The sequence below is a fragment of the Bacillus rossius genome (assembly GCF_032445375.1).
Source record: "Bacillus rossius redtenbacheri isolate Brsri chromosome 4 unlocalized genomic scaffold, Brsri_v3 Brsri_v3_scf4_2, whole genome shotgun sequence".
In the NCBI taxonomy this organism is placed as follows: Eukaryota; Metazoa; Arthropoda; class Insecta; order Phasmatodea; family Bacillidae; genus Bacillus; species Bacillus rossius.
Genome location: NW_026962011.1, coordinates 5,065,622 through 6,098,901, shown reverse-complemented (window position 1 = coordinate 6,098,901; position 1,033,280 = coordinate 5,065,622). Strand labels below are relative to the sequence as shown.

The following is a 1,033,280-nucleotide window of genomic DNA, read 5'->3' as shown; positions in this document are numbered from 1 at the left end:
AATTACTATAAACATTTTAATGTAAGTTACTTATTTTTGTGTCCAATAACACATTTAAAGTCTTATTATTAATAAGTATGAGACAAAAATAGTAGGTGTATTTGGTTCATATGGGGACAGGGGAGGGGGGAGGGGGATTCGGGGATTCGAGGCGACCATCTTGGATGACGTCACTTCCAGCGGCCATATTGAATGACGTCACTTCCGGCGGCCATCTTGGATTACTTCACTTCCGGCGGCGGCCATCTTAGATTGCGTCACTTCCGGCGGCCATCTTAGATTGCGTCCCTTCCTGCGACCATCTTGGATTACGTCACTTCCGGCGACCATCTTGGATTACATCAAGTCCGGTGGCCATTTTGTTTTCTACAACATTCCTCTATTTTGAGTTTCGTCCGCCATCTTGAAAATCTTTATTTATTATCCGATTTTAATGAAAACAAATTTAAATTTTAAAAAATTAAATAATCAAAATTTTAAAATAAAATTAAAAAAATATTATTTAATAAAATTGTAATTAAAAACCTATGTATCGAACACCCCACTCCTCTAAATTACAAGTACATCATCTAGCACCCCCACCCCTCTGTTACAATGGCATCGTCATCGAACACCCCACTCATTCATGTTACAATTTTTCGTTACATCCACCATCTTGGAAAATCATAATTATTAACTTAGAAAATCAGGGGAAAAATTATATACCATCGTTGTCTGCTGGAGGGACCATCTTATTTAGTGGAGACTGCCATCTTGATTTCATCTGATGGATGTCGTCATCGGCTGTAGGTTTATAAAGTATGTTAGTGTATGTAAGGTCGAGTTACAATTCTCTACCAACATTGTTATGAACCTTATAGACCAAAATCCACAGAATCCAAAAAATCCACAAAATCCACAGTCATTTTGTTGTTGTAACCGACAGTTTTTTCTTAAAGTCTTATCACTTATAGGTTTTAACTAAAATATATGTTATCAATACTATCGTTGTGGATGTGTTAGTTAAAGTAATGATAATTTAAAAAAACATTTATTACTCCATCTTAGCTGGCCAAAAAATTTTCAGAGTCCTAACTCACAAGTAATAATCTCTTCTCATGTTTGCGTACACGTGTTTTAAAGCTGCATGGAAGCAGATATTTTTAATGTCTGCGTTCAATTTCACTTTTATAAACAAGTTCATGTTTGCGTACATGTGTTTAAAAGCTGCATGGAAGCAGATATTTTTAATGTCTGCGTTCAATTTCACTTTTATAAACAAGTTCATGTTTGCGTACTCGTGTTTTAAAGCTGCACGGAAGCAGATATTTGTAATGTCTGCGTTCAATTTCACTTTTATAAACAAGTTCATGTTTGCGTACTCGTGTTTTAAAAGCTGCATGGAAGCAGATATTTTAATGTTTGTGTATAATTACATTTCACCATTCTGTAAGACATTTATAAGTATCAGTACCTCGTGGGATATAGGTTCTATATTAAAAATAATAAACAATATGTAGGTAAAATTGTATTTATTAAATTAAGAACATATTTTACACAACAAAAATGGAGCAAAAACAAAAACTACACATAAAAAAACTGAAACTTTACAACAAAAATGGAAACTATAAATCAAAAACATAAACTGTACAGCAAAAACAGAAAAACTATACAACAAATGGAAACAACTACCAAACTGCCAAACTATTTAAATCAAAAACTATTTACAGAAAAAAAATTATTCGCCGCCTCCAACATATCCGTGGGGTACTGTGTGGATACCATCTTCGCAGATCAGCCGTTTGTCGTCCTCCCACGTTATGGCCAGCTTATTGCTGTACTCAGTATAGAGTATGTGCTGATGGGAGCGAATTGCTCTAACGCCTGCCCTCATTGTGCGGTGGTCTTGCAGGGCTTCCAGGTAGTCATCGAATGTTATGTGGTTTTTGACCACACATCGCTGGATGCCCTTGACCTTTTTCTCGCTCTTACCACCACACCTGTAGGCGTAGAGTTTGGCCCGTAGGCTTACAAACTCCTCCATCACTTCTCCCCCACATTCATCTTTGAATTTACCGACAACTTTCTTGTTGATGGGGGAGAAGCATGGGTGGTCGGAAGGGTAGCAGCTGGTGTCGAATTTAGCCATCAGTGTAGGGTCGGCTTTGAGGTCTGAGTAAAAGTCTGTTGTCTGGATCTCATACACAAAACTGTCTGTATCCATATACATCAGGTGAATATTGTCATGGTAACGGGGTTTCATGGTATTGTAGTGGAAGTCGTACATGAGAGTCTTTGAAAGATCTAGTACGGCCAGTCCGGCATAGATCGGCTTGTCGAAAATGATGGTCTCGTGATTAAGGTGGACTAGAGACAAATTCGGTTCGTACATTGTACGGTCCTTGAAGGACGGACGACACACCAACTTCTTGAACCTCTTCTCAGAGCACACCAACTCCATTTTGAGCCTCCGCCTTTTATTTTCCATCAGTTTACCAAATGTCGAGTTCACAGCGAGCTTAAAGAACTCCTTCTCGAACTCGTTGGCTGCTGCTTTCCGCTTGTTGGTATTCAGCCGAATATAGGGCTCCAACCATGCCGACTGCTCAAACTGCAGGACTCGATGTATCTTAGTCACTCTCAGCCCATGAGATACCGCTTGCTGGAGGTTTTTGTAGTGGACAATGTAGTGCTCTTTATTTTCAAGTGTTGTCATCAACTTTGATTGATTTGAGCCGGGCGGACACTGATTTATGGGGAGAAATGGCAGGTCTTTATGACTTTCATGGAGCTCGGGAGGGTACTCCACATCACACTCAATAATGTAGCCTGTAGGAGAATCATCTGGGACAGACACGACATCAATTGATGTGTCTGCCCATTGGAAATGCCGAATTGGAAGCGGCAGAGACATCGCCCACCCGTACAAATTATTTGCATCAATGTACTCCAGGAATGTGGATGGCTTGGATGCATCATATGTCTCAGGTATGTAGGAGTTATTGGCTACGCAATGACGTTTAATGCTTTGCGCTACTCCCCCCCTAATACCAGCCTCCACAAACATGTACATATCATAATCGGTAAGAAGCTCTAGCTGTACGCCTGTGGTTCGAAGCATCGCATCGAAAGCGAACCCTGGACAAGAAACATAGTGAGACGGATCTAGGCTGTATGTCTCCAAACATATGGAACGGAAATTCTCGAATACATCCGCCAAAATCAGGACATCTGTCTTTAGATACAAGTCAGCGTACTCCCCCAAAGTAGCACACTGAAACTTGTCCCAGACTTTCACTGCATGAGCGTACTCCATCTCTGAAATCATGGAATCAGTCAGACTATTGTAGAAATCATCGATGGATGGAAGACGAGTATCATCTAGTCGAGCAAAAGAATCCACAAAATCATACGGGAAGACACCCTTGCGGGTAACCAACTCCAACTCATCAGGCGCGAAAAACTCAGTAGTACTTATAAACTTGTCTGCAGGCAAGAACTCAGCGAGCGAAGCAAGACCCCGACTCATAAAACGGAACGTATCGACAAACTGAATGCTGAACTTATCATGTAACTTCTTGGAAAAAGTTATCAGCTTCTCCTCTGAATTCGGAATGATGAAGATGTCTTTACTATCATACCCCAACTTCCTGATAATGAAGTTCTGATCGTATGCCAGGTTGTGGAAGAACACAATCAACTTTTTCGGTCTGCGCCTGAGAAGGTTGCAGTCATTACATGCAGGCCCAATAAATTCGCCGGTGAAGTGATTGTGGTCTCGAACTTTCTTTACAGTTCCTCCGAACTTTCCTCCACAGTAGCAACAACACCTTGCTTGCAGAAAAGCAGTGTTTTGTGCATGTGTGAGCGGAGTCATAGGAACAGACGTATAAAATATTTTCTGTACGTCATGTCCAATCTCCACAATGCGGGATATGAACATATCCTCTGCGTCACAACCGCGATACAATTCAGGCTCTGATGGAAGTGCTGAAGTGAGGTGTGCAGGAATGATGGTATTATCAGCTTTCACGTAAATACAGTAGCTGTATGCTTTATGCTTTTGGTACTGCAGCGTGTATGACTCATCAGTATTCGGGTGACATGTATGGATTTTCTCTAGAATAGCTTCAAAGTCGCAATATACCACGATGGGCATCTTATCACTGTGATGGAAGTTTTTGAACTTCAGAACAGGTGGCTGGCCGTTTTGATCGGGCGATGGCATCTCCATCCTAACAGCAGCATGCTGTTTGCAGAGCTCACGGTGTTTTTCCAAACACTGAAGACCAGTGAGCCCGCTAACCCTACCCCGATCATCGTAATGCTTGAAGCATCTTTTACAAACATGAATAGCATCATGATGTGTAGTGATTTGGGACCGAACCAGAGCAGAAAAATTAGTGATGTAGGTGAAATGGGATGAATCGTCATTGACCAAGAGCAGAAGATCGAAATGATGTTCTTTTTCTTCAGGAGCGACTCGTGCAGGAACAACATTCAGATTCTCGTCGATACTGTAGATGTTGATGGAGACTCCGGGGTTCTGTTTTTCAAACAGTGGTATTTGCTTGATTGGAGTAGGGAAGTCAGTGTTGTTGAAGTTGAACTTCCCCTCCAAGTCATGGTAGCGCTGGTTGACACGTTCAGGATGCTCACCTTCCACGTACTTCACAAGAATCGACCACTTAAAGCACATGTGGTCTTCGAGGTTTTGCGGATTTATCACTGCGTATTTGTCTTTGATGGAAGTAGGTAATTCGATGTAGGAGCTGGCACGGAGTGGATCGAGCTTGTTGATTCTCAACTGTAGTCGCTTAACGGCCGACAAAGTCCATCCGGACCCCTTACCCATGTAGTCTTCCTCCTCCTTGCAGATCTTAGAGATGGACTCGGTAACTGCCTCCTCCACCTCATGAACTGCGTAGAGGGGGACATTCATGGTTTTGAAGGCCCTCTTGTCTTCACAGGCATCTACGGGTTTTTTGTAGGCGCACTCGAGCACGATATTGAATTTGAGAGGTCCGTTCTCTTCAATCTCCTCCACAAGTTGGTTGATTATTTTGTTCTTGATGGAGTCCAGGTACGTACAAATATCCTTGGCAGAACTTGACGTATTTTCTGCCACGTACGTCTTCAAGTTACCCTTGAAACCCACTTCGGCGGTGATGAAGCCGTGGGTATTGGCCAAACCAGTCCCGGTCACCACCTTTGTTCGGCTGGTCGAAGGCTTGGGCGTAACTGCAGGCTTAACTGCTACCATCCTCTGCTTCTTTGTTGGAGGCGGAGCAGGCCCCTTGCATACCTTGATGTGGGCTTTTAACTTATCAGCCCTGGCGAACTCCTTAGCACAGTTGTCGCAGGTATGTGATATGCGGTTTGGGTTAAGACCGCAAGCCGACTTCTCATGGCGTCTTGCAAAATCAGCACGGGCGAAGGCCTTGTAGCAGAAGCTACACCGCATGCCTGATGTCGTAGCGACAGCTCCAGCACATGATGCAAGGTGCTGCTGCATCTTATCGCTGCGTGCGACCATCTTTCCACATAGGTGGCACTGTTGGTGGTCACGATGCTGGTTCTCAGCACACTGACGCTCGTGCCGGTAGCGGTTGTGGCCTGCCGTGAATGTAGCAGAGCAGAAACGGCATTTCTGAACGGTAGACGCCATCATCACGACACTCGGTAGACTGGTCTCAACGTACGGAACACACAACAGTAGCTCGACGCACGGAGAACTATAACAAAAGAATTAAGAATACAATGTAGCTAGATGTTAACACGAAAAAGTTGCAAACATAACCTCAAAACTCTATCCCTCAAGCTTATTAACCTAAACTGATAGCAATGTAACTAAATAAAAAAGTTACAAATATAACCTTAAAGCTCTAGCACTCAAGCTTACTAACCTAAACTACTAGTAATGTTACTAAATAAAAAAAGTTGCAAACATAACCTCAAAGCTATTCCTTCATGTACAATCCTAAAAATGGTAGAATATTTAAAGTACCTACTCATAAAAGTTAAAGCTGAAAAAGTATTCAATGTTAACTCAAAATGATTGATTACATAACCTCAAAACTACACTAATGCACAACTCAAAAATGCTAGAATATTTAAAGTACTGTTAAAAGTTTAAGCTAAACAATTCCTGGTTACCCATACATAAGTGTACAGAGAAAAAACTAGCTATCAGATAACCTACGAAAAAGCTGAGAAACATAAAAATATTAACGAAACATGTAGCATACCTCAGAAAACGATGAAGTGGAGCTGCAGAAGATGATGTATCGGTGGCGGTAGGAATCGTGGTAGCAGCGAAACTCACACACGAACTAGCTCACTCAAACTCCAAGAACACAATGAAGCTCCGACAGTTAATCCTGGCCTTTTATAGCCTCGGACCTGCCTGTTCTTGGAAAAACATTAGGAACAGAGTATTTCTGTTGTATCCGCCAATAGGAATGTAGTACATGGAAGTACCATTGTCTTCGGAAAAACCCAGCATGACTCATGTGCATGTCGTAGCAGGTCTGTGAGTGGTGGTGGTAGAAATGTAACCTGACAGCCAAACATGGGAAACCACACTCGGGTAAAACTACGAATGACCTAGGTGATTAGAGATTAGGGCGCGAGGCACTGCCTGCATCGTGACTCATCACTCAGGAATGTCATCTCACAGTGTCCAGGGGACCCAAACAATAGACTTGACCGTGCATGTCACAACTGGTACATTAGTCCGCGACTTTGTGGCGCCATGAGGCGCTCATGAATGTCTGAGCCTGCCACCAACTGCTCGTCAAAGTGTCATCACGAAGCACTCGAGCTGCAGTCATGACGCGCATGCTACAACAGGCCCGTTAGTCACCGACTTCGTGGCGCCAATCTGACACTCGGGTAGACAGGTAGCTAAATGGTAATACTAGTAATGCAAGGAAATAAAAAAAAATCGGGTATGTTTAATACATTTATTAAAAGTAAGAACACATTACAAAACTAAAACATTAACAATTTATTCCACATTTATTATGACCAACATTCGTTTATAAATTTTTAGCATTTCATTGCGAACAATCAGTTGAACATCCACAGAATGACACATTTTGCTGATGTTCCAGGAACAAACCCTTTTCACAAACATTTAAGGAGACTTACCTTAAGCTTTCTTTTCATTGGTCAAATAAAACATCTCCCTCTCTTCCCCTTTTACAATGATGCTGCTTCACCATTACGCTAAAATTCTGTAAGACCAAAAAAAAATATACTTCCCTTAAACCTTACGGTAGAAATTTCATCCTAGGATGCTGTTACTGCATCTAGAAATTAAAAATTATATTATCTCATACAGGTTTTATTTACATGTTAGGCTTAACCATCCTACCACACACACACACACACACATGCGTGCGCATGCGTGCACTGAGATGAAATACATACTTGCCCAAATAATGTACTTTTATTTACAAAGGCAACATATTAAAACACATAATATTTAAATTTTGTGTAGATTGGATGGTACCAGAAACCATACTACAAAACGAGCGGACAACACTTGATTCTTTACTATGATTGGGCTGACGGATTGCCTCTGGAATGCCCTTGTTACCTTCAACGACTCAGAATTAATACTTTTATCCATCAAAAAACAGCAACAGTTTAACTAAGCAAACATACACCCCACACACTCTTTGCTTAAGCAACATGAGAGTTCTGGCACAATTCGGCTTGTGAACTCTTTGCTTAAGCAACATGAGAGTTCTAGCAGGATTTAAATTGAACTTTTTTAAAAAAATTGATAATCTATGAGTTTTTAATCTTCTCCCTGATAGTTTTCTCTGAGTGCTCCTATTTTTTCACATGAAATTTCGATAGATTTCTACGTGTGCTTCAACATTACTGTGTTATAATATTGTTGGTTTTTTTTTATGTGCTTCTGCTTTTTTTACCTGACGAGAATTTGATGATTTTCTCCGTGCACTTCAGCCTTTTTCATGTCAAGACTTTATTGGTATTCTACATGTACTGATGGTTATTCTTGACAATATTTTGGTGATTTTCTCCGCATGCTGCATGTTATTACTGACACATGGTTTTTTTTTATTGTTTGTGTGCTGTTGGTTATTATTGGCGAGAATTTCGTTTGTTTTTTTAGTGTGCTCCTGGTTATTCATGATAAAACAATCAATCTGTGCATTTTTTTTTAAAAAAGATAAGCAAATGTACTCAGAGATTCGTTTAATTTGTGAATTCATGTTAGCAAATAAACTTTAATCAGACGGATATTATACCACCAAATGTTATTACTTACTTGATTACTATACATCCAAATATATGAGAAACTTCAACTTTCAAGATGGTTTCCCCCCCTCCCCTTGAGTTACAGCGAAGCCCCTCTTTTTTCGATTGTGAGTGAGAATTCCACATCCCACAAAGAAACTGTTTTGCATTTTTTACATTACAACTAATAATGAATGATACAATATATTTTTTCCTGATGTACAAGAGAGTTTAAAATTGATAAATAGTGATTTAAGCAAATGTTTGTGTTCTCTCATTTATTAAATTGAGAAAAATATGTAATCGAAGGAATGTTAAGTATTTTGTTTGTAAATGAATTTTAGTCGACTTTTTTTGTTAATATATTTACTTTATCTCTCCCTAGATCATCTAAGCTTGTCAATGTGATATTAGTACAGCTTCATCGCTGGAAATGAAATATATACTATTTTATGTGTACAATCTTTTCTCTCTGTCAAGGAGGCGGCACGAGTCTAAGAACGAAGTGTGTGTCTTTTTTGTTTCTCTTCATGTGATGTATTACTTTGTTCCATAATGAAGGAATGAATGATCCTTTCTTTCTAAATCTAGCATTCTGTGATAGCATTCGCAGAATTGTGACTGAAAGGGCTGTCAATTGTGTGGTGATTTTCGTGAAATATGCAGTGTTTTATATTATTCAATTATTTTGAAATGCATTATTTTAATGTGTTTCACCGTACTATGTTTACTGTTTCAGGAGGTCTACCTAGTCAGAGGTGAATCTGCATTAGTGAAGCGAGATAATTGCAATGCTTGCTAACGCTTCTAGTGCAGATTCGTCTCTAAGCGCAGGGGCTTGGACTGGCGTGCAGTCATCTCGTATTGCATATGTTAGGTGTGGGATTTGTGTGGTATCCAGACATCAGACCTATGGTTTGGGGAAAATGAAGATAATTGCGTAATAAAATCTTCTCGCATGCAAGGACTTGCACATGATATTTCATCTCTAAAATTAACTTTGAATTTTTTTTAATATTTAGCTCCTTTTCATAAACAGATGTAGGTCTTGAGTGGTTTTCAAAATATCGTACTTACTTCTGAAGCCATGCAGGGTGTATGTATGTATGTATGTATGTATGTATGTATGTGTGTGTAAATAAGCAAGTGTCTGTATTTCATGTGCAATTTTTTCATAAACAAATTAGCATCTTTAGTAGTTATTTTAATCAATATTTCTAACCTGAAGCTTCGCGCTTCGTATGTGCGGTCTCCTACCATGTAAATAATGCCTTGTGTAATAACAATTTTTTGAGGGGTGTGGGGTGTATGTTTGCTTAGTTAAACTGTTGCTGTTTTTTGATGGATAAAAGTATTAATTCTGAGTCGTTGAAGGTAACAAGGGCATTCCAGAGGCAATCCGTCAGCCCAATCATAGTAAAGAATCAAGTGTTGTCCGCTCGTTTTGTAGTATGGTTTCTGGTACCATCCAATCTACATAAAATTTAAATATTATGTGTTTTAATATGTTTCCTTTGTAAATAAAAGTACATTATTTGGGCAAGTATGTATTTCATCTCAGTGCACGCATGCGCACGCATGTGTGTGTGTGTGTGTGTGGTAGGATGGTTAAGCCTAACATGTAAATAAAACCTGTATGAGATAATATAATTTTTAATTTCTAGATGCAGTAACAGCATCCTAGGATGAAATTTCTACCGTAAGGTTTAAGGGAAGTATATTTTTTTTTGGTCTTACAGAATTTTAGCGTAATGGTGAAGCAGCATCATTGTAAAAGGGGAAGAGAGGGAGATGTTTTATTTGACCAATGAAAAGAAAGCTTAAGGTAAGTCTCCTTAAATGTTTGTGAAAAGGGTTTGTTCCTGGAACATCAGCAAAATGTGTCATTCTGTGGATGTTCAACTGATTGTTCGCAATGAAATGCTAAAAATTTATAAACGAATGTTGGTCATAATAAATGTGGAATAAATTGTTAATGTTTTAGTTTTGTAATGTGTTCTTACTTTTAATAAATGTATTAAACATACCCGATTTTTTTATTTATTTCCTTGCATTACTAGTATTACCATTTAGCTACCTGTCTACCCGAGTGTCAGATTGGCGCCACGAAGTCGGTGACTAACGGGCCTGTTGTAGCATGCGCGTCATGACTGCAGCTCGAGTGCTTCGTGATGACACTTTGACGAGCAGTTGGTGGCAGGCTCAGACATTCATGAGCGCCTCATGGCGCCACAAAGTCGCGGACTAATGTACCAGTTGTGACATGCACGGTCAAGTCTATTGTTTGGGTCCCCTGGACACTGTGAGATGACATTCCTGAGTGATGAGTCACGATGCAGGCAGTGCCTCGCGCCCTAATCTCTAATCACCTAGGTCATTCGTAGTTTTACCCGAGTGTGGTTTCCCATGTTTGGCTGTCAGGTTACATTTCTACCACCACCACTCACAGACCTGCTACGACATGCACATGAGTCATGCTGGGTTTTTCCGAAGACAATGGTACTTCCATGTACTACATTCCTATTGGCGGATACAACAGAAATACTCTGTTCCTAATGTTTTTCCAAGAACAGGCAGGTCCGAGGCTATAAAAGGCCAGGATTAACTGTCGGAGCTTCATTGTGTTCTTGGAGTTTGAGTGAGCTAGTTCGTGTGTGAGTTTCGCTGCTACCACGATTCCTACCGCCACCGATACATCATCTTCTGCAGCTCCACTTCATCGTTTTCTGAGGTATGCTACATGTTTCGTTAATATTTTTATGTTTCTCAGCTTTTTCGTAGGTTATCTGATAGCTAGTTTTTTCTCTGTACACTTATGTATGGGTAACCAGGAATTGTTTAGCTTAAACTTTTAACAGTACTTTAAATATTCTAGCATTTTTGAGTTGTGCATTAGTGTAGTTTTGAGGTTATGTAATCAATCATTTTGAGTTAACATTGAATACTTTTTCAGCTTTAACTTTTATGAGTAGGTACTTTAAATATTCTACCATTTTTAGGATTGTACATGAAGGAATAGCTTTGAGGTTATGTTTGCAACTTTTTTTATTTAGTAACATTACTAGTAGTTTAGGTTAGTAAGCTTGAGTGCTAGAGCTTTAAGGTTATGTTTGTAACTTTTTTATTTAGTTACATTGCTATCAGTTTAGGTTAATAAGCTTGAGGGATAGAGTTTTGAGGTTATGTTTGCAACTTTTTCGTGTTAACATCTAGCTACATTGTATTCTTAATTCTTTTGTTATAGTTCTCCGTGCGTCGAGCTACTGTTGTGTGTTCCGTACGTTGAGACCAGTCTACCGAGTGTCGTGATGATGGCGTCTACCGTTCAGAAATGCCGTTTCTGCTCTGCTACATTCACGGCAGGCCACAACCGCTACCGGCACGAGCGTCAGTGTGCTGAGAACCAGCATCGTGACCACCAACAGTGCCACCTATGTGGAAAGATGGTCGCACGCAGCGATAAGATGCAGCAGCACCTTGCATCATGTGCTGGAGCTGTCGCTACGACATCAGGCATGCGGTGTAGCTTCTGCTACAAGGCCTTCGCCCGTGCTGATTTTGCAAGACGCCATGAGAAGTCGGCTTGCGGTCTTAACCCAAACCGCATATCACATACCTGCGACAACTGTGCTAAGGAGTTCGCCAGGGCTGATAAGTTAAAAGCCCACATCAAGGTATGCAAGGGGCCTGCTCCGCCTCCAACAAAGAAGCAGAGGATGGTAGCAGTTAAGCCTGCAGTTACGCCCAAGCCTTCGACCAGCCGAACAAAGGTGGTGACCGGGACTGGTTTGGCCAATACCCACGGCTTCATCACCGCCGAAGTGGGTTTCAAGGGTAACTTGAAGACGTACGTGGCAGAAAATACGTCAAGTTCTGCCAAGGATATTTGTACGTACCTGGACTCCATCAAGAACAAAATAATCAACCAACTTGTGGAGGAGATTGAAGAGAACGGACCTCTCAAATTCAATATCGTGCTCGAGTGCGCCTACAAAAAACCCGTAGATGCCTGTGAAGACAAGAGGGCCTTCAAAACCATGAATGTCCCCCTCTACGCAGTTCATGAGGTGGAGGAGGCAGTTACCGAGTCCATCTCTAAGATCTGCAAGGAGGAGGAAGACTACATGGGTAAGGGGTCCGGATGGACTTTGTCGGCCGTTAAGCGACTACAGTTGAGAATCAACAAGCTCGATCCACTCCGTGCCAGCTCCTACATCGAATTACCTACTTCCATCAAAGACAAATACGCAGTGATAAATCCGCAAAACCTCGAAGACCACATGTGCTTTAAGTGGTCGATTCTTGTGAAGTACGTGGAAGGTGAGCATCCTGAACGTGTCAACCAGCGCTACCATGACTTGGAGGGGAAGTTCAACTTCAACAACACTGACTTCCCTACTCCAATCAAGCAAATACCACTGTTTGAAAAACAGAACCCCGGAGTCTCCATCAACATCTACAGTATCGACGAGAATCTGAATGTTGTTCCTGCACGAGTCGCTCCTGAAGAAAAAGAACATCATTTCGATCTTCTGCTCTTGGTCAATGACGATTCATCCCATTTCACCTACATCACTAATTTTTCTGCTCTGGTTCGGTCCCAAATCACTACACATCATGATGCTATTCATGTTTGTAAAAGATGCTTCAAGCATTACGATGATCGGGGTAGGGTTAGCGGGCTCACTGGTCTTCAGTGTTTGGAAAAACACCGTGAGCTCTGCAAACAGCATGCTGCTGTTAGGATGGAGATGCCATCGCCCGATCAAAACGGCCAGCCACCTGTTCTGAAGTTCAAAAACTTCCATCACAGTGATAAGATGCCCATCGTGGTATATTGCGACTTTGAAGCTATTCTAGAGAAAATCCATACATGTCACCCGAATACTGATGAGTCATACACGCTGCAGTACCAAAAGCATAAAGCATACAGCTACTGTATTTACGTGAAAGCTGATAATACCATCATTCCTGCACACCTCACTTCAGCACTTCCATCAGAGCCTGAATTGTATCGCGGTTGTGACGCAGAGGATATGTTCATATCCCGCATTGTGGAGATTGGACATGACGTACAGAAAATATTTTATACGTCTGTTCCTATGACTCCGCTCACACATGCACAAAACACTGCTTTTCTGCAAGCAAGGTGTTGTTGCTACTGTGGAGGAAAGTTCGGAGGAACTGTAAAGAAAGTTCGAGACCACAATCACTTCACCGGCGAATTTATTGGGCCTGCATGTAATGACTGCAACCTTCTCAGGCGCAGACCGAAAAAGTTGATTGTGTTCTTCCACAACCTGGCATACGATCAGAACTTCATTATCAGGAAGTTGGGGTATGATAGTAAAGACATCTTCATCATTCCGAATTCAGAGGAGAAGCTGATAACTTTTTCCAAGAAGTTACATGATAAGTTCAGCATTCAGTTTGTCGATACGTTCCGTTTTATGAGTCGGGGTCTTGCTTCGCTCGCTGAGTTCTTGCCTGCAGACAAGTTTATAAGTACTACTGAGTTTTTCGCGCCTGATGAGTTGGAGTTGGTTACCCGCAAGGGTGTCTTCCCGTATGATTTTGTGGATTCTTTTGCTCGACTAGATGATACTCGTCTTCCATCCATCGATGATTTCTACAATAGTCTGACTGATTCCATGATTTCAGAGATGGAGTACGCTCATGCAGTGAAAGTCTGGGACAAGTTTCAGTGTGCTACTTTGGGGGAGTACGCTGACTTGTATCTAAAGACAGATGTCCTGATTTTGGCGGATGTATTCGAGAATTTCCGTTCCATATGTTTGGAGACATACAGCCTAGATCCGTCTCACTATGTTTCTTGTCCAGGGTTCGCTTTCGATGCGATGCTTCGAACCACAGGCGTACAGCTAGAGCTTCTTACCGATTATGATATGTACATGTTTGTGGAGGCTGGTATTAGGGGGGGAGTAGCGCAAAGCATTAAACGTCATTGCGTAGCCAATAACTCCTACATACCTGAGACATATGATGCATCCAAGCCATCCACATTCCTGGAGTACATTGATGCAAATAATTTGTACGGGTGGGCGATGTCTCTGCCGCTTCCAATTCGGCATTTCCAATGGGCAGACACATCAATTGATGTCGTGTCTGTCCCAGATGATTCTCCTACAGGCTACATTATTGAGTGTGATGTGGAGTACCCTCCCGAGCTCCATGAAAGTCATAAAGACCTGCCATTTCTCCCCATAAATCAGTGTCCGCCCGGCTCAAATCAATCAAAGTTGATGACAACACTTGAAAATAAAGAGCACTACATTGTCCACTACAAAAACCTCCAGCAAGCGGTATCTCATGGGCTGAGAGTGACTAAGATACATCGAGTCCTGCAGTTTGAGCAGTCGGCATGGTTGGAGCCCTATATTCGGCTGAATACCAACAAGCGGAAAGCAGCAGCCAACGAGTTCGAGAAGGAGTTCTTTAAGCTCGCTGTGAACTCGACATTTGGTAAACTGATGGAAAATAAAAGGCGGAGGCTCAAAATGGAGTTGGTGTGCTCTGAGAAGAGGTTCAAGAAGTTGGTGTGTCGTCCGTCCTTCAAGGACCGTACAATGTACGAACCGAATTTGTCTCTAGTCCACCTTAATCACGAGACCATCATTTTCGACAAGCCGATCTATGCCGGACTGGCCGTACTAGATCTTTCAAAGACTCTCATGTACGACTTCCACTACAATACCATGAAACCCCGTTACCATGACAATATTCACCTGATGTATATGGATACAGACAGTTTTGTGTATGAGATCCAGACAACAGACTTTTACTCAGACCTCAAAGCCGACCCTACACTGATGGCTAAATTCGACACCAGCTGCTACCCTTCCGACCACCCATGCTTCTCCCCCATCAACAAGAAAGTTGTCGGTAAATTCAAAGATGAATGTGGGGGAGAAGTGATGGAGGAGTTTGTAAGCCTACGGGCCAAACTCTACGCCTACAGGTGTGGTGGTAAGAGCGAGAAAAAGGTCAAGGGCATCCAGCGATGTGTGGTCAAAAACCACATAACATTCGATGACTACCTGGAAGCCCTGCAAGACCACCGCACAATGAGGGCAGGCGTTAGAGCAATTCGCTCCCATCAGCACATACTCTATACTGAGTACAGCAATAAGCTGGCCATAACGTGGGAGGACGACAAACGGCTGATCTGCGAAGATGGTATCCACACAGTACCCCACGGATATGTTGGAGGCGGCGAATAATTTTTTTTCTGTAAATAGTTTTTGATTTAAATAGTTTGGCAGTTTGGTAGTTGTTTCCATTTGTTGTATAGTTTTTCTGTTTTTGCTGTACAGTTTATGTTTTTGATTTATAGTTTCCATTTTTGTTGTAAAGTTTCAGTTTTTTTATGTGTAGTTTTTGTTTTTGCTCCATTTTTGTTGTGTAAAATATGTTCTTAATTTAATAAATACAATTTTACCTACATATTGTTTATTATTTTTAATATAGAACCTATATCCCACGAGGTACTGATACTTATAAATGTCTTACAGAATGGTGAAATGTAATTATACACAAACATTAAAATATCTGCTTCCATGCAGCTTTTAAAACACGAGTACGCAAACATGAACTTGTTTATAAAAGTGAAATTGAACGCAGACATTACAAATATCTGCTTCCGTGCAGCTTTAAAACACGAGTACGCAAACATGAACTTGTTTATAAAAGTGAAATTGAACGCAGACATTAAAAATATCTGCTTCCATGCAGCTTTTAAACACATGTACGCAAACATGAACTTGTTTATAAAAGTGAAATTGAACGCAGACATTAAAAATATCTGCTTCCATGCAGCTTTAAAACACGTGTACGCAAACATGAGAAGAGATTATTACTTGTGAGTTAGGACTCTGAAAATTTTTTGGCCAGCTAAGATGGAGTAATAAATGTTTTTTTAAATTATCATTACTTTAACTAACACATCCAAAACGATAGTATTGATAACATATATTTTAGTTAAAACCTATAAGTGATAAGACTTTAAGAAAAAACTGTCGGTTACAACAACAAAATGACTGTGGATTTTGTGGATTTTTTGGATTCTGTGGATTTTGGTCTATAAGGTTCATAACAATGTTGGTAGAGAATTGTAACTCGACCTTACATACACTAACATACTTTATAAACCTACAGCCGATGACGACATCCATCAGATGAAATCAAGATGGCAGTCTCCACTAAATAAGATGGTCCCTCCAGCAGACAACGATGGTATATAATTTTTCCCCTGATTTTCTAAGTTAATAATTATGATTTTCCAAGATGGTGGATGTAACGAAAAATTGTAACATGAATGAGTGGGGTGTTCGATGACGATGCCATTGTAACAGAGGGGTGGGGGTGCTAGATGATGTACTTGTAATTTAGAGGAGTGGGGTGTTCGATACGTAGGTTTTTAATTACAATTTTATTAAATAATATTTTTTTAATTTTATTTTAAAATTTTGATTATTTAATTTTTTAAAATTTAAATTTGTTTTCATTAAAATCGGATAATAAATAAAGATTTTCAAGATGGCGGACGAAACTCAAAATAGAGGAATGTTGTAGAAAACAAAATGGCCACCGGACTTGATGTAATCCAAGATGGTCGCCGGAAGTGACGTAATCCAAGATGGTCGCAGGAAGGGACGCAATCTAAGATGGCCGCCGGAAGTGACGCAATCTAAGATGGCCGCCGCCGGAAGTGAAGTAATCCAAGATGGCCGCCGGAAGTGACGTCATCCAAGATGGCCGCTGGAAGTGACGTCATCCAAGATGGTCGCCTCGAATCCCCGAATCCCCCTCCCCCCTCCCCTGTCCCCATATGAACCAAATACACCTACTAAAAATATTCCATCTCTTGTGATCGATTATATATCTTAAGTTAATGATATAAATTGTACTCCTGCATTGCTTGTTGTGAAATACCATTGTGGGCTATTGTATTACGATATACGTAGGATAACAGCAATGCAAGGTATCATTGCAAAGCTAAGACAAGCGTAATTTTAATAGGTTTTACTAGAGTTGACCATGTATGTAATATTTTAGTTAAATTCTCTATCGATAGTCATGCCGTATATGCTCATTCTCTTATTACTCCATGTTGAAGTTGCCGAGAACCGATTATTTTCTACTTTCATTGACTGTTTGGCACCGCACAGCTGCTGCAATCTGTGTTTTCGGCAAAAGTAATTTTATTTGGTTTCCGTTACCTACAATTTTTCTTATGTCGTTTTGGTTACATTTTCATTCGTCGCATCACTTCGACTTACCCTACCACTTTAAAGAAGTTTAATAAAATTAACAGTGTTTGCATTAACTGTCACTTCTTTTGTTACTCTTCTGTCACTAGAGTAATTTTAAGAAGCAAGTTACCAGACTGTAGGTCAATGAAACATTCTGCCAGCTCGTGTGACGCAACAAAACCCAACCTGGGTATAATTTCCTTGGTTTTATTAGAAGGTTCTCGGTCTTCGTGACCATTGGTCCCAGCAAGTATATAAGGTCGCCAAGTGGACAACCAGACACTCAGTTCATCGGGAGTCACTAGGACACGCTCATCAAAGATCGACGGTGCCAGAAGTCAGCCAGGACCAGCCCGATGCACAATGTCATACATTTTTACATTTTGGTAAAATTTAATACAACACACTTCATATTTCCAGGCTTATTTTTGCCTCTTCCATTTTTACAGATTTTATTGTCAATGTTCTTTCTGTTTAAACCACCTGAAGTATATTACATGAAGTTACTTTTTATTATAATTTAGGTCAATTTTGAAGGGAAAACTAGTTTTAGAAACGCTTTTTGAGAAGTTATTGAATGTTTAAATGGGAAGAATTACGTTAAAATTATATTTGAAAAGGACAAAAATAAATTACACACATTGGTAACTATTACATTGTGTTTTACTGGTTCACATTTTCACATATGGCACTGTTATCATGTTTTAACGGAATCGTTTGCAGTGGTCTATTGGTTGTGCGGGTGTTTTAGTATACTATGGAGGGTGAAAGGGTCGTACACTCAGTCATACCATTCATTTAATATGCACAATCTGAAACAATCATCATTCGTTAAAATTTCTTTCAAGCTCACGTTGATCATCCCAGAGATTGGGAAATATACAAATTGAGCATAATGTCCTATTCTTGGAGAGGGAGGGGGGTGAAGTAAAAAGGGAAGGTGTTTTCGTACCATTATGGTGGCCGTTTGTTAACAAATGTATCATCTCAACCAGTGTTGGAGGTTAAATTGGAGAAAAATGTCAACTCATATAAAATTTGTATTATGAATTTTTTGTTTAAGACTTTATATATATATATATATAAACATATTAACAAGTAATATTTTGGCCTAATTTTCTTCCGAAAAGCTTAACTGCAGGCTACAACAGCTGATACAAATATAAACAAACTTCTGCTTATTGGTATGTGAAAATCAGAAGGAAAAATAAAAAATGCTCCATCTGAATCCTTTCCTAATCTCTGGTTTACCTCCGTGAAATGATTTTAAAATTCCCACCATTCCGCAGTGCAGAATATTAAATTTCAAGCGGGGATCAGCTTAGCTCAGTGAAGTTTCCACGACGTGACTTCGCCGTGCGAGCCGGAGGGAAAGCAATTTTCGCGCTGGTCCGGCGCGCGCGCGGCCCGCCCCTAGCGGCGCCGGGCTGAATCACGACCAGCAAACTGAAACACGGATGTATTTAATTACTCCGTGCAGCGAGCCACGGAACCGCAGGCCGCGACCCGCGCGTGCGGCTGCAAGTGCAGAATGTTTTTAATCCCGGAATCCCCTTCATTCGCCCAACGAGCCATTTGGAAAAAAAAAAAAAAAGTTCCAGAGAACCAAAAAAAAATTGAAAGTTTATTGGCAGCAGTTAAAAAATAAAAATAAAAAATAAAACGAGCACAGTTTTTGGTATTCATGCCCTATAAAGCTAGCTCTCCATCCACGCTGTTAACGAACGCCTGTGTAAAAGTTAATACTAAAAAATATAATTTTTTTGAAGCCTTTCATGAGTGTCGAAAATCCCGAACTTTCAAACATGTCGCGATATTGGTGTATGTAAAGTTACTCCGCTTTTAAAAGCAAGTACAGGTTTATATATCCATTTTAATACGCGAATCTGTTAAATAACGCTGCCAAGTCAATTTTTTAGAAAAAAAATCATGAATACTTTTATTACGTTTATTGACGTCCCTATTTCATACTGGTGGGTGGAAATTAAGCTAAACTAAAACTAACCTTACATCCACTACCCGCTCAGTGGCATAGGCTTACCTCAAAACTTCTCACATCAAAGTTGGTAGGCGCCCAACCTGTAGTGAAGTTTCACACGTCTTTGTTTGAAAATTTTCACGCGCTAGGGAATTTCAAAGACTTGAGTTGGTTGCAGTTTACGTGAAAACTGTCGTATAGGTGAAATATTAAATATTTCCTACATGCCGACAAGATTTTTTTGAGGTGTAGTATGACCTGTTTATACAGCTGCAAATTTTTTTGTGAATTAATTTTCATATGGTTATCTAGATTGAAATTATTTTTTTCCATAAATTTCTTAAAAAAAAAAAAAAAAAAATTGAAGTCTTAATGGAAGTAAAAACTGTAATTTTATAGTTTTGTTCAGTGTACATATGTTTATTGCAAATCTTATTTGTTCAAAGGCAAAATTGGTTCTTTCGCCTATCATACTACGCAAAGTGTCATTAGCAGCCCCTGTGGAGATGACTGTTATTATTTATGCAAGTTACCTATCCATTTATGTTTGATTGCAAATTAATTTTTGCTATGCATTACCGTAAAATATTAGGCACAACAGTTTTTACAACAGAGTCGAACAAAAAAACAAATAACTCTATATTTAATCTCACAATTTTAATTGAGAATGTCAATCAGAATTATCATAAAATCACACAAACCAATCAGTATCAGGGTCCTTCTCTTGTGATGGCTATAGTTGTAGTAATATGCTAATATTAGAGCACTTGTACTAATACCATAGAAATATCTCAGTTTAGTTGTTGACGAGTAATTTAAATTTAGATAATATTTTACTCTCTTATAAAACTATGGAGTGAGTCACAAAAATCAGCAAATGACACAACTAAATTTGAAAATGTAACATTTTATAAACAAAATACCATAAAGCTGGCATAAGAAATTGTAGGATAAATGTATGGTATATTCATAGATTAATAAATAGATAATTAATACCAAGTTTCATATCAACAATTCTCTTTCATATGAATTAAAACTTTAAAAAAGACAGAGATATTAATTTCATGTTTTCATTGGAAGCCTGGTAATTACACATGAATCAGGAAACATATAATTAGAAGATAAATTGTACCAGTAAGACTATAAAAGTAATGCAAAGGCGTTTGAGTGGAAATTGATCTGATCGCACAAGTGTCGGAAACCATGAAGCTGAACAGTGGATGGCAAGTGTTCAGCAGCAGTGCCGCAGAACACTCGTCACACGCCCGTACATGGTGCCCTTCACGAGTCCGCAGGGCGTGACCTCCCACGAAGGCTCTGTGTGGCCTAACCAACCAGGATGGACCGCGGTGTTACACCACAGTTTGACTGTGCCGAGGCCCTGACAGTCACTCCAACTATTCGCCTCGTCATGTGCCGGCCTGAGAAACCCCACCCAGACAGTACCTGGTCTGGTTTGAGTGCGATACCACAACCCTTGCACCTCATCTAAATCGCGTTCGGAGGGTATCGCATCCTTCAGAGCCTACCCCAGGATACGGGGTTACACATGGAATGTTATTCGGAATGTAACCGGCTTATTTCCTTAATTATTTATTTTTTAATTATGTTTTTTAAATGGCGATTGCAGTGATCGGCAAAGAGCCTGGTCTGTGTACGACGCAGTGGCCAACCGCAGCACCAAAAGGACTGGTGGCGGTACGTGCAGGCGGCCCAGCAAGGAAAGATGACATTAATGCCGGATGCTGAGATCGGAAGCAGGCTGTCACCCCGTAGTCCACTGAGCACGAGAAAAAGGTTATGAAAACGGGAGTGTCTGGCGAACAAAGTTTGAGAGCCACTTAAACTGAAAGAAAAAAAAACTTCCGAATAAGAAGGTCGGGGAAGACGGAAAGTTCAATTTGTCTGGAATGTCAGAAAGATTTATGGACATCTCCAGGGGGTGGAGCGATGGAGGGGAAGAAGTAGCAATATGTGGTGGAGGCATTGAGGGGGAGAAAGGAGGGGGCGTGTTTTTAGAGCGGAAACGAACATATGTCTCGGCTGTTTTTGTTCTGGTCACGGCTCCATCGTTCCACAGGGTGCAGTTTATTTAATGTTTCAGAACGGGGGCGAGTGTGGTTCGCGGTTCCGGGTCGATGCTGGCTGTTTGAATAAAATATGAACGGTAAAATGTCGAAACTGTTCGGGAAGATTCCGTTTGTGGCCCGTTTAAAATTTAAAACGCTCAAGGAACGAAGTTAGTTTGTATGCGGAATATATTTACGGTCACGACTGGTACTTGAAAAGTACACGATTCTTTTCCTTGCAAAGATAAACATTTATACTGAAAGACTTCATCGTTTTTAAACTATAATATTTTAAATAGCTTACACCCACACTGCTACTCTTTCTAAAATAGAGACACAATAATGTTTTGTATATATGAATACGTGGATGAAATTGTAAGGGTTTTCTAAATCAAATTCATTTTTACTGAGTAATCTTCACATTTTAATTTGTCTCCAAAGATACTCTGAAAGTAATTTATTTTTTAAGTAAGAATTTTTTAAAAATATATTTCATAGTTTTACAAATTATCTAGCTGTGGTATACACAGTGATCTAAAATAAGTAAAACAAAGCTCAAACTTACACACATCTTTGTGAAAAACGTCAAATATAGTAGAAATAAGATGTAAAATGAAGACACGAAATGATAATAGATGACTTATCCCCCATCATTTAAATGCGATAGTAAATAGTCCATTATACTAAATGCATGCAAACAAAAATTTTTTTTACTTGGTTTATGAAGTCTAACAACACTTTATTTTAATTTATGTAAAATCGTTAATTGGTCTTATTTACTCACTAGTTATTTGAATTAAGTTTGATGGTGTAATGTGGAAATGTGAGCATAAGAAAACATCTCAATAATTCACAAGAATTGAAATGATCATGTACCCGACACCAATGCCATTCGGTCCCAACAGTATTATAAAAACCTGATGGGCATTAAATCACTATTCTCATTACAATGTTTTGTTATGAAATCGAAATTCAACGCTTAAAAGACAGACACGACAACTAATAAACTTTAGATTAGAAATTGTATTTTTTAGTTCCATATAGTTGTAGCCTACGCCACGTCAAATTGAAGGGATTATACTAGTGAGCTTGGTGTGTCTAAAGCAGAAATTTCAAATAGAAGAGCTTAAGGTTAGGTAGCCCGCCTAGACATGGGCGTATCTGTGTTAGTGAGGTAGAATTATGGAGCTTCTGGCGCGGTGTGGCCTCTAAGCGCAAGGCTGTGAACGTCTGTACACAAGCGTTTCTTAATAAGTCAGTTGTATTACGTCTTGTTGGTTTTCCACGCTTATCTGAAACAAGAAAATTGTAAAGAGTTGAAAATTGATTATTTTATACACATTTAGAATAAAGTACTCTTTGCACACTGCGCCTCGTAGCAGAATATTTGATTGCTGTTGTACGTAAGATGGATGGGCAGAAATAATTTCCCTAAACAGATGCTTTTTACGAAATTATTTTTGTTGCAGATAATTTTCTGCAACTAGGCCCTCAGTTCAACATAACTGTTTTAAAGCTCGAAGTTTCTCCGCCTTTTCCTTAGTAGTGTGTGAAGTCGTTAACTGTCGTGGCTTAAAGGCAAGACAATGTACCTGCAAGTCCACAGTAAATTGCGGAGCTGCTGTCTCGGAAAATTGTGATGCCCCGGATAAATTTTTTAATAAACCAACACGCACAAAAAAATTATTTTCTGGGAAACTCAATTACCCGCTACGCGATTTAATTTTACTTTCGAGGAAACCACAAGCTGGCGAAGAGTTTTAATAAAGCCTTACCGCCGGATATGGAATCCAGGGAAGCTACGAGATTATTTTAATGTAGGTAACTCTGTTTATAGGTTTTATTCGACACTCAGCAGCATCTAAATTAATGTTCATGAAAAATTAATAGCTTTATTTATATATACATATAACTACCTCCATATATACAGATAACTGAAGTACCATCTCCGCAGAGAAGCAATGCGAAACGAATATTTTTAATTTTATGTTAGTAAAAAAAAAAGAATGTATAACACTACGAAAAGTAAAGTTCCCCTTTAAAAAAAGACATATTAAGTGATAAACTTTTGCTAAATATACGTCGTTAATATTACAACAAATATTTTAAAACACAGATTATTTAAAAATGTAAAAAAAAGTATTTAAGTAAAGGTACTTAATATTTATGCAACATTCGTTCCCAAATAGTTTTTAAAACGCTTTTTGTGCTACTCTAATTTTAGTTTAGATTATTAGATATTAATACTGGCTGCAAAGTTTTCAGAATATTGCTTTTGAATGTATGTACGAATTATTATTTATATAATTTAAAATTACAGTTTAAGTTTAGTCACTAATTTTACTGATCTCTCGTTTAAGAGTCCGTTTGCACTACAATTTAGTTATCTTTTACTTTATTTTACTAACTTTTTATTTCAGTATTCTACTGAGCTTAGTGGATTTTTTTATTATGATGTATACCTATCAAAGGTATGGTAAATCCAGTGTCTACTCACCTGCAAATTAAACAAAAGTAGTGTGCAGTACCACGTCCAAGATTTAAAAAAGGTAAACGTATTTCACACACTGCAAATATGGGTAAGAGAGTTTGAAACCGAGGTCAGAAAACTTTGAAATAACTATGATATTTAGTGCAATTTCTATGGGAGATTTATTACATAAGCATTGCACATTACTTTTTATAGCTAAAATTCGCATCAGATGTAATCTACATGTCTGCTATGTGCAAATGTCAGATAAATATTCATGCAAAAAATTTGCCTTACTTATTGCGACTAGGCCACTGACTAGAAGATTGTTTGCTGTGTTTTCACAGTTGGGTAATGCATACAATTTGGTTTTACTTTCGCCAGAAAAACGTAGAAATAGCAAATAATTATTTATAACATGAAGGATTAAGCCAAGCCTTAACAGCTTGGAGCAAAACCAGCATATTCGTTAAACAACGACAACACCTCATAACATTTTAAATAATTATAAATACCTGCACTGATAAGCTCTTAGCTTTAAACGCATGTTTTTTGTCTTTGTTTTTGAGGAAAGCACAAGTCTGTTTTGAACAGTTGTTGGTCACCCTGGAAAATGGCTGCAACTAGGAACGTTTAAACTTCAGGCGCGCCAACATTCTCACGGACGTGGTTCCAATCCAGACATCAAGAATATATCTGAGCTTGAAAAAAAAAATGTGTTCTCATGTTATAAATACACTTATAATACCATGGACACGAAATTAAACGTATAATTATTAAAAATATTGCCAAGCATGATAAATATACGCAAATTGCGTTTTCAATTAAATTTCTAGATGCGGTTCACACGTAGTTTCCACAACCGCCACTTGAATTCGCTGTTGGAACAGTAATGTCAACTGTAGAATAATTATTATATTTGCAGACCGAAAAGTTAAACTATATAAGTTAATGCCTCCGATAAAAGCATAAAAAAAAACCTTGAGAAAATACTAAAACTCGGTTTATGAACAATTGTCGACAAGGAATTAAAATACTGCCAGTGTTGTTAAGATTCATTAAATGGCAAATACTACAAAGTTTCCCTTTGGCTTTGTGAACTTTGGCATCCGCCAGAGATGGCAGCGCCGTGGTTACACATTTCTGTTTCATCCACGAAATTTCTCCCACCAGATGCCGCATGCCGAGAGCTAGAATTGCTAAACTTAAAAAAAAAAGAATCGTCACAAACTCCCACGTCACCCATTAATGCATGAATATCACGTGGAACGTCATTAAAAGTGGTTCTGGACTGCCGGGAGGGCCGTCTAATCGCGCTGCTGTCCCGCTCCGAGGCAATCAAGCCCGCATCCACCGCCACACAATGGCGGCTTCACAGCCACACGATATACCTCCTCCCTCCACCGCCGGAAGAGCACGGCGGATGTGGCGTGGCGAGCCTCGTCCTGAAGCGAGTCCATTACGTCGGCATCATCATCATCATCATCCCGTGCTCGCCACGCGCTGCGACCTGGTGTTTGGTTGGCTTTCCTCGCCGTCATCCGCTTGTTTTCGGCCGGCTTTTATTTTATTTTGTCCCCCCCCCCCCCCCACTTTTACTTTCCCCTCCCTCCCGCGCGGGCTCTCGCACTCAGCGCGCGGACCGTGAAATGGGCCTGGACGCGGCGGGCCCGAGGGGACTCTGGCTCATGGCACGGCGTGGGCTGCAGCGGGGGAGGGGGGAAAAAGTTCTATAATAGGTCTGCGGCAGAGACGGAGAAAGATTCAGGGAAGAACCGGTGACGTCACAGCTGCCTGAATACTTGTTACCGGCGGTCCCTCGCGCCTTCCCGTCCACTCCGTGGACTCTCCGTCACACACCGTGGTTAGCGCGCTTCCATTGAAGGGTAGGGGGGCAGAACAAAGTTTGACAGTAGACTTCCTACCCCCACCATCCACCACGCGCAACACGGCCGTGGAGTCTGTTACATCATCCCTGAAGAAATAACTTAGCAAATCTTCACGTCGTTACGAACTTGGTGGGGAATTCCTACCCGCTTTGTTTGCGGCGTAACTGCAAGGCGAAATCGGTTACCAGTCGTAGGTAGAAATAGAAAATTATTGTTAATGGGAAATGCCGTAAATACAATTTAAAAAACTGCTTTCTTTAAAAACTAAAAAAGAAGATAGAAACAAGTATAACCCCAGGACAATATGTTCGTAAGGTTCATTTCCTGTTACTTAATGGAAGTTGAAAACAGGCGTAATGTGCATGTGCTGCAAGTTGCGTATCACCAGGCGACCACTGCTACAACCAGGGTTGGCAGCCATGTAACCGACCCGCGGGTTTTGTGTTGGGTTTTTCAATATTAATATAAGAACAAACTCAATTAAAAATTAAAATGTTTTATTACAATTTAACATAAATAACACATAAAAAGGACGTTACGTAACGTACACACATTACAGATGCACACAGGCTGTTTTCAACTTATTAAAACTTAATCTTAAAAAATCCATGTATGTAATTCTTACTAATACTATAAATGCGAAAGTGTGTTTATTAGTTTGTTGGTTTGTCCTTTCACGCAGTAACGGAGCAACGGATCGACATGATTTTTGGAATAGAGAAAGTTTATGAGCCAGAGGTTGACAGGGGCTACTTTTTATCCCGGAAAAAACGCAGGGTTGTGAGATAGATCTGGAGCGTAATTCTATAATAATATAATAAATCTCTTGCGTGAGTTCGCCTGCAAACAAGAGAATTCGGGGAACTTACAAAGCAGTCCGGTAATGCAGATTGCCGATACCTAGCTCTGTCAGGAGTAAGCGTTGTACCGTCTTTTAAAAGAATTAATTTTTTAATCTTAAATATAAAAATGAATGTGTGTTCGTCTTATTTTGTTCTTTTTCTGTGCGTTCGCGCATAGTTCATCCGATTGATTTAAAACTTTCCATACTTGACCTTCGAAACACGAGGAAGGTCGCTGGCGAGATGAGAATTAATATATATATATATATATATATATATTCCTTTTTTTCACCCCATAAAAACTATTCTTTTTTGTACATTTTGATGAAACTTGGCACATTGTTTTCAACTAAGGGGGAAATTACTGTATTCAAATAATTTATAAAAAATGGGAATATCGAATAATCACCCCCATCACACTTGACGACACTTTTCTGCAGAAATTTGGTTCTTCTAGATAAAAAAATTTTAACACACAACACTAAAAATTTAGGAACATGCTTTTTTGTCACTGCTTACTTGAGATTTTGGATTTACTACTTTATCTAATTTCAAAATAGACGCTTCTTCTTCCTGTCCACATGAGGTTACAGAAAGTATCCCGTTAGACTTTCTCATCACTTAAAACACGACATTGGTATTTATTTACGAAATTTTGCACACTTGGAGTTAAGATTAAGTTTAAAAAATTTCTCCCATCCCCATGACTAAATGCGATATTGTAAAACCACCCCTATTTCCCTTTATATCCCTAAAGCAGTATTACGGTACTTCTTGATTAATTGTGCAAACTCGACGTTCAAGTTAAGAGAAAATTAACTTTATGAATTTTATTAAAATAACCCCTCTTCAAATTATCTATATGATATTTAAAAAAAACCACCACCGTCTACCTTTTCCACCTCTTAAAGTATAGTAGTGGTACAACTTGATAACATCATGCATACTTGACGTTCTAAAGAGTTGCACAATTACTGTCTAGATCTGTATTCCATAAAAAAGTTTATTGAATACATATTTCTAAAAACTACCCCATCCCCTTTCCCGCCCCTTTAAGGAGAGTTTTTCACTCTTTATGAATTTTTTCACACGATGTTAAAAATTAAAATAAAATTACTATTAAATCAACCCTTTCTCCCTGGCTTCATGAAGTTTAGAAATAACTACCCTCATTCCACTTTACTAAAACTTAAAGCTAATTGTTGGCTCTCCTTGGTGAAATTTTTAACAGTTCACGTACAAAAATGAGGAATTTACGTCAAAATTCAATTTAAGAAAAATAAGTTCACTGAAAGCATGAGATTACGAATAACCACCTCCATTCCCCTTTCTTACCCCTTAAAGCAGTATTTTGGCTTTCCTAGACGAAATTTTGCACACTTGACGTTAAAAATGAGAACACTAACTACAATTTACGTCTAATTTAACAAAAAAATCAATCGAATACATACATGAGATTTGAAACACTACTTCCTCCTGCTCCACCCACTCCCTTGCACGTCGCCCTTTTATACCCCTCAATTCAGAATTTGGTCAACTCATGATGAAATTTGCACACTTAACGCTCAATTAACCCTAAGAGTGTACGCAACCAAACAAATATTTTAGATCGTCTTAATTTTAAGAGATTTGTTTTTGAAAAAAAAAATAATTTTCGGAAAACCCGTGGAATGTAGACATTTCAAAGAAAAAAAATGGGTTCGTGTACTTATGTACGCGCGTGAGAAATTATACTTCTTTGGCATCATTATAAAATAGTTTTTAATTGCATGCAAATAATTAATTACAATAAAATAATAAAAGGGCTGGAAAAAGATAGTCAACACAGTCAATAAAAATCAGTTTAAATTTGAAAAATTAAATAAATAGAATTTAAGTTTATTCATTTTTTAAATATTTATTATTTTCTTAATTTAATATTCACTTTTCATTTTTATCAAAACGTTTTCATTAAATTTGTTCATTTATTTTATAAATATTTAATAATTTATTCAATTTAATAATAAATACTAATAATTAATATTTAAATTTGATGTTCGATTTTAATTTTTATCACAAATTTTTATAAAATGTTTTATTAAATTTATTTATTTTTATTTTGTAAACAATAAATAACTAATAATAAATATTTAACATTAATAATTTAATAACATTTAGTATTAATTATATTAAATAAAAATATTTTCATTTAAATCAATAAATAATACATACGGATAGTTAACCTCAATTATATTGGAGCACTTGAAAAAGTATATAAGCACATTTTTTTTACTAATATTTACGAATAGTAAATAATATTAATCAAAACATTCAATTTAAATCACTACTGAATATAATTTATTAGCACATATTTGCACTTGTATGGAACTAAAACACGTGTTGTGAATGTAGAAACTAGAAACATGTGGATAAATATTATAAATATGAAAACAGTGATCAGAGTCGAAGAGCGTGCCAACATGCCCGACTAATAGAGGTTCTATTTCTATTTTGTTGGTAGCTTTTTTTCGAGACTTAATGAGCGGTTTAGCGGGCAGCTTCAACCTGTTAATTTTGTGTTAGTGATGCGCGCGCATCTTAAAATTTCACTCTCATCATTTTTTCATAACGCGCCTAAAGAAGTATAACTTCAATAACTTCAAAAAAAGTAAACAAAAAATACCTACCGTCGAGTTTTGAACCACGGCCCTTCAGCATGTTCACCGCGCAGTATAATCAATGCTCTGACAGAAGGTTACGAGAAAAATGTGTATTATATTTGATGTAATACCAAAATTATGTGTTTTTTTTTTTTAAACCTTGGAATTTACTCTTTACTATGAATATTTACGTTTGCCACAATAAATTCAATGGTAATTTCACTATCATAAAGTTTCATTTGGCACACAAATACGTTTCGTATGTCCCCTAATGTGGGTTTATGTTCATACACGTGGGTCCGCCATCTTCCTGTGAAAATATCGTTACATGGTGCGCGCGCATATTAAAATTTCACTCTCATAATTTTAAAATTTCACTCTCATAAATTTTTAATAACGCGCCTAAAGAAGTGTAACTTCAAAAACTCAAGAAATGCTAAACCGCCCGAGCTTTATTGAAACAGCATGAAAAAAAAAACACACTTGGTTTGGGTTTTTTTTGCCAACTGGTTACAAACGCAGTCTCATGTCGCCTGGCGGTCGAACGAGAGAACTGCATTTCGTCACTTGAAAACGTAACACATCCCGTTTGAAAGGGAACCACACATAACTTAGAAAGTCACAACTTAGAACTGTCATAACTTAGAAAACTTGGAAAAATCCACGTAACTTAGAAACACACAACTTAGAAAGATCATAACTTAGAAACACACAACTTAGAAACACGCAACGCAGAACCACACAACTTATAAACGTAACAACGTAGAAAGTCATAACTTAGAAACACACAACTTAGAACTGTCATAACTTAGAAACACGTAACTTAGAAACACGCAATGCAGAACCACACTATTTAGAAACGTCATAACGTAGAAAGTCATAACTTAGAACTATCGCAACTTAGAAACACACAACTTAGAACTGTCATAACTTAGAAACACGTAACTTAGAAACACGCAACGCAGAACCACACAACTTAGAAACGTCATAACGTAGAAAGTCACAACTTAGAACTGTCATAACTTAGAAAATTCTAAGTTACGTGTTTCTAAGTTGTGTGTTTCTAAGTTATGACAGCACCCCAGTTTGAAATATGGCAGCTCTTCTCACCCACGAGAGCGAACTCCAGATCACTCTGGTGCCAAACAGCGCTCATAAATGTTGAGTTATGCCGGGAATCGAACCTGCAACACTCGTCACGTAAGCGTGACTCATTAGCGAACACGTTTACTGAGGGACAATACATATTTTAAAAAGATCACGGTGAGCAGCGTTACTTACAAATGTATTTAAAATCGTGTGCGAAATGTTAGAAACCTAATCTTATATATTATTCTAGCCTGTTTTCTGTCGTCCGCGAGATCTTCCTTATTCCTTTATCAAATTTCCATCACTTACCCCTCATTTGAAAGCTTATCGTGCCGGCTAATGACAAAAAATAGACCTATGGTCTAAAAATGTACCGCTTCTCTTAATTTGAGTTTTAAAGTCATCTAAGAAGAGGATTTTTAATGGATGTGTCGATTTTTCGATAGATATCGAATCGGTGTCGATAAATATCGAATCAGATATCCACTTGAAACATCAGCATTTACATGCTTATTTTTCAAATTGCACTTCCGTCATAATTAACAAAACTTATGATAAAGAAATCTTACAGGATCCTTCAACTTAACCAAAATATTCCACCAAAAAACCACTTAACCAAAACTTCTGGCACGTCAGACTTTTCTTATAAGTAAGTTCTTTTGAAATTACTGTTGATATTTTGTATCACAAACATAACCTACAAACATTCTTCTTCAAAATGTAATTTCTCCCAAATTTTTAAAGAATGGAATGCAACACAAAACGATATGGTGCGCACTGCGGGATTCCGCACGGGTCGACTAGTAACTTAGTATTCTACTGCCTTAAATTTCAGTGCTTAGTACGTCCATCCTTAATAATCACTTTGTAAAGACATAAAACATATTTTCCTTCCCCGCAGTTGTAGTGAACGTTGTAAAGTCAATGGAGGTTATAAATCATAGAGTGGGTGTCTAATACATATGGTGTATCAGGGGGTGGCCACATCTGCATGATTACCAGGTGAAGCCATTTTTAATTATCTCATAGCATGCGCCTTGTTTGATAGACGCCCACAACTCTGGCTGAAGTGTAGTGTTTGCGTTGTTGAAACAGCTTTAAATGATATTAATTTATGGAAGTGACTTTTTTCCAACGAAAGAGATTCTCATTTCTACACACTGGCCAGCATCATACATGGTCAAGCATCATTTCCACAATGCTTTGGGCTACAAACCGAAGTGTCTTTCGTTTTGGCCGCTTGGTTTTCTTGAGGTGCCTATATCATGCAGTGCCCGCCTAATGCTAATTTTTGTTTTGTTATTGTTAGTCTTGTCAATTGGTACTAGGTCTGTCTTTAATATGTCTGGTTGTGTGTTGTGCCTAACTTTAAAAGTGTGCAACTATTGGTTTGCATGTTTCATATAAAAAAAACAATACCCTACTGTAAGTGTGCTACAACGCAAACATGCCGTAGAGCGTCCCAGTCTTGAGTCCCCAATCCTTCTCCGTCATCATGATCGTTGCATTTTTCGTTACCCTCCGGACATTGACACTTTGGCAGTTTGGTTTACGCTCTGACGACTTCATCACCTCTCACCCCACCACCGTCCCGTACAGGAGTTTTCGCTTCGGAGAAGGCGGCTCGATCGGAACCGCATTCGATCCACGGCCTAATGCCACGCGAACGTGAATTTTTCAGGAGTTGTCGCGCCTGCCGAGACCGCGCGCGTGTTTGTCCTCTCCCCTCCCCTACCAAACCTCACACCGCTCCGGCGCGAATATTGCGTCCGTGTGCGAGCTGAATATTTGTTATCTCTCTTCATTTCCTCGCTTCCTCCATCCTCTACCTCCTCCGCCCAGGGGAGACACGGCGGGGACTCGCGTCCCGAAGGCGGGTTCATGACTCCTGCCCCGTCCTTCCTCCCTCCCGGAAACTACGCGCAACGTAATTTCCAATCCCGCAAACTCCTTTTCTATACTGCTACCTGCTTACGCACACAAGCCAACATGCATGCGTGTGCTGTGTTTCCCCCCAACCCCTTCTCTCTTCTGGTAGCCGGGAAAAGGTCGCCGAGAAGGAGGGTTGGGGGGATATAAAAAGTTATTCGAGCTCAGACTTCATGGAAAATGTACGCAAAAATACCAATTTCCCCTCTCTCCCTCCGCCGCGGGTTCCTTCGGCTCGACTGCCGAGGGCTCGCGCACACTCCCCCCTCCTCCCCCCCCACCGACAGGTGGAAATCGAGTGCTCCGTATCGACGCCGCGTGTTTCCTCGACGGGGAAACCGCTCTCTCGGTATTTACTCAAGAAATTGTGTTATTTCCCGGCGTGTGCGCGCCCTGCGAGGGTATCGGTGCACTGAGGGTTAGGTAGGAAGGACGAGGATTGAAATATATACATATGTGTGTGTGTGTGTTCATCCGTGCATATGCGTACGAATCTGCCTCGCGACACCGGCGTGGGCTGATCCGATCCGTACTCTTTCCAACGATGTCACGTACGATCGCAGATTTTTGATGCGTAAAACATCCCACCTCTCGGTACACGGCATTCGGTGGAAGGAAATTTCGGGAATGGAAACGAAAGTCGAATGAACGGAAGTTGTTAACCGCGGGGAACGGAAGTTGTTAACCACGGTGCCGAATTGGTCAAGATGGCGCGTCCCACGTGTAGCAACGTAAAAACGCGTGTGGTCACTTTCGTAAACATTAGCGGACACAACTAAAACGTACTGGTGGGCCAAATTAAAATTTTATGATAGTGAAACTGCCATTAAATATATAGGCCTATATATATTTGCTAAACTAAAATAGTCATAGTAAAAAGTAATTGCAAGTTTTAAAATACCTAAGAAAACTGGCATTACGATGTTGATAATACATTTTATTCTTGTCAAATTTTAATGGGCTCAGTAGCAGTAACGCTAGAGCGCGCGCTTGTATAGTTCAAGTGCAAATTTTGGCGTGGTTTAAACCTTGTCACTAGAAATATTTCTTGGTAAAATTATGATATAATATAATGTAATAATAATGTTGAATCAGCTCAAAAAATCATGTTTGTTTGTAGAAAAAATTTATAGACTGATTTCAGTCGTTTGGACAAAAACAAATACCCAAACAAACACTTAGATTTTAATATGTGTTTTGAAATGTTTCAGAATAAAAATTCTAGTAATGCCAGAATAATATTTTAGTCATGTCATAGGAGTATAAATTATAATGTGTGTGGCAACTTTAAAGTATTAACTGTTTAGTGAATTTTAAGAACATGGACAGCATTTTAGCAAAATTCCTTGTCGAAAATCAGCTCCAAAGCCGGGGCTTAGGATATTTTCAAACCTTTTACTCTTTTATCGGAGCAGTTCCTGATAGTTTAAATTTTTGGTAGGTTCGTGCTGTTGTCTGCGCGTGATGGTGGCAAGCAACGTTTAAGTTTCAGGCAGCGAATTCTAGCGGCGGGAGCAGAAGTACGCGTGTGATTAGTGCCAGAAATTTTGGTACCTGAATAGGGAATGTTTTATTTATTGGTATATATTATCATGCTCGGTATTATTTTTAAGGATTATATGTTGCATTTTTTTCCAAGTTTCGTATTGTAAGTTTATTTTCAACATGAGAACACACGAGTTTACACTTTACCAATGCTAGATGTACTAAAAGACTCGGTTATAACTTTTTTACAGTACATAATATCTGAAATAATGTAATTCTCTCTTGAAGAAATTTCTTCTGCCGTTTTTACTCCCTAGCTGCCAAGGTTACATCGTGGGTATCTGCCTTCCGGATATTGTTAACTGCAACGTCAAGTTTAAGTTTTTTCCTTCTATTCAATCAATACATTAGTTATTTATGTTTGTGCTATAAATGGCACTACACCTAAACATGATATTTGTACAATTTTATTAATCCCACGAAATTAGTAGAAACTGTTTGTGTTGCCAATATTATTATATCTAAAATAATAACTAATAATTTTTAAATGTATACAGTAACTCACATTGCCTGACAGCCTTATTAATGATAACAATACTTCCTGTACTCCGGAAGTTATTTATTTATCGATTAATGTTTGAAGGATGCAGTGGGTTGCTCTGGTTTTTCATTTCTGTATCTACGTTGATTGCATTAGGTTTAGTTATCTTACTGCTTATAAATTGATTATTCAGTGCAAAATACAATCCCAGACGTATGTTATAACAATTTGAAACATAAATACTTTTGATAGTTACATAATTAATATAATATGTTCCACAAAAACTTCATGGGCGTAGCTTTCGAGACAGCACGGAGAAATAATAACATTATATGCATCGACTGTAAGGGGCTGAAGTATTTATTTTCCCTACCTTCCATAAATGCATTAAATATCATAAACAAACAAATTTCATCTTTTTGGACTTAATGGAAACCGACAACAATAAAAATCTGCACTACATATTTTATTTCCAGCATAAATATTTAAAATAAACTTTTAAAAATGCGATTGTGTATATATAAGGTAACTCAGCACTATGAAGGGGAGGGGGTTGGAGGTAAGGGATCACAAGGTATGACATACAACAAAAGAAACTGACTTTTATGGAGGCCTTCCCCCGAAAGATAAAGAAAATTAACTCTTTCAAACAAAGTTTTAAGCCTACCTGGAATTTAAATTTTGATTATGGTTTTGCTAATTTATCTTAAGAACTGTTGATATTATTTCCTGATAAATATTCTTCTGGCCAGTTCTATGAATTCTTACGATCGAATTCCTGTGGAATCGTGTAATTATACGTAACATTATACTATTAGAATGTTTTACTAGTACAGTAATTGGTAAAGTTTTACTTTTAACAGATCTACCTATCATTTAATGAGATCTTATCAAGGATAATAAACATATGCTATTACATACTGGAGTAATGAACGTTTATGCATAAACTAATTTGCATAACAACAATGGTTTAATTTTTGGGTTTTAATAATAAGTACATTACTTTATTTCTGTGAGAAAATTAAAAATTATAATGAAAACAAACATAATGAAATAATTTTTTATTAAAGTTAATACTCTTGAGGTTTTAAATAGTTTTTAAGCTTATAAGGCCAAAAAAACTAATTTGGCGTGAAATTGCTAAAATCCAGATTGTTTGTGACGTTGGCGGAACAAAAGATATTTTTATAAGGAATGTTTTCTCCAGAAGTTAAGTAGTTGAATAATTATTACCACGCATTACCACAAAGAGCAACATTGGTTCTCTCTGGAAAGGGAGGTGGCCTGAATAAAAGCAGAATTATGCATTATGAGTGGAAATACTGTCTATTAAGAGTAAGAAGCTTTCGAAGGTAAGAGCATTATGAGCACACCAGTAGCTTTTGTTTCATTTTTAATTGCCTGCTCTTTCACCTTCCCTGGAAACATTTCAAGTGCCTCAAGTGGCTGTTGACAGCTAAACCCCTCGAAGCGCATTCACTGTGACAAAAAAAAAAAAAAGTAATCGAAGAGGAGAAAATTTTTTTCTGGGCGATGTGAAATTCATTCTCGAATGAAAGGATTTACTTTTTTTACTGAATACTAACACTGTGCAGAAGAATTATTCAGTTATTACACTTACAGGTTTCTTGTTATTAACAAAAAAATCCACGAATCAAGCATATTACTTATCGCGACGTTTTAAAAAGATTTTTTTAAAAGAACATATGACCATAAGTTATGTTTAGTGATTCCAAAAATTAAATATTGAGGTAATTTGTCTTAGAAGATTTAAAATTTGTCTTGAGAGCTTCATTGTCTCTCAAACCCTGAGGAATCATTAGAAATTTAATTGCACGCCAGGAAATATCTGCTCCCGAACGCAAGCATCGGTTTAGTATCTTGTTTTTACCGCCGATACGTTTTGCACATATATGTGATTCTTATACACGAATGTCAAATGATTATGGTTAAGATTCCTGATAAAGTTTAAATGTAGTGCTTTACGTCACATGTGGTTATCGATTCGGTGCTCATATATTTGAGTCATGCACGGGGTGCGGTTCGAAACAATGACCATTTGCACCAGACGTGTCAACAATTACAACCAATGAGGATCCTACAAGATTTCTTCTAATGAAATTTAAATGGGAAGCTTACACGCCCGAATACATGCCTTTGTGTAACGATGAGATTTTATTTTAAGTTGAAGAAACGCTTTTGTGAAATACTTGACATAAAGGTATCACGTGACGTAACAAAGGTGCCTGAGCCATTAAAAACGAGAAAAATATGGATTTGAAAATTGCAGCACAATTATGTTTGTTACGTAACTTGGTACCTGATACAGGTCTGATTTTAAGGTAATTGTCATTATTGATTCAAGTAGTTTGCAAACCAGCAGGGACTCTTACATGGTGCTCGCGTTATTGCACAGGTAGGGGCAAATTCTGGTGGGGGAGGGGGCAACACAGTCCAACTAATAAAAAAACTATATATGGAAGCGGAATTCGGGGACTTGCTTTCCTAAAATATAGAGCAATATTGAAAACACACTGCTCATAAAATTCGTGTCTTGGAATGTCAAATATAGAATATGCATTTTGATGATACGAACCTGATAAATGTAATCAAAAATTATTAACCTAATAAAATTAAAAGTTGGAAATATAAATTCATTATTCTTGAAACAATTCACAGCAAAAAGAATGCAATACATGTGGTATTACAAGATATTGGAAAAATAAATTGAGTGTAGTGTTAACTTGTTCACCAAAAGAATTGGCTATCTGCCTGTATTGCTTCAAAACGGACTAAATAAAAATATAAATTATGGGTAACCTGGAAATATCACAACATTGAATATCTTATATATAAAATTCTCGTGTCACAGTTTTCGTTGCCATACTCCTCCGAAACGGCTTGACCGATTTTGATGAAATTTTTTGTGCTTATCCGGTATCTATGAGAATCGGCCAACATCTATTTTTCATCCCCCTAAATGTTAGGGGTAGTCCACCCCTAATTTTTTTTTTAATTTCCAGTTTTTGGTAGGAAATCACCATGGCAACGGCTGTTGCTTTGTTGATGCTTCATTCGTCTCTATGGCAACGGCTATTTCATTGTTAGTGCAGTCCTCATCACCGTTGAAATTTTGCAAGTACTTTAAATATCAAAAATTGCCCTTTTTTCCAATTATATATATTTTATAGACTTGAAACTTCACAGTAATGTTCCTTATGTTACGCAGGATGACATTTTCTGAAAATTAGATCCAATGGGTGGTTAAAACCAGGCAACAGTGGGTACATTGTCTGCATAAGAACAGTATTTTGCATTTTTCATGCCTTCTGCGTCTCCATGGCAACGGGCATCGCGCGGCAGTGGCGTACCCACAACGAGGGGCATGTATAATGAGCGGCGCAAGAGTGATCTGCCTGTAGACTGCCGTAGCGAAGTACGGGTACATCAGTTTTATGTTGCGTGCACGAGTCGGGAAACCATCGGTACATTATACAGCATTGTAATAAAATTGCACTGAATTTTTTTTATTTACCATTACTGTAAATGGGAGATGTGGCTTAATTTTTTTCCATTAGTATAGCCGTGCGAAGCCGGGTCGGGCAGCTAGTATGTGTTATATGCTCGGAGACCTCCTTCGTTCCCAATAAAACTAAATAAAATATCTATCCCATGATATGTGGCTGTAATACGCCTGTAAAACTTATGGAAATGGTTTGAGCCTATTTTTAACCTAAACATCTCAATTTAAAACAATAAACACTGCATCTTAGGTATTATTTTAATTTTTTGATATAAAAAAGGATTATTGTATGAAACACAAGTTCGAAGTCTTCCGATAGATCCCACCACAGTCTGCGTCCTGCAGTACAGTAGGCAGAATTAGATTACACACAGGTTACCGCGACAACCAGAATTTTTTTCGGATCTGATTCAAAGCAAACTTGCACGAAATTAATATAAATGGTTCTGAAAACATTTATTAAGGATTTTATTTTGGAATTTATCCAAAATTTGATGCTGAAATAGCGAGATCTGAACGAAAATGTACTTTAAGCGCCTCTATATATACTGTTACGAGGATACTAGCGACGAGGCCGGCCAGACAGCCGACGCGCCAGCCTGCGGGAGGTGCTAAATGCAGGTAGCGCCCGCCGTATCCCACCGGCACGTCAATCCAATTAGCGTGGCGTCTGTCTTTACCTCCCCCGAAGTTTCCGCACGTTTCCAGACCCTCTTTTGCGTGAAGCGGCGTACATGGGACGCCATTGTTCTCGAAGCTTCGATTGTTAAGTCGGGGATTCTAAAGACGCGTCACTTCCGAGAGGCTACGAAACCTTTCCAGAGCGGTGCTGAGAGGTATACAAACGGCGAGGCCTGTCTGCGAGACAGTGGCGAGCGATAGCGGACGACAAGCGAAAGCTCCGTGTACGAATATTAGTGCATCGGAGATCGAAGCATCCCAAAAGAAAATCATTTCGATGTTCCACGAACGAGGATTCTTCAGAAGTGTAACAGACGATGTGTGGACGTTAGGCTACTTCAAGAATGGTTCGTTACGACACAAAGAAAATGCACTTTAATATTAATCACTGCAAAGCTAAAAAATGTTGCTAAATGATTTTTTGTTTGAAATACATGTGTATTAATAGTACAAGAAAGCTTACATTGTCATTAAAATTAGTTCAATAACATATATACATTAATTATTGAAGCAAATTATTATTGCTATCAAGTATTGTACAGAAAAGGAACTTTTGAGGTTAAATAAAACACAACAAATATGATTTTTAAAATAAATAATTTGTATCTGTAATATTTTTGGTGATTTGATGTTACCAGTAATTTTAGCATTAACGTTGTCAATATTTTCATTTGCTATAGTGAAATGTTTATTATTTTGCGAGAAAACAGAAAAAAAAAACTTTTTTATGTCATGTTTCAGTGTGAAGTGTAGATAATGGTGGGTATAATTCTTTTAGAAATAATAACTGAGACGAATTAAAAAAATTTAATTGATTCGAAGCCGTGACTAGTTGAAATGTATTTCCCACAGAACCGTGTTTTTTTTATGCACCACCCCCTGCTTCGCTAGAGAAGTTTCAGTTCTAAAGAATCAATACATTTTCTAACTCGTTGAAACAAACGTATACAAACATTAGTTTCATTATCGTAAGATTATTACGCCTCCTAACCAACTGCCAAAACTACCCATAAAGGGCAGTTTGGTTAATTATTGTTTCAATAATTTTGTGATTTTTCGTATATTAGCTTGACATTTATGACATAATAAATATTAATTATTTATAAACTATTTTAACAATTCAATAAATGTTTGTTTAAAGATTTTAAGGATTTAAATGTTATTTTTATATTTCAAACATAGCATGAACTAACTGACAGTGTGTTATCATGTGATATACATTTTAAAATTAACCATTTATATGTAGTCTATGTTTTAATACATTTTAGGTTTAAGATATGATCCATTATACCAAAAAAACTTCATTTAACTTCACAGAACATGCAAACTTCATTTAATGAATTTTGGTGCAACAGTTTTTTTTATATAAATCAATGTTGGGTTAAAACTGGAAAGAACCTGGTTACAAATTATTATTAATTCTAGGAGTAAAATATTAATTACTTTTTAAGGTTTGTAATACAATTAAATGAGCACATATAGTACTGATAAAACAATTTAAAAAAAAAAGTTATATTATGAAATAAACTGAAATAAATAACAAAGAAACACAAAAATACAGAAGCTAAACCATTTAGAAAACTACCATCTTAACACAAGTAACTCTGTCGTACAATTGTTTTACAATGGCAAACGTCGTATGCACCAGGGAATGAGACAGCTTGTTTTCATCATTGTTTTACTGGATAAAATAAAAACATATGTACTGAAGAGACGTGGGAAACTAAAATATTTGGTAGGTACCTCCGCATATAAAAGCGATATCTGCTGCAGCAATGCGGTATTTCTATTTATAAATTTTAATAATATCAACTGTAATAGTTGATCAATGTCACAATTAAAGAGTAACTCAAACAGTTTTAGATGAGTGCATGCGTGAGTATTCCTTTGTTGTTTTCTCGCTTGCAGCGCCACCTAAGCAAAATGGTAACTCCTGAGCATAAAGCGTTTTGTGTTTTGCAATTTTCTGAGAGTTAAAATGTAATCAGTTCAACGTGCGTTTCGTTTAAAGTTTAATTGTGATCCCCCACGTGGCAAAAACATCCGCTGATGGTATAGGCAATTCAAAACCACCAGATGTGTGGAAAAGCATGGGACGATAAAAAGTGTCTGTACAGGATGCTGACCGTGTCAGCGCATCTTACCTTCTTGGTCCTAAGAAATCTGTTCGGAAAGCAAATCTTGGTTAGTTGCCAAAGACGACCATGTGGAAGGTTTCAAGAACACATGCGTCCATACCAGAATTGAATATATAAAAATATTTTTTCAATGATATCAGTTACAGTTGCTACATGCTTTAAAGTCAACTGACTATGGTGTACGCTGTAACTTTGCACGTCAAGTGTTTGAGCGGGAAGATGACTTTCTTAATCGAGTGGTGTTCAGCGATGAGGTAAAATACCCATAGTTTTCGTATCTGGGGATGTGTACCGTATAACTAAAGGTGAATATATTAAACATTTTTAAGAAAAAAAAAACCAGGTTGGTTTACTTTCTATTTGATGTATGATTTGTTTTGAATAGTCTAAGTTAAACTGTTATACCATTGAAACTGGGACATCCTTTCATAGACACGCAATACAAGGTCTGGGAATCTAGATTGTAAGACTTCGTGGCCTGTGTCACCAAATACATTTTGACTTCTGGGTTGAGGCCAAGTTTTGGGGGAATAATGATGTGGTCGACGTTTCAGCACGCTTTGTTGCAGTCTTCTTTAAGGGCTATTAACAAGTGTTTAATCGCATTTTATGACGAGTGCAACAAGGCTTTAACCCAAAACCAAAGAATTACTTACTGTCTGGGTGGTTGCTAGCCGAAACCTCGGTTGGTTCTAGTTGTATTAAATTTTTATAAGCCCTGCCGAATATCTAATTTAAACTCATATTGTATCCTTCTACCGCGTGCGAAAACCAACACTGGCGAGGGACAAAATGAATCATGACTTAACTGTAATTTTTTTTGTAAGTGAACAGAAATACCGATGTGAAACTACATATATTTGTAAATTTGAACACTAAATTAAAATAACTGTATCACTACAAAATAGTGCAAGTAGTAATACTGGTTTCTAACTCTTTGTATTGCCCCAGTACCGCCAATAGTTAAAGTTTTCTATAAACCATTTCCTGAATAGTTAATCAGTATTAACTGCGCACAGTAATAAGCATAATGAAACGAAAGTCCCATTGTTGAATAATCGATTATCTTTTCCTTGGTTTAGTAAAATTATTGTTGTATGACACAGCAATTAAAATATAAGATTAAGCGTCAATTTTATTAAGAAATACTAAGCATTATCTCGAAAAACGTATTTCATATATGCAAAAATAACCATAGAAATGTGTAGTACTAAGTTACAAAATCTTTCTTGTAGTATAACGAACTATTTCTCGGCAAATAGTTTCCAAAGGAAATCTTTTGTGAAAGTACAGATATTTTTTTATGTTGGCGACCTAGACTTGAAACTGAGAAAATATCGCGAGCATAGAAAATAATACGTGACCATTACTCGCGGACGCTTGTACAATATCTGGCACCATATCGCCTGACGATAGCGTTATTGTAGTCCGAGAATGTCGCATCTCCAGTAACCGGAGCCATTTCGCGCGCGCCGACGACTCCGCTTGAATTATGTATACGAAGGGCACTCGGTGACTCGCGAGGCTACGTTCATGAAGATAGCTTCATAAATCTGTGACTCGGAAGTGAAGAACACCATGTTCATTTTTTTTTGTGAAATATAGTTGGCCATGTCAATTATGTGCATTTTTTTTTGCTATACGTATTGGTATGAAGCACTTATACCATTATGTCCGAACTTTGAACCTGATTAACATAGATGATAGATTGTTTCAGCTATGATGTTATGATTTTGGCAAATAATATTCGGAATTCCTATAGCTTAGTAAATAAAACTAATTTAAGAAACAACCACAGATTCATGATACACCAGATAAACTTACTGAGTATTAAGGAATTAATTTGTGTTTGTGTTTACAGGATTAGCTATTAAAGTCTGAATGTTTATTCTGGCACTTGTCTATTTAACTATTATATATACCATGGTGCTGTGAGATTGGTTGTTTATATTAGGTTACCAACATTAAAAACATTTTGGATCGTTTGTTGGCTTAGGAAAATTAAAATATATTGTACATATGCTGTACACATTCATTGTACTTAAATATTAACCAAGTTGACTAAAAAAAAATTGCTGCAATTTTATATGTGAAAAGTTTGATTACACAGTCATTTTTTTTTAAATATTTGTACAGCCATAGGCAGCACAACTGACAACCATTATGTGAAACATATATCAATCATCAATCTAATTAAAGCACAATAGTTAAATATCATGGCGAGAGCACAGAACAGGGGCATGTTACAGACCATACATCTTCTGCCAAATCCAAAAATGGCTGCAAGCAGACGGACCTGGCATCACGTTCGTGACGTCATGTCAACTCCTCCCCTTTCCCTCCCTGACAAATGCCTATATCTCTATTCCCCCAAAACATTATTTTTAAATTGAAAACACCGAACATTAACTTGAAAATATTCAATTTTGTCCAGTAAAGAAGTTTAAGAATAATGTGTTAAAGTTTCATAAAGCAACTCCACTACTAGCGAAGAAACCTGATAGTAAACAAAGTTGAAACAAATACTTTCTCTTCTGAAATGATAATTTTGTGAAATGTCCCATACCTCCGGGCCACAGAAATATATAATTCTAAACCACATCGGGAATTTGTTTTAAGTAGAACACATATTCCGGTGTATATTAAATCATTTCTTTACACTGTATGGTATTATTTTGTACGTATTTTCAGAGTCACATTTCCAAGCTGTTGGGTTCTCGGTGACAATGATCGTTAACACGACTCGCTCCGTGACTGCCGTGGGCTCGATTCCAACTGCCCGACATGATTCTAACTTACGAGCGGTTAGTAAGCTACCAAGTGGTTAGCGGACCTCAGTCTACGTGCATAACCGTGTGACGTCAAATTTCATCAAATCAAATTAAAAATATGTAAATGGAGTCCACGCGCGACAAACGTGAAACTTCTTGCTTATTATATTATCAGGTACAGGGAACATAATACTCTTAAGCCGAAGTCAAAGATCAAAAAACCTATATATGCAAGTATGCGAGCGCTAAATAATGCTATTGCGCTTGAATGCGAGTGTGAAAGTATGCGAATGTGCAAGTATGCTGATGCGCAAGTATGTAAGCATGCAAGTGTAGTGTGCAAGCGCACAAGTATGCAAGTGTGCAATTATGCAAGTATGCTGGTGTGAAATAATGCAGTAGCAAGTGTGCAAAAATCAAGTGTGTGAGTATGCAAGTGTGCATGTATGCAAGTATGCGAGTGTGCAAGTATATTAGTGTGCAAGTATGCAAATATGCATGATTACAAGTGTACAAGCGTGCAAGTATACGAGTATGCAAGTGTGAAAATGTGAAAGTGTGTAAGCATGCAAGTGTGCAAGTATGCTGCGTCATTTCTGCCTCTCCCCTGCCGTCTCCTCCTCTCCCGGTTCCCCCACCACGTACCTAACTATTCCCTTCATGCGATCGGAATTGTCGTAACGCTCGAAAATTGTAGCCCTCCTCAGTGAAGAATTTTCACTTCAAAAATTCAAAACTGTACATTGTTATGAGCAGTGTGTAAGAAAGGCGAAGTGAAATATTCTTCATATAGCCACGAGGCAGGACCGCGGAACAAGCCTCTGGCCCTAGAAGTCAGCGCAGCACATTCCCCGGGGGATTAGCGGCCTGGCCTGACCTTCCGTACGACCACGTGTTAGAGCGAGAGACCAATAGCAGCGTTTGATATTCAAACAAATTCATAACTACCTTAGTAGGCATTCAAATGAATTTTGTTCAAAACTAATCAACTGAGTTAAAAAAATTCTCAATATTTTCGGTACATGGAATATGAGAAAATGTTTAATCAATCTTTTTTTTTTTAATTTCGGAGAATATGTAGGATGTTATGTACATTAAGTTATTAAAACGTTCCAGAATTTCATAGGATTTTCCAGAACATTTCCAGGAAAAATAGGTTCTTCGAACTCTGCAGAAAAAGATTTTTTTTTTTTGCCTGCAGTAATCATCGACCGAGCGAAGCGAAGCCTTCCAAACAAGACCGTTTGGCGTATGTATGTATGTACGTGACGTGGTCCGACGATAACTGTTGAACCGTTGATTGGATTTTCATGAAATTTGGCAGGTAGCTAGGTATTAACAATATAATATTCAAGTTCGTGTTTGAGCAAAACGTTACAAGGGTTTTAGATATGTTTAATAAATGTATGCGCAACTTTCAAAATCAAACGCATTACTTTCGTTTCCGGCTTGGAATCCAAAGAGAATAAATAGTGTCCATAGATGTAATGATACTGCATTCTTCAAAATGAACTAAAGAAAATAACCAACTAGCTAGAAAGTCACTAAAACTGAACATCACGAGGTCTCAGTTCGGGGCGAACTACATTAGTTTTTAATGTATTGAAGTGGAACAAAAAAAATATATTTTTGGGTGTTATTGTCTTTGACACATAGAAAGTGTTTTCGCAGTTGTTTACACGTAAATGTACAAATTTACAAACATCTGTAGATTTTTCCATGGATGTTTCTCTTCTATTTTTTAAAAATATTTTTACAGTGTGGAGACTCTCCCTGGCTTCGCGCGGGGGGCGTGGCTTTCTCGGCAGACAAGAAGAAGCCTCGGTGTTATCTTTCCCTGATGGCCCTGGGACCGTAACTCAACTCACAGCGAGCCCTTTCTCCCCCTCCCCGTTCTGATGCCTTTTCCGCTTCACACGGCCCTGCGTCTCTCCCGCTCTCCTTTGTCGTCTCCTCTCGGGCCGGCGTCTTGTTGCTCTCCTTCCGCGCCATCCACCCCCCCCCCCCCCCTGGGGAGGCGACCCGAATAAAACGTCTCGAAATAATGAGAAATGATATTACTTCTAGTTATGTTGCTGTGTTGCGGGTGCATAAAAGCCCACCACCCCTTTCCTCCACCCTCCCGCTAAAAACTTCCACAGGGAGATTCGTGTTCGCGGCAGAAGCATTACGACGTAAACCTTTTTCTTCCCTTTTGGCTCCCCTGTCGAGTCGGGGCCAAGCAAACGCGAAGAAGAAAATGTACCCGTTCGAGGAGAACGTCGTGAACGAAACTGGAAAGTCGATGCAAATTCGATAAACGTAAATAGTTTATGTTTGTGAAAGTTCAGCTGGGAATATATTTTAAAATGCAAAAGGTTATTTCAGTTTCTGAATAAACGAGAACAGAAGTGCTAATTTGATAAACGCAAAAATAAAATATGGAAAATTCCTGCACAAAAATAATAAAAAAGTTAAAGGTCTCTTAGGTGTAAACCCATTAGTAAGAAATTTATATGAAACACTAAAACAACGATACGTTCAATATTTTAGTTTGCGTCCTTACTCTTACACACTATTAGTTTAGTAACTATAGTTATTGTATGAATCTAGCCCACCTCCGTGGCACAGTTGTTAGAAGAGCCAAGGTTTGAGCAACAGATGTCATAACTTGGTGTTGCTTAATTTAATATCTTAAAATACGGTGATATTTTTTCTACTCACAGTTGCATACTATGTGTGTGTTCACTCAGAGAGCCAAGTGAGAATAAAATTGCTGGAATTACAGCGCTAAATTAAACCGTATTTAGCCGTGCACAAGTACTAGCAGCTTGCGATTTTAAGCTAAGCTGAACTATATATTTTTTCTTCCAAGGCCAGTGTTATGAAATGGTCCACTAAACGAAAAAAAAAAAATTAGAATGTAAATTAGTGTTGCTCTTCTGCTATTCACAAACAAATTCTTCAGCGAAATTTCCCAGGACCAGAAAACAAAGAGAGGTGGAAGGAAAATACAATTTAATCTTCAAAATTTTGTTACAGTGCAAAAAAAAGATCCGAAACTGGAGTGTTTTTAGTTACAAACAAATTCTTGCAAGCTATAAAAAAAGTGTGTTGTAAATCTATTACTAGGGCCATATATTTTTCGCGAAAATATTTCCAGACCATTTGAGTGTTAAAACTTTGTAGCATTGTCTGTGTTTCGTGGTTGGCAGGGTTTCTTTCAGGCACGTGTCCACTGTCAGAGCACCAATCATAGCCATCCAGCGTGGGAACAAACGCGTCCTGAATGGCCCGGCCAGCCCTGGCATTAACTTATTGCAGTCCAATGAGCGATCAGAATTTTTTTCCGCGAAAACTTCATGCCCTATACTCGTTACGTTTAAAATTTTACCAGGGAAGCCATAAAAAGGTTGTTGATGACAGCATCTGAACTGACGGCAAGTGAACATCAATACTAAAGACTCAACATACGGGAACTATCGTTAGTTGACTGCAACTTAAGGCAGAACCCATCTCGATTAGTTTTGAAAAGAAGAGTCCCAAAAGTTAAAAAAAAATATTCTGTTGATTTGCTATACAAAGGCGTTATATTAAAATTTATATTTAGATACCTGCGATAGTGAAGACCGGGAAAAATTAGCGAACTCATTTCGTAATATGCTAATATTGAAATAAATATACCTTTGTGCTGCCTTTCCTATTGATTCACTGTAAATCTGGATGACTGTGAGCCAATTAGAAACCCTCGATCAAAGAAGTATCTAATCACAAGTTACCCAGTTGAAACGGCTCACAAGTCAGCGACTAATGAACATGAGATGTTTGCCAAGATAGTGGAGTCTATCATGGAGGTCATTGGCTTCGCGTTATTATTTCTAGACATGCAAGAATGACTATCAATATACTCTTTAGATACATTTTCATTGGGTCATTTGTAGGTATACTCTCACACGCCCAGAAGAACAAGCAAGCAAGAAAATTCAAAAATTCATATTATCCGATCATAAACAATTCTTATAGAACAGTAAATAAAGCAATAACCAATTAATAAAGTAAGTTGAATAGTTTGCTTATAAGTTTGTGCCATACAGCCAAATAACATAAAATAAAGCGAAATTCATACATGTATCTGTATATGTTTGTATGACTATACATAACAGTAAAAATATGCCATAAAACATTTAATTTTTTTTGGAAACTTTTAAAACTTAGTAACTGTACACGTTTTTACACAATAGTAATAGCTAAAGACTTGCAAATTTTTTTTTCTGGTACCAGGATGAACTCGACATATGTACACAAATAAGTCGGTGTCTAGGTTTTACATTGGATGCTGCCACATCTTACCATCCGGCCAGATAGCATGCGATTGGGTCATTTCAATATTGTAATGGTTTCTTGCTATTTTAAGTTTTTACAAACTACTTATGGATAGACACCGGAACAATTAGTGGTTATAATTACCTCTAGGGTAGACTAAACAATCCCCTATTCATTCGGGCGAATACAACCTGCTCATTGGTTACTTACTTGGGTACTTGAGATTCGATTCTTCTTCTTTGACTGAATGTTTTTCATTGGCTTAGGGCCATTAGGATGAACTGTGAGCCAATCACAGAAGCAAATGTAAAGATACGTGAGTGTGGATTATAGCACAAAGCCAAAAGAATTCGCGAATTTTTTGGTCTCTACTTATGGAACAATTTTAAAGTGTAAAATGATATGTATGCATTGCCGCCTCTTTACAAATAATGGGAGTTTTGTAGGTGGCTACTTTCAGCTTCGTGCAGGTATTTTTCGCGAATAAATATGACCCTCCATTAGATTGAAAAAAAAAGTATGCAATCGCTAAGCGAATGTTTCTTTGTAATTGGCAAGGTCAGCCAGGATGTGCTGGCTTCCGCACGTGTGCTGACAATAGACATGCAAATTAATGAAACTCAACCAATCGCGAGACACAGACGATGCAAAGGTGTTTTAACACACAGCTGGTCTCGAAATATATTTTCGCGAAAAATACATGTCCCTTCTTACAGCCAAGGACAGGAAAGATTCGCGGGTTCAGTGACATTCAGGACAGACTACACGATCTTCTGCACACTCGGGCAAACGTCATCTGTTCATTGGTCCCTGACTTGTGAGCCGTCTCTACTCAGTAGCTTGTGATTCGAGACTTCTTTGATCGAGGGTCTCTAATTCGACCAGAGTCATCCAGATTAACAGTGAACCAATGGTGGTAGTAGCAGCACAAAGGTACACTTATTTGAATTTCAGCACATCACGAAAAGAATCCGCGTATTTTTACTGTCCCTACTTATATCACGTGTCTGCTAATTTACCACTGGTTCGCACCCAAGGTATCCCGTTACACCTTAAACTTGCGTCCGAAGGACCAGGCCACGCAGGTCCTCTGTTAGTTATTAGCTCTCCGGGTAAAGCCCAATTATCCGGGCGGGCCCGTGGAAGCCATAGTGCGAGAGCTGGATGAAAAGGGGGTGAAAACAGGAGGGGGGGGGGGGAGAGAGGTCATTTGGAGCCCTAATTACGACGGCGCGGTCGTTTCGGGGCTCTCCCGGATAGTCCGTAATTTAGAACGTGTTGATTGCGGGATCCCTTCTCCGTCGGCAGTTCGCGTCCAAGATTTACGAGCGGTTACTCGCGCGACGCCGCAAATATTTCATTACCTCGGTGACTTCTGTCCCGCGTCCGCGCTAGAGGGGGGGGGGGGAAATAAGGCGGTGGGGGGAGGAGGGGCAGGAAGAACCATGTTTGTCGACTGTCAACGTCCGTCCTAGCGCTTGGACGTCAAAGGGGAGGAGCTATTCCCTGATTGGCACGACAGCAAAGGTGAGGGCATGTCTTATTTGCACTGGCTCATCATCGGTGCGCGCGAACGGGCAAAGCACTCAGACCGACCAGGTCTCCAGCACCGAGTGACAGGGGCAGGTCGGGATCCCCAGGGAGACGGACCTGCGATGGTTGGCCACCGTGTTCCCCGGTGCGGATGTGATGGAACCACACACCGCCCGATTCCTCAGTCCGGGAAGGAGGTTGTCCACAAGCGAAATATCCCCCACTTGACTGTGAATAGAAACTGTGGCTCGCCAGCCGGAGTCTCTAGCCGCTGGGCCAACAGGTACACTCTTAAAACAATTTCGGTTATGTTCCTAAATGTACAATTTAAGTGATAAATATATGCATACAGCGAGGCGGTGACGGACGAAAGAGTGATGGACGAATGAATGTCGGGAGGAGGCGATTCCGGCCTTAGATTTGCTGTGACACTGGGGAACAGTGCGTACTGGCCTCAAGTTGTACTTAAATTTAAAATAACCGTTTAATTATCACTTCCAATGCAATAGTCTTTCATTAATTTTGTAAGAAATTTGTTACGAATCTTTTATTTTTAATTAATGGTTTAATTAGGTTTTTGTAAACTTTTAATTTTAAGTTACATTATTTTAGTTTTTAGTTGGCATACTAAAATGAGCTTGTGTTTGATAATATTTAAAATTTATATTTTTTAGCTAGTGAGAAATTTTAGTAAACATAAATTTTAATTTATCTGCCTCGTAAAATTTAAGCAGGGAAGGATACTTTTATTCAGGGTTAATTTCATATTTACGAAAGGGAGGTTTGATGCAGTGCCGCGGGACGCGAGGTTGGTGCGGAAGTGACGTCAGGAGTATTCAGCTGTTCGTGTGGAGCGAAGGCATCGTTGCAGGAGGGGAGGGGGTGAGTCTAGTCGGGAGAGCGGACGGGCGTGGAAGTGACAAAAATGCGGGTGTGAAGAGTTTCGGGGCCACAAGTGTGTTCCGTGACACGATGCGGGCCGCTCTTTTGTGTGCAAGACGGCACGCGAAATGGTGTGTGTGTGTTTAAGGCGCCCGCCTCGTCAGAGGTGTATCTGAGTTAGTGAGGCGCGATAATAAGCGCGACGCTCGCTGGTGCTTTTAGCGCGTTATAGCCTCTAAGCGCAAAACTCTGAACTGGCACGTAGTCTTCTCATCGTCACATGATAACTGTGAAATTTGAGCGGTGACCATAACATTTTATAGCGGAAAAATGAAGATAAAGGTGTAATGCAAGTCCCTTAAGTGCTTTTAATAATCTGTACTGGTTGCTTTACGCCTAAAAATTACTCTGAAAACATGAGTTTTAGCCATTTTAACTCTTCTAAAAATACGGTTTATAAACTTAATCCGAAATCAAAAGTACTTTTTGGCTCTAGGTGAACTCTTAAATGCTTTTCGTAAACAGTCCCCACTCGGATATTTTGAGTAGTTTTGAAATCGCGTTGTTTTTCCTGAAGCTCTGCGCACCGTATGTGTGCCCGGGTAGGCGGAGAACTTAAGGCGGCATGCAGTTTGAACATCGGCAACGTGTCACCTGGTCGCATTAGCTCCTGCAGAATAATTTGGACACCTACCATGTGTTTTATCGTATTTTTGATGTCTTTCGCCGCGTCCGAAATAACCCTTTCATCAAGTGATGTACTTTAGCCTTCTTACGTCTTGATTAACTTATCTTGTGGCCGTTACATGATTGCGGTAAATGTAATTGGTCAATAATAAATTATGCAAACGAACATTTCTCAAAACATTCGTAAATGATCTGCGTAAGCCCTCCAAAATAAAGTGAACGAATAATATTTGATAAATCATTTTACGTATGTGTCATCGGACATTTGTTTTACCGGGAGAAGAGAGAACGTTCTAGAACTTGGAATGTATGCCCTGAACTACATTAAAAAAAAATTGTATCGTGTATTTTACGTAGCATTTCTTTTAGCGACAAGTCCAAATTATTATTTTTGTATTTAGCTTTTAAAAATATTTTCGTATTATTTTTAGTATAATTTTAAAGAGTCATTGTGTTTTATGTTGTAACAGTTTTTAGAGTATTTATATAGGTATATGAATCTGCGTAATTCTGGTTTTCTACTAATAATAAGGTATTTAAAATTGAGTCTCAGAAACGATTTACGCGTACGTGTTCTGTTCCGGTTTCTAAACTGGGACCGTGTGACCAGTGGGGGATCCAGGATTTTGGTTTGGGAGGGGCTTGACCCAGCTGAGGCTAGGCTTTATCAAGGAAAACACTAAAACAATAGTGAACCCAGATGCTTTTGGGGGGGGCTTGAGCCCCTTAGCCCCCCTCTGGATCCGCTACTGCGTGTGACAGAAAGGAAGAGCCTCGGTACAATCGTCCTCGGACGCTGCTGCTCATTGTTCGGTGGTGAAAATGCCGTATCGTTGCTCGGGCGAGCCAGCTCGTCACGAGTAGGACATTTTTATTTCTTCTCTCCCTTCCTGCCTCTCTGCGAGGCGCCATTTGGACGGCGCCTTGCGCCCTTTGTCCCGCCGCCGGAGTCATTGTGAGCTATCCGTCACGTGATACGGCTCCTGCTGGAAGCGCAGGACTTTTGGGAGGGGGGAGGCATCGCAGTCGCCACGTGTCGCGAGAAGGCGGGTGGTGGCAACTGAACTAGCCCCGATGTGTACCTAAGCAGTGTTTCAAATCAACACAAAATATAGTGCTACCACAGCTAGCTGGCTAGTTCTTCTGTAAATTCATAGAGTGCGCTAATACTTATAATTAAATAATTAAAATATTTAGGACGGAATTAAATGTATGAAATAAATAACTAGAACTGGTATTAATTGTTATTTAATATTTTTGTTTGTTAAATGTGTTTTTTTACGGTAACTATCCCTTCTTTAATTACTGAAGAAAATGAAATTGGCTGGTATAAATAGTCCATAATGTAAAAAATAGTAACACTTTAGCGTCAGAAATTGTAGCGAGCGTCCAGGCAATTAACAATTCTTGAGGCGTTTATTATTATTATCATCATCAATACTCTAATATACGAAACTGATAGTCCTAATATTATAAACGCGAAAGTTTGTAAGTATGGATGGATGGATGTTTGTTACTCTTTCACGTAAAAACTACTGAATAGATTTGAATGAAATTTGACCTACAGCTAGCTTATAACCTGGATTAACACATAGACCCCATATTAATATAAAATTCCATCCCTAAGGGAGTGAAAAAGTGATAATTTCATTTTATAACAGAAAAAATCAGAAGTCTTAGACATAAAAATAGTGAGTGAGTGTCATTTCTCTATGTCTGACACACGATCATACACATAGTAAAGTCTGTCAAATTAATATTTTGGTGAGACCAGTCCGCTTAGTGGAGCTTGCAGCGGCTAGCAAAATAAAGGCGCTAATAACAGTTTTGGCCTTAACTTCGTCAATAGATAGAGTTGCCTTGAATTTTAAACGCACCATCGTTTGATGCGTTTGTCATGTCTTTAATTTTCGTTTATTGGTGCCATATGCGTTCCTATACCATTCATCCGATTACGATGAAATATTGGTGTTTTGTTATGGGCATGCCCATGAAGGTTACTGAGACGGTATAACTATTTTTCAATAGTTGGAGCACGAATCGTGTCAAAAAATGTGTTTATTTCATTTTATATAGCGGCACTTCGTCTGTTTTTGTTGTATAAGTGCGCACGCATGACGCAAATGATTTAAATATAAAAGAGAGACAGAGATAGAGTGATATATATATATATATATATATAATATATATAGAGACGGAGAGATAAGTTGAGATAGAGCGAGGTATAGAGAATGAAATGGGTTAGATAAAGAGATATACTACCTATAGATGTATAGAGCTATATAGAGATTTATATATAGAAGATATAGAGATAGTGGGAAGTATATATGTGGATATTAATAGAAAAATAGAGATAGAGAGATACATACATGTATATAGATGTAGATAGAGATAAATATATATAGAGAGATGGATAGATGATTTGTATATGTGGAACTACTTCAAACATATTACAAAACAAAACTGAATGAGGCATTGCAATGCATGCCGAGCATTAGCTAGATAATGGAATCTTTTCAATATTAGTAATCTCTAATTTTTCAGCTTTTTTCTATATTGCTTTATAAAGTCTGAATTACATACAGACCAGGTAAATAACTATAAACTGGCAGAACAACGTCTGTCGGGATCTGAAAGTGATATAAATTAATTTTCACACTTGACATTCAAATTAAGTAGACAATTACTAACTACACCCTGTGTTGAGCACGGGCAACGCCGGGTATTGCAGCTAGTTACCTATATCTAGTGCCTCTGTTCGAGCTTTAAAAAAAGGTTGACATTCTATTATTTCAATACATTCTATCGTTACGTACTTTCGATCATGTTATTTCATTTATAGAATAACAGATAACAGCGTTGTCGGTGATTGTATGCAGGTACAGAAAAATAACGTTGAGTTTCCAGTCCATCAGATGTGCGGTCGGTCGTTGATCAGAAGTCGGACTAGGCGCGGCGTATCTGATACTTGTTATACAGAACAGTAGGATGAAAACTAAACACTCACAGATAGAGAATGGACCATATTGCGGTTTAAATGACCTTCATGGTACACTATGCAGTGCTCTGCATACTCGGGCAAATAACGCCAATTATTTTATTTTTGTAGCTGACTTATGAGCAGGCTCATAATCGGTTTTCTGTGATTGGATTTTTCTTTGGTTGAGGATTTCTCATTGGAACAGAGCCTCGCAGATAAATTGTGAGCCAATAGCGAAAGCAGCCCAAAGGTATGTGTATTTTTTGTACCTATTTGAATTGTAGCCTATCGCAAAATAAATCCGCGAATTTCGGTGGTACTTATAGCATGATTAAACTACACGATTGGGGGGGGGGGTTGTTTTATTAATTTAGAAACACAATATAGAATTAGCAAGGGTAAGTTAGCCCTTTCTAATTTAGACATTCTAGTATTTTATAGTTCTATACTATGTGGTTCTAGCCTTGATAGTTCTAAGTTAAGTATTTCTAACTGGTGATAGCTTTGTATTTCTAAGATCTGGCCGTTTGAATTAATGTTTTTATAAGTTATGATAGCTGAAGTGATTTTTTGCTAAGTTATGGCAATTAAAATATATTTGGTCCAGCGTAGTGTGTTTCTAAATTATGTTAGTTCTAAGTTGTGTGTTTTTAAGTTTTGTCGTCCTACATGACGTCAGATATATGTTTTATGTATTTTTTGAAATCTTAAGGTATTACTGTGTTAAGTTGTGAATTTCCAAGTTACAAGAAATTTCGTTGCACGACTTGTGAACTAGTTTCAATGGCTATGTTTATGTAGCCACATTCTAAATAATTTATTTGGTTGAGAATAAAGTGCTTGACAGGTTGTACGGGGATCTATTGTTTTACAGCTCAAATCGATTGCAATATTTTTCGATATTTTTCAATGTTTAGTAGAATTTTTTAAACTGTTTGTTTAAAGATGTCATATATCACACATTATTCTGTATTGTCATTCACTATTACAAACAAAGCAGTTTTTATTTTTTATTTACCTGTTGATTTTTCTACTGCTGCATCACTAGCGTTCAGCCGTCTTTAGCTATGGTTTGGGGACGTTAAATCAGCAAATTTCAAGCAAGCGTAGGTGATATATTTAGTTTGAATGAATAATATTCCTGATCGAAACAAGTTCTGGTTACGTGTAGCCAGTTGCTGGATTAAAAATAATGCGTATTGATAAATTAAAAACGTATAATTGTGTCCTTGTTCCGAGTAGGTACTTAATATACACACATTTTTCATGACGTAAAAGCAGTACTTGTTTGAAGAAGCGGTCACATTTTCGGTGAACGAGCTAGCTTATGAATCACTTTAGAAGCCCACAACTGCACAAGAAGGAGTAGCCGAAAATATCGCGTATCGTTCAGTTGAATATCAATACTCATGACGGAAATATCCTTAAGTAGGAGGAACGTAAGGGGAATCAGATGTTTGTAAAAAATATCCAATAAAGTTTTTTTTTGTCTATATTCCACTGACTGAGATCAGATTTACGAAACTGTGTTCTGGAAAGTATCCTGCTCCCTTATTTTTGTCAGCAGTTGCTCCCAAAGGCTTGGGAGAAAAATTTACATAAAAATTAATTTTTTTCGCTTACACTTGTTACATTTGTGATCATATTTTGCAAAAGCTTTTTAAGCAAAAGACTAATTTGTAATATTTTAATTGAATTTGCATTATATGTTACGTTACTAAGTAAGAAAAATTTTAAACACTTCGAAAATTCTATCACTAAAATCAAGTAATATTTTTTTGTGAAGTTTCGTCATGCAGTAGCTGGTAGATTAATTTTTAACCTGCAAAATTTCAATCCTGTTATACATCTAGATCTTCCATTAGGTATGTCCACAAAATTTTGAAAATAAGAATTTGACTACTACATCACGAAACATCTTTGTACTTAATTAAAAAAAAAACCTTCACCTTGTTTTTTTCAAGTTAAAATATATTTTACGTAAATATCATATCACGAGTTGAAATATATATGCATATAGCTAGTTCAGTACATGGTTCAAAATTCAGATACGCTAGAATAAACCACTGAACTAACAAAGTTGATGGGGGAGCAAAGGAGTAAAAAAACTTATAATGAAAGTCTGACGCAGTTGACGTATCCGCAGCTACAAGGCCTCGTCACCACCAATTAATCGGTGTCGCCATAGAAGCGCAATTGGAACAAAAATGGCGACGAATAGAAATGCAGCCACACCACTCTTTTCCTGATCATTACATTTTCCATTACGCTCTAAGCATTACATTTTTGAAGTTATATATATATATATATATATATATATATGTACGTTGAAGGTAACGTTTTGGTAAGCAACCGAAATGCAATGAAATTTGCGCACGTCGCACAACAGAAATGTAAAAGTTTGGAAGTGCAGTGCGCACGCGCGTTTCTGCTGCAGCCACGAGCCGAAGTCGTCAAGATGGCGGACCCGCGCATGGCAGCATGCACCCGTGCACTTTGTGTTAGTGAATCTATCCCGGAATACACGTTGCAAACTTAAAAAGTCATAACAAGACATAATCCCAACTTGGAAATATGTTTTATTAACCCAGAAAATTGTTTTGGAACAAAGATGGCTTCAAAATATGTTTAATATTTTGTCGGTTCTTCGTTTTTTTTATAACATTAGGAACGCGGCGATATCTTGTGAATATTTTGTTTTCGAACTAGAAGCTGCATTCCAAAAGAAACATTAAAACAAAAACAAACAAAATAAGTACACGCACAATTTTTTTTTTTTTTTACCATTGCGCTACGCTCTGATGGCACAACTGCCTCGACTTATCGTAACGTCTGAAAAAAGAAGTTCCACTTCAAGGGGAAATAAAAAAAAAGCGTTTGTTGTGTTTGCTTTGCGGGTTATGTACAGTGGCGTAATGCGACGCGTTACGTGCGTTGAGCTGGCGGGCGCCTCGCTGTCTGCCTCTGACAGCCTCTCCGAGGGCTCTGCCCAGCCGGCGGCTGCTCTGACAGCTCCTTACTCCCCCTCCCCCCCCCCCTCTACTCTCGCGAGGTGGCATATATCCCCCCCGCTTGGCGTCTCTGGAGCTGGCGAGACTCGACCACGGGCGCTCTTCGGGGTGGCAGCTGCGCGAGACAGGACGTGTATTAGCAACGCCTGTTTCTGCGCTCGCTCTTCCTTTCGCTTGCGGTTTATTTTAAAATATATGCGAACTGATGTCTTCCGCTGTACTCGCGCACTGGTTTTTTTTTGCTCATAAATTATTTTATTCTTTACTCTTGAAAAAAAAACTATATTATGATTTAATGAACTCTTTTAAATATATAATTCCAGATTTAGACCTGAGAAATAGCGGCTTCAACATATCACCATTTATGTGTCTACTTACTCCGAACATGAAAGATATAATTCATTATTTAGAGATTCAACCCCTTCCCCCAAATTTTCTTCGCTAATAACAACAATATAGAAGATGTAGGCGAGAGCCGATAGCCAGCCGATTTTCTTCACATAGCTTTATCATAAAACATTTCTAAATAACACGTAATTTAACACCACCACCAATAGAACATTTATATTTTGATGCGTTTAGGCTATGCTACTCATATTTTATAATATCACTCCCTGCTGCTCCGGCAGCGTATTATAATGGCGTGTGTGTGTGTTTGTGTGGAAACTACGTGTAAATCACGTCCAGAAATGTAGTTAAAAATACAATTTACGTGTATCTATCATTCTCGGCATTATTTAAAAGAACTCTTCATTTAATTTCATGGTTAAATGTTACACATTACTAGCGAGAACTAAAAGACTCACTCACATTTTTTAGTTCTTAATTACTTCCGCTATTTTTAAACAATGTACTCTAATATTACAAAGAAAGAGTAGAGCAATTTTCTTTACATGAAGTAGACTCGAGAACTAATGAAATGATTTCAAAAAATCATTCACTGTTTAAAGCTACATTTTTTTTCAGGTGGACATAGTTTACGTTTTAGTAAGATAAATTGTGATCCCGAAAGATTTAGAAATATTTTTAACTAAAACAGGAAAAAAAACTTATTAACCTTTTTCATGGCTTACCTTTCAGTAATCTTACTATAATGCAAAAGTTTTCATTACCAAATGATTATTACTGAATCACGTATTTATTAATGAAAAGAGTTCGATAAATTTTGGAAGACAGGCAGTCTAGGCCTATATAGTTGATTAAATGTAGGTTTAAAGATAAATCGTGTAGATAACAATATGGTGTAGCAAACTGTTGTCATTTCAAGCAGTTGGTCTGAGCTGCATGTATGCAAGGCCATCGAGATAAACCAAGGGCCTGGAGACAAAAAAAAATATGTTGGCCCCCTTCCTAACCATCTAATGCACAGATTTTCAAATCCTACAGTTAAAATAAAAATCTGAAGACTCTAAACACTACTGTTGCCATAACTTTAAACTTGAAATGCGCGTATCACATTACTTGTAAGCATTCCTGTGAATTGTATTAACGAAAAGACTTGTAATTTTCAACCCACCACGGTAAAAACAAGCATTAAAATAAAGATCTGGAAACTCGAACGGGGTCCCTCCTGGTGCAGGGCCGCGGGGATTTGCCCCTCTTGATCGGGCCTCTCGACGGCTCTGAACAGGCCGGCCGAGTCTAGCCTGAAGTGGGCTCCACGCACTCGGCAGAGGAGACACCAGCGGGGGACCAGCGGCGCGGAACTGCGCGGGCGCATGCGCGGATTGGGGGAGGGGGTGCGCGAGAGATCGACCCCTCGCCCCCGGCGAGGCAGGGCAGTGTCGCGCGGTCACGCGGCGGCGGCGGTTCGCGCATCTCGACGGACGGCAGCGACGGTTGCACTGGGCGACAAGCACCGGACAGCTGCACCAAACGTCACAGGCAAGGCTGCTGGGGAAAGAGGCGTCGTGCCGAGATGATTTTAGGGATTGCAAAAATTCGCGGGTTCAATGACCTCCAGGGCAGACTCCGCGATCTTCTGCATACTTTGATCGAGGGACTCTAATTGGACCAGAGTCATACAGATTAACACTAAACCGATAGCAGTAGCAGCACAAAGGTATAATTATTTGAATTTTTATCATATTACAAAATGAATCCGCGAATTTCAGCGGTCTCTAGCTATCATGTTTTACAAACAAACTATACTAGAGACCTGCAAATTCCGCGTGTTGTTTTTTCGGGTGCCAGGTTACAATCCACAAATACATCCGTAGTCAAAAGGGGTGTTTATTTTTTTTTTTGAGAAAATATTTCGGGACTATCTATGTGTTAAGATGTTAAAGCATGGTCTGTGTTTCGTGGTTGGTTGCATTCTCCTTAGGTATGCATGTCTGCTTTCAGCACACGAATAACAATTTTTGTGCGGAAGCAAACACGTTCTGATTGGCCTTGTCATATGTGGCAATGCCTTTACTTGCAGATATCCACCAATTACAACGAGTAAACTGTTCCCGCGGTCATACCTTATTGTAGTCCAACGAGTGCGCAGATTGGTTCGCGAAAAATGCATGTCTCTAATAATCAAGGAAATCGCAGGTGTCCTTTGGCTGTTGCACATTTCGGTTTCTCTCCTTGCTCATGATTCGGTAATATGATTTGTTAGATATTTGTCATCGTTCTCTAATCCTACAAGAAGTATCAAATAAACTTTACTCCAGTGATGAGAGTCATTCACAGGGGCGCATATTTTTCGTGAAAAACTAAAAATTCTGATCGCTCATTAGACTGCAATAAAGTAAGTCTGCGCTGGCGATTGTTCCCTTTGTAATCGGCGGTCGTCTGCAAGTGATGCCGAGATGCCCTATTTGACCGGGCCATCCAGGACGCGTTTGCTGCCTCACTGGATGACTATGCTTGGTGTGCTGACAGTAGACTTGCAGGAAAAAAAGACCAACCACACAGACAATGCAACAATGAATTAACACGAATATTTTCACGAAAAATTCATGGCTCGAGTCATTCATAGGGACTGCAGAATAATTTTCATACCTTGAGCAAAACTCGCCTGTTCATTTGCTGCTGACTTGTGAAAACTCTCAACTGGACAACTTATAATTCGATACTTCTTTGATCGAGAGTCTATAATTTTTTTTTAGATTCATCCAGTTCGAACCGATTGCAGAAGCAGCAAAATGGTATAATCATTTGAATTTTTAGCATATTACGAAATTAATGCACGAAGTTTTCCGGGCTCTAGTATTTCAGTCTAGATTATGGCCAAAATAAAATCAATAATAACACGGATTTTGCTGGTCTCTGTGGCTGCGGTGTTGTTTCCCGCCTTCCATCGGCAGCGAGATGAAGACCTGACGCCGGGGGGAGGACATTGTTGGAGCTGTCCTGTGTCTGTGCGCAGTGTGGTCGGCGAGAGGCAGAGGGAGGCATGGCGGCCCCGGGACGCCGCAGGTAGTCGGCTGAAGGCGATGGCGCCGCTGTGGCTGTGGCTGTGGCTGTGGCCGTGCTGGGGGCTGGCCCTGGCCCGCCAGCAGCCCGTCTTCCACAACCAGTTCGCGGTGCTGGTGCCGGCGGGGGCGCGCAGCGCGGACCTCATCGCGCGCCGCCACGGCTTCGACAACCTCGGCCAGGTATGCCAACTTTCAAACAGTCACTTGGCCACGCTCCTTAAACATTTTCGCCTTAAACTAACCGACACCACTAGTTGCAGATGCATCCACGCAGTGGCGACCCATGGCACACACTTTCGCGGGGATGAAACTATTTTGAGAAGGGCCATATCGGGTGGCTTGTGGGGTAGGGAATAGCCCACAGGAACAAAAAAAAAAAAAATAATTCGAGGGACCTTCCCTCGTGAAACTTGACAAAATTAAAATTTTCAAGAAAACCTGTAACGACAATTTTAACTAATATTTTGCATATTTATTTTAGATTTCGGTGAAGTCGCTTTTTAAACGGTTTACATATCACTTTAACTTTTGGTGGTGCTGGGACAACACAAAGCACAAATACCCGGGTAAGAATCCGAACCCAGTATTACTGCGCACACTATTTCATAGTGATACAGTTGTTTTCATGTAAATGTTTAAAATGTATGAATATCTGTAAATTTGCATAAATATTTGTGTTCCATTTATCAGTTGTAATCTCCTCATCGGAACGACGATTCGAATCACGGCTATTCCAGTTAGAAGGTCTCGCGAGTCGGCGGGAAATTAACAGGCGATGGTAAAGGACTGTATGGTTGGGAATCCTAAGGGGTCAATGAACATGTGGATTTTTTTTACCAGTTCCTACGCATCTGTAGTTTCAAGTAAGCGGCCCATAGAGAGAGCTTGCGTGGTTGGTTAGACAATGGAATCGCATTCTCGAAGTCATTCCAGGGATATACTAGGATGGTTCTTCACCGCAGCCCGTGGCACTGTCCTGAATTTCATTGTTCAGTGTTACCGTCTCCAAATACCTCGCTGTCGATAATGTTAAGCGGTGTTAAGGAGTGAGGAGGGGTGATGAAGGAGGAGAGAAGGGGTTAAAAATAAATATGTCTTTCCCCAAACCACGTGATTCCCGCCAACGTCTCACTGCGAAGTATCTGTACCTGACAACAAAGTAATTCCGTAGCGGCCACAAAGCGGTTTATTTGGGGCTATGAAATATAAGTGGTTTCTGAAAAAGCGTGTTTGTGGACACCACGAAGTATCTGGCGGAGCGAATACTTACAAAATAGTCTGTGTTGCCTACTGAACTGCTAGTTTTTTAGTAGACTGAGTTGTCCAAAGGGTAACTAACCAGGAGGACGCATGTTAAAAAGGCTGTAAGGCTAGCAGCAACATAATGTACTCCAAATTGATATATTACTGAAAGGTATAGACAGTTCTATACATTATTGATTTGATTAATCTTAAAAAAATATTTTTTTTTCTACGTTTGTTAACTATTGTGTTTTATTTTTCATTTTGATTATAACTTAGATTGATGTCACACACCATCCTTTTGAATCGGGTGACAGTTACTACATCAATTGTTCACATAATAAATTTCAATAAATTTACTGATTTCATTCTTGACAGACCTGAATTGTGCGCTATAAAAAAAATCGTCGAAATAATATTCAGCAAAACAACACCGAGGAAGTTTTAGCCGCAGTGCCACAAACGCACATTGTAAACACATATTGTATATTGATAGGTCTCATTAAGTATTCATACAACCTGATCAATAGTGAGAAAAAGCTTATTGTGTCCCTTGGTGGATATGAATTCAAAGCACTTTAATCAAACGTGTTCCGATCTAATAACGTGCCTGTTAAGGCCAACATTGAAACAGGAAATGCAGTTCCATGTCCCAAAGCGTCAGCTACACTGGGTGGGTTTGGCAGTTTCTCTTCGGGAAAGGTCACATGGTAGGCAGCTGTGTTGCCTCAGCAAGGTTATGGAAAAAATTTGCTGATTCAGTGACCTCTAGGATAGACTCCCCGATCTTCTGCATACCTGGGCAAAACGTCACCTGTTCATTGGCTTCTGACTTCTGAGGCGTCTCAACTTCTTTGATCGAGGGTCTCTAATTGCCCCAGATTCATACAGATTAACTGTGAATCAATAGCAGAAGCAGCACAAGGTATAATTAATTGATGATTACACACGGTTGATAAAGATTGCATAGTCGCTCAATGGAGATATCACAAAAAACTATTTTTTTTGTGTTCTCGAAACACCTTGATTTTGAACGGCTTTTGCGTTATTTATATATTTAAATTCAAGTGAAACATTTTATTTACTGCGAGTGAACCACTTTACATCATTAAACTGAGTGCATTTATTAACAGCCAATATACCTGCAAACGAACAGCTACTAGCCCTTATGAGTTTAATGAAAGAGTTTATTTTGTGTTCGTGGCAACTTAAAATTGCTTGAGTGGAATTTGCACACACCTCAGAGTAAGAATACACCTATTTATGAAGCGTTTAAGTTCATAACAATTTGAAGGGACCTAAAGGATCATCTGTCTTCTATGTCAGTCACAGGCTAGACAGCAAACCCATGTGCAATTAAAATAATATTTTTCTTAAGTTTTTGGTTACGTGATAAACTATCAAAGAATAAGCTTAAATTACGCTTAAAAATAATAACAGACCAAACGAATAACATATACAGGGTAGATCTGAATTTCACCGATAAAATTTGGCTGCAGGTTCATCACAAAAAAAAAAAGAATTTGTATAACGACTTGTGGTATAAAGTGCTTCAAGAAGCTGTTGCTGTACACCTTTGAGGATATTGCTCAACAACTGGCTTATTGCAAATAATAGAGAAAGTACACATTTAAAAATTACAGTAAATTTACAGACTTTACTACAAAGAATTTATCTAAAATGAACTAAGTGTTATTTATAATTTCATGTCAATGAATCTTCGTTGAAACTGCGCTGTATTATGACTTTCCCATTGCATATTTCGTTCTAAACAAAGGTAAACACACGAGTGGGCAAAAGAAGAATGTTCTTACTGTAGACTTAACCAGTTTTTAAATGTTTTGCTAAGACACCATTCATATTCTTTTGGATTAGTGTTCAATATAGGTGAACTCAGTGTCCGTAAATGTACGAAGATGTCTGGATAATATCTAACCAGCTTTCTTCGTAAATTGACGGTATAAATTTTAAACAATGAATTAAAGTTGAAACACTAAGCGTCAGGATAATGTTTAAATGAACGAAATTCTACAACAGATCAAAACTTATCGCTGTTGTAAAATAATAGTATTGAAATAATTGGCGGAAAGTACACGTAAAGAATGTAGAGAAATATATTTTAAACTAATTTTTTTTTCGTGTTGAACCTGGAAGCTGAAATTTGTCCTTGAATTGCGTCCTTTTATTCACGAAATATTAGGATATTAAAATATTTTCAAGGAAAAAAATGCAAAATTTAAGTACGTAACACGTAAAAAAATTATTTTCTGCAAACAAAAAGTTTTCCAATGTTGTAAAGTACCTGATGCTTTCGTGAGCTGACCTGGACGGTCACTCACGCTCAGACAAAAAGAGATGGACAAGTCGAGAATTCTCGCAAGTGCGGCAATTGTGCGAGGGGCCAAGTTTAGGTAAGTGCCCCGCCGATGGCGGAGTTAAACTTCTCCATCTCGCCAAGTTTCTTTAAAGACGTAATTAACTCTTCCAATTAGCGCCCCATTAAGTAATTCCGGCTGGCAAACTAATTTATCATGGGCGGCGTCGGAGGTCCCTTGGAGCCGACATCTCAAGACAAGTTGAAGTGGAGTTAACTTTCAATTTGATTCTAATCTCTGCATGCCGCTTGAGAGATGTCGAAAACTTTACAGCGGTGAATTTACGTAATGGGCCATGCCTGTCGGTCCTTTTTCCTGCCCGGTAACAGTTTTTAAACCTCGACAGGTCTCTGACGCATTAAGTGACTGGGATAAACCTCTGCGTATTCAAATTTCAAATACGTAATTTAATACTTCACCCTTTCAATAATTATTTATCAGATCCTGATATAAAATTGTTGGTCTTTGTTTTATAACTTAACGATATTTTTGGACTTTTTGGATATTACAAAATTGTTAAAATATAATTGGACGGTCTCCGGGTAACAGGTAACAAGTCAAGAATTAACTTTTTGCAGGAGAAACAAAAAACTGTTAGATAAAAATTGAATTTAAATACCTAAATTTTTCTTGCATTATTCTTTTATTTACCAACATATTTACCAACATAGTTGCCAATGATTAAAAATGCATTACATATTCTAAGTATACTGTCTTAAGAGTTTATTGCTGGAATAAACTAAAAATCACCAAAATGTGACTTGTTACCTTTTACCCGGAATATAAAAAAATTATAGAACTACAGTTCATGAACATAGTCATTAAGGTTAATTTCCACTAGAATGTAAACTATGACCCAAACATTATAATTTTTTTATAAACTCCATTTATCATTAAAATAAAAATTTTCTGCTACATTGGACAAATATACCGAAAGGGTTAAGCTATACGCTGTTGCTTGCTTAGAACTAAAGAAAATATTATATCAGTAAAACGATCTGCAGCAATATTGTGATTTATTAGTGTTCAATATACCTAATGTAAATACTATGAGTAAATTGCGGTAAATCATGTTCCAAACACTTTAAACAGTGAAACACAAAACTGAAAATTTTTCGTCCCATAAAACAAAATGTTATAGCAGAACTAAACTATGAATGAATATTTCGTCAGATTAAATAATTACTTTACTTTTCCAGCAATTATACACCTGTTATGGCTGACTTTACTAGACGTCAAGTCCTAGACGTAAATATGCAAGACATATCACCCTGAAATAATGATTTAGTTTTTTATGTTGTGACCAAAAACATAAAATTCATTAATTATAATTTTGCCGTGTGGAAACTACATATAAAAAAACCAACGTGATACAAAAGTTCAAAGTGGCACTGCCAGTAATCTAACACAAGCTATGCAAAACACACACAAAAAAAAAACTCGCGTTTCATACATATTTCAGAAGAGTACAGGGGTCTGCATCTGACTGGTTATTAGCCTTTGTAGCAGTAAAATGATAGGATCATTCCACGACTCCCCCCGCGCGAGGAATGTCACTGGCGGCGACGCCAGAATGAGCAATGAGCGGTCGTACAGCTGAATTGGCATTTGATCCTCCCGTCGATACGCGCGCTATCTCCGCGCATCAATCACGGCCGCGCGCGCGTGCCGGGGCGTCGCGCCCGCGCACTTACGCCCCGCGGGTGTGAACCGTTATCGCACCGCACATTTGCTTCGCCGATGCCGGAGCTACGCGGGAGAAGCGTGCAATTCATCAGCGGTGAATTAAAGCTCTGGTAATTCGTCACGTAAGGAGAGAGGGCAAGCTCATGTGGATGTAAAATTACGCACGAAAAAAAAAAAATCTTACTTATTACTGTCATTCGTATAACATGTTAGACCTTCATAAAACTAATGCCATTATCTGTCCAAAGGCCATTTATCGTCTGTTCTCGTAATTATATTCTCCGTTTGAAAACATCAGATAACCGCCTATTTCCACAAACTTACGACACGAAAACCTGGGATATATAGGACGTTGCATGCGTACCAGAAACACAATGTCAAATCCTTAATCAGACAAATAATATTAATGATCGAAAGAACTGCAAATAATTAAAAAATAAAACACTAACAAATAATGTTACATTAATAAGTGGCAAACCTTTTTAAAGTCTTTACTCAGTAATATTTTATTGGTGAATACTTTAATCTTAAGAATGGTTCGTATTAGTTTCGACCAGGAGGAAAAAAAATTGAATTAGCAAGATGTAGTGAGGTTAACGTACAAATTTAAATGTTATTTATACTATTTAAAAAGACTATATTACCAGCTACGCCTTTGTTCTGCGGACTTAGTGATTAACGGTTTGAAAAAAAAAATTGGTTGTCTGTAAAGTCGGTTTACGGACGATAGTTTAACGTGACAACGTCATAACAAAACATTGATGAAATGACTGCATACTTTTATGAATAAAATTGAATCATTTTTATTTTAATAATAAAAGAATAAATACTTGAAATTATACTAGTAATCGGATTTTTAAAATGCAAGAATAATTAACCTTTATTGCCGAAATTGTTGTTGTAATAAGCAATGAAAACCACACTAACTTTTAACTTCAATTTATAAACAGTTGACGAAACAGTTCACGTGCAGATGACTTGTAATTAATTTTAAAACCTGGCGTTTAGCTATAAAGTTTAAATATAATTATGAACAAGTTTTCATATAAATAAACTTTAATCAAATATCTATAAACAATTATATGAATCACCATAATTTTTTAGTCAATTGTAACGTAACCTATTATTACTGCATACGCCGACAGCGTAACGGAACACAGCGTAACCGAACAATGAGCGTAACGGGACACAGCGTAACGGAACAATGTGCGTAACGGGACACTTTTTCGTGCGTGCAGCCGGCGTTCATCGATTTATTAGACGTTGTCACGTCAAAAACAAATCCTAAACAAACTCGGATCTGAGGCGAGAATCCAACCAGTTACTTCAAAACCAGAACTGAGGCTGGCATGGTAATTTTAAACATCCCGTTTATTACATCATTCCTGAAAATCACTTAACTGGCCCACTTATCTGTAATCATTATTATTTTCCTTAGTAACGAAACAAGGAAGCGCCAAGGTCGACACCGACAAGCGCATCAAATGCTCCGTCATCTCTGAGAGCAGGCAGTATCTACTTTCCTCAAGTTGCGTGTACCTACGAAGTAACTAAGCGGTGACCTTATGGCTTCATCCATGGAAAGTGAGTGACTAAGTTCAATACTCGTGGTTTCGGTGGTTCTGCGGACCGACAGGTTGTCCATAAAAGAATGTCCCAGTTTCAAATGTATATTATAATATTTTTAATGAGACTATTTACAGCAAATCATCCCTCAAATTGAAGGTTAACTTACCTAGTTTTACTTACTAATGTTCAATATGTGCACCTTTATTTATACGACACACATTCAACCTAAAGTTTAATTCTTCACACACTTTGGTTAACACGTCTGGAGTAATGGAAACAGCGGTTTCTTCAATTCTGTTTCTCAACTCTGGCAAATCATTAAGCAGCGGCAGAACGAAGTAACAATCTTTTATAAAGCCCCAAAGGAAAATAAATCGCATGGCGTTATGTCAGGTGAACGAGGAAGCCAGCGAAGAAGAGCTCTCTGTCTTATCGATCATTACGACCGATCCAGCGGTCCGGGACTTCGACGATCAACCACTCTCGTACAAAGAGATTCCCATAAGTGGGGCGCCATCCTGGTGCCAAATAAAATTTACAGGTTTAACCTCTACTAAAGGCCATTTTGCGTAGGTGTCGCTGCAAGCGAGAAAACAACAAAGTAGCTCTCGCGCATGCGTTGATCTAAAACTGTGTGAGTTACTCTTTCATTGCGACCTTGAACAAAAACTCTACAATGCTTACAGTTGATTCTATTAAAATTTATAACTGGGACATTCTTTTATGGACATAATTTACTATAAGGGTTTTTTAAGATACAACAGTGTGGAAACAACCATTTTGTCTAGTACTTATACGCTGAAAATATACGTACAAATATTTACAATATGCTAAAAGTCTTGAAATAATCACTCCCTCATAGTTTGAAGATTTTTTCTTTCGAAAACGGATCTCATATACGTTGAGAAGTTTCCAGTAAAAAAAGTGTTTTTGAAACAAGTTGAGGGGCAATTAAGGGCCCTGTCTACCTGGGCTTCAGAAGAAACATCGCTAATTTAAAACTATTCAAGATATCCCTGTGGTGTCAGTTTACCAAAAGCTTTTAAGAATACGCTTCGGGCGGTTGGGTAGTTCAGTTTCCGCATTTCGTTTTTAAACTGTATTTTAAGGAGAGTGAAAATGACCAAAACGCGTGTTTTCAGAGTTATTTTTAGACACTCAATGCCCGGTTAAAATTCTTCAAAGCGTTAATAGGCCTTGCATTATTCCTTTATCTTCATTTCTCCGCTATATAATGTTATTGTTACAGCTCAATTTTCATTGTTTGTCCTGTGCACGACGAGAAGACTGCGCGCCAGTTCAGAGCCTCGCGCTTAGAGGCGATACCGCGCTCGAGGCACCAGCGAGCCGTCGCACCTATCATCGAACCTCAATAAAACCAACACACGGCTATCTACCGTCGACGGAGAGAGAGGCAGTGCAGTTTACACGCTGCAAGGCGAGCCTACCTTCTGGAATGTTCCCCGGGATGACGTAATCTCCACGCGTTCTCTTCGGCAGGGCAACACCGACGCTCAGTTCACAAAAAACACGGAGTCTCAGACACTGTTCGACCGGTTCGCTAGGGTCCGCAGCGCTCAACACTACCCTTTGGCCTCCTCTGAAAACTATTGTATACAGTAACGCAGAATAAACAATGTTTGAATATACTTTAATGAGCAATTACATCTCATTGTATACTACGGCCACGGTTTACTTTATCCTTATGTATTTTAACACTATAACGAAAGGTTAACATCGATAGTAAGGTTTAGTATTACAGAATATAAACCCAGTAATGAGCGTTTCATGAATTTTCATTACAACCTAGACTAAAGACATTTTATATGTTTATGCGATACTCTAACACAGACTTTTATTATTTTAAGAACAATGCTTCTCTGGTCTCAAGTTCGTACCGAGTAATGTTCTGTGTGATACACTTTATCGCTATTAATGCAATAAAATTCGATATTAGGCCTATTGTGAGTTGCTGAACTTCATTGAACTTTTTACTATTTTACCAAACATTGAAAAATTTATCAAACTCAACAGTTATTTTACACTTAATAGTTTCCGCTTCATTTTTTGCATACTCAATTTGCAATGTCATTATTAAAATCCATTTATATATGGTTATTAATTTACCATATTTATAATTGTTTCCTTGGCTTATTTCTTTAACGCTATTTATAAACACATTTCTTTCTTAAACAAAGGTGAATAAAAATCGAAGTTTGAAGCTAAGATTTTTTCATGCTACAACTAGGTTTATTAAAATCATTCTCCTTAAATAATCACTTGAAAAAATGATTTTTATGGGCCGAAACTTGCCAAGACATTGCTAAGAATAACGATTAACACCTGTCTGAAAAAAAATACGAATTTAATATTCGACATTCAATCTTCAGTGACTGGATTAGCGAGAATCTCTTCTCTCTTTGTGTCGAAAATGTTGATGATTGACAAACTCGCTGGTGGTTGGGGGAACACACATCAAATTTCTAACTACCTTGGTAGGTTTTGCTTGTTGAAATTTGTGAAGTACCAGAGTGCTGCGGGTGTCTTTGTCAGGCCCATCAGGTAGTTGCTTCGTTGCCTCTGTGCAAACCAAACTGTCGCGCATTCTTTTCATCAGTGACATTGTTGGACATTCTGCGGAATATTTTTACGACTTTATAATAAAGTTCATAGCTTGGTTTGAGCTCTTTTGAAAAGTAATATTTTTTTACGAGAACATGTTTACTTAAAGTTGAGGGCAAAATGACTATGTAACATTGCACCGTAAACAACTAAATTGAAAATAATTAAATATACGAAAATTGTGTCTTCAAATATATTTTTGGACGCGATTCAAACATAGTTTCCGCACCAGCCGCTAGAATTAGCTGATGGAGAAGCTATACGTCGATTATTGAATCATTCGATTTGCATAGCGAAAGGTTAAAACATATAATGAAACGGCTTTTTTGCATAACGTTTCATTCTCCTTATCCATACTGAACGAAATTGTTAAAAATGCAATTTTTCCCGCTAACTGTGCAAAAACTACGATATATAAGTAATTATTTTATTTTTGTTTTGTGAAAGTTCGGCCACTCAAAAATTCGGCAGGTCTCACCGCGTGGAACGTGAATGTAAAACAGTGGCACGAAACGGGACGTACGCCCTTGACCCGTCGACTTCGGAAGTTCGGCGACCCAGCGGCCCCGAGACGGCGCCGAAGAGAGCCGTGTTCGCGACCCGTGTCCGAGCGCCGTGCATATTTTGACGCTCGTCGTCATTCACCGTGAGATTAATCGCAGCTGCGCGGGAACAGCGGAATGTCGGCGCGGGTGTAGCGAACCCCTCGCATCGCCGTCGCGCTCTTCCCCCCCCCCCCCCCCCCCTCCCGGGCGAGTGTCGGCGGAACGCGCGGCGCGCCTGATCGCCCGGGCGCCGCAATAAACGGAGAATTCACGGCATCTGGGTCGGTGCTGGGGACGTCGTCGCTGCGAACACAAACCTCCCTGCCATCGCGCGGCGCGGGCAAGGTTCCGACTGGGGGGTCCGCCGTGACGTCACCTGGACCTGCGTCGGACCAAGCGCTGGCGAGGGCCGGGCGCTGCTTGCTGTCGAGTCGCATCCGGCCGCGTTCAATCAATATCAACCAGAAGTTAGGTATTATTATTGTAGCTTCGCCTGGAATACTAAAACCAGGATAATCACTCGAAAATGACAGTCCCAGCCGACGTGCCAAATACCTCTACACACATGTTTTTCACTGTGCCTCATTAACAGGGCTGTAGTAAATAACTACAACATTTCTAGATGTAAACAAAGTTCAACTGAAAACTGTGGGAAAATGTTACTCTTAAATAAACAAGATCGTGAATTTTTTTTATAAATTAATTTCTCTAGTTTTAAATCGATTTTCACCAAATATTACATTCCTGGGCTCTGTTTTCCAGTGTGTTGTACTGATTATCCCATCAAGGCTGAACGGATTTTCCGTGACATATCGTCCACTGGTTGAAATTACCATAATCGTTTAAGACTATGTATGGCCACACCTGATGACTTCAGTTTACGTGTAACATTGTTTAACAATGCACGAACGAGTGAGTGGTCTATCGAGTTGAGCCGGAGTGACAATAGCCCGTGACCTGCAGCCAATCATATGGCCAAAAAATTGACACCCTTCTGTCCGTTTAAAGTTTGGTAACTTCATACTTTTGACGGACGGATGAAATTATAACCTCAAAATGACTGCAAGGGTTTCGCGGCTCAGGTTTTTATTACATTAGAAGTGTTTGAAGTTAGCTTAATTCTTTAGATGCTTACATTATCATTTTTTAAACGATTTTTAACCACATTTTAAAAGTTGTCTTTTGAAACAAAAACAGTGCGATTCACAGAAGTGTAAAAAATTAAAAATTATAACTCTGAAATTTTTAAAATAATTACCAGACTGAAAAAATATTGAGTTCAATGAGTTATTAGTGCATAGCTTACGTGATTGTCATAGTAATCTTAAAGTACATGAGAAATGTTCTCCAAAATTTTTTTTTCAGAGCAGAAAATAATAAGAGATAAAGATCGCACGCTATCGCGGCCATTGTCTGGAGTTACTTGGCTTCTGGTTTGTTACCGCGTCGAAGACGAAAATATCACCGACGTTTCGGTCGACGTTGCAGTCGCACATCATGAGGAAGCGGTTAACTGCGGCTACAACCCAGCAGCTCCGAGCAAACTGACTGTTGTAAATCACTCGCCAGCTGACGGACGCGAGGTGCTATCGTAATTTCCGGTCTTAACATTGCGGCGCTAGGGGAAAGCAGACAGCCGTGCGAATTGGTCACCGGACTATTCAATCGACTCTCCAGTATAACAGCCGTGGACCGAGGTGGCGCAGACGCAGTGCACTGGATTCGCATTCCAGAGGTCCCGGGTTCAAACCCCGGTCCGGCTATCATGGTTAATGCTCTCAATTGCTCACCGTAGATTACTCTTGGCATAAACTGCACAGATATAATATTTTCTGTACTGTGACAAAAGATTCGTTTTGAGACCAGTAGTCAATAAATATTCTGTAATACTACAATAAAGATATTGTAACTTTGTACAACACATGGCTATGGTCATTTTTGCAAACATGAAATTCGTTTTTTTTTCCGAGATGATACAGACTATTTCTTTCGAAAATTGGCAAATAATTTTATATTTTGATGAATGTGTGATTCAAACAATATTTTTTTTAAACCAATAAAAAATAAAGTTTTTCTGACGAAACCAAATTTGTTGGGTCAACCAAATAATTCCTACGACGTACAACAAATATTTGTTCGAATCAAACGGTATGTAATAATTTGGCCGTGAACAAAGAAATCTTTTGTTGGGGCAAAACAAAAGCTTTCAGTTTCAGCGTGACGGCAGTGGGCCTACCTGAAGCTCAACTCCTGGCTAAGTGCTTTCATTACGCGATATCTCCTGAAGGAGACTGGTGGAGATGATCGCCGTCAGCAGGAGCGACTTCGTTAGCGACAAGCCTCTCCAAGCTTGAGTCGTCAAGTTTCAAAAGCTACGACGTAAAACTTCCGAGTTCATTAATGCCATGTTTTGTTTTTCTCTCTCCCCTCCCCCCCCCCCCCACCCATCCACCGGCGAGCAGCGAAGGCAGAACTGACGCCAGACGTGACGAATTTCTGATAAGAAACACCGCCAAAGTTTTAATAACTGTTTGGAAACAATTTGGTGAAGGTGTCCATCGTTAAGAGATGTAGCAATCCTCAAGACGCGGCCTCAAAGCGTCTTCTTGGCGATTTCATGATTCGTTATAATTTTTACCCAGAGTTACTTACGATAATCTAAAAAAAATCTGTATTTTTTTTGAAAACTACTCTCCAAAAATAAACTTGTAGTGTTATAAGTAATATATTGTAACTTTGTACAACACATGAACATGGTTATTTTTGCATATGTGAAAACGCTTTTAGAGGCAATACTTAGTATTTCTTACGAAAATTGGCGTATAATTTTATATTTTAGTTTATGTTACCTTCAAGAATAATTTTTTTTAAAATGGAAATGATAATCGAATATTTAATCATTTGAGTTAATTTTGTTTTATTATACGTATTAATTTGCCCGGGTAATACTGTAAAGCTATTCAGGGAACTGTTTACAAATAACTTTAACTATTGGAGGTAATGGACCACACAAAGCATAAATGCCGGGCTGGGAATCCGAACCCAGTATTCTTGGGACTCTTTTTTGTAGTGATACAGTTGTTTTTATGTAAATGTACTAATTTACAAATATCTGTAATTTTACACGAATTTCTCTGTTACATTTACAAAAATCTATACTAATATTATAAAGCTGAAGAGATTGTTTGTTTGTTTGTTTGTTTGAACGCGCTAATCTCAGGAACCACTGGTCCGATTTGAAAAATTCTTTCAGTGTTGGATAGTACATTTATCGAGGAAGGCTATAGGCTACATTATATTATCAATAACATTAGAGATCCTTACTAAAAGTCCAATTTAGAATAAAATGCGTTGGAGGGGGTTAGATACAACATGCAGTACACATACGAAGTGTGTGTTGACAATGTCGCAGGCGCATAGAAGTTTATTTCCTATTGCCTATTAACATTGTTGCCACGCACTAAATGCCTTATCATTCTTAATTTTCCCATACAAGTAAAAAACACCCGTGTGATATTAACAACGAAGCAATCAGTACCCTCATAAGAGTTTAATTAGTATTTAAATACTTTTTATCACTTTAAATTGCAAACCTAAACTATTGTTTTTTTTCCTCTCTCTGTGTTTAATTTGTCTTTTTATTGCCCTTTTTTTCAAGTATATATATTTTACAGACTTGAAACTTCACAGTAATGTTCCTTATGTTACGCATGATGACATTTTCCGAAAATTAGATCCCATGGGTGGTTAAAACCAGGCAACAGTGGATACTTTGTCTGCATGAGAACAGGATTTTGCATTGTTTATGCCTTCTGCGTCTCCATGGCAACGGGCGTCGCGCGGCAGTGGCGTACCCACAAGGAGGGGCATGTATAATGAGCGGCGCAAGAGTGATCTGCCTATAGACTGCCGTAGCGAAGTACTGGTACATCAGTTGTACGTTGCGTGCACGAGTCGGGAAACCATCGGTGCTATTCATTTTCTCTCCGGTACATTATACAGCATTGTAATAAATTTTCACTGAATTTTTTTAATTTACCATTACCGTAAATGGGCGATGTGGCTTAATTTTTTTCCATTAGTATAGCCGTGCGAAGCCGGATCGGGCAGCTAGTAATTCATAAAGTACGCGTTATCTGTGGGCTGTAAAATATCACGAGTAGTATATAATAGTATGTCCGGAAAAAGGCTTCAGGCTGTGGAGCCGAGAGCCGGCTCCGCCATCTTGGATTTGTGACGTCACGACGGCAAAAAATCCTCAAAATTCCTCAAAAATGACTCAAAATGACTCAAAATTTCCCGTTTTAAGAAAAAAGTTCCCGTTTTCGAGGGAAAAATTCCCGTTTCGAGGGAAAATTTCCCGATTTAGTCCTTAAAAATCCCAACGGCTAGAAATGTCCTGATAGAGGCTTAAGCATCCTTAACTCAAGCCTCAGTTAAGCCTCTATCAGGATATGACCTTGACCTTTGACCTTGACCCCGACGGCCATCTTGGATCCACCATCTTGCATGACGTCATTTCGTTTTCTCGAACATTCCGGCATTGTGTTATCGGCCATTTTGAATTATGATGTCACCGTTGCAATTTCCGTTACGGCCGCCATCTTTAAATTTATTATCCGATTTTAATGAAAAAAATTTTAAAATTATAAAAAAATCAAATAAAATTTTTTTTAATAACATATTTAAAAAACAAACATTTACAACACGGAGCTCGGAGTCCTCGGTTCGAACCCGACGAGTGCAAAAAAAAATAAAAATGGCGACCGATCCTTCCCTCGTGGTGGGTGCTGGCAGACTGACTCCCGCCACTTTTTATCATCATCTAGTATGACGTCATGGCCGCCATCTTGTCTTCGATGCTGGAAGCCATCATCATTGTATCGTCGGCTAGAGTGCGCCAATGACATGTTAGTTAAATTCGTATCCGCTAGAGTGCATTAATCATTTATTACTGTGACACCCGCCATCTTGTCATTTGGCCGCCATCTTGAAAATCCGTAATTATTTAGCTAGAAATTCGGGAAAAGTTCCAAAATTCATTAAATAAATCACTCATTAATTTACATATTAATTCGATCGATTCCCGTCCTCGGTTCGATACCCGATCGATGCAATAATGTTTTATCTTATTTAAAAAATAATAATTTCAATATACCATGTTCAACATTCGTAAAGAGTCTCTAAATCCTCTACGACCACCATCCTATCAGACATCAAGACCACCATATTGGAAATGTGTAATTTTAATGCTAGAGATCCGGGAAAATGTTCAGAAATCATTAAATAAATTTCCGATCAATATACTGATTAATTAGATCGACTAATGTCCTTGGTACGATCTAGGATGATGCAAAAAAATTAAATATTACATCAATTTAACATAATAGTAACAGGTTCGAGGAATTAAACACCGCAAGTTCTTTTACAAACATAATATTTATTACATAAATTCTATTCTACTACAGGATCACTTACGAAAGCCAGCAATCTTATAATCATTTAGTTCCACAGCGGTGTGAAATGACTAATTCTTAGCTCCAATCGGTTTATACTAGACAGAGTCCAGCCAGAACCTTTACAAACATAGTCCACCTCTTCTTGACAGAGTTTCTGGATACCTTTTTTAACAGTTTGCTTCACATCGTTAGAACTGTAAATTACTACAGCCGATGTCTTGAATGCACACTTCTCCACTTTGTCATCGAACGGATATGGCTTTCCATATATACAGTCCAAAAACAAGTTATATTTCAAAGGTCCGTTTGTTGCTACATCATCAGTAAGCTGATTGATTATCTTCTGTCTGATATCGTCAAGAAAATTACAAATGTCCTTCGACTCACCGAACGTATTTAGATAATAGTAGTCTTTCAACGTTCCACGAAATGCAGACTGCGCCAAGTAGAAGCCATTATCGTTCACTTGTAATGCTCCGAACACAGTCTTAGGTTTAGTTCCATGTAGAGACGTCATAACAATCGGTTGCCGGGCATCTGTTTTTTTGGTTGTACGCTTTCGTGTCTCCAATCTAAAGCGAGGAGTCTAAATGTCGGCAGGTAGTTCAGCAGTAGGAGCACAGACTCCACCTTTACATTTTTTCGCATGATGTCGCAAACTGTCAATTCGAGTAAACCATTTAAGGCACTCATCACATCGAAACTTCATGCGAGAAGGATTCTTCGTGCATTTGCTCCGCTCATGTCTTCATGCATCATGGGAAAATGCGAACGACGTATCACAGTAGCTGCAAGGATGCCGTGGTGATGAAGACGATCCTTTCATACCCGATCCAGATACAGGCGTTGCAACAGTAGTACCATTTCCAGGCATTCTCTTATGCACATCGATGCATCGTTGTTGCGCCGAAACCTTTACTTTCTGCCGCACAGCAGGACCTTTGCATGCCTTCATGTGCGTTTTCATATCATCTTTTCTGGCAAACTGCTTATGACATTTCTCACAAACAAACATTTTACGATATAGGTTCTTGGTACATTCGCTCCTCTCGTGCCGCCGAGCATTGCTGTTGTTTGAGAAAATCTTGTCGCAGTAACAGCACCGATGTTCGCTAGTTGTCAAATCAGCATCCATTGAAGGCTCCATCGAGGTCGTATCGTCGATCGTCGTGGTTTCCTGCACATCCAGCTCAGTAGTCGTTAAGCTATCTTCTGCTGGTGGTATCACATCTGTTGAAATCTCCTCCAATGTTGACGTCGTCGTCGTTGCCAACGGGATCTGCTCCACCATTGTCGTCGCTGACGTCAAGGTTCCCGTAGACGATGGTACAACGTCCATCGAGTTCGGCGTTAAAGTCGGTAAAGATGCCATCGAGTTCTCAAGAACAGGTAATTACGCGACTTATGCACCAGATGAAATAATCTAGGTGATCCTTACACCGTCGACGACAGTAACAAACTGAGCGACCTGCTGTCTAGGACTCGCTTATATACATGCACCGGATGGAATAATACGCAAGTCAAATCAAGAACAATTTACTATAATACTAGAGTCAAAACAACATTAAAAATAGAAGGACCATCAACGAAAAGGCAGCACATTTGGAAGCACCGACAACGAAAAGGCAGCACATTTGGAAGCACCGACAACGAAAAGGCAGCACATTTGGAAGCACCGACAACGAAAAGGCAGCACATTTGGAAGCACCGACAACGAAAAGGCAGCACACGTTGGAAGCACCGACAACGAAAAGGCAGCACATTTGGAAGCACCGACAACGTAAAGGCAGCACAATTGGAAGCACCGACAACGTAAAGGCAGCACATTTGGAAGCACCGACTACGAAAAGGCAGCACATTTGGAAGCACCGTCATCGAAAAGGCAGCACATTTGGAAGCACCGACAACGTAAAGGCAGCACTTTTGGAAGCACCGACAACGTAAAGGCAGCACATTTGGAAGCACCGACAACGAAAAGGCAGCACATTTGGAAGCACCGACAACGAAAAGGCAGCACATTTGGAAGCACCGACAACGAAAAGACAGCACATTTGGAAGCACCGACAACGAAATGGCAGCACATTTGGAAGCACCGACAACGAAAAGGCAGCACATTTGGAAGCACCGACAACGAAAAGGCAGCACATTTGGAAGCACCGACTACGAAAAGGCAGCACATTTGGAAGCACTGACTACGAAAAGGCAGCACATTTGGAAGCACCGACAACGAAAAGGCAGCACATTTGGAAGGACCGACAACGAAAAGGCAGCACATTCGGAAGCACCGCCAACGAAAGGGCAGCACATTTTGGATGCATCATCGAATAAGGAAGCACATTTGGAAGCTCCATCAACTAAAAAAGGCAAAAAGGAAGCACAAGTTACGATATCTAAGTCTTAGTAAGAAATCATAATACAAGAAATAAAAACATTACATTCTTATAATTTAAATTATTTATTTTATTGCTTTACATTATACAAATGCAAGTAAAACAAGTCAATATTGTATGTAGCCAGCATTCCTCAGTTCCTTGAGTATGAAGGATATTTCTTTGATGCACGAATAGTTTCCTGCTCAAAGCGAACCATGTAGAAGTGTTAGCCGGTCAACCAATATGTTTGGATCTTTCCATGATGTGTAATCATTCTCTTCTACCACCATCTTCCTTGCACCTTTATAATAAATATTATGATCTGTGGTGTCTTCCGTTTTACCACCAACCTCAGGGTAACTTTCATGTTTGAGACGGTGATCATCACAAGCTTGATCAGATTTATTTAATATATCACATCGTTTCCATCGTTTCGGTCTCAGGACACCGCCACATTCTTCGATCTTGGCAGCTTTAAGTGCTTCATCATAGTCTATGTCTTTGTCAACAGCCTCAGACTCACTGTAACAATCACCATAGAAAGAATCGTCTTCACCCAATTTACCGTAATAATTCGATGTTGATGATGTTGAAGTGTCTTCATCGTCTTCATGCTTCCTTTTTAGGAGTCCATCATTTTTACAAAGTAGGAAAGATCTACTTGAATTCGGCTGGAATATATTCTCACTTTTCACGTTAAGGATTCTTCCATTGTCTTTATTCTTTCGTAAATCATCAACCTTCTTCAATTTAAGTTCTTTGTCGAGATCGGAAGAGCCAAGAAAATTATTGTCGTAATGCAGATCACTCTTCCTTAGGCTATTAGATTCATCGTTGTCCTCTAGCTTGTACGCAGGCTTGGCGCTACAAGTTCTGCCATGTCTTTTTAGGCTCTCTCTCCGCGTAAACGACTTGCTACATCGAACACAACTTATCATATTGCGCAGTGGATTTTTAACACAGTCATTCTTCTCGTGTTGTCTTTTATTCTTTCTCAAGATAAACTCTTTACTGCAAAACTTACACCTGTGTTCTTTCGATACAGCGTCAGATCCCAAATCGGAATTCATATTAGTTACTGAGACTAATGCCAGATATCAATTGAGTGTTTTAAATTAGATTCAATACTTAAATAGAAATTTTTTCATATTTCATCAGCGAGAATTAATATATCTCATGCAAAAGTACTTTATGCATGTAGTTCTGCTTTTCAACAACAGATGTCGCCACATGTTGCTTGCAGGTAAATAATATTTAGTTATTTTATGCGGGATGCGGGATGCTCACTAACGATCGCAAAAGAAGGATGGCTTCGTTAGACTCCAAGGAAAAGGAAGTTCGTCTTGCATGTTGGTGCTCCACAGATGTCTCATGACGTAATATTAATTTGACTGAGTAATGATATTTGTTAATTCCACCTGATAAAAATATTGCAAGTTTTGATTTAGTAGCAGAAATTATCGAATTAAATGTAACTCCAAATAAAATGTCATGTCTCATTAGAACAAAAAAAATCCATGCAGAGAGCGTTTTCTCAGAATAGTCAGAAACACTTGAAGAAACCACAGGAATGATTGCAAGAACACGGGAAAAACCATCATAATATTGTCAAGAATAATCAGAAGCACACTGAGAAAACCACTATAATATTAACAATAATCGGAAGCACACGGAGAAAACCATTATAATATTGACCAGATTAATCGGAAGCACACAGAAAAAACCACCACATGTTTTCTTTGATATCAAAAATTACAAGAAAAAATATTTAAAAAAAAAAAAAATTAATAAAAAATAAAAAAATAAAAAAATGCATAAACAGTTTCTGGCTTGTACAAGAACTCTATCTTTGCTCAACAATGATAAGCTTACAAGCTAGCAGAAACTGTTTATGCATTTTTTTATTTTTTTAATTTTTTATAATTTTATTTTTATTTTTAAATATTTTTTCTTGTAATTTTATGATATCAAAGAAAACATGTGGTGGTTTTCTCTGTGTGCTTCCGATTAATCTGGTCAATATTATGATGGTTTTCTCCGTGTGCTTCCGATTATTGTTAATATTATAGTGGTTTTCTCAGTGTGCTTCTGATTATTCTTGACAATATTATGATGGTTTTTCCCGTGTTCTTGCAATCATTCCTGTGGTTTCTTCAAGTGTTTCTGACTATTCTGAGAAAACGCTCTCTGCATGGATTTTTTTTGTTCTAATGAGACATGACATTTTATTTGGAGTTACATTTAATTCGATAATTTCTGCTACTAAATCAAAACTTGCAATATTTTTATCAGGTGGAATTAACAAATATCATTACTCAGTCAAATTAATATTACGTCATGAGACATCTGTGGAGCACCAACATGCAAGACGAACTTCCTTTTCCTTGGAGTCTAACGAAGCCATCCTTCTTTTGCGATCGTTAGTGAGCATCCCGCATCCCGCATAAAATAACTAAATATTATTTACCTGCAAGCAACATGTGGCGACATCTGTTGTTGAAAAGCAGAACTACATGCATAAAGTACTTTTGCATGAGATATATTAATTCTCGCTGATGAAATATGAAAAAATTTCTATTTAAGTATTGAATCTAATTTAAAACACTCAATTGGTATCTGGCATTAGTCTCAGTAACTAATATGAATTCCGATTTGGGATCTGACGCTGTATCGAAAGAACACAGGTGTAAGTTTTGCAGTAAAGAGTTTAGTTTGAGAAAGAATAAAAGACAACACGAGAAGAATGACTGTGTTAAAAATCCACTGCGCAATATGATAAGTTGTGTTCGATGTAGCAAGTCGTTTACGCGGAGAGAGAGCCTAAAAAGACATGGCAGAACTTGTAGCGCCAAGCCTGCGTACAAGCTAGAGGACAACGATGAATCTAATAGCCTAAGGAAGAGTGATCTGCATTACGACAATAATTTTCTTGGCTATTCCGATCTCGACAAAGAACTTAAATTGAATTTGGTTGATGATTTACGGAAGAATAAAGACAATGGAAGAATCCTTAACGTGAAAAGTGAGAATATAATCCAGCCGAATTCAAGTAGATCTTTCCTACTTTGTAAAAATGATGGACTCCTAAAAAGGAAGCATGAAGACGATGAAGACACTTCAACATCATCAACATCGAATTATTACGGTAAATTGGGTGAAGACGATTCCTTCTATGGTGATTGTTACAGTGACTCTGAGGCTGTTGACAAAGACATAGACTATAATGAAGCACCTAAAGCTGCCAAGATCGAAGAATGTGGCGGTGTCCTGAGACCGGAACGATGGAAACGATGTGATATATTAAATAAATCTGATCAAGCTTGTGATGATCACCGTCTCAAACATGAAAGTTACCCTGAGGTTGGTGGTAAAACGGAAGACACCAGAGATCATAATATTTATTATAAAGGTGCAAGGAAGATGGTGGTAGAAGAGAATGATTACACATCATGGAAAGATCCAAACATATTGGTTGACCGGCTAAGACTTCTACATGGTTCGCTTTGAGCAGGAAACTATTCGTGCATCAAAGAAATATCCTTCATACTCAAGGAACTGAGGAATGCTGGCTACATACAATATTGACTTGTTTTACTTGCATTTGTATAATGTAAAGCAATAAAATAAATAATTTAAATTATAAGAATGTAATGTTTTTATTTCTTGTATTATGATTTCTTACTAAGACTTAGATATCGTAACTTGTGCTTCCTTTTTGCCTTTTTTAGTTGATGGAGCTTCCAAATGTGCTTCCTTATTCGATGATGCATCCAAAATGTGCTGCCCTTTCGTTGGCGGTGCTTCCGAATGTGCTGCCTTTTCGTTGTCGGTGCTTCCAAATGTGCTGCCTTTTCGTTGTCGGTGCTTCCAAATGTGCTGCCTTTTCGTAGTCAGTGCTTCCAAATGTGCTGCCTTTTCGTAGTCGGTGCTTCCAAATGTGCTGCCTTTTCGTTGTCGGTGCTTCCAAATGTGCTGCCTTTTCGTTGTCGGTGCTTCCAAATGTGCTGCCATTTCGTTGTCGGTGCTTCCAAATGTGCTGTCTTTTCGTTGTCGGTGCTTCCAAATGTGCTGCCTTTTCATTGTCGGTGCTTCCAAATGTGCTGCCTTTTCGTTGTCGGTGCTTCCAAATGTGCTGCCTTTACGTTGTCGGTGCTTCCAAAAGTGCTGCCTTTACGTTGTCGGTGCTTCCAAATGTGCTGCCTTTTCGATGACGGTGCTTCCAAATGTGCTGCCTTTTCGTAGTCGGTGCTTCCAAATGTGCTGCCTTTACGTTGTCGGTTCTTCCAATTGTGCTGCCTTTACGTTGTCGGTGCTTCCAAATGTGCTGCCTTTTCGTTGTCGGTGCTTCCAAATGTGCTGCCTTTTCGTTGTCGGTGCTTCCAAATGTGCTGCCTTTTCGTTGTCGGTGCTTCCAAATGTGCTGCCTTTTCGTTGTCGGTGCTTCCAAATGTGCTGCCTTTTCGTTGATGGTCCTTCTATTTTTAATGTTGTTTTGACTCTAGTATTATAGTAAATTGTTCTTGATTTGACTTGCGTATTATTCCATCCGGTGCATGTATATAAGCGAGTCCTAGACAGCAGGTCGCTCAGTTTGTTACTGTCGTCGACGGTGTAAGGATCACCTAGATTATTTCATCTGGTGCATAAGTCGCGTAATTACCTGTTCTTGAGAACTCGATGGCATCTTTACCGACTTTAACGCCGAACTCGATGGACGTTGTACCATCGTCTACGGGAACCTTGACGTCAGCGACGACAATGGTGGAGCAGATCCCGTTGGCAACGACGACGACGTCAACATTGGAGGAGATTTCAACAGATGTGATACCACCAGCAGAAGATAGCTTAACGACTACTGAGCTGGATGTGCAGGAAACCACGACGATCGACGATACGACCTCGATGGAGCCTTCAATGGATGCTGATTTGACAACTAGCGAACATCGGTGCTGTTACTGCGACAAGATTTTCTCAAACAACAGCAATGCTCGGCGGCACGAGAGGAGCGAATGTACCAAGAACCTATATCGTAAAATGTTTGTTTGTGAGAAATGTCATAAGCAGTTTGCCAGAAAAGATAATATGAAAACGCACATGAAGGCATGCAAAGGTCCTGCTGTGCGGCAGAAAGTAAAGGTTTCGGCGCAACAACGATGCATCGATGTGCATAAGAGAATGCCTGGAAATGGTACTACTGTTGCAACGCCTGTATCTGGATCGGGTATGAAAGGATCGTCTTCATCACCACGGCATCCTTGCAGCTACTGTGATACGTCGTTCGCATTTTCCCATGATGCATGAAGACATGAGCGGAGCAAATGCACGAAGAATCCTTCTCGCATGAAGTTTCGATGTGATGAGTGCCTTAAATGGTTTACTCGAATTGACAGTTTGCGACATCATGCGAAAAAATGTAAAGGTGGAGTCTGTGCTCCTACTGCTGAACTACCTGCCGACATTTAGACTCCTCGCTTTAGATTGGAGACACGAAAGCGTACAACCAAAAAAACAGATGCCCGGCAACCGATTGTTATGACGTCTGCACATGGAACTAAACCTAAGACTGTGTTCGGAGCATTACAAGTGAACGATAATGGCTTCTACTTGGCGCAGTCTGCATTTCGTGAAACGTTGAAAGACTACTATTATCTAAATACGTTCGGTGAGTCGAAGGACATTTGTAATTTTCTTGACGATATCAGACAGAAGATAATCAATCAGCTTACTGATGATGTAGCAACAAACGGACCTTTGAAATATAACTTGTGGTTGGACTGTATATATGGAAAGCCATATCCGTTCGATGACAAAGTGGAGAAGTGTGCATTCAAGACATCGGCTGTAGTAATTTACAGTTCTAACGATGTGAAGCAAACTGTTAAAAACGGTATCCAGAAACTCTGTCAAGAAGAGGTGGACTATGTTTGTAAAGGTTCTGGCTGGACTCTGTCTAGTATAAACCGATTGGAGCTAAGAATTAGTCATTTCACATCGCTGTGGAACTAAATGATTATAAGATTGCTGGCTTTCGTAAGTGATCCTGTTGTAGAATAGAATTTATGTAATAAATATTATGTTTGTAAAAGAACTTGCGGTGTTTAATTCCTCGAACCTGTTACTATTATGTTAAATTGATGTAATATTTAATTTTTTTGCATCATCATAGATCGTACCAAGGACATTAGTTGATCTAATTAATCAGTATATTGATCGGAAATTTATTTAATGATTTCTGAACTTTTTCCCGGATCTCTAGCATTAAAATTACACATTTCCAATATGGTGGTCTTGATGTCTGATAGGATGGTGGTCGTAGAGGATTTAGAGACTCTTTACGAATGTTGAACATGGTATATTGAAATTATTATTTTTTAAATAAGATTAAACATTATTGCATCGATCGGGTATCGAACCGAGGACGGGAATCGATCGAATCAATATGTAAATTAATGAGTGATTTATTTAATGAATTTTGGAACTTTTCCCGAATTTCTAGCTAAATAATTACGGATTTTCAAGATGGCGGCCAAATGACAAGATGGCGGGTGTCACAGTAATAAATGATTAATGCACTCTAGCGGATACGAATTAAACTAACATGTCATTGGCGCACTCTAGCCGACGATACAATGATGATGGCTTCCAGCATCGAAGACAAGATGGCGGCCATGACGTCATACTAGATGATGATAAAAAGTGGCGGGAGTCAGTCTGCCAGCACCCACCACGAGGGAAGGATCGGTCGCCATTTTTATTTTTTTTGCACTCGTCGGGTTCGAACCGAGGACTCCGAGCTCCGTGTTGTAAATGTTTGTTTTTTAAATATGTTATTAAAAAAAATTTTATTTGATTTTTTTATAATTTTAAAACTTTTTTCATTAAAATCGGATAATAAATTTAAAGATGGCGGCCGTAACGGAAATTGCATCGGTGACGTCATAATTCAAAATGGCCGATAACACAATGCCGGAATGTTCGAGAAAACGAAATGACGTCATCCAAGATGGTGGATCCAAGATGGCCGTCGGGGTCAAGGTCAAAGGTCAAGGTCACATCCTGATAGAGGCTTAACTGAGGCTTGAGTTAAGGATGCTTAAGCCTCTATCAGGACATTTCTAGCCGTTGGGATTTTTAAGGACTAAATCGGGAAATTTTCCCTCGAAACGGGAATTTTTCCCTCGAAAACGGGAATTTTTTTCTTAAAACGGGAAATTTTGAGTCATTTTGAGTCATTTTTGAGGAATTTTGAGGATTTTTTGCCGTCGTGACGTCACAAATCCAAGATGGCGGAGCCGGCTCTCGGCTCCACAGCCTGAAGCCTGTTTCCGGACATACTATTTTATACTACTATCACGCTCGAGAATTCGAGCGTGATTTTTCACACCTGTAACGAGATTGTGTTGCTGCAACCAAAATTTTTGTTCGAAATGATTATTTTCAGTAAATTTATGATTATCATTGTCATTAAAGTAGTGAATAAAAATATTAATGATTAATTTTGCAACTACTTCTATAAATGTTTGTGTTTATATTAAATTCATGGCTACTACAATAATGTTATCAAGTTCTTATATATATTAAAGAAACATTTAACTACCTATTATGATATCTTTTTAACATCTTAGTTTCCATATCAGATTAATTTAAATAGAAAAATAAATTTTTTTGAATATTATTTTCTTGCACAATTTCACTGCTAAAGAAGCTTTGGCCAGAAATAAAATGATAATGAAAAGTAGGGATGGGGCAGTCAAATCCTCATAAAAAATTCAATCCTTTTTATTTGAAGGATAAGATATTTGAGTAAAACGATTGGAAGAAAAATATTAAAGGAAATCACAGTAGATTAAAGAAATTCAACACTCTTAAGACTCGAGGTTTACTAGGTCGATCTTTTTTCTTCATACCTATCCTGTAACCATTCCCAAGGTAATGTACTTTTAACAATTAATTATATAAATATAATTACAATGTGTATTTATTTTGGATACTTAGTTTGTGAAACATCCATTTAAAGGGTAAAACGTTTCAACTCCATAGTAAATATTTTGTAAATTTGTTTTATATTAATTCATGTTTGACGCTTGAGACCTAGATTCGGGTTCGAGGGGTGTGTTCGAGGTACTCTCTGGAATTAGAATTTGGGATTCGGGGTCGAGAGAATTGGGATTGGGCCTATTACAAAATTTAAAAAATATAGGGCAGCGCAAATGCAATAAATTTTGTTTGCCCGTATTACTCGGATGCGCAGCGCAAATTCAGCTACTCTTATTCAATGGCCAAACGACGCCGAGTTTGAAGTCCCACAGTCCAGGCGAAGAGCACGCACCTTCGGTAGCAGTCCAAGATAAAAGGGGGGGGGGGGGGGGGGGGTAGCAAGGTGCCGCGCCCAGATGAATAAAAAAAAGAGCAGGTTGGATAAAGAAGTGGTTAAAATAGATTTAACCGGAATAAAAAATGCTTTTAGTTTGTAAGGTGGGAAAAGGGTAAAAGAAGGAGGGGTGGGGGGAAGTGAGATGCCTCGTTCCGCATTCAGAGCGCGCCGGGACGCCCCGTAACTCATCCCAGGTGCGGCGTCGTCGTCGCTAGAGGCGGGGGTTGGAACAGAATATTCTCGGCGTTATTACGATCATCGTCACTCCGCCGCGCGCGTCACGGCCGCGATCCGCGACAGTGCGAGGTTTTGAGAGAACGGTCCTTTGATTGCTTGAGGGGAAGGGGGGACAAACAAAGGTGTGTGGCTGTGAGGCCTGAGTTGGTGTTGTTGGAGGGGGAAGGAGGGGGCAGGTTCCAGAGCCCGGGGCCTAATTGCAAAGTGGCGGAAAACAAGAGCTTTGTTTTAATTTTCTGCTCCCTCTCCTTCTTCACCGCTCTCTCGCGCCTTTCCAAGACAAAGTGTGTTTACATTCCCTCCCCCCCTGGACCCGCACACCGCGAGGCGGCTGGCGGGGTGAGACGGGTCGGGAAGAAGAAGATGAAGGTGGGGAAGGCTGGATGCTGATGAGATCTAGCGCATGCGCACGCATTAATGCCGGGGCATTATGCTCTCTCGAAAGTCCGACCCCCCTCCCCCTGCCAACCTTCCTTAACCCATCCTGAATCAGTAATGACGCTGCTCGTCGATTATGCGGCTTAGCTCGCCGTCGAGTGCCGGCTCCGTGCTAGACGTTTCAGCTCCCGGGCTGCAACTTTGAGACCGCCTCCACCGCCCCGACATCACTGGACCACTAACTAATTTACTGCATAAATGGCGCAGTGCCTTTAACTAAATAATCAAACGGAAGCTTTAAACACTTTGCATCTGCTTCCGTAAAAAATTATTCACACATGATACTACAGAACATTCGAGGACTAGGGTTGTTGCTAAGACATCTGTAGTCGCGTGAGTGAAGTAATCCGTTATGTTCTCCCTGTCGTTACAGACTGTAAACTGCTAGTAACTGTCAGATTTTAAACTCGTTTTGAAGCTTGGGAAGATATGATCTATAACTGGGCATGCCAAAACCATTTATATTAAAAGTTATTCTATTAAAAATTTAAAATATCCTAAGCTGGCGGGGATAATTTCATTTGATTGTGTTAAAAAGGAATCTAGTGGTTAAGGGCTGCGAGCTGGACTGAAGAATTATTAATAACATAAAGCTTAAAGTAACTCACTACATTATCAGGTAAATTTTAGTTTAAAGGAATAGGAATGTAAAATTTTGCAGGAGAAATCATAACCAGTGTAATGGACAAAGATCAAACCCGTTACCTCCTCAACACTATTCTGTCTTATAATAAAAGAAAAAGCACGGAAAAGCAAACACAGTCGCCTGTGCGAGTGGGATTTACCGTTTATTTTTGCGTAAATAAAAATTATGTTCCGCCATTACACCATTTACACTCAACAGCGATTAACTTTAGTTGGTTGGTGCTTTTACTAGGACCTTTTCAAATTATTAGATGAATTATTTTATAGTAAAAATATAACTTAATTCATTCATTTGGAAAAATTTTGACGCAATGAATAATGGAAATGTGAAAGAAAATTCATCTTATAGGTTCACAAGCCTACTTAGAAATTTACTTTTGCTTACAAGTGTTAAAAACACTTTAAAATTATTAAGTTTTTCTATGAGTTGTTAATTTCAATATTGTCAGTGTAAAACTGCAAAAGACTGTTAAATCTTTTGCTGGGGATCTTTAAGTTTCACAAGGATATGAGGAATGAACAGAAACAAGGTGTGATTCCGTCTGAATATAATTACTTCATATTTATTAAAGGAAACTTATAACAGATATTAAAAGGTATTAACATACAATTTCAATTACATAATTAAAGAGCTCTCAGATATATTAAGAAAAAAAATTGGGCCGGCCCTAAATTAGATTATAAAAGGTTTCATTAAAATACATAAACCAATAAAAAAAATACAAATATGTTCTAACTATCCCAGTTTATATTCTTAAAGTCCAAAACAGATGTTTATGCGATTAATTTCTTCGAACGTCGTAATTTAAAGAAGGTTCAAAAAAAAAAATATTTATAAATACTGTAGCACCGGAGGTCGGTGCTTCGCTTCCCGGAGATCAGTAGTCAACATGGTGCCAGGGCGCCTGTTTGTTGAAGAGGAAGATCGTGAAAATGCCAATTCGGCGTCCGGCTCTTGGACCCTGTCTGTGAACAGTCCGAATCAAACATGATCAGAACCAGTACACAGACAGTTAGCAAACTGGGCAGAAAATGCCCGCAAAAGATAAGGGGAGGTTGGGGAATACAGCTGATAACTCACCAGACAGGGAAGTTTTCTTCTAGTTTCTGAAGCGTCGCCAGTCTGGATCTGGAGCTCGCGAAAACGCGGGAGGCTCGAACGTTTCCATTATTTCAAAAAATATATGTATTTAAAATAAATAACTATTATGCTGAGTACTGTACAGATGGACTACTTAAAGAAATTTACAGGGATAGCATCCCTTGTCTAATCGACTACATCGTCGGTTGCGGCCGGATGGAAGTATAGTAGTGCGTATCGTCGATCAGGCGATAATCACACACAGTCCGTCTGGAATCGCGAAACAAAGTGTCCGCGGAGGAGCCGCGTCTCGTAATTAAAAGGTAATGCTCAAACAAAAGTTGGTGGGGGAGACTAGGGCATCCGGACCGAAAGGTTCCAAAGTTCTCCGAGTGGGAATCACAAAAAACTCTGACTTCGATATCTCGAAGTTGGTGGCACTGGCCGATTTTAGCGCTACCTGTTGAGTGGTGTCTGAAATAAAAAAGAATCGACTCGCCCAAGATGTCTGCTATAGCCTGGGGCTAATGGCGCAGTCGGTCTTGCTCTCTGGTGACTTACAGGGGAAGGTAGCTGGGAGGTTAGCAAAGTCGCCACCAGATGTCGCGGGCGTCATCTCCACGAGCTGGCGACAAGAGAAGAAGTTACTATGTCCGCCGCTAGATGTCGTGTGTGGTCCATCTTTGCACATATTTTTTCTATGGCAAATCGTCCTTGAAGTCGGCCGCTGCCTGCCGGGTTCACATCAGGGCAATGATCCTGGGTTAAATCCTGAGAATCAAGGTGGGTGGGGGGTTGGACAAAAAACGCAACTAGGCTGGGAACGAGCATCCTAACGTGACTTTCGAGGAGTGAACCTAAGATGTATGCGTGACGGTAATAGCTGTGGTAAGCTCATCTGTGAGAAGTGGTAACAACTCGTCCAGAGCTGTTGTGTGCAGTTTCGGTCATGCAGGGAAATAATGTTACAGGCCCCGGACGTGACTGTAAGCGGGAGAAATGTCAAACGGGCTGCCAACGACGTCTTAGACTTGCAAAATATCAGATTGGTCCCTGAGAAAAGGTGCCAAAGTCTACTGGCACAAAGTTTAACTACGTAGAGTACACCAGCCTAGCAAAGTGTAAATCACCCAATTGTAACCAAATTATATAAAAAATAAAAATTCCAAAAAAAAATTTAAAATTATAATAACAATAAAAAACGTGCCGAAATACATAATTTCCGACACAATAATATATATAAAAATGAATTTGTGTGTGTTAATATTCTATACGCTCATGCATCGTTCATCCGATTGAGTTGAAACTTTGCACATTTGACCTTCAAAACAAGGGGATGGTCAATGCCTAGGTGAGATTTCGATAAAACAAAATCTTAAAGAATAATTTAATTATTCTTAGTGAAATCGCGCCTTTCCATCGCCGTAGTACAGACTAACCATGAAAGAATATACATGTACATTTACGTTAAATGTAGTTAGTTCACTCGGCACGAGACAGCGTGTGCGTTGCATGTAATCGGCGAGATATCGATATAGATATTGGGACTATGCGAGCGCACTCTATACAGTAGTCAACTTAACCAAATATGAATGCGCTGCAGATAAAGATGTGGCCAACACCCCTTATACCGGGGTAGTCGCACACGTCCGCATCCCCACGCCAGTCCCACGTACGCGTCACCACTGACATACTGATAATGAGAGTGTAAAGAAATTAAACTTAACAGACGCGCATCGACTGGTCTAACATTTAGCAAGTGCGCAAAAAAATATATTAGCATACTAAATTTACCGACAGTCTTGGAAACTCTATCATGATAGGTATAATAATGAATTATCAAACCAAAGATGCTCAAACTTAAATCCAGTAAAAAGGCAAAGGGACTTAAAAGGTAAATTCTAGGTATCATTTAAATTGGTATAATTACGTTCACAGTGTAACAACATTGGTTTACAGACCCTCTTGAAGTATAATTAATTCTAATCCAAAGTCCCAAAAAAGTCTATTACGGAAGAGGGGGGGGGGGAGGAGAACCGAAATTATGACGTTCTTTAGTCTATATAATCCAACCACTAAATCCCGTCGCCGCACACTGTTTTCAATACACATCTTCTGTAAATCGTACCAGCCGGGAAAATAAAGTACTAAAATCCAGTTCTCCCACTTACTTGGTACTGAAGCATACCTCTGAAGCCGGTGACTCCCGGGGTCGGGCGTAAACCTCACTCACTATTTGCGCTTCTAGCAGCGCAATGCTTCTGTGGCCCGTGCACTAGCCACACACCATCGCGCGCTCGTGTACCACCACGTTTTTCGCTTCGCCAAACGTGCCATGGCATTACCGTCATATTGCCGTTAATTCTTGCTCACGTAATGTAACACAACTTGCCCATGGCTGGGACGCGATTCCTACATTCACGAGCCGTTCCGCGGCCGGCGGTCAAAAACACACTCCTCCCAAAACAGCTGGCAGCCGCCTCCCACTCGTCACGTCAGCTGACGTCACCCCCCTCCTCTGCTACCACCCCTCACTCCGCTAGATCGTTCTCGTTTCTTCTCGTACGTCCCACTACAGTGTAAGAGTACTTAACGTACAATAAACCAAGTATGCTATTAAAAAGTTACAATAAATAAATATTAAAATACACCATTAAATAATATAAGGACATAAATAGTGTTATTAAAAATTAACTCATCTTATAATAAACTTTACGCAAAATAAAAATAATAATAATATCCAAGACGACTGAGGCCGCCACAAGTGGCCTCAAAGACTAAAAGATTTATAACGTCTTTGAAAGAAACTTTACATATCACCAACTTCGTATTTCTGTTAATTAAATTAGTAACCTGTAATATCCTAACAAACAATGGTTTTCCACTTTAAAATACATCGTTTTATATGGGAAAAGAAGTTTATGGGCAACATCTTAAAGTGGAACAATAAATAAAAATAAAATAACGTATATCTTATTATTGGCGGAATGAAACCTTTGACCATATTGGGCGGGAAATCGTTGTAATAGTAATTACCTGACTGTATAGGTGATGTTCTAATAAAACCAATCCGTAAAACAAGATTTATTTATCATTGATAAAATTTCATCATTGCCTTGATAACTCATCGTTCATCCGATCTTTATGAAATTTTGCACGTTCGACCTTTGGAACCATGGTATGGTTGACTGATCTGAAGTACCTGATATAGTGGCTGTATAAAGTCTAATATGCTATAAATGTTCTTAATAGCTTAAAAATAACTTGCTTGGAAGCATCTAAATATGCCATCATGTAGTGAATATTGCTAAAGAAACATAATACCAACACATCTGCAAATAATAAGGGTTAAATTTCAATATAACCAAACATTGTTTTGCTATGCAGAAGCAAAAAAGGGGGTTAGAGGTAGTTCTCATTTAGACTTCAAGTATTAAAATGACAACGATTGTATACACCAACTCCATTACTTCTTACCTCCATGTTCAGGTGAGATTTCGATAACACCAAACCTTAAGGCAAAAATTAAGATGGCGCGTGAGTAGTATCGGAAAATTACCAGTAAGGACTTTATGCCAGTTCCTCTTTTATATGGTCCGAATAATAACGGTGGCATGCGAGATAGATATAGAGAAATCGAGAGAATTAAAGAGAGGCAGAGAGTGATGGAGTGGGATAGAGATAGAGAGAGTGATAGAGAAATCCAGATTTATAGATAGAGATATATAGTTATATAGAGAGGCATAGAGCTATATAAATAGAGGATATATATAAAGAGATAAAAATAAAAGGTTAGATACATAAATAATTTTTTAGCTATATTTATATAGAGATAGACAGATATATCTATACTAATATTATAAAGCTGAAGAGTTTGTTTGTTTGTTTGTTTGTTTGAACGCGCTAATCTCAGGACCACTGGTCCGATTTGAAAAATTCTTTCAGTGTTGGATAGTACATTTATCGAGGAAGGCTATAGGCTACATTATATTATCAATAACATTAGGGATCCTTACTAAAAGTCCAATTTAGAATCAAATGCGTTGGAGGGGGTTAGATACAACATGCAGTACACATACGAAGTGTGTGTTGACAATGCCGCAGGCGCTAGAAGTTTATTTCCTATTGCCTATTAACATTGTTGCCACGCACTAAATGCCTTATCATTCTTAATTTTCCCATACAAGTAAAAAACACCCGTGTGATATTAACAACGAAGCAATCAGTACCCTCATAAGAGTTCAATTAGTATTTAAATAATTTTTATCACTTTAAATCGCAAACCTTAACTACTGTTTTTTTTCTCTCTCTCTATGTTTAATTTGTTTTTTATTGCCCTTTTTTTCAAGTATATATATTTTACAGACTTGAAACTTCACAGTAATGTTCCTTATGTTACGCATGATGACATTTTCCGAAAATTAGATCCCATAGGTGGTTAAAACCAGGCAACAGTGGGTACTTTGTCTGCATGTGAACAGGATTTTGCATTGTCCATGCCTTCTGCGTCTCCATGCCAACGGGCATCGCGCGGCAGTGGTGTACCCACAAGGAGGGGCATGTATAATGAGCGGCGCAAGAGTGATCTGCCTGTAGACTGCCGTAGCGAAGTACGGGTACATCAGTTGTACGTTGCGTGCACGAGTCGGGAAACCATCGGTGCTATTCATTTTCTCTCCGGTACATTATACAGCATTGTAATAAATTTTCACTGAATTTTTTTTATTTTCCATTACTGTAAATGGGCGATGTGGCTTAATTTTTCTCCATTAGTATAGCCGTGTGAAGCCGGGTCGGGCATCTATTAGAGATATATGAAGATACATATAGAGATATATAGATGTATAGATAAAGAGCTTGAGAGATATGGAGTAATATGGAGAGATAAATATAAAGAGGTAACGAGATATTAAAGATATATAGAGTTACAGAGAAATAAAGAGATAGATAGAGATGCTTTGTATGTGTGTACAAACTTAAAAAAAAAATACAAGGAGGAATTGCAACGAATGCCGGGCATAGCTAAGTAAGAAAATAAATTTTGATTTTACGTACTATGCTTTAATTTTATATTCTTGAGTAAATAATAGTTTGAAAGCATTTCAGAAAGCTCAGTATTCATTTAATTATCATTAAACGTATTCACATTTCGTCAGCGGAGGAAGTTGCTGCAAATAGGTGGACGTATTTGAAGGCCGGCAAAAAAAAATTGGAAACGACTTGGTTTTGGGAAATGGCAAAGGGAAGATATCCAGTGAAAGCTAAAGGGGTTGATACTGACGCAAATGGACAGGTCATCTTAGAATATGATGTGTGTAGCTATTTCACGCTGATCTCAGGTAACAGTAAAAGAGAAGAGGAAAAAAAACATTTTATGAAATATGAAAGAGCGAGAATAGTCCCATGTAGTTTACTTTCAAAATGACGCAGGAATAAATATAAATTCAATGTCACCCAGTTTGGAAACAGCGGTGTGAAGGAGAAGCTATTTGATTTTATTCGCCAGTCGGTTCCGCCGTAAATGGAAACTTCATCCCCGGCGGTCTCGTCGCGAGTTCTCGCGCGATAAGCCCCCATCTTGGGGAGCGCGCGAGGGGAAAACAGTTATTTCCAATGCCGGTCCCGCGCGGATATGGCCTGCCACTGATGCCGAGCAGCGAGGGCCTGTCATTCGTTGAAGCAGCCTTAAGGGGCCCTCGTCAGGGGTGTATGTGTGTTAGTGAGGCGGGATGATAAGCGCGACGCTCGCTGGTATTTCCAGCGCGGTATAGCCTCTAAGCGCAAAGCTCTGAACTGACGCACAGTCTTCTCTTCGTCACAGGATAACTGTGAAATTTGACTGGTGACCGTAACATTATATGGCCTATAAATGAAGATAAAAGTTTAATGCAAGTCCATTAAGTGCTTTCAAGAATCTTTACTGGTTGTTTTACGCCTAAAAATTACTCTGAAAACATCCGTTTTAGCCATTTTAACTCTTCTAAAAATACAGTTTAAAAACTTAATCCGAAATTAAAAGTACTTCTGGCACTTAGCGAACTCTTAAATGCTATTCATAAAGAGACCCCACCCCGATATCTTGAGTAGTTTTCAAATCGCGCTGTTTTTCCCGAAGCTCTGCACACCGTATGTGTGCCCGGGTAGGCGGAGCCCTTAACCAGAGGATCATTCTATTCAAGGCTGCTTTTAAGGAGAAACTAACCGAGAAGGGTAGAGACCGGGAAAAAATTCGCGGATTCATCTCGCGATAAGCTGAAGTTCAAATAATTATACGTTCGTTCTGCTACTACCATTGTTTCACTGTTAATCTGGATGACTCTGGTCCAATTACAGACCCTCGATCAAAGAAGTATCGAACCACAAGTTACCCAGTTGAGACGCCTCACAAGTCAGCGACCAGTGAACATGTGATGTTTGCCCGAGTGTGCAGAAGATCGTGGAGTCTATCCTGGAGGTCTTTGAGTCCGCGAATTTCGGTTAGAGTTGTCTCTTGCCTGCGTTTCGGGTATCCTATCTCTAGGGGAGATATATTTTTACTATACTTTCGCTATGGTTATTTTTGCGTGTGTGAAATACGTTTTCTTTTTAAAAAAATATTGATTATATATACCTAGTTGCGCTTACGAAAATAGTTAAATATGATTGATTTTTAATACAATCATTATTGTTTTAAACCATGGGAAAGATAATCGAATACTCAACACCTGGCCTTTTTTTTATAATGCACAGTTAATACTGGAAAGCTTTTCAGGGAACTGTTTACAAATAAATTTATGTAATGAAGGAACTGGGGCAGAAAAAAAAAAGCACAAATACCCGTGCAAGAATCCGGATGCAATTTTTTGTAGTGATACTGTGAAATGTAAAAATTTACAAATATTAGAATTTTTCATGATAATTTTAGTTCCATTCACAAAAAAATCCTACAGTGAAGGACGCGTGAGAAATAGATAACAATGATGATAGATGATGCGAATATTTCGGCCAGGACTCGAGTTAGGATACCCACGGCCATACGCATGGGCGGACCAGGCGAGTTGATTCTGCGATGTTTTGCCATTGCCTTACCTCGCCCAGTTCTAACCTAGGAAGAGATCTTATTCACCAGGCTCAACCCGGCGAAGGAAAAACTCTTGATTTTGGTTACCAGCCAAATTTATTTACCACTGGGCCAACGAGTCAGCTGCGTGGAAAAACAGGCATAACTTCGTTTTACACCGTGCACAAACAGCCGTTTACTGGCGGAAGTTCGTAGAGAGTGAGAAGATGACTTATTGGTCGTTAGGTAGGCCCTGCCTGCCTGTCGACGGAGCAAAACAACTGTTTCATCGTAAGAAGCCTGCTGTGTGCGTTTCTGCTGGCATCACGCTTGCGCGATGGATGCGACACGAATGACGCGATGCGACAGCAAAATATCGCGTGATTATTATCATGTGGATTTTACTCCAGCGACAAACAAAAACTATATATAATGCATGTTTCTGACCATTATACACCACAGTTACGACAGCCATGAGTGTTTACTTGCCTTATTAATAGACTTATATGGGGAAAAAAATGGTTTACTGCAAATTTGAAGTCCGTGCAGGAAAATCACTGAGATTTGAAATATATTTTGTCGCGCTGACGTCATCAGCGTGTCAAACGTAATTGACTGCAAAATTGTTTGTTTTTCGTCGCATTCACCGCGTTGCTACCGTCACGATATTTTTTTTTATATCATGCGCTTTTGCGTTCGGTGCGTCATCCAGACCTGTCTGCCATTTCTCAGTAATTTGGTTCTCGTTCACTCCTCGTCCATTTGATTACGTTTGAAGTTGTTTTGCAATGATTTTTTTTGCATTATTCGGAATTTAACGTTTATTTGCATATTAATATTTTGTAAAAACCCACTTACCTTTTTTAAGGCTTTTAAAATATTAACAATTTTTTCGTCTTAGTTTTCTCCGGCGGACAAATTATCCGTAATGTTATGTCTCCATACTATCTGACTTCTTAAATATTTTGACGAATAAGTTAACAGATAATTTTTAATATAGAATGACAAAATACGATTGATTAAATGGAACCCTCAATTGAGTTTTTCGTGGCTGGCTGAACATTACACTAGTACATTCAGTGCGATTATTTTGGTAAGATTTTTGAACTTTTTATACTGCTGGCGTTCTTAGCCATAAAGGGTTATTTCATTGTCATGCCATAATTTTTCACCAGGACGTCTACTGATGTTACACTATGCCAGCACATTGAGACTTTGAAAAGTCACCGTATGTAGACGTCCCCTGTTTTAAATCACCTTCCCGCAGCTGCTAGACGCTGCACGGAGTATGATGTATGTGTGTTCATGTTTCATCGGTGGCATAAAGTTCTTTTGCCTGAAAACAAAATCGACACTCGATGAATGCTTTTATAACTGCCGGTGGCCAATTGGCCATGTCACTCGCCCCCCATCGTGGCGATACAGGCTCATTTCAAAATCCGGACGTTTCCTTCGGCCGGTGGTCTTTCTCGGTATTCTCCCGTTTGCCTTCACAAAATCATTTAATTAAAAGCTTCACTATCAGCTCGTCATTGACCTCATCGGTGTGACGTGTGGACAACGTTCAAGACGGTGCTCCATAGGCGACGGACTGCGAGAGCAGGATGGCAGAAAGTCTCTACTCAACGGGCGGCTGAACTGGATCTCATACGAGGGCTGTTTTTTTTCTTCAAATTCCGAAGGGCTATAAAAAAAATTCACATAACTTAAAAACATTACCACCAAAATTTCAGCTGGGTCTTACTTATTTTTTATACACAATCTCCCAAACTTTCGAGGCATTTGTCATATGTTAACACAAGCTTCTCGATGACTTCTGGGAATAAGTAAGCCTCCTGTGAATAGAGATACAGGACCAGCGCCTAAACTTCTCTTTCGCTTACGACGACACTGTGAGGCGGATGTAATAATCAAGCGGCGCATTCTGCCGCACCATTCACATCTCGTGTGATAAGTCTTGACGTGGGAGCCAGTGCGCCGCGTAATTAGTCCATCCGCCTCACAGTGGCGTTGTGAGGGAGAGGGAGGTCCAGGCGCTGGCCCTGTATCTATATTCACTAGCGGCTAACTTATTAGAAGAAGGCACGAGAAGCTTGTGTTACGATAAGACAAATGCCTGATCGTTTTGGCGTTCATGCAGAAAAATAAGTAAGACCCAGCTGAACTTTTGGTGGCAAAATTTTTATGTTATGTAAATATGTTTTTTTATATCCCATCGGAAATTGAAAAAAAAACAGTCCTTGTATATATTCTTGCAATTCCTGCCGGGTGTCTCTGGGTTTTTTGAGGAGTTTCATAGATGTGATAGGTTCGGATAGGCGCCTAAAGCGCTCACTGCAGGGGCTTGCCAGTGGGTTACTGTCGGTTGCTGAATGGGTTAAGGGGGTTGCAGTGGTGTCGATGCTGAACCGCGTTGAATTGGCGTGTCCACTTCCCTCGCCGTATGGGGCCACGTCAAATCAGCCCTACCCTTCCGTCTGTACATGCTGGTCCCGAGAGGGATAACATAGGCATGTAATAAACCTTGAAAATATAGTGGTAACATTGCCATTCCTGCCGTAACATATAAAACTAAAATATATACGCAAATTTTATTCTTTGACTCATCGCTAGAGACCTGGAAAAATTTCGCGGGTTCAAAGACACGTGATTTGCCGAATCTTAATTGGCAGCTGTCCTTGAGAGAAGACATTTCAGTCTCGAATGACCGTCCTGTATCTTTTGGTTTTCTTGTTGGTTTATACTGTCTCGGGACGTGTCAAAACAACTGTGGACGAAATTGAAGACCGCGTAAAAAGAATCACACGGTACAAATGTTCTGAGTTCAACTTGTCGTTGAATAAAACTACGAAATTTCCTGATCTCTCTCTACTCATCCTGTATATCTAGTGGCACGCATAACTCGCGAAAAGGTTCCGGGACTAGCTAAAAGTCAACACACTCAGGTACATACATGCTGATTTGTTACAAAAAAAACCCGCAGAAATTCATTGTGGAAGCAATGGCTCGGCCAAACAAGGAAACGACTTCCTTGCCAGACGGCCGCCAGTCACAAGGAAGAAACCGCTGGTGCCGATAGACCTTGTTTTCTCCTGCAGCTACTCGAACAGAATTGCCAAGGGAGATAGGGTGGGTTTTTATCTTGCGAAAAAACTTAAACATTTTTGTGTACATGACGCTTTTATTGGTTATAAAATAACACACGAGAAACATGCAAACTTGATATTTATACGTCGCCGTTTACTTCAATAGCTGAAGTCGGTTAACAGCAAATGGCTGACGGTGTCTGTGAACACAAATTACACTCTTTTAGTTTCATGCAACGAGTACCAACACAGAACGAATAATAACCCTGACAGATACGTTTAGAGATTATGATAGCAATGGGAACAAACAATGTAACTTTTGTATTAAAAATATTCTTTGAATTATTTTACTGATACTTCCAAAAACTATGTTGCAAAATTAGACTTATAACTTTACGCAAAATTACAAGAACTTTATCTTACACACAATTCAGAATATATTATTGACTTAGACTTACACTATTAACCTACGCCGCGAGTTTGGGTCCGCCCTCTATTTATATAAAAACATTTAAAACAGACCCCTAGTGGCGTTTTCGCCTTCACTCTATTGAGGTGCGGCCAACTCGTAGTCTTTATTCCTAGTTCCGGTTTTCCGGCGTCTCAGTCCGGTCTCTATTAGTTAACTACTCTATGTACAAAGTCAATTCCGGGTAAGTTCACCAACGCTACCTATAAACCCTCGTCGCCGTATGCGGACGACGTAGATGTCGACCTCCACTCTCGTTGCGCCGACTCGCTCCTTCGCCACTCGCTGAGCGAGTGTCCCTAATCACAAGTCTACTCCCCTCACTATTTACCTTCATGGGGTATTCGCCCACCCCTGAGGACGTCAAATTCGATTTGCAGCTTTCCTCAAAATTACTCGCCGAGCGAGTTCCTACTCGCTCCTGGCGAGTATTGGGGGCGAGTTTTTTTGTCGTGGCGTCTGAGGTTAAGTCCGTTTCTTCGTGGTTTGTCGTCTGCGGCTAAGTCCCGATCCAGAATGAAAAAGTTAAAGTTCCACTTACGGCATTGTTGGAATTCGGCTAAGTCCCACCTCGGCTTCGGACAGAGGTGATAGACTGCGGAGGTGACGGCGCGGCCGCCGCAGGCAGAGTCCGGTTGGGACCTCTGGATGCAGAGTGACTGTCTCTCGTGGCGGAGCAGCGATCCCTTCTGCCCCGGGTGCGGATTTTTCTAAGTCGGCAGCGTCGTGGTGCAGCGAAGTTGCGGACGTCGTGGGCGATGGCGGCAGCGAGACGATTTGTAGTCTTCTTCGGAGCGATGGTGTAAGCCGAAGCCTCTGGCTAGTAGCCAGGCACCTTCTGCTTGCTGCTTGCTAACAAACCCGTATTTATACCCGGCGAGCCCCGAGTGACATCATCAAGAGCCTATCAGCGCAACCCCGAAGTGACATCATCAAGAGCCAATCAGCACAGACCCGAAGTGACATCATCTAGGGCCAATCGGCGCTCACTGCGTTGTTGCTAAGGGCTCGGACGCCTGTGAGCCTCGGGTCGCCTCTGCCTGTGAATCCCGTGTTTCCTGGAGTCTAGGAGTTATGTAACCTCTTAGACTCCCGTGTATTGCTGTTGTCCTGTCTTTTAGGGAATTCTCGTTAGGTAGGTATGTCCTACCATAACAACCTTGTTGCAGCCTTATGGGCTTTCAGAATTTTCCGCGAAAAATGCCTGCCTCTATGTACATCCTTCAGGAGGGAGAGGCGATGTTCCTGGTCAATAATTTCCCCGCAAGGGATACTGGGTAAAGGAAACGAGCGCTTGGAGCCGTCAACGATATTCCAGGGTGTCATAAACACGAGATAAGCGGGAGCGGTGGGTTAAAGGGGGTAAAAAGGGAGGGGATGGAAATAAAACGCAGGCAAGGGACAACTCCAACCGAAACTAACCCCCAATATTCCCATCGCCATCAAAACCAACCGCAGATCCTTCCTCGGCTACAAAACTCTCACCCGACCTCTTCTCTCTCATGACGTCGCAGAACCAGAATCGCATACCCCATCCGTCGGCTCTGACCCAGCCGGGATTTCAGCTCCACCGGAAATGTTAACAGATTTCCATATGTGTACGATGTATGTCGTCATCAAAATAGAGTGGCTGAGAAAAAAAACCAGGTAAGAGACATTTATGTAAAAATTTAGAAAAGCACAATTTTCCAAAGTATGGTACGTAAACTGAGGGCAAGAATCAGGCAAGTACTACAATGAGCATGTGGCACTATCTATGCAGGATTCACTTAACCTACTTGCAGAGTGACAGTGCGCAATGCAAGACTTCAAAAGTCCTATACTCGAAATGACTATTCTGTCACTTAACTGGTTTTTGTTCTCAGCCCCTCAATACATACTTAGAGGAATGCTTTTTCGCGCTTAAAAAATAAAACTTGGAATAATATTATATATTTAGAAACCTATCTACAGTTGAAATGCGTGGCATTTTTAAATGCCACAAATGAGAAAACAACGACCCCAAAAATTCCAAACGGTTGTTGCACGTCATTAGCTAATCTACAAGGCTCGTTATAAGCCTTCAATTACTTTGATTTTGCCAACGTAAACGCAAGACACTGATTAATCACCATCTTAAGAAGAGCATGCACAACATCAATTAAAGAACAATAAATGCAGTAAAGTGATGTCAGTAATTTACGTATAATGTTATCTTTTCAAATAATTCACAATGCATACGTTTTGACAAGGCCATAAAAATATCACATATTTAGTAACGATTTATTGAATTAAAATAATTCCAAGCCAAAAATAAGGTATAATCTTTTCTGAGAATAAACCATTTATGCTTTAAAAATAGGTTTATAGAAGTTTGCATAACAGCTCGAAAGTGCATTCAGCCAAGTTGTAAATTTCATTAAGGTTGCAGTTAGCGGACATCATCGTAGGTTAAAAACTTAGATGTATGAAGTTGTGTGGAGGCTGTTACACAGGTTGGCTTTCACGGAGGAAAGACGCGCCTTCTGGGTACGTAATGGCGAGCTGGGAGTAAGTACATGTGCGCTTAGTTGGAGGGTTTATCGCTGCCGGCCGCACATCTGCGAACGCAGCGTGCGAGTTCGCAACGTGAAGGCAGCAGCACACGCACACTGCATTCGGAGCATTTGGAATTTCTGAAAGGGTGCCCCATTCTTAAGGAGTGGAAAATTTCGCGGAATCATTGACCTCCAGGATAGACTCCACGATCTTCTGCACAATCGGACCAACGTCACCTTTTCATTGGCCGCTGAATTGTGAGGCGTGTCAACTGGGTAACTTGTGATTCGATACTTCTTTGGTTGAGGTCTCTTGTCGGCCCTGAGTCATCCAGATTAACAGTGAACCAATATCATAAGTAGTAAAAAGGTAAAATTATTTGAATTTTAGCTTATCACTAAATTAATCCGCGAAATTTACCGGTCCCTACCCATCCTATGTGTCGTTTCAATCATCTGCATCGCACTGATCGTACATATTTAATGCCCTACCACCGATTCCCATCGGCACTGCACTGTTGAAAATTAAAGTAAATGTGCGGACTTCGTACTGGTTTTGCCTGTCATTCGATACTTCTTTAGCTGAGGGTTTCGGGTTTTCGACCCAAAGTCGTCCAGGTGATACAGATAAATGGCGAGCCAATAGCTAAAGCAGCCTAGTGGTAGATGTATTTTAATTTCAGCCAATGGCGAAATGAATCCGCGTATTGTTCCGGTCTCTAGAAGTAACCAGCGCAGTTCTGGTAAGGAATAAAAAAGCATGCAGATTGTTACGAAGAGTGGGATGTGTAATCACAATAACCAGTTCCCCCCGCGAGATTTTTTTATTTGTTCATGCGGCGAATGATTGGTGATTAAATTGAAAGCGTTTTCACGCCGTTGGCCGCGGTACTATTAAATGTATTTCTTGCGCGACTCAAGTACTTCAGCAGGCTATGCAGAGTATTTGACGTTCCCATTATTCTGTTCTTGTTAGCACAGTTGGCATAAAAATGTTTCCAGTGTCTTTTATGTGTGCTCTTATTAATTTCCAAACAGCGTGCCGAATGAGTAATTGTACCTAAAAAAAATGTTCTGGAATTACGTATTTATTTTAAAACCACGCAATGAAGGTTTATTTATTTATTTATTTTTACTGAAAATGCGTAATGTCAAGTATATGCTGAAGCTATTAAAATAAAGAGAATTCTAGTGTTACGTAAAAAAAAATACATACTGGTAAAAATCGTTCATTTCAGCCTTTCAGATCAAACAATACTTTTAAAGAAACAAAACTAAATAATTTTTAAATTACCATAATTTTCAAATATATTCCAAAAACAATTGACAGTGGATCTCATTTCACCTGAACGTGTTTTGGAAAACTTGGTGACGTTCAAGCAGTCTTTGTTTCAAAGCAGATCGCAAGTTTTCGTGGCCATTTTCTGTCGAGCAGCTTTACCTGGGTGGTATTTGCCGACGTTTCGGTCAGCATTGCAGTAGGCATCTTCAGGGTTGTTTTTTGTCTACGCCGTCCGGCGCAAAGGACAGTTTGTTCAGGAATGTCGTTTTCATGATTCTAGGGCCCCTCTGATTGCGAAAGTACGCTGTGACTGGAAATTCCTAGTTCGAACTCTGATATAAAGGCGAGACGATGTTTGTAAAAAAAAAAGTAACGGGTGAGTAACGTCCCGACCATTAGCCACACCAGATAGACTCCTGATGAATGGACGGCAGAAAACCCTCTTCGGAAATCACGGGGCGGAAGGATTTTTGGCAAAGGGCGGACAAACCTCGGGCGTGGTTCCGGTTGGGGGGGGGGGGGGGTGTAGGTGGAGGGTTGGACTTCTTTCACGGCCCCCACGCATAAAGGAAGATTTAAAGGGGGGTATCCATTGCAGTGCTGTAACTGTCCGCGGTATTAATATGCAGAAGCGTGACCCCTTGTGGGGGAGGGGAGGCGAGGAGTGAAAGGACACGCCAGTCGAGTGTCCTGCTCCGGAAGAGACCGCAGCGGTGGAATATGTAGCCAGGGGGGGGGGGTGAATAAGGGGGGGGGGGGGAGTCGGGGGTTCCCTACGTGGTTTACGCCCGCCCGAGATAAATCTCCTCGCGTGACCGCACAGGCTCCTTGGAAGGGGAGAAGGGTTGAAGGGGGGGAGGAGGGTGTGGTATATCCTCTGCTGCCCGGGGGAGGGGGAGGAGTGGGGAGGCGGCAGCGCCGAGGCACTTTGAATGAGATTCCGACGCCAGTGCGTGGCCCCCTCGAGGGACGGGCTCCTGATGGGATGCTGGGCGCGGTTAAGGATTTGGGGCCAAGCGATCGTCCTCCCCCATCCTCCTTTCAGTCCATCGAGTGGACGTGCTATTTGATCTCAGGCACGATCTCTTATGCCTTTTAACCAGCCTCGCCTCCCCTACACAGAAAAAAACCTAACTATCCCCGGTACTTTCATGTTGAAAATACACTTATAATAGGTACAAAACGTGGCCCCGAAAGTTATCGAAGAATTCTTTTGAATAATGCCGAGCGTGTTAAATATACGTAAATTGGGTTTCCAGCTACATTTGAGGACGCGAATTACACGTACATACTTCCAGCACCCGCCGCTAGAATTCTCTGCCGGAGCAGCTACGTCAGCTGTCGAATGATTTGATTAGATTTTAAACTGTCTAATGAAACGGCTCCGATAAAAGCGATAAAAGTCTTGAAAAAATAATAAACTCCGGATTTAAACAAGATTTTCGACAAGGATTTTATTAAAATACTGCCCATATTGTTAAAATTCATAAAATATAAATATTTAAACGTTGCTCTTTGTCTTTGTGAACTTTGGTACGCACCATTTGTTATGGATGACAGCGCCGTTGCGTTGTTACACATTTCCGTCGCATTACTTCGGTAGCACTCGCGATATTACTCTCACCAAATTCCTTATTCCGAGAATTAAGATGTTGCACATCAGAAATTGTGAAGTTAGGATTTTTTTTTTGAAACACGTTACCAAATAATGTTTCTGTAAAATCACAAGAAAATTCAGGAAATTCAACATACGAGGGATATCCTTAAAGTAAGAACCGTTTGATCATTAAAAAAATGATCTCGTGAGAAAACGTTTTTATTAACAGTTTAAGTTTACTACGTATCAACTACACATTTCCACATAGTCGCCATTCAGTTCCAAGCACTTTCCGTAACGCTGCACCAGTTTCTTTAACCCCTCTGCATAGAATTTCGCCGCCTGGTAATTCGTGACCCACGTTTCATTAAATTATCCAACATGACGCCTTTTTCGTTTCGAAAAACGGTAGCCATTATTTTTTCGACTCTCGTGCGGATATCGCTAAACGTTTTCCGGATATATTTACTATACTTAGGCTACATGCCTTGCGTATTCGAAGTCCACGATGCCTATGGCCAAGGCGTCCGTTCCATTCCCAGGCGAAAAAATTCTGAGACTAGCTGAAATTTAAAACAATGTAGTGTCGTCTGTGTTTCGAGATTTGGTGAGTTTCTTTCTGGTGCATGCCGATTGTTACAACACCAATCACAGTAATTCAGTACGGAAGCAAACGCGTCCTGAGTGGCTCGTTCAAATAAGGCGACGACTTCTCTCGCAGACGGCCACCAGTCAAGGAAGAAACTGCTGGTGTTGCAGTCTTATGGACGTTGAATTTTTTTTTGCGAAAAATGCCTGCCCTTATTCATAAATAAGGCCCAGAAAAATTCGCGGAATCAATGACCTCCTGGAGAGACTCCACGATCTTCTGCATACTTGGGAAAACGTCACCTGTTCATTGACGGCTGACTTGTGAGGCGTCTCAAGTAATTCGATTATTCTTTTACCGAGAATCTCTAACTGCCACCTTATCACATAAAATAAACCAATGGAAAAACAAACGTTGGTACAGCAAACATGAGGTTTTTGCATTAAAGCCTGACGACAATTGAATTCGCGAAATTTTCGGGTCTCTAACCATTTCGGAAGCGGCAGCCATTGTCGTCGTAAATCAAGGAGAGCAGAACCAAAAGCCACCTCCGGCATCGAATAGAATGCAGTACTGTTTCTTTTTTATTTATTTCAAATGCGGGTATGCTTTATGAGCTCAAAATCAGTTGGAGGAAGGGAGAAAGGTTGAGATATTTCCGAGTTATTTCCAGAGCACTGCCCGCTAGTCCATGTTGCCGGCGGGCAACGAAGTATGTATTACGGGAGACATGATGAAAATATCAATTTCCCCGGACGAATGAAATATTATCTGGCCTTCAAATACTACTGCAAGTAAAGAAGGAAGCAGAAACAGTAACGGTCATGTAAGTGGCTATAAAATTCTTTGGATTTTCGAATAACTTCTTGGGAAGTAATATTCATGTTAAAATTTTTTTTTGTTTGAATCAAGTACTACTACTCTTTGCAAAACAACACAAAATGTAATTTTATTCCTTATTGACATTGTAAGTGAAATATTTACTTTTAAACTAAGAAAGATTTTTCTTAAATTACTTTTTTTTTGTGTTATAGAAAATAGTTTTAACATTTATCGTAAACATTTTGCACTTTAAACACATGGAATGCAAAAGAAATAACGCTGGACACTTTTTATATGAAAAAATTTCTCATAGATTATGATTACGTGTAAATGCTTTCAGAAAAACTGCACCCAAACACGAGCATTAAAGACTACTGAAGCATCACCCTGACTATACAGTAACTTCTAGCAAACATTGAGCCAACCTGATGAAACAGTGGCATAAAAAGAGATGCCTTAACATCCTTCAAATAATATTTTTTACTACATATATTAACGCATTATAATTGTTCTGCAATGAAGATTATTTATTATATTTTTGTGTTTTGCAGATGTGACAAAGCACCGAACTTACAACCAAGTGTACCCAGGCTCAGAACCAAGTCCATTTATACAGATTTTCAGTTTTTACAAGTTTTCTCAAAAACACTCCAAGAAAATGTTGTATATTTGTTTACAGCAAGCAATTGTCAACACATTTATAAATATTCCTGAACGATAATGACCACGTGATATAAATAAAAAAAATAATAAAACACTAAATTTTGTGACCGCTCCACCTTGTATAATGCAAATAAATGTTACATTATTCATAATTAAAAATAACATATTTTTATTTATATTTTTGAAGTAAAATAATGTGTTATACAACCTGAGTGAAATATTGCATTTTTAAGCAAAAACAAACAGCCTGAAATCTATGCGAACATAAAATCCACAAGTTTTATTTTCCAGCTCTTAAAAAAAGACTTGATTCTTGGAGCGAAAGTATGTCAAACAATAATAAAATAATCTGTTTTTTATGACGAAAACAGTTTGCTTATTATTGGTTTGATTCAGATTTTATTTCATAAGAAAAATTTCAATAATTTCAAAATGTTTTAATTTCTACTCATTGTACTATTTTTTTATATACGGGGTAATATAAGTAGCATTGCCAATTTTTACCTTAAAAAAATCTCAAATTTAAATTTATGGTTAGTTCAATATGAATGAGTTTCGACACATGACAAATAATTTTCGTGTATATTTGTGAGTTTAAGTGTAATTAAGTACTTAGTTAGGTGTCAGGTAAGTGTGATTTAGTGTATCATTTATGGGTGCACTTTTTGACATTCTCATGCAAATGTTTATGGTTTTGATTTGCACTTTGGTACAAATTGAGCAACAGTGAATTTTTAAAAGTTTGTGGAAGTTTTTAAATAAATATGTTTCTCAAAATTGAAAAATATATTAGCTCTTCACTGTTCTTCACTCCTTCGTATCGTCCATTGGAAAACCAGTGAATTGCTTATTTACAGATTTTCTTTCTGATGTAAACCTGTGAAGAATAACAAAATATTTTTTAATGTTATTAAGAAATGGGTTATTCTTAGGGGCATGTATTTTTCGCGAAAAGTTTTCTAGACTAGCTGAGAGTTAAAACAATTTAGCATCGTCTGTGCTTCGTGAATGGTGGAATTTCTCTCAGACACATTTCTACTGTCAGCACACTAATCACAGCCAGCCTGTACGGAAGCAAATAAGACAACGGTTTCTCTTGCAAATGGCCGCCAATTATAATGAAGAAATTTATGGCGCAGGCATATGATATTTCAGTATAATGATCGATCATAATTATTTCGTGAAAAATGCCTGCCCCTTATTATTTGAGAAGAGGCTGAATTGTATATTATCATAACTTTCAACTGGGTTTTCAAATTGTACCATTGGTAGTTTATATCCGCTTTGGAGGACAATAGACAAGCAACTACATTACAAAAATTAAAATTATTCAATCATATGCAATTTGGGTGGAAGCCAATATGTTACAGCAGCCAATAAACAATAGACACTGGCTTATTTGTACTTGTGTGGAGTTCATTAAGGTACCAGAAGATATTTTCGAGGTCTTTAATAACAAAGCTTTTCGTACCAACAGTCCGGAACCGTATTTTCTGGCTCTATGCCGTTGTTAAGGTAACGTATTTTTTGTCGTACTATATGTAAGTCTACTGAACGGGGGAAAACAGTTTTCAATCCTCAGTAAAATTCCGAGATGACACTAGAGTTTTTGTCCCTGTGCCGAAAATCACTAGATTAAGAGTCATTTAGCTGAAAGGCACTAACCGAAAGGCACTAGACAAAAAGTCGTTCAGCCGAAAAGCTCTAGACCGAACAGGCACTAGACCAAAAGTCGTCGTTTCTCCGAAATGGATGATATCGTCGTTGACCATGGGTCGGCATAGTGCTTGCTGACATTTCCCTAATTTGCACGGACTTTGTGTGGATTATTATTGTAATCATACGTTATTATTTGAGAATAATTGATAACATTTCAGATAATACGTAATACATTTACAAAAAATGCTTCTTTTTCTAGCATTACTACTACATTAATACCCATAGGTATTTAAAGTGAATGTAATGCTACTAATTTTATTTTAATTATCTAATACGACTATTTTCGTTAAAATTTCTTTAATACGAAATATATGTTATTTTATTTGCAACAATATTTATATTTCAGACTATTTTGTTTTGTAACAGCTTTTAAATACCGGTATGTGTTTCAGTCAATACTAAATATTAATAGAGACGAGGCAGAGAGACCTCAAGAGCGGTATCTCGGAGACAACCGCATCAGCCTTTTGCTTGTCATACGATACAATCGACTGTAGTTTACTCAGATCGTTTCAGCCCACCAATAGAAATGCACCTAGCATTTACTCTACACTGCTGCCGCCTGTTGCCGCAGATTGAAAACACATGAATTTCATTTCACGCAAGCGAAGTTTTTTGGTGCAACGTTTATAAGAGTGATCTAAGGATTAATAATTAATAATGAATAAATAATAAATACATAAATAATAATTAATAGGTTAATATCATTGGATCTTAGATCGAAGAGCATAATGAAGCAACTGGCAGTTAGCTAACAATATATATAAGCACTTTTCATTGACAAACTTGCTAAAAAAATTTTCCTGGACAGTTTCTGATTTACAAAAAAAATTCTGTACTTTAACCAAAGATTCGTAGTTGCCGAGAAATAATTTGTAATAATTACTACTATTACTACTATTACTACTATTACTACTATTTGTAATAATTACTATTGTAAATATGTACACTTCATGACTATGTTTAATTTTGCATTATGAAAACAGTTATTCGAGATACTAATGAGTATTTGTTACGGAAATTGGAACACAATTTTATATTTTAATTGATGTTTGATTCAAGCATAATGTTTTTTTTAAACAATGTAAAAGATAATCGAGTTGTTAATAATTTGACTTCTTTTGTTTTATTACGCTTATTAATGTGCGCATTTAATGCAGAAAAGCTATTCAGGAAACGGTTTACAAGTAAGCCTATTGGAGGTACTGGGACAACACAAAGCATAAATGCCCGGGTAAGAATACGAACGCAATGTAGTGAGTTTTTTCCATGTTAATGTACAAATGTACAAATATCTGTAATTTTAAATATATATGTTTTTACATTTACAAGAAATAACTGTAATGTAATAATATATCTTTGAAAACGACTCTTTTCTTCGAAAATTTCTTTGGTTGACCAGCTGTAGTCAGAATTATACTTTTTTTCTCAACTTTAGTGTAGTTCCTATCTGTAAGTTATAAAGGAGTGTAAAAATTATAAAAAAAGTATTTGCCTCAAAGTTATGTAACTTGCCCCTCGAGTTCGTACGCTCGCACTCCAGGGAAGCTTGGAACGCAGGCACGCGAAATCTTAAAATCTCCAAATTTTACTGTTCAGCAAACTTTAAGTAAACAGAATGAGAAAAGGATTTCGTGTTTGCAGTGGAACTCCAGGGGACGTGGGGAAGGGGGGAGGGGTGTACCCAACTCCAGCTATGACAGCCGCCAAGTTTCGTTCTCGGGGGAGGCAAATGGAGGGAAATGGCTGTGGGGGAAGAGGGTAGAAAAAGGGGGGAAGGGTGTAGCAGGGGCCGGCTAGAGAAGGTGCGGGAGGCTCTTAAATCCCAACCCCACCCAAGTCCAAGGCAGGAGTTTCCAGAACACGGAACTCGGACTGAAGTGGCGAATAGTTCAGTCGGCATGAAGACTTGGATGAGGGTGGTGGTGGTGTGTGGGGGGAGGAGGGGGTGGTGTTACGGTGCTGAGGGCGCAGCGCCGGGTGGGTTTACGGAAAGCGGGACAGGGGAAGGCATGACGTGACCGTGGTTTGAGGTACAGAACGAGTGTTAGGTGAGGGGCGAGGGGACACAAGCTGTTTATTCCCACAGGCAAGGCGGGTCACTCGCAGGGCGTGCTGTGCTGACCATGCTCGCCGGCTAGGGAATCACACTTCGAACCCAAAAGCAACCGCTAGACGACCATGACACTAGGAACACGAGGACACTAGGTATCATTACCTAATAATAAACCCCCTCCCTCCCAAACCACAACTACATTTACAACATACAAAAGATTCCTTTGGAAACCAGCTGCCCAGAAATGGTTTACAATTATTACTACAAAAGAAATGTAAATTTGTGCAACGTATGGATATCGTTGTTTTTGCAGATAATAATTATACTTAATGTTTCTAATGAAAATTGCGCCATTTGTTACATTTTAATTGATTTTTCATTCAAGAATAACTATTTTCCTAATGGAAAAAAATATCGAATAGTCAATAAATTTACTTTATTTTGTTGTATCATGCTTATTATGTGCGCAGTTAATACTAGAAAGCTATTCAGGGAACGGTTTACAAATAAATTTAACTTTTGAAGGTACTGGATCAACACAAAGCATAAATTCCCGGGTAAGAATGTGAACTCAGCATTACTGGGATCATGATTTTGTAGTGATAGAGTTGTTTTCATGTAAATTATTTTCAAATATTTGTTATTTTACATGAATATTTATATCTACCACTTACAAAAAACATTACAGTGTAGTGTGTTTACACGATAAAAAATTGTTTTGATGAGTTGTTTGAATAGAGACACCAGTTGACTTCCAGCCTCACCAGCAAGCGATGTACTGTCCTCACCTTCTGTCCTCTATCTCTTTTTAAAGAGGTGCTCCCTTCACTTGAGCTCCACGTCTCGTTCTCGGTCTCTCAAGAGTTCTCACGACCTCCGATCTCTTCACCCCTCACTTTCTACACTGCTTCTCTATTCTCCTCTTATATCCACGTCACCCACGCACCTCCACCTCCAGCGACACTGAATAAGACCTTTTGTGCCCAACTCCCTAGGTTCTCTCTCAAGTCAGGTCAATCTATCCTTGGGGGATTTTGGTTTTAAAAAGCAACAAGCTTATGTTATCTGTTCTTTGTAAGGGTCCATACTATTTGACCATAAGTTACTTTTTTGTGGTTTTTTATTAGAAATATTTTCTGTGGTTTTACTCTCCCGGATCCTCAAATGGGCCGTAGTCGTAAATACCAAAATATCTCAGTAAACAGAAAGATAAAAATGGTGCTAACGCTAAATTCAAAACTTTAGATCGAAAGAAAACAGTGCAAACACAGTCAATACAGTATATTAAAAAATTTCAAAATTTTTCATAACCAAAAAATATATAAGTATGAAAAAAATTGGGTTGGTTGTAAAATTATTAAAATCACATAAATATCTCCAGAGTAACCAATTTTTAGAACAATTTTTTTTTTTTAAATCTGATTTTAACTTATTCAACCCAACTTTTATACAATTTTAAAATCAAAATTCAATGAACTATATTTAGTTTTGAGATTTCGTTACTATGTGATTTTATTAACTTAACAGCCACTTGTTTTATATTTGATTATTTGTTGTTTCAATCCCTTATTTTATGAAGATTTGTTTTTGCAACTTTTTTAAACTATACTCTCTAATGGTTATTTCTCCACAATGATAATAGTAGTATATAATAGTATTTCCTGAAACAGGGTTCAGGGTGTGGTGCCGGTGCCGGTGTCCGCCATATTGGATTGTGACGTCACGGCGGCCATCTTGGATGGTTGTGACCTTGACCTTTGACCTTGACCTTGAATTTGATCCTCAAAAATCGCCAAAATCCGCCAAAATTGGGCAAAATTTGCCCAAAATTCCTCAAAAATCGCCAAAATTTCCATTTCTGTGGAAAAAAGTTCCGCCGAAAAATCTCAAAAAATTCCACAAATTAAAAATTTCTCATTTCAAGGGAAAAATTTCCCGTTTCGAGGGAAAAATTCCCGTTTTTAGTCCTTAAAAATCCCAGCGGCTGAAAATTCCTAAAACTGGCTTAAGCATCCTTAACTCAAGCCTCAGTTAAGCCATTTCTAGGAATAAGGATACCATGACCGCCATCTTGGATTATGTCGTCACCGTTGCAATTTTCGTTACGGTCGCCATCTTTAACTTTTTTATTATCCGATTTTAATAAAAAAAAATTAAAATTTATTAAAAAAATTCAAATAATAAAAATTTAATAAAAATATTTAAAAAGCATACTTTTTCGACACGGAGCTCGGAGTCCTCGGTTCGAACCCGACGAATGCAAAAAAATAAAAATGACGACCGATCCTTCCCTCGTGGTGGGTGCTGGCAGACTGACTCCCACCACTTTTTATCATCATCTAGTATGACGTCATGGCCGCCATCTTGTCTTCGATGCTGGAAGCCATCATCATTGTATCGTCGGCTAGAGTGCGCCGATGACATGTTAGTTTAATAGGTATCCGCTAGAGTGCAGTAATAATTTATTACTGTGACACCCGCCATCTTGTCATTTGGCCGCCATCTTGAAAATCCGTAATTATTTAGCTAGAAATTCGGGAAAAGTTCCAAAATTCATTAAATAAATCACTCATTAATTTACATATTGATTCGATCGATTCCCGTCCTCGGTTCGATACCCGATCGTTGCAATAATGTTTAATCTTATGTAAAAAAAAAATTTCAATAAACCATGTTCAACATTCGTAAAGAGACTCTAAATCCTCTACGACCACCATCCTATCAGACATCAAGACCACCATATTGGAAATGTGTAATTTTAATGCTAGAGATCCGGGAAATAGTTCAGAAATCATTAAATAAATTTGTAATCCATATAATGATTGATTGGATCGACTAAGGTCCTTGGTTCGATCCCTGGCCGATACAAAACAACTATAATTTAAAAAATACTAAAAAAGTGTTAGGTTTGAGAAAATAAAAACACCACAAGTTCGTTTAAAAAAATTTATTACATAAATTCAATACACTACTACAAGTACAAAAAAATACACAGACAAATTACTAAAGTTTTGTGGATTTCTCGATTCAAACAGTCTTCTTATTGTATGGACTAAGTCCTTTACATGACTTGAAATGTCTATTCAGTCTATCAGGTCGACATATTGGTACACCACAATTTTCACACAAAGACGAATTATCGACTTCATTAAAAGGACAGTGATATATTTCATGTTGTTTTGCACTTCGAATAGTTGCTAATGTTTTGTTACAAAATATACAGCTTGATTCTGATGAATGTACACCTAGTCTATTACAATTCCTGAGGTGTCGTTTTAATCTTCCATAGTGTATAAACTTGCTTAAACACCTGTTGCACTGATATTTAATGCGTTCAGAGTTACCACTACAATTGTGTATTACATAATCACGTAATTTCAAGTTTTTGATCTTCTCGCAGTACGTGCAGTCGGGTGATGGAACACCGTTGGATGCTCCTTCCTTCATCAATGCCACTGGAACTGTTGACAACCATTGTAACACTTCTGACATGTTAACTTCTGAAGCCGTTGAGGTCTGCTCTGCGGAAGATGTTGCACGCGTCGAAATCTCCTGCTTTGCTGAGAGAGCAGGTGTAGCTGTAGACGTCGATGTCATCGTGCTCTGCACTGATGATGGTAGACCTTCGATCCAGGTTGGTGTTGATACTGGTAATGATGCCATCGAGTTCTCAAGAATAGCTAGATACTGGTCTATTAATCAAGTCTAACTATCCGATCCGTTCATCACCGCAGTCAGAGACAGACTGAAGTACATATCACCTGGGGTCTCACTTATATAGTCTCATTTGCTTGTTCAACACATGAGTCAAAACAATAACCATGTTCATTATACTTCTCGAAGCATTTTTTATAATGTAGATGTAAGCTATCAAGACGTGAAATTAGTTTATTACATTGTATACACTGAAATTGTATCCGTTTCAGTATATTATTCGGACAACTGCTTCTTTCATGTCTGCGCGCATTTGAAGTTCTAGTAAATGATGCACCACAATATTTGCATTGATGCGCTGTACGCTCTTCATTAATTAAAGTCTGGAATGCAGATGGTGAAACTTCAGCTGATGGTGGAACAGCACGTATCGTTGTCTCCTCTACAGTCGGTATCGGGATCTTCACAGCTGTCGTCACCTCAGCCATTGAGCCCTCCGCTGCCATGGTCTCCTCTGCTAATGGTATCGGGATCTCCGTCTCCATCATCGTTGCTGCCATCGAGGTCCCCGCTGCTGTCGGTAAACATTCTATTCCGGTCGACATAACTAAATCTCACGAAACTTAATGGAGAGAGCACGTCCGTACAGCACCGCGGCCAGAGGTGAACTGCGGGTCCAGTCGTCCGAACCTCGCTTATATACCCGTGGTCTACTGGTATACTACATGAGTCAAAATAATGTCTGTATTTAAAAATTTTTTATTAGGTACCTAAAATTTGTAGAAATAAAAAACACACGAGTTCAAGTTTTACACATTTATTTATAAAACATACACAAATACACATTAGGTTAAGGAATCAAGCATTTTCACAAGCAAAGTCTTTAATGCCGCACGAACTGACTCGTCGACTCCGGTTCCAACTGGTTCGCAGGCCACGGGATCAGGAACACAGGTTTCCAGCTGGTCATCTTCTGCGATGTCGACAACTCCGACAAGACATGGTCGATGACGTCTGTGACCACGTCTACACCTGGGCTTTGGCTCAGTGCTAGTTGGGACAGATTCACTGCCTGAACTGCGACGACGAGACGCACACCGTTTGGACGTCTGCGTAGAAGCATCACAGGCCGCAACAGTTTGCAACACGTCCATGTTTGGTGTTGCACGTGCAGACGAGGCGACTACCTCAGCGATGCTGGCAGGAAGGATTGTGTGTGGTCTCATGTGATAGACGGCACAGTTTCCAGGTTCGCAACAATCTACCAGCTGCTGGGTCGGTTCGTAGGACACAGGAAAGTGCGCAAACCGCCAATGCTGAGCGCCTCCATCACAGGTTTCTGTATATGTACGTAGATACCCGGAATCCCAGTAGCTGTACTCGACACTGCTGAAGCTAGGTCTTGCGCTCACGTACACGTTAGCAGGATGAAACGTAAACATCTTCTTGCAGGTCGAACGACAACTGAAGGCACGTACGTAGGTGCACCATTTATATATGCAGGCTCCTACTAACACTGTGTGTGCCATTTCTGCATTAACTGCGAGTTTGTACAGGCACAGACACGTTCAAACTTGTCACGTAGCTGCACGGCGTATATTGCACTAAGCTTGCGCAGGGAAGGACAACCGTTGTCGGTCTGTATATCCACAATTTCAGCTGCTCCGACGTCACACAGTTCTCGTAGCCATTTTTCTGTTCAGGTCCGGCGACGTAGATTATTTCGTTTTGCAGTAGTAAATCTTCAATAGTGTTTTTCACTTGGTGGTACGGAATTTTTCCTTCGTCCCACTCTAGTCCATGATAATATTTACATAGCCATTCATTCGACCGTTTACTTTTTTCGTCTAGTAGTTTCCACGGATACGGAGGTCGGAAAGTGCGTGTTCGAGTCCGGCCGTCGTGAGTGACGTCAATTTCCTTGAGCACGAATCCGTTTTGGCTCTGGAAACCTTGCAGGTTGCAGTACATCTTGTCGCTAGCAATGCTCGGTCGTAACTAAATTATCATAGAAAACGAAACGGTATTTATGTCAGAATTTTCACAAGTTTGTCTCGACAATTGTACGATGCAAGCCGATCGTGAAGTATCAGACAAAAAGCATAGGTGTTTGGCGGAATATTTCCGCTAGTCGTTATCTCGATCCTACAGTCGATGATGTTTGAATTTAAACGATCATCCTGTTTGGAAACGTCAAACACCATTAACGGTCTTGTTCTTGAAACTGTCGGGACTCAGTATCGGTGACTGTATCCGACCGTAGTAAGCTTGCTGAAACTTGGCATACATTTGATATGCTAGAAGAAATCTTCCACTTTCAAAATCCATGTTCATGTCAACGTACGGATAACTTTCGCTGTTTAAAAATATTTTTACATTACGTATTTGACAGTTATCGAATACGGAGCGACTTACTCCTGCATTAAGCTGTCTTCCGGTCTGAAGTCCGACGATGATGTATCTTGGTTTTTCCGTAGCGAAGCTGGACTTTACTATCCAATTGATACGCTGACTATGAGGCAAGCCAGGATAAGTTTCCAGGCTCCAGGATCGGAATGGCACATCGAAGTTCTTGCCATTTTCTATGTTCTTCAACATCTTGACTCGCTCAACGGTGCTCACTTGGATGTGGGGCAGCATCCACTCGATAGACTGAAGTGTTAGCGAAACATCTTGAGGGTTTTCAGCAGCAGCGACAATTGCATTAATGTGCGTGTTGGCTAGAAGCAGTACGAGCTCTTGTTTCGAATTAATTATTATATGCTTGTAGTCCTCAGCGAATCCGAGAAGCATGGACAGAGGAACACAAACTTCGAACTTCCCTTCGGCATAAACCGGAAGCTTATATTCATCCTCGAGAGCCCAACCGACCATCTTTGCAGCAGACAGTTCATTTGGCGTGAGCGAAAGGTAATTTTTCATAGCAGATGTTATGCCTACATCTCTCGTCTGGTCTACCTCGACGCCATTGAGTACATATGTAATGCGCTCAATTAGGTGAATAATACCATTGCAGGATATTGATGTCGTTGTCGGGTGCGTACCATCCGCTTTTGTAAGCGTGCCTCTTATACGTAGAAATGACTGCGAAGGTAAAGTACAAATATCTTGGTGCTGTACAGCAATGCGTACTTCCGATGGTAGTGCGTACGGTCCGAGCAGGAAAGGCTGGTACTCGTGCAATTCCATTTTCGTAATGCTGTCATCAAAAATGGCCGGATCTTCCACGTTGAGGATTTCGTCTTCCATATTTATTCGGCACTTGTCCAATACTGAGAAGATACTTTATGTTGTCAGGTGTTAATGCACCGATGTCTGGTAGAGAACTGTTCTTATTCACGACAATACGATTTCTTTTATAACTGTTCGGTGTTACGAACTTTATGCCCATCGCTTCAAGTGCAGACGTAATGTAATTTCTTCGTCTTGAAAATTCACCAATCGTCCTCGCTGGTAAACGATTCTGACGACGACTTCGTGTGCGCACTTCACGACGACTGGAACGTAAATGATACTTTGCGGTACTTCTACCAGTTTATATCCTGGCGGGACCATCGGCGAAAACTCGTGCAGCATGTTGCTTAGTCTTCCGTTGAGATACGTTCCACTTGCCAAATTACAGTTCATTTTTATGACATTCACAGGCCAAATGTTTACTGCGCGCGTAGATTCATACGTTCTTCCCGTATCATAAACCTTTGATTCGAATCCGAGCATCGTACCTATGGTACCAGGTTTCGTAAAGTCGACATTTTCACTGCATGTTAGAATGCTTTTTTGAGTGTTTGGATTTCCACGCAGTTGAAAGTCTACATCCTGTGGTAACATATCCCTGATGTAATTTGCAATGTCATCAATTCATCAATTTCGTAAGAGCCAACAGGTAACCGTATTTCATGAGTGGTCCCATCGCTTTTCAGGAAGCAGATCTTGCAGTTTTCCTCGTCGATGTTCGGTATGGCATTATACGTTTGAAAATCTACGAGCCCGATACACCATTCTCCGTCTAAATCCAGAGGCGGGAAATGAACCGCCCGCAGCTCAGATGCGTGACCTGTCAAGGTAAGTGTTATCGACATGACTAATAAATTATCGTCACTGCACGACCTTTAAGTAGCAATTTTTATTGGTCAGCTAATTTTTGTTTGTTAAAAAGCGAAGACACAAGTGTCCGCAGTTTGTTTGATTAGGCTTCTGTTCCGTTTCGTAATTGTAAAACAACGTAGTGGTCCGGCCCAGGTACAACCTAAGTTCTGGCGGAGGCCGTAAATTTCCAAAACTATCGTAGTACTCGGCCATTTTTCCAGTCTTTACATAGGCCACCCAGTGCGTGCCGCGACTCGCCGACGTGTCTAAATTAATGATGGCACGTTCGTGCGTTTTTGGCTTGCTGGGCAAAGTGTCTCGCATAAACACGCCACGGAAGTTTGGTATTTTAAGTTTGCGTGCGTACTTAATTAAATCTATATTGGTGAGCGGTCGTTTCGGTAGGGAACTTAGGATTTTCTCTTTACTCGTTTCTTTTTCATGCCTCGGCCTGATTTGTGCGGCCGTAAGTACAGTCCTGCGCCGTTTTTTTTACCGATGGCAATGGCTTCCATGCTGGCATTATGTCGCTGTGCTTCTTTTAACTGCTTGCGTTCATTCTTCGAAGTGTTGACTGCCCGCACTATACCGCTCGTTGCACCGATGAGGCCGCCGAGAACACCCAATGCAGGCAAAAGAAAAGGAAGAAATCCTCCTATAATCTTCTTGTCGAGAGTCTGTAATTTTTGCTTGGCTTTTTGCACGCCTGCACCAGTCTTGCGTTTGGTCTTGCGCGAGTTAGTCTTTGACTTGATGGAGCCGGCTCGACGAGCGCCCAGTCCTAATTTCGTCTTTGCCTTCATGATTTTAGATACGCCCCACGCTGCGATTTTCTCTTCCAAGTCCCGCGTTCGACGATTTGCTTATATCTTCGGCTTCCTGTGCCAATATCTCGTCGGCCCGGTGTCTAGATTCCAGATCCTTGCTTAATGAATATGCGATATCGTGCTGCTTGCACTGTTCGTCCAGAGAATTAATGCCCACGTCACCGCGAGCTAACCTTTTCGCTAGTTTAGTCCCGGGGCCACAAAATCTGTAGCCGGGAATGTGTAGCTCGAATGGCAGATTGTTTATCAGCGAGTTCACGAGTCCCGCGCCGATGTGTTTTTTGTTCTTACCTCTTCGAGCCATTACATGCAACTGACCTAAAATCAATAAATACGCTTCTTTTATACAATTACTTTAGTACAATGCAGGTAGTCAAGCAAGACGTGTGTTTGCCCGTGCGCATTACGCAAGACGATGTATTTAGTGCGCGTGAATCACGACATGGCTTACTGTTGCCTTCTGCTGTACGATGCATAATGGCGGGTCCGTCAAACTGTGGCAAGACGTGTGTTTTACTGAGTTTACTGGAGGAGCCAAATGGTCTTCGGTTCGAGAACGTCTACTTGTATTCCAAGTCGTTGCAACAGCCAAAGTACCGGCGCCTAGCTACTGTTCTACGCTCGGTGGATGGTCTGGAGTATTTTCCGTTTAGCGATAATACCGATGTTGTACCCCCAAGCGAAGCAAAAGCCAATTCCGTGTTTGTTTTCGACGATGTAATGTGAGAGAAACAAGGCATAATACAAGAGTACTTTTCCATGGGCAGACACGCCAAGGTAGACTGCGTATACCTGTGTCAGACGTACAGTCGTATTCCAAAACATCTCCTACGAGACAACGCAAATGTCATAGTTTTGTTTCGCATGGACGAACTTAATTTACGCCACGCTTATGATGATCACGTAAACACCGACATGACATTCCAGGAATTCAAAGACATGTGCTCCTTGTGTTGGAAAGAAGAACACGGATTCCTAGTCATCGTAAAGGACTGGCCTCTATATAAGGGCAGGTACAGACGAGGTTTTGATCAGTTTATCGCCAAACATGAGTCATAGCATTTCGAAATTCGGCCGTAGCAGTCGAGACTTAGGTACTGCTCTCAAGTCTCATTACGACGTTATCCGCAAATACATTTCGCTACTGGCTCAAAAAGTAGACGGGGTGAAAAAGGAATTTCTTGAGTACCTCGTAGCCATAGACCAGCGCGTGGAAGCTTCGGATTCTCGCATTCGCGACATGATCGAAGTATCGAATGCACAAAGACGTGACGATCTGAGGACTTTTCAAAGTAGTCTGAAAGCATCACTATCTCAATCGTCAACAAATTCAGATTTGGCCAAACACAAGAAAGAAGTTTCTGCGAACGAATAAAAAAGTATATAAGGAGGTCTTGCAATAAGTTTTCAGCCAGTACAATGTCGGACCTGGCCAGTGACCTTCATCGAGCTATACAGTCTGTTCGCGAAAAATATTTACTTGCTAGACGAACCAGACTTGCACGTGAGATGGAAAATGAGGAGATATTTAAACCAATCACTAGTCGCCTCGACGAACTTAAAAACAAGGAAGAACCAGCCTTCATTGTGAAGACAGAAGTTGAAGATGAAATGCCGACTGTAAAGAAGAGAAAGTATGAACCAGATCGAGAAGAAGAGGACTTAACAAGTACAGAGTCCATGCACAAGAAAAAAATACCGAAAAAGGGACACCAAGTTAATGCAATGGTCCGACCATACCTGACATCGTTTACGAGCCGGAATAATGACACGACCTACGGAGTGTACAGAAAACATAATAAGTGGTTCCTCGGTGCTAAAGAAATAGACTTTCTACCAGGAAACATCGTGCGCGTAGCAGAGTTCAAAACGCGCGGGACTCCGGGTCTGTACGAATTGCTGTTTCGCAGGGAACCTAAAGGATATTCTCACAACGACTTACAAGAGTACAAAAAACTGCTAGAGCTAACCAATGCACATTTTCGCGATAACGATCCAGATAGTGGTGTATATAAAGATGTAGATCATGAAAAAATGGACATTCTCGCTAATCTCTTCAGTGAACTAACAATACACGGAGAAGGTTTATAAAGGCTAGAAAGTGGTCAGACATTTGACTATGTATATTGGGACGACCCTAATGAATTAGTTGATCGCCTTAGAATTCTACATGCTTCGCTTAGTGTAGGAAACTATTCGCACATCAACGAAATAGTCTCCATACTTGAAGAACTGAAGGAAGCCGGCTACATACAATGAGTCGAACCGGAATCGCTCGCGAACTTCATGCTCCTGCTAGACGAAAATACCTTCGTCGCAAAGTCATAGTTCGTGGAATTGATGATTTATTCCAGGCGGACCTTGTTGAGATGATACCGTATTCCCGATTGAATAAAGGTTTCAAGTACATGTTGACAGTCATCGATGTTTATAGCAAGTTCGCTTGGGCTAGACCTGTAAAATCAAAGACTGCAACTGACGTAACCAAGGCCATGAACAATATTTTGCGTGATGGACGTGTACCGTCGCACCTGCAAACGGACCTCGGGAAAGAATTCTACAATGCAACCTTCAAGGCTTTGATGAAGAAGTATGGCATCAAACACTACTCTACATTTAGTAACGTCAAGGCCTCCGTTATCGAAAGGTTTAACAGAACTTTGCGTTCCAAGATGTGGCGACAGTTCACGGCTAACGGAAATTACAAGTGGCTTGACATCTAGTCGAAACTAATAAGCGAGTATAATTCCACGGTGCATTCTACCACGAAAATGAAGCCAAAGGACGTAACGGACAATCGCCTGCTTCAAACAGTGTTTTCCAACACGAAGAAGAAAGATCCACGAAAGCGTAAAGCTAACGTCAGTGACATTGTGCGAATCTCCAAGCAGAAAGGTATCTTCGAGAAAGGTTTCACTGCAAACTGGAGTCCCGAACTTTTCCGTGTGACACATGTTCGTGAATCAGAGCCTAGGACCTACTACCTCGAAGATTTGGACCACAAACCTATCCATGGAGGCTTCTATGCCGAAGAGATTCAGCCTACGTTGTATCCCGATACGTACTTGGTGGAGAAGATTATAAAACGAAGAAATGGACGGTCCTACGTCAAGTGGTGGGGCTTTCCACCTCGCTTTAATTCGTGGGTGGCAGATGCAGATGTCGAGAAATCCACAAAACTTTAGTAATTTGTCTGTGTATTTTTTTGTACTTGTAGTAGTGTATTGAATTTATGTAATAAATTTTTTTTAAAAGAACTTGTGGTGTTTTTATTTTCTCAAACCTAACACTTTTTTAGTATTTTTTAAATTAAAGTTGTTTTGTATCGGCCAGGGATCGAACCAAGGACCTTAGTCGATCCAATCAATCATTATATGGATTACAAATTTATTTAATGATTTCTGAACTATTTCCCGGATCTCTAGCATTAAAATTACACATTTCCAATATGGTGGTCTTGATGTCTGATAGGATGGTGGTCGTAGAGGATTTAGAGTCTCTTTACGAATGTTGAACATGGTTTATTTAAATTTTTTTTTTACATAAGATTAAACATTATTGAAACGATCGGGTATCGAACCGAGGACGGGAATCGATCGAATCAATATGTAAATTAATGAGTGATTTATTTAATGAATTTTGGAACTTTTCCCGAATTTCTAGCTAAATAATTACGGATTTTCAAGATGGCGGCCAAATGACAAGATGGCGGGTGTCACAGTAATAAATTATTACTGCACTCTAGCGGATACCTATTAAACTAACATGTCATCGGCGCACTCTAGCCGACGATACAATGATGATGGCTTCCAGCATCGAAGATAAGATGGCGGCCATGACGTCATACTAGATGATGATAAAAAGTGGTGGGAGTCAATCTGCCAGCACCCACCACGAGGGAAGGATCGGTCGTCATTTTTATTTTTTTGCATTCGTCGGGTTCGAACCGAGGACTCCGAGCTCCGTGTCGAAAAAGTATGCTTTTTAAATATTTTTATTAAATTTTTATTATTTGAATTTTTTTAATAAATTTTAATTTTTTTTATTAAAATCGGATAATAAAAAAGTTAAAGATGGCGACCGTAACGAAAATTGCAACGGTGACGACATAATCCAAGATGGCGGTCATGGTATCCTTATTCCTAGAAATGGCTTAACTGAGGCTTGAGTTAAGGATGCTTAAGCCAGTTTTAGGAATTTTCAGCCGCTGGGATTTTTAAGGACTAAAAACGGGAATTTTTCCCTCGAAACGGGAAATTTTCCCTCGAAATGAGAAATTTTTAATTTGTGGAATTTTTTGAGATTTTTTGGCGGAACTTTTTTCCACAGAAATGGAAATTTTGGCGATTTTTGAGGAATTTTGGGCAAATTTTGCCCAATTTTGGCGGATTTTGGCGATTTTTGAGGATCAAATTCAAGGTCAAGGTCAAAGGTCAAGGTCACAACCATCCAAGATGGCCGCCGTGACGTCACAATCCAATATGGCGGACACCGGCACCGGCACCACACCCTGAACCCTGTTTCAGGAAATACTATTATATACTACTGATAATTTTTTTTCGACAAAACCAACCCTATTTAATCCTGTAAAGTCATTTATGTTCTATTATTATTTATATAATCTCGTAATTCAATACCGATGATACCTTTTCTATCCTCTTAAATCTTTTACCTGGAATTATTCAGTAGCTATCCATTTTTTACGCAAGCAAAATTTTCAAAACATTTTCCGCAGCGTTCTTGCCGAGTAAAAAAAAAAAAAAAAAAACTTCACAGCCGCACCTTGTTCGTTGGACTCAGCCATTTTTTCGTTACCCGAGTGCACTAGACACACACAGAACTGCTAGAGAAACCACACTGGTCGTCTTCGGGTGTCGTCATTCGGCAGACTGACTCAGGAGAGGCCCTACTACGGCGCCTTCCTAGCGGCCACAAATGGCGCTACAAGTACACGATGCGCAATATTGTGTTTCAGCTTTTTTTTGGGTTCCCTCTTTTATTTGAATTTATTTACCTATTTGATATATTTCGTGCGCTTTAAGGTAATCATTAAATTTACTTTCTTTATAAAGGATGCAGGACAGAACACAGTTTTACCTATTTTTCCTGGTTGTCCTATGAATTGCTCCCGCGACCTTTGATCGTATCAGAACCAGAGGCATATAATAATTTGATTTTTTGGAAACAGATTTCCTGTTTAAATAATCATTCTTGTGGTTTGGCCTCAAGGGAGGTTACATGAGCAAAGATTTAGCTGAACGGAAATACAAGTTGATCAAGTCAACTACTAACGGCTGAAATAGTTTTTTTTAAAGGTATGAAGTAATAATTTGGAGCTAGCTAGTAGGTCTTTTATATTTGAAACGAGGGACGCCGAAATTTTACTGATGCCAGTTTTCGAACATCATATTTTAGTGTCACCTTATTCAACTTTTATATTCATATCTAAATAAGTTTTGCGTCAAGTGTTTGACATATTGTGAATTCACGCGTACATCAACTGTTTAGTTTTAAATTTTGCTGCAGTTTACGGACTTGAGACGGTGTTTTTACTACGCATGGTTTTTTTCTTCTGGTTTAATTTAAATTAAATAAATAGTGGCCAGGACTAATAACATAACGGCATGGCACATTTTTCTTTAATGATAATCACTCTGCTAGGTGTCACTGGCGAGAAGGACTTTACGTCGGAGACGTCTGGATGTTTGAAGAAACGCCATGACGTGTTTAATTTAAATTGTTTCGATCAACATCCATATATCATTATTTTCTTAGTAGCACTGTCATAGAAAAAGTACTCCAAACTGTTTTACCTGCTTATTTAAGTGCACTGGTATTTAAGTAATAGTAACTGCTGTTATAGAAGAACAATTAGCAAATGTTCTTTATATGATTCATGCAATGGGGAATTTTTATTTAATGCAGTTTTTGTTTGGAAATACGCCATTTTATTTATTTCTTGAAGATGGGAATTTTTCAACGACTTCAGTACAAAACTGCAATGGCGTATGTAAAAAAAAACCGCATTAAATCAATCCTAAACTGGTTTACAAAAAAGAAAATAATTTCACCAGTTCGCAAGCATGCGTATTATTACACTACATATTTGACCTAGCGGGTAAAAAAAAATTCTACGTGTTTGTCAGTGGCTGGAGCTCGTGAAACGAACCCAGGTCCATAAGTTGGCTGTCGTCAGGCGAGGGACAGCCAGCGTCGTGAGCGGTGACCAGGGTTTATTACTTCACTCGCCCGGTGATATTTCACCCGTCACGCAGCGGGTGACGGCGCGAGCAAAACACGCCCTGCTTAATGCGAGCCCTGACAGTGTTCCAGCGAGCTGTGGACTTGTCCATGTGTGTGTTGGGAGGGGTTGCTTTGGAAGGGACGATTCTTTTCGACGGCGGGTCGCACCCGCCGAAACGGGCCCGGATGTTTTCGGATCGGGCCAGTTAATTATCGTCACGCGACTCATTCATTTTTTTAAATTCTTCCCCCGAGGAATTTCTAATTCTCACCTGCCATTCACTTACGACGACAACTTCCCTCGAATTTCATTAAAAGCGCGTCCTTGGATGGGGGTTACTTTCAGCTGGTTGTTTTATGGTCTCTCCCGAAACCCCTCCGTCGAACAATGCCCGATCCGTAGGCATTGCGAGGAAAATTAATTTTGACGTGTAACCTTTGTTTTTGGTCCTCGGCGGCTTTTTTTTATTTTTGAGCCTCTTTCATTAACGGAAAAAGATAAATGCATAAAAAAAATATTTGATGTTCTTCAATGGTAATTGAAATGGCCTGTTTTAGAAAAGAAACTACATGATTAGAATTAATATTAGTGTCATATAAAAATAAAATATACAACATTTAATTGTTTTTGTAAATGTAACTGAAATATTAACGTAACATTACATTTACATGAAAACAACTGTATCACCACAAAAAAAATGTTTTAGTTATACCTACTGGTTTCGTATTCTTGCACGGGAATTTATGCTTTGTACTGTCACAGTACCTACGTTATTTATGTTTGTGTATAAAACGTTTCGCACATTAATTAACATAATAAAAGTAAATAAAGTAAAAAAATGGTTGAATATTCGATTATTTTTTCCACGGTTTAGTAAAATCATTCTTATGTAATACATACATACCAATTTAAAATTATACCCCAATTTCCGTGAGCGCGACAAGAAATTGTTTCTAAAGAAGTATTTTATACACGCAGATATTACCATAGCAATGTGTTGTACAAATGTACAATATGTTTCTTGTAGTATTACAAACTATTTCTTGACAACTGGTTTCCAAAGGAATCTCTTTTGTGAAAAGACGCATAATTTCTGTTCAGCATAGGTAATTGAGAAGCTTAATATCAAAAAATAGTAAATAAAAAATACGTGGGTATTTTATGATTGATTTAAAATATAATTGGTTGAGACTGAAATAAACTCTTTTAGTATTTTTCAAGTTTTAGCTAGTTACTTATTCCTATTCCTGGAAATCGTTCCCATCAGCACAACATATCTAGAATGGTTTTTGCATCGTTATTGAACAGAAAATACTGAAATTATATGAAAAAATGTATTATTTTCTACTTTATTTTATAATCTCTTTTTTAAAATCAATATTTGAGTAGTCAAACGTCTCAAAAATATATATGAAAACTAAAATATTATTATATCATAGTAAAATATTTTATCAAACTGAGTGAATACAAACAACAGTCTTGGTAATTGACAAACATTTTTTAATAGCATAAACAGTTTCCCGGAATTTTATTTAATACGTAATTTCCAGTAACGTGCTCTAAAGAAAGATAATGCCTCAGACTAGAAGCTTTATATCACCATATTTAAAATAAATAAATACGATTTTTTATAATTCTATGTATAAATTACAAAGTTTAAGGATTTTTTAGTTAAATAAATAAAATCTTCACTTAAAACAGTTGTGCACGAATCCCGGAAGAGTCTAAATGAGCCAATCACATAAATTTGAACACAACATGTCTCTGCCATATCCACACTAAGAGTTATTTCTAGGGTAGCATGCACCGTTGCACACCTACTAGTAGAAGTGCGATCACAATACGTGATTATTTTTTAGATAAAGATGACACATTATACGAGTATCACCTATATATAATTAATATTATTTTCAAAACTAACATTTTGCGTGCACTTTTGCTGATTCATACTTGCCAATACTGTTTTCCGATCTAAAGTTATTTCAAAATTGACGTCTGGCTGGAAGTGATAGGTACATAGGAATGTAAACAGATTTAAAAATTGCGATCAAAAAATAATTCAATGAATACCCAGGAAACTATGTAAATTAAAGTAAAATAGGACAAATAAAATGTAAACAAAATGAGTTTTTTCATCAATTAATTTAAATCACCAAAAAACCAAAACATAACATACGACGATAAAACTCCATAACGTAATAACAAAGTTAAGATCTAAGAATCAAATGTGCTAGCAGTTACCTATATATTATAATATATACAAAACACAATACAAGATTGTTCTTTGATTTTTAGCCTATGCGGCGCTTAAATAGCTCTTCGTCGTGTTTTACTGTGTTTTTATTATCTTGAGGTATCCTTATTTTTTTTTTTACTTTTAGTTGTCATAGAATATCACGTCCTTAAAACATTTAGAGTTGATTAAATTTCGTGTCTTTGGCAAAAAAGAATAAAACATATCTGTAATTTTGTAATGTGGACGCAAACAGAGATCACAATTGTAGCGCCCGGCTGACACAAGAATGTTAAAAGAGAGAAGGTCGTGTGGGGGAGGGTAGACAGACAAAAACCACAACATCAACGTCATTTCATGGCATCCAAGCACAAATTGTGGATGCACGAGTTGTAAAAGGGAGGGGGGAGGGGGGATGAGACGCGATGACTTGGCTGCGCGCCTACCCCTGTTACGTTTACGACACTAGCGCCCACCGCGGTGATTGATGGCGCTGGCAGAGGCGAGGCGAGGCGGGAAAATTAGTGCGCCTCTCGCCCCTTCCCCCCCCCCTTCTTCGCGTAAACATTGGTGCGATGTTTCCCTTCAGCTACGAAATAAAAAAAAATATATATATATACATATATAGCAAACGCCTCCCAGCGTTATCAGAGATTGCGCGTCCCTGGCGAATAAGTAAACGCGCTGATATCTGTTGATCGAGGTTAATGTCCTCGGAGGAGCGGTCCGCGGGAGGGAGAAGCGGTCTGTGGGTCGTGATACTCCCCCCCCCCCCCCCGGCGAACCAGCCCGAACATCGAGACGAGCAAGGTCCTTCACCGTGTCGGACTTGTTTGCGTCTCGCTGTCCCCGGGAGGCCTCGCGGGCCACGCTCGTAGCCGACCAGCGGCGCAGAGAGCTCCTGTTGCGGGAACATCGCGGTGTTTCTGTGTCTGAAACACTGCGTGGAATACACGGTGCAGCACAGAGGAGGGGCTTACGAGACTGCACGCTGTAATGTTCCTTTGTAAATTGGACAGAAGTATTCCTTTGAAATTACATATTATTTGTGAATTTGTACATTTACATGAAAACAGCTGTATCACTGCAAAATAAGTGTTCGCAGTACCTCTAAGAGTTAAATTTATTTGTAATCCTTTCTCTGAATAGCTTTTCAGTATTAACTGCACTAATTAATTAGCATATTAAAACAAAATTAAGTAAAATTGTTAAATATTTATTTACCTTTTCCATGGTCTAAAAAAATAATACTTCAATCAAACATCAAATAAAACATTAAATCATAGGACAATTTTCGTAAGAAACACGCAGTATTATCTTGAAAAATGTTTTTCATATTTTAAAAATAACCATATTCATATTTTTACGAAGTTACAATATATTTCTCGTAGTATTACAAAATTTCTTCGCAAATGGTTTCAAAAGGATTTTTTTTTTGCAAAATTAAAGAATTTTTTTTTTTGCGTACAGTGTAACCAGCTATGGTGTATATAAAAAAAACACTTAATATTAATCTTATCATTCGCAAGAAACTTTAAAAAAACGCGCAGCAAATCTGTTGATGTTTGCGGCTGTAACGCGAGTGTTGCGGTGATGTTTCCGCCTCTCGGGTCGTCGATCCGGCCGTTCGCTAATGCGCCGTATGACCCCGTGGGCTCACCAGCAGTATCCGCTGCGCGAATCCTTCCGCAGGTTGGGACTGCAGCGGCTCTTTGACAAGGTTCCCCCCGTCACGCCCGGACTCGTTTCGATACACTCCTCTTTTGTTTGTGGCAAACCATCGGGTATTTAATCCGATTGCAGAGCATGACACGTGAGGAACAACTCAATCTGCACCTCGCCATCGAAGCGCTTCATCCGAACAGCTTGCCGAACGTAATTCGTGAATGCATTTTTTTTTATTGTCAACCATATGCTGAGTTAAGACGGTTTACCAGATAATTCTACGAGCTTTGAGTACATGTTTTGTTGCTAATATTTAAATTTAATTTCTATAAAACATTTACTGGTCTCATTAACACTATGAAATATTGCAAAATGCTTTAACAGAGGGTCACCAAACAGTGCAACCTGTCAATTAATTAATTTATAATTTTTATTTGTAATATTTTGAATAAATGTGTTTCCGATGTTAGATTAATGTTCTGCATAGCCGGGTGCTACAATTGTGTTCTTCTCTGTTCGCGTCCACATTACAAAATTACAGATATGTTTTATCCTTTTTGACGAGGACACGAAATTCAATCAACTCTAATGTTTTAAGGACGTGATATTCTATGACAAAATAATAGCAGATGTTCTCAGTTTCCATACCCAGTTGGGTCGTGGACTTTTGACTAATGGTAAGTCCCCTCATGGCTTTGAACACCAGGTGCTGTGTTTTTCTTTCACCACAATGCTTCTGAAGTAACGGCGAACTCCTATATTTATTGAGCTGACTTAATGTAAGCTTGCATAATAGCAGATATGTTGCCACCAACAACCAGGCGAGGTTGTTCGGTGAAACACTGGTCTCGCATGTGGTTTTTCCATGGTTTCTCTTAATAATTCCAAGTAAATTCCATGGTGTTTTTTTTGCAACATGCCACGGTCGTTAACTATAGACAGGAAATATCATGGATTAGTTCAGTGATATCCTAAATTTAAATAATAATTGTACCTTTGTGCTGCTTCTGCTATTGGTTCCCTGTTAATCTGGATGACTCTGGTCCACTTAGAGACCCTCGATATAAAACGTAACGAATAGCCAGTTACCCAGTTGAGACGACTCACAAGTCAGCAGCCAGTGAACACGTGACGTTTGTACGAGTATGTAGTAGATCGCGGAGTCTATCGTGGAGGTCAATGAATCCGCGAATTTTTTTTTTCAGTACGTATCGACGACTTTTCAAGTTTTTTTTGTTGGCATTCCGTCAGTGATACATCTCTGCCATGCTGTCGACTATACGTAAAGCAAAATAAAATAATAACAAGAAGGTATTGCCACAAGTAAATTTGTGCAAAATCTTTTAATCACTTCGCATCATTAAATCTCGTTTCTCCTTTCCTTTGAGAAATTTTTACCGTACCGAAGTCTTTTCAAGCACCAAGTTTGCAAGTTGAAGCAAAAGTTTGTGGGTTCGAATTACAGTTAAATTATGGGTACATGTGACGTTTTAAATTGATTTTTTTTTTTCAATATCCCTTTACTCTCTCCCCCCGATTAGCCTGCTGGCATAAAAGTGGAGAGCTAATAAAACCAGTAAAATAAGAAACATTCAACATACAGATAGCATGAATTAAAAAATGGCATTACCATAGTATTTTTAAGTTATCATTTATGTTCGTGCCTATTATCCCAGAATGATAGCACTGATTGAGTTGGTACATCGCTTACAAACGGCCATACAAAAATGAATCCGGGAGACCAGAAAATACGATGAATACGTTTGGCGTCAGGCTAACATTCGGACCCTTATGTTTGCTCTACTGATTGTTTTTCCAGTGACCGATTTATTTGTGAGAATGTTTTTTTTTTTTGAAAATCAGCACTACCTGATTCGCTTACCTCTCTCCTAGCTGGGCATCGTTGGCTCTCGATCGTGTAGGGCCGTATTTGAATAACTGCTGCCCAATCATGAACACAGTGCAAGAGTACAAGGATTTGCATTCCAGCTTGCGACCAAATGGAGCTGTTAAATTTATGTACCCCTTAGGGCTGTGAAAATTCGCAGATGCCATGACCTCCAGGATAGACTTCACGAACTTCTGCATACTTGGGCATTCTTCACCCGTTCATTGGCTGCTGAATTGTGAGGAGTCTCAACTGAATAAGTTGTTATTCGATATTCTTTGAACGAGGGTCTTTAATTTTCCCAGAGTCGCCAAGATTAACAATGAACCAATAGAAGAAGCAGCACAAAGCGTAATTATTTGAATTTTAGGGCATTAAGAAATGCATCCGCGAAAATTTCCCGGTCTCTTGCCTATTATTTTGTCAATCAATGTGAAGCGTGGCTATGCAATCCACCGCGCACTGCGACCATGGTGGGCTGCATAAGCGTCAAGGCGCGAGCAGCAGAGCGAACATACGCCAGCGCAATTCATCGCCGTGTGCTGTCAGTGACGTCACTGTGCCCTGGTATCCAGAGCAACCGGGAATCTGCATGCTCGCTCGCTCGTGTTTGCCAGCGCTGCCAACTTCACGCAAACACTCACGCAGCACACACGAGCGCTACTGTGACGGCCTTGTGTGCGCATTGTTTCTGTATTCCAGCCGGTCTGCGAGTGCTTGTCATGTCTGCGACAACATGTAGACCTGTTGTGTTGGTATGTTGCCTTTGTGATCAGCATACTCTCCTAGTAAATATTTTTTTACTAAATAGCAAAGTAATGATTAGTGTGAATTATGTGATTATAAAATTGCTTGCCCACGCAATTATTCTCACCGTTAAAAGTCTACACTACCAAAGGAACATAATTGACTTATTGGAAACCGGCTAATTATATTTTGTAGTAACTTATTGTTTGCTATAGTATAAATGCTATACTTAGTATGACGTAACACTTAATAATTCTCACACAAATGCTTAGTTACTTTAGCGAATATAAATACATTTAAATACAGCAGACATGTTTGCTTTGGAAATAAGAAAATTAAAATTTCATCAACAGTTGCAAATGTTTTTTTTTAAGAACGTACCGATCGGTTTTATACGATTGACTCTTTTTTTCATGTGTAAATATCTTAGCTCTCGGTAAATGGCGTGTAGTAAGAGTAATTTTGTGAATGGGACCCAAGTCTATTGGAACGGAAATGTGACCCTAAACACGGCGCTGCCATCTGTAAAATTCTCAGAAATCTCGAAAAGATGGCGGACCCGCGTGATGAATCCGTATATATTGCTTTCGTCATGTCAGAATTTACACCACGCATAAATACTTAAAAAACTTTAAAAAAATCCTTTAATACTTTATGTTTTAATTTATAATCATAGAAACAACAATGACAACTTAAAAAATACACATTAAAATTTCGACAATCCTTAGTTAAAATTAGAAATTTAGAGATATTGCAGCGTTCTTCATAATGAGGAGACATAAGGCATTGTTAGCCTACATATATTCGACGGCATGTTTAATAACATAATCTCGAGATAAAAATATTACTGTTAAATCTTAATTATTTAATCAGCTTAATAAGGTTAAGGTATGCTGGTCTGTACTTACATACTGATTTCTGTCGTTTGCGAAATAACAAATATACATTCTTATACTTAAAGTTATAAAATGTGTTTTAAAATGTTTTGTGTTAATTTTGTTTTAATGTATCCATTGGATTACACTAAATAGCTTGGGAAATATTTAAAATTTAGGACAACTTTCATAATGTTGAACAGAAACAACAAATTGTTAAATATCTTTGACGCCATGTTTGTTCCTAAAAAAAATTTTCCTGGCTAATAAACTAAAGATATTTTTTTAAGTTGCAGTCATATATTGTTATGACTATATTTAAGTTTATAAAATATATTACAGGATATGTTTCACTACCATAAAGTTTACTTTGGCACACCAATACGCTTAGTACATCCCACAATGTTCTTGAAACATGCACGGGTGGATGTTGCTACACGTGCGTCCACAATCTTGACGACTTCGGTTCGAGGCTATAGCAGTTTCTGCGTGCATGCACATTGGACTTTAAACCTGTCAAATTTCAGTTGTGTATTGCGCGCTTCTTTAATTGCATTTCTAGTATACTAAAATTTCACCCTCAACGAGTCTACAGATGTATAACCTAATAAAACGCAGGCAATTATAATCCATGTCTGGGGGGGGGGTTGGGTGGAGTAATGACATGTTAGGCGTTGAGGGATTTAAATTCGGTACTCCTTTTGTTCGGCTAGCCCTTAGAAATCAATAGTGCCATCTTGTTAAACAGAGTTATAGTAAGGTTTTAAAAAGGAATTCTTTTTAGTTTTTTTTTACATAAAATGTATACTTCCTTATATTTATCACACTAGGCATTAATTTAAAGAATCATACGTTATGTTTTGTGTCAAACTTTTTTTTAAGTTTATTTGCAACATGAGAACACATGAATTTGCTCGTTCCCGAGGTTAGTTTATTACACATCACTGGCGAGTACCGAAATGACTAGCTCACATATTTTTTTTCATGTATATTGTTTAGGAAAAAAAAAATATTGCAGCTGTTTAACCAATGAAACTCTTGTTCGAGCGTTGTAGGTAATATGGATAATTTATTTTAATTTAGGTTTGTGCATGAAACTGGACCATTGCCACAGTGACGCCGCGCCTCGCGAAAGGCGAACGCGCTGATTGGTGCAGCCCGGAATGGCGGAAGGAGACATTCCTCTTCCTTTGTAACGGGTCGCCGGTGCTGGTAATCCTACGCCCTCGCCGAATACACGACCGCTCGCTCGCGAGGCGGCGGGCGGCCACTTGCCCGGAGCTAACGACGGGGCCGGCGTCATATTGCCTCTCGCTTTGTCCTGCCTCGCGTTAAAGGTAACAGTAAGCCTCTCTCCCTTTGACAGACTCCCGCAGCCCCTCCGAACTCCACCCCCGGCGCACCCCTCCGAAGGACCGGAGCCGTCGTAATGATCCTCTAGGGGGCCGCGTGACTCGGCGGCTGTCTGCAAAGACGCGAGGTCGCCCGAGACCGCGCAACACGACGCCATGCACAAGGTGAACTGGCCCGCGCAAACTCCTGCAAGCAAACAATCCACCGATAATTACGGGGGGAAAAAATGTTTGCTGTTTAATTCCGTGACATTCTCGAAATTTATACGTAATTACCCCTCTGTGCTGCTTCTGCTGTTGGTTACCGGGTAATCTGGTTGAGTCCGGTACGAGTAGAGACCCTCGATTAAAGAAGAATCGATTCACGAGTTACTCGTTTGAGACACCTCACAGGTCATCGGGCAATTCAGAAAAAAGTGACGTTTGACAAAGTATGCAGAAGTCACCGAATTCGCGAATTTTTCCAGCCCCTGACTAGAAGCCAAATGGAAAACACCCAAAACTCACATTACCGAACCATGTCCCAAACAGGGGAGAAATTGAAGTGTGGTGGCAGTACAATGAATAACTGATATAAACTTGATAATGCACACTTTTGTGCATTACAACCTGGCGCCGAAGATTAACGCGAAACTCGCAGGTACCTTGCAGATGGTCCAACCAGTGGATTTGGAAGGACGCCCGAGACTCACAACTGTCCGTTCCGAGGCCCGAATAGTTCCGAAGTTCACCGCTCTCTCGACCCAACTTCGGCAGCGCCCATTGTAATATTTACACTCTTGGAAAATATGTCGAGGTCTTCCTTCACATAGACTCAGTGGCGGAGAATCTAGAGAATTGTCAGCCTACGCTAAAAAAACTTTAAGATAGTTAGGACGGTTGGTTATGTTAGCTACAATAAAATACTATAAAAAAGGCAATAGGTTAGTTTAGTTGGTTTAATTTTGAAAATGTAATTCCTAACGAACCATCAAAACTGTTTTATAGAATTTTAAGTGTATATTAAAAAAAGTACTTAACCAATCAAAACTGTTCTGTCTCCCTATATTACAAATTTGTAATATGTAGGACACCTAACATAACCACTCGTTAAATGGTAAACTTCTGGAAAAATACTTATGTTCTAAAAAGCTGCTTTCTTTCAGAATTAACAATGTTTTAACAATCAACACAAAACTTCTAAGCTAATACAGCGCATATTCTATAAATGGGATATGAAATACATATCCTCGACTTGTTGATTTTAGGTAAACAGGTACAGAGAAAAACCCGAGGAGATAAAAATGTGAGCGAGTCTTTCAGTAGTACTCGCCAGATGTGTGTATCATCTAGCCTCGGTAACGAGCAAATTTATTTTTTTCTAATGTTGAAAATACCCTTATAATACGAAACTCGGCCACGAAATTTGACATAGAATTCTTTAAAATAATGCCGAGCGTGGTAAATAAACGAAAATTGTGTTTTTACCTAGGCCTACATATCTTGACGCGAATCACGCGTAATTTTAGCGCCCACCGCTAGATATTGCTGCCAGATTAGCTACGTCAACTAACGAATCATTCCATTTGAAAAGCGAAATTTTAAACTATGTAATGAAACGGCTCCGATAAAAGAAAAAAAATACGTGTAAAAAAATATTAAACCCCGGCTTTGGACCAGATTTTCCACATGGTTTTATACTGAAAAAATGCTAATTTTCTTAAAATGTCTTAAACCACTAATACAATAAAATTTACCTTTGTTTTTGGTTAACGCCAGCCGTCACAGAGGGCAGTTACTAAAGTTACACATTTCCGTTCCTTGAGTTCCGTCACATTCACGAAATTACTCCTACCAAATGCCGCATAACGAGAGCTAAAATGTTACACATGCAAAAGCCGAACCTGGACGAACACGGCCTCGGAATGGACGGCTGTAAATCTTAGGATTCCCAGAATTTATCCGATCATGCATAAGGCAGTTCAGTAACGCATACAGAATTTTTTTAGGGGGGGGGGAGATATCCAAAATAAATACAAAAATAACATTAGAACATGTATATTAAAAAAATCTTACCTTACTATAGAATCTAACACACTGATATATGACCAACAGTAGTACCCGTAAACGACGTTGCCCTCATAAGTAACAATTTGTCTTCACTCATGTTTTAAAAAAAAAATTGGTTGCCTGTAAAGTCGGTTTACGGACGATAGTTTAACATGACGTCATAACAAAACATTGATGAAATGATTGCATACTTTATGAATAAAATTTAATAATTATTATTTTAATAATAAAAGAATAAATTCTTGAAATTATACTAGTAACGAGATTTTTAAAATGCAAGAATAACTAACCTTTATTGCCGAAATTGTTGTTGTTATAAGCAATGAAAACCCCATTAACTTTTCACTTCACTTTATAAACAAGCGTTGTCACGTCAAAAATTATAACACAAAGGAGGGTGCGGGTGCATACTTCGTCTTATCATCCCTCCCTGCGTTGGCCACTCAGGTCCTTCTTGCGCGCGGAGAATCAACGAACGAGCAAGCCTGCATCGAAGGATCCACCACATCGTTTCTCTCCTGGACGATTTTTCATTTTGTTACCTGTCAATTATTTTGACAGTCCGTGGGATGTAATGGAAAAGGGCAACCAAGGAGCTTACATGTTACACGATATATAGGACGTGTGTGGCAAGAATGTAGCCAAGTCCGCCGACGACGAACTACACGATTTCTTTTAGTTTGCGTATTAATTCACTGAAAATGAAGACTCGTGTAAACTTATGGCTCGCTTGCAGAAAAAATTCCAGGCATTCAAGAATTAAACAGACCACACAAAAAAAAATTCTGTACTTATACAAAAGATTCATTTGGAAACCAGTTGCCAAGAAATATTTGTAATAATACAAAAATCATATTGTAACTTTATACAACACTTTTCTATGGTTATTTTTACATTTATTAAATATGTTTATCAAGATAATACTATTTCTTATGAAAATTGGCCCATAATTCTATATATTGTTTATGTTTCATTCAAGCATAATGTTTTTAAACAACGGACACGATAATTGAAAATTCAAAATTTTGTTTTCTTTTATTATGCTTATTAATATTTTATTAATACTGGAAAACTATTCAGAGAAAGGTTTACAAATAACTTTAATTATTGGATGTACTGTGACAACATAAACTTAAATGCCCGGGGCAAGAATCCGAAATAAGTATTAGCCTACTGCAAAAACTATTGTGTAGTGATACAGCTGTATTCACGGAAATGTATAAATTTACAAATATCTGTAATAATACATGATTATTTCTGTTCCATTTACAAAAAATAATTACAGAGTACGTTAAATGTATGTGGGCTTCAATACAGCAAAATTTCATTCCAAAGTACATAAAATATATCGTTCGGACATGCATTATGGCAGTTTCACGACTTCGAAAATCTTATCAAGAAGTTTAAAGAAGATAATTTTAATTTTTATATCAAATCGCGGATAGGAACGCACGCATATACGTGGTTTTCGAAGAGCCCGCTAGGCACGTTAGTCATCCTAGAGATTGCAAAACACAGCTACGAGACCCTTTGCTGTGCAACAAGGCATCTCGGGACCAATCATGTGCTATTTACACAGTTGGCTGTCACACACACACACACACACACACACACGCACGCACACGTGACCACAGTAAGGAGGTACTTGAAGCACGACGGCACTCAAGAGAGCAGTTTGGCAACACCGCTCGCGCAACGAGGTTCATTTCTAGTTAAGCCCTACGTACACTGTGAATCCTAGCTACATCAGTGACGAGGAGTAGTCGACCTCCCCTTGTAAGTTCGACTGTGTACAGTCTGTAACCTCGCGAATGGTTAACGTAGAAATAAAAACCTTACGCCGCAACCTCATCAAGGCTAGAGTTTCCTCCGCGACCGGAAAAGTAGCATTAGCCAATGGTGCTTTTTTTTCTCTCTTTCTTTTTTTTTAAGGTGGAGAGATAGAAGGTGAGTGACGCCATCTTGGATTCCACAATTTCTTCGAACATATTATTTTAGCATTTATTTTCCGAAACACTCTTCGTCAAGGCAGACAGAACACATGAATAGATTTGTTTGACACTTAAAAATGTATGTCTATTGTTGTTAGCTTTACAATCTTATCATTCTTGGAAACGTATTGAATTATAAAAACCCAAATGAGTTCACAGAGAAAAAAATATTTGTTACAGCTAATCGTTTTACTCGTATTTAGGCGTTTAATTAAACTACGTATACCTTATGCCTTAACCAGGTGAAATGCTCATAAGAAAGCTATAATAAATAATTAATTACTGTGACTGAAAAACTTTAAGAGGCTATACCAACCCTTTAACTCTTTGAGGACGAAGAATTAACATTTTGTTTTGATTTTGGTATAATAGTTTTTGCAGCATGAAATTGACGTTTATAAAAAGTTTCTATAATTATGTACTTATTTTTTCAATTTTTAAGATATATTATTTAATATGGTTACTTGGTGAAACCACTGGTAGGAGGAGGTGAAACAGCTAAATTAATTAAATTTATTTAAATCTATAGGTATAGAGTATTCATGAGTATTCATTATATATGTTATTTTCACCTTCTCTTACTAATTATGACTTAATCTGCACTGGAATAACCTAACCTAATAGCAATTATTCGTATTTTACTTAATATGACTTCTCTAAAGAAAAAAGGGGGGAATGGGTTTTATGCGCGTTAGAAGTTATTCTGACTTGGCCTAATATGAACCTAATTTTAATTTGCATGCAAATAATCAATAAAAATAATAAAAGGCCTTGAGGGATTTTATAAATACGGTTGGAAAAATATGAATTCATTCAAATTATTATTTTTTAAATAAATACTAAGTACTCAATATAAATATAAACACGTGCATAAAATTATTTATTTAATTAAGTAAAATATCCCAGAATATGTTTTGTTAATATGATTGAAAATCAATAAATATTTAGAATGTTTATTTTAATTTGTCAATTTGAATTATATATAAAATAATTATGTAAATTTATAAATGTACTTATATAAGTACATTTGAAAAAGATTATGAACACTATTTATTTCACTAATATTGATAATAAATAATATTTTCAAATTATGTGGACCTATATTCAAGATAAAAAAATTATATGATTAAATAATATGTTTTTATTTATATTTAGTTTTTTTCATTATGTCACTTTTGATTGCATGGTGCGCTCGTAACGTAAAAATCAAATCTGATAATTCTGTCATGACGCTCCTAAACATGTATAACTTTAAAATCAATATTAACAGATGAAAGCAATAAACAAAATGAAAGCTAATAAGTGATAACTTTGCATACATGAGCAGCATGAAAAGCAAGAGTTGAAAACATGACCCAAATTCGTTCTGCCCATTGCAGGCATACATGTACGTGACGAAGAACACCACGCATCGGACAGGGGTCCGGTGTTCCGGGGGACGATTGCCTGCTGGTGTGGCGGTGGGGGGCTGGGAGGGGCGCGTCTGTAATCAGCGCAGGCGAAGCAGAAGTGAGATAAAGCGCCACTCCCCCACTCCCCCGGTTAGTGACGCTGCCGTCCTATTTCCCCCTCCCCTTCCCTTCTTCACCCCAACGCCTCGAAGGATCGTAAACTCGCTCGGACGCGACCCGCGGTCTCCAAGCCCGCCTGCCTTGCGCCTATCTCCTTGTCGTTTAGCACGCGCATGCGCGGAGCATTGCCCGACTCGTGGACGTTATCGATGTGGAGCACCTTATCTCCCGGGTGTACGGCATTTGGCATGAGTCATTTCGTGAATGGGACGTAAGTCGCATGGAACGGAAAAATCTAAACTACTACGCTGCCACCTGCGACGGATGGAGCGAACCAAAGTTCACAAATCCAAAGGGAAACTTTACAGCCTAGTTTTAACTGTTTGATGGATTACAACAAGGTGGGCAGTATTTTAATAATATTCCTCGTCGAAAATCAGGTCCGAACCCGGGGTTTAGTACTTTTTTAAGGTTTTATTTTATCTTTTATCGGAGCCGCTTCATTTTATATTTGAAAATTTCGGTCTGCAATTGGAATGATTCGATTGTCGACGTAGCAGCTATAGCAGCGAATTATAGCGGCGGGTGCGGAAACTACATGTGATTCACGTCTAGAAATGTAGTCGAAAACACAATTTGCGTATATTTATCAACTCGGTAATTATTTTAAAGAATTTTACGTTAAATTTTGTGTTCGAGTTTCGTATTATAAGTGTGTTTGCAACACGAGAACACATGAATTTGCTCGTTACCGAGGTTAGATGTTACACATCTCTGGCGAGTACTGAAAGTCTCGCTCACAGGTTTATTTTGTGAATTAATTAAAAAAATAAAAGTTATCAGAATGAATATTTATTGCATAGTTAGGTGTCAAATGTTATTTCTTTAACATTTCCGGTGGTCCATCTAATGTGAGGCCACCAGTTCACTCAGTCGTGATGACGTCAGTAGCGCAGGCGGACATACACTGGGAGTCACTGGTAAGGCATAAGGGGGGTTGGGGGTCGTAACTGCCGGAACGGTCACAAGCACGTGGAAGTAAATGAAGCTTACAAAATGTAAATAATAAAGTAGCGGCAGGCATTTATCGCTAAACAAAATTATCTGAACGCCAATTAGACCGGCACCAGCGGTTTCTCCCGTGTGATTGGCGGCCGTGACCTAGCTCTCATTACGCGTTTGCTTCCGCACTGAACAACTGTGATTGGTGTTGTAACACTCGACATGCACCTGAAAGAAACTCACCCAATCACGAAACACAGACGATGCTACAGTGTTTTAACTTTCAGCTAGTCTCAGAATCTTTGCGCGAAATATGCATGCCCCTAATAATACGTAATATAATGGTTGGCTTATTGGTGATAAAACGAAATCACCATTGAAAAAAAAATTATAATAAAAATGTCGTCAGGTCTTTAGGCTGGTAACTCAAATATCCCGTGTTAAAATCTGGGCTGGTACGGATATATATACCTAAATATATATTTTTTTTTTTTCACTCGTCGAAAATATCTTTTCTTGGTTTACATTCATACTGCACTGTAGTATTTTTTGTAAATGTAACATGCAAAATTACAAATATTTGTAAATTGAATGCATTTACATGACAACTGTAGTATTTATAATTTGTGTTGTTGCAGTACCTCCAATAGTTTAAGGATTATTTGTAAACTGTTCCCTGAATAGCTTTTCAGTATTAACTGCGCACATTAGTAAGCATTAAAAAACAAAATAAAGTCCATTATTGAATATTTAATAATTTTTATGATTCTTTAAAAAAATGCTTGAATGAATTATCAATTAAAATACAAAATTATGCGCCAATTTTTGTAATAATACTTAGTTTCATCTCGAAAAACGTATTTCAGGTAAGCAAAAATAACCTCAGCCATGTATCGTTCAAAGTTACAATATCTCTCTTGTAGTATTACAAACTATTTCTTGGCAACTGATTTCCAAAGATTTTTTTAGTAAAAGTACAGAAATTTGTTTTCTGTGTGCTGAAAACAAACAAGAGCCATCGTGAAAATCATGTTGCTAAGTACACCCCGGTCACGACTTTGCCATCTATTTAACGTGGGTCTGTCAACCAACAATCACCGCCACAAAGCATAATTATCTGGGTAAACGAAAATTAACGTTTTAGGTTAACATTTAACTACTTCATGAAATTGTTATTTTTTATAAAAGACCAATTTATTTTCATATTGAGTTGTTCAATTTCTCTAAATTTTTTATGTGTTTTCACATTATTATAAAGACACGTAAATTTATAATGGGTGAAAAATAATTGGCACGAGGTCACCAGGGGCATAAATTTTTAACTGCGAAAGTTTTAACTTTGTTGTGAAGTTTGGGTAGAAGGCTGCAAGAATATTAAAGAAGAATGTAACTTTGGCAGCTAATTAGGCAAAGGAAAGGGAATCTTTAAAATCTTGGCGCAAAATTTCTTTTTCCGTAGCTTATATATAATTGGCCGATAGGCGCCCGACATATTTAAGGCTGTATTCACATTAAAAAAAGTAAATATTACAGTACGTTGTCTGCTCACAATTTGACCACCATGCATTCAAAGCTAGTTTTTCACAACAACACACAGATTAGTAATGGGCATGGAAGAGAAGTTGTGCGCACATAAGGGAAATTAATATAATTTATTTCTTCTTCAGAGCCATGGCACAACATCCAATGAGAGCAGAGGAGAATGCCAATTTGGCGGGAGTATGGAACTGTCTTATATTTATTTATTATATGGATTATGATGTTCTGACATGATTTATCATCATAATTATTTTGAAAAGTGGCTCGTAATAAATATATAAATAAATTCTTAAAAATGTTTTATTTAATTCCTTAAACGTTGTTAACTATAATTCCTCCTAACCCCATCATAACGTTATAACATTTATGTGTTGAAAAATAGATTTAACAAGCTGCTGGTTAGCTGTCATGGGAAAATCACAAATAAAATATTTATTTACTAATGCTACCACAATAGATAATATCATTGGCTAAAATAAAACACATATTTCAATTGTTTCAATTGTGAAACGATTTTTGCACAGGTCGTGTGCATGGTCTGCTATGCACTCACTTAAGTGTTTTTTTTTAAATTGCGTAGTCAGCCTAAGGCTTAGACCCACTCGCCATATTGGTTATTTCATTTTATTTTCAGTACAATTAAGAGGGGTTTTTTCCCTCTGTAAATTTATCTCTTGCATTTTAAATTTAATTTAAAGATATTCTCAACAGATATTTACTGAATAATAGCGGTTTTCATAATTAAGGTAACTCGTGTAAAATCTTTCACGTGTAGTGCACATCTGGCGAGGGAGTTGGGGATCCGACCACGGACGCAAGACAGCCATCGAAGTGAGGACAAGGGAAGAGAGAGACCAAGCCTCGGGGGTCGTCCGGCGGCGCACTTCTCGGGGTCGCCTCACGCCCGGGTCCTCCCCCCCCCCCTCCCTCGGGCTCGCTCGGCCCTTGAGGGACCCGTCGTTCATTATTCATGACGCGAGTGGCCGAGGGGCTGTTTGCAGTAACAACGCCCCCGTGGCAGCGGGTATTAATTAAAAGGAATTATCTCGCTGCCGTCGGCCGTAGCTCCTTCCTGCGGCTCTCGGGGACGGGTCGAAGGCGGGGCTGCCCCCTTCCCGGAGAGACAGAGAGAGAGAGAGAGAGAGAGAGAGAACTGAGAAAGGTGAAAGTGAAAGAATAGAGAGAAACGAGAGCGAGGAAAAATATAGCACGAGAAAGATAGGGAAAAAAAGATATAGCACAAATATGGGATAAAACAGAAAGATGAAGAGAACAAGAGAAAGAGAGATAATTATAGTGGGGAAAGAGAGAGACAAAGAGGACAGAGAAAGACGTGACGATTTGCATACGGCGCTCGGAAGGAGGGGCGCCACAGCGAGGTCAGCCAGCTCTCCGCCAGGGGCGCTGGCGTCTGTGCGCCGTCCAAGGGGAGGTTGAGCCTCCCCCCCCTAAGTCGGAGGAACAACATTTACAAACAGCTGCCCGGCCGCGGCTGAGCTGCACTGGCTCCCCCCCCCCCTTTTCCCTGCTGGCACGACACGGGTTCGCGCCCCGCTGGGTTACTTCCGAAAGCCGTTAATCTCTGGTCCAGCCTTCCCGCGGCCAGAGATCAGGAAAGGTTAAAGATGGACGTCGGACCATTACAGACGACGAAGGGTGGTTAGATGAAGACGGAAAAATTACTAAGTTAATGGGTTGGGGGATGTGCCCCTAGCAACCCCATCCGCTCATTGTAACGTCCACCAGGTTTCCCACTTGTGGAAAAATGTCTTAGGTTTGACCGCGCCAGGAATCGAACCATTATCTTTTTTTTTTTTTTGGAAGCGAATGATCTGAACATTTGGCCATTGTGCCCCGTTTGTGCGAAAGAAGCCTGAGTTTTATGAAGATAAGCTAAGATTTATTTTTCACCGTCACTACCTGCTATTATTTAGCTTACCATTACAAATAACCGATCGTGATTTACGCCTTTCGTAGTTTGATTGAAACATAGTATGTCGCCACGTTCATGAATTTCCACCGAAACATACAAGTGCAACCATAATAATTGGCACGTGAATATCACTGCTCCCCTTCCAAACCCTTCCCTGTTACATTCTGTGGCTTCACTTACCCTCACCCAGAGAACACCTGAATTAAATTGTACCCCGCAAACCTACCTACGCGAAATCGAATCATGATTTAATTTTTGCGCAACATTTTAGCGAATGAAATTTCGCGATGTATCAGATATCTGTTGGTGATTGTTCCACGACAGCTCACCAGTAAACTTTGAACACATTTATTTTTCATTATATAAATTAATTATTTGTTATGATAGATTATGCAAAATTGTTAGTGAATAATCTTGACCTTTAATAATGTTTTATTATTTTTTTATTTACTTTGATTTATATTTCTTTTTTCAGATAACTACCAAGATTTTTTCTAAAGCACAAATTACCTCATTAATGTAATAGCTCCACAGTTACTTACCAATATGATTCATTAATGTAAACTATTCCAATAACTTACCTCCCACCAAAATGCCACCCTACTCTTCGCTCATTGTCTGTTGCGCCAAATGTCCGTAACATAAATAAAATGCATTCATTTATCCCCCACGCGCACAACCTATTTCCCATGCACATCAACCTACTAAGCATGGTTTTGAAATAGTTTGTTATATCTCCTGGCAGTTATTTCTTGTGCACATTACCTGTGAACACAGCCTTATGCTCCAGGCTCATGCCTCCCACTTTTATGTTCTAGCCCTGAGCTGCGCAGTTACCGAGTTGGGTAGCAGTCAGTAGACCGAAAATCATTTTACCTGAACTCAGGAGAAACGACTGTTGGTAAAATTACTTTCGGTCAAATGCCTTTAAAGTTAAATAAAATAAAATCAATATGATTTTCGGTAAAGTACCAATCGGTCAAGTGCCTGTTGCCAAAATAAAACATTTTTCGTGAAAGATGCACATTCAGGTTTTGGTTAAAATTTCCGTCAAAATGAATGTCGGTCAAACGACTGTCAGTCAAATGAATGTTCAGATAAAATACTCAAAAGTCTGTCAGTAAAATGAATTATCAGTTGAAAGACTCAAACGATTGTCAGTCAAATTATTTTTCAGTAAAATGGCTGTGGCGAAATAATTGTTAGTCTACTGCCTGTCAGTCAAACAATTATCTGTCATACTGTCGCGGCTCCGCCTAGATGGCGTTTGTCCTGTGACAGGGCTACACAACTCGCCATACAAATGACAGCTCTAGTACGGTCTAGAATAACTGAACTCTTTGCAAACAATTACTTATCACTACTTCTGTCCACAACTGCACAACATTTCACTTAAATAAAGCCTGACTTATGGCTACTTTACCTTATAAAGTATTCTAACGAGAAGTCACATGTTATAAAGTCTTACCCACTAAAATTAAATATTTGTCAAGGATATCAAATTGCTGAACTTAGTTTGATTGAATTTTGATCTGTTTTGATATCACAACAATACATAATTGCGTTTTTCATTATGTCATGCACTCCAATTATTTTGTACTTATAATCAACTTTATACATTTTCGAAGGGAATATAATTTTAATGAGAATTTCATTGAAAACATTTGATTGTTTAGAAGTTGCAATATTTAATCAATTTAATGGAAAATTAATTTAGCTACTGAGTTTTTTTTCACATATTGTTCTTACTGTTAACTAATGAACATTATAAACATGTTAATTTTATTAATACTAGGTTTATATATATAACTAGTTTTATTTAAGTGTTAATATATATATATATAATTTTTTAATCCATTCCGACAGTGCAGTTTAATGTTTATTTTGCCGAAAACATTTAAGCTCATTAAAAATTAACATGAAAGTACATAAATTTCTCGACCAAATACCAGTTGTTTCAATTGAGTATATAATAGTCTCATTTCCCCATTAACAATTTCATTTTTAATAATTGCTATATAGCCCACTGTTAGCGTGTGTATCTCCTAATAAGAAAACTAGCGAGAACAATTGGACGTGAAAAAAATTTCATTTCTTAGAGGATACAGGAGAAATGTGTTGTTTTCTGTAGTGCCAAAACAGCTTCGGATTATTTATAAAATTCTACACGTTTATTCAACAATGACAAAAATTATTTGGTCAATTAATTGACGTAAGACTGCAAAATTATATGTTATTTTTTTGGTTACAAATGCCATCAATGGAATTTTTGGCATTCTAAATAAAATACGTCACTGAGACACTTTAAGATAAGTGAAATATTTACAGGATAATTTGGTTATAATTTAAAACGAGCAGGAAATTTGACTTCCGAATTTCAACAAAATTGTTACGTACTAGGCACTTTTGTTCTATCTTGTGTTTGAAAAACATGTTAGTAAAAATATTCTGATTTTTATAAGCAAACATTGTGAATACCTTAAGTTCCTGCAAATCAGGGAAGCATATTAAGGTTGTTTTTTAAAACTGATTTATTAAAATCAGAAGATATCATTAGTTTATTGCAGTGGCTAAATCCCAATTGTGCCATTAATGGTCCAGTACCACGCGTTAAGCACAGATTTATAGAGGAAACCCACTGATTTCGCAGTCAGCAAGAAACCACCTGCAGAATTTACAGGCACAACCTCTCACAGTTTCGTAGCACCGGTTGAGATTCAGAGTGCGTCGGTGTGTTTTGATTAACACGAATGCCTTGAGATTTGGAGTGCGTCGGTGTGTTTCGATTAACACGAATGCCTTGACTGTGACCAACTCGCAGCTTCTCGTAGCGGAGGTCGGCTCCGTCTATGTGGAGTCTCGAGTTGGTCTGTTGTTGCGTGCGTTGCAGCACTCGTCTTCTGTTTGTCGGTCGGCTGAACGCCACTGCGCGCGGCAGTAAAAGTTTGATGATCGCTTCCCCGAGAGATAGTTCCGAGAGGGAACAAGGGCGTTCCCCAAATTGCTTCTGTGGCGCGAGTGCAGGTCAGGGATAATAAAGTTATGCAAACATTCCGGCCCTCATATCGAGCCGCTTCGGCGATATGCGAAACGTATTTATTTGACTTTCGATTCGGAAGATGACTCTCGCGGGCTTATTACCCGCTCGAATATCGGTATACTGTTGCCAAAATCCACTTTTCTCAGTTTACGGCGAGATACTCTGCACTACAAGCCAAGAGATGAATTTCGCACCCTCGAGGGAATTTCAGAAATATCCCATGGACTTCGAGAAAGAAAACGAAAATTTCTATTACAAAATAATTTTAGGTTCAAACGGGTCCCGTACGCTTTCAAAATGAAATTATTGTTTTTTTAAAAAAACAATTTGGATGTTGGAAGTCCAAGTAATCAATTTAGAGCCCCTAGACTTGAAGAACCCACAAAAATAAGGATATACAAATTTATTTGTCTTTGGCTACATTGCTACTGTCGTTTGCACGTATTTTCTTGGTATAATTTAATACATAGTTTAAATAACTCACTGAAAGCTTTACTTTTATTTCCAATAACAGAGGTTTAAAAAAGTTCCGTAGCCATTTTTATTCAAGTTACGCATAATGAATACGTACAAGAGAAATTCATATAAACTGTAAATATATATATTTTTAAATTTACTGGTTATTTAAATATAGAAAATATACATTCGTAGCCACTTTTTTTTTACATTTTCGGTTGATTAAGCAAATTTTATTTCAGTGATTTTCAGGCACGCATGTGCAAACAGAGGCCATCAGGTGAGAATACATACCGGACAATGAAATTCAACCGTTACACAATACGGCCAGGGTTTTTTGTTCCAACGTGCTCTCGTAGACCTCCGGAACACAAGGGGTCGGGCTAGATGCTGGTTCTGATTTACACAGCAGTTAAGTTCCCGTCGCTTTTTGTGCTGGCGAGTGCAGGAACAGGCGTCGTATGCGGGCCTGCGGGCTGTATGTTTTCAGCCTGGCTGATAGCCCACCGCACTGATGCCAAGATTGTAATTACTAAGTTTATCAGATGTTCTCATCTGCAGTCAAGTTCACTGTTATTCTAATATTTGTTATAAAGTATTTTGATCGAGCTGACTAGAAATATTTTGATTGATTTTTGAGCATTTTGATTTTTCTGCTCCAAAATAATTGTGGTTTAATGAATAACAAAAGGTCACTATTTTTTTAACTTGATATTACAAATATTTTAACGGGTGCCTTTAAGAGTATTATGCTGATTGTATATAGTATTTTAAAATGGGTTGAACGTACGAGTATTTGCCAACCATTCGGCGAAAAACCACAAAAAAATATCAAATTATTCATATTATTAGTTTAAATTATATATAAAATTGCATGGTATTTTCATAATTCTTGAACATCTATATAAAATGAAAAAACTTATACTCAAAAAACGTAGTCTTAAAAAAAGCCAGATAGGTATAGGGCCTAGACACACATTTTTTATAACACATTGGCAAATTTTTCTAAACGTTCAACAAAGATCGAGCTCATACATGAAGTAATTATAATATAAATTATATTAAGAACTTATTTCCATTTAATTTAAATTTATCAAAATGTTTATATGACAAGTCTCTTTAAAACCGGATTAAGAGTTGTCTGTCATTTCAACTAGAAAGAGTTAATGGATATAGAAAAAAACACCTATGCATAAAGTATAGTTAATAAAAGCCATTAGCATTGAGAAAATGGATATGTACAGGAAATAAGTGATAATATATGTGTGGTGGAATTGGCTACATATAATTTTACTTTTTTTTTTGGATATAGGAAACACATACCCTGTTAAGCAGCTGACTATCCAATTAGAAATATAAAAGAAAATAATTAACAGAAATTGTTTTTATGAATTAAAGCGTTGCGGGGAAAATGCATATATGTGTCAATAAACAAGTTTATGGAATAATGAAAAAAAAATCAAACAATGTTTTTGATTTTAGGGGCAGTGCTATCGCTACAGGTGTTTTGCTGTACTGAGATATTGCATAATTAGTTACGTTTTAAATTTGGTCGCCAGGAATCTGAACATTATATTTGCTGTTCGCAAAATGCAAGGTATAATAAGTTACAAAATTATTTGTTAAAAAAAAGAAAAAAATTCACTGTAACTTTTTATATTCATTTTTGTTAAGTTTTTTTAATCTCGTTACAGCTCAAACCACAATTAAAGTTTATTAATTGTAGTCTTCTTTTGCGTAGCATGAATCTTTTTTTGCGCGATAATCTTTCCTTAGAAAAATAATATTTTTAAATTCTAAAGAAACTGCTTTAGGTGCATCTCAAGATATTATAACAAAATGTTATAAGATATGCGTTTTTAAAAAGAGCGAAGCATCACTGGTAACAACTTTGGCCGGTGAAACTGTATGAGTTTAGCATATTTAATTCATTTTTATAACCGGTGAAAATATTTAAACTTATCAAAATATATCCTAGAAAATCTAACTGTCATTCATTTGCATTTACAACCTTTTAACTAGAAATCATTCATAGGTTGTAATTCATGACATAATCTACGATCGAGACTATCCTTTTGAAATATTGTTAAGGAAATTAATTCTGTTTAGCTTTTGATTATCAAATGAAGTCTATCAAAAAATAATAAACTCAATATAAAAAAATATCTCTGGCCCTAAAAGGCAACATCATTTTCAACTAAGAGCATTTTCATAAATTCTGCCTAGGAAATGAAGAATAAACGGCAAAAACCTTTTGAGAGAAATATAACTTCTCCACATCTGATACAGCTAGGAAAAAAATAAAATAAAACACTCACAAGCCAAGAATTTTAATGAATTGAAATAGTAAAGTTGTATAAATCTTCGTTCTCATATTTCTCCCGCAGCAAAACCTTCCGCAGACAAAATTGCAAAAATTTGCTGCTCCTCAGATCCCTTATTTTTAGCGCGTGCCCTCCATTAATCACGGAGCCCCTCCCCCACCCCCTCCCCAGCAGACACCGGACTGTTGCCACGACTGGCGCGTGTAAATGTTTACTTCGAGGAGAAAGAGACGAGAGAATACGCTTCTGAAACATAATAACGTTTTTTTTTTGGGGGGGGGGGGGGGGGGGAATTCCGGTCGCTTTTGCTGGTGAACTGCGAACCGGAGTGTTAGGGAAGAAAACCACAAAGGAAGCTCGACAATATCAACACGAGTCCCTATACACGCACTTGAAGACGGAATTTCAATAGTCCGTTGCCTCCGTCCGTCATCCGTCCGTCCATCCGTCACTTTTTAGTCCGTCAACGCCACGCATCCAGCCGAGCAAATTTACATCTTGACTTCGTCCGTCCGTCAGAATATCTTCCAAAATAAGTGCTGCCAACAATCCATGTTTATTACTCTCGGAGACTTAGATAGACGTTGTTAGCTACTTATGTTGTTTTTATGTACGTATCGTATTATCATTTCCTCGAAAAAAATTTCAGATTCGTGCTTTAATTGTTTTGACATGAGTTTTAAGAACTGTAATTATGTGTAACGAAACATCTGAACGACCTATACAAACAGAACAGGCCTGTATTCTGGTAACAATTGACTGCCACAGCCAAAACCATGGATGTAATCCATCCGTCCGTCCGTCAAAAGTCAAGAGGTTGCTAGGAGTTTGACGGACGGATTGAATTCTTTGGACCATCTGATTGGCTACAGGTCACGTGACCGATGAACGGATGACGGGCGGGCGGAGGCGACGGACTGCCTTTATTTGAAGGAACACGCACGGTTTAAAGAGCCTGACAGAACCTCGGTTGAATGGGAATCCCCCAACCTGATTGTCTCAAACACATTTACTCCCTTTCAGAACTCGCATCGTAACCACGCGTAGGTACTTTAGATAGTATTAAGCATGTGTCACTCTGTGGTGTTGAAAAGGAACGGTTGCCAGTTTCTGCTGGGTGATTTCTTCTAGATTGGTGATGAGTAGTTGTCTGCCCTGGGGCCACATCCGGCCCCTGGGCGTGGTTTCGTGCGGTCCGCCCTTAGAATGTCCAAACAAACAACTCTAATTAGCTATAAACTGCCCCATATCAGCCGTCTTTTTTGCATACATGTAAATTAAAGTGAATATAGTTCATTAGCCTCGGTATTCTCACAGAATAACTCAAACATATTATTTATATTTATGTAATTTTTTTACACAAAAAGTAATTATTTTATATTTTTAAATTTCCTTTTTCGTAAATATTTTGTTCCTACATCCCATGCTACATATTAAAATTTTTTGTAACTGTACATAAAACTCGATATTAATTAAGTTGGGGGCTGTCCCTCGGATTATTTTCAACGAAATTATATCTAGCCCTCGAAATGAGTGAAGTTGGCCATCATTGTTCTACATATATACTATTGTACAGTCTTGAGAGACCTGCATGAGCACTCAAGGAAAATAAATAGAAAGAACATACAGCCAATAAACGCTGCGAAAGCTTTGTCTCAGCAGCAGAAGTGCATGGTGCGATAGCAGCCTCAGACATAACAAGAGGTCCATGGAGCCTTCATTGACTGAGCTACGTCAGCAACACCGTCTAGGAGGTGGGTTCCAGATTTAATAAACAAAAGAATGGTCTTTAAATTTCGTAGACATCGAGGTCACTGAAAACGATGAAAGGGGGTGAAAAAAATTTCTGTACTTTTACCAAAGATTCATTTGGAAACCAGTTGCCAACAAATAGTATATAATACTACAAGAACGATATTGTAACTTTATAGAACACATGGCTATGGTTATTTTTTCATGTATGAAATACGCTTTACGAGAAAATACTGAGTATTTATTACGAAAATTGGACGCATAATATTATATTTCAATCGATATTTCATTCAAGCATAATTTTTTAAACCACGGAAAAGACAATCGAATATTCAACAATAAGATTTTATTTTGTTGTTTCTTGTTTATTATGTGCGCAGTACAATAATTGTGTAGAGTTATTCAGGGAACGTAATAAAAATTACTTTTAACTATTGGAGGTACTGGGACAACACGCAGGATAAATGCCCGGGTAATAATCCGAAACGAGTATTATTGCGAACACTATTCTGTAGTGATGCAGTTGGTTTCAATTTTAATGTACAAAAAATGTACACATATCTGTTATTTTTTACATGAATATTTCTGTTCCATTTACAAAAAAAAAAATTACTGTGTAGCATTAACAGTGCTTATGGGCAGGAGAAAACAACAGCACTACGATGAAACCCAACATTTCACTGCAACGTACGCCACGTTGAGAAAAACGCGGATCATAACTCACCAGTTATCGGAACCGGATCGCTTTCTTGAGAAGGAAAGGGTCCTACCTCTCACACGGTGGTCATAGACGGGTACATACAGATGTTTTCTCGTTATTGATTCCTGCCTCTGTAGTCACTTGCGCTGTAATTGAGTCAACAATCTGTACCAGCGCTATTTCTTTGTGAAATATGTATAAAATGTGGACAGAGACATCACTGGAGATATATCTTACCCACATCCCTTACTTCCCTTGAGATCCTAAAAATAGCTATAAAAATCTTTCACACCCACCAACAAAAGGAAAGAATTTGAAAGCAACACTTAGCAAAGTGGTTCTATTACCCACTCCCCTCTCAAAAATGGAATGCGTATGCTCTTAAATGAGGAGCTGGCAAGCTAAGATTATTTTATTCGTTCAACTAAGCTGTTAAATATCTTTAAATGAAACATATTGGGCCGCCAATTAGCATTTTGTGGCACAATTTTGAATTTTAATTTTGAACCATAAATTTAACCAGTAATTTTACAGCTAAACAGCTACAACTTAAACGTTTTCCTCTCTCTGTACACTCCCATTTAATCTTTGTGTAGGCCAGTCTCCCCAATCCATTCCCAGCACTAGATCTGATTTTGCCGAGTCTTTGCGAGTCAGCCTGTGTATCATTTTATCCCCGCTTGGATGCACGCCCGTCGCCTGTCATTCTCCTCCGAGCCGTGATCAAGATGGCTTATCCCTGCATTTTCCCAGGGGGCCTGTTTTTCTCGGAGCTCTCCTGAGGCAAGCATCTAGAGGCACACTCGCGAGTCGTTTTACCCAACGTATCGGCCCATCTCTGGCCCCGTTGAGCTTAATTTTCCACCGTCGTGCAGTTTAAACCTCCCCCCCCCTTCTCCATCCTTTCCAGGGAACCCTGCCCAGTGCACTGACCGGCCACTAATCCCGGCCGAAGCCATCGGTCTTCGAAAGTACCGCCTCTGCTCTCTCGTGACGGATTCGCGAGTTATTTCCCCTGGGTGTTTGAATGCCCGCTAAACGCCTGCCCCCTGGCACCTCACGCCACAAGCAGTGCCCCGTAATTCGTTTCCAAGCCACCAGAGCGCTGCACTAGTCTCCTCCATATGCTCCATGCTTTCAAAGTCGCCTCGTGCGAGAGATGCACTAGTCGATTTCTTCTTGGTTCGGCCACTCCTCAGTAGGTCGCGCTGCGATCGGCCACAAACATCAACATCGAGATATCCAAGTCAGTATTTCTCGAACACCCCCTCGGAAATCTTCGGAACCTTTCGGTCCGGAAGCCGAAGTCCCCCCTTTCTTTCGAAAGAAAGCGCCTTTTTAATTAATAGTCGCTGACGCCCCGCAGGAACTCCACGCCGTTCTAGCAGACTGACCACCTCGGATCATCGGCCAGCAAACAGCAAGACTTCATTCGGTCGTCGTACGAAAATGTAGTTGGCTATTCACGGGATGTTGTCCCTAATCTCTATCTTAAACAGTATTTAGTCAGTCTATGTGCCTAGTAGAAATTTGTTATACTTTGCTAAATTTCTAATTATCTTAATTTATGGAAACGTCCGGGGCAACCGCGCGTGTTCGGCGCTTGTCTTCGCATCGCATCCTGGCGGTCTACCTTCCGGAGCGCTAGGAGCCACTCCCTGTTTGGTGAGTTTTTTGGCAAGCTTTTATCCCCCGACCATCGCCGTTTTTTTGGTGGCCAGTTTTGCCAACTTACTGACTGTCCGTGAACTTGTTTTGGCCATGTTGGATGCGGGCTTGTTCACAGGCAGGGTTCAAGAGCCTGGAGCGGGTATGACCACCGCATCCTCGCTCCCTTCCTCGGGGACTCAGGATGGCTAAGGCGCCCTGGTAACATGTAACACGTCACCTTCGGCCAGCTAACTTCAAATCTCCATACTTCCAAATTCTCAGTGGTGTCTACAGCATGACAATTAGATTACTGCGTTGAAGAGACTAGAACATCCGAAACTATTACTTACGGGACTTTAATAACTCTAAGCACTAAAAAGTTAAAACTCTAGGAATATTTATTTTAATCTTTTATTGTTTCTGATTCTAACTATGCCAAAGGAAACCTAATAGTAATTTTCTAATTAGGGCCGGCCCATACTTTAAATGTTATAGTTTCAATATATTTGCCAATCCTTATAGCAAATGTTATAATTTTAAGATATTTGGCAAAGCATATATATAAGTTAAGTTAGTTTTAAACCTGTTGGCTGAGATAATGTTTTGTTGGTTTATGTTAAATTAATTAAAAGTAAAAGAAATATAGAGGCACAGATATTTAGACGAAATCGCATTTTTTTTGCATTTGAAACTAAAAGATCCACCAGTCTCCAAAATTTATTTTAAGGGGACATTTATGTTGCACCAGTGAAGAAGAGAGTGTGTGACAGTATTTGAATTTTTCAATTATTCATTTTATTTAACTTCTACAGAACACATTCTGAAATAATGACAGCAAAATAATTTTTAATTTATTCAATATTGTGTACGTCTAGACATAAGTTTTAGCTTGCTGTATAATGATGCAACATTAATTAAAATTAACGAATCAACATTTACGCCCTCGGGCATTTTTAAACCTTGAAAAACGATTTACCACAGTTTTCATTTAAATGCTAATTTTTTTTTCAAACTTATGTTGTTTGCTTGGAATATTTTTCATGCAGTAACTAATCCTGCTTTGTTTTTTATAGAATAATAACATGACAGGTAAAAATACATATTCTATATTTTAGTGAAAAGTATTTTTTATTCTTACGGTGTTTTGAGATTGTTTTAATCACTAAAATTCTCTTAACATTTTCTTTCACCTACCCTCCTCTCGCTAAGTGATGGAGATCGTTTAGAAATCTACCCGTGAAACTGTTGAAGTTTCTTACACTAAATTTCACATTAAACATTTTTTATTACCATAAAATTTGTTTTGATGAACAATGTAAAAATAATATAAAATGAAACGACTAGTTTTTAGTTTAAATTAAAATCTCTACACATTTAATTTTTTTTTTACCAAAGTTTAAAGTCTGAAATGCTGATATTTCTTCATTTGGCACAAGCCTTACTCGCCCATTCAAGTCGGAGAGACGTGTGTGCGTGAACTTGGTAATTAATTACCAGCGTGAGCAAACAGCCAGCTCCGAACCGCCGAGTTTTGTGCTCACTGGGCGCTGCTCGACCACATGTGACTTAATGTAATTTGCACACGCCCAGGCCTCAGAAACGCAAATACAAGTTAATTGAAATCCCGGCGCCCGTATACGATATTTTGCAGGCTAATTACTTCGTCCGCTATTTGCTCTCGGGCGCCGACCCGTTCTAACGGTTAGTTTCGTGCCTGAGGTTTTCCCCGGGCGTCGATCAAGGGTCCGACCAGCACGAACCGGCCTGGAGGCTCGTGGAGACACGCTCCGCCGATACACGCACCGCTCGTCAACTGGCCGAGCGTGTTCCGCTACGCTCCGTGAGACCTACGTTGCAAATCAGTCACGTGCAAGGGCAAGCAACCGCTTGGTAGTTAACGTGTGTGTGTTGAGAAAACTATTGGGATCATAAACATGAATACATTCTTTCATTGATAAAATGAATTAATTTTTACTACATCACTCTCTTGCTCAAGATTTAAAGTTTTGGTTGATTAGTTTTGTATTTTTTTTAAATTAAAAATGTATCGTTTTTATTTTATATTATTTTTTTTTGCTATCCGTGTTACATTTTCCATATTATGGGGGTTACAGAATTTTTTCTGTTTTATTTTTCAAAAAATCTTTCCCCATTTCTACCCCTGTGGTTGAAGTGATTTTTGAAAAATTGCAACAGCTTTCGTGTAAACAAAATTTTGATATATATATATATATATATATATATATATATATACACACACACTTTTGAGTTCACGATGGTTTTAGGATCGACTGACAATGAAACGAAAAACTATATAAAATGTTTCCGCCAGCCGCACTATTGTAACGTCTGCAATATGTAGTATTTATTTGAAATCTACCTAAAATACTTACTTTTACTGGGAACGTTACATTTAATAAATTTGATTTTTTAACACACTCTCAACTATATTTTAAAAAAAGTACCACCAAAATTGTGCACTACTTCGTACTTAGATAGTTAAATTACATTGCTAAACACTTATTCGTTTCATACCACCAAGCGATACACACGTAGAATATAGTTAGGTGCCAATGTGAATACCGTACGAAATAGGTGTTCATTACCAAAGTTATATATCGTCACAAGAATCTCTACCGGGAGTTTCAATGCTTAGCCATTGTTCTGAAAACACGAGTCAAGCGTTTAAGCAATTTTTAATCTTCTAAAACTACAGTTTATAAACTAAATCCGGAAACAGAATTAGATGTACTCATCCGTTCCACTGGCATAACGAGATGGAAAGGCGGGAAGGTCAAGATGGCATGATTCCCCCCCCCTCCCCCGGGGGACAACCCCGAATACTATTCAGATTTTCTTCTAATTCCTTATCATAGAGTTTTATTTGACTGCAGTGCTATAGAAAATAGGAATTTTTTATTTTGAACCACAAATGAAATGCACGAGATATCCCAATTCTAGATGTACCTACTAAAAATTGTACTTAGGAAAATTTGATTCGGCCACCCTCCCCTGGCCACAAATGTTCTGTATCCGCCCTCGATTACGTTCTCAGGGCATTCTCAAAACGCTTTCAGTAAACAGTCACCGCTGCGACATCTGGAGAAGTTTTTGGATCGCGCGTGTTTTTCTTTCCTCCCCCCCTCCTTCCCAAGAAGCTCAGCATACGAGGGGAAGGGAGGGGCAGAGAGGTCGCTCACGCAGCGAGAGATCCACGTGTCTCGCGCGCGACCTGAATCATTCAGGGCCAGTAGTCCCACCCTCCCCCCCTCTACACCGAACACACGCACAATCGCAAGTCACGCCCCCCGCGCAGGGCTCCCAGCCACCCCGCGCCATTGTTCTTCAGCGGCACACTCGCACGTGCGCGCTTTGTCCCGCTGCGGCACAAAGAGCGCCTGCTTCCGGATGGAAGTCGGCGGAGGAATTGTTTATTAAAACCCCAACATTTCTGTCTCTCTTTTGCCTCGTGTCCATTTCACTTCTTGTTTGCGCTTCGTTGAGACGGCGTGTTGTTGGCTAATTTTACCAAAAAATTTCAAATGAGAGGAAACCGAAAGTTGTGTGTGCTATGAAAATTACAATTCAAACAAAAAAATTTCAATCCCTTGAAATTTTATTTCAATGACAAATAAAACCATTACGGTGCTATTAAAGCGTAATTATTTTTATTTTATTTTATTATAACTGTGATATGTTTTATAAAATTTTATTCTAAATTTTATTTTAAAGTAATTATTTTGTCCGTTCATTAACACATATTAAAAAAAGTAAGCCTTAATAACATCTTGCCTTACTCTAAAGAGTAATCCATACTTTAAAAATATATATTCTTCCACAGACACTCTTTAGTTTTTTATCTAGTTAAAAAATACGAGAATTTATTAGCAAAGATGCAAATCTATATATATATATATATACATATACATATAACATATTCTCATTTTTACTTTCAAGAAGCACTCTAGTAGAAATTCAAATTCCGTCTTCTTTATTTTTATATTTCTGGGCGTGAAATTTACCATAATTCAAAGGAATAATTGTATTAGCAATTATTAAATACCGGTTAACATATTTCATTTTTTTATTTAGAAGAGCAAAAACAGCATTTCCATGGTTGAATCTGCAATATATTATTGTAACTAATCACGAAAAGGTTATTTCATTAACTTTCACGTAAGAGCTGTATTTATAGACTTATAACACCATTTATTATAAAGTCTAAATTCCAAATTGTTTGAACTGCTCCAAACCAGTTAAATTTTACTGACGTATTCGGAAACATCCCCTCTTGAATCAGTGGATTCGTTAATTCTGTTTCAGTGACTAAAATTACTGATTCATCAGTTTTTTTCTCTAATCTCCCACCTCCAAAAACTATCTAATTTTTTGTACAAATTCACTCCGCAGTTTGTTACAAACTTTTTTAAAAATATAAATATGTTCAACTTTTTGGATGTTAGTTAACGTTTTTGTGTTTTACTCCCAGAAGGAAGAAACGAAGAGGGGGTCACACATGCATTTATATAGGCTACAGGTAGTTGCATGCCCAACAATTATTTTGATACCACGCCTCTTAGCCATTTCCACTCTTATAAAATTACATTTTCAACACGAAAAAAACGGAAACAGAACCACACATCCGCCATTGGCTTTCCTAAATGAAACACCACTCGCATATCTTGAGCAGTTTTCAATTCACGTGTTTTTTTTTATTACACCGCGGGTGTGCGCGGGGAAGGCGGAGCCCTTGAAACGTCGTCCGAAGGAATTCTTTGCGAGAAATTTAATAAACAGTGTCAAAAAAGAACTGAATACTGAGTTCTCGGTTCTAACTGCTACAAGTATAATTCGAGACAGCGACCAGCCTGCCGCTGAATCGTCGACGGGCGGGCGAACGCCTCGTTTTCGGAACCAGCTCCCTCCGCCGCTTGCGGTCTTCGCCCTCGCTACAACTTTGCAATCTAAACTTCTCTGGTTCCCGCCCGAGCGAAAACGAAAGCACTTTCCCTTATTTCGTATGTATATATATATATATATATATATATATATATATATTCTCCTCCCCCCCCGGTTCATTCCTGTTCCGTTCGCGTCCCGATCTTGCTCCTTGATGAGGGGGGGGGGGGGGGGCTGGGGCGACGGCGTTGGAGCCGCCAGCCCGCGCGACTAGATCCAACCCTACCCTCCTTCCCCCCCCCCCTTCTGGTCAAGAATGCGTCGAGGTCAACGGCCGGGAAGACTTGACGCGTCGCTACGGACAAGATTCTGTGGTTTCATCATCTCTTTTTTTTTTCAGGTGAAATTTCGGTTTTTTAAAACATGAGATTTCGGTGGAGTTGCTTGGCTTCCGGGTTGCAGTAGGTATATATATACCTAACTGCTCCCTGATGATGGTAACTGCTCCCTGATGATGGTAACTGCTCCCTGATGATGGTAACTGCTCCCTGATGATGGTAACTGCTCCCTGATGATGGCAACTGCTCCCTGATGATGGTAACTGCTCCCTGATGATGGTAACTGCTCCCTGATGATGGCGACTGCAACGTCGACCGGAACGTGATCTTCGTCTCCGACGCGGCTACAACCTATAAAAAAAAACATTTTTCATACTTAAGATATTTTAATTGTTTGAATTTTTTTATGTCTTACATTAAAGAGTACTGAGGGGACCTGAGAACAAAATTATTTCAATTGTTAACACAATAATATTTGTAGAGTAAAGACCTATACTGACAAAAAATAATTGTGAAAATATCTATCAAGTTTATTCTTTAAAAGTAACACAATTTTTAAAAAAAATTTGAAATGGGACCAAGGTGGTTGGATTGTCCGATCAGGCTTCTGCCACCAAGCCGCAAGTGGGGAAACTGTAATGGGTGTTTCCCTGAACCAGCGAGTTTTCTCGGGGTATTGCCGTTCCACCCCGAAAATGCATTCATTCGATGGTGCGCTCGGTGTTATCTGTCCCCGGTGCGACGCGCGTGCATTCAGCGAGGGAAGGTGGGCCACAATCAGACGCCTTCAAGGGTTTTTTTCTTAGTTTCTTAGAAAGAATAAAAGCACGAGAGTGTTTATTTAATCTTAGAAAAAAGGTTTGAACATACGATTAGCATAGATTCGCCATTGCAGTTCTGAACTGTTTGTCATGCGACAAATTCATAACAATACGATGATGACGGGAACAGATGCCAGTTCCCTTAACATCGCAACTATTTTGTCATGGGAAATCTGCTGAGTTCATCCAAGTTGTCGTTATTGTGTTATCCGTAATATCTGTGTATCATCTTGTGTTCGTATATTTGCTGGGTTGTCCAGGTTTGGTTGTCTGTCTGCATTTACTGCTATTGTTGAAACTACCTCGACTTTGTTAGCTCTCTGTGTTCGTCTGTGCTGTTTTTTTTATTTTGCATTAATAAATTCTATCCACGGAATTCTTGTGCTGTCTGATATTTAAGTTTGAATGTTTTCGTCTGTACTTTCGTCGTTGTGTTGGCCATAATACCTGTTTAGGTTCATCGTTGGTTTTATCTGTTTGACATCAGCTGGTTCATTCTTTTTTTCTGTGGGTGTGTGATTTAATTGTTTTTTTTTTTTTTTGGATTATGTATTTTCCCATGAAAAACATTGCAAAACTGCAATGTCGAATGTCCAAGAAATTGTATTAAATCAAAATTCCTCATTGCATGGATCATTTAAAGAACGTATTATATGGGACTGTTGTGGCTTTCATCTTGAACCTACTGATTCCCGTTTCGATCTCGTACCTTGGCGTTGATCTTTAATCTCCAGCATGCGAGCCCAAAATAAACTTACACACCCGGTATAGCACCAAATTGCAAAAAAAAAAAAATCGTTCTTTAACTTTATTTCCCGACTGTGTTAAGCCTTCTCACGCAAGACAACGTAAAAAAAAAGTTTTTTTTTAAAGTAAGTTGAGTCATCGAGGTATTTAGGTAATCAGATTTGTTAGTTTTTATGTTCCAAAAAAATGTTCCGGTGTGTCGTAAATCTGAGCGAACACGTTATTATTTCCTTCTTTAGAATCTTATGGAATTTTTTCTCCCAGCAGCCAGTATGAAGTAAAGTTTATTTATTTTAATTTTATTTTAAAGTAAGTTGTGAGCTCGCCTTTTGATCGCAGCGTGTTGGGGCAGCCAGTCCCTTGGTGCAAGGCTGCGGCATTAACCACACCTGCCGGTAATGGGAAGTTCCTATGCGGGATTACCGGAGCCTTCGGGCGTTGGAGGTGTTTTGAAAATGCTGTATTTCAGTCTTAAGGAAAAATCCCCAGTGCGATTATATATATATTTTTCATAACGAATCAGTAACACCGGGAAAAATATGTTATCATATGTTTGGTTTTATAACTATTCAGTTGTTATTTTATTCATTACTAGCTAATAACCCTCGGCTTTGATAGCGTAGTTTCAGGGTGTTTCATACATGTTACTATTGTAAGAAAAGTAAGTGATACATTACAAACATATTTTCTAAAGAAATAAACACAATCAATTTGCAGTTTTATAAAAGAATACATGCATAACCAAACAAAATAAGAATGATATTTCATAAAGTGATTATGCGTGAGTCATTTTAATTTTTAGTATAGGTTAAGTCAATTGGTGTAGCCTAATTTAAAAGAAGTGAAACACGTGCCTATTTGACGTTAATTAGAATTTAGCAACATTTACAATATATATATTTTTTTAATTTTGTTATAGCTATACTAAAAATAATTAAATAATTTCACCTTACTACAGATACATAGTTTATTTTTAAAATTTTGAAACAATCATATTTTTATTTTAAATGTTGAGTTCAGGTATAAGATTTCTTATGAAACGAATGAGTTGATTCTTAGTTATGCTTAGAATAACTTAAGAAAAATTCCAAAATGTTTAAGCTGTCTTTAATTTTCCCATAGGGATGCGTATGTGCAGATTGAAAACTACAGATTTATAGCAATATCTGTTAACCAAATAAAACCAAACACATCCCGTATTTTTATCGCATATGTGAAATCTAAAAATGTTATACTGAAATTAAATTTATTTGGTCAATACTGATTTAGAGTGTAATATATTTTTATATTTATAAATAATATTCAACCCCTGTTACAACTTAAGAGGTAATATTTCGAAAAGCGTTAAATAAGAGAAGGTAGATTAACGTATGTTTATTTATCATTGCCAATATATTAAATTAGGTTTGTTTGGATGAGAATGTATTATTTTTAATGTAAACCATATTTGCAATCTTTAACCTTTTTAGAAGTATAATTCCAGCATGTATTAAGAAGGAGTTGGAAAATATTGCATGTTTGTAACTAACACCGCATAACTTATATTCCGCTTGATAAGCTTCCAAAATATGATTTTTATAGTAAAGCAAAATCGACCACCTTATCATCACTTTTGCGGTCGAATATAGAAATATGGCAATTGTAAAAACACAGGAATCATATAAAAACTAAGGAATCATATAATTAGAGTATTCTTGCTCAGTTTTTAACTCCAGCTAATTTTTCTTTTCAAATTGATTTAATACCATTAAAACTATCTTACCCCCGTTTCACTGCCTTTGAAGTCGAATTTCGAAAAATGGCGAAAGCACCCTAAGTAACTTATTATTTAAGTTAACCATGCTCAGTTTCTTACATCCAGCTTTATTTTCTACGGAGATCATATTTTTTAAATGATTAAACTACATTTACCCCTATTTACACCCCCTTAAAGGTAAAATTCCGGATAATTGACAAAAACATTTCTTTTCTTAATATGCTTTCTGTTCGTTCTTTGTTTCTTTTTCTTACATCTAGTAGATTCTGAAGTATTAATTTTTGTCTTAAAATTGCACTTACCCCTTTTACATCCCTGGAATATTTTAAATATAAATCTTTTACTATTTTTAATACCATTACCTAATAATTTACGTGGTACTTTATTGGTTTGGGAGATTTTTTTTAATAAATTAAATCCTACCCTCTTTTGACCTTTTAAAGGGACGAATTTCGATAAAAGAATAAATACAATAATTTTGACTATTCTACATGGAAGTTGTTTTTTCCATAATTTCTTACCTTTATAATATAATTGTAAGTGTTCACATTTCTTTTTAAAAAAATTTATTATCACTATAGAATCCCGCAAAATGGTAAAATTTTGACTGTAAGATTTGTATGTTTATTATTGGAATCCAATATGTTTATTTATTTTTGATAAGATTCAGAGACATATTAAATTACCTTATAGCCACATTGACCCCCTTTTCACTCTTTAAAGCTTGTTTTTCGCAAAATGGTTAAACTGTGGTTGTTCGTTTTTGTATGCTCATTATTGGTGCCTAATATATTATTTTGTGTTTCATTAGATATGGAGATATAATTATTTATCTTAAAACCATATTTCCCCCTTTTCACCCCTTAGGGGTTCAATTTTGCAAAATGGTAAAATTTTTGGTTGGTAGTTTTTGTATTTTATATTTAAGCTAAAAAAATTTCTTTGTGCTTGATAAGTTTCGGAAAATGTAATTAATTATACTAAAAACATACTTACCCCTTAGGGATAGAAATATGTAATTATAGCCTGAAGTAGCTTGGCTTCTGGGTTGTAGCCGCGTCCAAAGTGAATATATCACTGACGTTTCGGTCGACATTCCAGTCGCCATCATCAGGGTAGAGTTAACAACTAATGATGGCGACTGCAATTTCGACCGAAATGTCGGTGATATATTCACCTTGTACGCGAATACAACCCACAAGTCAAGCTACTTCAGACAATGGCCGCGAAAGCCTGCGATCTTGATATATAGCCTCGTTTTTAAGTAAGCGAAATACCTTACTAATAAAAAAATGTTCATCAAAATCCGTTTAGTAGTGTTCGATTGAAGCTAAAACAAACATAGATACAAACAAAAATACAAACAGATGCTTAGACAAAAATCTTAAAAACAATATTTTTGAGTTCTAGATAATCTAAACAGCTATCTCATAATTATATAAGAATGTACAGACTTTTTACTTCCAACATTTTTGTTACTAGTACCTATAGATGATCATCATACTTATTATTGTATCCCCTTGATTCAGTTTAGTTGTTTTTATTTCTTCTGGACATGTTACACTAGTGTCCCTAATATAAAAATGATAATTGCTTATAAACTAGGAACGGGACTCGTTTCTCCGCACATACACTCGTTACGCACGCTAATGCTAATGTTACTGCTCCCGCGAGCAGAGTTAGGAGTTCAGTTCGTGGTAATTACGCTCTTCAGCCAACCCGAGTGTTCGTATGCAAATCTTTGACCCGCCTTAAGAGAATAAAAGCGCTGCGCGCGTCCCGCATTAAATGCAGAATAATCGTTTGATTTATGGGTCGCGTTAAGACGAGGAGCATACAAAATGTGCTTAACCCGGGTAAGCTGCAAGAGCTCTACAGTTTAGGGCGTGACGTAAGTTATAATCATACGCAGAGAGGACAAGGGACTCCACTTTTTTTTTTTTACTAAAGTAGAAGTCAGTTTCTTGAAGAATTATTGTGGAATTATTGCTTTACCTCTGAACTGTATTGGAGGGGCTTACTTAATTACAACGCAACAAACAACTTATAAAGCGCAGGATAACTTTTCTGTCATTTCAGTTATATTTATTTTTAACTGACTGAAAACAAAATAAAAATTGCAGTTTTCTGACTTTTGCAGCAATATTTGTACATTTGGAAGGTTTTCATGGACTAGTGTTACTAAAGTTTTTACGGAAATAAACACAACTTTTAAACTATTACTACTTTAATTTCACGCAATTCTCAGCGAGTATAACATATGCAAATGATATGGCTAGCATTTCATAAAAACAATTCAATAAATTAAGGTAAATAACACAAGGCAGTGAACTGATATATATGATTGTACATAAAATTGTGATAGTATTTAGCTTAACGCATTTTATTTTGTTAAACGCCTATTTATTTTTATTTTTACTTTCCTGACAAACATTTTCAGCTCAGCCGTATTTAACAGCCGGCACCATATATAAATTCACGTTACAAAACACATACCTAATTTGTTTTCCAGAAATGTTTTGCGGCGAGAAGAACTTTTTCCCCCCTTTCAAATTTGATCCTGATGAGTTTTAACTTCAGAATGATTGCTCCAGAAGTTTTTTTTCAACTCTGCTTTAGTAGTTAAAAATGGGCGGGACACGTACTCTTGAAGGAAAGTAAACTAAGTTTCCTGCAGGGGGAATAAAATACGGGATTATTTCACCACCATTGCGTAATTTAACTCCCATCAAAGTTCCAGGATGATCCCTTCTTTTAGCACTACTCGCGAATGGGTTGGAATGGGAGCGAAGAAGGAAGAGGAGAGAATGGCGCTCGGGAGAGCAGGACAGGGCAAGGAATGGAAGAAGAAAGAAAGAGAGTCAGAAGCGAATCCTGGGCCGTGGAATACGGGAGAGGAGCGTGTGTTGCGAACGGGCGAGGATATCTATCGACGTGTGTGACACGCGAAGAGCGCCCGCGATGGACAGCTGACAAGCTATTCTCGAACAAACAGACAGACAAATATTCAATAATACAGAAGTTCAATAAAAAGAAAATAATTCAATTATAAACTATTTTAGTTCAAATTATTTTTAACTCAGTAATAAAAAATTATCAATTTTTAATACCATATTTATATGGATTAACTGCGTAATGTTTGCTGAAAAAAGGATAAATTTTTGCAATAATATATATGATGTCTGGCTAGTTGATAATTTTTCATCACCAACGGGCCAATCATCTACTTGTTGTTGTCATTTTCACGAACCTTTCTGATAATTGATTGTCTCTAACATAGGTGAGGAAGGAGGAATTGAGACGATACATGTGCACTCTCATGAGTTAGACTGGACTCGAACCCAGAGCCCCTCACTTCGAAAGCCAAAAGTGCGCCCAACTTCTCTACGGAGATCGTCTAGGACTGTTAGTATTTGGAAATATAAATTAAATCTCAACAGCTAAATCTTCCCGCACCACGAGTGACAGTACTTTTTTTTTCCTCTCTCGTTTCCGACACTTCGCGCCTTTCGATTCGAGAGACTTCGTTTTTCGAAGCGAGTGACTGCGTGTTTCGAAGCGAGTGACTTCGTTTTTCGAAGCGAGTGACTGCGTGTTTCGAAGCGAGTGACTTCGTGTTTCGAAGCGAGTGACTGCGTGTTTCGAAGCGAGTGACTGCGTGTTTCGAAGCGAGGGTGCTCACCCCGACGCCGAGGCCGCTGAATTTGTTCAACCGCCGCGAATCAATTGGTTGGAAAATCCCGCGATGATTGAGTGGACGCCTCTGTCTTGTGACACGAAATCCGATGTGTTTCCGCAGCGATTGAACAGGTAGTTGCCAGGAAAAACAACGTGGCTGAATTCCACCCTAAACCTTCATTCGTTACGTTCATATTTGAATACTGCTGAGTTCTAGCCAGTGCTTGCCAATGCACTTCAGAATATAGGTTTAAATATTACGTCGTTTGTGTGGACAAGAAAAATGCAGTCAAAATCAGATAATGAAGATTCTGAAACACAACAAAATGATAAAATTAACTTTCTGGTTAAACGGGTTGAGTGACTACCTGGATTTGAATTGCTAACTTTTTAAACTTTCAATATTTCTGTAACATGATTTATGTTCCCCATTTTATTTAATCATGCTTACTAAAAAAAATTATTTTGTTCGCCTAGAAGCCGTCCAATCGAGTGCAGGTTCCACTTACGGTGAACTTGTTAAAAATAGAGTCCAAACATTCCTTTTGAAAGTTCTTTAAAACTTAACTTACTAACATCGCTAACTTTACCATTAAAATAAATCACTAAAAATATTACAATTTAATAAATAATAAAATATAAAAAACATAAATTATCTAAAAAAAATAATTTAAAAGGAAAAATATTACATTCCAATAAAGCCAGAGAACTGGCCACAACGGCGGCAGTTGCGGCAGTTGATGGTCTGCCATCCTGAAGAAATCAACGAAAAGGTGAGCTCTACATATGCGTGAAATCTGGGCAACAGATCAGCAACGCATAGGACATCAAAATCCGTTACCTAAACATAAGGGACTGGCAGTGTACTGTCGTGCAATAGGAATACGGTTGGGGTACAGGTGTAGCATATTCAACACCTAAACCCCCCCCCCCCTTAAATTACCGGCCTTAGACTTGCTATCTTCTGGCGGCTAAATACAGAAAGTAACATCTTTAGTTTCGTGTTCAGTGTCTGGTGAACAATTAAGAGAGCCAACCCAGGTGGTAGTGCTTTTCCAGTAATTTCAAAGCCACGTCTTTTAAAAGTCGAAAATGTCTATTTGAGAATTGCTGTTAAAATAAGTAAGTGTAACAAAGATAATCGAACCAGTATTTCTATGCACCAGTATTTCTATGCAGATAAAGGAAACGAAGTACAGTAGGGGTCACACAGTGCACACTAAGATATAGTAAAATATAGTAAGATATAATAAAATATTATAATGGACCAAAATGAGGGGTTAAAACGATTTAAACTCTTCTCTTTTGGTGTTTAATGTTTTGTGATAGAAGTTGTTTACATCTACCTGCTGGAGAAAAAACCGGAAACTTTAGATAAGTGAAGCTTAAACGTTATCATCAATCAGTCGACACGCTCAATAAAAGCTACGTAGAAATAATGACATTCGTTTCAACCCAACATCAAAAAAGCTAGAAAATGACCAATTTATGAAGTACGTTTGAATCATAAAATTTTTCTTTGAAAAACTAAATGTAATGTTGGGTCGAAAAAAGTGTTGAAATAGTTTGTTTACTTGTCAAGCATTTTAATACATAAATAAGGTTTCTGATGTGTAAATAGAACTGAAAGCATTGACTTTTTTTTCAAGGAAACTCTTGAATATAATATTTTATAAGTTTAACTTTAGTTTAACTTTAGTTACCTTCAACCCTATAAGAAAATTAATTCAAGCGACAACAAATTTCAAAAATTTCGACGGATTGCAAGGTAATCGAGTAAATATCTCGTTCATACTTTTAAGTGTTCAAATATTTAAATGGTTTTTCGTCTTTGTGGTGTAAAAAATGTCGCAAGTCTACTCTGAGATGTCCTGTTTCCCTTCTGTTGCCCTAGTTGACAGAGGGAATAATACTCGTCCGCTGAGGGCATTTTAATGGCGCGGAAGGTGTCAGGCCTCGTTGCGACTCCAACAGACATTCCGAGGTCGTTCTTTCTCTCTTCCTCACGAGTGTGTCTGCAGAAGTCGCCTTCCACTTCCCTCGTCCTCATTTTCCGCAGGCACGCTGCGCGACGACGACGTTCAATTGTTCGCGCGGCTCCTGTCCGATCCTGGAGTTATATTGCCCCCCTCTACCCCTTCGCACCCTTGCTCATTGGAGTTAGCTACAGCTACGTCGGGTGAGGCAAATTACGTGCGAGATCCCCTCCACGGTTCCCCCCCCCCCCCCCCCAACCACGCAACACGCGGGCCCACGGATTACAACGCGCCTAGAACGAGCCCCTTGTGGCAAGACGCAAGGGAAGTTTGACGGGGCGAAGCGAGAAGCTGCCACTTTGGATTAACTTCATTAAATAACATTCCCCTACCCTTATTTTTTTAAACGGAATAGTCAATTAAATTTCCTTCAATACTTTCCTACCAAAAAAAAATAGTTTCAACTGAGCCTATAATGAAATAATTAAAATATCACTCATAATATTTTGAAATATTACATTCGTATGACATTCATATATTTATTATTTGCTAGAACACATAACACATAATTTTTTTAAATTAGTACTCGTGTTTTATTTTTAAGTATGCAAGAGTATTTTGTGTATCAGAGGTTGACACGAGAGAGCTTTCTGCGCGTTTATCTCCAACGAATTTCTTGTTTAAAATACAGTGCATCGTGCAAGCATTGCGTAGAATATTCACTCTGAATTCAGATGCATGGTGCATATTATTTAATAATTTATCCTTTTTAATTTTTTATTACTTTTATTTCATAAAGATACGTTACATTTTTTGTAGCTTATTGTTCAAAAATTTTAGTCGAACAATCATACTAATTGTTAATTCGGAGGTTTAATAAAATTTAAAATATATAAAAATTACTTTTTTAATCAACGAATTTGGTAAGAATATATAATGACTGTCATTTTTTTTATTTTGTGTGGGCGAAACCCACCCCTTTTTTAAATGTTTTTTGTTAGAAAATTGATAGTTGTTAAATTACTATTCCACGTTTATTATGAATTAAAGTACTATTAATTACATACATTTAGTGCCAATAATATAATAAATGTACCTAGTTTTTTTGACATCCTAGAATGAGTAATGTAGTAACCTTGCTTGAATAACTTATTCACTTATTAGAATTCAGGTATTGTACCGAAACTTAAATATTAAGTTTATGCACTGTATTATTTTTTCACTCACTCTCACTGTTGATTATGTTTTGCCGCATATTAATTTTTTTGGTAGATTTGTAACGAATTGTAACGAATATTGTACTGGACATAAATAGCTAATGATAATTTTTAATTGAAAATAATCTAGCGTTAATAGTATGGGTATTAAAGATGTGTAAATAATAATTTTTGGACGAATAATCGTAATTTTTATATAAATAAACGTAAGTCAATGTCCTAATGCAAATAATTTTTAATGCAAATTACGGTCCGCAATTTCTATTGTTACTTTTAAAGTTAACTGTGAACAGGTTTTTTTTCTCTTGGCGTTGAACATGGCGAAAGAAAGCTATTTGCTGTTTGGGAATGAATTTCAGTTTTTGCCCATTATTTTTGACAGCGAGTTGTCGGAAAGTTGTAAAATTATGCAAATTGGAACAACTTTTTGCAAATCGTTTGTCATCTCGTCTCGTTAGGTAAATTTTGCGAGGCATACTCATAAAAAAAAAGCCAGCTGTACTGGCACTTTAACGAAGCCGATTCCACACGCTTTGTTTTCCAGCGAATGCAACCAAGTGCTCGAATTTAAACTGTACTCTGCATTTAAAAAAAAATCTGAGGTCAAATTTTGTAAATATAGGTGTAATAAAAAGAATAATACGTAAAATACATGCAAGTAATTAATAAACAGTTTTTTTTTAATTTTGTTGTTTATACATTTAAATAGATAATTATTTACTTTCAAAGAACATGAAGTCACTAAAAGATATCATAAAGTTAATTTTGCACACCAACATGCTTGGTACATCCCCTGATGATCAAAAAAGTGACTATATACAAGTTAATGGCTCCAGACGCGGGTACACCATCTGGAAAAAATTAACGAAAAAATTAGCTCTGCGTATGTGCAGATCTCCAAATTTCCTTTCAAATATATTAAGTTTAAATCTGAAACATTCGATTTTATTAATATATTTTTGGCGTAATTAAACCTGATTTCAGAGGTTTATAAATATGTTATGTTCTTCTATTTTAATTCGGAGTTTAAGTATAATTTTAGAAGTTTTAGAAAGTGTTCTCTCGACTAGGAACTAAAATATAAGAAATTAATTAAATTTGGTATATTTTTCCAAGGTTCTGTACATAACTCTAAAACTCTGCTGTTTTCCCTATTGTGTCCGTCCGTTTGTCACAGGCTTGCAGCTCGAAGTTTGTTAGTACAGAATTTGACATTTTAACATATTATATGATGCTTTGACCCAAAACTAAAAATTTTGTTTACATTTTCGCAGAAATCTTTAAAGAGAAACTGTAGAACTGTGTAAAGCAGGGCTATACATTAAATTTATTGCATAAACTTGGATTATAACGTTTGAGTATATCACTTAATTAGCAAATGACTTTTATTTTATTAATGTTTTATTAGATGCAATTAAAGCATTTTTTTAAATAGATATAATTGTAAGAAGTCAATAGTTAGAAGTATGGAAATCATGTCTAGTTAATTTCATGCATTTCTTGAACAAAATAATTCTACGTAAAATATTTTGAAAAAAGGTTCACGTTCTGTACTATCTCTTCGAGTTAATGTGTCATTAGTTTTGTAGTTGCTGCAGTGAACGTTTAAACCTTTTACACTTGACATCTGAACGTTCTAAAAAATCAAACAAAATAATTATGGATACGTACATAGTTAGCTAGACTGGTGCTCCATAAATCTACCAGTTTAAACCCAAGTGCTGGTACATGTAATGTAGATGACGTAGTTTTTTTATATGGAGCAATGACAAATAGAAGCTTTAAGCCTTTCTAAAACACCTGAACAGCATTCATCAAAATAAATAATTCACCATGGAGATGTTAGATGTAACACTGCCAACCCAAACAAACAGGTATCTACATGCGTGTTCACACCACCCACCATATCAGAAGGTAACAGTTATTTCTACTCTGGTCAAGAGGACTACAGCTATTTGAAAAGAAAACAACCTTGGGGAAGTGATGAAACAACTTACAACTGAACTTCAAGGAATTGGTTATTTAAAAACCGAACTACGAAAAGTCATAAAGGAAACCCCAAGAACAAGAGAACATCGAACGTCTTCTTAGTGAAGCCCTGAATCCCTACTTTAAAGGGATCTTGGACTAAGAAACTAGCATACTCAGGAAGCGCGACAAATATAGAATTTCATTCCCATGAACAATAATAAGAGAACCCTGACGTTAATAAAAGACAACACTCCAGCGGAATATCTGACGTGATATTTCAGAAATCCATTTTCACGTGGCAAAGTGCACATAGGATAAACTGGCAGACGAATCCTCACCAGGATTAGAGATAATACTATCAGTCACAGCAGAACACAAATATAAACCAACCACAGCATTTAATTTTACCTTTTAAACACCACAGTCAACATCCCCAATACCATACACAACACATACCAAAAGCAATATAAATATTAAAATACACATCAAACATAAAAAAGGATGGATTGCTACTGTTTGAGCAGAATATCCAGAAACTTTCAAAACCCAACCATGCATTCAGAAAAAGACATAAAAGCCTCTGAATAGCCAAATAGCCCAGCCAAAACAGAAGAGAAAATGACACTAATTGGCCAGCAGCTCTAACCAATAAATTACAGACGCCCATATCTGATTGGCCAAACCACCCAGCCAATCAGATGAAAAGAAGATTCTGAAAGGCTCACAGCTGCGCCCAATCAGAAACCACCTCTCTGGCGAACGTAATTAAATGCAAGAGAACTGCCAAGAATCTCCGTATGATACTGAACCTGATGATAGCGACTGCAATATCGACCGAAATGTTTGCGAACTCTTCATTTTTGACGCGGCTGAAACACATAAGCAAACAAACCGCATGAAAATTATTAGTTTAAAATATACTTGCCTAACTTTACGTCTGCAGAGTGTACTATCGAACTACATTAAACATAGATTCTGAATTTAGCGCTGTTATTATAATTATCCTATAGTACTTAAAATAACTGGTAGATAGATATATGTTGTATAGGAATGGGGTTACCAAAATTGGCTCTTCTCTGATTGGCGGTGTTCAGGAAGCTATTACTACAAAGCTGTTAATTTTACTGACCAAATATTAAAATCGAGAAACTCCCCCGTTAAATCAATCCCTTACCCCACGGAGTACTACACATTTCGCTGTATGTTTCACATCGTATCTGTGGGACTTCAAAGTAAACTCAGCGCTGGTGCGGTTCGCTTAGGTATACCTTCAAGTGCGCTGCTTCAGATTAACCCGGAACGTAAACCACGAAGTTTACCTCTGAGGCCCATGCCTGATGTTCGGAAAGAAGCCCTGCCTATCTTTCATGCCCTCTAGTGTTAATATATTAAATGTTGTTTATTTGGGGCGTATATAAAATTTTTGGTTGCGTATACACAGGACGATGGCAGTAACTGCTCAGCTTAAAAAAGAATTATTTATACAATTAAAAGGTAATAATAATTTCAATAATTAAATCCGAAACTCTTAAAAAATATCTGTTTGCGTACCATACTGAGAATAAAACAAATTTGATTTAAAATAAATTTTTGTGACCAACTCATAACCGAAATTATTTAACAATTTTAAAAAGAAACGTTTTAAAGTCACAATTAACCAAAATCTAATCCCGCAAAAATTTTCCTGCAACTTACACGAAAAATAAACATAGTTGATAGTTTCAAAATAAATAAAAAGAAGAATAAACATTATTACACTAAATAATTTAATTAATTCGACAATCACATTCATACCTGCCCTCATTTAGTTCTAAGCAAACATCTTATATTTACCTACACCCTGTTGCAATATTATTTTCATTATTTCGAGACATATATTTATTTGTCACACTGTCTCTGCGTGCACTTTATGTGCGCGCACTGTAGAAAGGTAGTCTATAGTGGAAACGATGTGAAGAAGGCATTGGAGTGATGTATAGGAATCATTAAAACATATATAAGTTTGTAAAGTGAGAATTTTTAACAAATCACGATACTTTCTCGAAGTAAACTGTGTAAATTAATTTTATCGGCAAGTAAGGGTAATAAAAGATTTGCATGTAAGAGAAAAATGTAACACTCTCTAATAGTTCTTTTTTGAAGGTAATTTGTTAAGAAAAAATCACATTATTTAAAATACTTATAGTCTAAATATGTGGTTCATAGGTATTTTTTTTACTTTTTTGTTAATAGAAGGAATATATGCTGTCTAAATTTCTTATGGGTTGTAACCCATTAAATTTTCTATGTAATACGAGTGAGAACGTGGTTTCCTAAAGTGGATTTTCCTCAGTCCTTACTTGTCCACAAAAAGCATTACGTCAGTCCTGAAATGTTTTAAGACCTTGAAACAGAACAGTTGTACCTAGTTAGTTCTAAAACATTCACACTTAAAAAAAATATAAATACAATTTAAAGATTTATCATAAATCGTTTGATTCTTAACAAGCCAAAAAAAATATTTTTTTTGTACAGCCGCATACTTTACATAATTACATTATCTGAATATTTAGTCGTAGATATATTGTGTAAATTGTGAGATATTTTTTAAAGTTAATAAGGTTATAAAAAATATTTTGCAACGCTATTTTCTTAAGAAGGGTGGCTAGGAAACATTGTTTTGTGATTATTTACTAATTAGGTTTTGGCACACTATTTTTAGAATAAATGTTTGGCGTAAAAACAAAAATTGACTATTTGCATAAAATCTGTAATGACAAGAGATAAATCACTCTATTAGATGCTTTAAATTCAAAATTGTAATTATTCTGCTGTAATGCAACTTAAAAAAATATATAAAATTTCAGAGAAAAAGGGCAGCGCTGTTTGTAAGGCTTGGAGAAAATACACAAAGTTGCTTAGTTAATTTGCATTTTTATATGAAACGTAGCCGCAAATTTCTAGAGAGATGTGTGTGTGTGTGTGTGTAGGACGTTAATCAATACCAATATTCCCAGTTTTATCTCACAAAGCAAGCCTATTTGTAATTATAATTGGCGTAGTGTTGTATTGAAAATGAGTGGAGGAGGCTAATTGACATTGCTTACTCATGGATGATCCAGAATTTATTTCGGACTGTTGATTAAAACAACGTGGCAGTAAATACGCAATCAACTGGGAGTTTAGTTAGCATAAAATAAAGTTCGTCTTTACAAAGGTCATGTATTAGCTTATAGCCTGGAAAACAAGACTAAAACTTTTTAGGGTTAACTGCAATACTAATAGCTAATTCAAGAAATAGTTAAAATTTCTTCCAGAAAAAATTATTTTATTTTACATAGCATTTAAAAATTCTCAAATTTGTGAAGATTTTGGCAGCCAAGTAACATAAAATGAGTTTTTGTAATATTTATGTAAACCATATCATGAAGTAGTCAGTAGCACTGCAGTTAAAACTAAAATTTTTAAATTCTGTAATACATTAAATTCTCCAAATTTGTACGTCTCAAAAAAGTTTAAAACATGTAACTTTGGCGGCTAATTATGCAAAAAGTATGCGATGTATGTGTTTTTCATTTCGTAAAAGTAACACAATTTAAAACCTCTACACGTTAATCTGTGATTACTTTAAATATATGATCATGAACTGAAATGGAAGGCGGACCCTTAAAAAATTCGTATTTAGTTGATGGGTTTTCCCCACTAAAGTACAGTAATTTTAGCAAAGAAAAAACTCAAATAGTTTTAGGCCTGTATGTGTCTCCGTGTAGGTTTCTGAAGGCTTATCGGAGCTATACCGTCTGCTCGAGTTTTATTGTGTTTTAGGATTCAGGGTGATTTCATTGTTAAACCTCGAGATGTTAATGTGGGTTCTGGCAGCGGCTCGGATTGAGGCCGTCCGTCTCAGTATAAAAATACAAGCCCTGCATGAGTTGGTGTGGGAGGGAAGCGATTATGTAGCATTAAATTAATTTATGCAGTACACAAACATGAATTAACTCTTTACGTTCCAAAAAGAAAAGAGCCTAAAATCCGCAACAGCTGGCTGGCGTTTGCGGGGGAGTTTGTCCAAATAACTTTAAGCCTTCGATCAATTTACAGCTGAAACTGGATTCAGTTGCGCAAGCAGAGATTGAAAGCACTGAAACAATGGGCGACCGGTGGCTAATGGTGTTTTGCGGTCAAATCCTGCCCGCTCCTGGCCGCGTCCAGCCAGAACCTCGCCCACGACGACCAGGCGTGCAACCCGAGTGACAGCCGCGCAATGCGTGTTGCAAACATCACGGGGGCGTCTACCCTCTCTTCCCAACGCACATCTGCCTTTAGCGCTGTCCTTGTCTCTTTGCGCGCTGTTGCCAGGTGTACGCCATAGAGCGCAAACATTTATAAACACAACTTTGTAATGAAAAGTTTTTTTTCAAAATCTATCTGAAACATTGTATTTGTAAAGGAAAATAAGGAATGATAATTTTTGAAATAAATGTTTCTGTTCTTTTTCATCAAGATCATCATCCGATTAGCTATATTATTATTATTATTTTTTGTTTATAAGGAGACGTAATTGAAAATCACAATTTTTGTTTAAACTGTATAAACATTTTTATATAATTTAATAACAAAATGTTTGTGACTTTTGAGTATTGTACATTATTGTATGGAATGCTTTGTTATTAATAGTAACTGACCGCTACAAATAGTTTCTCCTGTGAAGTAATAATTAATGTTCGTAATTTAATAATTTTTTATGTTATAATACCTATGATTCTGTTAAAAGGTACTATTTTCTAATCTTAAAAATTAAAATTTTTTATATATTAAGGATGCTCCGAAATATCAGCAGTGTTACCCATTCTCTCTGAGACGAGCCTTCAGATGATTCACTTTTAAGTTGTTTCATTTCGATCTTAATGTCACAATTTCTTCATTTTCAGTGTATATTAAATGGGTCAGACCTTAGTTTTATCTATCCAGATAAAGAAATCTATATTATTGACTAAAAATTAAAATAATTATATTTATGTGACTATTTTTTATTTGGTTTATATATTTATATTTAGTAGGAGTTACCGCAGGTAGAGTAATATCTCTCATATAAGCAAACGGTTATGTGTGTTATATCAACTGTGAAATGTAGTGTATTAGAGAAAATTACGTTTAATAACAGTAAAATAATAATGATGAGCCAAAACTCAGTTTTATCTAATCTGAATCTCGACTTCGGATCCCAAAGAGTACATCGAATATAAACCTCGACCAAGATATAAAAAATGTTAACTATGGTGTTGGAACATCAACCTTTTAAATGTTTTTAATTTCTTCAAAAACTAATTTTCCTGAATCAATGCATATTGTAATTTTATTTATATAATTGCATGCTATAATGCAATATCTTAGGGAATAGTATAGACTTGAAGAAAAACGTTGGTCAGTGTTGGTTTTGTCATTTTATTATTTCCTCTAATGTTTTTTTTTAAATCTTTTCCCTCAAATATCGAATACTTCAAATTCAAAAGAAACTGATGGCATTTGAGGATTTGGTTGGCCCATCCCTACTTAAAATTTAATCATTTAAAAAAAAAAAAAAATGTGCTGTGATCACGAGGCCACGGAACAAGGAGAAAAAAAAACTACCAGTTGCCCTTTTCTTACTTTCTCTTGGTGTCTCGTGGGACGCGAGGCAGCGCGTGCTATCTCCGAGGCCGGCTCAGGCGCGCGGCGGATCGCTGGAATTGGACGACGGTCGCCCCCTCCCCCCCCCCCCCCCCCGGGGGACCCTGAAGAGTCCTGTGCGCGGGGCTGCGTCCCCTGTGGCGCGAGGGCCGGACGTAGCGAAATCACGAGTCTCTCTCTCTCTCTCTCTCTCTCTCTCTCCCTCTCTCTCAGTCTGACGAGCACGCGCTAACACCCCCCTCTCCACAACAGAGTCCCAACACCGGTGTTAGTGACAGGGGCCGACTCCGCCCAATCAGCGGGTCCTAATGAGCCGGTCCATTGTTGGTTCATAATCCCCCCCCCCCCTCTCTCTCTCTCTCACTCTCTAGAACCAACACCCATGCTCCCTTGTTGACCCTCCCCCAGATATTCCCCCCCCCCCCTCCCACGATGTTCATCCCCTATTCAGCGCGGGCCTAAATGCGCAGCTCCACCGTTGCGGCCTGGGCGCGTATTTCATCCCTTAACGGGTGCCGGGGCTTTTTGGATTTCTTGCCGCCACGACCCGGCGTGTTATCGTCGCTCGCGGCGTTGCCGATCGCCGAGTCGCGTCACGCCTGCGCGTTCCGTTTCCCGCTCGGAACACGGGTTCGTGATGCGCCCGGGTGATGGCTGCTTCCCCGGAACACGGGTAGCGTGACGTAATAATCAAGTATTTACTGTAAAAAAACATTATGTGTTTTTTTTAATATTACAACTCTTGTTTTTATTGCTGGTACTAAAATATTACATGATCAATGATGTCCTCATACATATTGGTTATCCCGCTACAGCTACGATTGACTATTGAATTTTAAAACTTCAAATAATTTGCTCAAAATTAAAAGATATTTTTTTTATTTTATTTTGGAATAGTCTTTTTCCGGTGTTTCAATTTTGTAAACCATGGTGGTTCTTGTATTTAGTTTACCCTCTGAATATATTATGAAATAAATAAAAAATGTAAAATAACTTCCAGAATTGTGTGAATTGTAGGTAATAATCTACCAGTGCGCGAATCGAAATCATGTTTCCTTTGTTTATTTTCAAAAATATTTCACTGTTTTACATCGTAAGTTATTTTTTATTAATTTGTTGCAAGTTTCGCAAAAAACGTGAAAATATAAATAACTGCATTTTAGAATATCTCTATATAAATAACGCAAATGCGAAAAAAAGTAACGCAAGCATTGCCCAAAACTTCAAATTCTGCGTCTCGTCTTGCTTTTTCGCCTTTTTTTTTTTAAAGTGAACTAAACCGAAAACTTTGGAAGATGCGGACGTTATGAGTAAAGTAGGCAAATGTATTTTTTATTGCATACATAACCTTTTCATTTGTTAAACTATCGCGCAGTGAAAGTAAAAAACCACTTTTAAACCACACTATCGAGAATGCACATTTTTTTACAATAAACATTAAATATCAAAAGAAGCCAGAGAGAAAAATTTTGTTTCTACAGTTTTAGAATTTCAACTTTTATGTTTGGTACAACTTGCAGGTTTGCTGTCATAACTTAGAAACAAATAAATTAGAAACACACATGATAGAATTTTATAAGTTATGCCTGTTCTAATTTGTGTTTTTCTAAGTTGCGACGTTTCTAAGTTTTGTGTGTTTCGGCGTTGCGTGTTTTTAAGTTACGTTTTTTTAAAGTTATTGCAGTTCTAAGTGGTGTGTTTCTCAGTTGCGTGTTTCTAAGTTATGCGGTTCGTCGTTTTGTGTTTATAAGTTATGATGGTTAAGTTGTGTGTTTCTAAGTTACGAGTTTTCTAAGTTGCGTGTTTCTAAGTTGTGATCGTTCTAACTTATGATAGTTCTAAATTATGTGGATTTTTGTTGTTGTTGAGAATTCTGAGTCATGTGCTGACTCCACAACTGACTAACTTAATAAACGACCGTGGTTTCCCTGTGCTAGTTACTTGGGCTCATGGAGTTTCTCGTGCAGTTCGTGTACCCGGCCCAGGGCTGCGCAGTGTGAAAGAGGCCAGCGGCTGCAGAATGAACGCCAGACCCGGGGCGTCTCAGCAGGGGTCGGGCCGAGCTGTAAACGCCGGCGCCTGCGCTAATGCCGCGCGCATAGTTTGTTAATTAAAGCCGAGCATGCACCGGCCCCCGCGACCCTCTTAATGAGAACGCGACAGTACGGGCCGGAGTGCTGTCAATGATCGTAATTTCCCACGACACTTATTTCCACTGATGAATATTTTGCCAACGTGAGCAGTAGGCTGTAAAAAAATTTTTTTTTTGTTGATGGAACACAAATATTCACGGAAAATTACAGATGTTTGTACATTTGTAAATTTACACGAAAAAAACTGTAACAGTACAAAAATAGTGTTTTCAGTAATACTGGTTTCGGATTATTACCCGGAAATTTATGCTTTGTTGTTGTCCCAGTGCCTCTGATATTCGAAATATTTATTTTTAAACCGTTCCCTGAATAGCGTTCCAGTATTAACTGCGCATATTAATGAGCATAATAAAACAAACAAAAAATCAGTCAAATGATATAATATCCGATTATATTTACATGGTTAAAAAAATTAAGCTTGAACGAAACGTCAATATAAATATAAAATTATGCGCCTATTTTTTGTAAAAAATACTCTGTATTATCTCAAAAAAACGTATTTCATTTATGAAAAATTAACCATAGCCAAGTGTTGTACAAAGTTACAATATATTTCTTGTAGTATTACAAAATAGTATTTGGCAATTGGTTTTCGAAGGAATCTTTTGTAAAAGTATAGAATCTTTTTATGTTTAGCTAACACGAAGGTTACAATAATTATCGTTATATACTTTAACAGCGATCTCATTCGACCATAGGTTACCACACGCCTCGCAATAGACTAAACAAATATCATCCGATCACTTGCGATAACCTACAACCTGGGAGGTGGAATATAGCAGCAGCCAATGGACAACAGATAGCAACGTATTTTTGGGTACAAGTGTCGGAGTGCTCCCTCATGCCAGTAAACAACACGAATTTCGCAATTTTTTATCACAACTCTTCAAAAGCAACGAAGTCAAATTATTGTGTTTCCAAGATATTAAAAAAATACTTTTTGATTTTCACTGGCAGTTATTTCGTGTCTAAGATGACATACATTATTGTGAATTTTTTTCTGACAGGAGATGGAAATGTTACTGAGTACTTAATAAGAAACTTATTTGATCATGCACATTAGAGAGAGAAAAAATAACTATAACGTCGTACGTGTAATTAACAATTTTATAATTTTTTTTAAAGGTCTTGATACATATGAAATAAAATGTGTATAATTATTAAGTAGTTAAAATTTTAATTTATTAATTTTAAATTATTTAAAAAAAATTGAAAAATAAAAATACGAGACGTGTTGATAGTAATGTGTACATTAAATTTGTTTCAAGAGAATCCTTGGTAAAATTTAAACATGTAAAGAGGTGATTAAAAAATTAATTTAACATCGTTATTTAATTTTTTTACAACTTAAATAAAATACTCTTTTTTAACTTTTAATAACTCGTACTTCCATTTGATTTAATAAATTTTCTCCTTTGTACTTTATTTCATCGCTTCTGACGCCACTTTGAAACGTACATTTTTCATGAACTAATTTATTTCCCTTCTGCTGCAGACCTGCAGATGAATCCTCTTTGGATAATTTTTCACATCCATCCAAAGGCAAAGATGGAAGAAATAATTTATGTACATAAATTCATTAAATTACTTGCATGCAAAAAACTGTTATAAAAGATGTAAAAGTATACGTAGAAGTGACGACTATATAGTGAAATTAAATGATAAATATTTATTTTAAAATTCAATTAATCATGCAGAAGTTATTATCGTTCCATAGATATAAATAACTATTTTTAGGCACATACATGTTTATTGTTAAGTTAATATCATAATTTTTTTTTTTACTTTTATTGAAAAACTAAAAAATTTTTTATAATTTCTATAGCCAACAAATAACTGTAGTGATATGCGCTGCATATATATATATATATATATATATAATTGAAAGGTTATTTATTTATGACTATGTATTATTAAATTGGATGACGTGTTGTAATGTTAATGATCTTTTATTTTAAATTTTCAAACTTTTTTTTTTTGTAATCAGGCAGTACCAGGCGCGTAATCGTAAGTAAGTATGATTGTACGATGGAGTCCTGTTGCCTTCCATGGAATAATGGTCTACACCTATAGTATAGTCATAATATGTCAAAAAATGGCTGTAGAAGGAAATAATTTTTGGAAAGCTAATTTTTGGTAGAAAATTTTCTGTAGGGTCTCCTTTATTTTTGGAAGAAAATCACCTGAAGTCCGCAATGGGGAACATGCCGCCATCTTGGAAAAACGGCGGACAAAATATGTTTTTCTTATTTAACTCGTAAACCGTTGCTTTTACAAGAAATTTATTAAAAAAGTAAAAGAAAGATAATTAAAGTTTACATAAAATTGTTTCTATTCAATTTTTCTCTATCTTTTACAGTTGAAAAGTTATGGTGAGTTTTCTATGAGTAATGTCATTGAAAACCTTACCTGTCTCATGGTATTTACTCAATCAGCAGTTTGATTTGCTTCCTCCTTTTGGAAACTCCCTTATGTGTTATAGGTTTTAATGTCTACTGTTAAACGTACGTTTATATGCTGTTCAGTGCATGTTCTGTCACCTTCATGCTGCTGGCCATGTTCACTATGCGAAATCTGCGCATGTGTACCTCCAAACCATGCTTAAAATTGAATCTGTTCTTCCCTCACACGAATTCGAAAGATTCGTGAAGCTAGGGTATTTTACAATTCGAAGATCGGACAAATTTTGGTCTGGTGTTTGGTCTGACCTCACTATAGAACAGGTGCTTATGAAAAGAATTGAGACAGCAGGAGCCCTTACACATGGACGTGGGTTGACAGAAATTGTTCTTGCCCGATGGATTAATGCTATGCCAGGAACACTTAAAGCAAGTGAAGCAATGGAGACATTCGCTAGTGTTTCATACATGTAATCTGAGCAACATACAGACTTGTCAAGATCATGCAAGATTCGTGAAAAAGTTGATGCAAATAAACTTACTGATTGGTTGAGACTTCACTCTCCATTCGATCAAATAGACGACGCCTTGTGTCATTAGCTTCAGGGGTAATTGCAGATAACAGGGTGAATTGCGATAATTTCAAAGAAATAGGCGAAGCTGCAATAAAGAAAGTTGTGGGTAAAAACTTTCAAAGTGTCTCTCAAACGCAAAGAACAAGTATTCACTTTTGCAAACATGGGAAAAAATGTGCTGTTCGCAGGAGAACCTGTTGAAGTAAATCCAAATCAACTATTTCACAGGATTGCATGTGTTGTAAAAACCGAACAAGAATTGAAAGAATGTTTGCGCTACGAACTGGCACCTCTCCCACAAGCATTATTTGACAATATTACTCTCCGAAAGGGCACTAAGTCAGAAATGAAACTTGTTATTGAAGAGATGTGTAGTAGCAGCTGTGCATTACCAGAAAATCCCATATTAGTTCTTGATGGTGGTGACCTTCTTCACAGAGTTCCTTGGCCACAACCTTCAACTTATGGTGAAATATGTGAAGTGTACTTGAGTTATGTAAGGAGGACTTATGGCCAAAATGCAGTAGTTGTGTTTGATGGATATCAATCAAGTACTAAGGATGTAGCACATTTAAGACGTGCTTCTGATAAATCAAGCAGAAACTTCGCTGTCAATACCTCTACGAAATCAATTGTTGCCAAGCATAAATTATTGCCCAACACAGAAAATAAAATAAGTTTTGTTAAAGAGCTTGCTAGCCACCTACGCCAAGCAAATTATGCAGTATTCCATGCTCCTGCAGATGCGGATACACTCATAGTTGGTACAGCCTTGGAGGAAGCAAGGAAAGGTCGTAACTCAGTTGTGGTAGGGGAAGACTCGGACCTATTTGTATTTATTGCAGGCTTGGCTCGTACTGTAATACCCCAAGTGTCTTAAAGAATAATTAAATAATAAGGTTAAAAGATTTGGAAGCTTTGATTACTGGGGCCCTCTATTAATAACTATAAAAGTCAACAACAGAGGCGACACTAGGAGTAAACAAAGAAAATTTAGGGACTCCCTACAAATACTTGGGAGTAAAAGGATCGTTATTATATATTAAATAAATAAAAACAACTGTTATGTCTATAGACTTCCTTATTTTATTAATCATTGTTCTTTCTATTTTATAGATTAAATTTTCCTTAGTAAAGTCTGTTTTTCATTGATAAGTGATCTTATTTAAATCCCTCACAATACACTGACTATATTATATATATTTTTTGAACTTATGGATTATCGGGCCGGCCCTGAATGTTTAACAAAAATAACAATACTTAAAAACATGAATGAAATCAACATTGGTAACTTTAAAGGGTGTACATATAGTCCTTCCAAAACATAATATAAATTTCTTCTCCTCGAACTGCTTTTTACTGTCCGCTGTCTTAACTGGGTTACACTATTTCTGAGTTCGTGAATAAAAAGATAGAATTATGCAGGTATCACCCGGGGCTGTAGGTAGACGGTGATCGAGGTAGTAGGCCTAATGATGTTGGATTCTGCGCAGGAACCGACTCCAGAGGTTCTGGCAGAGGATTTTGGTTGCCCCAAACTTGGAACCCTGTCTGAAACAGATGTCCAAATTCCAAATAATTAGACCTGTTTCCAGACAGTATACTGAAATGGCGCAAAAGGCCAATAGAGGGAAATTAAAAGGGGGGGGGAATGACGTCAAGACTTACCAAAACAGGGTGTTGGTCCTGGCGCTCAGGAGAGGGAGTCTCGTCTCCGAAGACTCGAACCACGTTTCGCGGTAGCCACGGAAGTCATCATGATTAATTAGAAAATAATTTATTTAAAAATACTAAGTTTCTCTACTTTCAACTAAACTACTGACTGGTTAATAATTTTAGCTAGGGACTCCATCCCTCTAGTCTGAGAAGACTACAAAATATACGATGTCGATGATTCGCCGAAGATCGCAGATACAAACGGTACCAGTCAGTCAGGAGGCGCGCACCGAAGTAAGTTCAGAGCGGGATATCACCAGAATATCATAAGCGCGGGGTCTCTAGAGAATGGGAGGGGGGTTAGGCTCTGAGCCGAAAATTACCGAGTCCACCCGAAAGTGTCCAGCATAAAAAAAATTAGATCTTACTGGAGTGACTGCGCGACTGAGGCGCTATCTTTGGGTGGCGAGAAGAAGTACTAATAAATCGACTAGTGACCGACGAGAGTGTCAAGCTAGGGGGTAATGGAGTAACCAGTGGTGCCACCTAGCGGCCTGAGACATAAGGAGGGGAGAGCGGTCGTCGTTACCTCCGCGCGAGCGCTGGTGTCGGCGCTGCTGACGCCCACAAGTGGCTTTAGTGACCACAGCCGTTACTAGATGTCGTTAAGGTGCAGAATCGTAACTGCGGCTGTCAAGCCTGAGATGGCCTTGACTTCGGTTAACGTACCCGAGCGGTCGTCGCTCCTAGCCACTTCTGAGAAGAAAGGGTGGGTGAGCAGGCGGGGGATGGCTTCAAAAAACGCATGGTCTGTGGGACACAAGGCCCACGGGATCCTCCTGTCGTGTCTTGCTGCTAGTGAACCTTATCCCGATTCGTGACAGAGTTAGCAGGGCTCAGCACTGCTTCACAAGCTGCTCTTAGGCAAAAGTAGTCACGCGAAGAAATAAAGTTACCGGCCCCGACGTGCCTGGAGGCGGGAGAAATATTAGCCAGAATGCTAGCCTAGCATGAGGCTGGGAAAGAAAATCAGCTCGCCTCTGAGAACAGAGGCTGAGGGCCTGGCCGTAAAGAAAATAAGATGAGAGAAAAAAAAATATTTCCAAAAAAATTTAAGATTACAAAATTTTTAAATAAAACGTGCCTAAATCCCTAATACACGGCACAGTACAAACGAGGAGGTGGATATACTAACTCCGAGCAGTTCTAATACACAGAAGAAAATTTATAGCAGCTTAAGATGCAAGAAGGATTGGGAAACATGATAGAACACATTATGTTTATACATGCTATGATGGGCTGTGATACAACATCCAGACCATACAAAAAGGGACATAGAAATGGTTTTAGTAAGCTTAAAGATAACGTTCAACTACAATCTGTTGTGAGAAAATTCAATGATACCGCAGCATCACCAGATGAAAAAGCAGCTGCAGGTGAGGCATTCTTCATTAAGCTATATGGTGGTAAAATTGAGGATGGTCTAGATACGACTAGATACAAAAATTACATGCAATGTGTCGGTAAAAAGCCTCTCAACTATGTACTAGATCTAGCATCCCTCCCACCAACTTCTGCAGCAGCTCGGCAGCATAATCTACGAGTCTACCATCAAGTCTAGGCATGGCGCAGTAATTATCTCCCAGAAGTTGACTGGGGATGGAAGATAAAACATGGAACATTTAAACCAATTCCTACAACTCTTCCTCCAGCACCAGACTATTTGCTCCATCTTGTGCGCTGCAATTGCAAATCGGGCTGTGAAAGAAATTGTGATTGCAGGAAAAGTGGTCTTCAGTGTTCTACAATGTGTGGTGTGTGTGCTGGTGAGACTTGCAGTAACAGATAGCAAATTGTGGACGATGACCTTGATGCACTTGGATGTGTTGATGAAGATGACTCTCATGATGAACTGGATAATAGTGATACACAAAATGAAAACTGTTCAAACATTAAGAAACTTACAAACCCAAAGCGAAGACGCCTTGCTCAGTAACTGGTGTCCGAATAGAACTATTGTGACTGAATAGTGCACCGATAAACTTTATGTTCGCATTAAGACTGTGTTAATTCTGTATTTATAATATAATACTAACATTCCAAACTATTAACATATGTAAGCATGCAGAAAATAACATGGTGGGTAAACACTTAAATATTTGCCCAGTATTGGTTTACGTATGGCTAACTGCATAGGATTCGTCCAGGTATGTGATAACTTTTAAAATGTTGAAATTGACTTAATCTTCTTATAAAGATTATTGAAAATTGGTTTGCCCCTTTATTTGTGAATTATCCTATTGAGTTAAAAAGTTAACAATATGTTATTTCAGGCCATTGTCTATCTGCTGACAAAACTTCACATATATCAGTCGTACTGTTTAGGCGCGATTAAGGATGAACCTACTAAATGCAGACTTTCGCACTTACTCATTAGCTTAAATTGACCATAACATTTCAACTGTAAAAGATAGAGAAAAATTGATAAAAAATTTAATTATCTTTCTTTTACTTCTCTAGTATTTGTCTTGTAAAAGCAACGGTTTACGAGATAAATACGAAAAACCTATTTTATCCATAATTTTTCCAAGATGGCGGCATGTTCCCCATTGCGGATTTCAGGTGAATTTCCTTCCAAAGATAAAGGTGAACATACAGGATCTTTTCCAGCAAAAATTAGCTTTCCAAAAATTACTTCCCTCTAACCACACATTATGACTATACTACTATTCCTGTATCCAAGAAGGAAACATGACTAATATACTTATCCAGATGGGTTATCTATCCCGGTACCTATGGTTTACCAGTCAGCAGCTCTAACATATTCAAATATAATGAATATTTGGTGTGTCACTAATTTCCGTCGCCGACGGGTAAGCCACCCGTCTTTAAAGTCATTTCATTGACATTCCCTTGTTTTTATTGTGACAGTTTTCAACCGGAAATCAATTGTACCCAAAGCTTAACCGAGACTCGAACGCAGAACCTTTCGCTTTGAAAGCCGGCGGGCATCCCATTGCTTTGCGGATGTCGGCTAAATAATTCATTTACGGAATAAATCTAAGATATTTTATGGCATTTATTTGTAAGACACAATGTTTACAACATTTATAGTTGTTGTTGGTTAATATATACGTAAGTTATTAAATTTTATGAATCATAATCATAAAGAATAAATTTAAATCGAAATTCGAAAGTAAATAGTAGAGAGATAACATAGATGATAACATAGATAGCAAAACTGAAATAACGAATTTGAAATGTAATGACTATTGAAGAAAAATTAATTTAAAATAATATGAAAACAAAACCAAAGCACCTAGTATACTCAAGTAAGATTTGTTTATAAGGTATATATATAGGGTTTCAAAGACCTCTAGACTCCACGATCTTCTGCATACACGAGCAAAAGTCATATGTTCATTGGCTGCTGACTTGTGAAGCGTCTCAACTGGGTAACTTGTGATTCGATACTTCTTTGATTGAGGGTCTTTAATTGGACCAGAGTCATCCAGAGTAATTGTGAACCAATAGCAGAAGCAACATAAAGGTATAATTATTTGGAATTTAACATCTCTGTCTATGACTTACGATTTTTCTTTTTACCCACGGCGATCGGTTGAACGGTTTAGAAGTTAACATACAAAAAGTAATTGTGTGTCATTTGTCATATGTCCACCATACTGTCATATAGCACTGTAGACGAGTCTCGTGAAATAGCCACGTATGGAAAAACGCCACCAAACATTATAGTTCCAAAATATGTCTATAACTGCGGAGGTTTATTTTTAACGTTGAAGTTAGCTGAAGATCCCAAGCCATGCTAAGGCGACTTATATCGGTCTCAGTCGGGCTTGTAAATGAAGCAATGCGGATTGTCAAGAAATTTAAGTTGCATGCTCTTCAAGAGAACAAATAGAAGAAGGCAAATCACCTGGATGTGTATTTATAAAATTTGAAGGTGATACGATTGGAAGCAGAATTTAAGATGAAGATGGCTTGGCTGCAATAACTCCCGTTGTTGCAACATTTCAGGTGACTAAAGGATACGAAGACGTCGAGCGCCGAGTGTTTGTTACCTTTGATTCTAAGCTGGGCAGTCACGGTGCACACGTTACAGGACTAAAGGCCGGGTGTATGTAGCTCTCAGTCTTGTTAAAACCTTGGCAGGAATGATTTAGAATCAAATAAATTATTGAGTAGGTCACACAACGAAATATCATTGTCAGAAATGATACAATTGCGATGTTTAACTTCGTCCAGTAATTTACATGATATACTAAAAAATTATCGTTTTTAATTATAATACATATTAATAAATTTATAATTCATACCCAGTAAATCAATTCACCGTTTTTATGCTTTTATTATTTCGCTAAAGAGAACCTATGTGTTTCTGCTTAGTTCTATAGCAAGGCACCTTTAGTATTGACATAATATCCATAATAACTCAATTAACACATTCATGCTGTTTGTCGTTAACCTTTGTAGTCCATGTCTATGTCCAGTCCAGCACATCCTTGACCATAGTTGGGTACCTACCTTGGTTTCGGATTGTTATAACCCTAACATCTAAATCACTATAAATTTCATATTTGATTTTGAGGAGTTCCCTTGTGTATCTTCGAAGTACAAGGTCCAGTACCAATGAATTTAAATTGGGACCGTCTTGGAGCTAGGGTAATTCGAGGAGAGACGCCGCACATTTTGAAAATAATCTGTAAAAAATTTATTATTCGATAAAAAATTGACATACACAATGTTACATACACTAAATTTTGTCCTTTATCAGAAAAAAAATACATATACTTACAAGAATAACAATATATCTCAAAACAAGTAAATAATTTCTAGGTCTTGTTTTTCCCCTGAAAAAAGTTACCTACAGGAGAGATGCCGCATTAATGAGGATAGATGCCGCACTTTATCTTTTTTTGTTAAGAGTTAAGTTTCCTATTTTCTTCTCTTCCACATTGATTACACAATGTGCCGTACAAAGTACATGTTTAATGAAGACACTATGCACACATGCTGCACTGAATCCAGTCCACCTTGGAAGTAGTTTTGTGGTAGATCTCCCAACATTCACAACAAATATTGTCAGTGTCAATACTTGTTTGAGTCATAGAACCACTTAGATTTTTCTTGTACTGATCTTTACGCGATGTTTTCTTCATCTTCACTTCTTTAGAAAAAAAACCATAGGTTGGGTCATTACGGGTGATTTTGGTATTAGTTTCTTTTTATCTTTCAATCTTTCTGAATTCTCTCTTGTGGTAAAAATATGTGCACTTTGCTTAAATCTTCGTTTCTGATGAGGCGGTAGTTTTGGGAGTGAGCTTATATCATGGAGATACTTTGTTTGAGTTTATTTAGATGTGGATAGTGTAGGATCTGTTTTAATCTGGCTTGTACTCTGGAATGAGATTTCAATTGGAACTTTAGAGGACTGTGGAGACTGAAGAGCACTTTTTGGAATATTAGGAACATTAGTAGGGCTATGTCCATCAAATACTTCAACATTTTCAGGAGCAGCATGATTACATCCCGTTTTTACAGAAGCCAAAGATGCATCAGAAATTAAATAAAAATGGTCAGGAATAGCATCCGGATATAAAGGTAAGATTCCAGTCGCCTCAAATCCTAAAAAAGCGGTACCGACAGAGGCAACATTTCCCCATGCATTACCAATGAGTTGTCCTGCTTGATATCTGGTTATATTCCGGCTTGGGTGTTGTCGCATCCACATGCTAGCCTCTTTGTTGTAGCTTCCCTTCAGAGGCCCAAAAAACGAGTGATCCAGTGATTGGAGTGCTTGAGTTGCATGGCTGGGCAAACAAACTGTATGCACATCAACCTTTTCAGCAATTTCCAAAAATATAGGGCATTTGCATGACAAAGCATGTCCATTAAGAATGAGCAGTGTTTTTCCTGTTCGTTTTCTTGGTACAAACTGGTCCACAAACCAACGAAGAAATAATTCAGCACTTATGTAGGAGGATTTCGGACTCATGAGCACATCTGAATCAGCAGGTAGTCCATCACAGAATGCCTGTTTTTTGTTTACACCTTTCATTATAAGGACAGGAGGTAAGTATCTTCCTTCTGCATTAAAACATCCTATTAAAGTGATGTTTTCTCCTCTTTATTTAGGTGTCAATGTTTGGACATTTCTAGAACTTTTTCTTGCTAACACTTTCCCTCGTTTATTAATTAAAGGAAATCCCGATTCATCAGCATTAACTATGTAACCTGGTTTGTCCATCAGGTTATATAGTCTTCTAACACTGACTGTAGTATTCTGAAGAAAAAAAATGCCTGTCTCTTCACGATTCATCCCTACACCTCTAGAAATAGAAAGACCTTCCGCTTGCCTTATCGTTAGTTCCGGATTTCTCTTGCGAAAGAAGTTTAGCCAAGCATAACCTGCCATTTCATCTTCCTTAGAAAATTTATGTTCAATGTTAAATTTTTCAGCGAACTTGTAAGCTAAAACACGGACTGTTTGTCTGTCAGGAGCAAATCCATTAGACAGATTTTAGATATGACGAACAAGTCTTTTCTCATTTTCTGTACCTATTATACATCCTGGTCAGAAGTAAAAATTTAATTTGGTATAATGAAATTTATATAATGTTTTTTGGAAATAAAAATCCAAATAATTATAATAATTGCAAATAAATTAAAGTTCGGCAAATATATGTGTAAAACACATTGAATAAAGTATTTGAAGCTATTCGTAAGTAAATAAGCCTAAAAAATATATATTTTTTCCACTGCAGCATCTCTCCTTTATTTTTGCGCGGCATCTTTACTGATGTTGAAGGAGAGATGCCGCACTTACGGACTACAGTAAGGAAACGGTTCTTTTACAATGTTTGTACGTCAAAAGATTCACAACACAACACAGAAGTAAACAAAACCATATTAACCAATAAACCTATGAAATAAAAAAGTAACTAGGCTTTATACGTACCTTCATTAAAATATTTAAAACTCCTTGCTTTGCGTAAAAAATTGGCTACCACAAGCGATACGAAGCAGCTGTCCGGAAGTACTAACATGGCGTCGCTTCGTGGATACAAAACGCATATTATGCTCGACCGGTGCTGCGATATGTGTTGCAGTGTAGAAACTATCACGGGTGCGGCATCTTACCTGCCGCGGCATCTCTCCTCGAATTACCCTATATTAAAACTAAAGCAAATGATTATAATCATTAAAATCTGTTCATAAACAAATTAATTATGCCCGAACACACACACATATATACATACACACATACACACACCTATACACATACACACACACCTATATACACATACACACACACTCACACATATATCCTTACTTAATATTATAAATGCGAAAGTAACTCTGTCTGTCTGTCTGTCTGTTTGTTACCTTTTCCCGGCTGAACGGCTGAACGTATCGTAATGAAATTTGGCAAGGAGATAGATTATATCCTGGGGATGGACATAGGCTATCTTTTGTCTAAAAAAATAAATTTTAAACGGGTTTAAAATAATATATCTCAATTTTATGTAATGTGTGTCATAGATATACAAACTGTTAGTGTAATTCCTCTATGTCTGCCGAGAAATATCTTTCAAGCCATTACGTTACGTTTTGCTATTGTAAGGAACTAAGTAGAGAGTAAGAAAAAAAAGATTTTTCAGTTTGTAGTGTCGCCATATTTGTTTCAATTTTCAATACCGTTATTGTATATTACAATTTAAATTGCAGAAAAAAAGTCATGTTTCATAGACACATAAATAGTGAGTGTGTGTCATTTCTCTATGTTCACGAGGTCTCGCCGCGTCAATTTTCTCCTTGGGGCGAACCCGTCCGCTTAATTAAATAAACAGCTTTTATCGTTGAATGATTTTATGATTTATTTCATGAAAATCTGCTCTCATAAAAAAGTAAGTTTTATAGACATACAATAGGTATTCAATAACTTTTCTGAAAGAAATGTATGCCACATCATGAAGTAAATGAACATTACCTTTAAACATAAAAAGTTTCACTTCTCTAATACACTTAATTCTCAGTTTTAGTACGTCACAAATTCATTAAAAATGACTCTTTAACAGCTAATCCCGCAAAAATTATGCAATGAATATTTAGTGAAAGCTAAGCCACTCAAAATGTCTACAAGTCATAGAGTGTACACCTTTAATGTCCCTGCCTACATGGGTAAGCATACGGTGTGCAAAGCTTCATAAAAAACCACGCAATTTGAAAACTGCTAAAAATATACAAGATCAATCAATGAATCGTTACAAATTTATTTCCTTTATTTTTTTAGTTTGATTTGATACAATATGATTTCACTAAAAATCAATTTCTACCCCTTCCTATTTTCATTTCCACATTACGAAGTTTCACTTCTTTTGCGCGGAGGGACTCCACGCAATATTTTTGCATGCTATTAAAAACTATTTTTTAATGATGCCAAAGAAGTATAACTTCTCATGCGCGTACCTAAGTACACGCACCCATTTTTTTATTTAATTTCTTCTATATATATTTTTTCTCCCTACCTAATGCACTCATAATTCTTTTAAATTTCACGTGTATGTTTTCAATGTCATTCGAGTTGTACAATTTTTTTTTGTCAAATTGGTCATTATTTATACTTTGTTTCATTTTGGAAACATACGTATTTTAGGTATTATGACAAATAAAAAAATTAGTTTCACTGATATTCTTAGGTTTTTATTGTGTGGATAGTTTCAAGTTTAATATTATGTAGGTACACAAATTCTTAAACTTATAAATTTCTTCGAAATTTATTCATAGGTTGGTAGGGCCTACTAATATTTTCTATTTGTCAATATTGTTAATTTTTTTTACAGTACCTACTTATTTGCAAGGAGTTTGGTTTAGTGTTTATAATTTATCTGCTGAGCGTCAAGAGTCTTAGGGCTGCTGAGACCGAAGACCAGAAATATTTATCAATTATGTAGTATATTGTTGAAAAATTAGAATTTTACTATTTCAGGAAAGTTGATTTTTTTTATTAATTAGAATAGTTACGTGTAATTTCCATCTTCCTTTATTTCATATTAAACATTATGTTTGGTTGAGTGTGAGATAATTTATTTATGAATGTTTTAATTTCATTTAATTTCTTATATATATATATATATATATATATATATATATATATATATTCTTACCTACCTACTTCTATAAAATTTCAGGTGGATGTTAACATTGCCATTCCAGTTGTAAAAATTTTTTTGTCAAATTAGTTGTTATTTATACTTTTTGTTTAATTTTGGACTTTTTTTTTTACTTAATTCAAAGATTTGTGGTGTGTACAGGGAGTGATATCTCTATTAATTTTTATACTCCTTTGGATAAGCGGAATATTGCCACCACAGTTTTACATATAAACAAATCTTACAAATGTTTTAAACATTATGACAAATAAAAAATAGTTTCACAAACATCCTTAGTTTTTTTTTTTGGTTTGTATAGTTTGAAGTTAAATATTACGTATGTACGTAAATTCTTAAACATAGAGTTATTTATTAATTTATTTAGATAATTATTCATAGGTAGGTAATAAGCTTTCTATTTGTCAATATTGTTATTATGGTAGATATGAGTACAGTAAATGCCTACATTCTTATATTCCTTTATATCTCTTTCGATTTGGAGTGTTTCCGAGCCATTCGGGGTCCTCAACATCACCCCCCCCCCCCAGATGGTAAAAGCCCCAAAATTTCGAAAGTTTAAAAAATTTGAAAAATCTATCTCTTTTGATTTTTAACGTTTTCGAGCCATTCAGGGTCCTCGAACCCGCCCCCCTCTGGGAAAAATGCCCCAAAATTTTGACAATTTCAGGAATTTCAAATATCTATTCTTTCTAGATGGAGTGTTCCAAAACATTCGAGGTCCTGAACATCCACTTTTCGCAAAAGTGAAAGCCCCAAAATTTCGAAATATAAGAATATATATAATTGGATTTTGGCATGTATGTCGTCGATAAACTCTTACACCGTTTGACCGATCGCCATGAAAGTTGGCACATCGAAGTGTTTTTATCATGAAGAAGGTTTTTATGCTAACCATTTTTTTTGTAACTCGCCGCTAGATGGCGCCGTAGAGCATCAACTTCTAAACCTTTCAACCGATCGCCATGGGTAAACAGAAAACCATAGGTCACAGATACACAAACAGTAATTATGTGTCATTTATTAATGTCCACCACACTGGACATATCGCTATCCATTTTGCTGTAACTCGCGGACAATATATCACCCGGTGTTCAGCCCGGGCAAAGCCGGGTACTGCAGCTAGTAAATATATATATATATATATATATATATATATATATATATATATATATATATCCTTACTAATATTATAAATGCGAAAGTAACTCTGTCTGTCTGTCTGTTTGTTACCTTTTCCCGGCTGAACGGCTGAACGGATCGTAATGAAATTTGGCAATGAGATAGATTACATCCTGGGGATGGACATAGGCTATCTTTTGTCTACAAAAATAAATTTTAAACGGGTTTAAAATAATATATCTCAATTTTATGTAATGTGTGTCATAGATATACAAACTGTTAGTGTAATTCCTCTATGTCTGCCGAGAAATATCTTTCAAGCCATTACGTTACGTTTTGCTATTGTAAGGAACTAAGTAGAGAGTAAGAAAAAAAAGATTTTTCAGTTTGTAGTGTCGCCATATTTGTTTCAATTTTCAATACCGTTATTGTATATTACAATTTAAATTGCAGAAAAAAAGTCATGTTTCATAGACACATAAATAGTGAGTGTGTGTCATTTCTCTATGTTCACGAGGTCTCGCCGCGTCAATTTTCTCCTTGGGGCGAACCCGTCCGCTTAATTAAATAAACAGCTTTTATCGTTGAATGATTTTATGATTTATTTCATGAAAATCTGCTCTCATAAAAAAGTAAGTTTTATAGACATACAATAGGTATTCAATAACTTTTCTGAAAGAAATGTATGCCACATCATGAAGTAAATGAACATTACCTTTAAACATAAAAAGTTTCACTTCTCTAATACACTTAATTCTCAGTTTTAGTACGTCACAAATTCATTAAAAATGACTCTTTAACAGCTAATCCCGCAAAAATTATGCAATGAATATTTAGTGAAAGCTAAGCCACTCAAAATGTCTACAAGTCATAGAGTGTACACCTTTAATGTCCCTGCCTACATGGGTAAGCATACGGTGTGCAAAGCTTCATAAAAAACCACGCAATTTGAAAACTGCTAAAAATATACAAGATCAATCAATGAATCGTTACAAATTTATTTCCTTTATTTTTTTAGTTTGATTTGATACAATATGATTTCACTAAAAATCAATTTCTACCCCTTCCTATTTTCATTTCCACATTACGAAGTTTCACTTCTTTTGCGCGGAGGGACTCCACGCAATATTTTTGCATGCTATTAAAAACTATTTTTTAATGATGCCAAAGAAGTATAACTTCTCATGCGCGTACCTAAGTACACGCACCCATTTTTTTATTTAATTTCTTCTATATATATTTTTTCTCCCTACCTAATGCACTCATAATTCTTTTAAATTTCACGTGTATGATTTCAATGTCATTCGAGTTGTACAATTTTTTTTTGTCAAATTGGTCATTATTTATACTTTGTTTCATTTTGGAAACATACGTATTTTAGGTATTATGACAAATAAAAAAATTAGTTTCACTGATATTCTTAGGTTTTTATTGTGTGGATAGTTTCAAGTTTAATATTATGTAGGTACACAAATTCTTAAACTTATAAATTTCTTCGAAATTTATTCATAGGTTGGTAGGGCCTACTAATATTTTCTATTTGTCAATATTGTTAATTTTTTTTACAGTACCTACTTATTTGCAAGGAGTTTGGTTTAGTGTTTATAATTTATCTGCTGAGCGTCAAGAGTCTTAGGGCTGCTGAGACCGAAGACCAGAAATATTTATCAATTATGTAGTATATTGTTGAAAAATTAGAATTTTACTATTTCAGGAAAGTTGATTTTTTTTATTAATTAGAATAGTTACGTGTAATTTCCATCTTCCTTTATTTCATATTAAACATTATGTTTGGTTGAGTGTGAGATAATTTATTTATGAATGTTTTAATTTCATTTAATTTCTTATATATATATATATATATATATTCTTACCTACCTACTTCTATTAAATTTCAGGTGGATGTTAACATTGCCATTCCAGTTGTAAAAATTTTTTTGTCAAATTAGTTGTTATTTATACTTTTTGTTTAATTTTGGACTTTTTTTTTTACTTAATTCAAAGATTTGTGGTGTGTACAGGGAGTGATATCTCTATTAATTTTTATACTCCTTTGGATAAGCGGAATATTGCCACCACAGTTTTACATATAAACAAATCTTACAAATGTTTTAAACATTATGACAAATAAAAAATAGTTTCACAAACATCCTTAGTTTTTTTTTTTGGTTTGTATAGTTTGAAGTTAAATATTACGTATGTACGTAAATTCTTAAACATAGAGTTATTTATTAATTTATTTAGATAATTATTCATAGGTAGGTAATAAGCTTTCTATTTGTCAATATTGTTATTATGGTAGATAGGAGTACAGTAAATGCCTACATTCTTATATTCCTTTATATCTCTTTCGATTTGGAGTGTTTCCGAGCCATTCGGGGTCCTCAACATCACCCCCCCCCCCCCCCCAGATGGTAAAAGCCCCAAAATTTCGAAAGTTTAAAAAATTTGAAAAATCTATCTCTTTTGATTTTTAACGTTTTCGAGCCATTCAGGGTCCTCGAACCCGCCCCCCTCTGGGAAAAATGCCCCAAAATTTTGACAATTTCAGGAATTTCAAATATCTATTCTTTCTAGATGGAGTGTTCCAAAACATTCGAGGTCCTGAACATCCACTTTTCGCAAAAGTGAAAGCCCCAAAATTTCGAAATATAAGAATATATATAATTGGATTTTGGCATGTATGTCGTCGATAAACTCTTACACCGTTTGACCGATCGCCATGAAAGTTGGCACATCGAAGTGTTTTTATCATGAAGAAGGTTTTTATGCTAACCATTTTTTTTGTAACTCGCCGCTAGATGGCGCCGTAGAGCATCAACTTCTAAACCTTTCAACCGATCGCCATGGGTAAACAGAAAACCATAGGTCACAGATACACAAACAGTAATTATGTGTCATTTATTAATGTCCACCACACTGGACATATCGCTATCCATTTTGCTGTAACTCGCGGACAATATATCACCCGGTGTTCAGCCCGGGCAAAGCCGGGTACTGCAGCTAGTAAATATATATATATATATATATATATATATATATATATATATATATCCTTACTAATATTATAAATGCGAAAGTAACTCTGTCTGTCTGTCTGTTTGTTACCTTTTCCCGGCTGAACGGCTGAACGGATCGTAATGAAATTTGGCAATGAGATAGATTACATCCTGGGGATGGACATAGGCTATCTTTTGTCTACAAAAATAAATTTTAAACGGGTTTAAAATAATATATCTCAATTTTATGTAATGTGTGTCATAGATATACAAACTGTTAGTGTCATTCCTCTATGTCTGCCGAGCAATAGCTTTCAAGCCATTACGTTACGTTTTGCTATTGTAAGGAACTAAGTAGAGAGTAAGAAAAAAATAAAGATCTTGACAGTTTGTAGTGTCGCCATATTTGTTTCAATTTTCAATACCGTTTTTGTATATTACAATTTAAATTGCAGAAAAAAATCATGTTTCATAGACACATAAATAGTGAGTGTGTGTCATTTCTCTATGGCCACGAGGTCTCGCCGCGTCAATTTTCTCCTTGGGGCGAACCCGTCCGCTTTATTAAACAAACAGCTTTTATCGTTGAATGATTTGATGATATATTTCGTGAAAATCTGCTCTCATAAAAAAGGTAGTTTTATAGACATTCAATAGGTGTGTCTCTCTCTCTCTGAAGATCAATCAATGAATCGTTTCAAATTTATTTCCTTTATTTTTTTAGTTTGATTTGATACAATATGATTTCACTAAAAATCAATTTCTACCCCTTCCTATTTTCATTTCCACATTACGAAGTTTCACTTCTTCCGCGCGGAGAGACTCCACCCAATATTTTTGCATGCAATTAAAAACTATTTTTTAATGATGCCAAAGAAATATAACTTCTCATGCGCGTAACTAAGAACACGCATCCATCTTTTTAATTTAATTTCTTCTATATATATTTTTTCTCCCTACCTAGGGCACTCATAATTCTTTTAAATTTCACGTGTATGTTTTCAATGTCATTTGAGTTGTACAATTTTTTTTGTCAAATTGGTTATTATTTATACTTTGTTTCATTATGGAAACATACGTATTTTAAGTATTATGACAAATAAAAAAGATTAGTTTCACTAACATTCTTAGGTTTTATTGTGTGGATAGTTTCATGTTAAATATTATGTAGGTACATAAATTCTTAAACTTATAAATTTCTTCGAAATGTATTCATAGGTTGGTAGGGCCTACTAATATTTTCTATTTGTCAATATTGTTATTTTTTTTTTACAGTACCTACTTATTTACAAGGAGTTTGGTTTATAATTTATCTGCTGAGCGTCAAGAGTCTTAGGGCTGCTGAGACCGAAGACCAGAAATATTTATCAATTATGTAATATATTGTTGAAAATTTTGAATTTTACTATTTCAGGAAAGTTGATTTTTTTTATTAATTAGAGTATTTACGTGTAGTTGCCATCTTCCTTTATTTCATATTAAACATTTTGTTTGGTTGAGTGTGAGATAAATTTATTTATGTATTTTTTAATTTAATTGAATTTCTTATATATATATTCTTACCTTCCTACTTCTATTACATTTCAAGTGGAAGTTAACATTGTCATTCCAGTTGTATAAATTTTTTTGTCAAATTAGTTGTTTTTTATCATTTTTGTTTCCTTTTAGGGACTATGTTTTTTTTTTTTTACTTAATTCAAAGATTTGTGGTGTGTACAGGGAGTGGTATCTCTATTAATTTCTATACTCCTTTGGATAAGCGGAATATTGCCACCACAGTTTTACATATAAACAAATCCTACAAATGTTTTAAACATTATGACAAATAAAAAATAGTTTCACAATCATCCTTAGTTTTTTTGTGTGTGTATAGTTCGAAGTTTAATATTATGTATGTACGTAAATTCTTAACCATACAGTTATTTATTAATTTATTTAGATAATTATTCATAGGTAGGTAATAAGCTTTCTATTTGTCAATATTGTTATTATGGTAGATAGGAGTACAGTAAATGCCTACATTCTTATATTACTTTATATCTCTTTCGATTTGTGGAGTGTTTCCGAGCCATTCGGGGTCCTCAACAGCACCCCCCCCCCCCCCCCCCCCCCCCCAAGTGGTTAAAGTCCCAAAATGTTGAAAGTTTAAAAATTTTAAAAATCTTTCTCTTTCGATTTTAAGGAATTTCAAATATCTATTCTTTCGATATGGATTGTTCCAAACCATTCGAGGTCCTGAACATCCACTTTCCGCAAAAGTGAAAGCCCCAAAATTTCGAAATATAAGAATATATATAATTGTATGTTGGCATGTATGACGTCGATGAACTCTTACACCGTTTGATCGACCGCCATGAAAGTTGGCACATCGAAGTGTTTTTTTTATCATTGAGAAGGTTTTTATGGTATCCATTTTTTTTGTAACTCGCCGCTAGATGGCGCTGTAGCGCATCAACTTCTAAACCTTTCAACCGATCGCCATGGGTAAACAGAAAACCATAGGTCACATATACACAAACAAGTATTATGTGTCATTTCTTAATGTCTACCACACTGGACATATCGCTATCCATTTTGCTGTAACTCGCGGACAATATCTATATCACCCGGTGTTCAGCCCGGGCAAAGCCGGGTACTGCAGCTAGTATATATATACAGACGAGTTGAGAAACTACTTTTTTTTTTTGAAGTCGGTTACAAACGCAAATCAGAACTTTGTGCTCTGTTTTAACGCTAAGTATGCGTAAGGGATTTCAAAACCATTAGGCTTTTCCTCTCCAAGAAAATAAATAAATCCAGCATTTTCGTTTTCTTTGCCGTGGATAGCAACAGGCTTTCACAAACACCTCCTTACCGCGTGTCGCTATCCATTCATCGTTGTAATGCGTAGGAACATGGAAACTTTACCCTTTTCTTTTTAAGCCTCGTGCTTCCCAAGTTTTTTTTTTTATAAATAAATCCTTACACAACCGATTTAATATTAATTCAAATCAGTAGTGATTTTGTCCACGGGAACCCTTACAACGTAGCTTATTCCATTATCAGTGGCTGTTTGTTAACATTCTTCGACCCGCGGTAGACAGTGGTGCCTCAACCGGCCGTTGCTCGAACTGCTTGGCTCCGCCCCCTATCGAGTCGTTCCGTTTAGTCGCGTCGCTCGCGGATGCGAAGACGCTGCCCGCGACCCGTCGAGTGACATCACGCGGGGAGGAGGGGGGGGGGGGGACCTCTGCTGCCGCCCGTCGCCCCAGTGGCAAGGGCTCCCGGCTGGGTCGACCGCGGGTCCTCCTTGGCCCAGGACAGGGAAGGTGCTCGTTCTCTCTCTCTCCTGCGCACAGCGGCACGCCGCAGACATCCCCGACACCTGCTCTGAGAGGCGGTGACGTCAATCAGTTGTCCTCCTCAAACCCTCCACGGGGACACCTACATAAGCTGCAGCCCAAGATTAAAGATTTTAACGACGAACCAAGAAAGGTCTAAGTGATAATTCTCAAGTTCGAAACTAAAAACTTATAAGGAAACATCGATTGCTCAGTGCGCGGAAATTTCACGTCCAGATCTTTTTTGATTTCAAAGTTGTTAGTGGTCTCGTGAGCATCCAAGTGAAACTGAACTGCCCGCAATTCAAGGCAGCGTTGTTTGTATAAATCACAATGACAAATGTATAGGCAAACATTCGAATTGTGGAGTCTCGAAATTAGGAGGGGAAAAAAATATTTGAATGTTTTTATTTTTCCATGATAGCTCAACTTTCGACATGTCAATTTGCCATCGTATTATTACAGTGAATTATTCTTTTCGAAGAGAGAAACCCATAATTTTACTAAGTAAAATAACTGTGCACATAAGGGTATGTAATTTTTTTTTGTAAATATATTGTGTCTCAGTGATATATTTATGGTGTGTTGCACTAGCGCACACGTCCGTCAGTAGCAGTTTCTTATAATGGCATTTTCAGGGAGTGGCGGTTCATCGACGAAACTCAACCGTATACTTCTAAGGATGTGTAGAGTAGTTGTGCAGAGTCTTTGTTCAGACGTGGAAAAAAATTCCCCTCCGTTGTTTCAGATCGGCCAGCTTCCAGGGTACTTCTTGTTCGAGCACCGACATGTCCATAAGAGGTCGCTGTCGCCGAGTCAACTACACATCGACAAACTGTCCTCAGAACCGGGGGTGAGTGCCTTTCAGCGCCCCGCTCCTTGCTGAACACGCTTCAAGGAACCTACTGCACGACACAAACACGTAAACGTTTTAATCAAGACAAAATTAATTCTCTGTGTGTGCACTGTAGCAACACTTACCTCCAGCATGCTCTTCGGTTGCTGCTTCTTTGTGTGCTGGATGAGAGATAAACTATTTCGTGTTTGCTTGGTATTCATGCAGCTAGAGAAAGAAAATGTTTTATTGATTTGTTCTGAATGATGAGTTTCCGAGACTGGTTCTCTAAGGAAAGGAAACAAAAGAGTCACTAAAATAATTTTTTTTAAATGTAAATTATTTTTTTTTGTGAATTTTTGAGATTTATTGGTGAAAAAAAATTGAACTAATACATAGATTTTATGGATTCGTTAAGTCTAAATATATTTTATAATGGTGATTGCCAAAATGTAAGTTTGTCATTGAAGAAATTACCGCGAATTCTAGAACAAAGTTGACATCACGCGCTGAATTAAACTTGTGGAAAAAAATAATGGGCTAATTTAATGATTTACTGGATGTCATTTTCCAGCAACTTAACTTTTCCTTTTTGCCTAATGTGGCAAAATAACCTTCCAGCAATGGTAGATTCTACTTGCATAGTTCATGATTCGAACTTTGGCAGACTGCGAGCTTAGGTTAAGATTCTCCTTTTAGTCAAACTGCTTAAAAGCGAGCAATAGTTAGTACAATAAAAATATATTTAAAAAAAATAAAAAACGCTGTTATAGTTTTTGAAATAAAAAAGTATAAAAATAGATAAATTTAAGTAATTTGTTCAACAGCGATAGAATGAATTACAAGTCTGTATAACCTAATTTTAACAAATAAATTAATCAATAATGAGGTCCTCAAATGGGTGGGAAATAGTCCAAATCAAAAGAGAATCGATTATTAAAATTTTTGAAATTTTATGGCATTGGCCGCCCCCTCTCCCAGAGTGGTAAATTTTCCACATGCCCCGGCCTCGTGGATACACAAAAAGCGTGGTTATTGCCCATAGCTCTAATGTAGTGGTTTTTGGCCCCTATGACCCCACTCCGCTCCCTCTTCCGGCCATAGTCATGAAATTATTTTACTGTCATCCGGTTTACATATACTTGCAAAGTTTAAAATCGATAAGAAGATTAGAAGTAGTTTAACATAACTTCCAAGATTTTATTACATAGTTACAAGTGATGCTAAAAAAATCGTGTTACTATAAAAAATATGATCTACTCCTATATTTAACTAAGATTTTACTCATAGTTATCCTTTAATCTTTTCCTGAAATGAATATTTTCAGAGTGTGGGCTGCTAAGGGTTGCTTTCGCGGTACTTTATCATACGTCTGACCAATCGTCTCGATTCCCATCGACTCTGGGACACTACGTGGGCATTTTCCTCGGCAAATGTGCTACGTCTCACCTTCAGCGTATCATATGAACTTAAAGAAATGTGTTCAAAATATACATCGCAAATCTGAAAACAGGTATAATTATGTCTAACTTGTAAGTCAGTAATTACTGACTTACAAGTTAGACATAATTATACCTAAAATCGTGTAAAAATTAAGTCAAAAACACGCTATAGCTATTTTTATTTAAATTTTAGTATATTCTAGTTCAACACTGGAAACCATTTTTTAAACATATTAAATAGAGAAACTTGTGATTAATTTTTGTACATTGAAACCTTATTTGCAATCTTCTTTAAATTCTCAAGTTTGTTGTGATTATGTTTATAGTAGCCAAACATGATCCAGAGTTCGTAGATTTTTTTCATTTTTGTACGTATGAAGTTTTGTGGTAAACTGAAAGTTATGAAACTATTTAAGATTAGCGTAATTGTTTTTGGTAACTGTATAATTATTTACTTCTAATTTTGATAAATTACACGTACCAATTTAATTGTAATTTTTACTAATTATCAACGTTGATAATATATGGACTAATGTATGGATAATATATGGAATAATTTTCATTCTAAAAATTCTACCTTAAGTTTTAAAGACTATAAAGTAATACTACTTTGAACATTGGATATCATTTATCCTCCACAAAGGCGTAAAGTCAGCTTTATTTAAAAAGTTTTATAGTAGATATCTGTTGATTGGCGTACATCAAAAAAGATATCTTCAGTGATAAAACTACCCCAGTTGATACATAAGAATAACTGTATGAAATTCTCAATCTTATTTCATAGAATATTTTTTTAACATTAACAAAGCTATGCCAGGAAACGAAATGAATTCAGGAAAACAATAATTTCTATCTTTGAAATTTAGAGAACTTCAGATAATGTTACTGGCATGGTTAAAGATAAATACATAATTGTAGTTAAGCCAAATACGATTTAAATTGCATCTATTCTTTACTAATTTTTCGAAAATAATTTACGGATTGATATATAATTAGTTAAATATACATAGTTAGTTAATATTTAAAATTTAAACGCGTGATAAATAATTATTGAGTAATAAACTTTATTATTCATTAAATTGTGACAGTTATTTTTATTGGCATTAATCATGTAAATAATATCGAATACACAATACACATTAAATATCGCATACAAAAAACAAAACTAGTCCGTCTAATAATATTTTTAAACTAACTGAAAACGACTTTATCCTTAAAATGTATTTTTAAAAGGATAAAACTTATGTTAGTGTATTCAGTAATAGATTATAGAGCTGGAAGATTGGCAGATAGTATCTTTAACAGTATATGTGGACTTTTTGTCGAAACTCGCTCGTTTGAAGGGGGAAGAAAAAGCATTTTCCTTAAACGGAACGAGGAAAACAGTTGCTGTCTAATATTATTTAAATCCCTGCATGGTGCCTGATACTTATTTCTTCGAGCTAGATGAATCTACTTAAGAGCTCAACTGCTGTATTTTGGTTTTATGCAGCAGAACTCGGCTACTTTCTGTGTTGAGATGATTAGAATAATTTGTTTCAATAAGTTGTATACAATTTGTTGAGATGGTTTCCATAAGTGAATGTGTATTCCGATTGTATAAGGACAGAGCGAAAAAATAAATCGACTATTATATCTTTGCAATATTCAAACAAATGAAAATATGTATATAGAAATTCATAAGTATTCTATGTAAAGAAAACCGAAAATATATTTAAATATTTAAATCTTAATTATTTTTATATGAATTTTTATACAGAAATTTTACTTTCTTTTGCGACAGAAGTTTTAGATATTTTAAAACTTAATGAAATTTAATACATTTTAAAGAGGTTGAGTTCTTATTACGGTTTAGAATATTAATGATTTTTTTCAATATAGTATATGTTTATGGATGATTAGTAGTAACACTTTAAATATTAAATATTTCTCAGATTGTTACGTTTTGGTAAGATTTCCTTTTTTTTATGTCTAAAAGAAAGATTTTTTTTTTTTTCTGAAGAGGAATGTCGCGCAATGGTAAGACTCTGAACCAGCATTAGGGAGGATTCTGGTTTGAACCTTAGTCAACCCAAATATGGGTTTAGTTTCTCACGGCCAGCCGAGAACCTTCCGGACCAAGGCAGGGGAGGTTTCTTTCGATGGAACACGGCCGGTTCCTTCTCAAGTTTCTCCTGTTTGTGTTGTATTGAGTTTCCGCTTCTAATGATCTCGCGTAGGACGCTAATTTGAGCTCAAGTTTTTTTTTCTGTTTTGTTTAAGGAACGTCTTAAAATTGTGCTAATAGTTAGTATAGACTTTGCACATAAAATTAAAAATATTTGTTAGCAATTAAAATTTCCGCATTCACAACTTAAAACACAAACGTTATAAAAATTTGTTTGGAAATTCGTTTTGATTGCAGAATTTATCAGAATATTAACCTTATCTGTTCAATCGCTATTAAATTGGTTTTTACAAGTCGTAGGCATAATTCCTTTTGCCTTAATTTTTCATATTGTTTGATTTCCTTTCAATTTCAATCATTGTAAACAGCTAATACGCTTAATATGTATGCGAAATTTAAAAACTTAGTATTGATGTTCCATAAAACGGACAATATACCGGAGTTATTTATTAATTTGTAGTAATGGTTTATATATTTATAACCAGTCGAGTCCACCATAGTCAAATTCAAAAATGTTTCTTTGAAAAAAATATTTTTTAATTTAATATATTAGAATGCCTTAACAATTTTAACTCTGCAGTGTGTGGCATAATTATTTTTTTAAATTCTGATTTTAAAATTGCTTGTGACATTTGTGAAAATCTTATAAATAGAAAATGCAGTAAAGGATTTCCAAGTGACATATTTCTACGTTACAAATACATCTAAAAACATATATATATATCTTTATATATATATATTTATTGTGTGCGTGTGTATGTCACTGAACTCCTCCTAGACGGCTGGACCGATTTTGATGAAATTTTTTGTGTGAGTTCACGGGGATTCGAGGATGGTTTAGATTCACAATTGGATATTTTATCTCGATTCTGAGTTAAGAAAAAAATAAAAAATGTAATGTGTGTCATAGATATACAAACTGTTAGTGTCATTCCTCTATGTCTGCCGAGCAATAGCTTTCAAGCCATTACGTTACGTTTTGATATTGTAAGGAACTAAGTAGAGAGTAAGAAAATAAATAATAGTTTAAAAAACTAAAAAAACACGCTTTATATAGAAAACCAAACTAAAAAATAGAAAATAAATTTTAATAAATTTGAATTCAGAATACTGTAATTTTTTTATAAATATAAATTAATAATAATGTAAATAAGAAAATAATGTATTTAATTAAAAAAAAGCGTGGGGTGCATGGTGCCAATATTATAAATATTTTATTAACAGATATGGGTAGAAGGATTATCATTTCGATAATATCTTAAAAAGCACCCCACGCTTTTTTTTAATTAAATACATTATTTTCTTATTTACATTATTATTAATTTATATTTATAAAAAAAATACACTATTCTTAATTCAAATTTATTAAAATTTATTTTCTATTTTTTAGTTTGGTTTTCTATATAAAGCGTGTTTTTTTAGTTTTTTGAACAATTATTTATTTTCTACTTTTTAGTTTGGTTTATTTATAAAAGTGTTTTTTTTTTCCTCAATTTGTTCCAGGTAAAAATCCTTAAATTGTAAGTTTTGCTCTCTATCCAAATTTGTTTTTTGATATATCATCTGTCAAACTTATCCATATTTTCCGTGTTTGATGTCTTTTATTTAATGATTTACTGACCTTGTCATAGTTTGGAGTATTTGTAACTGCTTGGTGTAGATTTGCAGGTTGGTGTTCGAGTGGAATTTCAAAAATCTGCTTATCAGGTGTAGCTACTGAGGTTATGGATATGGTGTTTTTACAAATATAGATAATATTCTCTTCAAGAAAGTATATTGTTCACAATAATCATAACCCACTCTCACTGTTCATTTAATTAAATGTCACAATATTTAGTAGGCTTTGTTTATATGGCGCCAAAGACAAACTGAAAGAAAAGAGTTCACACATGAGCGAAATGGTTTTCTTTTTATTTTTATTTGTATCGTTTTACCAATAAATTGACACAAATATTATTTTGCAAATAGATTAATAGAATTATCTTATCAAATTAGTGTATTGTCATCGGTCCTCGATAAATCTACAAAGTTTGAATGAAATCTGGCCGTTTAAAGTGGGTCAAAATCGCACCTAAAGGAGTCGGTTACAGACGGACAGACAAACAAACATACAGGTGAAGCTAATATAAAGCGTGTAAAAAAAGCTTCTGACAGTTTGTAGTGTCGCCATATTTGTTTAAATTTTCAATACCGTTTTTGTATATTACAATTTATTTGCAGAAAAAAATCATGTTTCATATACACATAAATAGTGAGTGTGTCATTTCTCTATGTCCACGAGGTCTCACCGCGTTATTTTCTCCTTGGGGCGAACCCGTCCGCTTAATTAAATAAACAGGTTTTATCGTTGAATGATTTCATGATATATTTCGTGAAAATCTGCCCTCATAAAAAAGTTAGTTTTATAGACATTGAATAGGTGTCCTCTCTCTCTCTCTCTCTCTCTCTCTCTCTCTCTCTCTCTGAAGATCGATCTATGAATCGTTACAAATTTATTTCCTTTATTTTTTTAGTTTGATTTGATACAATATGATTTCACTAAAAATCAATTTCTACCCCTTCTTATTTTCATTTCCACATTACGAAGTTTCACTTCTTCCACGCGGAGGGACTCCACGCAATATTTTTGCATGCAATTAAAAACTTTTTTTTAATGATGCCAAAGTATAACTTCACATGCGCGTACCTAAGTACACGCACCCATTTTTTAAATTTAATTTCTTCTATATAAATTTTTGCTCCCTACCTAGGGCACTCATAATTTTTTTAAATTTCACGTGTATGTTTTCAATGTCATTCGAGTTGTACAATTTTTTTTTGTCATATTGGTCATTATTTATAATTTGTTTCATTTTGGAAACATACGTATTTTAGGTATTATGACAAATAAAAAAATTAGTTTCACTAACATTCTTAGGTTTTTATTGTGTGGATAGTTTCAAGTTTAATATTATGTAGGTACATAAATTCTTAAACTTATAAATTGCTTCGAAATTTATTCATAGGTAGGTAGGGCCTACTAATATTTTCTATTTGTCAATATTGTTATTTTTTTTACATTACCCACTTATTTGCAAGGAGTTTTGTTTAGTGTTTATAATTTATCTGCTGAGCGTCAAGAGTCTTAGGGCTGCTGAGACCGAAGACCAGAAATATTTTTCAATTATGTAATATATTATTGAAAAATTTGAAAATAACTATTTCAGGAAAGTTGATTTTTTTATTAATTAGAATAGTTACGTGTAATTTCCATCTTCCTTTATTTCATATTAAACATTATGTTTGGTTGAGTGTGAGATAATTTTATTTATGTATGTTTTAATTTCTTTTAATTTCTTATATATATATTCTTACCTACCTACTTCTATTAAATTTCAGGCGAATGTTAACATTTTCATTCCAGTTGTATAATTTTTTTTGTCAAATTAGTTGTTATTTATACTTTTTGTTTCATTTTGGACTATGTTTTTTACACTTAATTCAAAGATTTGTGGTGTGTACAGGGAGTGATGTCTATATTAATTTCTATACTCCTTTGGATAAGCGGAATATTGCCACCACAGTTTTACATATAAAGAAATCCTACAAATGTTTTAAACATTATGACAAATAAATATAGTTTCACAAACATCCTTAGTTTTTTTTTTGGTGTGTATAGTTTGAAGTTTAATATTATGTATGTACGTAAATTCTTAAACATAGAGTTATTTATTAATTTATTTAGATAATTATTCATAGGTAGGTAATAAGCTTTCTATTTGTCAATATTGTTATTATGGTAGATAGGAGTACAGTAAATGCCTACATTCTTATATTCCTTTATATCTCTTTCGATTTGGAGTGTTTCCGAGCCATTCGGGGTCCTCAACGTCAACCCTCCCCCCCCCCAGATGGTAAAAGCCCCAAAATTTCGAAAGTTTAAAACATTTTAAAAATCTTTCTCTTTCGATTTTAAGTGTTTTCGAGCCATTCAGGGTCCTCGAACCCCCCGCCCCCCTCTGGGAACAAAGCCCCAAAATTTCGACAATTTCAGGAATTTCAAATATTTATTCTTTCGAGATGGAGTGTTCCAAACCATTCGAGGTCCTGAACATCCTCTTTCCGCAAAAGTGAAAGCCCCAAAATTTCGAAATATAAGAATATATATAAATTGGATGTTGGCATGTATGTCGTCGATAAACTCTTACACCGTTTGACCGATCGCCATGAAAGTTGGCACATCGAAGTGTTTTTATCATGAAGAAGGTTTTTATGCTAACCATTTTTTTTGTAACTCGTCGCTAGATGGCGCTGTAGAGCATCAACTTCTAAACCTTTCAACCGATCGCCATGGGTAAACAGAAAACCATAGGTCACAGATACACAAACAGTAATTATGTGTCATTTATTAATGTCCACCACACTGGACATTTCGCTATCCATTTTGCTGTAACTCGCGGACAATATATCACCCGGTGTTCAGCCCGGGCAAAGCCGGGTACTGCAGCTAGTATATATATATATATATATATATATATATATATATATATATATATATATATATGTATGTATGTATATATACATACGTATATATACGTATGAAGAAATCATAAATTACAGCGCACGCAAGTGCCTTATCCGATATTCGAATTCAAGTTACCTGGCGACCTGAACGTGACTTAGTGATGCCGACGGCGGAGAGAGAGAGAGAGAGAGAGAGAGATAGAAGAAAAAATTTTTCATCAGGGGTGCCTTCAATGGCGAAGCTGTTCATTTGCGCGGGTAACTCGTGCTACAAAGCTGCGAGATGTGCAGTTTAATGGCGCCGTTAGGGGGCGCGCGGCGGCAGTTGCTGCGGTAATAGCAACTTCGTGACGCTGTTTATCTTGGAACATTACCCCCCCTCTCCCACCGTCACACCCCCCCCCCCCCCCGCTCCCTAAAACACGTCCTCTCTCGCCGTAACAAAGGAAAACAGCGGTGGCTTCGCCTCTCGACGCTACGTCGCGAGCGAACAAAGTGCATGGAAATAGCGCCAGGAACTACTTTATTTTTAGTTCATTTTAGTGACTCCCTTCACCATTAACCTTGAACATGAGGTACCTACTTCTGTAGGAGGTACCATTGCAAACAGCTTATTTTCACATTACTAATTAATTGTAAATGATCATTTATGGATTTGCCATAGCCGTAAAGTGAAATTTCTTTTATAATTTTAGATTTTCACTTGATTCATTTATTTTACATACATCTGAACTGAGTAGAGATATTATATTTATAAAGTCAAACTGTTTGTATAATGATTTTTTTACTAATGCGTTAAAAACTGCAGTAATTTCAGCAAAAATGTTTTCGAATTGTTAACTTGTTTCTCTATTTAATGTTGCTTTAAATTGATTCATTGAGGGTATTTTTAAACCTTTCGGTAAAATTTATATTTATATTTTATAGTAATTAACCATATTGTGTTTAGTAATTTTATTTCTAAATAATACCGTTTAGGTGTACAATTAATTTACGTTTGTCAAAAAGAAATCAATTTCTTGTCTGTTCAAATAAAATGAAAGATTTTGAGGAAAGAGGGCGTAAATATTGTAATAATACAAAATTGTGGACCATTCCTGAAAACGTAGTCTCATTGAACGTGCAATCACTATACTAAACGTTTCCCACCACGTCGAGCCGACTTCCAGTAGTGTCACGTAACTCTCGCGATTTTGTGTGGAAAAAAAAAAGTGGCGGAATTTTGCCTGAGACCTCTACGTTTTCAGCTCTTCCCTACTCTCACATGAGAGAAAATTTCATTGTTATGCATATTCATCTTATATTCATTACCTATAGTTATACCTACAGCGGTGACGGCAACATGTTTTTCATCCCATGCTTAGTTGACTAAACTTGGATTGAAAAAGTTTCGTAGCCTTGCTTGAAAAGAAATGCCTTCAGTATCCCTCCGCAAGATTGCACGCATCCGTCAACCACAAGAAAATGTCCAAACTTTCATGACCATATAAATTATATTTTGCATCAAATATTATTTTAACGATTATAGACTAAAGGAACACATTTTAGGGGCAAATTATTTTTTAACGTTGTGCGTTATTTTTAAAGAAGTTGAATTGTGGAGCTACTTACCTTGCTCAGTTGTCAACTTGACAGGGTGCAAATACGATTAAATTTTATTTTTGTTATATGACGTTACGTTTAATATTTAGTTTCAAAAGTGTTTAGTTAAGCATAAATAGTCGGTATGTAAATTTTTTATAATCCAAAAGCCTTTTGATCACTATTTTCATTTGCGTGCCCTTGATAAAGCTGTTTTTTTTAATTGCCTACTAGCTATTATTATGTATACAGGTTTTTATTTCATTTCATTGTTTTGCCACAATATTTTTTGTCACCAGAGTATTTGTTTTATTGTTCTTTTAACATAAATATCTGTAAATACCTTGGAAGTATATAGTATTTGTGCAAGTTAATTGTTAGGTGAACAGAAGTTAATTGGCGTGATTTTACTTGAACACGGGCCGTATTCTCCTCGATCCCCCCTCCCCCCGGTTGTATGTTGGGTTTCGTCCATTTCTCAGGATTCCTCAAGGAAAATATCGCTTGTCTCTTGTTGTATCCTAATAACTTGCTACTTTACTACCCCCTTTTAACTTTTAAGGGCCGGTTTTATGACCTTAGGTTAAACCTAGGGCTACAATTTAACTTCTATATAGCTCTTATTTTGGTTTTACGACCCTCGGTAGTAGTTAGATATAGTTCCTCCGGGGACAGAGGCTGGAGGCAAAGGATTCAGGATTCATGACCTTTGACCCCTGACGTCAATTCCGGACGCCATCTTTGATTACGTCACTTCCGGTTGCCATCTTGGATGACATCATTTCCGGACGCCATCTTTGATTACGTCACTTCCGGTCGCCATCTTGGATTACATCATTGCCGGCCGCCATCTTGGATTACGTCATTTCCGGTCGCCATAATTGATTATGTCATTTCCGGCCGCCATAATTTATTACGTCACTTCCGGCCGCCATCTTGGATTGCATCATTTCCGAACATAATTTTTTGTCTAGAATGTTCTGCCATCCTAGAACGTTCTATTACGTCACTACCAATGAGGCTTCGGATTTAGGATTTTACCATTATGCAATCACCATCTTGGATGACCCAGCCGCCATCTTGGATTACGTCATTTCCAAGAATTTCCGCCATCTTGGATTACGTAATTTTACGACCATAATTTTTCTAGAATGATCTGCCATCCTAGAACTTTCTATTACGTCACTACCAATGAGGCCTCGGATTTAGGATTTTAGCCATTTTGTATTCTAGAACATGCCCGCCATTTTTAATTCTAGAACTTTCTACCATTACATCACAACTAATGAGGATTCAGTCACCATCTCTAATATTTTTTTATGCTACTGGCAGCCATCTTGAAATATACCTTTATTACTTATTTTTTTATATGTAATTTAATGCACTATATACAAGCATTTATATTAGTTTCCTTCTAGTGTTGTTGAACATATTGTTCTATGTTATACTTATGTATACCTTAATAACAAACTTTAAAATGTTTTAGTGATAACCACTAGACCATCCTTTTAGTTTTTTTTTACTACCATGCTACTTATATTTTTTATTTATATATATTGGTACCAAGGAACTAAAACTACGAAATAACGTACACCATTTTTTGAACAATCACCATATTTATTAATATATATGTACAAAATTATTTTCGAATCGTATTCTTTTCACAACGAATCACATCTTGGATATCTTCCACTTCTTCCCGAAGCCTCCTGAGTTCGTGCAGAACAGCAGTTATGTCCATGTTCCACGCATCTTGCATGGCTATTATTTCCGCAGCAACTTCTTCCCGAAAGGCGCGCACCTCTTCAATGACATTTTGAAGAGACGGTCCCTCATCGACGGCAGCGCCCTCCTCCTCATCTGTTGGTTCTTCCCGCATGTCAGGCGAATCGAGCGTGTACTCGCTCCAGGACACCAGCGAAAGTTCCTGGAACTAAAAATCTTGCACTTTTGTTCTAGGTAGGCGCCGTCCTCTGCATTTTCACGGGCTTGGAACCGTCAACGCATATTTAGACTTATGACCATAGAGCGATGTCGTAAATTTAAATATGCGCAGGCTGCATTACAACGCCGAAAATTAAAACTTCCCAAATTAGAAAACAACAACAAAATATACATGTCAGAACACAATGCGCAGACACTATATTCTCACACATATATGAACAAAATTAAGCAACAAAAAAAAAGACGACAGCAAAGAGAGAAAGAAGAAGATAGAAGAGAAAGATAGAAGAGAAAGATAGAAGAGAAAGATAGAAGAGAAAGAAAAGAGAGTATGTCCAATACTGCCTACAGTGGTTACAGTTATGTTGTATCTGCAACTACATTGCCTATACATATTCCGGTCAGAATAAGTAATGGTTCCTCCCAAAAGCCCGAGAGGCCCATTAAATATCCTGCGCGAAACAAATATAAGTAATATAGTTTTTTTCACTCGGTGTTCGTTTCATTATCATTTGCCAGTGCATTCATTACCAGAGTCATCATCATATTCATTGCCAGAGTCAACATCATATTCATTGCCAGAGTCATCATCATATTCATTGCCAGAGTCATCATCATATTCATTGCCATCATCCATTGTATCCATGCGGGAGCGTGTGTATACCATCATCCATGATCTTCCTTTTATCGTCCATCCAGGAAAGTGCCAGTTTGTTTGTTGTTTCAGTATACACTTCATGGTGATGCGATGTTATATTATTCACATGCACTCTCATTATCTTCTGTTTCATTAGAACTTCCTTGTAATCATTAAATGTTATTGTATTTACAACGACGCATTTCTGGACTCCCTTTGCCCTCTTAGTCTCTTTTCGTGCAGACTTGTAGGAATACATTTTTGCTCTTAGCCCAACGAACTCAGTCATTACATTGCCCCCACACTCATCTTTAAATTTCCCCACCACCTTTTTGTTAGTGATGGAGTAGCATGGATGAGTATGGGGGTACGCACTTGTATCGAATTCAGCCATTAATTCAGGGTCTGAGACCAGGTCCGTGTAGAAGTCGGCTGTCTTTATCTCGTAGATGAAAGAGTCTGTATCCATGTATGCCAACTCAATATTATCTTTGTATCTTGTCTTCATTATATCGTAATGGAATCTATACATCAAGCACTTTGACAAGTCGAGTACAGCAAATCCTGCATATATGGGTTTGTTGAATAGTATTTTTTCCTTTTCTAGCTTCACCAGAGATAAATTTTCAGTGTATACAGTTCTGTCCTTGAATACAGGCTTTGTTACCAGTCTCTTAAGCCGTCTTTCCTTACACACCAGCTCCATGTTCTGTCTTTTTCTCATATTCTCCATAAGTTTACCGAATGTGGCATTATTCATCAATTTGTAGAAATCTTTTTCGAAATCGTTGGTCGAGGCTGTTCTCTTCTCAGTGTTCATATCAATATAAGGTTTTAACCAGGCTTCTTGCTTGAACCGAAGCACACGATGAACATTGGTCACTTTGAGTCCATGTTGAATAGCTTGCTTCAGATTTCTGTAATGTATAATATAATTCTTCTTGTCTTCCAAAGTCGTCATCAGTTTCGGTTGTCTGGAGCCAGGAGCACACTCATTTATTGGTAAAAATGGCAAGTCTTTGTGGGCATCGTGAAGTTCTGTAGGATATTCAATATCACACTCTAGGATGTAGCCAGTGGAATCTTGATCGGGTACAGCCATGATGTCGATATCTGTGTCAGACCACTCGAAGTCAAGTAGGGGCAGAGGTTGCGACATTGCCCATCCATATAGATTATTGGCATCCACATACTCCAAATATGTCTACGGCTGGCTTTCATCATAATTTTCTCGTATGTACTTATTATTCGCCTTGCAGTGGCGCTTTATACATTGGGCTACTCCTCCCCTTATGCCTGCCTCAAGAAACATGTATGTATCATAGTCTATGATCAATTCAAGTTCAACATTGGTTTTCTTCAGCATTGCATCGAAAGAAAACCCTGGAGCACTCACATAGTGGACACAATACAACCCATACGTATACAAGCAGAGTCTTCTGAAATTCTCAAAGATGTCGGACAGAAGGAGTACATCGGTCTTCAAATAAATATCGCTGTACTCCCCCAACGATGTGCAGTTGAATTTCTGCCATACAGCTTGCGCATGCTCATAATCTTCTTGGGTGATATCAGAGTTTGTCAGCCTGTTGTGGAAAGAATCTACTGAAGGTAACTGAGGCTCGTCAAGTTTTTGAAGATGTGTGATATAATCGTAGGGAAAAATACCTTTTCTGGTAACCAGCTCTAGTTGTTCAGAAGAGAAATATTTAGAAGTGTTGTGGAATTCAGAAGCAGGAAGGTTTTCGGCTAGAGAAGCAAGGCTAGCAGACATGAATCTGAAAGTATCTATGAACTGTATAGAAAATCTGTCATCGAGTTTTTTGGAGAAGGTGATTAGTTTTTCTTCACTGTGAGGAATAATGAAGATGTCTTTGTCATCATAACCCAAGTTCTTAACAATGAAATGCTCATCGTAACCAAGATTGTGGAAAAGGACTGGAAGTTTCTTCGGACGACGACGAAGTTTGTTGCATTCATTGCACGAAGGCCCTAGGTATTTCCCAGTGAAGTGGCAGTGGTCGTGAACTTTAATATTGCATTTGGTGAAGGTAGAGGAGCAGTAGCAACAGACATCTGCAAGTTCAAAACTAAGCATTTCCAGCGGTGTAAGCGGTTGCATTGGTTCAGTGATGGAATAAATATCCTTGACTTGCTCTCCAATATCAATAATGTCCTCCATGAACTTTTCACCAGCATCCTCTCCTCTGTACAGAATTGGCTTTGATGGAAGACTCGATGTTTTACAAGTAGGAATCACTGCATTGTCTACTTGCACATACAAGCAATAGCTGTAGGCCTCATGTTTCTGGTACCTGGAAGTATAAGACTTGTCTGGATTTGGCTGACATGATTGAACAGGTTTTAACATTGCCTCAAAATCAGCATATACCACAATAGGCATTTTGTCTGCATGATGGTAGTTTTTGAATTTAAGAACTGGAGGCTTGCCATCACTTCCTGCCTGAGGCATTTCAACTCTCACAGGTGCATACTCATTGCAGAACTTTTTATGTTCTTCTAAACACTGCTGCCCTGTGAGCCCAGACACTCGAAACTGGTCATCGTAATGCTGGAAACACCGCTTGCAAATATGTAGATTGTGATGATGCGCAGTCACCTGTGGTCTCACCAGTCTTGAAAAATTCTTGATATATGCATAATGTGCATTATCTTCTTCGGATATATACAAGAGATCAAAGTGCTGACTCTTCTCTTCTTTTGCTACACGTAGCGGTGTGATTTTTGTGTCCTCATTGAGTCCATACACATTGACTGTCACTTCAGGATTGTTTCTCTCGAATATGTTTATTTGGCGAAGAGGCATGGGGAATTTAAGACCACTAAAATTAAATTTGTTTTCCAAGTCTTTATATCTCTGGTTCACACGTTCTGGATGCTCCCCTTCGACGAATCTAGCCAGCATAGCCCACTTGAAGCATTGTTGATCTTCATTCTTTGAATTGATGATGGCTTCCCTAGCCTTGATGGAAGCCGGTAAGTCGATGTAGCTGGAAGCACGGAGTGGATCTAGCTTATTGATCCTTAGCTGCAGACGATGTACAGCAATGAGGGTCCAGCCACTTCCTTTGCCCTGGTACTCTTCTTCTTCCTGGCATATCTTCTCTATGCTGGCTGTGACTGCTTCTTCGATGCCATCGGTTGTGTAGAGCGGGATGTTCTTAGTCTTGAATGACCGCGGGTCTTCTTGGTCTTCATGAGGCTCAGGCTTTCCATGAAGACAATCCAACCATAAATTGAACTTTACGGCTCCATTTTCTTCTATTTCTTGTTTGAGCTGACCAATTATGTTTGCTTTCATGTCTTCCAGATAAGTACATATATCTCTGCCACATTCGGATGTATTTTCAGCTACCAGGGTCTTCAAGTTGCCTCGAAATGCAGTCTCGGCCTCCACAAACCCAAACTGGGAGGCTACTCCTGCTCCTGCTATTATCTTTGGTCGAGATGTTTTGGGTTGAGGAGCAGTCGATGGTCCAGGCTGGGGCGAAGCTTCTCGTCTTCTCTTGGCCGGTGTTGAGCCATTACACTTGGTAGCATGTCTGGCTAGGTTGTCTGGTCTGGTGAAGTCTTTCTCGCACTTGTCACACTTTAGAAGCTGGCGATCTGGATTGAAATTGCACGCCTTCTCGTGTCTTCGTGCATCTCCAATGTGAGAAAATAGTTTTTTGCAGTACTTGCAGCTTAGGCTCGCTGCGTTGCAAATTTCACCAATACATGATCTCAGATGTTTAGCCATATTGTCTTTGCGAGTGATGGCTACCCCACACTTCTCACAAATTTGTTGGTCGTCTCTGTGTGGGTTGTGGGGGCACTGGCGCTCATGGCGTAATCCATTGGAACGAGTAGCGAACACCTTATTACAGAATCCACACTGTAACCCTTGAGGAAGCATTAGACTTACCCCAGAAGAAGAAGAAGCAGAAGAAGCAGCAACTCCGGATGTCTTGCTGTCCATGATGATGATGTCGATGATGTTGATGATGCAGGACGTCTCAACTGGAATCTCCCAACGGAACGCGCGGTGGCAGCTCGACGTTGAAAGAGACGAGGAGGAAACCTTAGAGATGACGCTGATGAAGTAGTAACGATGAAAAGCACTCGAATTCACTGGGAACACTAATCCACAAGCTCTCGAAGTCGATGGGCAGAAGCGCACGAGCAGCGAAGAACTTGTAGTCAGGTCGGCAGATGAACAGCGAATGAACTGGGTTGGCCTTGCTTGCCTGCTTTTATAGTCCCAGCAGCAGCAGTGGTTGACTCACTAATCCATATATGGGCATACAGGAAATCCAAGCATCTGATTGGCCGAGATAATTTCGGAGGGAGCCTGAGCAAAGGTCACGAGGTAGTCAGGGCTGGATGCCTTATCTGTTTACCAAGAATCCCTCTGACACAATAGGCGCCAGCATGTCGCATCGATGATGACTCATAGGGCTGACTGACTTGTGTACTGGGGAAAATTCCAATATGCCCTGATAAAGACTAGTTGCAACAAACAAGTTAAGAGTGACTCATGATTGCTTCCAGATACTACAGGGCGCCAGCATGTCGCATCGATGATGACTCATAGGGCTGACTGACTTGTGTACTGGGGAAAAACCCAGTAGGTGCTGATAAAGACTAGTTGCAACAAACAACTTAAGAGTGACTCGTGATTGCTTCCAGATACTACAGGGCGCCAGCATGTCGCATCGATGATGACTCATAGGGCTGACTGACTTGTGTACTGGGGAAAATTCCAATATGCCCTGATAAAGACTAGTTGCAACAAACAACTTAAGAGTGACTCATGATTGCTGGGAATTATTTATCATTGCTTCTAGATACTACAGGGCGCCAGCATGTCGCATCGATGATGACTGGTCGCAACAAGCTTCTATGACTCATAGGACTGGCTGTACTGGAGGGAAAAAAGCCCAGCATGATAGACGCCAGCATGTCGCGTTTCTAAAGACCAGTTGCAACAGGCCACCCACGTATACTTGTTCTAGCTACAAAAAATATTTTTTTTTTCCCAGTGTTTAACAGACTTTTAAACAGATTCATGTTACTGTATTTTCATATACCTTAATTACTTTGATATCAATGTATTTATACCATTATTGATTTTTACTCGGATTTAAAGTCATTTATATAAGTATTCTACATTGAATTATTTTAAGTAGAAAATAAAAATATTTTAATATCCTGAATAATTATATTTTTTTAAATTATAGGAAAAGTAGTTATTGCACAACAGGTATTAAATGAAACAAATCAGTTCGTAATATTTGTATTTTATTCTTTTTTTAATAGCATATACACATTCGATTACATTTACAAAGAATTCAGCATGTCTGTAAGAACTTTCTTTAGTACATTTTTGACACACAAAGTAATTATTTCAGAGTCTATATTCAAAGGAATACTCTCCTTGGTAACATCATTTACTGGAGTTAGTTGAAAACACATTTGAGCACAATCGTCTGAAATGTCCGGCATCGAAGGCAGTACTCTAAAGTCCTCATCTTCAGTCTTGCGTTTAGATGAGCTGGAATCCGGAATGCTGGTGGAAGCAAAAAGCGATGTAAAATCTTGATTTTTTTGCTGGTTGATGGAGCAGTCTGGTGCATGCAAACTCGGCTTGTCATTTCGTTTTGCATGTGCTATTACTTCTTCGGGCAGGCAAGGCAGCTTGGTTTCTTCTCTCATGTAGTGAACATAACACTGCCCATACGTCGAACAGTCTATCATTTCCTGGCAGCGTTCGAAAGATGTAGGCTCATGTACATAGAGCGAATGGTAATTTCCATCACATTCTTCCGTGTATGTACGTAATCTTCCTCCATTCCAGTAGCTGTACGTGACTCTGCTCAGGCCAGGCTTTGCCGAAATGTAGAGGTTGGACGGATGAAACGTAGCCATCGTCTTCTGTCTTCTTTGGCAGCTCGCAGCCGAATGATGGAGTGAAGGTCCGGTTGTTTCTTATATATGCGCGACCACATTTATTTACTTAATACTTTCTGCAAGTAGTAGCAGGATCCGTCGAATAAAGTCACAAAGTGCCTGCATGCACTTACATCTGCTTCGGCATATTACTTCACCCTCAATCGTTGCACTGTCGGTGCTGTCGGTGCTGCTGCTGCTGCTGCTGCTGCTGCTGCTGCTGCTGGATTCCATTTTGCATGGTATGCTTCTATGTTGGTGGTAGTACTTAGAATAAAACTCGCATGCATGCATGAGGTAAATTTATATACTTATTTGCATGTCCAAAATATTAGCAGGAGTAAACTTTGCATCCTGTGTTAATGTATTTCTATACACGGAGCACAAATAGTCAACACAAGGCGTGTTCAATGGTGCGATACTACCACTTCTACAATGCTGCTTGCCATTGCTTGTTTCTTGGAATTCTGGATCACCTACTCCTGCTGCTGCTTGCATCTTCAAGTCTTCAAGTTTCCATTGCATGTGCGTATCTGGTCGGCAGAGATTTATAATGCAATTTTCATCTTCACAGACGAATTTCGTCAGCAGTTTAACTGTTTCGTACGGTGCAAATAAGTTCCAGCAGAGACGAAAATGAATGCCGTCGCGACACATTTCAAAATATGTTGTGGTGAGAATGTCTTCTTCTTCATCTTTAAAACTAAATGTATATTTCACACAATGCAGACTGAAGCATACCCAATCGTAATTACTTGCACCAAATTCAAACAATGTGCGCGGAGCAGATGCTTCTTTCCTTGGGTCTGGGCGCAGATGTAACATCTCTTCTTCTTCAGGAGAGTCGTCTTCATCCTCCGATGTTTGAAACAGTCTTGAAGAGTGCTCTTCGATCATGCCTGGTTGAAACATGGCTGAAGACTGATGCGGGCTTCTCATCGGTGTTATAGCTGCCAAGACGATGATGGAGACGATAGGAACACAGCACACGTCATTGGCGAACACATGGTTGACCAAGTTGTTTTACCATGATTTAACAGCGTGGTGTGCTTGTACCCATCACAATATTCTATCCATCGCAGATCGCTCCTGCAGGATGGCCGACACAGCTTGTAGGATATCGTGCTGAATTCGTGTACTTCGTAAATTGTTTCTTGCTCAGCTTGCACGATGAGATCCTCAGTAGTAGTCGGAAGCTGGCTGTCCGGTCTCAGTAAGAAGACAGAGCAGGTTCTGAAATCGCAGGGTACTGGTTCGACACTTAAAAAATCTTCATAATTAGTGCTGATCCAGTGCTCTAGACCATCGCAGTTTTCCACCATTTCCGGCATCCCAGGTGGCTTGAAGTGCACTCTGAGATATCCAACGGTGACATCCCCATAAAACTTGCCGACATCTTCAGGCTTGAACACGGAGCACATTTTAAAACAACCTTCCTCGACGAAAGCCAGTCTGCAACTGAGACTTATATTTGACATGCTCCTCGTGTTATCGGTAAAATCCTGTTTCAACTTGTCCGCATGACGTCATTCAGATGATGACTCATCCAGTGCCCACATTCGCAACAACAATGCGTTTCGGCGGGGACAAGCCCAATCCTGCTCGCATGCATTGCAACTATGGCTTAGCTTGCTTTTGTACATGATATTTAATTTTTTCAAAGACGGGCACTCGTACTCTGTTTGCAAGTCGCATGTTATAACATTATCTTTACAATAAATGCTCAACCAACGTTTCTGTTCTGGTCCGGCTACGAAGACGACCCTATCAATTTCGTGTTTAACTCTTTCCTCAATAAAGCTATAAATATTTTCGTACTCCATTTCTCCATCTTGCCATGTTAGGCCGTGGTAGTGATTAGTTAGGTATCTGTTTGTAGATTGGTTTTTGCAGTCGAGGAGATGCCAGGGGAATGGCGGTAAGAATTGACGAGATATAGTGTTTCCGTCGACATATGCTATGCATATTTCCTTGATGATAAATCCTACTTGCGACATGAACCCCTGGATATTAACGAACATGTTGGCAGCCACCACTATACTGAACTCTTTTTCTGCATTTACACCAGTATTTTAACTACTTTGTCCCGGACATTATATGTAGCCAGTCTATCGTGTATAATAAGAGCATATGCTTGAGTGTTTGCGGGCATGTTTTCTGCAGCTGTAATCTCGATTTTACAGTCAATAACTCCAGTATTAATACGGTCGTCCTGTCTACTCACGTCAAATACAAAGAGAGGAGCAATATTTTTTAATTCACTGGGACCTAATATCGGGGATGGTAATTGACCATAATACGATTGTTGATATTGTGCATACATCTGGTATGCGAGCAAATATCTTCCATTTTCAAAGTCTGCATTCATATCCAGATAAGGGTAACTTTCAGAGTTTAACAAAACTTTAATATTTTTTATCTTGGCATGATTAAATGTAGAGCGGTCTGCTCTTATATCATTTTGTTTGTTTGTTTGAAATGCTACTATAATGTAGCGCGGCTTTTCTGCAGCAAAACTAGATTTTACATTCCAGTTTATGTTTTGAGACTGGGTAAGGTTAGGGTACGTTTCCAAACTCCAAGAACGAAAAGCAAAATCGATATTTGTACCTTTCTCAACAAATTTCAAAAGCCTGATGCGTTCTGCTGTATTCACTTGAACGTGAGGAAGAAGCCACTCGATAGTGTGTATGGATAAAGTTACATTTTCCGGTTGGTTGCTTATATCCAGGATTGCATTTGCCTGGGTGTTGGCTAAAAGTATCACCAACTCCTGCTTAGCATTAATTATGATGTGCTTATAATCTTCTGCATACCCGAGCACCATTGCAAGAGGAATGCAAATTTCAAATCTTCCGCCTGCATATAACGACAACTTGTAATATGGTTCTATTCCCCATCCAGCCATTTTAGCCGCGGGTAGTTGATTATGGGTTAGTGACAAGTAATTTTTTAAAGTGCAAGTAATTCCCACATCTCGCGTTTGGTCGAGCTCGATACCATTTAATTCGTAAGATATTTTACTGATCATGTGAAGAATACCATTACGTACTATCTTGGTAGTTGTAGGAATATCACCGTCATCTTTTAAAAGTGTGCCTCTAAATTGCAAAAAAGAGTTGCAAGGTACTGTATATATATCTTGGTTTTGTACAGCAATTCGTATTTCCGACGAAAGAGGATATGGTCCCAAAAGATAAGGTAAGTACGAGTGAATTTCGGTCTTTGTAATAATATCTTCGTAACTAACAGCATCTTCCACGTTCAGGATTTCCGTATCCATTCCTAATCACTTTATACCCGAGTTGTTTCAAAAAACGAATGTTAGCACGTGTTAACACTCTCGAGGTTTGTGTTATACTGACTGTAGGTTTGGTAGTGTGAGTTAATTTATAGTTTTTTCGTATAAACTTAAAACCCATCTCTCTTCAAGTGTAAGCGCAATGTGATTTCTTCCTCTCTAAAATTTATCAACTTATCGTCCTGGTCGACTATGCGAACGACAATTTCGTGTACGCTCTTTCCGATGACCGGTGAGTAAATGAGTGTTTTAGGCACTTCTACAACTTTGAACCCGGGAGGGACCAGCACGCTAAACTCGTGTAGTGTATGGTTTGGTCTACCATTAAGATATGATCCGCTGACCAAATTGCAGTTTACTCTTATAACATTTACAGGAAGAATATTAATCGGTAATGTTGATACATGTAATTGGTCTCCTTCGTAAATTTTATTTTGAAACCCTAGCATTGCTGCTAGAGTATCGGGCATGCTGAAATCGACATTAGTGCTACACATCATCTCGCTTTTCAGAGTGTTTGGGTTACCACGAAGATAAAACTCTACATCATCTTCTTGCAATGCTCGCTTAATGTATGCTGCGATATCCTCGATCTCGTATGATCCCGTGGGTACAGATATTACTTTCAAAACATCATTTTTCATATATCGTATTTTACAGTTCGCGCTATCGACATTCGGGACGGAGAAATATGTTTGAAAATCGACTAATGCGATACTCCATGTACCTTCCAAATTCAGAGCCGGAAAATAAGTAGATCGGAGCTCCGAGGTTTTACCCGACAGGATAAGAGTTATAGACATGACTGATTTGTTTTTCCTGTATGAAAGCTCTTTTATAAGAAAAAAAATTTTAATAGGAAAAAAAAAGTATTTTTTTTTTTGTTAGTTAAACTTTGTTAGCTAAGAAGCGGAGGCACAAGTGGCCGCAATTCCACTGATTAGGTAACTGCTCTGCTTCATAATTATATTTTAATGTAGTGTCGCGAAGATACTTGCGTAATTCCATAGGTGGCCTAAGATTCCCGAAACTGTCATAGTATTCTGCCGCATTACCGACCTTTCGGTATGCTACCCATGTGTTCCGCGCCCGTGCTTACCATCCAAATTTACGATTGCGCACTCCCTCAACTTGGGTTTGTGTGGTAGTTCATCACGCATGTATACGTTGCGGAAAAAAGGTATTTTTAATTTTCGTGCAAACATGTTCAAGTCAGCTAGTGTTAGCGGTCTGTTTGGTAGAGATTTTAGGATTTCCTCTTTTTTCTTTTCTTCCTTCGACCTCCACCCACCGGATATGGTCTTAGGTATAGTCCTTTCCCGTTTTTTGCACCCATTGCAATAGCTTCCATGGTCTTGTTATGTCGTAATGCCTCTGCTAGTTGTTTGTTTTGATTCTTTGATGAGTTGACTGCACGTACAATACCACTTGTGGCCCCAATAAGCCCGCCGAGTGCACCGAGAGCAGGAAGAACTAGTGGGAGAAAACCTCCTACCTTCTTTCGTTTCTGTGACAATTTTTTTTTTCTTACACTGCTTCTTACACTTCTTTTTCTTGTTGAATTTTATACCCATTCCACGCTTAACTTTAGTCTTCATTATCTTAGAAACTCCCCAAGCAGCTACCTTTTCGCCAAATTTAGTATCTGGTGATTTCAAAATTTTCCTAGCTTTTTCAGCTAAGATGTTGTCTGCACGATGCCTGTCTTCCAAGTTATTACTGCTGGCATATGCTGTATCGTGTTCTCTGCACGCTCTGTCCAAAGTATTTATACCTTTGTCGCCTCGTGCCAAACGTTTAGCTAGTTTGGTGCCTGGTCCACAAAACTGATATCCCGGAATATGATGTTCGAATGGTAATTTGTTTATAAGTGTATTTACGAGTCCACGACCTGATTTGGTCTTTACCCTACGAGGCATAATGACAGACTGGTCTAGAATAACTACAAGTATCAACAATATATATGTTGGTGGTTTCAACATTATTGTTACGAAAACAAAATTCTAAATTTACATCTGGTTTATATAATGCAGTTTGTTTTAGTTGCGTTTTGGATGTCGAAGAGTGAACATCTTAGCTTGCTGGATGTCATGGTTCACACAGAGATCAAATGTGAAATCTGTCAAACGACATTTACCCGCAGTGACAACTTAAAACGTCATACACAACAATGTAAGCTTAAAGCCCCTCCTCCTCCTCCTCCTCCTCCTCCTCCTCCTCCTCCTCCTCCTCCTCCTCCTCCTCCTCCTCCTCATACATTATATCTGAAATGTAATGATACAACTGATATTCCTAACACTGCACATGGTTTACATGTAGTTCAGCAAGATGTAAAATTACCGGTGCGAATTAACATTGAGGATGAAACACTAGCACGCATGTCGCGCCATGGTTGTTTGCTTCCATCGACTGTACGTTGCATTATTGCTGGGCCTTCCAACTGCGGGAAAACATGTGTGTTACTGAGTTTATTGGAGGATCCCAATGGACTTAGGTTTGAAAACGTGTACCTGTATTCAAAGTCACTAATGCAACCAAAATATCAACGCCTAGCGCAAGTGCTGCGGGCCGTAGAAGGACTAAGATATTTTCCATATAGCGATAATGAAGAAGTTGTGCCGCCTGAAAATGCATTGCCTAATTCTGTGTTTGTGTTCGATGATGTAGCATGTGAAAAGCAGCAATGTATCCAATATTACTTTAGTATGGGAAGGCATGTTAACGTAGACTGTTTTTACCTGTGTCAAACATACTCGCGCATTCCAAAACAGCTGATTCGCGATAATGCAAACATGATTGTGTTATTCAAAATGGATGATATGAATCTTCGTCATGTCTATTCCGATCATGTTAATACTGACATAACATTTGAAAAATTTAAAGATGTATGTTCCTTGAGCTGGAGTATCGATCATGGTTTTATGGTCATAGTCAAGGATTTCCCCCTACTTAATGGACGGTACCGTCGAGGATTTGATCAGTTCATAATAATACATCAGTGAGAAATGAGCTTTATCATATCGAAATTTGGACATAATGGTCTAAAACGCAGGGCAGAGACTTGTCTCATGCCTACGGATGATGGTCACTGCAGCGCTGATGGGAAACGTATTAGAAATGTAGGCAGACCCAAACATGAAGAGGATGTAGTTAACAAGGCCTATGTTGATTCAGAGATATCAGCATTATTAGCATTGAATAATAGCACAAAGGAGAATATTATTACATCTTTAAGCAATGAAATCGATGCAATTCCCCCCAAAACCATTGCCTTATTAGATGACATACTTAAAATTATAGAAGATGAGCTACTTAATAAATTTAACAGTAAATTATCGGATATTTATGGTAATATTAACGAAAGATTGGAAAAAGTACAGGGACAGATAGTACATCGCTTAGTGAAACTCGAAAATACTGTGAAAAATTACATCAGCGTGTCTTCTGCTGATGATCTTGTCTTGCTGGAGGATGGGAACAAGGTACCTCATCATGGAAAGAATATATAAACGGTTTCCATTTTGTTTTTGCATTCAGTATAATGGCTGAAGCTGTAAGTGACTTACATCGTGTCATTCAGAGTGTGCGTGCAAAATATATGTTGGCTAAGCGTGCACGATTGGAGCGTGATATGGTTAATGAAGAAGCTTTTAAACCAATTATTTCTCGACTAGAAAATTTAAAACCGGTGGTGGTGCCCATAGAAGTAAAGGAGGAGCCTGCTGATGAATTTCCGAAACGGAAAAAGCAATTGTTTAAACCTAGTGGCGAGGATGATATTCCTCTGTCTGAATTAAAACCTAAGAAGGCTAGGGCTAACACTCGGAGCTCGGCTGTTCGTGGCTATTTGTCTTCTTATTCGTCTCAGAATCAAGATACGACATACGGCGTACAGAAAAGAAATAAAAAATGGTTTTTGGGAAAAAAGGAAATTGTTTTCCTCCCTAATGACGTAGTACAGGTCGGTAGCGAAGTAATACATGCAGCTCCTGGTCTATATGAGCTGCTTTTCAAGATGGAGCCGGGCACATATTCTAGGGAAGCACTAAAGCAGTATAAGCGTTTACTAAAAATCACGAGTGCGCATTTGAGGAATAACAACTCATCGAGTAATGCATATAAGGATGAGCACCATGCTAAATTCGATATCATTTCGCATTTGTTTCCGAATGTAGGAGGTGGTAGTCAATTTGGTAAAGGACTACCGAATAAAATCGAAAATGGTCGACGCGTAGATTATGTTTATTGGGACGATGTGAATGAACTTGTTGACAGACTGCGTTTGCTAGTTGCCTCTCAAAGAGCGGGAAATAATTCGCACGCAAATGAAATAAGTTCTATACTCGAAGAACTGAGGGAGGCAGGCTACATACAATGAGTCGCTCGGATATAGCTGCTGAATTGCACAAACCTGCTAGGCGATACTATCCAAGACGCAAAGTAACTCTTTTTGGTTTACGCGATTTATTCCAAGCAGATCTCGTCGAAATGATTCCGTATTCGCGTGAAAATAAAGGGTACAAGTACATGTTGACCGTAATAGATTGTTTTAGCAAGTATGCTTGGGCAGTGCCGGTAAAAACGAAGAATGCTGCCGATGTTACAAAAGCCATGGGCATCGTTTTGCAAGATGGAGGACCGCCTAAAAACCTGCAAACCGACTTGGGTAAAGAATTCTACAACTCTTCCTTCAGTGCACTCATGAAGAAACATAAAATTAACCATTACTCGACTCACAGCAACCTCAAAGCTAGCATAATTGAGCGTTTTAATCGAACTTTAAAAGGACTTATGTGGCGCGAATTTTCGTCTCATGGAAATTATAAATGGGTAGGAATATTGCCTGGACTTATAAATACTTATAATAATACGCAGCATCGTACTACAAAATCGAGACCTGTTGATGTCAAGGATAATTCATTACTTCAGACCATATTCAAAAATGCTAAAGTGTTGGATACTCGTAAAGTAAAAGCAGGAGTAGGATCCTATGTCAGAATATCCAAGCAGAAAGGCATATTTGTTAAGGGCTACACTCCTAATTGGAGCACGGAAATCTACAAAGTTATAAATATTCGTCATTATAAACCGAGAATGTACTACCTGGAAGAAATGAAAGGAAATCCTATTCGGGGTGGATTTTATGCCGAAGAAATTCAACCTACAAAGTTTCCGCATACATATTTGGTGGAAAAAGTTTTGAGACGTAAAGGAAATAAGGTTCTAGTACGTTGGCTTGGTTTTGACAAAAGCCACGACTAATGGATACCGATGTCTGACATTACAGACAAGTAGTAACTGCTGGTCTTGACTTGCTTGTATTATCGCTAGACTTGTTTACTTCTGATGAGCGACATTATCTTCCCACTATAAATAGAGGCATGCGATCCCGGACTAACTTCATTTTGACCATAGACGTCAACATGGATACATTGAGCAGCAGTGCCGAGTCGTTACTGAATGCTGTATTTGATGCAGTCATCGAAGTGGAAACATCGTCAATGGTTGATCGGCAACCATCGCAAATAGATTCAACGTTGGAAGAGGACCAACGTTCGATATCACCCGCTGCATCTTATGCCTGTATAAGTCGATGGTCCGACGAAGAACTTTCGCCGGTGCTCTGGAGCGAGTACACGCTCGATTCGCCTGACATGCGGGAGGAACCAACAGATGAGGAGGAGGGCGCTGTCGTCGATGAGGGACCGTCTCTTCAAAATGTCATTGAAGAGGTGCGCGCCTTTCGGGAAGAAGTTGCTGCGGAAATAATAGCCATGCAAGATGCGTGGAACATGGACATAACTGCTGTTCTGCACGAACTCAGGAGGCTTCGGGAATAAGTGGAAGATATCCAAGATGTGATTCGTTGTGAAAAGAATACGATTCGAAAATAATTTTGTACATATATATATTAATAAATAAGGTGATTGTTCAAAAAATGGTGTACGTTATTTCGTAGTTTTAGTTCCTTGGTACCAATATATATAAATAAAAAATATAAGTAGCATGGTAGTAAAAAAAAAACTAAAAGGATGGTCTAGTGGTTATCACTAAAATATTTTAAAGTTTGTTATTAAGGTATACATAAGTATTACATTGAACAATATGTTCAACAACACTAGAAGGAAACTAATATAAATGCTTGTATATAGTGCATTAAATTACATATAAAAAAATAAGTAATAAAAGTATATTTCAAGATGGCTGCCAGTAGCATAAAAAAATATTAGAGATGGTGACTGAATCCTCATTAGTTGTGATGTAATGGTAGAAAGTTCTAGAATACAAAATGGCTAAAATCCTAAATCCGAGGCCTCATTGGTAGTGACGTAATAGAAAGTTCTAGGATGGCAGAACATTCTAGAAAAATTATGGTCGTAAAATTACGTAATCCAAGATGGCGGAAATTCTTGGAAATGACGTAATCCAAGATGGCGGCCGGGTCATCCAAGATGGTGATTTCATAATGGTAAAATCCTAAATCCGAAGCCTCATTGGTAGTGACGTAATAGAACGTTCTAGGATGGCAGAACATTCTAGACAAAAAATTATGTTCGGAAATGATGCAATCCAAGATGGCGGCCGGAAGTGACGTAATAAATTATGGCGGCCGGAAATGACATAATCAATTATGGCGACCGGAAATGACGTAATCCAAGATGGCGGCCGGCAATGGTGTAATCCAAGATGGCGACCGGAAGTGACGTATTCAAAGATGGCGTCCGGAAATGATGTCATCCAAGATGGCGACCGGAAGTGACGTAATCAAAGATGGCGTCCGGAATTGACGTCAGGGGTCAAAGGTCATGAATCCTGAATCCTTTGCCTCCAGCCTCTGTCCCCGGAGGAACTATATCTAACTACTCTCGGTAAACCTGACTCTGACATATTCTTCCAGTTAAAGTTAACCATGGATGAACTGAGAGCTAGCTACTTAACCTGAGGTTAACAAGCACCAGAAAAGAAAATGGCCAGATATCAGGCGATGTTTTGTAGACAGTGATAGTGAGGATGACTATTTGGGAATTTCCAACGGAGTTAAATGCAGGTTTCGATGAACTATGTTAGTACTCCACACAAAATTATTCTTTCAAATCATTGAAATTTGGTTATAAATTACATGATGTGATAATGTAAGTTTGCCTATCGCTCAGTCGAAAATTATATTTGCCTTTAATTAATCCCTAGGATATGTATATATGTATATATAATGACTTAAAACACGTGATAATTTAATGCATATGAGAATTGCAAAACAAGTTTCATCCCAATCACAAAAAATCGTGTGTTCGTGAGAAATAGCTTGTAATTAACTACCAGAACATTAAGTTAGAGTAAATATACACATTTTCTCTATCCGGGATTTTAAGTTAAAACGACACCAGAAATCTGTCAATTTCACCCGACTGCAATTAAATTAGATAATAAAGGATATCCTTTTCCCCCTACTTTTCTTACAAACCTATACTATATTTCTTTCATTAAAGTTGTGGATGATGACATTGAAATGAAAACTTAGTCCAGTGAAATGAAAATCGCCATGTAGTTCCACGAGGCAGGGTCTACATGGATTATTAAATAAACAATATGACAGAAAAAAAAGTAGCTCTGTAACATAGATATTTTTCTCTACCTAATTTTTGTATGTTGAGATTTATTTCCGCTTGCTTTGTCTTAAATTAACCTATTATAATCTAACAGAAATCAAGCTTTGAAATACAAGAATATAATTAAAAAAATAAAACTGACTATGTTATTCAGAATGCAAAGAAATTTAGATGTCAAAGTAATTATTTTGTTTCATTTTAAGTAATTCTGTTGCCAGATAAAGTTTAAAACATATTTCTTGCAGCCGCAATAATTACGATTTACAATTTTCATAATCACGCAAAAATCAATATTTACCTAAACAGCTGTATGTCACACTACAGGAGAGAGATGTCTTGCAACACTTGAAAATTATGTAATCAAATTGTAGTTTATTTTATTACCAACGCATCCAATATTACACCACATGCATCGTCAAGTCCCAGCTAGCCAACCTCTTGCTAATACGATCGTAAAACACCATTAGTTTTTCAACAGGAGGTTAGCTTTCCTGTCAGTTGGCTATCCTTCAGATTTACCGAGAGGTCGTAAAACCGGCCCTAAAAGAACTGTTTACCTCTTGACAAAAATTAAATAAAAATAAAAATAAACCCTGTATTTTGTTTTCGAAAAACAAATTCTCAATAAATATACGGAAACGTGCAGCATTTGAATTACTGCTGGGTGGTTTCTGCACAAATATTTGCAAGAATTTTTAATATTTAATTTAGTACCTAAACCATATGTGATTTTACAATGTTGTAATCTCAAAGAGGGACTAAAATTAACAAAATAAATTAATATTTAAAATTTTTATTGAGTAATTGAACGCTTAAGTTTAACACATTGTCAAGTTGTTATTTTTTTTAATAACAATAAAAAATGTTATTAGCATTTCCGCAACATAAATACGTATTTCTACTATTTTTAATCTATTTTATTTACTCAGAGATTATTCAAAATTTAACGTTTTATATTATTTTTATTTAATTATTTTTGAAAATATAATAGGATTTTATAACCTACCTGATTGCTTGTAATTTTTTTTAGACATATGCATTAACTATTTTATGTTCTACTCAATGACCCAGAGATATAGTCTGCTGATGCAACACTATACTTGATCCCTTTTGAAAAATTTCCATAATCATGTCTATCTATAACGTGTGGGTAAAACAAACACATGTGGGCAAAACGAACATGCACAGCATTTACAAAAATTACACTGTTTAAATTTTTTTTGCAATGTTTAAAGAGTATTCATGTCCAACTACGTGCAACCAAAACAAATTTTGTTTTCATGTTGAAAGATAACCTAATTTCATTCCAAAAACAAAATTATGGTTTTCTTTTCCCCCCTTAGCTGCCATACAATTTATTTATCTCTCTCTATCACTCCTAGTAATTTTGTTTTCAGCCAACAGAAAAAAGCTCTGAAAGCAGCAGTGTGTAAATATTTACGGCGTTGGTTAAGCTAAATATGGAACAATTGAAAATAATTTCCAATAGTTATACACGATAAATAATGTTATTCTTACTATACCTTGATGTGTGTATGTTTTAAATTCACTAATATAGTAAATATACCTGCCTGATCTCTGAAGTGCTGTGGACTAAGTCTCCAGCATACCTAAGGAAAATCTTTGGTCTAAATAGATGGCAGTGTCAATCAGTTTATAGGTCACTCCCGAAATGCCACCAATTATAAAGAGATAAATATATGTAAAAAAAAATTTTTGCGGGGAGTCCACGTGTGACAGAAGTGAAACTTATGACTCATTATATTGTTAGGAATAGAAAACAAAATTCTCTTTGGCTGAGGTCATGGTCAAAAACTTATTTACGAGTATGTGAGCGCTAAATTAATGCTATAATGCAAGTATGCGAGTGTGCAAGTATGTATGTGCAAATATACTGCAGCATTTATACCTCTCCCCTTCCATCTCCTCTTACAGTTCCCTACCACGTACCTAACTATTCCCCTCCTCTCCCGGTACCCTACCACGTACCCAACGAGCATTACTTCTACGGAAAGAGTGGTAACTTCCATGTTAAATGCGTGTCACAATAAGCAGACTGCTATGGAGCGACCGCAGCGATACCATGTGTGTCGTGGCAAAACCTGAACTAACGAGCGTGCGGCGCATGCTCATTAGGAGCCCTTTTTTTTAGCTGCAACGTGCTTGTTTTTCCCGCCATACAGAAAATTAACGATTTGTTTGTAAACAAAGATGCAGAGAAGCAATAAATTATTCACAAAGGATGTTACTTTATATTATTTTCTAAACTAAATTGGTCAATTACTTTGATATTGCCTTATAAAACACTTGTAATTAATTTTCTCGGCAAATAACTATGTACTAAATCTAAACAGGCGTAACTCGGACCTATTGCATCTCTGCATGTTTATTTCTAAAAGTTACACTCGTTAAATACTTAACCTTCTTTAAGCTTTCAATTGCAAAGAAAGGCTAATATTCTTGTTAAGGAGCCTGATATTATCTGGTTTGTACCATATGAAACCCCGACATCTGTCATGTTAACCATAATAAATATATTGCCAGAATGGAATCACTTTCGTGAGCATTTTGTTTGGTTTAAGTTACCATGCGCATGTATAAAACGTACCTATATTTTAAAAACATACAGGCCTCTAACCCAGGTGTGAATACATTTAATTACACTTTTAACACATAGGTCAGGAATGTTCTGTTATGAAATGAATCTAGTTATCATGTTCGTTACTAAAGTTTTTTTCTCCTGTAGGCCTGACTAAATCCTACTTTGTTACCATTAAAACCAATTTTACCACAACTGGGTTTACAGTTTCAACCCCCCCCCCCCTTCAGTGGTTTTATACACAGTTAAACATTTATAACATATTACCTCAAAATGCTGAATTACATGGTACACAAATAGGCCAAAATTGCATTTTGTAATAGATTCTCACGTATAGAATGGGCCTTAAATGTTGGCCAGCGCATACAGCTGGCTTCGCAAGGAGGTGGGAGGTAGAGTTTCACCACAAACTATGTGGCGTTCCTACAGACCATGACATCAAAGGGAATGAAAGAACTCTGTGTCCCTACCTCCCACCATCCCCCCTTCAAAACATCGTAAATACTTGCGTTCGAGTTTTCCACGCGTAAACATTCTTTTTTCTGGAGTCAGCGTGTCGATTCTTTTGCAACACACTATAGAATGGGCCTTAAATGTTGGCCAGCGCATACAGCTGGCTTCGCAAGGAGGTGGGAGGTAGAGTTTCACCACAAACTATGTGGCGTTCCTACAGACCATGACATCTTTCTGCACACTGCAAGCCCGACCAAACCCCTGCTTGGCAGGTCCTCACAAGGCAGCAGTAGCTAGGTAGGTAAACTATCTTTCAGGCGGAGAAGCAGTGTAGCCATACAGACTATACATTAACATATTGAGAAGCGAGAACATGTTTATACTTTACAAACTACTCAGTGAAATTGCGCTGTTGCATTGCATTACCAGTCGCCACTTCTCAGAATATTTTTTTTGCAGAATAAGAAGCATGTTGAAGGTTGGGATATAATGAAGGCTAACAGTGACCCATAATCAACACTGTTAATATTTGTTGAACTATTCAGGTTTTTAATCAGAATATAGAAAACTAAAGCAGAATAATTAAATATCGCAGTTTTTGCCTAAGTCATGAGCATACATTTATCCAGACAGATCAATAATGCTGTGTACTCTGTTTTGCAAAAATCTGGCTTCTGGGAGCCCTAGTAGATCAAGCTGTCAAAACAACTGTCCAAAAGTTGGCAAAAACAGTTAACCATGATCACTCATGTTTGATATGAAACCTATTTCAATGAATGAATTAATGTATGTCTTATTTATGTGCCATACTTTCTGAAAAAAGGAAAGGGGAAATTGAATTTGCTGTAAATAAAAAATGTACCTTCAGACATGTTATACCAATATATTTAAATTTCATTCAAGATGACAAATTAAAAGGTTCACTGTTCACAAGACACAAAACCTAAACCCATGTTTACTGGTGCCAATAAAATTTGCAAATATAGTTGTCTTGTTTTCCTATATTTACAAAATTAATGTTAAAATTATATTTCAACAATCAAAAACAACACTGTTCCAACAAATTCATGCTGTATAATAGTGTAAATATGTACCAAGGTAATTTTTCCAGTTGTTAGGGTTTCACCCACTCACTTTTGTGGTGCTGTAGTGCCATAACTGTCACAGGGTATACTGAAAGCTCCAAAGTCAGGGTATGACCTACTTGGGCCAGATTATTTTCAAATGCAGAATATATATTTAATGCAAAGGTAACCTGAATAGGCTATTTATATGTATTACTAGTTTACCTGAGTCAAACAACATAATTCACTCTACTAATTAGTTTATTACATCCGCCAGATCATTTCAAAGTACAATTTTTTACAAATATATTCGACAAGTGATTTTTATACATTAAATATCATGATGAGCAAAAAATCAACCAATATATGAAGAAATGTTTACACTCTTCAGCGGCGAGAAGAAGAAAAGTTTTTATATTATTTATTTATTTTTTAAAATGTCTAAGTCGACTACAAAAATATACAATTATATTGTACATGTAGTATAGGACTCGTCAAGAATATTAAACATTATGAATACACATTTAAGTACAATCATATACACATAAATGTAAATAATAGTAAAAAAACAAATAATGAACATTATATAATAATAATAATAATAATACATTTTTAGCATAGTTTTGCTTCCATAATATCATTAATAGAATAAAAACTTAATTCCAACAGCAAATCTTTCAGTTTTTTTTAATACACAAAATTTGGTTTTCTGATTTAAAATGTGGTGGAAGTTTATTATAAAAACATATAGCAGAGTATCTCGGACTATTTGCAAAACATTTTGTACGATGTTGTCATATATGAAAATTATTTTTTGTTCTAGTCGATTAATTATGTAAATTGAAATTCTGCAGTTCATTCAATTGTGAATGAGCAAATATAAGTAATTCATAAATGTATAACGATGGTAATGTTAAGACACCTCAGCTTTTGAAAAGTTGTCTGCATGAGGTACGATAATTTACATGCATTATTATACGTACAAATATTTTCTGTATTTGAAAAATTTTAGATGAGTCCGTGGAATTACCCCAAAATATTATTCCATATCGTAAGTGAGGTTCAACATAAAAGCAAATGATTTTTAAAGTATTTAGATTAGTCCGTTTTGAAAATGTTCTCATAGCAAATAATATTGAGCTCATTTTTTTTTTTTAGTTAAATGAACAATATGAGATTTCCAATTAAGGTTATTCTCAATATATTTACCTAGTATTTTGGTTGAATTTGATTGAGATTTATTATCACCATTAATCGATACAGTTGGGTCTTGCAAATTGTATAAGTTATTAAGTTTAAAATGCAGCCACGTTGTTTTTGTGTTAGTAAGAATTAATTCATTAGTCTTAAACCAATCTATGATGTCCCTAGTTAAAATTTTAATATTTGCAATTAACTTAAAGGGTTATCTCCATGTATGGAAATATTAGTGTCGTCAGCATATAATACAATTTTCCCACTCTTAACATTTTTAGGCAAATCGTTAACGTATATAAGAAAAAGCAAAGGTCCTAGTACAGAACCCTGAGGAACACCAACAGATATGTTTTGCCTATCTGAATGAACATTATATTTTATGTTGGTTAAGGGATCTATATGTTGTACTACGACTACTTGTGAACGCTGAGACAAGTAAGATGTTAACCAATTAAGCACTGTATCTCTTACACCATATGTGCTTTTCTTTTTAATTAATATTTTATGGTTAACACTATCAAAAGCCTTACTTAGTGTAATACCCCAAGTGTCTTAAATAATAATTAAATAATAAGGTTAAAAGATTTGGAAGCTTTGATTACTGGGGCCCTCAATTAATAACTATAAAAGTCAACAACAGAGGCGACACTAGGAGTAAACAAAGAAAATTTAGGGACTCTACAAATACTTGGGAGTAAAAGGATCGTTATTATATATTAAATAAATAAAAACAACTGTTACGTCTATAGACTTCCTTATTTTATTAATCATTGTTCTTTCTTTTTTATAGATTAAATTTTCCTTAGTAAAGTCTGTTTTTCATTGATAAGTGATCTTATTTAAATCCCTCACAATACACTGACTATATTATATATATTTTTTGAACTTATGGATTATCGGGCCGGCCCTGAATGTTTAACAAAAATAACAATACTTAAAAACATGAATAAAATCAACATTGATAACTTTAAAGGGTGTACATATAGTCCTTCCAAAACATAATATAAATTTCTTCTCCTCGAACTGCTTTTTACTGTCCGCTGTCTTAACTGGGTTACACTATTTCTGAGTTCGTGAATAAAAAGATAGAATTATGCGGGTATCACCCGGGGCTGTAGGTAGACGGTGATCGAGGTAGTAGGCCTAATGATGTTGGATTCTGCGCAGGAACCGACTCCAGAGGTTCTGGCAGAGGATTTTGGTTGCCCCAAACTTGGAACCCTGTCTGAAACAGATGTCCAAATTCCAAAGAATTAGACCTGTTTCCAGACAGTATACTTAAATGGCGCAAAAGGCCAATAGAGGGAAATTAAAAGGGGGGGGGGGATGACGTCAAGACTTACCAAAACAGGGTGTTGGTCCTGGCGCTCAGGATAGGGCGTCTTGTCTCCGCAAACTCGAACCACGATACGCGGTAGCCACGGAAGTCATCACGAATAATGAGAAAATAATTTATATAAAAATACTAAGTTTCTCTACTTTCAAATAAACTACTGACTGGTTAATAATTTTAGCTAGGGACTCCATCCCTCAAGTCTGAGAAGACTACATAATATACGATGTCGATGATTCGCCGAAGATCGCAGATACAAACGGTACCAGTCAGTCAGGAGGCGCGCACCGAAGTAAGATCAGAGCGGGATATCACCAGAATATCATAAGCGCGGGGTCTCTAGAGAATGGGAAGGGGGGGTAGGCTCTGAACCGAAAATTACCGAGTCCACCCGAAGGTGTCCGGCATAAAAATATTAGATCTTACTGGAGTGACTGCGCGACTGAGGCGCTATCTTTTCGTGGCGAGAAGAAGTACTAATAAATCGACTAGTGACCGACGAGTGTGTCAAGCTAGGGGGTAATGGAGTAACCAGTGGTGCCACCTAGCGGCCTGAGACATAAGGAGGGGAAAGGTTGTCGTTACCTCCGCGCGAGCGCGGTAGTGTCGGCGCTGCCGACGCCTCACAAGTGGCATTAGTTACCACAGCCGTCGCTAGGTGTCGCTAAAGTCCAGAATCGTAACTGCGGCTGTCAAGCCTGAGATGGCCTTGACTTCGGTTAACGTACCCGTGCGGTCGTCGCTCCTAGCCACACTTCTGAGAAGAAAGTGGTGGGTGAGCAGGAGGAGAAGGATGGCTTCAAAAAATGCATGGTCTGTGGGACACAAGGCCCACGGGATCCTCCTGTCGTGTCTTGCTGCTAGTGAACCTTATACCGATTCGTGACAGAGTTAGCAGGGCTCAGCACTGCTTCACAAGCTGCTGTAGGCAAAAGTAGACCCGCGAAGAAATAAAGTTACCGGCCCCGACGTGCCTGGAGGCGGGAGAAATATTAGCCAGAATGCTAGCCTAGCATGAGGCTGGGAAAGAGAATCAGCTCGCCTCTGAGAACAGAGGCTGAGGGCCTGGCCGTAAAGAAAAATAAGATGAGAGAAAAAGAAAAGAAAAAAAAATATATTTTCAAAAATATTTAAGATTACAAAATTTTAAATAAAACGTGCCTAAATATGAATGCAGACTTTGAAAATGGAAGATATTTGCTCGCATACCAGATGTATGCACAATATCAACAATCGTATTATGGTCAATTACCATCCCCGATATTAGGTCCCAGTGAATTAAAAAATATTGCTCCTCTCTTTGTATTTGACGTGAGTAGACAGGACGACCGTATTAATACTGGAGTTATTGACTGTAAAATCGAGATTACAGCTGCAGAAAACATGCCCGCAAACACTCAAGCATATGCTCTTATTATACACGATAGACTGGCTACATATAATGTCCGGGACAAAGTAGTTAAAATACTGGTGTAAATGCAGAAAAAGAGTTCAGTATAGTGGTGGCTGCCAACATGTTCGTTAATATCCAGGGGTTCATGTCGCAAGTAGGATTTATCATCAAGGAAATATGCATAGCATATGTCGACGGAAACACTATATCTCGTCAATTCTTACCGCCATTCCCCTGGCATCTCCTCGACTGCAAAAACCAATCTACAAACAGATACCTAACTAATCACTACCACGGCCTAACATGGCAAGATGGAGAAATGGAGTACGAAAATATTTATAGCTTTATTGAGGAAAGAGTTAAACACGAAATTGATAGGGTCGTCTTCGTAGCCGGACCAGAACAGAAACGTTGGTTGAGCATTTATTGTAAAGATAATGTTATAATATGCGACTTGCAAACAGAGTACGAGTGCCCGTCTTTGAAAAAATTAAATATCATGTACAAAAGCAAGCTAAGCCATAGTTGCAATGCATGCGAGCAGGATTGGGCTTGTCCCCGCCGAAACGCATTGTTGTTGCGAATGTGGGCACTGGATGAGTCATCATCTGAATGACGTCATGCGGACAAGTTGAAACAGGATTTTACCGATAACACGAGGAGCATGTCAAATATAAGTCTCAGTTGCAGACTGGCTTTCGTCGAGGAAGGTTGTTTTAAAATGTGCTCCGTGTTCAAGCCTGAAGATGTCGGCAAGTTTTATGGGGATGTCACCGTTGGATATCTCAGAGTGCACTTCAAGCCACCTGGGATGCCGGAAATGGTGGAAAACTGCGATGGTCTAGAGCACTGGATCAGCATTAATTATGAAGATTTTTTAAGTGTCGAACCAGTACCCTGCGATTTCAGAACCTGCTCTGTCTTCTTTCTGAGACCGGACAGCCAGCTTCCGGCTACTACTGAGGATCTCATCGTGCAAGCTGAGCAAGAAACAATTTACGAAGTACACGAATTCAGCACGATATCCTACAAGCTGTGTCGGCCATCCTGCAGGAGCGATCTGCGATGGATAGAATATTGTGATGGGTACAAGCACACCACGCTGTTAAATCATGGTAAAACAACTTGGTCAACCATGTGTTCGCCAATGACGTGTGCTGTGTTCCTATCGTCTCCATCATCGTCTTGGCAGCTATAACACCGATGAGAAGCCCGCATCAGTCTTCAGCCATGTTTCAACCAGGCATGATCGAAGAGCACTCTTCAAGACTGTTTCAAACATCGGAGGATGAAGACGACTCTCCTGAAGAAGAAGAGATGTTACATCTGCGCCCAGACCCAAGGAAAGAAGCATCTGCTCCGCGCACATTGTTTGAATTTGGTGCAAGTAATTACGATTGGGTATGCTTCAGTCTGCATTGTGTGAAATATACATTTAGTTTTAAAGATGAAGAAGAAGACATTCTCACCACAACATATTTTGAAATATGTTGAAATCCCTAATACACGGCACATCCTCCCCCGCGTTAATGCGGAGCTTAGGGGAAAGCAAAAACAAAAACCAAAAACTTCAGTAGGACGAGTTACCAGGTTCGCCTGTATCCTACTACTTACATGCTAACACACAAAAAAAAATATCAAACACTCTTATGAACTAATGTGCACATTCTTAATGACTAACATGATTAAATTCATTAACTTAATTAAAATTATTAACTTAAGTGGCCACTTAAACTAACACCTTATATTAAGTTTTCTTACAAACTAGTACCATGGATTTTTATTGTTACTTAATGTTACTACCTAGGTTTTGTATTCTTCAGTTAAACTCCTTATTGAGTCTTAAATATACATATACATGTGGCATGCCAAGGCTTAGAGAAAGTAATCGCTCCTAATTTAAATTCGGATGCGCTTTCTTAAGGTGGGAGATGTGCGCTCGTGTCACATACTCTCCGGAACTGGGGTCGGCTAGACTCACAGTCACTGGGGTTAGAAATCGTTGGATCTGTAATGGTCCAGTCCAGCGATACGATAACTTGGCCGATCGCTTATCGATGGCCTTACTCTGCGGGTGTGCTTTGCACATTACCGTGTCACCTACCCTGTAGGGGTTAGGGGAGCGGTACTTATTGTACCTTCTCTGATTTGTTTGGTGAGCCAAATTTAAATTCCTACGCGCCTTTCTCCAAATCTCCGTGATGTCCTTGGGATCATATGGCAGTAGGTCTTCGAGAGACCAAAGATTGGAAAGGGGTGTGTTTGGCTTATAAGTAAACATAATCTCAAATGGGGTGGATTTGTGTCCTTCATGTCGGGCATAATTAAATGCCATCTGTAACCACACCAAATTACTGTCCCATTTTTCCTGCGCATTCGCGTGGAACGCTATGAGCGCCGAACGAAGATTTCTATTAAATCTCTTCGCGTGCGAGGGTTTAGGGTAGTATGGCGATGTTGTCACATGCTGTATACCATGCGAGAAACACATGTTCTTGAAAGTTCTGGATGTAAACTGTGTTCCGTTGTCGGATACAATTATGTTCGGTAATCCTGAAGTTTTAAAAATATGATTTTGTAATGCACGCACAGTGGTGTCAGCTGTAGCCTTACGGAGTGGAATAAGCCAAACAAATTTCGAAAAGGCATCTATGCCCACAAGAAGCATAGAGTGTCCGGATTTGGATCGAGGAAATGGCCCTACAAAATCAATAAAAAGTTTTTGCATAGGTCTTTCGGCTACTTCTGAGGCAAGAAAACCGTACTGTGTATTTTGTGCAGGTTTACTTAGTGCACATAGCTTACATAACTTTACTCGCTGTGTAATGTCCCGGTGCATTCCTTCCCAAATAAAATGGCGTCGGATACCTTGAATGGTTTTATAAATACCTAAATGGGCACCGAGAGGTGAACTATGGTAATATGTGAAAATCATATCACGCAGATTTTGTGGAAGAACAATTTTAAAGTGCCTTGACTGTTGTGTACGTTTTTGTAGGAGACCTTTAGCTAACTTATAAAATTTCGGAGCTGTACCCGCTTTAACTTGTTCAATTATTTTTGCCAAATTTGGGTCGGCTTGTTGATGTGTTTGTATGTCCTGAAAAGCTAAGGGGAAATCGGTTAGGAGTGCCTGACACGAAATCTGAGGTTCCTCCTGAGATATTGTTTCGGAGGGGTTCTCGAACATTCGAGAAAGTGTGTCAGCCACAATGTTTTGAGTAACGCGAATATGTTGAATATTAAATTTGAGAGAAGAAATTTTAGTGATCCACCTTCCAAGTTTTCCTAATTGTTTAGGGTGAGCTAACAGCCAAGCGAGTGCCTGATTATCAGTTTCCAATAGAAATTCCCTATGTTCCAGAAACTGTCGGAATTTATCAATACCAAAAACTACTGCTAAACATTCCAATTCATACACTGAAGATGCTTTCCTTTCCTGAAAAGTTAATGTACGTGAGGCAAAGGCAATGGGTTGCCTGGCACCATCTATTTCCTGAGACAATACCGCCCCTATAGCAACACTTGAGGCGTCTGTTTGTAAAATAAAGGGTTTACTAAAATCTGCCATGCGCAGAACAGGTGGATTCGCTATAGCTTCTTTCAAGAAATTAAATGCCTTGTCTTGTTCAGGACCCCAAATATATTGTGTATTTTTCTTACGTAATGCATTCAAAGGTGCCGCATGCTCGGCGAAATTTGGTATGTATTTGGCATAAAAATTAGCCATTCCAATAAAACGAGCTATGCCCTTTGTGTCTTTAGGTGGTTTGAATTCCCTGATCGCCTGTGTTCGTTCTGGATCAATTGTAACACCTTTGTGTGATACCAAATGTCCAAGAAAAGATATTTCGGAAGCAGCAAATTTTACCTTTTTTGTATTTATAGTGAGGCCTGCCTTGCGCAGTCTTTCAAGGACAAGAGTCAGATGCTGGATGTGTTCCTCAAAACTTTCTGAATAAATTACAAGATCATCTAAATAATTGTAAACAAATTTAAATTTAAAATCTCCTACTACTTGTTCAAGAAGTCGTGTGAGTACTTGAGCCCCTGTGGCCAAGCCGAAAGGTACCACATTATACTGGTAAAGATTCCAAGGTACGCAAAATGCGGTAATAGGTTTCGAGTCTTGCGTGAGTGGGATCTGATGGTACGCCGAATTGAGATCGAACACACTGAAATACCTGGCCTTACTAAACCAATGAAAGGCCGAGTTCAAATCTGGGAGGGGTGTTTGCGGTATTTTCATCTGTTTGTTCAGTTTTCGATAATCAGTGACGAAACGTTGTTCCGTGCCCTTGGGCACTAGAAATGCAGGTGAACTGAAAGGAGAATTAGAAGGTTCTATTACCTTATTATCTAACATTTTCTGTACGTGTTTTCTCATAATTTCCATTTTAGGACCTAAAAGTTGATAAGGGTGACTTTTGACTGGCATGGTATCAGTCAATTCAATTTGATATTCAATTAGGTTAGTTCGACCTAATTTCTTAGTTAGCACATCTGAAAATTCATTACACAAATCTCGAATAGCAACTTGTTTACTGGGCTCGAGATGATCCAGGGACAAAGAATTTTTCTCGTCAGTGTTGGTAGAAACATTAGTAATTTGTCCTGACCTTTTATTTTCAGGTTCCACGAATGATATGACAAAATTTTTATTAAATTTAAATACAAAACTTCCTGCTTGTAGATCAATTAAAATACCTGTTTTAGCGATGAAGTCGGAGCCTAGAATAAGCTGCGTGGCTAAGTTTTCTGCCACAAGAAAAGGGAAATTCCAAGTGAATAATTCTATCCTGATTTTCACTATAGCCACTTTGGATATACTAATTGGTTCGTCCGCTGCAGTAAAACAGCGCACATCCGTGACTTCTGTTTTCAGAACCTGCTTGTTCTTCTGTAATTCCCTAAACAAATCACCTGAAATAAAACTACGAGTAGCTCCTGTATTTATCAGACCAATAATTTGATTTTTGCCAAACATTGCTTTAGTGTATGGTAATACAGTTCGGACGTGACCGAAAATGTTGTGACACTTACGTTTTCCTTTGTTAGTCAGGCTAACACATGTTTTGCAAATTCTTGTGAATTTCTCAGAATTTTCTTTATCATTAATTTGCTGTGTTATAATATTCTGTTTGTGTTTTCTGTCTTTTTCTGTGTATTTCTTTCGTTTATTTTTCTTGTGTTTTTGTTTTCCTGTGTTATGCCTTTTTTGATTTTTGTTTTGTTTTTGTGATTCGTTAGTATGCACATTATGCACTAAAAAATTCCTCTCGGATGAAGTTTTAGGTGGACCAGGTAGAAATTTGCCTGGCCACCGCCTTACGCGTTTTTTGCCTTGTTGAAATTTGGTTTGAAATTTTTGTGGTTACATTGCTTAATGTAATGTCCTGTTTGCTTGCAATAATTACAGAAAGGTGTTTGTTGTTGTATGTTCTTGTTTGAACTATACTTATTATTTCTGTAGTAGTTTGTTTTCTGTTGTGGGTGGCTATTCTGTTGTTTCGTGTATGGAAAACTATTTGCAGTTTCTGCCTGAGAATCATGCTTATCCACGGACTTCGCTGACCTGTTTCTCTGAGTGTCTGCATATTCGTAACTCATGGCCTGTATACAGAGTTGATCTAGTTCTACAAAACTCCGTGGCCTAGCCTGGAAAACAGCGAGTGAGCGCTCTGCCTGATTTAGTCCGTCTACTATGCAACTAACAATTTCGCTCTCTGATACGCCCAATCTCAGAAACGCCGCGGCTTCTCTGATTGATGCTACATAGTGCGGCAATGCTTCATTACTTCGCTGTAGCCTGTTGTACCATTCCAAACGGTAATTTGTCAAAAGTCTGGCAGGTATAAAAAAATTCAAAATTTCTTCGTGGTATTTGTCAAAAGAGTAACTATTTTCTATTGCTTGACTCGTTCTTTCACTCAGTGGTGGTTGGGTGTAAGGAAAAACTATCTCCAACAACTGTTTGTCAGGAATGCCCCCTTTCTGTCTGATTTTAAGTAAGTGCCTTATGAATTCGATTAATTTATCTGGGTCAAGACCACTTGTTTCTGGAAAACCAACAAGTAATCTCTCGACTGGATGGGCAATTTTCCCATAACAGCTATACTCAGCCGCCCTTGGCGTAACTGGTAATGTTGTTTCTGGTTGATTCTGCGTTGATGGCGGAGGTGGGGATGAAGGATGTGCAATTTGCGCGGTGGGGATGATAGGGATTGGAGTTCCTTGCCCAGATGTCAATAAAGAATGAAACTGGGAATATGGATTAAAATATGGCTGGTTTGTGGCGAATGGGAAAAACAAATTTTGTTGTGTTAAAGGATGTGGATTTGCAGGCAAGTTACCGGAAAATGTGACACTGGTGATGGGAGCTGTAGAAGCATGTATGCCTGAGGGAATTTGAATGGTGGCTGCTGGGATGGGAGGGGTTGAAACCGTGATGAGTGATTGAGATGTTGATGTTGATGAAATGGGCGGAACCTGCCTTGTTTGACACAAAGATACTTGTGTGTCGGGTTGCCTTATTTCCTGAGGAAATTCCGGATTTTCACTCTCTACATTTCCTAGTGTTTCCATTCCTAGGTTTTCTGCCTGGGCATTGTTGGCCCGGAGGTCCTGTTGAGTTTCTAATTGGGCTGCCCTAGCTTTCAATTTAATTTGGAAGGCGTTTGTTTGTTGCAGACAACGATTTAGCTCTGTTCGATAAACACCATTGAGCACATCTGCGGAAAGTACCACAAGATTTTCCAGTCGTCTGGTGACATGCTCTAATCGCATAATGTGTCGCTTTACATTGGGCAAATTCTCTTCCACATCTGAATAACTTACAAAAGCAGCTATGTCGTAAAATTTGGAGCAAGCTATGTTGAATTCCTCGAGTATTCTAAATTTAGATTATGTACTGAGGTAGGTAACTTATCACGTACTGCGGCTCGAAGCCTCTTTCGCAGCTCTTGCGCATTTCCAGTAGTTGGTAAATTACGCAACTGCAACTCGTAACTTAATTCATCTACTAGTAATAGCTCCGGAGTAATCATCCTGTCCGGATTGATAGTATTACACAAAACAAAACACTACCCTCTTAAAATTATCTCTTACTTTAAACTTATAAATACACTTAAATAAAGCTTATGATTAAAACAATTGCTTTATTGCGTGGGAAGTATGTGCCTTCATAATTTATTATTATTACTACGCGCGTCGGGAAATGAACAGTGTACTCGGGTGTAACAAGCTGTCAGGTTAGCTTGCACAACACGATACCTACAATGAACGTCACGTCAGCCGGCAGGAATGACCTTGGCGCGTAGCACCTTTAACAAGAGGAGTGTGGGGGGGAGGAGTAACTTGTCCAGCGGACACATCTCTGTTGATAAGCCACGCGCGCGGGCTGAGTCGCGTGGGTGGGCAGCCAGCTGCCTCTCGGCTCGCGCTCAAATGTAAACACAGAGACCGACGTGGAACAAAACTTATGATAATTTTAAAATTCAAGGGTCAATTTAGCTACTACGTGTATCAGCGGACAGTTCACAAATTACTTACTACAAAAAGATTCAAAGTAACAAAAAAATATAAAAAAAAATTTTTTTATTCAATTTTTTTTTTAAATTTTAATTTTAGGTATGACCTTTCAACTTAGGTATGCCTATAGACGTAACCACGCTCTGCTACCATTTTGTAATACCCCAAGTGTCTTAAAGAATAATTAAATAATAAGTTTAAAAGATTTGGAAGCTTTGATTACTGGGGCCCTCAATTAATAACTATAAAAGTCAACAACAGAGGCGACACTAGGAGTAAACAAAGAAAATTTAGGGACTCCCTACAAATACTTGGGAGTAGAAGGATCGTTATTATATATTAAATAAATAAAAACAACTGTTACGTCTATAGACTTCCTTATTTTATTAATCATTGTTCTTTCTTTTTTATAGATTAAATTTTCCTTAGTAAAGTCTGTTTTTCATTGATAAGTGATCTTATTTAAATCCCTCACAATACACTGACTATATTATATATATTTTTTGAACTTATGGATTATCGGGCCGGCCCTGAATGTTTAACAAAAATAACAATACTTAAAAACATGAATGAAATCAACATTGGTAACTTTAAAGGGTGTACATATAGTCCTTCCAAAACATAATATAAATTTCTTCTCCTCGAACTGCTTTTTACTGTCCGCTGTCTTAACTGGGTTACACTATTTCTGAGTTCGTGAATAAAAAGATAGAATTATGCGGGTATCACCCGGGGCTGTAGGTAGACGGTGATCGAGGTAGTAGGCCTAATGATGTTGGATTCTGCGCAGGAACCGACTCCAGAGGTTCTGGCAGAGGATTTTGGTTGCCCCAAACTTGGAACCCTGTCTGAAACAGATGTCCAAATTCCAAAGAATTAGACCTGTTTCCAGACAGTATACTTAAATGGCGCAAAAGGCCAATAGAGGGAAATTAAAAGGGGGGGGGATGACGTCAAGACTTACCAAAACAGGGTGTTTGTCCTGGCGCTCAGGATAGGGCGTCTCGTCTCCGCAAACTCGAACCACGATTCGCGGTAGCTACGGAAGTCATCACGAATAATGAGAAAATAATTTATATAAAAATACTAAGTTTCTCTACTTTCAAATAAACTACTGACTGGTTAATAATTTTAGCTAGGGACTCCATCCCTCTAGTCTGAGAAGACTACATAATATACGATGTCGATGATTCGCCGAAGATCGCAGATACAAACGGTACCAGTCAGTCAGGAGGCGCGCACCGAAGTAAGTTCAGAGCGGGATATCACCAGAATATCATAAGCGCGGGGTCTCTAGAGAATGGGAAGGGGGGGGGTAGGCTCTGAACCGAAAATTACCGAGTCCACCCGAAGGTGTCCGGCATAAAAATATTAGATCTTACTGGAGTGACTGCGCGACTGAGGCGCTATCTTTTCGTGGCGAGAAGAAGTACTAATAAATCGACTAGTGACCGACGAGTGTGTCAAGCTAGGGGGTAATGGAGTAACCAGTGGTGCCACCTAGCGGCCTGAGACATAAGGAGGGGAAAGGTTGTCGTTACCTCCGCGCGAGCGCGGTAGTGTCGGCGCTGCCGACGCCTCACAAGTGGCATTAGTTACCACAGCCGTCGCTAGGTGTCGCTAAAGTCCAGAATCGTAACTGCGGCTGTCAAGCCTGAGATGGCCTTGACTTCGGTTAACGTACCCGTGCGGTCGTCGCTCCTAGCCACACTTCTGAGAAGAAAGTAGTGGGTGAGCAGGAGGAGGAGGATGGCTTCAAAAAATGCATGGTCTGTGGGACACAAGGCCCACGGGATCCTCCTGTCGTGTCTTGCTGCTAGTGAACCTTATACCGATTCGTGACAGAGTTAGCAGGGCTCAGCACTGCTTCACAAGCTGCTGTAGGCAAAAGTAGACCCGCGAAGAAATAAAGTTACCGGCCCCGACGTGCCTGGAGGCGGGAGAAATATTAGCCAGAATGCTAGCCTAGCATGAGGCTGGGAAAGAGAATCAGCTCGCCTCTGAGAACAGAGGCTGAGGGCCTGACCGTAAAGAAAAATAAGATGAGAGAAAAAGAAAAGAAAAAAAAATATATGTTCAAAAATATTTAAGATTACAAAATTTTAAATAAAACATGCCTAAATCCCTAATACATGGCACATTAGGTCACAAAATAGCCCAACAGGATGATTCCTTCTGTGTAGGTCCATAGTTATATTGCTGATAAATTCATAAAGTGCAGTTATTGACGATTTACAACACCTGAATCCATGTTGACTGTCCACTAAAATTTTATTTTTCTCAAAAAATTACATTAATCTATTAAACATTAACAATTCTAATATTTTTTAGAATGAGGACAGAAGAGATATTGGCCTATAATTCTGACAGGCATCACTAGGACCTTTTTTTAGGCAAGGGAATAACTTTTGAACACTTCCATAAGGTAGGAAAATAACCTTGCATAAAAGATTCATTATAAAGATATAACAATGGGTCAACTATATAATCAATACAAGTCTTTAATAATAAAATCAGGTACAGCATCTAAACCTGATGAACGTTTACCTTTTGATTTATGAACTACTGGCAATAACTCCATTTTAGTTACAGGAAATATGAAAATAGAAGACGATGTAAAGGTTGTGCCAGAAATGGAGGCTGTATTGTACACATTATTATTAATAATCTGATGAACACGGAGTTGGTTATGCAATATTTTATAAAAGTATTCACTAAACTCATTAGAAAAAATCTTTGCTCTTCTGGTTTTGAACGACAGCATCTTACTGCACATTTTCGCTCATAGGCATATCGTCCAGACATTTTTATCTTTTCACGTTTTCTTGCTAACCAAATATTTAAAATGATTTCTAATTTACCATTTGCAAGTTGTTTACCACTAAACACAACATGGTGCCAGCAAGTCAACCCTTGCGAGTCAAATAAATATCCTACTTATTTTAGCGGAGTATTTACAAAGCAAATTATTTTTATTATAATACTGAATAATTTTAAAAATTGATGTAGGGACTTCGTTACAAGTACAAGTAGCTATGCTATACTTGTTGAAGTCTTTAGTGTGATTGTGTGATATTGCTTTTAGCGCGGTCACCTGTATCATGGCGAATGACGAACTAACAAAAAAAAGGGTCCATCATAAAAAAAAAGCCTGTGCAACAATTTCCTATTCCAGTTTCCTCCCCATGCACGTACCTAACTATCCCCCTCCTCTCCCGGTTCCCCCACCACGTTCATAACTATTTTCCTTCTCTCCCGGTTACCCCACTACGTGCCTAACTATTCCCCTCCTCTCCCGGTTCCCTACCACGTACCTAACAATTACCCTCCTCTCCCGGTTCCCCCACTACGTACCTAACTATTCCCCTCCTCTCCCGGTTCCCCCACTACGTTCCTAACTATTTCCCTTCTCTCCCGGTTACCCCACTACGTACCTAACTATTCCCCTCCTCTCCCGGTTCCCTACCACGCAACTAACTATTCCCCTCCTCTCCCGGTTCCCTACCACGTATCTAACTATTCCCCTCCTCTCCTGGTTCCCCCACTACGTTCCTAACTATTCCCCTTCTCTCCAGGTTCCCCCACTACGTTCCTAACTATTTCCCTTCTCCCCCGGTTACCCCACTACGTACCTAACTATTCCCCTTCTCTCCCGGTTCCCTACCACGTACCTAACTATTCCCCTCCTCTCCTGGTTCCCCCACTACGTTCCTAACTATTCCCCTTCTCTCCAGGTTCCCCCACTACGTTCCTAACTATTCCCCTTCTCTCCAAGTTACCCCACTACGTGCCTAACTATTCTCCTCCTCTCCCGGTTCCCGCACCACGTACCTAACTATTTCCTTCATGCGATCTGATTTTTCGTAACGCTGGAATATTTAGCCCCCTCAGCAAAAAAAGTTTCACTTAAAAAACCCCACGCACCTAAAAGTTACGCAATCTCTAGTATTAGTAGTTAGTCACTTTGCGTGAAAAGGGTTTTTAATTTTTTTATTTTGATGTTTCACGTGACTTTTACGTACAAGTGTTAAGTAACATTTAATGTTATTGTTTTGAGCGTGAATTATTTTGTCTAAAGATTTACATGAACTGTTTTTTTTTTTTGCCACGTTTGAGTTTGTTTTCGCAGGCGAAGGCTCCCCCTTTGTGCGCCCGAACATTGGGCAGAGACTGCCCGTTTCTGGGCAGCGGCCGCGACAGGACTCCCCGTGGAAAAAAAAAAAAAATCTTTCTGGGTCACCACAATAAAAATAACTCTCTTCACGCGCGCTCTTTTAAAAGGGGCACTTCGCCACGCGTGCTGGCGGGGACTTTATAGGTGCCACCCTCATTAGATATATTTCACACCGGACCCGAGGCAGGCTTCAGCGTCGAGGACAAAGCTAATGGCCTCGCCTGCTCTCATTCGTCAGCGTTTGTCCACCACACCTTCCTCTCCCGCCCTTTTCCCACGTCCTATTTCCATAGACATTTTATACCCATTAAATCCTCTTTGAAAAAAAAAATGTCATGGAAATGATGTATTCTATCGTATTCGCGCGTCATACGGTGCTTAAACAAAAACAAATGAGCAAACTTGACCCTCTCCCCCTCCCCTGCCAAACCCGCCACACTATTTTTTTTTTTGTATTCCATTCACGGGGAAAGTGTTGCTGGCACAGGTAAAGTTCCCGTGGGCTGATAAACAAAGGTTGTTCTGATAAAGGGAACACCCTGTTCATAATGGGGAATTACGGAATTATGTTTCCATTATTCCACCATAGAAAAATAAAGGAGACATTACATTTCTTTCCAGTTAACTAGAGAAATTAAGAGAAAAGTAAAATTTTTTCACCCTTATTCATGAAATGATTTATGCAAAGAATTTTTTTTTGCGTCATGGTTTCAGCACCTTTAAAAGATAAGTTTTATAATATTACGAAAAGTCATCTAGTATTTTCATGTGATTAATGTTTATTTTATTTTTATAACAAAACTAGGGAAATCTCTTTAAAATGGTTTCATTTTATGCGACGGAAGTTAACAAGGACAATGCCTGGACATAATTTGGAAATTAAGTTGGTAGAGCTTTATTTAAAAAATATATTGTAACCACACGTGCATTTCAATTTCGTAGAGCAAAAATAAAATAACAAATTCATTCGTTATGTTCCATTTAGTGGGGTTCAAACAACGATATTCGCATGCCTAGGTAGCAAAAAATATTTTCTGTGTGGTTTTAAAAAAAAAATTATTTTTAACTATAGCAACACATAATTTGTGAACATTTCTTTATTTATAAATACAATTCTGTTATGAACTAAAATTCATTGACGCAAAGAAAGTGACAACATTAATATTCAGTTATACTCTTCAGTCAAGGTCCCTTAAAAATGAGAAAATCTTACAGAAGACAGACCTTAATACTAAAATAATTTGTACTGTATGTAGCCTGTGGAGGCAAGCATGTTTCGGTGGTGTAGGCACTTACTTTGTATAGCTGACGATAAAGTAAAATTGGCTTCGTTTCCCAGAATAACTAAATGGATGTTAAACTTGCGTTGTCTGAGATTGAATTTTGGGCTTAAAGGTTCGTAATTTTGCAACCAAGGTTAAATTATCTACACACTTAAGAAGTTATTATGGTTTTATTTCTAAACTCTTCCTTACTAAATAATGTTCAGCCGTGTACTTTAATTATTGGAATAGGTTTCAATTTTTAAGAGCGTAATTTTGGTTGAACAATTAAGTGCTTTACTCATTTCACAAAACTATTAAAATATAACATTATTTTGTGATTATTTGTATGTTATTTTTTCCATTGGAAAATATAATTTTTAATATTTTCATGAAAATACGCTATTGCTGGTTTACCCTATTTGTCACAGAACAACCTCAACTGTCTCTCCATTGTCACTCAGACTGTGTTCGTCTGCGCTGTACTTATTTTTTTTACTTAATTCCTTCCACGCTATTATTAGTGCTGTCTAGGTGATTGAGTAACATGAGTCCCAAAGGGTAACGGAAGTGAATAAATAACGGAGTTAACGTAGGCTATATGTAAAGAATATTGCTGAATGACGCGAGGTTGAAGGAAAAAGGTTTTGATTGGAAACATTTACAGACGATTACAGATGGAAGAAAGAGCGCTTGATTTCGTGTATTTTTCAATACCTTCGTTAACGTTCACCTATTTTCGCATATCTTTGAATACTTTTTTCATGGATTTTGCATACTTTCACAACTCTAAACTCTCAACTCTGAGGTTGAATCGGGTGTTAGTAATAGAATTGTGACAATTTGTATACATATTTAAAATAGGGTCATGTATCATATTTTAGCTATCATAAACTTTTTTTTCATTAGATTCCATTGAAGACATTGGACAGACTGTGACAAGTAAAGGTATGATTTCAACGCATGATTACGCGTGGTTTTAAATATTATAATAGGCCTACCCTAAAAATTTCCTATCCCTTTTATCTCTGAAGTTTCACTTATAAGCCTCTGGCTGCCACGCACTCATGGAGATAAGAAGTAATAATATATATACACATACATACACACACATACATACACAGACACCTCTGAGACATAAAACACTACGTCCTCTCTTGGGCAAAATGCACTTTTTGTTTTAAATTTGACCAATGTTTGACGTTCTTTCTATTTTGACTACAACACTAATATATACGATATGATCAAGGCGGGGGATATCATTAACATGGCAGAGATTGTACACACCAACTCCCTTACTTATTACCTCGATGGTATAAACTTTTACGTACGAAAGTAAAATAATCATGATTCCTTAAGGTAGGTACTATACGTAGTGTGGGCACCTGACTTATAGGCAATGGACGGGAAATTAAGAGTTATTTCATAAAGAGAGCGCTGCTGTTCGGGCGACGGAGCTTGAATGCTGAGCAGGGAGCGCAGTAAGGGGAGGGGTGTATGCTCGGTGTACTGGCGGTGGCTGAGGGGGGGGCCGGTGGTTGAGACACGAGGGCGGATGGAGGAAGGGAGGGGTGCAAGATTTAGGGGTGTCGGCCACGCGCGCTCGGCGGGATAGAACGGAGCCGAGATGGAAGGTCGCGATTCATCGGATTACGGCCAGGCCTTCTCGGGGCATCTCGGCCTCCTCTCCGCGGGATTTCGGCAGATATCCGCGGTGATGAAGAGGACTTAGGGGAGTGGAAGTGAGAGAGGGGAGGATATTAGTAATGGAGCCTGAAGACCTCCCCCTGGCGGGCCGGCGAGGGCAGGAGGGTTGGCAAGAGGGTTGCTATTCGGGAGGTGCCTCCCCGGCCGCCGCTCTGCGACGGGGCTTACGAGGATTGTTCCCCGCTCTCGCAGCCGGAGACAGGGACCCGGCGGGGAGCGGGGAACAGGCGTCTTCGGCGAGGGAGGGGAGGGAGGAGTGCCAGAAACAAGCACCACGTATACACCTTGGTGCAGGTTTTGGTCAACGATTTCCAAATGCAACATATTTTTTTAATACAGATATTTTTGTTACCAATCACTAAAATTATCAACAAACTTTGCGTAAATTAATAATACATCACAATTTAAAACCATACAGTAACGAACGTAATAAAGGATAAATTCATGAAAAAATATGCTCCATCTATGTGAAGGCATTATGATAGTTTTTATAGTGCAATTTGACTGTAACAACACCTGGAAACTACAAAATTTGCCAAAACTTTTGTTGGCGTAACTATTTTAATACAAGAATAATCATTTTTTTTTTAAAAATCCCCTCCCAAAAAAAAAAAATCTTGTACACGCCGCTGCCATTTAACATATAACCGTCATATAATGTGTGGTTTGCCCTTCCCCAGGCACAAACCAAACAACTTCCGCAACTCGTGGCAGAGCAAAAGGAAGAAAAAAATGCAAGTCCAAAAACGAAATGCCGTTAAAGACACGCGCGATCCAAAAATCCTCTCTCCGCACAGCGATCGTAGGCAAACTTACGAGATTACTAAAATAAATAGCAGAATTAAACACCATAAAAATAATTATGAACAGTGTAGGAGCATCGAGTGAAAGAACCATAAATTTACTAGGTACCATTTAATATGGCAGATAAGGCCAGAAAGAAATAAGAATACAAAATATACAAACTCTATAAGGATATATAAGAATTATTAAAAATACAATTAACGCTATACACATAGAATGAGTACAATTGCTACAATCCAAGTTTCAACAATAAAATCTACCTCTGAGCTCCGATATATATTTATTTATTTATTTATGCTCAAAAAATTGTATTACTAAAGCATACAAAAATATATAATAAAAATTATAAAGGCCTATAAAATTTTTACAGATACATCCTTAATTTAAACGCTCAGGCGTAAATTACCATTATTTAAATACTTTCTGTCCAAAGTTCTAGAGAGCGAGTGTGTAATAAAAATCACAAGTTCAGCGCGAGGTTCGTGCACGACTAAAGGAAAATTTTTTTCACAGAGCCTTAAACAGTTTGCAAGTACGACGTGTTTTCATAAGGGACGAGCTCAACAATTCACTATACCGTCACAAAGTTTTGATAACCCAATTATAATTTAACTTCAAGGCCGGTCAGGTAGAAAGTTGTTGCAGGCGCAAACGAGGATTATACCACGCCGACGTTTTCAGCAGACTATAAAGTATAAAACCACCAGGTATTGCGCCAAAAACAACCTTGGGTTACTCGAGGCAAACTTCACAACCATGCCTCACAGTCGACCACAGCCACTTTAACAAGGGGCAATTTTTTTTTTCTTTTTGGCGTACCGTTGACGACGTTAACGATGGCGGCGGTTCCATTTACCATGCCACCCTCCATGGTGAACGTGATGTTGGATTTTTCGAAGCACATGCACTTCCACCGACATAAACTCCGATGGGCTTTTTCACTGCCCCACACCTCCGCACGTAACGTTCGACCGTCCGGCTGTACGACTGCGCGCCAACTCTTGTAGCGCTCACTTCACATAAGCCCGTTCGTGGCGCGCGCGATCGCTCCGCGACCCCGACTGCTACTCACTCACTCTTGCTTCACTTTTACTCGACGTCACGCAACGCCGTAGTTCCGACGCGCTCTCTCTAATGTTCTCGCAATTTCTCGCACCTTCCTGATAGATTAATACTGACTAGAATCTTAAATAAAATTAATAATTACTAAGAAGGTTTAAAATATTTATGTAAATAAAATATACAAATATCTTAAATATAAAACTATTTAAATATCTCGATGGATGGATAATGTTTAATAATAAATAAGTGTTCAACATTCATTGCCAACTTAGCGTCTATCCAAAAAAATTTCCGGGCCAGTACACCAGGGTGTAGCGGACATGCTTCAATAACTCGCATATATGTAACAACCTAATAAATTTCTGTCGGTCGGTATGGGTTTTCAAATATCAACTAAACAAAATTTAATGTTCACAGGTACTGCTAAGGAAAACTAAGTTTTATAATAGATAACTTATATTAGTATGCTTTAAACAATTTTATAAAAAAAAATTAATATTTTTCTGCTATCCGCAGAGGAATGAGAGGGCCAGTAATAACAGCAACACCAGAGGCCGTCCTCTGTCCACAAACATAGTGATGTTACCTCTAGATCGACAAGAGGCAAAGAGGTGTTGCTGCCATACATCTTTTATTGATGAAATAAAAGATCAAAATACGAATTAAAGTATTTGAGGGAATGACAATACACCCTTAAATAATAAAACAAAATAATTTAATTCTGGCTCGTCTCAGGACAACTGCTCAAGGAAGCAGTCCCGGGCGATCCCGGGGCTATCGTCACAGCCATCGAAGACCTGAGGCAGACAAGGCCGGGAACACCTGGCGACGGGATGTCGCCCACGACCTCCAGTGTTGACATTCATTAAAGCTGGTTTTTTGATATGCTGAGAATTATATTTAAATTTATTTTGGAGTTCTGGGCCGTGGCACGAGCCTATAGTTTGGTAAAGCTAAAGGAGGAGGGTGGGTAGTTTTTGAGGTCTCGGCCGTGGCACGTGGTAAAGTTAAAGGAGAAGGGTGGGCAGTTTTTGAGGTCTCGGCCGTGGCACGTGGTAAAGTTAAAGGAGAAGGGTGGGTGGGTGTTGAGGTCTCGGCCGTGGCACGTGGTAAAGTTAAAGGAGAAGTGTGGGTGGGTGTTGAGGTCTCGGCCGTGGCACGTGGTAAAGCTAAAGGAGAAGGGCGGGTGGGTGTTGAGGTCTCGACCGTGGCACGTGGTAAAGCTAAAGGAGAAGGGCGGGTGGGTGTTGAGGTCTCGACCGTGGTACGTGGTAAAGTTAAAGGAGAAGGGCGGGTGGGTGTTGAGGTCTCGACCGTGGCACGTGGTAAAGCTAAAGGAGAAGGGCGGGTGGGTGTTGAGGTCTCGACCGTGGCACGTGGTAAAGTTAAAGGAGAAGGGTGGGTGGGTGTTGAGGTCTCGGCCGTGGCACGTGGTAAAGCTAAAGGAGAAGGGCGGGTGGGTGTTGAGGTCTCGACCGTGGCACGTGGTAAAGTTAAAGGAGAAGGGCGGGTGGGTCTTGAGGTCTCGGCCGTGGCACGTGGTAAAGCTAAAGGAGAAGGGCGGGTGGGTGTTGAGGTCTCGGCCGTGGCACGTGGTAAAGCTAAAGGAGAAGGGCGGGTGGGTGTTGAGGTCTCGACCGTGGCACGTGGTAAAGTTAAAGGAGAAGGGCGGGTGGGTCTTGAGGTCTCGGCCGTGGCACGTGGTAAAGCTAAAGGAGAAGGGCGGGTGGGTGTTGAGGTCTCGACCGTGGCACGTGGTAAAGCTAAAGGAGAAGGGCGGGTGGGTCTTGAGGTCTCGGCCGTGGCACGTGGTAAAGCTAAAGGAGAAGGGCGGGTGGGTGTTGAGGTCTCGACCGTGGCACGTGGTAAAGCTAAAGGAGAAGGGCGGGTGGGTCTTGAGGTCTCGGCCGTGGCACGTGGTAAAGCTAAAGGAGAAGGGCGGGTGGGTCTTGAGGTCTCGGCCGTGGCACGTGGTAAAGCTAAAGGAGAAGGGCGGGTGGGTGTTGAGGTCTCGGCCGTGGCACGTGGTAAAGCTAAAGGAGAAGGGCGGGTGGGTCTTGAGGTCTCGGCCGTGGCACGTGGTAAAGCTAAAGGAGAAGGGCGGGTGGGTGTTGAGGTCTCGACCGTGGCACGTGGTAAAGTTAAAGGAGAAGGGCGGGTGGGTCTTGAGGTCTCGGCCGTGGCACGTGGTAAAGCTAAAGGAGAAGGGCGGGTGGGTCTTGAGGTCTCGGCCGTGGCACGTGGTAAAGCTAAAGGAGAAGGGCGGGTGGGTCTTGAGGTCTCGGCCGTGGCACGTGGTAAAGCTAAAGGAGAAGGGCGGGTGGGTGTTGAGGTCTCGACCGTGGCACGTGGTAAAGCTAAAGGAGAAGGGCGGGTGGGTCTTGAGGTCTCGGCCGTGGCACGTGGTAAAGCTAAAGGAGAAGGGCGGGTGGGTGTTGAGGTCTCGACCGTGGCACGTGGTAAAGCTAAAGGAGAAGGGCGGGTGGGTCTTGAGGTCTCGGCCGTGGCACGTGGTAAAGCTAAAGGAGAAGGGCGGGTGGGTCTTGAGGTCTCGGCCGTGGCACGTGGTAAAGCTAAAGGAGAAGGGCGGGTGGGTGTTGAGGTCTCGGCCGTGGCACGTGGTAAAGCTAAAGGAGAAGGGCGGGTGGGTCTTGAGGTCTCGGCCGTGGCACGTGGTAAAGCTAAAGGAGAAGGGCGGGTGGGTGTTGAGGTCTCGACCGTGGCACGTGGTAAAGTTAAAGGAGAAGGGCGGGTGGGTCTTGAGGTCTCGGCCGTGGCACGTGGTAAAGCTAAAGGAGAAGGGCGGGTGGGTCTTGAGGTCTCGGCCGTGGCACGTCGTAAAGCTAAAGGAGAAGGGCGGGTGGGTCTTGAGGTCTCGGCCGTGGCACGTGGTAAAGCTAAAGGAGAAGGGCGGGTGGGTCTTGAGGTCTCGGCCGTGGCACGTGGTAAAGCTAAAGGAGAAGGGCGGGTGGGTGTTGAGGTCTCGACCGTGGCACGTGGTAAAGCTAAAGGAGAAGGGCGGGTGGGTCTTGAGGTCTCGGCCGTGGCACGTGGTAAAGCTAAAGGAGAAGGGCGGGTGGGTCTTGAGGTCTCGGCCGTGGCACGTGGTAAAGCTAAAGGAGAAGGGCGGGTGGGTGTTGAGGTCTCGGCCGTGGCACGTGGTAAAGCTAAAGGAGAAGGGCGGGTGGGTCTTGAGGTCTCGGCCGTGGCACGTGGTAAAGCTAAAGGAGAAGGGCGGGTGGGTGTTGAGGTCTCGACCGTGGCACGTGGTAAAGCTAAAGGAGAAGGGCGGGTGGGTGTTGAGGTCTCGACCGTGGCACGTGGTAAAGTTAAAGGAGAAGGGCGGGTGGGTGTTGAGGTCTCGACCGTGGCACGTGGTAAAGCTAAAGGAGAAGGGCGGGTGGGTGTTGAGGTCTCGACCGTGGCACGTGGTAAAGTTAAAGGAGAAGGGTGGGTGGGTGTTGAGGTCTCGGCCGTGGCACGTGGTAAAGCTAAAGGAGAAGGGCGGGTGGGTGTTGAGGTCTCGACCGTGGCACGTGGTAAAGTTAAAGGAGAAGGGCGGGTGGGTCTTGAGGTCTCGGCCGTGGCACGTGGTAAAGCTAAAGGAGAAGGGCGGGTGGGTGTTGAGGTCTCGACCGTGGCACGTGGTAAAGCTAAAGGAGAAGGGCGGGTGGGTCTTGAGGTCTCGGCCGTGGCACGTGGTAAAGCTAAAGGAGAAGGGCGGGTGGGTCTTGAGGTCTCGGCCGTGGCACGTGGTAAAGCTAAAGGAGAAGGGCGGGTGGGTGTTGAGGTCTCGACCGTGGCACGTGGTAAAGCTAAAGGAGAAGGGCGGGTGGGTCTTGAGGTCTCGGCCGTGGCACGTGGTAAAGCTAAAGGAGAAGGGCGGGTGGGTCTTGAGGTCTCGGCCGTGGCACGTGGTAAAGCTAAAGGAGAAGGGCGGGTGGGTGTTGAGGTCTCGGCCGTGGCACGTGGTAAAGCTAAAGGAGAAGGGCGGGTGGGTGTTGAGGTCTCGACCGTGGCACGTGGTAAAGTTAAAGGAGAAGGGCGGGTGGGTCTTGAGGTCTCGGCCGTGGCACGTGGTAAAGCTAAAGGAGAAGGGCGGGTGGGTGTTGAGGTCTCGGCCGTGGCACGTGGTAAAGCTAAAGGAGAAGGGCGGGTGGGTGTTGAGGTCTCGGCCGTGGCACGTGGTAAAGCTAAAGGAGAAGGGCGGGTGGGTCTTGAGGTCTCGGCCGTGGCACGTGGTAAAGCTAAAGGAGAAGGGCGGGTGGGTGTTTAGGTCTCGGCCGTGGCACGTGGTAAAGCTAAAGGAGAAGGGCGGGTGGGTGTTGAGGTCTCGACCGTGGCACGTGGTAAAGTTAAAGGAGAAGGGCGGGTGGGTCTTGAGGTCTCGGCCGTGGCACGTGGTAAAGCTAAAGGAGAAGGGCGGGTGGGTGTTGAGGTCTCGGCCGTGGCACGTGGTAAAGCTAAAGGAGAAGGGCGGGTGGGTGTTGAGGTCTCGACCGTGGCACGTGGTAAAGTTAAAGGAGAAGGGCGGGTGGGTGTTGAGGTCTCGACCGTGGCACGTGGTAAAGCTAAAGGAGAAGGGCGGGTGGGTGTTGAGGTCTCGACCGTGGCACGTGGTAAAGTTAAAGGAGAAGGGTGGGTGGGTGTTGAGGTCTCGGCCGTGGCACGTGGTAAAGCTAAAGGAGAAGGGCGGGTGGGTGTTGAGGTCTCGACCGTGGCACGTGGTAAAGTTAAAGGAGAAGGGCGGGTGGGTCTTGAGGTCTCGGCCGTGGCACGTGGTAAAGCTAAAGGAGAAGGGCGGGTGGGTGTTGAGGTCTCGACCGTGGCACGTGGTAAAGCTAAAGGAGAAGGGCGGGTGGGTCTTGAGGTCTCGGCCGTGGCACGTGGTAAAGCTAAAGGAGAAGGGCGGGTGGGTCTTGAGGTCTCGGCCGTGGCACGTGGTAAAGCTAAAGGAGAAGGGCGGGTGGGTGTTGAGGTCTCGACCGTGGCACGTGGTAAAGCTAAAGGAGAAGGGCGGGTGGGTCTTGAGGTCTCGGCCGTGGCACGTGGTAAAGCTAAAGGAGAAGGGCGGGTGGGTTCTTGAGGTCTCGGCCGTGGCACGTGGTAAAGCTAAAGGAGAAGGGCGGGTGGGTGTTGAGGTCTCGGCCGTGGCACGTGGTAAAGCTAAAGGAGAAGGGCGGGTGGGTGTTGAGGTCTCGACCGTGGCACGTGGTAAAGTTAAAGGAGAAGGGCGGGTGGGTCTTGAGGTCTCGGCCGTGGCACGTGGTAAAGCTAAAGGAGAAGGGCGGGTGGGTGTTGAGGTCTCGGCCGTGGCACGTGGTAAAGCTAAAGGAGAAGGGCGGGTGGGTGTTGAGGTCTCGGCCGTGGCACGTGGTAAAGCTAAAGGAGAAGGGCGGGTGGGTCTTGAGGTCTCGGCCGTGGCACGTGGTAAAGCTAAAGGAGAAGGGCGGGTGGGTGTTTAGGTCTCGGCCGTGGCACGTGGTAAAGCTAAAGGAGAAGGGCGGGTGGGTGTTGAGGTCTCGACCGTGGCACGTGGTAAAGTTAAAGGAGAAGGGCGGGTGGGTCTTGAGGTCTCGGCCGTGGCACGTGGTAAAGCTAAAGGAGAAGGGCGGGTGGGTGTTGAGGTCTCGGCCGTGGCACGTGGTAAAGCTAAAGGAGAAGGGCGGGTGGGTGTTGAGGTCTCGACCGTGGCACGTGGTAAAGTTAAAGGAGAAGGGCGGGTGGGTCTTGAGGTCTCGGCCGTGGCACGTGGTAAAGCTAAAGGAGAAGGGCGGGTGGGTCTTGAGGTCTCGGCCGTGGCACGTGGTAAAGCTAAAGGAGAAGGGCGGGTGGGTCTTGAGGTCTCGGCCGTGGCACGTGGTAAAGCTAAAGGAGAAGGGCGGGTGGGTCTTGAGGTCTCGGCCGTGGCACGTGGTAAAGCTAAAGGAGAAGGGCGGGTGGGTCTTGAGGTCTCGGCCGTGGCACGTGGTAAAGCTAAAGGAGAAGGGCGGGTGGGTGTTGAGGTCTCGACCGTGGCACGTGGTAAAGCTAAAGGAGAAGGGCGGGTGGGTCTTGAGGTCTCGGCCGTGGCACGTGGTAAAGCTAAAGGAGAAGGGCGGGTGGGTCTTGAGGTCTCGGCCGTGGCACGTGGTAAAGCTAAAGGAGAAGGGCGGGTGGGTCTTGAGGTCTCGGCCGTGGCACGTGGTAAAGCTAAAGGAGAAGGGCGGGTGGGTCTTGAGGTCTCGGCCGTGGCACGTGGTAAAGTTAAAGGAGAAGGGCGGGTGGGTCTTGAGGTCTCGGCCGTGGCACGTGGTAAAGCTAAAGGAGAAGGGCGGGTGGGTGTTGAGGTCTCGACCGTGGCACGTGGTAAAGCTAAAGGAGAAGGGCGGGTGGGTCTTGAGGTCTCGGCCGTGGCACGTGGTAAAGCTAAAGGAGAAGGGCGGGTGGGTCTTGAGGTCTCGGCCGTGGCACGTGGTAAAGCTAAAGGAGAAGGGCGGGTGGGTCTTGAGGTCTCGGCCGTGGCACGTGGTAAAGCTAAAGGAGAAGGGCGGGTGGGTGTTGAGGTCTCGACCGTGGCACGTGGTAAAGCTAAAGGAGAAGTGTGGGTGGGTGTTGAGGTCTCGGCCGTGGCACGTGGTAAAGCTAAAGGAGAAGGGCGGGTGGGTGTTGAGGTCTCGACCGTGGCACGTGGTAAAGCTAAAGGAGAAGGGCGGGTGGGTCTTGAGGTCTCGGCCGTGGCACGTGGTAAAGCTAAAGGAGAAGGGCGGGTGGGTCTTGAGGTCTCGACCGTGGCACGTGGTAAAGCTAAAGGAGAAGGGCGGGTGGGTCTTGAGGTCTCGGCCGTGGCACGTGGTAAAGCTAAAGGAGAAGGGCGGGTGGGTGTTGAGGTCTCGGCCGTGGCACGTGGTAAAGCTAAAGGAGAAGGGTGGGTGGGTGTTGAGGTCTCGGCCGTGGCACGTGGTAAAGCTAAAGGAGAAGGGTGGGTGGGTGTTGAGGTCTCGGCCGTGGCACGAGCCTATAGTTTGGTAAAGCTAAAGGAAGAGGTTGGGTGTGTGATTTTTAAAAAAATTACTTTGTATTGATTTGAAGTTAAAAATTTTTGCGCGAGTATAATTTTTTTTTATGTTTTAAGATTTTTTTATTTTGCCTCTGTTGATCTTAAGTTATCTGTACAGGGAGGTAGCTGCGCAGTGTGCAGATTTTTAGTTAGTTTTTAGATAACCGTTGGAAATTACAACAATTGTATAGAATTTTTAACGAAAAAATTTTACTCAAATAAACGAAGATATATTCGTGATATCAAACAATGGAATTTTCGTAGAAACTACGTCGTATTTCGACTTCAGAGCTGTATGTTTCGTTATAAACAAAGATAAACGCACACATTGACGACATAAAGAGTATTCTTGCTGTAGACTTAGCCAGTTTTTTTATATTTTTAAAAATAATATACCAAGAATATTCTTTAGTATTCATGTTGAAAGTAAGTGGTAATTGGTAACCAGAGTTCTTCGCTTATAGGCTCCTTCCTTCCCCGCTCCCCGCCCGCGCGAGACGGCGTGGGAGCCTCTTGCGGGCGTCGCGCCCCGAGGTCGCGCCGGCGCAGAGCACCGGGCGAGCTGCTGACCGCCAGTCCCGGGGTCCAGTTCCTCCCGTCTGCCGCGGTCGAGCGCCTGGCCCCAGTTGCACGTCTGTCGTCCATCTGCCGAGATACTGCTCTCCTCCCGCTGCCAGTCACCAGAACAAAACAAAAATGTTCTTCTTTATTGAGTTCAAACAGGCTTTGTGTGGCAACAACACACAGTTACAACTATATAACTTCCCATTTTGTACAATTTATTTTACATACGCCATTGGCGTTTGGCACTGTTTGTCATGGGGGGAAAAATTCATAAATGTAAAATGAAAATGAAAACATAAACCCACAGAAAACAAGCCTAAATCAGCCTGAAATCAAACGGATCAACCCAACTATGAACCTAAACAGGTATTATGGACTACACAATGACGACAGTACGGACGAACACATCCCAACTTACAAAATATCAGCCAGCAAAAGAATTCCGTGGAAGGAATTTGACCACCATAAAAAATAATAACAGCACACACCAACACAGTGGGTTAACTACGACGAGACAGTTAAAAACAAACAGTAAATGCGGACAGACAAAAAAACTTGTACAACGCAGAAAATATACTAACACAACGATGATAAACAGATATTAAGGACAACACAACGACGTACACAGTAGGTTTTCTATGACGGAACAGTTGCGTCGTTTCCAGAACTGGCATCGGTTCCCGTCATCAGGCACAAACAGACTGATCATTTGAAGAACTAATTTCAAAATTTTCTTTCATTTAGCAAAGAAATACAACTGATAATAACCAAGATTATTTCACTATGGGATTTCATCCATCTCTGCTATAAAAATATCCAATAGTTACTTTACGTGTAAAGCTAAAACTGGTGATGAATGAAACTAGCTAAAATTTTGGTTGAAAACGCAAAACAAATGTGTGCAGTTAATTTATTTATAAGTTTCTGTAATTTTAATTTGACAGTATTAATAACTATTGGTGAAATCTGAGTGAAATATTCATAATTTAGTGTGGGTTTTTCTTTGTTGCAAGATAATTATTTTTGGTGATTTTATAGAGTTCATTCTAATAAAGTAAAATGAAATTCTAAAAAACTGTATTTTTTGAGTTTCCTTTACTATATTTAATGATACTCTAAATCGGCATTGACATATTTCAATTAGTTAACCGGTAGTTTGCCATTTTAAAAGTATGTTGGATTACGTTAGTTTAGTTATTTTCAAAATACTGCAAAATCATTTGAAATGTTGGTTGTGTTGGTTAGCTACACCGTGTGAATGCCCGGCTGCATTAGGTAATTTTTTTTAAACACTGTAAAATGTCATGAACTATTGGTTATATTATGTTAGCTGCATTAAAAATAATGTAAATTGGTGTAAATAGTTGCTTAGTTTAACGACATTTAAAACCCTTAAAGAAGTTTTTCAGAACAAGAAGTACTGAAAAAAAAAAATTTCGTAATTTTTTTTTTTATTGGAGCACCTATTCTAGGAAATTACCATTATTTTAAATAAAAATTATAACAAGCTGCAGTTAGAGCAGTATAAAGTACGTTGGCTAAGTTCATGGAAGCGGGGTGGCAGATTTTGAATTAAAACTGCAGAAAAAAGTCAGAATGTTTGAAAACTTAAAAATGTTTAATTTCATTAGCTATGTGAAATGATTTTTACATGAAAAAAGTTATTTATATATATTTTTTTGCATCGCAAGGGTTACATATTATTAATTTCCTAACCTCGATTTTTGAAAGTACATAGTGGTACATACTGGCTTTTTCGGAAGAAGGTGAACTAACCAACGAAATACATTTTTTAGTATATACAATTACCACTTTTTAATTTTCCGGGATACGTTTTTTGTTTTTGTTTTTACATATAGTTTTTTTACATATAAACGATTTAATTACGTATGTTCTCAGCGACGAGTGGCACTAGTCACGGTCGTGGCAAACAACAATTACTTAGCTGGAGTCACTGCCGCAAATGTATAACTTTATTTTAGCCAAACTTGTGTTAAAAATTTATTTAAAAAAGCACGCAACTCTATATTTAAAAAACTGCACAAACTTAAATGCTCTCGTACCTTCTGTCCAATTGAAACCTAGCTCAGATGGAGACACAGAAAACCACTGATACAAAAACTTATTTTTATTAAAATGAGGCAATCAAACTAATTATAAATATCAAATTTTCCTTAGAATTTACCTTAATGGAAAACAAGCTGCCATAAACTTTAACTTTTATTGATAACAACCATTCGAACCAAATTTACGTACATTTTCCTACACCTTTCATACATAGTACAATAACTCCAGAGGGACTAACAAATTGTTAGACAGAGATAGATATTCAGGATGTTGCTGAATTAATGAAAAAGTTTGGTTTCAAAACAAAAACAAATTGATCCAACCAGAAAGGATTTTAGATTAAAATTTAAAGAATTGTATTTACGCGCTGTAACGATTTCCTTTAGTCAATACTCGCTGCTCACTGAGGTGAATCCGGACTGGAAATCCATTGAGTTAAAACCCGGATTATTCACAAGTTGGAAGATAAATAAACTTTCCCGTAACGGGTGGTTTTTCCGTTAAGGGATTTCGACGCTGCTCCGGATCATAATTTCCTCTCTTATCCTTCTCTTGTGACCTCTATGTCAGTGAGATGTTGAACAGTGCTAAATAAGACTACGGTGTTTAACGACCTAGGCTGAATAATTTCTTTGAATAATCAAACTATTCTGTCTAAAATAGTTATAAATACTTTTATTTTATTTCAATGGCCTATGTTACACTTTTGTTACCCAAGGGGGAGGGGAGAGAGATAGGGAAGTAGGTATATCTTTCCCCACAATCTTAAATCCTTTGAAATCTTAATAAAATCTATTATTCCCATCAACGGAAGGAAAGTCTTTGAATGCAAACAGCAGGCAAAGAGGGCCAATTTCCTGCCCCCCCTACCCCCTCGACATATGAAATGTTACGTTCGCTCTCAGCCCTATATACTATATAAAAAAAATTTTCAAGAGTGTTTTTCTCATTCCTAAGTTTACGGTAAAAATAACCTTTCTGTAATTTTTTTTTGTACTAATGCGAACCTTCATAATGTTTAAAACATATTTCAGACACGAAAGTTTGACTTACTGAATAGGTGTAATTATCTCGCAAACATTCTTTTTTCCTTTTTTTTTACTGGGCTTTTAACGCCGGGAGTCAGTTGGGCGAAGGAATTACAAGCTTATTTTAAACCATTCTCTACGATTAAAAACGTCTCAACGTCGATCCCTTATTCTGGATTGGAATCCAAGCCCGTTTGTGTCGAGGTTCGCGCCTCTGCCAGCTGCAGCAGGAGTTGGGCGTGCGTCACTCAGGGAGTGTTCTGAATCATTGTGCTGCTAGGTTTCAAGAGAAACTAACTTACTTACTTACTTTCTTACTTGGCTAGCAACCATTATGTTTGCATGGATTCACATCTGTAAAACTCCTCGTTTGGAATAGCTACATCGGAAACATAATATTCACAAACTACAGTCAAAGAACTTTAATCCTGTATTCCGGCGCCAATCGATCCGCTCGCGTTCAGATGTTTTTTTTTTCTGAAGGATACCGACTGTTGATTTTGGTCACCACTTCGCATTCCCGGGTAGCCGGCGATATTAGATCAACTTGAGTTTGTCGTTAATGTCTATGTACCTTCAGTACAGAGTTTGCTGTTTCCTAGCGGGTTATATTTCACATTTGGTTCTCCCGTTAAAACCATAGTCCGGTATGGCCGGGGTCACGATCGTGCCATATTAAAGAGCTTTTTTCTGTGTTCTATAACGTCCTGCCCCGAAAAAAAAAAATCGTTTGCATCGCAGTATCGGTAGACCTTAAAAAAAACCTGGTCTTGAAGACAGGTTGCAACTTTGTAAAAGACCCATTCACACGGTGACCAGCAGAAAGTCTGCGAAGGGTCGCAGTTAGGTAAAAAAAAAATAATAAAAAGTATTCCCAGGACCCCTTCGACAATAACGAGAGCGAACTGACTATGAAATGGTTTTTCACCCCTATTTGTTGAGAAAGGGGTGGGAAGGAGGAATTTCAAAACCCGCTTCTCCCATCCACCCCTGCTTCGACAAAAACCCGCCACGCACAGCCGCGGGCTGGCTGAGGCCCGTTATCGCGCGTCAGGCAGCTGCTATTATTTAACTTTCCCTGACGCATTACTTGTCAGCGGCAGTTCTCTCCCCACCCCTTGGCAACCGTTCCCCGTCGCGACCACGCCACATCAACCCCCCACCCCGGGAACGTCACCTGTCGCCATAAATACACCAGCCAAGTTTTGCTCGCTGAACTCTGCCGCCACCGCGCACGCCTCGGTTTGCCTCTGTCGCGCACACTTCTTTTCCTGTGCCGGCGGAACTCAACCGACGAAAACATTTCCATTCCGATACCAGTGAAGCTAAAGTCCCTCCACACTCGAACAGTTCAGCTGCCAGTTCCGACCGCTTAGCCCGAACTGACAGTTGGGCTCTGAATTGAAAAGCCTTCCCCCCACACACGATCAGTCTTTTTTGGTTGCTGTTGTTGGATGTATCGTTTCATCGCAGCATATGGAAAAGACTTTGGATTCTGTAGGCGTAGTTGTACTTTTTGTAAGAAAAAAAAGGAAAAAATAGCGAAGCCACCAAAGAGTATAACAAAGATGTCTGCCACGACACTCAGCTTATGGACTGACGAGACGCTGTTCCACACATGACAGTTAAGACTCAGGGCTCTCGAGCCCACAGTCCAAGTTGATGGAAAGCCATCAGTTTTGACTGATCAGTCCACCGTCCTTGCTCATACACGGCATTCCCGACTGACAAGTTCAAACTACCAGGACTGATCGTCTGTGGGGGCCTTAACAACAACTCTTAGAATTGGGTGCTACAGCATCATATAAGAATTATTTATTGCAATTGTATATATATATATGCATAATATACGAGGGAGTCTAAAAAGGGAGAATGCTATTTATTTAAATAACATTAGATGTAAGTAGATGTAAAAATAATTTTAAGAATTTCAGTCAGAATTAATTTAACGTGTTGTTTAGATTTTTACTTCTGCAGAATTATTACCATCTATTACACGAACGTAAACTCAGAATTTAACGTTCCCCCAGTAGAGCAAAAACCAGCTTCAATAAATTAAATCAGTACCGACTGGATCTTAAGTTTCCTCGTTCTATACAGAGCGTTTTCTAGAGGAAAGTTTAACCACCTTAAACACATCGACTGAAATTTAAAAAAAAACTCAACACTAATTTAAAAAGAATGAGCATCCATTACAAGAATACGAAACTCTAAAATCAATCTTAAAAAATTGAACGTTTTGAAAAATTACAGTTAAACTTCAGAATTATTTATAGTTCCACTTACGCAATGCCTTACTTACAGACATTTAAAAGTACTCAAAGGCAATAAAATCGAGAGGGCTCCACTATAACTTTATCCTAGCCACAAAGAAGCGTTACTTGAAGTTATCTTAAACCTCATTTGTGATCGCTTATTAGGTACGTCTGTTCAGTACTCGCGGTTTTCATGAAGACGGAGAACGTGCTCCCTTGCCATGACTTTCACACTTAAACTCGAGTCTATACTGCCGTCACGTGCAGCACGGCGACCCCCAACTGACCGACACGTCACCTCCGAGGGGGCCACCTCCTCCCCCCCCCCCCTAAGGTGGGCACTGCTAGCTGAGTTGGTCCCATTTCACCAGCGGCACATGCGCTACGCTGTAATTTTTTTTTTTGTTTCGGTAACTGATATCTGGTCCCGTTCTCAGACGCAAACATTTTGTCTTGTCTTGAATCATTAAATGCATTGTTTTCCATAATTTTTTAAACATATTTTAAATAACCTTTTTTACGTAAGTGTTCACGAAAATATTATTATAAGACAAGTGATTGAAGACATCCTCTTTGTGCAAACTTCAGCAGCTATAAAATAATTAGAAGAGTGGTGTTTTTGCACAAAATTTGATCAATCCATGTATAGAAATAGATTAGTCTACTCAGTTATTTCTCGATATTCTGACATTTCTGCATATTGACTTCTCAGATTGTGCAAAATAATATACTGTTTTAAAGCTTAGTGTTTTACGTATACTTCTCCCATTCTCCCTCCCGACCCGAAATTCGTTTGAAATTAAAGATTTTACGATATTTTAAAAAATCCTTTAAACATTGCCACGAAAATGTTACTTATGTGGAACCGAAGCGAATATTAAAAAAAATATATAACTGCACAAGTAGAAAGTGGTAGGTATGCTAATCAAGCGATTTTATACCTATGCATGAAAAATCGCTGTTCTCGTAAGTTTTCTATTAACTAATACAGCTAAAGAATTTAGGCAAAGACGCATGGAGAAATAAGCTTTCAGATGATAACTTTATTTCTTTTAAAAACCACTTATTTGTGTCTAAAGTGACTTGCGAGTTCATTGTTAAAAATTTTAAAAGTAAGTGAAACATTTTTTATGAACCGTTGCGCAATTTTAATTTCCCTTAAAGCTTTATCGGTAAGAAAGTTGAGAGAGTTAGTTATTAATCCGAAAGTTTTCTCACACTGAAGGAAAGAAATTTTCGCGCAGTTCAACTTTTGTTGGTGTTTACGTGATAGTAATGTGGGAAGAACTTGATCACGAAATATTGTGTACGTAATCGCGTGTGTGATATGGAACCATCTAATAGGTATTCATGTTTGTTTTTACGATTACAGCGATAACTCACTAAATTCCAGTAAACGAGCGGTTTTCGTTTTTATTGTGCACGAAAATGGATCTCTTTCTTTTATCTGCGTATCTCTCGCTCTCTCTATTTGTCTCTTTCTCTCTCCGCTATAAATATTTTCAATTAAGTTATTTAAGTTTATTTAACTAATGGCTAATATTATCATTATTTATGAATAAAAGAAAAATCTTAACGCATAGTTATAAATATTTGGCCTAGTAATTTAAATTAAGGTCAGAACTGATATTAGTTTACAAGTAAACAGGATAAAAATTACGTGTGACTTAAATTGATGATGATAAACGAACAGATTTTGATCTAAAAAAAAATCACGATTGCTTCATTATTTATAGGCATGTCATTGCACGATGGTGTAAAAATACATTTAAAGATTGTAACCAAGTCAAAAAATATTTGCTTTTTGGAGTAAGTGATTGACAATAATTCCACTACACTGCAGAAATTGTCACTTTATAACTATCTATAACAATCTATATAACGATCAAATATTTTTACGAGGTGTATGATGCTAGTATCCATGAGACTTAAAAGTATTTTAAGAACTACCGTGGAGTAAATTTCACTTCGGGAACAAAGTATATGTTGAAGTTTGATATGACTTGTGTGGTTGTGTTGTCTATGGAAGTAGTATTGACATAATTATTCTTTAATTGAAGTAAAGTTACGACAATGGTGGTTGACTAAAATATGTGTGTAATCAAATTTAATGTATTAGTAAATTTGAATAAGAATTACTTAACTCTGTGCCTCATTCTATTAAATTATGGTCCCAGGATACCCATAAAGAAAAATAGAAATTGTGAGTTATAACATGACAAGCCAGTGAAAGGAATTTAAAAAAAAACTTTGAATCAAGAAAATGGCGACCTATGTGAACTCCGGAACAACTTGTATAAAACTTTTTGATGGCACAGGATATAATCACTGGGAATTTAGAGTACGATTACATTTGGAAGCATTGGAAGATAAAAAGGTAGGTGTAAGTAATGAAATATTCAATGAAATAGACACAAAGGCGAGGGACATTATTGCTATGTGTGTGAATGATAATGTGTTGTCTATAATTCAAGACAAACATACAGCAAAGGAAATGTGGCAAGCTTTAAAGGAAACATATGTAAAAGATGGAATTTCTGCTCGTGTAGAATTGAAACGTCAGTTGGGAAATATGAAGTTTACTAAAGGGTCACTCAGTGAATTCCTGGAACAGTTTGACAGGAAAGTTCAAGAATTGAAAAATGCAGGCTCTGTATTGCAAGACGATGAAATAATTTCTCAACTTTTAGTTGCTATGCCAGAAACATTTCAGTCAGTAACAACTTCAATTGATGTGGTGTTTTCACAAAACCCATCAAGTGTAACTGTACAATTTGTCAAAAATAAACTCATACAGGAAGAAAATAGACAGTTGAGGAATTTTGACAGAAGTAATTGTTATAGTCAAAATTTATCTTTTATAGTTCAAGTAGAGGTAATGTAAATTTCAAAAGACAACAAAAATTCACCAGGAATTACAGAAGTAATGTATCACAACAAAGCTTGACTGAAAAAGATTTCTTTCCTTTTAAGTGCCATTTTTGCAATCAGAAAGGTCATAAAAAAGTTGATTGTCCTAATTTACAAAGAAAACATTGTAATACTGCAGAACAACAGGATGATTTATCTTTTGTGTGTGAAGTGCAAAGAAGTATAAACACAGTTAATTCTAATTCAGCTTTTGTAACCTCTCAAAAACAAAAGATTATGTTTATTGTTGACTCTGGAGCATCAACACATCTTTGTAATTCAGATGTGGGCTGTTATTTATCAGAATGTGAAGATATTGATATTCAAGTTAAATTTGCCAAACATGGACAGAGTATTGCTGCAAAGAAGAAGGGAAATTTGTACGCACTAACTCAAAATAATAACACGGTGAATATTGAAGGTATATTGATATGTAAAGACCTTGATTACAATTTGCTGTCAGTCAGTCTAGCTATCCGTAGTCGGAGGCTTGAGGCTCTCTTCACAGGACCTCCAGGTGGTCTGCTGCTACACTGGAACTCTGGATGCTGTAATGCTGTAATTAGCGAACTACAGAGGTGCTGAGGTCGCCGGGTATCAGCTGAAGACTCGACATCCCTCTCGTCCTGGAAAGTATGGTCTAATTCTGGATTGGTCTCACCAATCTTCTTGGTCGAATCTCAGCTGGCGCTGCCCTCAGATGTCTGGAACCACTACGAGACGAAAACGGGACCGACGTGGCGAGTTGGCACTCGAAGTCGCCGATACTCCCTATCTAGGATTTATTTAATCCAGATACAATTCTCTCAACTCGTAGAGAGGAGAATGCTAAGCAGGACACGATCGCGGATGACGCGAAATCTTCTATTTCTCGGGCGGCAACCAAGGCTTTGGTTCGCCCCAGCCCGAGAAACGTCTTCTTTCCGCAAGATGGCGATGGCGTCTCCCTTCTTCTTCCTAATATCTATTTACTCGCCGTCCCTAGCAACCAAGGAGCTATCGATATCAGTAAACAGAATAAGCTGCATAGTGAAATAAAAACGTGGATGTTGGAGTGTAAAAGAATCGAACTAAGACCAAATGAATAAAGTTTCCAAGGAATAATTCTTAGAAGACCCTGAAGTTGAAAGTGTGTCGTCTATGGTAATAAGATGTGTCATATTTGTTATGCCTTGGTTGTCCTCTTTACAATCAAAACAATTAAATACATAATATTCCCTCATGGAATATACAAGTAATATTACAATCATAATAAAAATAATAATATATAACTGTAAACAGTGGTACTGGTTACAGAGCCGCTTCAATGTTTGTTGTGATATTTTCTTCCAGAAAAATCAAAATAAACTTTCTAAATATACCTTGAGTTAACATGACTATGTTTTTCTTGAATAACAATTCATAAATTTCTCACTTCTGTTCGTTTAAAGTCTATCAGAGTCTGTGTGAGATAAGTTTCATGACGTTACATTCAGCATATCATAAAAGTAATAATTATTAACATAATATTCAAGATAATAAAATTAAACATATCCCTTGTTTTAGACTACTAGGTAACATGTTGTTATCTTTTCAATCAACATCAATTAATTATTTAAAACAAATCAAATTCTCAAATTATATATACACAATATCACATGTCATCAGTATCTAGTCCTGAATAAAGTGACTTAGGGTTTTTGTTTTCCTTTGTAGATAAAGATTAATAAAATAATAGAATAAACATGTACAATAGACACAAGTACGTAGAAATGTTATTGACAAATTCGTAGATCGTTGATAAAATATCTGACAGTGTTTTCAGTTCAGATAATGCACGAAGTTATGAATCACAAATAAAACATTACGTAGTTATCACGTATACACACTCGTGTTCTTGAACACTTTCTCGTTGTCGACGAAAATGCACTCGCTCGTGTTCACTTTCTTTAGTTTGTCTGACAAAAGTATTTTAAATAAATGGTTGTTCTCTGCTTAGGCAAAATTGTTTATAATAGTATTGAACTGTCTTTATTACAAGCTCAATACTAATGGTTGAGTGTAATGATTCTCAAAATTAGCTCATAAGGCAAACTTTTTCTTTGGTAATAAGCATGTGCCAAATGACAAATTCAATTAAATGAAATCTCATCAGATTCATATATTTATAACAAGAGTAATGAAATACTATCTCTTTGTTTAGCTTAGCGTGTATGGTAGGAACAATTCCTAAATAGAAAATAATATGAATGTCGAAGCTAGGAGAAATGAAACGAAGTAGTGTATGTGTCAGTGCAATAGTGACAGAACGGTGTTCAGATATGTAAGTAAGTTGAAGGAAGAACGGTAACGTGAACTATATCTCAAAAGAATCTCAGGTATTAATAATAGTGTATGTGACAGTGACGTGTTTCGCCTGACTAACAGCTGGCTCTTCTCTCTTAGATGACGCCTCTCGACGAACGCTACTGGATCTTAACGAGTTATCTTCATGATCTTCAAATCTTCCATGACGTAGACATACAGTAGATATCAAATTCTTCAATAATTTCAATAATTAAATAATTATGTGGCATGGCTCAAATCTTACGCACTGGCTAATAGAAATTCACACCACCTATAGGTGTGACAAACATCGACGACGAAAATCGCATATCCGCGACAAATGTCCGCACTGGCCTACATGCTCAGTGGACAAAAACAAATCGTCGATAAGTGCTCTACGCACAGAAATGTCCTCACTGGTACTCCGACACAGTGGACACTAAATTAGCCTCAAGCATGCGTGCTTGTTTTAGCGATGCAACATATTGTTCCCTTACTGTTGGGATAAACATTAATTAAAGCCAAACAATAAATCTACTTCACGCCGAATGTCACTGATGACTTGACCAAACATCATCTCTTAAATATACGTTATAGATCAGCGTATCTAAGCCTTAGGTTGCTTATAAAGCCTTAGCTGTGTTAGATTAAATCTTCCGATGACCTTGTCACTGTCAGTTTCCTTGAGAGTGTAACAGTTCTCATTTATTCGTTCACAAACTTGAAATGGTCCTTCGTATAATAAAAACAACTTCTTCGTCACCTGTTTCCACATGTCACTAACAGGATTAGTTTGTTTAAGCACTAGGTCTCCTATATTTAACTTCGTTATTCGTTTCGGCTTCTGTAGCTTACTTCAACGTTCTGCAGCTAGATGTAGACGAGCTGTAACAAATTTCTCTATTTGTTCCCTCATATCTTCGCTTATCGTTTCCGGTTCTTTCGTGTTCTTATCGTGGTCGGGTAATATGGTAATCGGTAACGCCTCTGATCGTTCCGCAGTAATAATTTCATGGGGTGTTAATCCTGTCGAACTGTGTACTGTATGATTAAGGATGCATTCTACCAACGGTATATAATCTCGCCAACTTAGTTGTGCATTGTGACAATACGCCCTAAGCATATTTCCTAGATTCCTCATCTGCCGCTCTACAGGATTACTTTGAGAATGACGGACAGAAGAAGTAGTAGGGATCACACCTAAACTTTGCATACCTTGCTGCCACTTAGCGCTGGTGAATTGCGTTCCACGGTCTGACAAAACGCACTCTACTTTTCCTATTTGCGAAATGAATGATTTCATCTTCCTCAACACGGTCTCAGCGTTTGCATGCTTAATAGCAAAAAGCTTAGTATATTTGGAAAATATATCCATGATTACTACAACGTATTTTACGCCTGCCTTGGATGTGGGTAGGGGTCCATACAGATCAATAGAGACTAGCTGTAGCGGCTTTTCAGGTAAAATTGGCTGAAATGTCCCTTCCATACTTTCGTTAGAGTGTTTGGATTTCTGACATAGGTCACACGTAGACACTATTTTTAATATACACTTCGGCATATTATTCCAGTAAACTTGTCTTCGTAGCATTTCGTATAGCTTAGGAGAACCAATGTGACCTACCAATTCGTGTATTTCTCGAACTATAGTGTTTTGCATGCTAGCTGGTATCACTGGTTTCCAATACTTTTCCACTGGTGTTTTAGGTGCGTTATTCCTAAAGAGAATTCCTTCCTCTGATATACTATACAATAGATGTATCTTGTGAGTTTGTGGTAATTCCAATAATTTAGTTTTGACAGATTGGCAAAACTCGTCCGTTTCTTGCGCTCCCTTAATATTGTGAAATATATCCTGTAACTTAGGATTTTCCTCTATGGCTTGTGTGATTAATTTCGCTACCAGGTACTCCTTACTATTTCTGTTTTGAATTGACGACTCGCCTAACATGTCCGGAGCTCGGCTCAAATAGTCAGCTGCTATATTGTCTTGACCTTTCACGTGGTGTATTTCAATGTCGTACTCCTGGATCAGTAAGCACCAGCGCGTTAATCTGCTACCGAATGTCTTGCCAGTTTTTAGACACGTCAGTGCCTGATGATCTGTCATTAATTTTATTTTCTCGCCAAGGAGTAAATCTCTAAACTTCTGCAAAGACCAGACGATTGCCAACGCTTCTCGCTCGGTTACTGTATAATTTCTTTCCGCTGCGTTCATAGTACGACTCGCCATAGCAACTGTTTTCTCTATGCCCAATTCATCATATTGCGCTAGTTTCACGCCCAATGCATACGCTGATGCGTCAGTGTACAAAATAAACGTTTGTCCTTGGATTGGATGGTGAATTACATGTTCGTTCAAAAATATAGCTTTTAACGATTCAAACGCTTGCTGTTCAATTTCAGTCCAGTTCCATTCTTTACTTTTCTTAAGTAATGCAAAAAGTGGTAATGCGATCTTAGCAACTTGATCAGAATAATTTCTGTAGAAACCTATCACTCCGATAAAAGCTCTGAGCTGCTTTACATTCCTCGGTGTAGGAAAATTCACGATAGCATTTAGCTTATCAGGTGCAGTTCTAATACCTGTAGGTGTGAGAATGTGACCTAAGAAAGGTACCTCTTCCCTGCAAAATAGCGATTTCTTTAACTTGATTGTCATTCCTGCGGCTCTCAGTTTCGATATTACCATGTTTAGATGTTGCATGTGTTCTTCAAACGTACTGGAAGTTATCAATATGTCGTCCACGTATGCGCGTGCAAAACTCTTGCATTCCGGACCCAATGTCGCATCTAAACAACGAGTGAACTCCGCCACCGCATTGCAAAGTCCGAATGGCATGACTTTGAACACGTATTGGTGATTTCTGAAAAGAAATGCGGTGTACTGCTGTGACTCTCGTTTGAGCGGAATCTGCCAATAGCCTGCAGATAAATCAAGAGTAGTTAAGTACTTGACTCCCTGGTATAATCTCAGTATATCGCTCGTGTTGTGCGGACTTTCACGATCTCTTACCGTTATTTTGTTTATTTCTCGTGCGTCCAAACATAGCCTTACACTACCATCCTTCTTTCTTACGCAGACCATCGGATTAGCGAATGGACTAGCTTCTCTGTGAACTACTTTCCAGTCTAACATTAAATTTAAATATTCTTCGGCTTCCCGAAAATACTTCGCAGGTATCGGATACGATTTCTTGTGGAACGGTTCTCCTGCTTTCACAACTATTTTAGCTTCATACAAGTTGTTCCGACCTGGTTTATCTGAAAATACAATTTTATGGTTTTCCAATAAATTATACAACTCCTGCTTCTGATTATTCTCGATCGTCTTTACCTCTAAAACGGCTTGCAACAAATCTTCGGATGTGGCCATTAAAGATTTTCCTTCACTTACATTAGATATCTGGTGTAGCCTTATCTCTTGCTGTAGCAATCCGACTAATTTATCAGATACCTGCCATTTTGTTGTAGTGTTTGGTACTGTGCTGTCAGTAGTAGTTACTAACCATCCTCCAAAGTCTAGTATAATGCCGTACTTTGTTAAGAAGTCTGTTCCTAGAATGACTGGTTTAGCTAGACCTCTAACAATCAATGGGTTAGCTGTTTTAGTGTGTCCCAATACTTCTATAGTAATCATTGCCTGTCGATTCACTACTGGGCTTGCTCTAGATGTGACTCCTAATATCTTGAGACTTGAAATGGGTAATATAGGTAATTTAAAATCTGTATCTTCAATTGCAGATACTAAACTTTCGCTAATGCAACTTATCTCAGCACCACTATCCAATAACACAGGTGTGAGTAATCCGCAAACAAATAAATTTAATTCCGGACAAAATGCTTCTGGAATTTTCGTAACAATGTCATCTTCGTTTGACAAGAAATCTCTCTCATTTTCATGCATTACTATTGTACACATACTCTTACTGTCTTGGACTAGGATTAACCCCTTATTACTATTCACGATCGGTGCTCGGGGCGTACCATCATGACCTCTTCTAGTTTAACTTTCTATTTTCCTGGCTATTACCGGCACTAAACGTCACGGTACTGGACGTAGACTTAGCCAGTATCGGTTCTATGCCTTGTGGATTTGCATAGTAGGTGATAGGGTTGACGGGTTCTTGTCTCGAAAAATACCCTGCGTACTGTGATGAAGATGAAGGTTGATTCTGGAATGTATTCTGTGAAAATTGAATAGCTTCATTACCGGCGGCTTCACTTCTCAGTTGGTTAACCGATAACTTGCTAGGGGAGTTTGGTTTGTGTGGCTGTCGGTTCCGCGGACTACCGGATGACTTCGCCTGTCCTCGATTTTCGTAATAATGTTTCGAGTTGTCGTAGTTTTTACTCGAATATTTGGGCGAATGTCTGTCGTCCTTATAGCGCGGCGACCTGGGTGGCCGTCTCGGTGAGGTAGGCGGGGTTCTAGATTGTTCGCCCCTGCCCTCTCGCCTAGGCGTTGAATCATAAATAATTCCTCCGCGTCTGTATTCTCCGCGTTCCTCGCTGTTACGCCACGAGCGGTTGTGTTTTGAGCGTTCAAACTCGCGTGACTTCGAACCTCTATGGTAAACATCGTTGTTGTCACGGCCTGAATACCAAGTGTTTCGTCTATGGGCCGGCTTATTCTTGCCCCAAATTAGACTGTTCACGTGCGGCTGTTTACGTTGGTTATTGTCCGGGTAATTTTCATTACGCCGCTGATTCCAAGGCTGATACAACGGTGGTTGTCTGTTTACCGGTGATTTTTCAGATTCCTCTCGCTGGCTATTTCTATTCTGACGGTCGAGCCTGTCATATGCGAGTAGCTGTTCCCGGAAATCTGCTACCCCGTCAAAGCTTCTACCTGTCAGATGTAATTGGTAGCGCATCGGAAGTTGGCCTAGAATCATTGCCACGAATTCATCGTCGCTCATGACGTCTAGATAGCGGGTACGCTCGAACATGTCGCTTAAATGAGCCTCGAGTGTTTTGTTTTTCTTAGGATCATACTTTTCTCCGTGTAACTGAGCGCGTAAATTCCCCTGAATTTTTAAGCTCCAGTGTTGTTGTAGGAAAGCTGCTTTAAACTGTCCAAATGATGATATGGAAGTTTGGTGAACTTCCCACCAATAATATGCGGTACTTTTCAAGCAGTTGTTCAAACATCGCAATTTTTCTGTGTCCGAAAGATTGAATCTCTCCGCGTATTCTTCAAATAATTTTATAAATTTACGTGGATTTTCCGTGGATTTTGAGGAAAATACAGGCATTTCCTCTGACCAATGCCTAGCAGGGTGGTTTAAGGCTGCTGTATCCACTAATATTACTTGTTGTCCGGTTGTAGTGTTGGTAGTCACGTCTTGTGAACGGTAAGTAGGCGTAGCCTGGTGTGACGACGCGGACGGGTCTCGCTGCGCTGACGTCACGTTTCCGCTGCAGACGCGCTTTTAGTGTCAACGTTTATCGGTGTATGCGCTGCCGCTCCAGACAATGATAAATGCTGCACGCAGTTCTCGAGCTGGATCAATTTTCTGTTCACGTTTTGAATGTCGTCTGCACTACTCGCTTCATGTCGTTGTAGCGCGGTATTTACGTTCGCGAATTGTGTTTCGCTAAGCTGAACGTAATGGTTGAACTGTTCCTCTGCAGCACGTTTTGCGACCTCTATGCACGTAGTTTCCGTGTTGATTACATGTTGTTGTAACTCGGTTACTTGCGCATCAATTTCCTCAAATCTGTTCATTACCGTTTCGCGAATGTTATGAACTTCCTCCTGCGTGTCGCGAATTTGTGTCGCTAGTTGTCTGGTTACGTCACCAATCTTAGCTTCTACTTTGTCTATCAATTCAGAGTGTTGTCGCGCTAGCTCTTCAGACAAATTTTTAGACTGTTCCGCCGCTTCGGACCTCTGTCTAGCCATCTCGTCAGATAGTGTTTTTGCCTGTTCCGCCGCTTCGGACCTCTGTCTAGCCATCTCGTCAGATAATGTTTTTGCCTGTTCCGCCGCTTCGGACCTCTGTCTAGCCATCTCGTCAGATAGTGTTTTTGCCTGTTCCGCCGCTTCGGACCTCTGTCTAGCCATCTCGTCAGATAGTGTTTTTGCCTGTTCCGCCGCTTCGGACCTCTGTCTAGCCATCTCGTCAGATAATGTTTTTGCCTGTTCCGCCGCTTCGGACCTCTGTCTAGCCATCTCGTCAGATAATGTTTTTGCCTGTTCCGCCGCTTCGGACCTCTGTCTAGCCATCTCGTCAGATAGTGTTTTTGCCTGTTCCGCCGCTTCGGACCTCTGTCTAGCCATCTCGTCAGATAGTGTTTTTGCCTGTTCCGCCGCTTCGGACCTCTGTCTAGCCATCTCGTCAGATAATGTTTTTGCCTGTTCCGCCGCTTCGGACCTCTGTCTAGCCATCTCGTCAGATAATGTTTTTGCCTGTTCCGCCGCTTCGGACCTCTGTCTAGCCATCTCGTCAGATAATGTTTTTGCCTGTTCCGCCGCTTCGGACCTCTGTCTAGCCATCTCGTCAGATAGTGTTTTTGCCTGTTCCGCCGCTTCGGACCTCTGTCTAGCCATCTCGTCAGATAGTGTTTTTGCCTGTTCCGCCGCTTCGGACCTCTGTCTAGCCATCTCGTCAGATAATGTTTTTGCCTGTTCCGCCACTTCGGACCTCTGTCTAGCCATCTCGTCAGATAATGTTTTTGCCTGTTCCGCCGCTTCGGACCTCTGCCTAACCATCTCGTCCGATAATGTTTTTGCCTGTTCCGCCGCTTCGGACCTCTGCTTAGCCATTTCGTTAGTTAGTCTTTTCGACTGTAACCTGTTTTGTTCTGTTACTTCTACACGCTGGGATTCTAACGCAGTATTAATTTGTGTAGTAACCACATTTAATGCTCGCATTAAATCCTCCATGGAAATATTATTCGTGTTTTCTTTAGCTGCCTGCACAACTGGTGCGGAAGCGTTACTTTCCTCTATGCGCGCGGGTTCGGGAGCAAAGCAAATTTCTTGACCTGCCTCAACGCTTAGTGTGGGTGTGTCCTCTTTGTTTTCGCTTTCAACACAACCTAGCATTTCCTTCTGGCCCTCGACTGACGTTTCCTCCTTGTCGGAGCTGGTCTTTTTGTGCCTCAGGAAATACATACCTTCGTCGGCCATCTTGTTGTGGTTCCGACGTACTAGTATGCTAAGCTACAGCAAACTACACAATTTCACTTTGGTAGACGGTCCAGTGAGCGTAGACCCTCGTCGATGCCCCTAAGTTGGCTCGCCACTGAAAGTAGAATCTTTGTGCCCAACTGTAAATAATTATTGTTGCGCTGCTACTCCTAGCTTGTGGTAGCCACTGTAATAAACCTCCTTGCTATTGTATTGATGTGTTCTCATTGGGTTCTTGGCGCCTACCATCGTTGCAGTAAATACCAGGACCGCTACTGCTGGAGGTTCTGCCCAGACTGATAGTCCAGCTAGCACGTCACTGCCCTGGGTTACTGTATGGAGAGTAATTATAAAAAAAAGTAAATTTAGTGATGTTACGTGAATAGTGGAAATTTGCATATAAATGAAATAATAATAATTGAAAAACATATGATTTTAATGGTTCTTAAATATTGGTGTGAAGTTACGTTTAAAATGAGATTAATTGAGAAACAACCAAGGTGTCAAATCTAGGTGTCGGAAATTAGACGCAAATGACGTCACTAGAACAATCGAATATACTGCCGGGTCTAGCTATCCGTTGTCGGAGGCTTGAGGCTCTCTTCACAGGACCTCCAGGTGGTCTGCTGCTACACTGGAACTCTGGATGCTGTAATGCTGTAATTAGCGAACTACAGAGGTGCTGAGGTCGCCGGGTATCAGCTGAAGACTCGACATCCCTCTCGTCCTGGAAAGTATGGTCTAATTCTGGATTGGTCTCACCAATCTTCTTGGTCGAATCTCAGCTGGCGCTGCCCTCAGATGTCTGGAACCACTACGAGACGAAAACGGGACCGACGTGGCGAGTTGGCACTCGAAGTCGCCGATACTCCCTATCTAGGATTTATTTAATCCAGATACAATTCTCTCAACTCGTAGAGAGGAGAATGCTAAGCAGGACACGATCGCGGATGACGCGAAATCTTCTATTTCTCGGGCGGCAACCAAGGCTTTGGTTCGCCCCAGCCCGAGAAACGTCTTCTTTCCGCAAGATGGCGATGGCGTCTCCCTTCTTCTTCCTAATATCTATTTACTCGCCGTCCCTAGCAACCAAGGAGCTATCGATATCAGCAAACAGAATAAGCTGCATAGTGAAATAAAAACGTGGATGTTGGAGTGTAAAAGAATCGAACTAAGACCAAATGAATAAAGTTTCCAAGGAATAATTCTTAGAAGACCCTGAAGTTGAAAGTGTGTCGTCTATGGTAATAAGATGTGTCATATTTGTTATGCCTTGGTTGTCCTCTTTACAATCAAAACAATTAAATACATAATATTCCCTCATGGAATATACAAGTAATATTACAATCATAATAAAAATAATAATATATAACTGTAAACAGTTTGACAGGAAAGTTCAAGAATTGAAAAATGCAGGCTCTGTATTGCAAGACGATGAAATAATTTCTCAACTTTTAGTTGCTATGCCAGAAACATTTCAGTCAGTAACAACTTCAATTGATGTGGTGTTTTCACAAAACCCATCAAGTGTAACTGTACAATTTGTCAAAAATAAACTCATACAGGAAGAAAATAGACAGTTGAGGAATTTTGACAGAAGTAATTGTTATAGTCAAAATTTATCTTTTATAGTTCAAGTAGAGGTAATGTAAATTTCAAAAGACAACAAAAATTCACCAGGAATTACAGAAGTAATGTATCACAACAAAGCTTGACTGAAAAAGATTTCTTTCCTTTTAAGTGCCATTTTTGCAATCAGAAAGGTCATAAAAAAGTTGATTGTCCTAATTTACAAAGAAAACATTGTAATACTGCAGAACAACAGGATGATTTATCTTTTGTGTGTGAAGTGCAAAGAAGTATAAACACAGTTAATTCTAATTCAGCTTTTGTAACCTCTGAAAAACAAAAGATTATGTTTATTGTTGACTCTGGAGCATCAACACATCTTTGTAATTCAGATGTGGGCTGTTAGTTATCAGAATGTGAAGATATTGATATTCAAGTTAAATTTGCCAAACATGGACAGAGTATTGCTGCAAAGAAGAAGGGAAATTTGTACGCACTAACTCAAAATAATAACACGGTGAATATTGAAGGTATATTGATATGTAAAGACCTTGATTACAATTTGCTGTCAGTTAGTAAAATTGAACTTAAGGGATATAAAGTCGTCTTTGAAGAAGGAAGAGTGTCAATTCGTAACAAGTTGAATAAGATATTATTGGAAGGAAACAAACAAGGATCATTGTATATTATTGAGCTTTATGTTAGGAATGTTAGTGTGAATATAATTGAGAAGTCAATTGACAGTGATTTGTTGCATCGTCGAATGGGACATTCATCAGTGTATCAGCCTAAAAAGGTATGTGAAATATGTTTGAATGGAAAACAATCCCAAAATAAATGCATACATTTACCACAGGAGCGGAAACCTAACAGAATTTTGGAAGTTATAAGTTCCAATGTTTTAGGGCCACTGAATCCAACAACGTACGATGGCTATCGATATTACGTAAGTTTTACTGATCATTACTCTCATTTCACTTATGTATATTTGCTAAAGAATAAATATGAAGTGATTGACAAGTTCAAAGAATATGAGGCAGTAGTAAGCAATAAATTTGATTGTAAGATATCACGTCTAAGGGTTTACCAAGGTGGCGAATATTCATCTAAAGAGTTTCAAGCATTTTGCAGAACTAAAGGTATTCAGATAGAATATAATGTTGCCAGAACACCATTTCAGAATGGAGTTAGTGAACGTTTGAACCGAACTATTATGAATATGGCAAGGTGTTTGTTGATGGAATCTGGATTAGAGAAAAATATGTGGGGTGAGGCTGTATATTGCTCTATATACACAATTAATCGTTTACCAACATCAACACTCACAGGTAATAAAGTGCCAGCTGAAATATGGTTTGGTCACGAATTCAATACTGATAAAATGAGAGTGTTTGGTTGCATAGCACATACTTTGATTCCGAAAGAAGACAGAAGTAGTAAATTAGAGTCAAGAAGTAAAAAGCTGATAATGATAGGGTACACTCCAAATGGTTATCGATTGTGGGACCCGAATTCCAGAAAAGTGGTAACAGCAAGAAGTGTCGTATTTGATGAAACCCCAAGAATTACTTTTAATGAACAAGATGCCAAAGATCCAAAGTCCGAAGAAGATATAAATGAGGATAAAGCTGAAGTAAAAAGCAATGATCAAGATGAGAATGATGAAACACCTGAAAAACCTGAAGGTGAGAACACACTGAGAAGAAGCTCAAGAAAGACTAAACCTCCATTTTACTTAAATGATTTTGATACAGATTTTATGGTTGCTTTATCATGTGGCAGTGTGCCAAGTGAAGTTCCACGAAACTATGATGAAGCTGTACGTGATCCTGACTGGAAGAAAGCTATTGATGATGAATTGCAAATGTTAAAGAAGAATATGACGTGGGAGATTATTCCTCACCCAGATGACGATACTACAGTGATTGACTCCAGGTGGATCTTCACAACAAAAGAAGTCGGTGGTATAACAGTGAAGAAGGCTAGACTTGTAGCACGAGGTTTCATGCAGAAAGATTTACAGGACGAGGAGCTCTACACACCTGTTGCTCGCATGGTGACTCTTCGAGTAATGTTAGCCTTGGTTGTTGAGGAGGATGCTCACGTTAAGCAGCTATATGTTAAGTCTGCTTTCCTTTATGGTGAACTAGAGAAGCCTGTACATATGAGCATCCCTAAAGGTTTAAATGTACCAACTGAGAATGTATGTAAATTAGTTAAGGCATTATATGGGTTAAATCAAAGTCCTAAACGGTGGTATGATAGATTACATATTTATCTTCTAAAAATAGGCTTTGTTAGATCGTTAGCAGATCCATGTTTGTATTTGAAAGGTGATACTTACCTTTTGGTATCGGTATATGATATTTTGTTGGTTTCACATGATTTAAATGATCTAAATGATATTAAATGTAAATTGTCAAAAGAATTTGAAATGAAGGATTTATCCAACCGAGACAAGTTTACATTTTTAGGTTTAAATATATTAAGGGAAAATAATAATTTGTATATTTCTCAGAAAAGTTTAATCAGAAAATTTTTAAAGCAATTTAGAATGACTGATTGCAAAAGTTCATCGTTGCCTATACCACCAAAATTAAATTTGCCAAATAACACTGAATGTAACAATAAATTGCCTTACAAAGAACTATTAGGAAGTATCATGTATATTATGTTGGGCACAAGACCTGACATATGTTTTGCTGTGACTTGCTTAAGTCAATTTCAAAATTGTTATGGAGAAGAACATTGGAAATATTTGAAACAAGTTTTGCGTTACCTGAAGGGGACTGGAAATTTAGCTTTAAAGTTTACAAAGTCTAATGGTAGTGGAACAGATGTCACAGCCTTTGCTGATGCAGATTGTGCTAATAATGAAATAGATAGAAAAAGTGTTAGTGGTTTCATTATTAAATTTAACTGTAATCTTGTATACTTGAAATCTAAGAAGCAATCAGTAGTTGCATTGTCTAGCTCAGAAAGTGAATATATATCTCTATCTGGGTGTATAACTGAATGTTTGCTTTTAAAACAGTTGCTGGAGAGTTTATACAAACAACTATCTGGTCCTGTACTTGTTTTTGAAGATAACCAGTCTTGTATTACAATGGCTCAAACACTTGAGACCAAGCGATCTAAACATATTAGTGTAAAATGTCATTTCATCAGAGATATGATTAGTAAGAATATTGTAAAACTAGAATATGTACCTACACAATTACAAGTTGCTGACATATTTACTAAGAGTGTACCAATTATGCAATTCACTAACTTTAGAGATAAGTTAGATATTGCAGAATTGAAGGGAGTTGTTGAAGTTTGATATGACTTGTGTGGTTGTGTTGTCTATGGAAGTAGTATTGACATCATTATTCTTTAATTGAAGTAAAGTTACGACAATGATGGTTGACTAAAATATGTGTGTAATCAAATTTAATGTATTAGTAAATTTGAATAAGAATTATTTAACTCTGTGCCTCATTATTTAACTAATGGCTAATATTATCATTATTTATGAATAAAAGAAAAATCTTAACGCATAGTTATAAATATTTGGCCTAGTAATTTAAATTAAGGTCAGAACTGATATTAGTTTACAAGTAAACAGGATAAAAATTACGTGTGACTTAAATTGATGATGATAAACGAACAGATTTTGATCTAAAAAAAAATCACGATTGCTTCATTATTTATAGGCATGTCATTGCACGATGGTGTAAAAATACATTTAAAGATTGTAACCAAGTCAAAAAAATATTTGCATTTTGGAGTAAGTGATTGACAATAATTCCACTACACTGCAGAAATTGTCACTTTATAACTATCTATAACAATCTATATAACGATCAAATATTTTTACGAGGTGTATGATGCTAGTATCCATGAGACTTAAAAGTATTTTAAGAACTACCGTGGAGTAAATTTCACTTCGGGAACAAAGTATATTCTGTCACTGAAAGTGATGCCTCTAAGATAGGTCTTAAAATTTAATCTTCAAACAATACTGAAAAACAATTTGCTTCACAAACGGTATTAAATATTAACTTTCCTTTCCAGTTTTAAGTTTTTAATAATTAAACATTTATAAATAAGAATTATTATAATATAAATATATTCATTAGTTAATTAATTTTTATAAATTAGTTAAATCTTTAAAATTAAAATAACAATAAATGCATTACTGTTTGTTTATTAATTATTTACATTATATTAGGAATACTTTAGCTTTTACTTTTTATGCTGGGTTTTATTTTACTTAAATTATTTTAGTTTTACGTATTTTCGACGAGGTGCTTGGAGCCGGGCAAACACTTGACGAAAGTGAGCGAGGAATCGGCCAAGCCTTATTGTAGGAAACCATCCCGGTATTTTCCTGGAGTGATTTCTGGAAAACATAGTAAACTGAAATCACCATGGACTGACAGGAATCTGAACCCGGATCTTTGGAATGCGAGTCCAGCGTCTTATCAACAACAAAACTAAATATGTAAAAACTTAAAATATGTAAATTTTTTACGTGACAACGTCTAATAAATCGATGAACGCCGGCTGCTCGCACGAAAAAGTTTCCCGTTACGCTGTGTCCCGTGACGCTGTGCCCCGTTACGCTCATTGTTTGCTTGCGCCATATCTATCTCTCTTCCACTCGATTGGAACAACCATCGATTTGACTTTTTCGACACTCCCATTCGTTTCCTACTTTTCCTATCATCGTCCTATCCTTAACAGAATAACACAGATTGGAAGAAGTTAATAGAAAACTTGTATGAAAGTTATAGTTAAAATAATCTCTTCGTTAAAGTAATAAACATATTTGAATTAATGAGTGCAAATGAAAGTAAATTTATCAATTAAATTGTAGATTTCATTTCACTCCTTCTTTGTATTCATACAAAATAGTTATAAATCAATAAAAATGATTCAATTTAATTCATAAAAGTATGCAATCATTTCATCAATGTCTTGTTATGACGTTGTCACGTTAAACTATCGTCCGAAAACCGACTTTACAGACAACCAATTTTTTTTTTTTTTTTTTACTTTTTTCAATGAAATATTTATATTAGTCTCTCTCCAAGACATTTGTATTTTTAATTGCTTCCCGAAATCATTCCAGGCAAATGCTAGGACGTTTACTTATCTAATGCCATGAACTACTTTTCAAAATATATTATTTTTAATCGTCAGTTGAGTCTCTTCGTTAACAAAAACCTCGCTGTTAAAAGGGCTTCAATTAAAATTTTTTTAAATAATAAATCGTAAGTGGAAGTTATATAACGAATCATAACTAAGTTATTCATGTGCGAGGATTCCATAATCCTGCAAACAGACCTCTGTTGGAAACTATTAGTGAACCAGCTGTTCGTGTTCGTTGTCACAAGAGCTAGCACTTGCTTAAATTGGCTTTCGTTCGTCCAGATTGCGGGCGAGTGTTGTTGAATTATGCTAAGGACTGAATGAAAATTCACTTTTGCTCTAAGAGGAACGGTAAAAGAAGACGTGCGTGTTAAATATTTTAGCCTAGCTTCCAGTTCAGGTTCGTATGGTGAAACTAGGGTTGGGGATGACATATTTCAGTAGGTGCATACTGCTTGCTGCAGATATGTATTTCAAGAAACAAAGATATGCGAGCAGGATTATTGTGATGATATAAGTTATTTCCACATTTTTAAAGTAATTTCTAAACCTATTCACTCTGATTGGGAACGGTACAAGACAAACTTTCAAAACCTTTCCTACAGCCAAGTATGGAAGCCAAAATCGTGGTATTCAAGTTACTCCTCTGTGGGGCCTCTATCTTCAAATTAGATTCACGTTATAGAAAGCTCAAAATGTTATTGAAGCTAACTATTGAGCGGCATATAACACGTGAAGATTTTGTAAAAGCAAAATAACTTTAATTTTGGACACACTGAGAACGAAAGAATTTTTATTTCACGATATTTGGCTTAAGCAAGAGAAGATTTTATCTGCGAGTCCGACAGTTCATTTTTGTGGCCCATTAACTTTTCACTTAGCCTTTCTTCTGTCGTGATTCCCAACTGAGGGATCGTGACACTGGTGTGTTGGGGGGGGGGGGGGGGTTTCCTTCATTTCGCTTTATAAAAATCAATAAAAATCATCTCCCTTGAATATCAGATGAAAAAGATTTATATTTTTTCTCTTATTTTCTTAAATGCTGACATCTCCACACGCCAGAGAGCTTAGTATGCCAGCTTAAAATTATATAAAAAAACGAGATTTAAATCAGGAGTCACTACTTTTTTTTTATCTTAAATAGGTTTAGTAATAACGGTGAATGTTGAAGGAAAGGAGAAGATAAATTGGACTAAAGACGAACATGAATAATAACATAACTAACGAATTTATTTTCCAGCGAGGTGTTTGTTCATTCTAATAGCCAGCTTCTGTGGTGTATGTAATCAAAATGCCAGGTGAAAATCTTGAATAAGGTGTATGCATACATTAGGTGGGTCGGAAAAAAAATTAGCATTTTTGTTTTCGAACCGCTGAAGTTCCAACAAGTTATCTCCTATAATAGCAATAAAAAATATGTTTATATATTGCGATCATACATAGTACTAAACGTGTATATAAATTAACGAATTCGACATTTTTTTTTGTAAAATATTCTACCTTAAATTCTACGATCGAGACACCGTAGTTTGTTTTGCTTATTTTATAGTCCAATAAAGTTAAATAAATTAACACATCAGTAATACTTTCCTGTTTCTTTTCGGTTGGGTACATCTCGCGCATGTGTGAATTATGCATTATACATAAGCGAATGAATTAAATTGAGGCTTAAGGGGCCTGTCTAGTATGGTGTATATGTGTTAGTAAGACGGGATGATAAGTGCGACGCTCGCTGATGTTTCTAGCGCGGTATCGCCTCTAAGCACAAGGCTGTGAACTGGCGCGCAGTCTTCTCGTCGTCCATAGGACAACTGCATATAAATGAAATGAAATTAATGGTGTAATGCAAGTCCCTTAAGTCCTTTCAAGAATCAGTTCCGGTTGTTTTATGACTAAAATTTTCTTTGAAAACACGCCTTTTAGCCATTTTAACTCTTGTAAAAATACAGTTTAAAAACTCGATCCATCCGAAATCAAAAGTATTTTTCGGCCCTCAGCGGATTCTTAAATGTTTTTCGTAAACAGACCCCACTCGGATATCTTGAGTAGTTTTCAAATCGCGTGGTTTTTCTGAAGCTCTGCGCACCTTGTGTGTGCCCGGACAGGCGGCGTCCTTAATGTGTCGTCAACGTCAAGGTCAGTAGAGACGATGAGGGTTTCAGGGATGTAACTGGAGCAGCGACGAAATGAATTGGTGGGGCGACCCCTTGCATCGATAGTCGGCGGGCCACCAACTGGATTACAGAGGTCGGCTGCCGATAGTTACTTTGTTAGTTTTCACCCTGGCTAGTAATTTTTTGGGGGTTTACAAACTACTATTTTTATATAGCTAAATTCGGCAGGTATACACTAACAGCAAGGGCGTATATTTACTAGGGTAACCTTGTTACAATACTTAAATCGTACGATCTTTCATGTATATCTCTGTGTACGAACATTGAACATTGAGTTCAAAGGATGACGCTTTTACAATGTTGGCAACGGAGTTATTTTACCACAAATGTGGTTGCGAATGCGTAAGGAAAGAAGTGCAGATTAAAAAATGAAGTAAATTTGTTTTTGTTTTTTATATATCCTGGAAAGGGAATGTATGGTATGTTTTTTAAATGTAATAACATCAATTTCAGTAGCCAAAAATGTATACAGTAAGAAAAAGATTTATTTTGCAGAATCAGCGTGATATACTACATATGGGGACCAAAACGTCAATGAAGAAACGAGATAATAAGGAGTTAGAGAAACGAATGATAAGAAAGATGAAAACGATAATGTGTTCGAGAAAAGTGGAAAATGAATAGGTCCTACGGAAAGTTGAAGAAAAGATAGCCAGTACAAGTTTGGACAGAAAAAAATTGGGAAGATAAATGACCATAGGCTGGAGGAAGTTGTCTCATAGCTAGAGAGAGGACAGAAAGTAGTTCAAATATTGATAGGGCGATGAAATATCTAAAGGCGAATGTCACATTACGATGAAGAGGACGGCGCAAAATGAATTCGTATGGAGAGGCTCTTTGCTAAGGACTGCACTTCATCAGAATGGTTTGATTGATTTGTGTCACTTTTGGTTCTTTCCCTGTCAACATTTCAAGCTGTAAAAGTTGTTGATTCATACTTGAGGGAAATATTTACCCAGCGGCGGCCCCAGTGCAGGGCAAGCCGGGCAATCGCACGGGGCCCCGTGCCAGTGTTTTTCATTTTTGTTTTACTTGCTTGTCTGGTGTTCTGTTAAAAATATGGACATCAATGGGAAAATGTAAATTAATACTCCATTAGTGAATAATTTCATATTAGAAAAAAAATTTAAAATATTTTATTTCCCCATATAATTATGCAATTCTACACGAATTTTTTAATTGTAAAAAATTTATAAAACTTACCTGGAGATAATTTAACGGGAAAGAACATTGAAATCTCTTAAGACAAGAAATAGCAAAACTATCGTCGAAATCTGAAGTTCCAAGTTGGCTGAAGATATTGTTTTTTTTAAGAGTTGATTTTTCAAATTCTCCACGAGAGGGCCTCCATAAAATTAAACAGCCCAGCGCCCCGCAAAGTCCAGGGACGCCACTGTATTTACTGCGATGGTTTCTAACCTCTGTGTTTATAGACTCGACAGTTCCTAGCTTGAAAAGACTGTAACTTTCTTGACTTATATGTACGTTATTGCAGAGATGTTGCATTATTCCATCGCTGTGTCCCCGCATATCGCTGGCCTGTGCTTTTCGTCAATATTTAGGCTATTCCATCCGAGACACGAATGTAATAATGTGACATATATCAACTAGAATATTGTCTGTGAATTATGTTTTAACAAAACTCGTTGATGAGTGGCTTTTAAAATCATACTAAGTATAAATACTTCATTTTGGAAAAACCAATGATTGTGTTTTTGCCGGTCTGCAAGAGTTTATTTACTAACTAATAGGCACTAATTAGATAGTCTCTACATTCTCCAAGATATTTTTTTTAAAATATTTAATCCAATGGATACGACGAAGCTAATGCTGTGGTTGTATATAATCGCTAATAATCTTAGGATACACTATCCCGTAATTGTACGTACAGTATATGTGAACATAAGTTTTTTTATTTTTTCAGTATTTATAACATAGTTTAATTAAAAATAATTTTTCTGCAAAAAGAAGAAATGGAAAATTCAGTCACGCTTCACACATCATTCTTTGTAAATATTGGTTAAAATTGTAATGTGTCAAATCCCAATTTTCTCGAATCCAAATCTCAAATTTGAATAACAAATAGTTCTTCGAATATACCCCTCGAATCCAAATCTAGGGCTTAAGGACCCAAAATAAAACAATGTAAAAGAAATAAACTTATACCTAAGATGTTGAAAATTTTGACCTTTTAAATGGTTAGTTCATGATCTAAATTTTCAGGATCAATTTATATTGTAATTTTATTTTTATAAATACATTTTAAAAATAAAATAACCTAGTTAACTTAAGAAGATATCAGTTTTGAATTATAGGATTTACTTCATTTTCACTAACCTTTTTCTTATATTATCTTTGAAAGATTTGTGCAATGGGAGTGCATGACTTGATGTAAGTTTTTGGACGTACGTCATTGCTAAGAACTTTTTCTGTTGAAGAAAAAATAAAAAATAAAAAAAATAAAAAAAAATAAACAAAACCAAAAAAAAGACAAAAAACACAAAATTATTTTCTTCTAATCTTTTTCCTAGAATATCTAATTCTTCGAATACTAAGGAGTAATTGTATTTGAGGATTTAAGATTTTCATTGACCCACCCTTAGTTTAAATAAAACAATATCTACCATGTCAATGACGGAGACGACTGTCTTTATGTTCACAATCAATTTGGCATGATACGTTGCCCCGTTATGAAAGAAAACAATTATTACCATTTTAGTTTTGACGTCCAAATTATGTGTTATTACGAGAGACGTGCAATACTTGCGTCTATTTCTGGTGCCATGTTGGACTCCAATAACGTGTTTATTGACTGCTGCTGCATTTAACATCCTCTCCGGGTCGCATGTCATTATGTCATAGGTGTATGGCATTGGCTTTAAGTTCACGAAGCGTGGAAATAATCCGTTGTCCAACGACACGGGACATTCAAGTGTAACAAAAATTTTCAGTATAAACTATCGCTAACTAATAAAGAGACAAGTGTCTGCAGCTGAGGAGCAAGTACTCAAGTGAGCTTTATAGTAGTGTGTTGAGAGCTACGGCATTAAGGATTTGGCCCCACCATCTTGATTTTTTAAATATTAAGTTAGAGTTTGAAATGAAACTTCTAAACATCTATCGCTAGTTTGTTACTTAGCACCAAGAATTTTCCGATATTTCTTTAAAATGTGTTTAAATATAATTTTTAAAGTCACCTTTCTTCGTTTGTAGAAATTTTAGCAAAATAGTTGTTAATATGTTTTTAAGGCCTATAATTTGCAATGAAATATTTTCGGTGTGGTTTGGAAACGTCTTGTATGATTTTACATACATGAAAACGTAAATTATCACATTTTAAAATTATAAAATTTTTTCTGTTTGGTTTTTACGAACAATTTTTTTTTACATTCACATTTCTCTTAAGAGTTATAAATAACTTCTGTGTGATAGCGAGTTATTAATTAGTAAGTTAGTTGTGTTTAGATTACTTCTCTGCAAGTAGTCACTAATTTTGTGATTCCGTATGTAATTCTATACAACAAATGTGTGCGTGGAGTCCACGCGCGACAGAAGTGAAACTTCTTGCTTATTGCAGATAAAAAAATTGTATTTTTATTAAATAAGAGATAATAATTTAATATTCAGGATGCGGGTATGATTGGAAATTAAAAAAGTCCTTTTTTCCGGCAAACTGTACTAGCGCATCCGTTCACTAGCACTTTTTGACGCCTTTTTTGGCGGTTTATCCCCAACTTGCCTTTGATAATACCTCTTATTTGATTTGCCTTTTTATTATTTTTAGGCATGATGTTAAATCACTATCTCCAGCTGAATAAATTAAAAGAACAAATAACCACTTCAATCGAACATATTATACTTCTAAGGTCTATATCACAGATCTATAAGTCCTTTTGACATTTCAAATAACAATATTAACGTAGCAAAAATAAATTACACTTATAAAGCCAACCTCTTAATATTATACGTCTTTTCTACATTTTAAATCACACTATTCACATAAAAATGAATGTTACTCATAAAGTTAATCGCACAAATCAATAACTCTTTTCCACACGAATAAATAAATTGTAGATTCTTTGAATAAAATAAAATAAATATGACAGCATTAATCGTTAGGCTTTACGAAAACTGAAGAGTAGAGAAACACAAGCAGTGTTACGAGAATTCCGTAGCATCACTGCTGCGTCATTTGTACCCGTCCCCTACGGTCTTCTCTTCCAGCCGTTACAACTATCATATAGCATGCTAAGCTACATACTTATTCCCCTTCCCTTTTTCCGTCTTCCCATTCGACCGCTAGTGCATGCGTTGGAGTGGCGTCACCGCTGACGCACTCTCCTCCTCTACCGGTTCCCCCACCATATACCTAACTATTTCCCTCGTGCGAGCGAAATATTCGTAACGCTCGAAGATTGTAGCCTCCTCTGCAAAGAAGTTTCACTACAAAAGCAACTAAAGTTAGGCACTTAATGTTTTTATGAGTCACGAAAAAATAACCAAGTTAGCAGCTAAGTAAATTGAAAGAAGTAATAGGCCTAAATTATTTTTCTAAAAATTTGTATGTGTATAAAGGTAGTTTACATAATGATTATAGAGTAACAATAAATTTTTGTGATGAACAAATTGTATTGCATAAATCACATCACTGAAAAAGACATGCATCAAATTATCATTTTGTACAGCCTCTAGGAGGTTACGACAAACAGCATTTTCGCTGCATTGTGCTCTGCTTCGAGCTTGTACACACATCCTGGCTGGGGTATGCACGTTTCTGCAATTTGTAGCTTAAGAGTTTCCCGAGCCAGTCTGCTGGTGGATGCGGAAGGGCTACGCGTGATGGCATCCTCTACACGTTGCACAGTGTCTGTCAGTGTCACGGGCAGCCTCCCGGGACGTTGTTCATCTGCAACTCTACCGGTTCGCTTGAATTAGTTTCATCAAGGTCTTGATAACTAATCTGGTGGGGGCCCAGCTTCCGAAACCTACGGGGTGAAATCTGTCTGCACATGTCCACACGTCAATCTACGCAAACGAGCACACACATCACCTTCTTTTTTTTTTGTTAGCATTGTTTCACGTTACCCGCAAAAAAAAACATATTTTCGTTAGTGATTTCGCTAATCGTCACAAGAATGTTCATTTCCTTTATAATCGCCCTGTATTTCGCAACCACGCCGCTGCAAAGCGTGCGTACTGCCTCGCCTCGCACGCGGAGAGCTCGTTCAGAACCCGGTTGCCCTCGCAGTTCAGTGGTTTCGGTACGCGCGCGATACAACAAGCAAGCGTCGCTTCCTTTGTGGGTGTTTCCGCGTTCCGCCGCGGGCGGCGCGCGTGACGCGCATGATTTCGCCAGGCAGTTGTTTCGCGAGTGACCCAGAGCGCGCGACCGCGCCAGGAACATCGATACACGCGATCGCGGCGTCGGGACTGCGAAACCGAGTGAACAAACAGCCTTCCCCCCACCCCCAACCACCCTTCTTTTAACACATCACGCCACGGTTTTAGCGAAAACGCTTCTTTGTGCAGGCAAAACAAACTGCCGTCCATTTCATAAACATTTTTTTTTCCTCTCTTTTGCAGCGAGTTTTTTTATCCTTTGCATGACATCCCAAACGAAAATCATTTTCATGCATATGTTATCATTGCCTGGCGTAATTTAGCTGCGCTATATTATTCTTCTTCCCTTTATCATCATGCAATATGCCCCATATCTCTGGTTTGCACTGCAAATTACATGTTTTTTTTAGCAAAAAAAATGTGGACGGTAAATGTTTATTATTTATATTAAAGTTTTACGGTTAACTACATTTTTTTTTTGTTTTACGTTCAGGAGTAAAAATCAACCATTTAAAGAAGTCACTAAATCAAAAATAGTGTTCAGAATAATGCTGAACTCATTTTAAAAACAAACTGGTTTTTAACAAATTAAATTATCAACACTGACCCAATTTTGTAAGGAATTTATCACACTCACAATTCAATAGTTTTTTCTTAGCTTTTTTATACGAATAGTTTATCCATTATAAAGTCAATAATAATTAATTATTTAACTTTTGAATTAAAGGTGAAATAATATTTGCTATAATATTTTTCATATATTTATCAACATATCTTTAGAACCGTTGGTTTCTAATAAAAAATTTTTTAATTGATACTCATATTACTTTCTAATACAATTTTAGTTTTAAATGAATAACACCATCAGTTTATGAGTTAAAATAATTCGTACCGACAGACCAACAAAATGTTTTTTAACTTTAGATTTTATTTTTGTATCTAATTTGCTGATAGGGCGAAATATTACATATGTAATAGTTCAAAAAACACAGAAAAAACACTTCAATTTTGTTTATTAGTATTAATGTATTTCAATATGTCTTCAGGTAACAATCTTAAGTTAGTTTTACAGCGCTGAATACATCTTGTCCTGTTATGCAGCTAGAATAATAGGAAGTTGCTTACAAACTAAATATTATATTAAAATTTAAATGAAATCTAAATTCATGGCGTACTCGGGATTCCAATCAAGCACCGCTCTCACCGAAGTCGGCGTTACTACCAACAAGGTCACGTGAAGACGCCAATATTTCTGTAAACATATTACGTTTCCATAATACGATCATCTGTTTTTTAATCCAGAGTTAAGCATCATTTATTGTTTCATCTCACTCACAAACTTTATGTAATTGGTTGAACCTATACACAGAAAATATATTTTCTGTAATGTTAAAAGATTCTTTTGAAAAAAAAAAAAGGTAGTAATACCACGAGAAAGATATTGTAAATTTGTATAACACAGGGCTATTTTAATTTTTACATGTAATAAAATACCTTTCTTTCGAGATAATACCAAGTATTCATTAGAAAATTGGTGCATAATTTTGTATTATTATTGATGATTCATTTAAGCATAAAAAATTTTAACCATATAAAATATAATCAAATATTTACAAATCTGACTTCAGTTTGTTGCATCATGCTTATTATGAGTGCAGTTGATACTGGAAAGATATTCAGTATACAAATAACCTTTAACCATTGGAGGTGCTGGGACAACACAAAACATAAATTATTTGGATAAGAATCAGAAACCAGTATTACTGAAAACACTATTTTTAATTACTACATTTGTAATGTACAAATAATGAGTATTTACTCTACCAAAAGTGTTAATAATATCACTGCAGTCCTTTTATTATTTTTATCTGGTAATGATTTGCAAGAAAAATGAAAGCTAGATTTTATTACGCCAATTGTATAAATAATAACGCGTTCATAAGTGCACCACTGAGCACAGAAATAAACTATAGCAAGAAATAAACTATAGCAAGAAATAAAATATGGCAAGACATTTGTTTATTTTTGCTTCTGAAGGAAAGGTACTTTTATAGTCGGTGTATGACATGACAAATGCCACTGTTTGCAAAGTGTCATGACAGTGGCAACCAAAACGATTTGTTACGGAAGCAAATTTGCAGTGAGAAATATTTGTCCTTTCAAATGCTCATACATATTCTGCCGTACGTGTGTTTCACCGAGTCCAATAACGCTGCCAGCCAGGGAGTTATTTATGCCCGACATCTTCTTCTTTATGACTTCGGCGCCAGGCGACGCATTCCCACCCCCCCCTCCCCTTTCCAAGCGTAAAGTCAGACTGCGTCCCCGCGGAGATTTGCGAAGCCGTGTGAGGGATAAACGAGCCATTTCTCCCGTCCGCGCCCCTCATTTGAAATTAAAATACTACCGCCCGCACTTTGACGTGGAGCATCTGGATCGAGACTGCAAGCAAGTTTCGCCTTTCGTAAACGGAACTGTTAAATTACAGATATTTATAAACTTGTACAGTTACTGTGTTGCTACGGTAGTAAATGGTTCATATTCTTTACCGGGACTTTATATTTTGTATCGTCCCTGTATCTACAAGTTATTTTAAATCCGTTCCCTGAATAGCTTTCCAGTATTAACTGCCCACGTTATTAAGCATTTCAAAATGACAAAGATTATTGTTGAATATTCGATTATATTTTCCAGCGTTAAATATATATATATATATATATATATATATATATATATATATATATATATATATATTTGTAAAAATCATCAATCAAAATTTGAAATTGTGCGCCATATTTAGTACGCACGTACATTAAATACTTTTCCAATAAACGTATTTAATGTACGCAAAAATAGACAGAGAGAGAGAGGAGAGAGAGAGAAAATACATATCTTGAATTCGCCGGTGGACCATTGTTTTTATAATAATATTCACTAGAACGCAGTAACACATGCCTCATCATATAATTTAATAATGTATTACTATTTGATGGCCCATTGCTTTACAGCCTTTCTCTTGCATCCCTAACAATAACATACATTTATGTCCAATCTTTTCAATGAAAAATCACAAATCACAAAAATTTCATATTCAGATATTTAATATTTACTGCAAATAATATATTTACTTTCCGGAAATATCGAAAACTATACACGAGTTTGGAAAAAGAAACCATGTTGGGACAGAAACGTGTATAAAATGCAATTTCTTGATACACAAACTTTACATTTATTGTTTTTTTTTTTAATTTTTGTGGAATACAAATTAAAACAAAATGAGCAAAGGAAAAAGTATATGTATGCAAAGTGTTTTATTTGAACACGTTTTTAATAACAACCAAATAACACAATTTTCATAAAACTTCATAAAATGCATTCTTGTTTGGACCATGTTATTTCTAGTGTGTTTCTATCAAGTTTATTGCACTATACAGGTTACGAAAGAGACTATTAGGATCTACAAACTTATTAAAATGGTGTAGCAAGAAGTTAAAAAAAAAAAAAAAAAAAAACAAGGCGTCAATTCATTACTGAAAAGGTATATCCTCTACGAGGAGTAATTAAATGTCACAAGAGAAACTCTCATTGAAAGAAAGGATTCTCGAAAAAAAGAAAAAGATCACACATAGTCTTTTTTTTTCCTGATACAAAGAGGGAACGAAAAAGTAATGGCCAATAGACCTACGTTTGGTGCGAGAGGGGTGGAGGAGGAGGGGAGAAACTGTGTTTATTTTTCTTTCAGAGACGGTTCCTCATGTCTTCGAGAAAGTAAACAGACACAAGTCTCGTTATTTGTAACGGAGGTTCCATCTTCCAGCGTGCAAGTGGAAATAAAAAAAAAGTTTTTTTTTTTTGTTTGCGGTGCTGATTCCAGGAAGTTTATTTTCACTCGGACAACCGTCGGTTCACTCTGTGTCGTAACATGACGTCCACATTGAGCCAACTGCGTCGCGAGCTCACTGAGATCCCTTCCTGGCCGACGTCTACACTGTAAAAAAGAGTAAGTTTAGATCGATAAAGGTAGCAGCTGTATCTTCACCCTCGTAGGTGTAATTTCACCCTATATAAGTGAGTGTATTTTAACCTGCATATGTCTGTATATTAACACAATTTTGTTGTAAAATAGCACTAACAAAGTAGATGTAAAATTACACGTCACTGACAGGTAAACTGGCCATTTTGCATTAAAAATTACATGAAAAACTGTATTTATAATTTAACACTGTTTTAATTGATAATTATTCTAATTTAAATGTAAATTTGTTCAATAACTCTTCATCTAATCTCGCAGTGCGTGTATTTGTGACATAGAGTAAAATAACACCCACATTTGTCTGCATAAAATTACGCTGCTGTATATGCATTTATATCATTCTTCAATTAAAATGATACAGTGATTCTGCTATTCGTATGACATCATGGAAGGTTCCGTAGCTCGCTACTAGGTGTCACTAGTTTGGCTTCTTGTTGATATTTATGCCGTGCTAGTGTGGTGGTGTGGGCTCGAACTATGTTCGTAGATGCTCACGTCGTGCTCCGAAAGCATAGACCTTCACTAATGTACCAAATAGTAAGTTTGAAAAGAAGGAATTAAATAAGATATATTAACTAAGAATATTTGTTCGAAATAAATATGTATATACCTACGCAGTTATTGTGTTTAATGTAAAAGGAAGGGGGGAGGGAGGTGGAGATCGTCGACTGTTTATTTTATTAATCATTTTCGTTCTACTCACAATATTTGAATTGCCAAAACCATCTGCCATGTACGCTAGTGGCAACTGCTTTATTCGCAGGTATTACAGCTTTTGTCAAAGTAATTAAGTCACTAGGTTCAGTGTTATTGTTCTCCAATATTGAAGAAGAAATTAGGACTGACTAATAAGTAATTTTTTACAAACATGTAAAGTAACAGTTAAATGGCTACTATATTCTAATGCAACTCTGTATAAAAATATTTCATTCATTTTATACATACCAAGTTTCAGTTTCACACCTTCATTTGTGTAAAAACACTAAGTTGATTTTTTTTAAAGGTGTGATTTCTAATATATTTCGCAGTCTTTGCTACATTGGATATAACATTTAATCCGAGCTGAACAGCTTTCATAATGCGATGAAAAGCGTTTTCATTCCACACACGATATTGTTTTTGCGCACAGTGTGGCTGTTTATACTGAAAGAGACATATCCCGAAGTATATCTAGATCCAGAGTAACTCACACAAGCAGAACAACCCTGAATGTGGAAAAATATATACACAAAAGCAAGCACTCGCAAAAAAAAAAAATATTTACTGAACCTTTTTTTTTTTTTTTTTTTTTACTCAGAGGGTAGACGCTGCACTAATTATATTTCGCGATGCTAATCAAAGAGACTTTGCTTTCGTGGATGTGGGAGTGAACATCATAGATACAAAATCTTTCCTAGAACAGTGAGCTGACGAAAATAATTTGTTTAGCATTTGATAAAAAACTTAATGTATTTAAAGTTTTAGTAAATGACACAAATAAACTATGTCGCATAGATTTGCATTAGTATTGAAAAGTAATAAGTACTAAAAAAAATCCATATGAATTTAAAGTAGTGCGTGTTAGGTTGACCATTTGGACTATTTTTATATCTTAAAATGTGTATTTTTCTTTCATTTCGCACACTTTTTACAATAAACTCTGGGAAAAAGTCTCCCTAAACCTGCACTACCAAACATGAATAATCTGTAATTAAAAACATATTGGAATTGTTGTGGTCATTTTAGTGATAGTAAAATTTTATGAATATGCTATGCATAACGTAGTACATGCGATAGCTGACATGTGCCTATCCTTTGAAACAAATGTTTTCGATTTTACAGGTTTTCTCGAATGTTGTATTTTTTTTACGTTTAACTAAATTACCATTTCATTTTAAATAAATGTATAAAACACTAATATATCTAAGTAATAATGATGTAAAGAGATTAGTAAAAGTATGACTAAATGCAGATGTTATGTTCCCATATTAATCAAATATGTATTTTTAATTCGTTAAATTCTGCATCAGTAATTATAAACCAAGAGCCTTCCATACAGTATATTCTTTAATTAATTATTATTTTTTAATTTGCGCTTAAAATGTACTCAACAGATTTGTTACTTGCACAAAACGTTACTGCAGTACGGTTATGAAATTCATAAATCAATAGATATTATTGAAGTTTACAAACATAAACATTAATAATCGCTGTATAGGAATAGTAAATGTTTACTTCAGCCTAGAAATAGGGTGAACGCATGGGAAAGAGCTGCATAAAACATAAATATATAATATATATAGAATATTTCAAAAAATTAGATTTTAATAGTTTCAACTACTAATTCTCTCAAACAATTTTTTTTTTTTTTTTTTAGAAAATTTTGATATATTTAATGAAGTTCTTCGTTATGCTATCGTTTATTGTTGCATGATACCATAGACCCTCCATAAAAGGGATTGATTTTAAAAAATTCTGCCCCCCCCCCCCCCCTTCTCCTACTCCTAACCGGGTAATCAGTTCAAAACTGAATACGGCCTAAGCCGAGAATCGTAGAATTGCCTTTATCAATAAAAAAAGTTAAATAACGGGCTTGCATGGCGAATATTCACTGCTTCGCTTGTGTTCGCCGCCGTGACATTTTAACGACGCAGCAAAATAAAGAACCAATACCTGTCACGCCGCTGACAACTTTCGTAAATCTCTCAATATCCTGCTCCAGCCAACCCTCGTGAATGTACAGCAGCTGTCGTCAATATTGCAACATGTCCGAATTTTCCGACGCTGGTTGAAAAAGAAAAAAAAATGCCACTCATTTTTTTTATTTTATATTTTTGTTTGCAAAACTATCGCATGCTTTTTACACGCAGATTTGTCAACGTATTCGACAAAGCACAGACAGGTTTGTTGTTATATGCAGATTAAAAAAAACGTTCCTAGTTTTGCGCAGAAATGCAAATACAGCAGCGAGAAAAAAAATCACGAGTGTGGATTAAATTTATACCAATCACAAAACTGAAGATAAAATTTACTGCTCTAAACATTATTTACTGACATAAATCCTTTCATTAAAAAAAATTTTTTTCCAATACATACTTAACTTCAGCTACAGTTTGTTTTTCACAGCTTATGCTTGCTGTTAACGATCGCTTGGTCAGAGCTGAGATCAGTTTTCTCAAAATTCCCTCCTCCTTGTTGCATCAGGCCAGGGGTGTGCAGACCGCGGCTCTTTCCATAGGATATTACGTCTCTTCAACTAACTCACTGCGCTGACACAGCACAAATAAAAACAAAAATGTGCGCGTCGAGTCCACGCACGACAAAAGTGAAGCTTCTTGTTTTTTTTTTTTTTTTTTTTTTTTTTTTGGTATAGCTAGAGATACGTTATTTTCATTTTCGATCAAACTATCCACATGAAAATGAATGATAATTACAAAATGAATTGCACTAATCAATAACTCTTTTCCGCACGAATAAATTTATCTTAGATTCATTAAATTAAATAAAAGAAATACGGCAGCGTCAATCTTCAGCCGTTACGAAAACTGAGGAGTAGACAAACACACAACAGCGTTACGAGAATTGCGTAGCATCACTGCTGCGTCATTTATACCTCTCCCCTGCCGTATCCCCTTCCGGCCGTTACAATTAGCATATAGCATGCTCCGCTACATACTTATCCTCCCCCCCCCCCCCCCACTCTTTATCCATTTTCCCATTCGACCGCTAGCGCTTGCGTTGTATTGGCGTCGCCGCTGACGCACTCTCCTCTACCGTTCCCCCACCACGTACCTAAATAATTATTTCCTTTATTCGATCGTAATTTTCGTAACAGTAAAGAAGTTTCACTTCAAAATACCTAACAAAATGAAACGGCACAATCACAAGGCATGTCCTCGTCCTGCGCTTTCACCTTCCGTCGCACTCGCCCAGCTGCTTGTAATAATTAATTAATTGAAATTAATTAGGTTATTTAGTTTTATCAGTGTAGCCCTAAAAATTATTACCATAATTTTTTTTAGGCTAACGTGTTTTTTCTTAAGTAGCCTTTATTTTTAAGACTTTATGTTGAATTTATGAATAAAATAATTTTTTTTACTTATCTCTTTTTCATCGTCTTAAATTACCATTCCGGCTCTCAAAAAAAAAAATTGGAAATCTGTTTGCTTTATATCTGGCTCATCTCACTCAAAAGTCTGCCGACCCCTGCATTAGGCGACAGGAAACCTCTGCAGCAGCATCATAATTGCTCTGCCCTCGCAGCACCCACGGTCGTGTCCCTGCTGCGAGGCAAGAGCACGTGGTCGTAGTTGTTTGCGCTTTACGACGAACGCATCTACGACTGACACCATGCGTGCAAATCGGCGGAAGGTTGGTCGTATATGAATCATCGCGGCATTTGCCCAGAGAAGTGATTTTTTATGTTGAGGGCTGATCGCGCATTGCCGGTGATTTCGAGATGTTAACTATGGGCGCCACCACGTGGAAGGGCACGTGGACCCGGCGGAGTCTCTCACTCAGGGCGTGACGTAGCCCAAGTGGGGACGAGTTACCAGCCCTTTCTATCCTAGCTACCCAGACCTGGCCCGCTCTAGGCGTCGGGCACGCCACACTCCTAGACTCACTCACCACGTGATTAAATAAGTACTCACTTTATATTTATTCTCCAGATTTAATTTCACTAACACGTCTCTCTACACGCCCGTTACACGTTACACATTACACGGTTAAAAAGCCTGAGGCACGAATCGGTTTAGGTGAGGGCATGGTCCACACACGTGGCCATGCTGCAAAGTATACTTATTACACGGTGATGAAAAAAACTCGACTGAGACAATTAATTAATTAAACAGCCCGCTGACCGAGAGCTGCCCCGAGGATGACGAACGAAAGCGATTTAAAAAGAATTAACGATACAGAAATTACTTGGTCAGTGATGAACAAAGGTTGAGGTCCCCGGGGTGCTGGCGCGTCTGCTCTCGGTCAGTGATGAAGATGGACTGGGCTGAGCTCATCGCTCGCAGGTGGCAACATGGCGCCCTTCGCGCCAACACAATTACCGTTACTGTATTCTACGACTCCGTGCCCCGGCGAAAGTTGAGTAAATTACAGATAAACATTAAAAATATATAAAAATTACTGACAATGGAAAGTTTGTTACTATTTACTTATTTAATGATAATTCATATAAAAGCATTCCTATCCTCGTCCAAGTCCGTGCCTGTTCGGGTCCGCCCGGGCAACGTCTATAGTTATTTAAGGTAACCTATTTAAATTACAGAAAACACAAGTAAATTGCACAACACTGGGGCAAAGACGAATGAAAACAAAAAGGGTTTACAAATAATATTAAAACGTAGCAAATTAGGGGTGCGGTGCACTGCAGCTAAGCGCCCTCTTGCCGGGCTAGACACACACGCACACACGCACGCACGAGCGGGAGGTTTGAACTGAAACGGTGGTTGGGCGGTGTCATATCGGGCTCAAAGGGGCCGCAGGCCCGGACGACGTCAATTGCCCCCTCCGAAAGTAGGCCGATATGACAGCGCCGTTTGACAGATGGTTGGGGGGCGTTGCCTGTGGTGTTTACGTCGCGCACTCCCACGTGGCAATGTTGATGTTTATGTTTGTGCGGGCAGGTGGCAATGTTGACATGACGGACGGACAAGCAATGTTTACACGATGGAAGGGCGAGCAATGTTTACATGATGGCGGCGAGCAATGTTTACAAAATGACAGTTGAGCAATATTTACACTATGGAGGACGATACACACGGACAGAATGGGCGCTGGCTGACTAACCTTGTGGGTGGTGACCCACCAGTTGTCCCGAGCCCCAAATCTGCGTCAGCTGCGGCTGCGGCGGCTGCTGCGTGTGATAGCGTGGCGGTGGCCAGGGCGCCGGCCGGCAGGGACGGCGGCGGCCAAGGTCAGGCGGCTCGTGGCAGGCGGGCAGCAAGCGCGGGCGGCGCTCGGCACGGCCCGGCTCAGCCTCGCCGACAGGCGGGCGCTTCGCGGCCCGTCGTGACAGACGGGTGACAGGTGTCGAAGTCCGGGTGGTGGTCACGTTCGGTGGTGGGACGGTCGGGCGTCCCGGCGTCGTGGCGTCGACCTGCATCGCGACAGGCGGATGTAGGGAGCTCAGGCGACTCTTCACGGTGCGGCGTCCCAATGTTGCCAACTTGCGACATTTTTGTGGCGTCTCGGGCGGCAGGGCACTTGACCGGTGTTCCGGTACTGCGGCATTCGGCGTCGGAATAGGGCGTCGTGGCGTCTCGGTCGTTCCTGGCGTCGCGTCAGGTGGGCCTGTAGGCGGCGTCCGCGTCGGCGTCGCGCGCGTCCTTCTCTTTCGGTCCGGTTCATCCGTCTGTGCCTCGAAACCAGGCGGGCACAGAGGAGCAAATCCAGGCGGCGGGGCGGCGCTCAGGCGTCTCGGCGTCATGGCCCTGGACATCGTGTCGCAAAGCGTCCTGTTTGCGACTGCGCACTCTGGTAGCGGTGACGACGGCCGGATGACGTCGAAGCCAGGTGGTGGCGACAAGGTGACACGAAGCGTCGGCGTCGAATCTGGTGGCGTCCGTGGCGAGTCGTGTGGCGGAGACGATGCGGGTTTCGCCGGAAATGACCTTGGTGGCGTCGGGACGGCGGTTCGGTGCGGTGGCGAGGTCATTCCGGCGTCGGGAGGTGTCTCCGACACGAGGCGGGTGCTGGACGGCGTGGCAGACTGCGGTGGGACGGTCGTTGTCGGGCGTCGCTCGGTTGGCTTCGGCGAGTCAAGCGTCATCATAGTCGGGATGAGTGGCGTCAGGTCGGCGAAACTTGGTCTTGCTGGCGATGATGCGTTTGGACCAGCGTCGGGAGACGTCAGGTCGACGAGAGGTGCCGAGGTTGGCGGCTCCAGGACAGGAGGTGGCGGAAGCGGAATTGTCGGCGTCGGGACGGCGAGCGTCGGCGTCGGGATAAGTGGCGTCGGGTCGACGAAACGCAGTGTGGCAGGCGGCGGCGGGATCGGACTTGTGTCGGGAGACGTCAAGTCGATGAGCGTCGGCACGGCGGGCGTCGGGACGGCGGGCGTCGGCGTCGGGACGACGGGCGTGGGCGTCAGGACGACGGGCGTCTTTGTCAGAGCGGTAGGCGTCGGTAACGTAACACGTGGCGGTGCGGGTGACGTCAGGACGTACCTTCGTGGTGCTGGGGTCGGCGTCGTGCGTGAGGAGTCGGCTTGGTGCGGCGGTGACGTTCCGGCAACGGGCGGCGTCCTTGGCACGGGCTGCGTCGGCGAGTCGAGCAGCGTCTTTTCCGGCGTGGTTGGCGTCGGCGTGAGCGGAGTCGTTTTCGGCGTGGTTGGCGTCGGCGTGAGCGGCGTCTTTTTCGGCGTGAGTGGTGTCGGCGTGATCGGAGTCGGTGTCGGCGTGAGCGGCGTCGGCGTTTCGGGAAGCGTCGAGGCGTGTCGTGGAGGATTTTCCAGCGTCTCTGCCTCGTACTGCGCCTGGGTGGCTAGGTAGGCAGTGCACCGTGCGCACGTGAAGGTAAAAAACTTGCGCAGTACGGTCCATTCACGTTCGCCGATACAGCCACGATGCCACAGGCCGGCACATTCCTGGCAGCGGTATCCCTCGCTACTACCTCCGGGACACGACCTAGCTCCACATTTCGTCACGCCGTGTATGCGGTACTCCGTACAGTAGCCACACTCGTATCCGGCGGCGGTCCTGCCATGCAAGTCCCAACTCGGGCGGGGAAAGGAACACCCGATACACTCGTCCGGATACGGATACATGTCTACGCACGTGGTACTCTGCACACGAACAGTCCTCACGAACACATCAGCACTGTGTTACTTACTGCGCTCGGAGTCCGTTGTTTGTGCGCGGATTCCTGGAAGCGTGCGCTTGGCTGATCACGTGGCTGGCGCGCCAGAGTCCCGCTATGCGCTCCGCGCGAACAATAGTTCCAGCGCGAACTTTAGTTCCGCGCGCTCCGCGTAACAACCGCCTATCTCACACGCTCGTACAGGTCTGGTTTTCGCGGAAGATGTAACTCGCCCCACGCTCTTGGGCGCCATTTGAGGGCTGATCGCGCATTGCCGGTGATTTCGAGATGTTAACTATGGGCGCCACCACGTGGAAGGGCACGTGGACCCGGCGGAGTCTCTCACTCAGGGCGTGACGTAGCCCAAGTGGGGACGAGTTACCAGCCCTTTCTATCCTAGCTACCCAGACCTGGCCCGCTCTAGGCGTCGGGCACGCCACACTCCTAGACTCACTCACCACGTGATTAAATAAGTACTCACTTTATATTTATTCTCCAGATTTAATTTCACTAACACGTCTCTCTACACGCCCGTTACACGTTACACATTACACGGTTAAAAAGCCTGAGGCACGAATCGGTTTAGGTGAGGGCATGGTCCACACACGTGGCCATGCTGCAAAGTATACTTATTACACGGTGATGAAAAAAACTCGACTGAGACAATTAATTAATTAAACAGCCCGCTGACCGAGAGCTGCCCCGAGGATGACGAACGAAAGCGATTTAAAAAGAATTAACGATACAGAAATTACTTGGTCAGTGATGAACAAAGGTTGAGGTCCCCGGGGTGCTGGCGCGTCTGCTCTCGGTCAGTGATGAAGATGGACTGGGCTGAGCTCATCGCTCGCAGGTGGCAACATGGCGCCCTTCGCGCCAACACAATTACCGTTACTGTATTCTACGACTCCGTGCCCCGGCGAAAGTTGAGTAAATTACAGATAAACATTAAAAATATATAAAAATTACTGACAATGGAAAGTTTGTTACTATTTACTTATTTAATGATAATTCATATAAAAGCATTCCTATCCTCGTCCAAGTCCGTGCCTGTTCGGGTCCGCCCGGGCAACGTCTATAGTTATTTAAGGTAACCTATTTAAATTACAGAAAACACAAGTAAATTGCACAACACTGGGGCAAAGACGAATGAAAACAAAAAGGGTTTACAAATAATATTAAAACGTAGCAAATTAGGGGTGCGGTGCACTGCAGCTAAGCGCCCTCTTGCCGGGCTAGACACACACGCACACACGCACGCACGAGCGGGAGGTTTGAACTGAAACGGTGGTTGGGCGGTGTCATATCGGGCTCAAAGGGGCCGCAGGCCCGGACGACGTCAATGTGTAACATCTTAGCTCTCGGTATACGGCATTGGTTAGGAGTAATTTCCTGAACGAAACGGAAGTCGCATGGAACGGAAATGTGTAACTACTGAGCTACCATCTATGGCGGATGGCATGAACCAAAGTTCATAGAGCCAAAGGGAAACTTTATAGTATTAACGGATTGGTGAAATTAAAAAAAAATATATGTGTAGTATAAATAAAATTCGTTATTGTAAATCAGGTCCATAACTGCGTTTTTGTATTTTTCAAGTCTTTTTAGCTTTAATCGGGGTACTTTCATCATGCAATTTAAAATTTCTCTCTGCAAATCGAATGGTTCGAATTGTCGACGTAGCTTCTCCGGCAACGAATTATAGCGGCGGGTGCGAAAAACATAAATGTCACTCGCGTCAAGAAATGTAGTTACCGAGGTTAAGTAGATGTTACACATAACTGGCGAATACTGAAAGACCCGCTAACATGTTTTTTTTTCCATCGACGGTTAAATTTCTACCGATGTCCCACTGAATGAGCAGGGATTTCAGTGGACTGTCTGGTTGAACGGGCAGTGGATATACTGGTGATGACGGTGCTGGGGCCGGGATAGGTCGCACGCATCAGCCACTTGTCATAGCCGCGTCTCTAGACCAGCGGCTCCCAAAAGGTGTTCCGTAGTGTGGCAGGGTCACAAGGGTTTTGTGAGTCAGGACGAATGTCATATAAAGCAGGCTCAATTATTGTCAAATAACTTTCTTTGAAGGAGTTGGAGGTTCCGCCAAAAGAAAAATCGATTATAGGGTTCCCTGGGAAAAAAAATTGGGAACCGATGCACTAGACACCTTCCAGATCGCTATGAAACGGCGTATCAGTTTCACGCGCCAGATCCCCCCACCCCCTTTTACCCCCACGCAAACATACGGTGTCCAGAGCTTCAGGAAAACCAACGCAATTTGAAAACAACTCAAGACATCCGAAAAGCTTTTGAAAATTCGCTGAGGTCCGATTAGTAGTTTTGTTTCCGGATTAAGATTTTAAACTGCATTTTAAAGAAGAGTTAAATTGGCGTGTTTTCAGAGTAGTTTTTAGGTATAAAACAACCGGTACAGATTCTTGAAAGCTCGTGAGGGACTTGCATTGCACCTTAATCTTCATTTCTCTGTCACGTAATGTTACGGTCACCACTCAAATTACACATTTATCGTGTGACGACGAGAAGACTGCGCCAGTTCAGAGACTTGCGCTTAGAGGCGATACCGCGCTAGAAGCACCAGCGAGCGTCGCACTTATCTTCGCGCCTCACTAACACACATGCACCCTTGACTAGGTGGGTCCCTTAAAAGCGCTGGATTGACAGAAAAAAGGAAGGTTGCTAACTGTGCTTTTACCCCTAACCCGTAAAGATGGATGAGAAGAAAATAATAGGTTTCTTTGTAAATTTTACAGTTGTATGCTTTTTCTGAAAATATTAAAGATTAAAATAATCGTTTCACTAGTTTACATAAAGTTTGGCAATAGAATTTAAAATTATGTATTTATCACAGCAGAACAAAGCGTGAAAATTTAAATTCTTCGCTACCACTGACCAAATATTTGTACGTAAACAACTGGAGTTGACAATATGACCGAAAACACAATATGGCGCATGAGACCATTACTGGAAGATTTATGTCAGTTTGTGTAAAGTTTAGTGGTTTTGGAGAGGAAAGGGAGGGGTTGTGGGTTCCAAAGCCCGGATAAGTGCATGATGCATGTGCCGTTTTTAATTTCTATGATTATACTTAGTTGATTTTAACATGATATCTTAGACATACGGCATTGCTTGTTTACCCTGGTTGTCATCGGGCAAAAAATAACCCCAGGAATAAACCACAAAGATGAATGAAAATATAAATCGATACAGAACAACCAAATATCAGCTGATATTAAATGTTTCCACAACACACAGAATTATGTGGAAGTATGTAATCATAAAAAAAAACATTGACATTGCAGACTCAATTCCTACGATGTAATCAATTCTCTGTGTTGTCCAAGCGTGTGAATATTTGACATCAGCTCACATTCGCTTCTCCTCCGCGTGTGTGTGTATATTCTTCTTTTTCGTCCTTTCCCGAGGTCATTTTTCTACGCCAGCCCTTGTAAATCAGTAATGGAGCATGTCCAATGTATATTGTAATCAATCTTCCCTTCTATAAGAATCTTTCAAAGGACGTATATTTGCTTAAGTTTGTACGCCACTGCATTCCCTATACCTACTCCCTCCAATATGCATAATGGCATGGAATAAGGGAAGTTTATCTTTCCAATAAAACAAAATTTAAAAAAGATAAATAAGCACCGCTGGGGGGGGGGGGGTGAGTGCTGCATGCGCGGCATATCCATCATGGCGACAGCGGGCCGTCGTAAACAACTCGTTGCCGCGGCTTGATCGGTGTCCGGCGCACGTGGCCAATAACTCACGACTACCCTTACCCCCTCCCCGCCACTATCCCCCTCACACATGGCATACACTCGGTCCACGCCCCCGCGTCATTCTCGCCCGCGCCGTGAGTTATGACGTGAGGCCCCCCTTTCCCCTCCCGGGCATTCTGAGGGCGAAGGAGGGGAGAGCGTGGACACAGAGCCCCTAGCGGCCGTGCGCCGTTATTATTCATGCGCCCGCGAGGCTGGAGCCGACACGAAGGGGGATGAATATTAAAAAAAAAAACGTACGTCTTTCGCATTCTTCAACACTCCGAGCTGCGACCCGCGTTGAACTGTAAGGCCAAGGATATAAGGTCATTCCGTTTCTTATCATGGAACAGAACGTTAAGAAAATAATTTCATCAGTTTTTTTTCTTATAACATTTCTTGTTTTTTTTTAAATAGTAATCTAAATTTAATTCATTATATAACTTTGCTTGATTGCTTATAAATAGTTTAATAAATTAAATAAGAGTTAATTAATGGTTTAAAAAAGCCTTGAAGGCCAATTGGTAGTTAAACATTAGCATACTCTGAGAGCATACATACACAGATTTGAATACACCGTTTGCATATTATATCCATTTTTGTAAAACTCTCAAATTTTAGGATATCATTTTTAATCACTATAAATTTAATTGTCTGATAGAGATTATCGTGGTATTTAATTTATTATTATTTCTTAGAAAATGGTCTTGAAGTTACAGTATTAGTATCACAGAAAGGGATCGTCCATTAATCACGTGAGGCTCGAAAGGGTGGGGAGGGGGTCGGGAAAAATCACGAAATATCACAAGGGGGAGGGGGGTGTAGAGAAATATCACGTGTACCTATTTATTTTTTCGCGCTATTTCTACTAAACCGAAAAGCGACGCGTGACCTTGACTCGCCGTAGCCAGGCAACAATATCCCCGCCCGCCGCAACATGAACCACCCGGCTCAGCTTGCCAGTCACCAGTAAGACTGATTTTGGCGCCGAATACATGCGTAAATCACATATAAGCCTTTCCTTTATTATTTTTATGCCAGTGAGAATAAACCTATCACTGTGCTTAATTTTCCAGAATTAAATTAGATTATACCTACCTATATTTAAAGATAATATTGTGAAAATTTAAAAAATATTTTGTACCAAAAAATACACCACAAATCACTAGGTGGGAAGGGGGGGGGGGGTTAAAATTTGCTAACAAACATCACGTGATTAATGGACGACCCCAAAGTTAAATAAAAATGTTGCCTTGTTGATACCGTATTAAATTTTAAGAACACTTTTTCGTTCACATGAAGTCAGCCCAAAATGTTGAACATATCTGCACCATCATATAATAGCAATAAGTCATATTAATGTAAAAAAATTGAATTAAATAAAAACATTTCAACTTTTTTCATGTCTAAAGGGATTCTATTTAAAATCAAGTTCATAAAAGGGTTACTCGGAGAATGACCAGAATTACGATTCTCGATCTGTCGTAACTTCAAATTGTCCGAGTTTTTTTTTAAAGACTTATTGTTATAATTCGTAGGGACAGTAGTCACTCCCATTTACTTGAGTGTTTTTCTCTCCATCAACAGAGCTCCAAAGCTTTAAAAACCGATGACAAATCTGATTCCCAACTATTCGAATGTGTAACTGTTAAACGTTTAGTTGTTCTGTTGTCGATGTTTCTCGGTGGCACTTATGGTTGAAGGAAATGAAAAGGAGTTAGAATTTCAGAGGAAAGGAGAAAAGCTTGAATTTTGTGCTATAAAATTATCGCTAAAATCGAAAATAATTTGCCCATTCATAGAGATAAAAGTGAATCTATGTTCTACTTCTAATGTTAATTTTTTTCCTGCATTGTGCAATTTTTAGTGCGTTATATATGAAACTACTATGGAATGTTTGTTGCCAAAAAAATTATTTTAGTGATGCATGTAATATTGTACAATTTTTACCAAATTTCTGTGGAACTTGGATTATGCATGCTGCACTACATGTTATGACATTCGCAAGATAAAGTATTATTTTTTTCTAAGGGAATATGATGTACAATTTAGTTAAAATGAAGTAAAAATTAAAACTGTATACATATAATTTCAGAAAAAAAATTACATAACTTAAAACTGTCATAAATAAAAACCTTTATAACATAGAAAACTACAAATTAGAACCATCGTTATTTACAGAATCATGACTTAGAACTGTTGAAAGTTATAATAACATAATTAAAAAATGGCATAAATTAAAAAAAAATTTACCTTGTAATTTGCTACGTTATGTTTTTCTAAGTGGTGAGTCCATACAAGTACATTAAAAAAATTGACAATTGTTTTAGAAAAATTCTTATAAAAATTAAAAAAACCGTTACAGAGTATAATTCAGTTTAAAGAACTGAAGGATGAATAACGTTAAGACATAATTTTGTACTTCAGTTATAGGGCTATACTCAGCGGAGAAAAATTGGTCAACATCCGAAAAGGCCAAAGTAACGCCGGAACCCAACAATTACGTGATGTTATTCCGTTTATCGAATATATGCATAGACATGTATTATATATAAACATATACACGTGGATTGGGTAGGTTGTATCGTCTTGTGCCGTGTCCCTGTGAGGAGGAAGAGGGAACGGGGTAACGCGGCAGTCCTGGCGGCCACGCCGGAAACTAACTGCCGGCCACGTGACCGCCAGACCACGTGGGTCCTCTCCGACCAATCACTCGGCGGCTGGGCGAGGGGAGAGTAGAGTGCTCACGTTCGCGGTCTCGCGCGGGAAGGTAGGCCCGGTGTGGTGAAAAGAGGGGGGGGGGGATGTGATCAGCCTCGTGTCCACCCTCGTAATTAAGCTCTCTCCACACATATAAACCCCCTCCCCCTTCAGTTCCCTCTTTTATCTGACCGGCTAACCAGCGTGGTGGTCGTTTCCATTCAGCGGCTGCCGTTGTCCGGCACCACCGCTTGCGGCTTCCGGCTTCCGGTGCACTGGTCGCGCCGGCCGATGGGGGATAGGATTGGTAATGAAAGTAATTGGAAAAGGAGGGGGGGGGGAAGCCCGTGGCACAGGTGCGGTAGGTAACCACTCAGACCTGTGGTCGCACAGGGCCTGGCGCCAGCATGGAGTTCCCTCGGAATTTCTTAAACCACACATCTATGTTATAAAGTAATTCGACGTTTGCCAAACAGAGGTAAGAAGTTTGGGAGGTGAGAGTTTGCAAGCTTTATCATTTTAATAATTGAACTCAAATTGAGAAGACACCCTTTCCGCCTACCCCCCTCCCCCACAGTAGAAGCACCAGAGAACATCACACTTACCACCCCTGACCATGTGGGAACCATAAGTAACATTCGTATTCAGGCGCCTTCCAGCTGGGCTGGATGTACTAAAATTCAAATAACTCTACCTTCCTGCTAATTTGCACACAGTAAATCTGGATGACTCTGGTCGAATTAGAGACCCTCGATCAAAGAAGTATCGAACCACAAGTTATTCAATTGAGGCGACTCAAAAGTCAGCAGCCAATGAACGGGTGACGTTTAGCCCGAGTATGCAGAAGATCGCGGAGTCTATCCAGGAGGTCACTGAAGTCTGTGAATTTCTCCAGCCAAGCGCAGAAGATGGTGGCTTCCACAGTGGCTGTCCACACACGGCTTTCCATCCGCACTCCAAACCAACACCCTTTCACTCGCAGCTCATTGGATTAAAACTTTTCATTAGCCGCTACGCGCGTAAAGGGAGCGAAGACCTAAATTAAAAAGGCCACCTTCCTAATTACCCACCCTCCTCCTTGCGGGTCAATTTGCCAACCCCCTCCCTCGGCCCCTCCCTTAGCGACCAAGTACGATGTACGGTCACAGCTTTAGTACAGACGAGGTCAGATACTCTCTCTCTCTCTCTCTCTCTCTCTCTCTCTCTCTCTCTCTCGCTCTGAGCCACGCCCCTGTGGGTCCCGCACGCCAATTTGGTATTCCATTATTTTTATTATTAGTGCTAATGAAGAGATTTGTCCAGTAAATTTATTCCTGTACTTCTCTTACATTCGTTGTCGAATCACGAATTTCCTTTGCAATTATTTACTTAACGTAAAAGGTCACGCAATAATGTCATAACTTGAAACATTTGCGCGACTTTTCACTGCTCTCTGATAATATTAACTAAATATATGTAGATAAAATTTGAGACTAAACTTAAAATGCAAAAAAAAAAAAAAAAGTATGTTGATAAATAGGGGTTGTAAAACTTTACGGATTCAATTAGCGTTTACACGATGAAGCTTGTTGAAAGCTACACTTGCGCACTAACGATTGAACAGTGTCAGCGTTGAAAGTGAAACTTACAGACTGGTTGTTGTTCTACGTGAGCACACACAGAGAGCGCTGCTATCTGTAATTGGGACGAGTAACTAAATGGCAAAAAAAAAAAAAAAAAAAAAAAATACGATACGCGTATTTGTAATTCGAGGAGCTTTAGTATTAATGATAGTGCATTACAATTACAGGTTTCATGTTCTACGATTTATATAAAAATGAAAATCCATTTTTAGTAGTGTTGAGACTTTATAAAAATGTGTGCAAAGCGCAATTGACGTAACCGCTCCCATAAGACCTCACCACACCAAATTTCTTTGGCTATTCAAACCTCGACTACTTTGTAATTTTATCGCAAGGGGTGAAACGGCAGAGAAAGAGAGAGAGAAAGAAAGAGAAAAATAAGACAATTTTCTAAATAAACGTAAATTAACAAAATTATTACTCACTTGAAAATAAGCTCAAACCCCGTTGTGATGCCCTCTACCCAAAGACTCTTACCAGATGCCAGCAAGTCGGGGTGGCGTAAGGCGCAGGCGGGTCCCTACCGCCGCGACCCGCCTATCCCTGCAGCATGGCGGGGTTCAACCTGAGCCGCACGCCGCCACGTGGAGCCCGCTAGAAGGCACAGTCCGCAACCTATTATCCGTCCTTTGAGCGTCAGAAACGTTTCACTGCAATGACAGACAGGATAATTTCGCAAACTGCCGACAGCCTTTCACTGGCGACAGGTGAGATCCGACGCGCTAGCTCGCGATTTATTAACGTAATAAAAATAACACAATTATTTTATACTCACTGAACACTTTTTTTCCTTTCTAGCTATAAGCAAACACGCTGATTGGCATCTTGGAGGGCGACGAGTATTGTCACCCGAAGCCAGAGGCCATGCGCCACTGGTACACATCCAGATGCGCACCACGAGGTCCAAGCTCCCGACCCCAGCATGGTTGAAACTTTCTGCCCCTGACCAACTGTTCTTCCTATACCATCCTTCTTGTGCTGTACTGAACCTGCCTGCTTAATGCTTGCACCATATAACCCCACATGGATGAGCCCGTGGTTTTCCCTATATCTATGCATGTTTCATCTTGGCTAAACTTAACCGTTAATAATCTAGATCCAAAATATTGGAGTTATTCATACCATCAATTGCTGCCACGGCTGGCCAATCCCTGAGCAAATCATATGATACATGCTACCCTTCCTGCATGGCTGAAACCCAGCATGATTAGGCGTAAAGGCTTCGGCCTGGGACGCACCTACAATCTTTTCCTAACCCAGACCACTTCCGAACAAATACACTTCGTTTAAGTTAGGTTAGGAAAAAAGTTTCACAACAATGTTTCACGAAAAAGTTGCATTAGAATTCGGCCTTGAAATTTTACTCCCATCGCTTCCCAAAGAAGTTTAACTAAGAAAATGAAATAGTTGCCGGTGGGGCGGCGAACTGCGCCCGAGAGACCGCATACCAGGGCAAGGCGAGGTCCTGGCGCGCCTCTTCGCGTGACGCGCCTTGTCGCGCCTTGTCGCTCCGCCGGGGTCGTCATCATGACACGTCGCGTGCGCGACCCGGCTGCACCTACAGGTCCTGCCAAAATTTTAAGACCATAAAACTATTCCATTAAAAAATATTAGTATTTAAAACTCTAATACACATTACTTTTTAAACGCAATAAAGCTTTTATAAACTACTATTTAATCGATTTTTACTCCTAGATAGTCAATTTTATTACAAGAAAAATAAAGAAAATAAGAATATTTCTATCGCTGTTATTAGTGTTCTAAAACTTTTCAACTCACTGATTTATTTTGTTTCTTTAAATGTAGGTTTGTAAAACTGTTCTAACACTTTATATATTTTGTTTTGTTTAACAAATAAATACTTAATTTAAGAATGGAAAATTAGTATTTCTTAAATGCTTTAATTGATGATTTTAAGAGTTATTGAAATCATTAACTAATTTATAACAGACATTTAAAACAAAACAAAATTCACGTGAATCTTCTGATAGTATTGAACATTTGATGGGACCTATTCACCTCTCCCAAGAGATTTGTTTTGTTTCCAGAAATAAACCATATGGTACGTGACTGCTTACAAGAAAACAACAGAATACGTACAATCTTTATCCTGAAGTAATTGTCAATTGAGCTATGTGCCTTTGCAAATCAAATTTATGAATAATTATATTCTAAAAATCTAAAAAAAAAAAAAAAAAAAATACTTGTATCTGAGAGGCAAATCTTGTAACAGATATCTACACCAGTCGAAAAATGTTTGATAGCATTATTCCCCTTCATTAATTAAACAAAATTGGCTTAGTGATGTAAAATTACATTTAATAAATTGTTATTTTTTATTTTATAAGTTTTGTTAAACACTGATCGTATAGTTTTCTCTTAGCTGCAAAACTATTTTTTTTAATTAACTGAAATATAATGTTAAAAAACTTTATTTTTAGCGGTATGTCAAGGAAAAGCACCAAAACCCAAAGCTTTACGAAAACTAATTATATTACTTACAGTTGTACTTATAATAATGTCGTACTGGTTTCCAATTTTTGTTTGTCATTTATAAACTATTTAAAGTATGATGTTTTAGGGAACCAGTTTCTTAACCTTAAATTTTGCATGACTAACAAAAAGCCAATTTAAAAACCAAGAGTTCTTAAAGAATCTAAAATGATCGAGACTAGCTCTCTTTTAGCCAGCTCAAAATAAAACATATCACTTCACAAAATAAAGTAACTAAAATATGAACATTACGCAAATATTTTTTTCTTTGGTTTAACTTGCACTGAACCACTTGCTACCAATAGTAAGTGCTCATAAATTTGAATAATCCCAGCTGATTGGGATCGAACACACAATCATTTGTACTTATATATACCTATAATCTATGATTTATACTTGCTTCGCACACACAGATACACATACCAATTTAATTCATTTATTTACTAGTGTCAATTTATGTGTGTTTCCGTGCGCATTTTTGTTACCTTAGTTTCTTGTTTATTTATATATTGAGCTTTTTTATCAATACAATCAACAAACATCCTAACTTTTAACCATGACATTTATTGATGATAATACCATGTGAAAAACATTTACCTAACTCTGCGCCAAATTTAAACAAATTCAATAACACTTGAACAATATACATATGACCCTCTTAAATACTATAAAAAATATCATTAACGAGACTTTTCAAACTGTATCAATTTAAAAATGAAATTATAGTCAGAACAAAACATCTAGATAGCGTTGCCATTAAGATGGGCACAAACTACCAAAATTTCTCACTCTCGTAAAAATATAAAGTTTTTCAATTAAGAACAAATGAAATAACTCAGCTTTGAATTAAATGCAAGTTATTATTGCTCCAATCAAGCTTAATCCAGTAATTTTACCTCAGAACTCTTAGTACTTAGTGTTGCAATTTTTGAATGGCAGTTGAAATATATTTCATTAACAAATCTCATATAAAATTACTGCTCAAGAGTACATTGAAGTTTTTAACACACGTGTTTAATAGTTTTCAGTCGTCTAACACGTAACTAGTGAATGAAAACTTGATGGCGTCACTAATTTTTGCGCCGCACCAGTCTGTGTGTAGAACCAAGATGGCCTACCTTCAAGGAAGTTGCTGCATCGACAATCAGTCAGACGCACATATAATTGCAGATAAAGAACGCAAACGTCTTGCAAACACTTACAAATTCGACGTTAACGTTACGTGCGTTGATAAAAATAAAATATGTCACTGTAAACCTGTTAAAACCACACCTACTTCAGGGTGACGCCATCCTGGACCACCGGAATTTATGCAGCATTCCAATTCCCATTATGCAACGGGACTAGCGCTCAAAAGATTCAAACAATCAAATTGTTTGAACATTTGAACGCCTCACCACCAAAGTAGCAGCGAATCACATAATGTCAATTTTAAAAATGCTGTCAAAAATATACCCGTCTCAAAATATTAAAAAATGCAGAATGTGTGCAAAGTAAACATAACAGAACCCAAACAATTACTTGAAGTAATTACAAACGTAATAAACACTAAATATTTGCGGCAAAACGGTAATTTAAACAGCTGAAAAGTAAAAATAAATAAAACTTTGTATACTGTACTAATGTTTCTGTACACCTCGACACTAGCGTGAAGCGCATTTGGCTACGAAATACCACAAAGACCTGGTTATAAACCACGCAATAACGCTAGGAGTAAAATATTCAGCAAATTACTTGTAGAGTACCGGTTAATAAACTACGCAAGGCGCAATAACGCGACGCAAGTATTTACAACTTCCAACTTTATTGCGATTTGGCTTGCGTTTTCTGGGGCAATATTGGAAGAGATGTGTTCCGAAAACTTTTAGCGAAAAAGAAATTGCATAGAAGCCCGCCATCTTCTTTGCATTGTAAATGTCATGTTTACACTTGTTAAATTTTCACAAAACGTAAGAAAATAATAGATTTGAATCAAATTATTAAAATTTTATTTTATTTAATGATAAATATTAATTATCAAAAGCAGTCTGGGGTAGAAATTTCGTATCTACTGTTTTGCAATTTTAGGTTATAGAGTTGGTGACGTCTTGAAACTTGCGTGCTTCGCAAACGACAGCGTGATTCGTCGCGTGTTGTGTAGTTGCGTCTCGTCCGTGGTTTGTAAACCCAGCCTTAAAAAATCGATTCGATAATAATTGGTTTGCAACCGACACGAATAACGCGTCGTCACGGGAGTAGCCACGGTTGTTCAGGAAGGACTGAACTCGGTAGCATTCGGAGTCCGAGTGTTTCCAGCGCCCGCGAGGGAACGAGGCGTCAGCGACGGTTCACTGCGTGGGCGTCATCGACCCGCTGTCACGACGTCAAATCGCCTCCGACAAAGAGCAGACAGACGGGGGTTGTCCCTCCAAGCGCGACGGTGTCCCGTCGCATTGTTTCCATATCACACAGAGTATACGTTCGATGGACAATTCTATTGGGTCCATCTCCGAAGTTTCGGAACTTCAGTATTGTGAATGTCTCTTTGGAATACGAAGTCACGAGTGACCATCATCACGAATGCTTTAAAATATATTAAGCTTTCGATTTTCAGTACCGAGTTGTAAAGTAACGCGCGCTTTTGTTTGGATTAAGCGTATGTTATTTGTATAGGTTATGTATGACGTCTATATTAGTCCTATTATCAAACAGGAGGAAAAAAAGTTATAAATATGAAAACCATTATTTGCTTTGATTTAAATTTATTAATTTCATGTTTCATTATCTGGATCACGTTCATAATACGTTATAAATATTATTTTTATCTGTATCTGATCAGTTTTACATTGAAACCTTTATTTCAGATGAGTTATACGAGTATGTAACTAAATTAACATAGCATTGGCTATAGAATCTATCAAGCTAACATTTGATATTGACACGATAATTTCATTATTTTGGTTCTAGAATATATTTCTCTTGTTTGAAATAAAACAATCACTTGCTCGTGATTAATTAATTCTGTGACAAGGACCCAAAAACTAATATAGTAGTAGTGCGCAAAAATTGAGATTATTATAAAGCGATAATTATATTTGTTGTAATAACTTAATTTAAAATTATGGTATAACTTCTTTACCAACTCTTTAGATATGGGATTGTTGATTTTTAATGATATCAAGAAAAAATTTCTCCGAGAGTTTGTATGAACTTTTTTTAAGATAAAATTAAAGCCATACAATCACTTAACATCGAAATAAAAAAAATACTAATGGTCGTTCTATCAGCGATACTAAAAATATTACTGGATATCCAAATAGAAAAGTGAGAATTAAATCAGAGCTGTCTTTTCGGATTTTGTTAACAGTGTTCTTTAATGATATTTTCAAAAATTGTTAGAAGATATTACGAAAAGCTATACTTAGTTTACAGAAAATTTATGGATAATCTATCAATTTTAAATTTATTTATATCATTAAATAAATGACTTTCTGGCGCACAAACTAAACAAAAAGGCTTTCTACGTTTCCTTCAGTTTCTTCTTTCTTTCAGTTTAGCTTCATACGCTGCAGTTTTTAACAGTTTATTAGTAAATAAACAATTGATTCTTAATGTATCACTAATCTCATTAAATACAGAAGCTTGATTATATTACAACTTTTATACAGGAGGAAGCTATTGAAGAAAAAAGATAGGAAACAATCAATAAAAAATATTATTCATAATGAGTGATATTTGTGCTGAATTAATATGAGACTAAGGTTTCATTCATGGCACAAAAAAAAGTTCCCAGAGAATAATCATTTTATTTCTTTTTACTGTCAAAAAGTATTAAACTGAATGTATATACAAAAAATATTCAGGATTAGGATTGATTACAAAGGCTGCTCGCATTGGACAGAAACCATATTTTCTACTGACGCTCTGTTTGTAGAATTTAACAAAGCTGATTTGTGGCGAGGAAAGAATTATGTTTCGACGAGGTGGTCCTGTTTGAAAACTACAGCTTCCCAAACTGTAAGCTTGAACACTGCGGAAGTATCGAACACCGAGCACTGAATGCAACTGACAATCCGTTCCGGTCATAAAACCCTGCAAATCTTTCCAATCGTCATGACCATTCGCGCGCGGAAAGTTTCCATGCGCGATAAGCTTGCCAACGGATCGAGCGGTGGTCGTCACATGAAATAATTGCATCCGCGTGCGCTTTATTGCGTAAGCTTCTTGTGGCTATGGCGCTCTTTTTGCTTCGTATTTAATGTTTTTTAAACAACAAAACACTCAAATGAGCTTTATTACACGATGTTGATATATAAATGTTTATTTGCAGCTTGCCATACATAAAGCTGTTATACTATTTCTAACATTTCCAGGAATCTAATCGTTGTTTTACGTCTTTTTTTAAAGGAAAATTAGGTCCCGCCGTCTTGGATTTTTCAATTTCATTGCTATAATTTTAATTTTGAACTATTTATCTCAATTTTGGCATGGCAAAGCAGAAATAATAGAACTTATATGCTTTGTTGTAGCCACATAATTTACTAAAAGGCTCTAGTCTGTAGCGCCGCGAGGAAATAACTTATAATTTCATGAGGGGGATAAAACTATCATTAAAATTACACCAGTTTACATGTTTAAAAACGAGGTACGGAAACAGAACTACTCATCCGCCTTCAGCGTATTCTAAAAAGCTGTTCTGAAACAATGCACCACTCGCATATCCCGAGTCGCATATCTAAGTCGCTCGTGTGTGTGTCCGGGTAGGCGCCCCGGACGCGAGCGACTGCGCCCACGGCGACAATGGGGCAATCAGAGCGACGTGAGTGGCCTCGGGCCTCCGTGGCCCTAGGAGGCACTTGGCCGTCGCGGAAGTCCACCTCGCCTCCCGAACACAGCGACTTAGCAGGCGTGATTGATGTCGTTTATTTCCGTCCTCTCCACCTCGCTTCGCCTCCTTTTACCCCCTTGAACTGCTTCCGTTCCACATTTCGAGCTTCGGAAGGCAATCAGGAAGCATGGGCTTTCAGACCATTTTAAGGGGGAGGGATAGGAATTGCAAGGCGCTATCTCGGTTTCGACAGTCTTCAAGGTATAACTATTCTGTTATTTAATTTTTTTGAAATTGGGCTTCGTTAAAGCATAGCCTATAATCCAATGGGATGATTTAAGTTAATTATGACTTGCTGCTAAAAAATATAGTTTCCCCCGATAAGTCATTGTCATTTAATAAAATGTAAATTACATTATAATAACATAGTAAATTGCACTTTCAATATGATAAGTAAACAGGGTAGCTTAATAAAAAGGTGTGTTGCAAACTATAATACTTACTGCCATAAACTAGAGCCTTTAATTGCAAAGAAAATTAAACACAAATATATTTTGAAAATATTATATGATTTTATTTTTTTGTCGTTTAAATTAAAAATATATTTTCATTCTTGTCACAATTTTTTTAAAGCTGTAAATAATAAAAATGAAGTTTGTTTTATCTGTTATAATAAATGCGAGGGCTTTTTTTATTTATTTCTACGATGGGCTAGATAAAAAAGACAAATATGCACAACAACGTCAAGACTTATCACATGAGATACGAAAACTGCGGCAGAATGCGCCGCCCGATTAGTCCATCCGCCGCACAGCGGCGTCGTGAGGGCGAGGGAGATCCAGGCGCTAGCCCTGTATCTCTATTCACTGGCGGCTAACTTCTTCGAAGAAGGTATCGAGAAGCTTGTGTTACGATATGAAAAATGCCTCAACCGTTTTAGCGATTATGCAGAAAAATAAGTAAGACCATGCTGAACTTTTGGTAATATTATTATGTTCTATAAATTTGTCTTTTTTAAAGCCCATCGTAAGTTGGAAAAAGCCCTCGTATTTTAGTTGTTTTTTTTTACAGCAAATTTTTAAAATATATTTGTATTCTTATCATAATTTTAAGTAAGCTGTGAAAACTTGAATTTTGTTTTTATGAACTTTTTTCACATTTATTTATTTGTTCGTGTGGCATATTTTCACATGTATTGTCACTGTGTCTATGTTTTAAATTTTGTGTTTGTTTACCGTGCTTATTATTACTCAGGGACAGTTTCCAAGTAACTTTTAACTATGAATGTACTGGGACAACACAAAGCATAAATGCCCAGGCAAGAATCCTAACCCATTATTACTGCAACACTATTTTGTAGCGACACAGTTGTGGTCATATAAATATACAAAGTTACAGATATCTGTAAGTTAAAATGAATATTTCTGTTCAATATAAAAATAATGGGTGCGTGTACTTATTTACGCGCGTGAGAAGTTATACTTCTTTGGCATCATTAAATGTACTAAATATTATAAGATTCTTAATTTTAAATATTTACTATTGATTTATTAATATTTAAAAAAAATTAATAATAAATTCAAAAATTTAAATAAAGTTTATTAATTTATTAAATATTTATTAGTTTCTTAATTTAATATTCACTTTTCATTTTTATCAAAAAGTTTTCATTAAATTTGTTTTATAAATATTTGTAATTTATTCAATTTAATAATAAATATTAAAAATTAATATTTTAATTTGATGTTAGATTTTAATTTTTATCACAAAATTTTTATTAAATGTTTATTTAATTTATTTCTGTATTTTTTAAATATTAAGTAACCAATAATAAATATTTAACATTAATAATTTAATTATATTTAGTATTAATAATATTAAATAATAATATTTTAATTTATCTTAATAAATAATACATACGGATTGTTAACCTCAATTATATAAAGGCACATTTTTTTTACTAATATTTACGGATAGTAAATAATATTAATCAAAATATTCAATTTAAATCACTACTGAATATAATTTTTTGGCACATCATATAATTCGCACTTATGTGAGACTAAAATACGTGTTGTGAATGTAGAAACTAGAAATATGTGGATAAATATTATATATATGAAAACAGTGATCAGAACCTGTTAATATTGTGTTTCATTGATGCGCGAGCATCTTAAAATTTCACTCTCGTAATTTTTTCATAACGCGCCTAAAGAAGTATAACTTCAAAAAAGTAAAAAAAAAAATACCTCCCACCGAGTTTTGAACCACGGCCCTTCAGCATATTGACCTCGCAGTATAACCACTGCTCTGACAGAAGTTTACAAGGAAATTGTGTTTGATATAATACTAAAATAATGTGCTTTTTTAAACCTTGGAATTTACTCTTGACTATGACTATTTTAGTTTACCAAAATAAATTCCATGGTAATTTCACTATCATAAAGTTTCATTTGGCACACCAATACGTTTGGCATGTCCCCTGATGTGGGTTTATGTTCATACACATGGGTCCACCATCTTCCTGTGAAAATGTTACATGGTGCGCGCGCAGCTTCAACCTGTTAATTTTGTGTTACAGTGATACGCGCGCATCTTAAAATTTCACTCTCATCATTTTTTTCATAACGCGCCTAAAGAAGAATAACTTCAAAAAAATTAGACCTAGGAACTAACAACAGAGTTCTATCAGAATAACCATTATGATCAAAAAAATGTATATAACCAACTAGGCGGATGGGACCAAGGTTTAAGGTCTCCAAATTCGAAACGAAAACTGGAACTTGATTTTCTCCCTCTTTCCTTCACTCGCGAAACTTTAAACAGTTTCAAAGTCATGTATCGCCCACATATCGTTGCCTATATAAGATCACGTTAGATTTTAGAGACTAAGTTCCGAATAAAATCACATCACACGTGCCCTTCAGTTAATGTTTTTACCAGGTTAGACTTAGAAACATAGTAAAGATAAGAACCGAGTACCTGAACGCATGCATACACGCATGTCAGGTTTCTTAAATGTGTACAAGGTTTTAATAGTTTTCTTATGAAGAACGTATTTCTAAAAAAATACCTTCAAGATTTTTTTCGTAACTCGTATCGGGGAGTTCGTTAAGGTATTGGTTTGCGTATACATTTAGAATGTGGGTTTGTTAATTTAATCAGTGAGTCTTACTGGGCTAAACCTTCTTCAAGGCAGAACTTAATTCGTCGGTTCTTCACTCTTTTCTGACTCAACTAGTTGTTCAACCCCTGCCTTGTCCCACGCAACCTCTTTAAGAAAAAAAGACGGGAAAAAAAACTTTTAAACGAATATATCGACTGGAGTCAAACTTCGGACGCTTCCTCCCTGCAAACCGTTGGCCAGCTTCCAGCGAATTTTCATTCCAGTACACTTGCTTCTTCTGGTTTGATGACGTCGTTTCCGGCGAACTTCTATTTTCCTATTGTATTTCAGGGAAGTCTATAGGATAACCCTTTATACCGAAACTTCTGAAAACATGGTATTTATCATATTTTTTTTCCTTCAAATTGTCAAACTATCGAGTTAAATAAAAGATAAAATGAATCTTTTTTTAGACATTATTAAATAAAATGAAAGGGAAAAACAGGTTTTATTTGATAAAAGATTTCCAGAGATTTTGTTTATTTAGATTTAGGATAAATGTTGGTAAGGAATTGTCTAGTCATAAAGGAAAATGTACTTCAGTGAGCGTCAGTCTCTTATGTGGGACATTTACACCAGTGCTTTTCGAAACAATGACTAACTTTTAATGAATACGTTTGAAAGACGGCGAACCAGGACACAGTAGGATTCTAAGGAAACTGCAAAGTTGGATTGTGATGGTTGGGGAGCGAATGACAACATTTTTCCAAGGAGGAACCTGCAGACGGCAAACGAAGACACGAAGAGAGAAGAAAGTGCCATGCAATGTGGTCGAAAAGACGCGGGAAAAAAAAGTTGTTCAATGCCTCAGTCATTGAAAATATTTTTGTCAAATTTTTTTCGATGCAATGCATCCTATCTTTTTACCTGTTTATCAATGTAGTTTCGGAAATTCTACAATAATAAATAATACCCGTATTTATGTTAGCATATTAACGGTATAATTTTTCAATGTACGTAAGCAACTTGAGTTTTGTTTTGCGCAGCTGGGGATTAGAGTGTAATTACTTACGCATATATGCAAGTTAATAATAAGCTTAGAGTCCTAATGCATTGCGTACAAACCGGTGTGCTCTTGTGTAACCTTATCTGGACGAAAAACCGAAAATACCGTGTCGTACGTTTTTGAAATATTTGAAACAGCTTCAAATCATAGGTATTAGCCTAAATTTTGGTTAAAACATCTGTACTTGAATCAGATTCGCACAGTTTGTTTCAGTGAATTTTAACTATTTTTTTCACTCATTTTCTAGTTAATTCCACTGTTTTAACACATATTTATATTTAAGGCCACTGATTCGCCAGTCAACAACAGTTAGTTCGCAGACTTTTCAGTAACTCCCATTCCACAGATTCAAATCACTGACTCTGACTTGGAGTGAAATGATTCTTCCCTTCAGTTTTTTGTTGTTGTTCTTTGTTAAGTCCATTCCGGTTGCTCAGAATACGTTTGGCGAGTTTAACTCACTGTTAAATCAACGTTTTCAGAATACATGTCTAGGATCTACTTTCAGTATTCTTCCAATTATTGTCTTTATAACATTGTTAAGTGCCTGGTAACTTGTATCGATGCATCCAGTAAAAAATAATAATTTAAACTAGGTCTGAATGGCCAACGGTTTAACAAAACTGTTAAAAACATTTTATGGGTTAAGTTGGAACAACTTTTAATTAACAATCTCTAAACTTTTATTGGTTATTCACCAGAAAACTATCACATTAATTAATTCTCAAGTTGAAACCTATGGTATTTTAACGTTAGATGTTCGAATGGTTTAGGCGTGTGTAACGCGCTCGTTTGAAATTTTAGTGGCGGGCATGGCAAAGTGCATCCTGTTGAGCAAGTGAAGCCCTCTGCCCAAGGAAAAGATTTAATGATCGCAGGATACTTTTTTTTTATGTCTAGCCCTGATAATAAAGGTACGAGAATTGTAATCCGGTGTTTGTTTTTTTCGATCTAAACACTATCAACCTTTTTTCATTAAATAAATTTATATACAAAACCACACAGAAATTCACTTGCACATTGGTAGCCTGTTATGACCAATCCTGCTGACCTAAAAGTGTTTTTGTGTGTAGTTGATAATTTTTGTTTTCTTTTGGTATACGGCATTTAATCGGGGTAATGGAAATGGAACGGAAATCTAATGAAAGGAAATATGAACGGAAGTCTCAAAAAAACTGCGTGATTCATCCGTACATATTGCTTTCGTGCACATCGCAGAATTTACATCGCGCAATGGTTTTAAAAGATATAACTTTTTCAAATTATAACTATTCTTTAATACTTCAGATTATAAATTTGAAATTGTAAAAAGAAATAACGATAACTTAAAATAATACGTTATAATCCTGGCATTACAACCTTTAGTACCCATTGAAATGTAGAGATGGCGCAGCGTTCATTATACCGTAGAGACGCAACAAATGGTTAGAGTACATATTTTCGATGCCACGAAAAATAAAATATTGTGATGAAATATTTCATGTTAGTTTTTAAATGGTGGATCAGCTCAATAAGTCTTGTTTGTAGAAGTATTTACATACTGAGTTCATTCGTTTGAATAAAAAAACACATATACAATCATACACTTAGTGTTATAATATGTGTTTTAAAATGATTCTGTTAGTATTTTATTTTAAAGAACGCTACGATATACTTCGTCTCCGATTTTCATATTATAAGAGAATTTGCAATATGAGAACACATGAATTTGCTCGTTACCATTGAATATGTCGTTACCGAGGTTAGATGTTACACATCCCACTGGCGAGTAGGTACTGAAAGACTCGCTCACAATTTTTTTCTTTAAAAGTTATTGTAAGTGTTTAAATTCATTCCCAGTGCAAGCGTAAGAGAAAAGCTAGCAGCATACAATTTGTTCGACTGTTGTTGCGAACCCAACGGCGGACAAATTAAGGTGTGCCCCTGTATTAAGAATAAGGAAGTGTTCACCGTAAGGGGTCGTCCATTAATCACGTGATTTTTTTTAGCAAATTTTTAACCCCCCCCCCCCTTAGTGATTTGTGGTGAGGTTTACAGATAAACACCCCCCCCCACCCCAATAAATCACGTGTATTTTTTGGTGCAAAATATTTTTAAAAATTTCGGAATATTATCTTTAAATATAGGTATAATCTAATTTAATTCTGGAAAATTAAGCACAGTGATAAAAATGTCCAGACACACATTTAGGTTGCAGGTTTATTCTCACTGGCATAAAAATAATAAAGGAAAGGCTTATATGTGATTTACGCATGTATTCGGCGCCAAAATCACAGTCTTACTGGCGACTGGCAAGCCGAGCCGGGTGGTTCATGTTGCGGCGGGCGGGGATATTGTTGCCTGGCTATGGCGAGTCAAGGTCACGCATCGCTTTTCGGTTTAGTAGAATTCGGGCGAAAAAAAATACACGTGATATCTCTCTACACCCCCTCCCCCCTTGTGATATTTCGTGATTTTTCCCTCCCCCCTCCCCCCCCTTTCGAGCCTCACGTGATTAATGGACGATCCCTAAGAATCATGTTTAAGGTTTCCGCCTACTGAGTACACATATATTTTGTGAATGTCATGTTCATATGAACCCGCGTGAATTAAAAAAAAAACTATATTAAAAATGTATATTCACAAAGAGCGAAATAGTATTACATTTTCCTTATTTCATTTTTAACCTTGCTCTTTATGGAGAGTGAAAATTTCTGAAACTTTTTTTTTAGTATGGTACTCATGGTAGAGATTTTTGAAATCACGAAACGGACTTGCAATGCACTTTCATATTCATTTACACGCCATTGCCACTTAACTCTGACGACTAAATCTCATGTTGATGTACATTTATAACGCCATTTATTTATACATTCAGCTGTCATTCGGGGTTCAAATACATTGCGGTAGCTCGTAAGGTTCTAGTTTCAAAAAAAATTATAAAATACCCTGCAGGTTTTGTTGTCGAAATCGGGTCACGTAACCAATTTGTACACAAAACATTTCTGATTAGAACAGGACCTCCCACTACGTGAGCTGCTGGTCCAGCATTCAGATTTTATATTTCCTACCTGTTGTGCATTCGTTAAAATTGGTTTCAAAATTTGTAGTTTATTTACAAATTTAAGTGACATAATTTAATCGTTTTACACTGTTATGGTTCTGTTGAGTTGAAAGTCCATGGATTAAATTAGTTTGTATAACATATCGAGTTATACATTGACATCGTTTAGCGAGAACACGTATCCACTTTGAAAATAATGGTCTTACGTGTTTAAAATATCAAAAAAATAAAATGATAACAATTATAACAACACTCGCCGTGTGCCCGATGGGAAATAATTTGGTCCTCATTTTGACTAATTACCAAGAACGCTGATACAGTTGACTTTTTTTTTAGAAATAAAAGCCTAAACAATTTCCATACTTCTAACTTCAAAAATGACAAACTTCCATACGAAATTTAATCTCCTCTTTAACCCCCTTAGGGGATGAATTTTCAAAAATCCTTTCTCGGTGTACACCTACGTTGTATAAGGAACTCCTACGCAAAATTTCATAGTTCCAGACCCACAGTCAGTTAGTTGTTATAGTTATAATGAAATTGTACTAAATTTTGATAATAGACAATTTAATAAGTGTAATTAAAAAAACTGTTATTTTATTTTTATTGTAAATTACAGCATTTCTCTATGCTTGTGCATAAAATCTCTGTGGAAACTTGTATGTTAAATACTCTTTGTAATTAATTGTGTTAGTTTTAAAACAAGGGCAGGGACAAATAAATGAAAGTGATTATTAAGAACTGAGTTTTGGAACAAATATTGAATTTAGAAGGCTGAAAAGGACTGTCATTTTAATGAGATAATATATTTTATTAATTAAAGTCCTACACCGAATTTAAAGGAATATCTACGGAGCAAGATTGAAGAATGTGAATTTAACACTTGTGAAAAATACATTAATAGACGTTTAGCTAGATGAAGATTCGCTGCTTTTAAAATAATTATAACGTAGCTATACTAGTACAGGACTGAATCATCATTCTTCAAGTTCATCAGCTACGGTTAACTGCAATGAAAGACTACAGAAATTAATATTTTGAAGATTTTGTATTGATTGGATATTTCTACAATTGTATGTATGGTGATGTGTTGTTGTTTCAGGTATATGTGGGTTTAGTTAGTAATAGATTAATATTGCGAAATAGGTTAGTTGTATCCAAAATTCTTCATATTATCATTGATTTCTGTTAAAGTTTGTATAATTCTTAATTTAAATTTAACTTTGATTAACTTCGTATATTGCACAACTATTCCTTATAAACTCAGTATTTTCCCTCAGAAGTACTGACAATTTTTGTTTAATTAGTCTTAGTGCTATTTTAAATGAGCTAGCTTTGTTTACTGAGGCTAATTACTGTTTGGCAAATTTAATGTATTTTTTTTAGTTTTAGTATTATTTAAGTATCAACCATTAATTTTGGATACAATTAATTAATTAGTTGTATATTACTTAACATTTAATAATTTTTCTTGAAATATTTTCCTTTTAATATTGTATTATTCAATTGGAAGATTTCGGTAAATACAACTAAATTAATTTGGCGCTCATTTCAGTGAAGTGATTGTATTGCCTGAACAGTAATTTTAGATCAGTAATATTTTACCTTACCGGGCATTTTGATTATTGAGACACTTACAGAAAAATACATCATAGGTATTAAAGTGTAGTTTAAATTTCAATGATATATGATAAATATATATATTAAAAATAAAAATATCATATTTTTATTAATTAGATATTAAAAAAGTGTGTTTGTACATGTGTAGCTACGCGTGTGAGCAGTTATACTTCTTGGACATAGTTAGATAAAGCTTATATATAACTATGTAAGGAAGAGACAGTGCAACGTTTGTCATATTAAAGAAAACCAGAAAATTAATTATTATATTATGTTCTAACAATTTTTTCGGGTAATGTGCATGTATATAAATAAGCATATATTTTTCAATTTGTTTATTACGTGAACTTTATTTCATTCTTTTGAAAATAAACCACGTGTTAAATTGCGTTTGACACTACTAGGCGAACCGAGCACGCACATTGACTTAATTGTGTTAAATTATTTTCATGGCAAGCTGCGTACGCATTTTGTTGCATACTAAAATTTCACTCTCATTACGCCCAAAAAGAAATAGCTACAAAAATTAAAAATATAATTCTGAAAACAGTGTTTTGAGTAACTCTTGTTATGTTTGTATGATTCTGTAAAACGGATGTCAGATATTTCAAGTAGTTAACCGGATGTTCATCGTTTGAACAGTTGGTTAGGTTAGCTAAATTTAAAATAGTGTTAAAATTTTGTGAATGGTTAGTTAAGTTAGGTTAGCTTCATTTAAAATAACGTTATATTATGTAAGTTATTGGGTTGGTTAGGTTACCTTTGTACATTTAATTCACAGTAAATCGGTATGAACAGTTTGTTATGTTAGGTAGAAAAATTTAAACATTAAAAATACTAAACTTTGGTTTTCGAGACCAGTAGTAATCAATAATACCATTTAAATTTCTGTTTTCTGTCACGGAAAAAAAGCTAATACAAGAAATTGCCAAAATTTAAACCCGCTACCCGAACCATTAATCTGAGTTTCGCCAACCGGCCATAGTGAGCGATTTTATCCACTATAATTAATTAAATAACTTTCATGAAACGATATCCACTACGACTAGTGAACAATTTTACTCTCCGATTTATCGGCAAAAAAAACAATATATTCTCTGATGTCTTGAGGTTCCGTAAGTTAGCTGTCACATCGATTAGCCCACTTTACTTCAATTAAATTAGCGGAATGTATAACACCGCACATACGCAAACACAGTACAGCGTTGTTTCATTTTTTCTTCACATAACTGACCCAAAAAAAAAGGTCGCATGTTTACCTAAAGCCAGTAAGATATGTAGGGGAGAGTTGGGTAAAACAGGGTAGTTGGGTAGAACGGGGTACCACTGTTATTTTCCGTACACGTGTTGCTATCTGTGTGTACGTTTGGTAAGTTACTCCTCTACACGTCGTCACTAGAGTGAGGTAGTATGAAGTGTCGCACAGTATTCTTTCGTGTGTAATAATGGAAATTACAAATTTATGATGTTTCACTAAAATGTTCAGCGTGTATTGGCTATACAATATTTAATCAGTGGTTGCAGATATATTTTATGGTAAGTTGTATTCAAGTAAAGTATTATATTTGCTATGTTGTGCCATAGTAACCGATGTAATTGACGGGTGTTAAGATTTTCTGTTTTCGTTTTTGCTTGAGAACCTGCATGTAGGGTAAAACAGGGTACACAGGTAATGGGTAAAACGGGGTGGTACCCCGTTCTGCCCAACCAATATCCTGTTTTAACCATCTTTTCGATCAATTGTGCAAATGACTTTTAAAATTAAAAATAGTATTTTTATGCACACTAAATGTTATACAGAGTTACCTACAGTACATTTATACAATCACCCAAAAGACAACAACTGACCGAGCTAACTCCAGGCCTTCAGAACCGAGTGGAAATGACACTGTCGGTGATATTCCATTGACTGCTGCAACAACTGACCGAGCTAACTCCAGGCCTTCAGAACCGAGTGGAAATGACACTGTCGGTGATATTCCATTGACTGCTGCAACAACTGACCGAGCTAACTCCAGGCCTTCAGAACCGAGTGGAAATGACACTGTCGGTGATATTCCACTGACTGCTGCAACAACTGACCGAGCTAACTCCAGGCCTTCAGAACCGAGTGGAAATGACACTGTCCGTGATATTCCACTGACTGCTGCAACAACTGACCGAGCTAACTCCAGGCCTTCAGAACCGAGTGAAAATGACAAGTGTAGGTGATATTCCAGTGACTGCTGCAACAATTGACCGAGCTTACACAAGGCCTTCAGAGTCCCATGGAAATGTCAGTGTTGGTAATATTCCTGGGACATCTGGTTTGGTATCTTCACCAACTGAATCTCGTTTAGGCCTATCTGATAAAAACAATCGAAGTGCTTCATCAAACGGTAGCTTCACAATTCCACCGACTACAGTGATGCCGATTCCCCATGCCAAAAGAATCCTGCAGAAGGAAGAGGACGACGACGTGGCAAGGCAGCTGTGCTGACCGACTCGCCATATAAGAACGAACTAATTATTATTCAGTCAGCTTCACCAAAATCTTTAAAAAGGAAAAATGCTGGTGTGTCTAAATCACAAAACAGTTCTAAAAAACATAAGAATAAAGAAGACAGCAACAAATCCATACCAACAGTAACTTTGCGTGTGTCTGATGATGATGACGTTCCTTGCATGTATTGCGCTGAACAGTTCTCCACTTCAAAATCAGCCGAAAGTCGGGTGCAGTGCTTAAAGTGTCATTCTTGGAGCCATGAAGGATGTGCTGGTGTAGACACAGATGACTGTAGGCCATTTGAATGTGATTTCTGCCAGTTTGGAATATAGACTCTGGCCTTATTTTGTGTTCTGACGGGCCTACTAAGTCATATTAGGCTAATTAAACAATCATATGTTTTGTCAGATATTTGGGTTAACCGCATATGCAAGGTTGTATTATACATAATTAGATTATGCTATTAGACTAACCACTTCCTCAAAATTAACAGTGTTGTGTTATTGTTGTTCAAACAATGTTTGTGATTTTCCGCAAACCAATGTTTTTGTGAAGTTTTACTGTAAATACAGAGGAACATGTAAGGTGAAGGCTTATAATTGATTTTTTTTTAATTCTCATATTTTTACTGACAATTGTATTTATTTTTCATACTACATGTTGTTCAGAATTTTTTATAATGCACATATTTAATCATTTAAAAATCTGCTTTCTGTACCCCGTTTTACCCAACCAGTTGGGTAAAACAGGGTAGTGTGCATACATTCAAATAATGAAAAATCTCTGCAATAATAATATTTCAGAAGACACGGTACTAGTTGCAGAATTAAACTCACATTATAATCTACGCATGCTGATGGTTTCATACATATACCGCAATATTAAAACAATAAATTTAAGCGATTTATACTAAGTACCCCGTTATACCCTACTCTCCCCTATATTTATTTATTTAGACTTTAGTTTGGCGTAGTTAAAGCGTGTACGCCTTATCTTACTATGAACAACGTATAATAAGTTATATCTAGAAATCAAACATAAAGTTACTTACTAACAAATTCCAAATTACAGCAGTTACTGATGAATCATCTATCAATTTAACATCCAAGTTTAGTACTAACATAAACCGTATAAAATAATGTACTAAATATAAAGGATTAAGATGTAATCAAATACAAACCTAAAACATATTAAATATTGGTTTAAATACAAAATACTAAAATAAAATTAAATACTAACGTAAAACATATTATGTATGGTTTTAAATAAAAAAACAAATATAAAGTATAATTAAAATTCTTGGTATGATAATGTCATTCTCTCACAAACTCAACTTTTCATTTTTTGTAATCTTCATAAAAAAACGGAACAACGTAAGGTTGTTAGATATATCCAATAATGCATATATATTTATATAAGTTTTGTGTGTGGTTTTTTTTTTCACTATACACATTCACGTATCAACTTATCAACAAAGGTTTACACTTTTCACAAAATGTTTACTGCGCATCCACTCAGCGACCCTGATCCGTAACTAAACGAGATACCTACTGGAGTCTGATCAACCAGCCTCTCGAAGTTCCAACCGATCACTTGAATATTTTCGCTGTTCCCCCCCCCCCCCCCCTCAACCTTCTCCAAAAAAAAGTTTATCTGAAACGATTTTGGCAACTCATTTCCAAAAAAGGTCAAATATATATATTTTTTCTTTTTTTTATGAAAAATAATAATTTGTGTTTTATTTTTTACATTTTCAAAACTCAAAAATTAATCATTAAATGCTGAGTGAAAATATATAATGTAGATCATTCCGAAATCCCACACGTTATTACATGAAAAGTTCAAATTATTTGCGATTAATTTACACAATATGAGTTCCTTATTTGGTGAACCAGACGAATTTAAGCTTTCGTGTGTGTGTATAACAGATTGCAATGGAAAATCAATCATATTTCCAAAATAAAAAATAAAATTGTGATTAATTTAGCAGGGACTCGCAGACATGGACACGCCGAGGAACTCTCAGCAGAACAAATAGACGTATAATCCGGAGTGTTTCAGTAGTATATATGTACGGTCCCCGCACCACTCGCCTGAGCCCTCCCGCGCGCTGACACGTTGATCGGCTTAGCGCTGACAGCGGCCGACAGAGATTTAAACAATCCCCGGTTCCTGCGTCGAACGTCCTGTTTTGTTATGTTATTTTCCGCCTCACTATGGCGTGCTCGCAAACACATCCACGGACTCGCGGGCGCACTCCGTCAAGCACCTGCGGGCTGGAACCCGGGGAAATGCGAGCGCAAACAAGTGGAAATGCTGGACTTGGTTTTTTTGTTCCTCCACCGCCGCGCCGGGGAGGAAGCGGTAAGGAAAAAAAAGGAAGGTACGAAAGGGGTTATAGGATGTGCTGTAGTTGACAGGCTGGTGTATCTTTACGGCGCGAAGCGATTGATAAGATACGCCACTCTTCCATCCTTTATTTTTTTTTCGAAAGCTATCTTCATATAACACTTACAAGCTCTCCGTTGAGTTGCTACAACTGCGTCTCAACAGGACCGCTTTCGCTTCTTCCGGGATGTAATTCAATACAAGTTCGGCTTTTCAACCTTTCGACGCCACGCCCCTTAATTCCTCTCCCTCTTCCCTTAATATTTCCCTTTCTACCGCAACCCTATCACGGTCTCAATTGAAACAAATTTTTAATTTTAAAATATGAAGGTTCGCTCACCTTTGCTGTCTCCAGTCGAGGGAGGGAAAAAAAAGGTGCTTCGCCGTAATTATGATATGTTGCTGGGATCGAGCTGTCTAATCTCCAAGACCAGCCTTCCTCCCGGTGATTGTAATAGCACGGATTTATAAGGTTTTATATTGAATCACTTTTTTCTCTAACTTTTCGTCCATCGCAGTTCGTGCCTGTCGAAACCAAACGGCCAGTAAAACTCGCTTCTGTTCTGCTCTCCTTTTTTTTTTTTTTTTTTTTTTTAAAGTTAAAATGAAAGTCTAAAATTGAGACTATGGTTTAGCACCAGCGCGTGTAACACAGTTTTTTTTTTCATTGTATATTCCATGCCAAAGAGACGATGTAAAATGGCTCAATAAAACGACATTTTTAAACTTTTTCTTCTGCTCTGACGTGGCTAAAATCTCGTGCATGAATGCATGCAAAAACACAAAGCTATCAGGCCTGCATGCCTACATAGATATGGAACATTTTAATAGATATTCATTAGGATAGATATAGGTAATTGAAGGATTTTGTATCAGGTGGTGTTGCAGAAGGGCAAAAGGCTTATGGCGTTTGGGCCTCCAATATTTTAGTTTGTACTTCTATCATTGTTAAATTCAAACCTTCCAAAAAAAAAAAATTGAAAAACCGCCTGTCTCTCCTTTTATAAAATTACAGCAATTCCCTGCGAATTTCTCCAGGATATCAAGAAACTTATTTTTAAATCTGTTTCAAAGATTTTTTTTTTAAACGGACCTGCTGTTATAAACAATTTCGGGTTAGCAATGTTATGTCTTGAATTCGTTGATCAATTTTACGTACCTATATTGACACCTCGGCGGGAATTGTTCAGAATACTGCCCAGCGCGGGAGGTTGGCACCCCTGCGTGCTGAGACGGCATGTGTTTCGCTACGTAAACATCTCTCCTCCCGCAGGTTTTTATTCTTCTACTACCATGTTTAAATATTTCAAACTCAAGAGTGAACAGCTTTTAAAATAAAAATGAAACTTTTATCGTAATTTCATTTTATAGAAAAATGTTCTACTCTTCATAATACATTCACGTGGCTGGGGTTGAAGTCCCGGCTGCTCGGATGGGTGGTAGAGGGGTTCGAGCCTCGTGGCCCGGGGGATGAAGCCAGGCGCAGGTGTGTCGCTGTCCCGGAGAGTACCGCATGTTCCCGTCGTGGCACGAGGTGACGAACCTGAGACGTTTCCTCGCCGTGGTTGCGACCCGCGTCCGCCGAGACGTCCGTCCGCGAGCCCGCGACTCCGCGGCCCACAGCCTCACTCCCTGTGCTGCTCGACAATCCCGCTCGCGATTACCTCTCCCCACACTCCGCTCTTCCCGGCGCGTCTTCACCGCGTTCCCACAGCTCTTTCAGTTCGTTCACTCACAGGCACATCGGGGCAAAGAGGTGGCAATGTGCAACAACGGTCTAGGCGACTGGGAGGAGCACTTGGGGCGACGTCAACATAGTATGGTTTTTGGTTGAATGTGAAAATTTTAAATATCGAATCAAGCCAAAAAATTTTTTAACGTGTTAAACCATATCTAGTGCAGTTAAGTGATTCTTAGTATTGCTGAATTATATTTATTTATTTAAATTTTTTAAACTTATTATTAGTTCCTAAAGTTTACAGCGAAAGGTTTTATTTTTCAGTTAACCACATTTGAAAATTTATTAACAAGTCATTAGAGATTAAATATTTAAATATATATATGTATATTTGAAGATAAAATAGTGTAATACGCTAGAAAATAAATTTAACATTTGTTAAATGTTTTAAAACAAGAATTTAACGTTGCATGTAACTCTAAATAAAGTATACGTGTAATAACACGTAAGTATGGCTGTACAAGTGTGATGTTTAACGTGCATTTCAAGTTGCAGCAGCACTATGCACCTAAAGCCTAATACGTTATATGTTATGTGGATGCCAGCAGCACGGTGAAAATCCTACTCACACTGAACATAAAGATTAAAGATCGCAGTGAATAAGCTAGTTTTAGTAGGTACACTTTAAATACCCCCCCCCCCAAATGAAATAATAGTAATTATAAACGATAAAAAAGCAAAATTCATTACGAATCTGTGATTGTAGAGCAATATTCATTGGAAAATTAATGAAAGCCATTGATAAATCACATAATTTTAGCCACTGAAACAAACAGCAGGTATCTGCTGATTGAAGTAGAGCAGTTTCAACTGTTCTGAATTTACAGAGTAGGTATTCTATTTTAGATTGTGAAGGAGTCTGCTAATTAAGTCGCTGTAAGCCTTTGTTTTCTTGCAACTACGTCATAATTTAAAAAATTGCAATGAAAATGTTTTAATAATAAAATATAAATAATCTTTTCCAGTTCAGTTTTTAATTTATGAATAGAGACCGGAAAAATCCGCAAATTCATTTCATGACATGCTAAAATTAAAATAAATATACCTTATTGTTGCTTCTTCCATTGGCTTACAGTTTTTGTATAGTACTCTGAGCCAATGAGAAACGTCCAACAGAAGAAGTGTCGAATCACAAGATTCCTGGTTAAGACGTCATACAAGACATTAACCAATGAAAATATGACATTTTTCTGAATATGAAGAGGATTTTGAAGTTCATTCTAGAAGTCATTGGAACCGCGAATTTTTTCTGTCCCTAATTATGTATCATCTATGTCCGTTATCTTACTTAAATACGTTATGGTTATTGCAGTAGGGAATAATGATTTAAGATTTATTCTTACATATGCCATTGCTGGTTTTAGTGTTTGTCATAAGAAACCTCAATAACACGAAAAAGATGAATATGCAAACACACATGAAACAAGCCAAAATCAAACGATTAAAAAAAAAAATACATCGACCTCACAGTCAATTACGTGGAAATAATTGGTCAAAAACAATACTACAGCACAGATGGACACAGTGGCTGACAAAGACGCGACCGTTGAAACAAGAATCCTACTATATTATAAAATAGGAAGTTTGTGTGTATATTTTTACTTCTTGACGCTCGAATCGCTGAACGGATTTGGATGCGATTTGGCATACAGCTAGCTCATAACATGGATTTTCACATAATACCTATTGTAACGTGGGACATTATCCGGCGACTCCACCCAAAATGTAGCGGGAAGTCATTCCCGGCAAACTCCATCAAATTGTAACAAGGTCATACTCGGAGCCTAAACCAAATAATACGAGGGGGGGGGGGGGAATCCGTAACTCTTAAAAACTACACTCGCTTGGCAATAAAAAAAAAGGTACGTAGTAATCAAGACTATTCACAACCCGGGATCTTAAAATAATAGGTTCCGCCGCCTGTACAGGAGGTGTGGAGAGAGAAGGAATTACCTTAAATGAGTTAAAACTTAATTCTAAAGAGAGTACGTTTATTACACGAGATCTTAAACTCATACAAAAGTATTAACTTTTACATTTAAACTAAATAAATAAAATCAAGGGCTTTCTGACAATCAGTCTTATTAGTTACTTTACAATTTAGTACTAACTTGAATGAACTAAAAGGGGACCTTTATTTACAAATGCTTTTATCAACAAGCAGGTAGAGGGTATCAAAATCTTCTACGATGTTAAAACTCATTCTAAGTCCTTAAAGTTAACTTAAACGTTATTCTAAATTATCTAAGGTCAAAAGTAAAACTTTACTTCTAGCATAAGGTTAACAACATCTGCTCAGGTCCGGCCTCTTCAAAAACAACTCAAACATTACTTCTGCGACCCCAACCATCTTTACATAAACGTAGTGCTGTTCCGGGGCATAGCCTCCCCCTGAGTGAGCCTAACATCCCTAACCGACTCGTTGCCACAGGAGAGAAGCATAGCCTCCCCCTGAGTGAGCCCCGAGCAACCTCCAGCGGCTGCTTATAAACCCTCTCGGCCCCGCCGACCCTTCCAGAGAACCTTGGCCGCCGCCCCCACATTTCGCAATCAGGGCCCGAGCCCGCTGAACGAGCACCGCGCTGCGACCTAGTTACGCCAGCAGACCGCCGCCTCGCGAGGGCCGATGACCCACGCGACTCATGAGGAATGTGCAGCGAGGGCTACTGACACGCCGCCGGCGGTCGCTGACGAAACGAGGCCGCTTCTCGCACGGGCGCAGCGGCCCGCCCGCAGCTCGCGCCATGAAAGACAGAAATCTGAACCCGGCCACACCGAAAAATTTCTGGAACATGACAATATATTACTATTAAATTCATCCCAATTAGAGTGATAAAGGGATAAATTTATTTTCATAACAGAAAATCATAGGTCATAGACATACAACAAGTGAGTGTGTGTCATTTCTCAATGTCGGCCCCACGATCATACATATAGTAAAGTTTGGCAACTTCCTATCCTTCTCCTTGGTGAGACTCGCGGCGGCTATCAAACTAACGGCGCTAATAACAGTTTATATCTGAGCTTGCCTATATCTTGTTTATATCTTCGTTGCCTTGAATTTTAAACGCGTTGTCGTTTGGTGCGTCCGTCACGTCTTGCTTAGGGTTTGCGAAAGTGAGTGAGTGAGTGTGTATGTTTGTTGCTTCTTCACGCTGTAATAACACATAGGCTACTTTTTATCCCGAAAAAAATTGGCTGTTCTTGTGGGATTCTAACGTCAATAAAACGTCATTAAAACGTTACTGCCTTACATTTGAAGTAGACGTTCGTTCCAGCCAGTTTTTACAAACTAAATACCTTCATCCCGGAAAAAAAATGAAGGTTTCTGCAGGATAGTATTATTACTCAACTCTGTAACAACATAGACCATACATGTTATATATATATATATATATATATATATATATATATATATATATAAACAAACTCATTAGAGTTATCAGGAGTGTCGTTCCATAAGTTGAAGCTCAAGGTCGGTATGCCTGTCATACTGATGCGTAACCTAGATGTACCAAGGTTGTGCAATGGCACTAGGTTACGCTGAAAAGGCATAATGTGCATGCTACCATTATCACCGGAGGAGCCAAAGGAGAGATGGTATTGATACCACGTATTCCCATTACCCCTACAAATATTTACCTTTCCTGTTCAAACGCTTTGAAATTGGCATTTTCAATAACTGTTAACAAAAGTCAATTACAGACACTAAAAGAGGCAGGAATAAATACATCTTAGCACCCCATGTCCATCGCACGGACAGCTATATGTTGACCACTCACGTGTATCGAGAGCCAAAAATCTCTACATATACACAGAAAACAGTAAGTCTCTGAACATTTTTTAAAGAGACATAATGCAGTAAAATGTTTGGCTCCCAAAACACCTCGAAAAAAATAAGTCTTTTTACCCAGTGTTGAGGCACCCTGTCTCATTTAAAAATGCGAGTGTTTATTCTTAGTAATTATTGTTATTTATTTTAAATTTGTTTTATTTGTTTTATTTTATAAGCTTTCATCATTTTGCCAAATTTCGTGTTTTTTTTTTTTTTTTTTTTAGCGGTAGTCAAGGAGCCTTAACTTAAAAACACAACAAAAAAAATTCGTAAAATATATAACAATGTACTGATAAATTTTGTTCCTGTTTACTCGGGTTAACAAAAGCTTGTTATAAAAGTTGCGCTTGTGTCTTTAAGTGATAAATTTTTTACGTGACAACGTTTAATAAATCGATGAACGCCGGCTGCACGCACGAAAAAGTGTCCCACTACGGATGTCCCACTACGGATGTGTCCTGTTTGCTCATTGTACGCATGCGTGGCATCTCTCTTTCACTCGATTGGAACAACCATCGATTTGACTTTTCAATCATATTTTCGTCGTTTGAATTATTAATATTATGTAATTTAACGATCGTCCACCGATTTTCAGCACAATCGGTACGGTTATTTAAAAGTAATATTTAATATTCAAATACGTTTTGAACCAACAATGGTGTTTTACAGTTACACATAATAATTCAAATTTTACCCGGGATCTTTTTCACAATGTTTTAAAAAATATTGTAACACATTAATAAGTTTGGTTTATTTGGGATACGTATTTGTTATAAAATCGTGTTATCAAAACGAAAAAATTTTATTCCCCTACCGTGAACAAAATTTTTATAAATATTTATATCACATCTGAAACTATCATTTTTCATATTTGGCCTCGTGGCCGTGCGGTTAGCATTTTTTAAACTTTTCCTCCAATAACAGTTATCTATCACCTGCAAATGTATATAAATGTTGTAAAATGTGTATAAATGTTGTAAAATGTATGTAATATATGGAAAAAGAGCACAATGTGCTGGCGTTCCACTATGCGAACCATTGTTAATGTAAAATGTAAACAAACATGTCAATAAAAAGCTTTTGAATTTAATTTAAAAATTAAACTTCTAATGTAAAGGTTCGAATACCGGCAGCTGCGAATTTTTTTTTGTACTTGTAAAAATAAATACGGCGCACGCAACATTTCAAAAGTAATAAATAAATTTGAATTAATGAATGCAAATAAAAGTAAACTTATTAATTAAATTGTATATTTCATTTCACTCCTTTGTATCCATACAAAATAGTGATAATTCAATAAAAATGATTCAATTTTATTCATAAAAGTATGCAGAGGTAGATTTTATAATACAAAAGATAGAACAATTTTAAAAAAATTTCTTCCTCGAAGAATATAATATTTTTAATGCCTAAATGGTTTGGTTGCAAAAACCTATTACGGCCCAGTCTCAGGCCAAATATGATATTGCCTTTTCTTCTGGATCAATCATTTTATCAATGTTTTGTTATGACGTCACGTTAAACTATCGTCCGTTAACCGACTTTACAGACAACCAATTTTTTAGAAATCTTTTATGTTTACCTTTTCAAATATTCATGGAAAAAACCTTAGATTTTTAATGTAAAAATAAACAGTAATTTTTGTATTCTGTTGAAATAAAAATGCGTGATTAAATTACCATTGCCACAGAACGGAGTTCATAAGTAGGTACATATCGTAAGATCGCAAAGTGTGCTCTCATCAGTCTCAGTGACTAATTTGTGCCTCATGAATGTGTGCAGGTTGTAGAGGGATCTTTTACATAGTTGTCTTCCCGGTAGAAAGTAATGCTACACTACTAATGGCTTTTAAACCATGTGGCATCTTGACATCAGGACAGGAAACAGAAGCATTGAAGGAAAACTCGTGTGTACTGTATTTTTGAGAAATATCAAATGAATATGATTTTTTTTCTTTTTGCCTTTACTATGAAAACAAATAGCTATTGGAATTGTATGATCTTCCACTGGAAAAAAAAAAAAAAAAACATATTTTATGCTTCACTCCCACAAACTGCTGGCTAAACAACAATCCACTAGTATTGCCATAAAATAAAGCAAAATGTAACACGTTACGTGAAAGGTGGAATCTAAAAAAAAACCTAAGTAAGAATAATAAATTTCACATTAATGAACGGTGTCAATGTCAGTATTGTATTTATATAAGGATTTAAAATAACATGAAAATAAAAATAAATGACTTAATCTTGATTTAGTTCCTTCGGTAAAAATATAGGAAGTATTTATTGAAATTTACAAAAGATTCCTTTGGAAACAGTTGCCAAGAAATAGTTTGTAATACTACAAGAAAATTATTGCCAATTTGTACAACAAAATTATATATGTATATATATTTTCATACATGAAGTACGTTTTTGGAAACAATACTGAATATTTCATGTCACAATTACAAAAATTGGCGCATGATTTTTAATTTTGATAGATTTTTATGCAAGCACAATTTTTTTAAACCATAGTAAAACTAAACGAATAATAAAAAATTGACCTTTATTCTGTTTTATAATGATTTTCAAAGTGCGTAGTTACTACTGTCAAGCTTTGCAGGGAAAGGTATACATATAACTTTTACTAATGTAGGTACCGGGACAACCCAAAGCATAAATGCCCGTGCAATAGTCCGAAACCAGTATTTTTTTTTGTAGCGTACATTTATATTTACAAATTTATAAATATCTGTAATATTACTTGATTGTTTCAGTCACATTTACAAAACATTTTCACAATGAACAAACATATTGACGTGTTTCCTTTTTACTCCGAGACCCTCTTCAGTTAATGTAACCCGACCGGAACCTTGTGCGGATACAGCGGGAACTGTTTTTTTTTGTTTGTTTTTTCACCTTGCGTCATCCCTGTTTTCACGTGCGAGGCAGTTTCCCGGGCATTTTTATTGTGATCCTAGTTTAGTTTTCCCGCGGCTTCGCGTTCTTACCGGTGGGCTCGGCCAGCCGTGAACCCGCCATATTTATTCAGTGACCTGTGTTCTTGCGAGCACTCCGCTGCGGGGAAAAAAAATATCTTTCTCGGTATTTTCTCGTGTGTTTTGTTTTCATCATTTTCTATGGGTGTTTCTTTTTTTTTTTTGCACGAATGCTCTTGCCTCGTGAATCTTATTTATACGGTTTCGATACATACGCCGCAAGTATTTTGTTTTGCTGTACCTGAACAATCAAAAAACGTTTCATCTGCTTTCTCTTTTCCTTCGTTGCCTGAATTTGAGGTTAAGTTTCCCAATAAAAGTATACGTATTAAAAAACATTTATTTTGTGGCTATACACAGATACTAGCCTAGATACTTATATGTGTATATTTAGAACATACATTTCTGTATATTGGATAAAATAAATTTGTGCGGTTTCACATTTATTTTCTCGAAATATTCTGCCTGGGTGTAACAAAAAAAAACACTTTATTTTCCGACGTCAGGTTAAAAAAACACAAAAGCATGCAAATTCAATTCGATTTCAGGGCGTCCATTGACTGTTTCCACATTTAAATTCCTCTCCTGGTCGCAGGTGATTCGTTGTTATGAGTTTTAGGTGTTTTCATTGGCTAACCATCCTTTAAGGAGCGTAAAACCCATTGACACGGGCCACTCAGTGTGCAAACATGCATAATCTAAACCAGTGAAGACCAGATATTATTTTTGAAACTAATCTGAAGGCTTGACATATATGAATTAATTTTATGTACCTTACAATAATATTTATTGTGTCATTTTAATATGTACAGTAACCAATAAAAACAATGCAATACAATACAATATTCTACTTAAAAAAGTATTTAGTATTTGCAGAAACATTAAATTTAGGACGAATAGTAAACAATACATGAATACAGAACTATAGAACAAATGTAATTTTTATATTCGAGATAGAGACCCGGAAATTTCGCGAATTCGTTTGGCGTTAGGATAAACATATAAGCCTCATGTTTTCTCCACCAACGTTTGCGTTTCCTATTGAGAATTTTATTTTCGGCACTACCTGATTCGCTTACTTTTCTCCTAGCTGGACGTCGTTGGCCCACGGTCGCAGTCACGGAATTGCGCCCACCAAACGCAGCATGCCGAGCGCTAAGATGTTGCACATAAAAATATTTTGGGGAAAAGGGGAAAAGGGGGGTGTGGCATGGGTTGGCCCGTCACATCGCCTGCCGCGTCGTTCGGCGTAGGACCGCCCATCGCGGAGGGTAAAAATAGTTGAGTCCGTGCCCGACCAAACGGACAAGGTTTGGGGGAGGCTACGGGGTGTGATTTGCTGATTGGATCGCATGCACCTCCCACCCTTATGACTATTCCCGATTTATTACTAATCATCAACCCCCCTCCCTTTCAGCGGGCTGTCACCCCGATTACCGTCGTCCCCGCCTTAACCCGCCGTTTACACAAGCTCGCGACAGGACCGGGGCTTTGTGGGTGTGGGGGAGAGGGAGGAGGGAGGGAGGAGCCACTATCAGGTTTCATCCCGTGTTGTTGGCAGACCTTCCGCGAGCTGATACCCACAAAGCGACCTCGTTACCGCTGGTCGACTACAAAGGGAGAAGCGACGGCGTGGGAGTCTGTCTGCAGCCGTTACCCCCCTCCCCAACGCCGTGAACACGTGACGCTAACAAGCTAAACCAACGTTTCTTTTCACGGTGAACAATCACAGCTATGGTAGTTCTAATAATAGTTACTCTATTTTACATTTGATTATAAAAAATACTTGTTTTCATCTGAAAAAATAAAACAAATGAAGGTTGAAGAGATGCTGATGGAGCATTTATTAAGGGCTCTGCCTGTAGACTTTCAGAAATAACGCGATTTGAAAACTTCTCAAGACAACCGAGTTGGGTCTGTATACGAAAAGCAATTTAAGAATACTCTGAGGTCGAACGAATGAGTTCTGTTTCCGTATTTAGTTTCTAAACTGTATTTTGAGACAAGTGATAATGACTAAAACCAGTGTTTTCATAATAAGATTTAGACTGAAAAAAAAAAACTCGGTACAAATTCTTGAAAACATTCAAGGGACTCCCACTACACATTTATATATATATTTATTCTATATGTATACCCGTGTGGTATAGCTGCAACTCAAATCTCATAGTTGTCCCTATGCACGACGAGAAGTCCACAGCCTTGCGCTTAGAGGCGACACCGCGCTAGAAGCGCCAGCGAGCGTCGCACTTATCATCCCGCCTCACCAACAGAGAAACACCACTGACCAGGTGGGCTCTTTAACGTAGTGAGTAAACCCACCGGCCACAGCAACGTCCGCTACGTTTCCCATTTGCGAAAAATTGCTGGTGATATTACTCCAGGATTCATAACAGGTACGCCCTTGGTGGGAGGCGAGTGATCTTACCAATATACTACCCAGCCTACAAACTCCACCCCTCCCCCTTCTGACAAAGGAAAATATAAGGTGTCAATAGGGCCATGGTTGCAAAGGGCTCATAACAACTCGGTATCCCACTCTGTGCCCATGAATTATTAGTTCTTTACTTACATACACACACACACACACACATATATATATATATATATATATATATATATATACATATACACATATCGCCTCATCTCGCACGGACACCGGCTGCCGTCTCATGTTTGTCGTGAATAAAGTTAATTGCAAAGCTGCGAGAGTTTTAGTATCAGCTTAACTCGTATGTGTTCATTTAGGTATGATGGTAACTGTGTTCCGAACTCTGAGTGAACGTTAGCGCTTTTTTAAAATTTTGATGTAAATTATAAAGTTTTATGTAATTACTTTAGCAAAAAATTCAGTAATTTTTAAATATTTGTAAATGCGAAAAACCATTATAACCATAACCCCAATGATATTAAAACAAATTGCTTTAAAAATTACAGGTTTACAATGTTTAAACTACTTATACATTTAGACTAAAAGTTAATTACTTTAGCAGAAAATTCAGTAATTTTTAAATATTTGTAAATGTGAAAAACCATTATAACCATAACCCCAATGATATTAAAAAAAATTGCTTTAAAAATTACAGGTTTCCAATGTTTAAACTACTAATACTTACATTTAGACTAAAAGTTCGGATTCTGCATGTTTATTTTAATTTTATCACGTCTTTCTTATTGAACTAATTCTGGAAAATTTCGAAATATAGGTAGCCCATGTTTCAGATTTAATCATATGGTAATTTTGAACGTTTTAAAAAAAACAGTTGTTTAGAAGAGATACATTTTATTCCATTTAAACATATAACACTTGGCGATACGAGAGACAAACGATAGACCTAAGTGGCCTACTGCCTAAGTTTAAAGTTTCACCAAAAATTTTCTTTTACATAAGTACGCTTTGCGATGAAACTGAAAAAGAATCCGACAATGACGTGATATAAGATACAGATTAAGATATGAAGATACTTTTTTTTTATCGATACTCATGAGTTTTATCTTAGGCTTCGGCAGAATATCAGTAGCTATCTAATTCCGTTTACTCTTATTTAACTTCTTCTATTGGTTTGAGCCATAAAAGTAGATACTTCATAAAAGCAGATACGGGAATAAAACAAAAAAAAAGTCTTCGTCGTTTTGTTAAAGTTTTAAAATTTCAAGAATCAAATATAAACAGAAAAACAAAATCCTGTACCTACTTTTTCAAAAGAATCCTTTGGAAAACAGTTGCAAAATATATTTTTTAACGCTACAAGGAATATATTGTAGCTTTGTACAACACATGACTATAGTTATTTTGGAATATATGAAATGCGTGTTTCGAGATAATACTAAGAATTTTGTACAAAAATCGTCGCATAATTTAATATTTTAATCGATGTTTCATTCATTAAACCTTGGAAAAGATAATCTAATATTTAACACTTATATTTTATTTGATTTTATTATGCTTATATATAAATTTATCTATTGGAGGTACTGGAACAACACAAAGCATAAATTTCAAAGTAAGTATCCGAACCCAGTATTATTGCAAACACTATTTTGTAGTGATACAGTTGTTGACATGTAAGTATACAAATTTACAAATATTTGTAATTTTACATGAATATTTATGTTTCATTAAAAAAAATACAACGTTTGTATGACAATTAGTTCCCTAGCATAACTAAACACTTTATTTATGTTCTCCACTACTGCCGAGCAGGTACGAGGTAATCTCAATTTTCCATGCGGGAATTTCTCCCCCGGGATAATCTTCCGCGAATTCCTCTGGGCATTGCGTGTTTCGTTTTTCTTGCTCCCGAGACCACGGGCTTTCGTGTCCGGCGTCGCAAAGTGGGTCGTATTTTTTTTCTCCCCTCCTTTATTCCTTCCTCCCCGGGCGAAACCGACGTGGATGGCGTGACGGCAAAAAGTTAGGGTGGATTCCTCGTCCCCTCCCTCCCATTCCTTGTGACCTCCAAGCCCCTTTGACCTCGGACTGCGCGCGTGAGACCTTGGCGACAATCGTTATGTCAATATCTGCTCCCCCCCCTCCTCCTTTTTTTCCTTTCCTCCCACCACCAACCCTTTGGACCCATTTCGCCCTTCGTGCATGCCTGGTGTCTTTCTCCTCCGAGACGCGGCGACGACCGACTTTGCAGATTACTTCTTCGTCGGGCCTTCCCGTCGTCCGCTGATACCGCCCCCCGCCCTACCCCTTTGTGCCAGTCCGCCGTTGGACGGCGGAGTAACTTGATTTGATTTGATTATGTTTTTACGTCCCACAGCCATGCACAGAGGCCGAATCGGCGAGACCTCAGGGGCTCCAAACCGCGTCAGTACAAATAAGCCCGTCTTATGTACTTTCGCAAACAAGTTTCCTTTGAAAAGCTTTCCCCAACAAATAGTTCGTTATACTGAAAGCAAGTTATGTAACTTTGTACAACACATATCTATGGCTATTTTTACTGGAGTATAATCTTATATTTAATTAATGTTTCATTCAAGCACAATTCTTAAAACCACGGAAAATAGAATCGAATATTCATCAATTATATATATATATATATATATATATATATATTTTTTTTTTTGTTGTATCATGCTTATTATTTGTGCAGTTAATACTGGAAATCTGTTCAGGGGACGGTTCACAAATAAGTTCAACTAATGAAGGGACAATTCACAGCATAAATGTCTGGGTAATAATTCGAACCTAGTATTACTGCGAACACCATTTTGTAGTGATACTGTTGTTTTAATGTAATTGTACAAATTCGCAAATATCAGTAATTTTACATAGATGTTTCCTTTCCATTCAGATATAAAAATTACACTGTACTGACCAGTGCTCATTGATTCTTAGAAAATTGTTTTCTTTCTTTCTTTCTCGCTGCAATTTGACCCCTTGCGATATACTTAGAGTCGAGGTTTGAATTTCCAAATAAGTTTCACTTCTGTCACGTGTACTGAGTTACACGCGCTCTTTTTTATTTTTATTTTTTGTTTCATTTTAAATCCTGGAAGAGAAGGGTCCGTGGACCCCCCTCCCCAACCAAAGCTAAGTCCTTGGCCACTGCCCTATACCAACCAAGTGCGTCCTGCGAAGGACCCGGCCGCGTCATACAGCAGGGAACAGTGTCAGCGTTCTGCCGGGAGTGACCTCAGGAAAACATCGAAAACTGAACTCAGGATGAATGGACCGAGCTTCGAACCACGGTCCTTCGGCATGCGAACCCAGTGCCCTACAATTTCACCAACTCGCTTCCGTAAAAAATCTTTTTTGTCGCAATGATAAATATCCCTAGTTTAGGAGAAAAAAATCTGCTTGAAATATATATAATATTATATTTATTCAATCACTTACCCTAATATTCCAAGTGCAATAACTACAAAAAATATATATTTTGGCACACACTTTTTTGAAGAAAAAAAAATTAAACTTCAGAAAATACGGATAAACAGAATACTACGAATATACTTTCTCTGTTAATTTATTTACACGTTGGAAAGCACCTCAGTTTTAATTTTTTTTCCCTCCAGAGTTGATGGTTAGGAAATAAGGTCAAGTAATTTTCCACACACCAAAGATTTGGAACACGTTCCGCATACAAACAAAATCTACATTTTCCGTAAAAAACACTTTGCAGAAAGTGTTTTTCTTGCCACACGTAGCACTCGTGGAAATTGGGTAAAATTTGGACTTTTCTCAACACAGAAACAATGCGCTTCTACGAATTAGTTTTTTTTGTTAGATAGTTTCTGTTGCTAAATTTTTATTCGTTCACACAGTACCTTTTTCTCGTCTTGGGTAAATATTTACTCTAGTTATGTCCGACACGGCATTTAGGAGACAGCCATGCACAAGACTTGGCATGCTGCGTTGATGGACAGTGCTGAGATATGACGAACATACTGAGCAGTAAAAGACTGGCGATCTTTGAGCAGGTACAGACGCCGCGCCTAGCTCGTCGCATATCTGGAGGGAAAACCATATTTTTTTTCTTCTGAATTACGAGCTTGTAACAATGCCTCGTTCTTCGCCGTGGAGATTGGTAGGGCGGAAAGTAATTTAACGAAACTGCCTCTCCGAAGCAGCGTGTTACCTCTTTACAACGTTCCTGTCTGAATATTGTGGAAATAAGGAAGAGTGAAAAGATATTGAATATCTTGTCGCGGATAGCTTCTTCCCGATGGTAGCGATTCACCCTCGAATCTGCACGCTACCTCTTTACTATACAGATCACCATCAATGAATGTTCTCGGCCGTTCTAATGATGAAGCGTGTCTGTCACCAGTTGAAAGGCGCCGTCACACATTTAAACTCGCTTCAGGAAGTGAAAAAGGTTTCTCCTTCTGATTCCGGGCTGCACCTACGATTAGAATTTCCGCATTTTAGCGACACTTTTATAAGTTACACTTCTTTAGGCGCGTTATGGGAAAATGATGAGAGTGAATTTTGACGATGCGCGCGCACTATGTTACGAATTTTTCACAGGAAGAAGGCGGACCCACGTGTATGAACATAAACACATAAATAAAATAGTCACTTTCATAAAAATTGGATACCAAACGTAAAGTTGTACTAAATGAAACTTTATGATAGTGAAACTGCCCTGAAATATATTTGTAAACTAAATAGTCATAGTAAAAGTAATTTTAAAGTTTTAAAAAACCTGAGGATACAGGTATTCCACTTATTTTAATAAATATTTTCCTTTTAATCTTCTGTCAGGCTTCGCAGGGTAATAGTTTTACTGCGCGGTTATTAAGCCTAAAAACCGTAGTTCAATTTTTACTGTTTTTAAATTACAGATTACTGGATTATGCAAAACAAATATATATATATATATATATATATATATATATAATTTGTTTATCGTATTGCCCTCAAATTATTTTACACGCATCTGCATATTAACATTTAATAATGGGTGCTTATTTAATTAAATTTTGTTACAATAATTTTCATAATAGTTCAGTGTCTTAAATCAAAAAGAAGTACACATAAATTCTAATGCCCGTAAATGAGTACACTAAACTTTTTTTCATCCATGAATATTTCTTGTTGTAATCCACGTTCAATTACACTAACCGTCTTATGAGTGGGTTGATGAGAGTGATTTATCCCTCTTTAAATCGCCTCCGGTGATGAAAAAAAGTTGTAATAAATATGTATATTTACACGCTAAATTGCACATAATATTAGAAGTCAGTAATATGTATATGGTTTGTAAAAGTGTAATATTTTATACTTATAGTACCAATGGTTAATTTAATTTATCAAGTCATGGCGTTTGAAAGACGTTGAAATAGTCTTTAAAGGGTTATTAATTTTCCATATTTCGGACCCTCCATTAAACTGAATCAGAGGAAAAAATTGTTCGGTGAGGTTACACACCATACAACACCCTCCGGTTAAACACCCACCCTCTTCATTTAAAAATTTGAAGCTTTGGTCCGTCACTGGACTTACTATAATTGTTTACATCGTAACGAATCTTTTTTCCATTACATATTATATTATTAAATGAGCGTTTATCATACAAAAATATATAATTTAGGTAATTTATCCCTGGCAAGATTTTTCTATGGATTTTTTTCTCTCCGAAATAATAAAATAAGCAGAATTTAAAATGTTCAGCGTCGCTAATGATTTGGACTAAAAATGTTCCAAACACGTGGCACAGATACGCTTGGTCGTCGCGATCCAGCAGCGAGCGGGCAACGACACGTGAACGGAGGCCGGTGAAGCGAGTGAACAGCGCAGGGAAGTTTTAGCGTACACCAACTTCGTGTTCAATTTCTGCTGAAATTCCCTCGGGCGCCGGAATGGAACTGAATGTAAGGTCGCAAAGGAATTAAATAATGAATAAGTAAACCGTTACTTGATAAAAACCTAACGTCCGTTTGTTCACCTTGTCAAGTTTCCCACGGGTGAAAAAAAAAAAAACTTGACAGACTAGCTCTTTAGTTTAACTTGGTTAATGTTCAAATATATAAGAATATAAATATTTTCAGCATTTTCCCAAGCGGTTTTGAAAAGAGGCTTGATAACATTTTTGTGTACGCGCTCTAATAAGTTAAATGTAATATAATTTTAACTATAAATATATTTATTTTATATCATACAAATAAAAACTATATAAAACCAAAATTTTGAAATAGATATTTATTTACAGATATATTTCTTCTGAGGTACATCATTTTTATTTTGGCTGAAATAAAACCGTTCTGAAATTCACGTGCACGAAGTCACAAGCAAAAAGCTTCCGTTCTTAGCTTTCTGTAAATAATTTTTTATCCATACTAAGTACACTTTATAAGTATTGAGGAAGCAGTGTGACTTTAAATATTTAGGTTATAGAGCAAAATAATACTGTCCAGCAATGGGAACGTCGTAAATTCTTTTGTCTCCATAATGTTGACTTAATCATTTATAAGTTTACTTAGCATTTTACAGTTTATAACTTTTCAGGAAGTTACTGAGCACTACAATATAAATTCTACTGACTTTTAAAACATTAAAATTAGTGGGATTAAATAGGACATTTGCAGAATATACCAAGAAAAATTTTGCACAGATGCAGTAATATCAGGAAAAATAAGTTTACTAACCTTAATAAAAGGCGTTAATTTTGAAAATTTCTTGTCACATCATAATTATTTATTTATAAATGAATTATTTAAATAATTAATAATGGCTAATGATTGTAAGTCTGTATACTTACAGATTGTAAGTAAATGCACAAACTTAGAAAAAACTAACCTTTAGAGAGCCAGCAAACATTTTTTTTTATATTTGTTTATTTGGTGTAATAAAATATCCATTTCCTAATATAAAATGAAAATATATTTATTTGTTGGTTTGTTACTTAGTTGTATCCAAATAACCACCCGGATTAAAATAAATTTTGTGTTGCGTGTAGTTAATATAGATGACTCAAGGTAAAAGACAAACTTTAAATCCGGTAACATAATCCGAAAGTGCCAAAAAATATTTTCATAAGTTTTTCAAAAGTTTATCATTTCAACAACTTAAACTTGAGGGGTCCTCTGGCAAGTAAACATTTTGTAAACCCACTTTAAATCTTTTCATATCTAATCTACAAAAATGTGTTATAAAAAAAGACGTACCTACTTTTGACGTTGAAAGTTTAGGACGCCATAAATATTTATGGATATTGAAGATCTTGTCTGAGCAGAAATATGTTATTGTTTTACACAATTACAACACCGTGGTAAATCTATCGAAAATAATTTGGCCTGCTTAAGGTATATATCGTGTGTCCATACTTACGGGCATAAAAATGAACTTCAGTCAAGGATAAGAGCCCTGATGTGCTGAATACAGTTCTACGGCGGGGAATAAAAAAACAGAATGGACTTGCAGCCGTTGCAAGTATTTATTTTTCCATCGAAAATAAAAATAATGAAATTATTTTGTAGTGACCCATTAAAGGTTTTATTTGTAGATGGGAACGATTCAAGGAATTATCGCACAAATGCCGAAATTTCCTGTAAAATTTTTACGATGATAGTATGTTAAGAAGCTTAAAAGCAAGGTAAATGGTGTGCAGTGGTATATTTCAGATTAAAAGCTCCGGGCAGATAATATATGTTTGCAGTAAACCCCCGATAATTGGGAATGATTGTAACATATGGGCAGCTGCAGCCAGCCTCAGAGTTGGGGATATGTAACCTATGTAACCTAAATGTGGTCAAAGGCGTCTAGGGTCGTAAACCATCTCCTTTATACAGCCAGTCACCGTGGAGTATGCTGAACTAAACCAATTATATTATGACTGTTATTGCGATCCACGTAGATCAAAGGATCCACGTACGAAGTAATACTTGGAGTTAGTCGGTGAACTTCAAAATACGTTATACATTTCTTTTGTATATTGCTCGCGACTTCGTACGCGTGGATGGTGAATATAAGTAAATAAATAAATAGGCTTATCTCTTTCTTTACATAAAAACTCCGTCAGTTTCTACGCATTTTTTCGTAATTTTTGTAGGCATATTAATAAAAATTAGATTTTTTAATATAAATCAACACTTAAATCAGTCAAAACGTATTTTGGTATTACTTTCTTTCGATTAGTAGGACTAATCGTTTCAAAATTGTACTTTCAAAAGATTATTAACGTATCTGCATACCAAATTTTCCACCCCCTTTCTTTCACCCCTTAAAAATATGAATTTTCAAAAATAAAGAAACACATATTATTATATTTCTTTTAAAGAGTATATTTACGAAGTGAAATATTCGTAACTTTGAAAAAATGTTTCTTCATACAAAATGTACCGCCCATTTTCATCCTTTCCAAAAATCGCTCGTTAGTGCACCCCTAGCGTACTCAAGGAATATTTTCTCCAAATTGAAAATCTCTAGTTCTACCGGTGTAGGATGTGCGTTGTCTGTCTGTCAGTCACGGTACTTTTTTTATAGGAATAGATAACTAAAAAAATAATTTGATTGTAAATAGTTGTTGCAAATACGATATAAGTCATTTTATTTTACCAGTTCAGTGTGGGGGTTAAGGTACTATTTTAACTCTAATTGTAAGAACAAAAATTTCAAAAGATGTTTATTGTCTTCTTTTGAATTGGTATCTCTGTTGGTTCATATTGTATGAAAATAAATATTAATAACAAAACTATTACCAAATAAACAAATTTAAATCAAATATAAGCAATAGGTGTTTAGTATATATAATTTATAAGTTTAGAGACAAGTATGGTTCTAATGAAGTACATGATGTGTAGTAAATATATATAATTCGATTTTTGAATCTGTGTATTCATAAACGTTATTTAAACATGACGAAGATTACAAATAGGTATTTTTTTTTTATTTTATTTTTTAGCTAACAACTTTCTTAGCGAAACTTGTTACAATGTAACTAATGGAATTTTTTATCTAACTTATCTTCACAACATCCGTAAAAACTGCAATTAGAGCATAAATTTTGCCTCTTACTATATTTTGGGAAATTTTAAAAAATATAATATTTGGAATGTGTTTTGCTGTACTGCGAGTAAACTATAGCTTTTACTTTTTATTACTTTAGAGAATATAAAATTCATATTAGAGACAACTACTTGTTGGTTTCATGCTACGTAGAGTAGAACGCTAAACATATATCTAGTTCCTGTTGGATAGATGAATGCGTTAGCAAGCTTACAGTCTTAGATTTCCTACGGGAGTGTATAATTTTCCTAACTTGCTCCTAAACTGGTTATATGCTAAGCTTAGTAAAAAAGTTAAGTAAATTTATTACACGCTTCTTTTATTAAATCCACTGGTATAAAAAACTGAGACATTAATAAATCCCCTTTAAAAACTCGTCTACACATATAATAAAGTGTTAGAGGAAGTTTTTATCCTGTTATCCTCGAACTAAAAGGATATTTCATAACTGACACCAAAAGAATAATTGTATTTTGGAAAAAAATTGTTTGTCTTCAACAAACTTTGAAGCTAAACCATTATTGCAGTAATTTCAACGAAAAAAAAAATTTCATTGACATAAAGCGTATCTAAAGCTAGGCGCAGTACCTCTCAGTACCATTAAGCATTTGAGATGTAAAAAGAGGGTCATTCTAATAGTGAAGAACGTTTGTTTCTCTAAATATATTTATTTAAGATAATAAAACGTAGTCGCCATACAAATTTTAACATTTGTCATAGAGTATCACCAGCCTTTCTATACCTTCTGCATACTCAGTTACCGCCCATTTTATGAAGAACTGTTCTTGAAATTATCAGGAAAAAACGAACCGAGTCCGTCTGTATTGAAACGTCTTTCCTGTTTAATTTTTTTTTTCTCAAACCTTGATTTGAGTTCGTCAGTCAGAACTGGAGGTCCGCGCGAGCGTTCTTCACGATTATTCGTTCGCCCGCCACAAAAATGATGCACCATTTTCGAACTGAAGCTGCATTCGTCACATTAAAATAAACCCCGGTCATCTGTCTGTAAATTTCCATAGAGCGGATCGTTTTCGCATTCAAAAAGCGTGGTAAACTACGAACCTCACACTTGGCAGGATGTTGAATTTTTTCTCGCACATTTGAAAGTGACGCCAAAAACAGTAAACGACCGTTGTGGCTCGCTGTTAGCGACAAACTGGCGCGAAGGAATGGGCAGGTCCGTAACGGAATGGATGGCCCGTGACGTGGCGGTTTGGGGGGGGGGGGGGGAAGTGCATGGCTCGTCACAGCAAAACGTTCTTTACTTTCGGAATGACCCTCGTACTTAGATTCATATTTCAGTATCCTGTGCTACCTTTATTTTACTACGTGTTTCAGCTTCTTGACGTGTAAGCATCTTAGCTCTCGGTATACGGCATTTGGTAGGAGTAATTTCGTGGAAGTGGAACGGAAATGCAAAACCACTGTGCTGCGTCTGCACACAAGTCTCGGAAACCTCGAAAACATGGCGGACGCACGTGAAGCAACATAAACCCGCATATCGTCACTTTGGGAAATATTATGGTTCACACCAAGCGTACTGGTGTGCCAAACGAAACTGTATGATAGTGAAACTACCCTGGAATATATTTGGTAAACTAAAAAAGTCATATTAAAAAGTAGCCCTAGTTTTAAAAGACCTAAAAAAACTGGTTTAAAAGTGATTTTAATAAATATTCTCCATTTTGTGCCCCAACTGTCTTGATAGCATGACGGTAAGGTGTGAGCTTCGTAAGAGTGAGGCCCGTGGTTCAAATATCTCCAAAGACTTTTTTTTTTACTTTTTATTAACATTATAATAAAATAATATTTGATAATAATAACTTTAAAATAGCTCAATGTGGTTTAAGCTCTTTGAAAGGAAGTATTTACTGACTGATTTCAGTCGTTTAGGCAAAAACAAATACACAAACTTATACTTAGAATTGTGTATGTTAAAGTGTTTCAGGTTAATTATTTAGTGGAGAAAATAGTTTATTGCCGATCAATGTACGGAGGGCTTAGATGTTCCAGTCAACATCATTGGCTATGCGGCAGCCTGTATTTTTTATTTTATTTTAAGTACGCCATTTTTCAAACGGCGTGGGTGTCGGAGTGACTTGCTCCAAGACGAAAGCTTGCAGTCTTCGCTTCCGGTGATGCCTGAGCGACGATAGCGCGGAGTCTAGTTGGCGCTCCGGTAGGCTGGCAGCCTGGAAACCCGGCAGCCTGGAAGCCGTGCTGCAGAAACCCCCACACAACGAGGGTATCGACAACCCCACCCCACCCGCCGACTTATCTGCTCTTCCCTCCCCCCCCCCCATGACCAAGGCTGTTTCCCGCCACTCCTTTATCTAATCTCTGAACCCCGAGATGCTGCTCCGGGAATAACCTGCAGCAGACTGACTCGGGCGGCTTCCGGGTGCGTTCCGCTATAAGCCCGGCGAGGCGACGAGGGTAGCCAACTGTTGAACTGGGCGCTACACCGTTGGCTACCGTTCACACAGCTGATAAAAAAAATGAAGAACACTTGCTGAATTATTTTGAGCATAAAGACCACTACAAAGAATTTTTTGTCACGAATTAAAAACACGCACTTAAAGATACTTAAAAGTAAATATCTAATTTCAGCCCAGATAAACTAAAACATAATAACTGCGTACTATGTAATTACTCAAGCAAATCCGTTCATTTATCGCAATATGTATAAATATGATTTAATATTTCGACTCCAACATTTTTTTTATTCAAATAGGTAACTATTAGAGCGAAATATGGACAAAACAGGGGTTGAAGAACGAAAATATTAATAACTTACCTATCAAGTACAAAATCAAATCCATTCAAGTTTTATTTTAAGCCTTCTTAATATTATCTAAAACGTTTTGTGCATCGATTTTTATAAGACCTGCCATTACTTCAAGAGGATGAAAAACTGTGTTGAAAATACAAATAATAATAATAATAATGACCTTTTTACGGTATACACTTCCAAATCAGTTCAAATTTGTTGTAAACCTTTTTAATTATATCTAAAAACTTTTCTGAAATAATTTTTGATACAACTATTATTACAAAAAGTGAAATGATATCAGCCGTTTAATGATAATAACTTATACGAATCTCTTGGCCAAATCCATTAACAATTTTGTAAGCCTTCTAAATATAATCTTACACTTTTCTCAAAATTATTTTTTAAAAACGTTCATTCCTGCAGGGGTTCAAATGTAGTAGTTAAGAGAATAGGAAAGGTCGCACCGTGCATGAATTACGAAAATATAAAACAATAACATAATCTGAACGACTTGACAGAATTCGTTGGGGTTGATTTATCGACTAGATATTGTTACGAACGTTAGCAAGGCCGAGTCACGCGCAGGTGTACGCCGTAACATGAGATGTACCCTGCGCACCTGGGTCGCCGCTTTATCTCCCTCCAGCCCTCCGCTCCCCCCCCCCCCCGGTGCCCTGCCTTTGACACGTAACTGACACCGGACAGCTGGGAGTTGCGCGAGCCGCCGACACGTGTTTTCGAGAGATTTCTGCCGTCGGGATGGCTCGAAGTGACGCGACTGGCCCCGGCCGCTCTCGTGAGTTCTGGAATTTCGCCGGGGCCTATATATAGGCCCGAGGACGTCAGTGGAGAGTCAGTGAGTCAGTCAGTTCGGAGTGTTCAGTCAGGAGTTCTCCCGCGGGGAGTTCCCGGGCGATAGTGCCGCGGGTGCGGCAGAGTGGCGAAGTCCTTGGACGAAGGTTCCAGGGCAGGGAGTGAGTGAATGAGTTCAGTGGAGTCGGGAGTTTTCCCGCGGCGGAGTTTCCGGGCGATAGAGTCGTGGGCGCGGCGGAGTCAGTGAAGTTCCGAGGCAGGCGTCGAGTGGGATCTCGGCGAAGGGTGTGACGGCGGCGGCGGAGTGCGGTGACGGAGTCCCGCGGCGGAGACCCACGAGGGGTGCTGCGGCGAGAGTTGCGCCGGAAGTGCGGCCCAGCGAGGTGTGCGGAACGAGTGACTGAGGAATAGACCTTTCTTTAAGTGTAATTAATTTTTTGCCAATTTAGAAGATTATTTGTAAGTGAAAAGTAGTGGTAATAAATAAAACTGTGTGGTGATAAAAATCTTTAATTGGGCTATCCTTTACGAACCCGCGGTAAATCGTAACAATATTTTCATTACGAAGAACTGAATGTCAAGACATAGTACATACTAAAATAAATGTAAACAGTTTTTCATTAAAAAAAGGGCTTTAAACCAAAATTTAATAAATTGGAAACATTTTTGACAGTAAAGTGAATAAAATCACTAAAGAAAATCCTTTATAGTAACCAAATATTATAACGGAATATAATTCAATTATTTTATTTTACAATTGCATGATAATAATTGCGTAACAGTTATGACGATATTATGTTCCATAGTGAACACTGTTAAATTAATAAAAGGGTTGTTACATTTTTCGATTTATTGCAATATTGCCTTGGAAGTAAATGATTAAAATTATTATTCCTTAAAACTATACATTGAAGCACTTTAGTAAAATACCATATGTAAATTAAATTGATAATGTGATTAAATAATTGTTGGTATTCTTCTTCAAAACATTATCACTCGGTTTTCATCATAAACAAAAATTCGTAAAATTTGTTTTGTGTAACAGGCTGTTACACACGAAACTGCCGCAATTCTACACGTAGTGAAATTATATACAATAATATATACCGGTCCAAATGGGAAAGACAAGAAGTCATTCAAAACACGTTTCGTTTATTCACAAATTAATGACCCTACCATCTAGTGGTAGTAACAGAACTTCGTTCAGCGCGCCACAAAGACACCGTTTAGCAATGGATCTATTAAGTAACATTTACAATTAAAAACTTACTCAAAAAAAATTTTAAAATCTTAAAATTTTCATTACTGTAAGTGATAGCCAAATAATTCCGCTTCATTTCTATTGTATGTTCAACTAACGTCTCTAAAGGCCAATTCAACCATCGGAAGATTGTGCTAACTGTCGCTGATAATGTTCGATTTCCGTTTCGTTACAAAGCGTTATGATAGGCTCTGTTCCGCATTTATCTATATTGCAATGAAAATGACACATTCTCAGAGTATCATCGATATTATATAGTAGTAATAAAAAATATTTTATTAAAGAATTTAAAAATAAATTAATTTAAAAAGCACATTTTAGTTATATCGCTATTGCGTCCCATGTGGTTGCTAATTATATTTAGTAATAAAATTGAATTGTTATTTCCTAAGGAACGATTATTTTTTAGTATGAAGAGTCTCACATGATTTAATCGAATAAGCTGGCTACCTCAATTTTGGAGTGGGATGTTCATTATCTTTTATACTCGTTTATTGTAAGAGAGAATAGTAACCATGCTTCTTCTTAAAAATAATTTTATCTATAATGGTGTTCGAAAATATCGGCGATGTTCTATTTTCTATCAGTGGTAGGAACGTACCTGAAAGTTAACGGGAGTGTTCGAGTAGATATGTCTTTCAAGTAGTCAAACAGTTTGTTTGCGTTATCTGTAACTGTCCGATTCACAACATAAAATTACTTAACCATTGCTGTGAATTGGGGAATCGAGGATTGATACATTACCCAAACATTTTGCAAATATTCACTCACGAATGATGGATAATCATTTGTAACGATAGCGTGTTTGGAAGGGCATCTCCAGCACGGCACACATCAGCAAGTGCACTGTGGAAGTGATGCGGCATTACGACTTTAAAGTCTTATCTTCGCAGTGTGATTAGTTTTAAATTATAATTTTTTACTTTCATTAATACGTCCATAGGCTATATTTTTAAATAATAGTACTACAGCGCAACATTCGAAAGCTGTATACCTGGGCGAATGGTGACGTGTGGGAGAGGAAATTACGAGAAAAATGTTGGGACGTACATACCAAAGGGTAGCCCTATGAATTCCCGTCGGGAAACGGCACGATATGCCGTAACTGTTCTGGGAGAAGGAATTGCGTGGAGAGGGTTAGCGATGGGGGCAGGGGGGATTGCAAAGAACAGAAGGAAAGGTGCAGTTCGCCCAAGTGCCGGCACTAGTCACGCGAAGCCACGTTCAGTCTTAGCGAGTGCCTTCAGATGCCAGATTACCAGTCGGCGCGCCATCCGAGGGGTTGCAAAGTGGCCCCTCGCCCGACACCGTATAACTCTTGGCAGGCCCGCCTATCGGCGCAGTCCATCTGCGGCGCGCTGCGGCGGGGATTCAAACCGCGGCGCGCTGCGGCGGGGATTCAAACCGCGGCCCGCTTATCTCGAAACTCCCATCTTTCCGAATTCTGGTTCTCCTTTGACACGACTGCGCGTGGCACCGGCGCTAAACCAACACGCATTCACTGCGGGATGTCCAACAACAACTAAAATAAAAAAGTTCATCAAGACGAACTTGCGAGGGGAAATTGCGTTAGCTGATTGATCTTGTGTTTGTGCGCGTGCAACTACTTGCGTGAATGTACGGAGGTGAATGTACTCCATCATTCTGTTAAGTCGTTACAACGGCTTAGGCTAAAAGTACTTACTTCGTAGGCCTGTGTATTTCTCATTCAATTCAAGTGGGAAACGTACCCTTTAAAAAACACAACTACACACATACTATAATGTCTGTCGCGCCTCGATTGCTGTATATAGTAAATGGCACCCATGTTGTCAGATTGATACTATTCTGCTTGTTTAAAATTTAAAAATATATATATATATGTTTTGTATACCATCCCTAATCATGTTTTATTACTTAAGAATTTTATTTCTTTATTATTCTAAGGTCATAAAATAGTATATATTGACAGTATTATTGTAGTCATTCTGAAAGAAATAAATAATCAATACTAAACACCAATTATTATTATTTCACAGGAGAAACTATTTGTAACAGTCGGACAAGGCGTTACATTAAATTATGTCATGTGCTCAAACAGAGACCAAATTTTCAATATTAAATTATACAAAAACACATGTTGTTGAAAAAAAAAATGGTTGGAACAAAGACGGTGTCTTTATGTTACGTCTTCAAAGGAGTAAAAATTTTACTGTGAGATGATGCTTTTGAGTAATGTGTGTCCAAAATTCTCATTCCAAATTTTGATTTAAAAATTACAACGGTTCAAAAAAAATTTCTGAAACTTGTTTCTCTATGGCGTATATCTGGCAACAAAACACACTTAAGCAAGGACGCTCTAATAGCTGAAATATTGCAATGAAAAGAGAGAGTAAATGCCCGCCACAAACTAAGGCTGACACCACCAGAGATTATGGATATATGTGTGTTAGTGTGTATGTGTGTGTGTATATATATGGAGCATAACGTCCTATTCTAGAAGAACGGGGCGAAGCCATAAGGGGAGGGGGATTTCACTGTACTGCACGTACCAATATGACGGCAATTTGTTTACAAATGTATCATCTGTACCTGTATTGGAGGTTAAATTGGAGACAAATTTCAATTCATATAATTATATTTGTATTATGAAGATTCTTTTTTTGGTATTTTAATATATATAAACATATTAACCAGTAATATATTGATCTAATTTTCTTCCAAACAACTAAACTACAGTTGTTAAATAAAAAGGAGACTAGAACATCTGATACAAATATAAACAAATGTCCGCCATATTGATATATGAAAATCAGAAAAAATGGGGGAAAAAATGGTTTCACGTCTGACGGCTAATGCTCCATCTGTATCCTTTCCTAATCTCTGAAGACCACGGTCACGTAGATAGGTCTGGAAACTTACCTTCATTCTCCGTGGGCTTAGTGAAGTTCGCGGCGGCTTGCGAACTAACGGCGCTAGTAGCAGTAGTAGAACCCATTGTTAACACTGTGTTAAATGAGAGTTTCGTATAAAAGAGATTTTTAATTTATTTTGGAACTTTTTAGGGGTTAAACATAAAGCAATAACTTGTAACTTTGCCGTAATTGTCAGATAAAAGTGGGTTGAGAATGCGGATCCCAAACAAACTTGGATCTCCCATAAGAAAGAATGTTTTAAATGTTAAGCGGGTATTTAAATCAAGAATATTTGTTTGCTGTATATATATTTTTTCAAGTAGGCCTAAGTGTCTTTCTTCCAAGTGTGATTTTTTAGATTTAGTAATTATATTTATTGTAAGTAAGATTTTAACTCTAAATTTCCTGGCATTGCCACTTGCCAATTTTTTTTCTTTTAACCGGGTCCCTAGGCACGTAAAAACGGGGGGGGGGGGGATATTGATAGTTTTAAGTCGTAACCTTCATTACAGCCTGGTGCAATACAAGAGCGGCATTCTCACTCACAACTTCAACTTGACTGACAAATAAGTACTGGAAGTTTTTAAGGTGTTTACCAAGATTATGCATTTACCAAACAACAAAACTAATTAAAACAATATTAATCTGGAAAAAAAATAAAAAAATAGAGATAGAACTAGGAATAATATCATATTATATGCACAATGTCCATTTGATCCAATGTTAATGATGGGATTCACTTCTACTAGCGCTGTTAGTTCACAGGCCGCCGCGAGTTTCACTAAACCGACGTGACACGCCAAGGCAGACAGGAAGTTGCCGGACCTATCTGTGTGACCGTGGATGAAACACACTATAGTTTAAGTAAATATGGTTTGGTAGACATATTTGAAGAAATTTACTTGATTCTGAAGAAAGTGTCGTCTCGCAGTACTACAAAGTTTCTTCCTGTCTCATATCCGCCATCCTCTTTATTCGCTGCTGCTTGTTCCTTCTATTTGGCTACCCCTGACACAAATTTTGTAGTGCCCGGCTACCGCGCAGCAATAAGTTCTTCGCAGCCGGGCTTATGTGGGTTAGAGTGCTGTTAGCCAGATTACTCTAGAATCGATTGTTTACGCGGTTAATCGATCGCTATGTTTATGCCTATGTTTCACTATTTATTAGGATAGGTGTTGGAAGAGGTGCAAAACAGTTGAATTTTGTAAAGGTGGTAATTAAGAATGAGCGCCAGAATTAGGTAATTTTAAAAATATCTCTTTGCAGTTTTTGCAGTACGACTGAGAAAATGGCTAACGGAAATAGTTTTATTTATAAAAAAGCGTAAAATGCAAATTTATTTATCTTTAAACAATATAAATTTAAAACCTCGTTACTCCTCCGTGGCAATAATAAATTATTTTCATTACGAGCATTGCTGTTAAAAACTTGACTTCGCTCGTTTAATACATACTTGAAGCTATAAGAACTTTAAAGTCTAATAAAATATTTTTGAAAACGTTGACATTCAAACATGTGATAATTTTCAAAAATTTTCTTCTCCCTTTTACACAACAACAGTATCGGATAGGTGTCGTCGTGCTAGCATTCAAGCGGCCGTGCGTCTCAACAGTTTTTTTTTTTTGTGCGCGTGCCTCCATGACTCCGAGTACAGCACTTCCAATCACACTCCTGACCCTTTCAACTCCCTTTGACCTGAATTCTAGTTTTAAAAAAAAGTTTTTGATGGCACATGCATAGGTGAGCGCTTTCATAGCCATTGTGTTTTAATACGTGTTGGGATTTGCAGGTGGCAGGTGACGGAGATACGAAGATATTCAAAAAAAGTCCTTTTCACTTTCAGTTTGCAGCCTATGAGCTCTAAATGCCCCGCAATATAAATGATTGCTTTTTTTTCACACTTGACATTGTCAAAAATTGATGAAGGCCAACTTTTTTTTCATAGAAGCACTGTAGAAAAACAGGAGAAATAATATTGTCTGCTGGTGGCAGAAGGTTTTCAATCTGAATTATATAAGAAATTTATTTTTATTTTTTATTTTTCAAAATCATTATGATTTTGAATTGCTTTATGATTATCACTGTTGATTAAGTTAACGTGATTTTTGTTTGTAACTGTGAATATGAGTCAAAGCGTCTGACCTAAAGTTTGGGAATGGCTCTTAAGTAGCTATAAAGTTGCAAGTATAAAAGTTTAATTCACATCAGTAGATGTGATAAGAGTTAAACGCTTCGAATATCAGAGTTAAAGTAACAGTAATAAAATATTAACAATGACATCAAGAAACTTGCATTACAGGTGTTTTAGAAATAAAATAAATATTTTCCATAGCCATTTTCTCGGTGTACAACTTAAACAGTAAAATAATTAATTAACTCCTGACACGCATTCCTAACAACATCAACAAAAAAATTCAACTGATTTAATTATTTGGCATAGCCGGTTTTACACCTCTTCCAACTGAAAACATATTAGGTTAATTAATTTTCTTATATAAACGTCTTCTTTACTGAAGGAAAACCATTGTCACGAATTAAAACTATCTTTGCTTCTCCGAGGCAAAAAATAAATTATTTTCATTAAAAGTACAGCGTTTTAAGGTTTTATTTTCCCGTTAATTGTACGGGGTAGTTTTATTTTCTCCCTTATTTCAGATCTTTATGAATAAATGTTAATTAAAAGGGACAACAGAAGTGAAGTTGCATGCGTTATCCAGCTGTGTAAAAACAGGAAATAAACTTGCTCTGAATGATCATAACAACATTATTCAGGCACATGAATATTTGCCGGCCTTTTAACAAGTAGCAGGGAACGGTTAAGAATATGGCTTATTTAAAATGTAACCACGAAAAGTACGACAAATATTTTTTAATGCTTATAAAAAAGGGAAGGCTCCAGAAGACTTCTCGAAATGGTGTCGTACGAAGAAGGATGCAGTTGCAAATCATGTCATCAAAGATTGGCCTTGTAATGTTCAGAAATTTTTTGTCTCATGTACAGATATTTGGTAGTTAATACAATTTATTGTAGGAAATGTAAAATATATATATATATTTCCGTATATAAGTTAATACAAATATACCGTACAAACGTACAAAATAAAAATAAGAAAACCTTCAGGTTAAACAAATAGGTAGTTATTTAAAGGTTTTAATCCACTAAAACGAAATTTTTTATCTAAAATTACGTACACCACCCCCCTCCCCCCCTACCCGCCGGCCGAACCCACGTTTGGAACCGCATTTCTTATATAGTGTGACGTTGAAAGCAATTGTTTTTCAACATAAATGGTGACGTTTAAAGGCAAATTACAAAAGTTTGAGAGCTCGTCGATAACCTTTAGTAAATAACCAAATTTGCGACCGAACAACAAAATACAAGAGTTTAACTAGATAAATTTAGAAGAATCACATTAAATAATAATTCATGACCAAGCCTTCCTGCGGTAGTAGGCTTTTACTAATGAACATGTCATTATTGAATGATTTTATGAACTTAATAGTAAATTTATTTTGTGATACTAGCATGCATTGAAAGCATGAAATAGGGTGGTAAACAGTTGTGAATTAGCCGATCGTCTTTATGATATCATTCATAGATCAATTAAAAATAGGTTTCCTTTTAACTCTTAAAACCAAGGTTTCAGCGGTTTTGACAAACCCTACGTTTTAACGATCTATGAATGATTTACTAAAAATAAAGTGTTTGAAGACGAAGGCTACATATTGCTACGAACGTGTGAGGCAAGAGCACGACACGCACCAGGTGACTGGTGGCCCCACACGGCCACTGACGTCACGCGCGCATACCTTCGGGGATTATAGCGGCCCAGTCTCGCCATTCCCAACAACCCCTGCCCCCGCGCCCTCCTTCCTCGGCGCTGTTATCTGTCCCCTGGCGGTGTGGGAATTTCGCGTGGAGTGGAGTGAATAGACGCTGTTAATCTGGATGCTTCGACCGTCGGGTCGGCCCGGGATGACGTGAAACGTCACAACCACTCCAGTCGGTTCGAGAAAGACTGCCAAGGTATAAAAGCGGCGACGCTGGCCCCCACGGGAGTTCCAACAGGCGAGTGGAGTGAAGTGCGTGTTCGGCGAGGAGGAAGAGTGACGCGACGCGGAGCGACGGGACCGTGAGAGTGCGACCGAATGGCGCGAGACTGTGTGAGAACAGGCGCGAGGTAAGGGGCAAATCACTGTTGAGCCCAGTTCCAGTGAGGAGTGCGAACTGTGGAACTTGAAAAATATTTAGTGACTTGCGAACAGACATTTTTAAGTGAGAGTTATTTGTGAACATACATTAAGTGTGAAATTTTAATTATTAATGTAAATATTAGTAGTAAATAAAACTGTATAAAACTTACGAACCTGTTTGCCCTACTCGTAACAATACGAAAGGTTAATCTAAAACTGTTTAACACACGATTTTATGCTTTTAAGTTAATAAAAAACCATTAAATAAGTACTATTTTAGTATAAATTCATTTTATGAAAATTTTAATATGAATATAGTACGAATTTATTTCAGTTAATGTGCAATAACACGAAATACTAAACGCACATTAATTAATGATAATACCCTCTTAAGTATGTTTTCTCGGGGATTCACCAGCCGTGCTAACGCTGAATGGAGTTAGTGCGCCTCGGCTACGACACGCATCAGCTGGTCCACGGGCAACTCTTAGGCCCGCTCTACAACGACACGGCAACGGACACGGATCTCACGGCACAGGGTTTCCACAACGGCGTGCAGACGGAGACGGACTTGAACGCATTAGCTCGGCAACGCTGAGCTCTTCCGTTCACGTTGCTCCGTGAAACCAATAGAAACTTAGTATTTGGTTGCGGTGGTAGCCGTGCTGTTTTATGTTCCAAATACGTTAAAATTTGTTCCGAGTACAGGCATATCTCGTGCTCTACAATTACTATGTGGTTAACTATTTATTACACATGTAATTTATGCCCGTGCTACGATCTCTAGGCATAATACACATATATTTTATTCATAAATTATTATTTCGTAACCTTGAAATGCAATCTCATTGGCGACCATCTGTTACGTTCACCTGCATTTTATATAAAAAAAAAAAAAAAAGACACGCGCTTTTGAAATGTTCCGGGAGATCCGTCTTCGTTTCTGTGCCATTGACGAACGTGCCTTAAGCACATTAAAAAAATAACTGTAACAGTTGTTCATGCGCACATGTCTTGATCGCTATGTTATCGAGCCTACTGATTCACAATAGCCCATAGGATGGTCGTGTGCATGAGAAAGAAGGCAAAAATTATATTTTATTTCTGTTACGGACGCATAGCGCAACAGCCAATTATAGTAGAGTAGAACGAAATTTTGGCGAGACTAAGAGTTTATAATTATGAATAGCACTGTGGCAAGAAATTTTCGAGATATTACAATGCTCAGGTGTATGTAATTTCTGCTTTAAAAATTAATAATTGTTATTACTTATAAAATGTCACCAGCAATTAATACAAAAAAAATTAAAAAATTTGTTTTGTAGAATGGTAACCTACAAATTTTATGTATTTTAATACAATTTATATGTTGGAAAACTGTGTTCTAAATTGCTGGACAGATGTGGGATAGTAATATGGCAGTCAATATGGTTATTTACTAGCTATTCCAACAGATGTCGGATAACATTGCCTGAATTAAACCATAAGATATCAATAGTGAACATATTTCGCACAGGTTGTGTGTAAAGTCATGGGCTTGGCCTGTAATATCCTTGCTGATTTATTTTTGATTGTGAATCCAGCAGTATACGTCCCACTGTGGCCCGCTCGGAAGTTCCTAGCAGCGCGCGGGGCCCCGCCTCGTGACGGGGTGGAGCGGAGGAAGACACGGCTTCGCACTTGAGAGAGTACACGCGCCTTCGCAGGCACTCCGCGGTCTGAATTAGTCCTGCAGGGGCCTCGAGACCCGCGCGGCGGGGTCATGCGTAGCTCTGTTCCCGGCACACCTCCGTGACAACACACCTCCATGACAACACACCTTCGAGACAACACACTTCCGTGAGACACACTTCCGTGAGAACACACCTCCGTGACAACACACTTCCGTGAGACACACTTCCGTGAGAACACACCTCCGTGAGAACACACCTCCGTGACAACACACCTCCGTGAGAACACACTTTCGTGAGAACACACCACCGTGACAACACACCTCCGTGAGAACATACCTCCGTGAGAACACACTTCCGTGACAACACACTTCCGTGACAAATTACCTCGTGACAAATCACCTACGTGAAAACACACTTCCGTGACAACACATCTCCGTGACAACACACCTCCGTGAGAACACACCTCCGTGACAACACACCTCCGTGACAACACACCTCCGTGAGAACACACCTCCGTGAGAACACACTTCCGTGAGAACACACCTCCGTGAGAACACACCTCCGTGACAACACACCTCCGTGAGAACACACTTTCGTGAGAACACACCACCGTGACAACACACCTCCGTGAGAACATACCTCCGTGAGAACACACTTCCGTGACAACACACTTCCGTGACAAATCACCTCGTGACAAATCACCTACGTGAAAACACACTTCCGTGACAACACATCTCCGTGACAACACACCTCCGTGAGAACACACTTTCGTGAGAACACACCACCGTGACAACACACCTCCGTGAGAACATACCTCCGTGAGAACACACTTCCGTGACAACACACTTCCGTGACAAATCACCTCGTGACAAATCACCTACGTGAAAACACACTTCCGTGACAACACATCTCCGTGACAACACACCTCCGAAACAAATCACATCCGTTAGAACACACCTCCGTAACAAATCACCTTCGTAACAAATCAACACCGTGAGAACACACCTCCGTGACAACACACCTCCGTAGAAAGGGGGGGGGGGGCAGAATTTTATCCCCTTGGAAAGGGTACCTTTCAGACGTATGGTGGCGGTAGTGTTGCTGGGTAGGAACAGGAAAAGTACCCTTTCCAATTTCTTGAAATGTTTCGGTTTTAATGCAAATATGCACTGGAAAGTTATCCCCTCTAAAAGGTACCTTTCAGGTTTTTCTGTACAATGACACAGTGTGCCGGAAATTAGGCATTTCGTCACCTTTTTTTAACTTTTCTATAATTTTAAAATTTTTTGGGAATTCTTATTTTTTAATTTATCTGGTTGTTAAGGGGGTGATTTACTTTTTGTTAGGGCGGTGTACGCCACGTGTTTAAACTTTGTACCAGTGGACCGAAGCCCCTTTCTCAGGGGGCCAATCTGATATTTTGCTGTCTAATGTGGACGTGGGCAGCCCGGTTGATTTTCTCTCGCCTGCGGTCACGTCCCGAGTTGGTAATATTATTTCTCTTCATGACCAAAATTGCATAGAGCAGCTTCTAGGCTGCAAGCTGCTACTTCTGAGAGGCCTGCTGAGAATAGCAAGTCTCGTCACGAATGGGTCTCCAGTGGACCTGCGTTCCCACCATAGTGGCATTTTCTGCCCACCCTCCCCTCTCTCTTCACCACACCTTAGTTCTGAGAAATAAAGTCGGGAGCACTGACCTGACGTGAACTTAGCCAAGACGATGGCCTAATTCAAGGACCTTCTCCCTGGTCCGACAGAGACGTCCACGACATCTAGCGAACAAAAAAAGTAACCGCGGGCCTGGTCGCCAGCATGCAGAGTTCACCCTTGTGACACCTGGTGGCAAGTCAGCTCACCGCCTGAGTTAGTTCCCCCTTACGCCGCTAGAAAAACAGCGCCGCGGCGCCCTATGGCCCTATGCTTTCTTCTCACGGCCTGTAGAAGTCGATTGTTTGTTGCCTTCTGTTCTGGCCGGTAGAGAGCGCGCATGTCATGTTCTTGTCACGCCCGCCTCGGACTCCTTCGGAAATTTTCGGCTTAGAACCGAACCTTCCCCCTCCTCCCTAGGGCTTTAGCACCCGTTTTAATTAGAAGCCTTGTCCGCCATAGCGGGCACTCAGTACTCTGACCTCGGCTACTGACCACGTCTTCTCGGCATCCTCTGCGCTAAGAGGCTTTTCGCGGGGACGGCGATTTTCGGTTGCATAAAAGATGTAGTCAGTTGCTTAAGGGATGTGATCCCATTTGTACAGTAGCCAGGCAGATGTAGGTTTTAGAAAAATTCGTGTGTATTTAAATTTTTTTCTATGTTTCCAGAGGGGATAACTTTCAGGATTTTAAAGCAGAAAATAAAATGCATTTTAAGAAATCGGAAAGGGTAACTTTCCATTTTTTTTCTGCTGTGTCATTGTACAGAAAATCTTGAAAGGTACCCTTTCCGAGGGGATACCTTTCCAGTGCATATTTGCATTAAAACCGAAACATTTTAAGAAATCCTTTCCAGTTTCTACCCAGCTACACTAGAGCCACCATAAGTCTGAAAGGTACTCTTTCCAAGGGGATAAAATTGTGTCGTCCCCGTGAGAACACACCTCCGTGACAAATCACCTCCGTGACAACACACCTCCGTGACAACACACCTCTGTGACAACACACCTCTGTGACAAAACACCTCTGTGACAACACACCTCCGTACACACTGTACATTTTTTTAATGGAACGTTAACATTGAAAACTAATGTATCACAACTAAATAGTGATCCTTGTGACGTAATGTGTTATTACTAACCAAAAGGAGAGTTTATTTGTCTGACTGTACACTGTTGAAAATTTTCACCTTAAATGTACGAAGAACACTGGTTACAAACTATCCAGGGATCTTCTTAAACTTACGGCTATATTCGTAAATTTATGTACACTCAACATGAATCTAAAATAATATTCTTGGTATATTAGCAAAACATTCAATAACTCTTCTTTAGTCCACGCGTCGGTATTGCCATTTCTTAGTAAGAAACATACATCCCGGAATTTGAAATACGCCAATACAGAGTAGTTTCTGCTAAGATTCGGTTATTTGAAATTTCGTACGACTCTTAGTTTGAGTTGAATAATTCGTTGAAAAGTCCGTAAGCTTAGGTACTGTAGTTTCTAACAGTGTATTACGCGAAGCGCGGAGATAAAAAAAGGACTAGAGCAGTGAAATTCGGCACGTGGATTCTCTTGGAAGAGGGAAAGAGGAGGGGAATTGTTTGCATTACCTCAAAAAAAAATTTCCGGAATTCGTTTGTTTTTTTCTTTTCATTTTTTCCACGTTTTCCCGATAATTTCCATGAAAACAACTGTTGAATTGTTTGTTGATTCTTTATTCGCCTCCTGACAACAGATATTGCAAAATTATTGCTTTAATTACTTTCTGATCTTAATATATTCTCATTGTAATAATATTTTCCGTCATATTGACACGGTATCTGTTAAAAAAAAAGGCTAGTATAAATGCCCTTAAAACTGTTGGATCCGAGACGGCGTCTTTGATATTTCTTCCCGTTAATCTCAGTTGCAAAGATTTTTTTTTTTCCGTAACTTATTCATCCTGCACACCGCCGTAGCGAAGCACGGAATACACCAGCTTTAGTGTAGAAATAAAGTAATGAACATCCCGCACATATTGTGTAATGGTAGTTCTTCGTAAGTTGAAACGTGTAAAACGTCAACACTATTACAGTCGATGACGCGTGGGAGCAAGCCCACAACACATTAGCATGCTTTGTGCTGGTAATTGGGCGTGGAAAACCTCATCCCCCCGTTAACACGAATTCAGTTTCAATTGGGATCAACGTGAATCTGTTTATTTACCAGGGCTGGGAAATGCTTGCCCCCCTTTCCCCGCGTCCTCGCGGATTCTGTATCCGCGTTGCGAAGCGCAACTCAGAACCCTGAACCGACCACGTGACCGTACGAGGGCTTAAATTGGTCTGTGCGGAGGCTGGACGAGGAAAGCGCATTAACTTCAATTCTCAAGTGCTTGGACAAGGGCGGGGGGATAGCGAGGAGTGGTCGATGCCATTAAATAGACCCATTCCTCCACTCAGCAGTAGATTCTATTTTCTCGATAGACAAATACTCGATCGTAAAGGTTTTTACTATGTACCTTACCTCTTTTTTTTGTGTATGAGTTGAATGATTAATTATAAATTTATTACATTAGATCTAATTGCTTGTCACTGAAGAAAGAACTAAATTATTATAGTCCAAGAATATTATCTTATATGTTAAACCTTTACATTATATAATATGCCAGTTTTAAAGAGCAAACATTCTAAAATAGAATACTTACTGTGTTACTATATATATGTGTGTATATATATATATATATATATATATATATATATATAGTATGTCCCATGAACGACTGAACTTTTCTGACACATTACTTTATCAGCGTTTATAATTTGACAGATAAAGATGCTGAATTGTGGTGAATGGTTTGCTTGCATAGTTCCGTTAAAAAACAAAGAACATAAATTTATTTTAAATAATAGCTTAGTTCGTCACATGTCTGTCAGGAAAGTTAAATTTTTCATGTAATAATTCCATGTTGATATTTGCATTCCGGTTTTTCCTAGCATGGTTCCGAACGATGTCGAGGTGCTATAATCTGCCAAAAACAAGTAATCAATAATTATTTTGCTCGTATCTTAAAAACTACATTTTGTAAAAAAATAGTCGAAGAGGAAAATGTTCAGGTACACATTAAATACATAAACGGTTTTTTGCAAGGGTTCATAAATATAAACATTACTACAGGATCACTTAAATATGAACCAGAGTTAATGAGAAATCATTCAGTGACTACGACGGATTTATGTCATGAAGGAATACAGACTCATTTGTCATTCTGTGCTTTTTCAACCCATTCAAAGCAAGATGCTCTAAACTGTCTTAATCTTTCACAAAACAAAAGAGAACGGTTTCCCTACGAACACTTTAATCTCGCCGATAGCGTAAGTGAACTAATTAGATTTGTTTAACAGTGATAGCTACTACGTATTTACAGTTTTTGTAATATATTTATGTATTTGTTTGTTTCTCCAGCAGCATAGAAGTGAACGAATAGTGGTTAGTGTTTCGTTGATTTATTAACACATATTTGGAAGTATAGGAAGCATAATGTAAGGATGGGGTGTACTATGGTAATAAGCCTAGTAATTCGAGGTAACTTTTCTTGAAATTAGTACAGCGAGCACTTATTGCTAGGGTCACATCCGATTCTTACGTTTGAAGTATCATTGATTTACAGCATACCTTTTAGTTTATACTGTTGAATAGGAATCATTATCTCATGCTATTTAGCAAATGATAAAAATATTTGCCATGAGATACATTGTTTTAGTTAACTGCTTCTTGACAACGAGCGCATTAGAGATGGGTACACTCCAACGTCACTGCGAAGGTAATAGAACGTGGGATATTGTAGAATTTGCCTGAAGTGATCTCGAAAACACAATTAAAACAGAAATCGTGAGTGCTGCACTGGAATACGAACCCGTTTCCCTGTAATGAGAGTCCAGTGATATCACTGAACCACTCTCTATCTTTCTCTCTTTCTCCCTCGCCTACTTACCATTTGTTGAAGACAAGTTTATAGAAATAAAATAGCAAGTAAAAAATTTAGTCTCGTAAAGCTTTACAAATTAATTTATTCACTTTAATATAATGGAACTTCTTCCGTTTTTTATTTGTTACAAGCACGACTCGCATTAAAACCCGGAAAGCTGTTTAAAGCAAATTTTCTTAATGAATCGTAATTTGGTTTCTAAACTGCGTCCAGTAACTGCTGCTTTCCTTTCCAGGAAAATATTGAATCTGTTATAATCTTGGTCTCTCGTGAACTGCTTTTTGTTGCTCGGTCCTTAGTCCATTAGCAAATTAAAGCTATCTCAGAAAGCAAGCTCCCATTTATATTCCAGCACGGAGTACTACGCGAGCTGGCTTGAAAATGAAATTGAAAATATAAAATTTCTTATTGTTTATGTTTTCTTGTGTTCTCTTCCGTCGCCCTTCGCAATAATAATTATATATATATATATATATATATATATATATATATATATACATATACATATATACACACACACATTCTCTCCCATATGCCAAGCAATTTTCTACAGTTTATAAAATGTGCAACTCTTTAAGTCGAATACACGTGTTTTACCCAAAATTCGTTTGCAACCAGGACAAATTGTGTTAATGTATGCTGCATTCTATTTTGTAAAAATTCTTTACAGCTGGTACGGTAAATCTGGGCAATAACATCATCCAAGCATAACGAATGTATATTAGTTAACTAAAAGGGTAGGTTATTCTATCAAATTATTTGCCAAAAATCAATGATGACAGCATATGCTCTGGGCCAGAGAGATGATGAAAAAAGTAGAGCATCTTTTTCGATTCAGATATCGGCAAAAACTAAATAAAAATAATAGACTTGGGCATACGTGATTTTCAATGAGGAATTTAATAAAAACTCTCGCAGACCTGGTGAAATTTCGTGTTAGCTGTTACGGTTTCATGTAGTTCTGCATTGACGTGTTTGGTTGCCTTTACCCGCTTATATTGCAGTACGATCGTCAAAAACGATACAGCTAGATACGATTAGATTGAAGTTCAGTCACCACCGTGACATTTCACACGAAGCAATCTAGGAGCACATTACACACACACACCCACACACATATATATATTATATATATATAATCGATTTAGAGAAACGGAAGTATATTTTACTTTAACTTTTTATAACAAGCTTCTAAATGAGTTTTTGGTCAGAGAAATAATCAACGGATTTATATTCAAAAAGATTACAGTTATCAATCTCAGCTACTCGTAAACTATGGTACATAAAAATACGAGATTTCGTCATTCCTCATTATTTTCGCTAGAAGTTCAGTAAAAAATAGTCTTACACTTGATTAAATTCGATGAAAATCTGTCATGAACACGTCTCGCATGCCGTGGTAGACTTTATTTGCCACGGCCGATTATAGGTTGCAGTAAAGTCGCGTAGACAACACAGACATCCTAAGAAAAAGGTCTTACAAAATATATTAAGTTTTAACTTATATAAATACAATAACCAATCGGATAAACTCGGAACATAACACAATGCGTATAATATCATTCCAAATGTAACTTCTAACTCGTATGGCAGCCACGCTTACATGTGTTTTTGTATTTATTAACTCCTTCAAAATGAGCTGTGTGTAGGGCATTAGTTATATGGTCCTGCTTCCTTAAATTTAAATAAAATATTCTAGAAATGCCTTTTGCATTTTTTTTGGTTAACTGTAAACAAACAGGCGCTGTAGTTAAATATTGATAAAACTGAGGCATGGTAAAACGCAGTGAAATGTATATCTACAATAATGAACAAACTCCCTTAAAAAAAATTAAATAGAATAAATAATATTGATAAAGCTAAAAATTTATTAAACGTGGTTCGTTAAGATATTACAAGGAAAAATTTATACAAATAATTACCATGCTTATAAAGCTTGAAAAATATATCAAAGGAATTTTCTTTAGTAACACAAGAGAACAAAATTTCCAAAACACTGCAGTTATTTTTGTAGGGTATAAAATTACTACGAATCAACAGATTTAATTATCTACACATAGTAATTATGCTATAGAGACAAATTGAGGCATATTTCATACCCTTAACATTTTACAGCCTATGAAACCACCTTTATAATGATACTCTACTACCATTCCAAACAGCTACTATTCTAAGTTAAAAGATACAGTTGGAAATATAGCTTTACGAGAAGGAAATCCTATCTGCAAATAATTTTTTAGATATTTACATTACTAATTGAATTTTTTTGGATGTTTCCATTGACAATTTCAAAAATAATTAAATTGCTGAATTACAATTCCAAGAGTATATATCGATATTCCTTCACTTAAGAAAATAGATTAAAATATCTTACATATTTCAATATAACTTAAATGTATTCAGTCAGATAAACTTAACGTATTAGCAACAATTCTTTGACAAAGTAAACACTCAAGCTGGTGAATGTTGGGCCAATAAGGTCGCAGGTAACCAATGTCGCGCCTGCTTGCCGCGGCCCGGACAACCTTATAGCACCGCCGCAGTACGTCTCACTCTGCGACACTCAGGCTGCTCTAGCGAGCCAACTGATTACCCTGGACTCTTTAGAAGCGTACTTAAGCCAATGTTTTAAAACACAAGGGAAAACTTAATTTATATTTTCTTTTCGCGTTGAGCCCCTTAGTTTATTACAATCGTATTTTAAGTTCCGTAATCGAGATAACTACAAGCTTGTATTCATAAATTTTTCGATTTCTATTTTATCATCATTATTAAAATCCAAAATATTTTTCTACAATGGACATTTTTTTTTAAGATATTTCTAGTTGGTTTACCAAGAGTCTATGGTAAAAACTGTGTTAACGGAAAAAATTTTAATGGAAAACTGTAAAAACCTATCATCTAGGAAATAATGCACGTTTTTTGGTCTGACTTACGACGATTTTGGCAGTGAACGTTTGGAATGCTACTAAGCGTGGTTGACTCCACCACTGTTCAAAATTCAGCTTTGGACAAATTTTTCCAGATTATTCTTCGTTTCCTGTACTGTCACTCGTGCCTATCGCAAGAGTCCACGGAAAACGGGCCACCGCCCAGTTTCGATGAGCTGCCGTATGACGAGCGCATGGTGTGCTGCAAAGAGAGAGCACTGTCGTGGTGGTGTTGGCAGGCCTCGTGGTGCGGGACTGGTGAAGCTTCGAGCCGCAGACCACGCAGTCCCGGCCAACAGAGTGCCGCCCAGTGCCCCTATGTGGCGGCAGAAGTGGAACATTAGTCGCGCATTGCGGTTAAACACGTTGAGATTGAATTACCGTCAAATATTGTGACACTAGCGATAGGTAGGTCAGACGACAACGTATGTTTTTTTTCCGGGTTAAAAAAATAGGCGAGAATCGCATCCTTGTTCCAGATATATATATTTTTCCTCAGTTGAAATAATACTCACAAACACCACCAGCAAGTTATTTGTCCTCGTGCCATTTATCATAAAGCCATTTTTCCTAAGGTCGTTTCTCCTAATGTCGTTTTTCCTAAAATTGCTCTTCCAAAAACCTGATTGTAAAAATTTATCCATCATACACCGTAGTTGATCCTAAAGTCGTTTGCGCTAACTTTTAGAACAAATGACTTTAGGAAAAACCTTTTAGGACAAACACTTTTAGAACAAACTATGTCTCGTAATTTCTTGTTCTAGTCTTTTAATAGAAAAACTGTAAGATCTTAAAAAAACCATTGTGTAGTTATAACTAATAAGCAAATACACTCTCTCTTTAGGTCAAGTAGTAATCATAATATATCGTTGTCACTGCTGATATTAATATAAAAATAAGCAAATTAAATTGAAATGAAACTAATTTTGAGACTCTTGTGCCGAATAACATATCATTAAAACAATTATAATATAATTCTATTGTTATATACAAAAGAATATTCTGAAATATAATGTCTTTTATAATGTTTCGCTGTTTATTGTACGTTCATTTGGAGAATCAACAAAATTTAGTTAGATTATTTTTCAATGGTTTCGTTTATTTATTTAAATTCATCAAAGGTTTTCCGGATTCTCGCCGTTTTTTGGTGACGAAAATACTTCTTGCAATTAAAGTAGCAATTTCACAATACTTTTTCTCACTTAATTTGCTTTTGACTTATTACAGAGTTGATGTAAATGGAATGGCGAGATTTCATTGAGACTGAAATTTCACTTTGAGTTCGCTTTCTGCACTCGAAAAGTAGTAATTTACTTCCATTTCGCTCTAGCGAACCCAGACAAAGATGAGACGAGGTAGCTACAAAGGCTTTCTAAAAGAAAGACAAATGTTTGAACTCGAAGCCTTAAATATTTTCTTTTCTCTTGTGTGGTGCTCGTAGTTTTATTTCAATTTTTTTTACATTATTGTTTGCTTCCGTTATTTAAATTTGTAACATTAAAATTGGAAGCCAAACGATACTAACTTTCCCCGAATAATCAAGCGGTACTGTTAAGTGATGAACTTTACGGATGCTCATTTTGTCGTGTAACATCCTGCGTATTGTAATCTAAAAGCTACTGCCAAAAAAAAATCGTCACAAGCAAACTTGGTGATTTTGTGGTAGTTCAATAGTTTAAAAGTTCTTCTTGCCTTTTTTCTTCTATAGTTTTATGTGATAACTGGAAGTCAGGCGCTTGCGTCCCTGGTTATCAACATCCAGAATTTATTTTTTTCAAAAACCATGAAAGTATACCTTGCGTCCTAGTGCCCCAACCCAAACATTTTAGTCTCTTTTCTACTCTATCCAACTCTTCATCCAGACCATAATGTCTCCTGTATTCTCCTAAACATTTGACGTGTGCAAAATTTGCACGCATGATTGTGCTCGGGGATTTCCGCTTGTCTATGCAAGTTTGCCTAGACCCAACTTAACGCAGTTTTAATTTACTATTAAAATAGGGGGTTTAGTCGTGACTTCAATTGCTGCCATGGCTGGCCAATCCCCGCACAAAGCACATGATGCTTGCGACCCTCACCCTCCGTGGCCAATCCCAGCGCTAGACTAGGCATGCAGGATTCGGCCTGAAACGCACCCAGGGGGACCGATCATACTCATATAAAATACACTTTATTTTACTTCGATTAGAAAAACAATCATATTTTAAAATCGTAATAATATTACCGTTTAAATCTTTAAGTCTTCAGTCTACATAAATAATAATAATTAAATGTCACTATACGCTAAGTATGTAAACGGTTTCATTAATGAGTAGGGCCAGGAATTTTTTGCGAAAAAAATATCAACGCCTATTAGACTGCAACAAGGTACACCCACAGCAGCGGTTTATCCCTTGTGATTGGTGACCGTCTGCGAGAGAAGTCGTTGCCTTATTTGACCGAGCCACTCAGGACGCGTTTGCTTCCGCACTGAATTACTGTGATTGCTGTTGTAACAATCGACATGTGCCCGAAAGAAACTCACCCAATCATTAAACAAAAACGATGCTACAGAGTTTTAACTTTCACCTAGTCTCGGAATCTTTTCGCGAAACATGCATGCCCCTATTAATGAGCCAATACATTCATTTTGATGCTAACATATTTTGAACGATTTTCGATGGCTTAATGTGAACTAATACAAATTGTGTGACAAATTAAAAAAAATTTCTGCCCGCCACAAAATATGTTTTTCAAATTAGACTCACCAAAATATTTTAGGTCGACAACAAATGCTATTAACTGGCCTTTTAATAACAGTACCTAAGGTTATTTTGTCACAAATAAATGGTTTTACTGAGGCTACAAATGTAATTTGCGCTCACCTATTCGGTGCTCGTAAAATATGGTATCACCGGATGGAACCCGTGAACCTGGTCACATGACCGGGACGCGTGTACAAGCACGTTCAACGTTCACCGACGAAACAAGTTGGAGTTTACGTGTTCATAAACATCCATGATTGTAATACTGCATAATAGTTTATTTTGCATTGTAGTTTCTTCTAGGAAACAGTGAATAATAGATAAAGTCAAAGTTTGGTCAGGAAGTTACCTACATAAATTACGTAGTTACGTATTAAAAATGTAATATTTAAAAAGCCGTTCCAACATAGGCCTAACAGACTTAGTTATCATTCACTTTATTTTCAAGGAGTGTTTTATGTGCAGAAGTGTGAATAAATATTGGATTTATTTTAATGTATTCTGGGCCGTGTGCATTCGCATCGTCAGCTCTGAGTTCGTCGCCACTATGGCTGTCGCCATAGTTAGCCATTCAGCAGTTCCCTTCTATGACCGGAAGAATCTCGCTGTCTTGCAGAGTTTGGAGGTGAAGAGAGGTCACTTGTGCAGGAGTTAGAGAACGTTACGATCGATGGAAGAGAGCAGAGTTACATTTAAGCGAGAAGGTGGGCAGACTAGTGAATTGTTGCCCCGAGACGCGTTTAAAACATATTGTAATAGTGGAATGGCAGAAAGTAACAAGTACAGTGGTTGCATGCTCATAGTGCGGTCGGGTCGCGTACGCTGGGGGTCTCCGGTTCGAAGCTAGAGAGAGAAGGAGCACCCGGCGACCGATTCTGTGAAGTGCAGATCCGTGCAAAGACAATTAGTAGAGAATTTAATGAACCGAACGAGCACGCAGTGATACTTGAGTACACCTTACGACTTCCCGGACTGATGCAAATCTTAATCGATAACTGCGAATTTACCGAATCCCGCCCTATACAATTCCCTACCTTCCCCCTACCTCATACACTCTCCTTCCAAAATCCCCTTCCTTTCACAGTTTTCTCTGGTGGTGTTAGAATCCCGGACCATTACATAAGCCACTACTCTTGAGTTTCACACCAATATATTTGTAATTAAACATTCCACGATTTTGCGCAAAACAATTGTTTAGAATACAATAAAAAAATTGTAATGATAAAAACACAGAATTTCCATTACGCAAGACACGAGTTGTAATTCCGGTCCAAGCATTCTGATTTTGATTTTCCGGAGTTTCCCGACATCACTCTAGTTAAATGCTGGGATACCCGGATATTCCAGTATTGTGTTGGCTTTATATGCTTACGTCTCAAAATACCTCGTGTTTGACAAGGTGTAAGCGTACTCTCTTCACCTACAAAAAAAAATAAAGAGTATGAAACTCATAAGCAACTTTACAAGGAGAAGGTCGGAAAGAAAGAGAAAAAGGAAGTGCGCTCGTAACGGTGAGAAGCTGCGCGGGAGGGGGGGGGGGAATGGTCCACGAAGCGTGACGTCATTCGCCCGGGCGTAACGAACCGTATCGTGTTCGCCTACTGTTGAAGGAGGGGGGGAGGGAGAGAAGCGGCCTGCTGTTTTCAAAACCCGGGCGTCAGCGTTGATTGTGGTTTCCTGTGGCGAAGCTATTGCCCCCCCCCCCCCCCTTTTTCGCCCAACCAAAAGATTCCCGCCCAACGAAACAGAGAAACTTTGAAATTCATTTGTTCACGTCAAAACTGAGCTTAAAACCTTCGAAAAATTATCACTTCTCTCCAAATATGAGATCCTTTGAACCGTATATATTCACATCTAAACTGAAAACCATCAACACTTATCGGTTAATGTCGGAAAATTCAAACCTTCGAAACGGAGAACCGTCAATACTTATCGGTTCATGTCGAACTAAAAACCTTCGAAACTCCTGATTTAAAACATTTTTAGGGGCATGCGTCATTTCTAGTTTTCACTGTATCTCATAGAGAAACCACAATAATGATAAGAAAGATGAAACATAAACAGTAAGCAAGCCAAAATCTGGCGATGTCAAATGTCAAACACAGAGCATCCCATGAAAGGAATTAGTCAAAAAATTATATCACGGCACAGACGAACAGTGGGCTGACAACGACAAGGCAGTTGTAACAAGAACAGAAAAAACAAGCAACAACCTTGGACAACACAACATCGCACAGTCAAACACAGCGATGAAACTAGAGATATATTCTGGATATTTGTTTGGTTTAATCGCCGGGTTCGCTTTTGCGTCGCTGTGTTGTCGTTGTGTTGTATGTACAGATTATTTTTTTCGTACCGCTGGGCTCGTCTGTTTATCACAGAGTTCTCCAAGGTTGCGTTTCTCTGTATGTTCTGTTCTTGTTGCAACTGTCTTGCCTTTACCAGCCCACCGTTCGTCTGTGCCGTTTTAATTTTTTAGGTCTAATCCACAGAATTTTCTGTGTTGTCTGTATGCTGATTTTAACTTGTCATCTTTGTGTTCGTGGTTTTATCTCTCTTGTTCATGCTTGTGGTTTCTCTGCTACATAAAGCGAAAATAAGCTATGGCGTATGTCCATAAACATGTTTTAAATAAATATGTCCCATTTCAAGAATCATTGAGAACTTTCGAAACTCTTATAAATTCATTGTTTCGCGTCGATACTTAAAAACTTCTAATTTCATCATATGATATCGAAACAGACCATGTACAAAATTCCTTGTTTAACGTCGAAACTGAAAACGTTTGTGACCAACCCTTTCTTTGGAAATAATATTTATATATATTTGCTTGTATTTAAATTGAAGAATTGCCAAATTTATAATAAGGCCGGCTAGCAGAGCTATAAAAATCAGTGATTCATTTTAACTTTAAGCTTAAAAAAGAGACTGATATCTACAATTGTATATTGTCAACCGTTCTAAACAAACTAAATTCATTACAGCTGTTAAACAGGAATATTTATTTTTCTAATAGTTCATGGCTCTACATGATAAGCTAATTTTAACGGAGGTGATTTGAATTGTTTTCATGTAGATATTGGCATGTCTGTGGAAAATGGTCGAATTTCTTTAACTAGCATTTCTTTAAGCTGAATTAGACAAATTGAATACGGGTATAATAGGCTCCTACAGTAAAAGAGATTTTTTGCCTATTACAAATTATAACTACTTAAAAACCAATTAAAATTTATTTTAGTTACAAACTTCTGTTACCATTGTGGTTTCAGGGCAAAATTACATTCTCTTTACAATTAATAATGAATTTTGAAACTTATAGAAAAACGTTACTGGTTGACATGTTAATCGAATATCTTCGAGCAGATATCATTCTTCTTGAATGCTGGCACATAAAGAGGGCACTATATTTAAAATACAAGTGCCAGGAAAGTTCAACCACTTTGTCTCTCAGTAAAACACCTACTCATAAGCAAAAACCTACTTATAAGCAAACACCTAGTTAAGAGGGAAACTAGATTATTAAGTTCTTTGTTCTTTGCATCTTACTCTTTGCAGTCCAAAACATATTTAAGAATATTAGGTATTTCATAAACTTTTATACACGGGTAAAATGGTTTTGAATTAGATTTATGAGGTGGATAATAATGTTTTCTAAATTTCTGCCTTTCACTTGACTATATTGTCTATTTTTTATTCAGTGTTGAGGTGTTTAATAAATCTAAAAAAAAAAAAAAATTTTTCTAAAGTCGTTTCTTTCCATGGTATTCTGTATTGCGCCAATAGCTCCTGTTTGCTGAGCGAGGGTAAACAACACAAAGAGAAAATCTCTTTCGACCTTAACCGCATCCAGAATAACAATTTTACGGGTACGCGAAAAAAAGAAAAAAGAAAAAAGGGCAAGCGAGCACAGCTAAAAGAACAGACGCAGCAGAAAGACCCGTAGCCCGAATACTCCTCTAGTACCCTTGCTAAACGAGTGGCGATAAACAAAACAATCTAGAATCTAGCGTTCTGACGTCGTTCCAAGCTCGTTAGAGAGTGCCTGGCAGGATCACGACACCGAAGCATTTTCTAGATTCTTCCAAGCGTGCTTTTGCTACGTGATACGTGCAGAGAGATAGTTCAGCCTTCGACGAAGTGTTTAGTAACATATAAAAAAAAATTTTTAAACGAATCTTTCAGTACTTTCCAGAGATATGTAGCATCTAACCTCCGGTAACGAGCAGATTACTGTGTTCCCGAGCGTGATAAACATACTCAAACCGTGTTTTCAAAGTAAAATTCTGAACGCGAATAACACGTTTTATTCCACACTCGCCGCTAAAAATCGCTGCCGGAGCAGCTACTTCGACTGCCGAAACAATTCGAAATGGTGGTCGAAAATTTGAACCATATAATGAAACGGCTCCGATGAAATCGAAAAAAAGACTTGAAAAATACTAAACTCCGGCCTCGTGCCTGATTGTCGACAATGCATTTTATGGAATTTTATTAAAATACTGCCCATCTGGTTAAAATTCACTAAACAGATGCCACAGATGGCAGCACCGAGGTTACACATTTCCGTTCCATGCAACTTCCGCTCCATTCAAGATATTATTTTTACCAATTGCCGTATACCGAGAGCTAAGATGTTAAACATAAAAAAAAACAGTGACGTTTGTTTAGAAAGGCACTCTTTCAAGCATCTTTAAAAGATAATACTTTCGTCTCTAAGCAGTGCAATTGCCACAAGAATAATTAAAGCATATAACTATTGACATGTGTTTTTTTTATTAATCACTCGTTATGCCTGCGCTAGCGATTGATTCTTTGTAATTGGCAGCCGTCTGCAAGAGAGGCCGTTGCCTTATTTGGCCAGGTTATTCAGGGCGCGTTTTCTGTCGCACTGGATGCGTGCTGACAATTAACAAGTAGCTGAAAAAAGAAACCCAGCCAAAAACAAAACACAGTCAATGCTACAAAGTTTTAACACAGCTGGTCTGAAAATATTTTCCTGAAAAATACATGGGCTCACTAATAACGCAAAAATTATGTTTGCGCCGAAAAAAATATATATAAATGCAATAACACTGTGTTATAATTTTTTGTTTTTAAAAACTATTGTAAAACGTAACGTTTTTTCGAGAATTTATTAACAGTACAATGCAATGCCACAGGTTGTTAGATTTCGTATTTTTATTTTGACAACACACTATTGGAGACTGTTACAAAAAACACTTTTAACATAAGTCAACAGTCAATAAAAAAATATATTACAGTTTAAGGACAGAATATAAAATTTACCAGGTTGTCAGTGTTTTTATTTTCATTTTAACATGTTGGTTTTTTAAGCAGTTGTCACGCAATAGTCGAGTTATTATTGTTGTACCCTCGTATTTACTGTGCGGCGCACGGCGTGTTGGCAAAGAAAACGGATTGTTATTCACAAGTTTGCTTTGCAGAAGTCTACTCGAGAACACTTTCATGTTTGTACTGGACTTGCGACCAGGCTTCGAAAAAATGTTTTTTTTTTTTTTTTTTTTTTTTTTTTGAGTCGCTTGAGGGAAAACATGGGCAAAAACAATATAGCAATAACGTGAATGAGAAACATTTTAGCCTTCACGGCAGTCAGCAGTCAACAGCTATAGACAACACGGTCACGGAATCGATTGAATTTACGGAATCTCCCAGGCATTCCAGGGCTCCAAGTCACAATAAATAACAGTTTCAGAGCTTATATATTTATTTGAGTCTGGTCAGGAGATGGGATCGAAAATAATAGCTCTCAAATTTAAAAAAAAAAAATCGATTTACTATGAATAAACGTTTAGAGCTCAGCTTCAAGACAAAAGATCTGAAAATTCCATGATATTTTAAATTCTTTGTAAATATCACGTTAAATATTCCAGTCAAAGCGTGCGACAGAGGAATTCCAGTTTAGTTGTCCCAGTTGACGATTAAATTAATTACAATGGTGAAACGCAGAAGAATATCGATATGACAATAAAATGCACACCTAGCATACACCACGGAAAAAAAAATTGATTTGAGAATAAATGGGAATATCGGTCTCGCATACTGAATAATAGGTAGAGACTGGAAAAATTCGCGCTTTAATGACCTCTAGGATAGACTGCACGATCCTATAAGTACTTCGGAACATTCATTGACTACTAACTCATTACACTCGATAACCAGGATGCTTGTTATTTGATAATTTTTTCTTAAGGGTTTTCCATTAGCTCAGAGAAATTAGGGGACTCTGTGGTCCAATCACTCAAGCAGCGTGAATGTGAACGAGCTTGGATTCGAGCCTACCGCGAAATGAATCCGCAAATTTTTCCGGTCTCTAATAATAGGTAGGCCCTATCCACTTAAAGCCAGCTTAGGGTGAGAGTCTGAGTAGAGTCATAGGTAGAGACCTGAAAAATTCGCGGATTCATACGGTGATAGGCTAGAATTCAAACACATATACCTCTTAGATAATTTTGCTATTGGCTTACTGTTCATCTGGACGAATCTCAACCAGTTATAAACCCTCAACCAAAGAAGGATCGAATCACAGACAAACCAGCTGAGACGACTTACAAGTCAGCAGCCAATAATAAGATACCTGAACCGAAACTAAAGTCAAAATAATTTGATTTAACTCAATAACTGCAGAAGCTATTGTCTTGAAATACAACAACGTTTAAAATAGTAACCTAAGGATTGGGCGTAAGTATTTATTTTATTGTCATATATAATGCTTCTAAAGATATTATAATAACTATATATTAAAAATTGCTTTAAGTAAAGCTTTACAACATGGATTTATACTTTCTCTCATTATTTGGACGTAAAATTTGGAGTACCGATCATATCACTTATCGTGTAATGAAGTTAATAGGGAATATTTAATGGAAATTAAAATTGACTGTACATATTACTAAACCTGTGTGCACGCGAAGTTATTTCTAGTGCATACGAAAAGTTTATCGCAATCAAAATATTAATAATTTGCGAAAGAGTTGTTAAGTATCATGTTGATACTATGTTAGGCATGAAGCATAACTTTCGACGGGTCGGTTTGTTGTGCAAGTCGTGCAAAAACAACAGTACTATTGGGGGTGTGTTTTTTTGGTGAGTTTTCTGGCAGGAAAACGAAACGTGCAAACCGCATAAGAGAAGAATGTTTTATCGTTTATTTTCATGTGGCCCAACGTTAACTCGCCTGTCCATCGGCATTCCTGGTGGTTACGATAACAGATTTTTTTTTATTATTGGTCTGCGTGTTTTGTGTTTTTGTTCTGCTCAAATTCCTTCTTTAGACTCAGTTGCTGGTGGCGCAGTGACGTCATAACACCGACTACAACGCGAACGAACGTCATAAGCGCCACGCGTTTACGCCTTAACCCGCTTTTAGTAGCCGCCGCGTGGTGTGAAAACGAAGTTTCTCTTGTTTTCATCGCGATCAATCCTATATCATTTGTTTGGCGTGTGTACATAGAAAACATTTTTTTCTCTCTGTATTTTTAAAAAAGATTTCTTTCGAAACTAGTTTATCAAGAAATAGTTTCTAGTACTACAATAAAGATGCTGTGAAGCTGTACAACACATGACTATAGTTATTTTTGCGTATATTGAATACGTTTTTCGATATAATACTGAGTATTTCTTACGAAAATTCGCACAAAATGTTATATTTTAATTAGTTTTTTTATTCAAGCAAAAATTTTTAAACCGTGGGAAAAAAATTGATTGAATATTCGATAATTCGACTTTATTATGTTTTTATTATGCTTATTAACGTTTTACAAATAACTTTTAAATGTTGGAGGTACTGGGCCAACTCAGAGCACAAATGCCCGGGTAATAATCTGGACCCAGTATAACTGCGAACACTATTTTTGTAGTGGTGAAGTTTTTTTTTCTCGTTTGAATGTGTAAATTTATAAATATATATTTATGTTCCATTTACATATAGATATGTATATAAGTAGAGACTGAGGGCGCGTGTGTGTGTGCTCAGGTGCAGTGGGCGCAGCAGCAGCACGAGAAGGTGCGCAAGAAGAGGGACGTGCCCCGAGACCCTCCCGCCCCGCCCCGCCCCCCGCGGGGGGAGCAGCCCCTGGACCCGGCCGCCTTCACCGACCCCCTGTACAAGGACCAATGGTACCTGGTGAGTCCCCTTCCCCTCCCCCTCACCTCGACGAGGAAACTACTCGCCGCGGGCCTTCTTTGTCGGCGCACAGCCCCGCCGTGACGTCAGCTTCGAGAGGTCGAAGCGAGGGATCGAGAGGTCGAAGCGAGGGATCGAGGGTACCGGGAACAGAGTCGCGGAGAAGGCAGAGACGGCGCGCAGTGAGCAAAGGGGAATCAGACGCTGATCTCTTTTAATTTTAATCAGTGGCAGTGAGTAGTAAATAGTTAATGTAAAATACGCAGCTGTGCAGTTGATGCGTTCGTGGAGCCTAAATGCCACCCCGCGTTAGTCACAAAGCCAGGTCAGAAGCGGCGAGGTTCACGATTGGTGAAGTGTGGAAGAACGAAAGAAGGAACGAACGAACGATAGAAAGCAGAACCCCGAGTTGGGACATTTACAGAATGCTTTGCGAGCGCAGTAGTGGGCACGGACGTGCTAACGCCTTATCGTGATGCTACAAGTCAAAACATTGGACAATTTCTTAACGCCACTTCTGTGAGACGTGCAAACTATATATATACGTAACATTTAAGTTTAAAATACATTATTTGAGCTACTAAAATATTTACTTGTTCAGGCAAACCATTTTTTTTTTACATTGTTCCACGGGAATTCATTTTAGTATCAACACCTTTTTTTGTTTTGTAATTTTGCAATAAAATGTTTTCGAAGAATTTATGTGTTAAAAAAAGTACATATTATAATTAGTCGGATGTTAACCCGGGTTTGCTTCCCGACTGGTCCTGAGCGAGTTTCACTTAAGGCTCGCTCTCACGAGACATGTTTATTACTTTTCAGCTTTTTCCGCCATTTATTTTATTTGTGGGTTATTTCTATAAAAAATTTAACTCGATACTTCCCTTGCATATGTTGTTCTGCCGCATATATTTTCAACTTAGTGTAATATCATGGATGTGAAATAAAAAAGCAAGCAAATCTTCTCGATGATCATCACTTTTATAAATAGCCCTTGCAAAAAAGAAATGACGAGAAAAATTCAAAAATATTCAAAATGGATGCGTGACACCGAGCCTGAAATGAAGTTACCTTCCCGGGTTCAGGAGTTTGGGTCGTCGCATTATCCCTCGCCTGCGCTCTGCGCCAGGCAACGGCGAACCACTGTAGATTCGCCCTGCCACTGGCACTCCAACTTCTCTGCATATAAATAAAAAAAATTTAAATTAATTAAATCTTTCGCGTCTTCCACTAAAAAATAAGGAATATTTTTTAACTATACTCGTCAAGAGTGACTATTCGCCATTATTTAAGGTCATTTTGTTAGTTAAGCCGGTAACCCGTTTCGCACGGGTAGACAAAATAATGTGCTGATATTATGTTATTGTTTTTTTATACACTATAAAAACGGTTACCTAGATAATATGCTGTAAAATCTATTTACAAAGATAACGGTGACACTAATCACAATAGCGATATGAATAGGGAGCAGCCTACGACCTATGTTTAAAGGTGCAATAAATATATCGATGGCATAGTTGTATTCAAATTTTATAGGAACGTTATATATGTTAAGTTTTACTCAGCTTACAGAAAGCAGTCATTGGTTGACATTTTTCTATTGTTTAAGTTACAAATACAGTGAAACCTCATTATTAAAAACCTTATAAATGCAAAACTCTAATTAATACAAAGTGTTGTCCCAGTTCCTATAAATTGAATAGTATTTATAGTGATAAGTAAAAGGTTTAATACAAAAGTATGGTTTTTTAAAAAAAATGTTTTGGTTCCAAGGGTATACAATTACTCGTAGTAAATGATGGTTAATATAATTATCCCAGAATAATATAAAGAAAATATTTGAAGTTTGAACTAAAATAATACTGATACCATTTCTTCGGGTCACTGTAGGTTAAGGAAAAGAGCTTGGAAAATTTTTACACTTCCAAAATTATGGTAGTATGTCTTTTTGTAGATTATATCTAGACCCTCGCTTTATTCTTCTGTCTTTTTAGTTTGATACATTAGAAAAAAAATTTTGAGCCACAGTTATAGCCATCCTAAAATTGTGTTTTACAATCTCCCCCACCCCCGCAAAAAAATAAATGATATGGTATAAAATTGTGTGCAAGTTTTAACTTTATTCGTATTTTATTTTAAAAATTATAGAAAAGTTGTAATATTGTTTTATAGTTTCTTTAGTACAAAAACCTCGTCATTGCAAAGTGACAAATTGTGGTCCCTTCAGGTAGCGAGTCTGCCCGTTTCAGTGAGCGGATGCCCGTATGCTAACTCACGCGGTTTCGCGCTCCAAGTACATACCTTCAGTAACGTACCACGCGCGTTACGACCATTTACATGCGGGCTACCCGTATGCACCGCCTGAGCACTCCGCTACTCTGTGGGACTTTTTTTTTGTGCCTCTCGGCATTTCATTGGCTAGGGGTGGCGTGGTCATGCGCATCAAAAACGCGCCGATTCCAACTCAGCCCGCGGCGGTGAAATTGACGTTATCTTCGACTAGCACACGTGTCGGTGGATGTCGGTACGGAAACGTGTGCGACAGCCCGGTCTTCGTTTGATGTTAAACGTCAATTTAAAATCGAAACGGAAAGCGAACATCAACAATTCTTAACAAATCGCATTTGAAATTTTTGATTTTTTATTTAAATATTTTCAAATTATTTGTAGCTTTCTTCTGTTAGCCTGTGACGAAACTATAACTCTAAAACAACGGATTTTTTTATTTTTCGTTTGTGAAACGTTAATCACGCAGCAGTGCAAATCTACAGAAAAAAAAAACTATTCATAAAGCGGACCAGTGCAACAGACAGTCCCTTAATTTATACATCGAGGTAGATAAACAAATTCAAATGTTTTTCTCAGCTAATACCAAGGAGAAACCGCTGCTACATAGGTATTTATAATTCATATTTATAAGGTTGTACGAGGAATTTGACGAATAATTAGATTTGAAACCATCAAGTGTAACCAAACGAATATTCACAATTGTTTTTATTATGTATGAAATTAAGTTAAGTGATCAGTCTGATATTAAAGTGATTTTTTTTGTCGCCAAGATATAAAAGATTTATTGAATTTTAATCAGCACCTGCGAGTTTACAAGAAGATCGCTATGGTTATTTTTTTTACTTAAGATTTAATTCCCATTGTAGGGATCAATTAAAATTTTTTTAAATTAAACTTGCTGTCACATGACATGTGGACTACACGGGGACTACGCATATATGACATGGTTGACGCACCGCAGAGACGCAGATAAAAAAAAATTATGAAACAAAATTGTTTATTCTCGTTAACTTTGCGTCTAGGTGGACGGTGGCTTGCTAACTGCTAGTATTAACAGTTGCGTCACAGCTTGACGCAGGTGAGATTATTGAACTAAGATGCAGACACGGGTTTTCAACACAGGCACTACAATGACATGCGCGAGGCATGCTAGAGAATATACACTGCTAAAAAATGTTCACCTTAAATTTACTTAGAATGAAAGTTACAAATTATCCAGGGATCTTCGTAAGTTAACGGTTCATCTCCGACAATTTAAGGTACTGAGTTAACTATATTTGAATATAAATCCATAGCAATAAACTTATTATACTAACAAAAACATTCATACATAATCATGTGGACTAGCCTATACAGCAAAAACTTCCCACGCCTGGTGTTTACATTGTTTACAATGAAACATTGAACTCGAAAGTTTATCCGTTGTTTATACGAAGATAAAGTTATCTGAAATTACGAAAAACTCTTCGTTTATTTAAGGTTAATTCTTCGTTGAAAATTCCGTAAATTTACTGTATTTGGCAGTCAGTGAAATATACTGAGGCCCACTAAGTAGCGTTCACTTACTTTTGATACAAGTTTTAATACTGCTAAATTACTAAAACATCCTGATCGAGTCGTCAGAACGTATGAATCGATTTCAGCAATCTAAACCAGCCCACTGACTTTATCAAATCAGTAAACCTACATGATTGATATAAAATAAAAAACTGTTTAGGTGATAACCAGTATAGTGTTTAAACGGTCTGTAAGTACTGTATTTATATTCTACGTTCTAAAAGAAATGTTTATCTTTGCTCTGCGAAAAGGTGTGTTATGTTAACCAATGTAAACATTAAATAAGTTTATATTTGCACAAGAAAACATAATTTTTTTGGTCAATAATTTTATGACTAACGACTCCATGCATTCTTAAGTTTTTTGAATGAAATATTCATAACAACGTAAAAGTTTCAAGAATTTACTTTTTGGATCAAAAACTTATGAATAGATGTTGGTACTGCTCAGCTCTTATAATGAACCTAACATAAAATTGCGTTATAATGTTTTATTAAATGTTACCTTAGTTTTTAAACCCTTGGTGTGGCACCTACACATATTTCAAATTATTTAATAAAGTTGTAACGGAAAATTGGTGTGCAAATTTTCAATCGCACCAGAGTACTTTAAGGGCACATTTTGTGACTGGAACCTAGTAAAAGTACAGTATTATAAAAGAAAAGAAAAAAATATATATGTTTGTCTGTCTGAAATTTGCATGTTTCCTCATTCATAAATAAAATTCTAGAATTCTGACACAATATTAATCCTTAATTTAAAGGAGTATCTTTTATAACTCAGAAATCATTATTTAAAACTAAAAGAACTTATAAACATGTAACTTAAATCAGTTACAAGTTAAAACATTTTAACTTAAAAAACACCATGAACTAATTCACAAGCTATAATTACATAAAGTAGGACTGCATTACTCAGAACATTCGGTGCTATGTGTTTCTAAGTTATGACAGCGCTCCATAAAGCTCCATTTGCGTTGTGTTTCAGATTCACGGTGCATGAACTCACATCTGGCTTCTCTTAGCACTTTATAAATTAACAACAACGTTAACTGTGCAGAAAGAACGTGCTCACATTCTGGAATACACCCAGTTAAATTGGCAACTTGTCAAGAACAGTAGCTCCTAGTCTAACAATCTTATACAAATTTGAGCGTCTTATTTCTGCGAAAATTATTTACTTCCTTTTATGTGCATTAAAATAACTTTTTATTTTGATATCACAGTTTTAATTTTTCTAAAAATGGAACCTTTTTAGCCATGCTTGACGCATACCTGCATGTCATTATGCTAATTTAAATTTTATTAAGTCATGCAAGTGATGAATGATAAAAGTAGAGCCAACGCAGGGCTCTAAAAACGGTAATGTAATAATGAACCTCTGTAGGAAACTACGGAAATTTTAATGAAAAAAGCAAAACGAATATATAAAAAGGTACTTCATAATTCTAAATATATGTATCTTTAGGGAATTTATGCCATATTCAAAAATATTTTCTTTAAGCTTGGCTAAGGGGCATGTGGAAGAAAGAATTTTTTTATTTATGTCTGTGGTGTTAAAAAGATTATTATTACTGTAATACAATTCGATTCCTGTTCAAAGAAAGCACACTTAGTAAACGTAAATTTACGAAGGCAAACAGAGAATAATGTCTATTCAATACTGAAAATGTGTTTGTATACGACGAAATAAGTATTTACTTGCTGCAACGACATGTTTTGTTGGCCTAATCCAATTTCACGCGCAGCAAAATTTATTCTGCTCACCTAGCCTAACGTAATGCTGGGTTGAAAAAGTAATTTTATTTAGTTGGTAAAATCTTCTCTTTTAAAAAATATTCGCTCGATTCAATTCAAAATATCCGTTTTTCCACGTACACACAACTATTTCGTTGCGGCAAATTAATTTTTTTATTTCGCTCACATTCCTGTCTTACATTATAGCCAGAGTTCTTCGTAAAGATGAGGAATCTCTCTTAAAAGGGTGCTAATTCCACGTAAAGATTTTATTATACTATTTATTATAACATTAATGATTCAAAAATCATATTGTAGCATAGTTCTAGATTAAATATATTCAATGGTTCTAGAGAGTTTTTCAACACAGTTTAATGTAACGTTCATTATGCATAATTTTTCTTAATGAATTACAACATTTAAAAATAACTTCATGTACATGCGTCTAACAGCACAGCGCATTCCGTGTGAGGTATTTAGTCATATTCGTTTGTGCTGTAAATTTTTCTATCTAAATACCGTCCGCGGAATTATATTTGTTGTAGAAGTATGTAACAATCGACATGAGCTGATATTTGGCTTCTTCTCTGTGCCTCGTGTGTTCAGCTTTTGTTATAAATTCTTGAGGTTTTAATCTTTGACAACCATTGTTAAACATCAATGGCGTACGTCCATGACATTACTTTAAATCATATTCATTTCATTATACGATTCTTTTGTTTCCCCAACAATTTTATTTCAGTTGAACATGTAGAGATTCTGAGATTTCACGGATTCTTTTGGTTGCAAAGCAGACTGGAAACATTTATAACTTTGAACTGCCTTGATGGTTGGTTCACAATTGTTGTTCCACCGCTCGCCTCTACAGATGTGGGCTAGTCAACTACCACCCAGCAGTATAAATACCGGATCACGTAGACCCGCTCAAAAGAATGGGAGGGTCCACAGTAAGAAATTACCTTATAGGAAAGAAAATGAGGGTAGAATAAACAAGTAGGCTACTATGAATTTCATCATGGCACCAAATATATCCGTGATATTTCCGGGCCTCTAGGAATAGTATCTTTTGAACAGAGGCATTCCTCATTCATTTAAGGTTAGGGGGTGGCAACGTCAGCATGATTATGTTCATTTCATTCAGTTAATTGTTGCGCCACATTGGTTAGACGCTTAAAACATTAGCTGAAGTGCAGTGTTTGCATTTTGGAAACAGTTTTTAATGACATTCTTTTTTAATTAAAGTGGCGGTTTTTAACTACTGAGATTCTAATTCATACGCACTAGCCATTATTAAATTCGAGGATTCTGTCACCTCCAAGATGGGCTCCACGATCTTCTGCGTACTTGAGCAAAAGTCACCTGTTCATCGACTGCTAACTTATGAATCAATACTTCATTTATGTATGGTCTCTAATTGGTAGAGATCGGAAAATTCTCGAATTAATTTCGTGACATTCTAAAGTTCAAATAAGTATACCTTTGTGATATTGATTCCCTATTAATATGTAGGAATTTGGACCAGTTAGAGACTCTCGTTGAAAGAAGTAATAGATCACAGGGTACTCTGTTGAGACGTCTCACAAGCCAGCAGCCAGTGAACAGTTGACTTTCCCCAAGTACTATGCAGGAGATTCTATCCTGGAGGTGACAGTTCCTCGAATTTTTCCAGCGCCTACTTATTGGGCCAGAGTCATCAAGAGTAACAGTGAACCAATAGCAGAAGCAGCACAAAGGTTTATTACTATCAACCACCCATTACCGCGTGTATTTCGGGCGTAACAACGTGGCGTTGGCGAGGTTGAACAGCGACTACAACCGAGTCACACATGCAGTCTCCCGGCAACCCCCAACTCCGCGGCAGTGACACTGCAAGTCCCAGCTGCCGAGACCGAGACCAAGTTTTTATTAAGTAGTTTCGGGCCCGCCCGCTAGTTAGTAGCTCTCATATCACTAACACAGCTACATTGATTGTGAGAACTAATGCATAAGCTATTACCAAGAAAACAAACCAGTGAAAATTAATTCACTTTATTTTTTCATCCCCATGTTTTGTGGTGTAGCATACCAGAAATTTTGCATTTTATACTAATTTTTATAGAACATGACATTTTTTGACGTGATAATGTCTTATAAATCGATGAACGCCGGCTGCACTCACGAAAAAGCATGACTCATTGTCACGTTCCGCCTGAGCCGAGAGTGCAAGAACCGGCCAACCACCGTGCGAGAAAATCTTCTATAATATCAAATAGGTTAAGGCGGGCTATTTAATAGCAGGAATTTAAACATTTTGATTTATCTGTCCAATTTCGTCATTTCAAATTAACAATTTATTGACATTGATTTGATTTCAGTTTATTTCTATAACTAATTGTTCGTGATTATATTTAAACAAATTATTTAAATTAAATTTGCAAAAATTGTAAATAATATTTAAAAATTAAAAAGAATGCAATTTTTCATCAATGTTTTTTTATGACGTTATCGCGTAAACCGACTTTACAGACAACCCCCTTTTTTTATAATTAAAAGCAGCGTTAAGTATTTCTCGCGTAATTTTGATCTCTGTTACTAAGCGATTAGTCTTCAAGTAGTTAATTAAATTAACTTTATAAACTTAACACCTCACGTCCGAGATTGTTGCTAATAGTTATAGTTACAGGCCCACCCAACAGACAGCGTGATGGTTGCACTCCTGCGCGCGAACTGGATGACTGCAGTGTCGGCGCGTGGCAGGAAAGCGAAGAGGGGGTGTGTGGGTGATGCCCCGGGGGGGGGGGGGGGTTGACGCGATGACGCGGCGCAGGCGACGGAGCGCGCTGCAGTTCGACGCCGCTCGTCAAACGGGCGCGGCTAATCCGGGAGTTAACGGCCGTGTTAACGCCACGGCCCCGCGCGTATTAAAATTACAAGCCCTGCCATGAGGATGAGGGCCATAAATTGTTTTTTTTTTCCCCTCCACACTCCCTTTTCCCTTTCTCCTCCCACCGTTCCCCTTCCTCTGTCACCCCATGAGATTTGCAGCGCGTGTAGTGTAGAACGTAATGGCCGCATCTACTGTAGACTACGCTCGCTGGAGCAGAAGTAATTGGACCGTTGAATGTTAAACTTTTAAAAGACCAATTACGCAGAAACAAAAACTTAAAGAAGACATCACCGCTGTTAAAAGAGCGAAAACGCCGTTATAAACTGGAACTAGACATGAAACTGTAAATAAGTAACTCATTTTACTTTCTCACCTCCCAAAATATACTTCTAACGTAGCTTTTTTACAACAGAAATAAGAAGACATATCGTAATTTTTGAAGAAAAAAATCGGGTTGTTTAATTTTTCATGTGAATGACCGAATAACTACATAAGCAACTTTTTAAACCAAAAGTTGTATAGCTTATAACATCTGAGGTGTGAAATGAGACTTTGATGAAGTCGCCTGGAAGTTAAAATGTAACTCCGGCTTGAAATTTAACTGTGACATAAACTCACAAGACGCCTCTTCCGTTCTGGACCAGTGGCCTAGCTCATCAGTATTTCATACCTCTTCTACGGAGGACTTTGCGTCCAGGAATAAAGGCTCGTTAATATTCAGTCCACACTCTGCCTTTGAACTGTCCGGCACAAGTTTAGCTATTCTCACCGTCTCAGTGTCCCTACGTGTTTCAGCGACTCTTGTGATTGGGTTCTGCCTCAGGATCAATTTCAGAACGAAAGATTGAAATTTCTCCATCGGTGGTTTCGGTCCTTGGCGTAGTGTTCCACGCCATATGCGATCTGTGTCTTCTAATGTGAAAAGTTGGCTTAGAATTCTGCGCTGAGTCAGTTCTCCTTTAACATTTAACTAGGAACATGTACATGTATTTTTCACAGCAAACTAATTATCTGTACTTTGACAAAATATTATTTGGAAACCAGTTGCCAAAAAATAGTCTATAATACTAAATACAAGAAAGATATTGTAACTTTGTTCAACACATGACTATCGTTATTTTTGCATATATGAAATACAGATTTCGAGATAATACTATCATGTCTTACGAAAATTAACCCATAATTTTTTTTTCATGTTTCATTCAAGCATATTTTTTTAAAAACCAGAAAAAGATAAATTAATAATAAATTAATACAATTTATTTTTTTATGCTTATTAATGAGTGCAGTTAATACTAGAAAGCTATTCCAGGAAACGGGTTTACAAATAAATTTAATTATTGGAGGTACTGGGACAACACAAAGCAAAAATGTCTGGGTATGAATCTGAACCCAGTATTGTTGCGAGCGCTATTTTATAGTGATACGGTTGTTTCCATGTAAATTTACAAATTTACAAATATCTGTAATTTTACAATAATATTTATGTTCCATTTTTTTAAAAAAAATACAATTTACAGTGTTCACGAAATAAAAATTTTTTTTTATCGCTCATTAGACTGCAATAATTTATGCCCGCTATAGCGATTGTTACCTTGTAATTGGCGGCCGTCTGCACGAGAAGCCATTGCCCTAATTTGTCCGGGCCATTCCGCGCTGGATGGCTGTGATTGGATAGCCGACAGCAGACACGTACCTGAAATAAACCCAGCCAACCACGAAGCACAGACGATGCCTCGAAGTTGCAACACGCCGCTGAAAACCCTTTTTTCGCGAAAAATAAAAAATAAAATGCATTTCCCTGCCAGCGTCACGGAACGCGCAGAAGTTTCATTTCCTTCAACATTTCCGCGCGTGGCCACGTGATGCGAAACCCTCGATACAGCTGCACTGCAATAGCGTCATGAATATGGATGGTTTCGGACCGCGATGCTAGCGTGTGCTGGCACGATAATTCAGCATTGCGCTGTTTTGTAGTCCGAATAACTCCGGGCGGCAGAGGAAGGGCAGGAGGAAATAAATCCAAGACGAACCACGGCTCATTAAAGTTCGACCCGGGAAATAGTGATCCAATTCTCCATCAGTTTACCAGAGCGCAGGTTAGTACCCTTAATTAGTATGTTTCTGTAATTTCGTGTTTTGCTCATTATTTTTAATGAACCCATAATTTTAACAATTTTCGATTGTTTATAAAGTATTTTATAAATGTAATAAGTATTTATTTAATAGTTTTAGATACTTAAATACCAATAATAATGCTAACACTAGCATAAACTAAGAGTATGCAAACGTGTTGAACTCAGTTTTAAATAAATCGTTTCAGCTAAGCCTTTGTCGTGTATTGCTAATTTTTGTAGATTAGTCTTATATTAGTAAATAAATTTGTTTCCCCACATTCTAAACTATCTAAGTTTGTCAGGGTTCTTGTAAAATCCAAACACTTTTTAATTTTTTTAACATCTTAAGTAATAAACGATCACAAATTAATTTAAACGATTACATTCTCGTAGTTAATGCTAATGTCGACATAAAAATTGACTTTTAAGTTTTTAAAACTATTAAATAAATACGTATTAAATTTATAAACCCATTTATAAACAAGTAACGACGGTTAGATTGTGACTTAATTTAAAATAACGAGCAAAAACACGAAGTTTTGGAAGCAAAATAATTTATGATACTACCCCCGTTCAAGCAGGAAGCAATAATGCATGCGCCCTCCGAGGGCCCATTTTCTCCTCGCGAGGGCGGCGCGGGCCTTCCTAATGTCTCCCGTTCTGACTTTCAAATGAACCCGCCCCCCCCCCCCTCTGACCCCCGGGGATTCGCGCACGCGATCACGTGACTCGGCAGCGGAGGTAGCCACGGCCTGGGGACGTGCCTTCTGCCCTGCGCGCAGGCGCACGATTGGCCGCCGTCTCCGTCAAGCCCGGCCGATGCGAGACGATGGGCCGTGTGCAGGGACGGGCGCAGGACTGACTTCTGGGAGGGGCGCCAGACGTCTGAGAACTCCCTTCCCGGTGAAATCGGGGCGAAGAGACTTAATTCCTATAGATATTAAGGGCGTATGTCCCCGTTCCATGTCATTATTTTATATTTACGTTCCACGCGGTTATTCTTGCCGATTTTTTCAGTGGCTGGATTTTCACAAGATGAAAAAATATATATGTCGCATACGTTTTGCATAATTAGTTGTTAAAAAGTATTTAAACTTTTTTTTTGCTGCATGGATAACGAGAATGAAATAGAATCTATAACTGGAACTTTTTATGTTTAAAGTAAGTTGCATTGATTGCTATCTGACATAGCTAGAGAACGGAAAATTTCGCCAATTCATTCTGTAATATGCTAAAATTAAAATGATTATACCTTCGTACTCTTCTTCTGCTATTGGTTCACTGTAAATCTGCACTCTGGGCCAATTAGAGACCCTCGTTCAAAGAAGAATCGAATCTCAGTTGAGACGGCTCACAAGTCAGCGGCCAATGAACAGGTTGACGTTTGCCCGAGAGTGCAGATGATCGTGGAGTCTAACCTGGAGGGCACTGAATCCGCGCATTTTTTCCATTCCCTAGGATAAGTGCTTATTTAAAAACTGTCTAAATTCTTAAATTTAATGTTTTATTTTAATCGGTTAGCATATATTTTAACCTTTTAATCCTCGAAAGCCAATATGAAAAATCAAATTAAGAGTTTTGAATGCTAACCTAACCAAACATAAAATATAATTTAGAACGGCTGACATAACCGTTGTCTCCTAAAGATTTTTGACCCGGAATTTTATTACCCAGAGAGAGCGCATTAGCGGCTGTATTTACGGCTATTTATTATGCTTACAAATAGATTTTTTAATGAATTTTAATGCTTGTAAGTTTTATAAATTTAAAATTAAATGTTTCTCATTGTCTGTGATTGTCTTAACCACGCGAGTGCTGATCAGTCGCCTATTAATGACGTATTTCAGTAACATAGCTTAAAAGTTTCAAATCATTATCTTGGCAGTATCTTTATCTTAATTTTTTTGGTGTATCATGCTTTGCATAACGCAACATTTACTTTTGTATTCTACTGATAGTTCAATTACTTAAATTTAAATTAATATATTTATCAAAACTTTAAACATTCCTGGTCAGTCACGCGTGAGATTGCGAATTACATATGTTAAACTCAACTTTAGGTTTGAAGAGTTTAATTTTAAAAAAAAAGAAGATACTTACTATGCTATCAAGGAACGAATGTTAATATCATGAACGTCCAAACACCATATAATTTTAGACTTATGTTCACACACATTTCATTCGAAAACCTATATTTTGACGACTGTCAGCTGATTCCATTGCAAAATTATTATATTGTCCTTTTCCTTCCTGAATCTAGACCAAGATATATAATTTTCTTTTAACTGAATAATTTTTATCTCGTCTGTGAGCACGCTTAGTAACTGTTTTCTGTCGTCGTTTGACACGCGTACATGATTTAGTGTCCTGATTGTGCTTCTAATTAGGGTGCTAATATTTAAAAGTGAAGTGATGAATGGCAAACTTTACAAATAAACACACACGCATGAATGTCTGTGATAGCACTGATACGAAATGTTTGAAAAATTATGAGGTCTTGAGAGATGTTGTCATGGAGCATTATATATATTATTAAATTTTAGAAATATTTTGTACTGACAATTAATAAGACTATTATTACCTCTCTTTATTTATGCATAGGTAATGCAACTCTTGCCATTGGTTTAGGATGACAAATAAAGACGTTTGGTTTATGTTCAGCCATATTTTTTCTGCAGACCAGACCATCGTATAAAACATGTGAGAGATTAAGTAAGTTAATCAGATGTGTGGCCAACGTAAATTCCCAACACACAAGCTTTTATTTTCACTTATGATAAATAAATACAATAATCCAATGCACAACTGTAACTTACAGTGCGAGTGTACCCTTGCTGTGAAGCAAATGATACAAAGAAATTTACGCGATTTCTTTCAAGTGTGAAGTGGGGATAGCTAGAAAATGATGTGTTGATAAAAAAAACATGGAACCACAGGATGCAAGCTGAAATCGTCAAAGTCGTTGTCATACAACTTCTCATTGAAGAATCTCATCTATATATATAAAAATTTAGCTTCCGTATGTATTTGGCCGCAAAACTCGGAAAGTATACGATGGTTTGGATTGAAATTTTTACAAAACATTGCATCTTAACAGAAGAGTGTTTATATGAAATAAAAGTTTGGGAAAATCCACCGGAAAAGTCGGAAAAAAAAGTTTCTATAACTAAATATCATGGTCACCCAACTAATTTGTGATCACGCTCGACGATGCTGAACCATATTGTCGAAGTTCAAGCACATCAGGCTACTCGAACATTGTGCCTCGACGACTATAATTTACACAAATATGTATATATATATATATTTCAAGAAAGAATAAAAAACTTTATTTAATTTGAAAGTATATTCTTTCGACTCTATTGATAAAAATACGTTTAAATTAAAAAATACATTTCGTACAATACATTTGAAAATTAAATAATTCTTATCTTATAGCTTATATCTTATATATTGCTATTATAATTTGTTATAATCACGTACGTTGTTATGATAATTGTTGATATATCAAACCGGTTGTCATATCAACCCTGTTGTCATAGCAAAATGTGTTTGTTGATTTTTCCAACAATAATCTTTTAACACTTTTGTTTTGTTTTCTAATAAGCCAAATATTGATTAAGCAAAAATGTGTCACTGTGACCAGTTTATGTGTATGGTATCATTTATAAATGTTTAATTAAAGAATGGAATTGGTTGGATTTCATCTGTAAAGTGAGTAAACTTATGTTTTATAAAATAATTGTGATTTAATGAAACACTATTTTCAGAATTTTGTATTCATATAGTTTTTTTATCTTGGAAATAATTTAACTTTATTTTTTCACTGGAAATATGAATTATGTAGGCTACTATCATTAAACCTTATGGTGCCAAAGTATGAAAAATCGTGTTTTCTGTGTTGTGCGAAAATTGTCAAGGCCGAAAAATCCTCTTAAAGTATATATATTAACTAAGACACGTTTTTCGACACTTAACCACATTCTATCGTTGTGAGTTGAGCTACCCTAATATTAGCTGCTTTTTCTCATAAAATATTGCAGAAGTTTTATGTTTCTGGGCATCGCACAGCATGTGACACTGGAAATGTGTTTTTCATATTTATTTGTTTACAATAAAAACTTCACATTTTAATTAATTTAATTACATGTTTTAAAAGTATACATTTGTTTATTTTGAGTTTATTTTGGTTAATTATAAATTTTTATTCGCTTTTAAAACTTATATTTTTTTATATATTTCTTAGTAATTTTATCAATGAAACAGTCAGTATAACTTTCATAGAAGGTTTTATATAAATTGACTTAATTTTTTTTCAATACATTCTGTGTAAACAATTATGAACGGAACAATAATTACAGAACTAATATTTCATTGTATTAAGAAAAAATTTAAGATTTAAAAAATAAAATCCATGAATATTATTTTATAACTACGTCCACTCCTCATTTTGTACATAAAAATATTAATTTTAATTACAATATTAAAAATATTAACGTAAAAATGGGATAAAAATTGTATATTTTTACTTAAGAAATGCCAAAAAATTAGAGTTTATTTATTAGCGTTAAAAATTATGAATATCTAATGAATGAGTTATAAAATAATTGTTATGGTTAATTTATATTGTCATTTTTTACAGTTCATCACCGTTCGTGTGATGCCTCGCCCACGTTCAAACATTGGCCGCCATACTCGACGTGCAAACGCAGAGCGTCAGAGATTATCAAATCGCACTGATCAACAACGTTTAGAATATAATGAACATCTTAGAGAACGAAGTATTCAAAGGCGAGCAGAAGAATTAGCCGATCAAAGGGAAGAGAGACTTCAACTCTTACGAGAAGAAGCGAGAAGAAGAAGAGCAGCATATTCGTCTCAACAACGCCAAGAAGAAATAGATCAACGGCGAAGACGAATGCAGTTACAACATCTAAATAACCAAGCTTCATACCACCGAATGGCTTTTTCATATGAACCGGATATACAATACAATACCTCATGTACATTTGTTCAAATCGGAAAAATGGATAAAGTTTGTCCTCATTGCAGAGCAATTAAATTCAAAGGAGAAACTCCAGGAATGTGTTGTGCAAGCGGTAAAGTGAAGCTACCTGAACTTGAACAGCCAAAAGAACCACTGAAAAATTTGTTAAATGGAATTACTGATGATTCTAAACATTTTCTCCAAAATATTAGAAAATATAATTCATGTTTTCAGATGACTTCATTTGGCGCTAACATTATAACGGAGCATTATATGCCGACATTTAAAGTTCAGGGTCAAATTTACCACAAAGCTGGTTCTTTACTTCCTTTCCACAATAATCACCATAAATTTCTACAAATATATTTCATGGGAGATCAAAGTGCTCAGTTGAATGCACGATGTCAAATCTACGCTGGAGTAAGAAGGGACATTGTTGAGTCGTTGCAACAGTTGTTACATGACGATAATAGTTTGATTCGATTGTTCAAAAATGCGATTGATCTTATGCCATCAGACAGTCATAGAATTGTTATTCATGCTGATTTTACACCAGCAAGTGAGCATGTCAGACGATATAATGCGCCAACAATTGATGAGGTAGCAATTGTCATGGTTGGAGAAGAATTTCATCACCGCGATATCGTTTTGCAGTGCAGAAATGAGCAACTACAACGAATTGCTGACACTCATAGGTGCTACAATCCATTGCAATATCCAATTATGTTTCCAAGTGGTCAAGACGGTTATCATTTTAACATTAAAATGATAAACACAGTCACAGGCGAATACACTGACAAAAAAGTTAGTTCAATGAATTATTATTCCTATAGAATTATGTTACGTGAAAATGAAGAAAACCATATTCTGAAATGCCGTCTGCTCTTCTACCAGTACATCGTCGACATGTACGCGAAAATAGAGTCGGAACGACTACTATTCATTAGGCTCAATCAAACAAAGCTGAGATCAGAAGAATATGTACATTTGAGAGATGCTGTTATAAATGATGGTGATATAAGTAACATAGGCAAGATGACAATATTGCCTGCAACATATACTGGTAGTCCACGACATATGCACGAATATGCGCAGGACGCTCTTACATATGTGCGAAAATATGGTCGTCCTGATCTTTTCATTACATTTACATGTAATCCAGCATGGGATGAAATAAAAGAGTTACTTTTCCCTGGACAATCTCCTGCTGATCGCCACGACATAACAGCACGTGTTTTCAAACAAAAGCTAAAGATGTTAATTAATTTCATCACTTCACTGCACGTTTTCGGAGAAACACAATGCTGGATGTACTCTGTGGAGTGGCAAAAAAGAGGACTGCCACATGCACACATTTTAATATGGCTTACTATGAAGATCATGCCTAATGAAATCGATAAAGTCATATCCGCTGAAATACCAGATACTACAACTGACAATGAGTTGTATGATGTTGTGACCAAGAACATGATACATGGACCATGTGGGTCAATCAATACAAATTCACCATGTATGATAGATGGAAAATGCTCTAAACGTTATCCTCGAGAGTTTTTAAAAGATACAATCACTGGCAGTGATGGTTACCCACTATATCGACGAAGAAGTACAGAAGACAATGGGAAAGCAATTGTTATGAAAGTGAGAGGAAATGACATTGAAGTTGATAATCGTTGGGTTGTTCCATATTCACCACTTTTATCAAAAATGTTTAAAGCACATATCAATGTGGAGTATTGCAATTCTGTGAAATCCATAAAATACATCTGTAAATACGTCAACAAAGGCAGCGACATGGCCGTGTTTGGAGTTTCATCAACAAGTAACTTAGATGAGATCTCACAATACCAAATCGGCAGATATATTAGCAGCAATGAAGCTGTATGGCGCATTTTATGATTTCAAATCCATGAGAGGGATCCAACTGTCATTCACCTTGCTGTTCATCTCGAAAACGGACAAAGGGTATATTTCACAGAGAAAAACCTACAAGACATTGCAATAAATCCACCGAACACAACATTAACAGCATTTTTTCATTTATGTCAAACAGATGATTTTGCAAAATCTTTGAGGTATGCAGATGTTCCAACTTATTTTACTTGGAATGTGACCAAAAAGAATTTTGAAAGAAGAAAGAGAGGGAAGGCAGTAACTGGACAACCTGGAATATTTTCATCAAATGCTTTAGGAAGGATATACACTGTACATCCGAACAATGCAGAATGCTTTTATTTACGTTTGCTTCTAATTACATGTCGTGGTCCAACATCATTTATGCACTTGCGAACAGTGAATGGAATAGTACATACTACGTATCGGAGTGCGTGCGAGGCACTTAATTTGTTGGAAAACGACGATCATTGGGACAAGTCAATTGAAGATTCATGTGCTACTTCTCATCCATCTCAAATACGTATGCTGTTCGCAACTATTTTGTCCGCATGTTTCCCATCACAACCAGCGCAATTGTGGGAGAAATACAAAGACTACATGGCTGAAGATATTCTGTACAAAATTCGCCAAGAAACAAATAATCATGACTTGGATTTCCCAGAAGAATTATACAATGAAGCGCTGATATTCATTGAGGATCTTTGTCTGACAATATGTGGTAAGTCGTTGACTCAATTGGGAGTGACGGCACCGAACCGGTCCATCAATGCGACATTTGACAGAGAACTACTTAGAGAACAATCATACAACAGAAATGACTTACAGCTGTTCGTCCAGGAAAATACACCGAGACTCCTTCAAGAACAAAATATAGTATATAATACTATCATACAAGCTGTGGCCAACCAATCCGGTGGATTGTACTTTTTGGATGCTCCAGGTGGAACTGGAAAAACATTCTTAATTTCCTTAATCCTTGCTACGATCCGTTCAAATGGCCATATTGCATTAGCTCTTGCTTCCTCGGGTATTGCTGCAACATTAATGGAAGGAGGTAGAACAGCGCATTCAGCTCTTAAACTATCACTAAACATGCAATGCACAGAAAGTCCAACATGTAACATTTCAAAAACATCAGGAATGGGAAAAGTTCTTCAGACGTGCAAAATCATTGTATGGGATGAGTGTACAATGGCTCACAAAAAGTCATTGGAAGCATTAGACCATACACTGAAATATTTGCGAAATAATCCAGATCCATTTGGGGGAGTGTTGGTGTTACTATCCGGTGATTTCAGGCAAACGCTCCCAGTGATACCTCGCTCAACACCTGCTGATGAATTGCATGCCTGCTTAAAATATTCAAATTTTTGGAGCACAGTAAAAAAAATGCATTTAACCACGAATATGCGAGTTAAACTTCAGAACGATCCAACAGCAGTCATATTTTCAAGACAATTAATTGAAGTTGGTAACGGCACTTACCTACAAATCCAGAAACAGGAAAAATCAGCTTATCATCTGATTTATGCAACATCGTAGATTCAAAAGAGGAATTAGTAGACAAGGTATTCCAAAACATCGAAACAAAATTCAAAAATCATGCATGGTTGAGCGAAAGAGCCATTCTAGCGGCTAAAAATGTTGACGTACACGATATGAACAATAGTATTATAAACAGAATCGAAGGTGAAACAATGACATACAAATCTATTGATTCAGTAGTGCACCAAAATGAAGCAGTGAACTTTCCAACGGAATTTCTCAATTCACTCGATGTTCCAGGATTACCACCACATATTTTGAATTTGAAAATTGGTGTGCCAATTATATTGCTTCGAAATATCTGTCAGCCTAAATTATGTAATGGTACACGATTAGTAGTTAAAAAATTAATGGATAATCTTATTGAAGCAACAATTTTGATTGGACTTCATAAAGGTGAAGACGTATTACTTCCACGAATGCCACTTATTCCGACAGATATGGCGTTCGAGTTCAAACGACTTCAATTTCCAATACGCCTTGCGTTCGCTATGACCATCAATAAAGCACAAGGACAATCTTTGCAAGTGTGCGGTTTGAATTTAGAAAATGAATGCTTCTCTCATGGACAGTTATATGTCGGGTGCTCCAGAGTCGGTAAACCATCTGATCTATATGTTTATGCAAAAAATGGGAAAACAAGGAATGTAGTCCTTCCATTAGCTTTACAATAAAAATATTTAAGCTAAACACATTTTTATTTCTTCTATTACATTCCACAGCCATGCACAGTAAAATATTAAATTAAACAATGAATTAATATTAAACTGTGCCACAGCAAAGCGTGGCCGGGTTTAGCTAGTTAAGTTATAAATTATCATCCAAACCATGTTATTGCACACATAACCTCAAAACGTCGCGCAAGCCAGTCGCCGAATACACAGGTGGCATCGATCAGACGAATTCCTGCCAAAAAAATAATAAATTGTGTGATTTTATTTTAAAGAGTCCATATCATCGGCCATGTTTATTGTGTGATTAGGAAACGATGTCTTACTTCCAAACTTCTTGAGACCATGAAAGCGATTGTATATTATCACCATATAACACGCATCACCGTAATTTCCAGTTGCACAGCTAAAACCTATCCCCATGGACTTGTCAACTGTGCATTTTGTGTACAAGGCAGTCCAATGGCCAGGAAGGTAAAACAACAGAATCCCATTTACCACACATCTCTGGCTATGTATCTATCTGTAAAGTTTCATCTCTCAAGACCCCCACACACGATCAGTCCAGCACCCAGTTCGGACTACTCAGCCCGAATTGAAAGTTTGGACTGAACTGAAGCCTTCCCCACACACAATCAGTTTTTTTTTGTTCCTGTTGGATGTATCGTTGCATCGTAGAATATGGAAGAAACTTTGGATGTTGCAATTGCAGTTGCATTGTCAGTTAACAGCAAAGCAATCAGTATAAACAAAGATACACGCCACGGACACTCAGCTGATGGACTGATTGTTTTTACCGACAGTTCTGACTGGCGAAACGCTGTTCCCACACAGCTTGGACTGAGGGTTCTCGATCCCACAGTACGACTTGGTTGGAAAGCCATCAGTTCGTCAGTCCATCAGTTCCGACTGATCAGTCCACCCTTGCAGTTCCGTAAGTTAAGAGGCCACTCCAGTGTTTCAGGGGCACTACGCAACCCGCGTTAACCTCATAAGATTCAATGCTATTTTCATTTTGCTTATAACTAATTAACTAATATAGATTTCGAAATGATGCTTGTTTGATATGTAAGACAACGATGCTCTTATCAAAGCCCCTTTCTTCAAAAACGTGCATAAATTGTGGTTTTATACTAATCTTTACTAATATGCATAAGTGTATTGTCTAGGTTTGAACCATAATTAATGCACGTTTTTGAAGAAAGTGGCATTGATAAAAGCATCGTTGTCTTACATATCAAACAAGCATCATTTCGAAATTTATATTAGTTAATTAGTTATAAGCAAAATGAAAATAGCATTGAATCTTATGAGGTTAACGCGGGTTGCGTAGTGCCCCTGAAACACTGGAGTGGCCTCTTAAGTTCCAACTGGTAAGTCCGAACTGACAGTACGGACTGATCGTGTATGATGGAAAGGGGGAGGGGGGTTCTTAACTCGTGTGGAGGCCATGCACCCGTTTTTTTCCTCTCTCTCTCTGTCTCTCTCAGATCGTTAAGAGCGGAAACATTTGTGCGCGCCGGCAATGAGTCCGGCGACCAATGGCGGGGTCGGCCCCCAGCTGAAGGGCGGGGGAAGAAGAGGCGCGACCGACCAGATAATTAAGACGTAGTCTCTTTGTCCCTGGGACAGGGCGGGCCGGAGGGTCAGCAGGGAGCGAGTGATTGATGTCGTGTCCAGGCGGGCGACACGGCAGCGGGGCCCGCGATCGATTGGTTGCGAGTCGCGGGTTCATCGCGGCTGTCGACTTATCGACGGCTCGAAGAACTGCCCCGGCCTGGCTTCCTTCGAAGGACACCAATCGACTCTCGAGTCACCGTCGAGGCGACGGTGTCCTGAATCATTCTGCCTCCCAATGTTAAGAGACTAGAAAAAATTAGCTTTTTTTTTCCACGATGGGCTAGAAACCAAAACGTACACATTCACGCTGCTTGAATGATATGACCACAATGTACCCGAAGCACTCCGAGCCGATGAAAACCCCCGTAACGAAAGAAGTATCGAATCACAAACATCTCGATTAAGATACATATATCATGAGTTAGTAGCCTATGAGTAGGTGTAATTTTCCGAAGTACGTATGAGATTGTGGAGTCTATCCTAGAGGTCATGGAAAGCGAGAATTTTTTTCAGTCTCTGCGATGTTTCTGGTATTGCACATGATTTTAAATGAATTCATTATACAAAAATATATTTAAAAGGCTTTTTTATAATAAACAGGTGATTGTTATTGTTTGACTTACGGACAAATTTTTGTCAGTCCTAGCTTGTTCTGAAAGCATGGAATCGTGTTGGTTTGCACTTTTGGATTAACCGTTTGTATGCATCCTTCGTCTGCAAACACTTTATTTTTAGTATATCATTCATATATCAATAAAAATTAGGTTTTTCACCAAACCAATGAAACCTTAGTCATTTCTAGTTTGAGTAAAATTAATTTTTATTGGCTTAATGGTGAGTGAGATGTTAGAGTATTCAGACCAATCGTCTCCCTTCAAGGAGATTCGTGTTTAATTCCCAACTCCGTCGAACCTGGTCCTTTTTCGCAAGTGGAAAGCATGGCGGATGTTGCCTTCAATCTTTGAGTTTTCCTCGAGGGATTCACGTTTCCCCCTTCCCCCGTCCTTTAGTTTCGTCTATACTCCATTCTCCTCCCATTCAATCCTTCATCTTCTCCAACGGTTTAAATGATTGTGAGGCTGTATGTCTCCAGAAGTGCTGAAGACTGTTTTTTTTTTATGTGCCAAATCTAAGCTCTCGGTACTCGTTATTTGGTAGAAGGAATTTCATGATTGCGACGGAAGACAACGGACGGAAATTGTAACAACCACGGTGTTACCAGCTGTGGCAAATGGCGCGAACCAAAGTTCACAAAGACAAACGGAAACTTTATAGTACTAACTTTTAACTGAATTATAACAAGGTAAGCAATATTTTAATAAACTTTCTTGTTGAAAATCAGGTCCAAATCCGGGGTTATAATTTTTACAAGTTATTTCGTGGTTTTTTTTGGAGCCGTTTCATTATATATTTTAAATTTTATGTTTGCTAACGAAATGCTTCAATAGTCAACGTAGCTGCTCCGGCAGAGAAATATAGCGGTGGGTGCGGAAACTATGTGTGATGCGCGTACAGAAATTTAGATGCAGACACAATTTGCGTCTATTTATCACGCTCGGCATTATTGAAAAGAATTCTACGTTAAATTCCATGTCCGATTTTCGTATTATAAGTGTATTTGCAACATGAGAACACTTGAACTTGCCGAGGTTAGATGTTACACATCACTGGCGAGTAGGTACTGAAAGACTCGCTCGCCTTTTTTTAGCGTAATTTTTTATCGTGTAAAACAAGGTCCTTATCAAATATAGGTAACAAATAAATTTTTCACATTATTTTATATCAATACACTTAAATTGTCGTGAAATTAGAAATGTGATTTAACCGCGCTAACTTAAACGTTGGGGAAGCAAGTCATTACACACCGGCGTGTCATTTTTTGGTGTATAGTAGATTATAAAAACGGATTCCGATGGGAATATAGTGATAATTTAAAAAAAAAGTACATACATACGCAATAGTATACTTCTGAGGTGTTGTTTCGGAATTAATTAGATTTTAATCCGTGCTCCTGTAATCACCTCTGGAATTAATAAGCGTGGAAAAGTCAGCAGACACCTTTTTTTTTGTCTCGCGATGAACTTTGCCGATGTGCGTTTGAAATTACGCAAACAAAAATTAATTGTTAACTGCGCACGTGTTCGTACCCGTAGTGGTTTTTCTTCTTCTTTGTTTATTTATTTTTGTTACGTTTGTGATGCTGTAGCGCTTGATCGCTGGGCGCAAAACCCTCGCCAGGTCGACGTACCTCCAGACTCCACGGGAGGTTCTCCTCTGTTTGCAGTAGCAACATCCTGAGGGAAGTTACGGCGGAACAAACAGCACGGCTGCGAGCGCACACGAACACGGGCCTCGCGATAAAGTCGCCCGTCGCCCTTGGGCGCGGGGCGAGGACGCGGTAACCTCCGGAGGTGCGGCCGCTAGTTGTCGCCGCCGCCACCGGAGGGACACACAAGTGCGACTCTTACCGCGGGAACTGAAACCATGTTCCGCGCGTACTTGTGACGCTAGCTGTTAGATGAGCCGGGAACTACTAGCAAAAAAAAACTCGGGTTAGAGGTTCTAATACAAATTTTTTACGTTAATAAGTAAGTAAGTAGTTTATTGACACAGAAAGAACATATAAAATGCCGCCTAGTATGTGAGGCTACCCTTAATGCAGTGTGAATCATTACAAGCTCCAGCCATTCCGGCTCTTTCATGTGACACTTACGAAAACGAGACACTATTCACAGAACAAAAGAAGGAAAAAAATTCCTTATTCTGGAAATAAACAGGGGAAAAAAAGTTAATAATGTTAATTTATCTATTTGGCGACTAATTGCTTAGTAAAGGTCAGCTGTTACGTCATAAAAAAACTGTAATGTTGTGTATAAATCGGTATGAGATGCAAACATTTCTGGTATGCCACACCACAAAATATGTGGCTACCAAAATAGAGTGAATTATTTTTCACTGGTTTGTTTGCCTGATAATAGCTTCTGCATTACTTCTCACAATTAGTGTAGCTGTGTTAGAAATATTTTATGAAAGCTGCTATCTAGCGGGTGGGCCCGAAACTACTTCAAAGAACTAGGTCTCAGTCTCGGCAGTTAGATTTCCTCCCCCGAGGAGCGCCTACCCTGCCGTCTGGGCGGTCCTGGTTGCGCGCCATTTTACTAACAACTAATCAGGTCCTGTTTCAGTAATGGCAGGCGATGTTTATCCGTAGGGGTTATGGCGAAAAAAACAAAAACAAAAAAAAACAAGCAATTTCAAAACCGCTCACGATATATGAGTGGGGCGAGTTTTGTTTTTGAAATGTCTTTAAAGAAGAGTGAGAATGGTTGAAACGCGTTTTTTTTATTCAGATTCACTTTTAGGCATTAAACCTTTATCTTCATTTCCCCGCATAACACAAGATCATCGCTGAACAGGCAGGCCACTTAAGAATGCACACTATTCAAATATAACCAGTTCTTAACATACTATAATAAATTCTATATTTTCCAGTGTATTAATACAATATAAAACAATAGATATCATTTTATTACTACAGTCTTTTTGTTATGTTTTTGAAGCTAAACGTCTCTACAGCCGGTAGGGTAGGCGGAGACCAGAGCGTAACGCAAAACGGAAAGTTCAGTGGGTGTTAAGTGAGTTTGTTTAAGAGGGAGAGAGGGAATGACGGATAAAGTAAGGAGTCATACAACTATAGGTTTTTCGTTCTTTGAGTGATTCTTGCTATAGTAAATATTTTTTAATGTTTTTATTTTACATACGCCATTGCTACACTGTACGTCATCATAAGAATACAGGATATGTAGGTGTTTCGTCGGCATGTTTGCTGCAATTGTGGACCTCCATTGTGTATTTTATTGAATAGGAGTTCTTACAAAAAACTACAATTTTGAACTGCAAGCATTCGTAGCATTGGTATTTAATATCACGTAGGCATGAACTATTTTCAGATGGCATATCATTATATATTATGTTATTATAGGTTTTAATTGTATTATTTTGATAAAATAAATTAATTTTGATTATTTCATGCACAAATTTACTCTAGGACGATCCGATAGACATATTCCGTTTGCAATTATATAGATAGTCACAATGACTTTGTATCGCAGAACTTCTAGCGTGAGTTGTGAGCTTCGACCAACACTGTATGTATGTATACTTATAATAATAATATCTGATTATTATTTCGATCATTCATTGACAGTGCATGATTCACATCATTCACAAGTTAATTTCATCTGAGTTCAGAAGAATGTTTTCAAGTAAAAGAAAATATGAGTGAGTCTTTCAATACTCGCCAGTGATGTGTAACATCTCACCTCGATAACGAGCAAATACATGGGTTCTCATCTTCTAGATACACTAATGATACGAAACTCGGACAAGAAATTTAACGCAATATTCTTTAAAATAATGCCGAGCATGATAAATATATGCAAATTATGTTATCAACATTTCTGGACGCGAATCAAAACTAGTTTCCGCACCCGCCGCTAGAATTCTCTGACGGAGCAGCTACGCCAACTATGGAATAATTATATTTTCAGACAGAAATTGTAAACTACATAATGAAAAGGTTCGTTAAGGAGCAAAGAATTTTATTAAAGTACTGCCCACCTTGTTAAAATTCAATAAAGAGTTAATACTATTAAGTTTCTCTTTTGACTTTGTGAACTTTGGTTAACGCCATTTGCCACAGATAGAAGCACCGTGGTTGTTACAATTTCCGTTCCTTGTCTTCCTTCGCATTTACGAAATTACTCCTACCAAATGCCGTGTACCGAGAGCTAAGATGTTACACATAAAAAAAAATTCTCACCAGTCATTTAATCCAGTCTTTGGCACTTCTAAGAACATACAGCCTTATAATCATTAAAACCTCCGTAATCGACTGATAATGCGGACGGCTTGCTTCCTTTATTAATTCCTAAGTAATTTTTTTGTAAATTTCTTTTATTGAACCAGACTCAGTCTGTAATAAATTTTCGATTGTACTGAAAATTTAATGAAAAAACTGACGGCAAGTCCGTTAGTTAATAGAGCTTTCAAATCGCGGTGTCATCTTCTCTTTTAGATGATGCAGTCCTTTTTTCAGAAGGTTAAACTGGCATCTTATGATTATTAATAATTACGAAGCAAATGTTTGATGACGCTCAAAGATAATGTTTATTATTGCAACAAATTAATTAGCCTTGGTTATATTTGCCGTTGGCCCGAACATTAGTTTGTAAAGACATTAAAAACCGAGAAGGAACGTTTCAGTTTGTTTAAAACCACTGACAGGGGTTTGCTCTTTCGCGGCCTTCGTAAACGAAGTTCCGTAGAGTTTACCAACGTGGTTTGTTTATTTTTTTGAGGTGTGGGTAGGACAAGGGCTAAAACCCGCGGAATTTTTTTTTTTAATTCCTCTACAATGCCGTGCACAAATAGTGGCGTTAATGTGAAGTCTAATGGACAGAGCCCACGCGTACAAACTGTGAGGAGAGAAAATAGGTTTTTTTTTCTAGAGCAGTTTCCATTATTAATTTAAGACTCAAATAGAGTGCATCCGGGAACCACACACGTCAAAGAGCAGTGAAGCTCACTCCCATTCTAATGGCTTTTTAGCTCTGTTAATTAAGTATTCACTATGATACATAAGTAAATGTTCTCAACGATACACAAGCAATTATTCTTTTGACTAACAAAGCAATTAATTTTTTTCCTTTGAATTTCTATCCTCTTTTTATCTTTATGCGATAATTAACTGTAATTTTAAAAGTTTTAGCTATTACCGGTATTGTTTTTTAAATTGATATTTTTTCTATCCACATGTTAGTTTTTGATGTTAAAATACAACTTCGATCCAAATAAACAATTTTAAGCAATGCTTGAAGGAACTAAAAGTACACACTTGTAATAGATAATTTAATTAAAATCGGCTATTTTCATTAGTTTTAAAACTAAATTTATACAAAAAATATTTAATTGTTTTTTTAAATTACCATTAGGGATTGAATTGACGGTCATTTACTCATATGATATAACTGGGGATCGTTAAAATAATTTTTCGTTGCGGAGTATTTTAAAGTACCTTATTTAATTGCAAATAGTTATATACAAAGGCTTCATACATACGTAATTATACACATTTATGGAAAAAATGGTACAACTTTTTGTTTGTTACGTTTTAAAAAAAGTAATCTATATGAATTTTTTCTAAGTATAATTTTTTTCCGAGCAATGATTATATTTTGAGAAATAGCTTGTTATGAAATATGGTGCTAATAAACTTCCTAGTTTTTTTACGACTTTCATTCAATTAAGTATTTACTAAAAAAATATTACCAAAATTTGAATAAAAAATGGTTTAACATATTTGTATTATGCCTATAATAGTAAAAATACTATACTTGGTTTAAAACAATCCCTAGCGGCACAGCCTACAGGCGTAGGTAGCGTTCGAAGTACTTTGGAAACTTCTATAAACGACTCGCACTTTTTAATAACTTAATGTAGTCTACTTATCATTCCTTATGTCCGCCAATATTCAAACAAGATCGATTTAACGTTTTCTCATATTCCATGCAGCGAAAATATTTTGAATGTTTTTAACTTAATGCATCCAGCATTGAATAATGTCTTAACGAATTTCATATTATGCCTACTAATGCCTATTAATATAGTTATTAATAAATTCCAAGAATTTTATAGTAAGAATTTTTTTATTATTATTTAAATTCCTGTTTTACGGTAACATTTCGTTTCATCAAAAATTGTTTCAGCCAAAGGTTTTAGATAAATTTTAAGAGTTTTTCAATAAATTATTCTGCCCTCAAAAGAATGTCTATAATATAGTGTTAAAAATTATTTTTTTTTTTTTCGATTTAAATAATAATATATTTAGAGCTCTTGTCCGTCGAACCGAAAATTCCGGGTTCGATTCCGGGCCGAATCAGGACCGGAAGTTGTGTTGTCCATACGATTCTGAACTGCGGAAGTCAGCTGGGAACCTCCGTAGCTACCACGAACACTCAGTGGTCAGCAACTGCGTGGCTGGGTGCGATTCATCCTCCAGGCTGATCACACCATCGCAAACCAGGTGCACGCGTGATTCAAAATACGCGGTGGGCGCCTGGCCGATTCGTGACGGGAAAGAGAACAATAGAGAGAGGATGAGACGACGGAGAGTGAGCGTCTGGGGACCCCGACAGCGCCATCTCGCGGCGGCTCGTGGAACGCACGCCTGGCGCAGATGAAAGTGAGACGGTTCTCACTTCACGCCCTTTCCCACCCTTCAAAACGACCCTTCTCCTCCTCCTCTTCCCCCGCCCGAACTGAACACAAAGTAAAGCTGTTACGCCGACGCCCGTACTTATTTTTTCCTTCTTTATTTGCCCGGCTTCGCAGGTTTCTGGAACCCAAACACTCCCGGCAGCTGGGGTCTGCCACATTTCCACCCACCAACCACCGCCGACACGTTATTTTCTTTTTCTTTTTTTCGTTCCACACCCACTCACACACACGCACACACACACATACGCGCGTGGGGCCGGAACGCCCCGACGTCGGCCGCCGAAATCAATACGGAGTCAGCCCGCCCGGCGATGCGTTGCGTTGACATCGTTGCGAAGTGTGGAAGGGGGGGGGGGGAACTCTGACGGACACTTCCCCACCCTCGCGGTCCGGTGTTTCTTTGTTTGCACGGGTTTTTGACGTCACGCGGAGGACTCTGTTCCGCCCTTCACTCTTCCCTGAAGCGAAACTCTGTTCACAGCCGGTAGATTGACGTCGGGGATCGCATGGTATAGACGTGGTTTAACAGAGTCACCATGTGTAACGTATGTGACGAATCTTGCTCAATGAACGCAGGGGTAAAAAATATGTACATATGTGTTTTGAAATTAAACGTTTTTACAGCCGGTTTCAGATGCCAGCAGCAGCGCATTATTTCGTATACTTTCCAAATATATTTTCGTAATTCTGCATAATTTCGCAACTCTTAATTCGTAACTCTGAGGTTGGATGCGGTGTTGGCATTAGGATTGTGACATTGATTCATGCTTAGATTCCATTGAAGACATTGAAGGTCACCAGTAAATAAAGGTATATTTTCAAAGCATAAAGTCGCGTGTTTATAAAATATTAGAGTAGCCTAAAAATTATCATATCCCTCTTGTCAGTGGTAATTTGACGTGCATGGTGGCCGCGATTCATTGTTTTTTAAGTTACTGAGATCCTACACCATTAGTAGTGGTGTATGAATGGGGTTCCGGCGGCTGGTACCGGTTCGAGATGGAGGCGGCGGCTTCTGCTGCCTTGGAAGCCACATCCCCGAGGACGTCACGGCGGCCTTTTTTGGTGTCAAACTTCATATTAAAATTCAGAAAATTTTCTCTAATTGAAGGAGAAAATATTCCTGTTTTTCAAGGGAAATTTTCCCGTTATTATTCCAGAAAGATTCAAAAATTCGAGATGTCCCCATTGAGACTTAAATTATCCATGGGCAAGCCTCCAATAAGCCTCTGACCTTTGACCTTTACCTTGACCTTGACCTCGACCGCCATCGTGGCACTTATCTTTAGAGCCGCCATATTGAAAATACGTAATTATTATCTCATTTTAACGGGAAAAATTTAACGCCAATTGTATGTATATGTCGTAATTTTTGCAATTTTCGTTACGGCCGCAATCTTGAAAATCCGTAATTATTATTCGATTATAATATAAAAAAAAAATTTAAGAAAAAAATTAATTTGATTAAATTTCAATATAAAAACGTATTTGCATCATGGAGTCCTCGGTTCGATCCCGGCGAGAGCGATCGATTAAAAATGACGACGGATCCTTCCTCCACACAAGCCACTGGCAGACTGACCTCCAGCCACTATTGCCAAGGCAGATATTAGGTCAGTCAGTATATTTGAACCACATTAACTAAAAAACCACGCATTATAACCACTGCGCTACGAAGCCTAACAAAAGATATAAAGGATAATATGTATTATAATTGTTGTATTACCAATATCCTTTACTTTATTATTATTACTCTTTTCAATTATTATTTTAATTTATAAAATATATTCCAGGGTAGTTTCACTATCATAAAGTTTTATTTGGCCCAACAATACATTTGTTTTGTCACTTAATTTTTATGAAAGTAACTATAAATGTGTTTATATTCAAAGTCGTGGGTCAGCTACCTTCCTGCGAAAATTTTGTTTCATGTTGTACGCACATCGTAAAAATTCACTTAAGTCGTTTTTTTTCCATAACTTGCCTAAAGGAATATAACTTTAAAAAAAATAGTGAAAGCTGATGTTATATAATTCAAATATTATTGTGCAAAGAAGTTACAGAAAAATGTAATTTCATTGACAGATAATATTCCCAGCCAGTATTTAAAAAACACATAATATAAAAAATATTAATTGGAATCCAATGATATCTGTTAGATAAAAGCTAACGCTTTCTAGCTCTACACTTCAGTTAAAGATTTTTAAATTTACATTTTTATTTAGGATTTGTAACGAAAAAAAAAAAGCACAAAGAACTGTTTTTTTAATAGCTGCTAAAAGAAGTAATTTTGATACGTTCCTCCAGCGAACATCTTTAAGTATTTTTTTTTAATTGAAAGAGCAAATTGTAATGACTATTCACCAGAGTAGATTAAATCACCTTCTTAAATTGGTCTCGTTAAATTTCCTGGGCTCACTTTGGAGCCGGGAGAACGCCAGGCAGGATCGTCACTGTAAATTGAAGGGATGAATGAAAATGATGCCAATTAAAAATTTAAAATTGTGCAGGATGTTTATAAATAAGGTAGTCTGTAAATTAGGTAGTCTGTTCAAGTTGAAAAAGCTAAGTTAAACGCCAAAGTAAATAAGAGGCTATAATAAGAGCTGCTGTGTCACAGGACATTAATTTAATGGTCTGTAGCAATTTTGAAATGAATGCAAAATAAAGAAGATGGTGTTTGGGCTCCTGTCATGATTTTAAGTGTACTACGACCATGAGTCAAAAGACACAAGGCAACAAATAAAGCATACTAAAATGTGTGCGCGTATATAAATCTGGTTTACAGGATAATTTACTGGTAGTTACTGCCATTTATAACGTTTATTACTAATGTACGCTTTAACAAAATGCAATCTCCAAAGTATTAACTTCTGTCCTATACATTTATAAAGTTACATTGATCTTGGAAATCGATTATGAAAATATTTTGGATTTTGTTATTTTCGTAGTTGGGTCATTATCAAAAAAACGTACAATTTCATAGCATAAAAATATTTCTGAAAAATTTCTTTTAAACCTTTTCATAAATAGTTGTAGAAGAGATATTACATTTAGTAATTGATTTATAATATTGGTCAAGATCATATAGTTCTGTATCCATTTTTTTTAATATTTGAAAAAAGTCCTTGTCCACGGATGTGACAATACAATTTCATAGCATAAAAATATTTCTGAAAAATTTCTTTTAAACCTTTTCATAAATAGTTGTAGAAGAGATATTACATTTAGTAATTGATTTATAATATTGGTCAAGATCATATAGTTCTGTATCCATTTTTTTTAATATTTGAAAAAAGTCCTTGTCCACGGATGTGACAATATGGTACACGGACATGACAACATGGTACACGGACATTACAACACTGTACATGGGCATGACAACATGACACACAGTCATGACAACATGATACAGACATGACAAAAGGATATGATTGAATTAAATGCCTATTCAAAGGAATTTGTACACAGCTATCTGTTTGTGATTTAAAGTACATTACCACTGTGTGAAGTGTCACTTGATTTCGAGAGCCACCAAAGTGAACCAACTGAACTTCTGTAGAATATTTACAGTTGTAATTTTCTGAAAAGTCTACATGCAAGAGGACTTCATCAGCAGACAAAGAATTCTTTATGTCACTTGTGATTCTGTGCTGGTGGTTTATGTTAGCTGTATGCTGCCTAAACTTGTCAAGCAGATTCTCAAAATCTGACACCATTTTCCTTTTAGTACTGATAACCTCTTCTTTTACAGTTTTCTGGCACTAGCAAATTTTAGCTGTTATGACAACTTCTACTTTTTTGGTGACCCACTGATAATATGTTACTTCTTCATCATCAAATGCATTCCACTGTACATTATAGTCTTTGCAGGTAGAACATGTTTTTTCCAAACATTTTTCCTCCAGTTTTTCTTCACATGTAATTCTTGCAAAAATTTCATTGCATGATTTTTCTGCAATCATCCGAAGAGTACTTAATTTTTTTACCATGAGTTCAAAGTTTGCATGAAGTTTACACAGGCAAGTTTGTCTGCTCGTGCAATCTGGCGCTATAATCCAGAATGGACGTGAGCGACAAAACGTAGTGTAACTTACATGTTTCCGTTCTAGGTTGCTTGCTTTATACTTTTTATGAAGATTTTTTAATGAATCGCAGAGCAGCTGCTTTTGCTTCTTCTGTTTGTGTCTTGTAATTGTCTCTTTCTTTCCACTGCACATCCTGCTGTTTTCATCTCTTTCCAAGAAACTGGCAACATCATTTTCTGCTTGCTTCATTTTATTTGCCTTATCATGCATTGCTAGTGTATTTTTCACTATCCTTTGAGAGGTCAGTGAACCAATACAGTGAAGGAATCTGTATTTCTTGATTATTTTTCCTGTAATCATTCTAACTAACATGTTTTTCTTTGCTACCGAGTGTATTTGTTTAAAAATTTTTCGTAGTTGTTAACTTAACACAGAGCAAAACTCAATGGTTCTTCTAACTTTCGGACTCACTCTATGTCCTTTAAGTAATTTCCGTACTTCTTTCTTCGGTGTATCTTCCTTTCTAGTGTCTGCAAGTCTGTAATACTTTTTTTCTATACTTACTTGCTTTTTTCTTCAATGCTTCATTTTCTTATTTAAGTTTTGTCATTTGTTCTTTGAGTATTTTCATATTGTTTCTCATCCTTATTTTGCCAGCTTGTACCCTTGAAGAGGAAGGTACAAGCTCTGGTGTATGTGGTTTTTGTGGGATGTGAGGTATACGTGCTGTAATCAACTCTGGTTCCATTATTTTTCTCACTCTACATTTTTTGGCCCTTTCACGCCATTCCTTCCGCATCTTTCTTTTCTCCCTATCATTCATGTCTGTAATTTTTTTCTTGTAGCTCTTTTCCTTTCAGCATCTTTTTTCTTTAACTCGCAATACTTTTCTGGGTCATTCTTTAACTTTTCTCTAGCACGTCGCATGCTTAGTTTCTTTGTCTCTCTTCGTTTATCTAGTTGCTTGTTTGATAGTTTCTTTTTTACAATTTTTCCCATTTTCACAATTCACTGAAAATAAGAAAACAGTGTTTTTAAAGTTGCAGCAATAATGAATAATGCCTTATCAAACAAGGGGGAAATAATGCACTGAGTGACTTAGGCTTCTATTGTTTTTGTTAGTAAAATACAGTAAACTCCCGCCAGTATGTGGTTCGAGAATCTGAAATACTCAAAAATCAGGGTATTTCCGAAGTTGCTTGATTGTTATTGTATTGATGTGTTGCAAGTTGTATTGTCACGCTTAGCATGATTTGTGGTTTAGAAACAGTGGAATGTTTTGTCATTTTAAAGAAAAACAAAAATTCTAGATCTCATTGTGCAGCAGCCCTATCTACCATTTGATGTGTTAATTTCTCAAGTGACTTGTTTATTATGATGTTAAGGTGTTCTACATTTTCACAAACTTGACAGACCTCATTTTTAGAACTATACATTTTTTGGTACATTTTAATAAAGAATATTCAAAAATCTGAAAGTCATAAACGACACCCTCGGATATTTGCGATAGTTTACTGTACTTAACATGGAAATGCTTTCAATCAGAGGCTCAATGTTATAAATCAGTTTCATAACACTTTACATCAGTTGGAAAATATAACTTAACCAGACTATTTAGTGTGTCACTGAGCTTATGATATCGAAAAATAAGTTATGTAAGCTAAATATGCTAGAAACTACAAAACAAATAATAATATAATCATGTCTGTGGACAAAAGGTCATGTCTGTGGACATGCAATGTCCACGGATGTGATGTCCACGGACAGGATGAATTTGTCAATATTTTGCAGTACAGAGAAGATATTTGAGGTTAAGAATACAATGTGTACAATAGAAACCTTTTTATGAGTAACAGCAATCATATTTAGGATAACATTGCCTAAATACCTTTTTCTATTAGTTTGTTTAATGCCACAGACGTGACAAGTTGATCTAAACACTGCTCAAAATTTGTGAACAAATGTAGAATATACCATATTGTAACAACAAGACATAACATACATTTGTTCCTGTGCACAAGATGCCTGCTCTTTTGTACTACATTCAATAAAAATTGAACAATGGCGCATTCTAGTGGCTTTTTTTAAAAAGTTTCATTCATGTCCACGGACAGGACTCTAAACCTTGTGACGCATATTAAATAAGTCATACAATAAATAATAATTTGATAAAGACAAATGTAATCCTGTATGTGTATTCTAAATATTTTTATATTTCTACACTATTGGTATCAATTGCCATTAAATGCTGAAACATGACATTACATAAAGACAAAATGGTAAAACTGCAGGTTGTGACATGCCACGGACGTGACATTTACTACTATGTAGAATTTTTAAAAATATTCATTACTTTTTTTTTACACATTATGATAATCTTACATTATGTTCTATAACTTATAATATTTGTTTAATACCATGATTATATGTAGAATTATGTTCATAATAATGTGTGGACAGTGTTTTGTACGTTTTTTTGATAATAACTTTACAAAAATTATAATAAAATAGCTTATATCACAATAGTATCGCTAGTTAAAAACCCAAGTCAGTCGTGAGTAAATAAATGTTTTCCTTTGCAATTGTTATTCGAAATACCAATGGGATATGTATGCATTATTCAAGACTTTTACGCGCTTACGATTTCAATGTTTGAGTACGGTCATAAATTTTTTTCTTCTCTGGGACTATCAGACAATTTAAAAAAAAATTCTCCTACCGATGAAAACAGACTACATTGATTTCCGGATAAAGTTCATTAGGTGGGGAAAAAATGTGAAAAGAGATATTTTTTTGACGAAAAGCGTTTGTGCTCCGAACCCAATATCCCCGAATTAATTGTATATTCAGCGATATCGAATACCCATCTGGCCTCTCTTAACAAGACCTCAATTTTTACCTCTTTGCAAATTATGGAAGCCACGCGTTGTTTTCCTGGGGTTTGTCGGCGACGGGGGAGGGGTTAGAAATGAGAAGCCTGCTGTGCTGAGTAAAAAAAAATGACCACCATGTACTCCGGATGCTTCATTTTATTTACCTGCGCCTCTTGTTACACGATCGGATTACGTTTGTCCGTCCCCCACCTGTACTCGTACTGATTAGCTCCTAAACAACGCCTTGATTCGGGGGGAGGGGAAATTACGTCGACGATGCCTCCCATCATGCAGTGCGGAGCGCGAAAGCCACGTGACGCTTGAGCTGGTGGAACTTAGGCGCGAGGACGGCAAAAGGGTTTAACGGAAGAGGGGAAGAGGAGGGGTTCACAAGTTAACGTGATTACGCTCGCTTCCGGGCCCTTTCCTCCCCTCTCTCTCCCTACATTCTTTAAGCGTCACCGGGCCAGCCGTTGCTTTAGCCCGCCGCTTTTAATCAGCGCCGCCGCCGCTAGGCTGCAGCACGGGTCTCTTTGACGGCCGGCCGGGTTCACCAGCTCTGTGGGTGCCAGGGGGAGGGAAGCGCAAACGTAAACGACCGAGGCAACAGAGCGTAAACAGCGTCCGGCCTCCGACCTTGCCTAAAGGCGCTGGTGTTATCGTACGTGTGTGTGTGTGTGTGTGTGTGTGTGTGTGTGTGTGTGTGTAGAGCCCTGTGTTTTCGAGAGAGGCAGGGGATGCGAGCGGCGGGCAGATTGATCAATTATTACGCACTTCTATCGGATAGTCCGCGTTTAAACGTTACAACCCTCTTCCAATCCCTCCCGTGCCCGTGAACCATGGCCCGGGTAAAGCTGTTATGAGCGACCCGTAAACGCTCCTCCCCTCCCACCCATCCATGGTAATGAAGGGTTTCGCCCGTGCCACGCCCGGCCGTTAGGTTACGTTGCTTGTCACAGGACAAGCGAGCTGTTCGAAGAGCACGTTAAGCTGTGGAAACCTAGTCACTTTGGTTAAGTAGCAAAGCGCAGAGACGTGGGATAATTTGTGTATTCACTTCGTGGTAGGATGAGAACTAAAACAATTTCACCTTGGGACTGATTATATGATTGGCCCATAGTTTACGTGAATGATTTTGAGCGAATGGAAAATTCTCAACAGAAGTATCGAGTAACAGGCAACCAGTGATCAAAGGACATGAAACAGCTGTTTTTATTTTATATGTATATTTGTGCGTAAAGACTCGGAAAATCATTCGTATTTATGTAACAGGCAAGTGAAGTCCGATCACTTGTATGCATTGCAACGTCTTCAGTTCGGACCTCATTTGTTTTGAAATGCACTGTAAGGAAACAGGGTTTTGAGCTTTTGCATGTTAAATTGGTGTTATAGTTCCAGATATCTATGAACTGGTGTTTAAGCGATCTCTTTGCTTTTAGTTTATTTTATGGAGAATGTCAAAATATTAGCAGGAATTTGTCTTTGGAAAGAGGAAGTTAGGAACGATTTATTATGTTGTATATGTTTTGTAATTCGGATATATTGAGTAGTTTTCAAACCACAGATTTTTTTTAAGCACTGTACACCGTGCGTGTGCTAGGAAGGCAGGGGACTTAACTACGTATTTGCATACAGACCAACCCAAGCATTTCAACTCGCAATAATACCAGATTATTATTTTTTTTTTTGCAAACCAAAGCATTTGTGCTCGTTTGATTTCATCTTCCGAAGTCGTGTTTTTTTTTACCGGTCTAGGAATTCTTTTTGCAAGCCTCGCGTGATGTTTGGTACTGCCTTAGATCTGGAGTTATTGAAAGCGTCGAGTAACCAAACGTAAATAGATTTACATTTATGTAAAAATATTATTTAGTTACTCTTTGTAATTGTAAACGACGTCATTGACATGCAAGATTATCCTCTCACATCAATCGAATTTGACTTAATTGCAGAAATGGATTTTATGGCTTCAGTAGCTGTTGTTCACTGAACAGCTGAATGAACGTAGTATGAATAAATTCCACTTGTTTCCGTCACCCATTTAATTTGATTTATTTAACCGTTAGAAACCACAAATTTACTTAACTTTTAGCTTCTGGTGTATCAACAAGTTTATTGTGTAAAAAATCACAACGAGTTTTACACAAGCCTTTGCAGACGTCAATTCACAATATTCTCAGGAAATTATTATGTTTTTTTTTATTTAAATACGTAATAGTTCAAAAGGGGTTTTGGATTTTCAGCTTCCCCCCCCCCCTTAAAATGGTCTGCTGACATTTGGTTACTGATTTTATAAATTCAGTTTTTTAGTTGAAATTTTTTTATCATAATTGGTATTAGTTCAAAGAAAAACTAATCTTCTGTAAGTTCAATTATTTTAAACCCTCTGCACAATATTAATTTCTTCAAAGCTAGACAATCTTCAAATCACGAGGAATATTGAACTAGAATGAAAATGAATGACAGTCAAGATTTATTTTTAACAAAAGTAAAATAAAATACCAATAAATCGCTACTGGTATTCAAAACTAGCCAATGTCTTAAAAGTCTTATTATATTAAAAAAAAAAACGCAAGTGAATAAGATATTCCACTTTTAAGGTGATATGTGTCTCATAGAAAGTATACACTACCATGCATATCCAGCATAATGGGGAAAATGTGGATGGAGGAGGAATATTTGGAAGATTTGTAATCTTATGATAAATTCTAATGCCTTTTCACAGATGATGCAGTGTGTCTATTTCGTTATAACTTTTTATTAAAGTGTTAAAATACCAATAACCAACCTGAGTAGTATAGGATAGTTCCTCCGGAAACTGGGTCCTGGGTGAGGTGCGAGGTGCCGGGTCAATGACCGATTGCTCTGACGTCACGGCGGCCATCTTGGATGGTTAACACCTTGAAATTTGACCTTGACCTTGAATTTGACCCTTAAAAATTGTCAAAATCCGCCGAAATTGGGCAAAAATTGCCCAAAATTCCTCAAAATTCGCCAAAATTTCCATTTCTGTGGAAAAAATTCCGCCAAAAAATCTCAAAAAATTCCACAATTCAAAAATTAGGATTTCGAAAATCCTCAAAAGTCGTATTGCCCTAGAAAGAACCCAAATTCCTAAAAAAGGCTTAAGCATCCATGTCTACAGCATCCGGTAAGCCATTTCTAGGAATAAGGATACCATGACCGCCATCTTGGATTATGTCGTCACCGTTGCAATTTCCGTTACGGTCGCCATCTTTAAAATCTTTATTTATTATCCGATTTTAATGGAAAAAATTTTAAAATTTATAAAAAAATTCAATTAATAAATTTTAATAAAAATATTTATAAAAAAATACTTTTACGACACTGAGTTCGGAGTCCTCGGTTCGAACCCGGTGAGGGCAAAAAAATAATAATGACGACCGATCCTTCCCCCGCGGTGGCTGATGACATACTGACTCCCACCACTTTTATCAAAGCATATATATCGCCAGTGAGCATGACGTCATGTCCGCCATCTTGAAAATCCGTAATTTTAATGCTAGAGATTCGGGAAAAAATGTAAAAATCATAAAAAAAATTAATCAACCTAATTAAATAATAAAAAAATCCTTAACACCACCGTTGCACTTTTCGTGACGGCTGCCATATTGAAATAACCCGCTGGAGGTCACCATCTGGTTTTCGTCCGCTAGAGTGTGCTGATATCATGTTAGTATAATAATCTGGCCACCACACTTTTGACCTTGACCTTGAACTTTGACCTAGACCATAAACTTTGACCTTGACCTAGAACTTTGACCTTGAACTTGAACATTGACCTTGACATTGAACTTTGACCTTGACCTTGAACTATGACATTGACCTTGAAATTTGACCTTGATCTTGAAATTTTACCTTGACCTTGAAATTTGACTTTGTCCTTCAAATTTGACTTTGTCCTTGTAGACCATCATGGATCCGACATTTTATGTTCAGTACATGCTACCAGGAGCTACCACCTGCTGGAGTACGCCATCTTGTGTGTGTGTACTTGTATTATAGAGTACATTTCCATCTAGATAATTTTATTCCAACCCGCTACAGTGCAGTAATCATTTATTACGGAGGTGCCCCCGCCATCTTGAAAATCGGTCGCCATCTTGAAATCATGTAATAATGTATCTAGAAAAGCGGGAAAATATCCAAAATTCATTAAATAAATCACTCATTAACTTACATATCGATTCGATCCGCTACAGTCCTTGGTTCGATCCTTGATCGATGCAATAATGTTTAATTTTATGAAAAAAAATAATAATTCCAATAAACCATGTTCAACATTCTTAAAGAGACTTTAAATCCTCTACTACCATCATCCTATCAGACATCAAGACCACCATATTGGAAATTCGTAATTTTAATGCTAGTGATTCAGGAAAAAAGTTCAAAATTCATTAAATAAATTTGTAATCTATATACTGATTGATTAGAACGACTAAGGTCCTTGGTTCGATCCCTGGCCGATACAAAACAACTTTAATTTTAAAAAAGTACCAGAAAAGTGTATGGTTCGAGAAATAAAACACCACAAAGTATTTTACAAACATAATATTTATTACACAATTTCTATCCTACTACAGAATCACTTGCAAAAGCCAGCAATCTTATAAACATTTAGCCCTTCATAGACGTGCAACGACTACTTCTTAGCTCCAACAGCTCCAAATGGCTCCAAATGCTCCAAACGGCTTAAAAATGTCTCCAACAGCTCCAACAGCTCCAAATGCTCCAACTGCCTTTTCTTTCAACAGCTCCAATGATATTGGGCTACAATGCTACGAGTCTAAGAGACTACGAGGCTACAAGGCTACGAGTCTAAAAGGATCTAGCTGGTTCCGAGTTATACATGGCTGCGAGACTGCATGACTAAAAGACCGCATGGCTACGAAACTACATGTCTATGAAGCTACATGGATACAAGTCTACTCGGCATCAACACGCAATGTACGCAATTTACACGCAATGAATGTAATGATTACACAGTACACACAGGAAACGAAATGAAGAAATAATACACACACAGGAAAAAAACGGAATGTACACACAGTACACACACAGGAAACTAAACGTACACACAGTACACACAGGAAACTGAACGTACACGGTACACACAGGAAACGGAACGTACACACAGTACACACAGGAAACGGAACGTACACACGGTACACACAGGAAACGGAACGTACACACAGTACACACAGGAAACAGAACGTACACACAGTACACACAGGAAACAGAACGTACACACAGTACACACAGGAAACGGAATGTACACACAGTACACACAGGTAACGGAACGTACACACACATACAGTAGCGGAAACACACAGGCTTAGTTGGAAATCAGAATACAAGAAATAATAACATTAAATTTTTACTTTCAATATTTTATTACTTCTCAACATTACACAAATACAAGTAAAAGAAGCCATTATTGTATGTAGCCAGCTTTCCTCAGTTCTTTGAGTATGAAGGATATTTCTTTGATGCACGAATAGTTTCCTGCACAAAGCGAGCCATGTAGAAGTCTTATCCGGTCAACCAATATGTTTGGATCTTTCCATGATGTGTAATCAATCTCTTCTACCACCATCTTACTTGCTTGTTTATTATAAATACTTTTAATATCACAATCGTCCCAGTGATCATAATAAACATTATCAGATTTATTTATTATAACACGACGTTGCCATCGTTTCGGTCTCAGGACATCGCCACATTCTTCGATCTTGTCAGCTCTAGGTGCTTCATCACAGTCTATGCCTTTGTCAACAGCCTCAGAGTCACTGTAACAATCATTGTAGAAAACATCCTCTTTACCCAGATTACCGTATGAATTCGCTATCGATGATGTCGAAGTGTCTTCATCGTCTCCATGCTTCCTTTTTAAGAGTCCATCATCATTTTTACAAAGAATGGAGGATCTACTGAATATAGGCTTGAATGTATTCTCACTTTTCAAGGGTTGATACTTCCATTAGTTTCAGTATTCCCGAAGCCATTAGCATCCTTCAATTTATGTTCTTCCTCACGATCGGGTGAGCTAATACCATCACGCTCAGGACAAGGAAAATTATTGTCGTAATGCAGATCACTCTTCTTTAGTCTAGTGGATCCATCGGTGTCCTCTATGCCGTAAGTAGTCTTGACTTTACATGTTCTACCATGTCTTTTTAAGCTGTCAATTCGTGTTAACAACCTGCTACAACGATTACAGCTTAACATGTTGCGTAGTGGGTTTCTAGCACAAGCATTCCTTCTCATGACAAAATCCTTGCCACAGTATCTACAGCGGCTTCCTTCCGATTCAGCTGCAGATAACAAACCATGATCCATGGAAGCTTCTGAGACTAATGTTAGATACAAACTGTCAGTTTTCTCCAATTGGAACCATTTCTTAAATAGAATTTTTTAAATATTTCATAAGCTAGTGTTAAGTTATCTAATGCAAAGCAAATTGATGCAAGTAGTTCTGGCTGTCATCAACAGATGTCGCCACGTGTTGCTTGCAGGTAAATAATATCTATTTCATTAATGCGGGATGCGGAATGCTCACTATCGATCGCAAAGGAAGGTTGGCTTCGCTAGACTCCAAGGAGAAGGAAGTTCGTCCTTCCTGTTAGTGCTTCTTAGATTTCTCAGAGATTATTATTATTCGCCTGAATTATGATTTTTTTTTTTAAATTTTTACCTGATAAAAATATTACAAGTGATGATTAAGTAGCAGAAGTTCACTAATTAAATGTATCTCTGAATAACCTTGTCAATATTATGATGGTTTTCTCCATGTGCTCCCGATTATTCTTGATAAAATTTGATGGTTTTCTCCGAGTGTTCTTGATTATTTGTGAGAAATCGGTCTCTGCATGAAGGATTTTTTACTTAATGAGTCATGTCATGTTATTCAGAGTTACATTTAATTAGTGAACTTCTGCTACTTAATCATCACTTGTAATATTTTTATCAGGTGGAATTTAAAAAAAAAATCATAATTCAGTCGAATAATAATAATCTCTGCGAAATCTAAGAAGCACTAACAGGAAGGACGAACTTCCTTCTCCTTGGAGTCTAGCGAAGCCAACCTTCCTTTGCGATCGATAGTGAGCATTCCGCATCCCGCATTAATGAAATAGATATTATTTACCTGCAAGCAACACGTGGCGACATCTGTTGATGACAGCCAGAACTACTTGCATCAATTTGCTTTGCATTAGATAACTTAACTTTCGCTGATGAAATATATTATAAATTCTATTTAAGTAATGGTTCCAATTGGAGAAAACTGACAGTTTGTATCTAACATTAGTCACAGAAGCTATCATGGATCATGGTTTGTTATCTGCAGCTGAATCGGAAGAAAGCCGCTGTAGATACTGTGGCAAGGATTTTGTCATGAGAAGGAATGCTAGACGTCATGAGAAGAATGATTGTGCTAGAAACCCACTACGCAACATGTTAAGCTGTAATCGTTGTAGCAGGTTGTTAACACGAATTGACAGCTTAAAAAGACATGGTAGAACATGTAAAGTCAAGATTACTTACGGCATAGAGGACACCGATGGATCCACTAGACTAAAGAAGAGTGATCTGCATTACGACAATAATTTTCCTTGTCCTGAGCGTGATGGTATTAGCTCACCCGATCGTGAGGAAGAACATAAATTGAAGGATGCAAATGGCTTCGGGAATACTAAAACTATTGGAAGTATCAACACCGTAAAAAGTGAGAATACATTCAAGCCTATATTCAGTAGATCCTCCATTCTTTGTAAAAATGATGATGGACTCCTAAAAAGGAAGCATGGAGACAATGAAGACACTTCGACACCATCGATAGCGAATTCATACGGTAATCTGGGTGAAGAGGATGTCTTCTACAGTGATTGTTACAGTGACTCTAAGGCTGTTGACAAAGGCATAGACTGTAATGAAGCACCTAGAACTGACAAGATCGAAGATGTGGCGATGTCCTGAGACCGAAACGATGGCAACGTTTTGTTATAATAAATAAATCTGATAATGTTTATTTTGATCACTTGGACGATTATGATATTAAAAGTATTTATAATAAACAAGCAAGTATGATGGTGGTAGAAGAGATTGATTACACATCATGGAAAGATCCAAACATATTGGTTGACCGGATAAGACTTCTACATTGCTCGCTTTGTGCAGAAAACTATTCGTGCATCAAAGAAATATCCTTCATACTCAAATAACTGAGGAAAGCTGGCTACATACAATAATAGCTTCTTTTACTTGTATTTGTGTAATGTTGAGAAGTAATTAAATATTAAAAGTAAAAATTTAATGTTTTTATTTCTTGTATTCTGATTTCCAACTAAGCCTGTGTGTTTCCGCTACTGTATGTGTGTGTACGTTCCGTTTCCTGTGTGTACTGTGTGTACGTTCCGTTTCCTGTGTGTACTGTGTGTACGTTCTGTTTCCTGTGTGTACTGTGTGTACGTTCTGTTTCCTGTGTGTACTGTGTGTACATTCCGTTTCCTGTGTGTACTGTGTGTACGTTCCGTTTCCTGTGTGTTATGTGTGTACGTTCAGTATCCTGTGTGTACTGTGTGTACGTTCCGTTTCCTGTGTGTATTGTGTGTACGTTCAGTTTCCTGTGTGTACTGTGTGTACGTTCAGTTTCCTGTGTGTACTGTGTGTACGTTCAGTTTCCTGTGTGTGTACTGTGTGTACATTCCGTTTATTTTTCTGTTTGTGTATTATTTCTTCATTTCGTTTCCTGTGTGTACTGTGTAATCATTACATTCATTGCGTGTAAATTGCGTACATTGCGTGTTGGAGCCGAGTAGACTTGTATCCTTGTAGCTTCATAGACATGTAGTTTCGTAGCCATGCGGTCTTTTAGTCATGCAGTTTCGCAGCCATGTATAACTCGGAACCAGCTAGATCCTTTTAGACTCGTAGCCTTGTAGCCTCGTAGTCTCTTAGACTCGTAGCATTGTAGCCCAATATCATTAGAGCTGTTGAAAGAAAAGGCAGTTGGAGCATTTGGAGCTGTTGGAGCTGTTGGAGACATTATGAGGCCGTTTGGAGCATTTGGAGCCATTTGGAGCTGTTGGAGCTAAGAAGTAGTCGTTGCACGTCTATGCAGGGCTAAATGTTAATAAGATTGCTGGCTTTCGCAAGTGATTCTGTAGTAGGATAGAAATTGTGTAATAAATATTATGTTTGTAAAATACTTTGTAGTGTTTTATTTCTCGAACCTTACTCTTTTCTGGTACTTTTTTAAAATTAAAGTTGTTTTGTTTCGGCCAGGGATCGAACGAAGGACCTTAGTCGATCTAATCAATCAGTATATAGATTACAAATTTATTTAATGAATTTTGAACTTTTTCCCGAATCTCTAGCATTAAAATTACGAATTTCCAATATGGTGGTCTTGATGTCTGATAGGATGATGGTAGTAGAGGATTTAAAGTCTCTTTAAGAATGTTGAACATGGTTTATTGGAATTATTATTTTTTTTCATAAAATTAAACATTATTGCATCGATCGTGGATTGAACCAAGGACTGTAGCGGATCTTTTCGATATGTAAGTTAACGAGTGATTTATTTAATGAATTTTGGAATTTTTCCCGCTTTTCTAGCTACATTATTACATGATTTCAAAGTGGCGGCTGAATTTCAATATGGCGGGGGAACCTCCGTAATAATTGATTACTGCACTGTAGCGGGTTAGAATAAAATTATCCAGATGGAAATGTACTCTATAATACAAGTTCACACACACAAGATGGCGTACTCCAGCAGGTGGTAGCTCCTGGTAGCATGTACTGAACATAAAATGTCGGATCCATGATGGTCTACAAGGACAAAGTCAAATTTGAAGGACAAAGTCAAATTTCAAGGTCAAGGTAAAATTTCAAGATCAAGGTCAAATTTCAAGGTCAATGTCATAGTTCAAGGTCAAGGTCAAAGTTCAATGTCAAGGTCAATGTTCAAGTTCAAGGTCAAAGTTCTAGGTCAAGGCAAAGTTCATGTTCAAGGTCAAAGTTCAAGGTCAAGGTCGAAGGTGTGGTGGCCAGATAATTATACTAACATGGTATCAGCACTCTCTAGCGGACGAAAACAAGATGGTGACCTCCAGCGGGTGATTTCAAAATGGCAACCGTCACGCAAAGTGCAACGGTGGTGTTAAGGATTTTTTTATTATTTAATTAGGTTGATTAATTTTTTTAATGTATTTTACATTTTTTCCCGAAACTCTAGCATTAAAATTACGGATTTTCAAGATGGCGGACTTGACGTCATGCTGACTGGCGGTATATATGCTTTGAAAAAAGTGGTGGGAGTCAGTATGTCAGCAGCCACCGCGGGGGAAGGATCGGTCGTAATTTTTTTTTTGCCCTCACCGGGTTCGAACCGAGGACTCCGAACACCGTGTCGTAAAAGTACATTTTTTTATAAATATTTTTATTAAAATTTTTTAATTGAATTTTTTTTATAAATTTTAAAAATTTTTTCATTAAAATCGGATAATAAATAAAGATTTTAAAGATGGCGACCGTAACGGAAATTGCAACGGTGACGTCATAATCCAAGATGGCGGTCATGGTATCCTTATTCCTAGAAATGGCTTACCGGAGGCTGTAGACATGGATGCTTAAGCCGTTTTTAGGAATTTGGGTTCTTTCTAGGGCAAAACGACTTTTGAGGATTTTCGAAATCCTAATTTTTGAATTGTGGAATTTTTTGAGATTTTTTGGCGGAATTTTTTCCACAGAAATGGAAATTTTGCCGAATTTTGAGGAATTTTGGGCAATTTTTGCCCAATTTTGGCGGATTTTGACAATTTTTAAGGGTCAAATTCAAGTTCAAGGTCAAATTTCAAGGTGTTAACCATCCAAGATGGCCGCCGTGACGTCAGAGCAATCGGTCATTGACCCGGCACCTCGCACCTCACCCAGGACCCAGTTTCCGGAGGAACTATCCTATACTACTAACCTGTTAGTAATTTTTTGAGAAATGTGTAATATACGTAGGTACACACATATATGCATACTAGCAGAACTCTGTATACTTTTTTCCTGCCAGTGTTTATTTATTTACCTCTAGATATCTAAAATTGATGGTTTATATGTAATCTAGAATCTATAGAGAGTTTGAAAAGATATTCCATTTTAAACTCACTCATTAAATACTTATCACAGTTAAAAGTACTATTTGTTTTTATTGAGGATTAAGGATAATTAAAATCATAAAACACCAATTTTCATGGCGATCTGCTGAACAGAATAGAAATTGATGCGCTGTAGCGCCATCTAGTAGCGAGTTATAGCAAAATGGATATCGAGAAAATATTCTCCGTGTTAAAATATAGTAATTTGTTATAGCTGCAGTACCTGGCGTTGCCCGGGCCGAACACGGTGTGATATATTGTCCGCGAGTTGAAGCAAAAGGGATAGAGCTGTATGAAGAGAAATGACACACAATTGTTGTTTGTGTGTCTATGACCTTTGAATTCTGTTTAACCATGGCGATCGGTTGAACGGTTCAGAAGTTGAAGCACTGCAGCGCCATCTAGCGGCGAGTTACAAAAAAAATGTACCTTCTCCATGAAAAAAACCCTTCGATGTGCCAACTTTCATGGCGATCGGTCAAACGGTGTCGGAGTTTATCAACGTCATACATGATCCTATTTTTTATATATATATATACACATAAATATAGATACACACACTAGCTAAAGTACTCAGCGTTGCCTGGGTTAAACCATCATGAAGATGCTCCATATAGTCAAATAAGTGATTACAAATACAGCAATGCAATAACCGTTGTTGCGGGGACACAGAAAGCATCAACATTAATTTTTTCCAGAACTTATGGTTGACAAAAAAATAAATTTTGATAATTTTTATAACGCCCCCGTAACCCTCCTTGGGAGATGAATTTCGTAAAATGCATTCTTAAGGGATGCCTATGTAGCGAAAGGAATATACGTGCCAAATTTCAAGTCCGTAGGTCTTATAGTTCCGGAGAATTCGTGATAAGTGATACAGTAAGTCGGTGAGTGGTATTTCACTTATATACCTATACTAGTTAAGGTATCTGGTGTATCCCGGGCTTTAGGCTGAGTAAAGAGGATTCTGCTGTAGATGATAGCATAAACTAATATTAATCCATCTATCGGTTATTGGTTGGCAAGAAGATTTGTGTGTTTCTTTGTTATCGGTTTTACACAACGTTATTTATGAAAAATATTTTATCTATCAAAATGTTAAGCATCAACAATGCAAGGCCGTTACTTAGAGACGCAGAACGCATCAATAATGCAATAGACGTTGCCATGGTGACAACGAAAGCATAAGTTTTATGTCTGTAGTGCTTATTGTTGAAAGTGTTTAAATTTTTGTAGAATCCGTTCTTACCGGATGTCTTCGAAGCAAAGAGAACATTCCTGCCGAATTTTAACGCCGTAGGTCTTATAGTTCCGGAGAACTCACGATGAGTAGTTCAGTTAGTGATAGTTCTCTTTAATGTATAGATAGAAGATATAAATATTTATTCCAATTTGGAATGGGAAAGTTGCCTCCCCTTGTCACCTCCTCCCCTTCCTGGACTTAACCTTGCTACCATGAAAAAAAAAACGGATCTACCTGGGCATATGTAATTACACAGAGGATAACATCCACAGATAATCTTTAATTTTGATTGCAGGCGAGGGGCTTAACCAGCAACATTAATCCGGGTGTTTTTTGATGAGTATAAGTACTAATCCGGTGATTTGTGTCCTGCAGAGTACTCCCGGGAGCTTGACGTACGGTCCGTTTCGGGTTATAAACGGTAATTGAGAGGATTTGGAACCGCGGACGATTCGAAATCGCAGGCTAATCCTCGCACTCGAATGAATCACGCCGGGGGGTTTTGCCGGCATTTTAAGTTCCCGCGCTGGGAGACTCCACGCCACGGGGCAGCGCTGCGAAATAGCGGCGAGAGAGAGAAATCTGTCGGTCAAGTTAAATCGGAGTCGCAGGTGAAAAAAAAATCGCCCTCGCAGACTTAGTTAAGTAAAAATACTAACAATGTTTATTTCGAAACGAACCAACTCTGTAGCCAATTTGTAAGACATTCTGCGTAGTTTTGTGGTGAAAACGAGTTGCCCCGTCGCGGGGGATGAACAGGACTTTTCAGCCACCGCCCAGGGGAGATTATCGTGGACGCAGATTCATGTGTGCAATCGTGGTAATTCAGAGGTGGTTTCTCGTTGCCCGCCGCAGTATGGAGGCGAAAGGGCAAACACACAACACCCATACCTAGACTCAAGAAGAGAAAATTTTTTTACAAAAGAAAGGGGGAAAAAATCCCCCGCACAGAAAACAATTTCTATACTTTTTACAATATATTATTTTGGACAACATTCGCTAAGACATAGTTTGCAATACTACAAGACATATATTTAACTTTTTACAACACATGGCTGTGGTTAATTTAGCATGTATATAATACGTTTTTCGTGATAATACTTAGAATTTCTTACAAAAATTGTCTCATGATTTTCTTTTTATTTGATTTTTTATTCGAGAAATTGTATTTTGCGATAAAAAAGATAATCGAATTTTCAATAATTTCACTTTATTTTGTTGTATGGTGCTTATGTCCGCTGTTAATACTGAAAAGTTATACATGTAACGGTTTAAAATAACTAACTAGAGATACTGGAGCGACACAAAGCATAAATACTCTGGGAATAATCTGAACCCAGTATTACTGCGGACACTATTTATTAGTTATACTGTTGTTTTCATGTAAATTTACAATTTTACAAATATTTAAAATTTTACATGAATAAATCTGTTTCATTTAAGAAAAAAAATTACAGTGCAACCATCAGCCAGAAGCTCTTTAGACCATGATAACAAATCTGTGGCAATAATTTTCATTTGGTTCTGTAATAACGAACAACATTCTGGCATCACCTACTTTAGGATACAGTAGTCATCCGATAGACCGGCATTCAACGGCCCCATGGACCAGCATCAGTGAAGAATGTACGGACTTTTAAGCCAAACGTTGTAATTATTAGCTAAGGTCGAAAACGCTAAACTCTTTTCCACTCTGACCAACTCTTCATCCAGATCATTATCCTACACTATCAATGAATGCCTTTTTACACCCTCGTGTCTGTATCTATGCTGGTTTTACCTGGGCCCAAATTAACATAGTTTTAATCAAAACTTAATATAGGGAAGTTAGTCAAGGCATCAATCGCTGCCATGACTGACCAATCCCCGAATAATCACACGTTACATGCGAGCCTGCCCATGCGTGGCTAATCCCAGCATGACTAGGCGTATGGGCTTCGCCTGAGAAACATTTAGGTCTCTCCCTAACCTGGACTCCTATAAAATACACTTATTTTTAGCTAATTTAAGGAAAATATCTTAAAAATGTACAATAAATATTCAGTTTTTACCTGTATTTGTGCCGAAACGCTTATCCAAATTTTTCTGCTATTTTTTCTGCCAGACACAAGCTTGCAGATTTATTTGCTCTACAATTTAGCATTCAGCGATCACGGAATAATCTGGCATTATACGTTCATATGTCACCGTCAAAGTACTGTACGTACGCCGGACTATCAACGGTATATTTTGTTAAATTTTGTATATTTTTAGGTTGATTTAAAATAAATACTATCTATTGTAGCCGTTACCATGGTGAGACTTCCGGAAATTTTTTATATAGTTTTTCGTTTCATGTTCAATCATCGTCAGTTCAAAAACTATTATATATATATACATACACACACATACACTATTTTGTGGACATGATAACTTCAGCAATTTTTCACAATTCACTTCCAAACTGATGCATAAAATCTCGGTCGAGTTCGTTAATGGGCAATATCCGACCAAAGGGGTAGAAATCGGGAAGGTTTTTTGAAAAACAGAAAAATTGCTGTAACTCCCGTAATATGGAAAATGTCACATCTGTCTGAAAGTATTATAACTCGTAGGAGTAATAACAATATATATTGTCTAAATAAGTTTTTGATACGACTAACTATAGCTGCAAGGGGTTGAAAAAAAGGGTTGGAGAACAAAACAAAATCATAACTCTCTTCGTAGATACAGCATCGAATTCGAACAAATTGTGTGTTAATCTTATAATTTTTATGTAACACTTATGTATGAAACAATTTTTTATTAGACAAACCATTGCTGCAAGGAGTTAAAAAAATGAGGGGTAGAATTTAAAAAATCATAGTTCCCTTAATCGGTACAATATCAAATCCATTAAAATTGTTTGTGAATATAATATTTTTGAACTAATGCTTTTTTTTTTAAACAACTTTGATAAGACGAACCATTCTTACTGGGATTGAAAAAAATAATGGGATAGAATAATGATAGTAAGTTCATAATTTCCATACCATGTACACTATTATAATCGATTATCTTTATTGTAAAACATTACATTATTATATAAAACATACGTCTAAAATAATTTTATTCACGACCAACATTTACTGCAAGGGTTGGAATAATCAGGCGTTGAATGACAAAAAAAAAAAAATCATAACTGCCTTCGTAGGCACACAATTGGATTCGTTCGCATTGTTTGTAATCATTATAATTTTTATCTTAAACTTGTGTTTGAAATATTTTTTGATTAGACGTACCATTGCTGCACGCATTGAAAAAATGAGGGGAAGAATTAAAACAAAATGCATAACTCCCTTACATAGTAGATGCACTATCAAATTCGTTCAAATTGTTTGTAGATCTTATAATTTTTTTCTAAAACTTGTCTTAAAGGAATATTTATAAGACAAACCATTGTTGCAAGGGGTTTAAAAAATGGGGGCGGAAATAAGATAAATAAAACTTCCCTACCACGAACTCTATCGAATTAATGTTTATTTTATTGAAATTTTTAAATATTGTTGAAAACATTTATTTAAAGTAAATCTTATATCACAAATCATTACTGAATGTGGTGGAAAAAAATAAGGGTAGAAAGACAAAATATCATTACTTTTTTTTTAAATAGATGTACTATTTAATACATTATAATTTATTGTTAAACACTTAAAATATATCTAAAACTTTTATCTGAATCAATTTTTGATGAAGCAAACTATTACAGTAAAAAAGGGATTGAAACTTAAAAAAAAAACCTTTTTAGTATCAAATTCTCGGAATTTATTAATAACTATATTGATATTACCTTAAACCTTTTGCCAAAAAATTTTTATACGATAAAGTATTATTGCAGGGATGAAAAATAGTGTTTGGAGGTCAAAAATAATTCCATAAATATTTAGTAGGCTTAATATGAAATTCGTTAAGACATTTAATGCTGGATGTATTGAGTTAAAAGAACAGTAAAAATATTTTCGCTGCATTGAATATGTGAAAATTTTAAATCGATATTTTTTTTTAATATTGGCGAATTATAGTATATGTAGACTACATTTTTTTTTTAATGTTCCAGGAGTTTATAGTAGTTTCTAAAATATTTCCAGAAGAAATTTATACTTCAAAATCTACCTACGCCTGAAGACTGTGCCGAAAGGGATATTTTGTTCACCTTTACACATTTAAGTCCAAAAATACTGCTATGTACAAAAACTTTCAGATTTTTCGGGCCTATGAATTGTTAAATGTGGCTCGAAGTGTGGCTGGGCAGTCATGGTAACTTTGCGTGTCGCCGCACCTTCTTGTCGAGAAACCTAATCTGCTCACGAGGACCGATAACGAACGAGTTTACGAGCCCTATCATTTGAGGCGCTTAACCCGCTGAAAAAAATTTAGCATGTTTCTCATACAGAAGAAATTACGTTGTAAAGTATAGCGCTCGCTACACATCAATTATGCGGAGTGACTTTTTTCATTGAAATCGTACCTCTGGCTTTTTGGTGGTGGAAACGGTTTAAAATCACGCTCTGTACTGTAGGGCAACTTCCTGTACACTAGACTGTTTTGGTGTATGTATAGGCCCCACTTCTATGGAGACAAAATAAATCACGTTGGGCTTTATTTTTTTCTGTGTAAAAATATCTTGCTTGTGTGACATACAGTTGACATGTGTTTGAAATAGCTAGGCCTCAGTTAGGTATTGACTTAACCAAATTAAACATAAATATACACTAGGGCAGATGATATAATAAATAACATAAAACAACACTCACAAAATTCAAATATATACTTATTTATTTATAAACAAAAATAATTCAAAATTTACCCTTATTATTATTAATTAGTTATTATACTCAAATTCCCTAATTGTTCTTTGGCATCGCAACGCACATAATATTTCCAACTATCAGGAGTGACGATGCGCACATTTAACTAACAATTAAATGTCTTTGATTTGGGTTCGACCATATATTACACAGTTTGATTTTCGTAGATTTAGGGATCTTAAATTGTTTTTACCTCGGCTAGTTAGGTTCAAATTTGGGTCGGTAGAGCTCAGAGTCTCTCGCTCGTCAGACCTCTGAGTTACGTTAGCTGTGTGTAAAATAAAACAATTTATATCAAAATAGTCAACTTTCTCGTAGATAATGTCAAGTTACTTCAAAATACAAATTTGATTATATATTTAGGCTGCGATGTGACGATTTACGGGAGGTACGTGACGATTCGTGTAGAATTATGAAGACTGATTTTTACACTTTTTATTACTCACGTATTTTCACTCCTAAGGTCTTTATCTTTGTAGATAAAGCCTACTTAAGTATCTATACACCCTAAAGATATATAATTATCATCCTTAATTCAGGATGCCTACTGCTATCCAGCTATTTAGTAGGATTTAAAATTTCCGACGTCACGAAGATGTGCTATCTTTAGCTGGCCATTACAATCTCTCTTAAGCTTCTCGAATTAAGCCAGTTAACAATACTCGACTTAATTTTAAATGGCGGGCCGTGATTGGCCGAAAACCAAAAACTGTTACATTTATTACTTAATAACTTGAGAAATCCGCGCGCAACAATAGCGCGGAACACAACATTTCACTTAAAATTTAAATACATAAATATTAAAATAATAATTTACGTTACAAATTAACGGCGTTAACTTTACCGTTTACCGTCTTAATGTTCATTTCCTCCTTAGAGGGGTCTCGGTAATTGATCAATTTCAAATGTCATAATTAGTCCATAGAGTAACATTCTCTTAGATATACACTTAAAATAAATTACCGTTTTCAAAATAAATATTAACACATAGAGTAAAAATATTAAATAAAATCATAATAAATAACACTTAATCTGTCAAAACAATAAATGTTGCAGTACAGTACCTATCAAAAATGAGTTAAATTATTCCAACTAAAAAAATAATAATAATTTATTTTAAAAAGTCTTAGCTACTACTGCAGGAACTTGAAATAAAGTTGCTCGTAGTCATAGAATTTTAATAATCCTTTCCTTGATTCTCTAGAAATGTGTGCACTTTAAAGATTTAAGCACCTAATCGTCACAAGACTTCCACTTTTATTTCGGTAAAATTTATATATTTTTGGTTATAAACATTGCTAAGTTTTCTTTCAACTGGAGGAGTTAACTTTTGAAGTTGTCATTTCCAAGGGCATTCACCATAGCAACATCCCCGAAAAGTAATAATTCGGGGATGTTATTATGGTGAATGTGTTTGGAAATTAAGTTAAGTAACATATTAAATGCTGGTTGATGGTCTATTGTCGCCCGACCGACCCTGCACTTCACACGTTTCACGCACCAGCGTATAGCACACCCTAGTGAGGCCGCATTGAGGTATAACAGCCTGTGCAAGCAGAGGAGCACCGATTACTGTCATCAACTTTCAGATGAAGAAAAAAATGAGCACACATCCTTGATTCTGATTGAGTAATTAGAGTGTATCATGTAGTAGTAGAAAAAACTTGGGGTTGTAAAACGAAAATAAATATAAGTTCTCCACCATGTACTCTATCTTATTAAAGTTTATTTTTGTTTAAAATTTTTAATATTGTTGAAAACATTTGTCTTAAGTAAATCTTATATCACAAATCATTACTGAAAGTGGTGAAAATAACAAGGGTAGAAAGACAAAATGTCTTTACTTTTTTAAAAATAGATGTACTATCTAATACAATATAATTTATTGTAAAACTCTTAAAATTTATCGAAAACCTTTGGCTGGATCGATTTATGATGAAACGAACTGTTACCGTAAAACAGGTATTGAAATGTACTCTGTCGGCCAGGAGAATCACGGTACTGAGGAGCCTCAATGGCCCCAGCACCCTGCCACAGGTGAGGTGCATCAGCGCGGCTCAGACGCCACTACACCTTATGTCGGGCCGGCGTACTCTGAGGACATGGATTCGCATCCCTTAATTCCGACAGTTTATCGAAATGAAGCGTGATGTTTCAACATGATCCTTGGTCGTTTCCTTCCTCGAAAAATTCATTGAACCATAATATGAAATAACCAGTAATAATAAGTATCCAGAGTTTCCTGAGAAAAAAGGGAACGAACTACAAGTACGGGAAATAGCCAGCCTTTTATAGGAAATCGTAGGGGCTGGACTACATAAACTCTAAATGAACTATATGAACAAGAAAATCTATATTATTTACTGGAACGACCCTAACGAATTAGTCGATAGACTGAGACTTCTGATGGCTTCGCAGAGTTTGGAAAATTAATCGCACATAACGAAATAGTGCCCATAATCGAAGAACTAACAGGAAGGAGGCAACATAGAAACATAATTATGCAAAAGTATGCTATCGCAGGTGAACTGCAAAAAATAGCTTAACACAACTATCTACATCGGAAGTTCATCATGAAAGTACTGGATTACAATTGGAAGATATTCTTGATATTAATGATCGAATATGCATGTGTGAACAAGGACTACAAGTACATTCTTCTTATTATAGACTAGCTGCAATCCCCGGCGTCGCCCGGGCTGAACACAGGGTGATATATTGTCCGCGAGTTAAAGCCAAATGGGTAGCGCCATATGACAGTGTGGTGGGCATAGGCAAAATGACACGCAATATACTGTTCGTATGTCTATGACATATGATTTTCTGTTTACCCGTGGCGATCGGTAAAACGGTCCACTTGGTGTATTAACTTTATTTTTGGTGTTATTTCGTTTATATCGCAATTCACCATATAATTTTGTCCCTACCAATGAGTCAACACCACAAATTTTTCAATCAACCAAACTAAAAACTAAAATTGAGATCTAAAGCAGGTTTTACACTCTTACTCCAGCCAATTCCACGACTCCTTTTTGTCCCATATGTATTATCTTCCTGACCCATTATCATCACTTATCTGGCACACATTACTTATCAAAAAACAAATCAACACCATGTGAACAATTCTGCCTGTCAGAAAATGAAAACTAATAAAAATTATATACATATAATATTATAATATTATATATATATATATCGCAGAGGCTACCGCCCCCTCGCCCCTCATGACCGCCCACCACACCATACATGCACGTGCAATACTTAATACTTATTTGGCTACAACACTAATACTTACATTTTAAATATTGCAATATCTTTTGAATGAAAAGTCCGAATTGAATGATTCAAAAAGTTCTAGAAAGTTATTGAATTCGTCTTGAATATGCAGTAAATTATTTTGATTAATACCAAGGTACACAATAAAGAGTTTTTGAAGCGACGGCACTTTAATTATTTTAAAAAATAAAAGAAAACACTAATTGTGAGATAACTACAATAGTTAAGACTTATGGTTACGCGATATTTTTTGAAGACAATGATATGTTCTGCAAAGTGGTAGTATATTGTTTTGTTATATAATCAATAGGTTTCGCAGCGCACGCCGTGTAAGGAATTTTTCGGGTCTTTTTTTACACCTTAGTTACCTTATTGGACTTTTAGTAAGGATCCCTAATGTTATTGATAATATAATATAGCCTATAGCCTTCCTCGATAAATGTACTTTCCAACACTGAAAGAAGTTTTTAAATCGGACCAGTGGTTCCTGAGAATAGTGCGTTCAAACAAACAAACAAACAAACAAACAAACTCTTCAGCTTTATAATATTAGTATAGATACTTATTCAAAGTATCTTTGAACTAGGCCGAAGTAAAAAAAAGCAAACAAAACATTAAACAATTTAAATTGTGGTTATTGTTATCCAAACACTTAAAAATAAACGAATCTCGAAGCAGACACACTGTGTCATGTGTAAGAACAAGAAGTTATAACAACTACAACCTGTAAGTTTATAGTTAGATTGTGATAACAATGAGCTCTCTATAAATTCTTCCGTCGTCTTTTCCGTTTTGAGTTGGACACACCCTTGTATAACCCATCGTCCATTGCTCCTTCCCAATGGGACGTTATAAGAAAAGAAAATATTGTGTACGTCACGTGACCCATCAAAAATATATATGCGCAGCTACTTCATCCCCTCTGCAGCATGAGAACTCGAGAATTGTATTTTGTAACTCACCATTAGAAAGCGCCTCGCTCCAAATAGACAGTATGGCGGCCTTTTGACGCACATGATTAATAACAATGCTTCCTTTGAAAGAAAGTGCGCTTAGAATATAAGCCACTGCTGTAGATTAAATTTTGTGTAAAACGAGCCAAAGTATTCAAGCACCAATGAAAAATGATGTCAAACCTAATGTTTCAAATAAATATTATATTGACATAAATCACACATTTCTCAAACATTGTAGTTGATTGGTAGTTAAATTAATTTGATTTTAGCAGAAATTTTTTTTATAAATGTTTCGTCTCCTATAAAGAAAGTGTTCCGTTTCGTACACTGCATAAGAATTGCCAGAGCGTAAACAGAAAAAAAAATTTTTTTTCTGTACTTTTACAAAAGATATCTTTAAAGACCAGTTGCCAACAAATAGTTTGTAATACTACAAGAAATATATTGTACCTTTGTACAGCACATGACTATGATTATCTCTGCATATTTTAAATACGTTTTTTGAGTTAGTGCTAAGTGTTTCTTACAAAAATTGGAGCAGAATTTTATATTATAACTAATGTTTCATTCAAGCATAATTTTTTTTATTAAAACATGGAAAAGATAATTGAACTACCAATAATAATTGGACTTTATTTTGTAGTATATCATGCTTATTATGAGCGCAGTTAATACTGGATAGCTATTCAAGGAACGGTTTACAAATAACTTTTTAACTATTTGAGGTTCTGGGACGAAAACAAATCGTAAATGCCCGGGGGAGAATCCGAACCCAGCATTACTACTGCGAACCCTATTTTGTGGTGATACAGTTGTTTTCACGTAAATGTATAAATTGATATATATATATATATATATATATATATATATATATATATATCTGTTTCGTTTACAAAAAAAATGGTAGTGTAGCATGGGTACGTCAAAGGGATTTGGGAGGGGGGGGGGGGTCGGAATGCGGTGACCCGTGATCTGGAGGACGTCTCCTTGCAGCCGTGACGGATAACGAGCCCTGCTATCGAGCTTACTAGGGGGGAGAGGAAAGCAGGAGGGAGAACTTGCGGGGGGTGGGGGTGGGGGCAGCATGTTCCTCACCAACCCTTCCTGGGGTCAGTATGCGCCCCGCCCGACACGGGAAAAAAAAAATCCTGTACTAACGATCTAACTGAGGCTTAAGGGCGAATGTTCCGTGCCAGGTCATTTTTTTTAAACGTTTAACATGGTTACACACACTTGAAGAATTTTTTTTTGTGGCTGAACTTCAACAAAATGAAAAGAAAAAAAAAATGTTACACGGGCAATGCTGGTGGCTACTGCATAGTGTGTTTAAAAATTATTCTGTCCATGATTTTTTTTTTTTTAGATTTAACCTTTATAAATCATAAAAAAAATTCTTTGGATTTTAAGAGGCTATAGATAATGAAATAATTGTTTCTGAATGAAATTAAACCATATCGCATAGTAGCCAGTGTAATTGGCATTAAACCTAAAAATTTACAGTTTTATATTTCAATTCATTCTCCTTATTCATACAGCACTTTTAGTTTAATAGGTAAATATTTATTTCATTTTCCACAATTTATGCCGTTACTTTTCGTATCGCTGGAAAGCTGGACCCCTCTGCATATCAGTATTCACTATCAACTCAATAATAATAAAAAGGTATTGTTGCAAGAGTTAATTAATTTCCATAGACGAACAGTCCACTCGGTGCGCGAGGGGTGTACGACGACCCAGGTGATAACAAAATGGCCCTCTTTAATTGATGCGTTGACCGATTCTCCGTGTTTCCGCTTGTGTCCTTTTACCACGCGTTTTACAAAAGCGAACCATGTTTGCAGCTGCGGTGGTAGTTTTTGCAATGAGGTTACACACCGTTGAAAACTTTCACCTTAAAAGCAATTAGGCACCTCCATCTTGGATTTTTTTTCCATCTTTTTTGCTATTATTAAAATTTTTAACTATTTATCCCGATTTTTTTGGCTTGTAAAGGCATAAGTCATTTCTCAAAGTCATTGTATAACTTGTTGCAACTGCATATCTACTAACAGGCTCTAGTCGGTAAGCGCCGCGAGAAAACAATTTCACGCGGGCAACTACAACTACCATGATAATCACACCAGTTCACAAGTGTTGACTTCAAAAAGTAGCCAAAGCCATGTCCTATGCCGTTACAAAAAAAAAATACCACGTAAGGTTTACTGCAAGCGGTATCAATATATTAAAAACTGCAAGAGAGAGAGAGAGAGAGAGAGAGACACCTAATCCCCATTAAATTTACGAAGAATGCTGGTTACAAATTATCCAGGGATCTTCGTAAATTTACGGTCATCTTCGTGAAGTTTATGGGGGTTAAGTTCACTTAATTTTAAACATTAACTAACAATAATAATTTTATTACATTTAACAAAGCATTCAAAAACTTGTTAAAGTCAACAGCGAGATCCTACTTTGTTATTCCTCACATTTTGTTACATTGTTTACAACGAAACACATAATTGGGGAGTTGGAAGCTGGCAGGTTTCTGCGAACATCCCGTTATTTGAGGTTACGAAGAACTCTTCATTTATTTGAGATTAATTTTTCGTTAAAAAGTCCATAAATTTATTGTTATTTCTATCAGTGTAGCAACCGAACCTACTAACCTGATTTAAGGTTGTCAAGTGCGATAGCTCCAGGAGTCCATTGCAACGTTAGCAATCTAATTATATTATTGGTGATAAGTACTTATCAGAATAGGTCCTCGCCAAACAAAAAAAAATAACTGTAATTGTAACTTTGTTGGAGGGATGGATTGGGTTGGTAACCCTGCGTGCGCAAAAAAGGATCGCAGCGCAGTTGATAAAAAGTACCGCACGACACAATGCTATTACGGAACGCTCAAACGCCGCGCTTCGAAACTGCGAGCGTTCCGTTCCACAAATCGCAGCGTTTGGAAATATACTCCACCACTGATTAAAAAGTGTTATTTGATCCAATGTAGTTTGACAATGCTACGTTCAAGCAAACGCGAACGAGAATCCACGATTAAAAAGGGTCTGGAGGGAGAATTTCACACGCCACAAAAAAATTATGACATTGTGGTAATTATTGACGGTAAAGGATTCCGTTAGTGATTCCATGTAAATGGTGTCTCTTGCTACACAAGAATCATTTTACCTTTCTCTATTTTTTTTGTATATTAATGCACTTATCCTAGATAACTTTGCTATTCTTTTAGCGTATTAAGTTTTAATTAAAATAGTTGGCATATAACAATACATACACTAGCTTTGGTACCAGTCCTTATTCAGACGCAAAGCTTTATGATATATTAAGCTCCGTAGTTAGACCTACCGGTTTCGCTTTAAAAAAAAAGCCGATACCTTGAGTATTACTAGGCTTACATATATAGGTAGTAAAATTAATATACATAAGATTTTAAGTTTTTTTAAAAAACTTTAACTAAATAATAATGCCATTGAAATATTTATGCAACTTTAATTATAAGCAATAAATTATAATTTAACCATAGCAGTCTGTGCCATAGCGCGTAGTCTTTGTTACTACGTTTATTTTAATGGCTTTATCCTATAAAGCGTGTAGGATGCAAGTGGTGCTGAATGCCCTGGTAACGTGTCCGCAGAACGGCGGCGCCAAGGACGGCCTGGACATGAACGTGCGCGCCGCCTGGGCCAAGGGCTACACCGGCAAGGGCGTCGTCGTGTCCATCCTCGACGACGGCATCCAGACCAACCACCCGGACCTGGCGGGCAACTACGTGAGCAGCCGCCTGTGCCTCCCTCCCCTCCCTGGCAACATGCATGCCTGCCTGGGTGGTGCCGTCCTCGAGTCCCAGGTTGCACACAGGAAAACTTTTTTTTTTTTTTTTTTGTAATTTTACGTAAGTTTCCTTCGGAAACCAGTTACCGAAGAACTATTTCTAATACTACCAGAAAACTGATGTAAATATTTACAATACAATGTAATGTACGTAATACGTTTTTGGAAACCAATACTTAATACATATAGTCGCGTTTACGATAAAAGTTAAATATTTATATATATAAAATATCGTCTTTTTTTTCCCGCGCTTATTAATAGGCGAATTTAATACTGGAGAGCTATTCAGGGAACGGTTTACACACAAATTTAACTAATAAAGTAAAACACAGCATAAATGCCCGGGCAAGAATTCGCACCTAGTAGTAATGCAAAGAATGTTTTTTTTTTTTTTTTTTTTAGGGATACAGTTGCTCTCATATAAATGTTAAAATGTGCAAATATCTGTAATCTTTCATGGTAATTTCAGTTCAATTAACAAAAAAAAATTACAATACATCTTTCTGACGTCTAAATTTGTTCACGAGCATGTAAAAATAAACACTGTATTGATCAACTAAACTATACAATTTAAAATAACCATTGGTTTAAATAGATTTGGGGATGTTTGGCACGCAGGTAAAAACATTTAAAAAAATTAATGGATATGTGGCTGCCACGCGCATAAAAGTGAAACTTCATGGATAGATGCGTGGGAAATTTGAAGATTACACAAAGTGCAAATTATACAAGCGTACAAGCGCGTGCCCACACTCTAAATATTTTTTGTAAATGCAACTTCAAGAATTATTTGCAAAATTAAAAAAAAAATTAAAAAAAATGTATTTAATAACAGTATAAATGTTTGATGTTTAATTTTAACTATTAAATTGTCATAACCTTTCATTTTTAACACTTAGAGTTTCCAATGATTTTATGTACTTGTATCGATAACATATGTATTAATTTAATTAATTGCCTCGGATTTTAAAAAACATAATTGTTAAATACTGAAATATGACAATATAATTATTTAAATAATAATTGTGACTTCCAAACATCTATAATAACTTGTAAATATGTTTTAATTATATGGTTAATTAAAGTCAAGCAAGGCAAGTTCCTTCCATAAATAAAATCAATAATTCGCATAAAGTACGTGGATATGCAGATGTTTTCAATAACAAAGGCGTGGGCGATCACAATGCCGGTTGAACAGTTGAATATGGAACACGAATTCTCGAAATGCAATTTCATCACTGATACAAGCTTTCTGCAGAGAGAGAAACCAACAAGCAAACAAACGAGGTTATGTTTTGCTGATAAACTGTGGCGTGGTACTCGGCGGGAAGCTGGAAATAATAAAGTGGGACAAAAGAAGCAAACTTCTTTTTTGTGTCCGTCATATTGTCAGTTTCTGCTGGAGCCATTGTTTGTGATACGAACCATACATCATTCTTTGGGCAGGTTGCCATTTGTAGACTCATATTCACGAGCAGAAGTGGTTGAGAGCATCTTTCTGTGTGTGGAAATATGTAATCTAAGTCCACAGCAAAACAATTTCACGTATAATAAATTCTATATTTGGTAAGAAAACCGTGGTCGTAGCACTTACCACTAAGACCACACAATAAGTGTTTTTTTACTGTTTTTTTCCATAGTGAAAGGGTCACATATCACATAATTTTTTTATTACTTTTGGTGTTAGCCGTATTTAAAAGGTTGTATTTCATATTCGTTGTAAAATTTTCAAATGCATCAATCATGTAAATTATGTATTTAATGCATAAACTCGTGGTTTATTAAAATCTGTAATGTGTACGAGAAAGTAATTACTTTATTTGTATCTAAAATTAAAAATTAAATGTAACTGTTAAAGATAACCGGATTTTTCGCAGTGTAAAGTCTGTTCTAAGTAACATGTCACAAATCGGGGTAATTTTCAGAAGTACAGCCAATGCCAGTGTTGTCCCGTCAACGGTGTTTTGGTAAACGAGATCGTCAGTGGTTAATAAACAAGCATCACGTGTCGCCTTGACAGTGACAGTTGGGAAATGCGCACCTCCGGTGCTACTACAGAGAACCTGTCGAACTGCAGGCAAGTTGAGTGGCACGGGCTTCAGTTTTGCCCGACCACAACGTCGGCGCGCACGGAAGCCGCGGCGCCTGCAGATAGCTCGGTACCGTCCGCGAAGCGCGCCTGGTGATCGGCACCCACTGGTTTCTGCTGCAGGCAGTTGGCTTTCAACCGGGTCTCCAATCCGTCGCAGCGCCGCGAACACTCTGGTGCACATGTGCAACGTCCGGTCCGTGTAGGAGGAAGAAAATAAGTTTACGTAATGATGTGACAAAGGAGAGAAGGAGAGTTTCGCGTGGTGGTGGCTCCGGACTTTGCTGGGCCCTGGGCCAGTTCTGCGGGGCCCTAACAATTTGGAGATGGATGTTGTGGGAGGGGGTGTTGACCGGAGGAATTTAATAACTACCAGATAAATTTAATTAAGCCAGCTTGGAACTTGATTTCGACTACGGTTATTTTTTTTTATTCCATCCTGATAAATTTGTACTCGTGTACGATTCACAAACGCTAACAATAAAATTCCTGTCAAATACTGTCATTATGTGACGCAGTAAAATCTTTGAAAGTTTTCTGGTACGAAATCATGAAAATGTTTCGGTTGTAAAACAACAAGACTTCGACAATCGAATGTCAATCGTTTTACGTATCAGGCGCTGGGGACAATAAAAGGATCAGCGTGGAACACTGTCCCGTAGCCACTCTTGGGTTCGGGCGTGAATGGTGCAAGCCTGTGAGCTCCTGAGCTCCAGACAAAACGACGCCAGCGTCGTTGCTACGTGAAGTTTTGCTGTGGTATTGGAAAGAGAGATGTCGTGTTTCGCGTAGGGGTGATAGAGAGAGGAGGGGGGAACTGGGAGTGGGAAAGGATATACAGTTTCGCAGCCTCTCTGATTACCGGGAGTTCAGAGACTGGGGAAAGGCGCGCAGATAGAGAGGAGAATGCCTTAAGGTGGAGGAAGGGGAAGAAAACATTGGCGCCCCGTGGCACTCGTCTCGCTCCAGACGAGTTTCAAGACAGTCTGCAACCTCGCTAAATTATTCGAGGAGGCGAGGCACGGCTGCGGTGATGGTTCTCATCTTCCCCCCGCGCCACGCCCCTCGCCCTAGAGAGAGACCCCCTTAACACTTCATCCTCGCTGACGAGACGACGGGCTCCGTGTAAACGAGCCGCGGAGTTGACTCCTGAGAACACAGGGGTTGCCTCTCTGTGGCGCGGTCTTAATCATTCAGTTCCCTCTGCTCCCGGGTCGTGTTATCTTGCTGAGCAAGCACTCGGCTTGTTTGTGCTGGGTCCTTCAAGGAAACCAGAACTCTTCACCGTGTAATGCATTTTTGAGTCGTTGGAGTAAAAAACATTTCTCTCATTTATAACACCTGTTAAAACAGAGACGTAAAATGCTTTCAGTTGTTACCTGTGTCCAGCATTAAAGAAATCAGTAAAAACCTATAGTTTTCTGGAAATTTTAAAAAGGGAAAGGTTAGTAAAGGTAAGGTTATTTAAATGAAATTGTAAAAAAGCTCATCTCATCCTGCATTGCTAAGCCATTCTCCCTAAATGCGTATTGTAAATGTAATGGGGGCGCGGAAGACTACCATAGTGAAAGTATTCCTCCTGGCCTCTTCGAAAAAGACGGAAAAGTACCATAATGGAAATCTGCCATAAGTTCAAAGGACGAGGCGGAATTCTACCATATTTCCTTAGCCTATACACTGTTGCGGGGTGTACGACCGGTACGTCCGAGCCTCGTGCGGCCTCGTCTAGTGTAAGTGGTACCGCAGTACGTCAGTGGACTGCCGCGGTTACGTAACACGTGACGTCATTCGGCTGCCGGGTATATTAGCCCGCGCACGCGCCGGCTCGCGAGCTTATAGCCGGACTGCACACCTGAGTCTTCTACCATGTCGAGCGGCCCAGCGGTCGCTACAGGACTTCGTCGCCGTTGGTGGTAGAGCCCATTTTCTGTCTCTACAGCTAGCACACGAGTGGTATCCTGTTTTCCACGGACTCCGACGGCTGCGATTATAAAGGCTGAATGTCTGAGGGGCAGAATCGGTCCGTGTCCACCGTTGTGTTTTGACGTCTAAAACTATACGCGCGCTTAATGAACTGGGACGGTGATCGCTGGTCTTCCCCCCCTCCCGCGGAAACAGACATTAATGAATCGTATACAGGGAATGATACCTCATGAGGACAATGAACAGTGACGTATTAGGTTAAGTAATAGAGACTCGATAGTATCTTGTAGGAGTCAGTAATTAATATGTTAAGTGTTTGTGCCTGCTCCCGTTTCGAAAATAATGTAGCGTTTTGGAAAGTGACTTAGTATCACCTGCCTCTCTGTCACCTCCTTTTTCCTTAATTCAATGTTGCCGGTTAGCTCAGGCTAACCTTCTCCCCCCCCCCACATAAACAACACTCCATGGAATGAGTACAGATGCTTCGCTCTCGAAGTAGTGACATCTAATAATCATATAATAATATTTTCTAATATTATAAGTACAACTATCAAAAATTACTGTCTACAAAATTTAAATTCACGTCTTTTGAGTATATCGTGTACTAGTGCGTGTAACTACATGTGATTTTGTTTACACATTTACCCAGAATGTAGACAGTATTTGTGGAAGGGGAGGGCAGAAGCCAGTCCCTCCTCCGGAAACTCTTTTACAAAGATAATGCTTGAAAATACATTGTTAGGTTAGTTGACAATCCCTTAAGTACTTTTTGAAATTCCTGCCATTGTAATTATTGTAAAATAAAATTCTTTGTCTAAATAAATCTGGCAACTATATTTCCCCCCCCCCTTTTTTTTTACTACGCTATTGACACTTATTGTTACAGAAATAGGTTCCTCTTTTGAATAAGCTTCTCTGCCTAATACCTGTGCCTTGTTAACAGAAGTGTAAACAAATATACACATAAAACAAACAAAACACCAATATGTTTAAAGAAAGTCAGTCTCTATGTGAATATCAACAAATTCAGTGTAGTTCATTAAATAAAATTTCCACTGACAAACAACATTTTTAAAATAATAGGTAAATTAATTCAAGATGTAGTTTCGGACATACGCCATTACTAATTAAACTGTATGTCATTTCAAACCTCAGTCTTTGTGCCTTATGAAGGGAATAGATATCTTTCCCGAAACGTTGCAACTGTTCTCTTAGAAATCATATACTGTGTTAGTCTGCGCTATCATCGTTGTGGTTTTCAAAATATCTGTTTTTTCGCTCAACTGTTGCTTACGGTGTTCGTCTGTGCTATCACTGTTTATTCACATCGCTGGGTTCACCTGTGCATCTCTGTATAGCCGTTATTTTTTCAATTTTTATCTGTTAAGTTTCATCGTTGAGTTATTCTGTTTACCGTTGTGCACCGTAAATTTTCTTTGTAAATGGAACAGAAATATTCACTTAAACTTACATATTTGTTAATTTGTACATTTCAGGAAAATAACTGTATCACTACAAAATAATGTTACCATTTATGCTTCGTGTTGCCCCAGTACCTCCAATATTTAGTTATTTGCAAACAGTTGTTTGAATAGCTTTCCAGTATTAGCTGCGCAAGTTAAGCAAGGTTAAACAAAAGAAAGCCAAAAGTAACATAAAAAAGTTAATTTTTTCTGGCTTTAAAAACCAAATAAATAAAACGTTTATTCAATAACTTCATGCTTGTAAGCACACACATATTTCAACTAAACACACTCTTTTAATATCTAACACTAGCTGCAGTACCCGGCGTTGCCCGGGCTGAAAACAGGGCGAAGGGGACCTATTTCGAAATCAGATGTAGTTAGTAATTATTGTATTCTTAAAATGAATGTCAAGTGTGCAAAATAATTTATATCACTTTCAGATCCCGACAGACGTTGTTCTGCTAGTGTATAGTTAATTACCAGTATATATATATAAAAATTGGTGGTCTGTATGTAATCTAGACTTTTTAAAGCACTATAGAAAAAAGTTGAAAAATAAGAGATTACTAATATTGAAATGATTCCATTATCTAGCTAATGCTCAGCATGCATTGCAATGCCTCATTCAGTTTTGTTTTGTAATATGCTTAAAGTAGTTACACATATACAAATCATCCATCCATATCTCTAAACATATATTTATCTCTATTTACATCTATATATGTATCTCTCTATATCTCTTTATATCTACATATATGCATATATACCTCCCACTATCTCTATCTCTTCTATATATAAATCTCTATATAGCACTATATATCTATATATCTCTTTATCTAACCCATTTCATTTTCTATACCTCGCTCTATCTCAACTTATCTCTCTGTCTCTCTCAATCTCACACTAAATAGTATATATATATATATATATATATATATCACTATATCTCTGTCTCTCTTTTATATTTAAATAAATTATCTCATACGTGCGCACTTAGACTACAAAAACAGATGAAGTGCCGCTATATAATATGAAATAAACACATTTTTTTTAAACGATTCGTGCTCCAACTATTGCAAAATAGTTATACCGTCTCATAAACCTTCACGGGCATCCGCATAACAACTCACCAAAATTTAATCGCAATCGGATAAATGGTATAGGAACGCATACGGCACAAACAAACGAAAATTAAAGACATGACAAACGCATCGAACGAAGGTGCGTTTAAAATTCAAGGCAACTCTATCTATTGACGAAGTTAAGAACCAAACTGTTATTAGCACCTTTATTTTGCTAGCCGCTGTGAGCTGCACTAAGCGGACTGGTCTCACCAAGGAGAAAAATATGAATTTTCCAGACCTTACTATGTGTATGATCGTGTGGCAGACATAAAGAAATGACACTCACTCACTATTTGTATGTCTATGATCTATGATTTTTTATGTTATAAAATGAAATTTTCACTTTTTCACTTCCTTAAGGATGGAATTATTTGATATTAATATGTAGCCTATGTGTTATTCTGATGTATAAGCTTTATTATTGTAAAGTTTCATTAAAATCCATTCAGTAGTTTTTACGTGAAACAAACATCCATCCATAATTACAAACTTTTGCGTTTATAATATTAGTAGGATTTAGTTCAAAATAACTTTACCATCGACCGTGCAAGCTCTCACATATGTTTTTACTAGTCTATATTTCTATATAATTACTGTACAGTGGGATTGTAAGTCTGTTTGCAGGAAATCAACTAAAAAATAGCCATACTAGTTACACAAATTATATTTCACTTACATATTATGAAATTACATAATTCATGCTGAACGAGCAACATGAGAACACATAAATTTGTTCGTTACCGAGGTTAGATGTTACTGCACGTACTGCACGTGTTAATGACACGCGAAACTACAGTAAACTCGTGGAATAACATCATGTCAGTGTTAAGAAGACTGCAAGTATCCGCTCTACCACTCTGGTTCTAGGGTAGAGCGCCTGCCTTGTGACTTGTAGGACCCGGGTTCGCGCCCCGGCTCCTCCAAGGCGGATTGCCCAGATAAAATTGTGACATTTTTCTGGCATGAATACAATCCCTTGCAACAAGTCAGGCTACCAAAGAAACGGTGGGTGGAACAAAAAAAACCTTCCAGGTGGTTCCAAATGGGGAGTCAGTTTCTTTCCTTGGACTCCCAAAGCGGTGTCCATTCCGGTGGTTTCTCCAGGGGAACGGAGTTTTGCAAAAATATTTTTGTAATTTTGTAGCCTTTTAGTTTTTAGTAACTGTAGCATTATCATTTCACTATGTTATAAATAAGACTCAAACAAAAATTTAAAACATTTAAAATTGTTTTGCTAATGTAAATAAAATATTTGAATTAAGTGTGTATCAGTTAGTGAGTAGTTGTATACCGATGTTGTAAGTTCAACCATTTATCGGTATATATTTTATTGAAGTATTGTTGACGGTTAAATTTAAGTCAGAAACCTTTGTTTTGTAGTATTTAAGACGTTTTTGACGAAAAAATATTTATAGGCACATGGATTTTATTCCTAAAAATATTATTTCTGTAAAACCACATAGTTTTCAATCAGGAATATCGTCTTTAACACACTTTTTTGTGTATGTATGTGTGTGTGTACCAGTATAAATCAAAATGTAAATAAAATATTCTATTTATTTTAACATGAACAAAGCCTTTGATACTTTCCAACATAATCTTATGATTAAAAAATGATCAATATTAGGCTTTGTCAAGCAATGCGTGGTATATATGTTTTAATTATCTTACAAATAGACACGTTTCAGTCAAATTTGCAAATGCAATTTCATGGTATGAGGTGTTCCGCAAAGTAGTAGTTTATTTCAACTACTCTTTAATATTTATTAATCTATATTCCAACTGTAATCAGAATTGATCAAGAAAGGATGCTGATAAAAAAAATACAAGTGGGAAATATGATTGTGAAACTATTTGGCAAGATATTTCAGCTGTCCGGATCTGATTTTGAAGTTAACAAACGTCTCTGAATTACGATAGCATTTATTTTTTAACCTTTAGTCAAAAAAATTATTTTAATTAATCAGAATTATCACATAGTAAGTAATGACATTAAACGTGGTGTCCTCTTTTAAAACTTTCGAGTTATATTGGATGCCAAGCTTTTTCTTCACCAACATGTAGATAATACTATTAGCAACACATGAAGATCTTTAGGTCATTTAAATTTAAAACCTTCTCTGCATCAAATTATTTTAATTAGAAAAGAATTGAAAGTATGCAGAAAAAGTTATTAAATTATAATTTAAAAATTTCAGGCATTTAAATTATTTTGAATATGCTACATTCGTATATAACCTATTTGCATTTTCTATTTATTAGAAGTTCGATCAGTGATGCACTTTTTATTATATACATTTTATTACATTTTTGTTGGTTCAGACATAATGACTCGGTTTGGATTAAGAAATACAACTTGCAATTACAGAATTAGTGACACTTTAAACACCATTAGTAACTATAAAATGTGTAAAAAATTATAACTCCTTTTGAATAATCTACAAATATTTTTGGTTAAACTTTTGTAATCTACATATTTATTTTGTATTTGTAGTTTCTGTTTAAGATTTTCGTGAAAACCAAATTAATTAATTGGTTAACGCGAACCTTATCAATATTTATCTATATATTTGTTGTGTTGTTTCGTGTTTTGTCGCATTAATGTGTATGAGTGTATGTCTGTAAGGCACAAAAAATTGAAATTCAATTTGATCTGACAGTTTTAATGAAGCAGGATAATATGCTACGCATAGTAACATTTTTTTTATTTTCTAATATAAAAAAATGCTTAAATTTCAGCAGAGTTTATTTTTGAAAGACTGCAAGCCTGTGCAAAGCCCATCAACATTTGAAATGTACGAGCCTATGTCTCCCCTAGAGCGCCTGTGCTGCTTGCCCTGTGCCAACAAACTACACTACACAAAAATATTTCCCTCTCATTTCAGCATCTTAAAAACACATTTTATAGACTTTACATAATTTATTATAGACATTAAAAACCTTAATATCTGAGTTTTTTGTGTTCAGTCACCCTAATAATGTAAACATTACATAAGAAAATCCTTGAATATTTGCGTTGGATTTGCACTCATTAAATAATGATCTACAATTACTTCAATTATTCCAGTGTGCAAAAATGTAAATTCTATGAAACTAGTTACATTACAATTTTACGAGTAAGGCCGTTTTTCTCATTCCGTAGAATGTATAAGAAATTTTGGCAGAATGGAATACTAGGTACCATATGTATTTTTTTTAATCGTCGTAATAAGAAGAGAGTGCTGCCTATAATACATTTTTGGAAACATTTCTTTCTTCTCGTCCGCGATCTGGAAGTTATTTGTTATTGCATATATCACCGTCAGAAGCGCTATCTGTAATCTTTAAAGTTAACCTGAAAAACAGATAGAGGGTTGGCAGTGCTACTTAACAAGTATTCTATACACTACTTCGAGGGCAATACTGCTGCACTCATTCCATGGATAGTGTAAGAAAATATGGCAGAATTCCGTTTCGTACTTTGGATGTATGGCACTTTTCCGTTATGATACTTTTACGGCTTTTTCGAAGAGGCCAGGCGGAATACGGCCATTATGGTAGTATTCCGTCGCCCCGTTGTAATTTTGTAGTTGTAATCTTGCTTTGTTGCAAGTTTGTGTGTTAAGTATTTTTGAGATCAGGTGTAATTTTTTTTTAGCACAAGAAGCTGAATAATGTCTGTAAAGGTTCCTCGGACGTGATAAACATTACTTTGTACAAAATTTCCTGTTAGTTTGATTACTGTGTGAACATTTCTGTTACGACATTTAAACAATTCGCGTATAAACTGTGGTTATAGCAGTGTTGGAAAGTAGCGCAAAAAAATGTATTTGTGGTTTTAATGGAAATAAAATAAATGATTTAGCCAGTGACAGATGCCTTATGAGTCAGGGAAAACAGAGAATTTGGTTTGTGGGTTTTGCTGAAAATCCTGTATTAGTAATAAAAAACTGTGTGTATTTGAATTTGAACGTAAACGCGATTTTGTTATATGTCTTACCTTCGGGTATAATGTCTATAAGTTTGGATTCATACAATTTTAAATTATTTTTTATCAACAAGACTTAATTATCACGTGAAGTAAGTTGGAACAAAAATAATGTTTTAAAATATGTAAGGAAAAAATCTTCCTTTACTAAATCTTTATATATATATTTCTTGTGTGCGTGTGAATGTCACTGAACTCCTCCTAGACGGCTGGACCGATTTTGATGAAATTTGTTGTGTGAGTTCACGGGGATTCGAGGATGGTTTAGATTCACAATTGGATATTTTATCTCGATTCTGAGTTAAGAAAAAACTAAAAAATGTAATGTGTGTTATAGATATACAAACTGTTAATGTCATTCCTCTATGTCTGCCGAGCAATAGCTTTCAAGCCATTACGTTACGTATTGCTATTGTAAGGAACTAAGTAGAGAGTAAGAAAAAAAAAGCTCTTGACAGTTTGTAGTGTCGCCATATTTGTTTCAATTTTCAATACCGTTTTTGTATATTACAATTTAAATTGCAGAAAAAAATCATGTTTCATAGACACATAAATAGTGAGTGTGTCATTTCTCTATGTCCACGAGGTCTCGCCGCGTTATTTTCTAATTGGGGCGAACCCGTCCGCTTGATTAAATAAACAGCTTTTATCGTTGAATGATTTCATGATATATTTCATGAAAATCTGCTCCCATAAAAAAGTTAGTTTTATAGACATTCGATAGGTCTCTCTCTCTCTCTCTCTCTCTCTCTCTCTGAAGATCAATCTATGAATCGTTACAAATTTATTTCCTTTATTTTTTTAGTTTGATTTGATACAATATGATTTCACTAAAAATCAATTTCTACCCCTTCCTATTTTCATTTCCACATTACGAAGTTTCACTTCTTCCACCCGGAGGGACTCCACGCAATAATTTTGCATTCAATTAAAAACTATTTTTTAATGATGTCAAAGAAGTATAACTACACATGCGCGTACCTAAGTACACGCACCCATTTTTTTAATTTAATTTCTTCTATATATATTTTTCCTCTCTACCTAGGGCACTCATAATTCTTTTAAATTTCACGTGTATGTTTTCAATGTCATTCGAGTTGTACAATTTTTTTTTGTCAAATTGGTCATTATTTATACTTTGTTTCATTTTGGAAAAATACGTATTTTAGGTATTATGTGAAATAAAAAAAAATTAGTTTTACTAACATTCTTAGGTTTTTATTGTGTGGATAGTTTCAAGTTTAATATTATGTAGGTACATAAATTCTTAAACTTATAAATTTCTTCGAAATTTATTCATAGGTAGGTAGGGCCTACTAATATTTGTCAATATTGTTATTTTTTTTACATTACCTACTTATTTGCAAGGAGTTTGGTTTAGTGTTTATAATTTATCTGCTGAGCGTCAAGAGTCTTAGGGCTGCTGAGACCGAAGACCAGAAATATTTATCAATTATGTAATATATTGTTGAAAAATTTGAATTTAACTATTTCAGGAAAGTTGATTTTTTTTATTAATTAGAATAGTTACGTGTAATTGCCATCTTCCTTTATTTCATATTAAACATTATGTTTGGTTAAGTGTGAGATAATTTTATTTTAGTATGTTTTAATTTCATTTAATTTCTTATGTATATATTCTTACCTACCGACTTCTATTAAATTTCAGGCGGATATTAACATTGTCATTCCAGTTGTATAATTTTTTTGTCAAATTAGTTGTTATTTATACTTTTTGTTTCATTTTGGACTATGTTTTTTTTATACTTAATTCAAAGATTTGTAGTGTGTACAGGGAGTGATGTCTCTATTAATTTCTATACTCCTTTGGATAAGCGGAATATTGCCACCACAGTTTTACAAATAAAGAAATCCTACAAATGTTTTAAACATTATGACAAATAAAAAATAGTTTCACAAACATCCTTAGTTTTTTTTTGTGTATAGTTTGAAGTTTAATATTATGTATGTACGTAAATTCTTAAATATAGAGTTATTTATTAATTTATTTAGATAATTATTAATAGGTAGGTAATAAGCTTTCTATTATTTGTCAATATTGTTATTATGGTAGATAGGAGTACAGTAAATGCCTACATTCTTATATTCCTATATATCTCTTTCGATTTGGAGTGTTTCCGAGCCATTCGGGGTCCTCAACGTCAACCCCCCCCCCCCTCCAGGTGGTTAAAGCCCCAAAATTTCGAAAGTTTAAAAATTTTAAAAATCTATCTCTTTCGATTTTAAGTGTTTTCGAGCCATTCAGGGTCCTCGAACCCCCCGCCACCCTCTGGGAACAAAGCCCCAAAATTTCGACAATTTCAGGAATTTCAAATATCTATTCTTTCGAGATGGAGTGTTCCAAACCATTCGAGGTCCTGAACATCCACTTTCCGCAAAAGTGAATGCCCCAAAATTTCGAAATATAAGAATATATATAAATTGGATGTTGTCATGTATGTCGTCGATAAACTCTTACACCGTTTGACCGATCGCCATGAAAGTTGGCACATCGAAGTGTTTTTATCATGGAGAAGGTTTTTATGCTAACAATTTTTTTTGTAACTCGCCGCTAGATGGCGCTGTAGCGCATCAACTTCTAAACCTTTCAACCGATCGCCATGGGTAAACAGAAAACCATAGGTCACAGATACACAAACAGTAATTATGTGTCATTTCTTAATGTCCACCACACTGGACATATCGCTATCCATTTTGCTGTAACTCGCGGACAATATATCACCCGGTGTTCAGCCCGCGAAAAGCCGGGTACTGCAGCTAGTATATTATATAATTCAAACTTTAAATAATACCATCACGTTGACGTATAACTCCTTGAATGTTTAAACGCTATTAAATATGCCTGAAGTTGTCGCAAAGTAGTCTATATTCCAGTGAACCAGTTTTTTGCAAGATTTTTTAATGTGTAAACATCTTAGCTCATGTATACAGCATTTAGTAGGTGTAATTTCGTGAAAATGAAACGGAAGTAGATGAACGGAAATGATACAAAGATGGCGGGTACACGTTTAGCAACATAAACAAATACATAGTTACTTTCGTAAACATTAGGGCGGATACCAAACGTATAGGTCTGCCAAATAAAACTTTATGATAGTGAAACTACCCCGGAATATATTTGGTAAACTAAAATAGTCATGGTGAAAAGTAATCTGAATTGGCATTACAATAGTACATGTTACAATATATTATAACTAGTGTGTGTTCCCGTACGAATAATTGTAGGGTGATTTATCTTTAAATATCACATAATGTAATACAAATGTTATAACCAATAGTGAGATAGATATTGAGTGTGATATAATAAATAAATTACACGATGTATGTGGCACATAGTAGTATTGGTAGAATTGGGTGTTGTAGAAATTGGAGCTCACTTTATATGTGGTTGTATTGTTATATCTACCGCTCCCGTCATCGTAGAGAGACAAAATTAAAAACACTAGTTTCTAAGTCTAATGGTAATGTTTTACACACAAAATGATTCATCAAAATCGGTTCAGTAGTTTTTGCGTGATGCTCGAACTAACAGACAAACATACTTTTATTTACAGTTTTATAATAGTATCGATGATACATAGGCCTAATACATATTCTTCTTGCGATATGTCAGCGACCTCGCTAGTTCAGCGATAGAGCACACGATTGTTTATCTTGCGATGTGATTCAAATCTCGTCTCTGAATAAAATTTTTTTTAATAACACAATAATGTTGAGTAAGTTCAATAAAGTCAATTTCGTTTGTAGTAATTATTAAAAGATGATTCGTCATTTAAGCAAAAACAAATATACAAATATATACTTATTGTTTTAACATGTGTATTAATATTTTTCAGGCAATTATTTTATTAATGCCATATAACTTCTAACGTGTGCGGAGAATTTATAGAATTAACTGTTTGATACATTTTAACAAGATGGACAGTATTTTAATCAAACTCCCTGTCGTAAATCAGGTCCAAAAGCCGGGGTCTTTTTGTACGTTTATTGGAGCCATTTCTAATAGTTTATAATTTTACGTTTGTTTCGTGCTGCCATCTGCGGGGGATGGTGGCAAGTAACGTTTACGATTCAAGCAGCGCATTCTAGCGGCGGGCGCAAAATCTAAGAGTGTGATTCGCGTCTGTAAATTCTGGTGTGTACTTGAAAAACTAATATTTTATTGATCAGTATGTTTCTCACGCTCGGCATTATTTTAATGAATTCTGCGTTAAATTTATTTTCCGAGTTTAGAATTGCGAGTTTATTTTCAACGTAGGAACACACGAATTTGTTCGTTACCGAGGTGAGGTGCTACACATCTCTGGCGAGTACTGAAAGATTTTTTTCTCTTCTTCTTTACCCCATAGACGTTTCGGACGAATAATTTATAGTCAGCTCCACGTTTTGCGAGATGGACAAAAAAAGAAAAAAAAGAAATGAGTGGAGACATCCAACCTTTCCGGAGTAAGTGCGCGTCTCACTCTCTGGCAGCGAGCTGGGGAGGAGGAAACTCTGTAGCTGCGGCGGTGACCAGTGAGTCGCGCCGCAGGATGTCGGGGGCCGCCATCAGGGTGGGAACCAGAAGAAATGGAGAAACCTCCCAATCCTTGCTTCCTCGCGGTTTTGCTAGTTTCCCGACCTCCGTCCCTACGCGCCTCCCTCCATCCAACCCTTCCTTCGCCGCTTGATCCTTCCGTTTCCGCGCGGGGACGGGCCCCGAGCGGGCGAGGTGATGGATTGCGTCCCACGCGCCGTCGAATCCAGATCCAGCGGCGTTAAGGCCCCCGCGCCACGCTCGGCGGGGCTAACGAGCGAGATTTCACGGATTCCCGAGTCCCGGGGCGACCTCTCTCGTCCGCCACTCCCTGCTCCCGCGACAAAGTTTTCATTAGAATGGTACACCACCCTATCAGGCATTTTCACTTTTGTCCAAATTGGTCACTTTAGCTGACTTCTAAACTGTTTTCATTTTTACTAGGGATGGGCTGATCAAATCCTCAAATACCATCCTATACTTATTACTCCAAAGTTTTCGAATTCAAAAAATATATTTTTAAAAAAATATTTGAGGAAATTAAATTTATATATGGAAACAATATCTAATACCAGTGGAGTTAGACAAGGACTATATTTTATTACAGAAATTATATAATAATATTTTTCGATTGCCATCTGCTAAAGAGCTTTAATTATTTTCAGGGAATATTTGTAGCAAAATAATTAATGAATTTAATATCTAAAAAAATATTTTATAATAAAAATTAATGATTTTTTTTTTTTCAAAATTTAAGTTAACGCGTTTTTTTTTTTTTTTTTTTTTTTTTTTTTTTTTTTTTTTTTTAGCTTATACCTATAGAAATATAATTTTATCATTAACTCTCGAGATACATATTCTGTCAAATTTGTGGTGAACTTAAACGTTTTGTACTCAGATATCAGGCTTTTTTAAGTTAGGTAATATTGTTGTAAAATAAATAGACCTTTTTTGTTACGTATTAGTCAACTATTGAGCTGAACCGGCAGCGTTACGTTCTTACTATCTTTAAGGGCCCGTATGGCTGAAGGTAGGCCTACTTTGTGCATACGGCGTCTCAAAGCGTGGAAGTGCTGAATGCTTTACTTATTCGAGCACCAAAAAATAAAATGCTACAGGCACTAAACTTGCGTTTTATCTTTTCGTCACCACGTCATGCACGAAGAACATAGCGTATGAACCCATCGTTAGGGGCAGGCATTTTTCGCGAATAAATCTGAGCGCCTAATAGATTGCAACAAAGTATACCCGTACCAGTGGTTTCTTCCTTGTGATTGGCGTCCGTCTGCGAGAGAGGTTATTGTCTTATTTGACCGAGCCAATCAGGACTTGTTTGCTTCCTCACTGACTCACGGTGATTGGTGTTGTAAAAATCTACATTGACCTGAAAGAAACTCACCCAATTAAGAAACACAGATAATGCTACAGTGCTTTAACTTTCAGCTAGTCTCGGAATCTTTTCGCGATATTTGCATGCCCCTACCCATTGTTTTATTAAGTATCTATACTAATATTATAAAGATGAAGAGTTTGTTTGTTTGAACGCGCTAATCTCAGGAACCACTGGTCCGATTTGAAAAATTATTTCAGTGTTGGATAGTATATTTATTGAGGAAGGCTATAGGCTATATTATATTATCAATAACATTAGGGATCCTTACTAAAAATCCAAATTAGAATCAAATGCGTTGGATGGGGTTAGATACAACATGCAGTACACGTACGAAGTGTGTGTTGACAATGCCGCAGGCACTAGAAGTTTATTTCCTATTGCCTATTAACATTTTTGCCAGGCACTAGATGCCTTATCATTCTTAATTTTCCCATGCAAGTAAAAAACACCCGTGTTATATTAAAAACGAATCAATCAGTACCCACATAAGAGTTCAATTAGTATTTAAATACTTTTTATCACTTTAAATCGCAAACCTAAACTATTGTTTTTTCTCCTCTCTCTGTGTTTAATTTGTTTTTTTATTGCCCTTTTTTTCAAGTATACATATTTTACAGACTTGAAACTTCACAGTAATGTTCCTTATGTTACGCAGGATGACATTTCCCGAAAATTAGATCCCATGGGTGGTTAAAACCAGGCAACAGTGGGTACTTTGTCTGCATGAGAACAGGACTATGCATTGTTCATGCCTTCTGCGTCTCCATGGCAACGGGCATCGCGCGGCAGTGGCGTACCCACAAGGAGGGGCATGTATAATGAGCGGCGCAAGAGTGATCTGCCTGTAGACTGCCGTAGCGAATTACGGGTACATCAGTTGTACGTTGCGTGCACGAGTCGGGAAACCATCGGTGCTATTCATTTTCTCTCCGGTACATTATACAGCATTGTAATAAACTTTCACTGAATTTTTTTTATTTACCATTACTGTAAATGGGATATCTGGCTTAATTTTTTTTTCATTAGTATAGCCGTGCGAAGCCGGGTCGGGCAGCTAGTAAATAAATATGGACGCGTACTTTGTATAGAGTAAATATAACGTAATGTTTTACGTCACACAGTTAAGGACTGTAAGTGTTAAGACATCAGTTTTTCCTGGATAATAGCAGATTTCAAACTTTTTGGCAATCATTAACATTAGTAATGCTGCACAAAAAAATTATTCTGTACTTTTATGAAAGATCCCTTTGGAAACCTTTTGCCAAGAAATAGTTTTTTGATTCTACAAAAAGTTATTGTAACATTATACAATACATGGTTATGGTTATTTTGCATGTATTAAATACGTTCTTCGTGGTAATACTGAGTATTTCGTACGAACATTGACTCATAATTTTATTTTTTAATTTGTGTTTCCTTTAAGCAAAATGTTTTTAAAAAATGGAAAAATAATAGAAATTTATATAATTATGCATTAATTTGTTTTATTGTGCTTATTAATGTGCGCATTTAACTTTACAAATAACTTTAACTATTCGAGGTACTAGTACAACACGAAGCATAAATTCCCGGGTAAAAATCCGAACCCAGTATTACTATGAACACTTTTTATTTTCGTGTAAATGGTAAAATTTAAAAATATCTCTAGTTTTACATAAATACTTCTGTTCCATTTTCAAAAGAAATTTTCGGTGGCCGTTGGAATAGAACCGGTGATTCGTAACTCGTCGTCTACGATTCGTTTATTGGCGATCACGGTTTGCGAGGAGGTGGGGATCCCGACATATATTAACCAATTTAATTTTTTAATATTAAATATAATTGCCAAAAATCATTATTAAATCACTAGCACCAAACAATTTTCACAAGTTAAATATATTTCCCTAAAAACCTGCATCCACTTGTAGAAAACATTTAAAAACTTCAAAATGTACCCGAGAAACTATCAGAATTGTAAAAATATAAGTGTATTATTTGTATATTCTGAATGTATTTGACGGTATTATTAAGTATTTTGTGACAATATATGTTACTTGTAATAAACTAAAATAAAATATGAGAACATTTGTGTAACGACAAGGTAATATTTTATTCATCGTTTAGGTAATTATTTTGTTCAAAATAATTTAGTAACTATGGTCCGTTTGAGAAAAATAAAATCCAAAATAAATTTTATCTAGATAATAGTTATTTAATGTAGAAATTAAAACTAATAATCCTGTATGGCATTGAAATATTATTCCCATTCTACAGTTTTTATAGCATTCCGAAAATTTCTCGTAAACAGTTTGTTCTAGGTTTTATAAATTACATCATCTAAGACACGTTAAAACCTAAAATAAAATTTATGAAAACAATTATTTTTTTTTAAATTTTTTTAATAGATCCAAAATATTTTACTGTATTGAGATATCTTCTTCCTTTGAATTTCCTACATGGATAATTTATTGATGACTTTTAATCAATTACCTTTTTTTTTAACTGATTGTTTATTTTTATATTTTTTAATGTATTTGAATGCCACGAATGGCACTTGAAATTAAGATACATAAAACTGGGTGTCAGAAGGATACATCGACTACAATTTTACAGAAATTTTTTTGGTATACGAAGGCCTATAATGTACTATGTCTTTATCAATAACGTTCATAATACAATACGAACTTGGGAGAGTAAATTTTTTTTGGCAGTCTTTCTATTTCTTGAATATTTGGATAACCGCGGTAAAATCTAGAGAGTTTCACAACACGGTTTCGATCAATTGTTATGCCACAACGTGGTCGCGCGCTGAGGGTTCTCCTCTCCGCCGAGGGCGTTGTTATCTCCGGAGATGACGGTCTGGAGAGATTGGAGAGAGCACGGCCGCTCACTCCACGGTCCACATTTCCTCGCAACTCTGAAGCAGAGCCACTCAGAGTTCCTGTAGTGCGATGGTCTCTAGATTTTTCTTCAATCAAGGGACATCTCTTTCCGCCGCACTATAGTATACATACAATACCATAACAATTACAATAACAATTCTTTTTCGCGGAAATTCGTTTGTCGTTATTTTTCGAGATGACAAAAGTAACTTTAATACAATAACTGACATTTAAATAAAACATGGTTTATACTTTAGACTTGCAAAGTTTTTTTTTTTCAAATTTTATCTAATACATTTTTCAATTAATTATGGTATAAAACTATATTTAAATCTGACCTAGTAAATTTTCGATATTTCTCATTGACATTAAAATTCTTATTAAGGATAGAAAAATAATTTTACTAAAGGTTTTTTAAATTTTTCTTGAGCTTTAATTTGTATCGTTCTTTTGATGAATGAGAAAAAGAACTGGAGTTGAGATTGCTTGGGTCAGCCATGAAAAGCATCCAACTGACAGTGAGCAGACACAGTAATCTTTCTTAGACGAAGTCCGCTTCGTACTTGTGAAGGTTTTAATAAAAAATAACGCTGGCTGAAACATCGTCCGTTGGCCACAAAACAAAAATTAAATTTAAGAGTCACGTGTTGATGACCAGTGCTGGAGTGCATTCCAGATAATCTGAACTTAATTTAGGTCTACTTCTGAACCATTCTTGTGGACAACGACACATAATTTCGACTTAAAACAGCTTTTTATTTGCAGCTCTTCCAATTGTCAACGATTCGGGACAAGTAGCGACATAATTTTATAGCCTCTATGACTAGAAGAAAATAGTTTTAAAAGATTTTTAATTTATTAATTATAGCTAAAAATGAACGATATGTTAACAGTGTGTATATTTCGTTACAAGGTATTTAACACTTGTAACCTTAACCAAATTTCTCATTGTGGTAAAAGAGCGGTGACTGATTAAAAAATTTTTACGGCATATATTATGTTTAAAGTAATAGTGTTATGAAGGTTTATAAGTTTATGTTTCCACATAGTTCACTATAAAAAACAGTTATCATATTTTGACGTGACAACGTCTAATAAATCGATGAACGCCGGCTGCACGCACGAAAAAGTGTCCCGTAACGCACATTGTCCCGTTACGCTGTGTCCCGTTACGCTCATTGTACGCTTGCGCCACATTCCACTCGATTGGAACAACCATCTATTTGACTTTTTCGAGGCACATTAAACTTGATACATTCTCATTCGTTTCCTACGTTTCCTATCATCGTCCTATCCTTAACAGAATAACACAGATTGGAAGAAGTTAAATAGCAAACATGTATAAAAGTTATAGTTAAAATAATCTCTTCGTTAAAGTAATAAACATATTTGAATTAATGAGTGCAAATAAAAGTAAATTTATCAATAAAATTGTAGATTTCATTTCACTCCTTCTTTGTATCCCTACAAAATAGTGATGATTCAATAAAAATGATTCAATTTTATTCATAAAAGTATGCAATCATTTCATCAATGTTTTGTTATGGCGTTGTCACGTTAAACTATCGTCCGTTAACAGACTTTACAGACAACCAAGTTTTTTTTAAAATTAGGATTTCATACTTGTGATAGTAGATCCGTTTTGAATACAACGCGAATTACCATCAAACAATAGAGCAGGAGAGTATTATTGTAATTACTTTCTCACCAGCCATATTTTCCGTTAATTCCAAATCACGTGTTTTCACTTCAACAGATTTAAATTGATTTATGTTACTGGTTGTATTTCGCAAATAATTTCGAGCGCCGGTGAAACAAAACAAAATATACGCACACACTTTGAAAACCAAGCAAAAACATTTTTCTCGGTTAACTTCAAAATGCATTAATTCCAATAAAAGAAAAAGGCATTTTTAATCCATTGCGGTTTGTTTTGCAAGTAAAAATAAGATTTTAAAAAAATATATGAACTTCTTGGTTTCAAATCATAGCTGTTAAGTTACTAAAAGTCATACTTTTGGTTGGAACCGGTTGCAACATAACTGTAAATGTGTTAGTCACCTCAGGAATGTGACGCTTTTGCTATCTCGGCTACCGAGGAATTTGAATAAACATAGTATTATCTCCATCGAGGTCACCAGAGTGACGTCGACGAGAATGGAGCAGAGACTGAACAAATGATTGGTAAAAAAAGGGTGAGTGGGATCGTGAGTACCCCGAGAAATAAAAAGTCTCTAGACAACATTCGCAAAATATCCTCTCTTGATTAAAAAAAAAAAAACTTGTGTTTAACCTAGCCAGGAATTAAACCCAAAAAGCCTCGTTTAGAGACTCGCAGCACCCGTGGCCCCACTCTAAGATGAAAAAACAACACTAGTGAAATTTTGTGATACTGAAAAATGTTGCGGAATAGAATACAAATATTATTTTAAATATTTCGAATATATTTAAATTTTTTTTTATATTCTAGGACAGTCCAAGTTAGTCTTTCTTACAATAAGTAGGTTATTTCCAATGTAGATAAGCTGTTTTAATGAGCTGCAATTAGGGATGGAAAAAAAAATAAGTTTTTTAAAGTTCTGTAATTATTTGATTTTCAAAAATATACATGTAAAGGGGAAATGTTAGTTTCTACTAACCATTGCAGCGCACTTAAAAAATTAGGCCTTAAACCAAATACTTAAAAAGAAAATTATACCTTGTTAAACAATGTATATTATAGTATAACACATGTTGTATTACGGTAGTTTTAACAGCCTAGTAAGACTGCAAAGCCATTTATTAAATATAAGTGGTTAATAAAAAATACAAACAGCCTAAGTATTTGAAAAAAAAACCTTAGTATTTATTTGAATAATCTGTTGTTTTAAAAAACCCTGATAGTCTGCCTGGAATCAGGGCCTGTATGTCACACTGTATCTGTTATTAATCAACTGATTTTATATCACTTCTCCCCAGTAATTCAGTTAACGAAGTGATGTTTTCCGCACGCAATCAATCAAGAGAAGATGTTGTTGATGATGTGAGCGATGGGAAACAGAAGAAACCAATTCTGGCCTTCTGCGTATGGGTTATGGATGTCTGTTGCCACGGTTCCCTCGTCCGGCAATGTTTATTTGCGCGAACACCCTTTTGTTTGATTTTCTCTCTCTCTCTCTCTCTCTCTCTCTCTCTCTCTCTCTTTCGATGAAACGTGTTCGGGGTTTTCTCGACAATGCTCTGTCAGGACAAGGGGGCTGGGTGGGGAGGGGTGGGGAGAAGAGTGATGTGTGGTCGCCGCAAGGAGCCCGAGAGAGACGGGACCGTGCGAGAACGTCGAGAGAGAGAGAAAGAGAGAGAGAGAGAGTGATGATCGATAGTTTCGGGGGATGAGGGAAGGCAGGACGGACAGGACGAGGCGATCGGAAATTGGCAAGTGACGGCACCGCTCCCGGACGAAAACGAAGAGTCTGCTGCCAGTTCTCCGCCGTACAACGAAACCAATTAAGACAGGAATTCTTCTCTTCTTCCTTCTGCAGCGACTTCTCTTATTATCCCCTCCTCCCCCCCCCACTCCCCAAGTTCTTTCCGTCCTTTTGCTTCTGCTCCCAATTTTCTATTGTTTGGAATTTACGGCCATTTAATTTCTCTTTTTTAATAACTCTTGTGCTTCAATTTAAAGGCGATGGTATCTTATGAAAGCTTTAGTAGCTTTTCAGGTTAAAGTTTCTTTGAGTGAAACCTCTCTTGAACAGACTAAATTCTGTGGGAACCATGCCAGTAACATTAATGGGGATGGCTATTCACGTAGATGCGTACACGCTAAATATCCTAGTGCAACAATGATGTCTGGTTGATTCTTTGGCCGATCAAACTTCACAAATGGCTGGATCATTCTATGTCATGGATCGTTCGTCCTTTTTATTCCTTAATCAAGAACGGAAGTTTTCGACATAAAACGGCCCAACTTTCGGGGCTGTCAAAACAAAATGGCTAGACTGGTACTTAACGGCCAAGCTTAAACACGTCTACCATACTTTCTCTCCCGACCTCGGGAGAGACGGCGTTACCGAAAGGGTATGATTTTTAAGTCGGAAAATGTCATAAGTTGCCTTTGCGGCGCTATTTGAGCTTGCCCCTACGTTACTCATTTTTAAGTCTTTGATACACCTAATGTTGCCATAAAAGGGCGTTAAGTGCGAATTTTATTAGCTAGCTGGAAAACTGTTAAAAAATACGGAAATGTTGCTTGCGCGCCAAAGGATCCCCGTTTTAAAACCGTTCTCACGGCACAGCCAGCGGACCGCTCTTCAGGCGCTGCCCAATCCCGGTGGCAGCAACACCCTTAATACTCCATGAGTACAACCAGAAGCACGACGGCAAATCACATACTGCACTTACATTACCAATGGTCTGTTGAGCTTCAACATTTGATTCGTTTGTGTTGATGAACTTATGTGATTTTTTTCACCTAGGACGTGTCGTACACGATTTACCGACGGCCTTCTCTACCCCCTCCCCCAACAACCCAGTTCACATTTGAAATATGCACAATCCTTGCTCCTTTAACTAACCTCTTTCTATAATTTCCCTCTTTCTAGATGACACAGTGGGCCAGTTTATGTTTCCAAAGCGCTCGTCTCCTCGAAATTATTATTTCGTCTTTCTTCAAGACAACAATAACTAAGGATACTTTCATATCTGCGACCTCTCTACAGATTCAATAGCCACCAGTGTTTAAAATTTTCCCACCTTTCTCCTCCTTACCCACTCCAAGACGATTTCGCTTCAGTCCCAGGTGCTTAGATTCCACAAATTCGCACGTAGCTTGCAACACCATACGTTCTTACTCATGGAACAATTAATTTATTTCAATAGCTTTGATGTTACCATCAAAGTAAACAATGCCATCAAGATCAATGAACGCATCAATCAAACCAGACCTAGCAGCTGTTTGTAAATTGTGCCCCGGCTTGAAATGCCAGAAGCTACTATGGTGTTTGAGCAGTCGAATCACTCGCCTCATACCATGGTGATCCTCTTTCGATTCCCTGGAGGGGTTGATGCCGGTTATTTTCCGAAAGTGGGAAACGTAGTGGACGTTGACAGAAGCAGGTGGGTTTTCTCGGGGTATTCCCATTACTCCAACCTACGCAGATACGTCAAAGCACCATTCCAATCTCGTCTTCCCTCTCCGTGTCTAGTAGCCTAAAAGTCGACGAGGCGTCAAGGGGTTAGTATCCTAAATTATTTTGCTTCTGATATGTCGTGTTTTTGTACGTTATTTTAAATAAAAACATAACATAACCTCTTTGCACATTATTTTAAATAAAATTATAACATAACCAATTTAATTGTTCATAATTTTTTTCACCAAACAATAATTTATTTAATATTTTTATGATCATAAAAAATATATCATTGTATCAGTCCTAGCATGTAATGCAACCATAGGTATAATCCTGAGGTTTTCAGGATTTTCGAATTAACTAAGGCAAGCTACCGCAACCAGAAACATAAGTATTTCTCCTAGTGTTATGTCTATATTTTGCTTGCTATTTGTGTCATATGGTGACTTATAAGTGTGGCTAGCAAATCTGTGATGAAAAAATTCACTGTTAAAAATTTTCAACGTCAATTAACAATGAATGCTGTTTACAAATTATCCAGAGATCTTCGTAAATTTATGCTACCTACTGATTTGCAGTTACTTTGAAAAAATGATTTCAAAAGAATGTTCCCGGTATATTAACAAAAAATTCAAAAACTGGTGAATTCTGCAGTAAGAACACTCTTATTTTGACCACGTGTGTTCACCTTTTTTTAGAATGAAACATACAACTCTGAAGTCGAAAAACAGCGTAATTTCCATGAAGATTCAGTAATTTGAAACAACGAAGAAATCTTATTTTATTTGAGTTAAATTATTGTTTAAAAAGTACGCAAATTTACTGTAATACCCAACAGTGTTCCCTTACTTTCCCTTGAATTTTCCGGATTCGGAAATAAAAATTCTCTGACCATTGTTATTGCCAATAACGTTCAAAAATTCAAATTTCAAATCGCGACTCGTATGATTACCACACTTTACCAATTCAGCAGGCAACTATAAATTATTTTATCACACTACTGTCGATAGCAATAAAGTTGACGAGCGTGGTCGAGGTGCTTATATAGGTAATTATGATCGAAAAGGAATGGGAATAAAACGTTTCTAAGATTTAGATACAGGTTGCGCAAGGGCGAGAAACGATTTGTAAACAAAACCAGTATAAATAAAAAAAGTCACTTCTGCTACAACTTTAAATTTTTATTAACCTCATGGTTAAAAAAAGTTATTCAAAATATTCCCTGACTTAAAAAAAAACTTATATTCCCCCGATCTTTCCCTGTTATAAAAAATCCCCTGACTTTCCTACGTGTTCCCTGTTTATTCTGTATCAGCCAATCCTCGGAGAAATTCAGTGTCATGAATGAATTGTTTCCTGGCCTTGACGTCAGGTAGCTACCGATCTGGGGAGATAATCTCTAGCTGCCCAGCTTCCTTTACCAGTTCCCTCCAAGGATCATATAATTTTACAAATTCAAGCTTATGTATTATATTTCAAAACAGCACATTATGCAAATAAATACTAAGGTTTTTCAAAGATACAGTCTGTTTTCCTTTTTTTTTTATTTAAATTTAATAAATGCCTGTAATAGTTTTACACTGCTGTTATAAGTACAGTAATAAAACGCGAACATTAATAAACGCGTTAAAAATCTATTTTTTAAAGTATTTGTTTTGATGCGTAATATTTTTAACGCAATGTAATAACAAGTTAAAACTAAGATTTCCCCCTTGAAATATATTTTTGAAAATCCAAATCATTACCATACCTTAAAAAAAATTCATCCCCCCCCCCCCCCCCCCAGCTTTCTAATATTCTTTTGTATTTCTATTTTTTTCCGCACCTCAAATCATCCCGCCCCTCAGAAACTGGCGCTCTGGGCAAATGCCCGGTTTGCCCGTTTTGAATGGAGGCCTGATTGTTTCGACGTGGTTTTTAATAGCTGCAATGTTATTTTAATTAAAAATTGAAAACACCCATCACGTTGAACGAACGAAAATAAACCCCACATGTTTTTATTCCGAGTGTAATTTATTTGCGCCACCAAATATAATTCCATAAGTCCATCCTTTAAAAAAATTCGGGTTTGCCTAAAACTTTTGACCTACGGACGGATGGTGTTTTTGAGGCCATCTGATTGGCTGCGGGTCTCGTGTTTGACGGCGGGTTGACGAAGTCATGTAGTTCCAGGTTAATCCACATGCCACGGTCAGCCCACAAAATGGCTTTAGGACTTGCTTGACGCACGAGCGTATTCTTGTCAGGCATGATAAGTTTCGTATTTGTTTTGAGAGAGTTTCATTTCAAACGAATTATCATACTAACCTTTAAAGGTAAGAATATTCCAAACATCGTTACAAATTTAAATTTAGTGATAAACGTTTATGAATGTAACGTAAAGTTTTCAGAACACAATTAAAAACATTTACGCATTATTAGACATACTTCTCTTATAAACTTAAATTCCAATGAATTTGCGTGAAAACAAAACTAGTTAAAAGTGGAATTCAAAGTTTCGTGACTGCACCTGCCACTTCTATGCAAACTCTGCATCTAGGTCACGTCGCCGTAGCAAACCTTTGCTCAGTTGCAAGGATAGTTACAAACTTTTTCACCACAAGCTTTCCTGGAAGAGGGTCTTGTTCTGTTAAAAAGACGCTGCCTCGGGGTCGTGAGGAAACAGTTCAGTAATTTTGTTCAACTTGCAGAGAAAACATAGTGAAAGAAAATATAAACTGCCGCAGATAGAAGAAAAAGGAAAGGTAATAACAAGGAATTATTCTTTTCGCCTCCGGAAGAAAACCTTGTTATTAAAAATCCATACGGAGAGAAGCTGAGCCAGAAATTTTTGCGAGCAGTGTACATTTTTTTGTTTTATTTCAATTTTTTGTTTGACTTTTCATCTCGTCGCCGCCGAGGCCATTAGAGACGGAAAAACACGAAGACAAAAATCAAGTCTGTAGTTGCTTTGGTTGTGAGTTTTAGCCGCGTTGAAGGCCAAGATTTCGCCGAGTTTCAGTCGACCTTGCATTGTTTTTTTTTGGGGGGGGGGGGGGAGGTGGAAGTATGTTGGCTATGGCGTTAAATTGGTGAAATTAAATGCCGTAGGTAGTTTTCATGGAGTGTTCTGCTGTGGATGATCGTATGTTTTCATGTTTATAGATTCTGATGTGTTCTTTAACCCTAGTGATAAGATACATTCGAAAAGCAGAATAAATATTAAAACACATTAAAAACATAAATAGGGAGTATGGATACAAATTGAGCAGAATATGGGAACCACTCTTCAGAAATCGTCAAAACTAAACTCTCCATCCAACAAATGACAAAACGACTCTGATTGGCCAGACAGTCCCGCCAGTCAGAAGAAAAGAGCCCTTCCCCAACCAATCAAAGAGGCCCTGCTCCGATTGGCCAAACCAACCGCAGTCGACCGAAACTCGGTGAAATCTTCGCCTTTAACGCGGCTACGACCCAGAACCTAAGCAACTCCAGACTATAGGGCCCAAAAAGCCTGAGATCCTTATTAATACGGTCATTAACTTATCGCGTAAAGATTTCCAGACCAGCTGCTTGTTAAAACATTGTAGCATAGTATAAGTTTCGATGTTGGCTGGGTTTATTTCCAGCATATTTATACTGTCTGCACACCAATATTAGCTATCCAGTGAGGAAGCAATCGCGTCCTGAATGGCCCGGCCAAGTAGGACAATGGCTTCGCTTGCAGACGGCCGCCAATTACAAGGGAACAATAGCTAGCACGGGCATATCTTATTGCAGTCTGATGAGTGAACAGGTTATTTCGCGAAAAATGCATGCCACTACTAGTTCCAAATCAAGTCTACTTGGGCAAGGAATGAACCGTGTTCGTGTGCTGATGAACCAATTTGGTACTTGTGTGGAATGATTTCGGAGGAGAACAATGGTCAACCGAAGAACACGGATTAGACACTCAACCAAATCCAGTGTTTATCCACTGTGCCACATCGCTCTGTGATTTTTTTTTCGTGTGGAACAGCTGTAGGTATGGACAAGTTGTACGTTTAAAGAACTTTCTAGCGATGTACTTAAACAATGAATGGAAAACTGAACCGTGCCATTATGATACATTTTCCATGTATAGGAGCATGTTTTATACATGAAAATATTTCGAGACAGTAGCATATTCTCTGTGTAGTAGTTGTTTACGCGAATTTAAGGCAATGTCGGCAATTGAATCACAGCAACTCCTGAGTGGATTGTAAAAAAAAAAAAATACAATTTTTTCTGTTGCAGACGGCCACCAATCACATTGAAGAAACTGCTGGCGTGAACATAAATTTGCAAATTTAATGGGCGTTCAGAATATTTCGTGAAACACGCATGTCCTTGGCATTTGACATTTTGCTAAACGAGTACAGGCGATATACCATGAAATGAAGGGGAAAATTTTATAAAATTTTAATATTGGTTAGTAACTTCCATCATGTTAAGGTAAATTACAAAAAAAAAACTTTGAATAGTGTAAAATTTAATGAGAATTTGGTTCCCGTGTGGTTTTCAGCTGAACCTTTGCATGGATATTTACAGTCGTGGCAGTCCTATGGCAGGGGTGATGGGGCGGTCACCCCCTTCCCCTATTACCTTCTAAAACTGAAACAGTGTAAGGATAACAACCAACAACAAATAACATACATAGTGTCTTTGATAATTACTTTTAAAGATGACAGAAATTTGTTGAAATAACCTTTTTTTTTAGTTTATTTTTCTCTCGACATTTCGGATTTCCCACTTAACTTGTAGGTATTCTTTGTCACCCAAAATTTTCCTGTCATTCGCCCCTCCAAAGATTCAAAGCTGCGTCCGCACCCGCACAAAAAAAAAATTGTTCTGTATTTTCACAAAATTTCCATTGGGAACCAGTTGTCAAGAAATACTTTGTAATACTACACGAAAGACTGTAAATTTGTACAACTCATGGCTATGGTTATTTTTGTATATATTAAATACGGTTTTATAAATAATACAAAGTATTTCTTACGTAAATGGGCGCATAATATTATTATTTTTTATTTTATGTTTAATTCAAGCATATTTGTTTTAAACAATGTGGAAATATAACCGAATATTCAATTTTTTTTTTAATTTTGGTTGTATTGTGCTTATTAATGCACGCAGTTCAATCTGGAAATAACTTTAACAACTATCTATTGGAAGTAGCGTATGCTTGTCTACTCTGCCTTGCCGGCAGCGGCGCCGCAAAATCAACATGTTACCGTCCCGTGTTTACGTCTCCACGGAGTCGGTAAATTCCTCCGAGCCGCGGCTGAAGGCCCGCTTCCCTCCTCCTAGCGGGGAAGCCATACCTTGTTATCTTTCCCCGGACGGCTGCTTGGAGCGGCAGCGACCCTGCTCGCGAGGGCTCCCGTGTTTTCTCTGCAAGCCCGGCCAGCTTTATTCCCCGGTGCTTGTGCCACGGCGGTTTTTCTCCTCGCCCCCGCAGACCGATCCGTCCATTGTTCGCGGACCACGCCGGGTGGGAGGGGCGGAGGTCCTTACGCCGCGCCGGGGAGAGTGAAGCGACGCGAGCCGAAACACGCCTCGTGTCGTTGGGAACGGCGCCACTCGCCCACGCGGTGAAGACAGCCGGGGGGGAGGGTCAGAATGTGTCTCCACGGCACCGCAGCTGTGCGACATTCCCGGCCCGACACCGGCGCCCGCGAGACATCGAGCTCGACGAAGCACCGAAACCTGTCTGGTTGACGCTACCACACCGTTTTTTCTCCAAGTAAACTTACTTTTACGAAGAAAAACAGAAGTATCACTTGAAAAAAAAAAAGATGTTCACAGTAATACCGGGTTCAGATTTTTACCCGCAAACCATGTTGTTTTTTGTCATCCCAAAACTTCAATAAGTTAAAGTTATTTCTAAACCGTTTCCTGAATAGCTTTCCAGTAATAACTTGTGCACGTTAATAAGCATGATACAAAAAATAATGTCAAATTTTTGAATATTCGATTATATATTTTTCATGTTTTAAAATAAATATGCTTGAATGAAACATGAATGAAAATTAAAAATTATGTGCCAATTTTCGTAATAAATACTCAGTATTATATTGAACAACGTATTACATGCATACAAATATAACCATAAACATGTGTTGTGCAAATTTATAACATCTTCCTTGTAGAGTTAGAAACGATTTATTGGCAACTGGTTTCCAAAGGAATTTTCAGAGAATTTATTTCTGTGCAATAAATTTTTTTAAGTATGCACATAATGAAACCTTACATCAGTTCTAAATATTTCCAGTACGATAATCTATTAAATTGGCAGAAAATCAAGAAATTATGTTTTACGTAAAGTATTTTCATGCGTGTTACGTAAGAAATTATTGATCACAGAAATAAGTTTATTTTTGTTCATGAACATAAGGTTTAATATAAGGTATGACAGTAATATTAATTTATGTTTCTTAAGACTTTATATTAAATGTTACCACTTCATCAAAAAATACTATTTGGTTGAGAAGACTTTTAATGATTCCCAAAATCTCCTTGCCATTGAAAGTATGATATAATTCCACATATATATTAATACAGCTCATCAGATTAATAAAATTTTAACTCAATATACATTTATACATTAACCTTCTTGGTTGCACTGGTAAACAATTAATGGAAAACAATAAACTGTTTTATATTTTACCATACCTATACATAGGTATGGTAAAATATTATTTTTTTGTAATATTTTGAATAAAGCCCCTTCTAAAATTAGCAACTTTATTTAGGTTTGGAGAAAGGAAACCCGTAATGAGTAGTACATATATGTTAAATTTAGCTTAGTTTCTGAATACAAAAGAATTCTTTGCGGCGTTATATAAAATGAGAAGTCGTTAAGGGTGTTATGAGATCTGTGGATATTACATTATCTGAGAGTGAGGTATGGTGAATGTTGGGATTAAACAAAGAAACGGGAAACACTCAAATGGAATGGTTGCAGATAAACCCAAATCCTGTCCTTTTTACTTGCCACCAAAGTTTATAAATAAATGTTACGCTGCAGCATCAAACACGCTTTTTAAAAATACAAACAAAAAATAAAAACAAATTAATCAGGTTGACTTACTGGAAAATGGATTCGTCAAACTTACCTTACAATTAATTTTTCCAAAGTATTTCTGAAATTACGAGTATCTTTTATTTTGACTTTCGTAAATTTTCCATTTTAATTTTTTACTTATTTTTATGGAAAAGATAAAATTATTACGATGTTTCTAAGCCATAGAAGAGCGTCAGTAAACGTAACTTTGAGACACAATAATTGAAGAGTAAAGGAGAAACAAATATTTGATTGTACACATGAAGGAAGCCGTATTCAGAATAATTAAAATTTTTTTTGTACTGCATAGCGCATAAAGAAATATATTTTTGCTCTCGAAATAAATACACATTTGGGTTGGAATTCTGTGAAGCAGATAAAATAGATGAAAGAAAAAAACCATACGTTAAGCTTGTGTGAATAAACAGAGGTATACATTCATTGCGAGCAGTGTTCTGATAATTACATCTGGACAAGGATCATCCAACGCTTTTCTGTGAGGTTTTAAAGCTTCTTTTCTAAAGATGTGAGTATTTTGGGAGAGAATCCTACTGTAAAATATTTTTTCATTCTAAAACTCTATCACAAATATATATTTTATTAAATTCTGTATCATTAATTCAATGTTTCCAACAAAAAAAGGCTCACATTTCACAGATAAAGAAAAAAATATTTTTAATGCTTTCTTTAAGTTGAAATTTTTTATTTAAACGTCTAGCAACCAGCACCTTGCGTGGTTATTAAAACCTTGCTTTAAAACATACCAAATAGAGACTCGTGAGACCGCTCTTTCTTGGTTTTCTTTTGTTTAATTTTGAAATACTTTAGGCCTTACATTTAAAAGAAAATTTATACCGTTCATTTTGTCCATAAATTCTTTTAGTTTGAATAGTTGTCTTTTGATAGCCATTCGGAAAAATTTGGGTAATACAAATTATTACAAAATGCAAAGCTGAGCACTCAAAAAACTTGGCAGCTGTGTGACGGTAGGGGCTCCGGTCCTTGTTTATGATTTCTGTTCGAAATCTGCCGCTGACTGCTAGACGTGGTTCGTTTGACTTTGGAAGTACTCGATAACTCTATCCTAAACTAATACTGGGCTTTTGGGTTGAGGTAAGAGGTAATGCCCGTAGAAATGATGGCGTGCCTGACGTTTCAGCATGCCTTATTGCAGCCATCTTCAAGGTCGTTAAGAAACTACATGGTTGGTGTTTAGGCACAGTATAAATATACTATCAGAGTGATCAGGTTCCAAAAACCAGTAAGTCGTCTCTCCCTCTGCAGATACGAGTGGGGAGGATACTGAAAAGGAAAATCCTAGGTGAAACAAAATTCCGTTAAATTTTAAGGTTAAAGGATAAAACTACAATGAAGACTTCATCTGTTTCAGTCTCTCATACACTCCACTTTTTTACAAAAATACTTTCATAAATATTAAACACATTTTTATTTTAAAATAATAAATAAAACTAACAAAATAAACATAATAAAATGTATTTACGTAGTGAGGTCTGGTTTTCTAATAAAAAAAATAGTTATGCTTATAATGTGTTTTTATTAAATTGACTTTAATTGTCACGGACAGTTTTTTTTTTAAACTTGTCTACTTAAATTTTAATTTTCAGAGTTATTCTTGTGTTTCACCGTACACACATGATTCAACTACTTTGAAAAAAAAAGCATTTAAAAATTTTAAACTACGTGTATCAAACGTAATAATTCCTTTTTAACGTCAGGTGTCATAATATCGCACGTAACAAGTCGTCGCTCCACGCCGACATACTGCTAAAACACAGTCTGGTCAAGAGTTTTCGCACAGTAGGGGCTCGAGTATATTTATTTTTATTTTATTTACTTTCCATTAGATCACAAAATCCAAATAAAAATATACACGTTCTTATATATTTATAGAACACAGTATCGGCAACGCAATTATAGCAAAATTGCGATGGTCGTGTCAATTCACAGGCTTTGTAATGTAAACAATACATGGTAATTTATCAGAAACAATAAAAAATTTATGAACGCTGTTTTCAGGGTAAAACAAGGACGTCTGTAGTACTGAAAAACACCATTTTAGGAATTTTATTACTCATGTGTGAACATTTTAGCTCTCGGTATACGACATTTGGTAGGGGAAATTTCGTGAAAATATAACGGAAGTCGATGAATGGAAATGTGACACAAAGATGGCAGACTCACGTGTAGACACACAAATCCGTATATATTCACTTCCGTAAACATTAGGGTTCATAATAAAAGTATTGGTATTCTAAAATTAAAATTTATGTTAGTGAAACTACCCTGGAAAATATTTGGTAAACTAAAATAGTCATAGGAAAAGGTCATCTCGGGTTTTAAAATACGCAAGAAAAATGGCATTACAAGGATTATAATACACATTATCCTTCCCTAACCCCAAGCGTAGTGGAAGAAAGTACGGTTGCTAAGTTAAGGGGTAATTTTTGACGCGGTTCAACCCTTGTCATTGGAATATATATATATATATATATATATATATATATAAAATAATACTGAATTATACAAAATGTGCTTTAAGCGAAAATATATGAAGAAATGTTATTTTTTATTTTAATACTATACCTAATATTATTTCATTTATAGCTCAGCCCATCTGATTGATTATTTCATACTAGGTAGACCTATAACCTTTATTTTTACTTAAAACATAATAATTATTAGGAAATGAATGTCCATGAAAAATAGAATAACTTTAAATAGTACAACTATAATTTATTACTTTATAATTTATTTTAATCTAACGTGTGCGGAAAATTTATAGTAATAACGGTTTAGTGATTTTTAACAAAATTGGCAGTGTTTTAATAAAATTCTTTGCTGAAAAATCAGGTACAAAGCCGGGGTTTAGTAAATTTTTTCAAGTCTTTTTCGCTTTTATTGGAGCCGTTTCATTTTATAGTGTTACCTTTCGCTCTGCGAATCGAATGATTCTACAATCGACGTAGCTGCTCCGTCAGCAAATTCTAGAGGCAGGTGCAGAACTACTTGTGGTTTTTATTTCAAACACAATTTTCGTTTATGTATTTATCACGCTTCGCATTATTTTAAAGATTTATACGTTAAATTTCGTATCAGAGTTTCGTATTGTTATTTTATTTGAAATATGAGAACACGTAATGAGAGTAACATTTCCAAGGCCGAATTTTATGCAATGTTTTTGTGAAACGTTGTGAAACATTTCTGACACAAAGATGACAGAAAATAGGTACTTGACCAAAAAGATATAAAGAGAGCAAAATGCTATATACGTTTCTGTGCTCGTAATCGTTCTCCTTTTTGTACAATGATTCATCCCTCGCCCAAAAAAATATGACCGAGAGAGATAGATGAACGAAAGAATAAGAGAGAGAATGCGCGCATGTGTTTGTTTCAGAAAATAAAATATAAGTATCCTATACAGTCAGCTAAGAATGCCTTGAATTTTAGATTTGCTACCAGCGCGATCGCATTCTACCTTGTTCAACCAGCAGCGTAGAGGGCGCTGTTGAGACAGTGCCTTAATCTCCCACATATATAGCGCTACCTGTTATTAATTTCATATTTCGTTCAGAGATATGGCATGTTCCAAATAAATGGTATAATTGTTTGAAGAAACAGTAACACGCACACTTTTTTATGGTGTTAGTATTTCAACAGTGAGTTAGTAATATTTATTGTTAATTAGTCATTATTGATTCATCAATAATTATTGATATCCTGAGAAGTTATTTTTAAGTGAGTAATAATTTTTGGTAATGCATGTTTATTAATTAATTTTTATTTTAATCAAATATCTAAGAAATACAAAATTGTCAGGATTCTTAAATACTGGGAAGAAAAAAGAAGAGAAAATTAAAGCCAAACAACACTGCGCAGTGTTATTTTTAGAAAATTGTCTTCTTTCTTTCTCTCTCTCTCTCTCTCTCTCTCTCTCTCTGCTGTTTTATCCTTTACGAAATACTTACGAGTCAAGGTTTCGATTGCCAAAGAAGTTTAATTTTATCTTATGTACTGAGTATACGTATATCTTTAATGTTAATTTTGTTCCAGTTTCCTCTTAGCAACTTAAAATATTCCAATAATAAAAAAAATGCTTTGAACTTAATAATACAATTAAGTATGACGTTTAATTTTTTTTAAATTTTGTGATAAACACTTGGGAATTAAGATAGGCTGAAAGTGGCTAGTTTAAATACTGTCTCAATTTTAGTAATGATTCGCTTGTACTAACAGGACGAGTACCCGAAACAATCTTTAGAACAGAAAAATAAAAATTATATGCAAATACTGAAAACATAAAAAAAAGGAGTGGCACAATGGGCTGTGTTTCGGGGCTTTTTTTTTTGTTTGTTCTTTGTTTCGTTCTAGAATCCCTAACTGTGATTATTTTCGTGTAACTCGCTCGGTCCAACATAATACCGAAGTCATCTTTCATTCACCGCGAGGGCACATTATTTTCTATCTACGGGCAAAAAAAAAAAAAAAAAAAAATGTGCCCGGCCTCTCTCGCTGTGCTCCGAACTTTCTTATTTATTTTCTTCTTCTCGTACTTGCAACCCTCCCCCGCCAGAATCTCTGTTTCGCCGTGCGCGAGCGGACGAATCTGCGGAGTCGCCGCTAAACCTCTCTTCCTCCATTAGACACGCCGCTGCTCAAGAAACGGTTTCCGGGGAGAAATAATGGTCTCCACGAGCGAGTTTCGAGTTGCCTTCTCCCACCCCCTACAACCCTCAACCCCCCCCCCCCCCCCACACCAGCGAACACTCTGGTAACTCCAGCATTTCTGCGGCGACTTGCGTACCCGCAGTGAGTTCCTCCTCCACCACTTTACTCCAGTCCTGCCTGCTGCTCGCGTCACCGACAGAAGCTCTGTGTTACGGTGGCATTGTGCCGTGTCTCTCTCTACCCCCTCTTCCCCTTCTCTTGGTAAACAACGCGTCTCTGATCTAACTCCCCCCCCCCCCCCTTTTCACCTTTCCTCCAAACCAAGCCGTTACTCGTGGAGAACTTGTCGAAACAGGTTATTGGCGGATTTATCGCTACCTTCATAGAAGGTGGAGGGGAGAAGAAGCATGCCTGTCTCATCCTTAGATTGCAGTGTGCATTTTAATGTTCATTTATAGGATCATGCATTTTTCGCGAAAAGATTCCGAGATTAGTTAGAAGTTAAAACAATGTAGCACCGTCTTTGTTTCGGGATTTGGTGAGTTTCTTTCAGGCGCATCTCGATTGTTACAACACCAATCACAGTAATTCAGTGCGGAAGCAAACGCGTCCTGAGTGGCCCGGTCAAACAAGGCAACGACTTCTCTCACTAGACGGCCGCCAATCACAAGGAAGAAATTCCTGGTGCGGGTATAACTTGTTGCAGTCTAATAGGCGTTCAGATTTATTCGTGAAAAATGCGTGCCCTTATTCATTTATAACCCCTTTCAGACGAGGCGACTAGTTGACTCCACTGGTCGAGCGGACGGGTGTCGAGGAGTGCAGCGATGTAGCGAACCCCTTCACTCGCAGTCTACTGGTCCGCTCAGGGTAGCCAATAGGCGTCTCATCCCCACCAGTAGACACTACTCGGCATTCGTCCTTCACACCAGTCGCCTGGTTGAGTCCACCGAGGGCGTGATGTCGGTTTCAATGCGGAGCGGTTTATAGAAGAGATTCGTAGTAGTCCCGCGCGATAAGGGATATGAGGCGTGGCAAACACAGCGATAGAATCAAAAGGAGTGAAGCTTGGAGGGAAGTGGTACGAAAATGCTTTGCCGATTTCAAGAACATGGAGCCTGACAGATAAGGTGCAGTCGGTAAGAACATTTCATTAAAATTAAAATTACTAGAAATATTTAGTTAATTATTTAACTAAGAAATTTGCCTGGACCGTACTGACCTCCCGTTGGGAAGATAATTTTATTTCACAAGTTACCTGGTGTGCAACCTGTCCAAAAAAAGTCTTCACACGCAGTCAACTAGTTGAGAGTCATCTTATGTTAGCGCTATCCTTGTCTCGTTGTGCTCTGTTGCCAGGTATACGCCTAGACCACAAACGTTTGGGACCAAACTTTCTAATGTAATTTATGTTTTTTTTAATGTACAAAAATATTATGTAATGGAAAGTTTGAAATTAGAATTATTCAAATAATATTGTTTGTTATATTTCATGAAGAGCATCGTCTACTAATATTCAATTTTTATTTCTATGGAAACGTAACTGAAATACGTCATCTTGGATTCAAGAGTTTCCGTCAAAAAAATTGTATAAAATAGAAAATTTTGGCTCTGCTTGACCATAGCACATAATTACTGGAATGCTTTGCTATAAATAGTTACCAACTATTACAAATAATTTCTCCTGTGAAAGTATAGGTATATGGTATTTAATCACTGATATGTTTCTTTTAACCTACTAATATAATGCACGCGAAAGTTTGTAAGTATGGATGGATGTTTGTAACTCTTTCACGTAAAAACTACGGAATGGATTTGAATCAAATTTGGCCTACAGCTAGCTTATAAACTGGATTAACACATAGACTCCATATTAATATGAAATTCCATCCTTAAGGGAATGAAAAAGTGAAAATTTAATTTTATAACAGAAAAAAGCATAGGTCATAGACATACAAATAGTGAGTGAGTGTCATTTATCTATGTCTGCCACACGATCATACACATAGTAAGGTCTTGCAAATTCATAATTTTCTCCTTGGTGAGACCAGCCCGCTTAGTGGAGCTCGCAGCGGCTAGCAAAATAAAGGTGCTAATAACAGTTTGGTTCTTAGCTTCGTCAATAGATAGAGTTGCCTTGAATTTTAAACGCACCTTCGTTCGATATGTTTGTCATGTCTTTAATTTTCGTTTGTTTGTGCCGTATGCGTTCCTATACCATTTATCCGATTGCGATTAAATTTTGGTGAGTTGTTATGCGGATGCCCGTGAAGGTTTCTGGGACGATAAAACTATTATTTAATAGTTGGAGCTCGAATCGTTTCAAAAAATGAGTTTATTTCATATTATATAGCGGCACTTCGTCTGTTTTTGTCGTCTATGTGCGCACGCATGAGACAATTTATTTTAATATAAAAGAGAGATAGAGATAGAGTGATATATTGTTACGAACGTTAGCAAGGCCGCGTCACGCGCAGGTGCACGTCGTAACATGAGATGCGTCGTGCGCACCTGGGTCGCCGCTTTATCTCTCTCCAGCCCTCCATTCCCCCCACGCGGCGCCATGCCTTTGACACGTAACTGACACCGGACAGCTGGGAGTTGCGCGAGCCGCCGACACGTGTTTTCGAGAGATTTCTGCTGTCGGGGCGGCTCGCGATGACGCGACAGGCCCCGGCCGCTCTCGTGAGTTCTGGAATTTCGCTGGGGCCTATATATAGGTCCGAGGACGTCAGTAGAGTCAGTCTGAGTGGGAAGTTCTCCCGCGGCGGAGTTTCCGAGCGATAGTGCCGCGGGTGCGGCAGAGTGGCGAAGTCCTTGGACGAAGGTTCCAGGGCAGGGAGTGAGTGAGTTCAGTGGAGTCGGGAGTTTTCCCGCGGCGGAGATACCGGGCGATAGAGTCGCGGGCGCGGCGGAGTCAGTGAAGTTCCGAGTGAGGCGTCGAGTGGGATCTCGGCGAAGGGTGTAACGGCGACGGCGGAGTGCGGCGACGGAGTCCTGCGGCGGAGACCCATGAGGGGTGCTGCGGTGAGAGTTGCGCCAGACGTGCGGCCCAGCGAGGTGTGCGGAACGAGTGACTGGGGAATTGACATTTCTTTAAGTGTAGTTAATTATTTGCCATCTTAGAAGATTAATTGTAAGTGACATAAATAGTGGAAATAAATAAAACTGTGTGTGAAATACAATCTTTAATTGGGCTATCCTTTACGAACCCGCGGTAAATCGTAACATTTTGGTTTCAGAAGTGGGATAACCCTAATTAATATATTTAGGATTCAGTTACATTATTAGAATAAAAGTTAAGGATAGAATTTAGTTTAAGAGAATATAGTTAGTGTTTAGAACATAAGTGAATTTGAAATTTTCTAGAGTTAGTTTGAGTATACTGTAGTCAGTGTTAGTTTTGAATGTAATAGAGTTATCGTTAGTTTAATTAGAAGGTTCGGCTAGACCATTTAAAATTAAGAACAGTATTAGAAAAAAAATTTATTTAGGTTGATTAATTAGTAAATGCTTTAGAAAGAGATGGCTGCTGAAGAGTTAAGTGTAGAAGATATCAGGAAGATAAGGGTTCTCCTGGAAGAAATGGTGAATGACATGAGGGCATGGAGAACCAGTATGAATAACTCTGCGAAAGAAGTGAAGAGTGAAAATAATAAGAGTAAGGACCATCATGAAGAAACGAAGAGCGGGTCAAATAATAGCCTAGAGGAAATGAAGAAGGGTCAGGATGAAATGAAGAATGGCCAGGAAGAAATGAAGAATGAAATGAAGACCGAAGTGAAGATAAGCCTAGAAGAGAAGAACAGCCAAGAGAAGAATAGTCAAGATAAAACCAGCGAAGAGAATAACAGCGAACAGAAGACCGGCCAGGAGAAGAACACCGAAATGAAGAACAGCGAAATGAAGAACAGCGAAATGAAAAACAGCGAAGAGAATACCAGCAAAGAGAATACCAGCAAAGAGAATACCAGCAAAGAGAAGACCAGCAAAGAGAAGACCAGCAAAGAGAAGACCAGAAAAGAGAAGACCAGCAAAGAGAAGACCAGAAAAGAGAAGACAGCGAAGAGAAGACCAGCGAAGAGAAGACAGCGAAGAGAAGACCAGCGAAGAGAAGACCAGAGAAGAGAAGACCAGCGAAGAGAAGACCAGCGAAGAGAAGACCAGCGAAGAGAATATCAGCGAATAACACAGCAAAGAGGACATTAGCCAAGGAGAGGAGAACAGCCAGTACATGAAGATGAAAGAAGAGCTGAAGAAAAGCACAGAAGTAGTGAAGATGAGTTACAAACTAAGAAATATTGAAAAGGAAGAAATGAAGATTAACCAAAGAGAGAGGGGAAAATGCCAAGAAGAGCTGAAGAAAAGCCTAGAAGAGATGGGTCAAGAAGAGATAGAGAAGTACAAAGAAGAAACGAAAAAATACCAAGAAGAGATGCAGGAAGACCAAGAAGAGGTGAAGAAATACCAAGAACAGGGGAAGAAAAACCGAGAAGAGACAATGAGAACACAAGGAGTGAAGAAAATGCAAGGAGTAACTGAGTGCAGTCCAGACGATATTCAGAAGAACAAAGAGGGAAAGAGGAACCAAGAAGAGACGATAAATAGCTGGGAAGAAATACTGTGTGAACGAGTAGCTACGAGAGAAGAAAAAGAGAGAAAAAGGGAAGAGACAAGGGAACCATTGGAGGCCATTAAGCAAGACTCTCATGAGTATCGGGCCCGTCCAAGACAACGGTCGGCCTGGCTCGGGCGGCTGACTGAAAGACATTGGGCATCAGCAACGCAGAAGTGTCACTGGGTGACGAGAGAAGCAACATCTACTGTGAGAGAGGGTTATCTGGTGAGACTGTACAGCCCGCGATGGAGGAAAGGCAGGAGGCCTAAACTTCGATTAGCATGGGGACCTCCAGGAGGAGATGCATTACCTGTTCGGGACGAACAGGTTTAAGGAGGGGGCAATGTTACGAACGTTAGCAAGGCCGCGTCACGCGCAGGTGCACACCGTAACATGAGATATGCCGTGCGCACCTGGGTTGCCGCTTTATCTCTCTCCAGCCCTCCGCACTCCCCGCGCGGCACCATGCCTTTGACACGTAACTGACTCCGGACAGCTGGGAGTTGCGCGAGCCGCCGACACGTGTTTTCGAGAGATTTCTGCCGTCGGGACGGCTCGCGATGACGTGACAGGCCCCGGCCGCTCTCGTGAGTTCTGGAATTTCGCTGCGGCCTATATATAGGTCCGAGGACGTGAGTAGAGTCAGTCTGAGTGGGAAGTTCTCCCGCGGCGGAGTTTCCGGGCGATAGTGCCGCGGGTGCGGCAGAGTGGCGAAGTCCTTGGACGAAGGTTCCAGGGCAGGGAGTGAGTGAGTTCAGTGGAGTCGGGAGTTTTCCCGCGGCGGAGTTTCCAGGCGATAGAGTCGCGGGCGCGGCGGAGTCAGTGAAGTTCCGAGTGAGGCGTCGAGTGGGATCTCGGCGAAGGGTGTGACGGCGGCGGCGGAGTGCGGCGACGGAGTCCCGCGGCGGAGACCCACGAGGGGTGTTGCGGCGAGAGTTGCGCCAGAGGTGCGGCCTAGCGAGGTGTGTGGAATGAGTGACTGGGGGAATAGACATTTCTTTAAGTGTAGTTAATTATTTGCCATCTTAGAAGATTAATTGTAAGTGACATTAGTAGTGGAAATAAATAAAACTGTGTGTGAAATACAATCTTTAATTGGGCTATCCTTTACTAACCCGCGGTAAATCGTAACAATATATTTACAGAGTGAGATTGAAAGAGACAGAGAGATAAGTTGAGATAGAGCGAGGTATAGAGAATGAAATGGGTTAGATAAAGAGATATATAGATGTATAGAGCTATATAGAGATTTATATATAGAAGAGATAGAGATAGTGGGAGGTATATATGCATATATGTAGATATAAAGAGATATAGAGAGATACATATATAGATGTAAATAGAGATAAATATATGTTTAGAGATATGGATGGATGATTTGTATATGTGTAACTACTTTAAGCATATTACAAAACAAAACTGAATGAGGCATTGCAATGCATGCTGAGCATTAGCTAGATAATGGAATCATTTCAATATTAGTAATCTCTTATTTTTCAGCTTTTTTCTATAGTGCTTTAAAAAGTCTAGATTACATACAGACCACCAATTTTTATATATATATACTGGTAAATAACTATACACTAGCAGAACAACGTCTGTCGGGATCTGAAAGTGATATAAATTATTTTGCACACTTGACATTCATTTTAAGAATACAATAATTACTAACTACATCTTATTTCGAAAAAGGTCCCCTTCACCCTGTTTTCAGCCCGGGCAACGCCGGGTACTGCAGCTAGCAATTTAGACAACTGTCAAAAGACACTATTTTTTGGATATAAAAAAGGTAATATTTAAAAATATATATTCTAAAACATAATTTAATTACTGATGTTATGCAAAATAATTTTAATCTTGAGCCAGGTTGTGTCAATCTGCCAACAGTAAGTGCAAATTGATCTGCACTATTAACTACAAAATTAGGCAGACTTAATAATTATACTACATGGATACTGCGTGAAGCCACTTTTTGTCCAGCTGGTGGCCCGCGCCATGTTTGCGGGGCACCCAGTACATTGGGTGGAGTGTTGTGATTGCACTGTGGAAACAGCTCGAAACGACTGTATTTTACGTGAGTGAACGTGCTTATCGAGGAAAATCCTGATTTAGACGTGTCCAGGCATAGGGTCGTATGCAGGGGTATGTTGATCCTTTCATGCTGGAATCACCGCGCCGGTTGAAACGTAGCGCGGACGTCACTGAAGGCAGCCACGGAGCAGGAAATCGTCAAGAGACGGCATGCTGTGACGTAGTTGAAGTCACTTTCCCCCTCACCGCCTCCAATATTTCAACACCCAAAAAATTGCGAAAATGGTGCCTAGGCCAGTAGCGAACGCAGAATATTATAATTTGTTTGGTGGATGGAGGGGACGGAGTTGATAGAACTATCTTGTCCACGGGTTTATTTCAAAAATATATATATATATATATATAACACAATTACAGCCATGACTAGGCGGGCCACTTGAAATATACCGGTTCACGGCAACGTCCGCTGCGTTTCCCCACTGGCGAGAAAATTTCCTCGTCGGGAATCGAAACCAGTGCTTCTTTATGGGAGGCGCGTGATCTGATCACCCACACACCGTGGTGAAAGTAAGTCGTGAATAGAGGTCTGTTTTTAATTCACACAGACAACAATTTTCTGTACTTTTACGAAAGATTATTTTGGAAACCACCAGTTGCCAAGAAACAGTTTGTAATACTACAAGAAATGCATTGTAACTTTGTAAAACACATGACTATGGTTATTATCGCATTAATTAAATACGTTTTTCGAGAAAATGCTGAGTATTTCTTACAAAAATAGGGGCATAGTTTTATATTTTAATTGATGTTTCATTCCAGCATAACTTTTTCAAACCATTGTAAACAGTGCAGTCGCACCTGTGTTTTCGTACCATGTGCGTTTCTGACTGAGGACTGGAGCAGATTGCAGTTCCCGAAACGTCGCTTGTTTTCTGTTTTAAAAAACTGTCGTGTTTGTTTTGTCTTTTCGTTTTGTCGTGTTTTTGTCTCGTATTGACTGTTGTGCTGAATTTTTTTGGGTTCAATATTTTTGTGCTGTCATCATTTGTGGGGATTTTTTTTTCGTTCTCTTCTTTTTTTGGAAAACTATTGTTTTTGTTTCGTCTTTTCGTTTTTCTGTGTTTTTGTCTCGTTTCAACTGTTGTGCTGAATTTTTATGGTTTCGGTATTTTTGTGGTGTCATCATTTGTGAGGGTTTTTTCGTTCTGTTAGTCCATTTTTCTTTGTTTTTATCTTTGTTTCGTTGACCATATTCCTGTTGTGGAGTATTGTGTGGTGTTTATATCCTGACAACAGAAATTTTTTGCTTAATTTGTGTTTTTGTCATTTTTTTTTTGTAGTTTTCTTCTACAGACATACTTGTGCTTAGCAATGGCGTATGTCCAAAAGCTTACATCAAGTCATGCACTCTCATTGCACAAATCTTTCAATGATAATATTGTAAATATAATCGAATATTCAAAATTGGAACTTTATTTTGTTTTATTAAGCTTACTATGTGCGCAGTTCATACTGGAAAGCTATTCAGGGAACGGTTTACAAATAACGTAACTATTTAAGGTAGGGGTAACACAAGGCATAATGCCCAGGTAAGAATCCGAACCCAGTATTACTGCAAGCACTATTTTGTAGTGATACTGTTGTTTTCATGTAAATGTACAAATTTACTAATATCTGTAATTTTATATGAATATTTCTGTTCCATTTACAAAATAAAATTAAGTGTGGTTTATATCCAAATGTAGCTTTATTAATTTATCCGCCTCATATAACTGAAAGCTATACTCACGTTTGTTTACGAATCACCGGATAGCCTATTTACTTTTATTTCAACGTTATAATCATCCCAGTACGTCATTCAGTATGCTTTCGTGTTTTTTCCCCCCTCTTTCGTGTTTTCCGAATAGCTAATGCAAATAAAGAACGTTAAGTCAAGAAAATATGGTTACAGTATTTTTTTTTCTGCTTTGATATATTTTGAACAGCTTGTGCAAACGAAACGTTGGTTTTCAGTCGGTTGGAAGGCCAGATACATTTTTAAGGTACATGGAAATTAAATCTGCTGTACAGAATTAACAAATAGTAAACGAGTTTTCAAATTATTCGGAATTTTGCGTACACATTAAATATGAATATATACTTAAAAACATTTAATGAAATCCTTTTTTTTAGGGTGTTTTTAATTAAACTTTATGCCGGCCGCTCGTTGGAAATGTCCATAAATAGGAAGTAGTAGACAAGGGATAGAATTTTAATTAATTCCACTCGCGAACTGATTTTGTGGGTTCTTTGTAAAGGGAAAGAAGACGCGTTGTTTAAAATTGAAATGTTGTTTACTGCATGAAATACCTGATAATGTAAGTTTTATTTTTAGAAATTTTAAATTTCCGTGTTCATTTTGTTATCTTTATGTGGCTTATGTAGAAGACAACTAAATATGTTTGTCAAACAATAAATATATATACCATATACCTATTGGTCACTCTAGTTTCTTGTAATTGATAGCTGTTATATTTCACATGATTACTTGAACTTGTTTTAGTCGTTTCCATTACCTCTAGTACTCTTAATAGTATTATCTCATCAAATTACTTCGCAGTGATAAACTATATTTACTGGTATCTTAATCGTTTTTTTTTGTCTTTCTGAATTTCATCGTTTACCAGTGAAAAAAAAAATGCAAATCTAATTCCAGCCTTAACCATATGTGCTATTAATGCCGTTCTTAAGTAATATTTCACTTCCATATAACTAGTATAGTTTGGCCAGTCCGGGGTCTGGGTCCTGGGTGTGGAGCCTGTGGAGCCGAACGCCATATTGGATTGTGAAGTCACGGCGGCCATCTTAGATGGTTGTGACCTTGACCTTTGACCTTGACCTTGACATTTGACCCTCAAAAATTGTAAAAATTTGCCAAAATTTCCATTTCTGTGGAAAAAAATTCCACAATTCAAAAATCAGGATTTAGAAAATCCTCAAAAGTCGTTTTTCACTAGAAAGAACCCAAATTCCTAAAAAATGGCTTAAGCATCCATGTCTAAAGCCTCCGGTAAGCCATTTCTAGGAATAAGGATACCATGACCGCCATCTTGGATTATGTCGTCACCGTTGCAATTTCCGTTACGGCCTCCATCTTTAAAATCTTTATATATTATCCGATTTTAATGAAAAAATTATTTAAATTAATAAAAAAATTCAATTAATAAAATTTTTATAAAAATTATTAAAAAACATACATTTACGACATGGAGCTCGGAGTCCTCAGTTCGAACCCGACGAGGGAAAAAAAATAAAAATGGCGACCGATCCTTCCCCCATGGTGGGTGCAGGCAGACTGGCCCCCACCACTTTGTTAATAGCATATATATCATCCGGCAGTCTGACGTCACGTCCGCCATCTTGTCATCGTTGCTGGAAGCCATCATCATTGTATCGTCGGCTAGAGTGTGCTGATGCCATGTTAGTTTAATTCTTATTCGCCAGAGTGCAGTAATTATTTATTATTACTGTGACACCCGCCATCTTGTCATTTGCCCGCCATCTTGAAAATCCGTAATTATTTAGCTAGAAATTCAGGAAATATTTTAAAAATCATCAAAAAAATTAATCAATCGAATTAAATAATAAAAATCTTTAAAAACCAGCGATGCACTTTTCGTTTCTACAGCCATCTTGAAAATCCGTAATTTCAATGCTAGTAATTCGGGAAAAAAATCAAAAATTGATAAAAAAAATTCACTCATTAAAGTAATGATTGATTCGAGACTTGGTTCGATCCCTGGGCGATACAAATAATCTAAATTTGTATGTAAAGATACCTAAAAAATGACAGGTTCGAAAATAAAACACAAGTTCTTTTACAAAATAATTTTTTTTATTTAATTTCTATTTTACTACAGGATCACCTGCGAAGGTTAGCAATCTTACAAACATTTAGGTCCGCATAGGCGTGAATTGACTAATTCTTAGCTCCAATCGGTTTATACTAGACAGAGTCCAACCAGAACCTTAACAGACATAGTCCTCCTCTTCTTGACAGAGTTTCTGGATACCGTTGTTAACAGTTTGCTTGACATCGATAGAACTGTCAATTACTGCAGCCGATTGTCTTGAATGCACACTTCTTCACTTTATCATCGAACGGATACGGCTTTCCATATATACAGTCCAACCACAAGTTAGATATCAAAAGTCCGTTTGTTACTACGTCATCAGTAAGCTGATTGATTATGTACTGTCTGATATCATCAAGTAAATACCAAATATCCTTCGACTCGCTTAACGTACTTAGATAATAGTATTCTTTCAACGCTCCACGAAATGCAGGCTGTGCCAAGTAGAAGCCATTATAGTTTACTTGTAATGCACCGAACACAGTCTCAAGTTTATTTTCATGTTCAGACGTCATAGCAATCGGTTGCTGCACATCTGTTTTTTTGCTTGTACGCTCACGAGTCACCAATCTAAACCGAGGAGTCGAACATTCTACAGGTAGTTCAGCAGTAGACGCACAGACATCACCTTTACATTTTTTCGCATGATGTCGCAAACTGTCAATTCGAGTAAACCATTTAAGGCACTCATCACAGCGAAACTTCATGGGAGAAGGATTCTTCTTGCATTTACTCCTCTCATGTCTTCGTGCATCATGGGAAAATGCGAACGACGTATCACAGTAGCTGCAAGGATACCGTGGTGATGAATTCGAGCCTTTCAGACCTGATCCAGACACTGGCGTTGCAACAGTAGTACCATTTCCAGGCATACTCTTATGCACATCGATGCAACGTTGTTGTATAGAAACCTTTACTTTCTGCCGCACAGCAGCGCCTTTAAATGTCTTCAAGTGCGTTTTCATATTATCTTTTCTGTAAAACTGCTTATGACACTTCTCATAGCCAAACATGTTGCAAGGAGAATTATTAGCACATTCTCTCTTCTCGTGTTGACGAACATTGCTGCTGTTTGAGAATATCTTGTCGCAGTAACGACATCGATGTTCGTTAATTGATGTAGATTCGCCATCCATTGAAGTCTCCATCGAGGGCGAAACAGCGTTCGGCGAGGTTTCCTGTACAGCCAGCACTACCGACATCAAAGTCTCTTCTGCTGGTGGTATCTCGACTGTTGAAGTCTCCTCCAGTGTTGACGTCGACGTTGCTAACGGGATCTGTTCCACCATTGTCGTCGCTGACGTCATGGTTCCCGTTGTCGATGGTACAACCTCCATCGAGTTCGACGTTAAAGACGGTAAAGATGCTATCGATGTCTCAAGAACAGCTAATTAACACTACTTATGCACCAGAAGAAACAAACTAGGCGATCCTTACACCGCCGACGTCAGTAAAAAACTGAGCGACCTGCTGTCTAGGACTCGCTTATATACATGCACCTTATGGAATAATACGCTAGTCAAATCAAGAACCATTTACAATAATACTAGAGTCAAATCTACAATTAAAAAAGAGGATCATATGATCGGAAAAATTTCGATGAGTTATGGTACGTTCTCGTCTCATTAATTCGATCTCTCCAATATACGCTAGGCTCCAAGAGCTACAATTCGCGTCATCAGATCCATCTACATTTTGCTCCTAAGCTTCAATTGACCATTAGCTTCAAGTGCTCCAACAGCTCCATCAGCTCCAACACGTAATGTACGCAATGTACGCGCAATACATGCAATTTACGTGCAATAAATGTAATGATCACACAGTACACACATAAAACGGAACGTACACACACAGTACACACAGGAAACGGAACGTACACACAGTACACGCAGGAAACGGAACGAATACACAGAAAACAGAACGAACACACAGGAAACGGAATGATCACACATACAGTAACGGAAACACAGGCTTAGTTAGAAATCAGAATACAAGAAATAAAAACATTAAATTTTTACTTTCAATATTTAATTTATTTCTCAACATTACACAAATAGAAGTAAAAGAAGCCATTATTGTATGTCGCCAGCATTCCTCAGTTTTTTGAGTATGAAGGATATTTCTTTGATGCACGAATAGTTTCCTGCACAAAGCGAGCCATGTAGAAGTCTTAGCCGGTCAACCAATATGTTTGGATCTTTCCATGATATGTAATCAATCTCTTCTACCACCATCTTACTTGCTTGTTTATTATACATACTGTTAATATCACAATCGTCCCAGTGATCATAATAAGCATTATCAGATTTATTTATTATAACACGTCGTTTCCATTGTTTCGGTTCCAGGACACCGCCACATTCTTCGTACTTGTCAGCTTTAGGTGCTTCATCACAGTCTATACCTTTGTCAACGGCCTCAGAGACACTGTAACAATCACTGTAGAAGACATCCTCTTCACCCAGATTACCGTATGAATTCGATATCGATGATGTCGAAGTGTCTTCATCGTCTTTTGCTTCCTTTTTAGGAGTCCATCATTTTTACAAAGAATGGAGGATCTACTGAATATAGGCTTGAATGTATTCTCACTTTTCACGGTGTTGATACTTCCATTAGTTTCAGTCTTCCCGAAGCCATCAGCATCCTTCAATTTATGTTCCTCGTCACGATCGGGTGAGCTAATACCATCATGCTCAGGACAAGGAAAATTATTATCGTAATGCAGATCACTCTTCTTTAGTCTAGTGGATCCATCGATGTCCTCTATGCCGTAAGTAGGCTTGGCTTTACATTTTCTATCATGTCTGTTTAAGCTGTGAATTCGTGTTATCAATCTGCTACACCGAATACAGCTTGACATTTTGCGTAGTGGGTTTTTAGCACAATCATTCCTCTCATGACGTCTAGCATTCCTTCTCATGACAAAATCCTCGCCACATTATCTACAGCGGATTCCTTCCGATTCAGCTGCAGATAACATACCATTATCCATGATATCTTCTGTGACTAATGTTAGATACAAACTGACAGTTTTCCAATTGGAACCATTTTTTAAATATAATTTTTTTTAATATTTCAGCAGCGAAAGTTAAGTTATCTAATGCAAAGCAAATTAATGCAAGAAGTTCTGCTTGTCAACAACAGATGTTGACAAATTTTTGCTTGCAGGTAAATATTAATTATTTTATGTGGTATGCGGGATGCTCACTAATGATCACAAAAGAACGATGGCTTCGCTAGACATCAAGGAGAAGGAAGTTCGTCCTTCGTGATAGTGTTTCTCTTCCGTCTTATCAGATATTTTTGGACCGAGTAATGATTTTTTTTTTGAAATCCACCTTGTAAAAAAATGTTGTCAGTTCTGATTTAGTACCAGAAATTAACAATTTATTTGCATCACAGGATAAAATGACATAACTAATTAGGTAAAAAGTCCTTCATGCGGAGATAAATTTCTTATCTGTAACCAGAAGCACTCGGAGAAAACCATCAGAGGTCTAGTCAGGAATAATTAGGAGCACACGGAGAACACCACCATAATATTGACAAGAGTAATCGGAAGCACACGAAGAAAACCATAATTATATTGACAAGAATAATCAGTAGCACATGTAGAAAACCATCAAAATATTGTCAAGAGTAATGGGAAGCACACGGAGAAAACCACCTCAAGTTTTCTTTAATGACATGAAATTACAGAAAAAAATTAATAAAAAATAAAAATAAAAACGAAAAAATACAAAGAATTATGGCTTGTACTAGAACACTTACTTTGCACAACAATGAGAAGTTCACAAGCTAGCAGAATCCTTTGTATTTTTTCATTTTTATTTTTATTTTTTATTTATTTCTTTCTGTAATTTCATGTCATAAAAGAAAACTTGAGGTGGTTTTCTCCGTGTACTTCCGATTACTCTTGACAATATTTTAATGGTTTTCTACGTGTGCTACTGATTATTCTTGTCAATAATTTGATGTTTTTCTACGTGTGCTACTGATTATTCTTGTCAATATAATAGTGGTTTTGCGTGTGCTTCCGATTACTCTTGTCAATATTATGGTGGTGTTCTCCGTTTGCTCCTAATTATTCCTGACTAGACCTCTGATTATTTTCTCCGAGTGCTTCTGGTTACAGATAAGAAATTGATCTCCGCATGAAGGACTTTTTACCTAATTAGTTATGTCATTCTATCCTGTGATGAAATAAATTGTTAATTTCTGGTACTAAATCAGAACTGACAACATTTCTTTTACAAGGAGGATTTTAAAAAAAAACATTACTCAGTCCAAAAATATCTGATAAGACGGAAGAGAAACACTATCACGAAGGACGAACTTCCTTCTCTTTGATATCTAGCGAAGCCATCCTTCTTTTGTGATCATTAGTGAGCATCCCGCATACCACATAAAATAAATAATATTTACCTGCAAGCAAAAATTTGTCGACATCTGTTGTTGACAAGCAGAACAACTTGCATCAATTTGCTTTCCATTAGTTAACTTAACTTTCGCTGATGAAATATTTAAAGAATTATTTTAAAAAATGGTTCCAATTGGAAAACTGTCAGTTTGTATCTAACATTAGTCACAGAAGATATCATGGATAATGGTTTGTTATCTGCAGCTCATCGGAAGAAATCCGCTGTAGATACTGTGGCAAGGATTTTGTCATGAGAAGAAATGCTAGACGTCATGAGAAGAATGATTGTGCTAAAAACCCACTACGCAAAATGTTAAGCTGTATTCGGTGTAGCAGGTTGATAACACAAATTGACAGCTTAAACAGACATGATAGAAAATGTAAAGCCAAGCCTACTTACGGCATAGAGGACATCGATGGATCCACTTGACTAAAGAAGAGTGATCTGCATTACGATAATAATTTTCCTTGTCCTGAGCGTGATGGTATTAGCTCACTCGATCGTGACGAAGAACATAAATTGAAGGATGCTGATGGCTTCGGGAAGACTGAAACTAATGGAAGTATCAACACCGTGAAAAGTGAGAATACATTCAAGCCTATATTCAGCAGATCCTCCATTCTTTGTAAAAATGATGGACTCCTAAAAAGGAAGCAAGAAGACGATGAAGATACTTCGACATCATCAATATCGAATTCATACGGCAATCTGGGTGAAGAGGATGTCTTCTACAGTGATTGTTGCAGTGACTCTGATGCTGTTGACAAAGGTATAGACTGTGATGAAGCACCTAAAGCTGACAAGTACGAAGAATGTGGCGGTGTCCTGGGACCGAAACAATGGAAACGACGTGTTATAATAAATAAATCTGATAATGCTTATTATGATCACTGGGACGATTGTGATATTAAAAGTATGTAAAATAAACAAGCAAGTAAGATGGTGGTAGAAGAGATTGATTACACGTCATGGAAAGATCCAAACATATTGGTTGACCGGCTTAGACTTCTACATGGCTCGCTTTCTGCAGGAAACTATTCGTGCATCAAAGAAATATCCTTACTTCTCAAAGAACTGAGGAATGCTGGCGACATACGATAATGGCTTCTTTTACTTGTATTTGTGTAATGTTGAGAAATAAATTTAATATTGAAAGTAAAAATTTAATGTTTTTATTTCTTGTATTCTGATTTACAACTAAGCCTGTGTTTCCGCTACTGTATGTGTGATCATTCCTTTTCCTGTGTGTTCGTTCCGTTTCCTGTGTGTACTGTGTGAACGTTCCGTTTCCTGTGTGTACTGTGTGTACGTTCCGTTTCCTGTGTGTTCGATCCGTTTTCTGTGTGTACTGTGTGTACGTTCCGTTTCCTGTGTGTACATGTGTACGTTCCGTTTCCTGTGTGTGTACTGTGTCTACATTCCGTTTCCTGTGTGTACGTTCCGTTTCCTATGTGTACTGTGTGTGTACGTTCCGTTTCCTGTGTGTACTGTGTGATCATTACATTTATTGCACGTAAATTGCATGTATTGCGCGTACATTGCGTACAATACGTATTGGAGCTGATGGAGCTGTTGGAGCACTTGAAGCTAATGGTCAATTGAAGCTTAGGAGCAAAATGTAGATGGATCTGATGACGCGAATTGTAGCTCTTGGAGCCTGGCGTATATTGGAGAGATCGAATTAATGAGACGAGAACGTACCATAAATCATCGAATTTTTTTTCGATCATATAATCCTCTTTTTTAATTGTAAATTTGACTCTAGTATTATTGTAAATGGTTCTTGATTTGACTAGCGTATTATTCCATAAGGTGCATGTATATAAGCGAGTCCTAGACAGCAGGTCGCTCAGTTTTACTGACGTCGGCGGTGTAAGGATCGCCTAGTTTGTTTCTTCTGGTGCATAAGTCGTGTCAATTAGCTGTTCTTGAGACATCGATGGCATCTTTACCGTCTTTAACGTTGAACTCGATGGAAGTTGTACCATCGACAACGGGAACCATGACGTCAGCGACGACAATGGTGGAACAGATCCCGTTAGCAACGTCGACGTCAACACTGGAGGAGACTTCAACAGTCGAGATACCACCAGCAGAAGAGACTTTGATGTCGGTAGTGCTGGCTGTACAGGAAACCTCGCCGAACGCTGTTTCGCCCTCGATGGAGACTTCAATGGATGGCGAATCTACATCAATTAACGAACATCGATGTCGTTACTGCGACAAGATATTCTCAAACAGCAGCAATGTTCGTCAACACGAGAAGAGAGAATGTGCTAATAATTCTCCTTGCAACATGTTTGGCTATGAGAAGTGTCATAAGCAGTTTTACAGAAAAGATAATATGAAAACGCACTTGAAGACATTTAAAGGCGCTGCTGTGCGGCAGAAAGTAAAGGTTTCTATACAACAACGTTGCATCGATGTGCATAAGAGTATGCCTGGAAATGGTACTACTGTTGCAACGCCAGTGTCTGGATCAGGTCTGAAAGGCTCGACTTCATCACCACGGTATCCTTGCAGCTACTGTGATACGTCGTTCGCATTTTCCCATGATGCACGAAGACATGAGAGGAGTAAATGCAAGAAGAATCCTTCTCCCATGAAGTTTCGCTGTGATGAGTGCCTTAAATGGTTTACTCGAATTGACAGTTTGCGACATCATGCGAAAAAATGTAAAGGTGATGTCTGTGCGTCTACTGCTGAACTACCTGTAGAATGTTCGACTCCTCGGTTTAGATTGGTGACTCGTGAGCGTACAAGCAAAAAAACAGATGTGCAGCAACCGATTGCTATGACGTCTGAACATGAAAATAAACCTGAGACTGTGTTCGGTGCATTACAAGTAAACGATAATGGCTTCTACTTGGCACAGTCTGCATTTCGTGGAGCGTTGAAAGACTACTATTATCCAAGTACTTTAAGCGAGTCGAAGGACATTTGTTATTTACTTGTTGATATCAGACAGTACATAATCAATCAGCTTACTGATGACGTAGAAACAAACGGACTTTTGATATATAACTTGTGGTTGGACTGTATATATGGAAAGCCGTATCCGTTCGATGATAAAGTGAAGAAGTGTGCATTCAAGACATCGGCTTCAGTAATTTACAGTTCTAACGATGTCAAGCAAACTGTTAACAACGGTATCCAGAAACTCTGTCAAGAAGAGGAGGACTATGTCTGTAAAGGTTCTGGTTGGACTCTGTCTTGTATATACCGATTGGAGCTAAGAATTAGTCATTTCACGCCTATGCGGACCTAAATGTTTGTAAGATTGCTAACCTTCGCAGGTGATCCTGTAGTAAAATAGAAATTAAGTAATACAATTTATTTTGTAAAAGAACTTTTATTTTCGAACCTGACATTTTTTAGGTATTTTTACATAAAAATTAAGATTATTTGTATCGCCCAGGGATCGAACCAAGTCTCGAATCAATCATTACTTTAATGAGTGAATTTTTTTTATGAATTTTTGATTTTTCCCCCGAATTTCTAGCATTGAAATTACGAATTTTCAAGATGGCTGTAGAAAGGAAAAGTGCAACGCTGTTTTTTAAAGATTTTTATTATTTAATTCGATTGATTAATTTTTTTGATGATTTTTAAATTTTTTCCTGAATTTCTAGCTAAATAATTACGGATTTTCAAGATGGCGGGCAAACGACAAGATGGAGGGTTTGTCATTAATAATAAATGATTACTGCTCTCTGGCGGATAAGAATTAAACTAACATGGTATCAGCGCACTCTAGCCGACGATAGAATGATGATGGCTTCCAGCAACGAAGACAAGATGGCGGACGTGACGTCATACTGCCGGATGATATATATGCTATTAACAAAGTGGTGGGGGCCAGTCTGCCTGCACCCACCACGGGGGAAGGATCGGTCGCCATTTTTATTTTTTTACCCTACAGGTTCGACCTAAGGACTCCTAGCTCCATGTCGTAAATGTATTTTTTAATAATTTTTATTAAAATTTTATTAATTGAATCTTTTTTATGAATTTTAAAATTTTTTTCATTAAAATCGGATAATATATAAAGATTTTAAAGATGGCGGCCGTAACGGAAATTGCAACGGTGACGACATAATCCAAGATGGCGGTCATGGTATCCTTATTCCTAGAAATGGCTTACCGGAGGCCTTAGTCATGGATGCTTAAGCTGTTTGTAGGAATTTGGGTTCTTTCTAGGGCAAAACGACTTTTGAGGATTTTCTAAATCCGAATTTTTGAATTGTGTAATTTTTTTAGATTTTTTGATGTGTTTTTTTTTCCACATAAATGGCAATTTTGGCGAATTTTGAGGAATTTTGGGCAATTTTTGCCCACTTTTGGCAAATTTTGACAATTTTTGAGGGTCAAATGTCAAGGTCAAGGTCACACCCATCCAAGATGGCCGCCGTGACGTCACAATCCAATATGGCGGTCGGCTCCACAGGCTCCACACCCAGGACCCAGACCCCGGACTGGCCAAAATATACTACTCATATATGTGAGAGATATTAGTGAATAACGAGTGAAAAGCTATGAAACGCAAAATAAAATCATTTTTTTTATCTTGTAGTCACTGCGTCTTGTTACTGCAGATGAATTGTGTGTACAGTACTCCCTTATTAGAACCAGTAACATAAAATTTAGCATTCAGAAATACACTCGCGACATTAATTTGAGTGCTATGGGTTTCAGCTTATTTCTTAGGTTATATTCGAAATATATCAAATAATCTCGTCACTATCAAGATTACTGTGGAAGGCAATAATTACTTACAAATGTTGGCTTCCAGATCATGATTATTATATAACAGTAAAAGGGCTTTAGTCCAGCATGCTTGCGACCACAGTCATGCTGGATTAGCAATTATGTCGAATAATCGAACGTCAATAGAGTTGTAACGGAAATATCAAAGAAAAATGAATATACAGTACATTTATAATTAAAAAATAACGTGAGCGAGTCTCTCAATGCTCGCCAGAGAACATCGGTGAAGAGCCAGTTCTCGTGTTCTCATGTTGCAGATACTCTTAATATAAGAAAATTGGACACGAAATTTAATGAAGAATCCTAGGGCAAATGTTGCTGCAATGGGATGATGTTTTATTTCGCTTCTCGTATAGTCTAGAGAGCCAGATTTTCAGTGATTACTAATGAAATCAACCCAATTTAATCGTTTGTAAAAGGAGAAAAATTCAATGAATTAAAAAAAGCATGTATTTTGTATCAGAACTATAGTCGCTATCACATTATTATCGCATGGAAGAACAAATTTAGTATGTGCACTTTCAAATATGTCTATGTTAACTCACCACAGTTTTTATAACAGCTGCAATTTATTATTTTATTATTTACAATTTTTATTATTGCAAGAAAGAAACGTGTACATTTTATTTGAATTTTTTTGTTGAATATATCTACCTGGTACTTAGAATTTATGTAAACATAATCTGTCATATTTAAGTAATTGCACCAAGCGTTGACAGGAATTTTGTTCTGCTGCGCTTAAAGCAGTAATGAACACAACTGTGCTGCACTAAATATGTCGTAAGCCTTCGAATGAGTGTCTGTGAGAATTATGCTTGTGACGAGTAGAACAACGAGGAAGTTCAGATCGCTGAAAAAGATGTGTGTGTTTTGACCTTTCACTGGAACGAAACAGAAGAGCGTTGAAAGAGTCTGGTCACGATCCGGCAACAATTCGAATTCGGTTAACAATTGCTTCATTTGGAGCACCGGTGCTACACCTAGCGTGAATGGAACGGTATAAGTAAAATGCTCCATTTGTTGGCAGGGGCTGGAAATAAAACGGAACGTCCGACTCCATTCTTCCATTTCCACGTGGCGCTCGTCCGAGTGGACAAAGAGGCGCGCGACGACCAATCCACCAATCCGCTTTGTGACGGGAAAAAAAATAAATCAACCCCTGTTTTCATAGTCGTGGAAAAAAACACGTGAATAACTGCAGGCTGGATAATCGATATGGGACACACACAAAAAAAAAGTGCTACAAAGGCTACGAACAAAGGCAAGAAGCGAAATAGTGAGTAACTCGGATGCAGGATAACATCCTTCGCCATGATTGCGAAAACAAGAGGGATGAACGAAGTACACGATATTGACAGAATACTCTAGAAGACAACAATGCCTCGGCATTATTCACGGTTGGAAGGTATTACACAACGAATAAACAAGCCAAACAAAGAAAAACAATTTTTTTTTTTAAATTGGTCTTTAAAAAAAATTAGAAAAAAGGTATAACAGTGAGAGAGACAAAATGTTTTCTCAAAATCGTTTGAATACTACGAACTAACAGACCTAGACTTGAAGCAAATTTATCAACGTTTTACCCCCCGCACTAGCTATGATTTGATATTTGGAAATCAATGTAATATAAATCAAATAAATGCTAATCAAAGAGTTCTCTCTTGGAAAATTTAAAGGTTTTTGCCCTTAAAAGCTCCTGTTTTTACTATACACAACTGCTTAGTCCAAAAGTTATGCCTCGGAATTTATGAACATTCATTATGAAATTGCAGTTACTTTGATTTTTTAATATTAAATGCCATTCTCAATACATCTAAGTAATAAACAAAATTGTTAATTAAAATTATTTAATGGTAAGTTTTTCGTACTATAAAGGTTGAACTTGTTAATTTCATATAACAAGATGGATGAACAAAATTAATGTAGCATATTTATAATTTCACTTCACTACACATTTTATTTCTCTATGAACCATGAAATCAGTAATTTGTATTTATATCTTTGAAGGTAATACTTCTTTGCTCAAGTAATGATATTTGTTTAACGAATAAGAATGATGTTTTTCACAGTTCATATGTAATATTATATGACGAATATTTGTAAAACAATCTGGTATTGGTGGAAAATATTTAACAAAAATTATTGCTAGCTAATAAAAGTTTTGTTTGGAAGGAATAGAGAAAACGAAAGGGAATTGATATAGGAACTTCGAATAGTAAAGACATGATATTTTTATGACTGCAGAAATTGAACTTATAACTGGTGAAATATTTTGAAGAATTATAAGAAATGATAGTAAATAGTAATAATATTAATGATTTGAAGAGAGTTAGGGAAATAAAGAAGAATTATTATTTATAAGAAGATTTGAGTACTACATGTAGATACCAGGAAGAAGACTACGAGTATAAACTACGAAGACTGAAATCAGATTAAGGCGTTTCCAGGACGAAGAAAGAAGTATTTCTAATTTTCAATTGTACGAGAACATACGGAAACGACGCGAGGCGTTCCCAGGACGAAGACGATCAACGATAGGCGTTCCCAGGACGAAGACGATCAACGATAGGCGTTTCCAGGACGAAGACGATCAACTATCGGCGTTCCCAGGACGAAGATGGTCATCTAGAGGCGTTTCCAGGACGAAGTTTGAAACAACGAAAGGCGTTCCCAGGACGAAGACTACTCGTTAATACTAGGCGTTCCCAGGACGAAGGTACAAGACAGCGAATGGGCGTGCCAAGGATGAAGACGCAGAAGATTCATTGCTGAGGTCCTGGCTGAAAGAAGGCAAAACTAGTAACGCATAGTTCGTTACCACGGAACTATAATAACAGGTCGGTTATATAATGATGAATGAATGTCACCACATTTACTAGCTTGCAAAACTGACAATCGGGAATAATTAATATCACTTGAAATACCTTACTAAATCTTTTCACACTACCAGATTGCTAAAGTTAGAGACAACTTGAGTTAAAATTCACAAAATCGTTGTATACAAGCTAATCCAAGGTTTTACGAATTTTTCCACGACATACCCAACTCTACCCCTGAATAGTCCGAACAATAATAAAAGATATTTTAATTAATGTTATGTATTACAAATTAATTAAAATAGAAGTAAGTGTAATGGTTATTCATTATTACAACTTCGTAGAAGTTGTTGGCGCTCACAAATTAAACTAAATGATTCGTTCTTTTGTTCTTATCATATAAATACACCAGAACGAGTCTAAGTACTTTCGAGTCTTATCAAATCAAATATATTTATTATAAATAATAAAGAATTTGATAGCTAAGGCACGTTTAGTACCCAGTGAAAAATATTTAAACTATTGCGATTTTAAAATTAATGCTTATCCTTTATTTAAGAAGGTTTTCATGGTATCATGGTTACTTGTAAAACGATGATAAAATAAACATTTTTAAATTAGTACCTCTAACCAGGGAGCCAAACATAAATTATGATGGCTATTAATTAATTCACAGACTTCATTTACAACTGCAAACACATCTAATATGGAATTATACTCTCATCTGGAAACTATTTCAATGATCTCTTTGGGTGTGAGAATGAAAACCCGAAAGCATTGCAGTTATGATTAAATGAAACTGTCGAGTATTTCGACTAAAGAAGATGTTCTGTTTACAGAAATTATATACATAAATAACTGGAATAGCAAGCCTACGAATATCAATTAACAGTGGTAATTTTTCGAAAAGCAACATTTAGATTGAGAAAGACATGGGTGTGGGGCAATTTTTAACATGTGTCATTCTTGTACCGATGTTATGGTTGAAGCGATCATTGCCTGATCGAGTTGAAGCATGGAAGTTATACGCCTAAGGGCTGTGAGAATAGTTTGAATTTTCTAACCAGTTTAACGTACCTGTTTTTTTTTATTTATTATACAACCCATCGTAAACAAGTTTTTGAATTGATTTGCATTTTTCCTTCCGAACTCCTATTAACGGCTGAAATAACACGACGTCGTCTGACATAACATAACATTCAAGAGACATATTAACTGTACCAAATCCTTCCTCCACGTGGAAAAAAAATTCAGTGAAGTTATAACTCCGCGTCGTAATGCTTTACGGAATGCAGCTATTGGTTTATTATTGTCATAATATCTCCACCATCGTTTGAGATACCACAACAAAACAAATAGTAAATAATCCAGGGGTTACTATCTGAAAAATGTTTTGAATTTCAAGACAATAGCATCAGCAGTTTTTTGAGTGTAGAATTTCATGTAGACTAAGAATCTTAACTTTTTTCTGATAGAAAACAATATAATGTATGTAATAATTCTAATATCACAGCAAATTGTATGAATTTTTCTTGATTAATTATACGTTTGAAAAAATACAAACTCCTATTCAGAAAAAAAAACAGCTTACATGTATGTATGTATGTATGTGGAGAGAAAAATGGTGTTCGCAAACTGGGTCTCTAATCATGGCCTCCCAAATTAGTCCAGGCAAATTAAACAAAAAAAAAAGGTTGGTTTTGTTGCATTAAATCATGTAGTTCCAAAAGTTTCAGGAATGTGTAGGGGGAGGTCCCCTGAGTAACGTCTAATAAAGTCCCATTGATTTCCGATGCCGCGGGGGGTTAGGTTGGGGGCTGGAGGCTCAAATGTCCCTCTTTTTAGTTTTTGGCGCATATGTATATCGAAAACAGTGCATCTCACAGAAAAAATTTTACTTTACAAAATTAAAGCTTATTAAATTCCCTAAAAATTAATATAGTCACATTTATATGTCTACATTATCGTCTCCAAGAAATAGGAAATGTGCCTGCGAAAATGCTAACTTTGTTAAAAAAATAATTGTAGTGCTCACGTTTTTCATAAAACTTGCCCCTCAAACCCTTTTTCCTTCCATTTTACAGAAATCCCGCGAGGAATAAAGTTGTAAAGCATTAAACTTTCTTCAAGAAAATGTCACTTTTGCTAGTTCATCTTCAAGAAGTCAAAAGTAAGAGAGTTTTGAAGTTTTGAGGTAGATGTCGAGATTCCGTTACTAACATGCTCATCATTTCATTTCCGTTTTCAAGGTATCTAACTTTCTTTATCCCTTTATTTATTGTTTATTCATCACAGGTTTCTTACAAAATGGAAGGCAAAAGGGTTTGAAGGGCATGTTTTATGAAAAGCGTGAGGCGCTACACATTTGAAAATCAAAGTTACCATTTTCGCAGGCATATTTCTTATTTTTTGAAGACGGTAACATAGACAGAACATAAATATGAATATAGCGAATTTAATAAGCTCTAATTCTGTGCCACTCTGTTGTGCTTATGCGCCAATAACTGAAAAAAATGGACCTTTGAACCTTTCTCTCTCTCTCTCTCTCTCTCTCCCCCCCCCCCCCTCCCTCCACCACCGCGGCGGCCGAAATAAATGGGGCTTAATTATCCACTGTTCAAGGAACCTCCCTCTACACATTCCTTAAACTTTTGGAACTTCATGATTTAATGCAGCAAACAAACCTAATTCGACTGGGATACATAGAACATTCACCACAGCTAACTGCTAATTACCCCTGTGAAAACCGTGCATTAGAACAGCAGTCATATTAGGTGGAGCCGTGAGGGAGGGGGGTGTGTATTTGTGGTAGTGATGTCAAATGATGAGGTCATCGCTCGCTGGTGCATCTAGCACGGTATCGCCTCTAGGCGTAAGGCTGCGAACTGGCGCGCAGTCTTCTCGTCGAGCAACTATGAGATTTTAGTGGTAACATAACATTTCATGTAGGAGAAATTATGATAAAGGTGTAGTGGAAATATCTTCAGTACTTTCAAGAACATTTGCCTAGTATTTCAAGCATTAAAATCATTATTCTTAAAACACTCGTGTTAGCCATTTTAACTCTTCTAAAGATGCATTTTAAAATACAAATACGGAATCAGGAGTAATCATCCGCCCTCAGCGTACTCTTTAATGCTTTCTGTAGACAGTCCCCCTCGAATATCTTCAGCAGTTTTTGAATCACGTTATTTCTTCTGAAGATTTCCATATCGTATGTGTGCCCAGGTAGGTGTGTCCTGAATTTATTGAGCGGCCGTCAAAATGCGAGCTGAAACGCCGGGCACACCAATGATTTAACGTGACCTAAACCCAACGGTGGCATATTAAAAACATGTTTAACAGAAAATATTTTAAGAAATGCGTGTTGAGGGAGCTACTGAATGTTAACACCATAGTAATGGACATTTTCTCGTAACATACCGATTTTCCATCCTGGACTCCGAAATTTGTAAGAGAATTGTGATAGTATTTTTAACAAGTTTAGACACACTCCCGTACGAATTAATTTTGTGATTCGTTTCTTTAGAGATTTTTTACTTCCTTATAAATTACATATTTCTTGTTCTTGAAACGAGTGTCTGTCTTGGATGACTAAAGGCTTATTGTGGTATCTGCTGTTCGTAAGAGCTGTAGCTGGAAAGTATGAAAATTTTAAATCTGAAACATGTGAGTTCGCCGTCCGCCGAGAGCAGACACGTACAACACACGGGTGAGAGAGTTGGTTTCACCATTTTTTTTTCCTTTTCACTGCGGATTCGGTACTCGTTTCCTCAATACAGGTGGGGCTTTATATTTTTACGTCCTCCCTTATTTTTTTTATCTAACGTGTGCGGGTCAAAGCGGACTTGGAGCAGACGGCGCCAGTACTGTTTTATTTGCCTTCTTGCGGCAGCGTGCCGAGCCAGGGAGCTTCTCGAAACCCTCCGCTGGAAACCTCTCAGGGTGAAGGGAGAACATCTGCCATTTGAACATTTTTATTTTTATTTTTATGTTTTTATTCTTATTTAGAATAGTTATCATACTCTATATAAAAAATGTTCGTTCGTTCAAAATCTTAAGTCTCCGAAAGTTCTTCACCGATTGCTTTGAAATTTTGACAAAAGTGTTTTTATATACCTGTGCCACACCTGGGACAAGTAAACAGATAGATAAAAATATTTATGGGTATAAACATAAATATTTAATATTTTCTTTGCTAAATATTTATATATATATATAAAGATGTATAGGTATATAGAGGAGAGACATAGAGAGGGAAATATATCAAGAGATGGAGAGAGATATATGTGGATATATAGGTATATGTAGATAGAGAGATAGAGATTAAAGAGCATTGCAACGCATTTCAATTTTTTTTACGCTGTTAAACTTTGACAAGCGTCCAAATGTAGCTCCTGCGTTTTGTCGATCCACAAAGCTAAATAATAGCCAACTTGTGTCCAATTTTTTTAAATCCCACATAGTATTATTTTATTCCCTTTAAAGCTCTGCTCATCCCTCAACGTTCCGTTATTAGGTTTATATTTTTCTTTATGTTCGTAGAAGGATAATTACTACGGATGTTTCACAGAATAGTCATTGCTTATTATGTTTTGTAGCAAATTTTGTCACCAGATACATGTTAAATGCTACCTATCTGGTGTTTGTAAAAAAATGGCAATAATATATAACTAACCATTTTTGGTTTTACTAATTGCTTCGTGGTAAATATTTATAAGTTAATACTCTTGTCCCTACAGTAGGCGAATGCGTGCGATTTCACTTTTCACTTCAAAATTTTGAATTGGTTTTTGTTAAAAATAATTGAAATAAATAAAAAGTAAATTTTAAACATGGTGAGCAGAGCCAAGTCTTAAGAACGATAACAAGGGTAGACACGAAGTTACTTTGTACTGTCTCTCGTGTATGCTTCAGCAGCTGCAGTTAAGGCAAAGGATATGTGATCATTCTTGCCGAATAAATGGAAAATAATGTTTATATATGTATTTATTTAAATATGTGTGTATAGATAAAAAAACATCTATACACATACTGAACCACACACGACTAGCTCTCGCAAAATTAATGAAAATTAAATACGAAGGAATCGTCGATTTTTTCTTTAAACTGTATACCTCATAATTATTTAACTTACTAGGTAGTACCCATACCTTTTATTAGTTTCAATCAAAACGAAATGGTTAAAAAAAGCAATAATGTGGCAATTACTTGCGTTAACGAATTAAAATTAATTCTGCGGTGTTGGGTAAAAAGGCATATAATATCTTCATAAATGAAGTGATCTTATATTGAGAAATTTTTATAACTGTATCAACTTCTTTTTTTTTAAATACTTAAATTATTAGAATTTTTATTAGGTGATATTTATCATTTTAACTTACTGAAAGAATTATCCTACCTTTATTTACTAAGGAAACTAATATGATTTAATCATTTCAGAAATTAACGCATAAAAACATTAATTATTCTTGAATAAATGAAGATAATAAATTTTTCGCATTCCAGTCGTGTTTATATATTTTAATACTGATAGTAGTGTACATTAAAAATTCTGTCGCAATGTATTTCTTAAGGGACTATCCCCTAGACAGTGGTTCCCAAACTTTTTCAGCTGGCGATCCACCTTTTCTTATAGGAATACCTCCATGGTCTATTGGTCCATGGTGGAGTAATAAAACCTTAAAATGTATCGTATCCCTTCATTATGTTTATATAATTTACCATCAAATATGGCATATATATATATATATATATATATATATATATATATATATATATATATATATATTCCTTTTTTAAGATAACGATTGATTATTGATAAACAATTTGTGTTCTGATTTGAAAATGGTTCGACAAAATATAACCATTTTGTAGCAAAACAGTTATTTATTTGACAATAGTTATGTATTTGCACACAATTCGATCTGTTTCGATTTTTCTTATCTTTTCTGATGGTTTATTCTCTGGTTTCTGATAGTTTTAGGATCGAGTCGTGACCCACCTGTAACCCTTCCTTCGTTAGGATTTGACCATTTTCGTGAGACGTCCGCTTCTCCATGCCTATGATCGGGAGCTCTTCGGCCATGTTCGACCACGTTCGTCTTCCAATCCACATTCCTTTAATCAAACGACCATCGTGTTAACCTCTAAACGTAATATCGTATGAAATTCTTAAAAAATCTATAAAAAAACTGTAAATTACTTCGGCACTTGTGAAATATTTTTTCATGCTCGGATTAAAAAAAAATACAACATGTATTCTTGTGGTAGAAAACTGATTACGTTATTAAAATGTTTTTTTAAAAAAAAAACGCGTTTTTAGTAAAGATATTTAGATAATTGAGATTAAACTAATTATCATCGTGAGGCGGATACAAGCAACACTAATTTTGGTTAATTTGACCTTCTAAATTAACTCAAAATTTCTCAATATTCATTAGAATTTCTAATTTTATGGGGAAAAAATCCCGATTGTCGGAAAAATTCTCATTTTGTTCACCAAAGTTGTCGGTGACTAAATGTCCGCAAAGCAGCTTCCATCCACAGGATCAAGATTTTAATTATTTTTTGTTTCTTTTGTGAATAATTATTTATAAAATTAGTTTTATTTCTTCCTTAATGAATACTTAAATGCATGCACTCATAAAAATTCAAACCGAGGACATGTCTCGATCTTGGAAGACTTTCAAATGACAAGTATTTTTTAAAAAATCACTTTTTTAGTTTAAACAATGAAATTAAATATTTTTTCATTACAAAAATAAAAAGTAAATGACAAATATATCATACAATTAGGCAAAATGTTAATTTGTAATGAGTTTTTAACTTACAAGTTCCGAAAAAGAAGAATAGCCTACACCTTTGAAAGACGTCTCAATAGATCAGTGTCACATGATCGAGTATCGTTAGTGAATAACCAGTTTATTGTCTGTAGTGTAGGTCCTGTAATTGGTATAATTTGTCCAATATGCTTGTAATATGCCTTTTAGTATGTATAAAACTTTTTGAGTTATTCCACACTGCAGGCCTCTTGGTTAGGAGATGCTTGGCCTATATCTTGACAAAAGTTTTTACTTGGCCATATTGCATACTAAGTATTGACAAATAATATCTCGTGATTCGGAGACGTTTGGTCTGTGTGCTTGACATAGGTTGAAAGGCATACCAAGTAGGTATCGAAAAAAGATGGCCCCCGTATGTTTGGACTAAATGCTTGTCGTTATTACTGTGGTATTCTTAAAATGTAGCGAATACATCATCTATGATAGGCGTAACGACAATTAGTACCAATTTTTCTAACCGGAAAGCTGCCTAATTTATGTAGTCCGTTCCTGTAGTGAGAATTATTAATATGCTCGTCAAACCGAAATGAAAATTGATTTTCTAAAAAAATAACATTTGTGTTGTTAGCGAGGTTTCTGTACCAGGACTTCTACAACTTCTTATGACAGAATCAAACTGAGTATTGTAAAGTCCGTGACGTAATTATTACATAATTATTTAAATTATTTTCCTTCGACGGGTTTTAACTGTAGACTACAAACTATATGGCAAGTGTCTTTTATTAATTACTTTTTATGATTTAAAAAATAGACTAATAACTATAACAATTTAGAAACACACAACTTGTAACAGTATATACAATTATCTACAGCCTTTGCCTACACAAACTCCCTCGGAAACTGATCGCGTCAGGGCATAATCCGATTATAAAAGTCATAAATTAGAACTATCGAGAAAAAAAAATTCCACATAGCTTGGAACCGTCATAAGTTAGAACACTCATAACTTATAAACGCATTACGCCGAAACACTCAACTTAAAAACTTCGTAACTTAGAAAAAAAAATCTTAGAAACATACAACTTTTTAGAACTACCATAAATTAGACATGCGTAACTTAGAGATACAAAACGCCGAACCACACAGCTTAGAAAATAAAAAATTATTAGAACTATAATAATTTAGAATCACACAACTTAGAACTGTCACAACATAGAAACACATGACGCCGGGCCAAAAAATAGAATCATCATAACTTAGAAACACGCAACTTGGAACGAGAATAGTCAGAATGGTGTGTTTCTAAGTTGTGACCGCGCCCGCTCCCGGGACGAGGCGGGCGACGAGACTCGTGCCGCTGGGCCCTCGGCCTCTCTCGTCGCGCCGTCTGCCAGCGCCACATTCAATTATCGCGGGCGGCGGTTAGCGCGGGAGCCCGGCACCGCGCATGCGCGTCCCCGCAGCTGCCAGCAGCCATTTCCGCCCCTCTGGCTGCAGACTGTCGCTCGCGCCGCGACGCACCGCGTTTCTTTTTTGTTCCCGCGGGGGGGGGGACAACCCGCGCATACAAAAGGACGCCATTCTTCATTCACCCTTTTTATTATCTGGCCCAGATCTTCCCACTTCCCCCTCCCGGCCCCCCCGGCCCCGTTCAGCCTCAGACTCCGTCTCCAGGCGAGGGGTTCCAATTTGTTCTCGCCGCGGAAATTAATGGCGCCTCGCGGAAAACGCCTACTGCCTGCATGCTTGCACCTGCGACACGGTTCTGTATGCTGCGTGCATTTCAGCGCCTGATTGGGACGCTGCCAGGCGTGAAAACTATTATAACCATCGCAGCTAAAGCGTGTACGTTGTGGTAGTAGCTATTTTGTGGACAGAATTCACATTTCGGTGTCCTGTGTGTCAGTTTTGGAAATTTTTGTTTAACAAAATGGTGTATATATATACATTTTTAATTTGCATATTTTCATCTAAATATCACATCTAAATATTTTTTCATGACTAAATTTCTTCCCCAAAATTCTTGGGCTGTAGGTTTTTTTTTCTTAAGTTTAAATGTGTTCATCTGTGCTGTCGTCGTTATGTTGTCCATGGTAGCTGTTCAGTTTCATCGTTGAATCCATCTTTTTACATCAGCTGTTTTAGGCTTGTTCTATGTGGGTTTATGTTTTCCTATTTATTTCTTATTTTGCATTCTTTATTTTTTTTCCATGACAAACAGCACCAACTGCAGTGGCGTGTATCAAAAAAATTGTATTAAATTAAAATTCCCCATTGCTTGAATCATTTAAGGAACCTATCTAAATATGTAACTGTAGGGTACCTGATAACTAGAGACCTGCAAAATTCGCGGATTCATTCGGTGATAGGCTAGAATTCAAACACATATACCTCTTAGATAATTTTTCTATTGGCTTACTGTTCATCTGGACGAATCTCAGCCAGTTATAAACCCTCAACCAAAGAAGGATCGAATCACAGACAAACCAGCTGAGACGTCTTACAAGTCGGCAGCCAATGAACTTGCGTTATTTGCCCGAGTGTACAGGGGTATGTGCAGTCTATCCTAAAGGCCATCGAAACCGCGAATTTTGCAGGTCTCTACTGATAACGTTTTTAAAATATTTATAATATAAAAATATAAATTCAGAATTCCCTTATATGTAATACTAAATATTGACGCTAAATTATACTCATGTAAGCGATTTCATATGATAATTGTAAAGTGAACTTAATAAATAAACTAATAATAGCGCATACTTTTAATCACTATCGCTACTGCTGACCAAAGTTGATAAAAGCTTCCTTAATTGCATTCCTCACATTTATGTTTTTTTTTTTTTTCAAATAAAAAAACTCAAACACTTACAACACAATATTGCGCTTCCTGCTTCGTAACTTACCAACATAGTTTCGTTTTTGGTGTTCCGCCTTCCAAAGTTTACATTTATTGTAGCCAAAAAAAGGCAGAAAATGAAATCACACATGTGAGTAAATCCTTACTAATATTATAAATGCCAAAGTAACTCTGTCTGTCTGTCTGTTTGTTTGTTACCTTTTCCCGGCTGAACGGCTGAACGGATCGTAATGAAATTTGGCAAGGAGATAGATTATATCCTGGGGATGGACATAGGCTATCTTTTGTCTAAAAAAAAGAAATTTTAAACGGGTTAAAAAAATATATCTTAATTTTATGTAATGTGTGTCATAGATATACAAATTGTTAGTGTTATTCCTCTATGTCTGCCGAGCAATAGCTTTCAAGCCATTACGTTACGTTTTGCTATTGTAAGGAACTAAGTAGAGAGTGAGAAAAAAATAAAGATCTTGACAGTTTGTAATGTCGCCATCTTTGTTTGTATTTTCAATACCGTTTTTGTATATTACAATTTAAATTGCAGAAAAAAATTATGTTTCATAGACACATAGGTAAATAGTGAGTGTGTGTCATTTCTCTATGTCCACGAGATCTCGCCGCGTCAAATTTCTCCTTGGGGCGAACCCGTCTGCTTAATTAAATAAACAGCTTTTATCGGTAAATGATTTCATGATTTATTTCATGAAAATCTGCTCTCATAAAAAAAGTTAGTTTTATAGACATTCAATAGGTCTCTCTCTTTCTCTCTTTCTCTGAATATCTATCTATGAATCGTTACAAATTTATTTCCTTTATTTTTTAGTTTGATTTGATACAATATGATTTCACTAAAAATCAATTTCTACCCCTTCCTATTTTCATTTCCACATTACGAAGTTTCACTTCTTCCGCGCGGAGGGACTCCACGCAATATTTTTGCATGCAATTAAAAACTATTTTTTAATGATGCCAAAGAAGTATAACTTCTCATGCGCGTACCTAAGTACACGCACCCAATTTTTTAAATTTAAGTTCTTCTATATATATATTTTCTCCCTACCTAGGGCACTCATAATTATTTTAAATTTCACGTGTATGTTTTCAATGTCATTCGAGTTGTACAATTTGTTTTGTCAAATTGGTCATTATTTATACTTTGTTTCATTTAGGAAAAATACGTATTTTAGGTATTATGACAAATAAAAAAAAATAGTTTCACTAACATTCTTAGGTTTTTAATGTGTGGATAATTTCAAGTTTAATATTATGTAGGTACATAAATTCTTAAACTTATAAATTTCTTCGAAATATTTATCAATTATGTAATATATTGTTGAAAAATTTGAATTTTACTATTACAGGAAAGTTGATTTTTTTTATTAATTAGAATAGTTACGTGTAATTGCAATCTTCCTTTATTTCATATTAAACATTATGTTTGGTTGAGTGTGAGATAATTTAATTTATGTGTGTTTTCATTTCATTTAATTTCTTATATATATATTCTTAACAACTTAGTTCCATTAAATTTCAGGCAGATGTTAACATTGTCATTCCAGTTGTATAATTTTTTTTGTCAAATTAGTTTTTATTTATACTTTTTGTTTCATTTTGGACTATGTTTTTTTTTTACTTAATTGAAAGATTTCAGGTGTGTACAGGGAGTGATATCTCTATTAATTTCTATATTCCTTTGGATAAGCGGAATATTGCCACCACAGTTTAACATATAAACAAACCCTACAAATGTTTTAAACATTATGACAAAAAATAGTTTCACAAACGTCCTTAGTTTTTGTTGGTGTGTATAGTTTGAAGTTTAATATTATGTATGTACGTAAATTCTTAAACATACAGTTATTTAATAATTAATTAAGATAATTATTCATAGGTAGGTAATAAGCTTTCTATTTGTCAATATTGTTATTACGGTAGATAGGAGTACAGTAAATGCCTACATTCTTTTATTCCTTTATATCTCTTTCGATTTGGAGTGTTTCCGAGCCATTCGGGGTCCTTGATCCCACCGCCCCCCTCTGGGAAAAAAGCCCCAAAATTTCGACAATTTCAGGAATTTCAAATATCTATTCTTTCGAGATGGAGTGTTCCAAACCATTCGAGGTCCTGAACATCCACTTTCCGCAAAAGTGAAAGCCCCAAAATTTTGAAATATAAGAATATATATAATTGGATGTTGGCATGTATGACGTCGATAAACTCAAAGTTAGCACATTGAAGTGTTTTTATCACGGAGAAGGTTTTTATGCTAACCATTTTTTTGTAATTCGCCGCTAGATGGCGCTGTAGCGCATCAACTTCTAAACCTTTCAACCGATCGCCCTGGGTAAACAGATAACCATAGGTCACAGATACACAAACAGTAATTTTGTGTCATTTCTTAATGTCCACCACACTGGACATATCGCTATCCATTTTGCTGTAACTCGCGGACAATATATCACCCTGTGTTCAGCCCGGGCAAAGCCGAATACTTCAGCTAGTAACTTGTAAAAAAAAAACTGTGACGAGTCAGCGGACACAACGCGTCGCCTGTTGCGAGACACGGCACAGAAATGCATGCCGAAGGAAAGAGCTGAACTAAGAATGCCTTTATCTTTGAACTTGCTCGCATGACAGAACTCACTTCTCCAAACACATGGCCGTGTTTCGTCTTACGACAGTTTGGAAGCTAGCCTCTAGTACAGCGCGCTCTTGCGCTGGTAAGATACTTCTTCACAGTTTCGGACACGAAAACTGTAGGAGAAATAGAGATGATGTTGCTTGAAAAAAATTCAATTCATTGTAAACATGTGTCATGCTTTTGACACCCCATCTAACTTTAATAGCAAAAGAACTTTGCCGCTGATCAACCTTTTTGGTATCAGTTCTCAAGAAATGCATTTTAATATTAAAAAAAAACATTTAACTGAACTTAACTTTGGATTCACTCGTGTCTTCCTAAAACATTAGTTTATCAGCAAAAAAATGTCTGTATTTAATACACATATAGGTTTTTTTTTATGTGATTCATTTTGGAATTCTTCAAAACAGTTTTCAGTGAGGGAATCAGGAATTTTTTTTTAATTTTTCTACCCCTTAAAATGCCATTAAGTATGGAAAATTTATATCACCTGATGTGTATTTTGATGCTATCCAATATCCAACAAAAATACAATTTTAAAATTCGTATGATATGTGGCAACAAAGCACGCATAAACAAGGACAGTGCTAACGACATGTTAGAAAGAGAGAGAAAGCGCCCATTTACTTCCAAACTGCAATCTAAGAGTTAAACAACAAAAACTTTAATATGAATTACACTTCATTTAGAAATTACAAATAATCTTAAAATTTAGACAAATTATTATATAAGGGTTTTAGCGCCTTACAAATTATCAAACTAAATTATAGGGATTGCTATACTGTATCTTTATTATTGGGCATATTTTGTAGAAAACGTTTCTTTTTTATAATGTTTTTTATTTCAGTATTTCTGTTGGTTTATTAACTATTTTGGGGTACTGTATTGAACGTCATTTTGCTTTGGGAACATTTATGCTTCTCGTTACCAGATAGAAACGTATATTTAAGCAGAAATTTAAGGAAAGTTTAAAAACAAGTGAAATCTGACTAGCCAAAATTGTTTCATAAAAAGGGACGCATCGGTAATAAATTTTCATTGTAGCACTGAATAACGGTTTTGAAACGTTGTTGGAGTAAAACTATTCCCACAAAATATTCCAAAACAAGTCTTAAAAACTATTTCTATACATCTTATGTTTCCATTGCTATTTTTTTTCTTGAAAAGTGTTTTACGTCCCTACAATTTATAAGTCCACGTAATTTTTTTAACTCACAAAAACAACTTTGTTTGTTGAAACGAACTCGCCGGTTGGATGTTAACTTGTGTAGCCAGGGACCCATCCTTGGTTTCCCTTTGAAGTCTTAAAAGCTTTCGGGTTGGACCGCGGGAGTTTGCTTCGTCGGGAAGTTTTTAAGGGTCGGAGAGGGAAGCGGGTAGCGCGAGAAGAACACAGGGCCATGTCCGCGATGGGCCTGCTGATTACAATGCCTCCCGCTTGGAGCGTTGCAGTCGCACAACGTGTGTGTGTATGTATATATATATATATATATATAGAGAGAGAGAGAGAGAGAGAGAGAGAGAGAGAAAGAGAAAGAGAAAGCTTATGTGCACCGGGCCAAGATAACCGTCACTACTTATCTTTTTTTTAACCCTTTTTTTTATAAATTTACACTATGTTTTACAGGAAATAAATATAACACAAAATAATCTACTGCTATCAGTGTACTTTTTGTCTACGTGCCTTATTCTTACAATATATGCCTTTTTTTTAAATTTCTTAATACATTATAATTTTTTTATGCATTTCGTCTGGGAAGAAAACCCGATTTCGTTTTTATGTGTGAGTAAATAATTAATTGATTCCAAATATATAAAATGCCAAATTAACATCAAAAAAAAATATAAATGTATATAAGGTACCAGGAAAAAATAATTAATTTAATCAATTTAATTATTTACATATAGTTTGATTTTTTCATTTGATGCAGGTAAGACTTTTTTTATTATAAAACTGTTGATGGTAAAAACTGAGCCCAATTATCAGAAATTACGACCGAGAAATTATAACCAAGTTTGTTAAACGTGATTTCCACTTCCCGGCTTAGCTCCAGTTTGTGTTATTACATTTAATTACATTTTTTTATCCAAGACAATTTTTACGGATGTTACCCTTACAAACCATTGCATTTTTTTGAGCAATTTCAATGTCAGATAAAAGTGGCAGAAAGATTTTATTACATTTGTGTAATAATATTATGTAGAATTGGAAGCAAAGTATATTTATATATTGTGCAAAACAATAATATTGCAAAGTTTAGCCAAGGGAGTGCAGAATAATTAAGTGTGTAACTCACCTCACAGCAAATTATTAAGTTGTAATTTTGACGAAAAATGCAACATTATCTTCCAGCGCATTTTCTTTGACGATAAACTTTTATTGCATCATTTACACGTATTTCGTGTTTAATAAACATATAAACTATTTTGTTTTAGCAGCCATGCTCAGTTCATTGCTACCAAAATAATTCAGCACCATCAAAAATTATTCCAATTTTTTCCATTTCATAAATTATAAAATAAGAATCTTAGTGAAATTACTTTTATAAAATTTAAGTTATTATGTTTAAGTGCTTTCCTTTTATGTCAAAACTTAATTTTTATGTTGGCATTTCTCAATAGCACAGTTTTTTTAGTGGTCATATTCCGCCTATTCAGTTGCGCCCCCCTGGACAAAGGCTGATGGCGAATTCTTACGGTAATCTGGGTGAAGAAGATGCCTTCTATGGTGGTTGTTACAGTGACTCGGAGGCTGTTGACAAAGACATAGACTGTGATGAAGGACCTAAAGCTGACAAGATCGAAGAATGTGGCGGTGTCCTGAGACCGAAACGATGGAAACGACGTGTTTTAATAAATTAATCTGATAAAGATTATTATGATCACTGGGACGATTGTGATATTAAAAGTATTTATAATAAACAAGCAAGTAAGATGGTGGTAGAAGAGATTGATTACACATCATGGAAAGATCCAAACATATTGGTTGACCGGCTAAGACTTCTACATGGCTCGCTTTGTGCAGGAAACTATTCGTGCATCACAGAAATATCCTTCATACTCAAAGAACTGAGTAAAGCTGGCTACATACAATAATACTTGCATTTGTATAATGTTGAGAAATAAATTAAATATTGAAAGTAAAAATTTAATGTTTTTATTTCTTGTATTCTGATTTCTAACTAAGACTTAGTTCTCGTAACGTGTGCTTCCAAATGTGCTTCCTTTTTGTTGATGGTGCTTCCAAAATGTGCTGTCTTTTTGTTGATGGTGCTTCCAAAATGTGCTGGCTTTTTGATTGTGCTTCCAAAATGTGCTGTCTTTTTTATTGTGCTTCCAAAATGTGCTGTCTTTTTGATTGTGCTTCCAAAATGTGCTGCGTTTTTGTTTGTGCTTCCAAAATGTGCTGCCTTTTTGTTGATGGTGCTTCCAAAGGTGCTGCCTTTTTTATTGTGCTTCCAAAATGTGCTTCCTTTTTGTTGATGGTGCTTCCAAATGTGCTGCCTTTTTGTTGATGGTGCTTCCAAATGTGCTTCCTTTTTGTTGATGGTGCTTCCAAATGTGCTGCCTTTTTTATTGTGCTACCAAAATGTGCTTCCTTTTTGTTTATGGTGCTTCTAAATGTGCTGTCTTTTTGAATGTGCTTCCGAAATGTGCTTCCTTTTTGTTGATGGTGCTTCCTTTTTGTTTAATGCGCGTAGTAAAATCTGCAGTGATTGAATATTTACTAGTTTAAAACCGCTTGGTGTTACTAAAATATTTTTCAAAGTCACTTGGTCCTTTAGTATGTATAAAAAATTTCACGATGGTCTAATTGACTGTAATTAGCTAACGACGAAGAAGGTCATGAGGTTCGGAAATGACTAGCCTATACGTCTGATATTTTCATGACTCGGTCTCGTGGTTCGGAGACACTTGGCCCTTGTAGTAGTGTAGAATTTATGTAATAATTTTTTTTAAAGAACTTGTGGTGTTTTTATTTTCTCAAACCTGTCAATTTGTGCCATTTTTTTAATTAAAGTTGTTTTGTATCACCCGGGGATCGAACCAAGTATCGATTCAATATGTAAATTAATGAGTGATTTTTTCGGTGTACTATGGAATTTTCTCCGAATTTCTAGGTCAATAAATACAAATATCAAATATGGCAGTCGTAACGGTTTACTGGAGGCTGGTAGTAGTTGATTTTAAGCCTCGTTTAGGATTTTGAAAATGATTTATTGAAATTATTATTTTTATATAAAATTAAATGTTTTGCATCATCCTGGGATCGAACGAAGGACATGAATAGATCGAATCAATCAGAATATTGATTAAAAATTTATTTAATGATTTTTGGAATATTTCCCGAATCTATAGCATTAAAATTACGGATTTTCAAGATGGCGGACATGACGTCATACTACCTGATGATATATATGCTATGAAAAAATTGGTGGGGGTCGGTCTGCCGGCAGCCACCTTGAGGGAAGGATCGGTCGCAATTTTTTTTACCCTCACCGGGTTCGAACCGAGGACTCCGAGTTCCATGTCATAAATGTATTTTTTTAATATTTTTTATTAAAATTTTATTAATTTAATTTTTTATAAATTTTAAAATTTTTTCCAATAAAATCGGATAATAATTAAAAAAAATTCAAGATGGCGACCGTAGCGGAAATTGCAACGGTGACGTCATGATTCAAAATGGCTGCCGTTGCATCCTAATTATCAAGGTCGTGATCTTGGCGGCTTTAAGCGGCTAGCTCTTAGGACTTTTAAGCCGCTTTTAGGATTTTGAGTTCTTTCTAAGGCAAAAAGACTAGAGGTTTAAGGAAATCCTAACTTTTGAACTATCAAATTTTTGAGATTTTTTGGCAGAATTTTTTTCTAAAAAAAATGGAAATTTTGGTGAATTTTGGGTAAATTTTGACAAGTTTTGAATGTCAAGGTCAAGGTCAAAGGTCACGGGCATCCAAGATGGCCGCCGTGACGTCACAATCCAAGATGGTGGTCGGCACCACAGGCACCCCACCCTGGACCCTGTGCCAGCTCCGACATTTACATTCTACTATTGTCAAATAAATTAGACACAAATATTTGACAGGGCGACCGGGCCCTTAGCTGGCTACATTGACTGAACAAGGTGGTGTTAGCTGCTAATCTAAAAGCAACCATAGTGAAGTTTGACACCGATGAGAGTATAGATTTATTGCGGGGAAAAATATTTCCCGCAGCATTAGGACATGATCTTGAAGTTGGGGGATTGTTTTGTAACGAATGCCCAATATCAGTTTGCAACGGAGGTATTTCCAAGTAGCTGAAAAGTTTCCCTTGAATTTACGAAGAACACAGCTGGTTAAAATTTAAGAGCTCGCGGGCTTTCGCGGGCCTTTACTGAGGTTTCTACAGCTGCGTGAAAAGTGAAGAGTTCACCAAAGTTTCAGCTGACGTTGCAATCGCCATCATGAGGGGAACCGGGAAGACTGTTACGCTGACGATGGCCACTGCAATTACGGCACAGAAACGTTGGTGGATTTCCCACTTCTTACGCGGCTAAACCCTACAAGCCAAGAAAACTTTCTGAAATTTCCTAAAAAATCTTAGAGATGAATAGAATAATTTGTGTGTGCATTTAAAAACAGCTCGCAGATGTCAAACTAGGACAGTACTATGGCGACGCTGAAACTTGTGCCTGAATTTAAGCGGGTGGTATCCTAAATTATTTTTTCTTCCATAGTTTCATATTTTTGCATATGTTTAAAATAAATTTATAATACTGTATGACCATAAAATAGTGTCTTGCTAAAACATTTAATAGTATCAACTGTAAGTGTTGTAGAGTTTGGTTCAAGGTCGCAATTAAAGAGTAACTCAGCTTTATATAAGCTCTTTGTTGTATTCTCGCTTACAACGCGAAAGAATGGCTCTTTCCCTAATTAGTAGAGGATGAACTTCATTTAGTAACAGGATGATGCCCCTCCCCCATTGGAATATCTTTGTACGAGAGTGGTTTAACGTCGAGGTCCCTGACCGTTGGATTGGTTATAATGGTCGAGACGACAGAGCTCTTTTTAGCTGACTCAAGTTCACCTGACATAACGACATGCGCTTTCTTTTCCTTTGGGACTTTATAAAAGTATGTGACTACGTTCCGCTACTATAGAGCATCCCACTCTTAATGCAGTGTGGAAGTAAATGGGTGCATTCTCTCTCTCTCTAACACACGCCGATTGCCGTTAGCACTGTCCTTGTTCCTTCGTGCGTTGTTGCCAAATATCAAACGAAATTAAAATTTTAATTTTTGGACCAAGTTTTTCTTTATATTGTATAGCATCGAAATACGCATCAGGCAATTCTTATTTTGAAAACTTAACAATATTTTAAGTGTCCGAAAAAATTAAAAAACATAACTTATTCATGCGAACTGTTTTGAAGTATTCCGAGATGTTTCACATAAAAAAAAATACATGTGTATTTCATTCAGATTTTTTTTATTAATAAATTAATGCCTTAGGACGCCACCGAACAAATTTTAAGATAAAAACTCTACAGGTTTCACTTAAATAATTTTTTTAATATATTGAAATGCATTTTCTCACAAACTGACACATCAAAAAGTTGACCAGCGGAAAACGTTTTTTCTATTAAAGAAAGATGGGGGACGAAAGCGAGAATAATGTTCACAATGAATTGAATTAGTTTTTAAAAGCAGCTCCATCTCAATTGCTTCTACAGTTTCCGTGGAAATAGCTGTTAAGGATGTGTTTTATCAGTACAAGAGCGCGCTGCAATAAAGGTTTCTCTCACAAGCTGCCGTCGTAAGAGGAAACAGGGTCATGTGTTTAGATAAGTGGGGTTCTGTCCTGCAAGCAATTTCAAATACATGGCTTCCTTAGTCAACCATGTATTTCCTTAGACACGCATTTCTGAAAACCAGCCTGCCAGTTAGTATCGCGTCTCGCGACGAAGCAACGCGTTGTGTCAGGTGACTCGTTACAGTTAAAATTTTGACAAATTATATATTAACATACGTGATATTATTTTCTACATTTATTTTTATTACGTCCATATAAAATATGGAAGATAGAACACCGAAAAGAAATTATATCGGTAGGCTACGCGGGAGGGAGCGCAAGATTGTGTTGAATGTATTTGAGTATTTTTAAAAAAAAATATGAGTGTGTGCAATGCAATTATGGAAGCTTACCATTCTTCTGATCAGCTCTGTGCTACTCTTATGGAAGGGGTATCAACATTGGTCAGCGGTAGCGATAGTGATTAAAAGGTTTGTGAGGTTATTAATTTCTTAATCAAGTTAACGTTACATTTATCGTATAAATTCCTATGAATGAAATGTGTGTGAACAGAATCTTGTTGTAAGTTAAAGTTAAAAAAATTCCTTTTCGGCACAGCCTAAAGGCGCAGGAAGCTTTGATGATTATATTTATTTACATTAGAACAAAAAGGGATTTTTATATCCTTAAACCCATATTTTCTTCTTCCCCTTGAGTAATGGTTGTTACAAAAATATTTTAATCGAATCTTGAACATAATATGTATAATGTATGAAATAAATACGAAGGAATTTAATAGCAATCATGGTACAAAATTTTGAATTTTTTTTCTATCCTTCTCAACACCAAGCGTCTTATCAAACATTGTTTTAGAACAAGTTTTGGAAAATAATTATGATATTTACAAACCATTTAAACAGATTTGATAAGGTGTCTACTAAGGCAGTTACGATTTTTTGTCCGGAGAAAATATTTTTCGAACCTATGCAGTTATGGCTGGTCGTACCAAAAATTTATTTAGAAAACATTTTTTGTCATTAGGTACTCGGAGTTATCATACGTTAAAACGGATGCGATATTATTCATATTATGGGAGTTGTTTCAATTTTTTTGTTTTTCAAAAAATCTTCCCCATTTCGACCCAATTGTTCGGATTTTTCTCATAACTTACTCGACCGCGAATTTCCATTACCGTATTTTATTTATCATTTTGAACATGACTTGTCCAAAAATACGGAATTTATCGGGCCCATGAAAATGATATATATATATATATATATATATATATATATATGTATATATATATATGTATATATATATATATACGATTTTTAAAACATAAAATAAAACTATAAGAAATTTTCGTCTACAATAGGTAGTTTTTATTTGAAATTTATATAAAAGTGACATTATTATAAATTTATATGTGTAATAGTATAAAATAAATAAATTACGATATGATTTCATAAATTCTTATTGTTCGATCCGAATTACAAAGACACACATCTCCTGAAATTCGTAATGTGTTACAGAGATTTGGCAACAGCGCGCGCCATAAGCAGTGTACTGCAATCTAAGAGTGGGACGGGCTATATCTAAGGAGATACAGAATTGAAAATGCTATTGCTTCCATTACTCCGCTGTAAATATAGATAATGGTGCACATATTAAACATTAGTAAGAAAAACTATGTTATATTATCTTCAATTTGTTGTATTATTTTTGTAAATAGTATAAATTATACTGTCATAAAAAACACATTGAAATTGGGACATTACTCTATGAACCAATCGTTAATTATTTATATATTTTTTACATTTAATAAACATTTATTTAATGGTTTTTAGAAACTCAAAGCTTAACTTTATTGTCAACTCTAGCATGAACTAAGAGTATATAATCGTTCTGTATACAGTTTGGCTTGTATTACTTAACTTTTTTATATCGTTCTTAAATCAATATTATGGTTTTCTCACAATCCTTTAAACCCGAAATTTCCAGATTTAAAAAAAAAATACTTTTGATTGATCTATTAATGATTCATAAAACATCACGTAATACGTGTGTCAACGGCTACACACAAATTATTAATTTAAAACGCTACACAACACGATTATATGGTCTTATTTCATGCTAGTTTTGACACAAAAATAGGTATTTAGGGTTGTAAAAACTATTAAATAAATGCGTATTAAATGTATAAAAATTTACAACAAGATGAACGATAGTTAAATAATTAAATAATTTAAAACTAGTCGTGTGCCCGATAGGAAAGAATTTAATTCTCATTTTTGATGAATTACCAAATACGCTGATATAACTGACATTTATTTATAAACAGAGGCCTAAACACCAAATGTCATTTTTCTAACTTTAAAAATGACCAACTTCCATACTTCAGGGAAAGAAATGTCAAATAGCTCAATAAGCTCACCTTCATTGTATAAGGAACTCCTATGCAAAATCCCATGCTTCTAGACCCACCGGTTTAACCTGTGGTTGACTGTCAGTCAGTCAGTGTTAGAGTTTTATTAAGTACATAATGAGAAAAAACGCTAAATTGTGGAAGCAAAATAATTAAGGACACCGCGGCCTTAAACACCTCCCGGGGTAGAGGCGATGCAGGGTGCCGCCGGTGATAAATACTGCTCCAGGGCTAAGAGGAGGAGGACCCTGTAAGACATCGTGCGACGGGAAGGACTCTCGCAGGGAGGGCGGCGTGACGAGGTGCAGGGTGGCGTCGGCGAGTTGGGTTCAGCGCCGGAGGGGGGGAAGGAGGTTGAAAGACCGCGAACTGGGAATACCATCACGCCCAGGGCGCCGCCATTGTTTCCTCCCCCTTCCCACTCCTCCCCTGGGGAAAGTTGTCTGCTGAGATTGGATTTCTAATTAAGGTCGTGTCCGTGGGCCGAGTATTGATACCCCGCGATACCTCCCCCCCCCCCCTTCGCAAACCCGGCCTCCCTCACACACGCCAACTTCTTCTTTCCTCCGCCCCAACACACCGACACCTACCCTCCCCTCCTTCGTCGAACAACACCCCGGCGGAATAAAACGCTCACGTCGCACTCGTAATGCCGCGAGGGATCGCACAAGACGCGAATAAAAATCTTTTCACCCCCTGCTCCCTCACTCCTTTCCACCCTAACCCGATACCATCCTTCCAGCCATTCCCGATACACTCCAGATGGAACCGGGCCCTTTCTTTGTCCCTCAATACCGCAACAGGCTACAGGAGTTAGGAGCTGACGTGTGCCCAGCCATCCTCCCGCCTCCTTGTAACGCAGGGTGAGACATGTTTCTGCGCCTCTTCGCTACTTGATGGTACTATGGGGGAGAAAGAATGTTGTCAGTTTTTTTTTCCATCCAATGTTCCACTTATGATTTTTGCGACAGGCATTTTGAGTGACATCGAGTTCGGACCTGAATTCTTGGATGGTTCTTTGCATAAAGACCCTACCGATCATTCTCCTCCACACCCCCTAAATCCTTTATTTTTTTCTTTTGCATGTCTCCGTCTTTAAGGCCCCGGCCTACATCGGCACACATTCGGTGTGCAGCGCTTCAGAAGATAACAATCTAATTGAAATTGTTGAGATATCTGATTGGAACCCGTATACGAAGATCATTTTAAGGATACGCTGAAAGCCGATGAGTAGTTCTGTTTCCGTTATTTTTTCTAAACTGTATTTTAAGGACTGTGAAAATTGATAAAACGTCTGTTTACAGAAAAAAAAAATTAAACTTGAAACGCTTATTACATATCCACGAAAGCACTTCTTTGCCATATAATGTTACGGTTGCCGCTCAAATCTCATAGTTGGCTTATGCACGTTGAGAAGAGGTGCGCCAGTCTATAGCCCTGCGCTTAGAGGCGACACCGCGCTAGAAGCACCAGCGAGCATCGCACTTATCATCCCGCTTCACTAACACTGATACCCCCCTGACTAGTGTTCACGAGACATAATAGTGTGTACTAAAATATAACGCGCTGAAGTCTATCAAGGTGCATGAAACATACAGGGGTCGTTACCACAACGCCGAACGTACAATAACGCCGAATACCATAACGCCGAATGCCAAATTGACCGCAACGCTGACAGCTTCAACAGTTTTCTTTTTTTAGTAACGACCAGACATTCACTTGAAGCGTGCAGAGGAGAACATATTTTGCAAAGAAAATTTTGGTAACGTTAGCCCAGCGTTGTAAAATTTTTGATAATAATGCTTTAATACTCTCAAGGGCTCTCGTGTATATGTAATAAAATGCAAACAACAGCTGCGCTTTGGTAATGAAGAGAAAATAACCTAGGGCTTGTTTCATAATTCGTTCCCTTCGACCATCCGAGGCCCCACCTTCAGACGCCACCATGTTGTTGCCCGCTGTTATGAGTAACACTACTATGGGTTACAGTACACTACTATGAATTCCACTACACTAGAAAACTGCTGTGTACCGCAATGCCAAAATACAGTAACGCCGAAAAATGTTGCTGCGGGGAGGGTGGGCCATAGGAGCAAAATGAAAAACAACTGAACGAATTTGTGTGCTAACCTTACCTAACCTAACCTTTGTGGCAGTTCTGCAATGACATTTTTCGGGGTTAATGTATTTCGGCGTTGTGGTAATTCGGCGTTGTGGTACACAGAAGTTTTCTAGCTGTCAGCGTTGTAGTCAATTTGGCATTCGGCATTATGGTTTTCGGCGTTATTGTACGTTCGGCGTTGTGGTATTTCGGCGTTGTGGTGCGTCCCCAACATACAGTAGGTATTTTGTTCCGTTATAAACAAAATTTTAGTGCCAGCAAGAAAATGCACATGCACCTATAGTGAGATACATATGAACGAACATAGAGCGGATTCTGTTTGATACGGCCAGATTAATAAATGCAGTCTACAAAAAACTACAAGGATTTAAGGTTTAAAAGTAAGTTTTATTAGTCGGGTTAACACCTTTATTTTCTATACATTATTCTGGCATGTTTTTACATCAAATTATTTCAATGAAATTATTTTACGACAGCGACAATTATTGAGGTGTTTGTAAAAATTTATTCAACTAAACATTAGCCAGACGCTGAGTGCGCCATCATTAAAACTTTCCCAATAAGAAAGCATGTGCGTGAAGTCCACGCGTGACAAAAGTGAAACTTCTTACATATTATATATAAATAGAGATAAATTATAAGTACCATTTTTTATTGAACAAGAGATTATAATCGAGAATAATAAGTATGAGGGTATGAACTCGCATAAAAAATAAACTGAGTAATAGATAAACACAAGTAGCGTTACGAAAATTTCGTAGCATCATTGCGTGATTTCTACCTCTCCCCTGCCATCTCCTCTTCCAGCTGTTACAACTAGCATATAGCATGCTATACTACGTACCTATCCCCACCCCCTTTGATGTCTTGCTATTCGACCGCTAGTGCATGCTTTGGAGTGGCGTCGCCGCGCACTCTCGTCCTCTACCGGTTCCCCCACCCTCGTGCGATCGGAATTTTCGTAACCGCCAAAAATTTTAGTCCCCTTAATAAAGAAATTTCACTCTAAAAAAACCCTTCAGCTACAACTTCAAAAACGTTAGGACGCACTTGATACCATTCGTGCATGTGTTTTGAGCTTATTTCGTTTTGTGATAAACCCTGCAGCCAAAGTTTCTCGGTCGAATTATAACCCATTCTCTGTGAGCTGTGTGCAAACCTGCGCTTCCCGATGGCGATAGGGGTGGCTCGGGCAGCGAAGCGAACTCCTTTATTTTACAAACCCTTCCTCCCTCCCCCCCCCCCCCCCACACACACCAACTTTCACGTTCGCCCCAGGAACAAACGACGTTATTTCGTTTCTCCCTGGTCGTGTCACACAAAGCCCACGCGGGCAGTTGGGAATTCGGCGAATGCGCTAGGTAGCATGGGGACTTTTAACCGGTTCGGTTGCAGTGAGGCTATTTCCTGAAACCCCTACCTCTCATTATCCACCACCCTTTCTGTATAAGTTTTTTTTTTGAAGGACAGGTGAAAGTGTCATGACGGTGAAGTCCAGCGAACAGTACCCCCACAAAATCTAGTCGGAAACTTTCTCGCCCTGACAACTGCAGGCTACGATAAGCTCTCCAATCAGAGAACGCGCTCAACTAACCCAATCAGCGCATCGCAAAAAAAAAAAAATATATCAACAGTTGTGTAATAAAGCTATTCAAATAAAAAAAAGTAAAACATATTATTCGCAATTTTTTACGCTCGTACACAGCACGGCAAGAAAAGGAGAATATTTTGTACAACAAACAAAAAGGAAGTGCAAAAATAATTTCCTTTGCATCCCGTGCTGTGTGCTAGCGTAAAAAAAATACGAATATGTTTTACCTCGTTTTCGCCATATTGTTATTCCCGAAACATTATGGAAATAGTGCTTGAGAACGTCTGATAATGGTTACTAAGTATTAATTATAATCTCCGTCGTTAAACAGTCACTTTCATAATAAATAAAAAAAATGTGCGCGAGTCTTTCAGAACTCGCCAGTGATGTGTAACAACTTACCTCGGTAAAGAGAAAATTCCTGTGTTCTATGTTGCAAATAGGCTACATAATATATAATATGAAACTCGGAAACAAAATTTAACGTAGAATTATTAAAACAATGCAAATCGTGCTAAATATACGTAATTTGTGTTTTCAATTACACTCCTTGATGCGGTTCACTCGTAGTTTCCGCACTCACTGCTAAATTCGTTGCCGGAGCAGCCACATCGGCTATCGAATCATCCGATTTGCAGAGCGAAAATATTGAACCTTGGCTTTGGACCTGATTTTTGACGAAAAAAATGTTGTATTAATATACCTATTGCCCATATTGTTATAGTTTACTTAACACTTTATACTTTGAAGTTTCCCTTTGGCTTTGTGAACTTTAGTTCGCGCCACCCGCCACAGATGGCCGCACCGTGATTATACATTTCGAAGTTACTCCTACCTAAATCCGTACGCCGAGAGCTTCAAATTTTGCACACTGTTTCCAAAATGCAATCAGCCAACGTTTTGGGCGCCTAACCAATATGGCGCAAAAATTATCTGAAGGTGAAAAAACAAAAAAAAAAACTGCTTCAGACAGTTGAGTATGTAATAGTGCACACGTTGCCACCCCCTGACTAAAAACCCACAAGGCCAAACAAAAGCAAGGACTTTAATTTGTAAAATACAAAGTATAACAGTTGATCTATAAAAACATCACTGTAGAGACACGCATTTCCGCTAGCCAATGCTGTCAGCGTAGAACTGTCCGGTGCTGGTCTTCAATGTGCTTCATGCCGGCTTCAATGGTACGGCTCGCTGCTGCGATAGTGCTCTTTCTCCTCCAGCGAATGGTATTTGAGCTTGTCATGATAAGGGGGGGGGGGGGGGAGAGAGAGAGTGTTCTGCCGCGCGCGAAACGTGACTGCGAGCCTTTGACACGGACCTACAGTTCGCTCTTGCCACGGATGGATCGCTTTGTGTTTTCTAGCTTTTTTTTTCCCCTCAGACATCGCGGCAGCTGATGGACTTTCGGATTGATTGAGGAGTTCTCTCTCCCGCAACGGGAGTGCGTTCGCTCGGAGCGAATTGCGAAATTTCCCCTCCACTGCACGACGAACAATTATTTATACTTTTTTTGCTCCAGAGTCATGTACGTAGAGAAACATTTAAAAAAATTGCGAGTTCGAGTCAGTTTCACCAGCGCAAGATTGAATGTGGCAGGTTAATACGATTTTGGTTTTAACGTTTAACCTGCTGCACAACAGTGTACTGTAACTGATAATACTGTATTGTAACTCATTACAGTGTAGTGGAACTCATAGTAGTGTACTGTAACCCATAGTAGTGTTACTCATAACAGCGGGCAACAACATGGTGGCGTCTGAAGGTGGGGCCTCGGATGGTCGAAGGGAACGAATTATGAAACAAGCCCTAGGTTATTTTCTCTTCATTACCAAAGCGCAGCTGTTGTTTGCATTTTATTACATAAACACGAGAGCCCTTGAGAGTATTAAAGCATTATTATCAAAAATTTTACAACGCTGGGCTAACGTTACCAAAATTTTCTTTGCAAAATATGTTCTCCTCTGCACGCTTCAAGTGAATGTCTGGTCGTTACTAAAAAAAGAAACCCAAACACAACGTTCAATTTATAAATTTTAATTAATTGCATGAAAAAAGTAAAACTAACCAACTTTTGTTTCTCCATGGGAACGTATGCATTTAGCGTTTTCTCACGGTGTGTTTCACCAAAAAATCCAACAGGATAAGCACCTTTTATGGTATTTTTTTTTTCTAACACCGGCTATCATTCAGTTCCAACATGGCGCATGAGGTTATCAGGCTCTCCTGAAAAATTTGATTTTTGTCACACAGGGTGGAGTTTTTTCTTAAGCGACGTTTATGGCATATTTATTATTTATTTATTATAATTTTAAAAGTGCGTAACTTGAATGTTACGTCAGACGGGCTTGTTTCACCTGTTGCTTCGTGCTAACTGCTTGGGTGTGAAAGCCTCCTGAGAACTGTCCTCGCTTCTGCTCGCGGGGATGACGCCCACTCACACCGCGAAGCCGGGAGCTTCGAGACTCCGTGACTCGGCTCAGTTGGGGGAGGGGGGGGGGACCATCAAATCTAGCGCACGGAGAAGCCTGGATGCCGACAACGAGAGCGCAGCGTCGTTAAAGTTTTAGTTCGCAGTCAACTCCCGCTCGCACGCGCACGAATTGGTATGAACTCGGTTTCGACTCCTCGCTGACGGAATCATCGCCGGAATAATTCGAAGATGAGTCTGTGAAGTCTGCAGAACTCCGCCCCCACACACTGCGTGAAGACGCAGTTACACTGTTTGCGCTTTGGTAGCGAGTTTTTATTCGAGGTAAACAGAACCCGGCCAGTTAAATATGAAAGGTAAATAATAACACAGACTAAATGTTCTGCACATCAAAAAACGATTTCAATTAATTTTGACTACAAATTATATTGAAAAAATTAAAGTTACATTTTCGATAGTTATCGTGTGCATTAAGAAAAATGATTATTAAATTAAATGCCTCTCTACATGAAACAATAAAAAAATACTGCAAATTAACTGCATTTGGAATCAATAACATAAAATTACTGCGATGTAAATCGGTTTGAAGCAATTTTGACAATGTTATAGTAAAATTTTACCGATGTGCAAGTGTTATTTAGAGTGTAGATATTAATTCACATTTTTCTAGTAACCAAGCTCGTTCAGTTCAATTTTATTATTACCAGTACTAATATTTGAACCCTCCAGTCGCTAAACATTGTTTTACAGCAGTAGTGTATAAAAGCTTGTCCGGAAACTGGCTTCATGGGTGTGGTGCGTGAGGTACCGAACTCCATCTTGGATTGTGACGTCTCGGCAGCCATCTTGTTATCAAATTACATAAAAAAACTCTAAATTCCTCAAAATAACTAGAAATTTCTCTATTTAGAGGGAAAAATTCCTGTTTTGAGTGAAAATTTCCCGTTTTTTTCCTCAAAAATTCTAAAATTTGTAATACGAAAAACCTTAAAATACATGTGCCTTAGAAAAATTGAAAATTCCCCATTAAGGCTAAATTACCCATGGGCAAGCCTTTAATAAGCCTTTGGTGGGTAGCTTTGACCTTGACCTTGATTTTGACCGTAAAAAATAAATATTTAATTTTCGACCAAAAAATTCCAAAAAAAAAAAAAATTCTTACTTCAAATTTTCAGTTATTTAATCGATTTTGGTCCTCGGTTCGCTTCCCGGTGAGAGTAAAAATATAATTTATTAATAAAAAATAAACTTAATTACAATTGAATTAAAATTAAAAAAAATCCTTTCTAACGTTACACCCACCATCTTGTATTCTGAAACGTTAGACTTTTCGTTAAGGCCGCCATCTTGAAAATGCGTTCTTTTTGCTGAAAAATCGAGGTACATTTTTAAATTCATAAAAAATTTTAATAATAAAATTTTAATATAAATTTTGAAAAGGTTCTCGGTTCAAACCCGGTGAGGTCAAACGATTAAAAATGGCGCTGTATCCTTCCTCCACGGAAGCCACCGGCAGACTGACCTCCCACCACTAATCCCGAGGGAGATATTACGTCAGCGAGCATGACGTCATGGCGGCCATTTTGTTTTCATCTGCTAGAGTGCGCTACCACCATATTAGTTTAACGTTTGTCCGCTAGAGTGCAGGAATCATTTATTACTGTGTCGACCGCCACTTGTCAATGGGCGCCATCTCGAAATTCTCTCATTTGTAAGCTATAAATTCAGAAAATAAATCCAAAATTCATTAAAAAATATAACACTTGTTAAAATGATAATGTGTGCGCGCGTGTGTGTGTGCGCAGGACCCGCTCGCCAGCACCGACATCAACGACAACGACGACGACCCCACGCCGCGCGACGACGGCGACAACAAGCACGGCACGCGCTGCGCCGGAGAGGTGGCCGCCGTCGCTTCCAACGGCTACTGCGGCGTCGGCGTCGCCTACAACTCCAGCATAGGCGGTGAGCTCCCGCCCCTGCCCCTCCCGCCAGATCTCAACTTCATTGCATCTATACAGTCTATAACAAAGAAAATATATTTTTTTTTTTTCAATAAAATTAACAGTAGCTTGCCTTCTGGGTTGAACCCGTGTCCTTGTCGAATAATTCACCGACGTTTCGGTTGACATTGCAGTCGACAGGCGACTGCAATGTCGAACGAAACGTCGGTGAATTATTCGACAAGGACACGGCTACAACCCAGAAGCCAAGCTACTTCAGTCAATGGCCGTGAAAGCCTGTGAACATTATTAATAAAATTAACACTCTGAACCCAGTTGTAACTATGGGAGCATATAGAGAGAATACTTGAGAAAGCAAATGCAATTACTTTTTTTTTGTATTATCACGCATGAATAAAAAGTTGTCATTAGAATAATGCCACTAACTGTCAGCACTTTTGGCTCCCACTCTAGGTAATTCGTGTAGTGTTAAAAATTGCTTCACCATATTAGTGTCAACTAAAACTGCAAGATAGAAGATAAGTTTTCAAATACGCAGCAAAGGAAGATTTCACGCTTACAGATATATTAACAGAGAACAATAGCAATGAGATAAAAATTTAAAAAAAAGAAAAGAAAATTAACATTTAACCGCCCCCTTAATATTCACAATTCTGACAAACCTTTACAACGTGTAATTAAATGACGATCCAGTTAAAATATTACACCAAATGCTCTGCAAAATCGCAAAGAGGTCAGGATTGAAATATTTCTCCCAGCTGACCGATGAGATAAAGTCGTCACTGTTTTCCGCGTGTCAGCGCTGACATAGATTGATCTGGCTTTCAGCATGATTGCGTTCTGTGGGCACGGGTTCTGAGAATTGTGTTCATCACGTCTAAACGTATTGCAACCAAATAGCCAAAAAAAAAAATCGGATATTGCGTTTTGATGAGGCACAAATAGAATAGCTCATTTGAGTCAAATGATCAAAATATCTTATTTTATTACAATCATATACAATAAGTCGCATATTATGCTTATAAAAATATCAAATACTTGTTTATTAAGACTATTGACCAATATGTGACTCTTAAATTAACCAAAAATTCTTTTAATCCAAGAAATATTGTTGTATATGTTATCTTTTTATCAAACCGCTTAAAATGACAGTAAAAAAGACACATCAAGCCCTATTTTCGAAACTTGTCAAATTTGATAACCTATAGGGTATAGAAGGTGAAAAATTCTGTCACACGTGTCTAAAGCGAACGGAAATATTTGTTTTGAATTCTATTGAAGAATGCGTGAATCAAAAAAATACTACCAATTGTAAGGTTAATATTCTTTGTTTTCAAGGTCTTTTAAGTTCAATTGTAAACACGAATATTTGCGACCTCTTATACTATCATACAGTCTAGTTTTACGTAATTTTTATTAAGTCTATTTGTCGTAATTATGACCTTTTTACTTCGAGAACATAGAATTAAAAATATATATCAAAAAAGTAAAAAGTTTTGAAATTCTAACAAAACGCTATTTTATTATTGCAGCTATCTAAGCTACACTGTTGGAAAATACAATATATTTATGAACTTTTTAACGAAGAATTTACCTGAAGTAAACGAATCGTTTTTCGTAATTTCAGATAGCTGAATCTTCGCAAAAATTACGCCGCGTTCCAACTTCCTAGTTCCATGCTCCGATGTCAAAAGTGTAAACAGGCAGGTGTAAGGAAGAAAGGTGTCTGTGCTTTTGACTTAACAAGTTTTGAATGTTTTTGTGGTGTACCAAGATTATTCTTGTGGACTTATGCTCAATGCAAGTGAAACCTTTACCCGGTAACTTACGAAGATAGCCGTAAATTAACGAAGATCCCTGGATGATTTGTAAACAGCGTGCTTCGTAATTTGAGGGTAAAATTTTTTAACATTTATTCTCTGTCCAATTTGTCCAAAATAAATTAATTCTTTATGCTTAGACATCTTTCAATGGAATAGAAATTTTGACCACTCATTTAAGTCGTGCTCATTTATTTTCGTGTTTCTAATTAATACTCGTTGCTGAAAAACGTATTTTGGACTAGGTTTATGTATAATATTTTTTTTCTTCTTTTTTATGTAGGCTACCTTATTGTACGATTTGAATTTTCTCTTCATAATAAACTTTTTCATCCTTAGTTCTTATTTCTCCTCCGAACACACGCATTAAAGCTACGTACGAATTGCTTTCAGAATAAAAGCCGGTAGACATCGTTGCTTAAAGTGAACCGACAACGGAACATCGTTAGCGAAAGGGGTCCATGAAATTACCACTCATCCCTCATGTCTGTGTCTCGTTTAAGCTTCCTTTTGAATTTTGTTTTTAATAAATAATTTTCTTTCTTCCTTTCTCCCGCTTGGGCCAGTGCTGAGCCTTTCTGCGCGCACTGAAATTTTCATCAGTGTATTCCATCCTCTTTTCTGTCAGGCTGTGCTCAATAAAGGCAACCGGTTTAGCGGGCACTCGAACGTGGGGTCCTGAGTACAAAAATAAATTATGTTTTGAGCCCCTTAAGGATCGGAGCTCCGTTTTAAAGATTTTTTTCTGCTTTCCTGTCACAACTATTGTGGAAATTGTAATAATAACTTCAAAGAAATATTTTACTACAGTTTGGTGTATATTTAATTGAACATTTTTAGAAGTTCTGCTTAAATATTCTTTCAATATCCTGCCTCCAGATGCAAAACTCAACATTTACATGGGCCTAGATATTTTAGAAATGCCTTAGTCACGTAGAACTGTCAAGTTGTCACAAATAGAAATACATTTTTTTTACGACAAATCTTTCTCTAATTTCATAAACTAAAATTAAATTATTTCAATAGACAGGCATACTAAATGTAGAACTGTCAATAAGACTTTTGAGTATTGTAACTACTTTTCTTGGTTTGCTACCAGCTTTACAGGGTTTTAACCCTGTTGTTCGCTTTGGGTTACATGCGCTACGGGCAGTGGCATTATTCAAAGGTTGGTTCCAAAAGTGTTCAGATAAGTCTGAGTGTGCTGTATTTTATTCATGAAAATGCTTGTGTACCCGAACGCTCTAGCGAACTGATAAAAAACCATTTGCTCTCAAAAGAGTGGTGGAGAGTGTAGGGTGGGAATGAATGAACGCCCCCAACGTCAAGCTGTAGCGAAGCGAATAGACGTACGTCATTGTACATAGCGTAGCGGGTGGTTAATGTAATTGGAAAAACTAATATTCTTCCAGGAAAATATTAATAATGTTTAGGATATCCGATAAAACTTGGTTGCGCTGGGGTGCCAAAACGTTCATAAGCCAAGCGCAAAAATGGTCGAAGTGATAGACTCAACTATTTACTAACTTCGAAAATTATATGTACTAAATAAATTTGAAACAATATCTTATTGTGTAGCATATGATATTTAATCGAGCAAAATTTTTTCATCAAACGATTTAATTCTCACTTGGCGTCGTGCTTTTATTCAACATGTCTAAGGAATGAGCATAGTTGATTATCTGCATTTTAATATTTGCATTATATAATTTGCTATCGTTTGAGGATGTGAATCTAAATACCCAGAAGCATGGAAGTTTACGAGAGTCTTTGAGAATGTGAATTACTTCAACTTAACAGGTAGGTTATTATTAAGAAATATTCAATTTTAAGTGGTAGATATTTATTGTGTCATATATTTTTACGTGTGACCCTAAGCTATATTAAAATCTTATTTTAAATAACATGTGATACTGAAGGTCACTCAGGTAAAGTTGCCACCTTAAAAATATTCCAGCTTGACTTTCTCTTAGTAAAAGCTCATTTTAGCTTCGGAAATATAATGTTATGATTATGACTTATAAATATAGCCAGAAAAATCACTTGATTGATGTGTTAACTTCTAGTTTTTCATGTGAAAATATTTAATTTATATTTTAACTCTTATCATAGACATAGTAGATGCTGGCGAAAAAAGTATTAATTACAGCATGGGTTACTTAACATAACAATATTAAATGGACGAAGTAGGTAAACATTCGTGGTAAAAATAATAGATTAAGTGAAAATGAACCTTTGGCTAGCTATGCCAGGCTAGTAATCAAGAAGTGTTAAGGTTTTGAAAATTTGTAAAAACATTTTACTAAATAAATTAGTTTGTGTATAAATGTGCAGGCATTAAATTGTTAAATTATTTAATTTTTATCGTTGGGGTTTTATAATTTCTGCTTAAAATTGATTTTAAATTTTCAAAAAATTACTTTGTATAAAATGTAAAATAAATATTTTTTTTTTTCATTTTGGTGAACTGTTCAACTGAGTGCAGCCAAGAATATTTCTTCACATTTTACTTACAGAGTTGTTGCGAAAGTCTCCAAAATATTAAAAGTTGTTTAATATTTTGGGGACATTTTCGTATAAATGAATTTCAACTTTATGAAAGAAATGACCGTCGAATTTTTTCCTTTAGTTATTCAACAAAACTAAAGGTTTAATTTAGAAGAGTTCAAGGAACGTAATAATATATGGTTTGTATATATGTACCCTACTACGTTAGATAAACCACGCTCAGAAGACAAAACAATCTTAAAATACATACTTTCTTCTTCATGTGGTGGTTGTGTATTTACTGAGCCTACCACTTATTTGTCCTGTAACAGCTCTATCCAATATCCAAAGAAAAAGGGACTTTAGAACGGACCGGAATTTGGAACCGTGTCTATACACTACATCATTCCCCTCTTCAAAGCGAAGTTATTGTATAATGGAAAAAAAATATGAATGCAATTTTTATATTACTTTTCTAGAAGATAAAAAGATAATATAAATATATTCATTATTCAATACTTTGAATAAGGCTAAAAATTTTGTCCTGTAATCATATATTAGATGCTTAAATTGCCATATTTTCCAAAATCTTTGCCTAGTTAGAATAGTAAAATTTTTACAGTATGAATAATCAAAGTTACTGTACAATTATTTTTGTTCCATAAGTCGCTCAAAGGATTCTATTCCCAATAGTATAATATGTTTGATTTTATTTTGGATTGTTATTCAAAATTGGTTTAGAAAAAATAGTAGTCACAGTATCTAATAATTTGGTGCAGGGTGGATAGATTTTAAATGATTTAAAAAAAAAATTATACATATCAAAAATTACGAAGCTTATTTAATTTTTTTTAAAATTCAGAATCGTAATTAATTGGCATATCAATTGTTTTCGGCTTAGCATTGAGTAGTGGGCTCACCTCCGGCCATAGCCTTCAAAAATTAAATATATATATATATATATATAAAGGGCGCATTACACTCACTGTTCTTTCACCAATATGGGGATATTCAAATTCAAAGCAATGCAAATAAATGAAGTCCAGAAAGGTCAACAAAATTAACGGCAGGAAGTGCTGTAGCACTGACTACGTCACAATATTAGCCATGGCCCCCACATTCGATCACTGGCCCTGGACCCAGGATCGGAGACGGGGTCCCCTCCCCCGGGCCCCGGGTGCTACATAATAATAGCATGGTTATTTATTATCTCTTCTCTTTTTAGAATGTTATTTAACCTGAAAATACAGGGTATAATTATGGTTACTATTTTATAAGTCCAAACTAAGCTTTATTCATAAATTATTCAATGTGATTTTTTCTAGTTTGTACAAAAATTATAATAGTTAAACATTTAAAAATAAACAGGGCAGGTGCCGGGCCCCCTCCAGGACCCAGGGGTCCACCCAGCCCCACCCTCGTGGGGGCCATGATATTAGCTATCACAGGACTGGCAGGGGCCATGGGTAGTGATGCGGTCGGATGAATCGCCTTTCACCGCGGCTATTCCGGAGGGGCGCAACATCACGGGCCACCGCAGCGCCCTCCGCTGACCGCCGGTGTGTGTGTGTGGGCGCAGGGGTGCGCATGCTGGACGGCACGGTGAACGACGCCGTGGAGGCGCGCGCGCTGGGGCTGAACCCGGACCACGTGGACATCTACAGCGCGTCGTGGGGTCCCGAGGACGACGGCAAGACGGTGGACGGGCCGGGCCCGCTGGCGCGCCGCTCCTTCGTGTACGGCGTCACCAGCGTGAGGAACATTGCAATACACACGTGCATACGATACTGCATCACTATTACAGTACATATGTGTTTGTGATGTTGCAGGAACATTGCAATACATACGTGTATATAATGCTGCATGTATATTGCAGTATATACATATGTGTTTGTGATGTTGCAGGAACATTGCTGTTTTATAAGTTTCAATGATGTTGCTGGAACATTGTAACTTATACATTTATGTGATTTTGTGGGATTACAGCAATTTTTCAAAAAAGGAAATTGTTTCCCTTCCAATATGTATTTGAAAAATTGTTTGCCGAATAGGCACTGTGGCGACGAGTGGATTCTGCATTTTTCATTTCGTTACTCAATGGCAATTGATACCCGCCATCTCTGTCCATGAACTTGTTGCTATATTTTTAACTTGAGATAGTTTATCGTAATTACTGTCATTGCAAGGCATAAATATATTCAATATATTTTTTATTTTTATAGTATGGTGTTAGTTTAGTGATTGCCTATCATGTCATGGCTAGGATTACATAGCTTAATAGTTGTTTCACGTAGTGAATTGTTCACTTAATCATATTGTGACCAAAACTAAACCTGGGATGAAAAAAAAATTATTATTAGTAGATTTTATTATTTACGAGTTATCTTATTTAACATTTAATTTATAGTGACACGATTTCAGTAGTATAGGAATGATGGAACTGGCACTGGGTTCTGGGTGTGGAGCTGTGTGTCCGATCCACATCTCTGATGTCACGCCCATCTCTGACGTCACGGCGGCCATCTTGGATGAGCGTAACGAGACACAGCGTAATGGGACACCGCGTAACGGGACATAACGTAACGGGACAAGTAGATCACGGCAGCCATCTTGGATCCGCCATTTTGGATGACGTCATTGTGTTCTCGAACATTCCGGCGATGTATTTTCCGCCATATTGGATGATGACGTCACCGTTGCAATTTCCGTTACGGCCGCCATCTTTAACTTTTTTATTTATTATCCGATTTTAACGAAAATTTTTTTAAAATTTATAAAAAAAATCCAATAATAAAATTTTAATAAATTATTAATAAAAAATGTACTTTTACGACATGGAGCTCGGAGTCCTCGGTTCGAACCCGACGAGTGCAAAAAAAAATAAAAATGGCGACCGATCCTTCCTCAATGGTGACTGCAGACAGACTGACTCCCACCACTTTTTTTAAAGCATATATATCGTCACCTAGTATGACGTCATGTACGCCATCTTGAAATTTGGACGCCATCTTGAAAATCTTTATTTATTATCCGATTTTAATGAAAAAAATTCCAAAATTCATCAAAAAATTAACGTATTTGAATTCTGTTTGATTATATCGATGTACGTCCTTGGTTCGATTCCCGGCGAGAGTAAACGGTCGATCCTTCCTCCATGAAAGCTACCTAGACTGATCTACCACCAACAATACCAAGGTATATATCGTCAACTGGTATGACATCATGTCCGCCATCTTGTCTTCATCCGCTGGAGACAACCATCTTGTTTTCGTCTGCTAGAGTGTGCCGATAACATGTAGTATAATTATCTGGTCACCATACTATTGTCCTCAACTGTTGACACTGAACATTGACCTTGAACTTTGACCTTGACCTTGAACTTTGACCTTGACCTTGAACGTTGACCTTGACCTTGAAATTTGACCTTGACTTTGAAATTTGACCTTGAAATTTGACCTTGACCTTGAACTTTGACCTTGACCTTGAAATTTGACCTTGAAATTTGACCTTGACCTTGAAATTTGACCTTGACCTTGAAATTTGCCCTTGACCTTGAAATTTGACTTTGTCCTTGTCGACCATCACGGACCCGACATTTTACGTTCAGTAGATGCTACCAGGAGCTACCACCTGCTGGAGTATGCCATCTTGTGTGTGTACTCGTATTATAGAGTACATTTCCATCTGGATAATTTTATTCTAACCCGCTACAGTGCAGTAATCATTTATTACTGTGACACACGCCATCTTGAAAATCCGTAATTCTAATGCTATAAATTCGGGAAAAAGTTCAAAATTCATTAAATAATTCACTCATTAAAGTAATGATTGATTAGATCGATTCCCGTCCTTGGTTCGACCCCTGACCGATACCAAACAACTTTAATTTAAAAAAATACCACAAAAGCGACAGGTTTGAGATAATAAAAACACAGCAAGTTCTTTTAAAAAATACTTTTATTACATACATACTACACTACTAAAGTACATAAAAAACACAGACAAATTACCAAAGCCTTTTGGATTCCTCGATTCAAACAGTCTTCTTATTGTACGGACTAAGCCTTTTACATGACTTTAAATGTCTATCCGATCCGTTCATCACCACAGCCAGAAACGGACTGAAATTCATAGCACTTATATATAGTCTTATTAGCCGGTACAACACATGAGTCAAATCAATAACCATGTTCATTATACGTCTCGGTGCATTTTTTATAATGACGATGTAAACTATCGAGACGCGAAAATAGTTTATTGCACTTATTGCACAAATTGTATTCTTTGAACATTATAGAACAACCGCTTCTTTCATGTCTGCGAGCATTTGAGGTGATAGTAAATGATGCACCACAGTATTTGCACTGATGCGAAGTACGCTCTTCATTAATTGAAGTATTCAATGCTGATGTAACTTCAGCTGATGGTGGAACAGCACATATCGAAGTCTCCTCCAGTGTTGTCAGAGGCGTTGCCAACGGGATCTGCTACAACATCGTCGGCGCCGAGGTCATGATTCCCGTAGTCGATGGTACATCCTCCATCGAGTACGACGTTAAAGTCGGTAAAGATGCCATCGAAGTCTCAAGAACAGGCAATTACGCGACTTATGCACCAGAAGAAACAAACTAGGTGATCCGTACACCGTCGACGACAGTAACAAACTGAGCGTCCTGCTGTCTAGGACTCGTTTATATACATTAACCGGTTTGAATAATACGCTAGTCAAATCAAGAACAATTTACTAAAATACTAGAGTCAAAACAACATTAAAAAAATAGAAGCACCATCAAAAAAAAAGGAAGCACATTTGGAAGCACCTTCAAAAAAGGAAAAACAATAGGAAGCACCGACTACGAAAAAACAGCACATTTGGAAGCACCGTCATCGAAAAGGCAGCACATTTGGAAGCACCGACTACGAAAAGGCAGCACATTTGGCAGCACCGACAACGAAAAGGCAGCACATTTGGAAGCACCGACTACGAAAAGGCAGCACATTTGGAAGCACCGACAACGAAAAGGCAGCACATTTGGAAGCACCGACAACGAAAAGGCAGCACATTTGGCATGCACCGATAACGAAAAGGCAGCACATTTGGCAGCACCGACAACGAAAAGGCAGCACATTTGGCAGCACCGACAACGAAAAGACAGCACATTTGGAAGCACCGACTACGAAAAGGCAGCACATTTGGCAGCACCAACAACGAAAAGGCAGCACATTTGGCAGCACCGACAACGAAAAGGCAGCACACTTGGAAGCACCGACAACGAAAAGGCTGCACATTTGGAAGCACCGACTACGAAAAGGCAGCACATTTGGAAGCACCGACAACGAAAAGGCAGCACATTTGGAAGCACCATCATCGAAAAGGCAGCACATTTGGAAGCTCCATCAACAAAAAAAAAAGGCAAAAAGGAAGCACAATTTACGAGATCTAAGTCTTAGTTAGAAATAAGAAAACAAGAAATAAAAACATTAAATTCGTATAATTTAAATTATTTATTTTATTGCTTTACATTATACAAATGCAAGTAAAACAAGCCATTATTGTATGTAGCCAGCATTCCTCAGTTCCTTGAGTATGAAGGATATTTCTTTGATGCACGAATAGTTTCCTGCACAAAGCGAACCATGTAGAAGTCTTAGCCGGTCAACCAATATGTTTGGATCTTTCCACGATGTGTAATCAATCTCTTCTACCACCATCTTCCTTGCACCTTTATAAATATTATGATCTCTGGTGTCTTCCGTTTTACCACCAACCTCAGGGTAACTTTCATGTTTGAGACGGTGATCATCACAAGCTTGATCAGATTTATTTAATATATCACGTCGTTTCCACCGTTTCGGTCTCAGGACACCGCCACATTCTTCGATCTTGGCAGCTTTAGGTGCTTCATCATAGTCTATGTCTTTGTCAACAGCCTCAGAGTCACTGTAACAATCACCGTAGAAGGAATCGTCTTCACCCAATTTACCGTAATAATTCTATGATGATGATGTTGAAGTGTCTTCATCGTCTTCGTGCTTCCTTTTTAGGAGTCCATCATTTTTACAAAGTAGGAAAGATCTACTTTAATTCGGCTGGAATATATTCTCACTTTTCACGTTAAGGATTCTTCCATTGTCTTCATTCTTCCGTAAATCATCAACCTCCTTCAATTTAAGTTCTTTGTCAAGATCGGAAGAGCCAAGAAAATTATTGTCGTAATGCAGATCACTCTTCCTTAGCCTAGTAGATTCATCGTTGTCCTCTAGCTTGTACGCAGGCTTGGCGCTACAAGTTCTGCCATGTCTTTTTAGGCTCTCTCTCCGCGTAAACGACTTGCTACATCGAACACAACTTATCATATTGCGCAGTGGATTTTTAACACAGTCATTCTTCTCGTGTTGTCTTTTATTCTTTCTCAAGATAAACTCTTTACTGCAAAACTTACACCTATGTTCTTTCGATACAGCGTCAGATCCCAAATCAGAATTCATATTAGTTACTGAGACTAATGCCAGATACCAATTGAGTGTTTTAAATTAGATCCAATACTTAAATAGACATTTTTTCATATTTCATCAGCGAGAATTAATATATCTCATGCAAAAGTACTTTATGCATGTAGTTCTGCTTTTCAACAACAGATGTCGCCACATGTTGCTTGCAGGTAAATAATATTTAGTTATTTTATGCGGGATGCGGGATGCTCACTAACGATCGCAAAAGAAGGATGGCTTCGCTAGACTCCAAGGAAAAGGAAGTTCGTCTTGCATGTTGGTGCTCCACAGATGTCTCATGGCATAATATTAATTTGACTGTGTAATTATATGTGTTAATTCCACCTTATAAAAATATTGCAAGTTTTGATTTAGTAGCAGAAATTATCGAATTAAATGTAACTCCAAATAAAATGACATGTCTCATTAGACAAAAAAAATCCATGCAGAGAGCGGTTTCTCAGAATAGTCAGAAACACTTGAAGAAACCACAGGAATGATTGCAAGAACACGGGAAAACCCATCAAAATATTGACAAGAATAATCAGGAGCACACGGAGAAAACCATCAAAATATTGACAAGAATATTCAGGAGCACTCGGAGAAATCCATCAGATGTCTAGTTAGGTATAATCAGAAGCACCCGGAGAAAACCACCATAATATTGTCAAGAATAATCAGGAGCACACGGAGAAAACCACCATAATATTAACAATAATAATCGGAAGCGCACGGAGAAAACCACCATAATATCGACAAGAATAATAGGAAGCACACAGAGAAAACCACCACAAGTTTTCTTTGATATCATAAAAATACAGAAAAAAAATATTTAAAAATAAAAATAAATTAATCAAAAATTTTAAATGACAAAAAAAAATTAAAAAAAATAAATAAAATTCTGGCTTGTACTAGAACTATATCTTTGCTCAACAATGAGAAGTTCACAAGCTAGCAGAATCTGTTTATTTTTTTTAATTTTTTTTTTGTCATTTAAAATTTTTGATTAATTTATTTTTATTTGTAAATATTTTTTTTCTGTATTTTTATGATATCAAAGAAAACTTGTGGTGGTTTTCTCTGTGTGCTTCCGATTATTCTTGTCGATATTATGGTGGTTTTCTCCGTGCGCTTCCGATTATTATTGTTAATATTATGGTGGTTTTCTCCGTGTGCTCCTGATTATTCTTGACAATATTATGGTGGTTTTCTCCGGGTGCTTCTGATTATACCTAACTAGACATCTGATGGATTTCTCCGAGTGCTCCTGAATATTCTTGTCAATATTTTGATGGTTTTCTCCGTGTGCTCCTGATTATTCTTGTCAATATTTTGATGGGTTTTCCCGTGTTCTTGCAATCATTCCTGTGGTTTCTTCAAGTGTTTCTGACTATTCTGAGAAACCGCTCTCTGCATGGATTTTTTTTGTCTAATGAGACATGTCATTTTATTTGGAGTTACATTTAATTCGATAATTTCTGCTACTAAATCAAAACTTGCAATATTTTTATAAGGTGGAATTAACACATATAATTACACAGTCAAATTAATATTATGCCATGAGACATCTGTGGAGCACCAACATGCAAGACGAACTTCCTTTTCCTTGGAGTCTAGCGAAGCCATCCTTCTTTTGCGATCGTTAGTGAGCATCCCGCATCCCGCATAAAAGAACTAAATATTATTTACCTGCAAGCAACATGTGGCGACATCTGTTGTTGAAAAGCAGAACTACATGCATAAAGTACTTTTGCATGAGATATATTAATTCTCGCTGATGAAATATGAAAAAATGTCTATTTAAGTATTGGATCTAATTTAAAACACTCAATTGGTATCTGGCATTAGTCTCAGTAACTAATATGAATTCTGATTTGGGATCTGACGCTGTATCGAAAGAACATAGGTGTAAGTTTTGCAGTAAAGAGTTTATCTTGAGAAAGAATAAAAGACAACACGAGAAGAATGACTGTGTTAAAAATCCACTGCGCAATATGATAAGTTGTGTTCGATGTAGCAAGTCGTTTACGCGGAGAGAGAGCCTAAAAAGACATGGCAGAACTTGTAGCGCCAAGCCTGCGTACAAGCTAGAGGACAACGATGAATCTACTAGGCTAAGGAAGAGTGATCTGCATTACGACAATAATTTTCTTGGCTCTTCCGATCTTGACAAAGAACTTAAATTGAAGGAGGTTGATGATTTACGGAAGAATGAAGACAATGGAAGAATCCTTAACGTGAAAAGTGAGAATATATTCCAGCCGAATTAAAGTAGATCTTTCCTACTTTGTAAAAATGATGGACTCCTAAAAAGGAAGCACGAAGACGATGAAGACACTTCAACATCATCATCATAGAATTATTACGGTAAATTGGGTGAAGACGATTCCTTCTACGGTGATTGTTACAGTGACTCTGAGGCTGTTGACAAAGACATAGACTATGATGAAGCACCTAAAGCTGCCAAGATCGAAGAATGTGGCGGTGTCCTGAGACCGAAACGGTGGAAACGACGTGATATATTAAATAAATCTGATCAAGCTTGTGATGATCACCGTCTCAAACATGAAAGTTACCCTGAGGTTGGTGGTAAAACGGAAGACACCAGAGATCATAATATTTATAAAGGTGCAAGGAAGATGGTGGTAGAAGAGATTGATTACACATCGTGGAAAGATCCAAACATATTGGTTGACCGGCTAAGACTTCTACATGGTTCGCTTTGTGCAGGAAACTATTCGTGCATCAAAGAAATATCCTTCATACTCAAGGAACTGAGGAATGCTGGCTACATACAATAATGGCTTGTTTTACTTGCATTTGTATAATGTAAAGCAATAAAATAAATAATTTAAATTATACGAATTTAATGTTTTTATTTCTTGTTTTCTTATTTCTAACTAAGACTTAGATCTCGTAAATTGTGCTTCCTTTTTGCCTTTTTTTTTTGTTGATGGAGCTTCCAAATGTGCTGCCTTTTCGATGATGGTGCTTCCAAATGTGCTGCCTTTTCGTTGTCGGTGCTTCCAAATGTGCTGCCTTTTCGTAGTCGGTGCTTCCAAATGTGCAGCCTTTTCGTTGTCGGTGCTTCCAAATGTGCTGCCTTTTCGTTGTCGGTGCTGCCAAATGTGCTGCCTTTTCGTTGTCGGTGCTGCCAAATGTGCTGCCTTTTCGTAGTCGGTGCTTCCAAATGTGCTGTCTTTTCGTTGTCGGTGCTGCCAAATGTGCTGCCTTTTCGATGTCGGTGCTGCCAAATGTGCTGCCTTTTCGTTATCGGTGCATGCCAAATGTGCTGCCTTTTCGTTGTCGGTGCTTCCAAATGTGCTGCCTTTTCGTTGTCGGTGCTTCCAAATGTGCTGCCTTTTCGTAGTCGGTGCTTCCAAATGTGCTGCCTTTTCGTTGTCGGTGCTGCCAAATGTGCTGCCTTTTCGTAGTCGGTGCTTCCAAATGTGCTGCCTTTTCGATGACGGTGCTTCCAAATGTGCTGTTTTTTCGTAGTCGGTGCTTCCTATTGTTTTTCCTTTTTTGAAGGTGCTTCCAAATGTGCTTCCTTTTTTTTTGATGGTGCTTCTATTTTTTTTAATGTTGTTTTGACTCTAGTATTTTAGTAAATTGTTCTTGATTTGACTAGCGTATTATTCAAACCGGTTAATGTATATAAACGAGTCCTAGACAGCAGGACGCTCAGTTTGTTACTGTCGTCGACGGTGTACGGATCACCTAGTTTGTTTCTTCTGGTGCATAAGTCGCGTAATTGCCTGTTCTTGAGACTTCGATGGCATCTTTACCGACTTTAACGTCGTACTCGATGGAGGATGTACCATCGACTACGGGAATCATGACCTCGGCGCCGACGATGTTGGAGCAGATCCCGTTGGCAACGCCTCTGACAACACTGGAGGAGACTTCGATATGTGCTGTTCCACCATCAGCTGAAGTTACATCAGCATTGAATACTTCAATTAATGAAGAGCGTACTTCGCATCAGTGCAAATACTGTGGTGCATCATTTACTATCACCTCAAATGCTCGCAGACATGAAAGAAGCGGTTGTTCTATAATGTTCAAAGAATACAATTTCAGTGCAATAAGTGCAATAAACTATTTTCGCGTCTCGATAGTTTACATCGTCATTATAAAAAATGCACCGAGACGTATAATGAACATGGTTATTGATTTGACTCATGTGTTGTACCGGCTAATAAGACTATATATAAGTGCTATGAATTTCAGTCCGTTTCTGGCTGTGGTGATGAACGGATCGGATAGACATTTAAAGTCATGTAAAAGGCTTAGTCCGTACAATAAGAAGACTGTTTGAATCGAGGAATCCAAAAGGCTTTGGTAATTTGTCTGTGTTTTTTATGTACTTGTAGTAGTGTAGTATGTATGTAATAAAAGTATTTTTTAAAAGAACTTGCTGTGTTTTTATTATCTCAAACCTGTCGCTTTTGTGGTATTTTTTAAAATTAAAGTTGTTTGGTATCGGTCAGGGGTCGAACCAAGGACGGGAATCGATCTAATCAATCATTACTTTAATGAGTGAATTATTTAATGAATTTTGAACTTTTTCCCGAATTTATAGCATTAGAATTACGGATTTTCAAGATGGCGTGTGTCACAGTAATAAATGATTACTGCACTGTAGCGGGTTAGAATAAAATTATCCAGATGGAAATGTACTCTATAATACGAGTACACACACAAGATGGCATACTCCAGCAGGTGGTAGCTCCTGGTAGCATCTACTGAACGTAAAATGTCGGGTCCGTGATGGTCGACAAGGACAAAGTCAAATTTCAAGGTCAAGGGCAAATTTCAAGGTCAAGGCCAAATTTCAAGGTCAAGGTCAAATTTCAAGGTCAAATTTCAAGGTCAAGGTCAAAGTTCAAGGTCAAGGTCAAATTTCAAGGTCAAATTTCAAAGTCAAGGTCAAATTTCAAGGTCAAGGTCAACGTTCAAGGTCAAGGTCAAAGTTCAAGGTCAAGGTCAAAGTTCAAGGTCAATGTTCAGTGTCAACAGTTGAGGACAATAGTATGGTGACCAGATAATTATACTACATGTTATCGGCACACTCTAGCAGACGAAAACAAGATGGTTGTCTCCAGCGGATGAAGACAAGATGGCGGACATGATGTCATACCAGTTGACGATATATACCTTGGTATTGTTGGTGGTAGATCAGTCTAGGTAGCTTTCATGGAGGAAGGATCGACCGTTTACTCTCGCCGGGAATCGAACCAAGGACGTACATCGATATAATCAAACAGAATTCAAATACGTTAATTTTTTGATGAATTTTGGAATTTTTTTCATTAAAATCGGATAATAAATAAAGATTTTCAAGATGGCGTCCAAATTTCAAGATGGCGTACATGACGTCATACTAGGTGACGATATATATGCTTTAAAAAAAGTGGTGGGAGTCAGTCTGTCTGCAGTCACCATTGAGGAAGGATCGGTCGCCATTTTTATTTTTTTTTGCACTCGTCGGGTTCGAACCGAGGACTCCGAGCTCCATGTCGTAAAAGTACATTTTTTATTAATAATTTATTAAAATTTTATTATTGGATTTTTTTTATAAATTTTAAAAAAATTTTCGTTAAAATCGGATAATAAATAAAAAAGTTAAAGATGGCGGCCGTAACGGAAATTGCAACGGTGACGTCATCATCCAATATGGCGGAAAATACATCGCCGGAATGTTCGAGAACACAATGACGTCATCCAAAATGGCGGATCCAAGATGGCTGCCGTGATCTACTTGTCCCGTTACGTTATGTCCCGTTACGCGGTGTCCCATTACGCTGTGTCTCGTTACGCTCATCCAAGATGGCCGCCGTGACGTCAGAGATGGGCGTGACATCAGAGATGTGGATCGGACACACAGCTCCACACCCAGAACCCAGTGCCAGTTCCGTCATTCCTATACTACTGATTTCAATTAAATAAAAAATCAACATTTGAATATAATGTTTACACTTATTATTTTTATTTTTAACATTGTGTGTAAGCCTGCTAAACCAAAGAGATAGAGTAAATTATTTACAGAACAGAAACGTTTTAGGTCACAATTTTAAATCCTTACTTACTTACTTTATTTTATATTATATTAACTAATAAAGATATTTTACTTAATATAAGTATTGAAATACGCCAATATTTTTAACATTACAATACCCTAAATTTAAGTAAATTTGTCTTTAAGAAGAGCTTTTGACCTTACATATTACACGTCAATTATCAATAAATCCGAATAATAATTTTTTGTACAGCAAAATTCATTGTTAATCATGGTAAATGGCAGTTATCATTCCTTCAAGATTTCAATTATCCTGCACGAGTGTAAAGTTTGTGTCATGTAACTGGTTCCAAATTTGCAATTTCTCAAAAGTAGTACTAGTGTTGCCCATTTCCCAACTGTCACTTGTAAAGAATTCCATAAAATTTGTTTACAGTTACCGTCCACTTCACGAAGTTGTTTACAAATACTGGTGGTGAAACAAGAGTGGCAAAATGATACGTAGAACATTGGTACTATTTTTGTAAAAGTACATGACATGGACAATAACCCGTATTAATGATCGGCCTCTTCCAAGCTGCTCTGTAGTACCCTATCAGTTCATTTAGCTGCAAAACTCTAGTTGCTGCGATTTCTTTTTAATTCCAACATCATTATCAAATATAATTTGAGCCAGAAGTCTTGAGCGCTGTCAGAGCAAGGGTGAGAAACGAAGGTGGTAAGTGTGATCGGATAAAAAGTTGAGGGTGAGGGAATTCCTATTAGCGGGGCACGGCCAAGGAAGTCATTTTCATAAACATTCGAGTACATTCCAGACGTATTGGTGTGCCAAATGAAATTTTATGATAGTGTAACTACCCCGGAATATATATGGTAAACTAATATTGTTATAGATAAAAGTAATCTCATGTTTTAAAATACCTAAAAACAATAATTATAATACATACATATTCTTCAATATTATGTCAAAGGGTTGGTAACACTGCCGTAAAGCGCGCTCTTGTTAACCTCAACGGATGTGGTTCGAACCTCGTCACTGTAAATTTCTTTTTACTTTTTGCAATCTAAATCTAAATCCAATCTATAATTATATAATGCTTTGTTAGTACGTAAATACATAGTTTTCTCAATCACCACCAACCCCAATCAACTTACCGTTGGGGTGGTAAATACCCCTTGGTCTCCAGGTGGTAGTAAGGGAGTTTGGTCGCGGTGGGTGGTTGTGGGTGGCAAAACATATATTTCTGTCCTTTTCTAACGCATAAGGACTTCTGCAAAGATCTCAAAATTTCTTGAATGGTCTAGAAAATTCCAAAATGTGTAAAACGGTTATAATTGATCTGGAATTTTCTAGAAAGTTCTAGAAATATCTGGAACGATCTAGAAAATTCTTGAATGAGTGCAAACTATTATAATCGATATAAAATGTTTGAGAAAGTTCTAAAAATTTCTGGCTTTATCTAGAAAGTTCCAAAATGTCCAAACTGTTATTATCAGCTTAGAATGTTCGAGAACGTTCTGGAAATTTCCCGAATGATCTGGAAAGTTCCAAAATGAGTGCAATTTATTATGATCGATTTAGAATGATCGAGATAGTTCTAGAAATTTTCCGAATGGTCTGGAAAGTTCCAAAATGAGTGCAATTGATTATGATCGATTTAGAATATTTGAGAAAGTTCTAGAAAATTCTAATAAATTCAAAACGAAAAATAATACTAAAATAAAAAATGTAAATGTAATACATGTCAATATATATATTTATATGTATATGAATAATATATTATGTAAATATGTAAATAAAACATGAATTTTTATTTACTAAACTTTTTCTTAAAATTATTTTAATTCGTTAATTAGTTTACTCCATTATATATACTCAACATACACCTCATGTTTAATGGCCAAATAAGTCTCTCAATATCGAAAATATAAATATATAATATCTATGTTTGAAATGCCTATAAGCATAGAGGCGAGGTAGGAGGCCATATCATGGCAAGGATTGAGGAATGGTATATGTTACACAACAACAGTATTCAACATTAAAAAATTTTAATTAGGCTAAAAAAAACAAATTGATTAGTTAATAAACAACAACCAATATGGTCCACAAAAGCTATTAAAGTGCTTAACACACAGCAAACAATTCAAGTGAAGGAGCCATTATCAAGGCCACAAAAAATAGAGAACAGTCTAGTATACAAGTTACGATGGCGAAACATTTCCCGGTCCCATTACGGGCCATCAAAAGAGGGCGTCACAAGGTAGACGCATTGAAAGCAGCAAAATTACAACCTTGTCAATATGTAGGGAAAACCTACTACAAAATGCGCGTTACATTGCGTTACAGACGTAAGTTACATTTTTAAAACAGATTAATAAAGTTACGTTTTTTGTACGTCGACGTCTCAGGGAAGAACAGTTACCAACAAAGTGAAGTTAAATTAAGTTAAGTTAAATTAAATCCAGACGTAATTTTCTAGGTAGCGATCGAAAGGGAATTTAAACAAAATAGACAAAAATTTACTAAAGCTTACATTATGGCAAGGGCCACCACCTCACTCCAACTTACATTTTCTTTCCCCCGAGGTCGCGCACGTCGTACAATTTTAAGCCTAACTGACTGACTACATGCTGGATTTCAAAGCTACTCGAGCTCTCGAAAGAGACTAAGACGAGACCAGACAAGCTAGACGAGACAAGACAAACAAGACCGAATTAAGGCTTTACAGCCGTATATAAGGCATAGGTTCAGTGCAGCGCGCATGCGCCGACCGGTGGAGGGGAGGCGAGGAGCAAGCAAGCACACACTAGGAGGGGGAAGGGAGGAGGGGACGACGTGCCGACGCCCGCGCAGACGCGCGGTTTTCAAATGAAGCTGCGATCCTGACGCTTCATGTTAAAAAATGTATCCTTATATATTTTTATACCATTAAACATGCGATGTATCTTAACCAGAGCAACGTCGGGTTTCGCTGCTAGTAATATTATAATATTAAATAATAATGTTGAATCAGCTCACAAAGGTTAAGATTTGTTTGAAGTATTTATTTACAGACCAATTTCAGTATTTTAAGGAAAAACAGATATACAAAATTATACTTAGAATTAGGTGTTTTAAAATGATTCAGGTTTTAATATTTTGTTAGTTCCATACTAGTATAATTTATAGCGTGTACGAAAACTTTAAAATATTTAATTTTTAGTGAATTTTTAAAGATGAACAGTATTTTAATCAAATTTTTGGTTGAAAACCAGGTCCAAAATTGGGGTTTCAGATTTTTTCAAGTCATTTTCACTTTTATTGGAGCTGTTTCTAATAGTTTAAGATTTCAGTTTGTTTCGTGCTGCCATCTGCGTGTGTTGGTGGCAAGCAACGTTTACGATTCAGGCAGCAAACTCTAGCGGCGGGCGCAGAAAGTAATTGTGTGTTTCTGGTATGTACTTGGAAAGTAAATATTTTATCGATCAGTATGTTTGTTCAGCTCAGAATTATTTTAAAGAATTCTACGTTGAGTTTCCTGTTATAAGTTAATTTGCAACATCAACAACGTGAGAACACACGAATTCGCTCGTTACCGAGGTTAGATGTTTTTACAGTAGAACCGGGCTCTCAATTAAAAAATTAAAAATACTTATTAATTTGGGGGTGGCAGGGACGAAGCACGCGAAGTGTAATTCATTAGGAAAAGGACAAGAAGGTCAAACTAAAACTACGTATTAAAAGCAGAAACGAACGGACAAAGAAACGGACTAGAATAGTCCGTGAGAAAAAATACTAGTCCGGGTTAAGCTGGATTGCAAGTACGGAACTTCGTGGAACTCGGCACACCTATGCGTATCAAATAGTAAACATGATTCATATTTTTTCATTGAAACTTTGTCTTTTAGGTCTTTACAAATAATTTCATTCATACGTATTTTTTTTAAATTAATAATCAGTGTCAGTAATAATTTTACATTTGTTTTTTTGTATGAATTACTAACGAAATTGTGCTGTGTTTCATAACGTAAATACATATCGAATTCGATTATCCGTGTTTTTTTTTTTTTCGCTTATCCGTGCTGACCTACCCCCTCCTACTATCACCAGTTAATGAAGGTTGTACTGTACGTCGCCGGCGAGCGCTGAAAGGCCCGCTCGCTCCTACCCTCTGCCTCTGTCTGCCGGCAGGGACGCAAGGGCAGGGGCTCGATATTCGTGTGGGCGTCGGGCAACGGAGGGCGGCACGCCGACTCCTGCAACTGTGATGGCTACACCAACAGCATATTCACGCTGTCCATCTCCAGCGCCACGCAGAACGGGTGAGGGCGCCGCGCCCATCATTTCATTTTCCCGGCAACACACGTGTTCAACGCCATTAAAGTTTTATAGTCCACTAGCAGAACCTGGCAGATGTTGTCCTGCATGTGTATATTTTTTTAAATTAAATTTTGACGTGAACACGACTTTAAAATTGATTCCATAGCGAGAGGCAATTTAAAAAAAACGAATATATTAACAAAATCGGAGGGATACAGTTCGGTGTTGCAGCTACATATTTATCATATCCATTCAAAATTTAATTACACCACTGGGTAGCTAAAGGATCAAAGAATTCGTTACGCTAAGTGAGGACTGCAACGCATCGCGCGCGGTGGAAGAGAAAGAACCGCCACTTTTGATGTCATTTTGCTGCGTTTCGAGATTTCCATTTAGTATAACTTTTCACTCCGAGAAGCTGCGACGTTCAATCGTTAGCTCTCGTCAAAATCTATAGATTGCATAAATAAAAAATTAGTGTAAAATTGATACAATGAATATATATGGCCTGTTAAATAAAATATATATAGTCAAAAATATATAATGTCGGCCTATACGCGACTTCTTAGTGTTCAAACATGTATATGACATACATAAAATGGCGTATTTTATATTTTGAATAGAAAATATTACCTGTTATGTACACGTATTCACGTACGACACACGGCCGTGTCCATGACACAGCCACATCCCAATTTGTTTTATATCTAAAAATGAAAGGATTGTATTTTCCCTGGAATCTATAAAACTTGTAACAGGTGTTTCTGCGAGGTGTTCCTCCCACCGGCAGGTACCTGGAGGTACACTCTCGGTTTGCTCAAGGTGTTGCTCCCCCTGAGCGCGGGCCGGTGTGCCGGCAGGTACAAGCCGTGGTACCTGGAGGAGTGCTCGTCCACGCTGTACATGTTCACCAGGGAGGGACCACGGTTTGCTCGAGGTGTTGCTGTTGGTGAGTGCGGGCAGGAGTGCCGGCAGGTACAAGCCGTGGTACCTGGATGAGTGCTCGTCCACGCTGTACATGTTCACCAGGAAGGACCACGGCTCTCTCGAGGTGTTGCTCCCCCTGAGCGCGGGCAGGAGTGCCGGCAGGTACAAGCCGTGGTACCTGGAGGAGTGCTCGTCCACGCTGTACATGTTCACCAGGGAGGGACCACGGCTTGCTCGAGGTGTTGCTGTTGGTGAGCGCGGGCAGTTGTGCCGGCAGGTACAAGCCGTGGTACCTGGAGGAGTGCTCGTCCACGCTGTACATGTTCACCAGGAAGGACCACGGTTTGCTCGAGGTGTTGCTGTTGGTGAGCGCGGGCAGGAGTGCCGGCAGGTACAAGCCGTGGTACCTGGAGGAGTGCTCGTCCACGCTGTACATGTTCACCAGGGAGGGACCACGGTTTGCTCGAGGTGTTGCTGTTGGTGAGCGCGGGCAGTTGTGCCGGCAGGTACAAGCCGTGGTACCTGGAGGAGTGCTCGTCCACGCTGTACATGTTCACCAGGAAGGACCACGGTTTGCTCGAGGTGTTGCTGTTGGTGAGCGCGGGCAGGAGTGCCGGCAGGTACAAGCCGTGGTACCTGGAGGAGTGCTCGTCCACGCTGTACATGTTCACCAGGAAGGACCACGGCTTGCTCGAGGTGTTGCTGTTGGTGAGCGCGGGCAGGAGTGCCGGCAGGTACAAGCCGTGGTACCTGGAGGAGTGCTCGTCCACGCTGTACATGTTCACCAGGAAGGACCACGGTTTGCTCGAGGTGTTGCTGTTGGTGAGCGCGGGCAGGAGTGCCGGCAGGTACAAGCCGTGGTACCTGGAGGAGTGCTCGTCCACGCTGTACATGTTCACCAGGAAGGACCACGGTTTGCTCGAGGTGTTGCTCCCCCTGAGCGCGGGCAGGTGTGCCGGCAGGTACAAGCCGTGGTACCTGGAGGAGTGCTCGTCCACGCTGTACATGTTCACCAGGAAGGACCACGGCTTGCTCGAGGTGTTGCTGTTGGTGAGCGCGGGCAGGTGTGCCGGCAGGTACAAGCCGTGGTACCTGGAGGAGTGCTCGTCCACGCTGTACATGTTCACCAGGAAGGACCACGGCTTGCTCGAGGTGTTGCTGTTGGTGAGCGCGGGCAGGAGTGCCGGCAGGTACAAGCCGTGGTACCTGGAGGAGTGCTCGTCCACGCTGTACATGTTCACCAGGAAGGACCACGGTTTGCTCGAGGTGTTGCTGTTGGTGAGCGCGGGCAGGTGTGCCGGCAGGTACAAGCCGTGGTACCTGGAGGAGTGCTCGTCCACGCTGTACATGTTCACCAGGAAGGACCACGGTTTGCTCGAGGTGTTGCTGTTGGTGAGCGCGGGCAGGTGTGCCGGCAGGTACAAGCCGTGGTACCTGGAGGAGTGCTCGTCCACGCTGTACATGTTCACCAGGGAGGGACCACGGTTTGCTCGAGGTGTTGCTCCCCCTGAGCGCGGGCAGGTGTGCCGGCAGGTACAAGCCGTGGTACCTGGAGGAGTGCTCGTCCACGCTGTACATGTTCACCAGGGAGGGACCACGGTTTGCTCGAGGTGTTGCTCCCCCTGAGCGCGGGCAGTTGTGCCGGCAGGTACAAGCCGTGGTACCTGGAGGAGTGCTCGTCCACGCTGTACATGTTCACCAGGAAGGACCACGGTTTGCTCGAGGTGTTGCTGTTGGTGAGCGCGGGCAGGTGTGCCGGCAGGTACAAGCCGTGGTACCTGGAGGAGTGCTCGTCCACGCTGTACATGTTCACCAGGAAGGACCACGGTTTGCTCGAGGTGTTGCTGTTGGTGAGCGCGGGCAGGAGTGCCGGCAGGTACAAGCCGTGGTACCTGGAGGAGTGCTCGTCCACGCTGTACATGTTCACCAGGAAGGACCACGGTTTGCTCGAGCTGTTGCTGTTGGTGAGCGCGGGCAGGTGTGCCGGCAGGTACAAGCCGTGGTACCTGGAGGAGTGCTCGTCCACGCTGTACATGTTCACCAGGGAGGGACCACGGTTTGCTCGAGGTGTTGCTCCCCCTGAGCGCGGGCAGGTGTGCCGGCAGGTACAAGCCGTGGTACCTGGAGGAGTGCTCGTCCACGCTGTACATGTTCACCAGGGAGGGACCACGGTTTGCTCGAGGTGTTGCTCCCCCTGAGCGCGGGCAGTTGTGCCGGCAGGTACAAGCCGTGGTACCTGGAGGAGTGCTCGTCCACGCTGTACATGTTCACCAGGAAGGACCACGGTTTGCTCGAGGTGTTGCTCCCCCTGAGCGCGGGCAGGTGTGCCGGCAGGTACAAGCCGTGGTACCTGGAAGAGTGCTCGTCCACGCTGTACATGTTCACCAGGAAGGACCACGGTTTGTTCGAGGTGTTGCTCCCCCTGAGCGCGGGCAGTTGTGCCGGCAGGTACAAGCCGTGGTACCTGGAGGAGTGCTCGTCCACGCTGTACATGTTCACCAGGAAGGACCACGGCTTGCTCGAGGTGTTGCTGTTGGTGAGCGCGGGCAGGAGTGCCGGCAGGTACAAGCCGTGGTACCTGGAGGAGTGCTCGTCCACGCTGTACATGTTCACCAGGAAGGACCACGGTTTGCTCGAGGTGTTGCTGTTGGTGAGCGCGGGCAGGTGTGCCGGCAGGTACAAGCCGTGGTACCTGGAGGAGTGCTCGTCCACGCTGTACATGTTCACCAGGAAGGACCACGGTTTGCTCGAGGTGTTGCTCCCCCTGAGCGCGGGCAGGTGTGCCGGCAGGTACAAGCCGTGGTACCTGGAGGAGTGCTCGTCCACGCTGTACATGTTCACCAGGGAGGGACCACGGTTTGCTCGAGGTGTTGCTCCCCCTGAGCGCGGGCAGGTGTGCCGGCAGGTACAAGCCGTGGTACCTGGAGGAGTGCTCGTCCACGCTGTACATGTTCACCAGGGAGGGACCACGGTTTGCTCGAGGTGTTGCTCCCCCTGAGCGCGGGCAGTTGTGCCGGCAGGTACAAGCCGTGGTACCTGGAGGAGTGCTCGTCCACGCTGTACATGTTCACCAGGAAGGACCACGGTTTGCTCGAGGTGTTGCTGTTGGTGAGCGCGGGCAGGTGTGCCGGCAGGTACAAGCCGTGGTACCTGGAGGAGTGCTCGTCCACGCTGTACATGTTCACCAGGAAGGACCACGGTTTGCTCAAGGTGTTGCTCCCCCTGAGCGCGGGCAGGTGTGCCGGCAGGTACAAGCCGTGGTACCTGGAGGAGTGCTCGTCCACGCTGTACATGTTCACCAGGAAGGACCACGGTTTGCTCGAGGTGTTGCTGTTGGTGAGCGCGGGCAGGAGTGCCGGCGGGTACAAGCCGTGGTACCTGGAGGAGTGCTCGTCCACGCTGTACATGTTCACCAGGAAGGACCACGGCTTGCTCGAGGTGTTGCTGTTGGTGAGCGCGGGCAGGAGTGCCGGCAGGTACAAGCCGTGGTACCTGGAGGAGTGCTCGTCCACGCTGTACATGTTCACCAGGAAGGACCACGGTTTGCTCGAGGTGTTGCTGTTGGTGAGCGCGGGCAGGTGTGCCGGCAGGTACAAGCCGTGGTACCTGGAGGAGTGCTCGTCCACGCTGTACATGTTCACCAGGAAGGACCACGGTTTGCTCGAGGTGTTGCTCCCCCTGAGCGCGGGCAGGTGTGCCGGCAGGTACAAGCCGTGGTACCTGGAGGAGTGCTCGTCCACGCTGTACATGTTCACCAGGGAGGGACCACGGTTTGCTCGAGGTGTTGCTCCCCCTGAGCGCGGGCAGGTGTGCCGGCAGGTACAAGCCGTGGTACCTGGAGGAGTGCTCGTCCACGCTGTACATGTTCACCAGGGAGGGACCACGGTTTGCTCGAGGTGTTGCTCCCCCTGAGCGCGGGCAGTTGTGCCGGCAGGTACAAGCCGTGGTACCTGGAGGAGTGCTCGTCCACGCTGTACATGTTCACCAGGAAGGACCACGGTTTGCTCGAGGTGTTGCTGTTGGTGAGCGCGGGCAGGTGTGCCGGCAGGTACAAGCCGTGGTACCTGGAGGAGTGCTCGTCCACGCTGTACATGTTCACCAGGAAGGACCACGGTTTGCTCGAGGTGTTGCTGTTGGTGAGCGCGGGCAGTTGTGCCGGCAGGTACAAGCCGTGGTACCTGGAGGAGTGCTCGTCCACGCTGTACATGTTCACCAGGAAGGACCACGGTTTGCTCGAGGTGTTGCTGTTGGTGAGCGCGGGCAGGAGTGCCGGCAGGTACAAGCCGTGGTACCTGGAGGAGTGCTCGTCCACGCTGTACATGTTCACCAGGAAGGTCCACGGTTTGCTCGAGGTGTTGCTGTTGGTGAGCGCGGGCAGGTGTGCCGGCAGGTACAAGCCGTGGTACCTGGAGGAGTGCTCGTCCACGCTGTACATGTTCACCAGGGAGGGACCACGGTTTGCTCGAGGTGTTGCTCCCCCTGAGCGCGGGCAGGTGTGCCGGCAGGTACAAGCCGTGGTACCTGGAGGAGTGCTCGTCCACGCTGTACATGTTCACCAGGAAGGACCACGGTTTGCTCGAGGTGTTGCTCCCCCTGAGCGCGGGCAGGTGTGCCGGCAGGTACAAGCCGTGGTACCTGGAGGAGTGCTCGTCCACGCTGTACATGTTCACCAGGGAGGGACCACGGTTTGCTCGAGGTGTTGCTCCCCCTGAGCGCGGGCAGGTGTGCCGGCAGGTACAAGCCGTGGTACCTGGAGGAGTGCTCGTCCACGCTGTACATGTTCACCAGGGAGGGACCACGGTTTGCTCGAGGTGTTGCTCCCCCTGAGCGCGGGCAGTTGTGCCGGCAGGTACAAGCCGTGGTACCTGGAGGAGTGCTCGTCCACGCTGTACATGTTCACCAGGAAGGACCACGGTTTGCTCGAGGTGTTGCTCCCCCTGAGCGCGGGCAGGTGTGCCGGCAGGTACAAGCCGTGGTACCTGGAAGAGTGCTCATCCACGCTGTACATGTTCACCAGGGAGGGACCACGGTTTGCTCGAGGTGTTGCTCCCCCTGAGCGCGGGCAGGAGTGCCGGCAGGTACAAGCCGTGGTACCTGGAGGAGTGCTTGTCCACGCTGTACATGTTCACCAGGAAGGACCACGGCTTGCTCGAGGTGTTGCTGTTGGTGAGTGCGGGCAGGAGTGCCGGCAGGTACAAGCCGTGGTACCTGGAAGAGTGCTCGTCCACGCTGTACATGTTCACCAGGGAGGGACCACGGTTTGCTCGAGGTGTTGCTCCCCCTGAGCGCGGGCAGGAGTGCCGGCAGGTACAAGCCGTGGTACCTGGAGGAGTGCTTGTCCACGCTGTACATGTTCACCAGGAAGGACCACGGCTTGCTCGAGGTGTTGCTGTTGGTGAGCGCGGGCAGGAGTGCCGGCAGGTACAAGCCGTGGTACCTGGAAGAGTGCTCGTCCACGCTGTACATGTTCACCAGGGAGGGACCACGGTTTGCTCGAGGTGTTGCTCCCCCTGAGCGCGGGCAGGTGTGCCGGCAGGTACAAGCCGTGGTACCTGGAAGAGTGCTCGTCCACGCTGTACATGTTTACCAGGGAGGGACCACGGTTTGCTCGAGGTGTTGCTCCCCCTGAGCGCGGGTAGGAGTGCCGGCAGGTACAAGCCGTGGTACCTGGAGGAGTGCTTGTCCACGCTGTACATGTTCACCAGGAAGGACCACGGCTTGCTCGAGGTGTTGCTGTTGGTGAGCGCGGGCAGGAGTGCCGGCAGGTACAAGCCGTGGTACCTGGAGGAGTGCTCGTCCACGCTGTACATGTTCACCAGGAAGGACCACGGCTTGCTCGAGGTGTTGCTGTTGGTGAGCGCGGGCAGGAGTGCCGGCAGGTACAAGCCGTGGTACCTGGAGGAGTGCTCGTCCACGCTGTACATGTTCACCAGGGAGGGACCACGGTTTGCTCGAGGTGTTGCTGTTGGTGAGCGCGGGCAGGAGTGCCGGCAGGTACAAGCCGTGGTACCTGGAGGAGTGCTCGTCCACGCTGTACATGTTCACCAGGAAGGACCACGGCTTGCTCGAGGTGTTGCTGTTGGTGAGCGCGGGCAGGAGTGCCGGCAGGTACAAGCCGTGGTACCTGGAGGAGTGCTCGTCCACGCTGTACATGTTCACCAGGAAGGACCACGGCTTGCTCGAGGTGTTGCTGTTGGTGAGCGCGGGCAGGAGTGCCGGCAGGTACAAGCCGTGGTACCTGGAGGAGTGCTCGTCCACGCTGTACATGTTCACCAGGAAGGACCACGGCTTGCTCGAGGTGTTGCTGTTGGTGAGCGCGGGCAGGAGTGCCGGCAGGTACAAGCCGTGGTACCTGGAGGAGTGCTCGTCCACGCTGTACATGTTCACCAGGGAGGGACCACGGTTTGCTCGAGGTGTTGCTCCCCCTGAGCGCGGGCAGGTGTGCCGGCAGGTACAAGCCGTGGTACCTGGAGGAGTGCTCGTCCACGCTGTACATGTTCACCAGGAAGGACCACGGTTTGCTCGAGGTGTTGCTCCCCCTGAGCGCGGGCAGGAGTGCCGGCAGGTACAAGCCGCGGTACCTGGAGGAGTGCTCGTCCACGCTGTACATGTTCACCAGGGAGGGACCACGGTTCGCTCGAGGTGTTGCTCCCCCTGAGCGCGGGCAGGTGTGCCGGCAGGTACAAGCCGTGGTACCTGGAGGAGTGCTCGTCCACGCTGTACATGTTCACCAGGAAGGACCACGGTTTGCTCGAGGTGTTGCTCCCCCTGAGCGCGGGCAGGTGTGCCGGCAGGTACAAGCCGTGGTACCTGGAGGAGTGCTCGTCTACGCTGTACATGTTCACCAGGGAGGGACCACGGTTTGCTCGAGGTGTTGCTCCCCCTGAGCGCGGGCAGGTGTGCCGGCAGGTACAAGCCGTGGTACCTGGAGGAGTGCTCGTCCACGCTGTACATGTTCACCAGGGAGGGACCACGGTTTGCTCGAGGTGTTGCTCCCCCTGAGCGCGGGCAGGTGTGCCGGCAGGTACAAGCCGTGGTACCTGGAGGAGTGCTCGTCCACGCTGTACATGTTCACCAGGAAGGACCACGGCTTGCTCGAGGTGTTGCTCCCTCTGAGCGCGGGCCGGTGTGCCGGCAGGTACAAACCGTGGTACCTGGAGGAGTGCTCGTCCACGCTGTACATGTTCACCAGGAAGGACCACGGTTTGCTCGAGGTGTTGCTCCCCCTGAGCGCGGGCCGGTGTGCCGGCAGGTACAAGCCGTGGTACCTGGAGGAGTGCTCGTCCACGCTGTACATGTTCACCAGGGAGGGACCACGGTTTGCTCGAGGTGTTGCTCCCCCTGAGCGCGGGCCGGTATGCCGCCAGGTACAAGCCGTGGTACCTGGAGGAGTGCTCGTCCACGCTGTACATGTTCACCAGGGAGGGACCACGGCTTGCTCGAGGTGTTGCTGTTGGTGAGCACGGGCAGGTGTGCCGGCAGGTACAAGCCGCGGTACCTGGAGGAGTGCTCGTCCACGCTGTACATGTTCACCAGGGAGGGACCACGGTTTGCTCGAGGTGTTGCTGTTGGTGAGCGCGGGCAGGTGTGCTGGCAGGTACAAGCCGTGGTACCTGGAGGAGTGCTCGTCCACGCTGTACATGTTCAACAGGAAGGACCACGGTTTGCTCGAGGTGTTGCTCCCCCTGAGCGCAGGCAGGTGTGCCGGCAGGTACAAGCCGTGGTACCTGGAGGAGTGCTCGTCCACGCTGTACATGTTCACCAGGGAGGGACCACGGTTTGCTCGAGGTGTTTCTCCCCCTGAGCGCGGGCAGGTGTGCCGGCAGGTACAAACCGTGGTACCTGGAGGAGTGCTCGTCCACGCTGTACATGTTCACCAGGAAGGACCACGGTTTGCTCGAGGTGTTGCTCCCCCTGAGCGCGGGCCGGTGTGCCGGCAGGTACAAGCTGTGGTAGCTGGAGAAGTGCTCGTCCACGCTGTACATGTTCACCAGGAAGGACCACGGCTTGCTCGAGGTGTTGCTCCCCCTGAGCGCGGGCAGGTGTGCCGGCAGGTAAAAGCCGTGGTACCTGGAGGAGTGCTCGTCCACGCTGTACATGTTCACCAGGAAGGACCACGGTTTGCTCGAGGTGTTGCTCCCCCTGAGCGCGGGCCGGTGTGCCGGCAGGTACAAGCCGTGGTACCTGGAGGAGTGCTCGTCCACGCTGTACATGTTCACCAGGGAGGGACCACGGTTTGCTCGAGGTGTTGCTCCCCCTGAGCGCGGGCAGGTGTGCCGGCAGGTACAAGCCGTAGTACCTGGAGGAGTGCTCGTCCACGCTGTACATGTTCACCAGGAAGGACCACGGCTTGCTCGAGGTGTTGCTCCCCCTGAGCGCGGGCAGGTGTGCCGGCAGGTACAAGCCGTGGTACCTGGATGAGTGCTCGTCCACGCTGTACATGTTCACCAGGGAGGGACCACGGTTTGCTCGAGGTGTTGCTCCCCCTGAGCGCGGGCCGATGTGCCGGCAGGTACAAGCCGTGGTACCTGGAGGAGTGCTCGTCCACGCTGTACATGTTCACCAGGGAGGGACCACGGCTTGCTCGAGGTGTTGCTCCCCCTGAGCGCGGGCCGGTGTGCCGGCAGGTACAAGCCGTGGTACCTGGAGGAGTGCTCGTCCACGCTGTACATGTTCAACAGGAAGGACCACGGCTTGCTCGAGGTGTTGCTCCCCCTGATCGCGGGCAGTTGTGCCGGCAGGTACAAGCCGTGGTACCTGGAGGAGTGCTCGTCCACGCTGTACATGTTCACCAGGAAGGACCACGGCTTGCTCGAGGTGTTGCTCACCCTGAGCGCGGCCCGGTGTGCCGGCAGGTACGAGCCGTGGTACCTGGAGGAGTGCTCGTCCACGCTGTACATGTTCACCAGGAAGGACCACGGCTTGCTCGAGGTGTTGCTCCCCCTGAGCGTGGGCCGGTGTGCCGGCAGGTACAAGCCGTGGTACCTGGAGGAGTGCTCGTCCACGCTGTACATGTTCACCAGGAAGGACCACGGCTTGCTCGAGGTGTTGCTCCCCCTGAGCGCGGGCCGGTGTGCCGGCAGGTACAAACCGTGGTACCTGGAGGAGTGCTCGTCCACGCTGTACATGTTCACCAGGAAGGACCACGTCTTGCTCGAGGTGTTGCTCCCCCTGAGCGCAGGCCGGTGTGCCGGCAGGTACAAGCCGTGGTACCTGGAGGAGTGCTCGTCCACGCTGTACATGTTCACCAGGAAGGACCACGGCTCTCTCGAGGTGTTGCTCCCCCTGAGCGCGGGCCGGTGTGCCGGCAGGTACAAGCCGTTGTACCTGGAGGAGTGCTCATCCACGCTGTACATGTTCACCAGGAAGGACCACGGCTTTTCGAGGTGTTGCTCCCCCTGAGCGCGGGCAGGTGTACCGGCAGGTACAAGCCGTGGTACCTGGAGGAGTGCTCGTCCACGCTGTACATGTTAACCAGGAAGGACCACGGCTTGCTCGAGGTGTTGCTCCCCCTGAGCGCGGGCCGGTGTGCCGGCAGGTACAAGCCGTGGTACCTGGAGGAGTGCTCGTCCACGCTGTACATGTTCACCAGGAAGGACCACGGCTTGCTCGAAGTGTTGCTCCCCCTGAGCGCGGGCAGGTGTGCCGGCAGGTACAAGCCGTGGTACCTGGACGAGTGCTCGTCCACGCTGTACATGTTCACCAGGAAGGACCACGGCTTGCTCGAGGTGTTGCTCCCCCTGAGCGAGGGCCGGTGTGCCGGCAGGTACAAGCCGTGGTACCTGGACGAGTGCTCGTCCACGCTGTACATGTTCACCAGGGAGGGACCACGGCTTGCTCGAGGTGTTGCTGTTGGTGAGCGCGGGCAGGTGTGCCGGCAGGTACAAGCCGTGGTACCTGGAGGAGTGCTCGTCCACGCTGTACATGTTCACCAGGGAGGGACCACGGCTTGCTCGAGGTGTTGCTCCCCCTGAGCGCGGGCAGGTGTGCCGGCAGGTACAAGCCGTGGTACCTGGAGGAGTGCTCGTCCACGCTGTACATGTTAACCAGGGAGGGACCACGGCTTGCTCGAGGTGTTGCTCCCCCTGAGCGCGGGCCGGTGTGCCGGCAGGTACAAGCCGTGGTACCTGGAGGAGTGCTCGTCCACGCTGTACATGTTCACCAGGGAGGGACCACGGTTTGCTCGAGGTGTTGCTGTTGGTGAGTGCGGGCAGGAGTGCCGGCAGGTACAAGCCGTGGTACCTGGAGGAGTGCTCGTCCACGCTGTACATGTTCACCAGGGAGGGACCACGGTTTGCTCGAGGTGTTGCTGTTGGTGAGTGCGGGCAGGAGTGCCGGCAGGTACAAGCCATGGTACCTGGAGGAGTGCTCGTCCACGCTGTACATGTTCACCAGGGAGGGACCACGGTTTGCTCGAGGTGTTGCTGTTGGTGAGCGCGGGCAGGTGTGCCGGCAGGTACAAGCCGTGGTACCTGGAGGAGTGCTCGTCCACGCTGTACATGTTCACCAGGAAGGACCACGGTTTGCTCGAGGTGTTGCTGTTGGTGAGCGCGGGCAGGTGTGCCGGCAGGTACAAGCCGTGGTACCTGGAGGAGTGCTCGTCCACGCTGTACATTTTCACCAGGGAGGGACCACGGTTTGCTCGAGGTGTTGCTGTTGGTGAGCGTGGGCAGGTGTGCCGGCAGGTACAAGCCGTGGTACCTGGAGGAGTGCTTGTCCACGCTGTACATGTTCACCAGGGAGGGACCACGGTTTGCTCGAGGTGTTGCTGTTGGTGAGTGCGGGCAGGAGTGCCGGCAGGTACAAGCCGTGGTACCTGGAGGAGTGCTCGTCCACGCTGTACATGTTCACCAGGGAGGGACCACGGTTTGCTCGAGGTGTTGCTGTTGGTGAGCGCGGGCAGGTGTGCCGGCAGGTACAAGCCGTGGTACCTGGAGGAGTGCTCGTCCACGCTGTACATGTTCACCAGGAAGGACCACGGTTTGCTCGAGGTGTTGCTGTTGGTGAGCGCGGGCAGGTGTGCCGGCAGGTACAAGCCGTGGTACCTGGAGGAGTGCTCGTCCACGCTTTACATGTTCACCAGGGAGGGACCACAGTTTGCTCGAGGTGTTGCTCCCCCTGAGCGCGGGCAGGAGTGCCGGCAGGTACAAGCCGTGGTACCTGGAGGAGTGCTCGTCCACGCTGTACATGTTCACCAGGGAGGGACCACGGTTTGCTCGAGGTGTTGCTGTTGGTGAGCGCGGGCAGGTGTGCCGGCAGGTACAAGCCGTGGTACCTGGAGGAGTGCTCGTCCACGCTGTACATGTTCACCAGGAAGGACCACGGTTTGCTCGAGGTGTTGCTGTTGGTGAGCGCGGGCAGGTGTGCCGGCAGGTACAAGCCGTGGTACCTGGAGGAGTGCTCGTCCACGCTGTACATGTTCACCAGGGAGGGACCACAGTTTGCTCGAGGTGTTGCTCCCCCTGAGCGCGGGCAGGAGTGCCGGCAGGTACAAGCCGTGGTACCTGGAGGAGTGCTCGTCCACGCTGTACATGTTCACCAGGGAGGGACCACGGTTTGCTCGAGGTGTTGCTGTTGGTGAGCGCGGGCAGGTGTGCCGGCAGGTACAAGCCGTGGTACCTGGATGAGTGCTCGTCCACGCTGTACATGTTCACCAGGAAGGACCACGGCTCACTCGAGGTGTTGCTCCCCCTGAGCGCGGGCCGGTGTGCCGGCAGGTACAAGCCGTGGTACCTGGAGGAGTGCTCGTCCACGCTGTACATGTTCACCAGGAAGGACCACGGCTTGCTCGAGGTGTTGCTCCCCCTGAGCGCGGGCCGGTGTGCCGGCAGGTACAAGCCGTGGTACCTGGAGGAGTGCTCGTCCACGCTGTACATGTTCACTAGGGAGGGACCATGGTTTGCTCGAGGTGTTGCTGTTGGTGAGCGCGGGCAGGTGTGCCGGCAGGTACAAGCCGTGGTACCTGGAGGAGTGCTCGTCCACGCTGTACATGTTCACCAGGGAGGGACCACAGTTTGCTCGTGGTGTTGCTCCTGGTGAGTGCGGGCAGGAGTGCCGGCAGGTACAAGCCGTGGTACCTGGAGGAGTGCTCGTCCACGCTGTACATGTTCACCAGGAAGGACCACGGTTTGCTCGAGGTGTTGCTGTTGGTGAGCGCGGGCAGGTGTGCTGGCAGGTACAAGCCGTGGTACCTGGAGGAGTGCTCGTCCACGCTGTACATGTTCACCAGGGAGGGACCACGGTTTGCTCGTGGTGTTGCTCCCCCTGAGCGCGGGCAGGAGTTCCGGCAGGTACAAGCCGTGGTTCCTGGAGGAGTGCTTGTCCACGCTGTACATGTTCACCAGGGAGGGACCACGGTTTGCTCGAGGTGTTGCTGTTGGTGAGTGCGGGCAGGAGTGCCGGCAGGTACAAGCCGTGGTACCTGGAGGAGTGCTCGTCCACGCTGTACATGTTCACCAGGGAGGGACCACGGTTTGCTCGAGGTGTTGCTGTTGGTGAGTGCGGGCAGGAGTGCCGGCAGGTACAAGCCGTGGTACCTGGAGGAGTGCTCGTCCACGCTGTACATGTTCACCAGGAAGGACCACGGCTTGCTCGAGGTGTTGCTGTTGGTGAGCGCGGGCAGGTGTGCCAGCAGGTACAAGCCGTGGTACCTGGAGGAGTGCTCGTCCACGCTGTACATGTTTACCAGGGAGGGACCACAGTTTGCTCGTGGTGTTGCTCCTGGTGAGTGCGGGCAGGAGTGCCGGCAGGTACAAGCCGTGGTACCTGGAGGAGTGCTTGTCCACGCTGTACATGTTCACCAGGAAGGACCACGGCTTGCTCGAGGTGTTGCTGTTGGTGAGTGCGGGCAGGAGTGCCGGCAGGTACAAGCCGTGGTACCTGGAGGAGTGCTTGTCCACGCTGTACATGTTCACCAGGGAGGGACCACGGCTTGCTCGAGGTGTTGCTGTTGGTGAGCGCGGGCAGGTGTGCCGGCAGGTACAAGCCGTGGTACCTGGAGGAGTGCTCGTCCACGCTGTACATGTTTACCAGGGAGGGACCACAGTTTGCTCGTGGTGTGGCTCCTGGTGAGTGCGGGCAGGAGTGCCGGCAGGTACAAGCCGTGGTACCTGGAGGAGTGCTTGTCCACGCTGTACATGTTCACCAGGAAGGACCACGGCTTGCTCGAGGTGTTGCTGTTGGTGAGTGCGGGCAGGAGTGCCGGCAGGTACAAGCCGTGGTACCTGGAGGAGTGCTTGTCCACGCTGTACATGTTCACCAGGGAGGGACCACGGCTTGCTCGAGGTGTTGCTGTTGGTGAGCGCGGGCAGGTGTGCCGGCAGGTACAAGCCGTGGTACCTGGAGGAGTGCTCGTCCACGCTGTACATGTTCACCAGGAAGGGACCACGGCTTGCTCGAGGTTTTGCTCCCCCTGAGCGCGGGCAGGTGTGCCGGCAGGTACAAGCCGTGGTACCTGGAGGAGTGCTCGTCCACGCTGTACATGTTCACCAGGGAGGGACCACGGCTTGCTCGAGGTGTTGCTCCCCCTGAGCGCGGGCAGGTGTGCCGGCAGGTACAAGCCGTGGTACCTGGAGGAGTGCTCGTCCACGCTGGCCACCACCTACAGCTCCGGCACGCCGGGCAGGGACCGCAGCGTCGTGACGGCCGACGCGGACGCGCGCCTCCGCGCCGACCAGCTGTGCACGGCCGACCACACGGGCACCTCGGCGTCCGCCCCGCTGGCCGCCGGCCTGGTGGCGCTGCTGCTGGAGGCCAGCCCGCGGCTGTCGTGGCGCGACGTGCAGTACCTGGTGGTGCTCACGTCCCGGCCCGCGCCGCTGCAGCGCGAGGCCGGCTGGGCGCTCAACGGCGCCGGCAGGAAAGGTGCGGTTCCTAGCCCTTGTGCCGAGCTGACGCTTCATGTGGTAGTTGTATCCTGAACTGTTTTGCTTATATATGTTTTGCATATATTTTAAATAAAATCATAAAATCTTTTTTTCTATAAACAAAATGACTTTATTTAATGGTTTTTATTACCAAAAAGACAAATTTTTATGCCAGACTTAGCATATACTGAAAACCGTTTGTTTGTGTTTTTCTGAAAACCTTAAATTTTTAGTATTTTAAAATATTAAATAAAAAACTTATTTTCTCAATATAAAGGAAGATTCTCAAATTTCAGCGTAAAATATAGGTGTGAATATGTATCTTTTAAATTCTTCGTATGTTGGTTAGTAGGTGATTAATGTTAGCAAATACTCAAAGATTTAAATAAATGAAGTAGCTTAATAATAACCCGCATAATATTCATGGATCAACTGTCCTCTATCGGTTTTCCTTGATTTCCCAAGGTGAGTCGTGCCAAAAGCTGGGCCAGGTCCTTACTATACAGACCATAGCCGAGTCCTTTCCCCAACTCCACCTGATACGAAAAGTGTTTGTCAGTGACTAACGGCATAGTTGCCGAAGGGACTTAATATCAAAATAATATAAATAATACTTTTTTCTCTCTCTTTATATGTACGAAGGCGTATCAATAAGTAATGCAAATTTTAAATTTTAAGTAGGAAAATAATTAGTAAAAATGAAAATAATTTCTCAAAAGGAAACAAGGGTGCTACTGACTGAGCGCAAAGCAAGATCTTCTGATTCCAGGTAGTACTTGTGTCTGCTTTACATGAAACTTCTAAAAATAGGGCTTTGCCGTGAGGAAATTGATTCGATTTTCCGTATTTCTATGGCCCATGCCTTGACGCCGGCCCCGACGCCTGGCGCGCAGTCAGCCACATGTTCGGGTACGGCCTGATGGACGCCGGCGCCATGGTCACGCTCGCCAACATCTGGACCAACCTGCCTCCCCAGCACGTCTGCAAGTCGCAGCTGGTTAGCGAGGACAGGTACGTGCTGAAGCCTCGCGTCTCTTTTCGACGTCGGAGCCCGTGGATGGGCGATGAGATCGGAACTGGATCGTTAAGAGGCGACGTTCCAAGAGTTTCGGGTAAGGTAGTGAGTAAGCACTACCCTGGTTGGGATACAACCGTAACCTAACTCGCGGGGCCGTATTCCAAGACGTGCCCAAACCGAATCCTACCAAGGATACCAGTTGGCACCCGTTTAAATAAAACGGTACCCTGCTCGAGGCTAGAAACCGGTTCCAACGCATTCCAACGGACGTTACGCAAACATCGATACAATTTTTACGGCAAAAAATCTAGAGAGAGCAGCACCAATGCCAAAAATATATATATATAACCGCCTTTCGAATTTTCTCAAGTACCTACTTTTCAAAGTTACGATTTTTTTTTGTTGTGTCCATTAAGTTATACAAAATGTATTCCTGGATAGTTTCTTTACCATAAAGTCTCACACGCTTGGTACGTCCCCCAATGATCACAAAACTGACTATACACGAGTTAATAACGCCGTACGCGGGTTCGCCATCTGAACGAAATCACAGAAAAAGTTATCTCTGCGCATGCGCGGAATTTGGGCAACAGATTGGCAACGGAGAGGACACCAAAAATCTTTCTTTTAAAATAAGGGACCAGCCGTGTCCTAACGTGCACAACTAATACTGTTAGGGTAGAGGTGTAGCGTGTTAAACACATAAACCCTTATGTTTGTGCCTTGAAATACCGGCCGAATGGAATAAATCGAGTAGTGAGGAGGGAATGGGTGTACTTCGAGAAAACAAAACTGCTCATGACAAAGCCCACCATCATGTTTCCCTCTTTAAAGGTACGGGATTCCAATCCTTGTTGGGAGGGGAATTATCTAACCCATTCAACCAAAGTCTTGATTTGAGATATGTGTGCGTTTTCATGAAAGTGACACCAATTTGATGCACCAAGGTGAACATCGATATTTTGTTCAAAAACAGTTAATTTTTGATAGCCATCATTGGCTTCTTTCACAGTAGTTTTTGTCCGGACTAAGGAAAGATCATCCTTGGACCAAATTTTTACCTTTTCAGAGAGCCCCACTTTGGTCAGTTCTCGGGCCAACTCGCGTTGGCCCGGACTAACGTTTAGTCTGGATAATGGGGATTATAATATTCGTACTAGACAAAAGAAATCAATTTGGTGGACGAAAGAAAGAAGTCAACGATGTTTTCAATGTAATTTTAAAAAAAATTCAAAAATAAATTTGCATGGGAAATAGTTCGTCGGGAATGCTAAAACGAAATGTTTGATAATTTTAATATGTTTACAAATATTTGTCTCATCACATTGCGAACAACCGACACATGATCACAGCCTTATGTGACGCGACGCAACATAAAGTTATTATAGTGTAATCCATATATTTTAATTTTACGTAGTTTAAAACGCAAACTGTATGCTAAATACATGAGTTTGGCTAAAATAATACATTAAGGGACAGTAAATATACATCATTAATATAATTGGTCTACTCATAGGTGGTCAGTATAAGTATTTTATGGCGTGACATAAGTGGTCGTGTTTAGATAATAAAATCCAAATATAATTAATTTTATTCGCTCATTGTAAGTTTTTAATTCGATTTTTATATTTGCCAAATGTTTAAAGTAATATTAATAGACAGGTATTAACGATGAAGTTGATAATTGTTATAACTACATGTATATATTAGCTTGTGCATTATGTTAATTAAAAAATAACTATAATCGGAAGTATTTTAATCTTTCTACACGAATGTTGATTTTACTGCGAATATGCAAGACAAAAATGTGAAATTATATCAATGCATGAATTGTTTTTCAGGGATCTTAAGAATGAATTTTTCTCTGATACATTTTGAGGAAATATTACTATTATTCCAACATAATAAATATTGTGTGTATTTGTAGGAAAAATGTACAACTCTAAGCACGAATATATACATACATTGTAAATACGTTTTGAGCCACATTATGCTTGTATGCAGGGTGCCAAACGAAAGCATAATGGCATTTATTTAAGACTATTGTGCCTCATTATGTTTTATGGCACACTCATTCTGGACACAAAAAAAATTGCTTTCATTCACGTAAAACAGGAAGTGCTCACAGAAAAGTTCTTATTTTACAGTATTTGTGAATATTTCATTTTCAACATTTCGCGTTTGTGCATTAGAGTGTACGCGTTGTTGTCAGAGGTACGCCGTGCTCATCGAACCGAACAGTTAAGTGCACGTCGGGGTCGTGTCCATGTTCTCCGCACCGCAACCAGGGGGGGATCACCAGTCTGATTGGCCGGTTATCAATACCTAGTCCGGGAGACGCGTGCCTGGATTCGGCCCGAAGGGACCCGTGTTCCCGGCACAGTAAGCTCGTGCGATCCAGTTACGTCGATAACCTGGCAACTGTTTGCGTCCCTTTGAGTCCAGGAGTCCAGCCCGAACACACTGTTAAAAATCTTAACCTTAAATGTTTCGAAGAACGCTGGTTTAAAATTATCCGGGCATATTCGTAAACGTACGGCCATCGTTGTAAATGCACGGAACGCAGAGTTCACTTTCTTTGAACATGAATCCAAAAGAATATTCTTGGAACATTAACAAAACATTTAAAAAAAACTGGTTATGTCCACGCTAATAACATTCATATTTTGTACGTGCGTCTGTTTTGACTTTGTTTAGACAGAAACACACAACTCGGAAGTAACTTTACAGCGTAGTTTTGCATGAAGATTCGGTTATTTAAAATTACGAAGAACTCTTCGTTTATTTCAGTTAAATTCTTCGTTGAAAAGTCCGTAAATAAACTATGAAGTCCAACAGTGCAGTCGTCGGCGTTTCCAAGGATTCTGAGAAATGCAGTTCGTCAAAGTCGAAGTCGTTTAAATCTTACACCACTGCAAGGCTCAATAGTGTAGGTGAATCTGCATTGACATACACATTCATGTACGTCTCAAAAATATATCACAAAAGAAACTAGAATAATGTGTAACACAGGACAGGTAGACAATAAAAAAATGTGTGTTCGTTCATTTTTAAATAAAATAATTTGCATCCCCAAGAAAGCAAATCTTTTGCAATTCTGAAACCTTTTTAAAGTTATTACTCTCACAAACCTTACAGAGATGATATTTTGTCGAACTTCAGTACTTTGCTTAAGTATGTATTTTATGCCATGGTGTCAGTCACCTCTTAGTGGATCTGTTGTAGGCCAATCACAGGAGAAGTCTTTCTATCGGGTTTCGTGTAATTTGAGAGGCGCGAACGAGATTTGGGCATGGTGAATCATGGTGTCAGAAAGCGGTCACCTCCTATTGGTCCTGGTGATTTGAGCATGGTGATCCATGGTTTGTGGAAACTGTCACCTCCTAGTGGTCGTGGTGTCGGCCAGTCCCAGGTGTGAGTGGTGGTGCGGGCCGCGCAGGGAGATCGACGCGCGGCCCGGCTCGACGCTGGCGCTGCACGTGGACGCGGACGGCTGCGCGGGCACGGCCGCCGAGGTGCGCCACCTGGAGCACGTGCAGTGCCGCGTGTCGCTGCGCTTCTCGCCGCGAGGCAGCCTGCGCCTGGTGCTCACCTCGCCCGCCGGCACCGCCTCCACGCTGCTGTTCCGCCGGCCGCGCGACACCGCGGGCTCCGGCCTCGACGACTGGCCCTTCCTCAGCGTGCACTACTGGGGCGAGCGCGCGCGCGGCCGCTGGACGCTCAGCGTCGTCAACGCCGGGGAGCAGGAGGCGTCGCAGCCCGGTCAGTCGTCCTGCTCTCTTCTCTTAGCCTCCCTCGGCTGCATATGAGTAGCCGGGTAAAGCTTCCTTCTTTTTCTTGTGCTCTTTGTTTGGATAGCCTGATAGAACATCCCTAAATTTTGCACTCCTCTTTTGGTGGATTTAAGTAGACGGTTAAAGCTTCCCTCATTTCTTGTACTCTTATTTCGGCTGTGTATAAGTAGTCAAGTAAAGCTTTCCTTTTTCTTGTAATCTTATTTAGCTTTATATAAGGAGTAGGGTAAAGCTTCCCTCTTTTCCTTACACGCTTTTTTATGGTTATCTGGTAAACGTGCATCATTTTTTGTACTCTTTTTTTTTGGTTTATTTTATGTAGCCTCATAACACTTTCCTCTTGTTCTTGCACTCTTCTTTATGGTGGGTTGAAGTATTTTATAAACTTGCATATTGTTTTGAACTCTTTTTTGTTTGGTGGATGTAAATTGTCTGTTCAAATGTTATTAGTAGTATGTTTTGGGGGCGCCGAGCGCAGGCTTTAAGGCTGAGAAGCCAGAGGAGTTTCACGCACGAAAAATTGTCACGTTCCGGTAGCCATATTTGATGAGCGTAACGGGACACAGCGTAACGGGACAAGCAGTACCTTGACCTTTAACCCTCAAAACTTGTCAAAATTGGGCCAAATTTACCCAAAATTCCTCAAAATTCACCAAAATTTCAATTTTTTTGGAAAAATACCGCCAAGAATTCTCAAAAAATGCCACAATTCTAAAATTAGGATTTCGAAAATCCTCAAAAGTCGTTTTACCTTAGAAACCACGAAAATTCCTAAAAGCGGCTTAAAAGTCCTAAGAGCTAGCCGCTTTAAGCCGCCGAGGTCATGACCTTGAAATAAGGATGCCATGGCTGCCATCTTGGATTATGACCTTACCACGTTGCAATTTCCGTTACGCCCTCCATCTTTAAAATCTTTATTTATTATCCGATTTTAATGAAAAAAAATTAAAAATTATTAAAAAAATTCAATCAATAAAATTTTAATAAACATATTTAAAAAACAAACATTTACGACACGGAGCTCGAAATCCTCGGTTCGAACCCGGTGAGGGCAAAAAAATTTAAATGGCGAACGATCCTTCCCCCGTGGTGGCTGCAGGTAGAGGGACCCCCACCACTTTTTTAATAGCATATATATCGCCAGTAAGTATGACGTCATGTCCACCATCTTGTCTTCATTGCTGGAAGACATCATCATGTTATCGTCTGCTAGAATGTGCTGACACCATGTTAGTTTAATTCGTACCCGATAGAGTGCAGTAATCATATATTATTATTGGTGTGACACCCGCCATCTTGTCATTTCGACGCCATCTTGAAAATCTGTAATTTTAATGCTAGAGATGCGGGAAAAAATTCAAAATTCATTAAATAAATTGGCAATAAATATACTGATCGATTCAATCTATTCCTGTCCTTCGTTCGATTCCTAGACGATGCAAAACATTTAGTTTTATGTAAAAAATAATAATTTTAATAAATAATGATCAAAGTCCTAAAATAAGCATAGTTTCGAAATCAACCATCATCCTATAAGCCATTACGACCGCCATCTTGGAATCGTGTAATTATTTAGCTAGAAATTCGGGAAAAATTCCAAAATTCACCGAAAAAATCACACATTACTTTACATATTGAATCGATATTTGGTTCGACCCCTGGGTGATACAAAAAAAATATATGTAAAAATACCTCAAAAATTACAGGTTCGAAAATAAAACACTGTAAGTTCTTTCTCAAACATAATATTTATTAAATAATTTCTATTCTACTACAGGATCAGTTGCGAAAGCCAGCAATCTGATAATCATTAGTTCCGCATCGGTGTGCAATGACTAATTCTTAGCTCCAATCGGTTTATACTAGACAGAGACCAACCAGAACCTTTACTGACATAGTCCTCCTCTTCTTGGCAGAGTTTCTGGATACCGTGTTTAACAGATTGCTTCACATCGTCAGAACTGTAAAATTGTAACGGTCGATGTCTTGAGAGGACTTCTTCTCTAGGTCCTCGAACGGAAAAGATTTACCATATAAACAGTCAAGCCACAAGTTATAATTTAAAGGTCCGTACGCTGTTACTTCATCATTAAGCTGATTGATTATGTTCTACCTGATATTCTCAAGAAAAATAAAAATGTATTTAGCTCCAAATGGCTTCAAGGCTCCAAATGCTCCAAAAGGCTCCAAAAGGCTCCAAATGCTCCAACAGCTCCAAATGCTCCAAATGCTCCAAAAGGCTCCAAATGCTCCAAAAGGCTCAAAATGCTCCAAATGCACCCAAAGCTCCATCAGTCACTGACTCCAACAGCTCCAAAAGGCTCCAAATGGCTCCAACAGCTCCAAAGGCTCCAAATGCTCTAAAAGGCTCCAAATGCTCCAACAGCTCCAAATGCTCCAAAAGGCTCTAAATGATCAATCGGCTCCAAATGCTCCAACAGATCCCTCTTCATTTGGCTCCAACTGATTTCAATTACTTTTTTTATTGAACTTGGCTTGATTACTTACATGTCTTTATTAGTATACATTTTAACAGGCAGTGGTGACGTTTTTTACACCTTTAAGTTATAAGTTTTATTTAGAAATCAGATTTAGAGAAGTGGTAGATACCATCTTGAATAAAAATATATTTTTAATTTATCTTCAAGTTTATACACATAAATTTAATTTATGCCATTATTGTATGTAGCCAGCTTCCCTCAGTTCTTTGAATATGAAGGATATTTCTTTAATGTTCGAATAGTTTCCTGCACAAAGCGAACCATGTAGTAGTCTCAGCCTGTCAACCAATATGTTAGGATCTTCCCATGAGGTATAATCAATCTCTTCTGCTACGTTCATCATCCTTGCATGTTTATAATAAATATTATTATCTCTGGTGTATTTCGTTTTAACACCAACCACAAGGTCACTTTCGTCATCGTGCCAGTGATTATCACAAGCTTGATCAGGATAATTTATTTTATTACGACGTTTCCATCGTTTTGGTCTCAAGCCACCATCACAGTCTTCGCTCTGGCATGCTTTTGGTGCTTCAGCACAGTACTCAATCATGTCCACCTTAGATATGTGAGCACAGTCTTCAATCATGTCAGCATCACAAGCTTGATCAGGATAATTTATTTTATTACGTCGTTTCCATCGTTTTGGTCTCAAACCACCATCACAGTCTTCGATCTTGCCTTCTTTAGGTGCTTTAGTACAGTACTCAATCATGTCAGCCTTATATGTGTTAGAACAGTCATCGATCATGTCAACCTCAGATGTGTCACCACAATCTTCAATCATGCCAGCTTCAGATGATTCATCAAAGTCTTCGGCCTTGTAAGCTACAGGTGGTTCTCCATCGTTCACATTATCATGGAGACGACTAGATATTGGAGTAAATATCTTTTCATTTCTAATGTGGTTGCAACTTTCTTCGTATGTGTTAAATTTTAAATTATTATTATTAAGTTGATCTAGATCAGTATTTTTAGCATTAGCTTTTTCGCCTTCGCTCCTCTTCCGCGATGTTGTAGCCCAGGCTTCGTTATCTTTAGTCATCTTAATTGTACAGGTCTTGCTATGTCTATCCAAGTAATATCTTCTACCAAAAGATTTCTGGCATTGTCTGCAATGAAATGGTTTTTGACAAGGACCCAAATTACACTCGCTTCTCTCATGTCTTTTAGCATTCTTTCTCAAGGTAAACACCTTGCTACAGTATCTACAGTGATGACGTTTTGATACAGCTACAAATCCCGAATTAGGATTCATATTAGTTACTGAAACTAATGCCAGATTCAAACTAAGAATTTTAAATTAGATCTTTTACTTAAATAGAATTTTTTAATTATTTCATCAGCGAGAATTAATTTATCTCATGCAAAGGTACTTGTTGCTAGTACTTCTGCATTTCAACAACAGATGTCGCCACATGTTACTTGAAGGTAAATAATATTTAGTTCTTTTATGCGGGATGCGGGATGCTCACTAACGATCGCAAAAGAAGGATGGCTTCGCTAGACTCCAAGAAGAAGGAAGTTTGTTCTTCCAGTTAGTGTTTCTCAGATGTCTCATGGCATATTATTATATGACTGAGTAATTGTTTTTATTTTTTAATTCCACCTGATAAAAAAATATCGCAAGTGCTATAATTCTCGAATTAAATGTAACTCCAAATAAAATGTCATGTCTCATTTGGTAAAAATTCCTTCATGGAGAGATCAAGTGATCATCTGTAACCAGAAGAACTCGGAGAAAATCGTCAGATTTCTAGCCAGGAATAATCGGAACTACTTGGAGAAAACCATCAAAAATATTGTCAAGTATAATCAGGAGCACACGGAGAAAACCACCATAATATTGTCAAGAATAAACGGAACTACTTGGAGAAAACCACCATAATATTGACAAGAATATCCAGGAGCACACGGAGAAAACCACCATAATATTGTCAAGAATAAACGGAACTACTTGGAGAAAACCACCATAATATTGACAAGAATATCCAGGAGCACACTGAGAAAACCACCATATTATTGACAAGAATAATCGGAAGCACACGGAAAAAACCGCCAAAAGTTTTCTTTGATAACACAAAATTACAGAAAAAAAATTAATAACAAATAAAAAAAGGATAAATACAAAAACAGATTCTGGCTTGTACTAGAACTCTAACTTTGATCAACAACGGGAAGTTCACAAGCTAGCAGAATCTGTTTTTGTATTTATCATTTTTATTTTTTATTTTTTATTAATTTTTTTCTGTAATTTTGTGATATCAAAGAAAACTTTTGGTGGTTTTCTCCGTGTGCTTCCGATTATTCTTGTCAATAATATGGTGGTTTTCTCAGTGTGCTCCTGAATATTCTTGTCAATATTATTGTGGTTTTCTCCAAGTAGTTCCGTTTATTGTTGAATATATTACATCTCCCTCTTTTTCTGATCGCATTTTAAGGAGGGTATTTTTTTTTCTTTGAAAACGAACTGAGGGAAATGTTAGTACCTAATGTGGTGGCACTTTTTGCCTTTACCTCTACTGAATGCGCACCACGAAACGCGCACTCTTTCTAGGGAAAGTATTTTATTGGTTGCAAAATTATCACATTGGCTCAAAGATTTTAAATTATACTTTATTCAGCCTGGAACGAGCTTTCTCAAAAGAAAGCAGAGGCTTAAAATTACAAACACTAATCTAGCGAACAAAATATCTTCAGAAGATTAACTACCATACTATATTCAACAAAACGATCCACTATTTGGCTGTACAAACGTATTTTACGCCAAAATTCATTTACATTTAATCCTTAAAACTTTTAATATACCTATTCCTAAAAAAAGGCTCACGTTTCTAAATTAAATGTTCAATAGAAAATATACACTATAAAAGGAATTTAAGAAAAATTTGGCGTGCTTTAAACACAAATTACAGACTATACCAAAGAGCCACATTATGAGCTTAACAACATAACTTCTAACAAACAGTGGCATAAATATGTCATACGACAGCTTCAGTGCGACATCCAATTTATTTTCCACTAAGTAAATATTACTGGTTATAAAGTTCGTAGAACGCCAAAAGTAACCGTATAAAGTCCAATACAGGAGCTACAAGTAAAAAAGCTTTGCCACTCATAAAAAACCCTACAAAAATGTAATATATAACCAAGTAAGAAATTTATATTTCACGACATAAACCATATTATAAGGCGATTTGCAAAAAATTACGGTGCAAAACTACCCAGTCAGTTCGGGGCCTCCTCTTTTAAAACAATAAAGTTCGTAGACCTGCACAAAACTCCTTGAAGTCATAGACCATATTATAAGGTACAGCAATAAATTATGTTCTTTTGCCAACACTATCATGAAGAAGTTTTAGCTTGACTCAGAGTAATGTTAGCACAGTTCCAGCCATTCCTTCATGCACACATACGCACGTGCGCACAACTTGCGCACGTGTCCAATTTGACCATAGCTGTGGCTGATGCGCGGTTAGCTGTCAGCCAGCCCGACTTAATGCTCGTGTGGAACGCCGTTATAAAAAAACTACACAAAGGCAAATACGAATATCCTTTACGTAACTGATGTGATGAAACTCATGGCTTAACGCTTGTTCAAGCAAACTTCTATTTCCGAAGACACCCGGTCCAGCTACTCCTAGAATTGGTGCCAACCTTTTCGTGTTTTGAAACCTACACATAGTTAATGGCTGCACATTTCGATAAACCTGGCCACGTTTACACTTTATCGGATATGAATCTTGAGTTCATTCTTTTCCAAACAAACAATATACTTAAACGTTCTGTTGAACCACTCGCAAACGAATTATGACAAAGTTTTTTCGCCACGCAGGAGTGTTCGTAGAAACTTGATGCAGCTAAGGGGTCTCCAATAAATATATAATACACGTTCACAAAAAAAACTATAACTAACACACTAAACCCAATTGATTTTTTATTACTTTTTTGGACTGGTTTCTCCAGAATAAATTGCGTACTTTAAACACCAGGTACAAATGCATTGCTGTAGAGATTCAAATGAAATAATTAGCAATCAAATCATAAAAAAAATTCTTCACTGACGTGTAAGTTAAATTAGTTAATTGGTTTCTGGAACACTACAGATATGACTTTATTAACAACTGGACGTTTTCTCGGTAGATATGAAATGTATTTAGAACAAAACAATTTTTTTTTAGTGGTCGAAATAATATTTCCCACTGGAAATTATTTAATTTTTATTGAATTGGTCCTATTATTTTGTAAATATACCTACCGTTATTATGAAGTATCCTTATTAAACGAACGAATAAACTTCCAATTTGCTCAAAATTTGAAAAAGTAATATCCTATCTCTAAGTTTAATTGATTCGTACATAATTGATGTTTTTCTCATAACATGTTAATTTTCAAAACCCTTTAACCATTAGTAACCCCCACCCCCCCAAAAAAAAAAAGTTCTGAAAGCGAAGCGTAAGGGCAGATAGCCAAGTTTTTGTAGGCATGAAAAGGAAAACCGCGTAATGAAGCCTATATTTCACGTAAACAATCCGACGCTTGATGATAAATTCCCAGAGGTCACAAGGAATATAAATGAGAAAGTTAACGTACATTAATTATTCCAAGCATAGATTCTTGACAAACGTGATGAAAAAATCATCAAAAGCCTTACAAACTTTTTTTAACATTCATTCTTTGAAACTAAATGCATACCAACATCTACTTCATCGCAAATATTTTGCTTATTACTTAATTAGATTATTAAATTTTGTTCCCCTAACAGATCCAATAAAATTTAGAAATTTAGTGAGCTTAATTAAGCCTCCAGACGTTCGCGCCGCGCCAGTACTCAGGATTGAGTTGAAACTTTCATAAGTGCTTGCCATAAAAAATGTAATTTAAAATGTTTCGTTTAAGTAATTTTTATTTATTTACATTCCTTTCTCCGCCGATGTTCCTAGTATCCCTGCAAAAAAGCAATTAATCAATTTTATTTGGTGTATTTAGAAGGTAGATGAAATAAAGATAATGGTTTTTATAATATGTTTTGCCATGCAATCATTAATCAGAATATTTATTATTGGACGTAAAAAAATTGCAAAGTTATTTATGCCCACATTACTTTAAAAGTTGTAACACCTCAGTCTGGTACAATTTTTATATACGTACTATTAATTAAATCTAATAATGAATATTTTGATAAATAATTGCATGACAAAACATTAAAACAACATTCTCCGTAGTTTTATTTTACGATTATACACTCTAGTTTTTGAGGCTCGTGCGGATGGACATATTACAGTTATTCCAAGAGTAATTTTGACGAGTATTGAAAAGTTCTGGGCGGTCGTGCTCGCTGTTAAGTCACGCTCGGACGTGGCGAGGAACGCGCGTTCGATTACAACTCAAGTTCGAACACCGATTCAGTAACTGAGTGGTTCGGAGCTCACTGTAATCTCGAAGGTCCCGTCGCCTTAAACCTCTGAGCAAAAAAGGTCATGCGAAAAAAAACAAATATTTATTTTTGACAATATGGATTCGCATCCCGGCGGACTCGAGTCCAAATGCCGGCTAAGCCGGTATTATAAGTAGTTTAGTTTGGTAGGTCCGGAAACAGGCTTCGGCAGAATGAGTCGGCCACCATCTTGGAAATGTGTATGATAATCGCCATTTCGCATGACATTGACTCCGGCAGTTTTCGTGGATCCTCCATATTGGATTCTCTAATATTATAGAGGCCACCATATTGTTTTATTTTTTTGGGATCCGCCATATTTTAGTCTGATTAAGTGGTGTACATCTTCGTTTCTTTAGTTGTTCGTAGAATGCGCTAGTGTCGCTTTGCTTCGCGCACGCAAGATTGAGGCATCCTAGATCAGTATCGAAAAATGCTGGGATGGCTTCCTCGCCTAATTTCTTGGCCGATTCCTCCATTAATTGTATTCGTTACTAACCGTGGTGCAGTTGGTTCAGGTGCTATGTTGGTTTCGTTGGGCTCTGGGTGTGTGGTGCAGTTTTAACTATAAGGTATGTATATTAATTTATGCTTGTAAGCCGCCCTTTGTTTATTCTACTGGAAATCAAATTAATAATTTTCACTGCATTGTGTTATACGGCGGGATCAGATCTGAATTTTTCGCTGGTAAAAGTTGTTGTTCGTTGGTAGGTTTTCTCGAGGTACTCCCGTCATTCACATGAATACTTTTTTCAATGGACCCCATGTGGACGAGACCCGAAGCTTAATAAATTGAGATCATGTCATTTCGATGATTGGTTGACCGCCATGGGAAATCTGCAGTTCATGTGAGCCGCACCCGAACAGTTCCGAAGTTCTCCGAAGTTTGCCGATCGCTCGTGAAAAAAAACCCACCATATTGCAAGATTTTATATATTTTAAGGTCATAGAATATTTTAAATAACGCTCACTTAACCTCAAAAGGTTTTTATTTAAGTTACGAGAAAATAACCTAATCTAACCTTCCCTCTCGAACTATAATTTATTGCACTGATCTAAACTAACCTAAAATTTAAATCGGTAAACATCGGAACTGTTCGGGTTGTGATTGTGACTTCAATCCATGTGAAATGTGGGCTATCCGACCGGTCATGGTTGAACTCCACAGAACTACGCGTTCTCTGTACAATGTAAAGTTTTCATTGATAGCTACGTTTTTAAGACACCCCCTTCCTCTTTGACTTGAGCCACAAGGAACCTCATACCCGAGTGTTAAAATTTTACTATTGCCTCAAGATCTTTTACATCGTGCAATTTCTGGTACCAGCATGATCTCGACACACTTGGTACACAGACAAGTCGGTTATCTGTTGTCCATTGGCTGCCATCGCATATTACCTTCCGGCGTCAGATTAAATGTGATTAGGTCATTTGGATTTTTCAATTTTGTTGTGTTCTTATTGATTTCTTGTATTTAGGGGCGTAAAAAACAACCTTTGACCCAATTAAAAGGCAGTTTAAATGTATAATGGTGTGAATTCCTGCCTATTTCAAAATAATAACGCGGATTTCACAGAATATCTATATATTCAGAAGAGAAACTGCCATTATCAACACGCTAACCACACGTGCACAAGCCATCTTAATGGATTTATCTGGCCAATATCAATGCCGACAACATTCCGCCAATCATACCCCAAGGTTGAGATTGCTAGGTGTTAGTGTTGGCCAATTAGAAACCTTCCTCAGTGGGAGTGACCAGTCACATAAAGGCCGTTCCCGCAGCCCGTCTCAGCCAGTATTCGAGCGAGTAACACCAACACCAATGGAGTCGCCACCATTTCGCTCCTGAATGCTTAAGTGTTCTCTGACGTTATTTTAACCATGGCTCTAATCAGTACTCAAGTAGAAGAATCCCACAGATGTTTGAAGTAAAAGCATAATATTCACTTTTTTATTGTTTAATTTTTCCTAACTTAAAAATAAGTGTATAATTGCTCCGAACACATCCGAAGAAAATTCGCAGCTGGCTCGTGTAGTAAAATAACACTTAGAAAACCCCCTTTTTTTAAAACTTTAATTGTTGTTGTTTAAGTTTCAAACATCTAGAGCTGAAAAAAGTACCCTTCCGAAAAAAAAACTAAACATTGCTAATTATTAACATACTTTAACAACGACTTTACGTATTACTTATGTGGCTTACCTGACATAAGAAACATTTCATATTACGTATTTACGAATACTTAGATGTTATTAAACTTGCCCTTCCCTCCCAAAAAAAGGCAAGGAACTAATATTTGCTATAAATTTCTTTATGCAACACACTTATCTTTTATTTATACAGCAGCCAAAAAAATGTTAATGTCCGATGGAGGGTCATTCAGGCGCCTGACTAACTTTCAAAGAATGTCAGGTGCCTCGTGCCTCGTGCCTAGCAGCCACCGCGTGCGCGTGCCCCAGGGCTGTTCAAGAAGTGGCAGCTGATCTTCTACGGCACGGCGGCGGCGCCGGTGCGGCTGGGGGCGGCCGGCGGCGGAGGGCAGGAGGCGGCGGAGAACAGCACCGCGGCGGCTGAGCCCGCGCCCAGCACCTGGGGCGGCCAGCTAGACGCCGGGCGCGCGGTGCTGCTGCGAGGATGCGACGCCGAGTGCGACGCGCAGGGCTGCTACGGCGCGGGGCCGACGCAGTGCGTCGCCTGCAGGAACTACGTCCTCGACAGGTGGAGGCTCGTCCGCCGTTTTTGAAGTAGTTCTGGGCCCGCCCGCTAGATAGTAGCTTTCCTAATATACAGATTTTCCGTAAAAGTACGTCCTAGATTCAATGGTATATTATAACAGTTTTATTTAGACCTTTTTCAACAAACCATACATCAAATTGAAGGTAAACTAACCTAGTATTTTTCCTACAAATGTTTAATATGTGCACCTTTACTTACATAACATATATCTAACCTAAAATCCAATTCCTCCCACACTTTGGTTAACACGTTCTGAGTAATTGAATCAATAGCCTCTTCATTTCTGTGCCTCAACTCTGGCAAATCATTAGGTAGTGGTGGAACGTATACACGATCCTTTATAGAGCCCCAAAGGAAAAAAAAAAGCGCATGACGTTATGTCAGGTGAACGTGGAGGCCAGCGAAAAAGAGCTCTGTCGCCTCGTCTATTACGACCAATCCAACGGTCAGGGACTTCAACGTTCAACCACACCCGTGCAAAGAGATTCCAATGGGGAGGGCTGAAATTACATATTCACTCTTAAAAATTGCAGAACGCTAAGCGCTTTACGCTCAGGAGTCGCCATTTTGCGAGAAAACTGTTTGGGTTACTCTTTAATTGTGACCTTGAACCAAAACTCTACAACGCTTATTGTTGATACTATTAAAATTTATTTATAACTTGTACATTCTTTTATGGTCATATTGTATATTACTAACACAGCTACATTGATTGTGAGAAGTAATGCATATGATATCAGGTAAACAAAGCAGTTAAAACAACTAATTCACTTTATTTTGGCAGCCGCATATTTTGTGATGTGGCATACCAGAAACTTTGCATTTCCTACTCAATTATATTGAACGTACTTTTTATTACAAAACAGCATTAATTGTTTTTCATCCTGATTAAATCTCTTCTACTAAGCAATAAGTCTTCAAGTAGTTAAATTAACATTATAAATCTAAAACTTTGGAGTTTAACCTCTAGCCCGAGATTTTTTTTTTTTTTTGCTTGTAGTTCCGTGCCCACCCATCAGATAGTGACACATGACTCGCGAAACATGGTTTCAGTTTCTACTGTAAGAATCGCACTTCTATATCTACCTTCTTGTTCTATGAGTAAGGCATGCAACTGGTGCACTGTTGGAAATTACAGTAGATTTACGGACTTTTCATAGAACAATGTACCTCAAATAAACGAACTATTCTTTGTTTCCCTTGTAAACAGGTTAGCCTAATCATTAATTTTGGAAAAAAATATAAGCTCTTAATAATAACTTAGAGGTTACATATTGGATTTTAATCAGATATTGCAATTTAAAGGAACATGAATCATAAATATTCCCTGAATATTTGATTGTTTTATTTATATGAAAGTGAAGATAAGATTGATTTTACATTAAAAAATTAGAATACGATATGGTATTCATACTAAGGAAGCTATTACAGTGATTTTTCAAGTTTCCCACTTAGCCTTCCCAATTTATATAGCTACCTATTCGGTCCGAGTTTGACCATTGATGAACTCTAAAGATTCTTGGAATGATTGTTGCAAGTCTATAGTCCGTCTTACGCTTAGATTGCAGTGTAGAGTGACACTGTGGCCAGATTGATACTAACCGGCTTATTAACATTAAAAGTATTTTTTATACCATTGTTATTCATAATATTTTTTTTACTATTCTATAACCATAAAATAGTGTCTACTGATAGTATTAATACAGTTAACAAAAAATTGGTTGAAACCCAGACAGCATTTTTCAGTTTCGTCAGATGATGCTCTTGGTGAATTACAACAAGGAAAATGAATTTCCGCAATTCTCATTTCTAATTTTACTTTGTAAAATGCAATATTTAATATGCATTAAAAAAATTTCATCATACTACAATGCTGTGTCTGAAACCTTGACGCTTTATGGCGTACATCTGACAAACGAAGAAGGAGAGCGCGTAATGAGAGAAATCGTGCGTCGGTCAGAAGGAGAGGGAGAAGAGATAGTTTTATTCCAGTCTATGGCCGGCAACTTTTCCCTCTCATGTGTGCGCCCTTGTAGGGTAGAATGGGGACCAGGAATCACTCCCCCTTTTGTGATCAGGAAGGTATTGGAGCTTCGGCTATGACCAGAGGCCAGGGAGATCCATACCAGCATAGTCACCACCTCCCTACCTCACTCAGCTAACCAGGCAGTTGGCTGTGTCCTCAGCCCTAGGGGGGAGAGATAGATTATTCCGACCTACGGCTGGCATTCTCACGTTCCCCTCCCACATTTGTGGGATAAACTTCCAGTTCGTTTTATTTACATTCCAGAGCATAATTTAAACAGAAATGTTCGGGATCACTCCCTCATGTTTGATCTGGAAGGTGTTAGTGCATCGGCAATGACCAGCGGCTGGGGCCACCAACCCAGCATAGTCACCGCCTCAGCCCCGTAACCTCGCTCAGCTGACCAGACAGTAGGCTGTGTCCTGAGCCCTGAGACTTTACCAGCACTGCTGGCGCCTTCCCCGATCTCCCCGCCGGGACCCCTCAAAACACCCAGTGTTATATATATATATATATATATATATATATATATATATATATAAGTTATGAGGATCTCTCCTCCTTTTTGATAACCCAGCCTTCATATCCTATAAGGACTTCCAGGCTGGGGCCCCCGTGGGCATGGATGCGGATACGCCGCATACGCAACCAGGAAGAGCGTTAGAGCTTTTAGCTATACACAGAGGCTGAGGCTACCCATCCCAGCTTATGTATGTGTGTGTGTGTGTATATATATATATATATATATATAGAGAGAGAGAGAGAGAGAGAGAGAGAGAGAACGCCCAGGGAAGTGCAGGGACGGGCCGCGCTGCAGAGGGCGTGTTGTGTGCGCACAGCTCGTGCGTGGGCCGCTGCCCGCCCCGCAGCCACGCGGCCGCCGACGGCACGTGCCTGCCGTGCCACGAGTCGTGCGACACGTGCGCGGGAGCGGGCCACGACGCCTGCCTGACGTGCGCCCCGGCGCACCTGCGCGCCGCCGACCTGGGCGTGTGCCTGCAGCAGTGCCCCGACACCTACTACGAAGGTCAGTCCCACCGGCTCAGTGGCACGAGGCTGGTCCGGTCATCCTCGGTCGACCACGTCGTCTGTGTGCGCCTCTGTAGATCATCGGGCAACACTTCGATGTGGAAGCCGACTCTCGGGTCGACACTACGCCAGCAGACGTGGCCGCCATTTTCACGGACATTATGCACGTTAACAGTATAATTTACAAACATTTCGTATAATATGTAATGCACGTATCAAAAATGTTACAACCTCTTCTCACGCGAAATACTCATATTTTAAATGTTTGGAAATTTTTTATATTTATTTTTAGTTTAATGTTTTAATAGTTTATTTCGTTATGATTACGTTCCAAATTTAATAGAAACACTATATTTTTTATTACTCAAAACCAATTTATTTTTCCGACTACCTCGTTTTGTATAAACATTTAAATGCCGTTTTTTTTTTGCTGTCGTTATTAGAATTCAAAAAATGTGCTGCTATATTGTGGGTATCGTATCAATTATTTGTTCGCCGTTTTACAGTCCACTGTAGCGACTTCATATCGTTCCAGTCCATCAATAGAAATGCACCTAACATTTCCTTGACACTGCTGCAGCCTGTTGTCGCAGATTGGAAATGTATGAACTATAGTTCATGCGAACGAAGATCGTGCAGTCCCAGTATGTGCACGTAACCGATTTGAGTCGTGATATCTACGGATATTCAGCAAAATGACCTATTTAAACAATTTTATGTAGCGGGGGGGGGGGGGGGGGTGTTTCAAATTTTGTCACTGATTAGTTTTTCTTTTTTAAATAAAATGATAATTAAATAATGTTGAATGAGCTGTAAAGGTTCAAGTTTGTTACAGACTGATTTAAGTCGTTTAAGCAAAAAAACAATATACAAACATATACTTAATGTTGTAATATGTTTTCAAATGTTTCAGGTTAACATTTTAGTAATGTCTATGAAGTATAACTTTTAACGTGTGTGGAAACGTTATAGTATTAACTGTTTAGTGAATTTTTATAAGATGGGCAGTATTTTAATAAAATTCCTTGTCGAAAATCAAGTCCAAAGCCGGGGATTTATCGGAACCGTTTCTAATAGCTTAAAATTTCCTGTTGTTTCGTGTTACTTAATTGCTATCTGCGTTTTATGGTGACAAGTAACGTTTACGATTATAACGGCGGGCGTGGGAAGTGTGTGTGTGATTCGCGTCAATAAATTTTGTTATTTGAAAAGATAATATCTTATGTACCAGTTTATTTATCACGCTCTGCATTATTGTAAAGAATTCTACGTTAAAATTTCGTGTCCAAGTTTCTTATTGCAAGTATATTTGCCACATGATCAACCATGAGAACACGTGAGTTTGCTCGTCACCGAGGTTAGATGTTCACATATCACTGCTGAGTACAGAATGACTCGCTCGCATTTTTTTTCTCGGGGCACCATGAATTAAGCGAAATGAAAATAGCTAGGCTGGAATTAGAACCCAGTATCCTCTGTCAGGCAAGTCCAGTGTCTAGCCACTGCGCTAGACACTTTCCGGAAGACGCTCAGGGGACCAGCGATCTGTACTTCCAATTTCCAAATAATTATGGGGTCGAGATATGAAACGAAAGACGCCATGTTTGTTTCAACAGTTTTCATACCAAAAAAAATTTTTAACGGTTGATTTTCAATTCTATCTTCGTTAAGGCAGAGATGACATATTAATATATTTTAAAAATATAATTAATATATATAATAAATATAATTTTAAAACATTTGTTTTAATGAACAAAAATTATTTTGTAAATGTTTCTAATAAAATTAATTATTTATTTCGAAAACAGTATACATTAATATATATATTATATTTCTATCTTTACTTTATAACGAAAAAACTGTTACAAGTAGTGTTTTTTTATTTATTTTAACATGCAGAAAGACTTTTTAGCATCACTAAATAAAAAACATTGTCGCCAGAAACTACAATTAGGTTGTTATTTAGTATTGCATTACACGAGTGATAATTCACGTAGCTGACGAAAGGTATAATGAATGTAATTAATTAGTACGAACAAACGGCAATTTAACTTTAATCAAAATAACCAAAAATAATCGGGAATACAGTAAACATCCACGTCGTTCCATTTACTCGATTCCAATTAAATTAAAACGCCATTTTTAAGATTAATGAATGATATTGAATTTTTTTTTGCTGTAATTTTTTATTTTGTTTCATCACAATGATTAGTTCAGTGATTAAGTAATGATTCTGTTTTAAATTTCATTGTTGCATTTCTACGAGACAAAATACGTTAAATGCAATCAAAATTATGTATATAATTTTTAACGCTAATTATTTAGAGCGATATCTGAAATAGTAAAATTCATTTTGTTACGTCACTTAATGACTTTATGTCACGCTTTTTACTGCACGTTTTAAAAAGAAATGTGAGCAAATCTTTCAGTACTCGCTAGTGATGTGTTATCTTCTAACCTCGGTAACGAGCAAATTCATGTGGTCTCATGTTGCAAATACACTTATATTACGAAACTTGGGCCTCGAACACGAAATTTAACGTAGAATTATATAAAATAATGCCGATCGTGATATAGATAAGTACGCAAATTGTGTTTTCAATTACATTTTTTGAACGCGAATCATTCTTACTTTTCGCAAACGTATCTAGAATTCGCTGCCAAAGCAGCTACGTTGTTTATCAAATCATTTCAATTGCATAGCATAATTTTAAATTCTATAATGAAACGGCTCCGATGAAAAAGTAAGGACTTGAAAAAAAATACTAAAATACGTCTTCGGACCTTATTTTTGACCCCGGATTTTATTAAAACATGGCCCATCTTGTTAAAATTCAATAAACATTTGATACTATAAAGTTTTTTCTTTGGCTTTATGAACTTTGGTTCGCGCCATCCGCCATAGACTGTGTCAAATATTTGTCTCAAATATATTTGACAATAGAGTTGAAGGGTAGTAGTATTGGATGGAAAAAGGCTTCCAATTTCTCCATCAAATATATTTATGACAGATAACCTCAAAAAGGTTTTTAATAATATCACACTATAAAAATTTGGTCTAAGTTACCTATCTCAAATTTTAGCAATTAAATAATGCACCACAGTGCTCGATGGAAGTTTTTAACTTATTATATTTTTGCATTTTTAAATTTTTTGAACATGTATACATTTAAATCATATTCATATTCTTTTCATAACAAAACAAATGTTTAGCGATTTTTTTTTAACTTATAGGTACATAAACTCATTTTACTTTCACATAAATGTTTTCGCATAGAAAATTTATTAAAATTATTTTAAATAATTATCCTGTGTCTACCGGCGTCTACGGGTTCTAAAATATTTTGGATGTTGGATTCGATCGGCCAATCAAAATCGTTTAGCAAAAACTGAAATTACATTAGTTTCCGTTCAAACGGTTCTTTGAAACGGCGAAGAGCACATGTGCTACTGAAAAGGTTACACAGGATAATTAACTAAAATAATTTTAATAAATTTTCTATGCAAAAACATTTTATGTGAAAGTAAAATGAGTTTATGTACCTACCTATAACTTAAAAAAAAATCGTTGAACATTTGTTTTATTATATATATTATATATATAATATTATATATATAATATTATATATATATAAACATGGCTACGCTAATTACGTTTCGGCGACATCATAACCCTCCAACCTTGTTTCGTAGAACATTCTGGAAGGCGTCGGAAGCTTAAATTTGAGCAGCGTGACAGGGCCTCCACAGAATGCCTCGCGGTGTGTGGAGGGTGGCGTGTTGCAGACTACGAGCGCGGCGAGTGCGTGCCGTGCGAGCCCACCTGCGCCAGCTGCCGCGAGGCGCCCGGCCGCTGCGCCAGCTGCGAGCAGCGCCTGGTGCTGCACGGCGACACGTGCCTCGCCGCCTGCCCGGCCGGCACCCACGAGACCGAGGACCGCCGGTGCGTCCGCAGTCCGAGGCCCGGTATCCCAACACACTGTGCCCTGGCCGTGTTCCTAGTGCGCGCTAGGACACGGCCAGTCCCTTCTTTTCAGGCGTGTCCTATCTGTTGCCCAAATTTCGCGCATGCGCAGAGCTCACTTTTTCGTTGATTTTGTCCAGTTGACGGACCCGCGTCTGGCGCCATTAACACGTATATATTCAGTTTGGTGAATATTAGGGGACGTGCGAAACGTATTGGTGTGCCAAATGAAACACTATGGTAGCGAAACTATCATGGAATACGTTTTGAAAACTTTAATGATCATAACAAGAAATAATCGCAACGTTAAAAGTACCTAAGAAAATTAGAATAATACAATTTAATTCGTGCGATGGTGCTGCTATCTCTAGGATTTTTGCTGTAACTATTGTATCGATGGTTGCGAAACGTCCGCTAGCATGCGTTTAAACCAGTTTATGCCTCAAGCAGGGCACCGTTTATTGAAACTGTTGCCGAACTTACTGGAATTCGTTTTGGACACGGTTCTGGAATCCGGCCCGCGAGTTAGGTTACGGATGTAGGCTATCCCAACAAGGCAGTGCCTATTCGCTACCTTGCCCGAACGTCTTAGAGTACCACCCTGAATCAGTCACACCCGGCAGGGTGAGGCTGGTGTACACGGTGCGACACCACGCGATGTGTCGCGATGTCTCGCGATGGCCCGACATCGTATATTCGTAGTTATTTCTTCCCCTCATTCTTCAATTCAAATTGTCGTAATGCTTCTTTAAAGATGGATTATATTAAATAGGCATTTTCTATACTAAATATATTATACGATCTGCAAACAGCTACAAACTGAAGAAAAATCAATTAAAATACTTCACGGGTGTATTTTTACTTTAAAAAAAAGTCCATAACTTTTAAGTTATAAATACGTTACGGCATTCCTTTGATGTCAAAATTTTTGTACTTGCGCATGCGCAGAGTACTGCAACAATCAGACATTCTGCTCGGGACCAAGTTGGAGCAGACATTCGGTGTTGTCGCCTCGTGTGTATGATCGTGACAGTTTCGTGGCGTCCCATTTAAATACATGGAGGTCAACTACTTTCGAACAAAATGTTGCATCGTTTCATGTCGTGCCTCATTCTGAGGCGATGACTCATTAGTAAGGCCATTCATTTTTTAAACTCTAATTTTCGTTACGTTCTGATGACGTCATCGACTCAATTTACCCTACCGGCTGTAAAAAAAGTTCCACTTCAATAAATAAAAACTGATGAAGACGTTATGAATATAACAATGGACAAGTGGTGTGTGGTCTGTGAGGGTTCTCCGGGGGGTCGGAGACGCCGGTAGACGCCGGTAGACGCTGGGAGACGCCGGTGGACAATGGGTGACGCGTGCGCAGGTGCGCGCCGTGCCACGAGTCGTGCGAGACGTGCAGCGGCGGCGGCGAGGGGCGCTGCGTCACCTGCCGCCCGGGGCGCTACCTCGCGGCGGACGGCGGCAGCAGCTGCGCGCGCGCCTGCCCGCGCGGCTGGCGCGGCGACAAGAGGCGGCGCGAGTGCGTGGCTTGTCCGCGAGGCTGCGCCACCTGCGGCGAGGACGGCGCGTGCCGCGCATGCGCAGAGGGCTGGGCGGCCGACCGGCGCGGCGGCTGTCGGCCGCGGGGCGAGGGTCGCTGCAGCGCGGGTGAGCTCCTGTTGCCAACATTTCTTCAAGGGGAGACGCATGAACTGAAACAACCCACATTGGTTTCAACAGTATTTTGCTATTACAAAAAGTTTTGAAAACCTAACATCTTAGCTTTGGTATACGGCATTTAGTGGCAGTAGTTTCGTGAATGCGACGAAAATCAAGAACGGAAATGTGTAAGAACTACGTGCTGCCATCAGTGGCGAGGCGTGAGGTTTACATGAGGGGAAGCAATAACTCCGTTCACACCAAAACATGATGAGGTTGGGGGGGGGGTCTGGGGGCCCTTCGCCGGGAAAATATGGATTTCAAGGTACAAAATGGTGCTATTTAAGTAGTTTTCTTAACTGAACATTGACTATTCCACAGGTAGAAAAATTGACATTTTTTTTTAAATACATTATTTTTGAAAAATAATGATTGACTTACATTATTCTGATAGAAAAATACCTACTCTACATTACTTATATACTAAGTGGGAGTGTAGTATCATCGTACGCCCACAAATCCCCCACGCACTGCCAGCCAACAGCCCGCGGGAGAGATGCGCGCGCCCCGAGAGACGACCGCCGACTGAAACGCGACATCGCCACCTGCCGTGCCGAACTGTACCGGACATAGCCGAAGCAGTCGGCGGAAAAATTCCACCGTCTGCTTCGGCCATGTTCGCTCCAGTTCGGCAAGAAAGCGTTACCTTCGTAGCTTCTACCGCGTATTTTTCCAGCCAATCCCCTCCCTGAACCTTTCTACCATGCCACCCCCCTTCCGAAAGGAAACTACTGCGGCAGCCTTCCTGCTGAAAGCGATCCTACCAGCGCTTCTAAACCTAGCAACGCTTCTAAAACAGCATGTTTTTGTGTCAACGAGTTCTTTTTTCATAGCGCACAGCGCACAGTATTGGGTCCCAAGAAGATAGTGTAAAAAATACATACACCTAACTGCACGAGCCAAAGTAAAATACTATTCTGAATAAAATATTTATTTAACAAATACAATGTCTGGAAACTGCCTGGGCAAGCACTGCTTGCCTTGCTTGCCCTGACGAGACGCCACTGGCTGCCATCTGTGATGGATGATGCGAACCGAATTTCACAAACAAAAAGGGAAAATACAATAAACTTTTAATTTTAACAAAGATTGGCAATATTTTAATAAAATTAATTTTCTAAAATCACTTCCCAATCAGTGGTTTAGTATTATTTTAAAATCTTTTTCGTTTTTATCGGAGCTGTTTCATTAGGTATATAGTTTAAAATCTGTCTGAAAAAGGAATAATTCGATAGTCGGTGTAACTGCTCCAGCAGCGAATTCTAGCCACGTGTGTAGAAACTACGTGAGATTCGCATTCAGAAATGTAGTTGAAAACACATTTTGCGTATATTTATCCACTCGGCATTCTTGTAAAGAATTCTACATTAAAATTCTTCCCCGAGTTTTTTATGATAAGCGAATTTGTATCATGAGAGCACGTGAATTATCTCGTTACTGAGATTAGATGTTACACATCACTAGCGAGTAGGGGAGACCGGGGCTGGTTGTAACAGGGGCAGGTTGTAACAGGGCGAATAGTTCCACGACCAGCCACAAGAGCGTATCATCGTTTCAGCCATCAAGGCACATTATGATGCCTTCAGTGCGAGTGGTAACACTGTGACAGTCGGACGATTTCACTGGCGACAAGAAGGAAAAATTTGTTTTTGGACGAGGTAAGTAAATATTGTTTGTTTGACTGACATTCGTATTGTACGTAATGTATAGGGAGTTTAGAAAATGTCTTCGGGGCAAAATAATCTCCTAAGCTTTAGGTTCTGATATGTTTTGTTGGCATTGGAAACAAATACAAACTATATGGTAAAATTAAATGTGTTCTATAATGATGTCACATGGGGTAGGTTGTAACAGCGAAATTAATCTGTTACAACCTGCCCCACGTACTGTTACAACCTACCCCGTGACCACGTTTACCTAATTTATTGTTCCTTTTAAGTCTTTTATGAAAGAAAAAAAATACATTTGAAACGGTTTTATCTTGTAGATGTAATTAATAACTTCCAGTCAAATTTTAATTTCAGATGCGTAACTACAAAAGAAAAACCGACAAAGGAAAATATTCTATTGACATGTTGGAGAAAGCAGCTGAAGTTGTAAGAGAAGGAAGATCTGTTAGGCATGCTGCGAAAACGTACAACATCTGCCATGTGACACTTGGGAGGTACATAAAAAAGAAAAACAAACGTAAGTTGCATTCATTAATGAATTTTCTTAATTACATCTGCTTGATTTCTAACATAAATACGTCTCAACAATGGGTTGTAAACGTTTTTTATTGTATTAGTACAAAAATATGGTTTTGCGTAGTTTAGATTTTCTTATGTGAAAACAGGAGCAAAATTAACATAGGCCTGTATGGTTTTTCTATTGTTTCAGGTTTAAATGCAGTCGATATTAATTTTCGAGAGGAGTGGAAACCTTTGGCTGGTTATTATGGGAACAGACAGGTATTTACACCTTTGCAAGAGATCGCTCTTGTTTCCTACATAAAAACATGTTCTGACATATATTTTGGACTCACTCCACGTGATGTACGTCATCTTGCATTCTTATGTGGGAAGAAGTATAATGTTCCCATGCCAAACACATGGAGTGACAAAGAACTAGCAGGTGCAGATTGGCTCTCTTCCTTTTTAAAGCGCCACCCAGACCTTTCCATTCGGACTCCAGAGGCAACTAGTTTGGGAAGGGCTTCTAGTTTTAATCGTGCCAACGTTTCCAAATTTTTTGACAAACTCTCTGAAGTTTATGATCGCCATTCTTTCACAGCTAATGACATTTGGAATGTAGATGAGACCGGGGTCACTACTGTCCAGAATCCTTCAAAAATCGTAGCAAGAAAGGGGGTAAAACAAATTGGAGCAATGACATCATCTGAACGAGGGCAGTTAGTTACTCTAACTGTAGCAGTAAATGCTGCTGGAAATGCTATCCCTCCTATGTTTATTTTTCCTAGGGTAAGGTATTATGATTACTTCATCAGAGATGGTCCAACTGGATGTATAGGTGCTGCAAATAAGTCTGGCTGGACTACGGAGGTAGAGTTCTTGCTTTTTCTTAAGTATTTTGTTTCTTGTATTCGTTCGAGCCCAGAGAAACCTATCCTCCTCCTTCTAGACAATCATCAGTCGCATTTAGCTCCTGACTGTTTAGATTTTGCCAAAGAAAATGGCATTGTAATGCTATCGTTCCCACCTCACTGCACTCATCGCCTTCAGCCACTTGATCGAAGTGTTTTTGCCCCACTCAAAAAACAGATCAATACGGCAATGGATGCATGGTTGAGGAACAACAAAACACCAGAGAGCACAGTTAAGCCTATGTCAATCTATGATATTCCCTCAATCTTAAAGATAGCTTTTCCCACTGCCACAACGCCAAGAAATATCCAACAAGGATTTGAGAAATGTGGAATACATCCTTATAATAGGGAAATATTTCAGGATGCCGATTTCGCTCCTTCGTTTGTGACAGACAGGCCTGATCCAGACTTAGCACCAAGTTGTTCACACGATGTGTCCAGGGATTCACAAGGAACACCAATTCAATCATTTTCTAACTGTTCCCACACACCAGAGAAGTTTCTCCAGAAGTGGTTCTACCTCTTCCTAAAGTCGCTCCAAGGAAAAGGAAAGGAGGAAGAAAGACCAGGAAAAGTGCCATTTTGACGGATACTCCAGAGAAGAAAGCCATTGAAGAAGAATTTGCGAAACGAGGAACACCAGGCTTGATTAAGATAAAAGGGAATGTATCACAAACGCGCATGCCTGCAAAATCCACGCCCAAACGTTCTCTAAAACGAAGATCAGCAGAGTGCAGCTCATCAGAGGAAGAAAGCGAGTGCTTTTGTTTAGTGTGTTTGGAATCATTCTCTACAAGCAAACCAGGAGAGGAGTGGGTTCGTTGTCTAAACTGCCAGTTATGGTCGCATTTTTCTTGTGCAAAAAAATCTAAAATGTATATTTGTCATAATTGCCAATCAGATGAAATCTCTGAGTGAGGACCACTGTTCATTTAATATTTGACAAACTGAAGTTAAACAAGTGAAAAAATAATAATTTTTGTTGAAATATATTGTATAAGTAGTAATTTTTTATAAGTAATCCCAGTAAAAATTATATTTTACCTTGTAGTAATGTTGTTACAACCTACCCCAATGGGTGTTACAACCAGCCCTGCCTCGGGGCAGGTTGTAACACTTTACACTTCCGAGGTTTTAGATTTGTACAGAAAAATATGCTAGAGGAAAATTTATGTAAAAATTGTTTTGTAAAAGTAGAATAACTACTGAATAAGTTAGCTCAGTCAGAAGTGCCGTTTATGTTATCCATGATCAGATAAAAAATAAAATAGCGAAACTGTTACAACCAGCTCCGGTCTCCCCTACTGAAAGACTTGCTCACTTTTTTTTTTTTTTAAGTTTCGTGTTCGGCCAAATCTTTGCGTTTTCGCTTGCGTTTTTCGCGGCCATATTCGGATAGAAGTGCTCCGGAAATTTTTGAAAACGCAGACAGACGTTATGCGCATAAAAGGTAAAAGGCCGCGATTGTTGTCTCTTTTACTCTCTGCGTCACGTTAACGCTCTGTTGAACATTCGCGCAGGGAAAGAAAATAACTCTTCAAATTTTAAAATCAGATTACGGAAGGTGTCTTTTGTTTTCATGATAATTATGAATCCTCGTGAGAAACCTAGGGTAGAAATTTGTTTCTACTGGTTTACAATTTCAAGAAGTGGGGTTGGAGACGTCTTGCAGCTTGCGTGCTTTATAAACGACTGTGATTTCCAAACTTTGTGCCGACCTTCGTAGCATATTTGGACGCACACCGGGTCACGGTTCAAAAGGCTCTGGGTTTGAGTCCTGGGTAAGGCATGAGTGTGGATTTGAAAAAGAATAATTTGTTTAAAAAAACTTATAAAAAGTGTTTGATTTGTTCTTTGGTGTAAAAATGCCGTTGATTATATAACACTCTCACGCTGTTTATTATATAAGTACATATTTAAAGTAAAAATAAATATGAAAAATTCGCTAACTCATCCCCGATCAAACACTCAGCAGTTGATTTTAACATAATCCTTAGTTAGTGTAACTTTAAGATTATATGTGCCGAATTTCAAGCTAGCAGATCTTATAGTTCCAGTAAATTAGTGATGAGTGCGTCAGGGATGGATTTTTCGCTTACATACAAATTATATATATATAAATTATATATATAAATATAAATTATATATAAATAATATATAAATTATATAAATAACATATATTTTAAAAAGTCTTTCGCTTCTCGTCTGTGATGTATAAACATCTAACCTCTGTAACGAGAAAATTTCTGTGCTCTCATGATGGTTATTTTGCAAAATACTATTCGAATATAGTTATTAAAATTCTGTTCCTTTGGTTAAAATTCATTAAATAGTTAATATTGTAATGATTCGGCACGCGTTGTAAATGTATGGCAATTCTAAAATATTAACCCGAAACATTTTAAAACACATATGACTATAACACAAAGTATATGTTTAGGTATTTATTTATGCTTACACACTTAAAATATGTACATAATTTATTACTACAATCAAACCTTAACCTATTGAGCTGATTCAACATTATTGCATTATTTTACAATGTTAATAAAAGAGTAGTAAAGAATAACTGTGACGAGATTTGAACCATTTTGCTTGAGGTTAAGAATCTAGCGCTCTACCTTTGTGCTGCGGAACCGGTTAGCGTTATCATATTACAAGGAGAATATGTATTGTAGCCTAACTGTGGTAATGTCAGATTTCTTAGGTATTTTAAAACATTAGACTACTCTTTACTATGACTATTTTAGTTTACCAATTACATTCGGGGGTTGATTCACTATCATAAAGTGTCATTTGACATTTGGTATGTACCCTAATGTTACAAAAGTGACTATATACGGGTTTATGTTGCAACACGTGGGTCTGCCATAACATTTCCGTTCATCGACTTCCGCTCCATTTCCACTAAATTACTCTTGCCAAATACCGTACACCGAGCGTTCAGATGTTATAGATGACAAAGTGTGGCGGTGGTAGCGTGGCGTGTCTCATGGTAGCAGGCGAGCAGTAGCGGATCCATAGGGGGGGCTAAGGGACTCAAGCCCCCTTCAAAAACATCTGAGTCCACTATTGTTTTAGTGTTTGCCTTGATAAAGCCTAGATTCAGCTGGGTCAAGCCCCTCCCAAACCAAAATCCTGGATCCGCCACCGCAGGCGAGTACTGGGGCGAGGGCCGCTGCCGGCCCTGCCACTCGACGTGCGCCGCGTGCGACGGGCCGACGCAGGCGCGCTGCGCGTCGTGCGCGGGGTCCCTGCTGCTGCACGGCGGGAGCTGCGTGGCCGGCTGCCCCGCGGGGCTGCACGCTCGAGGGCCGGCCTGCGCCGCCTGCCCGCGCGCCTGCGCAGAGTGCTCGGCGCCCGACAACTGCACGCGCTGCCGGCCCGGCCTGCGCCTGCAGGGCGGCGCGTGTCGCCAGGCCTGCGCCCCGGGGTGAGCTCCCTTCCGCCTCCCGGTCCTGCTACTGAAATTATGAGTGTCCCTCTGTTTATTCATGAAACAACACTGATTTTCAAAATACCACGGTTGTCTGAAAAGTTTCCCATCTCAATACGAAGATGGCAGCACTCGTCAACAAAAATTGTGTAATGTGTTTGCTCATGATTTAGAATGTATTCTCCGAAATTTCAGTCATTTTGGACACGCATATTTTTAAACTTGTTTGCGTGAGTCGATGCGCGTTATTTGTGAAAATTGGAAAATTAAGTATCGAGCTGTCTTTGAATATTTGTTTTTTTAAAGGCCAATGCGCCTACGCAAATTAAAGACGAGTAGGATACTGTGTTCTGGGACTCTGCGCTATCATTTACCACAGTGATATTTTGGGCAGGTGAATTCAAACACGGCCGTACCATCTTGGGTGACAATGAACGTTTGCGATACCAATAACTACAACGAGGGAATCAGCTCAAAAAAAAAGGCAAAGACTGTTTGTTCCTTTGGCCGGGAAGTGATGGTTTTCTAGTATGGTCTTGGAATCGTCTTAATTAATCATTTTGAAAAAAGAAAGAAAAATATGACAGGCAGGAGCATACTAAGCATCATTAGTTGATAAGCTTAAGGAAGAGATTGCAGAAATATGTCATATTTGCAGAAACAAAAAAAATTGTTTTACTAAAACAATTCACGAGCTCACACATCAGCGATTACCACGGCGAAAATCTACGAATTTAGGTCTGAACAGCTTGACGACACTCTTTACTCATCAGATCCAAACACAATGGATTTTTTTGTTCCCTAAGCTAAAAGTTTCGTTTGGATGACAGAGATTTTTGCTGAATGAGCAGGCCACCCATCACCTTCGTAAATACTATTTTTCAGGGACTCAGGCAAACGATTGTTAAAAACCAACTGCGCCTCCAAAATGACTGCAAATTCAAAGAGTATATTCCTAAGCATGCGCAAACACATTCCCCAATTTTTTGTTGATGAGTGCTGCCATCTTCATGTTGAGGTCAGAAACTTTTCAGACAACCCTCGTAAGAACTATGGAAGGAAGGTTGTTTTAAACATCTAATCAATCGACACTTGTTAAAATATGACGAGGCAATTCGATTACATCCAAATACGATGAAACCAATCTCTGGTAGTGTTCCGAGTATTGACGGTTTATCATGAGACTGTGAACAGTAATGCCTTTCATTCGGCCGTGTTGGAGCGCGGCAGCGTCTATATTGCTCTCTAGCGGTGGGACTGCGCGGCTCTACTGCCGCGTGCAGCTGACGCATCATGGGAAACAGTTCCATAACATCCCATTGTGACAGTGATCTGCGTCAGACGCTTCATAGGAATCCCGCCTTTAGAGCCCTTTCACTTGGGCAACTCGAGCGCCGGCAGCTTACAGGCGAGCGGGTCGCTTATCAACTGCTGAGTTATTGTCTTGATAGGGATTTCCTGCGAGCGTTCACACGGGACAATTGTCCAGTCAACTGTCAGGGAACTCTCGAGCGTCAGTTTCTCTCCCCGTCAGTCATCCGGAAATCGCCCGCCATCGCCGTCAACCACTGTTCAATTGAGTTAAATGAGAGCTTTCACACGGGCAACAGTATTTTACTGCAAAACATGTGTTCTATGTTTGATACCGGGACATTAATTGAGTTTATTCATGAGCAGCCAGCCCTGTGGTAAGTCTCAAATATTGATTACACTAATAAATTTGTAAAAAAAAAAGAATGAGGTATGAAATTTAAAGTGCTAGTAAAATATCATCAATTTATTCTTAAATGGCTTATACAGGATAATTATAAAGTCCGTGAAACATTTCATAAAATCGTTACAGCGAAATGGAAATGAATAATGTAACAAATTATATACCGCGTGAAAGAACAACTCTCAAAGTTTTTTTGAATGTAGCTCCAAAAAGCTATTTGAAAAAACAACCGACAGGGGCACTAGTACATGTAGTTGCTGAAAATGGCTGCGAACCAGGCAGAGAAAGCCTTTTGTGTGCTTGAATACGCCCGTAGCGAATCGGTAGTGAGTGTCCAAAGAGCTTTCCGTGGCAAATTTAACAAAACACCACCAGTTTACAATAGCATAATGAAGTGGTACAAGAAATTCGAGGAAGACTGCTGTTTGTGGGATGCAAAACGGTCGGGTAGGCCAGGCGTGTCACAACAGACAGTGGATTGTGTACGGGACGTGATGGTGCGGAGTCCCAAGAAGTCAACTTATCGGGGTAGTGCAGAATTGAACATCCCTCAGCCAACAGTGTGGAAAATTCTTCGTAAGCGATTAAAAATGAAACCGCACAAATCGCAGCTTCTGCAAGCCATCAGCCACGATGACAAATTGTCAAACTGCAGTTCTGCATTGCCATGCAGAACCGTCTTGAAGACAATGACTTTGCAAGCAAATTAATCTTCAGTGACGAAGCCACTTTTCATCTCTCAGGAAGAGTCAACCGACACAACACACGCATATGGGGGACAGAGAATCCACATGCAACTCTCGAACACGTCCGAGATTGGCCAAAAGTTAACATGTTCTGTGCCATGTCAAACAAGACAGTTTATGGCCCCTTCTTCTTCGCTGAGAGAACTGTCACTGGTATCACCTACCTCGACATGCTGCAATTGTAGCTTATGCCACAACTTGAAGCTGATAGCAGGGACTTCATCTTCCAACAAAATGGTGCTCCACCTCATTACCACAATGTGGTACAAGATTATCTGAATGAGACATTGCCACATCGCTGTATGGACTGTGGGACGGCCGCTGACCAAGTGGTTCTCCCGTGACCACCACGATCACCGGACTTGACACCTTGCGATTTTTTCTTGTGGGGATACATCAAGAATAGTGTTTATGTTCCACCTCTACCATAGAACCTTGACGAATTGAGACACCGCATCGTAGCAGCTGCTCTTAACATCAGTCCTGATATTCTGGGTTGTGTATGGGCAGAATTGGACTATCGATTAGATGTGTGTCGTGTGACGCAAGGTGGACACATATAACATTTATAACTAGTGGAAAAAAAAAACTTTGAGAGTTTTTCTTTCACGTGGTATATAATTTGTTACATAATTCTTTCCATTTCACTGTACCGATTTTTTGAAATGTTTCATGGACTTTATAATTATCCTGTATATAGCTTTAGTAATCAGAAATTATTCTTTATTAGTTTAGCTCATTATAATATATTTTTCTTAAGATCTTTTGTTTGTTAAATTTTGCACATTTGTCTAGTCATTTTATTGTGTCATGTCATTCATACAATTAACTCCTCATTGTGACTTTAACTCGTTCCTCAAAAGTTATTGCATTGACACAACATATTGGTATCTTATACTTCAAAATCTGACATAGTTCAAACAACGTTGCTGATGACATTCTAAAAGAGTTTTAAAAAATGTAATCGCCAGATAAAAATTGAGGAAATAGGATAGAAATGCTCCTTCCTATCTTCAGTCTGGCAGCATTGATAGGATGTGTCCTTAACTCCTTTTTTCTTGATTTCTTTTTCTCCCTACACGCACATTCAACCACTATTAATTAATGAAACTAAATTGACCTCGTGTTCCTATACACAATAGTAATTTGCTCACTTTAGTGATAAGCTTAACACTGGTTAATATTGACTGCGATATCCTCAGCAATCGGGCAACTATCGTTAAAATTTTCCAGCATGGCAACTGCAGTTTCCATGTCTCAGCAATTTGTGAGGGTTCGATCGCCAGCAACTCAGTTGCCCGTGTGAAAGGGCTCTTAAATCTGAGTATCCATATTTTGCAAACGACCGTAATGTAGCCCCATTGCGTAACCAAGATGTGCATGTGTGAAGGACACTCGTTTTAGCGTTGCGTGTCAAAACTTGACACGGAGATACGCATAGGAGCTCGATCCGTCATTCGTCGGTCTTTCGCCGTCACATCAAAGGAAGTCACGGCTCGACGAAAGAACCAGTGTTGGAAAGGTGGCATGCCACTCTTCTTCATTATTCGGCCCAACCAAACACAACAAAAATTCGAATTTTGTAGGATGCATTTTCATAAAGTTCTCACTGCCTGAAACTTCGCTGGCTTAAGAGTCTTGCGTCCCTTGGGGTTCCCTGGGACCTTGGGGGATAAAGAGCGGATCTATGACGTGTCGGAGCTGTAGTCGGCTCTAGTATCTGAGTGAAGCTCTCAGCGAGATTCCAAAAAGGGCGTGTGACGCGAATATATAGCCTCTCCCGCTTACTGCAACCCATAGCCTTCTCGTGGCGCCAGTGTTTAAACAAATATGGGATATGCCGGGGGTGCCCACTCCTCTGACTTCCTCGGTGTTTCGGAATGGGAATTCTGGTGGATTACTAAGCTGTGGGCAGGTGACTATGCCTTGCTCCTGCAGAAAGTCCACTGGGGGGTTTTGGACCCGCAAACCCTAGGTGGTGTCTCAAAGCATCGGATTCAATGTGAAGAATCCATGATGCATATGGAATAGCGAAGGGTGGCATTGCGGCGGAGGTGTTCTCCCGGTCTGGGCACCCGGGCTCTGGCAAGGCTGTAACCCTTGGGCGGGGGATAGTCTAAGGGTCGGTAATTAAGGCAGTCTTTGGTTTGGTGTTACCTTACCTACCCGGGCTTTGGCACAGCTGTATCCTTCGGGCGGGAGACAAGTACCCAAGGACATCCATGTCCTGATTCGGGGGGACTCGGCCGCTGGGATGCTGCCCGGGAAAGCACTATACCTGAAAATGAAGGATGCCATGGGACTGATCCTTTACTGTGATAGTTCCCTGCTGAGATTTCCTCTTATGGCTCAGGATCAGGATTGGAGAATACTCCGAGGGCTCCCCGCCCTGTTGACGAGTGGAAGTGTTGAGCTACTTAAGCTCGGGTACTAGCCTGCTGAGCTAGTAGAGTTTGGATAGGCCTCACCTGGATCACGAGCAACTGGGTGACCGAGGGGTCCCAGGGATGTGAGAGGTATGGTTCCGTGACGGTGCTACTCAGATTCCACAGAGCTCTGTAGGTGGTCTGGAGGTTTACGGCGGAGCTGGGAGCGGGTCGGTGGGGCCGATGTTGGGATGGGTCTCCTCAACATCTCGACCTAGCCGTGCGCTCTCCAGTAACATGCTGCGATTGAAAATGGTGAATCCATTTCCCGGTACTCGGAACCTATGTTTGGCACTGGTAACAGTGTTAGGCATGTAAAAGACCCATCTTTCTCCCAACTAGGATAACACCCTAACGGGATCACATGCCTGAGGGAGTATAGGTGAATTATGAGGTGTGAACCTATGTTACATGCCCGAAACTTCAAATCAGCCAACAAACTCGAACCACGGTACATCTCCCTACTTGTAAATTATTTTGACCATCCACCAACGTGGTGACTCTTTTCTTGGTGTATGAAAATAAAGGCGTTCGCTCCAAGATGACCTGCGCGCATGGCTACTGATAAACTGCCTTTCTGATATGTTTATAGGATGTAAAATTTGTTTTTGTTACGGATACACTGTAACTGATGTATGACACGATGGGTATTCTAACATCGTTGTTTCGTGTCGTATCAGCGGGTTATGCGTACCGGTGACACACAGTGGATATCATGCAACATATGAATAGCCTACCCACATTTACAGTGGAAACTGAAATCATGTTTTGCGCGACATGTGACACTACATGTTGGATAGACCTATAACTACTAACAAAAAAACTCGGACGGGAGGTTCAAATCCAAAGTGTTTGCTTTTTATTTTTGTATAATTACTTGGCAATTAATTGCATAGTAACAGAGATTTAACTGTGTGAGAAACACTTAATGCTGTGTTATAATAAAAATTGCATTTTCTAAGTGAGGTTATTTTATAGGTTTTTAGGTGCTTATATGAAAAAAAAAAAAATATGAGAATGAATATTTACGATGCGTGCATCATGCAACAAAAATTACCAGAATGATTAAAGGCTTCATACAAATAAATATTATAGTCCTTTTGAGTCATAATATACTTTAGTGTGTCATGTTAAATATTAATCCATATAATTAAAAACATTTGTTTATTGTGAGTATCAGTGGTTGAAATTTTATCTTTGAAAGATTTGTGCAATGGGAGTGCATGACTTGATGTAAGCTTTTGGACATACGCCATTGCTAAGCACATGTATGTCTGTAGAAGAAAACTACAAAAAAAACAAAAGACAAAAAACACAAACTAAGCAAAAATTGCTGTTGTCAACAGGATCACACCACATAATATTCCATAACAGGAATATGGTCAACAAACAAAGAAAAACAAAGAAAAATGGACTAAGAGAGCGAAAAAATACAACCCACAAATGGTGAATTGAACCCCCAAAAAATTCAGCACAGCAGTTGAAAAATGACAAAAACACAACAAAACGAAAAGACGAAACAAACACAATAGTTTTCCAAAACAGAAACATGCGACGTTTCGGGAACTGCTATCTGCTCCCGTCCTCAGGCAGAGATCTGCTATTGTTTTGTGCTGCAGATATTTCCAGTTTTCTTTGTTTTTCTTTGTTTGTTGACCATATTCCTGTTATGGAATATTATGTGGTGTATATATCCTGTTAAAAAAAAAACAATTTTTTCTTAATTTGTGTTTTTGGTCTTTTGGTTTTTTTGTAGTTTTCTTCTACAGACATACATGTGCTTAGCAATGGCGTATGTCCAAAAGCTTACATCAAGTGATGGAAATTTAGTTTATAAACCTTTTCAAGTTTATTATCAAGTGTGTTCATATAACCTTTGAATATATATACTGTATAGAAGTCGCCAGCCCAGGTTAAAATTTCTAATACGGTTTTGAGGTAGTTGGTTAATTCACCGCCGCAATCGCCACCATCTCTAGGGCATCGACTTGTGGTGGTCCCTAGCGGATAAGTGTCGAATTCTTCAAACACCCCTTCCCCCTCCCGTTGAACGACGTTGAGCTGCAGTGAATGATGGAAGAGGGGTGCGGGGAATGACAGTGGGCGACAGCGCTGCGCTCTAACGTGTAAATAACAACTAAGACGATACAGGGCGTTACGGCAGCGCACTGCAGCGGTGAAGTTCCCAAGCTGCTCATCATACGCTTCTGAAAAACGTAGAGTAAATCCTATCCACTCGCGACTTCTATACAGTATATATATTCAAAGATATAACTGAGGTTATGTTCCTAATTTATGATGATGTCAGGTTGCTTGTAAGCTTCCATTGTCGCTGGCGAGATTCTTTGGAAAGTTTGGTAGTCTCCTGGCCGTTTTTTTGGAGTGTTTGTAAATTTATGTTCCGATAGGTATAAATTATTTGAATTATAATTTAATACATTATTTAAAAAATAATTTAAATAAATAAATCATAATTAACATTCAGCATATGTATTGATTTTCATTATTAATTTAAAAATTTCCAGAATATTTTAACAAATTAAATAATTTATTTTATACATGTTTTTAAAATTAATATTGAATACTGAATATTTATTTAATTTTTTTAAATTTAATTGAATTTATACTTTGCCAAACCTATTTATATCACTCCCGTCATTTTATTATTTTATTTATATTCGTAATTTGCATGCTAAATTAAAGTAGGTTCATTTTTACACCAAGTTAGTATAGCTTCTAACCAACGTACATAAGTACACTCACCCATTTATTTTATACGTAGCCCCCCCCCCCCCCCCCCGCGCCTTATTTTTTTCAATGTGTGAAAATTTTGTTGCATGGTGTGCACGTATCTTAAAAATTCACACTTTTTTTTAATTTTTATAAAGTCGACAATCTTTTTCTTCAGTGCTGAGATACATTTATTATTATTATTAATTTGCCGATTCATGTTTCGGACTAGCGCCCGCTAGTGGACCTGCACGGCACGCCAAATGTATTTGAATATGCCAAAAGGAACGGTTCAGGTTGACCGATATGACGGTTGGTCGGTTCCTGGGGGTAGTCGAGGCTCTGCTGGCAGGTACCACGCCGAGCAGGGCGAGTGCGCGCGCTGCCACCTGACGTGCCTCACGTGCAGCGGGCCGCGGCGGGACCAGTGCGTGCGCTGCCCGGGCGGCTGGCGGCTGGCGGCGGGCGAGTGCCGCGCCGACTGCCCCGAGGGCTTCTTCCGCACCGACACCAGCTGCCACCAGTGCCACCGCCTCTGCCAAGCCTGCGACGGTCAGTATCCATTACATTACATTCAGATTTACAGAAAACTTAAACTTATGTGCGCGCGTTGGACGTTACCTGGCGTAGTGAAAAGAAAACTTTAATTTTTCATGCAAATAAATAAAAGAAATTAAATAATTATTACAGCGGTCGGTAAAGTATAAAATCAATCAATTTAAAAAAATATAGATACCAGAATTCAATATTAATATAAATACGTACATGTAAAAAAAAATTAATTATTTTATTTAATAAAATTATCTAAATAAATTTAATAAATAATGAAAATGCACTTTTACAATTGATTAATTTTAATTATCTTTTGGCCTAAATATAATCAGGGTGTCTACTGACCCTGGAAAACCTGGAAAACCTGGAAATATCAGGGAATATTGTAATCAGGGAATAATCAGGGAAAAATCAGGGAATTTTTTTAAAAATCAGGGAATTTTTTTAAAAATCAGGGAATTTTTGTTTGGTAGGTTGTAGTTGGCAATATTTTTTTTGTTTATTGATCAGCTTGCATTGACGTAACATCATGTGTATCCCCTCCCATTTTTATTTTTGAATGGCAAATAACGAACAGTTCCCACGTCCATTTTCTTTTATTTACCATCGGATTCGGAAGTGGTGTCAAATCACGTGATACAATCTGGCTCAAGCTGGTCTGTTATCCTGCTGACGTGACGTGCTGCGGCATGTGCTTCCCACGTTCAGATTATACCGACAGGTGCATTTAATTTTAAGTATCTATGGATGCCCTCAACGTAAACTGGACATTTTTGTTAGCTTTGAAAATACATATCACAGACACTTTTGGTGAAGATTCGCCATCGTTGCTAGAAATTGGTAGCTGTGGGCTTCATACGGTCCATGGTGCTTTCAAAACTGGAATTTCTGCTACTCAATGGGACGTTAGTTTTTTGAGGCACGGTTACTATTTGTTTAAGCATGTACCTGCAAGGAGGGCAGATTACATTAAAATAACTGGATCAGAGCTTTTTCCCAAGAAATTGTGTGCAATCAGATGGAATACTGCAGTTGCTGAGCGTGCCATGAAAACGTTACCCCACCTAAAGAAATTTGTTAGTGAAGTTTCTATTTTATCTGTGTCTTTCAGTGTAGTGAAAAGTGGTCTTTAAGATAATCTTCTAGAAGAACAATTGACATTCTTCCACTTTTTGGCATCAGAGCTAAATTGTTTCTCACAATGTTCCAAAGTGAAGCACCCATGGCACCTTTTCTCTATGATTCACTGGTAGACATTTTATTAGCTTTGGCAGGAAAGTTTTTGAAACCAGAAGTACTGAAGAGCTTTAGGGAGAAACGTAATGTATCTCAATTGGATGTAGATAACCAGGAAAATCTATTGACTGCTAACAATATCAAGAGAAAGTGCCAGAAAAGTCTGTCCTGTTACAGAAAAATGATAGGACTTGTCTAAAAGTTATGGTAAAAAAACTTCAAGACAAAAGTCCCCTGAAGTACAATCTTACCAAGGTAATTTCCTGCTTATGTCCGTCTGTGGCTTTAAATTCGGGTGTAAGGGAAACAGCATGTGAAGTACAGTTTAGAATGTTGTCTTCAAAACAGGTGGCTATCAGGACAAGAAGCTGATAACATTGAGTGATCATATCAGTTGGTATGTTCCTCGAAGATTCTGCAGCACTGTTCTCGTCTTTTTCTCGAGAAGACGGCCGCCTTGATCACTTGTGGATGCTCATTCTTAAGGAACATACAGTAGCTGCCAAAACAGACCTTCTAAAGTTTGTGTGGATGGTGTTGGTACTTTCCCATGTAAATGCATAATTGGAAAGAGGATTTTCAGTGAATTCTAATCTACTGACTGAAAACATGCAGGAAGAAATACTGATCGTACAAAGACAGATGTATGACTTTGTTCAACGTTCTGGAGGTGTAGAGCATGTTGATATCACCAAGTCCATGTTACAGTGTGTAAGAAATGCTAGTTGTAGGCATAAGGAAGCCCTGCAAACAAAACAAAAAGAAAAGGAAGCTACAGACACGAAGAAGGCAGAAAAGAAAAGAGTTGAAGAGGAGATCAAGGCATTGCAGTTGAAGAAGGCTCCAATGTTGGATTTGTCTCGTTCTGAAGTAAGTGCAATAGACACAAAAGTTGAGTCACTGCGAAATTGATGGGAGCTTCCATTTAATAATGTTTTTTGCAAAAGGAAGTGTGTGAAATATTTGTAGCAGCATGTTTTATATGCCATCAATTGAGCCACTTTAGCCACATCTGGAAGAAGGTAATTTTTTTACTAATTTAAGTAAGTTGAAATACTTTGAAACCCGTCAATGTAATATTATGTAGTTTTTTTTCAGTTTCTTGGAATGTCGTAAAAGAAAACCTGGAAAAATTCAGTTTTAGACCTGGAAAACCTGGAAAAATCAGGGAATTTAATTTACTAGATCTGGTAGACACCCTGTATAATGTAATCATTTATCATTTATAATGCAAACAAATTATAGGTAAATGCTGGAACATGCTCACAAATACTCCCATGAAAACGGCCAGGATACTACTAAACCTTCTACAGACACTCCCTGTCAGTGACAATGGAAGCTTAAAAGAAGCCTGACATCGTTATAAATACAGGAACATAACCTCACTTCCCGATGACCTAGGGTCTTGAAACTTTAAAATTAGCCCAGAACTGGATGACAATGCAATATTAACTCTTTTTTTATTTTCAGTTTGTTTGTTCGTCTGTTTGTTACAGTTTCCTTTGCTTTTGTTTAGCAAGGCCCCCGGTTTCGTGGCATTAGGCTACGAACCTAAACAGTACAGTGTTGCGGGATGCATAATGCAGAACTCGCAAGCGGTGTCTGTATCACGCACACATGCCTAGGAAAAATGTCTACCATGCGGTCTTATACCTCCTATCCTTCACCTTGGCGGGACCCATCCGCTTAGGAAAGTTTATGGTGACTAGTGAACTAACGGCGCTGATAACAGTTTAGTTGAGAACTTCGATAATAGATAGCGTTGCATTGAATTTTATACGCACTGTCGTTTGGTGCGTCTGTTATGGCTTGTCTCCTTACTATATTCTATTGGAAGCGCTCCTCAATTTTATTTTTAAACCTTACAAGGATTTTTATATATACTTAAAATTCACTTTTACAAATTTTCGTCACAAAGTGAATGGTGGTAGAAATAAAATAATATACTTAATTATTATTAAAAATTAACTTAACCTAACAGTAAAATTTCACACATAAGACTAAAGAACAGAAAATAATAATTAAATAAAAGGTTAAGTTTTAAAAGATTACATTATTAAAAATGGCTAAAAGTATAAAAAAATTATTCTATCTCTGTAAATATTTATAACACCATTCAGATTCGTAACCCCAAACAGCATGTCTTAAAAATTTGTGATTGTTGATTTTTAACACCTATTTAAGTTTCAAAACGAAAAACAGGTTTCGGTACTCGCCAAAGATGTGTAACATCTAACCTCGGCAATGAGCGAATTCAGGTTTTCTCATGTTGCAAATGCACTTATAAAATTAAACTCCGGCACAAAATTCAATGAAGAATTCTAAAAAAAATAATGCCGAAAGTAATGAATATGTACCCATATTTGTGTTTTCAACTACATTTCTGGATGCGAATCTTACGTGGGTAGTTTCCGCACGCGCCGCGAGAATTCTCAGCCGGAGCACCTACGTCGACTATCGAATCATTTGAATAACAGACCGAAATTTATCACTGATATTCGACTAGTAAAATTTATTACAATACTGTTATTCTGTTAAAATTCATCAAAAAGTTGATACTATAAAGTTTTTGTTTTGGCTTTGTGAACCTTGGTTCGCGCCATCCGCCACAGATGGCAGCACCGCGTGCCGACAGCTGAGATGCCGTGAGTGCGCAGGCGCAGGCCCCGGCCGCTGCACGGCGTGCCGCGCGCCCTCCGCGCTGCAGGGAGGCGCGTGCCTGCGCTGCCTCGCCTCGCAGCACTACGACCCGGCCTCGCGGCGCTGCCACCCGTGCCACGCCAGCTGCCGCTCCTGCGGCGGCCCCGGCCCGGGCGGCTGCCTCGCCTGCCGCCCGCCGCTGCGGCTGGACGCGGCCTCGGGCCGCTGCGTGCCCTGCTGCGCGCGCGCCGGGCCCCGCCCCTGCTGCCGCTGCCACCCGCTCACCGGTCAGTCCCCGCCACGTCCATTGCATATCCCGAAGCTTCACACACGGCATATCATGGAAGGACATCGAAAACAGAACCTTGTTTGCAGTGCATGTGGGTATGAGAGATTTTAGATACAAATCAGTTAATTGTGTGTTTCCTGGCATGATCTGGAAGAACTAAGATTTTTGATTTGGTTAAATCAAAACTGGTTTTGTTTCGTTATTTTCCATTGGTATTAATATTTACTGTGTGACATTGATCATTATCAAGTTAAAAAAAATGAAATTATGCATGGTCAGAGAAACCAAATTAACTTATACACTTATCGCAATGATTTGGTGTAGTCTACAGCTATGCACAATGTCTCAAAGCTACTAAATCTTTAGGACTGTAACACACATACTCGATGCTCAAACTAATCCCGTAAGCAGTTTTTTGATCTTAAGGTATGTTCTACCTTCACCTTGACCTGAATATAAATTTCATACACGAACTTTGTATTTTTCAAAATTGAAAATTAAATAGGTACTTTTGAAGTGTCTTTAAAACATAGATGCAAACTATAGTTGTGCCTCATAATTATAAGAGGTTTTTGATGTTTTACAGTAGGTATGACTTTAAAGCCCTCTAGGGGTTTGGAAAAATTGTAGCTTAAAAACGAATTGAGATTGTTACATGCGGTCTTTGGTAGATCAAAGGAAAACTCTGGAAGGATTTTAATATCTTATCATAACTCTATGTAAGCTGCCTTGGTAGTACGGAGAACGTCCAGACAATATTCTAGCTCTTGCCATGTTCTGCAGAGCATTTCTGCTGGAATATTCGGGTCTTCAGGGCATCAGTTCCATTTATTAGTGTTTGAAACACCATGCTGTTGACGTAACCCCACAAAAAAAATCCAGAGTTGTGATTTCAGGCGAACAAGGATTATCCAAGGTATAACACCATCTTCCTGGAAATGTGCTGTCTGGGTTCTGCGTACTAGCAGACCCCATTGAGGTGGGACACCATCTAGCTGCAGAATGCTGTGTTAGGCTGAAAGTGCTGATTTTATGGCACAATGTACAGTTGCATCATGTCTGGATAGTTAATAATGTTCACTGTCTGCTCTTGAAAAAACAAGGGTCCAATCATGCACCACCCCACACACATCCACTTTCAGACTATCTCGTATGTGCTCCCTAACCACATGTGTGTTTTCGGTGCCCCATACGCGCATATTATACCTGTGCATTTTATCCATAAAATGAAATTTCTCACCTGGGAAATTTGTTTTTCAAGAACTTCTCACTAAAGTTGATGCTGTCCTGCATTTTGGTTGCAAATTGTTTATGAGTGATAAACTTAACTTCTTACGCAAAACTCTGTGTCTCGTAGCACGTAGAAATGCCAGATATTGCAAAGCTCTGCACATGGATTTTGTAGGACTGTGTTAATGTTTTAAGGATTCCTTCAACACATGCATCACTAACAACCGATCGGCTACTTCTTTTGCGATCATAAATGCTTGCCAATCTCTTAAAGCATAATTACATGGAGGTTGCTCATTAAACTGTTTACGGACGTTCTGATGAGTCTGTTTGACTGATTTTGTTTCAAAAAGCTACATCACACAATGTGCACGCTTTTGAATATCCGCCATCAGTTAGTTCTCTAGTACATTTTCAAAACCCCTAGTGGACTTATCGAGACAGACTGTACATAGTCTTCATTTGATAACTTTTTAGTATTTTCGTGATATCTTGGCGGTGTTTAGACCCCACAGACCCCTCGTACCAACTACTGATAACAAAATGTGGCAGGTGAGTGCAGCGTGGCGCAGATGGCGGACAAGCGCCGGAAGGCCGCGGCGCTGGACCAAGACATGTCTCTGGAGCGGGATGCGATCCCCGGGGGCCCGTGGTGGGGCGACCACGCGTTCCTCAGCACCGGCGTCGTCGCGGTCTGCGTCGCCGCCACGCTGCTCTTCGGCGCCACCTTCACCCTGCTGCAGGTACGCCTGCATTCTCGAGTCCATCACATGCTTAACATCATCATGCAGAGCAAAATGGCGCCCATTGTTTCCACACTGATGCTACAGTAGACTTCCGATAATCTGGCACGTTTGGGACTCTATAGGTGCTGAAGTACTAAAAATACCTGATTATGGGGTGGTATCTCCAGTGATCGCTTAATTATAATTTATAGAGCAAATGCATCTGTAAGATAATGTTTGGCTGCAAATATTTAGTAGGAAACATTGGATTTAGTGACGTTGTATATATTGAAGTCCAGAGTTAAATATTTTGAACACAAACTGTCTGAGTCATAACATCTATATCAGAATTTATCTTTTTGATTATGACATTTTGATCTTCAACTAGAGGCTAAAACATTCAGTTTTCAATTATTTCGGTTTGTGGAAGACCAGTGGTCCGAGTTGAATCTCATGCAATAAGTAAAAACTTCGATTATTGAGGAGCCAATAAGAAATTGTATTAAAGGTACTGACATTTCTATAAATAACTCATGGCTAGACATTTGTGTCCTATCTAAATTCCTGGAATTTTTCCCCCTTGGACCTTCTAACCTTAAGCTATGTGTGAGGAAAACAAACATATGGCATAAATCTAACTTTCCAATAAAATAGTTATTACATTTATTAAGTACAGTGTACATCAAATTATTGTGCAAAATATTTTATTGGTGTAATCCTTAAGCATGCTTGTTTGTTGTATTGTGATTACTGTATTTTGCATATGTTTAGTTAAGTATTTGTTTTAAGTATATTAAAACCTGATGTATTACTACACTAATGTAAGTATCTGTACTCACGCATAATAGATTCAAACACACAGACGTGTCCAAGGTCCAAATCAGTTTTGTGCACTGTCGAAAAAAATAAAAAATAAAAAAATAATTTAAACTTTTACATGCACTTAATATCCATAATGTTATGAAACATCTTTTGGAAATCTTGGGGTTCTAATAAAATATTTTGTACCCTGAAACTTTGCACGGCGGAAAAACAGTGGTAATATAACCTTATAAAGGCCTTTCTGGAGTTACATATTTTTCTACTATATATATACTTTTCATAATTCACACTATTTTTGCTAAGACAAGAAAAATATTCTCAGGCATCTTATATTGTTGCAAAACGTAGATAGGTGTACTATTATTTCATCCAATAATTGATATAAGAAAGTCTAATATTATTGATATTATTACAGGGGTGAAATAAATAGTAAATTTTTCCTTGGCCCTTATAGTAGGAGGGGCAGGCTGGTTCTGGCTCAATGTAAACATTGAAATGTAAACATTGCGCCAGAACCAGCCTGGGGGCCGCCATCATGTTCCATGGAGGCCGCCATTGTTGTTGACATTGGTTACCAGGGCGCGCCACCAACGCAGCCACTGGGAGCCGTCATATTGTTTACGTCTGCTGGAGGTCGCCATCTTAGTTCCACCTTTGGTTACCGGAGCGCGCCTCCATCGCTCCGAAGGTGGGAATTGTATACAAAAAATCCTGGGCGGCGTGGGGATTCGATCTGTGGGATGCATCAACGTCGAGGTTATAAGGCAGACACCTTAACCACTAGACCACGAGACCAGTTGAGGAGGGTAGAATTAAATAAGGAAGATATGCTTAAAATGCAGCATGTTTTTATATTTCCAACCGCTATGTTTAATTTCGAGAAAAAAAAATATGTTTAAATAATGCAGTCAGACTAGCTATGTCTATAAACCCCCACTACTCCACAACCGCCGCCATATTTAAATTTCCATAAAGAAATAAAATGCCGCCATGTTTAATTTTCCAAAAAGAAACAAAATACCACCATGTCTAATTTCCAAAAAAAGAAATGCCGCCATATTTATAATTTCCAAAAATCATTTACCGTTATGCTTAAGCCACCATATTTAAATTTCGAAAAAGAAATAAAATGCTGCCATGTTTAAATTTCGAAAAAAAATTATGCTTAAGTCGCTATGTTTAAATTTCGAAAAGAAATAAAATGCTGCCACATCTAATTTCAAAAAAAGAAATACCGCCATGATGTATGTCTAAAGCAAACCCTCACCATTATGCTTAAAGCAATTGCCGCCATACTAGCTATGACTAAATACAAATACCTGGAAGAAACATAACCTCAAAAAAAACCGTGAACAGAGAGGGAGATGTTGCCTGCAGGGACTCCATGCTTCAAATGAGCAATAATAATTCCCACATCATATTATATTTAAAAGCATAATAATGTCTTTAAAATATAAATTTTACCAACACTGTGTGGGGAACAGAAGCCCGCTCACGAATATGCTTTAGTGGTAGCACAAGAACAAATAGCACCGACTCCCTCTGCCAGTGGCATAAGCATAGTTAAAATTTATAATATTGTGAAGACAGAAAAATATGCTTAGTTTAAAAATGTAGAACCTTTAGTAATAAGCATAGAAACGTATTAAGAATAGTTAGGACAAAGACTATTATTTCTCTTCCACTACGTCAAGTAAAATAAATATTGTACAAACATTGTGTAGTAATTGGCTCTCTACCAGTGGTATAAGCAATAAGCATAGTTAGGACAAAGACTATTATTTCTCTTCCACTACATCAAGTAAAATAAGTGTTGTACAAACGCCGTGCTGAGAGCTGGACGATCGCTCGTGCGCCGGCGACCAGGAATGTGTTTACCTGCTGGGTGATAGTGAAAGTGTTCACCACAGCGAATGTAAGGTCAGGCCATCGCTGCGTACAGAAAGGAGCAAGCATAAGGAACATACAGAGGTGGAAAAAAGAAATAATGTAGACAACACAAGGGTAAAAAAAAATGTTGGTTTTATTTAATTTGGTATATATATAGTAGCAAACGTCGACTAATCATGGTTGGCGGACAACCCCAGGGACACGTCCCCGAAGGCCCCGCCAACACTTCAATTCCCTCGGCCGCAGCGAGCGCACGGTCGACCCATCGCTGCGGCCAACTCCAGGGTCACATCCCCGAAGGTCCCGCGGTGGATGTGGGCATCCCTCCACCACCTCCTCCATGAAAAATAGCTTGGCTATCTTCGGTGGAATTTGGCTCGCCAAATCGTCACGCGTGGACACATCCATCTTGTGGGGAGACCTGCAGGACAATACATACGCAGTAGCTACAGCATAAAAACAGATAACCCAAATGTGTAAAATAAATAATGTGTGTAAAAGAGAAATTAAATTATGCTTGTAAAAGAGAAATTAAATTACGTGTGTAAAAGAGAAATTAAATTACATTAGCCATTGTAAAAAAAATTTTTAAAATGTTAACTTGCATAAAATAAATTATGTTAACATTTGTATAAATTACGTTAACATTTGTTAAAAGAGAAAATAAATATGTGTAAAATACATGAAAATAAATATGTGTAAAATAAATTACATGTGTAAAAGAGAAATTAAATTACGTGTGTAAAATTATATATATATATATATAAAATGTGTAGGAAATAAATAACATGTTTAAAAGAGAGAATAAATTATGTAAACGTGTAGAAAATACGTTAATGTTTTATAAATTACGTTAAAATCATTCTAGCTTTAAATTATGTTCACATGTGTAGAAAATAAATTACATGTTTAAAAGAAATTACGTGTGTAAAAACCTGTACAAATATACAGTGACATACCAATAGGTTATTCTCCACGTGCAATGGTGTGTGGTTCGAGGGGTGGGAGGTTTAGAGCGCTAGGCAACCACCCCCTTGGGGACGACAGCATAGCTGAATGTAACATATAGGGAAAAGGCTAATCGTGGTCCGGGGAAAGGCGTAGGTACTTATGTCCCTAAGGTAGAGTGCTGACACTGTCTTCAGAAAGCCAACGCTTATCATCTCCTGAAGACAATGCTACCTTGGTCACACACTCCGTAAACTCAGTGTGGCCTCGCGATCGGAAATGGTATTGGGTCGCGAGAACCCGTGAATTTCGAAGCAAGCAATCCAGGTATTGAGGAAACATGAGTTAATGCAGTGCACTGGCCTTGATTCCCTTGGCCTTAAGCATCGAAGAACCATCCTCCATCTTAAACTCGTAAAGCTTCGGGCGAAGACCAACAAACTCCGTGATGATATTGCCAGCGGCCTCATCCTTCATCACCCCTGTTACACCCTAAATGACCAAGGGGAAGCGTTGCTCATTACCTGGCGCATAATTTGAAGTGTCAAAACGTGAAGCTAAATTGGCGCGAATCGAATCATAAATGTTGTCACACACAACGTGGTAAATTAAAGAATCCATATCCGTGCACAAGAGATGCAGAGACTGTGGAGGGAATTTCTTTTGCATGCTATTATAATGAAAATCGTAGAGAACCAATTTTGATAAATCTAAAATGGCGACACCTGTGCACATTGGTCTATCAAAGGTAATCGACCCTTTTTGCATCTCTATGAGGACTAAATTCTCATCGATGATTTGCCGAGCCTTGAAAGTCGGACGACCAATCAGCTCAGCCGCCCCATAAATGGAATTGTATGGTGAAGCGATGCGTATATCTTTATGCTTTCGCGCATTTTCTAAACTCTTCCCGTACACCGAATTCGACAGTAATTTAAAAAACAATTTCTCGAAGGGGTTCGCAGCCTGGGCACGACGCTCAGCATTAAAGGCTATGTAATCCCTCATCAAGGCCGCCTGTGCAAACCGCAGCACCCGGTGAACATGGCCGATGACAGCCCCATACTGAACGTAGTGCTGCAGTGTTTTAGCATGGACAACATATTTAGTACGCGGCACGAGAGTTAACGGTAATTTACTCATACGCCCGTTTGGCAGTATGCCTTTCACAGGGGCCAGAGGCAGATCTGATAGGCGATCGTGACAATCATCGGGAAAGGTCAAATCTACTTCCGCTAAAAATGATGTATCACCATCGATGTCAATGGTGTCGAAATCCCAACTCGTATACTCATCCCTGGGAACCCATTGGAAATTACCCACAGGAAGCTTACCCAACATTGTGTGAGCATACAGAGCGTTAACATCGAAATAACAGATGTATGAAGACAGAATGCTAGGATCATGATTGGACATGTAAACATTATTAGCTCTCACGTGACGTCGGCTTACATTTGTAATACCTCCACGAACGGCAGACTCTAGGAAGAGGTATATGTCCGGGTCGGTCCCAAGCTCAAGACGCACACCGGTTTTAATTAAAAGTGCATCCCATGCGAGCGATAGAGCGGTAATGTAATGAGCGGGATCTAATGAATAATGCCATAGGCAAACGAAACTAAAAGATTCGAATATGTCGGCCAGCAAACAAGAATCCACCTTAAGGTAACTAAGTGTGTACTCTTTCAATGTGGCACAATGGAAGACGTCCCAAGCCCTTTGAGCGTGAGTATAGTCCAGATCACTCACGTCCGTGCCACTCAATACGTTATGGAATGCTTCCTTTGGTGGTAGCGAGGCAGTCTGCAAATGTTCACTAGACTTAACAAAGTCATAGGGAAACACACCTTTACGCATAGCTAACTGAAACTGTGCATCATCTAGAAACATTGAACGGGTGAGTTTCAACTGATCCGGCATGAGATTGCCAGCGAGAGTTTCCAGGGATAAATTTAAAAAGTTAAGTGAATCAATAAATCTAAGATGCACAGCGCGCACTCCTCCTTGCGCATTACCTAAGACATGTATGTATTTAGTAATACATTTGTAACTCTCTAGAGTTACGCCTAGGACTTTGACCTCGCCGGGATTCTCCACAACAAAGGAGCCGTCCGGCTGTGCAATCCGCCACGAAACTAAGTGCTTCATTAAAAGTGGGCATCATAATTTTGCAAATTATGAAAAACCGTGACAAGCTGTTTCTTTTGCATCCTGAAAGCTAGGTTGCATTTCGAATGGGCATAACCATGTATTTCACCAGTCAAATGGCAGTGATCGAGCACCTTCTGCCCAGCCAATACCTTCTTACAGATATGGCAATGTGTTTGACTCGCAAGCCTTGTAGAGATGGCTGGGGTCGGTGTCTTAACAGGAACGGTCTTTGAATAAATATCACATACTCACTTTGTCATTGAAACTAAATCTGCGACCATTTCAGCAATACAATTATCACCCTCAAATTGCACATACTTGGTCAAAGAGCTATCGTATCCACACACTAACAAAATGCTGCATGTGTATGATACATGTTTGTTTACCCGTGTGGTATTAGATGTCTCATCACCGGGTAAATAGGTGGATATCGGCTTAAGGTATGACTCGGTGTCACAGTACGCAATAAAGCCGAGGCGATCAGGTTTTGCAATGTTTGTAAATTGTAAATATTTTGAAAAGGCTCTTGGTGTTTCCTCTGATTGCTTTACAAAGTGTAGTCAGCAATGATAATATAAAGAATAATACAAATACTGATACTACTAGGTGTAGTGTATAGTTCATAAACTCTCTGAATTATTATCTGAACTAAACTGTTGTCATAAATAATTATAATATTTTAAATAATAGATATTAACAGTAGTTCTCTCTGGATTTTAATTACTCTGTCGAGTATAGACTCTTTGGTTAAATTTAAATATGTCTCTGAGCGCCACCCTTATGTAATGTGGTACATAAGAGAAAAAAAAGAAATAATAATTTCACACTCCAAAACCTAGTGTTAGTATGAGATTGGCAACATGTAAATTTAGGTCATTAAGGAAAAACAAACATATACACTATAAAATAATGACAAGATAACATAGGATTAAAACAGATAACCTTTAATCAAATAAGATATATATATGCTTATTGGTTGGACCAGTGGTATACCATCATGTTTTTTTAAATAACTGGAGGTATGTTGCACACATGATAAAACACAACAAAAGTTCATACAGTTCAAATTACTTATGTCTGTTGCTCTCAATCTAGAATCGTATATTAGTGTGAAATAAAATAATAATGTTTATTTATTATGTTCGTAATTTAAGTTAATTTCAATGTACCGCGGCTGAATTCAATGTGTAAATTGCGGTAGAGCATCGTGAGAACTCCGTCTCATTTCATCTCTGGGTGTAGAACTAATTAAAGTGTAGATCAGGATACGTAATTGGCTTTTGCAAATGTTTATTTCAATAAGTCTTTAACGTGTTCAGCATAAAATTCAATGTTTATATGTTCGTCGGCGATAATAAATTACGTGTATGTAGAAAACAGTTCACTCAGGATAGCATCATGAGTCGTTATTTTACTCACGGTAATTCACTCCTAAATACACGTCACAGGACGTGCCCTAATTAAACAATATGTAATTTATATTTAGACGACGATTTAAAACATCCTAGTAATAGGATGATCTACTTAGCTCGTAGATATTTCTGATTTTTTAGGGGATTGAAACCCGGGCTATCTAGCTAACGCCGTTGTTATTCCAAGAATCTTTTTCCGTTAATTTCGTAATGACGCTTATCTTAAGTAACATGGCCTCTCATTGGCCCAGACACACAGATTGTTGACTTAATTATCACATCAAAACAAAATACAGACACTTAACAATACAACTTAATATGCTAAAATGTCTTAAATTTAAAACTGGATTTTTCAACAATGAAAGTTTTGTTATGCAAATTATGTATAAAACGTTCAATTTGCCGTTTAAGTCAATTGCTCCCTAGAGGGGTCTTGCTAATTGAACTTCAGTCACTTGGGCTACGCCATAGAGTATGGTAGTCGTAGATACGTCCAAATACACAACAATAGAACAAAACATAAAAATGTCAACAAATAATAATAATAATTAAAAAATTGTATTTATAATAAAAAAAAAACACTTTCTGTGTGTGTGGGACAGTCATGTAACAGCACAGAATTGCCGCCCTTGATAAGCATAGTGTATTGCAGTTTTAAAATTTTCAAACAAGATGGTTTGCATTTCAGTTGGAAACTCGCTGCTCGAGTTAAATAAAAAAATTCGTTGCCAGGCAACGACTCGCGCGACACCACAAAAAACGACGAAAAGGAGGGACAAAAAAACTTTGGCGCGAGAGAGGACACCCATCCCGCACCCCTCTTCCTGACTCGTGGACGATTCCCTCATTGCGCGGCACTCCGTCACAGAGTTAAGACCTACGCTGGCCGTCTGTGCATTTTCGCGGGAAAACTTGCAATCTCGTTGAAGTTCTCGTAGTCGTCAGTCCTGGAACTAAGTTGGATGCAGTGGCACTCGGAGAACAATATTCACAGTAAGTATTCGTCGCAATCACAAGGGAAATGTGAAGAAATGTACATGTTGCATAACAATGGGACTTTATCCAGGTCATCACTGTAGCAGTGGATCAGCCTCCATCCGTGATGCTGGCAGCATCCTGTGGAAGGCGGACCTGGGACAATATATCACCGGGGGGTGATTCTCCTGCCCTTGGACAGCCCTGCCGACCAAATCGGCGCGGCACGTCGGCTGACGTCACAGGCGCGCGGCGGCGGAGCAGACGGGATCACCGTCACCTGCTCCCGCTGAGGTAGTCGTCTCGGAGCGATGAAACCTGCCGCCCTGGTCCTGGCCCAGTGCGTGACACGGCGGAGCACCGCGGCGCCAGCACATCATTTGCAGCACACATTGTTAGGTACACTTCCGAAGGAATTCGCGTCTATGTTCGCTCCTATTGCCGAGTGTAATCACTGCAATCTCTTAACTTAAATCTCTCGTTCGTAAATCAAAGTTTATCAATTATAACATGTGTGATCGTGCACTTGCAAGCACGAGTGTCTGCAGGCCTATCAACTTCAGTTCTTAACGTAAATATACCACTAGCCAACCAAATATATTTAGAATATATAAAAATATAGTATCAATAAAAAACTATATTATTCAAATAACTCTCAGTTTGTAACTTATTAACAAGAATAATAAATTAGCTTAATCAACAATAAGCTCATAAAACATGAATAACATATTTCATAAAATGTTTAAATTCAAATTAGTACAACTTTGCATAAATTAATTAGTAGATTACACATTTCTCATATTGTTAGGATGTGATTTTCCCAATGGTCATTTGCATGCAGCCTAAGCATAATGCTGCCTATATGTTTCACATTTCATTTAACATATCAACTTCATGCATCTCGTACATATACATTTCATTAACAATTCACAATATTTTACAATTCACAATATAATCTCATAACATTTACATTACATCTGTATACAGTGTTATAGGATATTATTATTGCCTAAATTTTAATAACATTTTAAATGCATTATTTAAACAAAAATGTTTTTAGCTAAACCAAGTGTTTTTAGCTAGGTGACAAGGCTGTGTGATAAAAATCACACTACATGTTTTTTTTCTTGTCTAGTTTTATCCGCCTCTTTTCTTACAGCAGCAGGCGAATTCTCTTCTCTTTTTTTTTCTTTCATCTTTTTCTCAGCCGTCTCAATTACAATTTACAATTTAATAGGTTTTTATTCACACATATCGACACTTTACAGGTTTTGGTCATTTTTGGAATGGCATCCCAGCACGCAGTGCTCTTTTGCCAAAGTTATTATACAGATATTTACAACGAATGATATTAATGTCAGTTTTGATTTAAATAAAAGGAAAAATTTTTAAAAACCTTTTGTCCTGTTATTTGGGGCCTTTGTTGTTGGCTCTATGTCTTTTTCTTGACGTTTAAAGGATATTTAATATACATTATTTACACATTACATTTAACACTACAACTATATACATTATAAACCACTCGACGAGTTAGGAACTGAACCCTTTTTATTATCCTGGCGGTATCCGATTTCACTTTGGCGATTGTCGGAGCAGATCAGCTGTTCAGTGCTGTTTCATTCCATTCTCATATTCAGCGTGTTTTATCAGCCCGCAGTGGTCTCGCTGGGTTGGGAATTCACGACCATCTCTCATGAAATAAATTCCTTTTAGGAACTGAGCCTTGTAATGTGTCTGAGGCTTCTGGCCTCGGTGCAGATAGCAACACGCTATCATATCAATTGTAAACAAAACAACATATTTTTTTCAGGATAGCTTGCAACAGCTCCTGCTGAGTAGTAATCTTCATTTTTTTCTTTCTTCAGAATTGAATTAAAATTTTAAATATCTTTATATATATATTTCTTGTGTGCGTGTGTATGTCACTGAACTCCTCCTAGACGGCTGGACCGATTTTGATGAAATTTTTTGTGTGAGTTCACGCGGATTCGAGGATGGTTTAGATTCACAATTTGGTCCACTGGAAAATGTTTATTTAATTAATTTTTTATTTATAAATTGTTGTTGATCTTTGAATGGTTTAGGTTTACAGTATATATATATATATATGTGTGTTGTGTATTTATTTATGTGTTGTTGTTATCTTTGGATGGATTTTATGAATTGTTGTTATTAAATTAAAATTAAAATAGAATTGGTTATTAAGATTATTATATTATTATTTATTGAAACAACATTTTAAAGTGTAATTAAAAATATAGGTGCAAATTTGTGAGGTGCAGTATTGAAGTGAGTACCTATTTTGCATGATTTTTCGTGATTTTAATTATGTATACACGTGAATTCAATACCAATCAACTTAACCTCCAAATTTAAATTGTCAGTTCTCATTTTATTCTACATATTAAAATGTAATAAAAAATATGTAAGGTGCAGTATCAAAGTGAGTATTTAACACGATTTTTCATTACTTTTAATTATGTATAGACGTGCATTCAATAACAATCAACTTAACCTACAATTTTAAATTGTTAGTTCTCATTTTATTCTATGCAACTTATGACGTATTGATGTCTCTTTGAAAATAAAAATATATGTTTGTAAAATAAATTATAACATTATAACATTTATAGTATCTTATAGTAATTATAGTAATTTCAGTTCGACCCGGCAGATGACGCTGCGATTAGATTCAGTGAAATTTCCTGTAATTTTTCGAATTTAAAACGTTTGAACAGAACAACGTTGGTTGGGTCCGCTAGTAATTTATATTTTCTTGAATTTTTCTCTTTTGCTTGGAGAATTGTATTAGCTTGAAGTTTGTTTATATTAGGACTGTGGACACTCACTGCAAGAGCGTGTTATCTCGTGACATAGGATTCTACAGTGTTTTTCAGGTCAGCCTACATCATTCTTCATCGACAAATACATAGTAAACAAACTTCGAAAATCGTGTTCATCGTATAGTGAAATTTACAAATTTTCTGTATAGGGTCCTTTTCACAATAAAACTTCGTATAGATGTTTTCTGCAAATTTCTTGTTATCATTTCATAGCAGATTAGCATACCCCTTTCTCTTTACCACAAAATATAGGAATAATAGGCCTATCTAATTAACTTCAACACCACTAATAGATTGGATTTGTATGCGAAATGGATGCATACTTTTCTAATCAGTATCCCCAAGTGATACCAACCTAAAACATCAGAAAAAGGATAACTCCTTCAAATTTCATTGGTTTTCTCATATTCAACCCAAAATAATATATCTCTTTCATTTTAAATTGTGGTGATTTCTGCAAGAAAAAGTGTCAAAGTGCAACGAAATATCAACTGGAATAACCCATAACAAGGTAACCTAGAATAATTTTGCTTGTAGTTGCAAAGTGTTTTGTGCTTGTAGAACTGCTTTGCATGTCAGTGTTTACACATGTGTACACAGCTAGGTTAAATAACATCACACATGTATCTTGTCGAACACAGTTACACTCATGTCTCCTTGCTAGGTAATAACATAGCTCTTCACAGTAAATAGGGCGAGTCTAGTGCTTCCCAATATGTGTTAGTGTTAGTGGGTCAGTACCCAAATCGTAGAATACATTAGCCGTAAAATACTCAAATACATCATAAATAATTTATACCCATAATAGCTTCACTGGCTACTCAAATCCCAGTGCGGGTGGCATGTCACTTCACCTCGTCACAGGACACTGGCGGGAATTACACTTCCGCTCTTACAAAAGGGTATACTCGACGGCTATATTACGCCTCTTCTGGCATACAATAAACATAACAACATAACACATTATAAACACGGGGATTACATGGCTCTTGTGCTAGCCATCACATACAGACTGCTCTCAGCTGTTACTCCAGCATACTCGCTCACATGACAATGAGGTAAACATTAACTAGTGCATCGACCAACATTCCTATATTTCCTCAGCTGTGTAATGTTATAACGGCCTATTGACTGACCTGTTGATGGCTCGGCTAAAGCATAGCAATTTTCATGAATGGTTCCAGTTATAAAATATGGACCATCAAACAATAAAAACAATTTCTTGGTAACATTTTCCCAAGCTCTGCTCACTGGATTAGTTTTCTTGAGCACTAGGTCAACAATTTTGAAGGTTGATAATTTTTATGCGGGTTGCCTTCTCTTGCGGACTGCAGCTTCAGCTGTAAGCTTCTTGCTTATAAAATCCTCCACTTCTTCACTGGTGGGTAAATCTTTATCGTCTTGGTCTTGACTTAGTCGGGGCAAGTAGATAGGGTTGATCGCCTCGGACCTATCCAGACTCATGGCTTCGTGTGGGGTGACTCCTATTGAACTGTGTACCGTATGATTTATTACACATTCTACATATGGTAGTTTATCCCTCCAGGATTGCTGTGACTTGTGACACAATATACGTAGTAGGCCTCCAATAGTTTTCATCAATCTCTCGACGGGATTGCTTTGAGGGTGGCGTACAGAAATGGTAGTGGGGATAACGCCTAGCTTGCGTACGCCCTGTTGCCACACTTCACTGGTAAACTGTGTACCCTTATCTGAGAGTACCATCTTTGGCCTACCAAATTCATCTGTAAATTATTTTAATTTACCCATGACTGCTTTTGCAGTGGGATTTACAATAGCATACAGCCTTGTGAACTTTGTGAATATGTCTTGAATCACAAAAATATATTTCACCCCTCCTTTAGACTGGGGTAGTGGGCCAAATAAATCCACTGACAGTAACTCTAGTGGTGCCTTGGGGAGAATAGGCTGTATCTCTCCATGCAGGTGTTATTTAGGTGACTTTGACTTCTGACAAAGATCACATGCTCTTGTGAGCTGGATGATGAATCGAGGCATATTGGGCCAATATACTTGCCTCCTTAAAGCTTCAGTCAGCTTCTTGCTTCCAGCATGTCCAAGTGCAACATGCACCTCCCAGGTGACTTGCTGTCTCATGCTGACTGGAATCACTGGCTTCCATGCATCTTCATACAGATACCTCTTTCTTGAGTGGGCAAATAATATTCCTTCATGTGACTTACAAAAATATTGGTGGATCTTGTGTTCCACCGGGTGACTTGTCAGCTGCTTGACAGTGTCTTGGCAGAATTTATCCTCCTGCTGCTTGGCTTGCAGGTCCTGCAGTAATACTTGGAGCTTTGGATTAGTTTGCAAAACATTAGCTGCTGTCAGTGCTACTAGGAATTCCTTCTGGTGGGCTGGACTAGTGTTGTCTTGAATTTCTTCAAGGCGGCTCAGATAATCAGCTGTCGTGTTAGATGACCCCATTTATATGCTGCATCTGTACATCGTACTCTTGCAGCAGTAGAAACCATCTTGTAAGGCGGCTTCCAAACAGCTTCCCAGCCTTCAGACAAGTTAAGGCCTGGTGATCAGTTAGCAGTTTAATGGTTTCACCTAGTAGTATGTCACGGTACTTCTGTAGGGCCCACACTATAGCTAACGCTTCACGTTCAGTTACAGTATAGTTCCTCTCTGCTGGACTTAATGTTCTGCTGGCCATTGCCACTGTTTTCTCCACTCCTTGGTGTTCCTGTGCAAGTTTGCATCCTAATAGAGTATTAGATGCATCCGTGTACAGCAAAAATTCTTTTCCTTGAACAGGATGGTATATCACGTGCTCTTCCAGGAATATGCTTTTCAAATTTTTGAAGGCTTGATCATGCTCTTCAGTCCACCTCCATATATGATCCTTCTTAAGGAGCTGGAACAAAGGTACTGCACACTGGGCTACCTTGTTAGAATAATTTCGGTAGAAACCAACTATGACTAAGAAGGCTCTTAGTTGTCTCACATTCCTGGGTGTAGGGAAATCTTGAATAATCTGGAGCTTCCCTGGAGCTGTTTTAATTCCTTCGGGAGTAAGGATGTGCCCTAAGAATGGCAGTTCTTCTCTACAAAATTTTGATTTGCGTATTTTCATTGTCATACCTGCCTCTTGTAATTTATGTAACACAGTAGCAATGTGTTGCAGGTGTTCCTCAAATGTGACAGATGTTATCAAAATATCATCCACATATGCTCTGGCAAATCCTTTGCACTCAGGCCCTAGAGTAGTGTCAAGGCACCTGGTGAAATCCGCTACAGCATTGCAGAGTCCAAATGGCATCACAGTAAAAACGTACTGTTGATTGTGGAATAGGAAAGCTGTGTATTTACATGACTCAGGCTCAAGTGGAATCTGCCAGTAACCAGATGACAGATCCATGGTGGTTAAATACTTGACACCTTGGTACAGCCTCAGAATTTCATTTGTCTGTACCGGGCTCTCCCTGTCCTTGATGGTAATCTTGTTTAGCTCTCTGGCATCAAGACAGAGCCTCACTGTCCCATCTTTCTTTCCAACGCAGACAATAGGGTTGGCATAAGGGCTAGCCTCCCTTCTCACAACATTCCAGTCTATCATTAGCTGTAAATATGCAGTGGCCTCTTGTACATATTTAGCTGGAACAAGGTAGGACTTCCGATGGAAAGGTGCATTCTCCTGTGTCTTGATTTGAGCCTGGTAGAATTTGTTTCTCCCTGGTTTATCCGAAAATACATGCTGGAAATTTCTCAGCACATTGAAAAGTTGTTGCAGCTGTGTGTGTGTGACACTTTAAGAATCTTGGACTGACTGTCTGATGTCCTCGATGGTAGCTTGCAGCTGTTCACTGACTTGGTAATTACACACTTGTTTACACATGGGGGTGTTAGTCAAAATACCTATGAAATTGTTTCGGACATGCCATTTGTCCGTTAGTGACACTGGTGTAGGGCTGTCACTAGGTTGTATGGTGCTCATTCTGAAATCGATCACTATGCCGAACTGTGACAGAAAATCAGTTCCAATGATTAGTGGTTTTGCTAATTCCTTTACCACTAGTGCTGTCAGCTTCTTGGGTTTTCCAAGTCCATAGACTGTTATGAGCACTTGCCTGTTTACAATAGGACTGGCCCTTGAAGTAACCCCAATAATTTTGATAGCAGGTACTGGAATCTTAGGTATCTTCATGCCAATACGTTCCAGGAAACATACCAGCTCCTCACTTATACATGTCACCTCCGCTCCACTGTCAATCAGTGCAGCCACTTCTTGCCCATAAATGTTTAGGTTGATTTGTGGGCACACCGTGTGGAATTGCGGTACTATGCCCTCATCGGTCTCTTTGTACAAAAAATCCCTTTCATTATCTCTCAACATTACGGTACACATAAACTGATACAGCTATAAATATATGTCACATTATTCACCCCTGAGTCTGGAGGTCGGGTTTCGGTGCGGGGCGATCTTACAGAAACCCTTTCTAGTTTAACGTGCCCGTTGACACTCGCGCATCCTGCGAGTCTGGCACGGTCCTGTTGTTGTTGTACCATGTACTGGTACCTGCTGCTTCCTGTACTGCGGACTTAAACTCTGCCGCAACAGGGTTGTCTAGCAGATAGCGTGGACGTGCTCCATGCTGATTCGTGGCTCCTGGTTGTTGGCTCTGGCGAAACGTTCTGTTGGGCGACGCCGGTTGCTCAGACGGGTGGCTGAAGTGGGCTTTGCATCCACCGCTGTCTGTCGTCTTGGGGCTTCGGTAGTATGGCAGACGGGAATCTTCGCGTTGGTCGTGGTACTGCCTCTCCTTCATCCTGCGATGCTGGTTGTAGTGGTATTCCCTCTCGTCATCAGACGAGGCACGACGACTGAAGTTGCGGGATTCCCTGGGTGGCCGTTGCTCCGGCGAATGGGACCGCCTCCTCTCTTCATAACGGGCACTCTTCCTGGCCCGCTCTGGTATACCACTGTGGTATCCCCTGTTGCTGGGCCACCATGTGCGTTTCCTGTTGTAGGGTGCCCCTCTGTATCGGTTGTGGTAGGGCCCGCCATTACCACGGGGTGCTTCACCCCTTGCCTGCCAACTCATGTAGTTGACTGCGGCCTGGCGCTCCGGTTTCTGTTTTCCCTCATGGCCTTGCCAGTAAGGGTTGACCTGGTGCTGCCTTTGGTGATGTGGTGCTCGGTCTTCCTCCTCAGTCCTGGGTGCAACTCGATCCAGTTTTTCAAGTTTATCATAATTGAGCAGCCTGTCACGAAACTCGGTGACGTCCCGGTAGTGTAGGCCAGACAACTGCTTCTGGTATTTCAGAGGCAGCTGGGTTAACATTGCAGCCACAAACTCTTCATCTGTCATTGGTAGGTCTAAATACCTAGTCTTGTCGTACATGGCTGACAAGTGGGCCTCTAGAGATGTACCCTTCCTTGGGTCGTATTTCTCTGTGTGGAGTTGTGCCCTCGGGTTACTCTGGATTCTGATGTTCCAGTATTGCAGTCTGAATAGTTCCCTGAACTGGTCGAAGCTGTGGGTGTTGGTGCTGGTCAGCTTTCACCAATAGAATGCTTGACCCTTTAGCGCGTTGTTCAGGCATTTCAAAATCTCTCCTTCGGTTAGGTTAAACATAGCCGCATATTCCTCGAATTTTCTGAGGAATCTCATTGGACTCTCATTTGCCCTGCCAACGAAAGTAGGCATGGCCTCTGCCCACAGCTTTGCTGGATGGTGCATGAGAGCAACCGGGTCCAGATGGCGCTCTGTTGTTATTGCAGGTGCTCTAGTCTCAGCTGGTGTCCTAGTCTCAACAGATTGCCTGTGTAGTGACTCTGCAATGTGGGTGTCATAACTGCACCCAGGTGTGGAGTACAGCTGTCTACCAGTACCTGTAGGTGGCACTTCAGGTACCTCCCGCTGTGTACTACCAGCTGTGTCGGGTGTACGGCTCTGGCTTACAGTTCGATTCTGCAGGCAATCACTTAGGTTAGAGGTCGCCACCTCTATGTCATCCAGCCTAACCTCGAGTCGTCGAGTCTGCCCATGCAGCTCGTCCCTCATGCTTGCCTGACTGCATTGATAGAATTCCCTCAAACCATGTTGTTCTAGGGTCACATTCTCGCGAATGGATAATAGCTGATTTTCTAGCTCTCCTACTCGCTCACTTGTCTGGGTCACCTTCTCCACTACCTGCTCAATCTCCCTCTGCTGCTGTACCAGCTTCTCCTCTATGCTATGTTCCAGACTCTGTAAACTGGAGCAAGTGATGTCTAGCTTTGCCTCCATCTGTTCTGCCTGCCTGGAGAGTTGTTCGGATTGACTGGTCAGTTAAGACATAATCCTGTTCTCAGATTGCTCTGTTTGCATTGTGAGTTGGGACATTATCCTATTATCAGACTGCTCTGCCTGTTTTGAGAGTTGTTGTAACACCTGTTGCAATACTTGCGTCAGGTCAGGACTCGATGTGGATGTTCCTGGTGTAGTGGTTGGCATGTCATGTTCTGGTGTTATCTCTCCTGGGGGACATGGTGACACTGGCCGCCCTAACCTCTCACTATGCTGTGTGTGTGAGTTTGTAGATACATTCATTTCCCTGGTTTCGGGTGTATTACAGTCCTCCATTGCTGTCAAGGTGTCACTGTCAGAGCTGTGTGTGTTGGGACAATCTTCACATATGCTGTTGGCCCTACTTCTCAGATAGTAGGTCTGCTGAGCCATTGTGTAATACTTTTAACAAAAATACAATTACCAATTACAGCAAATATCCTGTCCACTTTAAAGTTTAATTCAATACTTGCATGTAAACAAACCTAGTAGATTTGAAACAAGTAAATCGGGCCCCACTAGTTGGGTTGCCACTCTGAAAAGGCTCTTGGTGTTTCCTCTGATTGCTTTACGAAGTGTAGTCAGCAATAATAATATAAAGAATAATACAAATACTGATACTACTAGGTGTAGTGTATAGTTCATAAACTCTCTGAATTATTATATGAACTAAACTGTTGTCATAAATAATTATAATATTTTAAATAATAGATATTAACAGTAGTTCTCTCTGGATTTTAATTACTCTCTCTAGTATAGACTCTTTGGTTAAATTTAAATATGTCTCTGGGCGCCACCCTTATGTAATGTGGTACATAAGAGAAAAAAAAGAAATAATAATTTCACTCTCCAAAACCTAGTGTTAGTATGAGATTGGCAACATGTAAATTTAGGTCATTAAGGAAAAACAAGCATATACACTATAAAATAATGTCAAGATAACATAGGATTAAAACAGATAACCTTTAATCAAATAAGATATATATGCTTATTGGTTGGACCAGTGGTATACCATCATGTTTTCTTAAATAACTGGAGGTATGTTGCACACATGATAAAACACAACAAAAGTTCATACAGTTCAAATTACTTATGTCTGTTGCTCTCAATCTAGAATCGTATATTAGTGTGAAATAAAATAATAATGTTTATTTATTATGTTCGTAATTTAAGTTAATTTCAATGTACCGCGGCTGAATTCAATGTGTAAATTGCGGTAGAGCATCGTGAGAACTCCGTCTCATTTCATCTCTGGGTGTAGAACTAATTAAAGTGTAGATCAGGATACGTAATTGGCTTTTGCAAATGTTTATTTCAATAAGTCTTTAACGTGTTCAGCATAAAATTCAATGTTTATATGTTCGTCGGCGATAATAAATTACGTGTATGTAGAAAACAGTTCACTCAGGATAGCATCATGAGTCGGTATTTTATTCACGGTAATTCACTCCTAAATATACGTCATACAGGACGTGCCCTAATTAAACAATATGTAATTTATATTTAGACGACGATTTAAAACATCCTAGTAATAGGATGATCTACTTAGCTCGTAGCTATTTCTGATTTTTTAGGGGATTGAAACCTGGGCTATCTAGCTAACGCCGTCGTTATTCCAAGACTCTTTTTCCGTTAATTTCGTAATGACGCTTATCTTAAGTAACATGGCCTCTCATTGGCCGAGACACACAGATTGTTGACTTAATTATCACATCAAAACAAAATACAGTTACTTAACAATATAACTTAATATGCTAAAATGTCTTAAATTTAAAACTGGATTTTTCAACAATGAAAGTTTTGTTATGCAAATTATGTATAAAAAGTTCAATTTGCCGTTTAAGTCAATTGCTCCCTAGAGGGGTCTTGCTAATTGAACTTCAGTCACTTGGGCTACGCCATAGAGTATGGTAGTCGTAGATACGTCCAAATACACAACAATAGAACAAAACATAAAAATGTCAACAAATAATAGTAATAATTAAAAAATGTTATTTATAATAAAAACAAACACTTTCTGTATGTGGTATAGTCATGTAACAGCACAATTTATTTTCCTCTATAGGGAAACAGGATCACACTGCTTGATGCTGGCTGCAGAGAACAGTGTGTGAAGTTAACCTGTCTTCACTTGTAAAGTATTGAAGAGAGCACTCGAAAATCCATTTCTTACGATTACATCGGGACAGTTGGGAAGATAATAATCTGGACAAACTCTTAATTGTTACAAAGTGTAGGTACTCTGTTCCGCCACTAGAACGAATCGCTAAAATATTTACATGCCTCTTTCTTCGCTCAGAGGATATGCGAAGAGGCTGGATAGAGTATTCAGACTTGCCACTAAAACATTCATCAACAATATTTCCCTTACTGTCTACGCATGCATAAACATTAACGGAAATATTATTGTTCCTCTCGAATGTTTTAATCTGATGGAGAGTAGACGGGAAACTCAAACCAGACGTATTGAAAGCCACAAGTGGATCCGGATACGAACTGGCTTGGTTAACATTAGCTTCCGCCGGCATCACACCTGCCATAATGGCATACAGAAAGCAATGCTGGTCGGGACATTCAATATTGACACAAGCTTTCCTATTGGATAAAAATGTCGGTAATTTGGTGTGCGGCGCGCCAACAGTGAAAGCCCTATAGCTTGAAACATGTACATCCATGTTAATCAATCGCTGTAGAGCCCACCCACTGCCACGTGCAGCGAAATCGCTAACGTACCTATTGATTTCCGGAATGAATACTGAATCATAGATTTCCCCTACCTCATCAGAGAACTTTACCACGGCTGAGTGGGTTGTAAAATGATATGTCTCACTCTCGCCTCCCTCCAGAGATTCTTTAACAAATGAAGCCGAGAGTGAAATGTAAACTTTAAAGGGGCGTACCAAGACGGAAGTTAAGGCCAGAAAGGGAACCCTACATCTCTGTAGAAACCGGTCCAAATCGGGATCAATAGACTCAACATCATTTCCGATCCGAAAGTCCACTGTTCGGTTAGCAAAAGCTGAGTCCAAGATAACACTCTGCAGGGGAGGCAAGTCGCCAGCCTCATGCGGCTCCACCCCGGACGCCCGCGCGCTGTCGCGAGTGTCCGACCTGGAAGACTCACTGGGACGGGTTCGCTTCGCCTCGAGGGGAGTAGACATGGTGAGGAGGGGATAGACGGGAAGTTACGTTCAGCGGTACAAATAATGTTCTGGAAACATAAAAAAATATCATTTGTAAATAGTAAAGGAAACTGTTTGTGTATACTGAGTGAAGCCTAAGCTATGCGTACATGTAACACCTAAGCGCGACTGAGCGCAAGCCCCAAGCTACGTGAACATGTTAGTCTGCGCGCGTCGTAAACGCGACTGAGCGCATTCCCCTCTGCGTCGCGGGCGAACTTTACACAAGAGTCTAGCGACAGCAATGCTACCGTCCTGCAACTGCCGATCCTCTCCGAAGTTGGCCGATCGGGAGCGCCTACCCCCTGGATGTTTGATTTCCAAGTATCTTTAATGTAACTATCCTAACCAAATCAACCGTCCACAAAGTTTTAAAGTATTTATAATGTAGCTAACCTAACCTAATTGACCATTAGTTATCATGTCCTTATCTGAAAATTACAATTTAATTAATAAATTTACTTTTATTTGCATTCATTATTCAAATATATTTATTACTTTTGAAATTATACGTGCTCGTATTTATTTTTACAAGTACAAAAAAAAATTCGCACCTGCCGGGATCCGAACCGGCAATCTTACGATTAGATGATAGCGCCGCTAAGCGCTCAGCCACGAGGCCATATTTGACAAACAGAAGTTTCAGATGATATATATGATCGTGCCGCCGGCCCCGGAACTAGCGTGAGTGGTGTGGCAGCCGGCCCCGGAACGAGCCAGTTGCCAGTTGCCAGTTGCAGGAAGGTAGCATTGCTGTCGCTAGACTCTTCTAACTTTACCCCACCCACAGTCGGGGAGGGGAGCCTACCATTAACATTCCCGCCAGAAGTCGGGGAGGGGGTTACGACCCGCGTAGAGATGTGATAGAAAATGTGTAATACAAGTAACAGAACTCTTGTAAGTAGAATCAATCGAATGAGACTTACCTCACGTAGCATGTGCGGACATCAAATGCAAGCATTCGCCTCTCGCCGGCGGTATTTATGCATGTCCAGCTAGGTCTGTCCGGGTTGGGCACACTTTCACCACACATCCATAAACATGTACGTCACACGGATGTTTTTCTGTCTTAAGACAAAATTATGTGTGAACACATTAGTTCCTAAAAAATATTTATGCAGTGTTCAGGGTCAAGTGTGAACACATTATAAAAATATTTATGTGGTTTTCAGGTTCAAGTAGAAAGAAAAAAATACATCGAGACATTTTTATTATTATTCAACGATAGCCCACACCCGTTGGATTAGAGTTACAAACCAATTATTGTATTAAAAGATTTTTTTAACATATTATGTTAAATTACATTAAAATCAATTTATGTATAAAGATATTATGTTAAATTACACTGAAAAATTTTTTACGTATAACAGTTACATTGAAATCAATTATTTACGTATAAAATAAAAGTTACATTATACTGAAATCAATTTTACGTATAAAATAAAGTTAAATTACATTGAAATTAATAAAATAAAAGTTAAATAACACTGAAATCATTTTTTTACATATAAAGCAATTTGAAAATATTACATTGTAATTAATTTTTACGTATAAACAATTTTTACGTATAAAGCAAAAGTTAAATTACACGGAAAAATATTTTTTACGGTTAAAAAATGTAATTTAAATTACATTGAAATCAATTTTTACGCATAAAAAAAAAAGTTAAATTACACTGAAACAATTTTGCGTACAAAGCAATGTTAAAAAAATGTAAGTTAAATTACATTGAAATACATTATATTTTCTTTATGAAGTCTGTAAGCAATTTGCGCAGTGCGGTTCTGGCAATGTCTAACACTCTTTCGTCCAATGCTTGGTAGTGGTCATTGCTCACCGCCGGACCTATGTCGCCCTCATCAAGGCCCCGCGCTCTGCGGGAGGAAGGGTGGCGTCGGCGTCTCGGCTCTACTGACGGCGGCGGCGGTGAAGTCTGGCTGCAGGCAGGCAATGGCGGCTGCGTAGCTGGTATATCGAAGGTGTGTGCGTAGACCTCTTCACTTGTTGCGGGTAGAGTTGTATCGTTGCGTAGCATACTAACGCAGCACTCGCCGAAGCCGGGGCAAGGAATCACTTCTAGAGGCAGGTCTTCCGGTCTTGGGTTGTGTATATGTTTCGAGTGGACGGTAGAGGCACATTCTTCGGTAACATGTCTCAACGCGCCGTGACTCCACACGCTATACTCAACACTGCCTACGCCTGGAGTTACATCTGGATACGTGTTCCAGGGATTAAAGCTAGCCATCTTCACACCGTCACTGTTTCCGCATGACTGTTCACGCACGGACCTGCGTGTCTATTTAAAACAATATTTACCAGATGATTAATTAAAAGTATTATGCAATCACAGCACTCTGAACAGTTCATTGCATGAGGCGGAGTGGCATCAAATGGCAACGTGTCGGTACACGACCTATTACTTGGGTATTTAGATACGAAGGCACTGAGAAGTTGTTTAATTTTAATATGTAGGCTCGCCCCACTGGACACAAATGGTGACTACAAGGCGTGTTATGCGTTTGTATCCATTTTGTTGGTAATTGAATGTCATAGCGACAATGTGATGATCCGGTACACGACTCGACGTAACCGGATTCTTCAGCAGATATTCTGGATGCTTCGAGATCGTGACACATGTATGGGAAGCGTGCATGAGGATGGCTCAAATGGACAATACAGTCTTTATCCTCACACTGAAACATGCTCACGTGTCGCACAGTATGATGTGGTCGTTTCGGTTCCCACCTCAATCGGAAATGCGTGTTGTCTCTGCAGTACTCGAGGTATGTGAAGGCTTTGATAATGTTTGGATTGTTTGTATCAAAGAAGCGTATTCTGTATTCTATACAATGCAAACCCTCATGGATAAGCATGTATCTTTTTTCGGTAGGGTCAAACATAGTGCATGCCTGCCTTTCACGATGTGTTGGATCTGGCAGCAGATTCCACAGCGGATAGAATACAGGATCATCGTGTATGTCTATAGTGTCAGTTATATAGTCTTCATATCAGCGTCCAACATTAAGTCTTGCTGCGATCGCTTCGTTCAGAGTCTGACATGGTTTGCGGTTAAGGAACATTTTACACGAGGGGTTTGAAGCGGTTGAGTCTACACTGTAGGAAGCTGCACGATGTGTACCATCTATGATTACCATATATGGTACAGTGAAAAAATTCACCACACTGCTCTACCCAACGAACGATAGTCTCTGGCTTCGTGATGCGTGTCAGTTCACACGTTATGGAGGAATAATCGGGGACTGAGCTTATAGTTTCCGTGTCGGCTGCTGCCTTAAGTTCTTCTAGCATTGTGGGGAAAGTAGTATCTGGCCGTATATGGTGTACGACACAGTCTGACAGCTTGCAGGGCGTCTCGAGGATGTCTGGGTTCTCCTCGTCGCAGTCACTCACCCAATGATGATCAAAGTTGCATACGTGTAGCTGAAACTGACCGTCCGGGGTGACACACTGCACGCGGCGGAAGCCCGGCGTTACCTCCAGGTAGTGGGCTGTTGGGTCGAACGTCATTCCCAACGGGTGTGGGCTACCGTTTACTGGTTAGCTCAGGACCATCGAGCTATATTTATACCGACATCTCGTCATCCCCTGTTTTTGTTTTTTTACGCTCTCGCCGCTTGCTGTGACCTTGGAGCCTACCCCTCGTTCTCCTCTGACATTTCCGCTTTCTCATTGTTCCCGGCAATGTTTTCAAACATCCAGGCTCTGAGCAGCGCTGCGTTGTGGCGCGACGATACCAGTCTTGTGCCTCTGCGACTGTTGCTGTAGGTTTTATCTAATATCTATAATGATGGGCAGCCGTATTCACTTTGAACGTCCAATATGCGAACATGTTTGCAACAACGTTTAGCTAGCCAACGTTTCTGTTCGGCCCTGGTGACCATTATAGTTCCACTCAGGTGCACCGCTAATATGTTTGGCAGACTTGTGTCTTCCCATTTCAGATTGTGGAATTTGTTGGTGTGCCATGTATTTGTTCATTGATGCTTTCTAATTAAATGTTCCCATGCAAATGGTGGTTAAAACGAGCGCGTAATCACGTTCCCTCCCGAGTCTGCAATGCTAACTTCCTTAACGATAACCCGTGCTGTGAGAAGAAGCCTTGATGGTTAACACACTTCGCCATGGCAGCTGAGACACGACTGAACATACATCGCGTTTAGCTCATTATTTTAATACTTTGATCCCTCGGGTTGTACGATACTAATCTATCGTGTAGGATAATTGCATATGCCTGTGTTAGTGGCGGTATATTGTTTGCTGCAGTAATGTCTATTTTACAATCTATGACGGTTTAGGTTAGTTTTTCGTTTTGATGTGACACGTCAAATACAAAGAGAGGGGCTTTATCTTTAAATCCCTCCGGGTCAAGTAGAGGTGTATTTAGTCTACCGTAGTAGCTCGCTTGAAAGTCCGAGTACATATTATATGCAAGTAGGTAGTAACCATTCGTAACGTTTATTGCTAGGTCCGAATATGGATACGCCTCGGAATTAAGATAGACCTTAATATTTTGTAAATTACAATGATCGAATTTAGATTTGTTTGCGGCTAGAACATTATGCCTGCCAGTTTGAAATGTCACTATTATACAACGAGGGCATTCGCTGGGGAACTAGATTTTACAGCCCAACTAACACTCTGAGATGGTGGTAAACTCGGGTAAACTTCTACTCCCCATGATCTGAAAGCCATATCTATGTCGCGACCTTTTTCAACCATTTTCAACAATCGTGTGCGCTGGGCGGGGCTTACCGTTACATGCGGAACAAGCCAGTCGATAGATTGCAAACTTAATGTCACTTGCTGTGGCTGATCGCTTGTGTCCATTATAGCGTTAATATAACTGTTTGCGGTGATTATAACGAGCGTTTGTTTACAATTTATTAATATTTGTTTGTAGTCTTCGGCAAAACCTAGCAACTGGTTCAACGGAATGCATATTTCAAACTCGCCTTGCTTACTGTAATCGCCGTCCGGACACCATCCCGCCATCTTACTTAAAGATTTTTCATCACATGTGCGCGATAAATAGTTTTTCACTGTTGTCACAATTCCAACTTCGCGTACCTCATCGATTGTCACACCGTTAAGTTCGAATGATATTCGGTTTATCATATTTAATATACCATTGTTTACGATTTTTGCATTGTCTGGTTTCTGCCCATTTGGTTTCGTTAATGCACCGCGAATTCGCAGAAACGATTTAGCAATGTGCGTATACACGTCAGAGTTTTGTATTGCTATAACTATCTCGGAACTTGGCTTGTACATTCCCGCAATATATTGTTTGTACGTGGGCATTTCACATTTTGAGATTGCATTGTCAAACTCCGGTGACTGTTGAACATCGAGTATACTATATTTCATTTGGAAATACCTTGAAACCTAATTTTTCTAGGAACCTCACGTTGACAGGTGTTAACCGCTTGATGTTTGCTTTTGTACTGGTCCTATGCTTGCTCACCCCTGTACCTTTATGCAAACCAAAGTATCTTACCCCCATACTTTTTTCAAATGAAAGCGTAGTGTAATCACCTCGTTTATAAAGTTGATTAATTTACCGTTCTGGTCTACCACTTAAATAACCAACTCTCATATTTGTTGCACGGTAACCTGACTGTAAATGAGTATTTGAGGCGTATCACAGAGCTTATATCCTGGAGGAACGTTCGGGGAAAATTCGTGTATCGTACTGTTTGATTTTCCATTAAGGAAGCTGTGGCCAATGATATTCGCTGTGATTCTAATCACATTTACCGACATCACGTTTACAGGCTGGGTCGACTCGTGAATTATATTCGCCTCGTAGACTTCCGGTTCGAAACCAAGCATCGGGGCTAGGGAGCAGTCGCCAGTGCAGTCGATTTGTGCATTGCTGTGCAATACGCATTGTAGAGAGTTTGAATTACCTTTCAATGAAAAAGGTACGTCTGCGGGTAGGTGTTGTTTAATATACGTTTCAATATCTAAGACTTCGTAGGAGCCTATAGGTAATTTAATCTCTCGTGTCATCTCTTCATTCTTCAGCTTGTACCTGAATATCTGGTTGTTTCGTCCACATTCGGGATAGAATTGTATACGGTAAAATCCACGAGAACGAACTGCCATAACCCATCACTTACGTCGATTGGAGGGAAGTGTGTTGAACACAGTTCCGATGTGTTTCCACTTAGTATTAGCATGATGGACATGTTCTTTCGAAGCAGGTTCGACTGCGCATGCTATGCTTCTTATATACTGAGATGAAAAACTTTATGCATAAGTGACCACAGTGTAATGAGTTTAACTTTTGCTGTCTGTCGTAATTATATGTTATTTTGCAGCCACTCAGGTATCGCTGCATTCCTAAAGGGGGCAGCAGGTCTCCAAAACTATTGTAATACTGAGCCGTACGACCGGCCTTGGCGTATGCTACCCAATGCGTTCCGGGTCCCTTACTCGTATCTAAATTAATAATACCGCTCTCGTTGTGATATGGTTTTGTGGGTAATTTATCCTTCATAAACACATTTCTAAAATGTGTAATTTTTAATTTCCTAATTGCTGTCTTTAGATTTGTGGTGGTAAGGGCTCACTTTGGCAGGTTACTCAGTATCTTCATTTCCTTTTCCTGCCCCTCTTCCTTCTCCTCCTCTTGACCCCTCCCCCTGACTTTGAGTAGGGATGCAGGTATAGGCCCGAACCATTATTTGCAAGCGCCCGCAATTTACTATTGTGCTGTGCGTTGTTCACGGTCTTGGCTATACCCACAGCTCCGCCTTTTTGCGCGCGATTTTTCTTTGTTGAAATGCCGCCGCCAATCTTACCTTTTACTCTCATTATCTTATTCAATCCCCACGCTGCAATCTTTTCACCGAATTTCGTTGAGGGATTCTTTACTATTTGTGCGGCTTGGTTCGCTAATATACCGTCGGCTATGTGTCTGTCACTTAGGTTATTACTTTTAGAATAGCTAATATCGTGGAGACGACACGCCTCGTCAAGGGAGTTAACACCTGTATCACCGCGTGCTAGCCTCTTGGCGAGTTTCGTTCCCGGACCGCAGAAATTCTATCCTGGCAGATGTAATTCTACTGGCAGCTTGTTAATAACAGAGTTTATTATTCCTCCGCCTCTTTGTACCTTCTTTCGTGTACAACGCATAACACTATACTGATTCGAGTTGGTATAAGTATGCTGTTTTTATAGTTTTCTGTTTAGTTGCGTGATGGAAGTAGTGCCACAACGCGAATCGCTGCCTGTGCAGATTACACAGGCTGATGAAGCCAGTGCTCGTGAGTAGCGGCATGGTTCTTTATTACCTTCGACAGTAAGATGTTTGATTGTCGGTCCGTTCGAATGCGGAAAAACATGTGTCCTACTTAGTTTACTCTATGAATCTAATGGTCTTCGGTTCGAGAATGTGTATCTATATTCAAAATCGCTGCAACAACCAAAGTATAAATGGTTGGCTACGATTCTTAGAGCGGTGGAAGGTTTGGGATTTTTTCCCATATACGGAAAATGCTGATGTGATACCTCCTAGCGAGGCCAGGGCCAATTCAGTGTTTGTGTTTGACGATATAATGTGTGAGAAACAAGGAATCATACAACAGTATTTTTCTATGGGTAGACACGCACATGTTGATTGTTTTTACCTAGGTCAAACTTATGGCAGAATACCTAAACCTTTGCTTCGGGATGTTATCGTGCTTTTCTGCATGGATATGCTTAATTTGCGACATGCCTACGATGATCATGTAAACAGTGATATGAAATTTCGCACATTTAGGGATATGTGCTTCTTGTGTTGGCAAAATGAACATGGTTTTCTTGTTATCATAAAGGATTACCCTTTACTTAATGGCAGGTATCGTTGTGGTTTTTATCATTTTATTGTAGCGAGTCATTGAAAGATGTCCTACAGCATATCCAAGTTTGGGGTGGTCCTCTGAAACGTCAGCTTGACTCGTGTATATCCCTCGATCTTGATGGAAATTGCGATTTAGGCGGAAAACTTTTAAAGCATGTGGGTATGCCTAAGGATGCTGGGGATGGCGCGAGTAAACATTATATTGACTCGGTCGCGGATGTATTCACTCGCACGGTGACAGAGGAGCTGTCGCGTCAGTTTACAGAGCTGAATTCATCGTTAATCAATGTACGGGATGTGCAGGTTGGTATTATCGAGTTTTTACGGAATATGGAAGTGAAGGAACAGCTGTCTGTGGATCAAATCAATTCTCGTCTGTCGGTACTGCCAACAAAGTTGGGTGATATGTATGCTAATTTGTTGGAGAATAAACTCGATCTATTTGAGAATACGATTATAGAAAAGGTTAAGGATGTTATAAACAATATCTTGGCGGAACTGATATTGAAACTTACCGCTAGTAGCCCTGACATATCGCAATGGGTTTCTCAATTGGCTCATACAATTGGTGTTGTTATGAATGGTGTTTTTGGATTGGTTTCTGCATCGACTGCGAGGGCTGTTGCTAAGCAACCCACACCTCAGAGACCGCCACCTAAAAATACATAGCTATAGACATTTTGTATATAAAAAGGCTTTATGCTGTATGGTTATCTTCAGTCATGTCTGCCGAGGCAAACACTTTAGATCATGTCATAGGAAACATACGTGCCAAATATATTTTGGCTAAGCGAGGGCGAATGGAGAGGGATGCGATTAATCAGGAAATATTCAAGTCTGTTAATTCGCATTTGGTTAAGCTTGGACAAGTCTCGTCGCTCGTGCAGTCTATCCCGCAACATCATATTGTTCCGAAACAAGAGTCTTCGGAGGTGAAGCTGGAACCGGTAATGAATGATGGTTATGATTCTGACACTAGTATACGTCGTAATTTTATGAGCGATTCATTGGGTGAGTTACAGAATTATTTACGGAGCTACAACCTTCGCTCGGGTGATGGGACCTATGGTCTCTATAAACGCAACAACCGTTGATTCTTAGGGGATACAGAAGTATTTTTTTCACAATAATAATTTAATTCGCGTCAACAAAGAATTGATACAGCCTGCTCCCGGCTTATTCTAATTATTGTTCCGCCGAGTGCCGCACACATACTCTGAGTCTGCCTTAAAACAATATGGACATTTACTAGATATTACAAATGCTTACTATCAAAGAAATGATCCTACGACAAAACGTTATAAGAGCTAAACGCATGCAAAGTTTGATGTCATTAAAAGATTGTTTCCGAATATTGACTCATCTCAGCGAGGAGGTGGTTTGTTACAGAAAACATTGGATTTGCAACGCACAAAGCAATTTGTTTATTGGGACAACCCAAACCAGATTGTTGCTCGCCTCAGATTACTAATGGCCTCGCAAGCTGCTGGCCATACCGGACATAATAACGAGGTGATATATATTCTTGAAGAGTTGAAGGAAGCGGGATATATTGCGAAATGAGTGTCGCACAACGTGGGATTGCTAATGAATTGCAATGCGGGGTTCGCAGAATTTTTCCTCGTAGACCTGTGTTGACCTATGGGCTTCGCGATTTATTACAGGTTGATTTGGTGGAGATGCTTCTGTACAGCAGGGTAAATAGTGGTTTCAAGTACATCCTTACTGCTATAGATGTTTATAGCAAACGTGCTTATGCGGTTCCAGTTAAACGAAAGACAGGAATATTAGTCACCGCGTCCATGAAGAGTATTTTAAAACAGACGGGATGTTTTAAGAATATTCAAAGCGACGCTGGAGCAGAATGTTACAGTAAACATTTTCAAGCCTTAATGCAAAAGTATGCAATTAATCATTACTCTAGTTATAGCGAAGTCAAGGCGTCTGTTGTAGAACGTTTTAATAGAACATTAAAGGATATGCTTTACCGTGAGTTCTCGGCACAAGGAAACTATAAGTGGCTTACAATTTTACCGAAATTACTTTCTGTCTACGATAATAGATTCCACTACACTATAGACATGGCTCCGAATGCAGTGAGTTACAACTCTTTGCTACAAACAGTTTACAGATATAATAAGAAAATAGATCCTAAACGGAATAAAGGCTCGCATGGGTTCTTACGTACGTATATCAAAACACAAGACGATGTTTGAGAAGGGATTCAAACCGAGGTGGTCGCATGAGGTTTTCAGAGTAGTCAAAGTTACGCATAGTTTTCCACGTGTGTTTCATTTGAGTGATTTGGACGTAATGAAATTAAAGGCGGCTTTTATGGTCCTGAGATTAAAGTAACTGCGTACCCTGACACTTATTTAGTTAATAAAATTCATAAAAAGTGTGGCGAACATTTCCTAGTGTCGTGGAAGGGGTTTCCCGTGTCCGTAAAGACGTGGATTAATGCCCGTGATATTCAACGGTAGGATGTGTCTTGACCATCGGAGTCGGTATCCGGGACTGGACACTGGTGACAATAACAATATTCTCCTCCTTCCCCCTCGGGCGTTGTTTCGGCCTCGCGAGTGCACCGTCGCTGTCGGTATCCGGGACTGGACTGGCACAGATGCGGCGCGGCTATCGGTGCGCGAGCATGCTCCCATACACAGCATTTGTTCAACATTTATTTTAATTTATATTTATGATTATTTTATTTATTTGTTACATATCGCCGGGGTGGGTGGGGTGCATTCCGGTGTGTTTTTTTATGTATGCCTATTGGTACATGTCGCTGAGCGCTATTTGGACGGTTAGTACTGTTTTTATTTTAACTATGCCTATATGGTTTATTTCTGACGATCATGCGGCAGCTGAGCATTCCTACAATTATATTTTAAATATGTTTATTACTTATTGCTATGTGTTAACTGTAGGGGTCCTAACTATGCTTAATACATTACTATGCTTATTACTAGAGGTTCTACATTTTTTTAACTATGTTTATTTTTCTGTCTTCACAATATTATAAATTTAAACTATGCTTATGCCACTGGCAGAGGGAGTCGGTGCTATTTGTTCTTGTGCTACCACTAAAGCATATTCGTGAGCGGGCTTCTGTTCCCCACACAGTGTTGGTAAAATTTATATTTTAAAGACATTATTATGCTTTTAAATATAATATGATGTGGGAATTATTATTGCTCATTTGAAGCATGGAGTCCCTGCAGGCAACATCTCCCTCTCTGTGCACGGGTTTTTTTGAGGTTATGTGTTGCTTCCAGGTATTTGTATTTAGTCATAGCTAGTATGGCGGCAATTGCTTTAAGCATAATGGTGGGGGTTTGCTTTAGGCATACATCATGGCAGTATTTCTTTTTTTGAAATTATATGTGGCAGCATTTTATTTCTTTTAGAAATTTAAACATAGCGACTTAGGCATAATTTTTTTTTTCGAAATTTAAACATGGCAGTATTGCATTTTGGGAATTAGACATGGCGGTTGGAAATTAAATATGGCGGTTTAAGAATATTTTTGTTCGAAATTTAAACATGGCGGCATTTTATTTCTTTTTCGAAATTTAAATATGGCGGCTTAAGCATAGCGGTAAATGATTTTTGAAAATTTTCAAATATGGCGGCATTTCTTTTTTTGGAAATTCGACATGGAGGTATTTTGTTTCTGTTTGGAAAATTAAACATGGCTGCATTTTATTTCTTTTTGGAAATTTAAATATGGCGGCGGTTGTGGAGTGGTGGTGATTTATAGACATAGCTAGTATGGCTGCATTATTGAAGCATTTTTTTCGAAATTTAAACATAGCGGTTGGAAATTTAAAAAATGGCCATCTTTTAAGCATATCTTCCTTATTTAATTCTACTCTCCTCAACTGGTCCCGTGGTCTATTGGTTAAGGTATCTGCCTTGTAACCTCAATGTTGATGCGTCCCACAGATCGAAAACCCACGCCGGCCAGGATATTTTGTATACAATTCCCGCCTTCAGAGCGATGGTGGCGTGCTCTGGTAACCAAAGGTTGAACTAAGATGGCGGCCTCCAGCAGACGTAAACAATATGGCGGCCTCCAGCAGACGTTAACAATATGGCGGCCCCCAGTGGCTGCGACCGTGGCGCACCCTGGTAACCAATGTCAACAACAATGGCGGCCTCCATGAAAAAAATGGCGGCTCCCATGAAACAAGATGGTGGCCCCCAGGCTGGTTCTGGCGCAATGTTTACATTTCAATGTATACATTGAGCCAGAACCAGCCTGCCCCTCCTTCTCCTTATAACCAAATGTAACAGGAAAAATTATTTGAAGGCTGAAAGCACATCCTTTGAAGTTTGAAACTCATTAATTGTTGCAACTTGACTACTTATGGAAGGATTGGTTTTTTTTTTTTTTGGTGGGGGGGACGGACGTGAAATGCATAGCTCACATAAGTCAGTATTTATAAAAAAAGTTCCCTCTACAGAAACCATCTTGGTTTCTATATCTAACGCCTTTTTAAATTATGACCTCATGTCTTCCGTATTAATTCCATAATTATTATAAAATAATTATTAAATTTTTAAGTAAAATTTAAACAGAAAGGTACTTACCTAGGTCATGAAGCTTGGAGTTCTTGGTTCGAACCCGTTGAGACCACAAATAAATAATCATACCTCATTGATGTCCTCAATCTGACTGACCCCCCACCACTTATAGCAAGGAATGTTTTTATTATGCCAACCAGTATACATGACGACCATCTTGAATCTGCCATTTTGTTTTCATCTGCTAGAGTTCATTGACACCCAATTGTTTTAATACTATAAAGATAAGTTACTGCTAGAGTGCAATAGACAAAAATATATTTTCAGGCAATTTGAATTTCAAATTTTTGCATTTTTGATGTGAAATTTTCCCTCAAAAATGGATTTTTACTTTTTTTGAAATTTTTTGGTGGAAATGTTTTCCTGAAAACTGGAAATAATGGCCAATTTTGATGAATGTTGGGTCAATGTTGACTCAATTTTGTTAACTTTCAGGCAAATTTTGAAGGTCAAGGTCATCCAAGATAACCGCAGTGACGTCACAATCAGAGTGGCGGCCGACAATCTTTATTTCACAACCATGAAACAGGCACGAGACCGCGATTTATATACTATATATTTCTTCCAGTTATCTTATTTGTAACTTTGGTTGTAAGTTGATGTTAGTTGTAAGTTTTGATCATTAGTTAAGTTACAAAGTTTGATTTTTTTTTCGAGGCACGGCAGTGTCCACTGAAAGGTGCAGTGGCATACCTTCGAGGAGGGGCAGGTCTAATAAGCAGTTATGAGAGTGTTCTCTCTGCTGACTGCCGTAGCGAAGAACGGGCACGTCAGCTAGTGTGCATATTTATATACATTTCTTGTCATGTATGCAGGTTAAATCAAGACAACGACACAAGACGTGGCGAAGTGGTTACAAGAAATTGGCAACCCAGCAGCCTGGAATATCTATTGAGAAAGTAACTTTGACTGTGCGAGATAGCATCTGCTTGGATGATGAAGATGAGAGTGACAAACATATTTATGTGAGGACGTAAACAAGCCACGTAATATGTTGTTTTTTTTAATTAAACTTTTATGTGTCTTTCTTGTAAATAGGTGTTTGTACCTCAAGTGGATTTGAAGTCTGTGGTGTAATTTATTTTAAAAACAAATTACTAATTTTGTTGAGTTGCAAAAAATAAAAAACTATCACTTTTTTTAAAGTAAGTGTGAGGAAATAATTTTTATATAAAATTAAATATAATAATATAAAATATTTGTTACCATACTTGAATGTTTATTATTGTGTCTCTTACTTTTGACTTTAAAAAATGTAACTTGAATGAAATATCTTTTTTTTCTTTTAATTCGAATAGGATGTTAATATGTGAAGCATTTAGAAAAGGCTAGTAGTAACACTGATTTCGGGTAATGTGTAATCACCATTGTTAGTCCAAAGATATGTTTACTTTTAAAAATTCATAATAAATATGTTTTTATTCATCTTGTTTATATTTACCTTAAATAATTTACAGATTTTTAATGAACTCTGGTTTAAATTAATATAAATATCTATCCTTTAAAAAGTATGATAATGTAGTAACAACATTAAAATTTTACCCATTATCAATAATTATTAATGAGCTTTTGAAGAATTATATTTAAACCAATCTGTTTGTAAAAAAAAACCCACGTGAAAAGTGAAAGATCATTAAAATTTACAACTTTTTCTAAAAAAAAAAAAAAAAACCGGTTGCAGCATGTATAATTTGATATATATGTTAAAATAAAAATGCTGATGGTGACCAGTCAAATAGGGGTTGAAGGTATAAATATAAGTATATGGGTTGTTAAATAATTTTTTAATGTTTGAATGCCAAAAGTTTACTTAAGAAATATTATAATTTCTTGAAATATAATTCACTAAGTTCTACATAAATTACTACTGCTGAATTCATGTATTTTTAAAACTTCAATCATTAACTTATTTGATTTTCTCAAACGTTAGAAGTTATGAGTATTATTTAGGATACATTTACCAAGGTTTTAAGATAAATCAACCTATATTATATAGGTCAATTAATTGCAGTTTTATTTATTATCTCATTTTTGCACTATTAGTAAAATTAAAACAATTTAAATGTATGTCAATAAATTAATCACACTTTCGTTAGTACACTATTTTCTCTCCCTACTGGAGTTCAGCTCGACAGTGGCTCTCACTACTGTTCGTCTCGTACCACAAACCTCGGTCCCAATACCCTCTACTCACTCGGCCGCCGCCTTGTGATACAATGCCGCGACTGAAGCCAGTCTCTCGTGGCCTTCTATCGCTCGCTGATGGGTCACTCAACCTCTTCACTTCACTGTAGCTCGCAGGTCGTTCCCGCTTTTATACTTCTGGTTTTGGCCATGGAAATGTATTGTAGCCCTCAGAGTTTTCGCGACATCAAAGTCGACTTAACACTCAAAGCTGCGAGAACATTGGGGTTTTAGTTACCCCACTTCTTGCGATGGGACTCTGGGCACCTGCCGAACCCTCGAGAGGGATGGAGAGGCTTCAAGGTACTGGGAGAGGGGGAGGGGAGGATTGGTTATTATTGTGTGCTTCCTGACATGCTGTTAGTGCTTCGCCCGCTGTTCAACATCTTCCTTGTGCCCTTCCACTCCCGAACCCGACATCAACACACTCAACCGAACGACTTCACAAACACCATCTAGCCGACCCCCGCAGGACCACCAACCTCTCCACTACACACGTCCTACACGACACTTCTCCCCTTAAGATCCCAACACGTAGTCTTGCAGCCTGCTGGGTACCTTCCTTGCCCTGCTCGAACTCCGAGTTGGCTGTGTGTGTACCAGCTCCAAACGCAGCCCCTCCTGTTGCTCTCATCCCTTGTCATGAGGGTGCTCAAACCCCCTGAAAAGAAGGTTGCCGTGAACTGGCTTTGGTGCTCCCACTGGTGATAGTCCGGCCAGCTGCTGGTGCATACCCTTCTGCTCCAGATTCTCTGCCGGTTGTTTCTGTCTGGACACTGGTTCCTTCACTGGCTCTGTCGGAACAGTGCACCTGTGTGTGGTCACTGATACCTTTGCCGGCTCTCTCAGAACCGTCTCGTCTGTCTGCATAAGCTGGCACGGGGTGGCACCACCACGTCTGGTCCACGCACTGCCATTGGTACTTGTAGATGGAAATGCTTGGAGTGCTGGATGTGCTACATTGCTTCTCAGTAATTGGTCCACGTGACATCTATATGTGTAGCCATTCTCGTCTTGGGCAGTGTATGTCACCGGCCCTTGTTTAGCTACAATTGTTCCTGGTAGCCACATACGAGTCCCCCTTTAGTCTCGAAGAAACTCACGCTGCCCCACTGAGAAATGCCTGCACATGTGGCAGTTTGTGACTTCCTTTAATGTCTCCTCTCGTTTCAAGGTGGGATTGGGACGTATCTGGTCCAACGCCATTCTCAATGAACGCCCCATTAGGAGTTCTGGTGGTGTCTTATGTGAGTCACCTAGTGGCCAACAACATTCGCGCAACTTGTGTATGCCAATTGCTTCCTCCCATTTTCCGCAGTTTATTCTTCACGGTCTGTACCATGTGCTCTGCTTGACCATTTGTGGCTAGGTGGAATGGAGGTGTTCATTGCAGTGCCACCCTGTTCTTCTGCAGAAATTCTTCCATCTATCGGGACACGAAAGCTGTACTATTGTCTGAAACCAGGTACTGAGGAATCCCATGGCAACTGAAGATCTCTCAGCGCCTTGATTACTGCATCTGACGACATACTATGTATCCTCCTCACCTCCGGCCATTTGGAGTGTGCATCTACTACAACGAGGAAGACCTTTCCCTGGAAAGGACCCAGAAAGTCTATATGTAGCCTAATGCACTGCTCCTTCTCTATTGCCCATTTTACATCCTTCACTTTGGGTGGGTTGGCTTTCTGCTGCTGGAAATCTGGGCATTGCCCTACCATCTGCTCAATATCCCTGTCCATTCCTGGCCACCACACATAGCTTCGGGCGATCATCTTGGATTTTACGTTACCATAATGTGCGGCATGGAGAACCATTAACAGTTCCCTGAAGCGTGCTTCTCGGATGGTCACCCTATTGCCCCACAGGAGACAGTCTTTGTGCAAGGATAACTCCTCTCGCCTATTCCAGTATGGCCACAACTCCTCGAATCTCACATGTCTGCCCTGCCAACCTTGGCTTGTGAGCTGCTTTACTTGACAAAGGATGGGGTCCGTGGTCGTCAGCCGAGCCAGTGTCTGTGCATCGATTGACGGCTCTGGCATGGCCTCGAGCATGAGCACATCGCCTACTGTTGGTATATGCATGTTTCCTGTGGCCATAGGTAACCGGCTGAGGGTATTTGAATGATGTATCTTGGTACCAGGCATGTAAATTATCTGAAACTCAAACATATAGAGCCATTGACTCCACCGCAAAAGAAGTGGGGATAGTATGTCTGGGGTTTGCCGCTTGGGGTCCAGCAATCGCAGCAGCGGCTTGTGATCTGTCACAATTGTGAAATTACATATTGCTGGAATTTTGTAACCTCATACATCACAGACAGTGCCTCCTTATCTAGCTGAAAATAGTTTCTCTCATGACGTTATAGTGTGCGCGATCCAAAAGCCACAGGCACTTCTTTTCCATCATCTGTGACATGTGCTAACACTGCACCTACTCCATAGTTATATGCATCGAATGTAAGCGTAAGAGGCTTATTCAAGTCATAATGAGTCAACACTTGATCCAATTGCAACAGGTTCTTCGCCTTGCACAATGCCTCTGTGTGCTCTGGCTTCCAAACCCACTTTGCTCCTGTGTCCAAGAGGCGATGTAATGACTCCAGGACCGTGGCCTTATTAGGCAGGAATCTTTCATAAAAATTCAAAATACCTAAAAATGCCTGCAGTTCCTTCTTGCTTGTGGATATCGGCGCCTCTCTGATGGCTTCCACCTTCGCATCTGTAGGATGCACTCATGCACTATAAATTTGGTATTCCAAGAATATAACTGACTCCGCAGCAAATACACACTTTTCCCTCTTGAGTCGCAACTCTAAACTATCAATCCTAGCCAAAACCTCCTGTAACCTGTCCTAATGTTCCTGCATGTCTTTCCCAAAGACCAAAATGTCATCCAACATGACCACCACACCTGGAATCCCTGCTAGCAAGGTTTCCATAAGCCGCTGAAAGATAGCCGGGCACCCACTTGCCCCGAAAGGTAGGCGCCTGACCTGAAACAAACCTTTCATTGTATTTACAGTTAACTTTACTGATGTCGTGTCATCCACCGCTACCTACAGGTAGGCATCTGCTAAATCCAGCTTCGTAAAAACTGCCCCTCCAGCTAAGCTAGCAAAAGCTTCATTAGTTGTAGGTAATGGATAGATCTTGGCTTTGCATACTTTGTTCACTGTAATTTTGTAGTCCCCACAGAGCCTGACCTTCCCATTTGCCTTACGAATGGGCACAATAGGTGTCGCCCAAGTGGAGAATTCCACCGGTTCATACACTCCTTGATCGACCAGTCTGTCAATCTCTGTACTCACCAAGTCCTGCAATGCGAAATGTACTCCCCGACTCTTCCCGAAAACTGGCGTGGCTCCAGGTTCCAGCTCCATAGTCACTGGTAGCCCCACGTATTTTCCCAACTCCACACTGTCGAACTCCCGTGCATGGTGCTGCTCTGCATGTGATATTTCTTGGTGTATTATTCTGAAAATGCCCTCCAGTTTGATTCCAAGTGGTTCTAACCAATTCCTGCCCACGAGACTTGGTCCCTTGCCTTCAGCCACTAAAACTGGTAGTCCACATTGCCTAGTCTTTGTCTTTAACAATACTTCTCGGGTCCCCCTGATTCCCAATCTTTCCTGTGACCAAGTATGCAGGACTAAGTTTGCATTTGCTAGTGCTGGTAGGTCCGGCCACAATCTCTTGTAAGTTTCGAAACTGATGATTGAGAAACTCGCTCCTGTGTTAATATCCATGGGAAGTCTCTGACCATCCAGCCACACATTTAGGATAATCGGGGGTTCACTTGTACACCTACTAGCCGTTGTCTGAAACACGCTGTAAACTGCTGATTCATCCTCTTCTCCAGAGTCGGGTTGGTTTTTCAAATTGTTGATCCCAGCCATGTCCACGGCATGCTTCCCAGACTTGCTCATCTCCTTCCGCTCTCGTGCTCCACTGTTCACTCATGTATTTCCCTTCCTCTTCTTTGTAAAACACATTCGTTCTTGGTGCCCTGTTCTAGCACAATAATTGCACACTGTCTGAGTGTGTCGGCAGTGGTTTGGGCTGTGGTCCCCGTTGCACCTCCAGCAAGCGCGCCTGTCAGCTGCAGGTTGTTGGTTCACCTGAACTGGGCTTTGCTTCTGGTCGTCCCTGACCTCTTTTTTGTCATACCTGATGCGCCCTACCTTTATCACTGCCCCCGCAGTTGGGCTCGGCTGTGCTCCTAGATCATGGACATTTCGGTCTGTGGCTTCCACAACTGTTGCCAACTCAACCGCCTCCTTAAACATTAAGTTGTCTTTTGTCAGGAGTGTGTGTTGCACCTTTGTATCACGAGCACCACACACCACCCGGTCTCGCAACATGTGATCTAAATCCATAAATTGCAGTGGATGCTAAGTCGTCGCAAGTCCGCCACGAATTCTGAAATCTGCCACAGATTCTCCTTCGTGCTGATTGGTATGGAATTTGAATTATTCCACGATCTCACTTGGTTTAGGTTCGCAGTGTTGTGTGAGTACTGCCAAAATGTCGGGAAATGCAACTTCGGACGTTGGTTTCGGGGCCACTAATGAGGTCACGAGGTTATACAGCTCTGCTCCACAAATGGTAAAAGATATTGCCCTTTTTTCATTATTGTCTGTAATTTTGTTCGCCACAAAATAATATCCCAAACCTTCAGCGTACTTGTGCCACGTGTCACGCCCTGAAACGAATTCCCCAAAACGACGGAAACATCGCCATCGCAGTGTTTGTTTACTTTTTCCCCGCACGCACGCCCGGGTTGTAAAATTAAAATCCTCTTCACCACTATTGTGTCCTTCCTGACATGTTGTTAGTGCTTCGCCCGCTGTTCAACATCTTCCTTGTGTCCTTCCACTCCCGAACCCGATATCAACACACTCAACCGAACAACTTCACAAACACCATCTAGCCGACCCCCGCAGGTCCACCAACCTCTCCACTTCACACGTCCTACACTACAGTTATCATAAAGCGGTCATGCTAATGTAGTGTTTTTGTACCTGTGTTGCATCCCTCCAGGGGATGGGGCCCTCTCTAGGAGTGCCACAGACTGGTTCATCGACCTGGCTAGCCGGCGATGTCTCTGGTAGTATCGTAACAATATTTTAATATTTAAATGGTGACCAATTGCAAAAAAATACTGATACATAAATCATATGCACCACAATTTTATTGCTCTGCTCCAGGACTTTCAAGAACCGTTTCATACAAAACATGAAAATTAATATGTTCAACGCTGAAAATGGAAATTATTGTGATGTAAATAAATGTTGGTATAGTTGGCCTTTATAAAGTGCATAATTTTTGCAAATTTATTTTAAGAAAAATAATTTGGTTTTAAATGGGTACAATAAATAAGTTACTAGTCATGAGATGCAATAAAGTAATTACGGAACAAAAGTGCATTTATATTTCAAGGGAAGAAGTTTAAGGAGGAGGGATGATAACAGCAGGACGCTATATTGGTTTCAAAGGTGTTTAATGCACACCAATTAATATAACATTTAATATAAATTATTTCATTTTTTTAGGCAGAGATCACACTTCCAAATATTTTTATAAATACCATGACCATAACTTAAGATCTACTGTTGATTACTGTTGTAGTCTTTACTGAATTCCAATAATCTCACACGGGAAACCTTTTGTATGGTACCCGATCACTATTAACTCCGAGCATTCCAATAGATTATATACTACAATTTAACCATATCCAAGCCAAATTCTAAAAATTAAACAATGTGATATTGCTATGGCTTCAAACTCTTGAAACCAAGATAACGTTTTAAGATTGTAAATTTCACCCTTAAAAAATGTGTTTACCACTTTGAAAGACCAAAATTAATATTCAAAGATAAACCTATTTATATTTATATATTGGTAAATATTATTATTTATTGAAATATTCTTTATAACAAATTTGATGTTATCTTTTCTGTTTATACGATGTTACTCGAAAATATTGTCACATAAAATATTCATTGGTTTAGGTATATTTTGTGAATATAGTTAATCAGCATATTATATAGCTGCTATATTTGCTATGTTTGCCACATATATACTAAATAATAAATTTGTTGTGAATGTGTTAACACTGAGCACGAATGCTGATTGTTAATGTTTGATGTATACACAAGTGCCATTGATGTTTGCTGACCTGAAAAGTAAATTTTTATTATAAATCAATGATTGACAAATTGCTTAATTTGTCGATAATTAAACTAAGATTTAGTAAAGACTTCAGTTATTTAAAATTGTAATTTCTCGTAAACTAAGGAAATATATAATAAAATTTATTAAGTACCTATAAAAATATTTGGTAAAAAGTAAATAATTCTAAAGTTTTACCCTGAAATTTTTTTTGAACAATATCTGTTTGAAAAATCAAAAATTTCAATTTAAAATGAAAAGATTCAACTACTTGCTATCTGCATCATGTTTTGTGCAAAATTTTATCTATTTTTATTATAATTATACTGTTGTAACAGTTATGTAGATAAAATACACACATTTAAGAATACCTGGCAATAAAAAATTGTTTAAGGTTTTTATATCTGAAAACTATATTTTTAAGAAAAATTTAAGAAGAGTGCTGATACATGTTATAACACCAGCAATAAAAAGATTTTATTAAAGCTAGCTAATTTTAAGCAGTTTGCCCAACTGCAACAAATAAAAAACTGCACCGAAGGGTGTTAGAATCACAAATTATTTACAGAAAACTTCTGAATATATTCACAATATAGGTATTTTGATACAAAAAGGAAAGTAATCTTCATTCTCCATGGGATGTCATGAAGATACGTGTCTAAAAGAGGCATTTTCTCACTGATGTAGTTTAAAAACTTAAAACTGTACATCTATCATACCACCCTACACCTGTGCAATAAAATTTGTTGCATTTAAACTTACCAATGATAAAATGAAAAGATTACCACTGCATGCAGCATGACAAAGACCGCATGCCTGCTTGTTACATTACATATATGGGTGATTGGGCATTTTCATGTTTTTGAATATATAACAATTAATAACTTCAGAAATGTTTGTGGGACAAAAAGGCATATTGAATGATGCTTCGTGACCATCTCGGGAACTTCTGATTATTGCTGATAGTCTTGAGTATATATTTTATGCAATAAAAAAAATTTGGACTTTAAATTCAAGCCAAGTTGGTAATAACTTATTTGGTAATACATTGATATATGATAGCCAGGTATAAATTCTCATTCATGCACACGTCTACTTTATAGATAATTGATTCAATCAAACTATCATTTTGGCTAAATGTAGCACACACGTAATTTCTTTCATTTTCATTTCATAATATATTTTTCTGACTAAAATCATATTTTACATTTGAATGTATCATAAAAGAAATACTATTAAATTTCCAAAATTTAACTGATTGCTGTAATTTTACATTTCCGACTGCCCTGACTTGTGCTGACCTTTCTTGGCATTACAGGCCTTTGAAGGAACAAATGTCACTCATATTTCCCTCATCACTATCTGAATATGTAATCTTCCAAGTGAATCATTCCAAGTCTGCTACAATTTATATTTGAACTCTCCGTTAGCTAACAGTAAATCTTTCAGGTTGAGCAGCACATAGTTGGAAGGTAACAAGCTACTTTAGTAGAAAAGACAAAATCATTTTAAATAATCTGGGTAAGAAAGAACAAGGTTTTCTATCATTATTTCAAAACAGTAATAATGAACATAGTTTCCCATTTTCATTGACTTTCAAAGTAAGAAATAATAGTGATAGAACTTAAAAATAAAAATAAATAGTAGACAAACACTCTATTTTATTAGCTGATAAAACTAATAATTCTGGGCATTATCCACAGCCTATTAATAAGGGCATGTATTTTTCATGTAAATAATCTGATCGCTCGTTATACTGCAATAAATTATGCCTGTTATTATTCCCTTGTAATTGGCGGCCGTCTGCAAGAGAAACCTTTGGCCGCGCCATTCAGAACACGTTTATTTACGCACTGAATGGCTATGATTGGTGTGTGGCAGTAGACATGGACCTGAAATAAACCCAGCCAACCATGAAACACAGACAATGCTACAGTGTTTTAACACACAGCTGGTCTTAAAATATTTTCGTGAAAATTACATGGCCCTTTCTTTTAACTGGTCATTACAGAGACTAAATTATTTCAAGTAAAATCCAACATAGTCTTGATGAAAATTAGCCTAATGATCAGATCTTAATTCATATCAATTCCCCTTTACAAGTTTAACATAAAAGAGGTAATATTTTTGAAACTTGAGAACTGTGATTGTTGGATACTAATCCTACATTCAGCACAGAGATTGGACACTAAATTAAGTTAATCTGCAAAAAAGATTTTTTTTAAATTTGATTACTTCATTTTAAAGTTGATATAACTAATTTTCTTTGACGCTGTACCCATGAAAATATGTGCTATTTCCAATTAATTTATTATGGTAGCTTCGTTTTTCTTCTTCACCATCAAAAGAGGCTTAGCGTCTTTAATTAGTGCTAGGAAAAATTATTTTAAGTTTGCAATTTATTTGAAGAGTTTAAAGATATGCATTGGTTTTTACTAAATTATTGTAGAATTTCTGAGTTAAAAAAATATAATTATTTTATAAATCTATATGAATTAAAAAAGGAAAATAGTGATTTAATTCCTCCCATCTTGGATTTAGATATTCATTCCATTAAAAATATTCAGTTTTTAACCTAATTGCCTTTTTTAATAAAGTCTTTTTTTTAAAAAATATTGTTAAAAAAATATTTGTTGTAAAAAACAGTAATTTAAAAAATTCCAATATATAATTTTAAAACATTGGAGTTCCAAAATCTGCTTTGTTCACAGTTCTTGCATTTAAAACAAAGAACTATTATTGGAGTCAAAATTTTCTATTGCTACACATTTTAAAATTTTAATATTTTATTTACATTGATGTAAACTGTTTAATTAAACTCTGACTGTTATGTGGTTCAAATGTTTCATCTAAGCTTTCTATGTACAAATGTAAAATATATATTGTCATTTTGCTGTGATATTACTTTGTATGAAAAAAAAAACAGTTTGGGATAAATAAATATGTCACTTATAAAAAGAACTGCGTGAAAATTTGTTTCTTATTACATGAATTTTATATGTGGTCCTTTGCAAAGCTGATCATTAATGATAGAATTTAGACATCGTAATTTGAGATCCTTGACAGAGGTTTAGAATGTTTTGTAAAATGTTAGTGCAGTTTTTCAATCAAAATTGGTAATAAAAACATTAAAATCTTTTTTCCCGAAATCATCAGTGAACTCCCTTAACCTGCATATTAACTCCCTGTTTAGTCATTCATGAACATTCCATTTTCAAATCTTTCATTTGCCATCCTAACTCTCTCCCTCTCTAAATCTCCCTAAAATATAACTATCCTCTTGTCATTTACCAACATGTTCACCATGTATCATTTTGTCAAATGCCTTACCAAAATCTGTGAAGCACAAATCTACCTTCTTACTATCAACCACTGTTTGTGGGAAGGATTACCTATGAGCCACACAGTGCATTATTGCCTCTGAAACTTTTGCATTTTCTTTTTTAAATTGAATTGAAGCATCCTAGATAATTTCAACAAAATTGGCATTATTATTAATTAGTTCATACCTCTCAAAGGCAGTGCATGTCCAGTAATGTTACCACTGTTTTAATTGAATCTTTACGCTGTAAATATTTCAGCAGGTGTTAACAGGCCATTCCACTGACAAACATGTTGGTGCTCACTCTGTTAGTACAGGTCGTAATGCCTCATTGCCGCCACAGCATAACGTGCACCACGAGAACATGATTAAAGGCACCCGGAAAGGCTATGTGTTGACGCCACTCCCGCTGCCTGATTAATTTTAGAATAAATATTGAATTGAAAATGATCTCAAGGGAAAAGGGGGGTTCGACCTCGTGGCTGCAGGCAGGAGTGCGTCGTCCACGTGAACTACCTAGGCTGTTCAGGCCACCCAGGACGCCTTGAAATAAAAGGGAAATGACTGAGAAAACACTGTACTTTATTACTGCTTAATACACTTGCTTGTCCAACGCCTGTCCGAGTTTGTTGTCAGACCGTCGCTTCACGATCGGTTCAACGCATTGACGTTGCGCGCGAACAGGATAGGCTGCAAACACCAAACACGTGTATAAAGTTCTATCCTGAGACCGATACTGACAAAACGAAGGCTGTGCCAAATTATTGTAGAACTTCTATGTTGCAACTATGTTTATATGGTAATTGAAGTTAAACATACAATGGCAAAAGTATACGATCAAATGTTCTTAAGCATGATTGCAGTCTAACCTACTACAATACGAATGTTTCAGATTTTGCATAAGCTCGGCTAGATGAAAATAATACTAGAGTCACAGTAGCTCCTTAAAGGTTGACAAAGTTATTACTAGGTTAGATTACAATACATATATTACACAGTCAAAATTAGCTAAATCGAAAACACGTTTATTAAAGATTTAGTACAACATGACACTAAAGGCTTGCCAGAAGCCCTTATCAAACAACGATTAACTGGCGTCGAAGCCTGGAAAAATGCGTAAGGCTCAAGTCCGCTGTCCGAGTACTTTGAACATAACATTTACATAATATGCCGAAATATTCCTGTTGGGATTTAAATGATTAAGCGAAGAGCCGCACGTAAGAACGTACGGCTAAGTGGGGTCGGGCGCAGAGCTAATTGAAAAGATTAGGTAAACTTACGACTATGGCGATGAACTGGAAAAGTGGCGCGAAAACTGTAGGCTCTGCGTTCGCAAAGCGACAGACCCCTGTGAGCTCCCGGCGGCAACTGGCGCTAGAGCGCCGCGCGACCTCGCGCCAAGGCGAGTGTAGCGTGGAAAAACAGCCCCGACCAGTTTTGGACTTAGTTGTTAAATTTGATATTACATGATTATTTTACATTTGCACATAATTCTCATATTATTTCAGTATATTTTAATTGTTATTATTTTGGTTTTGAAAACAGAAATTACTTATTTAATTACACACTAGCGCATTGCCACACCCGGCCGGGTGCTGTAGTCGACTTGCTGTTTAACTCACACGGTGGACATCACGTGCGGCGTGTTCGATGCACTTACGAGTAAGTGTTGTTGGGACGTAACGGCCTGTGCGACCCAGAGGGAGCACCGGCGGCTAGCGTCAGTGTGATGAATACAATGTGAGGAATGCATGAAATGTGCAGCAGGAGATATCAATGTGGCCAAGTGTCCTGCGATTCTTTTTAAATCCTTAAAGTCTTATTGCCTGTAATGAGCAAGACACTAATGTATGATTTTAAATGCTAGATTTTATGATCAATTTATGTCTTTTTCACAAATGTGGCCTAGAGGAAACTAAATGTCGATATGCCTGCCACATCAAGCACTCCCCTAACAATACTGTAGTCATTAGGGTTCGACCCGCTTGCCTTCACTGTGTTCAGAGGCTGAAAGTATACAGCAACCACCCCTTATAACAATAGAATAATTTATCTAATATTATTATTTCCTGTCTTCGATGCTAGTCCTTTCTGACCCAGTTCATATTCAGGCTTCTTAAATAATTTGTTACTGTTAAATAAACTGTTACGTGAATGCCACTCAGGTAGCTAAGTTAACCTGGGCTTCACTTAAACCAATCTAATGTTTTTCAGATTCTTTATTGCTTAGCCTTTGCATGAAACACCACTGTAGGTGATGCGCACAGAGACATGTATTGGTTTTAATACTGACTGCTGCCTAGTAGATCCACATATTTTGACCAGTCACATAGTGCTAGGACTTAAGCAATGACTTATGAGTTCAATTCAAGGTATTTTTGTAATCTATGTATTTTCACACCATAGTGTGTTTCAGATACATGCATCTGTTTTAATGCGGCAGCCCCTAACTTTGCATTCCCAATTGAGGTTCGGGTCCCATTGACGACCCTCAAATCCCCACCCTGCAGCACATACTAGGGAAACAGGTACTGCCCACACGAGAGCCACAGCATGACCAACCATGATGAACTGGAGGCAGTGCCCTCGAAGCCTCACCTGTACAGCAGCAGCAACCAGTTGTCCCAGAGTAGCGGCGGATGAGGAACATACATTACACAGGATGGCCACCATAATATCACCACTGCTCACCAGTTAATTTTCACTGGCACATGGACTGCCCCAAACAACTGCAGCAGCTGTCAGTAAATTGATGGCAGGGGGCATAAGACATGATGTTATGCCCCCGCACAACTTGTTACCTCCGCCCCACCCCACCTCGGACACAACATCAGGGACAACAGAAACGACAGTGAGGCAGCTTAGCACCCAGAATGATGGGCTCAAGCGAATCCGCATCCCCCTGAACAGCTGGCTGATTTCTGCCCTGGTCGACACAAAGGCCAGCCATATGTTAATGGCACAATACCTAGTATCGCTAGCAGATGTCACACTGCGATGCTATGCACTGTGGTTGGTCACTATCACCAGTGGAGGTGGATGGAGGTGTGTGTCCAGAAGCTGATCTCCCACAAACCAGCCATTGTTGTAGAAGGGACTTAGCGAGGACCTTGTGGTGGGGCAGCCATGGTGCACATGACGTGGTCATTGAGTTAGACTCGAGACATATCAGTGTCAGCTTGCATGAGCCACTGAGTATGTATGTGATAGGCAGGGAACCCCACTTTTGTTAATGAGTCAGTTGTATTGGACAACCTGGACCTGGACCATGATGTATCTGTGGCTTATCAGGATGTGCTGCAGTGGCTCCTGTGGGAGAGACAAATTGTCTTTGCCTCGGCCGACCCATCAAAGCACACATCTCTGACAGAGCACCCCATCCCTACCACACATAAACATACAGATTCAGAGAGCAGAAAATTATCCGATAACAGTTGCAGAAAATATTGTGTGATGATGTAATAGAGCCTTCCATGTGTTCATGGCACAATATCTAGTGTCACCAACAGACATCACACCACGACACTGTGCACTGCAGATGGCCACTAACACCAACGAGGGGACAGACATCAGCGATGCGGAGGTGGAGGTGAGTGTTCAGCGCAAACAATGCTCAGATCGTGTTTACCCAAAAAAAGATGGAACAGTGTGATTTTGTGGTTTATTTTTATACGATTAACAGCATAATGGTGAGATCGCTGCCCCACAGATGAGTGTCGAGGAGGCATTCGTTGGCCTAGACAATGCCCACATTTTCATTATCCTGTACGGGTGTTCTGGCTACTGGCAAGTGCCATTCCGCCCGGGGGACTGGGAGAAGACCACAAATACAGTCCCCGATGGGAGATGCTTCCAATTCTCTGCCATACCCTTCGGGCTCAAAAACAAAAGAACAACAGAGGCGGCACGATACGGAGATGGTTATAGTCCACGACCACCCGCAAAAGTACACCTGGCAGATCATAGCACTGATGGAATGGCTATCAGCCGAGTTGCAACCCAGCAAGCCCATGTACATAATGACGTACCTACTCTACAATATGCAGAAGAACAACTACATGGGACTGAGCCCATGGTGGCCTGAGCCGCAGTACATATCTGGTGCGCTTGGGAGGCCGCCGGCTGAGAAAGATACATTGAGACAATGACCAAATGCCAGATTGTAAAATTTGTGTATTATTTCATATTATTTCATATAATGTTTTATTTAACATGACAATTCAATTTGCCAGTGTACTATTTTTCAGTCGGCCTCTATCATGTACCACTGCCAGCCTAAATGGCTATAAAACTAAATGCTTCTATCATTCAGAGGCCCTTTTCAGCTTAACCTGCGATGCGAAAATTTAGTGTGTATTGGGCTTCTACTTAAAACTCAGTCTACGAGCCTAGTAGGGCATGCTGGGGCCGACAAACGACGAGACATCTTCGAATAGCCGCAAGAGCAACCCTTGCGTCCTCCAGAGCAAAGTCCAACCTCATTCGCACCAGCCTAAACTAGGCATACCCTGGATCTCGAACTCAAGACTGCTGGTATTTGCATAAAATTCCAGCGAACAACACAATCGTCTCTAGCCTACGAGTGAAATTGATCGCAGTTTAAAAAGATTGAAAGATAAATAATTCCACACAAATTACACAGTTCTAACACACTTCGAGTAACACGAGTTATAGGAGCTCTCGGGCGATAAACAATCCTTCTCTCGTGACTAGAACAAGACTACTTTCAAGCTACCAACCTTGTGGTGAGTGCTCTCACAAGCACACCAAACATTAACATTATATTAAGGCAAAACCACAACTAGTCAAAACAAAAGCACTACTTAATTTGGGAATACCCGAAAAGATAAAGCTCGATACCTGCAAAAAACATTATAAAATTGACATCCCGAGGCTCTCATCCCCTTTCCCGGTGCCCGATAAAAGTCTGGAATATGGATTTTTGTAAATTCCCCGGCTAATCCAGCAAGGACTCACGGAGCGTGAAGACGCAGGTCCGCACTCCTCGGCTGCCAAGCGGCGACTGCCTGCCTCCCGCCTCGCGCGCGCTCTGCGCCGCGTGAGGGGGGAGTGGTGGAGGGGGGAATGTCGGTATGAACGAGACCGCGCGCTCGCCGCGGTCCAAGCGTGGCCTCTACATCGCTACACATGAACCCTAATAACATGACACTATTAACAAAGCAATATTTACACATATACAATAGTTGTCCGTCTTTGAGCTGTCTTTACACATGGACACTTTAAGGCGCACGTGGGTGCATCCTTACGATGAACACTGCACTGGACTGGCTGGGGGGACAGAGCGTGCCCCGTCAGGTACTCTGCGATGGGCAGAAACGGCCTCTAAGCCTAGGAGGGCATAATGACTGTCGTCATATGTCCCCCCTCTTCCCGAGGCTGTTCTGCCCACTGAAGTCGGCTCAGAACGGCAGACGCGGTCGAGTCCGTCGGTTGGGTAGGTCTGGCATGCTCTCGTCGTTCGTCAGAGGTCGGGCGAACCGTGGTAGCAGCTGCATAATGCTGCATTGCAGTCTACCCATATCTGTTCGTCGTATGTCGCGGTACTTGTATCGCCCCTCCCATTCGTAATCCTGGAGGTGGCAAGAGGCTGTCCTGTGACGCGTGGACCGGCGCACCTCCGGCCAGTCCCCCACATCCGTCACCATCGTCGTCCCCTCGAAAGGCATGTCCAGGACCACGGGTTGAGCCCGGTCAATGTCGCTCTCCCCGCTGAGGAGCTCCATCGTCACCCCGTCGGTTGTCGCGTCGTCCCTGTTCGCCAGCGCGATCTCCTTCCAGTGTTCCCACAGACATATGGGCCTCCTGCGATGCCTCACCCAGTGGTCCGGAAAAATCACCGTCGGGTCACTCAGGTCTGGCAGGTCTCCGAGGACGGTGTCGCTGGCAGACACGTCCTTAATGGTGACATCTGCCTCGTGCTGTTCGTCATCGTCGTCGGGGAGAATCGCGTCCATGAGGCACTCCAGCTCATCCAGGCTAGCACCCCGTGGTCTCCCTTCGTCGGACGCATTAGAAGTCGTCGCTCTCTGCTGCGTCGCTTGAGCGTGGCGGCTGGTCACCATTTTGTCCCCCCTCCCCATGGGGTTGTCTGTTCCTGTCCGGCCTGATCGGGCTCCTCCTCCGGGTCATCGGCAGGCACGGTACTCTGAAGTGCGTCGTCGTCAGTCGAGTCGGTCAGTCGATGGTCGTCCCTGTGTACCTTCGTTGTGCGCCCGTCAGCGCGACGGACGAGGTACATTACACTACCCAGTTGGGCAACCACCTCCTGCGGGCCCGCCCACTTAGGGGTCAGACCGGCGCAGAAACCCCTGTCGCCTGACGACAGGTGGTGGCACCGAACTTATACCCACTCTCCTGGCCCAAGCCAGCCAGGAGGCCGGGTCGTCTGCGGCGTTCGTCGCGCCAGGAAAAGCACCTGGTGCCGTCGGGCGTCGTCACATAGTTCGTCCACGGTCGTTGTGTCTGTGTCGGCGAGTGCGTTTGCCTCCCTGGGCAGGGCGAGATTTCGGCCCTGCACCAGTTCGGTGGGAGAGTGGCCCGTGACCACGTTCGTCCGGCGGCACAGGCAGTACAGCAGCATCGGCAGGTGCAGGTCCCACATGGTGTGGTCCTCGTCCAACCAAATGCGGAGCTGAGCTTTGATGTCCTGATTCCGCCTCTCGGTCGGATTCGCGCGCAGGTGGTAGGTGGGCGTGGTGTAATTCTCCAACCGCCACCGCGCACAGGACATTCGCCAGTGTCTTCCCGTGAACTGCACCCCATTGTCTTTCAGGAGGACCGCATGGTACCCGTATCGTGGGAAGAACTCGCGCTCAAGCAGAGCTATCATGGTGTCGGCCTTTATGTTTCAGACAGCGAACACCTCCGCCCAACGGGTGAAGACGTCCGTGACCACCACAATAAAACGTCGGCCGCGGGACTTTGCGAAGATACAGCCCCATGATATCCACCGCCAGAGTGTGGAAAGGATTCTGGGGCCGTCGCGGGACCTGTTGCTCCTCGCCGTCGGGTCTCTGGGACTTACGTTCCTAGCAATGCTGGCAGGCTCTGACGTAATGTCGCACCTCTGCCCAGGGCCCCTACATGGCCGGTGCTACCATTACTACGGCAATGGGGCCCATGGGTCTAGGGGAGCTGCGAAGGAATGAAAAAAAACTTAAAACAAAAAAGTAGACAATTTTAAATAAATCATAGAAAACAATTAAACAATAAGGACTATAATTAGTTACTGATGAAATATTACACCAGAGTAATATTATTCGGAATATGCTGTGCATACAGAATGTGTCTGAATCTACAACTGTGAGTAACATAACCACCACCAATCGACGTGACACTATGTTGACAGTGCAGAACACTTACACTCATTTAATTGCCATTATTCAAAATAAATTTATGTTGACAATCGAAACACTGACTTAAAACTAGTTTTAATGTGTTTTAAAATTAATTGTGAAAAGGTTAAAAAAATAACTAAAACAATGTACATAAAGGAAAAAAAAACATTTTTTATCTCTGTTAGAAAAAAAAGGGGGCATCATGACTTATAGCAACGGGGCCCACAGAATGATGTGGGGGGCCTGCCTCTGCCGCGTCACCTGGCCAGTGAAAAGTCCGCTGGATCTCCCGAAGCATCTGCTCTGCTCCGGGGTGTCCAGCCAGGGAGTGGTCGTGCAAGTATTCCAGCACCCAATGCCTGGCCCTTGGCGGCACGTGGGTCTACCACTGGCTCGACCTGTGAGGCCCCCAGGTCTGGAGCACCTCATCGAGGTTCCGGTGGCCCGGTACCGCCCTCAACCCACACTCAGTCAGCCGGGACTGGGTGTATGGGTCATGAAGCTGCTCCGCACGCACCCGCGAAAGCAGGTCGGCGAACGTCTCTGGCGGTGTGTCTGGTTCAGGGAAAAAGGGGCCGGGTACCACATACAACTCGCATGGCCACGGCCATGGGTTCTCGATGATGGGCTCGTGAATCGGGGGAAGAACCTCCTCCCAGCCCTGGTCTTCGCGGAACACACTCGTAGGATTTGGATTCCTGGACAGTTCGTCGGCCAGCTGATTTTCCCGTCCCAGGACGTGTTCCACCGAGAACTCCTGAATCAGCATGGCCCAGCGACTGAACTTGGACTTCCGGCCCTGAGCGGAGTCTAACCAGCATATACACTGACTGTCGATCCTCAACGTGAATGAGCGGCCCTCGAGATGGTGCCGGTAATACTGCAGTGCCCAGACCAGTGCGTAGCCCTCCCATGTTTCAGAATATATGATGATGTCATCCAGATAGGCACTGGCGAAGACGCCGATATACCCGTCCAGGACGCGCACCATCATAGACTGGAAAGTGGCCAGGGCGTCCATAAGCCAGAAAGGCATGGGGCAGAACTGTTACTACCGTCCATCTGGCGCAGTGAACGCCGTCTTGGGACGGTCGGCGGGGCATACTGGCACCTGCCAGTAGCCCGATTTCAGGTCCAAGGTCGAAAAGATATTGGTGTCCCCCAGCCTGGCCAAGGCGTCAGTAATGTTGATTTGGGTGTGGGGGGGGGGGGAAGCGGGAATCGTCAGTCGGTTGATGGCTTTGAAGTTAATGCAAAAACGTAAACCTCCGTCCTTTTTGGTAGCCAACACCACCCTCGAGTTATATGGGGAGGTGCTGGGCTCGATGACCCCGTCGCGCAGCATCTCATCCACCTGGGACTGAATTGCCTTGCATTAACGGGGCCCGAACCCGAGCACTCTCTCGAACAGGGGCCGGTGTGGTACCATTGGTATTCTGTGCTCTGTCATAGTCGTGCGTCTTAACCGGTCTGCCACTGCAAATGCCTGAGGTTGGGACTCCAGGGTCCGGCTGATGGCGTTGACGTGTTCCTCTGGGACGTTATGCCGGAGGTCCTCCAGGTGGGTAACCGACTGAGGAGGGCTAGGGGGACTCTGATGAATGCCGTACACCGTCCAGCGCCCCAGGGTGCCGAAGTGCATTCGTCCGGCTCGCACCTCCACAGCGAACTCGTGCATCCAGGGCACCCCCAGGTCAGCTCCTCTCGCAGGTCAGGGACCACTCAAGGCCTCGATGCGACTAACATGCCCAACGATGTTCAGCGTTACCTGGATGGTGCCCCTCGCTGTTGTGGTGGCATCCCGGGTGGCTAGCAGCACCCACTCCGGATGTGTTACTACCGCATACGCGTTCACCAGGCGAGCTGCAACGTAGGAATGGCTGGTGGCTGTGTCCACCAGAGCTAGCATCGCCTGGCCGTCGGCATGAGCTGATACCCACAGCAGCTCTGGCTCCTCTGGTCCAAAACTCTGTTGGTAGTGCCGGTGCCAGCGCGTTATTTTCTTGGTGGGTGTCTCCGCCGGTGTCAGGCCGACGGAGTGGCGGGTCCATCCCCCGGTGGTCCGATGACGAGGCCACGGGAGTGGCAACAGTGCTCCTCCATGCTGACTGCGGCCGGTTCTGCTCTGCCGGCCGTGTCTGTGTCCCTGGAGCATGATGTGGTAAGTGACCTAGTTCGGGTGCTGGTTCTGCTGATAGCTGATGGGCTGGGGCACGGCACCCAGCTGTCTGACCGCCGCCAGCTCCGCGTTTCCCGCCCATGGTGTGTTTGGATTGTGCGCCTCCTCCAGCGCGGCCCTCGTGGGGCACACACGGTGCCAGTGATAAGCCTCTGGACAGAACCAGCAACACGGCAGACGTTTGTCGCTGTCCTCACTCGTCCTGCTGTCCCCCGTCCAGGAATGCGGTGATCAGCCTCTGGCTCCTCCCTGACCGGACACCTGTCGGCAGTCTGAGTTGCAGTGGAATCTCACCACTGCTTGGTCGCTGTCCGGTACTTCCGTTAAGATCGTTCCAATTGTCATCCGCTGGGCCTGAAGCCTGTGTGCGATCCTTGGCTCTGCTGTCCACTGTAGCAGATCCCGTTCGATTTCGTGGGCGATGGCCACAAACTCTTCCGGAAACCGCCCGACCCCCGCCCTCATGAAGGGCTGGAATTCTGGTAGCATCAGCTCGACGACTGTAGATAACGCCGCGCGCTTGTCCCTTCTTTCCGCCATCTGCCGGTGAAGGCGCAGCTTCTCGGAAACAAAGTGTTCTGCCCCCTCCTCCGTACTTTGTGGCCAGCAGTAGAAATCCCTCTGGCATCTCGCGCACACCTGGTAGTTGTCATAACGGGCCTCGATCTGATGTACAAAGTCACCACAACCTGTGCTAAGACTTCCCGCCATGGACCACCAGTCACTCGCATCTTCACGGAGCTGTCCGCTTGCCTGCGAAGCCCATTCGGCAGGCCGCACCTTATATAGTTCCAGGAGATGTTTGCACTCATGCACAAACTCCCATGGATCCTCATTGTCGTGACCCAAAAATGTCGGAAACGTGAGTGGCGCACTCACCAACTAAATCACTGTCACTTCGCCGTCAATGCGCCTGTCCCCGCAGCTACACTCATGACAGTGCCCCGCCGAGGCCCCCACGTGATCACGTCCTGTGGAGCCGCCCGCTCCCTTCCACGTGTTTACTACATCACCGTCCTCCTTGCGATCACCGATGTCCTTCTTTGTGCCCCGCACGGCGTGTGCCACTGCCTCGACAACATCACTGGCTGCTGTGTCCTGCACAACGAATTGCCCTTAGTCACCAACATCTCTAGTTAACGTGTCCCGCACGACGTATTTCACGGCATTGCCAACGTCACTGGTTCTTGTGTACTGCGCGGCGAATTGCCCTGCGTCGCCCATGTCTCTAGTTAACGTGTCCCGCACAACGCATGTCCCTGTTTCACCAACATCACTGGTAAACGTGTCCCGCATGGCGAATCGCCCTAAGTGGCCAACGTCACTGTTTGTTGTGTTCCGCACGGTGTGTGTTACCGCATCGCCAACGTCACTCATGGTCATGTCCCGCGAAACATATGGCACTGCCTCGCCAACGTCACTGGTGAACATGTCCTGCACGGCGAATTGCCCTAAGCGGCCGACGTCACAGTTTGCTGTGTGTCGCGCGGCGAAGTGCCCTATATCGCCAACGCACTGGTTATCGTGCCCCACACGGCGTATTTCACTGTATCACCACCATCATTCGTGAACATGTCCCACGCAATGTATTGCACTGTCTCGCCGTCACTCTTTATCGTGTCCCGCACCACGTATTTTCCTGCGCTGCCAACATCACTGGTAAACGTGTCCACGCAGCGTATGTCACTGCCTCGCCAACATCACTCGTGAACATGTTCCGCACGTCGTATTGCACTATTTCGCCACCGTCACACGTTAACGTATCCCGCGCAGCGTATTGTATTGTGTCCATTGTTATCAGATCCTCTGTAACTCGCATTACTTGTCTTCCCGTCATGGTTATCGGTCGCGCTCCTATTCCCCGCCTATCGGTAACATAACCCATGCTCTACTCGCCGCATTATCGCGCGCAGCTGGATCCCGACGAGCCACCGTCTCCGGTTCGTGTCGTTCCCATGATGCGCAGACGCAGCTGCTCCCTGTCGCGCCACCGTGGCGCGCACCAACTTCTGTTGCCGCATGGAAAAGTCCTTGTTCGGCGGATCGTGTTTCTGCTCATAATGTTCAGTGGCCACCCTAGTTGGGCACCATATGACATCCCCAAGCCTCTCAGCACCTTTTCCGGCCCCCGATAAATGTCTAGAATATGGATGATTGTAAATTGCCCGGCTAATCCAGCAAGTAGGTAGGGGTTCAGGCCTACACTGTGGCCGGGACCGGAAACTGAGGAGAAAAGGTTCGGACATATTGATGAGGGTGGAAATCAGGTCGAAATTAGGTATTGTCCGCTAACTGTTCGTACACTGGTTTATTCTTTAGCCGGTCCACCTTTGTCCTGACCGCACCTGTCCTGCAGTAATGGTAACGCCCGCCTCTCGTAGTACCACGAAAACGTTGTTAAACTACTGAAAAACTCCCGACCGTATACATAGTTGACGAATAAGTAAGACTGTCGAACGTTACGAGCCGAAAACTTAAGTCCGCACATGGTCGCAGACACTGAGACTCACGGAGCTCGGAGACGCAGGTCCGCACTCCTCGGCTGCCAAGCGGCAACTGCCTGCCTCCCGCCTCGCACGCGCCCTGCGCCGCGCGAGGGGGGAGAGGTGGAGGGGGGGAATGTCGGTACGCTCGCCGTGGTCCAGGTGCCGCCTCTACATCGCTACACATGAACCCTAATAACATGACACTATTAACAAAGCAATATTTACACATATACAATAGTTGTCCGTCTTTGAGCGGTCTTTACACTTGGACACTTTAAGGCACACGCGGTTGCGTCCTTACGATGAACACTGCACTGTACTGGCTGGGGGGACAGGGCGTGCCCCCTCAGGTACACGGCGATAGGCAGAAACGGCCTCTAAGCCTAGGAGGGCACGAAGACTGTCGTCAAAATATAATATAAATGAGAGCAGCGACAGGAGATGTTCGCTACATCCTCCATAATGCATGTAATTACAATCTTTTGAACATATAAGTTCATTAATGGTCTCAGAGGAAATGAGAAGCAATTATGTTTTACTTTTTTTTTTCCGAATTACTTACATCTTATAAGAATATTACAACCAGTAATTTTTTTTTTACAGTTTTAAAAGTCTGGTAAATATAACTTTAAATATTGTTACGAATGTGAGCAAAGCCGCATCACGCGCAGGTGCAGCGCTAGCTGGCTGACAGGCAGCCCCGCAACATGAGATGTGCCATGCGCACCTGGGTCACCGCTTCTCCTCCCTCCAGCCCTACATTCCCCGAGCGGCGCTGATAGCTAGACATCTGACACCTCGCAGCTGGCATCCGCCGACACGTGTTTCGAGAGATTTCTGCCGTTGGGTCGGCGCAGAATGAAGCGACTGGCCCCAGCCGCGCTCGTGAGTTACAGAAATGGCAGCTAGTATATAAAAAGAGGATGTCGGCATCAGCAGTGGAGTTTCCGGGGCGATTGTGCCGCGGGTGTGGCAGAGTGTCGAAGTCCTTGGACGAAGGTTCCAGGGCAGTGTGTTCAATTCCAGGCGATAGTGTCGTGGGTGTGGCGGAGTTCCAAGCTAAGTTCCGAGCGAGGCATTGAGTGGGATCTCGGCGAAGGCAAGTGCGTCGGCAGCGGCAGAGTGCGGCTACGGAGTCCTGCGGCTGAAATGCACGAGGGGCGCTGCGGCGAGAGTTGTGCCAGAGGTGCGGCCCAGCGAGGTGTGTGGATTTTAAGAAACGAGTGACTGATGAAGCAAATTTTTAAGTGCAATTGATTATTTGTCAATTTTATAAGATTAATTGTAAGTGACATACCTTATAAGTAGTGGCCGTCAATAAAACTGTGTGTGTAGTAAAATCTATTGATTGGGCTCTTCTTTACGAACCCGCGGTAAATCTTAACAATATAATATATATGATAATAGTGAAACAAAATTATATTATTTTTGGAAGGAAATTGTTTTGCTCTATACATTTATTTATATGTGTGAATTACTAATCGGCATATTATTTAATATAATTTTATAATTATTTTTATTAATATTTGGGACCATATATAAATTATTTCACATTTGATTTTCCAGTATTCTTTGGTTTTTCCTTACACAATTACGAAGCTTTTTGTTTCCTGTTTCTACTCCCTCGGAATTTCATGTACTTTCAAATTTTTTTAAATTATGTTTTGATATTAAGTTTTAATCACGTATATCAAGTATGATGTCATATTACTTGCCAGAAAAAGTTATTTCGTTTGTAAAGTGTTTTTATGTAGGAAAATTAGCTTTAGGTCAGTTTTGTTACCTAACGATTGTTTGTAAGATAGTTATTGATTCCAAAATGTACTAGATTGAAAATAAGAATAAAATAAATCGTGTATATGTTTATTTTTTGCGTTTAAAATATTTTGAATTTTTTTGTAGTGATTGTTACATGATTGTCTCACAATACGAACTTATTTCTGTCACTAACCTAACTAGCTGTTCATATTATTTTATAGTTTGTTAAATATAGCTAATATATAACCAACCGTTTACACAAAATTAAAGGGGAGTTGAATGAACCTAACCTACTAACCTAACCTAACTAACCACATCAAACTGTAAACTACTTAAAAAGTTTTTGAAATAATTCAGTGTCATTACAGAACTATCAAGGTTGTATAGAGAAACCAAAGAGGTCCAGTTTTGGATTATTTTTTTTACGTGAAAGCCTTATACAGAATTACCCTTGCAGAAATATATTGTGTATCTTTATTAATTAACTTAACATGTAGAAACGTGGTTTATAATATTAGCATCTATAATAATTTTGATTATAACACTTGCATCTAGTTTTCTTTATTACCCCCTCCCACACCTTACAATTTTTTAATGGTATTTCTAAAGTTAATATTTTTATAAAATCAACATTCTATTTGGATCACATTTTTCCACGCTCCCTCTCTTAAGTAGCTACCATTCATAAAACATTCTATGGCTTGTCTGGGACAGACTAGACGAGATGATACTGTGCTGGTTTATGGGTTCTTTCCACAACTTGATTGTCAAGCGACATAACAAAATCTAGTCGTGAACCCAGGAATTACACTTGGTACCATCGGCTCACCAGCCAGAAACTCTTAACCACTGAAACAACATGTCAGACTTAAACTCAGTATATTCCTTTTCAACAGTACTATTTTGTAAAATGCAATTTCGGTCATTGTTCCTAATTGTGTATCAAATTTATATCAAAACTTTATAATACATATCTTGAAAGAAAATATATTTTAGTGATAGTACAATTGGTTACGTTCCGCAGAACAATTGTCTCTGGGAACAATGTTCCACAAATGTTTAGACATATTTTAAAAATCAATATCTTTTCTTTATTATACAGCTTTCTTAATCACAAACACATCCAATGTATTTTATAAATTTATGTTTTAAATATCACTGGATTTGCAATAAGAAAAAATTACCACAATTTTTAATGGAAGGATTGTCTACATATTATGTAATAGACTTTGTAAGTGATTAAGTGCATGGCTTAGGTATGTACTTTTTAATTTTTTTTTCAGGATCAGTTGATATTGTGGTCTGTATGGATAATGGCTATGTTGTGGAATATGCTGGATTCAAAATAAAAAGGAAATGTGAAACTAGGTGCTACAATGCCGACTCAATTGTACCTTTCTCGGCGTACGAGCCTAACCGTAACTTTTACGTCATTAAGGCCCCAAATTCAATTGTTGTTGTGCTTAGAGAAGACAAATTAAAGGTAAGATGATCCAAGTTTGCATTTGTTGCCACACAAATGAGAAAGTAAAATTTTTCTGACTCAGCATAAATTGCAATTGTGTCGCAATGTGTGCAATAGAATCTTGCGGGACTGCGTTCTGGATAACTAGGATTTCCTACAATGGTAGATTGGGGCACGATAGCATTTGTTTTTGAGGCACACACTGCTTAAGCATGTCCCATTAGTGGTATGACAGTTCGTGTGATTCATATGGGAACCAGATTACCATCACTTCAAATATTGTGTGTGCTTCTATCTGGGCACTGAGGCTTGTGTGCTCCGCCCATTGCTCTCCACCATCATGGTGAACAATTAAGGGAAGGAAATAAAAGGGCATAAAGGCTGTGTAGTGTATGAGGATACTTTGGAGGGAGGGTTGCAGGAGGATTTGAATAAACTGGAAGAGAGTGTTGAAAGGAATTACATGAAGTTAAATGTGGGCAAGACGAAAATGGTCAGGTTTACTAGGAAAAAGAATTTTGTTAAGAGGGTCAAAACTCGAGGGGTTTTGGGATAGGTGAGGCCTTAAACTATAAATACCTAGGGGTAGTTTTGCAAGAAAACCTGGGGTGGAGGGAGTAAGTGGAGAAGGTTGTTAAGAAGATCAGACAGGCCCTGAGAATGCTGGGATGAGTGCTTAGAAGAGGAAGCACTGTTTTAAAGGTAAAGGCATATACAACAGTGGTTTTCCCCATGCTGGAGTATGCAGCAATGGTGTATACCCATATACAGCAAAGCTTGAGAGGGTGCTGGAGGGGGTGCAGAGGAGAGCAGCTAGGTGGGTGAAGGGAAAGTGGAGGAGAATTGTAGAAGCAAAAAGGGAGTATTAAAATAGCCTGACAGAGCTGATAATGGAAATGGGTTGGGAGAGCCTAGAGGACAGAAGGCAGAAGGAGAGGTTAGTTAGGATGTACCAAGTGCTGAGTGGGTTGGAAGGGTAGGGAGAGCTGGGGAGATGAATTGTAATGGGGAAGAATAGAAGTAGGAGGGAACACACTAAAAAAGTCTTTAAGGAGCCAAGAAAAATGGAAAGGGGAAAAATTCAATGATTGTGAGAACGATAGCAATGGAATGTATTGAAAGAGGATTGTGTGGTTGCTAAGAGTGTAACGTTCAAGAGAAGAGTGAGAGGAAAGTGGGGGAATGTTTCTGTGATTCCACATCAGACTTGCTGCAATTCATGTGCTGCATGTATTTGTAACATCTTATCACTGATAATGGCTTTTGTTTCTGTATATATGTTTACAGCGTACATATAGTTTGTCCTAAAAGTAGGATAAATACCTTTAAGAGCAAACATTGTTCAGGCAAAATGTTTTTAGGTCAAACCATTTTTAAGGCTAAAACATTTAGGGTAAATACCTTAGTGAACTATTCTAGGAATAAGCAAGAAGTAAGTAAATTTTTAGGGCGTACCTCTTTAGGACAAATGACAAATGGAAGTTCAAGAAAATATTTAACATTTTAGGGTGAATGCTTGTAACGAAGCATACACCCATTACTTTGTATGCTTCTCCTGGGGTAGGTTATTTGAAAATATTAGGTGAAGTGTAGAGAAAAACTTTGTAAAGCTCGTTTAGTGTTAGCGGAAATGCAGTGTAAGTCGCCCCGATTTGCTGCAGTCGGCAGGAATGAGCACCAGATGAGAAAAACAAGTGACATTATCGGCCAAAGCTGGTATGAATACCATTCCAGCTTGAGGCCGGGAGAGCAGTCTTCGGAGAGTCCGAACGAGTGCTGACTGCCAACAGTGAGAGAGAGGTCTGCCGGGAACATCGGCGATACTTAAGCAAGTGAGTTGATGTCTCACTGCCTGGCAGTCATACCACAATAACAGCGAGTCGGGACCCCCGACTTACTCTCCAAGCCACTGTCGAGGGTACCCCAGCTACCAATTCAGTGAGTAGGAACTCACTCGGCAATGTTCAATATGGGGTTCAGCAAAGCCTGGTTGACCATTCATCAGCTAAAAAAAGGGGGCTAGTTTACTAGCTAGGTGACTAGGAAGTCATGACGAGTACAGTGACCAAAGTAAGGAGGAACTAGACTCGGACTCACCCAGTTTAAGTGAGCTGTAAGGGTATGTTGGCAAAAGAAGGTGACGGAATCTAGATGCCACAGCTAGCCAAGGGACCTGGGAGTATGAGCCCGCCTAGGAAGGTGCCCTTGGAGCCAACACTAGGGAGAGACTTGTTCAACTATTCACTGCGGATGCTTCTGGAACAGCGTACGGAGATGGGTCAACCTGGAGCAACTGCAACTCTCTCAGCGAGGCAGTACAGTGCACAGCTATGAACCTACTTACCTCAACAAACAAGTAAGGCAGAAGGAGGGATAGTGAGAGCACACCGAAATCTGAGGCAAGTAATTCATATACTTAACCTCACATGTCTGTGGGGGTGTAACAAACAAGTAAAGCAGTTTGCATTGAGACCAAATGAAGTTAAACCAAAAAGCAGGAAAACTAGTCTTGCGAAGATTCAAGGAAAAGTTCTTCTTTTATTTTTATAAGTGCAAACAAACACTATTGGTCCCTAGGACTAAGAGTCGGAGAAGTTCAAGCAAAGTAAACAATATAAACAAAAACGTAAACTGTCGTAAGGAGGTGGCTAGTAGGCCTAACCGAGGATAGCAGAGTATAATCCTTATTAAATTAATAGTCTTTTTGATTTGAATGTGTATCTATCTTTTGAAGCAGCAGTGTTAAGGTTAAGTAATGTTTATGCACAGCTGTATGTAACCAAGCTATATGCTTTGTTTCAGTTTTGTGACCACCACCAATGTGGGAACTAATGGCAGCCCTTGGGAATCTAGTTTATGATATATATATATATAATGTTTTAATATTCTTTGGAATAAATCTGTATATACTATAAGTGGCCTTGTAATTGTGTACCCATGCCTTAATTCCTGAAGTTGTTGGTTTTAACCCCAACAGCCTTTAGGAAAAAGGCCTGCAAGATAAAAATATTTTGGGAAAAATAAACCTTTAGGGCAAAAATTGATGAAGGGCAAATGCTTTTAAGGAAACCACCTGTAATCAAACAAAATATAATGTAAATGCCTGTTTGTGTCTTTTAAGCACAGAAAATAGTTTTAGGATAAACATCTTGTCTTTCCAACAACTACACCAGAAGTTTGTCCCAATTGTTTAAGAAAATTGTAGTCTCTATTTATACCTTTAAAAACATTTATAATCCACATAATTTAATACAGTTTTTAATTTTAAGCAAGCCCCTCCTTCACTTGCAAAATTATTTCTCCACCAAACAGTGGACAAAGTTGTTCTATTTTCCCCCTCCTTTTTCCTTCCTACAGGAAATTAAATTCTGCGTAAGCCCTTTACTTTTTGAGTCCAGATCTGTAACTCAAAAAAAAGAGATTGTTTTATGTTTTCATTTGAAAACACAGGTTTTTAAGGCATATTACGTTATTTCAAGTTGAGTGTATGTATGTATATATGTGTATAAATACATATACACCGATATATACTTATATATAGACACACACTACAGTCATTATTTGTATTTGGCAAAAAATGTAGGGTTATGCTATGTTGTAACTGTTTTTTAACATTTTTTCATTTTACATTGCCCTATATGTTTACATAATGAATAATCTGTGGTTTGTATTTTCAGGTGTTGGAGACGTACAGTACTGTGCAGAAGTACTGTATCCGTGATTTTTCCGGCAAAGGGTTTCCGATGGTCGGGATTTGGACAAAGTCTTCACAAAATCCGGACATAATTACAAACTTTGTAGACAAAACTGAAATCCCAGAAAGAGAAAAAACAATTGCGCTTTCAGGATTTCTATTCGATAAGTTACAGGTAAAATATCTCGTTTGAGAAACTTTGTGCACTAGGTGCTGAAACTACTGGGAGTCCTGATTTTTGCACATGAGTTTAAATTAAAACATAGTCGGATGGGGTGACATAGGTCAAAAAAGTACCTTTCTGTATTACAGTAAACTCCCGGTATATCGCGCCTCGATTGATCGCGGAATCGGGTATATCGCGGGTCAAACCATGTCCCCCAGTCAGAAATGAATAATAATGGAATAAATGGTTGACAGCAGATTAGGATAATTTTGCGTTGTAACTAACAAACTAAGCATCGGGCAGAAAAAAGCCTAGGCGTAGAAAATGTCCGCAGTGAAATTCTAAACAAGATATCTCCGTACATTATTCCTCTATCTTGTAGGGTTTTCAAATTATGGTCCAATCCAGCCCAGTGATATTTTCTGAAACACTAGTTCTTAACGTCGCTTTATCTCACAAATGAAGCATCGGAACGGGGACCTGATAAAGCCCACCGTCCAGCGACATTATCCAGCGTGACTCGGCTGGGGATTGATGTTGGATAGGCTTGGTTGTCGGCAAGCGCTGGGTAGGGAGAGGCGAGCCGAGAATATGGAGAGAGGTAGAGATTAGAGCGGGCAGAAACTTGACTAGGGGGAGTGGGGGAGGGAATGTGTTCACGCAGCACACAGGCAGAGCATGAGTCACTTGACTGAGCAGCGTTCCTGCGTACAAGGCAAAATCAGGTAGTCCGGTGTTTAAAATTCCACTCCAGAATCTTAATTGGTACTTTACTGGACATCTGTATATAAATGTTTTGTTACAACTTAAACCTACAGACGTAATATTATTGGGTAATTCATTGTATTATACACGTTCATCTTTTTACTTTGGTATAATGTTTTAACATTAAATAGTAAAGTAAATCAGCGTATTTTTAATCTTTGCCCAGGAATTCCCAGTGGTCCAATACTTACGTGAACCATACTGTACCACTTTTGCCGTGAGGTAGTAAACAAGTCCCGGAAATGTTTATGTGTAACGGTCTCCCGACCTTTAACCAGAGGCTGGGGAATATAACACTTGCCGATCCGAGCCACACACACTCAGCAACTCGACACAGCGTTTGGTGAAATAAGTAAAGACATAGTTTAACACGGTTTTTAATACGGCGTCACTGATTGCGCTAAAATTAAATTGGCGCAATTTTTGTTTCCCACACGTGACCATTTATAATTTACTGTAAGCATGGATAATAAAGTTTAACCACTTGACACGATAGACGATTCTTTATTTTTTATTGTACGAATCGTTTTTTTCTGTATCTGCGGCCTACTTCTGCAAAAGACAAGCTATCTGTAAGTAAATATAGAATTTTTATTTTGTCAATCAAACTCGGTACTTTGCGATTCATATTCGGTTTGAAGTATCACTACGGCCTTTCTTTTTAGAAGACTTCGACCACAGAATCGTGTGTAACCGCACACACTGCACTTACTTTGTTACGGACACTGACGAAGCAGATACTGTGGCTGACACCACGAGACTGGCAACAGCTTGTGTGCCGCACGTGTGTATGGCAGCGTGTGGCGCGCTCGTAGGCCGTGCGACAAACTGTGCGCGGCACACGGAAAAATAAAAACAATTCAACATTTAATATTTATCTTTAAAATTTATTATTTTTATATTTTCACCCGCGTTTAGTGAAAACTGCGGATGCAATGTCCGCACAACAGCGGGCCGTCTATACTGTGCGTGCTTGCCGACCTATTAGAACACAGGCGGTGTTTTATGCCTTTTGACCTTGGTCACATCGAAACATCGCGGTTATGCAACAACGCGGGTAAAAGTTATGTCCCCCGACAACCGCGTTAAATAGGGAGTGTACTGTACCTACAATTTGTTATCGATCAGAATAATGTTAAATTTCGTTGATGTGTTCCCGTAACTTTTGTCTACATACTGAATAAAGAAAAAAAATTTAGCATGAATATTTTTTTGGAAAAGTTTTGTTAACTAAGTGACCGATGTCACCCCAGTACTGGGGTGACTCCGGACACCTGCATTTATCCTTCGAATATCAGTTATTTCAGTCAGAGGTGTATTTAGTCATTAACTCTTATCTATTACAATTAAGTCTGGTAATGTTTTGTGTTTCCATTTTCATTTATTTGTCATTATATTACATGATAATAGTGTTTTATCTCATTTAAATGCATTGTAACTTTTCACTTATTACAAATGATTCATGTAAGTTGGATAAGTTACCCAGATAACTTCATAGAAAAGTAAAATCAAACATCACAAAACAGAAACATTAGGTAAAAAGAAAAGTTAGCAATTTCATCCTCCACAAACTGGAATCTTCCTCTTCGAAGCTGTTTTGGTGATGACAGCACCCTCACAATGTCTGTAGTTGCAACTAAGGATGGTTCCTTGCCATCCACCACAAACACTTCATGTATTTCCTTGAAAAACTGGATGTTGTGCTCACCAGCCATTGTTTCAAATCCAGTATCTTCAACTATTTCCCCAATAAAATGTTTTTCGGAACGCTTTCCTCTGCAGAGCACAATGACATATTTACCAATACCAGGCTTCTCACTCTTTCCTCGGGGTGCCACAACTTCAACCATTCCACCATCATCGTTACTTACCGGTAACAAATCATCAAAATCCATGTCATGTTCTGAATCATGAAGCGACATTTCTTGTCCACTATCCTCACTGTCTGAAGTGTAGCCATGCCCCTTTTGTCTTTTTTTTTTTTTTTCTTGTGGTGCCATTCTTAGAGACACCTGAATTTGATGTCATATTATTTGCTGTTGCACTCATTGATGGGCCTGGAGTTGAGGTTAAATCATCAGCTGTGATACTTCTTCCAGCTTGAACATTTATTTTCTTCTTCCTTTGCATTGTAGGTTTGGACGAGTTGAAACGTGTTTACCTTCAAGAAAGAGAGAACTGTTTCACTCATGGCTTCATTTTAACATTATCATCATAACATTTTTTTAATATGACGTATATAAATAAATTAATTTGACATCGTCCGGGCCTATGGCCCCTTGTAAGTCCGATATGCCACCGCCCAAACACCACCCACCCTCCATTCAAACCTCCCGCCTACCCGTGCGTACATGTGCATACGTGTGTGCTCGCCCGGGAAGAGTGCGCTGTCGAGCCAGTGCGCTGCACCCCTAAAAACATAAGTATATATAATTGTGTTGTTGTTTTTATATTCCCTAAGTGCAACGTGACGGCAGATCGGCCGGGAGGGTTTTATGTACTTTTATTTTAAAATAATGTATTAAAATATCATAGCGTTTCCGGACATTCCCGAGGAAACCCGAAGCCAGACAATAATTACGTTTCAATCTTAATAATTATTATGTGTACAATCTTTTCTCTTCATTCAAAAAATTGTTATATAATTTTCAATGCATTCTTGTCATGTTAATTTAGTTTCCCGTGGCACGAATTCGCTAATATCTTTTAACGGCAATTGTTTCGGCGGGAGGACGCCATGTTAGTCAAGCAAGCCATGATCTCATCCCGAGTCTTCCGCCATCAACGACCGAGAGCAGACGCATCAGCACTCCGGGGACCTCACCGCTTGTATTCTCTGCCAAGTAATTCTGTTAACTTTAATTTCGTCTCAATCACTTTCTTTTAGTCCTCGGAGCTACTCTCGGTCGGGGGACTGCTTCATTAATTAGTTTACGGCCAGTCTCGGTCTTTTTCCTCGTACTACGTAATTTAATATGTGACCACGTGGTGGCTCATCACCTATCAACCGATTCGTGCCGCGGGCGTTTTGCATAGTTTCAACCGTGTACGTGTGTGAGCTGAATTAGCGGTATAAATCAGGTGTATGAATTTAACGTATTATTCTTTTATTTTCAATCTGTGTGACCATGTGGAGTGTGACGGCGTGTGGGACGCCTGAGAGCCCACTTCGTAGGTAAAAGCGTGCCTGATGCTGAGAGCGGGCAGGAATTAGTGCTAGATGTTTTCAAGGGGGAATATCACGTCTCACATGGGCGACGTCACGCCCTGAGTTAGGAGTCTCACCTGGTCCACGTGCCGTACCACGTGGTGGCGCCCACTAACCTTCCACCATAAAGCCGACCGGATCGACCCCCCCCCCCCCCCGGGTCAAATTGAACAAGTTGACAACTAGCATAAAAGATAATGAATGGATTGGATTAAGAAAGCAAGAAAAAGCAACATGGGGTTACATTGTTCATTTCAACTTTGTGACCGATGTCACCCCAAAAGTTACTTGACAATAACCAAATTTTATAAAATGAATTTTAGTTTCTCTAAAATGTAGTACTTTTTAACGAAAACTTACCAACATGTGCAGGATGCTGTTGCTAACAAAGCTAAAATACCATCAACCAGCATCCTTGTTGTTTCATAATTGATACGAGAGCAGTTTAGCCAACATAGCAAAAACCATAAAAAATTGTACAATCGTGGGTAATTTTTTTTTACGGAAAATATTATTCAGTATTTGCAGAACTATTATTTTTTACCTTAATATATCATAGTCACACATGATTATTGAAAAAAATTACATAAAGTAAATTTTGTAATGCGAAAAATTCATATTATTAGTTTTTTCAGGTTATGTGACCATAGTCACATGTGACCGAAGTCACCCCTTCTGACTAGTTATCCTATTGGACTACCTCAAAGATACAATCCTTTATAGTTGTAACCTAAATTATCTAAACATATTCCTCAAATTATTTTTAATAATTAATTTAGTTATTTATTTGTTTAGATTTGTAACATGCCAAGCAACAGTTTGGGAACTTTTAGGTGGATGCAACATAAAAAAAAGTACAAAGGACAATTAATTGTAGTCCCTATAGGCATGTGAGTGCTAAACCCAGGGTGGCCACCAAACCGGGAAAACGGGAAAAACCGGGAATATGTCGGGAATTTGAAAGGGCCCGGGTAAAACCGGGAAACTGTCTGGAATTTTATTTCTTTCCTGGGCAAATGCTGCGGTGTAAATACGCACAACTTATATAAGACGTACATCGCGGCGTCTGATAATCACGCGGCAAATCTGTACAGTGTCATGTTGGCAGCGACTGTAGTGTTCCCAGGCGTGTCATGTTTCTTCTTTCCTCATAGACGCAATACGTCACTAAGAGGGGGAGGGGGAATATGAACCGCACTACGGCGTGAAACACGGGGTGTTGTTCTAATTTGTTCTGTTCAGTACAAGTCTTCGAGCGGTTTTAGTCTTACGCTGTGCAGTTTGTTAGGAAGCTATTGCGGCAATGTCTACTAGGTATTCCTGTCGTTATGAGTCTTGAGGTTCCATGGGCTACTGAGGATGCGAAAGACAGAACTTGTGCGACATGCAAGATATGCAATAAAAGTTTCAAGATCGATACGATGGGTAGGGGAGAATTTACAAGCCATGCCAAATCTAAGAATTACAATAGAGTTATAAATAACCAATCAAGAAATCTGCAAGTTACAGAATTTTGTTTCCACTCAACCTGCTCAGGATGTGAAGCCCACGCTTCCTGTAACAAAGTTTTATTAGTACTTTAATTTTCACTAGTAGCTTCCAACGGTTTAGCGGTGTTATAAACTACGACGTCTTGTAATCCATCGCTTATCAATAAACTGTCAAATATGTCCAGTAACTAACGACACTGCACGTTTTTTTATGAATATTCGCAGCGTGTTGAGGCCGGCCGATAAACCTTCCGCATTAACTTACCTTTAACGTCGGTAATGCTATGTTCACTTAAAATTTGTAAAATAATAATACTAAACATATAATTATTATGTACACCATAACCCCGATTTCACGAACACCGGATTTAACGAAGCAGTGATTTTACGAGTACATTCTCGGGAACCGTAAAAAAATTGTAAATTTTGACCAAAATGTGAAAAACAGAAAAAAATATTTAAAAAAAAAACGCAATGAAAGATCATATATACCGAATAAAAGCATGTTGGACCTCCTGCGGTCACCAGCAAAGCATAAACACGACCCAATGCGTGGTGCAACTGCTACATTGCTTCGTTATTGCTCGCGCGAGAGGCGGGACGTGGAATGTTAGAAGAAAGGAAGGGGGAAATGCGGGGGATGACAGACAGCAGCCAGTGTGTTTCCTGCGTGGGGAATAAGTGGCGTAGCTCCTTTTTTTATGCTGTGTGAAGCGACCTTTTTCCATCAACTCACAGGAAAAGATAATTGCTTGAGCTGTCAAAATAAACATCGCTGCGACAGTTAAAACAAGACGCGGGCGAGCATCCGGTAGGTCGATGTGTGTATCTACTCGAAAAACATTTCTCAATTCAAGACACTAATAAGATTCCTTATAACTTACACGTATAGTCTGATGTTTTCAGCCTGATCCATGCAAGTTCTTTAGCCACGTTTTGAATGAAAACAACCACCAGCCGGCCAGTGTTGTGCCCTGTTTAATACGCACAAAATATACCAAATATATTTGGTTCAAAAAAAAAAAAAAGAACCTCAGGGAACTTAGGGCAAAAAAAGTCAAAATAATGAGTGATGCCTTAAAACAGACCGCTCTCATAGACGAAGAAATTTTTAAACACAAAAAAGGTTAAAGTTATGTGGCAAATATATATTTAGTAAACTGCCACCTGTTTTTTTAGTTGGGTATGTATCACATTTTGTGCATTTTTGTTTTATATTTAGTACTATACAGTTCCGTGTTTTAAAATGTGTGCTTTGTATCATGTATTACATAAATAAAAACATGTCATTTTGTATATATATTGCAAAACCTGGAAAATCTTGAAAATACCTGGAAAAACCTGGAAAAAACCTGGAATTTTTTATCACAAATATAGTGGCCACCCTGTAAACCCATGTAAGCACTAAGTGCAGGTAGGCAATCACCTGCAAGGAGAGAACTCAAACAGTTAGGCACTACCACAGATAGCCAACTGACACTAGCAGGCACTACATACGTGCAGGGACTACAGCACCTAATGTTCGAGAATGACTATTGAATTCAGGTACTCTGAGCTCAGAGTTTTCAAGGAAATAATAGCAGTTTTAGATTTATAGCTGTTACAGACAAAGAGAGAGTCTAGTAGCTTTCTGTGTTCAACTAAGGGAAGTAAAAAAGGTTTTGAGTGATGTTTTTGATTAATAATTTAAAGTAATTTAGATTGTACCTTTTAGAGTTAGAAGAAGATGATGTTCCAGATCATGGATCCATATTCAAGTTTAGTTCTAAATAATGTATAATAAAGTGCATGTAAAGAGTCTAAATCAGAAGCATAGTAAGTAATCCGTTTAATCAAAGTTAAGGTTCTGTGAGAGCTAGAAACCAAAGAGTTAATATGTGAATGAAAATATAATTTAGTGTCAAGTGTAATGCCTAGATCGTTAGTATAAGAATTTTTTTGTTATAATTGAATTCTTAATCTTGTAATCCAATTAAATGGGATATAGTTTCCTAGTGTAGCATATATATATAGTTTTTTTAATCATTATCAAGAGTAACCAAATTAGAATTACACTAATTAGAGATTTCAGAAATGTCTTGCTGAATTAGCTGACAATTGTAATCAGTAGTAATCTTTCTATTGATTTTAAGATTGTCTGTGAATAACATACCAGTGGAGTAATTCCAACACCTGAATAATGTTGTCAATAAAGATATGAAACATTGAAAGTGATAGAAAACCTCATTGATGGACACCATAGGGAGCTTGATATAAAGAGGAGTTATGGTTGTTAATTGGAACAAAACAGCACTGCTTTAAAATAATTAGAGAGCCAGCCGACGTATTTATTACACAAACCAAATCTTAAAAGCTTTTGAAGTATTAATGTGTGGTTCACAGTATAAAATGCCTTGGCAAGTTCGTAGCAACAAGCATGAACTAGACCCCTATTTGTTACTTCAGAATAAATAGGTTTAAAAAGGTAAGTAAATTTGTTGTCGTTGACATCCCGGATCTGAAACCCTGTTGATTATCAGATAATCTGTTCATATGACTCATTTACATATTGTCTTGGTTTCTTTTTTTATATTTGTGTATTTTGTTTTAAGTGTTTGATATCACAAGGTTTTGTGAAGCATAATGTTTTTGATGTTTAATGTATTTTCAGGAAATACGTAAAATAACGAGAGAGTATGAACTTAAACTTGCTGAAAGACAAGAACTGAGAGAGAGATGCACTCGTAATCTAGAAGAAACCATAATGAAAAAGTTACACTCAGAAATGCAGGTACTATATTTAAAATACAGATTGACTCACAATAATATGTTTTATCTACCAAAATGTTATAAAGATAAAATAGTTTTATAGTTTTTGTTATGCAGTTATTGCAATAGCTATTTTAACAATGTTCATACTGTGATATGTATGTGGGCCTTGTTGTATTTTACTCTCTGGGTAAACTTTCTGTAGATGGATTGTGGGACGTAATAAAAAGCACTTAGTATATTTTTTTCCTGCCTGCATGGTATTTAAAGAAATTACTTAAATAAATATATAAACAGTAAGCCTATCATGTCATGTTGAACTAATTACCAACGGAGATGTTTACATGCAGAGTGTACTAACATAAAATCACTGATGTTTCACTAATCATTTTATTACAACATTATTTACACGAAACATACATATCCAAACATTAAACAAAATCAGCAGAAATGCTGTTCTCAAACTTAAGTTGTACCTGCAGGCTCATCAATATCTGGGCATCCCCAGTCCTGTATGTACTTACAAATCATGACAATTAATAATATGACTAAACAATATTACTAAAGAGATTCTACTCGAGTGTCATCCTTGCATTACGTTACAGGTCCACTGTGAACACACTGTCAAGCTAACTACTGTTCTCCTTTCTGTAGTCATAGATTGGGCTTATCTAGCAAAGCACTGCTCATCTATTGACTGTTCGTCCAATATTTTATATACAACACTAGCTACTAACATAGAAAGTTTTTCAACTAGTGTTCTGATGTGTCAGTATGCCCACCGCCTTTGCTCCGCTTGTCTCCGTGACTCGCTGCTCCGGATTCACTGCTCAGCCGCAGCTTTGTGACCCCTAGTGTGTTGACAGCTACTCACTCCTCTGGGGTGACTCGCTGCTGGACGTGTGTGTGCGGTCCTGCTGAGGCTCGTCCCCAGACTCCTCGTCGGGACAGGTCCATGGCATGTGCTCCTCGGGCCCCCTCGGTCTGGTGCTCGCTCCTTGGGATGATGGCTCTGCAAGCCGGCCAGAACCATGGAGCTCGTCCGTTCCCTCGCTCCTTCTTGCTGAGTTACGTTCGGGAGTCGCTCCCTCTTCCATTGGCTCACTGCAGCGCCCAGGAAACCACTTGTACCCTTGTCTGGGACTCGTGGATGTATTGGGTAGCCAACTCGCTTGTTACCGTCGTCTCCTCTGCCTCTCATACTATGTCATTTCCTGGTATCGTGCAGAGGCCGTGTGCTGCCATTGACTTGCAGCATGATGGTGCTCTTAGATGTTCACGTCCGGTATTACTCATTGGTTCTGGTGGTGGTCTGATCGAGGATGTGTATTTGTACCCCTGCGGCTGGTATGAAGTCACACAGTGAATATTTACTGTGCAGTTTCCCTTTGGACAACTTACATGCCACCTAAGTTACATGGTCCAAAGGTTACACTAGGCAAGTCTCGCTGCCTATCGACACTTGCCATGCTTCAAAGACAGTCAGGTAAAGGAGTAACAGAGTAACGGGTATACGCTCCATTACAAACTACTTGGTGCTTTAATTTGACATATTTCTTCAGCTCTCCATTGAAAAGACTGAAAATAATTTAAGAATGCATGTTTAGTATCCCAAACAAAGAGAGGTATGTTGGTTGAAACAGTTAAGAGACAAAAGAAAAACAATTTTTTTTGTAGTACCATCTTTAAAATGCATTTTTACCTGTCTAGTTATTTTTTATTACTGTACAGTTTTACTGGCTTGGGACTTAAAAAAAAACTCAGCCGTATCCATACTAATATTATAAAGCTGAAGAGTTTGTTTGTTTGTTTGTTCAAACGTGCTAATCTTAGGAACTACTGTTCCAATTTGAAAAATTCTTTCAGTGTTGTATAGTAAATTTATCGAGGAAGGCTATAGGCTATATTATATTATCAATAACATTAGGGATCCTTACTAAAAGTCCAATTTAGAATCAAATGCGTTGGAGGGGGTTAGATACAACATGCAGTACACGTACAAAGTGTGTGTTGACAATGCCGCAGGCACTAGAAGTTTATTTCCTATTGCCTGTTAACATTGTTGCCACGCACTAGATGCGTTATCATTCTTAATTTTCCCATACAAGTAAAATACACCCGTGTGATATTAACAACGAAGCAATCAGTACCCTCATAAGAGTTCAATTAGTTTTTAAATACTTTTTATAATTTTAAATCGCAAACCTAAACTATTGTTTTTTTTCCTCTCTCTGTGTTTAATTTTTTTTTATTGCCCTTTTTTTCAAGTATATATATTTTACAGACTTGAAACTTCACAGTAATGTTCCTTATGTTACGCAGGATGACATTTTCCGAAAATTAGATCCCATAGGTGGTTAAAACCAGGCAACAGTGGGTACTTTGTCTGCATGAAAACAGGATTTTGCATTGTTCATGCCAACTGCATCTCCATGGCAACGGGCATCGCGCGGAAGTGGCGTACCCACAAGGAGAGGCATGTATAATGAGCGGTGCAAGAGTGATCTGCCTGTAGACTGCCGTAGCGAAGTACGGGTACATCAGTTGTACGTTGCGTGCACGAATCGGGAAACCATCGGTGCTATTCATTTTCTCTCCGGTACATTGTACAGCATTGTAATAAATTTTCACTGATTTTTTTCTTATTTACCATTACTGTAAATGGGAGATGTAGCTTAATTTTTTCCCATTAGTATAGCGGTGCGAAGCCGGGTCGGGCAGCTAGTATGTTATAATTTCAATTCAAGAACTATCTTGCATTAGGAGTTTCAAAATAATGTGAAGGTGGTGTTTAACTAGTTTGCAACATCAGCTCATAATTACAAGTTGAACCATGACATAGCATCCAACATCTCCTTGAGTTAAGACCAGAATAAGGCTCCATCTGTGTAAGCCTATACTGTATTATAGGATTGATGTACCTGTGATGTTACTGATAGGTGTCACAGTCATCGACGGATTGCATGTAATTGAAGTGCCCAGCTATCTAACTTATATTACGGTCAATGTACGCGCGACATTCCCAAAGATTGGGCATGAACACGTGAGCTGTGGATCAGTGATGTATTGTTTTCATGTTGGGGTGATTATTCGCTGTAGTACAATTATTTTGTTACATTTAAGCACCTTATTATATCTGCTAATGATAATTTAAGTGGTTGTAAATTATATAGAAAAATAGATGCAAGCAAATCTAATTATAGAAGTAACGGAAATCAGGTAAAGGCTTACATGAGTAATAACAGCGTTCTTGTTCCTGCAAAACAACTGTCAAAAGAAGAAATGTCATAAAAATGTTATATTTGTAAATAACGTTCTCTTACTGAGAAGTTGCAGCTTTTTAACATGTGAAGTAGATCACAGTTAACAGCAAAATTATCTGTTTGGCTAAGCACGGTTAAGCATATAAGCAGATGTAGCATGGAAAATATAATACGCTATCTAAAAGCGGGTGTCAGACAATGGCAATTTACACTGTTTGAAATGGGGAAGGTGAGCGTGTTAAAGTATACATAGAACGTTCTCAGATATTTTTTCTTTGTCTTCAAAAATAGTGCAAGGCCTGGTGGAGCTTAAGAAGACAAATGTTTACTGCAAGGGAGTAACCCAGGAAAAAAGTTGCTATTATTCCACTCCCAAGACTGTCTTGTGTGTCAAAACAGTAAGAGGATAAGAAGAATGATCTGAAGGGAATGAATCCCATTCAAAAAAATGAGGAACATTATAGAGTTTTATGAAAAACTGAATGCCTGATAAAGTAGATCTTTGTATTGCATATGATGGTTTTTGATGTTTTTTTTTATTTTTCTCCTAAATCTTTGTATTTGTAGTTTCAAATATGGTCATTCTTCTTTTATTGTTAATACTTAGTTTTTAATCAAGAGTTTTACATTGATATATTTCCTTTTAACCTAGTGCAGACTAAATTGTACATCTACAAATTTACGAAAATCAAGTTTCAGTATGTAATCATGATAGATTGACTTATCAAGTGTGTGTAAAAATATATTTCAACTCTGGAATGACAATATTAAAAACTCAATTTATTCAAAACTACCGAATTGGAACGTATATCCTAATTGACTTCCAATTCTTTGATTGTTTTTGGGCATGTCCAACTAGGGTTCCTCATTCCCAAATATCATTCCACATCAATGCTGGGGAAACAAAATAAAAAGAACCTGGGGTTGTAAAGGAGGCAGAGTGGAACACACTTATGAAGTGTGCCACATTGATTCATAAATGGAAATCAATAGGAAAAAGCTGACAAACTTTGTTACTAAAAATTATTGTGGATTTACAAGACACAAAATTTAAATAGTATTTGCACATGCCTGCTGTGATCATCAGTCTTTTTAATTATGTTGTCGTCGCCCAGGTTTTTCCCCAGGAAAAGTGCAGCTGCCCGGCTGCTCGTGGTAGAGGGGGTTCAGGCCTCGTGGCCTCCGGGGAACGTCAACCTGGTGCCCGAAATGACTAATACCAAATTCAACGATCGACTCATGATTTATTAGCCCACTAACACGGAATACTTGGGGCTGGCCCCGTTCCTGCCTGCGTCCGTCTGGGGTGAAGCCCGGCTCCGTGGGCTGTGCCACGCCGTTCCGTACCGCACCGAAAGTCCGTGCAACGCTGGCACTGACACGATAACTATTAACTTCCCGATGTTCAGGATAGGTTTTAAGTCTCTGTAGGTTGCAAGCCTTCTCCCGCGTCTCAATCGTGACCGCTTGTTAGGCAACCGCACCACGAGAATCTCCCGCGATTCACGCGACTCTCCGCGACTACTCCTCGGGGCCGCCTGCCCAGCGACTACTCCGCGACTACTCCTCGGGGCCGTCTGCCCAGCGACTACTCCGCGACTACTCCTCGGGGCCGTCTGCCCAGCGACTACTCCGCGACTACTCCTCGGGGCCGCCTGCCCAGCGACTACTCCGCGACTACTCCTCGGGGCCGTCTGCCCAGCGACTACTCCGCGACTACTCCTCGGGGCCGTCTGCCCAGCGACTACTCCGCGACTACTCCTCGGGGCCGTCTGCCCAGCGACTACTCCGCGACTACTCCTCGGGGCCGTCTGCCCAGCGACTACTCCGCGACTACTCCTCGGGGCCGTCTGCCCAGCGACTACTCCGCGACTACTCCTCGGGGCCGCCTGCCCAGCGACTACTCCGCGACTACTCCTCGGGGCCGTCTGCCCAGCGACTACTCCGCGACTACTCCTCGGGGCCGTCTGCCCAGCGACTACTCCGCGACTACTCCTCGGGGCCGTCTGCCCAGCGACTGTGCGACTACTCGCGACCGTGTCTCCCTCGCGACTGACTCGACTGAGCGCTCCGCGCGCGGCGCTTCCCCTCCCGGCGCGTCTCTCCCTCCCCTCGACGTCTCCCACGGAGCACATGACGTTTCGCAGGCAGGGCGGGACCTCAGTCGCCCGGTGTACAAACACAACAATACCCTTCAAAAATATAAAAGATTACAGTCCGCTGAAAAAAAAACAACACACACTGGTATATCATTATGCCTAACTGGCAGGAGAGGCGTTGCCTCGTCATAACGGCCTGTAGGGAGCTAGGTAGGCACTTGGGTCGACGTCAATGTCAGGGTATTTGTCCACATCCAGTAAGTTTTGGAGTCCTTTTTCGAGTAACTTTATTAAGGTCATTATTGTTTTCATGTCTTGGTTCTTATTTTTCTCAGGAGGGTGCCACTTCTGATCAAAAATTATCACAGTTGTATGTAGCTAAACATTGGCAGAGAATACACAACAACAAGTGGGTTCTTGGGACAACCGTTACGAACAGCAGTAGCAGGTATGGATTTATCATCATTATTATTTTATAAATAGCTGTTGTGTGTTTATGCTATTGTTAAATAAATTGTCTTAGATCTTAATTTATAACAAAGAACTACCTGTTTGAAGTAATTTTCAATTACAGTTTCAAGCTTTGTACATACATAGTAAAAGTTGTCAGAAGAGGCTTACTTAAAAAAAGAAAAAAAAAAAAAAAAAACATTGTGCTTGTTCAAAATTTGAAAATCATAACATTAAAAATGTGTTTGATTCACTTTAGACTCTATGGTTATAATTATTTTGATTACTGTCATAAAACTTACTTTCTATTAAAATTATACATTTAGTATGACATCTTCAGCTGAACCAGTAGTACCTAGCTCTTGAATTCAAAATATGGGTGTTCACATTTTCTACTGTGATAAAAAAAAATAACTAATTGTTAGCCAAAACAGTTTGGTAATTTGTGCACGCAAAGATAGCTGGGGTAAGTACATAGAGTTTACAACAATAATGTGCAATATTAGTAAACATTATCAATAGTTCCTTGAAGAGAAAAATAAATTTTCTTTGGAATAAACAGTTAGTAGAAATTTTATTTTGAAAAGAATTTTTGGTAGCATAGCAAAACATACTAAAACATAAAAATATTGTAATTGAGAAAAACTCATTACATTGTGGTGTTAAGTTTTTTAACATGGTACATGAGATTTTATTTTTAAAACAAACTTGTTGTTTAGTTATACCTTGTTCGGGAGTTTATAAATAAATATAGAACATAGTTCAACAGAAGGGAACTAAAACCAGAATAGTTAACTATGTGTGTATTAAAAAACACTGTGCTACACTCTGAAAAATACACACTCTAGTTCTTACTACAGTTAGCTGCATTGTTACCAACAGAAAGTGACCCCAAAACCGGATTGTTGCAAGTGGCTGGTGATGATTTTGAGCATACTTTGAACTATTATGCTCTTATCTAGTGTTAAAATTTCCATTAGGGATGACATCACTCTGTTGTGTGTACACACAAACCTAATTGAAAATGTGCACAATAATGTTGTATACAACACATGTTGTAATGTTGAAGTTTAATGTAGTAGAGCAGATATTTCAAACATCATACTAAAATGAAACACATTTGGAAGTAAAATGGTGCTGCAAATCAAAACTGTACAAACACAATTATAAAAATTTTATTTTCAAAAACGTATTGTTCAAATGCCCTATTGCTCTTCTATACCAGCTGCTACTATGCTTAATTTATTTATGTTAAAGTTGTTTATAGAGTTTTACAAAGTTTCAACATCATACACTAAAACAATGTCTGCCATGGGTGGATAAATTATGTGTGGTTCAAGTTGCATGCAGAAAATATTAAGTATAAAATACTAACATACTTTAAGAGCAGGGACATTCTAATAGTATTTGTAATTCCCCCTTGTAGCATTTATATTTTGATTTTTAGTCTAAATAAATTAGCATTAATTAAAAAAATTTTTAAACCGCACAGCATTTAACTTGACTGACAATCATTACATTGCAGGCTTCAGTATACACATTAGACCAGAGATGGGCAAACTTTTTAAGGGGGCGGCCAGATAAAATAAAAAAATTATTTAGGTGGGCTGAAAAAAAATTGAACAGAACACATTTTTATAAGTGATAAACATTTTTTTATTTTTACATCACACACAACTTATATTATATGCCAGAATGTTAAAAAACAATGTTTAATGTAAACTATCTCCATAAACTATGTTGCAAATGCACAAATACTTTTAAAGCTTGTAACAATTCACAATCGTACCCAGCTAAGATGATTGCTTTTTGCACAGCTCAGTTGATACGACAATTGTTCCTTTCATTGATAATTCTGGACAGTATGTGCAGATCTGTAAGGCCGGGTTTATAGAAAACGCAAGAACGCAGAAATGCAAGAACGCAGGATGCGACAACCGCAAGAAATTCACAGTCGTTTATAAAAAAACGCAAGGACGCCGGCCATCGCCAAAGTAAAAAAATAAAATTTAAGGAATAAGTCATGATTATTTTTAAAATCTTTGTTGTACTTATCGTACAGGCAGGGAAAATTTTGGATAAGCTGAACAAGAAATTCATCAGCTTCCTCCATTGCGCTGTATTCACTAGAAGAATGCCAGCCCAAAACATAAATAAAGAAACACAAGCGTAACGATTACAATCGCAGAGCCTTCTATATGCATTACATGACAGTTTCAGTTTCCACATACTAAAGCAACCCGTATAGAAGGCCGAAACGCAAGGAGAAAACGCAAGAAGTAGAAAGTTGAACAACTTCTGCGTTGCGTTATTGCGTGTCTTGCGTTTTTTATAAATGTGCTGGTAGAAGAGTTAAAGTTGGACTTTTACCGTAGTTGCGTTTCTTGCGTTTCTGCGTTCTTGCGTTTTCTATAAACCCGGCCTAAGAATTGAACTAACCAACAATTTTCTTGAGGTATTTTGTAATATTACAAATGATTTTTTACCTCGTGATAGTGGTAAAGGAGTTCTTATAAACTCCATAATTTTTGATTTCTTAAGAGGGTATATATGATCAATGGAATGTGTTGAACTATAGAATGTGCCGAACTACAGAATGCTGGAGTAAAGACATTTATACTGTACCTGGCCCTGGATGTTTGAAATTAAAAAAAAAATACTGATAATTTACCCTTTTCCTCATGGGAAAGAAGCTTAAAAGCCACTGATTTTATTGAAATACTAGCTTTACTGGCCACACGTTGCTGTGGCTCAGTCTGATTAAATGAAAGAGAAAGAAATGAGAAAAAACACATTTCTAATATTTTTAATATCACAATTAAGTGAAACTTCTTTGGGCACAATAAGTTGAGGTTGCCAAAGAAGTTTCATTTCCATCACATGTACGGAGTTACACGTGCCCTTTTTTTAAATACACCTATCCCTCACTTAGCACGTCTTCAGATTGCGCGGATTTATTTAGAGTGATGTGAATTTTACTGCCCCAGTCTTGAATAGCACGTCTGTAAATTTCAGTTAGCACGAAATCTCGGCAGGCAAAAAAAAAGTCGAGCACGACGCCACGAAGTCTGTTTCAACTTCTGTAAACAACAGATGTGCCGTGGGATACAGTTAGCCAAACAAGGGAGGAATAGATGCACGCGCAGGTATGTCTACGCTATCGGCTGTTGCACAAACATCAGCTGTGGCAAGTTAAATTGCGGCTATGGAGTGTAAAGGATCAAATGGTTTACGTCCGCACGTATGCCGCCGAGCCGTACCGTTGTCGCCTGGCCACAAACCGGGCCGTGAACTCAGTCCAACCAGTGGCAGGGAATTCACTCAAATAAAAGCAATGTCTGCCCATTCAGCTGCCGGTAACTGTTCGTGCTTGATCACTCATAATGCATCGTGTTCAAGTATTTGAGACAAAACTATAAGTATTACGGCGCGCAGATTGTCATGAAGGCCACACTTATGTTGGTCGCACTTTAGTTTTAAGCAAGTCAACTGTGCGCACAATCGTACGAAATAAGGACTCTTATCAAAAGTTGATACAGTCGGATGCTGTTGGTTGCACGAGCGGGAATATATTTGACATTAGATACCGGAACAGAAATAAACAGATGATTCACATGGAAAAGGTTGTTAAATGTATGTTGCAATGAAAAAAATAATCATTGGCCTGACAGGATTGGTGTGAACCAGGTGGTGATACGCGAATAAGCACTTCAATTTTTGAAAAATTAAAATGTAATTATCCGGACAAGTTTTGAGGATCTCTCCTCCTATTTTATAACCCAGCCTTCATGCCTAAAAGGATTTTTAAGGCTGGGGCCCCCATGGGCATGGATACGGATACGCCGTATACGCAAAATGGAAAGGCGTTAGAGGTGCAGCTATGCCCAGAGACTGAGGCTACCCATCCCAGCATAGACACCACCACAGCCCCCCTACCTCACTCAGCTAACCAGACAAGGTTGCACCCCTAAGCTCAAGGTGCGACTTTGCTGGTGCCTACCCAATTCTCCCACATCACACTGGGACTCCTCAATCACCCAGTGAACCCTTGGTCCGGTGGAGGTCTACCCAACCTCTCCCAACTTTCAAGGCTGGTATCGGAGCTGTGTCGTCGCTCACCACGTCGACTCCGTATCGGGCTTGAGGGGCCCTTGGAGCCTGCTCCAAGCGATAGGAACTACCACTACCAAGTACGAGTCCTACCCAGCAAGAATCCTGGGTCTTAGAGGAAACCTCAGCGGGAACACCATTCAAGCATGATGGATTCTTCCCGTACTACGACCAACTTTTGGTCTACTCGGCAGACTGTTCGCCAGTAGCTAGACCAGACCGTCATGCTTCAGAGTGCAGCCACGGGGTGTCCTCGTCGCCTCGGAAAACCCTCCGACCCGCCGTACCTCAGCCCGACGGGTTTACAGCTGGTTAAGGCCCGGATGCGACTACACTCATCCGGCGAAGACCGCCGTCTGCCCCAGCTAGAAAATGGCAACCACAGTGCCCGGGCTGGAAGCACCTGGGGGTTGCCTCAGTACCTCCACCGACTACTAGGCTAAAGGGGAAACCTCGCCGAGCAGTTTACAGCCCGTTTTTAGACCCGGTTGCCCGACACCGTAACCACCATACCCAGTCCTTCCTTTACCATGGGGCCTAATCCATTCACTATGGGGCCCTTTGGGGACCGATGCACAGAGGCTCGGCCGTCGAACCCCCCAGAAAGGTTTCTATCGCATCTGCTGTTGCCCGCAGATTCAGTCCTTTCACCATTTCTGGTCTCATACATGCAATTGAGGATGCAACTGAGGCAGAGTTGGACCCGGCAGTGCCCTCTTTAGTTAGCGAGGTGCAATGACCAGAGGTTGAGGAACCCGTCCCAACGTGGTCACCACGGTCCTCCCCCAACAGCGGTGCCAACGTGGAGTCAGAGGGTTGCCACTTGATGTGGAGAGGCTGTATATTCGCATCACACATCCTTTCCGTGGACCTGTTGGGTCATGTCTAGGATACTAGAATCGGCAACAGTTCCGACACCTCAAACGACAATCGCCTTCCTAATCAGAGCATGGTAGCCGCAGGGCAGGCAGAAGTGACCTCGGTGTTGCCTGAGTCACCTCACCGACTACTAGGCTAAAGGGGAAACCTCGCCGAGCAGTTTACAGCCCGTTTTTAGACCCGGTTACCCGCCTGCGGACCCCACCTCCAGATAGGTCAGGCCCACTCCCGCCAATTATCCGGACAGATTCAAAGATTCACATCTCAAAATTGCATCATAACTCCCCCAGGCAGATAATCCCGTTAGGGCTTGATCCCGGTTAGGAGAAAGATGGATCTTTTACATGCCAGACACTGTTTCCAGAGTCTGACATGGGTTCCTAGAACCGAGAAATAGGTACGCCATTTCCGATCGCGGCATGTTACTGGGGAGTGCCCAGCTAGGTCGAGAGGTTGAGGAGACCCATCCCAACTTCGGCCCCACCGAAACACCCCCAGCTCCGCCATCCACCCCCTGACCTCCAACAGAGCCAGCCCCCTCTGAGGGATCTGAGTAGCAACGACACGGAACCATACCTCTCACATCCCTGGGACCCCTCGGTCACCCAGTTACTCGTGATCCAGCTGAGGCCTATCCAACCTCTACTAGCTCAGCATGCTAGTACCCGAGCTTAAGTAGCTCAACACTTCCACTCGTCAACAGGGCGGGGACCCTTCGGAGTGTTCTCCAAGCATAGGAGGACCTCTACCACCACGTTTTCCTACTCCAATCCTGATCCTGAGCCATTTGAGGAAATCTCAGCAGGGAACTATCACAGTAAAGGATCAGTCCCATGGCACCCTTCATCTTCAGGTATAGTGCTTTCCCAGGCAGCCCTCATGGCGGGAGAGCACCCCCTAATCCGGACTTGGATGTCCTTGGGTACTTCAATATCAGCATATCCCCCGCCCGAAGGTTACAGCTTTGCCAGAGCCCGGGTAGGTATGGTAACACCAAACCAAGGATTGCCTTAATTGCCGACCCTTGGGCTATCCACCGCCCGAAGGTTACAGCTTTGCCAGAGCCCGGGTGCCCGGACAGGGAGCGAAACCCCGCCACGCTGCCACCCTTCGCTATTCCATATGCATCCTGGATTCTTCACTTTGAATCCGATGCTTTGAGACACCACCTAGGGTTTGGGGGTCCAAAACCCCCCAGTGGACCTTCTGCAGAGGCAAGTCGTAGTCACCTACCCCCATCTTACTAATCCACCAGAATTCCCGTTCCGACATACCGAGGAAGTCTGAGGAGTGGGCACCCCCGGCATTACCCATATTTGTTTAAACGCTGGCGCCACGAGAAGGCAATGGGTTGCCGTAAGCGGGAGAGGCTATATATTCGCATCACACGCCCTTTTTGGGTCTTGCAGAGAGCTTCACTCAGATACTAGAGCCGACTACAACTCCGATACTTCATTGGTCCACTCTTCATCCCACAAGGTTGACGGGTAACCCGTGGGGCACAAGACCCTTAAGCCAGCCAATTATCCGGACAGTAATATCGGTTTCACTGTCAGTAAAGGATGGTTTGGAAAGGTACGCGATGTGGGTTGGTCACGCCCAGGCAGGCAAGTCAGCCAGCCGACTGACGATAACTATCTCTCGTTACGCTGTGTCGTATGTGTCATACTAAGTGCGATGGGAGGCATATAAAGATAAACAGTGTGACATATTTATAGTTGAGTGTTATTCAACGCATTTATGTTACGTAAAGTATAGTTTCCAACACAATTTTGGAACACAATAAATAAATTAGCCTTGCTATTTATGGAAACTAATGCTTCAGAATGCACGATTTTGAATAACACGAGCATTTTTAGGAACGAATTAGTCGTGCTAAGTGAGGGATAGGTGTATATTTTTTTTTTTATAAAAATATGTGCATATACGAATGCAATATTGTGTCAAAATTTCAAAGCAATCTATGAAGAACTTTTGGAGATTAGCTTTTTTGTACGAACGAACATTTACATTTTTGATTATATAGATTAATCTCCATTTTGATTGTAAACCTACCTCTTGAATCTAAATCCAGACCTCTGAAGTCAGACAGTAAATTATATACCTATAAGCCAAAACAGATTAATTAAAGTTTTAAAGCAAAAATTCAACTCACAAATTTTCATCAAAATTTAAAACAATCATATTTACTTGTAAAGGATGTAAACAATTTTTTTTTGTCACAAAAGTTCCCTTTGGTGCTGATGTAAAACACAAATATTTCTTTGATAATTTTTGCAACTAAATTATTTTTTGCCTTGTCAACTGGAGAGGTGTTAGTATTTAAATTTCTGATTTATTTATTTATTTTTCCTTATTTTTCTCAAATAGTTTTACTGTAATACAACCTTTCTTTGAATACCAAACATTTTTTGTGCTATTTGAGGTTTTGAGGATTTGAACATGTAACTAACTCTGACTTCAGGCTGAATGTTTAAGTGAAAATGTTATCATTGAATGAAAATAATTTTATCAATTGCATCAAGCTGTTGCAACATAGGAAAAAAATGGATCATGTGAAAACATTGGCATATTAAGAATAAATATAGTTTAAAAAACTAAAGAAACATGCTTTTAAAGATTATCAAACTAAAAAGTAAAAAATAATTTTAAAATTTAATTTATGACAATAGTATATAAGCAATACTAGTATAAATGAGAAAAAAGCTTGAGGCGCTTTGTGCCATATTTTTTGTATATTAAGCGCCCCATGCTTTTTTCTCATTTATACTAGTATTGCTTATATACTATTGTCATAAATTAAATTTTAAAATTATTTTTTACTTTTTAGTTTGATGATCTTTAAAAGCATGTTTCTTTAGTTTTTTAAACTATATTTATTTTTAACTTTTTAGTTTGATATTCTTTAAAAGCATGTTTTTTGAGTTTTTTAAACTATATTTATTTTTAACTTTTTAGTTTGATATTCTTTAACAGCATGTTTTTTTAGTTTTTTAAACTATATTTATGTATAATTATCATAGGGAAATGAGTTACCGACACTACCTATTACCATCTGAGATAACTATTTGGAGTTGCAACGTCACAAAGAAATGGTAAAGTCTCTCCGAATCATTTACAGTTAGATGTATGGATATAATCTTAGAATTAACCGGGAAAAAAAACAATTTTTTTTTTTCGGCGTGGCCGGGAGTAGGACCCACGATCGCTGAATCCGAAAGCTGACGTCACAGAATTTGCGCGCCTTAGACCACTCGGCTAACGAACGTAATGAAATTGGTGGGACATTTAACAGTGATCAGCCACTCACTCTTAGTCGAAAGAGTTACAGACGGACAGACAAACATACAGGTGAAGCTAATATAAAGCATGTAAAAATAAATGTTAACAATTACACACTAACAAACAGTTTTATTATCAGAAAAAAAAATTTATATACATATTTACATTATGGTACATATGGTATACAATTTTTATTATTTGCTTATCAAATTACCCGTGACTGGATTAGTTTTCAATTGCTCTTTTTGTATTTTTGTAGCTAAATAGCATGTAAATCACTTTATTAAAGCCCTTGGTTTTATTCTAATTAAATAGTAAATTCTACCACAAAATAATTTTCTTTCAACATTTAAGTCACTACATTTCCAACAATGTTGGTATTTCCAATGGATGGAATTCTAACCGGTCAGCATAGACTAGACTTTGTGTATTTACATCTTCAGAAGTCTATAAAATTTTAGTATTTAATTTGCATGTTGTTGCATCTGTCAGATAATATTAGTCTGTTTTAAATACTTTTATCTTGTAGTAAAATTATGGTGCTTAGGACAATTAATGAAAATACTGAGGCCAAATAAAATTTTTGTAGAATAAAGCTTTTTTTAATTTTTAAAGTATCTGAAATGTTATCTTTACAAAGTACAATTTGTGAGAGTATCAGTAGTGCTTTAAAACTGCATGTGGACTCTGTTTTATGGACATCAATACCCTCTGTGGGACGGTCTGCGATTTTATGGATGAATATTTTTTTGTTTTTTAATTTTGTAATTCCACTGTTGTTGTGCAACACTATCAAAATAAAATTATTAAAAATAACTAAGGCTGACACAAATTAAGGAGGACACTTGGTGCTACGGAGCATTATGTGATAAAAGTAGTGTAATGACCATCATTCGCTCTAATCGAGTTCATACTATCTTCATTTGACTAGCTAGCGATGCAAAAAGTTTATCACTGGCACATGGAAATTTTTCGTTTGTAATAAATTGATAACTACCATCATTTGTCAATGTTTGTAGGGTAGACATGCCATAGCATGTTCCATTGAAAATCCCACTACTACATTTTTTGAGATATTAGATCTAGTTATAGCTACAGAGTTCATTACTCTTTGATTACCAAATGAGAGAAACTAAGCAGACATTTGAATAGTGTCATTCAACTAGCATGTATTAACATCTCGACAAATATGAATTTACTTTTTTAATCATTATTTAAATTTGGTATACGACATAGTGCTTAGGATAATCCTGTTATGATTTTTAGCTTAATGAACAGTTTGAATTGCAAACAAGTTTGTTTGGTTGATTTCATATACCACATATTTACAAATAAAAATGTCATAACTTGAAATAATACATCAAGGAAATACATTAAAATACTAATGCAAAGTATATATTATGACTGGGCAACAGAATGCACAATGCTGAATTGCTAATGTCCTCCTCATTTGTATGTATTTACATTTGGGAATTCAATATTTTTGCATATATGTATTATTTAGACGTGCAGCCAAAATTTGTAACTCTTTTAATTTGTTAAAATTCCATGTTTCCACTTGTTGTGATCTAAAGAATGACCGTAGGTTCTTTATAATTCTAGAGTGATTTGTGTCTCAATTATTAAAATGGACATGAAAAAATTAGCCAGTCTATTAGCAAATGGTGGCTATACATGCAAGCTGAATTTAAAAAGCTTAGTACATATTCAGTTGTTTTGACATTTGTATAAAAACATTAAAAACATTATTAGATAACTTTTAAAATTCAATATAATAAAATATTATTGCAGTCACATGGATTCATTATTCCAAATTATGCATTAGACACATCTAATTGCTTAACATAGACAAAATTTATATTTCTAAAAAGAATGGTTAAAAATATTTCGAAACCCAAGTAACTGCATTCCCAAGTAGTTTGCTATGGCAGGCTTATAGTTTTAAAGACATTTTAATCTAAAGATTATAGTATGAATAGTTGGCTTCCTAATTTGCATTATTAGTGTTTTTTTTTTCCTAACTTCATAAGTACTTTCTGTGAGTAGATAAAAGTGTGTTTTACTTTTACAATTTGATGGAATGTTTTTTACCTTTTTATTTTAAAGCTTGCATCATAAAATGTGATTTGGAAATTGTAAAGTTCAGAAATTCTATAAACATAACTATCATTTGTGTAGTTTTTTAACAAGTGTTAAAACAGTACTTTAAATTACAAACTCACATTGTGGCTGCCATTATTTTGTGATTTACAAAAATCTGGAATGGTTTTTTTAGTCTTGTAGATGTTTGAATACTGGGAAATTAGTCACAATGAAAGAACAATTGTGCTTGATGATTGTAGAAGTCCTTATAAACATTGCTTTCACACTTTCTTTTCACTCATTACTGCTTGGTGTTCTGTGTGTCTGTTGCTTCAGTGGTGCCATAGTCCAAGTAGCCTTCCAGCGTGTAGCCAAATAGTTCAAAGTCATACCTATAACAGCAAACATTCTGGGTTGTATTTACCCATATATTCATCACCATAGTTGTAACAGAATCATGAAACTTTCAGACACATTTGCAGAAAATCTTAGGAGGAGACAAATATCTCAAGTAACATATTACATTTGAAATAATTTTTATGCTAGTTATTTTTTCATTACATAAAGTTTTGCAATTCTTTTGATTCACTTAAAAATATGAATGATTATGGATTCATGAATTCTAGTGTTTTTATTAAAATTTTATTATAAATAGAGGACTGAATTAAGGCTAATACAGCAGATTCAGGTAAAGTTAATTTACTATTAATGGGTCGAATCCCAATTTTCTTGTATCCAAAATTCTAATTCGAATCCCAGACAATATACCTTTAATATTAACCTAAAATACAAATCTAGGTGTCAAGGATTAAAAATATAATAATGTACAATTAATGAAACATATTAACTATGATGTTAAAACATTCCTTTAAATGATTGTTGCACAAACTTAGTTTCCATAATCATTACGTATTGTAATTTTATTTATATATTTACATACATGTTAAAGGTACAATATCTTGGCGAATGGCATGAAGGTATGAAGAAAAAAATTGACCTAGTAAACTTCAGAGCTTATCAGTGTTTAATTTTTTGATACACTTTATTTACTCTAATATTTTTCTTTAGAACTTTTTCCTTGAATATCATATCATTTGAATACTAAGGATTTGATGGTATTTGAGGATTTGATTGGCCCATCCCCATAACTTACTATCACAAATACTTTGTCGGTAAAAGCTATTCTTCATTATACTTTGTACTGCCAGCAACTAAATAGAAAACTGTACCAAATATCCTACATTTTACTTTTCATGGAACAGAATAAATATACAGAATTATAATTTACAATTGGTTTAAGAACATCAAAAAAATATATATAACATTATCTTTAGCCCTAATCTAGGAATACATGGAAAAGCTATCAATTTTACTATGTGATTGAAAGCTTGTTAATGGACAACTGGAGCACAATGAAAATCGACTCAAATATTAATAAATAGGTTGAAAAGGTTCTTTTATTTGACATGTCTGATGTGAATTTAGCATTATTGCAGTGAGAAAAAGCCTGCCTTAGATCTCCCATATTGGCTGCTGTGTCACAACCAAGACAGTTACGAAGCTCTGATCAAGATTTTGTTCTTGGTTGAATGTTAAATAAGTTAATGTTAATTTAAAGTTAGAATTTGATGTACATTACAGAATAATGTACCCAACATGATTTCTTTGTCTCGTAAATATGTGGTTTAAACTGCAGAGGATTAGTTTTTTTGTATTTTGTGTTTGTGTGAGTGGTGTGACTTGAACCATAGAAAGTTTAAACGATAACTTGTGAAATTATTCTCCATGCAATGCTGCTTCTTGGCTTCCAGGTAAATGCCATTTCTGTAAAAATGTTAAGATGCCATACGTTCCAGTACGACCCAGAAGGTAAACTTACTATGTAGAAATGCAGTGCTGATACACAGGTGTCCCCATATACAGTCCCAGTACACAGAATTGGAGTGTTTTTGGCTGCTGAATGGTTTCACTTTCCATCAGAGCATTGCAAGTCAGCATGAGCCTCAGACCCATGGGATCCTGCCACTAGAGAGAGGTAATGATGATGATGGGTTAGTTAGCCAAGAGGCTTGTTGGAATCCCCAGTAATCACCATGGGGATATGGCCGTAGTACGACTGGGCCCTTCTGAAGACAGGGTCATCTAAAAAAACAAGGGCCTGGGAGCAAAAACTGTTGTCAGACCCCACCATTATTGTTTAATGTACAACATTTCAAACCCCAAAGTTAAAAAGAAATAATCCAAACACATAAATGATGCTACAAGACATAACTTTACCGTGATCTGTGCATATCACATTACTTTTAAGGTTTCCTTTTAGCAATATGCTTGTAATTTTTGTCCTATCTCGAAACTCGACCCCCGCCTCCTGATATTGCCTTTTTTCCTTTCTCGATCCACATGTGAAAAATCCCCGACCTGACCAAGGAACAAACTCGGGACTTTTAAGTCACCAGTCAGAAGTTCTAACAACTGAGCTAATGGGTCAGAGAGAGGAGGAGTGATAAAATGTACCACAAAGGTATGGGAACTGGGAAGGAGATCATTTTCAAGCTCTGCAGGAGCTGAACTGAATTCTCTGCCCGGAAAAGTCAAGGTACGAGTTCGTCTGGTGTAGGAGTTTGTCTGGATCCCCGGTATGTGGGCTCATGTGCTCTCTTAACACCAGCAGGATTCCTCCAGCACTTCTCCCCATACAGAATTTGATATCACTTGCCTGAAAGGCATTGATAGTTGTTCCCAATAGGCTGCACTGTGTAATAAGCCACAGAACACCCCATACCAAATCTGTACAATAGAGCAGACAATCCTGCCTAATTTCAAAGCCACATCTGTTTTTAGGTGATTGAGATGCCACTGTATTTAATGTACATTCTGAGTCTTAGAACCTAAATTATGAAACAAGTGTAGATTCATTGTAAGGTAAATGATGTAGCCATTTATTGAGTGTGGTTCTATTTTAACAATTTCAAACGGTTTGAGTACTTTTATAATTTCATATATGTACGAGGGTCATTCAAATATAAACCGGAATATTGTTCTACAGATTTATTGGTGATTTACTAAAATTCAAATGAAAATACTTATTTTTTCTACATAGTTTCCTTCAACAGAAATGCATATTCTCCATCGGATAGGAAACTTTTTGATTCCTTCATAAAAAACAAAAGATGGTTGCCCCAGTAACCAATTGCCCACATACTGTTCGACCGCAGCGTTGTCTTCAAATCTTTCCCCTCCTAATGCCTCCTTCAGTGGACCAAACATATGGTAGTCACATGGGGACAGGTCTTGGACTGTATGGTGGGTGTTCAGGAGGTTGCTATACGTCGTTTATGGCTTTGATGTTCCCCTTTATCACACCATTTAGTCATTTATGGGCCCAGTCGAACACTTGGGTTTTACTAAGAGTAGCATCACCAAACTGTGCTTGGAGTCTATTCACAATTTCACTTGCTTTCACACCTTCGTTGGCGAGAAAATGAATAATTACGCTTTGCGCAACTGACGCTGATACTTTTTGTTTGCTTTTAAGGATAATGAAATGACAAACGTGAGTGTGAGGGCCGTGTGCATGCCTATCCCCTCCCCATTCTCACACCACCGCTGTACCGCTCACCTCATTACTTGAGTAGAATGAATTAAATTCCGTGTTTTATTTGAATAAACTTCGTATAAGCGCTGTGTCAAGAGAAACATGCATTTAAAAACAACACAGTTGCACCAGCTAACCTGTAAATGTCGTAGAGCTGTAGGATCTGCATCCTGGACAGTTGTGAGTAGTAGCTAGAGATCAGCTTGTTGGTGGACCTTCCTTTTGCTGGATTCTTCCACTCGGGTTTAATTGTATTTTGAAGGCCTGCTAGGTGTATCAGGTAGTTCTGGTCTTCCTAAAGAAACACATCGCCAGCATGAACTCTCAGTTGGAATAACAGATTTGTTGTGGAGGAAATATGGTAAAGGAATGGAGTTAGCATGATTAGGACTGTTACTTATGGATTTAAAGGGATGCCAGAATTTGAGAGAATACAACATTAAATGTACAAAAAATAAATTCTTTTAAATAATATTCACACTTTTAAATTCAGATTGCTTCTTAATACATATGTATTTAAAGCTAAATAAAATAAATTTTATTAGTAGTAATTGATGGATTGCATTTTTATTTTGCAATAGTATAATGCATTCACTCTTTTTGAGTTTTATGTATTGTATGTTTTTCCTGTTTATTCCTTTTTATTTTTTATGAATACAAACAAAAACTGAATAAATTTTGTAATTATTGAATGCAAAACTAAATGATTTATCTTCATTTTGGTCTAGAACAATTATTGTTGATAATGAATACAAATTTTATGAAAATTATTTTACAACTATGGTTTTTACATTTGAAGTAAATCATCAGCTATTTTAGAAAATTAAAATGGTTCAAATCACTTTTTGTGCCTTGGAATTTATTTTTTCACTTTTTCGAGTACTAAATAAGAACATACATACAACATTATTTCATATTCATCTTAAACCTGTAAAAATGAGTAATGTTATTTTGCATTGTGCAGGGGTTGACATTTGTTTATGTACCTCTTTCCTTGCTATGCTTATAACATCCACCTACTTTGTTTGAACTAGCAAAACTGGACATTAATTTTCTAGTTGTGAATAGCTCAATTTTAAGGAAGATAGATACCAACTGAATAATGTCATTTTGGATTCACCAGATTAAAATTGTAACAATTTTTAATTTCTAATATTTTATATTTGCATTTGTTAAAACAAAAATACTGTGTTATATATTTTTTTTGCTAACTACAGATTTTTTTAAGCAATATTTAAAAAATGTGACTATAGAAGTTAAGGTCTACGCATTAGACATCTGTGGACACAGAAAATGAAAGAATGTCCAGTGAGTGACTCATCAGCCCTCAGAATATTCGTAAATGCTTTTCATAAACAGACACCACTCGGATATCTTAAAAGGGCCGTCTGGTTGCGGTGTATGTATGTTAGTGAGGCGTGATGATAAGTGCGACGCTCGCTGGTGCTTATAGCGCGGTATTGCCTCTAAGCGCAAGGCTGTGGACTGGCGCGCAGTCTTCTCGTCATTTGAGCGGTGACCGTAACATTATATGGAGGAGAAATGAAGATAAAGGGGTAATGCAAGGCCTTTAAGTGCTTTCAATAATCTGTACCGGTTGTTTTACACCTAAGAATTACTCTGAAAACACACGTTTTAGCCATTTTAACTATTCAAAAAAAAGTTTAAAAACTTAATCCGAAATCAAAAGTACTTTTCGGCCCTCAGCGAATTCTTAAATCCTTTTCGTAAGCAGACTCCATTCGGATATCTTGAGTCATTTTGAAATGGCTTTGTTTTACCTGAAGCTCTACGCACCGCATGTGTGCCCGGGCAGATGGCACCTGTAAGCAATTTCTAAATTGCACTGTAAGTGTGCCCGTGAAGATTTGCTTCTCTGCAACACTCGTCGCTGACCTGCAGTGTCTCGAACTTGATGATGACGTGGAAGTCCACCTGGCACGGCGTGCAGAACTGCATGACCGGAGCCCAGTGCATGTCGAAGGGCTCCCCGTTCTTGTGGACGTCCACCAGGTACTTGACGAACTCCGAGAACGTGGGCCATCTAGGGTTTCTGTTCCCCTTGCCCTGGAACAATCATTCGAATTTCCCGTCCGCTGTCATTTTCTGAATGCCATTTGTGAAACTGGGAGAGTAGAGTCCCGTTAATCCGGACTAGATGGGACCAGACCTGGTCCAGAGAACCGGAAGTCCGGATATAATGAAATTTAACTTAAAATGGACATAGCACAAGTTATAAAAAGTAAAACTATATATATATATATATATATATATTTCATAAATACACAACTTTTCCTACAGCTTAATTCTGGTTTCTAATACTACTGTACACAAGGACCTATGTTTTAAATCTGTGAACTAATGTAGGATTAACAAATAAAAACTTCGTGATTAAAATTTGATGTATATTGATTGTACACTACAAAAAAAATATGTTTTAAATCTCGTCCGGATTAACTGGTATCTGACGAGCGGTGTCCTGGATTAGCGGGACTCTACGATATATAATACACGTCCAAAGGTTGTACGTATTGACTGATGACTATTCCTTGTTTTTCCAAATATTATGTTGAATTTTTTTTATGTCCTCAATATTTAAATTTATTCTTTAGTTTCTGTGTAGATACTTAAAAATTTTGGTTTGACATACCTAGAAATGCTGCTATGAAATTTTATTTTAAAATAAACAGGGTGTCTACTGACCCTGGAAAACCTGGAAAAATCAGGGAATATTATAATCAGGGAAAAATCAGGGAATTTTTGTTTGGTAGGTTGTAGTTGGCAATACGTTTTTGTTTATTGATCTGCTTGCATTGACGTAGCATCAAGTGTATCGCGGCCCATTTTTTTATTTTTGAATGGAAAATAACGAACAGTTCCCACGTTCATTTTCTTTTATTTACCATCAGATTCGGAAGTGGCGTTAAATCACGTGATACAAACTGGTTCAAGCTGGTCTGTTATCCTGCTGACGTACGTATTGCAGCATGTGCTTCCCACGTTCGGATTATACCGACAGGTGCATTTAATTTTAAGTATCTATGGATGCCCTCAACGTAAACTGGGCATTTTTGTTAGCTTTGAAAATACATATCACAGACACTTTTGGTGAAGATTCGCAATCGTTGCTAGAAATTGGTAGCTGTGGGCTTCATACGGTCCATGGTGCTTTCAAAACTGGAATTTCTGCTATACAATTGGACGTTGTTAGTTTTTTCAGGTACAGTTACTATTTGTTTATGCATGTACCTGCAAGGAGGGCAGATTTGAGTAGAATAACTGGATCAGAGCTTTTTTCCAATAAATTTTGTGCAATCAGATGGAATACTGCAGTTGCCTAGCGTGCCATGAAAACGTTACCCCACCTAAAGAAATTTGTTAATGAAGTTTCTATTTCATCTGTGTCTTTCAGTGTAGTGAAAAGTGCTCTTGAAGATAATCTTCTAGAAGTAAAATTGACATTCTTCTACTCTTTGGCATCAGCGCTGGAATTGTTTCTCACAATGTTCCAAAGTGAAGCACCCATGGCACCTTTGCTTTAGGGAGAAACGCAATGTATATTGGATGTAGATAACCAGGAAAATCTATTGACTGCTAACAATATCAAGTTGGGTTATGCAGTACGCCATGCCATCAAGAAAGAGAAAGTACCAGTAAAGTCTGTCCTGTTACTGAAAAATGATGTTAGGACTTGTCTAAAGGTTATGGTAAAAACTTCAAGACAAAAGTCCCCTGAAGTACAATCTTACCAAGGGAATTTCCTGCTTATGTCCGTCTGTGGCTTTAAATTCGGGTGTGAGGAAACAGCGTGTGAATTACAGTTTAGAATGTTGTCTTCAAAATAAGTGGCTATAAGGACAAGAAGCTGATAACATTGAGTGATCATATCAGTTGGTATGTTCCTCGCAAGATTCTGAAGCACTGTTCTCGTCTTTTTCTCGAGAAGACTGGCGCCTTGATCTCTTGCGGATGCTTATTCTTAAGGCACATACAGAAGCTGCCAAAACAGGCCTTCTAAAGTTTGTGAGGATGATGTTGGTACTTTCCCATGGAAATGCGTCATTGGAAAGAGGATTTTCAGTGAATTCTAATCTGCTGACTGGAAACTTGCAGGAAGAAATACTGATCGCACAAAGACAGATGTACGACTTTGTTCAACGTTCTGGAGGTGTAGAGCATGTTGATATCACCAAGTCCGTGTTACAGTATGTAAGAAATGCTAGTTGTAGGCGTAAGGAAGCCCTGCAAACAAAACAAAAAGAAAAGGAAGCTACAGACAAGAAGAAGGCAGAAAAAGAAGAGTTGAAGAGGAGATCAAGGCATTGCAGTTGAAGAAGGCTCGAGTGTTGGATTTGGCTCGTTCTGAAGCAAGTGCAATAGATGCAAAAGTTGAGTCGCTGCGAAATTGATGGGAGCTTCCTTTTACTTATGTTTTTGCAAAAGTAAGTGTGTGTAATATTTATAGCAGCATGTTTTATTTGCCATCAATTGAGTCACTTTGGCCACGTCTGGAAGAAGGTATTTTTTTTTTTTTTACTAATTTAAGTGAGTTGAAATACTTTGAAACCCGTCAATGTACTGTTATGCAGTTTTCTCAGTTTCGTGGAATGTCGTAATTGTGTTACAGAATACCTGGAAAAGTTCAGTTTTAGACCAGGAAAACCTGGAAAAATCAGGGAATTTCATTTACTAGATCTGGTAGACACCCTGAATAAAACATGGGAATGGCCTAATGCCCCAGTGTACCAAGACTTGCACCTGTGATTAGAGATTTACAAACATTGAAGTTACTGTTTTTTAATTGTATTGAACTTCACATGTTAAAATAGTAATCTTCCTATATGTTTAAAATTCGTAAGTAAGTATTTTCTGGTTAAAAAGCTATTGTTCATTGTAGTTTACAAAATGTTTAAGAATATAAATAATATAATGAATAATTAATAATAAAATAATAAATAAAATATTACACAGTTAAACAAAGTATATATCTATGTTTATAAACTTTAACTGGTTTTCCTATCTTGATTCATTTCTAACATAATGCATAAACATCTGTATTGTTTTAGGCCATTAATTATGTTTGTTTAAGTCTTAAATTAACACTATTTTGAAATTTTATATTGCCTTTGATGTGAAAATAAATTTAAAAACTTTTTATTGCTAAATACTGGGTTTACAAAAGTCATGTCTTTAGTTATGTCTTTAGTTAGGAAATTAGATGTTGCATTAATGGAATATAATTGTATTCTGTATGCTTGCATGTTAGGAGAAGAATGATACCTCAATTGTGCAGGTAAGTAGGGAGAGCGTGCCGACTCTGGAACATAGGCGAGGGGGGAGCGGGGTAATCCGGGGATTATCCCATTTTTTTATGGTTTTTTATGCATTTTTTATGGTTTTTTATGGTTTTTTATGTGCAAATCCAGTTTTTTATGCGCTAATCCAGTGGCTAATCCGCAAATCCGCAAATCGAAAATTCGCAAATCCGCCATTTTGTATTTCTAGAAATTTCCACCAACTTCGAATCGTGACGTCATGATTCTGTGTCTTCTGCTGGAGGTCGCCATCTTGATTTCTTCTGGCCGCCATCTTGTTTCGTCTGCTGGAGGCCGCCATCTTGATTTCTTCTGGCCGCCATATTGTTTCGTCTGCTGGAGGCCGCCATCTTGATTTTTCCTGGTCGCCATCTTGTTTCGTCTGCTGGAGGCCGCCATCTTGTGTGACGTCATATAGTTCTGTTGGTCGCCACCAGGTAGCAGCAGGTATTATTTTTCCTTTAACTAAAATATTTTCAGTGCCGAGGCTGGGATTCGATCCATGGGACGTGAAAACAATGATGATGTCGTGGTTACGAGGCGGACACCTTGACCACTAGACCACGAGACCAATTGGGATATGGTGGAATAAATAATCTATATATGCCACGTACTGACGTCAAGTTTTATGATAAAAGGGGGGAGGGTGTCTTTGCCTTCCTTAATGCATACCTAAGGCGCCACATTTGAAATTAAAAATCATTATACAGCCGCCATCTTTAATTCCAGCACAGACTACCAGATGGCGCCAAAATCAAAAATTAGTTGCCAGAGGCGCCGCCATCTTGATTCTCAAGTTGGCTACCAGAGTGTGCCACCGTCGCCATCTTTTAGTAAATATAATAGATACCAGATGACGCCACCGTCGCCATCTTTATTTCATATTTCAGCTGCCAGGGTGCAGCACCATTCGATAGGTCGAATGCTAATCGATATATTTACTTTTATTTCATATTTCAGCTGCCAGGGCGCAGCACCATTCGATAGGTCGAATGCTAATCTATATATTTACTTTTATTTCATATTTCAGCTGCCAGGGCGCAGCACCATTCGATAGGTCGAATTCTAATCGATATATTTAGTAACAATGTTGCTACCAGAGGGCGCGATATTTAAATTTAAAAAAATATTACAACCTTTAAACAATTCTCCGCCATCTTGGATTCAACAGCCCCACCATCTTGGAAGCACATGATACACCCAAGGACTCGTTCCAATACATGCACAGAGTGCACCGAAAAGATTGTTCCCTTACATGCACAGAGTGCACCATATTGAATGACCATGATATGTGTTCCTTTATATGCATCAGAAGCAGGCATAAGAAATTTTTTCTTATAGGCATACTTTAGTGTTAGCTTTCCTGTAATGAATTTAATAATAGTGTAAGCTCATTATTATTATTTAGTGATAGTGAATTTATAACTTTGATGTGTAGTCTCATTCTCTTCGTCTCGACGTGGCGGAAGATTCTCTGGAGTGTAAGCTGAAAATAAAAAGAAAAAACTTGTGTTTGAATTTATAGTGGTATGCTGCTTTCCACATCACCTTAGAGACTATGTCTCAGGAGGTACAGCATTAGATGCGTTAACTCCTTTTTTTTATACATGGTGAGTTTCCCCGAGAGGCCTATTTTCCATGTTTAACAAGGGCGCAAGCATTATGCTTCACCGTCACTCTCTCCGAAGCCGCTGTCCACTCCATCATCTGGCTCCACTTGCTCTTGAGCCTCCATTACAGCTTCAAGGCATGCTATAATACCGTTGTAAAGGTATGTTAGAAACTCGTATTCCTCTGGAAATGCAGCGAACAAATTGATCGCGGAGACCTCTAGATGGTGTACTATCGCATCTATATTCATGCCGATGCAAGCATGAAGCGCATATTCAATGCAATCGCGAATTTCCTCAAAAGCAGCCATGTTCATTATGGAATTGTCAGAGACAGAATGAAGACTATAGTTGCCCGGGTCTTGACGGAAAGATGACAACAACCCCGATGTCACAGCTTGTTGATCCCAAGCTGCAGAGTGCTGGGTCGTGTTCAGGAAGTAGTCCACACATTATAAATACATTGCAGGAATAGAATCTCAACAACAGCCCACACAAACGATTCCATAGAATATGCTTCGATTGAGAACAAGCAATAAGGTAAAATAAAATGTGTATATGTAATCTTAAACTCCCATATCGTTTCCCTTTTACCCATGTCCTCACGGTATCGGGAAACCCCTTCCAAGACACCTGTAATCTTTCACCACGCTTTCGATGAATTTTATTTACCAAGTATGTATCGGGGTATTTTGTAATTTGAATTTCTGAAGCATAAAAAACACCTATTTCATTTCCATCCATATCACTCAAGTTATACACACGCGGAAAGCTGGATCTCATAGCTGTTACTTTAAACACTTCGTGAGACCAATTCGGTGTAAACCCCTTTTCAAAAACTTTCTTGTTTCGTGACACGCGTACATGATCCCCCACACGAGCCTTAGGTTTTCTAGGGTCAATTGTCTTTACATATTTGTAAACACTTTGTAGCAAAGAGTCATCCTTCACTTGATTCGGAGCCATGCCAATGGTGCGGTGGAATCTGTTATTGTAGACACGTAGAACTTGTGGTAAAATTTTAAGCCACTTATAATTTCCTTGAGCTGAAAACTCGCGAAAAAGCAGCGATTTTAGAGATCTATTAAACCGCTCTACCACACTTGCTTTAATCTCACTGTGAGTGGAATAATGATTAATATTTTTTTCTTTTCATAAGAGCTCTGAAAGTTGAGTTATAAAATTCTGTTCCCGCATCACTTTGAATACTTTTAAAACTTCCTGCTTCTTTCAAAATACTTCTCATGGCAGCAGTAACCATCACACCTGTCTTTTGTTTAACTGGAACTGCATAAGCACGTTTGCTGTACACATCTATGGCAGTCAGGATGTACTTGTAACCACTGTTCACTTTACTGTATGGTATCATTTCTACCAAATCAATCTGTAGTAAATCATGGAGTCCATATGTTAAAACCTTTCTTCGAAGTTGGTTGCCATCTACCCAGTTGGCCACTCCGAGCGGAGGAGGAGTTTGCAGTGCTGTTGTTTTCCTACAACTCGACTCGGAGCAGCAATGCTTATTGAGCGTACCAAGGTATGAGGATAGTACAAAAAAAAATAAACTGGAAAATTATAAAATAAAATAAAAAAGTTAGAATCTCTTATAATGTGGGGAACTCAGGTTCAGGGATCTAGACGGTAATGTCCCCATGGAAGCGTGCTAATTCCATCATCGGAAATGCTCCGCTTGTCGTCACCTGATGACAACGCCACCTTAGTCACGCGTTCAGTACAAACAATGTGATTTCGTGAACGAAAATGATATTGAGTCCCCCAAACCTGTGAATTTGTTTGCAAGCAATCCAGATATTGCTCAAAAAGTAGCGAGCTGAGTACACTGGCCTTCACACCCTTGGCTTTAAGCGTAAAAGCACCATCGTCCATCTTGTATGCATAAAGTTTGGGGCGAAGACCAACATACTCAGTAATGATGCGTCCAGCGGCTTCATCCTTCATGCCACCAGTCATTCCGTGGTTGACTAATGGAAACCTTTGAGCATTATCTGGAGCATAATTCGAAGTGTCGAATCGAGAAGCCAAATCGGGGAGAATCGAAGAATACACATCGCGACACTCGATGTGGTACAGAAGAGAATCGGTATCTGAGTAAAGCAGGTGCAGAGATGGAAAGGGAAACTTAACCTGCATATAGTTATAGTGGAAATCATAGAGATGCAATTTGGATAAATCTAAGATGGCCACACCAGTGTAAAGGGGTTTGTTGAAGGTTACCGAACCTTTGGCTAACTCAATGAGGACCAGATTCTCATCGACGATCCGCCTTGCCTTAAATGACGGACGACCTATCAACTCTGCCGCACCATATATGGTATCGTACCGCGAAACCACACGTATGTCACGCTCCCTACGCGGCGACTGCAAAGATTTGCCAAAAACGGAATTATTCATTAATTTATAGAAGGATTTCTCAAAGGGGTTCGCTGCCTGAGCACGGCAATTCAGATTATACCGTACGTACGACGCCATCCAGGATTTTTGTTCAAAGCGCAAAACACGATGAACATTGTCAAGAACGGCCCCGTACGTAAGGTAGTGCTGCAGTGTTTTTGCATGTAAAACATAGTTCTTTCGCGGTTCAAGTGTCAATAAGAGCTTTGACATATTGCCGTTCACCGGTACGCCATTCACGGGTGCAAGCGGCAGGTCTGATAGCCGGTCATGACATTCACGCGGAAAGGATAGATCCACCTCTATAAAACATGAGCAGTCACCATCGGTGTCCATGGTGCTAAAGTTCCAGTTTGCATATTCGAGTTCCTGCACCCACTGGAAGTTGCCCACCGGAAGCTTACCAAGCATCGTATGACCATAGAGAGAATTTACATCGAAATAACAGATGTAGGAAGACGGCAGGCTAAAGTCATAATTGCTCATGTAAACATTGTTAGCCTTCGCATAGCGCCGACTAACGTTGGTGATCCCACCCCGAACAGCATTCTCCAAGAAAAGATAGATATCTGGATCGGTGACTAATTCCAGACACACCTCAGACTTGCTCAACAAACCGTCCCACGCAAGTGATGGGGCCGTAATGTAGTGCGTCGGATCTAAGCCATAGGACTGGCAACAAACTGAACGGAAATTCTCGAACACGTCAGCCAACAAACACGTATCCACCTTCAAATACTGCAACGCGTAATCGTTCAAAGTCTTACAGCGGAAAACGTTCCACGCAGATCTAGCGTGAGCATAGTCCCCGTCACTCACGTCAGTCCCACTAAGAGCATTATGAAATGCTTCCCTAGGGGGTAGTGAGGTCGTCTGCAGTTCTGCCATACTAGTGACGAAATCGTATGGGAACACCCCTTTCCTACGAGCTAGATCAAACTGTGCGTCTTCTGGAAACTGGACACGAGTGAGGCTCAGCTGAGCAGGCGAGAGATTACCTGCCAGAGTATCCAGAGATGAAGTTAGGAAGTTAAGGGAGTCAATGAATCTTAAACCACTGTTCGAGTACCTCCTCTCGCATCATTACCGGTAATCGGTATGTACTTTGTTTCTCTTGTAACTTTCAAGAGACGTGCCTATAACCCTGACCTTCCCGGGGTTCTCCAAAATGGAGGAACCGTCAGGTTGTGCAATATGACGTGAGACTAATGGTCTCATCAAAAAGTGGGCGTCATAATTCTGAAGGTTGTGGAAAATAGCCACCAGTTGGTTCTTCTGCAGTCTAAATGCAAGATTACACTTAGAATGCGCATAGCCACGAATCTCACCGGTCAGGTGTTCATGGTCCAACACTGACTTGTCACCTAGTGTCTTATTACATATATGGCAATGTGTCTGACTCGCCAACCGCGCAGCAACAGCAGGAGTCTGGGCTTTCATGGGAACGGTCTTAGCATAAATCGCGCACACCCACTTAGTCATATCAATCAAGGTAGAGACCATGTCGGCAACACAATTCTCCCCTTCAAAGTGCGCATATCTGGTAAGCGAAGCATCGTACGAACAAACTAATAAAATGCTACATGCATAAGGCACGTGCTCGTTCACCGTCGTGGTGCTGGATGCATCGGCCTCCGGTAAACAGGTGGACATCGGTTTCAAGTAGGTCTCTGTATCGCAATAAGCGACAAAGCCCATACGTTCCTTCTTGGATACATTTGTGAACTCGAGCCATTTGCTCTCTTCAGTCGGGAATATTGACCGAACGGCCGTGTGTTGGCTGCACAAATCAGTGTGGGAGTTCAACTTGTCCGCAGTATGGAAATACTGAAGACAGCGGTCGCAAACCCACTTTGTATGTTGATCACGCGAGAGTTGAGAAGAAAGCAAGCGGGACAAATTCTTAATAGTCACGAAATGGAGATGAGCGGGAGCACCAGATGCACGAATAGCCAAAATATTCACATGGCGAGCACATCGCATAGAGGTAATGCAAATCGGCTGGATACTTGCATCAGTGGGTTTGTTAAAATCCTCGTCAATAATCGTTCCCTGATCACTCACGCAAGAATAAACGTTCACGGAAATATTATTGAGACTCTCAAAGATCTTAACCTGATGCAGTGTCATGGGGAACGTCATACCGGTCATATCAAAAACCTCGAGAGGATTAGGATACAATCCAGTACGAGTAACCATCCCAGCCGCCGGCGTCACACCTGCCATAACAGCATACAGAAAGCACATCTCACGGTCAGTCTCGATGTTTACACAAGCTTTGCGGTTAGACAAAAATGCAGGCAACTTTGTATGCGCGGCCCCCACCGTGAATGGTCGGTATGCAGAGACATGCATGTCGAGATGTTTTACATGACTCAACATCCATCCAGACCCGCGCAAAGCAAACTCACTTACATGCTCCATAAGCACAGAAACTAATGTGAAACTGAAAATTTCTGCTAGGTCCTCAATTAACAAAACAGGGATACTTTTGGAGGCGAAGTGGAAGCTATCACTGATGGGCCCCTGCACAGGATCCTCCTTAATAAATACCGCGGCCAATGTAAGATAAATTTTGAATGGGCGGAGAACGCCACCCACTACGTCCAAAAAGGGTTCCCTGCACCTGGAGAGAAATCTATTAATGTTGGGGTCGGGCTGGGGAATATCATTCGCGATTCTGGAATCAACAAGTCGACCCTGGAATGCGGAATCTAAAGTGACGGGCTTCAGGCTAGGCAAAGAGGGAGGTGGCGTGTCTTCGATCTCTAGGTTGGATGAATCATCAGCCGACGATAAAATCACTGACTCAAATGATGATGAAGATGAAATCAATGAATCAATAGATGATTAATCGAGCTCAGACATCGAAGGCTCGCTTTCCTCAAATCTAGCACGCTTATTAGAGTATGGAGAAGACATTATGATAAAAGGAATTTAAAAAAAATAAAGAAGGATACGCTCAACAAGTTAGAACCTGAAAAATAAATAAAAGATGCTTGCTCTAATATACTGAAACCAACAGCTGTATCATCACTGATTATTTTCCTTAATATGTGTAACAATTTGTATTGAAAAAATAAGTGTAAATATGAAATAATTGTATGTCATGAGAAAACTTCTTGTAATATTTATTTGTGAAGTATTTCAAGTTGTAAATAATGTAGAAATATAAAATGTTTAAGACATGTAAACAATGTGCAAGAAATTAATTATATGTCGGTATATTCTGAGAATGTAGAGAATTATTATTTACATGGAACATACTGTATTGAAAACAAATGTATATCAACTTCATATCACGCTTTATATTGTTTAAAGTTTGACAAAATTTATTTAACTGTTTGCAAGCAAAGAACGAGCTCTGAATGGTTTTTTTTTTATAAATCGCGCATAGCGTTCAGTAACAGAATGAAAGATGTATTAAAGAAATATTAAATACACGCATCCCGTTGTAAAAATAATTATGAAAACAAGTTGATTCTCAATCATTAATAAATAAGCGAAAACAGGAATTATATTCAAAGTGATATAATCGCAACAAAAAAAAAATAGAGTTTAGTAATTTTTCCGTGATAATACACAATTTAAGTAATATAAATACATGGATTTAGTTATTGCTTAATTCGACCGTTTTAACGTGTTTATTTATTTAAAATAGTGGACATATTGTTAAATAAGAACTGTAAACACAGTGCGCGAACGTGTTTTAACGAAACGAATGTACTCCATCTCGTGTTGTCAGTCAGAACTGACAGGACACATACCTTATCTAGAGAAGAACGTCTCTCTGCGGAGGAGGTATCGAGGGCTGGCGAGAGCTGGCTGCGATCAAATGACGTTTCCGACCTCTGTGGCAGGTGTATATATATATAAATCTGCGTCGGGCGATGACCTGAATTCTCGCGGAATCGCCTACTCTGTGTGTCGGCTTTAGATGACAGTTATAAACTGAAAATTATTAATTTAAGAAAGTTGAGTAGATTATATTTGGTAAAATCATTTAATAATATGGTGATCATGGAAAACTAGTTAAACTATATGTTTTTGTTTTAGAAAGTAGATTTTCTACCATTCACTTTTTTCAGAATTAAAATTTAATTAATTTTTTTATTATAGCTTACTGAAAACATATTTCTGCAATCGTTGTAATGCATTACAACGATTGCAGAAACTGTCAACCAAGTCTGTGACAGCATATAGACACCTCTTAGGTGCGACGACAGTTGTCTGGAAAAACAAATTCCTTTCTCTAAAAATAGAGAGCTTCATCCACGGGCTCGCGCACGTCAACCCGCTGGTCGGCCCAGGAAGGCAGGACGTTTCAATGCTAGCTTTTATTTTATATCAGAGGAATACCTAAATCATAACAATAAATCAGAGGTTACACATTAGTTTTATTGTAGTCAACATACATTTCGTGAACGTGCGGGCGCAGAGACTGATGGATAATTTGAATACATTTTTTTTTAAATTATACTAAACCAGAAAATTATATAATTGAAAAGAGCATTAATAAAAAATACAGTAACCTACACGTTCTTTACTTAGGTTACAAACAGTTTCGGTAGTAAAATATGCATTATGCTTTTAACAATTTATTTTGAAACTTTATGCAAAACTGAAATATTACAAGAAAATCACACATAATGTTTGCATACAGACCTGAACATTTACATACAAAGAATATTAAAGTGACGATAAAAAAGATTTGAATGCTAACTTGAACATTTCCTTACACACAAAGAATATTATATTTACGTATTCAGCTGAAACATTTACATACACAAAGTGACAAAAATTCAATTATACTTTGCTTAATAATTCTAGAAGTAATGAGCGCACTGCTACTTGGGCCATCTCGTCAGTTCTTTGTATGGAAGCACTAGACTCTGTTTGAACTCCGACATCTTGACTCACCGGTCCTAAATGACTGAGATCTCTGGTTCGACTCTTGCGAGAGGCAGCAGGCTTTCGCTGTCGTCTGGTGGACTTCGGTGTCGCCTCGGTGATTGGCTCAGCTACAGGTATGATGGATGTTGGCGAATCAGGGCTGATTTGAATGCATTCAGGGATAACCTGAACCGATTGGGTAGCTGTCTGGTTGAATGCGTGTGCGTAGACGTCTTCACTCGTGGCAGGCAGCACTGTATCGTGTCGAAGCATGTTAACAATACATTGTCCATAACCCGAGCAGTTAATTAATTCAAATGGTATGTCTTGAGGTCCTGGGTCGAGTATTTGTTTCGAGTGAAACATGCCGTCACAGCTTTCCGATATGTGTTTTAAATTGTCTTGACTCCACTCGCTGTAATCAACACTGCCTAGACCAGGATTTACACTCACGTATTTCTTGCTTGAATGAAAGTTAGACATCTTGCTTGGCACAGATCCTCACACCGACACAGTTTCAGCTCGACTGTCGACCCAGGAAGCGGCGATCCTATTTAAAAATATATTGCCCATCCGAATGAATGAATTGATTACGAAATTCCATAGAGTAGAGCATCTCGTAGAACAGTCCATTATCTATATCCCCATAGTTGCTTGCTTAGATGCGTCGACACCGAGAATTTGTTTTCTCGTAATAAACAACCTCTCGATAAGGAACACAAATGAGTACTGCAAGGCGTGTCGTGAGGTGGGTTCCACATGCATGTAGCGGGATTATGCCGATAGTGTTTAATTCCGGTACACCATTCGGAGAAAGTACTTTCATAGTCTCTGTCACGGGATGTCTTGAGCTCATCAATAGTACAGGGAAACTTTGCCATTGGATGACTAAGATTTATTACACAGTCTTTATGGTGACAGTCGAAAACAGTCAAGAGAGTCACGGACTTGTATGGTCTATCAGCGTGCCACCTCAGTCGGAAATGAGTATTTTCGCGACAAAGTTCGAAATAAACGTATCGAAGACTACTCAATCCAATATCAAATTCATAGAACTCTACATGAAATTCAACACAGTTCAGACTTGCACGTTTGTAAAGATATCTATTTTCGGTATTGTCAAACAAAGTCGAAGGCTTCATTTCTTTAGATCGTGGATCAGGAGGATAATTAAAATATCTTGTCGCTTCATCCCATGTTAAGATGCTCGGTGCCCACAATTCATCTATTACGGCATCTTCTTGGCTTTGAGTTATATCATGGAATCGCGGTGATAACATGACTGACATAGGTATTGTCTTAGCTCTCAAACTTAAGCGAATGGGGTGAATCGATAAAGTTTACACTGAAGGAAACTACATGTCTCGTAGCAAACACTGTTTTCATAAGTTGTGTAGTGAACATAACCGTCACACTGCTCCTCCCAATGCACAACTGTTTCTGGGTTCGTGCTGCGTCTAAAATCACACCTTACTGCAGAATAATCTGGTTCTGAGGTTATAGTTTCAGTAGCGGCTGCTGCCTTAAGTTCTTCTAAGGTAGTAGGAAATTTACTGTCGGGTCTCAAGTAGTCCACAACACAATCTACCTGATTGCAGGGCGTCTCAATAAAGTCCGGAGCCTCCAGATCGCAATCGGTGCTCCAGTGATGATTGAAGTTGCAGACTATGAGGTGGAACTCTCCATCTCCGGTAAGGTATGCCACACGACGAAAGCCGGGTGACACGTCTGCGTAGCGTGCCGATGGATCGAACGTCATTTTTCTTGAATATATAGTGAGTCTACGCCCGCACGACCGCGAACTGTACGCTGACTGTCGTACCCCGGGACGATGACCTCAATTTATAGCGCCTCCAATCCAGACATGTTTACCGTTGCTTCGCTTGTTGTTGATTCCATTTCGAGCGCGTCATCCAACATTCCAGGATCGCTGTGTTCTAGCATCCAAGCCCTAAGCAATGCGACGTTACGGCGAGACGATACAGGTCTTATGCTGTCACGATTTTGAGCATACATTATGTCTAATTTTTTGAAAGCCGGGCAGCCATATTCCTCTTGTGCATCCACTATGTGCATGTGTTTGAGACAGTGTTTACCCAACCATCTTTTCTGTTCGCTTCCAGCAACTATTACAGTTCCACTCAAGTGAGTTGTCAAGATGGTGGAAAGACTGTTGTAGGGAAAGAGTCCGTGTTCCCATTTTAAACTATGGAAATTTTTAGTGAGCCACGCATTACTTCTCCGGTATTTACGACTAATGTCTCTCCACTCAAACAGCGGTTTGAATGTACGCGTAATTATGTTCCCCTCAGAGTCAGCGATGCTAAGTTCCTTGGTAATAAAGCCATACTGAGAGAAAAATCCTTGCAGATTAACATACTTCATGGTGGCTGAGACACGACTGAGCCTCTACTATGCTTAACTCAGTATTTTAACAGCTTTGTCTCGTGGATTATAGGAGACAAGTCTGTCGTGCAATATTATTGCAAATGCTTGTGTTAAGATCGGTAGGTTGGCTGAGCTTGTGATCTCCAACTTGCAGTCTATGATATTCGAAGGTATTTTCTCAGCTTGACGGCTTACATCAAACATGAATAACGTAGCCAGTTCCTTAAACTGATGAGGGTCAAGCAAAGGTGCATTCTGCTTTCCATAGTAAGACTCTTGAAAATTTGAATACATATCATATGCGATTAAGTAAAATCCATTGTCGAAGTTTATGTCCAAATCCGTGTACGGATAACTTTCTGAATTCAAGAATAGTTTTATATTCTTTATGTTGCAGTGGTCAAACCTCGATTTATCGGCAGCCATTACATTATGTTTAGCCGATTGAAAGCCGACTATTATGTATCGTGGTTTTTCCATCGAGAAGCTTGTCTTTACTTACCAGCTGACATTTTGTGCTTGTGGCATGCTGGGATATGTTTCAACAGACCAAGATCTAAATGCTATATCTATATTTCTGCCTTTCTCCACAAGCTTAAGCAGTCGCGTGCGTTCCGCTGGAGACACTTGGATGTGTGGTACGGCCCAATCGATAGAGTTTATGGTTAAATTAACTGCTTGAGGCTGCGCACTCGCATCTACGATCGAGTTAATGTACGTATTTTCTAAAACTATAATTAACTCTTGTTTGGAGTTTAGAAGTATACGGTGATAATCCTCAGCAAAGCCGAGGAGATGACTTAGCGGAACACAGATTTCGAAAACACCATCGGCTGTTAGAGGCAAGCTATAGTTTTCCTCGAGACACCATCCCTCCATTTTGCTGATGGCGTATTCATCACGAGTTCGTGAAAGATAATTCTTCACTGTAGATACCACTCCTAGTGATCTGGTCTGGTCTATAAGAACGCCGTTCAGTTCAAATCCTATCCGATTGATCATATGTAATACACCATTGTTTATAATCTTTGCATGGTCCGGTTTCCGTCCGTCTGCCTTTACGAGTTTTCCACGTATACGCAAAAAGGATTTTGAGATGTTTGTGTATGCATCATGATTTTGAATCACTATACGGATTTCAGAGTTGGGGGCATAGGGTCCATTTAAGTATGGTTTGTAAATATGCAGTTCAGTTTTTGAAATAGAATCCTCAAATTGAGGTGCTTGCTCGACTTCAAGAACGGTGTTCTCCATGAGGATAAACTCTAAATCCAAGTTTTTTAAGGAATCTCACGTTAACAGATGTTAGCCGCTTGATGTCTCGTCGTCTACTGGATAAGGACACACCTGAACCGTTCCATTTATGCTTAGAAAAATATTTCACTCCCATTGTTTTTTCAAATGCAGTCTTAGAGTTATTTCTTCCTTTCTTAGGTTAACTAAGCGTCCTTCCTGATCGACTATTTGAATGTCGAGCTCCGATATCGATTGAACGGTAACTGGGACATAAATGAGCGTGGTAGGTCGTTCATTTATCTTATATCCCGGAGGTACTATGGGGGAAAATTCATGAATAGTATTGTTTAATTTACCATTCAAGTATGTGTGTCCCACAGCATTGCTTGTAATTCGTATAACATTCACGGGGAATATATTTACAGGATTTGTCGATTCATGCAGCTCACCTGCTTTGTATACTTGAGAAGAAAATCCAAGCATTTCACCTAATGTATTTTTTCCACTAAAATCCACATGTATATTGTTGCTGAACATTATGCACTGTAAGGTGTTGGGGTTGCCTCGTAATAGAAATGTTGAATCTGCAGGTAGGTTCTGTTTTATGTAAGCTTCCATGTCACTTATTTCATATGCACCTGTTGGTAATTTCATTTAATGATGTTCATTGTTTGCGATGTATCGAAAAACTTGATTATTTTCATCAATGTTCGGTATCGAGTTATATGTTGTCAGATCGATCAATGCCATTGTCCACTCTCCATCCAATTGCAAGGGAGGGAAGTAGTAGGTTCTCATACTCGAGCTCTTCCCAGTTAAAATTAATGTTATTGACATTTTGTCTAGTTTACACTGCGTCTCGCGTTGTGTGTGGTCTCTCTATAAACACTCTGTCGCATATGTGGCTTATGATAACACTAATGCTTCTTATATATTGATACTAAAAATCTTAAGCATAAGTGACCGCAATTCCATGAATGCAACTTTTGTTGCCTGTCATAATTATAGGTTATGTTGCACTTGTTTAAATATTGTATCAGTTCCACTGGTGGAGGCAAGTCTCCGAAGCTATCGTAATATTCAACGTTAGGACCGGTCTTGACATAAGCAGTCCAATGCGTTCCCGGTCCTTTGGATGAGTCTAGATTCAAAATAGCACTTTCATTACGCAATGGTTTCTTAGGTAGCGAATCGCGCATGTATATTTGTCTAAAGTATGGTATTTTCAATTCTTTTATCGCCTTCATTAACTCGAGGTTTGTAAGAGCTCGCTTTGGTAAGTTTTTGATTATCGCTTCCTGCTCCCGCGATTTTTCTTTCTTCTTCTTCCTCTTCGCTTTCCCCCACCACCCGACTGTGGATAGGGGCGTAGATAAAGTCCTGAACCGTTTTTTGCTGCACGTGCTATCGCTTGCATACGTGCCTGACTCCGGACATCGGAAACAGTTTTAGCAACACCCGCAGCTCCACCAATTAAGCTGCCTAATGCAGCGAGTGCTGGAAATATAAATGGTAATAGACCACCCTTCTTCCCCAGGGCTTTCCTGACAGATTTACGGTTTCTCTTCTTTGATGATGAAAATCTTAAACCTGCACCAAGCTTACGTTTCACTCTCATAATCTTGTTAACGGTCCACGCGGATACTCTCTGTCCAAATTTAGTTTCGGAAGACTTTCTAATCTTCTCGGCCGTGTCAGCTAATATTTTATCCGCTTTATGTCTTTCAGCCAAGTTATTACTATTCGCATACGCAATATCGTGAAGACGACACGCCTCGTCTAGTGCATTCACACCACGATCACCTCTTGCTAGTCTCTCGGCTAGTCTCGTGCCAGGTCCACAGAAATTGTAGCCCGGAAGATGTGCCTCGAATGGTAGCTTATTTATAACAGAATTAACTAAGTCTGAACCTCTCTTCCGTCTCATACAAGACATATCAAGACACTGAGTGGTTTCACTATAAGGATGACTGTTTTATAGTGTTTAGGTTTAGTATTAAGAATGGAGGTTGTTCAACAACAGCTCGCTTTACCAATTTCACTAATTGATGATGATGTGTTTAGTAAAACTGAAGAACGTCATGGATCTCTGTTACCAAATACCATACGGTGTATAGTGTCAGGTCCTTCGAATTCTGGCAAAACTTGTCTTATTCTTTCACTTCTAGAACACCCCAATGGGATACGTTTTGAGAATGTGTATTTATATAGCAAGTCCCTAGAACAACCAAAATATCAACGTTTAGCCCATGTGCTGGAAAATGTCGGGGGAGTGGAATTTTTTAAATTTCGAGAAAATGCTGATGTTTTAGACCCCAGTCAAGCCTTCCCCAACTCTGTGCTAATCTTCGATGATGTTGCTTGTGATAAACAAAGCATTGTTCAAAAGTATTATTCTATGGGGCGACACCACAAGATCGACTGTTTCTACTTGGTACAAACTTATACCCAAACCCGAAAGCAATTAGTGCGAGATAATTGTAATCTAATAATTTTGTTTAAAATGGACGATCTTAATCTAAAACATGTGTTTTCCGACCATGTCGGTACAGATATGAGCTTTGAGAGATTTAAAACTCTTTGCGGTCACTGTTGGAACAGTCCTAATGAGCATGGTTTCATTGTGATAGCTAAAGATTTTCCTCTACATAAAGGGCGTTACAGATGTGGTTTTGATCAGTTTATTGTGATAGGTTCATGAATCATGATGTCAAAGTTCGGTGGTGGTGGACTTAAACGATCGCACGACTCATGCATGACGTTTACTCGTGAAGGGGACTGCGACTTAAGCTGGAAACATTTGAAGAGAGTTGGTGATCCTAAACAAGATGGTGATGCTGCTAATAAGAAGTATGTTGACGCAGTAAGCGGGGCTTTTACACATGCTTTGCATTCGATGACTGATGGTATGACACGACAAGTTACAGATATCAACAGATCACTTACTGTAACAAGAGATGTGCAAGTGGGGATTATGGAGTTATTGCGCAATATGGAGGCTAAAGAACAGCATTTAATTGCTCAATTAAATGAAAGTCTTTCAGGTGTGTCGACAAAGTTGGGTGATATGTGCACCTCGTTGGAGAGCAGGTTAGATTTATTCGCACAAACATTTATAGAGGAACTAAATGATGCACTAAATGCTAACATGGTTGAGATGGTATTGAAAATTAATGCTGGAATTGTACAACAGCTTTCACAAATGAATCGCAGTGTTGGTGTTTTGACGATTACTCCTGATGAATATTCTCGCGGTGTGTTGTCTAAGAAACCTTCACCTCCAAAACCAGCACCTGCAAAAACAGCATCTTCAAAACCAGCACCTCCAAAACCAACACCTCCAAAACCAGCACCTCCAAAACCAGCACCTCCAAAACCATCAAGCTCTAGACATGCCTAGATCACTCACGTATTGATGCTAGTTGTATATAAAAGGGTGATATGCTATCGCTAACTCTGCAGTCATGGCTCTTGAGGCTAGTAAGTTGGAGCGCGTCATAGAAAATGTTCGTGCAAAGTATCTACTTGCCAAACGAGCTCGTTTGGAGAGGGATGCAATTAATGAAGAAATATTCAAGTCTGTTAATTCACGTTTGGATAAACTTGGACCTACTACATCGCTCGCACAGTCTATCGATACTGTGAAGCAGGATTCTGCGGAAGAAGCTACTGTGAAACAATGTTTAGAATCAAGCGACAGTGATGACTCGAACGCTATTCCTTTAAAACATCACGGTGTTCCATATGATGATTCTTTCGGTGGAGTGCAGTCTTATTTGCAGAGCTACAGCCTTCGCTCTGGTGATGGAACCTATGGTGTATCTAAACGACATAACCGCTGGTTTTTAGGGGACACGGAAGTATTTTTTCACGATAACAATATGAATCGCGTTAAAGATGAACTAATACAACCTGCTCCTGGTTTATTTGAACTTTTATTTCGCAGAGAGCCGCATACGTACTCGGAATCGGCCCTTAAACAATATGGTAATCTACTAGAGCTTACAAATGCTTATTTTAAAAAGAATGATCCTGCAACAAATCTCTATAAAAGCACGTCACATGCGAAATTTGATATCATTAAGCAACTGTTTCCACATATTGGTTCGCAGCAACGAGGAAGTGGATTGTTACATAAAACATTGGATTTAGGTCGTAAACGAGAGTTCATTTATTGGAATGATCCGAATGAGATAGTAGATCGACTCAGGTTGTTAATGGCCTCGCAGGCTTCTGGCCACACCGGACACAATAACGAAATCCTTTCGATACTTGAAGAGTTACAAGAATCAGGATACATTGCAAAATGAGCGACGCACAGCGTGGGATTGCATACAAGCTTCACCGAGGCAAACGTATTATATTTCCTCGCAGAAAGGTTTTAACATATGGACTCCATGATTTACTACAGATTGATTTGGTAGAAATGATACCATACAGTAAAGTGAACAGTGGTTACAAGTACATCCTGACTGCCATAGATGTGTACAGCAAACGTGCTTATGCAGTTCCAGTTAAACAAAAGACAGGTGTGATGGTTACTGCTGCCATGAGAAGTATTTTGAAAGAAGCAGGAAGTTTTAAAAGTATTCAAAGTGATGCGGGAACAGAATTTTATAACTCAACTTTCAGAGCTCTTATGAAAAGAAAAAAATATTAATCATTATTCCACTCACAGTGAGATTAAAGCAAGTGTGGTAGAGCGGTTTAATAGATCTCTAAAATCGCTGCTTTTTCGCGAGTTTTCAGCTCAAGGAAATTATAAGTGGCTTAAAATTTTACCACAAGTTCTACGTGTCTACAATAACAGATTCCACCGCACCATTGGCATGGCTCCGAATCAAGTGAAGGATGACTCTTTGCTACAAAGTGTTTACAAATATGTAAAGACAATTGACCCTAGAAAACCTAAGGCTCGTGTGGGGGATCATGTACGCGTGTCACGAAACAAGAAAGTTTTTGAAAAGGGGTTTACACCGAATTGGTCTCACGAAGTGTTTAAAGTAACAGCTATGAGATCCAGCTTTCCGCGTGTGTATAACTTGAGTGATATGGATGGAAATGAAATACAAGGTGTTTTTTATGCTTCAGAAATTCAAATTACAAAATACCCCGATACATACTTGGTAAATAAAATTCATCGAAAGCGTGGTGAAAGATTACAGGTGTCTTGGAAGGGGTTTCCCGATACCGTGAGGACATGGGTAAAGGGAAACGATATGGGAGTTTAAGATTACATATACACATTTTATTTTACCTTATTGCTTGTTCTCAATCGAAGCATATTCTATGGAATCGTTTGTGTGGGCTGTTGTTGAGATTCTATTCCTGCAATGTATTTATAATGTGTGGACTACTTCCTAAACACGACCCAGCACTCTGCAGCTTGGGATCAACAAGCTGTGACGTCAGCCCGCGCTGGGCGCCTCATTGGAATGTGTAGCGCGACATCGGGGTTGTTGTCATCTTTCTGTCAAGACCAGGGCAACTATAGTCTTCATTCTGTCTCTGACAATTCCATAATGAACATGGCTGCTTTTGAGGAAATTCGCGATTGCATTGAATATGCGCTTCATGCTTGCATCGGCATGAATATAGATGCGATAGTACACCATCTAGAGGTCTCCGCGATCAATTTGTTCGCTGCATTTCCAGAGGAATACGAGTTTCTAACATACCTTTACAACGGTATTATAGCATGCCTTGAAGCTGTAATGGAGGCTCAAGAGCAAGTGGAGCCAGATGATGGAGTGGACAGCGGCTTCGGAGAGAGTGACAGTGAAGCATAATGCTTGCGCCCTTGTTAAACATGGAAAATAGGCCTCTCGGGGAAACTCACCATGTATAAAAAAAAGGAGTTAACGCATCTAATGCTGTATCTCCTGAGACATAGTCTCTAAGGTGATGTGGAAAGCAGCATACCACTATAAATTCAAACACAAGTTTTTTTTTTTTTTCAGCTTACACTCCAGAGAATCTTCCGCCACGTCGAGACGAAGAGAATGAGACTACACATCATAGTTATAAATTCACTATCACTAAATAATAATAATGAGCTTACACTATTATTAAATGCATTACAGGAAAGCTAACACTAAAGTATGCCTATAAGAAAAAATTTCTTATGCCTGCTTCTGATGCATATAAAGGAACACATATCATGGTCATTCAATATGGTGCACTCTGTGCATGTAAGGGAACAATCTTTTCGGTGCACTCTGTGCATGTATTGGAACGAGTCCTTGGGTGTATCATGTGCTTCCAAGATGGTGGGGCTGTTGAATCCAAGATGGCGGAGAATTGTTTAAAGGTTGTAATATTTTTTTTAAATTTAAATATCGCGCCCTCTGGTAGCAACACTTGTTACTAAATATATCGATTAGAATTCGACCTATCGAATGGTGCTGCGCCCTGGCAGCTGAAATATGAAATAAAAGTAAATATATCGATTAGCATTCGACCTATTGAATGGTGCTGCGCCCTGGCAGCTGAAATATGAAATAAAGATGGCGACGGTGGCACACTCTGGTAGCCAACTTGAGAATCAAGATGGCGGCGCCTCTGGCAACTAATTTTTGAATTTAAATATCGCGCCCTCTGGTAGCAACACTTGTTACTAAATATATCGATTAGAATTCGACCTATCGAATGGTGTTGCGCCCTGGCAGCTGAAATATGAAATAAAAGTAAATATATCGATTAGCATTCGACCTATCGAATGGTGCTGCGCCCTGGCAGCTGAAATATGAAATAAAAGTAAATATATCGATTAGCATTCGACCTATCGAATGGTGCTGCGCCCTGGCAGCTGAAATATGAAATAAAGATGGCGACGGTGGCGTCATCTGGTATCGATTATATTTACTAAAAGATGGCGACGGTGGCACACTCTGGTAGCCAACTTGAGAATCAAGATGGCGGCGCCTCTGGCAACTAATTTTTGATTTTGGCGCCATCTGGTAGTCTGTGCTGGAATTAAAGATGGCGGCTGTATAATGATTTTTAATTTCAAATGTGGCGCCTTAGGTATGCATTAAGGAAGGCAAAGACACCCTCCCCCCTTTTATCATAAAACTTGACGTCAGTACGTGGCATATATAGATTATTTATTCCACCATATCCCAATTGGTCTCGTGGTCTAGTGGTCAAGGTGTCCGCCTCGTAACCACGACATCATCATTGTTTTCACGTCCCATGGATCGAATCCCAGCCTCGGCACTGAAAATATTTTAGTTAAAGGAAAAATAATACCTGCTGCTACCTGGTGGCGACCAACAGAACTATATGACGTCACACAAGATGGCGGCCTCCAGCAGACGAAACAAGATGGCGACCAGGAAAAATCAAGATGGCGGCCTCCAGCAGACGAAACAAGATGGCGGCCAGAAGAAATCAAGATGGCGGCCTCCAGCAGACGAAACAAGATGGCGGCCAGAAGAAATCAAGATGGCGGCCTCCAGCAGACGACACAGAATCATGACGTCACGATTCGAAGTTGGTGGAAATTTCTAGAAATACAAAATGGCGGATTTGCGAATTTGCGATTTGCGGATTAGCCACTGGATTAGCGCATAAAAAACTGGATTTGCACATAAAAAACCATAAAAAATGCATAAAAAACCATAAAAAATGGGATAATCCCCGGATTACCCCGCTCCCCCCTCGCCTATGTTCCAGAGTCGGCACGCTCTCCCTACTCAGGTACAACTACTGAGTTAGTCCAAAATGAATGAAAGTTAACATGTGGAGCCAAAATTGACCTATCATACACAATAAGAATTGGGTTTACTGTTTATGATAATATGAAGCACTTTACTAACCAAAAATTAATCTTTAAAAGGTAATTTTTAGTTTAGTAGGTACAAAAACTAATTATTAATGCCAAAATGAGCCACAAATGGACGACTAGAGGTACCCGCCCTCTGACGTCACGGCGTCACGTGATACACTTGGAGAGGGGATAAACTGTGGGAAACAAAACAGTTGCTATCTATTGTTGTATATGACTGCAACCTATAACAGCGCATCAAGTGAAGGTTATTCGTTAAATTGTTCAATAATGGTGCAGTATTGTTCTGTTCCTCATTGTAGGAGCTCAAGTTTAACGCCTGGAATAGCATTCCACGCCTTTCCAAAAAATCCAGAACGTTTAAAATTATGTAAAATAAAAGTTCGCAGGGACGATCGAAAATGTCCAGTCTCAGCGCACATGCGTGTATGCTCAAAACATTTCGTCGCTGCAGATTATAGAAAAGTAGAATGAGGCGGTAAATTTTTAAAGAAGACTGCAGTGCCTAGCGTTTTTACTTTCACGTCTCCAAGGAAATTGAAACCCCCACGCAGAAAGCTTCATTACATATCTAATGTAAGTAGGCCGTAAACATGATTGCGCTCGTATGCCCGAGAACTATTCAATAATGAAAGATATTACCTATTTAAATATTTTTGTACGGGAGATTAAGGAAAGTTTAGCACTATAAATCACGAATTTGTACGGGTAGCATTAATATAACGTAGCAGATATTAGAAAATAATTTGCCTGCTCATATATATTAAATAAACTGCAATAGCCTGTCAAAGAAATGGCTACACCTTTACAATAAAACATCTCACTTTATTTAATATTTTTTCTGGAGCTATGGACACCGTACCATGGCCATGTAGATTTTGTTTAGCGTTTTTTCGTAATGACTTTTTTTAAGGGCTATTTCCAAAAAAAAAATTGTTATCAACACCCGTTGAAAAATATATTTGTGGTAGAAAACTGTCGAGTCTAGCTTTAGTGAGGAGTGCGAACTATGGAGCTGACAGGACATCGAGTGACTGGCGAGTGAACGTTTTTAAGTGCAACTGAATTGTGATTACCGAACCCAGTTCCCTCACATTAAATCGTAACAATACTATAAGTATTTGCAACGTGAAATGCAAAGGGTGGTGTCGAGTTAAAATTTTAGAAATATTCTTTAAATAAAATTGACAGGGAAAAAAAGAGATGTAATGAGAGAGGCAGGCGGTCTGCGAGACGGCACCTTGTGTTGCCGGCGGGAGGGATCGCGGTACTTGGCCACGATCTCCGCGCCCAGCCTCTGGTGCAGGGTGTGCGGCAGCGAGAACTGCAGCTTGTCCCGGTAGGCGGACAGCAGCCTCTCCAGCGGGTGGCGCACGATCAGGAAGGCGATGGAGTCGTTGAGCGCCGCGCGCAGCTGCTCGGCCGAGGGGCGCGGGTACTTCACCCTCGCCAGGCTCAGCGGCACCACCTGGAGCGAGTCGCCGGCATCGAATTATCCTCATCATAATTAATAATTCATTTGTGCAACTGTTAAGAACGCTTCAAACTGTTTCCTTAATGATACACTTTGGATAGTTTTTTTTTTCACTTCATTGTAATTAGGGCGTGTTTTCCTTTCTCACATTTAGTGTAGAAGGCAAGGAGAAACCGTCGTGGGATCACTCCCGTTAAATCGCGAGGTGGGATGTGGTTCTCGGTTTGGAAAGCCTTATTACGGAGCGTAATTATCATGGTGACGGAAATGAATAAGAATTTAATGGGAATCAGATTCCTTAACTTGGCTTTAAAAATTACAATTTTGAGGGTTTTTTTTCCTTTTCAATCCAAACATTTGACGTGAAATCGGTTAAAATATATCTTCCCAAACTTTTGTACCTAGTTACAGTTTAATATCTTTCAGACTTTTTTTTTTTAAGTCGGTAGGTTAGGTCGAATCAGTGACTCATAAGACCGTAACGAAAAGTGCAACACATGAGTGGCGGAGATGAAGAGGTGGAGTAACGAATGAAGTAGGGAAGTCGGACAACTGTTTAGAATCTCCATAGGTTTTTAATTGCCATATTTGATACAATTGTGATCCTCCATTATTTACTATATCATTTAGTATTATTGTAAAACATAATTGTCGAATATTTTGTCTATGTTCCAGTGGACTAGTGAAGTACAAAGTTTCACTTCTAACACGTTTGGTGACCGTGAAACAATTTTTTTCATCCCAAGATATCAATGAAGACTTAGAAATTAAAAAGTTCCCAAAAATTTTCAATATGGCAAAAATGATTTAGGCCTATGCTAGTGGGCGAAATATTAGGATACGATTGATGATGTATTTTGCTGTGTAGAAAAAAAATACAGGCTTAAACTCGTGGTTTCGCAATACCATTAAAATAATCTCAGATGTTTCTTCCACAACTTACGCAACATAGAATTTGATTTTACTGATTTGGAAAATATTTTACAATTTTTTTTTGTGTGTGTACCTACAGTTGATGTATTTTTGCTGTTTGCATGCCTGTCCCGGGTATTTTTATTTTTAACAAGTGTAAGGTGTGAATATAACTTGGTTCATACTTTGAATTTTTTATATTTATCTTTGAATGTGGGCAATTTAGACTTTACGACTTCAGAGGGTCATTAACGTCTGTAAGCGTTGTGTGTCTCAAAGACAGTAAGTTGTAAATAACACTATTGTAGGTAGCCCTGTATTTTTGCCCTCTAATGTTTTTCGGTAATGAAATGGGGGAGGAGAGGTTAAGTTTTAATAGGAAATGTGATGCTGGATGTAGTAACCTATACATGCAAAACTCATAAAATAATTATTAAAATGTATTTTATTAGCACTTAGATTTATCGGTTATATTAATCTGTAAATCTCATTATAACATTATACAACTTGGTTGAGATGTCTTACTCCAGCAATTAGCTTGGAATATTTAAGGGGATTAGAGCCCGCCATCTTGTTTCATTCATCTTTTTTTTTTCTGTAATTCTGAATTTTAACTATATGTCACAATTTTTTTTGGCTTGTCAGGGCATCGTATCTCCCGGAATTATACCTTGTTGCAACCACATATTTACTATCAGGCTCTAGTCTGTAAGGACCGCGAGAAAACAACTTATTTTTTTTCACGCGGGTGACTACAACTATCATGTTAATCACACCAGTTTACAAATCTGTACTTAAACAAAGTAGTCATAGCTCAGTTCTGTGCCATGTTGACCCAAAATATTTAGCACAGGAGCGTTTTTGCAAGTGGTATAAAATATTTGAAATTTCAAGATCGCGTGGCCTAATTCCCCTTAAGAGCCCATTCGCTATGGGATCTTACACTTTGCTTCGACATTATGTAACGTTTCTTTGCTTCTACTCAATTACTTCTCCTACCCCTTGATAATCTATAATGCACCAACAACTGTTTATGGAGCAAGGCGTTGCAGTGATAAGACACTGGACTTGAATTTGGGAGGACCCAGGTTCTATTTTTGGCCAGGCCAACTTGATTTAAGCCTTCCATGGTTCTCCTGAAATCACCCCAGTCAAGTTATTGGATAATTTCTTACTGTAGGCCGTAGCCGAGTTATTGGATTATTTCTTACTGTAGGCCGTAGCCGATTCACCTGGCTTTTGTAGTGTTTACCTATCTCTGATGTCTTTGGTGTCGAAGAGATGTAAAACCACTTTGTCACGACATGGAAGAATCATGCACACATGAGAATATCGTTTCAGGTCACCGACAAGAGGATACAAGTGACAGAATAAAGGATCGGAAGAATTTGAAATGTTTCACCCAGGAGTTTTAACAAAATGTCATGCTCCTGCTACAAGACCAATGTGAAACAAGCTGGCTGAAGGATCTCCTCTCGCCTGAAAGATAATTCAGCAGACATGAAATAAAAAGAGAAATCGCTCATCCATAGATCAGTACTTCAATGAAACAGGGCATGGAATACACTTTGATAAAGCTTAATGCACTCCAATTAATAAGATGGGAACCGATTAGGTTCTTTGTTTTTCCATAACCATGAATGCCAAGAAACAGTCACATTCAGTGTTACAGCACCTACTTTACGCCAATCACATTTCCCTGTGGATGACCATGTGTAAATACCATGCCAGAACCTTTTTGATCGCCGTTGAAGATGTCTGCAACAAGGAATGCCAAAACTTCAGGTACACTATCATTTTCACTAATGTGGCTGCAGCTCAGAAAAAAAGAATTAGTTAGTGACTCCGGCTCGTGAAGCGTATGATCTTGATGTATCTGGTGAACCCTGAAAGTAAAGTACAGTAAGAATGAACAATTCTTTCAATGATTCTGCAATGAGGAAGATTGATTTAATTCATTATTATCGGACATATGCCATTGCTAGTTTGAACCGTATGCCACATAGAAAGCCCGAAGAAGGGATATAGAAAGATAAATACCGAAGCACAAATAATAGAAGTCTAAATCATCCGATGTCAAATGTCTGTCAATCTGTGCCCGAACCGTCGCAGCTATTGTGTCTTGGAAAGCCTGCTGTGTTCGTCTGTGCTGTCTTCATTGTGTGGTCAGAATATCTTATTAATTTCAACTCTAGGTTCTATGGGCGTCGCTGTATTGTCGAGTGTTTTGTGCTATTTTTGTGTTTATTACCATCGTTGGGTTCCTGTGTCTGTAGTTTTTTTGCCCAAAGTTGTAGTTTGTATTTACTGACAGTTCAACGTGCTGTGGTATTTTTATGGAAACCTTTGTCGTTTCTTTACATTTAACTTTGGCTAATTTTGGCTTGTTTTCGTTGTGTTTGTGTATTCATCTTTCTGGTAACTTTCTTCGGGGTTTCTCCATAATATACAGTTCAAACTATCAGTGGCATATGTCCAAAATAATGGGGGGGCGGGGAAGAATGGATTAAGTAGCAGACCTTGCTGGAGCGCAGAAACTTGGGGCTGTAGCCGGCCAGCACGTTGAAGTTGTACATCCAGGAGGTGGAGGCGGCCTTGAAGACGTTGCACCAGACGAGTCGGTGCGGCCGGCTGATGAGGAACTCCCAGGGGTTGGGGCGGTGCAGGGAGTCGTTGCCCGCCGCGTCCAGCCCCAGCAGCGAGCACGCCTCCCTCAGGCGGCCTCGCCGCGACGCCATGCGCGCGTCGGCGGCGGCCATCCACGCGGGCGCCTCGTCGCTCGACTGGTTCCAGCCGCCCTGGGGAACACCGACCGTCGCAAGGCCCGTCGGTCACGTGACCTGCAGCCCAAACGGATGGCCGGAATAATTCTGTCAAAAGCTCGCAGGCTTTCGCGGCCGTTGTCTGAAGTAGCTTGGCTTCTGGGTTGTAGCCGCGTCCTTGGCGAGTAGTAGGTAACTGCTCCCTGATGATGGTGACTGCAATGTCCACCTAAAAGTCGATGAATTATTCGCCAAGGACGCGGCTACAACCCAGAAGCCAAGCTACTTAAGCTCTAACCTTTGTCGAACGGACGGACGGATGAATTATATACTTGTATATGGTTTTGGCCACTGCCTGTTTTGTATAACAACATTGCGGTTCTTAAAAATGTTCAAACAATTTAATCACGACTCTGAATTTTTTCCGGGGAAATTCAAATCCGAGAGAGAGAAAATAAACATGGATTGTTGTGATGCACTAATTTGGGAAAATATTCTGACTGGACGGATGAAGTCAAGTTGTAAATCACTTGGCTGTCTGCGTGGCGTTGATGGATGGACAGAGGCGACGGTCTATTTTAATTCCGTCTTTAGAATTACTTTGCCTTCGCCTAGGGCAGAAATTGTATTTTAGTGCTCCCCCTAACCGCAAGAAACGTATAAGGCGTATTTATTTTCATCCGTGTACATTATATGTAACAATTTAATTTAAATTTTTAACAAACCCTTTGTACTTACCAGTGTTTAAGTGTACGTTTTATTTCAGTTACTGTATTTATATACACAATATAGTTTTGACGGTTCAGTGTAAAAAACCAAAACTAAAAAAAAAAAGTTTTAATGGAGTTACATGGTTGAATTACGAATTTAAAAAGAAAAATATATATATTTGACAGAGTATAGAAACTGAACTTACTTTTACTGTTGCTTTACCTACATCTTATACAAATTCAAGGTCTAATAAAAAAAATTGACTGCCCATCGTGCGACCTCTCTAACCCGAGTCATGGACAGGCTGTCCTCCCCCCCCCCTCCCGTCCACCCACCAGAACACCTTCCTCTTATCCCAAATCCCTCTCTGGTCAGACCTTATTCATGGCCGAAGTCGCTAAGTACTTCTTGCTTCTGTGCTGAGGCCACGTCGTGTTAGTTGATGATGAGCCTGACGTTTCGACATGCCTTGTTGCAGCCATCTTCAAGTGCGACTAATACCTTGTCGGGCACAGCATCAACTACAAAGTCGTGGTCCCAACCAGGAGCGCAAATCTATAATATTCACGGGGAAGGGGGGGGGGGGGGTGTCCCGAGAGTTTGCGCGTGGATTTTAATCGACACAAGTCATCTCTGGATAGGGTGCTCGTATGTTGCATACTGCCCATATGTTGTCCTATATGCATACAATAAGCAGAAAACTTCAAAATGTACAGAAGTTTTGTTCTCCCTAAAACAGTGTTGACGTTTATGTTTATGAACCCCGTTTCACAGTCACGATTTTGCAAGCTCGGTGAGAGATTTATTAATTCCAGGGGGGTCCGGGTCCCCTTCCCATAAATATACGTCCATGGCCCAATCTAGAAACAAAGAGGTAGCAATGGCAAGCGGGTCGTGGATTTGCAACCACTGAATTGAACAGATATTGTCTTCTGCGCGAGAAGCTATCACCGAAACACTCGCTCACGTTTTATTTTAAATTTTAAATTAGGGCTTTATGTCTTGTCGACAGGGAGGTCGTAACATTAGAGTCGGTATTACCCAACGACGCAAACAGAGAATATTGGGAAAGGAACTGTTCATGGCTTTTATTTCAGAGTTAGGTTGGGTATAAACCCTAGCGATGCAACACTGCAACATGCAACACGCTACCAACGTAAGAATATCACTTTCGTTAATAAAACACGCAAGTCGCAAGATATCACCAACCCTACAACTAAAAATTGTATAACAGTAGAAAATAATTTTCTACATTGATAATTATAATTTACCATGAAAAAGAAATTGGCAATAATTTGATTTAAAAGGGCTTTATTTTCTTTCACTGTGTGAATTTTTAACAAGTGTAAACACCATGTATGACCGTTGAAAACGTAAGTCAGAACGCAAGGAAGCTGAAAGTTGAGTAATACTTGCGTTACGTTATTGCGCCTTGCTTAGTTTATATACCAGCACTCGAAAATGTTGAATATTTTGCATCGTGCGTTCTTGCGTAGCTTCTAAACCAGGCCTTAAACCAGTGGGGACACTGCACTGCGTGGTACTGGTATGTGTCTGTCATGTGGTGGTAGTTGCGGTATTCTGACGTCGTAGCACACTGCTATATAGCGGGTGGCAACTCAGATAGCTTGATATGTACCCAAGTAGTGTTTAAACCAACACAATATATAGCGCTACTATAGCTAGCTAGTTCTATTGTCAAGCCATAAAGAGCGTTAATACTGTAATTAAATAATGATTGAACTTTTTATGACCTAATAAAATGTGTGAATTAAATAATAAATAATAGTAAAACGATAAATTATTTAATATAATTTTTCTGTTGTAAGTTTTTTACGATAATGTTGAATGTGTTTTTACGGTAATGTTTTACCATTTAATATTATCTAGAATTACTATAGAAAATGAAATTAGCAGATATAATATAGTTCTTAATGAAAAAAAAAACCTATTGTAACAAAAAAAACCTAGCGTTCTAAAATTGTATCGAACATCGTAGCAATAAACAAGTGTTGAGGCGTTTATTATTATTAGTTCCCTGCTATGTGAGACTGTTATGTATCTAGTGTCTCCGTTCGAACTTAAAAAAAAAAAAAGTAAATGTATTTTTTTTTTGGTACATTCTATCGTCATGCACTTTGAATCACGTTACTTCATTTGTAGATTCATAGATGGCAGTGTAGTCGGTGATTGTGTGCGGTTACAGAAAAAACAACCTTGAGTTTCCAGTATTTCATGTGTATAGTCGTTGCTGCTGATATCTGTGGCTGCTAGTTGTCTGCTGTGCCACGCTTAGCGTCGGCGGTCGGCAGCTCGAACGTCGAGTATCGATCCATATCGAGTGTCCGCGTGTCGCTGCTACGTATAGTGACTTTTGTTTTTCAACTAGCTCTCATTAGAGGCTTAATCGCCCCCGACATTTTTTTTGTATTTTTTTTTAGTAAGTAAGCCGTTTGCCTGAATCTTCTTGAAATTGGCTGAGATTCATTTAAAGTGGTTTAAACTAAGGGGGCAGTGTATACGAGTATAGCGCAGGTTTGTGCTGTAGGCTGCTTGAAAAAAAAACACGTTTTTACAGGAAACTTATGAACGTAGGATTTATAATTTTTATGCATATATTATATTGGATGTCTACTTTTAAGATATCAAAAATCGGCATTAATTGCTATGTGTGTAGAGAATAACTTTTTTTTTTGCTAAGGTATGCTACACTGAATCCAGGTGGTATAAACCTGAAGTACTTGGTTATTTGGCAGCATTGGATGTATCCTCGTGTTTTATACTGCGGTATTTGTAGCATGGGGGTGAGAAGTTAGTGAGTGGACATGTACAATATTCGCCATGTTAAAACTAAATTCCAAATGAGAACTATTTCCCCATCCCAACACCCGTCCCCTTTTCACATCTGGATATAATGAAGTTTAACGCCAATTCCTTGTTGATGTGGTAACGTCTTTGTTTAACAGTACCCACTTTCACGGTGCAAATTTTACAATTCTTAGCAAGTTAATTTTAACTTGTTAATCAAACCTTTATACAATTACGGTTTGTTTTGCTAACCGAGTTACTTCCAACTTCATTTTAGACTCCATAGACACTTCTACTTTATAGACATGCCTTCGTTATTTGAAGAGGGAATGGGGACCCGGGAAAAATATCAAGTCGGTGTTGGAAACTGATGGGGAAGTAAGAGCACTGTACTTGTCCTTGGCCATTGGTCCCACCATGGCTTCTTGCCACGTGCACGGGGAATTTACAGGGTTTCTGCAAACGTTGCGAGGGAAAGTACCTAAGATGTACCCAGATTACAGTTTTGTTTTGAACTCTGTCAAACTGGTTTAGTGAAAAACCTGCTCCAGTAATATTACGGTTACGCGCATTTTACATTAATGCAGACATTCGGAGGGTGAACAGCATAAGGAAACGAAGGAAAGAGCTGGAATTGTTAGGATTTTTTGAATTTATATAGTAATCAGGAAATAGTCAGAAAAAAATATGTTGAACTAGGGAATTTAAATGAAGTTGTTAAACATAGGTTCATACTGTCTTGCTAATACATCAATTGTGTTAATTTTTATTGTTTTTGGGTATAGTTTTTGTTAGTTGCAATGTGGCGTGTCAAGTATTTTAGAGCAGAGTTTTTTTTTGGTACATGAGGCTTAATTCCATCTGATGTGTCATGTCATTGAAGATTCCGTAAGTATTCTGTAACTTGACAATGTTAGGAAGTAGTGCAAAAACTTGCATTGGAAATGTCGCATGTTTTGGTCAGTGGGAAGTTATTTAAGTCGAAGATAAGTCAGTGGAAAGTCAGGGAATTATTTAAGCTGGGCATCCTGAACAAAAGCAGCACATTCGCTATTTGCTTTAGGTCCTGACGAACTCCTGTTCGTGCCTGGCGAATCCTGTAATCCTATACGTTGCTGGCCCAGGAAATCAACAATTTTAAGAATCTTAGAACATCCTTACTCAATCGTCTTCGATTTTTAGTTTTCAGTCGAAATGCATCTGATGTGCTACTGACACCTACATGGAATTTTGATTTTCAACTAACCCTTATAATAAATGAGGCTGAAGCAGTCGCTTCAGAACGTTTCGCCAAGTGAACTGAACGTTTTGGAGATGGAAGATCGAAGCACATTTTCGGGAACTTGTGAACAGTGTTTAGTATAACAGTCGAATTTTGAGCTATTGGAACTTTCTCAATAATTTTTTTTTTAATTTTAAAGCCAGTATTCTGATCTTCCTACATGATGCCCCTGGTGATTGAGGTGATAATACTATAACACTCTCTAATCGCAGCACTGCAAGTTAAACTACTCGCGGTGTACACAAGTTAGGCAGTTGGTGGTATAAATTAGAAATGACCAGTTTATGTATATAATTCAAGCTTAATACGGTGCAAGGCGTGTGCATGCGCGCGTGTGCGTTTGTTTATGTGTGTGTGCGTATGTGTGTGCGTGTGTGTGTGTAGGTGTAGGTGCGCGTGTGTGTGAGGCCGACGAGGCCACAGTTTGGAGTGTGCGGGGCGTTCCCTGCGGTCGGGGAACGGTATTCACATTGCCGTGTTTGTCGTTGTGCTGATTGGCTCCGGGGATGCAAAATGGTTTTTGCGGGAAGAGGGGGAGGAGGGGAGGTGTTGGCGGGCCGCTTGCCATCCCCGACCACGCATACACAGGGGTGCAGTTACAAGCGGGCGTGAATATATCTCCCCTGTGTACTAGCGCGTAACCTACCAGTAGGCGTCATGTTCGCCCGCAACGAATTTCCGTGTTCAGGGAATATCCCGGTCACTGTTTCGCACGGAACTCTTGAAACTATATGCATTTGCTGTAAAAAAAAAAGTTTATTTTCTTCTCAGTGATGACGAGTCATTAATGTGGCTACTGGAAGTCACATCGCATCTAGGCTTTTCACGGCTGTGTGATTATGAAATGGTTTACCGTTGCTTCCCGTGTTATGGATGCGAAGGGACGAGTAAAACTCCCAGCCTGATTTGTAGACAAATATCTTGATTTTTTTAAAAATATTCTTTGTTTTAAACGAAGACCAGTTTTCACATCAATATTTTGTTGATGTTTCAAGACGTACTAATTGTAAGATTTCATGATGTGCTTTAATATAAAAAAATGTGGTAGTAGGAAGGTTTTAAAAAAATATTGTTTAGCAACGCATTAAAAATCGGTGAATTTGGTAAGAATACGAAAAAAAAACTTTATTTCATGTACGCCGTCGAGGTCTACATAATGGCGTAAGGATAGTAATTTTAAGATGATTATAAGTGGAGAAAATTGCTAAAAAATATTGATAAAAAATAATTGAATTTAGATAAAATCTTGTTGAGATGCGGGTGAAATTCAACCCCTTCTCTCCCCTCTCACTAGTCATCCCCTCTGGAAGATCTCTGCACCTAATTTCACGGCTTTAGACCTCATAGTCTCGGCGCTTCACTCTTTTATTACTGTAGATAAACATCAGGGATCAACAAACTAACTAGTTGCATTGGTGAAGTGATACTTGGCCTCTTATACCCCCGTTCCTTTTCCCTTCCAAAAATTTGAAACGTTCTAGACAGGACATCACCTTCGACGATACAGCACGCTGAATTCGTATGTTCTTCAGCTTCTTTATATCTTCATACCAGTAGAGTATGCGTGAAGTTAAAATTGAAATAGGGGGGGAGGTGTAGGCATTTTACTACACCATTGAGCATTGCTAGGATACCCATCTTGTTGTTGACCTGACATCAAAACACCAGTGGTATCCCGTAAGTGGCCTCGCATTGGGAAGGATATTAATTCAAGGTCGACCTACACGCTTACACCGAGCACATTTTTTACATCTTATGTATGACAAGCGCAGACCTACAGCTCTCACACCATTACTTTTAAAGTAGATCTGGGATTATGGGGTTTTAAAAGCGCGTGTTAACATGAGCACCAGAGAAAAAGAAGAATTAAATCCTTTCGGATTACATACATAATGCTTACTTTTCTTACACGGCGCTTTGAAAATGCTTAAAAGCAGGTGTTTAAGGGATTTTGAATTGTTTGAATATTTTTTTTTTTTTTTTTTTTTTTAAAGAAAATCACATGCAAACCTATTTGCATGTTTCCCCTATTTTTCCTTAGGAAACCTGATTGGGATTTGTGCGTTATGGCACGTTCTGCGTTATGACATGTGCTTTATTGTTAATTCTCTGTTATTGTACATTCGGCATTATGGCACGTACGGCGTTATTGCACGTTCGACGTTATCGCACGTTCGACGTTATCGCACGTTCGGTGTTATGGCACATTCAGCGTTATGGCACGTGAGTTGTTATTGAACTTTCGGTGTTATGGCACGTTCTATGTTATTGCAGGTTAGGTGTTGTGGCACGTTTTACGGTATTTCAGTTTCGGTGTTATGGCACGTTCTACGGTATTCCAGGTTCGGTGTTATGGCTCTTTCTACTGTATTACAGTTTCGGTGTTACGGCACGTTCTACGGTATTGCAAGTTCTGTGTTATGGCTCTTTCTACGGTATTGCAAGTTCGGTGTTATGGCTCTTTCTACGGTATTGCAAGTTCGGTGTTATAGCACGTTCTACGTTATTGCGCGTTCGGTGTTTTGGCACGTTTGGTGTTTTGTACTTTAGTTGTGATTGCAGTTTGGTGACGATGACGGTGATGGTGGTGATGGTGGTGATGGTGGTGGTGTTGGAGCGTCACGGGCCGGGCTCACTGCGACCCGCCTCCCCTGCGCGGCGCCGCGCTATCGATCCCCGGCCCGGCAGGTCGCGGCCCGCCGAGCCGCTGCGGCGCTGGACGCGGGCCAACGGCTCCCCTCCTCCCTCCTCCCTCCTCCCTCCTCTGTTAGTGCAGCGACGCCTAGCTGGGAACGACTAAACAGTTTTCGCTTTAAAAATCAAATCGGCGTGTTTTAAAAATTATACTGTATTTTTTAGTGTGTTGTGGTGTACTTTATTATTTGACTTTCTCGTTCAAGTGTGAAGATTCACGTCTAACGCTCATTGCGGCCACGCATCCATTTTATTTGAATATTTGCTGCCGGCTCCGCACGATCCTTGGACCGCGGAATGAGGCTCGCGGCGTGTTGTCTCGAGTCGAGCCACGGTCTCATATTCGAGAGTCCCGCCCTCGGCGTTCCGCCGTGCGGGACGACTGCTAAGGTCGACCTGCGCGCGGTCGCCCGAGCGCCCCTTCGCCTCTATCGGCTGTCGCTGGCGCGCACGCGACCGGCAGCTCGCGTGTGGCGCGACGATCACTTATGAAATCGATCCGTGACAGCGAGGCTCGTGGACGTGCGTTCCCGTCGCATCAGAGCGTCGCTGGGGCGATCTCCGTACCGAGCAGCAGCACACATCCAGTTGTACTTCAAAATAAAATATTAAATTAAATAAAGGAATTGGTCGTGTTTGTAATGCAGAAATATGTGCAAAACTTTGAGGATAACTTTTTCCGGCAGCAGTTGTTCTGTGTGATATTTCCAATTTTATTTCAACGTAAAATATTAAAATAAATTCATCATGTGCATGTGTTTGTGATTTGAAACTTTAAAAGTAAAAAAATATATATATTTTGTTTATATTATGCATTATAAAGCTTTGATTTAAACTGAATACGCAACAAGGAACCACTACCCATAAAGTTATGAAAGATTCATAAGTACGCAAAATATTTTCAACTGGCTGACGTACCCGTGGAAATCCAGAGAAACAACCATCTTGCAACTCAAGTTAACGGCATTTTACGACTGCCGTAAAGAAAAGAATAGAATGTAAAAGTGAAATATACTGCAGATAAAATCCTATTGTAACAAAACATGGCGACGAAACACCTGCAGTGTGTCTCAGAACTGTTTCTTTACTTAATTTTTGCAACGAGATAACGATGGTCAGAAGTCACTACAAAAAATTTTCCTGGTAGGCTGTATTTTGGACTACAGCCGCCAGGGGTTTGTTTCATGAATTTCTATCGCGCTGAACGGGAATGTCGTGTATGAAATAAATAATATATTTTAACAAAATTGATGTTACTTTATTTTTTGACTTGAATTCGATGGATGACGTTCTTGACGGTCGGACGCTACGGATTAAAAATAGTTTGTACATGAGTTATTCACCCTGCAAAGGGACACACCCTTGAATGGGGATACGCTGTGGTTATTTTAAAGTGAGTTCCGTACGTCGTTAAGCTTTCTGCGCAGAACTTGTGCGAATGCAGGACGGTCATGTTTGCATAGGTCAGTGCCGAAGTTTGGAGCATAGGCAACACGCTGAACACGCGTGTGTTGCTAGTTGCGGACACGGGCAGTGTGAACGAGGGATATTAGTAAAGAAAGCTCCGTTTGGTCATTAAAGAAAATTATATACGCGCGAGAAAAAGTTTTTACTGACAGTTTTAGTCTACTACATATCTACTTCACATTTTCACATGATCGCCATTCAGTTCCAAACACTTTTCGTAACGTTGCACCAGTTTCTTTAACCCCCTCTGCATGGAAGTTCGCCGCCTGGGAATGGAACGGACGCCTTGGTCATAGGCATCATGGACTTCGAATACGCAATGCGTGTAGCCTAAGTACAGGCACTTAGTGAAAATCTCCAGATATCGTTTAAGGGGACCGGGAATGCCCTATCTTGACAGTGTTAAAATTAGCATCTTAATGTCCCATTTTCTCATGATCCTTTTGTCACAGCATGTTGAAATTTTTTTTACGTATTCATGAAGCCTTATTTATGGAATAGACATAAGGAAATTGTATTGTGTTTTTGGTATAATTGGGGGGGGGGGGGGGAATATTTAGCATTTTAAAATTTTTTTACAAAATTTTATCAAAATATTTTGCAATAACATTTTTTCTAATTAATTTAGAAAAATAATCTTGTGCTAAAAGTCGCATAATCATACTAGCAATTTATGTTCCAAGTTTCATTATTCTATCTCGAATAGTTCCTGAGAAAAAGGGGCATTTGCAGAGAAAATTTTTATTTTGAGAAAAATGCATTTAAAGTAAATACTGTATACAATACAATCTCACTTAACATTCTAATACATTCCAGCTCCATATGATGGCTCATCCGGGTCTTCTTGCTGCTCATACAGATCCTCCAACTTCCGTTTTGCTGCATTCCTCTTCTGCCTGGCTTTCATTTCAATATTTTTCACCACACGCTTTGCTTCGTCTATTCTGTAGCTGTCTAGTCTCTTCATTGCTTCCACACAATTTTTACCAGGAGGGTAACCCAATCTTTCATACACATGACACACCACCAAATTTCCATCATTGAATGATGCAACAGCATCCCACACTCCAAAATGCAAGGTACGGAAACCAACAAATGTAGTTTTGGGAAGTCTGTTCCAGATAACACTGTTTACACTCTCATTTGGATTTTGTGTCCTTCCATGTAAACATTTCTTCAGCAACTCGGGCTCACTTAGGTCTCTAAATATGGGTTTCATTTCTTCAACCACGACACGAGGAAGGTGAAAGTGATCAGCATGTTAATAACATTCTCCTTTACTCTTTGCACGCTGATATTTACACCAACTTTCTGAACCCTTAGGACAAAGTCCATGCTGGGGGTCTTCATCCGATGATAGTAAATGGAAATACTCTGCCCATACACTCTCTCTCATTCCTTGAAGATTATTTGAATTTCTTCTTATTGCCAAACCATAATACTTTTGAATGTCCGCTATGGCTGAATCAGTAACTCGTCCTCGGCCACCAAAAACTTTGCCATCTTCTAGTTTCTTTCCCTGCAATTTGATTTTCAAATTTTTCAACCTAGTACCCATCCTCTTTTGTACATGCCCTAAGCATTCTAATTTTGATACTGTTTTATCGCCATAAGGGGCAGCCTGAAGAACAGCTTTGTGTCCCTTGCAATCACCATCACCTAAATAGTTTGTATATCGTACATTGTACTGTGATATGGATCGATTGAAAATGTTTAGAACACCAGAAACCTCCATGCCACCACTAGTGCCTTTGTAGTTTGCAGTGCATGCTTCTTGTCCTCTTTTTGAAGAGTTTCTTACTTTAAGTCATTTTAAACCCTAAAGAAGGACTCTGAAAATATACAAAATGTAAAAACACCTAAAACAGTTGAAAATTGTACTTGAAAATACTAGTGTGTATTAGCTGCTATAAAAAAACAAACAGCAGCCTCAACATGGTTTCCAATACCAACATCGAAAGAGGGAAAAAATACCTTTCTAACTATAAAAGTCCCAATATAATAGCATTTTAAAATAAAAAGTTATTGAACATTGAATTTTGTAATTGTTTTCGTACTTTGATGGTTTTTCCTGAAAATCACAACTTTTAAATTATTATTTTTAACTAAATTATTTTAGTATTTACCCTTAGTGTAATATGTCATTTTAAAGCTAACATTCTGAAGAAAAATAATCTGCAAAAACATAAAAAAAATTTTTTTAAACAATTTCATAATTCCCAGTCCTCTTAAGCAATCTCCGTACTCAGTCGAAAAATGACGGCTACAGTTTTTTTCGAACGAAAAGGGCGTCATTTTGTTTGATTTAATGAAACGTGGGTCAACCATTACAGCAAAAATTACAAAATTACTATTGTCAACTGGTTTAATTTCAAGGCGGTGAACTTCTGTGCAGAGATGATAAATAAATTGGTGCAGCGTTACAAAAAGTGCTTGGAACTGAATAGAATTATGTGAAAATGTAAAGTACGTATGTAATAAAACTAAAACTTCCAATAAAAAGTTTTCTCACGAGTTAATTTTTTTTATTGATCAACCGGAGCTTACTTTACGACTAGCCCTCGTATACACAGGATGATTCTGAATACGACCAACAAGCTTCGGCTGCAGTTGAAAACATAAAACGATATATGGTCTAAAATGCTTCCCAAGATTGGTATACGTTTTTGAAGTTGCAGCTGAACCGTTTTTTTTTTTTTTAGTATAAATGATCTATGTATAATGAAACGCCAAGCATCTTGGTAATGTCTGATTGAACAAAGTTCTTCAAACAATGCAAATATTATCGCTGAATTATTTGATAGAATTTTTTTTGTAACACCCATATTTCCCATAAATTTTAGAGTGTTCGCGAACGAGACAGGGCTCAGGGAATGCCAAAGCAAGCATTTTTTTTTTATTGAACGTATGTCCGGAAAAGTAACCCTGCAAAGTTACAGGCTTGAACAACGGCGCGCAAATTTGAATTTCGCGCCCAACTCGGTCAACTCCGACAGAACAGAAATGAACTATTTAATATATATATTAATTTTAGATTATTTATGTGGATATAGTTGACAGCTTATTCAGATAATTTAAATTATAAGCTCTTGATGGTTTATAATTTTTTGTTGCTGTAAATCACAAGAAACATTTATGAGAAAACTTTTAATTTTATTAAAGTTGAATTAGACCTTTCAATAAAATTTTAAGATATTATATTAAAATACATTATTAGAACCATTTTTTACGTGCTAACGTCTAATAAATCGATGAACGCCGGCTGCACGCACGAAAAAGTGTCCAGTTACGCACATTTTTCCGTTTCGCTGTGTCCCGTTACGCTCATTTTATATTGCTCTTTGCTAATCTGAACCTCCTAGCATTGCGACAGACTCCGTGGCGTAATTCTGTTTTCATGCATTTCAATGTAACATTTTCATTGCTCTTTGCTTACCCGTTCCTCCTAACATTGCTGCAGAGTCCGTGGCGCAAATATATTATTTTTGACTGCATCTTGGTGTTGGGTAAGCCATTTTCCTTCACATCATCCTTGAAACACTCCCATTCGTTTCCTACTTTTCCTATCATCGTCCTATCCTTAACAGAATAACACAGATCGGAAGAAATTAAATAGCAAACATGTATAAAAGTTATAGTTAAAATAATCTCTTCGTTAAAGCAATAAACATATTTGAATTAATGAGTGCAAATAAAAGTAAATTTATCAATTAAATTGTAGATTTTATTTCAATCCTTAAAATAGTGATAATTCAATAAAAATGATTCAATTTTATTCATAAAAGTATGCAATCATTTCGCCAATTTTTTATGACGTCACGTTAAACTATAGTCCGTAAACCGACTTTACAGACAACCAATTTTTTTAAAAATAAAAACTACTTGGTTTCAACTGTGGCTTAAACCATTGTGGTTTAAAACGGCCAACGCTGCCTGTAATCACAAACAACAAAGACAATTATGCATGTTGGGAATTTTAATGTAACTGTACGAATCCTTTGTTGATTTATATTTTTTAAATCATATTTTAAAAATCTTTTTCCGGAATAAATTCCTTTAACCGCCGCTGTAGAACAGGGATATTGGGAAAACAATCATCCTTGGCGCACAGTTAGGAAACATCGAACCATTCGTTTGGAGTGATTTCGGCGAAACCACGGTAAACCGAAACCAGGGTGGCCGAACCCGGATTTGATCCAGAATCACGCTCGTGATGCACGTTCAGTGTGTATACAGCACAAAAGTAATGAAAAAAAAGTTGGTAAACTGTAGTTTACAAAACTGACGGAAAAAGTCCCCAAATAAACAGGAAGTCATTGAACTTTTAATTTCCATCAGCATTTTGCTAACTTCGCGTTTAGTTTTTTTAGGCTTCACACTAAATATAATGTTTGGAGAGTATCCACTTAAACCATGTGAAAATTATCTGTGAAAAAAGTTTTAGCATCCTAACTTAAAAAAAAATGTTACGTTCCTGCAAATAGTATATTTATTGTGTATTACCGGTACTAGTGTTCGTGTTTGCTTATTATATAAAGAATGTTTCAGAACTCAACTTTAATCAACTGTTGATATGCCAAATAGGCCACCAATTGCAGTTCTGAATAAAAAACCAACATAAAAAAGGTACATATCGTGGTTTTTGAGTTATAAGCATTTTTTTCTCGCAAAAGTGCGCTTAATTTTTAAAAATTTTTATATACACAAACTTATTAGATACTGTAACTTTATTAGATACAGTAAATACATTTTTTACATATTCATTAATAACCCTACTATTGATAACAATTCAAATTAAATTTAAAATGCTGTACTTTTAGATAGAAAAAATTATTTGCACGACTTATGCGGTGAATTTTTTAAATCAGATAACTGACTATTTATAATGTAAAAACATTTACTGTGGTACTCTTTAAGGCATTAGCTTACATGAGCAGCCATATTTCCAGACTTGCTAATTTAACTAGTAACATAGTTTACAATGTGAGTTGTCAAGTATAGCATGTTTGATTTTATTTCTAATTTTTATCAGTTGTAGCTATTCTGGATCGCGTGATAAAATTTTGTAGTCACAGTTTGTAATAATTTGGTGCAGGGTAGGGATTTTAAAACTTTTGAAAAAATTCATGTAACTCAATAGCGATTTAACCTTTTAAATTTTTAGATCCAGTCACAGTAATTAATTGGCCTGTCGGCTTAACGTCGAGTTCTGGGATATTCTGGATATAAAAAATCCCCCCGTAAGACAGATTCATTAAGATGTTCTGAAAAAGCCCTGAAATTTATTCGCCATATACTTTTACACACACCAGATGTCCATCGTCTTACCGTTGCATCAACGAATTTAAAACTGGACGGAATGTTTCATTCAACATGGCGGCTGTATTCAGTTTCCGTCCCCGTAAATTAGACTAAGAAGTGACGCATAGTGAATTCCGTGAAATCAATTTATTTACAACAGTTTTTTTTTCTCTTTCTTATGATGGACGTGTGTGCAATCTAACGCACACAACGAATTTGTTTCCAATCTTGAGCGACACGTGTCATGTATTCCAGCGATAATTAATCCCAGGCTGTTAAAAGTGGGGGGGGGGGGGAAGTACAAGTATAGTTTTGATTTATATTACTATTTTTTCCCCTCTAGGGATTGGTTAATTGAAAGTTATTTTATGAAAACCCAATTGCGCGTGGTAAGAACTGTTGTTTACTGCTGACTTACACTGCTATGACCACAATAATCAGGCTCTTTTATGTTAGCGGACCATGATGCAATCCCAATTTTTTTGCCATTTTGTGACTTGGACTTTTTTTTTCCTCTCTAGAAGTCATTGGAGCCTGGCTTTGCATGTAGGCCAGTCGCGTGCCTCGTAGCGGCAGTGGGCCGTGTGACAATCTGAGGCTGGGCGGTGGGAAGGCTTCCGGTCAGCCGGAACGCAAGGTCTCCCGGCCGGCTTGTCTATATCCCGGAACAGCGACGATAAATGGGCAGTCGTTTACAGCAGGAATGGCTGATTTAAACCACGGGTTGAAACCATGAGTTTTTTTTAACCAAATTTTTTTTTTAAAAATAGAATATATGAATTTTTTTAACGAAAGGTCTAATTTCTCTCTAATATAAACAAAATTTTGGTCATGAAATTTTATTGTGATTTACTGGAACAAAAATCACGATCTTGTCATTTGAATTACCTGAATAAGTTTCAGATCATACTACTATGACACACGCGCAGCGCACGGCCCTTGATAATGTTCAGAAAAATAAAGACACTATTCCTAATTCAGTGCTCGTGTGGAAAAATCAACTGAAAATGAAAGCTGCAAAGGATAAAAATATATTTTAAAAATTTAAAAAAAAATGGCACTGATACCTGCTTTTTTTTTGTTTTTTAAGCTTACCCGCTGGATCCAAAAGAATAAAAATCATCACTTGATGTTGATTTTATTGAAGAAGAAAAACACATAGCATTTGAGTTTGCAAAATCAAGGTACTTCACTAGATCACTGCTTCCATTAATTGTTAAATTTCAGTCAAAAAGCTTAGGGTAGAGCGGGGCTATTCTGATCACGGGGTAAATCCGATCATAATAAGAGAATTGGCAACACAGCAAGCCATGAGCCGAAAGGTAACAATATCATCCCATCAGTCGCAAGCTGGGAGTGTTGGTGTTCACGTGGTAAAAAATTTCCGTTATTATTCTAAACTTTGCTGTGTGTAAGGAAGCGATTCAACACCAAGGTAAGTCACGCCATGCATTTTTATCACTCTATATAAAATCTCACGTTCCAAAATAAGAAGCTACAATTACAGAAACGAGATATCTTTTAGTACTTTGGTTTCTTCTCGTAGCATATTTACTGGAAAACAATATCCTTGTATCAGTTCTGGTAAAAACCAGTTTCCTCTTACAGTTTGGACGGCAAAGGTAAAAGTCGACAAAATGGGGCAATTCCGATCACGCTATTGGGGCTACTTCGATCACAGGAAATAATTTATTGCTCTGGAGAATACAGCACAGAAAGGATCGTATTTATCAACTAATCTTAAAAGCGATTACTCGACACTGCTCTATTGTCACGGTGCACGTAGCTGACAGAAAAAAGTATTATCTTAATGTTTCAAGGATAGCTGAGGGGACAGTTAGAGACCTAGCTGTCGCCAGTTTTTAGATACTGATGTTTATCTTTTCGACTACCGCACATTCCGTTGCGGTGATTGGTTTCACTGCCGATGCTTGGCGGGTCGCACCCTATATTACTCAAGAAAGAGTTGGCTGGTCGCACTCCGTGTTGGCCACACTTTAAATAACTCGCACACATTTTTTCATCTCGATGCCATAAAATAAAGGCATTACCAACTTGACATATATAAAACGAAAAAGTGTCAAGTTTGTACCTTGAAATATTACCATTGGTTAAATACTGTCAGAGTGTTTGCCATCCACAAATGTTACTGGTTATTAGTACCAGCCGCTGTGTGCTGAAATCTAACAACTTTCGAAATGGGTCTTCGGGGACCATAGCAGCATAAGATTTCTCGCAACAAAGTTTAATTAATTATGGATTTTCTTAAACATCTTGATACTGAAATCTAATATTGTTATTAATAATTTATTTAATCTCCAAATCCTTTCTGGAATACGAGACGATAACAGAATTCCACACTACCCAAGTTATAACCGAGATAAACATTTTGATGCATTTTACTGAAGTGTTGCATGCATTTAAAACATCTCAAATGTAAATCAACACGAATATGTACTATGGTTGTGAATTTCAGATGGTCAGAAACTACAAAAGAAAGAACACCACTATTCAGTGGTCCGAGGAGTCTATGTCAAATGCTATCAGCAGTGTCCTCCATGGAGAAACAACCATCAGAGCAGCTGCTAACTTACATCAGGTGCCATTCACCACACTTCAGAACAGGATCCAAAAGTAAAACTACAGCAGTTATTAGGAGACAAAGGGAAAGAGTGCAAACATAAAGTTGGTCACCCACCTGTACTAAATGCTGAGGGGGAAGATGAACTGTGTGACAGACTGCTCAACCTGTCGAAAAGAGGCTTTGGTTTGACCACAATTCAGGTAAGAAATGCAGCATACATGTATGCTGAAAAGAAGGGTCTAAAAATCCATGGAGCAATACCGAAAAATTGGCTGGTAAAGATTGGCTTGGCAAGTTCATGGCCAGACATCCTCAACTCTCTTTGAGGAAACCGGAAGGTTTGTCAAAAATGAGGGCAGCTGCCATGGATGAAAAAGAATTTAACGACTTTTATGACCTCTTTGGTGATTTGACGAATGAATTAGAACTCAGGGAGAAGCCAGAGAGAATTTATAATGTTGATGAGTCTGGATTTCCTTTAAACAATAAGCCATCAAAAATCATTTGTGAAAAAGGCCAAAGAGAAGTAATTAAATTGACAAGTGTAGAACGTGGGGAAAATGTGTCAGTAGTAGCTTGTTTCAGTGCTAGTGGGGTGTACATACCACCATTCGTGATTTTCAAGGGTGTGCGGTATCGAGAGTCATACTGTGCTAATTTGCCATTTGGATCTGTAGCAGCAATGTCTGAATCTGGATATATAAATGAGGACCTATTTCTCAGATGGTTGCAACATTTTCAAAAGCACAGACTCCCAGGGAAATGCCTTCTTATTTTGGATGGACACGCATCACATTGTTCACTTAAATGCCTGAACTACTGCAGAGAAAATGAAATTGAACTTCTCTGTTTACCACCTCATACCACTCATGTCCTTCAGCCTCTAGATCGCACACTATTCAATACATTAAAAACTTTCTACCATCAAGAAGCAACCACATTCTTTCACAACAACCCAACGCAATCGATGACCAAGTCTGACTTTGGAAAGATTTTCACAGCTGCGTGGAACAAAGCTGCATCCCATGGGAATGCTACTAAAGGGTTTGAGTGTACTGGTCTCTACCCATTTAACCCTAAGGCTATCTCGATGGATAAATTTCTACCATCTGTAGCTTTCCGAGCTGAATCTCCTTCTACATCAACAAAATTATCCACCATGCAAACTTCAGGTCCTTCATCTGATGTTTCTCTTGATCATGTTCAAAATAAGTCACACAGCCAACATTCCCAATCCAAAGACACAGTTTGCTCCAGTTCCCAAGCTTCATCCACCATGTCCATATCAGCTTCTACTTCCAAGTCTCCCAGTGAACAGAAACTCATTGGATTTAATGACATCATTCCAACCCCAAACAAATCATCTACAAATAGGAATGCACCGAAACAAACCAGAAAGCAGAAATCTCGACATCTGACATCGGATGGAAACATCAAGGCAACAGCAGAAAAAGTTAAAATTGCCACATTAATAAAGAAACAGAGAGATTGCATAGTGAAGAGACGAAGACTGTTTGCAGAAAATGAAATGGACTCTAGTGGAGAAGAAATCCTCATCATGAAAGATTCGAGTGACGCACCATGTGGATTTTGCAACGAAGCCAGTCTGCCAACAGAGGGGACTGGATCAAGTGCCAGAAATGTAGAAGCTGGTATCATGAAATCTGTGTGGGTGCCAAAGGAAAGAAACAATTCATATGCGGTAAATGTGTGTGATCATGATTGCCCCACTATGATCGGATTTACTTCGTGTGTGATCGCTACTACCCCACTTGTTTTGTGAATCCTGTGATATCACCTTTTAAAGAATAATTTTTTTGTTAAATGTATATGTGCCATTAATTACATTTTTCATTCAAGGTATATTAAGTATACATATTGAAGTTTATGCTCATGTATTTTCATTAACCTAATCTTGATTTCAACAATTTATTTTCACAACACAATTTGAAGTGCATTCTAAAGTACGTAATAATTTAGGCATAGAGAAAGCATCCAAACTTCTGTTTGTGTTTAAATATAGCATTCAACAACCACAACCAACAGTAATGTGATCTTATGTGAACAGCAATACATACATGAAAGAAATAATCCAACATTTTTAGGTATAATTCAAATAAATACTACCTATTATAGGCGTTACCATGGTGCGACTTTCGGAAAATTTTTATGTAATTTTAAGTTTCATGGTACATAGACCCCAAAACAATCGTCAACGGAAAAGTTAATTTTGTGGACGCGATAACTATTGCAATTTTGCAAAAATCACTTCCAAACTGTTACATAAAATCTAGTAGTGGAAAATCTCGGTTGAGTTCGTTATTGGGCAATAACCGATCAAAGGGGTAGAATAGAGGTTTTTTGAAAAAACGAAAAATCGCTGTAACTCCCATAATATGAAAATAGCACATCCGTTTGAATATATTATAAATCGTAGGAGTAATACCAAAAAATTTTGTCTGGATAAGTTTTTGATACGACCAACTATAACTGCAAGGGGTTAAAAAAATGATTGGAGGACAAAAAAAAATTAACTCCCTTCGTAGACACAACATCCAATTCGTACAAATATCGTATTTATCATATAATTTTTATCTAACACTTTTGTTTGAAATTTATTTTTATTAGACGAACCATTTCTGCAAGAGGTTGAAAAAATGGGGTGGAATCAAGAAAAAGTGTTCATAACTCCCATAGTTAGTACACTATCAAATCCGTTCAAATTGTTTATTAATATTATAATTTTTACTTAAAACTTTTGTCTGAAACAATTTTTGATATCACAAACCATTACTGCCAGGGGTGGAAATAACAAAGGTAGAAAGACAAAATGTCAATTTTTTAAATTGATATATACCTATTAAATACATTAAAATTTATTGTACAACGCCTAAACTTTATCTAAAACCTTTGGCTAACACAATTTTTGATGAAACGGACAATAATGGTAAACACGGGGGTTTAAAAAAAAAAAACCTTTTTAGTATCAAAATTGTTGGAATTCATTAGTAACCACCTTAATGTTACCATAAACCATTGTCCCAAAAAATATATGCGATCACGTATTAGTGCAAGGGATGAAATATAGTGATTGAAGATCAAAAAATTGCATAACTACCTTAGTAGACATAATATGAAAATCGTTAAGAAATTCAATGATGGATGCCTTCAGTTAAAAACATTCCAAATATTTTCGCTGCATGAACTATGAGAAAATGTTAAATCGACCTTTTCTGAATATTGGCGAACATATAGGATGTTATTTAGGAGTAGTATGTATTGGAGGCTACTGGCACAGGCGCCAGGCGTGGTGTGTGTGTCAGTGTCCGCCATCTTGAATTCTGACGTCACGACAGCCATCTTTGAGAAGCGTAACGGGACACAGCGTAATGGGACAAGTAGATCATGGCGGCCATCTTGGATCCGCCATCTTTAAATCGAGCGCCCCACTCATTATATTGAAATTTTCGACTGTCGCCATATTGACTTTTCTGTTCTGCTGGAGGTCGCCATCTTGGATACCGTCGACTTTGTTTCTGTTTGTTCCTAGATAGTGCCAGCATCGCTCTTGATATTTTTCTGTTCCACTGGAGGTCGCCATCTTGGATACCATCGACTTTGTTTCTGTTGTTTGTTCCTAGATAGCGCCAGCATCGCTCTTGATTTTTTTCTGTTCCACTGGAGGTCGCCATCTTGAATACCGTCGACTTTGTTTCTGTTGTTTGTTCCTAGATAGCGCCAGCGGCACTCTTGATTTTTTTCTGTTCCACTTGAGGCCGCCATCATGGATACCGTCGACTTTGTTTCTGTTGTTCGTTCCTAGATAACGCCAGCGTCGTACTGTCTCCTCACATAAGATCGATGTTCCATTACCTACCATAGCTATTATGATCCTTATCGACATATTAAATTTAATTTTTTATGCAAAATACATTGGAAGCGCTGTGATTCGAACCAGCGCAGCTCTGATCTCTAGGTTGGAAAACATACGCCTTTAACCGCTCGGCCATCGAGACATTTACCAGACTGAGAATTAAATAAATTCTGGCTTGGACTAGAACTCTGTCTTTGCTCACCAATGAGAAGTTCACAAGCTAGCAGAATCTTTTTTTTTGTAATATTTTTATTTAAATTTTTTTAAATTTGTTTTGTAATTTTATGATATCAAAGAAAAGGTGTGGCGGTTTTCTTTTTGTGCTCGCTATTATTCTTGAACGTGTGGCGATTTTCTCCGTGTGCTCCCGATTATCCATGTCATTATTATGATGGTTTTCTCCGTGCGCTCCTGATTATTCTTGACATTATTATGATGGTTTTCTCCGTGTGCTCTTGATTATTCTTGTCAATATTTTGATGGTTTTTTCCGTGTGCTTGCGATCATTCCTGTGGTTTCTTCAAGTGCTTCTGTCTATTCTGAGAAACCGCTCTCTGCATGAAGGATTTTTTTCCTAATGAGTTATGACATTTTATTTGGAGTTAAATTTAATTCGATAATTTTTGCTACTAAATCAACACTTGCAATATTTTTATCAGGTGGAATTTAAAAGAAAAACATCATTTCTCAGTCAAATAATATGCTCTGAGAAATCTGTCAAACACTGACTGGAAGAACAAACTTCCTTCTCCTTGGAGTCTAGCGAAGCCATCCTTCTATTGTGATCGTTAGTGAGCATCCCGCATCCCGCATAAAATAAATAAATAATATTTACCTGTAAGCAACATGTGGTGTCATCTGTTGATGAAAAGCAGAACTACATGCAACAAGTACCTGTGCATGAGATAATTTAACTCTCGCTGACGAAATAATTAAAAAATTCTATTTAATTAATGGTTTCAATTTAAAACTCTTAGTTTGCATCTGCCATTAGTCGTAGAAGCCAACATGTACCCTGGACCGATATCTGTAGCTGTATCAAAACGACATCACTGTAGATACTGTAGCAAGGTGTTTACCTTGAGAAAGAATGCTAAACGGCATAAGAAGAATGATTGTGTTAAAAACCCACTACGCAAAATGTTAAGCTGTAATTGGTGTTTCAGGTTGTAAACATCAATTGACAGCTTAAAAATACATGGTAGAACATGTAAAGCCAAGCCTACTTACGGCATAGAGGACATCGATGGATCCATTAGACTAAAGAAGAGTTATCTGCATTACGTCAATAATTTCCCTTGTCCTGAGCGTGATGGTATTTGCTCATCCGATCGTGACGAAGAAATTAAATTGAAGGAAGCTGATGGCTTCGTAAAGACTGAAACTAATGGAAGTAACAACACCGTGAAAAGTGAGAATACATTAAAGCCGATATTCAGTAGATCCACAATACTTTTTAAAATTGATGGACTCCTAAACAGGAAGCATGAAGACGATGAAGACACTTCGACATCAACGATATCGAATTCTTACAGTAATCTGGGTGAAGACGATGCTTTCTAAGGTGATTGCTCCAGTGACTCTGAAGCTGGCGACATGATCGAAGACTGTGCTGAAGCACCTAAAGCAGGCAAGATCGAAGACTGTGATGGTGTACTGAGACCGAAACGATGGAAACGACGTGTTATAATAAATCTGATCAAGCTTGTGGTGATCACTGGCTCGATGATGATAGTTACCCTGAGGTTGGTTTTAAAACGAAAGACACCAGAGATGATAATATTTATTATAAATGTGCAAGGAAGATGATGGCAGAAGAGATTAGTTACACATCATGGAAAGATCCAAACATATTGGTTGACCGGCTTAGACTTTTGGTGGCATCTGTTCGTAGATGAAACTACTCGCATATCGAAGAAGTATCGTCCATACTCAAAAAACTGCGGAAAGGTGGCTACATTCAATAATGGCTTAAGTTAATGAACAGGTTATTTTGCATGAGATAAATTAACTCTCACCACTGAATGGTGCTATTATAGTCAGTTAGATTCATATAGTTTCGTAGCCATGCGGCCTTTTAGCCATGCAGACTACTAACCATGTGTTCTGGAAGCTTCGTAGTTCTATTGCCTCGCGATCATGTAACCTTGAAGACTCGTAATCGCATAGTCTCGTATACTCATGTCTCGTAGTCTCGTAGTCATGATGCATTGGAGCCTCGTAGACTTGAAAATACGTAAGCAAGTAGCCTTGTAATCTTATAACATAATGCTGTTGGAGCAGTTGGAGTAAAAGAAAAAATTCCGTCGAAGACAGATGCGGTAATTGGAGCCTTGTAGACGTGTAGCTTCGTAGTCAAGTACTCATGCAGACTTGTAGTCCTGTATCCTCGCAGTCTCGTAACCATGTGATCTGGAAGCTTTGTAGTCCTATAGTCTCGCAGTCTCGTAAACTTGAAGATTCGTAATCATGTAGTCTCGTAACCTCATGGCTCGTAGTCGCGTAGTCATGATGTCTTGGGATCTCATAGAATTGTATCTATGTAGTCAAGTAGCCTCGTAGACTTGTAGCTTCATAGACATGTGGTTTCGTAGCCACGCGGTATTTTAGCCATGCAGTCTCGTAGCCATGTATAACTCGTAACCAGCTAGATCCTTTTAGACTCGTAGCCTTGTAGCCTCATAGTCTCTTAGACTCATAGCATTCTAGCCAAATATCATTGGAGCTGTTGAAACAAAAGTCAGTTGGAACCAATGACTGAAGGAGCTAATGACTTTTTGAGTCAAAAGACTGTTGGAGTCAATGTCTGATGGAGCCAATGACTATTGGAGCCTTTGAATATTGGATCCAATGACTGACCGAGCCAATGACTATTGGAGCCAATGAATATTGGAGCCAATGACTGATGGAGCCAATGACTATTGGAACCAATGAATATTGGAGTCAATGACTTATGGAACTACAAACTGATAGATTCATAGACTGATGGAGACATTATATCCTAACTTAACATTGACGATCGCATCCTACCGGGTTGAATGTACGTGTTACTGTACCTCCTTTTCGTTAATTGAGCTTTCGTTTTGTTTAATGTACTTCCTTTTTATTGACGGTGCGTCCAAAATGAGCTGTCTTTTCTTGATGGTACTTCGTTTTTGTTGATTGCGCGTAGTAAAATATGTAGTGACTGAATATTTACTAGTTCGAAACCTCTTGGTGTTACTAAAATATTTTTCAAGGTTACTTTGTCCTTTAGTATGTATAAAAATGTCACGATGGTCTAATTGCATATAATTACCTTACGACGAATTAGGTCATGCGGTCCAGAAATGACTAGCCTATACGTCTGATATTGTTTATGAGCCAGTCTCATGGTCCGGAGACACTTTATCTATATGTATGAATGGCTTTGTACATGAACGGCTTATAGGTTATTCAGATTATCGAAAAATTAGACTTACATGTTAGGCTAATCGGCACTGTATTTAATTCGTTGGTCAGGTATATTGATTTGAGTTGTTTTTCGTAGAGTGAATGATTAATAAACTCTGCGAATCTAAAATTTATTTAATATAGAGTTACAACTGTCACTAGTCAAGAATCGAACCAAGGACAGGAATTGATCTAATCAATTTATAAATTAATAATCGATTTTTTTCGGTGAATATTGGAATTTTTCCCGCATTTCTAGCCAAATAATGACATGATATCAAGATGGTGCCCAAATTTCAAGATGGCGGGCACTTTAGTAATAATAAATGATTACTGCACTGTAGCGGGTTAGAATAAAACTGGCATGATGGTAAGACGAGTACACACACAAGATGGTGTCCTCCAGCAGACGAAAACAAGATGGTGGCAATGACCACTAGCAGGCGGTAGCTTCTGGTAGCATGTACTGAACATAAAATGTCGGATCCATGATAGTCGTCAAGGTCAAAGTCAAAGATCAAGGTCAAGGTCAATTTTCAAGTTCAAGGTCAAATTTCAATGTCAAGGTCGAAGTTTAAGGTCACCGTCAAGGTCAAAGTTGAAGGTCAATGTCAAATTTCAAGGTCAAAGTTCAATGCCAACAGTCGAGGTTAAAGGTATGGTGAACAGAAAATTATTCTAACATGTCGGCAGCACACACTAGCAGACGAAAACAAGATGACGTTCTCCAGCGGATGAAGACAAGATGGCGGTAATGACTTCATAATAGTTGACGATATTGTTACGAACATTAGCCAGGCCGCGTCATGCGCAGCTGCACGCTCTAACATGAGATGTGCTGTGCGCACCTAGGTCGCCGCTTTATCTCTCCAGCCCTCCGCTCCCCCCGCGCGCCACTGTTAGCTTGACATCCGAAACCTGCCAGCTGTTGTGTTGCGCGAGCCGCCGACACGTGTTTTCGAGAGACTTCTGCCGTCGGGATGGCTCGGAGTGACGCGACGGGCCCCGGCCGCTCTTGTGAGTTCTGGAATTTCACTGGGGCCTATATATATGCCCGAGGACGCCGATCCAGAGTCAGTGGAGTTCAGAGCGAAGTCGGGAGATGTCCCGCGGCGGAGTTTCCGGGTGATAGAGTGGCGAAGTCCCTGGACGAAGGTTCCAGGGCAGAGAGTTCAATTCCGGGCGATAGTGCCGAGGGCGCGGCAGAGTTTCGAGCGAAGTTCCGAGCAAGGCGTCGAGTGGGATCCCGGCGAAGGGGAAGTGCGACAGCGGCGGCGGAGTTCGGCGACGGAGTCCTGCGACGGAGGACCACGAGGGGTGCTGCGGCGAGAGTTGCGTTAGAGGTGCGGCCCAGCGAGGCGTGTGGATTGTGCGAAAAGAGGGACTGGAGGAGCAACATTTTTTTAAGTACAATTTATTAATTGGAATTTTTAGATAATTAGCTAGTAATGTAAATAGTGGCAATAAATAAAACTGTGTGTGATAAAAATCTTTAATTGGGCTATCCTTTACGAACCCGCAGTAAATCGTAACTTAATATACCTTGGTATTGGTGGTAGGTCAGTCTGTAGGTGGCTTTTGTGGATGAAGGATCTGATGTTTTTTTTTCTCTTAGCGGTTTCGAACCAAGGACGAAAATAGATCTAATCAATCAGAATTCGAATAAGTTAATTTTTGATGAATTTTGGAATATTCTTCATTAAAATCGGATAATAAATAAAGATTTTCAAGATGAAGTCCAAATTTCAAGATGGCGGACATGACGTCATACTACCTGATGATATATATGCTATGAAACAAGTGGCAGGGGTCAGTCTGCCAGCAGCCACAGTGAGGAAAGGATTGGTCGCCATTTTTATTTTTTTTGCCCTCACCAGGTTCGAACCGAGGACTCCGAGCTCCGTGCCGTAAATGTATGTTTTTGATATGTAGTTTTATTAAAATTTTATTAATTGAATTTTTTATAAATTTAATTTTTTTCCATTAAAATCGGATAATAAATAAAAAAGTTAAAGATGGCGATTGTAACGGATATTGCAACGGTGACGTCATAATCCAAGATGGCGGTCATGGTATCCTTATTCCTAAAAAAATGTCTTATCGGTAGCTGTAGACATGGATTCTTAAGCTGTTTTTTTAGGAATTTCGTGGTTTCTAAGGCAAATTGACTTTTGAGGTTTTTAGAAATCCTAATTTTCGAATTTTTGTGGAAGAAAACGAGAAATATTTCCTCAAAACGAGAATTTTTGAGTCATTTTGAGTCATTTTTGAGGAAGTTTGAGGAATTTTTGAGTCCAAGATGGCCGCCGTGACGTCAAAGAGGTCGGTCATTGACCCGGCACCAAGCACCACAGCCTGAATCCTGTGCCAGTAGCCCCTATTACACACTACTTTCCATGAAAATGTTATGTAATTTTGTTCTTTTTTAATGTTAAAATATTCAAGTTGAACAACATGAAAATATCTCCTTAAAATGCTACTTTCCTTATTCATTTAATTTAAAGGAATTTTGTAACTGGTAAAAATAACGACAATATGTTTATTACTACAGACGTTGTACTAATTATTTTGGAAACCAAACCAAGTACACTTAAAAAATACAGCATTATGAATCAGTCCACCGAGAAATATCTTCAGGCAATATTTTGTATGGTTACGAAAAAAAAAACAAAAAAAAAACTTAAATTTGTTTTCAGGCTAATTTTTCATATAAATTTAAAACAAAGTTTTTAATTTTTGATGAGTCCAGAGAAATCGTTAGAAAATAAAATTCTGAAGTAGGGGCCTATTAAGCGTTAACACAAATAAATTATGGATAGTATAAGTAAGCTCAGGAACAGTATAATTAATGTAAAGTTATAAAATTGGTTCTTAAAATAACGACTCTCTTAAACAATTAACGTTATTGAGTTAAAATAAGATAGGATGGCTGGTCGCTACAGCAGTATCAAATATAATTTCGAAACACAACTCATAAACTTTGTACGTGTTTTTGGCATTGTTTTCTTGATAATCCAATACACGATAAAACTCTATTCGACAATCCGTTTGAAGTGTACAAAACTATGTCGCTCAGATTTTTTTTCTCATTTCCATTGGTCTACAACACAAACTCTAGATGATTTACTTACAAATAACAAATGGTTGAAGTAATATCTTGTAACGTGTAATGAAACTATTGAACTATCAAGTATATATTTTAAATTTGCATGATTATAAAGCCCTGCAGTAAATAATAAAATTTACATATACAAAAAAAGCATATGAAATATGTTGATTTCAAACTTTTGTCAAAAGATAGACCCGTAAGTCTGCTAAGTATGTATTTATTAGACCAATTTTAAACTAAAATAATACTATTTAACTGTGAATTGCACATAACGAAAACTTAAAAAAATGTTTCACTGTGGATTTATTGGCTAACTTTCTGTGTTGTATGGGATGATTATGCATTTTCTATAAGACGTCGACTAGCCGTAGTCATTAAGGCATTTTATTACACGCAATACTTCAGCGAACAAACATTATTATTGAACATTGGACTGTGAATTACTTTTTACGTTTAACAAATGACCAATAAAGCGGAGCTTTATCAATTAAACGAAATAACATATAAATTTAAAATATTTGTTTTAATTACGCAGTTTAAAAACACGAAGAGTTAGTTATTTGGTGTTCACTATTACAAAGAATAAACCAATCGTGTTATTCCCAGTTTTAAAACCATGCAATCAAAACTACCCAACCAAGTTTTAGGCATTACTAGCTAATTTAAATGGCCGTTATTTCCATCATATTGGTAATTGGATGTTAACTTTATTTTTTAAGATCAGTTGAAGTAATCTTTTGTTAGATTTGGAGATAAGCTCATTTTTTACTATTCTACAATTAATAATACATAAAATTTATTTCTCACAGAAGTTCTTTGTTAAATGTACGTACTGTGAGGAAATGCCATAGTTAATACAAAAGTTTATAAAAATGTAGTATTTAAAGTAACCAATAGAAAGCACTCGTGGTAAAGATGGTTAGGTATTCATCTCCATCTAGAGGGCAAAGTGAGAACTATGTAGGGACTGCATGAAAGACCGTATGAAAACCTTCGCCACAAACACACAACCGAATGTTAACCATTCAAGATCCACACAACTTAGAAACGTCCTAACGTAGAAAATCATAACATAGAACTATCATAACTTAGAAAAACGTAACTTAGAAACACGTAACTTAGAAACACGCAACGCAGAACCACACAACTTAGAAACGTCATAACATAGAAAGTCATAACTTATAACTGTCATAAATTAGAAAATTCAAGCAGACGACGGCGAACAAATATAGGTCAGAGTCATGGCGTCATGACTTCATGGCAAGCGTGGGCGAGAGAAGATGAAGGCACTTGGGATTCGACAATCGTCCGTTAACGAATATGTAGCTTCCCTCCCCTCCACCCTCCCATTATGACCAACAGCAAAAGAGTTAGGGATTATAAGGAGACGGCAGAGCGACATTTTTCGTTACTTCTGACATTTAGATTAATAATCAGCCTTCATTATTTCACCGCTTTACAAAAAATACGGATATAAGGGTGATGCCATAAATTATTTCCATTAAATAATTTTACTTCAGAGACAACATTTGCAATGTTTGTAGAACTTTAATCAATTAGACATTTTATCATATAAAGTTTTTTTTTTTTAAACTGCGGTTTAGCTGCACCTTAAAAGGCTTATACAGTCTTGGGAAGCACTTTGGACTATAGTCTTTAGTATGTTTTCAACTTATTTTTACGTGATGAACATTCAGCTGAGGTTAGGTCAAATTCATATATATATATATATATATATTTATATTTATATTTATATTTATATATATATATAAAATCACTTTAGCACATGGTATGGTCACCGCTTGGAGCCCCATGGTTGTTTTATTTTGAGAGAGCTATAACTATATGTACGTTTATTGAATTATGTACGAATTTAATGAGATTCACTTTAACAAACAGTCAAGACCGTTAACGCACGGATAATCCACGTCTTACAGGGCTTGCATAAAAGTAACAGTTTCTTGCTTAAAACCTAGCTAGAAAATGTCTTACTAAACAAAGATGAGGGTGTGAGTATTTTGTTTTCAGTTTTACACTACACATCAGACAGAGAAACTGCGTCTGCAGAATATCCAAAAATATAAAACAATAAATTTAAAAAGAGATTTATTAATTTTAAGATTTGAGGGCCTAACGACTTTCAAAATAATTTAACCAACATACATTAAGAATCGTGCTATAGCAATTGAATATATAGAATTTAAATCAATGTTCGCTTCTCTCAATTAATGTGTAAATGTTTTTTTAGTTAATAAAAGAATTCGGAAAACAACTAATATATATTTATATTTAATTTTAAGAACTTCCAACTGACCCATATGAAACATTTTATGAAGTCCATTTATCCACTGATGATTTTAATACAAAAGAGTTTGAACAAATATATTGTGAAAACACAAATAAAAAAAATCGGCGACTGTACTTCAGTATGTAAAACAGAATAAAATCACCAAACATAGAGGTCACACATATTAAAAAAAAAATACCTTCAATCTTGTGAATTATCAGTTACTGAAACCAAAATATCAAGATCATCATCCAGTTTAAAAAAAAAAATCCCTTTTCTTACAGCCTACAGGCGTAGGTAGAATTCGAAGTACCTATTTCTTCTGGAATATGTTGGAAACTTCTTTAAACTCCTGGAACATTTTAAGAACTTCTTAATGTAGCCTAAAAGTAGTATGTATTGGGGGCTACTGGCATAGGCGCCTGGCGGTGGTGTGTGTCGGTGTCCGCCATCTTGGATTCTTACGTCACGACGGCCATCTTGGAGAAGCGTAACGGGACACAGCGCAACGGGACAAGTATATAATTGCAGGCAATCTTGGATCCGCCATCTTTAAATCGAAATGTTTATTATGTTGAATCATTATGTTGAAATTTTCGTCTCTGTCGCCATATTGATTTTTCTGTTCTGCTGGAGGTCGCCATCTTGGATACCGTCGACTTTGTTTCTATTGTTTGTTCCTAGATAGCGCCAGCATCGCTCTTGATTTTTTCTGTTTCACTGGAGGTCGCCATCTTGGATACCGTCGACTTTGTTTCTGCTGTTTGTTCCTAGATAGTGCCAGCGGCGCTCTTGATTTTTTCTGTTCCACTTGAGGCCGCCATCTTAGATAACGTCGACTTTGTTTCTGTTGTTTGTTCCTAGATAACGCCAGCGTCGCACTGTCTCATCACATAAGGTCAGTGTTCCATTACCTACCATAGCTATTAATATCCTTATCGACATATTAAATTTAATTTTTTATGCAAAATACATTGGAAGCGCTGTGATTCGAACCAGCGCAGCTCTGATCTCTAGGTTGGAAAACATACGCCATTAACCGCTCGGCCATCGAGACATTTACCAAACTGAGAATTAAATAAATTCTGGCTTGGACTAGAACTCTATCTTTGCTCACCAATGAGAAGTTCACAAGCTAGCAAAATCTTTTTTTTTGTAATATTTTTATTTAAAATTTTTTTAATTTGTTTTGTAATTTTATGATATCAAAGAAAAGGTGTGGCGGTTTTCTTTGTTTGCTCGCTATTATTCTTGAACGTGTGGCGGTTTTCTCCGTGTGCTCCCGATTATCCATGTCATTATTATGATGGTTTTCTCCGTGTGCTCCTGATTATTCTTGACATTATTATGATGGTTTTCTCCGTGTGCTCTTGATTATTCTTGTCAATATTTTGATGGTTTTTTCCGTGTGCTTGCTATCATTCCTGTGGTTTCTTCAAGTGCTTCTGTCTATTCTGAGAAACCGCTCTCAGCATGAAGGATTTTTTTTCCTAATGAGTTATGACATTTTATTTGGAGTTAAATTTAATTCGATAATTTTTGCTACTAAATCAACACTTGCAATATTTTTATCAGGTGGAATTTAAAAGGAAAACATCATTACTCAATCAAATAATATGCTCTGAGAAATCTGTCAAACACTGACTGGAAGAACAAACTTCCTTCTCCTTGGAGTCTAGCGAAACCATCCTTCTATTGTGATCGTTAGTGAGCATCCCGCATCCCGCATAAAAGAAATGAATAATATTTACCTGTAAGCATCATCTGTTGATGAAAAGCAGAACTACATGCAACAAGTACCTTTGCATGAGATAATTTAACTCTCGCTGACGAAATAATTAAGAAATTCTATTTAAGTAATGGTTTCAATTTAAAACTCTTAGTTTGCATCTGCCATTAGTCGTAGAAGCCAACATATACCCTGGACCGATGTCTGTAGCTGTATCAAAACGACATCACTGTAGATACTGTAGCAAGGTGTTTACCTTGAGAAAGAATGCTAAACGGCATAAGAAGAATGATTGTGTTAAAAACCCACTACGCAAAATGTTAAGCTGTAATCGGTGTATCAGGTTGTTAACACGAATTGATAGCTTAAAAACACATGGTAGAACATGTAAAGCCAAGCCTACTTACGGCATAGAGGACATCGATGGATCCACTAGACTAAAGAAGAGTTATCTGCATTACGTCAAAATTTCCCTTGTCCTGAGCGTGATGGTATTTGCTCATCCGATCGTGACGAAAAAATTAATTTGAAGGAAGCTAATGGCTTCGTGAAGACTGAAACTAATGGAAGTAACAACACCGTGAAAAGTGAGAATACATTAAAGCCGATATTCAGTAGATCCACAATACTTTTTAAAAATGATGGACTCCTAAACAAGAAGCATGAAGACGATGAAGACACTTCGACATCAACGATATCGAATTCTTACGGTAATCTGGGTGAAGACAATGCCTTCTACGGTGATTGCTACAGTCACTCTGAAGCTGGCGACGTGATCGAAGACTGTGCTGAAGCACCTAAAGCAGGCAAGATCGAAGACTGTAATGGTGTACTGAGACCGAAACGATGGAAACGACGTGTTATAATAAATCTGATCAAGCTTGTGGTGATCACTGGCTCGATGATGATAGTTACCCTGAGGTTGGTTTTAAAACGAAAGACACCAGAGATCATAATATTTATTATAAATGTGCAAGGAAGATGATGGCAGAAGAGATTAGTTACACATCATGGAAAGATCCAAACATATTGGTTGACCGGCTAAGACTTTTGGTGGCATCTGTTCGTAGATGAAACTACTCGCATATCGAAGAAGTATCGTCCATACTCAAAAAACTGCGGAAAGCTGGCTACATACAATAATGGCTTAAGTTAATGAACAGGTTATTTTGCATGAGATAAATTAACTCTCACCACTGAATGGTGCTATTATAGTCAGTTAGATTCATATAGTTTCGTAGCCATGCGGCCTTTTAGCCATGAAGTCAACTAACCATGTGTTCTGGAAGCTTCGTAGTTCTATAGCCTCGCGATCACGTAACCTTGAAGACTCGTAATCGCATAGTCTCGTAAACTCATGTCTCGTAGTCTCGTAGTCATGATGCATTGGAGCCTCGTAGACTTGAAAATACGTAAGCAAGTAGCCTTGTAATCTTATAACATAATGCTGTTGGAGCAGTTGTAGTAAAAGAGAAAATTCCGTCGAAGACAGATGCGGTAATTGGAGCCTTGTAGACGTGTAGCTTCGTAGTCAAGTACTCATGCAGACTTGTAGTCCTGTATCCTCGCAGTCTCGTAACCATGTGATCTGGAAGCTTTGTAGTCCTATAGCCTCGCAGTCTCGTAAACTTGAAGATTCGTAATCATGTAGTCTCGTAACCTAATGGCTCGTAGTCGCGTAGTCATGATGTCTTGGGATCTCATAGAATTGTATCTATGTAGTCAAGTAGCCTCGTATACTTGTAGCTTCATAGACATGTGGTTTCGTAGCTACGCGGTATTTTAGCCATGCAGTCTCGTAGCCATGTATAACTCGTAACCAGCTAGATCCTTTTAGACTCGTAGCCTTGTAGCCTCATAGTCTCTTAGACTCGTAGCATTCTAGCCAAATATCATTGGAGCTGTTGAAACAAAAGTCAGTTGGAACCAATGACTGAAGGAGCTAATGACTTTTGGAGTCAAAAGACTGTTGGAGTCAATGTCTGATGGAGCCAATGACTATTGGAGCCTTTGAATATTGGATCCAATGACTGACCGAGCCAATGACTATTGGAGCCAATGAATATTGGAGCCAATGACTGATGAAGCCAATGACTATTGGAACCAATGAATATTGGAGTCAATGACTTATGGAACTACAAACTGATAGATTCATAGACTGATGGAGACATTATATCCTAACTTAACATTGACGATCGCATCCTACCGAGTTGAATGTACGTGTTACTGTACCTCCTTTTCGTGAAATGAGCTTTCGTTTTGTTTAATGTACTTCCTTTTTATTGACGGTGCGTCCAAAATGAGCTGTCTTTTCTTGATGGTACTTCGTTTTTGTTGATTGCGCGTAGTAAAATATGTAGTGACTGAATATTTACTAGTTCGAAACCTCTTGGTGTTACTAAAATATTTTTCAAGGTTACTTTGTCCTTTAGTATGTATAAAAATGTCACGATGGTCTAATTGCGTATAATTAGCTAACGACGAAGTAGGTCATGCGGTCCAGAAATGACTAGCCTATACGTCTGATATTGTTTATGAGCCGGTCTCATGGTCCGGAGACACTTTATCTATATGTATGAATGGCTTTGTACATGAACGGCTTATAGGTTATTCAGATTATCGAAAAATTAGACTTACATGTTAGGCTAATCGGCACTGTATTTAATTCGTTGGTCAGGTATATTGATTTGAGTTGTTTTTCGTAGAGTGAATGATTAATAAACTCTGCGAATCTAAAATTTATTTAATATAGAGTTACAACTGTCACTAGTCAAGAATCGAACCAAGGACAGGAATTGATCTAATCAATTTATAAATTAATAATCGATTTTTTTCGGTGAATATTGGAATTTTTCCCGCATTTCTAGCCAAATAATGACATGATATCAAGATGGTGCCCAAATTTCAAGATGGCGGGCACTTTAGTAATAATAAATGATTACTGCACTGTAGCGGGTTAGAATAAAACTGGCATGATGGTAAGACGAGTACACACACAAGATGGTGTCCTCCAGCAGACGAAAACAAGATGGTGGCAATGACCACTAGCAGGCGGTAGCTTCTGGTAGCATGTACTGAACATAAAATGTCGGATCCATGATAGTCGTCAAGGTCAAAGTCAAAGATCAAGGTCAAGGTCAATTTTCAAGTTCAAGGTCAAATTTCAATGTCAAGGTCGAAGTTTAAGGTCACCGTCAAGGTCAAAGTTGAAGGTCAATGTCAAATTTCAAGGTCAAAGTTCAATGCCAACAGTCGAGGTTAAAGGTATGGTGAACAGAAAATTATTCTAACATGTCGGCAGCACACACTAGCAGACGAAAACAAGATGACGTTCTCCAGCGGATGAAGACAAGATGGCGGTAATGACTTCATAATAGTTGACGATATTGTTACGAACATTAGCCAGGCCGCGTCATGCGCAGCTGCACGCTCTAACATGAGATGTGCTGTGCGCACCTAGGTCGCCGCTTTATCTCTCCAGCCCTCCGCTCCCCCCGCGCGCCACTGTTAGCTTGACATCCGAAACCTGCCAGCTGTTGTGTTGCGCGAGCCGCCGACACGTGTTTTCGAGAGACTTCTGCCGTCGGGATGGCTCGGAGTGACGCGACGGGCCCCGGCCGCTCTTGTGAGTTCTGGAATTTCACTGGGGCCTATATATATGCCCGAGGACGCCGATCCAGAGTCAGTGGAGTTCAGAGCGAAGTCGGGAGATGTCCCGCGGCGGAGTTTCCGGGTGATAGAGTGGCGAAGTCCCTGGACGAAGGTTCCAGGGCAGAGAGTTCAATTCCGGGCGATAGTGCCGAGGGCGCGGCAGAGTTTCGAGCGAAGTTCCGAGCAAGGCGTCGAGTGGGATCCCGGCGAAGGGGAAGTGCGACAGCGGCGGCGGAGTTCGGCGACGGAGTCCTGCGACGGAGGACCACGAGGGGTGCTGCGGCGAGAGTTGCGTTAGAGGTGCGGCCCAGCGAGGCGTGTGGATTGTGCGAAAAGAGGGACTGGAGGAGCAACATTTTTTTAAGTACAATTTATTAATTGGAATTTTTAGATAATTAGCTAGTAATGTAAATAGTGGCAATAAATAAAACTGTGTGTGATAAAAATCTTTAATTGGGCTATCCTTTACGAACCCGCAGTAAATCGTAACTTAATATACCTTGGTATTGGTGGTAGGTCAGTCTGTAGGTGGCTTTTGTGGATGAAGGATCTGATGTTTTTTTTTCTCTTAGCGGTTTCGAACCAAGGACGAAAATAGATCTAATCAATCAGAATTCGAATAAGTTAATTTTTGATGAATTTTGGAATATTCTTCATTAAAATCGGATAATAAATAAAGATTTTCAAGATGAAGTCCAAATTTCAAGATGGCGGACATGACGTCATACTACCTGATGATATATATGCTATGAAACAAGTGGCAGGGGTCAGTCTGCCAGCAGCCACAGTGAGGAAAGGATTGGTCGCCATTTTTATTTTTTTTGCCCTCACCAGGTTCGAACCGAGGACTCCGAGCTCCGTGCCGTAAATGTATGTTTTTGATATGTAGTTTTATTAAAATTTTATTAATTGAATTTTTTATAAATTTAAATTTTTTCCATTAAAATCGGATAATAAATAAAAAAGTTAAAGATGGCGATTGTAACGGATATTGCAACGGTGACGTCATAAACCAAGATGGCGGTCATGGTATCCTTATTCCTAAAAAAATGTCTTATCGGTAGCTGTAGACATGGATTCTTAAGCCGTTTTTTTAGGAATTTCGTGGTTTCTAAGGCAAATTGACTTTTGAGGTTTTTCGAAATCCTAATTTTCGAATTTTTGTGGAAGAAAACGAGAAATATTTCCTCAAAACGAGAATTTTTGAGTCATTTTGAGTCATTTTTGAGGAAGTTTGAGGAATTTTTGAGTCCAAGATGGCCGCCGTGACGTCAAAGAGGTCGGTCATTGACCCGGCACCAAGCACCACAGCCTGAATCCTGTGCCAGTAGCCCCTATTACACACTACTTTCCATGAAAATGTTATGTAATTTTGTTCTTTTTTAATGTTAAAATATTCAAGTTGAACAACATGAAAATATCTCCTTAAAATGCTACTTTCCTTATTCATTTAATTTAAAGGAATTTTGTAACTGGTAAAAATAACGACAATATGTTTATTACTACAGACGTTGTACTAATTATTTTGGAAACCAAACCAAGTACACTTAAAAAATACAGCATTATGAATCAGTCCACCGAGAAATATCTTCAGGCAATATTTTGTATGGTTACGAAAAAAAAACAAAAAAAAAACTTAAATTTGTTTTCAGGCTAATTTTTCATATAAAATTTAAAACAAAGTTTTTAATTTTTGATGAGTCCAGAGAAATCGTTAGAAAATAAAATTCTGAAGTAGGGGCCTATTAAGCGTTAACACAAATAAATTATGGATAGTATAAGTAAGCTCAGGAACAGTATAATTAATGTAAAGTTATAAAATTGGTTCTTAAAATAACGACTCTCTTAAACAATTAACGTTATTGAGTTAAAATAAGATAGGATGGCTGGTCGCTACAGCAGTATCAAATATAATTTCGAAACACAACTCATAAACTTTGTACGTGTTTTTGGCATTGTTTTCTTGATAATCCAATACACGATAAAACTCTATTCGACAATCCGTTTGAAGTGTACAAAACTATGTCGCTCAGATTTTTTTTCTCATTTCCATTGGTCTACAACACAAACTCTAGATGATTTACTTACAAATAACAAATGGTTGAAGTAATATCTTGTAACGTGTAATGAAACTATTGAACTATCAAGTATATATTTTAAATTTGCATGATTATAAAGCCCTGCAGTAAATAATAAAATTTACATATACAAAAAAAGCATATGAAATATGTTGATTTCAAACTTTTGTCAAAAGATAGACCCGTAAGTCTGCTAAGTATGTATTTATTAGACCAATTTTAAACTAAAATAATACTATTTAACTGTGAATTGCACATAACGAAAACTTAAAAAAATGTTTCACTGTGGATTTATTGGCTAACTTTCTGTGTTGTATGGGATGATTATGCATTTTCTATAAGACGTCGACTAGCCGTAGTCATTAAGGCATTTTATTACACGCAATACTTCAGCGAACAAACATTATTATTGAACATTGGACTGTGAATTACTTTTTACGTTTAACAAATGACCAATAAAGCGGAGCTTTATCAATTAAACGAAATAACATATAAATTTTAAATATTTGTTTTAACTACGCAGTTTAAAAACACGAAGAGTTAGTTATTTGGTGTTCACTATTACAAAGAATAAACCAATCGTGTTGTTCCCAGTTTTAAAACCATGCAATCAAAACTACCCAACCAAGTTTTAGGCATTACTAGCTAATTTAAATGGCCGTTATTTCCATCATATTGGTAATTGGATGTTAACTTTATTTTTTAAGATCAGTTGAAGTAATCTTTTGTTAGATTTGGAGATAAGCTCATTTTTTACTATTCTACAATTAATAATACATAAAATTTATTTCTCACAGAAGTTCTTTGTTAAATGTACGTACTGTGTGGAAATGCCATAGTTAATACAAAAGTTTATAAAAATGTAGTATTTAAAGTAACCAATAGAAAGCACTCGTGGTAAAGATGGTTAGGTATTCATCTCCATCTAGAGGGCAAAGTGAGAACTATGTAGGGACTGCATGAAAGACCGTATGAAAACCTTCGCCACAAACACACAACCGAATGTTAACCATTCAAGATCCACACAACTTAGAAACGTCCTAACGTAGAAAATCATAACTTAGAACTATCATAACTTAGAAAAACGTAACTTAGAAACACGTAACTTAGAAACACGCAACGCAGAACCACACAACTTAGAAACGTCATAACATAGAAAGTCATAACTTATAACTGTCATAAATTAGAAAATTCAAGCAGACGACGGCGAACAAATATAGGTCAGAGTCATGGCGTCATGACTTCATGGCAAGCGTGGGCGAGAGAAGATGAAGGCACTTGGGATTCGACAATCGTCCGTTAACGAATATGTAGCTTCCCTCCCCTCCACCCTCCCATTATGACCAACAGCAAAAGAGTTAGGGATTATAAGGAGACGGCAGAGCGACATTTTTCGTTACTTCTGACATTTAGATTAATAATCAGCCTTCATTATTTCACCGCTTCACAAAAAATACGGATATAAGGGTGATGCCATAAATTATTTCCATTAAATAATTTTACTTCAGAGACAACATTTGCAATGTTTGTAGAACTTTAATCAATTAGACATTTTATCATATAAAGTTTTTTTTTTTTTAAACTGCGGTTTAGCTGCACCTTAAAAGGCTTATACAGTCTTGGGAAGCACTTTGGACTATAGTCTTTAGTATGTTTTCAACTTATTTTTACGTGATGAACATTCAGCTGAGGTTAGGTCAAATTCATATATATATATATATATATATATATATTTATATTTATATTTATATTTATATATATATATAAAATCACTTTAGCACATGGTATGGTCACCGCTTGGAGCCCCATGGTTGTTTTATTTTGAGAGAGCTATATCTATATGTACGTTTATTGAATTATGTACGAATTTAATGAGATTCACTTTAACAAACAGTCAAGACCGTTAACGCACGGATAATCCACGTCTTACAGGGCTTGCATAAAAGTAACAGTTTCTTGCTTAAAACCTAGCTAGAAAATGTCTTACTAAACAAAGATGAGGGTGTGAGTATTTTGTTTTCAGTTTTACACTACACATCAGACAGAGAAACTGCGTCTGCAGAATATCCAAAAATATAAAACAATAAATTTAAAAAGAGATTTATTAATTTTAAGATTTGAGGGCCTAACGACTTTCAAAATAATTTAACCAACATACATTAAGAATCGTGCTATAGCAATTGAATATATAGAATTTAAATCAATGTTCGCTTCTCTCAATTAATGTGTAAATGTTTTTTTAGTTAATAAAAGAATTCGGAAAACAACTAATATATATTTATATTTAATTTTAAGAACTTCCAACTGACCCATATGAAACATTTTATGAAGTCCATTTATCCACTGATGATTTTAATACAAAAGAGTTTGAACAAATATATTGTGAAAACACAAATAAAAAAAATCGGCGACTGTACTTCAGTATGTAAAACAGAATAAAATCACCAAACATAGAGGTCACACATATTAAAAAAAAAATACCTTCAATCTTGTGAATTATCAGTTACTGAAACCAAAATATCAAGATCATCATCCAGTTTAAAAAAAAAAATCCCTTTTCTTACAGCCTACAGGCGTAGGTAGAATTCGAAGTACCTATTTCTTCTGGAATATGTTGGAAACTTCTTTAAACTCCTGGAACATTTTAAGAACTTCTTAATGTAGCCTAAAAGTAGTATGTATTGGGGGCTACTGGCATAGGCGCCTGGCGGTGGTGTGTGTCGGTGTCCGCCATCTTGGATTCTTACGTCACGACGGCCATCTTGGAGAAGCGTAACGGGACACAGCGCAACGGGACAAGTATATAATTGCAGGCAATCTTGGATCCGCCATCTTTAAATCGAAATGTTTATTATGTTGAATCATTATGTTGAAATTTTCGTCTCTGTCGCCATATTGATTTTTCTGTTCTGCTGGAGGTCGCCATCTTGGATACCGTCGACTTTGTTTCTATTGTTTGTTCCTAGATAGCGCCAGCATCGCTCTTGATTTTTTCTGTTTCACTGGAGGTCGCCATCTTGGATACCGTCGACTTTGTTTCTGCTGTTTGTTCCTAGATAGTGCCAGCGGCGCTCTTGATTTTTTCTGTTCCACTTGAGGCCGCCATCTTAGATAACGTCGACTTTGTTTCTGTTGTTTGTTCCTAGATAACGCCAGCGTCGCACTGTCTCATCACATAAGGTCAGTGTTCCATTACCTACCATAGCTATTAATATCCTTATCGACATATTAAATTTAATTTTTTATGCAAAATACATTGGAAGCGCTGTGATTCGAACCAGCGCAGCTCTGATCTCTAGGTTGGAAAACATACGCCATTAACCGCTCGGCCATCGAGACATTTACCAAACTGAGAATTAAATAAATTCTGGCTTGGACTAGAACTCTATCTTTGCTCACCAATGAGAAGTTCACAAGCTAGCAAAATCTTTTTTTTTGTAATATTTTTATTTAAAATTTTTTTAATTTGTTTTGTAATTTTATGATATCAAAGAAAAGGTGTGGCGGTTTTCTTTGTGTGCTCGCTATTATTCTTGAACGTGTGGCGGTTTTCTCCGTGTGCTCCCGATTATCCATGTCATTATTATGATGGTTTTCTCCGTGTGCTCCTGATTATTCTTGACATTATTATGATGGTGTTCTCCGTGTGCTCTTGATTATTCTTGTCAATATTTTGATGTTTTTTTCCGTGTGCTTGCTATCATTCCTGTGGTTTCTTCAAGTGCTTCTGTCTATTCTGAGAAACCGCTCTCAGCATGAAGGATTTTTTTTCCTAATGAGTTATGACATTTTATTTGGAGTTAAATTTAATTCGATAATTTTTGCTACTAAATCAACACTTGCAATATTTTTATCAGGTGGAATTTAAAAGGAAAACATCATTACTCAATCAAATAATATGCTCTGAGAAATCTGTCAAACACTGACTGGAAGAACAAACTTCCTTCTCCTTGGAGTCTAGCGAAACCATCCTTCTATTGTGATCGTTAGTGAGCATCCCGCATCCCGCATAAAAGAAATGAATAATATTTACCTGTAAGCATCATCTGTTGATGAAAAGCAGAACTACATGCAACAAGTACCTTTGCATGAGATAATTTAACTCTCGCTGACGAAATAATTAAGAAATTCTATTTAAGTAATGGTTTCAATTTAAAACTCTTAGTTTGCATCTGCCATTAGTCGTAGAAGCCAACATATACCCTGGACCGATGTCTGTAGCTGTATCAAAACGACATCACTGTAGATACTGTAGCAAGGTGTTTACCTTGAGAAAGAATGCTAAACGGCATAAGAAGAATGTATGTGTTAAAAACCCACTACGCAAAATGTTAAGCTGTAATCGGTGTATCAGGTTGTTAACACGAATTGATAGCTTAAAAACACATGGTAGAACATGTAAAGCCAAGCCTACTTACGGCATAGAGGACATCGATGGATCCACTAGACTAAAGAAGAGTTATCTGCATTACGTCAAAATTTCCCTTGTCCTGAGCGTGATGGTATTTGCTCATCCGATCGTGACGAAAAAATTAATTTGAAGGAAGCTAATGGCTTCGTGAAGACTGAAACTAATGGAAGTAACAACACCGTGAAAAGTGAGAATACATTAAAACCGATATTCAGTAGATCCACAATACTTTTTAAAAATGATGGACTCCTAAACAAGAAGCATGAAGACGATGAAGACACTTCGACATCAACGATATCGAATTCTTACGGTAATCTGGGTGAAGACAATGCCTTCTACGGTGATTGCTACAGTCACTCTGAAGCTGGCGACGTGATCGAAGACTGTGCTGAAGCACCTAAAGCAGGCAAGATCGAAGACTGTGATGGTGTACTGAGACCGAAACGATGGAAACGACGTGTTATAATAAATCTGATCAAGCTTGTGGTGATCACTGGCTCGATGATGATAGTTACCCTGAGGTTGGTTTTAAAACGAAAGACACCAGAGATCATAATATTTATTATAAATGTGCAAGGAAGATGATGGCAGAAGAGATTAGTTACACATCATGGAAAGATCCAAACATATTGGTTGACCGGCTAAGACTTTTGGTGGCATCTGTTCGTAGATGAAACTACTCGCATATCGAAGAAGTATCGTCCATACTCAAAAAACTGCGGAAAGCTGGCTACATACAATAATGGCTTAAGTTAATGAACAGGTTATTTTGCATGAGATAAATTAACTCTCACCACTGAATGGTGCTATTATAGTCAGTTAGATTCATATAGTTTCGTAGCCATGCGGCCTTTTAGCCATGAAGTCAACTAACCATGTGTTCTGGAAGCTTCGTAGTTCTATAGCCTCGCGATCACGTAACCTTGAAGACTCGTAATCGCATAGTCTCGTAAACTCATGTCTCGTAGTCTCGTAGTCATGATGCATTGGAGCCTCGTAGACTTGAAAATACGTAAGCAAGTAGCCTTGTAATCTTATAACATAATGCTGTTGGAGCAGTTGTAGTAAAAGAGAAAATTCCGTCGAAGACAGATGCGGTAATTGGAGCCTTGTAGACGTGTAGCTTCGTAGTCAAGTACTCATGCAGACTTGTAGTCCTGTATCCTCGCAGTCTCGTAACCATGTGATCTGGAAGCTTTGTAGTCCTATAGCCTCGCAGTCTCGTAAACTTGAAGATTCGTAATCATGTAGTCTCGTAACCTAATGGCTCGTAGTCGCGTAGTCATGATGTCTTGGGATCTCATAGAATTGTATCTATGTAGTCAAGTAGCCTCGTATACTTGTAGCTTCATAGACATGTGGTTTCGTAGCTACGCGGTATTTTAGCCATGCAGTCTCGTAGCCATGTATAACTCGTAACCAGCTAGATCCTTTTAGACTCGTAGCCTTGTAGCCTCATAGTCTCTTAGACTCGTAGCATTCTAGCCAAATATCATTGGAGCTGTTGAAACAAAAGTCAGTTGGAACCAATGACTGAAGGAGCTAATGACTTTTGGAGTCAAAAGACTGTTGGAGTCAATGTCTGATGGAGCCAATGACTATTGGAGCCTTTGAATATTGGATCCAATGACTGACCGAGCCAATGACTATTGGAGCCAATGAATATTGGAGCCAATGACTGATGAAGCCAATGACTATTGGAACCAATGAATATTGGAGTCAATGACTTATGGAACTACAAACTGATAGATTCATAGACTGATGGAGACATTATATCCTAACTTAACATTGACGATCGCATCCTACCGAGTTGAATGTACGTGTTACTGTACCTCCTTTTCGTGAAATGAGCTTTCGTTTTGTTTAATGTACTTCCTTTTTATTGACGGTGCGTCCAAAATGAGCTGTCTTTTCTTGATGGTACTTCGTTTTTGTTGATTGCGCGTAGTAAAATATGTAGTGACTGAATATTTACTAGTTCGAAACCTCTTGGTGTTACTAAAATATTTTTCAAGGTTACTTTGTCCTTTAGTATGTATAAAAATGTCACGATGGTCTAATTGCGTATAATTAGCTAACGACGAAGTAGGTCATGCGGTCCAGAAATGACTAGCCTATACGTCTGATATTGTTTATGAGCCGGTCTCATGGTCCGGAGACACTTTATCTATATGTATGAATGGCTTTGTACATGAACGGCTTATAGGTTATTCAGATTATCGAAAAATTAGACTTACATGTTAGGCTAATCGGCACTGTATTTAATTCGTTGGTCAGGTATATTGATTTGAGTTGTTTTTCGTAGAGTGAATGATTAATAAACTCTGCGAATCTAAAATTTATTTAATATAGAGTTACAACTGTCACTAGTCAAGAATCGAACCAAGGACAGGAATTGATCTAATCAATTTATAAATTAATAATCGATTTTTTTCGGTGAATATTGGAATTTTTCCCGCATTTCTAGCCAAATAATGACATGATATCAAGATGGTGCCCAAATTTCAAGATGGCGGGCACTTTAGTAATAATAAATGATTACTGCACTGTAGCGGGTTAGAATAAAACTGGCATGATGGTAAGACGAGTACACACACAAGATGGTGTCCTCCAGCAGACGAAAACAAGATGGTGGCAATGACCACTAGCAGGCGGTAGCTTCTGGTAGCATGTACTGAACATAAAATGTCGGATCCATGATAGTCGTCAAGGTCAAAGTCAAAGATCAAGGTCAAGGTCAATTTTCAAGTTCAAGGTCAAATTTCAATGTCAAGGTCGAAGTTTAAGGTCACCGTCAAGGTCAAAGTTGAAGGTCAATGTCAAATTTCAAGGTCAAAGTTCAATGCCAACAGTCGAGGTTAAAGGTATGGTGAACAGAAAATTATTCTAACATGTCGGCAGCACACACTAGCAGACGAAAACAAGATGACGTTCTCCAGCGGATGAAGACAAGATGGCGGTAATGACTTCATAATAGTTGACGATATTGTTACGAACATTAGCCAGGCCGCGTCATGCGCAGCTGCACGCTCTAACATGAGATGTGCTGTGCGCACCTAGGTCGCCGCTTTATCTCTCCAGCCCTCCGCTCCCCCCGCGCGCCACTGTTAGCTTGACATCCGAAACCTGCCAGCTGTTGTGTTGCGCGAGCCGCCGACACGTGTTTTCGAGAGACTTCTGCCGTCGGGATGGCTCGGAGTGACGCGACGGGCCCCGGCCGCTCTTGTGAGTTCTGGAATTTCACTGGGGCCTATATATATGCCCGAGGACGCCGATCCAGAGTCAGTGGAGTTCAGAGCGAAGTCGGGAGATGTCCCGCGGCGGAGTTTCCGGGTGATAGAGTGGCGAAGTCCCTGGACGAAGGTTCCAGGGCAGAGAGTTCAATTCCGGGCGATAGTGCCGAGGGCGCGGCAGAGTTTCGAGCGAAGTTCCGAGCAAGGCGTCGAGTGGGATCCCGGCGAAGGGGAAGTGCGACAGCGGCGGCGGAGTTCGGCGACGGAGTCCTGCGACGGAGGACCACGAGGGGTGCTGCGGCGAGAGTTGCGTTAGAGGTGCGGCCCAGCGAGGCGTGTGGATTGTGCGAAAAGAGGGACTGGAGGAGCAACATTTTTTTAAGTACAATTTATTAATTGGAATTTTTAGATAATTAGCTAGTAATGTAAATAGTGGCAATAAATAAAACTGTGTGTGATAAAAATCTTTAATTGGGCTATCCTTTACGAACCCGCAGTAAATCGTAACTTAATATACCTTGGTATTGGTGGTAGGTCAGTCTGTAGGTGGCTTTTGTGGATGAAGGATCTGATGTTTTTTTTTCTCTTAGCGGTTTCGAACCAAGGACGAAAATAGATCTAATCAATCAGAATTCGAATAAGTTAATTTTTGATGAATTTTGGAATATTCTTCATTAAAATCGGATAATAAATAAAGATTTTCAAGATGAAGTCCAAATTTCAAGATGGCGGACATGACGTCATACTACCTGATGATATATATGCTATGAAACAAGTGGCAGGGGTCAGTCTGCCAGCAGCCACAGTGAGGAAAGGATTGGTCGCCATTTTTATTTTTTTTGCCCTCACCAGGTTCGAACCGAGGACTCCGAGCTCCGTGCCGTAAATGTATGTTTTTGATATGTAGTTTTATTAAAATTTTATTAATTGAATTTTTTATAAATTTAAATTTTTTCCATTAAAATCGGATAATAAATAAAAAAGTTAAAGATGGCGATTGTAACGGATATTGCAACGGTGACGTCATAAACCAAGATGGCGGTCATGGTATCCTTATTCCTAAAAAAATGTCTTATCGGTAGCTGTAGACATGGATTCTTAAGCCGTTTTTTTAGGAATTTCGTGGTTTCTAAGGCAAATTGACTTTTGAGGTTTTTCGAAATCCTAATTTTCGAATTTTTGTGGAAGAAAACGAGAAATATTTCCTCAAAACGAGAATTTTTGAGTCATTTTGAGTCATTTTTGAGGAAGTTTGAGGAATTTTTGAGTCCAAGATGGCCGCCGTGACGTCAAAGAGGTCGGTCATTGACCCGGCACCAAGCACCACAGCCTGAATCCTGTGCCAGTAGCCCCTATTACACACTACTTTCCATGAAAATGTTATGTAATTTTGTTCTTTTTTAATGTTAAAATATTCAAGTTGAACAACATGAAAATATCTCCTTAAAATGCTACTTTCCTTATTCATTTAATTTAAAGGAATTTTGTAACTGGTAAAAATAACGACAATATGTTTATTACTACAGACGTTGTACTAATTATTTTGGAAACCAAACCAAGTACACTTAAAAAATACAGCATTATGAATCAGTCCACCGAGAAATATCTTCAGGCAATATTTTGTATGGTTACGAAAAAAAAACAAAAAAAAAAACTTAAATTTGTTTTCAGGCTAATTTTTCATATAAAATTTAAAACAAAGTTTTTAATTTTTGATGAGTCCAGAGAAATCGTTAGAAAATAAAATTCTGAAGTAGGGGCCTATTAAGCGTTAACACAAATAAATTATGGATAGTATAAGTAAGCTCAGGAACAGTATAATTAATGTAAAGTTATAAAATTGGTTCTTAAAATAACGACTCTCTTAAACAATTAACGTTATTGAGTTAAAATAAGATAGGATGGCTGGTCGCTACAGCAGTATCAAATATAATTTCGAAACACAACTCATAAACTTTGTACGTGTTTTTGGCATTGTTTTCTTGATAATCCAATACACGATAAAACTCTATTCGACAATCCGTTTGAAGTGTACAAAACTATGTCGCTCAGATTTTTTTTCTCATTTCCATTGGTCTACAACACAAACTCTAGATGATTTACTTACAAATAACAAATGGTTGAAGTAATATCTTGTAACGTGTAATGAAACTATTGAACTATCAAGTATATATTTTAAATTTGCATGATTATAAAGCCCTGCAGTAAATAATAAAATTTACATATACAAAAAAAGCATATGAAATATGTTGATTTCAAACTTTTGTCAAAAGATAGACCCGTAAGTCTGCTAAGTATGTATTTATTAGACCAATTTTAAACTAAAATAATACTATTTAACTGTGAATTGCACATAACGAAAACTTAAAAAAATGTTTCACTGTGGATTTATTGGCTAACTTTCTGTGTTGTATGGGATGATTATGCATTTTCTATAAGACGTCGACTAGCCGTAGTCATTAAGGCATTTTATTACACGCAATACTTCAGCGAACAAACATTATTATTGAACATTGGACTGTGAATTACTTTTTACGTTTAACAAATGACCAATAAAGCGGAGCTTTATCAATTAAACGAAATAACATATAAATTTTAAATATTTGTTTTAACTACGCAGTTTAAAAACACGAAGAGTTAGTTATTTGGTGTTCACTATTACAAAGAATAAACCAATCGTGTTGTTCCCAGTTTTAAAACCATGCAATCAAAACTACCCAACCAAGTTTTAGGCATTACTAGCTAATTTAAATGGCCGTTATTTCCATCATATTGGTAATTGGATGTTAACTTTATTTTTTAAGATCAGTTGAAGTAATCTTTTGTTAGATTTGGAGATAAGCTCATTTTTTACTATTCTACAATTAATAATACATAAAATTTATTTCTCACAGAAGTTCTTTGTTAAATGTACGTACTGTGTGGAAATGCCATAGTTAATACAAAAGTTTATAAAAATGTAGTATTTAAAGTAACCAATAGAAAGCACTCGTGGTAAAGATGGTTAGGTATTCATCTCCATCTAGAGGGCAAAGTGAGAACTATGTAGGGACTGCATGAAAGACCGTATGAAAACCTTCGCCACAAACACACAACCGAATGTTAACCATTCAAGATCCACACAACTTAGAAACGTCCTAACGTAGAAAATCATAACTTAGAACTATCATAACTTAGAAAAACGTAACTTAGAAACACGTAACTTAGAAACACGCAACGCAGAACCACACAACTTAGAAACGTCATAACATAGAAAGTCATAACTTATAACTGTCATAAATTAGAAAATTCAAGCAGACGACGGCGAACAAATATAGGTCAGAGTCATGGCGTCATGACTTCATGGCAAGCGTGGGCGAGAGAAGATGAAGGCACTTGGGATTCGACAATCGTCCGTTAACGAATATGTAGCTTCCCTCCCCTCCACCCTCCCATTATGACCAACAGCAAAAGAGTTAGGGATTATAAGGAGACGGCAGAGCGACATTTTTCGTTACTTCTGACATTTAGATTAATAATCAGCCTTCATTATTTCACCGCTTCACAAAAAATACGGATATAAGGGTGATGCCATAAATTATTTCCATTAAATAATTTTACTTCAGAGACAACATTTGCAATGTTTGTAGAACTTTAATCAATTAGACATTTTATCATATAAAGTTTTTTTTTTTTTAAACTGCGGTTTAGCTGCACCTTAAAAGGCTTATACAGTCTTGGGAAGCACTTTGGACTATAGTCTTTAGTATGTTTTCAACTTATTTTTACGTGATGAACATTCAGCTGAGGTTAGGTCAAATTCATATATATATATATATATATATATTTATATTTATATTTATATTTATATTTATATATATATATATAAAATCACTTTAGCACATGGTATGGTCACCGCTTGGAGCCCCATGGTTGTTTTATTTTGAGAGAGCTATATCTATATGTACGTTTATTGAATTATGTACGAATTTAATGAGATTCACTTTAACAAACAGTCAAGACCGTTAACGCACGGATAATCCACGTCTTACAGGGCTTGCATAAAAGTAACAGTTTCTTGCTTAAAACCTAGCTAGAAAATGTCTTACTAAACAAAGATGAGGGTGTGAGTATTTTGTTTTCAGTTTTACACTACACATCAGACAGAGAAACTGCGTCTGCAGAATATCCAAAAATATAAAACAATAAATTTAAAAAGAGATTTATTAATTTTAAGATTTGAGGGCCTAACGACTTTCAAAATAATTTAACCAACATACATTAAGAATCGTGCTATAGCAATTGAATATATAGAATTTAAATCAATGTTCGCTTCTCTCAATTAATGTGTTAATGTTTTTTTAGTTAATAAAAGAATTCGGAAAACAACTAATATATATTTATATTTAATTTTAAGAACTTCCAACTGACCCATATGAAACATTTTATGAAGTCCATTTATCCACTGATGATTTTAATACAAAAAAGTTTGAACAAATATATTGTGAAAACACAAATAAAAAAAATCGGCGACTGTACTTCAGTATATAAAACAGAATAAAATCACCAAACATAGAGGTCACACATATTAAAAAAAAAAATACCTTCAATCTTGTGAATTATCAGTTACTGAAACCAAAATATCAAGATCATCATCCAGTTTAAAAAAAAAAATCCCTTTTCTTACAGCCTACAGGCGTAGGTAGAATTCGAAGTACCTATTTCTTCTGGAATATGTTGGAAACTTCTTTAAACTCCTGGAACATTTTAAGAACTTCTTAATGTAGCCTAAAAGTAGTATGTATTGGGGGCTACTGGCACAGGCGCCTGGCGGTGGTGTGTGTCGGTGTCCGCCATCTTGGATTCTTACGTCACGACGGCCATCTTGGAGAAGCGTAACGGGACACAGCGCAACAGGACAAGTATATAATTGCAGGCAATCTTGGATCCGCCATCTTTAAATCGAAATGTTTATTATGTTGAATCATTATGTTGAAATTTTCGTCTCTGTCGCCATATTGATTTTTCTGTTCTGCTGGAGGTCGCCATCTTGGATACCGTCGACTTTGTTTCTATTGTTTGTTCCTAGATAGCGCCAGCATCGCTCTTGATTTTTTCTGTTTCACTGGAGGTCGCCATCTTGGATACCGTCGACTTTGTTTCTGCTGTTTGTTCCTAGATAGTGCCAGCGGCGCTCTTGATTTTTTCTGTTCCACTTGAGGCCGCCATCTTAGATAACGTCGACTTTGTTTCTGTTGTTTGTTCCTAGATAACGCCAGCGTCGCTTTGTCTCATCACATAAGGTCAGTGTTCCATTACCTACCATAGCTATTAATATCCTTATCGACATATTAAATTTAATTTTTTATGCAAAATACATTGGAAGCGCTGTGATTCGAACCAGCGCAGCTCTGATCTCTAGGTTGGAAAACATACGCCATTAACCGCTCGGCCATCGAGACATTTACCAAACTGAGAATTAAATAAATTCTGGCTTGGACTAGAACTCTATCTTTGCTCACCAATGAGAAGTTCACAAGCTAGCAAAATCTTTTTTTTTGTAATATTTTTATTTAAAATTTTTTTAATTTGTTTTGTAATTTTATGATATCAAAGAAAAGGTGTGGCGGTTTTCTTTGTGTGCTCGCTATTATTCTTGAACGTGTGGCGGTTTTCTCCGTGTGCTCCCGATTATCCATGTCATTATTATGATGGTTTTCTCCGTGTGCTCCTGATTATTCTTGACATTATTATGATGGTTTTCTCCGTGTGCTCTTGATTATTCTTGTCAATATTTTGATGGTTTTTTCCGTGTGCTTGCTATCATTCCTGTGGTTTCTTCAAGTGCTTCTGTCTATTCTGAGAAACCGCTATCTGCATGAAGGATTTTTTTTCCTAATGAGTTATGACATTTTATTTGGAGTTAAATTTAATTCGATAATTTTTGCTACTAAATCAACACTTGCAATATTTTTATCAGGTGGAATTTAAAAGGAAAACATCATTACTCAATCAAATAATATGCTCTGAGAAATCTGTCAAACACTGACTGGAAGAACAAACTTCCTTCTCCTTGGAGTCTAGCGAAACCATCCTTCTATTGTGATCGTTAGTGAGCATCCCGCATCCCGCATAAAAGAAATGAATAATATTTACCTGTAAGCATCATCTGTTGATGAAAAGCAGAACTACATGCAACAAGTACCTTTGCATGAGATAATTTAACTCGCTGACGAAATAATTAAGAAATTATATTTAAGTAATGGTTTCAATTTAAAACTCTTAGTTTGCATCTGCCATTAGTCGTAGAAGCCAACATATACCCTGGACCGATGTCTGTAGCTGTATCAAAACGACATCACTGTAGATACTGTAGCAAGGTGTTTACCTTGAGAAAGAATGCTAAACGGCATAAGAAGAATGATTGTGTTAAAAACCCACTACGCAAAATGTTAAGCTGTAATCGGTGTATCAGGTTGTTAACACGAATTGATAGCTTAAAAACACATGGTAGAACATGTAAAGCCAAGCCTACTTACGGCATAGAGGACATCGATGGATCCACTAGACTAAAGAAGAGTTATCTGCATTACGTCAATAATTTCCCTTGTCCTGAGCGTGATGGTATTTGCTCATCCGATCGTGACGAAAAAATTAATTTGAAGGAAGCTAATGGCTTCGTGAAGACTGAAACTAATGGAAGTAACAACACCGTGAAAAGTGAGAATACATTAAAGCCGATATTCAGTAGATCCACAATACTTTTTAAAAATGATGGACTCCTAAACAAGAAGCATGAAGACGATGAAGACACTTCGACATCAACGATATCGAATTCTTACGGTAATCTGGGTGAAGACAATGCCTTCTACGGTGATTGCTACAGTCACTCTGAAGCTGGCGACGTGATCGAAGACTGTGCTGAAGCACCTAAAGCAGGCAAGATCGAAGACTGTGATGGTGTACTGAGACCGAAACGATGGAAACGACGTGTTATAATAAATCTGATCAAGCTTGTGGTGATCACTGGCTCGATGATGATAGTTACCCTGAGGTTGGTTTTAAAACGAAAGACACCAGAGATCATAATATTTATTATAAATGTGCAAGGAAGATGATGGCAGAAGAGATTAGTTACACATCATGGAAAGATCCAAACATATTGGTTGACCGGCTAAGACTTTTGGTGGCATCTGTTCGTAGATGAAACTACTCGCATATCGAAGAAGTATCGTCCATACTCAAAAAACTGCGGAAAGCTGGCTACATACAATAATGGCTTAAGTTAATGAACAGGTTATTTTGCATGAGATAAATTAACTCTCACCACTGAATGGTGCTATTATAGTCAGTTAGATTCATATAGTTTCGTAGCCATGCGGCCTTTTAGCCATGAAGTCAACTAACCATGTGTTCTGGAAGCTTCGTAGTTCTATAGCCTCGCGATCACGTAACCTTGAAGACTCGTAATCGCATAGTCTCGTAAACTCATGTCTCGTAGTCTCGTAGTCATGATGCATTGGAGCCTCGTAGACTTGAAAATACGTAAGCAAGTAGCCTTGTAATCTTATAACATAATGCTGTTGGAGCAGTTGTAGTAAAAGAGAAAATTCCGTCGAAGACAGATGCGGTAATTGGAGCCTTGTAGACGTGTAGCTTCGTAGTCAAGTACTCATGCAGACTTGTAGTCCTGTATCCTCGCAGTCTCGTAACCATGTGATCTGGAAGCTTTGTAGTCCTATAGCCTCGCAGTCTTGTAAACTTGAAGATTCGTAATCATGTAGTCTCGTAACCTCATGGCTCGTAGTCGCGTAGTCATGATGTCTTGGGATCTCATAGAATTGTATCTATGTAGTCAAGTAGCCTCGTATACTTGTAGCTTCATAGACATGTGGTTTCGTAGCTACGCGGTATTTTAGCCATGCAGTCTCGTAGCCATGTATAACTCGTAACCAGCTAGATCCTTTTAGACTCGTAGCCTTGTAGCCTCATAGTCTCTTAGACTCGTAGCATTCTAGCCAAATATCATTGGAGCTGTTGAAACAAAAGTCAGTTGGAACCAATGACTGAAGGAGCTAATGACTTTTGGAGTCAAAAGACTGTTGGAGTCAATGTCTGATGGAGCCAATGACTATTGGAGCCTTTGAATATTGGATCCAATGACTGACCGAGCCAATGACTATTGGAGCCAATGAATATTGGAGCCAATGACTGATGAAGCCAATGACTATTGGAACCAATGAATATTGGAGTCAATGACTTATGGAACTACAAACTGATAGATTCATAGACTGATGGAGACATTATATCCTAACTTAACATTGACGATCGCATCCTACCGAGTTGAATGTACGTGTTACTGTACCTCCTTTTCGTGAAATGAGCTTTCGTTTTGTTTAATGTACTTCCTTTTTATTGACGGTGCGTCCAAAATGAGCTGTCTTTTCTTGATGGTACTTCGTTTTTGTTGATTGCGCGTAGTAAAATATGTAGTGACTGAATATTTACTAGTTCGAAACCTCTTGGTGTTACTAAAATATTTTTCAAGGTTACTTTGTCCTTTAGTATGTATAAAAATGTCACGATGGTCTAATTGCGTATAATTAGCTAACGACGAAGTAGGTCATGCGGTCCAGAAATGACTAGCCTATACGTCTGATATTGTTTATGAGCCGGTCTCATGGTCCGGAGACACTTTATCTATATGTATGAATGGCTTTGTACATGAACGGCTTATAGGTTATTCAGATTATCGAAAAATTAGACTTACATGTTAGGCTAATCGGCACTGTATTTAATTCGTTGGTCAGGTATATTGATTTGAGTTGTTTTTCGTAGAGTGAATGATTAATAAACTCTGCGAATCTAAAATTTATTTAATATAGAGTTACAACTGTCACTGGTCAAGAATCGAACCAAGGACAGGAATTTATCTAATCAATTTATAAATTAATAATTGATTTTTTCGGTGAATTTTGTAATTTTTCCCGCATTTCTAGCCAAATAATGACATGATTTCAAGATGGTGCCCAAATTTTAAGTTGGTGGGCACCTTAGTAATAATAAATGATTACTGCACTGTAGGGGGTTAGTATAAAACTAGGATGATGGTAAGACGAGTACACACACAAGAAGGTGTCCTCCAGCAGACGAAAACAAGATGGTGGCAATGACCACTATCAGACGGTAGCTCCTGGTAGCATGTACTGAGTATTAATGTCGGTTCCATGATGGTTGTCAAGGTCAACGTTCAAGGTCAAAGTACAAGGTCAATGTCAAAGTTCAATGCCAACAGTCGAGGTTAAAGGTATGGTGAACATAAAATTATAGTAACATGTCGCCAGCACACTCTAGCAGACGAAAACAAGATGACGGTCTCCAGCGGATGAAGAGAAGATGGCGAACATGACGACATAGCAGCTGACGATATATACCTTCGTTGGTATTGGTGGTAGTTCAGTCTGTAGGTGGCTTCTGTGGAGGAAGGATTTTTTTTTTTTGCTCTTAGCGGTTTCGAATTAAGAACGAAAATCGATCTAATCAATCATAATTCTAATAAGTTAATTTTTTGATGAATTTTGGAATTTTTTTCATTAAAGATGGATAATAAATAAAGATTTTCAAGATGACGTCCAAATTTCAATATGGCGGACCTGACGTCATACTACCTGATGATATATATGCTATGAAACAAGTGGCGGGGATCAGTCTGCCAGCGGCCACAGTGAGGGAAGGATTGGTCGCCATTTTTATTTTTTTGTCCTCACCGGGTTCGAACCGAGGACTCCGAGCTCCGTGCCGTAAATGTATGTTTTTGATATGTTGTTTTATTAAAATTTTATTAATTGAATTTTTTATAAATTTAAATTTTTTCCATTAAAATCGGATAATAAATAAAAAAAGTTAAAGATGGCGGTCGTAACGGAAATTGCAACGTTGACGTCATAATCCAAGATGGCGGTCATGGTAGCCTTATTCCTAAGAAAAGTCTTATCGGAAGCTGTAGACATGGATTCTTAAGCCGTTTTTAGGAATTTCGTGGTTTCTAAAGGCATATTGACTTTTGAGGTTTTTCTAAATCCTAATTTTCGAATTTTTGTGGAAGAAAACGAGAAATTTTTTCTCAAAACGAACATTTTTGAGTCATTTTGACTCATTTTTGAGGAATTTTTGAGTCTAATATGGCCGCCGTGACGTCGAAGAGGTCGGTCATTGACCCGGCACCAAGCACCACATCCTGAATCCTGTGCCAGTAGCCCCTATTACGCACTACTATGGAATAAAAATTTTCTGAATCCTTGCAAGAAGTAAGGTCTGGCGAGTCGAAAACAAAATTTAGAATTGTTATTTTTGTTAAAGTTGTGTTCTACCCGATTTCGACGTATTACTTTGACAGAAAAATAACAGATCTAATAAAGTTCCATTACTCAGGTAGAATTTGAAGCTTCGAGTGAGATTTGAATCCTAGATTCCAATTTTACCTAGAAACTGAAAGATTCAAATAAAAATAAAAATTGAAATAAATTATAAATTATGAAATCTTTTTTCATTCTCTTTTCTTCAGACAACTATTTATAAATATAACTTATATTAAGACGTATTTGAAACCAGTCACATGAAAAAAAATATTATTTTTGTCAATTAATTTTATTACGGTATTTGAACCTTGGGAAGACAACAAAAAATCCACCGCTCTCTTTACACTTCCAAGCCCATTAGGTGACTGATCTCCTCCGCAGCAAGCAGGAAGTTTTTATGTTCAAGTACTTTTTCTATTCTTTAACTTTTCAATCTCACTGAACCTGTCATAAAAATATACTGAATGCTGGTAAATCTTCATACAATAAAAAAATATATGATAATTATTCTCATATGATGAAATTCTTTCATAACTTTTAATGCAAATAATTATTTTTAGAAATGTTTGGCAACGAATGGTATACACATAAAGAATCATTTTAAATATTTTAAGGTAGCAAAAATATTTTAACGTCATTGTTTTCTTGTCCTATATTTAAGTGAATACAGAAATATACATATAACAAAAAAAATCGGATTTAGTTTTTGCTTAAAGAAGGCAACACAAGTGTCATGTAATGTATCATCATTTAAAAAAATTGCAAAAGTTCTAACCAAGAAGACGCAAATTTTTGTTTATACAAATCAATAATTTATAAACGCCTTATTTGTACATATAATTGGATTCACTTACAACATACAAAAGTGCGTGCATTTTATTAGATTTAAAGGCGTAAAATGCACACGCCGTCCTTTTCACACTTGTTTTATTCGTCATGACGGATGAGTGCCACTTAATGTTTACAAATACAGTCGGCTTAGTGAGGGAGATGAATTATTGCCCCTTGGATGGGCAGCCCTTCAGGATTTTTCTGGCAATGGTTTGTTTGTACAGCGACTGGAAGGGCAGCCCATTCAATTTCTGAAAACATGTTTCTTTAAGTGTTTAAATAATCCTGAAAACTTGCCCTTGGAAGGGCAGCCCATCAGGATTTTTCTTACAGTAGTGTTTTCGAAAGGTTGTCTGAATTGTTGCCCCTTGGATGGGCAGACCATCAGGATTTTTCTGACAGTGGTGTTTTTGAAAGGTTGTCTGAATTGTTGCCCCTTAGATGGGCAGTCCATCAGGATTTTTCTGACAGTGGTGTTTTTGAAAGGTTGTCTGAATTGTTGCCCCTTGGATGGGCACCCCTTCAGGATTTTTCTGACAGGTTAGGTTAGATTAGGTTAGGTTAGGTTAGGTTAGGTTAGGTTAGGTTAGGTTAGGTTAGGTCACTTTACAAACTAACTACTGTCAGAAAAATCCTGAAGGGCTGCCCACCCAAGGGGCAACAATTCAGACAAGCTTTCAAAAACACCACTGTCAGAAAAATCCTGATGGGATGCCCTTCCAAGGGGCAACAATTCAGACAACCTTTCAAAAACACTACTCTTAGAAAAATCCTGATGGGCTGCCCATCCAAGGGGCAAGTTTTCAGGATTATTTAAACTCTTAAAGGAGCGTGTTTTCAGAAATTGGATGGGCTGCCCTTCCAGTCTCTGTACAAATAAACCACTGTCAGAAAAATCCTGAAGGGCTGCTCTTCCAATGGGCAACAATTCAGTCGCCCCGGCTTAGTTATTCTTTTATTGTATTGAATTAAACCTTAGATATGTAATAAATTAATTCCTCTTTCGCTAGACGTGATTTTAACTTTCTCGTTCGAAGACTCCGATTGGTTTTACTTCGCGGGCAAATTACATTAAATGTTGTGAGTCACTCTGTCCTTAGTTTTCGTTTGGCGAAAACAAGGCTTTGAAAATAACGGTTTGCGGTAATGTTTTGTTCAGAAAACATTTTTATGAATAAATTGTGTTTATGTTTTAATATTGTAGTAAGAAGCCACATATAATTTTCTTTTATCAAATATCCGTCTGATAGTTTTACTTTACTTCTTGAGTATTTCTTCTTCAATATCTTAATTTTTTAACGTGGAGGCTTTGGTATCTGTATGTATAAATGGACGTAGGTAACTGACCTATTTCTAAGCATCGCTTTGTTTTTAAGTGGGTTCTTAAGCCAGTGATATGACGTTGACTGATTTTAAAAAATTGAGAACACATTAGGCCTTCAGACGTATATAATTAATGCCATCAACCTTTAACATTACTGTCACCAAAATTCTTCTGATGTGGTTTTGAAAGAGCCATACTTTACTAGTACCCTCAATTAAAAATAATAGATTAGGTTATGTACATGAATTAATGTAATACACCTTACGTGAATAGCTAATAAAATTGCTCTAAAAAGTTACCACATTTCAATGGGACTTTCTTGAATCAAGGTAAAGACAGAAATTATTTAAATGAACGTAAACAAAAATATACTTTACTAACACGACGACGGATTGTTCGCGAAACCACCCATGTTTTTTTTGCGCGAGTCAAATGCCAACTGGCGAGTGAGACGGCGGCGCGGCGGCGCGGCTATGTCCGAGTGCATGCGAGATGCAGTGTGACGGAGCGGCAACGTCGCGCTAAGCGATTCAAAGAGCGGCAAATTTGACTGAATTTTGCGCGATTTGTCGACAAATTCACGGTGTGGATTCTCAAGCCAGTGCGTGATCCCCCAGGCCTTCAGATGATGCTAGATCCCGCGGGATTGCGGGATTCCACTTAGCTGTATTGCAATCCCTAGTCTCAGTGCCTTGCTCCTGTCAAGCTTGTACGCCTAAAGCGTTACAGTCTTTCATTTACATGTACCTTATTAAGTAATGCGATTGCAGTCTAGTTTTATTTGCTGTCAGCCACGCACACGGTGCTCAGAAGGGAGACGCTATCCATCAGTGTCTACCTAACTACGTTTTCGTAACTAATCAAACCATCTTTCTTTACAATAAATATATTTTAAATTTTCTCTACTTTCAAGAGCAATGCATATATTTTAAACCCTGTTTTGCTATGCATTTTTTTTATCAATTCTGTCTATTACAATAATAATAAGTTAGTATTTTTCTGTGTCTTTCGCGTTGCTCGGAGACGTTAATTTGTTACATAGATTCTTCTGGAAGAGAGGAAAGGGAAGGTGGTCAATTTTCCCTTCAAATAAATATTATCAGATTTTAATAAAGTTTCCTTTATTTCATGTTAAACGATCTTTACGCCATTAAATACACCTCGACAACACGACAAATCCCGTGTTTCATAAATTATAAAACTAATATATTAAACATACTCCCCTCACATGCCTCTTCTGCATATATTAAGTTTACTTTATATTATATTAGTATTTTTTTTCTTCATATTGTAACTACTGAGTATCTAGAGTTATTATTTGTGTCATTATTATTATTCATGTTTTATGTACATATTATTTAATTGATATTTAAATGTGAGTTCTAACAACCCAAGATACACTTTTTGATTTAATCCAAACTCCTAGGCTTGTTTCTTTTTTGATCATCTACACATTTCCTTGGGATAGTATTCATTTTTATTACAGTTCATAAACCAAGCATTATGTCATAGACAAAATAACCAAATCCACATAGCTGCCTTTGCTGTGTTAACGAGTATTCTTTGTTTTTCGCCTGGGGTTGCTACAACAAGGAGATTAAAAAAAAAGATGGCCGTGTACGGTGGGAAAAGAATGTAATAGTAAACCATGGTGAAATGAGCTAAGGCCTGGTGCTATTTTGTGTGTTCTTATATACATATTGCGGCATTCTACATGGACGATAGATGTTCTATTTATTAAATTTTTCATCTATTTTAACCCGCCCATGTGATGTCTTGATGAATGGTTCCTGCCGAAAATACCTACAATATGGGTCGTCGACAAGCCAACGTCTAGACCGATGATTAATCTGTCTTCTATTTGTTGAGGCCGTTCCTATTACTTCAACTTTTCAGAAGCCGACTGGATTGGTGGAGGCCTAGTTCCAGAACAACTATAGCCAGCCATAGTCTAGTAGTCCATTCAGCATACGCCTCCTAGCTGCAGTCCACGAGGGAAGTACCTAGTGGTCCTGAAGAAGAACTTTGGACTTCTACCAACTGAGAGCTGTGTGATGTCCCTCCCCAGTGATGTGTCTACTTTATACCTATATACTTAAGGAAAATTATCCTATTAAAATGTAACATATTTGCGAAGTTGACCGGTTTTAGCAAAACACTGGGTTGTTAGGAATCTCACTAACAAACACATATTGTTAATGATTTAAGTTTGTTTAAGGAATTCACATATTAGTGTCAGATTGGTTATATTATCTAATCTATACTAATATTATAAAGCTGAAGAGTTTGTTTGTTTGAACGCGCTAATCTCAGGAACCACTGGTCCGATTTGAAAAATTCTTTCAGTGTTGGATAGTACATTTATCGAGGAAGGCTATAGGCTATATTATATTACATTATCAATAACATTAGGGATCCTTACTAAAAGTCCAATTTAGAATCAAATGCGTTGGAGGGGGTTAGATACAACATGCAGTACACGTACGAAGTGTGTGTTGACAATGCCGCAGGCGCTAGAAGTTTATTTCCGATTGCCTATTAACATTGTTGCCATGCACTAGATGCCTTATCATTTTTAACTTTCCCATACAAGTAAAAAAAACACCCTTGTGATATTAACAACGAAGCAATCAGTACGCTCATAAGAGTTCAATTAGTATTTAAATACTTTTATCACTTTAAATCGCAAATCTAAACTATTGTTTTTTCCCCTCTCTCTGTGTTTAATTTGATTTTTTTTACTATAAACTTTTTTATTATTTTTAATTAATTTTCATTTTTCGGACCATCAATAATTTTCCTCTCCCGTTACAATTCTGACAAGGACTTGTATCCATATATATATATATATATATATATATATATATATATATATATATATATATATATAAAAGCGAAATACCACTCACTGACTCACTCATCACTAGATCTCTAAAACTATACACCCGATTGACTTGAAATTTAGCATAGTTACTCATTTTATGATGTAGATGCTCACTAAGAACGGATTCATCGGAAATCCGATCCCAAGGGGAGTTTCGGGGGCGTAATATATCAAAATTTCCAGTTTTTGGTAGGAAATCACCATGGCAACGGCTGTTACTTTGTTGATGCTTCATTCGTCTCTATGGCAACGACTATTTCATTGTTAGTGCAGTCCTCATCACCGTTGAAATTTTGCAGGTACTTTAAAAATAAAAAATTGCCCTTTTTTTCACGTATATATATATTTTACAGACTTGAAACTTCACAGTAATGTTTCTTATGTTACGCAGGATGACATTTTCCGAAAATTAGATCCCATGGGTGGTTAAAACCAGGCAACAGTGGGTACTTTCTCTGCTTGAGAACAGGATTTTGCATTGTTTATGCCTTCTGCGTCTCCATGGCAACGGGCGTCGCGCGGCAGTGACGTACCCACAAGGAGGGGCATGTATAATGAGCGGCGCAAGAGTGATCTGCCTGTAGACTGCCGTAGCGAAGTACGGGTACATCAGTTGTACGTTGCGTGCACGAGTCGGGAAATCATCGGTGCTATTCATTTTCTCTCCGGTACATTATACAGCATTGTAATAAATTTTCACTGAATTTTTTTAATTTACCATTACTGTAAATGGGAGATGTGGCTTAATTTCTTTCCATTAGTATAGCCGTGCGAAGCCGGGTCGGGCAGCTAGTTTTTCATATATAGATTCTGTGACACCCATTCTTAAATACAAGAATTCTTAACGCATATTAGTGATTTATTATTTATACTCCTTACAGTCACAAAGTAAAACACACTGGAAGATTACATCACAACCTTAAACATATTTTAAATGGAACCCATCAAATTATTACAAAATTCACTTATCATTTTCTGTAAATTATCATACCTTGAAGAGTAACTATTAAACGTGCTGGTTAAGCTACCGGGCATGCTTAGAGAAATACAGCCGTAACACCAAGTAAATGTACAAAACTTATTAGCATACATTCGGAAAGTATATAGAGATTACAGAAGAGTAGTACCGAATTTTCTGGCGCACAACTGTGGAGCCAACGAGATAGAGTTCCCGTATGTGATATTAGCATCTATCTACTGTGTATGTTTGGAGACCAGACTGCTGGGAGCGTATGTTAGGTTGGATTGAACGTTGACTGAGTTTTTTTGTGCAAGTACGTCTGGAAGGTAACATGTCCGAGGAAGGTATGTACTTCTTGCGCCACAAGAACAAAGATAAGGGTGAAGGTGACGAAGACCCAATAACGTAGTAGCAATGGTAGTAGTGAGCGAGGCTATACTGATAGCGAGGTATTACCTTCCGCTTTGACAGCAAGGAAAAATAATATTGTAGCGAGCACATCTGGCAGTACTCCATGCGCCATAGAGGTAACAAATGCAGTTATTTCGGTGGCACCTTTGCGGGATACGAGCGTTAAGTCAACTACCTTAGTGGAACTTTTGCAAGCTTTCCATAACATGTCCGTACAACTTAACACCTCTATGAATTTACACTCTGAGAAGCAGTCGGAACAACATAGAATACTTTCTGAACAACAGGCGGAACAACATCGAATACTTTCTGAACAGCAGGCGGAACAAAATAGAATACTTTCCGAACAGCTTACACTTCAACAGAATACTTTCCGAACAGCTTACACTTCAACAGAATACTTTCCGAACAGCTTACACTTCAACAGAATACTATTCTAGCCGAATAATTTACGCGACAACAAGATAGGCTTGCAAGTACTATAACGGAAATGCATGGAGAATTAATCGCTCGAGAATGGCGGAAATCACACAACAGCTATCCACCGAATTACAAAATTCTCGTGCTCGAAAACTTCTTTGAATTTCGCATTCATGAGTTGATTACCTTGAATCGTATAGGCGTATTGATATGTTGGTAATATTTCTAAGTTTTTCGCTTAAATTTAAAGTTTCGCATTTAAATATTTTGTATTTGGACATGTGACATCACGAAGCTTATGATGTCTCCTACCCCTTGTCACACAATGTCGCACTTCGTCGACCACCTCCCCTCCCCTTAACGCGTGGCGTTATTTAGGGATGGCCCCCAATGAGACCGAGTCTTATCAGTTTCAGACAAGAAACTCAAGAAAAGGTAAATAACAATGTTTTCAAATAACCTTTAAAAACCACACAAGACATCTTGCAATTCTGTCCTCCATATTTAATATAACGTGTTCCGAAAACACTGAAGTTATTTGTATGGAAGCCAACGATTTTATTTTTATTACACGTTTCACGTTTTCACTTATGAAAATACCAAACAGTGAAAGCACATGAACATTTTTAATGAAATTATAAAGAATTGCTTACTTTGACATAAAAATTAACATTACTTATAGAAATAAGCCAAATGTAAATTGTTTCGACATTTGTATTGTTTCAAGTTGCAGGGTCGGTGATGTCTAACGTCTGGCGTGTTTTACCTATAAATTGCCGCAGTTTTATTGCACTTGTTGCATGTAGCGTCCTGTGCGTTTGCTTTTCTTGCGAAGTTTATAACATTAGCCTTGTAGCCAACTAGTGAACACCTTAAGGTGTAGCCAAATTATACTTGTTGATTTTATTTAATTTCAGACGCCCGTGGTCACTTCTTAAACATAATTTACTAAATTTACATCCAATTTTAAATTGTCATGTATTTCACACTTCTTCCACGTGAAAAGTGCCACGTATATACCGCTCAAGCCCGCTCCACAATGTGTAATGGGACTTCAAGAAATTTAGGTTTCAATATGCGTTCGCTGCTTCCACAGTGTGTGAAAACTTAACAAATGGTAATGAAGTGATTGAATTTTTCCGGTTATGAAAAAAATAAATTAACTGAAAATTGGTTGAGTTACGATAAAATAACCACGGTCATGATTTACACACACACGCCTACACGCACACACACATGTATATAAACATAATTATATAATTAAATATAATTAAAAAACAAGGTAATGATTCTGGAGGCAAATTGAAAATAATGTTTTATAATAGCGAACTACACATTAAAAGTTCTCAAATAAACTCGTTTCAAACAACCGCATACTCTGTTTATTAATTACTGAAATCCAGCGCTATTGGACGTCTACACTTTCAACTACCATGATTCACAACTGCATTTGCTTTACGAGAACTTGCAAAAAAAATCAGTGTAAAAACAACCCACAGGTTACATACAGGATTAACATATATTAATGACCGGATGTAAAAAAATCATATTTTCAAAGATATTATTCTATCAGTGATACTGAAAATAAAAAAAGAAATTCCAGTTTCTTATCAAAATCGTTCACTTCATGGCAGCTTTACCTTAGAACTCGATGATAATAGGAAAAAATAAATGTTTATAAACCAAGTATACATTAATAGTTAATCAGGCATTGATATGTTTGCATATCATGACCTAACTTCGTATTACGCTTCATATCCTAGTAATTTCGTCACTGTAGATCCACAAAATGTACTAATACTAGGCCCCAATTTACATATGGGTCAACCGGGCATTCGCCCAAATTTCCAGTTTTTGAGCTGCGAAAGAATTCGAGGTACGAAAACAATTGGACAAAAAGGTTTGAGGGACGAGAAATAATGCCTAAAAATATAAATTATTAAACAAAATAATTTAGAAAAGGATTTAAAATTCGTTTAACAGTAGGTATACTGTAACTCATATTTTATTACGGTACCTATAACAGCCGTATAAAAATGCTACAAGCATTTATTAATTTAAAAAAATACACACAGCCTTTGTCTTTGAAAAACCTTAGTTATTTAGTTGCATAACATGCTGTTTTAAAACTTATTATACATAAGCTTGACTTTGAAAAGTTTATTATTTTTGCGGGGAACTGGAAAGAAAAAGGGGGGGGGGGGGGGCGGCTAAAAATTATTTTCCCAGAGCGCTGGCGCAGGCTCCTGAAATCGGGGTCTGGCTAGTACATAATACAAGAGCAACCAGATTACTAAAATTGTTTACGATGAAATGTACTTATTTTCCACTTTCCCTACAACCAATTCTATAGATTTTGGTGTAAAGTCAAAATCATCCTCACAACGAATCAAGTGAAAGCTTACATACGAAAATATCTTAAAAGAAATGTTTTGTATAAATAAAACAGAAAGGCTGTTTGCAAAACAGTCTGTTATTCACAAATGCAAGGCTGCGCACAGTTAAAACATACTTGTTTTTCCAACACTCAACCCACTTAGTATTAAAGAACATATACTGAGAACTAAAATTAACCTAGCCAAACTCAAGAACTAATTATTCTTAGATGACGCTGTGTGCACTATTCATTTGGTTAGAATTCGTATATAAAGTGTATAAAATCTATATTGTAACACAAAAAATTAGAATATGTTCCTAATATGGTAATTTTATAAATTAGCAGCTTCTTGTAAATAAGGCTAATACAAAACCGTCAAGTAGAAGATTCGTTGCGTAAATTAAGAAGTAGTAATATTTATTTGGTACGTAAGTAAAACTTTATACATTATTAATAAAGGCAACCTAACTAACCTTTAACTGTAGTTACTATTCAACTTGTTTTCCAGGAGCCGCTACTCTGTAATTTTTTCCTAAAACATTCCGATGTGGCATACGAGTAATATATAAATGTATGTCCGGCATCTGGTGCCAGTACATTGTGTGTGGTTGAGGTCCATCATCTTGGATTTTGACTTCACGGCAGCCATCTTGCATGGCCTTGACTTTTACTTCGGCCGCTTGTTATTTCTGACAACATTTTGTTGGTGTTCTCCCTGTGCTCCTGGTTATTCCTGTCAAAACTTTTGTTGAATTTCTTAGTGTGCTTCTGGTTAATCATTAGAAAGTAGGTAATAATTTCAAGCATTTTTTTTTTGAGATGAGGCATGCAATTTTATTCAGTTTTTCGTTTATTTAGTGAATTCCTGTTACCAAATTACTTTCGATATGAGACATGCAATTGTATTCAGTTTTACGTTTAGTTAGTGAATTCCTGTTACCAAATTACAACTACAAATTAAATCAGGTGCAACTCACACATAAATTAGATTTATCACTGAGTCGATTTCTATGTATTAAAACAGCTGAGAACCACAGCATGCAAGACTATTCTCCTTCTGCTTGAGGTCTAGCAAAGCTCTCCTATTCCGATCGTGAGTGAGCATCCCGCATCTCGCCTAAAACAGTGACCGCTTTTACAACATAACAAATAACGAATGTTTTATACTTGCATTATTATACAAGGTAAATTGTACTAGATGGATTAAGATATATTGTTTAAAGCACGAACACTGTGAGCAATTACATGTGGAGACATCTGTTGGTGAAAAGCAGATCTACTTGGAGATGAATTTTTCAACAAATGTAAAATTTACTCTAGCTGATGGTTTACTGAAATTCCTACTTGAATGTCTGTTTTAGTTTGGAACACTCAGTATGCTTCTGATCACATTCACAGAAGCTAGTATGGATTCCGTAGCGATGTCTGTAGCCATTATCGAACGACACAAGTGTAGTTATTGCAGCATGAAATTTACCTTTCAATAAATATTACCTAAACGTCATGAGAGAAGCGAATGTATTTTGGGTCATTACGAAAAATTATTTAGTTGCACTCAGCATCATTTAGTTGACGAAATATCTTGAATAAACATCACAAGATCTGTACAACCAAGCTAACAGATGATAAAAATAACGGTGCTTCAACATCCAGAAAGTGAAATAAAGACAACACTATCCCAGATTTCGTTAATGATTTGAAATTAAATGCTAACGAAGAAAGTAGCATCCTAAATGGAAATGAAAAAAAAAATATCAATAGCAAATTCAAGTCATCTTTGCAGAACTGAAAACAATATAAAAACATCTGAAGCTGACAAGTTCGAATAACGCGATGACGCACTTGAATCTTTCAAGATCGAAGACCAAGCTGAAACACCTGAATCTTACAAGATCGACAATTGTGATGAAGCATTGAGACCTAAACGATGGAAGCGACATTTTAAAATTATCAATTCTGATCATTTCCGTGATGATCAATGGGACGATTATGATTATAATAACTATGAGGCTGGTTTTAAAGCAGAAGACTATTGTGTTTCTCAGAAAATTGGCAGTAAAAGCCCAAAGAAGATGGAGGTAGCAGCAGAAGAGATTGATTACACAACATGAGAAGATCCTAAAATATTGGTCTATAGGTTAAGACTTCTACTTGCTTCCCAAAATGTTAAAAAATATATCCATCACTAAAGAAAAATGTACTATACTTCATGAACTAAGATGTACGGGATAGTACAATAATGCCTTGTTTTACCTGCAATTATGTTTTATTGAAAAATAAATTATATTTTGTATTTGGAAAAAAAAAAGTTTTATTTCTTGTATTTTAATTTATCGCCTAAGATTGTTTTCTCACACTACAATTTCTAACTAAAATATGAAAAAATCGTCACCTAACAAAATAATAAGTAACAAAAAAACCTTCTCAGCAATCGAGACAGTTTCGGGCTAAATATGATTGAAACCAATTGGAGCCAAATTCAGGTGTAGCTGTTGCAGAGAGTTGGAGTCAGTGTAGCCAGTTGGAGCTGTGGAAGCCAGAGTAATTGGGAAATGTTGATTTTAATCTTTACTCGGACTGGACAGTAGCAGTCGCAACAACGACGAAGACCTTGATGACGTATGTACCATCAGCAATTGGAGGTTCTTCAGTTCAGTCTGACCTATCACATACAACAACAGTAATGCTGACTATCGTCAGTAGAGTCATTGTGTAAGGTCTACCATCGTCGTTTACATACTAGAGGAGACTTTAACGGGTGCAGTGTCTTTTATCAGTAGTAAAAACATAACAAGCATCGAAAACGAATACATCGTGATTCGGATACGCTTGGCCTACAAGGCTGACATTGTAAATGATCTGTTGGAACAGTATGCTGAGAATTGATGAATTAGATCTTTTGGTTCGAGATACTTTGTCTATACCTGAAATGGTACATGAGTAAGCTGAAGGGGTTTCCAAACCTCTTGGTTTGGAGACGCTTGTCATACGGCCTGTCTAGAGAGACGTTTCGTTGTAAGGCCAACTATCCAATTGTCAGAAGGTAAAGAGAGAAATAAAAAATATTTTTTTTTTTTTTAGTCTAAAATCCCCTTTTTTGTATCGACCAAGGATCGAACCGAGGATTGAAATCGATTGATTCAATCGCTATATTATTTGGCTAATTTTCTTATATTTTGTCGATTTTTTCTCGATTATTTATTTAATAAGTACAGAATTTCAATATGGCGACCAAACCTACATCTGCGGCTCACTGGAAGCTGATAGATCAGGAAAGTAAATATATATTTTTTTATTTTTAAATGAATTTAATTAAATTAAATTTTAAACATAAAACTTTATTTGTAAATATTGGTCAAAGATTGAACCAAAGACTTAAATCAATCGGGTCAATCATTACATTAATGGGCGATTTTTTTAATATAATTTTTGGAATAATTTCCTGATATATAGGTTAATAATTACATAATTACAATATGACAAAAGATGGCGGAAAGATGGTGGAAGTGACAACATTCTTGCAATAAATACTCCTACACTCTTGCCAACATAGCTATAGCGCTCTATAGCGTACGGCTGGACACTAACGTGCTTGGTAGCAAGAACTGAAAACAAATATGGTGGCAGCGCCCTTTAGCATATGGTTGGTGTACTACATGACACTCGCGCTCCTATTATTGTGAATTGAAAACAAGTATGGCGGCAGTTCCCTCTAACAAATTCTGCTATTTTTATTTTATCATATTGAAAAAAATTACAAGTCCGAATATGCGACATTTTTTATATATACCTTATATAATTCTCAGTCTGTTAAATGTCTCGATGGTCATGTGGTAAAAGGCGTATGTTTCTAATCCAGAGTTCCGAACTGCCATGGTTCGAATCACCTAACTGCCAATGTATATAGTATAAAAAATTAAATTTAATATGTCGATAAGGGTCATAACCTCATTAGTAGGTAATTGAAAATCGAACTTATGTACACAAGACAGAGAGTAGCTGACACACACTAGGAAAAAATAGCAGAAACAAAAATGGTAGACATTACATAATCCAAGATGGTGACCTCCAGTAGAAGAAAGAAAAGCAAGATGACAACTTCCGGCAGATAAAAACAATATGATGGAAAAACCAGATTGCGGCCGTAACGAAAAGTGCAACGTTCGAGATTGGGGCATTCGATTTTAAGATGGTGGCATGTTTCAGAAAGAAAATGGTGGATTCCAATATGGCGGCGAGATCATAGTCAAGGTCATTCAAGATGGCCGCCGTGATGTCACAATCCAAGATGGCGGACCCCAAACACACCACGCACCGACTTCAGTTTCCGGACATACATTTATACACTTCTCGTACGGAATGTTAGAAAAAAGTTTATTTTGAATGCATACTGGCGTGAACTTATTCATTATAAATACTTTTTTGTTAATAATTCTTAAAAAATATATCATAAGGAGTTTTGTGTGTTTCAAGGTAAAGGAACTACTGTTAATTTCAGCTGCAAAAAAAAAAGTCAAAATATGACAAAACAACACAAGTGAATATGTTCAAATTACTAGTTAATGGAGTGTAGCACTATGAGGCAAAAAGCCATAGACTAATATAATGTAGGTCTACACATAACATAACCAACCACAGACATTCAATTAAGTATTGTGTCACAGCATTTTTCTCAAGAAAACAATTAGTTAACTCATTTGTGAATAATGCCTCTCCACTCACCTACTCGCAATGAATTATTAGTGAAAGTGTTAATTATTCAACGTCGAGTAAATAGTTATCTGGTTGCAAGCAATAGAGCTTAAAATTTTCGTCCAAATCACCTTACACAGTTCTTTCTTTTAGAGTAAAGTAATTAAGAAAAGGGAATTTTTTTTTATATAGAACCATTAAAATACATACTATTAAATTTTTAAGTTTATTTTGCGAAATACGAAATCAAAAATAATGTAATCATTAATTGATGAAAAACCGTATTTTGTTAACACTTTACTATAAAAGGGGGGGGGGGGGGGACTGCCGTAGTACGTACGTTACAACTTATTTACTAAGACATTGGAAACTTAAAAGTCTGTAGACATAATACGCTGCAATCTTACGTGATGGAAGAGAAAGTCCGCGAGAGATAGTAAAATTTCTGATTTAGACGTAGGGCATAACGCAGGTCACACCGAGCAGATCGACCCGCATTTTCAGCCACATGAGTCACGCTGAAATATGTACTCGATTGAAACTTCTACGAGCCGAAGAAAAGAAACCGCAATTTTTCCTAAACTGTTACTAATTTAAAGTAATGATAAATATATAAACGGAAAATACCCATGCAAAATTTTTATAATATTAGTCAAAAATATTTATAAATAACTACGGGTAACTCATTCAAACATATGAATAGGTATATTAAACGAAAATAGTTATCGAATTTTATTTTAAAACTATGAAAAATAGGTTACGCAAACAATAAATTAATCAAAGTAACAAAGAAAAAAATTGTAAAAAAATATATACTTTTAAATTTAAAATCTAATTCCCGTAAAAATACTTCATTATCTCACATCAAGTAATGAGAGTTACTCGGAAATGCACTACGTATAATACAACGAGGTAGCGCAAACGCGAAAGCTCGGGTTCGAAATTATTTCATGAATCGAAATTGTTTCATGAATATTGATTTTTTACCACCTCTCCAATGACCTAGCCGGCATGTTGGAACCAGCTGTCTGGCCAAACGTTTTCTGCATCCCCAGTAAACATTGCTTGTGCAGTATTGCCCCGGAAATTAACAGGAAAATAATACCTTGATATAATTTTTATGAAATGGAAAAATTAAATTTTTATGTTCCTCATATATAAAAATTGTAACGCTTTTTAACTAAAAATTTTTTTAAAAGATTTAATAACTACCCTGCGTCTGAACATGAATTTTTCAGCTTTCTCTACGTTACGTGATTTCTCACTTATTAAAGTTTTAACGATTATTTTACATACATTCTGTATTTATATTCTCAAGATTATGTTTAACGCTACATTAAAAAAATGTAAAAATTTTATATCAAATAAATGACACTAATGTAACCTTCGAGAGAAGAATACATAATGAGTATAATGACTCAACAACGAAAGTAAATGAGATAATACAAGTTTAATTTATATATTTTTTTATTACCTTTTAAATTTCCGTCAACAGCGACGTCATAGAAACGGGGAAAATTAATTCAATTTTTTTTCTTCTTGGTTTTACTTGTCATTATTTATACGCGTGAATTTAGCCCAACGCTCATTATGTAATCAAATTAATTTATTATAGCTATACAAACAAAAAACAACTGTTTTACTAACACAGATTAAATCTTAATCATTGAAAACAGGAATAAAATAAACGTGTCGTTCAGATGTGCCGAGCAAACCATTAGCTGAAGTCAATTTAGCTATGTGTGGAACTAACAGCGCCATCTATACAGAGAGAACCAAACTGAAAGCGAAAGTAACTATTTAGCCACAAGAGTGCAGCTCTGAATGCAGGGAGTGCAAACAAAAATATTTCTCACTACATTCCTTTCAAAATATTTACGCCTTCTCATTCAAATTCTAAGTAACGTGATTCGGCGTCATGTGTTTCTAAGTTACGTGTTTCTAAGTTATGATCGTTCTAAGTTATGTGTTTCTAACTTGTGATAGTTCTAAGTTATGACTTTCTACGTTACGACGTTTCTAAGTTGTGTGGTTCTGCGTTGCGTGTTTCTAAGTTACGTGTTGTTAAGTTATGACAGTTCTAAATTGTGTGTTTCTAAGTTGTGATAGTTCTAAGTTATGACTTTCTACGTTATGACGTCTCTAAGTTGTGTGGTTCTGCGTTGCGTTTTTCTAAGTTACGTGTTTCTAAGTTATGACAGTTCTAAGTTGTGTGTTTCTAAGTTGTGATAGTTCTAAGTTATGACTTTCTACGTTAGGACGTTTCTAAGTTGTGTTGTTCTGCGTTGTGTGTTTCTAAGATACGTTGATTTGTCCAAGTTTTCTAAGTTATGACAGTTCTAAGTTGTGACTTTCTAAGTTATGTGGTGTTCCCGTCCGTCTGTCCCCCTCCGACGACATGCGTGCTGCCGAAACAACCCGTTTTGAGGTCAACTACAGATACCCGAGGGTGGTTTGTGGTTTTAACCTTACAAACATATGCAGCAGATAAAAAAAAAAAAACAGTGGTTTAGTGTCATGTGTGGGGCGTATTTTCTGTAGGTCTATTTATGTGTGTGTATATAATATCTGTGAATCTGGCGTGAGTGGAGGCCTCCTCGCCGAGAGGTCTCTGGGACTTTGACAAATTTTTGAAGCAACGTCGGACACTTTTCGGGCAGTTCCCGAAAGTTCGAGACAAGTTCCGCTCTTACACAATTTTGATACATGTCATAGTTTGGTGGCAAGAGCACCTCAGGCAAACAAAAAAGAAAGCCTAATCCTGTAATGGGGACATCAGGCCTTCGAGGCGGCGAAGATGTAAGACTTTCATCTCTTCCCCCCCCCCCCCTTTTCCACAAATATAAATATATTCTTGCCGAAAATATGATTTAAGGGCCCAGCCTATTTGGACACACATACGGTGTGCAGAGCTTCAGAAGAAAACTACGCGATTTGAAAACTGCGTAAGATATCCGAGTGGAGTCTGTTTGCGAAAGCATTTAAGAATACATTAGGGAGGGGGGAAGAGTAGTTCTGTTTCCGTATTGTTTTTTTTAAACTTTTTTTTTTTAGGAAAGTGAAAATGCCTAAAACGCAGTTTTCAGAGTAATTTTCAGACATGACTCTCAGTACAGATTCTTAAGAGCACTCAATGAACTTGCATTATCCGCCATATAATGTTATGGTTGCTGCTCAAATTTCAGAGTTGTCCAATGCACGACGAGAAGACTGCGCTCAGATGCGACACAGCGCTATAAACACCAGCGAGCGTCGCACTTAACATAACCCCCCCCCCCCCCCCCCCAATTCCCAACACTGATACGCCTTTGACTAGACGGGCCCCTTAAAACGCTTCGGCTACAATTTCTACATTGCCGAGGAATGTAAACATTTAACCAGCTGATCATGAGAAATTTTGGTAAAACTGTTTGTTGTTTTTAAAAAAACTCGGCTTTGTCGACGCACCAGGGTTATGTTTAACTTATTTCATCGTACATGTTGATGTGTCATATTTGTTTTGTGGGCTCGCCGTGTCGTGTCCGCAGGCAACACTCGCGCTGCTCGCTGGGTCGCGTCGCTGTTCCGTTTCCCGCGGCATTGTGTGACCGGCGTCACGGCCGTGCGAGGAGTGCCCTTCGGTGTCGTGATTCCGGAGGAGCGCGTGGAGGCCGGAATATCCGTGCCATGCGCACAGACGAACAGTCTCGGTCAGAATAACTCTGGTTCCAGAAATCGGCACTGAATCTCTGATGAAATCTTACGGGGCGTGACGAATTTTTATGTTCGCTTCGAACCTCAGAGGTATACATTATTAATTTTATGTATATGTCAATTGTCTTTACCTCGAAATCATTGCAAGTCAAGTATTCTGAACGTATCTTCTGTTGGTAAATATTACGCCAAGCCTTCATCGAAATATTTTTTTTCCCTAAGATAAAATCCAAGTTTACGATATTTATTTTGAAGTATTTAAAAAAAAAAAAAAATGTCTGCGTATGCTTTAAAATATCTTCTTTAACTGGTAAATGTTATGTTGTCCCCCTCTGCGCTTTTCTGTTTTTTTTTTTTTTTTTTAACGCAATATTTTTTGTTGTACGTAATAAATACGTAGCTGGTTCGCAAGTCGTCACGGTGACTTCATAGATATCTCGACAGGTTCACCCTGGCGTATTTGCGAGTGGGGAAACGTGACGGACTTTGCCGTGTCCGGTGGGTGTTCTCGGGGTACTCCTGATTCCCTCCATCCATTCATTCTCACCTCTTCACCTCTCGTTTGATGACCGCGATGTCGTCGAGACAAACTAAATCCTTGATTCTCAATTTAAATCTCGCAAATGCTTCATTCGGTGCCATTAAAAATCTGTCCGGATATTTTCCATCTAAAATGTAACCAGATTACATTTAACTTATTTCCGCTTCAATGACATGGGGGGGAAAATAGTGCGTGCAGTGATAGAAGGTTATACGGTTGGATTAGTTAATGAAGAAATTCACTATAATTTTTAATAATCTAAGAATTATTGTCAGGAGATGGCATGCTGGGAAGAGGTTGAAGTAACTTCCATAGTCGCCATATTGCAACAACCAAACAATTGTTCCGAAGATACTCTACCACGCATGATGATGGTTTATAAGAATGAACGAGAATTCCCTTCATTGAATAGTCACTTAAAACTGTTTCCACAATGAAAACACTTTCCAAGGCTTGAACAAAACCCGAGTTTTTTTTTTTTTAAAAACCCAACCCACGTGGCTTTTTGTCAATAAAACCAGTTTTATTTACATTTCCCGGTTTTTTTTTCTCAGAAAGACTGGAAGTTTGGTGGGTTTTCTGAAAATGATTTGTTTAAACAATAAACGTGTTATTATTAAGCCTTAGTGACATTTATGTTTAGTTGTTTATAATATTAATTTTCCTAAAATATATAACTTATTACTTTTACGGATTATTTAAGGGTTTAGTTGTAATGAGCTGAGATCAGCATGTGTTTTATACTTTTGGAAGCATCTGTAATGTACTTGCGTACTTTGTATGTGGTATTTATGTTAAATTGTAATGAAACATTTTATTTTTGTTATTGAATCTTTTTTATAATAATATTGAAAAAATACCAATGGTTCAGTTGGGTTTTATTGCAAAACCCGCGGGTTCGGTACATGGCTGCCAACCCTGCGATTCCGCCCAATAAAAGAATGTCCCAGTTTTAATGGTATATTATAACTGTTTAATTTACAACAAATCATACATCAAATTGAAAGTAAATTAACCTAGTTTTTATTTTTACGAATGTTCAATATGTGCACCTTTAGTTACACGGCACACATCCAACCTAAAGTCCAATTCTTCCCACACTTTGGTTAACAAGTCCGGAGTGATGGAAGCAATAGCCTCTTCAATTCTGTGTCTCAACACTGGCAAATCATTAGGTAGCGGCGGAACGTAGACACGATCTTTTATAAAGTCCCAAAGGAAAAGATCGCATGGCGTTATGTCAGATGAACGTGGAGGCCAGCGAAAAAGAGCTCTGTCGTCTCGACCATTACGAACCAATCCAACGGCCAGGGTCTTCGACGTTCAACAGATTCCAATGGAGAGTGGCTCCATCCTGTTGCCAAATAAAGTTTACAGGTGTTCCCTCTCGCTGCAAGCGAGAAAACAACAAAGCAGTGTCTTATTTAAAACTGTTTCAGTTACTCTTTAATCGTGACCGCGAACCAACACACTTCAACGCTTACAGTTTGAAGCGTTAGGATCGCCGCTTCTTTCAAATACCGCGCGTCTGCGCGGGCGGCGGCTCGTCGTCCCCTCCTTCCTTCCCCCTCCTAGTGTATGCCTGTTTGCTTCTCGCCTCCCCTCTCCACCACCGTTCGGCGCATGCGCGCTGCGCGGCACATATGTTATAAAAGCAGACGTTTTCGATTTATTCGGTCTTGTTCTTCTTGTTCTCCTAGTATTAACTAGATTGCCTGACCTCGTTTAGTCTCTTTTGAGAGCTCGAGTAATTGTTAGCCAGCATGTAGTCAGTCAGGTAGACTTTAACTTTGTACGACGTGCGCGACCTCGGGGGAAAGAAAATGTAAGTTGGAGTAAGGCGGTGGCCCTTGCCATAATGTAAACGTTTGTTGAATTTTGTGTGTTTTGTCTAAATTCCCTTTCGATCGCCACCTGGAAAATTTCTTTTGGATTTCATGTAACTTGATTTAATTTAACTTCATTGGTTTGTAACTGTTCTCCCCTGAGTCGTCGACGTACGTAAAACGTATCATAAATTTTCATTTTTAGATAATGTAACTTACTTTTGTAACGCACGTAATGCGCATAAGGCAGTGGGTTTTCCCTGCATTTTGGCAATCTTGTAATTTGGCAGTTTCAATGCGTCTACCTTAATGGCCCTTAATGGGACCGCGCATATTTTGTACTACGTTGCGCCGGCGTAAAATCTCACCTTTTGTAGCCTTGATAATGTCTCGTTCACTGTTGCTGTGTGTGTTAAACTCTTAAAAAAAAAAACATTTTGATTACCTTGTTATTTATTTTTGTTAAGTTTTATTAAAACTTTATTATTGTTTCAAACTTGCTGTTGTGTTACAAATACCCGTTTGCAATCCTTGCCATGCTATGGCGTCCCACCCCGTCCTTATGCCTGTAGGCATTAAAAGTTGATACTATTATAATTTATAGCTAGGACATTATTTTATGGAATGTCGTGTGTTGGGAGCTAGTGCAAGCATGGCGTGCACCGTCAGCTGAACAACGGGAGACATCACTCAGTGTCCACGTATCAATGCTTGGGTGGCCACCCCTTGCTTATTCTGTCCCAAAGCATGACGTTGAGTGATTCCTTAAGAAGAAATGTAGGAACAAACACCGGTCTTACAGCGCGCAAGTGTGATAAATGATGATGGAATTATACAAATCGAACACAGCGACATGCCACGTAAAAACTTCGTTCAAGTTTTTCATTTCTTCTTTTTCTCCGTCACTGGAATACAGAATGCGTCCTGGAGCGACATTGGCTGGCGACGGTCATCAAGGACGTGACTCTATTGATGAAGGAAAAAATATCACTCGGTTAGCTTGGTTTATTTTTCATCCTTACATCGTTTCAACATTACACTTCTAGAGTTTTTTTTTTAAAAAAGTGGCCCGTGGCTTGAAAGAACGCAGTATGTTCAAACACAGTAGAGACTGATACCGGACAGCTCTATACCTACTACTAGCAACACAGGGGAGATATGAAAAATAACCTATTTAAATATTTTATAGAAAAATTCTATATTATATATTATATTATCTGGTTTGAAGCATTATTAGCTTCTTTTTAAGGAATTTGAAGCACTGGAGGTTAATTTTTCCCCGTAAATCTGTATAGTGATTAAAAAAAACTTTGTATAACATAAAAGCAAGTCATTTTCGTTGTCATAATGATGATACCGTATGTATTGTACGGATGCATTGTTCATACCATGGAGGTAAGATGTAAAACCTAATAGACCAATACCTCCAAGGGTCATACTAGGCATACCGTCTGCCATCTATCGGACTGACGTGACGACAACACCAGCTTTTCACACAGAAACCCTGGAGCTGTCCGGTATTAGTCTCTAGTGTATTTGGTATGGTTTGTTTAGACAGTTAACGCTTCAAAATATACAACGCTTCAAATTATTTTGATTCGTACAATAAAAATAAATGTATTTACTTAATGGCACAGTTTACCTGAGGTATTAAGTAGCAGACTCGAGCGGCTCAGTTTTGACTAATTAACAAGAAATCATAAACTGTAACTTCAAACGTTTTAATATTCATAATGAGTCTGAATTCGATTGATAAAACTTCGGGTACAGGTTCAGAACGAAAAAAAAAGTTGAAAACTTATAAAACGACTTCTGGTAGTGTTTCCTAAAGGCATGTTTACACTTGAATCAGATCAGCGTATCTGTAGTAAAATTGGATACGCGATCATGGTACAACCTCAAAATGACAAGGTAGCTCCATCTGTGTCACGTATATGTATGATCTAGGCGTGTCTTCACTTGTTTTGTGTCATTTGAGTGCTAGCTCCGATGAGCTTGTCTCTCCAACTGTAGTTGGCCACCGCCAGCTGTATTTTCATGCATAACTCATTAAGATGTAAGACTGGAATTTCTCGAAGATGAATGTGAATGAAAAGGATTTTATGTCAACAGAGAAAGTCACGGGGGTTCAAGTTGAAATGAAAGCTAAGAACTTCTTGGGCGTTTCAAAACAATAGCGCTGTCTTCATATGTAGAACTGCATACTGCATGAACTGCATACGGGAAGAACAGATGGAAACTACTTGCATTGTTCTGCGGCTGCACAGCTCGCGTGGTGATGGAACGTGATTGGGAAACACCTCGTCCACACTGTATCGCGTGTCTTCCCTCGATGTGATGGCGAAAGTCCGACTCCTGGCCGGGCAGGTCCGATCCGATCATTGTATCATTTTTGGAAACGCGAGCTTTATACAGAAGTCTTTTCGTCGTGTAAACATTGTAGCTCTCGGTATACGGCATTTGGTAGGAGTAATTTCGTGGACGGAACGGAAGTCAAATTGAACGGTGCTGCGTCTGCGTGGAAGTCTCAGAAATCTCGAAAAGATGGCGGATCTGCGTGATTACGTACGTACGTACGTATGTACGTACGTACGTACGTAAAAAAACACAAAATTAAAAAACTTTAATTAGTAAATCACTATGCGTAGTCTATTCTATTGTTATACAATCCTCTAGTCATTTTAACCAAATTTAAGTAGATTATGAAATAAAAATGATAAAAATTATAACTGATAAATGATGATACATTGTTAATTTTGTTAATAAGGTTGTTAATATATGCCTACTGTAGCGAATAAAAAAAAGGTTTATGAGGAAATTTTAGGGTGTCAGTATTTAAGTAATTTATACTAAGTCTGAAGTTAAAATCCTTGAAAGAAACTCTTTATTACTTACGAGTATATTTTCTTTCAAAGTAGGTAAACTAAAAAAAAGTATATATGTTAGCAGGGTTTTTTTAAAATAAGAATTATATTTTTGAATAAAAAGTGTCCTTAATTGGACCGGTCCATATTATGCAACTCGAAGCGGTAAAAATTAGGAAACTCGGCCATGGTTACAAGTTTTATCACTGAATAAAATTTGCAAATAATATTTCCATATATTTAACATCGAATTTAATTTAAAATGCGTGCTGAATACGAATACAAATCAGAACATTTTTCTTCCAAAAAATAGTTATTTTCTCTTAGACATACCCATAAAATTTTACTTTCTTTGAACCGAAAACACTGTTACCGTCACCTCTAGTTTTCGCGTCCGTTTCAGACCTAACAAAGAAACGGAGGGCTCAGTCGTACAAGTAGTTCGTGTTGATGCTGGCAGATGCCACCTGACTCCGCAAACTTGCTATTTAGACCGGTGGTCCAATTTAGGCGCCGGCCCAATATGGGCGACATTCTATCCATATATATGTAGAAATATAAAGATAGAAACATAGAGATTTAGTGATATAGACAGATATGGATAGACATTGCGTGATTTATAGAGAGAAAGAGAGATATGCTCTGTAAATGTGTATTTACTTAAACAAATTACAAAAAAATGAATGAGGTAATGCCGGGAATTAGGTAGTATTAAATAAAATATATGCAACTATTTTTTATTTTTGAAATGTCGATGTGTCAGTGTGAGAAGGGACCGGTGTTGTAAGTTGGTGGTGGACGTGATCGTGCGTGCACGCGGCCGGGGGCCGCTGCCAGAACACAGCGTCGCTTTGTGGAGTCTCCTGGCATGCCTCAGCCCGTCTCTCCCTTCCCCCCCCCCTCCTCGTCCATTCACCCACCCCTCCCATCGGTCATCCACCCGAACCGCGGCAGCTCAGAGTGAATACAGATATGGAGCGAGTTCGGGATTCTGCGCAACATGCTCAAACCTTACAATTTTAGACGAACGTTTTGGTTAGAAATCATCCAGGGATTTTCTTAGATTTACCGTTATCTTCGTAAATTTACGGGTACTGAGATCACGTACTTTGAATATGAACACACAAGAATAATCTATACTGTTACGTACCTGCAGGGTTCGTAAAGGATAGCCCAATTAATAGATTTTATTCCACACACACAGTTTTATTTATTACCACTACTTGTCACTTACAATTAATCTTCTAAGATGGCAAATAATTAACTACACTTAAAGAAATGTCTATTCCCCAGTCACTCGTTCCACACACCTCGCTGGGCCGCACTTCCGGCGCAACTCTCGCCGCAGCACCCCTCGTGGGTCTCCGCCGCGGGACTCCGTCGCCGCACTCCGCCGTCGCCGTTACACCCTTCGCCGAGATCCCACACGACGACTCGCTCGCAACTTCACTCGGGACTCCGCCGCGCCCGCGACTCTATCGCCCGGAAACTCCCGACTCCACTCACTCACTCCCTGCCCTGGAACCTTCGTCCAAGGACTTCGCCACTCTGCCGCACCCGCGGCACTATCGCCCGGAAACTCCGCCGCGGGAGAACTCCCCACCGAACTCCCAACTCACTCTGACTCTCTCGAAGGTCGGCCCAACCACTTTATATAGCCCTTGGGTTCCCGCCCAGAACAATCGGGCATGTCTCCGAGATATCGCGCGACCTTCGCCGTCGAAATGCCCAGAAACGCGTCGTGAGTCCTCGAAGGACGCGGCGGCTGCTCAAAGAACGCCGATAAACGCAACAAGCATCGGGTTCCCACAAAACGCGCCGATAAACATGTCTAAGTCCTTTTATTCCGCAGTGCGGCCTCTTTTAAGTAACTCGATCTGAGGCAGGTGCGCGCTGCGACGGTCAGGATGTTGCGAGACAGTATGACACGAGATACCAGGGAGAGGATGCGGGTGGAAGGGGGGCGCAGACAGGCCGAACGAGCGCGGCGATGCCAAGCACTGTAGCCAAGCGCGATCGTAACAATACTAATATAAAGCTGAAGAGTTTGTTTGTTTGTTTGTTTGAACGCGCTAATCTCAGGAACCACTCGTCCGATTTGAAAAATTATTTCAGTGTTGGATAGTAAATTTATCGAGGAAGGCTATAGGCTATATTATATTATCAATAACATTAGGTATCCTTACTAAAAGTCCAATTTAGAATCAAATGCGTTGGAGGGGGTTAGATAAAACATGCAGTACACGTACGAAGTGTGTGTTAATGCCGCAGGCACTATTGCCTATTAACATTGTTGCCACGCACTAGATGCCTTATCATTCTTAATTTTCCCATACAAGTAAAAAAACACCCGTGTAATATTAACAACGAAGCAATCAGTACCCTCATATATAATACATAGATATAGTGTGAGATATATGTAGATATAAATAGATAAATACAGGTAGAGAGATACATAGATATATAGGACTATAGATGTAGATATAGATAAATATATATTTAGAGACATGGATGGATTATTTGTATATGTGTAACTACTTCAAACATATTACAAAACAAAACTTAATGAGGCATTGCAATGCATGCCGAGCATTAGCCAGATAATGGAATCTTTTCAATATTAGTAATCCCTTATTTTTCAGTTTTTTTTAATATTTCTTTATAGAGTCTAGATTACATACAGACCAGGTAAATAATTATAAACTGGCAGAACAACGTCTGTCGGGATCTGAATGTGATATAAATTATTTTGCACACTTGACATTCAAATTAAGAAGACAATATTACTAACTACATCTGATCTCTAAACAGTTCCCCTGTTCTGTTCAGCCTGGGCAACGCCGGGTACTGCAGCTAGTCGTGGCATATAAGGGGAAAAAAAAAAACATTCAGAAACTGGTTAAGGCCATGCAACGTAGTTTCTACTACGAATATCCGTTATCTGAGTTTACGAATAATACTTCGTTTATTTCCGCTAAATTCTTCGTTGAAAAGTCCTAAATTTCCCTTTATTTATAACAGTGTAGATATGCATGTGTGAAAAAGGAGATAGGACATATTTTTTGAATGTGAGGTGACGCTGCATCACAGCATTTATCGTTACGCGGGATACTAGGTTTTATCTTCAAATTTCAATTAAATACACTAATTAGAATTATAAAAATTGGTAAACATTTTCAGTCGTGTTAGTGTGTTTTTTAGTATATTATTGACTGTTTTTTTGAGTTTAATAAAAATTGTTTGATCAAAGTGAGGTGCAAAAAATTGAAAATAGTAAGTATATTTTTCTGCTGAGACAGTTTTGTCTTCACATACAAAACTTGAAAGAAGATATGTTTTTAAAACTCCTTCCAGCTGTACGGTCCATATACATGATTGTGTTTAGGAAGTTATTCTCTGCTTTGTTCAAGTTTATCGTTCAAGTTAGTAATTTGAATAAATTTATTTTGTGGTAACAAGCGTGAAGTTTCACTTCTAACGCGCGTGGTGACCACGCACATAATGGTTGTGGGAATTTCCGAGCGGCATGAGAAGTTAAGGTTACCTCCAATGTTTTATTCATGTTGGTTGTTTGATGATGTATTTTCTGGTGATAAACTGCGAACACGAGATGAAATTATGGGCTTGAAAGGGTTTTTTGAACGTGTAGATGGAATGTGTTGCTGCGGTTGTGTTTGCGTGGAAACGTTCCGTTTCCCTGCAGCCTTTATTTTCCCACTTCCTCGCTGCTGATTGGCGAAGCGTTTGTGTCTCGTATTAACAAACACGACCTGAAACTCTACCTTTATATATCAGAGTGTCTGCGGGTCACGAAAATCATGAACCTCGCGAAAAAAACGTAAGGAAACAACAATAGTGAAGGAAGTCACAAAACTTTAATTTTCGCTATCCTTTTACTAACTTCCATTTTGTTTTCTAACGCCTCATTTCCGTTTATAGTCGCACATTAATTATAAATAGTTGGAGACCGTCCGCTTAGATCACGTGGAAATTTTCTTTGAAAAGTTTCAGCTTTATAACTTTAAAAAAAAAAAAAATACGTACCCGTACTGCGAATAGTCAATTTATTTCGTATTGCATTTGCTATGTGTTTGGGTTTGTTTATTACACGTATTAAAAATCACCCTGTGATATAGGAAAAGTTGCAAAGATAAATTTATTTAAATGTCCTTGAAGAAGTCGTGCAATTGGTTCAGTAGGTGGTTTGTAGGCACCCTGTAACCCACTCCGACCCGCGCGTCTGCGGAGTCTAAATTCGTAACACCTTCGGCGGGGCGCGGCGCCAGTCACCGCTTTCCCGAGGCCCCGGGCGGTCCCGTGGGAGGGGCCACGAGTCGCATAGCCCTCCTATATACTCCTGGCGGCACCTCATTTTTCAAGTCGACTCAATATTAAACATATTTTACCTTTTTTTAGTGCTACCGTAGCTTAACTATCAGTGTACATGACGTCAGAAATGCGTAAAATATCATTTGAAGAGAATTTTTTTTTCCTTTCAAAATTTTGGACTCATTAACTGGGAGTTCATACCATCAATAAAAAAACCTCTGGTCATTACCCCCCCTTTTTTTTCTCCCCAAAATGAATTCGCAGCGGGGTTCGTCGCAGACGCTGAAATTGTCTCTTTTGCGCTAGCTTGTTATTTAAGGTCCGTTCGCAGAGGGTTGGGTAAGGTGATCGGTGCTTCGAGCGCTGTTATCTCTTTTACTGTTCTTGAGTAGCCTGTTGTCTTAATTTATTAGCTCCCAGGGCAATGTCGCGAAATAAATTATATATATACACACACACACTAGCGTAAGTACCCGGTGTTGCCCAGGATAAATCACCCTTGGTAGCTGATTTTCATAGTAACAAAACAAAGTTAAATTTGAGTAGAAATATTAACTAATCACTAATCTACAAATACACTGGCGCGCAGTCTTCTCGTCATGCATAGGACAACTATGAGATATGAGGGGTAACCATAACATTATATGGCGGAGAAATAAAGATAAAGCAAGTCCCTTGGGTGCTTTCAAGTGGCTGTAACTTACTCTAAAAAGATGCCATTTAGCCATTTTAACTCTTCTAAAAAATACAGTTAAAAAACTACCTATCGGCCCTCGGCGAATTCAAATGCTTTACAAAAACTGACTTTCACTCGGATATCTTGAGCACTTTTCAAATCGCGTGGTTTTTCCTGAAGCTCTGCGCATCGCGTGTAGGGTGGGTGGGGGCCTTAAGGCTCCGTATCATACACGCCATATTTTCATTACTTGAATTCGATGGCTGTTCTGTAGGTGCATTTATTACGATAGCGCTCTCAACACTTCTCATTGTTAACACTCGCCTCCCACCAGGGCGACCGGGGTTCGATTCCCGGCGGGGTAAGGCCCGGATCTTTGCAAGTGGTGGACGTGACGGACGTTGCCGCGGGCCGTGGGTTTTTATTTGGGGTACTCCCGTTTACCTTCGCCATTCGTTCCGTCGCTGCCCCATATAACCCATCTCATCCCACCTCATTCTCCAGGCTGGCCGGAACGACAGGTCTGTCGCTCGGGCAGGGTAGTCGGCTCCTGTGAGAGTAAGCCCCATCCCATCCATGTAGCTTGCAGGCCTTGCGTCAGGTGGGAAACTACATGTCGATTTTCGTAAAGTTGTGGTGAAAAAGGTTCGTGATTGAGTTCACTCGCGTAACGTTTTACAACTCGATGATAACACTTGGTAAATACCCGGCGATAGGTAGGCTAAAGTGATGTCGGAATTAATTAACAGGAATATCCCGCATTTAATAGTTATGGTAAGGTAATCGAGATAACCAAATCGGCGTGTGTGACTTGAGCCATAGACCTGGTTTAAAAACAAAACGCAACGAGAACTGGTTTATAAACTACGCAAGGCGCAATGACGCAACGCAGTTTTTTTTCCTTTCAAATTCGAAATTTCTTGAGTTTTGGTTTCCGTTGCCGACGGCCGTATTTGGAAAGAAGTGTTCCGAAAAGTTTTGAAGTTATATGCGTAGCAACCTACTATCTTCTTTTTATTATCCCATACGCAATTTTTACACTTGTTAAACTTTCACTGTGTGAAAGTTAAATTAAAAAAAAAAACACATTTTATCATCAAATAAAAAACGTTCCCTGCTTAGTTTATAAATCAGGCGTTAAGGTAAACTAAGGGGAACCAGTATACAAAGTTAGAAGGGTATTTTCGGGTCCGAGCACAGAGCTCCGTGTGAAGACGAGGCGTCGCTGCACTTCACCGCGCGCTCTGGCCTTGGGCGGGCCGCACGCTGTGAATGGGGAACACGGGCGTGACAGGAAACGAGCGTCCAGCATAGCTGAGAGCTGCGGGAGCTGGCCTGGACGAAACCCTCTCGGGGTGCGACGGGCTTTGTTCGTGCACACCGGGGGGGAAAGGAGAAGGAAAATAAAGAGGAATGGGCGAGGGAGATTATAAAGTAATAATTATAAACGAGACGGGATTCCCGCAGACGGGAAATATGGAAAGCTGGGGGGAAAACAGGGAAATTTTCAATATCCTAGTTATAAGGCAGTAATAATATTTTTTGACGTGACAACGTCTAATAAATCGATGAACGCTGGCTGCACGCACGAAAAAATGTCCCGTTACGCACATGGTCCCGTTACGCTGTGTCCCGTTACGCTCATTGTACGCTTGTGCCGCATCTATCTCTCTTCCACTCGATTGGAACAACCATCGATTTGACTTTTTCGAGGCACATTAAACTTGAAACACTCCCATTCGTTTCCTACTTTTCCTATCATCGTCCTATCCTTAACAGAATAACACAGATTGGAAGAAGTTAAATAGCAAACATGTATAAAAGTTATAGTTAAAATGATCTCTTCGTTAAAGTAATAAACATATTTGAATTAATGAGTACAAATAAAAGTAAATTTATCAATTAAATTGTAGATTTCATTTCACTCCTTTTTTGTATCCATAAAAAATAGTGATAATTCAATAAAAATGATTCAATTTTATTCATAAAAGTATGCAATCATTTCATGAATGTTTTTATGACGTCACGTTAAACTATCGTCCGTAAACCGACTTTACAGACAACCATTTTTTTTTTTTTTTTTTTTTTTCATATTTTGAATGGAGTGTCTTAATTTCTTAAAACCGGTGAGTATTTTAATAATAAATTCTTTCGACGATAATAACGTGTTTACATTAATTAAACGTTTTTGATGGACTTACAAACATGGCCTAATAAAATGTGTACAGTTTTCAACTGAGTACAATCAATGTGTCGTTTCAAAATTTTATAAGAGAAATATTTTCGTTTTGCTCAACGGACTGGCAGAGTCGGTTACGTAGCGTTGATGGAAATGATGGCAGGTATACAGCAAAAACTGTATATTGTACAGGAAATTAATTTGTAGTCAGTTTTGCGTGTCGAATTTTTTTTATTATTATTTATTGTTATTTGTTTATATCTCTGTTATATTGCCAGATGGACGATGAGACAAGGGAAAAATTTTGTGCGACAGGGAAAATTTAGGGAAATTGGCTGAGCTGAGTGTGTGGGGGGGGGGGGACCTTAATGCGAAGCTTGATTGATAGGTGTTGTTAGGTTTAAATATTGAATATCAGTTGTGTGCGGCAGTTGTGTTTAATTTAAGGGTATAATCCAAATGGAGAAACCATCGTACTCGATAACACGACTGGCAGGTTAGCTGGTTACTTAGGATGCTGAGTTAGAGATAAGGTATTGTGAATTGCTGGTGTCGCAATCACTGGGTGGTTACGCACTGATTCCATAAGTTTCTGTGTGTTAACATCTTAGCTCTCGTTATGCGGCATGTGCTAGGAGTAATTTCGTGAATGGAACGGAAGTCGCACGGAACGAAAATGTGTGACCACGGTGGTGCCATCTGAGGCGGATGGCGCGCACCTATGTTCACAAAGCCAAAGGGAATCTTTATAGTATTAACTGTTTAATTAATTTTAACAAGCTGGGCAGTATTTTAGTAAAAAATGTTGCCGAAAATCAGGTACAAAGCCGGGCTTCAGTATTTTTTTCACATCTTTTTCGCTCTTATCGGAGCCGTTTCGTCATATCGTTTAGAATTTAGGGCTGAAAATGGAATTATTCGATAGTCGTAGCTGCTCCGTGTGATTCGCGTCAATAAAATAATGTAGTTGAGAACACAATTTGCGTATATTTATCATGCTCAGCATTATTTTTAAGAATTCTACGTTTAAATTTCTTAGTCGAGTTTAGTATTATAAGTGTTTTTGCAACATGAGAACACGTGACTTTGCTCGCTACCGAGGTTAGATGTTACACATCACTGGCTCTCTTACATTTTTTCTTCAAAATATTAAATTTCCCCCACCCCCATCTTTTTCTTCCACCCCATCCCTTAAAAAACGCAATCAAATAACACAAACTGGAATATGAACGGTAAAATGTCACGTAGTTTCCGTGTTCCGTGCCGAGGTCCACAGGTGATGTTCAGAGCATGTGTTGGAGCAGTACTGCGCGTCTCAATTCGCGGCGTTGCCCTCCCAGACACGAGTCACGAGTCACTGTGTACGTGAGTGTGCGCGCCGTCTTGTGACGCAGACCTTAGTGTAGCGGCGACCGAGGAGACCGTTAGTGCAGCAGCTCTGCGCATTAGCGGCTGCGGCGTCGTCAAACAGACGCGTGCTGGCGCGTCGCGGCCAGTCTCAGGCTCGTCGTTTTTATGCTCGTACGTTCGTGCAGGTCATATGTTACTTTTTTTTTTTTTAATTTAGTGTTCCTGTTTGATACTCATTTCCGTATTTTCCTAGAACATTTCAGTACTCTTTTACACATACATGTATAAATAATTCAAAAAGGTAGTATAGTTTGAATTAACACAGTATTTTTATTCATTCACTATTACATTTGTCTTAAAAATAGTTTATGGTTGTTGCATGAATATATGACGGCCTTTCAACTCTTTATCATTAATTTTAAATGCCCAGCTAAAGCGTTATTTTTTTTAAGTGTATTACTTATGTACACGCGCTAGAAGTAATATATCAATTTTTTTTAATTTAAGACAATGAACTATTTTGAAATTTATTGTAACAAAAAACTAATTAAATAAATACTATGTATCCAATATTAATATAAACACGTGCATTTATTTTAGTAAAATAATCGAGAGGAATTTTAATTAATAATGAAAAACCAATAAATATGCTAAATGTGTATTTAAATTTATTGATTTTAATTATTTATTAGACATTAATGTAACAATTTATAGTTTAAAATTCAAATAAATTATTCCTACGGGAAAATAACCTCACTTATATAAATACACATGAAAAAGTTTATGTACACACTCAGAACTGCCAGAACCACCACACTCGTCGTTTTCTGGTGACGCCACTTGGCAGACTGACTCAGGAGAGGTGCTGCAATAACTCCCTAGCGGCGAAAACTGATCACGATATGCGCAACATTGCGATTCCGGTTTTTTATGGGTCCCATCTCGTATATCGTTCGTTGATCCGGCATTTTCGGTAATCCGGCATCAGCAGAGCCCCGCCCGTGCCAGACCATCGGAAGTTTACTGTTACATAACCACCACCCTAAACTCTTCGCTCTTCCACCCTCCCTAGAACTTGAGGCTGCGTTCGCCACTGACGTCATTAGCTAAGGTCACCGAGCGATATGCTGCAGTGGTAGTGAGTGCACTTGACTCGCGTTCCCGAAGACCCGGATTTGAATCCCGATGTCTGTTTGTCATGGCTTTCCGCGAATCACTCCAAAATCATGCTAATTCATTTACAAAAAAAAACTTTCCGTATTACGAAGTCCACCCGATTATTTTTATGTGTGTTTTCTTATCTAATGACCAATTTTGGGCGAAGCGTAAAACTGTGTTGTATAATACATGCGAAAATGTGATAAGAAGCTGGCTTGCTAAGTTGAGGCTTATGAGCACCGTGGTTCTACGTGTGTTAAACCTTATCTTACGCGTTAATGGCTTACCCGGGATCGCGTGTGTTTGAAAAGTACCATGTGGAGCTTAAGTGAACTTTCTTTGTGTCGCAGTCATGTTTAGCCGTAATAAACTTTATCTTATAAAAGCATTCTACTGACTCTTTGAAGGTTGTGTGTTTGGCAACAAATAGTTTGAGTTTAAATATATTTTGTTTTGTAGATGCATGGATATGTAATGTTTCAGAATTAAATTCGCAAACTTTTGGGAACGGTATGAAAAACATATTTTTTAAAATTTTTCTTTTCACATCATCCCTGACTTGAAACAAATATGAAGTGGTTTTACTGTTAAGGTTAGATTTGAAATTTGATGGTCGTAAGAGGAAACCCAGAATACGACTGCATTATTATGCAAGTAAACACTCATTGCTAAAAATTGATCATTGAAAAACACCATTTTTTATTGTGGCCACTCACGAACTAGCATAAAAACTAAATATACTACAACACACTAAATATAAACATATTGGATCAGCCTTGTTCGCCACATTGCTTTCCTTGCAGTACTAATAATTTTTACAGATACAATTACCGATATAATGATAAGAATGAAACTGCCATTTTACTATTTAAAAAATATTTTTTTGGAACAATCTTTTTTCTACAAAAAATTATATTCTAGTCATTTGAATAGTCAAAGGCTTAAGAAAATATTGTATTTGTCGGTAACAAGATTTTATCACATTGAAGGTATTGTCTCTCTTACAAAATTGTATTTGTGAAAATGGTATCGCTTGACTGTTAACGATCAAAAATGGTTAAAGCGATTGAATGTAATTTTTATGATGACGCTGTAACGGTTTTTTTACGTTGGGGCAGATTTAGTTCAGTATATTTATGCATTTGTTTTTGCCCGTTGTATTTTATTTTCATCTTTGCTAATTTTCTGACAACTATTAATACTATTAATCTGTGCTTTTGTATGTTTAAACACGTTATACCGAAGTCGAGATTTTTTGTGTTGTAAATTTATTGGGTTTGGTTATTGATCGATTTTGCTAAGCAACAAATCTGTTTTTAGGGAATGGGTTTTCCAAGAGCTGCTTGATTTTCCATTATTATTTTTTTTTACATAAAACCTGGTCACACTTCAGGACTCTGAGCAGCTGTGTTGCAGTTTTTTTCTTTCGCAAACTGGAGCTTATAGACTACTTGTTAGACGTGTTTAATGTTTGTGGTACACGCTGTCAAATGTACACATGATTTAGATATTATTCCACAGCAATACACGTTTAGAAATGTATTTTTAGTTAAAATAATGTCACTGCCAAATATGCACAGACGAATATCCTTCTAGCTTCCATAGATGTACACCGTACTGGGGCATTTCCGTCGCTTACGGCCACAGGTGTAGGCCCGGAGGTAACGTCATTGAACGCCGTTGCCAATGGCAACGGAACGAGCATGTCCCATTCATCGACGCAGCGATCCCTGCGGGAATGCTTATGGGACAGTTTCCGATACGCCACGTCTTGAATTTAACGACCTCTCTCTTGAGTTTTGATTCAGCGGTGCAGACGCCCAAGAAATGCGTCATTATTTGGGGTTTTAAAGTGCTGACATTACCTTCACGTCTCGATCAAGGGCCACTTCTATCTCGAGTAATTATTTCTACAGAAGCCGGGGGCGCTAAGGGCGGCACTGGCAGGTTCATCATATGCAGATCCGCCTTAACGTGCAATACAACGAAATGAAATGCTCCCCCCCCCCCCCCCATGAAGGGGACTTCAATCTATGACCCAATAATTTTAAGCCATACTAAGAAAAACGCTTAAGCAGTAATAAATGTCCTGTGCTGGGATTTTCATTGATACTTCAAAAATGTTCGTCAAAACATAAATATACATTTTTTTTTATTTCACAAAATACATGTGTGATTTAGTGATGAAATGTTAGTCACAATAGTATATCGGCATTCTGACATCGACCGATGTTAACGTTTAATGCTATTCGTAAGCAGACACTAATTAAAATAGTTGAGAACCTTTGTACATCACACTTGGTCTTTTGAAGCTCTGCGCACAATTTAGTGACCACCGGTAGTTCCCGCCGCACGACATTTAAGTCTCGTGTGAACATACACGGGCAGTCAACTACAAACTTTTTGAAAACGTGTCCACATCAAAAGGCGCTCTCGGATAACTTCACTAGGTGAAATTATCTTGGCTTTCGATGTTGAGCCGCGTCGTAGTGGTATTGTGTGCCTACGTTTCGCTCTGCATTTGCAGAGCCCTGAAGATGCCTCCTGCGATTCAGAGCGAAACGTCGGCACACGCTAACACTTCTGTGCTGCTTAGCCTCAGAATCCAAGATAGTTTTATCAGGCATTGGTAGCGAAATCCTGCAACGTACCTACGTACCAGGTTAACTCGAGAGAAGTATAGGTTCACTCCGCCCGTTCAGAAACTTAGCCCTAAGTAGTTCTATCCGTGTTCTAAATCTGAATCGGGACAACTTGACCCATTACTTGATCATCTCAAATTTTGTTAACCCTGTGTGATGGAAGGGTGAGTAGAATAAAGCAGATGGCAAAAAAAAAAAAGTAGATCCGGTAACAAATATAAATAAAATATCTAAAGTAAGAGCAGTAAAATTGTTTAACGAGATCGTCGGAAATATCTACAAAGTAATATTAGTAATATATTTACGAAATAAAATAAATTGGACAGTGAAGTACCTATAATAAAAATAATTTTTGTTTGGAACAAAAAAATTTGTTAGATATGGTCTTGCAACCAACATGCAGTTTTAAAGTATGAAAAAAAAAAAAAAATTTAACTATGCGCGTCTTTTAATAAATGTCACTTTTAAATTACCTTAGTTTTTTTTTTCTCAAAACATTTAGGTCGAATCGTTCAGAAATAAATAAAAAATAAGTAGGCGCGTGGACGACCTAACCTTAAATCCTGATTGTGGCACTGGTTTATAAGCTTTTTTAAATGTAGTACCTACGTGGATTCTTAAAAGAGAAATGCGTGTCTCTACTCTGAATATGTATTTTGCTAATCCGGAGAAGCAAGCAGGATGGTTGTACCTGCGCGCGGGGGCGGCGCGGCTGCGGGGGCGGCGCGCCGACCAGCGCGAGCAGCACGAGCGCCCCGGCGGCGGCCAGCAGCGCGGCGCAGCGGCGCGCCGACTTGGAGCACCGCATGTCGCGCCGACCACGCGGCGTGTCGGCCCGCCCGCGACTGGCCGCGGCGCGCCTGCCCGCCTGCCCGCTTCGCCACTGGCCCGGCCCGCCACTACGGTACGCCATAGTCTCACGTCTCTCATAGGACCCCGCTTGCGCCTTTCAATATCGTTACACTGGGAAAAATTTTTTTGACGTGACAACGTCTAATAAATCGATGAACGCCGGCTGCACGCACGAAAAAGTGTCCCGTTACGCTCATTGTACGCTTGCGCCGCATCTATCTCTCTTCCACTCGATTGGAACAACCATCGATTTCACTTGTAAAACTACAAGGCAAAGCTTTTGTGAAATTGAAAATGTTTCAAATCTCTGCCTTGTAATTTTACAAGCGTAATTGTTGGTAACTGAGTTTCCAAGGACTATTCCTTTTAATATTATGTATATACATATATATAAAAGTTTAATGTCAAACGGAAATTATAAACTTAAACCCCCCTTCCTGGAAATAATACAGATTTTCTCCCTTACCTCCCCCCCCCCCAACATAAATATTTGTCACGTTCCAGCGAATAGATCTGTTTTTGTATTATGTTTGGTTTGGATTATGTATAAAGAATTGTAAAAATATATTAAAATGTTTTTAAAAATTCTCGACATAGGTTCATCATATACCGGTACCATTGTTCCCGTAGACAGGTAAACACATGGAAAGCTGGGAAAATTTAGTGAAAAAACACAGGGATGTTGTCAATATCCGAGTACAAAACAGTATCAGTGATTTTTTGGTATCATGCAATTATCTTAATGTCTCAAAACTGAATGTATTTTGATCACAAATGTTACTCATTTGTATCTGATCTTCACTGACATCAATTAAATCTAAGTGATTCAAATACCTAATTTATTACTTTAAATCACAATCAAATACATATATACTTCCACTTGATCACAAACCTAAATGCATTGTTTCAAAGTTTGATCAAACAGTTTTAATTTTTAGACTTGCAGTGTTGGTTACGTATTGTTGATGGAAGCATAAACACATTGGAAAGTGTATATTTTTGAGGAAAATATTGAATGGTAATTTTAGCATGTTGAAATGTGTTTTGATACTAATTTTATACTGTGGTATATCTGCCAGATAGACCGATTATGCAAGGGGGGAGGGGGAAATATGAGGTGGGACAGGGAAACGGGGAAAACTCAGGGAAATTGCTTCAAGCAAGGGCCGTGGGTTCAGTTCCCTGTTAATTCAAATTAATTCTTTAATAATCGTTATAAATTCACACTACCGTTTTTTTGTCTGAAGGAAAATTTAGAACACTTTTTCAAACACAAAACCTGTACGAACTCCAAAAAACAAATAATAAACATTAGATAAAGTATTTGTTTGAAAAAAAAATCTGGAAGTGTTTATTTACACTGCGGTAAATAAAAAACGGTACATTTGCGCACCACGACTGCTTGATGGTGAATCATGGTACGCAAGGCTCCTTAACGGTACAAGCGCCGTAATAATGGTATGTGTTGTCCCCGCGCGGTCGGTCGATCCGGCGCGGCGTCGCGCATGCGCGCACCGCGGCGTCTCTTCTCCCCCCCCCCCCCCCCTTATCCATCTCGTGACGTGCTGCGCGGCAGTAGCGTCGCTACGGCAGCCTTACCTCCGCAGTCACCTGTGCCGTCGGCCGTGGTCGTCCAGGAATAAAATTGCGGCAATCTTGCCCCCTCCCCTCCCCCCCCCCCCCAATCCCGGAGATAAACCCAATTACATAATCTTTAGTGCATTGTTTTCACCACTGAATATATATATATATATATATATATATAGTGTATTATAAATGTATGCATTGCTTTGACGGATGCGCGTGTACGTTTGATGTCAGCGTCTGAGAGACAGTCCTTATATTCACTCTGTCAAGTTTGCAATGACTTAAGGCTCAGTCTCACACGCCATGTAATTCCCCCCCTCCAACCCTTTTTTATCATTAGCTATTTCGAAAATTTTAACTCTATAGCCTCACATCCTTGCATTTGTTGTTTTTTTTTCACGAATATTTTCAACAGATATTCACTGAGTGTAATATAGTGGTTGTTAAGAGGTTCGCGTAAGTCTTCGTAATTATCACTTACGCGACTTTTTACACCCAGTATATTGATGTTATATGATGACTATACTGTGACAGTACAACAAATGCAAGGGAGGTATCGAGTTAAAAATAAACAATAAAAACCTTGGGTTAAAGTGATTACGAAAAAATAAAATAATAAAATTAACATGACGTGTAAGACCGAGCTTTAAGAAGAGTTAAAATGTTTCATCCTAAATGATTGATAACCACTGATTACAGATACCTTTGTAAACTTTACAAGTAGAGATAACATTGAAATAACAGAATTACACGAAAATATTTTTTTATCATTAAACATAAAATTTTTATGGATTAATTTAATATGTTTTATATAGGTATAATTAAATATTAATTTGAAATAATATTTAACTATAGTGTAATTATATATTAAAATAAGACATCTCTATTATAAGACCTTATTAATATATAAATAATTACTTCTCGAATATTTTGTAGTAACAACAGCAACATTTGGTAGTTTTCCAAAGCATCTTAGTGGTAAGTGCTTTTTTTTTCTTTAATGTTAATGTCATTGGTGAAGTATTGTTTCTATATGAATTTAAATAGTCGTTTCCCATTGTCCAACACTAGTCAACACAAATATACGACAGGACAACAAGACAGGCGAGTCTATTGCGATGAAAAAGAATCCATCAATCATTCGTAACCATCAGTCACCAAACAACCATCTTCCATCTTCCATCAATAATAAAATGTCCCTCTTCGATCTTCCATAAATCATGAAACATCAATATGCAATCTCTCATTAGTCATCCGCAGTCTATCTCCCATCATATATCATTATCTGAACAAGATTTTAAGCATAAATTACTATTTGTTTCGATGAAAATAATAATGTCAATGTGTGTTTACGAAAATTGTTGATCGTTAAATTATATGTAAGTAAACGCATAACGTAAGGGAGTGTCCTCAAAACAGAATCAAACTCTTTCATTGGGGAGTATGGTCTGTGGTGACATACAATAATACTCTATAACAAAAATAAAAATATTTTTTGAACAATAGTTTGTGAAGAATAGCTGCAATTTTTCTTTTACTACAGCTCCTGGTTCCTTGTTTGCAAAAACAAATTACTGTGCATTCTTACATGGCTACCAATTTAACCTGTTTTCACTAATAGTGCTACTTAGCCGTGTTTCAATACACAATAACAAACGGAAGGACACCTGTTTACAATTTTTCCCAGTAGAACATCCTCGGAAACTATGTGGCGGCACGTAGCTAGTAAACCATGTTTGAGCTCTTCTTTTTTCATAAAAAAAAATATAAATAAAAAATAAAATAAATTATTAAGAATTATACTTTAATTAAAATTTTAAAAAATAATAGCCAAATAATATAGGACTTCACATAAAGTAAATTACTTTTACTGTTTCCCATGCAAAGCGACCACATGAAACGCATTTTCGTATAAATGTTTGGTACTGTAAATTTTTGCTCCCGCACGAGTTAAGATGGTATTGTAATTCCCGTTCGTGAATAGTGAACATGTACCTACAAAGACTCTTTGCGCATTTTAAATTCATTATTTTAAGCTTCGTATTTTGTGAATCAGTATATTTCATAGTTACCTATTATTAAATAATCTTATTTAATATAATTACGTATTAAAAAAAAAACTACTTTTTCCAGCCTCCATTAGTAAATTCATGTTTAAATAAGCAATTAATGGTCGTGAACAAAGGAAAACAAGCGAAAAATAAGAGTTAAAAAAGACAGGTTATATTCCGTTTATAAACTAAAATACATGTGAATTTGCATTGCATGCTTTTCTTAGAATGAGTTATTTTGGGTAATCTCGTAAAATTATGAAAATTTTATAACAAAATGTCTTTTTTCCTGTATTGGTTCGGAATCGATGAATCGGCAACAATTGTATCGGTATATCGGCGTATCGACACATCGAAAAAATGTTGTGAATCGGTACAGCCCTGTTATTAATTGTTATTACGTTGTTCCTACCATTATTTATTCTTACACGAAAATATAAAACAGTTGCAGTTTGCGATATCTTAAAAGATATCGCAATTCAAGATATCACTCTCAACAAAACAGGTGTCGGCCGAACGGGGATACAATAATAAAAACAAAACATAAAACGGATCAATACGGGAGTGAAATTTAGAGGTATAAAATTTTGTAAGACACCTAACATACAGAAGGACAGACAGATATATATTTAGGCAGTAATGTAGGAATTCTCTAAAACGTTTAAAATAAAAAGCAAAATTATAAATAGCATACGACGTATGTAAACTTTGTAATCGAAAAAGGAAATTATTGAATAACCCCTGACTAAAAGGAAGTAGGCCTAAGAAACCAAAAATAAAAATAGAATGCATTTTAAAAAGGGTTCATTTGTCGAGAAGTCGATCATATAAACAACTATTATGACTTTCCTTAGTACTTCCTACCTTTATGTACCTATTTGTTTTTCGTAGAGATAGACACAGCAATAATATCAAATATAGGTACTGCATATATTCACCTACCTATTAATATAATGACAAACCCAAGAAAATCCGACGGGGCTGCTATTGCCATCTCTGTTCGCAATTTCAGTTAAAATGTAGCAGTATAGAAAAGCTATTGTGTGTCCTTAAGAGATGCAGCAATTTATATCAATTAAGTGCTATGTTTATTTACATACCCAACACAATTTCAATGAGTCACAAACTCATAACACTGCAAAATATTAGTTACTAGCTGCCCGACCCGGCTTCGCACGGTTGTATTAATGGGAAAAAAATGAGACCAAATCTCCTATTTACAGTTATAATAAATGAAATAAAATGAAAATTAATTAATTTTGACAAAAACTTAATACAATGCTTTGTAATGTACCGAAGAAAAAACGAATAGCACCGATGGTTTCCCGACTCTCAAGCACGCAACGTTGTCATGGAAACGAAGTACCCACTGTTTCCCGGGCTTAAACACCAATCAACATTGATAATCAGTTTATTATTAATTATAAATTATTAAGACTATTAATCGAAATAAAAACTACCCTATCTCTCAAGTTGGAAACAATTACACATAAATGCCAATTTTCATCGAAATCGGTTGACTTGGTAAAGAGTTCACTGGACCTTTTTAGAAATCAGATGTAGTTAGTAATTGTCTTCTTAATTTGAATAATTTATATCACTTTCAAATCCCGACCGACTTTGTTCTACCAGTGTATAGTTATTTACCTGTATATATCTAAAAATTGGTGGTCTGTATTTAATGAGTGATGAGGACTACACTAACAATGAAATAGTCGTTGCCATGGAGACGAATGAAGCATCAACAATGCTACAGCCGTTGCCGTGGTGATTTTCTGCCAACTCATACATACATCACATTAGAAAACTCTAAAATTATCAGATTAAGACCATTAATCGAAATAAAAACTATCCTATCTCTCAAGTTGGAAAAAATTACACATAAATGCCAATTTTCATCGAAATCGGTTAAGTGGTTTAGGAGTCCATTGAGGACAAACATTGTGACACGAGATTTATATATATTAAGATTTCGGGGCAGGGGATGGCAGCCCCGACGGATTTTCTTGGGTTTGTCATTATATTAATAGGTAGGTGAATATGTGATATTATTGCTGTATCTATCTCTGCGAGAAACAAATAGACACATAAAGGTAGGAAACATACAGAAAAGCCATAATTAGTTGTTTATATGGCAGACTTCGCGAAAAATCAACCACTTTTAAAATGCTTTTTATTTTTATCTTTCGTTACTTATTTCCTTTTAGTCGGGAGTTTTTTTTATTATCTAATCCTTTTTTGATTACAGCGTTTACATACGTCGTGTTTTTTTTATTATTATTTTTAAATTTTGCATTTTATGGTTGTGGAAAGTCATCTAAAGGTCAGAGAATTTTTTCCACGGATTTGTTCGGACGCCCTGTACGTAAGTAGATGTGAACGTGTAAGGCCCGTTATTGTCACATTAGCACACTGGCGTGGACCGCAGAGTAGCGCTGCGAGCGGACGTGATGTGGTGGGCGACTTGTTTGCGCACTGCGCTGGTCGACACAGCTGCCAAGTCGACCCGTCCGCGCCTCTCTCTCTCTCTCTCTCTCTCTCTCTCTCTCTCTGGACGCCATTACGCGGGTAAGTGTTCTAACTGACGTAATGACATGGAACAATTACCGTGGTGGTTCACTGCGCGCAAAACATCCCTGCGTCTTAGTGATGCCCGCCCGTGTTTTTTTTTTTTCTCAGAGTACATTTGCAACTTCCACCTGTCTAGCTTCTAATTGATTTCATTGATTTGACTGTTCCGGTTGATCTGAACACAACACACCTCTGTCCTGAATGCAGAAAAATGTCTACTCGAAATATTAGCTAGGGATGAGTAGAACTAATAATTTCATACCTTATCTGTTTCAAAACTTTAAAAAGGGAAATTAAAATGGTTGAATTGACTTGAATCATCCTCCATTGACACGCAGATGAAAACTTCACTTCATAGGCTGCACAAAAAAAAATTCTATCAGTGTAAAACCAATATTTCGACCGCTCTTTAATTTGTTTTAGGACATTTGATGATGTTAAAACGTTTTACGTCTCGTAAAGAAATTTTACCGTCTCGACCGGATTATTATATATTTTCACTTGAAGAGCTCGCAAACAATTTTACAAAAGGAATTAAAATCATCTTCATTGAACAAGTTGGTGCGATAGTGATACATAAATTATACAGACAGATGGGAGCCTCCCAATTTTTAATCTCAGTCCTGCCAACTTGATTTTATCTGGTTTACATAGTTTCCAGAAAAAAAAATGCTTAGATGGGTTCATTAAAATAGATCATGGCTGGTCCCTTCATCAGTTTACCGGCTTCGCGTTGGTTGCGGATGTTTCCGCTCTGAGGATCTAGCTCTCAGCGACACGTAATGCCCAAAATAACATGAAAAAGGCGAGCGAGTCTTTCAGTATCTAATCGCCAGAGATTTGTAACGTCTAACCTCGGTAACGAGCAAATTCATGTGTCGTCGTATTGGAAATACACTAATGATACGGAACTCGGACACATAATTCTACATAGAATTCTTAAAAAAAAATTGGTTGTCTGTAAAGTTGGTTTACGGACGATATTTTAACGGGACGACGTCATAACAAAACTTTGATGAAATGATTGCATACTTTTATTAATAAAATTGAATCATTTTTATTGAATTATCACTATTTTGTATGGATACAAAGAAGGAGTGAAATGAAATCTTCAATTTAATTGATAAATTTACTTTTATTTGCACTCATTAATTCAAATATGTTTATTACTTTAACGAAGAGATTATTTTAACTATAACTTTTATACATGTTTGCTATTTAACTTCTTCCAATCTGTGTTATTCTGTTAAGGATAGGACGATGATAGGAAAAGTAGGAAACAAATGGGAATGTTTCAAGTTTAATGTGCCTCGAAAAAGTCAAATCGATGGTTGTTCCAATCGAGTGGAAGAGAGATAGATGCGGCGCAAGCGTAGGCTACAATGCGCGTAACGGGACACAGCGTAACGGGACAATGTGCTTAACGGGACACTTTTTCGTGCGTGCAGCCGCCACGTCACGTCAAAAAAAAATTACCTGAATCATTTTAAAACATGTTATAACACTAATAATATATTTGTATATTTGTTTGTGCTTAAACGAACAGAAATCAGTCCGTGCATATTTACTACAAACGAACTTTAACCTTATCGAGCTGATTCAACATTATTATTCTGATACTATGTTATGTTATTACGAAAATATTAAGATTCGAACCACGTCCATTGAGGTTACAAGCGCTCCCTTTACCGCTGATCCACCTAGTCCGTTTACATAGTGCACGGAAAATATGTTTTATAACCATTGTAATGCCAGTTTTTCTTCTAGGCTTCTAGGTATTTTAAAACTCGATATTACTTAAACGTATGACTATTTTAGTTTTACCAAATTAGTTTCACAATCATAAAGTTTAATTTGGCGCACCAACACCGAATGTTTACGAAAGTGACTATATACGGGGTTTATGACGCTACACGTGGAGTCGTCCAACTTTGTGTCACATTTCCGTTCATCGACTTCCATTCCATTCTCACATGCCGTGTACAGAGATAAAGAAGCTGCCGTCGCGGGACTGTAGTGGTGTGGTGGTGTCGCCGCGCGCGCGGGCCAGGTCACGGCCCGTCCGGCGCTGATGAGGATGTCGCGGCGCCGACACTGACCACTCCTCGTGCGGCCCCGGAGCAGCGTGTTTCGTGCTTCCGGAGTTAACCACAGATGATGCCTCTCCGTATCCAGGCCACGCCGAGACTGTGCCTTGTTTTTTTGTAGTAGTTTCGGACCCACCCTCTAGATAGTAGCTTTCATTATATATTAATAACATAGCTACACTGATTGTGAGAATTAATGCACGGCTATTTTATCAGGCAAACAGACCAGTGAGAATTAATTAACTTTATTTTGGTAGCCGCATATTTTTTGGTGCGTCATAATCAGAAATTTTACGTATGATTTATATAGATCGTGAGTTTTTATTACAAAACGGCATTAAGTGGTTTACGCACAGCTTGAATCTATTTTACTAAGCTTTCAGTCGTCAGCTGGTTAAATTAACATTTTAAACCTAATACTTGGCATTAGAACCTCTCGCCCGAGTTCTTTTGGCTATTAGTTATGGGCTCACCCAACAGATAGCGTCACATGTCGCGCAAAACTTAGTTTTATTTTCTACTGTAAGAGTCGCACTTCTATGTCTCCCTCCTTGTTCTATGGCCGAAACTTGTTCTACCCATCCCAGGGTGCAGTAGCTGGGGTGATTCAACGTGTGATATATATATATATATATTTTTTTTTGTCATTGGATAAGAGATAGATGGCAGCAACACCGCTCGATTTCATATTTGCATTCCAGCACTCTTGCATAATATTTCTGTTTCGCATACCTGTGCACTAGCCTGTACGGTTGTATGCTCGCACACTTGTAACATGTTTTGAAATATTTGTGTACCCTACGAGTTTCCTATTCCTCTATTTGCAAAGCTTCACTTCTAACGCGTGTGCTGGCGGCCATGCAGTTTTTTATTCTAACTGCACGCAAAGATGGCTTTTGACACCATTATTGGTCTTTTTTTTTTCTTTTAAGATCACCAAACTGTTACTACTCCACGGCACCACTCATCATTTTCCCAACATCAGAAAAAGAAACTAAACAGTATAAGTACTCTGTGTCATGTAACCTATCTCAAATTTGAAGGTTCTCAAAAGTAATACCGATGATCTACGTATCGTTATCCACTGTTGTTCTGTCGAAATGATTTGTAAACAACTTTGTAGTTGCGGGTCCGTTGATCGCGTTCTATCCCTTGAATAATCAAAGGAAGCTGATCATTTGCTAGTTAGATAATCTGAGATTCAGATATCTCATACCCATAGATGGTTTCTGAATGAATCTCAACTCGCAGCTTACTGCTGGTACAAAGTCTGTGCATTAGCCTTATTCTTTGCATTGAAGTACTTAACTAATTTATTTGACTGAAACTTACGTTTGTACCTACTATAGTTTTTTTTAATATTTTAATCACAAAAACTTTTAACAACATAACAAGCGTGAAAAGTCGCGCAAGTGATGATAATAAATTACTATTACTTGCGCACCTTTTTACATCCATAATATTACACTAAGTGAATAATCCGTGGAAAATATTTGTGACAACAACAAATTAAGGGAGGTATCTAATTACAATTTCATAAATAGCCCTTAAATAATATTCACGAAAAAAAAAGAAAAAAAAGAAATATTACTGTGTGATCTATGCCGGAACGAAGGCGAATTAAAAATTTTAGATCATAAAATATAGTTATACTATAAAAATTGTTGAAATTAACATGGCGTATGTATGTTTCTCACCGTATAAGGGGTCCGCCTACCGACTATAGTCGGGAGTGTATCTCTGTTAGTGAGGCGGAATTATAATGATGAGTGCGACTCTCGCTGGTGATTTTAGTGCTGTATCGTCTTTTAAGTGCAAAGCTCTGAACTGGCGCGCAGTACGTAAATATTGACATTTAGTTTATTATCGCTATTTACCACCGCAGTGATGTGATGTGATGAGAGATTGAACATGTCTATGGACTTGCAGACTCTGTGGCTACAGATCTTCTGTCCAGACCCGTCTAGGAGTCAATGAGACGCGTGTAGATTCCAAAAATATAATATCTGGCCAAATAATTTTGTTTTAAAAATACGTAGTAGTTTTCTGACTTGTGAATTTTATTGTTTATGTTTGATTTCTGGGGATGCCACTTTTGGTGAATGTCAACTGTGAGATCAGAGTGGTAACAGTTACATTATATGGCGGAGAATTAAAGACAAATGTGTAACGCAAGGCCCTTGGGTGCTTTCAAGAATCTTTACCGGGAGTTTCTTGTCCAAAAAAAAACTGTTCTGAAAACACACTCCTATAAACTAAATACGGAAACAGACCTCAGCATTTCGTAAACAGACTCTGAGCGGATATGACGGGCAGTTTCTCCCGATGCTCTGGGCGTTGTGGTTTGCAGGGGATGGTGGTGAGGGAGCGAGGCGGGGAGGAGGGCGAGCGATACACGTATAGTTGTCGCACCGTCTCCCGCGCCGACCTCTCGGGACCCTGCGGCCCAATTGCCGACAATGGACACGAATTGCCCGCCCGCGGGTCGCGACTCTCCCAGCCCGGTGCGCCTCGCGCCTGCTTTTCTCTTCGGGTCCCCTTTCGTGCCCGCGGGGGAGTAGCTTGGCTTCTGGGTTTTAGCAGCGTTCTTGGTGAATAATTCACCCTAGCCGCGTCCTTTACTGAGTAGTTACTGAGAAGGTAAATGCTCCCTGATGATGGCGACTGCAATGTCGACCGGAACGTCGGTGAATTATTCGCCAAGGATGCGGCTACAACCAAGATGCCAAGCTACTTCAGACAGTGGCCGTGAAAGCCTGCGAACATTATCGAGACCTAGCTTTTTGAAGCAGTTTTGGGCCCGTCCGCTAGATGGCGGCTTTCATAATATATTGCCAACACAGCTGCATTGATTGTGAGAAGTAGTGCACATGCTATTATCAGGCAAACAAACCAGCGAAAAATTAATTCACTCCATTTTGGTAGCTACATATTTTTGTGATGTGGCCAACCAGGATTGTTTGCATCTCCTACTCATTTCTACGTAACGTGACCTTTTTTTTTATTACAAAACAGCCTTAAGAGGGCGATAAAGGGCTTCATTTAGAGCTGTTTTAGTGGTCAATGCGACGGCAAGTAGAGGTCAAACCAGTTAATGCAGATGAATGAGATTTTTACATATCATTGAGGAAAGGTATAATGACTGATCCCAGTTGTCAGAATGCGGTTAATGTTGTTATTAATAAGCAAAATTAATTAGTAAAAAGGTTTATATTAGCACAAATTTGACTACTTGCAGAAAATAAAGTAATCAGAATAACAAAAACGTAAAAACTGAACGATTTACAAGTAACATTCTTTTATAGTATATGATTTTTGGTAATAATTATCTTCATACAATTGCGAATTACTTGCACACGCGTAAGTCACTGCACATTTATGTTTGAGCAGAAAATTTACTACTTCACTGTTTGGAGATAGGACACTTTTATTCCATCCCTTCAGCAAGACCCGAGCGCTGTAGATAATCCTCGCCATTAGAGTGGTCGGGTTCGGGCTGTTATCTGCGCCTGGTTTTCGATAACACATGTCTTGTCGGGTTACTCTGCACGCACATGTTACGTTTCAAGCAGCCGGAATTTATAGTAGCTATTTATCCCACTCTTAAGTGTTCTTCGCACAGTTAAAAATCTACTTCTACTAAGTAATTTTAGTCGTCAAGTAAATAAATTAACATTACTAACATAAAACTTTGTACTAGAACCTCTATCCCAAGTTTTTTTTTTTTTTTTTGCTAATAGTAATGGGCCCACCCAACAGATGGCGTCACATGTCACGCGAAGCGTGGTTTCAGTTTCCAGTGTAGGCCTAAGAGTCGCACTTCTATATCTCCCTCGTTCTGTGGTCGCGGCGAGCGGTGACACGACTCGGGCACAAGCCGCGAAGAGCTACCGACTACACTGCCACCTGTGAATCTACAAATGAACCATCGTGATCGAAAGTGCGTGACGATATAATGTATTTTAAAAAATCGACTGTAAATACTTTTTTTTAAACCTCGAACGTAGGCACTAGATAACTATCAGTCTCGCATAGTATAGTATTGTTACGAACATGAGCAAGGCCACGTCACCCGCAGGTGCAGAGCTAGCTGGGCTGCATCACATGCCGCCGTAACATGAGATGTGCAGTGCGCACCTGGGTCGCCGCTTCCCCTCCCTCCAGCCCTCAGAATGACGCGACTGGTCCCAGCCGCACTTGTGAGTTCCAGAAATGGCGGCTGATATATAAAAAGAGGACGTCGGCCTCAGCAGTAGAGTTCAGAGAGAGAGTTCAGGCGGGAGCCTTCCCGCAGCGGAGATTCCGGGGCGATAGTGCCGCGGGTGCGGCAGAGTGGCGAAGTCCTTGGACGAAGGTTCCAGGGCAGGGAGTGAGTGAGTTCAATGGAGTCGGGAGTTCTCCCGCAGCGGAGTTTCCGGGCGATAAAGCGGCGAAGTCCCTGGAGGAAGGTTCCAGGGCGAAGAGTTCATTTCCGGGCGATAGTGTCGCGGGCGCGGCAGAGTTCCGAGCGAAGTTCCGAGCGAGGCGTCGAGTGGGATCTCGGCGAAGGGGAAGTGCGACGGCGGTGGCGGAGTGAGGCGACGGAGTCCTGCGACGGAGGACCACGAGGGGTGCTGCGGCGAGAGTTGCGCCAGAGGTGCGGCCCAGCGAGGTGTGTGGATTGTAAGAATCTAGTGACTGGTGAAGCAACATTTTTAAGTACATTTGATTATTTGGCAAATTTATAAGATTAATTGTTAGTGACATAAGTAGTGGCCATCAATAAAACTGTGTGTGTAATAAAATCTTTAATTGGGCTATCCTTTACGAACCCTCGGTAAATCGTAACAGTATTAATAATAATTAATGCCTGAAGTTTGGTTTATTGCCAGGAAGTCGTTCGTGGTTGTTGTTCGTTCGTGGTTGTTGTTCGTTCGTGGTTGTTGTTCGTTCGTGGTTGTTGTTCGTTCGTGGTTGTTGTTCGTTCGTGGTTGTTGTTCGTTCGTGGTTGTTGTTCGTTCGTGGTTGTTGTTCGTTCGTGGTTGTTGTTCGTTCGTGGTTGTTGTTCGTTCGTGGTTGTTGTTCGTTCGTGGTTGTTGTTCGTTCGTGGTTGTTGTTCGTTCGTGGTTGTTGTTCGTTCGTGGTTGTTGTTCGTTCGTGGTTGTTGTTCGTTCGTGGTTGTTGTTCGTTCGTGGTTGTTGTTCGTTCGTGGTTGTTGTTCGTTCGTGGTTGTTTCCCGTTCGTGGTTGTTTCCCGTTCGTGGTTGTTATACAATTTCAGAATGCTTAAAGGTTTTTTTTTTTCATTATAAAAACAGTAATTTTCTACATTAGGCAGTATATTAGCTAATTTTATTTTCTTTAGTTATTAAAGAAGGGATTAGGGGGTAACACATTACCGTAAAGAAAAAACTCATTTAACAAACTATAAATCTTTTTACTACTATTTATTATTAAAATATTACATTTAATACCTTCATAAACATTTTAATTCATATCTAATTATAAATATTAACGCTCTATAATTTTACAAAAGAACTAGCTAGCTATAGAAGCGCTATTTATCGTGTCTATTAGAAACGCTATTTGGGGAACATTAGCTTTTTGTGTTGTCACCCTCCGAGCCCGACAGAGCTAGTAGGAGTGCTAGTCCCAGAGTGATGCGGGTTTCTGTAATGTATATTGGTACCAAAAATAATTTTACCGTTTTACAGTTACGTTGTGGCAAGTAAACCGTTCGACGTCGAGGCCAGAAACCTGAGCTGTATCCGAATACATAGGCGTGCGTACTCAGCGCACACATCCATACATCCCTTAGCAAATACAGCCACAATGTAGAGGACGCATTTCTAATGGATCGATAGTATCCGAATACTTTTACTGTCGACAGTTGGTCGTAGTAAGTACTAATGTTCACGTAGCCATTTTGAGTCATCTTATCTACGAATATTCAGCCAAACGTAAATAGCAACAACCAATTTAAAAGGAATAAATTAATGACTGTTATGAATATCAGCGATCAAAATAAAAAATTTGTTAAGAATCTCAAAATATTACAAATACTTACAATGAGAATTAAGATCCCTGTAAGTTTAAGTTCGCTTTTCGTAAATTTCCATTAAGATTTTTATTTGTCTCTATGTGAGTTATCACTTATTCTTATAACATTTTAAACAATTCTTATGCGAAAAATCTAAAGTAATATTGTATACAAACAAAGTAAAACACGATTCCGAAGCTAATGGATGTAGGGGCGCATTAGTGGGCGCGAGTGTCGCATTCCTAGAAACCTCGATTTTTAGGGGACGCGTGTAGGGATGCCGATGCATCCCTTGAGGGAATTCGGAAGAAAATGAAAAATGGCCGCGTCCACTGCGCATGACCACCACATTCGATTACGGGCCCTGGACCCAGGATCGGAGACCACCCCCCCCCCCCCCCCCTCACCATCTAAATTTTACAGCCACGTGCTACATACATTAGAATTGCATGGTTATTTCTTACCTACACTCTTTTTAGAATGTTATTTAACCTGAAAATACAGGGTAAAGTTTTGGTTACTATTTTATGAGTCCAAACTAAGCATTATTTATAAAACTATTTTACTTTAAAATAACCACAGCGAGTATGCATATTTATTTCACACACTGAGATAAAAATAAACAGGGCTGGGCCCAGGGGTCCACCCAGCCCCACCCTTGTGGGGGCCATGTCACTGCGATGCACTTCTAGTGGGTCCCTCAGCTAGGGATCCATTAGGCTCTGGTGTGCGCCACAGTCCGTCCCGTCGCTGTGGTGTCAGGCGCGTTGAAGGAGCCGCCGCGCCGTGCGTTGCATTCCTAACCCGAGTGACCCTGCGCGGGACGCGGCCAGAAATAGTTTCCCTTCCCCCCCCCCCCTTCATCGTTCTCTTCCTCCCTCTTTCGGACGTCGCGGCGATAGCTTCCTCTCCCCTCCTTCTTGTTTCTCCTCTGTTGGACCGCAGGCGGTGACGGCATCGCGCGCGAGCTCAGCATCGCTGGACGATTTTAGCTCTGTGCCTCGCCCGCTCATTCTGGGCATGGACCCACTGAATCGATTCCGCTGATAGACGTGTTTCTGCTCAACCTCTCGTGTGGGTGTGATGGCTCCCGTAAACACCGCTACAGCTGTAGATGTAGCAACAGATAATCTGCTCCATAACTTTGGTAATTAATTTTCAACACCTTTCAAATGCGTTGATATATATATATATATATATATATATATATATATATATATATATATAATTTCCTTCTTCTAAATTTCTTGTTATCCAAAATAAAAATAAAAATGTCTGTGTGGAGTCCACGTGCCAAAGAAGTAATGCTTAATTCTCTTTGGCTGACGTTGCAGTTAAAACAAATATATGCAAGTATGCGAGCGCTAAATTATGTTACTGCCCATGCATGCGAGTGTGCAAGTGTGCTGCGTCATTTCTACGTCTCCCCTGCTGTCTCCTCCTCTACCGGTTCCCCCACAGCATACCTAAATATTCCCCTCCTTTCCCGATTCCTCCATCACATACCTAACTATTCCCCCCTTTCTTGGTTTCCCCACCGCGTACCTAATTATTCCACTTATGCGATCGGAATTTTCGTAACGCTCAAAAATTGTAGCCCCCTCAGCAAAGAAGTTTCACTTCAAAAAAAATCTAAGCTTTGTCCGTCCCTACCCGCTGTCTATAGCCTTATAAGTAGATCACTTAAAGTATCCGTGAGATAAATTTTAAGATTATAATATAGGTATAATGTTAACATTTTACCAAGTTATTACCGTTCTATTAATAATGGTCAAATTTTTATTTCCAAATAATATAGAAATTAATTAGAGAAGTTGAAATAGCGAATCATATATCTTTGAAATACTTGATTTTAATGCAACTAATGTTAGGTAGGTAACGTTCTTTATGTAACGTTATGATTTTTTTTTTCTTTCAGAAATGTGTCAGCCATCAACATGCTGCTGAGCTGTGACGATGAGCCCAACCTCTGCTACTGCACTCGTGTTGTGCAGTTCCAGAAAGCTACCCAATGGACGAGTGTAGAGTCACTCCTGGCCAATACTACAGCACATATCTTAAGTGAGTCCCATGCAGCACATTAAAGTTTCCTTTGTGTTTCTACATTAGCACCACTTAATGTATTTTTACACCATTTTCTAACATTTTTTTATTTTAATACTTTCTTCACTGAATCAGTCCTAGCTTACTACAGCTCTAATGCCTGTACTTAATGTTTTATTAATTTTCCAAATATGCTAAATTTATTATTATATTTATCAAAATATTGCAGCATATTTACTGAGGGTTTACAGCACACTGTTGTGCTCCGGCACACTGGATGGTAAATCCTGACGTAAGCAACGGAATTACCAGCACAGGATTTCTTTGTGATGCTATATTTTTGGTTTATTATATTTGACCACCTTTGTGATCATACATAACTCTGTCTCAGTGGGTAGATAGCTGTATAAAATATGCACTTTTAGGAAATGGCTTATCTTCTCTGTTTTAATTCAGGAAGTTCATTGTAATCGTTGTCCATTATTATGAAGAAATTATTCTAATATAAATTTTTTAGTTTTCTGAGGAAGATATTATGATGTGCAGGCATGTCAGAGAAGGAAAATTTACGTTTATTCTTGTATTCTGATGTAAAACCCCGAAAACAAGATTGTGTTGTAGAACTTAATTTCTTTACCAACTTAAAGCTGCATACGGTATATTATATACTAGTTATAATTTTTAAGTCCCGTCATAATCATATGAACATAGTTTTGCTTCTGTTATAAATATGCATTATTTCTGTACCGGACAAAAAATTAGTCGCCCCAGTGCGCACGTATAGATGGAGCGTTAAACCTGTACAGATGGCGCAGTGAATGAGTCCCGTGCCCAACCGCACGCACACTGCCTTTACGTGAACATAAGGAAGTAGCGATCAGTGAGCTATTGATGTTTCAAGCGGACAGTGTACGCCAACATGGGTAGAGTAAGATGTGACGCAGTGGCAAAAAAGGGCAACCGTGTTTGGCCGTGCCCATGGCCGTAGTTGTTGGATTTGTTGATGTTTCGCAGCGGACTGTTCAACGTGTCTACAAGCAGTGGTGTACTGCACGTGCCCACGAAACACGATGTCAGAATTGTGGTCGGAAAAAGATCCTGACTGAGAGGGACTGAAGACCAGTTTCATGGCTTGTGCATCAAAATCGTTTCCAAACCCGACAGGAATTGCAGCAATCAGTGAATGAAGGTCCATCCCAACTGTCAGCGAGAGAAAATTTCGACGGGAACTGCATACAGTGAAAATTTGGAGTCGATCACCTCGCAAGAGGCCAATGCTCACACAGGCACATAAAGCTGCGCGTCTTCAATGGGCTAGAAATCATCGAACGTGGACATCAGCTGACTGGCGGAACTTAATGTGGTCTGACGAATCACGTTTTTGCCTTTATTCCAATGATGCACGTTGTCGAGACCGAAGGCCGAATGAAGCATTTCATACTGGATGTGTGCAAGGCCAGGTTAAAGTCGGAGGTGTGTCTCTGATGTTTTGGGGCTGTTTTTCGTATCATGCATTGGACCCGCTCACTGCGGTGACCACTAACATGAACCAGCATGTTTATTTAAACATTCTGAATGTTCAGGTGTTGCATTTCTGTCAACATCTGCATGATGAGTATACCCCGATTTTTGTGACTGGTTTTATAAACACTCCCCCCCCCCCCCCCACCAAGTTACATTTCGATTGGCCTGCAAAGTCACCTGACTTGAACCCCTCTGAAAATCTGTGGGACATGCTGGAACAGTGGGTAAATCGCCGACTTCACACTCCTCGCGATTGGGTGGAATTTCGTGATCAAATCCTCAGAGAGTAGTTTAACCTGGATGCGATGTACCTGCACAACCTTATGGACTCACTTCATAACCGAATCCAGGCGGTTATCAAGTCCAGATGGGAAGTTACACGGTATCACATGATGCTTGTAATGATTTCTCCTGGTGTGACTAATTTTTTGTCTGGTGAATTAATTTATATATCAATTTGGCTCACATTATAAGTAGCTATAAAGAAGAAATATCTTTATGGCCAAATGTTCTTTGAATATGTCTTTGTTTCTCCACCACTTTCTAGAACCAAAATGAGCCAGTTTTTCTTAAATATATTTTAATAAGTGAACTAATTTTGTGGTATGAAAACACAATTTATGTTCATTTGTTACATATTAATTTTTATAGTTATTTAGAATCTAGAAAGAGACACAACTTACCTATGAGAATGGGATAGTATATGTTAAGAATGGAAGGTGTAAGAATGGCATTAATTTAGGAGGGTGTTAGCAGGATGGGGGTTTGAAGAATGGGGAATCAGGAGTCAACCCTTTTTAACAACAGCTGATGGCCATTCAACCTGTAGAGTTAACTTTCTATAGTTTTTTTTCTGAATGAATGGGCTATATAACAAAGACACATCATTAAGAACTTCACCATTAGCAGTAATGGCTGGCCTAGGCTCTTTCAGTCCTTTACATAGTGGTGGCCTTAGACTTTGTGGGGGCCCTGGGCTACTTACTTTTGTGGGGTCCTAATATTTATGAGAGGGGCTTTACTCATGGGGATTAGGCGTTAAAGGTTAGAAAGTACCCCCACCCCCCTTCCCGGAGAAAAGAGGATTCCTGAAAAAAATAAAAAAAATAAATGCTTTAAATCATTTTAGAGCCAACCAGGAACTTAAGTTTTGATGATGGTTTTGCTAATTTATTTATATGTTAAAAATACTAAAATAAATAACAATAAAGGTGAATGTAGCATTATAAAAATCTGAATAAATTATTTTTACATATTATAATGAAGGGGATTCTATAATTTCATGACAAAACATTATGCTTTACAGGTGCATTGGTATAGTAAAAGATCTGGCACGGGGCCTTTTACGATTGCCCGGCTTGCCTGGAGCCGCCCCTGCCCCTGCCTTTACAGACAGAATCAGGGCCATCAGACTTGACATGTACTTTTGCTGATGGGAAACTGCATACTGAGGGAAATTATACATGCCAGTCTTTATGACACTGTAAGATTTATACACAAAATAAGCTGAACAGTGAGAAATGAATGGTTAAGAGAAACTAGCATCAGGACTATTTAGATTCAACTACTAAAACTTTTAACTTAAGTTCAAAGTTAATACAGTTTTGTTATGTTTAGGATTGTGTACTGTACTTTGTTGTGAAGTAATGTATTTTCTTTTCTACTGAAGTGCTATGTAATTTTATGTGCATGGTTAACACAACATGCTGCTGTGAAATTTAAATAATCATCTAAACTTTACATTTCAGCAATCCTTGAGGTGCCTTGCTTTAAGAACACCATGGTGGAGATATCTGCTACAATCACTTGTAAAGTAGAAAGTGATACTGCAAAAGGTTGGTTGTGCATATATAGTACTATGCTTGTAGTATCTTGTATAATTTTGGTGAGTGTTTGTGCCACATGCAGCATCAAATCAATAACATTTGAAGGCAAAATTTTGTATGCAAGTAGATTGTAGATCGTTCTGTTATTTTAAGGATTCCATTGTCATGAATAGTATCCTAGTAGGTTGAAGAAATCTGGTATGTAATTGTAATTTAATTTCATAGTGTTTTCAGTATTTTGACAAATAACATTTTCAAACCTTATTTTTAAGGATAAATATCACCCTTAGGATATAATATAGGCTACAACATCCAAAAACTCTATCTTTATATAAATTTTGATACGGAATACTATGTAAAATATATTATCTGAGTTTCGGAACAACCTGTAAGCCTAAATAAATAATACTCCCATTTCCTAATAACTGGTATCAAAGCTTTAGCTGTATTAAACAATGAAATTGAGTGCAAACTTTAATGGATGTTACTTCACAAAAATTATTTAAAGTAAAAATTCTACTAATTGAAATCCTTTTAACCATAATAGCGTTCAACCAAAATGACTGAAATAAAAAAAAATAGCATAATGTGTTTGTCTGTTCAGTCAATGCCCTTTCAGATCTCTTTTTGAGAAAGCCGAGAGAGAGAGGGAGAGAGATTTGGTAAGAGGAAGGTAGGCCTGCTGACGTCTTACTCGTGAAATGAAGGCATGACACTGCTGTTCGAAAACGTTGTGAGAATAAAAAGCAGCGGAAGATAGACAATTTATTTTATAGTTAAACAGTTTACACTACTAAATTTAAATGTAATTAAAAATAGGTTTTACATGTATTTTGTATACTATAGTATGTGTTTTGTTAGTAAATATTGGTAAAACTGAAAATGCCTTAATTTACTTCACCTAAATTCTTAAAAAATGAAATGTTAATTATTATCAAAAATTTTGGTTATGCGAAACTAACTACCTCTGCCCTCTTTGTTTTGGTTAAGCGAGATTCAACTGTGTTTAACTGATTACTGGTTTGTAAGTCAGAAAGTGTGTTCTATTGTTAGTTTCAATATAGGGTATGTAACACTAAAGTTTTTAAATTCAAGGTGTCTACAGGTCAGAAAAGTCATTGAAGTCTCGATAAAGTAACGAAACTGAAGAGCTGGTTGCGAAAGCCACAAAATAGGAAAGAAATAATCAGTAACTGTGCTGGAAGTCATGAAACAATATTTTCCAGCAACCTTTTTGTAAATTAAAATTGAATATTTACTCCGAATAGAGAAGATATAACTGACAAAAAAGTAGAAATTGTGTTTTTAATTGAATAGTGATTTATATTTGCAACCAATGTACGAACACCAATTTCCTACATGAAAATATTATTGTGTTTTTTGAAAAGTTGGCATTCCATAAAATAAAAGATCTATTTTAGCAAAGTTTTTATGTCTTTTAGAAACAATATAAAACTGTGGGTTGGAACCATATTTGTTTTTTGATGCCTCACCTCAGCTTATTTTCTAACATTAAATAACAATTTATTGGTGATTGTCCTCGTAAACCATGTGGACGTAGTCACTGAAAAAATTTTAGCTTTCAAATGTAAAATTTAGCACATTGCTGCGAATAGCAGATCTATTTCGTATTCTTATTAATTTGGCTTATTTTGCTTATTATTATCCTTCTATAGATATCCTTATGTTTCAAAGGTTTGTTTTAGAAATGCTCATTAAACTCAGAACTGAACAAAAGAGAAATCTACATACTACAGACTTGGACACTTTCACATTACTTTTACATTATTTCATTTCAGAGTTGCAGCTTCATGTCCCACCTTTCCAATTGAAGGTTCAAGATGCTGTTAACAACTGGAACACTACATTCACTTCACATGAAGGTGGGTTTATAACTCAAAAACCTTACTTTGATTGTAATTAACATTAAAAATAAATCTCTTTCTCATCTGCGGCAGATGAAAAATAAGTAAATGTTATAAAAATTCAGTGACCATTTTACTATGATGTACTGCTGAGTTAAATCTTATCCTGTGTGTATCTTTCTCCTTCATTGCTCACATTCAGTCCTTATTCAAGATTCCCACTTATCCTACAATTCCTATTCTTCCAGCTTTTATCCTACATTATCATATGTTTCATATATTTTTTATATGTCCATTGGCTATTGTTTAAATCAACAGCTCAGCTTTTATTTCTGTTTTTTCCTAAAAGTGATTTAATATTAAAAGCTATATTAACTTCAGAATTTAGTTTGAAAATCAATAATTTTAAAAACAGATTGATTGAACTGGAAGCTGTTTTTAATCTCAATAGTTGAAGTACATTATTTAATTTTTACCTATCATATAAAATTGTTTTGTTCCTAATGAAGTAGGACCAAATACAATAGAGAATAATACCGGATAAATTCAAGATTTTTGTGTGAAAACCTGATATTGTCACGTCAGTCTGATGGATCACAGATTGTATGTCCAGTATGAACAATATATCTGTTTAATACATATGGTACCACATGACTTTGATAATTACTTCCCTTTTCTTTTAACAAAATATTTTTTAATCATTACACAGATTTATGAGGAAAAATAAATTCCAATACTTCAAATTACTTAAAAAGATGTTAATCATGTTTGACACCAGATAATATTATACATATATATTTTAACAATATGCCTATATCTATGAAATATTTTTTGAAGACACACCTCTTGTCACTAGGTTATTTTTTACACTCTTGACTGTGTGTTTAGTATTGAGCTGTCCTAGTGTATTATTAGTATAATATCAAATATTGTTTTCTTATATTGGTGAATACATCACTATGCTTAATAAAATAATATAGAAAAATCATCAAATTTTGCGAGACAAAATCAGCAATCCTGGCGGCATGAGATGTACCAGCATTCGAAACAATGTTGCTAGTACTAGATTTTTTAAAGTTTTAATTTCACTTTAACTGCTTTTTATTTTGTATGCTTAATTTTGAAGCATGGATTCATTTTCAGAACTTTGGAGTAATACGAAAAATACATAATGCCATTATTTTCAGTACAAACACAGGTTTTATTATTATTATTTAAAATTTAGAGAGAAACCGTGTTTAAGTCAGGGAGCTATTAGTACTTCTTATCTCCATGGCCTAAGTCACCCATTAAAACTAGCACAAATTTGAATTTTGCACGTATACTTACAGCTCACGCTGCTAGGGGTGTGTCTCGTGCTTCGCACATGTTAACAGTCGTGAGTTTCCTATATTGTCTTCTTCAGTATTTGATAACATGCTCTATCATGCAGCATGTTTTCTGTATTAATAAAGTTGTTATGGTGTTTGTTATTATTTTTTGTGACATAGAATTTTTGTTTTCAAACTGAAGGAGTTTTACTTGCCCTTAGTTCTATCAACCCTTCAAATTTGATTGTAGACTTTTGATAATATACAGGAATGTTCTTTTGTTAAAATTATTTAATTTATAGAGGTTTAAATACTAACATTTTTGTCGTATTTGGAGTAGATGGGATTCAAACTCACAACCTCAGTGTTACAAGTCAGGTACAATAACTTTCAGACCACAGAGGTCAGAATTTGCTGCTAAGAAAAAAAAGAAGTACTTTTTATATTGAACTAGCTGCAGTAGGTACCCGGCTTTGCCCGGGCTGAACACCGGGTGATATATTGTCCGCGAGTTACAGCAAAATGGATAGGCCTAGCGATATGTCCAGTGTGTTAGACATTAAGAAATGACACATAATTACTGTTTGTGTTTTTTGTGACCTATGATTTTCTGTTTACCCATGGCGATCGGTTGAAAGGTTTAGAAGTTGATGCGCTACAGCGCCATCTAACGGCGAGTTACAAAAAAAACGTATAGCATAAACACCTTCTTCATGATAAAAACACTTCAATGTGCCAACTTTCATGTCGATCGGTCAAACGGTGTAAGAGTTTATCGACGTCATACATGCCAACATCCAACTATATATATTCTTATATTTCAAAATTTTGGGGCTTTCACTTTTGTGGAAAGTGGATGTTCAGGACCTCGAATGGTTTGGAACAACTCCATCTCGAAAGAAATGATATTTTAAATTCCTGAAGTTTTCGAGATTTTGGGGCTTTGTCCCCAGAGGGGGAGGGGTAATTTTGAGGACCCTGAATGGCAGGGAAACACTAAAAATTGAAAGAGAATGATTTTTGAAATTTTATAAATTTTTGAGCTTTGACCCCTGTGAAGGAGGGGGGCTGATTTTGAGGACTCCGAATGGCTCGTAAACACTCCAAATCAAAAGAGAATAGGTTTTCGAAATTTTGGGAAATTTTTTTATTATTGGGTCTTTGACTCCTTGTGGGGGGAGGGTAGTTTGAGGACCCCGAATGGCTCGGAAACACTCCAAATAGTAAAAAAGTATACTTAAATGTAAGAAATTTTTGAAATTTTTTGTAATTTTGGGGTTTTGCACTCCCCCCCCTCCCTCAAAATTGGGTGGGAAGTCGACTTTGGGTAAAAGTTCCACCATGCCCCGGACACTTTAGTTCATAATGACTTAATTTTAATACAATTACCTCCAATTTTTCGAAAGTTTGTGTCTTTCACATTTGTGGCGAGGGGGGGGGGGGGGTGGAGGTTCAGGACCTGGAATGTTTCGGAACACTCCATCTCGAAACAAATTATAATTGAAATTCCTAAAATTATCGAAATTTTGGGGCTTTTTCCCAGAGGGCGGCGGGGGGGTTTGAGGACCCTGAATGGCTCGAAAACACTTAAAGTCTAAAGAGAAAGATTTTTAAAAATTTTTAAACTTTCGAAATTTTGGGGCTTTAACCACCTGGGGGTGGGTGATGTTCAGGACCCCGAATGGTACGGAAACACTCCAAATCGAAAGAGATATAAAGGAATATAAGAATGTACTGTACTCCTATCTACCATAATAACAATATTGACAAATATAAAAACTTATTACCTACCTAAGAATAATTTTCTAAATTAATTAATTAATAACTCTATGTTTAAGAACTTACGTACATACGTAATATTAAACTTCAAACTATACACACCAAAAAAAAAACTAAGGATGTTTGTGAAACTATTTTTTATTTGTCATAATGTTTAAAACTTTTGTAGGATTTGTTTATATGTAAAACTGTGGTGGCCATATTCCGCTTATCTAAAGGAGTATAGAAATTAATAGAGATATCACTCCCTGTACACACCACAAATCTTTGAATTAAGTAAAAAAAAAAAAAAAAAAAAAAAAAAAAAAAAAAAAAAAAAAAAAAAAAAAAAAAAGTTTGTCTGTAAAGTTGGTTTACGGACGATAGTTTAACGTGACGTCATAACAAAACATTGATGAAGTGATTGATCCAGAAGAATAGGAAATATCATATTCGGCCTGAGACTGAGCCGTAATAGGTTTTTGCAACCAAACCATTTAGGCATTAAAAAATATTATATTCTTTGAGGAAGAATTTTTTTTTTAATTTTTCTATCTTTTGTATGATAAAATCTACCTCTGCATACTTTTATGAATAAAATTGAATCATTTTTATTGAATTATCACTATTTTGTATGGATACAAAGGAGTGAAATGAAATGTACAGTTTAATTAATAAATTTACTTTTATTTGCATTCATTATTCAAATATATTTATTACTTTTGAAATGTTACGTGCGCCGTATTTATTTTTACAAGTTCAAAAACAAAATTTCGCATCTGCCGGGATTCGAACTGACAACTTTACGATTAGAAAATAGCGCGGCTGACCGCTCAGCCACGAGGCCATGCATGAAAAATAATAGTTTCAGATGGTATATAAAGTTTATAATCATTTTGTTCATGGTAGGGGAATAATATTATTTTGTTTTAATAACTCGATTTTTTAACAAATACGCATCCCAAATACACCAAACTTATTTATAAGGTGTTAAAATATTTTTTAAAACATTGTGCAAAAGATCTTGGTTGTAATTTGAATTATTATGTGTAACTGTAAAACACCATTGTTGGTTCAAAACGTATTTGAATATTCAACATTACTTTTAAATAACCGTACCGATTGTGCTGAAAATCGGTGGACAATCGTTAAATTACATAATATTAATAATTCAAACGACGAAAATATGATTGAAAAGTCAAATCGATTTTCGTTCCAATCGAGTGGAAGAGAGATACCACGCATGCATACAATGAGCATGAAGAGAGATGCCACGCATGCGTACAATGAGCAAACAGGAACATCCGTAGTGGGACATCCGTAGTGGGACACATTTTCGTGCGTGCAGCTGGCGTTCATCGATTTATTAGATGTTGTCACGTCAAAAACATAGCCCAAAATGAAACAAAAAGTATAAATAACAACTAATTTGTCAAAAAAATTTATTCAACTGGAATGACAATGTTAACATCCACCTGAAATTCAATAGAAGTAGGTAGGTAAGAATATATATATATATATATATATATATATATATATATATATATATATATATATATATATATATATATATATATATATATAAGAAAATAAATGAAATTAAAACATACATAAATAAAATTATCTCACACTCAACCAAACATAATGTTTAATATGAAATAAAGGAAGATGGCAATTAATAAAAAAAATCAACCTACCTGAAATAGTAAAATTCAAATTTTTCAACAATATGTTACATAATTGATAAATATTTCTGGTTCTCGGTCTCAGTAGCCCTAAGACTCTTGACGCTCAGCAGATAAATTATAAACACTAAACCAAACTCCTTGCAAATAAGTAGGTACTGTAAAAAAAAATAACAATATTGACAATAGAAAAAATAAGTAGGCCCTACCAACCTATGAATAAATTTCGAAGAAATTTATAAATTTAAGAATTTATATACCTACAATATATTAAACTTGAAACTATCCACACAATAAAAACCTAAGAATGTTAGTGTAACTAATTTTTTATATTTGTCATAATACCTCAAATACGTATGTTTCCAAAATGAAACAAAGTATAAATAATGACCAATTTGACAAAAAAAAAAATTGTACAACTCAAATGACATTGAAAACATACACCTGAAATTTAATAGAATTATGAGTGCCCTAGGTAGGGAGATAAAATATATATAGAAGAAATTAAATTTAAAAAATGGGTGCGTGTACTTAGGTACGCGCATGTGAAGTTATACTTCTTTGGCATCATTAAAAAATAGTTTTTAATTGCATGCTATAATATTGCGTGGAGTCCCTCCGCGTGGAAGAAGTGAAACTTCGTAATGTGGAATTGAAAATAGGAAGGGGTAGAAATTGATTTTTAGTGAAATCATATTGTATCAAATAAAACTAAAAAAATAAAGGAAATAAATTTGTAACGATTCATAGATTGATCTTCAGAGAGAGAGAGAGAGAGAGAGAGAGAGACACCTATTGAATGTCTATAAAACTTACTTTTTTATGAGAGCAGATTTTCATGAAATAAATCATGAAATCATTCAACGATAAAAGTTGATTATTATATCAAGCGGACGGGTTCGCCCCAAGGAAAAAATTGACGCGGCGAGACCTCTTGGACATAGAGAAATTACACACACTCACTATTTATGTGTTTATGAAACATGATTTTTTTCTGCAATTTAAATTGTAATATACAAAAACGGTATTGAAAATTGAAACAAATATGGCGAAACTACAAACTGTCAAGATCTTTATTTTTTTCTTACTCTCTACTTAGTTCCTTACAATAGAAAAACGTAACGTAATGGCTTGAAAGCAACGACCTAGAGATATATAGACTGCTAGTGGGAGGTCATCTTTGATTCCAATTGAATTTTACAGAATGGTGGGCAAACAGTGCTTTGTTAGCAGACGACGTACGTTGACGGCAATAATACGGAATGAATTATGTTCACTATGTAAAATTACGTGATGAATGAACAGATAATGTGTTGAATTGATTGAATTTACTTTCAAAATATAATTTTTGAAGTGTATTTTCTTTTAGGAGTTATCTTAATTTTTTAATATTAAATTTTGTTTACTTTAAAAATCCAACAAATGTAATCTCAGCTTTTAAATAATAAAAAAAATTATAAGTCAAAAGTAATCAATACAATAATGATTCATTTCAGCTTCTTATACATAAATTAGCTTCATTTAAATATTGATGTGTATGTTAAAAATTTAGGATTTGTGTTACGAATATAATGAGAAGTTCGAGTTTTGGGTGGTCATAAGGTTATGTACTCACACCAGTGTTCAGCAAATGTTCTGTAAATTTTGTTATACATAGCTAAAATTTGTGCTTAACAATAACTGTCAAACATTTACACCTACCTAGGCAATAATTTTCTTTTTGAAGTTGTCAGTCTACTGTTACTTTTTCCTGTATTACATTTCTTGTATTTATTAATGTAATTCTAGAGAGTAGATAAAAATTTCAAACTTTGGTGACAGTGTTATGAATCGTATCAACAGTGTTTATTTATGTGAATTTTATTTTAAGGCAACAAGTATACATCAAAATAGTCCACGCATAAATTCTGTTACAATTACTTCAAATTGAGTCATTTATCTTCCTGGCCCAATTGTCCCATTGGGCAATATCTCTTAACAGTCAAAATTTGGAACTGAGTTTCTTTGCTTACAATTTAGTATACTTCAAGATTCTAACAAGGACTTGTTGGTTGTAATCATGACATAGTATGTAGTTACAGACATCAAGAAACTACACAGGCTACGGAGTAGTAGTAGTTAGAAAATTAAATAGCATGGTATAATAGGCCTCTTGGAGAAACTCACCGTGTAAAATGAGTTAATGTATTGTGCACTACACTGCTTCCACTCAGTACATTTCTCCAGAAGTATGATTTTCAATTGTCAAACAATTATGGTATGTACCATTGATTTTTCTTACGTCATGTACATTGCACATCTTTGATTGACTTTACTAAATTGCATCCAGTGGAGTTTTCCTGTGGGGCAGATCAAGTCTGCAGGAAAGCCTCTGAATTAAAAAACAATCAATTTTTTTTTTTCTGCATTCTAACATGTTTTACATTCAGCAGAAGCTCCAGGAAGACTCTTTGAGAGGGACTGTCATACAAAGAAACATGATGTTAAGGCTTCCTTTATGGTGGGCCACTGCAAATGCGCCAAAAGAAACACGCAACGCCATGGTCACATAAAACCAAATACTGAGTGGTGCTGTCATGCCAGCATTTGTCGGGGGTCGAGCACACTTCTGGAGCCACGCTTGTTTCCAATCATACTATAAGAGGGTGGTGTTCATATAGTTCACCATTTTAACAAGTGGTTAGATTAGGTATTATGAAATTACTGTATGTACCAGTTAATCTTTTTAGCCCATGTATACTGCACATCTAATAATTTTAAAAGTAATTACAGAAATCAGCAGCTTCACAGAAATGTGTATATTACATAATTAAAATTAAAAAATATGTTGTGTAGGTAAGGTGAACAACATTACACGTAAATTACTATTTGTACAAGAGTTTACGCAATAACCAATTAAAGATAATAGTTATTTTTAAAAGTAGGTTTTCCTGGGAAATAGGCAAATAATAATGAATGTGAAAGGTTTTAAAAAGGCCTATTGGGGGAAACACCACGTAAAACAATGAGTAGGCTAAACACATTGAGCACTGTAGGCTTTAGACAAGGTTCATAGTTTCTCCAGACACTCGAGTTTCGATAAGTCACCAGCTAAGATAGTATGAACCGGTAAATTTTTTCCTCGTGTAAAGTGAACGTCTTTGATATTTTCTACATAAAGGCAGGATAGGTTTTAAGGAAAGCAATTTTTTTCATCCTGAATAAAAAATATATATTTGTGTATTAATCTTTTTACCCATTCTCTAGGAGGGAATTGTGATACCTTAAATAGTGGTTAGGTTAGGTTAGGTTAGGTACATGAAAAATACTCTGAAATTGTTTGCATAGTAGGTTCGGTTATGTCAGCCATATTAAGTGAAAAGATTGAGAGGTTAGGTAAGCAAAGTTAATCATACTTTAATTACCATTTCAACAAGATATTATGCATTATTAAGGTAGCTGATCCAACCAATCATTTACTTAACAATTATTTTCTAAAAGCTGCTAATCTCCAGTATTACTGGTTCAGCAATTTATGTACATACAGCCTTATATTTAGGGTTGGTTTTTCAAGGTGGAGAGTCAAAAATGTTTTTTTTTTTTACTGCTATAAATGCTAATTTTCTCAAAAAATGGATAAGTATAAATATGTTACTTAAATTTCTATATAGAGAAGGGTCTGGGGAGAGAGCACCTGAAGACAATACAGTAAATTTAGAAAGTAGAGGCTCCTGGGGAAATGGCAAATAATAACAAAACTGAAAGGTTTTAAAGTGATAAATAAATTACATTTTTTCAAAAAATAATGTGACCCAGATTATACGTATTAATGTAGCTGACTCACAAGTTTTTACTTCAGCTATTACGTATGCACTTTATTTTCTAGAGCCACTACTTTCAAGATTAAAAAAAAAATAGGACAACACACTGTTATAACTGTACATAATATTATCATGAGGTATAGCAGTTAGTGATGACAATTTTATTTGTATTTAAAACATCAACACACAGTCTAGGTTTTCACTCGTCCAATGATTTCCTCTTAAAATCTATCCTAGCAGTAGGTTTGTTTTATCTTGCTACGTAATTTAGATTATCCTGTTTAAAAAATTGCATTGAATCTGAAATATTAACAGCAAAGACACAACTAAAACTCGTAATGAACGAATACGACTACAATAACAAACCCACACAAATCAATTAAAAGTGGTCATTATTCCATTGCAGTCGATTATTTTTAATTGATAGTACTTAGTGATGAGATAAATTCCATGTACTGTATCAAATTACCTACCCGAAATACATATATAATAGGTTCAACAACTGATCTACATGTTGGTCACAAGCGTTGGGTTGAAGAAGGGTTAGCTATTTTCTTGCGCATTTAATGTCGTACTTACACATCACACTATAATGAAACTGTATTTAAAATTATATTTCACTCGTTCCATCTTTAAGTATTACCCGCAAAAACAGTAAAATTGCGAAAAACCTACATTTTTAGGGAATTTACTAGCAACTTGCATCTTTCTCCCATAAGAACCAATGCTTTTACAGCTATGTTTTGCCCACCATTCTGTCAAAACAGCTCTCTGTCTCTCTCGCTCGGATTGTAGTTCCCCAGTATGCCGTCGACAGCAGCAATTGGCGCTGAAAGCAGTGTGATAAGCAGTCTATATATCTCTAGGTCGTTGCTTGAAAGCTATTGCTCGGCAGGCATAGATGAATGACACTAACAGTTTGTATATCTATGACACACATTACATAAAATTAAGATATATTTTTTTAACCCGTTTAAAGATTATTTTTTTAGACAAAAGATAGCCTATGTTCATCCCCAGGATATATTCTATCTCCTTGCCAAATTTCATTACGATCAGTTCAGCCGTTCAGCCGGGAAAAGGTAACAAACAAACAAACAGACATACAGACAGACAGACATACAGACAGACAGACAGACAGACAGACAGACAGACAGACAGACAGACAGACAGACAGACAGACAGGCAGACAGACAGAGTTACTTTCGCATTTATAATATTAGTATTGATCAGTAAAAAAAAATTTTCATTGTGTAACCCATATATTTAAGTATTCTAAAAATATTTTACGTTTTTTTTAGCTTTTCAAATTAGAAAATAAAATAATTTTTAATAATTTGTAGCCTCTGATTGTATTTAATATTAATTCATTAATATAATTGTATTGCATATGTCACATCTATATGTAAACTATTTTTGTAAACTTATTATGAAGATTGGTTTTGTATAGGTAATGTATAGATTATAAGAATTTTATTGTTCTTGGACAGTTTGGTTTCATTTGATCATCATCAAAGAAGTAGCTTTATTGTAAGAATGACAATGGGTTGAAGGTAAAATTTATAAACTGCAGTTATAAAGAATATGTCAGGCTTTTATTTTCTACAGGCCATACACTGTCCTAAAACTACCCTCGTGTGAGTTCTGAAGGTGCCAGTTTGTGGATGAAAGGGGATCGTAAATGCTTTATTTTGGTTTCGTTTGTGGATTAGTACTAACACAATTTTTTTTTTACTGTTAGTAAAAAAATGAAATTAATTATTTTACTGGAAAAAAATGTTGTATGATGTAAACTTTGCAATAAATCCTCAAAGATATTTGGTTGTGAGTTTATTTGACCATCTGCTTTTATTATTTTTGTTACATTCAGATCCTGAAGATGTTCTGTCAGTGCTAGCTGCCAGTGAAAAGGTTACATTGACCGCAAGGTGGCAGCGTCCCGAACTACAGCTGGAAAAAATTCTTGCCATGAACATGCACTTTGATGATTACGTTGGGTTGGGCTGTTTCTACAACTCGGGGAAAGAAACACCTGGCCTTGCTGGGTTGATGGTCGAGATAGCTCATCGGGCTGGCAGTGATTTTATCATCAATGTGTACTCTAGGTGGGTATCTGTGTGGTATTTTACACAGATTCAATGTAAATAAGCTTCTGCGAATCCTGTGGGTTTTTTATTTTAATTTATTGATGTGTAAACATCTTAACTCTCTGTGTACGGCATTTGGTAGGAGTAATTTCGTGAAAATGGAATAGAAGTCGATAAATGGAAATTTGGGACAATGATGGCAGACCCATGGGTAGCAACATAAACCCTTATATCGCCATTTTGGTAAAAATTATGTTACATACCAAACGTATTGGTGTGTCAAATTAAACTTTATGATAATGAAACTACCCTGGAATATATTTATAATCATAGCGTGATGACGTTTTAGCTCGTGTATTGTTATCAACGATGCTTTTTGTGTAGATTCCAAGCTTTACAAGGTGGGCCTAACATGCATTTAAATATATCCATCTTTTATTCTAGTTTTGTGTCACGAGTCAATTTTATTTATTCTATTTTAACTCTGGCATTAATTTGCATGTTCGTATTTATTATTTAATACTTACTTGTCCATTATTTGCATGTTTTTATTTATTATTTCATACTTGTCCATTATTTGCATGAAAAATACTGTGCTTTTATAATTTTTGCCATACAAATATTATATGATCTTTTATATCGCCGACCATTGGGACATGTTTTAGTAAACAGTCACATGGCATGGAATAACAAAATGAAGTTAACTTTGCTTACAAAACTTGCCCACGCCCTGTGCACCAAATCATTGTAGCTTTTCCAAAACTATGTACCTGTAGCGCATCAAGTGCACTATCTTTACTTTTTGTTCTTTTAAGTTACCCTGCCTACACCAGTGCACGAACTGTATCTTAACTGTTCCAAAACTACCAGATGCATATCAAATGTAAATAATTTAAAGAAAAATTGTAGGAAATAAATAAAATTAACTTAACCTACCAGGGTTGGGTTGGGTTAGGTTAGGTTATTACCATCTTGTTAAACAGAATTAATTATAGTTAGGTTTTAAAAATGGGAAAAATTGTTTACTTTTTTCCTTAAAATGAACATTTTTCTTGTATTTATCACGCTCTGCATTATTTTAAAGAATTCTGTGTTAAATTTTGTGTTCCAGTTTCATAGTATAGGTTTATTTGCAAAATGAGACCACATGAATTTGCTCGTTACTGAGTTTAGATGTTTACACATCACTGGTGAGTGTTGAAAAACTCTCACATTTTTTTTTTCAAATCAAGTATTAAATTTTTTACAAATATCAAAAAATAAAGATTTTATGAATTGGGAATTGAATTAAATATAGTGTGAATTTTTTTCACACTTTGTAGATCCATTGAATGGGAAAAAAATGTGAGCAAGTGTTTCATTACTCGCCATTTAACATTTAACATTTAACCTCCATAAAGAAAGAATTCGTATGTTTGCATGTTACAAATACACCTATAATACGAAACTTGAACACAAAATTTAACGTAGAATTCTTTAAAATAATGAATGTGGTAAATGTAAACACATTGTGTTTTCAACAACATTTCTGGACGCGAATCACACATAGTTTCTGCAACCGCCGCTAGAATTGGCTGCCAGATCAGCTACGTAGACTATTGAATCATTTTATTAGCAGACCAACATTTTAAACTATATAATGAAACATCTCTGATGAAAGTGAAAAAGACCTAAAAAAATATTAAACTTTTGTTTTGAACCTGATTTTGGACAATGAATTTTATCAAAATACTGCCCATCTTGTTAAAAATCATTAAACAGTTAATCCTATAAAATTTTTCTTTGTCTTTGTGAACTTTGGTTCACACCACTTGCAACAGATGGTAGCACCATGGTTGTTAAACATTTCCTTTTCTTGACTTCCATTGCATTCTCAAAGTTACTCCTACCGAATGCTATAAGCCTATACCAAGAGCTAAGGGGTGCGTCCATAAATTACGTGAGGCGTTAAGGAGGGGAAATAGAACTGAATCTCACCCAATCTCACATTTTGGAGAAGGGGGGTCTCGGAAAATATCACGTAATTTTTTTTCGCAAGAAACAATGTAAAATTGCGAGAAAACTGGGTTAAATTAAGTAAAAGATGTTTCTCCACTAAACTATGGCTAAACCCTAACAATATAATTTATCACGGTTATATGAACGTCACAAAGTCACTCTTGAGATCACACATGAGTCAGTGTGGACTGAACTATAATGAATATTCTTTTATGAATTTTAGTAGTTCCTATTTAAGTATTTCACTGTTTGATTTTCTCACTATGATTCTAGACTACGTTCTGTCTTAAATACTAATCTTAACTTGTTTTAAATAAAAATATCTAAGCATATTATGTTTTTTTAAAAGTCCAATGCAATCAAGCACAGAGTAACGTATTTACACTAAAAATACACATTTTTTAAATCTCACGTTTGATTTTTGGGGATGGGTTTGTCGAGACAAATCTCACAACATCCAACCAAGGGGGGAGGGGTGTTAAAAAATCGCCAAAATCACGTAATTAATTGACGCCCCCCTTAGAAGTAAAACTAGGAATGGATTTTATTAAACCGGGAAAACTTTAAGTTGTTTGAAAATTCTTTTGTCGAATAACTGATTATATACATAAAGTATACATTTTAAGTAATTTTAATTATTAATCATAAATTATTTGTTATATATAAAAAGCATTTATGTTCTATGATCAGAAAACTAATTTCTCAACAACTCATGTTGGCTTCATAGATGTTACTCACCTTCATTTGAAATTTTTGTGAATGAGTTCCACTTGCTGTATGTATTGGTAGTGGACAGTCAAAAAAATTATTACTTTTTTTTTAAATTTGTTCAAATATCAAATTATTTACGAATACAGAACATTTTTTGAATTATTACATTGTTACATTGCAGACTCTTAGGGTGATAGGAGCTGGCCATTCTTATGCCTAGAGATGTCTCCTGTATTTTATCGTATGGATTTTCCTGAGCTGAAAGAATTATCTCATGTATACTGAAAGTTTGTTAACCTGAAATTATATGGTTCGGCACATTATGCAATCCGGCACCAATCAAGTCACTCGCGTTAAGATTTTTTTTTTTTTTTTTTTTTTTTTTTTTTTCAGCATTTCACATTTTCACACTTGAAATTCTTGTTTAACAGTCTGACAAAATCGCTAATCCTTGCATAGATGTAGTCCCAAACTTGCTGTATTAAAGATTCTGAATTAGAATGATTTTGCTAAGTCTGCAAAACCCAGATCTTGCCATCAAGAGATGGCATTTGTCTAGTATTAGATACCAAGATTTTTTTGCAGAGACATGTAAAGCAGGTACATTTCACTGTGATTTTAGTTACCTGTCCAAGCTGATGACAGGAAGGTAAAGGGAGAAATATGACTCACCACCATGAAAGAATGAAACTGTGCTGCTTGGGATTCTCATAGTTTAAAGTAAAAATTGATTGACAAATAACTTGACATTAATTTAATATTACTTTAACATTCACAATTTAATTACAGCGTAGTCCCGCTAATCTGTACCCTGCTCGTCCAAATATTCCATTAATCTGGACAGGATTCTTTTATAAATAAAGCTGGATTTACTCATTTTTGTAGGCCAAGTGTAGCTCTTTATTATACACTAGTATTAAAGCTAAAATTAATCTGTTAGAGAAGTTATATTTATGAAGGAAAAAAATACAGATTTGTATAGTTTTTTCTATCTAAAACTTGTATTACTTATATTTGAAGGCAAATTTCGTTTAATCCAGACTTACAGTTGTTCGGACTAAGTTCAGTCCCATCTAGTCTGGATTAGCGGAACCCTACTGTAGATGCCATTAAAAACCCAGGATTTGTTACATTTTTTCCTTCATTTTTCTTTGGGGTCAGATGTTTACTGTCACACACTCAGTAAGCCTACTTGTGCCTGACACATTCTTCTACTGCGCAGGAACACCCAGCAGCTCTACCTGTTTGTCAGCATGTTTTACGACGCGGTGCCGCTGGACACAGTAGCGTTCCTGCTCGCAGACGACCGGAGGGTGGACTGTGATAGGCTGAGAGAGGCCTTTAGGGAGGAGCTCGTGCTCGTGAGAGGTCTGTTGCCCGACGACGCCATGGCCTGCGACAGCGACGATGTAGTCGTCGGTTGTGAGAAGTACGCTTCCTTCAGAGAGCACTTCTCCCATCTCGAGCTCACCACAGACATGCTGGCGAGCGGAAACCACCAACCCATAGCGTAGTTACAGCAGTACGTATTTTGTGTTGTTTATTTCATAAAACATTTGTGAGAAATGCCACTGTTCCCTCTACGTTCCCTCTACGTTAAGGGAAAAGAAATCAAAATTGAAAGGCGACATCTGGGATTCAGAATTTTTTAGGTCATAACTTTTGTCAATTTGGTTTCATTAAAGAATAACATGTTAGGTATCAAATTGTGTGAAATAGAAAGGAATCAAGCATATTGATTGGCTGCATTGAATATTTCACTACTCTCAAATAATTGTTGTACAGTTTCATTTTCAGTTTTAAGGATAACTAACACTGTAGTAATTCTGTAGTTTCAGGATAAGAATTATTTTTTAAAAATAATAAATATTAAAAAATTGTTAGGACCCAGCAAGTTCAGTTTTGAATTAATGCAAATTAATGCAAATTAATGCAAATTAGAAAATGAAGTGGCCATTTCTTTGAGAAGGGAGTGTACTTAGTTAAATTGAAACCAAATGTCGGTAATAAACAGTGAGACACTCAAATTAAAGAGAGGTTTGTAGTATGGCAGTGTGGAAGCTTACTGTCACCTCAATCTAACTGATATTTTCACATTCATTATTCTCAACATAAAACACTTATGTAGCTGTATTTTATTTTTAAAAAGTATTTGAATAATTGTTTAAAATGTTGTACTTTCATCCATCTAAAACTAAATATTATCTTAAATGTTGTGGTGTTGCAAAGGCCATGCCTCCCACTTCTTTTTGGAATATTTTATGTAGTTAATACATTTAATTGACTGGTGTTAAGATTTGATAAATGATAGTGGTAGCTGAATTTTGATATATAGATGTGTTTAAAATTACTGTAAAGGATTTTACTACCCATAGGTTTCTTTTTATTGAAATCTGGATACATTTAAAAAAATTTTTTTACATGTTTCGATAAAAACCTTTAAAAGTATTTTTACTTATCTCAGCATTTAGACTAGGTTAAGAAATAGTTTAATGTAATTTTATAGTATTTTTAATGGTATTTTATTTGATATTGGTTTTAGTGTTATTATTCGTATTGCATGGGAGTTGTTAAGAGAGGCAGGTGATGCCCTGAGGTCCAAGAAATAAACATGATCGGGTGTTCCTTTCTAGAGTGGGAACTCAAGGACAAATATATCATGGTGAAGTGAACTTGGTAATGGATTATAATGAGTCAGAGAAGGAATGGTCCCCAATTATATGTATGTAAAAATTGTTTCATGTATTTTAACTGTTGCCTTGATATGCTGTTTTTTTTAAGAATCTTTAAAGCTTGTATGTGATTGATTTTTGGGGACATGTGACTTCCACCCTCATTTGTGGATGGTCATCCAGTAATCATTCTCTTTTCATGATACTGAAAGTTGTGCGGGGTGGCAGTTCTCAAAAATTAATAGTATATAATGTAAAATTTCACTGCCATAGTCTGAGCTACGTTGATCTTAATTTTTTTTTTGGAACATTTTAATTAGAATTTGTTGACCACATTTTTATGCAAAAGCCTACATCGAGGCAAACTTGAGTTTTTTTGCTGAGAAACCTCTGGAAGTATTTTCCGTAATCTATAACTTTTTTCCATCAGACTTTCAGTAACATTTAAAATTAAATTGTTTTATTTGTGATAAACTTGTTATAGGGCTTGTGATAGACGTGTAATAGTTTCTGGGTCAGATAATGGCCGCTATCTTGCTTTGTGAATCTTTGGTCCGGAAAAATAAAAAACTGTATAAATCAAGTTAATGTTGTGAAGAGAATTTCTTTCTTTCAAAAATCATAGAGAGTAACTTTTCATGGAACTGAACCGTATTGTCGGTGTCCAGCAAATTTCTCCAAGTTTATGTAACGGTCAGACCATAAAGCTAGCTGGGAGGTCTGATTTGTGATAACGTATTCAATGATATAAATTTTGATTATTGACTTTATCCACTTATATCTGTTCCCACCTCTCCATGTTGTGGTCAGTGGCCATGCCCCTATATATTTTTATTCTCTGCTCATATTTTAAATCATTTTAATTAATAAATTTTTATATCTCTTATTACTAATTTATGCAATCAGCTTTAGTATATTTAGATTATTATTCTTATTCTTCTTCTTCTTCTTCTTCTTCTTCTTCTTCTTCTTCTTGTTTTAAAGGCAGTCTTAATTGTAATAATTTGTTTTCATTCATTAATAATTATTTAATTAATTAGATCCTTCAAGTTTAAAGGTGTTGCATATTAGTATAAAATAAAAAGCATTTTTAGGGTATTGAGCCAACCGAGCTTTGAAATCGCATCCAGTCGGTCTACGTCGAGGTTGAAAAACTGTTTCATGGTCTGGACACGAGAGTGCGGGTATGGCCGTGATGTCAGGACTGCAGATGACTGTGAGTGGTCGAAGTGGTGTGTGCTGCGTGCAGCGAGCGGAGTGTTGTGGTGACCACCGCGAAGGGGGGTCTGGCTTTGAGTGCCACTGGGGTTGATGGCGGCGACTGGACTAGTGCGACGATGACGGAACTTAAGCTGTCGCCCGATAGGGCTAAAATACCTGCAGGACCTGCACTGTGACCAACAATAAGTCAACCCAATCCACCTTAATATTTCTGGTGAAGGAATCAGGAATTCCTAATCCTCTATGGCCATCATTTAAAGCATGAAAAACATTTTTGCAATTTCAGCAGTTTTAGCCGTGGATATTTTTAGTCAGCCCAGTCTCGTCAAATTGGTTTGGCCTCAAGGGTAATTTGTAGTTTGTGCTAGAAATTGCAGTATTACCAATTTTACGTATAGTCAGTCCTGCAAGAGTGAATGCTAATATCCTTTAGTTGGCAGAACACTTTGTTTGGAATTGGGCCACAATTTTATTCAATTTTCATTGAACTTGGCTAATATGTTTTACCTTAAGTTGTATAATTTAGCCAGATTTGAATTGGCATCACAAACACAGTTGTGTCAATGAATTTTGCATCAGTATTAGACTTTGGTAATTTTCAAAGACTATTAAAAATACTTTGTTGTTTTAATAGAACTGTAATTATTAATCATTTTAATATTTATGCATTTTTGGGTACTCACTATTTATGTGGAATAGTTTAATTAAATTTTGCTGACTTCCTTTTAGATTTTAAGCGTAATTTGAATTTCACTGTCTTATCTTTTAGTGTATTATTTGAACATACATATTTTTGATTTTGGCATTAACACTGTTTACATAACCAGGTTACCGCATCGTCTGTGTTAAAAGGGTTTGTTATGTCATCTGTAACTGCATGTTTGTTTATTAAACATGCTAAGAACTTTATTAAATTCATGTAGCCTATATTATTTATGGTAATTGCTAACCCAATTCAATACTTCTGAATACCGGTTAGCCTCTGCTAATAAGATTTGGTTTGCGTCGTTCTCTAGTGTTAGAGTATTGGGCTTGGTAAATTCATGTATAAATTGGAGATTTTACCATTTGGCACACTAGCAAGAGAAAAATGGAGTTGTTCGCCTTTGCTGGTAAAGTAATAGACCAGCAGGGGTGTAACAACTTTGCCAGCATTTGGAGCCCTACCTAACTTATAATCCTAGTCATCCTAGCAATAAAATAGTAAATTTTTGCCAGCTATCTCCCTCTATATGGTAATAAAATCTCATGTGTACATGGCTTTCATGCGTGATAGAAGTGAAATTAAACTTACAGTACAATTACAAGTTTTGTTTAAGTTCTGTGTTTTCAAATTGATTTAAAACTGAAAATTAAGTATCTTGTATTTTAAGAGGCTTCAGTTTAATGTGTGTATATAATGTGCAATTGCTGTATCTGCAGACACAAGGCCTTGCCTCGCACAAAAGCAAGTGGAACAAAAATGGTGTCAATTAGCAATACCTTTTCATCATGCTCTTCCTGATCATAACACTTTCCTTAATGCTCTGAGCACTATGCTATTTTGGTTATGCTGCTTTTTGTTTAGCTGTAATGTCATCTCCTCTTCTCATACCAGCTGTAAAGTAGTTTTAATTCAAAAATTTTTTTTAGTGAATTGCATTTAACCGTGTTTTCAAACTAGGAAGCACATACTATGGCTTTGTATTACCTTTTTTGAATACAGTACATTTTCTTGCAAATTAGAAAATAAACTGTGAAATAAATGTTGAAATCATTGTATGTCCATCAATAAATAGCCTGCTTGAAAAAAAAATCTGCTGTGGTATTAAACTTTTTCTGAGTTGTAAATGAAGGCATTTCCATTTCAGTCATAAAAATGCTACAATATTGTATTTTATGTGATTTTGTTTTTCCATTGTCAATATTATGTATGTACTGAAAACTTATTACATGATTTATCAAACATGCTTGATAAATATGATGTACATTTTTTAATAATCTATTTTGCAGTTTAGTTAGAATTATGATTTTAAAAAAAGCATCATACTTGTAAAAATATGATGGAGGTATTTGACAACTGGTTTTAATCTGTTGTGTTATCCCAATATATATTTTTGTGTCCTAAGTTGGCAAATCATTTTCAATTTTTAAATAATAATGTTATTCCAGGAATTCATTTTTCTTTTCTTCTCCCCCACTCTCCTCCCTCCCAGCTCTCTCTCCCCCCTCCCAACTCTCTCTCCCCCTTTTCTTACATCTGTGTCAGTCAGTTCTAACCAGTTGTATTACCTTGCACTGGATATTTAGTGTGCCTAGGATTATTTGTGTGTTTTTGCTTGCAATTATATCTTGTTAAGCCATTATCATGTATTTTGTGTTCTAAAGTGTCTCTCACTCTTACTTTGCAGACAAAGTAAATGGTGCCCACTATTGTCAGACTGACACCAACTGGCTTGTTAACATTTAAAATATTACTTTGTACGCCATCATTAATTATAATAATTTATTAAGATTTTTTTTTAAATTTTACTATTTGCTGATATTTCTAAGGCCATAAATATGTGTCTGTTGACAGTAATAATACAGTTGTAGTCAGTTTGGAAAAAGATTATATTCTAATTATTATTATTTCACAGGAGAAACTGTTTGTAGTAATCTGTTATTATTAATAACAAGTCATTCCATTAAGTTATGTGCTATGCTCAAACAAAGCCAAAAATTTTAATATTACATGATATAAAAAAAATTTGTTGATCTAATGGTTGGAACCAAAATGACGTTTTTCTGTGATATCTCCTTAGAAGTAAATGTAAAATGTTGTCAGATGATGCTCTTTATGAAATATGTACATCAAGAAAATGTTTATTCCAAAATTCTCATGCCAAATTTTCCCTTACAAAATACGTTTCAGATATTTTAAAAAAAAATTTAATTAATTTATAAATTAGTGTTAACTTTTGTGCTATATGGCATATATCTTGCAACAGAGCATGCCCAAACAAGGACAGCAGTAATAGCCGAAATTGGAAAGACAGTAAATGCCTATTTAAAGCACACTTCAAACTAAGTATTAGATGCTGAAGCAGTGGAATTGCTAGGTGGGCCAGAAATATTACAAAACTGGTAACCATAGTGAGTTAGCCATCAAAATCATCTGTTTAAGATCTGACAAACCAAACTGCATGCAGAGCTAGTACTTACTGGCAGTCCGCATGGTGTAATGTGTACAGTGAGAGTTTAACTCAACATTCTCAGGTTTGGCATATTCTGTTATCATAGGGGCAAGATTATATGGTGAATTGCGATAAAACCGATATAGCACCACAAAGCATGTTGGTACGAAATAAAATATGAAATGCAAGTTAAATGCATCATTTAGCACCAAAATTTGATTAAAAACATGAAATTAACCAGCATTTTGACAAAACTTAACTGAAACCATAACTATGTTACCTTTTATTATCGTAAATTAATTGAATGTAATTATATACCATTACTTCAGGACCAAAATGTATAAACTAAATCAATTGAGAATAATTAATTTAAAGTTGTTTGATAAGCATCTCTTATAAGTTACATATTTTACATTAATCACTTTGGCACATGTTCAAACACTCAAAAATATACCAATTTATATTTATTTTTCAGAGTAGTTCTTTTTGAGATGAGCTTTTTACAAATTATTTTATTGTATAAGAAGTGCAAAATGTGTCAGTCAAAATTGTGAAATAAGTATTTAGAAATATTTTTTTCATACACATTTGCTAAATAATAAACATTTTTTTTAATAAACATAATGTATGAAAATAAAATAAATAACACCAAAATCTCCTGTGTTAAACACTGAAATCTCCTGTTTTAAAAACAAAATTCGTCCAAAAATAAAACCATAATTTCTTAACCCTAGCAGTCCGGCACCATTTGAGCCACTACATACAGTTGTATACTGCAGCTTATTTGAATTTTTTTTAGTAGAATTGTTGATTTATTATTAATTTTTCTTTGGTAGTCATGTTAAAACTATATTGACATTCAATAATTTGGCAAACTTTCTAATCCGTCATGGCTGTAACCTTGAATTTGCCGGATTGAAACCTTCCACATGAACTTCGTTTTTTTTTAATCCTTGGTGTTGACCAGGAATTCATATAAATTCGGTTTTTGCAAATGAATGTCATAGTACGAATCAATGAATGTATCGAAGGATTCAAGTTTGTTTGAATTAATTACTGGTACTTGATTTCAAGCAGGAGAGAGCCTATAATGTGGAAGCATGCAGATATGAGGTTAACACATTTGAACCTGGCCTGATATCATGCTATCATGTGATATTTGCATCATGTATTTTTAATGAGCCCCCTCCTAGCCACATAGACAGTGATATGCTTGTTTGAACATGCAATAAAAAACATAAACTTCTTTAGTACCCATGCCAAATGTTAGGTGAATGTTTTGTGAGAGAAGTTGTTCATGTGGTTAGAAGTGATGAACTGTTAGAAAAACCTTACTAGTGTTATCTTGTAGCGTGTTGAATATTGTGCAGATTAATATTATTAGCCTCATTTAAGGCCAGTTAAATTCCCATGTCTTACCATGACTAAAATACAAAGCTGTTACAAGTTTTCAATAGCTGCAATAAAAATTTTATTTATGGAAGATGGTGCATACAAATTAAAATAGCTCTCCAACAATAAAAGTTTCTATTTTATTATGTAGCAACAAAACCAACATTATGTAATACACAACCACTAATAACCATGACTAAAGAATGAACAAATAAATATGAATGTACAACAGCAGGTAAATTCCTGTCACACTAAGCCCAAGATACTTTGTCTTACCCATCACACCTGCCAGTTTCTGTACACTATGTCAGGTACATGGAAGCGCCCATCCAACACTTTTATAGTCAATACCAGAAACTTCCATTAATATTGGTGCATACGCCTCTTACAAATACATAACCATAACCTACGATTGCTTTCATCACGGGACAAAAAGTAATAGCAAATAGAGACAAAGTAACCATTTTTATATTTGAATCCCAATATAATCACTTTTATTTATTTTAATTTTTATATATCATGTATTTTGTATATACTTACAATGTTAAACTGGGTAACAGTTCCGTTTGTTATTTTAAAATTAAGAACTTCAATTATTTTGTTTTATGAGAATTTCTGATATTATGAAAACATTTTACTTTGTAATATATGATGTTCTTAATATTTTAGTTTAGAATACTGCACTGAAATGCTAATTTCACAAAAATAGATGCCAATTTTTAAAATAAATATGCTAATTTTGGGGAAAAAGTAGATGCTAATTTTTCCAGCCCCTGGTAATGTAGCGCTTTGGGTTAATTAATTTATGTGAAACAGCACTTTTTTTGCTTACTGGCCACTAAAGCACTTCACATTTCTTACAAGTATTATATATGTATGATCTATTTTACTAATATTTTACTACTGAAATCTACATAAACACAACATTAATTATATAACAGGAATAATGCTTAAATATCTTAAATTATTTATATACAAACATTGCACTGTCGGCCTTTGGAGTATCACAACTTCATTAAATTTTACAAAGTACATCATTTTAAAAATGATGTATAACAAGTATGTACAGAAATAATTAATTTATAAAACTATATAATACCTACATAAAAAAATATGTACACTGTCTTTTTAATAGTATTCATTCATACCTATAACAATTTTAAATTATAGTATCTACAGACATTTATATTCATATTTAAAAAAATACATCATGAAAATACTGGTTCTGATAAAATCAATTAAAATTCATAAGTGGTTGATTATTTAACACATTTGGTTTAGAAAATATATATACCTCTTAAATATCTGATATATCTACATTTCATTTATAAAAGACTATGATGTGTGAGGATGAAATATTTTATACTATATGTTCATATTATTATACTAAAGGTCAGTCAGAATTAGCACAAAATCACATTTTGTAATGTGGTAGTACTTACAAACAATAAAGTAGTTTTAGGCATCAAAATATTCTAAAATGACACATAGCTATTTTTTCAGAAATTATTTTGTGTATGCTTTGTCATTCAAATTACTAGTCGAGGTGTGTGCGAACATTTTTATTTTCGAACAGCGAGCAGAACCAAAAAGTAGTTCGTTTAGAGTCTGTCTTGCTAAAGTTAAGTATGAACTGAAGCTGTAACCCTTCAACGCTGTGCCATTGTCATAACATCTATTGAATTACAGTGTCAATTGAGAATGATTGCTGGGATTCTAAACTGAAATTGTAAAAGAAGCATTTAATTGATACACATGTGAAGCATCTTAAAATGTTTAGAAAAGTTTATGTTAAAGTTTAAGTTTAAGTTTAGTTCGCTTCTATTTGGCTGCCATTTTAGCTCTGGTAACATCTAGATGATAATCAATCTTCTGCCATGTTTTCTGAATCATGTCCACAGTTACAGTTGCAATTTCTGCAGTGGTGCTCTCTTTAAGGTTCTGAATATTTGTAATCATCTCAGCGTACACAATTTTTTAAAATGTATTCCTACAAAAAAGAGTTGACTGTGACCTCTTGTGACCATGAGGCTTAAAAGGCCACATGTGCAGGGAGCAGCAGTGGATGTAAAACAAACTCATGAAACTATAAAATGTTTTAATTTATTATTTTAAGTCATATTTTTATTATGTTATATTGAATGCATGTTGATGAAATTTTGCCAGACTATTTCGGTAGGTAACCTCTCACAGTATTTGAATATTGGAATCAAAATTATTAAAAAAAAAATAAAAAATTAAGTATTTCTTGAAAAGTGTCACTGGTTGTTGTTGAGTGGTCCCTACAGATTATATGTGTAGACCACCTGCCATGCACCGTTCTTTTCTTCTTCGCTCGTGGCATTTTTACCCCCTCATACCTCTTTTTCTCTCCCTCCTGTTTCAGATGCCTTGCGGGGTTTGGTTCACTTTCTGAATAGAATGGTTGCAAGGTAATGGCATAGTTAGTGTCCTAATTCTGTAAATTCAGGGAAATTGGTCAGGGAAGGTCAGGAAATTTCCTTGAAATATGGGAAAGTTAATGGAAATTTCCCAGTGATAGTAATTTCGAGAAATATATTATTATGCTCTAGTCTGCCATCACTCAGACTGTGAAAGCATTTTTTTTTTCAGATGGTATTTTAGAGCATAGTCATACACACTATAAAATGGCATATGTAAGGTTTTGTTTGAACTAGGCCAGCTATGTGGGGTGGTGAAGCCTGGATTTCCTTTATTTCATTAAGAAAATTCCAAAAATATGTAAGTTATTTTTAAAAATAGTTAGGGATATTTTGAGTTGTGGTAGGAAAAAGTCAGGGAAATTTTATTATAGATGTGTATGAACACCTTGATAGAGCGAGTGTTGTTAAGGTCTAACTTGTGATTTGGAGTGCCTTGTCTCTTGAGCCCTTACTTTCTTGAGACAGTGAGTCTGTTGGGTTGACGAGTGAAAGTGTACATTGTCTTAGTTTCCTTTGGCCTGCTCTTTCAAAATTGTTTAATGTTAATAGTTTGTTAATTATTTTGCAGCATGGCTTGCTATAGATGGTTTGCTATATATAATTTTGCCTCTTGGCTATCAAGAGTAATGTAGTCAAAAATTTTGTAAAAGTTAATTTCATTGTAATGTTAAATGTTTCACTTGAGTTATTTGGCATGTTGTATTGTGAGTTATGGGTTATAAGTAATTTGTAATAATCCAGGATTCACACAGGGAACCAGTAACAGTTTGGTTCAAGCCTAAAAAAACATGGGTTCGCACACCCCTATTACTATAATCAAGTTACAATTAAACTATTAAACTAAGCTAAGTATTTTATCTACAATCAATTATGAAAGCATATCTTGCTTTCTGTCCTTGATCAGCAACGTAGCGCACTTCGCCGACCACTTCCTGGAGGTAACACAGTAACAAAACTTACATTTTCAGAGTCACTGCTACTGTCCTCAATTGTTGCTTCATGAGATCTCCCCACCAACCCTATCAGTTCTGAACCCACCCCACTGTCTACAGACTCTGCAATTACACCACACGTTGACCTCTTACGAAAGTTTCCACCAAAGAAGAACGAGTCCGTGGCAATACTTTCCGCACCCGATTCACTCGCACCATCAAATAGCGACTCGTCTGTTTCACTGACACTTCCCGGTCTTGAGTCGTGCTTCTTATGCCTCAGAGACTCGTTGGAATCAGTGCTGAGGTACCCAGAGTCTTCCGGTTTCGTCCCTACCCTTGCCACTATCCTTCGCCAGTTTTTCTTCACCGATTCACTTCCACGCTTGTCCCTCATGTGCCGCAGTAGGTCCTTGGAGACTTTCAGTCTGGTCTCTCGTACACTGCCTGGATTTGGAATGCAGTTGCTTGACTGTCCTGCTGGTGTCCGTAGGATGAACTGTCCATTGATGCCTACTGGCTTCACTAGGTCTGACTGTGGCATCACGCAGAATTCTTCGTAGTCTCCGCCACCACCATCAGAAGTGTTGAGGCTGTCAACAGAAGCACCAGACCCGCTGGAGAGAGAATCTGGACAAGCGGTAGTGGCAGATGAGAGGGTGGATTCTCCGCCGTAGGATACAAGATGAGGTACAGAGGATCGCTGCCTACGTGCAGAGCTGTCTGATGGAGCAATTCTCTCGTGCCTGATGCTTCTGTCCGCCCCGTTTTTTGGCGGTAAAGGTGGCTTGGGGTTTTTAGGTGGTAACGAAGGTGTTTGTGTATTGTATGCAGGTCTAGGTGGAGGAGGATCTTCGTAGTAAGGGCATCTGGTTTTGGGTGGTAAAGGTGGAGGAGCTATTTCATTCTGATAAATTAGTGGAGGTGAAGGCCGCCTTTGCCTCCGTGCCAGTCTATCGTCAGGATCTATAATCCTGCCTCGCCTCCAAGAGGCTACACAGTATTCTGTATCGCTACGGAAAGATTTGGTGGACCCAGCCATGCTGGACGTATCATCCACGCCATTCATGCGACGAGACCTAAACTCGTAAATTTCACGCAAACTGCCAAATTTTCTGTCCAAAGGAGATGTAACGAACATTTCGGGGGAACCATTAGCTTGAGTGAGAGTATCACTCCGGAAGCTGCCTGTTGAACGTAGGAGGATTTGCATTGGCCTCTCCAGTGAGTCAGGATAGTTTTCCGCAACTGTTTTTTCTCCAGCATCTGGTTTTATTTTTATTGGTTTTCTGTCCAGCGTATCTGGCTCGAAGGAATCAGAGTCATCTGGATTTTGTTGATAATTCTCTGGTGAGTCTTCCACACAAATAGTTAGATGACCGGGCTCATCATAACGTATTCTGGGGCCGCTGGGAGAAGAGTTGCTGCTATTGCTTGGTGAACTCCTGGAATTGTAACCATCATTTACATATACCTCACTTACCAGGCTGTAACCAACATTGTTCAGTATCTCAGGTAGGCTGAGTAGCTTTATTTCATTGTTGGTCATATCACTGCCACTATTTGGTATTATTGCCTCATAGTCATGCTCATCTAAAGGAGGGTGCAGTGTAAATTTATCATTGTGTAAACCATTACAAATGTTTTTGGTGGATGATGTTTGACTGTTAATAAAGGAAGGCAGTTTCTTATGTAAATCACTATATTCTCTTGGTGTGGATGTAGCTTTCTCCATTGTTGCTGTTCTCTCTAAACTGTCCGCCTCATATTCCAGACCTTTGCCTACATCTAGTCCTCTCTGAACCACCATTTCTTTGATGACTGCATCCATGAGCTTAGTTCTGACCGGTGCCACCATGTCATCAGGTTCATTGTTTTGTGTTGGAGGCAGTACAGGAATGGGAGGTGGTTTCGGTGGACTTTCTTTTGGCCTTTGAATTGGTGGTGACTTTTTGTGACTGTCGTCTGGTTGTGGTGGAGCTTTTTTCTTAACTCTGGGTGGTGGGAGTTGTGATTTCGCATCGGGCACATCTTCTAACCACTTCCTGATACTGAGCTGTTTGCTTTCAGACGAGCAACATGCACGACATGCAGGGAAGTCGGGCAAAGGTTGTGTGAGAGGAAGTGGCATATCAGCGGCACATGATGAGCAGTCTATACAGCCTCTTTTCCGGCTGTTCTCCCTTTTGAGACTGACTGTAAATGGTGGAGGTATTTCCTCCTCAGGTATCCTAATCAGGCTTGGCAAAAACCGTTTTGCAGACATTTTGTGCTTTGCAATAGAAATAACTTCTCTGATTTTGGTAAGGAACTCTATGGCTGCTGCTGGAGGATCCTGTAACACACAAATAGGTACATACTTTGTTAGTTACTTTTAAACAACTATCGTGAGACGGTTTTCATTTACAAGGGGGAGCGTGATGACATCAGTATTATAAAAACTGGCAGTGTTTTATATCATACTCTATATTCACTAAACATATTTCAAATTTTTATAGTACCTTAAGAAATTCTCTTTTATATTACATTTTTCTTATTTGTGAGTCCTTTGTTTTTTATTGGCACATGTTTTAACTTCCAAAGTGTGTCTTTGGTGGACAAGTCCAACTAGTTTGTAAACAAATTCCAAATCAGCATCAGGTAATGCTAAAGTAATCTTTTAGTGCAAAAACCAGGCTAAATTTCACATAACATGTGAATGATTTGTGCTACCAACCTGCCACAAAACCGGTAATGGACAAAATCATGTGCAAATTTTTAATCAGAAAGTCAAGGCCACAGGTCCTTTAGCATTGCAGCTCAGTAGTATATGATAGCCGGAGCTGGCCCAGGCGCCAGGCGCGTGGTGGTGGTGTCGGAGTCCGCCATCTTGGATTGTGACGTCACGGCGGCAAAAATTACTCAAAATTCCTCAAAAATGCCTCAAAATGACTCAAAATTGCCCGTTTTAAGAAAAAAATTCCCGTTTTCGAGGGAAAAATTCCCGTTTCGAGGGAAAATTTCCCGTTTTATTCCTTAAAAATCCCAGCGGCTGAAAATTCCTAAAACTGGCTTAAGCATCCTTAACTCAAGCCAACGTTAAGCCATTTATAGGATTATGACGTCACCGCTGCAGTTTCCGTTACGCCCGCCATCTTTAAATTTACTATCCAATTTTAATGAAATAGAAAAAATTTTTAAATTTATAAAAAAATTCAATTAATAAAATTTTAATAAAAAATATTTAAAAAACATACGTTAACGACACGGAGCTCGGTGTCCTCGGTTCGAACCAGGTGAGGGCGAAAAAAAATAAAAATGGCGACCGATCCTTCCACCACGGAAGTCACCTACAGACTAACCTACCACCACCAATAACAAGGTCAACTAGTATGATGTCATGTCCGCCATCTTGTCTTTGTCTGCTGGTAGCCATCATCATCTTGTTATCGTCGGCGAGAGTGCGCTGACGCCATGTTAGTTTAATTCTTATCCGCTAGAGTGCAGTAATAATTTATTATTGCTGTGTCACCCGCCATCTTGTCATTTGGCCGCCATCTTGGAATCGTGTAATTATTTAGCTAGAAATTCGGGAAAAATTCCAAAATTCATTAAATAAATCACTCATTAATTTACAGATTGATTCGATCAGTTTCAGTCCTTGGTTCGATACCCGACGAGAGTAAACAGTCGATCCTTCCTCCATGAAAGCTACCTAGACTGATCTATCACCACCAATACCAAGGTATATATCGTCAACTGGTATGACATCATGTCCGCCACCTTGTCTTCATCCACTGGAGACCACCATCTTGTTTTCGTCTGCTAGAGTGTGCCGATATCATGTAGTATAATTATCTGGTCACCACACCTTTGACCTTGACCTTGAAATTTGACCTTGACCTTGAAATTTGACCTTGACCTTGAAATTTGGCCTTGACCTTGAACTTTGACCTTGACCTTCAAATTTGACCTTGATCTTGAAATTTGACCTTGACCTTGAAATTTGACCTTGACCTTGAAATTTGACCTTGACCTTGAAATTTGACCTTGACCTTGAAATTTGACTTTGACCTTGAAATTTTACTTTGTCCTTGAAATTTGACTTTGTCCTAGTCGACCATCATGGATCTGACATTTTATGTTCAGTACATGCTACCAGGAGCTACCACCTGCTGGAGTACACCATCTTGTGCGTGTACTCGTATTATAGAGTACATTTCCATCTGGTTAATTTTATTATAACCCGCTACATTGCAGTAATCATTTATTACCGAGGTGCCCCCGCCATCTTGAAATTCGGACGCCATCTTGAAATCATGTAATTATTTAGCTAGAAATGCGGGAAAAATTCCAATAGTCTCCGAAAAAAAATCAATTAATTTACAAATTGAATCGATGGATCCCTGTCCACGGTTCGATTCTTGACCAGAGACAGTTGTAACTAATTATTAAATAAATGTTAGGTTCTGTTTTCCATTACCTTTCGCGGAGTTTATTAATCATTCACTCTACGAAAATCAACTCAAGTCATTATACCGGACCAACGAATTAAATCAGTGCCGATTAGCCTATTATGAAAGTCTAATTTTTCAATAATCTGAATAACATATAAGCCGTTCATGTACAAAGCCACACATATAGATCAATTGCCTTCAGTCCATGAGACCGAGTCATGTCATTATCAGACGTATAGGCTAGTCATTTCAGGACCACATGACCTTCGTAATCCATCGTGACATTTTTATACATTCTAAAGGACCAAGTAACCTTGTAAAATATTTTAGTAACACCAAGAGGTGATAAACTAGTAAATATTCAATCACTACATTTTGTACTACGCGCAATCAACAAAAAAGGAAGCACCAACAACGAAAAGACAGCTCATTTGGAAGCACCGACAACGAAAAGGCAGCACCGCCAACGTAAATACAGCACATTTGGAAGCACCGACAACGAAAAGACAACAGTGACAACGAAAAGACAGAACATTTGGAAGCACAGACAACGAAAAGGCACCACATTTGGAAGCACCAACATCTAAAAGACAACACCGCCATCGAAAAGGCAGCACATTTTGGAAGCACCGGCAACGAAAAGGCAGCACCGCCAACGTAAATACAGCACATTTGGAAGCACCGACAACGAAAAGACAGCGGTGACAACGAAAAGACAGAACATTTGGAAGCACCGACAACGAAAAGGCACCACATTTGGAAGCACCAACATCTAAAAGACAACACCGCCATCGAAAAGGCAGCACATTTTGGAAGCACCGACAACGAAAAGGCAGCACCGTCATCGTAAAGGCACGGACCGCAAGACCGGGTCATGTCAATATCAGACATAAAGACCATGAACTCAGTACACACAGTAAAAGGAATGTACACGCAGGAAAAAGGAATGTACACGCAGGAAAACAGAACGTACACGCTGGGAAACGGAATTTACACTCAGGAAAATGGAATGTACACGCAGGAAAACGGAACGTTCACGCAGGAAAACGGAATGTACACGCAGGAAAACTGAATTTACACGCAGGAAAAACGGAACGTACACGCAGGAAAAACGGAACGTACACGCAGGAAAACGGAAGGTACACGCAGGAAAAAGGAACGTACACGCAGGAAAACGGAACGTACACTCAGGAAAACGGAACGTACACGCAGGAAAACGGAACGTACACGCAGGAAAACGGAACGTACACGCAGGTAAACGGAACGTACACGTAGGAAAAGGGAATTTACACGCAGGAAAACGGAATGTACACGCAGGAAATCGGAACGTACACGCAGGAAAAACGGAACGTACACGCAGGAAAAACGGAACGTACACGCAGGAAAACGGAAGGTACACGCAGGAAAAACGGAACGTACACGCAGGAAAATGGAACGTACACGCAGGAAAACGGAAACGTACACACAGGAAAACGGAACGTACACGCAGGAAAACGGAACATACACGCAGGAAAACGGAACGTACACGCAGGAAAACGGAATTTACACACAGGAAAACAGAATGTACACGCAGGAAAACGGAATTTACACGCAGGAAAACGGAACGTACACGCAGGAAAAACGGAACGTACACGCAGGAAAAACGGAACGTACACGCAGGAAAACGGAAGGTACACGCAGGAAAAACGGAAGGTACACGCAGGAAAACGGAACGTACACGCAGGAAAACGGAACGTACACACAGGAAAACGGAACGTACACGCAGGAAAACGGAACGTACACGCAGGAAAACGGAATGTACACGCAGGAAAACGGAACGTACACGCAGGAAAATGGAATTTACACGCAGGAAAACAGAAAGTACACGCAGGAAAACGGAACGTACACGCAGGAAAACGGAACGTACACGCAGGAAAAAACGAAACGTACACACAGGAAACGGAACGTACACGCAGGAAACGGAATGATCACAGGCTCCAAAATTCATTGGCTCCAATATTCATTTACTCCAATATACATTGACTCCAATATTCATTGGCTCCATCAGTCATTGTCACCAACAGTCTTTTGGTTCCAAAAGTCTTTTGGCTCTAAATATATTTGGCTAGAATTCTTCGAGTCTAAGAGACTATGAGGCCACATGGCTACGAGTCTAAAATGATCTAGATATTTACGAGTTATACACGGCTTGCGAGGCTAGAGCTACGAAGCTTCTAGTTCACAAGTTTACGTGACTGCGAGGATACAGGACTACTAGTCTACATGAGTACTTGACTACGAAGCTACTCGTCTACAAGGCTCCAATTGCAGCATCTGTCTTTGTCAGAATTTTCTCTCTTGCTCCAACTGCACCACCACCATTATGTTATAAGATTACATGGATACTTGCTTACGTAGCTTCAAGTCTACGTGGCTCCAATATATCATGACTACGCGACTTCAAGCAATGAGGTTACGAGACTACGTGAATACAAATCTTCAAGTTTACGAGACTGCGAGGCTACAGAGCTACGAAGCCTCTAGAAAAAGAGTTTACGTGACTGCGAGGATAAAGGTCATCAAGTCTACATGAGTACTTGACTACGAAGCTACTCATCTACAAGGCTCCAGTTGCCGTATCTGTCTTCGACGGAATTTTCTCTTTTGTTCCATCTGCACCACCAGCATTATGTTATAAGATTACATGGATACTTGCCTACGTAGCTTCAAGTCTACGAGGCTCCATTACATCATGTCTACGCGACTACGAGCCATGAGGTTACGAGACTACGTGACTACGAATCTTCAAGTTGACGAGACTGCGAGGCTACAGATCTACGAAGCCTCTAGAAAACGAGTTTACGTGTCTGCATGGATACAGGAATACAAGTCTACAAGGCTACAATTACTACATTTGTCTTCGACGGAATTTTCTCTTTTACTACATCTGCTCAATCACCATTATGTTATAAGATTACAAGGCTACTTGCTTACGTAGCTTCAAGTCTACGAGGCTCCAATGCATCATGACTACGAGACTACGTGCCATGAGGTTACGAGACTATGCGATTGCAAGTCTTCAAGGTTACGTGACCCCGAGGCTATAGGACTACCAAGCTTCCAGAACGTGTGGTTACGAGACTGCATGACTAATTGGCGGCGCGGCTACGAAACTTCATGCCTCTAACTGACTACAATAGCACTATTCAGTGGTGAGAGTTAATTTATCTCATGCAAAGGTACTTGCTGCAAGTAGTTCCGCTTTTCAACATCAGATGACGTCACGTGTTGCTTGCAGGTAAATAATATTTATTTCTTATATGCGGGATGCTCACTATCGATCGCATAAGAAGGATGGCTTCGTTAGTCTCCAAGGAGAAGGAAGTTAGTCCTTCCTGCTAGTGCTTCTCAGATTTCTCACGGTCCACCATCTTGGATTGCGACGTTACGGCGACCATCTTTGATGGGTGTGACCTTGACCTTTGACCGAAACCGCAGGAATGATCGCAAGCACTCGGATTAATCATCAAAATATTGTTAAGAATAATCAGGAGCACACGGAGAAAACCATCACAATATTGATAAGAATAATCAGAAGCACACGGAGAAAAACGACACATGTTTTCTTTGATATCATAAAATTACAGGAAAAAAAATTTAAAAATAAAAATAAATTAATAAAAAAATTAAAAAAATTAAAAAATACATAAAATTCTGGCTTGTACTAAAACTCTATCTTTGCTCAACAATGATAAGTTTACAAGCTAGCAGAATCAGTTTATGTATTTTTTAATTTTTTTAATTTTTTTATTAATTTATTTTTTTTTTTTTAATTTTTTTTTCCTGTAATTTTATGATATCAAAGAAAACATGTGTCGTTTTTCTCCGTGTGCTTCTGATTATTCTTATCAATACTGTGATGGTTTTCTCCGTGTGCTCCTGATTATTCTTAACAATATTTTGATGATTAATCCGAGTGCTTGCGATCATTCCTGCGGTTTCGGTCAAAGGTCAAGGTCACACCCATCAAAGATGGTCGCCGTAACGTCGCAATCCAAGATGGTGGACCGTGAGAAATCTGAGAAGCACTAGCAGGAAGGACGAACTTACTTCTCCTGGGAGACTAACGAAGCCATCCTTCTTATGCGATCGATAGTGAGCATCCCGCATATAAGAAATAAATATTATTTACCTGCAAGCAACACGTGACGTCATCTGATGTTGAAAAGCGGAACTACTTGCAGCAAGTACCTTTGCATGAGATAAATTAACTCTCACCACTGAATAGTGCTATTGTAGTCAGTTAGAGGCATGAAGTTTCGTAGCCGCGCCGCCAATTAGTCATGCAGTCTCGTAACCATACGTTCTGGAAGCTTGGTAGTCCTATAGCCTCGGGGTCACGTAACCTTGAAGACATGCAATCGCATAGTCTCGTAACCTCATGGCACGTAGTCTCGTAGTCATGATGCATTGGAGCCTCGTAGACTTGAAGCTACGTAAGCAAGTAGCCTTGTAATCTTATAACATAATGGTGATTGAGCAGATGTAGTAAAAGAGAAAATTCCGTCGAAGACAAATGTAGTAATTGTAGCCTTGTAGACTTGTATTCCTGTATCCATGCAGACACGTAAACTCGTTTTCTAGAGGCTTCGTAGATCTGTAGCCTCGCAGTCTCGTCAACTTGAAGATTCGTAGTCACGTAGTCTCGTAACCTCATGGCTCGTAGTCGCGTAGACATGATGTAATGGAGCCTCGTAGACTTGAAGCTACGTAGGCAAGTATCCATGTAATCTTATAACATAATGCTGGTGGTGCAGATGGAACAAAAGAGAAAATTCCGTCGAAGACAGATACGGCAACTGGAGCCTTGTAGATGAGTAGCTTCGTAGTCAAGTACTCATGTAGACTTGATGACCTCTATCCTCGCAGTCACGTAAACTCTTTTTCTAGAGGCTTCGTAGCTCTGTAGCCTCGCAGTCTCGTAAACTTGAAGATTTGTATTCACGTAGTCTCGTAACCTCATTGCTTAAAGTCGCGTAGTCATGATATATTGGAGCCACGTAGACTTGAAGCTACGTAAGCAAGTATCCATGTAATCTTATAACATAATGGTGGTGGTGCAGTTGGAGCAAGAGAGAAAATTCTGACAAAGATAGATGCTGCAATTGGAGCCTTGTAGACGAGTAGCTTCGTAGTCATATACTCATGTAGACTAGTAGTCCTGTATCCTCGCAGTCACGTAAACTTGTGAACTAGAAGCTTCGTAGCTCTAGCCTCGCAAGCCGTGTATAACTCGTAAATATCTAGATCATTTTAGACTCGTAGCCATGTGGCCTCATAGTCCCTTAGACTCGAAGAATTCTAGCCAAATATATTTAGAGCCAAAAGACTTTTGGAACCAAAAGACTGTTGGTGACAATAACTGATGGAGCCAATGAATATTGGAGTCAATGTATATTGGAGTAAATGAATATTGGAGCCAATGAATTTTGGAGCCTGTGATCATTCCGTTTCCTGCGTGTACGTTCCGTTTCCTGTGTGTACGTTTCGTTTTTTCCTGCGTGTACGTTCCGTTTTCCTGCGTGTGCGTTCCGTTTTCCTGCGTGTACTTTCTGTTTTCCTGTGTGTAAATTCCGTTTTCCTGCGTGTACGTTCCGTTTTCCTGCGTGTACGTTCCGTTTTCCTGTGTGTACGTTCCGTTTTCCTGCGTGTACGTTCCGTTTTCCTGCGCGTACGTTCCGTTTTTCCTGCGTGTACCTTCCGTTTTCCTGCGTGTACGTTCCGTTTTTCCTGCGTGTACGTTCCGTTTTTCCTGCTTGTACGTTCCGTTTTCCTGCGTGTAAATTCCGTTTTCCTGCGTGTACATTCTGTTTTCCTGTGTGTAAATTCCGTTTTCCTACGTGTACGTTCCGTTTTCCTGTGTGTACGTTCCGTTTTTCTGCGTGTACGTTCCGTTTTCCTGCGTGTACTTTCCTTTTTTCCTGCGTGTACCTTCCGTTTTCCTGCGTGTACGTTCCGTTTTTCCTGCGTGTACGTTCCGTTTTTCCTGCGTGTACGTTCCGTTTTTCCTGCGTGTACGTTCCGTTTTTCCTGCGTGTACGTTCCGCTTTCCTGCGAGTAAATTCCGTTTTCCTGCGTGTACATTCCGTTTTCCTGCGTGAACGTTCCGTTTTCCTGCGTGTACATTCCATTTTCCTGAGTGTAAATTCCGTTTTCCAGCGTGTACGTTCCGTTTTCCTGCGTGTACATTCCTTTTTCCTGCGTGTACATTCCTTTTTCCTGTGTGTACTGAGTTCATGGTCTTTATGTCTGATATTGACATGACCCGGTCTTGCGGTCCGTGCCTTTACGATGACGGTGCTGCCTTTTCGTTGTTGGTGCTTCCAAAATGTGCTGCCTTTTCGATGGCGGTGTTGTCTTTTAGATGTTGGTGCTTCCAAATGTGGTGCCTTTTCGTTGTCGGTGCTTCCAAATGTTCTGTCTTTTCGTTGTCACTGCTGTCTTTTCGTTGTCGGTGCTTCCAAATGTGCTGTATTTACGTTGGCGGTGCTGCCTTTTCGTTGTCGGTGCTTCCAAAATGTGCTGCCTTTTCGATGGCGGTGTTGTCTTTTAGATGTTGGTGCTTCCAAATGTGGTGCCTTTTCGTTGTCGGTGCTTCCAAATGTTCTGTCTTTTCGTTGTCACTGCTGTCTTTTCGTTGTCGGTGCTTCCAAATGTGCTGTATTTACGTTGGCGGTGCTGCCTTTTCGTTGTCGGTGCTTCCAAATGAGCTGTCTTTTCGTTGTTGGTGCTTCCTTTTTTGTTGATTGCGCGTAGTACAAAATGTAGTGATTGAATATTTACTAGTTTATCACCTCTTGGTGTTACTAAAATATTTTACAAGGTTACTTGGTCCTTTAGAATGTATAAAAATGTCACGATGGATTACGAAGGTCATGTGGTCCTGAAATGACTAGCCTATGCGTCTGATAATGACATGACTCGGTCTCATGGACTGAAGGCAATTGATCTATATGTGTGGCTTTGTACATGAACGGCTTATATGTTATTCAGATTATTGAAAAATTAGACTTTCATAATAGGCTAATGGGCACTGATTTAATTCGTTGGTCCGGTAAAATGACTTGAGTTGATTTTCGTAGAGTGAATGATTAATAAACTCCGCGAAAGGTAATGGAAAACAGAATCTAACATTTATTTAATAATTAGTTACAACTGTCTCTGGTCAAGAATCGAACCGTGGACAGGGATCCATCGATTCAATTTGTAAATTAATTGATTTTTTTTCGGAGACTATTGGAATTTTTCCTGCATTTCTAGCTAAATAATTACATGATTTCAAGATGGCGTCCGAATTTCAAGATGGCGGGGGCACCTCGGTAATAAATGATTACTGCAATGTAGCAGGTTATAATAAAATTAACCAGATGGAAATGTACTCTATAATACGAGTACACGCACAAGATGGTGTACTCCAGCAGGTGGTAGCTCCTGGTAGCATGTACTGAACATAAAATGTCAGATCCATGATGGTCGACTAGGACAAAGTCAAATTTCAAGGACAAAGTAAAATTTCAAGGTCAAGGTCAAATTTCAAGGTCAAGGTCAAATTTCAAGGTCAAGGTCAAATTTCAAGGTCAAGGTCAAATTTCAAGGTCAAGGTCAATTTTGAAGGTCAAGGTCAAAGTTCAAGGACAAGGCCAAATTTCAAGGTCAAGGTCAAATTTCAAGGTCAAGGTCAAATTTCAAGGTCAAGGTCAAAGGTGTGGTGACCAGATAATTATACTACATGATATCGGCACACTCTAGCAGACGAAAACAAGATGGTGGTCTCCAGTGGATGAAGACAAGGTGGCGGACATGATGTCATACCAGTTGACGATATATACCTTGGTATTGGTGGTGATAGATCAGTCTAGGTAGCTTTCATGGAGGAAGGATCGACTGTTTACTCTCGTCGGGTATCGAACCAAGGACTGAAACTGATCGAATCAATCTGTAAATTAATGAGTGATTTATTTAATGAATTTTGGAATTTTTCCCGAATTTCTAGCTAAATAATTACACGATTCCAAGATGGCGGCCAAATGACAAGATGGCGGGTGACACAGCAATAATAAATTATTACTGCACTCTAGCGGATAAGAATTAAACTAACATGGCGTCAGCGCACTCTCGCCGACGATAACAAGATGATGATGGCTACCAGCAGACAAAGACAAGATGGCGGACATGACATCATACTAGTTGACCTTGTTATTGGTGGTGGTAGGTTAGTCTGTAGGTGACTTCCGTGGTGGAAGGATCGGTCGCCATTTTTATTTTTTTTCGCCCTCACCTGGTTCGAACCGAGGACACCGAGCTCCGTGTCGTTAACGTATGTTTTTTAAATATTTTTTATTAAAATTTTATTAATTGAATTTTTTTATAAATTTAAAAATTTTTTCTATTTCATTAAAATTGGATAGTAAATTTAAAGATGGCGGGCGTAACGGAAACTGCAGCGGTGACGTCATAATCCTATAAATGGCTTAACGTTGGCTTGAGTTAAGGATGCTTAAGCCAGTTTTAGGAATTTTCAGCCGCTGGGATTTTTAAGGAATAAAACGGGAAATTTTCCCTCGAAACGGGAATTTTTCCCTCGAAAACGGGAATTTTTTTCTTAAAACGGGCAATTTTGAGTCATTTTGAGGCATTTTTGAGGAATTTTGAGTAATTTTTGCCGCCGTGACGTCACAATCCAAGATGGCGGACTCCGACACCACCACCACGCGCCTGGCGCCTGGGCCAGCTCCGGCTATCATATACTACTCAGCTCGTCCACTCGAGCACACTGATGGCAATGTCTGGCATGTTGAAAGGAGCCCAACTTCGATTGGCCAAACCAACAGGCCAACCAGAAGAAAGGAATGCTCTGATTGGCCCAGAGCCGCAGCCAATCGGGAAACACTCCTCTGACAAGTGAGAGTATTAAAAGACAGAGAACTTTTAATAACCTCAGTAGGTAACTGCTCCCTGATGATGGCCACTGCAACGTTGACCGAATTGTCGGTGATATTTTCACCTACAACCCACAAGGCAAGCAACTCCAGACAATGACGGCGAAAGCCTGCGATCTTTATTGAAAGAAGGCAGTCAAGCCCCACAGATGGCCCTGTCCAATCAAGTCTTACGCTGCTATTTGCCAAATATTCAATCGTAGCACTGTCCTTACTAAACTATCAGTATCAGCACTGAGCTATCGCCCAAAGCCAAACTTGTAGGTAAACGTACCACAACCAACCATCCACTGTGCTGGCTGCTAGTGTAACTAACTAAACGTCTGCCCCCCCCCCGCTCGTAGCCTGCTCCTGTGAAACTCTTGAACATGATGCATGATAGTGTTGAAATACATGATTATCTATTTCAACACTAGTCCAACATCTTTGCATTGGACTACAGTAGAGGACTAAAGCGTGTTCGTTAATAGCAATGGACGGTACAAAATATGCATCCCCCTTTAATTAGTTACTTGGCTTTGACAAAAAAATTACAAACCCATTGAGAGCACCAAGTTAGAACTGGTCGTTCTGTTATCAAACACAACTAATCAACACTCAAGTATCACTACTAACCTCGGAGGTGCAAAACGTCGCGTCGCAAAAACCCACAGTACATCATAGCGTGTTTTAACTGATGGGAAAAAAAATGTTGATGGTGGACACATTTAGGTTCAATTAATGTAATGTTAAGAACATGATAGAAAGATAAAGGAAGTGAGAGATGTATTGAGAAATGAATATGGATAGAGACGTAGATTTAGGCACCTATTTCATTTAAAAAATGGGTCTTAATGCAAGTGCCTAGTAACGATTGACTAGTAAGCAGACTCACCGCCAGCATCTCCGGCTCGAAGTAGGCGGGGTTGAAGTACAGCTTGCGCCGCGCCGTGCCGCACGAGATGGCCTTGACGGTGTCGGGCTGCTCGTCGCGGCTCTCCGTCTCCACGATGGACACGTTCTCCTCGGGCAGGCGCTCGATGGACGAGCTCTCCTGCGCGAGCGGCGGTCCGAGGTCGGGGGCGCTGCACGTGTGCACCATCGCCGAGGTCACCTGCGTCCAGCCACACACCGACTTGGAGCACGCCACCCTGATCGTAAGTCACTGAAACCTGTGAGATGCAACTACGTACTACTGAAGTTCCCCCGGGCTAAACACATCGTGACGTAAGGAACATCACCACCGAGTTCCAAGCCTGTAGGACATACACATGTAAAAAAAAAAATTGGTTGTATGTAAAGTCGGTTTACGGACGATAGTTTAACGTGACAACGTCATAACAAAACATTGATGAAATGATTGCATACTTTTATGAATAAAATTGAATCATTTTTATTTTAATAATAAAAGAATAAATACTTGAATTATACTAGTAATCAGATTTTTAAAATGCAAGAATAATGAACCTTAATTGACGAAATTGTTGTAATAAGAAATTAAAACCACATTAACTTTTCGTTTAAATATAATTATGAACAAGTTTTCATATAAATAAACTATAATCAAATATCTAACATAACCTATTATTACTGCACTCGCCGACATGCTACTTTTTTTTAATAATAAAAGAATAAATAAGTTACTTGAAATTATACTAGTAATCAGATTTTTAAAATGCAAGACAAATTAACCTTTATTGCCGAAATTGTTGTTGCAATAAGCAATAAAAACCACATTAACTTTTCACTTCACTTTATAACAAGTCGACGAAACAGTTCACCTCTCCTCGGACGCATAGGCCAATCGAGTAGAAGAGAGATAGATGCGGCGCAAGCGTACAATGACCGTAACGGGACACAGCGTAACGGGACACTTTTTCGTGCGTGCAGCCTGCGTTCATCGATTTATTAGACGTCACGTCAAAAACGGTAAATTTGGATTTTAAAGGCTCATTGATATCACATTCTCGGTCTATCAAAGTTACGCATCGGCAAACTTCAGCTTCATTTTTGTGGTAAGGCAAGACGTGACGGACGCACCAAACGATAGATAGCTCTTTACAAATTCAAGGCAACGCCATCTATCGACAAAAGTTCGCTAGCAGCCGCGAGCTTCACTAAGCGGATGGTTTTCGCCAAGGAGAAGTAGCCTATAGGAAGTCGCCAGATCTTACTATTTTGACCGTGTGGCGGACATAGAGAAATGACACAAATTTGCTGTTTGTGTGTCTATGACCTAACTCCTATGATTTTCTATTATAAAACTGAATTATATATTTTTCACCCCCTTAGGAATGGAATTTCGTAATTATTTGTAGAGCATGTCACTCTCCGGCCCACAAATTATCTAGATATATGCAAAAAAAATCAATCTGTTGCTCTGTTGCAGCGTGAAAAAAGGACAAAAAGACAAACACACTTTCGCTTTTATAATATTAAATATATATATATTAGTAGAGATATATTTGTACTATTATTTTACACATTATTATTTATTTATTGTTTTGTTTTCTAGGTTAAAATAATAAGTTAATAAATAACACAAAAAAATCAATTTCATATTACTGAAGTAATTAATTATGGCAATGTTAAAAATTTATAAAAAATATATGAAGTTTCAAAAAAGGTTTTGAAATATTTTTCCACCAAAATTTTTGGGGCACAATGGCTGAAAAACTCTGATATGGAACTACTCTTAATTTTTGTGCACATGGTGCTAAGTGTTTCACTATTTGCTAACATAATTATTGTCTGAATAAGCTGTTGTAGTATAGATTGATGTGTGCATTTGAAAACACGTGCGTTTGTTAAAATTGAATGCTAAGTAGTCATGTAATACATTATCAGAAGCTGGGGCATACAAAGTGATAAAAGAGTTTCTTCAGCAATGGCTTCTTTGGTTACAAGTTCCTTTTGCAGGCCTTTCTTAATCTTTCTGATGTTGAGTTGACTTTTAGCTCAAACATTTGTGACATTTGTCTGGTGACAACAGGATGAAAATTACTTGTTGAGGGGTAACCTTGGCAAAACAAGCACCTCGTACTGCTCACCATCCATTGTGGCTGTAACGCCCTAAATTCTTATCTGACAGTGAGCATTTTTTAAATTTTTATTATAGCTTATTGACCTGCATTCAGTCCAACTTTGGAATTGTTCCAAGACAACACCAGCAGATGTGCTTGTACACACAGGTGGATGCAAACACACAGAGTGGCTCTCCCTACACTATTTATAAACTCTTGTAATTTTCTTGTTAAATGCCACCACAATATGTTTACGTCAAATGTGGATAGTTAAACTCTTTAATGACTTTTATAAATGTTAATTTTTTTCCCGATTTTTTTTTTTTTACTGAAAAGCTTACCCCGTATTACAAGCCACTTTATAATATATATATCAAGTACCGTTACTAAGGACAACATCATTTGGTGAATTAAAATAAAACAGAAATAACACCGAAATGCAAGTTAGTACACCATATAGCACCGAAATGCATGTAACGTGGAATTAAGTAGCAGTTAACCAAAACTGAATTCAAATCATATATATATATATATACACTAATCTCTTAGTGTTTGAAATTCAAGGAATGTCATTTCCGGACCAAAAAATTGTGCCAAAGTGCATGGTCAGAAAAAAAATAGTTATTTTTGTTTTATTGTGCATCTCCTATTGGATCACGTTCACATCACAAATGCCTGCTAATTTATTTTTATTGTAGGTACTAAATAGACCAGTTTATAACAAATTATAAAATACAGCATTAAAAGTTGACTACTATTTTTTGTAAGTATTAATAAAAAGTTTTTTTATAAAATTAAAAATAATAACACGTTATTCTCCTTTTTTTAAAAAACAAAATTGGGCTATATATGTCTGAGGCAAGTGCGTGATGGCACTGACCTTGTGCGTGGTGCGGCCCCCGTCCTCCGAGGTGACGACGTCGTCGGAGAAGTCGTCGGGGTCGGAGCAGCAGCTGGCGGAGTCGCTCTGCGCGCAGCTGGCGTGGTCGCCGGCGCCCAGCTGCTGCAGCTGGCGGCGCAGGCCGAGCAGCGGGTTGCTCTTCACCACGGGCTCGCGCTCGCCGTCCTCCGGGACCGCCGCCGCCCCCCTCGCGCGGCGGGCCTTGCGGCGGCGGCGCACGTGCAGGAACAGCAGCACGGCGGCGGCGTACACCAGCCCCAGCAGCACGGAGCACGCCGCGATGGCCACGTACTCGGACGCGCTCAGGCCGGGCGACTGCGCCTGCGCCGGCGACTCGAACACCACGCCTCGGATGCCTGCCGCCACCACCGGGGGTTTTATGGACGTGCCCCATCGTTGGTTTGCATTACAAAGCAACTCTAAGGAATGGACGAGAAAAATTGTTTACATAAACACAAAAACATGCCAATATCAGCCGGTTTCAATTGTTAAATGAATAAGACACCTCATGGAATTCATCAGAAAATATATCATGACTAGAGACCTGCAAAATTCGCGGTTTCAATGGCCTTCAGGATAGACTGCACATGCCCCTGTACACTCGGGCAGATAACGTAAGTTCATTGGCTGCCGACTTGTAAGTTGTCTCATCTGGTTTGTCTGTGATTCGATACTTCTTTGGTTGAGGGTTTATAACTGGTTGAGATTCGTCCAGATGAACAGTAAGCCAATAGCAAAATTATCTAAGATGTATATGTGTTTGAATTCTAGCCTATCACCGAATGAATCCGCGAATTTTGCAGGTCTCTAATCATGACATAGACAAACTCAGTGGGCTGAAAACAGACGGTTGTAACAAGAACATAAAAAAAGTTAAACAACCACCTTGGACAATACAGCGACAGATGAACCCCAACGATGATACAAAACAGATAATCTTGGGATTATCTGCTGTCTATTCATTTAAAATTTGACATCAGCTGATATGGACTTTTTTTTTAATTGTGATGTATTTTTTTGTGGTTTCTCTACAATTTTACAGTGGAAACCAGCAATGTCGTACGTCCATAAAAATTTTTCCCATTGCAAGAATTATTCAAAGGAAGTAGTATTGAAGTGGTATTATCACTTGTCCATCACCAAGGTGATTGAGGTTTTATCCCCTTAGGATCAGATGAACATTTTTTGGCAAGCGCGGATTTTAACAGACATTGCAATGATCTGGTGGATTTTCTTGGGCATCAATTTTTTCCCCGCCAATTTATTTCACCATTGTCTCATTCTTATCTATTTTTTTCTCACTGTCTCTTATTGAACCCAAATGCAGATTAAATATAACTCATTAATTTATTAATTCATTCCCTACAGTAGTGGTAACTAGCTTCGTATAATATTTATACAACAGGGGTTTATATTAAATTAATTTTCTTGAAAAAAATTGCTTGCTGACTGGTATAATGATGAAGTTATTGGGAATATCTTAGTGTGTAATTTAGGTTTTTTTTTTTGAGGGACACATCGTTTAACTTTCTGCTTATAGAGAATATAATGTATGTGTGCATAATGTTAATAATAGAAACATCAGTATTAATAATGTCCTGTCTTTTTAACTTTTGTAGAGATTTTATGATACCTACTGTAAATAACAATTTTCCTTCTGAGCCCAATATTTTTTTACAAAACAATTTTTTTACCAAAACAATTTTCTACTACATTTATTTTAATTAATTGTTATTTTTCACAGCCTATTTTTAAACTGCTGATAGTTTTGTCCATATCTTTTTAATGAATTTAATTTGCTTCCCAAGATGCGCAACTTAAAGGTAATTTTTTTTATAGTTGATTATTATTTTTTTTTGTACATAACTGAATAAGCAAAACCTTTAATTCCAAAATCGATAGCGTTTCAGGAAGTTGGAAAACCTATACAGACTCTTTGTAAGGAAAATTTTTATTGCACTTCAGATGACAGTCTTAATTATTGTGATACATGTATGGCTGCATCTGTTGCAGGAAATTTCAGCTGATATGTTTTGCTCGCCGACATTAGAAAGCTCATTAGACAATGATGTCCGAGGTTTCGCACCTGCGGCCGTCCACATTGTTTGGGCGGACTCAGCTTCGAATTTAGGGGCGGGTGGATGACCGGAGGGTGTTAAGGTGTTACGGAACACACCCCAGTTGAATGGCGAGTCCAAAATTTTTTTAAGTAATAGCTTCTTAAAACCGTTATTTTAACGCATTTGTGACATCTTGAAAAGAATGTCAAAACCAGCGTTTTGTCTGATATTTAAGAGTAGTAAAGTTTTGAAAACAATCGTGCACTATACATTTAGCACTAAAAATGTAAAAAAAAAATTATAAATTTTATCAAAAAAATTGAACAGACTTAAAAAAAGAGTCAGATATTGCATGAAGAAGATATTTTTTTTATCTCTCTAGTTTTTATTTCAATTGTAGGTAAGTTATTGAAAAAAAATGGGAGGGAGGCTATAAATCCCATGATCCTCTCGTCTACAGAGGCGTAGCAAGGTCAGGTGGTACCTGAAGCGGAAAATTTCTTTCTTCCTTATAGTCGCTAGAGTTATTTTCTGGTTTATTTACTTAAAATCGTAAGCATATTTACACCTTAAACCTTTTCCCCCTAAAATTTTAATCATTTCTCCGTAAACATCAACTTCCCTATTAATAAAAAAACGCGAACGAGTCTTTCAGTACTCGCCAATGATGCGTAACATCTAACCTAACCTAAAGAGCAAAATCGTGTGTTATCATGTTGCAAATAAACTTATGATACGAAAAAACTCGTACACAAAATTTAACGTTATATTCTTTAAAAATAATATCGAACGTGATCAATGTACGTAAATCGTGTTTTCAACTTAATTTACGCACCCATCGCTACTTCGACTATCGAATTAATTACCTATAGCATTTGTAGACGTAAATTTTGAAACTACATAATGAAACGGCTCCGATTAAAGCGAAAATTACTTGGGAAAAAAATACTATACCCCGGCTTTAAATATGATGTTCGACAAGGAACTTTATTAAAATTTGAAATTACTGTACAGGGTTTACTTTGGGTTTATGAATTTTGGTTCGCGCCGTCCGCAGCCAGCACACATGGCAGCACCGTTCCACGCGACCCTCCGAGAGCTAAGTGCGCGATGAACGGCCGGACGTGGCGGGAACGTGGGGATGGTGAAGGGGGCGGGGGTTGGTCGCTCACTGGGCGTGCCGGCGACCCTGAAGGCCACGCAGGGGGCGAACAGGCTCTGCCCCCGGGTCGGCCCGCCGTCCCGGCACATGAGTCGCACCAGCACCAGGCGGCCCTCCATGCGCGCCCACAGCTCCTCCTCGCCCAGCCACTGCGGGCACAGCACATCCTCACAGGGTGGTGATCAAGCCTTCTTTTCACAGACGAGAGAGACAACACCCCAAGTCCGTATCTTTAATGTAGCTATCCTAACCAAATCAACCGTCCACAATGTTTTAAAGTATTTATAATGTAGCTAACCTAACCTAATTGACCATTAGTATCCTTTTATCCACACCGCCATGTTTATTTACAACGAACAAAAAAAACCGAATATGCACGATCGGGCGTTTGGCTCTCTCGTCTGTGAAAAGAAGGCTTCCCACCAAGGTGACTCAACCATTGTTTACAACCTGACCTACACCACCGTCAGTTCATTCATGCACACTTTCAACATGCTCTGAATGAGAAAACAACGCACGACAGAAGTGAAACTTCCTTGCTTTTTTAGGTAGGATAGCTAGAGATAACTTATTTTCATTTTCGATCAAACTATCCACAATAAAATGAATGATAATTGTAAACTCAATTGCACACATCAATAGTTATTTTCCACGCGAATAGATAAATTGTAGATTATTTAAATTAAATAAATGAAATATGGCAGTGTCCATCGTCAGCCGTTAACGAAAACTGAGGAGCATACAAACACAAGCTGCGTTACGAGATTACGTAGCATCTCTGCTGCGTCATTTCTACCTCTCCCCTGTCGTTACCAGCTAGAATATAGAATGCTACGCTACGTACGTATCCCCCCCCCCCCATTTTTTTTTTTTTTCATTTTGTCGTCTTCCCATTCTACCGCTAGCGCATGCGTTGGGGTGGCTTCGCCGCTGACGCACTCTCCTCCTCTACCGGTTCCCCCACCACGTATCGAACTATTCCCCTCATGCGATCGGATAATTGTTGCCACCCAGAGTAAAGAAATTTTACTTCAAACATTTCATTTTCCCATGTAGTTATGTTTTCCCAGCCAAGACAAAGTTTTGAAAACAAGTCTCCTGAAAAACGTTTTAAAAGAGTTCTCTATGATGCATATGAGTTTCCACATATTACAGGTGCTGATGTAGCAGATTATGATTTAATTAGAGTATGATGATGCAGATGATAAATATGAAAATTTTCAGGACGATGAAGATTTTGATTCAGATGACAATGACGATGCAGAAGATAATGATAAAGATGCAGATGATCGTGTAAATGAAGATGATGCAGATGCAAATACATAGGCTGCAAATGATTTCCCCTGTGGCATACAATGTAAACTAGCAATGGGGTATGTCAGGAAAAAAAAAGTTTTGAATTCAGAAACTAATGCTTTCTCCCCAATTTTATCTTGTGTAATTTGCTCTTGTATCTGTCACAGGAAATGTACGTTGTTTTCCCATCCTTTACAAAAAATTTCAGAAACATTTTCCTGTTATATTTCGGGAACAATGCAGAGTTTCAGTTAGGCAACGTTTTGCACAAGTTCAGATTTAAATATCACTTTCGAGAGGTAACATAGACGCTTAGAACTATTTTGCCAGTTTGTCACAGCCCCGCAACTACTTCATTACATGCTTTATGTTAGCTTCACCTGTATGTTTGTCTGTCCGTCTGTAACTCTTTCGACTAAGAGTGAGTGACTCATCACTGTAAAATGTCCCTCATTTCATTACGTTCGTTAGCCGAGCGGTCTAAGGCGCGCGACTTCTGTGACGTCAGATTTCGGATTCAGCGATCGTGGGTTCTACTCCCGGCCACGCCGAAAAAAAATTTTTTTTTTCCCCGGTAAATTCTTATATTATATCCATACATCTAACTGCAAATGATTCGTAGAGACTTTACCATTTCTTTGTGACGTTGCAACTCCAAATAGTTATCTCAGATGGTAATAGGTAGTGTCGGTAACTCATTTCCCTATGATAATTATACATAAATATAGTTTAAAAAACTAAAAAAACATGCTTTTAAAGAATATCAAACTAAAAAGTTAAAAATAAATATAGTTTAAAAAGCTAAAAAACATGCTTTTAAAGAATATCAAACTAAAAAGTTAAAAATAAATATAGTTTAAAAAACTAAAGAAACATGCTTTTAAAGATTATCAAACTAAAAAGTAAAAAATAATTTTAAAATTAAATTTATGACAATAGTATATAAGCAATACTAGTATAAATTAGAAAAAAACATGGGGCGCTTAATATTCAAAAAATATGGCACAAAGCGCCTCAAGCTTTTTTCTCATTTATACTAGCATTGCTTATATACTATTGTCATAAATTTAATTTTAAAATTATTTTTTACTTTTTAGTTTGATAATCTTTAAAAGCATGTTTCTTTAGTTTTTTAAACTATATTTATTTTTAACTTTTTAGTTTGATATTCTTTAAAAGCATGTTTTTTAGTTTTTTAAACTATATTTATTTTTTTTAGGTGTGGAACTAGTGTTAAAGCGTGACGTCTGTTACGTTTCCGCGCGCCCAGGGTAATCTAGCCGCGCGCATTGGACTGCGAGCGCGGCGCGTGCAGTGTAATACCTGCGGCAGCCACCTGCGTGTCTGCAGTGGCAAGGAGTAGCAGGCTCTCTACACTAGGCCTGCACCACCGCGTATCCGTGGCAGTTTAATATGACGCGTGACTAGTATCGGATAATTTCCAATAAGTATTTTATGACAGTTCCTCTTTTCTATGGTCCGATTACTAATGGTAGAACGTGAGTTGAGAGAGATAAAGTTATATAGAGAAGTATAGAGAGATAGAGTGACATGTAGTGAGATAGAGAAATAGAGAGAGATAGAATGGCGTACAGATATAGATATAGAGATGGAGAGATATAGATGAAGAGATATAGGGGGAGAGATGGAGGTATAGAGGATATAGATAGTGCTATGGAGAGATATACATATACATATATATGTATACAGGGAGAGTTAAAGCGATATAGGGAGAGATATATAGAGAGATTTAGAGGTGCTTTGTGTATATGTACCTACATAAAACTAATTAAAAAAATAATGTATGAGGCATTTCAACGCATGCCGAACATTAGCTTGTACCCAATAAAAGACAAGGTCACCGTGACGTCAACACGACGAAAAACGCGCCCCGACGGCCCGCAACAAGTAGATTCTATTTCTTAATTTCGTCGTGTCGTGCCGCACGACGGAAAGCAAAACGGAAACCTTACAAAACGAAACTCCAAAAATTATTACCTTCTGGGTAAATCTTTATGGTGGAAAACATAATTTGTTATTACATTCGGGTACACTTTTACGTTTGAAATGTTCCTTCAACGGTTTATTGCGTTATTTTTAATTTTTTAACCTAGCTAACAGCGGAATTATTTTCTGCCCTTTACATCATTATATCTATAGCTTTCTTTCTTGCATCTAAAAGAAATTTAATCTCACTCTGTGCAATAGACGACTAAATGTTATTTTGTTATGCACTTCAGCTATCAAAAGGAAATAAAGGATTCCTATTGGGCCTTCACTGATTCAACGGATGCATTTGGCATGGGAAGATTAGCCGACAGCAAACCCTACGCTATTAATTCTGTCATACTGGAACGATGTACTCCAGTTGTAAGAGTTGTGATACAGCCGGTGTATGTTTTCTCTGGTGAAAACGTAGAGTAAGGTAATCATAATTAAATTCACCTCAATAAATTTAAACTACTACGTTGTACATTGTTGGGAATCCCTTAATAGTCTTGGCACTTGGCCCACTCACCATTAGAAACGTCCTTCCTTCGTCTCTGAACAGTCTGAAAGGTGGTTCGCTGTAAGTGCTGTTCTGGAGGTCTGCCCAGCCATCTTTGGTGAGGAACTGCGCACTGCTCACTGCGCAGATAGGAGTGGTCATTCCTGCGGACAGAGACAGCGTGACACTTGCGGTCCGTTATGACACGTCATGACGTAGAGACCTGCAAAATTCGCGGATTCATTCGGTGATAGGCTAGAATTCAAACACATATACCTCTTAGATAATTTTGCTATTGGCTTGCTGTTCATCTGGACGAATCTCAACCAGTTATAAACCCTCAACCAAAGAAGGATCGAATCACAGACAAACCAGCTGAGACCGAAACCGCGAATTTTGCAGGTCTCTAGCCTCATGAGTAGGGGCAGGTGTTTTTCGCGAATAAATCTGATCGCTCGTTAGACTGCAAAAAGTTATGTTCGCGTTAGCGATCGTTTCCTTGCGATTGGCTGCCGTCTGCAAGAAAAGCCATTGCCCTGTTCGGCCGGGCCAGTCAGAACGTGTTGGCTTCCGCAATGAACGACTGTGATTTGTGGACCGACAGTAAACATGCAACGGAAAGAAACACAACTAATCACGGAACACAGACGATGCTACAGTGTTTTAACACAAAGCTAACGTGTAAGAGGGTCTTTTTGAAATTATAACTGATGCCTCCCTTGCATTTTTTTCTCAACATATGTTCACTTAATGTAAAATGTGATAGGAATGATAATAATTACGAAAACTTGCGCAACATTTGACACCCATTATATAACACTTGGAGAATCGGCTATCTGTTGAAAAATATCAGTATCAGAACAACAAAAAAACGCACGCGTCTTATAGTTCCAAAATTCAGTAAAAGTCCTTGAATGATAGTAATGACGAGAAAATGAAGGCAAAAATCAAAATAGATTGTGTGATCAACTTTTAATTTCCATTATTCCAACAGATTTTTGTATGATACATTTTTAAAAACGTTCGGTTGTTTTGTGTTATGCTAGAAGAAAGAGATATTTCATAAAAATTCTTCTATTTCAATAACATTTATATTATCCATCCCAAAAATTGCTGGTACAACCATTGCATCTTTATGTATATTTTTGTTTAAAACTGTGACGTAAACCTGAGGTTTTTTCTCAAAGATATCAAACAAAACTATCTATTGTCTGCTAGAACTCTTTGGCGCACACAGAAATAATTTTTCTTGCTGGAGGGTGTCTGTAAGAAAAAGACTCACAAATTATTTTATTACTCATATATTTCACTTGCGCCAATTACTGATTGGGGCTTTATGTTGACAGTACAAATTTGTGCTTTATACGTATTTTCTCTAATACTAATTAGCAACTGCGATAAATTACACACTTAATAAAATATGTTATACCCTGAACCCGCTTCGTATGTACTTACATACCTGTGTAGTACTAATGTTGCGACAATCGTATACGGGAATATTATTTTATTATATATTATATAGTTATGAACGTGGACTTATCTTTAATTCCCGTCCGACCATGACAAGGAAGCGGAGAGGGATCTCACGTAATGGCGTACCTACGTATCTTATACAATAACACGCCTGCTGACACTGGCCCGTACCTATTAACTCAGTAACGCCCAGCTTTTCCGTTTACGTTAATCCGTGCGACCAATAGAAGCCAAGCATTTGGCCGCGGTGGTAGCCACGTTTGTTTTCGTTTCAAATACGTAAACATTTTGTTTCAATACAAGAATAATTAGTGTTCGTTTGTAGTTTGTTTTAATTGTATATGTTAATCCCAACCATGCAATGTTCTTGTATTTAAAAATTATTTCGATTAAATTAATTTTTCGTAACCGTGGTATTCAATCTCATTGGTTGACAATTTTTTTTGTTTATTCCGTGCATTGCAGTAACGGCCAGCGGATAATGAAACGTAAGGATCTTGCGGTTGTTTTAAACGTTTCCGTGTTATTGTGGAACGGTCCTGAGTAACGAGAACGGTTCTTATACGTATCTCCAATATCATAGTGACTTTCATAGTTAGATCTTTCTTGGAATGAATTTTGCAATAGGGAGTTTTATTTAACATAAATGTTCCTAATGGAGACATCAGATGTCATTTTCCGAAACGTCTTAACTGTTTTGTCATAGAAAGTTTACTGTGTTCGTCCGTGCTGTCGCTGTTTCGTCCAGAACATGTTCAGTTTCATCACTGGGCTGACTGTCGCTGTGTTGTTCGGAGAAGTGGTTTTCCTGCATTTGCTGTTCTGGTTGCAACTTTCTCGTCATTATCAATCTAATCTGCTGTCATTTTCTCCAACAAAATTCCTTCCGTTAAAACATTTTGTTTATTTTGATTGTTTTAGCTTTCGAAATTTAATGATGCTGTAGTTGGTAGTGTGTATGTAATTTTAAGGTAATTAATATTAGCAGATTAAAATCCATAATAGCCCAGAAAAAGCAAAATTAAAAGCAGAAATAAATATTTTCTCGCTTGGAAACTGGACGTAATGTTTATTGCCTAATTCCATCGCGCGAATGTAGTAAACAAAATAAAATTATATTCGGCAAAATCTAGTTGACATACGTATTTTCTTATTTATTAAATAAAGTTCTGAAATGACAATGACAACGTAATAGGACGTTCATACTTCTGACATATCATGGTTTTAGCAAAAACATAGTATTAATTAATAGTTACACCTAGAGCTAACTTTAATTAACACTAATACACCGCTTATGTAAATTTTATGTCCCTATAAAACTGCATTGTGCTTGTGAATAGCTTAAGATGAAACTTAGTCTTACAGCAAAATATACTTTAAAATAATCATTTACATAACACATATAAGTCTGCTTAATCGCATAACTCTTTAATTTCGTTCAAATTATACTGAAAATTATTTTATTACGTAGTTTTTGATAGAGGTTTAACTTCGCTTTGGTTAGAGATTGGAACTATGCGTGATAATGACTTGTGCAAAATTTCCACTACTTGTTATGCTTAAATGTTTAACAAATTTCACTCCCATGAGATTAATTTTCCGAAGGTGTCACGGTTGTAACGTATCTTAAGTTTTTTTCATGAACGGTTCTTACTTTTGTAGTTTTTTTAGCACTTGAGAATGACTTCAATATGTAAATTGATTCCTAGAATACCGGCTTGTTCAACAAACTTCGCCAGTTTCGAGTAATTATTTTTTCCGCCCTCCGGCATTAGCGTAGTTCGTAATTTTTATAAAACATTCCTAGCCACTTGATTTAACAGACTACCACCAACCGCTATCCTCGTAAATTTAAATGCGAACACGTGCTTGGAATACCAACCCCTTCACGTGATCTAACGTTAAACTCATTTTTACCCTTTGTGTAGGTTGTGTTACCAGGCACAGTGTGTACCTTAAGCCTGAATTACAATAGCCCGTCGTGACCGTCCGTCCATCACCCGTTAGTCCGTCACCCGTCCGTCCGTCCCCCGTCCGTCCGTCCACCGTCCGTCCGTCACCCGTCCGTCCATCACCCGTCCGTCCATCACCCGTTCGTCCGTCAGCCGCCGAGTGATTTACAACCCTCTGCCGTCATAGAATTGTTTCCATTTCAGTGCTGACAACTGTTGAGAAAACTTAAATTTTGGGGGAAAATACTCTTATCTATACTAATATTATAAAGCTGAAGAGTTTGTTTGTTTGTTTGTTTGTTTGAACTCGCTAATCTCAGGAACCACTGGTCCGATTTGAAAAATTTTCATTGTTGGATTGTACATTTATCGAGGAAGGCTATATTATATTATCAATAACATTATGAATCCTTACTAAAAGTACAATTTAGAATCAAATGCATTGGAGGGGGTTAGATACAACATGCAGTACACGTACGAAATGTGTGTTGACAATGCCGCAGGCGCTAGAAGTTTATTTCCTATTGCCTATCAACATTGTTGCCACGCACTAGATGCCTTATCATTCTAAATTTTCCCATACAAGTAAAAAACACCAGTGTGATATTAACAACGAAGCAATCAGTACCCTCATAAGAGTTCAATTAGTATTTAAATACTTTTTATCACTTTAAATCGCAAACCTAAACTATTGTTTTTTTTCCTCTCTCTGTGTTTAATTTGTTTTTTATTGCCCTTTTTTTTCAAGTATATATATTTTACAGACTTGAAACATCACAGTAATGTTCCTTATGTTACGCAGGATGACATTTTTCGAAAATTAGATCCCATGGGTGGTTAAAACCAGGCAACAGTGGGTACTTTGTCTGCATGAGAACAGGATTTTGCATTGTTCATGCCTTCTGCGTCTCCATGGCAACGGGAATCGCGCGGCAGTGGCGTACCTACAAGGAGGGGCATGTATAACGAGCGGCGCAAGAGTGATCTGCCTGTAGACTGCCGTAGCGAAGTACGGGTACATCAGTTGTACGTTGTGTGCACGAGTCGGGAAACCATTGGTGCTATTCATTTTCTCTCCAACAAAATGGGAGATGTGGCTTAAATTTTTTCCATTAGTATAGCCGTGCGAAGCCGGGTCGGGTAGCTAGTGTAATTATATTAGTTCAACAATCATGTAAACTAAGTACTTATAACTCATTAACCTCGTGTTTTTCACTCTGGTATTTATTTTCACATGTCCAGTGTTACCATGCGTAATTAATACACTTTTAGAACTCAGACCATTTTTGTTTCAAAAAACAGCTGTTCAAATGTGTTCAAACGTAAGTTAAGAAATAATTTTGGAAGCAGCTAAACAATTAAACAAACTTTTATACCTTCTAATATAGGTTATAAGATTTGACACGCAAACACTTAAATGACATTGTGAGGTTATAATTACATCCGTCCATCAAAAGTGTGAAGTTACCAATCTTTTAGACGGACGGACAGATGGAATTTTTCGGGCCATCTTAATGACTGCAGGTCACGTTATTGACGGACGGATGACGGATGGACGGGGGCGTAAGGCTATTGTAATTCCCGCCTTAGTGGCCTAATCACTAAGATAGCAAAAAAATACTTTTTCAGAAAAAAAGTTAGGTGTGTTCAGGTTTTAATCTCTGAGTCGTTTGTGGCATATATATATATATATATATATAAGTGATATATATATACATATAAGTGGATAATTTGTAACCAGCGTTCTTCGTAAATAAAAGGTGAAATTTTTTAACAGCGTAGGTCATTAATCGACTGGTAAGGCACCGTCCCAGCTTTGATCTCAAAAAAGAAAGAAAAAAGTGTATTTCCTGGACATGAAGTTGTGTAGACTGAAGGAAAATTGAAAGCAATCCGCCTCCAAACGATGTTTCGCATCACTATAACCAATACACAACACAATCAGTCAGGCGCACTTTTAAGCATCCACGTGTTCGTGTTAGAAGACCTGAAAATGCCCAAGTTTGCTTATTTGAAAGCTCTCTCTCTCAACTGCGGGTACTACGCTTAGAATCAAGGTATTTAAGCCTTCTGATACTAATTCATATGCATTCTTATCATCATACGAAGTTTAATACTACGCGCGCCTACGAATTTCCAAAATGCACGTATTGTAAATGATCACACAACTTTTTCCACAGTGACTATATATCTCTTGAATGACAATACTATGCAAATATTGAAACACAATTTTAAATTTTCATTGCCATTTAAAGTGGTAAAAAAAGTGCCTTTAACATATGTTTCAATAGTTATATACTTTTAACTGTTACATCCAAAATGTTACGACTTGAGTGTGATTGTTTGAATAGCAGACCACATTGACCATGTTGCACATACCTTACACTCTGTTTAAGATAATATTGTTACTAACGTGGGAGGCAAGCCTGCGACGCGAGCCAGGTGACTGGCGGCCCCGCACGACCACTGACGTCATGCGTGCATACCGTTGGGCGATTAGGGCGGCCGGGCCTCGCCACCCCCCTGCCCCCGCGCCAACTTCCTCGGCGCTGTTATCTATCCTTGAGTGGTCTGGAGATCCCGCGGGCTTGCACAGGCCGCCGCGTGGAGAGGCGTGAATAAGCGACGTTATTCTGGATGCTTCGAGCGCAGGGTCGGCCCGGGATGACGCGACACGTCACAAGCACTCCAGTCGGTTCCAGAAAGACTGCCAAGGGCATAAAAGCGGCGATGCCGACCTCCGCGGGAGTTCCGAGAGTTTCGAGAGTTCGTACAGGTGAGTAGAGTGAAGTGCGAGTTCAGCAAAGAGGGCGAGAGACACCTCCCTTTTGCGAGCGGCGCAACGCGGAGCGACGGGACCGTGCGAGAGCGACCGAGTGGCGCGAGACTGTGTGGACAGGTGTGAAGTAAGGGACGAACCACTGTTGAGCCCAGCTCCAGTGAGGAGTGTGAACTGTGGCCTGGACAGTTACTTAGCGATTTGTGAACAGTCATTAAGTGGGGTGATTTGTGAACAAACATTAAGTGTGGTGATTTAATTAGTGATGTAAATATTACCTTTGAATATATATACTGTATAGAAGTCGCCAGCCCAGGTTAAAATTTCTAATACGGTTTTGAGGTAGTTGGTTAATTCACCGCCGCCATCGCCACCATCTCTAGGGCATCGACTTGTGGTGGTCCCTAGCGGACAAGTGTCGAACTCTTCAAACACCCCTTCCCCCTCCCAGTGAACAACCTTGATCTGCAGTGAATGATAGGTGGGGGGTGCGGGGAATGACAGCGGGCGACAGTTCTGCGCTCTAGCGTGTAAATAACAACTAAGACGATACAGGGCGTTACGGCAGCGCACTGCAGCGGTGAAGTTCCCAAGCTGCCCCTCATACGCTTCTGAAAAACGTTGAGTAAATCCTATCCACTCGCGACTACTATACAGTATATATATTCAAAGATATTACTAAGAAAGTAAATATATAAAAAACCAATTGGGCTATCCTTACGAATCCATTTCCCCTACACGCAATACTATGTTACTTTTTCAACAGGTGCTTCAGTGAACATGCAGACTTTGTCAGCTGAACATTGCAGCACAATAAACCAGAAAAAAATTAACACACATTGGTGTGCCAGACTTACTAATCTTCTATCAATAATTATTTTGTTTGCATTTTTCAAAGTCTCAAGTCTGATGTTTACTAGTGTTTACTTGTCGGAATTTGAAAGATTTTTTTTCCCGAAGTCTCTATTGTGGGGGCCCTCCGTTTGTGGAGGCCCCGGGGCTTTCGCCCCGGTTGCCCTCCCCTAAATCCGGCCCCGCTAGTTATAATATCAGGGATTAATTTTTCGAGAAGCATGGTGCAATTCGAGAAATTATATTAAACGAAAAATGCTCTAAAACCACAAATCAGCGTAGGTAGTAATATTTATTCACTTTTATTCTCTTAACGTTCTTGCGAAATTTTATTTATTTTAAATCTTAGTCAAGAATGCAATTTTCTTTATTATCTTCTATCTGCACACCCCTCTTTCGATAGGTATTGAAATTAAATTTTTCTATACAGCTACATTTGCATATAAATACTGAGTTTCCTTTACGGTACTTTTTTATTTTTGCTGCGAGTGACAAATTTCTCGGTTGAAATATATGATGCCGTTATGATATGGGCAACTGTTATTGTGCTTTCGGCCCAAGCTGCGCGTCGTGTGGTTTTATGGTGGATCAATCGTCTGCATAAGCTGCTGATGGCTTCGGTACGCCATCAGCCTGTACTACGTATCGTAATACAGGACACGCGTGGGGGACCACCTGCTGTTAATGGTGTAATTACTGGTGACGAGCTGCGCATAAAGTTGTGTTGAGATTGCTTTCCCTGGTCGCCGCGCGTTAAGAGCGGGTAATTATTACGGAGATTAAGTGTTTTTATTTTATACCTACATCCCGCTGTAAGAGTTGTATGCAGAACTAAACGTCTCTTTGAAATCTGTTAATATTTTTTAAATTTTAATTGTTTTGTAGGTTGGTACGTCTCATCAATAGCGAAATTTATCTTTGTAGATATTTTCGTTGTTGGCATGGTATTAATATTTAGACAATACTATTCTTTAAGAATATTTAGAGTTATGCCCAGCGGCGGTTTACTTTAAGGCATTTCAATTCCTAATAACGGTTTGCCTAAAAAATTTACTTAACGGAGATTTCCTTAAAGTATACGAACGACTTTTTGCATCAAGACATTTTGCCTAAGAGAACAATGCCTAACAGCATTTTTCCAACGGTGTTTTACTGTACAGCGTTTTGCCTAAAACCAATTTACTCATCGCTAAGGAAAATTCCTCAAGGCAAAATACATGTCACTTTTTTTTAACAGTTTTAAAATACATCTTGGTTGTTAATGTGTCCCATGCAGGGTAAGGAATTTCAGTTCTCTGCGCATATAAATGTACACACATCTTTATTTAAATCCTACCATAATATGACTCAATTGTTTAAGATACAATTTATGAACGTGTTTTAATATGCAGGATAACTTTTAATGCCCCATCCTACAATGATTACAACCCTTGGAAAATTTTTAAAATTATTTTGTAGTCAGTTTAAGCATAAAAGCTACTACCTATTTACTAAAACAAAAGGTAAACTACGCGAAAATGGGAATTATAATACAGTTGCGACGTGACACCAAACACTCAATGCAGATATTTAGTCTGTGTGGTTACGTAATCGTATGTCTATCACAGATATTAGGTGCGCTAGAAATCCTCGTGATAAGTCTATGTGTCGTATGTGTGTGTGTGTGTGTGTGCGCGCACGCGTATAGTATATGTGTACATATATAAAAAGGTGCATATGCATGAAAGTGTCTGCATATCGTTTGCTCCTGCTTCTCGGATATTTTTTTTTATCGTCCGAACGATACGTTCAAAAATCTTTCTTGTGAAATTTCTCCTATAACGTTTGTTTGTTTTCCAATTAAAAATAATCACGCCTTGCTAATATTTTCGAAAATAAATCGTGAATATACATTCAGGTTATTTTGTTTTTCAATACGGAATATAATTTACGAAGTATTTAAAATACCTTTCTAGGGGCTTCAGCTGACGATGTTTCTTGAAAATAAATAATAGCATGTATCCTTGAATTGTTTACAAAAGAAATGGTTGCGCAAAAAAAAACACGATTTTTTTAAAAAAGGTTTAAAGGAAGCAGACATTTTCAAACTTAATTTCTACAGTCAATTCCTTTTCAAAAGTAACTGAATTATGTGCAAAACACCCAAAGGTAAATTAAACGGCAAAGGCCAGCCTCGTGTTATGGTAATCATAATCGATTTGTAATTTTTTTTGGAAAATAAGTTTTTTAATTATTAAGGATTAACTAAAATTTTTGCAGCTCACCAATAAGTTTGAATGTATAAAAACAAATATATACTTTACTCGACTTAATGAATGTTCTAGACATGCCTCATCCCTACCGGTTCGAAACAAAACACGTAGAGCATTAGGTCGATAAACGCAGACTCTTCCTATAACCTTATTGGTTACGTGTTCAGCAGAAACACTAGTCAGTCTACGTGATTAATCAAATTAAGTTAAGCAATGATTATTATTTATGTTTTTCGTCTCGATGACTGCGAGGTCATCAGAGGTGGCAGAACTCAAGAACACAGTTCAACGGTGTAAGGAAAGTCTTGTATAGCAAGGAGCAACCCTAAAAGTGCTTGAAGTGATTTCTGGGAAACAATGGAAAACCGAAATCAGGATTGTCATTCTGAAATTCGAATCAGTGTCCTCTGCAGTTTGAGATTAGCATGTTACCACTGCGCCCTTCGCTTCGTGTCGTGAAGGAAAATGAATAAAATGTGGGGTAGTAAAAGAGTTTAAGAGCCTCTCTCTCCCCCCCCCCCCCCGGGGCTACCTGGGCACACACATGTGCTTCAGTAGAAACCACTTGATTTGAACTGCTCAAGAAATCAGAGTGAAATATGTTTTTCGAAAATCAACATTAATAATGCGACGAGGGCGTATGAGTAGTTCTGTTTCTGAATTTCTTTTTTAAACTGTATTTTTAGGAGTGTGAAAAGGGCCAAAACAATAAATTGTTTTCAGAAATGTTTTTAGACATGAAATGCCCGATAAAGATTCTTGAAAGCATCCATGGGCCTTGCATTACATTTTAAACTTAATTTATTCGCCATCTAATGTCATGGTTTACATTCATATCTCACAGTTGCCCTGTGCACGACGAGAAGACTGCGCGCCAGTTCAGAGCCTAAATACCGCGCTAGAAGCACCAGCTAGCGTCGCACTTATCATCCCGCCTCACCATCGCAACTACACCCCTGATTAGGCGGGCCATTTACATTTGCTTCGAACATTGTTCAACTTTAAGCCTCTTTGAGTGAATTAACATTTACAAAATTATATATATAGCCTTATTTTTTTACATTGTTATCATTTAACGTTTTGGTGCAGTACCAATAAGAAGAATCAAATGGAATAAATAACTGAAATATGGTTTTAGATTAAAAGACAATGCTACTGACTATTTCGTGATAAAGTTTTTAATTTATTTTAGGAAAAAATTTTTTTTTACTTAGCTTGCTGTCAAAGTGCAATTTTTTGAATTTCATAAGACTAGGTAAACGTAAATACATTTTTCTGGAAGGAATTTAAAACATATCACAAAGCTGTCTTTAAACCTAAAACTTTTCAGCTATTTATCCCGCAGTTATCCTTAAAAATACTGCACAAAAAGGTTCAAAATGAAATTTGCAGCTAATGATACCAAAAGTATTTTATTTTGTGAACGTTCTGCCACTCTGAAGTGTCTACGGTTTTAACAACTTGTTCCACGTAAATATAAATAATACCTGGAACAAGATATACCCCCTTAAGGAGTTAAAGTAACAATGTCTTAGTAGATTGCTCATCGTTCACATCAGCTACGATAATTGTATTTATTATGTAGGCTGGAATTTCCGCCATATTTCCCACGTACCGAGCTTCAGACTAATTTCTAAACCAGAAAACCACACCCGTGGTGATACGTTTGGTGAGTTTTTAATAAGCATGTTCAGAAACACTTGTCCGCAGTAATAACTGTATCATCATTTTCAAAAGACGCAGACCGGCTCATGCTAATTGGGGTCGGAACCTAATGTACGGAAGATAGAGCATGAACGTGATTTTCTTACATTTTCTTATTGAATAAAGTATGGGGTTGGTGTTTTCTACAGGGGCAGCTGAAATTAAACGGGCCAAGTTAGTATTACAAAAAAAGAAACTGGACGAGCAACTAATTTTCTTTTTAATCTTTAGCCGCAGGAACGTCTGAAAAGGTTCGTTTATTTTTGATACACGCATAGTCGACTCATTTAGGTTGACTCTGTTTAACAAACTGGATTAGAAGAAAACGTCTGGACTCAAACAAGTTGGTGTTGATCTAATAAACGCCGCAGAAACGACACTCAATTATTTTTCCCCGCGTAAATTTCGCAAGAATTTATTTTTGTAGTTTTTACTTAACACACAGCAAAGACCTACGCTCCTCCTGCCATTTTTTTTCCACCCCCGTTCATTCCGCGGTGCCGCAGAAGCAGAAGTAAGTGAAGGCCGTTATCTCCAACCGAAAATATTTCGTTAGCCAACCAAAAAACACTATAGACTAATACCGGACAGCTCTATACTAACAAAATAGACGAGAGAGTGAAAAATAACCTAACGACAAGAGGTGCGACTGAAAATATTTTTTGAATAAAATTTTAAATTATGTAATAGCCTGGTGTCAAATATGATAAAATTCTTTCTTAAAAAATTTGAAGCACTGGAAGTATAGTTTTCCTCATTAATCTAAAAATTGTTAAAGAAACATCTAAGAGAAAATAAAGTTAGTTTCGTGGTCATCATGTTGGTATCGCATTATTGAACAGATACATTGTTCACACTGGATATACCGTCTGCTGTCTATCGTACTTACGTGACAACAACGCTAGATTTTCACACAAAAACCTCGGAGCTGTCCGGTATTAGTCTCTAGTGTATTTGCTGTAATAAGGACTGTACTTAAATTGAATAAAAACAAGTTCCTATGGTTTACGAGTGTTCTTATCACCCAGCTTCCATTATGGTGAAAAAATGGTTCGGTTTGCTGCGGTGTCCAACCTGGGATTTTTTTTGCAAGTGCTAAACGTGGTGGACGTTTCCGTGAGCTGGTTGAATGCTCCCATTCCTACACATTACCCTACCCCTTCCCCCTACCCCTTTAATAAAATACACTTCAGTCGATTTTTTGGGCGTTTCTCCAGTGATTTTACCATCGTTTTTAAACATACTTTAAATGATCCATGCATTGGGGGATTATGGCTAAGTACAATTTCTCGGGACATACACCACTGCAGTGATAGGAAACGAACATGACGCGGCGTGAGTCGTCGTGTCGTGTGTCCGGTGTCCGGTGTCCACTCACCTGCGAAGCTGATCTCGGAGCTGGGGTTGATGATCTGTCCCTTGAGCGGCAGGAAGACGAAGGGGATCTTCTGCTCGCCGGAGCCGCCCGTGAACGGAGCCACCGGACATTCTGCGACACATCACAACACAAAACTCTAAACTCAAATGAAGCTGAATATCGAGAAATCGTTGATCTTGTCATTTTGTTGTGGGCGAAGTGTCCTATTGTGTTTAATTTTTAGATTTTTTTTTTAAATGTAAGATTTGTACGTATTTGCCGTAATTTTTTTTTAAAATTGTCGGAGGGAACTTCACCGGAAGGAGGTATTCCATACTGCTGGTTGCCACCCCCCTCCCCCGGGGGCCTGTTTCCTCTCTTGTGTAGCAATGCTCTACGGGCTGGTGTCTGTATTGCAACGTGGTCGAGCCTATCGTCCGTGCGAGATATTTTGGACCTCCTTTGCTCTTCAAGCAATAAACGCAGTGCCTACGGTGGAGCGGGAGAAAGTTATTGAACTTCAAACGCACGCAAAGCTGTGGCAGATCGTGTCTGTGCCCGCCGTGGCGTGGCTAAGGTCGTGGAAAAATTACTCGCAATAGCCAATTATACTCTAAAAAAAAATCTGGTTGGGAAAGAAACGAAGGAATATAGCAATCATACGGCGGTAAAATGTTTCTTAAATGCAATTCGTACGATTTTTGAGTAGTTCTAATTTGAACCGTTTTTCTACTAAAGTTCTGAAAATAGTTCGGTGACTATGTAAACACCACACTATTAAATATCACGGATATATGGTGTACTGATGACGTTTAGAAGTCCACTATCTCTATAATTATGTTAAACGAGTAAAGTATACCTACTATATAAAATGCATATAAAGTGTAAGAGGAACTGTGCAATTTACGCCTTAAAGACGCACATGGATGAATCACCCCGTACATAACTGGAGTACAAGCCAATAAACGGCAGTATTTCACTAACCGTTTCCACATAGTACTTCCGCATGATAGACGTAATTAAATGCTAATCAAACTGTTATTTGTAAACGGGTTGATTAATATATTTTTGTGGTTTTATAAAAAAATTCAAATCGACTTTTTTTAGTAATTATTATTGAGTCTTCTTACACACGGAAATTCTCCAGACGTTTTCGAAAATTAGTGCGAAATGAATTTGTTGCTTTCATCAGTGACAAAAACTCGTTCTAATATTCATGACATCGTTCCCATTTTTGGAGAAAAATAATAGCAGCTGACTTCATCGATGGTATCATCTGCGTTTTGGAATTAGTCCGAAAAAAAATTTTAAGTAAGTTGCTACATGTTTTCTTATTACATATTTGTTTCATACCAATTAGGAGTAAAGTTTTTCAACTGATTATTGGTTATCGCGATGGATGCACGAACATGATTTTTTTTTTTTACATGGCTAACTGCCCGAATTTTGTTGTAAGAAAAGTGGTCTACTTCTATTTATGGAGTTATCTGCACCACATGTGTGTTGGTCAAGCGTAATTCATGAATATGCTGCACATTTCGAAGTAGTAAAAAAAAATCCACGAAGGCTGTAATTTATGAGGTCTTTGATTGGTGTCGTGCTAGCCCGCGCTGCACACGTAATCGCGAGTCTTATACCCGAGTCGAGTAATCGGCGCCTCATGCGTTTAATCACAGAGAACAGCAGCGCGGTATGTAGGGAGAAAGATAGGGAGAGAGAACTGGCAATATAATGGTATGAAAATTTGATTCAAACGGTTGTTGACGCTTGTTTGAAAAATGACGAGCCACGCATCTTTCGACACTTAATGCTTGTTGCCAATAATTGCAAATCTTGCAAAAATTTTCTCCATATCGGTTAAACACACCCAAAACAAAACGAGTGTAATTCGACTGGTTTTCTGAATTTTGTTTGACCGTTAGGTAAAAATGGCAACGAAGTCTTATCGATGAGGCTTCGAATCATGGGCATAAATCCTGGGGGGGGGAGGGGGGTGAAGGGGGTCCCGGGTCCCCTGAAATGAAGAAGGCCCTTATCACAGAGGGAGCCCGCTTACACTTATAAAATCGTGACTGTGAAACAAGGTTGATAAACGTAAATGTCAAAATTATGGTTTATGGAAAACTTTCTGTTTGTTTTAAAGTTTTTTGGTTATTGTATGCTTGTAGGCAAAAATAGGGGCTGTATAACACATATGAACACCTTATTCAGAGTCGGTTAAAACCCACGTGCAAAATTCTCGGGACGTGCGGGGCCACCCTCCCCTCCCCATGCGAGTCTTACAGGGTTCCGCCCTTGGTTCGAAGTCTCGTCTGAGTCGGGGAACTTTTCAAGCTAGTTAATTTTTATCCTCGGAGAAAAACACTGCTTTTTGCCTTTCAGGTCCACGCCGTGGGAGGCAATGACGTACCACACTCGGTTGTGCTGCTTTAGGAGCGTTATGAAAAAATGATGAGTGACTCTTTACAATGCGCGCGCACATGCAACGATATTTCCACAGGATAGAAAGAAAAGGCTACGTACAAATAAAAATGCCACATATACATAAACATTTTATATTTACTTTTAAAACTCATATTTTATTGATTGATATTGAGTAGTGGTAAATAACATTAAAAACATTTATTTATTGTGAATATTAGTTATATAAATCAGGATTTATAAACTTTTTCAATTTTATATCTAAATTATTTGCATTAAATTTTATATTATTATTTAATAAATAAAGGAAAATAATATATTTGAATAAATAATCAGCACATTTAATTACTTAAATTATTAATTAAAACATATATAATTATTTTATTAAATTAATAATTAATTTTATTCGCGTGTTTATATTAATATTGAATACTGAGTATTTGTATAAAGATTTTAATTGATTTATTTATATTTTACCCACCGCTTTTAAAATATCACTCCAGTCCTTTTATTATTTTATTTCTATTAATTATTTGCATGTAAAATTAAAGTAAAGTTCTTTATCACCCCAAAGTAATTGAAGTTTCTAACGCGCGTACATAATTGAAATCACCCCTTCTTTCTATGTTTTTTTAATAACTGGCACCTGTCAGTTACGTCACTTTTTAACAGGCTGTTCGGCGAGTTTCATTACCTCGCTGGAATCACTCATTAGTCATTAGTCGCGCAGAGCGCGTCACCAGCCGAGTGTCCGCCGACGTCGTGGTCGGTGCAGGAGCTGTGGCCTCACACTCGTTAAAACAAAACAACAAACAATTGGCTTTAGTGGAACGTGGTTCAACGTACCTGACTTCCAAACCTGAGGTCATGGGTTTAAAGTTACACTTCGGAAATGTGCATTTTAAAAATAAATTATTGTAATTTTAAAATTTTTTTATGGCCGTTTCTATAGGCACAGCTATCTAATGCGTTTCTAACAGACGATTTTCATTGGATGATACTGGCCAGTAAAAAATAAAAAAAGATCACCCAAGTTCACGAACTTGGGAATATATATAAAAAATGTAGTAGTCATAGTAAAACTAGCGGATATAAATTAGAAATAATAAAGCTACACCCGCAGTAAGCATATACATATTAGGAAGATAAATCCTTGTTAGTAAAGCAGCAACTGATAAACGAGACCTGAGTGGATTTTAGTTAAGTGTATTGTTGACGTAAGTGCAGGTACGCCGTTGGCGACGAGTGATTTAAATCAAGCAGCGACGAAATGCGAAGGCAGTCAAGATGGAGAGAAATATCCGTATTTATTTTGTTGTGTCTACACTTGTGATAGTGCACAGTATCTTATTGCATGTTCTGTTCCTCAGTTGCTCCGCCACGTTTATGACTTGCAACGGAGGAGAGACGCTGTGACGATGCAGAAGAGTTCCGATGATCGTCAATGGTCTGCAGACGAGCGAAAGAACGGTTCGTCTGTCTTCCCGAGGCCATAGTGCTAAAATAAAAAATAAAAACTGTATTTCCCCCCTCCCCTTCCCGCCCTTCGACGAACGAGCGGTACCGACGCACGCGCGAGTCAGCGACGGCCGGGTGTTTTACGAGCGCCGTGACGCCGAGAGGTAAACGGCCGCCGTCGTCGTCGTCGACGTCGAAAAAGCGTCCGCGGGCGAGACCCGGGTCTACCCCCGGCCGCGCGGCTTCCCGTTATGTTAATGCGCTCCTGAGCTCACGCCGTAAAAATACCGGCTGTGGTCACTCGCTTCCGCGGCACGCGTCGATGACCTTGCACGACGACCCCCCTTCCCCCTTCCCCTTCCACCGGGCAACGTCCAGGGGGCCCGCGCCGGACCCATTTGACTCATTTTGTAAGAAAACGTGCACTATACAGTAGTTCACGCGAGCTAGGGAGAGAGCAAAAAAAAACTACCCACTGTAAAATAAAACAATATAAATTAGGTACAAAACCTTTGACATTGTGTTACTCCTCTTTGCAGTGACTTATTGACTATCAAAAATGAGCCACATTTCATCAATTTCAATTACAGGAGGATAACATTTTATTTTTGCACTAGATGTCAGAATTTGGAAGCAGAAGGCCAAAAACAAAAAAAAAAGTGATACAAGGTGAAAAAGTTAAGTATAATAAACTTTTTGTTAATTATGGTTATAATTCACTGAACTGAGAAATAATCACCTGAGGAACAAAATAATTTTGAAATATCTTTTTCAAGGTAGCAGTAACCACATGTCAGTACCATTAACAGAATTAACTGGGCACAGAATATTATACACAATTATTTATTGAACAGTTATGAGGTACTTCCAGCCCAGCTTATTGATGTCCCTTTATGTCGAAAGAAGCTAAAGAACACCAAAAACTCCCGCCAGGTGATTCCTTACGAGAAAAAATTACAAATTAACTAAATAAATTAAGAGAGTTATGGGCCTTTACAAATCAAATGTTTAAAACTCTTTTAATTTAATGTCTAAAAAAATTGCAGCTAAGCAACAAATTAGAGAGTATATTTTATTACAATAATAAAAAAAGGGGTAGGGGGTAGTGCTATACCATTAAACGCTAAAGAAGGCCGTAAACAATGATTGTATTGGCTCGTAAGTCGAGTAGTCCAACCAGTCAACTACCGCGCAGAACTCTCGTTGAGTTAACTATCCGAGCTCGTATTTTCTCTCGCGTTTCCCGCCAGTAAATTTGCGGGTTTCGATGCGACAGGTGGCGCGCTCTCTGGGAAAAACGTAAAGTTATGATCTGAACGTCGCGCCGCCAGCCAAATAAGGACTCGAGGTGGCAGGACGTCCTAGCATTGCTTTTAAAATATGTATTTTATAACACCGTAAAAGTTGGTTGTTTGGTTTAAATCACTATTCGGGGCATACGCCATTGCTAGTTCGCACTGGGTGTCATATAGAAAAACCAAAAGAACGGACAGAGAAAGATGAATACATAAAACCACACAGAAAACAAGCCAACATCAGCCGATGTCAAAAGACAGCACAGAAAATTCCGTGGAAGAAATTATTCCGAACACCACAGCACAGACGAACACAGTCGCTGTTGTGTTGTCGATGCCTGTTTGATTTCATCTTTGGGTTTGCTTATGCGTCGCTGTATTGAAGGTGTGTTGTTCAGATTATCTTTTCATTATCATCGTTGGTTTTTTTTCTGTCTGTGTGTTGTCAAAAGGTTTTTCTGTATGTATTCATTGTTTTTGTTGCAACTGCGTCGTCGTTGGCTGTGTTGGTCTGTGCTGTGATGTTATTTCTTCAGTGGAATTCCCCGTGCTGTATTTTCATTTAACATTTGACATAGGATGATTTCGGCTCATTTTCTGTGTGTTTGTGTTTTCATCTTGATTTGTCCGCTCTTCTGGTTTTTCTCAATAACATACGGTGAAAACTAGAAATAGTGTATCATCAAAATAATTATTTAAATCGACTTTTCACATTGCAAGAATCATGCGAATAACATGGTTTGTGTTTTGCTGTAGTATAAAAAAACTGATATTTAATTTATCAACGCAGCTACGATTGGGGCCTACTAAACATTTATTGGGAGAAACAACTGATTTATAAAGTCTTCGCTCAAATATCATGTGTAGGCAACATGACACGACACAAGTAATACAGCTATTATGTCGGTGATCACTCGATGTCAGATGTGTACACATTTCACTGCGGCATGCTACACTGTAAAGGTTTTTTGTACTTTCACAAAAAAAGTCTTTGGAAACTCACAGTTGCCAATGATATCACTCGTAAATCTACAAGGCAGAGCTTCGTAAGATTGAAAATGGCACAAAGCTCTGCCTTTCAGTTTTACAAGTGATATCGTTTGCAACTGGACTTAAAAGGGCTTTACTTGTAAAAGGACAAAAATTTACAGTGCAGTGATGAGCTGATGCGTACATTACTGCCGTGACAGAAATTAGCCTAGCACTTGTGTCAAATTTGTGGTTCGTAAATTTGCCCCAGCGGGATGATCTTGAACACACATTTTGCAATATTTACTTTCTCTTTCCAATGCACGATTTGTGCTATTAGCGCCGTCCTTGTTCCAGTGTGCTCTGTTGCCAAATGTTTCAGACACAACTTTGTAATGTAGTGAAAATTTGTTTGATGTATCGGGAAAATGTTATTTTGTATAGTAGAATTTATTTTATTTTATTTATAATTAGATGTAGGTAATTGAAAGACGCCACATTGATTTCAACTTTTTTTTGGTTGTACAGTTAATTTGAGTAAGTATTGGATCTTTTCAGTATTACATATTGGAATGCCTTGTTATTAATAGCGACTGACTGTTACAAATAGTAGCTCCTGTTAAATAATAATTTGTGTTTAGTATTTAATAATTATTTTTCTGTCAGAATGACTACGACTGTGATAATACTGACAATAGATACTACTTTATAGTCGTAGAAAAATCAAGAAATATTAAAAAACTTTTTATGATTAACGACGGCGTAAAAATTATGACTTTTAATTTCAACAAGCCGGGTAGTGTCTATCGGACTGTGTGCGTGTACTGTTTTTTAAGCATGAAACTAGTATAGGTGTGGACACGTATTTCGGATGGTATTCATCGCACCGGCCTCGATGAAGCCGTCGGACGGGCCTGCCTACTCTCGCCACGCGAGGATGGATCCAGCCGACCGGCTGCGGTGGGACCGACGAATGGACCTTGGGCTCCCGCTGTGACGCTGACGCTGCATCGCGTGGCGATTTACCGGTTGGGGAAGGCGGCCGGACCCCGTGCCTCGAACCGCGTTCCGTTACGTGCACGAACCGCACCGCGTCACAAGTGGCTCCCGCGAAGTTGCTTCAAGACTCGGCTTCAATGGCCACGGATGAGGTATTCGGTATTTGCCAATTCCCGATTTTATTTTGTGGCAATAAATAAATATACCAGATGATACAGTAGATGCAATTTTGTATCCTTTAAACAACTGCAAAAATGTAGGAACTACAGAAAGTTGCCCACAACGAAATTAGTTGGGCAAAAATTACAACAATGATTATTTGCCTGAAATTTTTACAAACAACAGAATACGTTTAGCATATCACTGACTACTGACTCTGCTGAACTGTACCTACGCAGTGGAATATCTGTAGAAATTCTGTACTTTAACAAAAGATTCTTTTGAAAACTATTTGCCAAGAAATAATTTGTACTACTACAAGAAATATATTGTAACTTTGTACAACACATGGCTATGGTTATTTGTTTCATATATGAAATACTTTTTTTTTCGAGATGATACCGAGTATTTTTTTACGAAAATTGGCTCATACATATATATTTTTTAATTTATGTTTCATTCAAGCATAATTTTTTTAAACCACGAAAAATAATATCGAATATTCAATAATTTTACTTTTATTTTCTTTTATTGTGCTTATGCGCAGTTAATACTAGAAAGTTATTCATGGAACAATTTGCAAATAACTTTTAACTATTGGACGTACTGGTACAACACAAAGTATGAATCCCCGGGTAAGAATGCAAACACAGTATTACTGCGAATACCATTTTGTAGTAACACAGCTTTTTTCATGTAAATGTACAAATTTTCAAATATCTGTAATTTTACATGAACATTTGTGTTCCAGTTACAAAAAAAAATTGACAGTATAGATAAAATATAGTGTATTGTAAGTGCAATAAACCCAAGTAACTGCGGGTGGAACCGACCCTTGAAGAGCTTGTGCGCAAAACTGATCAATCTTCACGTAACATTTTTTTTGCAGCGCCAGCCAATTGCGGAGCGAAAGGACTCGTTGGTTCCAGATTACGGCGAAGTATGGATGTGCCTGGCGTCTTCACATGCACGTAGCCAATGTTTCATAATCAGCATAGTGCATATGCCAGCCCTCCGTCCCAATCACGAATAGCCTACCCAAGTTGAAGAAGGTGCATAAATAATACCAAGTGAAAATTACGTAGGGTGTGAGAGTATTCATTTAACGAGTGTTGGTGGTTATATCCCAATCACCGTTTCGACTCGATCTGCGAGCACGGAATCGTTATCCAAGCGGTTAGAAGCACATTGCGATCTTGAAGAATAAGGTGGCCACAGAAACAAGACTGGCTACTGTGGTCAAGGTAGGGAACTACTCAGTTCATCTTGATGCAGGGTATAATTCCGTTATTTGTTACAGGGGAAGGTGCAATCTCTAAATCACTCGGCAATATGTACATAGCCTCTCTTATAGACATATTTACCATTTGTCGATTGCACCATATTTGAACATAGTTTTATCATAAGTACATGATAAATGTAGGAAAATTAACAAATAAAACTTAAGTGTCTTGATTTATGAAGAATTTTTGGTAATTGTTTCGTATCACGTATCCAAGTTTATCCTTTTATCTCGTATAACTGATCTTTGGGTATTGACATTTGCTGTTTTAATTTAGTACCGACGTTGAAATCGTGTCACAATACAAAACATATTTTGTCAAAACTTGTGGAATTTTATGTGTGTATTCAACTTGCGATCATGATTCATTGTTATATTAAAAGTTTTTGTTGTGTACAAGATTTTTCGACATGCTAAATTAAAACAGCATGCATCATGTACCACACTATCATGCCATCGGGATCAAGAGATTAACTTTGATACGTGATGCGGAATTTATACCTATTTTACGAAGTAAGGTACAATTAGGTACCGAATTTTCGGTATGAGCACCTTTCCACCAAAATTCCAAACAGAAGAACGGATAGCAGAGAGAGACGCTAAAGCCCACTCCCAGCCTTTCTTCCATATGTCCACCTCTGTGACTCTGGGCTTGCGGAGGGAAAGGGGAAATTTAGGTGGTTATATCGGCTTTCTCTTGTCGAAACAAGGTGCGTGATCTCTAGTCTTAATGAATCGCTGGGATTCTGGCGACACGGGGACTATCGGATGGACTGAAATTGGGCTTGTGGTTGGTACCGTCGGATAATAGGTTCCCTACGAGGAATAAAAGAAAATGAGGCAGACGCAAACACATTAGAAAATATAGATAACCCATAAAATGTCCCATTTTCAATGGTTTACTATAACAGTTTTAATTAGACTATTTACCATCAATAATACATAACATTTAAGGTAAACTAAACTAGTTTTTTTTAATGTTTAATATGTGCACCTTTAGTTACACGGGACACATCCAACCTAAAGTAAAATTCTTTCCAAACTTTGATTAACACGTCCGGAGTGATGGAAGTGATAGCCTCTTCAATTATGGGTGTCAACTCTGGCAAATCATTAGGTACCGGCGGAACGAAGACGCGATCTTTTGTAAAGCCCCGTAGGAAAACAAATCGCGTGGCGTTATATCAGGTGAACGTGGAGGCCAGCTAAAAAGAGCTCCGTTGTCTCGTCTGGAACGACCTATCCAACGGTCAGGGACTTCGACGTTAAAACACTCTCGTGCAAAAAGATTTCAATGGGGAGGGGCTCCATCTAGTTGCCAAATAAAGTTTACAGGTTTTCCCTCTACTAATTGGGGAAAGAGCCATTCTTTCGCGCTGCAAGCGAGAAAACAACATAGCAATATTTATACATGCGCTTATCTAAAACGGTTTGATTTACTCTTTAATTGTGACTTTGAACCAACACTCTACAACACTTAATACTATTACATTTTATAACTGGGAAATTCTTTTATGGACATACTGTATTAAAGACTCAAGGCCAGGAACGGTTATATATCTGAACTGCATCCATTATTACGTATAATTATTTACAACTGTACTGAAATTAATCACACGTTTAGAAAAGAAGACATCGAAAAACCTCGAACAAAATATGTTTTAGTTGATTATCTTCTGTAAAAATTATTATTTTTTTTTTGTAACCACGTCATAGATTTTACCGTAAGTTAAATTAATTTTTGTATTTGAAGACAAAAACGATACAACGAATAGGGACTCAGGAATGTGCCCCGAGTTGGTTCAACACCGGCAACACTACTCAGTAAAAGCGTGTCTTCTGATTCCATTACAAAATATTTTTACAGTGATGGACTCGTGATTTTTTTAAATTTTGTTTTATCAAACGATAACTTTCCTATATTGCAAGTTGTTTTCGGTTGAGCACAATAAATTCTTGGCTTTCTTAATTCCTAGAAACACTGTCTATGTAATTAAACTTTCGAAATATGTATTTGTTCAACCGAACAAACATTTTCCTTGGTGTTCAAAGGATCGCCTTACAGTATAGTTTATAGGTGTTTGACCTCGGATGTGCTGCACCCTGGGCACGCAGGTGCGCCACAGGGTCGGGGGGAAAACGGAACGACTGCGGCGCCGCACGGTGCGCACAGACTCGTGGTTAACGGATCACGACCTCGGGAGAGGCGGCGCTGGTCGCACCAGGCGCTGGTCGCACCAGGCGCTGACCCCCGCGGCACACATCGGCGAGGGGGCGCAGGGGTCATAGGCGCGACGCCGCAATTTGTCGACGGCGCTTTGCTGCACCCGACCGCTTCATCTCCCCCCCCCCTTCCCACCACCACACACACCAGCTCATCTTCCCGTCAAGGTCGGAGGTCACCCCGCACTGGCGGGTGACCAGTCCCCTCTTCGTTCCCTCGGGAAAGAAACGTTTCCCCTCAAGTGCTGGGTCGCAAACCTACCATCAAAGGCCCGTCCACGGCGTTCCCCGAACTGCGGCGAATTCGGAAACTACTCCGTAAGTAATAGACAAGGGGAAATATATTAGCCTCCAGCTGCCACACGTTCAATTTATGACCACTCCCAACCCCATGGATGGGAAGTTCGATAGGCGGTCCACGATAATTGAATTAAACCAGAATACGATAGGCCACTGAAATACAGGTTCGCTTTTCGCTTTTCTCAGTCGTTATTCAAGGGAAAATGTTTGAACCTTAGACCACGTCGTAACATTAATGGTAATTTGTAATTTTAAAAAGCGACTGGTATTGAAGCGAGATAATCCTTGACATTAATAAGTTTTTTTAAAAAAATAATATTGATTGATGGCACTATAACACATGGCTGCTCAAAAAATTCAAGAAATGGTTGAGGTTTTAGTTACAGGCTGAAATACCCTGTAAAACACTTTCTTTATGGAAAAAAGTTCAACTTAAATCAATATGAAATAAAAAAACGATATTAGATTATTGATAGTAAATATTTTATTGATATTTTTTCGTTTATTCGTACATTAATGAATATTTTTTTTAAAGTTATAACAGTTTGGCTCACGACACAAACTATTCTTTGTAGCAACAATACTTACAATGCAAACATATATTTACTGTAAATTTTAATTTGAAACAAAAAAAATTTTTGGCAGCATCATAACTTTGGCTCATATGTATCAAACCCTTGGCTGTGACATATAAATCGATTTTATTGGGTACGTGCCACATCGCTCCATGCAAATTTACATCGAACTTCATTTTTCACACTTACAATGCTTTACAAAAATTTATAGAAAGGCACCACCGTTATACTATCAGGAGGACAAAAGTTTGGGATTCATTTTTGATAGAAATGATGCCCGTATGACGACGCTAGGTTGGATTTACGTGAAACAGTATTTTACTTGAATATATTTTTAACAGTGTGATTTTTATTTTACCTTAAAACCATCCAGTGAACAGTTTTTCCATAATTATATTTGTTAAACTCTTATTATTAACGTTTTCCGACCCTATGTGACATATTGTTTTGACTGAAAGGTATTCATCTGCTATAGCATCCTACATAACCTCAATGTGTGGCATTGGAAGTTACCCAAGGACACTATAACACATGAAAGTTTCAGATATGTCGGATCGTTTACATTTGCTGTACTATGTTATTATGTATTAACGAAAGGATTAGTATAAATTACTATAGAGACATGAGAATATATGTTCTTTAAGATTAACTTGGGGGTAATATTTTAAAATAGAAACTAACTCATTTTCAGACCATCAGTTATATTTGATATATTAATAAAACTTTATGAGTATTACAGTATTACTTAGTTATTTATAAATCTTCATAAACAATAAATAGAATATCATTTGTTACTTGTTACATTTGTTACTTGTTACATTTGTTACTTAAATTAAAAAAACTATGGGGCCCCAAGACATTAAATAAATATTAACGTTACATTAATTCATAAATTTATGTTAGCAAAACAAAATAAAAAAACAAACGATGAAAAATTTATAAAATGAATTTAGGTAGGTTGTCCACATTTATTGCCAAACACATGCTTCATGCGAAGTATGAAAACGAAGAATCACTTTCCTGAATTCATGAGTGAGTGAATCCCGTAGCCGTCAGAAAAGAGAGGAGAACATCCTCTACTCCAAACAAAGGGTTACAAGTAGTTCATAGCATGGCCGGCATAGGGAAGCACTCCAGATCCATGACTCGTGGGCCGCTATAAAAACATTTCAAAAGACTAATTACATGGTGAAATATTTAAAAATAAATGTCCAGCATGATTTCCAGAGAAATCTGCGAAAACTCACCCAATAGGCGGCTACCCAAACTTGAAACTACCGCATGTATGCGGTGGATAAATAAAGAGCAGAAAATTAATACAGTTTTTCACATGATGGTCACCAAGAAGAAGGAAGTGACCATAGATGGCATAACACAGTTAGCCAAACATAGTTACAAATGCACAATTTAAAGAATAGTTCCGAAAACTGAATAGCACACTGCCTTGACGAAAATATAATTAATTAAACTTTAAAATAATTAAATTTGTTCAGAGTTCTTTTCTTTGATTCTTGATGCACTTAAATTGGATAATAATTATGTGATAATAAAATACAATACAAATGGTCAGAACAAAACATACCTTCACTTAAAGACAAAATTACAAATAAATTACCCCCATAACAGAAATTCTTAAAAAAATAATAAACCAGCGTTCAGTTTGCCGAAACAAAAAAAAACAACACACAAATAGTTAAACAAAAACGAGTGTACGCCCAGCTGAATGCTGCAATGGCACACCTACTACTGGTTATTTCATGAGATATTTATAATATTTATAAGACAATTTCAGAAATTTATTCTTGTAACATGATAAATGCCAACATTACAATATTTCTACGATTCTATCCTCACTGCTTTCTCCCTGAGGAGTAGGCAGCCTACAGTCGAAAGCGTGCGTAGCGGTCTGCCTATGTGCCAGGCTTTAGTGACGGTTAAGTAACGATACAAACCCAGCCTTTTAACAGACCGTATTCAGAATTATCTCTCCCGACATAATTTGTATCTCAACACACGATCTTTACTCCATTAAATTGACACAATTATCCAGAACCGTCTTGTTTTACAAGAAAATTTCAGTTGACCACTTAACTACCTTTATCCGTCGATATTTTCCTTTCACGACTGTGCAATTTATCATAAAAAATTCAAAAGTTGCTACGCATAATTTTTTGTCGGTTAAGATTGTAAAAATGTTTGGAGTTCCTTTTATTGAAAATTTGATTCTTCGAAAGGTATGTTAACAATTTATTAAATTTATAGAAACGTTAATTTTTATTCTAGACAGAAGACTTCATCCTTTGTCTGAAATTCATTATCTAAAGACGAGTTTTTTGGCTGCTCTTATTATTAATATTTTACTTTGCACGGTTATGCAAATAAAGGATTAAAGAAGACGTGATCAATTCGACAGTGCGATCCAAACTATTCTGATGATAATTAAGCTGTCATAATTCATGACTTAGTGCTGAAATATTTACGTTGTGGCATATGGGCGCATGACGCTTACGAGAGCATAGAATAAAAAGGGTACGGCGAGGAAAACTTTATAACGTTTACCAAAATTTGAGGAGTTATCATAAACGCATAGTTGATATTTTCATCTACTACGTCGTAAAAATTTTTTTTCGCCCTTTTGCTTTCAGAGCTATAGTTACGTGCGGAACGATTACAATTGGAAAGTTTTACTAGCTAGTCGTTGATAAGAAAAAAAATGGTTTCCAAGCGAGTGTCGATAACATAGAGCGAGTAAAAAATTTCTTGATATTTCACAAGATTATATCACGGGAGTTTGTGTTTCTATGTTTCAAGCTGTTTTTTATTTTATTATTTCATATTAATTTCATAACAATTTTAAACTTTACTCGCTGGGTCCAAAGCGAGTGGCGATTCGACCAGCCGACGAGTGGCGAGTGAGCCCGCCCATAAGCTGGAAGGCTTGCAAGTCACTGCCGCGAGAGAGCCTCGCGCTGACCACGCCTCGCCGACAGGTGGACGGGACCGGGTCTTCGTGGAGCAGGTACAGTCGTGGGGGAGGGGGAGGAGAGGAGACAGAAGCCATCCTGCTCGCCAGGGAGCCCAGACACACGTGACGCACATGGCCGGCCGCACCACGCACGCACCCCTTCTTCAATGGCACGTCAAACGGAGACGGAATATTACTTTAATAAAAAAAATGTTATGCTTCAAGATCACAGCACGGGCAGAATTACATTAATAATAAATGAAAATGTAAAAAAAAATAGAACACTAGATTTGCTTGTACTTGAAACAATTTTTTTAACACGTTCAGAACGTAAACATAAACATGGCTACCACCGCAGCCAAGTACTCGGCTCCTATTGGTCGCACGGAGCAACGTAAACGGAAGAGCTCACCAATGCGCTAGCTAAAACGTAGGGGTCCGTCTCCGCCTGAAGAATTTTTTTTTTTTAATTTTTAGCCCATAAAACATAGAAAGCGTGTTTTTTTGTTTTTGTTTCTTTTTAAATATAATTTTATTACAAGTCAAAGTCGTGTCCGCGGTGCCTACCAGGCATTAGAGCGCACAGTGCTAAAGGCAGGAAGCGTGCATGGGGAAGAGGGAGTGAACGCACACTGCAGGAGACTAGGGATGAGACGCGCCACGTGATACACTGCGCCCTGGAAGTGTGTGAACTGAGGCCCGCCCTGGCCAGACGGAGGACCAAGACCCTGGCCCGCCGCGGTGGACGGCGCTGCAGCTCGTGGAAGTGCGGGGGGTGGGGGGCACACTCCAGGGGCCGACGGAAAGTAACCCACGTCGGGGGCGGACCGCGGAGGAGGCGGGTGCAGCGTCACTTGCGCCGCTCCGGACGATATCTGCATACCCATCGGGGTAAGTATGGGAGTTGGCGACGTACCACTCTCTAGGCGCCGGTTTCAGATGCAAATTATATGCCTCGGGTGCATCAAGAAATCTGCGCATCTCTCCCTTTCTCATCTTTTTTTTTTGTGGGACAGAACCAACAATCTCTTTTGACCACCAGGTACGCTGTGCTTCCGCGTTGGAAACCCCATTTTCCTCGGATCTAGGTGTCGAAATGACGTGCGTTCGGCATACACCCTCGACCAAGCTTTCCAGCCGGCCGCAGAAGATGTTTTTTTCTGTAAAGATTACTGTTACTATTCAAGGAAAATAATATCGTACTGAAATAATTCCTTTGCAATGTTAATAAACGTACGCATGCTCCGATCTTCGTACACGAAGCCCATCGATCGTCGCTCGTCGCCCGCTGTAGCTCGCCAGTGGGTCTCTGATCCTCTTCACTTCACCCTTGCTTCGTTTTGAGGAGGAGGTGGAGTTATCAAAAAAAAAATTGTACGTTAAATTTGAAGTAGGTACTCCCGAGGCATTTGGACACAGCTTGACCCTCCCCGTCGGTGGGGGATGAGTCAAAGCCCACGATTTTTCGTAACATGTAAAATTCAATTCACGTTAATTTTTTAGGTTCTACTGAGAAATGTAGTTCCCTCGATACCCGTCCCAAAATTTTTCATTATTTCTCCATCGCCATGCCTCAAGTTCGTGTTGGTTTGCTTCGTTTGTGGCATTTGTTTTCCACGAGCGGTTTCCCCCTCTGCACCGCGAATCCCCTGCACACGGCGTACCGTGGGCTGTTCGCTTGGTGATACTAACAAAAGAAAACTGCACAAAAAATCATTCAACCTTACAGCTTTCGATTTCTATGTAATTTTGAGAGTTGAAAAGTCTAAACGTAGAACTGCAGCCACGTAAATGTTAACTGTGTGTTTGCCCACAGTTACGGGGTATGGGGTTTCTGACGTCGTCGTCCAGTTTGGCAACAGGCAGTCTGTCTGGACGAGTCTCGCTTCAGCTCCCTTGTCACGATTGCTTTTTTGCAAGTGCAGTGACTTTGTGTCAAGCGACTCCTGAAGAGTGCACTTAAAATCTGCATAACGGCTCAGTCAACCATACTTCAGGGCTGTTTTGAAAGCATTCGAATGCTCGTGTAGTTTGGGTTGTCCAAGACTTCGCTTATTCCTTAACCCGCTCACGTCCACCCGACGTGTCCATTACTGAACATGTGTGGAACACGCTTGCCTTGAGGCCGATTCGCTAGCCATATTACCAATCACCACCCACCTACTTAAAAAAAAAACGAAGCTTGTTTCACACAGCATCTTCATTCCAATTTCAATGTGTTTAGAGGTGATATAAACACAAATTTATGATTTTTGTGACGCAACATTCTTGAATGACATTAAAATATGATAATTTTAATATGTTATGGTAATCTGCATAGTAAACTTTATAACCACAGCTCCAATCTGTATATACTTTTTTTTAATGATAGGAGACTCAGAATATTCCTTGTTTCATCCGATGGATTATGCGTTTATTTTACCACTAGAAGTCTTTGTCGGGTCTTTGCTGGTAGATAACAAATTCAGCGTTAGAATTCGTGGACAAGTTAGTTGTGCAATTATTAGTTTTTTTTGCTAGCTTCAAAAGGTTAAAAACTGCGGGACCGACAGTACAAAAATTAATTTGATTGATTATTGATTGTTTTAATCGTCTTAGTATTAAATCAGAAAAAATTATATATTTTACCAAAAGTATCCTACATTTAATAGTCGAAAATGCTTGTTAAAAAAACTTTCCCTGTATGACAAATTTTGCGTTGCAGTCATTAAGTAACATAAGTCGTAAATAGCAGTTCTCTACATAGAAAATAAACTGTTAATTTGAGTTATTTTGACTAGTCGGGGGTAGTGAATCAGTTCGTTAGTCGCGGAAGATAACTGTAGGGACATGACTTTGTCCAGTAATGGGACAAGTTCCCCTAGTATATATTGGGGACTACTGGCTCTCGTTCCTGGTTGTGGATTGATGAATATATGACGCCATATTGGATTATGTCGTAACGGCGACCATCTTGGATGGCCGTGAAGATGGCCGTGAAGATGGCCATGACCTTGATTCCTGGCATTTAAATGACGTCGTGTCCGTCATATTGGATTCCAACATTTTGTTTCCTAAAAAATTACGCTATCTTGGATTTCCTCATTTTGAATTATGACGTCACGTTCGTCATTTTAAAATCGAGCTTTCCACTCCCGTACGTTGTACTTTTCGTTACGGTGACATCTGTACCCTGACCCCGGGCCACCGTCTTGGATTCACCCATTTTTAATTATGACATCACATCCACTGTCTTGGATTAAGACGTCAAAGCCACCATCTTGTTTTCGTCTGCTGGAGATCGTCATCTTGAATTATGAAATCCCAGCCGCTAATTGTTTTCGTCCTGCAATCCGAATTCGCGGCCTACAAATTCACAACCAAGAACCAACGCCAGTAGCTTCCAATATATACTTACTACTGCTAACGTTTATTAAATATATGGTGACAAACATTGTGATCCAACAGAGAGCTGGAGGAATAAATGTACAAGAAAATCCCTTGGTTAATAACCGCCGTGTGAAAAGTCAAGGAAAATACCGGGCCGCACTTCCTCACGAAAGGCGCATGCAGATTCGTTCATAATCGTGTTTCACGTGTCCGTCCATCGTGATCTCATCGTCCGCGACCCGCGAGGCAAACTGGTCTTGGCGAGAAACCCGCGAATGAAGTCACGGCGTGAATAAACTCACCTCTGAACACGAGACGCCCGTAAATTCTGCGAGATGCGGCGGCGGCGAGTGGCGAGGAGAGTGTTCAGCAGCCGGGCGTGTCGTGTCGTGTCGTGACATGTCGTGTCGTGTCGTGTCGAGTGAGAGAGGGGGAAGGGGGAAGGGGGCATCCCGCTTCGGGTCGCAGCCCCATCTGTCTTCCTTCCTCCTCCTCCACTCCATTACAACCAGCAGGATAACCGCGCGCGCGCCTCTGATTTGCGACGCGACCAGGCGGCAAGTGGGAACTGTTTGAAACACACCCAGAGGATTAAAAAACTTTTATCGCTCATTAGACTGCAATAAGGTATGCATGCACTAGCGAATGTTCATTTTGTAACTGGTGGTCGTCTGGAAGAGTATCCATTGTCCTATTCGGGCCGGGCCATTCAGGATGGCTGAAATTGTTGTGCAGACAGTAGACATGTGCCTGAAATAAACCCAGCCAACCACGATAAAAAAGTTTTGACAAACAGCCGGTCGGGAAAGATTTTCGTTAAAAATAAATTACCTTAAACCTTACGTTTGTATCGAAGGAAACTACTGGATCACAATTGGTTTTCATACGTAAAGGGGTGGGGGGAGGGTAGAAGAAAAGGAATGATTAAGGCACTTTGGGAGATAATTTTAAAACGCCTTTAACTTTCCGAAAACTGGCTGTATCTTAATAAAATAAACCTTAGTAATTCAAAAAACTTAATTATTGGAAGAGTTAACATATATTTAATATTGCAATTTAAAATTCGCAAACAGCCGCCTTGATTGTATTAAAACAAATTATTGTGTCCTGTTGGTTTTGAACACCACTGTTATCTAGCTGCGAAACCATTTAGTGTGCCAAGTTTACAAAACTGATGTTCCCAATTTGTGTTATAATTAACCTTAGTAATACTAAAATAACTTTACAGAGTAAATAAATTTATAATAGCAATATCCAAAGAGTAAACACATGGCTGCACGCAGGGTGAAAACATTAATTTATTTTCTGTATTTGTAAAATTATTTAAATATAAAATTTTCATCTGAACGGTTTCTCATAAATAAACAAAAATAAATGGAAAAGGTATTGAAACACTCTTAAGATAGAAAAAATAATGTACGTACTTTATTGTAGATCTGCAACCAGGATCACGTAACATTAATTCCCTGATTAATTAAAAAATTACGATTTCCAAATTTTACTAAAATAATTTTAAAAATTGATTAAATTATATAAAAAAGTCATAATTTCTGTTCCTGCATTAGAACATGTTTATAAAATCATTGCGAATCAACTTCTGTTGCAGCTATTGGAGGAAAAATGAACATTTAAGAACTTCGGTGGATACAGGACGAGTGCCGTATGAACTGTTGTGGAAATTATTGCACATGGTTTTAGATACTAATGAGTTTAAATACTAATTTACTACCTGACCCGTGCGAATATTTCGCACAGTATCGTGATCGAACACCGAATAGTTATATGATAATAAGAACATGCAAGGTATAATGAAAGGTATTTTACTTTGAAGAGAAATAATAACTATCAGTCTTATAGTAAAAAGTCTTTATCTATGCATATAGTTTGTTCAACATCTATGCTGTTTAAGTTATGAGTACTTACTTGATCTAATACGTTGAATTAATTCAGTTAAACATGTTTATTTATTGACGTAACAACGTCTAATAAATCGATGAACGCCGGCTGCACGCACGAAAAAGTGTCCCGTTACGCACATTGTACCGTTACGCTGTGTCCCGTTACGCACATTGTTCCGTTACGCGGTGTCCTGTTACGCTCATGTTACGCTTGCGCCGTATCTATCCCTCTTCCACTCGATTGGCCTATGCGTCCGAGGAGAAGAAAGGCAGCGGCAGCACACAACTTACATCTACACGTGAACTGTTTCGTCGACTGTTTATAAAATGAAGTGAAAAGTTAATGTGGTTTTCATTGCTTATTACAACAACAATTTCGGAAATAAAGGTTAATTATTCTTGCATTTTAAAAATGTGATTACTAATATAATTTCAAGTATTTATTCTTTTATTATTAAAATAAAATTGATTCAATTTTGTTCATAAAAGTATGCAATCATTTCATCAATGTTTTGTTATGACGTTGTCACGTTTAACTAGCGTCCGTAAACCGATTTTATAGACAACCAATTTTTTTTACGTTGGTTTATGAATGACTGTTTATAACGATTTATAACGTTATACGTAAAGACCGAAAAAATTCGCGAATTCATTTCGCGATAGGCAAAGATACAAATCGTTATACCTCAGTGCTGCCTCACAACTCACCTGGATGACTCTGGGCCAATGAGAAACACCCAACCAAAGCTTTATCGAATCACAGGCTGCTACGCTGGAACGTCTCACAAGACAGCAGCCAATGAGTGGGTGGCATTTGACCGAGTGTACGTAGAACTATGGAGTTCATCCTACAGTTCATTGAACCCGCGAATTTTTCCGGCCCCTAGTTGATTTAATTTGATGACTTGCGCGAAATATTACCCTTGCATATATAATGTAAACAATCTAACAGCAGTAGTGTTAGTTAAACAGATTGTTGGTAGATGACGCCTTCTACATGTTATTTGAATATATTTTATTTTAGTTTGGAATGCCATCAACAGATGAACATATGATTTTTATAAAAAGGCTTTTTAATGAATATTTTTGAAGAAAACATTAATTTTAAACTATTTGTCTATTTGTTTATTTTTTTTAGCGGGTAACATAAGCTTTAAAATGCTGTATGAATCATGGCGTTGTCAGAAAAAAAAAAAACACCTTTGAAAAATAGTATATATCATTTGATGATGATAATGAAAATATACCCAAACAGTGCAAAAAATAATATTTTTTTTACTATCACAAGCCAATATAATTATGTATATTTTAATATTTATGTTTAGACATGAACTTTAAATATATTTGTTTTAAAATGTATTGTTATATTCATTGTAAAACATATTCCATAGTATTGTAAGATAGTTACATTATGACTTTGTATTTAACTGAAATCGTATTGTTTTAATTATACCAGCAACTGTATTTTTTATTTAAAGTTTTATAATGTATTTTTTTGTATATTCCCGTCTGAAATCTAATTGAAAAAAAAAAACAATCAACTCTATATAATACAGGTAAAGATTAAAATATAAAAGCACTTCTTGCTCGAGTGCACTTGCTACAACATAATATAATGAATAAATATCAATTACCAAGTCGTGTTTAGTCACAGACGTGTTCCACGCAATCACAGACGTGTTAGGTAAAGAAAAAGAAAATGAAAAGATATGTGGCTGCAACGCGCGTTAAAAATGAAATATTTACACATATATGAGGCCACAAGTGTAAAATTATACAAACGTAAGGCAAGTGTACAGGTATGAGAGTGTATAAGAATATGTGCAAGTGTGAAAGTGATCAGGTGCACAAGTACTCTAGTATACAAATGTGCAAGTATGATTGAACGCAAGTATACAGGTGTGCAAATATGCACGAACGCAAGTATACAAGTGTGCCATAGTATAAAAGTGCCATCGAGCGCTGTTGCTGTCTGCTGCCGCCATCTATGTTTTCGGCAAGTAATTTTAGATCTTAAATAAGATACATAAATTTGCCTTCAGTAAAGCGCACAATGGAGATTTACGCTGCTATGTAACAAACATAGCGACATAAGCCTACTAAGAGTCTGAGACTCTACTTTATTAGTTGTTCCTCCACTTCCCCCTACTCTCCCCCCCCCCCCCCCAATCCACCAGCATCGAGGCTACACTCGTGAGCTTTACCCTATTCAGCTTTCGTCACCTTTGATACCGAATTACTCTTCTAGCTTTAAAGAAGTTTCACTTTAAAAGTATATTTCTGTACTTCGGAGGCACGAGATATTATGTCACAAAAACAAATTTTTTTAATGAGGGTAATTTAAATCATTAAAAATAGTTCTTCACGTATGTACTCAACTATGTTTAACCAAAATATCTGTATTTTTGACATTTTAGATCATAGTTTGCATGACACTAGAAATAATGACAAACGGTGTTCAAGATTAAGGTTAAAAGTGCATTTTGCGCCAAAAAATGGACAGGGTGTATTATGCCGCGAAGGTACGGATTTTAATTTGTTATGTTTATATTTTAAATGGTCATGAGCGCCTTTGAATAGGGAATGTTTACAAACTTGATAAACTGACGTGGTTATCAATATGGAAATTTAAAGAAGCGCGCCACAGCCGAAGCTCACAACTTCCGGGTGGTCAAGGACGGTCGGGAACGCCGCATGCTGGACAGTAGTTGCAGGTGATCGTACCGCAGCCCAGAGGGCGTTTTGGCAGGGAACCAAAGTGTCGCCGTAGATGGCTCGCTGATCGTTGTGATGCGAACTACAGTTAATTGGTTTTCCTTGCGGTCACGCTTGTTTGTTTATTTCCCCCGACATTCTTGGGCGCCAACGCATGGTGGATAAGAGTGTTTATGAGCAGCAGTGAGGTGATTTTCTGCGAGAAAGAGAGAGAGAAAAGAGGAAAGTTCCATATACAAGCGTGTTTTGAAACGTTCGTTCACCTAACAGGTTGAAACCACGAACGATGAGTTTTACAGGAATTCTTTGAGGTGATCCCGCCCCCATTTTTTATATGGCTTATTAGGAAATATAAGCAGTACAACCAAAAATATTTAGTTCTTCCGCGTGTAAAACTACAGATATTATAAATTTGTACATTTACATGAAAACAACTGTATCAGTACAAAATAGTGTTCGCTGTAATACTGGGTTCGGATTATTTAATGGGCATTTGTGCTTTGTGTTGTCCCAGTACCTACAGTAGTTCAAGTTATTTGTAAACAGTTCCATGAATAGCTTTCCAGTCTTAACTGCGCACATTAAAACGCTTGATACAACAAAATAAAATAGCTAGTTGAATGTTCGATTATCTTTTCCGAGGTTTAAAAAAATTACACTTGTTTTAAAGATAAATTAAAATATAAAACTATGCACCAATTTTCGTAAGCAATATACTCAGCAGGAATAACGTTTTAGATGGAAATTTGATTAATTTGTTCTCTTATTTTTGTCATTGTAGTATTATTAATTTTCTTTGTTTGTACTACGTACAATTTAGTTCTTTATATGTCAGTTACTTTTGTAATAATTTTTTGGTGTTAAAGTGGACGCTTGGTAACCATTTAAAAAATAACGCGCCAATTTAATAAAACTATATTACGGTAAAACATTTTAGTAAAATATTTTTGATGAATATCTGCTAGTCATCAATTCGGTATAATTTAATTTCTGTAAATTCATTTTATTTACCCACTATTTCTGAGTGACTTTTAAATACTTATAGTTATAATTATCGAATGTAAGAATGAATTGCATATTTTGCATCATGTGCATCCACGTATAAAAAGTACAAACTAATGTGCAATGCGATTTATATTCTCTTGTTGAATGATCGCATCTCAGATTGCAGTTTGATCATCAGGAGACAGAACAACAACAGCCCACAGCGTGGGTCAACAACATATAATTAATTCCTAGAAGCTCTTTCCTAACCTGCCTTCTATAAAGACATCGCTTGATTAGCATAACCTGCTTCTTAAACCAGACATTCCAATAACACATGTTTAAGGAACAACGGGAACGCAAACACGATGGGAAATTTGTTTACGCGAATTTATCGCAGATAAGCGAATGAATAAATAATAATAAAAAAAGAAATGTCTTTAGGTACCGCCTGCGAACTCATGCACCTTTCCGGTCTTGTGATAAAAAATAAAACAAGGTTTTTGGGCTTATGGGTTTAAGACGCGAAGAGTTCCCAACGTTTCGGTAGATTTTGCAGACACTATAATCAGGGTAACAGTCTGTTGCCCTGATAACGGCAACTGTAAAGTGGTCCGAAACATTTGTGAACTCTTCACATTGTTAGAAATTACAGTAAATTTACGAACTTTTAGACAGTAGTATAGGATAGTATTTTCTGCGCCCGGCTTCTGGCTGTGGATTGATGATTGTCGGTCCGCTATCTTGGATTGTGACGTCACGGCGGCCATCTTGGACTCAAAATTCCTCAAAAATGACTCAAAAATTCCCGTTTTAAGAAAAAAATTCCCGTTTTCGAGGGAAAAATTCCCGTTTCGAGGGAAAATTTCCCGTTTTATTCCTTAAAAATCCCAGCGGCTGAAAATTCCTAAAACTGGCTTAAGCATCCATGTGTACAACCTCAGTTAAGCCATTTATAGGATTATGACGTCACCGTTGCAATTTCCGTTACGCCCGCCATCTTGAAAATCCGCAATTTTTATGTTAGAAAATCGGGAAAAATTTTAAAAATCATTAAAAAATTATTTAATCGAATAAATAATAAAAATCTTAAAAACCACTGTTGCAGTTATCGTTACGGTCGCCATCTTGGATTATATAAATGTTGCAATTTTCGTTACGCCCGCCATCTTGAAAATCTGCAATTTTTATGTTAGAAAATCGGGAAGATTTTTAAAAATCATAAAAATAAATAATTGAATTAAATAAAAATCTTAAAAACCACTGTTGGACTTATCGTTACGGACGCCATCTTGGATTATATAAATGTTGCATATTTCGTTACACCCGCCATCTTGTTTGAGTACCATGTCATTCTTACACTTTATGTTACGACCACCATATTGGATCCTATTAATGTTGCAATTATCGTTATGGTCGCCATCCTGAAATTTAGACGCCATCTTGGAAATCCATAATTTTTATGTTAGAAAATCGGGAAAAATACCAAAATTCATCAAAAAATTAACTAAATAGAATTCTGATTGATTATATCGATTCCTGTCCTTGGTTCGAAACCGGTGAGGGCAAAAAATTAAAAAAAAATCAGATCTTTCCTCCACAGAAGCCACCTACAGACTGACCTACCACCACCAATAACAAGGTATTTACCATCAGCTGGTATGACGTCATGTCCGCCATCTTGTCTTCATACGCAGAAGACCACCATCTTGTTGTAGTCTGCAAGAGTGTGCTGGCGACATGTTAGTATAATGTTCTGTTCACCATACCTTCAACCTCGACTGTTGGCATTAAACTTTGTCATTGACCTTGAACTTTGACCTTGACCTTGAACTTTGACTTGACCTTGAACTTTGCCTTTGACCTTGATGAACATCATGGATCCGTCATTGTATGTTCAGTACATGCTACCAGGAGCTACCACATGCTAGCGGTCATTGCCATCATCATGTTTTCGTCTGCTGGAGGACACCATCTTGTGTGTACTCGTCTTACCATCATGCTAGTTTTATTATAACCTGCTACAGTGCAGTAATCATTTATTACTGAGGTGCCCGCCATCTTGAAATTTGGCCGCCATCTTGAAAACATGTAATAATTTAGTTAGAAATGCGGGGAAAATTCCAAAAGTCACCAAAAAAATCAATTATTAATTTTCAAATTGAATCGACGGATTCCTGTGCTCGGTTCGATTCCACTAACAAAAAGGAAGCTCATTTGGAAGCACCGACAAGTAAAAGGCAGCACCGCCATCGAAAAGGCAACTCAATTGGAAGCACCGACAACGAAAAGGTAGCACCACCATCGAAAAGGCAGCTCATTTATCATTAGCTCCAATAGTCATTGGCTCCAATATTCATTGACTACAATATTCATTGGCTCCAATATTCATTGGCTCCAATATTCATTGGCTCCAATATTCATTAGCTCCAATATTCATGGGCTCCAATATCAATTGGCTCCTATTGCTCCAAATGCTCCAACAGGCTCCAAAAGGGTCCAACAGTCTTTTGGTTCCTATAGCCATTGGCTCCAATATTCATTGGCTCCAATATTTATTGGCTCCAAAATTCATTGGCTCCAAAATTCATTGGCTCCAATATTCATTGACTCCAATATTCTTTGGCACCAATTGGCTCCAATATTCATTGACTCCAATATTCATTGGCTCCAATATTCATTCGCTCCAATATTCATTGTTCAAATATTCATCGGCTAAAATATTCATTGGCTCCAATATTCATTGGCTCCAATATTCATTGGCTACAATATTCATGGGCTACAATATTCATGGGCTACAATATTCATGGGCTCCAATATCAATTGGCTCCAAAATTCATTGGCTCCAAAATTCATTGGCTCCAAAATTCATTGGCTCCAAAATTCATTGGCTACAATATTCATTAGCTCCAATATTCTTTGGCACCAATTGGCTCCAATATTCATTGACTCCAATATTCATTGACTCCAATATTCATTGGCTCCAATATTCATTCGCTCCAATATTCATTGTTCCAATATTCATCGGCTCCAATATTCATTGGCTCCAATATTCATTGGCTCCAATATTCATTGGCTTCAATATTCATTGACTCCAATATTCATTGGCTCCAATATTCATTGGCTCCAATATTCATTGGCTCCAATATTCATTGGCTACAATATTCATTGGCTACAATTTTCATGTGCTACAATATTCATGGGCTCCAATATCAATTGGCTCCAATTGCTCCAAATGCTCCAACAGGCTCCAAAAGGCTCCATCAGTCTTTTGGCTCCTATAGTCATTGGCTCCAATATTCATTGACTCCAATGTTCATTGGTTATAATATTCATTAGCTCCGATATTCATTGGCACCAATATTCATTGACTCCAATAGTCATCGACTCCAAAATTCATTGGCTCCAATATTCATTGGCTCCATCAGTTATTGTCAACATCAGTCTTTTGGTTCCAAAAGTCTTTTCAAACGACTCCATCAGTCTTTTGGCTCCAACAGTCTGTTGGTTACTATAGTCATTGGCTCCAATATTCATTGGCTCCAATAGTCATTGGCTCCAATAGTCATTGGCTCCAATAGTCATTGGCTCCAATATTCATTGGCTCCAATATTCATTGGCTCCAATATTCATTGGCTACAATATTCATTGGCTTCATTATTAATTGGCTCCAATTGCTCCAATTGCTCCAACAGGCTCAAAAAGACGTCAGTCTTTTGGCTCCAACAACAGACTTTTGGCTCCTATAGTCATTGGCTCCAATAGTCATTGGCTACAATTTTCGTTGACTCCAATATTCATTGTTCCAATATTCATAGGCTCCAATATTCATTGGCTCCAATATTCATTGGCTCCATCAGTCATTGACACCAACAGTCATTGACACCAACAGTCTTTTGGTTCCAAAAGTCTTTTGGCTCCTAATATATTTTGCCTAGAATTCTTCGAGTCTAAGAGACTATGAGACCACATGACTACGAGTCTAAAATGATCTAGCTGGTTACGAGTTATACATGACTTGCGAGGCTACAGAGCTACGAAGCTTCTAGTACACAAGTTTACGTGACTGCGAGGATACAGGACTACAAGTCTGCACGAGTACTTGACTACGAAGCTACTCGTCTACAAGGCTCCAGTTGCCGCATCTGTCTTCGAAGGAATTTTCTCTTTTGCTCCAACTGCTCCATCAACATTATGTTATAAGATTACAAGGCTGCTTGCTTACGTAGCTTCAAGTCTACGAGACTACGACCCATGTGGTTACGAGTCTATGCGATTGCGAGTCTTCAAGGTTACGTGATCGCGAAACTATAGGACTACGAAGCTTCAAGTCTACGAGGCTACTTGGATACGTAGCTACAATTCTACGAGGTCCCAAGAGATATTGTCTACGCGACTACGAGCCATGTGGTTACGAGACTACGTGACTACTAATCTTCAAGTTTACGAGACTGCGAGGCTACAGAGCTACGAATCCTCTAGAAAACGAATTTACGTGATTGCGAGGATAGAGGTCTACAAGTCTGCATGAGTACTTGTCTACGAAGCTACTCGTCTACAAGGCTCCAATTGACGCATCTGTCTTCGTCGGAATTTTCTCTTTTGCTCCAACTGCACCACCAGCATTATGTTATAAGATTACAAGGCTACTTGCTTAGGTAGCTTCAAGTCTGCGAGACTCCAATGCATCATGACTACGAGACTACGACCCATGAGGTTACGAGACTATGCGATAACAAGTCTTCAAGGTTACGCGATCGCGAGGCTATAGGACTACGAAGTTTACAGAACGCATGGTTACGAGACTGCATGACTAATTGGCCGCGTGGCTTCGAATCTTCATGTCTCTAACTGACTACAATAGCACTATTCAGTGGTGAGAGTTAATTTATCTTATGCAAAGGTACTTGCTGCAAGTAGTTCCGCTTTTCAATATCAGATGACGTCACGTGTTGCATGCAGGTAAATAATATTTATTTCTTTTATGCAGGATGCGGGATGCTCACTCGCATAAGAAGGATAGCTACGATAGTCTCCAAGGAGAAGGAAGTTCGTCCTTCCTGCTAGTGCTTCTCATATTTCTCACGGTTCGTCATCTTGGATTGCGACATCACGGCGGTCATCTTGGACGAGTGTGACCTTGAACTTTGACCGAAACCGCAGGAATGATCGCAAGCACACGGAAAACCATCAAAATATTAGCAAGAATAATCGGGAGCACACGGAGAAAACCACCATAATATTGACAAAAATAATCAGAAGCACACGGAAAAAAACGACACAAGTTTTCTTTTATATAATAAAATTTCAGGGAAAAAAATATTTAAAAATAAAAATAAATTAATAAAAAATTAAAAATAAAATAAAAAATTACATAAATATATTCTGCTAGCTTGTGAACTTCTCATTGTTGATTCGATTATTTAATTTTAATGATTTTTAAAAAATTTCCCGATTTTCTAATATAAAAATTGCAGATTTTCAAGATGGCGGGCGTAACGAAAGTTGCAACATTTATATAATCCAAGATGGCGACCGTAAAGATAACTGCAACAGTGGTTTTTAAGATTTTTATTATTTATTCGATTAAATAATTTTTTAATGATTTTTAAAATTTTTCCCGATTTTCTAACATAAAAATTGCGGATTTTCAAGATGGCGGGCGTAACGGAAATTGCAACGGTGACGTCATAATCCTATAAATGGCTTAACTGAGGCTGTACACATGGATGCTTAAGCCAGTTTTAGGAATTTTCAGCCGCTGGGATTTTTAAGGAATAAAACGGGAAATTTTCCCTCGAAACGGGAATTTTTCCCTCGAAAACGGGAAATTTTTTCTTAAAACGGGAATTTTTGAGTCAATTTTGAGGAATTTTGAGTCCAAGATGGCCGCCGTGACGTCACAATCCAAGATAGCGGACCGACAATCATCAATCCACAGCCAGAAGCCGGGCGCAGAAAATACTATCCTATACTACTTTAGACGAACAATTAAATAAACGACAATTACTTCATAATATCAATTAACTGGATCTTCGTAGAAACTACGCCTGATTTAGACTTAGAGTAGAGTGTTTCACTGCAATCAGGGAAAACACAGGCGTGGAAGGGGGAAAAAGAATGTATTTGCTGTATATTCAACTATATTTTAATGTTCTGTTAATATGATAATAATATTATAGTTGATTCATGTTCAAAATAAACTAACTCAGTGCCTTAAATGTTCAAAGATAAACCGTAGTTTTACAAAAATTCCTGTATAATTAGTAACCAGAGTTCTTCGTAAATGGAAGGTGACAATTTTTAACACTGCACGTCCGACGTTGTTAAATCCCACAAGCCAAGAACCCTCAGACCAATGGGCGTGGAAGCCCACAATCCTTATCAACGAAAAACTGAACTTTACTTATCCACATATTCACACCCCTCCTCCTCCTCCTCCACCCCCCCCCCCCCCCCCCATCACCGACCTTGCTCGTTCCAAACACAGACCTTACGAAAGGGAATTTTTCACCAACCACTCCCAACTCCTTATTCTAAATGATAACACGTCTCAGAACAGAATATCTTTGAGTAAGTGCAGTAACTCGTATAATCGAAACTTCAACAGTGTTTATGGATATGCCACTTACTACTACAAACACTAAATATGTCTAGAAAGCCTATTAAGGAATCAGTTTTTTAAACTTATATACTTCACAATTTTCGTGTTAAGATTTTTTTATCCAAAGAATATTCAACCGAAGAAGGTAGACTACCTTGATAAAACATTTACATGTAATCTTTGCAAGTACTCCTATTGGCCAAGGTCATCACAAAGTGGTGATGAGTGGACGATCAGCCAGCGTGTTGGTTCGGACTGCTAGCCATCGCTTTGAAATATGAAGCAAAGACACTCCACACCTTGACCGCGATAGCCTACGTTCCTAATTGATTATTTTGCTAATTTATTTATATGTTAAAATTATGGCAACATTTTATAAAAACCAAAAAACAAAGATTTTTTTACCATTACAAAAATTCCAATAACTTACGTTTAGCCCACGTTTGATCTAATTCCGTGTCTGGAGAAGGATGGATATGTGTCTAGTGTGAAGAATGGGCTCATGAAACATGCAGTGGCAGAGAGCCCATCGACTGTCAAGTATTTTGCTGTTATAACTGTAATTGAAAAATTCTGTAAAAATTAAAATTATTATATGTGCCTTAATTTGAAGATTGCAGTTATGAAGCGAACAATATCGGATAGTTCTGAAGACAATAATAAATTAATTATCTGACATAAATCTATTGTCTAAAAGCTATAAAACTGAGTATTTTTCTATTCATTTGTACAGGATCTGCAACTAAATATGTTTATCATAATACAATTTATTGTGTTTTTAACAACAAAATGTTAAATTAAGCTGAAATAGGCGTACAAGCCTCATACAAATCAGTACTTCATTTTATCCGACCAGTCAGTACACTTGGAGATTTGAGGGGGAAAAAATTATGTTTTCTAAGATGTAACAGTTAAAGTGACAGGCATTTTTTAAAGTAAGATTGTACACTGATCTTACAACCACGATTTTAAATTTATTTCCCATAACTGAAGAAAAATATCACAGGCCATCAAAATTTAAACATCCCGTTCTAACCAGCTGCGTTGTGAACCGAGCAGGATTCGACTGACGCCTGGCACGGCGGGCGCCAGGGCAAGGAAAGGGCTGCCCGGCCCTGGAGCCCTGGAGACCCGCAGGAAGGGCGCACCTCCCCGGCGACACGACGTCGAGTGTCCGGTCTCTGCGCTGACCTTGATGCGCGCCCGCTCGCGTGTTCTGGGTTCTCGACCCACTTCTATCCCCCCCCCCTCCAAAACATGCCGCGCCGAAGTGAAAACCCGGCGGTCGACACGAAGAAGACCGAGTTGTCGCGAGTGGGCAGTCTCCTCTCCCCCTCCCCCCCATCTACCCTTAAACACCTCCAACCGAAAATACGTCAGCCCGCCATGTTCAGCTTGTCCGACCGGCTTGCTCGCGACCACACCATGTTACCTGTCGGGACTGGACAGATTTGGCGTTTTCAATGAACTACAAGTAGGCCTACACCTGCTTATTCGTGTGCCAGGGACGTAACTACACTAGTTTCCACCCGGGGCAAGAGCTTATCTCGCCTCCCCCCCCCCTCTTTCTTTTGTCAAACCAACCAAGCAACCCAAAACATTTCCCGACAACACCTCATATTTATTCCGCTATTCCAAATATTTTTTATTGAACTTCGATGGTAAATCAATATAATTATTTGCAGTCATAATCGATTTTAATACATTGCAAGTTGGATAGAACGCGAAAATTACCAGTTTTTAAATATTTTACTTTGTAGGTACAAGTATGTATCTCTCAATACAAATAATTCAGTTCGTTTGCCCTGCAACATTTTTTTTGTGTCCTAACACTACGAAATTCACGTATATATCGAAAGTAAAATATACTCTGCAAGTTTAACCCCAAACACAAGATTCGTTATGCTCCTCTAGTTACGTCCCTGTGATAGACTACTGACTTGTGAGATTTGTGAATCAATAATTTTTTGCTGATATATTTTTTTTCCGTTGTCTCAGAGTTCTCAACTGTGGAAACTGACAAAAGTATACATGTTTGAATTTTAGCCTGTCTACGAACTAGTTCACCCATTTTTCTGACCTGGTATCTAGCTTTATCTGTAATGTTTTTACTTAGGGTTAGCAGCGGAAAAATCATACGATACGCATTGACATACTGATGATCTGAGTCATCCTCCCTTTATAAACCTAAGCTGAGAAGGGATTTACTCACTCTTGATCGGCTGGGATATTTGACCAATCAGGGACACACGATGTTCACTTAATGGATAGTTGGCTAGAAACTAATAAATGTCATCAAATGACAGCGAAAGCTTGTAAACTAATTTCAATTTTATAGATTTCGACGAATTAAAAATTTTTTTTCGAAAAATATCAAGCCTTAAATTGAAATCTTTGAATTTTTATGAAAGACTGGAGACAATGGAAATATTATTACGGTACCATTAAAAGTGGGAATACATTCAAGCCGAATTCAGGTAGGTCCTGCGTACTTTGTAAAAATGATGGACTCTTAAAAAGGAAGAGACGATGAAGAAGCTTCAACGTCAACGATTTCGAATTCTTACAGTAATATGGGTAAAGTCTCTGACTTCTACGATGAAGGCGACAGTGACTCTGAAGATGGTGACAAGACCAAATACTGTGATGATGCACCTAAAGCTGGCAGGGTCGAAAGCTGAGATGAAACCCTGAAACCGAAACGATGGAAACGGCGTGATAAAAAAAAATTAATCTGATCAAGCTTACGATGAACACTGGAAAGACAGTGATCTTAAAAATATTAATAACAGACATTCGAGGAAGATGATGACAATAGCAGAAAAGATTGATTATACATCGTGGGAAGATCTTAACATACCTATTGGTTGATCGCCTGAGATTGTTGGTGGTATGGGTTCATGGAGGAAACTACTCGCACATCGACGATGTAGCCTCCATACTTAAAGAACTGAGGGAAGTTGGCTACAGAAATAATCACTTGTTTAACTTGCTTGTGTATCATATTGAAAATTAAATCAATTATTTAAATTTCAAATTTTATTGTTTTATTTCTTGTAATATGATTTCTAACTAATACTGAGTTCTCGTACTAAAGCTTCCTTTTTTTGATTGTGCTTCCGAATGTGCTTCTTTTTCGTAGATTGTGCTTCCAATTGTGCTTCCTTTTCGTTGATTGTGCTGTATGATTTCTAAGGTTTGACTGTGTTCGTCCATGGTGTCATCGTTGTGTTGTCCATAATACCTGTTTAGTTTCATCGTTCGATTCATCTGTTCGCTGTGTAGTCCAGAGTTTCTTATTTTTGCATTCTTGAATTTTTTCCATGACAAACAGTACAAAACTGCAAAGGCGTATTTACAAAGAATTGTATGAAATCAAAATTCCTCATTATATGAACCATTTAAAGCTAATGTCCCCTTAACTCGTATTATAAAGTCACTTAAACACCTAAAAAAAATATTAACTTATACTATAACATTTTCATTTGTAGGCCAACTATAAGTAACATGTCATTAATACCACATAATTAACGTACGAATAATTTAAACCTAGGTTCTGCTGATATAAAAATATGTTAGAAATATACGTTTGTAACTGGATTTTTTTTACAAACAAATCTTTAAAAACACACTGATGGAAAGTTAAATAGCATGTGCACGTCCAACAGCAGTAAAGAATATATTTTTTCGCAAGCAAGCCAGCGTCGCTGATGCTGCGAGGCATCGTCGCAGCACGCAACGTCCTGATACTAACAAGACATTTCTTACGGCACCACTGTCGGCGAGACTAAAGCCCGTCTTACACGGTACGCTGTTTCTGCTCGAGTCCGTTACGGTTCTATGTGCAAGCGCGCGCAGGGCAGTTCGTCTAGAAGCGAACAAAGGAAATGTCTAGAGCCGACAAGGTACACTGTTTGAGAAATTTTTTTTTCAATGTATAACTTCTAGCGCGCATACATAAATACACTAACATTTTTTACTACGTTTCAATCTCGTATTATTTCTTTAAAACATAGTTTATTAAATTACATCTTGCAATTTCAAATATTTTGATCCCCCTTGCAATAAAGCTTAAGGGAGATTACGATCCGCAATATTTGATCTTTTTCATTTTTTGTATAATTCTAATTTTAACTATTTATACAATTTTTTTTTGCATTTAAAGGAATAGATAATGTCTCCCAGACCTTGTACACCTTGTTGCGACCACACATTTACTAACAGGCTCTATTCCGTAAGCGCCGCGAGGAAATGACTGATAAACGCGGGTGACTGACTACACCTATCATGATAGTCACACCAGTTCACAAGTGTTCACTTCAACAAGTAGTCAAAGCCAAATCCTAAGCCATGTCGCAAAAAAAAATCAAAACGGAAACTTTGTTGCAAGGGGAACAACTTATTTGAAATTGCAAGATGGCAAGGCCTTATAAATCTTAAGGCGTTCTTTATACAAGTACTTGCAGTACTTATAGTTCGTACAAGTTGTCACGCTTTCGAAAAAGGTTCCCCTAAGTGTTCATACAATGACGAAGTCTCCATTTAAAGAACTATGTTCTAAAAAAATACCAGAATAAAATGTTATAAAAAGTGGGCGGGTATCTGTACTTATGTATGCGCGCTGGAAGTTATATTTACTTGGTGTAATAAAAAAAAGTTTAACTTTGCATTAAAATAATTAATATAAATTTAATTATAAAAGAACTAGAATGATATTATAAATACTGTTCGTAAAGTATAAATTCAATAATATCCAAAAATTTAAATGAATACACAGTATTCAATATTAATATAAACATGGGTATAAAAATAATTATTTTATTTAGTAAAATAATCTAGATGAATTTGCTTGGCTTCTGGGTTGTAGCCCTGCATCAAACAACAGACAGATCACCTCTGGTTGGCCAAACAGCCCAGCCAACAAGAAGAGAAGAGGCCACTGATTGGCTAGCACTCCCAACCAATCACAGAAGCCCAGCTCCAATTCGCCAAACCAACAGGCAAACCAGAAGAAAGGAAGACTCTGATTGGCCCAAAGTTGCAGCCAATCGGGAAACACTTCCATCTCAGGCGAAAATATTAAAAGACAGGAGAACTTGTAATAACCTCATTATGTAACTGCTCCCTGTTGATGGCGACTGCAACGTCGACCGAAACGTCAGTGATATCTTCACCTTCGACGCAGCTACAACACATAAGCCAAGCAACTCCAGACAATGGCCGTGAAAGTCTACGATATTTACTAATCTAGATGAATTTTGATAAATAATGAAAATTAATATATATGTGTAATTTTTATTATAATTTATTAATTTTAATTAATTATTAAATAATAATTCAATAACCTACCATTTATAATGCAAATAAATAATTCTAATCGAACATAACTTAACTTACATAAATACACCTGAAAATACTGTTACGAACGTGACATTGGCCGGGACACGTGCAGGTGAAGAGCTGGCTGGCGACTGCCGCAATATGATATGCGCCGCGCGCGCCTGGAAGATAACAAGGATTGTCGCTTTCCCCCTCCTCACCACTCCCCGCGCGGAGCCCTGCCTTTGACACGTAACTGACACCGGACAGCTGGGAGTTGCGCGAGCCGCCGACACGTGTTTACGAGAGATTTCTGCCGTCGGGACGGCTCGAAGTGACGCGACTGTCCCCGGCCGCTCTCGTGAGTTCTGGAATTGCGCCGGGGCCTATATATAGGCCCGAGGACGCCGGCCGGAGGAGTCAGTTCGGAGTGTTCAGTCGGGAGTTCTCCCGCGGTGGAGTTTTCCAGAGGTGCGGCCCAGCGAGATGTGTGGAACGAGTTACTGGGGAATAGACCTTTCTTTAAGTGTAATTAATTAATTGTCATTTTAGAAGATTAATTGTAAGGGACATAAATAGTGGCCATCAATAAAACTGTGTGTGGAATAAAATCTTTAGTTGGGCTATCCTTTACGAACCCGCGGTAAATCGTGACAATACACTTGACAATTTTATAAACACAATTACTATCACTAATATTCACAATAAATGAATGTTTTTAATTATATGGACCAATATTCAATAACAATCACTACAGAATTAGATTTAAAAGCACACACACAGCTTTTATTTGTATGTAACTTTTTTTTTGTCTGTGAAAATTTGGTTGCATGGTGCGCGCGCAATGTAAAAATTCACTCTCATCATTTATTATAACGCGCGTAAAGAAGTATAACTTCAAAAATATAGTTTACTTTGCGGGCAAAGGTTAAGTTAAACGTCACACTAACTACTGCTTGGCTTATTTGTTTGAGGCTGCGTCCGTGAGAATGAAGGTATGTCCGACGTTTCGGCATGCATTTTTTGCTGCCATCTTTACACTTAAAGATGGTTGTTACAGAGTGAATGCCGGAACGTCTATCACACCGTCATTTCTACGGACGCAGCCTCAAACCAGAAGCCAAGTAGCAGTTACACTAGTAGTTACTGAGTAGTTACGAAAGTGCACGACCTAAAATTAACGTCCCACTTTTATGCCAGTAACCTTCAAAGATTAAAGCAGGCTTAAAAACGCATATTTTTAACTGAATGAATGCTCGTAAATATGAGTCATGTCTGGATTTTGGGATCAAACCCGCGATCCACGCAACATGAGCGTGACGATCACTTAGGCCTTTTCAATCGAAATTAATACGCAAAATTTGAAACCAGGGGAAGAGAACCAAAATTAATTTCAAAAATAGTAGAGAACAACTGCAGGCAACTATTTTTAAATGCCTGGTAATTTCATTTCTACCGAATTCTTAAGTGTGCAAGGATAGGTGATTCCGTAGTGCAAAATTCTTTTCTAGAAACAGGTAGAAATGATGTGCCTTACATTACTTTAAAATACCATCCCTAATGAGACGAGACAGGACATATGTTTCAATTAATCACGTTTTAGGTGAGACCAAAGGCAGTTTGAAGCAGACTTTGTATGTGACGCTGAGCCAGAAATAAACATTTTGACCACGTGTGAAAAAAAAAAAAAAAAACATATGACACGTTTGTTTTTGAAAAGACTCCCGGCTATTCTTTGGCGATCATGTGTAGTTTAGATAGGATAGGTACTTTAAAATTTTAACTATAGGTCACGATGTCTACTGTAAACAACACAATTTTTTCTTAGTGATGTACCCAAACAATGTAATGAACGGTTTTTGACATGGAGGATTGTAAAGGGAATCTAAGATAGGGTGTCCCTCCTTTATTGTATAGGAAATGCACAATATTCATATATTAAAAAATACCACTGAATGTTTACGAACGTTACAAAGAAGCTCTTACTACTAAGAAAACTCTCCAGGCAAATATTCTAAGTGCTTGGAACACGGGGGGGGGGGGGGGAGGAGCGGGAGGGAGGGTAGTCACAACTTCCGTGGCTCTTGTGTTTGGATCTATCACCGTCCTGTATATATCTCTCCACATCCAATAAAGAAATTCAGTCGGCGGAGGCTACAGATAAAGGAGAAGGTGAAAGGTCGCCCCGGGGCAATTAATTCCGCTTTCGTCTTTTTTTTTATTTCCATCCGCAGCGAGTCGGTTTGTAATCGCGCGGGGCGGATCCGTGTCGAGGAGGTGACCTCTGCCCCCCCCCCCCCCCCGCCCCTCCTGCGGCCCGCGGCGAGAAGAGCGCACGTGAGATATCCCGGGAGGGTTGTTCCTGTGGCCGGGACAGCGGGCGAGAGAGAGGGGGACGTCCGAACAGATGGAAGAAAAGGAAACATTCAACGTGCGGAGAAGAGGCTTCTAGAAACGTCTACGGGGGAATGACTGTCACGAGGACGCCATGGGAAAAGGAATTGAGAGGTGAGGAAAGACCTTGAAGAGTGGAGAGGGGGACCACCACTCATTTTCCTTCCAGACAAAAAAAAGTTTATGTTTTTTTACGTGATACTTAATGGAGGACCAAGAGCCATCATACTTGATTTTTTTAAAGATTAAGTCACAACAGAGCTTGAATTGAATTTTTTGTAGGAGGCTTTACAGGGCATAAGACTTAGCTCAGAACTTTTTTTTTTACTCAACGCTTTTGATGCATGTAACCCAACATTCACTCACTTGTCACCTTCCAGCGGCTGTATGGTCAAGTTGTTCAGTTAATATAAGACCGTATAATTTTGGGAAGATTCAATACCAAGTTAAGAATTTGTCTTGATGACACAGAAAGATATAGCAGCAAGAAACGGATTGACATGACCTTCGGTGCTTCCGAAGACCCCACCAGGTTGAATCCGAGTGGTGCTCTGTTTCAGTATTTAGTTTTAAAACTGTATTTTTTATGATAGTGAAAATAGCTAAAACTATTGTTTTCAAACGAATGTTTAGGCAGGAAACATCTGACAGCGATTCTTGAAAGCACTCAAGGGACTAACATTTCATATATATCTTTATTTCCCAGCCACATTAAGTTATTGTTACCACTTAAATCTCATAGTTGTCCTATGAAAGTCGAGAAGACTACGCGCCAGTTCATAGCCTTGCACTTAGGGGCGATATCGTCCCAAAACGAACAGCGAGCGTCGCACTTATCATCCCGCCTCACTAACACAATACATCTCTGACTAGGCGGGCCCCTTGGTTAGAGACCCCTTAACTTGCTCTTGGTTTCTTTCATAAGTATTCGGAAGCTTAATTTGGATAACATTGTTTGAATAATTGTTTCAAATCTGGATTGATTTATAAGAATTCATTACTTGGTTTACTTATGTTCAGATCTTGCGTGATATTGGAGTGAATTAAAAAAAGAAGACGAAGAACTAAAAAAGGGCGGAGAGAACGTAAAAAATCAAATCCTATGTAGGAAAAGCTTCATTTTAGTTGACGAAATCACAAGTAATAAAATAAAACGTTCGGAAGAGCATCATTCATAAAAAAAATCGATATTTAAGTGTATGATTCTTTCATTGGCTTAATAAGCTTCTTTATATCAGCAATCGTCATTAAATATAGTCAAATTAATTAGATAATTTATTTTATTGCAATGTAAGTGGGCCACCTAGTCAGGGGTGTATCTGTGCTAGTGAGGCGGGCGACGCTCGCTGGTGCTTCTAGCTCGGTATCGCCTCTAAGCGCAAGGCTGTGAACTGGCGCTCAGTATTCTCGTCGTACATAGGACAACTATTAGATTTGAGCGGCGACCGTAACATTATATATGGCGGAGAAATGAAGAATCTTTACCGAGTGTTTAATGTCTAAATATTATTCCGTAAACACGCATTTCATTCTTATAAGAATACAATTTAAAAACTAAGTATGGAATCTGCCTTCAACACATTCCTTAATGCTTTTCGTAACCAACACCTCTCAGATATCAAAGTAGTTTTCAAATCGCCTGGTTTATTCTGAAGCTCTACACATCGGTTGTGTGGTCATGTAGGCGGTGCCCTTAAAGTTACTTGAATAAATTAACTGGTTTGAAAGATGGTACTTTATATTATTATTTTTTCCCTTGGTTTTCATATTTTTTGTTAGAGTCTGTAATTTGTAGTTCGCCAATAAAAACAGTAATTAATAAAGTTAGTTAAATACACAATTTAATTTCTATAACAGATTCTCACACTGCACTATTATATTAAGTTCCGGACCACCTGGTTCATATACTCATGTATTAGCTCATACCAGTGTTTGAGATGGAACCCAGTAGTCTTATGAAAATGACAACTCCGTGATCAAGCGTAGAATGATGTTGTATGAAAGCCATACGATAAGGATTACAGAGTGCATTTCATAAAATGTTCTAACCATCTTCTCAGTTTCAAGACAACTGACTTAGATGGAAATGTTTTCGCCGAATGTGGACAGATTTTTTTAAGTGTCGGGCCTTATTAGCGACAACTGAATTTTAAACAACATGTATACTGGTAGGCAGGGTATAAAAAAAGGATCAAGTCTTGCAGTGTCACTTAATGGAAGGAAGGCGGCCCAGGGTTAAAGTGTCCCTGGCTGGTCAGCAACAACAAACGGCCGTTTACCTACTATACTGCGCCTTTGCCGGTACCTGTCCTCGCCTGCAAGTAAGCAATGTGCACTAGTTTCCTTGCCACGGTATTGCCTACTATCAGGCGCGATGTCGTAGGTTTTCTTGTTCCATCGAATCGGAAGTCTCGTCGGTCGGCGAGCTTTGTATATCAACTACAGCATCACAAACGCTTAACTTCGCTTATATATATATTTTTTGTGCACAGTATAAAACTATTTTACTGTTATCACTAAACATTTAAATGAATAAGAAAAAATTCGATGTCTTAAAAGTGTTGGAAGTGGTTAAAACCTCAAAATTTAACTCGAAAAGTGACATGCCAGTTCAGTTTCTTAGACTTAACTAACAATAGAAATTATAGTTTATGAATATGAATTCGCGTGGTGACAGACCAAACCGAGAAACATGTTGACCAACAAATAAAAATAATAACTTATTGCACGTGCAAAATTCAAATATATACTTTTTTTACCACTCGTTTGTGTGCAATGTTTACTTTTAACGATGTAACCGGGAAAGTCTCACCAGTTACCTTGAAATTATTGCCCCTGTAAAATAAATCCAAATGGCATAGTTTTGAAATGGTAATTCCATAAAAATTTTTTCTAATTTCAAAAACACATAACTTTCATGTGAGTTTAACGAAATCAGGAGGTATTAGGGACATTTTGTTAGCTCACATCAGAATTTTCACAGTTGGCAGATAACATTTAGTAACAAATGTGCCCGATAAAATCTGCAATAATTCTACGATGAAAAGTTCCGTTACGCCAAATTCATTTTTGAAGTTATACTTCTTTAGGCTCGTTTTGAAAAATGCATGAGAGTGAAATTTTAAAGATGCGCGCGCACCATGTAACACAAAATTAACAGGTTGAAGCTGCGCGCGCACCATGTAACATTTTCACAGGAAGATGGCGGACCCACGTGCATGAACATAAACTCACATCAGGGGACATACCAAACGTATTGGTGTGCCAAATGAAACTTTGTGATAGTGAAATTACCATGGAATTTATTTTGTTAAACTAAAATAGTCATAGTAAAGAGTAAATTCCATGGTTAAAAAAACCACATTATTTTGGTATTACATAATATATAATACACAGGTTCCTCGTAATCTTCTGTCAGAGCAGTGGTTATACTGCGCGGTCAATAGGCTGAAGGGCCGTGGTTCAAAACTCAGTGATAGGTGTTTTCTTTTTACTTTTTTTGAAGTTATACTTTTTTAGGCGCGTTATGAAAAAATTATGAGAGTGAAATTTTAAGATACGAGCGGATCACTGTAACACAAAATTAACAGGTTGAAGCTGCCCGCTAAATCTCTCATTAAGTCTGGAAAAAAAGCTACCAACAAAATAGAAATAGAATCTCTATTAGTCGCGCATGTTGGCACGCTCGTCGCCTCTGATCACTGTTTTCATATTTATAATATTTATCCACATGTTTCTAGTTTCTACATTCACAACACGTGTTTTAGTTTCATACAAGTGCGAATTATACATGTGCTAATAAATTATATTCAGTAGTGATTTAAATTGAATAATTTGATTAATATAATTTAATATTCGTAAATATCAGTAAAAAAATTGTGCTTATATACGTTTTCAAGTGCTCCAATATAATTGAGGTTATCTATCCGTATGTAGATTATTGATATAAATTAAAATATTATTTATTATAATTAATACTAAATATTATTAAATTATTAATATTAAATATTTATTATTGGTTATTTAATATTAAAAAATAAAGAAATAAATTTAATAAAACATTTTAAAAAAATTTGTGATGAAAATTAAAATCGAACATCAAATTAAAATATTATTTTTATATTTATTATTAAATTGAATAAAAAAATACATATTTATAAAAATAAATGAACAAATTTAATGAAAACTTTTTGATGAAAATGAAAAGTGAATATAAATTAATAAAGTAATAATATATTTAAAAAAATGAATAAACTTAAATTAAATATTTGAATTTATTATTAAATTTATTTATTTCCTTTTAAAATATTAAATTATCAAAAATAAATATTTAAAATTAAGAATCTTATAATATTTAGTACAAATTATGTCATATATATTTATTATTCTCTATATATTATTTATTTTATTTTTCAAATTTAAACTGAACTTTGACTGTGTTGACTATCTTTTTCTAGCCCTTTCATTATTTTATTGTAATTAATTATTTGCATGCAATTAAAAGCTCTTTTTAATGTTGCCGAAGAAGTATAACTTCTCACGCGCGTACATAAGTACACGCCCCCATTTATTTATTTTTTTTAAATAGGGAGCATGATGGTGACTGACTTCTAATAGGAAAGACAGAGCAAGACGTCATCTCGCTACTGAATGATGGATCACATGTGCAGTGGGTTTTCAGCGCTCGCGGATTCCTGCAGCCTGTCGACCCTCCGAAGGACGGCCGCTGCTCGCGAGCTGTGCAACTCTCGCACCGACACGCTGACCTGGATGTCGAGTTAGGTCGCGGGGAGGGGGGAGAGTTCTCCCAGACGTCGGGCAAATCTCGCCGTCCATCTGAAACAGCCGCCCGGACATCTCCGCCGGCGGAGAGGGGGAGGCTGACCGTGCGCGGCAGGTTTGCGGTGGTTTGAAGAGGCCGAGCTCGCGACGTGCAGGCCAGATAAGGAAGGAGGATGATCGATCAGCTGCGGGTCGTTTACGAATGTCGAGGCCGTCATGCCACGTGTCATGTAAGAAGCGCGACGTATTCCGAACTATGAAAGAGAACTTTGATCAGGGCTACCCACAGGAAGGGACGTATGACGCGAAACGCGCCAAGAAATATAGATATCTATTTTTTTTTTGAATGAGGGAGAGGGTGAGATTTTTTGCTGAAAAAAGGGTGATATTCCTAATCCTTGAAGGGGAATAATAAAAAAAATAAACACAAAATTAAAAAAAAAAATCAGTTGTCATTAATTGCCCCTGAAGTTAAATATTTCGTTTTATATTTAAGTGTTATAATTAGGTAAAACATTATTTTGGTAATATTCAAAAATTTCTTGGGTACAGTCCCTTGGACCACCTGGTTGGACACAAACAAATTCAAAGCTGCAAGTACCTTTTTTTTTTTTTTTTTTTGGTGGAGTGAGGAACTATTATTTTAGGAGAGGGGGAGGGGTAAATGAGCCATCATCATTTGCGGGAGGTGGGATGGGCACCTCTGACTACTTTTCCATAATTCACTGCGATATGTACTCCTAGTGCATATATTAAGTACATACTTTCCCCATCTCTCGAACTCGAAAGTGATTTCTCAGTAACTGGACAGTCAATCTCTTGTCTCAAAACCTGCGCAACAACTGAAATTTGTTTTCCTAGATGTCACACGAATTCTTCATGTTACATAAAAAGGCCACACGACACACATAAATGAATCACTTGTTTGGAAACAACAGAATTAATTTTTGTTGTTACCAAAAATAAAATAAAAAAATTGGTAGTTTCTTTTTATCTTCACACAATTTTTTTTTTTTTTTCAGTAAAATCAAACCTAACTATTGGGCCTGTAAATATGTAGTTAATTGACTGCTGAACACTTGGTGGTGGAGCCGGGAGGGGCGGGAGGGGCGGCACTCACCCTGCACGTCGGCCACGCAGAGGCGCTGGTCGTCGCGGAAGACGGGCGCCTCGGGCGGGCAGCGGCACTGGCAGGGTCCCGGCGCCAGCTCCGAGCAGGGCCCGCGCGCGCAGGGCGTGCCTGCAACCACGTCAGTCCAGTGCTGCCGCGCGGTTCACACATGGGAAGCCTACCACATATTCGACATACCCGAACATTACCGAATACCTGCCTTCGGGTGACTTCGCAATTATTTTGTTTAGGTGAAAAAAGCGCGGGTGAGTATGACGATGGAACGCACATGCATTATGAATTAAGTGAGTTTGACTGTCCCAACCCAACCCAACCTAACCTAACCTAACCTAACCCAACCTAACCTAAAATAAACTAACCCATTAATGGCTTAATTTGTTTTATTGTTATGAAACTTCCTACCTTTAGTATTTGTTTATGTCCGGCATTTAAAACAGACGTTTTTTCACCTAAACAAAGAATTCCGAAGACACCCGAAGGCAAGTATTCGGTAATATTCGGGCATGTCGATTACTCGGCGTGAATCGTAGGCTTCCCGTTTTCACATGCCATGTCGCTGCAGGCCATACAAACATATCCTGACTTAGCTCGACACGCACGGTTTCCCATACGATACTACTGAGTATTTATCAACAAAATCGCCACATAATTTTATATCTTAATTGATGTCTCATTAAAGCCCAATTGTTTCAAACCCCAGTAAAAAAACATTCAATAATTTTACCTTGATTTGTTTTTTATTGTGCTCATTAATGTGCGCATTCAATACTGGAAAGCTATGTCAGGATGAGAATTCGAACTCAATATTATATATACTATGAACACTCTTGTTTTCAAATTGAGGTTCATATTCACAAACATCTATAAGTTGACACGAATATTTCTGTTCCGTTTATTAAAAAAATAATCAGAGTACGTACATCGCCCAAAACACTTGAAATATTTCGCGTATTAATTTCGTGATTTTGTTCAATATTTGAAATTAATTCATAATAAAACAATTGTTTAGTGTTTGTAAAGGGTTTTTATACATTTAATGTGTATTTATTTTACAGTTTTTTAAAAAGTTGATGCCAATTTTTTATGTCAACCCAACCACGAACTAAGAGCATGTAATCGTGTTGTATACAGTTTTAAATCAATCGTTTGTGTGTACGTTTTGACGTGTATTGCTTAATTTTTGTGCATTATTCATAAATCGTTAACAAATTAGTTTACCCGCAATTATACAAGCCCAATTTTTTCAGAGTTTTGTAATATTTAATTATTTATTTATTTTTTAATTATATACAAAAAAATTAAATACTACATGGCGAAGAATACACACAAACGATTAATTAAAAACCGTATAGAACACGATTACATGCTCTTTGTTCATGCAAGGTTTGACATAAAATTGTCCTTTATGGATTCTAAAAATTATTAAATAAATACGTGTTAAATTTATAGAACACTTTATGAAAAAAGATGATTACATCATTAATTAATTTTAATTAATTAAAAAACCTAAATAAAAGTAATTGGAAATACTACCCACTTAAACAGTCACTTCCATAAAACGAGGCCCTTTAAAACTGTTTTTAAAATGCAAACACTACACTTCAGCCAATGTTTTGGGCGTCTAACCAACATGGCGCAGACCATGAGCCGATAAAAGAAGGCTTCGCCCGGTTACTATTTAACCATGCAGGCATGGCGAGCCCCTGCGCTCGACATAGGTGACGGGGCCTACGGACCAATCAGCGGTTTCGAACCCCCCGGGCAAGGCCTGGTTTGCCAACTACGCAAGAACGCGAGTTGCAAAATGTCCAGCAACCACATTTCAGAGCACCGCTTCATAAACTGCACAAGGCGCCGTAATAACGCAACGCAAATACTGTCCAAATCCAAAATTTATGGCGTTCGTTTTCACGGGCCATATTTGAAGAGAAGATTTCCTAAAACTGCATGTACTTATAAGACCACGAGGTTGATTTTATTGCATATATCATGGTTACACTTGTTAAGACGTTTACACAATGAGAGAAAATATCCTTTTAAAATTAAATTATTGACAATTTCTTAATTTTTCACGATTGATATGAATTATCAAAAGAAGCCCGGGGTAGAAATTTGTTTCTTTATTATTTTTACAATGTTAAGTTATAGGGTTGTTTGGTCTAGCAACTTGCGTGCTTTATAAACGACCGTGATATTCTTGCGTTGGTTGCGTGATGCTCTGTGACGCTGTCTGTCACTGGCGGGTCCAGAGAAGATTTTGATAAATTTACTTACGGTACATGTTTCGAGAGACCTACGTTATGCACTCCAAGAACGAATATTCAGCAAAGAGGTGCGTAACGTCCAACCTCGGTAACGAGCTAATTCATGCGTTCGCATGTTGCAATATTACGAAACTCGAGCGTGATAAGTATACGTAAATATATTCCGCACCCGTCGCTAGAATTCGCTACCGGAGCAGCTACGTCGAATATCGAAAAATTCCATTTTCACACACAGATAAAAAGGTTTGTTTGAATGAATCAAATATTTTTTTTATAAATGGCGAAACAAATATTTTTTGGTGGAACAAAATATTTTGTTAGTTTAACCAACCTCGGTAAGTAACAAAAAATATTTGTCACACCTAATCAAATATACATTTGAGTTGACAAAATCATTTTGTTGAATCAACAGAATCTTTCCTACTACAAAATATTTGTTTGAATTAAAAAAATATATATTTGTTTCGCCATATATAAACAAATATTTTGTTGAAGCAAACAAACCTCTCTCTCAGTGCAGACAGGAATTTTAAACTATATAATTATACAGCTCCGATAAAAGCGGGAAAGAGACTTGGAAAAATATTAAACCCCGGATTCGGACATGATTTGACTAAAAATCTGTCCCCAGAAAGTCCGTGCCACCTGCCGCAGACGGCAGAGCGCCGTGCTCACCCATGGGGGTGTACGTGTCGCCGTCCCGGTGGCGGTTGACGGCTGGCGGGCCGAGCGACTGCGCGGGTCGCCACAGGAGGAGCGACAGCAGCACCAGCGCCGGCGTCCCCATGGCGCCGCTCACGTGGTCGCGCCGCCTCTCATCCTGCCGGCCGCCGCGCCTGCCGACAACACCACAGCTGCAGTCTGCTGCTCGGGAGCGAACCTGGCGGCCTACAGTGGAACTCCGTCACAGTAGTGGCATCTAGCGGCGTGGACTGAAAACACCTTGAAATGAATACCGTAAATTCTGTCGCGCTTCGCCAATGATAATTGGCCAGAGTTTCCATATTGTATTACGATACTTGAACACCCTACCTGGAGTGTTCATATTTCAATAATTATTTCCAGTACCATTGTCTATATATATATTTATATATATATATATTTATATTTATATCTATACTAATATTATAAAGATGAAGAGTTTGTTTGTTTGAACGCGCTAATCTCAGGAACCACAGGTCCGATTTGAAAAATTCTTTCATTGTTGGATAGTACATTTATCGGGGAAGGCTATAAGCTATATTATATCATCAATAACATTAGGGAACCTTACTAAAAGTCCAATTTAGAATCAAATGCGTTGGAGGGTGTTAGATACAACATGCAGTACACGTACGAAGTGTGTGTTGACAATGCCGCAGGCGCTAGAAGTTTATTTCCTATTGCCTATTAACATTGTTGCCACACACTAGATGCCTTATCATTCTTAATTTTCCCATACAAGTAAAAAACACCCTTGTGATATTAACAACGAACCAATCAGTACCCTCATATGAGTTCAATTAGTATTTAAATAATTTTTATCACTTTAAATCGCAAACATAAACTATTGTTTTTTTCCCTCTCTCTGTGTTTAATTTGTTTTTTTCTTTTACTAGAATTATTTTTATTATTTTTAATTAATTTTCATTTTTCGGACTATCAATAATTTTCCTCTCCCGTTACAATTCTGTCAAGGACTTGTGTGTGTGTGTGTGTGTATATATATATATGTATATATATACAGGGGCGCAACAACAAGGGGGGGGGGGCAAGAGTATTTTGCCCCCCCTCTGAAACCTTGAAGTGGGGGCAAACGGAGGCAAAGAACTGTACTGTGTTATCAATTTTTAGATAATGAAACTGCTTAAATGGCACCATTTTCCACCTTGAAATACAAATTTTCTCGGGGGAGAACCCCCGGACCCCCCACTTCAATAGAGGGGATCGATGATTCTTTATAAAAAGGTATATTGCCCCCCTTTGAAAATTTATTTGTTGCGCCCCTGTATATATATATATATATATATATATATATATATATATATATATATCGAAGCGAAATACCACTCACTGACTCACTCATCCCGAGATGTCTAGAAATATACACCCGATTGACTTGAAATTTAGCATAGTTACTCATTTTGTGATGTAGACGCTCACTAAGAACGGATCCTGCGGAAATCCGATCCCAAGGGGAGTTTCGGAGGCGTTATATCAAAATTTCCAGTTTTTGGTAGGAAATCACCATGGCAACGGCTGTTGCTTTGTTGATGCTTCATTCGTCTCTATGGCAACGACTATTTCATTGTTAGTGCAGTCCTCATCACCGTTGAAATTTTGCGGGTACTTTAAATATCAAAAATGGTCCTTTTTTTCAAGTATATATATATATATATATATATATATATATATATATATATATTACAGACTTGGAACTTCACAGTAATGTTCCTTATGTTACGCAGGATGACATTTTCCGAAAATTAGATCCCATGGGTGGTTAAAACCAGGCAACAGTGGGTACTGTGTCTGCATGAGAACAGGATTTTGCATTGTTCATGCCTTCTGCGTCTCCATGGCAACGGGCATCGCGCGGCAGTGGAGTACCCACAAGGAGGGGCATGTATAATGAGCGGCGCAAGAGTGATTTGCCTGTAGACTGCCGTAGCGAAGTACGGGTACATCAGTTGTACGTTGCGTGCACGAGTCGGGACACCATCGGTGCTATTCATTTTCTCTCCGGTACATTATACAGCATTGTAATAAATTTTCACTGATTTTTTTTATTTTACCATTACTGTAAATGGGAGATGTGGCTTAATTTTTTTCCATTAGTATAGCCGTGTGAAGCCGGGTCGGGCAGCTAGTATATATATATATATATATATATATATATATATATATATATATATATATATATTGGGGTGTATGACGTCGATAAACTCAGATATCGTTTGACCGATCGCCATGAAAATTGGCACATCAAAATTTAGTTTTTCATGGAAAAGGTTTTTTTTATCCATTATTTTTTTTTGCATCTCGCCGCTAGATGGCGCTGCAGTGCAACTTCTTAAACAGTTCATCCAATCGCCATGGGTAAACAGAAAGTAATAGGTTATAGACATTCAAACAGCAATTGTGTGTCGTTTCTCCATGTCTACCACACTCCACACTGTCATATAGCGCTATTCATTTTGCTTTAACTCGCGGACAATATCTCACCCTGTGTTCAGCCCGGGAAACGCCGGGTAACGCAGCTAGTTATAGCCTATATAGATAAAAGTGTAAATGTTCGTTCGTTCGAAAATACCAAAATCTCCGAAAGTTCTTCACCGATTGCTTTGAAATTATGACACAACAGTGCATTCGAATAGGCACGTGTTTAATATACATTTGTCACACCTGTGACATCCAAAAGATAGTTAAATATATAGATATGTAAAAATATATATAAATAAATGTCGTCTTCGGTTTTGTAAAGATAAAGATATAGATAGAGAGATATGGATATAAATCTATAGAGATAATGATAGATTCATAGGTACATAGAGCTGTAGACTAATATAGAGTGTCGAGAAATATGGATGTATAGAAATTTATATATATATATATATATATAGAGAGAGAGAAAAATAGTGAAATTTTTTAGAGGAACATGTAAGAGAGATAGAGAGAGATCCTTTGTATATATTTATCTACTTCAAACAAATTACAAAAAAAGAAGCATAGCAACTCCTGCTAGTAAATAATAATACTTTTCAATTTTACTATTTGTTAGTTTTGCTAAAACAATAAAACAGTGTCTTTTGACGGTATTATTACAACTGTATAATTCTGAATATCGATTTTAAACACCAATTATTATTTTACAGCAGAAACTATCTGCAGCAATCGGTCATTTTTATTAACTAAACATTCCTTTACTAAAGTACTACGGTCAAACAGAATCCAAAAAATTAAATATTGAATGATATAAAAATTTTGATGGCAAAAAAAAAGCTGATTTCTTAAAGGTATTAATTTTGTCACGACACCACGTTATAACTCATTATACTGCAATAATATATGCCAGCGCCAGCGCTGGTTTCCTTGTGATTAGCGGCCGTCTGCAAGAGAAGCCATTTCCCTAATTGACCGGAACATTCAGAACGTGTTTATTTTCTCACTAGATAGCTAATATTGGTGGGGAAGCCTATGATGTACATTCTATATTGCACAGACCCGAACAAGCCCGAATATCTACCTTCGGCCAACGTCGGCATTAAAATGATTTGACGGTATTTTTAATGTAGCTATACTAACCTAACATAACCAACCATCCATAATTTTGTAAAGTAATAAACCAAAAAACTGACGAAGTTGGCTGAAGGTGGATATTCGGGCTAGTTCGGGTCTGTGCAATACAGAATGTACATCATAGGCTCTTCAATATTGGTGTGCAGACAGTATAAATGTGCTGGAAATAAACCCAGCCAACCTCGAAACCCAGTCAATGGTAGAATTTTTTAACAAACAGCTGGTCTGGAAATCTTTTCGCAAAATATTACAAGACCCTATGACTTTTGCGTTGTGGAAGCAGTTTTAAATGACCACATTTTATGAAACGTAAATGTTTAACGACGGAAATTCTACATCATAATTTTGAACCATCATCAGGCTTGTTATGTACCATCTTCGCAATGCTTCGGGTGTTGCAATATGGTGACGGCGAGGTAAAAGTGTCTAAGTACGTCATAGCTCGCCGTCTCCTGACGATTGCTAACTCTATGCTTGAAACCCTGCTTAAAATACACTTTCAATATCTCTCCGACACACGGTAAATTTAATGGAGGTATTAGTGTACGGATTTAGTGTCTGCTCTGAAGATTGAAGTTACTCTTGTTAGCGATAGGTTAGCAAAACAAACCCTAGCTGTGTAAAAACTAAAGCTTAAAGTCTTTCTAATAGTTTAAAAGTAACTCTTCAGGAAGTGATTATTGCAACAAAAAAAAAAGAAAAAAAAAGCGCTAACTTAATTTCAACCAAAACAAAATCAACAGTGCTTTGCTATCGAGACTGGAAAGGGACTTCAATCATGAACATAAAAAATATTTATTTATTCTATTTATCGACTTAGTATATGTGGCGAAGTTAAGGCGTGCTGCCGTAAATAAGACTTAACTAACGACATGATATACAATTAAATGTAAATTACAACAAAAACATACATAAATAAGCTAACCTTAATAAAAAACAATAAACAAAAACATGATAAACAAATTACACAAATTTACAAATTTCAATACAAACTAAATAAACAAAATGATTACTAGCAAGCAGTGAAACATGACTCACGCATATTAAGTCACATGTTACTGATATCACAATTGAAATATATTTTTTAATAGTGAACACAGGACAGATTGCGCTCACCCTCTCTCTCATGTCTTACCTCCAAGGTAAAATTAACATTTCTTCGGGTCCAGACACTGGTGTGCATGCATCGACCAAGCGAAAATGCCAAATTGTCATAAACGTAGTCCTCCTGGAGTGCGTTGTCAATATTTTACCACATAGGAGGTCGTCTAGTCGTCACTTTGACGAGAGGTGATGAAATGAGAATGGAGCATTGACGGAATGAATGGGCTGGGGGATATATGAGTACCACGAGAAAACCCACAGGCAACGGCAACGTCCGCCACATTTCCAACTTGAGAAACATTCCGGGTAGCGACTCGGCTTGGAATGGAACATGGATGGTGAGTGTTCTGACTACTTTATGGTAGTGCCCCTGTCACACAAACATATAGGTATATGTTGTATGAGATCTTCAGTGACGGCGCGTAACTGGAACATTTGGGAAAGTAATCAGCCACGGCCAGTTGTTGTGGGATGCATGTTTCCTGACATTGGCCCGCGCGTGATAAGCATTTATTTACGACTGGTCTAACGAGGAGGTACTGTAATGAAGTTTGAGGTCCGTTTATTCTGTCTGTCATTTCCTCGTTTGGCGGGAATAAAAGAGGGAATTACGTCACATGGTTAGTTACGTGCGTAACGAATTATGGCAATAAAACACGTCGAGCTAGAGTGCATTATGTACAGGCAGGGTGACTCAGAACAAATCTGTCAGCAAATTATTTTTTTATGTTCGCACACAATAATCAGTTTTACATGTTTTGCTATGTTTACATGTTTGGAATAATTATCAAGTGATTACAGCGGTTAAAATCGCACCGATTGTGTATAATGCGCCCACGAATGGGCTTGAAGCGAGTGCCAAAAACAATTAACCAGAACTTACGAATAAACCAGTATGTAAACTGTAATCCTTGACGAAATAAATACTCCTGTGGTTAATATTGTGCTAGGTTACGTTTGTTAAGTATGTACTTCTATTTAGAAAATTTGTGATAATAATGTCCGAATTTGACTTATCGTATTCTTTGTGTTTTGTTGAATAAACATAAGTATATCTTAAACAAGCAGCAATATTATATATATATATAATTATAATGTTAAACGTTCAAAAATAATGATGGCATCTTTCGTTCATGATTTATTTGTGAAAGATTCCTGGTTTCCAAATATAATTTATTGTCAAGAATTTTTTAAATTATTTTCATAAACATAAGCTGAAAGTATGTAGTATGTAGTATAATACGACTCTTTTTTTAGAATAAAACACTGAGAGTTTTCAATTCAGTCGTCTGACTGACAATGTAAAAATATTCAAAACCCATAAAAAGTTTCTAAATTGCATCATTGAAAATGCCATTACCATAATAACACTTGTGGGTCATACTTATAAAATTTATCATGGTTTTTAATGTACTTATTATATCTACATTATTTTAATATTATAATTCATGACAGTGTTATCGTTTCGTGGGAGACTCGGAAACCAAAAATATGTGTAGTAAATATTTTTAACTTATTCTTATGATGTAAAGATGTGCATCGAAATGCCCGAGAAAAAATTTTTTAAAGGTTTCCTGAAAGATGTTTCACTGAGTGGTAAAACATATGCTCACGAGAGTGTCGGACTACTGGTTCACCTGTGTGTCAACATTCCCCGCCCCCCGCCGCTGAGGCTGCCCCGCTGATGACCCACATTGCAACTTTCTCACCCGCGACTGACCTAACTTAACCAGTCCTGCAGCAGCTTCTGGCACAAGCCACTTGTCAGGGGGCCAGTGAATCTTATCTGGCTTCACACACGAGCGAACCGGGAAACGTGTTTTTTTGATTTTCAGCTGGACAATGCAGTCAAATATTGTTGCGCATTGCTTTCCCGGCTCTTGCGTCGCTTTGTGAACACGCACTTATATAATATATTTATTACAATTATTTTTTAAGAACCTTTAGGTACAAGTGAGAGTGCGAGTGTGTGCGCGTGGTTGGCCTGTACATTTTGCGATAAGTAAATTAAATTTAAACGTATGGTTAACTAATGAATAGTATTGTTTTGAAAGTAATACTGCGTAGATTACATAAATATCACTTTTCTAAATTACCTAGCTATAGTTCTTGTTTACCTATCTATTTTTTTAGATTTATATAATGTACTTTTTCTCTGTAAGAAAGAGCACATATTAAAAAATTTAAATAATTATTTAATTAATTTTTTTTTCCTTAGTTTAAGTGTGAGAAATTTTTTAGTTTATTATTTTTTTTAAGTGATCATATATTTTTTCTATTTAATGATTAATTTAATTGTAAAAATTATATATATTATTTAAATATGTGGTTAAGTAGATATAAGATGAGGCGGTGTCCACGATTATCTTCGTCACATGTAAAAATAATAATGCAATATATAAAATTAAGCTGAGTTTTGATGTCATCCAGTGAAATATACTCTCAGGTAAGACATCAACGCGACCACGATACAAGGTTTAACTAAGCCTGTAGTATTTTTGTGAAGACTCCAAATGAAACAATTTTAAATATTTTAGCTAACGATTTCTCTGACGATTGCTATGGCGTACAATTTATTTATGAAGAGATAGAGCTGGAAGACTCCATCTTGATTTTAACTCTTTTGTTAACTTTTATTTATATTATTTAACATTAAATATCATAGCACATAATTTAATTGAATGCCTTGTAATTAATTATGATTCACTACTATAGAGCATCCCACTCTTAGATTGCAGTATGGAAGTAAATGGGCGCATTCTCTCTCTCTCTAACACACGCCAATTGCCGTTAGCACTGTCCTTGTTTCTTCGTGCGTTGTTGCCAAATATCAAATGAAATTTAAAATTTTAATTTTTGGACCAAGCTTTTTTTCATATTGTATATAATCAAAATACGCATCAGGCAATGCTTATTTTGAATACTTAACAATATTTTAAGTGTCCGAAAAAATTAAAAAACATAACTTATTCGCTGCGAACTGTTTTGAAGTATTCCGATATGTTTCACATAAAAAAAAAAAACCTACGAGTGTATTTCATTCAGATTTTTTTTATTAGTAAATCAATGCCTTAGGACGCCACCGAACAAATGTTAAGACAAAAACTGTACAGGTTTCACTTAAATAATTTTTTTAATATATTGAAATGCATTTTCTCACAAACTGACACATCAAAAAGTTGACCCGCGGAAAATTTTTTTTCTATTAAAGATAGATGGGGGACGAAAGCGAGAAAAATGTTCACAATGAATTGAATTAGTTTTTAAAAGCAGCGCCATCTCAATTGCTTCTACAGTTTCCGTGGAAATAGCTGTTAAAGATGTGTCTTATCAGTACAAGAGCGCGCGCTGCCGTCGTAAGAGGAAACAGGGCCGTGTGTTTAGATAAGTGGGGTTCTGTCCTACAAGCAATTTCAAATACATGGCTTCCTTAGTCAACAAAAAATATTATAATTGATTCTTGAACATAATATTTAAAATGTATGAAATAAATACGAAGGAATTTAATAGCGATCATGGTACAAAATTTTGAATTATTTTTCTATCCTTCTCACCAAGCATCTTATCAAACATTGTTTTAGATAAAGTTTTGGAAAATAATTATGATATTATTACAAACAATTTAAACAGATTTGATAATGTGTCTACTAAGGCAGTTACGTTTTTTTGTCCGGTGAAAATTTTTTTCGAACCCATGCAGTTATGGCTGGTCGTATCAAAAATGTATTTAGAAAACATTTTTCGGCATTAGGTAATCCGAGTTATCATACGTTAAAACGGATTCGATATTATTCATATTATGGGAGTTGTTGCGATTTTTCTGTTTTTAAAAAAATCTTCCCCATTTCGAACCAATTGTTCGGATTTTTCCCATAACTTATTCGACCGAGAATTTCCATTACCGTATTTTATTTATCATTTTGGACATGACTTGTCCAAAAATACGGCATTTATCGGGCCCATGAAAATGTGATATATATATATATATAATTATATAGGTATATATATGGGATTTTTAGAACAGAAAAGAAAACTATAAGAAAATTTCGTCTACAATAGGTAGTTTTTATTTGAAATTTACATAAAAGTGGCATTATTACAAATTTATATGTGTAATAGTATAAAATATTATAAATTACGATATGATTTCTTAAAATGCTTCTTGTTCTATCCAAATTACAAAGACACGCATCTCCTGAAATTCGTAATGTGTTAGAGATTTGGCAACAGCGCGCGCCATAAGCCGTGTACTGCAATCTAAGAGTGGGACGGGCTATTCAAATAGTTTCTCCTGTGAAATAATTGGAATTTTGTTCTGACTTTTTTTTTTCAGAATAACTAAACCTTTAATAACAAATCAACGCATAGTAAAATAAAACATAATTTACAATGACAGACCAAAAATTATTTTTTGATGCAAACAATCCGAGTAGAATCAATCCACCAACAGTAGGCTACAGTTAAACTGTAATGCAAACCAAGCGTGAGAGACACTATAGAATTGATGCATGTAACCGCAGTGAAGATATCACGGATTACTTCTGTGGACGGTGACGCAAAAGCTAAACTAGTCCCGAGGGTTTACCGGGCCATTTAAAATCAATCAATACATCTACATTGCGAGATGTAGTAAATTTTATTTTAAAAAATTCAAGATGGCGGGGCAGTTTCGGGGCCCAGCCACCACCGGCGGCGCGCAGATCGCATCTGCGGAGATCCCGGGCAGTCGTCTCGAACACCGCGGTCCCCGCCCGCTTCTTTTTATTTCCCGAGGCAAGTTCGAGTCGCGCGAATCGGCGCGGCGCGTTTCGCGCCCAACAACAATAATTACCAATGTTTCCTCTTCCCTCCGCCTCCCCCAGCCGCCCTTGCTCCACTTGGACAGCACGTGACTGTGGCGTGCCGCGCGCTGGCTCCCCCTCCCCCCTCCCTACACTCGCCCTCCAGGGACGATCCCATCGCGGACCGCTCGCTCGCACCGGCGGAGATGATTGCAGGGTCCGGGGAAGATAGCTCGAGGCTTCCTGTCGGCGCTGCCTGGTCAGCGGTGGTCAGTGGTCGATAGTTTACGGCCTGCGTATCATGGAAGAAAGACGATGGACTATATGGACCGTGCATGAGTGATGATGCACTATTTGCCATGGACCGTGGACTATTGATTGACGATGAACAATGAACTATGGACCAGGACACTGTTGGAAATCACGGACTTTTCAACGAATAATTCACCTCGAATAAACGGACAGTCCTTCTTAACTTCAAACAACTGGATCTCAGTGGAAAAATAAATACGCTGTGTTGCGACTCCCGGGTTGTATGTTTCGTTCTAAAAAAAAAAGGTAAACACACACCTAGACAAAAAAAAGTGTGCTCTTGCTGTAGACCTAGCCAGTTTTGAATGCTTTGTTTAATAGTGTCCGTAAATTTACGAAGATAGCTGTAAATTTACTAAGATCCCTGGATTATATAACACCAGCGTTCTTCGTAAATTGAAGGTGAAAAATTTTAACAGTGTGGACAATGATCTAAATATGGTTGGTGATGAACTATGATTGATATAAGATGGACTTAAGGACTATATGTGATAGCCAATAAACGATGGGTGATATATGATGAATGATGGACGATATACGACGGAGGAAAGACTAGCGACTATATATGATGGATGATGAATGATGTAGTGTGAACTATTAGCCATGAACCATGGACTATGTACTATGGATGATTAACGATTGACGGTGGACGATGGAAAAAAAAATTGAAGACGGAAAATGGATTACTATGTACGATCGACAATTAACGTGATGACCCAATGTTTCGCTTCAGTGGAGGAAACGCACCTGAGATCTTCGAGACATGGTGAATCTGCGGTGGTTTATCATTGCGTCACGCATTTCATCACATTGTCCTGATCCTACGAATGAAATATTTCACAAGCGTAAAATCCTCAACCGGAACGGCTATCGTACCAGTGACCTTCACCCGCAAGCCAAAACTCCTGACCACTAAGACAGAAGTTCGGGAAAGGACGTTGTTTCCCAGGCATAGATCACGGGTTTGTAGTAGTTGTCAGCGGGTATCATGGCGTCTGATTTAATGTAGGTTAAATCGTTCAATGTTTTACGGCAAAGTGGTGGAGTGTACGATGCTGGACTTTCATTCAGGAGACACAGGTTTCAAACACTTCACTGGTCGTCCGGTGAATTGTGATGGTGAATTCATCAGTCTCTAATGACAGAGCTCTCAACGAGAAAACTTTAAAAAATTATTTACGTCTTAACGTCTCCAAATGCCTACATTCACGCTTCATGAGGGACATATCTGTTGGCCGAGCTAGAAAACGGAAAGTATGAACTCAGGCTTGTTGTTTGCGATATGAGAAGTGTAAATAAAATGGCAGCACCCAGAGAAGTCTTCACAGACATTCACGACTCGAGAATCGATACGTCCACAATGTTCGAGTACGAGTAGCTTAACGCTCAGTCATTCGTTGAGTTTCGCGCGGTTACTGGACCGTCTTAGAGTCCCGCAGATTGTTCGCTTCGCGCTACGGCCCGTTTTACAATTACGCGGATACGAGGGCGGATCACGTGAACGGAGACGGATCTCACGTAACAGAGTTTCTGCAATGGCACGCAGACCGAGAAGTATCCGTACGGAATAGCGCAGCAATGCTGAGCTCTTCCGTTTACGTTGCTCCGTGCGACCAATTTTGGCTTCGGTGGTAGTCATGTTTGTTTATGTTCTAAATACGTTAAAAATTGTTTCAATTAGAAGCATGTCTAGTGTTCTATGTTGACTTTATGGTTTATTTTTATTATAAATGTAAATTATGTCCTTGGTATTGTCTTGAAGCAAAACATATTTTTTAATTAATTAATATTTCGTAACCTTGAAATGCAATCTCATTGCTAGCCATTTGTTACGTTTCCGTGCCTTGTGGAGGCAGCAGAGACGCGATAGTGAATTGTTTCAAGAGACCCGTCTCCGTTTCCGTGCCATTGTAGAACGGGCCTACTTGCAACTTCACGTTATAGCTAGCCTAAAGGTGGGTATCCATACGTTGGATGTTATCTGTTGCGTGTCATCGTTACGTATTACCCTGTGGTACAATACGGTGCAACGAGGTCGGAATTCCCACCGTATCATTCATCCGTTAGAGCTTATCAGTTCAAAAACAAATTTTACGTCCCGTAGGATACACCAAAAGGGTAGTTGTTCAGTAGCCACCTCACTATTAAAAATAGAAAGAAGAAAAAGTCACCTCCTTGGTGGATGGCAAGATATTACGAGAATGCATCCGACGAAAATCGAATTTTTTTTTCTATGTTCAATCGGGTCGAAAAATAAAGGTCACACCACCCGTCCACACTGGTTCTTTCATCGAACCGTGACTTCCTTTGGTGTGACGGCGAAAGACCGACAAATGACGTATCGAGCCCGTAGCGTATCTTCGTGCCAAGTTTTGACACGCAACGCTGCAACGAGTGTCCACGCATGCACATTTTGGCTACGCAACGGGGCGACGTAACGATCGTTTGCAACTTAAGGATACCCACCTTTAACTTGGGACTCTGAGCTCATGGTAAATTTCCCTGCCATGCAAAGACAAGGTCGACAAATTGAAGGTATGAGGTTCAACATTTTACCTCCCTCTTCCAATAATACACAATACATCATACACATATAAATTATAGATGTGATTACAATTTTCCATGAACGTGCGCAGTGAGTTTTTGGAGGAAGATATTGAAAAAAAATTACTAATACAACAGTACGTTACGGTTAGGACACATGTGAGATATGTGCATTTATCTATACTATAAAAACCTTTATAAAATAAAATATAAAAACGGTATAATGGTATTGTCTACGTGGAATATTCTCTACTTGATGTGTTTCTCCTATACTACAGTAACAAAGAGCTACTGGCATGTGACGTGGCGGGCTGGATCAAGGCACGCTGTCTCGATGGTTAATTCGTAGGACATGACATATGAGTCTTATACATAGCTATACATAGCTAGAGACCTGCAAAATTCGCGGATTCATTTCGTGATATGCTACAATTCAAATAATTATACCTTATCGCTGCTTGTGCTACTGGTTAACTGTTAATCTGGATTAATGAGGGCCAATTAGAGACCCCCCACTCAAAGAAGTGTCGAATCACAGACACTCAGTCGAGACGACTCACAAGTCAGCAGCTAATGAACAGGTGGCATTTGCCCGAGTGTGTAGAGTGTAGTAGAGTCTATCCTGGAAGTCACTGAACCCGCGAATTTTTCCTGTCTCTATACATAGCTAGTAAATATATTGTAGACACCAAAATGTTCTGTACACATATAAAATTAGTACAGTGAAAAAATAAATGTAACCACTTGACTTCGTTGTTATTAAAAATACACGAACTTACAGGTGGTTTTGAATTTATTTATAGGTTTCATTCTGGAACTAAAGTATTTGTAATTATTAGGATGCGCTGTGATCCGCACCAGTAAAACAAGAACTTTATTTTTTATGTTTTCTTAATCACTCGTTGAAGTATCGCCGCCATATGTTCTCCTTTATGGAAAGTTGTATATTTGGTAAAAACATGTACGACAGTATAAACGTATGTGACAACACTTAATTTATTCATGGGAAATAAATGGGTTGTCTTTTTTTTTATCAGTTGCAGGACATCTGCAATGAACGTAATGTCCGACGTTCTTGCAACACTCTCGGTTGTGATTGGCTGGGTCCCATCATATTGCATCATAAGGCAATGCATCGTGCTGCAGTGGAACATGCTTTATAAATGTAAGCAAAATAAATTAGGTTACAATAATGTATGCTCGAATTTGTTGCAATAACCAGACGCAATATGTTGGGAAGATAATGCGACGGGTTGTGTGGCTATTCAACTAATACCTTGTCAAACGGACTGATAAAACCAACCAAACAGGTTAGAAATTGAACTTTCTTTGCAAAACCTTTCAATTTATGGCCTTATGTTAATAAGAATTGGTCAAATCCACGTTTAAAAAAACAGTTATAATCTTAAAAAAAGGTTTTACACTAAATCAAGATATATGCACAATAAATAGATAGGTTAAATAAAAAAATTTAAAAAAAAAGCGTCTCAACTGTTAACACGTTAATAAAATTCTTAAGAAAACTGCATTTCAATGTTGACTCGTGACAGAAAATACCAGTCACCAAATTTTTAAGAATGTTTTCACGACAAAAAATAACTCTCTGCGAAGACCCAAAACGCCGATACAGTGTCCCATACATTTCTTATAAATTGGTTTATGAATTTTTTTTATACCACATTAGTCCAAAATTGACCGTATATACATATAAGATTACCCCCCTCCCCCTAATAAATAAACAAGTTGCTATCGAGTGCTTATGTATTTTTCTTCTTTATTTTTTCACACCAGATGTGCCAAATTCTATCTCTTCCTTGGCCTTTTGCTTCTAACCTTGTCTAATCAATCGCAGAAAAGCTGCTATTAACATACGAGCAAGGCATCGTGTGGTTTTTTTTTTTTTCAGTCACTTTCATGTTAACCTGAGAAATATGCAAGTTTAAGTGTTCGAAACACGCTTCGTTGCGTGAACTTTTTAACAATTTAGTTCTATTTACTTGGGGGGGGGGGGACAATGGAAAAACATGCTTAAAACACTCACAAACACGATTACATTTGTCGAAATGTCCACTTATATTAGATCCACTATTATCTCACAGATCCTTTTTGCTCTAGGCTATACTCAAATTTCGTATACATTCTTATTGGCCGATTCCATGATCAGAGACTTTTTTTTATCCTTTGGTTTGGATTGCCACGATACTTTCACAGTGCTTATTCTTCTTTTTTTTAATTGGCTAAGTGTCATTGAAATAACAGTGAGTCAATCTTAAGAAACACGCGTTTATTTGCTTAAAGCCTACTTTACTGCCCGATGAATACGCGAATGTCTTATATCCCTAATTACAAACAATATACATTTAACATCGTCAATGAAGCTTCGGCGAAGGTAGAGCGTATAGATTTTAGGAATTCACGCAACTCTGCCTCAGGAGATTAGTACAGATATACAAGTTTAAGATAACACAAACTTATTTTTATTCCCGAACCTGTAAAGTCTCCGCTAAGTCCAGCAAACGGAAATCGCAGGACGTTTTTATCTGTTTTGGTAATGAATGCATCTCGATCAGCCCAACGCATCTTCTCGAAAAGTTTGAAAACACGCGCATGCGCACAGGGACATATTCTGTGACGTCATGGCCACGAACCGAAAGGAGTAAAAGGAAAAACCGAGTTTTCATATTTCGAGTACCAGCAGATAAGGACGTCCTCCAGTGACGTCCTTCGACTTGGAACATAGTCCCTGGACACAGCAACGGATTCGAGGAGGGGAGGAGGGCACTTGGTTATGCCCTACTACACACAATAATTTTCTTTTACAATTGCATAAAATAACGTTTAAATATGTTAAAATTACCTTAAAATTGAAATATATTTCGTTTACGAGATTTGGTTACTATCGAGTATTTGCTTATGAGAGTAATAATTTTACATATATATATTTTTTTAAATTTGTTGATTGCTTTTGTTTGAAGCCCTTATTTTATGGGGAAAAAAACCGTGAGAATTTTTTTTCACCATACACTGTATTGACTATTTCTGAAAATTGAAATATCTGGCCGACAAAACCAACCCCATCGAATTTTGTCAAGTCGTTCAGATTATATTATTGTTTTATTTTTATTTTTTAATTTCTCGTCATTCACGCACGATGGGACCTTTCACATCCTCTTAATGTCACATCGACAGCGAGGTGGTTATGCACAGCAAGACACAATAGCACGGACCAGGGATATCGGGTGAGGAGTCGGCTATGACCGACGGTAAACCCGGGTCCTCTGGACGCACATCTTCTCTGGGCCGTTACTGGAGCGCTAACGGTGGTTCCAGCCCGGGTGTCTCCGCTATCGCGCCGCGCACGGAATGTGACAGTTTCGTATAGAGCCTTCATTTTTTTTAACTCATTGTATCAGGGTGTCGGTCGTCGAGTGTAGCGGTTCTTCGCCGTGGGCGACGCTGATGCATCTTCCCGCGCGTTCAACGGGCCGGGCGCCCGGCACTTCTGGGGCCGCGAGCTGGCGATTTGTCAGGCCAGGTAATGGGCGGGGCTAGCTCCTCCCCCCACCCCCTCTGACACCTTTCCAGACGCCGAAGACGAGGCACTTCCATCGCCAGCTCTCCTGGCGACGCGCGAAGCCCCGCGGCTGCTTTTAACACCATTACCCGCGTTATCACCGCGCGCTGCGCCAGGCACGTGGCCGTAATCAACCGCGAGTTATTTACTTTTATAATTAATGGAATCCTCTCCCCCCTTCCCACATAACGCAAGGGGGCAAGAAATATATGAGTGCTAAATAAATTACACACAAAAGGTTCTGCCTGCCAAGTGGGAGGTTATTAGTTTGACATAGCAGTCAGGGAACTCTGCTTGATAGAGTTTGTAGAGAAGCCCTGGATGAAATACTCTATCAAAGTCTTTCTCTACGTCTAAAAAGGTCGTATCTACATAGTCTTGTGCGTTAAAGGCGCTTGCTATCGCTTAAGTGAGACGTACTAACTGATGAACTGACGAATGAGGAAAAATTGGTTTTGACACAGAAAGGACGAAGAATAGATTGCGGACGGTGCAGAGAACTGTCGGACCACGTTGCCTTGAGCGGGATTCACGTAGCGGCTCCACGTCGCGGTGGTAGGGACACGTCAAATTTCTAAAAAACGCCATTTTGGAATCACAACTGTTTGTATCACGACGTCAGTTAGGCCACATATTTCGTATTTTTAAATGGTTTGGTGACCTAATGCACTTAATACATACGTGTACATACAAATTAACTGACTTTATGATAATGGAATTCTCATTTAGTCATCATTTACTACGAAAGAATCGATACCAAAAGGAAAACAGTAATTGTAACACAGTACCAATATCGTAGAATTTTATTTCTTCATTTATAATCAAATATTAAGTATCTCTTGGATAATTTAATTTATTTTTGTTCAGGAACAATATAAATTTCAATAATTGAAAGTAGAGTTTGGTTATTCATGAGATGAATGTTAGAGCAGAACTAAATTTTGTGCATAGGAAAATGAAAATCGAGCTGTAGTTTCTCGCCTGAGGCAGGGTTTATAAGGATGGAATGGGGCTGGGAGGGACAGAGCTGTCGTTCCGGACAGCCGGACATGGGGCAGGGGGCAGGAAGCGGGAGTCCCCCGAGAAAACTCACAGGACACAGCAACGTCCGCCACGTTCACCACTTGTGAAAATTTCCAGTCAAGAATTGAACCCGGATCGCTTTAGTGGGAGGCGAGTATTCTAACCATTATATTATAACGCCTCTACTATTAGTATCGTATAAAGTTTCTAATTTTTTCTCTATAATCCAGCTCGTAACTATGCTAGATACATAAATAAAAATCATTTTTATACCGGAGTGCAATATAATTTATGGTTTCACCATGTAAAAGGATAAAAACCACCAAAAATTATACCGATAATGTTACAACTGATTCAATAATTTCCACATTTAATCCAATTATTTAACTGTTACAAATATTGACTTTAAAATAATAATTTACTTTGTTTTTGTTTGTTAAAATTTGAATATATAAGCTAAACGTTCTACAGCAATTCGTTAAAAAATGTCCATTGTTTGTAGTCTTTATTATTATACAACTTTAACAGAAGTGTTTCCGTCTGTTTGTCTGTTCGTTCGATCATCACGCAAAAACTACTGAACCGATTTTGATGAAACATTTTGTATTTGAAAGCTTATGTTTAGACTTAGAAACTGGTGTATATTTATATCACTCTACAATGACAGGAGTCGGAGATATAACAATAAAACCACATATTTTCACAAGTTTAAAGTCAGGTCATACATAATATATGTAATAAACATTTTAAATAAAATTGCGATTGGTTACAAAATCCTAAAATAATGTTTTAATTGTAAAAAGGTGAAATTATTTAAATATTTTAAGTATGCTTATAACAAAAAAAAATTAAAGTGTTAGTGTAAACGATGAAATCATCTGAATTTGAATGAAATAAATGCGTGTTTCTCATTAAAAAAAAAGTTATCTCATGAAATTAAATGGTGTGATTTCATCCTCAAACATACTAAAATGGGAAATAATATTATATATTTAATCTATAATAAAAAATTAAGAAATCTTACGCATAACAACTTGAGAAAATATCATTCATAAAGTTTTTTGTTATGAATCAAATCTCTTATACACCTGATCATTTATTATGGCTATTTCTTGAGTAAATATGTTTGATTCAAACACATACTTTTCTTAGCATGGTAACATATCAGCCTTACCCTGAGATTACGCGAGCGAAGCTGCGGGTTATTAAGACAGTCTTACATGAAGAGATTTTTACTCACAGTGACAGCGAATAGTTGGAAAAAAATTTAAGAAATAATTTTTGATTGTTTAGTGTAATGTCTAACATACGTCTGAAATTGCTATTAAATTTTGAAAACTAGTATTAGGTTTTGGGTTTAGATTTTATTATCTCTCGCTCAGAAATATCAGTTTAATAATTTTTAAAACTTTATTGTGCAGTATTATATATGGAAAAAAACATTTTGAAAATAATTAAACAAGCAAAACATTTATATGTATAAAAAATTTTGGGTAGTGCCAAAGAATTTTTCAGAAAAAAATTTTTTAAAATAAAATATACTTGTAAATAATGCCGAGTATTTAACAGCAAAAATTAAATTATTTCTTAAGTCGTTCAGCTACAAAAGTACGGAAATATTTTTTTAAAACATGTAACATTTGATTACGCCGCATTTTATCCCTCTATAGTTTGTAGAAACACTCTCACTAGCACAGCGCGTGCATTTACATCCTCTACCTCTGCTGGGTCAACACTTAAAGTTGGACGAAGACCAACAAACGACAGTTGTGTCTCGCAAGCTGTTCAAACATTCGTAATTGCATTCCAACAGCCACTGGAGTATAGCTCGCATTCACGGACTGGTACCACGTCATAGTCGACAAAGAAATGGCGTCATTGCAGGGGAAAAAATGTTCTGCTAAATAAAGGTTCCTGGTTTCAACGAACGTCTAATAATTATTTATCTGACCCCTTATTTTTTTTAAAAAAAACTCCTTATAGTTCAGCTAACAATTAATTCTTATATAATAATTACTTCCCAGCTGTACCTACCTAAGTGCATTAAAGTGTTATTTACCTAGCGATAGATCTATGTTTATTGCACAAATACCACATAGTGCTAGGGTGAAAATGAAGAATGAAAACATTTTGAAATAAATAAAGTTTCTCGTTCGAGCAGTACAGTAAAAGCTTAGAATTGTTATATATATATATATATATATATATATATATATATATATATATATATAGCCTGGCCTCTTAAAAATATCAAAATAAAAATAAAATTTAAAATAAAAAGTGATAGATTGTTTATAAGTATACTAATACATAGTCTAGTTATATTTTCGTATATATCAATTAGCTAAGGCGTTATTTAAGTTAATGATTTTTATAGCTGGTGTAAATAATTTGCTTGGATTAGTTTAACCACAAAAAAAGTTAAATTGTTTTTAAATAAGTTTAATTGTCATTTTACCAGAATTATTGCTAAACTGCTGAATTATTTAACCAGTTGTATAAATAACGGTAACTTGGGAAATTACACTACCAGTTTTACCAATGAAATGCAATCTCATAACCTTAGTTATAGATGACTGGTTAATTATGTAGAAGTTAAAATGTTAATTATTAGTTTAAGTAGTCCTCTGAACTTAGCCCTCAAACAGAAGCGCTTAATGAAGTATAATTCACTACAAGCCCTACATTACTAAAGTAACAACTCATCAGAAGAACCGACTGAACTTTAATTTGAACTTATTGTAAGTCGAATTTATTATCTGGGCAACGCCAGATACGCAATCTCCATTAAATAATTTTTTCACGCAACTCACACATGAGGTATGAAATTGATAATGAAGGACGACACTTTAACCAATTATAACTCAAAACTCATTTCGCTCGCGGGGCTTTCACCGACACTGTACATTTGCAAAAAGACTTTGAAGATGTAAGCGTGTCCTAATCTTCGATTACACGTCTTTTCCCCTTGATTATATCAACCAGCGAAGACGCAATGACCGCCAGCATCGCTGGCTCCTCAATAAAAACAGCTGTAAACTGAACGACGAAAATTTAAAGCTCTAATAGGTTACGTTACGTGATCTAACACGTCTATCGAGTCAGAAGACGTTCCGTATACATCACATCTCCACCTTAGATGGTACGATTAGCCATTCACGTGTCTTGTTTTGAGGCTTCTCTTTTTTTATATTTCTTTCGCGGGAACAGCTTCTCGTGAATCAGTCTCCAAAGCTTGGGTCTCCTAATGGCTTACGACTTGTCACGCCGCAGTGTTTACGATTCCAGGCAGGGTCCATGCGGTTTCTCCAGGAGCGCTGTAAAATAATCGCCTGGCCAAACTCTCTGCGGCCGTCTCCACAGAGATGGACGATAATGCGTCCTGTTGGAGCCGTAAATGAGAGGAGGGTTGAGAGGGGTTAAAATGGTGGGTTCACTGACCTGTAGGCTTGACTTCATGTAACTCCTCTCACTTTGCGGCCAGTGACACCCGCTTGTTTGCTGTCGACTCTGTTCAAATAACGTGCAGTTGGATTCCCCTTGACCACTCTGAGTGTAGTTCTCTACCAAAGGACCGGCACTTCGCAGATGAGACAAAGGTGAGGCGTCATTCCTAAGTAAAGACATGTTATCCGATGAATAGTAATTTCTGGTTTGAACGAGTCTGAAGACCATCATTGCTTTTATAGGTATGTCTAAATTTTTAGGTACGCACATGTTATAAATAAATGCACTAATGTGTCGCCTACCACAACACAGGTATTCACTGTCACAGTAATATACCCAGTGGATGCAAGGAATGGGGTTAGAACCATTGCCCTTTAATTCACGACACACAATTGTGGCACCACAGTTACCATGGCTATAATGGGCATTATTGTACAATCTGAAGTAGGAATCGTGTAAGCCTCTGTGAAGAACTTAGTTTTAGACTTCCAACAGATGAATATTGAATGTGTGTGTAACATCAAAGTGGTCCAATATTTTTGTTTTGTTTTTGTTTCTAAAGAATTCAGGAACTTTAAACTCCCCCCTCATTCTCACAGACTAGGAAAATTCGAGGCATTTGCACTTTATGAATACACATATTATCTTTCATATAGCCCTTCTTACAGAAAGATTTATTCCCTTCTCATAGAAACAAGAGAGTTTGTGGAGAAACTAATTTCAGGTTTATATCAGACCTAAAGTTTCACAAATATGAACGAGGGTCCATAGTGGTTAAAATGTCATATCACCCCCTCCCAACCCCTCGACTCTCGGTGGGATCACAACCGGCTTTTTCGCAAGTGATAAAATGTGATGAACGTTGCTACTAACCGGTGGATTTTATCTTGTTACATCCGTTTTCTCCAGCATTCATTTTCACTCCCATGTCTCACCGCCTCTCGCACTCTGATTGTCGACCGAACACCAGGTCTGTCCTTGCGGGAAGGCAGCCGGCTGCTACGAGTATCTTCACCATTCTGTCCAGCGGCCCATTTTATAATGAAGATATAGTGGTCTAGTTATTCTTCCCCTACTAAGTTAAGCTAAAAATACAGATAAAGTATATCATTAAAAAATATAAGCTGCAAATAAACAATAGCAACTGTTGCCAATAAGTTAACTAAATGATTTTATTTTGCAAAATTTTTTTGTTTAAAAGTTTGATTATGTTGCCATGATCTTATCATCTACAAGTTTGATTGTGTGGCGAAATATTTTTTAGTTAGGAAAGTTTCATTATGTTCCCAAATCGTGTAAGTTACAAGTTTATGTTATCAAATCTTGTTAGTTACAATTGTGCTATTAATGTTACTAGTTACAAAGTATGCCAAGTACACATGTCGAGCACAACTGAAACTTTTACTTGTTAGTGGAAACTTTATAAAATCTGTACGAAACACCTGTTTGTAACAACTTGTGATTAATAAAGGTTACTTTAAACAATTGTTGATAAAAAGGTTTGCGAAACGACCCTTAGGTACACCCAACCCTGGTGGAGGATGTAATTGTGGATCTTCAATCGTGTTAACAGCACCGAAGCCGGGTGAGAGGAAAAGCAAAGTCCTTCTTGGCTTGTGAGCTCTAGTTCTGCTGGAAGGACGATGAGTTGCAAAGCAGCGCCCCGAATTCGAAAAATAAGCACGCGCCCACGCCCTGGAGTTCTCACCTGCCACAGCAAAAGAAAGAAATAATAATAATCTTCCGGACGTTGAAATTCTCTGATGCTGGGGCTTGAACCAACAGCGCCACATCTTCACACACCGCGGCATAATGGCGCGCGGATAAGTCTCTAACAGTTGTGTAAACTGCTGACCTTTTTTTTCTTTCTTCCGAAACCCAAATAAAAGTAATTCCTCGCGCCCGGTGTTTGCCGGACAGTTAGCGACTCCTGGCCGCGGCAGTGTACTTTCACCGCCGCCCCGGAGTCCTGAAAGGGATCCCTAACAAGGGCGGTCTCGCCGACACCTGCTGGCGATACACGTCTGTCCAATTAGAGCTGGCCTGTGTGTGCCGAGGCGGTCTGCGCGGCAGAGCGTCTCCTCTAGACCCGTGGTCGTCGACTCTCGACCCGTGGTCGTCGACTCTCGACCCGTGGTCGTCGACTCTCGACCCGTGGTCGTCGACTCTAGACCCGTGGTCGTCGACTCTAGACCCGTGGTCGTCGACTCTCGACCCGTGGTCGTCGACTCTAGACCCGTGGTCGTCGACTCTCGACCCGTGGTCGTCGACTCTCGACCCGTGGTCTTCGACTCTCGACCCGTGGTCGTCGACTCTCGACCCGTGGTCGTCGACTCTCGACCGCGCACGAGTGCGCTCTCGAGATTCTCTAATAATTACTAATGGGTCCAACCCCAACATTCTCCAATACACACTTTGAATAATAACCACAACTCATAGAGTTCAAAAATAAAATTACGAAATAGGAAAAAATAAAAATTAACCATGGTGTTAAAACATTCAACCATTTAAATTTTAGTTTCACGAACGTTTTCAAGAATAAATACATATCATAATTTTTGTTGCATTAAACAGTTATAATAGCCATAATAGATTTTGCAATCTGTTAATATTGAATTTTTGAGCTTATTACAATTCTATCAATATTTTTTTATTCCATGGTAATTCATCCAAAAAAATTATGTAGGAAAAAAGAATATATAGTATTTTTAAATGCTCAAAGTGCACAAAATAATTTTCCCATAACTAACCATGTATTTTCATTCATCGCATTTTCGTATTTCCTCCCACTTTTCGCGTATTGGCTCAATTCTTTAAGGCTGATAATATTTAGGTAGCCACTGCCCACGCAACACAAACGGTACCACATTGACGGACGTATGCATTAATTAACACATGAAGGTGATGTGGTTCGATTTGTAAAACAATATTTAAAAAAAAAATGAAACTTTCAATGACACAATAGAATCATAAACACCAATAAACGTCCGAAAAAAATTACCTAAAATATTTTGGTTGGTTTACATTTATGACTCACAAAATACAATATCAAACGAATGATATAATATCTAAAATCATAAATTAAAGCATATAATATTCGCTGCTTCCTTATACTTATAAAAAAACATTTTAAAAATACTTATTATATAGTGCACTGATAGTTTTTACCTTTAATTTATAGTAATTTAATATTCAGTGCTGGGAATGTTAGGCTAATAGTAATAATGATAATAATATCATCATTGAAATAGTTTGGGTTGGGGTAACCCAAAACATTTAAGCGACAGAGCTTTTTTATTATCACCAACCCAACGAGATACATGAAACTAAAAATGGAGCAGTGCAGGAATGCGAATGTGGGGGGAAATGGAAGGCCGGACTCCTACTGCAACGTCCGTGTTACCTAAACTACAATACACGTTTTTCGACGACACTCGGAATCGAACTCACGCTGGGAGTCGAGTTGTCTGACCTCTACACAGCAGTGGCACCCGCACGTCACACTGTCTAGGCCCTGCGCCCTCTGACTGCAGGTACTGAGTCCCATCATCTCGCAAAAATAGAACCTTAAGTTAACTATAGTCTAGTAGCATGAAGCTCTTTCCACTTGGGCCAGACGTGTGTCATGTGAGTGGCTTCCTTGCTTTACAAACAAACTGTTATATTTTTCTATGTTTTCATTGGACAAGTCTGGTGTAAAAGTATACATAGGTCTTCATAATTTCATTTGGAAGTAGTTATTTATATTGATTTTTATATGCATATTAATTCTAAACCATTTTAGTTAAAATAATGTTATTATTTATTTAATTTTCAATATTACTACTTTAATATTTTGAAAATACTGTAGGCTCTAATCAAGAAAAGTGATGAAATGTAAAAAAAAAAAAAAAGAGGGGGGGGGGGGGGAGGGGTCCTTGTAGTACTCGCCAGAAATGTGTAACATCTAACCGCAGGAACGAACTATTGCATGTGTTCCCATGTTGAAAATATACTTAAATACGAACTATAACAAGAAATGTAACTTAGAATTCTTTTAAACAATCCCGAGTGCGATAAATATACCTAATTCATGTTTTCAACTAAATTTCTGGACGCGAATAACAAGTAGTTTCCACACTCACCATTAGAATTCGCTGCTGGAGCAGCTACGTCTACTATCGAATCATTCCATTTCCAGAGCGAAATTTTAAACTATATTATGAAACGGCTCCGTTAAAGCAAAAAAAGGCTTGAAACAAAAAATACTAAACCCAAGACTTTGGACTTGATTTTCGACAAGAAATGTTATTAAAATACTGTTCATCTTGTTAAAATACATTAAATAGTTAATTAAAAAAGAAATACAAAGTTTCCCTTTGGCTTTATCAAATTTGGTTCGCGCCACCCGCCACAGATGGCAGCACCGTGGTTACACATTTCCATTTCATGACTACCGTTCACGAATTTATTCCTACAAAATGTCATATACCGAGAGCTAAGATGTAACTCATCAAAAATGTTGTACAAAAATATATCACTTGTCTGCCATACAAACGTTTACCTTTAAGTACTCCCCACTATCTTACTTTCCTTCTATCGAGAATGGAGATAAGTGTTCACCTTCGTGTTCATCATGTGTGTGTTCGCTCTCGTTGTCGGGAGGAAGAGGCACTCGTGTTGCCCGACTCGAATGCCACGAACCAGTTAATTCCCTTCCCCCCCTCCCACACACACGCGAGATAGCACCGAGCCATCACACCCGGGAGACTCCTGGGAGGGGGGTGGGGGGAATGGACCCGAACTGCCGCCCGCCCTGAAGAGTGATGGTGCGCGACGAACCCCGTAGTGAACTCGCTGCTCGTACGTGCGGAGCGAGCAGTGACGGCCGTAGACTTTACGCTCCCCCCCCCCCACCCCAACCACGAAATTTTGAAAAATCAACTCATTCAAACAAAATTTCAAGCCAACCCTTAACTGAAATATCGACTTTTTTTTTTTGTTAATTTACCTTTAGAAATGTTGATACTCTTCCCTGATACATTATCTTCGGGTCAGTTTTATAAATGCTTACGATCAAATTCCGGGGGATTCGCGTAATTCTACTTGGCAATAAAAATATTTTGAAAGTTTTTTTGCTAATACTAAATCATGTTTAAATCTGTATTGACCAGCACTTTAATGTACATGATAATCAAATTTTATTTTTTCCTTTTCCCATTAATTTCAGTAGTTAGAATGAGCCGAGTCGGGCACAGGGGACCAAGGTGTGGAGCGGGGAGCAGGTCAATGACCGACCCTCATGATGATGTCTTCCTCAGGGGGTAGAGGAAAACTGTTTAGAACGGCCTCCCTCTTAAATATAACAGAACATGTGAATACACAGCCTGACATAGAGTAAAACTGTCTGGTATTTTAATTATTTAACTTTATTTGAGCTTAAGCGAAGTCATTATGAATGGCAGCATGGAGCGAAAAAGGCCAGGGGTATTGGGAAAATTTCGGCTATGCCTTCATCAATACCAGATATATTGGGAAACTGTTCCTCTATACCTTCATAAACACCAGGGATATTGGGAAAGCTTTCGGCTATGACTTTATGAATAACAGGGATATTAGGAAAAAGGTTTCGGCTTCCTTCAAAGAGACCTGGGATATTGGGAAAGTTTTCGGCTATGCTTAATAAATACCATGGATATTGGGAAAGGTTTCGGCTATGCTTCATAAATACCATGGATATTGGTAAAGGTTTGGGCTACGCCTTCTTAATTACTAGGAATATTGGGAAAGGTTTCGGCTACGAATTCTAGTAAGGAACCATACCATCCTGCAGTTATATCGGGAAATCAGGACAAAATCAACTCAAGATGGCTGGACCGGATTTCGAAAGGATTCCAGTGTCTCCTCACTTCTTAGCCACCTCGCTCAGCATGTATAATTATCTTCTGTGATTATCAATAGCAATGATTCATAACGGTTTATTCTTGAAACTTATGCATGTATTGCACCATGTTATAATTATTGTACAACTGTGGCTGTTAAACAAGTAATGACATTTTTAGCAACATGTACAATGCAATTATTATAAAAAAATTAAACCATATCATTAAATAATATATTGCGTTTGAATTTTTAAAACGTAAGTTATACAATCCATTTAATTATCCTCATACGTACACCACAAAGTGTCAAGAATTCAGATTTTTGCATATAGTTATGCAAAAACTATGCATTATATGAAATAAATTGCATTTTGTTCAAGTGAAGCTCTTCAGTCTTGAAGTTCATCGGTTTTAACGTAAACATGAAATAACGACTCGGAATAGTAAGTGGTGGAACGGGCCGTGGGAAAAGATGGTACGACGCATCGTTGAAGAATAAAAAGAAGGCCGGGAATTGGAAGACGGTGACCCGTACTTCAGACGCGGGTGACGGCGCGGGGGATGGGGTGGGGGGAAGGAAGGAGAGGTCGGCAATCGGTCACAGTTCCTTCTCCGAGGCCGGCCTCGCCCCTGCAGTTGCGCGCCGCGGTCACGTAGCCGCGAGTCATTACGAGCCGCGGCGGACAATGCGAGTCGTTCACCTCCTGCAGGTGGCTCCGCCAGGCCGGGGGCTACACAAGGAGCGGTGGAGCTCGCGGGGTGGTTCGCGCCCTCTCAGAGGGGTCGGAGGTCACCTCCCGGGCCCGGCCCTTCGCCGCACGAACCACCCCCTCCTTCCCGCCAGACATAACCGACCGCTCTCCAACAGTGCTCCCCGTGCTTCTTACTGCTTATTTCCTGTTCCGCCTCTCACGCAGACGCAAGCCTACACACGGAAAAAATTCTATATTTTTATTAAATATTTTTTTAGATAGCAGTTTCCAAGAAATAGTTTTGTAATACTGGTTATTTTTTTTCACGTGTGAAATACTTTTTTTGACATGACGTCTAATAAACCGATGAACGACTGCTGCACGCACGAAAAAGTGTCCCGTTACGTACATTGTCCAGTTAACCTCATTTTATATTGCTCTTTGCTAACCTGAACCTCCTAACATTGCGACCGAGTCCGTGGCGTAATTCTGTTTTCAAGCATTTCAATGTAACATTTTCATTGCTCTTTGCTAACCCGTTCTTCCTAACATTGCTGCAGAGTCCGTGGCGCAAATATATTATTGACGTGACAACGTCTAATAAATCGATGAACGCTGGCTGCACGCACGAAAAAGTGTCCCACTACGGATGTCCTACTACGGATGTCCCACTACGGATGTGTCCTTTTTGCTCATTGTACGCATGCGTGGCATCTCTCTTCATGCTCATTGTACGCATGCGTGGCATCTCTCTTCCACTCGATTTGAACAACCATCGATTTGACTTTTCAATCATATTTTAGTCGTTTGAATTATTAATATTATGTAATTTAACGATCGTCCACCGATTTTCAGCACAATCGGTACGGTTATTTAAAAGTAATGTTGAAAATTCAAATAAGTTTTGAACCAACAATGGTGTTTTACAGTTACACATAATAATTCAAATTACACCCGGGATTTTTGCACAATGTTTTAAAAAATATTGTAACACATTATAAATAAGTTTGGTGTATTTGTAATGCGCATTTGTTATAAAATCGTGTTCATATTATTCCCCTACCGTGAACAAAATTTTTATACATATATATATATAGGACATCTGAAACTACATTTCTTTAGTATGGCCTTGTGGGCATGTGGTTAGCGTACCTAATTCTAAACCTAACAAGAATGTCAGTTCAAATCCCCGCAAGCTGCGAAATTTTTTTTGTACTTGTAAAAATAAATACGGCGCACGCAACATTTCAAAAGTAATACATATATTTGAATTAATGAATGCAAATTAAAGTAAATTTATTAATTCAATTGCACATTTCATTTCACTCCTTTGTATCCATACAAAATAGCGATAGTTCAATAAAAATGATTCAATTTTATTCATAAAAGTTTGCAGAGGTAGATTTTATCATGCAAAAGATAGAAAAATTAAAAAAAAATATTCTTCCTCAAAGAATATAATATTTTTAATGCCTAAATGGTTTGGTTGCAAAAATCTATTACGCCTCAGTCTCAGGCCGAATATGATATTTCCTTTTCTTCTGGATCAATAATTTCATCAATGTTTTGTTATGACGTTGTCACTTTAAACTATCGCCCGTAAACCGACTTTACAGACAACCAATTTTTTTTTACTGCATCTTAGTGTTGGGTAAGCCATTTTCCTTCACATCATCCTTGAAACACTCCCATTCGTTTCCTACTTGACGTTGTCACGTTAAAGTATCGTCCGTAAACCGACTTTACAGACAACCAATTTTTGACGTGACAACGTCTAATAAATTGATGAACGCAGGCTGCACGCACGAAAAAGTGTCCCACTACGGATGTCCCACTACGGATGTGTTCTGTTTGCTCATTGTACGCATGCGTGGCATTTTTCTTCCACTCGATTGGAACAACCATCGATTTGACTTTTCAATCATATTTTCGTCGTTTGAATTATTAATATTATGTAATTTAACGATCGTCCACTGATTTTCAGCACAATCGGTACGGTTATTTAAAAGTAATGATGAAAATTCAAATACGTTTTGAACCAACAATGGTGTTTGAGTACGGGTTTATAGAAAACGAAAGAACGCAGAAACGCAAGAAACGCAACTACGGTAAAAGTCCAACCTTAACTCTTCTACCAGCACGTTTATAAAAACGCAAGACACGCAATAACGCAAGAACGCAACGCAGAAGTTGTTCAACTTTCTACTTCTTGCATTTTCTCCTTGCGTTTCGGCCTTCTATACTGGTTGCTTTAGTATGTGGAAACTGAAACTGTCATGTAATGCATATAGAAGTCTCTGCGATTGTAATTAATCGTTACGCTTGTGTTTATTAATTTATGTTTTGGGCTGGCATTCTTCTAGTGAATACAGCGCAATGGAGGAAGCTGATGAATTTCTTGTTCAGCTCATCCAAAATTTTCCCTGCCTGTACGATAAGTACAACAAAGATTTTAAAAATAATCATGACTTATTCCTGAAATTTAATTTTTTGACGTTAGCGATGGCCGGCGTCCTTGCGTTTTTTATAAACGACTGTGAATTTCTTGCGGTTGTCGCGTCCTGCGTTCTTGCGTTTCTGCGTTCTTGCGTTTTCTATAAACCCGGCCTTACAGTTACACATAATAATTCAAATAACACCCGGGATCTTTTGCACAATGTTTTAAAAAATATTGTAACACATTATAAATAAGTTTGGTGTATTTGGGATGCGTATTTGTTATAAAATCGTGTTAATATTATACCCCTACCGTGAACAAAGTTTTTATAAATATAAATATATATATATATATAACATTTGAAACTACACTACCATTATAATGGCCTCGTGGGCGTGTGGTTAGCTAAAAATTGTAGGTTCGAAACCTGGCGGCTGCGAACTTTTTTTTGTACTTGTAAAAATAAATACGGCGCACGCAACATTTCAAAAAGTAATAAATATATTTGAATTAATTAATTGAAATAAAATTAAATTTATTAATTAAATTGTACTCCTTTGTATCCATACAAAATAGTGATAATTCAATAAAAATGATTCAATTTTAGTCATAAAAGTATGCAGAGGTAGATTTTATCATGCAAAAGATTGAAAAATTAAAAAAAAAAAATTCTTCCTCAAAGAATATAATATTTTTATTGCCTAAATGGTTTGGTTGCAAAAACTTATTACGGCTCAGTCTCAGGCCGAATATGATATTTCCTTTTCTTGTGGATCAATAATTTCATCAATGTTTTGTTATGACGTTGTCACGTTAAACTATCGTCCGTAAACCGACTTTACAGACAACCAATTTTTTTTTCGAGATAATACTGAGTATTTCTCGCCAAAATTGGCGGATTATTTTATATTTTATTTGACGTTTTATTCAACCATTTTTTTTTCTAATTTTTGGGAAGGATAGTCGAATTTTTAATAATTTGACTTTAAATTATTTTATAATGCTTATAAACTTTCGCAGTTAAACATTAAAAATATATTCAAGGAATGGTCTTCAAATGACTTTAACTATTGGAGGTACTGAGACAACGCAAAACATATATGTAAAAAAGTAAGTGATAAATTTAATTTAAACTAATGGAAGCCATTAATATATTTTCACACATTCAATTTAAAAATTGGTTATGGCTTTTGTGCCCGACATAAATGCTTGGATTGCTGGCCTTTATATATTGTGAGTCACTTGTTTTGTTTTAATACGAAACCGTTTTTGGCTGAATGTATCTATATGAGTTTCGGTTTTAATTTTACCTGTTATTATGTTAGAAAGTTAACATTTTATATTTTTGTGTGTAATAACTTTTGTAGGTATTCGTGGATACTTAATTGTAACGCGATGCTCAAGTTTTCTAACTTAAAATCAGAAACAAATTGTGCAAGTTTTTGTTAAAACATCACTATATACTGTCTCTCGCTTGGTTTCATTTACAGTAAATTGCGATCACTATTGCCAGATTGATATTATTCGGTTGTTAATATTTAAACTCTTCTTTTGTGTACCATTGTTAATTAAGATGATTTTGAATATAATTTTAATTTTATTATATGTTGATATGATTTTTCATAATCTATGAAACATTGTTTAGGGTCAGTATTATAACAGTAGTAGTCATTTTGGCAAAAAATTCACAGGAAAAACTATTTGTAGCAGTTAAGTCACTATTAATAACAAGGCATGCCTTAAAATCATACGTTATGCTCAAAAGAGCCAAACCATTTAATTTTTTTTGACAAAAAAAGCAGAAACCAATTTAACCTACATCATTCAATTACGTCTCCTTAGAACGAAAAAAAAATTATAAGATGAGGTTCTTGATGAAATACAACAGGAAAATGTATTTCCGAATTCTCATTCCAGATTTTCCTTTGAAAAATTCAATGATCAGAGATATTAAAAAAAAAATTATTACATTACAAAGTTGTGTCAAAATGTTAATGCTCTGTGGCGTATATGGGGCATTAGAGCACTCAAAACTAGGACAGCGCTAATGGCAGAAATAGAGCATCGGAAGGAAAGAGTAAATGTCCGTTTAAATGCACGCTGCAATTTGAGGACGAGGGCACGCTATAGCAAAGAACACACATCCACGACTAGGATTGCTGGAGAGCCATTCAGCCGAAATGCCTCGTTCATCCCCACATCATAACCTCGTTAGGGCCGCAAACCGCCACTTAGCCTCGGTGCTGGCCAATTTACGAAACCTATTGCCTGCACACGGGTGAAGCAGGCACCTTCGATCGCCCTGCGAAAAGACGGGGATAGGTAACAAGCTGCGCTCATAGCACCTGGACGTAACACGGGGACTACTGTTTCAGGCGTCTCAGATCTACCGCTTCGCCGGATCCGACGAGCCATCTCCGCGACTTCGATTTATGGACCACGCCTTCTCGCGAAGAGGCACACACATGACCAATTGTACACCACGGGAAAATAAGTCTTTGAAATTAAGGAAGCCCCGCCTAGATGGGCCATCAATAAGTGAACAGGGATTCATAATAACCATACATCATCACAAAATATCACTCTTAAACGGGGTGAGTCAGAATTACATCGACTATATTCGGCTGCAGGTATCACGAAGAAATAAAATAAAAACAAACACGTATACGATTGCACGGTGTAAATAGCTTCTCAAGGCTGGTATTCGCCTTCATGTTGGAGATTAACAACTTCTTTACTGCAAATAATAGAGAAAGTATTTAATAAATGGACACTCAGCATCTGGACAATGTTTAATTGAACCAAGTTCTGCTGCCAATAAAAATGTTGCTGTTATATAATGTTTTTATTTAAATAATTGGGTAACATCCTTATTCCTAGTAAATTTTGTGTCTTCTTCCCCCCCCCCCTTTTTTCACGAAATATACAAATTTACAAATATTTGTAAGTTTACATGAATATTTCTTTTCCATTTGCAAAAAAAAAAACAGTGAAGCTGTTTTGTGTATCGTGGTGTAGGTACTTATATTAAAAAAAGGGGGTTGTCTGTAAAGTCAGTTTACGGTCGATAATTATAGTGATAACTTCATAATAAAACATTAATGACAAATTGCATAATTTTTAATTTTCAAATATTATTTACAGTTTTTTGCAAATTTAATTTAAATAATTTGTTTAAATATAATCACGAACAATTAGTTAAAAAGCCCACCTGAACATTTTTGATATTATAGAAGATTTTCTCGCACGGTGGTTGGCCGGTTCTTGCACGCTTGGCTCAGGCGGAACGTGACAATTTTTCGTGCGTGCAGCCGGTGTTCATCGATTTATAAGACGTTATCACGTCAAAAAAAAACTTTGTTAAGTCCAGTTTTTGATACCCGGTGTTTTATAATGATCAAGACTAATAGAATGGTTTCTGGTGTCGAGAAGAAATCAAGGAGTGCAAAATATATATGTTTAATGGATGTTTCAGACATAATTTGTTTTTGCAAGTACAAAATTGTGTAATATTTGACAAAAATTTATTTTTACGTGTTTCTGTGAGCTAGCAACTTTTTTTTTTCTGGTTACCCTTCGAGTCCGTGGATCTTTACCCGCAACCGGTTTATCAATTATTCCCGTCGCCGCTGAAGCGGAACGCGTGGACAATCTCGACCATTAGAACCTGGCCGGCCGTACTCCGTCCCAAGAGGAGGCTGTCAACATTGTAGAGGCGTACATTTCCTCTGCAGTCATAAATGACATCATTGCCGTTTTTATCTACCGCTCTACTCAGTGCTTCGAGTATTTCTGAGGATGCGTGCGTCAAATAAAGTCATTTGAACGTCCATGCAGGCTGAACACTTTATTGAAAGTTTAGACTATCGCACTGTTTATTACTTGCATGAAAATAATAATAGGGTCGTTATTCGTTGTAAGGTTTCATTATAGTGTGCTCAGTGTTTACTAGCCTAATAGCGAAGCTGTTTAACAGAAACGTTCATGTGGCTGGATCGAATCCAAACAAAACTGCCTTAAATACTTTATTTATTATTCGTGTATCCCCAAGACGGATATTTATGTAAATTCACTTTAATATAATAAATTACTTAATAATTTTGATAGCACTTTTGACGCAAATTACTGTTCATTTAATGAAACTTAATGGTTATTTAAAGTTGCCAAATAATATTCAGATCTCCAAATAAAATCTAAATTAAGCTGAACATTTTCTTTTTATTAATATTTATAAAATATTTATGTCGCTACAAGTGTATTTTTTACAGCAGAGCAATAAAATTTTAAGATTCTCATCCAAAGTGAGTAGGTAGCTAATATGGAACTAGGTTTTTAATTATCTAATCAAAAATGGCAGTTTACGATTTAAAGTATTTTATGGGCACCTTTAAATGAGGCACTTTTTTTTCTCGTGACTTACGAGAAAGCTAATTGGCCTTCTTTCGTGAAATGTTTTCAGTTGCCTCAAATGCTAGTCCGGATTGTACCTATATCACTAGAGGCATATATTTTTTGCGAAAAGATTTCGAGACTGGCGGTGTGTTTAAACATTGTGGCATCGTCTGCGTTTCATGACTGGTTGAGTTTCTTTCAAGTGCATGTCTACTGTTTGCACACGAATCACAGCAATAATTTTGCATGAAACCAAGATGGCCGCCAATTACAACGAAGAAACTGTTTCTGCGGGCATTCTTTATCTCAATCTAAGGGCGCGGTTACGCCGAACGCTGAACTACTTCAAGTGAACAGGTTTAAGCAAACATGTTTACAAACGTGAAAATATAAGGTTACAGGGCAGTTGGTATGAAGTGTGCTTAGTTCCAAAACCGATTGTATATATCGAATGAGTGTGTTGTGATCCCTATGTATTTGAGCAAATGTACGTGTACTAGAGATTGACCGTCATCATCAACTTTAAAACAATAAAATACTTACCTGCTGATCTTTTTTTTTATGCATTCGGTAAAATATGTGTGTTCGCATGTACTTGTTTCAGAAAATAGATATATGTATCCTATTCAGTCAGATGTAAATGCCTTGAATTTCGTATTTGCTACCAGCGCGCTCGCGTTCCTCTTTGTTCAACCAGCAGCGTAGAGAGCGCTGCTGAGACAATCTCGGCATTTCCCGCATAGATAGAGCTACCTGGTTTGAATTTCATATTTCGTTAAGAAATTTAGCGTGTTAAAAATGGCAGAATTTTTTTGAAGAAACAGTAACACGCACAGTCTGTGCCGAAGAAGTTACACTTCTATCCCGTGTTCTGAGTTACATATGCTCTTATTTATAATTTAATTTTAAATGTTTGTCGTTGTTTTAGGACAGTATATAGTTTACGTATCGAAAATTAAAAAAAATAATAATACCTATTGTATCTTTAAAACTCAATGTCGTATTGCATTTATTATTATTATTTTTATACTGTACGATTGATATATGATTTATATATTCTCACGGTCTGCACTATTCACCAAATAGTAAACAAATAAAAACCAAGGTAATGTTATATTAAATAGGCCTGTGATGTTTAAACTTTGGTCGGGCACTGTGCACCCCTGAGCAGGCGGCGGCCGTGGGAACCGCGCTATCGCACGCCCCCGCGGTGATTACCCCCAGGGGAGAACTGCGACGCCTCCGGGCGTCACGATCCCGGCGGCGACCTGCGGAATCTCGCGTCATCCGTGTCTTCTGCGGGACCCGGTCGTGGGACACGCGGCAGAGTCGCGGGACCCTGTGCTTCGTCGCGCTGTTTCTCTCCGGGGAACGGTTTACAAAAATAACTTTTAAGTATTGTGGGCGCCGGGACAACACAAAGGCACAGAGGCCAGTATTAGTAGTGATCCAGCTGTTTACATACATACAATGCGAGGACCGCGCAAGGCGACACGTGTCAAGTGTCGAAGAACGGCGTCTCCTCCGGCAAAGTGGGTCGCTGCGACCCGGGGAGAGGCGAGTCACGCCACGTCGGGGAACGAACTGGAGCCCGCAGCAGCTGCTACTCTTGCAAGTCGGCAGCCGGGCGTCGAGTGGAGAACGTTAACGTCCCGCGCCACGCGGTGACAGCCCGCTGACGGCCGGGGAAGGTTCTGTGCAAACAGAACTGGCCGCGTGGGTCTCTCTGACCGATCCATGGTGGGGGGGGGGGGGGGGATTGGACCGAAGCCAATGTAGCGCGAGAGGAGCCTGTTCGCCGGTCTACAAACAGGAGATACAAAAGTCGACCAACGCTCGCCAAGAAATTAGTCTTTAGTGTCGCGGCACACCTCCGACTTGCCGGAGGGCGAAAACGTTATCTTAATTTGTTTCCCATCCGTGTTCACGCATCACGGACTTGTTGGGAAGGGTGGTAAACGCTGGGTGCTGAGCTAAATTCAATTATTATTTTTTGGTCAAATTTTGTGAAAAATTCGTGTCCATTTAAATCGGTTAAGATTGTTTCCTTCATTCCAATTTTGTGAAAATATTGTTTTTTTCTTCTCCTTATTGATTTAAATTACCAACAGCTCACAACATTATAAACTGACAAAAAATTTAGCTTATTTTATCTCAAATTTATGAGAAGGGTTAATAAATTATCGCTTTTTGTCTCCGTATCGATTTTTTTTTTCTGTTGCAGCAATACTTATGGGCTGACAAAATGGACATCGTTATTTCCAGTGCTTCTTTGTGCCTTCGGAATGGCCTCAATGTCTACGGAGAAAATTGTGTAACTGTTGGCAGTCAACTTTCGCCCAGCGACGTGGTTCAGTGGTACAACAACGGCACAACAACGGCCTCGCAATCGCGAGCTCGCGGGTTAGAATCCGCAAACAACCACCTTAATTTTGGTTTTCCGTTGTTCCCGTAAACCATTCCAGGCAGTCTGTGGTGTCACTTAACTGCTGATTTAATGTACCAGTACTTACTTTTTTTATCTATATAAATGTAATGGCTGTAAGCTACATGTGTTTATATATTTAATTGCTTTAAAAAGGACATACATTGAACATTAATAACTATATAATATGTGTTATGGGCAACTAGAACAATTTTGACAGTGTAACAGTTTGGTATTCTTAAGTTTGCAAGACATTCGTTATGTTTAAAATATTACATACATAATTGAAATGTACGGTATCCAAACAATTAAAATGTAAATCTATTATTATTATTATTATCATCGATTATTGTTTGTATTTGAAATTTTTATTAATTTTTACATTTGATAACGGTTTTTGATAAATTTATGAAACATTATATTTATTTTGTGTTAAAAATTATGATTAGACTACGGTTAATTTGCGTATTAATTTCGCACCAGCCTAAACTGGACCATTATATTGTGCTCACTAGTCGTTATCAGTTTCGTATTCTTCTAACATTGGGGAATGGGTTGCTTATGCCATACATTTGTACGATTTTTTAAAATTATATTATGTTACAGAATGTACACATTAAATCCTAGTGCCTCAGAGTCTCGATTGTAATAATTGATAATTTTAAATAGTTAAGTTTAATAGAAACATCAGTAATCAAAAGCACATAGAATAGATAAAACACAAAAAAAAAAATTCCAATGAAATGTCTAAGAGTAAACTGAAGCTAAAATAACTAAATATTGTGTTGTTTGAGGAATTTAAAACTTTTGGTGACTTAGCCTAGAAAGATACCAAGTAATATTTCAAGAAAATTTAATACCGTTGCCTTTGTTAAGAGTGTCGATTAAGGGAAATAGTAGTACACTGTTAGAATTTACAGTAATTTCGCTGTCTTTTCAACGAAGATTCCATATAACTGGATCTTCGTAGTAACTATTCTCGATTGAGACTTCCGATTTTTGTGATGCGTCGTTAACAGTATAAACATAGCTGTGGAAGGAAAAAGATTGTGTTTGCTGTGGACTCAACACGTTTTCAAAAGTTTTGTTATCACCCCATTATGGTTATTGTGGGTTCAAGTTTTAAGTTAGTAAACTCAATGGCAATGAATGTACGGAGATTTTCGTAAATCAATGAAAATCTTTTCCCAATTTGTGAATAAAAGTCCATTATTTGTACATTTATACTTAGTGAGCATTCTTTACAGTGTATGGTATTTTCCAAATCAAAAATTTTATGAAATTTTCGGAAACGTTTCAGCGTGTAAGTAATTTATAACTTAAGTTAACTAGATGTTTATCCCACTTTTATTTAGTAAGCATAAATAAATAAGTAAATATATAGAATCACATAAATAAAAATTAATAGCAATTTTTACTCACTTCTAGACGCCCATTATTTTCAATGCGTGAGCGCAAGTACAGATACACTTAAAGCTGCGATGTGTCCAAGGCAATTCAGAACTATGAGTTATTTGATGTACATTGATAATATTCCTTCAGAACTTCGTTTTGTACTGGACATGGCTTTAGCTGTAATTAAACAACTCCCTTCATTACGTCCTTGAAACTGTCAACGCTTTTCTATTTGTCTTACGTTTGTTCCCTTCTAATATATCAACCGTAAAATTTGCAGTACAAACTTTAAGCATAAGTTTATTTAAGTTCTAGGAGTCAAACATGTATTGTTTAAAATTCTTCGGTAAAAGGCATCACTCTTAGATATTGTCTCTTGTAGAATAAGCGTTATTGCAATAACGTGCTATTAATATTCATGGAAAAAATCACACATTATTTAATTAAATGTAAAGATAAACAAAGAATTATGCCCTGTTTTCAATCACATTTTTTTACAGCAGCATATCTGGCGTGGGTTTTGCTAAATTAATTGTGTTTGTTATTTGTTTTAAAAAAGTGACAACGTTAGTATATTTCTTCAATACAAGTAAACAATTTCTTAAAGAAAACTATTAACAGTAACATTCGGAACGTCGTTACTGAACTGATAAAAAAGTAGAATTTCTCAATCAAATAGTGCTTACCAGTCAACTATTCGTGTCAGTTCTTATTAGGATATAGTTGTATTATTTATTTCACATTGCCGCTGTTTTGACGTGTTAAAGTTTTCCTGTCAATGTTTGTAAAAATTCGAAGATAATAAAATAACCAATAACTTTTGTTGAAAAAATTAAAGTTTTGACAAAGAATGCGGATAAAAAACGACTGGGGAGATATAAAGCATTTGACATTTATATGTACATTAATTTTGGATTCTCAATTAATATTAATTTTAGTGAGATATTTACCCTCCAGTTTTAGGGCTGTAGCAGGATTATAAAAAAATCTGGTTTTATTTCTGAGGGTAAAAATCCATCCGTCTGGGTGTTTGAAGTGTATTCTAAATAAATCACTTTTTTTATATTAATATCTTAATTAAGATTTATTAATGAATAACTCATTTCAATGTATCCATTTTAATTATAAAGTATTATAAAGAATAATTCATTTGCCCAAAAAATTTGTTCCTTATATGTATTTAAAAGCATATGCACATATATGTATAGGTATCTCTTCAGTAATTTCTATTTCAATTTGTGTGTATAAACCAAGCATTATCACAAATATTAAAGAATGGCTTTCCACTTGAGCTTGAAATAGCTTTGATTGTTTGAAAATGGTTGGGCATCCAATTTCACAGAATTTTCGTATTGAATTATTGTTTTAAAAATCGAGACACAAATTTCTACTCCAAATCCCTTTCTCTAAAGTGATGTATGCTTTAACAGAGAAGAACATGTCAAGAAATTAATACTCTACTCCGAATATAGGCCTACGCAATTTCAAATATCTAACAAATAATTTTTTCATAACGAACAAGCTGAGAGTTGAAAAAGTGCACCAACTTGAAGTAGGCCTATCTAAACTATTATTTGCACGGGAAGCCGTTGGATTGATAACTGTAACTATATTAAACCCTACAGCTACAATTTGAGATCTGATTATTACTAAGTGAAAAACGAATTAGTTGGCCAGAGAGGCGGGTCAGCCTTTCAGTTAAATCCAAACCAAATTTAGGGTTTAAAACACCACACACATGCCTGAATTAAACGGGATTTTAAACTAATAAACCTCGCAACGTTTGACTGAGTCCCGGAGTTCCAGATATTTATGAAATAAGGAGGTAGCAATTCCTTGCGAAACGAATATCACCGAGTGAAAGATATTCACAGCTTCGGTCAGCGACGAACCGAAGACAACTGAAGGAGAATTCTCGTACCAAGAGAGCGACGTACAATATCGCAGTTTACGACCGCGCCGGCCCGACAGCTGCGCACACACGCACAGGTAGCTTGTTTGCCCGTGCGTTGAACTCGCCAGCCAGTTGGCCGGCCCGCTGCTGTTTGCCAACTGGTGACGGGAGAAGAAGTCTCCTACCCTCCTCGCCACAGGCTTATCTGTTTTCTTTTTACTCGTTTTCTCTCCGGCGGCGAGGCTGACCGGTGCCCACTCCCGACTCTCCCCCTCCCCCTTCCCTTCCACCGTTCGCCGACGCGCGAAAAACGGATTCCCCCTTCCAGAATCTCCTCCGACGCCCCTCCGCAAGCCGGCGGAGGACGTCGCCGTGAACGCGGAAACCGAAGACGTCCTTCCACCCGGAGTGCCTTCTCCGCCAGCACGCGCGCTGTGCCAACACCCCGTGCGCACAAGAGCACTCGGCCGGCCATTTTCTGCTGAACGCCCTCTGGGAGAAGGGGGTCTGGATTTTACTTTTTATTTTCTTTTCTTTTGCTACCTGCGCAAACACAACCTCGCGTCTGCGTATTGCGCAGGAGAGCCCGCCAAGGAGTCTTGTCCACCTGGAGCAATTCCAAGAACTCCACGAAGTGAAGCCAGGTGGTTGCCTCAATCACACTGCAACGTCAATTTTATATCGTGGCAGGTAATTTAAACTGAACCTATAATATAACTGATTTTTTTTATCATAAGTGTTTTTTTTTCATTCTAATAAAGAGTTTTACGACAAATGACACAGACGTTTAACACCACACGATTACCTACTTTTTGTTCACTCATTTGATTTTGATGGCATGATCATGTATACATTGATCCTGTGGAACATGATGCTTCCTGTTTTAATTAAGTACGTAAAAAATGTTGTGGTGTAACAATGAATTGTGATCGTAAGTTGAATACGAAAGAAAAAAAAACTACACAAGATCTAACATAATTTGTTTGTATTGTGGTATTCGAGGATTTGTTTGGCGGAATGTGTTAATATGCTGGAGAATAATGCATGCAATGGGCAATTGACGCATCAGAAGCCACAAGGCCTCGCTACACCCGATGGCTCAATGTTGCTGTAGAAGCGGAAGTACACTAAACATGGTGCCAAATAGCAATGCGATTACACAACTTTCTTTCTGATCGTTACACTTTACGTAACGCTCTGAACGTTATTTTTTTTTCTGTAAAATACTTTTAATTACTTTTTGATGACGTAATCGCCTCGACTTACCCTGCCGGCCTTAGATAAGTTTAATTTCAAAAATGCAGTCGATATCCACGAGCTAGAACAGCGGGAAAGCGCTCAAACCATCCCCAGGGGAAACTTAATTCAACCTCACGAGATATATGTATATATGTCTGTATATAAATATATATATAATGCACGCCATGGACGCTGATATACAAGCTTGAAAATTGAACACTGCGGCCCCGTAAAAAAACCCTTGTAAAATAGCGCTTAAAAAGTTAAGCAAACTCGTGAACCCAGTTTCAAATTATAATACCAAGTACTCAACGTGTTCGCGTTCCTCCAGTTAGAAAATTTCAGCGAGAGAGCAAGTTTCCGTTACCCTTTTTCTTCCCCCCCCCACCCCTTCTTTTCTAACATTTATTCTTCTTTTTCATCCGCGCCACCGACGATATTTGCAGCACAACACCGAACAAAGCGCAAAACGGGACAGCCAACGCCCACGCACTCGGTACATTCACCTCCGTAATTCCGGCCACCAACTGTAGGCCCAGGACAGTTGAAGACTGTTGGAAAAGTTGCAGTCATACCAGAGCGTCGCAATGTTTTAGAACCTGACTCAAATTTTAATCATACCTTTCAGTTTGTCTGAATCACATGTACAATTTTTAACGTACGTTTGTCACCGAAGACTTTGCTTGCAAATCACACAAAACCAATACGACTACCATTTTTGTTGCAGATTTCTCTTGTCTAACGAGTCCAACTCAATTAATCTAATTTATTTGTTAGTTATTTTTAATTAAACATTCAACTTAATGATTGCTACCATATAGTACTGCCAATTGTTTTCTGAAAATAAACTATTATAATTTTTTGTGATTTTAATCTGAAAGAAAACTAACAATATTTAAAAAAAACTTAAATAGTGTCTTTTATATGTTTTATATGGCTATATGAATATTTTGTTCTCAAACAATTTGGAGTGTAAATATTAGGTTTTAAATAAGTTGCATTAACATGATAATCGCACAATAACAGATGTTAATATTATATAAAATCATAAATGCTAATTTCGTATGAAAAGGATGCTAATTTTGAAAAAAAATTGTACTTTAATTTTTTCATCCCCAAAACTATTACAAATTCGTTGAAAAAAAATTTTAGTGGCTGAGAACTCCCTAGGAGTTCATATACAGTCATGGAGTTAGGAATTTTCAGCAGCCGGAATGATGTGACGTAGATGGTCAATTATTTTTTTCCTCGCCGACACCATATTAAACACGTCTAAAACATTGCGGGAATGACTCTTTCCACATCTGATGATGCTTAGTTAGGCATGAATTATAATCTCCGTCGTTAAACACAGTCATCTACATAAAATACAGTCATACAAAAATATTTCATTAATGCAAAAACTATACACTTCAGCCAATCTTTTGGGCGTTTAACCAACGTGGCGCACATGTGATCAAGCTGCACACAGCCCAGTGTTTCCAACCTCCTTGGTCGCTCCGCGCTTCTCGCATCTTCCATGGGGTCGGAGAGCCCGCAGTTTTCCACGCGGAAGGATCGTTAATGACGGCGACGGTGCGAGGCCGGCGGATAAGTTCCGCGATCCTCTAACTGCCCCCTCCTTCTCCCCAGCGCCGCTCAGCATCTGTTCCCTGCTCCCTCCCCCTGCCTTGCTCCCCTGCCACGGCTGCATCACGGCATCAATCACCTCGCCGCCCGGCACCTGCTGTACCTACCTGCCGCCGTCACTCCCGTCGGCAACCAGCGAGGCGCCGGACTCGCCGTATCTCCAGCCGAGTGGCTTCCCCGCTCGTCCCTCGGCCGGCAGACCACCACACTGCTCGCGCGAGACACAGCTGTGGCGTAGAATGGGGCGTGCGCCAGCCATACTTCCCGCGTCCTCACAGTATCACTTATTGCCGGACTGAGACCTAGTTTCTTGAAGTAGTTGGTTTGGCCCGTCCGCCAGATAGTAGCACTCATAGCTATATTGTGAGAAGTAATGCATAAGCTATTTCAAACAAACAAGCCAGTGAAAATCAATTCATTACATTTTGGTAGCCACATATTTTGTGGTGTGACATACCAGAAATTTTTGTATCTCATACTCATTTATATACCACATAACTTTTTTTACGTGACAACGTCTAATAAATCGATGAACGCCGGCTGCACGCACGAAAAAGTGTCCCGTTGCGCACATTGTCCCGTTACGCTGTGTCCCGTTACGCTCATTGTACGCTTATTCCGCATCTATCTCTCTTCCACTCGATTGGAACAACCATCGATTTTACTTTTTCGAGGCACATTAAACTTGAAACACTCCCATTCGTTTCCTACTTTTCCTATCATCGTCCTATCCTTAACAGAATATTACAGATTGGAAGAAGTTAAATAGCAAACATGTTTAAAAGTTATAGTTAAAATAATCTCTTCGTTAAAGTAATAAACATATTTGAATTAATGAGTGCAAATAAAAGTAAATTTATCAATTAAATTGTAGATTTCATTTCACTCATTCTTTGTATCCATACAAAATAGTTATAATGTCAATGTTTTTTTATGACGTTGTCACGTTTAACTATCGTCCGTAAACCGACTTCACAGACAACCAATTTTTTTTTTTTTTTTTAAATCTACGTTAAGTGTTTTTTCCCACTGTTGCAATCACTTTTATTTACTATGCAATTAGTCGTCAAGTAGATAAATTAACATTATTAACCTAAACTTTGTATTTGAACCTCTAACGTGATTTATTTTCTAGTTATCATGATTTAATTATCGTCACATGTCGCGCGAAACATGGTTTCAGTTAGAGTCGCACTTCTACATCTCCCTCCTTGTTCTAGGTTATCACCGTCGCGGCTGTGGAAGATGGAGACTCTTATTGCAGCTCCCGAATAAAAATTAGTTTTAATAAAACTAGCTTACTGCACCACATAACAATACAAAATTTCAGAAATTTTTATCTTTTTACTGTTTCTCAATGAACGTGTTCTGGTCTCTGTAATCTGTTTTACAAGCGATTGAAGTTAATGCTTCAGCTTGGAAATTAAATCTTTTGTCCAAATATTGAAACTTTTTTTTTAAATCCCGCAGTTTATACATCACATGTTAAATATGTTTATTTGTTAATACTGATACCGGACAAGTTGCCAGCTTCCTACAAACCTGTACATTCCTTTATGTTGCGGGAAATGTCTCCGTCAGTGATAAAAATGTTTGACAGTATACGACATTTTGTAGGAGTAATTTCGTGAAAATGAAACGGTAGTGGAAGAATCGAAATGTGACACAAAGATGGCGGACCCTCGTGTAGCAACGTAAACCCGTACATAGTCACTTTCGTTAAGATTAGGGGCCAAACCAAACGTATTGGTGTGCCAAATGACACTACCCCGGAAAATATCAGTTAAACTAAAATAGTCTCAGTAAAAAGTGATCTCAAGTTTTAAAATACCTAAGAAATCTGGCATTACAATGATATTACGTGATACATGTTCTCATTACAAGTCAACGGGCTCCGTAACCCAGCGGTGTTTGTTTCGCGTATAGAAATTTCGGTATGTACTTGGGAAACCGAATATTTTATAAATCATTACATTTATCATGCTCGGCATTATTTTAAAGAATTCTACTTTACAATTAGTGTCCGAGTTTCGTATTATGAGTTTAATTGCAACATGAAGAACATGAGAACACACGAATACGCTCGTTACTGAGATTAGATGTTTACACATCACTGGTGAGTACTGAAAAACTCGCTCACATTTTTTTTATTGCACAGAACATACATAGCGCAAGCAAGCAGATGCGTTGTTAGAAACTGCAGAAAATTTAAGGACTTTTCAACGAATAATTAACCACAAATAAACGAACAGTTCTTCGTAATTTATGATGACTGCATCTTCGTAGAAACATAGCGTATTTCGACTTCCGAGGTTTGTTTTGAGTGTCAAAATACACGTGGAAGAAATATGAGTACTTTTGCAGAAGTGTTAAAATGTTTTTGAATGTTTTGATAGAAGGCAAGATTCGTGTTCAAAGTAAACTTAGAACCTGTAAATTTAAGAAGTTAATGGTCCATTTACGAATATCCCTGGACAATTTTTAACCAACGAACTTCGTTATTTTAAGGTTAAAATTTTTAAAAGCGTGGTGCGTCGCTGGTGCAGACATTTTCAGCTGGTCTACGAAGTGTGCATGATGTAAAGCGCAGTGGGAGGCTATTCAACATTACATACGACCTTGTGTTCCTTGTGTACCTTGTGTACCTTGTGGACCTTGTGTTCCTTTGTACCTTGTGGAACTTTTGGACTCTGTGGACCTTGTGGACCTTGTGTACCTTGTGGACCTTGTGGACTTTGTGGACCTTGTCAGCGTCCAAGTTTTGAGAATGACCGAGGTGGAGATAGCTATCACACAGTTCCAATTCCAGGCGGCAGACTGCTAAGACACAGGTATTCAAACGTTGGTGCTGCGGTATGATAAATTTTGCTTTATCAGTTGCAATAATAGTTCCACAAAATTGTGTTTCGTTTTAGTAAGCGTTCCCAGGGAACTTACTTCGTGGACGCACCTCGTACGTAGGTTCGAGCCCCGTCATAGCATCCTGACTTCAGTTTTCGAACTTGGTGGTTGAGTGAGAAGTGCGGTGGACGTCGTCGATTGGTTTTTCTTCGGTTTGCTGGCGTCCATCGCCTTCCTCATCAAATAGCTCCCGTCAATGCTCCATTTTCATCCCTTAACCTCTCATCGTCTCTAATGGCCCCCGGATGTCAACGAGGAGTTAAGTCCTAATTCATCCACTTATAATGTTTCCCACGTGGTTTACTGACATTAGTCCAGGGTGACTGCTTGGATGATCACTTGCAATAATATGCCATGGTCGATTACTTCCCCAATCCATCTGGCTGGTTACTGACGCTATGTTTAAGTTCCTAATGAACTCGTTATGGATGAAACATTTCACTCAACACAAATGAAATAATTCACTGTGTGATTACGTTGAAAGGTGATTTCTTATCGCTCCAGTTTTACAGGTTTGGAAAATCTGAGATATATTGAGATTTTAGTCATAATGAGGCTCTCTTGAAAAAAAAAATAACGATAGTCACAAATGCATTGGGGGGCCGCTTGGTCGAGGGTGTGTTTGTGTTGGTTAAGTGCGATACTCGCTGGTGCTTCTAGCGCGATATCGACTCCAAGCGCAAGTCTGTGGTCTGGCGCGCAGTCTTCTCGTCGAGCATTAGGATAACTATGAGGTTTGAGTTGTAACTATGCTATTATATGGCAGGAACATGGATACAAAGGTTTAATACAAGTTCTTTGTGTGCTTTCAATAATCTATACAGGATGTTCCATGTCTAAAAATTATTCTGAAAACACGCTACAGATATTTTCACTTTTATGAAAGTACATTTTAAAAATAAAATACGAAAACAGAATTTTTAATCAGCCCTCATTGTATTATTAAGTTCTTTTTTTTTTAAGACACCTCTCAGGTATCTCGAGCAGTTTTCAAATCGCGTAGTGTGTGTGTGGCCCTTAATATCGGTCCTCTCGGCCACGTATCTTGCGAGTCGCTCACTGCTCGCCTATTTCGGGACCGTCAACACGCGCGCCCACGCGACATGCGTCGCGGAAGGTCCGGGAAGACGGGGAGGGGGTGGAAAGGGGACGCGACCCTGACCGCCTCCACGGAGTCCGCCGGTCGAGTCGTGGCGAGTTATCGCCCAAGTTGGCGCTCGCGGCGCCGGCCGTAAAGCTCACGGCTGTGGGGCGGGCGCGGTCTCGTTACGGCAGCCGCGGCGTCCCGTCGTGTCTCGGGCCTGCGCGACCCCTGGCAGCTCCTGCTTCCTGGCAATGACTCCTTAGTATCCACTCAACGAATACATTGTTCTTCACCAGCTACAACCTAAACATTTATTATTTAGTCTATTATAAATTTACGTGTTCATTGTCAGTGTAAATTAAGTAAATTATGCAGTGACATCAACTGGCAGTCGTGGTAATTTACAAATCAATAAATTTGTGAACTACAATATCACGGAGTGAATATACAACAAAAACCATGGAATGGTTGCCAAATGATTGCATTATTAATTTAACCCTTTTTTAAAAAAATATTTTTACTTGAGTAGGTACTAGAGTAAAATTACAAAAAAAAAAAAAAAAAAAAAAAAGTGTTGGTGTAAAATTAACTCTGACATCGGTGGGGTCTTTGCTGCACTATTTTGTGTATTTTAATTTTTTTTAGTGTGTGTACAACAAGTGAACTAATCACAGAGTACGGAACTACGGGTATAATTAAAGGAAGATTACTTCCTTAATAACGTGTTGAGCACCTCTCTACAAACTATGCCAACACCAAGGCGAAAATAAGAGCAAATATTCATTGTAAATGATTGTCTTTCAGCTTCAGCCAATCATTTAAACTCTTTATTGGCTGTCTTAACCGTCCAGCCATTTCAGCCTATAAATGACCTCTTATTGGCAGAGGAACTACCCATTGCCGCAATCGACAAATTATAACCTGTAGATGACGACTACAAAGTCAACCGGAAGAAAGGTAATTGCGTCTCTCAAAGGTTCCTGACTTCAATGAACATACAATTACTACTTACCGAGTAATTTGTAGCTAGATTCAATCCGTCTCTTTTCTCATCTCTCTCTAATAAAACGTCATCTCTCATAGTTTAAAATTAAATATACGAATGTACACAAATCAAGAAAGATTTAATCCACGAAGACTCTCTGCCACAGATAAATACACTAAAGTCATGGTATAATCTTAGAAGGAATGCAGCTTGGTCGTAGTTATTCACATGTTCCGATATTTATCTTTAGCTTGATTACTATTGAAATCAACTAGTCACAATGGGTTTCATAGGCGAAATTTCAATAAAATGTTATACACAAAAATTTTCTATTGTTTCAGATTTCACGAAAAACTTCCTTATTCACACCTTGTCCTTTGAGAACAGTAGAAAATACACTTTGGAAAATAATTTAAAATTCGTCTACTCATTATAATTACAATTAACAATAAATCATAGCATAACGCTTTTCCCATTTTCATAAATAAATAATAATTAAATATTTATATAAACTTGTTTAAGTGTTTAAATTAGAAGGCAAGAAGCGAATAAATCTTTGCACTCTATAAGACTATCAACAATCACAAAATAAATTATATTATTTGCCATTATATTATTAGTCCGCGAGTTAAAGCAAAATGGATAGTGCTATATGACAGTGTGGGGGAAATAGAGAAATGACACACAATTACTGTTTATATGTATATGACATATGGTCTTCTGTTTACCCATGGCAATCGGTTAAACGGTTTAGAAGTTCATGCGGTGCAGCGCCATCTAGCGAAGAGTTACAAAAAATCCATGAATAAACGTTTAGTTTTAAAAGCTAAAGAAAAACGCTTTTCTTGTTGAATGAACAAAAAATTTAAAAAAAAAAATTATTTAAGTCTTTGGTCCAACAGCCAAACATTGTACCTACCACAACTCGGTATGACTAAAAACGTGGGGCACTATCTTCTTTCATTTTCGTAATTTCTATATCCTAAAATTAGTGATAGAAATTTTAAGACAAATAATTTCGGCGATCGGTCAAATGGTGTCTGAGTTAATCAATTTCATACATACATACCACCATCCAAATTTATAAATGCAGATTTCATTTTAAAACTACAATATCCTGGAGGGTATTGTTTAATTTTTTTTTTAATTTACTTTATTTCCTCTAATATTTTTCTACAAATACTTAGGGTTTGGTGGTATTTGAGGATTTGATTGGCCTATCCCTAGTTTATAGTCTTCTTTTTCATAAAGCAGGAACAATTAAAAAAAACTCATTAACAATGGAACCCATTATGTGGAGAGTTGATTGTAAAACTCGTGCACCTAGCTTTGAGATTGTGTTTCATTTTATCCACTCATTATTAAATTAACTCTAAACATTTGCATTTTATTTCCGAGCTGATGTAGACAAGTGGCGTTACGCTTTGTTGTAGCAGATGGTTTCCAGCGTGTCGGTGAAGTCGTATACTCCGTGAAAGATATCTAACAGCACTTGTGATGCAAATATAGACGAGTCGATTTAGTGCGTGGTGCGGCTGGTGTATTCGCGCCATAACAGTGCCGACGTAAATAACAGTTATTCACTTCAGATGTACATTAAGTGTCTCGTTAACTTCATGCATTTCCAGACTCAAGACGCAAAAGGATTCAGACTTTGCATTACGTCCACAAAAACGCGATGTGTTTTCCAGGAGTAGCTCCCGTGAACAGTTGTGAGGCGGAGAAAAATAAAAAAGAACCTAATAAAATATTGTAAAGCTAACCTCGGTGAATTAGGGTTAAAAAAATATATCTTATTATACGTAAAATTGCAATATGAGCATGGGTGTTAAATGAATTAGTGCATAATCAGCCGTCGTTTACTAAGCCTCTCGTTTTTTAAGACGTAAAAGTTAACATCTGTAGTAAAAAGAATGAAGATACTCCAGTGGCCTAAAATAAATTCTAAAATATTTAATAAACATTTTTTTTAAATTTATGGTTATCGTTCATATTGCATTCTAAAGTTCCAACCAAATTATAAGTAAAATTATAACTAATATTTTACACGTGTTCACACTACCATCAATGAAGTGAAAGATTTTGCCAAAATATGTCTATCCTTAAAAACAAAAATCAGTTAAATCCATTGATCTCTGGTGTATTTTAAATAAAGTCATAGTGCAAAAGGCTCGTAACATCGTTTCTTTACCGGACATCTTTATGTGTTTTGGCGCCAATAATTATGTATGTTAACACGGCGCAGTAAATTAAATGAGTGCATTTATCAAAATAATTTATGGTGTTTTGCAGGCCCTATTGACATGGAAAATTTTTTTAATAGTAATTTTCATGATTCAGTATGTGGTTTTCCCTGGATTAAATTACTGTTTTATTTTCGAAAAAAAAAATACATATAATTTCAAGAAACATATCTTAATTTGTAGCTAAATTTAAGTTCAAAATTAATTTTGGGGTGTTTACCCAAGAGACGTGCGCAAGAATAAATACAACAAAAAAGGCAGATTGTAGTGACACAAAATGTATAGTTTACCGAATTTTTGATAACTGAACTTACATGGGCGCAAATCTGTAGGATTTCCAGGGGGGGCCCGTGAATTCTGTGGTTTAAGAATTTTGCGCTAGAGGTCAACCGAAACAAGTCTTCTCTGGATGATAAGCTCGTATGTTATACACTTTATTTTTACGTAAGTTATATTAACAATAAAGCAGAGCAACATATGTTTTAGTAGTTATTAATTAATGACTATAAGAAGTGATCTCTCAAACATGTTTGAATAATTTGCTAACCTAAATACATAAAATATCCATGAAAAAATCTATAAAAATAATATACGTGATTATAATGCAAATAGATAACACCCCACCCATACATTACCATTTTCCAAAAGTGTTTATTCTAATTTCAGATCTTGAAGCAAAATCTTTAGCTAATTCATGTAAACTAAGTTCATCCAAACGACTTTTGTGAACATGACACACAGTCACTGAGTTGAGACGGGTTTGAGTCGTGGTACTTCTTAACCGTGTCTTCAGACGCCTAAGAGCGCTAAAGCTGCGCTCAACTTCGCATGAAGAAGCTGGAATAACTAAGAGCAATTTCACCAGTGAAAACAGAATAAAATTTCACAAATGATGTATTTATGTTGCCGCTATAACAAGAAATACTAAAACAGAATAAAATAAATATTTAAGTGGGGCTCCCATACAACAGACATGATTTTTTTTTTTTTTGCCGTTTTTATAGATAATGGTACGGAACCCTTCGTGCGCGAGTTCGACTCGCACTTTGTCGGGTTTTTTATACCACATCACATAATTACTGCGATTCAAATGCTGTTCGTAAAATTCTTTGTTCACAGTGTTTGATGCGCCCTAAAAACCCAAAGCGCCAAAGCTAATAAACGGATCAACATAATATTAACGATCGAATCATATTAAAACCCTTAAAGACTATTTTATTTAGTAAAGGCATCAACCAGGTAAAAAAGAAAAAATCTTAAAGACACAAATGTTAAATATCGGAGATAGAACTATGAAATTTATACTACAGCTAATTGAACCACATACATTTCTCGGCTTATATTTAGTATAATCAGTATTTTGGCAGTGAATTATTTAGTTAAAATATGCCGCTTGATTCCTTATTAACTTAAATACGGATATGACGTGTAAATACTTCTTTCTCACTCTTACTTCTGTTTACTCGTGCAGTGTTGCAGTTATCAAATAACAAATGTTATAAAGTGATTATCGGCCATGAATTGTGAAAATTATCGTTTGATAATAAAAGGAGAGTGATTTTAAATTCCATATTGACGAGGAAAAAAAATTATTTCCTGTATATTCACATGTAACGTACAGAGCAGCTAGCCTTACAGAATGGAGATGAGCTAAAAAATTCCAGAAAATGGTATATAAGTTTCAGTTCGTAAATAAACTAAATTCTGCTATAATTACTGTTAAAGTATTAAGTTGTTTATTTCCTGGGAAAAATAACGTTACATAATCACTTAAATAAAATATATTACTTAAATAATAATCACTAATTATAAAACAATCAAGCTTACCAGGTGAGAATTAGTTTCTGTTTTCCGTTTCTTCCGCGTCACGAACTTATCCATGTTGATGTTTGCCAAGAAAGCAGAAGACTGGCGCACACGAGAGCAAAACCACTTTAAAAACAGACTACCTGAAACCTATAATACTGTCGTTTCAGAGGACAAGGTAGTGTGCGTAACAATGGGGAGGAAATGCTAACGGAACCCTACCCTAGCTTCGTCCTTTGGAATGAACGGTTTCTAGGAATTAAGGGTTTCAAAGTTCTCACTAGAAAACTCCATACCATGGCTTTCGCAGAAGGGGTAGGGGAAATAACTACGGAACTCGAAGGTAGGAATATAAAGCATGTCAAAGTGTCTGTCGTCGTTGTAAATAATAATCTGATATATATATGTTGTGTACACCATTAACTTTAAAATCACGAAGTGGGCCCCCCCAAGGAGGGGCCCATTAATTCCAGGGGGGGCCCGGGCCCCCCTGGCCCCCCCGGGATCTACGCCCATGACTGAACATATAATTACATAATTTTTCTACGAAAGTGATATTTAATTTCTGATACAGGCAAATCTCAAATCAATACTCCAAAAGTTTTTATCTGAAATTACGCGAAAAACCCATAAAAACATAGGTGAAAATTAAATATAAGCTAAAGCCTCAGTTCATAAGGAAGAATGTAAACGAAGAAAGTTTTTCATCCATGTATTAATGTAATGCTTTTGAGATGGACACGTACATTTTTAAGCAAAGGAACCACGCAATATTATATTTAATAAGAAAAGAAAGCCATTAAATTCTTGAAGAAAGGATAACCATCCATTACCATCAAAATAAATATACTTAAAAAAATGTGAGCTAGTCTTTCAGCACTCGCCAGCGATGTGTAAACATCTAAACTCGGTAGCGAGAAAATTCACGTGTCCTCATGTTGTAAATACACTTGCAACACGAAACTCGAATCTCGGTAGGAAAATTAAAGTATAATTCTTTAAAATAATGCCAAGCGTGATATATATACGTACATTTTGAATTAAACTACATTTCTTGACGCGAATCACACGGTGTTTCCGCACCCGCCACTAGATTTCGCTGCCAGAGCAGCTACGTCGGCTATCGAATCATTCGATTTTCAGAGCAAAACTTTAACTATATAATCAAACGGCTCCGATAAAAGCGAAAAAAGACTTGAAAAAAAATACTAAACCCCAGCTTTGGATATTTTTTTCGACAAGGAATTTTTATAAAATACTTATCTTGTTAAAATGCATTAAACAGATAACACTATAAAGTTCCCCTTTTACTTTATGAACTTTAGTTCGCGCCATCCATCAAAACTGTCAGTACCATTCCATGCAACTTTCGTTCCATTCATGAAATATTACTCTACCAAATGCTCTACACCTGAGAATTAAGATTTTACACATCAAAGACTATAACGAAAACTTCAGTCAATTTCGCATATTAAATAATGTACATGTTTTGAATGTCAGCAGTGAAAGCTGATTGGCGGAAATGTGAAATTCGCGCATCTGTCGGAAACCGCAGGAACGCCGATGGAGCGTGCAAAGGAACGACAAAGAGGACTGGTTGCCGACCTTGGAGAGGCGAGGCTCGAGCTGCCGGGTGATTACGGCGCAAACATTGGCGCTGGTCATTAGGCCCGCTGTGTGGACAGATGGTTAGTTCGTCAGTGTCAGATCTGCCGAAAGGCACCCTCCCCTTCCTCATTACACCATCTCTCCGCGGCAACTACTACCCGTTCAGACCAACTCCGGCTGGCAAGTCTGAGCCCCACAGTACTCACACCATGGATAGTTAACTCTGCATCAGCCATCACCCGATGTTCGATGTTTAACAACTCAGCTCTCGGCATACGGCATTCTGTAGTAGTAATTTCGTGAATGGAACGGAAATTGTTGTAACAATCTGTGGCAGATGGCGTGAATAAAATGTTTACATATGGCCAAAAGGTAAACTTGATAGTTTTAACTTTTTTTGTGAATTTTAACTATATGGGGAGTATTATATTAAAATTTCTTTGTCGAAAATCATGTACAAAGACATGGTTTAGTATTTTCTGAAATCTTTTTCGCTTTTATCGGAGCCGTTTTATTATATAGTTTAACCTTTCGCTCTGCAAATCGAATTTTTCCATAGTCAACGTATCTGCTCCGGTTATATGGAAAAAAATCGCAAGTCGCAAAACCAGAAAAATTTACGAGTTAAGGTTTGAAATGCCAAAGAAGTTTCACTTCTACCACGTGTACTGAGTTACACGTGTTTTTTTTTTGTTTTTTTTGACAGTGGCGCACAGAGAGATGTAGTGTTTGATGTTGTGCAACACAGTAGTAGTAGAAGAAACTTTTGCATTTTTAGCAGTCACAAACTGTTAGCTGTTCCAGTGCTGCGGAGTTTCGGTTTCAAGGGTTTCAAGGTCAACCTTCGTCAGTAGCAGTGACGCGCGGGAACAGAGGGCTGATTACACTGGCAGTTTTGGTTATATAATCTAAGGCATGCGCGCAAAATAATTTTGAAGTCAAAGAAACGAATTGAGGAATTTTCAGTCAGTTAATTGTTATATTGATGTTTATAGTTTATGGCATAAATTGTGCAAGTGTTATCCGACCTGCAATGTAATCGCGCCCAAGGTAATTGGATTGTTATGACGTCTGCCCAGTGTAAGCAAGGCACGAGCTGGCGCGGATGCGAGTAGAGTGTGGAGTTAAAAAGGGGCTTGGTGTATGCGCGCGTGGACTCTGGGTGTATGTCGTCACGGGGTACAGTCATCTCACTTGCCTCGTAAACTGCCTGGTTTTGGGACTCTTACATGAAGCCAAGTCTGCGAATGAACGAAATGCTTCCGAGACGTCGTAGCGGGAAAGTAATACTACGAAACATCGCACCCTGAAATATGAGCGCAGACTTCTTTTTAACTGATAATATTTTGTATAAATGCTTGGCAAGATTTTTCTTGAAAGTTTTTTTATATATACATATACACATATATGCCTGATTATAGTGTGCATCCAAAAAAATAGGGTTTTGATACTGTTTTCACAGGCTACGTTTATTTTATTTAGTGTTGTGGTCATTTGTACGGTGTTATGTGTAGGTTTTAGACTATTAGCTGTCGAGCTAAATAAACCAGGTTGTATTACGACAGTCCGTAATTTTAATTACAATAGCGATTTTAATAATTTTGTAAAATTGCGTTTGTGAAAGGAGATGCGCTAGGCTACTTCCAATTTTGCTCCGGGTCATATGCCAATCAGACTTGTTTGTTTATCAACAGATTTTTGTTTTTCGCAATGAGTACTCTGCCAGATGGTACCTTATCACTTTTTCTTTCCAGCTTTTTAAGAAGTTAACCGCAAACTCACTGACTGCAACAGGTTGGGGTTTCTCTGGGCATCTTTGTGAGCAGAAAGCGTTAAGGGGTTTTTGAGTTTCAAGGTTTGCCTTACTACCGGCAGTAGAAGAGAGAGGGGTTACAAGATGACTATGAAACTGTGATAAAAAGTTAATGTAAATATAGACTAAAATAAGTGTTTAGACTTTTGGCATTACTGTTGGAGAGGACTAAAGCTAGTAATGAATGCAGTCATCTTCTCTTCGACATTTTTTTTTGTGGGATGTTTTTTCAACTTTCAACACAAGCTTGCTTTTAGCACACGACAGGTGGGCGTGCTACCGAAAAGTGGTGGGCGTTAAACAATCATCGAGTTCTTGTGCTAAGCCGCCCAGAACAACGCAGTCAAGTATTGCCTACCTGGTCATTAGTGCGCAATTAACCTAACAGGATATGTTATCAAGAACTAGCGATTATATTACATTCCGTGCCTTATATAGTGTGGAAGAGTTTAAAGAACTACGGACTTCAGTTAACAAAAAAGACAATGATAGATATGCATTTTTTTGCAAGTTAATGTTGACTTTACCATACGAGTCATCCTTCAGTTAGTCTACAGACATGAAGTGACGGCGTACGTTAAGCAATTAAGTCTTTTAGCCGACAATAAAAAGAAGAAAAAAACATCAACCTAACAGGCTTGGTTTGATATTTATCCTGCTCTCTGAGCACTTATTTTGTTTCATTTTTAAGAGATCTGTGTTTTTGTGCACCTGATTCACACAGTCAGTTGTTTTTCAGCATGGCATATTTTATGCAGTAAATTTTAACGTTTTAGTTAAACGCAAGAGTTCGTTTTTTTTATTTTGATTATTGATATTTAGGGCCGATTCGATTCCCGTTCCGTCGTAAAGCATTCGGATACCTCTGTATTTATCTATATCGCAACTAAATTAACTGATTCTCAAATAATTTTCACTATATAGTAGTAGTAAAACTAATATATTTAAGATTTGCAGTTTCATTGTTTAATAGTAGTATGTAAATGGGCGTCCGGCGCCAGGCTTTAAGGATGAGGAGCGCGAGGAGCCGACCGCCATATTGGATTGTGACGTCACGGCGGCCATCTTGGATGAGTGTAACGGGACACAGCGTAACGGGACAAGTAGGACATTGACCTTTGACCCTCAAAACTAGTCAAAATTAGGCTAAATTTGCCCAAAATTCCTCAAAAATCGCCAAAATTTCCATTTCTGTGGAAAAAAATTCCGCCAAAAAATCTCAAAAATTCCACAATTCAAAAATTAGGATTTCGAAAATCCTCAAAAGTCGTTTTGCCCTAGAAAGAACCCAAATTCCTAAAAACGGCTTAAGCATCCATGTCTAAAGCCTCTGGTAAGCCATTTCTAGGAATAAGGATACCATGACCGCCATCTTGGGTTATGTCGTCACCGTTGCAATTTTCGTTACGATCGCCATCTTTTACTTTTTTTATTTATTATCCGATTTTAATGAATTTTTTTTAAAAATTATAAAAAAATTCAATTAATACAATTTTAATGAAAAACATTAAAAAATTGTACTTTTACGACACGGAGTTCGGAGTCCTCGGTTCGAACCCGGTGAGGGCAAAAAAATAAAAATGGCGACCGATCCTTCCCCCGTGGTGATTGCAGGCAGACAGGCCCCCACCACTTTGTTTATAGCATATACATAATCCGAAAGTATGACGTCACATCCACCATCTTGAAAATCAGTAATTTTAATGCTAGAGATTCGGGGAAAAATTTAAAAATCATTAAAAAAATTAATCAACCTAATTAAATAATAAAAAATCCTTAAAACCACCGATGCACTTTACGTGACGGCCGCCAACTTGAAATCACCCGCTGGAGATCACCATCTTGTTTTCGTCCGCTAGTGTGTGCTGATACCATGTTAGTATAATTATCTGGTCACTACACATTTGACACTGACCTTTAAATTTTACCTTGACCTTGAACTTTGACCTTGACCTTGAAATTTGACCGTGAACATTTACCTTGACCTTGAAATTTGACCTTGACCTTGAAATTTGACTTTGTCCTTGTCGACCATCATGGATCCGACATTTTATGTTCAGTACATGCTACCAGGAGCTACCACCTGCTGGAGTACGCCATCTTGTGTGTGTACTCGTATTATAGAGTACATTTCCATCAGGATAATTTTATTCTAACTCGCTACAGTGCAGTAATCATTTATTACCGAGGTGCCCCCACCATCTTCAAATTTGGCCGCCATCTTGAAATCATGTAATAATGTAGCTAAAAAAGCGGGAAAAAATCCAAAATTCATCTAAAAAATAACTCATTAACTTACATATTGATTCGATCCGCTCCAGTCCTTGGTTCGATACTCGATCGATGCAATAATGTTTAATTTTATGAAAAAAATAATAATTTCAATAAACCACGTTCAACATTCTTAAAGAGACTTTAAATCCTCTACTACCATCATCCTATCAGACATCAAGACAACCATATTGGAAATTCGTAATTGTAATGCTAGAGATTCGGGAAAATAATCAAAATTCATTAAATAAAATTGTAATCTATAACTGATTGATTAGATCGACTAAGGTCCTTAGTTCGATCCCTGCTCGATACAAAACAACTATAATTTTAAAAAAAGTACCAGAAAAGTGTAAGGTTCGAGAAATAAAACACCACAAAGTCTTTTACAAAAATAATATTTATCACACAATTTCTATCCTACTACAGAATCACTTGCGAAAGCCAGCAATCTTATAAACATTTAACCCTGCATAGACGTGCAACGACTACTTCTTAGCTCCAACAGCTCCAAATGCTCCAACTGCTTTTTCTTTCAACAGCTCCAATGATATTGGGCTTCAATGCTACGAGTCTAAGAGACTACGAGGCTACAAGGCCACGAGTCTAAAAGGATCTAGCTGGTTCCGAGTTATACATGGCTGCGAGACTGCATGACTAAAATACCGCATGGCTACGAAACTACATGTCTATGAAGCTACGTGGATACAAGTCTACTCGGCTCCAACATGCAATGTACACACAGTACACACAGGAAACTGAACGTACACACAGTACACACAGGAAACGGAACGTACACACAGTACAAACAGGAAATGGAACGTACACACAGTACACACAGGAAACGGAACGTACACACAGTACACACACAGGAAACGGAACGTACACACAGTACACACAGGAAACGGAACGTACACACACTACACACACACGAAACGGAACGTACACACATACAGTAGCGGAAACACAGGCTTAGTTGGAAATCAGAATACAAGAAATAAAAACATTAAATTTTTTTACTTTCAATATTTAATTTATTTCTCAACATTACACAAATACAAGTAAAAGAAGCCATTATTGTATGTAGCCAGCTTTCCTCAATTCTTTGAGTATGACGGATATTTCATTGATGCACGAATATTTTCCTCCACAAAGCGAGCCATGTAGAAGTCTTAGCCGGTCAACCAATATGTTTGGATCTTTCCATTATGTGTAATCAATCTCTTCTACCATCATCTTACTTGCTTGTTTATTATACATACTTTTTAATATCACAATCTTCCCAGTGATCATAATAAGCAATATCAGATTTATTTATTATAACACGTCGTTTCCATAGTTTCGGTCTCAGGACACCTCCACATTCTTCGATCTTGTCAGCTTTAGGTGCTTCATCACAGTATATGCCTTTGTCAACAGCCTCTGAGTCACTGTAACAATCGCTGTAGAAGACAAACTCTTCACCCAGATTACCGTATGAATTCGGTATCGATGATGTCGAAGTGTCATCATCGTCTTCATGCTTCCTTTTTAGGAGTCCATCATCATTTTTACAAAGAATGGAGGATCTACTGAATATAGGCTTGAATGTATTCTCACTTTTCACGGTGTTGATACTTCCATTAGTTTCAGTCTTCCCGAAGCCATTAGCATCCTTCAATTTATGTTCTTCCTCACGATCGGGTGAGCTAATATCATCACGCTCAGGACAAGGAAAATTATTGTCGTAATGCATATCACTCTTCTTTTGTCTAGTGGATCCATCGTTGTCCTCTATGCCGTAAGTAGTCTTGACTTTACATGTTCTACCATGTATTTTTATGCTGTCAATTCGTGTTAACAACCTGCTACAACGATTACAGCTTAAAATGTTGCGTAGTGGGTTTCTAGCTCAATCATTCTTCTTATGACAAAATCCTTGCTACAGTATCTACAGCGGCTTCCTTCCGATTCAGCTGCAGATAACAAACCATGATCCATGGTAGCTTCTGTGACTAATGTTAGATACAAACTGTCAGTTTTCTCCAATTGGAACCATTTCTTAAATAGAATTTTTTAAATATATCATCAGCGAGAGTTAAGTTATCTAATGCAAAGCAAATTGATGCAAGTAGTTCTGGCTGTCATTTACAGATGTCACCACGTGTTGCTTGCAGGTAAATAATATCTATTTCATTAATGCGGGATGCGGAATGCTCACTATCGATCGCAAAGGAAGGTTGGCTTCGCTAGACTCCAAGGAGAAGGAAGTTCGTCCTTCCTGTTAGTGCTTCTTAGATTTCTCAGAGCTTATTATTATTCGACTGAGTAATGATTTTTTTTTTAAATTTCCACCTGATAAAAATATTAAAAGTGTTGATTAAGTAGCAGAAGTTCACTGATTAAATGCAAACTTGAATAAAAATGACATGCCTCATTAAGTAAAAAAAGCCTTCATGCAGAGACAATAATTTTCCTTGTCCTGAGCGTGATGGTATTAGCTCACCCGATCGTGAGGAAGAACTTAAATTGAAGGATGCTAATGGCTTCGGGAAGACTGAAACTATTGGAAGTATCAACACCGTGAAAAGTGAGAATACATTCAAGCCTATATTCAGTAGATCCTCCATTCTTTGTAAAAATGATGATGGACTCCTAAAAAGGAAGCATGAAGACGATGAAGACACTTCGACATCATCGATAGCGAATTCATACGGTAATCTGGGTGCAGAGGATGTCTTCTACAGTGATTATTACAGTGACTCTGAGGCTGTTGACAAAGGCATAGACTGTGATGACGCACCTAAAGCTGACAAAATCGAAGAATGTGGAGGTGTCCTGAGACCGAAACGATGGAAACGACGTGTTATAATAAATTAATCTGATAATGCTTATTATGATCACTGGGACGATTGTGATATTAAAAAGTATGTATAATAAACAAGCAAGTAAGATGATGGTAGAAGAGATTGATTACACATCATGGAAAGATCCAAACGTATTGGTTGACCGGCTAAGACTTCTACATGGCTCGCTTTGTGCAGTAAAATATTCGTGCATCAATGAAATATCCGTCATACTCAAAGAACTGAGGAAAGCTGGCTACATACAATAATGGTTTCTTTTACTTGTATTTGTGTAATGTTGAGAAATAAATTAAATATTGAAAGTAAAAAAATTAAATGTTTTTATTTCTTGTATTCTGATTTCCAACTAAGCCTGTGTTTCCGCTACTGTATGTGTGTACGTTCCGTTTCCTGTGTGTACTGTATGTACGTTCCATTTCCTGTTTGTACTGTGTGTACGTTCCGTTTCCTGTGTGTACTGTGTGTACGTTCAGTTTCCTGTGTGTACTGTGTGTACATTGCATGTTGGAGCCGAGTAGACTTGTATCCACGTAGCTTCATAGACATGTAGTTTCGTAGCCATGCGGTATTTTAGTCATGCAGTCTCGCAGCCATGTATAACTCGGAACCAGCTAGATCCTTTTAGACTCGTGGCCTTGTAGCCTCGTAGTCTCTTAGACTCGTAGCATTGTAGCCCAATATCATTGGAGCTGTTGAAAGAAAAAGCAGTTGGAGCATTTGGAGCTGTTGGAGCTAAGAAGTAGTCGTTGCACGTCTATGCAGGGCTAAATGTTTATAAGATTGCTGGCTTTCGCAAGTGATTCTGTAGTAGGATTGAAATTGTGTGATAAATATTATTTTTGTAAAAGACTTTGTGGTGTTTTATTTCTCGAACCTTAAACTTTTCTGGTATTTTTTTAAAAATTAAAGTTGTTTTGTATAGGGCAGGGATCGAACCAAGGACCTTAGTCGATCTAATCAATCAGTATATAGATTACAATTTTATTTAATGAATTTTGATTATTTTCCCGAATCTCTAGCATTACAATTACTAATTTCCAATATGGTTGTCTTGATGTCTGATAGGATGATGGTAGTAGAGGATTTAAAGTCTCTTTAAGAATGTTGAACGTGGTTTATTGAAATTATTATTTTTTTCATAAAATTAAACATTATTGCATCGATCGAGTATCGAACTAAGGACTGGAGCGGATCGAATCAATATGTAAGTTAATGAGTTATTTTTTAGATGAATTTTGGATTTTTTCCCGCTTTTTTAGCTACATTATTACATGATTTCAAGATGGCGGCCAAATTTGAAGATGGTGGGGGCACCTCGGTAATAAATGATTACTGCACTGTAGCGAGTTAGAATAAAATTATCCTGATGGAAATGTACTCTATAATACGAGTACACACACAAGATGGCGTACTCCAGCAGGTGGTAGCTCCTGGTAGCATGTACTGAACATAAAATGTCGGATCCATGATGGTCGACAAGGACAAAGTCAAATTTCAAGGTCAAGGTCAAAGTTCAAGGTCAAGGTCAAATTTCAAGGCAAAGGTCATAGTTCAAGGTCAAATAACAAGGTCTAGGTCAAATTTCAAAGTCAAAGTTCAAGGTCAAATTTCAAGGTCAAGGTCAAAGTTCAAGGTCAAGGTCAAAGATCAAGGTCAAGGTCAAAGGTGTGGTGACCAGATAATTAAACTACATGGTATCAGCACACTCTAGCGGACGAAAACAAGATGGTGATCTCCAGCGGGTGATTTCAAGATGGCGGCTGTTACGAAAAGTGCAACGGTGGTTTTAAGAATTTTTTTTATTATTTAATTAGGTTGATTAATTTTTTTAATGATTTTCAAATTTTTTCCCGAATCTCTAGCATTGAAATTACGGGTTTTAAAGATGGGGGACGTGACGTCATACTGTCGGATGATGTATATGCTATTAACAAAGTGGTGGGGGCCAGCCTGCCTGCAATCACCACCCGGGAAGGATCGGTCGCCATTTTTGTATTTTTTGCCCTCACCGGGTTTGAACCGAGGACTCCGAACTCCGTGTCGTAAAAGTACAATTTTTTAATGTTTTTCATTAAAATTGTATTAATTGATTTTTTTTATAATTATTAAAATAATTTCATTAAAATCGGATGATAAATAAAAAAAGTTATAAATGGCGACCGTAACGAAAATTGCAACGGTGACGACATAATCCAAGATGGCGGTCATGGTATCCTTATTCCTAGAAATGGCTTACCAGAGGCTTTAGACATGGATGCTTAAGCCGTTTTTAGGAATTTCGGTTCTTTCTAGGGCAAAACGACTTTTGAGGATTTTCGAAATCCTAATTTTTGAATTGTGGAATTTTTGAGATTTTTTGGCGGAATTTTTTTCCACAGAAATGGAATATTTGGCGATTTTTGAGGAATTTTGGGCAAATTTTGCCCAATTTTGACTAGTTTTGAGGGTCAAAGGTCAATGTCCTACTTGTCCCGTTACGCTGTGTCCCGTTACACTCATCCAAGATGGCCGCCGTGACGTCACAATCCAATATGGCGGTCGGCTCCTCGCGCTCCTCATCCTTAAAGCCTGGCGCCGGACGCCCATTTACATACTACTTTTAATATGTACTGAAAATAATAAAGAAAGCTAAATTTTTAGTGAAACTTTAAACAAAGGGAGTAGGCTACTCGTTACTGCTGCTGTTACCCGTGTCACAAGGTAATATATATTTTTTAATGAAATCCATTGGCTATTCCTTAAGTATTTTTTTTTTTAGAGTCGGTGAGGCACCACGATCCATACCGCGGCACTCAGCGCATAGAGTGCTCGCTAGCGAGATACTAGGTTAGACCATCGCTTAGAACAGAGCCGGCAGAGACTCTACTTGGTATACGGGGCCGAGTATGCAGATACGACGAATAAATCAGGAAGGGCCCGGGAAATAACTGTTAGTGATTTAATTGAAAGACACCATGACTGACTCCCGATAAACCCTGATGGTCAGGCGACAAGTGCAAAGTTCTCCCCGTCCCTTCCAATTATATCTCTACTCAACATTTATTTTAGTTCATTTTAACAATGGTGGTGTCAGAACTTACGTTACGCTACTTTGAATGAAAGAGCACCTCGGCACCTTAACAAGGGTGTCAGAAGCAGGACTATTACACGTCTATGATTTTTCACTTCCAAAATTAATTTACTAAATTGTCACTTTCTCAGAAGGGAAAATTTCGTAAAGATAAACAGCCTATTAGTTAATTCCGTTTATGGGCTACCTCTGTTACAATATTTCTTTTCAGACATAGGTTCAGTAGTACAAAGGTGATTGAGTAAATTAAAAGTTTATAAATTATAATAATATTGAATTTTTTTCAGATATCATAGATATATTCAGCTTAGATACTAACATGTTTAATAATATTTAATTTGTAAACTTCTGCTTGCCAAAAATCTAACATACGGCCTTTTTGGCATAGATAAATGAGTGCTACTGAAAAGTGTTGCCTAAATAACTATAGGTGGAGACTTATGTAATAAATTTTTTAAGAAAAAACTTTTAACTTTTACTGTTATTGAATTTGCTTCATGAAAGTAATGCAAGCAGTAAACACAAAACCATGTAATTACTTCTTAGTGGTAATAATAAGTCTAGGCTGCTAGGGAAAAATTACATAAGTCACAAAATGGCCAAATGGGATAACGTCAAAGGTATGAAAACATGAAGAAGCTGCTACTGTGATATTAGTAGTAAAAGCCAGCAGTAAATAGTCTTTATAAAATAACAGGGCATTTGTATAGAACAAGTCTTCATTTTCCATTCCTTATACAGAAAAAAAGTACAAGTCAAAACTTTACCCATACTCTTTTTCCCTGGCAACCTAAGATTATTTCTGCAAAAAAAAAATTAACGAAGTTAATAATTAAACCGTAAATAAATATTTTACGCAAGTTTAAAATCGCTCACACTGGGTTATTATGGACGACAGTTACATTTACTATCGATATGAAACCCGAAACAGTCGACTTCGGTCATTCGCGTGTGGTTTTCAGCCTCGAGTGTGTCTGCGGCGGTCGGCTGTGCGCGCACCGATGATGGGGGTTTCGAGCGCAGATGATTGCGGGCTGCAACATGTGGACTGCCTTCGGCCCGGCGGCACGCTCCAAGAACACGGAGGGACACCTGTTCAACTGTTCAATTGCTCAACTGTTCAACGGTGCGCGGCCGACGATTTGGAACTTGATTACGACCCTGGAGGTCCTGCCTTCCGGATAGGCGAGGTACGAATTAGCTTACAGTCGTGGAGGGGAATTGGTGTCCAAGGGGTTTGGGGCCGAGGGGGGGGGGGGGGGTAATCACGCATAAATCGGCCCCGAAACCTCACGTCCCAAAATTTTTCGCAGGTGTGACAAGCGATGAACTCTTGGGAGTCGCTAAATTATGAAGAATGTAGGCAGAAATAACGTAACAAAAATACGGTTTGTCTGTCGCGAGAAGACGGCGTTAAGCTGTCGTGAGGCATCGTGTGCTGTCGCGTCTTGTCTGATTCTGTGTGCGTCCAGTCTCAGAGGTGTGTTTGTGTTTGTGAGGTGAGATGCTGAGTGCGACGCTCGCTGGTGCTTCTAGCGCATAGTGACTGAGGAATAGCGCGTATTATTCTCGTCGCGCATAGAAAAACTATGAAATTTAAGCTATAACCATAAATTAGATGGCGGAGAAATGAAGATAAAGGTTTAATGCAAGACTCTTGATTGTTTTCTGGAATCTGTACCAGGACTTTCATGTCTAAAAATTATTCTGAAAACACGCGGTTCAGCTATTTACACTCCTCTGAAAATATCGTTCAAAAACGAAAGACGGAAAAAGAACTACTCATCAGTCCTAGCCACATACTTAAGCGCTTTTCATAAATAGATATATGTCGGATATGTTGAGAATTTTTGGAATCGTATTTTTCGAATCGTGTGGTTTCTTCTGAAGCGTTCTTCACACCAGTGGCGTAGCCAGGATTTGTGTATGGGGGGTGTTAAGAAGCATGCCCCCCCCCCCCCGTATTAAAGCGGGGGGTCCGGGGGCCCTCCCCGGGAAAATTTGGATTTTAAGGTGTAAAATAGTGCTATTTTAGCAGTTTTCGGTACTTAAATTTAAATATTGTAATGGTAAAAATTTCTTTAATTTTAATATGAAATTTGTTTGAGTGATGGATAAGAAATTAATTAAAGATTTGGTGCTAAGGGAGGGGGGGGGGTTGAACCCCTAAAACCCTTCCCCTGGCTACGCCCCTGCTTCACACACTGTGTGTGTGCCCAGGTAGCGAAACCCTTAAAAGACCTATAAAAGAAGAAAAGAGCGCATGTAACTCTGTGATAGAAATAAAAACTTCTTCGTCAATTCAAACATTGACTCATAAGTATTTCATTGTAAGGGGTAAAACGGTAGAGAGAGAGAGAGAGAGATTAAAAAAAACACTGTGCGTGTTACAGTTTTTCCAAACAATTCTGCCAAATATCTGAACGAAATATTAAATTCATAACATGTAGCGCTATATATGCGGGAAATGCAGGAACTGTCTCAACAGCGCTCTCTACGCTGCTGGTTGAACAAAGAGGAACGCGAGCGCGCTGGTAGCAAATATAAAATCCAAGGCATTCACAGCTGACTGTATAGGATGCTTATATATTTTTTTATGAAAAAAGCGCATGCTTTCACTCTCTGTCGTGTTGTTTCGTTCATCTATCACTTTAGGTTCTATTTTATTTTTGGCAGGGGACGAATCATCGTACAAAGAGGAGAACGTAAACGAGCCCAGCAACGTATATATCATAGTGTCCTCTTTATATCTCTTTGGCCAAGTACCTATTCCGCGTCAGAATTTGTTTCACGAAAACGCTACATTAAAATTCGGCCTTGAAATTTTACTCTCATCACGGCCCAAAATAAGTTTCACTTAAAACAAAACATCAGTTTGAGAAAGAAAATATCGGAGACCCGCGAGCCCGCGAGACGCGGTGATTAACGCCCCACTGAGGTAGGTGTTGCCCGCGGCGCCTCGACCGCACAGTCGCATTATTTACGTGGACCAGGGGCGGCGCTGCCGTCGCCGACCGAGCGTGACCCGCGCCCCTCCCCTCTCCCTCCCTATAGACGCAGTGGTGCAGCGGTCCCGTGTCGAGGGAAACACAGCCGCGAGGATCTCCTGCGACCACCCGCAGTCCTGGCTCTCATCTGCATGCTACCAGTTTTTTTTCTTCCAAGCGAACAACTTTTGACGTGAATACGTTTTTAAAATTGCTTCCATAGTGGGAGGCAATTAAAAAACAAAAACAAATGATAACAAAATCGGGGGGTACCTACAGTTTGGTGTTTCAGCCACATCTCTATCATCTCCATCCGAAATTTAATTACACCACTGGATAGCTAAAGAATTAAAGAATTCGTTACGCTAAGTGAGGACTGCGACGCATCGCGCGCGGTGAAAGGGGAAGTGCCGCTATTTTGAGGTCATTTTGCTGCGTTTCGAGATTTCCGTTTAGTATAACCTTTGACCCGGAGAAGCTGCGACGTTCGTTTGTGTTTCAGTCTTCAGCTCTCGTCAAAATCTATCGATTGAATATATATAACATTAGTGTAAAATATTAACAGTGAATATATATGGTGTTAAAATGATAAAAAATAGCGTATTTTATATTGTATATAGAAAATATTACCTGTTACCTACACGTACTCACGTACAACACACGGCCGTGTCCATGACACAGCCATACCTCGTATTTAACACCTGATAGGGTAAGGTGAGCGATGACTTCATCGCAGGTGACCAAAGTGTGTACCTATAGGTATAGGCGTAATTCGGGGGTGGCAAGAGGTAGCTGTTGCCAATCGAGAATTGTCCAACCCAGTTTTTAACCACTCCATTTTGAAGTAAAAATATAATTTATTTAAGAACTTTCATGATAAAAGATCAGGCAGAAAATTCAATTAATTCTAAATAGGCATACTCCTGTGTAATTGATATCTACCTTACAAATGGTTTGGGTATTAATTAAAGCAATTAACAATGCATTTTTAGGGTACATAGAGAATGTAAATATATTTTTTCAATGCCTAATTACATGTGTTTCAATATCCAGGTAGCCTAAAAATTTCCTTTATCTCTACCGCATTTGGCAACCATGCGTGTATTTTATTAATCCACATAATTTTATCAAAGATGTTCCAGTTTATAAGCATATGATTACGTGTTTAAAAGTTGCAATTTTATGCTGTTTTTGAAAGGTTCAACGAGTCTTCATAAACTAAAATATTTTCCTTAGGTACTAATTGTGTCGTGGTCACCTAATAGAGTTCGTTTCCTGGATTCCCACAGCTGGGTAACGTAACACAAAATGTTGTCTTTAGTATAATTTTAATACATAATTTTTAAATGATAAAACTTTAATAAAAAACTTATCATGATGGGGGAGGGAAGCTGATAAGTGCAACAGTGACCCTGTGGTTGTGTGTATTCTGTCGCTTTCTAATCTCCCTGTTTCAGCCATCTCCAGTCTTTAATGACATATATGTATACGAATACGTCAAATACGGCACAAATTATTTATGTTATATATTTTATGAGCAACTCATCCCAAAAATAACTTACTAAGAATTTCCCTATTCCAATACGTACCACATATGAAGGTAACGTTTAAATTACATAACTTTGTTTAGAAAAATTAACAAGATCAGTATGATGGTCATTAATACACTTCAAGTGCTCCGCCTAGTTTGAGGTTTGTTTTCGTTGAGTGCGGCAAAAAAGAAAAGTAGTTAAGGTTAGGCCTCGCCCTCTTGCAATTTCAAATATTTTGATAGCCCTGCCACTTGCAATGAAGTTTCCGTGTTAAACGTTTGGTTTGACATAACACAGGACATAACTTTGGGTATTTGTTGAAATGGGCACTTGTGAACTGGTGTATCATGATAGTTTTAGTCGTCCGCATGAAATAATAAGTTATTTTCTTTCGGTGCTTACAGACTAGATATGTTTTAGTAAATATGTGGTTGCAACAAGGTACAGAAGGATTTATGCCTTGAAATGCCAAATATTTGGGATAAATAATTCCAAATTATAATTATAGCAAAAAAAATTAAATCCCTCTTAATGGGGGACCAAGAGCTACGCTCTACGCGAAATTCTTTAGAGATGACAGGGTTGACGATAAAGACTGGAAGCTTTGGCCGAATGAAGGAGTGAAGGAAAAGAGGGCCCCAGAGTGAATTCAATTGCAAACAAAAAGATCCGCCACGTTTCCCACTTGCGGTAAATCCTAGGTCTGACCCTGCCGGGTAATGAGCCCGGGCCTTTTCGACCTGAACGTATTTGAGACAGCGCTGCAACCAACCACCTTAGTTCTGCAACGCTCAGATACGGAGATTTGATCGGTGGAATATATAAAGCGAACTTCCCTGCAGTCATCTAACCTATCGTTTCGAACATTCGAGGTTAAAAAAATCTCAATACGCGTTTGTATGTAAATGTAAAGCACTGAGGATTTGTTGCAACAAAATAACCAAATTTATTTGGTAAAATATAATTTTACGTTCGTGAACTTTTCAAACAATTAATAGATACAAAGCTTACTGGTTTATCTACGAATTCTTGTCATTTACGCAGATTAGATAATTTTTTCCAAATGAATGTTAGCGTGAACTGCCATTTAAACTGTAATTTAATATTTAAAAAATCTATTTAAAAATTAAATATTAAACTTTGGGGCAGAAATTACATCTGGAGATTTAAATTTATCTGAGAAATTAAGATAAAAACCGGCGTATAAATTTAAGCTTGATGCAAATATCAGCTCGTAATTTTTTCGAGGCTGCGAAGAAAAGGCGTATTCAAAAAGCTTTTTTCACTCTCGACTAAGTCGAAACTGCTAGCTCTCCATCACTCCACAGCCTCGCGAGCCCTTAAAAATGGTTTATGTGGCAATAAACTACACCTTCGTACGTGACCTCCACACCAATTTCTTTTCCCGAGCCACGCATATTTTATAGAAGCTGTGCCTCAAAACGTTTTACATATCGTTTATAATCCTGCATTTTGGCTTAGTAATGGTTGGTTTTCTAAGTTCTTAAAGTTAAAGCACGTAGTTTCTGTAATACCGAAACTTATAAAACGTTTTTTGCACGGAAAATACATTGGAAATTAAAAAAAATAGAAACCCACTGTTATAAGTCAGTTTCAAAAATATTTAAGTTGTCATATATGTTTGTTACTAAAAATATTCTAGTCTCTTTGAGTGTTGTATTTTATTTTTGATTTACTGATCAAAATATTTAATGTGTTTTCTGTGGTTAAAATCTTTTGTTTAATTTATCAACTTTGGATAAATATATGCTAATATTTCACGTTAGTTAAATTATTTACGTAAGTAAAATAACTTAATGTTTTTAAAACTACTTTTTAAACTAAATAGTGTAGAATATAACTTTTAATAGCATACGGACGAAACAAAAAAGAGTGGTCCCTATACACTACCCTTAAAAACGCCATTGCAGCAATTTAAATGCCAATGCAGCATGTTTATAAAACGTCCGTAGTTCTGCAACTTTCCCGGCACTGTGTTGGCCAACCAACATCACATTTAAAATTGGAAAAGATAATTATAAGTTCTACTGCTTCTTTTTCTTCATCTTTCAAACATTACGCCTTTTCAAACTCAATCTTTTCCTTTTTGTTACACTTCTCGGAAAAATCGGTAATTGTTAACTTTCATTGGCAATCGGTCCACGCTCAAAAATTTGCACATGAGCTGATAATAAGTTTAAATCTCAAGAAGCAATTTTGATGTAATGTGTCTGTGGTGCGGTTAATCGATTCGGAGTAGAAGCTAGGACTGTGCATGTGTGTATCATGCATATCGGCAACGCGAAAAATAAATAAAGATATTTCATATTAATAACAATGTATCGAACATTGTGAAATTTGAAATATATTCGAAGTAAACGTTTACTCATTGCGGTTTCTGTTTTGAATGTTAGATGCTTGTTGTTTATTTTCGATATTTTCGTAATTCGTAATACATTTTCGACGTCTACTGCAATGTGCTGTTATAAATAATGATTTTAATACCTTTTTTTGCAAAGTCATTGTTTCCAATTTTTTTTGTATCGAAATATCACCAACCACTTTAAAAAAAATTAAATCAGTGACAAATTACATCGACGTCGATATGGCTTCCACAAATCCCAACAATATTGGAAAGAGGCCGAATGGAAGACAGTACAATATGGCACATTAATCACAAAACAATATTTAAAAAAAAAACAGAGGTACTGTAATACTTACGAGCTCATAGCCAACTTACTGGAGGATTAGAGGTGAGTCTTCTTTCTTGACCGTACTTGACGCCAAAATGTATAGTGAAGTCAGTGCACGAGTCAGCACTCGAACCAATAGCTCCCAGCTAGCGAATCCACCATACCTGCGGACAAAGCAGAGAGGACACATGACTACAGTGATCAGTGATAACTGTAGACCAGTCAGACTATGCTAACATCGCTTATGCTTAAACATGCTACTTAATGTGTGAAAAAAGGTTTTTTTTCCGCTTTCTTTAGCTGATTGTTTGTGCCATATTGCGCCCAAAACATTGGCTGAAGTGTAGTGTTTTCATCGTGGAAACAGTTTCAAATTACGTTTAATTTATGAAG

The 1,033,280-nt window shown here is 38.5% G+C and overlaps 4 protein-coding genes and 1 long non-coding RNA gene across 8 annotated transcripts; 3 read left to right on the top strand and 2 right to left on the bottom strand.

Moving 5' to 3' along the window:
• The first annotated feature begins 59,547 nt into the window (after nucleotides 1-59,547).
• On the top strand, nucleotides 59,548-622,005 carry LOC134542276 (furin-like protease 2). Its single transcript, XM_063386419.1, has 20 exons — nucleotides 59,548-59,555; nucleotides 60,326-60,554; nucleotides 201,588-201,692; nucleotides 388,744-388,893; nucleotides 449,451-449,585; nucleotides 537,850-538,009; nucleotides 543,895-544,067; nucleotides 559,004-559,134; nucleotides 573,612-573,922; nucleotides 574,818-574,935; nucleotides 578,382-578,704; nucleotides 589,135-589,393; nucleotides 592,277-592,464; nucleotides 596,253-596,409; nucleotides 597,806-598,089; nucleotides 604,382-604,658; nucleotides 612,630-612,829; nucleotides 616,723-616,992; nucleotides 618,777-618,967; nucleotides 621,859-622,005. The coding sequence occupies exons 1-20, from the start codon at nucleotides 59,548-59,550 to the stop codon at nucleotides 622,003-622,005; spliced, it is 3,816 nt and encodes a 1,271-aa protein (XP_063242489.1).
• On the top strand, nucleotides 599,751-601,091 carry LOC134542360 (uncharacterized). Its single transcript, XR_010076782.1, has 3 exons — nucleotides 599,751-599,798; nucleotides 600,165-600,327; nucleotides 600,520-601,091. It is a non-coding gene; the product is annotated as an uncharacterized LOC134542360 (long non-coding RNA).
• Nucleotides 622,006-677,227: 55,222 nt separating the features above from the next.
• Nucleotides 677,228-873,793, top strand: LOC134542357 (uncharacterized). 4 transcript variants are annotated; one of them, XM_063386528.1, is made up of 10 exons: nucleotides 677,228-677,411; nucleotides 678,684-678,883; nucleotides 682,543-682,734; nucleotides 690,839-690,958; nucleotides 696,634-696,746; nucleotides 848,718-848,860; nucleotides 852,115-852,201; nucleotides 853,992-854,075; nucleotides 864,481-864,715; nucleotides 868,629-873,793. In XM_063386528.1, the coding sequence occupies exons 1-10, from the start codon at nucleotides 677,339-677,341 to the stop codon at nucleotides 868,918-868,920; spliced, it is 1,539 nt and encodes a 512-aa protein (XP_063242598.1). In that variant the 5' UTR covers nucleotides 677,228-677,338; the 3' UTR covers nucleotides 868,921-873,793. The 4 variants fall into 4 exon arrangements, 3 of the variants coding, with proteins under 3 accessions (XP_063242598.1, XP_063242599.1, XP_063242600.1); XR_010076781.1 differs by lacking the exons at nucleotides 848,718-848,860; nucleotides 852,115-852,201; nucleotides 853,992-854,075; nucleotides 864,481-864,715; nucleotides 868,629-873,793 and adding an exon at nucleotides 832,307-832,374 and having other exon boundaries at nucleotides 677,245-677,411; XM_063386529.1 differs by lacking the exons at nucleotides 848,718-848,860; nucleotides 852,115-852,201; nucleotides 853,992-854,075; nucleotides 864,481-864,715; nucleotides 868,629-873,793 and adding an exon at nucleotides 748,839-749,730 and having other exon boundaries at nucleotides 677,245-677,411.
• Nucleotides 705,129-832,371, bottom strand: LOC134542358 (carbohydrate sulfotransferase 11). The gene is made up of 6 exons (XM_063386531.1): nucleotides 832,325-832,371; nucleotides 741,245-741,523; nucleotides 737,580-737,807; nucleotides 712,593-712,763; nucleotides 710,834-710,991; nucleotides 705,129-707,493 (listed from the first exon to the last, which is right to left on the bottom strand). Exons 2-6 carry the CDS (start codon nucleotides 741,482-741,484, stop codon nucleotides 707,403-707,405), a joined length of 888 nt encoding a protein of 295 aa, XP_063242601.1. The 5' UTR covers nucleotides 741,485-741,523; nucleotides 832,325-832,371; the 3' UTR covers nucleotides 705,129-707,402.
• A 5,543-nt stretch (nucleotides 873,794-879,336) lies between the features above and the next one.
• Nucleotides 879,337-1,033,013, bottom strand: LOC134542274 (uncharacterized). Its single transcript, XM_063386395.1, has 10 exons — nucleotides 1,032,935-1,033,013; nucleotides 962,697-962,857; nucleotides 959,746-959,865; nucleotides 915,936-916,046; nucleotides 903,576-903,709; nucleotides 899,724-899,910; nucleotides 896,519-896,895; nucleotides 893,511-893,729; nucleotides 881,420-881,557; nucleotides 879,337-879,345 (listed from the first exon to the last, which is right to left on the bottom strand). The coding sequence occupies exons 2-10, from the start codon at nucleotides 962,806-962,808 to the stop codon at nucleotides 879,337-879,339; spliced, it is 1,407 nt and encodes a 468-aa protein (XP_063242465.1). The 5' UTR covers nucleotides 962,809-962,857; nucleotides 1,032,935-1,033,013.
• Nucleotides 1,033,014-1,033,280: the final 267 nt, after the last annotated feature.

Coding starts and splice junctions, on each gene's coding strand:
- LOC134542276 (XM_063386419.1), top strand. Junction 573,923..574,817: donor CAACGGCGCCGGCAGGAAAG/GTGCGGTTCCTA, acceptor CCTGGCGCGCAG/TCAGCCACATGTTCGGGTAC. Junction 598,090..604,381: donor CGAGGGTCGCTGCAGCGCGG/GTGAGCTCCTGT, acceptor CCGCCACCGCAG/GCGAGTACTGGGGCGAGGGC.
- LOC134542357 (XM_063386528.1), top strand. CDS start 677,339: ATGATGTCATATTACTTGCCAGAAAAAGTTATTTCGTTTGTAAAGTGT. Junction 677,412..678,683: donor TGTAGGAAAATTAGCTTTAG/GTCAGTTTTGTT, acceptor TTTTTTTTTCAG/GATCAGTTGATATTGTGGTC. Junction 848,861..852,114: donor TACTACAGCACATATCTTAA/GTGAGTCCCATG, acceptor TTTACATTTCAG/CAATCCTTGAGGTGCCTTGC.
- LOC134542358 (XM_063386531.1), bottom strand. CDS start 741,484: ATGGCCGCCGCCGACGCGCGCATGGCGTCGCGGCGAGGCCGCCTGAGG. Junction 712,764..737,579: donor CCTCCCGCCGGCAACACAAG/GTGCCGTCTCGC, acceptor TGATTGTTCCAG/GGCAAGGGGAACAGAAACCC. Junction 707,494..710,833: donor CAGCTCTACGACATTTACAG/GTTAGCTGGTGC, acceptor TTGCTGTTATAG/GTATGACTTTGAACTATTTG.
- LOC134542274 (XM_063386395.1), bottom strand. CDS start 962,808: ATGGGGACGCCGGCGCTGGTGCTGCTGTCGCTCCTCCTGTGGCGACCC. Junction 903,710..915,935: donor CTCCGAGATCAGCTTCGCAG/GTGAGTGGACAC, acceptor CTCTGTCCGCAG/GAATGACCACTCCTATCTGC. Junction 893,730..896,518: donor GGGGCCGCACCACGCACAAG/GTCAGTGCCATC, acceptor GGCTGGACGCAG/GTGACCTCGGCGATGGTGCA.